The sequence below is a fragment of the Tursiops truncatus genome, chromosome 3 (assembly GCF_011762595.2).
Source record: "Tursiops truncatus isolate mTurTru1 chromosome 3, mTurTru1.mat.Y, whole genome shotgun sequence".
In the NCBI taxonomy this organism is placed as follows: Eukaryota; Metazoa; Chordata; class Mammalia; order Artiodactyla; family Delphinidae; genus Tursiops; species Tursiops truncatus.
The window spans coordinates 161602766-162716530 of NC_047036.1; the positions used below are offsets into that span (position 1 = coordinate 161602766).

The 1113765-nt window shown below is 51.2% G+C and overlaps 45 protein-coding genes, 5 long non-coding RNA genes, 3 other non-coding genes and 2 pseudogenes across 154 annotated transcripts; 27 read left to right on the forward strand and 28 right to left on the reverse strand.

Annotated features, from left to right (window-relative positions):
- Nucleotides 1–10966: 10966 nt before the first annotated feature.
- Nucleotides 10967–26283, reverse strand: MAN2B1 (mannosidase alpha class 2B member 1). Its single transcript, XM_033854081.2, has 24 exons — nt 26078–26283; nt 25275–25377; nt 24928–25101; nt 24372–24565; nt 23621–23753; nt 23255–23400; nt 22694–22810; nt 19731–19816; nt 19526–19646; nt 19368–19446; nt 19045–19154; nt 18678–18785; nt 18278–18394; nt 16966–17139; nt 15757–15854; nt 15557–15674; nt 13864–13982; nt 13672–13773; nt 13408–13495; nt 13149–13229; nt 12495–12722; nt 11899–12054; nt 11701–11803; nt 10967–11210 (listed from the first exon to the last, which is right to left on the reverse strand). Exons 1-24 carry the CDS (start codon nt 26237–26239, stop codon nt 11101–11103), a joined length of 3027 nt encoding a protein of 1008 aa, XP_033709972.1. The 5' UTR covers nt 26240–26283; the 3' UTR covers nt 10967–11100.
- LOC117311718 (uncharacterized) lies at nt 12203–14848 on the forward strand. Its single transcript, XR_012331063.1, has 4 exons — nt 12203–12291; nt 12452–12747; nt 13871–14033; nt 14530–14848. It is a non-coding gene; the product is annotated as an uncharacterized lncRNA (long non-coding RNA).
- Nucleotides 26284–27143: 860 nt separating the features above from the next.
- WDR83OS (WD repeat domain 83 opposite strand) lies at nt 27144–41063 on the reverse strand. The gene is made up of 4 exons (XM_004318846.4): nt 40867–41063; nt 28243–28348; nt 27642–27739; nt 27144–27547 (listed from the first exon to the last, which is right to left on the reverse strand). The coding sequence occupies exons 1-4, from the start codon at nt 40914–40916 to the stop codon at nt 27481–27483; spliced, it is 321 nt and encodes a 106-aa protein (XP_004318894.1). The 5' UTR covers nt 40917–41063; the 3' UTR covers nt 27144–27480.
- A 54-nt stretch (nt 41064–41117) lies between these two features.
- Nucleotides 41118–45174, forward strand: WDR83 (WD repeat domain 83). 2 transcript variants are annotated; one of them, XM_033854116.2, is made up of 9 exons: nt 41118–41410; nt 41494–41614; nt 41697–41802; nt 42069–42117; nt 42201–42327; nt 43305–43372; nt 43469–43577; nt 43656–43770; nt 44848–45174. In XM_033854116.2, exons 1-9 carry the CDS (start codon nt 41308–41310, stop codon nt 44995–44997), a joined length of 948 nt encoding a protein of 315 aa, XP_033710007.1. In that variant the 5' UTR covers nt 41118–41307; the 3' UTR covers nt 44998–45174. The 2 variants fall into 2 exon arrangements, with proteins under 2 accessions (XP_033710007.1, XP_033710008.1); XM_033854117.2 differs by lacking the exon at nt 41697–41802 and having other exon boundaries at nt 41494–41597.
- Nucleotides 45037–48839, reverse strand: DHPS (deoxyhypusine synthase). 3 transcript variants are annotated; one of them, XM_033854107.2, is made up of 9 exons: nt 48485–48839; nt 47748–47912; nt 47408–47529; nt 47229–47325; nt 47052–47138; nt 46512–46617; nt 46331–46434; nt 45343–45468; nt 45037–45258 (listed from the first exon to the last, which is right to left on the reverse strand). In XM_033854107.2, the coding sequence occupies exons 1-9, from the start codon at nt 48689–48691 to the stop codon at nt 45163–45165; spliced, it is 1110 nt and encodes a 369-aa protein (XP_033709998.1). In that variant the 5' UTR covers nt 48692–48839; the 3' UTR covers nt 45037–45162. The 3 variants fall into 3 exon arrangements, with proteins under 3 accessions (XP_033709998.1, XP_033710000.1, XP_033709999.1); XM_033854109.2 differs by lacking the exon at nt 48485–48839 and adding an exon at nt 48272–48372; XM_033854108.2 differs by lacking the exon at nt 48485–48839 and adding an exon at nt 48041–48162.
- A 244-nt stretch (nt 48840–49083) lies between these two features.
- Nucleotides 49084–52195, forward strand: GNG14 (G protein subunit gamma 14). Its single transcript, XM_033854121.2, is given in 3 exon segments — nt 49084–49215; nt 51839–52025; nt 52028–52195. Coding segments are annotated over 3 exon segments (387 nt in total). The 5' UTR covers nt 49084–49131; the 3' UTR covers nt 52144–52195.
- Nucleotides 52196–52829: 634 nt separating this feature from the next.
- FBXW9 (F-box and WD repeat domain containing 9) lies at nt 52830–58410 on the reverse strand. 3 transcript variants are annotated; one of them, XM_033854106.2, is made up of 10 exons: nt 57875–58410; nt 56575–56714; nt 56368–56496; nt 55088–55200; nt 54911–55002; nt 53859–54007; nt 53657–53770; nt 53437–53526; nt 53284–53349; nt 52830–53210 (listed from the first exon to the last, which is right to left on the reverse strand). In XM_033854106.2, the coding sequence occupies exons 1-10, from the start codon at nt 58281–58283 to the stop codon at nt 53136–53138; spliced, it is 1377 nt and encodes a 458-aa protein (XP_033709997.1). In that variant the 5' UTR covers nt 58284–58410; the 3' UTR covers nt 52830–53135. The 3 variants fall into 3 exon arrangements, with proteins under 3 accessions (XP_033709997.1, XP_033709996.1, XP_073659258.1); XM_033854105.2 differs by having other exon boundaries at nt 52830–53349; XM_073803157.1 differs by lacking the exon at nt 53657–53770 and having other exon boundaries at nt 52830–53349.
- Nucleotides 58411–58448: 38 nt separating this feature from the next.
- On the forward strand, nt 58449–67006 carry LOC117311725 (uncharacterized). Of its 2 annotated transcripts, none has more exons than XR_012331064.1 (3): nt 58449–58606; nt 59825–62545; nt 62789–67006. It is a non-coding gene; the product is annotated as an uncharacterized lncRNA (long non-coding RNA). The 2 variants fall into 2 exon arrangements; XR_004526015.2 differs by having other exon boundaries at nt 62804–67006.
- TNPO2 (transportin 2) lies at nt 59892–77834 on the reverse strand. Of its 5 annotated transcripts, XM_033854086.2 has the most exons (25): nt 73366–77834; nt 71970–72081; nt 71235–71310; nt 71003–71152; nt 70174–70280; nt 69952–70085; nt 69778–69859; nt 69579–69701; nt 69354–69472; nt 68361–68421; nt 68095–68260; nt 67742–67894; nt 66215–66440; nt 65840–66011; nt 65272–65358; nt 65086–65193; nt 64830–64988; nt 64221–64308; nt 63937–64035; nt 63266–63361; nt 62827–62932; nt 62435–62534; nt 62281–62355; nt 62037–62164; nt 59892–61953 (listed from the first exon to the last, which is right to left on the reverse strand). In XM_033854086.2, the coding sequence occupies exons 2-24, from the start codon at nt 72066–72068 to the stop codon at nt 62057–62059; spliced, it is 2694 nt and encodes an 897-aa protein (XP_033709977.1). In that variant the 5' UTR covers nt 72069–72081; nt 73366–77834; the 3' UTR covers nt 59892–61953; nt 62037–62056. The 5 variants fall into 5 exon arrangements, with proteins under 5 accessions (XP_033709977.1, XP_033709975.1, XP_033709974.1 ...); XM_033854084.2 differs by lacking the exon at nt 73366–77834 and having other exon boundaries at nt 62827–62902; nt 71970–72974; XM_033854083.2 differs by lacking the exon at nt 73366–77834 and having other exon boundaries at nt 71970–72974.
- On the reverse strand, nt 64105–64179 carry LOC141278419 (small nucleolar RNA ZL2). Its single transcript, XR_012331187.1, has one exon. It is a non-coding gene; the product is annotated as a small nucleolar RNA ZL2 (small nucleolar RNA).
- LOC117312028 (small nucleolar RNA SNORD41) lies at nt 66086–66155 on the reverse strand. The gene has a single exon (XR_004526206.1). It is a non-coding gene; the product is annotated as a small nucleolar RNA SNORD41 (small nucleolar RNA).
- A 139-nt stretch (nt 77835–77973) lies between the features above and the next one.
- TRIR (telomerase RNA component interacting RNase) lies at nt 77974–81139 on the reverse strand. Of its 2 annotated transcripts, XM_033854119.2 has the most exons (3): nt 80700–81114; nt 78716–78793; nt 77974–78411 (listed from the first exon to the last, which is right to left on the reverse strand). In XM_033854119.2, the coding sequence occupies exons 1-3, from the start codon at nt 81048–81050 to the stop codon at nt 78304–78306; spliced, it is 537 nt and encodes a 178-aa protein (XP_033710010.1). In that variant the 5' UTR covers nt 81051–81114; the 3' UTR covers nt 77974–78303. The 2 variants fall into 2 exon arrangements, with proteins under 2 accessions (XP_033710010.1, XP_033710011.1); XM_033854120.2 differs by lacking the exon at nt 77974–78411 and having other exon boundaries at nt 78717–78793; nt 80723–81139.
- A 257-nt stretch (nt 81140–81396) lies between these two features.
- On the forward strand, nt 81397–88718 carry GET3 (guided entry of tail-anchored proteins factor 3, ATPase). Of its 2 annotated transcripts, none has more exons than XM_033854111.2 (7): nt 81397–82730; nt 83542–83689; nt 86433–86581; nt 86674–86824; nt 87565–87672; nt 87764–87961; nt 88081–88718. In XM_033854111.2, exons 1-7 carry the CDS (start codon nt 82570–82572, stop codon nt 88138–88140), a joined length of 975 nt encoding a protein of 324 aa, XP_033710002.1. In that variant the 5' UTR covers nt 81397–82569; the 3' UTR covers nt 88141–88718. The 2 variants fall into 2 exon arrangements, with proteins under 2 accessions (XP_033710002.1, XP_033710001.1); XM_033854110.2 differs by having other exon boundaries at nt 81405–82730; nt 88376–88718.
- HOOK2 (hook microtubule tethering protein 2) lies at nt 83728–120853 on the reverse strand. 10 transcript variants are annotated; one of them, XM_073803149.1, is made up of 23 exons: nt 118219–120853; nt 109420–109505; nt 109278–109350; nt 108265–108315; nt 108043–108175; nt 107880–107970; nt 107315–107377; nt 106911–106991; nt 106654–106844; nt 106429–106569; nt 104984–105185; nt 104582–104692; nt 103818–103905; nt 103365–103434; nt 102523–102660; nt 102342–102429; nt 102109–102143; nt 100063–100145; nt 99880–99983; nt 99603–99713; nt 99463–99537; nt 96632–96848; nt 83728–85457 (listed from the first exon to the last, which is right to left on the reverse strand). In XM_073803149.1, exons 1-23 carry the CDS (start codon nt 118409–118411, stop codon nt 85234–85236), a joined length of 2649 nt encoding a protein of 882 aa, XP_073659250.1. In that variant the 5' UTR covers nt 118412–120853; the 3' UTR covers nt 83728–85233. The 10 variants fall into 10 exon arrangements, 9 of the variants coding, with proteins under 9 accessions (XP_073659250.1, XP_073659254.1, XP_073659253.1 ...); XM_073803153.1 differs by lacking the exons at nt 83728–85457; nt 96632–96848 and adding an exon at nt 98934–99374 and having other exon boundaries at nt 99463–99534; XM_073803152.1 differs by lacking the exons at nt 83728–85457; nt 96632–96848 and adding an exon at nt 98934–99374.
- BEST2 (bestrophin 2) lies at nt 89301–96934 on the forward strand. Of its 6 annotated transcripts, none has more exons than XM_073803156.1 (9): nt 89301–89953; nt 91524–91623; nt 92550–92798; nt 92947–93041; nt 93886–94119; nt 94215–94369; nt 94711–94788; nt 94960–95630; nt 96098–96934. In XM_073803156.1, the coding sequence occupies exons 3-9, from the start codon at nt 92647–92649 to the stop codon at nt 96519–96521; spliced, it is 1809 nt and encodes a 602-aa protein (XP_073659257.1). In that variant the 5' UTR covers nt 89301–89953; nt 91524–91623; nt 92550–92646; the 3' UTR covers nt 96522–96934. The 6 variants fall into 6 exon arrangements, with proteins under 6 accessions (XP_073659257.1, XP_033709991.1, XP_033709993.1 ...); XM_033854100.2 differs by having other exon boundaries at nt 91524–91598; XM_033854103.2 differs by lacking the exon at nt 89301–89953 and having other exon boundaries at nt 90179–92798; nt 94960–95112; nt 95200–95280; nt 95476–95630.
- Nucleotides 120854–121067: 214 nt separating the features above from the next.
- JUNB (JunB proto-oncogene, AP-1 transcription factor subunit) lies at nt 121068–122839 on the forward strand. Its single transcript, XM_033854112.2, has one exon. The coding sequence runs from the start codon at nt 121303–121305 to the stop codon at nt 122344–122346; it is 1044 nt and encodes a 347-aa protein (XP_033710003.1). The 5' UTR covers nt 121068–121302; the 3' UTR covers nt 122347–122839.
- Nucleotides 122840–124998: 2159 nt separating this feature from the next.
- Nucleotides 124999–128213, reverse strand: PRDX2 (peroxiredoxin 2). The gene is made up of 6 exons (XM_004318837.4): nt 128074–128213; nt 127500–127604; nt 127250–127403; nt 126514–126636; nt 126219–126349; nt 124999–125321 (listed from the first exon to the last, which is right to left on the reverse strand). The coding sequence occupies exons 2-6, from the start codon at nt 127600–127602 to the stop codon at nt 125236–125238; spliced, it is 597 nt and encodes a 198-aa protein (XP_004318885.1). The 5' UTR covers nt 127603–127604; nt 128074–128213; the 3' UTR covers nt 124999–125235.
- A 125-nt stretch (nt 128214–128338) lies between these two features.
- Nucleotides 128339–131104, forward strand: THSD8 (thrombospondin type 1 domain containing 8). Its single transcript, XM_073803158.1, has 3 exons — nt 128339–128537; nt 129890–130095; nt 130966–131104. The coding sequence occupies exons 1-2, from the start codon at nt 128339–128341 to the stop codon at nt 130087–130089; spliced, it is 399 nt and encodes a 132-aa protein (XP_073659259.1). The 3' UTR covers nt 130090–130095; nt 130966–131104.
- Nucleotides 131105–131257: 153 nt separating this feature from the next.
- Nucleotides 131258–135173, forward strand: RNASEH2A (ribonuclease H2 subunit A). Of its 3 annotated transcripts, XM_033854113.2 has the most exons (9): nt 131258–131390; nt 131608–131679; nt 131805–131931; nt 132025–132112; nt 132738–132797; nt 133422–133559; nt 133665–133752; nt 134735–134858; nt 134967–135173. In XM_033854113.2, the coding sequence occupies exons 1-9, from the start codon at nt 131264–131266 to the stop codon at nt 135094–135096; spliced, it is 954 nt and encodes a 317-aa protein (XP_033710004.1). In that variant the 5' UTR covers nt 131258–131263; the 3' UTR covers nt 135097–135173. The 3 variants fall into 3 exon arrangements, with proteins under 3 accessions (XP_033710004.1, XP_033710005.1, XP_033710006.1); XM_033854114.2 differs by lacking the exon at nt 132738–132797; XM_033854115.2 differs by lacking the exons at nt 132738–132797; nt 133422–133559.
- Nucleotides 135174–142608: 7435 nt separating this feature from the next.
- RTBDN (retbindin) lies at nt 142609–149609 on the reverse strand. 2 transcript variants are annotated; one of them, XM_073803160.1, is made up of 6 exons: nt 149536–149609; nt 145815–145877; nt 145004–145251; nt 144177–144468; nt 143543–143639; nt 142609–143058 (listed from the first exon to the last, which is right to left on the reverse strand). In XM_073803160.1, exons 3-6 carry the CDS (start codon nt 145170–145172, stop codon nt 142831–142833), a joined length of 786 nt encoding a protein of 261 aa, XP_073659261.1. In that variant the 5' UTR covers nt 145173–145251; nt 145815–145877; nt 149536–149609; the 3' UTR covers nt 142609–142830. The 2 variants fall into 2 exon arrangements, with proteins under 2 accessions (XP_073659261.1, XP_073659262.1); XM_073803161.1 differs by lacking the exon at nt 149536–149609 and having other exon boundaries at nt 145815–147225.
- On the forward strand, nt 148974–175098 carry MAST1 (microtubule associated serine/threonine kinase 1). Its single transcript, XM_033855100.2, has 27 exons — nt 148974–149051; nt 152742–152773; nt 154769–154857; nt 155333–155408; nt 157382–157460; nt 159352–159512; nt 159632–159707; nt 159880–160089; nt 161785–161886; nt 161990–162122; nt 162202–162269; nt 164940–165019; nt 165109–165317; nt 167771–167909; nt 168025–168157; nt 168294–168459; nt 168564–168665; nt 168823–168945; nt 169470–169579; nt 170306–170484; nt 170577–170824; nt 171159–171365; nt 171560–171789; nt 172107–172229; nt 172355–172491; nt 173351–173538; nt 173639–175098. The coding sequence occupies exons 1-27, from the start codon at nt 149013–149015 to the stop codon at nt 174874–174876; spliced, it is 4677 nt and encodes a 1558-aa protein (XP_033710991.1). The 5' UTR covers nt 148974–149012; the 3' UTR covers nt 174877–175098.
- Nucleotides 175099–175205: 107 nt separating this feature from the next.
- DNASE2 (deoxyribonuclease 2, lysosomal) lies at nt 175206–177718 on the reverse strand. Of its 2 annotated transcripts, XM_033854122.2 has the most exons (6): nt 177418–177714; nt 177120–177300; nt 176950–177028; nt 176470–176634; nt 176181–176378; nt 175206–175764 (listed from the first exon to the last, which is right to left on the reverse strand). In XM_033854122.2, exons 1-6 carry the CDS (start codon nt 177510–177512, stop codon nt 175424–175426), a joined length of 1059 nt encoding a protein of 352 aa, XP_033710013.1. In that variant the 5' UTR covers nt 177513–177714; the 3' UTR covers nt 175206–175423. The 2 variants fall into 2 exon arrangements, with proteins under 2 accessions (XP_033710013.1, XP_073659260.1); XM_073803159.1 differs by lacking the exon at nt 176470–176634 and having other exon boundaries at nt 177418–177718.
- A 1575-nt stretch (nt 177719–179293) lies between these two features.
- On the reverse strand, nt 179294–182314 carry KLF1 (KLF transcription factor 1). Its single transcript, XM_033854123.2, has 3 exons — nt 182151–182314; nt 180657–181497; nt 179294–179469 (listed from the first exon to the last, which is right to left on the reverse strand). Exons 1-3 carry the CDS (start codon nt 182235–182237, stop codon nt 179294–179296), a joined length of 1104 nt encoding a protein of 367 aa, XP_033710014.1. The 5' UTR covers nt 182238–182314.
- A 4817-nt stretch (nt 182315–187131) lies between these two features.
- GCDH (glutaryl-CoA dehydrogenase) lies at nt 187132–194104 on the forward strand. 5 transcript variants are annotated; one of them, XR_002175477.3, is made up of 13 exons: nt 187132–187252; nt 187330–187459; nt 187549–187584; nt 187867–188010; nt 188179–188241; nt 188521–188691; nt 189407–189536; nt 189618–189834; nt 190376–190479; nt 190746–190871; nt 191161–191321; nt 191561–191673; nt 192905–193454. XR_002175477.3 is itself a non-coding variant. In XM_004311396.4 (12 exons), the coding sequence occupies exons 2-12, from the start codon at nt 187369–187371 to the stop codon at nt 192976–192978; spliced, it is 1317 nt and encodes a 438-aa protein (XP_004311444.2). In that variant the 5' UTR covers nt 187133–187252; nt 187330–187368; the 3' UTR covers nt 192979–193454. The 5 variants fall into 5 exon arrangements, 3 of the variants coding, with proteins under 3 accessions (XP_019786323.1, XP_033710015.1, XP_004311444.2); XR_012331065.1 differs by lacking the exon at nt 191561–191673 and adding an exon at nt 193878–194104 and having other exon boundaries at nt 187133–187252; nt 192905–193381; XM_004311396.4 differs by lacking the exon at nt 191561–191673 and having other exon boundaries at nt 187133–187252.
- SYCE2 (synaptonemal complex central element protein 2) lies at nt 192517–206350 on the reverse strand. 4 transcript variants are annotated; one of them, XM_033854127.2, is made up of 5 exons: nt 206246–206350; nt 205510–205625; nt 195445–195655; nt 193936–194124; nt 192517–192820 (listed from the first exon to the last, which is right to left on the reverse strand). In XM_033854127.2, exons 1-5 carry the CDS (start codon nt 206258–206260, stop codon nt 192773–192775), a joined length of 579 nt encoding a protein of 192 aa, XP_033710018.1. In that variant the 5' UTR covers nt 206261–206350; the 3' UTR covers nt 192517–192772. The 4 variants fall into 4 exon arrangements, with proteins under 4 accessions (XP_033710018.1, XP_033710017.1, XP_033710016.1 ...); XM_033854126.2 differs by having other exon boundaries at nt 195445–195652; nt 205510–205643; nt 206246–206320; XM_033854125.2 differs by having other exon boundaries at nt 205510–205643; nt 206246–206316.
- Nucleotides 206351–209934: 3584 nt separating this feature from the next.
- FARSA (phenylalanyl-tRNA synthetase subunit alpha) lies at nt 209935–218834 on the reverse strand. 3 transcript variants are annotated; one of them, XM_073803162.1, is made up of 13 exons: nt 218653–218834; nt 216684–216821; nt 216499–216597; nt 216292–216410; nt 215143–215235; nt 214929–215057; nt 214737–214852; nt 211958–212042; nt 211747–211846; nt 211486–211654; nt 211278–211355; nt 210779–210819; nt 209935–210328 (listed from the first exon to the last, which is right to left on the reverse strand). In XM_073803162.1, exons 1-13 carry the CDS (start codon nt 218797–218799, stop codon nt 210125–210127), a joined length of 1518 nt encoding a protein of 505 aa, XP_073659263.1. In that variant the 5' UTR covers nt 218800–218834; the 3' UTR covers nt 209935–210124. The 3 variants fall into 3 exon arrangements, with proteins under 3 accessions (XP_073659263.1, XP_019786317.2, XP_019786318.2); XM_019930758.3 differs by lacking the exon at nt 210779–210819 and adding an exon at nt 211001–211115 and having other exon boundaries at nt 218653–218832; XM_019930759.3 differs by lacking the exon at nt 209935–210328 and adding an exon at nt 211001–211115 and having other exon boundaries at nt 210784–210885.
- A 3416-nt stretch (nt 218835–222250) lies between these two features.
- CALR (calreticulin) lies at nt 222251–226392 on the forward strand. Its single transcript, XM_004311395.3, has 9 exons — nt 222251–222412; nt 222779–222880; nt 223066–223269; nt 223717–223811; nt 223901–224110; nt 224193–224306; nt 224390–224533; nt 225406–225498; nt 225584–226392. Exons 1-9 carry the CDS (start codon nt 222322–222324, stop codon nt 225782–225784), a joined length of 1254 nt encoding a protein of 417 aa, XP_004311443.2. The 5' UTR covers nt 222251–222321; the 3' UTR covers nt 225785–226392.
- Nucleotides 226393–228032: 1640 nt separating this feature from the next.
- On the forward strand, nt 228033–233872 carry RAD23A (RAD23 homolog A, nucleotide excision repair protein). Of its 2 annotated transcripts, none has more exons than XM_033854129.2 (9): nt 228033–228277; nt 229614–229775; nt 229944–230125; nt 230265–230320; nt 230454–230581; nt 230846–230924; nt 231045–231178; nt 232849–233013; nt 233096–233872. In XM_033854129.2, the coding sequence occupies exons 1-9, from the start codon at nt 228206–228208 to the stop codon at nt 233207–233209; spliced, it is 1092 nt and encodes a 363-aa protein (XP_033710020.1). In that variant the 5' UTR covers nt 228033–228205; the 3' UTR covers nt 233210–233872. The 2 variants fall into 2 exon arrangements, with proteins under 2 accessions (XP_033710020.1, XP_033710021.1); XM_033854130.2 differs by having other exon boundaries at nt 228035–228277; nt 231048–231178.
- On the reverse strand, nt 233287–236492 carry GADD45GIP1 (GADD45G interacting protein 1). Its single transcript, XM_033854131.2, has 3 exons — nt 236120–236492; nt 234439–234757; nt 233287–233760 (listed from the first exon to the last, which is right to left on the reverse strand). The coding sequence occupies exons 1-2, from the start codon at nt 236467–236469 to the stop codon at nt 234439–234441; spliced, it is 669 nt and encodes a 222-aa protein (XP_033710022.1). The 5' UTR covers nt 236470–236492; the 3' UTR covers nt 233287–233760.
- An 11360-nt stretch (nt 236493–247852) lies between these two features.
- Nucleotides 247853–252608, forward strand: DAND5 (DAN domain BMP antagonist family member 5). Its single transcript, XM_033855171.1, is given in 5 exon segments — nt 247853–248106; nt 248108–248177; nt 252379–252455; nt 252457–252559; nt 252561–252608. Coding segments are annotated over 5 exon segments (552 nt in total).
- An 11497-nt stretch (nt 252609–264105) lies between these two features.
- On the forward strand, nt 264106–362528 carry NFIX (nuclear factor I X). 7 transcript variants are annotated; one of them, XM_033854136.2, is made up of 11 exons: nt 264116–264472; nt 292249–292780; nt 338103–338165; nt 338518–338592; nt 338967–339087; nt 340251–340387; nt 343366–343488; nt 345450–345625; nt 351280–351427; nt 353557–353648; nt 358304–362528. In XM_033854136.2, the coding sequence occupies exons 1-11, from the start codon at nt 264446–264448 to the stop codon at nt 358316–358318; spliced, it is 1509 nt and encodes a 502-aa protein (XP_033710027.1). In that variant the 5' UTR covers nt 264116–264445; the 3' UTR covers nt 358319–362528. The 7 variants fall into 7 exon arrangements, 6 of the variants coding, with proteins under 6 accessions (XP_033710027.1, XP_033710029.1, XP_033710030.1 ...); XM_033854137.2 differs by lacking the exon at nt 264116–264472 and adding an exon at nt 290855–291240; XM_033854138.2 differs by lacking the exon at nt 351280–351427 and having other exon boundaries at nt 264117–264472; nt 353482–353648.
- Nucleotides 361080–366429, reverse strand: LYL1 (LYL1 basic helix-loop-helix family member). Its single transcript, XM_033854144.2, has 4 exons — nt 365768–366429; nt 364501–364853; nt 364326–364417; nt 361080–363478 (listed from the first exon to the last, which is right to left on the reverse strand). Exons 2-4 carry the CDS (start codon nt 364830–364832, stop codon nt 363063–363065), a joined length of 840 nt encoding a protein of 279 aa, XP_033710035.1. The 5' UTR covers nt 364833–364853; nt 365768–366429; the 3' UTR covers nt 361080–363062.
- A 1528-nt stretch (nt 366430–367957) lies between these two features.
- TRMT1 (tRNA methyltransferase 1) lies at nt 367958–376832 on the reverse strand. Of its 5 annotated transcripts, none has more exons than XM_033854132.2 (17): nt 376731–376829; nt 376224–376508; nt 376083–376138; nt 375689–375831; nt 375334–375521; nt 373236–373351; nt 373014–373126; nt 370883–371031; nt 370625–370711; nt 370471–370540; nt 370240–370374; nt 370062–370147; nt 369617–369725; nt 369454–369530; nt 368550–368669; nt 368330–368459; nt 367958–368130 (listed from the first exon to the last, which is right to left on the reverse strand). In XM_033854132.2, exons 2-17 carry the CDS (start codon nt 376481–376483, stop codon nt 367981–367983), a joined length of 1989 nt encoding a protein of 662 aa, XP_033710023.1. In that variant the 5' UTR covers nt 376484–376508; nt 376731–376829; the 3' UTR covers nt 367958–367980. The 5 variants fall into 5 exon arrangements, 4 of the variants coding, with proteins under 4 accessions (XP_033710023.1, XP_073659264.1, XP_073659267.1 ...); XM_073803163.1 differs by having other exon boundaries at nt 376224–376427; nt 376731–376813; XR_004526017.2 differs by lacking the exon at nt 367958–368130 and having other exon boundaries at nt 368442–368459; nt 369364–369530; nt 376731–376832.
- Nucleotides 376833–376873: 41 nt separating this feature from the next.
- Nucleotides 376874–396867, forward strand: NACC1 (nucleus accumbens associated 1). Of its 2 annotated transcripts, none has more exons than XM_033854134.2 (6): nt 376874–376985; nt 391083–392039; nt 392126–392299; nt 392894–392999; nt 393107–393204; nt 393812–396867. In XM_033854134.2, exons 2-6 carry the CDS (start codon nt 391094–391096, stop codon nt 394072–394074), a joined length of 1587 nt encoding a protein of 528 aa, XP_033710025.1. In that variant the 5' UTR covers nt 376874–376985; nt 391083–391093; the 3' UTR covers nt 394075–396867. The 2 variants fall into 2 exon arrangements, with proteins under 2 accessions (XP_033710025.1, XP_033710024.1); XM_033854133.2 differs by lacking the exon at nt 376874–376985 and adding an exon at nt 378046–378236.
- On the reverse strand, nt 395454–401884 carry STX10 (syntaxin 10). 3 transcript variants are annotated; one of them, XM_033854147.2, is made up of 8 exons: nt 401618–401884; nt 401208–401377; nt 400938–401032; nt 400799–400861; nt 399757–399864; nt 399560–399662; nt 399364–399458; nt 395454–399259 (listed from the first exon to the last, which is right to left on the reverse strand). In XM_033854147.2, exons 1-7 carry the CDS (start codon nt 401650–401652, stop codon nt 399370–399372), a joined length of 663 nt encoding a protein of 220 aa, XP_033710038.1. In that variant the 5' UTR covers nt 401653–401884; the 3' UTR covers nt 395454–399259; nt 399364–399369. The 3 variants fall into 3 exon arrangements, with proteins under 3 accessions (XP_033710038.1, XP_033710036.1, XP_033710037.1); XM_033854145.2 differs by having other exon boundaries at nt 399556–399662; nt 401618–401882; XM_033854146.2 differs by lacking the exon at nt 400799–400861 and having other exon boundaries at nt 399556–399662; nt 401618–401883.
- A 1055-nt stretch (nt 401885–402939) lies between these two features.
- Nucleotides 402940–406426, forward strand: IER2 (immediate early response 2). The gene has a single exon (XM_004331390.4). The coding sequence runs from the start codon at nt 404785–404787 to the stop codon at nt 405454–405456; it is 672 nt and encodes a 223-aa protein (XP_004331438.2). The 5' UTR covers nt 402940–404784; the 3' UTR covers nt 405457–406426.
- A 5136-nt stretch (nt 406427–411562) lies between these two features.
- On the forward strand, nt 411563–436867 carry LOC117311730 (uncharacterized). 3 transcript variants are annotated; one of them, XR_012331067.1, is made up of 4 exons: nt 411563–411622; nt 422820–424573; nt 428693–428807; nt 430474–436667. It is a non-coding gene; the product is annotated as an uncharacterized lncRNA (long non-coding RNA). The 3 variants fall into 3 exon arrangements; XR_012331066.1 differs by lacking the exon at nt 411563–411622 and adding an exon at nt 436679–436867 and having other exon boundaries at nt 418553–424573; nt 430474–430796; XR_004526019.2 differs by lacking the exon at nt 411563–411622 and having other exon boundaries at nt 418527–424573.
- A 2706-nt stretch (nt 436868–439573) lies between these two features.
- On the reverse strand, nt 439574–761593 carry CACNA1A (calcium voltage-gated channel subunit alpha1 A). 7 transcript variants are annotated; one of them, XM_073803167.1, is made up of 48 exons: nt 761009–761593; nt 677223–677516; nt 634155–634260; nt 631652–631791; nt 566116–566207; nt 563109–563261; nt 559133–559326; nt 544234–544337; nt 543019–543134; nt 541855–541911; nt 540259–540348; nt 531824–532033; nt 528463–528575; nt 527103–527215; nt 526817–526948; nt 526451–526523; nt 524524–524641; nt 524320–524387; nt 520586–520692; nt 518100–518903; nt 508561–509024; nt 506757–506895; nt 505074–505203; nt 500559–500618; nt 499682–499788; nt 491051–491150; nt 488507–488667; nt 485891–486028; nt 483941–484142; nt 482301–482465; nt 479917–480027; nt 475356–475439; nt 467657–467773; nt 467248–467313; nt 466957–467072; nt 465445–465595; nt 461772–461899; nt 460664–460832; nt 456921–457026; nt 447105–447212; nt 446869–446969; nt 445656–445765; nt 445415–445553; nt 445139–445252; nt 443770–443805; nt 442538–442724; nt 441962–442212; nt 439574–441187 (listed from the first exon to the last, which is right to left on the reverse strand). In XM_073803167.1, the coding sequence occupies exons 1-48, from the start codon at nt 761278–761280 to the stop codon at nt 440465–440467; spliced, it is 7839 nt and encodes a 2612-aa protein (XP_073659268.1). In that variant the 5' UTR covers nt 761281–761593; the 3' UTR covers nt 439574–440464. The 7 variants fall into 7 exon arrangements, with proteins under 7 accessions (XP_073659268.1, XP_073659271.1, XP_073659270.1 ...); XM_073803170.1 differs by lacking the exon at nt 460664–460832 and adding an exon at nt 459446–459542 and having other exon boundaries at nt 761009–761592; XM_073803169.1 differs by lacking the exon at nt 460664–460832 and adding an exon at nt 460399–460495 and having other exon boundaries at nt 761009–761592.
- An 840-nt stretch (nt 761594–762433) lies between these two features.
- LOC101316159 (mitochondrial transcription rescue factor 1 pseudogene) lies at nt 762434–763360 on the reverse strand (annotated as a pseudogene).
- A 26981-nt stretch (nt 763361–790341) lies between these two features.
- Nucleotides 790342–790429, forward strand: LOC117312018 (small nucleolar RNA SNORA20). The gene has a single exon (XR_004526196.1). It is a non-coding gene; the product is annotated as a small nucleolar RNA SNORA20 (small nucleolar RNA).
- A 32380-nt stretch (nt 790430–822809) lies between these two features.
- On the reverse strand, nt 822810–877423 carry LOC117311732 (uncharacterized). Its single transcript, XR_004526021.2, has 3 exons — nt 877260–877423; nt 869190–869244; nt 822810–823103 (listed from the first exon to the last, which is right to left on the reverse strand). It is a non-coding gene; the product is annotated as an uncharacterized lncRNA (long non-coding RNA).
- LOC117312008 (small nucleolar RNA SNORA62/SNORA6 family) lies at nt 859102–859262 on the reverse strand (annotated as a pseudogene).
- Nucleotides 877424–888538: 11115 nt separating the features above from the next.
- Nucleotides 888539–901673, forward strand: YJU2B (YJU2 splicing factor homolog B). Of its 4 annotated transcripts, XM_033854151.2 has the most exons (12): nt 888539–888603; nt 889333–889373; nt 891165–891251; nt 891342–891566; nt 892610–892663; nt 894107–894189; nt 895900–895955; nt 897633–897693; nt 898171–898313; nt 898409–898581; nt 900726–900864; nt 900975–901673. In XM_033854151.2, the coding sequence occupies exons 4-12, from the start codon at nt 891564–891566 to the stop codon at nt 901454–901456; spliced, it is 1194 nt and encodes a 397-aa protein (XP_033710042.1). In that variant the 5' UTR covers nt 888539–888603; nt 889333–889373; nt 891165–891251; nt 891342–891563; the 3' UTR covers nt 901457–901673. The 4 variants fall into 4 exon arrangements, with proteins under 4 accessions (XP_033710042.1, XP_073659275.1, XP_033710044.1 ...); XM_073803174.1 differs by lacking the exon at nt 895900–895955; XM_033854153.2 differs by lacking the exon at nt 889333–889373 and having other exon boundaries at nt 888552–888603.
- Nucleotides 901674–901811: 138 nt separating this feature from the next.
- On the forward strand, nt 901812–907919 carry MRI1 (methylthioribose-1-phosphate isomerase 1). The gene is made up of 6 exons (XM_033854150.2): nt 901812–902904; nt 902979–903217; nt 904053–904228; nt 905503–905679; nt 905760–905984; nt 907701–907919. Exons 1-6 carry the CDS (start codon nt 902635–902637, stop codon nt 907844–907846), a joined length of 1233 nt encoding a protein of 410 aa, XP_033710041.1. The 5' UTR covers nt 901812–902634; the 3' UTR covers nt 907847–907919.
- A 154-nt stretch (nt 907920–908073) lies between these two features.
- C3H19orf53 (chromosome 3 C19orf53 homolog) lies at nt 908074–912184 on the forward strand. Its single transcript, XM_004327502.4, has 3 exons — nt 908074–909291; nt 909369–909424; nt 911740–912184. Exons 1-3 carry the CDS (start codon nt 909195–909197, stop codon nt 911881–911883), a joined length of 297 nt encoding a protein of 98 aa, XP_004327550.2. The 5' UTR covers nt 908074–909194; the 3' UTR covers nt 911884–912184.
- A 6180-nt stretch (nt 912185–918364) lies between these two features.
- ZSWIM4 (zinc finger SWIM-type containing 4) lies at nt 918365–937782 on the forward strand. Of its 8 annotated transcripts, none has more exons than XM_033854155.2 (14): nt 918365–918743; nt 920782–920983; nt 922580–922936; nt 924465–924544; nt 924699–924849; nt 925723–925890; nt 926577–926936; nt 928258–928395; nt 928738–928992; nt 929621–929756; nt 931999–932153; nt 933613–933776; nt 935244–935325; nt 935738–937782. In XM_033854155.2, exons 1-14 carry the CDS (start codon nt 918591–918593, stop codon nt 936595–936597), a joined length of 3261 nt encoding a protein of 1086 aa, XP_033710046.1. In that variant the 5' UTR covers nt 918365–918590; the 3' UTR covers nt 936598–937782. The 8 variants fall into 8 exon arrangements, with proteins under 8 accessions (XP_033710046.1, XP_033710048.1, XP_033710045.1 ...); XM_033854154.2 differs by having other exon boundaries at nt 918366–918743; nt 924465–924613; XM_033854162.2 differs by having other exon boundaries at nt 918366–918520; nt 922656–922936; nt 924465–924613.
- A 1803-nt stretch (nt 937783–939585) lies between these two features.
- Nucleotides 939586–946658, reverse strand: LOC117311733 (uncharacterized). The gene is made up of 2 exons (XR_004526022.2): nt 945802–946658; nt 939586–940832 (listed from the first exon to the last, which is right to left on the reverse strand). It is a non-coding gene; the product is annotated as an uncharacterized lncRNA (long non-coding RNA).
- An 18343-nt stretch (nt 946659–965001) lies between these two features.
- Nucleotides 965002–969858, forward strand: NANOS3 (nanos C2HC-type zinc finger 3). Of its 2 annotated transcripts, none has more exons than XM_073803176.1 (2): nt 965002–968248; nt 969524–969858. In XM_073803176.1, exons 1-2 carry the CDS (start codon nt 967801–967803, stop codon nt 969589–969591), a joined length of 516 nt encoding a protein of 171 aa, XP_073659277.1. In that variant the 5' UTR covers nt 965002–967800; the 3' UTR covers nt 969592–969858. The 2 variants fall into 2 exon arrangements, with proteins under 2 accessions (XP_073659277.1, XP_033710055.1); XM_033854164.2 differs by having other exon boundaries at nt 965004–968260.
- Nucleotides 969859–971745: 1887 nt separating this feature from the next.
- On the reverse strand, nt 971746–991099 carry BRME1 (break repair meiotic recombinase recruitment factor 1). 4 transcript variants are annotated; one of them, XM_033854173.2, is made up of 9 exons: nt 990749–991099; nt 989871–989922; nt 986000–986177; nt 983304–983385; nt 982955–983059; nt 979005–980291; nt 975239–975327; nt 972835–972927; nt 971746–972444 (listed from the first exon to the last, which is right to left on the reverse strand). In XM_033854173.2, the coding sequence occupies exons 1-9, from the start codon at nt 991097–991099 to the stop codon at nt 972291–972293; spliced, it is 2391 nt and encodes a 796-aa protein (XP_033710064.1). In that variant the 3' UTR covers nt 971746–972290. The 4 variants fall into 4 exon arrangements, with proteins under 4 accessions (XP_033710064.1, XP_073659280.1, XP_073659279.1 ...); XM_073803179.1 differs by having other exon boundaries at nt 990691–990832; XM_073803178.1 differs by lacking the exon at nt 975239–975327.
- CC2D1A (coiled-coil and C2 domain containing 1A) lies at nt 991076–1009106 on the forward strand. Of its 8 annotated transcripts, none has more exons than XM_033854166.2 (29): nt 991076–991215; nt 992584–992719; nt 994326–994441; nt 994535–994600; nt 994861–994995; nt 995079–995313; nt 1001006–1001139; nt 1001452–1001524; nt 1001703–1001774; nt 1001867–1001997; nt 1002077–1002149; nt 1002852–1002985; nt 1003357–1003471; nt 1003553–1003725; nt 1004417–1004539; nt 1004619–1004677; nt 1004769–1004885; nt 1006010–1006083; nt 1006159–1006217; nt 1006332–1006383; nt 1006474–1006573; nt 1006661–1006814; nt 1007055–1007192; nt 1007284–1007348; nt 1007920–1007983; nt 1008083–1008209; nt 1008284–1008360; nt 1008446–1008493; nt 1008577–1009106. In XM_033854166.2, exons 1-29 carry the CDS (start codon nt 991156–991158, stop codon nt 1008595–1008597), a joined length of 2931 nt encoding a protein of 976 aa, XP_033710057.1. In that variant the 5' UTR covers nt 991076–991155; the 3' UTR covers nt 1008598–1009106. The 8 variants fall into 8 exon arrangements, with proteins under 8 accessions (XP_033710057.1, XP_033710059.1, XP_033710061.1 ...); XM_033854168.2 differs by having other exon boundaries at nt 1007287–1007348; XM_033854170.2 differs by having other exon boundaries at nt 1006661–1006751.
- A 138-nt stretch (nt 1009107–1009244) lies between these two features.
- Nucleotides 1009245–1014772, reverse strand: PODNL1 (podocan like 1). Of its 5 annotated transcripts, XM_073803182.1 has the most exons (10): nt 1014562–1014772; nt 1014206–1014430; nt 1013617–1013710; nt 1013273–1013337; nt 1012995–1013104; nt 1012597–1012753; nt 1012219–1012334; nt 1011112–1011769; nt 1010272–1010420; nt 1009245–1010149 (listed from the first exon to the last, which is right to left on the reverse strand). In XM_073803182.1, exons 1-10 carry the CDS (start codon nt 1014562–1014564, stop codon nt 1009999–1010001), a joined length of 1728 nt encoding a protein of 575 aa, XP_073659283.1. In that variant the 5' UTR covers nt 1014565–1014772; the 3' UTR covers nt 1009245–1009998. The 5 variants fall into 5 exon arrangements, with proteins under 5 accessions (XP_073659283.1, XP_073659285.1, XP_073659282.1 ...); XM_073803184.1 differs by lacking the exon at nt 1014206–1014430 and having other exon boundaries at nt 1014562–1014771; XM_073803181.1 differs by lacking the exon at nt 1014562–1014772 and having other exon boundaries at nt 1012995–1013086; nt 1014206–1014543.
- Nucleotides 1014773–1029776: 15004 nt separating this feature from the next.
- On the forward strand, nt 1029777–1037724 carry DCAF15 (DDB1 and CUL4 associated factor 15). 3 transcript variants are annotated; one of them, XM_073803193.1, is made up of 13 exons: nt 1029777–1029928; nt 1031514–1031611; nt 1031701–1031836; nt 1032475–1032581; nt 1032661–1032800; nt 1032886–1033056; nt 1035237–1035671; nt 1035735–1035868; nt 1035971–1036099; nt 1036192–1036277; nt 1036512–1036616; nt 1036694–1036809; nt 1037197–1037724. In XM_073803193.1, exons 1-13 carry the CDS (start codon nt 1029797–1029799, stop codon nt 1037250–1037252), a joined length of 1845 nt encoding a protein of 614 aa, XP_073659294.1. In that variant the 5' UTR covers nt 1029777–1029796; the 3' UTR covers nt 1037253–1037724. The 3 variants fall into 3 exon arrangements, with proteins under 3 accessions (XP_073659294.1, XP_033710069.1, XP_073659295.1); XM_033854178.2 differs by having other exon boundaries at nt 1035777–1035868; XM_073803194.1 differs by lacking the exon at nt 1032886–1033056.
- A 97-nt stretch (nt 1037725–1037821) lies between these two features.
- On the reverse strand, nt 1037822–1069961 carry RFX1 (regulatory factor X1). 9 transcript variants are annotated; one of them, XM_073803187.1, is made up of 22 exons: nt 1069322–1069961; nt 1062172–1062560; nt 1055078–1055187; nt 1054751–1054834; nt 1053739–1053846; nt 1052694–1052810; nt 1051489–1051584; nt 1050708–1051079; nt 1049925–1050019; nt 1046334–1046700; nt 1044334–1044515; nt 1043191–1043310; nt 1042985–1043100; nt 1042640–1042758; nt 1042448–1042557; nt 1041847–1041998; nt 1041675–1041772; nt 1040419–1040568; nt 1040116–1040324; nt 1039529–1039682; nt 1039400–1039445; nt 1037822–1039250 (listed from the first exon to the last, which is right to left on the reverse strand). In XM_073803187.1, the coding sequence occupies exons 2-22, from the start codon at nt 1062491–1062493 to the stop codon at nt 1039081–1039083; spliced, it is 3297 nt and encodes a 1098-aa protein (XP_073659288.1). In that variant the 5' UTR covers nt 1062494–1062560; nt 1069322–1069961; the 3' UTR covers nt 1037822–1039080. The 9 variants fall into 9 exon arrangements, with proteins under 9 accessions (XP_073659288.1, XP_073659287.1, XP_073659292.1 ...); XM_073803186.1 differs by having other exon boundaries at nt 1062172–1062564; XM_073803191.1 differs by lacking the exon at nt 1062172–1062560.
- A 16275-nt stretch (nt 1069962–1086236) lies between these two features.
- IL27RA (interleukin 27 receptor subunit alpha) lies at nt 1086237–1103688 on the forward strand. 6 transcript variants are annotated; one of them, XM_073803195.1, is made up of 15 exons: nt 1086265–1086595; nt 1087008–1087125; nt 1088624–1088815; nt 1090375–1090532; nt 1090615–1090772; nt 1092243–1092402; nt 1092708–1092781; nt 1096527–1096710; nt 1096806–1096994; nt 1098892–1098993; nt 1099068–1099226; nt 1101990–1102115; nt 1102486–1102579; nt 1102765–1102858; nt 1102978–1103688. In XM_073803195.1, the coding sequence occupies exons 1-15, from the start codon at nt 1086496–1086498 to the stop codon at nt 1103230–1103232; spliced, it is 2163 nt and encodes a 720-aa protein (XP_073659296.1). In that variant the 5' UTR covers nt 1086265–1086495; the 3' UTR covers nt 1103233–1103688. The 6 variants fall into 6 exon arrangements, with proteins under 6 accessions (XP_073659299.1, XP_073659298.1, XP_073659297.1 ...); XM_073803196.1 differs by lacking the exon at nt 1102486–1102579 and having other exon boundaries at nt 1086251–1086595; nt 1102978–1103115; XM_033854180.2 differs by lacking the exon at nt 1088624–1088815 and having other exon boundaries at nt 1086278–1086595.
- A 152-nt stretch (nt 1103689–1103840) lies between these two features.
- Nucleotides 1103841–1108903, reverse strand: PALM3 (paralemmin 3). The gene is made up of 5 exons (XM_033854181.2): nt 1108681–1108903; nt 1108019–1108161; nt 1107796–1107880; nt 1106084–1106129; nt 1103841–1105987 (listed from the first exon to the last, which is right to left on the reverse strand). The coding sequence occupies exons 2-5, from the start codon at nt 1108132–1108134 to the stop codon at nt 1104075–1104077; spliced, it is 2160 nt and encodes a 719-aa protein (XP_033710072.1). The 5' UTR covers nt 1108135–1108161; nt 1108681–1108903; the 3' UTR covers nt 1103841–1104074.
- Between the last annotated feature and the right edge of the window lie 4862 nt (nt 1108904–1113765).

Here is a 1113765-nt window from a genome sequence, read left to right on the forward strand (position 1 = left end):
CTTTTCTAATGTATTTAAAACTATAAATTTGACCCTAAAACTTCTTTGTGTGTATTCCATAAACTTTGATGTTCTATGTTTGTATTTATTTACTTTGAGATATTTTTACAATTTTTCTTCTGATTACTTCGATTTTTTCAAACTTCTTTTTTGTGATTTGAATTATGTGATTCCTTCTAGGATCCAAGGCAATTTTTTACGGTTAAATTCTTGAATTCCTATATAGTTACCATCTTTTCCCATTAAAATGACTTAGTATCCACTCCTATTAGTAAAAACTTATATCTTGCTTTCATTGATACCCTGCAGCCAAAGATCACTAGGCACACAGTTGTAGCGGAACAGAGTTGAGTTACTGATTCATTGTAATGATGGAAACCACACGCCATGAGGAACCATGATGCATCTCAGTATAGGGTGACTTATTGTACGATTTGAAGCTTGCACTGGATGTTTGGGGGGGAAGTTCAGGAATCAGAGTTTTGGATTAATAGTATCAGGAAATAAATATAATTCTATGATTGGAATCATTTCTGGAATCATTCTTATCCAGAAAGCAGAAAGAATGGAATGGGGCTAAAAAGAGATCAAGAAGCAACCGTCAGTCATCTGTGACAGAATACTGAGAGATGTGGTCATTTTTGTGGTTTGGATAATTTTCTTATATAATCCAGGTACAGACATATAGTGGCCTCGTATTAGTCTTGTTCCATCACAGTCAGCGAGTAAACCTGTGTGATGCTGATTGTCTGTAAAATAGTTTATGTTCAGGAATTCCCTGGTGATCCAGTGGTTAGGACTCCATGCTTTCACTGCCAACGGCGCGGGTTCAATCCCTGGACAGGGAACTAAGATCCTGCAAGCCGTGTGGCATGGCCAAAATAATAATAATAATAATTTATGTTCAACAGTAGAGCAACATAGCCTTGCTGTGAGTGCCAGGCCAGCAGCTAGACACACCAAGGCCTATCTGGATTATCTGTTCAGCTACCACTTTGCAGAGCGTGATTACTGTCTATGAGATACCATTTCCAATGTTTTATGGAAGTGAACTCAGTACACATAGATTAGTTCAGTAAACCCTCAGCAAATTCTATAAAGTAGATTTTTTTTCCATATCTTTATAAAAAAGAAGTGAGGCAATAAATTTCAGGAAACTTCCAGAGGTCACAAAAGCTAGTAAATGACAAAAGATTGAATTCAAACCCATACCATTTGATCATTTGGCTCAGAGATCGTGCTATTTTTTTTGGCCATGCAGCTTGCGGAATCCTGGTTCCCTGACTGGGGATCAAACCCGTGCCCCCTGCAGTGGAAGCCCAGAGTCTTAACCACTGGACGGCCAGGCAAGTCCCTCAGAGATCATGCTCTTAATGCAGCTCTAATTTAGGAGCATCTCCTCTGTGCCAGGTGTTCTAAGTCAGAAGTTGGCAAAATTTTTCTGCAAAAGAGCCAGAGAGTAGATTTTCTCATCTTGGCAGTCTATATGGTCTCTGGCACAACTACTCAATTTTGCCTTTGTTCCCCTAATAGGCAACTATAAATATAATGTAAACACACCTGTAAACAAATATATGTGTTCCAATTAAATGTGACATACAAATGCTGGTGGAGGGCTAGATTTGGCATGTGGGTCACATGGGATGCTGACCCTTGCTACAGTCTATAAACTAATTGTACTCAAAAGTAACCAAAGCACCCTAGGGTTTTGGTGTAGAGGCATGAAAGAGGAGGTCTAAGTGTCTTCTTCCTCCTGCTTGAGATCAATGTGTTGTCTGTCTCCATGAATAAGACACAGGACAAAGAAAGTAACAAAATATTATGCACAGAATGATGTCAGCAAAAAGGTGGGCTAGAAAGCTCCAAGTTCTTGTTCCCCCACAGAAATATTGGCAGGGGGAGCAGAAACTGTCTGAGCCAACTTTGCAAAGCTCTGGAAAACAATCAAAGGTTTAGAGCAACCAAGTGAATGCCCAATCAAGAAAAAAACATCTTCACAAATGAACCTATCTACAAAACAGAAACAGACTCACAGACATAGAGAACAGACTTGTGGTTTGCTGAGGGGGAGAGGGGTGGGGAAAGGATAGAGTGGGAGTTTGGGGTGAGTAGATGCAAACTATTACATATAGAATGGATAAACAACAAGGTCCTACTGTATAGCACAGCAAACTATATCCAATCTCCTGGGATAAACCATAATGGAAAAGAATATTTTTAAAAAAAAGAATGTATATATGTGTTAAAAAAATAAATAAAAAAGAAAAGAAAGAAAGAAAGAAGAGGCCATCTTCAAATAGTAGGAACATTTTATGCCTCTTTTATTCATCTTTTCCTGACCCTCTCCCTGGCATGGTGGTGCCCGTAGTATGGAAGCAATGGCAGCCTGGTTCCCAGTTCCCTCCCTGGAACCCAAAGGAGCAGAGCAGACCTTAACTGCAAATTATTATGCATCTCTGTTCTAACCTGTCTGGAGGACCCCTGAAGGACTGACACAGGCACTTGTCTCTGTTTCACCTAACTAGGAACCCCAGTGGGAAAAGCAGCCTGAATGGCTTATAAAGGTGACCACAGACCTGCAGATGACTGGGGCAAGAGAATGTGGGTAGAGACATACGACATACCATCTGAGGCCTGAGAAGATGGAGTGAAACTCTTCAGGAAATTAGGACATCTAAAAGCAGCTGTGGGGCTTCCCTCGTGGCACAGTGGTTAAGAATCCACCTGCTAAGGTGGGGAACACAGGTTCAAGCCCTGGTCCAGGAAGATCCCACATCCTGCGGAGCAACTAAGCCCCTTGCACCACAACTACTGAGCCTGCGCTCTAGAGCCCGCGAGCCACAACTACTGAAGCCCGCGCACCTAGAGCCCGTGCTCTGCAACAAGAGAAGCCACCGCAATGAGAAGCCCACTCAACGCAACGAAGACCCAACACAGCCAAAAAATAAAAACAAATAAATAAATAAATTTATAAAAAAGTAAATGAAAGCAGCTGTGGGTGGGGTGGTACGGATAAATTGGGAGACTGGGACTGACATCTACACACTACTACGTATAAAATAGATAACTAATAAGAACCTCCTGTATAGCACAGGGAACTCTACTCAATACTCTGTAACGACCTATAAGGGAAAAGAATCTAAAACAGAGTGGATATTGGGCTTCCCTGGTGGCACAGTGGTTGAGAATCTGCCTGCTAATGCAAGGGACACCGGTTCGAGCCCTGGTCTGGGAGGATCCCACATGCCGTGGAGCAACTAGGCCCGTGAGCCACAACTACTGAGCCTGCGCATCTGGAGCCTGTGCTCGGCAACAAGAGAGGTCGCGATAGTGAGAGGCCCACGCACCACGATGAAGAGTGGCCCCCGCTTGCCACAACTAGAGAAAGCCCTCGCACAGAAACGAAGACCCAACACAGCAAAAGTAAATAAATAAATAAACTCCTACCCCCAACATCTAATAAATAAATAAATAAGAGTGGATATATGTATATGTATAACTGATTCACTTTGTTATACAGCAGAAACTGACATATTATAAATCAACTATGCTCCGGGACTTCCCTGGCAGTCCAGTGGTTGAGACTCCACACTTCTACTGCAGGGGTCATGGTGGGTTCGATCCCTGGTCGGGGAACTAAGATCCCACCTGCTGCGCGGTGTGGCAAAAAATAATAAATAAATAAAGTAAATCAACCATATGCCAATAAAAAATTAATTTAAAAAAAAGCAGCGATGTACAGGGGAATTTAGAAGGCCATGTGCACACCCAGACAAGATGCACACTCTGAAAAAAGCTAAGACCTCAAAGTTCTCACCCCAGGTTCAGAGCAAGTCCAGCTAAGTGTTGAACGAGTGGCCCAGAGCAGATCCAAACTGCAAAGACCAGGAGTGCTCCTGACAGTCATGAAATACTGTCAAATGATCATACTAAGGGAGGTAAGTCAGACAGAGAAAGACAAATACCATATGCTATCACTTACATGTGGAATCTAAAAAAAACAAAAAAAAAGTACAAATGAACTTATTTGCAAAACAGAAATAGACTCACTGATATAGAAAACAAACTTATGGGTACCAAAGGGGAAAGCAGGAGAAGGGATAAACTAGGAGTTTGGGATTGACATATACACACTACTATATACAAAATAGATAAACAACAAGGACCTACTGTATAGCACAGGGAACTATATTCAATATCTTGTAATGACCTGTAACCAAAAAGAATCTGAAAAAGAATATATATATATGTATATCTGAATCCCTTTTCTGTACACTTGAAACTAACACAACATTGTAAATCAACTATACTTCAATTTTAAAAAATAAAAATTTAAAATAAATTTTTAAATTTTTTTTTAATTTTAAAAAAGAAACACTATCAAAACATTAAACACAAGCTAAAGAAACACAGACTTCAGTAATCACAGACAAGGAATGGTGTTTGCAACAATAGTTTAGAAAAGTCTCAAAACAGGCTACTGCAGATTTCTACAATTAAAAAAAAAAACAAACTACAAACCCTAGGTAAGGGAAAGAATTTAACTTCCAGAGTTATCACATTAAAACAGTCATATCGGCACTTCCCTGGTGGCTCAGTGGTTAACAATCCGCCTGTCAATGCAGGGGACACGGGTTCGAGCTCTGGTCCAGGAAGATCCCACATGCCGCAGAGCAACTAAGTCCACCAGTCACAACTACTGAGCCCCCATGCCACAACTACTGAAACCTGAGCACCTAGAGCCTGTGCTCTGCAACAAGAGAAGCCACCACAATGAGAAGCCCGCGCACTGCAACAAAGAGTAGCCCCCGCTCGCCACAACTAGAGAAAGCCCGCGTGCAGCAACAAAGACCCAATGCAGCCAAAAATAAATAAATAAATAAATTTTCAAAAATAAAAAAATAAAATAGTTAAATCCCCAATTTTTAACAACAACAACCAAAAGAGGACATGCAAAGAAACCGAAAAACATGGCCCACTCAAGGAAACAAAACAAAACTGACAGAAACTGTTCCTGAAGAAGTCAAGACATCAGACTTACTAGACAAAGAGGTGTTTTTTTTAACAGAGAACAGAAAAACGATGGAGAAAATCAATGACACCAAGTTTGGGTCTTTGAAAAGATCAACAAAACTGACAAACATTTAGCTAGATTGAGAGAAGATGCAGACTACTAAAATTAAAAAATGGAAGAGTGTATGTTACTACTGATCTTACATTAAAAGGATTACAAGAGAATATAATGAATAATTTTACACAAGTAAATTGGGTAATTTAGATGAAATGGACAAATTCCTAGAAGTACACTATACACCAAAACTGAATCATGAAGAAACAGAAAAACTGAATAGACTTACAACTAGTAAGGAGAACAAATCATTAATCAAAAATCTCCCAACATAGAAAAGACCAGGACCAGATAGTTTGACTGGTAAATTCTAGCAAACATTTAAAGAAGAATTAACACCAATACTTCTCAAATTCTTCAAAAAAAATTTAAAAGGAGAGAATACTTCCTAACTTATTCACTGAGGCCAGCATTGCCCAGATTCCAAAGTCAGATAAAGACACCACAAGAAAAGAAAACTACAGACCAATATCTCTGATGAATATTGATTCAAAAATCCTCAAAAAAATTAGCAAACCAGGGACTGGTGGCACAGTGGTTAAGAATCCGCCTGCCAATGCAGGGGACATGGGTTCCATCCCTGGTCTGGGAAGATCCCACATGCTGTGGAACAACTAAGCCCGTGAGCCACAACTACTGAGCCTTCATGCCACAACTACTGAAGCCCATGCACCTAGAGCCTGTGGTCTGCAACAAGAGAAGCCACCACAATGAGAAGCCTGCACACCTGAAACTAACACATTTTAAATCAACTATACTCCAATAAAAATTAATAAAGTAAAATAAAAATTTGGTAAGGCGTGTTTGTCAAGGCCCCATATGTGACTACAGCCAGGCCCAGGCATGCTCTTCAGGTGTCCCTCACCAGCCCACACTGGTGACCCCTTCTTGAGGGGAACTTGGAAACATTTTCAAGGGATGAATATGACAACTGGGGCTATGTGAGCCCACGACCAAGACAGGGATGCTCTCTCCAGACTCCAGGTCCAGCCAGGGCTGGTCACAGCCTGGGTGGGGGAACTTAGAAATGTTTTGGGGGACACCTCCAAGTACCAGGCCTGATCTGGGCTGTGGACAGGATCCGGGCATCCTCCCACAGCAGCTGGAGGGCCTCTCTGGCTGGCTCACTGGTGACTACAGAGAGACTTAGAAAATGTTTCAGGTGGTGGATTCAGCGAACAGGACCCACATGTGACTGTAGTTCTCCTGGTATAGGGACCTGACCTGGGGCCTTCCTCCCCTCAGGAAACATTTTCAGGAGGTACAGGTGGTGAGTGGGTCCCGCTGAGGACAGCTGACCCCAAGAGCAACCTCCTCAGGCCTCCCTTGCAGCCCCCTAAGGATTCAGCCATCTGAGGAAGACAGAAACTTTTTGGAGATTGGGATTGACATATATACACTAATATGCATAAAATAGGTAACTAATGAGAACCTGCCGTGTAGCACAGGGGACTCTACTTAATGCTCTGTGGTGACCTAAATGGGAAGGAAGTCCAAAAAAGAGGGGATATATGTATACATATAGCTGATTCACTTCGTTGTACAGCAGAAACTAACACAACACTGTAAAGCAACTATACCCCCAATAAAAAAGAAAAAAAAAAAAGAAACTTTTTTGGAAGGCCCACATGGGAATGAAGCCCCGACGGCATCTAACTGGAACCTTCTTCACCTGCCAGGGCCAGTACCACACCCTCACCCCAGGCAGAATTGGAACCGATTCCAGCAACTTCAGATGACCAAGCATCTCCTGGGGACCCTGTCCATGGTACCTACCCCTGCACCCCACTGGTTGGCCTGGGATGGTCCCTGCCACTGGAGGGAGGCTTGCAAAGGTTCGGGGACGGGGGGAGTGTCCAAGAACAGGCCCCCAGTGTAACTGCAGTTGGACATTGGGTGCCCTCTCTCGGCCTCCCTGTCCCCTCTTCAGAAGGGAAAATTTTCTGGATGCACATCATGCAACAGTGCACCGCGCGATCCTGGCCCCAAGAGGGGGACCTAGAAAAATTCTCAGGAGGCACTCCAGACAAGCGGGCACGAGGTGGGAATGCAGCCGAGTCCGGGGCTCCCTACCCCGGTCACCTGCAACACCTCGTCAGTCCTCGCTGGTGGAGGGGACTTCCATGCGCCAGCCATGCAGTTCCCAGATGCCCCTCTCCTTTAATACAGCAGAGACAACCTCAGAGGAGTCCGTGTTCGGAGGCAGAGAGTATCGCATCCCAGAAGACGGCGCTGCCGGCCTTATGGAACTCGCCCTTGGGCTCGGCAGTCGGATCCCACTTCAGTGGAGCTCCGGGGACTATATTTTTTTTTAAAAAAAAGGCCACCAGGTGGCGCCCGACAACCAGCGCGACCTGGACGGACCTGGACCCCTAGACACCACCTCTCCTGGGTCTCACTCAAACAGTGTACCTCAGCTCAGCATCCGGGGTTGGCCTGGTGGGCCCGGGACACCGTCCACGGAACTCCCTGGACGACCGGGGCTGATCTCAGCCTCCAAAGGGGCACTTAGCCATTTTTTAGGAGGCACCCCCAATGACCCGGCCCCACTTGGGACTGTGGCGGGACTGGGGACTGTGACGGGGCTGGGGGCTGTGACTCAGCCTTCTCCACGCGCCTCCAGGGCCATCTCAGTTCAGTCTCCCCGTCCCAAGAGGGCTTAAAAATATTTGGGGGGGCTCCCCTGGTGGCGCAGTGGTTGACAGTCCGCCTGCCGATGCAGGGGACACGGGTTCGTGCCCTGGTCCGGGAAGATCCCACATGCCGCGGAGCAGCTGGGCCCGTGAGCCATGGCCGTTGAGCCTGCGCATCTGAAGCCTGTGCTCCGCAACAGGAGGGGCCACAACAGTGAGAGGCCCGCCTACCGCAAAAAAAAAAAAAAAAAAAAAAAAAAAAAAAAAAATATATATATATATATATATATATATATATATATATATTTGGGGGCAGCACATCTGGTGACCCATTCCCACGTGGGACTTCCCCCAAGCCCTGGACAACCTCGGAAGTGGTCCTTTACCCTCCTGGTCACTGCCTCTCTGCAGAGGAGTTGGAAACATTTTCCAGAAGTATATGTGATGAATAGGGCCCACCTGTGACTATGGCTAGGCCCAGAACATCCTCCCTGGGGCCTCCCTGGATGGCTAGGACCAGTTGTCTCCTCCAGAGAGAGATTTCGAAAAATGAAGCAGGGGAGAAGCGCATCCACCAACTGGACCACACAGGTGTCTGCAGGTAGAAGTGGGGAGCCCTCTAAGCCCAGACCAGTGGCCCTCATCCAGAGGGGGACTTGGAAACTCTTGAGAGGCACGATGCCAACACATGACCACAGTCATGTCTGGGTACCTGCCCCCCTGGCTGACTTCCTGGCTCCAACTAGTTCCCACCAACAAAGGGGGAACCTCTGAAAATGGGACCCTTAAGCAGGACCATATAGCAGGCCTCTAGCCGCCCCCCTCAGCCTCCAAGGCTGGCACAGCTGGTCCAGTATTCTAAAGGGAACTTACGTTTTTAGGGATTGTCTCCAGTGACCAGGCCCTAAGTGGGTCATTGGGTGCACCTGGGACACCCTCCCTGGTTGGCCCAGGCACATCTTCAATCCAGGCCCCAGACAGGCCATGGGCATTCCCACCCAGCCTGGGTTGGCCCTAGCCTAGTGAGGAGGACGCAGAGATCTTTTCAGAAGGTGATCTTAAAAGTTGGCACCCAAGCAGGACCACTATGGGCCAGTGTGCCCTGACCCAGCCTCTCTGCCAGCCTGGACCTGTGCCCCTGCTCAGGACAGAAGAACGCAATGATCAGGGCACAAGAGGATGACAGCCAGGCCACGGTCACACTCCCCAGGACACACTGGTCCATCCAGCCCTGTCTATACCACCAGAGGGGACTAGACATGTTTTCAGTCATGCCACACAAGACCACTGGCATGCTAAGGTCTCCACACAGAACTCCCTGACTATCCCGGAGCCTGTCCACACTGGATCAGGACTTAGAAATGTATTAGGCGCATGTTTCTGCCAACAGGGACCCACATGGATAGTAAGTGGGTTGCCATGCCCTCGGGCCTCCATGTCTGGCCCAGACCAGTCCTCCCCTCCGCAAAAGGTCACATAAACTTTTCAGGAGGGGCTCTCAATGACCATGACCAAAGAGTGATAGCACCTGAGCCCGTGGCACACGCAATGGGCCAGTAGGTCCAGCCCAGGTCATTGCCTCTTTGAACGGGGATGTGGGTGTGTTTTCAGGAGGCACCACCAGGTGCCATGGGTCCGATACCAGGACCTGTGCAGAACCACAGGCTGGCTCAGGCACCCACCCTGAGTCTTTCTGGCTAGGCTGTGCCTGTGCCCACTACCAAGGACACCTTAGAGAGGTTTACAGGATGCATCGGTGATTGGGCTCCATGCACAACTGAGGGAGGACCCAGGGCAACCTCCATGGGTCTCCTGGGATAATGCCCTGGATTTGGATACATTTTCAGAAGGCACGTGGATGACCGGACACGAGATGCCACTCCTGGGGCACACTGCCTGGCTCAGCCTGATCCCTGCCACCAGAGGAATATTTACAAGCAGTTTTGGTGGGCACTTCCTACGACAGGACCCGATGCAGGACAGCAGGCAGCCCTGGGGCACATGCCCCAGACTGTCCTAGTCAGCTCTGCTGCCTTCCCCTTCTGGAATAAAATTTTTAGAAGTCTGGGGATGGGAGTTCCCTGGTGGTGCAGTGGTTAGGACTTGGCACTTTCACTGCCATAGCCCCGGGGTTCAGTCCCTGGTCAGCAGAACTAAGATCCTGTAACCCACACAGCATGGGTGATTGGACCCCATGCAGGATGGCAAATAGACTGGGGTGCCCTCCTTGGGCCTCTCTGGTCTATCTCTCTAGGGGGAGACTTAGAAAACTTTTCAGGAGGCACATCTGCCACCTAGACCCCATGTGTGTTCTGCCCGGGGGTTCCAAGCCAGCCCAGGCTCGTGCCTGTTCCCCCACCAAGGGGGATATAGAAATATTTTCTGAAGGCACATCTGAGAATCAGGGGCCAGAGCATCCGAACACTGTTCTCTACATGGCCTACAGGTGGGCTCGACATGCCCTCCCAGCCTCCAGACGCCTTCAAGGGAACCACACAAGACTGTATCAACTGGAGGGCAAGTTACTTCCTTTCAACTCTAAACCTCAGGTTTCATCCCAAGGTCTCCTTTCTCTGTAACAGACTCCAGAACACACCAGAAGCAGGGTATACCAGGCTCTCTACCTGTCTCCTGGGAGGCCCAAAGCTCCAGCCCACCTGTCCAAGGCCCCACTTTGGGACCTGCCTCTAAGTCTTCCTCCACCCCAAGACGTCCCAGATTCCCCACCTTCAGGGCCCCAAAGTAGAGTATGGGAGGCCCTGGGGTATGTCTGGCTTCCAGGACCCAGGACAAGCCAGCACAAGCCTGCCCTTAGTGGCTTCTCAAAACAGCTGTGTCAGGGACTTCCCTGGCGGTCCAGTGCTTAGGACCCGGCGCTTTCACTACCGTGGCCTCGGGTTCAATCCCTGGTCTGGGAACTAAGATCTCACAAGCCGCAGGGCACGGCAAAAAACAAAACAAAACAAAAATACAGCTGTGTCAAAGCCCTAGTGGACGGAGGAGTAAAGCAGGAGTGGAGGACAGAGTGGTAGGTGAGGTGGGGTGTGAATCGTGTAGACTCTGGTGAGAGGATTCAAACCAGCAAGTGGTCTTCCTGCAAGGCCTTGGGTCAAGGGTCAGCTAAGGTTTGCGGACCTTTCTGGGTCATAAATTCCACTGCCTTCCAAAAAAAAAAAAAAAAACCCACGCTCAGTTACACCTTGACCTGAGTCTTTTCTTGGTAGTGGCATTTTAATGGCTTTCCTTGGTGGTAGCAGCAGCAGCAAGAGAAGGGGGAGAGTTTGCCCCACCCCTGGAGGACCCGGCTCAGGCTCTGGGGGAATCTTGCCTCCACCAGGTCTAGCTGTCCTCTTCCCATTGGACTGAGGCCAAGAAGGTGCGGATTTCCATGGGCTGTAGCGTGATGGTGGTGGAGAGCAGCCGGGAAGGAGAAGGATGGGGTGTGGGGCCTGGGGAGGTGGAGGGGAGAAGGAGTGAGGGACGTAGACTTCCTTTGCCTTAACACCCATATGCCACCCCACACCACCCCTGTGCTCCCTATCCTGAACACAGACATACCACCTTAAATCCGTCCCCAGGGCCTCACTCGCAGACCCTTCAACTGCTTCCCAGGGCCTAGATACCACCCCCAGATCCCCAAATCCCTCCCCAGTGCCTGGTCACCATCCTCACACCCACAAGCCCCACCCCAAGGACCGTCAAGCCAACGCCTGCCTCTGGAACTAGACACCGACGGAGATTCTCAAATCTTGTTCTTGGGACTGCACTCCATTCTCAAACCCTCAAGAACTACCACTAATTTGCCGGACCCACCTCAGTCCCTTAAACCCCTAACCTAGATCTGAACACCGACCGACTCAGGCCCTCGAGCTCTATACCTGGACCTGGTCAACATTCCCACACCTCCCACCCGGCCCCCAGCTCCGGGCAGGCCCCCACCCGTGTTTGGTGTCCACTGGAGCCTGGAGGCATGGGCCCGGAGCTGGTTGGCCGCCAGCGTGGTCTCCCGCAGGTCGGTGATGGTGAAGGCGGAGAACAGGTCCTGCGGGCAGTGGATGGACCGGGCTGTGTTGGGACAAAGCTGGGGTTTCCCCTCCCGCCTCTCTCCTGTCTCCTTCCCACCTCTGCCCTCCTCACCGTCAAGTCCAAGGTCACCGGCGAGCTCAGGTTGCGGCCCGAGTCCTCCCCTACGGCGAACTGGTGCTCTAAGCGCAGCAGCAGCGTCTCCGGTCCCCAGCGGGCTAATGTTAGTAGATGCACGGAGGGCGGCAGCTCTCGGCGCAGCCCCGAAAACTGCGGGAGAGTGGCGCGGGCGTGAGCCACGAGGGGCGGGACTGAACGGCGGTCAGGAGGCGGAGACCCGGCGTGGAGGGACCGCGGTGAGGGGGCGGGGCTTACCGGGGAGTGGCGGGGCTCACCCAGGACAGAGCCAATGAGGGAACGGGGCGGTGTCAAGTTGGGGGCACAAAGGATTCGGTCTGAGACTGAGTTAGGACGGGGAGGAAGAGTGGAGAGACCCGGCTGGAGGAGGTGAGTAAACGAGAGGGCCGGGCCGAGGCTGCCGGGGTGACGGGGCTGAGCTAAGGGGACTGGACTAGCATACGTCCTCCCCAGGACGGGTAGGGGCAGGCGAGGTGGGTCCCAGTTAAGCCTAGGTAAATCCGCCCTCAACCCCGCCCCTCCCCCGCAGGCTTCCTTCGGGTCCTCTTTCTGCCGGCCCCACCGCCCCTCACCTGCGTGCGAGGGGCGACCTCGAGGCGGTAGGGAGCGCCGCCACCTCGGGCCAGCACCACCTGCGGGGCCAAGACCTCCTTCTCCGCCTGTAACCGGTGCCCGGCGGCCGCGGTCCGGGCCTTGTCCAGCAGCACGAGGTGGCGCCCTCGCACCCAAAGACCCGACCCCTCCTCCAGCAACGGCTCCCCTACGCCGCGTGCATCGTCTCTCAGCAGCCTTCTGTGCACCTGCGGGGAGAGTGGCCAGGAGAGGGTGAGGGTCCTTCTAGCCAATTTCTGGGCCAGAAATTGGGCAAAAGCAAGTGGGAATTTCAAGAAAAATTGAAGACTGGGGTGGAACGGATGAGGACGAATGTCTGGTAGGGGGTCCCCAGTAAAAGTGGGGATCCGACCTAACAAGGTACTAGGACAGCGGGAGGTAAAGATCTAATGGGGGCGTGGATAGGGCAAATCAGGGCCTGGAGGGGAGGCTTGGGTAAGGGTTGGATAAAAGCACGGAGTAAATGTCTCACATAGGAATGGAGGGCTCTGCTTAGCGGGGACCACAAACAGAGGGGTGCACCTAGCAACAGAAACTGGCTTCAAGGTCCTGCAGGGGGCCAGGGAGGGAACTGGTAGGAGGTCCCTGACTTAGATGGGGCTCGGACCACTCACCATGAGCTCTAAGGAGCCGTCACTCAGGCTACTGCCCCCCTGGGAGCGGTCAGTCAACACAGTCAGCTGCACGTTCCCATCCTGGGGGGCAAGGGGTGAGTGAGGGGCTGCACTGCCGGCCAGCCCTGGCCCCCAGGCAGGCCCCACAAGGATGGTGGAGACTGCTAAGAACAGTTGGGAGATGTTAAGAATGAGAGATAACCCCTGCTCTGTAAAGGGGTGTCAGGAAGATGTGGGGAGCAGGATGGGGGATGGGTACCGTGATGTAAATGCGACTGTTAACTGGATAGTAGTTTCCCGCCACTGGCTCAGTCTGGTTCAGCTTCCAGGTGAGTCGATAATCCCGCCTGGGGTGGGGTGGGATTTGATCAGGCCCGGGGTCTGGCTCCCCTTCCCCGCTCACCCACTCCTCACTCCCCCTTCACCCTCTCCCTCCCACACTCATTAGGATCAGCAGGTGCCCCCACTGGCCCTGGGCCCCAAAAGACCACAGACCACCCCTCAGTGCCCCCAATCACCCCACCTCCTCTCCAGGATCTCCCGGCCATTGCTGTCAGTGTAGAAGAGTCCGTCTGTCTCCAGCACAGTGTCAAAGCGACTGATGACCTCCTTCCCCCAGCCATCACTATACCCAATGGGATGGCAAGGTGGTGAGCCTCACTTTAACTCCACTCTGCCCGTCACTCAGCCCCCACTCCCAGCCTCCACCACTCACCCCACAGGTATTGGCCCCACCGTCCACTCCAGCTCCAGGTGCCGCTGTCCCGGGTACAGACGAACCACCTGGGAACACCAGGCTGAGAAGTTCTGGTGCACTTCCTGCACCAAGGCTGTCTGCAAGCACATGGGGGTGAAGGGCAGGTGTAAGCGTGCAGCTGAGCAGAGGTAAGCCCTGCAAATGTCCACCCCTGCTGTGAAGCTCATAAAGGCCTACATCAGGGTCAACCCCACTGATAGCTTGGGAGCCCCACCCACCTCCCCCACCTGCCTAGGTGTGATGCCCACACTTTGTACCGAAGTCATAGCCATGTAAATTTTGAGTTTGGCATACATGCTTGCTGCCCATCATTACCCTATCTCCCCTCCTTAGAACAGGATTCTAGCTTAGCACGTGGCTACTGGGAATAGATTGTACTGTTTCGTCTTCCCTGAGGTTCTGAGTAGCTGCGTGACCATGTTTGGCTCAGTTAAAGTGGTGTGAACAATGTTCCTTGCCCCTTTCCCTCTTCCACTGGCTCAAATGCAAATGTGATGGCTGGAGCTTGAGCAGCCATCTTGGGCCATGAGGTGGAAGCTGAATGCTAAGGAGGGTAGAGCAATAAGAAAGAAGACTAGGGCTTCCCTGGTGGCACAGTGGTTAAGAATCTGCCTGCCAATTCAGGGGACATGGGTTCGAGCCCTGGTCCGGGAAGATCCCACATGCCACAGAGCAGCTAAGCCCGTGTGCCACAACTACTGAGCCTGTGTTCTAGAGCCCGCAAGCCACAACTACTGAGCCCGAGTGCCACAACTACTGAAGCCCACGCGCCTAGAGTCCATGCTCCACAACAAGAGAAGCCGCCACAATGAGAAGCCTGCACACCGTAATGAAGAGTAGCCCCCGCTCTCCGCAACTAGAGAAAAAGCCCGCACGCAGCAATGAAGACCCAAAGCAGCCAAAAATTTTTAAAAATTAAAAAATAAAAAATGATAGAAGACTAGATGACTACTGAACCATCCCACCTGCCCGGACTTTCCGTTAGATGGAAAGAAACTTCCATCTTGTTTTAGGCATGGTTAATTTGGGTAACCCTGTTACAGGAAGCAAAACTACATCCTCATACAGTGACCCAGGTATGCAGGTGTTCACCTCAAGGAGAATCATGTCAAATGTGAGGCTTTCCGTTACCTGCCCCATTCCCACCCTAAGAGGAAACGTCAACGAGAGGCCCCAGGAAACCCCACAAGCCTAAGCCCCTGTTCCCAGCCAGATGCACCCTCAAATATCCACCCTAAGTTAGAATCACCCAAGCCCTATCCAAGTGTGAACCTTTAAATGTCCACCCCAGATAAAATCCCCTCCTACCACAGATCCTTGGTGAAATCTGCAAGCAGTTACCCCTGGCTCTCCCTATCTGTTGGCCAAATGGGAGCATCCCACCCCCAATTTCAAAAGCTAAGTATAATCTTGACATTCACAATAGACGTGAATGCCTTTCTATGTGCTTCCATGGCGTGACTGTCACACAACCAGCCATGAATATCAACCCTGTGGGAGGATCCTCAAGTATTCCCCTCGGGTCTTAGCCTTCTTATTTGTTGGAGATGTAAATCCTCCCCTCACTGCACGCATGGCACACCACCCTCCACACACACACCCCTCACATGCCCCATCCCCAAGTGCCCACTCATCAGTCTTAACCCCTTACCTTCACAAGGTGGGTTTGAGCCCAGTGGCTCACAAGCAGTGGTTGCTGTCGGTTGGGTCTGAAGATGTAGGCACCTGAGACCTGGGAGCTTAGACCGTTGCCTGTACTGGCGTTGTACCTGGGGCCAGGGCAGGTGAGAGTCAGGCAAGGGACCCCAGCTCTGCTCACACCTGTTCCTTGACCTGGTGGTCCTCCCTCACCAGTAGAAGGCTTGGCGAACAGGCAGCCGGAGGTTCTGGTCCAGGTTCTCCAACTCCATCAAGAGCCCTGAGTCAGGGTCAAACCTAGCCCGGATGTACTGGGGAGAAATGGGTGGACAGACATTAATGACCACCGCTTCAGCCAACGGCAGCTTCATCCTTCCTGGGGCTCAGGAGAAAACCCTGGAGTCACCCACCCTTCCCTCCTCTCTCTCTCTTACTCCTCACCTCTGACTCTTTTAGCAAATCTGAACAGCTCCACTTTCTACCTTACCCTCAATCTGACCACTTCTCACTACCTCAATGGCATTCCTGGACTGCAGCCAACCCCTTCCTGATCTCCCACCTTCCATGCTCGCTCCCCAGTCTTTTCCCCCCATAACTGCCAAAAGGTGCCTGTAACACCAGAAGTGAGATCACAGCCCATCTGCTCGGGACCCAGGCTGCTTATGCAACTGACAGAGGAACCACAGTGCCAGGACCCACAGGATTTTTAGGGCCCATGGAAAGGTATAAATCTCAATTTCTTTTAGGTTCAGAAGAAAACCTGAATGAAATAATAATGAATATATTATATTGAATTCTGCATGGTTAATATTCATGTTAATATCCATACTATCATGAAATATAATTAACATATTTTTATGGAAGGAGGGACCCACAAAGGCCAAAGTGCTAGGACCCACAAGAGTCTTAATGCAACCCTGTTCCTCCCGTGGTTCCTTCACAGTAAAAGCCAGAGTCCTCCCCTCAGCCTTCCCTTAAGGCTCACATGATCTGACCTATCACCTCCACCCCAACACCCTGTTTCAGCCACACTGAGTGTTCCTTGAACACCCATCGCCCGCCTACTTGAGGGCTTTTGTGTCTGCTGCTCCCTACCTGACTGGATCCCTCTTCCCCGAAAATGGCCACACGGCTCCCTCCCCCAAGTCTCTGACATGCCTCACTTAATTTGCAAAACCCTACCTCCATCAGCTCTGACATTTCTGTTAAGTGTCACCCATGATTACATTGGGTCCTCATAACAGCCCCAGGAGAGGACACTGAGGCTCAAAGGAAGACGGTCACTCACTTGAGGACACACAATGGGGGGCTGATGATGCTAGACTATGAACCTAAGACCCACTGACCCAGGGTCCATGTGGCTTACTGCCACATCTCAAATTTGTCACCCAGGAATGGAAGGGGATATGAATAGGGTCTCACCTCATTCTGGATGACCAAGACACGAGACCAGGGCTTCTGGGATCTGGGATGGTGGATGTAGGCCTGGGGGCTTTGGCCAGGCACCTGGGTTACTGAGTAGATGCTGAAGCCCAAGGCAGGCACTGAGGCTGAGAAAAGCAGCTCTTGACTGTCTGAGCTGGGAATCATCACCACCTTGGGTAAGGGAGGAAGGAAACCAAGTCAAGAAGCTGTTGAGTACACATATAAAGCCACACCACACATACAGGGAGGGGTCAAACTTGAGGAGGGGAAAGAGTTCCAGGATGGGGAGAGGAAATTTAGGAGTTGGGCAGAAGGGATGCGAGTGTCAGAAATGCTGAGTTAAAGATTGCAAAGAGGGAATTCCCTGGCAGTCTAGTGGTTAGGACTCTGTGCTTCCACTGCAGAGGGCACATGGGTTCGATCTGTGATTGGGGAACGAAGATCTTGCGAGCTGCATGGCCAAAAAAAAAAATGATTGCAAAGATTCATAAGGTGGGAAAAATCCACTAGGAGGGTGGAGCTACTGTGGGAAGTGGGAGAAGTGAGGGAGTAAATTCAGGAAGAGATCCTTGACACAGGGGAGGGAGGGAAAGACAGATTCTTGGGGGAGGAAGAGGTTAGTGGGAAGAGGCCTTCCAGGATGAGGGGAATATTCATAAACAGGAAACTTTTTCACGGGGAGATATTTAAAAGGGGAAGAGGGCTTCCCTGGTGGCGCAGTGGTTAAGAATCTGCCTGCCAATGCAGGGGACACGGGTTCAAGCCCTGGTCCGGGAAGATCCCACATGCTGCGGAGCAACTAAGCCTGTGCGCCACAACTACTGAGCCCGCGTGCCACAACTACTTTAGCCCACGCGCCTAGAGCCTGTGTTCCGCAACGAGAAACCACCGCAATGAGAAGCCCCCACACCACAACAAAGAATAGCCCCCGCTCTCAGCAACTAGAGAAAGCCCACGTGCAGCAACAAAGACCCAACGCAGCCAAAAATAAATAAATAAAATACATTTTTAAAAACGGGGGGGGAAGATACTCATGAGAGGGGGTAATGTTCCCAAGGGGGTGTGATATTAAGGGGTAGAGGGGGAAGATATTCAGAAGAAGAGACAGTAATGAGCAGAAGGTATCCATGGAGGGGGAGGTATCCAAGAGAGGGAGGTGTCCATGGAAGGAGAGATCCATGGAGGGAAATAAACCTGGGGGAAGTGTCCATGGGGCGAAGGGAGAAATGCTCATGGCGGGAGGTTTCCAAGGGGTTAGGTATTCATGGGTTGTGGTATTCAGGGAAAAATATTTGTCGAGTGGCCTTACATCGCTGGGCACAACTGTGCCACTGGGGTCCCTCACGAGAAAAACGTGTTTGCTGACAGGCAGCCGCACCATCCAATCCACCTTCCGCCCCAAGGGGTTATAAATGGTCACCTGGAACTGGGGTGGGAGGATCAGAGCAGGCATGGGTCACAATACGCCTTCTGCAAACCCACTCACCATGTGCAGCAACGTCCCTGGGTGATTCAAACCCCCAAGTGGTACACTGGTCTCCGTCCTGCCGCCACTTCACTGAGCCCCCAGTGATCTCGCCCCAGGGTGATTAGCAACCCGCTGAGGCCTCGAGAGCCCATCAGCCCCGCCTCCTTTCCGCGCTGCCGTCCCACCCACCACCCACGGGATGGTCCCCCGGCCCCGCCCCTCCCCGTCCAAGCCGCCTCACGCTCTCTGAGGTCTGGGTGAGCGGACAAACGCTGATGTTGAGCTTGCGACAGAACATGAAGTCCTCCTTGGAGCCACTGAGCCGCGCCAGCGCATTGCTCAAGAGAACCTGGGGAGGCGCGTAAAGAGGAAGGTATGTTCCGGCCACCAAGCGCGCGTCTCCTCCTCGCCGCCCCGCCCCCAGCCTCGCCCCTGCCTTCTCCGCCCCTCCCATCCCAGGACCCGCCCCTCCTTCCACAAGCCCCGCCCCACGAGCCCTTCCAGACACCACTCCGCTGTTTTCGACCACGCCCCGTGCTGGCCCCGCCCCTTCTGCTCCAGGGCCTGCCCCTTCCTGTCTCCGCCTCTCCCAGGCTCCGCCCTCGCACCTCGCAGGGCCCCCAGCCTTCTGCAAGTTGGCGAGCGTAGTCATTGGCCACGTGCTGGCGGGAGGTGCCGCTGACCGCATCGTGGTGCTGGAGGACGGCCATCGCCTCATCTGCAGGCAGACGGTGAGCCGGGTGGGGTCTCCGCAGGACTCTTGGCCCCCGACCCCAAGGAGACGTGAAAAGTCATGTGCTGGCAGGCTGGGTTCTTAGGGGCTTTAAGAAGGGACTCGAAAAAAAAAAAAAAGAAGGGACTCGAGGGGGCAGTGGAGGTCTGGAGTCCAGCTTCAGCCTCGCCCCCGTCCCCTCACCCGCTGGACACCTACTGAGGGGTGCACTGTCTCCGGAACCATAGGGTCCCACGTTGGCTGCCGGACCCGCCAGCGCCTCCAGCTGGTTGCACACCTGTAGAGCAGGGGGTATGTTGGGGCACCAGGTCTGTCAGGACCCCTGAGCCACCCCCTTGAGCCTGGCGCCCACCTACCTGCAGGAAGTTGTAGCTGAGGCGCTCATAGCGTTTGAGGGCAGGCCGGCTGGAAAAGTAACCGGTCCAGAACATGTGGGGGCCGTCGGCGTAAGGGAAGAAGTCATCCTCTTTCAGCGACCTGCAACGGCAGCAGCATTGAGGGCAGGGTCATGACCCACAGGGCATGCCACCCATCCCCAGGCTCCCCAGTCCCCCCAAATACCAGGTGAGGTTGGCCTTGTTCAGCTGCCAGAGATAACAGGCTGGAGTGGAGTAGAGAACATTGACGCGGCTCCCGTTGGCCTGTTGCTGCGGGGAGGTGTCTGTGTGAGCTCAGGAGCCCGGGGAGGGGGGGACCCACAAGTGTGCACAAACTTACACACACACGTGCACACATTCATGCATCCAGTCGGTTCAGATTCTCTTTCTTAATACACAGTTTGAGTGCAAACCAATGGCCAAGTGTGAAAATGAATGTTGGCCGAAGCTAAATATTACCAGCCTGGAAAGAATTTCAGGGATGCAAGAATAAACCTAAGATTTTACTAAACTTTAAATAATTCCAATTTTATTATTTAAAACTTTCATGGAAAAACTAAATATGACATTATAGGACAGGAATAATAACTCCTCAGCACTGTAAGGTTATTGCCAGATGACACAACTGTTATAATGAATGGAGGCTCACTTTCAACTGAGGGAGGTGGAGGAACAAGAAGGTGACCTCCGTGAGTTAAAGGATGTTTGTTCTGCTCGAGTTGTGTCCCCAGTGCCTCGTACACAGTAGGTGCTCAATAAACACTTGAATGACCTAGAGAATATTATACTTAGTGAAGTCAGAGAAAGACAGATACTATATGATATCACTTATATGTGGAATCTGAAAAATAATACAAATGAATCTATATACAAAACAGAAACAGACTCACGGACATAGAGAACAAACTTATGGTTACCTAAGGGGAAAGGGAGGGGAGGAGAGATAAATTAGGAGTATAGGATTGACAGATATAATCTACTATACATAAAGTACATAAGCAATAAGGATTTACTGTATAACACAGGGAATTATATCCGACATCTTATAATAACCTATAATAGAAAATAACCTGAAAAATTATATATAACTGAATCACTTTGCTGTACACCTGAAACTAATACAATATTTGTAATGCAATACAATATTGTAAATCAACTATAATTTAAAAAATAAACAAAACAAACACTTGAGTGAATGAAGAGAAGTGCATAGGACTACATGCCTTTATGTGCAAACACACATTTACACCCCTGAACACACACTCATGTACAGATTTACATACACACACACTGTGTTCACTGAGCAAACAATCACTTGATTCTGCAGCATGCTCAGGACTGTGGACACAATTTACAACCAAAGGCCAACCCTACTCTCACGGTATTCACAGCCAAGTGCAGAGGAGAGAAACTGAACAGATAGTCAGTTGGTTACAGTCAGCCTAGATGTATCATCACAGGTATTTGTGGGGACTCCTGTGAGCACAGAGAAAGAGCAAGAGCTCGGCTGGGGCCTGGTGAAGGCTTCCTAGAGAAGCAACACCAGTTGCAACTGGTGTCTTAAGCAGCAGCAGATTTTCAGCCCCAAATAATAATAATAAACAACCGTAATACTTATTATTTACCTGGCACTGGTCTACTGGTCTATGCAAATGAACTCATTAAACTTTCATCAATAGCCCTGTCAGCTGGGAACCACTATTATGCCCATTTCCTAGATAAGAAAATTGAGGCACTGACTGCTTAAGAACATTCCTCAAGGTCACAGAGCCAGTAAGTGGCAGAACCAGGATTTGAACCAAGGAACTCCATTTCCAGTAAAATGGAGTGTGTGAAGGAGCAGGCAGGAGAAAAACCAAAAGAGTGTGATCTTCTGGCAGCCCAGGAACATGGTATTTGCAGGAGGAAGTAGTCAAAGTGTTGAAGCCTCCTCAGGGACCAGGGGCTTGGGGAGGATTGGGAAATGTCTTCTGGAAGGCCCTTGATTACATTACTGAGAGCTGTTTTTGGTGAAACAGCAATGCAGGGAGCGCGTGGAAGGTGAGGACAGTGCCAGGGCTTCCCTGGTGGCACAGTGGTTAAGAATCTGCCTGCCAACGCAGGGGACACAGGTTCGATCCCTGGTCCGGGAAGATCCCACATGCCGCGGAGTAGCTAAGCCCGTGCGCCACAACTACTGAGCCTGAGCTCTAGAGCCTGCAAGCCACAACTACTGAGCCCATGTGCCACAACTACTGAAGCCTGCGTGCCTAGAGCCCATGCTCCGCAGCAAGAGAAGCCACGACAATGAGAAGCCCGTGCACCGCAACGAGGAGTAGCCCCCACTCGCCGCAACTAGAGAAAGTCCGCGCACGGCAACGAAGACGCAACATAGCCAAAAATAAATTAATAAATAAATAAATTTTTTTAAAGAATAAAAATAAAAAAGACTGTGCCAGTAGACAACTCTGGGGATGAAATGCTGGGGGAGGGGAGACGAGGTTCTGTGCTGATGGGAGAGTGAATGCCTGCCCACATGGCCACAGACCATTTACAGAGGCCACATCAATACATCCACGGTAGACAGAATAATGGCCACCAAAAGATGTCCATGTCCTAATCCCCAGAACCTGTGACTATGTTAGGTTACGTGGCAAAAGGGAATTAAGCCTGCAGAATTAAGGCTGTTAATCAGCTGACCTTAAACTAGAGAGATTATCCTGGATTATCTAGTGTGTCCAATGTAATCACAAGGGTCTCTAAAAGTTGAAGAGGGAGGAGAAAGAAGTGAGAGTGAGAAAAAGAGATGTAACACCAGAGGCAGGGTCAGAGAGCTGCTGTGTTGCTGGCTTTGAAGATGGAGAAGGGGGCCATGAGCCAAGGAAAGCGGGCAGCCTCTAGAAGCTGGACAAGGCAAGGAGACTTTTCCCTAGAGCTTTCAGAAGGAACGCAGCCCTGCTGACATCTTGATTTTAGCCCAGTGAGACCCATGTCAGACTTGTGACCTACAGAACTGTAAGATAACATGATTTCTGTTGTTTTAAGCCACTAAGTTTGTGGTAATTTGTTAAAGCAGCCATAGAAAACTAAGATAGCACCCATAGATAATGTACGTGACCCAAGGCCCAGGGATACAAGCACAGGTGCCCACGGGGTAGGCACACTCACCTGGGCGTTGACCAGCTGGATGAGCTTGTCAAGGTTCTTGAACCACATGTTGGCATTCTCATACTGGAAGTCTGAGCCCATGGTCATCACAGTGTGGTTGGTGCGGTAGTGCTGGCCCTGTAGGTGGGATGGGGGGGTGTCCTCAGGCCAGGGTCTCCTGGGCCACCCCTGTGGACAGCTGTGTCTCGATATATACGTGGTCAAGAATGTGGGTGCACAGAGGCATGGGGGGGCAGGGGTGGAAGTGTGTCACGTGAGAGCAGAGGGACATAACAGAAAAATAGCCACAAGCTGTTGGGTAATTCTCTTGGGCTCACCACCCAGACATGGGTACTGAGGCACCGTGCCATGCTGTCTCATGATCATGGTGGAGGTGTGCAGTGGTGAAGGGGTCCACATTTCTAGTCAGGAACACACACAAATCCAGGAGGAGGGCATAGTGATGGTGAAAGGAACACTACCTTCCTCCGAGGATGGTGAGGAGGTGCTAGGGATTGCCTGGGCCGGTGGAAGGGCCCCGTGCATGTACACCAGAGGCACAGGTTCTGGGTACCAGGTTACCTGGGCAGTGGCCAACTGCAGGAAGTAATGGACCAGGTCCTTGGCGTTGTACTCAGGGCTGAGTGGGTCCTCCACAAAGGGCCTGTCGGCACACAGCGTGTCCCAGCACAGACCATCCGGTGGGTTGTAAATGTTGGGGAGCACACCTGTGGGCCGCACCAGGCTCAGGGGTGGCCCCACCCCCTAGACCTGCCAGGCCCCACAGGGGACGGACTTCAGAATTTGCAGGGCCCAGTGCAAAGTGCAAATGCCGGGCCCTTGTTCCTAAATTATTAAGAATTTCAAGACAATGACAGCTGGCTATAAAACCAAGCCCAGGGCCCTTCTGAGCGTGGGGGCAGCCCTCTCCCCACTCCACCCCCTTACTGGTGAAGAGGTCCGCGGCGGGGGGCTTCAGGCTGGCGCTGGCCCGCCACACCTGCTCCATTTCCATCTTCTCCTTCCGCGCGCTCTTGTCTTGATAATCCAGGCGTCCGAAGAAGAAGCCGTCAAAACCCATCTGGAGGTGGGGCAGGATGAAGAGTGGGATGGGAGAGCAGGACAGGGCAGGATAAATAAGGGCCTAGCCCTCTCCTCACCAACCGCCACCCCTTCAGAGCACGGATAGAAAAACCAGGTCTAAAACCAGGGAGGCCCTCCAGTTCATTTTGAACTTGGGGAGGGTCGGAAGTCCTGCGGGGAGCGCCGGGAGGGAGCTGGTCCAACGCTAGAACCCACCTCCACCTTCCGCAGCCTAAGCACGGGAAGGAGGCGGGGTCATGGCACAGGTAATGAAGCCGGCTGCAAAACAGCAGGCCATCGCCTGCCACCCCACTTGGGGAGGAGCCAGGATCAGAGCAGACGGGGTGGGGTCGGGGAGGGGGGGGAGGAGCCAGCTGGACGTGAGCGTGCGGTGGCGGGGGGGGGGCGGTCAGCCTAGGCTGGGGCAGAGAAGGGTCAAGGCCAGAGCAGAAAAGGAATGGGATTCACAGGTCACCCAAGAGGCAGGGTCTCAAGGGGCCAGAGGGCCAGGGGCAGGGCCTGGTCTGAGTGAACTTTCAGGGAAGGGAGGGGCTTGAGTGACCGGGGGAGGAGTCAGAGGGAATGAAGGGGCTGGCCCAAGAGGCCAGGAAAAGACCTGCGCGAACAGCGAGGCCTGCTCCCTAGAGTGGCCGAAGGGGTCGATGTGCCAGGCCACACGGGGGCGCCCGTCGCTGCCAAACGTGTCCTCCAGGAAGCGCAGCCCGAGTGTCATCTGGTCGATGATGGCTCCATAGTGGGTGGCCGCCTCATCGTTCATCACCCAGCCACCATTGGCAAACTCTAGGCGTCCTGTGCCGGGAGGGGCAAAGTCCAAGTCAGCTGTCAGGGCCAGGAGTGGGGCCGGGGTTGGTGATGCCGGGGACGAGAAGACCTGCCTGCATGCCCAGGCCTGAGAGGCGAAGAGGGGTCACTCCCAGGCCAGTGTAGAGAGATACTGAACAGAAGCCCTCCTGGCATGGCAGGCTTTCCAGAGGATTCACTGGAGGTGGGGCCTTAGAGGACGCACAGGAGTTCTCCAAATACAGAGAAATTCCAGGCAGGTGCAGCCACATACAGGCAGCACTTGGTATGATAAAAATCTCAGAAGCCAGAGTAGTGGAAACAGAAGCTGGGCTGGGTTTCCTCTTTTCACTTCCTTAGGGCAGCCTCACCCTGTCGCACCAGGTCCCGCACGATTTCCTGCGTTGCATTTGTCTGCTGTCGCCACCAACGGGAGAAGAAAGCGATTTCCACATAGATGAAGCGGCGGGTGGGCTCCGCCAGCAGGGAAGAGATGACCGAGTCTAGGATGTACTGCACGCCCGCGTGCTGGACATCATTCTTGACTATGGGAATAGGGGTCAGGCAGTCAGGGACCAGCAAGCCAAGGGGCATAATCCTAGACACAGAAGCCCAAGCTGGGTATTGCCCCCACCCTAATGTCCAGGGCTGAAAAAGAATTCGAGGGGCTCCGAGGGGCCATGGGAGTCCTAGGGGTCAGTCCCCACCCTCTACTCACTGCCGTAGAAGTACTGGTCCACCGTCTTGAGCCAGCCCACGTCATCATGTGTGTGGGCCACCAGGTGCACATTCAGCATGTCCGGCTCCACCTTGGGGCATGTCTGCACAGGGACCCCAAACACAAACACACATACCCTGTCAGTAACCCCAAGGTTACGAGGCAGGCTGCAGTGGGGCGTTGGGGAGGGCATAAGGTGAGCCTTGATTTAGAGGCAAGTGGCTCAGGTGGGGCCAGCCCCTCCCAGGGAGGACACACATAGTTGTGTCACAGATGCAACTCCCACCTGACACAACTTCTCAGAGCACCTCTCATTCACACCCTGTAGAAATAATAGTAGTAGCTAATGTTTATTAAGCATTTGCAAATACCAAGCAGTCAGCCTGCGGGGTGGGGGCGACATTATCTCCAGTTTTCAGATGAGGACACTGAGGATCAGAGAGGTGAAGTGACTTGGCCAAGATCACGCAGCCAGGAAGTGGAGGAGCCAAGCTAGAACTTCAGGCAGCTGACTCCCAGCTCTCCACCAGTCCTCGCCACACATACAGCTGCTGGCCCGCTCACATCCAGCCACACAGGTAAATGCGTGCAAAGTCCAGAAGCAAGGGAAGCAGCCACAGACAGCCCCATTCTCAGACACGCACAGCCAGACTTCTCAATGACACAAAGCATGCACTCAGACCACACTGTCATATTAGCAACCATTCACTAGGCGCCCACAAAACAGACCCACCCACACCTCCGGACCCTACTGGAGGCTTCACTCTGGCTCTTGTACATTTCCGCTCGCTGGCCCCGCTCACCTGGTATCCCGCGGCCCAAGCGCTGGGCGTCGCCAGCAACAACAAAAAGAGAAAGGAGAGAGGCGGGAGCGGTGGCCACAGCGACCAGGAGCTCGTCCGGGACGCCGCCGCGCCCCGGCCGCCGCCAGCGCGGACCCCTGAAGACCGCGCGTCAGCGGCCATGGCTCTAACACCGCCGCCGCCTCCGCCTCCGCCTCCGCCTCCCGGGGGTTCCCGGGCCTGCCTGGGGCCGGGTAAACGCCCCGCCTCCAGAACCCGGCTTGGCCAATGGGCACCGGAGGGGCGGGGCTAGGGAGTGGCCGGCGCGTCACGAGACCAAGGCGGTAGTTCTGGGTACCGCTGGGGACAATGCGGGCGCTAGGAGCGCAAGGAGGCGCTGAGCGCGTCCCACTCTCGGGTGCTGGTTCGGCCAGACGAGCCTTTAGCCTCTCGTGGCCTCTGTGTGGCCTCCATGTGGACTTCGAGTGCCCTTTTGTTCCCCCTGGGCGCAGAGGTCTCAGATTTTCCTACGGATACTGTGTTTGCCTTGGAGGTAGAGTATATGCCTAGGATCCTAGGGTATTCCGTTGACTTTCTGGGCTAGGGTCCGCGAGGGACCTAGCTTGGCTAGGAACAGAGGTTAATGGGAGCTCTGTTCTGTCCTATGCATGGAGATGTAAAGTAACCGCCGTTACGGTGCTGGGGAGGGGAGGCATCCAGCCTTGTTCGAGAGATACCGGTGTCCTCTGATGAGGAGTGAGAACATGGCAGGTGGGGGAGAACTCAGTCTTTCATGCCTTCCCCCAGTCCCTACCAGTCCATCCGATTTGCTGACAGTACCCCCATTCCTCTGATAAGAAAACCAAAGCACAGATTCCTTAGATCAGCAGGGCTGTCTGCTGAGTTGCCAGAGGGCAGGGACCACTGTTCAGTCTCTGGCAGCTGACTTAAGGCTCGAGTCTTGTGAAATAAGCAAGTGAACTAACCAAAAGGCTCCAGACTGGGGACCCCACCCCCAGCCTGACTTAAGTGGAGGAACTAGAGCCCTTCCCCCTGTTATGACAATGCATAGAAGGAGAGAGAGGTCTCAGAGAACAACCAGAATGCAAAAATTTATTATTAACTGGTTTCAACAAGAAAATAAGTGGATACACCTAGAAACACGGATAGTATCTCCCCCAACAGCAGGCAGGGTGGGGAAGGAAGGCAGGAGGGGTAGACCCAGGAGATTCCCCTCTCTGCTCCAGCGAAGTGGGATCCCAAGGACAGGGCCAGGTTCCCTCCATCCAGCTGCAGGCCCCAAGACTACCTCACCCAGGGAAGCCCAGGACTGCAGCTGAGGGCAGGAGGCTGAGCAGCCATGGGCCAGGCCTAGGGCGTAAGGTAGATAGAGGGGTCCAGGATGTGACCCCTCTAGGCTGACATCACCAGGGGGGCGTCATGGGCTGAGGGTTCTGCAGATATGACATCACCACGGCAGAGATGGACAGCCTGAGATGGGAGAGAGGTGTCAGTCCAGGATGGATAGGCTTGGGGTCCCCTTCCCCTCACCCAGGAGTCCCTCCCTCTCCAGATCCAGCCTCACATGAAGCTACTCATCATCTGCTTAGTGTCCTCAGAGCTCCGGGAGTTGGCAAAGCTGATGAAGGAGCAGTAGACAGCGACCCAAGCACACCACTTCAGCTGGAAGAGGTAGGTGGGTGGGTGGGTTAGGTCGGTGAGAGGCACCCCAGTGAGCCCCCACAAGGGCCATTCCCAGGCACCAGTTCCAACCCCAGTTCCACCTGATACAGCTCAAACCCTGAGCCCCAGGAGTCTCTCAGTTCCAGACCCCCATAGTTAACTCCAGGTACCCAAGTTCTGGTCCTACTCCCTGTCCTGCATCTCTGACCCCACCATGTCCCCTCAGGCTTAAGGAGCCTGGCCTTTGACATCCCCCATCGTGCTACGGACCCCACATTTTCTCCACCAGTCCCCACCAAGTTGCATTAAAGCCTGGCCCCACCCTCAGACTGACGTCCTATGTGCCACCCTGACCCGGACACCTGGCTTCCCCGACAGCTCTAGCCTTCTTCACCCAGCATCACCACAGCCCTGCCCCCTCAGCACTGGTCCTGCTTCATTCTGAATCCATGCCTTCCCCACTGTCAGGCAGAGCTACGGGAAGGAAACTCAGCCCTGCCCACCTTGAGCATGAGGCCACACATGCTGAAGATCATGCCGAGCAGGTTCATGTAGTCTGGTGTTGGGTCATCCAAGGCTGGGTTACACTCGCTCGGTGGGGGCTTGTACCTGCAGCAGGGTTGGGGTGCTCAAGCTCTGCCCCCAGGATGGGCAGGTGCTCCCCTGGGCCTCCAACCCACAACGCGAGGCCCATTCCCATTGTTAAAAATAAAACCACAGGCCCAAAATGGAGTCACTTATGCTAGGCCTTCCACTAAACTGGGGCTTAGTACCTCACCTAATTGGAGCTTCAGCCTCCCCCAGAAATGTAGTCTTAACCAGTCAGTCAGGAATTTTCTGGTCAGTACCAATGAGGTAGTGTCACATGGGCCCCTCTCCCCTCTCCATCCGCCAAAGGAAGAGGTAACCCACCTAATAAGACCCTTTTTTCCCAAAAAGGAGGTGACTTAATCTGAAATAATCCTTTTTTCTGTTTATGACTTCCTTGTCCTGTCTTTAAAAACCTTTCCCTTTCTGTAGCCTTTAGAGCTCCCCTCTACTTGCTAGATGAGATGTTGCCTGATCCATGAAGCCTTCAATAAGGTCAATTAGATCTTTAAAATTTACTCAGTTGAATTTTGTTTTTTCAACAGATCTGGTGGCAGCGACAGGATCCAAAGTGAACCTCTGACAGCATTCGGGGACGAGGAACATAAGCATGGTACCCATGAACCCCTTTTTGAGTCCACTGTCTTTCTTGCCATTTCTGGGGGCCATGGGTAAGTTCCTCTCAGTTCTGACCTCTGCTCTCTTTGTGTCACTCCCAGTCTAATTGGCTTTCCAGCCAGTTCCCCATTTGTCTGGTATCACTAGTTCCACGTTGGGAGCTGCTGGTAGTTCGGACCACAGTTCTTCATTTGGTTGGAAACCCCCAGCCTTGGTTCTGTTCCCAGATTCCATGTTAGGAACTGCTGGCGGTATGGTCTGCTGTTCCCCATTTATTTGGGATCCTTTCCCAGATTCCACGGTGGGCACTGCTGGTGGCAGCTGCAGTTCCCCATTCGTTTGGAATCAGCCCACAATCCCCATTTGGGGTCTGCTGGTTCAATCCTTTCCCCCAGCCCCAGGTTCTGTGTAGGCAGTTGGTGGTGGTGCGCCCAGGGCCTTTTTCTTGGCCAGGCCGCAGTAACTGGTTACAGGTGGAATGTTAAGGTATTCATGTTTGTTTGTCTTGCTTTGTGTAGATAAAGCCAGCTAAGAGAGGCTAAGAGAGATGGGAGCTTTCACCTTTAATGAATCAAGCATGCCACCCATCAGCACACCTGCCTTTTTTATGTCTAAGAACTATAATCCCAAAAGCTGTAAATATCTACAAAAATGGCAAAATATTACTAAAAACAACCTAGAATTACAGTGGCCACTGTGGGGAATGTGTCAGTGAGACAAGATTGTTTATTTCAGAAGTGCTCTTGAGGGACTTCCCTGGTGGCACAATGGTTAAGAATCCGCCTGCCAATGCAGGGGACACGGGTTTGAGCCCTGGTCCGGGAAGATCCCACATGCCACAGAGCAACTAAGCCCGTGCACCACAACTAGTGAGCCTGAGCTCTAGAGCCCGCGAGCCACAACTACTGAGTCCACGCACTGCAACTACTGAAGCCCGGGGGCCTAGAGCCCATGCTCCACAACAGGAGAAGCCACCGCAATGAGAAGCCCACACACTGCAATGAAGAGCAGCCCCCTGTCCACAGTTAGAGAAAGCACGCACGCAGCAACGAAGATCCGACACAGCCAAAAAACAAATAAATAAATTTATTTTTTAAAAAAAGTGGGCTTCCCTGGTGGTGCAATGGTTGAGAGTCCGCCTGCCGATGCAGGGGACACAGGTTCGTGCCCCGGTCCGGGAAGATCCCGCATGCAGCGGAGCGGCTGGGCCCGTGAGCCATGGCTGCTGAGGCCACAGCAGTGAGAGGCCCACGTACCGCAAAAAAAAAGAAAAAAAAAAAAAACCAGTGCCCTTGAAAGTGAGGGTTTCCAAATTAAGCAAACAGAATGGGATACCTATTTTCATTGGTATATGGAAGCTTCCAAAAGCCTTCAAGTTTCCAAAATAGTTTCATTAAAAGATGGGTTACAAAAAGGCTAATGAAAAATTAAAAACACAAGAAGTACCTAAAACAAAAAAGGAAGGGCTGACATGACTCCTACTGCTCTCCTTTCTCCTTTTTTTTTTTTTTTTGGCTGCGTTGGGTTTTCGTGGCTGCACGCGGGCTTTCTCTAGTTGCAGAGAGCAGGGGCTACTCTTCATTGCGGTGGCTTCTCTTGTTTTGGAGCACGGACTCTAGGCGTGTGGGCTTCAGTAGTTGTGGCATGCAGGCTCAGTAGTTGTGGCGCACGGGCTTAGTTGCTCCGCGGCATGTGGGATCTTCCTGGACCAGAGCTCGAACCCGTGTCCCCCGCATTGGCAGGCGGATTCTTAACCACTGCGCCACCAGGGAAGCCCTGGCAGGCAGATTCTTAACCACTGCGCCACCATGGAAGCCCCTCTCTCCTTCTTTACCTGAGTACTCATGTTTGGGTTTTTTTTTGTTTTTGTTTTTGTTTTGTTTTTGCGGTACGCGGGCCTCTCACTGTTGTGGCCTCTCCCGTTGCAGAGCACAGGCTCCGGACGCACAGGCTCGGCGGCCATGGCTCACGGGCCCAGCCGCTCTGCGGCATGTGGGATCTTCCCGGACCGGGGCACGAACCCGTGTTCCCTGCATCGGCAGGCGGACTCTCAACCACTGCGCCACCAGGGAAGCCCCTGAGTACTCATGTTTTACTGATTTTCTTTCTGAACTGCTTTTCCACTCTGAAGGGACTATTCAACAGTTACCATGTAAGAGAGAACTACCCAAGGTTGCAGACGAACCTCCTCGGGTATCTTTCACTCTTTGGTCAAAGATGGAACTAAGGGCCATAGTTAAGGCATTTCCTAAACCTAGGGAGGAACCCCAAAAGTTCTTTGAAGAATCTGGAGTCATTATCAGGGCCTCGATCCCAGGCTGCAAAATCTTTATCAGCTCGTGCACATGCAGGTAGGACCTGATGAAGCACCAAATGGACACAGGAAGCAAAATGGCAAAACCCGGAGGATGATCTTCAAGATCCTCAACCAGAGAAAGCTGGCAAAACAGCACCTGACCTTTTATAAGCCATTCCTAGGATCTTCCCTACCCCAACTGATCGGTCTGTTATTCAAACATGCAAACCAAAGAAAGATGAATTGGGCCAACTTTAAGGCACGCTTGGAAGCACTCCTCCTATGGCGTTCCGGTCCCATATAAAAGAGTCACTCAACCTGCTCTTAGCTGCCCTATTTGCAAGTAGATTATCTCCTGAGATTAGTGCATTGATAAAAAGACAGGAAATAGGATGGGAGACCACCAGTCTGATGGAGCCAGTGACCAGAGCTGAGCACTTTGAAATGACCTTAGAGCAAGACCACAAGCAAAAATTTTCCAAGTCGTTGGCCTTACAGCTACAAAAGCTCCAAGGCCAGAGACCTAACATAACACCTTCCTAGGGGTCCACCATCAAAACGCTGGCCCGAGACCCAATGTCTCACACGTAATCAACTGGGACACTGGAAAAAGAGATTGTCCTCAAAGGTCTTATGCAAATTCTTCAACTTGAGTGCCCCACATCTACCCCCTCAGTATTCCGAGGGATTCTCCAGTAAGCTGTTATCAGTAATTCCCTTAAACAGCCAAGGGGAAACTAAAATTAAAATTAATGGGAAACCGTGCCAAATTCCAGTCGATAATGGAGCTACACTTTCTACTTTTATTTATTTATTTATTTTTTAGTTGCAGCAGGCGGGCTTCTTAGTTGCAGCATGCAGACTCTTAGTTGCGGCACGCATGCGGGATCTAGTTCCCCGACCGGGGATCAAACGCAGGCTCCCTGCATTGGGAGCGTGGAGTTACCCACTGGACCACCAGGGAAGTCCCTACACTTTCTACTTTAAACCCCACTCCCATAGGACGACAAATCCCTCAGAGTGAAAAAGAGGTTTCCTTAGTAGAAGTATCTAATAAACGTTCAGAGAGAATTTCTACCTCAACCAATACAAATGACTCTGGGACTTTTGACTGAAAAGCATTCTTTTTTGCTATGTGACATAGCCCCGGTCAATCTGTTAGGTAGAGATCTGCTTTCTAAGTTAAAAGGGCTAATACATTTTGTTTCCAATGGGGACCTCACCGTAAAATTTCCTGACCAAACTGAACCTGATGTTCTCTTACGTTCTTACAATCTGTCCTTGACGTAGAAGAGGAAGGATTCCAACAGAAGTCCCCTAATTTAATTGAGGTGCCCAAAAACCTGTGGGCTATTTCTAATACTGACACTGGGACAATAAAAAGTACAGAGCCTATAAAGATTCAGAGACACATAACTAAACCTCTTCCTCAATTACCTCAATATCCACTAAAGCCTCACACCCGCAACAAAAGATCTCATCTCCCAGCGGGTAATCGTGCCCTGTATTAGCCCCCATGACACACAGATCCTGCCAGCCTGGAAACCTAATGGGTGAGGATGGAGATTTGTCCAGAACTTGAGGTTTTTCCTTTTTCCCCCCAGGGAAAGGTTTTGTTTGTTTTAGTTTTTATTGGAGTAGAGTTGATTTACAATGTTGTGTTAGTTTCTGCTGTACAGCAAAGTAAATCAGTTATATATATTCATATATCCATTCTTTTTTAGATTCTTTTCCCATTTAAGTCTTTACAGAGTATTGAGTAGAGTTCCCTGTGCTATACAGGAGGTTCTTATTATTAGTTATCTATTTTATATATAGTAGTGTGTATTTGTCAATTCCAGTCTCCCAATTTATCCCTTCCCTCAGGACTTAAGAGCTATTAACGAGACAGTTATTCCCCATTTCCCAGTTGTTGCAAACCCAGAACACCCTTTTGTCATGAGTGACACCAGACTCAAAATGGTTCACTGTTGCAGACCTTGGTTCAGCCTTTTTCAGCACCCCTGTAGACCCCAACGGCTGATATCTGTTTGCCTTAACTTGGAACAATCAGCAATACACCTGGACAGTCATGCCTCAAAGGCTCACTGAGGCCCCTTCTTATTTCTCCCAAGTGCTCCACCAAAATGTAAGGACCCGCCAGTCCCGGGGATATCAACTCTTTTACAATAGGCAGACGACTTCTTGCTGTGCTCAGTAACCAAAGAGGCATCCATAAAAGACTCCATGTATCTGCTGCAACAGTTAGCTGAGAAGTGATGGAAGAAATTTTCACATATTGAGGTATGGGGAAGTCATCCTAGCTCATACATGACTGGGCTTGAACTTTTTTTTATTATTATTTATTTATTTTGGCTGCACCGCGTCTTAGTTGCAGGATACATGTGGGATCTAGTTCCCCAACCAGGGATCAAACCTGGGCCCCCTGTATTGGGAGCTTGGAGTCTTACCCACTAGACCACCAGGGAAGTCCCCTGGGCTTGAACTTTTTGCTAATTAGAGCAGACCGTCTTGTGGCCTGTCAAACAGACATTGTACATCTGCTTTAACCATTAAAACAAACAGACAAAAAATGGAATACAGTTATCAGACTGTTCAGAATGTCCACTTTGAAGATAGGGATAGATGTCCATTCACGCCATCCCTAAGATGCCAATGCATCAACTCCTTTGAAGATGAGGTTCCCTTCCCCAAAACTAAGGTCATGCTGACTCACTGTGTATGTGCTAATCTGTCTCTTGAAACCTCGAAGGAATGTATTATGTTTGATGTTTGTTCTTTGTTCTGACAAGACAGAACTGTGCTTCAGGCATCGAAATGGAGCCGGGTGGTCATTGTGGATGTGGATATATTCCTGCATCACCGAGAACTTGAATTTTCTGAACTGTATCAAACTTAACTACACCACTATTCTCAAGACAATATCTGCTAGCAGCTGCCAGCTGCAACCTTATGGTCTCAAGATCTCCCACTGTAACTATACAACCACTTCAGACCCCAACCAATCCTTGCTTGACAGGCACCCTTACTTCTTGCCAGTTCCAGTTATAATTCCTTTTTTTTTTTTTTGCTGCACCTCGTGGCATGCGGTACTTCCCTGACCAGGGATCAAACCGGTGCCCCTTGCAGTGGAAGCGTGGCGTCTTAACCACTGGACCACCAGGGAAGCCCCAATTATAATTCTTGACAAACAAGTTATGTAACTGCAGTTTTTGCCTATATAAGCCTCTGCCATTTTGTAGTCTGGCAAAACACAATTCAAGGGCTTCTTGAATCTGTGTTTCCTGGGCTACAGTCCTCAGGTCGGCTTGAATAAAATCCTTTTTTAAAAAAAATAAATTTATTTATTTGGGGTTTTTTTGGCTGTGTTGGGTCTTCGTTGCTGTGCGCGGGCTTTCTCTAGTTGCGGCGAGCAGGAGCTACTCTTTGTTGCGGTATGTGGGCTTCTCATCGTCGTGGCTTCTCTTGTTGTGGAGCACGGGCTCTAGGCGCGTGGGATTCAGTAGTTGTGGCACGTGGGCTCAGTAGTTGTGGCACATGGGCTTAGTTGCTCTGCGGCATGTGGGATCTTCCCAGGCCAGGGATCAAACCCATGTCCCCTGCATTGGCAGGCAGATTCTTAACCACTGCGCCACCAGGGAAGCCCTAAAATTCTTATTATAGGTTGGTTGTTGATTATTTCCACTGACAAAAGGGACATAAACTCTCCAAGGAAAAATTACAATTATCTCTATATACTGTTCATTACCTAGTGCTGAAGGAACCCAGCTATCTCCAAAAAGGATTAGGCTAAACCAAGAATGTCCTATGCCTATAACTAAGCGACAGCTTTGTGGATTTCTAGACTTGATTGGCTACTGTAGACTATGGGTTCCTAATTTTTCTCTATTGGCTTTCCTACTCTATGAACTTACTAAACTTTTAGTCCCTGAGCCCCTTCCTAGGGAAGATAAACATAAGCAGGCTTTTCTAAGACTAAAACCAGTGCTGTAAGAACCGCCAGCCCTAGGCCTACCTAATTACTCAAAACCTTTCACCTTATGCGTGCATGAAAGAGATAAGCAAGCCCTGGCAATGCACACACAAGAGCATAGCAATAAACATAGCCTGTTTCCTATCACAGCATATAACTGGATTCAGTTGCCAGTCCCTATACCAAGTGTCTTAAGGCTATAGCTGCAGCTGCAAAGTTAGTAGGAGCCTCAGCAGATCTAACCCTAGGTAATGGCATTTATTTACAAACTCCTCAGGCTGTCCAAAGTCTTCTTAACTCTGAAATGACTCAACATTTCTCTGCAAGCAGATTAACCTCCTATGAGATCCTTCTGCTTTCTACCTACTCAACATCTTAAATGTTGCAACGTCCTTAACCCTGCTACATCACCACCCCTGCCTGACAAAGGTGAGCCCCATGACTGCCAGGTAAGAACATACTGATCTAATCTTGCTGATGGGTCCTACTCTAAAAATGAAAAAGGGATACTTTGTTTCCAAGCTGGTTATGATATTACTAACCAATATGAATAACTTGAAAGGGAAACTTCCCACAAACTAAAGCAGCAAGTTATCAAATGACAGACTGTTAATATTTATACCAATAGCTGGTATGCCTTTGGGGTCATCCATGATTTGGGGATATTATGGAAACAAAGGGGTTTTCTTATGTCCTCTGGGCTCCCAATCAAAAATGCAGGGCTTCCCTGGTGGTGCAGTGGTTAAGAATCCACCTGCCAATGCAGGGAACACAGGTTCAAGCCCTGGTCTGGGCGAACATGCCTTGGAGCAACTAAGCCCATGCACCACAACTACTGAGCCTGCGCTCTAGAGCCCACGCCCCTAAAGCCTGTGCTCTGCAACAAGAGAAGCCACTACAGTGAGAAGCCCGCGCACCGCAACGAAGACCAGACCCCACTCGCCACAACTAGAGAAAGCCCGCGCACAGCAACGAAGACCCAATACAGCCAAAAATAAATCAATAAATAATTGTGTTTTTTGTTTTTGTTTTTTTCGGTACGCAGGCCTCTCACTGTTGTGGCCTCTCCCGTTGCAGAGCACAGGCTCCGGACGCGCAGGCTCAGCAGCCATAGCTCACGGGCCCAGCCGCTCCGCAGCATGTGAGATCCTCCCGGACCAGGGCACGAACCCGTGTCCCCTGCATTGGCAGGCAGACTCTCAACCACTGCGCCACCAGGGAAGCCCAATAATTGTTTTTAAAAACGCTGAAAAAAATCCATTTATTTAAAAAGAAAAAGGGCAACAAATAAACTACCTTCTTATTGCTATTCTCTTACCTTCTGAAATTGCTATCATTAAAATTGAGGTTCAGGGCTTCCCCGGTGGCGCAGTGATTGGGAGTCCGCCTGCCAATGCAGGGGACACGGGTTCGTGCCCTGGTCCGGGAATATCCCACATGCCACGGAGCGGCTGGGCCCGTGAGCCATGGCCGCTGGGCCTGCGCGTCCGGAGCCTGTGCTCCACAACGGGAGAGGCCACAACAGTGAGAGGCCTGCGTACCGCAAAGAAAAAAAAAAAAAAATTGAGGTTCAGACCAAAAGAACTGAACCTGAGTTCCAGGAATGCCCTAGCTGACTTTCATGCAGACAGCAGCAACAGAGTATAAATATTATGGCACTGGGAATTCCCTGGTGGTCCAATGGTTAAGACTGGGTGCTTTCACTGTGGTGGCCCAGGTTCAGTCCCTGGTAGGGGAACTAAGATCTCGCAAGCCGCACGGGGCAGCCAGTAAATAAATAAATAAGGCACATATGGATGAAGACCATTCTGCTTCAGCAAAAAATGACCCCTCATTGCCTGACTGGCCATCCTGATGTCCTTGTAACATGGCACCAGCCTGCTCCTGAACAGAGACATTTTTTTTTTAATTTTTTTTTTTCTTTTTTGGCAACACCATGGGCGGCTTGTGAGATCTCAGTTCCCCCGCCAGGGATTGAATCCTGGCCCTCGGCAATGAAAGCACAGAGTCCCAACCACTGGTCTGCCAGGGAATTCCCTGAACAGAGGAATTAAGGTGCACAAACAATGGTTGTAAATTAAATGAACAATTGGGGCTATGGGAAACCCAGGATGGCCACTTCCAGCTCCACGGCAAACCCCATTTTTCAGTTTTTGCATCCCTTCACCCATCACAGTGCAGTTTGTTTTTGTTTTTGTTTTTGTTTTTTGCGGTACGCAGGCCTCTCACTGTTGTGGCCTCTCCCGTTGTGGAGCACAGGCTCTGGACACGCAGGCTCAGCGGCCATGGCTCACGGGCCTAGCGGCTCTGCGGCATGTGGGATCTTCCCGGACCAGGGCACGAACCCGTGTCCCCTGCATCGGCAGGCGGACTCTCCACCACTGAGCCACCAGGGAAGCCCCACAGTGCATTTAAGATGACTCAAATGATGAATAGACATTGGTGGGGAGACACAAAATTACAAAAACAGTTTACCACCAATGTTTGACCTGTCAGGTCCATAACCCTGGAAAAACTATTTTTGTTCCCAGAGGCCTCAGACCTCCTCCCTCTGGACCCTCTGAGCACCTACAGCTGGATTTCATTCAACTGCCACCTAGTATCGGTTATCAGTAAGTTCTTGTTATTGTATGTATATTTTCAGGATGGGTTGAAGCCTTCCCTTGCCACAAGGCTGATGCCCTCACAATGGCAAAGAAGCTGTTAGAAAATGTGTTTACCAGGCGAGGTATACCTTCCACAATCTCCAGTGATTGAGGCACCGACTTCACTGGGCAAACCAGACAAGGCTTAATGAAAACCGTGCAAACTTCTTGGAATTATCACTTTCCCTATCACCCTCAATCATCAGGCAAGGTAGAGAGAACAAATGGGATCCTCAAAAATCTCTAAACTTGCTAAAACTAGTGGACTCCCTTGGCCTAAGGTATTGCCTCTGGCCATGCCAACTGTTCCCAGTACCCCCTGTGGAAAACATAGACTCACTGCACATGGAACAGTCACCAGGAGACCAGTGTCAATTGGTATACACCTTTCTGCTGATCCCTTATTACCTCATGTTAGTATGACCACCTACTATAAGTCTTTCATGTCTTAGGCCTATCATCGACAGGTTAAAGAAGCCTTCCAAGATCCCAGTTCAAAGGATTGTGTTGGTCACAGTCTGGAGCCTGGTGACTGGGTATTATGGAAACGTCATCAGAGGAAGACAGCCCTCAAGCCCATTGGAAGAGACCACACCAAGTGCTCCTAACCACTGACACTGCTGCAAAACTAGAAGGCATTGAGCCTTGGGTACACATCTCACAGCTAAGGAAGGCTCCACCAGACATCTAGTCCTGTACAGACGCTGGAGACCTCTGAATGTAACTGATAAGGAAGAGAAGCAGCTGACATCAAGGTGGACTGCTTCTGTCCCAGACGCCAGCTATAGACCATACTTGAACTAAACGTGAAACCCTTCCTCCTTTTTCTTTTCTTTACTCTGGTATTGACCTGGAAAGATGTTTTCACCCTTCTCTCCCAGACCATTGCTAAAGGAGGTAAGCTTTCAGACTGCTGGATTTGTCAACAAAGATTCCAATCTATCCATGATGCCAGAGACCCCCTGGTCCTTCCTGTGACCAATTTCTCTTCTATTCTCAAAGTCACAGAAAACTACAATCGAACCCCCTAAAAATTTCTTATGCGGTTCAACTTGTACAGCCAGAACAACCTATGCCTTGTTGTTGCCTTTCTCCCATCATAACTTACTCAGTTAGACACAATTACCTAGTAAATTTTAGTGCATTTGCACCCCCATGTTCCCATGATAATCTAGATCAGATTTGCCCCCAATCACTAAGAGATCTCACCAGCAGCAACCATGTTTGCAAGGCATTTAGAACAACACTTTATTTCAGGATGGGAGATTCTCTTCCCATACGTGCTGAAAACCTAACTGACACCTGGTTGGAATGGGTAAACGCAGTAATTCCTGTGACTGACTCCATTAACAGTACCTCTTAACGGGAATGGTTTGTGTCCCCATAGGGTCTTTGTCCATGGTGGTTATCATTCTCTTTGGGCCTCTGAATGCTTAGATAGCCAGTGCACAGGGGGCAATACCTCTTAGGTTATGTAACTGGGCCCCTGACATTCCACAAGGGAACTAAGACACCTCATTAGTCAAATCCCCTGGATTTACATCATCAAGTTAAAAAATAACGATGAGCGGGACTTCCCTGGTGGTCCAGTCGCTAAGACCCCACGCTGCCAAGGCAGGGGGCCCGGGTTTGATCCCTGGTCAGGGAACTGGGAACTAGATCCCACATGCTACATGCTACAAGGAAGATCCCACATGCCGCAACTAAGACCCACCGCAGCCAAATAAGTAAATAAATATTTTTTTAAAAATAACGATGAGGATTTCATGACTCAGGATTCATTTCCTTCGGCAGGGCCATCAGCCCAAGAAAGATCCTTAGATTCTCTGGCCAAAGTTGTTCTTTATAATAGAATAGCCCTTGATTATCTTTTAGCTGAGCAAGGAGTGTCTATGCTGTGGTCAATACCACCAGCTGCACCTGGATTAACCCTTCTGGATTAGCTGAAACTCTATTATATAAAATCACTGAACAAGCCAGTTGGCTTAAGAAGGTGACTCCTTCAACGGGAACTTTCTTTTTTTAGGAGGGATCGAACCCGTGCCCACTGCATTGAAAGCGTGGAGTCCTAACCACTGGACCCCCAGAGAATTCCCAATGGGAACTTTCTTTGACGTATTTGATTTTGCCTGGTTTGGATCCTGGGGACCATGGCTCTGAAGTGCACTCCAAACATTGTGAATTATCCTGTTTATTATAATAATCTCCCTGGTGCACTTAATCTCTCAAAAGCTTTAAATGCATACTCACTGCCACTAACCACCAAGCAAAAGATCTCCTTAAGACTCGAACATCAGAAGAGTAACAAAAAAGTGACCAACTTAAAAACTGTGAACCTGAAGCCAGCCAGGACCTGTGACTATCACAGGGGTTAAGCAAAAATATCATAACCTCTGGTTAGCACACAAAGGAACAAGAAAAACTACGAGAACCTCAGAGCAGTAGCTGAGAGTGGCCCTCATGCCTTAAGTTTTGCTCACATCTCTCAGTTAAGCTGAGAGTCTGATTAAGGTGGGGAGGGTGGGAGGAGGGGGCATTGTTAAAGAGAAAACCACAGGCCAAAAATGGAGTCCCTTATGCTAGGCCAAGCAACCAAAGCAGGGCTCAATACCTAACCTAACCGAAGCTTCAACCTCCTCCAAAAATGTAGTCTTAACCGTCAGTCAGGAATTTTCTGGTCAGCACCAATGAGGTAGTCGGTCACATGGGTCCTCTCCCCTCTCCATCCTCCAAAAGGAAGACGAGGTAACCCCACCTAATAAGACGCTTTTTCCCCCGAAAGGTAAATGACCTAATCTGAAATCACCCGTTTTTCTGATTATGACTTCCTCGCCTTGCCTTTAAAAAACCTTTCCCTTTCTGTAGCCCTTTAGCGCTCCCCTCTACTTGCTAGATGGGATGCTGCCCAATTCATGAATCATTTGATAAATCCAATTATATCTTTAAATTTTAAAGATGAATTTTGTTTTTTTTTGCTTTTTAACACCATGACAACTAGGATCCTCACCTCAGCACTTTGTTGGGCCTCCGTGGGTCCGACATATTGTTCGCGGACATAGCGAGTCGCGCCTCTTCCGCTGCGGGAGGCTCAGCTTCCGGCGGCTTCCAGCAGGGAAACGGAGGATGGCTTTTAGAGTAACACCCTCAGCCCTCGCGCTTCCGTTCCTGCCGGCGGGAGCTGGAACTCCCCCCATCCAGGGGACAGAGAATTCGAAGAAGCCAAAAATGTTCCAAGAAAACAGGACGTGGGGAAAGAAACCGAGACGCTGGAAACAAGCTTCAGTGTTTCCAGCGCTTTCTCCAAAAAGCCTAAACGTTGAACCAGGAAGTGAGAAATAGGCAGTAGACTATGGAGGACAATAATAAGGTTACACCAAAGCGTGGGTTCCCAGGGCAGAAAGCCCCGGTGCAGGCTACTGTACGGTGGTGAGGAAGGGAGGGCGGAGCAATGGCTTTCCCGGAGCCAAAACCGCGGGCCCCGGAGCTGCCTCGGAAGCTGTTGAAGACGTTGGACTGCGGGCAGAGGGCGGTGCGAGCCGTGCGATTTAATGGTGAGCACCCTTATCGTCATTCCGGGTCCTACCTCCGCCTTCTGAAGTCGGCGGCCCAGTAACCCCCTCGTGGTGTTCCCCAGTGGATGGCAATTACTGTCTGACTTGCGGCAGCGACAAGACCCTGAAGCTGTGGAGCCCGCTGCGAGGGACGCTACTGCGGACGTACAGCGGCCACGGCTACGAGGTGCTGGACGCGGCAGGGTGAGCCGGGGGCCAGAGCGGGATCGAGGCGCTGAGGCCGGGGTCAGAGGTAGACGCTGATCTTCCCTGCTCTGCTCTCTAGCTCCTTTGACAACAGCAGTCTCTGCTCCGGCGGCGGGGACAAGGCAGTGGTGCTGTGGGATGTGGCATCGGGGCAGGTCGTGCGCAAATTCCGGGGCCACGCGGGGGTGAGTGCAAGCAAGAAGGGGCCTGGTTAGAAAGGACCGGAATTGCGTGTAGGTGGTGACAGGCACCCACCCCTCCCCACGCAATTACAGCGCAAGGATCCTTCCCCACGGCCCCGCCTTCACCAAGCCCTGTCCTTGCAGTTCCTCCAAAAACTTTCACCTCCCCTACCCCTAGCCTTTTCCCTTGCTTTAACTTGCACTGGGAACCCTGCTTTTATCCCCATCCAAAGTCCAGCCTTCTCTAAGCTGCTGTTCCTGTTTTGCAGAAGGTGAACACAGTGCAGTTTAATGAAGAGGCCACAGTTATCCTGTCTGGTGAGTCCGGGGCCTAGGCAGGTGGGCGCAGGGGGCTGCCCCGGCCCCCCCAAACCTGATCCACTTTCATGCTGACCTCACAGGCTCTATCGATTCCACCATCCGCTGCTGGGACTGCCGCTCACGGAGACCTGAGCCCATACAGACGCTGGACGAAGCCAAGGATGGCATATCCAGCGTGAAGGTGTCAGACCATGAGGTCCTCGCAGGGTGAGTGGGACCAGGACCTTGCCCCTCCCCAGGTGCCACTGGGGATCATAGCTGTCTCTGTACTTAGATTAAAATCTACTCTCAAAAAAAAAAAAAAAAATCTACTCTCCTCACTGCACTCACAAGGCCTTGCATGGTCTGGTCTCTGTTGTGCTCTCAGTTTTTATTCATTCCCAGGCTCATTTCTGTTAAATATGCCACACATGCTCCCACCCCAGGACCGACTTTTGCAATTGCTCTTCCTCTGCCTGGGCTACCCTTCTACTACTTATTCCGAGTGTGTTTGAGCACCACCTGCAGGTCACGTTTTCAGTCAATGAGCATACAGGAGTGAAAAGATAGGAAAACAAGGAAAAACCCCACTTACATAGAGTTGATGTTCTACCTGCAGGAGACAATTAAAAAAAAAATATTCCCATGCAGGGCTGCCCAAATGTTGCCACAACCTGAGGGAGTGCCGATACCACCACTGGGGGCATTTGGGCTGCATGGCGTGGTGGCCTACCCAGTTCCCACACATCCCCCCTTGGACTGCATATGGCTGGCTCCTTCTCATCTTTAAGTACCAATTCAAACGTCACCTCCTCGGGGACCTGATTACCCTCAGTCAGCAAGGCTCCACGTTGGCAGCAAGTGCTCCTGGCTTGGTAGCAGCTGTGTCCCAAGCTCCCACACAGGGTGTAGCCCAGAGAAGGAGCTCAGTATAAATCAGAAACAGATGCAGTGGGACCTGATTGGCCCCTGGGGCTGAGTCTCAAAGCCAGTGCCTCAGAATTCCACTCATGAATTCACTTCAATGCATGTTTTCTGTGGCCAGTCCTGAACATGACATGACAGTGAAGGGTGCCCAGGAAGGGCAGGCACCCAGCCTTGCTCTCAGGGCCCTGGCCAGGTGAGAGGGTACAGGAACACCAAAGCTGGAGCCTTGGACCTGCTGGCCCCTGTGATGCTTCAGCTGGATCCATCCTCTCTTGCAGCTCCGTAGATGGCCGGGTAAGGCGCTATGACCTGAGGATGGGGCAACTCTTCTCAGACTACGTGGGCAGTGAGTGTGGCTGGGGCTGTGAGGCAGGCAGGGAAGGTGGGGGCAGCACGGGAGACCCCAGCCTGACCTGCTTGCCCACCCCTCCCCTTCCCCCAGGCCCCATCACCTGCACCTGCTTCAGCCGGGACGGGCAGTGCACCCTGGTGTCCAGCCTGGACTCCACGTTGCGGCTTCTAGACAAGGACACAGGGGAGCTGCTGGGCGAGTGAGTTCTCAGGGCTGTGGGGCCCCTCCCCCACTCCCAGTAAGGCCCCAAACCCCCACTGATGCCACTCACACCCAGGTACACGGGCCATAAGAACCAGGAGTACAAGCTGGACTGCTGCCTGAGCGAGCGCGACACGCACGTGGTCAGCTGCTCCGAGGACGGGAAGGTGTTCTTCTGGGACCTGGTGGAGGTGAGCCTGTGCACCGGGGGGCCTGCCCGGTCCTTACCTGAGTCACTCCCAGGCCTTTATAAGGGAGTGCTGTTAGAACTGGGGGCTGGAAGGAGGAGTGAGTGAGGGGATGAGGTGAGAACATTCCTGGCAAAGGGCACAGCATGTGATAAGCCTCGGGGTTGTGGCACACACACACTGGTCAGGAGATAGAAGCACTTTGGATGGCACTGGCGGTAGCAGAATCCAGGTCAGGCAGGGCCACTGGGACTGACCCTGGGGTAGGAGGAGCGGATAGTGGCATCTGACCTCAGGGGAGACAGGGCTATAGTTTTCAGGAAATCTGAGCTACCCCTGAGCATCCCTGTGGTATCCAGCCCCCAAGCCCTGTGGGCCCTGTCCTGATGTGTCTCAGCCTGTTGGGGGTGTCAGGATGTGAACTGACCAGCCAGGCGTAGTGGGGTCAGAGCTGGGGCTTGGCCAGAGAAGTAAGCCTCCTAAGAGGATGGAGGGAACCAGGGGGCCCTGGAGAGTCCAGGGGCCAGCTCTCCCTCTGGGAACTAAGAAGGTGCCAACGTTCTGCCTACTTCTCGAGGTTCCTGTAGACCGGAAGTCACCCTGAAGGGGAGGGCACATGAAGGGACACTTTCCAGGTGGGAAGAGGAATGGTGGCCTCCTTGAAGAACTGTGTTTGTTGAGCTGTGTCTGCAGGGTGATGAAGGGAGCGGGCATTGAGGCTATCAAGTGGGCGGGTGAAGCCCAGATGGCGGCAGAGGGGGAGGGAAGCTGGGACCCACATGTGACCGGCCATGGAGGAGGGTAGTGGCTGTGAAGGTGGAGAGAATCAGCAATCTCTGGGCATGGTCTAAAGGTAGAACCAAGAGGATTTACCGACAAAGGGATGTGAGATGTAAGAGAAAGATTCAAGATGTTTGACCTGAGCACCTAGAAGGACGGAGTGACTGAGGGGCTCAGTTTGTGGCTGGTTCAATTTACAGTGTCTCGGAAGCACTTAGACGCATGTGGCTGAGAGCGGGGGAAAAGCAGCTGAGGGGAGGGAGACACACTGGTGACACTCCCAACCCCCTCACTCCACAGGGTGCCCTGGCGCTGGCCCTGCCTGTAGGTCCCAGTGTGGTACAGTCGCTGGCCTACCACCCCACGGAGCCCTGCCTGCTGACCGCCATGGGGGGCAGCATCCAATGCTGGCGGGAAGAGACCTACAAGGCTGAGGATGGCACAGGCTGAAGCCGGGGGACCCACGACCAAGGACAGAGAGAGACAGCCTGAGGAGGACCACTGAGACCATGTATTCTAGACATGCTGCTGACCAAGGAGTTGGGAGGAGCTGGGTCTGCAAACTAATAAATAGAGCAGGTGGTGAGGCCTCCCTGGGGCTGCACCGTCCAGTGTTCAGTCCTCGTTCTTCTCGGGCGTGAAGGCATCTACCTTCTGGGCAAAGGTTTCAGCCACGAGCAGCGGAAAGACCAGGGAGGCATCAGCATAGACCTGTGGAGGGGACTCAGGTGAGCCATGGGACCCAAGGCCGTACCCCAGAAGACCCTGTGCCCCAGCTGGCTGGCCGGCCCTCACCTTGACAGGCTGTGCGTCCACCCGGATCTTGCCCCAAGAGACAGCTTCATCTGGCCGGGCGCCTGAGTCAGAGCCATCAAATTCCTGGGCTGTGTTGATGTAGACAGCGTAGTCAGCCCCATTCCGCTGTAGGGAGGGGCAGAGTGGGCTGTCAGCCACACAGACTCCAAGGCAGGGCACTGTAGCTAGAGGCTGAGGGACGTGTTCCAGATGAAGGAAGCCCTTGGCTGCCCCTCATTCCAAGGGAAGGGCCCCACGTCAACATCTGGGCAGAGTGAGGGGTCACGGGATGCTGGGCAGACAGTGGGCAGCGTTGCTCCAGATTCGCCTGCTAGGTAGCAAGAGCCCTCCCACATCTGCCACCAGCTCTGTAGAAGACCTCCAAATCCAACTTACCTCTCCCCTCTCTATGGCCCCCACCCTGGGCCCCTCATTTGTTCCCCCCAGAGCAGCCAGAGAGCGCCTGAGAGCACCTGAGTGGCTCTCAAGGCCCTGCACTTTCTGCCTGTCACCTCCTGCCTCACCTCCTCCTCCCACTCTCGCCTTCGCCAGCCTCCTAGCTGTTCCCTGACCTACATCAGGCACCTCAGAACCTTTGCACTGACTGGTTCCACTGCTGGGAATTCTATCTCGCCCCCACCCCCCAAGACAACCACATGGCTCATGGGACCACCCCCTGAAAAACCTCTGCTGGCAGGTCACATTTCCCAGGAAGCTTTCCCTTTTATGAACAGCACCCCTTTCACTTGCCATCTTGTCATCCTCCCTTATTTTTCTCCATAGCAATTACTACCACCTGATACTCATGTCACCTGTTTGCTATCTCCCCCCACTAGAACATCAGTGCCAGGAGGGCAGGGATCTTGGCCTGTCTAGTCCACAGCTGTCTACCCAGCACATGGCATAGGCCTACTACACAGGCCTGTCTGCATGACGGGCCTGAGTGCCACCCCCTACTAGGGAGCACACACACTCCATCCCTGCTCACCATGAGGTTGGCGTTGGCAATGTGGTGCTTGACCATGCCACCGCCCAGGATGATCATCCCAGTGCGCCTGGCGAAGATGGCCTGTGTGTTGATGAGCCTGAGGTCTGGAAAAGAGGGCTGTGTCAGGCCGCGGGCCCAGGCAGCCCTCCTCCCCCGCTCCTCTGGAGCCCCAGCACCTTACCTTCAACGATGTCCAGGACCAGGCCTGGGTTCTTATAGGAATGGAAGAAGATCATGTCACCCAGCGAGCCATCTGTGAGTGCCGGGCTCAACACAGGGATGTGGTTCTGGGAAACAGCAAGGCAGGAGAGCGGTTAGAGCTCAGAGCCCTGCAGGGGCAGTCTGGGAGCACTCCCTCCTCTTTGCCTGATTCTGGGCAGGGAGCTTAACTTCACTTGTGCCTGGCACATAAAGAATGGTAGCTCTTGTTTTTCTGATTGCTGGGCCCCATAGCCTCTGAGGAGCATGGGACCCTACACCAGGCCCCATGGCGGCTGCTAAGCACTGCCCCCAACTGCTTCCCAGTAGTCTAGGAGTAGAACCAGAATACAAGGACCACACTCAACAGCTGTGGGACCTCAGGCAAATTGCCTAACCTCTCTGTTTCTGAGGTTCCTCTCCTAGGAGTGGGAATAAGAATAGTACCAACTCCCCAGGTGGCTGTAAAGATGAAACAACACATGCCAAAGCCTGGCAACTTTGCCCCCACCCAGCCCCTCACCTTCTGGGCCCAGTAATACACTGACTCTGGGTTGTTTATCTCCTTGCCAAGCCGGGCGATCATCTTGGAAGGTGTCCACTTCACACCCTAGGAGGAGACATCAGCTTCAGCCAGCGGCACCTCCCCTGACACCCACCGTGCCACCCGCCCCCCCCCCCCAGGTTCCTCCAGCCTCACCTCCGTGTTCTGCTCCAGCACCATCTGGTCCAAAATGGGCATCAGCCAGTCCTCAAACTTGCAGTAATTGTCATTGGGCACCAGCAGGTTTCCGATCCTGGGGACAGGAGGCATGTGGGCATCAGGGTCCAGGACCCTCAGCCTGGCTCCCGTACCCAGCACCACTCAGGGCCCCCCACCTGTTGATTCCGTTCTCACGTAGCTCCTTCCCCCTGAGGCTGAACTCGCCCAGGTATGTGGGCGCCAGACACTTGATGAAATCCTCCTCCACACCCCCAGCCGTGGTCACCAAGACGTCCACCTGCAGTCACAAGGCAGTGAGGTTGGCCAAGGAAGGGAGGCCCTGCTTTCGTACCAGGCAGGACTCCTAACTCCCAACTCTCATCCAGTGACCCTTGTGGGGAGCTCTGCTGCAAAACAAAACTGACCCATAGTTCCCTATCTCACTTCAATGACCAGTAATCTTATTGCCCATTAAGACCCAGAGAGGCCAAGGCCACAACCCCACCAGGTCCCCACCATGTTGTGCTGCACGAGGTAACGGATGGTCTCACGGATGCCCGAACTGATGAGGTTGGATGTGTAGCCCAGAAAAATGGTGCAGCCGGTGAGTGGGCGGCAGCTCTGGGTCAGGTCTGCATGTTGGTCTTCATCCTGAGCCAGCGGCTCTAGTTTCTTCTCTATCTAGGTGTGTAAGGGCAGGGTCGAGTTAACCTCTGGCCCCAAACTCCAGCCCAAGGACCCCAGGTGGGTTTCAGAGACAGACTCCGCGCCCAGGCCCTGCCCACTGAGGGATATGGGACCACTTCTACCTGGAACCAGGGAGTGAACGCCCCTGTGCAGGCTCCGCCCTTTCCACAGCCCAAGTCTCAGGTCACACACTCAGGCTTTGCCTCTTTTCAGGAATCACTTTTGCAGTCCCGAACCCTCTCCCCACTGGGAAAACCAAATCCAACCTCAGGTCCCGCCCTGCCTTAGGCTCCTCCTTCAATCCCTCCCTCAACTGCGCGGTCTGGCCCCAGACTCCGCGCATTCCAGAATACCTGCACATGTTGCCTATAACGCGCCTCCTACCTAGAATCAGTCCCAACCCACTCCCCAGAACAAAACCTCGCGCCCAGGAGGGGGTCCCCGTCTCTCTCCAACTATCGGACGAAAAACACACCTCCTCCCAAGGAAGTCCCGCCCCCAAGTACCCCACAGTGCTACTGGAGGCCACGCCCCCCTCAACCCAGGAAGTCCCACCCAGGCCTCACCATGGCGTTGACTTGCTGCACCGCGCGCCCGAAGTTGGTGGCCTGGAAACCAGTGGTGCCGAAGGCCTCCAGCAGCGCGCGGTAGTTCACGCCACGGTCGAAGTCGTAGCCCCGGACCTGGGCGCTCTCGGACGGCAGTGCCGAGCTGTGCTTCAACACGGCGGCCAGCGCCGCCGCGGGCGCCTCCCTCTCCAGGGGACCCTCCATGCTCCTGCGGCCGCACTGTCAAATCAGAGCCGCCCCAGGCCAGGCCTCCGGCGGCCTCGAACACCTCTAAGCCCCAGCACGCACAACCTGCGGAGGGCCGGAAGTTGTGCATGTCACATGAACCGCCGACGCCCGGAATCCAGGATGCCGGCTTCTTTGCTTGTGTATTCCGTAGTACGGAAGCCTCAAGGAGCCATTATTTCCTGTTTCTCGTGTTCTCAGTCTCAGATGAATGAGGACCCCGCTGGAGACCCACCGCGTTGCGTGGCGCTTGCCCATTCGTTTCTGTCCTCTCAGAGAGAGAGGATGGCTTCTTAGTCGTCGCCCTTGGACAGAATTCGAATCACCAGGAAGTATCAGATAGTTTCTGCCGCTGAGCGTCTCTCGTCAAATGGGATGGTGATCCCTGTTCGTGTCTTGCAAGTCTCCAGAGCCTCCACATGCTGCGTAACCTTCTGGTCTTCCTTCCCCTGGCAGCTGCAGCTGTCACCTCCTCTGGGAAGCCTTCCCTGACCTTTTTCTGGGTAAGAGACCTCCTCTGAGATCCAGGGCTGACATCTATTTCCCTCCAGCAAGACTGAGCTCCTGGAGGGTGGTGTCTGTATCTCATGGGTCCTCCAAACCATGCATAGGGTCTGGTCCAGACCTCTTTAATCACTCTCACTCTGCAGTTTATGGAGTCTACACTATACACTGGGCTTTGTGCTGGGTGCTGCATATTTATCAGTGAACAAAATGCAGACCCTGCCCTTCTGGAGCCCACAGTTTGGGGAGCTAGAAGGGTAACAACAGTGGTAAGTGCTATTTAGAATTAAACGGGCTGATGTGAGAGTCCATGGGGTTGGGGGTGGGTGGAAGAGTTGGTGGTTTTATTTGGAGGGAGAGGTGGTTGGGGAAGGATGCCAAGGAGGTGATATTTCAGCCAAGGTCAGAAGAGGTCCCATATGTGAAGATCTGGGAGGGGGCATTCCCACTGGGAGAGAGAACAGCCAGTGCAAAGGCCCTGAGGTTAAAAAGGAGCCTATTTAATTAGAGGAACAGAACATCCTCCTTGACAGCCCCCACTTGGATCTCAAACTCCTGGCCTCAGTTCCCTCACCACCTAACCCTGATCTTCCTGCAGTCTGCCACATCTCTGCAAACAGCCCTACCTTCCACTCATCTAGTAGGCTGAAAACTGGGGAGTTGAGCCTGATGTTTCCCCTTTTTCACACCCCACATCCATCCCTCCACACGTCTGCCAAATTCTACCTACAAAATAGGTGCTTTTCTTTGTTATTTATTTATTTATTTATTTTTGGCTGCATTGGGTCTTCGTTGCTGCACATAGGCTTTCTCTAGTTGCGGCGAGCGGGGGCTACTCTTGGCTGCAGTGCGTGGGCTTCTCACTGCGGTGGCTTCTCTTGTTGTGGAGCATGGGCTCTAGGCCTGTGGCCTTAAGTAGCTGTGGCTCGCGGGCTCTAGAGCGCAGGCTCGGTAGTTGGGGCGCATGGGCTTAGTCGCTCCGCAGCACATGGATCCAGATCCCTGGACCAGGGATCAAACCTGTGTCCCCTGCATTGGCAGGTGGATTCTTAACCACTGCGCCACCAGGGAAGCCCTATTTTTCTCCAATTTTTAAAATTGTGGTAAAATACACATAAAATTCACCATTGTAACCATTTTTAAGTGCATTGTTCAGAAGCATTAAGTACATTCACATTGTTGTTCAACCGTCACCACCATTCATCTTCAGAACTTACCCATCAAACACTAACTCCCCATTCCCTCTCTCTCCTCAGCCCCCAGCAACCCCCATTCTGCTTTCTGTTGCTATGGATTTGGCTACTCTAGGGACCTCACATAAGTGGAATCATACATTATCTGTCATTTTGTGACTGGCTTATTTCACTTAGCATAATGTCCTCAAGGTACATTCGTGTTGTAGTGTGATTTATTTAACAGATCCCACTGGCTGACTTGAGGAGAACGGGGTCGGGGCTGTGCAGGGCAGGGGAGACCAGGCAACTGCGCTGGTCCAGGCACACTGAGCTGGGGGCACCAGGACCCGGATGCTACCAACAGGGTGGAGAGAAGTGACCAGTTTGACAACTTGGAAGTTGATCTGTGCATAGCACAGGGAACCCTATTCAGTACTCTGTAATGACCTATATGGGAATAGAATCTTAAAAAGAGTGGATATATGTGTATGTATAACTGACTCACTTTGCTGTACAGCAGAAACTAACACAACATTGTAAATCAACTACAGCCGATTAAAAACAATTAATTAAAACAAAAGAAAGTTGATCTGATGGCTCTTGAGGAAGGATCAAATGTGGGAATACTGGAAGAAAGGAATGAAGGAGTTAAAGATTTGAGCCAGAGAAGTTGGATGGATGGTGGTGAATTTGGGGGCTGGAGGTTTCGGGGGAAGATGATCCAGAGTCCAGCTTTGGCCAAGTTAGGTGGGGGACAACAGAGAGATGGGTGTGATGGACCGAGGAGGGAGGAGGGTCCTCAGGTGGGTCTGAGGTCAGGGAAGGGGCTGGGATGAGGCAGGGGAAGCCATCAGCATGAGTGAGTGGATTGAGTCATCTGTGGATCCCTGGGCCATGAGTGCAGTTGGAGAGAGGAGAGACGGGGCTGCACCTGAACCAGGTTACACTTTGCACCTCCGCCCATCGGAGTAGGGCCGGAGCCTGGCAAAGAAGGTCTGTAGGGGCCAGTTAGCAGGGGATCAAACAGGTCAGTGAGAGCCCAGGGCCCCTACACTCCCCCAGCCAAGGTGACACATGACACCAGGGCAGCCACTGGGCCTCTTGGAGCAGGGACCCCCCCCCCCCTCAGCCTCAGCAGCTACTGCTGCCGCTGGTGACATTACACTCCATGAGTGTCCTGGCTTCAAAGTCTCTGCAGGGGTTGGGGAGGGAGAGGAGGGGGTTGGAGAGGCCAGGGTGGTGGGGGCGGGAGCCAGAGCGGGGCTGCAGGAGGAGGACTGAGCAGCCAGGAGTCAGCCGGAGTCCTCAGCTGAGGTATGTGGTCCTGACAGGGGTTGGGGAGCAGCCAATCCCATCCCTCAGTCCCCAGGGGACACAGGAGGATGTGTGGGAGCTCAGGGTTTGGGGTTCAGCCTGCTGTCTGTGGCTCTGCTCACGACTCCCCCAGATGCCCGGCAAGGTGACCACTGGCAGCGACATCGGGCAGGCCTGCTGGGCCGTAGAGCAGCTGCAGATGGAGGTGGGCATCAACCGTGTAAAGGTGAGGCCAGGGCAAGGCGGGTGCATCTGAGCAAGGGGGCAGGTGGACAGCCCAGCCCAGGTCTGGCTAACCGGGCTGGCCTGCAGGTATCCAAGGCGGCCGCTGACCTGCTGCAGATCTGCACGGAGCAGGCCGAGAGTGACCCTTTCCTCGTGGGCATCCCAGCTGCCACCAACCCCTTCAAGGAGAAGAAGCCCTGCACCATCCTATGACCCTGTAGCCTGGACCACCCAGAGGGCCTCAATAAACATGAAGTGAATGCTCCTTAGGGCATGGCTTGGCCAGGTTGCGATGGGGGGCGAAGGGGGACTTCGGGCTTGCAGGGACCAGTGTGGTGTGCAACTGGCCCAGCCTCCCTCCCCGCCCACTCCAGGGTCATGGCCACAGGGGCCCACACACACCCTGGACCCTGGACAGAGAAGCACGCCCCTCCCTCACCCCTACCTGCTACCCACCCTCCAGCCTATGGGGTAGCATTAGCAGATCCCCTGTCCCACTGCACAAACACACCCGGGATTAGAGTCCCAATCTACATGCCAGCGCGTGCCACACACATACACGCCCACATGGCGCACACACACACACACACACACACACACACACACAGGTGCCATCGTACAGGTGCCACGTTCTCAAGGGCCTCCCTCTTCCACACAGACATACACAGACAGGAATACTATAACAACACACACAGCCAGACCGGCCTCCCCAGGGACACTCAGACGCACGTGATCCCTGAAATGCACCCCCCCCCCCCCCCACACACACACACAGCAGTGGCTGTCGCTGAGGCTTTCATACACCAACTCACAGACACACACACATCCCTGGCATCCCAGCGCCAAGCAGCCTCGGGCGGATCCCTCAGGTGACACCAAGCTCACAGTCCAGGCCGGAGCACCAGTACATCAGGTTTATTTCTCCTTTGCTCTCCAGGGAGAGCAGGCATCCAAATCATAACAAAAACAAGGGCCCGAGGGTGGGGAGCAGCCCCCTGGGTTGGCCGAAACACAAACCTCACCTCCCCTGGCATGGGGCCCAGCCCAGGGACCCCACCCACCCACCCACCATGGCCAGGACTCCTTGTGCCCTAGTCCTGTGGGGGCGGGGCAAAGGCAGCACCAGCGTGGGGGAAGGTCCCCCCTGAGAACGGAGGCCCCAGCCCAGCCTGCCAGCTGGCAGATCCACATCCACATCTGCCTGCTCAGGCCTGCAGCCTCCAGACCTCCAGCGACAGGCCCCCAGAGGCGGCCACCACCAGGTTGCCCTCAGCGCAGATCTGCCAGGGCGGGGACATGAGGAGTCAGGGGTGCTCTGAGCAGCCAGGCAGGGCGCATGGGACAGGGCCTTACCCCATTCAGCACGTTGTGGTGGCTTCGAGTGCAGATGGTCCTTGGTGGGTCTGTGGGCACGTGCACCTGGTGAGGGGCAATGGGCAAAGGTCACGAGGTGTGCTCCTGGCAAGTGAGGGTGGGTAGAGAGGGGGGACTGTCGCAGGGCCTCACCCGGATGGTCTTGTCGGTGGACGTGGTGTACAAGGCCCCCAGGGAGTGTTTGATCCCTGTGATCTGAGACCTGTGGCCCACATCAAAGGACTGTGGAAGGGAGGGACAGGTGACACTCAGGTGTGGCTCTCCCAAGGCCAGTCCCCCACCGCCACCCAGGGATTAAGAGGTAGGGAGGCAGCCCAGGGCGTATCGTGCGCGGGCAAGAGCCTTGGCAGACCCTGACGAGCTGGAAGCAGCCATCCCGGTTGGCGAAGACATGCAGCAGACCCTGGTTATCGCCGGCCCAGAGCTGAGGCTCCTGGTAGGACATGCAGAGCAGGTAGGAGTCCAGCTGTGGGAGGGACATGGGACGGAGCAGCTCAGGCCAGTCCGGGCCCCGCCGCAGCCCTGGTCCCTCCAGCCCCCTGGGGAGCACCCACCTGCAGCCGCTGTAGGACGCTGTTGGCTCGGCGGTCAAACACCACCAGCGTGTGGTCCTCGCTGCCTGAAATGATGTGCCGGTCGTCCGCCAGCAGCGCCAGCACCGCGCTTGAGTGCAGCCGCCGGCTCTTCAGCAGGGCCGGGCCGACTGCATGGGCGATGGGCCAGGGAGGAGGGGGACATCAGAGCCCCTTGGAGGCCCCCTGGCCCGCCCCAGGACCCTGGGTCTCCATCCTTCCTGGCAAAATACTACTCTGTCTGCTCCCCCAACCCCCATCCCACAGGTAACCCTGTTGGTCCTCTGCCACCCCAGCTGGATCCAGGCCTCACAGGACCACCAGACCACCCCCCAACCCATCTCCATTCCCGCTCCTTCCTCCAGTCCCATCTGCTCTCAGTACGGAATGGACCTCAGCCAAGTCCCAGCATAAAATGCTTCACTCCTCCTGCAGGTCAGCCTGAGACTTGCCCCCACCCCATCCCGGCTCTGGCTCTGGCTGGAAAAGTTACACTGGGCCCTTCAATTAAAATAAGAATGAATAAATAAATAAACAATGGAAAAGGCTTATGGGCTGGGCCAAGTTCATTCTAGGCATTTTAATGTAAACATTTAATCTACCACAGTTCTTATTGTCATCTCCTCCCATTAGCCCTAGGCGGCTGGAGTTATTATTATCTGGATTTGACAAATGGGGAAACTGAGGTTCAAACCTGACTGGGGTCACTCAGCTAGGAGGTGGGGGAGCCAGAATTCTCAAGGACTGTCCTGCCTCCTACGGGACTCAGGCTCAGAGGCCCCTCCTCTGGGAGCCCTCCAGTACTTGACCCCACCCCACGTGGAGGCGGGGCTTCCTCTGCCCCCAATACCCACCCCCACCTGTCACCTTTGTGGCCCCCAGCACAACACAGGCCACTCTGAGTGGTCAGCCTCTCGTTATGTGACTGTCACCCCAGTTAGACTGTGAGGCCCAAGTGTCTCCTTCCCCAGGATGACCCTGGAGACACCAGGCAGCCCTGCTCTCCCACTTAGGCTTCAGGGTCCCCAGCCCACCTCTGGGGTCGTAGACGGTCACCTTCTTGTCATAGGTGCCAGTCACCAGGATATCAGGCCGGTAGGACAGGCACAGCACAGCTGCCTTGGCCCTGGGGACACACAGACCGCAGGGCTGGGGCTGTGGCCAGACAGACCCCTGCCCACCCAGGCCCCCCTGCCCAGGACCCCTCACACTTTATCTCGCCAAACTGCTGCCCATCAGCCGCCATGTCCCAGAGCTTCACGGTGCTGTCCCAGGAACCAGAGCACACTCGGTGGTCCAGCGCCGCCAGTGACCACACCCAGCCCTGTGGGACCAGACCAGTATGATCTTCCCCATTTCACGGAACCCAGAGTGAGTCAGCACTGAGTAGAGATTAGAGCCTAGGTCTGTGGGTCTGACCTCAGAGCCCAGGACATGCGCACCCCAACCTAATAATATTCCTAAATCAAGTTCTGCAGAGCCTCAGCTGCAGCAGTGGTTTGAGGCCACATGACAGTGTGACTAAGAATGGGGCCTCCATGGGAATTTCCTGGCAGTCCAGTGGTTAGGACTCCGAGCTCTCACTGCCAAAGGCCCAGGTTCTATCCCTGGTCAGGGAACCAAGATCCCACAAGCCACGTGGCACACACAGAAATGGGACCTCCAGGGAGTTCCCTGGTGGCCTAGTGTTTAGGATTCTGGGCTTTCGTTGTTGTGGCCTGGGTTCAATCCCTGGTCAGGGAACTAATATCCCGCAAGCTGCTTGGTATGGGGGAAAAAAAAAAGAATGGGGCCTCTACTCCATGACCTGGGTGAATGAAGTACCATCCCTCAGTTTCTTCATCGGGAAAATGAGCATAAAAAAAAGTCCCTGTGTCAGGAGCTAAAATGCACAGAACGCAGCTAGCTCCCCACTGACTCATTCGTCACCAAACCCTCTGAGGATAGTACTATGATGTGTCCCGTTCCACAGATTATGAAACTGGTGCACAGAGAGGTTGAGTCCCTCACCCAAGGTCACACAGCCAGGAAGTAGCAGAGTGGGGATTTGAACCCAGCAGCCTGGCTCCGAGACCAAGCTCTTGGCCACCAGCCTAGACCACCTCAATGGCTGGTGGAGGTGCCCCTCCATGACCACCTCTCATGAGATGACAGTCAGGCTCAGAGCTGTCTGATCCCCAGGGGTGGCCTCATAACTGCCCTACCTGGGGCCACTCAAGGTATACCTGACACCTCCTAAGCACCTACTGTATATGAGCCTGAGCAACGCTCTTAATGCATATTCATTTCATTCGTCCTCATCCTAATTGACCTCTGGACAGAAGCAGAAACTAAGGCCCAGATAAGTCATACATCTCACTTAAAGTCACACTGACAATAGCAGAGCAAGATTTAAATCTGTGAGGTCTGGTGCCAAAACCTGTGCCCTTAGCCACGGTACCCTACCCAGGCCGCACGCCTCCTACCTCTGCCTGGCCTCCTACCCCCTCACCTTGTGAGTGCTGTTCTTCTGGGTGCCCAGGGCCTTGACCAGAACCCGGCTGGGCTCCACCCCCAGCTGTTGCAGGTCCCACAGGTTGACATTGCGATCTCGGGAGCCTGACAGGCAGAGTGTCCCACCCTGGGAGAGGAGTGAGGTGATGTTGTTGGGGTCACCCTGGCCCACCACTGCCTGGCCTTCCACCGACCCCCGTCTCACCTGGAGCAGCAGCACTGAGTCAATGGAAGCAAAGTGCCCATCGGCCAGGCAGAAGTACTCAGTCCTGCGCCCATCCTCTGCCCAGCGCGACAGGTGCTGCTCCAGCTCAATGCAGGCTGCTGGCCAGTCAAAGTCCTCCTCTGTGGGACGCAAAAGCAGGGTCCCCAGTGGGCAGGAACCCTGCCACCACCCACACCAGCTGTCCAAGCTCACTGCGCTGGCTTCCGGGGAGCACAACCTGAACCAGACTTGGAGAGAACCCACCTGGATCCCTTACCCCACCCAAGGAGGCCGAGGTTCTAGCTTTGGGACCACCAGCCCACGCACCTGCCAAGCAGGTCTAGGATTGCTCCTTACCCAGTTTCCAGAAATTGGGTAACTGGAGCCTCAGGATCACCTTCCCGGGCCTCATCCCCCAACCCAAGTTTGGGGGATAGCAGCCTCAGGACGTTAAGGCCCTGCCTCACCCCTGGCTAAGGTCCAACCTCAGCCCTCCCAACCCTCAGGCTGGGCACAAGAGCTAGGACTTCATAACTAACACTTCCTGCCTCGGCCATCTGAACCGGACCCATGGAAGTGTTTCCCAAACCAGCATCCCAAACCTGGGATCTTTGTCAAGATGCAGAATCCAAGCCCTTGACCCAACCAAACATCTATGTTTTATCAAGCTGTTCAGTAAAGTCCCATCAATTCAAGATCACCAAGCTGCCTTATCCTCTAGGGACCAAAGACCTTGGAGGCAGGAGAAATTACCACCAGCCCCTGCCTAAGATCCCAGGTTAGAACCTGGACTCGAGGGTCTGTGATTGCTAATATCAGGGATCCCAACCTCTAAACCCTAGCTTAATAAGTTCAAGGGTTGCAGGCTCTGGACCTGAGTCCTGCCGCACCCTCACCTAGGCCAAGACTCTAGAGGTAAGGGGATTTGGCATCACCAGTTACTGCCTTAGCACCTAGACCCAGAACCTGGGGATTCTTGGGCTTACTCTGAGCCCCAAGGAGATTCTGACAGCCTAAGACTTCAAGTCCCTGTGTCAACCCCAAGCCTGAGGATCGCTGGATTCCGAGTTCAGGGACCCCAGCTACCCAAGTAGATTTCCACAGCCTCAGGACCCCAAGTATCTGTCTCATAGTCCACCCAGAGGTCAGGGGCTTTGGTACCACCAGTAAGTACCTCAGCCACCGCTGAGCCAGGACAGCCAGGTAGTCTGCTCCAGTGACTGTACTTACAGCACCCTGGACCCTCCCCCCGCCTCAAGCTTGACCTGGGCGGGCCACCCTGGCCCCCGGGCGCGCGCACCTTCCACCACTGGGTAGGGCGCGCGTACGCGGCGCTGCGCGCGTAGCCTCCAGGTGACATGGTCACGCACGAGGTCGCGCAGCGCGTGGCACACGCGCGGCAGGACGTGGAGCACGAGGCGCGCGTCCAGGTAGGCGCATATCTCGAGCAGTAGCTCCGGAGGAAGGCTCAGCAGGCCCGGAACCGCCACCGCCGGGCCCTTGGACGCGGCCCGCGGCTCCAGAGCGCCAAGGGACACAGCGGGCGCAGGCAGCGGAGGGGCGCGCGGGGGCGCCAGCCCGAATTTCGGAGGACTGAGCACGCGGGCCACGTAAGCCTCGGCCTGTGCGTCGGGGTCAGGCTCCGGCTCCGGCTCCGAGTCATCGTCCCAGGCGCAGGGATCATCGCGCGGCCCTGGAGGCAGCTCCATGGCGACCGGGTGGGCGCGGCCGGCCCGGCCCTGTCAGCAGCCGAGCCCGCGTCCTGTCTCCTAGGCAGCGCAAGGGTACTTCCGGCGCTGCCTGATGACGTTAGGGCGCCAACCGGAAGCGAGCGGGTCGTGGGGAAACTGGCCACAGACTGAAAGCCAGCTCACTGGAAGGGTCTCGTTCTTCAGCCGCGTCGGCCCCGAGCTGGAAAATGCAGATTCCTGGTTCCTGCGTTTTTTAAACTAGCATCTCTGATGGTGCTGATGCAGAGGGCCAGCGGACTCTGGTTTGAAAAACACGGCCCTGTCGAAGGCACTTCTCACAGGTGACACTGACCTTACAGATAGAAAACCCCTTTTTCCTGGTTCGCAGTCTGGGCATGCTAGTGACTCGAACTCCTGTTCTTTTCTTCCGGAGCCAGAAACAAGCAGTTACACTGCAGAGACCTCGGTGAAAGTTAACTCTGAGTTACCCAAAATCCTACTGATAGAAACAGCATCTCATTTACCGACAGCCTCTTTTGAGCCAGGCAGTGTTAACACACAAATTCTAAGCAGCACTAGCTGTTCCCTCCCCTTTTTTTCTTTTTTAATTTAATTTTATTTATTTTTGGCTGTGTTGGGTTTTCATTGCTGCGCACAGGCTTTCTCTAGTTGCAGCAAGCGGGGGTTACTCTTCGTTGCAGTGCGCGGGCTTCTCCTTGCAGTGGTTTCTCTTGTTGCAGAGCACAGGCTCTAGGCGCGCGGGTTTTAGTAGTTGCGGCTCACAGGCTCTACAGCCCAGGCCCAGTAGTTGTGGCACACGGGCTTAGTTGCTCCGCGGCATGTGGGATCTTCCCGGACCAGGGCTCGAATGTGTGTCCCCGTCATTGGCAGGCAGATTCTTATCCACTGCGCCACCAGGGAAGTCCCAGAGTACCCTACTGTCAAGACTGTGACCATTTTCCATAACGTTCTTTCTCCTCTCCCCGCTGTATTTTTCTCTATGGGACATATCGCTGTTTCACTGATTAGCTTTCCTCTCACTAAAATGCACACACTTGTTAAACGAAAGTTGGTTGTGTGTCAGCATTTCAAAAGATTTTCCCAGTTTGATGCAGGTGATGCTTGGGCTGTACTGAGGTTGCAACAAGATTTTATCCTGAGGCCTGTGCGTCCCCAGATGAGCAGTTTCTCATTTGCCTTTAACTGTTGCACATATTTACCTATGTCCCACAGGCTTGGCGCTGAGCTGAGCATTCTACAAAAATGTCTAACCTGCCCAGCAATCCAGAGTTGTGAAGTCAAAGATTATAAGAATGCTGCAAGGTCTTGCTCCTTGCCACTCAGTTTAGTCTTTAGTAGATGGGGATCTTGAATCTGGGCTGTAACACTAATGGGTCCCCTTTAGTGAGCTCAGGCTCTAGTGAGCTGTAATTATGTCTCAAAGACTGCACTGCATGTGTTACGTTACCACATTTAATCTTTAACCTTACTTACTTCCCCACTCCCACAATTATTTCCTGACCTGATTCCTGTGCATCCCTATTTCTAAAACTTCCCAGGCCCCCCTCCACATCTCTTCTCTACTGCCAAAGCCCAGGACACAAGAGGCCAGATGGAGACCAAGGGTTTCACAAGAAACTGATCTTTACTCAACAAAGTTCTACACAAGTGGAATCTCACGCCACCTTGGCACCAGTCCCCAGCACAGCACGGTAACAAATGGACAGACCCTGGGAGCCCGCAGGAAGAAGAGGATGAGGGGGAAGGAGGGATGTGGGAACGAGAGGGACTGCAGATCGAGGCCAGTCAGGGTCCGCAGCCCTGCGCAGGGGAAAAGGTTGAGAAGCTGAAACTTCGTTGTGCAAAAATCAACAAAAAAATAAATTAAAAAATTAAATAGTTTCCTTAATTAAAAAAAAGAAAAGAAGAAAAAGATAACTAGAACCAGGCTCCCCTTCCCTGAAGGTGGTTGGAGGCCCCCCATCCTGGATGGAGAAGGGGTTACCAATCCCATCAGACAGCCAATCCACACACCCCAAGACCCAGCAGAGGATGCTCCAAAGAACTGGAATTACCAGAAAATTAAATGGTATTTAATTTTTTTTTCTTTTCTTTTTTTTACAAATGGCTTCCAGAGACCTGCTGGAGTTTCACAGCGGGGGAACCAGCTGAGTTTATGGAATGTGCACCAAGTGCCCCTTGGAAGAGAGGTGGGGCCTGACCCTGTCTGATAGGAGACACAGGGCTGTGATGAGGGTGTGATCCAGTGCTCGAGAGGGATGCATGGAGCAGGACCCAGAATGCAGGAATCCAGTCAAACCCCCAAAACCGCAAAAAGAGGCCCCCAGAGAAGTAGAAAGGGAAGAGGAAAACAACATTAAGGGGGCTTCAAGGCTTGGTTTCAGTTTTGAGGCCAACTGGGAAGCAACCACACCTCCTCTCTCTAGGGGAGCCTCTCCCACTGTGCCTGCATCCCCAACCAATCCCAGAAGTTTCCCTAGGATCGCTACCCCAATCTGGTGGGGTCTTGGGGCCTACTGGGAGCTGTGATGATCAGGAAGTCCCAGGGCCAGAGTCGGGTAAGGGAATACAGCACCCTTCCCTTCCTCCAAGCCTTTGGTTTCCCTCTTGCTGGCAAAGCATAAGCCTTGGTTTTCTATCACCATCAATTAAATGCCTCAGCCTCGGCCCTTGTGTTAAAACCCAGGCCTGGAAGAGGGCTCTCGGAAGCAGAGAAACGGACTGCCTTTGAAACAGACTTGCTTATGGAGAGACACAGGGGTAGATGTCAGCAGCTCTGGCTGCCCCCAACTCTCCTCAGGGGGAAAAAGTTCCAGCCCAGCATCTTCGAAAGTCACTGGAGCACAGGGGAGGGAGAAAAAGGCGACCTCTGGCCAGCCCCGGCCACTTCGGTGGTCCCCACTCTTCTGGCTGGGACGGGACAAGGAGGGAGACACACTGGCTGAGGCTGCCACAGAGCTGGCAAGAAGTGTGCGGAGCAGGTCCAAAGCGTGTGCGTGCTGACTGGGCGGCCCCAAGGTGGCCGTCCTCTTCCCCCCCACCCGCCCCAGGGTCCCAGCGGAGGTCCCCAACCCACCCAGCCCTCCCTAATCACCGCCAATTCCGGCAAAACAGCAGAAGCTTCTTAAACTCTAGATGCAGGTTACACGGAAGGCCTTACGAGTTAACTCAGGGGTTCACTAATTCTACTGTCTCCATGCAGTCGGGGAAATGGTGGGGCGGCTGGCCCAGCCTGGCTGGCTGCAGCGCCCGCACATGCGTGTAGCCACGTGTGTACGTGTGAGTGTACGTGTCTCTACAAGGACCCCCCTCCCCACCTGCTTTTCCCTTGCCTCATCCTAAGCCGGATTTGGTCGGCCGTGTTGATTCTTCCCTCCCACACGTGGCTGGCCCAAGTAGGCTGCCTGAGGTGACCCCAATTAGAGCAAGGGGCCCTTGCTGCCAAGAAGTCCCACCCCCCTCCCATTTATAGGATGAACGTGGAGGCCCCACCCACCTGCCCACCCGCTGACCGGCCTATGGCCGGGTATGGCAGGTAGCTGGACGGGGAGGGCGTCTGGATTTGGGTCCCACTCACTCCTCCCTAACCCCCCTCGACCAGGGCACGGCGACTTCTGGACGCAGCGCGCTCCCCAGCAACCCCTCTGACGACGACGCAGACAGAAACCTGTGAGGAGAGGAGAGGGTCAGGGTCTGCGCCCCTTTGGCTCCCACAACAGCGCCAGCCCTCTCTGCACACGGCCTCCTCACCTGGCAGTCGCAGTACTCATCTAGACCCCGTAGAAGGCAGCTAGCCTCTCCTTAAGCAGCGGCGGGAACTGCTCTGAGAACTGCTGCCAGTTTTCTTCCCCAACTTGGTCTTTGAAGCCATGGAGAATCTGCAGCGAGGGAGGGGGTGAGGGGCGCCCCGGAGCGGAGCAAGATGAAGATGAACTCGGTCTCTCCCCACCCTGCCGCCTTCCGAGACTAGATCAGGGCCAAGCGGGAGCCCTACCTTATAAAACATGTCCCGAAGGTCATCCTTCGGGCTCACCCAGGAGGCTACAGCGTCGCAGAAGAAAATAAAGTCCTGAAACGTGACGGATCCCACGTGAGGGGCCGTCCAAGCCCAGCCCCAGCAACTTCCCTCAGAGCCCAGCTGCCCCAACCTGCACAACACCCCCGGGGTTGACGCCTATCATCATGCAGATGCCTCGGAAGGCCGAGTCCTTCTCCTCATTGTCCCTGATGTTCCTGAGGGATGTGCACCTGTGGGGAAGGTAAGCAGTGGGGAATCAGCCAGTGGGCCTGGGGCAGGATGGACATCTGTGGGGGACAGCAGGGAGCGGTGGGCCAGTGGGTGGTGGGGCTGGGATGGGACATGTATCTGTGAGGCGTGGGGGAAGCAGGAGATCAGGGCTCGGTGGGGCTGGGTCGGGCATCCACGGGTGGGCAGGGTAGGGCTGGGTGGGCACAGGCGAGGGACTGGGTCGGGCCTGTCCCACCCTCCCCCCACCGCCCAGCCCACCGTACGGCAGGCCCCACACAGGTGGGCACACACCAAGGCCGGATGAACTGCTGCAGCATGGGTGCCACCTCCTGTGGGCACACGTAGCCCAGGCGGCCGATGGTGATGGCTGGAATGGCAGAGGGACTCGTCAGGCGACCTGCAACCCCGAGCGGCCCCGGTACGTGGCAGGGCCTCTAGCACGAGGCACCAGCCCCGCCCCACGGGCCCCAAGAGAATAGCTCCTGCCAGCTCCCTGGGCCCCCAAGCTTGGCCCGGTCAGGGTCTCCTCCCCCCCCCACTTGGGTCTCTCCCAGGTCTCCCCCGAGGCCAACATCTTTCTTAGGCCTCCTCCCATAGCCCCATTCCAGGTCCTTCCAGTCACCCTCCCTGGTTCTTTCCCAAGGCCTCTTGTCAGCTACCCTCCCAGCCAGGATACCCCACCTCCAGGAGGCGGGCAAGGGGGCGGCAAGGGCCCAGGCCTGGGGCCCACCTGTGTTTTCCAGCAACGTCTTGGGCGTGTTGGGCCGGTTAATGATCTCCACCAGGTTGTTGAGGACCATCTGCACGTAGGGCTGCATCTCTGCCCCTGGGGGACAGGCCAGTCAGAGCCCCACACAGCCCACGCCACCCACACTGACCCGAGTTGTATCCAGACACTGGCCAACCAGTGAGGAAGCAAGCAACCTTCTCTGGCTATCTGCTGCCCAGGCGCCATGGCCAACCAGAGACAGACCTACACCCTCCCAACACCAGAAGCTTCCCTGGCGTCACTGCTGGACACCAGGGTGAGACCACACCACCCAGCCTCCCTGTGGGGTTAGGCAGAGAGCAGAGAAGCAGTGACAGTCTCCCAGCCAATCCCAGGGGGCCTTTCAGCCAATTGCTTGGAGGGGAGGGAGGTGACAAGTAGTCCAATAAGTACAGGCCTCCTGTCCTGTGCCTCTTTGGAAAAGCCAATTACAGATGGCCTTTCAGCCATGTGTCCCCATCTCGGATGAAAATGCTCAGAGGTGTCCCCTTGTCCCTGGCCAATCGGAGCCTTCCTCAAGGAGCACCAGGGCCCTCTAGAGGGAACCTGTCAGTTAGAGCCAGACTCCTGGCCCCAGGCTGGGAACAAGCCAATGGGGAGGGACAGGGCCTGCCCAGCTGTGGGGCACTTACCCATCTGCATGCAGATCTCGCCAATGGCCCAGGTGGCATTGTTGCAGACAGAGATGAACTCGGGGTTCAGGTTGGTGCCCAGGATGGGCATGAACTCAGCTGGCAGGGAGAAAGAAGGGTGCTGAGCAGGAGGGCCAGCCAGGGTAAGCTTCTGACACTTGCGAAGCAGGCCCCGTCAGACAGTACGAATACATCCCAGTGCGGTCACAGTCCTCCCAGGTCATCTCTCCATCACTTGAGGCCAGGGCTGGGGTCATGGGGTAAGGACGAAATGGGGGTCGTACCGATACAGGGCTTGACATGGATGAAGCAGGCTTTGGTGAGGTCTCCCAGGAGGGCGAAGGAGCTCTGCCGGACCTCAGGCATCGAGTCCTGGGGGTTGGAGCAGGGTCAGCGTGGCCGGGCTCCCCTTCCCCCAACCAGCCGGGATCCCAACTAACCCCTCAGAGCAGGGCAGCTAAGGGAACAGTTCCTGGAGCATGACCTGACCCTGCCACTTCCCAGTGCCAAGGCTACAGGCCCCATCTGTACATCTGGGACTCGGGGCATGTGAACGAGAATGCCCAGCTCGGTACCACTACAGAAGAGAGCACTTGGAACTGCTGCCATCCTCAGTACGCTGGGGGGTGGGGGCGTCATATTGGAGGGGCTTGTGCTTTCACATTTCCTATTTTCTACTTTTTAATTTTCTACATTGTTAGGTTTTTCAATGAGATTTTACATGTTTTATTTGAATCACTTTTAAAAATAATTACAAGCTTTTTTTTTTAATGGGTCCTTTCTCCCTGATGTCCTCAGGGCATAACCAAGGCCCTGAGTCCACCCAAGGCAGCCCACAAAGGCTGCTGGGTGTCACCATTGTCCACTTAGAGGCCCGCGAGGGGCCCACCCACCTGCATGCACTGAAAGAGCAGTGTCATGATGTTGCTGCGGGCTACCAGCTGCTCCACGTGCCCGCCCAGGCCCTCAGCCAGGCCGCTGAGCAGGTCCAGCGCCACGATCATGAAGTCCTTGTCAGGGGCCTCGTACTGCTCAGGGTGCTGGGTGTACATCTGGGCACAGAAGGGGGCAGGCAGGTGAGGGGAGTGGGCCCAGGCTGGGGCAGCAGCAGAGGAGCGGGTGATGGGGTGGTGCTGGAGGGATGCTCACCATGGCCTGGGCCAGCGTCTTCTGCACCAGGGTAACACAGCGCTGGTAGACGGGCTCACAGTAGGGCAGGAAGCCACTCTGCAGGGCAGTGGCCACTGATGACAGGCACTGGCAAGGAGGAGGGCAGGAGAGGTGAGCTCAGGTGGGTGGGACGGGGCCTCGGGAGAGGGCCTGGAGCTCACCCACCTCCAGCAGAGGGAAGAGGTCCTTGTCTTCATCCTTGAGCTCGTTCCACTTCTGGATCAGCGGAGGCATCAGCTTCTGGATGTATTCCTGGAAGGGGAGCAGGAAGTTGGGGCTCCCTGGGTGTGGGTGGTGGCCTGGGAACCAGCAGGGTTCCCTGTGACTCAGAGGTGCCCGTCATCTGAGCAATGAGGTCTAGGCTCCTCGCTTTGGTTCATGGGGCCCTGCGAGGCCTCGCCATCCAGCCAGACTTCCAGGCCCTTCTAATTTACTCCCTTCTCACCCATCCCGAGCCCCACCCCCACCCCCCCTCCTGCCCCTTGGAGCCTGAGTCAGCGCTTCCTGCTTCCTGCAGGCCCCTGAGCTCCCCCGGCACAGCACTTACCACGCTGTCTCATAACTGTCTGTCTCCCCCACTAGACTGGGAACAGGGCGAGGGCTGGGGCCGGGTCTGTCTGTCTGCCTGTCGAGGTCATGGCCACGTCCCTGGCGTGCGACACGGGTCGCCGCCAGGTCACCGGATGCCAAGGGGCACAGGGATCGGGAGGAGGGAGCCGCTGTGGGGTCTCACCGGCTGGTTGAGGTGGTGGCCCACAGAGTCGGCCAGGGTGCCGATGGCATCGTAGAGGATGAGCAGGTTCTTGTGCTGGTACTTGCCAAAGGCAAAAACGAGGGTGTCCAGGATATAGCTGAGGTAAGGGACCAGCTCCGTGCAGGCCTCCTCCTCCAGGGTGGCGAAGGCACTGGAAGGGGGAAGGGGTTTAGCAGGCAGCCACAGGCAGGGCTAGGCTCTGAGTCGGGTCAGGGAGGGTGCACTCGGGATCAGCCAGTACGAATACGTGAGAAATCAGTACAATGTCAGGGGTCATGAGTATCATCACTTCCCAGAGAGCAGCCAGTGGGGCCAGGTGAGGTGAGGGCTGTGGGGCCAGGGGTCGAGGTTCACCTGCAGGCTGCCTCCTGTACCCTCTTGTTGCCATCCAGGATGCGCTTGAGCAGCTCTGTCATCAGAGGCTTGAGGTGCATGTCAGGGGGCTGGCTGACCACCCAGTGGGCATAGCGGCTCAGGGTCCAGCAGGCGATGGAGCGGACCAGGGCCTTCTTGTCTGATAAGCACTGGATGAGGTGCGGGATCAGCTCTGGCAGGTAGGGCACCATGCCCTGCATGCAGCCTGCAAGGAGCCGGCACAGAGGCAAGGCTGAGCCCAACTGGGCCGGGTCACATCCACCCTCCTGGGGAGAGGATCAGCCGCACCTGACAGATGGGGAAACTGAGGCTTGGAAGTTAAATAACTGGCTCAGAGTCACAGAGCCAGTGAAAGGCAGGATGGGGATGGGAAACGGCATCAGAGCAAGACTTTCCTCTCCATCAGCTCCACCCCATTCCAGGGCTTGTGATGTTTTTATCTGGTCACTAGTTCATTCATAGATGGCCAAGCTGCACACTGACTTGGGCTTTATGGGCAGTAACAACGCAGGTGGACAGAAAGGACCTTTCCTTTGAAACCTTTCTTGGATGTTTGTGATTTTTCTTTTTCTACTTTACATCTTCTCTTTTTAAAAACCCTTAACTGTGTCTCTCTTTTCATTACAGAACACGGGTAATAAATAGCACACCCTCTGATAATCCCAAGCCATGAGATCTATTTTTACCAGTTTAGGGTCAGTTCCTTGAGATCTTTTCCCATTATATATGCAGAACACTTCACATAGTCTATTAAAATACATATGTGCATTGTGGAACGTGTTATTTGTCCTGTTAACATAAGACCCATTACTTATTATATGAGGAAACATTTCCTTAGACAACTTTGAAAAGCTCTCCAGGGTGAGGGCTCCTGCTGCCCTCTCTGCTTGTTCTAGCAGGCCTGGATGCTGAGGGGGTCGTGTGTGCTGCCTGTAACAGTTCTGCAAAGCCCTCTGGTAGTTCACGCTGTACACCCCATCCATCGGGACAAGGGGAACCTGGAAACCGTGTCAGTACAGCACAAGCACACCGTGTGAAGTTTAAGGAAACACCACTGCACACTTCTGATTCTGGCAGGCCAGCCTCGCAGCCAGAGCAGGTTTGAGGCCCAGCTTCACTCTGGGTGACGAGGGAAGTGCCGTTGATTCTCTCTGCACCTTAGTTCCCCCATCTAAGAAACCCACCTCCTCAGGTGGTAGTGAGCCCGCAGGACAGGGCTGCCTGCTGTGGGGCAAGCACTGCAGAAGTGCCTGTTATTATTGTTGCTGTTATTATGCTTATGGCCTGTCCATGAGAATTAAGGAAAGAGCTTGCTTTCGGGGGTCCCTTTCAGGCCCACGGGCTGAAGGGAAGATTCAAATCCCAGAGCTGTTTGGAGTGGGGTGAGCAGGCCTCTGGAGAGAACCTGGGGATGGCGTCGCCCCCCACAAGCCTGCCTGGGCCAGCCCGTCTCGCACCAGCGTGGGGATCAGAGGTCAGGCGCAGCCAGGCTGGCAGGTCACTTACCCTCAGCAATGGCGCCCAGCACCAGGATGCCCGACTCCTTGACCACCCACTCGGGGTGGAAGAGGAGGCCCTTGAGCAGGGGGAGTAGGTGGGGCAGCAGTTCCTCCCGGAAGACGTTAGCCAGGACGTCCAGTGCAGCCGCCGAGCACTTCCCTGGGGTGGGAGGGGTGGCGGGCTCAGGGAGGCACATCAGGCAGGCCACCAGCCCTCCTCTCTGTGCCCCCCAGGATCAGAGATCATGATTAGAATCTTCATGATCTGCTCCATATAGGCTTCTGATTCCCTCCTAAGAGGGGAGCCCAGGGCTTGCTGCCCCTTACTTCCCCCTTCTCACCCCAGGCCCGGCCACTTACTCAGATTCCAGTCGGACAAAGCATCATCGTCATCATCATCCTCTGCATCCTCAGAGCCATCAGGCCGCTCAGCCTCATGGGGCAGCGTCACCGTGCGTGACTTGTGGAAGCGTGGCTTGATATCCTGCTCGCTGTCAGGGACGGCCTCATCCTCCTCCACATCCCCCTGTGGAGCCAGGCAGATGGCTAAGCACCACAGAGGCCCCCATCCCCAGTGCCCCAGCCTTCATCCTCCTGCCTGTGCCTGGTGGTCAGCCCTAACTAACCTTGAGCAGGATGATGTCGATTTCTGAGTACTTCATCCCGTTTACCAGGATAGGGATCAACCTGTTGGAAGAGAGGCTGTTAATCAGGATGCAGGGGCCCCAGAGGGGGCTTACAGCCTGGGGGAGAGGGAAGAAGCGGGGAGGGGAGGAGGTCAGGGAGCCAAGGGGCCGACTGCACATGCTGATCCTGGTTATGCTACATCCACTCATTTCCCTTAGTGGGTACTATCTCAGCCGAGTCTCAGCCACTGTGACTGGGTCAGAGCTGACACTACTCCTAGCTCCACAGGAAGGTTCTGGACCCAGACCCCTGGCCACTCAGTGAATTCCCGACCCCTGAATACACTGAGAAGCTTGGAATAGTGCCTGACCCCTAGCACACCATAAAGCAGGGACATGTGGCCCTGTCACCAGGCACTTCCCTAGGATGGGGCCTGGTTAGGGGACCAAACAGGCAGGGCAGCCTGCCCCCTCAGCTGGAGCCCATGCACGTCGGGATCGGAGATTTTGGTTAGAGCCCTCACTGACTCGGGGATAGAAAAGTAATCCAAGTTGGTCCAGGAGGATCAGCCCTAGGACTTTTGCGGAGATACTGGTTGAGAGAGAATTTCTTTACTCTGAGGCTCCTGAGCTGGAAGGCTGCAGAAGGCCACAGTACTACGACGAGGGAAGGCTGTGCCTGAGAACAAAGCCAGCATAGAGGAAGTAGATCTGAGACCAGACAGGCGCCTTTCACATCCTTTGAGCACCTGGATCCAGCTATGCCTAAAGCCTCTGTTGAGTCTTCACTTTTTTCCACCTATAACTTAACCTAATTTTTAAGTCATTAAAGCTACATACTTACCGTTTGCAAAATAAACGTGCACAGGAATAAAAGTAAACCAAGATACAAGATGTGGACTGAGGCTAGCGCAGGAGCTGACCAGAAGGAAAGGCATAGGCATGGCAAGAGGTGGAGGCTGGGGTGGGACAGAGGGCAGAAGCAGCACTCACTGGACCAGGTGGGAGGCCAGGACTTCCTTGCAGATGGGCTGCTCGGCCAGTGTCAGCCAGAACTCGCAGGCCTCAAGGGCCACGTTCTCATCATGGTCCTGGGTCCTCTGCAGCATGTACTGGGGTGGGATGGGAGAAAGGCTAAGGCTTGGCCCGGCTAGGGGTGGCTCCCCACCTGCCTCCCACCCCTCAGCGCACACGCGGGCTGGCCCTGGCCAGGCATACCTGGATGATGCTGTGCATGTGGGGGATGAGCCTGTCGATCCGCACTTCCAGCAGCATCACCAGTGCACGGCACACGTTCTTCCGCACCTCAGGGTCATCATCCACGGCCAGGGCGAACAGATGCTGCAGGGAAGCCGGGGTCAGCTGTGGCTGGGCCCTCGGCCCTCCCCCTGCTCCCCTCCCCAGCCCAGTGGCCCACCTCGATGAAGGTGTCGATGTTGTCCATCAGTGCCTGGGCCCGGTCCATGATAAACTGATTCACACAGGCGATGGCATGGGACCTGGCAGGGGGCAGGCGCACATGGGTCACTCCTGACCCCACCCATCCCACCTGCTCCAGTCCCCCTGCAGACCCCTGGGGAGCCGCACCCACCGGATCTTGGGGCTGCAGTGCTTGAAGAACTGTAGGAACTTGGGAATCATGATGTTGAGGGGCCTGTTGAGGGCATCGCTGTCCAGAAGTTCGGATGAGTCTTCGCAGATCTTCTGCAGGGCTCCGAAGGCTCCCTGAGTGGAGGGGAGCAGGCACATGGGTGTGGGTCCCGGTCTGGCCCCAGCTCCCGCTTAGGCAGGCAGGCCATGGCTCATCCCCTACCTCACAAGTGTTGTAATCCTCCGAGTTGAGTAGGTTGCACAGCTGGGGCAGCAGCTCGGGCCACATCTGCAGCTCGCCCTTGGAAGCGATGGTGGTGATGAGAATGCCTGGGGCGGCCAGGAAAGGACGCTGCCTCAGGCTGGGTGCGGGCCTGCCTGGCGCCCCAGCCCTCCTTGCTGCGCACTCACTCCAGCACACTTTCTGTGCGCTACCCCCTGTAACCCTACACACTCTTTGAGATCCTCTGAGTCTTACCGTGAGCCAGCCCTGTTTCAGGCCCTGGGATGCAGCACATAACTAAACACAAAATCCCTGCCCTTAGGACCTGACTATCTAGTGAGGGAGGCTGTGAGGTAAAGATAAATCAGCAAAAGACCTCGGTGGCTAGATGCCAAGATATAAGGGAGGAAGTAAAGCAGAGAAGATGGCTAGCAAGTGCTGAGGATGAGGGTAGCAATTTTTAATTGGGTGGCTAGAGAAGGCCTTACTAGGTGACACCTTGACATCTGAGCAAAGACCTGAGGAGGTGAGGGAGAAGCCATCTAGGTTCTGTTCTCAGAAATGAGAACAGCTGTTTCAGGAGGGAGTGGTTCAGAGCATGGACCTGACCTAGTCACTTCTGAGCTCTGCTACTTGCCAGGCAAATCCCTTAACATCTATGTGTCTCAGTTTTCTCATCTGTAAAATGGCAGTAATAACAGTACTACACTACCATCCACGGTGCTGGAACATTCTGTGAATCAATATCCTTAACACACTGAGAAGTTTCTTGGCCAAGAGTGACAGCTCAGGGCATCATCACAGGCTGACTCCCGCTGCACCCTCTTACCTATGGTGGCCCGGATGAGCGAGGAGGCATCGCCGATGTTGTTGAGACATTCCTGTTTGATGAAGTCGGCCACAGGTGGTGGAAAGCTCTGGTAGTGTGCCTTCACGTTGTTCTTGAGGATGAGGCCACTGAGAGAGCGAGTTGGCTCATCTGGGGGAAGAGGGCTGAGGCTTAGGGAACCACAAGGGAGAAAGTGGGGTCAGGCTTGTGTGGAGGGACACCAAGGGCATACCTTCCGACTTGAGTCTGGTCAGGACGAATATCAGGTAGTTGTTGAAGTCGGGAAACTGGTTCAGTTGTTTGAGTTTCTGCTAGGTTGTTAAGGGTCTTGGGAGACAGAGGTCTTCCCCAGGCAGAGCCCCCTTACTGCCATATAGCTGATACTACTTCTGACTATGGGGACGAGGCAACCAGCTCCTGGAACCCCACCTGTCAACCCCCATGCCCAGAATAACACAGCATTTCAGGCACATGAGATTCATACAGCGGGTGGGGGAGCATGTCTGAGCTTCCCACCACTCCTGAAGATCTGGCCAGAGCAGGAGAGGGTTAGCAAACTCAGCTCTCTCTGATGTTGGCAGCTCCACTCACTAGCAATCCAATGTGGCATGTTTTTTTTTTTTAAAAAAAAGAAGGGAACTCACACTTTCAAGTGAAACTTGCTAATGGTTTAAATAATTTAAAAGTTTAACTTATAGCATTTTAAATGACCAATTGAAAAAAGGAAATTTTACCCATGAAACTCAACTAAAGCCAAGCACCAGCTAAAAGTGCCCCCTTCTCCTGCCGGGCCACATTTCCTCTGGGAATGGGACCCAGTAATCCTAATCCTTAATTCTCTGCCAAGGCCTGCTCCTGCCACAGCAGAAAGAGTCTAAGAATTAGGGAGTAGACCCCTTCCTCTCTGGCCTTCAGGAGCTGCAGATGTCTGCCCCGTCCCCCCAGACCCGGAAGGAAGGAAGGATACATCCTGCACAATGCGCTGCGTGGCTGTGTTGGGCGACTGCGAGTCTTTGAGCAGCTGCAGGACCTGCTGCAGGCCCTGCTCGTCTGGCTGCCAGTCCATGGTGCAAGGTGAACTGCGGGGGTAGGGGCCAGGATCAGCGCTGGATCCCAGGGGCTCCGTGTGAGTCCCGGGCTGAGCCCCCACAGAGGTGGTTGCGGCGGTAGCAGGGCGGGAGCGTCCTCGGCGGACAGACGGAGGCCGCCGATCCACGCCCGCCCAAGTGCGGGGTCCCCGCCAGCTGCGCCATCCACGGCCGCGCAGTCGCGGGCTCGGGAGCGCGGGCGCGGGTATGTGGAAGCGGGCCATGCGAGGTGGCGACGGGACCCGGCGGATCCTCATCCCACCCAACACTGGGCCTTCAGCCCACCGCGGCCCATACCGCCGCCCTCGGCTCCGGGCCCTAAGACTTCCACTTCCCTCGAAGCTGCTAGGCGAGGGCCCAGCCACCTCCCCATCCAGGGACCCTGCCCCAGAACACGATAGTGCCCCAGCCCCCGTGGTCTCTCCCGTGCCGGCACGCAGTCCAGCGATTCCCCTTAATCAGACCCAAAGCAGTCTCCAGACAGGTCCCTGATGCCTCTCCGCAGGAGAGTCAACCAAGCCCACCTATCCGGCGACAGAAGGCCCCTGGACGGGTCCCTGTCGCTTCCTCAGTCAGGTCTGGCAAAGCCACAGCGCTCCAACCCCCCGCCCCAGTCAGCATTAACTCCTGCTAACGGGTCACTGCTGCTTCCCCCAATCAAGTTCGACCAAGCCCCCCACCACCTCGAACCGAAAACCCTCTTCGTCCGATCCCTGCGGCTACCCCCAATTAGACCTGGCCGAACACTCCCCAGGGCATTTCCTCCAACTGATCCCAGCGACGCCTCGCACTCAGACCCAGAAAAGCCCTCCAGGCCGAAGTCTGAAGCCCTTTCCCTATCAGGGTCCAACAAGCACCCCCCCAACTTTTCAATGCGGCCTCCCCCAACCAGACCCAACCATGCCCCACCGAAACAGCCCCCTACACACACCCGATCCTCGCGACGTCCCCCAATCAGTCCCTAAGCAGTCCCCATACGATTCCCCCAATCAGAGCCCCTCCAGCCCGACCCCAGACGTCCCACTGGCCCGATTCTCGCGGCACCGGGACCTGGCCCGGTTCCGAGGCCCCACCCCCTAAGCCCGGCTCGGTTCCCCCCTCCCCCGCCCCGGCCCATTCTCGCTGCCTCCTCAATCGGGCCCAACCGGGTTCTCGGCCTTTCTCGGTCAGGCGCGGCCCCGACGCCCGGGCCGCGCGCCGCGCAGGCCTGAAGCCCTGCGGGGGTCGACGCAAGCCGGGGCCCAGCCGGTTAGGGTCCGGGTGAGGCTCACTTACCCGGCCTCGGGCAGCAGCAGCGGGGCCTTAAGCCGCGGCTTCTCCTGAGACTCGCGAGGAAGGAGGGAGCCAAAGACAGGGAGCAAAAAAAAAAAAAAAAGAAAAAAAAAAACGCGGCCGTATATGAACTGCGGAGGCTTCCGTACGCCGTTCAAACTGGCCTAGAAGAACCAATCAGGAGAAACAGCCGTCGCACGTGGCCTGGCACCGGGAGACCTAGGCCCAGCAGAGGCTGGGTCACGTGACCGAAGAGATGAAGGCTCTCTAGGCCTCTCTGGCCGGCCGGTCCTCCCACCATCTCGTTTTCTCAGCCTGCCTCAACGCCGGCCTGACCGGAGCTCTTTTCTGGAACTAGGAGTTTGGTGGCGCGTGGGACTTTTTGGTGTATGGTGGACCTGTAAACCCTTCAGTCAGAGCCACCTGCGCCTTTGTCACCCCCCTCCTCTAAGAATTTAACTGTGCCTTCCTCCCTCCATCCAGACGGTACTTGGGAGGAGTACATGTGCGTGCAGAGAAAGAGTGGAGGGGACTGAGCCTGGGGTGGACTTTATACCCGAGACAAAGGAGGGAAAGTCAGACAAAGGGAGTGCCTGAGACGGGCTGGGTTCCTGAAGAAGCCTCTGCCATATTTTGCGTTATTTATTTTCCAGTACTGTTTGACAACTTTTAAAAGGATATAAAAAAATAAACCCACGAGGATATAAAATTTTAAATAAAATGAACTAATAAAATAAACGGTAGAGCAAAAGGCTTATCTCCTTTCGTTCCCTGAGGCTGAATGAGGTGAAACAGTTAAGGAAATTTAGGTAAGGGAAGGAAGATGAAAAAAGACATTCCGTGATTCTTGTGCCGTCTGAGGACAAAGTAGGGCACCCCTTTTCTTTCTCTTAAGAGTAAAGCGGAGTAGGGAGGAGCATGAGCGTCCCCGTTCCCCCCTCCCCACGTCTCCGCCCTCCTGACAAAAAGTTGGGCGACCTTATGCCCCTCGGAGCTTTAGTGTCCCCATTTGTGGAATGGGTGTAAGAATAGTTTGCTGGGTTTGAGATAATCCAAGTTAAGCATTACAAGATATGCAGTAAATTGTTCTTCAAAAACGTGGCTTTTACTCCGAGGCTCAAGGCCGTCCTTTTACCGTATTTGGCTCCTCCCTAAACCAATATTTACTGAATTCACTGAATCAACTAGGGCTCTAATCCCAAAGAACAACCCAGCCGCCCTGCCCTGAGGGACGTTTTGGCCTCGGGAGACGCACAGGTCAATTCTTGCCCCAGCCTGGAGGAGGGGGACAATTTTCTCAGCCCACTTGCCATTGGCAAAGTCAGTCCTGGCTCCGTTCATTCATGAAAAACAGGTACCTAAGCCCTCTCTTGCCGAATACTGGGGCCGCCAGGGTTTTGGGAAGGGTCAGCTGGCGCCAAACTCCACTTCAGGAGTTGGGATCCCTAAAGTAGCGGACTGGATTCCCACCTCAGCCGGCTCCGCTAGACAGGAAACCGGTTTGAGGGACACGTGCGGAAAGCCGCCGCCTTCGCATGCGCAATGGTCTTCCCTCGCGCATCGTGAGGACCTAGAACTACAAATCCCATCTTGCCGTGCGCCCGCGTCGCCGCGCTTACGGTCTCTGGCTGAGACTCGAATCTGAGGGGTTGGAGAGCTCCCCAGAGTTGGGCGTTGAGCAGAAGGAGGAATAAGGCTGAGGGGCTGGGACGGGATCTGGGGGTTTCGGGAGAGGATGCGAACCGTAGTTTTCTGCTCACGGTTGGGGGTTGCCTCAGACAAGGGTCAGGTGGGGAGCGAGTTGGAGATGCAGGAGAAAATTTGTTAATGCTCACCCCCTACTTTTAATATGTCTAGTGTCCAACGGCCCCGAGCAGGCCTCGGGGGAGCGAGGAGTTAGGGCAGAATAATGTGACCCCTGCTGCCTGTATAGTCCACAGTATTGGCCCTCGTGTGATCACAGATCTTTCTTCCTCTCCCCTGATGGTGAATTTCAGTACTGAATAGAAAATCAAAAAAAAATTTTTTTCCCCGTATTTATTATGCACCTACTGCCTTTCAGTGTACAAATGGTATTCTCACAACAGCGCTGTGCACGGCAAACTTACTTCAACTAGAAGCGCTCAGTGCAAAAAGGAAACTCAAAGAACTGATGCCCAACCGTGAATCTGAGATGGGAGACAAACACCTCTCAGTTTACAACAGCCTCCCTGCCTGAGCATCTCATCACACTGCACCTTCCTATCAAGGTATTTCTCAAACACGGTCCCCAAACACAAGCCAATTGCTTCACCTAGAGAAGCAATAACAGCCACTTTGTCAGAGTTAACGATGGCTGTATGAACAGTGCCCTTACTTTAGAACTTCACTCTACAAGGAGCTTCAGTATTTCCTCTCTACTTTATAGATGAAGAACCTGAACCACAGAAAGGCTAAATGACTTGCCCAAGATCACACAGCAAACAGACACCAGAATAGTTTGAAGCTGGGACTGTGTGACTCACCAAAACCTGAATTTGATTCTCCTCCCTCTTCAGACTTTCCCCAGGTCAGGGTAGGTGAGCTCAGTGAAAGGAGGTGCTGGGACGCCATCAGCTCCCTCTGCCTCCTGATACTCCAGAATAGAGGCTGAGCTGCTGCAGGGGCGACCTACTTCTCCCACTTATGTTTCTTTTTAAAGATCCAGAGGCTGTGGGTGGCTTTGAGGGAGGAGGAGGTAGAGTTGGCTCCATTGGCTTCCTATGTCCTCTCCCCCACACTACATCCCCAAGGTTAAAGTCACACTTGGGCCAGCTCAGCATCCTGAAAGTAGGAGGGAGACCATTGAGGTGATGTGGAAAATAAACCAGACAAGCCTTACAGTGTGTTAGCAGGAAGTGAGGGGGGACATGTTGCCTGTTCCAAAGGCTGTTTGCTCACTCTTCAAGCCGGGCGTGGTTTCAGCTCAGGGTCTTTGCACCTGCTGTTCCTTTAGCCTGAACACTCTTCCAAGAACCATCTTCACTGCCTGCCCCACCTCCTTCGGGACTTGGAACAAATGGTGTGGCCATTCCCGACCAATTTAAAGTTATCATCTCTCCCACTCTCATCACAGTCCCCCTTTCATGCTTTTTTCCCCCGCCACAGAATGTATAAACATGTGGTGTTCTGTATTTTGTTTCTTGTCTGTTTCCCCCAACCAGAATGTTCGCTCCACTAGGACAGAGAGTTTGGTGTTTTCGTGCTCAGTATTTGGGATGCCCCACGCTCCACAGGCTGAATCTGGCAGTGTGAGGCTGGGTAGGTGCTACCTCAGCCCTCCTCCCCCTGCCTCTATGGGTGGTGGAGGGCCAAGCACATGGTTACCACCTGATCCTCAGAGTCATGATGCTCCCCTGTTGTAAGAGGGTTGGGAGCCTGGCCCTAGGATGGGCAGGAGTGCCGAGCTGCTCAGCATTCGTGCCTGGGAAGGCCTGGGAGATGGGCCCACAGCTGGGGGGCCTAGATGTTGCTCCAGGTCTAATAGGTTTGAAAAGGGGTCAGGAGGCAAGGGCATCTTAAAATATTTGTGGGCTCCAGGGAAAGCAGGCAGCCAGGCAGCCTTCAGCTCCAGCAGGATGAGCAATGAGGCCAGGAAGACACAGAAGTACAAGGAGTACTAGAGGGGCACTAGGGGCATCAGGTTTCCTTTAGGATACCTTGTCCCCTGATATATCAACTGTCATGTTCTGCAAGGTGGGAAAAACAAGCCCCTTCCCTGGAAGGGCTACAGGTAGCTGGCAGGACAGAGCAGCCCCACGGGAATCCAGATCCTAGCCCTCTTTACTTCCTCCACTGCCAACACCCCATCACCTCCCCTTGCCTGATCATGGCCTGGCCTCCTCCATCTCCCAGGTTCTGCCCAGACCCCTTCAGCCAGAGGGATCCTGTTAAGACATACTGAATAAAACACATCATGTTGCTCCTTACCTCACAACACCCCCAAAGGTTTCTCACCCTAGCACACAAGGCTCTGCATATAATCCACTCATGCTCCTCACTCAGCCAGCTCCAGTCATAGGGGCCTCCTCAAAGCTGCCCATAAGGGCCAGGCACTCTCCCTGTCTTTATGCTGGCTGTTCATTACCCCTGGGACAGGCTTTCTCACCTCCCTCAGGACTCTGGTCAGATGTGTCAACTAAAATAGACCCCTCCCTGCAGCCTCTATCCTGTCCTTCGCAGTCACCTCCCAGAACGGCTTCCCCCTTTCATCTGTGTCTGTTTTCTTCCACAATGGCAGGGAGCATGCATGGTCTGTTCTGTTCACTGCAGCAGCCGCAGGGCCCAGAAAAACCCAGGCACACCAGAGGTGCTCAGTGTCTTCTGATTTGAACAAACTGACAGCTTTGGCCCAGCCCAAATGGGACTGTGAAGGGACACTGAACAAGAACACCCAACAGTGGGGGGGAAAGTCAGGGGTGAGACCTGAGGAGAGTTCAGGCCTACAGGAGGTGATGCACCCTCGTTCTCCCCCCACACCCTCCCAAATCCCTCCCTCACTGGGCCAGATCCAGGCTTTGGTGGGTGCAGTGCCAGCCATGAGGGGAGGGCTTAGGTTGGAGAACAGCAAAGAAGGCAAACCAAGCACACAGCTCCAGCACTAGGTCAAGTTCTTTACTTCCCAGAAGTGATGGCTAAAGGGAGGGAGGAGAGGATGAGAAGAGGAAGACAGAAAGAGCCAGAGAGAGGGAGGAGCTGGGAAGACAGGGGACAGTAAACCACTGTTCTATGAAGTCTCAGGAGACAAGTGCTCAAGGTAAAAAAGAGTCCTGGAGAATCGTCCGCAGCTGCGGCAGCTGCAGGAAGCATCTCGGTTTCCTTCTGTATATAAGTCCTTGGGGGAAAAAGGCTGCCGCGCTGCCGCTGCATTAAATAGTTATGTACATCGCAGAGTCCCAGGCCGTGGGCAGGTAGGGAGGGGGGTCATTTCACCAGGGGCCGAGTTTTATCATCATCGCCGCACTGGTGGGCTTTGTACTTTTTCACCTCTGCCATGTACTTGGCCCATGCATCACCTTTACTTGTTAATACCTGTTGGGGGGAGGGGAGGGACACACGGGGGTTGGGAAGGAGATGCCAAGGAGGCCAGGAACCAGGGTCAGGACTGTCCTGAGACAGCTGACCCACCCACAGAGTCACCGCAAAGGTCTTGGGTGTGAGATAAAGATATGGAGAATCAAGTTATCTGGGAACTTTGTTGAAAGCCCTCCTCCCCCACCCAGTACACCCATCCAAGGGCTAGATACTGAGGAGGGAGGGACAGGGCACCTGGGCCAGGAACTGAGGCTGGAAGGAAAAGGCAACGTGGGCAGCCCCCCACACCCAGCCTGCTCACCTCATCCTCCGTCTTCTGCTTCTTGGCTACTATTCCCGTCTTGAGGGCTAGTTTGTTCCCGCCTCTGCGCTTGCCCACCTGGGTGAAGGGACAGAAGACTGCAACGGTTACAGGAGCCGGGGCCCGCCCTTGGCGGCGCTGAGGCCCACTACACCTTCCTAGCCCGGCCCGGTGGCCCGTCCCGACGCCGCGCCCAGCTCCACCAGCCGGCCGACCTGCGCAGCAATCAGAGAGGAGCACACGCGACTCAGCGCCTGCCCTGGGCCCATGATGCCCAGGCAGTCCTGGGCCCCCAGGCTGCCCTCCCAGGGAGAGAAAAGAATTCCCACATCGGTGGGGACGAGCACTGTCCTCACCCTCCCCTAGTAGAAACCACACAGACAGCAACAGTTCCCTTTATTGAGCACTTACTGTATGCTAAGCCCTGTGCCAAGTGCTTTGGATATACTATCTCCTTCCACTTTCACAGTCACCTTACGATGAAGGTTACCATCCCCATTGTAAAGATGAGGAAACATCTCTGAAAAGGAGAAGCCTGTACCATGGATCATGCCAACAGCAAACAGTGGAGCTGGATTCTGGGTCAGGTGTGTCTAGGCCAGAGCAGCATTCTTAACCACCAAGCGACACTGTTCCCCTACACGTAACCGGGCCTGGCCTCTTTGCAGGTGCTCCTGCAAACGGCCCCTTGATGAACAAATGAAACAGGCAGCGACAACTACTGCTATTCTCACTCACGGAGGGGCACTCGGCCTCCACCCAGTTCTCACACCAGCCCAGGTCCTGCCACTTCCCCTTCCTCAAACATAAGTCTTACTCTGAACTTTCATCCTGGTCTTCTGTTTTCTCCCACACACTTGAGGGTTTCTTGTGCCCCAGGGGCTGCAACAGGCTTTACAGACATCCCATCCCTATCCCTCAGCCAGGCATTAAGTGACCTGCGCTGTTGGGACTATTCTCACACTCATTTTTTTTTTTTTTTGACGGATGAAGAAACTTGACCCCCAGTTCGTTACTCTCACACCACACTTTTTTCTCCATACCACAGGAACTTGCTCTCAACACCAGAGACAAAGCAAGCTCAGAGTTGACAATCAAGGTAGGTACCATTTCTGTGGCCTAGAGTTTCTCAATCGCATATACTAGTGACATTTTGAACTGGATCATTTTTGTTCGGGAGGGGGAGACAGTTGTTCTGCGCATTGTAGGATGTTGAGCACCATTCCTGCCCTCTACTCATAAATGTCAATAGCACTCCCTCCCCCAGTTCTGACAACCAAAATATCTCCAGACTTTGGCAAATGTGGGGATGAGGTGAGGGGAATCGTCCCCAGTTGAGAACCACTGGTTTAGCCCTTCCTATAAGAAAGGCCCAGTGCTAATCACATCAGAAGATGCGATGATGCCCATTTTTACAAGCAGGGAAAATGAGGTTAGACCAGATCAGATGCCCCAGGAAAGCAGAGATGCCTGTCATAATCAACACAGCATACCCATCACCTAGCACACTGCCCAGCACAAGGTAAGGTGCTCAATAAATGGACACTGGACGAATGAGACTCAGGGAACTCAAGCAAATCTGCTAGGGTCACACAGTAAGCAGTCTGAGTCTCTCATCCACACAGCTCAGAGTCCAGACTTGACTATGCCCCCCATCCCCATAGTGGGAGATGGTCCCAGTATCCAAAGTTCGGGATTCCACTCAAACAGGAATCCTGGTATCCTGGTTTCCCCATCCTCGGAGCGCTGTTTCCAATGGAATTCCCCCCAACTCCCAGTTCTTGCGGGCATACTGCGGGGGTCCCCACCTCCGCCCCCAGACCTCTCTCGTCGAGAATCCAGTTTCCGAATCCTCAGCGGGTGACCCGGACGGCTCCCTCATCGGGGTCGGAGGGTGGACCTGGATCCCGCTCCCCTTTCTCGAGCCCGATTCCCCCTGCCAAGGAAGGCCCTGGTGCCCGCCCCCACCCCCGCGGCTCCTTACGAAGCTGAGCGTGGGGCCCGGGCCGCCCTTCCTCTTCGGATCCCCGGGACCCGCGGCGGCGGCGGTGGCCGGCTGGTCGGGTCGCTGCGGGCCCGGGGGCGGCTCTTCCTGCCGCTGCCGCTGCTCCTCCTCCATCTTCCGCTTGAACAGCTCCAGGAAGCTGCCGTCGTTGGCGAACAAGTTCACGCCGCCCGACACCGGGCTCGAACCCGCGCCCGACACTTCATCATCCCCGCTCTCGGGCGACGTCCCGGGCCCGGACTCAGCCCATCGGCTCCCGCCGCCGCCGCCGCCCGCGGGGCCCGGCGCCTCCCGGCCCGGAGGTTCCGCCCGTCTCCCTCGGGCAGCCATTTTGTCGCCAGGTACCTCGCAAAGGATTCCGGGAAGGCCGCTCCGGGCCCGCGCTTGGCGCCAGACTTGCCTCGTCCCGGGCAATGCATGCCGGGAAGACCGGTCTGGCCCTCAGGCATCCGCAGTGGAGGCGGGGCATGAGGGGCGGGGTGAATGAGGAGTAAGGTTTGACGCTACGCGCCGGCGGGCAGACGCCCCGCCCCGCCCCGCCCCCGCCTCCGCCCCGCGGATGGTTATAGCCCTGCTAGACTCCCGCAGGCGTTACGCAGAGATGGTCTCTTCCGGAATGAGACTATTGTCTGCGCCTGGGGCTGTAGCGGGCTCTCGGAGTGAGGTTCCCGCTTGGGACTTAGGGGCGTATTAGCTTTTCGGGGCTAGAATCCACTTCTGGCACCAGGGATAATCTCAGTGAGGGGTGGGACCTCGCCTGAGGCTGTGTGCTCAGCTGACATCTCGGAAGCTGGGTCCCTAACTAGGACTAACTAGAGGGCATATCTAGCCTGGGCCCCCAGAATAGAAATAGGGGTGTCTCTGGATTGGGTACCTGTCTCTGGGGTGGAGCTTTTATTTGGGAATAGAGACACAGCTGACTCCAAGGAGCGGGGATCCCCATTTGAACGTCAGGGTATTATTTTATGTGCTAGAGTACTCATGAAACCGCGGATATTTCTAGGCTGGAGTCTCCACCTAAGAGTATCCGCTAAGGGCCTGGGACCCAGCCTGTATTCCTGCCCAGGGCAGAGTTTCAGAGAATTGGCTGAACTGGAGTTTCCCCTCGGACAGAGAGCAAACTGGAAGGAGGTTTTCGGGAACAGGGTCCCTTCTACGACAAGGAGCGCAGTTGCAAGTGTTGTCCCTGCCCTGTCCTGTCCTGCATGGGGGCTCAGGGCTCACTGGACAAGGATCTGCGGACCTCGCCCACAGCAGCCCCGGGACCGTCTCCAGCCAACTAATCGGTTCGTTTATGATTGGTTTGCGTCAGGAGCCCGGTGGTTCCCAGCCAATTGAATAACAGAAGAGACGAGCCTGAGGCGGTGTTGGAGCCCAGGTTGGAGAATAGGGGGGGAATGATCGACATGAAGTTGAGCCTATGGGGTCAGGTCAGGGTGGACCTCGGATCTAACTTCTTCAAAAAGGTATGCAGTGGGTGTTTGGCCGGTTGCTAAGGAGAGGTTGGCGGCTACCGGGACCTGAGAGTGATTGGTAAAAGTAAGAAAAGATGTAGCCAATGAAAGGAGTGCTGCAAGACTTAGGGGCCAATCAGTAAAGGGGAGTGACCTGGGATGTACCAATATGTTAATTAGGAAGGGGGAGTCTTTGAAGAAAATATAGACAAGAGGCTGACAAGCTGAACCTTGGAAGGGGAAGACGTTGGAAATATAGCTTCTATTAGCTCCTAAGAGTTAGGCCATGAGAAAATTGGTTCAATCTTCTAGCCTTGATGGGGTTGTGATAGGAAATTTCCCCTGTAGGTGCTTTGCATGGTGCGCTCCGCTTGATCACGTGAGCCGTTTCCAAGATGGCGGCAGGGGTGGCTGGGTGGGGGGTTGAGGCAGAGGAGTTCGAAGATGCCCCTGATGTGGAGCCGCTGGAGCCCACGCTTAGCAACATTATCGAGCAGCGCAGCCTTAAGTGGATCTTCGTCGGGGGCAAGGGTGGTGTTGGAAAGACCACCTGCAGGTAAGGAGGCTGCGGTGGTGGCCGGGAAAACGGGTGGGATGTACCACAGGGCGAAGGGGAGGCCAAGGACCGGGTCTTCCACCACCAGCCGGGCAGGAGGGCTGGGCTGGGGCCTTCTGGGTTGTACTCTTCGGAAGTTATCGGGAGCAAATGGAAGCTACCTCCTGAACGCAGGCCTGTTCAAGGGCTGAACCACATTGGATCCAGCGCACGGGAGCCTGGAGAGCGTTTAAATGTCCCAATCAGCTAGACTGTACCAGAGTGAGCCCAGAGTAGGGGGAAGGGCACCGGGGCGAACTATCCTAGTCTGGTGAACCTTGCCATTCTATGCCCACGTGGGGGTGGGGGTGGAAGGCGGGAGAGAGGGCACATGATCAGACTACCCATTCAGCTGGGAAGAGGGGGAGGGGTCCCCGGGGCAAATTACCCTGGACAAGTGGACTGAACTATCGAATTTAGCAGGAGGTGCAAAGGACCCCTTAGTTTAGAGTTGAGGGAGGGGACACAGGGTCGAGTTGGCTGGATAGCTGGACCATGTTACTTTGTGCCAGCAAGGAAGCAGGCATCAGGCGGGACGGACACATTCAGCTGAACCTTACCACTATATAGCCAGCTGGAGGGCTCAGTAGGTGAGGTCTGATAGGGTCCCTCTGCAGGGATTGAGGCTTGATCCCACAGTCATCCGTACTCTTCTCTCAAGGCCCTTGCTGATCCAGGTCCCCTGCTCCTGGGACCCTTCTTCTCCCCATGCAGACCTAAGGAGCAGAGCCTAACCCTTCACTTCCCACCTTTTGGCCTTTCCCTTGCCCAGCTGCAGCTTAGCAGTCCAGCTATCCAAGGGGCGGGAGAGTGTTCTGATCATCTCCACTGACCCAGCCCACAATATCTCCGATGCATTTGACCAGAAGTTCTCCAAGGTGCCTACCAAGGTCAAAGGCTATGACAACCTCTTCGCCATGGTGAGTGCAGCAGGGCTTAGCCCCACCCCCCCACCCCAACTCTGGCAAAGTCACCTTCAGGCCTTTCCTGTGAACACCCACCATCAGTTACCATGTCCTGCCCATTCTCCATCCTCTGTCTCTCCACTTTCACTCCTTCTTCAGCATACCCACAGGGGAACGAGTGAGGAACGTTTGTGGAGCAGAAAGGAAGCCAGAGTGACTGGCGCTTAGTGAGCAAGGGAAGGGAGGGAGACATCAATCAGGACCACATGGTGTAGGACCTTGCAGCCCACTGAGATCCGTTTAGCTTTGTTTCCAAGTTAATGGGAAGCTGTTTGTTTTAAGCAGAGTAATGTCATGGCCAAATTTGTTTTCCAGAAAGTTCCCTGTAGCTCTCATGCAGAAATTGGATTGTAAGTCAAGGATGGAAACAAGGAGACTGGGACAGTGACCAGGCTAGGAATGATGGCAGCCCAAAATTGGGAGGAGGGGTGAGAAGTGGTCAAATTTGGGATGTATTTTGGAATTAAAGCAATTTAACTGCTTGTTTGTAATGGGTGAGAGAAAAAAATGAATTAAGCATAAGTACATGTCTTGGTTATCTCCCTGGGCAGCTGAGGTGGGGAAGACTGGGAGAGGAGCAGGTTTAGAAGACCAAACGTCAGGAATTTTATTTGGCCACAGTGAGACCAAGGTGCCCACTGGTCATCCAAGTGGAGACATCAGGACAGCAGCTTAGTTATGTGAACCTAGAGCTCAGAGGAGGTTGGCATTGATTTGAGAGTCATTGTCCCAAGGGTGGTATTTAAAGCTGTGTGAGTGGAGGAGCACGTGAAAGAATAGAGAGGCCCAGAAACAACCCCGGGGGCACATCAGCATTTAGGGTCCAGCAGAGGAGGAGGAAGAACCGTTGAAAGAGGCCGAGAAGGAGCCACAGGTGAGGTGGGAGGAAAGCCAGAGAGTGTGGGCTCCTAAGCTCCAGGAGGACAAAGGGACTAGGGCAGAAAGGTTGTCGGCTCTAGCAGGCACATGAGTTTTAAGCAGATCACCCTGGGAATGGGGGCAGAAGCCTGCCTGGAATGGGTGAGCTGAGGTGGACACAATGATCACCATGATGGGAGCAGAGAAATGAGCATGGCCATCCCTGGAGGGAGAAGGGAATGAGGGTTAAGGAAGGCTTTTCTGAGGAAGGAGATGCTAGAGCATGTTTGTTTGCTGCTGCACATGCTTCAGGGAATTCCTCGGTGGTCCAGTGGTTAGGACCCTGGGCTGTCACTGCCAAGGGCCCAGGTTCAACCCCTGGTCAGGGAACTTAAGATCCCACAAGCTGCGTGGTGCAGCCGAGGGGGTGGGGGGAAGCTTCAACTGGGAGGGACAAGTGATATTGCAGGAAGGAGTGAGGATGCCGGCTGAGGACGGGCCTCAGGCAGGTGTGAGCTCACTCCAGCGCACAGACCCAGGACTTGGGCTCTGCCAGGACCAGGGGCTTAGAAGGAATGTGGGGGGACTGGGGCGTTTCCTGGGAGGAAATGAGGGTGTAGGCAGCCAGTGGCTTCGCTTTCTCATTGAGACACAGGCGAGGCACAGGCCTCAGCAGAGGGTGAGGGACACACGGGCCAGAAGGGGTTTGAGCAGGGAGAAGATATGGCATTAACATTCCCATGGGTGGATTTTCTGGCTCGTCGAGTGCCTGTTGGAGACTTGTGATCAGGAATGGGGAGCAAGGTTGAGTTCTTCGTCTGGGATGTTCCCCTGATGTTCACCTTGGTGTAGCCATGCCAGCGAGCTGTGAATAAACAGGATGGGGCTTTTGCCAACCACAGAGGGAGAAGGGAGTGTTTGCAGAGGCATCTTGTGGAGACTGGGCTGGATAAGAGTGCCGCCCAAGAGGGACACTGACGGTGAACAAGCGGGCAGAGGTGCGGGGATGAGGTGGCCCAGGAAGGTCTAGAATAACAGGAAGTGAGAAGGCTGGGGTCAGAGAGTGGCCTGGTGACTAGGAACAACCCATCAAGGGTGTGACTGTGGGGGGGTGATGTGTGGACAAGCTCCCTGCAGGGAAATGACCTCTGAGGCCAGGGAGTGGAGGGCTTCGCCACAGGAAACATGAATTCAAGTAGAAGAGGTGACAGGCGGGAGATAGAGAGGCAATGAGTGCAGGACGGGCCAGGGACCCCAGGCTTGGTCATCCCCTCCATGGAATCTGCATCCATGTTGAGGACCTACTCTGTGCCAGACACTTCCAGGCACTGGGGACACAGCAGTAAACAAGACAGAAAAACCCCTGCCCTTGTGGGGCCAGCATTCTGGTTGGGGAGACAGGCGAAAAACATGCTAAGTAAACCATGTGAGGAGAGGCCAGATGTTAAGAAGAAAGGAAGGCAGGGCAGAGGGGGCTAGGGCTGCACTGTTAGATTGGGCGGTCAGGGATGACTCATGTTAGAGGAATGATCTGGAAGAGGCCACAGGCCCGGGTGGGGGAACAGCCCGTGAGAAGGCACTGCAACGCACTCTGGCTTCCCTCTGGGACACTGAGCACAGTTGGCGATTTTCCATCTGCTTGTGAAAGACTTTAACAATCTGTGCCACCACCCGAGACCTTAAGCGCCTAAGGGAAGGGCCAGGGCACCTCAGAGGTCTCCCCAGCTGTGACCTGGTGAAGGGCTGTGCTCAGGGCACCCCACAGGCTCCCTCGGGCTCCGTGCCCAGGTGGGAAGGCTCCAGCAGCAGCAGCCTGAGTCTTGACCCTCTCGGCCCCCAGGAGATTGACCCCAGCCTGGGTGTGGCGGAGCTGCCGGACGAGTTCTTTGAGGAGGACAACATGCTGAGCATGGGCAAGAAGATGATGCAGGAAGCCATGAGCGCCTTCCCAGGCATCGATGAGGCCATGAGCTATGCAGAGGTCATGAGGTCAGGCCCGGCGGGGACTCTGGGTGCCCGGTGCTGCCTGGGGCTAGGGTGGAAGAGGGGGCAGAGCGGGCCTGATCCTCATCTCCCCACAGGCTGGTGAAGGGCATGAACTTCTCGGTGGTGGTGTTCGACACAGCGCCCACAGGCCACACGCTAAGACTGCTCAACTTCCCCACCATCGTCGAGCGGGGACTAGGCCGCCTCATGCAGATCAAGAACCAGATCAGCCCCTTCATCTCACAGGCAGGCAGAGCCCCAGGGCATCCAGGAGTCCCCTGAATCAGAGTGGGCCCCCGGACCCCAAGATGTGCAGAAACAAAGGCATTTCCCACATATGCTCTCAGTCAGCGCTTCCCAATGGATGGGATGGATCTTCACTGCGGGGGAACTGTCCCCCCTACTCCACAGCACCCAGTGTCCCTGCCTCCACCCGCTGAGTGCCCCAGACAGAGCTTGAAAGCACATATCCCAGAGCCAGATGGCCCGGGTTCAAACGCTTTGCACTCTGGTGTGACACAGCTGTGTGACCTCCAGTCACTTCCCCTCTCTGGGCCTTATCTGTCAAATGGAGAGCATGCGAATCCCCCCATGGGTTACTATTAGCACAACATGACAACCCTGATGCCGTCACACTTTTGCACGCCACTGACACCTCCTTGGTTGTGTGTGGTCCCCCGGCGGGGACCTGTGCCTCAGTCACATTTGTGGGGCCCTTACTGTGTGCCAGACACCGTTCCAAGCACGTGACATGTCATACAGCACAACAGCTCTACACATGAGGAAACTGAGGCTCTGGGAGGTCAAGCTAACCTGGCCACAGTCCCGCAGAAATGGCAGAGCTAGGGTTGGACCCCTGCGATCTGCTCAAGGGCCCACACCTTTAACCACTGGGAGGTGTCAGGAGTCGTCCCCCGGGTGAGCCCAACCCAGGGAGTATAATGTGCCCCAGGTAAACCATGAGCCCTCTCACATCGTCCCCACAGATGTGCAACATGCTGGGCCTCGGGGACATGAACGCAGACCAGCTGGCCTCCAAGCTGGAGGAGACGCTGCCTGTCATCCGCTCCGTCAGTGAGCAGTTCAAGGACCCTGTGAGTTGCGGTCCAGGCGGGCGGCGAGAAGCTCAGGGGAGAGAGACAGGGCTGAAATCTGCCCCTCCCTGTCCTGTCTTGGATCCTGCAGGAGCAAACCACCTTCATCTGTGTGTGCATTGCTGAGTTCCTGTCCCTGTATGAAACGGAGCGGCTGATCCAGGAGCTGGCCAAGTGCAAGATCGACACGCACAACATCATTGTCAACCAACTCGTCTTCCCTGATCCCGAGAAGCCCTGCAAGATGTGTGAGGCCCGCCACAAGATCCAGGCCAAGTACCTGGACCAGGTGCGCACACCCACCCTCCCGCCCAGCCCTCGTAGCTCTGACCCTGGAAGCTGGGGTCCGTCCCAGCCCAGCCAAGGCACTGCTGACCTTTTACTGTATTCTCTGACCTTTTGCTCCAGCCCACCTTCTGTTCCTCGCCCCAACCCCCTGCCCTTCACCCACTGCTTCAGACCTTCTGATTCTGGCCTTCATAGACTGGCTGGCCTGGCCTAGATACCTCTCACCCTGGGGAGTGGGAGGTCCAGCCCAGTGGTCTCTGACCTCACTGGCGCCACTCCCACCTATGTCCCTGTGAAGCCCTTGCTCATATTCTCTCCCTGACTCTGGGAGACCCCTAGCCTGACCCTTTACGTTGATCACATTCTGTCCCTGCCCTGTGGCCCTGCTGCCTTCTGCCCTCTACCCCTGCCGCAGATGGAGGACCTATATGAAGACTTCCACATTGTGAAGCTGCCACTGCTGCCCCATGAGGTTCGGGGGGCGGACAAGGTCAACACCTTCTCTGCTCTTCTCCTGGAGCCCTACAAGCCCCCCAGTGCCCAGTAGCACCACCACCAGCCCCAGCTGCTGCCATTTCACACTCAGCCGCCACCCACCGGGGCAGAGTTTGCACAAAGTTCCCCCATAATACAGGGGAACCACTTGGGGGAAGGGAGGCGGGGAGGGGGTCTTTTCCCCCTGGTGGGGCTGGGGGAGCTGTAGTTGCCCCCGCACCTCTCCCCGCCTCTCCTCCCTCAATAAAATGATCTTAAACTACTGTGGATGTTGACATGGGGGGGTTGGGGCCTAGTACCTCCATGTACAGTTGCAAAGGTTGTACACTGCACAAAGATGTCACATCCAGAGAGGCATAGATGTATGTTTAGGTCCCTCACAACAGAGACCTAATAGAGATGTGTGTTTATTGTGGTAATTTTGGAAGGAGGGTTCTTCTGTAAACGGGTGCCTTTTTCTAGCTCTATATGGGTAAGGGTGTCCTCTGGGGCTGTAAAGCCTGGAGTAGAAGAAAGGGGCATCTGCCCACTTCCTTCAAGGCTCAGAGCGTGGGAACGGGGAGGCCCCTTGGCCAGCTCCAGGCTGGTGGGGAGCGGATTAGGTTGGCAGCGGGCCCAGCACTGCCTGCTGTTTGGTTTGGGAATTAGTGGGCACCCTGGGCAGAGGCTGGGCCTGCCAGACTGCGGATTAACAGTTTCCACCCCCACCTCCCAATTCCTGTTACGTGGAATGGCCTCAGCCCCTCCCAGCACAGGGCTGCAACAGGGGGGCTGATTAAGGGGCAGGATGACAAAGGACTCAGGCTGGACGGGCCCTGAAGTCCTGTCCTGCCCCCAGAGCAGCCTCACTGAGTGGCCTGCCGCCTGTTTCCTGCAGTTTGAGCTTCAGTCCCCGTATTCCTAAAATGGAGACAGAAGTGTGGCCATTCATAGGGCCGTGGCACAAATTCACCTGACCCTGGAAGGGTTAGCAAACCAGCCGGAAAGGCATAAAGCAGCACCCCTTCTCTCCTTCACTCCTCCCTCTGCCACTGCCTGGACAGTCATGGTCATCCCCAAGACCCAGGACTGGCATGACCTTGGGCGTTTGCAAGTTCCAAGCTGGAGCTGGATGGGGATGGCGGGAGAAAGGGGGTGACTAAGGATATGCATGAGTCAGGAAGTGGTGTTCAGACAGTGCACACCCAGGGTCTAGGTGTGCCAGGGTGTGTGTGTGAGGGGAATGCAACCACGAGCCTAGACGTGTCCCCCCAGTTCAGTCAGGTGTACACAAACCCATGGGGGCACGCCCACATTGAGGAGGTGCTTGTAGACGAACATGGCAGCGCAGCCCATGGCAGGACCCCCGGCTCCGAACCAAACTGCCTGGCTTCAGATCCTAGCTGTGCCATGAACAGACTGTGCGTCCTCTGAGCCTCAGCTTCCCTACCTTGATAGCGGGAATAAGGAGCACAAACTTCACATTTCCTGCTTTTGAGGACACAATGAAATGAAATAGGTAACGCCTTTACAGTGGCCCCAGGCATGTACCTGCCAAGGTCTATTTGTTACTATTCACTGTAACAATTAGTAAGCATGTGAACTAGCCTGGGCAACCCGCCTCTGCCCCAGCCCGGGTTAGGCAGTCAGAAGTATGTGGGGACAGTGAGCTGGAGGAGGGGAGATGCGCACGGGGGTCGATGGGGGCTGTGGAGGGGAGGGCTGGCTGCAGTATGTGAGGATACATCCAAGGGAATAGGGGCCTCTGGTCAGGTATGGAGCCCATCAACCTGAAGCCTGTCCCCTCCCCAGTTCCCGTAGCTAGCAGCATCACCCCTCATCCTCTTTGATGTGCTGTCCAGCAGCTGGACGGCAGAGGCACAGGTCCGAGTACAGCCAGTCCGAGCTGGTTCCTAACTACCCCGGGCTGGGCAGACACCTGCCAGGTTAGGAACGCTGCGTCCTGGCTGGCCAGACCTTCGGGTGCAGGGTCGAGCGGAGCCATGTGCACTCCTGGTGCTGGGGTGGACTTGAGAGGCTCAGGGGCGCCCCAGGGCACCCCTCTTGGAGCTGAAACCCTGAGCATCTACCCCTCCCACACTGGGCTGTGCATTCAATGGTGAAGATGGAGGGTTGTTTGTGCCAGGCTAGAGTGCCCCCTTTGTAGGTGTGTCTGTAAAGGGAGAACATCTGTCCTGTATCCATGCCAAATGTGGAGACAAGGTTTTGTGTCCCTAAGCTTGTGTGTTCATGACAACGCCCAAAGTGTTTGAGACCCAGGGTGTGTGTGTGCCTGCCCGTCGCCGCCCGCAGTGAAGGGGTGTTGGGGAGCGTGTGTCGTACGTATTGATGTACAAATGAATGCAGGTGAGTTTCATGAGGGGTTATGGCCTGACTCCATCTGGATGTGACCCTCTGGGTCTGTGGGACTGTTGGGAGGGGTCGTTGTTGTATGAGTGTGTCTTTGCTACATTGGCATATCAAAGGGACTCCCTAGGACCCGGCTCTGACCCCAGGACTGTGTGCTGCTGTGCTCCTGCATCTGGTGTGTGGCCATGGTGTGTTTTTGTGCAGGGGAGATCAGGAATAAATGTCTGCTACCTCCCTCTGTGTGATGGCTCACGTGTGAAGGCATTCTGGGGTCGGGCTGGGGTCTGCACTTGGCTGGTTGTGTGACCTTGCGTGTGTCTTTATTACATAGTATGATCATGAAGGAATTCAGGGTGCCTGGGTCCCTGCCCCTGTGTTCCTGGGTGGCTGTTTGGAGCACTATGTGGGTGCCTGAGAGCTGAGAGCCTGGTGGGTTAGGGTCCATCTGCTTTATATCTGCGTATGGGGGCGGGGGGGCTAAGTGTTGTCTCTTTGGTGACTCTGGAAGTCTTTGTGACAGTGCGTACTGCTTTCTGGGTCACCGTGGTTGTGGGAGGCTATGTTGAGGAAAGCTGAATTTGTGTCTGGGTCTATGGTGTGTGTTTCTAGGTGCGTCTTTGTGTGTGATTACAGGTGAGTGTGGAGCGACCCAGACTCACTGAGCAGTGTGTGTATATGTCTGGGTCTGGTAAAGACAGCGTTCCTGCCCCCTCCCCCAGGTCTAGGTCCAAGATTTCTTGGATCTGCCAGTGACTGACTGGGAGACTGGACAGGAAGGAGCTAAGGAGGACAAGGTGAATTCCCCACCCCCTGCCCCAGGTAACAAACTGATGAGACTTCAAAGTTCTGAGGCTGCAACTGAGGGGGGAGGGCCAGGGAGGGGCCACCCACGCCCACTCCCCAGCCCCCTCCCTCACAGAATCTGGCTTCAGCCCCACCCAACCCTGAAGCCCGTCCTTTCCCTGTCCCTGAGTGTCCCTGAACCAGCCACCAGGTGAGAAGGACCCAGGCCTGGGGGAATAGGGAACCTTGAGGACGAGTCAGTCTGCGGGCAAGAATCTGAGTCCTCAGGGTAGGGTTGGAGGGCTCAGAAGGCTAGAGGGGAATGGACAGAGGAAAGGTCTAGGTGGATCCAGAAGAGGGAGGGAGCAGAGCCAGTTCGATTAAGTGGGAGGGGGATAGGCTGGGGCAGCTGTGCAGGAGACGGAGCCAGCCCGAGGCTGAGGGGCTGTGGGGGAGGACCTGGGGCCTGGAAGCTTGGGGATCTGGCTTTGGAGGGCTTCAAAAGGAAGTGCAGGGGAGAGAATGGGCCGAGACTGGGTTAGGGGAGTAGGGGGAGGGAAAGCAGAAGTGGGACTTGAGGGAAGGAAGTCAGCTGGAGCCCCGGGAACATAGAAACTGAGGCGCTAGGGACTCGGGGAGCTGGGGGGAGGCTGTAGATGGCGTCCAGGTAAGGGGTATGGGATCAGAGAGGGCAGCTCGGGTTAACTCGGTGGACCAAGGGCCTTGGTGGGGGGGGGATGAACGGAGAGGGCCTGGGGAGGTCGGCGCCGGACGCTGGGACCTGGAGTCCAAGGAAGGGAGTGGCCTGCCAGAGGGCCTTGGGGAGGAGGGCTGGGGGCTAGGGCAGGACTGAGCAGGTGGGAGGGGACGGGAAGCTGAGCCAGAGCCGGTACCGAGGAGGTGGCCGGGCGTGGAAAGTGACGCGGAGCTGAGTCGTCCCCGCACCTTTCCACCCTCGCCAGCAGCCTTCCAGCCCGGCCCGGCCCCGCATTCCTCGGCCCCCAATCCCGGGTCCGGTCCAGCCCCCTCTCCTTGGGCTTGACCGGCCCGGGCGCCGCGATGACTGTCACGTACACAGCTGGCGTGGCGAACGCGCGCTTCGGCGGCTTCTCGAAGCTGCTGCTGCTGTGGCGCGGGAGCATCTACAAACTTCTGTGGCGCGAGCTGCTGTGTTTCCTTGGGCTCTACATGGCGCTGAGTGCCGCCTATCGGTGAGGCGGCCCCGGGAGAGGGGGGAGGGCCGGCCGGAGTGGGGGCGTTTGGGGAGGGCTCCGGGCCGGCCCCGGAGGAGGTGCTGGAAGGGAGACCTTCAACTGGGGACCGGGGCTCCCCCGTGATCCCGCGCCCCCTCCCTCGCAGCTTCGTGCTGACCGAAGAGCAGAAGCGCTACTTTGAGAAGCTCGTTCTTTACTGCGACCAGTACGCCAGTCTCATCCCGGTCTCTTTTGTGCTCGGTGCGTTCGCGCTCCTGAGTTCCCCATTCCCTTCATCCTGAGAAACCCATTGCCATTCATGCCTTTTGGAGACTCCCATTCCTGCCTTTCTGAGACGCCCCCCCCCATCAAAGCCACCCCCCCCACAAATCCCCATTTCTGCGTCCTTTAGGCCAAGTATGGCCCCAGTTCCTGAGACCTTGTATGTCATCTGGTCAGAGGGTCCCCTGAGGTGCCCCCAATGAGAACTCCGTGTCATGCATAGGCTTATCCCTGGTCAACTCAGGGACTCCCATCTGTGTCTGCATGGGATTACTAGTGCCTCCCCTCACATGTACTGAGCCCCAGGGACCCCCATCCAAGAGCCCCTCATGACTCCATCCTTTCAAGTCCAGCCTGAGGGGCATCTCTGACAAGTCCCAGCTCCCTGTCCTCAGTGACTTCACTTGACCTCAGCCTTCCTCCCACCATTCTGGGCCCACAAGGATGGGGTGACCAGCCTGCCCCAGGTTCCCTGACTTAGACACCATGCCCAACCCCTTCACACATCCCTGGCTCCGGGGCTCCCTGTGGCTTTGGTGACAACCTGCCTGTGGGCCCTCTGTCTCCACCTCTATACGGAGATCCTAATCTCCCATCCCAGGTGACATCCAAGTAGCCAGGGTGATCCAGCCTGCACCAACCTCTCTGACCTCAGGGCTGAATCTCCAGGTTCCCAGCTCAGGTGGCCCCACATGGTCTGGGTATCCAGCCTACCGAATGTTCCTGATGAAGACCCTATGTCACTCCTCTTCCCATGACCTGGGACCCCAAACCCCTGGCCCTAGTGTCCCAACTGAGTCTCCCATTCCCGGCTCTCCCGCAGGCTTCTACGTAACGCTGGTGGTGCACCGCTGGTGGAACCAGTACCTATGCATGCCCCTGCCCGACGCGCTCATGTGCGTGGTGGTCGGCACAGTGCACGGGCGCGACGAGCGCGGCCGCCTCTACCGACGCACGCTCATGCGCTATGCAGGACTCTCTGCTGTGCTTATCCTGCGCTCTGTCAGCACCGCTGTCTTCAAGCGCTTCCCCACCATAGACCATGTGGTGGAAGCAGGTGAGGCTCCGGCCAAAAGGAACGCGGGTGGTGGGGGGGCGGGGGGGCGCAAAGACTGAGGGTGGGGCAAATAACCCCCGACCTCGCCCCTCCAGGGTTTATGACCCGCGAGGAGCGCAAGAAGTTCGAGAACCTGAACTCATCCTACAACAAGTACTGGGTGCCTTGCGTCTGGTTCTCCAACCTGGCGGCGCAGGCTCAGCGCGAGGGCCGCATCCGCAACAACGGCGCCCTTAAGCTGCTGCTGGAGGTGGGCTCTCCGGGTGGTCACTCATATCAAATGCCAGGGAAATTGTACCCCACGCACCCTGAGGTTGTGTGTCTGCCATGCGCCTCCCACAAGGCGGATCCCAACCACCCTTATCTAGCAGCCCCCAGGTGTACGCTTAATCTCTATGGGGCGGCTCCTAGGTGCATAGTGCTCCTAGGCGTACACTCACCACTAAATATTCTCCCTGAAGTCCCTAGAAGCACACGCCCGCCTCCCACCGGGTGACCACTCACCTCCATCCCAGGTACACCCCCCCCCCACTTAATCCCCATGTGTGAGCTCACTATTCAGGCCCCCTCATGACGTGTATCTGCCTCCAGGAGCTGACTGTGTTTCGGGCCAAGTGTGGGATGCTCTTTCACTACGACTGGATTAGCGTACCCCTTGTCTACACCCAGGTAACCCCGCCGTTATCCCGTGTCAGAGGCCCTGGAGCGTTGGTCTCAAGGAGAAACTGAGGGCCAGCTAAGACCCCATCACAGTGACTCGCGATCCTAGCTCTGGTCTCTCCATGACCCCCCAAGGCCCAGAGAACCCTGAATTGGCACTCCGTCCTGCCCCTCCCCCAGGTGGTGACCATCGCTGTGTACAGCTACTTCCTGGCCTGCCTCATCGGTCGCCAGTTCCTGGACCCGGCGCAGGGCTACAAAGACCACGACCTGGACCTGTGCGTACCCATCTTCACCCTGCTGCAGTTCTTCTTCTACGCGGGCTGGCTCAAGGTGGGTGGGGCCCCAAGGCCAGGACTCCAGGGGTGGAGCGGGCAGGGGTTTTCAGTTCTCCACCTACCTCTCCTCTTACCCACTCAGGTAGCTGAGCAGCTCATCAACCCCTTCGGAGAGGACGACGATGACTTTGAGACCAACTTTCTGATCGACCGCAACTTCCAAGTGAGACTCTCTCGGTTAAGACCATCCCTGGGCTCCCAAAGCGGCCCTGGCCCCACCCCTGCTAAGACTCGCTCAGACATCGCCCCTGATCCATCCTTCTCTTTGGTCACCACACTCCTACCCGTCCAGAGGGGTCCACCCTTCGGTGCCGGCGCTGTTCCATGCCCACTCTTCCCCGCGTATCCTCGCCCGCAGGTGTCAATGCTGGCCGTGGACGAGATGTACGACGACCTGGCCATGCTGGAGAAGGACCTATACTGGGACGCAGCTGAGGCTCGCGCTCCCTACACCGCTGCCACCGCCTTCCTGTTGCAGCAGCCCTCCTTCCAGGGCTCCACCTTCGACATCACGTGAGCCAGTGGGGATGGGCGGGGCCTCTTGGGGGCGGGGCTCATGACTGCGGGGTGTATCTGATTGAAGGGGCTGTGGGTGACCAGGTCGGGGCTAAAGGCTACACCCTGGAGATTCGGGGCTAAGAGCTAAAGTCATGAGGACTAGGACGGGTCAGGGGTCAGGGATCCGGGTCAAGGTCTGGGACCCGGCCACTAACTGGGGGCAGAGCTAAGGGCTACAGTCTATGAGGACTGGACGGGCCAGAAGCGATACCAAAGGACAGGCGGCAGGGCCCCAACTTAGCCTTTTGAGGCCTAAGTTTGAGCATAGCCAGAGCCAGAGGATAAGGCCAGGCTCTCGGGTGAGGAGCCAAGGTCTTTTGGGATAAGTGGGACAATGGGGTGGAAAAGCAGTGTTCCTCGGTCCCAACTCTGTTGATGAAGAAGAGAGAGGCCGCAACGCTGACCCATTGTCTCTTCCGCAGGCTGGCCAAGGAGGACATGCAGTTCCAGCGGCAGGACGGCGTGGATGCGCCGCTGAGCGACGCACACGGCGACTTCCTGCAGCGCCTCCTGCCGGTGGGCGCGGGCATGGCCGCTGGAGGCCTGCTGGGCCGGCGCCTGTCTTTACTGCGCCGCAAGAACAGCTGCGTGTCGGAGGAATCCACAGCCGCCAGCTGCGCATGCGCGGGCGCCCCTGATGGCGCGGCCCCAGAGTGCAGTGGCAGTGACGCGCTGCTACCCTTAGGCCTGCTGGAGCCGGAGTCTGAGCCCCACGCTGGCCGCGAGCCGCCAGCCCCCAGGCCACCCGCCGAGCCCTTCACCGTTGTGCCAATGCCCGGGCCCCGGGGGCCGGCTCCACCCTGGGTGCCCAGCCCTATTGGCGAGGAGGAGGAGAGTCTAACCTGAGACCCTTGGACCCTGGATCCCCAAGGATAGAGAAAATGCCCCAACACCGCCCGCAAGCAGTGGTTTGGGCTTTATAAGCTGCCTGTGGACTCCGCCTGCCCGCTTCTTACCTGCCTGCGTCCCGCCTTTACGTTTGGCACAGAGGCTTGGAGCGCCTCCTGTGGGCCAGGCACTGCACTGAGGGCAGGGTATTCTTCCAGCATCTTTGAACTGTCGGTCCTTACCACCAGCTCTACTTCCTACCCGCCACTGCGTGAGAGTTTTTATCAGTGTGCCTTGCCTTTCTTCTTTCCTCAAATTGGACATATGAGTGCCCACCTCAATGCGCTGTGAGGATGAAATGAAATGTGGCTTTAAAGTGTTTGGTACATAATAGGTGCTCAATAAACTTTTAGTGTTTTTTTTTTACTCAACTCCTGCCAGGCATTTATGCTAAGTAAGCTTTAAGGAATCCTTCAGATTATTTGATGATGCCCTGCCCACTTCTTCCTAAATTCTCTCTGAAATGGCCCCATTAGTGCCCAGGGCTTTACTCATTCATCAATGTAGGACCCACGGTCCAAGGACCATAGCTTTCTCCTGCCAGCGTTTTTCTTTTTCTTTTCTTTTCTTTTTTTTTTTTTTTTTTTTGCCACGCGGCTTGCGGGATCCTAGCTCCCCAACCAGGGATCGAACCCGGGCCCAAGGCAGTGAAAGCACGGAGTCCTAACCACAAGACCTCCAGGGAATTCCCCTGCCAGCCTCGATTTATGCTTCTGCAAGTGACCCCTCTGCCTCAAGCCCCTGCACTCTCAGATACCCCTTCAGTGCTCTAGGTTTTACATCAGTCGTATGTAGGTGACTCCTGAATTTAGAAGTCCAGCCAGGATCCCTCCCCTGACTCGAGACCCAGAGAGCCAACTTCCTGCTTGACATCTGCATATGGGGATCTCACGGGCACTTCGAACATAACATGCCCCCAAACCAGCTCCCTATCAGCTCCCCACCTGTCCCAACCTCTGTCAGCTTTGTCATTCCAGATGATGAGGACAAAACCTGGGAGTCACCTTCAACTCCTTTCTTTCATCCCCTCTCATCAACCCAGTAGCAAACCCCATCAGCTTAGTCTTCAAACTGTATCCAGAATCCAACCATTTCCCATTCCTCCAGGGTCCACACCCTGGCCAGAGCCCTATCACCCAACCACCCACCTGGACGAGTGACCTGGTCTCTCAGCTCTGGCCCTGACACCCCCGCAGTCTGTTCCTCCCATAGGAGCCAAAGGGAGCCTGTGACAACTTGAATCAGGTCATGTTGCTCCTTTGCTTAGAACACTCTGTGGCTCCCACTTCACTTAGAATGAAAGCTAAAGTAATCCACACACCCTACAAGGCCCTGGACAGTCTGCCTGGTCTTGACTCTCTCCACTCTTCCCCTCACTCACTCCACTCCAGCCACACTGGCCTCCTCACTGTTCCTCTAACCCACCGAGCAAGGTCTCGTCCCAGGGCCTTTACACGTGCTATTCCCTCTGCCTGGATCACTCTTCCCCAGATACCTACATGGTCCCTGCCTCACCTCCTGCAGGTCTCTGCTTAAATTACGTCACTTCAGGGCTTCCCTGGTGGCACAGTGGTTGAGAGTCCGCCTGCCGATGCAGGGGACGCGGGTTCGTGCCCCGGCCCGGGAGGATCCCACGTGCCGCAGAGCGGCTGGGCCCATGAGCCATGGCCGCTGAGCCTGCGCGTGAGGAGCCTGTGCTCCGCAACGGGAGAGGCCGCAGCGTTGAGAGGCCCGCGTACCGCAAAAAATAAAAAAATAAAAAATTCTGTCACTTCCTTGGTGAGGCCTCATTTCCTGGCCTTTTATTAAAAATCACCACCTGGGCTTCCCTGGTGGCGCAGTGGTTGAGAGTCCGCCTGCCAATGCAGGGGACACGGGTTCGTGCCCCGGTCCAGGAAGATCCCACGTGCCGCGGAGCGCCTGGGCCCGTGAGCCATGGCCGCTGAGCCTGCGCGTCCGGAGCCTGTGCTCCGCAACGGGAGAGGCCACAACGGTGAGAGGCCCACGTACCGCAAAGAAAAAAAAAAAAATCACCACCTCCCAAATCCACCTCCTGCAACCCCATGACTTTGTCTGCTTTATTTTTCTCTGTAGCACTTCTCACATCAAATATTTTATCTATTTTGTTTATTATCTGTCTCCATTGGAATTGACAGCTTCCTGAGGTAGGGATTTTTGTCTGAAGCTTCTTCAAAACCCACCACACACACATACAGTTACACAGATACAAACATGATTCAAACTTCCTACGGGGTGCTATCGGTCACTCACACTTTAGTAAGAACACAAGCTAGGATTTTCTTAAAAGCAGTGACCTGAGCCCCTGGCCTACCTTCTCTCCCTCCCCTCAGAGCCCAGAGTCCAGCCAGGTCAGATTGAAAGTCTTTATTATCTTTCTTCTCAAATATAAAATCACTCTCTCCCCTGGCAGCTCACTAAAATCAGGAATAAGAATCACATTGCTAAAAAGAATAGGCCCATTCCTGCCTCCCGCCTCATCCTGCACTCTCGTCCCACCTGGGAGAGAAAAGGGCAGAGATTATGACTTCAAGGCTCTCAAGCAACTGGCTGAGGCATAATGCTGGGCCCCATGTGAGTCAGGGGAATCCAGGGTGGATTAAGCCCTGATTGGCTGGACAGGTGGCAGGATCCTGAGATCCATCAATGCTTGTCAGTGGGGCGCATGTTCAGGGGTGCTAGGCGTCCCAGGGGTCCGCGGCGAGCATTGGTGGCCAGCCGCTGCTGTGCCAGGAATGACTGGGCATGGGCAGGTGCCCGCTCTTCCCCGGCTCGCTGCTGCAGAGCCATGCCCTGGAGGGAGGGGCATAGTTGGGGTCAGGTGAGCCCACAGGACCGCCATGCCCACCCAATACTTCAGCCATGGCAACGGTGCACTCACCATATTATACCAGGCACTGATGAGCAGCTTTTCTTCCTGCTCTCGCTGACTTCGACTCTTCTCAAAGTCCATCTGCTAAGGAGGCAATAGTCAAGGACCTGGATATGCTGAGGACAGTGAGAAGGGACAAGGACACCCACCTCCAGGTGCCGGATGCGGACATCCCGCTCTCGAAGCTGTGTCCTCAGGGTGTGGAGTTCCGGAGGAGCCCCCCCAGGTGGCCGCTGCTTGGGTTCCAGGGTCTGTATGACCTAGGGGTTGGGGAAGACACAGCCAGGGTGACCTTGGCCTCACAGGCCGTGGTGTAAAAGTCTGTGACATGATTAGATATGACAGGTGTGGGGGCAGGAGGCATGAACCAATGGGAGGCAGCAGCCTCGGCAGAAGGCGTGTAGGGCACCCAGCGCCCGTCCTCACTGTGCGCGCCTTGTCCACGTAGCGGCGGTACCGCTCCTCCATGGCCCGCAAGTCCGCGTCCTTCTTCTGCAGGTTGTGCTGCAGCTCCTCGATACGCCGGGCTGCTGGGGGAACAGGTGGCCCCTCAGCTCTGTGCCAAGCTTGGGGCTCCCTGCACCCAGCCGGCCACCCAGTCCCACTCACTGCTGCTATCGGCAGGGGGCTCTAGCTCCTCGATGTACTCGCGCTTCCGCTGCAGCTCCAGATCTGCCTCATGCAGCTTCTGCCTGCGGGCAGGGGACCGGCAGCAGTAGGCTGAGCTCTGGGCCCATTTCTTTTCTCCTAGTGGTGGCCACAGCCTTCCCAGCCAGCCAGAAGTGTCCCTGCAGACCTTTCTGCCTGACCCCAAGCCTGGGGGTTATGTGCGCTGGCCCCACCATCTCCTCAGCCATCAGAGTCCCAACCCTCTACACCCCTCATCAGGTGGGCCCTGGACCAGCCCTCCCATTTGTCCACTTCTCCCCATTCCACAGCCCACTCGCTGGTCCAGGCACCATCATCCCTTGCCAGCCCCCTCTACTCTCAACCCCTCAGTTCCATTCTCTACCCAGCAGCCAGGTATCTTTCTGGAATGCAAATCTCTTATAAAACAAAAGGAAATATGGGACTTCCCTGGTGGCACAGTGGTTAAGAGTCTGCCTGCCAATGAAGGGGACACGGGTTCGAGTCCTGGTCCGGGAAGATCCCACATGCTGTGGAGTAACTAAGCCCGTGCGCCACAACCACTGAGCCTGTGCTCTAGAGCCCACGAGCCACAACTACTGAGCCCGTGCTCCATGACAAGAGAAGCCACCACAATGAGAAGCCCACGCACTGCAACAAAGAGTAGCCCCCACTTGCTGCAACTAGAGGAAGCCCGCGTGCAGCAACAAAGACCCAACGCAGCCAAAAATAAATTAAAACTTTTAAACATTTTTAAAACAGGAAAGGAAATGCAAGCTAATAATTGACAGTTCTGCCACCTGTGGCAAAACCCCAAAGATTCCTGTAGGTGAGACTATTATCATGTGTCGGACATGGAACATGGTGTAGCATCTAATAGTGAACCTCTGGCTATGTCTACTAAAATTACAAAGGCATGTACCCTGGGAGCCACCCATTGCATTTTTGTGTATATTTGCACACAAGCAAAATGATGCCTATACAAGGTTTACTTTGTTACATTGCTTGAAATTGCAAATACCTAGAAAGAATGAGTTAAACACATTACAATATTACAAAAAATGCTATAGGCCAGACCTTCTGGACCAGAATTCTACAGGAGAATTAAGCCCTAATGCCTCCAGGTATCCATCCTCTGTAAGGAAATAACTTTCTGTGTTCCAGGTCGGCCTTAGCTTCATTGCATCCTTGGCAGAACTGAGAAAATAGTCACGAAAATAATTTTCTGTAAGGCCTAGTTCCCCTATGGAACCCCAGTTGACAAAGGCTGCTATATGTGAAAAAAAAAATAAGAAGGACTCCTTTATTTATTCTTAAGGAGAAATTTCTCCAGTTAACTTGTTAAGTAGGGAAAGCAAAGTGCACATATTACACTACTTTTTGCGTAAATAAGGAATGATAGTAAAAATCTATATTCATATTCATTTGGATCTGCTTTAAAAATTCTGGAAGGATTTCCATAATAAACTAATAGAAATGAGGGTGGAATGGGGTGGAAACTGAGTCAATGAGGGAGCACTCAGAGGTATACCCTTTATTTCTGTATAGCTCGGTATACATTTTGGTTTTTAAACTATAAATGTGATAGCCATTTAAAATAGTTTCTTTCTTTCTTTTTTTTTTTAATAGTTCCTTTTTTGGGAATTCCCTGGCAGTCCAGGGGTTAGGACTCGGAGCTTTCACTGATGTGGGCCCGGGTTCAATCCCCGGTTGGGGAACTAAGATTCCACAAGCCATACAGTGTGGCCAAAAATGAAAAACACAAAAAAACAACTTTCCTTTTTAACAATGCAAAAGTAAAAGGTGACTATTACTTTGTCACACAACCTTGTTGCAATTTCCTCTGTGGCACCCCATTGTTCCCCCAAAACATTCCATATGCCTTCCCTTAGTCTATAAGGCCCCACTTGAGCTGACCCGTCAGACTCCCTTTCCTCATCAAGAACTCCCCATCGACACCGGATCCACCTCCCACACCTTTGCCCCAGCCTTTCCCCCCACGAAGAGTACCCCCACTCTGGGACTCACAGATGCTCCTCCAGCTTCCTCTTCAGCAGGGTTGACTGGAGGAGAGAAGAGGCACTGGGTGAGTGAGGGCTCCAGAGGTCCCAACCTCTTTCCAGACTGAGGGTAGGGGGTGCCACCCTGGGCTCAAGATACTTACAATGGACTTCACGGGGCATCGGGCAGCAGGGGGAAGAGAGAGAAGGGTTATTGGGGGACACAAAGGAGGGCCAGGCAGGGAGGAGGTGGGCACTCACATCTTCAGTCTTGCCCCCCTGCTCCTGCAGGGCCTTCTGCAGGTCCTCCACCTGGGCCCGCAGCTCCGACAGCTGCTGCTGGTTCAGCCTGCAGGGTTGGGGGGCCCACTTAGTGCCTGCGCCCGCCCTCAGCCCCCCTCCAAGCGTGTGAGAGGCCCCCCTCCGCCAGGTGGGTCCTCACCGGTGCTGCATCTCCAGGCCGTGGCGCGCGCGGTTGGCCTCCTCCAGGTGGCGCTGCAGCTCCTCCTGCCGTTCCCGGTCGGCCGCCTCCTGCTGGCACAGGCGCTTGTTCTCCAGCTGAAGCTGTAGGAGCGTCTCCCTGCGGACCGGGAAGGAGTGAGCAGTGCGGGAGATGGGTCACCACTCAGGCCTACCAAGGCTCCAGCAGGGAAACTGGGCAGACGCGGCCAGGAGAGGGATAGAGCCCTGGGGGAAGAGCCCAGCCAGACCCTGGGGTAGGGTTAGAGTACAGGGGACAGCGCCTAGGCATGGGTGGGCGGAGCGCCGGTGGGGCTGGGGGGCAAAGTGGGCGGAGCCATGAGCTGGGTCTAGGGGTGGCGCCAGGGAAGGGTGGGGCTACAGGAGAGGGTTAGAACACTGAGATGCGGCTGCCGGTAAAGTAAGACACTGAAAAGTGAAAAGCTGGGGTGGGAGTTCTTACGGGCAGCGCACAGGGCAGTGAACCTAACAGGGAATATACTGAGGACAGGGCTGTATCCTGGGGGCAGAACCCAATGTGGGCAGGGCTGGAGCAAAGGATTTTTGCCTGGGGAGTGGAGACAGATGGGTTGGATCTAATTTGTGCACTCAGGACGGATCCTGAAGAGGTGAGGCACCAATAGGGGTAGAGCCCTGGCCAGGTAAGAGCAGAATTAGGAGTGAGTGGGCCTAGAAGCCCGGCTAGGACTTGGGAACCAAGTTGAGCAGGCCTGGCTAGTGGTAAATACCTGTACTGGGGACGGGGCTGAGGGTGGGCACTGGCAGGCCCCAGTGGGGCCAGAGCTCTGAGTGACCCCAGGATACCTGAGCTCCGCAGGTAGGATCTCGGCTGCTAAGTTTTCCACAGCCGGTGAGGTGGGATCCAGTGAAGGGTCTGGAGAATGTGTGAAAAGTCTTCAGGTGGCTGCACAGTTTCTGTCCCCATCCCTGGGATCCTCTTTCCGAGAAGCATCTTTGGGGGTTCAACTTCGGCCAAAAGCCTGACTTGACCCAAACCCCACCCCTGGCATGACAAGGAGCCATGATCCTTGGCCTGGGTTTGCCTTTGCCCCACCCAGAGCCCCGATACACAGTCCCTGCTTTCTGTCAGCCCATGTCACCTCTTTCCACTCTAGCCTCCCTCCAATGTGGCCTAGCTCTGCCCCCAACCTAGACAAGCCCTGGGACACTGCCTTTTCTGCCTGCCCTAACAGCACACCAGACCAGGTAAGGCCAGGCCAGCCATCTCCCAGGCCCTGGGATGGGCCTCCAACTCACCGGCTTGGGCCAGCCCGCGAGGCTGCAACTGGGCGCAGCGCAGCTCCTCATTGGCCTCCCGCAGGGAGTCCCGTTCTGCCAGCAGCCGCTGGAGGGACGGGATGCAACAGGCCACTTGAGGCTGGATCGGTCTCCTAGGATAGGGGTCCCCAACCCCTGGGCCACAGACCGGTACCGGTCCGCGGCCTGTTAGGAACCGGGCCACACAGCAGGAGGTGAGCGATGGGCAAGAAAGTGAAGTTTCGTCTGCCACTCCCTATAGCTCCCCATTGCTCGCATTACTGCCCCCAACCCCCAGTCCGTGGAAAAAATGTCTTCCACGAAACCGGTCCCTGGTGCCAAAAAGGTTGGGCACTTCTGGGCTTCCCTGATGGCGCAGTGGTTAAGAATCCAGGGTACACAGGTTGGAGCCCTGGTCCGGGAAGATCCCACATGCTGCGGAGCAACCAAGCACGTGAGATACAACTACTGAGCCCACGTGCCACAACTACTGAAGTCCGTGCGCCTAGAGCCTGTGCTCTGCAACAGGAAAAGCCACCTCAGTGAGAAGCCCACGCACCGCAATGAAGAGTAGCCCCCCTCACCGCAACTAGAGAAAGCCCGCGTGCAGCAACGAAGACCCAACGCAGCCAAAACATAAATAAATGAAAATAATAAAGTTCCCTTAAAAAAAAATCTTATAAAGGTTGGGGACTGCTGTCCTAGGGAATGGGCTCTGCCACGATGGTCAGGGTGGGGCTTGGGTGGAGGGACCTCAGCCTCACCTCCTTCTCCTTTGACACCAACTCATACTTTTCTTCCAGATTGCGGCACTCGAATAGCCATTTCTCGGCCTTCATGGCCTCCTCCTGCCGCTGGCCCTGCAATTCCTGAACCTAAACAGAGGAGAGGGGAGAGGACAGCAGGGTGGGAAGGAGGGGCAGGGACTGAGTACAAGGTGAAAGGGCGGAGCCAGAGGGACCAGCTGAGGGAACTTGGAGGAGGCTTAAGGGGTGGGGCTTACAAGCCTAGGGAGGAGCTGGCTGGCCTAAAGGGTGTGGCCTCTATATAAAAATGGGAGCAGACGCTGGGTGGAAGGACTTAGCACCACGCTGAGGGTGAGCTAAAGTCAGCGGCCGGCCAAGAGAAGCCCCCACCCCAGTCCAGGTCCAGGCCCCCGCCCGTACCTGCCGCCGCTGCGCCTCTAGCTGGGCGCGCAGGGAGCCGGCCCGGCGCAGCTCTTCCTCCAGCTGCCGCGTGCGCTCTGCGTGGCCGGCGTTGCGCTCCTCCAGCTGCCGCACCTGCCGCCGCAGCTCCCGCAGCTCGCCCAGGCGGCGCCGGCAGCTGCTCAGCGTGGCCTCCAGCTGCCCTGCGCGCTCTGACGACTGCCTGCGGGCGGGGGCAATGGGAAGAGGAGGCGGGTCTGAGGTCAAGGGTTCAGCCTGGATGCGAGGCCCTCAGGGCAGGGGAAGGTGTCAGGTCAGCCTTGGGGCATTTGGGTTCAAGGTGATGGGTCATGAGGGTCAGGGGTCAGCGGGGCCTGGTGGCGTTGGGGGAATCATTAGGGAGCATAAAGGGAGCCCTAAACATCAATGGTTAGCCCAGGGTCAAAATCAGAATCTGGGGGACACAAAAATGACTGTGGGGTTACAGGGGGAATGATGGGGCCCAGAGGTTCTGAGGAGCCCCCATGGACACTTTGGGGTCATGATGTATCTATGGGCCTAACAAGGGTATTGTGGGTGCAAGGGCCGTGGTGGGGTCATGGGGGATCTTTGAGGCAGAGCACTGTGGGGCTCTTGAAGGTATGGTAGGGGCTCATTAGGCACTTTAACATTACAGGAATGCCATGGGGGTCACAGGGGAGCCCTTTGAGGCAACAGAAGGCACAGTGAGGTTGAGGGGTGGGTGCTATGGGGGCCTACCAAGCACTTTGTGCTTGCAGGGATGCTGTGGAGTCATAAGAAGGTACAGTCATGTGATGGGGGGACAGAGGGGTCACCAGGGGCAAAGTTATTGCATTGTGGGGTCCTGAAGGGTACCATGGGATGCTGGGGCATGATGGGTCCCAGAATGGTGCAGTGGGGTCTGGGGAGCATTATGACCCCCTAGGCTTGCTGGGGTCACAGGGATCCTATAAGGCAGCGGTCCCCAAACTTTCTGGCACCAGGGACCGGTTTCATGGAAGACAATATTTCCACGGACCGGCGGGGGGTAGGGGGATAGTTCAGGCAGTAATGCGAGTGATGGAGAGTGATGGAGAGTGGTGGGGAGCGATGGGGAGCGGCAGATGAAGCTTCACTCTCTCGCCCTCTGCTCACCTCCTGCTGTGTAGCCCAGTTCCTAACAGGCTGCGGACCGGAACCAGTCCGCGGCCCAGGGGTTTGTGACCCCTGCTCTAAGGTATGTGGGATACAATGTGGGATAACAGGGGGACACTGTGGGGTCCTGGGGGGCACCATGGATCCAGGGAGTTTGGTGTTGTCCAGAGGACAAGGTGGATTCCAGGATAGTGTGGTGGAGTCAACAGGGCATTGTGGGTGCCCACTAGGAATTTGGGGGTTACAGAGGTCCTATAGCATCAGAGGGGCACTCTGGCAATGGGGGTGTGTGGTGGGGACCTGCCACTCACCGAAGTTCATCCATTTCATCCTTCAGGGCCTGTGCCTCCTGGGCCAGGCTGGTCAGCTCCTGGTTCCGCTGCTGCAGCTCGGCGACCTCCCGTTCCAGCTCAGCACAGCGCACGCGCTCGTCCTCCCTGCCGCTCTCCAGCCTGGGGGTGGGGGAAGCACCACATGAAGGGACTGTGCCTGCCCCAGTCCCCTGGCCTGCTGGCCCTGTCCCCAACTGACCATACCTGAAGTTCTCTTCCTGCAGCTGCTCCAGCTGGGACTGCAGCAGTAGCAGCTTCTTGGAGGTGAGGCCGGTGGCACCCTCACCCTCGGACCGGCCCACCCGCTCCCTCAGCACCTCATTTTCCTGAACCAGGCTCTGCTTCTCCTCTGACAGGAGTACCAGCTGTGGGCAGGGCATACAGACGAGCCGGAGCTGGGAGAGGGGCTATGCGGGCGGCCCTGCCCTGGGAGAACCTGTGGACCCCCACCTCGGCCCCACCTGCCGCTCCAGGTCCAGACAGCGCTGCCGCAGCTCGTCACCCTCATCAGCCTCCTCACTCAGGAAGTAGTACCTGCGGGACTGATGAGAGGAGTTGAGGGGGGAGGGTGGGGAGAAACAAGAAACTCAGGGATCCAGGGGAGGAAAATGGGGAAACGGAGGATGGGATCTTCAGGGACAGAGAGGAGGGAGCCAAGAAACCCTCAAGATCTAAGAAGAGAGGGCTGGGACCTGAGGGGACTGGAGAAAAGGCAATTCAGGAACCCTGGGGACCTGGCAAGGGAAGAGGATAGGACTCTGGAGGATGGGAGTGGTTTACAGGCTTAAGGTCAAGCCCTTGCTCCTTAGGTAGCCCTGAAAATCAGTAATGGGGTCGGACCTTTAACAAGGTCCCCACCCCTTACCTGGCTATCAAAGTTCCCATATGTTTCCGGTGACAGGGAGTCAGAGGTGTCTTTGGTCATGAGCTGGAGGGGGGGGTGCAGTGGGAGGACATTGAGATGAACTGGGCCCTCTGAGGGCAGCCTCCAAGGCTTCTACAATCCAGACTAAGAACTACTCCATCCTCCTGTCCCCAAAGCCAGTCCTCCCCAATAACCCCAGCCCAGAGGCTGCCTCATGTGTCCAGCACGCAGGGAGTCCTGGTCCTTCCCCACTCCCCGGCCACCTGGCCACACTGCGCGCCTTGTGGGATCCTAGTTCTTCAAACAGGGATTGAACCCGGGCCATAGCAGTGAAAGCGCTGAGTCCTAACCACTGGACCACCAGGGAATTCCGAGGCCTGGCCCTTTTAGTGTGCTAGGTTGTGACTTAGAGCTGGGGGGCGCTGGCAGACACATGGGACAGGGAAATGTGGCCAGCTGAGTTCCAGACAGAGCCCAGACCTTACCAGGGCAGAGCCTGTGCCCAGCTGCCTTGGAGATGTCCCCTCCCCTGAAGCTCCTCGCTACAGTGGGCATACCCACCTACCTCCTGGATGGCTTCCATCACCACATGCTGAACTGATTCCTCTAGCGTCATGATTCTCTGGATGTGCTCTGGGGGGTCAAGGTGGGGGAGACTGAGATGGAGGGTGGAAGGGCAAGAAGCGTTTCCTCAGGTCTTCCCCTAGGGACCCCCTAACCTCCCATACCCTGCTTCTTCTCGCAACTGATAGCACAGCCCAGCACCAGCTGAAGTAGCTTGCCAAGCTCTTCTGGGTCGGAGAACTCGCCAATAAGGCTCACATCTGGAAGGTGCTGCTCCAAAATGGGATGCCCCAGGACCTGAGGATGGGAGGAGGAAGGGGTATCAGGGGCTGACGGATCCCCCCTCCTCCCAACCCAACCCCCTAAATCCCTTTACAGTTACTCACATCCTGGGAGTACTCCACCAGGCTCTGTAAGATTGTCTTCAGATTGTTGACCTGGGGAGGGGCAAGGAGTTGTGTCCAGGGTCCCAAATCCCCCCAGAAGGGGCCAAGCAGCCCCCACCCTGAATCTGTCTAGCCCATTCTTTTTTTCTCTGTCTCGCCTCCCAATCCCTTGTCATCTCATCTTGTTTAGCCCCATTCTCTGTCTGTATGTCCCCTCTCCTAGGAGTGACCTGTCTGGCTGCCTGCCCTTCTTACCCACCTGCCCATCTTGTTCACGTGTCCCCAGAATCCAGTCACTTCTCACCACCTGCCCCACTACACTTTGACCCTAGCCATCATCATCTCTCACCTGAATTATTGCACCAGCTTCCACTCTTGCTGCCCACCCCTCCATTTCTCTTCAAGCATCCAGAGGGAGCTTTTTAAAGCCCAAGCCAGGTTTGTGTCTTTCCTCTACTAAAATCCTTCCTTGACTTTACACAGCACTTAAAATAGAATCTATCTTCCCTGCTCCAGCCTGCCAGGCCCTTGATGATCTCATCTACCATTCCTGCCCCCTTGCTTTCTGTTCTGACCCCCCTGCCCTTCCTCGATCACACCAAGCTTATTTCCAACTCAGGGCCTTTGCATTTGCTGCTCCCTGTGTCTGGAATGCTATTCCTCCAAATCTTACATGGAGATCATGTAAGATCAGCCCATCTGGAGTAACCACCCACCCACTCTCAGTTGCTCTCTCTCGTGGCCCAGCTTTTATTGTCTTCATAGAGCTAATTGCCATTGGAAGTCAATGTTAATGTTTGTGTATGCAGGGTTTTGTCTGAGTTATTCCTTGATGCACACCCAGGCCTGCTTAATAGAAGAATGAAGGAATAAATACATAGTTGGCTGGTCACCATACATCTGTCCCTCTTCCTGTCCAGATCTGTTTGTCCATCACCCAGGACATGTCTCACTGACCCTTCCCTGATCAACTCTTCACCAGTCTGTCCCCCATTCATGAGTCCACCTGTCACCTTCAACCTCCGGTTGGGACCTGGGTCGTCTGAGATGCCCTGGAGCCATGCCTCGTTGAACCAGGAAGGGTCTCTGGGGGTGAGAAGGTGGGATGAGCTGCTGGGGGACCCTTTTGGGACCCTCCCCCTCAGCCCCACTCACATCTGGTTCAGCACATAGGCTACTGCGAGGCCACTGCTCAGTTCCTGGGGGCTGGTACAGGGGGGCGGGACATGGAACGTCTGCAACTGGTGGGGGAGAGGAAAGTGCAACAGGCATTATCAGGGCCTGGGACCACGGAACAAAACCCCTTTTACAGACTTTTCCGGTCAGCAGGACCCTCACGTGCTGGGTGGGGGCTGGCCTGTTGCTTCAGCAAGCCAACTCCGTGGGGGAGTGGCTTCTGCTCACCTGGACGGACCGGAGGGGGCGTGGCCTCATTATACCTCTGCCCAACAAACCCCGCGCGACCAGGCGAGGTCAGACCGCGAGTCACTTGGTCCCCATAGGCACCACGTGACCAGGCCAGCTCACCTGTGCCCTCGCCCCACATGACCCAGCCACCAAGGGGCGTGGCTTCACCTGCTCTTTACACGGAAACCTGCCACTTGACGGGTCAGGTGCTCAGGCCAGAGTGCAACGGCCTGGCAGGCCGACGACCCCTTCCTCCTCCCTGCCCCAGGACGGAAGGGTGCACAGAGCCAAGGTCGGGGCTCCCGGGCGAAAAGAGAGGGCGTACACCTGTCCCTGGCCCCGCCCCCGACCTACCCAGGTGAGCAGAGACCCGCATAGCTCGGCCTTGTCCACGCTCATGGCTCCCGATTGGATTCAACCCCGGCCGCGGAGCCCTGCCACCGCAGCGGCGTCCAGATCAGCCACCAGCGAGCGCCCGCAGCCCCGACCTCCCGCTCGGCCTAGAGCGCCGCCCCGCCCCCTAAGCGCAGGCCCCGCCCTGGACACGTGATCTCCTCCCGGCACCAGCTTAGGGCTTCAGACCCTCCATCTTAGATCCGGGAAGCTTTTGGGCGCCAGCCTGCCGCTAGGGGTCAGTCTGGGCCAGCCTTGCGCATCCCAAGGGTGGCTTCGCCTCCCCTCCTCCCCGAGCTCTTTTTGGGGTAACGGAGACTTCACCGTCGTTCCTTTTCATCGGAGGCGGAGCTGCCCCACCCTGTTGTACAGGCGCATTCTCGTCCCTTCCCTTCGGCTGAAAGAAATTCTGCTGTCTAGCCACATTATGATCAGAGCCTTTGTGCAGGAGAGGGGCAGGTCTTAATATATTCTATGGACTTGGAGGGGGAACAACACTAAAGGGTTCTTCCCAGTGTAGGTGACTTGATAGTCTTGCCTAGGGGTAGACAAGGGGATTTGGGTTCTAAGTCGACGGCAGGATGGGTCAGACACATGTCCTAGGTAACGGACAGACTTATTTGCCTAGCCTGGATCCGTCCTCCACTGAGCTTTCCCTGCCCTTTCCCCTCCCTGAGCCCCGCGCCTGGGCCCTCCTCCCTCAGAACCCAGGACAGGGCCGCCCTGATCGCCACGGCCCACCCGGGGCGCCCAGACAGCAGGAACGCGGCCTACGGGGAAAAGGATGGGCCCACTCTGAGACCCCGTCTGGGCAGTGAAGGGGGCTTAAAGAAAAAGTGCTAACAATACTAGTTAACAATAAAATCGCAGCCACCATTTATGGGGTGCCTACAAAATGCAGTCTCTCCGCTAAGCGATTTAAATATATAGATGGTTGAAATCTCCACGACTCTAGGTAGCAAGTGCTCTTTAAATTCCCGGTTCGCAGGCGAGGAAACAGAGGTTCTGGGTGGATCCGGCTTTAAGGGAGGGGTTAAAGCACCGGACCTCTGACGCCTGAGTTCCCCGGCAGTCCCTCCCCTGCGGAGCGGGCGAGGTAATGAGCAGTAATTAGAGGTTATTAGCTGTACCCAGAGAGAGGGGCGGACTCTGCTTTGGGGGTGGGTCTAGGTCTGAGGGGCGGGGAGCTGCTCCCTCCAACCCAGAGTCTGGCTTCGGCGACCCTGCCCCCGAATGGGTTGAGCAGGATGACTACAGCTCCCCTCTCCCCCCCGCACTCCTCCGCTCCCCGCACCATCGCAGGAACACAATCACTCTAGCACCAGACTCCAGGTTACAGCCCACTCAGACGCACAACTGCACGCACGCAGGGGCCTTGGAGGCTCGTCTACACACCCACGTCCCCTTCCGAGTTGTTTTCAGCCTCCATCCCCTGGGAGTAGAGTGGAGTGGGGGGGAGTAGGGAGGAAGGGGACAAGGGCCAACAGTGCCGGCTTCCGGACAAGGCTGCCTTACGGCGGCGGGCGTGAGAACAGCCGCCGCTGATTCCCTTATCCCGCACCCACTAAGGAGAGGGTGCTGCCAGTAAGGGGAAGCGGGGCCCCCCTGCCACCAGGCAGAAGTGGAAGGTGAGCCGGAGCTATGGCTGTTACAAGGAGAGGAGGCTGGGATTATTTGTGAGAGGACCTGGTTGCCCAATGTTGGGAGACATGCTAGGACTGCCAAATATTTGGGAGTGGGGTCCCCAATACTTGCAAAACCCGCAGGGATCTTGATGTTTAGGAGGAATCTAAATATTCGGAGCATGGACTTGAATTGTTTTAACGTTGCCATGATATTATAGGCGTTATAGATGTTCAGGGAGCCAAAAGTCCCCAGATTTAAAGGAAGGTCTGGGTGCCCTCACGTTGGGGGAGGAGTCACAACCCTCCATTTGGGGCGGCAAGGAATCTCATGTTTGGGGGGAAAGGGAGCTCCCTACGTTGGCAGGGAAGAGCAGCAATCCCTATTATGTGACGCAGGGAACCCCACTGTTGGGGGCATCAGTGTGCCTTCAATCCAAAGAGAGGGGTCACAAACCCTCATTTTGAAGCAGGGATCCTTTATTTGGGGGAAGGATTCAAACCCCCCACTTTCGGTGGAGAGAGCCCCCAAGTTTGGGGAATGATCTGGAGGCCTCCATTAAGGACGGGGTGCAGGTCTGGACCAGCAGCCCCCAGCTGGTTTGGGGACCCCACCCCCTCCTCTCTGTTTCCAGGAACAGCTGGGCCCAGCCTGGGCTGTACTGCTGGGAAGCGGGTGACTCAACCCCTCCCTGCGGCCACAGCTGGACCCCCGCCCGCCCCCTCCGGCCTTCACATCTGGGCAGAGACCCAGTCATGAGAGCTGGGATGGAGACCCTAGGTTCACACATTTGGAGATGGTGCCCCTCCCCCACCCCCGGGGCTGACCACAAGCTCAGGGTGGACACCATGCTCCATACCATGAGGTACTCTGGCAGGCTTTCTGCTCTCCAGACACTGACATTCCACCAGGACTCCCATCCTGACCCCCTCCCCGGGTCTGTACATGTCTCTGAGTCCATGTGAAGTGTGTTCACATCTATGTAGGTGTGAGATGGTGGGTCTGTGATTGTGTGTGCACAGGCCTATGTGTTTGCATCTATCTGTGTCTTGGGGCCCTGGGAATTTACCCAACAGGCTATGTGTGTGTGATTTGGTGGTTTTGGGGGGTGCTGTCAGGGACTAGGGCACATGCTTCTCTTTATGGGACCTTGCTGTGTGTCTATATCCCTAGGTCATTCTTTGTGTGAGAAGTGAATGTATGGCAATCAGTACTTCAGTATGGGTTTAGGTTGTGTTTCTGTGACCGTGTCCTACTTCTCTCCATCATGTGTTTTTCTGTGATAGCATGAGCCTGTCATGTTCGTCCTTGGTTTATCCATGTCCCCGAGACAATCTGGTGTCCCTGTGTGTGGCCTTGTGGGTTTGTGTCTGTGACCCTACTTTACTTCATGTGCCCTACTTGTGATGTCTGCGTGACAGCATGACCGTCGTGTGTCCGTCCCCAGCATGTGTCTCTGTGCTTCTACAATCTCCATGTGAGAGGAGTGGCTGTGTGACAACTGGAGTCCTGAGGTCCAAGCCTTTTATCTGTGTCTTACTTTGTCTCGATGGTGTGGCTTTATCGGAGTGTCTGTATATGCCACCTATCTGTGTATGAAAATGGCCCTACCACAAACGATGTGTGACAGTGTGACCCTGCCCACATTCGCCGCGGAGCTGGCTGGACTAGTTAATGTTTGTGCCAACGTGTGGCAGGTGTATCCTGTGTCCGTGTGACACTGTGGATCTGAGAGTTTGTGACCTTGCGTGGGGGGGTGTCAAAGTCACACAAGACAGCGTGAGGAGGCGGTGATGTGCTGGGGGGGTGCGTCAAGCGCCCGGAGTCCTGCCGCTCTCGGCCCCTCCCGGCGCTGCGGGGGCGCGTGCGTCGTGCGTGACGTGAGGCACGACGGGGGTCGCTGCGTGCGTGGAGCCAGACGCGATCGTGCGTGCGAGCGCGGGGGGATGGGCTAGCTGCGTGCGTGCGTGCGTGCGTGGGCGGCCGCGGGGGTTAGGCGCGCGGGGGAGCGCGGGGCACAGCCCCACCCTGGCGGGGACTTTGGGTGCGGGTGAAACCCGGGAGGGGGCTGCCGTTAACCCCTTCCTGCCCGACCTGAAACTTGTGGCCCCTCGATAGAGCGCGCGGGGGCTTCCCCGGCGCGCGGGGACCGTCCCTGACGAGGGAGGAACCCCGCCATCGAGCTGAGAGACCCCTCGGTTACCATGGGAACCGGAGCTTCCCGCGCGGCCGGGCTCGTGCTTCCTCCCCCCTCCCGCTCTTCCTCCAGCTCCGTATTCCACCGACAATGCGCTGCCCGCTCCTGGCCTCCTGGTCTCCGGGGAAGGGGCTGGGGTCAGCGAGGCCCTGGCGTGCGTGACTCAGGCCAGCTTGAGGGTCCCCTGGCCGCAGCCGACCTCGCTCCCCTTCTCCACCCCGTGACTCACCCCTCGCGGCTTTCCCCTTGTGTGACTCAAGCCCTTGGGGAGGGGGCTGCGGACTCTGAGACCCCCCCTCCAGGCAGTGGGGGCTGAGAACCGAGTACTGGGGGCCTAGAGCTTAAGGAGTGGGGCTCTACCTCCGGCGAGGGTCGGTGTCTGGTGTCTTGCCTTAGACATCCCTTGCCAAGGTCACTAGAGCCGTTTCCCCCACCCCTGAATTGGCAGTACCTACCCCCCAACCCTCTGGGAACCCAGCCCCCAGCCCCTCCCCCATAGCCCACAGGAAGTTTTTGCAGAGCCCATCGGCGATGAAACGGTTAAAGCCGTTTTCTTATTCATTTCATCCAGGGGCTCCTTTTGACTCAGAGCAAGCCAGGCGCCCCCTTGAGCCGGGCCTCGTGGGGGCCTGGGTTCATACTCCACCCCACATGTACCATTTTTAGAGAGGGGAGGGAAGGCTATTGGTGAGCTGGCTGGGGGTCTTGGGTAGCATACAGGGTTGGGTTCAAATCCTGCCTCTGCCCTCATTACTCTCTGGGTCTCGGTTTCCCCATCTGAAAATGGGGAATAACTATGACCCACTTATTGTGGCCTTGTGGGATTAAGTGAATAATAGATGGGACGCTTTGTTCCCAGAGCTGGGCAGAGGAGCAGGGAGGGGGCTTGGCCGGTAGAAGGACCCAGGCTCCTCCTGTCTCTCAGGCCTGGGTGTCAGGGTGACCAGCAGAAGCGAGTCCTTGTGGGGCGCGCCATGCCCCACCCAGGCGCTCTGAGGCCATGGGGTTCATCCCGTCCACCCCCTGCCCGGGGCAGGCACCCAGGAAGTGAGAGGCGGGGCAGGAATGAGGCGGAACCTGTTGGGCCCGTTGCCTCCCCACCCCTCACCCTCATTCCGGGGCCCTGGCATGCCCCCCGCCACGTTGCGGCCCCACCCCCACCGCCCTGGACGCCTGGGTCCTGACCCGACGGTGGCCCAAGGGAGGGGATGTCGGCGGAGACAGCGTCTCGGGAACATCCTGTGGACTGCTGGCTGTGGACTGCTGGCTGGACAGACCGGAGGGTCAGCCCCTCCCCGGGCAGGGCAGAAATCGGCTGGGGGCAGAGTAAACATGGCCCAGGGTGGCCAGACTTGGGGGGGGCGGCAAGGAGTGTACACATACACAGTCACACACACAACACCCGTGTCACCCTGGCCACAGAGAGACTGCCAACCGGGGACACACTGACAGGGTCAGACACAAATCTGGGCAAGACGGCTGTCAAACACAGACACAGTGACAGGGCAGACTCAAGAGGAAGATTGAAATGCTGCCAAACACACAAAGACACCGACAGGCCAGAAGCATAAAGGCAGGGAGTGAGTGACACAGATAAATCAACTCAGCACACAGGCAAGATGGACACACGGACAGACACAAATACAGAAGGACATTGACATTCTGGTGAGAAGCACACAGCCTGGCAGACAGTGGCATGCTCACAGGCACTCTGAGACAAATGTGACAGGCCAGAAACACACAGGCAGGACGGACACACAGAACTGTGTGTCAGACACAGACGGGCAATACATGCATGTGGATAGACTCAGAGAGAAGGGACAGTCACTTTCAGTGCAGGCTCCCCAAGAGCTGCACTAGAGATGTTCATACACAGTGTCAGATCCTGACACACAAGAAAGCAACACAGGCGTGTGCGCGCGCGCACACACACACACACATACATGAACACACACTAGCAAGATCACCAACTCAAAAAGATACTCAGAGGCAAGAGAGACATACATAAACCTATGGGAGATGGACATATATAAACCTATGGGGAAGGACACATACAGACCATAACAGAATCCCCCCACCTCCCGCCACAGTTGCACACACACTCAGAGATGCTCTGAGAACATCAGAAGTCAGCCTTACAGATACACACTACCTCACCGATGACACACACATCAGACCCTCCGACAGATTGGGCAGATGTAAGCAGACAGACTGACAGTCACACACATGGTCTAGCCAGACAGTCACACCCAACGCAGAGAAGCATTGACAGGCCACAGTCGGACATTCACTAACACATTGGCACAGAGACACCGTGACAGAACCTGTTGGCTAACACACACACACACACACACACACACCAGCCACAGAGCCCACATAGACACACACACATAGCTGAGCCACAGACACACACCAGCCACAGACCTCACACAGGCAAGCCATGGACCTCACACACACACACAGACACACAGACACACTAGACACGAATAGGTTAGCCATATGAACTCCAAAACAACCTACATTCATGTACATAGGCCAGCCACATGCAACCTATTTCATAGACCATACACATACTCACACACACACTCTCCCCCCAACCCCCCCACCCCGCGCCAAAGCAGGCAGGTCCTACACACCCCTGCAGTGTTGGGCCAACACACAGACGCATGCCCTGAGAAGACAGGCCTCACACACACTCTCACATGTCCTGACAGGCCAGCCACACACTAACCCACAGCCAACCAGACACACACGTGCCCCTGGACCATGCTGCGGGGCTCTGGGCTTCCCAGCCAGTCTCTACCCCCACCCAGAGATCCTGGTGCTTCCTCTCTCCAACCATCGCCCCCCCCCTTCCCGGCCTGCTGTTTGTCACTTCCCCTAGGAGGCCCAGCTCAGCAGCCTCAGTCCCTGGTGGGATGTGGGCCTGTTTTCTCAGCACATCCTCCGTAAATGGGGCACCTGGGATCTCAGCCATGCTCAGGCCCCCCAAGACCTCGCCAGCAGTGGGGGGCACAGAAACAGCTTTGTGGGAAACTCCCCTCATGCCCAGCTGAGTCAGCCTGAGGAGACAGACTCTCCTTCCTGCTTCCAAGAAAACCGAGCAGCTTCCTCTCCAGGAGAGGGGTGAGGGACCCCCCAAACCACAGAGGTGGAGGAGGGAAGTAACTGGAAAGCCAGGGGTTCCTGGGGGAGGGCCTCCGTGATCCTCAGCCTCTTCCTGCCAGCTGCCTGTCCACACCCAGGGGCAGGGACGAGGGAGCCTGGGTGCTATGACTTGCGGGTTCTCGTCCTGGCCTGCCCACTGGCTGACTCACAGGCAGCCCCCAGCCCAGTTTCCTGGTGAGGGCCCTGCCAGCCAGTAGGCCAGGGGGGAGGGGGGTCGCCAGGCTATTTATAAGAAGGAGAAGTCCCTCCTGCCAAGGCCAAAAGCCCCAGAGAGATCCGTAGGTGGAGGGGGGGGGCGAACTTCCTCCTTATCCAGTCCCCCAGGCCCCGGGCCCCTGGGCATGAGGGAAGCCTGGGCACAGACTCCTCAGCCAGATGCTAGTCTGGAGCCCAGGGCCTGGGCAGTACCCAGATGCTAGTCTGGGCACCCAGGGCAGACGGAGGAGGGGGCTATCCTCACACCTTCCTCACAGGGACGGCCAGCCTTGGCGCCAGTGGGGCGGCATGAGGTGGTGGCACCCAGGCTAGAAGGGTGAAACTGGCAGGGGCTTGGAACCGGCTGTACCAGCTTAGCTGGGCCCCCGCCCTCCCTCACTGGCCCAATCCCCACCCCCTGGTCAAACACCCTGCAGAGAGCATGCTGACCTGCCCCCAAACACACCAGCAGCCCTCTGCCCTGTGCCCAAGCCTGGATAAATGAGACCCTTCATGAAAGGGCCTGCAGAGCTTGGCATACAGTTGGCACTGCATAAATGCCTCTCTGATTGTCATTATCCACATAAAAAGTGGCTAATGCTCTGGAGCCAGACAGCTCAGGTTCTAGGTCAACTCCAGTGCTTATAGCTGTGGGATTTCAGGCAAGTTCCTTACCTTCCTGTGCCTAAGTTTTCTAGTCTGTTAAACGGGGCTACAAATAGCATGCATTTCGCTGGGCTGTTGGAAGCAGGCAATGAATTATTCTATGTAAACCACTTAGAAGAGTGCCTGGCCCATGGTAAGAGCCATATAAGTGTTAGCTACAAAAATAATAATTATTATTTCTCAGTCTGCTGTCTGCATGACTCTAACCCTGCATCCCTCCCTGCCCTGACCCCCACCCCCCATACATCCACTTTTCCTTGCTGGGTCCTTGGCCTCCATCTCTACCCTTACTAGGCCAGTCTCACCTCTCTCCAGGACTCCCCTGGCATGGGCAGCCTCAGCACTGGTCAGGGCTGACTCACTGTGGCCTCCTGGCCTGTGGGACCTGCAGGTTGGCTTCCTGATATGCTGCCCTCCAGCCAGGCCTGCCCAGCCCCCCGACGTTGCCCGCTGCGCCCCCGCAGGGCCCAGCCAGATGTCAGCTGCAGTTATTAGCATGGGCAGGAGACACAGGCCTGGCAGCTTGCCTGCCAGACTCAGCGGCCACTGGAATCTCCCTTGAGCCTGAGGCGGGGGAGGGGAGCAGTTCAAGCAAGGGAGGAGGAGAGGGGGTACCCAGGGATCACAAGGACCCTCCAAAGATGGGGACACCCCCAGCTTCTCATGGGACCTTCCTCCCCAAAGCCACTGCTCTGCCGGACTTCCCCCAGCCCCCACAGAGCTCAGTTTCTCTTTTGCCTCTTTCGTTTTCCTTCTCTCCTCCACACTTGGTGAGCTCTGCGCTTGCCCTACAAAGTCTGGCTAGCCCCCCACCCTCAGCCTCTCTCTACCCTAAAGAAACTTCCATGCTCCCAAAAGACAGAGGCCTCACACTCTCTCTGAGTGAGAGAGAGAGAGAGAGAGAGAAACTGAGCTCACCTCTGGTTCTAGTGGCTCACAGCCTATCTGCTTGGAAGTCCCACCTTAAGTCTAACTGGAAGCCTCACCATCTAAACCTTCACCCATTTCTGGGGAAGGGGCTCTGGAGGGGTTCCCTCAGATGAGGGAGACAACTCAGATAAGGGAAAGGATCCCCCTTTTAGGTATTCTGGATGGTGAGGCGACCCGCACACTGAAACAGGAGTAGGGCCCGTCACCCACATGAGTGAAGGTGGGGACACCCCAGCCCCTAGGGATGTATGGGGGGAGGGGCCCCAGACCTCCTGGCAGAAAGTAAGGGCACCCAGCTCGAGGTAGGAGGCAGCCGTGCCAGCCCGCCCAGGCACCGGGGTCGCCTCGAGGCACTGACCCGCCCCCTCCACGCCCGTCGGGCCGGGGGCGAAGTCCGACCCAGGCCCGCGGGCAGGCGGGGACCTGCCAGGCTGGGTCGAGTCGGGCAGGGCCTGGCAGGACGCGGCCCCAGAGCGGCTGGGTGGGGCCGGGCCAGGCGGCCGGGGCTGGTCGGGACTAGCCGTCCTGGGGCCCTGGCGCGCCCTGGGACCTGGCAGATCGGGGCAGCCGGCTCCTGGCCGGGGCTCCGGGACAGCGTTAACCCCACCCCTTCCTGTGCCCTTATATGGGCGGCGGGGAGAGACTCCGGGGGCCGCCCCGCCCCCAATCATGCCCGCGGACTCCGGCCTGTTGCCACGGCGACCAGGCCCCGGTGAGTCCCCCTCCGTCAGGCCGATGGAATCGTCCCGGACTGCCAGCCTCGGCGATCGCCTGCGGGCGCCAAGGGCTGAACCATTGCTTGGGTGGGGATCGACGACTGGAGGCCTCTGCGGCGGGGCCTGTCCCACGCCCCTGGCTTCCTCTGGGGTCGCAAGCCCAGGTTCCTCTTACGAGGCGCAGAACCCGGCTGGACCCAGGGCGGGGCGCATGGTCCCGTAGGATTCGAGTGACGGAGGCAGGGCCCTGTTCCTTCCCCCTGGGCTGTTGCCACACTTCCTGCCGCGGCGCTCTTTCCCCAGCCTGTTTCTAAGGAAGGAGTGGGGTTGGGCGACCGCGCCCCGGCCGTCGGGCTGGGTCTAGGCACCAGGAGCCGACACTATGTCGGTCAAGTCCAGGGTCACTGGGGGAGGTCTTTGGGGTGGGGACAGAGTATACAGGCACCTAGAGGTCACCCACAAGAGGGGACGCCGATCGTGGAAGATGCAGCAGTCTAGGTCCCCAGGATCCTCAAAAGACCCCTCCTTCTCTCATGTCTCAACCGGAGACCCTCTGTCAGTACTATCTCAGTACTGAAGGGGTGCCCCGACCCTTCTAATTCTCCTCCGTCGGGCCTTCGCAGATGACCCCCAGTGACCTTCAACCTCTGACAGTGTCTTAATCTTCTACCCCACATATTTTCCTTGACTCAGTGTACCCCAGGACCCTCACTCACTTTTTCCATATATAGGACCCCCAATTCCTTCCCCTTCCAACTTGTGGGGGACTCTCAGTCTCTCCCATGGACTCCAGGACCCCTACTCATTTTCTGCATAATGGGTGTCCAGCAGCTCCCGTGTACACTTTTGATCGCTCCCCTTCCTCACTTTTCCTGGGTTCAGTTCCTCTCGTGAAAATTCCAGTCCCTCAACTCTTCTGTACCCTGGACCCCCCACTCAATTTCTGAGTCAGGCGTCTCCTTACCACTCCCCCCCCCTACCCTGCTTAACCCTCCCGTCTCTCCTTTGGGGGGTCTCTCAGTGTATTCTCAGCCCCCCAGCCCCTCTGGAAGACTCCAGATCCCTCAGGCCTTTCCGTGTGCAGCTCGGGACCACCCCCGTCCCCCCAACACACGCACACTTGCTCTGTACCAGTTCCTCGTATCCCTCATCGAGTACTCCAGGGGAGTCATCGCCCTCCCTGAAGCCTCTCCCCGTGTACCTCTGACCGCCCCAGCGCCCCCTTCCTCGCGCACCAGGGTCCTCTGAGCCCCTCCCCCTGCAGTCGCTCCGAGCCACCCAGCCCGTGGCCGCTGTTTACAAGGACACGCGCTTCCTGACAATGACGCGAGCCGCCTCCTCCCCTTCCCCACGCTCCAGGAGGGGGGCGCGGGGGCCCGGCTCGGGCGACCGCCAATCGGAGCGCACTTCCGCAGCTGACAATCGCCGTATAAAGGCGTGTGGCTCCGGCTGAGCGGCCGGGACCTTGAGCGCGTCCAGGCCAGCATCGGAGCCAACGGGGAGCGGGGAGCAAGGGGGACGCAACACGAAGAAAGCGAGTGCGCCAGAGGGGGGCAGAGGGGCTAGAGAAGCCGCACAGAGCTTCCGTGCACAGCCGCCTGTTGGCCTCTCTCGGCCCGTACAGGCCCCCGGGAACGCGCGTCCAGACACCTGGTCCAGCCACCTCCGCGGACTGCGCGCGTCTCGCTGCAGCGAGGCCCGGGGCGGCCCCGCAGGGACCCTCAGACCGACCGGGCCGCCCGGATGTGCACTAAAATGGAACAGCCCTTCTACCACGACGACTCATACGCAGCGGCCGGATACGGCCGGACCCCGGGCGGCCTCTCTCTACACGACTACAAACTCCTGAAACCCAGCCTGGCGCTCAACCTGGCCGACCCCTACCGAAATCTTAAAGCACCCGGAGCGCGGGGCCCCGGCCCAGAGGGCAGCGGTGGCGGCAGCTACTTTTCCAGCCAGGGCTCGGACACCGGCGCGTCGCTCAAGCTCGCCTCATCGGAGCTGGAGCGCCTGATCGTCCCCAACAGCAACGGCGTGATCACGACGACGCCCACGCCCCCGGGACAGTACTTTTACCCCCGCGGGGGTGGCAGTGGTGGAGGTGCGGGGGGCGCAGGGGGCGGCGTCACCGAGGAGCAGGAAGGCTTCGCCGACGGCTTTGTAAAAGCTCTGGACGACCTGCACAAGATGAACCACGTGACGCCCCCCAACGTGTCCCTGGGCGCCAGCGGGGGGCCCCCGGCCGGGCCCGGGGGCGTATATGCCGGCCCGGAGCCGCCTCCCGTCTACACCAACCTCAGCAGCTATTCTCCAGCCTCTGCGACCTCCGGAGGAGCCGGGGCCACCGTCGGGACTGGGAGCTCGTACCCGACGGCCACCATCAGCTACCTCCCACACGCGCCGCCCTTCGCCGGCGGTCACCCGGCGCAGCTGGGCCTGGGCCGCGGCGCCTCCACCTTCAAGGAGGAACCGCAGACCGTGCCTGAGGCGCGCAGCCGCGACGCCACGCCGCCGGTGTCCCCCATCAACATGGAAGACCAGGAGCGCATCAAAGTAGAGCGCAAGCGGCTGCGGAACCGGCTGGCGGCCACCAAGTGCCGGAAGCGGAAGCTGGAGCGCATCGCGCGCCTGGAGGACAAGGTGAAGACACTCAAGGCCGAGAACGCCGGGCTGTCCAGCACTGCCGGCCTCCTCCGCGAGCAGGTGGCCCAGCTCAAACAGAAGGTCATGACCCACGTCAGCAACGGCTGCCAGCTACTGCTTGGGGTCAAGGGACACGCCTTCTGAGCGCCCCCCTATCCCCCGTACGGACATTTTCCCAACCTGGACGGCTGGGCGCACGCCTCCCATGGGGCGAGGGGGCAGGCGGTGGGCACCGGCCCCGGGGCCTGGGGACGCCACAAACCACACTGGACTCCTGCCCGCCCGCTCTGCGGCCAGTCCTTCCACCTCGACGTTTACAAGCCCCCCTTCCACGTTTGTTTTGTATTTTTTTTTCTGCTGGACTCAATTCATATTGAATATAATATATTTGTGTATTTAACAGGGAGGGGAGGAGGGGGCGATTGCGGCGGAGCTGGCCCCGCCGACCGGTACTCAAGCCCTCGGAGATACTGGGGAGGGGACCCCCGCCCCCGCCCTCCCCCCCTCTGCACCGTACTGTGCGGAAGAAACGCGCAGTCGGTATCTAAAGAATTTATTTTAAGATGTGTTTGTGTGTGTGTTGTTCTTACTTTTTATTGAATCTATTTAAGTAAAAAAAAAAAAGGTTCTTTATTAATTTCTGTTGTCTTTTTTTCCAAGCCGGGCGGGCGGAGGGAGGAGAGTAGTGGGATGCCCCCACCCCACTGCGGTTTGTGGCTTGCTCCTGTAACTGTGTCAATCTCGCCAGCTTTGTTCAGACATCTTGCGTCCCCAGCCTGGGTGTCCAACCCTTCTTGCGTCCCCCGATCTCCCGGGTTGGAAGGTGCAGGGCGGGGACCAGGTCCCGCAACTCCCCAGCACCGGGGGACAGGATGCCTGGGGCGAAACGCGCAGTGCGCAGGCGCGGCCCCGCCCAGCCGCGCGCGCCGGGGCTTTCCCCGCTGACGCTACGGAAGCGCTGTCCAAACATGGGCTGATTCTGCCCAGTGACGCGACGGCGGTCTCTGGGCAGATTCCGGGAATCCCCTCCCCCGCTCTGCCGGGCAGGGCCGCGGCGCCGGGAAAGGGGCCGGGATTTTCCCAGGCTGGCGGCTACCAAGGCCCGGAAAGCCCCAGGCCTGGGTCCAGAGCGTCCGCGGTGGGCGGGCCGCACTCCAGAACCCCGGGAGCCACCCCAGAGTCTCCCCCATCGGGCTGGTGCCTGGGTCCTGCCGAGCCCACGCCAGCTCCGTCTGACCTGACCCGGGAGGGGGGATGCAGTTGCCTGCGCGTCGTTGCCGCCGCGATCCCCTCCCCACCCCCGCCAGGAAGGGCGGTGCCCGCCTGCCAGTTTCCCCTCCCGGGTGCCAGGCCGGGAGCGGGGCGACTGCCAGGTCTGGTCCTGCCGGGGCGGCTGCTCGGGCCGCCGGGCGCCGCCGCCGCCCTCTCATGGGGCTGCCTCCCCCGCAGCTGTGACGGGTGCGAGTGCGGCTGGTGAGCCCCGATGGGGATCTGGCTGGCTTCGGAGCTGGAAGCCCCCAGAGCAGCAGAGAAAAACACAGATCGAGAAACCAAGCCACAGGGGCGAGGTGGGGTAGAACAGACGCTTCATTAATTCATTTATAAAGTACTGAACAACCTGGCCCAGGAGTCACAGACGGGACCAGGGCCGACAGACAATAAACAAGCAAGCGTGATTCGGAGATGGTGGTAAGTGCTAGGAAGAAAAAAAAAATGGTCAAAGTGGTAGTGATGGGGCCGGGGAGGTTAGCTGCTTTGGAGAATGGATTGGGAACATGGAACTTTAATGAGGCGATTTTTCAGCAGCTTTGAAGCTGAGCCCTGAGAAAATCCTGAGTAGCAGCGTTCTGGCAGAGGGAACAGCACATGCAAAGCTCCTGTGGCCAGAACAAGATCAGCCTGTTAAAGAACTGCAAGAAGGCTGTGTGCTGCAATGGAGTGAACCAGGAGTTGGGAGATGAGGTCAGGGAAGACCACACAGGGCCTTGGGGAGGACTGTAGATAAAATCCCAAGGCTGAGATGGGTGACCTTGGAGGGCATTAGGCTGGATAGCAGTAATAATGGGTCTGTGGATTAAATGAGCTTGTCAGTCCTGTTCTGTGGAAGGAAATGGGGGCTCAGAGTGGCAAAGCCACTTGCCTGAACATGCACAGCATCAAACTGAGCTCCTTCAAACACTGTCTTGCTCCTAACACCTGCCTCCCAGCCTAACCCTCATCCTTCCACTTCAGGGGCAGAGGCACAGCCCTTCCAACCTGGGGTGGTGTAGAACTTGCAGCAGGGACTGTGCCTCTACCTCAAGCTCCCTCTCTTGGTTCTATGCTCAGGATTGGGTCCCCACCTTCTTCCAGCCCCAGGAACTTGGTCCTAATAACCATTAACAGAGCCCTGAGCTTCACGTACTTCATCTCTTTTAACGTGAAATGGTGAAATGTAGGTTTGTCTTTATTCCCATTTTGCTGTTGAAGAGACCCAGAGAAGATCACAGCTTAAGCGGCATTTGAACCCAGGCTGGCTGCTGTTTAGGTGTGGGCGCTGCTCTGCATGGCCAGGTTTCAGGTTGTAAGGCAGCCTGGGACTTGCTCCCTGCAAGGGGCCAACAGCACCATCGCCCCCGGCCCCTCCACCCGTCTTCAGGCCAAGGAGAAAGAGGGAGGAGAGTAAGCAGTGAGCATGATGCAAGACTGCCACCTTGTGGTGGAGATCGGTAACTACAATGTCAGTTTCCCAGGCCACAGTCTGGAGAAGGGGGTGGGGAGTGGTACCACGCCAGGACAAATCACACCAACACAGACTTACATCTGTCCCTAATACTTTATTAGTCGCCTCTAGGCCTGTTCTCAGCTATGTGGGCTCCAAGGAGGGGGTCACCGTTCACCAGCTCTCAGCTGGTAGCTTGAGAAAGCCTTGGCCTAGCCCTCTGGGGTCATGGACTGTAGAGTCTGAAGGGGCCTTTCCTGGGTCAGTATGGGGCACCCAGGTGGGGGCACAGATGGGGGCCAAGAGCCCAAGCTTGCCACCCTTCTGCCAGCCTAGTTGTGTTTGGAGAAATATTCCTTGCTGTCGTCCACGTTGGGCTTGATTGTGTCACTGCCTGGCATCCAGCCAGCGGGACAGACTGTGGAAAAACAGGGGTGCACATATGAGGCCAGAGTGCCATATTGAAGGTAGAGCAGTAGTGAGGGGACAAAAAGAGGCAAAGCAAGAGCATGAGTTGCAGAAGAAAAAGCCTGGAGCCAAGTGGTCCAGGCCTAAGACCATGCCACATGGTAAGAGGAGCCCTCCAAGCCCAGCTGCAGGATTTTCTGACTGACATTTTATTTTATTTATTTATTTATTTTTGGCCACACCATGTGGCACGTGGGATCTTAGTTCCCCGACCAGGGATTGAGCCCGTGTCCCCTGCAGTAGAAGCGCAGAGTCCTAACCAACGGACCACCAGGGAAGTACCTATTTTATTATGTAGTTTTTTGGCCGCACCGTGTGGCTTGTGGGATCTTAGTTTCCCTGACCAGGGGAAACTCGAGCCCTCAGCAGTAAAAGGCAAGAGTCCTAACCACTGGACCGCCAGGGAATTCCCTGGCTGACATTTTAATTTCTTTCTGGCTCCTTTAATCGCATCTTTCTCTCTTAGGCGGCTGGTGGACTTTGAGGGCCTGTGGTCAGGCTGGACTTAGCCAGCCCCAGTGGACTTTGAGGGCCTGTGGTCAGGCTGTGGCCTTCACATGAGAAGATACTCTGATCCAACTAACATTCAAGCCTGCCTTGGCACAGGCCTTCTCAAATACCTTCTACAGATTTCTATTACCTCCCCAGCTCCCCACCCTTATATTGGGGTATCTCTCCCACCAGACTAGAAACTTCCTGCAGACAAGGCCCTGAGTTAAATCTTCTTTGGGGCCCTCACAACCACCCCACACAAGCGACAGGGCGGGCAGTGAATGTATGTGTGCATGACAGAGGGGCTGCATATGTACCCATGTGTGAACACATGTGAATGTGGGTTTCGGCTCACCTTCCCCGTGCTCATCTGTGTACTGGAAGGCCTGGACCAGCCGCAGAGCCTCATCCACAGAGCGCCCCACAGGCAAATCATTGATGGTGATCTGGCGAAGGACACCCTTGCCATCGATGATAAAGAGGCCCCTGAGATAGCAGAGTTCACAGTGAGGAGCCAGAGTTCCCACTGTCAGGACCCAGGGAGGGAGCACCGTCTTCCTGCTAGCCACAGGGCTGGGGGCAGGGAGGGCATCACCCAAGAGCGATCCCCTCACTCTGAGGATGGGGGCTTCCTGAGGGTCCCACAGTACCTGTAGGCGATGCCCTCATCTTCCTTCAGCACGCCATAATCACGGGACAAGCTTCTGGTTACATCAGCCAGCAGGGGGATGTTCAGGGGGCCCAAGCCTCCCTCCTTCCGGGGGGTGTTGATCCTGTGGGTGGGGGAGACAGGGCTGGGACCTCAGGATGCCTGGCACAGCAGGGTCCTCACCCTTTGGGCCTGCATGTGATAAGGGCTGGAGAGGGGGTGCTGGAGGTGAGAGATAAGGGGCTTTTGAGCAAACCCCAGGGAGCGCCACCCACCCCACCCTGAAGTGGCTGCTGGGGCTGCTTCTCACAGCTGGGAAGACTAAGCTAATACTCTAGCAAAGTGGCTTCACATGTACTGGTGGTTTCCAGCACCTTGAGGCAGAGAACCTGCCTTAGAGTCCCCATCCTCCTCTCTCTAGCTCTGTGTCACTGGGCCCAGCCCTTCACTCTCTTGAACTGGAGTTTCCACCTTGCTGAAATAGTTCACGGGAGGGAGGCTGTGTTGCCCTAAGTGAAAAAAAGCATCTGCTAACTCTCTACGCCACGAAACTAGTTTCCAAAAGCTAATTACTGTCATCATCATTGAGGACTTGGGAATCACTATTTCCATTATTTTCTTGATGGGAAAGGGAGACGCAGAGGTTGAGCACCGGCCAGGAGAACACACAGCTCAGACCCTATAGAGGTGTAGGTTTAGCTGCACCCTTCCTCCTTACTGGTCCCCACTGGTCATACCAAGCCAGGTGGGTGAACTGAGAGTCCACAGAGACGCCCAGCACATCGCAGTCCAGCTTGTGGAACTCCTCGGCACGCTCACTGAAAGCGATGATCTCCGTGGGGCACACAAAGGTAAAGTCCAGCGGGTAGAAAAAGAGGACCAAGTATTTTCCTGGGGAAGGGGGTGGGAATAGACAAGGAGTTAGGGCTCAGTCCCTCTAATGCCTGTGCCCCGCCCCCACCAGGGCCCCCTCCAGGCCGCCCTCACCTTTGTAGTCTGAAAGCTTCACCTCCTTGAAGGCGCCATCCACCACGGCGGTGGCCTGGAATTCCGGGGCGGGCTTTCCGATGTGCGCGTAGCCGGAGGTCATGACTGAAAGCCGAGACCCCCGCCCGGTCAGTGCGCCCTGGACGACCCTTTGTCCTCGCTTCCCAAGGTCACGCTGCGTACCGGGCCCAGTTACTGAGTCAGAGCGGCGGAGGCAGCAGTACTGCCTCGCACCTTCTCCGGGACCAGGTTGGCACGGCCTTGAGACTTTGGGAGACCCGCCCCCCTGGACAGCTAGAGGGGCCGGGCAGCTGCCGGCCGGCCCCCAGTTAGCGTGTCGGCCTGAGCGCGGTCGCGCAAGCCCACCGCCCCAGGAGGAGATGCCGCGAGCTGGGGGCGGGGAGCCTGGGGATGCGGCCTGTACTCCAAGGCTCTGGCCTCGTTTTTCCCCGCAAGGACAAAGGCGGCCACTACGGCGGGCGGAAAACAAAGGCGGCCAGCGCTGAGGTCCGGATAGGGCCCAAGCTGCTCCAAGGGGACTCCCCGCAGCTCGATGCACTCCAGGTGTCCATACCTGCGTGGGAAAGGGCGGGACGCACAGACTCGCAGACGCACAGACTCGCTTTCGTAGGGCGAAGTGTGCCCTGGGCCTTGGAGCCTTTTATATTAGGCCCGAACCATGACGCCTAGCGCGGAGGGGTGGGCGGACGAGCGGAACGGTCGGGTCCACTGCAAGCGCAGGGGAGGGAAAGAGGAGCCGGTCGCGACCACTTGCCCGCGGGCGGCAGGGGGAGACGCGCAGCCGCCGGCCCCGACCACTGCGTCGGCCCGCGGGGGTGATGCGCGGGGCTCCTCTTTGGAGCGAGCTGGGGTCGGTTGAGTCCGGCATGGCCCGGAGCGGTTTGACACTACTGTTGCTGCCTCTGATACTCCTGCTGCTGGCAACTCCTGCCCAGGTTTCCCCCGACTACCAATACTTCGGCGAGCAGGGAGAAGGGGACACCTGGGAGCAGCTGCGGCTGCAGCATCTGGAGAAAGGTAACTGCAGGCTGCGGCTGTGATAGTGCAGAAAGGTGCTTCATTGCCCCACGTCACCATCTGGCTGCAAATAGACCCTCCTTCAGGGACCTCAAATCTCTGCCCAGGGGCTTCCCTGGTGGCGCAGTGGTTGAGAGTCCGCCTGCCGATGCAGGGGACACGGGTTCGTGCCCCGGTCCGGGAAGATGCCACATGCCACGGAGTGACTAGGCCCGTGAGCCATGGCCGCTGAGCCTGCGCGTCCGGAGCCTGTGCTCCGCAACGGGAGAGGTCACAACAGTGAGAGGCCCGCGTACCGCAAAAAAAAAAAAAAAAAAAAAAAAAAAAAAAATCTCTGCCAGCTATGCACTGGCGGCGCCCCTCGGGCTGATTACTTTTCTCTGAGGCTCAGTTTTCTCATCTGTAAATTGAGATAGAGACTGTCTATAAGCAGCCTACACCGGGAGAGGGGACGTGAGCAGGCAATAAATACCGACGCAGACATATCCATAAACTCATGGATAAGTGCTGGGAAAGGCGGAGATAGAAAAGGCAGGGTGCAGGTAAACTTCTGAAGTCAGAGAAGGCCCGGCTGAAGATAGGTAACCAATGCAGCCGGAATGACAAGCAAAAGCCTAAAATGCGAAGATTTAGGGGGAAGAGTGCAACAGGGAGTTGGAACCGCAAGTGCCAAGGCCAAACGGCCTGACAGAGGACTGGAAAGAGGCCAGTGTTGTCTGGCAGAGGCTTGGTGAGGGCATGAGGTGTCAGGACTCTGTGAGCCACAGATTTGGGCTAAGACCTGTCAACTAGGGCTGTAGGGAAGAGTCAGTAAAAGAAGGGTTGTGAAGGGCGTCTAATAAACGTTGTAGCCGCTTTGAAAGTGATCATAATAATTGTTTTTGTGTTATGTACTAGCACATCGCCAGGGGCTTTAAGTACCTTCGTTATGACAATTATGTCATTTAATTTACCACCTGGCAACCCTGCTGGTCAGGTGACACTGTGCCAGTTGGACAGGCTCAAGATCATGCCCCTGGAGAGAGGAGTCATCTTCAGATGGTGGACACACCAAGGGTGTGGTACCACATTCCCAACTGGACAGGCAGGCACAGGTGGGAAGTGTCATTTTGCAGTCCCTCTGGGCCATTCACCAGTTGTGTGAGCTTGGAAGGGTGGCTTGTTCTCTCTAAGTTTCAGTTTCCCCACCTGGGACTAACGGTAAGATTAGAGATAATCTATGGCTGGGTACCTGGCACAGAAGCACAACTGAGCAAATACGAACTGTTGTGATGTGTTAGTGTCTTTCTCCTCCTCCCTCCCTGGGGGTGCGGGGGGGAAAGGTTCCCTCCTACCTGGCCCTCCATCCCTAGACTTGGAAGACTCTGCCCTTGGCCCGTGGGGAAAGTGGCGCTGTTTCTGCGACCTGGGCAAGCAGGAGCGCAGCCGCGAGGCTGTGGGCACAGCGCCGGGCCCGGTGTTCATGGACCGCGAGAATCTGGTTCAGGTGCGGCCCTGCCGGCAACGAGATTGTTCATCCTGCGAGCCGAACGACTGCGACTGGAGGCCCTGAGCCCGGGTGAGCCTCGGGCGCGGAGGAGGCGGGGCCGGGGCTGATGGGCAAATCCGGGGCCGCGGGTTCCCAGGGTGGGCAGGGGAGAGAGGAAGGGCTGTGGGGGCCGGGTACGAGGCGGGCCTCGAAGAGGGAACAATGGGGCACTAAATCTGGGGCTTGAGTGCAGCGTGGGAAGGGAGGGCTGAGTCAGGAGATGGGAGCCCCGCTGATATCCGAGGAGAAAGGAAGAAAGGTGGTGGGGGTGGGGAGGGGAAAACGCAGATGGAGGAACTGGGACCCTGATGAGGAACAGAAACCCACAGTCTGAGGGCGTGAGCTCTGTTGAGAGCAGGGAATAGAAAGAGACATGTCGTTGGAGTGGTGGACAAATCTGGGAGGCGTGCTCCTCGCTAAGACGTGGGAGAAAGAGGGAGAAGGGTGGGAGACGGGGCGGGAGCATGAACCCTGAATTGGGGATGGAGGGGAAAGGAGCCTGCGTGGTGGGCGGAGACTCTGAGCCGGAGTCTGTAGAGGTCTGGGATCTCGGTTCGGGGGTAGGAGAGGCTTAGCCCGGATGAGAGAGAGGGTAGAAAGCAGGCGAGAGGCGGGGGGGTGGCTCTCCCGGTGAGCTACGGAGAGAGAGAGCTGGGGGACTCTAAGTCCGAAGGTTTGAGCCCAGCGTGAGCCAGGATACCTAGTCCAGGGGGCTTAGACTGTGTGGAGTAGCAGGGACCTCGAGTACAAAGAGCCTGAAACCAGATGGGGGACAGGAACTCAGTGATGCGGACACCGTATTCTGGGAGTCTAGTGGTATCTGACCTTCTAGGCTCTGACCGGCTCGAATCCTTCAAGGCCCCCCTCAATTTCCCCTTTATTTCCCTCTCCTCCCTCCAGCCCCGGCGGGCGGAGCTCCAGTGACACCCGGGCGGAGCTTGGAAAGCGACCCCGCCTATCCAGTTCCCCAACCATAGAGCTCGGCTGTCAGACTCGGGAACTACAATTCCCAGGAAGCTGCACGGCAGCGACGTCGGCGTGTGCTGCGCAAACGACAACGGCGGCGGGAACGTTTGGGGCGTGTCTTGCGCGGCGATTGGTCGAGAGCTAGCACTGCCTCTGGGCCCGCGGAAAAAGCGCGCAGAGACCTTTCCTTGCAGACTTTGTTCCTGCCGCTGGTGGCGGCGGCTGCGGCGGCATGGATCTCAGCGAGCTGGAGAGAGACAATACGGGCCGCTGTCGCCTGAACTCGCCTGTACCTTCTGTGTGCCGCAAGGAGCCCTGCGTCCTGGGCGTCGATGAAGCGGGCCGGGGCCCGGTGCTGGGTGCGCCCCCAGGGCCGGGTGGGGGAGGGGCGTGATAAGGTGGATGCAAGTTGCACTGGAACAGGAGCTGGGATTGCACCGCACTCGGGGGGGTGGTGGTGGTGGTGATAGTGGTGATGGCGATGGCATTGGTGATGGCACCGAAAAAAAAAGCGGTGATGATGGAATAGAGATGGCGGCTTTCACGGGCTCACTGTTTGGACCCCCTCTTCCCCAGGCCCCATGGTCTACGCCATCTGCTATTGCCCCCTGTCCCGCCTGGCAGATCTGGAGGCCCTGAAAGTGGCAGGTGAGCCCTGGGGTAGATCTAGGGAGGCGGTTCCTGGGCATGTTCAGGGGCGGGTGCAAGCTGGAGGGGGAGAGCAGGAACTGGGGGAACCAGCCGCTCCCCTTCTCTCCCAATCCTCCACCCAGACTCAAAGACCTTGTCGGAGAGCGAGCGGCACAGGCTCTTTGCGAAAATGGAGGAGGACGGAGACTTTGTGGGCTGGGCACTGGACGTGCTGTCTCCAAACCTCATCTCTACCAGCATGCTTGGGCGGTGAGGGGTCCCGGGGGCGGGGGGGTAGCCATCATGGGCTGGAAGGGATGGGTGGCTGGAACGATGTTGACTGGGCTCTGTCCACCACCACAGGGTCAAATACAACCTGAACTCCCTGTCTCATGATACAGCTACTGGGCTGATGCAGTATGCGTTGGACCAAGGTGTGAAAGTGGCCCAGGTGAGCTAACTGTTGGTTGGATTGCCCCCGTTTAATCACCTCAGGATAAAATAGGAGTATAGAAGTGCGATGGATGATTCAGGAATGTGTTTTACTGCTGTTGATGTCCTACTGTTTTTCCTACCTTAAATGTGTGCCCCACTGAGGACCATGGTGGGGCCCCCAGCCTCACCCCCATCTAATCTATTTCCATATTCTAAAGGCTCAGTGTGTAGAACGAATCCCACATCTGTTCTCCCCGACCGCAGTCTGTATCCTAGCCCAGGGCACCCTCCCCTCCTGGATACCTGCCCCATCCTCCTCCAGCCCCCTCCCCTACAATGTGCTCCCCACACAGCAGACAGTCATTTACGTTTTTGAAATGTAAATCTCGACGTTTAATTTTCTGAACACACTGGGAATTAAATCAGGAAAGTTTACAGGCAAGTGAAGAATGAGATTAAATCCCCAGAGAGAATTATAAGTTGGTATTGCATCGAGTTTGCAAGGCAAAGAACAGACCGTTTTGAGAGAATCACAAGGGTAAATATACTTGAGATAGAGAATGTAACAAGGGAGGCCTTGCTGAGAAGGTGGCTGAGGTCCAGGGCTGGAATGTGGAGCTGACCATGCAGTACTGAAGCAGACAGACAAGGAGCCTGCCCTCGGATTCATGACCAAATCAGAGGAGATGGATGGGCAGCTGGTAAGCAAATAGTAAAGGTGATTTTTGAGAATAATAAATGCTCTGGAGATTACTTTTCTTGCTACTTTTCTGACCTCATTTCTGTTCTAGACATGTGGTCCCCGTACTGCTGTCCAGCGTACTTGACATGGTCCCACCTCAGGGCCTTTGCACTAGAACACTCTTTCCCAGATCTCCCTGTGGCTCATTTCCTTCAGGCCTTTATTCAGATGTCACCACCTCAGAGTGACCTTCCCTGAACACCCCCTAATTGTTTAAAATTATAATCTCTTCTGGATCTCCCTTATTCTTTATTATTTGTCCTGTTTCTTGTCTGTGGCCCTCACCAGGGTGTCTACTCTGTCATGTTTACTGCTATGTCCTCAACACGTAGAGCAGCCCATGGCATGCAGTAGGTAGGTGCTTAATAAATGTAGAATGGATATAGTGTGATCAGGAAAAGCCTCTTTAGAGGGTGATATTTGAGCTGAGACCCCCGAGAGGAAGACGCAGCCTGGGCATGAGCTGAGAGACGAGTATTCCAGGCAGCGGGAACATCAAGTGCAAAGGCTGTGAAGTTGGATCATCTACACAGTTGTTTTTCTGGATGTTTGTTGAATGAATACATTTCTGTCACCACGGCAGGTGTTTGTGGACACTGTGGGGCCCCCAGAGACATACCAGGAGCGGCTGCAGCAGCGCTTTCCTGGTGTTGAGGTGACAGTCAAGGCCAAGGCAGATGCCCTCTATCCCGTGGTCAGTGCCGCCAGTATCTGTGCCAAGGTTAGGCCCCTGCTGGCCATGGCCAGCTCCCAGCATCCCCCTGGCAGGAGGCAAGCATGGCTGCTTCATGGGGAGGGAGATCCCAAGTGCCTATCTTGCCCACAGGTGGCCCGAGACCAGGCTGTGAAGAACTGGAAGTTTGTGGAAAAACTGCAGGACCTGGACACTGATTATGGCTCAGGCTACCCCAATGGTGAGTGACAATAAACTAAAAAGGCAGGCTTGGCATGCTTCTGAGGTTTTCTAAGTTGTTCTGACCACCCCACTCTGCAGCAGAAGAGGCTGAGGCCCAGACAGGGCGGCCACTTGCTTATGGCCAAAATGTGGCAAAGTTGGATTCCAGCTGGCAGACTCCCTCTTCCCTTCTCCCTCCCTCCCTCTCTGCTCTCTCTCTGGAGCCCCAGTGAAGGACTGAGACTCACGATGGGCATCTGTCCATTTGTTAAGGCGCAAAGGGCAGAGTGAGGGGTACTGGCTCCTGTGCAGTGCTGTCCGGTGGCCCCAGCTTGAATCCATTGTTTTCTCTTCATTAGGAGACTCAGTCTCCCTGTTTGTAAAGTGGAAATGATCGTGCCCCTCCCCTCCACCTCTCCCAAAGACACACAAGGGCAGAGGCAAAGATTCAATGGCTGGGTTCAAGGAACCCTTTGGCAGTTGGGTGGGGTAACACAGCAAGTCTAGGATTGGAACTTAGGTGAGGCCAAAGGGAGGAAACCAGGTCCAGGCCAAAGACACTTTGGGCAGTGTTCATTGCTTACTGAACACCTGGTATGTGACCTGCAGGGCCAAGCCCTGAAGATTTAGCCATGAGCAAGACAAACAAGGACCTCCTTGTGCCCACTGAGTTCGTGGTTACATGGGAGAGATGGGCATTAACTCAATGGTCCACAAATGCTGGTTCAATGCCTCATGTCCTTGGGGGAGGTAAGGGAGATGTCTCAAGGGCAGTCTCCTTAAACTGCACCATAAGCAACTGTTGACCAGGCAAAGAGTTGGGGGGAACTGCTTGTGCAAAGGTCCTGAGACAGGAAGATGTCTCAGACAGTGGGCGGTGCTTCAGGTACTCCAGAGGAGGACTGAGATGAGGTGGTAGGGCCTCAGATGCCAAGCTGAGAAGCTGGGACATTACGGCAGGGCTCAGGGCTAGCACATTGTCCACCCTACCCTTCCCCCAGATCCCAAGACAAAAGCGTGGTTGAGGGAGCACGTGGACCCTGTGTTCGGCTTCCCCCAGTTTGTCCGGTTCAGTTGGCGCACAGCCCAGAGCATCCTGGAGAAGGAGGCAGAAGACGTTACATGGTAGGTGTCCTGGAGGTGCTATGAGGAAGGAGGGTGAGAAGCCAGGGCTCAGCGCTGCCTGAGAGGGCCGATCCCCCAGAAGTCAGTGTCGCCATCTCTCTCCCACAGGGAGGACTCGCAGACGGGGGATCAGGAGGGACTTAGGAGGATCAAGTCGTACTTCAGCGAAGGCCCCCGCCCCCGCCTCCCCCATCGGTACTTCCAGGAGCGGGGCCTGGAGTCAGCCACCATTCTTTAGCAGCCAGCCTGTACTCCCTTTACCTCCTCCCACACCCACCCCACCCCCAGTTTGTGATTAAAATTCTTCAAGGAAAACTAAGTGTGGAGGTTCTGTTTTGGGGTGGCGGTAGGGTGGAGGTGTGCTCTGTCTGCATCTGGACCAAGTTGTTGACTTCTAGAACTGAAACAGGATGGACATTGATTGATTGATGTGATTTGATTTTTTTTTAATATTTATTTATTTATTTGGCTGCGCTGGGATCTTAGTTGCGGCATGCGGGATCTAATTCCCTGACCAGAGATTGAACCCAGGTCCCCTGCATTGGGAGTGCGGAGTCTTAACCACTGGACCACCAGGGAAGCCCCTGATTTGATTTTTTAAATACATGGTATATTTGAAGCAAAATTAAGAAGGAGTATGCTGAGAAGCTTCCCTCCCATCCTACCCGCAGCACCCTGGTGGGCTTACTGGGGTGTCTCAGTCCTTTGTGGGCTGCTGTAATGAAATACCACAGGCTGGGCAGCTTGTAAACAATGTATATTTATTTTTCACAGTTCTGGAGGCTGGAAGTCCAAGATCAGGGTACCAGCACAGTCAGCTTTGGGGGAGGGCCCTCTTCCAGGTCACAGACTGCCATCTCGCCGTGTCCTCACATGGTGGAAGGGGTGAGGAATCTCTGGGGTCCCTTTTATAAGGGCACTAATCCCACTCATGAGAGAGCTCCACCCGCATGACCTAATCACCTCCCAAAGGTCCCACCTCCTAACACCATCTTCTTTGGGGGGTTAGGATTTCAACATATGAATTTGGGGGGGACACAAATATTCAGACCATAGCAGGTGCCTTCTAGGTCCTCTGGAGATATCCTGGCGTGTTACAAACATACATACAGATACATCTTTTTTTTGCAGTACGCGGGCCTCTCACTGTTGTGGCCTCTCCGGTTGCAGAGCACAGGCTCCGGACGCACAGGCTCAGCGGCCATGGCTCACGGGCCTAGCCACTCCGCGACATGTGGGATCTTCCCGGACCGGGGCATGAACCCGTGTCCTCTGCATTGGCAGGTGGACTCTCAACCACTGTGCCACCAGGGAAGCCCCAAGACACTTTTTTTAATCCATCTTCTGTTTTGCCAATTTTGGTGGGTTTTTTTTTTACCTCTTATCGTACCAAGATGGCTGCAACAGCTCCAGACATCACATCCCAACCTCCAAAGGCCTCATCTTCAAGCAGCCACCCTGTCCCTTCCTAGCTGAAAGTAGAACATGTCTATGCCTGAAGTAATCTGTGGCAAGGGGAATGGAATATCTGGGGTAAAGAGTCAAAAATTGGTTCCTGGGGGTTGGGAGAGACTCCATATCCTCCCATCCTCCCCACTGTTGACCCTCCCCCCACAACCTTGACTTGAACAGTAAACAGTAGGATTTTATTTCACTTTTTTTGGTTTTTTATATTTTGGCCACAAGTCTTACAGGATCTCAGTTCCCTGAATCTGGGCCACAGCAGTGAAAGCACTGAATCCTAACCACTAGACCACCAGGGCACTCCTGAACAGTAAGATTGATTTTTTTAATTAATTAATTGTTTTGGCCATGCCATGTGGCATGTGGGATCTTAGTTCCCCAACGAGGGATCGAAACCCGTGCCCCCTGCAGTGGAAGCACAGAGTCCTAACCACTGGACCACCAGGGAAGTCACCAGAATAGTGAGATTTTAATGGAAAAGAAGAGAGAATGGCTCTTCACTTTGTAATAAATGCTCTGATAACAGAAACCCAGGGCATGGTGGGAGTATTACGGAGTGTGTACAGCCAAGGCTGCCATAAGAAATATCATAGACTGGGGCACTTAACCAACAGAAATTCATTTTCTCACAGTTCTGGAGGCTGAGAGTCCAAGATAAACGTATCAGCAGAGTTGGTTTCTTCTGAGGCCTCTCTCCTTGGCTTGTAGATGGCTATCTTTTTCCCATGTCATCACATCCCTGTGTGTGTGTCTGTGTCCTAATCGCTACTTATAAGGACTCCACTCATTGGATTAGGACCCACTCATGGGACCTCATTTTACCTTAGTTGCCTCTTTAAAGATTTATCTTTAAATATAGTTACATTCTGAGGTAGTGGGGGTTAGAGCTTCAACATATGAATTGGGGGGGGGGGGCAGTGGGTGCAATTCAGTTCATGAGAGAGCACCTCTGCACTCTGCGTGTCCTGTGCTGGACATGGGGAAGCCCGTGCTGACCAGCCAGAAAGGGTCCCAAACCTCCCATTGAGGACAGAGGGACCCTGGAGTGTGTATGGGGAGGCCAGCTCCAGGGGGGCTCATAGAGACTGAGGACCTGACTGGCTGAGATCTGAAGGGTGAGAGAGGTGGAACAGATAACAGGAGGGTAAAGGGGTTCTAAGGTGTGGGAACAGCAAGTGCAGAGACCCTGAGATGAGAGTACCTGGCTACAAGAAGGCCCTAGAGCAGAGGTGATGAGGGCAGACCTTGGGGAGGAGCCATGTCCACCCCATTTTCCCACCTAAAGCCATCTTCTATTCACGCCTCTGCCTGTGATTGTCACTATAGTTGCAAAACATTACAGAACCTGATTCCATTTGTAATTCTGCCGTTTTCTATGCCATATATGCAGAGTATCTCAGACTTGCCTCTTTCCCTCTCAGAATTATTAAAATTACAGTTCATCTTGAAATTATAGGCCCTCTGACTGCTGATGGAATTTGCCTTGGTAAGATAAGGAGAGGGACTTCCCTGGTGGTCCAGTGATTAAGAATCAGTCTTTCAGGGACTTCCCTGGTGGTGCAATGGTTAAGAATCCACCTGCCAATGCAGGGGACACGATTCGATCCCTGGTCCGGGGAGATCCCCCATGCCGCGGAGCAGCTAAGCCCGTGTGCCGCAACTGCTGAGCCTGCGCTCTGGAGCCCGTGAGCCACAGCTACTGAAGCCCTCGTGCTTAGAGCCCGTGCTCCACAACACGAGAAGCCACCGCAGTGAGAAGCCTGCGCACCACAACAGAGTAGCCCGCATTTGCCGCAACTAGAGAAAGCCTGTGCGCAGCCATGAAGACCAAATGCAACCAAAAATAAATAAATAAATAAATTTATTTAAAAGAAAAAAGAATCAGTCTTGCAACGCAGGGGACACTGGTTCAACCCCTGGTTGGGGAACTAAGATCCAACATGCCGGGGGGCAACTCAGTCCACATGCAGCAACTACTGAGCCCGCGCACTGCAACGAAAAGCCCGGGCACCGCAATGAAGAGCCCATGCGCCGCAACGAGAGATCCCGCGTGCCGCAACGAAATATCCAGCGTGCTGCAACTAAGACCCAATGCAGCCAAAAATAAATAAATAAATATTTTTTTAAAAAAGATAAGGAGAAACTGCTCACCTCTTTCTTCCCATCTGGTGACAAGCAGAAACGAGTGGGTACCCTAAAGCTGTAACTCGCAAATATTTCTACTAACAAAAGTCTAGGGATCCTTGGCTATTCAAAGTGGGGTTCCCAGACCAGCAGCATCAAGCTCACCAGGGAGTACAAAATGTGGAGTCCAGCTATTTGGAACTGAGACAACCTTCCAAAGACCGTGATAGAGAACCAAGAGAATCACAAGATGGAGTTGGGTGGAAAATAAAGAATGAATATGTGAGTCAAAAAAAAAAAAATAGAGGGGCTTCCCTGGTGGCGCAGTGGTTAAGAATCCGCCTGCCAATGCAGGGGACATGGGTTCGTGCCCCAGTCCGGGAAGATCCCACATGCCGCAGAGCAGCTGGGCCTGTGAGCCACAACTACTGAGCCTGCGCGTCTGGAGCCTGTGCTCCGCAACGGGAGAAGCCACGACAGTGAGAGGCCCGCGCACCGCGATGAAGAGTGGCCCCCACTCGCTGCAGCTGGAGAAAGCCCTCACACAGAAACGAAGATCCAACACAGCCAAAAATAAATATAAAATAAATAGATTAATTAAAAAAAACCACAAAGCAGGTATAAGCCAGTCACAAATAAATACAGTTGTATTTAATAATGAAATATGGCTAGAAAAAAAAATAGAAATGTGAAGTTCAGAGTCCCACACCTAACCTGCCAAAGATCCCCAGGGTTTTATTTCAAATGAGGTTGAAAACAACCCCTGCTTCTTGAAAGTTTCAAATGATCACTCCCACTCTCCTCAGGACAGCCTTGTGGGTTATTCCTCTGACTCTCTCTCATTAATCCCCTTCTGCCCATCTTTCAGTTCTCGTCCCAAGGTCCTTACTGGTGCCCCTCACCTCCAGTCTCACCCTCCCCCAGACCTGCTTGTAAGCAAGAGTGTCAGTCTGATGAACCTTCCCCTGCTTAAACCTTCCATGGCTCTCATACCCCTTATCAACAGGTCCAAGTGCTTTGCAAGGCATTCACGTCCTTCTGTGATCTGACCCCAGCTCCCATGCTCTGTTCCAGGCGTTTTGAGCAGCTGGGAGTTCCCCAGAACCTGAAATCTTCAGGCCTGCTTGAAACGCCCTTCCCTGTGTTCTGGTCATCTACCTGGAGCTCCTTCAAAGGCTTACCTCACTCCTCTTCCTTGAATACCTGCTTATCCTCCTTGTCACAATAACAGTACATATAAAACATCATCAACAACAACAGTGATCGTGGATGATGTCTGCGTTTATTGAGTGTTAATTAGTTACGTGCCAGTCACTTTCTAAGCATTGTATTTGACATCCTTCCCATTAGGAGGTGGAGTCTAGGGCACCTCCCTTTTGTCTTTAGTGACTTACGTTAGTGAATAGAAAGCAGAGGTGACACCGTGTGACCTTTTTTTTTTTGTTTTGGCCTCACCACCTGGCTTGCAGGATCTTAGTTTACTGAGCAGGGGTTGAACCTGGGCCCCAGCAGTGAAAAGTGCCGAGTCCTAACCACTGGACAGCCAGGGAATTCCAGCACAGTTTGACTTCTAAGGCTAGGTCGTCAAAGGTGAGACAACTTCCACCTGGCTCTCTTTCTTGGGACACGTACCTTTAGAACCCAAATGCCATGTTATGAGGAAGCCCAAGCCACTATGATTGGCCACGTGTAGTTAACTCTGGCTGACAGCCCTAGCTGAGGTTCAAGGCAAGAGCCGGTACCAACCACCAGATACGTGAGTGTGACTCTGCCCCAGCCACTCTCTGCAACTGCATGAGAGACCTTGAACAATAGCCATCCAGCTGAGCCCAGGGAAACTCCAGAACCATGAAAGATAATGATTGTTGTTTTACAGCACTAAGTTTGGAGTTGTTTGTTCCACAGTGATGCATAACCATAACAACTTGCATAAACTCATTCGATTCTCCCAATAACCCTACGGGAGGATCAATTATTATTCCCATTTTACACATGAAGAAACTGAGGCTCATCAGTGCTGGGCAACATGCCCAAGGTTACAGAGTGAGTAAACGGTAGAACTGGGATGTGAACCCAGGTAGATACACTACAGAGTCAAGGTCATAACCACCAGTCTCTGTGGTCAATATATCATGACTCCCTGACCAGCACTCCTTCCCCTTCTCCTGGTTTCATCACCTGACTTTCTTTAGGGGGGGACACCCCTCCCCCATCATCAGTCCATGTGGTTCAGATGGAGCTCACCCCACCATGGACGTTTAGGTACAAGCATAACCCAAATCAGGCCAGTGAGAGTACAGCACGCCCCTTGACACAATTATTGGCTTGGTAATGGGCTTATGAGGAGGCTGGATCAATGAGAGCCAGCCCTGGGAACTTTGCTGGTTTTACAGAGAAATAGGCCCATTTTAATCAATAAAATCATGGAGTTGCTGGTCCATCTTTGCTACTGTGAGGAGATCCTGTCCCAGAGTACAGCCAAAAAATATATATATACAGATAGATTCGTAACATCATTTAAGAACCTAGAGACAGCCATTCCTGAAGCTTATCACTGTCTTGGCTAAAGGCACTTTGAACTGAATTTGTCTCTGGCATCTGAAAGATGCCTGTCTACTACTCTCCCAGTGGGACACTTTGCTTCTTATGCTATTTCACCGTCACTGAGGTCAGGGAATGGGCCTGATCTATCTATCTTAGCACAGTGCCTGGACACACAAGGCATCCACCAATCTTGCTCTATTGAATAGAACTAAAAGGGATATTGCCCCTGTTTTCAGGTGAGGAAACTGGTTCTCCTAGAGCCTGTGGATAAGGAGGAGGATTAAGGGTAGTGCTTACATGGGACTTTCCTTGCGGTCCAGTGGTTACAGTGTGTTTACAACCCAAATCCTGAATCTGAGTTAAGTCCTTTGCTTTAGGTCCAGGAATGACATTTGGGAGAAGCGGAGGAAGGAAAGAAGAAGACACCCTTGGGACTTACCTGGTGGCACAGTGGTTAAGAATCCGCCTGCCAATGCAGGGGACACGGGTTCGATCCCTGGTCTGGGAAGATTCCCACATGCTGTGGAGCAACTAAGCCCGTGCGCCACAACTACTGAGTCTGCGCTCTAGAGCCCGTGAGCCACAACTACTGAGCCCACGCGCCTAGAGCCGGTGCTCCACAAGAGAAGCCACTGCAATTAGAAGCCTGCGCACCCCAACGAAGAGTAACCCCCGCTCACTGCAACTAGAGAGAAAGCCTGTGCACAGCAACAAAGACCCAACGCAGCCAAAAATAAATAAATTTTAAAAAATGGGGAGGGGTCCAGAAGAGGGACTGACAAGGAGAGGAGGTGTGCTCTCCCACTGTGTGCCACCAGTCCCACCAAGAAGCTTCCTGACTTGTACAGACCTCCAGAAACCCTTTATGGCCTTCACCTCTGATTAAACAGGCCCAGCGGTGTCTTTTTGTTTTTGTTTTTTTAAATTAATTTTTGGCTGTGTTGGGTCTTCGTTGCTGCGTGTGAGCTTTCTCTCTAGTTGTGGAGAGCAGGGGCTACTCTTCGTTGTGGTGCGCGGACTTCTCATTGGTGTGGCTTCTCTTATTGTGGAGCATGGGCTCTAGGCGCGCAGGCTCAGTAGTTGTGGTGCACGGGCTTAGTTGCTCCACTGCATGTGGGATCTTCCTGGACCAGGGATAGAACCTGGGTCCCCTGCATTGACAGGTGGATTCTTTTTTTTTTTTTTTTTTTTTTTTGTGGTACGCGGGCCTCTCACTGTTGTGGCCTCTCCCGTTGTGGAGCACAGGCTCCGGACGCGCAGGCTCAGCGGCCATGGCTCACGGGCCCAGCCGCTCCGCGGCATGTGGGATCTTCCCAGACCGGGGCACGAACCCGTGTCCCCTGCATCGGCAGGAGGACTCTCAACCACTGCGCCACCAGGGAGGCCCGACAGGTGGATTCTTAACCACTGGCCACCAGGAAGTCCTCCTCCCCATTTCTGACACCTGGATATTCCAAGTTGTGACAGATGCTCCAGGGTGTAGACAAGCCCTCATTTACACGCTCCTGTGAATCAGTGGCTAACTTTAGGACCTGAAGATTTGAGAGACAACTATCACTTTCTGTCAACTCTCCTTTCCACTTACTTCCCCCAAGAAGCAGCCACATCACGTGCTCTAACTGGCGACTTTATTCAGGGGGGTGAGGAAAACAATGAACTACAATTGGGTTATTTCTCAAATAATCTGAAGAGGCGCGAGTCTCTGGGGCCCCAGAGAGGAAGGATGGGACTCTGGAAACTAGAATGCAGAGAGGGACAGGGGTGGGACTCTGGGTGTCTTGAGCGGCGGGGTCGGAGGTGGGGAGAGGGGGTGCATCTTCCATTCAAGGCCAGGCGCCCCCTAGGGGCCGCTGCCACTTCCACTGCCACTTCCGCTGCTTGCAGCGTCCAGGATCCAGGTGCGAGGGCGTCGGGAGCGCCGGAAAGTGGTTTCCCGGGCCCTCCGTGCGTGTCTGGGACGCGGCAGCACCGAGGTGGAAATGTTGAGGCAGTGACCAGAGCCAGGATCCGCCACTGGTACCGCGTAGCCCAGAAACGAGCGGCAAAGTTCCGCTCCGTCAGCAAAAGTCTGGCGGGAAGGGGTGAAGTTTGGGTCCGAGTTGGTGGAGTCCAGCTACCCTGGGGGCAGCGGCGCGATCTTAGGGCAGGAAATTCTCACCTCTAGGTCATCCCGGGAGTCTGGGGGCAGGGCCATAGTGGGGGTGGGGCCTTGGGGAGTGCGAGGTTTTACTGGGTCCCGGGGGCTCGGGTGGCAGAGAACCAGATGAAGGCTGGGGCCTTGGAGAAGGAGACTCGGGTTTCTGGGCCTTCCAGGGGGACTGTGGACGGGCCTAGAGCAGAGACCGTCCTTTGGGGAGGGCAAATCCAGACTCAGTGGGCCTTAGGGAGGCTACAGGCATATCCTACTATGGAGATTGGGCTGTGGAAGCGGGAAGGATGGGAGTGGGGGCCTTGGGAGTGCCAGTCCGGACTCTGGGACCTAGACGGGCTAACCCAGGACATAGTGAGGGGAAGTATCAGTCTCTTCCTGGCTTCCTCTGTCCCATGCTCACCTGCCCATAGGTGGTGCAGCCAGGCTCGCAGCCCCTCTTTTCTAGGAGTGGGAGCCAAGTCGGGCTGCAGATGATATCACTTTCGCAGGTGGCAAACCTGGGGATGGTGTGTGGAGAAAAGAAGGCGGGTGAAGACTCCGCAGCCACGTCCTAGTGGGATTCCTGCTCTCCAAGGCTTTGCCCCGGGTATGTCCCTTCCCCAGATCCAGGCACCGCCTCTTAGAACCACGCTCCTACAAAAGCCATCCCCCAGATTTCAGCCTGCCCCATATTCTCTAAACTTACCAGGGCTCTGTCACTTCAGGCCTCACACCTGCCGACCTCAGACCATCTATTCCAGGCCAGCCCCACCCTTTTAGCTTCTCTTTTCAATCAAGAGGCCCTCCCCTTAAAAAAAAAAAAAAAGCCAGCTCCATGGAAGGCCAGTCCTCCGTAGTGCCAGTCTTAGCAGCGGGTCCTCCACAGGCCCCGTCCCTTTCTACCTAGCCTCTAAACACCAGGCCTCGTCCTGTACACCTTGGTGGCTTTGGACGCAGGCCACGCCCCTTCAGGCACCCGGAGGATCAAGCTGCAGATCCCCCGTTCGGCCCCGCCCAAGCCATAGACCACACCCCTCACGCCCCGCCACTCCTACCAGGCATCGCAGAGCTCCGAGCAGAGAGGCTGTGTCTGGCGTACCCCCAATAGCAGCAGGTGGAAACGACTGCGGAGGGCAACCTGGAGGTTTCCCAGGAAGGATTCACACCTGGATATCGGGAGAGACAGGCCCAGATAGGTCAAGGTGCGCAAGGGCTCTGTCCCCTGGTCGGGACAGCTGGAGCAAAGAACACAAGGAAACACTGGAGGTTGCTGTACTTGCCCGGGGCTCAGCTCCCCACAGCTCCCTGAGACGATCCCAGGGTCCGATGCCTCTGGTGTGTTCATCTCTGAGGGACAAGAGTGTCATGGAGAAGGGGACTCCAGTGAGTTGCCATCTTGGATCCTCAGGTAGGGTTGGGGAACCAAGGCTTGGGGTTCCTCTGAACGGGGAGACCCCAATTATATATGTTCTCTCAAACATAAAAGTTAAAGACACTTCGCTTGTGATGCAAATGGAGCTTCAAGAAATAATCACTAATCATAATCAGCTTATCATTTATGACAACCTGGTGGTGATATAAATTCTCATATACTTACATATACACTTTTACAACATCCTTATGAGGTAGGTCTATTATTTCTCCTCCTTTCTTAATGGCCCACCTGAGGCTCAGAGAGGTTAAGTGATTTGCCCAGGGTCACACAGCTATGAAGTGGCAGAGTTGGGATTTAAACCTAGGCAGTTTGTGCTGTTTAACCACCACTAGACCCAGGTGCCTCCTCCGGTCACCCTAAACCCCTCTCCAAAGGAAATTCTGGCATTGTTATGGTTGAGTTGGGGTTTCTGGTTGTTAGAGTTTAGGCAAAGTCTGGAATGCTTACCTGCCAGGTGCAGCTGGCTTGTGCCCAAATTGGTCACCAGCCTATGGTGTCTCTGGGATCTAGCTGGGAGTGGGTGGCTCCCTCCACAAGCCCCCAGCAGGATCCATGCCAGGGTCAGTTGCAGGGCCCAGGCCAGGCCCCTGGGTCGAGTGCAACCCCTGCAGACCATGTCCACCTGAGATAAGAGTCAGCTGGGATACGGGGTGAGGTTCAGCTGTCCCTTTCTGGTAGCTCAGGGTGGCACTGTCCTGATACGCAGCCAGGAGACAGTGCCAGGCAGAGCAGAGAAAGGGCAGCTGATGAGGAAGCAATAGCCAAGGACCCTCAAATCCCCGGGGGCCACCAAGGTCTGTCTCTGACCAAGGAGCCCCCCCCCCGTCAGACTCATGTCCCCTCCATCCCTTCAGGTGCAAGTGTCCCCACCCCTGTTTGACATTGGTTCCCTTCCCCCCCACCCCGACCCAAAGTGGGATCTCCCACCCTATGGGCCCTCAGGCAACCTCCTCCGTCCTCTAAAGGGACCTCCCCAGATCTTCCAATCCCCCCTCTTGTCCAGTAATTCTTCCTTCTCTTCTGCCCAGTCTCCTCCCTCCCTCTTGATCCCTGCTGGCCCCTTTCATGGTCACCTTCTCTCGGCCCACAATCAGCTTAGGGGCTGACACCCAGGGCTGGACCTCTGGACCCAAGCTTGGCTGTGGCAGGACTCGGATTCTGCCAGTGGGATCCAAAGGCCCCAGGGCAGGGGGAACTAGGGATCTGTGAAGACACGGCAATTCCCTCCCCCTCTCTGCCCCCTCCGGCCACCCCTCACCTGTTAGCCGGACTGGAGTCTAGGGCACTGCTGAGACACCTCAGGGTCAAATCCAGGAAACAGCTGAAAGGGGCGTGGTTTGATGCAGGGGAGGGATTTCCCACCGCCCCGCCCTCTGCTCCAGCTGACCAAAGACCAGAGGATCTGAGGCTGGTGTGTATATATCCTTGTGTTTGTCTTTATGTTGAGCTTGTGACTTAAACTCTGTATATGTGTGAGGAGATGGATGAGGGTGTGTGTGTGTGGGATGAGGGTGTGTTTTGTGTTTGTGTATGTATTGAGTGGGTATGTGTGTTTGTTGTGTGACGATATGTTTATGTGCGTCTCTTTAGTGTGTGGTGTGTGTGTGTGCTCAAAATCTGGGTAAGGAGGTCTGTAAGTGTTCCAAGAGCCAAGTGTGTCCAGTTGAGTAAGAGTCAGATAATAAGTGAAGGGGAGGGGGATGAAGGATGAGGATAGATGTTGTGCAAATTATTGTGAATAGGTCACTGGACAAAGGTTATTGACCATGAATGTTGACAATGAGTGAACAAGAAGGTGTTGTCATGTGTGGAGAGGGTGTAGGACTCCATCTGACATGTGTGTGTGTGTGTGTATGTGTGTGTGCCCCTTTGCAGTTTCTGTGAATTTGTGTCCCTGCAAACATTCCCTCAATTCATTCAACAAACATTTATTGAGCACCTAGTGTGTGCCAGATTCTGGGGATGCAGTGTAGTGACTAAGACATGAAAATCTCAACCCTCATAGAGCTGATAGTTTAGTGGGGGAGTCCAGTAAGAAAAAACAGCCCTCTAAAATAAAATAAAATAGAAAAGAAAAGAAAAACAGCCCTCCAGTGGGTATGTGAGTGTGTGTATATGTGTCCATGTTTTGCATTGGGAGGATAATGAGTCTGTATTTTGGACAAGAGTTTGTGTGCAGCTGAGCTTCCTTTGGTTTGGGGACGATGAGTGTGTGCTTGTGTTGTTGAGTGTTTTTATGTGTTGTTTGTGTATGCCTGCGTTGCCGAGTGTGTGTATGTCTAAGTATGTGTTTGCACGTGTGTTTCCAGAATGTGAGTTTATGTGAATATGTGTTTCTGTGTTTGCTGAGTGTGTGTTTGTATTCTGTGTTTATGTGTTTGCATAAGACTCTCTGTGTCTATGTGCTAACTCCATGTTTGCAAATGATTACATGTGTTTGTGAGTTTGTGTTTGCTGAGTATGTGTTTGTATGTGTGTGTATTTGCAGAATATGTGTTTTTGTGGAGTATGTGTTTGCAGGGTGTGTGAATGGGTATATGCGAGTCTGTTTGTTGAGCATGTGTTGGTACTTTCGTGTTTGTGTGTGTATTTGCACAGTGTGTGTGCGTGCCTGTGCTTGTAGAGTTTGCATATGTGTTTTTGTGAGCAATGAGTACTACCACAAATCTCTCTCCCTCTTTTCTCGGATAGTGCAGAGTTTTTGTCTGTCTCTTTTACTGATGTACTCCCAGAATCCAAAACACTGCTTTGCACACAGTAGGTGCTCAATACCTGTTGAGTAAATTAATCAGGAGGCACTGTCTCCTGGCCCCTCTAAGGACACCCACTGATGTCCTGGAAGCTTCAGCAACCAGTACTCAGTGGACCTAGCCTTCCTCCGGTTCATCCTGGGGTAGTTCAGGGTGCTCGTGGGTCTTATCTGTCCAGCCTCTAGGCTGTGCCTCCCGACAACCCTTCCCCTTCCCTAACCTCCGCCCCCAACCTGAGCTCATATTTCAGCACTACGGACTGGAGCGCTAGAAATCAGCACCACGGAGAGCTCCCGCGGCAGCCGGCGGGAGAAGGCGCGTCAAGAGCAGTTTCCCGGCCTTGGACAGAGAAGTGCGAGGAACAGACTCAGCGAGATGGCAACACGAACATGCTGACAGAGACAGAGAGAAACAGACCGAGACAACTCAGGCAAAGGCGCAGAGATGAGCAGACAAGCGCCTGGGGAACACCGGGACCTAGACCTCGCTGTAGCCCCCTTTGACAGGCAGGGGTCGCTCCCGCCCAGTGACCGCGCCCTCCAGGGTCTTCGGGACAGTTATGGACTGAGACCCTTGGGAAGCCCCCACCCCACCATGCCCTCCAATGCCAAGACTAGCGTGGGGAGGTCTCCGACGCTTTTCACTACAACTAGGGGAAGCATGGTTGGCTTGGCCTCAGCTGCAGGAACACTGCGGGGGAGTGGTGAAAATCGCTTCGGCTGCCCTCCTCCCCAACCACCAGCTAATCGTTCCTATAAATACGGCCCAGCCTGGCCTGGCTTCTTAATCCTGACGATGAGGGAGGGGATCGCTAGGGAAGCGGGTTGGTATAAGCATGTAAATGATTTTCGGAGGGGGCTTCTCCCGTAAGGACGGGTCTCCTCAGTGCAAATACACACTCTGTAAGAGTGTATCTCCTTGGGATGTGAGGTCTCGTGGGTGGGGACAATTTCCCATAGAGAATATGGCTTTCGTGGGGTCTTTCACTGAGGGTAACCTCACCAAGCTCCCCAAGTGAAATATCACCCGCGGGGATCTTTCTCTACGAAAATGTCTCCTCTTTGGAGGGTGGGCTTTTGAGAGGAAGCGTCACCCCTCAGAGACCATCTGTTTTAGAAATGATTTTCAGGGTGAGAGGAGTTTCTGATTGGAGAGGGCCTCCCTATGGAGACTACCTCCCCGTGGGAATGTGTCTCTCTGAGGGGGTCACCGCGGGGAGGAGGTTGTCTGCATAAGGAATATATCTTAGTGAGACTGTCTCCTTTGGGGTGTTTCTTGGGTTGGGAGTCTACCCATGGGCATGTCTCTCCCCTGGCGTGTCTCTACAGGGGTCTCTCGGTAGCTTGACTTCCCTGGGGACATCTGGAGGCTCCTTCCCCCTCTTGTCCGCCGCCCCCGCCCCCCCCCGGCCCCCCCCCCCCCCCCCCCCCCGCCCCCAGCGCGGGCAGCCCTGGCCGAGGCCGGGCTCGGGCGCCCAGACGCAGTGACGACGCCGGGTCCGCCCCACTTTGCTCCGCCCCCGCCACCTCCCTGCCCCCTCCCCCCCCCCCCCCAGCCGCCGCCGCCGCCGCCGCCGCGGTCCCCGCGGCTTCTCACTCCCTCCCGCCTTCCGCCTCCCGCCTCCCGCCTCCCTCCTCCCGCCGCCGCCCCTGCCGCCGCCTCCCACCTCCCTCCCCGGGGCCGAAGCCTCTGCCGCCGCCGCCGCCATGGATGATTCGGGCCTGATTCGTCGCCGGAGGCTGCAGGTACTCGGCAGCCCTGGCCCCGGGTGGAGGGGAAGGGGTCGGCGCCCTGGGGCGGGGCCCGGCAGGAGGCGGGAGAACTTACGCCAGGGTTGGCCCAGGCGCCCTCTCCCATGGCCTCGGGACTCTACCTAAGGGGAACGCGGTGGCCGCGCGTCCCGCCGCGCTGGGGACCCCGCCCCTCAGGGGCCGCCCGGGGATCCAGGGATCTGACAGAGGGGGATGCAGCCTTGCGCTCCCCTCGAGGATAACCCGAGGGGCTCCCGGCCCGTCAGAGGGGGAAGGGGCTGGGATCGAGGTCTTTGCCCTGGTGCCCAGCCAGGCTGGGGGTGAGGGGGCGCAGAACAAAGTTATTGCCCCAGGGCCCGCGCCCCTCGGGGCTGCCGGCGCCGCAGCAGTGGTAAACATATTTGTGCTGCAGCCTCGCCCCTCACCACCCCAGGAGTCCCTTCCTGAGGCATGCCGACCCCCTGCGACCTCCACGCACCTGCTCGGCCACCAGGATTCTTCCTACTGCCCTAATTGGACAGGCATCTAGACAGCCTCCCTCCTCACTCTTCATTCCACCCCGCTCCACTACAACACTACCCCCCCACCCCCACTCCGCGATCCTCAAGTCCAGCCCAGCTTGTGGGTGGGCGGGAGCGATTTTTAGCTCCTTGCAGCCTTAGACGATGTTGGTCTCTAGGCTGCGCAGGCGCAGGAGACGTGGGTCCACTGCGCGGAGTGGGACACTGAGGTTTGCTGTGGAGTGTGGGGAAGGCGGGGACAAATCCAGGTGTCAGGAACTCCCACATCCTAGATAGGTGGGGATTCTGAAGCTGAGAAGGGTTCTCTTCGGTCTGCAGCATGCACTTCTAAGGGTTAATACGGGGGTTCGGTGTTGGCCCCAAACTAACCCCAGAGAGGAAATCGGTCAAAGCTTCACCCTAAGGTTTGCCTGGCATCTGGTCTTTCTGAGCCTCCTTGAAGCAGCCCCGAGCTAGGTAGTCCGGAGAAGTTTATATAAAGCCTAGAATGGGCCCAGTCTCAGGCTACATCCCTAGCCTGGAGCTTGGAAAGAGAAGGAGAGGATTCAAACCATCACCCAGGGGCCTCGTCCATCTTTGGATGGGGCCATTTCAGAGGGCAGGAAGGACTTCCCTGGCGTCTGGATGATGCTGGAGCCAGACCTGAGTTTTAACCAGAGCCCAGATGGGCTCTTCAGGTCTTCCTCGGATTTCCTTCCTTTCCCTGGGCTGGGTTAGGAGAACGGGTTCTGATAAAAGCGAGGGAGCTGCTGCAAAACCAGAGCAAGTGCTGAAGCAGTTAGACTGGGTCCGCGCCGTCGGGTCCCCAGAAAAGGGCTGAAACGGGCGGAGCCTGCATGGGGTGTGTCCCCGCCCCCTGGGCCGGCGCCGACTCCTATTGGCTCAGTGCCACGCGGGACTTAGCTCTCCAGCGCAAGACCACGCCCCCAACCCGGGATCCTCCCACTCATCCACCCATCCTTCCCCAGGCTTCTAGGCCGAGGGAGCTACTCCACCGAAGTCCTGCCCGAACCTCTTCCCTTCTGGCAGGGTTAACCACTTCGCAGCCTGAATACACTCTCACACACTGGTGCAACCCCTTAGGAGCTGTCCCACAACCACGGAGCTCCCAAGGTCCCCTGTGTGCAGTTGGGATCGTACAGCAACCTAAGTTCGAATGCCCCGGCCACAGGGCCGTCCGTTAATCACGAAGAGATGCAGAATCCGCTGGGCAGAGCAGCTCTGCAGCTGGGGATGGAAGTGGCGTCTGTTTACACGGACGCCAAGGATCCAGATCCTCTACCTCTCCACCTTGCCCCTTTCTTCGACCCTAAAATGTTTAGGGATGCTAGCAGATGGGGCTAGAGTCGAGGACTTTTCTAGGTAGCACTTAAAGGTCCCCCTGGGGCTCACCCTCCTAGGCCCATTGTACCCGAGTCTGGAGTACCGGGCTCCGTGGCGGGGAAAATCCAGGTCTTGATTTTGATTGTGCCATTGCAGCCGCCTGGCCCTGGCAGGCCGGCTGGTCCAAGGGGCTTGTCCAAGGGGCCGCTTATTCAAGCTGATCCTGCAAAGACAGAGGGAAAACCTGGTATAGATTTCCGGTCACCCCTGGCTCAGGATGGCAGGGCTGCCAATGTGGACAGTGTTCCTTTTGACGCCGACCATCCATCTGTCCTCTGTACATGGGAGTGTGAGGTCCCTCTGGCCCATCTTCTGCCATGCAGCATGTCCATCCACAATAACTCCTGTTCCTATGACCTAACATTTATTGAGCACTTACTATATGCTAGACACCATACTAAGGTGCTAGGCACCTGCATCATCTGACAGAATCCTCTAGAAGGAATGGACTATCGGAAGGTCATTTGCCAAGGTTATAAGTGGCAAAACTGGGATTTGAACCCGGGGCTTTCTGCTATCAGAGATTCTAGAAAAATCCTAGAACACTCCTCATTTCTCCCTTGTTGGAGTCCCCACCAAAGGGCTTTTGGAACCCTAACCTGAATCTTTCTGCCTGCAGCCCTACCCAATCCCTTTTATTCACCTTAGCCTGTGGACACAGAACTGGGTGGAAGGTGATGACCCTTCTCCCCAGTGCTCTCAGAAAAGCGTCCAGACCTCTGTAATTTCTGGTCCCTGTAGTGGTTTCCTGTGTGCTTGACAAACAGAATGCAACCTTCTTGTGATGTGGACAGAGTTAATACCTAACTTTTTTTTTTGTTGCCACACCGCGTGGCATGTGGCTTCCATGACCAGGGATTGAACTTCGCCCCCTCCATTGGAAGCACGGAGTCTTAACCACTGGACCACCAGGGAAGTCCCAATACCTACCAATTATTATCACTGCCATTACTGAAAAAGACCACCCAGCCATCACCTGATTCCCATGTCAAATCTCAGTTTGAGCCACCCTAACTCTCCCCACCCCAACTCTGTGAATCTGATTGAGAGTGGGGTAGAACCATTGAGGTGTGGAGGAATCATTCATTCATCCATCCAGTCATTCACCCTTTCATGCTTGAGCATGCCAAGTTTATTCCTACCTCCAGGCCTTTGCAATTCCCTCTACCCGGAATGCTCTCGCCACAGAGCCTCCCAGGGCTGACTTTTATTTTTCAGCAACAAACTTAAAAATCATCTCCACAGAGCAGACCTCTGTAACTATCATGTCCCCCTCCTAGCCATTTTCCATCACATCACCTTGCTTAATTTTATTCATAACATTTATTTCTGTCTAAAATTATTTCATTCACTTCTATGTTAATCTTGGTTGTCTGCTTCCTTCCTTTCAATGCTAGTCCCCAAAGGGCAGGATTTTTGTCTCATTCACGGCTGTGTCCCCAGTGCCTAGCACGGGGCCTGTCATACAGTAGGTGCTCAAGAAATATTTTTCAAATAACGACTCCTGGATGTTTTCATTTGCACAAACACATACTGAGACGCCAGCTCGGGAGTCCTATAGGGGGCCCTCTGCTGGCCTCTGGGGGTCGGGAGAGGAATCACCCTGGTACCCTTTTCCCCTAGGAGCCCAGCCCTCACCTCATGGCCAAGGGCGCAGGTGACCATGCTGATGAAGAACCTGTCCCATCCCACCTCTACCCCTCCAGGGGGCTGACAGGGCTTTTGGGCAGTGGCTGCTGGTCCCCGCTGACCTCTATCCTTTTGCTCCTTTGCCTTCCAGAAAGATTTGCCCCTGCCCCGGAAAAGCAGCAGGTGAGCCCTGGGGAGAAACGCGCGGGGCTGGCCGCCCCTTCTCCGGCCCGGGTGGGGGCGCCAGGCGGGCGCGCGGGCGGGGCCAGACGCGCTGGTGCACTGCAGCGCCCCCTTCTGGCTAGCGGCAGCCGCAGGCCTTCCCCTCCCCCGCCCTACCCTGCCCGCTGCGGCTCCAGCCTCCGCCCCGCGCGTTTGCTCCCCGCGCCGCCGCCGCTGCCGCACCTGCCACCATGTCGCCGCCGCCGGGTCATGTCTGACTCTCTCTGGACCGCGCTTTCCAATTTCTCGATGCCCTCCTTCCCTGGCGGCAGTATGTTCCGTCGCACCAAGAGGTAGACCCCCGATCCCTCAGACCCTGACCTGGCCCTTCCCCCAAAACCGCCCTCCGGCTGCTGCTGCAGGGCGGGGCCCGGGATGCTGCACCCGGTCCAGCTGCGCCAGAGGTGCTCGCTCGCGCCTTCCTGCCAGGGATGGGGCTGAATGGGGGGCAGTGTGGGCTGAGGCTGGGGGGACTGCACGCTAGAAAGGACCGCCGCGGGGGGAGGGGGCTGCGCCTGGTGGGGGATTGAGGCGCCTTTGTCTGATGGCGCTGCGGGCTCCGGCAGCCCGGTGAGGGTAGGGGAAGAAGGGGAGGGTGGGGGGCTTAGCACCCTCAGAACAATAGCCGCAGCCTGGCCTCCCCCCACCCCCATGCCGCGTGCTCTGGCCGCGCGAATATGCTCAGTCACTGAGCCGGGGAGGGGGGTGTGTGCGAAGAGAATGGAGGGGCTGGAGGGTCCCTCTTTGGAAGCTGGGATCCTGAGGGGCAGAATGAAAGGGGGGGCTTTTATCATAGCACAACCGCCCCCCAAAGAACACAGCCTCATACGAAAAATAGTGACACATAGCGTCACTCAGGACATGATGTCACACACACATACACACACAACAGCCCTAGTGTCCCAGATACACCCGGGAGCCGCCACGCGTACCCAGCCATATGGTGGCCATAGGTCAGAGGCACACACAGACACACAAGGACACTCGCAGCATCACACAGACAAGTAAGCCCACAGGCACAGTGTAGTGTACACTCAGTAAGATGTCACATGCCTGGTGATCCACACACACAATTGTGCCATCTGAAATGCACACAGACACATGTGTGGCAATGACATCCGTGCAATGTCACAATATACGATATCACCTAAGCATGTCATATGTTGTGCCACACGGATGATAGAATAACAGACACAGAATCTTGCAGAGTCGGAGACACACACAATATCACAGGTTTTCACTCATTTTCATCCATGTCACACACAGTGGTATGCTCAGACGTGCCCAGTGTCACAGGGTGTTAAACTCACACACAGTAGATGCCACACGGGAACACACATGGTGAATGTCACACTCAGACACAAGGACAGTATCTCATACAGACTCAGATTGCTACACGAAGACAGACACGTAGCAGAAATCATGCATCACGCACACTTTACAGCACACAGTGGCACATCTAGCCATGGACAAGTGGCGTTACACTGTGTCATATAGACACACAAAGCCACAGGTCATGTCACACAAGATAAACCCAAGGACTGTCACACATGATGTCACACTAGGATGCTCCCAGTGCTGAATTCACACACGGGTGCCACACCTGGATACACACAGCGAATGTCACGCAAGGACCCAAAGACACACAGACACTCAGTATCTCCATTAGTATCACGTGGACATGACTATCACCCCTGACTGATACACTGTGCCATGCATGGGCACACATGATCCACACCAGGAGTCTTGCACATACACAACACATACGCATCACCTCCCATACACAGTCCTACCGAAGCCTCCACTGCCTCCTCCTCTGAGCAGTCCTTTGGGAGCACATCCAAGCACACACAGTTGGGAGACAGGTGGGGATCTGAGATGGGAGGACCGCGGGTTGGGTGCACAAACTCACTGGGCTACGGCCGGGTCCGGTCCCTTGCCTCGCCTTCCCCGCAGCTGCCGCACCAGTAACCGGAAAAGTCTCATCCTGACCAGCACTTCGCCCACGCTGCCGCGACCCCACTCCCCACTGCCTGGACACCTGGGTGAGACAGGTGGTGGGTTTGTGGGCCAGACTAGAGGAGGCGTGGTCACAGGCGAGGGGTGTGTCCATGCCACAGGAGTGGTGGTCCAGAGTCTAGACGGAGAGGACCGGGATTGGACAAGGGGCGGAGCCATCTTGTGTTGGCTTGGCCGGTCCGCAGGGGGACGGGAATTTGTGGGCGGAGGCCCAGGAGGAGCTTGATTGGAAAGGGGATGGAGCAGAAAGGAGGAGCCATACCTAAGGGGCGGGGCCACCTCGAAAAAGACGGAATCGGCCTGGAGAGGGGCTGGACTGACTCGGTAGCCAAAACATTTTGAGAGGCAGGGCCACAGCTAAGGGGAGCGGTCCACCCATACGTGGGTGGGATTAGACTAAAGAGGGGACAAGCTGCTGTTTGGAACCCGCTTTGAGGATCAGGAGGTTTGATGGGATTGCCTTCTATCCCAAGCCTGAAGATCCCTCTCTTTCCGCCACAGGTAGCAGTCCCCTGGACAGTCCCCGTAACTTCTCCCCCAACACCCCCGCCCATTTCTCCTTCGCCTCCTCCCGAAGGTGAGTCCCTCTCCCCAGGGCCCCAGAACCCTGGCCATACCCTCCCTACCCACCGTCTGGGCCACCATCTGTTCCCCTTCTAATTGCACCCGAGTCAGGCCTGAGAGACCCGCAGAGTGCCCCAACGTCCTGGCGGGAACAGGCACCCAGTCTTAGGGACGGGACCTATAAGAAGGCGGGGCCAACCACCAGTTCAGAACCAGGGAAGGGGCGGAGCTTCCTTTGCCGCGGAGTGAAAGCGCTTGCGCTATGGGGCCTGGGTCTTAGTCTCCCAAGCCTCGCTCTCTAGGCCAGGCGTTTCCATAGCAACAGGACAGGGAAGCAGGGAGGAAGTGCGCAAGCGCAGACTGCTTGATGCCCATCGAAAGACTTGGTCCTTTACGTGGGGGAGGGCCCCTAGGGCTATTTCTCGAGGGCCCAAGAGGAGAAATCTCAGGTTTCCCTCCGGGGGTCTCTGTGGGTTTCTGGAGTGTCCCTAAGATGAATTTTCTGGGGGGCTTTGTCGAGATTGGGGGAGAAAGAGAGATTCTTTGAATTTTGAGGGGGAATCTTTGAGGAGTCACCAGGGTGTTTGGGTGGGTCTCTTTTTTTTTTGAACTTTATTCATTCTAAAAACGTCTGAACAACTGCTGTGTTCTGGGACCTGGGATATGGGGTGAACCACATCCCTTCTCTATCCTTGGAGTTGAGTTGGGGAGGCAACGCAGGTCACCGCAAAGGCTGGTGAAAGCTGTGGGGTGCGAGTCACAGGAGACTGTGGGGACAGAGGACGGCTCCCTTGGAAGAGTGGGGATTCCCTCCGACCGTGGAATTCAGCTGAGGGCAATAGGGAGCCAGAAAAGGGCTCCAAGATTGGGCCGGATGTGGTTACCTACATGGAGGGTGAGCTGGGAAGCAGGTGAGCTGAGCGAGGTCACTGCCTGGAGAGAGGATTCCAGTGCATGGGAGTGTGTGTACACGTGAGTGTGCAATCTGTGTGCTGATGGGGATGTGTGTGAGTTTGTGAGGCTGTGAATATGGGAGGCAGCCCATGCCTGTTTTTGTATCCATGGGTGTGTATCAGCGTGTGAGAGTGAACGTGTGTGACTGTGTACTTCTAGGGTTGTAAATGTGTGTGTGAATAGCTGAGGAAACATGTACCTCCATGTGTGTCTCCATGTGAATATGTAATTTGTGTGGGAGTGTGAATGAGTGTGTGGCTGAGAGTTTGAATGTGTGACTGACTGCGTGAGGGTGTCTTCAATGTGTGTCACGTGAATGTGAAAGTCTAGAGTGTGTGGGGGAGTGTGTGTGTATGTCAGAGTGTGTGAGTACCAGGTCTCTGTAAGTGTATATGTCTATATGTGAGTGTACGTGTCTTTTTTCATGTATGATTATGTGTTAGCCTGGAAACATGTGATATTTGGGTCCATGTATGGAACAGTGAATGCATGTGAGTGTCTGTGTTGAAGAGTCACGTGGTGTGAATGTGTGTGACTTTCAGTGTGTGAACTCAACCGTACTAGTAACAGTAATACTAATGGATGTAGCCATGAGAGTGATTGTGTCCATGGGAGCATGCGTGTGTGTGTGTCTATGAGGAAGGAATATTTCTTCTCTGAAAAGACCCAAGTGATCTTCCTCTGAGAATTTTCTCATGGGGGTCCTCTAGCGGTCATCTTTTGGGGTCCCTCTGGGATGACTTCCTTGAGTGGGCTTTTTTCACTTTGGGGGCTTGTTTGGCATGAGGTTGACAGGAGAGGAGTATAAATGGGAAGGAGCAGAGAAGACTGATCTTTGCTCCAGGTCCCGGGTACCTGGCTGGAAGACTTCCTCTTTACCTCCTTGACTCTGGGGGACTTCAGGAATCTCAGAGTGCAGATATATTCCCCCACCTCCTGCTCTGGCCACGGCCAGTGGTTTCTCTCACACCCTGAGGAATGGGGCTGTCTGGTGGGGCCTGACGGCCTCTGAGCATGTCGGCTGGGTTCCAGGGCGGACGGACGCCGTTGGTCTCTGGCTTCACTCCCTTCGTCTGGCTATGGCACCAACACGCCCAGCTCCACCGTCTCGGTGAGTGTGGCAGGCGGGGCCGGTGGGTGGGAGCCGCGGGGGGCCGGCTGGACTGGCCTAAATGAGAGCTTTGGGTTTCTCTTGTTCTCCAAGGGTGTCATCTGTCCATCCCTTAGTGAGTTCCAAGTCCCCTCCAAGGTCCTGTTCTCCATCTTCAACATATCTTCTTGGGGGTCCTACTTACCTCGGACTTATTTTAATTACTTTACTTATTTAACTTACTTATTTTACTTACCTCGGATAATGACATTAAGGCTCATGTGTTAAGACAACTGCCCAAGTGTCTGCAGCTGGCCAGGGCCAGGACACACCCCTTTCACCCAGAGCCCATTTGCTCCCCCACTGCAGTACCCAAAGTCTCTCTCTCCATCTGCCCTCTTTTCTACATGTCTCTCTGGTTCGCTCCTCCATATATTGGTGTGATGTTCAGCAGACTTTTATCACATGACTGTCATGTGTGTGGGGCTCTACAAGCTGGGCCTGGGCCCAAGGATTCACAAAGCCCTCATGGGAGGAGACAGATCAGTAAGAAGGCATTTATAACTTGGGGTGCTGGGGTGGTCGGAGCTGTGATGGGGGTAGCATAAGGCAAGGGGATGATAGCAGAGGGGAGGCACCTGACTGAGCTGGAAGGAGGGTCAAAGAAGGTTTCCTGGAAGAGGTGGCCTTGAAGCCAAGACAAAGGATCAGCAGGGGGTTGGCAGGTGGAAGAAGGGAGGGAAGGGTGTTTCAGCAAAGGGGAGCAGCATGTGCAAACTCCCAGAGGCAACAGAGAACTTTTCACATTTAGAAAGGTGAAAATAGCCTTGTGTGGCTGGAGCTTTGGGTTGGAAGTGGAGGGATGGAGGTGAGGCAGGCAGCAACCCTCCTCATGCTGGGACTTCTTGGCCAGGATCGTGAGGTGGATTTTATTCTAAATGCAGTGGGAAGCCGTAGAAAGGCTGTTTTGCTTTATATTAAATTAAATTAAAAATTCAGTCTGACCTACTGATTCTGTAGGTCATAGATTGTGTGCACTGAAAACATTAATAGATAATGATGGGTTGGGGAGTTTTAAGCAAGAAAGTGAGTGACATCATGTTGAAAAAGATCGTCCTGCCTGCAGAATCAGGTGGCTGTCCTTGTGTTTCTCCACTGATGTCTGTGGGTCTGTGTTTGCCCCAACTGCATGCCAGGCCCTGACTGGGGCCAAACAGAACCAAATCCCTGCCCTGGAGGAGCAGACAGCAGTAACAAATAAGTCATAAAGATGTACAGTAGTAAGTAATGAGATAAGAAGTCAGCAAGAAGAAACGAGTTGGGGCAAGGAGAGGGAATGATGCGTGTGGTCAGAGGAGGCCTCCCGAAGGGTGACTTTAAAGCAAAGACTTGAAGGAGAAGTGATCCATAGTAGATGTGTCACAGACAGAGAGAACAGTCAGTGCAAAGGCCCTGAGGCACTAGTGTGCCTGGTTTGTTCAAGGACCATCAAGGAGGCCTGTGCAGCTGAAGCAGGTGAGGGGGAGAGTGGGAGGAGGTGATGGAAAGGAGACAGGATCAGATCTTGCAAGACCTTGTGGGCTGTGGGGAGGACTTAGGCATTCACCATGAGTACCGTGGGAGCCATGGAGACTTCTGAACAGAGGAGGCATGAGACTTGACTCAGGTTTTCACAGGCTCCCTCGGGCCACATTCATGTCTGTGTCACTGTTCTCATCTGTGTCTGTCCTTGCCCCCCCCGCCCCCCTCTGTTGCCAGGAATCCCAAGCTGGGCCTTGGGATCCAAGGATCATAAGCCAGGTCCAGATTCTGGCCTTACTCAGTGGCCCGCCAGCCGCGGGGGTCCCAGACCAGGGTCCCGAGCTGTGGGGGAACGTGGTGGCTCTGACCCCGGCCCCGCCCCTCCCCCCAGTCTTCCTGCTCCTCCCAGGAGCGCCTGCACCAGCTGCCCTACCAGCCCACCGTGGACGAGCTCCACTTCCTCTCCAAACACTTCGGCAGCACCGAGAGCATCACGGATGAGGATGGTGGCCGCCGCTCCCCTGCGGTGCGGCCTCGCTCGCGGAGCCTCAGGTGGGCCTGAATCCCCCTCCCCGTCCAAGCTGGTGGGTCTGGGGGCTCATGCCCTGCGAGACGCCTGTCTGCAGTTTTGGAGGAAAGTGGCTGGACGCGATGGGCTTCTCTCTCCGCAGCCCCGGGCGCTCCCCCTCCTCCTACGACAACGAGATCGTGATGATGAACCATGTCTACAAGGAGAGGTTCCCGAAGGTGAGGCGGGGCAGGGGGCGGCTGCAGGGAAGCGGGGCGGCCGGAGCCCTCGCTCGCTTTAGCTCCGCGCGCCCCCTGGCGGCCGGCGCCGCGCCGTGCAGGCTTTGGCAACCACTGCCTCTGGGCTGAGCCCCGCGCCGGCATCCCGGCCCTGCCTCCGTCCCTCCCACAGGCCACCGCGCAGATGGAAGAGAAGCTGCGCGACTTCGCCCGCGCCTACGAACCTGACAGCGTGCTGCCGCTGGCCGACGGCGTGCTCAGCTTCATTCACCACCAGATCATCGAGCTGGCCCGGGACTGCCTGACCAAGTCCCGCGACGGCCTCATCACCACCGTATACTTCTACGAATTGCAGGAAAACCTGGAGAAGCTGCTGCAGGACGTGAGTGCACCAGGAGGCCGGCTACACCTCAGGCTCTGAACCCCCAAATCAGGCTCAATGGCCCCATACTTTCCTTCATCCCACATCCACTCAGGGGGCGCCTACCACGTGCCAAGGGGCTAGTGTGGATTGAAGGGTGGAGGAGAAAGACTAAAGCCCCGCTCTGGGTCTGATGGAGGAAGCAGGAATTTATATATACACGTATCTATTTCACAAAATGCACCTTTTGCCTTTATTTCATCAAAATCACTATATTGTTATAACCAAGATTTTCACATAATTTGGTGATATTGACAGTAATAATGTAAAAGTTTCTTTTATTTTTTTCACTGTTTTAATTAATTTTATTGGAGTATAGTTGATTTTCAACGTTGTGCTAGTTTCTGCTGTACAGCACAGCGGATCGGTTATACATATACGTATATCCACTCCGTTTTTAGATTCTATTCCCATATACGTCATTACAGAGTATTGAGTAGAGTTCCCTGTGCTATACAGTAGGTTCTTATTAGTTATCTATTTTATATATACAATAGTGTGTATATGTCAATCCCAATCTCCCAATTTATCCCTCCCAACCCCCCAAACAGGAAGCAGGAATTTAACATCCTTCACCTCCTTCAGATCTTTACTCAAATGCTACTTCCTCAAATGGCATCAGGACTGAGACTAGGATGAGGCAGGTGATTTTTTTCCCTCTTCAGAGCATTAATTATTGAAAAGAAAAAGTATGTTAAAACTTAACATTAAGTTTAAATATTTTATTTATAATTAAACCAAAATTTGTTATAATTTAACTTTCCTGGTTTTAATGGAAACGAACTAATCAGTAATACTGTTTTCATTAAAATCATTAATCATTTGAAAAACATAAAAACATGTAGAGACGGTCCCACACGTTTCCTTTTGATTCAAGCTCCAGTATGGTTTGGCCCAGCCCTCTGGGATCCTGTCCTTATTTAAATTTTTCTGGGAATTCCCTGGCGGTCCAGTGGTTAGGACTCGGTGCTTTCACTTCCAGGGCCCAGGTTCAATCCCTGGTCAATCCCTGGTCAGAGAACTAAGATCCCACAAGCCTTGCGGCCAAAAAATAAATAAGTTTTGCTTATCATTTTTTTCTGCATTAATTTTGATTTTTCAAATAGTGCATTAAAATATTAGTTATCTTGAAGACTGAGGGTTTTGGTGTCCAAGGTGACTGCCTCATTTGCCTCACCATAGTCCTGACTTTGATAGGCATGATAGATAAATTAATACGTGGCCTGTTTGATAGAAAACAGGAACAGGAGAGTAGAGTAACGGCGATTGAGAGTCCTACCAGGTAGTGGAGTGTGATTTTGGATTGGAGGGTTCAAGGCAGGCCTCCATGAGGAGTTGACAACTGGGCAAAGACCTAAAGGAGGAGAATTAGGAAGCCATGCAAGGATCTGAGAAGAGAGCATGCCAGGCAGAGGGATTTTTAACTCGGCCTGGATTATAGAGCTGTTTTGAAGATGAATTGAGTGAGTGAAGGTTTTAGGACCATGTTTGCTGTAACAATAATGATTATTTTTACCATGTGGCCTGGGCCTCAGTTTACTCATCTGTAAAATGGGACAACAGCAGCAGTATTGTCCGTTCCTGTGGGGATGGGAGAGAAGCCTGGCTCAGGAAAGGCACCTGTGAACCACACCCCCACTATGCCCTGCACCCCAGGCCTATGAACGTTCCGAGAGCTTGGAGGTGGCCTTTGTCACTCAGCTGGTGAAGAAGCTGCTCATTATCATTTCACGCCCAGCGAGGCTGCTGGAGTGCCTGGTAAGGGGGCTGGGCATGGGCGGGGGGCAGTTGGTGGGGGACTGGGGAGGGGTTGGCTGGGACACCTTGGAGTTCACCCTGAGCGCACCCTGCCTTGCCTCAGGAATTCAACCCCGAGGAGTTCTACCACTTGCTGGAGGCAGCCGAGGGCCATGCGAAGGAGGGCCACCTTGTCAAGACGGACATCCCCCGCTACATCATCCGCCAGCTGGGCCTCACCCGTGACCCCTTTCCAGGTGCTGGCTGCTGGCTGCAGGGGACTGTGGGTGAACCAGCTGGGACGCCAGTCTCCACTCACTCTCATTCCCTTCCTAGATGTGGTACACCTGGAGGAACAGGACAGTGGCGGCTCTAACACACCTGAGCAGGACGACCTCTCTGAGGTAAGGCCAGGTGGCCCAGCAGGCAACACTCTGGTCTGGCCCGACTGGTCGGGGCTCACCTCCTGGCTCTTTGTCCTCAGGCTGGGTGGACCTCTTGGTCCCCACTCTGAGCCTCAGTTTCCCCAACTCTAAAATGGGTTAATAATAGCTCTTCCTTCATAGGCTTTTTTCTTTTCCTGGTAAAATACACATAACATTGTTATTTACTACATTCACAATGTTGTGTGGCCATTACCTCTGTCTAGTTCCTGAACATTTTCATCATCCCAAAAAGAAACCTTGTGCCCATTATGCAGTTCCTCCCCATCCTCCCTCCCCCACAGCCCCTGGCAACCACTGATCTGCTTTCTAGATCTTTCTGTCTCTATGGATTTGCTGAATCTGGATATTTCATATAAATGGAATCATTCACTCTGTGGCCTTTGGTGTCTGGCATAATGTTTTCAAGGCTTATCCCTGCTGTAGCATAAATCAGTACTTCATTCCTTTTCATGGCTGAATAAAATAGGCCACATTTGGTTTATCCATCGTTCATCAATGGACATTTAGGTTGTTTCCATCTTTTAGCTATTGTGTGAACAGTGCTGCTGTGAACATTTGTGTACAAGTATTTGTTGGAACAAATGTTTCAGTTCTTTTAGGTACATACCTAGGAGTGGAATTGCTGGGTCACATGGTAATTCTATTTTTAATTTCCTGAGGAACACTGCATGGAGTTTTGAGTGGGTTGAGTGTCTCTGTGTGTTAACAGCTCAGCATAGTAAAAATTACTATAATTCCACCCCCCAGGCCAACCACACTTGGTAGATGTTCCACATATCTGGTGGAGATTGCCCACCATAATGGTCATGCATGTGTTTTCTCTGAGCTGCCTAGTGTTTTCAAAAATGTGAAACAAACTATAGAAATCAGAAGATTAAAATTAGAATCTGGGTTTGTGCCTTTTTGAAAAATTAGAAGTTCTGACAATACTGTGATGGAACCAGCTGACACTGAGTGGGGGCTGGCCTATGATATGGGGTATCCACACCCCAGCCACCCATGGCTCTCACCTGGTATGCCTGGCCCATGAAGGCATTTGGATTTGTGACTTTTGTTTCAAATTGTGTCTATGAATTCACACATACATACACACACATCTGTCATATATATATATATATATATATATATGTATATATATATATATTTTTTTGAATCTCATTATACATGCCATTTGTTTAATTTTTTGAATAGGTAATGGAATGACATCACTCAAAAGTCTAAAACTTGAAAAAGGTATTTATCTTTAATTGTTGTTTGTAGGATCCTATGTAATTCCATTCAATCGAACTTGTGAATTGAGTGATTCAAATCTTCCATCTTCCTATTCATCTTTTTTTTTTTGCTGGATTGATCTGATAGTTTCTGAGAGCCATGTGTTAAATTCTTGTTCTGAGTAATTTCTCTTTGTAATTCTGTCAATGTTTGTGTCAGACTCTTTTGGGCTACATTTTTAGGAGTGTAGAGTTCAATATTTTTATATCTCATAGATCTTTTTGTGAAATATTTATGTAATAAATCTCTTGTCCCTAAGAAAAATAAATATTATTTTTTAAAAAGACATACAGTGAAAAATCTTATACCCATTCTTGTCCCCCATATCCCTATTACCTCAAATATGATTATATTTTGTCCCCTTTTTTACACAAAAGCATACAGTAATATTGTTCCTTACCCCCCTCCCCATTTAACAAAATACTTTGGAGAACTTTCTAATAAGTGTACAGAGATATTCCTCATTTTTAAAATGTACAGGACTTCCCTGGCAGTCCAGTGGTTAAGACTCCATGCTTCTACTGCAGGGGGCATGGGTTCGATCCCTGGTCAGGGAACTAAGATCCTGCATGTGGCGCAATGCAGCCAAAAACAAAACAAAACAAAACAAAACAACGGTACAATATTCCTTTAGATTATATCCCCTCGTGTTTATTTAACCAATTTCCTGTGTATGGATTGTTTCCAGTTTTGCAATGAGCAGGATAGTACATAGGTCATTTTTCACATGTGCAAGCATATTTGTAGCATGAATTCAAAAGTGAAATTGCTGGATTAAAGGGAACATGCATTTGTAATTCTGATATACACCCAAGTACCTTTCATGGGGGCTGTACCAATTTATACTCCCAACAGCAAGGTATAAAAGTATCTGTTTCCCCACAGCTTTACCTACAGAGTGTCAGCTTTTTGGATTTTTTTTTTTTTTTTTTTTGGCCAATCTTCTGAGTGCAAAATGGTATCTTGAGGTAGTTTTAGTTTGCCTTTTTGTCGTTATATGTGAGGTTTAACATTTTTTCACATGGTTAAGAGCTCTAACTCTAATTCACATATCTTGCCTATTTTTTCTCTTCAATTGTTAGTTTATTTGTTGATGTCTGAGAGCTCTTTATATATTAGAGTGATTAGCCATTTTGTAGGTTTCTTTCCTAATGGAGAGAAGTTAGGTATCAGTATATGGCTTCAGGGTCAGCCAGTCTTGGGTTCACGTCTTGACTCTGTTACTCACTCACTGTGGCACTTGGATGAAGGACACACCCACCCCCTCTGTGCCTCAGTTTCCCCATGTGTTAGGTGGAATAACAAGAGTGCCAGTCTCATGATGATGATGGAGTGGTCTCCCTCTTTCCCCTGCAGGGCCGAAGCAGCAAGGCTAAGAAACCACCTGGAGAGAATGACTTCGAGACCATCAAGCTCATAAGCAATGGTGCCTACGGGTGAGCCACCCGGGGCTCTGGCGGGGGGAGGGTGGCGGAGGCCGGGTGTCTCGGAGGTGATGGCCGGTCCTCGCTCTCTCCCCCTGCAGCGCCGTCTACCTGGTGCGGCACCGGGAAACGAGGCAGCGCTTCGCGATGAAGAAGATCAACAAGCAGAACCTGATCCTGCGCAACCAGATCCAGCAGGCCTTCGTGGAGCGCGACATCCTCACCTTCGCTGAGAACCCCTTTGTGGTCGGCATGTTCTGCTCCTTTGAGACCCGGCGCCACCTCTGCATGGTCATGGAATATGTGGAAGGTGTGGCTGCCTGCAGGGCTGCAGGGAAGATGAGGGGATGCTCGCTAGTCAGGGCTGCTGGGGGTGGCCTGCCTGAGTCCCAGTCACCAAATTAACTACCCACCTGTATGTTTATCCAACCATTTATCCATCCAGTCACTGATCATCCATTCCATCTGTTTATTTATATCCAGCCATCTATTGATTTATCTTCATTTCTCTCAATATAGATACATCCATCCAATTATCCACCCTTCCTTCATTTCATCTATTCATTTGCTAATCCATCTGTTTTTCTATCCATATATCTATGTGCCATCTCTCCATCCATCCATCCATTTGATTATCCGTCTGTTTGTCCATCCATATTTCTGTTTATCCATTACATTGTTATTTATTTTATTCAAGTATAGTTGATTTACAATATTATATTACATCTTTTTTTTTTTTTTGTGGTACGTGGGCCTCTCACTGCTGTGGCCTCTTCCCTTGCGGAGCACAGGCCCCGGACGCGCAGGCCCAGCAGCCATGGCTCACGGGCCTAGCCGCTCCGCGGCATGTGGGATCCTCCCAGACCGGGGCACGAACCCGTGTCCCCTGCATTGGCAGGCGGACTCCCAACCACCGCGCCACCAGGGAAGCCCTACATCTATTTTTTAAAATTAATAGACTTCACTTTTTAGAGCAGTTTTAGGTTTATAGAAAAATTGATTGGAAAGTACTGAGAGTTCCCACATACTCGCTTCCCCCTCCCCCCAGTTTCCCGTGTTATTTACATCTTGTATTAGTATGATACATTGGTTACAACTGATGAACAAATATTGATACATAATTATTAACTAAAGTCCGTAATTTATATTAGGGTTCATTGCTTGTATTGTACATCTGTTTTCCATCAATCCATCTTTTTCTATATCTAGACATTCATTCATCTATCTATTTATTCACCTAACTACTTACCATCCATCTCTCCACCAATACCTATTTACCTATTTATTAATCCATCGGCTATCCATCCCTCTTTCCATCCATCCATTTACTGTTCTTAGTTTTATTCATTCATCCAAACCTCCATTCTAGCAGCTATCTCATTTTCTGTAGCAAGCTATTTAAATCCATCTATTCATCCACAATTCATCCATCAATTTATCTGTCCATTTACCATCCATCCAAATCATCCAACCACCAATGTATAGGTTTTTCATCTGTTTATCCATCCCCAATATTAATCCATCTATCATCCAAACAGACATGTATTATGGTTATTAGGACACACACATGATCTCACAGGGATACAACTGTGCCACTTCCGAGCCTTAATTGAGCATTCAGTCACTCAACAGGTGTCCCCTCATCATCTCCCTCATGCCACATGCTGTGCTGGGCGCTGGTGGTTACCCAGACAGACACACTTTTCCCTCATGTAGGTAACATTCAAGTCTGTATAAACATACAATAAACAAGAAAAATAAGCCAAAAGAGACAAGGTTGTTTCATGTAGTGAGGTTGGCAACAAGGGATATAAGGCTCAGGAAGACCATGGCAACATGGGCACTTTATTCTCTGCATAAGTGTGTGTCAGGATTATCTGGTGCCCAAATTCAGATTCCCTGGCAGTCCAGTGGTTAGGACTCCGTGCTTCCACTGCAGAGGGCACGGCTTCAAGTCTGATTCATCAGTTTCTGACATAGATAAACCTGGCTCAAGAGGAAAAAAAAGGAAAGAAAGAAATTTATTGACTTGTGATAGAAAAAATCCATGTCACCTTCAGGAATGGCTGTATCTAGGTGCTCAAATCATGTCATTAGTAATCGCTCCATATTTTGGCTCTGTGGACTTCCCTTTAAACAGGCCCTGATATAGTGGGGTTACTATCCAACAGATTCCGGTTTACATTCTATGCGCTTAGTAATCTTTGTGAAAAAATAGGGAAAAGTCATTGGCGCAACTTGGGTTACATGCTGACCCAGCTGTTAAACCAGGAAGGAAATCTGGCCCTTGTAAGAAAAAGGAGAAATGGACACTGAAGGAGACTAAAATATGAATGCTGTTTGCAGTAACTCTGGTGGGGGCAAGTAATTTATATATTAAGGCCCCAGACCCTCAAGTTTCAGACTCCAGATCAAGGGCCTAAACTCAGTAGATAAGCAGGCAGCCTTGGCCCAAACCAAACCTTACCTCCACCATCAACTCCCTGCATGACCCAACATCTCTCTGAGTCTCAGTCCCCTCCTGGGTAAAATCAGCTGATTATACTGACATTGGAGGATGGCTAAGAGGACAAGAGAAGCCTGGTAGAGGGCAGTCCCTGTGCAAGCTGGGGAGAGGGAGACCCCTATCGAAGCCTCAGTTTTCCTTAGCTATAAAATTGGGGCAATGTGAGAGGGGCACTCGGTACTACGGTGCATGTTGAGTGCTCAGCTCTGAGCCAGGGGTACCTCCCTCTTCACGTGGGCCTATTCCTTCACCCCCAGGGGGGGACTGCGCCACCCTGCTGAAGAACATTGGGGCGCTACCTGTGGAGATGGCCCGCATGTACTTCGCTGAGACAGTGCTGGCGCTCGAGTACTTGCACAACTATGGCATCGTGCACCGCGACCTTAAGCCTGACAAGTGAGCCTTGACCTTTCCCATCACTCCTTCCCTGCCCCTCGGGAGGCCCTGGCATGGAAGGGCCAGGAGTGAAGTGGATGGTCCTCGCCGCTGAGACCTCAGTTTGTTTCTGCAGCCTCCTTATCACCTCCATGGGGCACATCAAGCTTACGGATTTTGGCCTTTCCAAGATGGGGCTTATGAGCCTAACCACCAACCTATATGAGGGCCACATTGAGAAGGACGCCCGGGAGTTCCTGGACAAACAGGTGTGTGTGCGGGAGTGGGGGTCACTTCGGGTGGAGTGACCCGGCAGGACTGTGGGGCCCAGGGCCTGGCGGGGGGCACTGCTCCCCCGGGAGGCCCCTCCTGTGGCCAGGGCGTGGGCTGACGTCCTGCCCCCAGGTGTGTGGGACCCCAGAGTACATCGCACCCGAGGTCATCCTGCGCCAGGGCTATGGCAAACCGGTGGACTGGTGGGCCATGGGCATCATTCTCTACGAGTTCCTGGTGGGCTGCGTGCCCTTCTTTGGAGACACACCTGAAGAGCTCTTTGGACAGGTCATCAGTGGTGCGTGCCTCCGCGGTGGGCAGGCAGGGGGCATGGAAACATGGGCTGGCCCGGGGCCTCATGGACTCCAAAAGCGAACCCCAGCCCTACACCTTGCTCTGCAGATGACATCCTGTGGCCCGAGGGGGACGAGGCCCTGCCCACGGATGCCCAGCACCTGATATCCAGCCTCCTGCAGACCAACCCCTTGGGCCGGCTAGGGGCAGGTAAGGGGTCGCAGAGCTGGGGTGGTCTGTTGTCCGGGAGCAGGGCTCCAAGTGCCGTGTCCCTGGGCCAGAAAATGGGTGGGGAGCTGGGCTGCTTGGCTGGCCATAGCTGTCGCAAGAATTCCCTCCCCTACACCCTCCACCCCTTCCTCCCCAGGCGGTGCCTTTGAGGTGAAGCAGCACAGTTTCTTTCGAGACCTGGATTGGACAGGGCTCCTGAGGCAGAAGGCCGAGTTCATCCCCCACCTGGAGTCCGAGGATGACACCAGCTACTTTGACAGTGAGCGGGGACGGGGTGTGGGATCCTTTGAGGGGGCACTTGCATATGGCCTGGGCTGGGACGCAGCTGGGTAGGAGACTAGCCCCTTAGACGAGAGGAGAGGGCTGAAGTTGTGTCGGGAGCGGGGCTTGGAATAGGGGCGGGGCTCAGTCTGAGAAGAAGGTAAGAAAGGAAGCTGGGGTAGGGGTGGGGCCTGGACAGGAGTAAGTTCTAAAACTGGGACTGGACCTAGGTTACGAGGCCGTGCTAGGACGCGGCACGAGGCAAGAGCCTGGGCTGGCAGAGGCGGAGCCAGGGTGGAGAGCGCCTTCGTTGCAATCTGGGGATGTGGCCTCTGTGGAGGCGGGGCTAGACGAAGCCTCAGAGAGTGGGACGGGGACCCAGCGAGGGGGCAGGACCTAAATCTGATCCGAGAAAGGGGCAGGGGCGTGGCCGGGCCTGCAGGACCCGAACCTGGCTCCGGTGGGGGTGTGATTTGAGGAGTGGACCCATGCCCGCGGTCACGACCCACACCTCCACTCCAGCCCGCTCAGACAGGTATCACCATGTGAACTCGTATGACGAGGATGACACGACGGAGGAGGAGCCCGTGGAGATCCGCCAGTTCTCCTCCTGCTCCCCGCGCTTCAGCAAGGTGAGGCCAGCCGGAGACAGAGGTGGGGTGAGACCGTCGGGAGGGGGGACCTGTGTTTAAGTACGGGATGGAGGTGGGCCTGAAGTGGCCAGGGGCTGAGGAGGCTATGGGGAGCAGGGTCCAGGCCCAAGGTCTCAGACTAGAGAAGTTACTGAGGCGGTGAGAATCGGGGAGTGATGAGGCTTGGGCGGGGGCGGCGGGGGAACATCCTCGCCGGATGTCTTGGAACCGACCTTTGGCATCGAGTGGAATCTAACGGGAGCCTGGAGAGTTGTGGAAATGAGGACCCACAGTGGGACGGGGCTAGATCTGGAAGGGGCGGGGTCAGGGCCTGGGGATGGAGGGGGCTGGGCCAGGCCTTGGCGAGGCTGGGCAACGTCTCGCTTTTAGGAACAGCACGTAGCGGGGGTGCAGGACCTGCCTAGGGCGAAGGCACACATAACTGGGCGGGGCCTGGAGAGGCGGGGCAGGAAGGAGAGCAGATTCTTTAGGGCTTGGGCAGGGCAGGGTCTAGAATAGGTCGGAGCCTAATTTTGTGGGGTGGGGCCAGAACTGAAGAACTGTAGGTGGTCGGGATCGGCCCAGAATTGGGGGGCTGGGACCCCGGCTTTACTGGGGCGGAGCGTAGTTTGGCCGGGTCCAGTAGCGGGAATTCGATTGGTTCGGGAGGGAAGGCGGGACCTGGGGGCTGGACTTGCCTCCATCACCACTCATCCGTCCTTGAAGGTGTATAGCAGTATGGAGCAGCTGGCGCAGCACGAGCCCAAGACCCCCGTGGCAGCAGCGGGGACCAACAAGCGGGAGCCGAGCGCCAAGGGCCCAGAGGAGAAGGTGGCCGGCAAGCGGGAAGGCCTAGGTGGCCTGACCCTGCGCGAGAAGACCTGGAGAGGGGGCTCCCCGGAGATGTGAGCAGGGGCAGGATTTGGGGTTTGGGTCCTTTTGGGTCCTTTTGGACCTAAAGGGGAGTAACTCCTCTGACCACGCCCCCTTTGCGCAGCAAGCGCTTCTCGGCGTCCGAGGCCAGCTTCCTGGAGGGGGAGGCCAGTCCTCCGTTGGGCGCGCGCCGCCGTTTCTCGGCGCTGCTGGAGCCCAGCCGCTTCAGCGCCCCCCAAGAGGACGAGGATGACGCCCGGCTGCGCAGGTCTGCTCGGCCCAGCTCCGACCCCCCAGGCTCGCTGGATGCGCGGGCCCCCAAGGAGGCAGCTCAAGGGGATGGCACCCCCAGCGCCGGGGACCCGGAGGCCAGTGAGTGCCCCTTCCTGCCGCCTTCCCCAATTCCTCAGGGGTCATATATGAGCGTTCAATGAGCCTGTACTGTTTATGCAAGTTCTCGTGTACTCTTCACACTCCAATCTGGGATTCTCATCAATATGAGGAAGACCCGTTTTCCATGGTCAGTCAACAAACGTATCTGAGCACTCCTCTGAGTCAGGAGCTGTTCGTGACGCATGTTACCTGCTCCCATGAAATTCACAATCCAGCAAGGGAGAGAAGTGGGAAGCGCATTCCAGGCAGAGGGAACAGCGTGCGAGAAGTTTATAACCTTGGAGTGACCCCTAACCCACCTGCCCTGTTGCAGCCGACCGCCCACGCCCAGGCGACCTCTGCCCATCCTCGAAGGATGGGGACCCATCAGGCCTGAGAGCCACCAATGACCTGGTTCTGCGCCGGGCGCGGCACCAGCAGCTGTCAGGAGACCCGGTGGTAGAGAAGCGGCCTTCTCGAACCGGGGGCAAAGTCATCAAGTCAGCCTCGGCCACTGCCTTGTCTGTCATGATCCCTGCAGGTGACACTGGGCCCCGCCTGGCAGGGGAGGGGCTGCCCCCATTGGTGCCAGGTGCATTTTCCTTGTCCACAGTGACTGGCTCTGGGATGGGCCAGTGAGAGCTCTGGGACTTTGACTTGGGAGGAGGGAGGAGCGGACACAGGGAGACCGGTGTCTGTTGGCTTTGACCTCTGACCATGGGTCTGTGTCTGCAGTGGACCCCCATGGAAGCTCACCCTTGGCCAGCCCCATGTCCCCACGATCTCTCTCCTCCAACCCGTCCTCACGGGACTCCTCACCGAGTCGGGACTACTCGCCAGCTGTCAGTGGGCTTCGCTCCCCCATCACCATCCAACGCTCGGGCAAGAAGTATGGCTTCACACTGCGTGCTATCCGCGTCTACATGGGTGACTCAGATGTCTACAGTGTACACCACATTGTCTGGGTGAGCACTAATGGGCGGAGCCTGTGTTCCACCGTGGGAGTGGGGAGAGAGACACCGCCCCCTCCCCAGGGGTGAGGGACAGCTCAAACTCTGGAACCAGGCAACCTGCATGAGACTCCTCTGTGACCCTCCTCTGTAACTTTTCCTTTCTGACTCTCAGTTTCTTCATTTGTAAACTGGGGAGAATAACTGTTATTTCATAAACTGTTATGAAGATGACCGTGCCTGCAGAGCTAGGTGTCTGGCACATAAGCTTAGGGAGCTTTCCTTGTTACCAAGCCTGTTAATTCTGCTCCTGTGGGGTTCCCTATCCCCAGCACGTGGAGGAGGGGGGCCCAGCCCAGGAGGCAGGGCTCTGTGCCGGGGACCTCATCACCCACGTGAATGGGGAGCCTGTGCATGGCATGGTGCATCCTGAGGTCGTCGAGCTGATCCTTAAGGTGAGTCCATGGGAGAGCGCCAACTGTCTTGGGGTGAGGGTGGGGCGAAGGGTGGGGGAGATCCCGGGGAGTTGGAGTTGCCAGAGCAGCTTCCAGCAGAGAACTTTCCCCCTTTCTTCCCCCAGAGTGGCAACAAAGTAGCCGTGACCACCACGCCCTTCGAAAATACCTCCATCCGCATCGGCCCTGCGCGGCGCAGCAGCTACAAGGCCAAAATGGCTCGGAGGAACAAGCGGCCCTCTGCCAAGGAGGGCCAGGAGAGGTGGGTGGGGCCAAGTGCAGTGGGAGGGGCTATAAACAGCAGGCCCCTGGAACACTCCAGTTTATGAGCGATGGCCAGGGCTTACGTGGGAGGGGCATAGGTGAGGACAGGAGAAGGGACATTCACAGGAAAGGTGGCCGGGGCCACCAAGTGAAGAGCAAAACCAAGACAACAGAGAAGGAGGGGCTGGGAAAGCGGGAGGAGTCAGGAAAGGAGGATGTACCAAGCTCCTAGGCTGAAGGAAAGGCACTGTGGGAGCAGAGCTGAGCCAGCAGATGTGGACCAAGAGGGTGCCGTCCAGGAGATGATTCTGCCTTGCTGGATGTATTATATTTAGGCGACTGAGAGGGGCCGGGAGAAGAGATTTCTATCTGGGATGAGTATGCCAGGCCAGTAGAAATAATTTCTTCCCTTATATGTAGGAGGAACTAGGAGAGGTGGGTGGAGCCAGGAGAGTTTTCTGTTTTGATCAGTGGGTTTGACCTGGACAAGGAGTGAGTGGGGATTTGAGATAAGCCTGGCTGAGTCCAGTGAATTTTTTCCCAATCTGACAGGTGGGTTTAGTTGGAGAGGGAGGGGCTAGACAGGTGGACGCGGCCAAAAAAGGTTGGTTCTGTTTTGATGGGTGTTTCCAGCTTGGACTGTGAGTGGTCAGAAAGGAATGGGTAGACCTGAGGTGGGAGGAGCCAAGTGGGACGGAGCTAAAGGAAGTTCTTCGGTCTGGAACTGTGTGGTAGCTGAAGAGGGAGGGGTCAGAAAGGGTGGGTGGTTCCAGGAGGTACCTTGAAGTCCTGAAGTGGGAGGAGCCGGGAGCTCTGGAGTCTGGTCTAGGGAAGGTGGTCCCCTCCTTGTCCTCCAGCAAGAAGCGTAGCTCCCTCTTCCGCAAGATAACGAAGCAGTCGAACCTGCTGCACACTAGCCGCTCTCTGTCGTCGTTGAACCGTTCGCTGTCGTCCAGTGACAGCCTCCCGGGCTCGCCCACGCACGGACTGCCGGCGCGCTCGCCCACCCACAGCTACCGCTCCACGCCTGACTCCGCCTACCTAGGTAGGCCCTGAGCCTGCGCGGGGGCCGAGCTGCGCGCGGTGGCGGGTGGGTGCCCTGGCGGCGCCCGCGGCGCTCATCGTCCTCTCTCGCCCGTCCACAGGCGCCTCGTCCCAGAGCAGCTCGCCGGCCTCGAGCACGCCCAACTCGCCAGCGTCGTCGGCCTCGCACCACATCCGGCCCAGCACGCTGCACGGCCTGTCGCCGAAGCTGCACCGCCAGTACCGCTCTGCGCGCTGCAAGTCGGCCGGCAACATCCCGCTGTCGCCGCTAGCGCACACGCCGTCCCCGACACAGGCGTCGCCGCCGCCGCTGCCGGGCCACACGGTGGGCAGCTCTCACACGACGCAGAGCTTTCCGGCCAAGCTGCACTCGTCGCCGCCAGTGGTGCGCCCGCGCCCTAAGAGTGCCGAGCCCCCGCGCTCGCCACTCCTCAAACGCGTGCAATCAGCAGAGAAACTGGGAGCCTCGCTGGGCGCCGACAAGAAGGGCGCGCTGCGCAAACACAGCCTCGAGGTGGGCCACCCGGATTTCCGCAAGGACTTCCACGGCGAGCTAGCGCTGCATAGCCTCGCCGAGTCGGACGGCGAGACGCCCCCTGTCGAGGGTCCCGGCGCGACCCGGCAGGTCGCCGTCCGCCGCCTGGGCCGCCAGGAGTCGCCCCTGAGCCTGGGCGCGGACCCGCTGCTGCCGGCTTCGATTAAGGAGAAAGAGTCCCCGGGTGGCGCCGAGGCCTGCACTCCGCCCCGCGCGACGACCCCCGGGGGCCGGACCCTGGAGCGGGACGCCAGCGGCACGCGACACCAGAGCGTGCAGACAGAGGACGGCGCGGGCGGGGCGGCCAGGGCCGTGGCCAAGGCGGCGCTGAGCCCGGTGCAGGAACACGAGACGGGCCGGCGCAGCAGCTCCGGCGAAGCAGGCACGCCCCCGGTGCCCATTGTCGTAGAGCCTGTGCGGTCTGGGGCCAAGGCTGAGGTGCCACAACTCCCAAGTGTGGACTCCAAGGGGTTGCAGGAATCTGCACCCCTGGCACCTCCCGCACCTGAGGCCCCGCGGGGCCGGGAGCGCTGGGTGCTGGAGGTGGTGGAGGAGCGGACCACGCTGAGCGGGCCTCGTTCCAAACCTGCCTCTCCCAAGCTCTCCCCAGAGCCCCAGACCCCCTCCCAAGCCCTAACAAAGAATGTACCCAGCAGTGCAGGGCCCCCAGCCCCACCTGCTTCCCTCCTGGTCCCCACCACCAAGCCTGAGGTGGCGCTGACTTCCCGGTGCCCTGCTGAAGCTGTGCCCCCAGCAGCCCCGACCAAAAAAGGGGCGCCCTGCCCCATGCCTCCGGGCCCATAGCAAAGGGAGCTACTGGCCCCGCGCTGTACAGCCGCCTGTATACATATGTACACATATAAATAAAGTGCGTCCGTGCTGCGTGAGCTTCCTAGAGCTCGCCCCTCCTCCCCTAGCAAGGCAGGACATCATGTTTCCTCCCCCTTGCCTGTGTGCTTGTTGAGGGGTGGAACTCCAGTCCTGGTTACCGTAAAGAGGGGAGGTGAGTCTTGGTTGGCCCTTCCTTGTGGTCCCACTTTGTGTCTCACCTATGTGCCAGCTGCCCCCAGACCCTCAGCAAACTGCAGTGCTGTTCTGAGTCCCAGTGCCCACCTGAAGAAAAGACTAACAGCCTCATTTACCCATTTCTTTTTATTCCTCAACAATCCTGAGTGAGGTGTTATGATTCCCATTTTGCAGATGAGTAGACTGAGTCACAGAGAGGTTAAGGCACATGATTAAGGCCAAACAGATAGGAAGAGACTAAATAGATTCAAACTGAAGTCCAAACTGGCCCCTGAGCCTTAGCTCTTATATGCTCTGCTGGGCTTCCTAGAGAGAAGGCCCTGCTCTACTTTCCACAGGGCTCCCATGCCTTCACCAGAGGCTGGAAGGCCTTCCAGAGGGCGGGCAGCTGGGCACACAGTGTGCCCCCACCCCGGTGCTCCTCTCTTTTGTTCCGATTCATGTCACCCACACAGGCCCAGGGCCTTTCTGGGGCTACACACCACTTGGAATGGTCTTCTGTGGCATTGAAGGCTGGCCCAGCTAGCCCAGGGAAGGCTGTCTGGGTCACATCCAGTACGTGCTGGACCCCAGAGCAGTTGGAGGGCAGGATGCCAGAAGATCTTTGCCAGAACTGGACCTGTAGGTCACTGCCAAGGGCTTCCACCAACCAGCCAGAGTACAGGTCTGCAGAAGATGGAGAGAGGACATGGACAGGGTCAGGATCACTGCTAGGGATTCCCTAGGCCACTTCCCATCTCTGAGCTGTTTCCTCAGTTATCAATCCCTGGCAATCTGGGGGATTATAACATTAAGACTAACAGCCCTTACTAAATGCTTTATATGCATCATGCCACTCAACAGCCCTTTAAAGTTGATACCATTATTCCCATTTTTCAAAAAGGTAAGTTGAGGCCCTGGTTAAATCGTGTATCACACAGTCAGAAACCAACATTTGAACACAGGTATATTGGTTGTTTACCTCTCATGTGATTATGACTCCAAGGTGTTCTAGTCCCTAACCATGACCTGCCCTCAGCCATGGACACGCCAGACCCCCCCTCTGCAGAAAAAGTTCTCCAACTGTCAACCTCAAGGCTCACCATCTCCAAAGTTTCCAAATTTGGCAAAGCTCTGGAACACGTGTCCTTTGTTTGATGTGAGTGTTACACTGCTGTTCCATGGTCCCTGGCGAACATGATGGCCCTTGACTACCTCCTCCAGGTGGGGGAATTTCTGGGCAAAGTCCCCTTCCAGCCTATGGTCATACACGAGGGGATAGGTGTAGGTCAGCTGTCTGCCTGGAGGGCAAGGGGAGAAGAAAACGAGGGACTGTTCCAAGATTCTAGCCTGGGAATCAGGGACTCACCCTGCCTCCCCGTCTCCACTCACTGATATCCAGGAACTGGGTGAGAGGAAAAGATACACAGATCAGGGTCTGCCCATAGTTCCGGGCACTAGGAGGCCAGCTGTACGCAGCAGAGGAGGCAGGTGGAGGGAAGTTCGGAACGCTGTGGATCAACCAGAAGCCCCCTTCTTGGTCCAGGAGCAGCACACCTGAACCAGAAACTGGAGATCAGGGGGACTGCTTGAGGCATCCCAGCGAGCACATGTGCAACCCAGGAACACTCAGTCTGTAGGGGGCCTGGACCACAGGACCAGTGGGCAGTGTCAGAACCACCGCTGAGCTCAGTTTCCACAGCCATCGATTCTCATAGTCCAGAGGAAGGACAGTGTTGATTTAAAATAAGGAAACAGATGGCTAGGGCCTGACAGAACAGCCCACCCTCACCCCCCTGGCAACTCATGGGTTAGCTCAGGGAAATGCACAGGGAAACCAGAACTCTTCCCCAGTCCCCAGTCTGGCCTCACCCTTCGTGTGCCCACGGCTGGAAGAGTCCTGAGACCCGCTGGGTCGAGGCGGTTGGTCATTGTAGAGTAGAAAGGCGAGCTGGGGATGATGGACAGGGGCAACGTGAAGGTTCCCCCAAGTTGGGCCCACCCTAGAGTCCCACCCCTGGTTCCGCCGGGGGCGTCTTCACCTGGCTGGTGGTGTTTCGGTACAGCGGCAGCAGGCTGCGGCCCACGGCCCCCGTGGAGCTGCTGATGAGCCCCGCACCGTCGCGCCAGCCCCCTGAGTCTTCGTCTAAGTACTTGTACCGCAGCCCCCTCTGCGCCGCATCTCCGGGCCCTGTGTGCGCCGGCAGCTTGTAGACGACGAACCTGGAGGTTAGGAAATGGACAGAATAGCGGGAGAAGAGAAGGAACCCCAGTCTTCACCTAGGAACGCAGCAATCCCCAATGCGGCCCTGGAGGGATGGTCGGCTCCCGCGCACTCACCAGTCCACAGGCTGCCCCGAGTCCCCGTAGCAGGTCAGGGTCCCTACAGGGACCCAGAGCAGCGCGGCCGACAGCAGCAAACTCAGGGCGTCCATGAGCTCAGAGCTCTAGCTGGGGTCTAGAAATCTGTGTCGGGACCGCAAGGCGCAGGGTCACGAGCTGGGCCAGACCCGGCCTCTGGTGACTTTCACTTCCCCAAACCCGCCTGGGAACCCAGGCCCAGGCATCACAAGGATGGAGACTCCGCCCACGAGGTGAGAAGCAGAGGTTTGAACAGGTAGTCAAGGATCCTCCAGAGGGCTCGGCTTTCTTCCGAACAGTCACTCCCTGCAGGCTCCGCCCCCGACCCGGCCAGCCTGGGGCCTCCTCCTGCTTCCGGCAGACTAGTCCCTGATAGGCTCCACGCTCTGGCTCGGCCCAGACACGGCCTCTCATGGCCAGGTGGTTTCCAGTGTCCGGCCTCCGGCTCTACTCCTGGCCAATCACAGCCCACGCCCCTCCAGCAGGCCCCGCCTCCGTCTCTTTCAATTCTGGCTAATCCCAATCAACACTCTTCCGCTGAACCTCGCTCCTCCCCTGGCTTCTCCGTCAGAGGTAAATTTGGATTTTTTTTTCCTTTCCTGCCTTATAGCCTGAGGTCCAACTCTTGTGATTTTTGCTCCCTTAAAGGGCGCTTGCCCTCCTGGTCCTCCCCCTTTTCATTCTGCACGTTACCCCCAGCCCCCGCCACCGTCGCTGAGCTAGCCAAGGGGTCACTTCGGATGATGACAGGGTGAAGGATGACGGGGCTCTGGGACCCGGCTGAGGATTTTTTTTTTTTTTTTTTTTTTTTGGGTGCGTTGGGTTTTCGTTGCTGCGCGTGAGCTTTACTCTAGTTGCGGTGAGCGGGAGCTACTCTTCTTTGCCGAGCGCGGGCTTCTCATTGCGATGGCTTTTCGTTGCGGGGCACCTGCTCTAGGCGTGCGGGCTTCAATAGTTGCAGCACGCAGTCTCGGTAGTTGTGGCTCGCGGGCTCTAAAGCGCGGGCTCAGTAGTTGTGGCCCTTGGGCTTAGTTGCTCCGCGGCATGTGGGATCTTCCCCCACCAGGGCTCCAACCCGTGTCCCCTGCATTGGCAGGTGGATTCTTAATCACTGTACCACTAGGGAAGCCCCCGGGGCTGAGGATTCTTAAGTGGAGGAAGATGGTCCCTGTGAATGTGTCTGGGTTTCGAGGCAGGAGACAGGGACAATGTAGCCTGACCTTGGGGTGGGGGAAGGACCGGCTGCAAGTGCCTGAGGAGGGTTGCCCAGTTTTAGGAGAGGAGGGTGTAGTGTGTGTATGGCTCCCCAATATCACCTCTGGGGTTAAGCTTCTTCCCAACTTCCACACCCAAAACCCACAAATTCAGACCAACACTGAAGCTTTATCTGGGAGGAGCATTTTTACGAGACCCGTAACCATTCACAGCAATGCCAGCCGCTATCTGGAGCTTCAGCAGTCACAGCGTGAAGCCTTCTTCTAGAACCAGGGTCTCTGGGAAGCCTCACCGCACAACACCTCCGTTGTCTAGGGCCACCTGTGAGCTGGCCTGATGGTCCAGCTCTCTGAGGGTCTGTCTCTTTGTCAGAAGTATCTAAGTATCCACCTGAGTCCGTTTATTTGGCGGTCTATCTCGCTCGGTCTGCATGACCGTGTGTGACTGCGGCTCCCTTTGGTCAAGGACATGTGGGAACTTCTGCTGGAGGCTCCCCCAGGTCTGTCTATGGGCCAGTCCTTGGTGGATCTGTGGGCCCAAGAGTCCAGACGAGGGTTCATCCGAGGGAAAACCACCGTGCCTGGATCCGTTCTTGTTCTCACCCCAGTCCCCAGAAAAGGTCCAAGTGCCTGGGCGGGGCTCAGAGATGACGCTTCATGTGCAAGGCCAGATGATCCGAGCGCGAAAAAGCACGCGAACAGAGCTGGCAGCGGAAGGGACGCTGACCGGTGTGCTTTCGATAGTGACGGGTCAGCTCGTCGGAGCGCGCGAACCTCCAGCCACAGCCATCCCACGTGCAGGCGTATGGCTTCTCCCCTGGGGGGGACGAGGAAGCCTTGAGAGCCACTGTCCCCCACACCTGGTCCCAGAGTCCTCCCTCCTAGCCTTGGCCGAGACTAGGGTGAGGCAAGTGAGGCGCCTAGGTCGTGACGTTTAAGGAGGCACTCACTCTCGGGGAGGGTCTGAATCTGTACCCAGGACCGGCCTCTGCTACCCCGACCCTTCTTCTTCTGTGCCTGCTGGCGCCAGGCCCCTCTTCACTTCCTGGTCACAAGTCGCGCCCTCTACACTACTAGCCCTACTTCCTGTGCCCGGTACCCTGCCCCTGCGTCCTAATGCCGACACAATCTTCGTCCTTTGGCACTGCCCCTATGTCCCAGCCCCTCCTTTGCACCAGGGGACCCTCAAGCTGCTGCCCAATCCTGTCCCTGGCCTTGGCCCTTGAGCCCCGAAATCCACCTGGTGTTCCAGGCCCTGTCCCCAGTGATCATGCTCTCCCCCTGCTAGACGTGGCCCCTCCTCCCTGCGTTCCTGGACGGGTCTGTACACGTGGCCCCATCCTCTGAGCGGACCCCTATGCATAGGCCTCATTCCTCCTCCTCCCCGCCTCTGTTCCACGTCCCCTCCCCTGTCTTTGGCTCCTCGGGACCCGGCTTCTCCTATGCCTACCCTCCTGTATTTCCCAGCCATTTCCCTTTGCTCTCCAGGATCTGCCTCTGCGTCGGGCCCCTGAAACTAACTCTCCTGAGCTCCAGCACGCCCCCTACAGTCTAACCAAGCAACCCACTCTGTATACTCCTGGCTACCACCCCAGAACACCTAACTCCGTTCCCGCTTGCCCCAAAACTGAACCCTGGGTCTTTGGCCCCGCCCCTGGTACTTCGAGCTGTCCTCTCCCCGCAGTCCCTCCTCTAGCCCCGGCCCCTACACATCTCGCCTGGCTTTCTGCTCTTCGGCCCGTCCCTGGCCCAGGTCTTAGCCCTCGGTTCCTTGAAATGCTTCCCAGGTTCTCCATGTCCTCTCTCCGTCCCCACATGCCTTCCGCACTACTTCCCATCCGGCTCCTGATGTTCCAGACTCGTCCCCAGCTCCTTCTGCCCAGCCTTTTGCTCCGAGACTTTGCTTTAGCCCCGCCCCTTGCTCCCGGTTTCCAGCTCCTCTGCAGCTCTAGGCTCCCAAGGTCCCACCCAGCCCCGCCTCTGCACCGGGCCCTGCCCCCTCACCTGTGTGCGTGCGTAGATGCGCCTTCAGGTGAGAGCTCTTGGTGTAGCTCTTGCCGCAGCCCGGGTGCGTGCACGTGTGCGCAGCCTGCCTCTTGCGCGCCCACGATCGCCTGCTGCGCTTGGGTGGCGCGGCCTCCGCGGTCCCTCCTGGGTCTCCTGTGGTCCCCCCGAGTCCTGCACCCGTCGTCCCGGGCCCTAGACAACTCAGGAAGGAGTGGGGCGTGGCGGGACCGGGCGCCGGAGCCTGGAGCCCGCGGAAGAGCTGGAAGTGCCCTTGGTACTGCGGCATCGGGTACAGCGCAGGGTACCCGGACAGCAGCCCGTAGGGGGCTCCCGGCGCTGCAGGCACTGAAAGCCCCGTCCGGGGGAAATAGCTGCTGGAGGAACCCGCACCCGGTCCCGGGTACATCGGCTGCAGCGGCAGCGCCTTGGGCTCGGGGGCTGGAATCAGGGCTGGGCCCACGAAGGCATCGGGAGCCGGGGTTCGTGGGGTCGGGCGCGCCCAGCCCGGGTGCTCCTCGGGACCCAAGAGCCCAGCCACCAGCCCCGGGCCGCCCGCGTACGCGCCCAGAGTCTCGGGCGGCAGTGGGAATTGCACCCCGGAACCTTCGCCAGGCGCCAGAGCGCAAGTCTGGGGGACGCAGGTCTGGGGCGCGGTGCCCGGCTCTGGGCACGGAAAGTTGGTGAGGAGGAGATCCAGGTCCCAGGGGGTAGCCGCGTCCCTCTCATCGTCTTCGTCCTCCCCGGGCGTGTCCTCCAACTCAGGCCTCACGTGAAGGGGTGGCCCTGTGGGGTCGGGGGGGCCTGGGCCCAAGTCCTGTACCTCTTCAGAGCGCCACCACTGTGGGAGGGAGCCGGTAGCACGAAGTTTCAGTGGACACCAGGGTATCCTGCCCGGAGACGGTGGGGGCCGGATGCCCTGATGGGGGCAGACTGGCTAGAGGCTCAGTAAAGGGGTCTTGTTTGCTTGTCTGTCATGTCAGTCTGTCCCTCACATTGTCCTTCCCCCCTCCCCCCACCACCTCAGCTCCAGAGACAGAGGTCTGTCGGTCAGGCTGGAGACAGGAGATAAGGCTTACATTATCTGGAGCCACACTCAGGCAAGGGGGAAGGGGTGGCAGAGTCAAGAATGGAAGGCTGGGGGAGGCTCAGCCTTGCCTCAGTTTCCCCCAAGAATCTTCCTCTTCTTCCCTGTCCCCCAGCAAGATTAATTCCAAGATTAATTCCTGGATGTCCCCTAGACACATCTGCCATTTCCCTCTGATATCTGGGGGTGTCTCACTGAGCCTAGATCCCTGAGTTGTTCAGTTCCCAGCCTCAGTTTTCTATGACAGAAATCGGCCCTTAGACCGAGTTCAGACCCCTGGCCGGCACTGAGGACACCCAGTGCCGACCAGGTCTCTGAATTCCAAGGCAATATTCAGACCTGATCCCCCAGCTCTGCGGCCTGGGCCCGGAGCCCCTGGCAGCCCATCTAGACCCCACTGGCCCCACCTTGAGGAAGTCTTCCTGTGTGTCCAAGAAGGGGCCCAGGGTGGTCAGCGTGCTGATGGAGGGCAAGGCGGTCTCCGCTGCAGCCATGGCTGGCTGGTGCCCACCCTGGGGCTCAGGCCTCCTCTCCTTTGGCGGCCTCGTGGGCTCTGAGGCTCTGATGGCCCCTTGGAGGGCTCCTCTCTGCCCTCAGCTGATTGGCTGCAGCCCCTGATAAGGGGCAGGCAAAGGCGGGGGTCACCGTTTCTGGGGGAACAGACTTCGCCTAGGCCTGTTTGGGGCTGAGCCTTAAAGACTGATCCTGTATCCAAAGCCAATCAGATGTTCAGGGGCTGGGGGTTCAGGGGCTGGGGGTTCAGGGGCTGGGGGTTCAGGGGTTGGGCAAAGTGAGGCACTGGGTTCCCAAAGAAGGAGAAACTTGGAGTCTGTTCTCAGTTACCTTCCTGGAGAAGGGATGACAGGCAGAATGGGGATTCTGGGAAGGAGCTTCAAGACCCCCTTGCCCCTGACCAGGACCTTGCAGCTCTCCCCTTCCCCATAAACAGCAGCAGCTGTGCTGATGGCGGGACTTGGCATGAGCTCCCTGCCAGGCCAAGCATTATCAGACTCCCCAGATGTTGGAGGCTGCTATCAGGTGGGGACCCAGAAGAGCCAAGGCTCTGTCCCTGGTGAGTGCGAGGGCTGGGGGCTGGGAATTAACTCGGTTTTAAATTTCCTGGGTAGTGAGCTCCCAGGTCTGAGCCCAGTGGCAGGAGAGGCCCCTGCCAATCAGCCGTCACTGTCTACCGTGGACACCCCCCCAACCCAGGCGGCATTGCAGGGAGTGTAGCTGCATGGAGGCTGAGGCTGGCGCAACTAGAGCTGCTCCAGCGTGATGGGGGCTGGGAAGGAGGAGGTGACTCCCTCTCCTGTGTGGCATGGGAAGGTTGGATCGGGCCATAGGAAATACCTGACCTGCAGGAGACCTGGCTGCTTCTTGATTTCTACCCCACATGGGGGAGGGAATCTGAGGTTCCGCACCAGAGACCGTGGTACCAAGGGAGTCCAGGTGGGTGACACAGACACACATCACAGACACATAGTTCATAGTCACACACACACACACACACTCACTATGCAATTACATAATGACACAAATCCCCTGGTCCCTAAGTCACACACCCCATATAGTCCCTGCACAAATACTTGTGTGTCTGTGTGTCACATAGACCATGCACAGACGTACAATTCTCAGGCACAAAAACAACCATCCACTACGTTGGTTACATGATGTTACAGTCACACAATCCCTCAGACATAGAATTCATAATCAGGCGCTGACAGTCATACACAGTTACCCAAATCACACACAGTCACACACACGATTTAGTCACAACCAAACAGGCACATGGAGAGTCCTGGATATATCGTCACAGAACTATAGAAGATGCAGTCACACAATCCCATCAAACACAGACGAAGCCTGAGACACAAAAGTGTAAAACACATCCACACAACCATTCACAAACACACTTTTGATGTAGTCAGGCACACAGTTATACATCAGGCACAGACATGATCACACGCTACAACCTTACATAGTCACAGCCACCTGTCTCTGATACTGTGTATAATTATTTAGTCACACAACTGAACTACTAATGCACAACCACAGGGGGCGCACCCAAACACAACCACACTAACATGAAATCAGACACCCTGGTAGTGAAAGGCATACAACCTCACCCAGATGGAGGTACATCACCAGAGCTGGTGCAGCATAAATGCATCACACAAAAAGACAAAAAATTATCATGTGCAACAAGGGTGGGGGGAGCAAAAGACTCATGTAAAAATCAGCTCGACAGGGCTTCCCTGGTGGCACAGTGGTTGAGAGTCCGCCTGCCGTTGCAGGGGACATGGGTTCGTGCCCCGGTCCGGGAAGATCCCACATGCCGCGGAGCGGCTGGGCCCGTGAGCCATGGCCGCTGAGCCTGCCCGTCCGGAGCCTGTGCTCCGCAACGGGAGAGGCCACAGCAGTGAGAGGCCCGCGTACCGCAAAAAAAAAAAAAAAAAAAAATCAGAAAAATCAACTCGACAAACCTACTAGGATGGCTATTAACAACAACAAAAAAGGAAAATAACAAGTGTTGGTGAGGATGCCGAGAAATTGGAACCATCGTACACTGCTGGTGGGGATGCAAAGTGGTGCAGCTACTGTGGAAAACAGTTTGATGATTCTTCAATTAGTTAAACACAGAGTTACCATATGACCCAGCAATTTCACTCCTAGGTATATACCTAAGGGAACTGAAAACATGTACTGGATCAAGTATGTGTATACTAATGTTCACGGTAGCATTAGTTTCAGTTGCCAAAAGGTGGAAACAACCCAAATGTCCATTAACGGATGGAAACAAAATGTGGTCCATCTATAGAAAGGAATATTATTCAGCTATAAAAAGTAATGAAGTTCTAATACATGTTACAACATGGATGAACCTCAAAAACATGCTACATAAAAGAATCCAGTTACAAAATGTCACATATTATATGATTCCACTTATATGAAATATCCAGGATAGGCAAATCCACAGAGACAGAAAGATTAGTGGTTGCCAGGGGCTGGGGGGGAAGGTGGAAATGGGGAGTGACTGCTAAATGGGTATAAGGTCTCCTTTCAGGGGTGATGGAAGTGTTCTGGAACTAGATAGAGGTGGTGGTTGCACAACATTGTGAATATACTAAAAGCCACTGAACTGTACACTTTAAATGGTTCATTTTAGGGAATTTCCTGGCGGTCCAGTGGTTAGGACTCAGCACTTTCACTGCTGTGGCTGGGGTTCAGTCCCTGGTCGGGGAACCAAGATCCTGCAAGCCACACGGCACAGCCAAAAAATAAAAGTTCATTTTATGTTATGTGAATTTCACTTCAATCAAACAAAATGTTTGAAATTAGAGTGGTTTCCTGGAGAAGAAAGCAGAGTGTCTCTTGGGGAGACATCTCCTTGATTTAGGATAAAGCACTAACAGGCATGTTTGGCTCTGAAAGGTGAGGCAAGAGGTTGAGGGTCGGGGGGGAGGGGTGGGCATCTGGCTGGGAGATAAGGCCTCTGGGAGCAGGTAGCCAGTACGGATGACAGACTTCCCTGGGTGGCAAGGCCTGAGCCTTAATTTGGGTTTCCTAATGTGTATGCTGTCAGCACCCTCTACACCCCCCTACAGAGAACTCCAATATCCACAACAACTCCAGGGCAGGGAGCTTTGGTGAAAGGAAGGGATGGAAGGAGGGAGGCCATTGGTTCCTGGCGGAGGGAGGTGTCCAGAAGAATAAGAGTTATGTAGAATCCCAGACAATTCAGGGTGGTGATGGACTCCCTACTGAGTGAAGAGAGTTCAAATCATTTTATTTGGATATTAAGGGCAAGAAGGGCCCAGAAAGTGGAAGAGTCTGGACACACCCAGGCCCCAGGCACTTGGGGACATGCAGGCTAGTGATCACCTTCAGACACAATCTCACAGTTACTCCCATCATACTTAGCCACAATGTGTGAGACAGAGCATTCTACACACACAACTACCCAGACTGTCTATGTGGGAAGAGGTGTTCCTGGGTGAGCAGGGAGGGGTCTGTCCTGGGAAGCAGGAGGCCTGGTCCATTGTGACCTTGAGCAAGACCAATCTGCTTTCTGAGCCTTCCTTTCCCCAACTGGGAAATGGACACGGTCATGGTAGATGAGTGACTTTCAGATACAGAGATAGTCAAGCATGATGCATCCAGATTCGAAAGCACACCACACAAGTGCTCGCAAAAGTGATCTAGGTGAGCATAGCCACTCACTCAGCTATATACTCAAGCTCACAACCACACACAACACATAGACCAAATCACACTGACACATATAGTTATATACAATCGCCCAGACATACACAAAAATATCTAGTCATATTCTCACAAAGATAACAGCCGCATCTACAGAGAAAGCCATCAAAACAGAGTCATAGGGCTTCTCTGGTGGCACAGTGGTTAAGAATCTGCCTGCCAATGCAGGGGACACGGCTTCGAGCCCTGGTCCGGGAAGATCCCACATGCGGAGCAACTAAGCCCGTGCGCCACAACTACGGAGCCTGCGTGCCACAACTACCGAAGCCCACGCGCCTAGAGCCTGCACTCTGCAACAAGAGAAGCCACCGCAGTGAGAGAACCGCGTACCACAACGAAGAGTATCCCCCGCTCGCTGCAACCAGAGAAAAGCCCTCACGCAGCAATGAAGACCCAACACAGCCAAAAATAAATAAATAAGTAAAATAAAATAAAACAAAAAATTTTAAAAAAATCAGTAGCCCTGAAAAAATTATTTAAAAAAAGAGTCATGCACACAGTACCACAAAAACACACGATCACATAGAATACCATTACACGAGCTTACAATTAGACAAGAAACCACAAAGACATTCAGCCACACAGTCACAGTTACACAGGCACACAACCACCCATAATCAACAGCCCCACAACGTCACAGAAACAGTCAGCTCCATTCACATATAGATACACAGTCACTCAATCAACCGCACAGAATCACAAAGCATAGGGAATCACACCAAGTCACAGTCACATGTGGCTAGCAAGCTTCCTGGGACAGACTGGCAGACAGCTTGGGCTGAGATCGCCCACCAGAGCCCACCTCCTCCTCCCACACAGAGTACCCCATTAAAGGAGACCTTGAGGTCTGGTCTCCTGGGTACTAGGACTCATTTTTCTCGTGCCTCAGTTGCCTACTTTAACTCCAGACTCTGCCCTCGCCCCCTACCACCAGGAGTGGGCCGAGCTCCCTCCCAGGGCCAATCAGAGCAGGAATACAGCTGGCCAATCGAGTTGGCGCACTCGCCTTCCGCCCCTTTCCTCTTCCGCCCCTTAAAGGGGTTAAGGTGCCTTGGCTTGGGCGCGCCTGCTTACGCCTGCAAGGCTGCCGTGGCCCCTTTAAAAGGCAGAGCCTTGAAAGAGCGGAGTCCTAGGACGAACCAATGACAAGCCCCATTTGGCCTCTTCCCAGCCCGCCCCCTCCGGAGGTCAAAAGCCTTGGTCAGTAGCCCTGTGGCCTGTGCGGTGAGCCCGGGGTCTCCAGGTAAGGACTGGCTATAGGGGCCAAGGGCGCAAAGGGCCAGGGGAGCCAGTCTCGCTCAGACGCCTCCATTCCTCCAGGTCGGCCTTGGTTGTTCCGCTCGCCAGCTCGCTGCCCACATGGCCCTGAGAGGCGTCTATGGGTGGCTACTGAGCCGCGAGTCCAGCCTGCGAGTCCTTCGTTCATGGAGCTCGGCGGCGACGCAGACCGGTCAGTGCCGGACCTGGGGTGGGATGGGGAGGGAGAAACTTGAGGCTTGGGGACTTTCCCGGGGTGATTTTCCCGTCCTGTGTTTGCAGAAAAAGGCGGGAAGACCCAGAGCCGATCAGCCAAGTGTAAGGACCCCTTGTCGCGCCGTGCGTCTGCGGCCCTTGTCCAACTGTCTGTCTGTCCCGGATGGGCTCTGTCCCGGAATCCGAGGGCTGCCCAGGCGGGGAGGCAGGGCCGCTGAGGCAGTGAGTTTCCCCGAGAAAGGCCACTTTGTCAGTCCTGTTTGCAGCCCACATTTGTTGGGAGCGAAATGGGGGTTGAGGGATGGGGCTGATGATTCTTGGGGAGGGGAGGGTGTGGTGATCGGGTGGGCAGGGATGAGCCCCACCTCCTCCAACTCTGCCCAGCCTCGCGGCCCGAGTTTGACTGGAGGGACCCACTATTGCTGGAGGAGCAGCTGACAGCAGATGAGGTCCTCATCAGGGACACCTTCCGCACCTACTGCCAGGAGCGCCTCATGCCCCGCATCCTGCTGGCCAATCGCAACGAAGGTGCCCAGGCAGGCGGGTGGGCACCCTGGAGCTCCCGCTGCCACCTGAACCACACTCTCCACCATTCACACCAGCTCTGCCTGCTCTAGCTGGGCCTTAGGGCACCTCTGGCCCTGGGTTGGGGCTCCAGTGGGCCAAGGCTGAAGTTGGGCATCTGTCCCTTTGCAGTTTTTCACCGGGAGATCATCTCAGAGATGGGGGAGCTGGGTGTGCTGGGCCCCACCATCAAAGGTAGGGACAAATTTCTCTCCACACTCTGCAGCCCCCACTGTGTCCTGAAAAGCCCCTTCCTTTCCTTGAGCCCAGTTTCCCAGTCTGTAAAGAGAGGCTGTTAATCCCTCTGTCTGAAGTGGCTGTGGGGATGAAACTCTCAAGTAAGGGCCAGCTTGGTACCCTCTCCTTCGGTGCCCCTATGTAGCTGTGTCTCTTGGGCCCCAGGAGTCACTGATCTCATCTGGGCAGGGCTTTGTCCCCCATTGCCCTATTTCTCCCCTCCCCCCCACCCACCAGGGTATGGCTGTGCTGGAGTCTCATCTGTGGCCTATGGGCTCCTGGCCCGAGAGCTGGAGCGAGTGGACAGCGGCTACAGGTCAGCGATGAGTGTCCAGTCCTCTCTTGTCATGCACCCCATCTACGCGTACGGCAGCGAGGAGCAGCAACAGAAGTACCTGCCCCGGCTGGGTGAGCAGCTGCCTGTGGAGCTTGGTGGAAGGAGGGCAGTCCCAATGGTCTGAAACTCAGGCGCAGGGCTATCCCCAGGCCTGCCTTCTGTCCTCACCCCAAGGATATTACCAGTGGCCACTCAGGCCCCCTGCCAGACCCTGGGCTTCACCCCCACATCTGATTCTCCTAAGTCTTTTTTTTTTTTTCCTAGGTCTCTCTTAACTCTGCCCCTTCCTCACCACCATCATAGCCCCCGTGATTTGCTTTCTGTACTCCCCATTCCAGTCCAAAGTTTAAAGTCTTAACTTCCTAACCGGGTCCACAAAACCCCACGTGAGCAGGCCTCTGCTGATCTTTCCACCTCATCTCTGGCCACTCCCTTGATTGCTCCTTCCCAGCCACACTCAACTACTTGGAATTCTCAGTTGTACCACTAGGCCTTTGCACATCCTGGTCCCTCTACCAGGACTGCTCTTCACACCTTTTCCTGCTTAACTCCTTTTCACTGCCCTTCAAGAAAGTTTAGCCCACCCTTTCCTGACTTTTATTGGGCCTCACCCCATCATGGCATTGTGACTATGGCCTGGGTGAGACCTGTCCCCCCACCACCTGGGAGTGCTGTGAGGGCAGGGCTGGACCTGCCTTGGCCTGGCTCAGCGGAGAGGCTGACAATTTTCAGTAGAGGAAATGAATGGGGGAGAGGCAGCCTCGTGACCCTGTCTCATGCCTGCAGCCAAGGGGGAGCTCCTGGGCTGCTTTGGGCTCACAGAGCCTAACCATGGGAGTGACCCCGGCAGCATGGAGACCAGAGCCCGCCAGAACCCGTCCGGCAGGAGCTACACCCTCAATGGGGCCAAGACCTGGTGAGGGGCCTGGGCGCCTCAGGCAGGTGGGCAAGGGCAGTGGGTGACGGCCAGACGCCTCACTGCCTGTCCTGCCTCCAGGATCACCAACTCACCTGTGGCCGACCTGTTTGTAGTGTGGGCTCGGTGCGAAGATAGTTGCATTCGGGGCTTCCTGTTGGAGAAGGGGATGCGGGGCCTCTCGGCCCCCAAGATTGAGGGAAAGTTTTCTCTGCGGGCCTCGGCCACGGGTATGATTATCATGGACGACGTGAAAGTGCCAGAGGAGAATGTGCTGCCCAAGGCGTCTGGTCTGGCGGTAAGCAGCAGCCACCTTGGGAACTGGCATCAGGTCACCTGCTGGTTCTCTTTTCTTGGGCAGGTACCACGCTAGAGACCCAGCTGGGGAACAGACACACATGGAGTTCACACAGTAGTGATTTGGAGGGGCTCTGCCTGGCTCACTGATGTGCAGAAGCTGCCCCGTTTTGGTGACCATCTCACTTATGCTGGCTCTGCCCAGTACTTATAGGCCTGAACGAGCTTAATCCTTTGATGCATGTGCATCTTCCTGTCTCCTTACATCAACCCCGGGTCTGAGTATCCAATCCAGACCCTGGGCTGGGTAGAACTGTATGCAAACCAAGAGTGAGCCGGCAGTGAGCAAGACCTTATGTGCATGAGCTTTGGTGTCAGGGCCACGTGTGACTTAAACAGTTGCCCTGAGTCCCCCTTGTTTACACTGACTGCATGTCTTGGGTATCTGGGGAGGGGGCCTCCCCCCCACTACTTAAAAGTTAGTTCTGCGCAGGCCTCTCATCTCCTCTTGGTGGGGCTGAGGCCCCCTCTGAACCCTGCAGGGTCCCTTCGGCTGCCTAAACAATGCCCGCTATGGCATCGCCTGGGGTGTGCTTGGAGCTGCTGAGTTCTGTTTGCACACGGCCCGGCAGTACACCCTGGACAGGTGTGTAGGGGCTGCCGTGAGAACTCCTGGGGGGGTGCGTGGGGGCTTGGGTTCCATCTCTTACCCCCCCCACCCCTGGCCCCCACCCACAAGACCTAAGTTCCTTGCTCTGTGAAATGGCCGAGGAAGTCCTTCTGAGCAGTGAGGGGCTCAGTCAACAATAGGGCCAGAGTGAGCTGCACGGGGGCTGAGGCAGCATGGGAAGGCCCTGGGACAGGACTGGGGAGTGGGCCCTCCTTGTACTTACCCTGACCCTGACCACATAGGATCCAGTTTGGTGTCCCACTGGCCAAGAACCAACTGATTCAGAAGAAGCTGGCGGACATGCTCACCGAGATCACGCTGGGCCTTCATGCCTGCCTGCAGCTCGGCCGCTTGAAGGATCAAGACAAGTAGGGGCTGTGTGTTTGGGGAGGAAGCGGGAGGCAGCTGTGGTGGGAGGACCCAGTGCCCCTTCTGGGCATGGTGGCAGCTGGCCCTGGAGAGAGAGGTCCTTCCTGCCTGGTGGCCCCTTGGGACCCATCCCTTCCTGCCTCTCCCTCATTAGGAACTGTGTCTGTTGCTGTGACGGTAACCCTCCTCCCCAGCTGGGTTTGTCCAGGGTGTAGGGATGCCTGGATGCCCAAAGCAGGGTCAGTTCTTTATAATCCAATGCTTGTTACACGTCTGTGCTGTTCCCAGGGCCACCCCGGAAATGATCTCCCTGCTGAAGAGGAATAACTGTGGGAAGGCCCTGGACATTGCCCGCCAAGCCCGAGACATGCTGGGAGGGAATGGGATTTCTGATGAGTATCACGTGATCCGGCATGCCATGAACCTGGAGGCCGTGAACACCTATGAAGGTGGGGGCCGGATCCCTGGGGTGGGGTTCACAGTGGCCTCACGTCTGGGGAAGAGGACAGCAGACCCAAGTCCTACTCCCAGCTGTCACCAGTCGGCAGCATGACCTGGGGCAAGTCCCACCCTGTGTCCCTCATCTGGAGTGGCCCATACTGGGACCGTGGAAGTAAACCCTCCCAGTCCTTTCCTCCATTATGCTCCAGGGGAGGGATGTTCCCAAGCCTGCTTATGGCTTCCACAGGCATTCCCAGAGTGGGGCATTAATGCCCAGGGAGCTGGTGGATGCAAGGGAGTGAGAATGCAGCTACACACAGGAATCACCACTCCATTTTATGTGAGAAAAAAAGAGAAAAGGTAAATCATTTGCAGGCTGTGGTGTTTGCACCTGACAACTAGTTATGACTCACATGGGGCCCAGAACCCCTTGCCTCATGGGAAGACAGACATAGAAAAAGATAATTAAAAAGAGATGTGGGGAATTCCCTGGCGGTCCAGTGGTTAGGACTTGGCCTTTTCACTGCGGTGGCCTGGGTTCAATCCCTGGTTGGGGAACTAAAACCCCACAAGCCGTGGTGCGGCCAAAAAAAAAGAAAAGAGGTGTACAATTCCAGTGTGAGTCACACAGAACTAGAGGGAGCTGTAACAGGCACTCAATCTCTTAGGGAGAAAGTGGGACCATGTTAAGCCTTGAGGGAGGTGTAGGAGCTCCGTGGGCAGAGATGGTGAAATAGTATCCATGTGGTATTCTGGATGGGACATTCCAGAAACAGCAAGAAGGAGGGCTGGGGGTGGGGGGTTTCTACAGGCATGACAATGACCCAGACGACACGCAGAGGGCACCTTCAGATAGTTTTACGCAGGGGAGGGACAGGATCAGATTTGCACTTTAGGAAGAAAATAGAATTATTTTGCTCCATAAAAGGGAGGCCATAATCTCTACCTTCCACCTCTGGAAGCTGAGGAAGAGCAAATGAGAACACTGCGGGCTGTAAAGTATTACTTAGACATGTGGATGTGGGATGGGATGTGGAATGTGGGGCGTGGGGTGGTGGCTCTAGGATGGGGGATCATCTGGGACAGGCAACTAACTGTCTGATGTTTGCTTTCCCATTCCTCCTGTGAGTGAGAAAGGGCCTGATCCATTTCTGCAGAGCTCATCAGCTCTTTCCACCTCTGTGGGAAGAAAGCATGGCTGGGTTGAAAATGAAATGTTTAATCAACTGTTTGGGGTTGGGGTCGGGTGAATCGGGGAGCACCAAAGCTTGGCCCATGGTGGGGGCTGGACTCGCTGCAGTTTTGGGCCTGGCACAAGGAGCTTTGGGTTGGTTGGTCAGTCGGTTTTTGCCAAGATGCATTACAGAACTCTGAAAAACAATTTTCTCGGCGTGGCCAGAATGGTGGCCTCTGAGCCTTCCCTTGGTGGCTGCCACTAAGGGGGCTCTCCTGGCAGCTGTCAGCATTCGCTGTCTTTGTGGGTCTGTTCTTCTTCCAAAGTAGTAGCCTGTGGGGAGACATGAAGATTGACTTTAAAGGGAAGTTGTAAGCTGTTAAGACTCCAAACCACCTCTGCATTTATCTCGCCCAGGCACTCATGACATCCATGCTCTGATCCTCGGAAGGGCAATCACAGGGATCCAGGCGTTCACAGCCAGCAAGTGAACCCACTTCACCTGCGAGCCCGGATGGTACCAAACCCCTTCCCAGGGACATACTGCGCTCTGAGCTTAGTCAGGGAGGTGGCAGATGGAGCCATTTCTTCTGGTGGGAAGTGAGAGACGCTGATTTTTAAATATCAAAATTTCCCTTTTGAAGTCATTCAAATGTGTTCCTTAAAAAAGAAGATGGGACTGTCTGTACTGAGTTTCTCAATCCAGTTTTAACTGTGGATGGGAACAGAATCCACTCACCTTGGAACAGAAGCTCCCTTTGACAGGGGAGCAGGGAGAGGGAAGGAGAGTGACATGGAAGCAACTTGTGAGACCCACCTGGTGTCTGACTACGCAAACTACCCCCTCCACACAGCAAGAGTTTACTCTGCGCCCTCTGACCCTCCCATCTTAGGGTAAGTGCCTTATGCTGGACGTTGGAGCAGAATGAGGGAGAAAGAGAGAATAATAAAGAGTCTGCGTGTCTGAGCCCACAGTGTTGGACCACAGTTACTTGTAACCACCGAGAAGTTATTTCAGTCACAGGAGAAAGGAACATGTGTCGGGGCTGTGAAGCGCGCTGGGACCTGGTGGGGATTTCCCCCGCCCCAGAGTGACCCATGCCTGAGTTTTGGGCTTGGCTGTAATAAATAAACCCGGTTAGGCACTGCCAGGGCTCAGGGCTGAGGGCAGAGGGGACTTTGTCCTTTCTGTCACCACAGAGCTGACGCACAGTGTGGGAAATAACGGTCCAGCTTCTCAGTTCGGACTCCCCACATTACAGGGGAGCACGGCGCCACAAGTGGAATGGCAAGAGCCCCAGGGCTTTTGCAGTAATAGTGGCCCCTGTGGGGTTTAGGGCCCGGTGGTGCTAATGTCCTTGTTCTCTGTTGACATTTACTTTCACCTTAGCTGCTACAACTCTCGTTCCTCTGGCGGCACCCATGTGCATGCGTGAGTTCAGTCCTACCTCAGGCTGGCCGCACAGGTCTTTGTACATGGTCTCCACGCTGTGGCACACTTCTTTGAGCTCTGTTTCCAGGTGACTGATTTTTGCCATTTTTTGGGTGAACTCTTGGAGCTTTTCCTGAATGATCTTGTTGTGGTGATTATAAATCTGATACATCCTCTCCTCTAGCTTCTCTGTCAGGTCTGAAACCTTTGAAAGAATAAGATGTTCTTGGAAAGTCAAACAAGAGGCATCACAAGACATTTGTTCTAGCTGGCTCTTTAAGATTTCTGCAATTTATCTTATAAAAGTGGTAAAAACAACTCCTGTGACTGGAGGTGAAATTGCCTATATGTTAAGTTTTTCTTTTTAAAAAGCAAGGTGCGAGAATTCCCCGGTGGTCCAGTGGTAAAGAATCCGCCTTCCAGTGCAGGGGACGCGGACCCAATCCCTGGTCGGGCGGGGAACTAAGATCCCACATGCCGTGCGGCAACTAAGCCCGCGTGCCACAACTATTGAGCTCCCACACCTCAACTAGAGAGCCTGTGTGCCGCAGAGCCCACACACCACAACTAGAGAGAGGAAAACCCTCACACCACAGCTAGAGAGAAGACTGCGCGCCGCAACTAGAGAGAAACCTGAGCAGACCGCGTGCCGTAAGGAAAAAGATCCCGCGTGCCTCAGCAAAGATCCCGTGTGCCGTGACTAAGACCCAAAGCAGCCAAAAAAAAAAAAGGAAAATAAATAAATAAAATAAAATAAATATTTAAAAAAAACAAGTTGCAAAAGTATGTATATAGTATAAGCTCAACCAGGTTAGGAGGAAAGTACATAGAACAGAGCCTGGAAGAAAACGTGCAACAAAGTGGCTTCTGGGTGGTGGTATCAGGGTGTTTTTATATTTTTTCTGCTATGTTATATTTTTCTCTACTCTCTAAATTTTCTATGTACAAGGTAGGTAGGGATGGTGGGGGGCAGGGAAAAAAGTCAGCCTGTCATTGAGAGATGACGTGGAATCCACAAGCTGTCCAGCTCACAGGACCCATTACGCGTCCTGAAGAAGCATCGGCGGGGACAACCATTAACACCAGACCTGAACATAACATCAGGCTTTGTTAGACATAAGCCCCAGCCATGTCCAGGGACCTCCACTCTCCTGTCACAAATCATTCAACTTCTGGAGGACAAATGGGTGTAACAATGCAGGTTATGCCTCAATGCCCTCCTGCCACAGCCATTAGTCCTGGCATGAAGTAAGGGCCTGGGCTGTGGGTGCAGATGAACCTTGGCTTCTTATCCTGGTTCTCTCACTTAGGCAAATTATTTCCAAACCTTACTTTTCCCATCTACAAAATGGGTCCAATCTCTTTGCAGGATTGTTGTAAGGGTGAAATGAGGTACTGCATGCAAATTGCCTAGCACCATGCTGGGAACATAACTGTGGTTCATTCCCTCCCCTTTCACTTTTTACATAAAGAACCCCCTCCCCTTTCACTGGGGTTTGGCAGTATGTAGGAGGAAATCCGTCACCTTGATCCTGAGGCTGTCTCTGAAGTTGGTCATGAGGGCATGGTCCTTCTGCCTGCTCTCGTTGATATTTTCGATCAACTCCTGGGCCCTCTTCTTCAGGATGTCGATGCTCGAGTCCAGAGAGGAGAAGTAGGGTCCTGACTTCCCTTCCAGCATCATCAGCTGGCGGTTGGCACTGGAGGTGGCACTAGAGGGGCTAGAAACCTGACTTCTGAAAGTATAGGAAACTGAGATCAGTGCCAAACTCTGTTGACAGTGGCTGATCTGAATTAGCTCTGTGGTGGGAGGAGAACCTGTGTTGTGTGTCTCTCGTGGGTGACACTTTTTATTTCATTCACACATACACCCCCACCCCACCCCTGAGAGGCAGGGATGGCATCCCATCTTATAACTGTGAAAACAGACCCAGGAGCACAAACAAAATCTGCCCAAGGTTCCCGAACAAGAAGATCTGCCTGACTGCAAAGCCCACAGTCGTTTTATTACACCAACTTGCTGCTTTGAAATGAGCATCAATAATATTAAAAATAGTTTAGATGCTTTCTTAGATGATCTTCCTGTCACCAGCCTGCTGAATCCCTTTCCATCCCTTTCTAAACCTACTTAGTGATGCTCATAGGAGCATGCAGACCACCTGGGGCTAGTGTACCTGCGTGTCTCTGCTCCCATCAGGTAAGGTGGCCTGTCAAGAGGTAGTTATGGGGGGCTTCCCTGGTGGCGCAGTGGTTAAGAATCCGCCTGCCAATGCAGGGGACACGGGTTCGAGCCCTGGTGGGGGAAGATCCCACATGCCGTGGAGCAACTAAGCCCATGTGCCACAATTACTGAGCCTGTGCGTGAGCCACAACTACTGAGCCTGCGTGCCACGACTACTGAAGCCCGCACGCCTAGAGCCCCTGCTCCGCAATGAGAAGCCACCTCAATGAGAAGCCCGTGCACTGCAACGAAGAGTAGCCCCCACTCACCGCAACTAGAGAAAGCCTGCGCGCAGTAGCGAAGACCCAACACAGCCAAAAATAAATAAATAAAATTTAAAAAAAAGAGGTAGTTATGTTAAAAAATAAAAATTTAAAAAATACCCCTCAAAAGAGTTAGTTATGTTTGTCCCACACTGTACAGGGCTATAATTATGCAATTCATTAAATATCGTGTTAGCTAGTGACATGTGAGAAAGGGACAGGTGTCTAATAAAGCTAAATGGAATGAATAAAGGTGACCCTAATAAAACATAACTATTAAATCAAGTGTGGGGGAGACAGCTATATATTGGGACCAAGAACGTAAAAATCTAGGATTCTGCATACAGATCGCTTTGTCAAGGCCTGTAAGTTTTTGCTCCGCTATAAAAACACAAAAGTGGAAATTGTGGGTAATGCATTATGAATGAGGTTTATGCAAAAAAAAGAAAAATGTTGCAATCTGATCAGCAGACCCATTGGTGTTTTAAGCTAAAATGTTTAAGGTAAGTTGCTTTTTTTTTTTTTTTTTTGGCCATTTCTTTGCTTTATCTGCCATGCACCATGCTAAACTACATGCCTCATCTTGCTGCATCCTCACAACCACGCTTTGGGGTCTATCCCCATCATCTTTACCTCATATCTGAGGACACAGGCTCAGCGTGGTTGTGTCACTTTCTCAGGATCACCAGCCAGTCCGTGCAGAGCTGGGTGTGGCGCCCAGTTGGCCTGACCCCCAGCCTGTGTCCTGCTTCCCCCAAAGTTCTGTTTCCTCCTCGCCCCCTGAGGTGCTTCCAGCTCTGAATGGCTGACTCGGAGGTGCCAACACAGCAGTTCCTCAACACACCAGTTCACACACAACCATAAAGTCAGCCATGACTGCAAGGCAGGCACAGCTACTTAGAAAAACACGTCTTGATTTCTGGATGCTTCCTCCATACAACTATTTTTTTGACTTCTCCCCGACTGCCTGAGCTCTTCATTTTGGCCCAGGATGCAAGCACAATGAAACCTGGGTGCATGAGAGCCAGGCTCTCACTCACACAAAAGTCCTCAGGCCTGAGACGCTGGCTGTGTCCTTGTCCTCGTGTATTCCTTACCAGAAGTTTCCTTGCCCCTGGGCCTTTGCATTTGCTCTCTGACTGCGAGACCTAGCCCAGACCACGGCATCTCAGAGCCGCCTATGACCTATGCTTGTCACTGTTCACACCCTTATCTCCCCATTTATCTCTGCATTCCCAGCATCCAGCACATAGTAAGTCCTCCACTGTTTGCTGAATGACTGAAGGATACTGATCTAGTCCTCCCTCCTCTGGCTTCACACAAAGCATGCAAGTTCATCTGCCTCCAAAGCCAGACACTTGTGTTCAGTGCATTTGTCAAGATGAGAAAGCGTGCCTCTGATTAAGGCAGACGTTTTATAGCAAAGCCTCATATCAGCTAGAAAACAACAGACCAACTAAAGTCTCCCTGGGCATTCTTGTTAAAAATGTTTTGCTGTCCCCGGTACCTACCTCTCATGGGAAGAATAATAAAAGTGCATCATATAAAAGAATGAATGACTAGCAAGGGTTTTCATTACCATCCATGCTTTCATGTCTCCCAAACTTCTTCTTTTTTTTTAAATAAATTTATTTATTTTATTTTTGGCTGTGTTGGGTCTTCTTTGCTGCACGTGGGCTTTCTCTAATTGCGGTGAGCGGGGGCTAATCTTCGTTGCATTGCTCAGGCTTCTCGCTGTGGTGGCTTCTCTTGTTGCGGAGCACAGGCTCTAGATGCATGGGCTTCAGTAGTTCTGGCATGCCGGCTTCAGTAGTTGTGGCTCGCGGGCTGTAGAGCGCAGGCTCAGTAGTTGTGGCACACAGGCTTAATTGCTCTGCGGCATGTGGGATCTTCCGGACCAGGGCTCGAACCCATGTCCCCTGCATTGGCAGGCGGATTCTTTTTTTTTTTTTTTTTTGTGGTACACGAGCCTCTCACTGCTGTGGCCTCTTCCATTAAGGAGCACAGGCTCCAGACGCTCAGGCCCAGCGGGCATGGCTCACGGGCCCAGCTGCTCCGCGGCACGTGGGATCTTCCTGGTCCAGGGCACAAACCCGTGTCCCCTGCATCGGCAGGCGGATTCTCAACCACTGCGCCACCAGGGAAGCCCCAGCAGGCGGATTCTTAACCACTGCGCCACCAGGGAAGCCTTCTCCCAAACTTCTGAGCTCCCAACAAGGTACCTGACTATCCCCAGGCCCATTCCACTTGGCTGTCCCAGAGGCATTTCAAACTCCTCTAAATTTGCACACCAGGGACTTCCCTGGCGGTCCAGTGGTTAAGACTTCATGCTTCCAGGACTTCCCTGGTGGTGCAGCGGTTAAGAATCCGCCTGCCAATGCAGGGGACACGGGTTCGAGCCCTGGTCTGGGAAGATCCCACATGCCATGGAGCAACTAAGATCATGCGCCACAACTACTGAAGCCCACGCACCTAGAGCCCGTGCTCCGCAACAAGAGAAGCCACCACAGTGAGAAGCCCACGCACCGCAACGAAGAGTAGCTCCTGCTCGCCACAACTAGAGAAAGCCCAATGCAGCCATAAATAAATAAATATATTAAAAAAAAAAAAAGACTCCACGCTTCCAATGCAGGGGATCCCTGGTCGAGGAACTAAGATCCCACATGCAGGGCAGTGCAGCCAAAAAAAACAACAGCAAAAAAAACTGCACACCAGCCCAATGTTGTCCTCCCTCCTCATTTCATTGAATGACACCAAAAGCCACCTGGTTCCCAAGCCAGAAACTTAGCAGTCAGCCTGGAGCCTGGCTTCTCTCTGTCCTTCCAAATCCTGTCACAGAATCCTTTCATTTCCACCTCCTTAATTTCTCCCAAATCTATCCTCTCCTCGCCACCCAACCATTCACAACCCCGCGCCTATCATTCTCACCTGGGCCCTAGTGACCTTATAACCGCAATCTGATGTCCCACTTCTGCTCCACAGCCTACAAGAGCCCCTATCAGCTGCAGAAGCAAGTAAATTCCCTAGCACAGCACACAAGGCTTTCCAGGGCCCTGGCCTCCACCTTCTCTTTTCAGACTCCACTCCCAGCAACTCGAAACTTTCCACAATTTCACCAAACTCATCAGCCTTTGCCCGAAATGACCTTTCCTTTCTGTCAACTTCACGAGGCAACGTTTGGAGCATCCTTACCTCACCTTTGCTTTCTAATCACAACACTGCCAGTTTGTACACTAGATTCCCCCCAGGCGCCATGCACACTCTGGGCAGGGGCTGCATTGCCTTCACTCCAAAGGCATCACAACTATTTGCCGAATACCTAAATGAATGAACTGCTGCTGGAGCCAGAGCCAGATGTAACATTCTTGCTCTTAAGCCACTTTGCACCCAAAGTTGCTTTGTTGTCCCAAAAGTATAGGATTCTGAAATTAAAATCAATGATAGAACCAGGTGCTTCTTTTTGTGTAATTGCTCACAACCTGCTTGAGCTGCTAACTGTTCAGAGTTGCTCCTTTTTCAAGTTCAAGGGATAAAGCTGGAACTGGTCTTCGTGGCAGCTACACAAATGGTGAAAAATCAGTGGAATTCAGCTCGCTCACATTTCGTTATGGGACAAAGGCCTGCATCAGATGTCTGCAGAGAGCTTCTTGATTTTCCCCAACCTCTCCTTTGGGGATTTATTCCTTTCCATTTCATTTTTCTAATACTCAGCAGCTGCATATAATCAGGATGCTAATGAATCATAGGCTTCCCTGGGCCTGCATTCACCAATTAACTTTAATAAACAAAATGCACCATGTCCTCTCCACCGGCTTCCCCCCATTCCCGGGCCTGCCTCTGTTGCCCAACCCTGGATGGAAGCCAGGGAATGGAAGTCAGCTCAACACAGTAGGCCGCGTGTGCACGGGGTAGGGCAGTAGGGGGTCGGGATGGGGGCTGTGAACACATCCCTCCGCTCATCTATGACGGTCTGTCCTTCTAAGGAGTACCTAATTCGGCTTTGAGGATTAGGACCTAGTTCCTGAGAAGAGCTCAGGCTGGCAGGGGGCCCGGGAACTGCGGAGGAAATGGGTTTAAGCGAAGAGACCATCTGTTCGCTCCAGGTAAAGCTGTGATTGGCAGGCGTGTGAGCCAGAGCCACCCGCTGGTGGGGCCCTCCCTCCATGGCTTCTAACAGATACACAAGTAAACAATCCGCCAGCCACTTATGACCACCGCAGGCGGCAGTCCCAGGAGGGGAGGAAAGCTCATCAAACATTCAAGGAGGAACACAACAGAATCTTTGGCGCTTGGGCAAAACGATGTTTTGCTGAAGTACAGCCAGGAAGGGGGAAGGTTTGAATCGAAGCTGCGGAGCCCATTCCTTTCACCCTCTGCTCCTCTCGCCTGAAATGTGCTCACATTTTAATCACGTCACTGAGAGTCTGCTGCTGGATCTATTAACTGGTCCTTGCACTGGTTCTAATCCATCTGCTTCTCAGCCCAAAGCTCTTTTGGAACTCCTCGAAGTCTCTCAATGATTCGCAATTGTCTGTGTCTCCTCACCACTTAGATCCCAGTCTAAACATACTATTTGCAGGAAGGTGTTATCAAACTACTTCAATTATTCTTTTTTTTTCTGGTCTCCAATTGACTGCACACACCTGGAAACCATTCCGCCCTGCGGTCTGGTTTACAACTGAGGAATCTGGGAGGCAAGAGGAAGCTGGCTTCGTGCGTGGTGCAGTCCTCAGGCGCCCTGTCCTGAGCCTCATTCTATCCCCAGGTGAGCTCCTTCACTGAAGCAGCACCATCTCCAGCCCCTGCCCCCCCCCCGCCCCAAATTCTGCATCAGAAAGTCCAACCCCTATCTTGGACGCATTCATGTGTATTTCTCTGGTCACCTCAGGCTCAACAAGGGCAAAATACAACTTGTGCTTCTGCCAGCTGGAAACTGCCCCAAGCCAGAAAGCGGGGAGCAGGAGTGGCAGGGGAAGCCTTGATTTGTAGTGTCTGCCAGTTTCCATGGTGCGGAGACTCCCACTATAGCCAATTTCAAGCTACTAACATGAAGTTGCTAAATGCCAGGTTGGGAAGTGATGTGTAGAACTGGCTCTTGCGGGCAGGAGCTGGCTCCAGCACACTGCAGCTGGGAGACATCCTCAGCTCATCACCTTCCTCATGCCTCACTAAATGACCCCCCTCATCTTCTCTCCATTTGCCCTGCTAGATGCCACCCCTGAAGAAGCCTCCCACCTATCTCCCAGCTCCACTCATGCCCCCTCCCACCTATTCTTCACAGAGCAGCTGGTGTCTTTTTTTAACAGGAACCTGAGCATGTTACTTCTATGACCCAGCCATTCCCCACCTAGGTATCTACCCAAGAGAAATGAAAACTTGTACACGGGTGTTCATAGCAGCATTACTCACAAGAGCCAAAGAGCAGAAACAACCCAAATTTCCATCAGCTGACGAATGGATAAATAAAACGTGGTACATCCATAATATAGAATATTATTCAGCCACACAGAGGAATGAAGTTCTGATACATGTTACAACAACATGGATGAACCCTGAACACATTATGCTCAGTGAAAGAAGCCAGTCACAAAGGACCACATAATTGTATGATTCTACTTATATGAAATATCCAGCAGAGGCAAATCTGTAGAGACAGAAAGTAGAGTTGTGGTTGCCAGGGGCTGGGAAGGACGCAGGGACTGGGAGGTGATGGCTAAGGGGTCAAAGGATTATTTCAGGGCAATGAAAATGTTAAAAAGTTGACTGTGGTAATGGTTGCAGAGCTCTGTGAATGTACTAAAAACAATTGAATTGTACATTTTAAGTAAGTGAAGTGTATGGTATATGAATTATATCTCAATAAAGCTGTTACCAAAAAAAAAAAAATCCTTAGGATCAAGTCCACAGCCGACAAAATGCCCTGCAACCTAGCCTGTGCTGAGTCCCCCTCTGGCACTCACTCCCCTGCCCACAAGGGAAACATTTTCCTAGCTACCTGAGCTCCTCCGTGTCAGTACTTGTTCAGTATATGCCTTTCCTGTCAGATGGAAGCACTGGGAGTGTATGAGCATGTCTGTCAGTGTACCCTGGGTGTCACTGCTGCCAATCACAATGACTGACATGCTGGCCTTCCCACTGTTTTGTGAACACACCAGGCCTGCTCCTGCCTCAGGGACTTGCTACTTGCAGCTCCCTCTGCCTGGAATGTTTGGAGTCCTGGGCACCTCCTGGCTGGCTCCTCCTCATGTGACCTCCTTAGCGATCTCCAGCTACTCTAAACTCCCTGTCACTCTAGTTGCTCCTTCTCTGTTTTGTTTCTTCACAGCACTTGCCACCAAGTGAAATCACATTTTTAAAAAAATTATCTACCTTTTAGAAAGGCAGCTTGGCAATAGACCCAGGATAGCCAACACAATATTAAAGAAGAATGAAGTTGGAAGACTGATGCTACTTGATTTCAAGACTTACTATAAAGCTGCAGCGATCCAGATAGTGTGGTACCGGTGAAAGAATAGAAAATAGGTCAATGGAACAGAATAGAGAGCCCAGAAATAGACCCACACATATATAGTCAACTTATCTTTGACAAAGGAACAAAGAAAATTCAGTGGAGAAAGGAGAGTCTTTTCAACAAATGGTGTTGGAACAACTGGACATCCACATACAAAAAAAGTAAAGTTGGACACAGACCTTGTACGTTTCACAAAATTTTTCTCAAAATAGATATCCCTAAATTAAAATACAAAACTATAAAACTCCTAGAAGATATCATAGGAGAAAATCTAGATGGCTTTGGGTTTGGTGGTGACTTCTTAGATACAATATCAAAAGAAAAAATTGGTTAGTTGGACTTTATTAAAATTTAAAACTTCTACTCTGCAAAAGACACCATTAAGAAAATGAAAAGACAGGTCTCAGATTGGGGGCAAATCTTTACAAAACACAAATCAGATAAAGGACTGACACCCAAAATATATAAAAAACTCTTGAAACTCAGCAATAAGAAAACAAAAAATCCAATTTAAAAATAAGCAAAAGGTCTGAACAGATACCTCACCAAAAAAGATATACAGATGTCAAACAAGCATATGAAAAGATGTTCAACTTCATACTTCGTAAAGAAGCTGCAAATCAACACAACGATACCACTACTGCCTGTTAGAATGGGGAAAATCCAAGACACTGACAACACAAAATGCTGGTGAGGATGTGGAGAAACAGGAGTTCTCATTCGTTGAAGACAGGGACGTAAAATGGTTCAGCCACTTCGGAAGACATTTTGGTAGTTTCTTACGAAACTAAAAATACTCTTACCATATGATCTAACAATTGTGCTCCTTGGTATTTACCCAAAGGAGCTGAAAATTTACATCCACACAAAACCTGCATATGAATGTTTATAGCAACTTTATTCATAATTCTAAAACTTGGAAGCAACCAAGATGTCCTTCAATAGGCGAGTAGATAAATAAACTGGGGTACATTGTGTAAATTACTAAGCGTGTATTACTAAGGGAAAGAAAGTCAGCTCCAAGAGAGCAGGAATTCTGATTTGTTCACTATTGTATCCCTAGCATCTAAAACAGTGTTTGGGTAAAGAAGACCCTTGATAAATACTTGGTGAATAAATGTGCAAGACAACGTCTTTTTAAAGTCATCCATGACATTACTCTTTCTCTCACTCCAACATCGAATCCCCTAGCAGTTTATGTTAGTTCTATCTTCTTAAATCTATCCAGAATCTGACCACTTCTCGTCACCTACATGGATCCACCCTGAGTCAAGTTAGGGTCATCTTGCACATAAATTATTCCAATTGCCTAATCACTGGCCTCCCTGCTTCCAATCCCGCCCTCAATAATCTATTCTCTACACAGCAGCTAGAGGGAGCCTTTTAGTCCAGAGGGCTACAAACTTCTATAAAGGGCCAGATAGGAAGTCTTCTGCTTTGCAGGCCATATGGTCTCAGGTGCAACAATTCACCTCTTCAAAAAAAGTTGAAATGCCTGAGGAGTGGGTTTGAACCCTTCAGTCCTCAGGGAGAAGCTCCAGGGTCTGAGTTCCCTCCTGCTTGTGGGACACCGCACTGGGGGTAGGGTATATGGTGAGATTGTTTCCTAGCCTTTCCTACCCACTTTGATGTGATTTTCTTCTCATTTGTCTAATGTGTAGTTATTACTCAGCCAGCCTTTAGGTTTTTTGTTTGTTTGTTTGTTTTTTTGCGGTACGCGGGCCTCTCACTGTTGTGGCCTCTCCCGTTGCGGAGCACAGGCTCCGGACGCGCAGGCTCAGCGGCCATGGCTCACGGGCCCAGCCGCTCCGCGGCATGTGGGATCTTCCCGGACCGGGGCACGAATCCGTGTCCCCTGTATCGGCAGGCGGACTCCCAACCACTGCGCCACCAGGGAAACCCAGCCTTTAGGTTTTTATAAGAGGAAATTTTTCCATATGTAGCTGTAGCCTCTTGGGAGGAGGGGAGTTCACAGGCATCATACTGGGTTGGCCCAAAAGTTCGTTCGGGTTTTTTCTGACCATTTTATGGAACACTCGAACAAACTTTTTGGCCACCCCAATACACAGCTCTCTTGAACAGGAACTGCTATATGATGTTCTTAAGCAATTTTTTCTTCATTTTCAAATTAACTCCAGGTATCTAAGGGCCTCTTCAAAGCAATACTTGGCTGGATTAATTTAGACTGGCTAATGCATATATATATAAAAGTTGTTTCCTAGTTGTTAAAAGCTTATTTTATAATTTAGACTTAGCTGATTTAGACTGGCTTTGCATCAGAATAAACAAAATGTATTTTATCAACTTAAAAATAAATAAATAAACGGGTCACCTGTCACTCCCTCCCTATTTTTTTCCTCAGAGCACTTAGCATCCCCTGACTACTGCATATTCCCAAGTTTATAGACATTCTCCTAGAACGTCACCTCACTGCTGTGTCCCCAGCACTTCCATCCCAGGCACACGGGAGATGCTGGACGAGTATGTGCAACAAATGCGACAAGAGCAGACACTGGAAGGGTCTTGTGGAAGAAAAGGGTGAATGAGAGGGACTCAGGGGTCTGTTTGGACTCGATGGGCCGGGTTCTTCCTCACCTAGCTGGCCCTCGACCAGCCTCCTCTTCGCGGCTCTCCTCGCCTTGCTGCTGCTCCTGGCTCTCTCCCAACAGCTGTGGCTCCTGGTCCTTGCACTCTGTCTGGGGCATGTCCACCTGTGAGCACGGCCAGCGCTTGAGAGGTCGAAGGAGGGCGAGAAGCAGTCAGATCCCCCTGCTCCCGCCCCGTCAACCCTGGGCACCTCTGTCTGCCGATGCGGCATGTTGGGGACCCGCAGAAGAGACGGGGGGTGCTGGGACGGGCACCACGAGGACCGCGGGGATCCTGTGCCTGGAGCACAGGAGGACTGAGGTGGGGAGACCTGAAGGGGCCGGGGTGAGGACAGGTGCTCCGGATGGGGTGCTGGGGGCCTGGGCTAACTGGTGTGCGAGTCGGCTCAAGGCCTTCAAGGAGGGAAAAGAGGTAGGAGAAAAGAAGAAGAAAAACGGGTGAGGCGCGTGGATGTCTGAGTCTCTCTCTACCCTACTCCTGCCACTCGCCATGCGTGGAAGTCGGTCCTGCCTGGGCTGTCAGTGCGTCAGTCACACAATCAGTCGGTTAGTCAGGGCCCGGTAGGTCAGTCAGGAAATCGGAGCCCAGTCGGGCGAGGAGGGGCCGCGATGGCAGGAGACAAACGGCAGGGCTCTGGTTCATCGGGGAAGCCCAAGATCGCTGCCATTCCCTGCCCGTCAGCCCGCCTCCCGCCGTCCGCGCGATGGAAACAAGCGCAGCGTACTCCCTGCCGCTCCATTCCGTCTTTTCCCGCCTTCTTGTTTGCGCCCTCTGCGCACGCGCCTCCCCCGCCCCCGGAATGGCCCGCTCCCAAGATGGGCAGCGGTGCGCACTCCTGGCCCCGCCTCTTTCTGGGAACTTGAGCGCGCAGCGGGGCGGGGACGGCCGTTAAGTGGCGGTTGGGCTGTCTAGGGGCTGCGCGCGCAGCCGGCACCGCCGGGAGGAGCCTGTGGTCTCTGAGCGCGCGTGTGCGCATGTGTGAGGTTCCAGGGCCCAAGGTCAGTAGGGGAATGGGGACAATCGTTCATCTGCTCTGCCCGGAGGTCTTTCCAATAAAAAATTCTGACCTTTGCTGTCCCTTGATTGCGACCTATTGCCCTCAGTGAAAAAGTTTATGCAGTTACCACCTTGAATCAGTTACCTGCACTCCAAAACCAGAAGCTCCTTGAAAGCATGGGGGCCTGGCCCTTAAGGGTTGGGCCCATACCCCTTAATAATAAGAGTAGTAATAACAGTAATGAATTAATAGTGACAACAATAATAGTAACTGGCACACAAGGAGCCACAGACTGGGAGAAAATATTTAACTTGTATCCAGTATCTACAAAGATCTCTTGCAACTCAGTGAGACAGAAAAACCCCAGTTAAAAAATGGGCAAAGGGGTCTTCCGTGGTGGCGCAGTGGTTGAGAGTCCACCTGCCGATGCAGGGGATATGGGTTCGTGTCCCGGTCCGGGAAGATCCCACATGCCGCGGAGCAGCTGGGTCCGTGAGCCATGGCCGCTGAGCCTGCGCATCCGGAGCCTGTGCTCCGCAACGGGAGAGGCCACCAACAGTGAGAGGCCAGCGTACCGCAAAAAAAAAAAAAAAAAAAGGCAAAGGATTTGAAATGGTTGGCCAAAGGCCCTGAGGTCTGAGCAAGCTCAGTGCCTTTGAGGAGTAGCCAGGCCTGGTGGCGCGAGCAGGGCTTGGGGGAAGCAGTGGGTGAAGGATGAAGGGTTGGGACTTTGTCCCAACTGACTGAGAAGGAGATGGAGCTCCGCTTCGGGACACCTGTCACATTGCTCACGAAAGGGAGGCAGTGGGAATCTGCTCACATCGCTCAGCCCTTCTGTGCAGGGCTCTGTCCCTGGCCACACACTAGAGCACACACCTTAACACCTACGTTCTGGAGAACTGGGTTTCAATCTGGGCTCTTCCCAATGGGGGTGATCATTAAACTGCCACTCACTCTCAAAACCCATCTTTGTCTAATAGCAAGGTGATAAAATCTAAAACATGAGACTATTATAAGAGTTTCAGGGATAAACATTTGGAACACATTAAGAGTTTAATAAACAGTGGCTAACAGTATCTTGTGGCAAAGCTACAAGTTATGCGAGATGCATCTTCCTGCAGCATCAGATTTGAAGAGTTGAGGATTATCTACTGGGAAAAATCTCACTTTTTTTTTTTTTTTGCGGTACGCGGGCCTCTCACTGCTGTGGCCTTTCGCGTCGCGGAGCACAGGCTCCGGACGCGCAGGCTCAGCGGCCACGGCTCACGGGCCCAGCCGCTCCGCAGCATGTGGGATCTTCCCGGACCGGGGCATGAACCCGTGTCCCCTGCATCGGCAGGCGGACTCTCAACCACTGAGCCACCAGGGAAGCCCCTCAGACTTACTTTTAAGCATGCATACACAAACACACTGGCACCAAACCAAAACAAAGGCAACACAGAAGATGCAGGATGACTTTTATGGTGCACAGTCTGTGTAACATTTGAAAACATGCAAATTGAAACCGTGTCCTGTTAAAGTGACACATATAAGTAGCAACAGTTTAAAAGCACATGAGAATAATAAATACCAAATTCAGGAGGCGGCAACCTTAGTGGGCTGGGGGCAAAAGAAACTAGGACAAGCTCATAGGGTCTTCAAACCATTAGTCGCACAGATCTAAAAAATGAAAGATCCAAAGCAAATATAATCTATGCTCAGATTCGAATGAACTAGGGGTGGATTCTTGGGTGTTTACTGTATTATGCTTCATATTATACATGCTTCACCCTCACCAGCCTTTACTTTTTACATGGCTTCTACCCCTCCCCCATTTCTTTATCTGTTCATCCTGTCTCTCATGCCTCCCCAGGTCCCTCCCCACCCCCACCCCACGTCAGCTCCTGAAGGCAGGGACCTGAGCCAGCTTTGCCCACTGCTGGGTCTTCAGCTCATGAACACTGCTGGCACTTAAGAGATGCACGTTTCAAACTATTACATTTAGAACAAATGGACAACAAGGTCCTAATGTATAGCACAGGAAGCTATATTGAATATCCTATGATAAACCATACTGGAAAAGAATATTAAAAAAGAGGGATTCCCTGGTGGCGCAGTGGTTGAGAGTCCGCCTGCCGATGCAGGGGACACAGGTTCGTGCCCCGGTCCGGGAAGATCCCACATGCCGCGAAGCGGCTGGGCCCGTGAGCCATGGCCACTGAGCCTGCGCATCCAGAGCCTGTGCTCCGCAACGGGAGGGGCCGCAACAGTGAGAGGCCCGCGTACCGCAAAAAAAAAAAAAAAAAAAAAAAAAGAAAGAAAAAAAAATACTAAAAAAGAATGTCTATATGTGTATAACTGGGTCACTTCACTGTACAGCAGAGATTGGCACAGCATTGCAAATCAACCATACCTCAATTAAAAAACTAAAAAAATAAAGGTGTACATTTATTGAATGAAGGAATATTTTTCTGTATTCCTGGATTATTTAATTATAAATAAACAAAAGATTTGAGTGAGGAGCCCTTGGAAGATTGGTGCCCCCAGGCCCTGGGACCAGCAAAACCCATGGTCTCAGCTGACTGCCAACTGCCCTGGGTATAAAAGTGGCCTCATGGTTACATAAAAAATTGTCTGTTTCCAAAAGCGTGCTGCCCCTGAAGATCTGCGCTGAGCGACGTGGTGACTTGGATTGGCTTTGAAATATTCCCATAGAAACAGGTGTGAGATGCTGCTCACTGTCCAGTGTGAGTGGTGGGTTCATGGAGCTTTATCCTACTCATTCATCTCTATTCTGGGCTCATTTGAAATCCTTGAGTTTTTTTTTTTTTTAAGAGTAGTAATTTTAGGGGGACGAGAAAGGGGTGAATGTGTGGAGCACAGAGGACTTTCAGAGCAGTGAAAATACTCTCTATGATACCATAATAGTGAATGAATACACGTCATCATACGTTTGTCCAAACCTACATACAACACAGGGAATCAACTGTAATGTACACTATGGACTTTGGGTCATTATGATGTGTCAAGGCAGGGGGTTTATAGGAAATCCCTTTACCTTCCACTCAATTTTGCTATGAACCTAAAACTGCTCTTAAAAAAACAAAAAGGGCAGCTTTAAAGGCTTAGCTTGCTATACGCCCCACCCCACCAATGCTGGCTCCCAGTTGGTGGGAATGCTGACTCCTGGGGCCCCGACGCCCGCCTTGGCCTCCCCTTCCCAAATGCCCCTTCCACAGGGGTAGGGGGTTCTGTTCCCTTCACCTAGAAGAACCTGGCACCAGGAGGTAAATCAGTAAATGCCTGATGGAGCTAGTCTTCCCTGGAGGGATCTGGCTCAGGCTGGCCAGGGGTTCCTGAAGATCCAAGACCTCCAACCCACCACGCCTCACACCCGGGGCTCCAGCACCCCTCCACCCCTAAGGAAAGGCACCAGATGAGGGCAAGTGCCCACTTTATTAGCCAGCAGCTGGTCTGCAGGGCTCCCCAAGGCCCACCCTCACAGGTGGACAACAGAATGAACCTGCTACCCGCTCCCCTGTCCCTGGGACCCTGGGGCCAGTGGGGAAGAGGAGATACCAGGGGCAGGGGGACTGGCCTCACAGAGGCCTCGTAAGTACAAGGGGGTCACTGGCAGGGATGCAAAGGGCAGCAGGGTCTTGGGGAAGGCGGCCTATCCAGGGCGGTTCGTGTCATGCGGCCTCCTGTGTCGACGGGGGCCCCCGTTCGGCATCTAGGCGGCACAGGGGACTGTCGTACACCATCTGCAGGTTCACCTTGTGGCCCACCAGCTCCCGGATATTGTTGATGCCGTATTTGATCATTGTCGGGCTTGGGAGGGGGGACATGACATGGTTTAACATGAGGTCAGGTCATGCTCTCTTCTGATCAGAACCTCTCTTATCACCTTCCTTGAGTAAAAGCCCAAGTCCTTCCTGGGGCTCAAAAGGCCCTGCTCAACCTGTCCTGTCACCTCCCCACCCTCATCTCCTCCCATTCTCCACCTTCACTCACTCATTCCCTCCAACCACACTGGCCTTCTTAGTGTTCTCCAAACACAGCAGGCCCACTCCAGCCTCAGGGCCTTTGCACTGGCTATTCCCTCTGCCTGGAACGCCATTCCCCAGATATCCTCACGGCTTACCAATTCACCCACGTTCAGTCTTTGCTCAGATGCCAGCTCCTCTGAGAGGCCTTCCCTGACATCTCCTTAGCCCTCCCTGCTGTGTTTTCTCTATAACACTGCTTTTGGACATACTTTAAGCTTTACTTGTTATTTACCTCGCTAATTATCATCCTCTGTGTTCCACTAGCACCCCTGGCTTCATGGAAGTAGAGATGTGTATGTCATAATCACAGCACAGGACTCAGTACACAGCAGGTGCTCACTAAGGGTTTCTCAAATGAATGAACGAATGAATGGGGCTGAAAGTCTGCAGGCCCCCACGCCTGGCAAGCCACCTGAGTAAGGCAGCCAATACCCTAAGTGGTTTGGGTACTCACCGCTCAAGGGAGAGGCCCCAGGCAATGACTGACACATTCTCAGGGAGCCCCATGGGCAGCAGCATCTCGGGGCGGAAGATCCCAGAGTTTCCAACCTCCACCCACTTCTTCAGGCCTGTGAAGGCAGGAGAACGATGGGGCGGCTTGTGTGGGTGGTACTGGGCCTGGCAGTTAGCTTGGGAGGTGGGGTGTGGGCTTGGCAGTGACGGGGACCTGGGCTGAGCCATGGGCAGCCTGAGACCTCCCTCCCTGTCCCAGTACTGGGTTCCAACCTGACCTTGGTGGTAGCTGAACACTTCCATGCTGGGCTCGGTGTAAGGGTTGTAGGTCGGCTTGAAACGCAGCTGGGTGATACCTGGGTGGGGAGGCAGCCAAACAGAGTGGGGGTGGGGGTGGGGCAAAGGGGGAGGAGAGGGGCAAAGGGGGAGGGTCAGGCTGACGACCAAGGCATCCTCCTGCTTGCCCACCCCAGCCCGCCTGCTCACCCAGCTTGCTGAAGAACTCCCGCAGGACGCCCATGAGGTGGCCTAGCGTGAGGCCGTGGTCAGCCACGACGCCCTCGATCTGGTGGAACTCGGCCAGGTGCGTGGCATCTAGGGTCTCATTCCGGAACACACGATCAATGGAGAAGTATTTGGCCGCTGTGAAGGGCTTCTGGAGATGAGAGGCAGGCCAAGCCCGGGCATGGGTGAGAAGGTCAGCATGTCAGCCCTGGCCCCTCCAACGCTGCCCAAGCCCTGCCACACCTTCTGGGCCAGGCGGTAGAGGGCGCGGGCGCTGGCCGACGTGGTGTGGGTGCGCAGTAGGTTTTTCCGAGCCTCGTCCAGTTTCCAGTTGTATTTGTACCTTCAGAGGGACATACAGGAAGTCCATGATGCAGCTCACGGCCCCCAACCTCTTTCCCCCGACACCCCTGGGTGTCCTGCCCAGGACCCAAAGTCCTGGGTCCTGCCTTACCCCTGTGAGCCGTAGCCGCCTTGAGAGTGGGTCCGCTTGACGCGATGGACGTAGTCCATTGGGAGCTGCTGGGCCTGGGCTGGATCTGGGCAGGACAGAGCAACATCTGGTCAGTCAAGGAGCATTTCTCAAATAGCCACCGCACTGAAAACAGATAGTGACACAGGCAGCTCCCTCCCCCGCCCTCCACAGCTGCCAGAGGGTACCTGGGAACACCTGAGTCAGTCACAACTCTCCTCTGCCCAGAACCTTCCGTGGTCCCATTTCCTCTTTTTTTTTTTGGCCATCCTGCACAGGACTTAGTTCCCCAACCAGGGATCGAACCTGTGCCCTAGGCAGTGAAGCGCAGAGTCCTAACCACTGGACTGCTGGGGAATTCTCTCCTCCCACTCCTAACTGATCAGTTCCTCCAGCCACAGGCCTTCCCTGCTGATCTGTGAGCATACCAGGCATGTGCCAGCCTCAGGGCCTTTGCACTGGCCATTCCCTTTGCCTGGAACTTTCCTTCCCCAGGCATAGCTCCCTCCCTGACCTCCTTCCATCTTTGCTTAAGCAGCCTTCATTTTATTTTTAAAAATATTTTATTGGGGCTTCCCTGGTGGCGCAGTGGTTGAGAGTCCGCCTGCCGATGCAGGGGACATGGGTTCGTGCCCCGGTCTGGGAAGATCCCACATGCCGCGGAGCGGCTGGGCCCATGAGCCATGGCCGCTGAGCCTGCGCGTCCGGAGCCTGTGCTCCACAACGGGAGAGGCCACGACAGTGAGAGGCCCGCGTACCGCAAAAAAAAAAAAAAAAATTTATTTATCTTATTTGGTTGCATCGGGTCTTGGTTGCAGCAGGCATGCTCCTTAGTTGTGGCAGGTGTGCCTCTTAGTTGTGGCTCACCAGCTCCTTAGTTGCAGCATGCGAACTCTTAGTTGCGGCATGCACGTGGGATCTAGTTCCCTCACCAGGGACCGAACCCGGGCCCGCTGCATTGGGAGCACGGAGACTTTTTTTTTTTAATTAATTTATTTTTGGCTGCGTTGCGTCTTCATTGCTGTGGCGGGCTTTCTCTAGCTGCGGCGAGCGGGGGCTACTCTTCGTTGCGGTGCACGGGCTTCTCATTGCGGTGGCTTCTCTTGTTGCAGAGCACGGGCTTCAGTAGTTGTGGCATGCAGGCTCAGTAGTTGTGGCTTGCAAGCTCTAGAGTGCAGGCTCAGTAGTTGTGGCGCACGGGCTTAGTTGCTCAGCGGCATGTGGGATCTTCCCAGACCAGGCATTGAACCTGTGTCCCCTGCGTTGGCAGGCGGAATCTTAACCACTGCGCCACCAGGGAAGTCCCAAGCAGCCTTCATTTAATTAATTTAAAATAAATTTATTTATTTTATTTATTTTTGGCTGCATTGGGTCTTATTGCTGTGCGCAGGCTTTCTCTAGTTGCGGCGAGCGGGGGCTACTCTTCGTTGTAGTGTGCGGGCTTCTCTTGTTGTGGAGCACGGGCTCTGGGCACGTGGGCTTCAGTAGGTGTGGCTCGTGGGCTCTAGAGCACAGGTTTAGTAGTCGTGGCACACGGGCTTAGTAGCTCCGAGGCATGTGGGATCTTCCCGCACCAGGGCTCGAACCCGTGTCCCCTGCATTGGCAGGCGGATTCTTAACCACTGCGCCACCAGGGAAGCCCGCGGCCTTTAACTTAAATTGACAGCGTGCTCCCCCACCAACATAACGTCAATTCCCCCATCACATTTACTGCCATCTTTCATTGCCGGGTTTACAGCTTACTTAGAATTAAATGCATATCTCACCCAACCAGGATATGCGGGCCTCATCAGGGCAAGGATTTCTGTCTCATTCCTGGCTGTGACCCAGGTGTTTCACAGAGACTTTGGCACACAGGAGCTCAGTCATAGGTGCAGACTCTATGCTGTACGAATGTGCAAGTTCTTATGAGTCCCTTCCAGAGACACAATTTTAGTGCACCTGAAAAGCCTGACATCAAATCCCAGCCCCACCGCCTATAAGCTGCGACCCTGGGCAAGTGATGTCCCCTCTCTGAGACCTAATTTCCTCATTTGCAAACCAGGGCTAACAGTCTACTTCCTATAGTTGGTGGAAAGATTAGGACAGTGACAGCTCAGTAAGTTTTATATATATATTTTTTTTCTTTTTTCTTTTTTTTGGCCACACTACATGGCATGTGGAACTTCCCTGACAAGGGATCAAACCTGCGCCCCCCTGCAGCGGAAGCGGAGAGCCCTAACCACTGGGCCACCAGGGAAGTCCCATGGCTCAGCAAGTTTTGGATGCTGAAATGATGACAATGGCGCTGCTGCTCCTGGCCAGGTAACAGGCACCCAACAGCCTCATCTGCCCTGCTGGTGGGGGAAACAACAACCATTTTGGAAAGTCATTCAATTTCAGAGAGCACTAAGGACTGTGGAAGAAAAAAAGAACTGGGAAGCAATGTTGAAGACTAGCAGTGAGGAGCTTTTAGAACTTGGGGGGACAAGGGCATGTCAGGGTGGCCTCTCTGAGGTGATATGTGAACAGAAGCTTCATGCCAGAGCCTGCCATGAAGACCTGGGAGAAGACAGTTCTCGGCAGAAGCCACAGCACGGGCAAAGGCCCTGAGGTGGGCAGGAGGGGAGGTGGAAGAAGATAACCGAAGTTGATGATAGCAGCTCACACAGGTTTGTCGGCCACACTGAGGAGGATGGAGTTTATCCTGTAAAACGGTATGCCACCCCAAAAGGTTCTGTCCAGTCCTGGCACCTCTGATGGCGCAGCGGGGCCCACCCACCTCGCAGGAAGAAGGTGTCATGCTGGTCCCGTGCTGGGTGCTGCTGGGGCTGGAAGAGTGCGTCAAAGTTCCAGAAGGAGCTCTCAATGTAATTGTCGGTCGGCATCTCGGTGAACCTGGTGGGAGACACAGCCTGACTGCCCTGCCTGTGCCAAGCAGGTGGGCTAGCCCCACCCCTGGCCCCATGCTTACCCCATCTCCAGGAAGATCTGCCGGAACTGGGTGCGGACCTTGAGCAGGGGGTGCAGGTGGCCGCTGTCAGGGAGGACGCCATGGGCCGAGAAATTGTAGGGCTTGAAGGGCCGATCCCGCCAGGAGCCACTATGGGGAGATGCAGGGTACATGGGTCTGGTGGGGGCTGCCTACCACACCCCCATCGGCCCCCAGCTCTGGGGCTACCCCCTACCTGGAGATCATCTCTGGGCTCAGCTCTGTTTCCTGCTTGGAGATGCTGGTGCTAAAGGCACTGCCTTTGCTCACCCAGTAGGTCTTCAGGTTCCTGAGGCCAGAGGACAACGCTGTTACCTCCTCCAAGTGGTTTCCCTTGACCTCCCATCTGATGCTGACCCCAAAGTCACCCACCAAGTCATTCTGCTGTATTTCCTTCCTGACACTTACCATCTCCAGAATCCTCTTAGCTGGCCCCGACCTACATCCCTATGTTCATGCAGTTACTCATTCAACAAACATTTACTGAGAACCTAATGTGTACCAGGGTCTATTCAAGGCACTAGGCATATAGCTGGGAGTGATAATAATAGGTCAAGTTTAGAGAGTTTACTCCACACTAGGCTCTGCTCCATAAAATCACCCCATAATCCTGTGTGAAAAGGAGCCATTTTACACATGCATAAACAGAAGCTTGGACAGATCAGGTGACTTGGTCAAGGTCACACAGCTAGCATATGACAGAGCTGGGACTTGAATCAGGCAGCCCTATTCCAGTCTTTTTTTTTTTCTTTTGGCCACACCATGCAGCACATGGGATATTAGTTCCCTAACCAGGGATCGAACCCAGGCCTCCTGCGGTGGAAGCTCAGAGTCCTAACCACTGGACCACCAGGGAATTCCCAGTTTGCGTTCTTATAACTGCTAGGCCACTGCTACGTCTGCTCAAAGAAGTCGTCAGCTCTGTGAGGGCAGAGCCCCCAGCCTGTCCAGGTCCCAGCAGTCATAAACTTTCAGACAGTGCTTAGGACTGTAAAGGAAGTCAATAGGGCACAAGGGATGGAGGCCAGGAGTGAGGAACTTTTATGGAATTTGAAGGGAGGAAAGGGTGTCAGGGTGGCCTCTCTAAGGTGACACATGAGCAGAGGTTTGATGTCAGAACTTGCTTTGAAGAAGAGCAGGAAGCTCTTTCTCAGCAGAAGGCACAACAGAGGCAAAGGCCCTGACACGGCATGAGCCTGGCGTGCGTGCTCGACAACCACAGTGTGAAGGGAGGCTGGGAGGAGACTGATAGCACCCTGGCCCAGTGTGGGCAGAACGGCTCCCCTTCTGCTCCAGGGCCATGCAGGTGACACAGGTGTGAGCCGGGGGGGCGGCACCCACTCACACTTCAGTCAGCAGCTTCCTCTTCCTGAGCTCGCTCCTCTCCTTCTCTCCCAGCTTCTCGGCCTGTCCACCCTGGACCAGCTGGAGCCGCCGCTGCACCTCATCCTCCACGCTATCCACCTGCCACAGTGATGGGCGTGAGGGGCTGTGAGGGCAGGGGGCCCAACTGTCCGACTACCTGTCCAACTACCGCCCGGCAGGGACTCACCACTCTGAACACCCGGGGCCCGTCGGCAGCACTCTTGTCCACTCGGATCCACTTGTTGGACATGGCCTTGCTGAAGCCCACCTTGCCACTGGGCAGTCGCTGTGGGAGCAAGGCTGCAGTGAGGGGGACACAAGGGTCGCCCTCATCCCAACACCTCCCTAGGCCCTGCCCACTCAGACTCCTACCATGAGCTCGCTCTGGGGCAGGCCCTCTGGGGGGACGCTGCGAAACACCCGGGCCTCATGGCTGCCTTCCCGGGCAATCTCCTCGCCCTCAGCGGTAAGCTCCCAGCGCTTGGTGGAACGCAGCTCAGCCTCGATTATCTGTAGGAAAACAGGGGGACACGGGCAGGGACAGGGTTCAGGTCCAGGCACCCCCTTGCCGCAGCACTGGGGACGCGGGTCAAAGAACAGCCTGTGATGCCAGCTTTGCCTCTCAGCTGTACCACTTCCCAGCGGAGTGATCTAGCCTCATTGAGCCTCAGTAGATCTTTTGTGACATGGGAAAAATGACAAAAATGATTCACACCTCCCAGAGTGAGGTAAAGTACTGAGGGTATTACCTGCCTGGCAAAGAACAAATCCTATCACTTTTGAACCTGGGAAAGATTTTTTTAAAGTCTCGGGTGAAATGATTTATTTCCACACTTACATGCATCTCAGTGTAGCCAGACGTCAGAGAAGAACCCAGGCTGCCCACATTACACACAGGAACCCTAGGCTCCCCTTTCGTTTTAATTCCTAGCTCTGCTCCTCTCTTGCTGTGTGACCTTGGGAAAGTTGCTTAACGTCCCTGAGCAAATTTTCTTATCCATGAGAGAAGGGTGTGGTGGGTTCTACCTCAGAGAGTTGTTTTGAGTAACTAAATTAATACACAGAAAGGATGCAGAGCGCTTAGTATGCAGCAAATGCTGCATAAATATAACTACTACTACATTAATATCATCGTCATCATCCTTACAATGAACCCCATTAAACTGCCAACACTTAACCCTCAGTAGCCTACACAAATGTCACTTTCACATCCATCAAGGTACTGTCATCCCATACACCATAGCTTCAATCCCTTTCTGCACTGACGACCTCAGGCTTCAAATCCAGGTTTGCCTGTTCCTTCTAGTGACACTGATCAAGATTCTGACCAGTGCTTAGAAGTTGTCACATCTGCAATATGGGGATAATAACAGTGCCATCAACTGAAGGTCACATCAAAGATTGGATGAGGAATAAATCTGAGGCCAGAGCAGGGCACATCATGTAAGTTTGATGTTTTCAGCTATGTTTTTTGAGTCCTAGCCTCATGGATCCAGCCTGCTGGGTGACCCACGGGTTGGTCAGCATCCTCCCCCTCTGGCTCCATCACCCTTCCCTTGTCCAAGTCAGAAGGCTGGGCTTCATCCGAGCTACCCCTACATTTCCATGAACCTTATTTCATTCTTTCACCTGAATCCCTTCTCCATTCCAGCTGCCTCCCTACAGCCAGGGACCATACCCTGTAGTTTGGGGATGTGCCAGCCTCTGCCACTGCCCCCTTGCCTCCAGTCCTGCCCGCACCGATCCTTTCCAAGAGTGATGTAGGCAGTACACACATCTCATTGGCTCTAGCTCCTGCCATGGCCCCCCAGTACCCCTGTGAGATAAAGACCTACAAGGCCTCGCAAAATCTGGCTCTGCTGGGTCTCTCTCACCACTTGTGCCACCTCCCTACCCCACTGTTCCTTAAAGTGCCATGGCTTTTCTACTCAATGCAGAAAGCCGACTCAGCTGTCATCTCCTTTGGGATACTCTCCCTGATCCTCAAGCCTGGGTCTGCTAACACCTCTGAGTGCCCCGTGCTTCCTCCATCACTCCGGTCACTTGAGTATATCCAGTATACCGCAGCCTGCGTGAAGGCGGCGACTGCGTCTTTCTGGTCCACCATTCTCCTCTCCACCCCCTCAACACTGATCATGCCTCAATGGACGTTTACTGCATGAGGAACATCCGTACCCCGGGGCCCTCACTCGGTCCTGACTCCCCCCCGCGCACCCTGGGCGGGACACATACAATTACTCCTAACCAGGCCTGAGATAATCTGGCCTGGAGGCAGAGCCCTCCTGGCAAGGGAACCGCAGGTGCAAAAGCGAGGAGGCCCGGCATCACCGGCCCAGCTCACCTCACCCAGCGCCTGCAGGCTCTTCACGGCGCCCACCACGGTCTGATGCTCTACGCCCAGCTCGGCCGCCAGTTCAGCGCTGTCCAAGCCGCCATCGGCCGCCTCCAGCCGCTGCAGCAGCACCTCCGCCACCGGACCGTCTGCCATGACTGCTCCCAGGGCGCTCGGCGTGCGCCTGCCGGCGGCCAGAACAACCGGAACCGGAACCGGAACCGGCGCCGGGGGGCGTACACCGTCATCTTGAGTGTGGCAGACTATGCTGCAGGGCTCGGGTGCCGCCATCTTGAGCGTGTCACTTGAACTTAAGAGGGGGTTAGGGACCCAGTACTGGCTGGACTGGTGGTTTCTTGTTGACCAGAGAGGTCAAATTAATACCATCAAAGACAGACTCACAGCACTGTTTTAAGCTTCACCCAGCCTCACCAGCAGGGGCTGTGTGACCTTGGACTTCCCCCTCTCTGGGCCTCAGACCAGTCCTCCCTTGGGGATTCTTTCTTACCCCCACAGGAGGGCTGTGGGTGGTGGACTCCAGATATAGTCATCCTGCTGATGTCAACTACTTTTATTTTTTCTATTATTATTTTAAAAATCTATTTATTTGGTTGCACTGGGTTTTAAGTTGCAGCTCTCCAGCTCCTTGGTTGCAGCACATGGGCTCCTTAGTTGTGGCTCCAGGGCTCCTTAGTTGCGGCATGCATGTGGGATCTAGTTCCCTGGCCAGGGATCGAACACAGGCCCCCTGCATTGGGAGCACGGAGTCCTAACCATTGCACCACCAGGGAAGTCCCTGATGTCAACTACTTTTAAATTTTAAAAGGGAGTCTGGGTAGGGACCAACCCTATTTATAGAGGGGAGAAGGACTCAATAATAGTATATTATTGAATAATATAGTCAAGGTTGCAGCTAACCTGTATGGACGTTCTCCCCTGTGCCCAGCCCAGTGCTAAGTGCTTCAGGTGTCTTACTTCATTTTCCCCAAAACTGTATGATGTAGATACTGATATAATATACATTTCACAGATGCGAAAACTGAGGCTTGGAGGGTGGTATGCCTTGCCCAAGGTTCTGCAAGGAGCTGGTGGACAGTGTCAGAAATTATAAACACTCCAGAACCTGCCCCCTCCTCCCCATACCCCTGCTCTGAGTAGACCAATGTCAGGAAAATAATTTGTAGTATAGATCAGTGCTGTCCTATAGAAATATAATTCAAGATACTGGGAATTCCCTGGTGGTCCAGTGGTTAGGACTCCACTATTCCACTGCAGGGGACACGGGTTTGATCCCTGGTCAGCATGCCGCAGCTTGGCCAAGACAAAACAAGAAATATATTTCGAGATAGAAATGTAATTTTACACATTTTAGTAGCAACGTTAAAAACAAAAGGGGTGAAATTTATCTGAAGAATTTATAGAACCTAAAATGTCCACATTATCATTTCAACACTTAATATAAAACTACTAGTGAGATATTTTACCTTATTTATTCACACTAAGTCTTCAAATTCTGATGTATATTTTCCACTTACAGCTTACTTCACAGCCGCTGCATTTCAAAAGGCAATAATCACATGTGGCCAGTGGAGACTACATTAGACAGCACAAGTAGGTTCTAATCCCAGATCTGCCATTTTTGTCCCTCAGCCAAATCACTTAATCTTTCTGTGCCTCAGTTTCCTCGCTTGGATGGAAATGATATGAGCCCAGGTTACTGTGAGAATTAAGTGAAATAGTACCCACACACACATGCAATACTTGCTGGTACTAAATTGAGTGTGGACTCTGTGTTAGGTGTTCTAAGCACCTACTCATTTAGCCATCACAACTGTTATTTGAGCGTGGTAAATGCGGTTACTAATATCCCCCAATGCTGGACCTACAGTGAGATCCTGATAAAAATTCAGAATGCATCCCTCAAAGTCTCTTCTTAGCTTCAAAGCACTTTCCCCATTTTTGCTTATTTAATTCCAGCAAGAGTCCTTCTTTCCTTGCTTCTGTCCCACGTCAAGTAGGTTTTAAGCCTGTTCTGTGCCTGGTGCTGCAGGAGACACGGTGGGGTGCGGGGGGGAATGGTGAGGTGAACAAGACAGGCATAGTGTCTACCCTCTGGCAGACAGCACCTAGCCCATGTGTCCCTGACACATGGTGGAAGGGCGGGAAGGCGGGGGGAAGGTCAGTGGAAGGCCTAGAGTGGTCATCCCAGACTTGGGGGGTCCTCGTTGGGGAGGACCAGGTTGGGCAATACTGGATACTGTCTTGGGGAAGGGGCAGAACCCCAACTTCTCCAAGACTCCTAATTCCTCTCTTTTCCGAGTCCCCACCACTAGAGGGGAAGCACCCCCTCCCCACCCTTTTGCCAAGATCCACCCCCTTCAGCAGTTTACTTCCACTTCCCAGGTCCAGAGCCAATTTGGTCAGAGTTTGGGAAAGCCCCACTTCTCCTGCCTCCTTCCTGCAGCCTAGGGGCAGGGAGCTGGTGTGTTACTTGCAGTCATGTGACTCTGCCTTCCTAAGAAGGCTCTAGTCTCAGGGGTCCTGGCCACCTCCCTTAGACCTTATCTTCCCCACCATCTGTCCCATTTTGTCCCTCCCCAACGGAACCCCCTGCCCTCTCATCTTTAGCCGTTTAATTGCAAAAGCAGGCCGTTTGTGGGAGACCACAAGACTGTGACCCCTTTCATTTACCGGCTGAGGAGGGGATGAGGGGTAAAGGACAGGCTGCAATAAGGTGAACAACCGTAGGAGACCCAGCCTATAGTCGCAACTTCGAGCCGTTCAGGGCTTCCTTCCCTCTGTCCCAGATATCCCTAAAAGCTTTGAAAGCATTTCTGCCGGCCAGCAGCTGGCCGGGGTCGCTCCTCTTGGCCTTTCACGAGCTCCTGTGCCTTCAAAGAGGCTAAATGCCTTGCCCCAGCTCACACAGCAGCAGTCTGACAGGCTGCCAGGGAACTAGGGGCCGTACGGAGGAGAGAGCCGGCACTCCCCCCGCAGGCCTGCACGGCTCAGGCGCTGGGGTGAAGTGAAGCCCTAGGGCTCGATGCCCTCTGCCCCATCCTGGCGGGGCGGGGGGCGGGGGTCAAGAGAGAGAGAGAGAGATGGAGAGAGAGAGGGTCGGAGTGGTGGGGTTCCCCAAATTCAGGGTAGACAAGGTTAGGAAAACCTTGCCTACCCATCCCTGTAGAGGGGATAAGTGGAGTCGATGCTGGAGCAGGGCCCTAGCTCTAAGCAGCTGCACCTGCTCGCGCGCGGATTCTTTAAACGCCTAGACCTCTAGCGCTGCTAGCGGGCGAGGGCGGGGTTGGGCCGAGGTCTGGTCACATGACCGGGCCTGAGGGGCTCGAGGCCCCCACTACACCGGTGGGCGTCCCCCACAACGCGTGGTCGACCTTCATTGGCCAGCGGTGCGGCCAATAGAAATCGGCCATCTGGGAACCCAGCGTTCCGAGGCACAGCCTAACTTGCTGAACCCACAAGGGTCCAATGGAAAGGCAGAGCTGTGGCCACAGACCAATGATAAAGTGGGAGAGGAGGGCCAAGAGGCCGGACCAGGTTGGTTTGAGAGGCGGCCGGTTATAAAATCGCACGGCCGGCTGCACCGTCCGTCCCTACTGCAGAGCTATTGCTGGTAGAGTGACTTAAAGGGCCCGCGCGCCGCCGCCCCCTCGGCCCGCCATGCTGCTACCCGTGCTGGTGCTGCTCGGCCTTCTTGGCCTGGGCGCCGCTGAACCCGCCGTTTACTTCAAGGAGCAGTTTCTGGACGGAGGTAACGGCTAGTCCCGCCTTGAGGCCGTCCTAACGACGCGGCTGGCCCCCCAGCCCATATCTGCGTGTCGCCTGTAATTACTGCTCAGAGGACCAACACAGTGGCCTTCAGGGGCTAGAGCCGCAGGCGATCTTTCCTTCTGCGTCCCTGGGGAGCGGGGAGGGCGCGGCGGTCTTCCGCGGCGGGAGTTAGGGTTCGCCCGAGGATCTTTTAAACCACCAGAGCTGTCAAGCTAGAGGTTGGGGTGGGGACAGTCGGGGGGAGGGGGAATCTCCTTCCTTGCCCCCAGCAGCTTGTAGCTCCTGGTAGATGTTTGGTGGGGGGTGCTCAGCACCGCTACTCTGACCTGCCCCTTTGGTCCCCTAGACGGATGGACCGAGCGCTGGATCGAATCCAAACACAAACCAGATTTTGGCAAATTCGTTCTCAGTTCCGGCAAGTTCTACGGTGACCAGGAGAAAGATAAAGGTAAGAGCCTAGGGGTGGATGCTCCGATCCAGGAGGACTTCCTGGAGGAAGCCCTAGTCACCACACAGTTTGGGTATCCCTAGAAGTAGAAGAGGTGGAGAAAGGGAGAGTCGTCTGTATTTCCCATCTTAAGGGTCTCCCGGGTGTTGTTGCTGAGCCGTGATCTGACTACCGTTCCTTGCTAGGGCTGCAGACAAGCCAGGATGCCCGGTTTTATGCTCTGTCGGCCAGATTCGAGCCCTTCTCCAATAAGGGTCAAACACTGGTGGTACAGTTCACCGTGAAACACGAACAGAATATCGACTGTGGGGGCGGCTACGTGAAGCTATTTCCAGATGGTCTGGACCAGACAGACATGCATGGAGACTCTGAATACAACATCATGTTTGGTGAGCGGGCCCCACCCTGATGCTGACCTCTGATTAGTTAGAGGGAGTTTGAAACCCCATGAGTTCTTTATAGCCCATGAAAAGTGGTCTTAGGATCATAGAAAACACTTAAATGGTTAAACATTTCTTTGGAGGAGAAGCTGAGAAAATAGTTACAGTTAGTAGCAACTTTCTATATTGTTATCGTTGATTTAAGACTGCTAATTTGCGCGGTTTTATAAGGTAGGCATTTACTAATTCTGCAAGTAAAGATACTGACTTCTAGAGCACTGATTTTTTTTTTTTTCTTTAAATCCCTAATCACGGTCCCTTAGAGATATCTGAATTTTGTCTTTTCACCTTGACAGACCTGAGTTTAAGAACCAAGTTTTCTTTTTATAAATGGGTGGGGAGGGGTTCATAATGGTAGACAATCTCTAGTTCTGACTGGATCTGCTTCTCATCAAGGCCCGGACATCTGTGGTCCTGGCACCAAGAAGGTTCATGTCATCTTCAACTACAAGGGCAAGAACGTGCTGATCAACAAGGATATCCGTTGCAAGGTGTGCTCTGGGGGTGGTGACAAATGGCTGTAAGGGAAGGCTCAGAGGCCAGCCTGGTGGGCGGGGCACTGATCTCCCACTCTCTTCAGGACGATGAATTCACACACCTGTACACACTGATTGTGCGGCCTGATAATACCTATGAGGTAAAGATTGACAACAGCCAGGTGGAGTCAGGCTCCCTGGAGGACGATTGGGATTTCTTGCCTCCCAAGAAGATAAAGGATCCTGATGCTGCAAAGCCTGAAGACTGGGACGAGCGAGCCAAGGTTGATGACCCTACGGACTCCAAGCCTGAGGTTCGTTCTTGGGCAGGGGCTCCCCACCATGGAGGGTGTGGAGGACAACTGGGCCAACTCTGACCTCCTAATGTACCTGCAGGACTGGGACAAGCCTGAGCACATTCCTGACCCGGATGCTAAGAAGCCCGAGGACTGGGATGAAGAGATGGACGGAGAGTGGGAACCACCAGTGATTCAGAACCCAGAGTACAAGGTGAGCCTGGGGCTCTGAGCAGGGCGGTACACAGTGGGGAACGCACTGATCTCCACTCACCCGCCAGTTCACTTCTTCTGCAGGGTGAGTGGAAGCCCCGACAGATTGACAACCCAGATTACAAGGGCATTTGGATCCACCCAGAGATCGACAACCCTGAGTATTCCCCTGATAGCAACATCTACGCCTATGAAAACTTTGCTGTACTGGGCTTGGATCTATGGCAGGTGAGACACGGAGGGAAGAGAAGGATCCCAGGACCTCAAGTGCACAGGGTCAACCCAGGAGGAAAGGGACAAAGGAGGTCTGACTCCAAAATGGTGCTTTTTCTTTTTTTAAAGAAATTCCTGGTTTGTCCTTACGGCATTCTTACAGCACCCACTCTGAAGTTGTACTTACTAACTTCTTGGTACTTTTTCAAGTACCTACGGGAACCAACTCATTTTATTGCCCCCAACAACCTAGAAGGTGGTTAGATAGTACCATTAGAAAATTAGGTTCACAGGGACTGAATTTTTGTCTGTTCTGTGCAGTGATGTACCTTCTGCACCTAGAATGGTGCCTGGCACGTAGTAGGTACTAGAGAAATATTTAAAGAAGGGAGTGAGACCCCTTTCTACAGATGAAGAAAATGAGGTGCAGAGAGCTGAAGTCACCAGCCTGAGGTCATGTAGGCAGGAAATGGCAGAGCTGGTGTTGGAACCCAGGCAGCCTGTGTTTTTTTGTGTTTTTTGTTTTTTGTTTTTTTTTTTTTGCGGTATGCGGGCCCCTCACCACTGTGGCCTCTTCCATCGCGGAGCACAGGCTCTGGACGCGCAGGCTCAGCGGCCATGGCTCACGGGCCCAGCCGCTCCGCGGCATGTGGGATCTTCCCGGACCGGGGCACGAACCCGCGTCCCCTGCATCGGCAAGCGGACTCTCAACCAATGCGCCACCAGGGAAGCCCAGGCAGCCTGTTTTTTAACTGCAACATTAAACTGTAGCATTGTGTAGTAGTTATGGGAATATGGGCGGGAGACCTTTTCGAGGCCAAGGCCAACAGGTATATCCCCTCTGACCACCCTTCCGACCACCCCTCTACTCCCTGGCCCCATTACAGGTCAAGTCTGGCACCATCTTTGACAACTTCCTCATCACCAACGACGAAGCATACGCTGAGGAGTTCGGCAACGAGACATGGGGTGTTACGAAGGTGGGACCAGGGTCCAGTCTTGGGCTTGGGGGTGGGCAGGGCTGCCAAGGGAGTCCGGGCCCTGAGGTGTGTGGTTTGCACACAGGCAGCAGAAAAACAAATGAAGGACAAGCAAGACGAAGAGCAGAGGCTAAAGGAGGAGGAGGAGGAGAAGAAGCGCAAGGAAGAGGAGGAGGCAGACAAGGAAGAGGAGGAGGACAAGGATGAGGATGAGGAGGATGAGGACGAGAAAGAGGAAGAGGACGAGGAAGACGCTGCCGCTGGCCAGGCCAAGGATGAGCTGTAGGGGCCACGCCGCCGCCGCCTCCAGGGCTGGACTGAGGCCTGAGTGCTCCTGCCGCAGAGCCGGCCGCGCCAAATAATGTCTCTGTGAGACTGGAGAACTTTCATTTTTTTCCAGGCGGGTTCCAATTTGGGGTGGATTTTGTTTTTGTTCTCCCCCTCCCTTTTTTTTTTTTTTTTTAAAGTTTTTTTTTTTAACTGGTGTTTCGTCTCTGATCCTCCTTCACCCCTCACCCCTGGCCTTCATCTTTCTTGATTTGACATCTTTGCTTTCTGCTGTCCCCTTATCTCCCCAGATCCCTTAGCTCCCCTCCAACTTGGGGACTCAGGGTGGGGTGTGGCGTGGAGGAGAAGCCCCAGGCCCAAGATTCCATCTGCTCTCCTTCCTGGATCCCACAGGGGGGTGGTAGGAGAAGAGGGTGGCATCACCAGCCCCCCAGCACTGAGGAAGAATGGGGCTCCTAAGCCCTGAGCTCTGACCTCCCTCTCTCCTTTCTCCCCTGTCCCCAGGACTGGGCCAGTTCCGAGTGGGGCAGCGGGTTCTAGCTCGGCTCATACTGAGAATGTAAGAACTACAAATGAAATTTCTATTAAATTAAGTTTTGTGTCTTCCTCCTGTGTTTCCTTTTGGGGTAGGTGACTCTTAAGTGAGGCTCATTTTGCAGCCACTACAAGTGTTGGTTGAACGTCCCATAAGGTTACAGGGGCCCTTGTTTATCCGGAGAACCCCAAACAGGTGGGAAAGAGTAACTATTCTAAGTGCCATTACAAATACTCCACTTATTAACTCATTGAGTCGTTGCATCAAACTGGTGAGTTTTGGTTCTAGTACCAGTTGTGTTTGATAAGGAGACTGAGATTTAGTAAGAGGTGGGGTTTGAACCCACACCTTAGCCACCAACCGTTTTACACTGCGCCGCATATGTACGTCTTACCTATTAAGGAGCAAGACTACACAGAGCTATTGGACAGTTTTAAACACATTTTCTTAATATTAGCCAGTGTCAAAAGCTATTAATTCTCTTCATAGTCAAGGAGAAATAGGTTCAGAAATGGTATCTAGCTTGTCCAGTGGTCTTCAGTGGCCAAGTCAGGATTTGAACCTCTTGAAGGGAAGGAGGTGGCACCAAGTGCTGGTGTAAAAGTGGCAGAGGAGAGTGTGGGCCCCTAAGGTTGGCCTAGGCCCACCTCTGTTGGGGTCCTGAAGGCTGCCACTTAATGTCCAGTGGGTGGTTGGGGACTGATGTCCCTTGTTGCCAGACGTTAAGAATCCCTCAGCCAAGTCTGGCCTATTCTTATGGAAGCTTCTTAGCTCAGGGCATGCAGTGAAGGGAGAAGCAGTAGGACCTGGTAACAGTTGGGTAATGAGTCAGGTGGCAGGCGACTGCCTGGTGTCCTACTTGGATGGGAATGTTGAGCAGTTTAGGAGGCAGGTAATGGTCAGTTCAGGATTGCGGGGGAGAGTCCACCCATTAACTGGAAGATGAGACCATCACCTCCATCCTGTCTGCCAAAGCACCCTCTTCAGCTTCGGCCAACCAGCTCTTCGATTCCTTGTTCCTTGGATAGGCCTCCTTTGAGCTTCCTGTGTCCTGTGGCCTAGCGCCACCCTTCTGGAAAGCCTCCAGGATTGGCATATCCAGGGAAAGTTTAAGGAGAGAATTTTGTATTCGGTGTAGGGAAGCCTTGAAAGTTACATCTTCCTTAAAAACTTTGGGGTCAGACTGGGGGTAGGTGGGTGAACAAAGTGATCAGGGAAGGAGCAGCAGAGACGTGGGGAGACCCAGGAGCTAGAACAGATTCATTCCAAAAATCCAGCTCTTCCCTCAGGAATGGATGGGACCACAAAATGGCCTCGTGTCCCCAGTTCCTTGGCCAAACGTGTTTACAGAGTTTTCGTTTAATTGTTGGTGACCTTTCAAGTATCCTTTAGTTCTTTCAGGGCTTGACAGGCATCCTGTCAGGGTAGCCAGACCAGAATAAAACTCATTTGGAACGAGCAAAAAAACACGAACATTTTATGGAAGAAATAAAAGTATAACAAGTACACGAAGAGTTCAACGTCAACAAATCAATGAAACTCGTAGGCTTGACACTGGGGACGTCGGAGCCATTTTGTGGCCGCATGACGTCACCGCTAACGGGCATGGCGTCACTCGCAGGAAGCCACGTGACAGTTGAGCGAGAAGCCCCCCCACCCCCGGAGCAGAGTTTAGTCTGCGCATGCCTGGCTCGAGGCCGCTCTCTTGTGCATGCTCACGAAGGCAAAGGGGGCGCGCTCAGGACACGTGCTGCGGTGGTCGGCGCGCGCACCGCCTGCCCCGGAAGCGGTCGGCTTACGGCGCGGCTGGGCGCTAAGATGGCGGCGGCGTGAGTTGCATGTTGTGTGAGGATCCCGGGGCCGCCGCGTCGCTCGGGCCCCACCATGGCCGTCACGATCACGCTCAAAACGCTGCAGCAGCAGACCTTCAAGATCCGCATGGAGCCTGATGAGACGGTGCGAGCCAGGCCGGAGCCCGGGAGCGGGAGCGACGGGTGCCGGGGATGGCGTGGGGGCGGGGAGGCCGGGATCCTGACAAGAGAGGCGGGGAAGACGGCGCGGCGCCGGGCAGTGCCCATTCTCCCAACGGGCCTGACTTTCCCAGATACCCTGATGGTCCCCGGCTCAGCCCCTGGTGGCTCGGGCGGAGCTCTTGGATCTCTCTCCAGGCGAGGCTCCACCCCCGGGGCGCCCGCCAGGCCCCGGGTCCAATGTCAGTGTCTTCGCTGGGCGCGGGAGCCGCGGGCTCGGATTCCCGGCCGGCCTGCTCTGGGATGAGTGCTCCGAGTTCCCAGCTTTGTAGGCTTCTCCTCGGGACATTGGTGGCCGAATCTGGGAGTAGTGACCAGGAGATGCCGAGTGATGACAGCAACGACGATAATAATAAACGGTCTTGAGTTTCAGTGGTCCGTGTTTGTTCTTCACCAGTCGCTGAGCGTTTTTATGTTATCTTACTAAATCTGCGAAGTAGGCTTGTCATTTGGGGACTCTGAGTCTCCCCATTTCACAGATGCGGGAACTTGGATTAAAGAACTTCGGTATAGTTGCATATGCACACAGCAAGTCATGGCAGATCGGTTTCAATTCGGAATTGCCTCAAGTGAGAGCCCACGGTCTAAACATGATGCTGTCCTTTTAGCTGAAAAGAGATTTAGGACCTAACAAAAATATGTACTTGGCACTTTTTGCACAATTTCCCCCACGAGGGAGACATTGAAGTTCACTTTTTGTAGAAAAGGAAACAGACTCAGATTTTTTGACCAGCCTAACTTTTTGATTTGGGGCAAGTTGGTTAATCTGTCTGTACTTCTGTTTTTCTCAAATATAAAATGAGGCTAATGGTAACTGTTTCACTCAGTTAATATGAGGCTTTAAACTTGTGACCCGTGTACGTTTACAATAGAGGTGTCAACTTAGGATTCTCTTAGTAAAGGTCACTCTCAGCAGCATGGAGTGAGGAATGGTCCTATCTCTCGTTTATTTTGATTTGCGTTTCATCATGTTTACATCATCTGAAATATGTGTTTTTTCTTCTCTCAAATAAATGTTATCTCTATGAGAACAGGGACTTGTATTGAGTTTTGTTCTCTGCTGTATCGTCAGTGTCTAAAATTGCACCTGGCACATATCAGGTGTTCAGCAAATATTCTGTTTAATGGTGGAATGGTCTAGTATGCTTGATTATGAAGCTTAGCTTCTCAGCCATCAGGGCATGCAGCCTCCCCCCTGCCCCCAAACTAGAAGGGAAGAGAGAATCTCGGGGTTTGCAGTGACTGTCTACCCCTTCCTCCAGGTGAAGGTGCTGAAGGAGAAGATAGAAGCTGAGAAGGGTCGTGATGCTTTCCCCGTGGCTGGACAGAAACTCATCTATGCTGGCAAGATCCTGAGCGATGATGTCCCCATCAAGGACTATCACATCGATGAGAAGAACTTCGTGGTCGTCATGGTGACCAAGGTGGGTGATGTATGCTGGTTGGGAGGATGGGTGGATTAGCTGGGGAGCTGGCAAAGAGCATGTGTGCCCAAGAGAGATTAGCCATGAACAGGGTGGGGCTGAGATGTGGAAGGATGTTGGGGCTAGATAGAGTTACTGATGCCTGCTCCCTTTTTCTGGGTGTCACAGGCCAAAACTAGCCCAGGCACCTCAGTACCCCCAGAGGCTTCACCCACTGCTGCCCCGGAGTCTTCCACATCTTTCCCATCGGCCCCTGCCTCAGGCATGTCCAATCCCCCACCTACCGCCAGAGAGGACAAGAGCCCATCGGAGGAATCAGCCCCCACGACCTCCCCGGAGTCTGTGTCCGGGTAAGGCAGGGAGCAGCAGCCCCAGATTGGGCCCTGTCTTTCCGGCACATTTCAGCGCCCACGTTTGTGGTTCCACACACCTTGGGGGAGGGAAAGCCACCAGAAGCCAGGGTCCGATTTCTCTCTCTTGAATTTGCAGCTCTGTTCCCTCTTCAGGTAGCAGCGGGCGAGAGGAAGACGCGGCCTCCACGCTAGGTGGGTGGGTGGTCCCCAGAGTGAAAATGACTGGGTGCCCCAGTCATCAGCTGGGCCTTGTGGGGGTGTGGGAGGGCCTGGGAGCTGTCCTTCCCTCTCCTTGGTGACCCACCTTTTGCCACTCCCTCCACAGTGACTGGCTCTGAGTACGAGACGATGCTGACGGAGATCATGTCCATGGGCTACGAGCGGGAGCGGGTCGTGGCTGCCCTGAGGGCCAGCTATAACAATCCCCACCGGGCCGTGGAGTATCTACTCACGGTGAGGTGGGGCTGCTGCTGCCTGGGGAGTCCTCAAGGGAGCATGCAGGCTTCGGTGCCCTGATGGCTGGTCAAAATCTGCCCCCAAAAGCCTTTGGGTTATGGTTCTAGCCAGGAAAGACCTCCTGCAGGAGCCTGGACATGAGCGATGGGGTGGACCTGTGGAGGGCAGAGCAGAGGCTTCACGTGTCTCCCGCCAGGGCTGAGTATGCAGGAAGGAGGCAGTGGGCAGTCTGTGCTTTGAACTAAATAGGACCCCTGACAGGGAATTCCTGGGAGCCCCGAGCCGGAACACGGTTCTGTCCAGGAGAGCCAAGTACCCGAGCAGCCAGCCACAGAAGCAGGTGAGTGGATTGGGAGGTGTGCATGTGGGGTGTCTGCTGTCAAGGCACCTGACTCATCCCAACCCCCCATACTTCAGGGAGCCCAGGGTGGTATCTGACCGCACCCTTTCCTCCTGCCAGCAGGAGAGAACCCCTTGGAATTCCTGCGGGATCAGCCCCAGTTCCAGAACATGCGGCAGGTGATTCAGCAGAATCCGGCGCTGCTGCCAGCCCTGCTTCAGCAGCTGGGCCAGGAGAACCCCCAGCTTTTACAGGTACAGGCCTGGGGACAGAGGGAGTCAGTGCAGGTACCATCTCCCTTCTCCTGTGGGTACCACAGCCCCAGAGAGTGAGCCTGGCCCAGCGTGGTATGTAGGCATCTCTATGCTTGGAAAGCAGGACTAACGACAGCCTTCTGCTGTTCCGTGCGACCTAATGACCTACGTGGTTTCACGTAATGCTCTCAACCACTCTGTAAGGTGTGGGTGCTGCTGTCATCTCCACGCCGTGGAGGAAGATGTCAGAGGCTTGGAGCAGCCTGGCAACTGGTGGAGCGTGTGTCTGCCTCCAGTCTCTGGATCCTGTGCTCTGGCTCCACTCCGCGTTTAGCTGTTGCTTTCTGAATGTCCATAGGGTTGTATGGCAGCACCCAGGACTGCTGTGCCCTAGTTGGTTTTGGGACCACCGTGCTCAGCAAGGCTCCATCCTGTCCTTGAAGGTTCCTGGGCGGAGGGGCAGTGGCCCCTGGGTGTGACAGGGTCTCCTGGGTCCTCTGTGAAAACCTGCCTCTCTTGGTTCAGGCGTCTGCTGCTTCTACCGCCGACTTTTCAGTCTCCTGTGCTGACTCCGCTCACCTCCAGATGTTGGAGGGCCAGGGCTGCGCATCTCCATTTATTTGCAATCAATCCTGGGGCTTTCAGTCTGTGGCGACCCTTAAATCCATATGACCAGTCTGGACCCTCTGGATGCCATGCTCTCCCGTGACTGACTTGATACCTCCATGAAAATGCTTTTTAGATAATCCAAGACCAGAACAGATCCTCCCAGCCCTCCGTAACCCCGCAAGGACCTGGGGTTGCTTGAGCCCCAGGCACTGGGGGCCTGCTGGGGTTGTCTCTCACCTGTCCTCTTTGCTCTACTTCCAGAACATCTCACTCAGCCCAGCCCTGCACTCCACCTCTGTGGCTGCCACCTCATCTTCTCCCAGGTCCCCTGGCAGCCACCACCCAGTTCTCTGCATCTGCACAGCCCCCACGGTCCATTCTCCACTAGGAGCCAGATTCCTGAAAAAGCACTTTTTCCTTTGATGTGTAAATTTTCAGATGTACATAAAAATAGAGAGGCGCATATTAGAACCCCCAGATACGCAACACCCAGATGAGTTAATCTTTTTAAAAGGTACACAGATGTCTTTCCCTGTTTAATCCTCACCACTGTGGTGTCCCATCACACTAGAAGAAAGCATATCTGGTCCCTGCCTCTCTGATCTGATCTTCTGCTTCCTCCTTCCCTTCCTTGTTTACTGTTTTGCCACATGGATCTTTTGCTTTTGGAATTTTCCAAATGGACCCCATCCCTGGGCCTTTGCACTTGATTTTTTGCTCTACGTGGAGGGAAACTTCCTTCCCCATCCAGTAGTTCACAGGGCCCTCGCTCCTGGCCTAAAGTGTCTTTCCCAGCCCAAGATCTACCCTAATGTATGTTACACCCAGTATTTACATTGTAAGTTGCTGTCAACTTGCTTGTTTACGGCCTGCCTCGCCACCCTGGAACATCAGCTCCTTCTAGGACAGGGCCCATGTCCACCGTGTGGCTGTATGGCCAGAATAGACACCCTCTAAATATTTGCTGAGTGAATGAAAGAAAAAGCAAGCACTGTGACAGGGACCTGGGGAAGCGGGGGACAAGGGCTGTGGGTCACCACCACTTTCTCCGTCTCCCACAGCAAATCAGCCGGCACCAGGAGCAATTCATCCAGATGTTGAACGAGCCCACTGGGGAGCTGGCAGACATCTCGGACGTGGAGGGTGAGGTGGGCGCGATAGGCGAGGAGGCCCCACAGATGAACTACATCCAGGTGACACCACAGGAAAAAGAGGCTATAGAGAGGGTAAGAGATCTGGCTGAGAGGGGTGACCTCATGGGTGGGCAGGGCCCCTACCTCTTGCTCATACCTGCCCATCTTCCCGCAGTTGAAGGCCCTGGGCTTCCCAGAGAGCCTGGTGATCCAGGCCTACTTCGCTTGTGAAAAAAACGAGAACTTGGCTGCCAACTTCCTCCTGAGTCAGAACTTTGATGACGAGTGATGCCGGGAGGCCAGGCCGCCCACCGCTCCCTCCTCCCCACCCCCAACTCCACAAAAGTTTTATAAAAGAAAAAAATATATATATATTCATGTTTATTTAAGAAGTGGAAAAAAAATCAAAAACTAATAAAAACCAAAATACTCCACCCCAACTTCCCACTCTCCTAAAGTGGCCCCGCGTTCCCATCTTGGCCTGAGAAGACCTGGGCCAGACAGCTGTCCTCCCATCCCCCACCCGAGCCCAGCCTTCTCCAAGGAGCTGGCAGGACTGGAGGTGACAGATGGGCCCCTCTTGGCCTCTGTCCCAGCTCCCTGCAGCCAGATGGAGAGGCGGCTGTTTGCTTCCCCATCCCCCAAAGAGCCCCTGAGAGCTCCCCCGCCCTCCTGCAGGGCGAGGGGTAGCTGGAGCTCCAAACTTTGATTCTCCATTGGAGTGGCCCAAATCTTTCCATCTGGGGTGAGCACTCAGAGGCCCAAGACCCCTCCATGGTCTGGCCTTGGCCTTCATCCTGCATCCTTTTGCTGGGGAGGAGGAGGTCTGGTTTGTCTTGCCTGGGGAAGGGGAAATATCAGAGTCATTCTGGAGGTCAAGGCCACCCCCCACCCCAGAACAGAACCGTGTCTCTGATAAAAGATTTTGAAGTGAATAAAGTTTTAAAAGCCAGTCCTGTGGTTTGTGCCTGCTGGGGCTTCCCACTCCAGCTTGTATGGGTCTGGGGCTAGTTGGACACAGGAGATGCGGGAATGCCATGAAAGGGCAGAGGGGTCTGTCAACCTCTGCAGACTGGGGCTCCCAGTGTCTTCACTCCCCCTCCCCCAAGCTGTCTCACTCCCAGGCAATGAGCCCCAGCCCTGGCTCAGCCTTGGAAGGGCTGCTTCTCCCTGCCCCCCACCATCATCACCACAGTCTGTTTTGGCTACACTTCCCCCCTGGTAATTGGCTAATTACTGGAGATTAATGTTGGTAAACAGAAGCCCTCTTCTCCTCTGCCATCTGCTCCTCCATTATTTCCCCATTGCATCCCCCTTTCACTCCCCCTGAAGCCCCAGAGTTAGTCGGCATGGCCTAGAGTCCCTAAGTGAGCAGAGTCAGGGAAGGGTGGGGATTCCCTGGCTCCAGGTGCTGGGGAAAGAACCAGGGTGCCCGGGGAGGGGTGTGATAAGAGAGGATGCAGAGCTCTTCAGGGGTGGGGCTATCAGGCAGCAGGTTTTATTGGGAAAGAACACAACTCAGGAGCTGGGTGTTGCAGAGTCTGCTGCGTCTTGGGCTGCAGCAGCGGCCATCGCAGCAGCTCGTGCCTCCTTCTTCTTTCTTTGTTTCTCCTCTTTGAGGCGCTTGCGATGCTGCTTCTCCAAGTCCTGCAGCAGCTCCTGGAAGCGGGCACTCCTCGGGTCCACGTGGTATCCCAGGCGCTCCTGGGCCTCAGCCTGCAGCCGAGCCCTCCGCTCCTTGTCTGCTTGCTCCTTCTCCCTGCGCTCCTGCTGCTGCCGCTGCCAGTTCTCAATCATCTGTGGCATCTTGGCCATGCGCTCTTCAATGAGCTGCTCCCTGCAGGGGAAAGAGAGTGGTCAGTGAGGGCAGCCAGAGCAGTACCCATCCACCCACCACCCACCCCCAAGCCTTTGCCCACATCCTGCCTCTCCCAACGCCCCCACATCTCCAGATGAAAGACCGGGAAGACTTATGGTGGCCATTAAAACTGTGAAGAAAAATTCTTGACAAGTGAAGAGAGGCGGGGAAGAGAAACCAACATGTGTAGCCTTGAGCATGAGAGAACCAAGCCCCAGTAATTCCTAGGAGCAGACCCCAAGTCAACGCAACGTTTCCCTGAGCTGTCTACTGAATGTCGCATGTTATGCTGCGTGTTACGCCAGCTATTCCCACAGCTCACTCCTCCGTCCTACAGACATCGCTGAGCAACCACTGTATGCCAGGCCTACTTCGAGGCGCAGAAGTGAAGGCAAGAAATGGATTGGACCTTTCCCTCCAATCCTGTGTGTTTGTAGGTGTGAGTCACTGTCCCATTTTAAGAATTAGAAACATGAAGCTGAAAGCCCCATGGCAGGGTCAACCAGCTGGGATAACTGGGGTTATCAGAGAGGTGTTCACATCCTAACTCCACCGTTCACTGCCTAAGTGACTGGACAAGTGACTTCACCTTCCTAGGCCTCAGTGTCCTATCTCTGAAATAAGGGTGGTTCCCTCTTCCTCTTAGAGCTGCTGTGAGGACAAGAACAATAAACACCAGGAACACACCTGCCTGCCTTTGGCTGCCCCCTCCCTTCGGTTAAGTGGCACAATCAATGTCCCTGGTCTTGCTTCCATTCTACTTCAAATCCTTCAGACCTGCCTCTAAGGCTGACCTCTGCCCTTGATTCCATGCCCCATCACCTCCCACTCTTCCCCAGCTACACTAATGTCCAGGCTGTTCCTTAAAGCACATTCCTACCTCAGGGCCTTTGCACCAGCTGTTCCCGCTACCGAGAACGCTCTGCCTACGATCTTCCCATGACTACCACTGATCATTCAGGTTTCTGCTTAAACATTTAAACGTCAAATTCTCAGGCCTGAGGCCTACCAAACCGAAGTCCCCCTCAGGCATGCATTCTCCACGCAATTTTATTTTCCTAATGGCTCTCTGTCGACACCTGAAATTATCTTTGTTTTGTTCCCTGCTGTGTCCTCAGTAGTGGGGGCAAGGCCTTGCGCACAGTAGGCGCTCAGTAAAGATCTGTTGATGAATGACTAAATGAACTGTTATTCAGAAGTCTGTTTTGTATCTAGGTGAGGATTCACGTAAATACAGCATACAAACCCCGCGATAAACTGCCCAATGGACTAAGTACTGCTGTTGGGACACAGTTCACCCACGGCCCGCAGCCCCGCGCCTGCCCGACCGCACGCACGCACCTGGCTTGTAGCTTCTGCTCCTCGGCCAGCTGCTGGACCCGCAGCGACTCCTGCATGGCCGCCAGGCTCGGGTACCATTCGCGCTCCTCAGCCTCCAGCTCGTGCAGCTGTTTCCGCGAAGGCCACAGAGAACCGGCGGCCACCCCGGAGGCGGCGCCATGCCGCCCGAACTGCTTAGCTGCGTAGCGCGGCCCCAGCTGCCAGGGCGGGGTCAGTGGGTCATCCGGGTCGGGCCACCAGGGCCCCCTTGAGCGGCGCGGGGGCGGAGGCGCTCGGTAGCCGCGGGAGCCCGGGCCTAGGGTCGTCACCAACCCGAGCAGGCTGCGTGCCTGCCGTACGGGCGCAGCCATATTGGCCGTACGGGGTCCTCGCGAGCTGGCCGGGCTGGCCAAGGCGCTGCCTGCGCGTGAGGTTTGCTGAAGTCCCGGAGGAGGCCAGTAGCTTCCCTACTGCCTCAGTTCTGGGCAGGGAGAAGAGGGGAGTAATATATTTTTTTGCACATCTTAAAGTGTAATTTTAAATATTATTGTAGCAGTTACTTTATTAAAATCGTATTTAAAATTTAATTATATATTTTAAAAATAGCACTTATGGGCTTCCCTGGTGGCGTAGTGGTGGAGAGTCCGCCTGCCGATGTAGGGAACACGGGTTCGTGACCCGGTCCGGGAAGATCCCAGCAAAAAAGAAAAAAAATTACTTTCTATGTTAAAATTTAAATGTTTAACATTTAAAATCATTTCAATATTTAAACATTCAAATGTCATTTCAATTTTAAGTTCAATCTACGTGGTACTTTATATTTTAATTTAAATATTTTAAATCTATTCGAAATATTTGAATTTTATAAACACTTATTTAAATATTGTTCATAACATTATTTATTTTATGCTTTTTAATTTGATCTTAGTATCTTTATTAAAATTTTAATTTTCAATAATTATTTAAAGCTTTACTTAACATTTATTTTAAATATTTACATTTCTGTTTAAAACATTTAAATTTGAATGTAGCTATTTAAGATATTTATGTAGAAATTTTATTTTAAATTCTATTGAAAATAGTTACTTTATGCCTTTTAATTAAATTTTTTAATATTTTAAAACGTTTAAAACTTTTGATCGTGGTGTAGAAATTAAATACTTTTTTTTTTTTTTTTGCGGTACGTGGGCCTCTCGCTGTTGTGGCCTCTCCCGTTGCGGAGCACAGGCTCCAGACGCGCAGGCTTAGCGGCCACGGCTCACGGGCCCAGCCGCTCCGCGGCATGTGGGATCTTGCCGGACCGGGCCACGAACCCGTGTTCCCTGCATTGGCAGGTGGACTCTCAACCACTGCGCCACCAGGGAAGCCCTAAATACTATTTTTAAAAAAGGATTTCCACCTTGAAAATTCAGGAAGGAAATTCTGACCCATGCTACAGCATGGATGAACTTGAAAGACATAATACGGAGAGAAATAAAGCAGTCAGAAAAGGACATAGATTGTATAATTCCACTTACATGAGGTGCATAGAGTAGTGGAATTCATAGAGACAGAAAGTAGAATGGTGGTTGGGAGGGGCAGGGAGATTGGGAATGGGAGTTATTGCTCAATAGGTATAGAGTTTCTGTTTAGGATGATGAAAAAGTTCTGGAGATGGACGGTGATGATGGTTGCACAACACTGTGAATGTGCTTAATGCCACTGAACAGTACACTTAAAAATGATTAAAAAAGGGACCTCCCTGGTGACGCAGTGGTTAAGAATCTGCCTGCTAATGCAGGGGACACGGGTTCAATACCTGGTCTAGTAAGATTCCACATGCCGCGGAGCAACTAAGCCTGTGCGCCACAACTACTGAGCCTGCGCTCTAGAGCCCGCAAGCCACAACTACTGAGCCCGCGTGCCACAACTACTGAAGCCTGCATGTGCAGAGCCTGTGCTCTGCAACAAGAGAAGCCACCGCAATGAGAAGCCCGCGCACCGCAAGGAAGAGTAGCTCCTGCTCACCGCAACTAGGTCTTCACAGCAACGAAGACCCTACGCAGCCAAAAAAAAAAAAAAAAAATTCAGTTTGCTCAGTGAGCAAAGAAGCCTGGACAAGAGTGTTCATGGTTCATAGCAGTAACATATATCTCATATATATCAGTCTCAAGCGGAAACAATCCACACCTGAGTCCATCTGCAGTAGACTGGATACCTAAATTGTGATGTTTTAGCCAACAGAATACTGCACCGGAATGCAGGAGCATTCACAGCTGCTCACAGCAATGTGGATGATTCTCACCGACATTTTATGCAACAAAGGAAGCAGGACCCAAATGATTCCTTTTCATAAAGGAATATTTTTCATTGTGGAAAGTTTACACAAATTGTCCTTTTTTTATAAAGTTGAACAATCCTAGTGTTATTGTGGATGCACACCTTAAGGGGTAAAAGATAAAGAAAAGCCAAGCAGTGATCATTCTGGAAGTCAGGATGGGTCGCCGGGCTGTGGAGGCAGCTGGGTGGTGGTCACGTGGCAGCAGGTGGGCGGGGTTTGCTTTGTAACAGGTCATTGAGCTGGGCATTCCAATTCTGTTTGCTTTTCTCTAAGTGGACTTTATTCAATGTTATTTCTTGATCTGGGCTTCAGTGATGCCTGAGTTATAATTATTCTTTCAGTTGTATATAACTGTATGTGTGGGCTGCACACTTTCTTGTAGCTTTATTACATTTCACAATTTAAAAAATGAAAATACAAGCAACATAAAGGGTTTCAGTGAGAAGTCTTATCCCCACCCATCTCCCATCCTCTGCCTCTGTGTCTGAGCCCCTCCACCCCCACTTGTGTTAGTTTCTTATGTATCCTAGAGTTGCTTATACATTCTTATTAACAGTGTTAATGGATTATTTCACAGGGACAGAAGGGTACAGTCATTGTGTCATCACCCAGGTTTAACAAATATTCGCTTTGGCTCGATTGCTTCAGATATTTTTTTAAAAATTCCAATGACAGTAAGGCCTCCGCCTACAGATGCTCCCCCCTCCACCCCCACCCCCCCTCCCATTTCTCAGGAGTAACAGTTACTTTGAAATTAGCATATTCTTCCAGGACCAGTCTTTATGCCTTTGCCACTTATCTGGAGTCTGTGGAAACAATATCAATATATATTTTAAACAGTTTACATAAATGGTATCCTGAATGTATTAGTTTGCAACTTTTCTCCCTCCGCTTGTTGGTTTCCAGATATCTCCAGGTGGATCCATGTAGATTTTTTTCTTTTAAATAAATTTATTTATTTACTTATTTTTGGCTGCGTTGGGTCTTCATTGCTGTGCGTGGGCCCTCTCTAGCTGCGGCGAGCAGGGGCCACTCTTCGTTGCAGTGCACGGGCTTCTCACTGTGGGGGCCTCTCCTGTTGCAGAGCACAGGCTCTAGGTGGGTGGGCTTCAGTAGTTGTGGCACGCGGGCTCAGTAGTTGTGGCTTGCAGGCTCTAGAGTGCAGGCTCAGTAGTTGTGGTGCACGGGCTTAGCTGCTCCAGCAGCATGTGCGATCCTCCCAGACCAGGGCTCAAACCCATGTCCCCTGCATCGGCAGGCGGACTCTTAAGCCCTGAACCACCAGGGAAGCCCTGGATCTATGTAGATTTATTGCACATACTGTGTAGCTGTGTTTTTCACAGTGTGGGTGACAGGGCCGTTATTGATTCAGGAAGTCAGTGAAGTGGGTTCCAACCAGCATTTATTTATTTATTTCCAGGTTTACAATTAAGGGAAGGATGATTCATAGAAATCATTTTTTTTAATTTAAAAATTATTTACTTTTAGGGCTTCCCTGGTGGCGCAGCAGTTAAGAATCCACCTGCCAATGCAGGGGACACAGGTTCGATCTCTGGTCCGGGAAGATCCCACATGCCGCAGAGCAGCTAAGTCTGTGCACCACAACTACTGAAGTCTGCTCGTAGAGCCTGTGCTCCACAACAAGAGAAGCCACCACAATGAGAAGCCCGCGCACTGCAACTAGAGAAAGCCCGTGCACAGCAACAAAGACCCAATGCAGCCAAAATAAAGAAATAAAGGTGTGTACTCTTAAAAACAAACAAACAGAAGGGGACATTTGTCCCCATTAAACCCTAACTCCCCATTCTCCCCTCCCCCAGCCCCTGGTAATCAATTCTAATTTCTGTCTCTGTGAATTTGACTACTCTTGGGACCTCGTACAAGTCGAATCACACAGTATTTGTCCTTTTGTGATTGGCTTATTTCACTTAGCATAATGTCCTCAAAGTTCATCCACATTGTAGCATGGGTCAGAATTTACTTCCTTTTTAAGGCTGAATAATATTCCATCATAAGTATTTACCACATTTTGTTTATCCATTCAACCACTGATGGACATTTGGGCTGCATCCACCTTTTGGCTACTGTGAATAATGCTCCTGTGAACATAGGTGTATAGCAGTTATTATTAATGAAAAAAATAGAATAAAATTAAAATGTCAGGTTGTATCACGTGTAGTAAGGGTAAGTATTGTTTGGTAAAGCTTTTATTTCTGTCACAGATACGTGTATGTATATACGGGTGGTACAATTGTGATTGACCTAACAAACCTTCCCCAAACAACCATTTTATTACGCTCATTGTGTAGATCAGGAATTTGGGCAGGGCACGGTGGGCGTGGCTTGTCTCTGCTCCATTGCTATCTGCAGCCCCAGTGGGAAGAATTGAAAGTTGAGTGAGTTTATACCCTGTGGCTAGAATCATCAGAAAGCATCTTTATTTATTCATGGTTTATGGTTCATTCTGGCTGGATACTCAGCTGGGCTATTGGCTGGAACAGCTACACAGTGGTCTCTCTGCGTGGGCCAGTTGGAGCTTTCTCACAACGTGGCAGCTGGATCCCAAGTGAACAAGACTGAAGTGCATGGCATTTTTATGACTAAGTCTCAGAAGTCACAGGACTCACTTCTGCTGTATTCGATTGGTCAAGCCAGTCACAAAGGTTGTCTAGGTTCAAGGGGAGGGGTCAGAGACCTTGTCACTAAATCAAAGGATTGTCAAAGTCACATTGTCACAGTCGCATACAAAGGATTGTACGTAGAGCATATAGGATAGGACATATTGTCGAGGCCTCTTTGGAAAGTACAATCCGCTACCTCTGGTTTACAGTGTAAAATGTATTTCTTACTGCATTTAGCGGTTAAAAAAAAAGTTGGAGAAAATATCTGCTCAGTATTATCTGTAGTATGAATAAACTATAATTATTCTGTCAGGCTGTTTTGATGGATGTTTGTTTCCAATTTTTCTTTCTTTAAAAAAATTGATTAATGTTTTGGCTCCGTTGGGTCTTCGTTGCTGTGCGCGGGCTTTCTCTAGTTGCGGCAAGCGGGGGCTACTCTTTGTTGCGGTGTGTGGGCTTTTTATCGCGGTGGCTTCTCTTTTTGTTGCGGAGCACAGGCTCTAGGCACCCGGGCTCAGTAGTTGTGGCGCACGGGTTTAGTTGCTCCGTGGCATGTGGGATCTTCCCGGACCAGGGATCGAACCTGTGTCCCCTGCATTGGCAGGCACATTCTTAACCACTGCACCACCAGGGAAGTCCCTCCAATTTTTCTTGTTTGCAGAAATGATGCTGCAGTAAGCCTCCCTGTCTGTGTCCCCATGTGCCCACGGGGAAATTTCCCTGAGGTGCTCAACAAGTCTGTCCCCAGGGTTTGCTGAGGGACAGATAGCCAGCGTGGTTGAGGTCCAGTGAATGAAGAGAATTGAAGGGGGAGGTAAAATGATAGTGTTAGGCAGGGGCCAACCATGCAAGAATTATAGGGCATGGTGAGGGGTTCTGGTTTTATTCCAAGGGCAATGGGGAGCCATGGGAGGTTTCTGAGCAGAGCAGTAATGGATATGACTTACAATTCTTTTCTGGGTGCTGAGCAGAAAAGATATTGAGTGGGGCAACATGTAGAAGCAGGAAGACCCATTAAGAGGCAGAAGGGGCCACATGGTCCCTGACCTGCACCAACCTCAGAGCCTTTTCATTACTTTTGCTGTTATCATGCCTAGAACTGTCTCCAGGATCTAGACACGGTGGGCTCTTTCTTATCATTCAGGTTTAACTCAGTGGACACCTCCCTGGCTCCTTGGACCTTTGAAGAGATAGGAAATGAAGTAGAGACAGTCCCTGACCTCAAACAGCTCACAGTCTTGTGGGTGAGAAAAACAAACCATTATAGTGGAGGCAAAGGAGTAGGCAGCCAGGTGTGGGACATCTGAGCTACAGTTTCCTACCAGACCAGGAAATGTGGGAACCACTCTGAGTTTTAAGCTGGGAACCAGAGCTTAGAGGTTAAAAGTAGGCACTCTGATGTCAAACCAGCTTGGGTTGAATTTAAGCTGCTGGCTGGAGTTCTCTGCACCCAGCAGGTACCAAATGGCCATGGGGAAGTGGCTTCTGAGGGCAGGCCTTAAACTGAGGTAACAGTCACATGACATGAAATTAATCGTTGTAAAGTGAACGATTCAGTGGCATTTCGTCTACTCACAATGTTACGCAACCACCATCTCTCTTTAACTTCTTGTACATTTCTATCACCTGTACCCATTAAGCAGTCACTCTCTAGTCCCCCTCCCCACCCAGCCCCTAGCAACCACTAGTTTACTTTCTGTCTCTGTGGATTTGCCCATTCTGGACATTTCATGTAAATGGAATCATACACGATGTGACCACTTGTGTATGGATTCTTTTCCTTAGTTGGTTTTATTTATTTATTTATGTATTTATTTATTTGGCTGTGCCAAATAAATCTAAGTGTGAATCTTAGTTCCCTGACCAGGGATCGAACCCATGCCCCCTGCACTGGGAGCGCAGAGTCTTAACAACTGGACCACCAGGGAAGTCTCTCTTAGCATGTTTTTGAGGTTCATCCAATACTGTAACATGTATCAGTACTTGTTATGGACTGAGTTGTGTCCCCCCCAGATTCATATGTTAAAGTGCTAACATTCAGTACATGACCATATGTAGAAAAAGTGTCAAGTTAAAATGAGGTCATTAGGATGGGCCCCAATCCAGTATGACTGGTATTTTTATAAAAGAGGAAATTTGGACACAGACACACACACAGGAAAGACCGTGTAAAGACACAGGGAGAAGATGGCCATCTACAAGCTAAGGAGAGAGGCCTCAGAAGAAACCAAGTGTGGTGACGACTTGATCTCAGACTTCTAGCCTCCAGAACTGTAAGAAAGTAAATTTCTGTTGGTTAAGACCCCCAGTCTGTGGTACTTTGTTATGGCAGCCCTAGCATATTAATATAATACTTCATTCCTTTTTATAGCTGAATGATATTCTGTTGTAGACCATTAAATTTTTTTAATTGAAATATAGTTGACTTACAATGGGCAATTTTTTTTGTAGTAATGAAAGATGAAAAATACCCAAATGTCTAAGAATACAGGACTTGTCAAAGAAATTACTGACTATCCATACAGTGAGATACTATGCAGATGTTAAAAAAGAATAAAGGCGTTCTCTGTGTCATGGTTCTCAAAGTGTGGTCCTCAGGCCAGTGGCAGCATCACCTGGGAACTTATTAGAAATGCAGGTTCTCAGGCTCCATCCCAGAATCAGATCTGTGCGAGAGCCTTCCAGGTGATGCTGATGCGGGGCTCAAGCTTGAGATCTACTGCTGTATAGAACGATGCAGCCCATGGGTTCACAGCAGCCCTGAGGTGCTTTTTTAAAACCACTGCCTGGGTCCCATCCCCAGAGATTCCAGTGTAATAATTGATTTGCAGCAGATTCTGGGCATCGATTCCTCATTTACAAGTGACTCTAATGTGCAGCCAGGAATGTGAACCACTGATAAGGAGCAAACTCTCGCAGATAGAGTAAGTGCATAAACCTAGGTGAAAAAAAGCTACGTTCCAGAATATTCTCTGCAGGATTGTTTGTGATGGTTAAAAAATTGGATAATGGGGCTTCCCTGGTGGAGCAGTGGTTGAGAGTCCGCCTGCCGATGCGGGGGACGCGGATTCGTGCCCCGGTCCGGGAGGATCCCGCATGCTGCGGAGCAGCTGGGCCCGTGAGCCGTGGCCACTGGGCCTGCGCGTTCGGAGCCTGTGCTCCGCGGCGGGAGAGGCCGCAGCAGTGAGAGGTCCGCATACCACAAAAAAAAAAAAAAAAAAAAATTGGATAATGGAGAAAAGAATTGGGGTGTATATATGTGCAGTGAAATACTGAAGGGCAGGACAGATGAAAGTTAAAAGGATATATACATTCAGATACCGTGTATATTGTTTTAAACAAAACAATTTTATGTATCTTTTCTGAATGGACATATATACGGTAAAACTATGAATACAGGCCTGAGGATTATAATTGGCAAATTCAGGGATTAGGGACAAGTATAGAGTCAGTTTCTCTCATATCTGTGATCTTTTATTTCTTAATTGTGGTAATGAGTACAGAGGTGTTTGTTATATTTTTATCTCTCTATATTATATATTACTTATATATATATTACTATATACTTATCTATACCTATTATATATTTTATCTATTTTTATCTATACTTACTTGAATGCCCCAAATCACTTAAAAAACAAGGGGCAGAACAACGGTATTGATTGCTTTCATTTGTGCTTTTTCCTTAAGGTTTTTTTTTTTTTGCATTGAATTTTTAAATTCTAAAGGGACACCGCCCCCTCCCCCCTCCGCCCCCCCTCAATCTCATCTGCCTATTTAAATGTCCCTCTCCAACAGGAGAATCCTGCTGCTCTTTTCAGTGTGCAAATACAATTAAATTTGTATTTAATTGTAGGGGCTTCCCTGGTGGCGCAGTGGTTAAGAACCCACCTGCCAACGCAGGAGACACGGGTTCGAGCTCTGGTCCGGGAAGATCCCACATGCTGCAGAGCAACTAAGCCCGTGCGCCACAGCTACTGAGCCTGCGCTCTAGAGCCCGTGAGCCACAACTACTGAAGCCCGCCCGCCTAGAGTCCGTGCTCCCAACAAAAGAATCCACCACAATGAGAAGCCCTCGCACTGCAACTAGAGAAAAAAGCACGTACGAAGACCCAATGCAACCAAAAATAAATTTTAAAAAATTGTACCTGTAAATTCTTATCCCTCTTCCCCAAAACGTCAGCACCTTCTTGTGCAATTTTTTTAACTTCATTTTTCTTATCTATATTTTCCATGTTGAAACTTCAAGAGTGTCGCAGCCCCGAACAACTGTGTGGGATTATGGGATTATGCCTGGGTGAGTCTACGGAAGAGAGAAGTCCGCGTGGCTGGAGGGAGTGAGAAAACGGGGGAGAGAGTGCGGAGAGACGAGGGTGGGGTGGTGATGGGAGCAAACAGGGTGGGGCCTGCTGGGCTTCAGGGAGAATTTTGGCTGTTAATCTCAGTAAGGTGGTTCCCGGCGTAGCCCTCTGGGTACTGTCGGAGGAATAGACTTTGAGGGAGGGAGGAGGCGGGAGCTGGGGTACCAGGGTGGAGGGACTGCACTGGTTCAGGTGGGAGATAATGAGGATTATGTGCAGGTTGGTGACCGAAGAGGGAGTGAGAAATGGGCGGATTCTGGGTAGATTCTGAAGTGGAAGGGACTTGCAGTCATATCAAATTGGGGGTGGGGGAGTCAGAGAAAGAGGGGGCTTAAAGATGCTGCCAAGTTTGGAGCCTCAGTACCTGGCAGGACAGCGCTGCCATTAGCTGGGTCTAGAGGACAGCGGAAGGGCAGGTTGGGGGACGCTCAGGGGCTCGGATGTAGTGGGGTCAGTGGGAGTTGCCCGCGCACCTCCAGGTGAGACGTCCGGGAGGCAGTTGTCCAGGGCACGGTCGCCGTGCAATCCCGAGAGTTGCCGCCAGAGGGCAAGCGCACCCCATCGCACTCGCAGCTCCGGGGGGCACGGGAAGGACCGGCTCTGCAGCATCTCAGGGCCCCGGGGCCTACAGCTGGGTGTGAGGTGGGGGCCGCGCAGGTGCCAGGGCCAGGACTGGAACCCCCAGGCGCCTCCAGGGCCCCAAATCCTGGGACGGGGCTGTTTATGTGCTTCCAGCACTCCAACCAGCACTCCCCACGGGGCTGTTCCCACAGCACCTAGGCTCTCTGCAAAAATGTCACTTCCACAGAAAGACCTTCCCCGACCACCCTGGGGTCAGAAACCCCCACCCCGATTCCTCTAAGGCACATCCCATTTTATTTTATTTATTTTTTGCGGTACGCAGGCCTCTCACTGCTGTGGCCTCTCCCGCTGCAGGGCACAGGCTCCGGACGCGGAGGCTCAGCGGCCACGGCTCACGGGCCCAGCCGCTCCGCGGCATGTGGGATCTTCCCAGACCGGGGCACGAACCCGTGTCCCCTGCATCGGCAGGCGGACTCTCAACCACTGCGCCACCAGGGAAGCCCAGGCACATCCCATTTTAGTATCTTCGTAACACTTAAGACTCTGAAATCATCTTATCTTGTGTTGTCTGTTTTCTACAATGTATAAAACATTGTGGCAGCGAGGACCCATTTTCTGTGTTGTCCTCCTGTATCCCCAGGGCTCAGAATTATTCCTGGCCTCTAATGCATGCCAAAGAAAAAAACAACAGCAATAGTGTTAATCATAGCTTATTCATGGTGCTACTGTGTACCAACCTCTATTTGAAGCTCCTTACATAAATCATCTCCAGTCTTCAGAACAACCCTACCAAGCAGAGACTGGCTTTTCTGTTTTATTTTTTGTTTTTCTTTTGGTGGTGCCTCTTGGCTTGCAGGATAGGTTCCCTAACCAGGGATAGAACCTAGCCCCTGGCAGTGAAAGCACCGAGTCCTAACCACTGGGCCACCAGGGAATTCCCCCAAGTAGGGACTGTTGTTATCCCCATATTACAGAAGAGGAAACTGAGGCCCAGAGAGGTTTAGGGACTTGAGGTTGCATAACCAGGGAGTTTCAGTGTTGAGTTTGAAGCCTGAGAAGCATAACTGCCAAGTCTGAGTTTGCTAAATGGAAGAATGGGGCCCCGATGGGAAAGGAGCCCCTTAGGGCATTCAGCATTGTGCCCCTAAGCCCCTGCCTCTCCACCTTTCCTTTCTGGTCTCCACAGCCGACACACTCGCAAGCCCAGCCCCCAGATCCCGTGCCAGGGTGGTGGTGGGGGAACCCAGCAGGTAAGGGTTTTACTCTCCTCCCCATTGTGGGTTTGCAGAGGTGCCTCCCAGGCTACCCAGGTTGGGGGCAAGCCATTAAAGGTGGATCTGGGGACTTCCCTGGTGGGCCAGTGGTTAAGATTCCACGCTCCCAACGCAGGGGCCAGGGTTTGATCCCCGGTCAGGGAACTAGATCCTCGCATGTCACAACTAAGATCTTGAATGCTGCAACTAAGACCCGGCACAGCCAAATACATAAATAAATAAACATTAAGAACAAAACAAAGCAAACAACAACAAACAAGGTGGATCTGGGGGGAGTTCCCTGGTGCCCTTAGTGGCTAGGACTCAGCGCCTTCACTGCCTAGGACCCGGTTCAATCTCTGGTCAGGGAACTAAGACCCTGCAAGCCAGGTAGGTCAGCCAAAAAAAAAAAGGGGGGGGGCGGATCTAGAGAGCACAGATTCCACCTGGGGGGGGCGAGGGGGCAGATCTAGAGAGCACAGATTCCACCTACCGGCGGGGGCGGGGGGGGGCAGATCTAGAGAGCACAGATTCCACCTACCAGACAGCAGGGTTGGCTGCCCAGGACCCTGAGCCTAGTCCCAGACTGACCAACACACAGAAAGACGGACAAACAGATGATCCTCAGCCAGCTGACCACTCTCTTGAGCCTGCTCAGTGGGGCCTGGCCACCCACAGGCTCAGGGAGGCCTGGACCCCGAGCCCTCCCAGCTCAGCCCCAGGCTGCTGCCAATGAGACCCAGTCTCTGGGTCAAGGGGCCCCAGCTTTCCCAGTGCCGTCCTCTGCCCTTGGCAGCTGGAAGGCCTTCCTGGGCCTGCAGAAAACTGGGCAGCTGGGGACCGGCAGGATGCAGCACGGGCAGGATGTGGCCATCACTGTCTCTGCCGCTGGACCCACAGGAAGTGGCCCAGGAGATGTGCAAAGCCGTGCCCTTCACTCAAGCAGGGGAAGGAGAGGGCTGGGTTTCAGCGTTGATAGAGCACCAGCTGTGGCACCAGACAGATTTGGGGTCAACCCTGCATCCTTCACCTAAATGTCTCTGATCTTCCATTTTCTCCGTCGTAAGATGGGGCATAAGCATCTCCCACCTGGGCCAATGCAAGTGCTGCCATCTTGGTCTCCCAGCTTCTGCTATGGCCACCCTGTCTCCTGAGTCTAGTTTTCCATCTAGTGGCCAGAGGGCATCTGGGAACACCTGAGTCTGATCACATCCCTCCTCTGTTCAGAACCCTCCATGGCTCCCACTTCACTCAGAGTGAACGTCCAAGTCCTTCCTGTGGCCCACAAGGCCCTGCACACAATGCCTGTCATCTCCTGCCCTTACCTCCTCCCACTCTCCCACTCTCCCTCCTCCCACTCTCACCCTCACCCACTTTCCTCCCGCCGCACCAGCCACCTTGCTTTTCTCCAGACACACCAATATTATGTGGACCTCAGGTCCTTTGCACTGGCTGTTCCCTTTGCCTCTAGCACTCCCCACCCCCAACATTCTATGGTTCCTTCTTTCACCTCCTCCAGGTTTTTACTCAGATCTTGTTTTAAAATGTTCCCCCTTTCTGTTTTATTTCTCGCTGTAGTTCACATCATCACCTAACAAACGAAATTGATTTTGTAGTTGCATTTACCATCTATCTCCCTCACTAGAATGTTTGCTCCACCAGGGCAGAGATTTTTTTTTTTTTTCTTTTTTTTGCGTTATGCGGGCCTCTCACTGTTGTGGCCTCTCCCATTGCGGAGCACAGGCTCCGGACGCGCAGGCTCAGCGGCCATGGCTCACGGGCCCAGCAGCTCCGCGGCATGTGGGATCTTCCCGGACCAGGGCAGGAACGCGTGTCCCCTGCATCGGCAGGCGGACTCTCAACCACTGTGCCACCAGGGAAGCCCGGGGAAGAGATTTTTATGTCTTGTTCACTTCTGTAGCCCCATCCCTGCTCTAGAGCAGAGCCAGACACAGTGGGCACTAAGTATTTGGTAAATGAATGAATGAATGAATGAATAATAGTAGTACTTGCCTCCTAAGGGCTATTGGGCAGCCTGAATGAGAGGGGTAAGGGAAGCACTCGTACAGCTGCATTCAGTTGGCGCTCCATAAAGGTTTTGATAATTCATACCATGTGTTGTTTATGGCCCAGGTTTTGGAGCGAGGCGTACCTAAGTTCAACTTCTGCCTCAGCTGCTGATTTCTGTGTGACACAGGGCAAGTGGCTTTCCTTCTTTATGCCTCAAGTCCCACCTTTGCAAAAGGGAGTTAATAATAGTTGAGAACTCATGCAAAGTGTTTGGCACCATGCTTACCAGGGTGTCAGTTCCCAGGACCCCTTGGTTTGCTATCCATTCAGCAAACCTTCATTGAATCCAGACCACTCGGTGGTATTGCACAGCCCTGGACCAGCTGCCTCAGTTGCCCCATACAGCCGTGCACACTGCACACAGCAGAGGGGACCCCTGACCTGGGATCCAGCTGTGTACCCTCTCCCAGAGCTGCAACTGTCCCGGGGGGGCACAAGGATGCTCTAAAGGCTAGCAGACCCCTCGGCCGCTGCGTAGTCTTAGGCAAGCAAGGGACTTCTTTGAGCCTCAGTCTCCTCATCTGTAAATGGGGATATTAATGGTTCCAGACTTGCAGCATTGTGGGGAGGAGGGAGTTCCTCAAAGGTGAGCAGCATGGGCCCGGCAGGGTGTTAGGATTCGGCAAGTGTTAGCTTTTGTTGTGATTCTTGGGGCTGTAGCCATAAACAAGACGGAAAGAGTCCCTGCCTTCAGGTAGTGAATATTCTGGGAGAGAGAGGAACATTGACAATCCCCCAAAGAGACATAACAATAAATTGCTATGAGACCCTGGAGAAAGAGATGAGGATGCTAGGAGAAAGACTACCAGGAGGGTAAAATTTGCCTTGGGGGTGCTTTTGAGGAAGGAAGGATGAGTTGGAATGAGCTCTGGGAAAGGTGGATGGAAGAGAAGTCCAGGTGGAGGGCGCAGCAGGGACAACGTCCTGGAGGCAGAGGCACAAGTTTGGTGCATTGAAAGAACAGCGAGGAATAGAACTACCGTATGATCCAGCAATCCCACATGTCCAGGGCATATACCTGGACAAAACTAGTATTCAAAAAGATACATGCGGGCTTCCCTGGTGGCGCAGTGGTTGAGAATCCGCCTGCCAATGCAGGGGACACGAGTTCGTGCCCCGGTCCGGGAAGATCCCACATGCCGCGGAGCAGCTGGGCCCATGAGCCACAACTACTGAGCCTGCGCGTCTGGAGCCTGTGCTCTGCAGCAAGAGAGGCCGCGACAGTGAGAGGCCCGCGCACCGCGATGAAGAGTGGTCCCCGCTTGCCACAACTAGAGAAAGCCCTCACACAGAAACCAAGACCCACCACAGCCATAAATAAATAAATAAATTTATTTAAAAAAAAAAAGATACATGCACCCCTATGTTCATAGCAGCACTATTCACAATAGCCAAGACATGGAAACAAAATAAATGTCCATCAACAGATGAATGGATAAAGAAGATGTGTACATATATACAATGGAATACTACTCAGCCATAAAAGAATGAAATAATACCATTTACAGCCACAAGGATGCAACTAGAGATTATCACGCTAAGTACAGTCAGAAAGAGAAAGACAAATACCATATGATATGACTTATATGTGGAATCTAAAATATGGCACAGATGAACCTATCTACAAAACAGAGACAGACTCACAGACATAGAGAACAGACTTGTGGCTGCTGAGGGGGACGGGGGTGGGGGAAGGATAGAGTGGGAATTTGGGGTTGGTAGATGCAAACTAGTACATTTAGAATGGGTAAACAACAAGGTCCTACTGTATAGCACAGAGAACTATACCCAATCTCCTGGGATAAACCGTAACGGAGAAGAATATAAAAAAAGAATATATATATATATATGTGTGTGTAACTGAGTCACTTTGCCGTACAGCAGAAATTAGTACAACATTGTAATCAATTATACTTCAATTAAAAAAAAAAGAAAGAATAGGGACTTCCCTGGCGGTCCAGTGCTTAAGACTCCGTGCTTCCAATGCAGGGGGCTCGGGTTTGATCCCTAGTTGGGGAATTAAGATCCCACATGCTGCATGGTGCGGCCAAATAATTAAAAAAGGGGGACTTCCCCGGCAGTCCTGTGGTTAAGACTTCTCTTTCCAATGCAGGGGGTGCGGGTATGATCCCTGGTCAAGGAGCTAAGATCCCACATGCCTCGGGGCCAAAAAACCAAAACATAAAACAGAAGTAATATTGTAACAAATTCAATAAAGACTTTAAAAATGGTCCACATCCAGGAATAAAGACACAGACGTAGAGAATGGACTTGAGGACACAGGGAGGGGACGAAGTGAGAGAGTGGCATGGACATATATACACTACCAAATGTAAAATAGATAGCTAGTGGGAAGCAGCCGCATAGCACAGGGAGATCAGCTCGGTGCTCTGTGACCACCTAGAGGGGTGGGATAGGGAGGGTGGGAGCGAGATGCAAGAGGGAGGAGATGTGGGGATATATGTATACGTATAGCTGATTCACTTTGTTGTAAAGCAGAAACTAACACACCATTGTAAAGCAATTATACTCCAATAAAGATGTTAAAAAAAAAAGTCCACATCAAAAAATAAATAAATAGAAAGAAAGAGAGAAATAACATCGAGGAGACCAGGGTGGCTGGGGCAGTGATGGGGGGAAGGGCAGGGAGATGTGGAGGCGGGAGGGCGGTGCAGGGTTTAAACAGAGAAGGGCCATGATCTGGGAGCAAGTTGATAGATCCACTTAGGTGGAGGGGATCATAGGAAGAACTAGCATTTACTGAGTACCAACTGTGTGCCAGGCAATGAGCTAAGGGTTTTCTTTTTAATCCCCCCCAGGGATCCTGGAATACCACCCTTCCTATTGTCCCTCACCCTAGAGTGGTTTTCTTTTTTTTCCTGGTTGAACTTTGATCATTTTACAGGTGAGAAAACTGACGCCCAGAGAGGTTGAGTAAGTTGCCCCAAGGCACACAGCCAGCAGATGGCAGAGTCAGAATTTGAACCCAGGCATCCATGCCTTTCTAGGTAGGATGAAGTCTCTGGCTCCAGATTCCACTGCCCTTGACTCATCTCCCTGCCTCTGGTCCCAGGTGCTCTCCCGGCTGGGCTGCATGGCTGTCTACTTCCTCAATCACCTCTGCTTTGGCCACTGCTCCTCTTTCTACATCCCCGTTCATCCTATGCAACAGCTGTGTGCCCGCTCGCACGCGCTGGGCACCTGTGGTGCTCTGGTGTTGGGCGGGCAGCCCAGCCTCCCGTCGCCAGGTGAAGGATGTCCACTGTGCGGGTTGAGGGGTGTCAGTGCAGACCAAAGGCATGAGCTGAGCATCACGAATGGACACACAGATGCATGCACCTTGGAGAGACGGGGGAAGACAGGCTGAGAAAGACGCCAACCTGGACCATGCACACTGGGTCCAGCAACCAGGGACGCAGGACAGACAGACAGGTCTCCAGAGTCCTCACCCTGCTCCTAGGGACACCAGGCACAGCCCCACCCATGGGGGTGGACCACTCATAGTCAAAGTGCATATTTATTGAGTACTCACTGTTTGCCACGCCCTGCTCTAAGTCTTTGATAAGTACTAACTCATGTCAGCCTCAGAGCAGCCCCATGACATAGGGGTTAGTAGCATCACATTTTATGGAAAAGGAAACCTAAGTCCCAAGAGGCAAAGTCACTCACTCAGAGTCACACAGCAGTGCATGGTAGAGGTGGCATTTGAACCCAAGGCATGGTGGTTTCTGTTTTTAACCACCAAGCTGGACCTCTTCTCCCAGAATGAGTCAAAGACTCTCCCAGCTGCAAGGAAGATAGATGGCCCCACCCAGACTAGGAGACACAGTGATGACATGGTCTTAGCGGATCGGGAGGCAGACGGAGCTGCTGGGGGAAACCTGGGCTCCCCGAGTCAGAGGCAGGACACACGTGCCCCCAGCTGCCCCTCCTGTCCCTCCACCTCCCCCGAGTCTCCACACAGCACCATGCCCAGTGTGGCATTTACAGGAACCATAAAGGTTGGCCAAGTCTAGTTGTGTGTGTGTGTGTGTATGTGTGTGTGTGTGTGTGTGTGTGTTTCTCCAATTGGGGTTTCCTGGGAGTGGGTGGCCCTGTGCTGGAGCGTGGGCATCAGGGGTGCTCCTTCCTCAGCTGGGCTCAGGGTCTTCAGTGGACGAGGGCAGCCTGGCTTTGGGCGGCTGGAACCAGGGCCCTAGCAGATGGGCCCGTCTGGCACAGACGCGGGGACATGTGGCGCTGTCAGGGTTGCCTCCAAATGCCCCCCGGAGCGCAGGGCGGGGGCTGGCCAGGCCCCCCTCAGCCTTCTTCCTGCCTCAGGAAGGAAGGCCCCAGGTGAGGGGAGCAGGAGGCGGGGACCCGAGGAAACAGATGGGCCAGCGGGGCGTGGGAGCCTGTGACCTCTGACCCCACAGGCCTGCACGGAGGGGTGGGAACAGGCCAGGCAGGCAGCTCCCAAGCCCCTGCTCCAAGGGCCCTGAAGTGGGGGGTGATCACCAGGGGCCCACAGAGTCGGGGGCATACTCTCCCTCCTCCCTCCAGGGTTCTGTGCCAACCCCGAGCAGTGTCCGAGTGGGCAGCTCAGCCCTGGCACCGCGAGCACCCCTCTCTCTGGCAGGCATGAGGCGCCTGCTTTCCCCCCCTTCAGCTGTGCCCACCTCCTGCCAGCCGGGGAGCCAGCTGGGAACCTTGGTGACAGGGGGGCCCCCAGAGTCCCTGCCCCCTCCCGGGCAATGCCAGCCGGCCCCCACCCCCGCCCCCCAGGCCCAGTAATGGGTGGGTAATGAGTGCTGGGGGAGCGGGGGAGGGGCGGGGAATGCAGGTGCCACAGGCGCTGGCACAGGGGCCGATAATCAGGTTTGCCAACGCCATCTGTCACCGCGCGAGCATCTGGGGCTCAAGGTGACCCTGTCACCCTCAGTTACAATTACGAGTTTGGCATCTGTATTAAAGCCCGCCAGCCGGCCAGGCGGGGTGGGGGGGCTGGGGTGGGCATGAGGGTGTGCGGTGAGCCCCGTCCCGGGGGTCCCGTTCCCAGGGGCTGCGTGGCTGCCAAGGCATGGGGCTTCTCTGTGCCTGGGAGAGTTCGTGTGTGTGTGTGTGTGTGTGTGTGTGTGTGTGTGTGCGCGCGCGCCAGCCTCCACAATTCTGTGAGTGAGCGTATCTGCGTGCAGGGCTGGGAGTCATGGGTTTTTGTGTGTCTCTGGGCGTGGTGGTTGTGTGTCTGAGCTTGGGGATGGCCAGGGCTGGGGGGCAGCTCTGAGATCATGTGGGTACACAGATGGGCATGTGTTCATGTGCTGGGAGAGGAGCGTATGGCAGTTCCAGGTGTCTTTGGGTGATGGTGTGTCTGGGTGAATGCATGATGGGGTGTGTGTGTGTCTGTGTGACTGTGCATGTGTATCTGAGGGTGTGTGGTGCTGTACACCTGATGGTCACAGGCTGTATGTTTGGGTGTGTGGGTCTGTGTATAAGATCCCGTCGAAGTGTGTGTGTGTGTGTGTGAATGCACAGGGGCAGCAGGTGGGAGAGGCTCTGTGTGGTCACTGCAGGGCTCCTCTCCTGCCCCTTTAGTTTGTTCCTGTCCTCAGCAACCCCTGCCGGCAGGGCTCTGATGTCGGGGACTTGGGGAAGGCAGGGAGCTGGCTCTGAGGAGGGCTCTGGGTTCTTGATTCTACTTCTTTTTTTTTTTTTTTTGGCCACGTCACGTGGCCTGTGGGATTTTTTTTTTTTAGTTCCCTGACCAGGGATCGAACCCGGGCCCTGGCAGTGCCAGCGCCGAGTCCTAACCACTGGACTGCCGAGGAATTCCCGCTGGGTCCTTGATTCTAGATTCTGGAGGATGGGATCTAGATGTTTGGATTGTGGATGGCGGACGCTTGGACCTGGATTTTAGATTCCGGGTTCGGATTCTAGATCTTGGTATCTGGGATCTAGATTCGGATTCTAGACCTTGGTATCTGGGATCTAGATTCCGATTCTGGATTCTGAGATCTGGTTTTGGATTCCGGGATTTGGATTCCAGGCTCTGAATTCTGGGTCTGGGTCCTTGCTGCGGGACCTTGGCTTCCCGTCTCTGGGTTCTGTGTGTTGACTTTGGCCTGTCCTCTCTGCCCTTCTATTCAGACAGGGCCACTGGGCTGCCCACCATCCCCTGCACACACACCCCACCCCCTAACCTGATGGGTGCAGATAACATGCATGGCCACCAGGGGACACCCTTGGTTCAGATTTGGGCCAAGCTGACCTAGACACGGAGGAGTTAGGGGACCACCCTAGCCCGGATTGACACGGCTCTTTGAGGGGGGACGGGGACAGGACTTCACTTCCCTCCCCACCCCTCCCAGTGTCGGCCGGTGACTGATGTCTGTCAAACATGGAGAACTGGACCCAGCATCCCCATAGATACCAATCTGGATCAAGGGACAGGGTGCCCAGTCAGTGGGGCAGATTGGGCAGAAGCACGTGTGTGTCTGTGAAGGTGTCAATGAATGTAGGGAAACATCTGTGCATGTGTGAGAGCGCACTGTGTGTCTGGAGTGGCCACATGTAACAGCGTTCCCATGGAGCGTGAGCCTGTGTGGTGGTGTGTGGCCATGTGTTACGGGGACTAGGTGTCTGGCAGGATCCTCATGTGACGGCACATCTAGGGGCCGTATCTATAACTGTGAGTGCCACTCTGGTGTGGGGCACTAATCCCTGTCATATGGGTGTGTCTGGCTATGACCATGACTGGGTCACTGGGTGGCTGTGGGTGTATTTGTGGGTGTCACTGTGCTCGTGAGGGTGTCTTGGAGTGTCTGGGGGAGGGTTCCCGAAGACTGGGACCCTGTGTCAATGATGTCTTGTCAGTTGGGGTGTGAAGATGTGTAGGAAAGAGGTGTGCCTTCTGAGAGTGTCGAACCAGGGAAGGCACTGGGGGTCGAGAAGGGACCGAGGTGGGTGGGACCAGAGGCGCTCAGAGCATTTCCTTCATTTCTTCCCTAGGTATGTCTGACCCTCGTTCTCACTGGGTTTCTCTACGGCAGCGTCTCTTCCCACCTCTCAGCATCTCTGACTTTGTCTGTGGGTCCTGGTCCTCTGCCTCATCCTGTTGCCAGGCACAGTGTGCTCTGTGGGTATTGGCTGGCTGGTCCTGTCTCCCACTCCAGCCCTTCATCTTCCATCTCGATCTCCGACTCTGCCTCCCTTTGGCCCTTTCCCTCTGTCCTTCCTTATTTGTGCGTTTCTCTTGCAGGTCTCTCCCATCTCTCTTTCTCCATCTCTGTCTCTCTCTCGGCTTCTAAGTGTCTTTGCCCATCTACAGCTCTGTCTCTCTCCATCTCTTGTCTCTCCCCGTCTCTATCTCTCCCAGTCTCTGCCGGCTCGAGTGGGTCCGGGCGGGTCCGGGACAGCCCGGCCCGGGCGCCGCTGCGAACAATGCCCCATTCACGCGGCCAGCCAGCGCCATGGCAACGCGCCCGCCCCGCCCGCCCCGCGTGCGGGCCGCTCGTGCCAAGAGGATGCCATGGTTACGTCAGGCGCGTGCCCGCCCCGCGCGCTCGTGAAGGGGCCGGGCCAGCAGGGGGCGCTCGGCGGTACCCGCTGCCTGGAGTCAGGGCTCCTTCAAGGGGCCTTCAGCCACTCATTGCCTCAGTGTCCCCTTCTGTAAAACATCGGGGATGGGTAGAGTGAGATTCTGTGTACTTCTGTGTGTGTGTGTGTTTTCATGCTTGTGTGTGTTGGTGAGTGTGTAGTTTGGGTGTGATGGTGTATCTGTGTGTTTGTGGTCTTTTGACGGTGTGCCCTTGTGTTTGTATGCCTGGGGTGTGTGTGTGTGTGTGTGTGTGTGTGTGTGTGTGTGTGTGTGTGTGTGTGTCGGTGGTTTGGGTGTGATTATGTGCTTGTGAATTCATGTGACAGTGTGTGTGTCCGTGTTTGCATGCCTGAGGGGTGGATGTGAGAGAGACAGAGAGAGATGGTGGGTGTCTGTGGTTTGGGTGTGATTCTGTGTTTGTGATTATGGGTTCGTGTGATAGTGTGTGTGCCTGTGTTTGCATGCCGTGTGTGTGTGTGTGTGTGTGTGTGTGTGTGTGTGTGTGATGGTGGCTGGCCCCGTCGTTGGGTGTGGTTGCGAGTTTGTGTGACGGTTGTTTGTGGGTCTGGGGGTCCGTGTTCACAAACTCATATGTGCCTATGCGTGTACTGGGTATAGGTTCCAAGGGCTGCCAGGGCTTGGCTAAGCGCCCCCTCACCTGAGGGCCTCCTGGCGCAGAAGGGGGTGCCCAGCTGCCTGGGACCTCCCACTCCCCACAGGTTCAGGAGAGCCCCAGCTGATGAATATTCATCAGGCAGAGGGGCTGGCACCCACCGCCTACAGCTGCGCGTCTATTAGCCCCCCTGCTCTCCAGGCACCAACTGCAGTGGGGAGAGGGGGTAGCAGCGTGGGCCTCTCCCCATCTCCATGACTTGGGGGGCTGGAGGGCTTCCTAGTGACTACTGTGGGGGTCATGTCAGTGTGCCTCGCTGCTTGTTGGGATGGCTACGGGACTGTCTCAACGTTGTGACAGGCATTGGGGAGAATGACTGTTGTGTGACAGGATGTCCTTGTCACCGTGGTGTGGCTGTCCCCCACTGTTTCTTTGTAGCTCTGTCCGGGGACTCTGGGCAGTGCGAGATGTGTACCTGTCACCTGCAACAGTGAGATGCTGAGTGCACGTCATCAGAATGTCTGTGAGCAGTTCTGCAGCGGCCTGTACCTGCTGGCTACCTGCTCTGTGACCATCAGGGTGTGTTGTCGCGTTATTGGAGCCACTGGCTGGGTTCAAACATTGCTCGAGGGGCAGCTGTGCACCACACCCTGGGAATGAAGTGCTCAAAGCTACTTCCCCTCCTTGTGACCTAGTGGGGCAGTGACTCCGTGTGGCCACGTGGCTAACACAGCTGAAGGGGCACCCGGACCGGGTATGTGAGTGTGCCCCTGCTGGTCAGACACTGGATACAGTGTGAGGGTCAGCGTGTCAGGGTCAGTGTGAGGATGTGTGAGACAGTGTGGTTGAAGGCATGTGTGACCAGAATCCTTGAGGCTGTGATGGTACTTCTGTGTGTCACAGAGTGGCTGGGGGTGTGACAGGCAGGGTTTCTGGTTGAAGGTGTGACAATGTGACTCTGTGTGTGGTTGAAGGTGTGACAGCATATGTGACAGTGTGGTGGTGTGTGACAGTGTGACTGAAGATGAGACAGTGTGGCTGTGTGTGGCTGTGTGATTGAAGGTGTGATGGTGACACTATGTGTGTGACAGTGAGTGTGTGATGACATGAGCCAAGGGGCTTTGACTGCCCCACCCCCACCCCAAGGCTGCACAGGGAGCCCGGCTACACCGCCACACACAGCTACACCGTCACATCATCAGCAATGCTGTCACATCCAGCCGTGGTGTCTTACCTTTGTGCTGGATCGAGGGGCCTTGTGACATGGGACTGGCAGCCGCTCAGCCTGCGGACACACGCGGGCCTGAGACGGGGGATACCTGGAGACCCAGTGCCAGCCGGGGCTCTGCCTTGCTGCTGTGTCTTCCCCCTGCAGGCTGGGCTGGGGAGTGGCCTCCAGATGCGGTGGGGATGGGGGCGAGGGGGGCTCCTCTGGTCTGGGGGACTCCAGCTTGGGCCCTGGTATGTGGCTGGGTGGCCCCTGGTGCTCAGCCAGGGACACAGTGCGGCCGGCCTCACCCCCCTTGATCCCCACGCCCTGGTCGGCTGGGTGGTGGCAGCACACAGAGGCCCCATTCAGGAGCCAGGGCCAGGTTTCCAGGACGGGTGGGGTGGGTCTCCAGCGGGCTGCAAATGAAATGTTTCCCCAGCTCCTTCCCTTGCCTCCAGATGAGCGTTAGCCACAGGAAGCCCTGCCGCCTGCCTGTCCTTGGCGCTAGCCACGCTGTGCTGCTGGGGCACGTGTGAGTGCGCGTCTGTGCCACCTTGTGCACAGCTGCGGGCTGGCCTGAGTATCCCCATTTGTGATCTGGGGATGCCTGTGTGTGTGTCTGGGTGTCAGTGTGTGATCAGTTGTGACCATGGACGATCCTGTGTGTCTGTGTATATGTGATCTGTGTATCTTTGTGGCATCCCGCGTGTGCCACGTCTACAGACGATTTTGAGAACATCTGTGTACGTGACTCAAAAGGTCTGTAACACTTTGTGTAATTGTGTGACTTTGTGTATACCTGTGTAACTGGACTCAGCGTATGAGTCTGGGAGTCTGTGTAACTGGGTTTGTCTTTGTGAGTCAGTGTCAATCTGGGTCTCTGTGGGGGAGGTCTATGTGATGGCGAAGGTCTTTGTGTGTGACTGGAGTGTTATTGGTGTTACTCTGTGGGGGAGATCTGTGTGGGATTCTCTCTGCAGCTGTGTGCTTGTGTGTCCGTGCACTAAGGGTGTGCGACAGCATTTCTGGGTGATCCTGTGTCTGTGTGTGATTATGGCATTTTACATGACCGCCCAGAGGAGGAGGAGGGTCTGTATCTTTGTGTGTCTGAGCATGCCTGTGTGTGTCTTTGTGATTCTGTGTGCACGTGACTGTAGGAGTCTGGGGTGTGTGTGTGTGTGTGTGTGGCATGGACGCAGGTGCCTTGACAGTGGGGCTGTAACTCTTCACTCCCCACTACAGGTTCCCAGCCCAGGGAGGGGGCAGCGAGCGCAAGGCTAGGACCCCAGCCTGGGCACAGACCATGTCCTCCAGGCTGGGCAGGAGAGGCATAAGGCCCTCTTGGGGAGTAGCGATCCCCAGTCCTGCCAGGAGGGCCTGGAGCACCCCTCCCCGACCCTGGCAGCACCCTCAGCCTGGCTCTTGACTTATCTCGTGTACCAGATGTTCGTCCTCCTCTGCGGAGAGGCCTGCCCACCTGCCCCGGAGCCCAGCACTGCCTGGCCCCACCTTTGGTGGCCCAGGACTTGGCTGCTGGAGCCCAGATGTTTTGGTACCGCCTCCCACTGCCCCCAGCATCCCGGCTGGGTAATGCCATGGGCCTGGTGCCCACTCCTCCCTCCTCCTCCCCTGGCACACCTGCATTGTAAGAACACACCTGCTGCCAGCCGCAGCCAGGTGGGCAGCCCCGGCAGGGAGGAATGTGGGAGATTCCAGCTGTGGCATCCCAGCTGTACACAGCCCCCCGGCAACACCCTCCTCCCCTGTGATTTCTTGAAGGCCAGGTGTGGTCCTAAGACCTGGGCTGGTGGGGGGAGGGGGGGCCCGGGTGTCCTCCACAGCAACCCCTCAGCCTCTCTGTAAAAATCCTCCCAGCTGGCAGCTGTGGAGGGGGGAGCAGAGTGGATGTGGATGTGTGTGCATGGCGTGGGGGGGTGTTTGTTGTGGGTATGGGGGTGGTCTGAGCAACGTGGAGAGAATTCTGAGTGCGGATATGCTCATGAATATGGGGGAAATGTTTTGTTTGTGGGAACATGGATGGATGTGCGAGTGTGTAAGGAAGAGAGAGGGGGTGTGTGTGCACACAGGGAGGGTGTTGTGGCGTGAGGGTGTGTGAATGGAAGGATGGGTGTTGTGTGTGTGTGGATGAATGGAATGCGTGTGTGAAGTGGGTATGGGATGCTGGTTCAAGCAGAACCCAGGCTTGGCGCCAGAGGCGGACCGGGAGGGTGAGGGGGGAGTGGGCAGACCCCAGCCCTAGGGCCTGGCACGGATGGTGGAACAGGGCTGGGAGGACAGGTCGGCAGGTGGGGAGAGGACTGGGCCAAAGCTGATGGGGCTTCTGAGGGGTGACCCCTTCATGGCTGTTTGCAGAGGGGCAAGGAGGGTCCACCTGTCTCTCGAGGTCTCCCCAATTCCCCAGTTACATGAAAGATCCCAGACACCCCAAACCCTTCAACCATTCCTCCCCCCTCCCCAAACCTTTCCTATTGCCTTCCCCTCCAGCCCCCCACAGGCCCACACTGCTCCAATGTCCCCTTCACCCAGGCCCCGTAACCCCCCAGATTTATCCTCTGCTCCTTCCCTCAGCCATCCAAGCCCCACCTTGGCACCCCAAACCTCTCCTGGGCTTACATATCCCCAGTTCCTTCTCCCAGACATTCCAGCCTCTCTTGGGCCTCCTCAAAGGCCCCCAGACCCATCCCTGTCCCGCCCCAACTTCCTGCTCCCCTCTCCTCCCTATCTCCCTCCCCCTTGACCTATCCCTCACATCCCTTTCCTGAGCCATCCAAGCCCCCAGCCCCTTGATCCCCAAATCCCCTTCCTGTCCCTCCCCTCAGTCCCACATATCCTCCAGTGCCCTCCTGCAGCCCCTCCTCCAACCCCCCCATGTAGCCCCGCCCCTTCTCCTCGGCACCCGCCCCCCCCCCCCTCCGGTGCCTCCTCCCGCACGCCCTCCGACTGCAGCGGTGGAGGCTGTGGCCGGGAGGCAGCAGCGGCGGCCCTGAAACTTTAAACGGTGTTAAAAGTTTCTGTTTACGAGAAGCCCTTGAATTTTTAAGGACGTATCGATTCCCTCTGCCACGGCCTTGCATCGGCAGCGGCTGCGATGCAGAGGGGGAAGGCTGGGTCGGATCGGCGGGATCCCAGGATAGAGCCCCCCAAGTACGGCAATGACAGACACACATGTACCCAGGCACATCCTCAGGCACACAGAGACCTCCCTCCCTGACACACATGCGCACACACACACCTAGTCACACACACCAACACAGCCTGATACACAGACCCACATCTCTGAAAAGACACAGAACCCCGCTCCCTGACACACACAGTCACCTGTGTACACATACTCTGGTACACACAGATCTTCATCACTGCCCCAGACTCACAGGGACCCAACAGAGAGAAACATTCCTAGTGACACCCATTAACACTTTCAGCCACACAGACCCTGATTACAGACAGACCCCCCGGGTCACACACACTCCGGGACGCGTAGAGAGACCCGCGTCCCTGCCACACACACACAAGCTTGTTATGTACACTGACACTTTCTGACAGAGAGAGCCTCACAGCTGATGCACACACTGTGGTCAGCTCAATACACACACGCATATTCACCTAGGCACCCACATCACCAGCACTTCCTGTCAAAGACCAGACACTGCCAAGGTGACCTCTACACCTAACTCCCACGAGAATGTCAGCGCCCCCCAGCACATGGTCTTTTGTCTCGTTCCCTACTATGTCCCCAGTGCTAGGCACAGAGCCTGGCAGACACTCACCCTCTGACTCACAGACACCCCAGGTACACAGCCAGACCCGCATCACTGCTACACCACACTGGCCCATTCAAAGAGACTCCTAGACGGACATACACTGACCTGCACCTCCTTTCCCCCAGAGGACACCCGGACCCACCCAGACTCCCAAGAACACAACTCTGGCCACCCTGCCTCAAAGACGCAATGTGACCAGGAACACATACCCTCAGGCATATTTTCACATGGACATACACACACACCTGGGCATCGACACCCCTCCAACAGACAATGCATAGCTGAGAACTGCCACGGCTTCTTGCCCCAGGAGGGTGAGAAAGTGCCGGCTGCACCTGGCAGCAGGAGGAAGCTTTGCCTCGGCAGGAGCTGCCTGGGGGCTGCAGACACCACCTCCCCGCCCACCCTGGGGGGTCACTTAAGGGCTCCTCTTGCCCCCATGCCAGGGTCCTCAGCACAAACCTTTCCCCCCATTCCTCTTTGCTCTGGAAATGGGGGACCAGGGGCCTGCATGAGAGGAATGGAGCCTCGCCGGGGGTGTGAATACATGTCCCTGAGGCCTCAATGTCCATTTCTGTCCCTGATGGTTGGGCTGTGTGGTCCTTGTTAGATTTGTGTGTGTGTCCATGATCAGGGCCAAGTACAAGTGTGTGTGTGTGTGCGTGTGTGTGTGTTGGGAGTGGGGCGTGGAAGGGGCCTGGGTGTATGCATGTGATACCTGTGTACATCTGGGCATCAGGTGTGTGATGTGTGTTCCTGTGTGCTGTTGTCTCTGCCAGTGTCACTTTGTGTCAGGGTCAGAGCTTTCCCTGTGTCTGGCATGTACGTCCCGGTGTCTGGTGGTTTGTGTTTGTGTGACAGTGCATTAGTGCATCTGTTTTGGTGCCGCTTTGTGCGTGTGTTGTGTGTGCATTCGGGTGTCTATGTATAGGAGTTGTGTGCCTGGAGTGTGTGAGGATGTGGTTGTGTGATCATGCCAGTGTCAGTGTGTCAGCATGAATCTGTAGATGTCAGCATGCACTGGTGTGTGCGTCTTGGTGTGTATCAGTGTGTGTCTGTGTGAGGCCCATATTGGAGTGTGTCCACCTGTATCTGGGAGTCTAAACATGGTTTGTTGTTGAAATGCATATGTGTGGGTATCCTGTGATGGTGGGCCCTGTGTGCATGTCAGTGTGTGGGTTGTGGGTTGCTTTCCTAGTCTTGGGGGGGTGTCGGTGCATGTGTGTGGGTTGTGTGCCTATGCTGTGTGCGCGTAGGTGACTGCGAGTGCTTTGTTGGAATGTGGAACGTGTGGCAATGCGTTCTGTACGTGACATGTATGGAGGGCTCCGAACCTCACTGCGTGTCAGCGTGTGTCTGCTTTGGAACGCGGGCCAGCACGTGTCGGGGTGGCCGTGTTGGCGTGCGCCCCCGCGCGCGCGTGTCTGAGTGTGTGTGTGTGTGTGTGTGTGTGTGCGCATGTGTGCGTGCATATGTGTGTGTGTGTGTGCGCGCCGGCCGTCGCTCCCCCGCCCTGCCCGCCCCTCCCCGCGCCCCTCCTCCCGCCCGCGCCGCCCGCCCGCTCCCTCTCCCCGGAGTGCGCCGCTTCCAAACTTTGTCTAAACTTTCACTTTCACAGCGCGGCGGCGGCGGCGGCGGCGGCGGCGGCGGCGGCGGCGGGCGAGGGTGACCGGCCGAGCGGCGGCGGCATGGAGTAGACGCGCGGCGGCGGCTGCGGCGGCGGACGCGAGAGGCAGCGGCGAGCGCGGCGGCGGCGGCGGCCCCGGAGCCGGCGGGGCCGAGCCTGCGAGCGGCGAGCGCGGAGCGGCGCCGGGCCGAGCGCGGGGCCGCGGGCCGGGCGGGCGCAGCGCGGCGGAGGCCGGAGGAACCGAGCCAGAGCCGGAGCCCGAGCGCGGCCGCCGCCTGCCGGGCCTCCCCTCGCCGCGGCCGGCCGCCGCGCTCCCGCCCGGGCGCCCAGCTATGTACTCCCCGTACTGCCTCACCCAGGTACCGGCCGCCGCCCCCGCGCGACCCGGGAGGGGAGCGGGCGCAGGAGGCCGGCCGGCGGCGCGGGCGGGAGGGCGGAGGGGGCGCGCGGCGGCTGGGGGGAGTGAGTCCACGGGCGGCCGAGGGGTGCAAGCCGTACGGTGGGGAGTCCGGCCACGCGTGTGGGCGCCCCCGTGCGCGTGCGACCCTGGCCAGGAGGCAGACTCCTGTTGGGGGTTCCGGGGGCTGCCGGCTGCGTGCGTGGCGCTGCCCCTGTAGCGCGGAGCGGGAGTGCGTGTTTGTGTGTGTGTGTGTGTGTGTGTGTGTGTGTGTGTGTGTGTATGTGTGTGTGTGCGCGCGCGCGCGCTCGACTGGGGTGCAGTGGGCAGCGGGACTCCCGCCGACCTGTGGGCGGCTGTGGCGTGCACCCGGACAGCGTGGCCGCTGGCAGTGTTTGCGGGATGACAGAGTGGCAGGGGGTGGTCCCGAGGGCGCAGTGCGGGGACTGTGTCTGGCGGCGCTCCCTGGGGCGGGCGCAGCGGTTCCCGAGGGTGGCAGCGGCCGGCGTGCGTGGTGGTGGCCCCTGCGTGCCGCCGGGGTGCCCCGGGCGGGCCGAGCAGCCCGGGCGTCTCCCCAAAGTCTTTGTTCAGGCCTCACATGGGAGCGGGGCTAAGAAAATGGCGGGGCTCCCAAATTTCTGTGGGGCAGGGGAGGGGAGGGAGGGGCGGGCGGGCTGCCAGCCCTGGCCGCGCCTCTTCGCCGACCCTGGACGCCGCAGCCGCGGCGACCCCCCCACAAAAAAAAAAAAAAAACTTTCCTCGGTTTAAACTTTCCGGCCCCAGCCACCCCGGCTGCCGCTCGGTGGACCAGGCGGGTCTGGGGAATCCCATCCCGCTGCCCGGAGGCGGGAGGGGCTGGCGGGAGCCGCGGACACTGCCGACGGTGCTGGGGCCACGCCGCCGGGTCAGCCGCGGGCGCTATGCCGACCTTGGCGCGCTGCGAAAGCGCGTCCCGCCTCCAGCGAAGTTCTCTGCACCGCGCTCGGCAGGCGGCAAAGGCCCGGGGGATGCCTGCCTTGCCACCCCACCCTCTCCGGTGGTGGCTCCTGGCTCTGAGAGGGCACAGAAGCTGCCCAGAGCCCCACAGCAGCCCTGGTAGCACTGTCTGCTGGGCCACGCTATAGCTGGCATCCCAGACTCCGCAGAGGCGACACCTGGGGGCTTCCTAACCCTGCCTGCCAGCAGGGCCTGCGTTTGTGGGGGGAGTCTCTAGGCAAGGCCTGGGTCCTAATTGTCCCCTCTGCCAGTCTGAGCCTTGCCAGCTGTGTGCCAAGTGTGCCCAGGCTGGGAGTGGGAGTCCCTGTGAATATGGCTGCTCTGTGGGTGTGGTATTGGCGAGGGGCTAGAGGGTATGTCAGGGGTGTGTGTCAGCCCCCCGCGTAACAAACAGAATGCCCACACCACACTCCCGTATCCACAGATGCAAGTGTGTGTGTGAGTCAATCTCGGGGGTCTGCTTGTGGCCCTGTGATCAGCCGTGGGCAGCCCTGTGTGTATGGACACGGGTATGGCCCAGGGTGAGGGTCTTCCTGTATAGGATGTGAGTATGTGTTGGTGAGGTACACATGCGCACGTATGTATCACGGTGTGCATGCAGGTGTGAGCAGGCACTCTGGCCACTATGGCAGTGTGGGGGACCCCCATATCTGTGCCTCTGACTGGCCGGCCACCCATCTTGGGCCCCCGCATGACGACCCTACCCACCTAGCTGGGTCTGAGCTGTGGCTGCCTTTGGTGCCGCATTTGGCTGGCCGATGTGGCTGATATTCGGGGCCTAGTGGGACCAAGACCTCATGCGTGAGCGGCCCCTGGCCCACCAGCCGCCACCTCGGCTCCCTGGCCTACCCTCCTCCTCAGCCTGGGTGAGAACTTGGTTCTTCAGATGTCACAGACCTTGGGAAAGAAAGTACCAGCTGATCCACTGGTGACAAGACTAGGGAGGGGCTGGGGCAGCCCCCAGACTCAGGGTGATGGCCAGTGCTTGGCTCTCTGACACCTTCGAAGGGAGCGAGGGCTCAGCTCTGTGTCACAGGCCTGAGTATGCCAGGGCGTTGGGGGAGAGAAGGGGGCACGGACTCGCTAGATTGAGCCCCTCAGCTCTGGGTAGGAGGCTGCTGTTGGCTGGTCAGCAGGGTCCAGCCTTCCCCTCCTGACGGCCACATTTCTGGGAGCTAGTCTGTTTTTATAAATCTTTCTGCTTCCATAGTTTGCTCTGCCAGTTTCTGTCTTTTCCTCTATCTCTGTCTGCCCCTTTTCCATCCGTCTCTCTGTCCTATATCTTTGACTGTCCCTGTCTTTCCCTGTCTCTCTCTGATTCTGGTTCTGGCCCCATCTCTGCTCCCCCCCTCCCCCTGAGTCTCGGACTCTGTCTCTTCTCTGGCCTGTGTGTGTGTGTATGTGTGTGTGTGTGTGTGTGTGTGTGGTGTGTGTCTCTCTCTCTCTCTCTCTTCTTTTTTTCAAACCAGAATTGGCTTCGATTTTAAAGTCAATAAATGATTGAGCAGGAACGAGCTTGGAGCAGCGGGGCCCTGGTGGGGAAAGGCACTGTGGGCGAGGGGGAAGGGCGGGTGTGGGGGGAAATCTCCTTCTGGAAAAAGCATCGAAATCCAGGGCGGCTGGGCGGGGTGCTTACTGGAGCTGCTTGAGCCCACTGCAGCCACGGGCCTGAGTCCTCGGTGGAGGGGAAAGGGGTGGATGGATGGCCCCGCACCCTTAACAGACAGCGGCACACAGGATGTGGACACACACATACACCACCGCTGCCGCCAAGATGAGGACATGAACGACATGTTTATGCTGATGTCCAGACACAGCAAGTTCGGCCATGGACAGACGAACTTACGGACACAGGAAACGGTGGACCTGTGTTCTCTCCCCACTGGCACACACACACAAACCCCTTGAGATGGGATGTGTATACCGACATAAACGCACGGAGACACGGCGATACCGTCCAGACACATTCAAATACAGGCTGACTCAAGTGTGTGTTCACCCCCACACTTACACAGACCCAAGGGCACATACCTTTACACAGGACACAAGGCTGTTGGCTCACCTGGGTGTGTATACGGACACGCATGTTCGCCGACATTACCTGCCACATGGCCCCACGGGAGCAGCGGAACGTTCACGTACCCTTGTTTCCACGCAGCCACATACACACTCCTTCAGGGGAGGGGAATGGACTGGGGCCTCCCTGATGCCCCCCCAGCTCTCTCCCTGGGTCTCTCTCCCCTCTGTCCCTGTGTAGCTGTTGCTCCCTGTCCCGGCACCAGCAGGGGCCTCCTTTTTATGGCGCATTTTCTCTCTGGCTCTGGCCCTGCATGCTTCACGTCCACTGCTGGGGTGGGAGGTGTGTGTGGCCATGAGCTGGGACAGGGTAGGCCATGCCTGGGGTTAGGTTGAGCTTGAACAGACTGAGCTCAGAGCCGAGGGCTCTGCTGAGTTAACACGGGGGCAAGAGGCTCCCCTCTCTCTGGGGGCTGGAGCCAGGGGTCCTGGCCCAGCCAAGAATGTCTTGTGTGGCCTCAAGGGCTCCCAGGTGGAGCTGTGGGAGCAGAGGTTGAGGGTTAGACTTTGCAAATAAGACAGCACAGGGTTTGAGCTCCAGCTCTGCATCTTAAATCCTGTGACCCGAAACACAGGACTTTCTTGGTCTGTAACATGGGCAATAAAAAAAATAAATAAAAATTAAAAAACAAAATGGTCAATAATAGTGCCTACCTCTCATGCTGTGATTAGGTTCAGTGTCAGGCCTGGCACACATGGCATGTGCTCAAGAAAAGGAATGACGTGTCGTTTTGGTTATCATCATTAGGCCAGCCCCAGGTCCTCCCAGCTGAGGGTAGGCTGCTTCAGAGGGATGGAAGCCAGGGTCAGGCACCTCCCAACCATAGAAATCCAGATGGACTGTCTGGAGGAGGAAGCAAGAGAAGAGTTCGGGAGGAAAGAGGCCAGCTCACGGCCCAGCGGTTTTCCTTTAGGTGGGGTCCTGTAGGCCAAGGAGGGGACGGCAGGGGTGCAAGGCAGGGAGAGGTGATGATGGGGGTAGGGGAGGGGGCAGGGAGAATGCCAAGGCCTGGGCTGCCCCGTGGGGACCAGATGCCATTCTTGGGGGCTCTGGCTGCCCTGGCCCCTTTTCTTGACCTCGACCAGGCCCGCTTTGGGGCTGGGCTCTGAGGCCTTGTGCCAGAATGTGCAGGAGTGTGTGTGCACATGAGTGCCCAAATGTGAGTGGGGCAAAGAGCCTAGAGACCTGGGTGGGTCCCAGTGGTGACCTTAGGGATGTCTGCATGGCTCCAGAATCATTTCTGCATCAGGGCATTGTCACCTGGGACCACCACGGGGACAGGATGAATGTGCGGGACCCTACGTGGGCACTTGGCAGGGTCAAGCGGGCGTTTCAGGTATGTGCAGGGGGTGGGCATGCAGCTGTGGCTGACAGTAAAATCCCCCCCGCACTGACCACCTGCTTCCACTTCCAACCCGCTGGGAGCCTGGCCTTTTTGGTCTGCTTGGTTCCTGTCCTCTGCTCTTGAAGTGCAAGTGTGGGGTCTCACACTTTCCTCCGGCTGAACCGACGGAGGATGAGGAGGCCCGGACAACCGTGCTTCCCTCCAACGCGGCGCTGAGGATGGGGCTCCTGTCCCTCCTAGCTGAGGTGGGAGAAAGGAGGGGGCGTCTGCACTTTCCTACCCCCAAAACCCTGGATGTGGAGGCGAAGGGGCCAGGGGAGACATCCCTGAGCAGCTCCCCGGCTTCTCCCCGATTCGCATGTGCGTCCGTCGGCGTGGTGAGCCTTAGAGCCACCATTTTCCCGAGGACGGCAGTGTGGCTGTGCGTGTGTGTGTGGGTCCCTTTCCAAATGTCCCTGTGTCTCCGGACGGTATGTCACTGGGTGCTGCCTGGTGTCTCTGAGGGCCATTCCAAGCTCCATCTCTGTGTATTCGGGTGACAGTGGGGTTGGTGGTGTGTGTCACCGTGTGTGTCGGGATACCTGATGTGGTCTTTGTGTCACGGTGCCGCTGTGGTATGTCACTAAACAAATCATCGAATCCTCTGGGTGTCTGATCGTCGTGACAAGCGTATCCGTGTGCCTTACCGTGCGTGGCGGCCTGTTGTGTTGACATACCTGTGTCAATGCGTGCGCCTATAGGTATCGCCCCCATGGCATTGTGCGTCCCGGGCTTGTCCCTGTGACCATCAATGTGTGTTTCACCGCATGGGCCCCTCTCCCTGGCCTCCCTTGGCCTCTTGGCACCTTGTGAAGTGCCCACCATGGCGGCCAAGCTAGTGTCTGGGAGCAGGCTGGCTTCTTCGAGGCTTCCCATGAGGTGGGGCGGCCATGGTGGCCCTGCTATGGGCCCCACCCGTGCCCCTGGCCCGGCATGGACAGAAGCCCGTTGTGTGGCGAGGTGCGGGTGTGTGTTTGGGCCGCCCACAGGCCTCCCTCTGTCTGCCCGGCGCACATTGATCTTGGCTTCTGCCTGTGTCCGTCCTGGCCTGGCCAGCTGGGGTGTCCGGCTGTCTCTGTGGGCCAGAGCCCACCGCCCCCTACCGTCCCCAGCGGCCAAGCCTGCCCCAGGTCCCACACCTCCGTGCCGCCCGCTGTCCCTCCGAGGCCCTGAGAGCGCGGATTTGGAAACTGAGGCCCCCTGCCTGCTCCCCCGCCCCCTCTCCTTCCTCCCTCTCTCTCCCCCCTCCCGCTCCCTCGCTCCCTCTCTCTCTCTCCTCCTGCCAAACGCATCTTGGCTCCGTCTGAATATCTCTCCTCCTCGATTTTTGGCTCCAGCTCTGGGCGCGTTCACTAAAAGAAGGGCTAGCTCCCCCCTTCCCCGCCCCCCTTCCTTGCTGCCTCCCCCCCCTCTGGAGGAGCCCCTCTGAGGGCGGGAGTGGCCGCGTGCAGGGGCCTGGGCCCCCAAGCGGGGTTGGCCAAGGGGGCACAGGCCTGGTGGGCGAGGGGGCTGGGTGGACTGGGCCTGGCAGCCCGAGAGAGTGGTGGCCGGGGTGACCATGCTGCCCGGCTGGGCGGGCGGCCGGGTGGGGAGGGGTCGGGGGCACGGAGCTGGGGTGTCTGGCTTCTGGTGGGGCTGGCAGGCCTCTGTGAGGCGCAGCTGTGCCCAGAACGCCAAGCTGCGTTTGCCATCACTACCGATGTGGCTGCGCCAGCGGGGAGGGGGAGGCGGGTGGCGGGCACTGCGGCGCTCCATAGCCAATCGGAAGCCGGGGTTGCACTGGGGAGCTTTCCCCCCACTGGGCCCCACCCTGAGGGAAGCTGGGGTTGGTGTCCAGCAGTGGGTAGGGGGCAATGCCACCACCGCCGCCGAGGACCCTGCCCCCTTGGTTGAAAGCTCGGGGCCAGCCTTCCTGGCACAGATCGGGCAAGGGCGGGGGGGGGGGGTCTGTGCCCACCTGAATCTTCAGGAGCCTAGCTGGAGTAAGGGGCAGCTCAGAGGCGCACCCCACCCCCTCGGCCCCAGGAAGCAGCTTTCAGTCCGGGGCAGCCAGGAGCTGGGGGTGGGGGCCGAATCATCCAGGAGGGTCTGTCCAAATATCGGCTTCAGTAGAATCATCTCGGGGGTTTATTCCGGGTCCATCTCACACAAAGTCGCACACTCTCATTGGCACACACAGGCACAAAGAATCACGCTGTCACACAGGCACGGCACACCCTGGCACAGCACACAGACACAGGCGTTCCCACACAGAGGCTCGCCTTCGCACCCAGACACCTAGGGATGCCCGCCACACTGAACAGAGGCTCGTGCTACACACGCAGGGACACACATGTGGGTGCAGACCCTGGGGCACACATGGTCACATGGTAACACACCGTGAGACACACAGCACAGACACAGGCACTGCCACCGCCCAACACACAGGAGCTCACGGCCCCACAGACACGTGGTGAGAAGCCCACGGCACACGCACACGGTGACATTGTCAGACACATGGTGATACACACACACCTGGCGATGTCTGGAAGCATTTGGTTGTCACACTTGGAGGGGGGTTTGCCACTGGCACCTAGTGGGTGGAAGCCAGGGAAACTGCCCAATACCGCACAGTGCACAGGACGGCCCCAACCGCACATAATGATCCAGCCCCCAATGTCAGCAGTTACGCACACGGGCCCAGCTAACCCCTGACACCCACTGCGCGCGCGCGCGCGCACACACACACGGACAAGAGTCCAGCTGACACAGTATCTCACAGTGTCTTGCTTACTACGACCCAGGTTTTGTCACAAATGCAGGGCCCCCCACCTCTCACACACACACACACACAAGCCCAGGTGCAGATGGTGTGGCATGTACACAATCCCATGTTGCTCCAGCACACAGGGACAAGGGTCACACCCACACACCCATTCACACCTGGGCCACACCTGGCCCTCCTTGGAAATGGCACCTGAGAGGCGAGACCTGCCCTCCTTGTACCTCCCCTCTACTTGCTGGCCCTGCTGGCTGTCTTTGAGCTGCAGATCCAACCACCCCAGCCTCTCCTGAGGGAACTGGGAGCTCTGAGTCCCTGTGCTGGTTTGTAGAGGCCTGGGAGATACTGCTGGGAGGCCACATGCCCACCCATGCCCAGGAGACCCTGGCCCTCTGGGCCTAGCGGCTAGGGGCCCCTGTCTCACAGTCTTGCTTCTGGCAGCCATGGAGACCGTCCAGGATGGAGGCGAGGCTGGCCTCTGAGACTCTTGTCCGCCGTGTGGTTGTCTCATTAATCCTCTGGCCGTTGACTCCTCGTTTCTGACTCTGGAGAAATACGACTGGGGGAATCATACAGGAAGAAAGCGTTTTGTGGGATAATGAGTGAATGAGCGTTTGTCCTAAAAATCACAGCAATGGCTAAAGTGTGCTGTGTGCTCGCTGTGTCTCGACCTGTGCTAAGTGCCTCCCTAGCTTGTCTCCCTGAATCCTTCCACGTGAGGCGGGTGTGGCAAGGGTTAGCTGTGCCCATGTGTGTGTCTGACAGTATATTAGGGCAGGGTTTCTCCACTTTGGCACTGTTGGCATTTGGGACATTTGGACATTATTAGGGGAATGGGGCCTCTGAGCCAACTTCCTGGGTTTGAATCCTGGCTCTGCTACTCACTAGCTGTGTGACCTGGGCAAGTCGCTCAACTTCTCTGGGCCTCCGTGTCCTCTCACAGGGTTGTGGTAAGGATCAGAAAGGAGTTGGCTTATCCAGAGTCCTTTAAAACAGTGCTTGATGTGAAGTAAGTGCTTGATTTTATGGATGAAAAACTAAGACTCAGAGAAGAAGCACCCTGGGACAAGGCCAAGGGCTAGAAAAGTGGTGGAGCCTGAGCCTCTTCTCTGATTGCCACCATCCTAAATCCTACTGATGGGACAAAAATGCAGCTTATTCTCTGGCCTTTACCAAATTTCGGAGTGGGCCTCTAGGCCTCCATACCCCCATTTGAAGTATGTCCCTGCTGTTGGCCCTTGAACCATCCTTACTGCTCTGACCTTCAGATCTTTTTCTGTCCAGGACTCAGAATGAGAGTGGATGGGTATCTCATCCCCTCTGCACACCCACTGGCCAGGCTTGCCCTCACCTTCCTGGCAGGGCCCAACACCCTCTCCCACACATTGCTGGGCACCTAGCCGAAGCCCTCGTGCTGGGGGTGCAGCCAGGGACCTGTGCATTCCTTCCACAAATATTTGTTAAGCACCTCCTGGGTGCCAGGCCCTGTTCTAGGCCCTGGGGGCTCGGCGAGGAGCAAAATCAGTGGGGGTGCCAGCCCCGGTGAGAGGGTAGACCGTGAACCCGATAAACAAGGGAGGGTCCAGCGCTTGAGACAGCGATAGGTGTTATGGGGAAAAGAGAACAACAGTAGGGTCCTCGGAAGTGCTGGGCAGCTGTGGTTTTAGCAGAGGTGGTCTGGGAGGCCTCGTGGCTCGGTGTTCGGTGTTGACTTTCAACTCTGTTGCTCTGCCACAGCTCAAGTGCGGCCTCCCAGGCCCTTTGCCCTCTGCAAGGGGGCGGTGCAGAGGTCAGGGGTACGTGACTTAGCATGGTTGCCCCCACCGTCTGCCCGGAACGCACAGCCTGCTGTCGCTGCTGTCTGAGGTCATCCATTATCCGTACTTGTGGATACACCGTAGGCTGCCCGCCTAAGACCTGGGGACAAGATGGCCGGCGCCTCTTCTCTACAGAAACTGGGCGTCAATGGGCACCGGGCACTCTCGACTGTGCCGCTCTGAGCTGGGGGGTGGGGCTGGGGCAGCTGGTGGCCCGGAGTGGCACTTCCACCTGGGCCCCTCAATTTAGCTCCCTTGGGGCGGGTCCAGTTTATTTTTACCCCAGCCTGTCACCCTGGCAGTGCCAGGCCGTGCCATCTTTGTAGGGTCTTGGGGACCTGCCCAGGGCTTGAGGGGACCTGGCTTTGTCTGCCGGACCCCCGATTCCCAACTAGGTCCCCATCTCCCTCCACCCCCAGAACTCCAGGTGTGAGGGCTCTGGGCTGGGGCTAGTGGGGTAGGCACTGCTGGCTGGCAACCATCATGCCCAGCCTGGTGGCATTTGGTTTGGCACCCTGCCTGCCCCCCACCCCCACCCCATGCCTGGGCAGAGCCGAGCGGCTGCTGCTGCCAGTCTCCATCTTGAAGCTTGGAGTGGGGGTGGGGGAACGCTGGGCACCTCCCGGCCCCCTGCCCGCCCCATGCCACCTGGGACTTGTCCCCCATGCCTACTCCTTGGAAGGGCCCGGGCTGCTTTTCCCGCTGCCCCTTTGCATCCTGGAGCTCGGCGAGGATGCCCGCCTGGCTTCCATCTTCCCTGCTCGCTTCCTCGCTCTCTCGCCTGCTTCCCTGTAATGGCTCACCATTTTTGGCATCTCCTCCCCCTCCCCCTCCCATAGGCGCCAACCTCACTTCCAAACCCGCCATTGCTGGCTCTCTGGCCTCTGCTGCCTGGGGCTGGGACCCTGGAAGAGAGAGTTTGGGGGGCCGAGCATATGGGCATGAGGGGGGCTTTCTGGGTGCTTGTGTGAGTGTGTGTCTGGAGGGGGAAACATGCTTCGAGCCAGCTCGTGCAACCAGCCTTGAGGTTGGCAGAGCTGGGCTGCAGGAAGGGGGTGGCGGAGAAGTGCAGACTCTCCCATTTCTGACCGGCCCCGGGGCTTCGTGTCAGCCTCTGGGCCACTGGGAGACCAGGTGGGCATTTCTGTACAAGCCGGGGGTCTGGACTGGGAAAAGCAAGGCTTCGTTTGTAGGGTGCTCCAACCCTTCCTCCCCCAAGTCACCCCCGTCCTCGGGACTTCAAGTTTTCTGTTCCCCCCGTCCAGAGCCAGGGGTGGGGGAATCAAGCCCCACGTTGGGCACTCGTGCCCCCAGAGGGACAAGGGACTTTGGAGGAACCGGTTTACTGCCCCCCCCAACCCCAGCTCGCTGCCCGCCTCTCTCGGCACTAAACAAAGTTTGCTAAGTAACTTCAAATGTTATTTGAGGACGGCCTGGCCTCAGCCCAAGGCGGCCCTGTGGAAACTTGTTTTTCGCTGCCGAGGCTGCAAGTATCAAAGACACACTTTCGGGGGGGTGGGGTGGGGGTGGGGGGGTGCTTCGACGCTTCTCCCCTCTCTCTGGCAGGGGCTGGCCCTGAACGGACACATAGACACACAGAGGCCCGCACCGGCAGAGGGACACACACATCATGCCGTAGCTTGCGACACCAGACACATGACAGGCAAGGACCATAGCGCTCACTGATAACACACGCAACACACACATACTGACACACCCAGGGGGGAGGGGAGGGTTTGGAGTGTGCTGCCCCCAGCCCACAGGCCCTGGGGTTTTTCCAGCTGGTGAGGTTTTTCCACACTGGGAGAGTGCATGGCCACGAAGCCTGGAGTCCTGCATTCTCAGGTCTCGTGGGCGTGAGTGGGTGCTCAGATGGGTCCCTTCCCCTTTCTCAGCCTCAGTTTCTCCAACTGTAGAAGGAGGCGCTGGGCCCAGAGGGTGTGAGAAGCAGAATCCCACACTGATGAGAAGAGTGCCTGGGTTGGAATCATTGAAGGGAGGAGTGAGTCCCTAATAGCAGGGTCTGAGCGTGAGGCGTGGGCTACGAGCAGTGCTCATAGGTGTCATCTGGCATTTCTGCAAACCTGATGGGTGTCCACCCTGACTGGAGACCCTGACCTCCAGCAACTCTAGGTTTGCCAGTTCCCAGGGAGGTCTCTGTTTTTCTCCCCGCTCCCTCCATTTCTCTCCTGGCTTTTCTTGATCTTTCCCTAAATCCCTCCTTCTCTGGGTCTCCACCAGCCCTGCCCAGGCCTGGAGCTCAGGGAAATCGTGGGAAACAGGCTTGGGGTGTGTTTTTCCTCACCGAAGCCAGACAGGCCTGGGGTCCTCCATGCCCTGAGGTCCCTGATGAGCCTCCTGGAGTTCCCCAAACTCAGGCAAGAAGCTGGGGGGTGGGCATCTGAGCTGACACAATGTGGGAGGGGGAAGATCCTTCACAGGGTCCCTCTGAACCATCCCCTCCTGAGGTTTGTAAGCAGATGGGATCCCGCTGGACAATAGAAAGCCCAAGGCTGGACAGGACACCGGACTGACCCGCCCCCAGGCCCTGAGAGCCTCCCCATCTCACTGTCAGCCAGACCCTCACTGAGATAGGTTTATGGGGGTCCCCTGGTCCCAGCCCCACACACCGCTTCATCTCCACTCACAGTCGGTACCCGCAACACCCCGCCACCCGCAGTCTGTCGCGCAGTGACAGCCTGTCACAGGCACCGCCGCACACCGGCACAATCTGTCGTCCACGCACAGTCTCACACACAACCTGTCACACACACGCACACACACACAGCGGCACAGTCACACACACAGCCAGCCTCACGCGATCACACCAAGCGTCACAGCTTGTCACAGCCATAGACTCCTCACAATAAAAATAACAGCTACCAACTCCCGAGCAATTATGCCTGGGCAGTGGGTGGGCGGGTGCACGTGACCTCCTGTAACCCTCTCAGCATAAGGCAGGTATGAGTAACCTGTTTTACAGATGAGGAAACAGGCCGGAAGGTCACGTGCCAAGGTCATGAGGCTAGAAGTGGGGTGGCAGGAATTACTCAGCCAGGCCCCCAGGGGCAAGCGACATTTAAACAGATCTCACTGCTTTTCAACCCACTCCTATCCATCTGAGACTCCCCCTTCTAACCCCCCACCATGGGAGTTCCCTTCCCATTCCCCAGATGGGAAAAACTGAGGTTCTAAGCAGCCCAGCCAGGAAACAGGGGAAGGGGCCTCCTGGCCCCTTGCGTAAGAGGGCTCACGCTGTCTGCCTTCACCTGAGGAAGTGTGAGCCATGCCCTCCAGCCCAAATGTTACTTTGCTCCTTTTGGACCACGGTGGCTGCAGCCTGCGGTTCTGCTGGATTCCATATGTAGGAGCCTTTGGCTGGGGCCAGGGTTCTGGAAGGCAGAGAAGTCCTGGGTCTTCAAAACCTCTGTCTCCATCCACAGTTGGGGGTGGGAGTGGCAAGCCGTAGGCTGCCAGGCAAGTCCCTCGGCCCAAGCCATGCCCGGGAGACTCGGGCTGCCCTGTACCCCTACTCCCCAGGGCCCTCCGCATTCCAGGGCGCTTCCTCCTCCTCTGCAGCTCGCTTTCCCCTTCTTTGTTCCACCACCCCCACCCCACCCCCGCCCCGCTCCCCGGGGCTTCCCCCATTAGCGCTGCCACGGCCAAAACCAACACCGCTCCAACGACATCCCGCTGAGACCCGCCGGGCGGCGGCGGGCCCTGCCCCCTGGCCCGCTCAGGGGCCAAATCCTGGCTCGGCGTGGCGGCGACGGCGGCCCCGGCGCACGTGGCTACCCTTAGGGCAAGCACATGCGCACACCCCGGCGCATCGGCCCCGACGGGGCACCCGGGCGGGCGCAATCCCAGGTCCAAAGCCCCAGCGGACACTCGGCCGCGCGCACGCACTGCACGTAAGCACGCTCCTGCACAGGGGCTCAGACCCCGGTCGCCAGTGTGCCCTAGCCAGGCGCCCCCGACCGGGATCCCAGGCACCGCCAGCTTATACGCATACACGGGCCTCACGCCCCAATGGGACTGCTGGGAGCACACCCCCCCCCATAAATAATGCCCTTTCCCAACCTCAGATGGGGTCGCGGCGCGCGGGCGCGCGCGCACACATACACACACACAACACACACACCCATGCGCTCTTGCTTGCATCCTCACCGAGGTTCTGAGCGCTGGTACTGCCCTGCGTCCCCACGGGGGTCCCGGGCTTAGGTGAGCCTGCAGGAACTGCCGGTGCCCACGCACGTGGCTCCAGGCCCACGCGGGCACACACCTCCCCAGTCTGCACACGCGTGTATTTCACGTGAGCTGCACACCTGCCAGGCCGCCCAGGGCACCTGGCTGCAAAACCGCATTCAGGTTTTGGGGGAGGGGACTGGGAATCGGAGGCCTAATTCCCACCGCCCCCATCTGTCTTAGAACACCCGCCTCCCCAAATGTCCCTGGGGCGCAGGTGAGACGCCCCAGAACTGTTGCCCAGTGGCGCCCCTGCATGTGCTATATTTATATTGGAAATGTGTACCTTTATATACATTTCTTATATGTAAGAACCTCCCCCCATTCCCGCTCCACGTTTATACTTGGGTTTTACCATCCCTATTCGGCTTCTTCCCAAACCTGCAAAAAACCCCATTTCTCCAAGCAGGGACGTGGGGCGAGGCAGGAGCAGCCTCCCCCCTTCCCACTGTGGACGCCCCTCGTTCTTAAAGGCTAGGGACCCCCTTCCCACGAAAGGCCGAGCTACATCACCGAATCCCCAAGCCCTCCCCGAAACACAATCGCGGGGGTGGGTGCTGGTGGCCAGACATTGCTTTTTGGTGTGTTTGCTGTTGCTGCTTAAATTAATCCTGAGTGACGGCCTGCAATTCCTCTCCACAAAGAGGCCATTTAATGCCCCCCCCCCACTTCTCGGGCGAAACTTCCATTTGTCCCCCTGAGTCCAGCTTGGCAGCTCAGGCCGCGCGCTACCAGCCCTCCTGGACTTTCCCTCAGGTGCGCCCGGGGCTTGGAGGCGGGTTGCCTGTGAGCACCGTGGACCTCAGGAGCGAGTGTGGGTGGGTTTTGGAGGGATGGGAGATGTCTTAAAATAGAAGCGCCTCGCTGAACGGAGGTGGGGGGAGGGCGTCCCACGACTCCCTAGACGGCCCCACTGCCCAACTAAAGCGCTCCGGATGCCCCCGCCCGCCGAAGAAAGATCAACTTCCGTGCCTTCTCCAGAGCGCCCCGAGGGGAGGATCCAGACCGTCCCCCACGTCGCCCTGAAGCCCCCCAGTCCGCGTGTGTTTGTGGAAATTCCGGCAGAGCCGTGCAGCGGGTGCCCGGTGCCCGTGTGCTAGCCCCAGCGTATGCCCCTCGCCAGGCTCCCGCCTCCTGCGACTCCTTTCATTGTCACCTCCGGGGTATTCTTTAAGTGCGTGACATTTCCCCGACCCGCTGCAATTGGCTCACGCTTGGCTTGGGGGGCAACATAGGTGGGTGAGGGTCGTGGCGAGGCCTCCCCTGGGCTCAGGCAAGGGGAGGGCTGGGTGTTTTCCACGCGCGGAACTTGGGTGCTGACTGTCGTTGTCACCTGCAACGCGCACCACAGGGTAGAAGGGGACAGCATAGCCCTCCAAGGTGCGGACGGCCGGGACCCGAGGGCGTTTGAGGGCCAGCGCTTAAAGTCGGGCGTGCGCGTGCGCCGAGGCGAAAAGGCGGGAAGTGGTGCGTTGAAGCCCCGGATGTGGAAAGCGCCTGTGGCACAAGGTTGTGTCGCTCGGCAGGCGGAACGGCTCCAGGCGTTGAATGAGGAGTGAGGACCACTGCCCCCGTGGGCAGGTGAGGGGAAACCGGGAATGGGTGTGAAGGAGCAGCGGCGACAGGCGAGGCCGTTTGCGTTCGCAGCCAGAAGCACCAGAATGATGCCAACTAGACCCCGAGGGGGTCTGTGGCGGCCTTTCGGACCCCGCACTGCGCAGGCGCGGCTCCCTCTAGCCCCGTTGCGGCCCAACCCCTCCCCGCGACCCCGCAGAAAGTAACCCGGTGCGGGCGTCGAGGGGCGGCCTGGTTCGCGTTCTGGGACATTCGCCATTTGCAGCACCAGAGGCCTGCGCCAGAAGGGGCTCAAATGGCGGCGTTTTGGCCTCGAGGCGGGTTCGGTCCCTTCACCAGGCGCGCGACGTGAGGTTCCGGGCCGCCGTTTCCTCATTGTCCCTCCTCCTGTGCCATCTTGATACCCGACAGGGGATAACGAGAGGGCTTTGGGGAGAATGCGATGTTAATGATTCCTGTTCTTTGGTTGCTTGAGGGACTTTTTGAGCTTAACTGCCCCAGAATCTTGAGGGCAACTTTGGGGCGTCCTTACGGAGAGAATCCCTCGTACGCGTCTCAGCCTCCAGACCCCTAGCCTCGGAAGAGCCTCCCCATTTCTCCCCAAGTCGCCTCTTTTTTTGTGTGTGAATAAGGGCGGGGAAATTTACCAGGGGAGCATTTTGTTTGTTTCAAGGGTTGGCTGGGTTTGGGGGCGTTTGGCCTCCAGCGAGCACAGGGAAGAAATGTGACTAAGTGTTAGAAAATGCGCTTTCCCTTTCCCTCTTTTCCGCCCTCAGGCCGCGGGAGTTGCGCAGCTTCTAAGAACCTTTATAAAAAATTTCCCCCTCAGATATCCTCTGATCGACACCGCCTTCCCTCGGCGCTGACTTCTTGAATTTGGGGCGCTAAGGCCTCTCCACCCATTGCTTCCAGCCATTTTGCAGCACTTCTGGGCAGGCCGGGGGAGAGGATGGAAAAGTGGAAAAAGAACGTGTGCGCCGAGTGGATCCGACTTAACCTGTTCGAGAGGGAAGCTAGTGTCCGGAAGGCGTCCCCCCCAGTCTACCCCCGGAGCTCGAGCAGCCCCCGGGCGTTCAGAGAAAGCACTCAGGGGCCTCCCGATCTGCCCCTCGGAAGCCAGTCATAAACCCGACTTCTCATCGCCCGAATTACTTAAGGGCGCTTTGATGGTGTTAGGTCCTTTTCCTTTTCCACGTGCGGATGACTCAGCCCGCTCCAGCTGCGACTGGGGAGGTGACCCGGGGCAGCGGTTGACACGGCGCTCGGCACCCTCGATGGGATGGGAGGCGCCCCATCCCAGTCGCATCCACTCCCCTCAGGCTCCCAGACCACACTTAGCTCCCCTTTTCCCCCCCCTTTTATTTTTCGGGTCATCTTTTCCCTCTTCTTTAAAAAAATTATTTTAAAAATTGTAAGGAGTTTTTGTACTTTTTTTTTTTTTCTTAACGTGAGACAGAGGCTGTTTAATGGAAACAGGCATTTAAAAAAAGAGAAAGGAAGAAATACATGTCGGCTGTCCGTGGAGCTCGAGCCTCGCCTGCTTGGCGACTGAGCTTTTGGTCGCCGGTTCCCTGGTAGAACCGGCATGGGGCACCTGGGATCTCTGCCCGTGAAAAGGCGCTATAGAAATACGAGGAATTATTATGATTTTAATAAAATTGTGTCTCATTTAGGAGCGCGCTTCTGCACTGCCTCTGTCGTCGGAGCCCGGGTTTGCCACCGCAAAGTCTGTAATCAGAGAAAAATACCAGCTTTGTTGAGGGTTAGAATATATCATTGGCTAATGTGTGCGGTTTTTTTTTTTAATAATGCTAAGCATTGGAATAATTAAAGAGTGAGAAATAATTCGTCTCTCCTCTCCCCTCTGTATTGTCTTATTTAAGGGTGGAAAGCGCACTTTTAGGCAAAGCTAGTTAGTTTTAATGCGGGCTTTATTTCTCAATCGCCTTCCCTCCGCTCCGGTTTGATTCGCAAATCCCCAAACTGGCACAAGCCGGGAAACTTGCCGCGGCGGCCGTTCTTCTCCCGGAGTTGGAGGCTCGCTTTCCTTTTTTCCCCCCTCTTTCAGAGACAACCCTCTCTTCTTCCCTCCCCTGCCTCTGGGCCCTGACCCACTGCCTGGTTTTCGCTAGAGCGATTTAAAAAAGAAAGAAAGGAAGAAAGGAGCCGGGCTCTGGTACCCCCGTGCCAGCCGAGGGCGCGTTTCCCTGGCGGCCGGCTGGTGGGAGAGTCAAACCCGGTGGCTGGCGGGTGTGGGGTCTCAGATGCACAGTCTCGCCGCCTACCCTGCACGCCCCCCCCCGCCAAAAAAAAGGATCAAGTAATCCAGTATTTCTAAAGATTGAAGCCTCAGAGAGCTCAGATCCCTTGTCATATTTTAAATTAAGCCGAACAGTTCTTTCTTCCCAGCCTCATATGCAATAGGAAGAGAAAATTCGGTCCTCGAGAGCCTGCCCTGGCAGCCCCGTGCCCTTGGTAGGGGAGAGAGCTGTCTACTTGGGCTGGGGCTGGCATCCAGCCCCAGGATGGTGCCACTACCCACAGGGCCTAGATTTGGGGCAGGAGAGCAGGGTCCAGGGCCAGTGGTGGGCACAGCCTAGGGAGATGTAGGAACAGAAGAAGAAACATTTCATCAGGGCTGCAGAGGTTTGCTTCAGGCTGGTGGGAGGCTGAGCCACTGTCCTGGTCATTCCCCCAGGTGTGGGGTGGACGGGCTTGAAGGAAAAAGAGGCTTTGGTGGTGCTTGGGGAAGACGCAGCTCCTGTGAGAAAAGAAAGGGGAAAGAGGGCAAGAAATTGGGGGTAGGGGCTTGTGCCCCAGGCACCAGTGGCTGAGCAGTGGCTTCGCATTGCAAAGGGAGTTATTTATTTGCTTCAGGTGTTTTTAATTAAAAGGGTTCCTGTTTTATTTACCTTGTTATTCGGTGCTTAGACTTTTCAGCGATCCCTTGCATTTTTTTTTTTTTTTTTACATAAGCAGAAACTTTTTTCTCCCCTTGGAAAGATATTGTGGGAGGTATTTTGCCTTCAGTGCTTTCTCTTTCCTGCTTTTTTTAAAATTTAATTTTAAAATTTTAAAGTAAATTTAGTGCGAGTGAAAGTGAGGGGGGAGCCAGCTGGGGCTGGAGCCAGGGAAAGAGGGAGGCAGATGCAGCAGAGTTGGGCCTCCCTTCCCGCGGCAGCTCCACCCCAGGACCCCCTCACTCTCTAGGCCCCCTTCTGCCACTGCTACTCCCTTCCTCTCCCTGCAAGGCTCTTTTGGACAGGGACGAGGGGAGCCTGTCCTGTTGCGTGCTCATTCACTCTTCAGGAACCCCTGCCTCTGCAGAGCCACTTTTCCCTCATGACCACCTAATATCAGGGCCCCCCAGTCCCTGCCTGCTTACTCCCGTCCGTCAGCTTTCAGCTCGGTGGGCCCAGTTTGTCTCCCACACTTGCCCTGCTTGTCCACTAACCCCGCTGCATAGTTGGTTGCCCTGTTGATGGGATCAGAGTTGGGCAAGCACAGAGAGAGACGGACAGACAGACAGAGGCGCAGAAACCCGTCGGCAGCAGTGAGGATTCAAGCGGCTTCTTTTCACTATGAATTTTTGTGGTCACATGAGTAGTGCACTTGGCTCTGTAACGTGCGTGTATACATAGGTGCTCAATTTTGAGGCTGCTGGTGCGGGCAGGAGCTATTTCTAAGGCATATGAATTATGAGGACTCTGTAGTTGAAACACTCAAGGCGCCTTGAGCAGTGCTGAAAATGTTCTATTTCTTAATCTGGGTGGAGGTACACAGGTGTGTTCACTTTGTGACAATGTATCGAGTGGAAGACTTAGAACTGTGTGCCTTCTTTCTGTGTGCCACACTTCAGTTAAAAAGTTTATTTTTTAAAAAGGAAGGCACAGCCTCAAAAGTAAAGGCCGAGGGTTACAAAATAATAATAATCATTATTATTATTTAAATAAGAAAGTTCTCCAGCCTGCTTTGCTCAGGCCTCTCCACTAAGGAATGGTGGGAGGGCTTGTAAAAATTAGTGGGCTGATAAAAAACCTCTCAGGCATGTGGCCCATGAGGCTTCCTTCCTCCACATGTGCGGAGTGCCTGGAAACCACCTGCAGACTTAGGTTTAGCTGTAGGATTTTAACATCTCAGGACCAAAGGATAGAAATTGGTAAGGAAGAAGTTACATGCCAATTACATTTTGCTCTCAACATCTGGAAAGCAAAATTGCAGCTGTTCTCCCCCTCCCCATTACCACCTCTTCTTTTTTTTCTGCACACTTAAATTTTTTGTACTTGTGCCATTCGTACTTCGGTTTTCTGCACTGTTAAAACATTTTCACGGCTCTGACGAAATCAAATTGTTGGGTTTGGGCTTTTAAAAAAATGTGTATGTATATGTATGTATCTTACAGTCTGACAGTATAATTTTTTGGAGCGATTTATTTGAACAGGCCGGCAATCAGTTGATAATCCCCTTCCTTTTCTTTCCCCTTCTTGGCCTTTCCAGCACCATTCAGGCCAGAAGCTTGAGGGAGAACGCTTGGCCGCTCTTGCCTCTGCTCCTTTGGGCAGGTACTGACAGCTTCGCCCTCCACGGCCCTTCTGCGGTGTTTTTGTTTTCCCTTCGCCCCCCAAAAATATTTGAACCAAAAAGCCTCTTTTTTTTTTTCCTCCACCCACAGCAAACTGAAAGGGCTAGTGAACCGTGATTCAACAGAGCGAGGGCGCCTCTTTTCTTCCTTAGCATTAATTAACTCAAGTTCGTTAGGACGTTGGGTCTGTCGCCCACAGTTTTCTCTTGTGTGTGCTGAATCGGGTCATAGAGGGAGACTTCCCATGCAAACAGTTTGTGTTGGAGCTGGAGGACACAGAGGGGGAGAGAGGGTAAGAAAGAAAGGGAGCCAGTGAGGGACGGATTGTGGCCGAGGGGTGGGCATGGTCCTAAGCTCTGGGCACCCTGGTGCCAGCCTCTGAAGGGGCTAGACACCGGGGGGATAAGGATTCTCGGGTTTCCTTGGCAATGATCCTGATAATAAAATAGTTGGGGAGAACAATACATTTTGAGGGATTGAAAAATGTCTTCCTTCCAACTCCTAAAACTGTACATTTGGGGGAAGCCGCTTGCTTGGACAGGGCCCATCCAGCTCCCCTGAGCCCTCGAGCAGTGAAAACCTCGGGCTCTTCCCATCCTGGCCACCGGCTCTCTGCCCCAGGCTCTGGGCACTGCCTGTTGCCACAGCAACTGCAAGAAAGAGGTTCTCTCTGGGTCTAGGGGAGTGCAGACCAGGCAGAGGGCACCCGGAGCTCAGAGAAACTCTCCTCTTGCCCTGGCCCTTCTCTCCTGTGGCAGGGGGAATAGACCTGGCAAAGCAAGGGGGTGTCAAAACATCCTGACGGAACTCTTGGAGCTCATGAAGAGGACTTGGGAAGGCCACAGGAATTGTCTCCAAAGTGCAGGGCGAGTGGTGGGGAGAGGGGAGAGGACCATCTTCCCTGGAGGATCCCCAAGCATTTTCTGGGGTCAGTAGTTGGCAGCCGGGCCTTGGGCGAGAGTTTTCAACATTTTGTTGTTTGCTCTGGCCTCCTCTCTTGCCCTCCAGATATTTTCTCAATGCGCTGGGCACAGACCTCATCTTCACCTGCTAGTCTCCCCTTACCATGCGTTTTGTCAGTTTTTCTTTAGAGAAAGTTGTGAAGTTGGCTTGTGGGGTTCTTCCTTCTTCCCGGACCCTTGACCACGATGGAGTGACACTTTCCAGACCGACCTGGTGGGTGAGGCTCAGGCTTCGCACTGCCCTTGCCCCTTGAAGCCCTTGACTGTCATCTGTCCTGTGCGTTGGTTCATTCTGACCTTCGGAGGGTCCCGTCCTCACAGAGCTCCCTGAATGGACGACCGGGCTCTGACTTTCCCGGCTTTTACTTTTATTTGGTGACACAAGAAAGTTTCAAGCAAAATAGTGAATTAAAGACTAGGGTTTTGTTTCCCATACTCTGTAGAGGATGAAAGTAAACAATTTCCAGTTGCACTAGAGAGAATAGATCGTCTTCCCCCAATACCTCTATTCCTGCCCGATTTTATTCAGTGCCAGGAGGGAGAGGGGAGATGTGCCTGGAGCAGGGTAGTGTTCGGAGCCAGAATGAGGCTGCCTGTTGGCCCGATCCCAGGCCACCGCTCCCGGTTTGTAGTCAGGAGGAGAAAAGGAAGGGAAGGGGGTGGGTGTTGGTTTATAGGAGTGTGCAGCCTGGTTCTGAGGCAGGCCTCATCCTAGACCCAGCAAGGGGTGCAGGGCAAATCCATTCAGCAAGCTGAGGATGCTAGAAAACCCCCGTCCGGTCCGCCATTCCTGGGCAGAGAAAAACAGGCCCAAGTCAGCCAAAAACCCGCTTTGTCCAAATTCTCCGAGCCTCCTCGCAATGTGCATATTCTGGTTTCCATGCTTGGCGGTTCCAGACTCTTGGATGATTTTACTGTGGCTGCAGAGCCCCTTCCTGCCTGCCTGCCCCCCCCACCACCCAGGGAGGGGAGGCCCCACCCACCTCTCAGATAAGCAGCCGGCCCCTTCCTTTTGCTGCCTACGGGTTCTCTTTCCATTTCTGTCCGGGAGTCGGGCCACTGCTTTCTTGTATCCCTTCTTCTTTGGGACAAGATGGAAGATCTCAGGGGTACGAAGTTGGCTTCTTTTCGGTTCAGGCCAACGCTGAATTATAAAATCCCGGGAATTGGACAGGCTAATCAGGGCTCTATTTGTGGCCTTTTAAAATTTCCTGCATCTTTTTTCACCCAGGCTGCAGATATGCAGTAGTAAAATGGATCCTGATATATCTGGTAATTCCTATGTAGGTTTTTGTCAGTTATTTGCACTGTGTACAGTTATCCAAATTAACACGGACATATATAAAACTAGCATGTGTCCAGGGTCTGAAAGAATAAATCTGAGCCTTAAAGCAAGCAGGATGTGGACAAATAGGATTTTTTTTTTTTAAAGATAAAGTGACCTCCAAATAGTGGCCCTGTTTTTAAAGATATAACTTCTTGTGCTTCTAGATGTTTTACTATTGGCAGGTATAGGCCAGTTGCAAAACCCGTCTCAGGCTGGGAAAATTATTTTGTTTCCTTGAATATTTTTGAATACTGTGTATATGAGTGAGATTCTGTACACATTTCCCTGTTTTCCCTTAAATAATCCAGAAGGCCTCATTTCTTTTGTGGATTTTTGGAAAACGACACATTTAACTTTCTCAAGCTAGAAGCAGTCACTTTAGCTAGTTTTTCTTTTCTTTTCTTCCCCTTCTGCTTCTCTTTCTCATTCTTCTTCTTCTTCCCCCTGTCCTAGAGTCCTTATCTTTTCTCCTTGCTCATTTTCCCTTTTCAGCTGCGTCTTCTTTCCCTCCATCTCTGTCCTTCTCTCTCTTTGCAGTTTTGGGCCCAGCTTGTCTTGCTCTCTCAGGATTGGGCTTCCTTCTCTCCTTCTTTCCCCCTCCCCCTGTTCCTCCTCTTCCTACGGCCTGCTCATTCTTTTTCTTTTGGAGGCACATTTTTCCTAGTGATGGCTGAAACCAGCATGGGTATTCCAGAAATGTTTCAGTGAAAACTGTTGTTGTTTTAAAAAAAAATCAAATTCTATATACGTGACAGTAATGAGAGAGGTCTTTCTCTCACAAAGGCAGAAAAATTCCTCTCCACAAACTACAAGCCCATGTGAATTTTAAAAGTCAAATCTCTGGCTTCTGGGATTTTTCTGTTAAATGAGGGAAAATACCTTTCCCCTCAAATTTCCCTGCTTTTCCTTAATTTTTCCTCTTTGTTGTCTTTTTCTTTTTTGCTCACTACTGTCACCAGCATCACTGGCTTCCTTACCCCTCCGTTTTTTCTCTCATTCCCTTTCTCCCCTCCCCTCTCCTTCTCCTCCAAGGCTTGCCTGTCCCCTTGCTCCCTCCATCCCCTGAGCCCTTACATTTTCAGGTGGCTCAGCCCTGGAGAAGCCTTGAATCCTCAGAGGTTTTTTTTTTTTTGCCTTGGCTCTGATCGGGGTGCAGGGTGCAGAGTATCTGAGTTCCTAGCCAAGACCGAGACTGGGACAGGTAATCTTCCAACAGGAGCCTCTACTCTCTTAACAAAAGGGGGACAGTCCCCTTTTGTCTGGGGTTTCTGAGGGGCGTGTCCAGGACCGAAAGCCGCCATCAGTGGCATTCAGGAGGAGGGGGCTGTAGGGGTCGGGTTCGCCAAGTGTTTCTATTGGAACCTGAGCGATTCTTCTCTGTGTGCCCCACAGGAGGGAGAGAGACCCAGTCATTAGAAATACCCTGGCTGCTCACCCAGGCAGGCCTCCCCCCCCCCCCAGAGCCAGATGCCTCTGCGGGAGCAGGGTGAGGGGAGAGCGCTGCCTGGGAATCCTCTCAGCCCACCTTCAAGGTTACAGGCCACTGGCAGGTGAAGGACAATTGATGATTGTTCTCCTTCCCTGTTCCTCCCCTGGGAAGTGCCTGTTGCTCTTCCTGTTAAGGGAGAATTGAGGGGGTGCAGTGGGTCCCTGCGGCTCCATGGAGACACTCCATTGGTCCTCCTGGGCCACTTTTATGTGCAGTCTCTCCACCACTCCATCGACCTTTGACCTCTCCCTTCATCCAGGAGTGAATCATGGATCTTGTCCTGTTTCCCTAACTTACAAGTGGATCCTTGCATCCACCATCTCCCTTGCCACCTACCCAGTTGCACCACCGGATTCAGAATCGACCCATGTTTAGCACCCGGCATGGTGGTCTGTGAGATGGAACATGGTAGACTTCTCTAGGAGGCTCACGCTGGCTGTTTTCTGTTTGGTGTCTAATATTTAGTATGAATCAAAATGCCAGAAAAACACACCCCCGTGCCAAATATAAACTCACTTGTAGTTTCTACCATCTCATCTTTATTACATTTTTTTGTTTGTTTCATCTCATCTTTAGAAAGTAACATTGCTTCTCTCAAGGTGGAGAGAGACAGCGTTTGGTACCTTATGTTACTCAGCTAATATCCTTGACTAATTGGACCCAAGCTGGTTATTAACGTGATGTTAATTATTGAACACCACCCTAAGAGGCCTGTCTTGCAGTGACACCTGCCTCTTGCTCTCTCGCCTCTAACTGTTTCTCTCGGCCAGTCAGGCCAGTCAGGGCCTGGACTGGGGTCCCAGGTGCTGAGCGGCACTGTTCCTGTTGTCTGGGTCCAGCGCCAGCCCAGGGCTGCATGTTTTGTTTGGTCACACCCGGGGCCCTCTTCCTCGAACCTTTCCGCTGAGCGTAAAGGCCACCGAGCACAGGGTTTCAGATGGGGAAGAAAGGGGCGAGAGTGAGCAGTGACCTTTCTGTTGCCAGCTGAGGGCTGAGCCCCACCTGGGGAGAGGGCAGCTGTAGGGACTGGGTTCTGAGTAGGACCAGTCTCTCCCTGTCTGTGTTCATGTCCTCCTCTGCTCTTCCATTTCTTTAATAACTGTCCCCTCCTTACTGCTTCTCAAAGGCCTAAAGCATGGCTGCTCAAGGGCCCCTACCGGAGAGGACCCAGTGGAGGCTTCCACACTCCTGGCTTCTCTCCCCCATGTTCACCTTTCCTGTCTGGGTGGAAGGTCCAGAGCAGGGGTTCCCCTGGGGAGCTCTTCCTGGTGACTCGGTTTCCCCAAGGTTGTCTCACGTTTCCTGATAGAGCTCTTTCCTGCTTTCTGTTTCCTTTATTAGCTCTCTTCCTTTCCTTTAGGGCTCTTATTTCACGCTCTTGCACCTTCCTCCATATGGTTTGGGCCCTTTAGTCTGAATTGAACGGGGCACAGGTAGGTGAGTGTTCCCTCTCCTCCAACCAAGAAACACTAAACACAGACCAAGTGGAGAGGGCAGAGCTGGAGAAAGCAAAGAATCAAGAGTTCAGGAGGTGGTGGTGGTGGTGGTGGTGGTCGTGCACAGGCAGGACCCTGTGTTTGGAAGTAGTGTCCATCTCCGTGCCTTTGTCACTTCCTCCCGGGGTTGGCTGTTGTGTTTGTGGCTGCGTGTAGTGCTTGTCAGTGGAGTGCTGTGACAGGAGGCTATTTTAATAAACTGTTGCAGTTTCTCGAGCAGAGCTGCATTGCGTTGGCATCCCTCTTCACTGCTAATGGAGCGTGCGTGGCTGGGTGTGGGCCGCCGCCGAGGGAGGCACTGAGCTCGCTGGGGGCTGGGGAGAGGGAGGCTGTGAGGTGCTGGGGGGGCCTGCCTCCCTCGTCTGGGAGTGCTCCTGTGAGCAGCAGCCAGACCGGGGGAAAGGGTGGCTACACCCTGGGCGCCAGGTCCCTGCCCTGGAAGTGCTGCTGGCATCGACACTTTCCGAGCTCTCTTTCTTCTTCTCTTTCTATTCATAGCACGGCAGGCAGGCTTGTGTGTATGGCCAGGGAGGAAAACTTCCACTCGCCCCTGTGCGTCCCATAAACAAAAAAAGAAATAGAACCAGAAAAAGAGTGTGCGGGCCTTAGAGAAAGAGACTGAAACCAAAACACAGAGAAGAAGGCGCAGCTGCTTTCCCCAAGGCCTTCTGGGGCTCCCTCCCGCCCGACAGCCTGCCCGGAGTCAGGCCTTTATTTATTTATTTTTCTGGCTTAAAAAAAAAAAAATTCTGTGTCTTCCTCAGCCCCAGTCCCCCTCACCCCCTTCAGATTTGCTGGGTGGCCGCTGCCAAATGGACCCGAGTGGGAGCCTGGAATGAAAAATTCATAACTGCTGGACTTTGCTTGTTCATTAGACGTGAACTTGTCGATTGGGCAAATTGTTTTTGGTCTCCAACTGCCGGGGGCTCTCCCCACCCTCTCGGCTTGCCCGGTTCCCTCCTCCCCTTGGACGCAGCCATTGGCTGCTCGAGGATGTCTCATTGCCAAATAGGTGGATCCTTCTCTCTCTCCCTCCCCCCTTCCTCCCCCCCCCTTTTTTTTTTACTGGCTTTGGCACAAGCAAATGGATGGGGATTGAGCATGAAAGGGGAGAGAGAGAGGGAGTTTGAGAGAGAGAAAAGAAGCAAAAAAAAAAAAAAATCCAAAACCCAACCAGCGCACATACATACACACACAAACACACACACAACACACACACACACAGCCCCATCCCATCCACGTCCTCTCTCTCTCTCTCCCTCTCTCTCTCTCTCTCCTTCCCTCCCTCCCTCCCTTGCTCCCTCCCTCTTTTGCACGCTTCTGCCAGCGACGATCTGCAGCCGGTCCGAACTCGTCCTCTTCCCCGGGAATCTGCGAGCTCCCCCTTTGCCTGCGATCAGGCTCAGAGGCGGAGGGAGGCAGCTCGAAGTTTATACCCCTGTGCCGCTGCCAAAGCCGAAAGCCTTTTTCTTCAGCTGCCGCTTTTCCCCCTCCTGGTTTTTGTTTTTGTTTTTGTTTTGCACAGGGGTGGGGTAGGGCGTGTTGTGTGTTGGGGGGGCGGGTGGGAGGTAGGTTTTGACTTTTAAATTTTGCATATTTTTATTTTATTTATTTATTTATTTATTTATTTTTAACTGGAAGGTGATGCACAGGGGGTGAAACTGAAAAAAATTTTTTTGTTGGCTTTTGTTTACCTGGCGTGTGTGGTAACCAACTCGCTCCCTCTCTCTGCTTGCTATCCCTGACCTTTCTTTCTTTTTGCTCCTTTAAAAAAAATATTAATTTCCCCCTTCTGTGCAGTGGAGCATGGGTGGGGGGGAGGAGGGGGAAGGGTTTGAGAATCCACCCAAGCCCGGCCCCTATTCCCCAGAACACCAATAATAACCCCCTTTAAAACATTTACCTTCCTCCCCTGCTCCTCCCCCTCCCCCTCCCCCCACCCGCCCCCAACTCACAACTCTGTTGAGTCCAGAAGCTCAGAATCGGGCGTTGGGCTTTGCCGGGTGCTTCAGATCAATGGTAATTATTTAATTTTTTCCAGTTTTATTTTTGTAAACAGAAATCAATTATTATTTAAACTTCAAACAAGCAAACAAGCAAAAAAAAAAAAAAAAGAAGAAGAAAGAAAAAAAACCAAAAACCGAGAGCCCGGCCCTCTGTCACCTGACTGAGTGGGAAGGAGGGTGAAGGGGTCAGTGGGGATGGGGCGCAGAATGCCCCGTGTAGCTTTTAACCCTAATGTGGTTGATTGATACCACCACCTTATTTGTGTTAACAAGGAGCGTTTTCTTCCTTATTACTGAGATTAACATTAGTATTGGTGTTGATAACAAAGCTGAAATCACATATTTAGGGTTTAGATCTGATTTTTAAAATGCTGGGGTGGATGTTCCAATCGGAGCAGGAGAAAAGAGAATGAAAACAGCCTGGGGAGGGGGAAGCCAAAGCCATTTCCTCGCTCGCTGGCTTGTGGATGTCATGTTCTCTCTTCTTGGGGGTGGCCAAAAACCTACCGGTGTCCGGGCGTGAGGTGGCCCCCGCATGCCCTGCGTGTGCGTCCACGGGCATTTGTGCAGACTGGACACTGTGCTGGGGCGAGCTGAGACGAGTTCGAGGCTGCGATAGAACATGGAGATGTCATGGGCGCGACAGAGCCTGGCGGGGATACCAGCAGCGTGTGTGTGTGGACGGCAACGTTGTCTGTGCGCGCGTGTGTGTGAGTGAGTGAGAGAGAGAGAGAGAGAGAGAGAGAGAGAGAATAGGTGTGTGCTCAGGCTCTGGGTGTCTCTGTCTGGCTGCTGAGGCTGAGATGGGAGCAAGCGGCTGGCTAGGCTGGTGGCAGCTCCAGACCACACTTTCCTAGAACAATCGCAAGAGAAAATTGTGCGGGGGGCGGAGGAGGAGAAGGCGATTTTTCTTGTGCCCCCCTTCTAACGCTTCTTTTCTCCTTTTCTCTTTCCCCCTCACCCCGTCTTCCCCTCCTCCTGTCTTCCCTCGCCCCGCATGCTCCCGGCTTGCCGCCTGCAGGATGAGTTCCACCCGTTCATCGAGGCGCTGCTGCCTCACGTCCGCGCCTTCTCCTACACCTGGTTCAACCTGCAGGCGCGGAAGCGCAAGTACTTCAAGAAGCACGAGAAGCGGATGTCGAAGGACGAGGAGCGGGCGGTGAAGGACGAGTTGCTGGGCGAGAAGCCCGAGATCAAGCAGAAGTGGGCATCCCGGCTGCTGGCCAAGCTGCGCAAAGACATCCGGCCCGAGTTCCGAGAGGACTTTGTGCTGACCATCACGGGCAAGAAGCCCCCCTGCTGTGTGCTCTCCAACCCCGACCAGAAGGGCAAGATCCGGCGGATTGACTGCCTTCGCCAGGCCGACAAGGTGTGGCGGCTGGACCTGGTCATGGTGATTTTGTTTAAGGGGATCCCCCTGGAAAGTACTGACGGGGAGCGGCTCTACAAGTCGCCCCAGTGCTCGAACCCCGGCCTGTGCGTGCAGCCACATCACATTGGAGTCACAATCAAAGAACTGGATCTTTATCTGGCTTACTTTGTCCACACTCCGGGTAGGTTGCTCTCAATCCCCCTTTTGCCCACCCCATTTTATTTTACTGGTTGGCATTTGTTCTGTTGATTCTTCTTTCCAAACGATACATGCATAGACGCGATGGGCCTAACTGGTGCGTCTGTCCTGCTGAGGCCTGAAGCACGTTTGATGTTCCCTTTTCCCTTCTGTTTCCCTCCACTCTCTCCATTCTTCCTCCTTTGCTCATTTGCCGTGTGTTACTGATTGTCGTGCCCCTCCGTCTTTGGAGGACTCATCTTACCCAAAAGATGCTGCAGGTCCTAGGACTGGGGCCAGGATGCCCCAGAATTATCCAGGATGGTGAGAGTTTGTGATGAACACCACTACCACCAAAAAAAAAAACAAAAAAAAAATCACTCCTTGCTCTGATTTAAAATGAGAAGAAGTATTGGGGGGCAGGTACTGGTTTTCCTGCAGCGTCCCCTCAAGTCCTGGGGAAACGCCAGATTTGGCACAAGCAGGGTGGGCAGCAGTTCGGTGGAGAGAGGGGCGTGTAAAACCCCCGGATATGAGACAGAATGAATAGAAAAGAGGAAAGAAGGCAGAGGCGGGCAGCTTCTGAGGCCCAGATGCCCAGGCGGGAGCTGTTTCGCCTGGGATTTGGCTGACGGAGAGGAGAAAAGTCATTCAATTTCACAGAGAGTGAAAATGAGCACGAGATTCCTCGAGCTCTTGCCCGTCACTGTCCCTTCCCCTTCGCTTTTCAGCTGAAGTGGCGAGACCCCCGGATGGATGCCCGCAGCCCCCATACCTCCGCTGGGGGGCAGAGAGGCTCTCCCCAGCATAGGCACGCCAGGGAGTGGGCATTGCTGTGGAAGGTCTTAAAGAAACAAACAAGCAATCAAAACTCTGTAAAATCTCCTTTTCCTTTTGTGTTCCAAGTAGTTCCAGCTCTCCTCTTTGCTTTTCCAATTTCACCCTGCATTTTGGGTTGTGTGGTTCAGTTCTCCTCCTCTGTTCCTTTTTTATTCCCCCCTACCCTTTCCCTTTTTATAATTTCTTTCCGCTTTTGTTTTCTTACAAATTGAAACAGAGATGGCTGGTTAATTTTTAGCCTCCACTCAGCTACGCCCAATTTACTGCCGCCTTTGAAACCTAAACGGGCGGCACTCTGTGATTAAGCAAGGCAGAAGTGTGTTTACATTATGCCCAACCAACTTGTAATGAGAGGGCTACCAAACCTTTCTCTCTCTCTGTGTTTTTTTTTTTTTCCTTTCCACCATTCCAGTATTTCCCCCCCTTTTTTCCCCCTTTCTTTCTCTCTTCATGCGAATGTAAGAGAATGTGGCTTAACTTCAACTCTAGTGAATGTTCTTTCCCGCAAATGTGTGTGTGTGTGTGTGTGTGTATCTTCCTTCCTGTTCATTCACAAAAAAGAAAAGCAACTCACTTTTCTGCTGTGGTTACCCCCTTGCCTGTTTGGGATGTTGGGAGGAGAGGTATGACTTAATCCAGAAAGGAAATTTTGGGCACTTTCAGCATTGCATCAGCAGTGGAACCTCGACTGGGATTAGCACTGAGAGTTTATGTGTTGGAGAACTCTGGGGAGGAAAAGGTGGTATTTGAGGCCTCTCTTGTAGCTCATTCTCTCATTCTGAGAGGTGGCTTTGGTAGTTGGTTGGAGGCAGTGGATACCCCCCCCCCAACTCCTGTTGTCCCTCCCTCCATGGATCTTTCTAGGCCTGTACCTGGCCCTGTGTGACTGTCATGGCCCACTCACGAAGAATGACCAACTGCCGGTCCTCTTCCTCGTTCATCCTTTTTCTTTCTGGAAAAGAGACCAAAGAAAAAATCAAAAGTTATTCCCTGATTCTCTGTCTACTCGGCAAATCAGAGTGGGGAGGGTGTGTGCCTGGTGGTATTGGAAGTGGCTTGGGGCAGACTTGGACCCTTGAGCTTGTGTATGTCAGCTCCTCCGAGAGGGGATTCCGCACCTTCCGATTTTGGAACTAGGGCCTCTAAGATGAAATTAATACTCATCTTCCTTTTGAGCCGGCTTCCTCCTACCTTGCTCTGTAGCTGGATCCCTGTAGCTGAGCTGTTTCCCTGGCTTCTCTTATTTTAGGCCAAAGTTTTGACTGCTGCCAGCATGGGGCTGAGGTAGGATGAAGTATGTGTGATGGAGACCATTTCCTGACCAGCCACCTGGGTCCTGGACTGACCAGGCAGGTGTCAGGAGAAGGGAGGTGCCCCCACTTGCCCCCTAGCCATAATGAGATGATTTGCCCAGGAATATGAGTAAATTCATGCCCCGTTGCATGCAGCCATGGCCACCTCTGTCCCAGCTGAGGCCAAGTTCCTTGACAAAAGCTGAGTGGAGAACTGAGGATGTTTTCTTATAATTTGTCTATAATTCAAGTCCCTGGACTCCAGATAGTTTCAGTGAAGGTAGGATTTTTGTTGCTGAAATTGCTTTAATTCAAGGGTGCCTTACTGAAGGAGTGGGGGTGAGTTGGTGAGGCATGAGCTACCAGTGGCCCTTGGGTAAGTGGCCTCGAGATGGCGTGGAGTGGGCATGGCTTTCTCTCTAAGCCACTCCAGTTTGCTAGAAAATGTCTTCTTCTGGCTGAGCCCCCAAACAGTGTCAGTCCAATAGCACGACGTTCCTTCTCCATGTCCACGCAAAGACATACTCAGTAGGGTGCCACTTGTTCCTTCCTTCCAGTATAAACTGGGGTTGGGGGCTGGGCTGGCAAGGGCTCAGACAAGAGGTAGGTTGAATTCTAAAAGAAATGCTTTCCTTCCTTTCAAACTGGGCTGAAGAACCTGATCTGGGCTGAGCTGGTGGTGCCAGGTTTGATGACAAGCAAACTTGACATGATGGTAAGCATGGGGGCATGGCTTCGCCTCCAGGCACCATTGTCATCTGTCATCCATGGCCATTGTAGGTGCTTTTTTTTTGTCCCACATGAAGCTTTAGGAGGTGGCATGGTTGAGAGGGACTAAAGGACGTGTGTGTGTGTGTGTGTGACGTCAGGAGCTCCACTCCCAGAATACGCGGTCCTAAAAGGCCACCCAGAGTGTTTTGCACCCTTCACGAGGGTGGCCTTCTTGCTGGGAAGGAATGTCGCTGTGTGTCTGTTCCATTTAGGAGGGGATGTTGAGGCAGAGCAGGGTCAGAGAGCACTGCCACGGGGAGGAGGTAGTACATTCCTGCCGATGTCCTTCCATCCAAAGGGGGTGTCCCAGGGCAGTGGCTGGAGACAGAGGGGAGCCTGGGCCAGGAGGAAGGATGCTTGTGTGAGGAAGGATGGCTGAACTGGTCTGGAAGCACAACTAGACTATCTCCAGTGCTTCTGCGGGAGTCTGAAGGTAAACTGGCATCTTCAGACCTTCCTTAACCTAGGCCTCGATCCTAGGAAAGAAAAACAATCTGAAAGTAATAAGATGCTCTACTGGATGGAAATGTCAGCTTCTCCCCATCAGATCCCTCTAACAGGCCCACCGTGGAGGTCCATGAAGTCCAGGTATTCTTTTCTTTATCTCCGCTTTTTCATTCCAGAGAAATTCACACATGGAAGGAACCCCCATCACCAGGGCCGACTTATGGCCAGTCTCAATTCATCCACAGCCCCCTGCTGCCCAGCTTTACACTGGGCTGTCTAGGAGAAAACCCAGGCATCATAGCTTTTCATTTGTAAATATTTCTGTACATGTCTCTAATGATAAGGACTCTTGAAAAACGTAACCGCAATATCACTGTCACACCTAAAACGATTTCTTTAGTATGGTCGGATAGCTGGTCAGTGTTCACATTTCCCTAATTATCTCCTAATTTTGTTTGTCTAGATCAGGATCCCACTCGGGTCCATGCATTGCAGTGGGTTGCTCCATCTTTGAAGTCTTATAATCTCTAGGTGGTCCTCCTCCTCCTCTTTCATCTTGGTTTCTTTCCTGGCAGTTTCTGGGTTGTTGTTGTGGAAGGAACCTGATGGTTTATCCGGTAGGGTTTCCCTGTTTGGACTCTGCAGGCTGTGTTCCCCTGCGTTCTTCAGTGTGCCGCTCTGAAAGGAGATTCCGCCTCCCTCCTCACCTCCAGGTCCGGGGATAGCTGGGCCTTCACCTGTCGCAGGAAATGGATTAGCACCTCAGGATCTGTCTAAGTGAACTTTTTCAAGTGCAAGGTTGCCCTTCTCAGTATAAGAGCTTCACGGTTTTCTCTGTCTGCTTCAGGACTTGGGGCTTTGCGGTGAGCACTGGTTTTCTGGTCCAAGGGAGGGCTCCACGTCTGCGTCCTTCCTCAGCAGTGGAAGGCATTGCTTCGCCACGTCAGTCCTGCCAGGATGTGGCTGATGCCAGTGAGGTCCCCCAAGCCTTTGCTGGATGCCTGGCCCATCTGGTGGCTCTGGGTGAGTGCACGGGGGTGGCCACAGGCATACCAGCCACCATCTCCGGAGGCCTAACTCCTCCTGAGGCCCCTGTACCACTTCACCCGTGCCTCTTTTTTCTAGGCCCAGAAATGCCACTGGTCTGCGTTTTTGAGGCAGCGCCATCTGGTGCCAGGGCTGTTGAAGACTGCAGGGCCTAGTTACCAGATTCCTAAAATTAGCAAGGTATACCAATGTAGGGTTAGATGCTTTTCAGAGCAACCCAGAAGAGGTGCCACTGTTGTTCGAGGGTGAGCTTTGGTCGTTGTAAGAGTCTTCTGTTCAACTAATTCAGAAGTTGGTTAAAGGGATTAAACCAGCTAATATGTGAAGATACTGGCACACAGCAGAAAAGCAGTGGACGGCAGCTGCTGCAATTCCAATTGTTATGATTCCGTGAGCCCAAGGATGTCTCCCTGTCACCTTTACCTGTTGGTACTATTTCTGCCTTAAGGGATGAACTAAGTGACAGTTAATTTTTCTGTAACATAGCAGCGTTTCAAGTGCTGAAGACAGGGCTCATGGTTCCTTTCCACCCCTCTTCCCAGGAAGCTGTCCGTTCTCCAGGCCAAACGCTGCCAGGCTCTCACGCCTCCCACATTTGATACAGCTCCTTGAGCACTTGCCATTTTGGTCATCACCCTCTGGAGGCCCTCTTAAACCGGAGCGTTCTGTATTGAACAAGGAAAGTCCAAGTTTGATCTGATCCCATAGTAGCTACACGATTTGCTGGGCCTTCCAGCTACATAATTTTCAGGGCCCAGTGCAAAACGAAAATGAGGGGTTCCTAGTTCAAAATGATGAGGAATTACAGCGAGACAACAGTTGGATCATTAAACCAAGCACAGGGTCTGTGTGACTGCCCAGGTCACATATCCGAGAGGTCTGTCCAGGCTACATTTGCTCTGTTAATGTGACGTGGGGTGCCTGGTTCTGGGTGGTGTAAAAGGGTGATGTGGCTCAGGCTGGCTCTGGAGGGGGCATGACCCAAAAGAGGAGCTCAGAAATACTCAGACCCACTCCTTGGGCTGGTCTCATTCTGGGACTCCCTTGACCATCTGCTCTCATCTCCTTTGTCTGTAGCTTGTCTGTCCAGCCAGTCAGGGGTCCGCACTGGCTGTGATGTGCAGGGCATCTTGGTGGAGTGCTCACTCTCATGGTTGAGTTGGAAGCTGTAGCTCAAGGAAAAAAAGAACTACCTTTGTCTGAGCTTTGAGCTGGCAGAGTTCTGCCCATGAATAAGCTGGAGGGGACCTAGGAGCCCAAGCATGGTGACCAGCTGTGCTCCACTGCCCACCCAGAGGAAACAGGGCCACTCTGTAGCAGGAGAGCTGGGGTCCAGATGTACAGAAGGACTTCCTGAGGATTCAGTTTACTTTTTGGCACTGCCAGAGGATGGTTGAATTTCCTTTATTCATGAAATACGTATGCATTTGGTGAACCTACTGGGAGCAAGGCCCTTCTAAGAATCAGAGACTCCTACATGTGGCCTGCAGGGTTTGGGTGAAGGCCTCCTGATAAATTCTAGAAGACACCGTCCTATAGATGTGAACGAACAGTGATCCATGCAGGAGGCGAGGGAAGACCCAGCAGAGCTTCATCAGGCGCAGCTCCAGGTGGGCTGTGAAGAAGGAGGCAGGGCCCATCTCAGCCACCTTCTAGAGCTGCAGGGGCCCAGGGTGCTGAGGAAGGGTAGGCCAGGGGGGTAGAAGGCTGTGCCATGGTCTCTCTCCGTTCTTGCGTCCTGCAGCAGCTGGGCAGAGAGGGTACAGCTAAACATCTCCCTTTCTGCCCTGGGAAGAAGGTGTCTCCCTCCCCACCCCTTTTTCTCTTTGCCCCGTCGGTCCCACCCCCACCCCACCCCCCTGTCTCAGGAGCTGCCACGCTTCAGTTATTTTATCCTTCAGTGTCCGATTCAGAAGTCCTTTCAAAGGCCCCAGCAGTGTCAGCGCAGTGCTCGCACAAAAGGCCTCTTTGATTTCTTGTTTGTTTTCATTTGCCAGCAGAGGGGGAGGGGGCAGGAGAGAAAGAGCTTCTGGGTTTTAAAATTTTTATTTGGGTTGCTTCATTCTCAGAGGAGTTGGCTCCCTGGAACTCTTTTCTGAGTTAGGGGCTCAGAGGCGGGAGGTAGCCTTCTGGGGAGAGAAGGCTGGGATGGGGTGTGGGCACTGCCTCCTGAAGCAAGAGGAGGAGGTTTGGGGGATTAGGATACAGTCATTGATTCACCTTCAGATGTTCTGTGCTAGGCCTGAGGGTAAGAAGGGTCAGGTTGGAGCCCTGCTGCTTGTGTAGAGAAAGGTCTGAAGTGCCTGACACCAAAGGACATTGTCCTGTTAGCCGCATCCCTAGCAACGGCCTGGTCACAGCTGTAGGATTTGAGCAGTCCTGAACCTTGACTTTGCCGTTTTCCCTTTATCATCCCAGATTCTGCCGTTTCCCTCTTGGTTGGAGGGGAAGAGGGTGGGGGTCCTTTTAACATGCACACTCCTTGGAAATTCTTAGCACCTTGAAATACAGGCTGTGGCTCCCCACTCTCAGTCAGGGAAGTGGAAGGGTGAGAGGTCTACCCCGCAGCCGGGCGTCCTGCCGGCAGTGGTACACAGGCCCGGGAGGAGACCCTGTCCTCCCAGGGCTTGCTCTCTCACCCCGCGCCTCTTGTCTCCCCGTGATGTCTGGCTTGTGAGAGGCTGCAGCATAGGTACCGCTCCCAGAGGACCCAGCCCATGGCTCACGGAGGACTTTGAGGGCAGGCCGGTCCTGCCTGAGGAGCAGGGAGCTGAGGCTGAAAGGAGATGGAGGACCACCGGTGCCTGTGGTTTGGGACTAGAGACACGGCGACCAACGCCTGTGTGGGTGCAAACTTTAAGCACATGTGGGCACGCCCTGATATACCAGTAAGAAGGGGTGCAGCCTGTTGGTCGTTGCGCCTGTGTGGAGGTCTGACTGCAGGGGCTGGGGAAGAGAGCGCCGGAAAGCGAGGCTTGGGCAGGTGGTCACGGGCGTCAGCAACAGGGAAGTGTGCCCACTGGGTGAGGGGGGCTCCGCAGGGCCTGGTTGGCAGACGGAAGGAGGAGGCTGGGGGGCTGAGAGATAGATAAATATAGCTGATGGCATTTCTCATGATAGGTTTTTCTTGGCACTGAGGGCACCGTGGCAAACAGTACGACAAACGCCTGGCCCTGCAGGCCGCCGTCGCCATTTTAAGCATGTTTGAGCAGAAGAGGTGTTGGCATTAGAAAAGGGTCCCAGCAGGTGGAGGGGCTGCAGCAGGGGGGTTTGGCTGGACTGGGCCTTACCGCCCTGGGTACCTGGGTTCCTTACTTTGTCTGTATGGATATCTAATATTTGATTTTCTGGCCCTTTGGGGATTTAAAAAAATATTTTGGGGTTGCCCTTTGTGGGCCTGTCTCCCAAGTGACTTGTCCCCCCACCAGCCACCGTGGCCTGTTGGTGGTGGGGGTGTTCCGGCTCTCCTCCTCACTTTTGATGTCTTAATGATGACACGGCATGCCACTGCCCCAGGGTCAGGGACATTATTTTTTATTTTTTTCATTTTTATTGGATTATAGTTGATTTACAATGTTGTGTTAGTTTCAGGTGTACAGCAAAGTGAATCAGCTATGCATAGACATATGTCCACTCTTTTTTAGATTTTTTTCCCATATAGTTCATTACAGAGTATCGAGTAGAGTTCCCTGTGCCTCACTTGTTTTAAATTTGGGGGACATCCAATAACTTAAGAGACACTCCTTTGTCCAGGTTCCAAACAATTTTCTGTTCCCGGTCGGTGGAGGAGAGGGCACACCCGTGGTCTCCATCCCTCGCTTTAATTCCATTTTTCCATTGAAGGCCCAATATGGCCGAGGCACCGTGTTAAGTCCTGTTCGTGTGTTAACCACCCAAATTCTCACATTGATTCTAGTTTTAAACCCACATTCCCGGCTGTGAGCCTGTGCACTTGGGTGACACACACAGGGGTGTTTGTGTGTAGTGAGGAATTGGTGAACCAGACTCAAGGACCTGGGAGGCTTCCTGGAAGATGACCTGCTTGAATTGCACTTTGAAAGACAGTGAGGAATTAGTTGGTTTTTGTCAGCTGGCTGAGCCTTTTCAGCTTGCCTTGAGCTGATTCCCTCCTCACAATGGTTGAGTGATATAGGCAGGGCAGGTATCATTATCCCCACCGTACAGAGAAGGGAACCCGGTACAGAGATGTCAGGGCGCTTGGGTCACACAATCAGTTTCCTGCAGAAGGACCCCAGGTTTCAGGTCACTGAGCACCTTGGCTTCCCTTCGTGGGCCTTGCCATTCCTTGAACTTCATGGGGATTGCTGGCCTTGGTGGAGTCTCAGAGGAGAAAGCCGAGCAGGTCCCCGTGGTCTCCCTTGCTCTCTAGGAGCTGAGACAGAGTGGCTGGAGCCTAGCCTGTGATTCAGCTCAAGGGCTCCCCCAGCTGCTGAGCATGTGGGGTGGAAACAGCAGGCGGGAGCCTGGCCTGTCCTTGACACTGGTCTCCCTTCCCGCCGGCCAGCCCCCTGCCTCTGACCTGAGAGGCAGCATGCTAGCGTAGACCGGGGAAGCTCGGCTGGATGCCCCCACCCTGCTGTGGCCAGCTCAGCTTCTTGGCACCCCATCCTGGAGCGTGGGGAGGGCAGGTAGAGTGTGCAGGAAGTCCAGGTGTGCGGTCAGGCGGGCTCGGCTGGATCTTGGGATCCCTGATCCTTGCTCTGTCACGCCTTTTTCCTGGGAGTCTGCTTGGAATTACAGTTTGAAATAAAAATGAATGTAATTATCCTAATTAACCAGATGATCGCTGGAAGTTTTGCAGTAATCTGCTCTTCATTGCCTTTTATGCTCCTGAATTCTCATAGACTCTCATTCTTACCCCTTTCTTAAAGTTTGAAAACTTTGGGGCTGTGTATATAAAAACTCTTCCAATATGCTGAGGGTGGCTGGGTTGTGAGAGAGGCTAGCTTACTATTGGAGATTTTCCTGTTTCCGTGGCTAAGAAGATAGGGACTTGACCTCTTAACCATTGGAATCAGGTCCCATAGAGCAGGGTTTCCCAACCATGGCGCTATTGACTTTTGGGCCAGATCCTTCTGTGTCATGGAGACTGCCCTGTGCATTATAGGGTGGTTAGCAACATCTCTGGCCTTGACCCACTAGTTGCAACCCCCCCCCCCCCCCCCCGCCCCATGTGTGACAACCAAAATATTTCCATACATTTCCAAGTGTCCCTGAGGACAGAGCTGCCCCAGCTGCGACCCTCTGGCCTGTAAGAAACAGAGCAATTCAGACAGAATGTACCCCAGATTCACCTCTTGCCTCTCTTTCAGTTTAGGAACTTATTTACGTTTTCTCACGTGGCAACAGAACCTCAGAGCCCTGGCTGTTCCCCCGCATGTCCTGTTCCATTTTCCCCTTTCTGGGCAGAAGGACCCTGGGCTGAAACCATCTGGGGGCTCCTCTCCCCTTGGGAATCGTGAGTCCCCCTCTGAGTCTCGCACTGAACATCCCTCTTGATGTCTTGCATGATGGTCTCTCTGTGTGCCAGGGATGCTGTTCTGGGGACTGGAACAGGGGATTTACTACTCAGCTGACCCAGGCCTATGTAGTGAGCATTGACCGCATCAGGCCCACCCCAGACCCCAAAGAACAGCAGACATTTGTTTCGGCAGCATGGGAAGCAGAGATCAGAAGTGTCTCCTGAGCCTCAGCACTAGTCTTTTTAAAGGAAGTTATTTGATTTTCCTTATTACGGTGGTAAAACGCACTCTTTATTAAAAATTCAAACAATAGAGAAATGTAAGAGACAGGCTCCCCAAATCACCCTCCTGCACCAGAGAGAAACTTACTTCCCAGATCCATATAGGTTCTTCTAGTTTTTTCATCAATTAACTTTGCATCAAACAACTTTTAAATACAGAGATATCTATTTTAAGAGCAGATGATATGTTTGGGCTAATTGAACTGGCTCCATTGAGTGCCATTGTGGTCTTAAGTTTTCCTGTCCCCTGCCCATTCCACCTGTGTCCCCCATCACCCCAGGTGCAGAGCCCATGTCCCTGTACTCTTTTCCCCTGAGGTGACAGTTTCTCTTTGTCCTTCCTGGGAGCAGGGTGACCAGCAGAGCATGTGCTGCTGTCTGAGCAGCCAGGATCCTGCTCTAGGGCATTCCTGCTGGCAGCGTAACCCCGATGGCAGAAGTCAGGGCTCCACCAAATCTCCAGATTGCTTCTTCCTGTCTTGTCCCTGCCCCTGGCCTAAAGAGAACACTTCTGTCTGCCATATCTTTAAGCCCGACACAAAGGGCCCTACCAAAGGCGCAGCTACCACAGGGTGATGAGGGAAGGAGGAGCCACTGAGAAGTGGCCTGCTTGACTGTGCTGGCTTGGCCCCAGTCCTTGCCTCCTTCCAGCTCTTTCCTGGAGGGCCACGGTGCTCCTCTGTGTGCGGCCAACCCTCTGCCAACTGGCCTGGCGTCCTGGAGGCTTTTCTAGACCCTGCAGGCTCCTTCCAGGGGTGACTGCTGCTGCTCTTTTCCTTTCTTGAAATGGAGAGTGTCCCTTAACCTTCCAGGATTTATCCCTTCACAATTCTTTGTGTCGGGCTTAAAGATAGGCAGAGGTGTTCTCTTCAGGCCAGGGTGAGGGACAAGACAGGAGGAAGGAATCTGGAGAGAGCTTTGCAGCTGGGTCTGATGGTCTAGGGGAGGCTGCAGATGACAGTGGGAGTAGGGTGACACCTGGTGACTCTTCTCGACTGGGTGGAGTGTGCAGAGACATCAGGAGACCCCTGGAGGCAGGCCTTGGGGAGTGTGTCCTTATTGTGCCTGCAGATTATATCCCTATTAGTGCATAATTATTATGTAATGGGCGTTATTGCATAATGGCAGTTATATAACACGCGGCCCAGAAGACGGAGGGGGGCATGTAATAAGTATATATCCTTTGGCTATAAATAGTTACCAGCCCTGCACTGAATCTGTGGTCACACCAGAGCCACCTTATAAATACCCAGCGCTGGGCTATAAATTTCTGAGCCGTGATGTAGGCAGGCGCGCGATACCTAGTTAGGGAGTGGTAGGAGGGACCCGCAGCCCCACCCAGCCACATGACGTCATTGTTTCTGTAGTAACGAGATGGCTCCCTGGGGGACCAAATGAAAGGAGGCCTTTAAAGGGAGGAGGCAAATGGATAGAAAGCTTTGGTGGGGGGGGGGGAGGTTTGCCAAACCTGGGGCTGACCGAGTGGGGTCCCCTGTGCAGAGGACTCCCAGGTGTTCAGCCAGTACCAGGGCAGAAAATGCCATTTCCTTTCATGTCGTCTTTAGAGGGTCTCAGGTCCTGTCCCTGTGTCCAGCAGGTCATGTGAGACTCAGCCGAGTGTCAGGGACAAAAGGGGAGTCAAATGGTGTCTCCCCATCCTTCCATCTCCCAGGTGATCTCTCCTTGGCTCTGGGGCCACTTGCTGAAGGGGAGTTGAATGTGTGCACACCGGAGCTCTGCACCCCAGTAATGTCCTCCCCAGGGTGGGGCCATTTCTCCTAGCAGACGTTTTAGGTCAATTTTGGCCTTAGTAATATAAGAAATATGTGAGCAATTCGGCTCATGGCTCAGAGAGCCTCGTGGAAGTCATGGCTGTGGGAGATGCTGCCCGGGAAGAAAGAGGAGACAAGGATAAGATTTTGGTCCCAGAAGAAGCTATAGGGTAGGATGTAATCTTTTTAGGTGTGTGAGCGGTAGTTTCATATAGGGCGGTGAAGAGCTACTGTTCACATCCCTAGGGTAGAGGAGGAAATGTTTTTTTGTTTTTTGGCCACGTGGCATGTGGGATCTTAGGTCCCCAACCAGGGATCGAACCTGCACCCCCTGCTTTGGAAGCACGGAGTCTTAACCACTGGACTGCCAGGGAAGTCCCGAGGAAATGTGTGGGTTTTTTTGTTTCTTTTAAAAAATAAATTTATTTATTTATTTTTTGGCTGCGTTGGCTCTTCGTTGCTGCGCACGGGCTTTCTCTCTAGCTGCGGCGCGCGGGGCTACTCTTCGTTGTGGTGCGCGGGCTTCTCATTGTGGTAGCTTCTCTTGTTGCAGAGCATGGGCTCTAGGTGCTCGGGCTTCAGTAGTTGTGGCACGCGGGCTCAGCAGTTGTGGCTCGCGGGCTCTAGAGCGCAGGCTCAGTAGTTGTGGCACACGGGCTTAGTTGCTCCATGGCACGTGGGATCTTCCCAGACCAGGGCTCGAACCCGTGTCCCCCGCATTGGCAGGCGGATTCTTAACCTCTGCGCCACCAGGGAAGTCCCGGAAATGTGTTTTGATGGTAGGTAGAGGGATTAAAGTTAGTTGGGAGGGAGGGTGGGTGACCTACTTGTCCCAGTTTGCCCAAGAGTCTCCTAGTTTCAGCACTGAAAGTCCCTCTTCCCAAAGAAAGCCCTTTGTCCCCTGAAAACCAGGATGGTTGGTCATCCTAGAACAGCAGTTTTTAACCAGGGGCAGTTTTGCCTCTCAGGGAACATTTGGCAATGTCCATAGACGCTTTTGGTTGTCACAACCAGGGGAGGGTGCTGTTGGCATCTAGTGAGTCAAGGCCAGTGCACAGGACATTCTCTCAAGAAGGAATCACCTGGCCCCTGATGTCACTATAGATCTTCCTCAACCTACAGTGGGGTTACATCCCGATAAACCCGTCATAAATTGAAAACACTGTTAAGTCAGAAATGCATTTAATATACTAACCCACGTCATAGCTCAGCCTAGCCTACCTTAAACGTCCTCAGAACACTTCCATTAGCCTACGGTTGGGCAAAACCATCTAACAAAGCCTATTTTATAATAAAGTGCTGAATAGCTCACGTAATTTACGGAATATTTTACTGAAAGTGAAAAACAGAGTGACTGTATGGGTGCAGAATGGTTATAAGTGCATCGGCTGTTTACCCTCCTGATTGCCTGTCTGACTGGGAGCTGTGGATCGCTGCTGCTGCCCAGAATCACAAGGGAGTATCAGAGTATCGTACTGCATATCGCTAGCCCAGGAAAAGATTATAATTTAAAATTTGAAGTATGGTTTCTAGTGAACGCATGTTGCTTTGCCCCACGTAAAGTCAAAAATTGTGAGTCAGACCATCAAAAGTCATGGATTGTCTGTAGTGGTGAGACTGAGAAGCCCTGCCTTGGAGGTGGGTGAGCAGAACCTGTGTGTCTCTCCTTACGACGGCCATCCTTTGCCTCTGCTAGCGGAGGCCCCCAACCCCTGCCGGGCCTCCCCTCTGAATTTGTTGCAGCTCTATTTTCCATGTTTTGATCGGTTGTGAGTAGGGTTCTGGGGCTGGGAGACCTTTTTTAGGGAATCCTGGGGCTTCTGAGAGGGTCTTTTGCCCTCTCAAAGCTCAGAGTCCCTTTGCAGTTAAGACGGTGCTGAGAGTGAGCCCCACCTGGCAGTGTGGCACTGAGTGGATCCTTTGCCTGTTACTAAAAAACTAATAGTAATGAAAGAATCATGAAAGAGCGATCCCTTATTGCCTACCAAAGAGTTTCCGAGAGGCAAGACGTGCTTGCTCCCCGCCCCCCACCCCCCCCCCCAGTCTTTCAGGCCAGCTCTTCCCACATAGACCTGAGCAGGCCACGGCAGCCTCTGGGTCATGGCGCCCCCTGAGTGTACCAGTCCCAGGATGAGAATTTGTTTCCACAAAAGCCCATTTCCCAGACTCAGCAACCAGGGCCAGTCTCTGCCACCCAATGAGACTTCACAAATGGAACAGATGAGGGAGCTGAATTCTATTCTGGCATGTGGAGTTTACAGAAATCTGGATTCTATCTACCTGATATCATTTATAGCAGATTACATTTTGCACGGCATACGTGAAATATAATCACAAGAGTATAGCAAACTCTTTCTTTCTCACCTTTGTTTAGTGCCTGTTTCGTTTACTACCTGGCTGCAGTTTACTTGGTCCCCTCTGGCCCCGACACCATGCATAGTGTGGCCAACTGGGTCATCGTTACTGCTGGCCTGGGACAGGGCCCACAGATGATGGCCAGGATGGTGGTGCAGTGGTCTGGTCTGCACCAGGGAGTTAGCCAGAGCAAGAGGATCAGCTGCCTCTTGTGTGTGTCGAGCCCAACTTTTGAGTTTGGACTTAGGATTGAGACAGCTAATGAGCACGGGTGGGAAAGCAGGGCCCATGGGTTTGCAGGCAAGTCCTGCCTGCTGTGCCAAGGGGAACTCTGTGGGGAACAGTGCTGGCTTCAAACACAAAGGCCATTGCTGCATGGAATAGTAATCCTCAGGGTATTGCCAACCCGAGAGATATGGCCAAATGAGAGGCCCCTGCCCCAAGGATAGGCCAGATTTCTCTCACTTATTCATGGTATTGTGGTTTATAAAGTGGGCCCAGAATACAGATCTCTGGGCATAGTTTCAAATACATGCATTTTTAAAAAAATTAAACAACACACACACACACACACACACACACACACACACACACACACACACACACACACACACACACACACACACACACACACACACACACACACACACACACACACACACACACACACACACACACACACACACACGGTTGGTTCTAGCCGTGCTGCTACCTAGGAGTGTTCCTGGGACATGGGACAGTAACGGAGGATGATGGTCCTGAAGCCACCGTCTAATATTAGATTTTGAAACTCAGAGATTCATTAATATAATTACTCAAATGCCAGCCTGGCTTGGCAAGGCCTCTTGAATTGTGTTCCTCTCCAACAAAGCACTCTGGCTGCAGGGACGCCCCTGGTGAGCCAGAGCCCTACTCCCTGGTTTATGGATGGTGGTTGAAGGCATGTGTTGGCTTCCTCAGTGCACCCTCCCTGGGAGAGGCGGGGAATTCCCACGGTGCCAGGTCCTGCCTTTATGCATCTTGTCATGAGACGGGCACCTCTGCAGAGTCTTCAGTAGAAGTGAGCAGTCAGCTGGGCAAGGCCCCCTTTGAATGCAAGCTGGACCCAGGCTTGGCTGAGGGCCGGGTAATTTTGCTCCCCTATGACACTTTGCACTTAATTTTGTAGGTTTCTTTTGCTAGGCTGGAATCTTGGAACTGGGACTATGTTTTATCTGCCTTGGCATCTGGCTCTCGCCCAGTGTATAGTTTTATACAACCCCATAAACCCATTTTGAATATTGAATTACCTTCAGATGGGAGGCAGCCGACGGCCCATCACATCCTTGAGATGATGCAAAGGCATGAAATGGCATAAAAATCAGAAATGGGGCTGCTAAACGAAAGGGGTGGAGCGGGGAAGAGTGGCTGGTGTGCCTTCTGAGTGGGCATCATGAGGAGAGAGTACGGACAGATGAGTGATGGAAGCTTCTGGAAGGCTGGAAGGAATGTGGCAGGCAAGTGGGAAGCCGTAGGTTAATTGATTGAAAGGGACTTGGTTTCTCAAATTTCTTTTTTCCCCTTTTTGAGAATGGGAATGAGGTGTCAGGAGAATGGGGAAAGAGCAGCCCTCTCCCTGGTCCCCTTGTTAGACGGGCCGCTGCTGGGCGGGTCATAGGCTCCAGCTTAGCCGGTCCCACCTTCGCCCAGGCCTTCCCTCTGTCTCCTTGGCTAGTCCTAATAGACAGAAGGGGCAAAACATACGTGACCCCCCAAACCCCCACCTCCGCCAGCCCCCAGCCCACCCGTGAAGGGAACTCCTCCCATGCCAGATCCTCCCCACCCTGCTAGCCTATCAGATGCCCTGTAGCACAGGTTGGCAGGGAGCAGCCCCGGGGCATGGAGATTGTTTGCCTTTTGCTCAGGGGTTCCCCCTCATCCCCTCCCCTTTCCCCAGAAGCCCTGGCCTGCAGGCTCCTCATGTGGCTGCGGATGCAGACACGTGGCTGGCTCTTCTTTCCCTCTCTCTCCTGGGGACCACTGTGGCCCAGGCCTCCTGGGCTGAAGATGGCTGCCGTTCCCTAGCTGGTGTATATGCTCCCAGCTCTGGTGGCTAGATTTGGTTCTTAGCAATGAATTATTAAAGGAACACGAACAGTGCGTTTCTCATATACTCGCACACGCACAGCCACTTCTCTGAGCCGATTCTATGGTCGATTCTACCGCTGCTGCCCTTTCACTTGCCTCAGACTTTAGAGTCGGTTCCATTAGTTTTGGAGTGAATTCCCAGCTCTCCTCCCTCCACCTTAAGAATCTCCAGTCAGGCACCTCCTCCCTGGTCCTGAACCTCTTTCCTCTGGCCCCCTGTGCCTGTCCTTGACTTTCTTGAAGATCTGCTTTCCCTTCCAAAGTTCTACTTGTCAGTGGAAGGGTGGCCTGGTGCCCCAGTAGTCTTAGGAGTGTGGTGTGCAGGAGTGTTGCAGTGTGACAGGGGTTTGGGGGTGTTGCCCTCTTTCCTGCTCTGTGTCCTTTGACCTGGAGTCCGCCTGAGCATGAAAGTTCCTGAGGCGGAGGCCTGCCTGGCTCAAGCGAACACGAATGTGGCTGGACCCGCAGGGCTGTGGTTTGCCATCACCTCATTATGCTCTGCTACGATTTGGGGAGAGAATCACGTACGTACGGTCTCTCATCCATCTACTGTTTTAAGAAAGGCATTTTTCTGGTTATAAGACTAGTGCCCATTCCATCATAAAAATACCAAATAAGCACAAAGTCTAGATAAATGAAAATGATCAAAATTCTACCACTTAACCACTAATAGCCTTTTGTTGTATTTTTTATACCTATTCATGCACATATTTTATTTTTTAAAAATTGGAGTTTATGATAGAAATACTTTAGGGTGCTACTTATAAAAAAATTTGTGCATTCTACCATGTCACAATTTTTCAAAAAATACTTTGTGGTGGTTTAGCGTCTTATTATTAGCTGCATTGTCCCTAATTCTCAACATTTCTAGTGACTTCTATCCTCTTTTCATTTGGGAAATAAGAAATTACCTTTTATTATAAATGTAATATATGATTATTTTTAAAAAATACAAACATGCTTTTTGAACAGCTCATGACACTTCAGTGTTCCAGAGTTGATATAATTCCTCATGTGTGCAGGCCTTTAAGTTGTAAATTCTGCTGGTATGGACATCCGGGTGCATTAAGCTTTGTAGCTCTGTTTATCAACTTCAGACAAGGCTTCCTAACAGTTGAATTATCAGGCATAGGGTATAGACTCTTACAAAGACTTGTCACATATGTTGTTAAATTGCTGTCTGGAAATTTCATGCCCACAGATGGCACGTGAGGGTCCATCTCACCACATCCCCAGCTGTACCCTGTTGGTGCTACCCAGCGCCTCAGAAAGACACTACCATCATTTGCACACATCACGCACGTATCATGTACATATCACATGAGGATGTGCTTTTTCTGAACCCACATCCCATCCCTGTCATAGGTGTGTGTCCACTGCATCAGCTCACATGTCCCCTGATGGACGCGTGCTATCGTCCAATGAAAGAGCTAATCTTGGACATCACCCCACACACTCACATCCTCCAACCTGCATTTTTTTGTGAGTCTGAGGTCCCCTCTCCCAGGCCTCTCTCTGTTAGCACTGCTAGAAGGGGAAGGTTTCTGAGGGCCTCAGGCATGGCAGTGTCGGTTCTCTTGGGCCAGGAGCTGGCAGGGTAGCCTGGGGACTGCCTGGCAGTGAGCAGGTGCTGGCCATGGCATCTTAATGGCAGCAGCCCCCCAGCGCCGCTGCCCATGGTGGCCACCAGCAAGTGCCCCAAGAGTTCCCGAGGAAGCAGCTGTTCCCCATCCCTGGGGCCAGCCCCACTGTCTGCCACCAGGACCCTGGGCCTGTCTGGTGAAGTGCGTGTCCTCCTATGAGTGGAGGGGAGGCTAAGGGAGGGCGAGCTCTTCCTTCCAAGCTGTAGATTCTGCCTTCACTCACACACACACACACACACCCACCCCCACACACACACACTTTCACACCCTGTGCCCCAAAGATGGCATCCCCCAGGGGTATCATCACATATCTGGGACACACAGCTCCTTGCGTCCTGCCCCAGGGCCAGGGTCAGGGCCAGGGCCATCTCCTTCCCTAAAGTCCCTAGGCATAGGTATGTGAGCGTGCTCTTGTCGGGCTCAGTTCCCACTGGCTCTAGTCACATGCCTTTGCGTCTGCATGTACACATGTGTATTCATTCACTTCGAACCCTTCTACATCAAGGCTGCAGTGTCTTGGGCCCCTTCTACTTGATGCTCCATCTTGCCCAGAACTTAACTATCCTCGGGCCCTGTGTAGTAGGAACTTCCATATGACCCCTGAGGCGCAGCGGGAAGCCTGTGAGGTGCAGCAGCGGAGGGGTCGTGCAGGACAGGGAGAGGCAGTAGAAGCCTTTCTCCCTCTTCTTGCGGTGGCAGTGCCAGGCGTCCAGTGCCTAGAGGGCCCGTGGTCACACCATCGTGGCAGGGACTCCTGTGTTTATGGAGCTTGGTTCGTTTTTTAACTCTGGGGGTGTTCAGCATGTGTTACCCTGTGAGTGTCTGTGCATGTGTAGCCGAGTGTCAGGAGGTGGGTATCTGTGTACTAGTGTGGGTTGGGTGGGGTGTGTGTGTAAATGTCAGTGCGAGTCACACCCCAGGGACGTACGAGTAAACTCTGAGGGTCATGAGGTTCAAACTCGCATTGCTCCCACGAGGACACAGAAGCCTAGGGAGAGTGCAGTTACCTGCCCCCAGTCACCCAGTGAGTACCCAGGTCACCCAGGGGCATGGCCAGCCCAGACTCCAGGCTCTGAGCCCCTTGCGCCTGGAGTGAGCATCTGAGTCAGTGGTGTGCTTACTTGCTGCGAAGTATCATGCCTTTCCAGCCCTCTCAGCAGCTAAGCATCTCCTATCTGGGGCTCTTTGTGAACCTGCCTCACTATTAATCTACCTGTTAGTAAAAGAGATTACAATTGCTGTAATTACAGGGCGCTGCGCCTGCACCAGCAGGAGCAGAGCTGAGTGAGAGGCGAAGGGTGGGGGGAGACCAGCCCCACAAGAAGCTGCTATTAAAAGCCCCATGTTTTGATATGGTGCAGGGATAACAGCCCTTCCTGAGGGGATGGGCAGGTGGGCTGGGGTCCCACTAAGGCTCTGGCATGACATAAGGAGGTCATCAGGGCTGAGGACAGGGAGGGCAGAGGAGGCCCTCAGGCACCTGCCCTCACGGGCCCCATGCTAAAGGGATGGGCCTTTGCAGGCACAGAATGCAGGAGACGTGGTGGCAGTTAGGGTGGGACGATAGCTCTCTTCTTAGGGGGCTCTACAGCCACCAGCTCCTGTTGATTGGTGCGGACACCTAAGTACCTGGTCTGTGCTGGCATGGGTCCAAAGCTGTATGTGACATGATCCTGGCAGGACAGAACGCGGACGATCGTAAAGCATGGGGCTTCTCAGTGGGGGCACTTCTGCGATGTCTGCAGACCTATTTGGTTGACACTGCATGGGGGTGGGGGGTGGTCACTACTGACATTTAGTGGGTTAGGGCCAGGAATGCTGCCAACTGTCTTACAATGAATGGGAAGGTCCCGCAGCAGAGAATGATCCTGCCCCAATGTCAGGGGTGTCACAGCCGGGAAACCCTGACCACCACAGCGGAAAGTGATGGCAACGGGCAAGTCAGGACAAAGGAGGGACCCAAGGACTGCCTGGTGCTGCATCTGGAGACCTCAGCCCAGGGTGCTTAGCAGGTCTGTCCCTGGGGAGGTAGGAGAGGGCGAATCCCAGGCTGACAACCCCAGTGTGTTTACCCGGTGGTGGGTGTCAGAGGACTGGAGGCCATGGGCCCTCGTGTCCATTCCTCTCCCTTTTCTGGCAGGCCTTTTCCTCTTCCAGCAGCAAGAGCTGGACTCAGATCGGGACACTTGCCCTTGCTCCCCCCTTTCATGTCCTCATTGCCCACCAAGGCACCTGGGAGTGAAGGGCTCAGACCCTCTCCCTCAGTTTGAGCCTCATAGGCCTCTCTGAGTGGGAGGAGGCGAGAGGAAGGTGTGCAAGGATGGGAAAGGCTTGAACCCTCTGGTTCCCATCCTGCAAGGACACTGGCCACATCCTGGCTTCTCCAGAAAGGACATCTGGCCCAGCTTCCCCTCTGAGGCATGGAGCAGAGCAGGACAGAGGCCCCTCATCAGTAAAGTGGAGTTTGTTCTTTTCTGGATAGGCTTCTCCACCATTTATTCCTGTCCACAGAAAGGGCAGTACTGCCCCTTTCCCACTTTTGTTTCCAACTTGGGCCCCTTCCAAGGTGCCCCTTGGGAGAGAGGACAGGATGCTCGAATAGGAGGCACAGTGGGGAGTGGCTTGCGGGTCCTGTATCTTAGGGTATGTGCACTGCTTGCGAGCAGGCTGTGCGGTGTGGCTCCTGTTGCCCTCCCAGCCCTTAGGCTGCTGTGTCTCTGTTTTCCGCAGACAAAGCACAGAGATTTTCGGCTGTTGTGAGTTCCGTGTTTCACACCGAGTCCCTAATGGTGGAGTCGCTTAGCCTCTTTCCCCCGTTTTTTGCCTTGACAGCTCCAACCTTGTAATTTTACCTTCTCCCGCCCTGTGTGTTCCTTTTTTTCCCTCTCGCCTTCCTGGGGTTTTTGCTGCTCATCGCTGGGAACCCCCTTTAGGAGGGATCGCTTCTGACAAGAGGGGAGGGGCTTCCTGTCAAACATTGGGGGTTGATGTTTTGTTTCGTAAAATGTCTGTAAATAGGCTGTGAGGCATGACTCTACACGGATCCCTGTGCACCAGAGTGCCTTTTTGTGTCTGTGCACATCTCCACGTGTGAGTGTCAGGAGCAGAGAGAAAGGGAAGAGAAGGAGAGGAAGAAGGGAGGAGAGAGGAGAGGGATGGCTTCCAGGGGCCCTGGGATGGCTCTCTTCCTTCTGGGATATGGTCTTGGTCCAAATCACAGGCCCTTATCAGGAGAGGGCCCTCAGAAAAAGCCACTGCCTGCCACAGTGGCCCTGGGCCAACTGTTCAGAGAGCTGGGATGGGATGGGGGCCCATCCTCCTTTCTAAGGCCATAGGTCTGGAACCTGACCTTGAAGTTCAGGTATCCAGGACTCTTAGGCCCTGAGAGGTGGGTCCTGGAGGGAACTATTCTCAGCATCAACTGATCACTTTAGATTCTTGGGAGCAATGTCATTCTGCCACCCATGAATGGGAGCCCGTTGTTCCCTGGACATGAGGCTGTCTCTTAGGTAGTACAGTCTGCAAGGCCACTCCTGTTCTACTTTTTTTTTTTTTAAAGTAAAAATTCTTGTTGCCTTATTAGATCAGTCCCTTTTTAAGCTTCAGGTGGCTTACCTATCCCAGGAGTTGACTTAGAGCAAACTCACTAAAAACCCTGGTTTACTTGACTTTATAAACTTGACCACATCCTTTTCCCCGCCATCAGCCTTCCAGACCACGGAATGCTCTGCATTTCAGCTGTTCCTCAGCCGACACCCTCCCTGAATCCATTTTGAGTTGTTCTTCCCCAGCCCCGCTAGAAAATGTCGGCTCCGACTGTACCATGCTCGTGAACAAAGGTGCAGAACGATTTTGGCTGCTTCGTCCAGGAAATAAATTCCTCCCTGGTGCCAGAAACCATTGAGTGGTGCCATGTGTTGAGCTCCAGGGCCCAGCACCGTGGGCAGGGCTGTCGCTCAGGGTGAGGAGGGTGGAAGCATGGGATCAGGAGGCTCTGGGGATGAGTGGCTTACTTCCCACACATCCCACATGACTTGTTCAAGGACCTGATAAGTTGCCACTTGGCCTCCTCTCCCAGGCCTGGCTTTCCATATGCAATTGCCTGTGGTCTGGTTGGTCCCTCAGCCCACAGAAGAGAGGCCCTTCTCTCTACCCTGAGGCATCCTGGCCCCTTTATTTCCATGCACCTCGCCTGGGTCCTCTTGCTCTGCCTGCCCTGGAAAGGTTGGTTTTCCTGGGTCTGCTCATTCTCCTCTTCTCCTCCTGCACTCTCACCTGTAATTGGTGATGCTACTTGTCAGCGTCACTGAGCCCCATCTCATTTAAGTCCACGACAGTCTGATACACTAGATGCTGTTATAATCCTTGAGTTATGCCTGGAAGCCCAATGCACAGAAGAATCTTTCTGTAGGCTTTGCACTAGGGAGTGGCAGCTTGGCGCCCGTTCCCTCTGTGCACACCTGCCCCTCACTGCTGATACCCCTGGCATATCTGAGATCTGATTTCTCCAAACTCTTCTTTCCAGCTCCTAGGCCGACATCCAGTTGATACCCCACGCTGTGTCCATAAGTGACCTCACCACACTCCCAGCTCCCCTTTTTTCTCTCTGTTCCCTGCCTAGTCTTGGTTGGGGGTGTCACCAGCTATCCAAGCTCATGAGCCCTCACAATTGTGGCCCTGTGGCAGCTCCAGAGTGTCTCTGCCTCTTTACCACTGTCATTTTCCGAATTCAGCTTCTTCTCCTCTCTTTTGGACTTGTTTTTTGTTGGGTTATAATTCACATAATAAAATTCACTATTTTAAAGTGTACCAGTCAGTGGCATTTGCCGCATTCATAATGGTGTGCAACTATCACCACTATCTAATTCCTGAACCGTTCCATCACGCTCTGCCCCAACAAAAGACTCCCATACCTATTAACAATTTGTCCCAATTCCTCCTTCCTACCAGCTTCTGGAAACTACTAGTTTGATTTCTGTCTCTATGAATTTGCCTGTTCTGGACATTTCGTATCAGTGGAATCATACACTATATGGCCTTTTGTGATTGACTTCTTTCACTGAGCATAAGGTTTTCAAGGTTCATCCACAATGTAACCTGTGTCAGAACTTCATTCCTTTTTATAGCTAAATAATATTCCATTGTATATGGCTATACCACAGTTTGCTTATCCATTCTCCTGTTGACGGACACGTAGATTAATTCCACTTTTTGGTGATTGTGAATAGTGGTGCTATGTGCATTTGTATACAAGTATTTATGTGGACATATGTTTCTGATTCTCTTGAGTATACACCTAGTAGGGGAATTGCTGTCTCCTGGAGTTTTGTAACCACCTTCAAATTGGTATCTGGTCACACTGTCTCCCAGGGGCGCCATCTTCTTGGGCGGGCACACAGGATCTCTGACAGGCCTTTACTGACCATTCCAGCATCGTCTCCCATCACTTCCCAGGCATTGTGGGTTGCAGCAAATGGAGCTGTCTGCAGGCCCTGCTGTTTTGCTGTGCTATTCCTCCTCCCTGGGCTTCTGCTCAAGTTTCTCTCAGTCTGCCTTTCTCTTTTCCCCTTTGTCCAAGTGCCTCTATCTTTCACACCCCAGCTCAGCTGTGTTCAGCCTTTTCCCACATCACTTCCCACCCCCAGAGCTTATCTCTTCTTCTGCAGGGTCAGGGTGGGGCTGTATTTTGTCCATTATGCACCCAGTTTCCAATTGCAGGGGGAGTTGCCCAGGGCAGCTTCTCTGGTTCTGTATTCGAGAGCATCTAGCAGGTAATAGGTGCGTAACAAACTTGTCAAATTAACCTTAAGGCACTGTATTGCTTTTCCTGCATGTCACAGCTCTGTGTGTGACCCACCCCAGTGCCCCTGCAGACATACAAATGAACATACACTTACATTTTGTCTCCAATCCCCTCTGGACCCTGGGGTGTCAGTGTCTTCCCATTCACTCCTCCACCTCCACGGCCCCATGTTGTCCACTCCTCCCATCCAGGCCAGCCTCTCTGGAGGTGGCCTCCGAGTGGCCTCCAGGGCCCAATGTTGTTGGCCATTAGCATAGGCTGGGCTCGAGCACCTGTGAACCTCTGGGACCTTCCTGAGGCCAGGGCAGCAGGTGAGCAGAGGAGCAGGGTAGTAGCTGCCCCAGATTTGGGCGGGTGCCTTGGATCTTGGATCCCAGATCCTGTCGCAGAAGGTGGGGCAGAAGTGGTCCCACCAGGTGTTTGGGACACAGCCTGGCCCACGCACCAGCCTCGCTCGGTCTCCAAATGAGTCACTATGCTCAGGCTCTGCCAGGTGGCCCAGGATGGGCGGGTAGCTCAGGTGGGAGCAGCGCCATCCCAGCCAACCCACCGCAGGCTCAGGGAGGAGCAGGGGCATGCTCACTCAGGGTACAGAAGATGGGGAAGGGGGGAAGAATGCTGTCTGCACCTGAGGGGGTCCGCAGCAGTCAGCGGTCAGGTGAGGCCACACTTCATCTCTTGTCTTTCCCTCTCACTGGATCCCTGTCCTTCCCTGGCTGGTGATCCAGCTCTGGTCAGCCAGCAATGCATCGCTCCTGTACCTGAATCAGTGAGCCTGATTTTCTCCAAGCCCCAAGTGCAGGTAGGCTCCAGGCAAGCTGGAAGCCCAGTGGCCCCCCTCCTGGAGACGCTGCCTTCCTAGGCACAGCCCAGCCCTCCTCCTCCTCCTCCCTCCTCAGCCCTCTCCTCTCCCTGGGCCTCTTCCCCACGTGGCTCATTACAACTCCAGTTGTTCAGGTCTTGACCTCAAGAGCCTTCCCTATTGACCCCTGACCAGCGATACTAATCTGTGTCAACAGGCCCCAGGGGTTAAAGAAACACAACCCGCTGCTGCCGCCTTAGCAGGTGCCTGGAGGGGGCGGGGTGGCTCCTGGGAGCTCTGGCTGCGGTGGGAAGGAGCTTCCGCAGCATTGCTCCCTGCCCACTGTGCCCGCCCTCCTGCTCCCCCTTTCCTGCTCTTCCTTAGCAGATCCCCTGCTGCCCACTGCCCCCCACCCCCTCTGCCACCACTCCCTTCTGTCTTGTCTTTGCTCTCCACTTTGCCTGTAGGACTTAGGACCAAATGCCCCCTTGCATCCAGGTGGCACTGCCTCTGTGCCCCATCCTCCCCCACTGCGCTCCTTCCCTCTCTTTCTCTCCTCCTCGCATTTGCAGTCCCGCTCAGGATCTTCCCCCTTGGCCAGTGATCCTCATGCCAGAGCCTGCATCAGATTCCCCCGGAGGGCTTGTTACAACACAGATTCCTGGGCCTGCCCCAGAAGGCATCTGCATTTCCAGCTAGTTCCCAGCTGCTACCCCTCCTCCAGGCTGCACCCCCCCAACACTCACCTGGAGGCTGAGGAGGCACACTGTTGGCCACCCGGGAAGGGCGTTCAAATGGGAGCTGTCCTGGTGGGGCAAGAACCCCCCTGAATGATCACTGCATTCTGAGAGCACGGGGTGGGTCACCTGAGGATGGCCTGGTGACAACACAGGGGCTGCCAGGAGGGACCCATGGTGTAACACTGGGGTCATGAAAGGGAGCTTCCTGCCTTCCCTGGTCATGATTCTGATGGCGACCATGTCAGGGTGAGGGGGCACCCTCCTGACATGATGATCTGGGTCCTCTTAGAGAAACAGTCATGTGTCACACACGTGTTCCCTTTCTTGGGATGAACCTAGAGTTCTGCTTATAACATGCCCTTAACCCTACCCTCTGAGTGAACCATAGGCCGTCTCAGCCCTACCTGGCTGCTGTGTGCTGCTGGGGGCAGCCCCTACCCCCGTTCACACACTTACCAGAGGAGGGAGAATGCTGGGCACAGGGACATTGATCCCCGTTCCTGTTCTGCCTAGCCCGTGGGGGTCTGTGAGTTCCCATGTTGCCCTCGTCCTGCTCACAGGGAGTTGAAAACCTAGATAGAAACCCCACAGACCTGGAGGCCACCTGCCTTCTCTTCAGTCCGCCTTCGGAGCTGCCCATCTTAAGACATCCTCTCCTTTCCTGGGGGTCACAGTCACAGGTTGCCCCTCCAACTGGGTGCACATGTGTCTGGCAGGGGGTGGCCCGAGGAAGATGCTGAGCAGTGCACTGGGTGGGACTCCAGCAGCGAGCGGCCATCACAGGCTTGGTGTGCTTGGGTGGGCTTGAGAGCGCTTTGCGGGGATCCATCTTTCTGGCTGTGGAGAGGCTGGTAGGCCAAGGGGTCAGGCTGGCCAGGGGTCAGCCTGGCTGGTGGGGCACCTCTGGGTCTCCCCGCCTTCCGTGCTTGCTCTGCTTCTCTTCTGAGTTTCTACTCGTCCCCTACTCCCCCTTCCCTTCTTCTTGGCTGTGCCTCCCCAAGGCTGGGGAGCAATAGACAAACTCTTCAAAAAAAATTTTTTAAGTTTCCCAAACTTTTCCAGATGCCAAGAAGGGGCTGGAGAAACCCTGCAACTGCAGAGGGGGAAGGAGGAGGGAACATGTTCCAAGGCCTTTCCCCACTCTCCCGTGGTGGAAAAGAGGGACAGCTAGGGGAGTGGGGTGACTCTGGTACTTCATACAGCCCACCTGGAGGTCAGGGAGCCCCTTCACCATCCCCAACCCCCTCATCCTCACTCAGAAACCCCGCAGCCAGCGTTTGTGAGGCAGAGTCAGAGGAGAACTGCAGCATCAAATTACAAGGGAAGTGACTTCTGGGGTTCAGAAGGGTGGATTTGGGATACAGCATAGAGCACTCCCCAAGCCAAGGGAAGTGGGAGCTGAGAATGGGGGAACCTGGCCCCAGGGGCTCCCTCCCCTGGAGTCTGGGGCCTGATATGAGATCCCACCACTGCTGGGGCCAGGAGTAGGGGAAGACAGGAGGGGGCGGTGTGTGGGGACAGTGCAGGCATGGCTGCCCTTCCCCAGTCAAACCCCCAAGGGGGTGCTGCCCCCACCTCTGCTGTTCTGTCCATCCACTCCCTGGACACCTCCTAAAACAAAGGCCTCTTTGTGGTCCTGGCCCACTGGCCTGATGCCAGCTGCATTCTTTGCGTGTTTCCTGAGCAAGATCCCGGCACCAGCTCCGTGGTCAGCTCCTCCCCCACCAGCCCAACTCCTCGGGGGCTCAGAGCAGTCTCCTGTCTTCTGCCCTGCCTGGGGTCCCCTCACAGCTCCCATGCCTCCCATCAACAGATCTGGGCCGAGAAGGAAGAGCCCTGGGAGCTCTGCCACCAGGCCTGTGGAGATTCCATCCATCCAGGCTCTGGCTGATCTCGGTTTGGTTCCACTGAACCTTGATACTCTCATCTTTAAAACTGGGGAAAAGAACAGCCACCCCATGGGGCTGTCAGGCAGATTAAATGTCTCCGAAACACCCAGGTCCTGCCTGCCACACAGCGGAGGCACTGTGTAACTTGAGCTCCCCACTTCTGCACTGCACCCTGGGGGGCTGGGGGGCTGTCAGTGACCTCAGTGGGTGGCTGAAGAGCTCCAAGGATCTCAAGAGCCTGAGGTGGGGGCATTTCTCTACAGTCCTATGGCAGACCCGGAGCCTAAAGCCTACTCCTGGGGGTGCTAACGCCAGCACCCCAGGCAGTTCTTCTAAAGGACGGAGCTGGGTCTTTAACAAGTGACTCACCAATCCCAGGCCTGGTTCCGCTCCCTGTGCCCCTTGCCCGTCCTGGCAACCACCTGTAACAGCAGCCCTCTTTGAGTTAGGCGTGGGGCAGGGGGATTTAGATCTCTGAAAATAAGGGGACCGAGGAGCGGGGTGGGGCTGGGAGCCCCAGGTAGTGTTGGCTGGGCTTTTGGAGTAGAACTCTTTGGAAACTGAGCAAATACACACCCGTCACCTTCAGTCACCAGTCACTCGTGGTCACACACACGGTCCTAATGAAGTCCTAGATTGCTGCTCTGAGTTTTCTCCCCCCCCCCAACCCCCGTCGTTAAAAAATGTTCATAATTTGGAAAGAAAAGAAGCTTTTTACAAGCTGGCAGCTCTAGGGAACTTTCCGTCGGTTCTTTCTGGCCTCGTGATGGGTGGGGCTCACTTTTCCCTTCCCTCTCTCTCCTGCTCCCCTAATAATCGCCCCTCCCCAGCCCTGCCAAACACATAGGAGACCTCCAGCCAGCTGTCACCCCAAGAAAGCTGAAGTAAGGCCGAGAACCTGTCTGTGCCCTCCTGGGCCCCAGGCAAGCCCTGGCACAACCCCTGCCTTCCCCCTGCCCCCGGAGGGTGCCCTCCAAGGCCTCGAGCCCTCAGATAGCAGCACTTCCTGGAATCTCTGCCCGGACCCAGGCCCGGCAGCCTGCCTGCTCTCCCGCACCGCCCCCACCCCCAGGGCTCGCCCCCACTCTCCTGCTGAGTGAGGGTCCCCTGAGTTCTCCTGGAGTCCGGGGGCCCTGCCGGGGAGGGAGTGGGAGGTGCTGAGCTCACCACCTCGGCATCTGCCCTCCCCTCCCCGCCTCTGGTGCGAGGGCCGGCCACACTCCCGCCAGCGCCTCGCTCCCTAATAGCTTTTTAAGTCCAACCACATGTGTCTGCGGAGCAAGAGCGTGGAGCCGCCCCTCACGGGGCCTCAGTTCCCCCCTCCTTCTCGTAAAGACCACCCTTTACTCTGCGCAGCCTTGGGGCTGGGGGAGGGGGTCTGCTTCCCAACAGCCCATCTGCTTGCCCCCAGCCAGATGAGCAAAGAAGGGGATGGGCTGGCAAGATGGCTGAGCAGTCGGGAGTGTTGTGTGAGGCCAGCCCTCAGGCTCGAGGACCCCCAGCCTCCTCTCTCTCGGTCCTAGGGTCTGGGATCCTCACTCCCTGAAGCAGGCGAGGAGGGGCCGGCTGTCTGTGTGTGGGAGCCTGAACCAGGCGGCAGGCAGCGGGTGGCTAGGAGCCTCGGGAGGAGCCCTGACCTCTCCGTGGGCCTCCCCTGCAGGGGCTTCGTGCCAGTACCTCTCTCCTGCACCCCTACTGCGCTGACCCCACTGTCGTCCCTCTGACTTGCACACGTGTGGTGGTTCTCTGTGCGTGTGAGTGGTCTGTGGGGAGGCCTGTGGGGTGTGGTTTCGCAGGAGGGGAGTGAGGGCTGAGAACCAACGTGCAGGCAGGCCTGGGGTCCTAATGAGAAAATTGCTTCCAGCCAGGGAGCCCAGCTCTGTGGCTGAAATTGCATCCAGCCCCAGCCAACTCCACCGCCGCAGTCCCACCCTTCGGAAGGAGGTGGGGGAGCAGTCTGGGGCAGGGGGAGGAGCAGGGCTTGCACACGACTCAGCCCCCCAGCCCCCAACACCTCGGAGAGAGTCTTCTGCCTCTCAGGGAGGAGGGGACGAGAGTGAGCTCCAAGGCCCGGCTTGGCTCAGGACCTGAATGCTTGATCCTTAGGAGGCAGGGGCGGGAGAGGGGACTAAGAGATTCCCATCCTCTGCTTCCTGCTCAGTTCTGCCATTGCATCTGCGGAGCGCCCTTGAAGAGGTGGGCCCATTTACAGTCTTCCTGAGAAAGGATGTGAGGAGCATTTTGTTTCCACATAAATGCTCTGTGCCTGTCTACCCAAGTGGAGTCATTTGAAATCCAGCCTCCGCCAGAGACGCAGGGTTCGGCCCCTCTGGCCTGCCTGTTCACTCAGGGGAGCCCAGTGCCTGCACCCCAGGCCAGGGGACCCAGTCAGTGAAAGGCCAAGGCTGGCTTAGCTTTCTTTTTCCTTCCCTTTCCTCACTCACTTAGGCCTTTCAGCAGAACCACCCATAGAATTTGTAAGGCCCAGTGCAGAATGAGAACAAATGCAAGGCCTCTTGTTCGAAAGTTAAGAACTTCACAACGGGAAGAGCAGAAACCAGGGCCGTGAAGCCATGGCCTTGCTTCGAGAAAAGCTGGTACCCACTGCCCGGCGGCCAGTGGGCTAAGTGAGATCTGGCCCCAGAGGTTGACCAACCTCGGGCCTGACCCTGCTCTGCCTGAGTAGACCAGAAGGTTCCACCTGGTGGTTACTCGTGAGGGAGACCTATCCAATTTCTGGGAAAGTCTCTTCCTCACCTCATTTTGGTCTCTGCTGCTGCTTCCATCAGAGACTCTGGATCACCCATTTTCTGGATTTTAGAGATGGTGGTTAGGGAGGAGGGCTGTGTGGGGAGGGAGCAGAGAGAGAATGGGCTACAGCTTACATGCTTAGAGAGTCTAAGGACAGGGCTCCTCTTGCCGCCCTCCAGAGAGCCTGACGGTGGAAACATGCCCCATGAGGTAGAACCTGCCGCCCACTGGGCCCAGCAGGCAGCGGGTCAGCCTGGACCTTCTTACACCCTACCCCCATCCCGTGGGGCCTCACCCGGCACTAGCAAGCTGCAGTGGTTGTGCTGTGCGGAGCAGGGCAGGACGAGCAGGAGTGCTTGGAGGGAGAGAAGAGGCATGAGGAAGGAAACAACCCCATTGTCATCCCCCAAATTACTGGCTGGGATGGCAGGGGTGGAGGTGGAAAGCTGACATTGTTTACTTAATTAAAAGTAAACAACAGTTTGCCACTGCCAGCCTCCCATTAGCTGTGTGCCGAGCCCTAGGAGCTGGGGACTTGGCTTTCGCTCCCACCAAGCCGGGCTCCTGTCACCACACCCCCAGCCAGGGATCCCCAGGGCCCTGCCCCTTTCCCTAGTTCTGCCCTTCCCAGGCTGAGCAGGGGGACAAGCTAAAACCAGTAGTGTCTCAGAGTCCTGTGCGTCAGGATAAGAGTGTCAAGAAACCATCATTTGGCAGGCCACTGTGGGGTGAGAGACCCCTGCGTGTGCACACTGTTAGGCCCTGTTGTGGCCCAGTGAGGCAGGGCAGGGGGCGCCACCTCACCAGTTAGCCGGTTAGCCCCATGTCATGATCCCTGGGGAAGGTGGCATCACTCCCTCCCCGCCGAGGCCCCAGTCCACACTACCTGGAAGCCTAGGCCTCTCTGCCCCGCCTCCCACTTTTTTCCTTTTCCCTTTTAGCAGCTTATAAACATCCTTCTTCCATCTTTTTGGCTCTGCTCCCAGAAGGGGGCTGTTCAGGGCTCCTGGAGGGCCAGGGAAAGAGGCAAGCTCCCTGGCCCTGAGGGGAGAAGGGCTGCTGGAACTGGGTCCCCCCACCCCCACCAGGACAGCTACAGGTGACCCCAGGAACAGGGGAGGGGGTTGGCCTGGGTTGGGGTTTAGCTGGGGACACCTAAACTCCTGTTTCTCTGGAGCCCCCAAGCAGGAGGGTAGTCTGATGGCTAGAGTTGTGCACTACTTTCACTGACCTCCAGGGGCTGAGCAGGGTACCTTTCCAGGGGTCTGTACTCAAGCAAGTCCTCATCTCTCCTGTGGGCTTTGCTCCCAGCGATGTAGAGCTCAGGCTTCTTTCTGGACCCAGGCATGACCTCAGGCTCGTGACTTTTAAATGCTCTGAGCTTTCACTTTCCCTGTCCAAGGGCCTCCTCCACCGCCACACTTCCTAGCACTCGGAGCTTTATAAAACCATCGCTGAGCCTGAGTAGCTCTAGACCTCCTCTGGCCAGATGGGTAAGGTAGGGAGAATGGCTCCGGAAAAGACAACCATACCCGAGACACTTGGGAAGCCAAGCACCCTGGGACTTAAGCCCAAAGGGAGAGAGGTGAGGCAAAGTGCCGGTAGTAAATACACAAACCATGGTTTTCATCTGGTGCCCAAGAGCAGCGGGTTCCACCAGGGCTGATTCTGCCCTGCGGGGGGAGGGGGTTGGCAATGGTGGAGGCATTTTGGGTTGTCCCAAATGAGGGGGCATGATGCTACTGGCATCTAGTGGGCAGAGGCCAGAGATGCTCGCATCCTACTGTTGGCACAGGATGGCTCCACCACAGAGAACGGTCCATCGGGTGGGGGTTGAGAACCCTGGTCTGGAGTTTGGCCCTCCAAAAAGATTTAGGTACTCACTCTTCCCCTGAGCCATTCTGCCCCACCCCTGTCCCGCCCCTCAACATTTGCATCCTCTCATCTTCCTCCCCCACCATCAGGATTCACACATCCACATGTGTGCGCACATGCACACAAGCTTATAGCTCCCAGGATTCAACACATTAGGTTTTTCACATGCTCTCGAACACACAGAAAAATCTGGGGAGTCTGTCCCCGTGCTTAATTGAATTAAAGGACTGGCGTTTGGCAGGACATTGTGTATCTGAGCTGCAGCTTCTTCCAGCAGTTTCAGTGCCGTAGAGGACGGTTCAGGCTCCCTGCGATTCCAGCTGCTGCTCCTCTCCCCTCTCTCCTTCGCCCACTTCCCCACCTGGGGAGGGCAAGGTCAGCAACACCTCACTCCTCCTCCCTTCTCTCACCACCTTGCCTTCCAATACTGCTGGTAGGAGGCCAGGGCCTCCTGTGGAGCAGGTACCCCTCAACCTGAAGCCAGGGGACTGGAGCAGAACGATCCTGCCAGTCCTTCATTCCAGGTTTTCTGCTGCTGTGGATGGGGTGGGAGCTGGAGAGTGCCGCTGGCTGGAAACGTCTTGGCCAAGTGTAAAGCCATCAAGCTCTGCTTGAAAGGTCCGAGGGCTCTGGGGAGCCTGCATCCCTGCTGGAGTGGCTAGGAGCCTTAATCGACAGGGTGGGGGTGCCGGTGGAGGGCACACAGTGTGTGGCACACAGTACTACCATCCCTCGGGTCCCCTGTGCAACGTGAGCCATTAGGGGGTTCGGGGGTTGGGATGTGCTGCAGAGCAAAAGGGATGCTTTTCAATACCTCTCCCTTCCCACCCCTGCCCACCCCCTCTGCAGTCTCTCCTTTGGCAGGCTCTGGGGGGTGGGCCTGTTCTCAGCCCCCCTTTATGACCCCACTCTGGCACCTCCTTAGGGAACAGATGGAGTGAACTCAGGCCCTGCCTCTCAGCTGAGGGCAATCCCAGCACCACAGCCCAGACCTCGCTCTGAGGAAGCCCTGCACGAGCCACCCCTTTTCCAGAGCCTGAGGGTGTTGGAAGGGGCCCATATCTGGAATGGTACAGGAGATGCCCTGGAGCCTCACTGTGGGCAAGAGGGGCATGGTCAGTCAGCCTGGGGCACCGTTTCCTAGGAAGTGTCACCATCTTTCCCCATGCCTTGGCAGGGGTCCTGCTGTGTGCAGAATCTGCCCCCCAAGCCCCACAGTTCAAGAGCAGCCTGGGCGAGCTGTTAGTGGCTGGCAGCAAGGGTATCCAGGGGGCCCACTGGAGGAGCCCAGCCCCACATGTGTGACTCCTGGTGCTTGGGCAAGGCAGAGGGTAGGGAGCAGCCCTTCCCCGGCTGCTGGGCTGTTCCACTGGCTGGCAGGAGGGCTGGGAGAAGGGTCGGGGGGCCGGAGAAGCAGCTGGGCCCAGTCCGGGGGCCCTGAGAAGCGATCTGCGCAGCCTAGGGTCAGGGGGGAGGGGGCGGGGCGGGCCTCACCTCGGCTAACCTCCCTGCGGAACAAAGGAGCCTTTCTCCACGCCTGCCCTGGGAGGGTGTGCCTGCCCGACTGCTGCCACCGCTGCAGAGAGCACTGGCCTGTGGGTTTTTTTTTTTTTTTTTTTCTTCTTGACTTTTCTCCCATTTCTATCCCTCTTTTTGGTTCCCGATCTCTGACTTTTAGTCTCCATTTTTCACTTTTTGAGAGGGGTGAAAAAAGAGAAAGAAAGGAATCTTCCTCTTCAGGCGTTTATCGGGCGCAGAGGCACGTCTGTGCTGCCGAAAGGTGGGGGCGTCGTGGGCGTGTTGGGGGTCACGCGGCCGCAGACCTGCCCACATGCAGGGCAGCCCCGCTCTGGGGGAGGCAGGCCGGGACTCAGCTGCGGTGGCGTGGCGGCTGCGCAGGGTGGGCCTGAGCTCATTGGATTACCTCTCCCAGCCATGCACCTGGCAGTCCTCCCCCCGCCCCCCACCGCTTCTCCTCACTCGCCCATTCCCCGGCCCCCTTGCATCCGGCCCCCGCACCGCAAGCTGTTCCTAATCAATGAGAACGGGAAGCTCGGCCCTCATATCACATCACGGGATGTGCTTGGCAGCGGCAGCAACCAGAGCTGCTGCCTCAGGCAGCACAACCCTGGGTCCGAGTGGCCGGAGCCTGGCCGCGTCCTCCTCGTTCCAGGTCGGACCTTGTGGCTGTGCAAGGGGAACCCAGGCCCCCGGAGCCCAGGGCGGACTGTGCGCAAGTTCGCCGCCTCCGCCCCCGCCGCAGCCTGCGGAGGGCAGCTAGTGTTAACTCGCTGTGCCACCTAGCTGCCGAGTCAGGGAGTGCAGCACACCGCTCTCGGGAGTGCGGGCCCCTGAGCCCCACCGCCCTGGGAAGACCCTTTCGGTACTTCAGAGCAGCGTGAGTGGGGAATTTGGCACCTGCCATTCTGTAGGACCGATGTCATTTTGTCCCTTTAGCGGCTTGAATTGTCCCAGCCCTGAGTCTGGGTAGCTGCCTCCTACGCCAGCCTCTGAACTCTGTGCAAATTTGGGCTTCTGGAAGATGCCCTTCTGCTGCTCCTCAAGACCCTGAAATACAGTCCCAGAAGCTGCCCCCTTTACCCTATCAATAGCTCCTTATGTATGCTTGGCACTTTATAGTGTATAAAATCTTCCCGTTTCATTCACTGTCAAAATTCCTGCTCGCGTGTCCCCGTGCCTTCTGAGGTAAGCCTGGGGTTGTGTTGCACAGAGAGGGAGAGGAGGCCCGGGAGACATGCTGGGTGCCGAATAGCAGCAGGTCTAGGATTTGGACCCCAGGCTCCTGATTCCAAGCCCAGGGCTCCTTCCAGCAGCCAGAGAGCCATCTCAGCCCCCAGGGAGGTCACCTGCCTGCCCACCCATTCGGCCCAGCCTGGGCTCTCAGGCCTCCGAGTTGGAGATTTGCAATCAAAGTCCCAAATTCCTCATGTTTCGTCTGGGCAGCTCTGGACAGTGGCTGCCTTAAGGCCTCCACGATGGGGAGTGCAGCAGGCCTGCAAGAGTGCTCCCCTGCCCTTACCTTCATGGGGAGACTCTTGTTCCTTCCTTTGGTCAGTCCAGTCATCGGGCATGAAGGCCAATGTGTCCAATCCTGGCATCCAGGCCCAACTGGGCTTTGCAGGAGTATTAGTGGTTCTGGGCTTTCCAAATCAATTCCTTGGGTATGAGTGTCGAGGTTTGGGTCTTCAGGAAAGATGTTCTCTCAGGAGTGGGAAGGAGCCAGCTAGCTGACATTTCTGTCTCCTGGGTGGTCTTTGTAGCCACGGTTGGAAGAAGGATCTAGAAGGCTTTCTTCAGAGTCTTTTTATCCACTCAAACTGCACTTGCAGGTGTGGAGGAGAGAGTAATGAACAAAACGCTGATAAGCCTTGACCCCAAGGGACTGATGGTCTGGTGGGGCACTCCTGGCCAGGAACCACCAGCCTAGGAGATCTGCTGGCCAGGTCCTTAGGTCCCTCAAGCTGTCCAGAGCCAGAGTCTCCTATCCCCAGCCCTGGCCAGCCAGAGGTTCCCAGTATGGGTGGGATTTGAAAGAAGGGCTGCTCAGCTTCTATCCTCCAAGCAGAAGCTCTCCACTTAGGCATTTGCTTATGGCATGCATTTGTGTTTGTTGCTCTTCCATGAGCCCAAGTCTGACTCCCTCCACAAGGCAAGTGCCTGGTAGAGGAGCCTCCTTTAGGGTTACCAGCCTGGGTACCAGGTGCTCTTAGGAGGCTGAGGAAGTTAGAGCACCTGAGGATGAGAGGCACATGGCCTCTGTCCGCTTCTGCTTCCCCAGAGGAGAATGGAGGTAGGTGGGTTCTTCTTCTCCAGGCCCCAGGGGTTCCTGGATGGATTCTCCCAAGGAAAGGGGACAGTGGGAGGCAGGTGGGGGCAGACCTCTGCTCACAGTCAGAAGGAGAGACGGAACATGGAGCGCAGGGAGGCCAGGGGGCCCTGATGCTTCCCCATTTCCACCGTCCTCTGTCCTGCCTGGCTCCCTTTGCAATAGGTGAGGAGGCTCCTGTGGGGGCCTTCCCCTTCCCGGGACTGAGAGTGAATTTCCTAATCCTGGGGATTCGATTTTCCCACCTTCGTTTCCTGGTCAGTTATTCCTTCCCTGCATCTCCTCCCTTACCAAGAACACTGTGAGAGTGGGTGGGTAGGGGTTCCTTGGCATGGAGTCTGCCCAGTCCCTCGCTTTGCCGAGCACCCTACAGAGGGATGCCGGCAGCTAGATGCAGACCAGAAAGTTGTGCTCATGAAGCCACTCGTGAGTATTTTTAGGAAAGTTTTCTCCCTTTCTGTTTTTGTTTTTTAATGCATCATTTCCTCCTTTGCTTTTTCTTTCTCTCTCTGCTTGCTCCCCTTTCCCTGTCTCTCCTATAATGTTCTACTTCACTTCTCTGATTCTTTCTTTTTCTTTTCTTTTTTTTTTGGCCGCACCTCACGGCACGCGGGATCTTAGTTCCCCAGTGGAAGTGCGGAGTCTTAACCGCTGGACCCCCGGGGAAGTCCCTCAGGTTCTTTATTCTTTCTTTGAACCACTTGGCTTTGACTCTGATTTTCTGTCTTGGCCCCTCCCTCTCTTTTCGTTATAATTTTGTGTTTTTGTCATTCTTTTGCTCGTGGGTTCACTGCCTTCTTCCCTCCTTCCCTTAAATTCCTGCTTGTCTCAGGAATGTCCCTCAAGTGGCCTCCAGAGCCTTTGCCTCCCCTTTCTCATCCCAAGTTGGCATTAGCACCCAGAGGACTCTGTCCCTTTACAAATAATTAGACCAAGGGCAAGTGTATTTAGGGGTTGGGGGGAAGGTGACGCCTGGCCCTGGGAGGTAGGGACACTATTAATAGTCCTAAGAGCAGCTGGGGTGGGGGCAGTTGTCTGGCCAGGCCTGGCCTGGACGGCTCTAAGGGCCAGAAAGGGCAGCACTGGAAATAGAGTGGACAGGGGTAGGGGAGCAGCTCTGCAGGCCCCTTATCTGGATATGCCCTCTCTGCCGGGTCCCTGTCTTGTCTTGGTTTGTGGAGTGTGGAGGGCATTCTCCACTATCAGTTTCTATCCATCAGCTTGGGAGGGAACAGAACCTTCAGGGCCTGGGGGCCACTTTTCTGGGCCCCACCATCACATGACTTGTGGCCCCAGGCCTTCTTGGAAATGTTGGCTCCAGCTGCCGGCTGAGTCGTGGCACTAGCCTGTGTTGCCAGGAGAGTCACCCAGCCTCTTGTGTGGCAGTACCTGTGCTCCTGGTGCTCTCAGCTCTCTGCGTGCCTGGCGCTGAGCTAGGATGGGCAGGGCCTTGTGCTCAGCACCCTCAGAATCCAGGGGCACGAGCCTCTCTCCCCTCTCCTGTTAGCTTGCCCATCTTCAGGCCTTTCCTTTCCCTGCCTCTCCCCTACTGTTTCCAACATCCTGACTGTCCTGAGACCATTTACTGTGGCTGCTGAATTTGGGGAGGGAGGGATGCACCTGTAGAAGGCGTTCTGTTTTGCCTTTTATTTCCAGAGAAACCTCTCTGCCCCTCTTTGCTGATGGTAATGGGCCAGGTCTTGAGGGAACCCCTCTGCTCGCTGGTGGTGGTCTCTGGGGTGAGACACCAAAAACTATCATCTAGGGTGTACTTGATGTATCATAAAGAATATGAACTCCTATGGGAGGGGAGCTGAGGGTTAGCCACAGCTTCCCCACTGAGGTGGCATTTGAGCTGAGCCCAGGAGGAGGGGTGGAGTTTTAGCTGAGGAGGGGTGAAGGGAATTGGTGATCCCAGTGGAAGGACAGCTGACGTTTATGGAAGCCCTACTATGAGCTGGGCCCTGGACTAAGCACCGTATCCCTGTTTTTTCATTTATTCCTCGCCCAGGAACCCTAGGGTGCAGGCGGTATCTCCATTTTGCAGACGAGGAAACAGTTCAGAGCTTGGCCAAAGTCACTGGGCCGGCAGGTTCTAGAGCATGGATGTGAACTCAGGGTAGCCCCTTTCCACTGTTGCTGGCTGCCCACCTCCTCCTTCCCCTTGCCCTTGGTGTGCCCCCTCTTTCCCCTCCGTGCCGGGGCCCTTAGTGGGCACAGGGTCCAAGCGAAGTGTACCTCCCTGGGTGGGCCAAGGGCAGGCTCAGGGTGGAGGCAGAGGCAGGCCTGGGGCCAAGGGCACCTGCCTCCCTTTGTCTCACCACAGGTCCCTCCCTTTGCATTAGCGACTGTCTCACCTTCATTCCCTCGCTGGTGTGAATTCGACCTCCTAGCCCCTGGGCATCTCTGGAACATCCAGGATGGTGTTACTGCCCGGCCCTGGGTCTGCCCATTCAGTCTGCAGACAGCCACGGAGCACTGATATCAGAGGTGCTGGGGACAGTGTTGGGTCCCCTGCAAAGGGCAGACCCAGGAGGAGCCTGCAGGCCCACCTGCAACTCCTAGTGCTGCTGTAGGTGGGGGTCTCGTTCGTTAACTACTGGGCTGGGCTTGGAGAGGCAGCTGACAGGCTGATGGGCCTGGGCTCTTTCCCTCCATCAACCTGCTGGGTGCTTTGCTCTGCACCGGGGTATGTCCTTCCTCTCTCCTTTGCTGGCCATTATCTGTCATGCCTTGGGGATGAGCACCTGGGCACCAAGTTCCCCCAGGCTTCAGTGCCCAGGCCCCATCTCTAGTTCTCCCTGGCCTGGGGGCAGTGCTAACAAAGGTTCTTCTGGCAGGTGCAGGGCAGAGAACACTGAGCAGCTCACACCAGGGAGCGGGCTGGGGGGCTTGGAGCTGTTTGCCCGAGCCCAGCCTTCAGATCCCGTTCTGCTCGTCCTCTGGGCACCAGATAAGCCCGTGGACTTGCCTTCTCTTCCCATCCCACAGCTTCACTGCCAGGCCATGAGCCCTGCTGTAGCCAGACTTGGCCCTTGCTTCCCAGGAGACCCCAAATAGCCACCATGGAGGCAAGGTGTGTTGAGGTGGAAAAGGCAGTACGGTCGGAGTCAGGGACCAAGAGTGGAATGTCCCATCTTGAGGCGGCTGCAGATCCCCGTGGCCTGATCTGCTGTCCCCATCCCCCACCCCACCCCCAATGGCCTTCCTTGAACCTAGGCCCCAGGGACAGCCAGAGCAGATCTAGACCACATGTGTGTTGAGGTTGTAACTTGGTCTCTTTCTCTTCCCTGTCACTCATCTCCTCTTCCCCCCAGCAGGTGACTCAAGTCAAGGGCTTGAGCCCCTTTGCATCCATGAGGGGAGGGGAAATGAGAGAAGAGAGGAGGGTGATGGGGGGGGAGTGACATGTCTCCCCACCTTGCCCCTGCCCACACCCCACCCACAGCTTCAGAGCTGTGCTTCCTGGTCAGGCTTCTGTCTCCAGCCATGTGGGGGTCTAGGGATGACAGAGGAGGGAAAAACCTCAGGATGGCCCCATGTCCTGTGCGCATACATGCTGGCTCATGGAGGTGGTGTAGAGAGTGGAGAGAAGGAGGGGAAGATCTAGAAGCCCCCTGGGCCTGGTCCAGGCCAAGCCCAGCCCCCTTCTGTCCTCTGGCTGCCCTGCATTCTCAAGAACTTCCTCGGTCTTGAGTCTCCTGTTTGCAGAGACAGGGAGAACCCCTCTGTGACCCGTTCCCCTAGCCCCCCATCCGTCTGCCGCTCCCCTCCTCAGGGTGTCTCAGATTCTCGGACTTGGGTTTCAAGAGGCACAATAGTTACATTCTCCAGCTCTGATTGCTGCAGGCCAGGCCTTTGGCTCCCCTTGAGATTGGGTTTCTCATGCCCTGGATGCTCCTGAATTGCAGAGAAGGTGTGTGGGGGGTGGGGGGGGCATACCACACTGAGTAGGGCCAGGGATCAGCTCCCGAATTGGCCGTTCAGAGTATGGGACCCCCAGAACAGAGCACACCCTCACCTGCTTCTCGAACTTCAGACTTGGGGAGGGCCAGGGGAGGGGAAAGGCAGGCACACCCCAAGGGCTGGTCTCCCCAGCCCTCAAAGGCCAATGGTCTGAACAGAGCCGAAGGGGGTTCCTCTTAGCGTTGAGCATGCTAACCACAGCTCTGGACACACCATCTCACTCCATCCCTGCTGGACAGCATGAAGTGGCTGGTGGCATCTCTAAGTGTGTGTATGTGCGTGTCTGGATGCATAGCAAGTGTTCGCCCTAGTGCACACACGTGCCTGGGTACGCACGTGTGGGTGTGGTTGAGCTGGGCCTGCGCGCCCCTCTCAGCCCCCGAAAAACGCACTCAATCTTTGATGTGCGTGGGGGCAGCCAGCCGGTGAATTACATGTGGCCCCTTTCTCAGAGAGAATTTCTTTTGGGTAGGAGACGAGGGAGAGCATTTGCTGCAGTGAGCAGGAATTCCTCCCTCACCTAGTAGGAGCCATAAATATCTCCCTGTCTATGGCTGGAAATATATATATATTAAAAACATGCTGTCAGTTGGGGTTTATGTGCGATTCTGGGCTCCTTCTGGCTGCTGGAGCTTCCCCTCTAGAGCTCTGATGAAGAGGCAGAGCCCTCTCGGAAACACACGCACGTGTGCACACACGTGCGCGTGCGCGCACGCGCGCACACACACACACACACACACACACTTGTGCAAACAGGCAGGATTGGGAGAGGAAAGGGGGCCCAAGAGAGGGAAAGTGAAGGAGAAGGAAGGACAGAGAGAGGGGCATGGAGCCAAGACAGAGCGAAATGAGACCAGAAATAGGATTCCAGAGGGAAAGGCGAAGAGCTGGATGAAGTAGGGGGGCTTCGAGAACTGAGAAGAGGTAGAGAATGAGTAGAGCCGGTGGAGGGGTGAGAAAAACAGTATTTCAGGGGCTTTTTGGCTGTTCCAGGAGAGATGGAGGAACCCCGAGGAAGAGAGGGCCCCACGCTGCCATCCTCTGGCTGAGCCTGGCCCAGGTCTGGGTGCTGCACAAGGCCTCCGGTCCACAAGCGTTGACCCGGGGTCGGGGGGTGACTGATGACGTGTGGGGATGAATGGAGAGCAGCCGTGGACCCGTGAGCCAAATCCCATTTCAGAGCCTTGCTCTGTGGAGCCTGCTTGGGCCCACACCTAGAACGAGTCCAGATTCGTCACCTGCCCCTGCACGGTCCTCCCTTCTGGAAGCCTCTGCAGTGGTCTGAGCCCTGAGGCACCACTGGCAGGCGAGGCCTCTGCCTCAGAGGTGTGGATTGCACGAGTAGCCCCAGTCCTGAGAGGAAAACGGCAGAGCGTGCTCTCATGTATGACACGAGCCAGCCTGAACACACCCCTTCCACCCTGGCAGCATCAAGGACGAGTTGTGGCTTCCAAAATTCTCTTCATCCCCAAACCTGGACCAGGCAAGGGCCTGATGCCTGCACGCCCAGGCATCCATCATCAGACAAAGTGGCTGGACTTGGTTTTGAGGAGGCTGCATTTGATGGGCTGAGTGGAAGGAAGCTTAGAGCACGGAAGGCACTCTCTGGTTCTGAGCCCCAGGATGCAGGAAGATGTTATCTCAGGACTGGAGGGAGGTAGCAGTGTCTTTGGTCCCTCTGTGCCATCTCCAGTCTCTCCAGAAGGGGAAGGCAGCCTTGGTCCCTGGAGAGGGGTGCAGGCATGGGGGTTGGGGTTTAGTCAGGGTGGCCCTGAACTGGGGGTGTGTGGTCAGGGTCCCTACTGCTCTGGTAACTAGGCTGGAGAGAAAGCCAAGGCTGGAAAAGTTGCCAGGGGACATGGCCCTAGAAGGCTGGGGAATCAGAGCGACAGCCTCAGAGGCGTGGGCTGGGCGGGAGAGGATAAAAATGGAGTCGGGCACCTGCCCGCCTTGTGCCAGCCAACACTTTCCCTGCCCCTCCACTGGCCCACAGGCCACCAGCTGGCCCATTGTCCCCAGTGAGAAATCAGACACTGGAGGGGGGCTCCCATGTGGCAGGAGCTCACTCATGCAAGGCCGCCTGGTAGGGACTGCCAGGGGAGAGCCACCCGTGCTGGGTCGGGCAAGGCGAGAAGGGGGGTGGCAGAGAGAGGATCCCTCACTGCACAGCAGTCAGGGCTCCTCCTGTGCCGTTGGCAGGGGGCAGTGCGTGGGGCCTGCGAACAGGAGATAAAGAGTTCAGGCAGAGGGTTTTCTCTCACTAACCATGGATTTGTGTGTTTGTTCAGCTGGTGGCTCTGATAAGCCCCATTCTGCTAGATAAAAGCCAAGCAGCCATGAGGCGGGGCCTGGGGAGGGGTGTCATAAAGGGGCCTGCCTGTTTCTGTCCCAAGGCCTGGGGTTATCCCCTCCCTTCCCTAGGGAGCCCAGACAGGCAAAGGAGTCAGGCGCTGGGGTGTCACGCTCCCTGATGTGCCGGCCTGGGGTGCAGCTCCGGATCCCCAGGGGCTGTCCAGAGCAGGCCCTGACCCGAGGGCACAGCTCCCCAAAGGGCACATCATTTAAGAAAGCTGGCCAGGCTGGCTCCCGCCTCTGGGTGGGGAGGGCATCTCCTTGCCCTCCCCAGGAGCCTGCCCACCACAGTCCTAGTGGCCTCTCTGGGCCCTGCAGCCACTGACTGGGCCCCTGCCAGCCCCCTTCTCCTGTCTGCCCAAGGTGTGCCCCCAAGCTAACTGGGTGGACAAGGGCCTGCCCCCATCATGCCCCCTGACTCCCTGAGCACCCCGTCACCTCGTCGGGGCAGGGGTTTACTTGGTAAACTGTTTGAGGGCCCTGGGCCTGGGGATGGCCCGTGGGGGCCTCCGCCACGTTGAGTGGGCCCTAGCCTCGGCCCTCCCTGCCCATTCCACTTGGCATTGGCCAGGAGGGTGAAGGGGGTGCCGCCTGAGCAGGATGGTGGGGCCCTGGCCACAGCTGCCCCTGCCGCAGGGCTGGCTCTTCTGCCTCTGAGCCCGGGTCCAGATTTCTAGTGTCTCTGCCTTTTGTCCTGGAGCTGAGCTGAGCGTGCCGGGGCCGGCGGTGGTGGCATTGCGGGGATGCTGGCTGGGGCCGCCAGCCGTAAGATGGCTGCCAAGGGCTAAAATGGCTGCCAGCAGCGCCCGGAGCAGCGCCTGGAGGCGCGTGGCAGCGGGCCTTGCCTGCGCTGGATCCTCACTCCTGCTTTCTCCCTTACGTGGAGATAATAGTAATAGCAGCAGTAATGTTTCAGGGCAGTGTCCTGGTTTAGAAGGATTTCCTGTCTGTCGCGCTCTCCTGGAGCCCCATTTGTCTCTGCCTCTGTCGCTGGCCCACCTCCATCTCTTTGTCGGGTTCTCTCGTCTTTCTGTCCCTGGGCTGGGTGTGCGCATGCGTGCGGCTTTCTGTCTCCACCTGGCCATTTTGGAAGAGCTGGGACCAGTCTCATTGAGTAGCCTCCTCCATTTCCTCCTACTCCACTGTCTCTGGCCTGGAGGGCTCCGTGGGGACTGAGTTGGTCCTGGGACAGGTGGGGTCGGTAGCAGGGACCCCCTCGGCAGCAAAGCCTTGACTGTGTGCCCCTCGCTGGGCACCACATGCAGGTGCTGCAGCTGTGCTCTTCCTGAGGTATGAATCTGGGAAAGGACGGCCCTGAGAGACATCAGGCTCAGGGCCCTGGTCCAAGGAGGCCCTAAGGTGGGCTGCCTACTGCCTCAGCCCCTTGCCTGCTCTCTCCTGGACCGGCTGGGGCTTGAATCAGACCCAGAGAGTCAGGAATGAGCTGAGGTGAGAGAACAACAAGAAAACTCACATCCACAGAGAGGTTGCCCTCCCAGGAGCGTGGAAGGAGGTCCTGTGGGCTCTCTCCAGAGCAGAGTGCCACTAGCAGAGAAGTGGCCTGGGGTGGGATTCGCCATCCCTAAACACACCACAGGGGTGAGTGCACAGGGAGGTGTGGAAGGACACACCCCAAACACAAGGGGGTAAGGGGCCCTGTTAGCACTTATAAAGCTCCGTTTTCTTGATTTGTGACTAGATTTATTACTTTTTTTTTTTTTTAGAATTAAAAAAAAAAAAAAAGTGGGCTTCCCTGGTGGCGCAGTGGTTGAGAGTCTGCCTGCCGATGCAGGGGACACAGGTTCGTGCCCCGGTCCGGGAAGATCCCACGTGCCGCGGAGCGGCTGGGCCCGTGAGCCATGGCCGCTGAGCCTGCGCGTCCGGAGCCTGTGCTTCGCAACGGGAGAGGCCACAACAGTGAGAGGCCCGCGTACCGCAAAAAAAAAAAAAAGTGTAACCATCCTGGGGGCAGCCTGTTTTTTTTCCACCTGCGCCAGTGAGGCAGGAAGCTAGGAACTTGGTCGAGCCGCAGTAGGTCCTGGGCTCTGAAAAGCCTACTATTTTGCCCACCAGCCCCAGCACCCAGGGCTCTTCCTTCCTTCCCAAGTGGCTGCAGGGTCCCCCCACTTCTATCTCTTGGGCCCATGTCACTCTTCGGGAACCTCCTTGCTGGTCACTCCCCAACGTGAGCAGCTCGACTGTGAGGCCAGTGTAGGATGGACACCCTGGTGAGCCGGCTGATTGTGAGGTGGTGGGCGAGGGTGGTGGAGGCAGGGTTACTCCAAAGAGTCGGGCAAAGCCCTGGCCAGTACCGGGGCCCGGTTTTCTGAGGCCACCCCATGCGATCCCCGTGTGAGAAGATGATTCTTTACCCAATGCCCGCCTTTCCCCTGCCCCACAACCTGCCCTGGCCCCCCTCTGCCACCCTCTCACCAGCTGTCGTGCCCAGGCAAGCATTCTGGAGGTCCCCGTTGTGCCCCTGGTACACAAAGCTTTGAGGACCTGGGGGGCAGGGGCGGGGGGCTTTCCCAAGCTCAGCAAAATATTCACACACACACTCCACCCTGCCCCCAGCCCTCTGTGAGCTCCCACCGCACAATGGGCCCTTGTCTCGGGGCTCCCTCCGAGCAGCTGTGGCACTGGGGCATGAGACAGCCCAGACAGGCTGGCACAGAGCAGGCGACAGCGTCAAGGCAAACCTCCCCCCCCCCCAGCCCCGTGTTGCCAGGCACTGCCCGTAAGCATAAAGGTGAGGTGGGGGTGGCGTGGGCAGACAGGAACGGCTCTAATTAATGAAGGGAGGGAAGGGGCTGCTCCTCTGGAGCTTGAGCTGGGTAGAGAATGGGGGGCCCTTGGGTCCATCCCAGCTGTGCAAAGAGACAGTCGCTGGCTTCTCTCCTGGGCGCCTCCTTGCCCTGACTCTCAGCCAGTGCGTTCACTCGTGGGCAGCTTGCCCCCAGGGCACATCAGGCAGTGCTTGGAGACCGGTTTTTTGGTTGTCACAACTGGGGTGCTACTGGCATCTAGTGGGGGGGTGGAGGCTAGAGATGCTGCCAAACACCCTGCAGAGCCCAGGATAGCCCCACCACGGCGGCAGCGGTTCCTTCTCTCCCTGGTCTCCTCGGGCTGCTCAGGGAGGGAGGGAGAGTGGAGGTGTTGAGAAGGCTCGAGGGGCAGCTGCTTGCCTGGTGTTTGTGGAGCGCTTTGGTTTTGACCCATCCCCACCCTTTGTGTCTCCTGCAGAATCCGGACAATCAGATAGTTCAAACCAGCAAGGAGATGCGGACATCAAACCACTGCCCAACGGTCAGTGCCCCCTGCCCTCCTGCCTGTACCCAGCCTCCCTGGCCTGCTGTGCCCACCACGTCCTCCCCACACCCTTCTCTGCTCTCCCCGGCCAGGGCAGGCCTGCCCCTGCCATTCCGCTTCACTCAGCTGTCCCTCGACTGAACTTGGGCTGCTATGCAGAGGGGGAGGGCGCTCATCGGTAGCACACCCTAACTCCCAGGGAGATCTGAGACCCCTGAGGGCCAGCCTGGGGCTGGGACATGGGGCATGGGATGGAGCAAGTGGAGGGTGGGGAGAGCTTTGGGGAAACAGGCAGACATCCCCTCCTGGCCTTGTCTCCACTCACTCACTTGCCCTTTTCCCTCCTCAGGGCACTTAAGTTTCCAGGACTGTTTTGTGACTTCCGGGGTCTGGAATGTGACGGAGCTGGTGAGAGTATCACAGAGTGAGTCCTTCCTTCTGGGCCAGGGCTGAGTCAGCAGGGATGGGGGTGAAGCGGTGGGACTTGGACCCCAAGTAGCCCCCCACTGATGGGGTCTTGGTTGGGGCGGGCGCAGACAGGTTTCCTGGGACACTCTCGGCCTCACTGGCATGGGGCTGGGTGGAATGGAGGCATCCAGAGAGCCCCACCTCTAACCTCCATTGCTTTGGAGGAAAAAAATCGTAACCAAGGACTCTTCCCAACAACCTCCAGCCAGGAGGAGGTTTCCTCAGCGGCCTTCACAGTGAACTCACCCCAGGGCTTCTGGGGAGCTGCTCATGGCAACAAAACAGGCACCCACAGTTTCCAAACCTCATCACACTCTCCCTTCTTCCCAGCTCCTGTTGCGACAGCATCAGGGCCCAACTTCTCGCTGGCAGACCTGGAGAGTCCCAGCTACTACAATATAAACCAGGTGACCCTGGGGCGGCGGTCCATCACCTCCCCTCCTTCCACCAGGTGAGCCCCGCACCCCGGCCTTCCCCCAGCCCCCAGGCATCTCAGGCGCTTTGGGCAGCTATACCACTGTGGCCTGGGTGCTTCAGAACGTCATCCTTTGTTGAGGGCACTGGCTCCAGAGCTGGGGCTCACTATGCTCCCCAACCCCTGAGATTCCTGCTTTGTGCTGACACAGGCACTCGGCCTTGGGGACACAAACTCAAACAAGGCATGGCTTTGCCTAGAAGGTGCTCCCTGTGGGCATTGGAGAAGGCCTCTCTCTTGGGGATGTGACATTTGAGCCCAGGGGTCTGGTACAGGCATGGGGTGGATGCTCGAGGTAGAGAGAAGCAGCCTTCAACCTGGCCAAGGCTGGGCGGGCTGGCGGGACTGTCCCACGGAGGACTTCAGAGGCCAGAGGAGGGTATTTAGGGCTTAAAATCCACTGACGGCTTTTAAGTAGAAGATGCTGGGGATATATGTTCTAGAAAGTACTTCTAGAAGAAGTTAGAGGCTATCCCAGCAGGTTGGAGGGGAGGAGGGCCTGAGTCAGATGGGGGATTGGGCTGAGAGGGAGGGATGGAGTTGAGAGATATTTGGGAGGTAGATATAGTAGGCCCTGGTCAGGCCCTGGTCACGCAGGGCAAGGTGGGATCCTGTCCTTTTTTAAAAAAACCTTGGACATTTTGGTTCATTGTGAGGTTTAGGCATTCATTTTGATATGTTAGAATATTGCATTAAAATGTTATGATGTTTTCATATTTAATCATACTTTAATATAAAATAACATAATATCACGATGACTGAGTTTTGTGTCACCCCCTGGCATTTTTGTCCCTGGCCAGTGCCTCACACGCCTCACCCTAGCCGTGGGAGCTGATGGGAAATAGAAGGTGGGGCTGAGGAAGCAGTTGAGGGTTTTGCCCACTTCTTTGACTTGGGCAGCTCCATAGATGATGGATGGTATTGTGACTGAGAAGGGGCTCAAGGAGGAGTGGGTGGGCTGGGCCCAAGGGGCTGTAGGTCTGGCCTTGGGGGGTGGGCACACAGTGAGTGCCCTGAAGTGCTGCTGACAGCGGGCACCCACTCCCCACATGGAAGACTGTCAGTGCAGGCTTCCTCGGCCTGCGTACCAGCACCTCAGCTCATCCTTGGCCCACCTGACCCCTTTCCTCCTTCCCCAGCACCACCAAGCGCCCCAAGTCCATCGATGACAGCGAGATGGAGAGCCCTGTCGATGACGTCTTCTATCCTGGCACAGGCCGCTCCCCCGCAGCTGGCAGCAGCCAGTCCAGCGGGTGGCCCAACGATGTGGATGCAGGTATGGGCGCCACAAGGCCCGACCTGGAGCAAGGGCAGCATGGAGCCTCCTCTTCCCCCTCAGTTTACCCGGCAAACCTCCCACCGTTCCTCCTCCTGTTGGTGGCACTGCCTGTCTTTTCACCCCCTGAGCTTCCAGAGGAGGGCAGACCAGGAGAGCAGAGGCGGGCAGCTGGGTTGTCCCTGAGTGGGCAGTAGAGCCCACAGATGTGGCAGAAGGAAAGCAGAGGCCCCGACCCTGAGCCTCCGGGGCCCTGCAGTGGGGGCCGTGGCCTCCCGCTCAGAGCCTCCTCATCCTCCTTCTCTTGGTATTTCTTTAGAGAGGCTGCCCCGGTTCTACGGTCTTCGTGGTTTAAAGCCATTTCTTAAACTGGGCACTCTTGACGTTTGGGGCCACGGTATTCTCTGGAGCGGGGCCATTTGGCCCTGTAGGGTGCTGAGCAGAGCCCTGACCTCCACCCACTAGATGCCAGGAGCAAACCTCCTCACCAGGTGTGATGACCGAAAAGGTCTCCGGACATTGCTGAATGTCCCCTGGGTGGGGACAGGACCTTCCTAAGTTGAGGACCACTGGTCTAAAGGGCCCACCCTCACAGAGAGGAGCAGAGCCTAGTAAAGAGCGAGCAGCATTGTTTTCAGGCCTCCCGATCCTCTCTAACCGCACCCTTGCTGGTGAATACACCCACCTTCACCTCCAGTCTTGACAGGAGGTACGGGCACACCTGGAGAGCCCAGGCGGGACAGAGGGGGGCTGTGTGTGTGTGTGTATTGCACAGGTGGTGTGCATAAGGAGGCTGCCTGCAGGGTGCTTCTGCCGGACACATTGTTGGTGCAGCCTGTGTGTGTCCTCAAAGTATGGGTGTCTTGGGACCAGGTAGTGCAGACCTCTGTGTACGGGATGCGCATGAGGTGTGTCTGCGTTGCTCAGGCCTGGGGACAGGGGCCTTGTTCTCTGACGCAGGAAGACGAGGGTCTACCTGATGGTGTTTTGCTTGGTATTTTGTAGATGTTCCCCTACCGGGAAGGGCCAAGTGGATGGGCAGGGGCCAGGGCTGGGGGGGAAGCAAGACTAAAGGGCAAGGGCGTGCTTCTGCTTTCCTGCTGCCCCAGATGCAACCTCTGGCTTCTGCTCTCAGCAACCTGGGAGGAAGAGAGGACTCACCTCCGGGCCTTGGGCTGAGGGAGAGGGTTAGACCAGCAGCAAGGCTCACCTCTGCCGGACAGCGCTCCGGCACGACTCTGGGTGCCCCTCCCAGGGTGTCGTGGCCAGCACAGCACAGATGCTTCCCTGGGGGAACCTCTGGAGGTGCAGAAAGAAGGGCTTGAGAAGGCCCTGGAGACTCCCCAGCTAGGGCCTCAGTGAAGTGTTTCCTCAAGGACTGGTGTGCCTTGAGGGCCATGTCTACTGCTGGCTCCTGAGGCATGGGCCCCCAGGTCCCTCTGCGCAGACCTGGTTCCCAAGGAACCCTCCCCTCCGCAGTTCCCTCTCTCTCCTTTTCTTGGCTGCCTGCTGTCGAGCTTGCCACTTCTGCTCCTTCCAGCAGTCCTGCCACGCACGGCCCCAGCATCCTCCTGCAGCACCCCCAGCTCCCTCGCCTTCCCCCATTTTCCTGTGTACTCATTCCCCTCCTCCCACCGACCCTGTGCTGTTTTCCTGTTCTGGGACAAATCACCAATTAAGCAGCCCAGCTGCAGGACTGGGAACAGCTGGGGAGGCACTGTGCGGCCATGGGGACAGCTGTGCACAGCTGGTGGAGGCGCTGCCCCCATCGTGCCAGCTATCAGGTGGCACACAGCTGCTGCCAGATAACACCTCTGCTGGCGGCTGCGAGTTCACCCTTTCCCCGCCTCTTCCCTCCGTGGTTAAGACAGCTCTTATTTCTGTGTTCTGAAGCCTCCCCCCGAACCCCCCGCCACCCAGCACACACACACCCCACCCAAACCGATTCAGTTTGTGTCCCAATGATGGCAGCTCTGGATATCTGCCCTGACTTCCCCTTATCCCTCCCAGCCTGGGCATAGCCTCAAGGCCCAGCTGAGGACAGGAGACAAGCTCCCCTGGGGGACCTGGCCTGGGGGCCCTGCTTTGTATAGCATCTTGGATGTCATGCCCACTGGGCACAGAGATGACCTTGATTGGCAACATCAGGCTCTTAGAGGGAGAGCTCAAATGGGGTATCCTCTGTGTCCCTGTCTCCTGCTGAATGTCACCCCATCTCTGGTACTGGGAGCCGAGCAAAGCCCTGGAATTACCCATGCTCTGACAGTCCTGCCTTTGGGTCCCCTGACTGAGGAAGTCCTTTCCTGTCTAGCCGTAACCCCAGCATCCGCCCAAGCCCTCCAGCCTCCTCCCTGCTCTCCAGTCAGATGCTGTTTCTCCACTGTGGTCCTTCCCAAGGGCCAATGGCTGTGCTTTCCCTTCCCGTAAGGAGCTCTGGTTTCTTCCCATCGGAACCTCCCAGAGCCCAGGGCCCGCGCTGCGTGGGAGCTTAGTTCCCTGACCAGCGACCAAAACCGCGCCCTCACCCCCACCCCACCCCGCATGGAAGCGCGGGAGTCCTAAACCCCTGGACCGCCAGGGAAGTCCCTGGGCCGGCTCGCTCTGAAGCTGCTCTCCCGGGCTCCTCCTGCACACCTTCCCTGCCCTCTGGCCCTGCATCCCCCCTTTTACTCTGTGCCCCTTGAGCTCCTTATCTGCTTGTCAGGGGGCAAGATGGGCCCCCTTGCTCACTCCCTGCCCAGTGCACCGAAGGGCCTTATTTTCCTCTCCTGTCGGCAGCACCCACGGCAGGATGGTCTGCACACGGCCTGAGAAACAGAGCCACAGTCAGGCAAAGGAGGCAGGAGGGAGCCTGGTGGGGGAAGGGGCAGCCGGGAGGGGGCCGAGGAGAGAAGGAGTGAGCTGCTGGCTTCCCACCTTCCCCTGCTCCCTCCCCAGCCCAGCTAAACCTGCCCTGTGTTGCTGATTCCTCCCCCCAGGCCCGGCTTCTCTAAAGAAGTCAGGAAAGCTGGACTTCTGCAGTGCCCTCTCCTCTCAGGGCAGCTCCCCGCGCATGGCTTTCACTCACCACCCGCTGCCTGTGCTTGCTGGAGTCAGACCAGGTGAGAAATGGAGGGCCCGGAGGGGGGCAGTGGGGGTGGCAGAGGAGCCCACATGGGCAACTGGCCAGGCAAAGGGGCCAGGGCCGACCCTGAGTGACAGCCCCAAGCTCTCTGAATGGGCTATGGTATGGCAGTGGGTGGGCATGGGAACGGGCCCTCCCTCCGCAGCAGCGCCTCCTCCAGACCCAGGCCAGCCCTTGGGCCTCCTCACCTTGTTCCTCAGCACTCTCCCACTTGCTTCTCACACCCCTTGTGCATGATGCATGCTTGTGCGCTGTGCGTGCACATGAGTGTGTGTGTTTGCTTGTGTGCGTGTGCAGGTGCTGTGTACGTGCATCGGATGCGTGTGTGCTCGTGTGTGTGGCACAGGCCTGTCCTGAGGCTTCCTCCCACTTACCCCTGACTGCAGAAGCCTCAGGCCCATTCCTACGCAGTTCTCCTGTCCTCCCTCCAGCTGTGGGTGGGATAGCACAGGCTTCTCCCTCTGCCCTCCTTTCAGCTCTTGTCTCTCAACTCCTCACAGAGCCCGGGGCCTGTTTTCCCAGCACCAGCCCAGGTTGGTGTGAGCACAGGTTGAGAACAGTACTCCTAGGAGCCCAGGCTCCCTTCTCGGGGCCTCCCTGCTGTTTTCCAGAAGTGAAGGGCTAGGCCAAGGGGGAAGGTGGTACCTGGGCTGCTCTTCAGGGAAAGGAGCTGGCCCTGCTGCCTTGGGAGCTCTCTTGCTTCAGTCTCACGGAGAGAGTGCTCGAGGGGAGGATGCCTCCATGTTCTGGAGGGGATGGAATCAGGCAGGAAGCTGTGGAAGCTGAGTCCTCAGCCACTTGCCTCTTCCCTCTCTTGGCACCTGTCTGGCAGAAAGAGGCCTGGATTTTTTTCTGAACACTGCCCTGTGTCCTGTGTCCACCCTCTGTCTCCTGGGCCTTCCACGGAGAACACTGAGGTTTACCCTCCTGGCTTCTTCCTCAGGGCCTCCTGGCTGGGAGCCCAGAGGCAGCCAGCAGCGGGGCAGGGCGTGGTGGCCGCAAGGTGGGGGCGGGGAGCCCAGGCCCTCTGCACAGGCAGCGGGAGGGCAGCAGGCCCTGCTCGACTCAGCTTTTATGAACTCCAGAGAGAAGCCAAGTTTCTTCAGGCCCCTAATGAAACTGAGAGCAAGAGGGAGCTGATTGGAAACAGACAGGAGGGGGAGGACTTGGCCAGGGAAGAGCTGGGGCCTGCTCCAGGGTGGGAGTTTTGCGTTCGGGGACGTGCGTACGAGCGATGGGGCTGAGCACAGAAGAATGTGGCCTGGGCGGCAGCAGCCAGGTGCACACCCACCGCACGCAGGAGATGTGTGTGTGCACTGCAGGGGCCCCTCTTGCACTGGCGCAGGGCTGTGTGTTTATCTGCAGCCCCACAGAACTGTCTGTCTCCTCATCGAGGCTCCCCACCCGGGCCCCGGACCGGGGTGAGGCGAGTGAGGCACTCACCTCGGCGCAAAATGTCAGGGAGCCCCTGAAATCTCAGTCATCAAGATACATTTTATTTTAATGCAATATTTCTAAAAATTAAACCGATTGCAGAGATACACGATGAGCAAATGTCAAGATTTTAAATAAAAGATCGGACCGACCTTGCGCTTGCATGACCCTCACTTCCCTCACCCTAACTCTGGCCCTGGTTCCAATCAAACTTTATTTACAAAGATAAGCAGCTGGTCTGTGGGTCCCGGTTTGCCAATCTGACTTTTTAAAATATTGCATTAAAATGTTATTTATCTTGATTTGCTGAGTTATTTGGCACCATCTTAACTTTCACACTAGCGGCCAGTGCCTCGCTCTCCTCACTCTGGTCCCTGCCCTGCTCCTGCCCGTTCTCTGGATCCAAAGTGCTCTGACCAGCAGTTCTCCTTGTCTTCAGTGCTCCCCACCCCACTGCCTCCTAGGCCCTGACGATGCCCTTTTCTTCCTGCCACGTGCATGCAGGGAGCCCACGGGCCACAGCATCAGCGCTGCACTTCCCCTCCACATCCATCATCCAGCAGTCGAGCCCATACTTCACGCACCCGACCATCCGCTACCACCACCACCACGGGCAGGACTCGCTGAAGGAGTTTGTGCAGTTTGTGTGCTCGGATGGCTCGGGCCAGGCCACCGGACAGGTGAGTCCAGAGGACCCCACGAGCCCCTCTACAGCTCATCTTTGCGTCTGTCTGTCTGTCTCAGGGCTCACAGGGAGAGGGCCCAAAAGCTGGAAGCCCACCTGGGGCTGCAGCAGCAGAGAGCCGGTAGTGCCGAACAGCTCGATCTTCTGGGTCTGGGAGTAGGGGTCCACGTATCAGGCCGGGGCCTGTCTGTCACGGTCCAGAGATGAGGGGGCAGTGGCTGGGCCCACCTTGCTTGGGCTTTTTGCCCTCCTTGTGGTCTTTTCCTCTAGCAGGAGTGTACCCATGATCTGTCCAACCTGGGCCCAGGCCCCTTAGCTCCTAACACCCCTCTTAAACCTCAGGGCTGCAGGGATTTGGTAGGTTCTAGACCAAGGTTTCCCACTATTGACACTTGGGGTTCTTCATTCTCTGTTGTGTGGGGATGTCCTGTGCACTGTGGGGTACTGAGCGGCATCCCTGGCCCTCACCCACTCTATGCCAGCAACACCGCCCCCTCCCCAGCTGTGTTGATCATGAATGTCTCCAGATTTCGGTGTGCCCTGGGGGCATCATCATCCCCCAGTGAGAAGCCCTTAGTAGAGGGCAGGCCTAGTTCCACAGGGTCTTTCATGAGACTCCTGTTGGCAGGACTCTTAACAAGGGGGTTCTCGGGTCAGTCATGGTTCTGGAGTGAAGTCTTCTGCTCCTCAGCCTGGGAGAGAGACTGGCTCCCCATGGAGCTCTGTGGCCCCACTGTCCTTCTCCGTCAGCAAGCCCCCGGGGCCTGGTCACTGATGAGCAGAAACACAGAGCCACTCAGCAAAGGAATTATCCCAGACGGCAGTGGGCCAAAGGTGACCCTTCCGTGGGACAGTGGTCCTTGTTTAGTCCCTGGGAGACCATTCCAGGTTGGGGCATGGTGGTCTCTAGACCTCTGGGAATGTTCTGGAACTCCAGCAGCATGCTGTGCTATGAGAAGGCCCAGCTCCTTTCCCCACAGTTGGTCCAGCCTGGAACCCCACTGTGAGAGATCAGATGGGGAGGACACTCAAAGTGCCTTGGTAGGGAAAGACATTGGGAAGCCCACGCCAGAGGCAGCCCAGCGAGAGCAGCGGCCCTCCGCTCAGCCTGGTGTGGCCTCGGGGCGCCCTGCACGGTGCTGGTGTATTGATCTGGGGCAGGGCCGTGGCTCAGCCTCCTTGCTCTCGCTGTCTAGGACAGAAGCCAGTCTCCTTCCCTACCTCCCGCTCTTCTTCCTCTTCCACTTTTCTCATCTTTCTCTCCCCTTTGCCCTGCAAGGGTTTCTTTTGCTGGCTCTGCAGCTCCTTAGCACACTCAGAGCTTCGCCCACCTCTCTGGACAAGCTCTGTCCACTCTTAGGGGCATGGAGGGAAAAGTGGACATGACTCCAACAGCTTCCGTGCTTCCTTCAGAGATACCGGCAGAGTCTACGGGAGCTGCCAGCATGTGTCCCAGCCCCCAAGGGGCCTGGGGTCTGGAATATGGATCAGAGAGACCAGGAACCCTTCCGTGCCTGCTTCTCACCTAAGGACGCAGCTGGGGTTTGGGATCAAAATGACAGCCACCTGGGGGACCGACTTAGCCCAGAGAGCCTAAGCTGGCCCACAGGACCCTCAAGAGTGGGGGTCAGTCCATCCCTGGGCATCCTGATGGCCAGGTCTTGCGCCTGTCCCTGATCAAGGGCTCAGGAATTCCCTGGAGGTCCAGTGGTTAGGACCCTGTGCTTCCACGGCCGAGGGCCCCGGTTCAGTGCCTGGTCGGGGAACTAAGATCCCACAAGCTGTGTGGCGTGGCCAAAAAATAAATTAAAAAAAGATCAAGGGCTCACTTGGCCTAGACGGTTCTCTTCTCAAGGCAGGTGCCTGCTTGGAGTATACCGCAGACAAAACACTACCGATAGGGGAGCAAACAGCCCCTCTGGTTAAACAGAGAGTCTAGTTCGGCTGGAGAGCAGTCTCTGCAGGTTTCCTCTTGTGGCCTGTTGTGCCCAAGAGTTGGGGGGGTGGGGCTTGAATTCTGCAGTGAGTCTGCTCCATTGGGCCCAGTTTCTGAGAGGAGGCTAGAGATGGCATCACGCTATGGAGGAGGGGCGAGCCAGAGAGAGGCCCTGGGCTCTGCAGCTGAGCTGGTGGCAGACGGTGGCGGTACAGGGCTGTGCTTGCTCCATGGCCACCTCCAGGGTAGTAGTTCTCAGTCTTCGCATGTATGAGAGTCACTTGGAGGCTTCACTAACACACAGGTAGCTGGGCCTCACCTAATTCTGATTCAGCAGTTCTGGTGTGGGGCCGAGAATCTGCATTCGCCCCCAAGTTCCCAGGTGATGCTGCTTCTGGTCCGCGGACCCACTTTTAGAACCACTGATCTAGAGACTAGAGGAGTAAATTCCTAATCTCCTTGAGAATCTGAAGTTATGGATCATCTTTGCAGAAAAATATACGCATACAAAATTTTACAGACAACTTGCAGAATGGTTCCCAGGCACCTCTTAGACCTCAGCATAAGGCCCTGACTGAGAAAACCACATTGGTAAAGGCCAAGGTCAAATGGAGACACCACTTAGAGGACATGCAAAGGGCAGAAAGAGGATACCTCGTTAGCTGTATTTCTGTCATAGAGAAGAGGCCACCAGGTGAGCACGATGGAGAAGTTGCAGGGCCTGATGGGAGAGTATGACTCTGGGAGGCAGAAAGCCTGGTTACTAGCTCAGCCTTGACCACCAGTGCCAGAATGGCCAGGCCCACATCTTCATCTGTCAGATGAATGTGAGGAGCTATCCCAGCCCCTAGGTTCCTTCTAAGATCTTAACTCACAAGGTCTTAAGGCACTGCAAAGTCACAAGACCTTGAGATTTTTAAAACCTCAACTTGTACCCCAACCAGAGCTGAGACATCCTAGCCTGGCTGGGACTTGCTTCCGGAAATTGAATGTTGTACATCAGCAGGTTTCGATGTCTGGCCATATTGGGCTAGGATTTGCTTTATTGGATGGGATTAGTGATTTAGATCCTCCTAGGCAGAGACAGGCTCTGAGGAGCCAGAGGCTGCCCTATGGGAGCAAGGGCTGCCTGGAAAGCTCCCGTGTCCCAGCCCCCCTGGAGCCCAAGCTCAGGACAGCCCGGAGAGAAGAAGTGAGGCTGTGAATCTGTTGGGATCATTCCATTTCCTGCCCTGATGGAAGAATGAGATAGGAACAAGATAGACTGTGAAAATGAGGGAAGGCAGTTTCCACGTGGATGTCAGAACCACCCTGGAGAGCCGGAAACCCTTGCTCTCTGGCCGGTGCTGTTGCTTGGAACTGAAAGGTCCATTTCCAAAATGACACCCAGCACAAAGGGTCTTCAGCCCAGGACACCAATAAGCACTAGAAGCAGCCACTGCTCGCTTTTGTCACGGGCCTCTAAGTGGGCAGGAAAGATCAAGTCGAGGGAACCGTTTGGAGGGACAGCGTCAGACCTAGGTGACTGGTCACTAGAGGTGAAGGATGGAGGGTGGGACAGCAGAAACGCAGAAGGGCATGGCCTGCGTGGCTCAGCCATGGGGCTCTGTGGTTTTAAAGTGCAGCAGGATGGACTAGTTGATTCAACTCAGTCAGTGGGACTTGGAGTGCCACATGCTTGGGCCACACAGAGGTGACATTCCACCTGCTTGTTGGGGAGCCTTGGAGGCAGTCTGCTTCAGAGGCTCCAGTGGAGGTCAACAGTGTCCTGGAAGAACAAGAGAGAGAGAGATGGATGGTGATTCAGGACACCTGGCTGGTCCCCATGCTGGGGATGGTGTTTTCTGAGCAGGCTTTGAAGGGTGTGAGAAAGGGCATTCTAGAACAGTGGGTTCTGCAGTTAGCAAGTGTGCAGCCCCGACTGCTTAGGCTGTGTTCTGGAAACCCCAGTAGGTTTACAATGGGAAGTACTCGGCGGGGAGGGAGTGTAGGGGCATGAGTGGTGGAAGACCCCATCTGGGCTCTATCACGGCGGCCTTGCGTGCCTGGCCGGGGAGATTATGTTTTATGTCAGATGTAGTCATAGCTGTGGAAGGTTTTAGGGCATCGGAGAAGTCTGAACTCCTTTGGGTTTGGGAAGAGGGTTAATGAGTCTGTTGGAAAGAATCTGTAGGATCCTAGGAGTTAAACAGATATGACTCTGAATCTCAGGCCTTTCCAATGACAGCCGGGTGACTTTGGCTAGACCACTTAATCATGAAGAGCCTCAGTATCCCCTGTTGTGAAAGGCCGAGAGTAGAGCTTCCCTCGCAGCAAGGTTTCTCAGCCACAGCACTGTTAATCTTTGGGCCAATGAGCCTCTGTCCTGGGGGCTGCCCTGTGCGTTGTAGGGTGTTGAACAGCATCCCCAGCCTCCATCCCCAAGCTGTGCTAAGCGGAATGTCTCCAGACACTGTCAATACCCAGAACTGCCCCGAAGCAAGAACCACTGCCTTACAGGGTGGTTGGAGGATCGGACACAACCTGAGTGAAGGGCCTAGTACAGAGCCAGGTGCCAAGGGTGCTGAGCTGCTGAGCACACTGTCGGCAGAGGGGAGGCCCCTTGGGAGTCTCACTGTCACAGTCCAGGTGAAACCAGTTAGGAGAGAAGGACGACCCAGCTGGACACGTCTAGGGGTGTGCCCCACAGGGTCTGCCCACCAACAGAAGGAGGAGCATAGGAACCTCCCAAGGTCCTAAACCTGGGTAGCTGGGAGGGCAGAGGTTTGACCCACAGGAGAGGGACCAGTTTAGGATGAAAAGCTGTGGCCTGGCCCCCTTGAGCCCAGGCTGCAGGTGGTCATCGAGGGCACTGCCCAGAGCAGCAGGAGGTGTGGAGCCCAGGGGAGCTGTGTCTGCCAGAGGCTGGGGACCTCTGCCCTTCCTTGTGGTTCCTACACCCCCTGAAGCCCAAAGGCTGATTGAACACAAGGCCACACATGGGGCCTGGAGGAGGAAACTCAAGTGTAGGGCACAAGAGGGAATAAAGGACAATTAGTGGATCTGGTGACCAGACATCCCCAGCTTCTGAGGGAAAGCCACTCAAAGAACCTTGTGGGAACCAGAGCTGCCAGCAATGGATTTTCCTCTTGGGCTGTTCTGTAGCAGATAAGCCAGCACCCCACTGTCCTCAGGCTACCAGAGCCCAGGGCATGCTCCCTGGCATCCCCCCGAGGCCATGACATGGGGCAGATGGGCCTGTGGTCCTTGGTGGGGTCTGCTGGTCCTACCCCAGGGGCCCACGGAGGGGAGGCATGTGTGTGTTTTAGGGGGGCACAGGAGGTAAGCTGGTACATCTTTCCTGCCATAGGAGAAGGTCTTCAAGAGCGTGAGAGTTCTGAGTGCAGCTGCTTGTACGGCTAGGTGGCATGTTTCGGTACCTAAAACCTGTTCCCTAAGAAATAACAAACCACCCGTCGGACATCCCCCTTCCTCCCTCCCACAACTTCAAAAGAGAACTTAAAAAAAAAAAAAAAAAAGAGAGAAACACCTGAGAGACCAAATAGAGGCCTTACGCCCTCACCAACCCTGTGCCCTGGAGGAGAGAATCCCGTCCTGCATCATCTTCCGCCGGGAGCGCCCGCTCTCAGGAGCGAGCTGGCGTGGCCGCGCAGGGGAGCGTGTGTCTGTGTGTGATGTGCCTTCATGCGTCACTCTATTTATGTTGTTCGCAGCCCAACGGTAGCGGCCAGGGCAAAGTCCCGGGGTCATTTTTGCTACCACCGCCGCCTCCAGTGGCCAGACCTGTGCCCCTTCCTATGCCTGATTCCAAATCCACCAGCACTGCCCCAGACGGCGCCGCCTTGACTCCTCCATCACCTTGTAAGTGGACGATGAAACCGAAACCACAACGCCCAGCGTCCCCAGCCCATCCAAACAGTCTCCACTGCAAAAAGAAAAGCCCCCTCCCTCACTGCCAAAGCCCCCCAACCCAGAGTGCCACGGAGCCTCCCACCCAGACAAGAGCAGAGCTGAGCCCCCCAACCACGGCCTCCTGGGCCTTAGTTGCACCAGCCAGCACCCCACTAGCCCCCCTGCCCGCCCGCTGCTCCCAGCTGGGGCCCCTGGCCCAGGCCCCTTCCGGGGGGCGGGAGAGGGAGCACAGTGGGGCACACAGGCCAGGGGTGCTGGCCAGGGGGGGAGGGGGGAGGGGAGGCACAGCCATGCCATCTTCATGCCTAATTGCTGTTTTTTCATTTTTTGTTTTTTCGTTTTTTGATTTTTTTGTTGTTTCGTTGTGCCCCCCCCCCCACACCAAGAAAATTAAATGTGACCACAAGGCGACGCCACCACCATCCCCTTTTTGCCTTTGCCCCCCTCACCTCCATTCTGGGTCCCTCAGGCCTCTAAAGGTGCAGCAGGCCAGCCCCCGACCCCCTCCCTTCAGCCTTCAGTCTCACATTTGGTTTCTCGTTGTTCCTCTTTTTTTTTCCCCCGCTTCCCATCCCTCTCCCTTCCCTCAATTTCTTCCCCAGGTTGGATGTTCCAAGGACAAGGAAGGGCTCTGGGCCTTGGCTTACTTCATCTCTTTCTCTCTCTCTCTTTCTTTTTTTTTTTTTTTTTTAAACCGATGACAAATTTTGTCAAAGGGAAGAGAAAAATCTGAGTTGAGAGGCCCAAGCTAGACCCGACGACGCTTGAAGGACAGGAGAGGCGGAGGGTGGGCGGCGTGCCGTCTGTGGGACTGTGGGTGGGGGGTGGGCAGCGCTTCGGGCGCTCTGGGGGCTGGCAGGCCGTGGGCCAGGACTTCGGGACAGCGGCGGAAGGGGTGGCCCATCTCACCACTTTTCTTCGTCTCGCGCTCTCTGTCTCACCTTCTTTTTTCTTGGTTTGAGTTCTTTTCCCCTGTCCATCCTCTTCATGCCATCTTCTCATCTGCATTCGCCACAAGACACGAAGTCATGGTCATGGTCATTGGAGGTGGGCAGGGTGGGAGAGGGGGAGCCAGGCTGTGGGGTGGCTGGGGGCCACTTATGGACAGAATCTGGTGAGCACGGGGTCCCTGGGGTGTATCTGGTGCAGGGGGTGGTGGGGTGGGGGCTCCCAGTTAGCTGTGACACTCCTCGTCCTCTCTGGGGGCATCCTTCCTCCTGGGGGTGCAGCGCCAGTCCCCTCCCATAGGGCTCCAGCCAGACAACCCAAGAAGAGCTCCTGGGTATTTGGCCCATTTGCCCCCCAGACCCTAGAACCGTTGCCCCGGTGCCCAAGCCCTGGGCCTTTGCCAGGCCCTCTGGCCTCCTCCTCGTCTTGTACCTCGGGTCCCAGGGAACAGCAGGACCATAGGACCTGGCTCATCCATCGAAGGAGGAGGATGTGTGCCGGGCCTGAGCCTTGCCACCCCTGTGCCTGAGCCAGCAGCCAGCACCCAGACCCCTCTCTGACCCTGACCCACCCAGCTCAGCCCTCTGTTGGGACCCTTCAGGTTTCCCAAACCACCGGCCCCGTCCTTGGGTCCAGAGTGTTAAGTGGTGTAGCACCCAACTAGGCACCCCAGTTGGAGGGGTGGCCTGGCTGAGATGGCCTTCTCCAAGCAGGATGGGGCCGGTCTGCCAGAACTCCCGCCCTCCCCGGCTCCCTCTTCTCCAGACCCAAGAGGGCCGGTAGGAAAGCGAGGGTATTTGCTTCGGGTGCTCTGGGATGAGGGGTATCCCTGGCCCTGCCTAGTGCCTGTTTAGGGGACAGAAGTGGGCCCATGGGGCCTCAGCTATAGCCTCCAGGGCCATGAAAGAGGATGCCTGGCTGCAACGGAGTGCCAGGGGTGGGGGACTGTGTGCTCCTGGTCCAGTGAGAGGAGGAGGGGGCCCCTCGGGCCTGTCCTTCCCACTGCCAGCTTAAGCCCAGGCAACGTGGTCTAACCTAGTCTCTCCCTCTCTCAGCAGTCCCAAAGGGCAGTGCCCGGGCAGGCTCCAAGTCCTCACGGGGTCTCTCCCTCTCTCCCCTGCTCCCCACAGCATTCGCAACGACAGGCGCCTCCTCTGCCAACCGGTTTGTCAGCATCGGACCCCGGGACGGCAACTTTCTGAACATCCCACAGCAGTCTCAGGTAGGAGGCCCTGCCCACCAGGTGGATGCAGGCAGGGGTGGGGGCATCTTGGTGTCCGGGAGGAGGCAGGGATCCTTGGGGCAGTCCGGGAGAAGAGGCTGGGGCAGGGCTGGAAGGCTCAGGCTTTTGCATGCCCAGCTGAGCCTGCCTCCCCAGGCAGCCCCCAGGCTCCCTGGCTAATCAGCTAATTGGATAATTAGCTCTGACAGCCCTGGCCCTGGGGAAGGCAGCCAAGGACCCAAGGCTAGAGGCGCTCTGGGCCAGGCCTGGTGGAAGCAAAGATGGAAGCAGGAGGCTCCATCCGGAGGAGGACAGGGTCTGCCTTGTTGCTCTCCTTTTGCTCCGGCTGGATGCCCTAGCCCCTGGCCCTCCCCTCTTCCTTGGTTTTGGGTGGGCTGGGTTGGGGGTGGAGGAGGGACAGAAGCGGCCTGGTGGGCCATGTGCCCAGAGACTCTGGCACTGAGGGTAAGGCAGGGCTCAAAGCCGCCCTGGAGGGGCGGCTCCCCCACGTCCTGTGAATCCTGTTAGAGGGGAGGCCAGGCTGCTGGAGCCCCCAGTCCTGCTGCCATCTGCCCCCAGTTCCCACAAGGAAATGCCACCCCTCCAGCCCTCCTGCTGGAGGCCCCTGGACCTGGTTTTGCACAGGCATCTTTGCACACACATGCACGCAGGCCCTCTCCTCCCTGTGCCTGTCCCCAAGAGGCTGGGAATAGCCTGTAGAGCCCAGGGCTCTCAGGGCACAGGGACCAGCCTCCGGAGCAGGGCAGAGGCAGCTTTTACAGTATGAGGCTTCTGGGGAATGGAGGGGAGGGGAGCATGCAAATATCTTTTTCTTTTGCACATTTTACAAAAACACACCCTGTGAGCCCAGGGCCTTGGAGGCTTCCTCAGCCCTGGGAACACCTCTTTCAGCTTCTGCTCCCTCTTTGCTCTGAGGCCCAAGTCCAAAGAAAGTTGGTGGATGGAAGTCTTGTGTGTGTGGTTTAAGGTTTTGTTTTTTTCCCTTTTCCTTTCCCTCCCTAAAAAAAAAAAAAAAAAAAAAAAAGCCAAAAAACTTTGTCAAACTTCAAACTTCAGAGCTCCCTAGTGGCAAGGAGGGGAGGGGAGGAGAACTTCAACCCCCTCCAGCTTCCCACCCCCTTTCCCCAGAGTCACGTCTGACCCGTCTGGTTTCCAGGAGCAACCAGACATGATGTAACACCCAGATGAACTTGAACTTGGGGGTGTTGAGAAGAAAAACAATGGCTCCGAGCAGGGGCTGGAGCCAGCCCCCTCCGCTCTGTGCCAGGGAGGCCAAGAGAGCCCTGCTGGTAGAGGGCAGGAGGGGGTGCCAGAGGAAGGGACAGCAGGAGGGCCTCCCCTCCTGGCTCTGGGCTGGCACCAGGCGGCAGGGCTCTGGTGCCCCTGCCTGCCCACCCTCCCTCCCGCTGTCCGCCCTGCAGCTCTGACTGTATATGCGCTTGCTCACTCTCGGGGACCACTGCCATGAGCCCTCCCCATTCACCCCATTTCCGCTTCCACATGCTTTCCCTTCTTCACTTTCTCTGCTCACTTTGCTTGGATGTTGGGGCCAACTCAGAATCTGAGGCAAGTTTGGGAAACAGTTTTTCTTCCCCTTGTTCCTACAAGGAGCCTTGGGCCGGGGCCCTGAGCAGGCAGGTGTGTCTGGGGATGGGGGTTGGGGGGCCGGAGTCGGACAAGCCGAGCGAGCGGGGAGCCCTCGGGCCTGGGGGCAGGCAGGCGGCTGCGGCGGGCGCAGGGGGTCCAGTGGGGGGCGGTTTCCACAGTAACCAGTGACTTTAGCTGATCTCTGGAGCACCAGATGGAGAGAGAACAATAGAACGAGGGAAGAAAAGAGAATTTTACCAATTTTGTCATTCCCTGGGCAGCGTTTTTTACTTAGTTTTAATCAATTTTGGACCTGGCTCAGGAAACAGGGAGGGGTGAGCAGAAAAAGCCGCTCTGTGCTTGCCAGCAGATCCCCCATCTCTGGGACCCGTGGGGAGGCACCGGGGAGTCCCGTCGGAGTTGTCTTTGTCCCTGACTCCAGGCCTGAAACCAGAGTCTTCCTCCTCTGAGGGGAGGGCCCCTCAATCTGAGCACGTCCCCCCGCCCCCCGCCACTGTGCAGCTCAGGAGACCCCAACGGGGCCAGTCTGGGGCCTTGGCTTGGCCTGCCAAGGGCATCGAGGCCAAGCAGGTCCTCCCTGCGCTGGTTGTCCCCGGCCTCTTTTCCCTCACAGGAAGGGGGAGGGGCAGGCTCGCAGCCAGGGTGATGGTTTAAGGGTTCTGGTGTAGTCTCCCCTCGGGAAGGTGTGTGTGTGTGGGGGTGTCCCAGAGAACACTAACACCCGAGCCTGCAGGGACAGGGGGCTCACCCGGGCAGCTTCCCTGTTCCTCCGGCCAGGACCGAAGCCTGGGAGCTGGCGGCTGAACCAGCCCTCCCCCAGCCACTCTGAGAATGCCTCAGGCCCGGGTTTCCCCCACACCTTGCTAGGCCCCCATGAGCCTCCATTTGGCCTAAAATCAGTCGATGGGGTTGAACTTCGGGCAGGTGCTCCAGGAGCTCCATCAAAGGAGGGCAGGTCTCCTCTCTGCATGTTGTCCAGTACATGGCAGGAAGTGTAGTATCTCTGCCCACCCAGTAAATGCTAGCAGTGCCCCCAGTCATTGTGGCAACCCCAAACCCCCGTGTTTCCAAATGCCCTCCATCTGCCCTCCTCCATATCCAGTGTGGTAGCCACTGGCCACATGTGGCTGTTTAAAGTAAATAACTAGAGAAAAATTTAGTCCCTTGGTCACACTAGCCATATTTCAAGAGCTTAGAAGCCATGCATTGTTAGTGGCTACTGCACTGGACAGCACAAATAGAGAATATTTCCATTGTCCCAGAAAGTTCTAGATGATCTCCGAGGCCCTGTCTTTCTTCTTTTTTCCAGTTTCATTGAGAGATAATTGACATATAGCATTGTATAAGTTTAAAGTGTACAACATCATGACTTGACTTACATACATCACGAAATGACTGCCACGATAGGTTTAGTAAGCATCTATGATCTCATATAACCAAGGCCCTTTCTAACTCTAAAACTGGATGTCTCCATCTCATGGTGGACCGTGGCCTGCGGTTCCAAACCAGAGCCTGAGGGCTGTAGGCATAATCTGTGTGACCAAGACAAGTGTTTCAAATATTGGAAAAATTTCACATGAAATTGTCTGGACTTTCAAGCTGCTGCTTCTTTTTTTTTTTTTTCAAATTAATAAATTAATTTATTTTTGGCCGTACCACATGGCATGTGGGATCTTAGTTCCCCGACCAGGGATCGAACCCGCACCCCCTGCATTGGAAGCTCAGAGTCTTAACCACTGGACGGCCAGGGAAGCCCCTCAAGCTTCTTTTGAAAATTTGGCTGATCTAGCCACCCTAGGCCCTCACCCTGATGTGGCAGCCTTGGCCACAGCCTTGGAAAGGTGCTGGTGTCCTGGTCACCACAGACCCTGCCTCCCTGTGAACACGCCACACATAGCAGTTAGGAGCATTGAGTTTGAGCTGCCCCCTGCATTTGAGTCCCAGCTTGGCCCTGTGGGCTGTGTGGCCTTGGGCAGTTCAGCCACCCTCTCTTCACCTGGCTTCTGTGCAGGGTTGGAGTGAGGATAGAATGAGTCCGCACCAGGTGCATGCTCTGTAGTTAGCTCTGCTTGGCCTCTGCAGATCTGAGTCTGTGACCCTGAGCCGGAGAGAGGCCCCAAGATGCATCTTCAGGGACCACCCACCACCATTTTGCCCCGAGGGTACAACCAGACATACCCAGGCACTGTAGACCATAGAGTAGAACCCCCCTGCCCCGCCCCTTGGCCATGAGGTGGGGCCAGAGCCTTTTGTGGAGGGTTCTGCCAGGCAGCCCAGTTCCCAGGGGTCCACCCTAGGTGTGTTTTGTACTGAGTGGCTGCCAGATCCTGTTTGTGGGAAGGCGGCGCCCCCTGCTGGCACCCTGAGGGAAGCGATGCCCACCCGAGGGAGCCTCAGGTCTTCCACAGGGCGTGGCGTCCAGGAGGGTAGAAGATCAAGCCCACTGGGCTACTGATCCCTTCCCCCAGGCCTGGTACTGCTAGGGACTGAAGCCATGTGGTACCCACCCCTCCCCAGACTTTCAGGCTGTGGGACCTTAGCTGAGCTATGCAGATGGGAATTTCTGCTTTTAATCCAAAGAGACAGAAAGAAAACTCAGCAAGAAGCTGGGCTACCCCCCACGCCACTCCCCAAACCCCTCTGGGGACAAAAGCTGTAGCCTGGCATCCTCCCCCACCCTCCAGGACCCACACAAAAACCTAAACAATTGGAAACATGGCCAGATCCCAGGTCTGTGCTTGTGCCAGTGCCAGCCACGGGGTTCACCCGCTGGGCACGGTACCCACGAGAAGGCCAGCTGGACTCCAGCACCGGAGGCAGGGTCTCCTGGGGGGTCAGGATCCCCATAGGAGGGACCGACAGAGTGGGGATGTACCTCTGCACGAGGTGTTGGTGTCCTTGGCTCTGCTGGAGCTGGACCCTCCAGGGGCCTCAGGAACCAGCCTGGAGTCACAGGACCAGGTGGGAGCAAGAAGGGACCTGCCCCTGCTATTCTCAATGTCGCCTCTTTTTTCGTCCCATTTCAGTCCTGGTTCCTCTGATAAGATCGACAAAAGAAATGGCAAAATGAAAAGAAGAGGTTCCTCAAAAGGGGGGAGAAGAAATTTTGAGACGTGGAAAAAAATCCCCCAGCCCAGCCCAGCCCCACCGAAAAGCAAAAATTAGACGTCGTCAGCCACTCAGCCCTTCTCTCCTCCAGCCCGGGGACCCCTGCAGGCCCCCAGAAGCAGCTCAGTTCTCGGAGAGCCTCAGAAGAGGTCTCGGTGGAGCTGTGCACCAGCAGCCAAGCAGAAAGAAACATGCAAAACGGACTCTGTCAAGTAGAGGACAGAAAGAAAGGATGCAGAACTGCCTTCCTCCCCCCACATCCCGTCCCGGCCTTCTGGGGAAGGAGCAAAATCCCCAAACAAAGCAACCAGCACAATTCTGAAGGGGCCTGTCCCCCACCCTCACCCTTCCTAGGGGAACCCCACCCTCGACTAGGGCCGGAGCTTCACTAGGGAGCTCAGAGGACCAGCTTGTAAAGATGATGGGGTGCAGATCCAGAGGGCTCTCCCCTCCAGACTCCACCCCCTCCCTCCCTCACTGCCTTTGCCTCTGGCTTCTTCCCCCAGCTGCTCTGGACCGGGTGAGGCAGGGTAGCCTCGCGATGTCCCTCTGCCCCACCCTCGGGCTAGAAGCCCCCCAACCCCGGCTGGGCAGGGGGCATCTCCCGGAGCTAGTTTTGTGCTCCCAGAATGGAGGGTGTTCTACCACCCGACCCTGAGCTGCAGGGGCAGTTCCCCGGGCCCCAAACCCCTCTGTACAGTCCATAGGAAAAGGTCGGAATGCTCTAGACAGCCCATCCCAGCCTGGGACAGGTCCCCTCTTCCCTCCCTCCCAAGGCAGGCCAGGAAGGTCACCGTCCTGACATGCTACACGTGAGGGGAGGTGGGCCCCAGGTTGCCCCCACACCCCAGCCCCGCATGCAGGTGCCCTCGCTCCGCCCCATCGGTCCCTGCCCCTGCCCCTACGCAGACAGCCCTGCTGTGGCCGGGCCGGAGAGTGGAGCAGAAAGGGGACCCCGGAGTCGAGCGAGGAGGACGAGGCAGCCGCCGCTGCCGTTGGCTAAACCGCCACCCGCGCTAGGTAGGCGTCCTGCTTGCCGACTTTCAGTTCCTTTGGAGGGTGTTGGGTGTCGTCCTTTTTCAAAAGTGTTTTGGAGCTTTCTCTGCCTCCCCTTTCCCCCACGCCACCCCCATGGCCACTTCTCTCTGGATTTCAGCTGTAATGTCTTTACTCTTTATTTAGGGGTGGGGCATTCATTGTTTCGGTCTTTTGCTGTTGCAATTGGGAACTCCTCCATTTGAGCAACTTGGGAACAATTTGGTAACACACCACAAGAAGTAGCTCTCCCCCACCACCACCACCATGGCCCCCTCCTCCCCCAAGGGATGGTTGGGGGCCTGTCCAGAGGGTCTTCAGAAGCCCCCCTGGGAGGGAGGGGAGCAAGAGCACGCCCAGCCCGCCTCCAGGGTGTGACTTGGCCCCTCTGGCTTGTCTTTCTGTGCCTTACTCCCTCCTCCCTGCATCTTGGCCCCCTTCTGGAGTCCTTGTGCCTCTCTCTCTCTCTTTCTCTCTCCTTCTTAACTGTATGAAAACACAAAGCACAGGTCAGGATCCTCTGAAAGTCAATCAACCCAACGTTGCACCACATAGGGGTAGGTTATGGGCTTTATTTATTGTGAATCTAGTTTGTGAGGCTGTGGCCCCAAGCAAAGGGAGGGAAGGAGGGGAGGGAGGTGGCTGGAGAGGAGAGCAGAGCTCTTACCTGGGGCAAAAGGGGCCAGCTTGAGTGGTGCCTCCTCCCCAGCTGGAAGCCACAAGGTGGCTGGCCCCAGGGGTGGCTTTTGTTGGAAGTTGAGCGAAGCCCCTCCCCCATCCGCGTGCAGCCCTCGAGGAGGACCGGGTCTGAGAAGCAGGGGATAGGGGAATCCGCGGGAGCCTGGGGGTCGTGGGGAGTAGGGCGGGGGGTGGGGGGCCGGGTGGGCCGGGCGTGACGCGCGGTCAAAGTGCAATGATTTTTCAGTTTGGTTGGCTAAACAGGGTCAGAGCTGAGAGGGGAGCAGAAGGGACCCCTGCCCCCCTGCCCGGCCGCACACGCCCCTTCCCTCGAAGACAATCGGGGCCGCGGGCGCGGTGGGTCCTCGGGGGCGGGGGTCTGCGGGGCGCCCGCCCAGGCGAGGTCGGAAGCTGCAGGCCAGCTGGGCCGGGGCGGGAGCGCGCCCTGCAGGGCTGCCGGGGTGGGCACGGGGGTTGGGGGCCGCTCCTTTCCTAAGTGTTGTTGTGAGGGGCAGGCGAGGGGCGACGAGGGCGACAGGAGATGTGGGGACGTGTTAGAAGAGAAAAAACCCACAAAAAATATATATGGGGGAAATGAACTTTTTTTTTTTTTTCATTGAACCAAGTGCAATGCATCAGAGAGTTTTCCTATCTTTGTATGTTAAGAGATTAAGAAAAAAAATTCTATTTTTGTTGTAATGTCCTCGCGGCTCTGGGGACGCTAAAAGAACCGGGCCTGCCCCGCCTTGTGCGGGGGTAACGAAAGCTGAGTGTTTTTTCCTTTTTTTTTTTTTTGTTCTTTTTTTTTTTTTTTAAGTCGTTTTCCTGCGTTGACGAGGATGATCTGGGGTTTTTATTTGTTTCGTCGTTCGTTCTCGGTTTCGGTGGGAGGGCTGAAGGAAACGTTCACATTTTAGAATTGAAAAATAAAAAAACAACACCTCGACATTAAAAAACCAACACAAGATCAAAAAGGAAAAGGACGAGAGAAAATTATTTTAAAGATAATTCAACATAAAAACCCTGGTGCTTCTTACATTATAAAGTACGTTTTAAAAAACCCACAAACTATTATACATAAGTTTATGAATCAATTAAATATCCTGCACTTGTTAGGAACACGCATATCCCTTCTTTGTTGAGTTTAACGGAACGGGACAGCGGCGTGCGCCCGGCGGCGGGCTGCTCTGGCCGCGGGTCTCCCCGGGCGCCCCCTCCCCGGGGCCCAGCGCCCCCTCCTCGCCCCATCCCCGTCCGGGCCCGGGGGCGCGGCGGCGGGTCCCCAGCCCCTCCCCCGCAGAGGTCAATGCCAACGAACAAACGTCCCCTCCCTCCCTCTCCAACCCGAGCGTCCTTCTTTGAGCCAGACGCCAACTTGACCCTCACCAGCATTATCAGGAGCGCGCTCAGCAAGTTGGTAGTTTCTCCCCTCCCCCGCCCCCCACCGCTTCCCCGGCGCCCGCGACTCAACATCACCCTCCCGCCCCCACCCCGGTCACCCTCCGGGGAGTACGGGGAAGGCTCGACGCTCCAGGACAGGACCAGCCAAGCTGACAGGTCGATTCGCCCAGGCCCGCGCACGCACGCACGCACGCACACGGCCCCGCACACAGCCCCATCCTTACCCTGCAACCAACCCCGTCGACTGCCTTACACACCCGCCCCCGCGCTGGCCGGCCGACCTAGTGCCTTGTTCTCACCCCCGTGCTGGCGGAGCGGACGCCGCGCTCTGGGTCCCAGAGGGGCCGGGTGGCTCAGACGACCCACCACTTCCCCACCCCGACCGTGCTGAACGGACACTCCCCCCCGACACACACACACACGAGAGAAAATAAAGGAGCAATAAAGTCACGAGAACTTTCGTCCCCCAATCGAGAGCCCGAGGGGCACCCCAGCCCCGCCTCTGCTCCCCCCCACCCACCCTTGGGGCGCCCCCCTCCCCCCGCAAGCCAGCCTGGGCCAGCCCCGCTTCGGCCCCGGGAGATCCGTGCGCCCGACCAGCACCAGCATCGCGGACCGCAAAGGCCGCCCGTCCCGTCAAACAAGTTTCTTCTTAGGCTAAGAAACGCAGTATATACGAGTATCTCTATATATAGTACTAATGGATTTGGTGTGCTTCCCCCTTAGCGTCCCCGTCCCTCCGCTCCTCTTCCTTCAGCCTGGTCTCCCCCTCTCTGCCCTCCACCCCCGTCTCTGCACTGAGATACATAAGAAACAAGGGTAGTTTACTGTCTGTTTTGTTTTCTGGGTTTTCAGTGTCCTAGCGGAATGCAAGTAGGCAGCCAGCCCGTACGTTCCCTCTCCGCCCCGCCCCACCCCAACCCTCCCCCGTCACTGCGCTTCTGTTATACCATCTTTGCCTGACTCTCTCCGGCTTCTCCATTGAATGGCTAATGTGTATGTGAAATAAAGAAATAAAGAAAAACAAAAGCAAGAGCGTCTGAGCCTTCGCTAACGCGATCGTGCGGGACAGTTTCGGGATCGGTGGGGGGGGGGGGGGGCCGCCGCACGGATTCTGCGCCTCTCTCCTCCCGCCAGGCCGGCGGCCGCTACCGTCGAGGAGCGCGTATCTTTTGGTCTCCGGGAGGGGGCGCCGGTGAGAAAGGAGTAGGCTCTCCGGTCCCTCCCCACCTCCCTCGGTGACCCCAGCACGTAAAAATGCGGCACCACTTGGGTCCGATGACCGCTCCGATGACGTGTTGGTTCCCGGGCCTCTCCCCCGGGAGGGGTACGCGGACAAGGCCACTTCCAGCGGGCGGTGGGCGATAAAAGGGTCTGCAGGGCCCCTGGGGGCGACGGTCGCCCTTCCAGACCCCCGGGCCCTTTCCCCTGTAGGGGACTCTTCACTGGTCCTTCTTCGGGGGAGTTATCTCCACAGCAGGCGCTGAGCGTCGTCCGCCCCTTCCTGGACGGCCCTGGGCTGAGTTCCCAGTGCCCTTCGGCTCAGAGGCGACACCGTGGAGGTCATCGCACCTCCGGACTCACAGCCGCTTTTTCTGTCTTGATGGGTCGGCCCGCCCCACCGGGGCTGCCATCGGGGCCGCCTGGGGGCGCGGGCTGCGGGCGCGCCACCACCTCGGCCTTGCGACAAGGCCCGCGGCGGGCGCCGTCGTCCAGGGCTCGGTGCGCCGGCCGTTTGCGGGGCCCTGGAGGGGCGGAGCCTGCGGCCAGAGCCGCTGCCTGGTCGCGCAGCAGCCGCACCAGGAAGCCAATGTATTTCATGGCCAGGCGGAGCACCTCGTTCTTGCTCAGCTTCCGGTCGGGCGGGTGCGTTGGCAGCAGTTTCCTGAGCTCGGCGAAGGCGCCGTTCACGTTCTGCTGCCGCCAGCGCTCCCGACTGTTGGTGAACACGCGCCGGGCCACCTTCTGGGGCTGGTGCCCTGAGGACAGGAGTGGCAGGGTTGGCGCCATGGCCCGGGGGAGGCAGGCACCCCTACCTGCCCTTACTCCAGACTCCCAGCACCCTCATGGGACTTCATCCCCGGCGGGGAGCTGGGCCTTTCTCCACCCAAGGGATACACACGTAGGATCCACGTGTAGCCCTGCTGCCAGTTAGCAGCCCCTGCAGCCCCACCTCTAAGCTGCCTAGACAAGGACTGTCACAGGCCCAAGCTGCAGACAACTGAAGCCTTCTGTACCTCTGTCTACACCTTGATGTTAAGGGCTGAAATTCTCTAGGGAGTGTGGCTGCCGGTCCGGGCAGCTGTCCCTATGGTCCTCATTCTCATTCTGAGAGTTTCTCTCCCAGTGATTGTGGTGCCGTTCATGTCTCAGGTGGCCCTGTGAACTCCTGGTATATCTAAATGGCTGTGGTGTGTGATCATTGCCGTGTGGTTGTGTGGCTAATTCCTGTGTGGCCATGGACCTCAGTGGCTGTGGTTGCGGTCCTGTGACTCTCTCTCTTGTGTGGCTGTCTCTTGGATGGTTGCTGTCCCGTGGCTGTTTCCTGTGTGCCTGCGCATGTGCGTGGCTGTCATTTTGAAGCCCCCATGCCATGCTGTGTCTTGCCGCGACCCTTTGTGGCTCGTTGGGTGGCTGTGCTTGTGTGGAACTGGCCATTTTTCTGGGGTTTTGCACGTGGGCGTAACCTGCCTGAGTACTGAGCCCCTGTGTGGGCTGTCCTGTGTATGTCTGTGTGCGATGTCACATAACCTTTCCCTGCGGAAGGCTATGTGACAGACGTGGGCCCCAGCAGAGGTGGCTGGGCGAACACAAACCCATACTCACCCTCAGCCAGCTCCAGCTCACAATGGCTTGGTCTCCGCTTCAGCCGGCTGCTAGGGAAGATGCTGAAAGGTCCTGCCGGCCCAATGTAGAGGCTGTAAGGGGTCGTGGGTCACTAATGCCTTGTGGGTAAGGACCCTGACCCCGGATTCCCCCCAGGCCCCAGTCCCCCACTGACCTGTTGAGGAAGGGGTGAGGGTGGTAATGCAGGGCCAGGGGCGCTGGGGCGGTTCCCAGGGTGGAGAGTTGCAGCAGCGGGGGACGGAGGGTGCTTAGTTCCGTGGTGGCCATGGCTGCCCCTGGGGGCCTGGTGTGGCCCAGGCTGATCACTGGCACGCCAGGGGGCAGCCTGGGTGGCGAGGAGCCTCTGTGGCCCACCTCCTCCGCCTTTGGGGGCCCAGGCGAGGCAGGCTTTGGGGGCGGGGCAGGCACTGGGCTGGGGGCACACACCATCTTGGCCTTCTCGGTCATGGTGGGGCCCACCTCTGCCTGGGCCTCGGGCGGGCACATGGACCCCGAGGGGGTGCTCACCTGTGGGAGGAAGGAAGCCAGCGGGGAGGGGGGAATCAGAAGCCACCCCCCACCCTTAGCCCAACAGAGCCCTCAAATGGGAGGAAGACTGGAGGGGGTGGCAGTTCAGTGGGCAAAGGCAGATGCAGGGTGGGCCCAGAAACTACCAGGACATGGGAGGGGGTCCAACACAAGGACAGGAGGTGCCCACTGAGGTGCTGGGCAGCACTGAGCTCAGCAATGCGGCTTCTGAGCTGTCTGTGACCCATGAGGCCTTAGTTGTAGAGCCCCTGAGCAAATTTCCCTTCTTCCAGAATCCCCTCTCGCCTGGAGCCTGGAGGGAAGGGCAAGGCAGGGAGCCCATGATGGACCCTTTGACCACAGGGTGCCCCTTAAACCCTCAGATCTGATCCCAAGACCCTTCATGGACACCATGGACCTTGGAATCCCTCCACGATTGACTGACCCTTCACTGATCACTGCCCCCTGGCTGACCATGTGGCCCTCAGCTATAACCCTGAGGCTCTTCCCATTGTCTCCATGTCAGACTCTAAAAGTCCTCCATAATCACTCCAGTGACCACGCCCCCACCCACTGAAAATGTCCCCTGTGACCCCACTGCTGACATTGACTCCAGATGCTAACCCTACTGCCCAGCACAGTCATGCCCCAATCCTCCCTCTGGCTCTTGTGTCCTCCCCACCCCCCATCAGTATCCACCCCTTTGCACCCTGCTTCCATATCCCTGTTCACTCTTGGCCTCATGGCCTGGTGTGTCCCAGCAATGTCTGGGTTTCCTGGCCCCTCTGCCCTGTCTTCCCTAGCTAGGCCTAGTCTCTCACTTAGTGGGCCCCCTAGATGAATGAAGGAAGGAACGAATGAATGAATGTAGGCGGGTCCGGGATCCCCCAATTTCAGGCCCATGCCACTCTTACCCCAGCACTGCTCCGGATGCCTGCTGATGGCCGTGACTCTGTCCTTCAGGTCCAGGATGTGGTTCCGACTTCAGGCAAGGCACCGCCGCGCGCTCGGGCCTCTGCGCTGCGTGCTGCTGGCGGCCGGAGGCCCTGTTTGGGCCGCAGCATCAGGCCGCCCCGCTTCCTTGGCTCCCAAGGGCCACCGCGGCGGCGGTGGCAACAGGGTAGGTCCCTCCAGGGAAAGTGAGCAGCTCCGGGCCGCCTGCCCTCTCCCCGCCCCTGGCGGCCGGGTTTCCTCCCTCTCACCCCTGGCGCAGCGGCCGGAGGATGCTGGGCCAGTGCAGATAAGTGCCTGGCTGCCTGGCCGCGCCTGATAAGGAGCCGGGCTGACCCCGGAGGAAACCAGCGGGCGGGGATCTCCTAGCGCGGGCCTCAAGTCCCCGCCCCCAGCCGGCACATGCAGGACTGACTGTCACCCCTCAAGGCCTCACCTTCCATCCCCCCAGGCACTGAAGGATCCCAGCCAGGGTGCACACCCCTAGGAGTGAGGTGCCCAGTTGCATGCAGAAGGGACACTGAGGCAGGGATGGATGCAGTGGTCCCTATGTCACTTGGGTCTGTCCTCCAGCTTTGAATACCCCTTGCTGTGTCCGTGCTGATGGGGGTGGAGGAGAGCTCTTTCCGGCCCTGCTGGGGCCTCGTGACCCAGGGGCCCCCTTCTCTCCTCACCCTGCCTGGTTCCTCTTTCTACAGAGTGCTTCCCCGCCTTTCTGCCAACCCCACCCTGGAGTGGGGCACTGACTGGAGGGCAGTTCTGACAGTTTGGCCTTGGGTGTCCAGCCTAGGCAGGTGTCTTGGGCGCCCCCCCCTCCCCGTGCACTATCCACACCACCTTTCCAGGCCCAGGAGGGTGAGGGGAAGTGCCGCAGCTGGGGGAGATTTCCTCCCATGCCAGAGCTGGCAGAACCTTCTAATAGGTGCCTCCCCAGCAGGTCCCCACAATCCTGGGCCTCCACGTCACAGGATCACATAGCCCCAACTCAGAGGTCCTTGGCCCTCATCCCACAGTGGGGTCCACTTCAGGGTGGACAGTGATAAAGAGGCATTGGGTAAATATCTTGGAATGGTGGTAAAGCTCAAGTTCCTGCTGGGCCTCACAAAGGGAGGGGTGCTGGGTACCACAACGTAAGCAGTGACACTGTCAGCATAACACTGTCCCTTATCCCCAGCAACCTCCCAGCAGGTCAGTCGTACTTTGCCCAGTGCATATCTGGGCTACTGCAGGAGCCCCAGGCAGGCCCTCAGCTGCCCCCCAGCACCGAACTATCGCCCCCCCACTCAGGAATCAGTTGAAGCCCAGGACCCCACAAGCAACCTTCCTACTGTCCCAGGGAAGCAAGAGTACAGTTCTAAACATACGAGTTAACTCTGGTATCCCTACAAGGTGGGTTCTGGAATTAGGTTCATTTTACAGATGGGGATGAAGCAAGGTAAAGGGTGCTTGCAGGGTCCCACAGCTACCACGTGGCAGGGTGGGGATTCTGCCCCAGGCCTCTTCGTTAACGCGGCCACCCGCCCCTGCCCTGGGGGGAGGGGTTGCAGCAGGCTGCCGGGTGCCTCAGTGTGCGAGCCCGAGGGGCCGCAGGGCAGGAAGCACCTGGTCTGGAGCGGATGCATGAGGCGCCTGGTTCCGGTCCGGCTTCCGCCACCGGGGCCCTGGCGGGAACTGGGCCAGAGAAACCAGGCGGCGAGGTGGCGGCGGCGGGGGCGCGAGTCCGTAAGCGGGCGCGGGGTCTAGAACACCAGCCTGCGCGCGTGCCTGCGTCCAGGGGGCGCGCCCACGCTGGGAGGGTGGGAGGAAGGGGAAGGGGGTAAAGGTCCCTGCGGGCGTGAGCGCACGGCTGCCGCCCCGTGGCCACCTCGGGAATGGCAGGCGCCAGCAAATGGGTGGCTAAGCACCTTGCAGGAATACGATCAGCTCCCCACCTCTCCAATACAGACAGAACACTCCCGTCAGAAACAATGACAACACTTCATTCGGGCAGGGACAAACACAGCCCAGATGCACAGAGCTCCCCAAGGGAGTCAAAACAGATGGACAGAGGAACAGACCCCAGACAAGCAGCTGAAGAGATGGACAGAGCCCCTCCAGCAGATGGACAGACACACCACAGGCAGCTTCCCCATTCAGACAAATGACAGTCAGGGGAAGGTGAAAAGTCTTTATTGGCTCAGTCTTCGCCTGGACCAGCAGCAGCCCCAGGCCCAAGGGGGTTCTGATCGGGGGCCTCTGGACAGTCAGTGGGGGTGGCTTCAGCAGTGGCCTTGGGTGTCAGGGGGCTATGCGAGTAGCAGCACTGCTCCCCACGCTGGCAGGTGCCCTGGTGGGAGTATGATGGGTGTGAATGAACCCTGGCCCGGAGCTCAGCAGCCTCTGCTGGGTTCCCTCCCTGGATGGGGAGCTCACTCCCACACACTTGCCTGGCCCCAGTTCTCCCAGCCCTGCCTGCCCATTGGCCCAGCCCTGTTGCCAGGAGGCGAACCCATGTGTGTTTCAGTGGGGGCTGGGGGGCCCCTCACCTCCTTGAACCTCTTGCAGGGAAATGTCTTGAGCTGGGCAGCCCGCTGGGCCAGGTCCTCCTCCGGCTCCTTTCGCTTATTCTGGAGCAGCTTGCGTCTCTCTTCCACAGCTTCGCCTGCCGCCTTGCCTCTGCGTAGGGAGACGAGTAGCGGAGGCTCCGTCTGGCCTCTGTGCCCACTCCCCCCAGCCCAGCCCCGCCCCCATACCACTCTCACTCACCGTGGCCGGGCGCGTGGCCGGGGACCCCAGTTGGCCTCGGGGTTGGCCTGGAAGCGCTTGAGTCCTCGCTGGCGGGAGCTGGGGTTGGCATCGTCCCGGATGGTGAAGTTGGCCTGCAGCCTAGGGAAATGAGGGTGGGGGCTGAAGGGCATCTACCAGGCAAGCGGGCACACACCGCCCAGGCCACCTGCCCACCTCAGTGCAGCTCAACGTACTTTGGGAAAACTGTGTCTGCAGACGTCAGGTTTCTATCAGTCATTTAATAAACATTTATCAAGTGCCTACGGTGTGCCTAAAGTCTGCTGCCAGTAAAGCTGACATTCTAATGCACAAGAGAGGCAAGCAATGGGGCAAATCAGAAATCAGCAAATTATAACGTGTGAGGGCATGAGATTAAGAGTTTTGGGGAAAAGAGCACGGTAGAGGGAATGGGGAGTCTGGGAGCCATGCAGAGGCCCTGAGGAGGGGCTGTGCCTGGTGAGTTTGGGTGAGGAGGCCAGTGTGGAGTTGGGGGGGTGGGTGGTGGACGAATGAGGGCAGGGAGGTGAGGGGGAGATGGTGCAGGGCCTGCAGATAGAATTGTTTCTAGTGAGTCAGGTGGGAGCCACGGAGGGTTCTGAGCAGAGGAGGGACGGGATCTGACTTGTGCTCACAGGTGCCCTCTGGCCACTGCGGGGGGGAACAGAATGTGGGGGGAGGAGAGCTGGGGGACCAGGGTGAAGGCCACTGCACTGGTCCAGCTGAGCAGTACTGGGGCCAGAATAGGGTGAGGGCAGAAGGGGAGGGAGAGAAGTGGATGGATTCTGGATCTCACTTGAAGAATGAGCGTGTGTCTGTGAGGAGAAGGGTCTGTGTCGTCTACTTCCCGTGCCTGCGGGCAGCCGTATCCGTGCCATGCCCCTACCTGGGCTCCACACTGAGAATGCGGAATGCCGGACTGGTCTCCGACAGGCGCTCCCGTTTCACCGGACACTCCTTCTCCTGGGAGGCAAAGGTCAGAGGTCAGAGGATGCTGGCACTGACCGTCCCCTGCCTTCCCAATTCCATCTGGTCAGGCCTGGCCTCACCCAGCAGCGCATGATGTCCCAGAGGACCGAGGAGGGGGCGTCCGTCTTCACGGCATTCTTACAGGCATGGGAGAGGGAGACCCGGAAGCCAGCATGGAGGAGGGCAGACCTGGGGACCGGGAGGGATTGTGAGGGGGAGGGGAAGGCTGGACCCCAAGGTCGGTGCTGACCTGTGAGTGTGACCCTTGTTTCACAGACTGGCATGGCTGCACGTCTCCTGGTGACTACATTGCCTGCATAATGCCAACCACCTTCACAGTAAGACTATCCCCGTGGCCAGGGCTCATGGCTTCCAAGAGCTGTTCTAAGCTCTTGTGCATGAGAAGCCCTAGACCGGGGTTATGTTTGACCTCCATTTTATAGGGGACTCCAGTCCAAGAGGGAGCCGACGTGCCCAAGGGCACCCAGGGGTCAGGCCGAGGCTCCACCCCGGGCCCAGCCTCACCTCAGCTGCAGGAGCCTGGGCGTGCTGCAGCGGATGGTGCTGCTCAGCTGGTCCAGCGTGTAGTAGAGAGGTACATCCAGGAGCTCCTGCCAGAGAGGACGGGATGGGTGTGGGGCAGACCGAGGAAGGATGGCTGGGCACCCGCGGGGCCTCCTCCCGGTCACGGCGCGGTCCCCACCTCGGCGACGACGCTCAGGACCCCGCGGATCCGCTCGGCGGTGTGGAAGCGGCCAGGGTTGGCGCTCACAGCCTCTAGGACACGGCCCACGAAGTCTAGGTCGTGGAGGGGCTCCGCCCACATGGGGCCACCAAGCTATGGACACACAGGGACCAGATAAGCAGGGATCAGGACAGCCAGGACCCCCGCCTCCCCCTGGCCTTTTCTCCCCGCACCCTCGCCCAGCCCCACCTGGTGTCGCTGCCCACAGTGCTCACACTCTGGGGCCACGGGGGGGCCGCAGGCTGCAGAGAACTTGACCCTGCACAGAGAGGGGTGAGGTCGGGGGTGGTGACCCTGGCTGGGATGCCCCCTTCGCCTTCCTCCCCAGCTCTCCCTTGCTCACCGGCCACCGGAGGCTCCCGATGCCTTCCCAAGGCGCTGGAGGTGGAACGCCCCGCAGCCCACACACTGGAACACCAGCGCCTGCTTGCTGTGGGAGACCAGGGTGGCCACCAGTTCCTGGAATTGCCACCGCACCCCAACTCTTCCCTCAGGCTGACTGGGTCCCCTTTGGGCTCCCCAGGGCAGCCTTCCCTCCCCCCGCCCCGGGAAAGGCCCCGTGACCTCCCTCATCCATCACCCTTCCCTGCCCCAGGCTAACCTGGCCGAGGCCTTGACCTTGGCCTGGCCGGTGAAGACGCGAACGAAAATGCGCACGTAGAAGTCAGCGCTGATGCTGAGCAGGGGCACCACGAAGCGCTGGTAGCAGTTGGCGTGGAGGTCCAGGCTGTGCAGGACAATCCTCAGGGCCTGGCGTGGGGGGCGGGTGCCAGCCATCAGTCCTGCCCCCGCCGCCACCTCCCCTACAGGGAGCCACACAAGGTGCTCGCAAGTACAAGGTCAGGGCCGGCTCCCCGGGTTCTCAGGCCAGCCCTGAGTGACCCTTGGCAAGTGAGAGCCTCAGTTCCCTCATCTATGAAATCACACCCATCTGTCTCTTTAAGGCCCTGGCACTAAATGATTAAGGAAGGGACTTCCCTGGCGGTCCAGTGGTTAAGACTCCGCGCTCCCAGTGCGGTGGGCATGGGTTCCATCCCTGGTCGGGGAACTAAGATCCCACGTGCCGTGCAGCACGCCGCCCCCCCCCCCCCAAAATGATTAAGGAAAGCACAGGCCCAGTAAACCAAACCTCTTCCAACTAGCATTCTCAGCATGCCCCATGCTGTGTGATGTGGCACAAGGACCTGCATTCCTCTGGGCAGGATACTGGGTGCTACGAACTACTGGGGCCTTCTCCTTGCCAGAGGCTGCAGTAAGACTCTGACACGGGAAAGGAGGCAGCATTTTCCAGACTGACCTGACAACAAGGTCCTTAAGGAACAAGGACAAGAGCCCTCCTTTCCCAGCCCCTCAACATAGCCAACCCGACCTTCTTGAATCCCCATAGCAACCTGGTGGGGTCTGGGTCATCATCATACCCATTTCACAGATGCAAAAACAGAGGCCCAGAAAAGGTGAAGTCACTTGCCCAAAGCCACCAGCAAAACTAGGACCTGAACCCAGAGCCAAATGCAAACCTGGAAAAACTGCCTTAAAAAATAATTTTGTGGGCTTCCCTGGTGGCGCAATGGTTGAGAGTCCGTCTGCCTGCCGACGCAGGGCACACGGGTTCGTGCCCCGGTCCGGGAAGATCCCACATGCCGCGGAGCAGCTGGGCCCGTGAGCCATGGCCGCTGAGCCTGCGCGTCCGGAGCCTGTGCTCCACAACGGGAGAGGCCACAACGGTGAGAGGCCCGCGTACCGCAAAAAAAAAAAAAAAAATTTTGTGGACAACCCTGATGGCACAGTGGCTAAGAATCTGCCTGCCAATGCAGGGGGCAAGGGTTTGATCCCTGGTCCAGGAGGATCCCACATGCTGCGGAGCAACAAACCCATGCACCACAACTACTGAGCCTGCACTCTAGAGACCGCGTGCCACAACTACTGAGCCCGTGTGCTGCAACTACTGAAGCCCACGCGCCTAGAGCCCGTGCTTCACAACAAGAGAAGCCACCACGATGAGAAGCCGCGCACCACAACAAAGAGTAGCCCCGGGTCGCCGCAACTAGGGAAAGCCCGCGCACAGCAATGAAGACCCAAAGCAGCCAATAAATAAATAAATAAGAAGTATAAAATTAGAGATAATAATAATAATAATAATTTTGTGGGAGTTCCCTGGTGGTCTAGTGGTTAGGATTCCAGGCTTTCACTGCTACGGCCTGGGTTTAATCCCAGGTCGGGCAACTGAGATCCTGTAGGTCATGCAGTGCGGCAAAAACAAAAAACAAAACAAAAAACAAAACAAAGAAAAGAAAATTGCAAAGTTGTTGAAGTAGAGAATACTAGAAAGAATAATGTAATCACCCACTCTTATCCTGGGCAAAACTACTGCCCCACCTCACCCCCAAAGGACCATATTTGGCAGCCATGCTCTCAGGAACTATGCGGGTTAAAGAACGTGCTTGTTGGGACCTCCCTGGCGGCACAGTGGCTGAGACTCCGTGCTCCCAATGCAGGAAGCCCGGGGTCGATCCCTGGTCAGGGAACCAGATCCCACATGCGTGCCGCAACTCAGAGTTCGCATGCCACAGCTAAGGAGCCCGCCTGCTGCAACTAAGACCCAGCACAACCAAAAAAATAAATAAATAGATAAATATTTTTAAAAAAACAAAGAACGTGCTTGTCATCGAAATCCTGGGATGGATCTGGCCAAGCAGGTCTGGGGGTGGGCGGAGAGTTGGGAGGCCCCTCACCATCTCGTGGCAGGCCCGGCTCTTGAGGGCCATGGCCCCGTACTTGCTGTAGCATGTCTCCCCACTGTTCCCCGCCAGCACTGCCATGTCTGTGCAGGTCACACACAGCAGCCCTGTGGGGAGGGACCCGGCAGTGAGGACCCTCCAACACCCCAAGCCCTGCTCAGTACATAACACCCCCCAACCCATCCCCACCCCGCCCTTGCATCAGGCTGGCCTCACCTCCTTCACTCACAGCCTGCACAGCTGCATCCAGGAAGGGGGCGGGGCTGCCATAGGGGTCCAGGTCAATGACATCAAACCGCTCCGACGCCTTCTGATGCTGGTACATCAGCATCCTAGGAGTGAGAGGGCCAGGTCCTCAATCCCCTGCACCAGGGACCCGTGCTGTCCCCTACACACGTTCACTCACACAATGTGATGGTTTTGGCCTGGACTTGGGGGCCAGCTGCGCGGCTTCAGATCCTGGCTTATCCATCTGCTAACTATATTAACTTTTCCTTCTTGGGTCTGTCTACCTATCCAACAGCGGCAATAATAATAGGGAATTCCCTGGCGGTCCAGTGGTTAGGACTCCGTGTTTTCACTGCCGAGGGCCTGTGTTCAATCCCTGGTCGGGGAACTAAGATCCCATAAGCCATGCAGCGCGGCCAAAAAAAAAAAAAAAAAAAAACCCAAAAACAAAAAAACAGAAAAACAAGATGGCAATGATAATAGCCAATACTGATGCAGCACATATTTACCTGACACTGTTTCAAGCGGTTTATAAATGTATTAACTCATCTAATCACACAGTTTTCCACAGATTTGAAACTATTGTTGTTCTTTGCAGGGGAGAAAATGCAAATGCTCCTGACCGTGTAATTTATAACTGCAACCCTTCCTTCGTCCATCCCTTGTACCCTGTTATTTCACCCCTGCCTCCAGCACTTCTCACCTCTAGTTTACTACACAGTTTGTTTATTTGTCATGATTATTGGTTATCATCTGTGTTTCCTATTAGATTTTTTTTTAAAAAAAAAGATTTATTTACTTATTTATTTTTGGCTGCGTCGGGTCTCTGTTGTGGCACGCGGGCTCTTCGTTGGCGCGCGGGCTTCTCTCTAGTTGTGGTGTGAGTGTTTTCTCTCCTCTACTTGTGGCACGCGGGTCGCAGAGTGTGTGGGCTCTGTAGTTTGTGGCACGCGGGCTCTAGTTGAGGCGCGAGAGCTCAGTAGTTGGGGTGCGTGGCCTTAGTTGCCCCGCGGCATGTGGGATCTTAGTTCCCTGACCAGGGATCGAACCCGCGTCCCCTGCGTTGTAAGGTGGATTCTTTGCCACTGGACCACCAGGGAAGTCCCCCTATTAGATTCTAATATGGTCAAGAAAGCAAACATTTTTAATTCATTTATTTTCTGTAAAGGGTCAGGTAGTAAGTATTTTAGGCTTTTTGCGAGACATGTGGTCCCTATCACATATTCTTCTTTTTCTAAACCTTTAAAAATGTGAAAAACATTCTTAGATGGCAGGCCATAAAAAAACAGGCATGGGCCTCGCAGGCTGCAGTTTGCTGACCCCTGCATTATGAACTCCACAAGGTCAGGGATTTTGTCTGTATTGTTTACCGATGCAGTCCTGACAGGCAGAATGGCTCCTGGGGACTTCCCTAAGTGGTGCGGTGGTTAAGAACCCACCTGCCAATGCAGGGGACATGGGTTCGAGCCCTGGTCCAGGAATATCCCACATGCTGCGGAGCCACCAAGCCCGTGCGCCACAACTACTAAGCCTGTGCTCTAGAGCCCTCGAGCCACAACTCCTGGGCCCACGTGACACAACTACTGAAGCCTGCGTGCCTAGAACTCGTGCTCCACAACAAAAGAAGCCACCGCAATGAGAAGCCTGTGCGCCATGACCAAGAGTAGCCCCCGCTCACCGCAACTAGAGAAAGTCCACGCGCAGCAACAAAGACCCAACGCAGCCAAAAATAAATAAATAAATTTATTTTTTAAAAAAAAGAATGGTGCCTGGCACTGGATATACACTGGTTCACTTGACTGAATAAAAGTACAAGAAGTTGAGTCTAAAATGGAGACCATAACGGTACTTATTTCCACCTCGGACCACAAGCCACACAGGTATAATCAGTAACCCCTATAACATATAGCAACCCCTATAAAACTACTGTCCTTGTTTTATAGACAAGGAAACTCGGGCTCTAAGAGGCTAAGGCCACTCCCCCAAGGTCACAGAGCAAGATTATGACACAGCCAGGATTTGACCCCAGGGACCTCTGTTCCAGAAAGCACCTTCCAGCAGCTAGCCTCTACTGCCCAGCACCTACCGGGCATCCGCCTGGCTGGGCTGTACAAGGTGGGCCACATCGTTGAGCTGCACATTACGGTGCATGAGATCCACGGCTCGGGCAGAGGCATCATTGGCAACCACGGATCGGAGCCCAGGCACCTCTAGCGCAAAGCGAATGGAACGGAGGCCGGAGGCTGCCAGGCCTTCCAGCACTCGCAGGCCTTCCTGTTGGAGTAAGCAGGGAGCCCCACTCACATCCATGCCTCCATCCTCTGCTGGGCGCCAAGGAGCCCCCCCCCTCCCAGCTCCTATCGCTCTCCCCCTCCAGGAGCCTTCCTTCTTTTACCACCCACCGGACTCCAGGGCTGCTACCTCCCACGTTCAGGCCCCACCTCGCAGATATCCCGCACGGCAGCTGTTCGAGGTTGGTCTCCCGGGGCCAGGTTTGCACCCTCTTTCACTTCAGCCTTGTCCTCCTCTTGCTCCGACAAGTCCACGACCACCTTTTGCAAATCCTTCTCACCTGGCACCTTGACTGCAGCCATCCAGACGCACGAGTTAGGGGATATCAAAGCGCCATCTGAGAAACCTCCCCCAACTCTTCAGAATACAGAAGATTCAGGGAAGAAAATCTTCCCCAAAGTCCCTGGAGGAAGGCAGAGGAGCAGAGCCCAGGGCCTGCTACACGGCTGGAGTCTTTCTGGAAGGTAAGGGAGAGAAGGGGCGGGGCAACGAGAGAGCTCTGCGTGACACCCCTGCCCACCAGGAGCCTGGACCTCTACTCACTCTGGATTCCTTTGGCCCCAAGCTGAATGCGAGCAAACTCGGTAATCACAGCACATCTGCGGGAAACGGAGAGTCAGCTCACACCCCTTCATCCTCATAGACCCACTGCCCTCTGCCAAGCTGACCCCGGACTCTGCTCACGTCAGGTCCCGGTTGAACTCCTGCACTGGGTTGTAGAAAACTTCGTTTGCGCTGGGGAAGACGATCTTGGCGGCCCCCTCAGTGACCGTCGTCTCCTGAACCTCAGGTGGGCGCTCTTCTCCGCAGGGCTCGGTGCCATTCTCCATTGCCGCTGGATTTGGCGGCCCTTGGGGCTGCCCCTCCATAAAGCGGGCTCTAGAGAAGCTGCGGGCGGAGCGGAGACTCAGGCTTAGCCACAGAACGATCCTCGCACGGGACATCCGCGGGCGCCTCTGCCCGCCAAGCCTAGTTCGGAGGGCGGGGGAGAGAATAGCCAAAGCATCAGAGAGCTGCTTTCCTGGCCGGATGGCCTACACAAGTGTAAAGTAGGGACTAAGGAAACCCTGTGACCTCAGTAAATTGACACCACCCCCCGTCTTTGGAGGACTGTCCCTGAGAAGCCGGAAGCCCTCGAGCGGGCCCACCCATGCTCCGGATCCCTCCCCGCGTCGCCCAGGCCCCCCTCACCTTCTCCTGCGGCACCGAAAACCAAATCGGTCTCGGTGCACGTTTCCCCAGATTAGGACCTGGGCGCCGCCATGTTGGCACAGTGGGAGGGCAGATCATGTGACAGAGTTTAGTCAATCATTGATGCTACCTATAGTGGGCAGCTGGGATCAAAATGCACGGCGGAAAGCGCTGAAAGTGTTGTGTGACGGCCTTAATCACTGCGGCTCCCCTGGGAGGGGATACCACACTAGCCCCATTTCACGGATGAGGAAGGTGAGACTCAGAAAAGGGGCGGTAAGCGGAGAAATCCAACACCTTTTGATCGCCTCCCGTGTGCTGGGTTTTGTAAACACAGTATGTCAGGGCACCCTGCGGGAATAACTCAGACTCTGAAATCAGATTTCCTGCGTTTGAATCCCAGTCCTACCACATGCTCTTGACAAGTTACTTAAACTCTCTGGGCTTCACTTTCCTTACCTGTTAAATAAGAGCCCTAGCTTCCAAGATAGAGCAGAGATTAAACGACAGAATGCCTGGAAAATGTGCAAAGTAGGCGCTCTCACATAGCAAACCCTCAGAAGGTTCTAACCGGTGTAGGAAAGGAGACCGTAGTGTCGGTACTGACTGGTTCCAGCCCCAGCTTGCCTTCCTACTTGTTCTTAATGCTCTCTGCTTATATTTCCCCATTTGCAAAATGGGCAGAAATTTTTAACGTTCGTTATTGAGTTGTGATGAGAATTAAACGAGTTAGTGCAGGTAGAATGCTTAGAATGGAATCTGGCGTCGCATAAGCATCGGACAAGTGTTAACTTTTATTGTTTCTTCTTGGGCCCGGTTTTGAATCCTGGCACCCGCCACCACTTCCTTGCTGTGTGACCTGGAGCAGGTTTCTTCATCTCTCTGTGCCTCCCTTTCTTATTTTCTATAAAGTGTGTGTGTGTGTGTGTTTATAAAATAATTCCTACCTAAAGATACTACTGTGAAGTTTAAACGAGATAATCCCGTAAAGAACCTAAAACAGTTCCTGGCATAATAAACAGCAGATATTATTGTTTGCGTTTTTACAGGAAACTAAAGTTCCGAAAGGCAGAGCGACTTGTTTAAGGTCGCGGGACTAGATGGTGGCGAGGTCGGGACTCGAACTCTGCCGCAGAGCCAAGGTCCAGACGGGGATTCCGAGGGGCCGAGGGAAGAGACTGAGAGAAGGGGCGCGTTCGGCGCTCGGCTGGCCTAGCCTCGGGGGCGGGCACCGGGGGCGGTGCGTGGGCGGGGCCACGGCCGCTCCTCCCCGGCCCGGCGGCGGCGGCGGCGGCGCGCCTTGCGCTCGCTCGGCGCTCGGCTGGGGCGGCCTGGCCCACAATGAATGGCCGCCGCGGCTGCCGCTGCTGCTGAAGCGGAGGCCGCGGAGGCCGCGGAGGCGGACGCCGAGGCCCCGGCGCAGGGGGGCGCGCCCCGGGCCCAGGCCCGGCCCCAGCCGCCGCTGCGGAGCTCGCCGGGAGCCCCCGGAGCGCGGCCACGGCGCAGGTGAGGCGGCCCGCCCCAGGCCCGGTTCCGGCCTCCTTTCGCCGGGACGGCCGGAGGGCATCCGAGGTCCGGCTAAGGGTTGAGGGGGGAGGACATGGGGGTCTCCTCCGACCGGGGAGGAACCTGGTTAGCAGCTTGCACTGTGCCCCGGCCCGAGTGCGGAGAGTCCCGGTCCCCGCGAGCGGCCTTGAGCGTCCAGCCCCGGGCCGGGCCGCGGAGCTTGGGGGCGTCGGGATCAGGCCCAGACCTCCTCCTGTCATCCCCCGCGAGAGGGGAGCGAGACCAGGCCCGGGCAGGTGCAGGGGTGGCTGGGGGCCGGGAAGTTGGAGGGAGGGCCGGTGGAGGAAAAGTGAGGAGGCGCCGGGGAGACCGGAGGGGGAGGGGGAGGAGGAGTCGGGCTTTGGGCCGGCCGAATGGGGGAGGAGGGGAGAGTGGCTTGGCCGGAGGGAAACGGCCCCGAGGGGGGGGCGGGGAGGGGCCGGGCTGGCAGGTACAGTCGGGGCGCTGGAGGAGGTGGGTCAGGTTACAGGCCTGGGGGCGGTTGAGGAGAAGCCCAGGAAGTGGGGCAGGGTGGGTGTGGGCGGAGTTAGTTCTAGTGGGGGCGGTTAGGAGATCCCTGAAATGTTTGCAGGGGTCACATGAGGTTTCAGTTCGGAGAGTGGGGAGGGGGTGGCGAGGACCTGATACGGAGGCGATCAGGTAGGTTGAGGAACTACTGTAGGAGCTTTGGGAGTCCGGGGGAGGCAGAGCCTTTGCGCTAAGTAGGCTAGTGGGGATGTGGGAGCAGGTCCGGAGAAACTAGTGTGATCAAAAGGCAAGTGCCAAGGTGCACCCCCTCCCCCCTTCCCCGTCCAGGCGTTAGCTTGGGGCCAAATCTGAGGGGTTTCTTCTTTCTCACACCTCATCCCTGCCTGTCTCAGGCTCTGGGTCCCGACATACCCTTTGGGCAAGCCTCTGCTGGCTGCTCCAAGGTGCTAGCCCGCCCACCTGGGCGTTTGTGTGGGCAGCTTGGGAAATCGTCTGGAACACCTAGCTCGGGCATCTTGTTTACCACCCTTTTGTCCACCCCCACCCCATATATCTGTAGGGAGGCAGCCCAGCCCCTGTTATCTGAGTATCTTAGGGTCCTAAGATTCTTTCTCCACTTTTTGTGACCAGAGCCTTGAGGCTCAAGCCTAGGGGTTGGGACCTCACTACCTTCCAGGCACCAGCTCTCCGCAGGTGAGTTACTGGGAGGTGAGCATATAAAGCTCTGTTCATTGTGTCTTGAAGGCTCCTGATGGGGGGAAGGCAGGTCACCAAGAAAGGGATCAAACCAGGCACCTACACCCTGGCCCAGGCCTTTGGTGCTCCGGGTCCCAGGGCTCTGCCTCTGCGGTGCTCTTCCTGGGGCAGGCCCTGTGCTGAGCTTGCTGGTTAGATGAGCTCATTGATTGCTCACCACCACCAGGTCAACTTAGGCCTTCTTCATGGTACTGGGGAGGAAGCCGCGACCCCATGACTTGTCCCAGGTCCCACAGCTAGACAGTGGCCGACTGGGATTGACTGATCCTCTGCCCCAGCCCGCAGTCCCCTGGAGCTGGCCTTTTAGGGGCGTGACTGGAAGAGCCCACTGTTCTGGATTCCCTGGTGGGAATTCTCTGTCCAGGACTTTTCTCTTGCCCATCCCTTGCGGACAGTTTTGCTGGTGTCCCAGGGAGCCAGATCAGTGGAAGCTTTTTTCCCAGAGGCAAGGTCATCCCTGTTATAATGGGAGCCAAGAGGTCAGGGGTCACAGAGCTGTGGGCTGGCAGAGGGAGGTGGTTATGAGGATGGAACCTGGCTCTGGAGCTGGATTTTTGCTTTTTTTCCTGGTTTATCTTTTTCTCTGTTTGGTCCCCAGTCAGACCACCCCTGCTTTTGTTCCTTCTCTCTGGGCTAACTGCAAAGCTGTTACCAATGTGTCTTGGGAACATTGACTTGGGAGCCTCAGTACCTGAAGCAGGAACCACAAACTGCTGGGTCGAGTGGTATCAGCTAGATCTGGGTTTAATGATGGCTTGTCACCTCATTCCCTCCCTTCCCCCAATCTCCTTGTAGTTCCTAGAACTGCCCCCACCTGGGCTCGGCCCTCCTCCCCTCTTTGGCTGGCCTCCTGGTTTTGGGAGGGGTAGAAACTGGGCCAGCAGCCCCATGTAAAGAAGCCTTCCCCCTGCCTGGTTGGGCTGAGGCTGGCTGCCGTGGCGCAGCCTGGGGCCTCGGCCGGGGCTCCGGGCTGGGTACTTAGGATTGGGCACAGCTGCCTCCAGTCATAGAGCTGGAACGGGGGCAGAGACTGGTAGGAGTTGGCCGCTGTGTGTGATGGCAGAGAAGGGGGCAGTGAGTCCGAGCCTGTGCCTGGAGCTGGAGAAAGCACTCTTAATAATTGCTTTTCTGTGAGGATTTAGGGTGCCCAGACCTGGGGCGCCAGAGGAGGCCAAAATAGCCTGGCAGGCAAGAGCAACAAGTTAAGGGACCCTTGGGACAGTTTGATTTCACATGGGTGCCAACTCCCTGCTGGGGCCCGGGGAGCAGCCCTGAAAAGCAGCTCCTAGAACTGCTCTCAGCAACTTCTAGTGAAGGTTAGACAAAGGTTTGTCTGAAGGTGACTGACCTCAGACAAACAAATGATCAAGCTCATTTCTGATATCCCCGCGTTCATGAATATAGTAAAACCAAGTGAAGTGATGGTGCTGGGGTGGGTGGAAAGCATTAGATTTGGGTGGTCAGGGAAGGCTTCCAGGCGAGCTGAGCTCTGAATAATAAGAGATCAGCCTGCTGGTGGGGGAGCTGCGGCAGGGAGGGGCGAATGTTCTAGGCAGACAGGACAACACATTGAAAGCCTTTATTTAGCATGTGCCAGGCTCCTGCTAAGTGCTCTAAACATTTTGTCTTCATGAGGGAAGGACTGAAGGGTGACCCTAGCGTGGAGATAAGAGACCCTTAGTGCCGTTCCCAGAAAAGAAGCGTCTGATCTCAGGGTGTCCTGGATCCCCCCATCACCCCCAGATGCAAGTCCAGACCCCTTGGCCTACATCCAAGGCCTTCTAAAATCTGTTGCCCCGGCCAAGCAGTGGGGAGCCCCAGCAGGTTCTTGCACAGGGCTGCAAGGAAATGAGTTTCGGTCAGTTTGGCAGGACCCGTCATGGAGGTCAGCCTGGAGGCATGGGGTTTGGAGAGGGTTGCGGGTTGGTCCAGGAAAGTCTGACCCGGCTCATCAGTGTCACTGCCAGAGACTGTGGTGGAGGAGGGCCTGCCAGGTTCAGGTGGGGCTTGCAGCATTTGAGGTAAAGGTGAGCCAGCCTTGAAGACACGGAGGTGGTGTTTGCACCAGCCTCTGCTCCTTCTCTTGGGTCCTCCCTGCCTCTCATCACTCCCATCCCTTTCCTGGGTGTCACGCTGCTCTGAGCACTTTCACCCATTTGTAAATCACTTAAGCCTATGCCTAGCATGAGCACGCAGGCCCGCCTCCCTGCCTCTGCTCCTGGGTCCCCTTGGGCAAGAGTGTCATCCCTCTGTCTCCTCCTGAAGAGCCTTCTGAGCCACAGAGGCTGTGAGGTGGGACTGAACAGGTGGCTGTCTCGTTGTGTCCAGTATCTGGTTGTGATCATTGCCCCTGTCTCCTCAGGATAGACAGGATGTGAAGGTCTCAGCATCCTTAGAGATCCGAGGGCCCTCTGTGAGGACCGTGACTGAATTAAGCAGAGGGTGGGTAAAGGTGAGCAAACATGGTGTAGTGGAGAGTCAGATTCCACTGTTAGTGCCACCTTGCTCAGCCAGGAGACCCTGGGCAAACGCTGTGGCCTTGGCGCCTCAGTTTAAGTATCTGATAAGTGGGGACAAGCAGGCATACCTGCACTGCAGTGGTTCTCAACCAGGGGTGATTCTGCCCCCCTCAAGGGATGCTTGGGAAATGTCTGGAGACATTTTTGGTTGTCACAGCTGTCACAGTAGAGGCCAGGAATGCCCCTCAGTATCATATAATGTACAGGGCAGCCTCCACGACAGCGGATGATCTGGCCCCAGTGGCAACAGGGCCTCAGTTGGGGCTCCCCGCTGCGTGGTTATTGGGAGGGTCATGTGAGACGTTGGTGTCTGGGGTGTGATCAGCTAGTGCTGGGAAGGCAGTGCAGGGAGCCCTCAGTAAGTATGGCCTGATAGCTCATGAAATGGCCTAAGGTTCTGGGAGATGGTGAGCGGTATAAGATGCCTCTGCTGCTGTCAGGGAGTTTGCAGTCCTGTGAGGGGCTAGGGGGACAGACAGAAGGGGGAACATAACTAATAATAGCAGCTGAGCACTGACTGCAAAGTCAGCACCAGCCTACCTACCTGTGTTACCTTAAGGTGGTTTAATCCTCAAAACAGCCTTGTGAGGCGGCTGCTTGTTTTATAGTTGGGAAAGACTGACGTGGGGGGTGGTAAGCACTAGTACAGATAAATGTTTTCTGGGAGCGTAGAGGAAGGAAAGCGTAATTCTAAGCGGGGAAGCTTTGTAAGGGATATTTGAGCCTAGTAAAACAGGATTCTGATTCTTTTGTCCTGCCAAGGCCCTGCAGGGTCTCCAAGCACATCTCCACGACCCATCCCCAGTAACGCCCAGCCTCCTTTGTGTTAGCCTCCCCAAGGTCACCTCAGGGCCTTTGCACTTCCCTCCACCCTTTGTGCAGCTGCTGCCCTGCCCCCTTGTCCTTGGGTCTGGAGGCACACCGGGAGTATGAGGTAACTCACAAAGGTGGGCTTGAGGTCAGAGTGGGAAGGGGGTGGGGCCTGGCTGGGTTCTCTTAGGAGCTGCTGCAGGCAGAAGCCAGATTGCTGAGGACTTCGAGGAGAGAGTGGGAGGGGGGAGGGAGGAGAGGCAGCAGGCTGGATTGCTCTTTCCCGGAGGTGGCAGTGAGGGGAGGAAGAGTAGAGAGTAGCTGGGGGAGGCTGGGGGAAAGAAGGCGGCTTCAGGGGGAGCGGGAATAGCAGCACCTAGAACCCTTGGGCTGGGGCCTCAGGTGGGCAGCAGACCCCAACTCGGGTCTCGGCTTCCCTTCTCAGCTCTGGTTTCTCAGTTTTCCCAGTCATGAAATGGGTCTAGCTGTGGTGGCCGCCTGCCACAGGGAGCAGCAGGGCCATGCGGAGGATGAGTGCAGCCTGGGCCAGCCATGGTCAGGGAGCCCCAACTGCCATTATCTCCTGATTCTTGGACAGGAGCCACGTGGCCTGGATGCCATCCTGGGCCTTGCTCTCCTCATCTGTAAAATGGCAGGAAGACTCATTTCTTCCTCAGAAACTGGTGAGAGGAATAGCTGAGCCCTCGTCGGGTGCTGGTGCACAGTAGGGGCAACTTCCATGCCACCAACGATTGCTAATCCTGTCACCCACTGTGGAGTTAACAGGAGCTTTTCAGGGAAAAAGAAAATGAATTAAATGTGCATGTACCTTAAAAAGATGTGTACAATCGGGTATCGCCTTGTTCTTCACTAGCTAATGTTTGCCTAAACTACCTTCCAGTTCGGCTCCTGCAGAGGGTCCGAATGGCTTTGGGCCAGGAATGCACTCCGAGCAGCCTGGGGGGTGTGCCACTTTCCTGCCCCCAGTTGTCACTCTGACCTCATGCTGAGCTGGGTGAAGGATTGTGGGACTTTCCAGGGGCCTCTGTCCTTCTTACGCTTGGAGTTAGTGGGTTCCCTTAACCAGCTTACATGTCAATGGGCAGCTCACCACTTCCCTGGAAAGTCAGCCAGAAAAGACAGTCCTTGGTGAGGCAGACATAGATCTGCCCCCCAGCCACTGCTGGCTGGGGTACTCGGAGCTCCTTCAAAGAGCTGGCAGTTTCCACCCCTAGGAATTGCACTGCAACACAAGCACCTCCGTTTCAAGCCTGCCGCACCCTAGCGGGATCCGGCAGTAGGACAGCAGTCAGTGGGAATCCCAAGCTCAGTTACATTGAGCCCCAAGTGGGACCCTGACTGCAGGCTACCCACCTGCTATGGCTGCCAGAGGAGGGTGTCTGTCTGAGCAGCACCCTCTGCGTTGGCCCCGGCGGCCCCCACTGCGGTGCGGGTGGCACCCCTGCCCAGCCTCAGAGACCTCTTCCAAGTCCCACTCTGTTCTAGTCACAGTGCGACTAAAAGGGGAGTGTAGTTGGAAGTAACAAATCATTCATTCATTCCGCTAACAACGATTGTGCGTCCACTGTGTGCCTGTCTAGTTGGGGGCAGGGGACATAGTAGTGTGAACCAGACAGGCAGTCGCCCTGCCCTGGTGGAGCTGACACAAAGCCAAGGACACATCTAGTTGGTAGATGGTGGGAAGTGCCAAGGAGGGAAAATGAAGCAGAAGTGGCCGGAGGAATTGGGGTTGGCAAAGGCTGTCTTTGGAAATCTGAGATAGGTGATCAGGGGTGTGACCTGATAGGTGATGAAGGGCTGTGACCATCTTGGGGCCTGCCTTGTAAGAGGTCTGAGAGCAGGCAGTCCTTACTGTGCAGGACCCCCATACACATCGTAGGGGCCCAGGTGGTGAGAACTGGTTTTGAAGAAATTGGAGGTGTGAATCTTAGGCTCTTCACCCAAGCAAGGAGGGCTAGATAGAGCCTGTGTGCACTGCAGCCAGAGCAGGCTTGAGGGGAGAAGGGCTCGGCTGAGGACGCATTGTGTGGGCATCTGGGGTATGTGCAAGTCTGCCGTCCAAGGGGAGGTCCAGGCCAGGGGCTCCATGAGGGAGTTGTGGGGTGAGTAGATGGTGTTTGTTTGGTTTTGGCCACGGCATGCAGGATCTTCCCTGACCAGGGATCAAACCTGTGCCCCCTGCATTGGGAGCATGAAGTCTTAACTTCCCTGGATCTCCAGGGAAGTCCAAGTAGATGGTGTTTTGAGCCTGTCTTAGTCCGCTTGGGTCGCCATAACAAAATACCATAGACTGGGCAGCTTAAACAACAGACATTTTCTCACAGTTCTGGGGGCTGGAAGTCTAAGATGCCAGCGCAGTCAGGTTCTGGTTGGATTCTAGTGTGCTCATGTGGCCCTTAGTGTCTGCGCTTGGAGAGAGAAAGAGAACTCTCTCTTCCTCTTCTTATAAGGACAAAGAGTTCTGTTGCATTAGGGCCCGACCTTTATGACCTCATTTAACCTTAATTACCTTCAAATAAGACCCTGTCTCCAAATACAGCCACACGGGGGATTAGGACTTCAACTTAGAAATTGGGGTGGGCGACACAATTTAGTCCACATCAGAGCCCTGAGACTGGGTGTGATCCCCCAAGGAGAGAAGCAGACTAAAGACTGAGCCCAGAGCCAGCTTTGCCTTCCTCCAGTTTCTGGAAGGGCCGTGCCTGCTTCTCCCTTGGGGCTCTGCACACCTTCCTTGTTCCTTGAGGGCCACGCTCCCAGCCCACCACTGCCCCATTAGATCACCCCCCACCTCCACCCCCTTGTGCCCCCCAGATCTCAGCTCCAGTGTCCCCTCCTCCGGGTGAGGTCAGAGGCGCAGACCTGCAGCTCGTTGATCCGTGTGACCCTGGATGAATGGTCATGTCTCTTCCTGGACCATGAGCTCCGGAGGCAGGGCCTTGTCTTAGTGGTGGCCTGCCTCAGGCTCTGGGCACTTCCTGCCCCAGGCAAGGCGCTTGGCAAATATTTGTTGAGTGACTGTTGAGAGGTCATGGAAACCCTGTGTCGTGCCCTTGCGTCTCGTCAGGAAACCCACTCTCTTCCGGGGCCAGGAGTAGCGATGGAAGGGTCCCCTTGGCCTTGTGTGGGTCTGGGGGCCGCCCCTTCCCTCCAGGGGGATCTGGGCACCCCAGAAGATGTGCCGGCTCATGTGCCAAGTTGTGAGGAGAGAGAATTCAAATACGGTTTTCTGCCCCTGGGGAGATTATAGTCAAGTGGGATTTAATGTTCTCAGAGGTAAGCATAAGGGCCCTGTGGCTTGGGGGTTGCGGGGAGTGCCAAAGAGGGCATCTTCTCCAGTCTGGTGAGTTCTCAGAGCACGGGGCAGCTGAGGGTGAATGAGGAAGATGCGGGTAGTGGGAGGAGAAGGGCGCTCCGGGCAGGGTGCACAGCTTGGGTAAAGGTCTGGCTGAGGGGAACCGTGCAGTACAGGCGAGGGGCTCGGGCTGGTGAGGACAGAACTGTTGGCTGGTTTAGAGAACCGCACCGCCCCCCACCCCCACCCCCACCCCCACCCCCACCCCGGCTCTCCATCCTACCACTTCCCAACCAGCAGGTGACCCAGGCCGAGCGCCAGCTGCTTTCAACCTGTTTCCTCTGGAAGCCTGATCTGGCTCCATGGCTCCTCCCTCACAGCTGGTGTAGGTGAGGGGCAGGACCACCGGCCATTGTTCTTCTGAGTCTGGCAGCCTGGATTGGTGCCACGATCCAGGGGTGGGTCTCTAGTGGTCTCCAGTGGCCTCTTCCACCTCCCCCCACCCCATACCCTGTCCTACTTACAGGGGCAGCGAGGCAGACCTAGCACCCCACTCGCTGTCACTGCAGAGGGTGCGTGCCTGTGCACGGATTGCATCAGCCTTTTGCACAAGTTGTGCCCCCGCCCCCCGCCGCCATTGCTAGTTGAAGGCTTCAAAGCCCTGGGTGCTGGGCTCTGAGGCCCCATGGGGTTCACGAGGCCTGGGGACCCCAGACTGAATGTCAGGTTGGCTCTCGCCCTCGGGAGCCCTCCTCCTTGCATCTCTTTTCCCTCCTGTTGAGGACCTTATCGCCCCCATGCTGAGCGCTCACCACAAAGCTATCCTGCACCAATTCCCGGTGAGGGGTCAGACCCTGAAGTCCAACTGCTTGGGACGGGGCAGGGCGGTGCTGTGATCACCACCCACAAAGTGGGGCCCTGCTAGCCTTCACTGTGGAGTGCTGTGAGCACTTTGGTAGCCTTCCGGAAATGCGTGCAACAGTGTCCGTCACACCGAGCACAGTTAGGAGGACACTTTGCAACGCCCTCCGTAGCCCCAGAAGCATCCACACCCGTATGTGTACTGCCTCAGCCCCCTCCCCCCGTTCCCCCATGCTTCCCCACCCCCACCCCGCAGCTGCCATTTCCCAGACAGGAGCAGTCTATTCCTGCCTTGGTACACTATCTGACACGTTTACAAATATTTATTGACCGCCTCTCTCTGTTCTGATGAGCTAATCATGAGCAAATCTGCCAGCATGCCTGCCCCTCGAGCTGACAGTCTCCTTGCGGAGTACCTATCTACACAACTTTTTTTTGACTGCGCTATGCAGCATGCAGGATCTTAGTTCTCCAACCAGGGATCGAACCCGTGCCCCCTGCAGTAGAAGCATGGAGTCTTAACCACTTGACTGCTAGGGAAGTCTCCTGTCTACAACTTTTAAAACAATACCGTCTCCCGTAGAGGCTCATTCCTGAGTCACTCACCCGCTTCTCTCTGTCCCCGCCACTGATGCTGGGAATTCTCCCAAAGCTGGTCTGGGCCCAGTCTCCCTTGCTCCGGGCTTCCCATTGCTCACTCTCAGACATTCATCCTCACCAGGCCAGGGCCCACCTGTCCCACACCCTGTGCCGCTTTCCAGCCACACTGGCTCCTTCCTACCCAGGACTGTTGGTTGCTCTCTCCATCTCCCCATCTTTACCTCGCTCACTCAGTGACACACTCACCCCAACTAAAATCACACCCTGTGGCTCCTCACTAGACAGTGAGCTACATGTGGGCACAACCAGTCCTCTTCAGGGCTATGTCCCCAGCACCTTGCAGTCCATCGGGTGGGTTGGATGTATACCTCCCCATTTTACACATAAACAAACTGAAGCACAGAGAGGTGAGCGGCTGGCCTGAGGTCATGCAGCTTCAGAGTGGGGCTAGCAGCAGAACCCAGGTCTGAGGGACTCTAGCTCCACCGCATGCATGTCTGCCTTGGTCCTCCCCCTTGGGGTGTAAGCCTTCCAAGCCAGGGGTCTAGAGCACCCCTCCAGGGACTAGAGGCCAGGCAGCCTCTTCCTTGGCTGCCTCGGCCCTGGTCACTTGGGCCCTAGTACCCGGGGGGTCTTCTGTTTGGCAGCCTGGGGAGGCGGGTCAGGGCTACCAGGGCCCTGGAGGAGGCTCTCTGGGCTCTATCCTTTGCCTCCTCTTGGTGCCTCAGTTTCCCCTACCGCCTCATTCAGAGGCCCAGCTCTGAATGAGGCGGTAGGGGAAACTGAAGCACCAGCTCCTAGCCTGTCCGGCCCTTAGTTTGACCTCCTGGGACGTGCATGCTGCCGTCTAATTAGGATTTCCCTGTCTCTGCCTCCCCCTCCTGATTGCCTTTTTGTTTTTCGCGGTGGCGACAATGATTTTGATGAGGAAGAGGAGGGTACAGCAGAGGGGAATCATGGATTTCAGTGCCCAGACAGATCTGGGGGAGCCAGGACTCACCCTTGCCCTGAAGTGCACCTCTGAGCCCATGGGCGCATGGCCCCTTGTGTTCCTCCAGGTAGCCCTTTCTGAATGAACCTGGGTAGGGCCCAAGTCTTCACTGCATCCCCAATCCTCAGCCCATCGAGGCAGCTTAGAATAGACTGGTTAAAGAAAAAAAACTGAAAGATGCATGAGAGCTAACATGGGAGTGAGAGATGAACAGCTGGGGGCTCTAGTTAGTTCCTGCCTCAGGGCCTTTGCACACACTCTTCACCTTTTTCCTCTTTCTTCTCACCAGCCTGACACTCTGCTCAGGCCTCTCTTCTCACCCATACCTGCCCATTCAGGATGACTGCCCTCCACAACTCCAGAATGGCAGGGGACTCAGTTTTACCAATGGGGGCACTTGTAAAGCCGTATCTTCCCTCAGAGCCCTTTTATGATTGCCCCCAGAGCATCAGACATGCTGTCCTCACCCGACCAGTTCTTCCTCCTGGGTTGGAACATGCACTGATGGAATAGGCTCTGATGCAGAAGGTCACACATTTGAGAGGTGCCAGGGCCCCCCAGGTGGTACTTCACAGGTCAGGATGGGGGTGGGCTCCCTGAGCAGGATCTCATGCAGTTCCTTAAATTCACATTTCTTTCTCCACCCACCCCTCAAGCACTTTGGGGTGAATTGTTTGTGGTGTGATTTCACACACTTTATTTTTTTATTTTATTTTATTTTTTAAAATTTATTTATTCTATTTTTGGCTGCGTTGGGTCTTTGTTGCTGTGCACAGGCTTTCTCTAGTTGAGGCGAGCGGTGGCTTCTCTTGTTGCAGAGCCTGGGCTCTAGGCGCGCAGGCCTCAGTAGTTGTGGCGCACGGGCTTAGTTGCTCCGTGGCATGTGGGATCTTCACGGACCAGGGCTTGAGCCCGTGTCTCCTGCACTGGCAGGCAGGTTCTTAATCACTGCGCTACCAGGGAAGTCCCACACACTTTATTTTAAATATTATTTACTTTTGTAAATAGGCAATACATTCACCATGTTTAAAATTTAAAAGACCCTAAGATGGAATTCCCTGGCAGTCCAGCGGTTAGGACTCTGAGCTTTCACTGCCAAGGGCCTGGGTTCAATCCCTGGTCAGGGAACTAAGATCCCACAAGCCGTGTAGTGTGGCCAAAAAAAAAAAGACCCTAAGAATGTACATGGTAAGTCTCATCCCCAGTTCTACACAGAGGACATTAGTCTTATGGTTTCTTTCTTCCTTTTACAGCTTTACTGAGATGCATATACCAAGCAGTTCACCCGTTTAAAGTGTACAGGTTCAGGAGTTTTTAGTATATTCAGAGTTGTGCATCCATCACCACGATTTCTGAACATTTTTCACGAGGGCAAGAAGAAACCCTGCACCTGTTGCTCACACTCCCCTAATCCTCCAAGCACCCCCAGCCCAGGCAACCACTCATCTGCTTTCTGTCTCTTATCGATTTGCCTGTTCTGGACGTTTCATATAAATGGGATTGTATAATATGTGGTCTTTTCGTCTGGCTTCTTGCATTTAGCATAATGTTTTCAGGGTTTATCCAAGTTGTAGCATGTAGCAGTAGTGCATTCCTCTTTATGACTGAGTAGTATTCCATTGTGGATTGACCATATTTTGTTTATCCATTCATCAGTTGATGGACATTTGGGTTGTTTCCACCTTTTGCCTATTGTGAACAGTGCTGCTGTAAACATTCACGTACAGGTGTATGTGTGGATATATGTTTTCATTTCTCAGGAATAATTCCTAGAAGTGGAATTGCTGGGTCATATGGCAACTTCATGTTTAACCATTTGAGGAACGGTTTTCCACAGCAGCTGCACCATTTCACATTCCCACCAGCAGTGTAGGAGGGTTCCGGTTCATTTCTCATCCTCACCAATACTTATCTTTCTTATTCTAGCCAGCCTAGTGGGTGTGGAATGGTGTCTCATTGTGGTTTGGATTTGCATTACCCTGATGACTAGTGATGTTCTCATGCAGTTTCAGGGTTTCTCGAGTGGTCATTCAGTCATTCAGCAAATGGTGATTGAGGGTCACGTGCTCAGCACTGCAAACGCAGTGTGAAAAATCGGATGACTCTGCCTTCTTGGTGTCTCTATGCCTGTTACCCTATGTGTGTAGTGCTAGTGGTGGTTAATGCTCACGGGGGGCTCACTGTGTTATCTCATTTAATATTCAAGCACAGACGTGTAAGTATGCTTTTGCCTTCCTTTCTGCAAAGGGACGGCATAGGCCACCCCGGCCTATAGCTGACTTAGCTGATTTGACAGTCTGTCACAGAGGAAAGGCCATGCTGGGACAGGAGTGGGCGGCACCTGTGATTCTTACAGTCGTGGCAAATTCCACCACGTGGATGTCCACGCTCCCGTGTGTCTCCCTGCAGCGGGCTGAGTCTGCCATCTGACCCTGTCCCTCCGTCTCTCCCTGTCCCCTGTGCAGCCGCCGCCGCCATGGCCCAGACCCTGCAGATGGAGATCCCGAACTTCGGCAACAGCATTCTGGAGTGCCTCAACGAGCAGCGGCTGCAGGGCCTGTACTGTGATGTCTCGGTGGTGGTCAAGGGCCATGCCTTCAAGGCCCACCGGGCCGTGCTGGCCGCCAGCAGCTCCTACTTCCGGGACCTGTTCAACAGCAGCCGGAGTGCGGTGGTGGAGCTGCCGGCGGCTGTGCAGCCCCAGTCCTTCCAGCAGATCCTCAGCTTCTGCTACACGGGCCGGCTGAGCATGAACATGGGCGACCAGTTCCTGCTCATGTACACAGCGGGCTTCCTGCAGATCCAGGAGATCATGGAGAAGGGCACAGAGTTCTTCCTCAAGGTGAGCTCCCCCAGCTGTGACTCCCAGGGCCTGCACGCCGAGGAGGCCCCCTCGTCCGAGCCCCAGAGCCCTGTGGCGCAGACGTCGAGCTGGCCGGCCTGCGGCACCCCACTGCCCCTCGTGTCTCGCGTCAAGACAGAGCAGCAGGAGTCGGACTCTGTGCAGTGCACGCCCGTGGCCAAGAGGCTGTGGGACAGCAGCCAGAAGGAGGCCGGCGGTGGCAGCAGTGGCAACGGCAGCCGCAAGATGGCCAAGTTCTCCACGCCGGACCTGGCCGCCAACCGGCCGCCCCAGCAGGCCCCGGTGGTGGCGGCAGCACAGCCCACCGGAGTGGCGGGGGGGCCCGGGGCCGGGCAGCCGGCGGGGGGCGTGGCAGCAGCGGCAGGCGGAGTGGTGAGTGGGCCCAGCACGTCGGAGCGGACCAGCCCGGGCACCTCAAGCGCTTACACCAGCGACAGCCCCGGCTCTTACCACGAGGAAGATGAGGAGGAGGACGCGGGCGAGGAGGGCACAGACGAGCAGTACCGGCAGATCTGCAATATGTACACCATGTACAGCATGATGAACGTCGGCCAGACCGGTGAGGTGCCCCACCACAACCCCAAGCCTGGCCCCTCGCCCCCGCCCCCGGCCCCGCCCCCAACACACCAATTTCGCCCCCGACAGCCGAGAAGGTGGAGGCCCTCCCTGAGCAGGTGGCCCCCGAGTCCCGGAACCGCATCCGAGTGCGGCAAGACCTGGCGTCTCTCCCTGCTGAGCTCATCAACCAGATCGGCAACCGCTGCCACCCCAAGCTCTACGATGAGGGTGACCCCTCTGAGAAGCTGGAGCTGGTAACAGGTGGGCTGGCCTCACTTGCTCCCTGAATTCCCCCCTCCCCCACCTTGGGCCTCGATGCCCTCTGGGCCAGCAGCCTGCAGCACAGTGCTTAGGAGCCAGGCTCAAGGTCCAACCCCAGCCCTGCCGCCCACTGGCTGTGTCCTGGGGCAGCTGACACCTCTTTGCATTGATACAAATCAAAGACTGGCTTGTAGCTTTCCACCCCGGAGGCTGGTGTAAGTGTGGGCCAGCATTGTTGGCCACATGGGAGTAGATCAGTGGCTTCATAGCGTGGTTTGAGGGTTGATCAACACGGTGGTTAAGAATTTGGCCCTCGGACTCAGGGTGTCAGGGTGCGAGCATCTGCTGCCTGTTCTTTCTGATGCTGGTGGTTTTGTGGGCAAGGGCCCCGGCACGTTGGGAGCCCCGTGGACGGTGGCGCCACAGTCTCGGTCCTTTCCTGAGTGTTGAGGAGGACGCTCTAAGTTGAGTGGTTGGGGCGGGGGGCGGGGGGGGGTTCTTGGTTGGGCCCAGGACGGGGCTTGGCCGAGTGGGGAACATGGCGGTTTGCCCCCCACACCCATCATCCTCTGGCTTCGCCCCCCCCCCGCCCAGGCACCAACGTGTATATCACCAGGGCGCAGCTCATGAACTGCCACGTCAGCGCAGGCACGCGGCACAAGGTCCTGCTGCGGCGCCTCCTGGCCTCCTTCTTTGACCGGTGAGGCCCATGCCAGAGCCCCGATGTGGGGGAGGACGGGGTGCCCCATGCCCCCACCACCACCACCACAGGGGGCCTGACTCCCCTCCCCCATATCCCTCGCCCAGGAACACGCTGGCCAATAGCTGTGGCACCGGCATCCGCTCTTCCAGTAACAACCCCAGCCGCAAACCGCTGGATAGCCGCGTCCTGCACGCTGTCAAGTGTAAGTGTCCACCTTTCTGGAGTCGGGATTGGGGGATGGAGGTCTGGGGCGGGCAGGTGGTCCTTTTCTCTGGTGTTGGCCCTGATGGATGGGTAGGTAGGGTTTGGTATTAAGAAGGATTCTGAGGTTCAGTCTGGGCTTGTTGGGAAGAGGGCTGTGATTGGTTAGAGAGTTCTTGGTTAGAGATTTCTTGAGGGGGTGGGTAGGACACTGAAGGAAAGCCATGAAGCCTATGGGAGGGGGGGGTCTCAAACTTATCCTGGTCATCAGAGTGATGAAGTGGCCAGGCCTCAGCCAGTTGTCAGGAGGGAAGTCTAGGTTTTCAAGTGGAATCTCCCAGTTTCTGAATTCTGGCGAATGACCCACATTTTTCAAGAGCACTGGGCCATCCCGCATCAAATCCACACATCCCATACGCATGGCCAAGCTCTGTCAGTCCTGGGCCCACTGATGTGGTGTAGCGTGCTGTCCGCAAGCTCCAAGGGGGGCGTTCAGGGGTGCCATGGTTCCGGGGGGGGTTCAGGAGCAGCGTGGGGGCTGAGTGCCTGTTGGGAGGGTGGGAGGCCCAGGCCACGCTCAGCATGAGCTACCCATTCTGCCCGCACAGACTACTGCCAGAACTTTGCTCCCAACTTCAAGGAGAGCGAGATGAACGCCATCGCAGCCGACATGTGCACCAATGCCCGCCGCGTTGTGAGGAAGAGCTGGATCCCCAAGGTCAAGCCGCTTATGGCCGAGGGTGACGCGTACACCACCTTCATCAGCTACACGGGCAAGATAGAGCCGGACATGATGGGTGTGGAGCACGGCTTCGAGACGGCCAGCCATGACGGCGAGGCTGGCCCCTCGGCCGAGGAGGCCCTCCAGTAACCCCCACCGGACCCTCCCGCGGGGCTGTCACACTCCCCCTCCTGTCACACCCGCCCACCGTCTTGGTCACGAGCTACTGTCTGTCCTTCCCCAGGACCCGCGGGGGGCACTGCATGCTCCTGGCCCCTCTGCCTCCACGTCCCACCCCCTGACCCCAATCCGATCAGGGATCCGGGCTGGGAGAGGACGGCAGGTGGTGCGAGGTCTGCGTTGCCTTCTCTAGCACACACTCGTGCACAGTCGGGGGGCTCTTGCTCCCCCTCTCCTAACCCCTAGCAACTGTCTCCCCACTCACCAGGCCAGGCACAGGGAGGGGCTGGCCTGGGGGGCTTGGGAAGACCCCCTTCCCAGGCGCTGGGCCACCTAGCCGGAGCATTCCTCAGCCTCCGCCCCCCACTGCAGCCCCTTGGGGACTCACAGGGGCCCCGGGTTCTCAGGACCCCTCCCGCCACCACCTCCCAGTGCTTCCACGTTTCCAAAAGCGCCTTCCTGTCTCCCTTGTCTGTCCCTGCGCCTGGGGGCTGGGGTAGGCGAGGCCGTGAGGACTGCCCGTTTTACAGCTGAGGAAACTGAGGCTCAGAGAAACTCCATGACCGACCTAAGGTGGCGGGCGGTGGCAGGCCCAGCGCCCTTCTCTTCCCCCACCTGTGCTCAGCCTCTCTTGCCGCCACCAGCCCCCTGGGGCCTGAGAGGGGCAAGTCCTGAGAGGGGGCCCTTGGGGGCAGACCGAGGGTCTCTGAGAATAGGAGAGGTTTCCGGGGCTCGCAGAAGCGTATGGGTGTGCGTGTGTGTGTGTGCGCGTGCGTGTGTAGAAGTTTTGCTTTTAAACAGATGAAGACGTGAGAGGCAGTAGGACCAGGGGTGGAACCCAGGGGAGCAGGCTGGGGGGTGCTGCTGCCTTTCCCTCCCTTCCCCCACCCCCACCCCCCACGGCAGGGCTCCCAGCCCCCACCCCCTGTACATACTTTTTAAAACATTTTTTTAGCTAATGAAATATTGAAGTATAAGATTCCTTTTATTTTTCAAACCAACGGGACCGTGTCTGATGTCCCCTTCGGTCCTCGGGGCTGTGGAAGGCAGGACGGAGTGGGGAGCCAGGGGCAGGCTGAATGTGCGCATGTGTGTGGAGTGGGGGCGCGCGTTGCCGAGGGGGGGGCCCCCCAGGCACCGCTCTGCCTGGGCTCCCGTGGGTCTGGCCGGCTCACACTTAACCCCAGGGCCTCCCCCCCAAGGGCTACATTGCAAGGGTGTCCCTGGTTTGTCCGGTTGGCTGAGTCCAGCTCCTGGCAGGGCCGGGTCCGCTTCATGGTTAAAGATTGTTTGCAGAATCTTCTTTTACCATTCCTCTCTTTCTATCCTTGGCCTAGCTCCACGAGTGGTTTTGTGTTTTTTTTTTTGAGTTCTACATGTAAACTCGGAGGGTTCTTTTTGTTTTTTTAACTCTCCCCCCACCCCGCACCCCTCCCCACACAGGCTGGGTGTCCGTTTCTTTGCAATTTCACATTTTTGTCTCTAGCCCTGGTTCTCACCGCCTTTGTCTCACCCGCAGTCTGACTAGCCCGTTGCTCCCAGCAGCCTCTCTCTTTCCAAAGGCAAGGGGATTACAGGAGGTGGGGTGGTGGCCAGCTGGACCACTGGGATCTGACCTGGAGGCCTGCCCGCCCCCCCAGGCACCCCTGCCAGCCTGCGGGGAGCGGGTCCTTCCTGACATCTGCTTGCTGCCAGGGGCCGGGGGGTGGGGGTGGGAGTGGGGATGGGGTCAGACCAGCGGGGCCCTGGCGCTCTGCTTTCCTGGCCCAGCCCCAGTACCTTAGCCCTCAGCCGGTCCGAGTGCGTGGGGGGGGAGTCGACAGCCCCAGCTAAAGCACAAGCACCTTAGTCGCACCTCCCCTGCCCCCTCATCCTGGCCTCGACACCCCACCCCAGCGTAGATCCCAAAGCACAACATCCTGGTCACTCGGCAAGCTGCCGGGCCGACCAAGGCCGAGGGTGGGCTGGGGCTCCAGCCAGACCCCAAAGGAAGCAGGAGTCCCCGGGCGCTCCCCTCCTTCCAGGCCTCAGCGGGGGCCAGCTCTCTGGGACTGGGGTCTTCTCCCTCCCCACCCCCTTGTCCTGGGCAGGCCCCTGTCCAGCCCCTCCTCGCCTTGTCCTCGGGTGGGGCTTGCCCCGTCCCTCCTCCGAGCCCCTGCAGCACTGGGTTGGGTGGCAGAGCCCTCTTGTTTCAGGGACTCCAGGAGGTGCCCCTGGCTCCCTGGACTGTGTGTATAGGTCTGGGGAGGGGGCGGGGGAGAGGGGCTGGGCAGGGGCGCAGGGGAGGAAACTCCTCACCAGGAGAGCCAAAGACAGGGTTGTGCCTTACCCCAGGAGCCACCCCTGCGCCCTCCCGCCCTGCCCTCCCCGTTCTTGGGCGGCCTGCTGCTTTTCCTGCTTTCCCTTCCCCTGGCCCTGCCCTGCCCTGAGCTGCATGGACCCCACAACTCCCCCACCCCCCGGGGCAGCCAGGAAGGAACATGAATGGAGGATCACCGACCAACGCAAAAAAGACTATGGGGGCCCCCCTCCACCTCCCCCGGCCGCCCATTCACCCACGTCTCTTTCACGCAGGACAGACCACCCGCCCTGTCCGCGTGGAGTGCCAACACCCTCCCTGCCCTGGGCCGAGCCCCTCCTCCCCGGGCCCATAAGTGAGATTGCACATTAACTACTGTAAGAAGAGGAGCCGCACTGGGAAATGTGAACCATGAGAATATCAGTGATACTGATGAGGAGAATAAACTAAACGCCTTTGTAACAGCCCTGCTGCAAGCTGCTCACTGGGGGCGCGGGGTGGTGGGCCCCCTCCTTCCGCAGAGCGACATCCCCATTCCCCAGGGCTTCACACTGACAAATGCAGTGGGGGCCCGGCTTGGGGTGTGCTCAGAACGGCCATGCCAAACGTCATGCCTCAGAATGTCGGCCTGAGGGGAGGGCCCTCTTTAGGTGGGAAAACAGCTTCCAGCAGCTTCCAGGTTGCCCCAATATGTACAAACAACACCCTCCCTAGGCTCTTCCTTCACACGTGTGGGCCCTAAATCCTGCATGGGCGTCCCACGGGAGCCCCTCCAAAGCTAGAAGGCCAGCTGCTCCATGGAATTATCTGTATTACAGATCCACTTGCTGCCCTTCCATGGTATTTGACACTCCCAGCCCCAGAAACGTGTCCTGAACGTAAGCCCGCACCCTTCGCCCCGTCCCGAGCCACTGCGTCTGGAAGGAGCACTAAAGTCAGAAGGAACACTAAAGTCGGGATGGCAAGCCTAAAATCAGCCGGTGGTTGTTTAAAATACCTGGAAGAGGGACTTCCCTGGTGGTCCAGTGGTTAAGACTCTGCACTTCCACTGCAGGTGGCACGGGTTGGTCAGGGAACTAAGATCCCACATGCTGTGCAGGGTGGCCAAAAAACAAAAAAAACTGGAAGAGCTGTAGGGCCCTGAGGATATGAGTGGGAAAATGTTCTAACAACCGAAACAGAAAAGATGCAACGTGCCCTAGGGTCCCATTGATTCAGAGGTATCTCAAGCAGTGTGGGAAGACTACTGACAGACCTTAGGGATTCCATCAAATCAAAAGATCTTTGCTGGGGAGGTGGACAAGGGGTTTCATCTCCGCCCAGTCCAGGTCTCACCACCCCATGATGATTGGAGGGAGCTCCAGACTTCCTTGGGGCAGATGATTGAGGGTGACTCAATTCACAGGGTGACTTGGGCATGCTTCAGTAAGACCAGCCCCCTCTGGAGTCCTGAAGCCCAGCTTCAACCAACAGAAAGCAGGGGTTTGGGGGAGCCAACAGCAGCATCAACAAAAATCCTCAGGTGACTCTGGTCCAGAGTCACTTCAAGTAACAGGAAGTCTGCCTGTCTTAACATATAGGCAAGCCCAGGTAGGTGGAAACACTGTCAGACTCCCAGAAGCACATCTTTTTAACCCCAGGAAGACTTAGAACCAAGTGTAGAATGGATCAAGACAACCTGAACCACAGCATTAGTGGTAGTGGTTTTGCATTTAAAAAATAAGTGTGTGTGTGGGGGGGGGGGGGGGGTTAGGGCTCTACGCTTCCACTGCAGGCGGCCTGGGTTCGATCCCTGATCGGGGAATTAAGATCCCAAAAGCCACATGGTGCGACCAAAAAAAAATAATCTGAACATATTTGGTTCTCTTTGACAAATCAGCCTAATGGAATGACAGACATCCTTGTCAGAGCACTTTACAATGTATAAATGAGTGACTGAGAAGGGTGGGCCTGATGCCTGATTACATAATGCTCAAGACGGAAACATGTAAGACAGTAAGTTAAGATTCACAGCACTTACAAGTTTACCTGGCTTATAGGAATCATTTCTCCTACTCAGGAAGGCTCTATGGCAAAGCCCTTAAATTTACAAATGCTTTCTTGTTAGAGTGACCAGGTGTATGAGGGAGCCTAGTGGTACTCAGAGGCCCCTCGGAAGTGACAGCTCAGTTCCACAGCTAAGGGACTCACCTACCTACCTTAGACAAAGAACAAGCAAAAGACGTTTAGGCTGAACTTCAAAAGCTCAAGAAGAATCAGTGTTTGGAATTTCGATGGTAATAAAATTATCCATCATGAAATCCAAGAAATAAACCAGAACAGTCTTTTCTGCACCAAATATCAACCATTGAAATCCTTAACACACACATGCACACTTCGCCCCAGCGTGTGCAAGCAGGGGGCTTAGAACAGGAGCTCCCATTCAGGGACAGCCACAAGTTCAGATCGACACATCATACGATACAAATGTATATAACAAAGGCTGGGATTTTATTTCCAAGTTGACACATGTAGAAGGCACACGGGCAAAGCGATGGCTTTGGGGCACGGGAAGGAGAGATGGGGAGGGGCGTGTCTGAGGTCCCCCTACCTCCACCACCCCCTAAGCGCACTTGAGACAGAACCAGTGGTGGGGGCTCCCACCCAGGGCCATGAGGGTCCTACTGGCTCTGGATGAAGCCTTGGGACAGCTCCCCAGGCATGATCCCCCTCCTCCCAGGGGGCAAGGCTCTGCTGAGCCCCCCAGCTGGAGGGACCAGCTTCCTGGGGAGGACCAGGATCAGAGAGAGAAGAACAGGATGAGGGCCAGGAGAAGCACCCCCAGCAGCACCACAATGGCACACCACTGTCGGCGGTCTGGGAGCAAGAGGGTCAGAGTTCACAGAGGGGAGGCAGCACCACCCACAACCCCCTCCCCCCACTGCCGAATTCCCCCCCCCCCCCACCTCCACGGGACTCACCACTGGTCATGTGGGATACTTTGGCCATCTTCCTGAGGACCCCATCCATCCGGGACTGGGTGTGGTCCATCTCATGAGCAAAGGTGTCCAGCATACTGCCGAGATCAGGAGGTAATCAGCCCCTGGAGGGTCTGTGCACACCAGTGCAGCCAGCCAAGGGTTCCTGGCCCACCCCTGGGGTCCTGGCCTCACATGCCCTGCTCATTTAGCTCCTCCCCGACGCGGCCGGACATGTGTTTCAGAACCTGGATACTCCCAGACACCATTTCCAGTTGTTGGTCCTGCTGGTCCATGATCAGCTGCAGGTTGGAGGGGTGGGAACTGCGGTCGGCAGGGAGCCCTGAGCTGCCTGAAGGCTCCTCCAGCCCGGGGCCTCCAGCCACCCACACACACCTGCTGTGTGGCCTGCTGCTCTTCAATGTAGCGAGAGGTGGTTGAGACCACACTGGCGTCCAGCAAGTCGCTGGTTGACTTCAGGGTGGCTGGCTTGCCTGTCAGCATCTGTGGAGGCCAAGACCACAGGCTCAGGGAGGGTCACCCACTCACGGCAGAGACAGACAAGGTTTGTGGCAAATTTAGATGGTGGTTTGTCAGGAAGGCAGTCTCTGGAGTGGGACGGCCTGGGTTCCTCAGAGCCACCACTTACTAGCAAGGTGACCCCGAGGCCATATCACTTGACTTCCCTGTGCCTCAGTTTCCTCATCTGTAAAATGGGGAGAGCTATAATTCCTGTTTCCTGAGGATGGAATAAGGATTTAATGAATTAATCCAGGGAGAACACTTATTATCCTATAAACACATGTATTTAAGAATTGAACTTTAATACCCAAAGCAGCACACATGGAAGGCATGTGGACCCTGCTATAGGACTCCAAGCTGCTGCAGACCTCAGCCCTCCACCCTCCCAGACCCCATGTGGGTTTAATGGGTGAGGCTGCTGTTTACAACATGCAAGAACGAACACACAACACAGAGGAAAAAGGTGTACAGACAGAGGCAGCAGAGAGACTGCGCACAAAAGGCATGAGTGGGTACACACGTGGGGCACGCACACCCACAGAGGAAAATGGTGTGCATGCACAAGGCAGGTGGGGATCCACTCAGAGGTCAAGTTCAGAGAGGTCAAGTGCATACACAGATTAAAAAGGTAAGCATCAAATCCTGAAAACAGTAACACAGAGAGCTAAAAAAAAAAAAAAAAGAAAGGAGATAGGCCACCCCCCCCCCCCGACAGGAAACCAGTATAGACCCACAGGAGAAGGCAGAAGAGATTATACACACAGGAGCTCACATCCAGAAAGAGCAGGCGGGTAGACAGCATGGAGACAACTGTGCACAGAGAAGATGAGCACTGACACAGAGGGTGGCTTGCACTCCAAGGGGAGGGTCACCCTGAGAGACAGGGGGTGAGGATACTGGGTCGGGATGCCTTTACCTCTCTATTATTCCTCTCCATGAAGGCTATGGCTGCGGGGCTGACCATATGGTCCTTCATTTCCTAGGGGTAAGGACAGCATCAGAGAGTAATGATACCCCAACCTCCCCACCCTCACCCCACTGGAAACTCTCTTCACCTGGACTGCTTCCCGCATCCTCTCCACAAACACCTTTCTCTCCTGCAGGTCTCCAGCTGGGAGCTTGAACTTGCCTGGGTTGGCTTCCACTATGCGTAAGCCGCGAGTCAAGAGTCAAGGCCAGAGCCCGACAGAACGCCCTCCTCTGCCTCAAAGCCCTCAAACACCTCCTAGGTGTCCAGCCTCTCCGAGGGCTGGCTCCCACGGCCCACTGCCACTTCAATGGGTTCTCCCATGCCGCCCTCCAACCCCCCCCCACCCCCAGGATATCGATGGTCTCCTCCAGGTCCTCGAGGTCCCACTCGATGCTGCGCAGGCCATTCCGCAGCTCATTGGTCGTCCAGTCCAGCTCCTCGCGTCCGACCGCCGCGCCCTCATGCAGAAGCTCGCACCACCGCTGGTAAAGCCCGCGGGCCGTGTTCACCGCCTTCTGCACCTCGCTGCGGGCAGGGGCACAGCGGGCGCGGCTGGGGGCAGGCGGTCCTCCCTCCCACCACTGCGCCCCCAAACGAGCTGGGGACTCAGGAGACCCTCATATCCCACTGCGTACCCCTCCCACACGGCCACGGGGCGATCCCGACGGCGGTGCCCAGAATGCCTGACATGCTCCGTATGGCACGCGGGCACTGGCTGGCAGGGGGACAGCACACCCTCTGTCCTCCCCCATCGCTGTCACTCACCCTCGGACTACAAAAAACGGATCTTCGAGCGACATGTCACGCCCCTCACCCGCCCGAAGGCAAGCCCCCTCCCCTCTGGGCCTGGGAAGCTGGTTCCCTCCAAGAGGTGCAAAACGAGCCGTCACCCCCGCCCCCGTCACGTGACCACTGCCATCATTGAGAGCTGGGCCGCCAGGAGAGAAAGAGAGGCCTTGGCAGCCCGAAGTGCGGAAACATCCGCTCTCTCTTTCGCCATCTTGGTTGTGGGCAGAGACGGCTTCCTGTCTGCACGTACAGCCCCTTCGCGTCCTGGTCCCCGGAGGTGTCCTAGTTCCGTCTGGCTGGGTTCGACTCAGAGCTCCAAATCCCTCGGTTCGAGACCCAACCTCTCGGATTGTTGCTGCGCAACCTGTTTCCCTTCCGGGCAATGTAAATAATAATAGTCTCCTTTAAATCAGGAGAGATTATGGCTGGGGAAGGGGCTCATTCAATTTGTAGATCATCTTCATGGGCTCCCTGAGCCTGCACCTAGATCCTGTCCTAGGAGATGGGAGATGAGAGATGGTCCCAGCCCAGGGTCGGGAGTGGCAGGTTTGGTAAGGAGTATTGGGAGAGGTGGTATCCCCACCTTCCCGCGGGGGCAGGGTGAAGTGTGGGGAGTTCTGCTGGACTCTCTCCTCCTCTTTTTTCCTGCGGAGGAGGGACGCCTCGAGATCGCCCTAGGGCGGGTTGGCCGCGAGTGGGGGCCCGGAGATGCTTCTGGGGGGTGAGGTCTTTCTGGGTGCGAGCCTGGGGGTGCGGGAGTGGGTGTGGTGGTGGCTCTGAGGATGGTCTGCAGGGAAATCCTCTGCTTGTGAGGAGGGGTCAGGAATGTCTGGAGAGGGACTCATAGGGTCGCCACCTGTGTGACAGAGCCCTTCTGTGTAGGGTCTCCGGGAAAGCACTTTTTTTATGGGGGCGGGAGGCAGCTGTCGGCTGAGTGGGGTCCTGATCTCTGGAGCGGGATGTCTGAAGAAGTCCTCGGAGGGTCGCCCCCGTTGTGTGTCAGAGATAGCGTCTGGGCTGGGGATGTCATTGTGGAGTTTCGTGGGGGGGGAGGATGGGGGTGTCCTCAGCAGGTTGCCGTAATATGTGGCAGGATCGTTGAATGGGGACAGTTTTGGGAGAAGTCTTTTAGAAGAGAGAATAATTGTTGTTTTCATGTGCCGGGGTTGGGAGTGGGGGACATGAGCATGCTCCAAATGTGAACGAGAAGAGCAATTTTTTGGCGGAGGGGCAGGAATACATGAGAGGGGGCCTGGCAGGGTGTCCATGGGGGGGGAGGGGCGGGGACAGGAATGTAGTGGTCCTCAGGGAGTAGCTGCTTGTGTTGGCAAGGTCTTTGTGTAGGTCTCTGGGAGATGGCGTCAGTGTGAGCCCTGAGGTGGCCCCTACCTGCCGGCAGGGGGCTTTCCGGAGGGGCGTCACACCTTCCTGGACTCCGGAGGGAAGGAAGCGAAAGTTTCTTCTCGCTCTCCGCGGGCCCCCCCCTGGACGCCGCTCCTGAAAGCGGGGGCTCCAACCAGCTCTAGCCGCTGGGAGAGGGAGAGCGGAGGGGGCCTGCCAGGAGGGTAAGGCACCACCCACGCCCGCCCGCTGGCCCGGAAAAAGCCGGCTGAAGTCTTGTATAGAGATCCTGGCCCCAGTCCTTATATGGGCAGCCGGAAGCGGCTAGCGCGCATGCCCTACGTCATTACTTCCAAATATAGTTGTGGAAGTCTGGCAGATCTAGTGGCGGGAAGGTTCGCGCACCAGTGCGGGGGGGTGTGTGTGTGTGTGGCGGGGGAAGCCTCCCCTTAAAGGGCCCGCACCACGAGTGAATGGAGCTGTTCGAACAATTCTGCATTTTCTGAGGAACTGGAATTAGGTTTTCTTGGAACTGTAGTGCGTAGCGGAAGGTGGGGCCGATGTTTTCTATCTATCTGCTCTATCAGTGCGTGGCTCAGTTTCTAGGTCCTATCCCAACTCCGCCTCCCGGGAAGCAGAGGCGGAGAACGTCTGCGTCGTTTGGGGGACCGCAGCCACATGTTCACTCGGGCTGGGTTGCGGCCGGGTCCTCCGCCTTACGAGCTCCACGCCCATCGTGGATTTCGTGCCAACGGAAACTGGGGTGGCGGAGGGGGGATGCTCAAAGAGGAGCGCAGAGATGGCAGCCTGGGCTGCGCTTGTGTCTGCAGACGTCCGCCGCCCGTGTAGTGGGCAACTTTGCCCTAGAGCCAGCCAGCGTGTCCCGCTTTCTTAACTGCTTCCAAACGAGGGGAGTGACGGGGGCTGGCGGACGCTGGAGAGACAGGAGAGCTTCAGGTTCCAGTGGTCCCCTTTCACCGCCGTGGCTCATTTATTCGTTTAGCAAATATTGGACGAGTCATTCTGCCTCGGTTTCCTCACCTGAAGAAATAAGATATAACTACCCTCCGCGGAGTGGAGGTGAGAGATCAATGAGATGTTTGTGAAAGGAAAGCCTTTAGCGCCTGGCACGTAGTAAGAGCTTAGTAAGTGTAAGCATCGTTATTGATTAAAAAAAACAAAAACAAGACATTAATTAGGCGCCTGGTAGATGCTAGGCACAGTTCCCACGGGGGATCAAACAAGACATTAATTAGGCGCCTGGTAGATGCTAGGCACAGTTCCCACGGGGGATGTATCAGTTAGAACCCAAGTCTTCCCGGGTGCGAAGGGAAACGTGCTGCCTACGACCCGCAGGGGTCTCCAGATGCAACCCGTGGGTGGACCCTGAGCCCCACCCACGGCGCCTGTCCCCTGGGCCCGCGCGCGGGTGCAGTGCGGGGCCCTGAAGAAGCAGACCACCCCGAGAGCTCAGCTTGGGCTGGGGAACGCTCCTCCTCACACGAGTTCGAGTCCCTTTTCTTTGCTTGGTAAATTCCACCCTGTCGCTTTAAGGAGTCTTTCGCCTCAGAGCTGTGGAAAGCCCGGATGCGACTTTCTGATTGGGCGGGGCGTCTCAGTGACTTCACTTGAGGTACAAAAGGGCCCGGGTGGCGGGCGCCGGGGTAGAGCGTCCTGGCAGCGTCTCGGCGTGGGTTGGCTTGTACAGAGAGGCGTGAACGAGCGCCTTGTCCAGTGTGCACCTGCCACCTGCCCTGCCCAGCCGCGTGTCCCCGCCGCCTTCGCCCCTCAGTCAAGCAGCTATGGAAGTGCAGAAGGAGGCGCAACGCATCATGACCCTGTCGGTGTGGAAGATGTACCATTCGCGCATGCAGCGCGGTGGCCTGCGGCTGCACCGGAGTCTGCAGCTGTCGCTGGTCATGCGCAGCGCCCGGGAGCTCTACCTCTCGGCCAAGGTGGAAGCCCAGGAGCCCGAGGTGCCCTTGCCGCCCGCCCGCTCCCCTGACCCTTGTCTGCACCCGCCGCGGGAAGCGGAAGCCGCAGCAGAGGTAGCGCCCTGCGACGGTGAGCAGCCCTCTCCGGAACCCATGGACACGCAGGAGACACCGAGAGCGGAGGAGACCCCTGCCCGCAGTGCCCAGCGCCCCGCCAAAGTCAGCCGCAAGCGGCGGAGCTGCAGCCTGAGCGACGGTGGGGACGCTGCACTGGTCCCGAGTAAGAAAGCCCGCCTAGAAGAAGAGGAGGAGGAGGAAAGGGCCTCTTCGGACGTCCTTGATCGCCTGCAGCCCCCTCCGGCGCAAGCGGAGGGCGCATTCCCCAACCTGGCGCGTGTCCTGCAGAGGCGCTTCTCCGGCCTCCTGACCTGCAGCCCCGCCGCGCCCCCGACGGCGCCGCCGGCGTGCGAGGCGAAGCCGGCTTGCCGCCCGGCGGACAATATGCTGAACGTGCTGGTGCGGGCCGTGGTGGCCTTCTGAGGGTCCGTGAGCGGCGCTACCAGAGCCCAGAGCGCGGGCCGAACCGTCGGCCAGAGTGAGCAGACCCAAGGCGAGGCCCACCCCCGGGGGAGCGCCCGTGGAAACCGTGGAGAGGGGCAGCCGCCCTGGCTGCCGAGATGCCCTGAGAGGGACTCTACCCACGGGGTGCCGTCGCCACCTGTGTGCAGCGGCGACACCAAGAAACCTGAGCCGGGGGCGCGGGCGTCTTCCCCCAGACCTGCCGCGCCCACAGGTGCTGTCTTAACGGACTGGGATATGGACCTTACGCTCTCCTTCTGGGACTTGGAGAAGGGAGCTTTGGTTCTTTAAACTCCTCAGGGTCGTACTTTATTTTTTACTGGGGGCTGTGCTGCCCTTTCAAGGTTTTTCAATAGTTGGTGTTTGCGTTTCCAACCTCGGAGAATTCCAGGCACTTCCCTTCCCCCTCCAGTGACATACTTGTGCAAGCGGTCATCGTTGCGTCATGGGCAGACGTGGGGAGCTTCCTGTTGTCTTGCGTGGGTGTGAGGCCTGGGAGGAGGATCTGGGGTGTGGACGCCCAGGGGAATGGGAGGAGGGCGGCCTGAGTCACTTCGCCTCCGCGTGGTGTGGGTTATTGCCCCGAGCCCCTACGCCTTCGGGGGCAGAGGGCAGATCAAATTTCAGGTTAAAATTTTTCTCATCTGGTGTGTGAGAGGTGGGAATATGTTGACAGTCTCAAGCTTGAGCCTCCCTCAGACCTAGAGACACAATCAACCCAGACGTTCCTGGTATGAATCACGGAAATGGGGGGAGGGGGTTGTTCAGAGCGCTGTAAAGCTGAGCTGGGATCAGTTGCTGGTGAGACTGGGCCAGTTTTGGGGGAGGGGGGTTCTGTTTACCTTTACTGTGGTGGATTCTGTTAACTCCATCTGTCTGGCCTTTTTGCTAGAAATGCCAGATAGGAAAATAAAGACCATTTGAAGAAAAAGTCTGTGGAGCCCGTCTGGTTTTCTTCCCCGGTGGGGGAGGGGCAGGGTTAAGGGGTCAGGAGCTGGCTGGCGGCTTGCTGGGGCCCCAGAAACCGGTCTGACCGGCTACCACGTGGGCAGAGTGGGCGGGAAGGGGCCGGGCGCCTTTTCTTTGCCAGAGCACTGAGTGCTGATTGCCTGGTGCTCTGACCTTTCCTTAACCCTCTCACGTTTGGGGGTTCCTTGGACATTCTCCTGTATTTCTGGCTGGGTCAGAGTGCTTTCCGAGTTCAGACGTTTGGGGGATACTTTGGGTACTGTGCCCGCAGCAGAGTCGGGGGACCACACCTCCTTTGGAGACTTGAAGGATGTCTCCCAACAGTCCTCCCTCCCCCCCCCCCCCCGCTTGATTAACTGAATCAGCAGGGATCCCACAACTGGGGTGGAACTGAGGTGAGCTTTGGAGCACACTTTATGCCCAGTTCCAGTCCCTGGCGGTATAACTGTGGTTCAGGCTAGGAGGTGTGCTCCCAGCCTCAGTTTCCTCATCTGCAAAGTGGGCCTCAACAGCTTCCCTGCGAGGCTGTGGGTTTAGAAATTCCCGTGGGAGCGCTTGTTTGCTTTGGCCCCACCCCATCCCCAGGTTAGCCCCCCAGAGAGGAGGAACCCCTCACAATTTCCCCAGTGCTGGTTTAGGAGAGCGTTTGTAGATGTTGCACTGGGACTGGGGGGTGGGGGGTGGGGGCTGTTGGGAGGACAAAGGAGCCGCAGGTGCGGGCGGTGAAGGCGGCGGGAGGCGCCGGGAAAGCTCCCGCCCCGCCTCCAGACGGCAGGCTCCGCCACGGCTGGCCTCCCGAGACCCGGGGGACCTGACCCCGGGGGTTGAGGGAGGAGGGCGCGGGGGAGGGGAGGCCCCGCCCCCGAATGCCCGCCCCTGGCTCCCCTCCTGCGTCGTTCACTCATCGCACTCCCTCCTCCCTGCCTCCCTCAGGGCCCCTCAGGGGAATCTCGCCTCCACCGCAGCCCGTTTCCCTCCCGGGAAATGTGAAAGACTTTAGTGCCGCCCACTCGGGGGACCGACCCACAGCTCCGCAGTGGGATGCTGGGGGACTGGAGCCCCACACCCCTCGCGGTAGCTCAATTCGTCCGCGTGGGGGCAACTCCCTCGAGAACCTGGCCCGGCCCCGGGAAGTCCCCGGCGGCTGGGGAGGGGCATCACTGCGCATCCTGTCGCAGGAACCGCCGGGCGCTTCCTTCCACGGGAAGCTGCTTGGCCGACCCCCGCCCCCGCCCGGGCCGCCTGGGGGTTTCCGGTACTCGGTCACTGGGGGCTGAGGGCTGGAGGTGATGCTGTGGGAGACAGGCCAAGTGCCCCTCACATACATCCGCTTAACGTATACCCTTCCCCAAGACCCCATTTCACCCATCAGAAGAGACAAAATTGAAAATTTGTCACAACAGTCGACACTGATGAGCCATGGACTTTCCACGCCATTACATGGCATTGGATTATTGGGACAAGCCCTCTGGGGAATAATCGATTGGACAATAGCTGTGAAAACTAAAACTGTCACAGATCTCATAGCCCGTGGATCCCCACGGAACCTCAGGCCTGGAAAAAGAGGTTCCAGAAGGGTATTCACTACAGCATTGTCCAAAATTGGCACAAATTGGGGACTTCCTTGGTGGCGCAGTGGTTAAGAATCCTCCTGCCAATGCAGGGGACATGAGTTCGAGCCCTGGTCCAGAAAGATCCCACATGCTGCGGAGCCACTAAGCCCATGTGCTACAACTACTGAGCCTGCACTCTAGAGCCTGTGAGCCACAACTACTGAGCCCGCGAGCCACAACTACTGAAGCCTGCGTGCCTAGAGCCCGTGCTCTGCCACAAGAGAAGGCACCACAATGAGAAGGCTGCTGACTGCAACTAGAGAAAGCCCGCTCGCAGCAATGAAGAACCAACACAGCCAAAAATAAATAAATAAATTTATAAAAAAGCACATACAGCAGATATTCACTACTATATATAAAATAAACAGCAAGGACCTACTGTATGGCACAGGAAACTATATTCATATCTTGTAATAACCTATAATGGAAAAGAATTTGAAAAAGAATATATATCTAGGGACTTCCCTGGAGGTCCAGTGGTTAAGACTTCGCCTTCCAATTCAGGGGATGTGGGTTCGATCCCTGGTTGGGGAGCTAAGATCCCACATGCCTCAGGGCCAAAAAAAAACCCCATAAAACAGAAGAAATATTGTAACAAATTCAATAAAGACTTAAAAAAAAAGGTCCATCTATGTCTATATATATCTCTGAATCACTTTGCTGTACACCTGAAACAAACACAACATGGTAAATCAACTATACTTCAATTTAAAAAAAAGTTGTTTGTTTTGAAAAAAATAATAAAAGCACATACAGCAATACAAGTACATGTATATGTATGGGAAAGTGTGTACAGACACTGTGCTAAGCCCAGAGAGCTGGAAGAATGGTTCCTCACCCAGTAGCTCAATGTGAACGAGAGCTCCCCTCCCAGCTTGAGTCTGGTCTAATGCTAATGATTTGACAGGGTTGATTCTTCCTGCTTTCAGGCCCCCACACTCACACTCCCACCTCACCTGTGATTCCTGCCTCAGGCCCTGGGTCCATCTCTGTCTATACTCACCCTTAGGTAGGCTTATTCAGTCTTAAGGCCCTAACTGCTACCTCTATGCTGACTCCCAAATTTTGCTCTCCATCCTGGACCTCCCCCTAACCTCCAGACTTGTCTGGCAAGTCCTCTCTCTCTGTCTCCCCTTGAGGCTCTAAGGTATTCCAAACCTAGCAGGACCTAAAGAGGATTCTTGCTGCTTCCTGCCAGCCTTTCACCGGAGGAGGAATCTTCCTTGACTTCCCTTTTCTCCTTCCTTCATACCCCGTCCAGTCGCAGGTGCTGTCAACTTGACTATCCATCCCACTCCAAGCTTTTCCCCATCCTCATGGCTCCCACCTTGCTGTGAGCTGCCTTCACCTCTCACCTGGGTGAGGGCAGTGGCTTCCTCCCTGCCCTTGACGCCCACAGTCTATTCTATGCAGCAGCTGCACTGATCTTATAAAAATGCAAACGGGATCATTTCACTATCCCAGCTTTCCTCTGCTTCATCTACACTGGCCTCCTTTTTGCTTGGAGAACAGGACAGGTGTGTTCCAACCCCAGGACCTTTGCGCCTGCTGTTCCTTCTGCCTGCAATGCTCTTCTCCCAGACATCCACAAGTCCATCCTCACTTTCTGCTGAAATGTCACCTCCCTGGGGAGGCCTTCTTTGGCTACCTGATCTAAAATAGCACCCCACTCTGCTACCTACTCCTTTACCCTGTTCAGCCTTCTTTAGAGCACTGCTCACCTCCTGAAAGGATGTATTTAAGTTCTATTTAGCATCCATGGCCCCATATAAATGTCAATTCCATGAATGCCCAGCCCAGTCCTGAGTAAGTGAATGAGGTTGGCTGGGGTAAGCAGGTGCTAAACGCTTAATATTTATTATCTCATTAATCAGTGGCTTCCCATGGCTCTTAGAATTGAATTTCCCAAACTTCAGGCAGTTGAGGGTCAGGATTTTTGTCATATCTGCTTAACAACAGTACTATTATTTAAGTAATAGATATTTTAAACTTAACCCACTTGTCAATCACTCACCATACTTAGAAGGTAACAGTGTATAAAAGTTACAATGAAAATGAAACACTGTCATAAGACCCTGCTGAAACAGTAGCCAATGTTAGGTTCCAGACAGCTTCCTTTGTTACAAAGGAAGATTAGAAAGGTTAAAGACACATTATTGCCAAAGACGATCCTTAGACTAGCTGAAAAGGGAGAGACTCTGAGGGATTCGTTACATTATTTAAATAACATTGAATCACTTTGCCCACTGTCCCAGAGTTAGGAAAATTCTGCTTCTGGAAGAGGGACAAAACCCCTACGACTGTCTGAAAGACTCTGCTTGATCTGTGCCCAGCCCATCTCTGGCTAATCTTGCATCATTCTCTGGCCACACTGATCTGCTTTTTGTTCCTTATATTTCCACAATCTTTCCAGCCACAGGGCCTTTGTATATGCTATTATCTGCTAAGAGTCTTTTCTCTTCCCTATTTACCTAGTTAAGTCAGCTTAGCTCAAGGGCAAATCATCAGGGAACTTACCTTTCTGCCCTCCGTTTTAGCCTAAGACCCCTATATTTATTGCTGTTCTGATCAGGAACTACTTTGTAGTAGTAGTAGTAGTAGTAGTAGTAATAGTAGTGGTAGTGGTAGTGGTGGTAGCAGTAGTATTTATCACAACTGCAATGTTACATTTCTTTCTGGGTCTGTCTCCTTTTCTAGCTTGTGGCCTCCATCAGGGCAGAGATGAATCTAGTAGATGCTTACTAAGTGTTTTTTGTGAGTGAATGATGTATTTGCTACTTTCCTTTGAGGTCGGTCCTTTTAATGTCCACTTTTCACAGACTGGGAAACCGAGGTCCAGAGAAGATTGTCCTGCAGGAGAGCAAATACGGGACAGGTCTAGTGGTGTCCCCCCCCACCGTCAAGATATTCGCTCACCACGCCCACCCCCACCCCCGCCTCCTCCACTGTGTGGGACCCAAGGAACAGATGCCCCAGTTCGGACTCCGCTGAGCTGGGAAAGGGCCGGTCCACAGGTCGAGACCAGCCCAGAAGCGGCTCCCAGACCGGCTTACCCGGTTTCAGGAACCTGAGAGACGTCCACCCGCCCGCGGTGGTAAAACGCAGGCCTCGTCCAGATTGCTAGTGGCGCGGGGCGGGGACTTGATCTAGGCTGGGAAATTTAAGTCCGAGGCTGGGCCCTCTGGGTGGGTAACGTAGCCAGGGCGCGGGGCGGGGTTATCTGGGTGTCAATCACAGACGGGGGCGGGGTATGCAAATTTACCCGCTTTGCACGCCTTTCTGGGCCCCGCCCCCGCGCGCTGCACCGAGCTAAGTACTTCCTAGAGCTCCAGGTGTTGGTCTGTGACCCCGGCTCCGCCCCCTCGCCCCCAAACTGGTCCCTTCCGGATTCCGCCCAGACCTTCGGCGCTTGCCTCCCCCTCCCGCCCCAGCGCGCCCTGCGGTTGTAGGGGCGGGGTTTAGGTACGGGGCGGGGTTTAGGCGCCGAGCAGGAAGGCAGAGGTCGAGCAGGGGGTTCCTGGGGCTGGGCGTCGGCTCGGAATCAGGTAAATGGCACAGAAAAGCTGAAGGGAAATGGGGGTTGCCAGAGTTTGAGGCTCGCGCTACCCGCCCTTGGCGTGGGGGCTACTGAAACCCTCCCCCATGTATGTTTAGGGGAGCCCAGAACCCCACACCGGTGTCTAGGGGAGCCCAGAACCTCCACAGCAGTGTGTAGTGGAGCTCAGATCCACACACCTGTGTTCAGGGGAGCCCAGACCTTCCCCACCTGTGTCCGGGACTGCTCTCACTAGGGTATTTCATATCTGTTTTCTGAGGCTCAGCCTAGAGGGGTGTTTTGCCCACCTGTGTCCGGGGAGCTAAGGTCACCCCAAATTTGTGTCCAGGAGAGCTGAGCCTAGGGCCTAAGGCCCTCCACCTTATGTCCAGGCCCGAACCCTCTCCAAGGCCAGCTCCCTGCCTGCCCCTTTCTTGCAGCCCCTCTCAGCAGAAATTCCCCTGGGTCCCTACCTCGCCGCCCCTCCCTGCCCTTTTAGTTCTCGCTGCCTTCCAGCCTCCTGGCCCAATCGGCTTCAGATCAGCGCCCCCTCCCCAGCACATTGTTGACTCTCACTTAAGAAGTTATCTCAGCGTTCAGTCTCGCCACCCTCCCTCCTGTACCTAGGTAGCTACCCGGGGGCCCCCTGGGGTCCTGCCTTCTCCGCCCACCCCCACTGGCACCAATTAATTTCCCCCTCAACCTGTCCACTCACATCTGGTTGCCAGCTGCTCACCCTCACCCTGCTTGCCCCCCAGGGTCTCCCAGGGAATTGCTCGCAGCTCTCTGCCTCCTTTGGCCCCCCAAATCCAGGCCACCCCGCCAAAGCACAGCGCCCACTCCCCAGCCCCCCGCAATCCGAGTCTACTAATCAGAAAAAGCCGGCGGTTAGTGCCTGCAAGAGAGATCTGAAATCAGAAGGAGGAGGGGTGCGGTGTGAAACTTCTATGTTTAGACTCTGCTTGATCTGTGCCCAGCCCATCTCTGGCTAATCTTGCATCATTCTCTGGCCACACTGATCTGCTTTTTGTTCCTTATATTTCCACAATCTTTCCAGCCACAGGGCCTTTGTATATGCTATTATCTGCTAAGAGTCTTTTCTCTTCCCTATTTACCTAGTTAAGTCAGCTTAGCTTTCTAACCCAGAGATGCTGGGGGTGGGAGGGGTGGGGGGCAAATGGGTGGAGGGAGGCAGAAGCTTAAGTTGTACTTAAAGAATTGAGATCAAAGCCTTCCGGCTTCCAGATGGGGACTGTGGGGGAGGGCTGCACCATCCCCCCGCCAGGGGCGGATGAGGCTGAGCCCCCCTTCCTCGGAAACCCCCCGAGACTCTGCGGTGACAGCTGTGCCCCAGCCCGCGCCCGGCGGGTTTCCTTTTCCTGTGCTGGCTCTCCTGACTGGCTGGCCTGCAGTATGGCGACACCGGCCCGGCCCTTTTGAAGGAGCTCCCTGGAGGGTCTTCCTGGACGAGGGGGAGGGGGCCAGCTGGAGAACAATGGGCTTCTGTGGCTGCAGGACGCCAGGCACTTCCTGTTAACTCTTCACTCGGGGCCCAGCTGCAGAGGGGGGAGCAAGGCGAGGGGAATGACAAAACCAGCAAATGCACAGCTTTTTCTCTTGTTCCACGACTTGTTTGTGAAAGTACCTGGAAATGGTGAGATGAATGCAGACCTTGTCCTCCTCAATGGAGTCACAGGGCCTGTTTCTTTTCCCGTCTGTTGCTGAGGGTTGTACCATCAGGGGACGGGGCATGGCTAGAAATCCCGGGATCTCTGGGGCTGGGCTGGGCTGGGCCGGGCAGGGGACTCAGGTGTCCCAGGTGAGTCCAAAGTACAGCTATGTTTGCCAAGCACGGTTGATCTAACTGTCCTGCCGGGCGAGCTGGAGGTTGCGCTCCCCCTGAGCCATTCCCTTGGTAGTCTGGGCCTCAGTTTCCCTCAGTTTGGGAAGTTCTCCCAAGGGATTGACCAGAGCACAGGGTGGTCCTAGGGGGCCAGGGTGAGCTGAGCGGGGAGTCTTGGAAATGCTCTGCTCTTCCTTGGAGCCCTGGAAAGACATGTTGGGGAATTAGCCGCTGTGTTAATTGAGGCTTCGTGCAAAGTCCTGTGTGTTTACAGAGCTAACCTGAGAAGCACCCTCAGAAGATTCTGTGAGACTCTGAAGGGCCCCTGAAGACTCAGCATTCAACCCCAGGGGCTGCCGGTTAGAGACCAGATCACATGCCCTGTTCTTAGAAGAGACAGTGTATTTATACTTACTGCCAGCCAGGTGCTTTGCTGGGCTCATTCCACATATTCACTTAGTTAACCCCGCCCCAAGCCTGGGTCAGAATTAAAGTAGGCGCTTTCACTAGCACCATTTTACGGATGAGGGAGTTGAGGCACAGAGAAGACGTGTCTACTAAAACAAAGTCCATTGTTTTTCTTTCTCTCCTGGATTTGGGGGCAGAGGATGGGGTGGGTGGGTAGCGATCTTTCTCCAGACTAGTGGACTTTTGCTTGTGTATACCCAGCACCTTATCATAGATAAGGAAAGAGAGCTCAGGGTGGTGAGATCCATGGTCCAGGTCCTCTGGCCACCACCGGGCGTCCTTTTCTCTCGTGCATCCTGGGCTAGCCACCCACTAGCTTCGCCCACCAGCTTCCTCCTTCAGCGTTTGCAGACCCACTTGCTGGGTGATTCTGTACTGTCTTTTCTCCTGTTTCCTCTGGTGAAAACATCCCCAGAGGCCAATCTGTGCGTGCTCAGCCCAGGGGCTTGATGAGGACAAAGTTGGGTTTGGGTTTTAGTTTTTGTTGCTTTTTGTTTTGGGTGATCATTATTAACTGAGCAAATCCAAACCGCCCACACTGCTAGACTAGAAAGGCTGCTGCTGGGCCCCCTTGCAGGTGTCTGGAACAAGAAATGGCTCACTGCTTCACCCTTTAGACCCGGGGGTGGGGCGAGGGAAGGCCGGGAGGGCCATCAGAGGCCACCTGCCATGTTAGGGGTGTGTTAGAGGCCGCAGGAGTCTGGGCCTCAGCCCATGGGCCCCAGGCCAGCCCACTGCCAACCAGCCTCCACCTGAGTACCGCCCCCCCCACCCCGCCTCCACCGCCACTCCGCTCCCCTGCTGTGGCCCGCCCTTCCGGAATGAAACTTGTCCTGGCTTGGAGCCACCAGGAAGGCCAAAGCAAGCCTGCAATTACTGCCGGGGCCCTGCCGGCTGTGGCTCGGAGGCTCAGCATGGGGCGGGGGTGGAGCTCCTCCCCGTCGGGCCTTGTGCCTGGAGTGGTGGTTCAAGTCTGCAGCTTCTACCCCCAGGTAGTCCCCTGCTGGCTTCTGGCTACCCAGGGATATTGTCTTGTAAACAGATACTCGGATTTTCAAAGTACTCTCCTGTTGTTTGGGACAAGGCATTACCTTCCGAGAGGGGTGGGTATGAAACCAGTTCCTTTTTTTTTTTTTCCATGCCCTGGGGCTTGCTGGATCCTAGTTCCCCGACCGGGGATCGAACCCGTGCCCCCTGCAGTGGAAGCACGGAGTCCTAACCACTGGCCTGCCAGGGAATTCCCTCTGAGGGAGAAACTGAGGCTGTGAGAAGGGGCTTACCCCAGGATCTCCAGAACCTTCCTTTTAGGAAGGGGGGCTTCCCCTCTCCTGGCTTTGCGTCTCTGGCTGCTGCTGCGGAGATGAGGCTACGGAGGAGGGAATGTGCAAGAGAGGGCCTCTGGGGACTGCAGTCAGCGGGCACTAATGTGTCTGTCTCTGCAGCCTGGGCGTCCTTCTGTCTCCCGTGACCCCCCTCCCTTATCCCCAGGCTTGTCCCTTTTTCTCACGACTTTCTGGACATCTGTGGGCGGTGCATACTTGTTGCCCAATCTCCCAGTGATTCCACTGTGACTAAAGCCAGCTCTGTCCCTGGAGGCTGGAACCAGGGTGCACCCCCAGGGCCACATGTCCCAAGCTTGGACCTGGGTTTCTGGTCAGACTGGGCGAGTGGGCAGGCAGGCTGGGTCTTCTCGGCTCTGGGAAATTCTCTGCCCACCCTCTGAATGGCCCAGGTTCCCTCTGATTGTCCTGGATTACCCTAGTGTACCTGTCCCTGCTCTTGGTGAATCTCCCTCCTTGCAGCTACCCTATATGTTCTAGAAAGCTAGGGAAGGATCCTCAGAACCATCGTCCTGCCAGCCACCCACCAGATGGGCCAGGTCTCAGGCATGCTCCCTGCTCTGTGCTCAAGGCCAGCATGCTTCCTCCCCCAAACCTTCTCCAATTCATACCGCAACAGAGCCCGTCCTGTCCCGTTGCCATGGCATCTGTGGTACCCAGAAGCCAGATGGTCTTATGTTCCCTAATGCCCCTTCCAGGCTCAGGCACTTCTGAGCTCTGTGAGAGTTTACTCTGTACCCCTAGATCCCCCCCACCACACCGAGGCTGTGTGCCCCAGTAGTCTCCCCCCATGACTCTGAGACAGGCCGTGATAGCACTTGTCTGAATTTCGGATTTGAACTGGGGTCTGTGGGAGCCTTGGAGCCTAAGGTCTTAAGAATGACAATCATCATAGCAGCTGTTGCTTCCTAGTGAGGCACTTTACCTATGGAGTCCTCACTGCAAAGATTTATTACCTTATCCTCATTTCACATTGTTGAAACTGAGGCCCAGGGAGGCTGGATAGCTTGGCTGCTCTATATAGTCTTTACAGCGAAAAAGTGCCAGTTTCTTCCCCCCCCCCCCCCCCCCCGGTACGCGGGCCTCTCACTGTTGTGGCCTCTCCCGCTGCGGGGGACAGGCTCCGGATGCGCAGGCTCAGCGGCCATGGCTCACGGGCCCAGCCGCTCTGCGGCATGTGGGATCTTCCCAGACCGGGGCACGAACCCGTGTCCCCTGCATCGGCATGCGGACTCTCAACCACTGCGCCACCAGGGAAGCCCAGTGCCAGTTTCTTGACTCTTGACATTTGGGGCTGGATTGTTCTCTGTTGGGGGTGGGAGCTCTGCCTTGTGCATCTCAGGATGTTGAGCTGCAGTCCTGGCCTCCATCCACTAGTGTTACCTGAAAACTGGGATCACCTCTAGGAGGGTGTCAAGGTAAAGATTGGGAGAAGGAAGGATTTATTATTTGCAGCAGGTAAGGAGAATACCAGACATCTTTCCTAAAGCAGTGTCTCTCTGAACAGCAAAACTGGGGAAGTTTTAAGTAAGGGTACGTGTATATTTAGGAAGGGGCTTGAGCAGAAGAGAATTCAACATAGAATTGGGGCAGAGGTAGATGGAGTCCAAGCTTTACTTGATTGAAGTCAGAAGGGTCAACAACATCATTCTATCCTCCACCTGGGTTGGGGCCTTAGTTTCTGCAGAACTCAAAGACCTGTATCAGATTGTTATGTATATCCCTTCAGGAGGAGCTAGGTCTCTATTTTATTGCTGAAATATTGTTTCTTGACTACTTTTCCTGTGTTCCCACATTCCCTCGCTTCCCTTAAGGTCACTGATTACTGAGACCCGTTCAAGGGCAAGCGTGGTGGCCAGGCTTAGATCACAAAGTGGCTTAGGCCAGAAATGGCTTCACTTATGTCAAGAAAGCCATGTCTGGTTCTCTTTCTTTGGGGACCCCCTACCCTATCTACTTACACTAGGTATCAGAGCGCCTCTTCCTACAGTCATGGCAACAAATAATGTCCCCAGATGTGGCTTTAATTTGGTGTGGGGTGTGGGGCAGCCTCACCACCTGCCTTTGACTGCCCTGACTCTCCACATAGGTGCCCGCCTGAAAAGTAAGTGTGTGTGTGTGTGTGTGTGTGTGTGTGTGTGTGTGTCTTTTCCCCAAAACAGGCATGGAGTTCTGGGGATGGAGGTGATTGGTAGGTTCTGGCATCTTAGGGAGGGGTCAGTTGGGCTGTCATTCTAGGCCATGTCCCCTTTTCCTGGTGGAAGGCGTGCAGGTTCCCCAGGCCCTGGCAGGTGGAGACAGGCAGCCCTTTTCTTCCTTCCTGGTTCCCAGGGGTGGGTGATAGTGGCAGAGGCAACCCAGGAGCCAGAGGGTATGGGGAGCCACGACCTGGCCTCCGGATTTACTGGGCGGGTGCCCGGGTGTGTGCTCTGAGACCCAAGGGCCCTTGTGGGTGTGGAGGAAAAACCAGAGGCTAAAGTAGGTCTCCCCCACCTGCCTGCCTGCCACCCTTACATCCCACCCAGCCCTGGCTCCAGGCCAGCGACTGCCAGGATAGTGACTCACAGAGTTGCAGAGCCCAGGAGAGAAACAATGCAGGGTGGGGTGTCCCCCTCATCCTCAACCTTCCCAGCATCCCCGTTAAGACCAGGACCCTTGAGGGCTCTGCATTTTACTCTCCCTGCATGACCCTGCCATCCCCCTTCCCCGCCCCGCACCAGTGGGATTTTTTTTTTTTTCTCGGCACCGCGCTACGGCAGGAAGACAGAAATGAGCGTGGGGCATGGAATGTCTGAGGTTGCAATGTATTTAGGCCAGGATGAGAGAGTGTGTGTGCTGGGGAGCGGTCCATAAAAACTAACCACCCTATAGTTTGGGCTGCTCTCACCTTTCGAAACAGACCCCATTCTGTCTATGGGTTGTGTATCTCTCTCAATAAATCTTACCTGTCACTTTGCCTCTTGCTGAACTCCTTCTGCGATGAGATGTAAAGAATAAGTCCTGAGACCAGGTGTGCTATTTCAATTAAAAGACAGTGGGGGGCTTTCCTGGTGGCGCAGTGGTTGAGAGTCCGCCTGCCGATGCAGGGGACACGGGTTTGCGCCCCGGTCCGGGAGGATCCCACATGCCGCGGAGCGGCTGGTCCCCTGAGCCATGGCCGCTGAGCCTGCACGTCCGGAGCCTGTGCTCCGCAACGGGAGAAGCCACAACAGTGAGAGGCCCGCGTACCGCAAAAAAAAAAAAAAAAAAAAAAAAAAGACAGTGGGGCGCTTCCCCGGTGGCACAGTGGTTGAGAGTCCGCCTGCCGATGCAGGGGACACGGGTTCGTGCCCCAGTCCGGGAAGATCCCACATGCCGCGGAGCGGCTGGGCCCGTGAGCCATGGCCGCTGAGCCTGCGCGTCCGGAGCCTGTGCTCCGCAAGGGGAGAGGCCACAGCAGTGAGAGGCCCGTGTACCGCAAAAAAAAAAAAAAAAAAAAAAAGACAGTGGGTTTGAGTGTCAGCCTGTGGGTTCAAGTCCCAGTCTGAGTTTTGGCTGAGTTCGAGTCTCATCTGAGGTGCGATTGGGTTCGAGTCCCAGTCTGAGTTGTGCGGTTTCACGATAAGGGATAGAGTGGAGTTGTGACAGAGACCCACCCCCCTCCCAACCCGGACATATTTCCTGACCTGCCTCTTGGTTGCTGGTATCTGGATTGTACAGGTGGGGGCCTTTCCATCAGGGTCGGGGAGACAGGCAATATTTGATACTCAAGTGCACTGGTAAGCTCAGAAAAAAGAAAATACAATGGGGTTACAAGAGAAGGAGAGAGTGCTGGGGGGAGAGCGGAGTGGTGGCCAATTTAGAAAGATGGTCAGTGGCACAGTTGAATGTTCTTCCCATCCCAGGCCTGGAAGGGAGGTCTATGTGTGTTGCTGCAAAGACCCCCTCATCTGATCTCTGCCAACCTGTTCCTCCTGGGCAGCCGGCGGCCCCGGGAGTGCTTAGGGGATTTCTGGCTTCTGACCGTGGCCATGATGAAGTGACCTGGTGTCCCAGGGGTCAGGGCAGTGTCTCAGGGCAGTTTAACTTGGGGATTTGGAAGGTGCTTGATGTGGAGGGGGGAAGAGAAGAGGGAAGCTGTCCCCAGCTGTCACCTGCCACCCTGCTTATAGCCACTCTGTGCTGACGGCCAGATGCAAGTCAGTGCCAGACTCCTATACATTTCCTTTTTTTTTTTTTTTTGGATAATAACTTGGACTTTATTAAAATTAATGCTGGGGGAAAGGCAGTGTTAAGAGAAAAAAGACCAGCTACAGATGAGGAGAAAATGTTTGCAAAACAAGCATTTGATAAGTGACTGATATCCAAAACATACAAAACCAGAACAAAACAACACAAAACCAAAACCAAAACAGAAAAACCCTCTTAAAACTCCACAATGTAAAACAACAGTAAGATACCACTACACATGTATTAGAATGGCCACAACTGGGAACGCTGACAGCATGGAATGCTGGTGAGGATGCAGAGCAAGAGGAATTCTCGTTCACTGAGTCCTGTACATTTCTCCCTGACCCTTTCCACATAAGCTTGTCAAAGGGCTCATCCTGCCCTGTCTGCTTCCTCTGCCCCTTTCTCCTGGGTTACTCCCACCCTGGCATTTGTAGTGTGGGCCAGGCAGGGAGTGGGCCTTGCAGGATGGTGGACACACATGACCTAGGGCACGTTGTGGCGGGATGCTGCCTCTACCCTACAGGCTGGCCTCACCTTCTGGGCAGCTGTCTCGGGGGAACCCCAGCACCCTGTTCCTTCTGTTCGTTAAAGCTGGACTTTGAAGGTTGAGACCTTTCCAGAAAACCACTTGGGTCCCTAGAGTTCAGGAAGGAGGAGCCTACATTCCTCTTCATTTTTCTGGGCTCACCTGACCACCATCCCATCCCAGCTGCTGCATTTAAGGCCGTCACCCTAGCCAGTCAACTTCTCTGTTAACAAAAACTGCAGTGCTCCCAGGAAAGTTTCATCTAAATCTTGATTCATTGCTTCATTCCACACACCTCTAATGAGCTCATCCTGCAAACCATCGAAGACTGGGTGCAGAATTGGCCCGCCACTGGGATGTCTTTGCTGTATCGTTAAGTAAAAAAGCAAGTCGTCATCCCCCAAATAATTGAAAACATATTCATACAAATCCTTTTACACACATGTTCATAGCAACACTGTCTACCATCGCCAAAAGGTGGAAACAATTGTCCATCAATGGATGAAGGGATTAACAAAAAGTGGTCCATCCATATGATGGAATATTGTATTCAGCCTTAAAAAGAATGAAGCACTGATACATGCTACAACCTGGACGAACCTCAGAAACATTAAGCTCAGTGAAAGAAAAGGTCGCGTATCATATGACTTTGTTTTATATGAAATTTATGGAATAGGCAAATCCAGAGACAGAAGTAGATGAGTGGTTGCCAGGAGCTGGGAAGAGGGGATAAGGAGTGACTGCATAATGTACATGAGGTCTCCTTGTGGGGTGATGAAAATATTATGGAACTGGATAAGATGGTTGCAAAACATTGTGAATGTACATGGACCCCAGTGTTGATAGCAGCACTATTCACGATAGCCAAGACATGGAAACAACCTAAATGTCCATCCACAGATGAATGGACAAAGAAGATGTGGTACATATATACAATGGAATATTACCCAGCCATAAAAAAGAATGAAATAATGCCATTTGCAGCAACATGGATGGACCTAGAGATTATCATACTAAGTGAAGTAAGTCAGACAGAGAAAGACAAATACCGTATAATATTACTTATATATGGAATCTAAAATATTACACAAATGAACGTATCTACAAAACAGAAACAGACAGACACAGAGAACAGACTTGTGGTTGCCAAGGGGGATGGGGGTGTGGAGGAGGGATGGATTGGGAGTTTGGGATTAGCAGATGCAAACTATTATATATAAAATGGATAAACAACAAGGTCCTACTATATAGCACAGGGAACTATATGCAATATCCTGTGGTAAACCGTAATGGAAAAGAATATGAAAAAGAATGTGTATATATATATATAACTGAATCACTTTGCTGTACAGCAGAAATTAACACAACATTGTAAATCAACTATACTTCAAAAAAATGTGAATGTACTAAATGCCACCAAATCGTAGAGTTTATTACTTTTAAAAAAAAATTTATTTATTTTTGGCTGCGTTGGGTCTTCATTGCTGCGTGTGGGCTTTCTCTAGTTGCAACGAGCTGGGGCTACTCTTCACTGCGGTGTGCGGTCTTCTCATTGTGGTGACTTATCTTGTTGCGGAGCACAGGCCCTAGAGCGCAGACTCAGTAGTTGTGGCGCCCGGGCTTAGTGGCTCCGTGGCATGGGGGATCTTTCTGGACCAGGGATCACACCTGTGTCCCCTGCATTGGCAGGCGGATTCTTAACCACTGCGCCACCAAGGAAGTCCCTGTACAGTTTAGAATGATGGTTGCTGGTTGGGAATTCTCTGGAAGTCAAAAAAAAAAAAAAAAAAGAAATAAAGAAGGAAAGAAAGAAAGGAAGTGGTTCCTAGTTAATTTTATGTTCTGTGAATTTTACCTCAACTTAAAAAAAAAAACAAGCAAGTCACCAAAGGTAAGTATTGCATGCTTCTGCTTTGTCTTTAAATAAAAGGACTTACAAGGGTGTGGGGTGGGAGGCAGTGCCGTCCAGGAGTGAAGGAAAGAGGCTGCCCAGTATCAATCCCCTTCTCCTACCAGTCCTCAAGGCTTTGCGCCTCCCAGCCAAGTCTGCACAAGTGGATGTGGCCTCCGGTCTGTGGGAAGGGTGGCTGCTTTGTGCCTGCCCATTGGAGGGGCTCAGGAACAGTGAACTCTCAGGATGGTGGTGAGAACAGAGTCCCAATATAGACCAGATGGCTAACAGTGGTCACCCAGGCAGGAAGGCACTGGGTGGCCACATTGTTCATGAGCCCATTGGGTCAACACAGGGGTGGCTGGGGAAGGAGGCCAGTTGTTATCCACAGACTCCTATCCATTTGATTATTAAAATCCTCTTCTGCTAAGGCCACCCTTCAGTGAATGTCTTAGTCTGTTCAGGCTTCTCTAACAGACATACCATAGACTGGGTGTCTTATAAACAGCTATTTATTTCTCACAGTTTTGAAGGCTGGAAGTCCAAGATCAAGGTGCTGGCAGATGTGGTGTCTGGTGAGAGCTAACTTCCTGGTTCATAGATGGCATCTTCTTGCTGTGTCCTCACATGGCAGAAGGGACCAGGGAGCTCTCCGGGGTCTCTTTATAAGGACACTGAATCTCATTCAGGAGGGACCCACCCTCATGATCTAATTCCCTTCCAAAGACCCCACCTTCTAATACCATCACCTTGGGGGGTAGGATTTTAACATATGAATTTGTTTGGGGGGGGACACAAACAATCAGAACATAGCAGTGAGCATTGACATGGGATACCTCACACTTATTGCCCATTCAGTGAAGCCTGTTTGCAGATCTCTTCCCCAGACTTCTTCATCATGAATTTTCCAATCATCTTCTTTTCAAGTCCCTGATCCTCCAGCCAAACCACTGGCTCCAGCCTCCGAATCAGCATAAGATCACACATCTGGCCATTTCTCCTTCCAGGTAAAATGAACAACAAAACCTGGTGCCCTGCTCACAGTTCTGCCCACTGGGATCCCCTTCACTACTGTCCTTCAGGGGTGTCCCAGAGAGGGGCTATAGTGCTGCAGCTGTTCAGTTTCAGGGGGTGTCTGCAGATCATGCAGAACCATCTGTAAACCAGGCCTGAATTTTCTTTCCCTTAACTGATGGTAGGGACCTCCCCAGGAAGCCATAGGTGCAGCATGAGAGAGAGCAGGTAGCAGGGCTCTGTACCATGTGACCTTTTGCTTAAACGGTGCAGTTTTATATTACCCCTATAATAATTTTTGAAAACCTGCATACTCACTACTGTGGTCTGACTGTTTGTGTCTCCCCCCACCCCCAATGTGTATGTTGAAATCCTACCCCCCAAGGTGATGGTATTAGGAGGTGGGGCCTTTGGAAGGGAATTAGGTCATGAGGGTGGGTCCCTCATGAATAGGATTAGTGCCCTTATAAAGATAACCAAGACTCCCTGATATACACTATTAGAAGCGACAGATGTGGGGCAAGAGATTGTGCTAGAACCATCCACAGCATGGTGGCTAAATGCAGTCTGCTGTCTGTTTCTGTACAGCCTGTGAGTTAAGAATGGCCTTTTCTTTTCCTTCCTTCCTCCCTCCCTCCCTCTTCCTTCCTTCCTTTTTCTTTCTTTCTTTCTTTCTTTCTTTCTTTCTTTCTTTCTTTCTTTTTCCTTTCTTTCTTTCTCTTTTCCTTCCTCCCTCCCTCCCTCCCTCCCTCCCTCCCTCCCTCCCTCCCTCCCTCCCTTCCTTCCTTCCTTCCTTCCTTCCTTCCTTCCTTCCTTCCTTCCTTCCTTCCTTCCTTCCTTCCTTCCTTCCTTCCTTCCTTCCTTCCTTCCTTCCTTCCTTCCTTCCTTCCTTCATTTTTGACCATGCCTCACAGCATGCAGTATCTTAGTTCCCTGACCAGGGATTGAGCCCATGCCCCCTGCAGTGGAAGCATGGAGTCTTAACCATTGGACCGCCAGGGAAGTCCCCAGGCCTTTTCATTTATAAATGGCTGGAAAAAATTTTCACGACTTGAAAATTATCTGCAATTCAAATTTTAATGTCCAAGGGATTGGGGGGATAGAACAGATGTTGTTGAAGGGCATAAACTTGCAATGAGTAGTAAATAAGTCCTAGAGTTCCACAGATGCACAGAAGAGTAAATATAGACAACAGTCTTGTATTATAATCATCAGACTTGCTAAGAGACTAGCAATTTAATTATTCCCACCACTAAAAAGAAATAATGATGTAACATCATAGAGGTGCTAATTATGGATACAATGGCAATCATATTATAATATCTAAATCAGTTACAATATATAAATGTGTCAAGTGTTGGACACCTTAAATTTACACAGTGTTATATGGCAAATATATTTCAATTAAAGTCAGAGTTCATAAATAAAGTTTTATTGACACACAGCTGTGCTCATTCATTTACCTATTATCTGGGGCTGCTTTTATACTACGAGGCAGAGTTGAGTCATTGCAACAGAGACTGCCTGGCCCTCAGAGCAGAAAATATTTCCTGTCTGGCCCTTTCCAGATGTTTGCAGACCCCTGCTCTAAGGAGCCTAAGACCTGAATGTTACCTGATGCTGACTCGGGGCTTCCTGGGATGTTTCCTGGTTGGCACAGCAAAGAGGTGGGTGGGAGTTGGAGTTGGAGGGGAGTGAGGACACGCAGAAGACTCTGATGATTAACACTGGGGAGGGGACGATGAGGATTCCCCCGGGGGGAGGGGACACTTGAGCCTTCAAGGTGGAGTGGGATTGAGCACTGAGATGGGCAGGCTGGTGGGGGCACAGCAGGAGCAGAGACAGGAAGGCCAGACCTGTCTCAAGTAATGGCCTCACCCTGGGCTGATGGATGGGATAGAACCATCCTATTAACCACCCGCCATCTAACCAGTCACAGGGTCCCATCTCCTGTCTCCGTGTTTCTCCCTTCCCTCTGTTTTTCCCTGCCCCACCCTGGTGCCATCATCTGTCATTGCCTTGGGTTCCGGGATGTGCCCCACCTCCCTTCTCTGGTCTCCCTGCCCCAATCATCTCTTTTCTCAGCATAGCCAGTGAACTTTCCTTTCCTTTCCTTTTTTTTTTTTTTTTAAATTGAGGCAAAATAAATAACATAAAATGCACTTTTTTTTTTCTTTTTGGCTTGCGCCACGTGGCTTGCAAGATCTTTTTTTTTTTTTTTAGCGGTACGCGGGCCTCACTGTTGTGACCCATCCCGTTGCGGAGCACAGGCTCCGGACGCGCAGGCTCAGAGGCCATGGCTCACGGGCTCCAGCCGCTCCGCGGCATGTGGGATCTTCCTGGACCGGGGCACGAACCCGTGTTCCCTGCATCGGCAGGCGGACTCTCAACCACTGCGCCACCAGGGAAGCCATTGCAAGATCTTCATTCCCTGACCAGATGTTGAACTCAGGCCCCCCAGCAGTGAAAGTGCCAAGTCCTAACCACTGGCCTGTCAGGGGATTCCAAACCATTTTATTATTTATTTATCTATTTATATTTTTATTTTTTGGCCATGCTGCGCAACTTGCAGGATCTTAGTTCCCTCGACTAGGGATATTATTTTTCCTCCACCAGGGATTGAACCCGAGCCCTCCACAGTGAAAGCGTGGAGTCCTAACCACCTGACCGCCAGGGAATTCCCCAAACCATTTTAAAGTGTACAATTCCCTGGCATTTAGGACGTTCACAATGTTGTGCAATTATCACCACCATCCATCTCCAGAACATTTCCATCACCTCAAGAAACACTGTACCCATTAGCCGCCATACCCATTCCACCTCCCCTAGCCCATGGCAACCACCAATCGTCGTTTTCTGTTTCTATGCATTTCCCTCTTCTGGACACTTCATATCAATGGAATCATACACTATGTAGTCTTTTGTGTCTAGCGTCTTCCAGTTAGTTTGTTTTTGAGATTCGTCCACGTTGTAGTATGTATCAAAACTTTGATCAGTTTCTGAATGAACACTCGATTGTATGGATATACCACAATTTGTTTATCCATTCATTTGCTGATGGACACGTGGGTTGTTTTCACCTTAACCCATGACATAAATACACCTAACATAAATTTTACCATTTTGATAATTTTTTAAACTTTTTAAAATTGTGGTAAAATATACATAAAATTTACCATTTTAACCGTTTTTAAGTGAAAGTTTAGTGGTTTTACATACATTTACATATTGTCACCCAACCATCACCACCATCCATCTCTGGAACTTTTTCATCATTCCAAACTGAAACTCTGTCCCTGGGAATTCCCTGGTGGTCCAGTGGTTAAGACTCCATGCTTCCACTGCAAGGGACACGGGTTCAATCCCTGGTTGGGGAACTAAGATCCTGCAAGCCGTGAAATGCTGCCAAACAAACAAAAAACCCCCACCAACCAACCAACAAACAACAACAAACAAACAAAAAAACCCAAACCAGGGCTTCCCTGGTGGCGCAGTGGTTGAGAGTCCGCCTGCCGATGCAGCGGACACGGGTTCGTGCCCCGGTCCGGGAGGATCCCACATGCCGCGGAGCGGCTGCGCCCGTGAGCCATGGCCGCTGAGCCTGCGTGTCCGGAGCCTGTGCTCCGCAACGGGAGAGGCCACAACAGTGAGAGGCCCGCAAACCACACACACACACACACAAAAACAAAAAAAACCCCAAACCAAACTCTGTCCCCATTAAACAATAACTCCTCACTCCCCTCACACCAGCACCTGGTAACCACTGTTCTTTCTGTCTCTAAGTCAGTGAGTTTTTACAAATGGAAGTCTGAGCACGCCAGCTCTCCTGAGCCTTCAGAGGCTCCCTTCTGCTCTCAGAATAAAGACCAAGTAGTCCCAAGGAGGATGTACATGGCACCTTGGTCTTCTCAATTTGCTCCTACTCAGAACTTCTTTCCCTGCATGGAATGTCCCCACCCCTCCCCCTTCTCCCACTAGACCCTTGTCCTTCAGGCCATGTGTATATTTCCCCTTCCCCTTCTGAGGAAGGTCAGCCTCTCTGCAGTGCTCTGGGCTGTTCCTTCACAGCACACATCCCAGTTGTCATTCATTATTTCCCTGCTTTTTCTTTTTGGTTTGTCGATGTAGTTTTGTCGATGTGCCCTTTGCCTCCTCCATCTGACTGGGAGTCCGTGAGGATGTGACAGTGCCCATCTTACTCTCCACCGTGCATCCTCAGCTCCTGACCTGCGCCTGGCACCTAACCTGTGCCCTATGTACAGTTGAAGGACTGGCAGAAAGTCCCCGCAAGGGAGGGGGGGATGGGCTGTGGCAGGAGGTGGACATCTCGAGCTCCGGATGGTGTGGGGAGCTTGGGCTGCAGGTGGGCTGCATGAGCAGAGAGCCCAGGGAAAGGGGGGCGCTGGCTGGGTGGGGGCTGCAGTTACCCTGATGGAGGAGGGAGGGTCTGCCCGAGTGGAGCAGTGGGTGTGGAGAGCTGGGCGACTGGGCACAAGTGCAAGCTGGAAGCGTGATCAGGTGGAGGTGAGGCTGAGGGACAGGTGAATGATGCTGTTGCATGGGTGGCTGTCCTGCATGCACATTCAGAGCCTGGGGAGGCCAGCCTGGGGCTGGAGCCCCGCTAAGGGCTGGCAGCCTGTGTCCCACAGTGTCCATGTGTCCCCCCACCCCCCCATCCCACCCAGGTACGCTCCTGGAGCGGGCTTGACCTGCCTCAGCTGGAGGCATCTGCACAATCTGCAATTTCCAGCACCCAGTTCCGGCCAAGGAGAGGGACCTTTATAAAGTCAGACTTGGCTTTCCCCCAACTGGCTGGCCTCCTTATCCCTGATTCTAAATGCCAGCTTGTCACAGTGTGTCTGCACGCAAGCAGGAGCCTTCATCTCTAGGGGCGGTGGTTGGGGGGATGTTTGCTGTGCTAGGGGCAGCATGAGGGTGGTATCTCTTAACAAGCTGGTGGCCATTTCCCACCCTTCCACCCGCCCCATGGTTCTTTTTATAGCTCACATTTACAGAAAGCCTAAACATCTGAGCCTGGGCCTCGTGACAGCAGGCTGTTTGAGGCTGCAAGGGAAGGGGCGAGAAGGCAGAGAGGCGGGGGTGTCTGAGCCCAGCGTGGAGGACGGCTGGCTGGGTCAGGGGCGGCTGCTGGCTTCCTTCCATCAGCCCCACAGTCTCAGATGGTGCTGAGCTATATTTAAAGGCTGCTTTCTCTGCCTCCACTGATGAATGAGTCAGAAGGAGGGCTGGTGTGGCCCCAAGGCTTGGCCGGGTCCACCCTGAGAAGCTGGGAGCAAACTCCTCAAGAAGTAATCCTGTAGCAGCCCCAGCAGGGTCCCTACTGACCTGGCATCTCCTTGCTCAGGCCACCCTCCCCATCCCTGCCCCAGCTGTGCACCAGGTGAGAAGCCCAATGAATGACCCCTGACTTAGGGGTACCCACAGGCAGCTGAGGACCAGTGATGGCTCCCTGGGCTTATGCAGTGGCCTCTGTAGCCAGGTAACTCCTGCAGGATTCCCAAGGCATCCACTTCCTCTGGAAGTGGACTGTTACGTTTTCTTGCTTTTATAGCATCACCATGTGCCACTGTGGTTGGCACTGCATGCACACACAGTGCCAGGTAGCCCCGAGGGGCCTGCACACACATGTCCTCCTTACCTTACTCCTATTTTATTGATTAGAAGGCTGAGTCCAGGGTTGGGATGTATCTTAGTCCATCTGGGTTGCTATAACAAAATGCCATAGACCAGAAGGCTTATAAACAACAGACATTTATTCTTTACAGTTCTGGAGGCTGGAACATCCAAGACCAAGGTGCCATCAGGTCTGGTGTCCAGTGAGGGCTTCGTGGTTCACAGATGGTGTCATTTTGCTGTGTCCTCACATGGCAGAAAGGGCAAGTGAGTGCTCTGGGTTTCCTTTGATAAGGGCACTAATACCACTCATGAGGGCTCCACCCTCATGAGCTGATCACCCCAAAGGCCCCACCTCTTAATACCATCACATTTTCTTTTTAAATTGGAGTATAGTTGCTTTACAATATTGTGTTAATTTATACTGTACAGCAAAGTGAAGCTATACGTATACATATATCCCCTCTTTTTTGGATTTCCTTCTCATTTAGGTCATCACAGAGCATTGAGTAGAGTTCTCTGTGCTATACAGTAGGTTCTCATTAGTTATCTATTTTATACATAGTATCAATAGTGTATATATGTCAATCCCAATCTCCCAGTTCATCCCACCCCCCCTTCCCCCTTGGTATCCATACATTTGTTCTCTATGTCTGTGTCTATATTTCTGCTTTGTAAATAAGATCATCTATACCAATTTTTTCAGATTCCACATATATGCCTTAGTATATGATGTTTGTTTTTCTCTTTCTGACTTAATTCACTCTGATGACAGTCTCTAGGTCCATCTATGTCTCTACAAACGACCCAATTTTGTTCCTTTTTATGTCTGAGTAATATTCCATTGTATATATATACCGCATCTTCTTTATCCATTCCTCTGTTGCTTCCATGTCCTGGCTATTGTAAATAGTGCTGCAATGAACATTGGGGTGCATGTGTCTTTTTGAATTATGCTTTTCTCTGGGTGTATGCCCAGTAGCGGGATTGCTGGGTCATATGGTAGTTCTATTTTTAGTTTTTTAAAAATACTGTTTTCCATAGTGGCTGTATCAATTTACATTCCTACCAGCAATGCATGAGGGTTCCCTTTTCTCTACACTCTCTCCAGCATTTATTGTTTGTAGATTTTTTGATGATGGCCATTCTGACTGTTGGGAGGGGATACCTCATTTTTGATTTGCATTTCTCTAATAATTAGTGATGTTGAGCATCTTTTCATGTGTTTGTTGGCCATCTGTATGTCTTCTTTGGAGAAATGTCTTTTAGGTCTTCTGCCCATTTTTTGATTGGGCTGTTTGTTATTTTGATATTAAGCTGCACGAGCTGTTTATATATTTTGGAGATTAATCCTTTGTCAGTTGCTTCATCCACCCTCATGACCTGATCACCCCAAAGGGCCCACCTCCTAATACCATCACGTTGATAGTTAGGGCTTCAACATATGAATTTTGTGGGAGCACAAACATTCAGACCATAGCAGGATGTGTGTGTATGTGTGTAGGTGGCAGAGCAGGGATTGGAGGATGGTCTGTCCAACCCTACTATGCAGATGTCACCTACTAACCCCAGTGCTGAGGCCCACAGATGGGTGAGATCCTGCACTTGGACACTAGTGGGCAGCGGTGGGGGTGACCCCCCCCCTTCTCCTGCCAGGCACAACAGAGCTGGAGAATGATGCCAGGAGTGTGAGATAGACCTGTGCTGTCCAGGATGGTCGCCATGAGCCACACGTGGCTATCGAGTGCTTGAAAGGTGCTGATCTGAATGGAGATGTGCTCTGAGTGAAAAACACATGCTGGGTTTCAAAAACTCAGCACGAAAAAACAATGTAAAAGATCACGATAATATTCATATTGGTTACATGTTGAAATGATTATATTTTGGCTATGTTGTATTATTAAATAAACATATCACTCAAAATAATTTCCAGGACTTCCCTGGTGGCACAGTGGTTAGGTATCGCCTGCCAATGAAGGGGGCACGGGTTCGAGCCCTGGTCCGGAAAGATCCCACATGCCGTGGAGCAACTTATCCCATGTACCACAACTACTGAGCCTGCGCTCTAGAGCCCGTGAGCCACAACTACCGAGCCCGCGTGCCACAACTACTGGAGGTCGCGTGCCTAGAGCCTGTGCTCTGCAACAAGAGAAGCCACCGCAATAAGAAGCCCACGAACCGCAATGAAGAGTAGCCCCCACTCGCCACAAGTAGAGAAAGCCCGTGCGCAGCAGCAAAGACCCAACGCAGCCAAAAGTAAATAAATTAAAAAAAAATAATAAATAAAAAAACAAGGAATGGAGTTGTGACACATGTTATGACATGGGTGAACCTTGAAAACATTATGCTGAGTGAAAGAAGCCAGATTGAAAGGTCACATATTGTGTAATCCCATTTATGTGAAATGTCCAGAAGGGGCAAATCCACAGAGATAGAAAGTAGATTAGTGGTGGCCAGGGGCTGAGGAAGGGAGATTGGAGAGTGACTGCTAATGGGGATGGACTTTATCTTGGGGTGATAAAAATATATTGAAATTAGCTAGAGGTGGTGGTTGCACAACATTGTGAAGGTACTAAATGCTGAAGAATTGTCCACTTTAAAGTGTTAATTTCATATTATGAGAATCTCGAATCTCTCCGCAATTTTAAAAAAACTAAAAAACTTCACTTGTTCCATTTTTACTTCCTTTAATGTGGTGACTAGAAAACCCAAGTGTGACTCATTTTAAATTGCCGTTGGACATGGCTGGTCTAGATCACCGTGCCTTCAGGGGAATCAAATCACACCTGTACTCTCTGCTCAGGGGGTGAAAACCCCCAGGACCACTGCTGACCTGGAGCAGGGCAGGGAAGAGCTATAGTCCTGGGGGCTGAGGAGAGGGTGAAGGGAGCTGTGACTGTCCATCCCTGTCCACCAGGGGACTTTTTTTTTTTTTTTTTTTTTTTTTTTTTGCGGTACGCGGGCCTCTCACTGCTATGGTCTCTCCCGTCGCGGAGCACAGGCTCCGGACGCGCAGGCCCAGAGGCCATGGCTCACGGGCCCAGCCGCTCCGCGGCACGCGGGATCCTCCCAGACCAGGGCATGAACCCGCGTCCCCTGCATCGGCAGGCGGACTCGCAACCACTGCGCCACCAGGGAAGCCCCACCAGGGGACTTTTGATGTATTTTTCAGATAGTGAGGCACATGACCTTGCTCTCCCTGGCTGGCCAGAGGAATGGAGGACTGAGGTTGGTGCAATACTCTGAACCACCTTGAACTTTTGACACCTGAAGTTCAAAGACCTGGAGACTGTTCCTGTTGCTTGGTGGTTTGGTGGTTTATGCCCCCAGCAGTCCTGGTGGGCAGGGAGGTGTCACCTGGGAGTGGGTTTAGGATGACATGACAGCAGAACCAGAAAAGAGGGCACAGCATGGAGGAGACAAGAGGTAACTAGGTTCCAACGGGCAGGGGCATGTCATGTCCAGGGCTGACTGGAGGGAAACCAAGGGGATGAGGGTTCAAGGTCTACCCTTTTCCACCCATGTGACCTTGGGCAAAGGATCGAACATTTCTAGACTCTCAACTTTTTATCTGAAAGTGCCTCCCTCATTTCCTCCTATCCACTCCCTCCTCTCACAGCGCTCCCAGGAGCATCTCTTCTGGCTTCCCTCTCCAGTGGGCTCTTCCTGCGAAAAGTGGAGCCAGAAACTTAGCGGCTCACAGGGTCTTCAGCTTCAGCCAGCTTTAGCTGGCTTGGATACTGGGTCCCTCTGAACCATCTGCTCCGTTCTGAGTAGTCGTTAGAAAGTTCTTTCAATAGAGCGCCCTGCCGTTTACTTGCGTGATGTCCCGCAGGTCCTCTTTCTGACCTTGGAGCAGGGAGTACGGGCGCTCTCACGCTCTCTTCTGGCTCCACTTCCGCGTTCGCGGACCGCCCCCCCCACCCCCGCTCCTAGTTACAGCGATCACGCGCTCGGCCATTCCCCATCTGGTCTCTAGGTGGCGCTGCCTGCCTGCTTGGTGCACCTTGACTGGTCCAGCCTGTGCAACCTCAGCTCAACCAACGCCTCCTGGGCGCTCCCACGGACCAGGAGCTGAGGACATGTCCTTGAACAAGACCCAGGCCTTGGTTTTGGGGGGAACACAGTCTCATTTGGTTGTCCAGTGGATTGATTATTATTAAGTAGTCTTTGATTGACCTGGGAGATCTGGAGATCAGAGAAAGCACTTTTTGCAGGAGAAGGCGTCTGGATGCCTTTAAAAACTGTTTCCTGATTACAAAAGCGATCGTGTGTATTTGTAGAATTAATTAAGAACAGTACCAAAGTCTGCACTCCCTCCATTGAGGGCCTTCCCCACCCTCTTCAGAGATAAACAAAACGGTCCACAGCTGGCTGTGTACGTCTCTGGATCATTTTCTACTGAGCAAATGGGGTCTTGGAGGATACTTCCTCGATGGTGAATTCTTTCTCCTGTTTAAGAGCTGGAGCAGGGTGGATGAGGGGGAGGGTGTGGGGAGGAGCTGGGCCTGTGGGGAATTGTCTGGGAGGTGGGGAGGAAGGTGGGAGCTCTGGGCAGCTTGCAGGGCCCGAGGTGGTGGGCCTGATGGGGAGATTGCAGGAGGGCCCGGGCCTCCATTCTCAACAGGGACAGGAGACCCCATGGAAAATGGGTGGCATTTTTGGCAGATGGGGCTATCATGGCAGATCGAGGGTGGGGGTGGGATGATCGAGGGTTCTGTGTCCATCCCCTCTACAGACTCTCCTCCAGCCAGCAGCCCACCTCCCCCCCCCCCTTTTTTTTTTTTTTTTGCGGTACGCGGGCCTCTCACTGTTGTGGTCCCTCCCGTTGCGGAGCACAGGCTCCGGACGCGCAGGCTCAGCGGCCATGGCTCACGGGCCCAGCCGCTCCGCGGCATGTGGGATCTTCCTGGACCGGGGCACGAACACATGTCCCCTGCATCGGCAGGCGGACTCTCAATGACTGCGCCACCAGGGAAGCCCCATAAGTTTGTTTTCTACATCTGTGACTCAATTTCTGTTTTGTAAATAGGTTCATTTGTACCAATTAAAAATTTTTATTTATTTATTTTTTTGGCTGCATTGGGTCTTCATTGCTGCACGTGGGCTTTCTCTACTTGCGACGAGCAGGGGCTACTCTTCGTTGCAGTGCACGGGCTTCTCACTGCGGTAGCTTCTCTTGCTGTGGAGCACGGGCCTCTAGGCACTCAGGCTTCATTAGTTGCAGCGTGCAGGCTTCAGTAGTTGCAGCACGCAGACTCAGTAGTTGTGCCTTGTGGGCTCTGGAGCGCGTGTTCAGTAGTTGTGGCATATGGGCTCAGTTGCTCTGTGGCATGTGGGATCTTCCTGGACCAGAGCTCGAACCGGTGTCCCCTGCATTGGCAGGCAGATTCTTAACCACTGCGCCACCAGGGAAGTCCCTGTACCATTGTTTTAGATTCCTCATACAAGTGATATCATATGATATTTGTCTTTCTCTGTCTGACTTACTTCACTCAGTCTGACAATCTCTAAGTCCATCCATGTCGCTGCAAATGGCATTATTTCATTCTTTTTTATGGCTGAGCAATATTCCATTGTATATACCTACCACACCTTCGTTGTCCACTCTTCTGTTGATGGACATTTAGGTTGCTTCCGTGTGCTGGCTATTGTAAATAGTGCTGCAATGAACATTGGGGCAGCAGCCCTCTTCTGCTCATCCTCTGCAGCATCCCCACCAGGCCTTCAGCAGGTGTTTGGCTTAGTCTGTTCAGGTGCTAAGAATATCATGGACTCGTGGCTTATAAACAACATTCATTTACTTCTTGCAGTTCCAGAGGCTAGGAGTCCGAGATCAATTGGATCCAGTGAGAACCCACTTCTTGGTTCATAGATGGCTCTCTTCTCTTTGTGTCTTCGCATGGGGGTCTCTCTGAGGTCTCTTTTATAAGGGCACTAATCCCATTCATGAGGGCTCCACCCTCATGACCTAACCACCTCCCAAAGCCCCACCTTTTAATGCCATCACATTGGAGATTAGGTTTTAACAGATAACTTTGGGGGGACACAAATGTTCAATCTATAGCATCAGCCAGCATTGGCAAGGGAGTGGGTGACTCCTGATCACAGTAACTGTGTACAGGAGACACAGGCTCAGGGTGAAGTCAGCTCCTGTAGGACACACAATGGGTGACAGAGCCAGGGGCCAAACGCTTCCTTGTCTGGCTGTGTCCCACACTTTGTTCATTCACGAGCACCATCTCAGGTTTTCCAAATCTACTTTACTGCTTGTATTACTGTCACTGGTTGAATAGTATCCTTCTGGAATCCATGTCCACCTAGAACCTCAGAATGGGACTGGGATGTTTCCTGACATCGAACGTGTGGGTTTTTTTCCCCATGCTAAACCAATTCTCTGACACTAACTGGATGTCCAACAAATCATTTAGTGCTGACACTATTTTCCTGGAGCTAACATCACAAGTTAAAGGGCTCAGTCCCACAGAGCACCCTCACTTCAGACACAAGTCCCAAGTCTCGGGCCACCTGTACTTCTGACCCACTGGCTCTAAATCAGGGGTTCCCAAGACCCCCTTCTCAGGTTCGTTAATTTGCTAGCATGGCTCACAGAACTCAGGAAGGCATTTTTGATGTTTACTGGTTTATCATAAAGAAATGAACAGCCAGATGAAGAGGTTTACAGGGCAAGACCTGGGAGGGTCCTGAGAGCAGAAGCTTCTGTGCCCATGGAGCTGGGCTGTGCCACTCGCTGGGCATGGGGATGCTTTTGCCAACTCAGAAGCTCTCCATACGTCTCCAGCCCCGACTCCCCAAACCCTTTTTCCTTTGTTAAAATGTTAGATAAGTCCCTGAGTCTAATTGCTCTCTGAGTTTCACTACTTTTCTGTGAACTTCCATGCATGTAAATATTAATAAAAATTGTGTACCTTTTCTTCCATGAATCTGTCATTTGTTGGTTTAATTCACAGACCCTAGTCACTGAATCTAAGGAGGTAGAGGAAAAGTTTTGCCTCCTTGACACAGTAGTGGGCCCCCATTTTACAGACAGGACTTGAGGCTCAGGTAGCAATTGGAGGCTGTGGATTGTAGGGAAGGGGCAGTGATTCCTTGAAGCCCCAAGGACACATCTGAAATGGAGCCTGGATTTTTTGGATCTCTATGAAGGGAGCTGCCCAGGGCATTTGTACGGCATGCCTTGCTCTCAGAGTTTCTGTTTCCTTGCCCCTTCTTCAGCCTTCCATAGGATGCAGCTCAGATCAGGGACCAAAGGGATGTGAGACCACAGCCTAAGCCCCACTCTGCCTCTTCATCCTCTAATCCTCCCACTTTGTGTCTCCTGGGCAACTTACACTCGCTCCAGCCTAAATGTGTGGGCTGTGGACGCCTGAGGTTCAGCCTCCCAGCATTCATCCAGAGCCTTGCCCTTTGGGTCCAGAGGTGTGGGGGGCTTGGGCAGTGGGTCTCATTCCCTGGTGGACAGGTGGTTGCAGCTTCCCTGGCTTCTGAGGAAATTGCATGCCTCTACCTGTTCCCGAATTGCCCCAGCACCCCAGGAGGGGGACCTTTGCCAGAGACCAGCCTTGCCTTGGGCAGGCAGCTGGTCTAGAAGTCTGCGGGGGTTGTGACTGGGCAAGCTGCCTGGTTAGGAAGCTAAAACCCTCTTTAGTTTCTTATTCCACTGGTCTCTTCTTAGGTGCCATTATTATAGGGGGAGCTCTGCCTGTCCTGCCGTTTGGAGTCCCTCAGCCTCCTCTAGCCGAGTTCAGCTCAAGGCTTGGGGTCTGGAGCAAGTCCTTTTGGAACTTTCTTCTTTGATGTTATGGTAATAATGGCCATAGCAAAAAATCGCTCACTATGGGCCAGATATCATTTGTTCTGAGAACAGCAGTTCTCAAAGGGGTCCAGAAACTTGGGGGTTACTGAGACCCTTCCAGGGGGGCCCATCAGGCTGAATTATTTTTTTTTTGGCTGTGCTCCACGGCATGCGGGATCTTAGTTCCCCGACCAGGGATCAAACCCATGCCCCCTGCAGTGGAAGTGTGGAGTCCTAACCAGTGGACTGCCAGGGAATTCCCATGAACTATTTTTATAATATTAAGATGTCCTTTGCCTCTCTCACTTTCATTCTCTCACAGGTGTATGGTGGAGTTTCCAGGGGAGATTGGCTATTGCAACAGGTGGGATGCAGAATCAGATATGAGAATCCAGCTGCTTTCTGTTCAGTCAACATTAATGGGAGGCAAACATGTAAAACAATGCCTCTCTTTTTATGGCATGTTTTTGTTTTGAATGTGATTATTTTTCATTAAAAATGTTATTCATTATCATTAGTAGGTTTATTGTTGATTGTAATTGAAAAGCTAATAAATAAGATGAATGGATAAAGAAGATGTGGCACATATATACAATGGAATATTACTCAGCCATAAAAAGGAACGAAATTGGGTTATTGTAATGAGGTGGATGGACCTAGAGTCTGTCATACAGAGTGAAGTAAGTCAGAAAGAGAAAAACAAATATCATATGTTAACGCATACATACGGAATCTAAAAAAAACGGTACTGATGAACCTAGTGGCAGGGCAGGAATAAAGACACAGACGTAGAGAACGGACTTGAGGACACTGGGGGGAAGGGGAAGCTGGAACGAAGTGAGAGAGTGACATGGACATATATACACTACCAAATGTAAAATGGATTGCTAGTGGGAAGCAGCAGCATAGCACAGCTCAATGCTTTGTGACGACCTAAGGGGGTGAGATAGGGAGGGTGGGAGGGAAGCTCAGGAGGGAGGGGATATATGTATACATATAGCTGATTCACTTTGTTGTACAGCAGAAACTAACACAACATTGTAAAGCAATTATACTTCAATAAAGATGTAAAAAAAAGAAAGCTAATAAATAGTTTAAAAAAGTCTCAGTTTTAATTTCTAAATGGCAAATATCGGTAGCTATAACCCATATAAACAGATACGCTTTGGGATCCTCAATATATTTTTTTAAGAATGGAAAGGGGTGCTGGACTTCCCTGGTGGCGCAGTGCTTAAGGATCTGCCTGCCAATGCAGGGGACATGGGTTTGATCCCTGGTCTGGGAAGATCCCACATACCGCGGAGCAACTAAGCCCGTTCACCGAAACTACTGAAACCCACGTGCTCTAGGGCCCCGTGCTCCACAACAAGAGAAGCCACCGCAATGAGAAGCCCGTGCACCCCAAAAAAGAGTAGCCCCTGCTTGCAGCAACTAGAGAAAGCCCACATGCAGCAACGAAGAACGCAGCCAAAAAAAGAAAAAGAAAAAAAAGAAAAAAAAGAAAAGAAAAGAAAGGGGTGCTGAGACAAACATTTGAGAACTGCTGATATAGAAGAGTGGTCCAATCCAGCCCTATGCCTGTTTTTATAAATAAAGTTTTATTGGAACACAGCCACACCCACTCGTTAACATAAAGCTGCTTTTCTGGTGCAATGTCAGAGTGGAAGAGTTGAGATAGAGGCCATTTGGGCAACAAAGTTGAAAATATTTACTCTCTGTTCCTTCAAAATAAGAAGTTTGCTGATGACTGACGTAGAATAATGCATTTAATCATCACAAACAGTTCTATTACTAGTTCCCGCTTACAGATGGGAAAAACAGAGGCACAGACATGTTAAGTCATTTTCTTAAGGTCACACAGCCAGGGGCTTGGTACCCCTTCTTCTGGTACCCCAGTGTTCCTTGAGAACAATCCCTCTCTCCTTATCTGCGGGTTTTCTGCAATTCTCTGAAGCCCCTTCTTGGGAGAAGCGGGAGCTGCCTTTTCAGGCCAAAGAAAGGCCTTTCACCTCAACTTGAACACGGGGTATAACTGGCCTTTTGCTCACCTGAATCAACACAGCTCTCTGACCTCCTAATTTTACTAACTACAGTTCTGTGGCTATCGACTATATTCACAGAACCATTCACAGAATAGGTAGGGAGGTGAGGCCCTGGGGGTGGGGGCAGCGGGGTTGGGGGGTCCTCTACCACCTTCATCTTTGGGGCCAGCTTCTGGAAGCCTGGAGTGGGACTGTCTCAGCAGGCGCATTGTGGCCTGATGGAAAGACATGTTGGGTGGGGCTGAAGGTGGAGGGAGGGCAGACTGTCAATCCCCTCATAAGAAGCCCATCCCCACCTCTACCTCTGATATGCTGCCTTCACCTTGAACCGGCCATGACCATCTTTTGCCACCTATCGGCTGCTCTGAACTCTGATCTCTAGGATTCCCCAATGACTGCTGGTAACTTAGGGGCATCTCAAGAAAGTCTGTGAAATGGGATACAGCTTGGGGTGGAGCCCATCAGAAGCAGCTTCTTGGGTGCAGGTAGGTGGGGTGAGAGTGCCAGAGGCCTCAGGAAGGGCTCACCTCCCACGGGGGGAAAACTCCCTGGGCACAGGGTGTCTGAGCTGGGTTTCCAGGTACCTCCTCCAGGGTGCTTCCAATAGGAGTTTTGCTAATATGTGGGGCCTCAAATGTACTCACTGGGGTCTCACTTGCCAGATCATGTAGGATGGTCATCCAGGAAGGCTTATCATCCAGGATGGTTGCTTTAGGTACAACCTGGCCTGCGGAAGCAGCAGCAGGCAGACTGTGGAACCCCCGGAGGGCTGCGGGTAGAGGCATGGGCTGGTCAGTGTCTTTTTTTTTTTTTTTTTTTTTTGTGGTACACGGGCTTCTCATTGTTGTGGCCTCTCCCGTTGGGGAGCACAGGCTCCGGACGCGCAGGCTCAGCAGCCATGGCTCACGGGCCCAGCCGCTCCGCGGCATGTGGGATCTTTCCGGACCGGGGCACGAACCCATGTCCCCTGCATCGGCAGGCGGACTCTCAACCACTGCGCCACCAGGGAAGCCCTGGTCAGTGTCTTTGGCTTTAACTTTCTTGCAAAGAGTGCTGGCTGGGGAGCTACAGCTTTCTCATCCTTAGCCACTTTCAAAGCGCCTCCTTCCATGGTTTCCCCAAAGAGACCCGGGGAGTACTTTGCAGAGAATATAAAGACCATTCCAATCCAGAAGCCCTTTGATTCAACTTTTTTTTATTATTTTTTTTTTCTTTTTGAATGTCATGCAATAATTCACAGTCCCAAGCCCACAGTTTTCAAACAAGGTAGGAAAAAGGAAAAAAGAAGCAAAGGAAATCGGTGGTGTTTTTTTTTTTTCTTTTTTCTTTTGTTATTTCAAGCAGGACCAAATGTCAGAAAAAAATGCTTCTTTTCTCAATCATTAATTTTTTTGTCCTTTTAAAATTGTTTATTTTTTTTAAATTGATTTCTGCAGGCAGTTATAGTAGGGTTTGGTATAACCAGCAAGCACTCCTGTGTGTGTCTGAGAACGTGTGTGGGGTATGAGTGTGTCTGGTGGAGGTCTGTGTGGGACGCTGGGTTTCCTCTTCGCTTCCGGCTTCTCGCCACACACGGGCCACCAGCTCGCGTTCACCAGGGAAAGGAAAGATTCAGTTGAGATGATAAAACTCATCAATAGAAGCAATTTTTTTCTCCCCGTTTTTCTTTTAAAAATGTTTTTTTTTTTTTTTAATTTCCATTTTCCCCAAGGTTCTCCAAAAATGGCTGAGTTAATTAGAATCCCTTGGCTGTGTGGTTTGTCTGCCCCCGAGGGACCCCGTCGTGGGGGGTCGGGGCTGGGTGGGGGGCGCAGTAGCAGCCCAGGAGCGGCTTGTCCGGCTGAGGGTCTTTGCGGGACACCCTGGTGTGTCCTGGCCCTAGGGACTCCCTCCAGAGGCCGGGGCCGTCCAGCTGGTCCTCTCCTGGGCCCTCCCGGGCCTCCCACCGTGTGCTGGGCAGGTGGCAGCGAGGTGGCCCCGCGGCCGGTGCGGCTCCTCCCCGGGGGGGCGTGTGCGTGGGGTGCGTGGGGGGGGCCGGGCGGGCGCGGGTGCCACCTCGCCCGGGCTTAGCACCAGTCGTCGTCGTCGGTCTCGCTGTAGGTTTCGTGCAGGCCTTTCCGGGAGCCCGGCCCACGGGGCCTGGCCAGTCCGTGGGCCGGGTAGTAGCCGTTGGGGAGTCGCCGGCCGTGCCTGGAAGGCGAGGCGCAGGCCGGGCCAGCGGCCCGGGGAGTCCTGGGCGAGCACGCGTGGCGCGCGGGGGGCGGCGCGTCGTAGGCGGCGACCCGGGGCTCCTCCCCGCCGCCGCCGCCGCCGCCGCTGCCCAGGCCGTCGGGCTCGTCGTAGTCGGAGCCCCGGTAGTAACCGTGGTGCCGGGGGACCGGGGGCCCCTCAGCCGCGTGCGCGCCGGACGCCGGCCACCGCGCCCCGCCGTGGCGACACGCTCTGGGGGACTCGCTCCTGGCCATGCCCGGGACCCGCCGCTCCATCGTTGGCGAGCGGCTGCTGCCGTGGCCCCCCGTGGGCGGCCGCTCCCCGGCCAGGGGCTCAGCCGCGGGGCCCGGGTACCTCCGCGGGCCGCTGGGGGCCGCCCGGCTTGGCCGCACCGCCGGCTGCTGCTGCTGCTGCTGTTGCTGCGGGGGACCCGAGCCGCCGGCCTTACGGATCACGGGGGAATAGGACACGTGTGGCCGGGGGGTGGAGGGGGTCTGGGGGAGCTGGCGGCGTCCCCGCCGCGGAGTGCTGGTACCAGATGTTGAGGGGGCTGGGCTTCCACTTACGGAACTACTGCCCTACACGAAAATTGAAACAAAGGAAATCAAAAAAAAAGATACACCAAAATCAACCAGGAGACGGGAGGAGACACAGAGGACGGAAGGGTGAGGACCGAAGGAAAACCAAAGGACAGGAGAGGCACCGGGAGGAGAGGGGGACACAGGACATTCGAATGGAAAAAAAAAGGAGAAAAGCAACAGCCACAGGGAGGATGAGGGCAGGAAGAGGCGGAGGAGGACGAGGGTGGGGGGGGGAGTGGGAGAGACAAGGAGGGAGGGGGAAGTCGAAAACCAACACAACAAAGTGAAAAGAGAAATGAGAAATGGAGTTTTGTAAGTTTGGGGGTTAAAATAGCAGAAGTTTAAAAAATTACTCACAGGCGTCCAGAGGACAGAAATCATAATCGAAACAACAACAGAAAAAAAACGGAAGCCGGGTTAAAGGAAAGCAAAAGGCAGCGGGGCAGCCAGCATGGTCATGAGTTGTAAAGACTACGCTGGCCAGAAACTCAAAACGTGATCCACAACCAAAGAGGAAGCAGCTGCGGGCAGGGAGAGGGTGGCAGGCGGGCAGGGAGGCTGGGGGTGCAGAGTGGGGAGCCAGAGTGGCAGGGGGCAGTGTTCACCCCTGCCCGAGCCCAACCCCCTGGCTTGGGGAGCCCACTCCATGGTGGACAGGGTCAGAGGTCACAGCAGCAGTGGGGACCCTGCCCAGAGTGGCTGTGGGGTGTAGGCCCCCTCCTCTCCCGGGTCCCAGGGGCTCGGCTCAGGGGTACCTCCTGCCACACCCACCTGCCGGTGTGCCATGTGCTCTCGGCCCTCACTGGGTGAGCGGGACCAGCGCTGGTCCCGGGCCCGGGTCCGGCCGTGGTCAGGCCGCTCCTGGGCGTAGCGCTCCTTGTCTGGGGGCGGGGGGTGGTGGTGGTGGTGGTGGTGATGGTGCTGCCGATGCTTCCGGTCCTTGGGCCGGCCCCGCTCCTGGTCTCGCTCCTTTGATGGCAGGTCCCCAGACTGGGTGGTCATGCTCAGGTCTGTCCCCAAGCCTGGGCCAGACGGGGTCAGACAGATAGACAGATGGCTTTGAGGGAGGGGTGGCATGGTCTGTGCACATGGGAGACTACCAAGGGGCTCTAGAGAGGGGCACCTTCCCCTGGACCACCCTGGACCAAGGACGGCCTGGTGGGTGCTGGGAGGGGGGTCGGTCCCCAGGTTCTGAGCAGCAGCTGTTACCGCTTGGTCCCTTTGGTCTCGTCCAAGCCTTTCTGTCTTTTCTCCTTCAGTGTCTACCCCACTCTGCCCTCTGTCCTATCTCCCCTCCTCTGTCCCCTTATACAGCCTCCGGTCCCTGGGCCCTGCAGGGCGACCCACCTGTGTCCACGTCCGTGTAGCGGCCCAAGGAGCGCTCGGAGGCGCGGTGGCTGCGGTCTCTGCGCCGCTGGTGGTGCCGCTGGTTCTCTTCGGGTGGCACCCTCTCCAGGGAGTAGTCGTCCAGGCGCCGGGCCTTGGGGCCCAGCACGGAGGCCGAGCGCTTCATGGGGCTGGTGTCTGAGATGGTCTGGGGGGGACAGGCCGGCAGACGGGGTCAGCGGCTGGCACCAGGGAGTCCCGGTCTGTCCTGCCCCATCGGCCACCAGTGACTGCGGTGTGACCGTCCAGGGCGGGGGTCGGGGTGGGGGCGGCCGTGGGCCTCAGGTCCTGATCAACCAGAGCTCCAGGACTCCTCTGTCACCCCCCAGGCTCATCCTGGGTTCTGGCCAGGAGGCCCCATTCTATACACCTCCTGCTGGGACAGGCAGGCCGACCGAAGGGCAGAGCTTCCCCCATTCCAAGTGCAAAGCTGGGAGCCCCGGGCCGGCGCTCGCCCTGCCTGCTCTCCAGGGCGAGTGAGGAGCCTCTGCCTCTCCTCGCTGTCAGGCCTACGCGCCCAGGGCCAGGCACCCATGTCACCGTCCTCCTTGGCCAACTGGGCCTGGACTTCTCTGACCACCTGAGTCTGGCCTCCGTAAGGAGCCCTTGAGGGGCTGCCCTGGCATTTGAGGCCCCGAGGGACCTGCTCTCCTCATCCTTGGCCTGCAGCCTGGGGGCCTGCATGTGCTGCACCCACTGGGTCCAGCTGGGTTCTCTGTGGCTCGGAGAGGAGAGGAGGAAGACGGGGCAGACATTGCCCAGGGCCTGGCCCAGCTAAGGGGGCAGCGGTACTGCCCGAGGAAAGAGTTTTAAGGAACACAGGGCTGCGGGACCAGAGGTTCAGGGGTGGTGTTAGGGGAAAGAGCCCCTGAGAAAGTGGGCCAGGCAGGGCTGCAGGTCAGACTCCTTGGAACGTTGGATCCCCTGGCTTGGGGGCTCTGAAGAGAAGGGGGTGGTGGAGGGGGAGGGAGGAGGGGGGCGGGGCAGGGTCACTCCTTCAGGGCACACGTGGGGCACACAGAGAACACAACACATGAGGATGGGGCTCCACAGGGGGGAAGGGGGAGGGGTGCAGTCTGCAAAGAAAGGGTGGGGTCCGAGGACAGGGAGAGATGACAGGACTCCCACGAGGGGGGGTGGGCGGGAAGAGGGGGCCGGAGCCCAGCTGGGCGGCGGGCGGGCGCGGTACATACACTGAGGTTATTCCCACGTGGCCGGCCCCTTCTCCTCTGTCACAGCCCCACGGGATGGTGCACACAGAAAAAACAGAAAGAAGGAAATAAATATAAAAGCTGAGAGGGAGAGTGGAGAGGTGGTAGATGGAAGAGATGCCAGGGCCGGGGAGAGGAACCTGAGGGGGAGGAGAAGGGGGAGGGAGTGAGAGGTTAAAGTCCCCGGTGGTGTGTGGGCGACCCCAGGCCCAGCCGGCAGTCCTCCCATGAGCACAGAGGAGACAGACAGGAGACACCACAGACAGATGGCAAAGGCACGAGACGGACAGATGGGACGGCGTGGCTGCAGGCCCCTGGCCCTGAGCTTTGCCTCATGCAATGTGCCCCAGCCTTGGCTCTGCTGACACTCAAAGCTTTGGGGAGGGGTGGCCGTCGGCTGGCTCGTCCCACCCGTCTCCTGGGGCCCAGCAGCTCAGTCCTGCTGGGTGGGTGGGTGGGGTGGGGGCCCGTCAGGACGGGGCTGGGTAGCCACATGCAGGGTGAGTGCCCCCCGCCCAAGTTCCCAGCAGTCAGAGGCCAGGCCCCTGGGTGACCCTGGCCCAGCCAGGCACAGCACAGCCTCCCACCCCGTGCAGATGTCACGGCACAGCACACGGGCAGCCCGCCACCGTCAGACATGCCGCCCCGCCTCTCAGGCTGGGTGGGCAGCCAGCCATGCTTCTGGCTCTGGCCCCTTTGGCCCCGTGGGCCTGGGGCAGTGGGACACCCCCCCCGAACCCCCCGCCCACCCGAGCCCTGCAGCTGGGTAAAGCAGCCACACGCAGGCACACATCGGGCGCACACACACCTGCTCCTCCCCAGCGGCCCCCACAGAGACCAGACAGAGAGACGAACCCCAGCTGCCCCCGGGCCCACCCCAGACTCCGCCACCAGGTCCTAGGACCCGCCAAGTTCCCCAGAGCGTGCGTGTACACGAGCACACACATCCGGGTATGTGCGAGCGCGTGTGCGCGTGCGTGTGTGTGTGCATGAGTGTATGTTCTTGATTGCTCTCACCTGGGCCAGACACACCACCTCCCACACCCCCTCTGCAACCTCCACGTCCTGCTGCCTCAAGTACCCCCAAACGGGGCAGAGACAGACCACCTGGCGGCGGCCACGGTACCCTGCCCCAGGGGAACCCCGCCCCCTCTCAGCCCTCCGTCAAGGAGGACCTAAGAGGACCAGGGCCTCCAGGGGCTCCAGGTGTGGCCTGTAGGGGCAGTGGGGCCTGCACACTGCTGCCGAGGGTGCAGGACGCCCGCCCAGCCCTGGGTCCCTGGGCTCCGTGGGGAAGCAGAGACTGCAGAGGCCAAGTGCAGCCCCCAGCGTGCTGGGTGAAAGCCCTCACCTGGTTCTCGGCGGGGAGGCGGGGCATGGAGGTGGCCCGGGCCTGGCCCTCCATGGGGAGGTAGTGCTCACTGTCGGAGTAGCCGTCTCTGCCCATCTCTCGCATCTCCACAGACTGCGGGGCAGATGGCGAGGCCGGGTGAGCCCCAGGGCCTGACACGTGGACCCCGGGGGTGGCCCGGGGTGTGCGGAGCTGCAGGTGGGGGGGGCCCAGACCCCTCCTTCTTGTCCTGCCCGGGCCTGGGAGCCATGGGGGCGTGGGGGGGTATGGAGGCACCTGAGAGTTGGGCTGGCTATTGGGCATGTCCGTGGGGGGTCCTCGCTCCGGGCTCCACGTGCCCGTCTTCTGGAACATCTCCTGGGCCCGCTGGGTCACCCAGGATGGGCTTTCCTTCATGCCGCTTTCGTGAGCCATCCTGTGTGGGGCACAGAGACCAGGGTGGTGGTGGGCACTCCGGGGGCTTTCACATCCGACCAGCACCCCCGTTCCCCTGCCTCCTGGCCAGAGGGACACTCACAGGCCTCCTCCTGGGTCCAGCTGGGTGGAGGGGAGGGCATTCTGGCCGGGCGCCCCCTCCTGCGTTGGAGATGGGGGTTCCATGCGCTGGAACATGAGAGGTGTCCGGTTCTGGGGAAGCAGAGAGCAGTGTGTGTGCACAGGGGACAGGTGGAGGAGGGCGCCCCAGGCTCAGGGTCTGGTCAGGGCTGCAGCGGCGAGGCTATGCTTAGCCCACCCCTGGGGTGAAATCCCAGGAGTCATTCTTGACATGCCCCCCCACCCCAAAACGCACACACACTCAAGTCTGATCCATCAGCTAGTCCTCAAGACTCTTCCTTCCAAATCCATCCATAACTGGATCACTTCTTACCACTCCACAGCCCACATCCTGGTCCGGCCTCATCAGTTCCGGCCTGGACCAGTGCAGTTGCCTCCTCTCAGGTCTCCCAGCTCCAGCCCTTACCCCCCACGGCCACTAGAGGGTACCTGTGAACACCTGCATGAAGTCACTTCCCTCCTCTACTGAGGAGCCCCCATGGCTCCCACATCACTCTGAGCAAAAGTCAAAGGCCCACTAGGCCCTGCATAATCTGTCCTGTCACCTCCCCACCCTTGTCTCCTCCCACTGCCTCTTGCACACTCTGTTCCACCATATTGACTTCCTTACTGTTCCCTGAACTCAAACTCATGGTCCTGCCTCAGGGCCTTTGCACTGGCTGTGCCCTCTGCCTGAAACACTCTCCCCCTAGGTATCTGCTTGGCTCCCTTTCCTCTTCCTTCAAGTCTTTCCTCAGATGTCACTTCCTCAGCGAGGCCTCCCCTGACTACCCCTTTCAAATCACATTCCCTCCCCTGCCCCCGATTTTTCCCATGGTACTTAGCATTTTCTGCAATGCTATGTAATTTAATCATCTGTCATTGTTGGCATTCCCCCAACTGGAAAGTCTGCTCCACAGGGATTCTGGTCTGCTTTGCTCACAGATGCACCCCCGGAGCTGAGAACCATGCCCGGCACACAGTAGGTGCCCAATAAGTGTTGATGGAGCAGATGAGTTAATCCAGGCTACGTCTCCTTGGCACTGTGCTACTTCTCAGTGACCTGCCTTGGAGCCTGGCCTCATCCCACTGTTCTGGTTGGTCCTCATGGTGACAAGGAAGCCACTGTCTCCCAGCCTGGATGTCCCCAGAGCGATGGACATAGCAGGGCAGGGCCATCAGGGCTGGGGCCGTACCTGCTCCTCGCGCATGGCCTGCAGCTTCTTGGCCTTGCTTTGCCGGTAGTACTCCATGATCATCATGGCTGCATAGATCTTCCCCACCGTCAGGTCCGTGGCTGGGGGCACAGGGTGAGCTCACTGTGGGTGGGGGCCCCTGTGTGCACCAGCCCTGCCGTCCCTGGACCTCCTCTTTCCCTCCCCCTCCATCCTGGTGGGACAGAGCCTGAGGCCAGGCCGGGCCTGGCTCTTACACTTGTGAGGGGTGACCAGCAGGTCCAGCGTCTTCTGGGACAGGTTGGGCCAGATGGCCATCATCTCCTTCCGCAGCTCAGCGTCCATCTGTTGTTTGTCGGCTCCGCCTGTGGGTGGGCACAGAGAGGCATCAGCCGGCCTCTGGGGCAGCCGCAAAGCCAGTGGTTCCTGTTGACCCAAGCTCTGGGGTCCTGGTTCCCAGCGGGCCTGACCCAGAGCAGTCTAGTCCTCAGCAGGGCCAGGGCCTTCGAAAGACCATGCGGGGGACAGTCCAGCTTCCTGAGGGGCCAACCTGGTTCCCACTTACCAGCTGCGTGACCTGGGTGTTAGTCTTCTGTGCCGTGCCTCAGTTTCCCCATCTTCAAAATGGGGGTGACGGCAATACTACCCGCCTCACTGCGTTGTTTGAAGATCAAAATAGTTAATGTACAGCATTAGGATGCTGTCTGCTGTAGGGAGCCTGGGGTAAGCCTCAGGGAGCAGTCCTGATAGAGGACGTTCTCCCTCAACCGAGTATCCCCTCCCGTGAATGTTGACCTTGGACAGAGCCAAGCCCTGGCCCCTCACTCCAGCCATGGTGGTCATTAAGGTTCTTTAGCAGCCATTTCTGGTCCCTCCTGCCCGAGTGCACGGGAGTGTGGCCCTTCCTGGCCCCTGGGGTTGACCAGGGCCATGGGATGAGTTCTTGCCCGTAAGGTGTGAGCAGGGTGAGGCCCCACTTTGGGCATTAAATGGGCAGTGCAGGCCCCTCCTGAGTTCTCATTCCCTCTGTCGCAGCGGCTGGTAATGTTGGGGACAGTGGTTGCCCCCTCACGCCTGGTCCCTGAGTGACTGACGCACAGAAGCCCCTGCTGACCCCGGAAGTTCCCACATAATGGAAGTGGGAAGCGAATCTTTGTTGGTTCAGGACCTTGGGGCTGTTTGTTACAGAGCACATCCTCATCCATTCTAACTGATACACCAGCTTGGCCCTTGCTTCTACTCCTGTTTCACAGCCCCAAACAGGGGCTATTCTAAATATTTACCAGCTGGTAGGAGAGGGACACTGATGACAGAGCTAGAGCAAGGGCCTGAAGGATCCCTGCTGGACCAAATATTAACCCTGTGGTTGCTGGATTATGGGAGGAGATCTAGGGGAAGGGCAGGAGCCGGCTGCCAGCCAGTAGATAACTACTGCAGTGTTTAACAACCATCCATGGGGGCCTGTGGCTGAGTAGCTGGACCGCCCAGACAGCCTCAACATCCCCCTTTGCCTCCATTCCCCGTCCACCTCTTGTCGCCCAGCATCTGCCGTCTTTGTCCCTCCTTCTCCCACTCCTCCATTTCCCGGGCCCAGCCCGGAGCTCCCTCTGGAACCCCTGCCCAGCTTCTCCTTCTCAGCAGATGTGGGTCAAAGCACAGACATCTGCCAGGCACTCCGTGGAGCTCTCGCTCATCTTCCCCCGTGTGACTCTGGAGACGGATGCCTTTATTTTGAGAAAAATCCTTCAGAAGGGCGTTTTTGCAAGTCAAGCTCAGATCCTGTTCCAGAGTGATGATATGGAGGCGGTGGGGAGCTGAACTGCCTGGACCGGTGTAATCGCTTCTGCCAGGTCGCCTTGCTCCTCCCACAGCCACCAGAGGGCGCCCAGGGACACCTGCATCAGTCACCTGCCTCGTCTGCTCAGAGCCCTTCAAGGCTCTCACCTCACCCAGGGTGATCCCTCGAGTCCACAAGGCCCTGCATGATCCGCCCTCATCTCCTCTACTTTCCCCCTTGCTCACTCTGTTCCAACCACACCAACCTCCTCGTTGCTCAGCAAACACGCCAAGCACCGTCCTGCCTCAGGGTCTTTGCATGGGTTGTTTCCTCTGCCAGGATGGTTCTTTCTACAAATATCTATGTGGTTCCCTCCCTCACCTCCTTCAGGTCCCTGCCCAAACCCTTTATCAAAGAGGTCTTCTAGCTGCCTCCCAACCTAAAACAGCTGCCCCTCCTTCGATGCCCTTTTCCTGCTTTATTTCTCTGGTCTTTATCATCTCATGCTATTGTTCAACACATCACCACTAGGGGGCACGGTCCACGGTCTGGTCTCTCTTTTCGCTGCTGGTGGTTGCAGGGTCTAATGATACAAGGGACTGTGGTCACTGGAGCCGACCTGCATGGGTGTAGGGGTGATTGGCGGGCCTGGACACAGGTTGGGAAGTTGTGGAAGATCCTTGGGAAAATCATCTGTGTAGCTGGGTTCTCAACATACTTGACACCAACCTATGACAGTTTTATTTTTTTCCTCTAGGGAAGCAGTTGGAATTAATAGCTAAGTCTCGTGTCCACTGTAGCTAAGTGAGGTGCCTGGGGTCTCTGTGGGTCCTTCTCAGAGACACGGGAAGGGAAACAAGAGAACATGACATTCTTGTGAAAAGTCACTTTCTCCTGACAGCTTACATGTTTCCTGTTTCTAGTGAAGAAAAGGAAGATACCTATTGTTATGAACTGAATTGTGTCCCCCCCCCCAATTCATGTTGAAGTCCTAACCCCCAGTGTAACGGCATTTGGAGATGGGGTCTTTAAGGAAGTAACTAAAGTTACATGAGGTCATGAGGGTGGCCCCTAATTCAATAGGACTGGTGTCCTTATAAGAAGAGAGAGATAGACACCAGGGATGCACATGCACAAAGGGAAGGCCATGTGAGGACACAGCAAGAAGGCGGCCACCTGCAAGCTGAGGAGAGAGGCCTCAGGAGAAACCAAACCCTCTGGCGCCTGAATCTTGGACATCCAGTCTCCAGAACTGTGAGGAAATAAATTTCTGTTGTTTATGCACTCAGCCTCTGATATTTTGTTATGGTGGCCAGGGCTGATTAAGATAGCTGCTCTTGGCATCTGAATTAGGTAAGGCCAAGGTTTCTCACCCTGTCAGCGCTGTCGACACTTGAGGCTCCATCATTCTTGGTTGTGGGGTCGTCCTGTGCATTGCAGGGTGTTGAGCAGCGCTCACTTACCCCAGTCCTGACAACAAAGCCTGTCCCCAGACGTTCCCAGGTGTCCCCTGGTGGATAAAACTGCCTCCAGTTGAGAACCACCTTAGACTCTTTCTGCTTTAATTCACTGGGAGATCTTGCATTCAGGACTGTCGTTCACATTTAAAGAAAGGGCAAGTCCTTAGGGGATTCCAAAGTGGCCCTCCCCTGGGGTCATGAGATCTGCTCAAGGCCACATCTCAGGTTTACTCCTCCTCCAGGTACAGAATTGTTAACACCGGGGTTCCCAGGGACAGAGGGCTCCCTGGTATGCAGGCATCAGTCCCCCACAAACCAGCTGTGTCCCGGAGTTTATCGCCCGAAGGGTCCTCCCCTCTCCCACATCACTCTGCACACCTCTGGTGAACGCTCTCTGTTGCAGGGTCTGTTCCGTGCACCCTGAGACATTCCCTGGCCCCTACACACCAGATACCGTGAGCACCAGCCCTCTCCCAGTTGCGACAACCCAAACTGTCTCCAGACATTGCCAATGTCCTCTGGGGGCAGAATTACGCCTGGCTGAGAACCCCTGACTTAGGGTTTAACCCCTGACCTGGATCTACAACCTCTGACCCTGCTCTTTCTTTTCCATAACATGTCTCGCTTTTGAACACGTTACATATCTACTTATTTATCGTTGCCTGTTTATTTGTTGCCTCTTTCCCCACAGCCCCACAAGGGCCAGAGGTTCATCTGTCTTTCACTGCCACATCCCACGTGCCAAGGACAGAGCCAGGCACACAGCGGGTGCCCAGTGGATGTTCTCATTCAGTGAGCTGATAATGCAGGCAGGTGAAAGCCCTTCAGCTCCCACCAGGCCACCCCAGAACCTTCCAGGCCATTGCAGAACCCACCTCCAGACAGAGCCTGGTCTTTGAGGGTATTAAAGGACGAGACAGTGGCCTTTTGGCTGGTCAGCCACGTGGAGTCCTGAAGGAGAGTCCGGGCCGGCCCGGACTCAGGGAATGCTGGACAGCTGTGGAGATTCTGCTACTGGCTGGCTGAGGCCTGTCTCTTCTCCACACAACCCTCCACTGCTGTCCACAGCTGTTAGCACGCAGGTGGCACAGTGTTTATAAAGCTCTCCCTGCAGGCTCTCAGCAGAAGCCAGAACGTTAGCTTGAGGCTGGGGAGTTTTAAAAAAACTTTTATTTTATATTGTAGTTTTTTTTTTTTTTTTTTTTTGTCCACGCCGAGTGGCTTGTGGGATCCCCAACCAGGGATCAAACCCCAGGGCCCTGGCAGTGAGAGCGCCAAGTCTTAACCACTGGAGCAACAGAGAATTCCCTGGAGTAGTTGATTAACAATGTTGTGTTAGTTTCAGATATACAGCAAAGTGATTCAGTTATACATATACATGTATCTATTCTTTTTCAAGTTCTTTTCCCATTTAGGTTATTACAGAATATTGAGCAGAGTTCCCTGTGCTCTATTGTTGGTTATCAATTTTTAATATAGCAGTGTGTATATGTCAACGAGGCTGGGGATGTTGGATTTTGATGTGTTAACTGGGTTTACGTTCGTTCAGGTAGGTGGCTGGCTCTGTCCTCATCACCTTCTGGTTGGGGTGGGGAACAGGAAGGCAGTGGGGGATGAAGGGACACAGCCCAAGCCCCTTGGGGGAGGTTTCAAGGATCCAGACACAACGTCTAGAAGAAAAAGAAACATGACGACAGAGGATTTTTTTCCCCAGGCAAGAATGAGATTCTTCTGAAAGGAGAGAACAGAGGGGTGAGTGGGAAGGAGACAGAGAAGAGGAAGGACAGACACAGAAGGGACACAGATAAAACAGATAAGGAGACACAGAAGGAGACACAGAAGGAGACAGATAAGCAGAGGGACCTGCTCTCTTTCTCTCCCAGCTAAGATGGGCCTCACAATTTTTGAAGAATCTGAAGGATCACTGAGGTTAACCCACTCCTCCATGTTACCCCCTGCCTGCTGGAAAGGAACTCAGTGTGTTTAGAAGCAAATTCAGTGTTGAAAAAAAGTGTGTTGTACTCTCAGCTGGCCCGAGACGTGATTCTGTTGAAATGGCTGTGACTGTCAGCACTGTTAGAACTGTTGTCCCCAAGCTCTCGGCTGAACTTCCTTGACTCCAGAGCTGTGCCCCATGGAACTGTGGGAGGTGACAGGACGGGGGTCCCTGGCTCACAGATGCTGGGGGCGTGACCCTCTGGGAGCTGAGTAGGGTCTCGGGTATGAGTGACAATGACAGCCAAGTGGCAGGCACATCCCCAGAGTCCTTGAAATCCTCACGTGGGGAATCTGGTGAGTGTCCTAAAGGCTGGACTTGCTAAAGTCCCACAGAAGGGGTTCTTTTTTTAAATATATATATTTATTTTATTTTTGGCTGTGTTGGGTCTTTGTTGCTGCGCGCAGGCTTTCTCTAGTTGTGGTGAGTGGGGGCTACTCTTCGTTGTGGTGCATGGGCTTCTTGTTGTGGTGGCTTCTCCTATTGCGGAGCACGGGCTCTAGAGCACAGGCTCAGTAGTTGTGGCACACGGGCTTAGTTGCTCCGCGGCATGTGGGATCTTCCCAGACCAGGACTTGAACCCGTGTCCCCTGCATTGGCAGGCAGATTCTTAACCACTGCACCACCAGGGAAGTCCCACAGAAGGGGTTCTGTGCCATAAGAGACAACTCAGCAGGTCTGGGTTGTCCAAACCTTGCACATTCCAAAGGAATGACTGGTTCTTTTTTTTTTTTTTTTTTTTTTGTGGTACGCAGGCCTCTCACTGTTGTGGCCTCTCCCGCTGCAGAGCACAGGCTCCGGACGCGCAGGCTCAGCGGTCATGGCTCATGGGTCCAGCCGCTCCGCGGCATGTGGGATCCTCCCGGACTGGGACACGAACCCGTGTCCCCTGCATCGGCAGGCGGACTCTCAACCACTGTATCACCAGGGAAGCCCCAGGAATGACTGGTTCTTGACCAGCTCCTGGAAGATAACGTCTAAGTCCTAGAGTGTCCTGCCTGATAAGAGTGTTTTTGTTTACCTGGGGGCCTGGGGCCAGGCCAGATGGTTTATCCTAGCAATGTGATTTATGGTGGGGGCCTTGAGTCACGTGGTATCAGCGTGACCTATAGAGGGGCTGGAGGCTGAGCAACTAAGGTCAGCCAGGCTTACAACGACCAACTCCCAATAAACACACTAGACACCAAAGTTCAGGTGGGCTTGGATGGTTGGCAACACTGCATACATATTGTTACACATCATTGCTGGGAGAAGTAAGCAGTGTGCATGTGACTCCACTGGAAGGGAGTGGAAGCTCCCTCTTGGTCTCTCCTGGACCCTGCTTCATGTGCCTGTTTCCTTTGCAGACTTTATCTTTTTTTTTTTTTTTTTGCTCTGTGTGGGCCTCTCACTGTGTGGTCTCTCCCGTTGCAGAGCACAGGCTCCGGACGCACAGCCTCAGCGGCCATGGCTCACGGGCCCAGCCGCTCCGCGGCATGTGGGATCTTCCCGGACCGGGGCGCGAACCCGTGTCCCCTGCATCGGCAGGCGGACTCTCAACCACTGCGCCACCAGGGAAGCCCCTTTGCAGACTTTAATCTGTATCGTTTTGCTGTAATAAGCCATAACGGTTAGCAAAACAGTTCTGAGTCCTTCTAGCGAATCACTGAGCCCAGGTCTTGGGTTATCTTCAGACCCCTGAACACAGGTCCCCAGAGGGAAACAGCAGCTGGGATTCAAAGGCATTATGTACCAAGAGTAGGTGCACTGTTAGACCCATTTTACAGAACTGTGGCAGGCAGAAATCTAAAGTTGCTCCTTCTTTCCCAGCAAAATTCTGGTTATTCAATCAAATGCTTGGGACTTCCCTGGTGGTGCAGTGGTTAAGAATCCGCCTGCCAATGCAGGGGACACTGGTTCAATCCCTGGTCTGGGAAGATCCCACATGCCACGGAGCAACTAAGCCACAACTACTGAGCCTGCGTGCTACGACTACTGAAGCTTGCATGCTCTAGAACCTGCGTGCCAAAACTACTGAGCCCCCATGCTGCAACTACTGAAGCCTGTGTGCTGCAACTACTGAGCCCACGTGCTGTAACTACTGAAGCCCGTTTGCCTAGAGCCCATGCTCCGCCACAGGAGAAGCCGCCACAATGAGTAGCCCACGCACTGCAATGAAGAGTAGCCCCCACTCGCCGCAACTAGAGAAAGCCCACAGGCAGCAACGAAGACCCAACGCAGCCAAAAAAAAAAAAAATTAAATCAAATGCTAGTCTAGGGACTGCTATGAAAGGACTCTGCAAATGTAATTAAAGTCCCAAGTCAGCTGACTGTAAGCTGATCTGGGTGGGTCTGACCTAATCAGGTGATCCCTCTAAAAGCAGACCATTTTCTTTTCTTTCTTTTTTTTTTTTTTTGCGGTACGCGGGCCTCTCACTGTTGTGGCCTCTCCTGTCGCAGAGCACAGGCTCCGGACGCGCAGGCTCAGTGGCCATGGCTCACAGGCCCAGCCGCTCCACGGCATGTGGGATCTTCCCGGATAGGGGCACGAACCCGTGTCCCCTGCATTGGCAGGCAGACTCTTAACCACTGCGCCACCAGGGAAGCCCCAGACCATTTTCTTGGCAGCAGAAGAAGTTAGAGTGATTTGGAGCACATAAAGAATTAGATACATCCCTGGGAGCTAAGTGTAACCTCTGGCTAAAAGCCAGAAATGAAACAGGGACCTCAGTCCTACAGCCACAAGGAACTGAATTCTGCTAACATCTAAAGGAGCTTTGGAGTAAATTTTTCCTCGGAACTTCCAGAGAAGTTCTAGAGAAGGTGGCCTCGCCACCTTGATTTTGGCCTTGTGAGACCCTGAACGGAGAGCCCAGTTGAGTCCACCTGGACTTCTGACCTACCTAACTGTGAGCTAATAAGTAGGTGTGTTTTAAGCTGTTAAATTTATGGTCATTTGTTATATGGCATAGCTAGCTAATACATGCGCTGAGGCTCAGAGAGGGTGAAGTCTTCTGCCAAGGTTTACAGTTGAGGACAGGGAAGGTAGGTGGGCAAGGTGAGTCCACTTTCCCACGTGATTACAAGGAAGCTGCCGCCCACACTTCTGCTTCCTCACCTCCCTGGGTTGGAACCTCCACCAGCTTCAACCATGCTGATGAGCAAACAGTCTGGGGCAGGCAGTGCCACAAAGCGGACAGAACTTGGGCCCCCGCTGGCCATGTGCACCGAGATGCTTGGCGAGCCTGGACCACTTGCCTCTGACTTGTTGCATGAGAAAGAAACTTACGCTGTGTGGAGACAAGTGGCACTTATGCTGTCCCCTGAGTCTCGGCCTCACTCCTGATTCTTTCTCACTCCATTTGGGGGCACCTCTGCTCTCTCTACCTTCATCTGCATGTTTCCTGGCTCTCATAATGTCTGTCCTCAACGTGCCCCGCCCCTTCACTGGGCACTGTCCCACTGGAAGCTGCTGGTCTCCTTCCCTGAATGTCCCCACTCCGAGCAACTTCCAGTCTTGTCTCCTTCTCCCCCTCTTCTCCCCAGGGCCCTGGAAAGAACATGTGTCCCTAAAGTGCAGTCTTCCTTCCTTATAGCCTCCCAGGGGCTTCAGCTGGGTGGAGTCCTGGCCTCTCTCTTCAGCCCCTGATTCCCAACCCTCTTCTGGACGATGGACACAGCCCTCCACCAGCTACTCTCCCAACTTCCTTCTCTCTGGTGGCACATGTGCTGCTCTCTCTGCCCTGCTGTCCCGTCAGCTGTCAAGTCACATCCACTCTACCGCCAGGCCTCAGAAACCCACTCCAGGCAGGAGGGCCATGACCCCTCCACCAGAGCTGCCCTGGTCAAAGTGACCAGTGGTGACCTGGCACAGGATCCGCTAGTCACTCTTGGTCCTCATCTTCCTCAGCTGCTGGGCAGCACCTGACACACTGGCGACGCCTTGTAGGAGCCTGAGTTGCCTTGGTCTCCACCCACCTGCCTGGCCACCTTTAATGCTGGGGTGGCCCCAAGCTCAGTCTTCGGGGGTCTGTCCATCCACTCATCCCCTTGGAGAGCTCGTCCAGTCTCCTGGCTTAAAAGCTGCCAGCATCTGATGCCTCCTGACGCTACATCTTCAACACAGCCAGGAAGACTCATCCCCTCACTTCCTTCAGAACCTTCTCGGGGGGCCTCCACCAGAAGTGTAAGTTGGAGAGCCTCCTGCCTAGCCACCATCTTCATGTGTCACCTCCAACACCAACCTCCTGCCCTCCCTTTGCCCCAAACCTGCCCCTGCCATCTCTTCTGTCTCAGGGCACGGCAGCTCCACCCTTCACGCACCGGGGCCCCAGCCCCTGGGGGTGGCCTCGTTGCCTCTTTCCCTCACACCCCACATTCCATGCATCAGCATCTGGTCCTCCTGACTCCCAGGAAATATCCAGAATCTGAATATTCCATATCCCCTCCTTCCGAGCCGCCACCCTGTGTTCACATGAGTTATATCAGGCCTCCTCCTAGCTTCTCTCCACTGTGGTTAGAGGGAGTAGGTGCCTCCTCTGCTCTCGAGGCTGCTTGGTACCCCCATGAACAGAGTGCAAGTCAGTTCAACATAGCCCCAGGTGGGGGGAGGGGCTCTGCACCCGCTGGTCCCTCTGTCTGGAGCGCTTCCCCCCCAGGTATCCACGTGACTCCTTCACAACCTCGCTGGGGAGGCCTCCCCCCCACTGGAAGTGTAACCCGCATCCTCCAGGCTTAGAGCGGCGTCTGGCACACAGGAGGGAAGCTCTCAGTATCTGCTGAGCAGGTGAACGGCTCAGCCCTCCGAGGCCCTGGCTCCACCCACCCTGCCCCACCTCTCTGCTCCCGTTCCTGCCCTTACCCTTGGCGATCTTGATATCCAGGGCTGTGCGGATCAGAGCCATGAGGGTAGAATTGAAGTGGACGGTGTTGTCATCGGCAACAGGCAGATCCATCCGCAGGAGCCTCTACAGAAAACCAAAGGCAAGGGCAGTCATTCCCAGGCACCCCTCCCGGATCCCGTGAGCCAGACCCACCCTACCCAGGGAGCCCCAGGAAGAACTCTGAAGGCAGCGGCTAGGGTGCCCCCCACCCTCAGGTTACCTGTCCCGGTGTTCCATTTCCTGATTGCCCTCGCTGGCTCCCTCAGGGAGGGCACTGGGGGCTCTCCTATGCTGCGGAGCCCCTGCCCGTTCCTCGCCCGCCTGCTGGACCCTAGGGCTGGCATTTCCAGGGTTGGCCCACATCCTTGCCCTGCCCCAGAGTTCTTCTGGACAGCTCCGTTCCATTCTGACCCCAAAGAAGAAGAGTACAAGCCAGATCGCAGCAGACATGCAGCAGCCAGGCAGAGGGGTCCATTGCCGCAGCCGCCGGGGGGGCCGCTGGCTCTCCACCCCCAACCCCTGGCTCGGCCCAGACCAGACCAGATGGCCACAGACCGCATCATTCCTCCGAGAAGCGGCAGGCAGGCGACTCCCCCTGCTGATGGGGCGGGCCCCTCGCGCAGCACATGCAGCGAGGCCATGACACACAGAACAGCGGACAGGGGCGCATGCAGACGGAATCTCGAGACTCATTCATAGCTCCGTGGAAAGTGTATCTCAGGGGCATTTCCGGATCTTGGCTCTCTGTGCAATGGCAGGGGGAAGGGGTGAGGGAGGTGTTCCCATGGCCCAGGGAAGAAAAGATTCCCTGTATCCCAGGCAGGGGCTCTGTCCCCCATGCTTGGTGGCGTGGGAGAGGATGCTGGGCTAGCGTGCACCAGCCCAGGCTGAGGGGGCACGGAGATGGAGACTGATGTTCACCAGAGGATTCAGACACGGGTCAGCAGGAAACACAGGGTTGGAGATGGCAAAGGGGATGGCAGACTCAGAGCCGAACACAAGAGATGGGTGGAGGCAGGGTGGGGAGGGAGATGGTAGACAGAGAAACACATACACACTGGGCCACTGTGCACAGCTGTGCAGGCTGTGCACTGCACAAAGGGCTCCCCATCTTAGAAATCATGGACTTGTGTATTTAAATGACAACTTCCCAGCTGATAGTGGAAAAGTGTCTTGCTCTCCTCACACTGGTGGATTCCAATTGTTTTCCCACAAAGTGTTCTGTGCAAAGGATGTTCATTTCAAATGTACACAAAGGTGCCTTACGGACCCGTGGCAGCCCTGCACAGAGACCAGGAAGGGAAGGGCACTCTCTCCCTCTCTCTTGCACACGCTCACACACACACCCACACTCGGCCAAGGAGAGACCAAGAGAAGGACAAAAGAAAATTAGAGAAGCGACAGGTACATGGTAGTAAGGCTGGTGGGGCCATCTCCTGGTCTCGCCTGGGAAGAAGGAGTTCATGGAGGGAAGAGGACGAGGAATGAGGTTGTGGGGAGGTGGTTACACGAGGCAGGAAGAAATGGGATGGACAGAGGGGAGGGAGGACTCTTGTAGACAGAGGAGGCCAAGGTGGATGGGTGAATGGAATGATGGGACCATTTTTTTTGGGGGGGGAGGGGCTGACTGTAAAGGTCATCTCTGAACTTCTAGTGGATGAGTTAGGGGGAACAGAGCATCTGTCCTTGGGTGCCAAGGGAGATTCCGGGACGGGGTCTAGAGGGGTGGCCCGGCCCAGCCGCCTGGCGGCTCCTTCAGACAGCATGCACCACCCCCCCGGTCGGCCATGGTGCCTGCCCGCCCCAGGCCCCCGCCAAGGCAGCGTGCATGGCCTGCGTCAGGGTGCCACGGTCCAGGGGTCCAGCTGCGGCCCGCCTGCCCACTCTGGAACAATGGAGAGGCATGTTGGGGTGTCTTGGAGGGAGATGGGTGGCTTAAGGACAGGAAGACTGGGGAAGCAACTCCAGGGGGGAGGCGGGGGAGGAGAGGCTCTGGGTGCTCCCCGGGAAATCTTGGATCCCCCAAGGCCCTAGGTCAGAGATCAGCTTCAGGTGTGTGTGTGTGACCGTGAGACCTGGGGGCTCAAGATACAAAAGATGGGGTCCAAGCCCCTCCCTGCAAGGCACCTGCCCAGGTCTGGGCATGGGGGCCGCTCTGGGCTCACTGGCGACCCCCACCTCCCAAAGGGTGTCCAATTTGGTTCCTGGGGGACCAGGTGCGAGGGGACCTGGGGCTCCCCTCACCCTCCCCCCGGCGTGTCGGCCATAATAGAGTCTCAAAACACCAAGACACACTGATCAGAAAGGACGGACACAGTATACTGCTTAGAATCAAGGGATGGTCATGATTCATTTACTCAAGGAGGAAAGGGGAAAAAAAGGAAAAAAGAAAAAGAAAAAAAAGAACAGTAATGCTGGAAAAAGAGACTCGGCTGGTTGTTCCTGGTCAGCACTGAAAAATCCCCAGTGCCCGGACATTGGTGGTCGGCAAGGGTTAGACTACCTTGTAAGCTACTCTGGCCGGACACTTCTTCCCCAGACCCAGGGGCGGAGACATGTGTCTCAGCATCTGATACATGTCCGGGTAAGGCATGCGGCCCCTGGCAGCACCGAAAACAAAAACGGGGGTGGGAACGGAGAACCAAAAGAAGGGTGGGTGGAGGGAGGGGAAGAAAAGGAAGGAAAAAGAAAAAACACACAAAAAAAAAAAAAAACCCAAAAAAGCAAAACAAAAAAATCACACGAGCCGAAAAAATAGAGAGAGAAAGATGCAGAGAACGATAAAATAGGTATTTCAAATAAATGGAAAAGAGGAGGGAAAAAATGGAAGAGGTCATTAAAAAAAAGATTATTTCACTGCTTACGAGCAGGGAGAGAGAGAGAGAGAGAAGAGAAAAGTCAGATTCACTTTTGACTCTGGGCTATGGTTCTGGTGGAATGTGGACGGAAGTGGGGGCTTCTCACTTGGAAGCAACGCTTTGGTTCAGTGTCATTTAAAAAACTGGGTCAAGTTCTCTGGTTTGGCTGAGGCTGGTCTCTGAGGGGGCCTAGATGGGGAAGAGGGGCCAGGGCAGTGGAAGGAGGGCTGGGGGCTTTGGGAGGCGAAGGGTGGAGGAGGGGAGAGTGGAGGAGATGGTGGTGGGGGGGGTCAATGCAAAGTTACAGTCCCCCCGGATGTGTCTGATTTGGGGTGCCGTTGAGACCCCGGGATGGGCAGCTTCAGCTAAGAGCAAGCAGAAATGGCTGAAGGGAACGGAGAGATATATGTTCCATGCTTCATCAAGTCTATGTGACTGCATTCTGTTGGCTAAGTTTTCTAGTTTAGTGCAAAAGAGAGAGATGGCTCTGTTTTTTAGATTATATATAAATATATATATATATATGAAATATATATATTGAAGAACCCCAAGCCACACTCATTCCATGGATGCTAGCAGGTTTTAGTGGAAATCAAACCTTGCAAGCAACCCTATGAGGACATTTCTTGCCTAAGCCGAGAGGGGGAGATATTACGCGCAATAAACTGTACATATCCTTATAATGAATCCGACCGCTGAAAGGAGAAGAGAGGGGATTAGTGGAGGCACGGGGTTAAGCTGCGTTCACACTGGCTCCCCGTGCACACAGTGAGGTCATGATGCCAGGGGCTGGGGACCCCCTGGCTTAGAGTAGGGGAGATGTGGGATGAGTGAAGGTCCCTGAGATGTTCCCAGACACTCACAGACCCTGGGGCAGAGGGTTTCATTTGGAGTGGGTTGGGAGCTCTGGGCTGGGGGAACCTCCCCCAGGGCTCTCTGTGTCTCCCTCTTCCACAATCTGGATGGGCTACACTGGGGGCTGGGGGGGCTCGTGGAATAGAGGACAGGGGGACAGCATCCAACTGCTGTGACCTAAAATCAAAAGAGGAAGAGTTAGGAACCAGCTGAAAGTCAAGCCCCAGCCCCGCAGCTCACCCCAGCCTCTTGGTCTCATGGAGGGTTGTCCGGGGCTGAAAGAATGGCAAGGATCGACTCCACCCCACCTTCTTCGTGAGGCTCCCCTCTAGTGTTCAGGCTGCCGAGGGCCCCCATTTAATGCTTTCTCAGGCCCCAAGCTCAGCCTGAACTAGAATCCTCAGTTTGTGGTTGGTGGGCTCTGAGCATCAGGATGGCACCTCTGAGCATCCTGCAAGGGCTTGGTGTTGAGCGGGCACTCAATACACTTGAGCAGGGTGGAGACCACCCTTGGAAACCATCACCTGTCAACCAGGAGGGGGCACTCTTGTGCCTACGGAGATGGGAGAGCTCACTCCCTTCGTGACCATGAAGATGCAAGGACCAGCAAGGTTCTGTGTCCTCTCCCCTGGCCTTGTGTGACCACCTGCTCCAGGGTCCTGGGATCGCAATGGGAGCTGGGTTCCACCACTCTGATCTTGCAGCCAATTCTGTCTGCCAAGGTTACTAAACCAGCCCTTCTCCCCATACTGCCAGGAGAAATGAGGCTGAGAGGCCTCTGGCTTCCTTCCTGGGGCCTGGATAACGTGTCCTCACCATCTGGAAGCCTCACAGTGGCGGGGGCAGGAGAGACTCATAGGAGGTGAACTCATGGTGGATCCCCTCCCTCGTCTCCCAGAAAACCTGGGGTTTGGGCAGCAGTGGTACCCAAATCATTTAATCCAGGATGTGTGAGGGTGCTGATTCTCATCTTTTTTTTTCTAGACTGATCCTCCTGAAATCCCTGCTGGCTCTCCAGGGAGCCAACACCCCAAGGTCTGGATCCTGACCTAGACTGTGCTCCAGTGCCAGAGAAAGGTGGGTGATGTGGCTGGAGGATTTGGGGTGACTGCTTACCACGCTGCGGGGTCGTACTCGGCCCAGACACGCACGTACTCATCCAGGTGGTGGGGACCCAGGATGGAGGAATCTCGGGTGAGGTACTCAAAGTTGTCCATGATGACAGCAACAAAAAGGTTCAGCATCTGTGGGGACCCCAGGGGCCAAGATGGGGTGGGGGAGAGGGAGACACATCCAAACACATATACACAGAGGCCCAGAGGGAGAGAGGGAGGGAGATAACAATGGGAAAAGGTAGTCAGAGAAAGAGATGGGGGAGATAGAGGAAAGACACATGCCCACAGAAGGAGCCCAGAGACAGAGAGATGGAGAAATGGAGATGGGGGAGAGAGACAGAGACAGAGATAAAGATGGAGACAGACAAAGATACAAAGAGATAAAGACCAACAGTGATGGACAGAGACAATCAGAGAGAGAGGTAGAGAGGCTGTGTTAAATAGAGGCCAACACCAAGGGGACCACCATGACCCCAAATCCTCCCACACTTGACCCCCAATGGGCCAGAACCCTGTCATGTTTCCATCCTCAGCATAAAGTAAGCACTCAGCAAATATTTCTTCGATGGATGGATGGATGAATTTTCCTGCATTTGTCTACATCTTGTAGCACCTTGTCATGTGCTCTTCTAGCCTTTAGCACATGGGGTGCTTGCATCAGTCTTGCCTTCAGGCCTTAGTGAATGTTGCTCCCTCAGTGGACATCATTTTTCTCCCTTTGGATAATAGCATCTGGGGAAACCCCTGCCCTTATACTTAGATGCTGTTGTTGGGTGTGGCTGGCTGCACAGGTGGTGGTCACATGACCTTGTGATTGGTTAGGGAGGGGCACATTACCCAAGGTGGCCAATGAGAGCCTTCCTTGGGATTTTTGCTGGCACTCTGGCAGCCATCTTCCCTTTATAGGGAGAAAGTTTGAGAATAAAGCCAGTGTGAAGGAGAACAGCAAAGAGGACAGGGTCTGCTATTGCCTGGATCCAGCCTCATCTGGACTTTTCAGTTATATCAGTTAGTGAACTGCATATTTCACTTGTCAGTTTCGGTTGAATTTCTGTTACTTGCAACCAATTTGATCAATACATGGTCTAAGCCCTGCCCACAGTCCCTGAGGGCCACTCTTTGAAATCTTCCTTCCTTCAGTCTGAGTCTCCCCTACCAAAGCACATATCAGATTGTATTGCTACTGTCTCCTGACTTGTCTGCCCAACACCCCTGCAAACTGAGAGAAATATGTTCTCTCCTTATATCCCCAGGGCCTAGTATAAGGCCCGGCACACAGTAGGTATCAAGCAAATGTGTAGAAGTAAACATAGTAGGTGTTAATAAATGACCTGTAATTCTAGGTGTCCCTAACTTCCGTGACTCTATTTCTTTTATATACATCGTTATTGGAGTATAATTGCTTCACAGTGCTGTGCTAGGTTCTGTTGTACGACAAAGTGAATCAGCCACATGCATACATATATCCCCATATCCCCTCCCTCTTGAGCTTCCCTCCCACCCTCCCTATCTCACCCTCCTAGGTGGTCACAAAGCACCAAGCTGATCTCCCTGGCTATGCAGCTGCTTCCCACTAGCTATCTATTTTACATTTGGTAGTGTATATACGTCCATGCCACTCTCACTTCGCCCCAGCTTCCCCTCCCTGCCGTGTCCTCAAGCCCATTCTCTATGTCTGCTAGTGACTCTATTTTTAATTCATCATTTTGTGATATTGATTGAGCACCTGCTGTGGGCCAGTCACTGTCCTAGGTGTTGGGGATGCAGCAGTGAACTAAACAAAAATTCCTGCCTAGGAAGGGCTGATGATCAAGGGTTGTAGATGTCTTCTAGGGTGCCTGCCCTTCCCAGATGGGATGTAGTATAAGACTGTGTCTCCACATGCACCCAAAGCTACTAGAACAAGTGTGATCATTTGACCAGGAGCTAGGATGGCCCATTCAGACTCTCTTCTGGGAATTTGGAACTGGGCAAGGGACCGTCTAGGTCAATGGCTGTTGCCATTAGACTTGGAGGGTGTGTTGCTGTGAGACTTAGGCTGCAAGTCTCTCAGTGTGAGACCGACTGCTGGTCTGAAGAGGGTGGATGTGTTGGGCTTTGGCTGACGGACGCTGGTCCTTGGGTTGAGTTCTGAAAATAACATCTTCCACACTCCCTGGGCAGCTTACATCCTGCCAGTAGGAGCCATGGTTAGGGGGCCAGCCTGGGGAGGAGAGAGATGGAGGAGAGGAGCTTCCTTCTGCTTCCCACGTGGGTCTGTGCTGTGGGTTGAACTGTGTGCCCCCAAAAGATATGTTCAAATCCTGGCCCCCTGTGCCTGTGAATGTGACCTTATTTGAAAAAAGGGTCATCAAGTTAAGATGAGATCATACTGGATTAAGGTCGGCTAAATTCAATATGACTGCTGTCCTCATAAGAGGGAAATCTGGACACAGACACACACGGAGAAGACCATGTGATGACAGAGGCAGTGATTGGAGTGCTGCTGCCACAGACTAAGGAACACCACCTGTGGCCACCAGAAGCTGGAAGAGGCCAGGAAGGATCCTATCCTAGAGGCTCTGGAGGGATCATGACCCTGCCAACACTGTGGTCAGACTCCTAGCCTCCAGAACTGTGAGAGGATACATTTTGGCTGTTTTAAGCCACCACGTTTGTGGTTCTTTGTGACAGTAGCCACAGGAAACTGTCTTCCGTTGTCCAGGGACAGAAGACAGCTAGGGTGCCAGCACTCCCTCAGGGGTTCCAGGGGCAGCTGGGTTGGTTAGTAACACCTTCTTTTCCTTTTAATACCCCAGCCCTGGCCTTCCTGCAGTTGTTAATCCCTGGTGACTTCAGTGTTCTCTGTTTGCTCTTTCAAGCCTGTGTAGCCAGTCCCTATATTAAATCCCCGCTGCTTGAAATACTTAGATAGTTCTTCTGACTGTGCTCAAACTGCTCCAGGAAGAGTGGAGAACAAAAAACATTTGCCGAGATGAGGCCCCAGAGAGAGTGAGAGAGAAAGAGAGAGCAGGATGGAGGTTCCTGATAGATATACTCATTCCTCCTTGTTTCAATCTTGCAGTGCTATATAGTCTCTGGTCCTAGGAGGGTCCTCCTCTTGACAAACTTATCTTTTACTAGTGAAAACCCATTCAATTTTTTTGCAAAGCCCCACAGCTCCCAGAGAATGTTTATGTGGCTGACTTTTTCCTGCCTCCTGATCGTACAGAGGAAGGCACCCACCTTTCAGAGGGCAGATGGGAGTCTCCCACAGCTCAGCTAGATGGGTCCTGGGGCCAGCTCTGAGCTCCATTAGTTTTTCCCTCAGCATACCCAGTGGGTCTCAGATGGGGGAGATTCTGCTCCCTCCCCCAGGGGACACTTGATAATGGCTGGAGACATTTTTGGTTGTCACAACTGGGAGGGTAGTGGGGCATGTGCTACTGGCATCTAGTGGATCAAGGCCAGGGATACTGTCAAACATCCTAGCATGCACAGAACAACCTCCATCAGAGAATGACGCAGATCCCGATGTCAACAGTGTCGAGGGTGAGGAACAGTGGTTAACCTAATCCTGGGCTGGCCCAGGCTTGGAGGGAGAAAGTGTGCAACACAGCCACATTCTATAGCATCCACACCCCTGAGAGGGAGCCAGGTCTAGGGAGCCCACCCACACATGTCCACAGACTCACCAGAAATGAGCAGAGGAAGATGAAGGAAACGAAGTAAAAATAGGCAAATTCATTGCCGCACTCATGAGTCAGGATGCCAGAGTTCTTATCACAGGGTTTACCGCTGAGGCAGGAAAGCATGATGTTGTGCCAAGCCTCTCCAGTGGCACTCCTGAGGACAGAGAGGGGGCATCAGGGACCTGGGCACCCATCTCTGGGCACCAGCACCACCACCCCCTGCCCCCCAAGGGAGGCAGAGCATTGAGGTTAAACACTTAAGCTCTGGAGCTGGATTGGTGTCGGTTCAAGTCCCAGGTAAATCACTTTTTTCCTCTTGGAGCTCAGAGAGGGGGATTCTCATCCTTGGCTGCTGTGTATTAAAGCCCAAGGAGAATGTTTTTTAAAAATGCTGATGCCAATGGCCCACTCCCACAGACTTGGATTTAACTGGTTTGGGATGTGGCCTGGAGACATAGGTATGTTTCAAAAGCTTCCCTCTCTCTAGGTGATTGTCATTTCTTATTTCTTTCTCAGGTTACTCTGCTCCAGGCACACTGGTCTCCTTGCTGTCCTCCAACATGAGAGCTATGCTCCTGCCTCAGGGCCTTTGCACTTGCTGTACCCTCTACCCTTCCCCAGATATCCACATGGCTCCCTCTCTCAACTATTTCTCTCAAATATCACCCTCCTCAAGGGAGGTGTGACCTATCAGCCTTCCTTTTTTTTTTTTTTTCAGTTGTTACTTGAGAAAAAAATTTCGTTTGACAAAAATATACAAAAATTTAATAATTTTAAGCCTTTAACTGTATAATTCAATGGCAATAAGCACATTTACAGTGCCATGCAACCGTCACCGCTATCCACCTCCAGAACCTTTTGATCATCCCAAACTGAAAAATTGTACCCCATTAAACAATAACTCCCTCCTATTCCCCTCTCCCAGCCCCTGACAATATGGATTCTAGTTTTTTCCCCTAAGAATTTGCCCATTTTGGGTACCTCATGTGAGTGGAATCACACATTATTTGTTCTTTTGTGCCTCCATGTCCCTCTTAATCTTGAATTTTATCTCCTTCTAGTATCTGCTATAATCTGATTATTGATTGTCTGCCTCCCCCATGGGAATAGAAGCACCCAGAGGGCAGAGAATGTTGTCTCTGTTTTGTTCCCAGTACTTACAGCAGTGCCTGGCACACAATAGGTGCTCAATAAACCTCTGATGAATGAATGAAGGAACCCTAAGTGCAGCCAGAATTAAGAATCAAGCCTCAGCGTCTATTCAGAGTCTATAAGCCTTTTTCCTCACCTGTCAGGTGTGGTTGCCAAGAATCTCTAGACGGGATGCTCAGGAGGATTCAGTGAGATAATGCCTGAAAATGCCTTCATGTTTACGTCCCAGGGCCTTCAGCTCCTGCCCTGCCAGGGTCCCTTGGTCCCCCATGCCCACTCCAAACCTCAGTGGAACAGAAGGTTGAGGGCATGCCCCCCCCACCACCACCAGAAGAGAAGGATGAAAGTGTGCCCCCCTCTCACCGGAAGAGAAGCATGAGGGCCTGGAAGAAGGTCCGGAAGTTATTGTGCTCAGTGATTTGGAATTCATCCTCGTCACTGTCCTCATCCTCTACGTCGATGCCGATGTTGCCAAACACCTGGGGAATTAGATGGTGATGACTAGGGGTGGCCACGCCCCCTAGTGGCTCCGGGAAAACTCCACTCAACCTTCAGGGCTGCCTCTCTGAACTGGGCTCCCTTAACCCACCCCCACCTAAGGGCAGTGGCCCTCCTTGGGAGTGCTCTGGGAACATTAGGGGGGCTGGCACGCACCTGCATCCCAATGATGGCGTAGATGAAGAAAAGCATGGCAATCAGCAGACAGACATAGGGCAGGGCCTGGTGGGAAGGAAGGCAATTAAGAATAGTGCTGGGGGCCCCTTATCCACACTGTTTCCTTCATTTGTCCCAGTTCTCCACCCCCATGGGGTGGCTGCATGCTGTGCCCCAGTGGTGTCAGGGTTGGTGGGCCTCTTTGGTGGCTCTGGGAGATTCCCCTTGGAGCTCTCACGACACACCAGGGCAGGAAGTTAGACAAGACCCCTGCCTATAACACATTCTCAGCGAGGTGTATCATAGAGGCATTTCCCCCTGGTCTATAGATTCAGCCAGAGCAGGTCAGGGTGGGGGGATCCTGATTTTTCTTCTCAGCCCTGGGCTGGAGGCAGGGCCAGGGGCTCACCTTGAAGGACTGCACAAAGGTCCAGAGAAGAATCCGGATGGTGTAACCCTGACGGAGGAGTTTGATGAGCCGGGCCGCTCGGAAGAGGCGCAGGAAGCTCAGGTTGATGAAGTTATTCTGGGGAGACGGAGAAAGAGGGGTGACCATCCACCCACCCCCAGGGGCTCAGAGCTGTCACCACTCACAGAGGCCCCTACATGAAGCCAACCAACAGGAAAAAGCAAGCCAGACCCCAAATAAGGAGCGAGAGGAGAGAAAGCACTATTAATGCAATGGTGCGGAGGAAAAAACTCGAAAAAAACGAAGTGGGGTGTGGGGAAGAGAAAGGGTGAGAAGGGAGGAAAAGGCATCAACTCAAAGGCATAAACCCTCCCTGCCAGCCCCACCCTCAACGGGGAAAGGAAAGAAAAAGGAAGGAAGAGAAAGGAATGTGGGTGGGTCGGGTTGGGGAAGAAATAACAAAAGAACAAGGAAAAGAAAATATATCCGAGTCATCCAATCAGGAAAAAAATCCGAGATGGTTTTTGTTTCTCCCAACAACCAAATGCACTGAGACAATAGGACACAAGCGGGTCAAGTCGCCGAATCCATCACACGTGTACGATGCACAAACACCAGGGCGGGGTGGGGGCAGTCAGCACGCTCAGGCCTGGTGGACATGTGTGGGTTCCGAGGGCACGTTACGCTCCGGGCCAGAAATGCATCTGTCGTGGGACTCGCCGGGCACCCTGCCCTGCCCTGCTGAGCTGCCCACCCTCTCCTGCCCGCCCTGACCTCACCCCACGGCCAAGAGGAGCAGTGGCTCAAGCCAATTGGAGAAGCGGAAGAGCATCTTTTCTTACCCCCTTGGCGAGCGGGAATGGGGAGGACGGGAGGGAGCTGGGGCTGTTCGGCTGCAGGGCGAGTCCTCGCTGCCCGCTGAGTCGGAGAAGATGCATTTGGGGCCCTTTCCCCCCTTTCAGGGATGGCTTCTCAGCTTCTGGAGCTGGGTGGAGTAGCACGGGACCAGGCCTGCAGGAAGCAGGAAGTACGCAGCGCCCGTGGGTGGGTGAGCGCGCCGTCAGCCCGGGCCCACCGAGGGGCCGGTGCTGGGGGCCGGGAGGTGGGGCTGTCCCTGCCCCCAGGACCTCCCTGGGTGGACCCTGCCTCTGCTCAAAGGCCCCCTGCCTAGTCACTGCCTCTACCTCCTCCCTCCCGAGCCAGAAGAACCCCAGGTAGGGGTAGGGGTGGGGAGACAGCTATGGAGATGGTGGGTCTTACGTGACTGTCCAGGGGCTTGTCTGCTGGGGCCTCTGGTGGGGTACTGGAGGCTAGAAGTCACGAATGGGCCAAATCTGGCCAACGAAACTATTTTGTGGGGCCTGAGCAGTTTTCCTTTAGAAATTAAAAATAGCTCCTAGTGTTTAAAAGTCAGATTTTGCCCCCACATCTGGCTTTCAGGCAACCCTGAGGCTGCCTCCACGGGTAGCAGTTACTTGAGGCACAGATGTGGCTGCCCGCCGTGAAGTGGGCCACGTCTCCTGCAGTTTGCCAAGGTTCCCACATACTAGAAATGGAACCGGTTTCTTGGCTTACGGCACCTGCTTGGTCCCCAGAGGCATCTGAGTTTGAGACTCCTGCTTCAGGTAGGCATGGAAACCACCACTGATTGGTGGGTTGGAGGCAAAGGGGCCTTAAGGGGACTTGGAGGAGTGCTAGATACAGGCCACGTAGCAACGTTGAAACTGGCCTAGCTCTCACCCAGCAAAGGGCACAGGGGTGATCGTACAGGTTGCCCCAACAGTCACAGCACCACTGTCGGTCTCAAGCGTTTGGACAGTGAATTATATGGGCATCCTGTTTGGTGGTTTCTGAGGGCTTCCCAGCCACTGGATCTAGCTAGCTCTGACCTGGGAGCTGAGAGACACAGAGAGGGGTGTCAAGGAATTTCTGAGGTTGGCAGGAGGCCTCTGGGTTTTCTGGAAAAGTCTAGGGTGCTCTCTGGGACACATCAGTTGACTCTCAGGCCTCTAGGATGGGGGAGGGGTGTGGGGCTCCTACCCTGACCACATTCGGGTCTAACCACTGTGAGAATCTCTCAAGGGCCTCGAATCAACCCCCAGACTCAGCTTGGGTGACAGTCACCCTCCGTGCCCTGTTGACCTGACTCCCAGCCCTGCTTGGCCACCCAGCTCCATCTGGGGACAGGGCCGATGGCCCAGGTGTCCCCAGTCCCCTCCCGTCCATCCCCAGAGTACAAGCCATCCCTTCATGGGGCGGGGCATAACATGTGGACTCATGCAAAGTCAGGCGGGCCCTGGAAGCAGCCTCTGGGGGCTCGGGGCAGAGCGGGGCGGTAGGGACTGCTACCATGCAGGAGAAAGAAGGGGGGTTTGCAGGGAGATGCGTGCAGAGAGCATGCTGCCCTTCTTGGGGCCAGGGAGACAGGAGACACACGGGGGAAGTAGGGGTGGAAATGAAAGAGGTGACGGGCAGGGAAAGATTCTAGTCTGCCCTCATCCCTCCCCCATCTCTTCCTGGGTTTGCATAGAGTCCTTCAAGTGCTCCTAGGACTTCTGACTTTCTTCCTAGCTTCCATCTTTTTGTCCACAGCCAGGAAGGAATAGCTGTCCTCTCCTCCAACCCTGCCCAGTGCTTCCTGGTTCTAGGCTGAAGGGGAGTGATGTGGGCCCTGGAAGGCTTGCTGTGTTCAGGGGTGCGAGTACTCAGAAGGACATGGAGACCACCCTCCTGAGGGCTCCAGAGAAGTCCTGCACTCGCAGACCCCACCTCCAGCCCAGATGTTGCCTCTGCACTCCAGACCCATTAACCCACTGCCCACCTGACTTCTTCTGGGGTGCCCTTCAGGGCACTTCAAGCCCACTGTGCCCACACTTGTGCTATTCCCCTAACCTGGCCCTCTCCTGGCATTCCCTAACTTCCATCTCCCAGTTCAAGCCAGACTCAAGTCCTCCAGGCACCTCTCTCCCCCCCGAACCCAGACCCAACCCTTCTCCAGGTCCTGGAGAGATCCCTGCTCAGATGGCCAGTCCTCACGTTGCTCCTGCTTCCTCTGCTGTCATCTCTCCTTGGGATTCCTGGTGCTCACTTCCAGCCCAGCCTGCCGCCTACCCACTCCCTGCTCTGCAGCTGCAGGGTCCGGTCTAACCGCACCTCCGATCACACCTCCCCTGCTTCAAATCCTCCCAGGCTCCCACAACAAGGCCCCAAGGTCCTGTCCCCTTCTGCCGTCTTCACTTTCCCTGGGTCAGCCTTCCTCTGCTCTTTGCTCCAGCCACACCCTCTCACTGGCAGACCCTGACCCCTGTGTGCTCCGACCTGCCACAGGACTTTTGCACATGCTATCCCGGGCCTCAAATGCCCTTTTCTCCCCCTCTCCACCTTGTTCACGCTGCTCATCCTTCAGCTTGCAACACAGTTACAATTTCAAGTGGGTTTCAGGGGTTATTTGACCAATGCCTGCCTCCCCCCGCCTGACTGTAGGTGACACAGGGGGTGGGGGCAGTGATGGTGTCCCCTTCTGCCCAACCCTCCATCTGTGGCACCGAATTGGGGCTCATTAAATGTTTGGTGGATGAATGTCTTGTGTATGGCTAGCAGGGGAGGGATCCCGGTGCAAAGATGCCATTGCGGGTCCTTCAAAGGGGCTCAGAGGATGGTGGGGGAGGGGCAGAGGCAGGTGGGAGTAAGGAGTAAGAGAGTAAGGAGTGTGCAAGTGTGCAGAGAGCCGAATAAGTGAGGCGAGGGAGGGATGGACACGGTGCATCCAGGGTGTGGGTGTGGGTTTGCAGGGTGGATGGATATAACAGAAGGGAGGGATAGTGTGTGCATGTGTGTGTGTGTGTGTGTGTGTGTGTCAGGGGGTGGGGGAGGATCAAGAGAGGGAGATTGCAAGAGCAAAAAAAGAGAAAGGGAGACAGAGAGACAGAGACAGAGAGAAAGAGGGAATGAGAGTCAGAGACTGAACAGGAAAGAGGAGAGAGCACATGTGTTTAGTGACCGTGTCTGGGTGGGGGGCGGGGAACAGGAGTGCACGCAGATCAGGGCTCCAGGAGAGGGTGCCAGCCGGCCGGTCCATCTGGAAGCAGCCAGACCTGAGTCCCGGCCGTTCAGCCAGAACCGGTTCTGGCCATTCTGAGTCCCCCTCATTTGAGCGTCTTTGCCTGCACATTGCAAGGCCCTCAGACCTCCTCCATCGGACTTGGAGATTTACATCGCTGCTGGTCAAGCCCGAAGAGCTCGTGGGCTTCGAACGGGGTGAGGACTGTTGGAGCTTTCCTGGGGCCCCGGGATCCATGGAGTTAACCAGGGACAGGAGTGGTGTGAGAGAGTGCCTGATGGCTCTGAGTACAGGGCTGTGTGTAAGGAATGGGGTGGGAGACTCAGCCAGCCAACCTGTCCTGTTGGAGGTGTTGCATGGGGCAAACCCATCCTTTTCTCTGCAGAAGACACAAGCCAACCCAAACAGAAAACCCTAATTCAGAACCCAATACCAACCAGAGGAAGAGAGGTTGCAGGAACAAGGAGGGGGGGCAGGTCGGGAGGGTTTGGAGAGATGGACAGACATACGGGGGTGGGGATAGGGGAGTGCATCAGGCAGTCCAAGTTTAGAAAGCCCAGGGCGTGACATGCAGTGCTGATGCGAGAAGATGCGTTCACAGTTAATGTAAGGCATTTAGACTTCAGAAAGAAGTAAGACCAACCGGATTCTAGATGCAGATGTTGAAGATGGAAGGGGAGCAGGCGGGCAGGGGCAGTTGGGGAGGCGTGTTCAGCGTTTTTTAGGTTGATTTGTAACCAGTGCCAAAAAAACCAATGGGTTTCGGTTCCCGGGCGGGGAGTGGGGGTGGTGGTGGTGGGTTGGGAGATAGTCATTGGTGTATGAACACACAGACCACGTCATGGATGAACAAATGAATTTCATAGTGCATTTTGATTGGATGAGTTTTTCAGACGGCGTTGTGCCAATATACAGTTTAAAGAGCAGGCATGAAAAGAGACAAGACAAGAAACACAGTCATTATCCATCGCACGCAGGGCAAACCCACGTCACCCCAGCCACTTGTGGGTGGCAGCTGAGGCCCGGTGGGCCTCACACCCTCTCCCCCTCCCCCGAAACCCTGGGGCCTTGCCCTCCCTATGGTCTGGTTCCCCTCGCCTCAGCCTGGCTGAGCTCTGTCTGGCCTCAGACTCAGTGGGCTTACCTGGGAGGCAGAAAGGGGCTGCTGAAGGCTCCTTGCCTAGCAGGGCAAACCTTCCCCACCTCCAGGTCGGGTGTTTATCCTCCTAAAAGGGTCCAAATGCCCACCCTCTAGCTTTCCCGCCAAATGATTATAATTCAGGGCTGAGGGGCTGCCTAACAAACTGCAATCCAAGTACGTGCACAGTCATAACAGCAACAGCAATAATAATCACCACTATTCGTGAACTAATTCCTGGCAGGTTCTGTGCCAAGCACTTTACGTCAATCGCTCTGATTTGCTCAAAGTTGCCATCTCTTGCCCTGGAATGTCAGCCTCCTGGGGGCAGGCGTTCTTGTCTGTTTTGCTCTGTTCCCGGCACCTCTAACAATGCCTGGCATACAGCAGGTGCTTAATGCATGCTTCTATGACTGCATGAATGAATGTGAGGCTTGCAAGGGTCTGATGAGGTTGGTTATGAAGGTCAGTCCCAAACACAGGACGAGAAGAGGTAATACAAGTTACCCAGGGTCAAACAGCTCATAGGGGAGGGCTGTTTGACTACTGCAACAGTCCTGATATCCCTGAAGTGGATTCCGTGCCCCATTCTCCTGCCCTCCCATATCTTGCAGCCAGGAGAACAAGCCGTTGGGGTCCAGTCCTACAGATCTCTTACTGGCAACTAGAGCTTCGATCAACTTCCTCTACCTGCTCGACTGGGGTGGTGGGTCACCCTCTCACCTCTTGACCCAGAGGGATATTGGTTCAAAGCTGTCTTGTCTTCAGCTGTATGGCAAGATACTTTGACTGCCAGCAGAAGCTCCAGATCTCTTAGAAACTTAGGACAGAAGATGAGGTCTAAGCTCTGGCCCTCTGCCAGGGGACAGTGGCCGGGTGGGGGCAACCCCAATGGGGATAGCCCACAGCTGGGCATGACCTCTCTAGAGGAAGGTGTCAGGGGTGAGACGGGGGAAGGGGGAACTTCTGGTTCACTGAAGATGAAGGCAAAGAATTGTGGCCAAGATACCACTCGGGTGGGGGTATGGGGGATGCGTCAGAGAATGGCCCCTCTTCTGCGTAGCTTCCCAATCCTATCAGGCTTCCAGGATAGAAGAGTGGGCCAGTTGATCCCTTTGCTGCTGGGGGCTCAGTTAGGGACACCCCAGGGAACACCAGTGTGCCCTCAGGAGTCACCAGGTCTGGCTGCACGACTTTAAGTAGGTCCCTCATTCTCCTCAGCATTGAGCGTCAGTTTCCTCATCTGTGAAATGGGGCAACACCCTCTTCTTCGGGCCCCACCCCACCCAGATCTATCCTCTGCTCTCCTCTGCCTGTTCTGAGCATCATCCTGGCTCTCTGGCCTTCTGGCTCCTTTCTGGCCGGTCTTGGCCAATGGAAGTGGCTGGCAGGAGATAGAGGGTGGGAGGAGAGGAAGGTAGGGGTGTTTCTCCCCCGATCCTCCACGCCAGCTTTGGCGCTGTCTCCGGCAGGAGCTCTGTCCCTCCATGTTCACAGCTCCCATCAGGCGGCCCCTCTCTGAGTTCGGCACCTGGGCAGGTAACAGCTCCCCACGGTGGGTGGGCGCTGGGCCCCTTCCCCTCCACTCTCTGACTAGTCTCTGCTTTGGGATCCCTTCAGTGGAACCCTCTAAAGGAATTCTTTTTTATCCTGAGCCCCCGACCTGTACTACGAGCCAATCCACGTAAAGCGCTTGGCACAGTGCCTGGCCGTCCCTGTCAGCTTTTATTATTGTCGTTATGACAAGGTTGTTACCACCCCCGGCCCTTGGCTCTGACCCTCTGCCCTTTTGCTTCGCCTGTGAGGACCTCCTATCCTCCCCACAGCCTCCTGAGGGCCCTCAAGCCTAGGCTCGCTGGCAAATGGCCAGGGAGGGGGTGTGAGGCAGGAGCTCTGGGACCTGTGTCTTCCAGACGATGTGGCCCTGTGAGGGGCCACCACAGTGAGGTCCAGAGACCCGCCCCCCTCCACGTTGGGAACCTCCCAGGCCTGGGGATAGAGGAAGACACATGTCCCAGGGACCCTCCTAAGGTCCCGGGAATCGTGTCCCCCCGTTAACCCAAGGGCCGTGGCTCCCTCCTCCCCGTGAGCCAGAACGTGGTTAGTTCAAGCAGAATGGACTTGAAGCTGGTTCCCTCTGGGCCCCCAACACTGTGTGGTGTTGGGGGGTGGGGCTCAGCCTTGGGATCCTTTAAGTGTCTCAGTTTTCTCAATGAGCTCATCCACATTATTGAATCATAAGTCGGTAGCCAAGAGGCCGGGAAGTTCACGTTGCAGCGCTAGCCCCACGGCGGTGGTTTCGGACATCCCCGTCTCCCCATGTCACCCTCTTGAGGGGCTGCCTTTGCTCCCAGGGGCCCCAATCCTCCCTCTTTGGTCATGGTCAAGCGCTGGCTTGAGCCAGCTGTGGCTGTCGGGACCCACTACTTCTTGATGACCTCTTCCTCGCCCCTCCCAGCCCAGCCAGGAACTGCCCAGAGAGAAGCCGGCGGGAAACTTACCCCAAACTCGGTCACCAGGATGTCGGTGATGCTGCCCAGAACAGTCACAAAGTCGAAGATGTTCCAGGCATCGCGGAAATAATTCTAGAACAGGGACCCACAAAATAGAGATGCCAACATAGGGCTCCATGGCTGACCCCCAAGTCCAGCCCGGGGGGCCCGTTAGGGGCACAGCTGCAGACCAGTCAAGTGCCCGGGACAGTTACAGTCATTCAAACAGCAAAATGTTGCTGGATGGGCTTCTCAGTATCATCTGTTCTGAGTCCCCCCTCCCTGGGACCCCCAAGCCTTCCCACGGCTTGCTTGGCCCCAGAGGGGGTCTCCGGGCGCCGCTTCAGCTCTATTGCGGGGGAGGGCTGCCTTTCTGGGCTGTGCCCTGTTTCTCCAACAGTTCCAAGGGCTCTCTGAGACCTCAGATGCTTCCTAAATGACGTCACTGTGGTCCTCATGAAGACTCTCGGAAGGAAGGTTTATCACCCATTTTATACAAGGCGACTGGGGCTCAGAGAGCAAAGATGCTCACCTCAGGCAGCACAGAGGTGAAGCGTCAGGATTTGAACCCAGGTCTGGGCAAGCCCAGAGTCTATGGACAGGACCCTGCTGAATCAAGACCGTGCTCATAGCACCCTTGCTAAGACAGCAGCCTCTGGGGTCACGTGCCAGCTCTGCTACCATGCAGCTGTGTGGCTGTGGGTCAGTGACTTAACCTCTCTGTGCCTCCATTTCCTAATCTGGAGAAGGGGGATAGGAACAAGGGTGCAGAGGCCTTCTGGGCATACACGAGGCTACACTTCCTGGCCCCCTTGTGGTTAGATAAGGTTGTGTATCTAGTTACAGCCGATGGGTGTGAACAGAGGCAGCATGAGTCACTTTCTGGCCAGCGCGGGACCCGCCAGAACTCTCTTAACCCTGGACCTGGTGACCGGTAATATTCCAGATGACGGCTGCTCAGTGAGCCCGGGTCTCTGAGTAAACCCTTTGTTGACTGGAGCAACAAAGCTGTGTTTGTTACCACAGCTTAACTTGAGCTATCCTGACTGGTATAACCCTGGGCTGGGTTCTGGCTCAAGTGGGACACACAGATATAGTATGCTGTAGTTAAAATACTGAAATATTGGGACTTCCTGGTGACGCGGTGGTTAAGACTCCACGCTCCCAATGCAGGGGGCCTGGGTTCAATTCCTGGTCAGGGAATTAGATCCAATATGCATGCCGCAACTAAGAGTTTGCATGCCACAACTAAGGAGCCTGCCTGCCACAACTAAGACCCAGTGCAACCAAATAAATAAATAAATATTAAAAAAAATACTGAAATATTTCACAGTTTGAGCCCACAACGAGTAGCACCCCTGCCTGGATCTAAGGGTCTGGTTCAAATAGACGGCCCTTCCCTCAAGGCTTGGTGGGACCCATGCTAAACACAGGCCTTCCCAGCAACCTCACAAAAGCAGAGGCCAGCTCGGGGCTTGGGCCCCATTATGAGCAGTCATCTTCTCCCCTGAGTATCTGACCCGGCGGCAGCCCCTCTGCCTCACAGAGAAGGACACAGGCTTTGCATCTGTGCTTCCCAGGATCAAATTCTTTCAGCACGTACGAATCAAATGTCCTCGGAGTTGGACTGCTTGGGCCTCAGGGCCCTCTTCCGGAAGATAAAGGTATAACAACAATCTGATAATGAATGTGAGTCACTGACTGTGGGGTTCGGTATATAGTAGGTGCTCAATAAATGGATGTTGTTTTATGGTTGTCTAAAAGGAGTTCAGGTTCCACTGGCACTTTTGGTATTTTAACAGGTGCGGCTGGGGCCCTACCCATATCCTCTCATATTTTGACTGTGTACCTTTGTTACTCTGCCCAGGGGCTTTCTCTAGCTGCATAAGGGAATTAACAGCTCCTCTGGGAGCAGCCCTCGACTATGACTGATGGGCACTGGAGGATAAATACTCCAGCTCCCCACCATGGGTGACATGACCTGAGTAAGTGCTCTCTGCTGCACCCCAGAGGTCCTCCGTGGAACTGCATCCCAGTTATACCCATAGGGAAGCTGCTCACCAACACACCCTGTGCGGGCTGCCTTCCCTTCTCTGTCTCACACCCTCTTTCCCCTACGGGGCTTCCTGGAGTCACCTCCCAGATAAATTCCTTGCATTCAAGTTTGTCTCAGGCTCTACCTCTAGGGGAGCACAAACGAGGACAACTTTATAGGTGTTGTGTTTGGCTACAGGCCTCAAGCCCCTGGATAGCCCCCCTATCATTTAAACTCCACATGGGGAACTTGGGGCTTCATGTAAAACTGAAGGGGGAGGCATAGTGCAGAACCCTGCAGGATTGTCTGGGGTGGAGGAGATGGAGTCCCAGCCCCTGGCAGAATGCATCACTTCACCACCAGAACATTGACTGGGAATGAAAAAAAATTACAAGACAGCTGCATTGGGCAGGGCTTGTGCCTGGGCTCATGCTCACACCCCCCTCAGCCCTGGGAGGCTGGATGTGTCGTTCTCCCATCTTGTAGATGTATACGTAGGAGCAAATAGGCCAAGTGCCTTGCTTGCGGTCACGTAGCTAGAAAGGGTCTGAGGCAGGATTCACACCCAGGCATGGGTACTCGAGAGCCTGAGTTCTTCCCGGTACATGTTCTGTGACCTGCTCTGGGTCACACAGCCCACAGGTGGCATCCCCAGGACTGGAACTCTGAGTTGGTGCAATTGCCCTGATGGCAGGGTGCCTCCCCATGCCTGGCTGGTCCTCAGTGCAGGGCCCAATGGCCCAGCCTGTATGTTGGGTTCCCCTGGGTGTCCTCATGAAAAATACAGATTCAGGGGCTTCCCTGGTGGCGCAGTGGTTGAAAGTCTGCCTGCCAGTGCAGGGGACGTGGGTTCGAGCCCTGGTCTGGGAGGATCCCACATGCCGTGGAGCAACTGGGCCCGTGAGCCACAACTACAGAGCCTGCGCGTCTGGAGCCTGTGCTCCGCAATGAGAGGCCACGACAGTGAGAGGCCCGCGCACTGCGATGAAGAGTGGCCCTCGCTCGCCACAACTGGAGAAAGCCCTCGCACAGAAACGAAGACCCAACACAGCCAAAAATAATAAATAAATTAATTAAGAAAAAAAGCTGATGCGGCCACCGATAAAATAAAAATAAATAAAAAAATACAGATTCAGGGGCTCCCACCCCACCAAATGAATAAGGATCTCCTGAGGTGGGTCTGGGGCATCATTCAACTTTAAATGCTTCTGGTGGGTTGCAGGCTTGGTAGCCACTGCTTTGGAGGAGGAAGGTCAGGTGATGAACTTTATTGGAACCCTTTCTGGTATTTATTGAGTGCTTGCAACATGTCAGGCTCGGACCTTCAGTCTCCAGACACACATTATTTGCATTTGGGGTTTGCAAGAGCTCTTTCGAGGGAGAGGCAGAGGATGGGCCTTTCTTGCAAAGGAGGAGAGAGAGGTGAGGTGACATAGCCTGGATATGATTGGACTCGAGGTCTCTCTGGTGCCAAAGCCGACAGCTTTCACCACCTTGGGAAGCTGAGGTATGACCCCAGTCTCGGTCTGACACCACGGGCTGTAGGTCATTCTCTTCAGAGAGGTGGGCTAAGCATATCCTCACGTCCTTTACAGTCAGGCCTCTGTATCCGCGGGTCCCACATCTGTGGATTCAACCAATTGCCAATCGCATTGGTTGACTCCGTGGATGCAGAACCTGTGGATATGGAGGCCTGACTTTACCTGCAACCTCTGGGATGCGATATGAGAACATCTGATTTGTATCAGTGACACAGATCATATTGGTAATCCTGCGGGGGTTTGCTGTCTACTTTCAGGAATGGAAGGAAAAGCAAAAGTCCAGTGAGCAGCTGGTGAAAAATAAAAATGGAATTTTTTTCACCTCTTATATCCTGGGCTCCCTCACCCCACCCTATATCCATAGAGCCCTTAGGGGGTTAAGACCACTTGCATTAGTGGGAGACGAAATCAAGTTAGTAGGTCATGAACTGCATTAAAAAAGGAGGGGCGTGACTTCCCTGGTGGTCCAGTGGTTAAGACTCTGCGTTTCCACTGCAGGGGGCGGGGGTTTGATCCCTGGTCGGGGAACTAAGATCCCCACATGCCGTGCGGCTGGGGAGGAAAAAAAAAGTGGCAGGGGGGACATGGAATCAAGGAGATAGACAACTTCAGAGTATAGGGCATGTGCTAAGGGGAGATACAGATCCTGTGAATATTTCATTTTGGTTGTCTGTTTGTACGTCTGAGTACTGGGCTCCACTGCAAAATGTATTTCTTACTGCGATTGTGGCTAGAACAGTTTGAATGCTGTGGACTTGCCTGTCTGAATCTCAGTTTCCTTATCTGCAAAATGAATCATTACCTGTCTCATCGCATCATTTAATCATTGATATGTGCCTGACACAGAGTTTGGAATCTGTGCACATTGGAGGGATGCTCAAGTCACCATGGGGGTCGGGGGCAGAGGGACCAGGTGGGGAGACCACCACCCAGCACCCAGTGCCCCTCTGGGTTTTCCCTTAACCCACAGCTCTAGCTCCAAGGCTGGACTTACCAGAATCCCAAAAGCCATGACTTTGAGAACACATTCCAGAGAGAAGAGGGAAGTGAAGACAATGTTGAATACCCTCAGGGCATTTTCATAAGCAACAGAGGCCCCGTAGAACTAGAGAAGAAAGGAAGCAGAGCAGTGGGGTCAGTGGGCACAGTGTCGAGGACCAGGGCTGGGGTGGCTTCGTGGCTGCCCTTTCCCCGGGGCAGGCAGGACTCGGACACTTGGTTTCCCTATTGATGTACTGTGGAACCAGCCCGGGCCCCAGGCAAGCTCTTCACTGGCTGGGCTACTCTTTTCAGGTCAAAACAAAAATTCCTTTCTTGAGTCCTATCTTAGCAGCCGAGATCGCGGGAGAGCCTGGCCCTATCGATGGGCCTCCTGATGGGATGCAGGATGTCTACAGCATCCTCTTTGCAGTCATTTCTTTTTTTCTTTCCAGACGTCTTTTTAAATTATTACCTGCACACTCCTATGAGACTACTTCCCAGACCAAGACGTAGAACATTTCCAGCACCCTTCCCAAAAGTTTTCTTGCACCCCTTCCCAGTTGATAACCCCCGCCCCCCGCCAGAGGTAACCGCTCTTCTGACTCCTTATGACTCTTGCCCACACTAATCAGATTTGAACCGATAACCTTTACATCTAACTACCAGGTTACAGGAAATCCAGCAGATGGAGGAAACCAATGCACCCAGAGGTGGGACAGTTTTCATTCAGCTCATCTGGTTTCCTCAAAAAGTTAACAGCGCGGGGTGGTGGGGGGGCGGGGGTGGGGCAGAGGACAGAGATTTAAAAACGAAAAACTGGAGACCGTGTGTAGCCATTTAGATCTTGGCTCAAAAAACAACTCACTGTAAAAGACGTTTTGGGGACAATTCAATATGGATCTTACGGTGTTAACACTAAGCTTGTCAGGCATAAGCACAGGTAGGAAAATGTTCTGATTACTTTGGAAAGCACACTGAAGAATTTAAGTGTGAAATAGTGTGGTGTCTATCATTTAAAACACTTTAAAAAATAGATGAAGTGTCCAGAATAGGTACATCCGTAGAACACAGATTAGTGGTTGCCAAGGGCTGGGGGAAGGGGGATAGGGAGTCACTGGTAATGGGGATGGGTTTCCTTTTGGGGTGATGGAAATGTTCCGGAAACAGGGGTGGTGGTTGCACAGCATCGTCAATGTACCAAATGCCACTGAATTGTACACTTTAAAGGGTTAACGGTAGGTTATGTGAATTTCATCTCAATTTTTAAAACATGAGAAAAAAAAATAGATGAAGCAAACATAGCAGAATGTTCCAGATGGGTAACTCTGGGTGATGGAGACTGGGTATTCACAAGCGCCTGGATACTCAGGATGTGGTCCAGGGACCTGCAGCATCCGCATCACCGGGATGCTGGTTGGAACTGTGAAGCCCCAGACCCACCCAGACCTGCTGAACCAGAATCTGCATTTTCAGAAGATGCCCAGCTGATCTGTGAGCAGTTTGAGAAGGGCTGTGCTGTTCTATCTTTCTGTCTTCTGTTTCTTTGAAACTGTTATGCTCCTAACAACGAAAAGACAAAGCACTTGCTTATGGAGATGAATTTTCAGGTGAATACAGGCACCGCTTTTTTACCAATTCAAAAAATCAACAGCTAAATTTGTTGAGTGTTTTTAAGAATTGAGAAATGTGCTGTCGTCTTTGCAGAAGCTTTCTTATTCAATCCTAATCCCCACAGGGGGCAAGGAACGTGCTATTATTATCCTTCCCATTTTATTGACAGGGAAACTGAGGCCCTGAGATGCCACTGGTCACTACTGCAAGGTTAAATGGTGAATTAAATGGCAGAGCTGGGCTCACATTCAGGCTTTTGGTCTCCAAAGCACAGGGTGAGAGGTTTTGACTTTTCACCCTGAAGAGGCTCCACGGCCCCGAGGCTCGCAGGGTCTTTACCTGCTCTTCCCTCCTCATTTCTTTCATCAAACATTTATCAAGGGGCTCTTGTTCCCTCTGAGTTAGGCCCTCTCTGAGCCCCTGATATTCAGGGGTGATCAGTACTTGTCTGGCCCCTCGGAGCTCACAGGCAGGTGGTGGACTATCAGGCAACCCAACACTGATATCGTGGCACGTGAGATAACAGACAGGATGCTTGCAAACACCTCATGCGGTCCTGGGAGGTCAGGGAAGGCTTCCTAGAGGAAGGGCTCTGCAGGGGCAGCTGGAAGGGGCTGGCCAGACAAAGTGGTGGGAACCGTGTGTCAGGCAGAGGGCACAGCAGGAACAGGGGCTCGGCGGTGACACAGAGCGCGGTCTGCCTGGGAAACTCGTAGCCGGTTCTGTTTTGCGTGGGGCAGGGGCGCGGTGGGGATTAAGCGGTGCCTGGGGGGAGGGGGGACTCACCTTCATCATGAGCACGATGGTGTTGAGGGCGATCATGGCCATGATGGTGTACTCGAAAGGCGGGGACACCACGAACTGCCACATACGGTACTGGAAACTCTGCTTGTTCTGGGGCATATGTCGGGTCAGGGGTTTAGCGCTGATGGCGAAGTCAATGCAGGCCCTCTGCGGGACAGAGCACAGCGGTGTGAGGGCCTGAGGCAGGAGAGAGGCGGCTGGACACCCAGCACCCCCCATCTCATTCGATGCAGCTCTTCTGCACGTCTGCCTGGATGTCTGCCTCTCTTGCCCACCCCACACCCCCCATAAGCTCCTCGCCGTGAATGTTTTCTTGTGCTGACACTCCCCCATGATCTCATTGAATCCCCTTAGCAAACATGACCAATGGGTACTATCAGTAGCCCCCACTTTGCAGGTGAGGAAAATAAAGGCTCAGAGAGGTTAAGCCTGACGTGGCACAGCTGCCTAGTGGGCGAACCTTGAATTTCAACCAGAGTCTGACATTGAAGCCTAACCATTCTTTTTAAAAATTTTATTGACGTATAGTTGATTTAAAATGCTGTGTTAATTTCTGCTATCCAGCAAAGCAATTCAGTTGCTTTTTTCATATTTTTTTCTATTATGGTTTATCACAGGATATTCAGTATAGTTCTCTGTGCTATACAGTAGGACCTTGTTGTTTATCCATCCTATATATAATAGGATTCCTCTGCTAATCCCAAACTCCCAATCCTTCCCTCCGCACCCCACCCCCGGCCCTTGGCAGCCACAAGTCTGTTCTCTATGTCAATGAGTCTGTTTCTGTTTCATAGATACATTCATTTGTGTCATCTTTTAGATTCCACATAAAGTGATACCATATGGTATTTGTCTTTCTCTTTCTGACTTGCTTCGCTTAGTATGATAATCTCTAGGTCCATCCACGTTGTGAAGCTTAACCATTCTTTCTTACCGACTATTTTGCTTCTCCTTCTCTTTGAGGGAAGGAGACAGGGAGGAATAATAATTATTTAGTCTTAGAGGCCAACAAAGCAGAGGAAGAATGCATTCTAGGTCCTCCACCTAGCTTGGATGATTCTAGAGAAGCAAAGGGTCACGCGTATACTCCCTGGTGGACTGGATTTTCATTCGTAAATATTCACCACCCCTCCCTGGGGGAGATTATACTTCCCTGCCCCACTGACATCAGACATGTGACTAGCTCTGGCTAATGAAATGTGAGAAGTGACACATGTCACTTCTGGGCACAAGCCACAAAACTTGGACCATGGTTTGCCATTCTCTCTTTTTTATCTGAAGCATCTTAAAGGGGAACCAGAATAAAGATGACATGGAGCAGAGCCACCTGGACATGCAGTCCAATTCCTTTGTGGATATCTGGCATTGAGATGTGAGGGCTGCTTGTTACCGTATCATAACCTAGTCCAAACTGACTGATACATACACAACTTCTCTCTGATGTGTTTTCCTCTGGAAACCCCACGAAGGGCTGCCCTTCATGCAGGCTGGATTCTGCTTGGAGAATGCTGCTGTTCTCTCCCCAGATGCCTGCAGAAGCTGGTTCCTCTGTATGTGTGTGTGTGTGCATGTGTGATGGGGGGTGTCAGTTTTTAAGTGGGGATGTAAGTGGGAAGTGGTACCTCATTTTTCTCCAGGCTGTATTCCTCCATCATTTTGTCCCCCTGCTCCTGGAAGGTGATGATGATCAAGGCCACAAAGATATTGACAAAGAAGAAGGGGAACACCACAAAGTAGACAACGTAGAAGATGGACATCTCCATGCGGTACCCAGGGCTGGGACCCTGGTTCTCAAAGGTGGCATCCACGGAGTGCTTGAGGACCCTGTGAGGACCGGGGTGGGGAGAGGGGGGAAAGTGAGACAGGGGAACAGAAATGGAGGAAAATATTAAGAGGAAACAGAAAAGAAATGAAGAGTCGTCACTGATTTCTGACTGCAGTCACCATGGTTACTTTATGAAGCTGTAATCTTCCCACCTCTTTTGCCCGTGGGGAGTGTTGACAGCAATGTCAGTTACTTCTACTGCCCTGTATGGAGGGCCTGTTATGTGCCAGAAATGATGTTCAACATTTTATTCATTTTCTCAGCAACCCTCTCAGGGAGGTTATTACCGGCTCCGTTTTGCACACAAGGAAACTGAGGTTCGGCTGTAGATCACCCACTGAGATGTGGCCAAGGTGGGATTTGAAACTAGGTTTGTGGTGATGAATGGGAGTGAGTAGGGGGTCACGGAGGTGGGTGCGCGCGTGTGTGTGTGTGTGTGTGTGTGTGTGTGTATTTAAGCACAGGTGGTCGTGGGAGCCGAGGAGGGGTAATGAGGATGCACCTGGAAGTGAGTGTGTGCACGGCGGCTCTGTATCTTTGCACACATCACTCACTGCTCCAGCGCTCTGCCTCTAAGGGGCACCATTCATCCTGCAGACCTGATAGATTTGTGTATTAATGGTGACAGCTTTTTGGCAGGTGGCCTAAAGTGCCTTTTTGGAGCAAGATCATTAAGTACATTGCAACGCTTTTCTGACAGATGGAAGTCAAGTCTGTTGAGGAATGGGTGTCTTTAAAAAATTCGCTCAACGGTGCCTGAAGGGCTAGCGCCGGCCCCGCGCGTGTGGACACTGAGCGTGTGCATGGGTGATCAGACAGGCGTGTGTCGGTTGGGGTGTTTGCTGAGCGAGGGAGGGAGGTGAGGACGCTGAAGGTACCCACTGGAATCTACCAAACCTTCAACTGCATCCAGCCGAGACCTCTGGAGACACTTGCCATGGGCACAAATTCAGCGGGTGTCAAACCCCTCAGTAATCGAGATAAATAATATTTCACTGTAATATTTAGTATTGCCTGCAACATGTTAAAAAGTCACAAGAAATGCCCCAAAGCCCCTGATGAACAAAATCTCAAAAATTGAAATTTTGAGGCCTTCCTTCGCAATCCAGGGGTTGAGACTCATGCTTCCAATTCGGGGGTCACAGGTTTGATCTCTGGTTGGGGAACTAAGATCCCACATGCCACGCACCGTGGCCAACCCCCCCCACCACCGCAAAAAAAAACACCCCCCAAACAAAAAAAAACTTAAAAAAGAATTAAAGTCTGGACTTGCACAAGTCAGTCTCACCCGTATCACCCCAGCCTTAGCCCTGTCTGGGACAGATTGGTCCTGTGGTCAAACCGACTTGGAAAATGCCAGGTTCCCACGCCCCTGGCTTGGAGGTTTTTGTTCACCAGCACCGGCAGGGTTAAGAGGATGCGACCGCATGTGTACGTACATGCGGCCTTTCCGTAAATTAGAAACGGTGCCTGTTCTGGGAGCACACAGCCCCGTACACTCAAGGGGTTGGCAAGCCAAGCGACCGCTGGATTTCTGCCCCGAGAAGCCCAACCACACCACATACGGCCGATACTGTTCTGCTGACGTCTTGCATCTTGCATTGTCCCCACTTCTGGAAGCCAGGAGCAAACCCCTCCCTCCCTCAGACCTTTCTCAGCACTGGACCCTTTCTTGGACCCTTTCCTCTCCTGCTCACTGGAGGGCCCCCGAGATCCTCCTGGGGGGCTTTCTGACTGGACCACTTACTGTGGCCAGCCTTCTCCTGTGGACACGGTGAAGAGGGTCAGCAGAGCCCATAGCACGTTGTCATAATGGAACTCATACTTCTTCCACTCTCGGTCCCGCGCCTTCACCTCGTTCTTCTCATAGAGGAGGTACTTGCCACTGTCACAGAAAGTGGTGACCATTAGTAAATGGAGGGACGCCCGTATTTGGCCACCAGACAGACGGGAGAGGGGGAGGAAGAGGGGCTCACCAGCCCATGCTGCTTCCCACAGCCCAGGAAGCCCGTTTCTCCCTGGAGCTCGTGTGCATTCATTTGGAGGTAAATCCACAGATGATGCCACAGCCCTGTGTCCAGTGGGAGAGCCAACTCAGAACCTTGTATCCTTTTCCAACTGGAACACTTCTAGACCCAAGGGTGGGAGCCTCAGGCTTGGGGGGGGAAGTTGAGAGCAGGGAGGGAGACAGGCACATTTCTGGGTTCATCAGGCCAAGGGGGGCAGCCGCTCGCTCTTCCTTCTCAGGGTAGGAAACAAAGGTTAGCCCCAGACTCCTAGCCCAATGCCCGGGATCCTTCCAAATCCAGGAACCAGCCACCAGAATAACCACCGGCTGCCCTTTGGTGCATAGTAATTGTTGATACCAGTGACAAAAGCAATACTGACTGAGCGCTTGGTCAGTGAGAGGCGCAGCACTTTCCTGGACTGAGTCCAGAACTTTCCATCATGAGGATGACCCAAAGATGGGGGGGATTTCAGATCCACAGTCCCTTAGCCACAATTCCAAACTCCAGAGAGCTCTGAAAACCAAACATTTTTTCCTAATCCGGCGGTTGGCAAGTTCCAGCCTGCAGACCAGATCTGGATCTGGCCCACAAGCTAAGCAATGGTTGTTTACAGTTTTAAATGGTTGAAACTAAAAGAATTCATTCATGACAGATAAAAATGATAAGCAATTCAAGCTTTAGTTTCCAGAAAGAAAGTTTGATTGGAACACAACCATGCCTATTGTCCGCGGTTGCTTTAGAGTTGCATTAGGTGCAACGGAAAGTGTATGCAAAGTCAAAGACAGTTACTCTCTGGCCCTTGACAGACAAAGTCTGCCCATCTCTGATCTAACGCGTTTGGCAACAAAACCTGACCCAATTGCATGTGAGCCTCTTTGGACTTGTTATTTATCCCATTTGGTGCAAATAGTTGTATGTTCCCAGGCAGAAATATTGCATTTGATCACAGGGCTGCCTTAATTTAACTGTGTTGTGTGGGACATGCACCCCAGAGTATTTCTAAAAATCTCAAAGTATTCTGAATTTTGAAACACATCTGCCTATAAAGGTTTCATACAAGGGAACCGAGATGTGTATTAATATCCCCTACTTGACAAAGGTGGCAACTCAAAAGTTAAGCAACCAGCTTATGGCTCATCTTGAAGCCATGGGTCAGAGGCTCCTATTCCAAAACTGTCTTTCTTTCTACTTACAGATTCAAGCTGGTTGTAATCGGGTCACCCCCAACGCCCAACACCTCAGTTTCCAAGCCCAGGATGAAATGGAGAGGACCCTATGGTCCTTCCCCCTCCACGTCCTTAGCCTGCCTTTTGTCTATGCAAAAACTTTAGCCAAAGAATGAGTTTAATTAGAAAAGTGAGAAAATGCAGAAGCAAAGGAAAACAGTCAAAGGAGACCAAATAATAATAGTTTAGTCACTAAGCATATTCAAGGACCTTTAGTTCCTTCTCAAGGGCTATAGATAATATTCTGAGCCATATCCTGTGAGCTGTCTCATAGATACTGAAACCCCACCAGGTAGAAGAAGTCAACTACATGATGACCAGACTGTAGCCATGACAAAAGCTGCCACAATTCTGAGAATTGGCCTCAAGGAAATGGGAAAAATCTGACCCTAGAACTGAAGGTTGACTGTACTTAAAACAATCAAGGTGACGCTGATCAGACCACCACATGACCAATTTTAAGATGACTGTCAGGGCTTCCCTGGTGGCGCAGTGGTTAAGGATCCGCCTGCCAATACAGGGGACACGGGTTCGAGCCCTGGTCCGGGAAGATCCCACGTGCCGTGGAGCAACTAAGCCCGTGAGCCACAACTACTGAGCCTGCGCTCTAGAGCCCACGTGCCAAAACCACTGAAGCCCACGCGCCTAGAGCCCGTGCTCCGCAACAAGAGAAGCCACGGCAATGAGAAGCCCGCGCACCGCAACGAAGAGTAGCCCCCGCTCGCCGCAACTAGGGAAAGCCACGCACAGCAACGAAGACCCAACGCAGCCAAAGATAAATGAATAAAATAAATAAATTAAAAAAAAAAAAACAGTTGACTGTCACAGCTGACCGTGCTGTTTCTACATGTAGCTCCCTCTCTCCATCTATAAAAACTTTTGTCCACTGGTTGTCAGCGCGGGGGGAAGTTGGCCTCTGGACGAGAGTCTGCCCTCCCTGCACCAACCCCCCCCGCCCGCAGTTGCTGGCAAAATAAAGCAAACGTTCCTTTCTACCAACTTTGCCTCTTTATTGGCTTTTGAGCGGTGAGCAGCCGGACCCCACTTTCGGTTACAAAGAGACTGGTGCATCTGGCCGCCCCCTACCTGCCAGCCCCGATGGGGATGCCTAGGAGAGCCAAGACTCACCGGCAATCTTTCTCAAACTCCTTGGACTCATCGGTGCAGTGGAAGAACTTGCCCTTGAACAGCTGCACGGCCACCACGGCAAAGATGAACATGAAGAGCATGTAGACGATAAGGATGTTGAAGACGTTCTTGAGTGAGTTCACAACGCAGTCAAACACGGCCTGGCGGGTGGGGTGGAAGGGACAGCGTGAGGGGCTGGGAACAAGCACGGCCTCCACCTCCAGCCGCTCATCACACCCAAGTATTGTCATTAGTCCTATTTTACGGGCAAGGACGTGATCCAAGTTCCTCAGTTAAGGCCACGCAGTTCTGAGAAATGTTGGGGCTCGGCCCGATTCTGAGTTTTTATGCATCGAAAACCCCCCAATTTTAAGCCCTGGGAAATGGGGCCGCTTCTCCGAGCTTCTCCAAGGTAAGCTCATGGCAAGAGGAAAGGTCCTCGATGGAGATGTCATTTCCTGTTCATTCTGTGTCCCTGCTTCACGTCACTCCCCTCCCCATAATCTGGAGTTGTGGTCCCCTCCCTTTTGCCCACTGATCACTTGGGGGCGCTCTGGATTTGCGAGCTGACTTCACGTGCCCTGCGTAAGATGGAATCCTTCCGTCCTCCTCTAGAGAAGGCAGGGGTCCCAGTCTGCCGGCTTCCCCTGGGGGAGAGAGTGCATAGCTTTCACGGGGCTTTCAAAGGGGGCTGTGACCCAGAAAATGGCAAAGAGCCCCTGAACCGACTACTTCTGGGTTCCACATATCTCAATGCAAGCAAGCTTTCCCGTCCAGAGGGCGGCCACATTTCCTCTTTGAATATTTATCAACAAAAAGGGGGCATTCGAATCATTATTTCCCAAATCATGGGGGAGGGGCACACCACCGGTGATAGCAGACGTACTTTTAGGTCCTATAGGAGCCCAAGACCAAGTAACACTGAATCACGTGGTAGCAAAGTTATTTTCTCTTTAATTCTTTCAATCCTCTTGAGTGAAGGAGAAAGTCTTCCTTAGTTGTTACTGTGTTAACACCTAACATTTATACTTTTCCTTTTCTTTTGGCCGCGCCATGCGTCATGCAGGATCTTAGGTCCCTGGCCAGGGATCGACCCCGTGCCCCCTGCATTGGGAACACAGAGTCTTAACCACTGGACCGCCAGGGAAGTCCCTGTACTTTTCCTTTTTAACCAAGAAAGAGCAAGTATCCATGCTCAAAGCCTTTGTCAGGCAATTATCTTGGGCTAGATTTTAATAACAGTTATCTTATATTTTGAACAGATATTTAGTTTTACCTTCTATTAACAGTGGGTTTTGGTTTTCCAACTTAAGAAACTTGACAAGCATTTCCTTTTAAAATAAATCCACTCAGGTAAAAAATAAAGTGACTTAAAGCAACGTATTAAGCAAGAAATAATACAGGTCATCCTCAGGTGCATCATAAATTGAAAAGGGGTGTTTGAATGACTACATTTCATTTCCTTCCTTCCTTTTTTTTTTTTTTGAAACAACAAGCTTTTGGGAAATTCTGGTTCATGCTATTTTTTTCAAGTTTCATTTATTTATTTATTTATTTATTTATTTATTTGCGGTACGCGGGCCTCTCACTGTTGTGGCCTCTCCCATTGCGGAGCACAGGCTCCGGACGCGCAGGCTCAGTGGCCATGGCTCACGGGCCCAGCCGCTCTGCGGCATGTGGGATCCTCCCGGGCCGGGGCACGAACCCGTGTCCCCTGCATCGGCAGGCGGACTCTCAACCACTGCGCCACCAGGGAAGCCCCTATTTATTTTTTAAAATTGAAGTATAGTTGCTTTACACTGTTGTGTTAGTTTCTGCTGTACAGCAAAGTGAATCAGCCATACGTATACATATATCCCGTCTTTTTTGGATTTCCTTCCCATTTAGGTCATCACAGAGCACCGAGTAGAGTTCCCTGTGCTAAACAGTAGGTTCTTATTAGTTATCTATTTTATACGTAGTAGTGTATATATGTCAATCCCAATCTCCCAGTCCATCCCACCCCGCCTCCCCCTTTCCCCCTTGGTATCCATACGCTTGTTCTCTATATGTCTGTCTCTATTTCTGCTTTGCAAATAGTTCATCTACACTATTTTGTCTAGATACCACATATATGCATTAATATACAATATTTGTTTTTCTCTTTCTGACTTACTTCATGCTATTTTGGAACAGGAGATATTGGACCCTAGAATAGGCAGGTGAAAAGTTAAAGGTTATGTGGGACCAGAAACCTAGTTTCCTGCTTCCCAGAATAGGGTTATGCCCTGTTTTATCCACATGATGCCTTCATGGGAATTAAGAAAAGGGATCTCAACTTTGCAAGAGACATTTCATCTATTGGAAAATTACCATGATATACAGATTTTGTTCCATTAACTCACTTTACTGCCATCTACTGGAGAGTTGTAGTAATAAGTATATCCATATATAATGGCTGTGCTGTTAGCAGCATCCCTTTCAACGTAGTGTCCTTGAGCAGTGTGAAACCTGCTCAACTGTACGTGGCAACCCTGATAGATCTTCCACATACCCCAATCTCACCTTGAGCTTTGGCAACCGCTTGATGGTTTTAAGAGGTCGTAGCACCCGAAGGACTCGGAGGGATTTAATCGTGTTGATGTCCTTTCCTTTGCTATTGCCACTGTGGAGGGATGTTAGAATGGGGAGAAGGGAAAAGAGGGAGCCAAGGTCAGGCTGGGTGGTGGGTGGTCCACAGCCCCAAGTGGCCCCACCCTCCCAGGCTTAGGAGTCTGGGGTGGGCCTGGCATAGCCATGTCCTTCCCGGAGAAGAGTAGTCAGCTCCCCTGCTACATCTGGGCTCAAGAGCTAGTGAGTAGATGGCCCTTTGTGGTTTTGGTCTCAGGGTTTGTTGCGGGCCCTGGCTGAGCCTGTACAGCTGCATGGGGTGGCTCTTGGATCCAGCATGAGGAAGTTGGCTGCCCCCTGTGTGCTCTCTTTGGAGGTGGTCTTAGTGAGCTTTTAGAAAATGGGATTCCTCCCTCTTCCAACAGGATGTAGGAAATGCTTAAAGTGGCCTTTAAACCAGAGCTCCCTTCCCCCACCCCCTGCCCCAATATTCCCTGAGCCCACAGGAGCGGAAGGAACCAGAACATCAGATGTCGAATCTCTGCCTCATTCTTTCAGGGTATCTGAGCTCAGACTGCTGCATAGGGGTTCAGTCCAGGGTCTACTGGGCCTGAGTCTTAGCACTGCAGATGTCATGACACCCTTAGCCAACCATGATTCAAGCGCCCCCAAAAGGAAGGCATTGGGTGTGGCCATCAAAGGCTTGTGATTAATGGAACTCACCACCTACCCAGCTGCCCAAGCCAGAAACCCAACACTCGTGTTCAGCTTCCTGCCCTCCATCCTCATCCCCAATGGGTGACCCTCCTACACATGGCACCATCATAGGTCAGACCCCATCATCCACCTCCCCACTCCCCCCCCCCCCTCCCTGTCTCTCTCTTCTTCCATCTTTTCTGCACACAGTGGCCAAAACCAATGACCATGTCACTCTCCTACTCCGACTCCTTCTGGAGCAGCTGAATTCCTAGAAGTGCAAACCCCTAGCTCGGCATTCAAAGCTCTTAGGAATCGAGTCCAACTTACCTTTCTGTTTGCATTCCCATTGATTACTACACAACCCAAGCCCCAGCCACATTCTTTCACTTCTGTTCCCTCTGCTAGAAATGCCCTTCCTCCACTTCTTCATTCACAGAACGATGCAGCCCTCAAAGGCCAAGGTAAATGTCCCTTCATCTGACAGCCTCCACTGACTGCCTCTGGGCTCTGCCAGGCCCCAGTGCTGTTTCAGAATCACCTTTGTTCCTGTCATTGGCTTCTGGCTTTAGACAGAAAACTCTTCAAAGGTGAAACTGTGATTTCTTCTCCTATGTGTTCATTTTTCCTTTAACCTTGGTTCTTGTCTCTGCCCCCAGCATGTGCCTGGTGTGTAGTTTCAGGACACATGTGACTGGATCCGGATCAGAGGTCTTTGGGGGCCAGTTAGCAAACATCTCCCTACAGTTCCCTTGGGTCATGAGTAGAGCTGCCCCAGAGACACCCACCGTGGTGTGCCCAGGTACAAAAATATTCTTCGTGACATTTGCTTTTTTTAGGGTTCCTTTTTCTCATCTTTCAGAGAAAAGAGAATTGGACTTTAACCTGCCAGCCACAACCGTGCTCCAGGATTCAGCAGTCTGAACATGGGATTTTCTTTTCTAAACCAAAGTCATCAATCATTAGTATCTCAAGGCTGTGCACCCGAAGTATGAGACACACATCAGGAGAGTCACTGAGATATTTTCAGGCAGATCACGAACACAATTAAGGAACGGGACCACACAGGGAAACAGCTATGTTTTCTTCATGTTATCTTTCAGGCCTCCCGTTGTGGTCAGAGAGGAAGTTTCTGCTATGTGTTCATAGGTCTTTAATGCCTCCCTAACACGAATTTCCCTTTTAACAAAGAACCCAGCTTGAATGTAACAACTTGTCACGCAACTGTTTCATTCTTGTTGGATTCACTTTTGCGGTTGCCTGTTCTAACTGAGGTTAACAATACTGGTTGTAAGGGGATGGCATAAAGTGTTCTAGCAAAACTAAAATGAAGTTTAGACTATGTGTTGGTGGAAAAAACGTCAAGGAAGTGGACATCTAGGTTGTATGTGGAACGGGCTAAAATCTTCATGGGCCAAACTGCTAACATTTGGGAACACACCTCCTGGGGCACATCTACTCATCTAAAAATGACTCCACGGGCATTCTGGGGGTCTCTCTCCTAGGAGGCATTTCTCCCTGGGGAGAGGCTGAGAACAATCCTGTTTGTTGAGACACCGAGGAGAGTGTTCCTGGCAGTTTGGCCCCTGAGCACGCAGGAATGGCTTGACCAAGGTGCTTTTACAGAATACAACCCGATTTTCAAATCACTTTGCTGAGAGTGTAGATCTCCTGTTGGGGGTGGGGGGTTACTTACTCCTCTTCAAGCCCAAGCCCTGGTTGTTTGGACTGTCCACGCTTCTCCCATCTGGGAAGCTGGACATTCACTCCCCTGAAAACTACCCATCCGGCTCGTCTGCCCTATTGAAATAAGACCATGGGGAGACCCCCTTCCACGCCCTTTATGTTCTCTTCCAAGAACTGGGCTAAATGGTGGGTCCTGATGAGAGGCAGTGGCCAAGACCCCTCCAGGCTCCTGCCCCTTGGGGAGCAGGCTGAGGGGACTCTGGTCACTGCAGGCGACAGGACGGTGGCAATGACACAAGGCTACAGAAACAGGCCCAGAACCAGTGTGGCTGCATCAGAGCACAGAGAACGAGACAGAACGAGAGAGAGAGAGAGAGAGAGAGAGAGAGAGAGAGAGGCACTTTACCGTGTACTGCTCCTGGTGACGTGGCGTCGGAGGGAGAGACAGATCGTAAGCGGCCTCAGAAGAAAGAACACAGAACACACACATACGTGCACACACACCTGGGCACTCCCCTGCCCTGCCCGGGCACCAGGAGGGGCCGCCTTAGGCTCGTGGCCCTGGATGGTATCCATCCTTCCATCTGGAAGATGCTTGTTCCGTCCCCTGCCTTTGGCTGGCCCCCGGCACTGCCCAACAGCACCAAGAAAGTCGAATTTCCAAGTAGCAGGACAGCCCCAAATTATCAACTACCAAAGGCAAATTCGCCACTGAAGGTCCCTGCCAAGAGCTGGAGAAAAACCCCTTTTCTCCAGAGGTTCTGGGACTGGAAATTTTTAGAATGTCTTTTTTTTGGCCACGCCTCGCAGTATGCGGGATCTTAGCTCCCTGACCGCAGCCCCTGCATCAGAAGTATGGAGTCTTAACCACTGGACTGCCAGGGAAGTCGTTTAGAATGTCTTGAAGGGGGTGAGCTTTGGAGTTAGGGGGACCTGGGTTTGACTCCCAGCACTGCCCTTAATCATTGTTCTCATCTGTAAAACAGACCTTTGGGGGCGCTGATGCTTGATACACAGTAACGATGGCTTTGGCTTTACCCCCTAAGTTATGAAGGAGAAGGGGGGCAGCTAAGAGTTCCAATTTGGGATGAAATTAAGGGGCAACTCTCAAGAGCCTTCTGGAAAAATGTGGGCCTGGGGGAAGCTCTCTGCATCTGGCAGTGGCCCCTTGTACAACTCATCTTTGGAATCAAGGGTCAGTCTCATTTTGACCCTCCAACCATGACTGGAGATCAAGGTGCAAGAAACTTGATTGCCATGAGAACAGTGGAAGCCCTACTGCCAAGCAGGTTCTCTACAGAATATCCCACCTGCCACTCCCTTTTGAAGTTAGTGACATTTCTAAAAACATAACGGGTCTTACAAATATTCCCACTGGACTTTTTTTCCCCCTGCTACCTTTCGCGTTACCTCAGTGGCTTTCAAAGCTTAACATATGTAGGAATTATTGCATAGATAGAATTGTATAGATTCTCCTTTTTGGATTATTGAGGAATTTTTCAGTGACAGTGATTTCTGCCCAGCCTGATGGATGATGTTAGGTGTAATATGTGAGTCTTCTGAATGTCACTGCATCTGTCTGTGGCAAGGTGGTGCCATTATACCCATTTTCCAGATGAGGAAGCTGAGGCTCAGAGAGGGAAAGTGACTTGTCCAAGGTCACACAGCCGGTGGGGGGGGAAAGTGGCAGACTGAGATTCAAACCCAGGTTTGCGTGTCTTGCACGCTAATCTTCTTTCCATTTCATTACACACACACAAAAGAATGCCTTCGCGGGTAGGGGCTGTTTTGAGGATGGGGATTAAAAAAAAAAAAGGCAGCCCGGGGGCTCCTTCTTTGGCTTCCTGGCAGTTGGGTTCCTGAGCACGCAGAAGTGGCTTGATCAAGGTGCTCTGCCAGCCGTGCTGGCCCGCTTTGAGGGAGGAGTGGCAGCCCCAGATGGACTCTTGGCAGTGAGGGCAGGGTCATGATTTGCCAGCTGCTGAGAAAGGTCAGTTGGCTACCCCGTTGCATGGGCACAGAGCGTGATGTCAAGTGTGGTGACTCATGAAATGGTGTGTTAATGGTGGTCGCATGGACACAGCACACAGTCAGTAGATGGAGCAGGACACACGCACACAGATATTTGGGGGAGGTGCAGGAGGGGTGGAAACTGTCGGGAGAGCTTCGACACATCCCTTGGAGGACCACGGGGATCACTTCCCCATGTCCGAGACGGGGCCACAGTCACAGCACTGCAGAATCCTTGCCTCCTCATTCTGCTGACTTGTGAAAGTCTCCATGTTCAGTGCTGGGAGATGGGCAGCAACCCTCAATCTGACAGCTGACTGCCCTCCACAATCTCTCTGGTCGTCAGTTTCCTCATGTACAAAAGGGGAATAATAAGAGAACTTCCTGCGTGGGGTTGTAAAGATTAAGTAAATGGAAGCTGTTACTATCATTATTACCCAGTCAGGTCTGTCAAAGTTATGGGGAAACTGAGGCACAGAGAGGTTCAGGGACTTGCACATCTAGAGAGAAACCGGACGGCCTTGCTGGAACCTTTTCCTAAAACCATCAGGTTCCTTTAACACTTGTTGGGGTTCTCAGCCTTGTCTATGAGGAGACAGGCACATAGGACAGATAATGTGAGTTAAAAGAACAGAAAGAAAAGAAGCAAAGGACTCTGGGATTGGACACTCAAGTGGAGACTCTCAGAGCAACACCTACTCCTGCCAATGTGACCTCCGTCTGGTAACAAGGAAAGACAATAAGGAAAGTCCTTGTAGGGTGAGAGACCTTCTCAGGTAAGAGAGGCCAGAAAGCTGAAGGCAGACGGAGGATTCTGAAACTTTTCTGGGGAAAAATGTAGCAGCCTGGGTGGGGGGGTCCCTTCTCTGGCTTTCTGGCAGATTGGCCTAAGGCATGCAGGTGCATGCCAGTTGTGCCTGGCCTGTGGCCCTGCCCTGGAAGAGGAGTGGCAGTGACAGATAGGTTCTTGGCAGTGAGGTGGGGAGGGTGTGGCAGGGGTGGGGTCTCAGGGTCTACCTCTTCCATCCCTGTGACCATCACATAAAGGTGCTCCCCGGGTGGTCAGCTCTTCTAAAACCCCAAGAGAGCCCCCAACACTTGTCAGGACCCCACTGGCAAAATCGCACACACCCCAGTTCCTGCAAGGTCCACGAGCTCACTGGGACTCCTGGGGATGACCTTAACTCCCTGTCCAGACCCTTTCCTCACATAGGAATTGAAAAAAACAATTGCAAACAGGGATTTTCAATGGCATTAACTGGCTGGCCTCATGCCTGTAGCAACTTCATAAAACCAGCTTCACAGGTTGACTCTACAAATACGCTGCTAAATTTCTCTGAGCTGGAGGTTCATTTTGAATATGCCCTTGTATAACTTTATATTTAAAACAAAAACTCAAAGATTAAAAAACAAAATCAGCTCCCTGTGGCAGATTCTTTGGCAGACGCAAAGAACCATTTTGCTCGATTCTGGGTGGAAAAACAGTTTTGCTTTCGCAGATTCGGTTTGCTTAAAGTTGAGCCTAATTGCAGCTCCAGGGGAACTGTGGCCCGTCATCGCAAAAGCTCTACGGTTTGAAAGGCTTGTTCCCAGGTCTTTCGAAGGCCACACTTTTCCCAAATTGGGAGGCCAAATGAGGGATGGAGATGGGACAGGGCAACAGTGGGGGCCCCCTCTTCAGCACTGAAGCTTGTTGGCTCCCACAGAGGTCTGGAAGGAAAGTGTCAAGGGTGAACTGATGGGCAGCAGACACTACCTCTATTGTACGACACCCAGTAGTGGCCACGGAGGGCAAAACCCACCACCCAGGGCACAGCTGGCAAAGGGGGGTGTTGTGTGTGGAGAGATGGATGTGGTCTCTTTCTGAGCTCTGGGGGACCTGGGGGCTGCTGGGCAGACGTCATCCTGGAGGGCTGGAGGAAGTGTGGGAGGGATGCTTGCCTGCACTTGCCTTCCCTGGATATGAAGACCACCCCAGGTCAGAACATGGTGGGGACTGGGTTTTTGATGCCAGAGCAAATGGCAGAGTGTCTGCCTTCTCCAGGCCATGGGGCCCAGGTTAGGCAGAAAGTCAAGGTGAAGGACAGGATGGAAGGGAGAGAGAGAGAAAAGAGTCTGGAGGAGAGGGAGAGGGAGAAGGAGAGGGGAAGAGGGAGGGGAGACGGGAGGAGGGAGGGGAAGGGGAGGTGGAGAGAGAGAGAGAGAGACAGAGAGGGAGTCAGAGAGAGGGAAGGAGAGAGAAAAGGGGAAGGATAAAGAAGGAGAAAGACAGAAACAGGAGCAAGGGAGGGAAGGGGATTTGAGATGGATTCACTCCAGGATGAGGGCAGTCAAATGTTTTGGCTTTTCAGAATCGAAACTTTCTCAGGACCTAGCATGGTACCTGACTGACACCTTGTAGAAGTTGCTCACATAACTGAGGGACAGAGGGAGGAGCATATTTCATTACATTTTCATATACACAGTGTATTACCTTTTAGAATCTTTTTTGGGGAAAGAAATTTGTGCTAACTTGATAAGAAATAAATTGTATCTTGTTTGTATTTTATACATCTCCTAATTCCAATGAGGTAGGTTTGTTTTTTCATTTTTTATTAGTCAGCATTCTGTGAAATTTCTGTGTTAAATCCTGTGCTCACTTACCTATTAAGATTCAGTGTTTCTTATTGATTTGTAATTGCTTTTTATATCTGAAGGCCATGGATACCTTGTCTTATTTGTGGTAATCTTTCTCCTCTAATTTCCTGTGCACTTTGATTATTATTAGTATTAAACCTACAGGATATCTTAATGAAAATGTAGCCAAACTTCTTGAAGTTTTGAGATGATCTCTTCCATCGTTCTAATGATCAAATACTCAATTACTTAAAAAAGTGGGAGAGAGAGGAGGAAGAGTGGAAGAGGGACAGAGGAAGAAAGAGAGAAAAGGAGAGGGGGTGGAAAAGAGCAGACACAGAAAGAGGAGGAGAAAGTAGAAGACAAAGAGAAAGGGGGTGGGAAGTCTGGCCAGAGTCAGAAATACATTCAGCTTCCTGACCTTCATGGTACATCTCCACCAGCTCAGAGGCATCCAGAAACTCTGGAGATTTCTTGCTCTTCTGACACAACTTGATCTCATTGTGTTCCCAGGGGAGGATCTGAGAATGGCCCAGTTTAGCCCTTAAATTGGAAACGGGCCACCACACTGGCCTCCTGAAAAACCAAGTCCTCATTGTTTGGTCAGGTGGGCCATTCAAGGACTCTTCCAGGTCTGCTGAGAAGGGGCCCAGGAGGCAGAGGCAAAGGGGAAGCCCCTGATTTCTCATTATGTAGGTGAGGTGGGTCTGAATCCCTTTGCGACTTTTCTTTCTGGGGATGGTCCACTGTGATGGGCACAGACAGGGTCCCTAAGAAGATTTGTTTCTGGATTAGGGGCTGATTAGGGTTTTTCCATCCTGCCCCAAGCGTCTACAAGTTGAGGAATGTACTGCTAAGTGTGCTACCAGGGCCCTAAGAGCTAATGGCTACTCAGCCCTCGGACGCCATCTTGGAATCGCATCTTGCAACGGCTACTAAGCCTTTGGGCGCCATCTTGGAATGACTGCTGAGCCCTCAGGTGCCATCTTAAAAGGGCTGCCCAGAATTCGGGTGCCATGTTGGAATGGCTGCTCAGAACCCAGCTGCCATTTTGACATGGCTGCCCAGAATTTGGGCACCATCTTGGAGCTGCATGATGAGGCATGACCTTTCAGAGTGTCCTAGGAATGCCAGGAGAAGTTCAAGACACACAAGGGGAGTCATCAGGTCTATAACTACAGGGCCTTCGGGCACAGGGTGGGGATCCAAATTCTCATGCACATTCGTTTCCTGATTGTCTTTTGAGGGGCTCCCCAAAGAGACAGTGGCTTGGGCAGAGCCTGTAGAGCAGAAGGAAGATGAGATGTCCCGGTGGGGCTAGTCTACGGAAAGCAGCAGAGCAAGGGGTCGGTGGCATGGCTGTGTGAGGAGGTAGAAGGTGGGAGGCCTTCTCCTTCTTCCTCCGTGGTGGCCATCATGCAAAAGCCAATCGAAGCTCTTCCCGGTGGCATGCGGATGCCTCCCACCACCCTGGAGCCCACTCTCCCCTTCTCTACACCCCGAGAACACGTCCCCTGATTCAATGGGCTGGGGACGGAGGGACGAAGAGGCAGGAGGAGTCCTCGAGAGGACACTTACGTGAAGGCAAAGGCCACCAGGGCCCCACTGACCACTATGAAGTCGAGAATGTTCCAGAGGTCACGGAAGTAGGCACCCTGGTGCAGGACGAGCCCCAGGTCGATCATCTATGGGAGGAGAAGAGACAGCGCTCTGATCCCTCATCCCCACCCTGGGGACCAAGATCCACCCTTTAGCCTCAGGAGGAGGGGCAACAGGAGGGGGCATGGTAGTCAGTGGGACCACCTCATCCTGAAGGGCTGGGACAGCGGCCAGAGGACCTGGGGGAGGAGTGAGAGCCCCTGCCCAAGGCACCTTCCCACCTTGTGAAAGGTAGTTCTGACTTGCTGGTTCTTAGGTCAAAACCTTGGGATCCCCCTGGGTTCCTCACCCCACATCAGATACATTAGCAAACCCTGTTGGTTCTGCCTTCCAAACCTTCCAAGAATCTGCCGACTTTTCACCACCTTCTCTGCCACCACCCTGGGCTGGTCCCCATTATCTCCTGCCTGGACCAGTGCAATCGCCTGCTCCCAGTTCTCTTGGGTCCCACCCACCCTGCTCCCCCTCTCAAGCCTGCCCTCCCAGAGAGGCTAGAGGGTGTCTGTGAACACCTGAGTCCAATCATGTCCCTCTGCTCAGAACCTTCCATGGCTCCCACCTCACTTGGGATAAAAGCCTGAGTCCTCCCTGTGGCCCCCAAGTTCCTGCATGATTCGTCCCTCCCTGCGCATCTCCCTGACCTGGTTTCCCCACCCTCCTCTCTCACTCCTTCTGGATGCACCAGCTTCCTTGATGTTCCTCAAACACACCAAGCATTTCTAATCTCTGGGGTGAGCCTCCTGCACCAGGGTGGCATTCTTGAGGGTGCAGAATCCTGTGGAGCCCTGGCACTCACCTTGATCACCATCTCAAAGGTAAAGACGCCTGTAAAAACGTAGTCAAAATATCGCAGTACCTGCAGGGGATAAAAGCAAGGGAGCAGCCGATCACTGGCTTGCTCCAGCAGAGCCCCCCGTGCACCTATCCTTGGTCCACTGGGGTGTGTGGCCTCCAACAAAGTCCCCAGGGAGCAGAATCTCCATCCACATGAGGAAATGCTGCATCCATGTACAGTTGGGCAGGTCGTGCACAACCCAAGGGCCTCCTCCCACTGTCTCAGGGCAGATTTGTATGTTGTGACTGAAACTGTCCAGCAGATGGCAGCAAAGTCCTAGCAAAAAAATCACTCTACCAGGCTGGTCTGCTTACCAAAGGAAAGGGCGCCTTTTTTATCTGCCCAAAGCACTATATGGACTAGAGGTGGCCCCAGGGAAGTTCAGGGAGGACTGCATCTCTGTGGGTGACAGGTCTGATCCCCCAGTGCCTCTGACCTGCTGGGTCTCCTGGGTGAGTAACTGTTCCCACACAGGATTTCCTAAACATGATTAGCCGTCCAGGACAGACACTGGGGACAAACCTCACTGTGGTGCCCAACTCCCTCCCCACTCCGGGGCCACACACTCAGCAGGGTGGGTTGATTCTCCCTCACCCCACCACTTTACACAAGACCAGGCATTAGTGGTTTCTGTCTGGATGGGCAACATCCTGCACTCTGGCCCCTTTCCTGGCCATGCCATAGCACATCCATGGTGTGACCCTGGCATGAGGATGTTGAGTGTGCTGGCACAGTGCCCAGCACGTGGTAAGCGCAGGGGACTGACTTCATCAGATTTGCCTTGGAGAAGTAAGGGCTGGTAATTACTAAGGATGGCCGCCAGAGGGCGCCCGCGAGCACTCAAGTCAGGTCACCCACCACCCTCTTCTCTGCTCTAGAACCCCTCTGTGGCTCACACCGCACTCGGGTAAAAGCCAAAGTCCTCCTCGTGGCCTCCAAGGCCCTGCACAATCTGCCTGGCCACCTCTTTGCCCTCATCTTGTCCTACTCTCCCCCTTGCTCACTCTGATTCTGCCACCCTGGATGTTTTCACCTCAGGGCCTTTGCACAGGCTGTCCCCTCTGCCTGGAATGCTCTTCCCCATGTTCCAACTGATTCCCTCTCTCTCCTCCTTTATGACTTGGCTCAAATATCACTTTCTCAGTGAGGCCTTCCCTGACTGCCTGTTTAAAATTCCACCAAGTCTACCCCTTCCCCCATATCCCTCATCCCTAGCACTTATCACATCCTGACACACTATTTGTTATAGTTATTAATAATCTCACTGTCTACCTCCCCAACCTGAAAGTCAACCTCACAAGGGCAGGGATGTTTATCTGTCCCTGTGGCATCTCCAGCTTATAGTACAGGGCCAGGCATACTCAAGAAATGTTTGCTGAATGAATGCATGAATAGCTGTGGCTGCACTGGGTCCTGCAGGAGCTGGGATCTGTGATCTGTGTGGTCACCACTCACATTCTCATTATGTGTGGTGCTTGAAGGGCCATTGGAGACCAGAGCGGCCAGGATGGCTAACTTCCTGGGATGTGCAGCAAGGGGCTGGAAGGTTCTGGGAAGGCTGAAGGGATGGTGGTGGGAGAGCATTTCAGGTGCACCGGGCAGAGGGCACAGCATGGATAAAGGCCTGGTGCTCTGTGAGCTCTGAGATGGCAGGGACTGTCTCATACCCTGTCAATCCTTGATGTTTAGCTCAGCACGTGGCACACAATAGTTGCTCATTAAATAATTACTAAATAAAGCAATAAATGGAAGGAAAGGAGGAAAGAAGGAAGGAAAGGAGGTGGGGGGAAAGGCAGGCCAGGTGGTCAGCTGAATCCAATTCTGGAGAGCTTAATAAGTGGAGCAAGAGGAAATCAAAAGACCAAGAAATTAGGTTCAACCGTATCTAACATGTAGATCTTTTGGACCTCTACAAAAGGCAATTTTCTGTGGCTCACTGGAATCCAAAAAGGTTCTCAGTCTCATTTATCACAGGGAAATGCAAATCAAAGTCCCAATAAGATTCCACACCCACCAGGTTGGCTAAATGAGAGAGCTGACAGCACCAAGTGTGGGCAAGACCGTGGAGCAGTGGGAGCCTTGTACGTTGCTGGTGCGAGTAAACATTCTGGCTGCATCTTCGGGGCCAACCTCATGTAAATTCTATGTATGATCCAGAAGCTCCGTTTCTGGTTTTAGACCCTGGAGAAAGTCAAGCCCAGGGGCCCCATGGTGGGGGTAGGGGATGCCGTGACAGCATTCTAAACTGCAGACAATCCAAACGTGTGTCAAATGGAAGATGCGTAAACAGATGATGGCATGGAGTGGAATATTCAACAGCAACGGAAAAGAATGACTGTCACTACCAGCATCAGTACATGCTCATCTCATGGTGGACACGATTTTGGGTGACAGAGAGATGCATAGAATGTATCCCATCTGTTCAGTGTTAGAAACAGGCAAAAAAATTCTAGTGTTTAAGGAGGCACGTACAGGTGGGACAATCAGAGCAGCTAAGAAACGCTCCTTCCAGAAGTGGGGATTTTGATACCTCTAAGGGAGGGTTTTTCAGGTACTGTTGACAATAGGGGTCAGGTCATTCTCTGTGGTGAGGCTGCCCTGTGCGCTGCAGGGTGATGAACAGTGTCCCTGGTCCCCACCCTCTCGATGCCAGTAGCACCCCTCCACCTGTCCCAACTCACAACACCCAAACGTGTCTGAAGACCTTGTTCCCACTTGTGGACCGAGTTCCAGAGGGAAGGGATGGGGGCAATCGAAGAGGCGCCTGTGGTCACGCTCAGTTTTGTTCTACTTCTTGGCTTGGGTGGTGCTCACGTGGGGGAGTGCACTTGATAAATGAATGGATCATACGTGTTCTGTGCACTTTTCTGAGGCCTGTTCTAGATCAACCAATAAAAAGAACTCGGGAGGGGGCCCGGGGTATCAGCTGCTTTACCATGCTCTTGAAGAGAGAGGGCTTTTAGAAAGAAAATTATTCTTATGTTTTCAGCCGCGCGGCATGTGGGATCTCAGTTCCCCAACCAGGGATCAAACCCGTGCCCCCTGCCCTGGAAGTGTAGAGTCTTAACCACTGGACAGCCAGGGAAGCCCAGAAGAGGGAGGGCTTTGAGGAGAGATGTTTCAACTGTGAGATGGAGCCATGGGGATGGGGCAGGGGAACCAGAGCTCTGCAAACACTCTATGGGGGCTGGTCTGAGCCCTGCCAGGGTTCTCTACAATCCCAGGAGCTGCAGTGGTCCCCCTGGACACCCCATGCCCATCTCCTCCTTGCCAGAGACAAAACCTGCTCCAGTCTCCTAGAGCCAGCAGGGGGTTTGCGGATCCCTCCTGGGACGCCCCTTCCCCAAGCCTGGCTCCCTGGGTCCCTAGTTGAAACCAGGCAGCAGGAGATAACAGAGTGCAGCCTCAGCCCTGCCCTGGTACCAGTTTCCTTCAGGAGGCTTGTTCTAATTATTTCCTTCCATCTCCCCCATCGGGTCCCCAGGGGGCCTGGCAGGCCTGTGAAGGAAGGGAAAGTGCAAAGTAAGCTGAGGACGGGCTTGATTCATGGGACATGCCAGCCTCGCCAAGGCTCCTAACCTACTTAGCGAGGGCAGCAGGGCCTGACTCCCAGAGGAAGATGGCTCGCGTGGGGGCTGATGGGGGTAGAGGAAGGAGCTGGGGAAGGAGGCGCTGACACCAGTCCGGCCTCTGTTATGCCCTGGCCTGCTGGTGCCTTGGTTTCCCCTCTCAACCACGGCACACGTTCATTCCTGCATGGCAGGACTTAAGGGAGAACATGAGCACAGAAGATGTTTGATAAATGGTGACAGTTGAGGGAAGCAGCGGGAGATCTAGTGGGGGCAGAATTGGAATTCTGCCGTGTGACCCTGGACAGGTCACTAAGCCTCCCTGAGCCTCAGTCTCCTCATCTGTCCAATGGGGATACCCCAAGCACCTGGGGTCGTGCCTGGGACACGGCAAGTGCTCAACTGACAGGGGCTGTTAGCAGACCTTGGGCCCCCAAACGGAGAGCTTTTTAGCTCTCCCCAAAGCTCAAAGTTTAGGAGGTGCCTCTGAGTCAAAATAATCCTTTCTTTCAAAGCTTCGCATCAAAACAAAAAGGTCCATGTGGTGAGACCTGACTGCAGAGGAGATGCCTCTGGGGCACCCTCTGTCTCAGTACCCCCCACATTCCATGCAGAGCTTGTACACCTCCACATCCTGCCAGACTCACTCCCCCCACCAGGGATTCCAGCACTTTTCAGCCCCTCTCGGCCACCTCTTCCCCACCAGGCACACAGAACCACAGTCGCAAGGAACATCCTTCCTCAGGAAGAGAATCAGAGCTTCCCCTCCCAACCAGTGGCCACAAGGGCTGTGCCCAGGGGTATGCCCAACGTTTATTCCACCCTAGCTATCAGCTTTTGTGATGCAGGAGAAAGTGGCCCGTGACAGAGTAGCTGGGCTGGAAGGAACCTGCTGGGCGGGACTCACATTGTTTCGCGGTGCGTTGGGCTGCACGGGGTCCTCGGCCGCCAGGGCGATGCTGCTCATGGCAATGACCATGAGGATGCACATCTCAAAGTAGCGCAGGTTCAGGATGTAATGGCACAGGCGGCGAAGGCTGTTGGGGACAGGGAGGCGTGCAGAGGTCCACTCAGACCACAGGCTATTGAGCCCCTTCCTCTGTCATCTCCTTATGTCACCTACCGCTATCTGAGATCTCTAACTCCCAAGGTCCCACACCCAACAGAGTAACAAGCTCCTTCATCTGGGGACCCTCCTGGGGCAGGGGAGCCCTCAGCGAGGGAAGATATCCCCATCTCTGTTGATAAGTTCCCATCACTTCCAAACCACCCTCTTGGAACATCTTAACTCACAGGCTGGGTTGAACAAATATTGTCCTTGATTCTGTAGGAGATGAAAAGCTTTTTATGCATAAAATGTCACATGGTCAAACAAAATTGGGAAATTCTGGGTTAAGTAGATTTCCTTTTTTTTTTTTTCATTAGTTGAGTGACCTTAGGCAAGTTATTGTACCTCAGTGCCCTCGTCGGTGAAATGACCATAACAACAGCGCCCAACTCACAAGAATGTGAGGATCAAAAGAGTTAACATAGGCCTGGTATATGGTAGGGGCTCCAAAAAGTTAGTTACCTAAATTATGAATTGCAGGCCTTATCAGAGTCTTTAATATGCTAATGAGATAATAATGAAATAATTAACCTCAAGTGGAGCTAATAATGATAAATATGTCATGAGATTGTATGAATGGCTGCAGGGCTGAGTGGCTAAGAACAAGGATGCTGGAGTCAGTCTGTCTGGGCTCTCCCCCTTGCTTGCTGTGTGACTTCGGGCAGGTGACTTCATCTCTCTGGACCTCAGTTTCTTCATCTGTCCAATGGGGATAAGCAAAGTACCAACCCCTATAGGGTTATTATGAGAAATTTTTTTTTTTGTAAAGTATTCAGAAGAGGGCCTGGCGCTAAGTGCCACATAAGAATTTCTTTATTAAAATAGATAATGTCCACCACATAAAAAAGTAAATGCACAGGGTGAGCTCCAAGGGGCAGGTTAGAGAAAGCAGTTTCCCCTGCAGCTTATTTGACATGATTCTCCTTTGCCAAGAAGCATTTTGAGGGACCAGGGTTTCAAAAAATACCCTTTGGAAAAATGCAATTCTAAAACAACCTCTGAGCCACCAAGACAAACATGCGATAAATTTCTCCCCTAAATAATCCAGCCTCCTCAAGGATGCCCAAGACAGAGGGCCGCGAACTCAGAGATCATCTACCCAAAATCCAAATCCTCGTGGAGCAGAGCTCAGGGACCAGGGCTGCCATGTACAATTGTACAGGTTGTGCACTGCACAAGGAAGCCATTTCTAAGGGACACCTCTCACATCACAGACAGTGTAGATATTTATGACAGTGGTTTTTAGTTGGTGGCAGGAGGGGGTCTTTTCCAACAAAATCAGTACTTTACGATAAGTTTCTATCTTATATGACTTAAGAAAGGGACATCATTTTTTTAATTTGCTCAAAGGTCTCCTATGGACTAATGGTCTTAGAGGCAACTCTCCCCCACTACCCTTTGTCTGGGTCTGCCCTCTGTCCTGACTTCCACTGCCCCAGTGGGAGCCCTGGGCCCCCTGCCCTGGCCGTGGGTCATACTCACGGGTTGGTCGTAGAGAGGATAAACATGGAGCTGTAGGGGGGCATGGGCTTGGGGCCGTCTTCCCCGGGGTCGTCTTCCTCCTCCTCTTTCTTCTCTTCCTCCTTTTTTGGCAGTGGGTCTGGGTTGGCGTTTTTGTTCACTGTTGGGACAAGAACCAACACAGGGCTCCCTCCACGATTTCCCACAAACCTCTGGTCTCCTGCCTGCTCTCCAGAGCAGGCAATAAGCAGCTGACACAAAGCGCCTACTATGTGCCAGGCACCCTGTTATGCCATCTAATCCTCACCTGACCCTATGAGGTTGGCACTTTATGATCCCCACTTTACAGATGAGGAAACTGAGGCACAGAGAGGTGAAGTGGCTTGCCTGAGGTCACATGGCTGGGATGTGGCAAAGCTGGGATTTGAACCCGGGTAGCCTGGCCCCAGAGTGCTTTTGCTCTCAACCACTCTACAGCCTTGAGTCTGCTGGGACCCTCACGGGAAACTAACATAGACCTACCCCCCAGCCTATGAGGACCTTTCTATTGTCACTTGGAGGCAGGCGGGGTGAGTACCAAGAGCCCCACTTTACAGATGGGAATACTGAGCCCCTCCCATAGTCAAACTGCAGGGTTTCCCCCCATTAACACCCCTCTCCTGAGTGGGGTGAGGCACCATCCTCCTGAGCGTTGATCCTGCAGCCTAGCCACTCTATGGGTCCGTGGACAGGCTGAGCCTTGCTGAGCCTCAGTTTTTTCATCTGTGAAATGGGCACAAGGACAAGATCCGCCTTGTAGGACTGTGGCAAGCATTTATAGAGCAAACTCATGGACAGCTTTTGCATAGAACTGGGCTACCATTATCATCTTAAAAATAATAAGCTCAGGGTAATTTCTGAATTCCTGGTGCTTCTCAGATCTTACAAGGGGGAGTTTGGGGGTGGGAGGCAAAAACAGCCAATCCCTCAAGGTCCTAGACCTGCGCTGTCCAGCATCTGAAACGTGGCTAGTCCAAACTGCGGCATGCAGTGTAAAAACACGCCAGATTTCCAAGACTGAGTACGAGAAAAAGAATGTAAGGTAGCTCGTTAATAATGTAGAAGGTATTGATGACACATTGACATGTTAACACTCTGGATACAAATCAATAGTATTTTGGGTTAAATACGATTTAACTATTAAAGTTCAATTCACCTATTTCTTCTTTATTTTTAAAATCACTCCTTCCTTCCTTCCTTCTTCCCTCTTCCCTCCCTCCTTTTCTCCTTTCGTCCCTTCTTTCTTTCTTTTAACATGGCTACTACAAAGTTTAATAAATAAATAAATTAATTATTTTGGCCGCACCACTCGGCTTGCGGGATCTTAGTTCCCCAACCAGGGATCGAATCCGTGCCCCCTGCAGTGGAAGCATGGAGTCCTAACCGCTGGACCGCCAGGGAACTCCCCTAGAAAGTTTAACATTACATAGGCGGCCTGTGTCACATTTCTTTTGGACAGCGCCGGCCTAAAGAATCATCTGACTCCCCCAGATTTCCATCAGAGGAATCCGTTGACTCCTCAAATATGGGGGCCCCCTGGCTCCTCTGTGGGAATTTGGGATGCAGGAAATGTTGCTAACCTATCGTGTACTTGCCAGGCATCGTATGCATATTATCTCATTTAATTCTCCCAGCAGCCCTGTGGGGGCAGGAACTATGTCTCTACCCATTTTCCAGATGAAGCAACTGAGGCCAGAGAGGTGGAGTCACTGTCCAGAGTCACCCAACGGAGCCTCTGGGGATTGAGCCCAGGAGGCCGGCTCACGTGTGAGATTGGAGCTCATACCTTGGACGACGGTGTGATTGAGGGGGCGTGGGCAGGCCGGGGGGATGTCCACCGTGGTGTGGTCGGGTTTCCTGGCAGTCTTAGCTGAGGTGGTCTGGGTGCTGCTGGGGTTGGTGACGATAAGGCTGTTCTCGGGGGTCTTGGGGGGGCCGGGGTTGGACGGGTTCCCCGGGTTGTTGGGTGTCCGGCGGCTGGAAGCGTTCTGGGGGTTGGCGGCCGTGGCAGGTGGGGCAGGCGCGGGGCTGGGGTCGGTGCTGTTCGCCATCTTGGCCGGGCTCTGGGGCAGGCCGGCGTGGCCGAGGCTGTCGTGGGGACTGGCTGACTCCGCGGTGGCTAGCTTGTTGTTCTTCATGTTGTCAATATCCTCGGCCAGGGGTGGGTCTTGGCGGCCCAGGTCCTGCTGGATCGGTCGGGTGGTGGACAGGTTGGGGCCCGACACGGGGACCCCGGAGCCCTGGTTCTCTCTGTGGCAGGCAGGCCAATGAAAAAGAACCCATAAGTGAGTTAGAACATAGAGGGGATGTCTCCAGATCCTGCCTAAGATTCCACCATTCGAGGTACAAGTTGGCGGTCGAGGGGCCGTGTCCTGAAAACTCTCCGGTGCCTGGTCTGTTCTTGTTACGGATCAAGACCCCGTGGCAGTGTAAGTGCCCACCCTCCCAGGTTTCAGTGTGGTGCTTCTCCTGCCAGGAGGGCTGCTTCCTAAGAGATGAGGCTACTCCTTCATGGAGAAATCAGAAAGGAAAAGAACTTTCTGCCAGAGCCCGCATGTCTCCAACCCAAACCTCCCTGACCCTGCCTATGTGTCTCCCATTAGCTCTGAGGCAGGACAGGGACACACAGTGTTTCCAGGAGTGGCTAACGCAGACACGGGGACACCATCTCTTTAGGGGTGGAATTGCCTCATGGATTTATCTTTTTGTTTTGTTTTTTGGCCACGCCACGTGGCTTGTGGGATCTTAGTTCCCTGACCAGGGATTGAACCCCAGCCCTCGGCAGTGAAAGCGTGGAGTCCTAACCACTGGACCGCCAGGGAACTCCCTGCCTCATGGTTTTAAATGCTTGTAGTAAGTATGCCCCTTCCCAATATTCCAGTTAGGGAAAGCAGGTCATATACGTACATTAACATAAAAATAACAATAGAAATAATAACAGCAGACATTTCAGTAACACACTTGCCTTGTAATAACCCCTTCGTCCTTAGCCCTAAGAGGGATAATTACTAGCACCGTTTTACAGATGAGAAAACTGAAGCTCAGAGAGGTTAAGTCTCTTGCCAAGGCTACGCAGCCAGTAAATGAACAAGGTAATTTCTCACAGGGATACAAGTGTGGTGGGCAAAGCATTCCAGGCAGGGGGAACAGCCAGTGCAAAGGCCATGAGGTGGGGATGAGCTTGTTGAGTTTCAGGTGGCTGGTATGGCTGAAGGTGGAGAGTGGGAAAGATGAGGTGGGTAGGGGTTTGGTGCCTCAGTGACTCAAATAATTACCACCATGCAGATGGACATGAGGAGAAAAGAGTCTGAGTGCTCAATGCATTTGGAGGAGAGGAAAAAGTTAAAGGTCCTTGCTTAGCTTTTCCGACCTCAATGCCCACTGAAACATCAGCTCCGCAAGGCAAGGGGTTTATTTTTGTCTGTCTTGTTCACAGCTGTGATTTCAGTGCCCAGAACAGGGCCTGGCACATGGTAAATGCCTGGTCACTTCTTTTTTTTTTTTTTTTTTTTTTTTGCGGTATGCGGGCCTCTCACTGCTGTGGCCTCTCCCTTTGTGGAGCACAGACTCCGGACATGCAGGCTCAGCGGCCATGGCTCACGGGCCCAGCCGCTCCGCGGCACGTGGGATCCTCCCGGACCGGGGTACGAACCCGCGTCCCCTGCATCGGCAGGCGGACTCTCAACCACTGCGCCACCAGGGAAGCCCACCTGGTCACTTCTTGTCAAATGATAAATGAGTGTCCCCATTTTTCAGATAAGGACACTGAGGCCCAGGAGAAGTCCCACAGGCCTAGACTTGCCATCAACCCCTGCCTTCTCCCATCCGCACACTCACCGCCAGCTTGTCAGAGACCCCCAGGAGCCCTGGCTCTGGTGAGGGTGGCTACAGGCCCTGCTCACTCTGTCTTCGGCTGGTCCCAGCTCTGCCTGCCTGGGCATGGATCTGTGTGGCCCTGACGCCCAGTTTATTCTGTTTGCCTTCAGACACCCCTTCTGGACCCTCGATCTTCAGATAAGAGGCTCCATTCTTCCCCCGTCCCTGGGCACTGGCCCTGGTAAAGTCTGTTTCCCGGAAACACCAGGACATCTGTAGTTTATAATCTCAATGACTCCTCTCTCCAGAGGGTTCTGCAGTCCAAGACTTACCCCTCTGGTTCTTCTTAAAGGCACCCCCCAATTCTGTACCCCATACCCTCCACACCTCCTCATAAGAGCTCACACATACCGAGTACTTGCTGTGTGCCAGCCTTGACACGTCAGCTCATCTAATCCTTAGAATAACCACAGGGGGTGGGTAGTACTGTTATTCCATTTTTATAGATGAGCAAAACCAAGGCCCAGAAACATGAAGGGCCTTGCCCAAGGCCACACAGTCAGTTGATGGCAGAGGCAGCTTGGACCCAGACCACATGGCTCCAGCACCCATACTACCCCCCACCTGACGCTGCAGCTCTCTTACTAAGCAGTTGGAGATCTCCCAGGAGGCTCAGCCCCCAGCTGCTGGGTGCAGGGAACCCTTGGCACTCACTGTAACCTCCAATAGTGTGAGCCAGCCTCTCTTCTATTTTAACTCATTAACTTCTGGGACAATCTTATGAGGCCTGAATTGTTACTGCTCCCATTACACAGAGGAGGAAACTGAGGCCCGGAGAGGGTGAGTTAGGCATACTAGAAAATGGTTTAGTGGGACTTTCCTGGGGGTGCAGTGGATAAGACCCCACACTCCCAATGCAGGGGGCCTGGGTTCAATTCCTGGTCAGGGAACTAGATCCCACACGCATGCCGCAACTAAGAGTTTGCATGCCATAAATAAGGAACCCGTGAGCCACAACTAAGGAGCCCACCTGCCGCAACTAAGGAGCCCATGTGCCACAACTAAGGAGCCTCCCTGCTGCAACCAAATAAATAAATAAAAATTAAAAAAAGAAAATGGCTTTTTCAGGCTGTTGCCATCACACACTCACTCAAGAGACCAGAAGTGAGCAAAAGACAGCCCTCAGCTTGTATCCATTCATCGAACACCCAGGAGATTAGGTACAATTGCAGGAACCAAAGCCTCCGGACAGCATAGACTTGCTTCCTGAGGCCCAATCTGTAACCCTAAATCTACCTAACACTTAAAAATTTAAAATAAGCTGGCCTCTGTAAATCAACTATATTTCAAATAAAAAATAATAATAATTAAAAAAAAAGAGAAAAAGCTGGCCTCCCCTGGAGGCCCTTCCACTGGCTAAGTCACCAGTACCCTCTTTCTTGTTTTATTTTTGCATTTTAACTTGCAAAAGTCCATGGTGTTTTTAGCAAGCAGAAGAGAGATGAGGTAATTTATTTTCAGGCTTGCGTCCCTGAGGCCGCAGAGGGAGAAGGGCAGGTTCAGGCAAATGCCTCACTTCTCAGTCATGTGAGCAGGTCCTAGATTGACAGACTGACCTGGGTTTGAGTCTCACCAATGCCACTTACTAGCTGTGGGATCCTCTGTAGCTTGATTAACCTCCCCAAGCCTCAGTTTCCTCATCTTTATTTATTTATTTTTTAAATCTTAGTAGAGTTTGTTCAATTTAAAAAAAAAATATTTATTTGTTTGGTTGCACCAGGTCTTAGTTGCAGCAGGCAGGCTCACTTAGTTGCAGCTCGCAGTCTCCTTAGCTGTGGCATGTGAACTCTTAGTTGTAGCATGCATGTGGGCATCTAGCTCCCTGACCAGGGATTGAACCCAGGCCCCCTGCATTGGGAATGTGGAGTCTTATCCACTGCGCCACCAGGGAAGTCCCAGTTTCCTCATCTTTGAATTGGGGATAATAGTAGTAGAACCTTCTCTATAACATAGAGACTAAAGTGAAGATCCTGGAACTTATTTGCTATGTGACCACCGGTGATTTACTCAGCCTGTTTCTCAGCCATAACATGGGGATGATAACCTCGCTGAGTTCCTGTGAAGAATAAATGTGTGAATGAGCTGAGAGCTAGAGCATTGCTCGCAGGCCTGGAAACCTAATGGAATTTGCTCTGTTGGATTTAGAACTTGCTGGGGACGTTTTATTCCTTCCAATTTCCCCCTTTTGGAATAGGAATGTCTATTTTTGTGCTTGTCCCACCTTTGTGTTTTGGAAGCAGATAATTTGTTTTCTAGTTTTCAGGTCCACAGATGGAAGAAAATTTTGCCCCCACATGGATCATACCTAGAGTCTTACCGGTACTGGAGTGAGATGATGAGATTTGGAATTTTTGAGCTGATGATGGGGTAAGACTTCTGGGGATGCTGAGATGGGGTGAATATATTTTGCTCATGTACCTCAGATGAAAACCTGGCTGGGAATATTTTCTCATCATTTTGTCTATTCTTTTAAGTAGAGCTCTACCAAAAAGCAGGCTCAGCGAAGTTATCATTTCAAAGAGAATCTGAATCTTTGGGTCACCATCTAGAGAGACTGTACTAAATAACACAGCAGTTGAGATCACGGCGTACGTTTTGTTAGAGGGACAGTCTCACACGTGGACCGAGAGCCCCTTGTTCGGATGGAAAGGGGATCTGAGGGTCTCTGCTTTGTCTTGCTTTTGTTTCTTCTGCTGGCTCTGTTTGCAGCGGAGTTTTAACAAGCTCAGCCTGCAGAGGCCTAGCGTCCATCTCCAGGAAGTTTTATTTCCAAGTGTCTCCAAGGAGAACTCAAAAGCGGCAGAAAACTTTGAAGTCAGGCCCCCTTCCCCCTTCCCTCTTGGGGATCTGCCATCATCTGCCCGGAATAGGCAGTTGATTGCGTAATGCCTGTCCTGCACTGCATCCCTCTGCCAGCTAATCACTTCAGCATCCCTCTGCCAAGGGCTACGGCCATCTTGCCTGGGGCATGCTCAGGTCCCTCAATTCAGAGGATGCTGCTTGTGTCCCCACTATCCTTAGGACCTGCACATATTAACTCATGTAATCCCCACAACAATCACCATCTGAGGTGCTATTAGGATCAGGCCCATTTTACAGATGAGGAAGGTGATGGCCAGGGAGGCAAAGGCACTTGCCCGTTGTTATCCAGCTGGGAAAGGGCTGCGTTGGACTCTGGCCCTAGAGATCTTAAGCTACAGCACCACTCAGTGAAGAAAATGGGGCAATGGATGAGTTGGTGTGCATGGAATGGAGGTGCTGAGACTGGCTAAGGCAAATTGGGGGTGCTGTAAGAATCAGGGTATTAAAGGATGAAGCCTCTCCTCTCCACCCCTTGCTGGATAAACTGTGAGGCTCAGAAGTCCAGTATCTCTCTGATTGATCCTTTTGGGGAGTAGGTTGTCTTGGTGATGGGAGCAGGTGGAACTAGTATGCAAATAGCTGAGATATTAATTCTAGGGTGGTGCAGGCCCTGCAGATCTCCTCAGTCAAACCTAGCAGGAGGCACTGCCCAGCTATCAGGGAGTGGTGGATGCCCTGCAATCCCTAGGTTTTTACTGGGAGTCAGAGAAAGCTCCATCCTCACTTTGGTGCCCCTGGGGTGACACTGGGCTCAGCCACCTGGTGTGGGAGATCAGGGGTTAGCGACTGTTTAACGATACAAAACAGAGTGTGCTCCACCCCCTTTTTCCTGGGGTGAGCCAGTGAAAGCTTCGGGGGTGGGGGACACGTAAACCTAGGAAAACTGAAGCGGAAGAGATTAAGGCAGAAATGGTGGGGGAAGACAGGGGAAATAGAAAGAAAACAATTATATTTAGTATCAATGGTCTGGAGAATCAAAACACAGAGTGTGTCTAGGGAGAGGCCTAAGGAAGGACAAGAGGAGAAATGTGCGAGGCAGGCCTGTTAAGGGCCACTGCCTTTGTCATAATACAGAACTGAAATGTCTTTTTAGTATGTTATGTTCTTTTTTTTTTTTTTTTTTTTGCGTTACGCGGGCCTCTCACTGTTGTGGCCTCTCCCGTTGCGGAGCACAGGCTCCGGACGTGCAGGCTCAGCGGCCATGGCTCACGGGCCCAGCCGCTCCACGGCACGTGGGATCCTCCCGGACCGGGGCACGAACCCGTGTCCCCTGCATCGGCAGGTGGACTCTCAACCACCGAGCCACCAGGGAAGCCCTGACACATCTATTAATAAAGGAGTGATCAGTACCCTCCTCGTGCAGATTTGGGGGTGGAAGTGGGGGAGGTCCTTTGTTCCTCTGGAGAGGAGGGGGAGCAGGGGCCACCTGTGGAATTCAGGAAAGCTGGGTTCTTATCACACTACTGCTATCAGCTGGCTGGCTGCCCTTGGGGAAATCCCTTTCCCTCTCTGGGCCTCAGTTTCCCCATCTGTAAAAAGAAGGAGTCTGAATGGATAATCCAAAGGCTATGGATCTAAAGTTTTGTTTTCTAGTCTATGATGAAAGTGTCTTAATAGTAATAGTGAAAATAATAATAGTAATAACTAAAACTTATCGAATGCCTGTTACTACTGCTACTGTGAAAAATAGTTAACATTTACTGAGTACTGAATGATAATAATATTCATACTAATAATAGCTAATACTGCATACTTATTATAAGTCAGGCACCCTTTAAAGCATTTTGCATGTATTAACTCATTTGAACCTTATACCTACCCTAGGAGGCAGGTAACATTCTTATTCCCACTTTACAGTTGGAGAAACGGAGGCCCAGAGAGAGGAAGTGACAGGCTGCAAGTCACACAGCTGGGAAGTGATGGGGCAGCAGTGTGACCTCTGGCTCCAGAATCCTTGCCCTTCACTACCAGGCTGAGCTGCCTTTCTGTCCCTGTCATCCTTCCTCCTTCAATGATAGGAGTAGATATAATACAAGGATGATAACAACAGTAACATTAGTAGTATTAAAATAATAGCACCAGGAGACTTGCCTGGTGGTCCAGTGGTTAGGATTCCTCACTTCCACTGAGAGGGGTTGGATCCCTGGTCGGGGAACTAAGATCCAGCATGCCACGTGGCATGGCCCCCCCCCAAAAAATAGCACCAGTGATCCACTGGTTCTTAATTATGGGAGTCCTGTGCTAAACACTTCATTCCACATAAAATCCCTTCAGTGGCCTCCCATTTCCCTGGGAGGGCTCCAGGCTCTGCTGACCTATTACACTCCCTTCAATTTCTTTGTCTGCCCCTCTCTCCTCACCCTCCAAATGGCAAACTGGCCGCCTTCTGTTCTGGCCTTTACACATGACTGTTCTTTGCCTAGAACACTATTCCCTTCTCAGAAACAATGATTTTCAGGGGGCTGTTGTGGAGCTATGTGGAGACCTAACGCCATAATAATTGGGGGCATTGTGGGCACTTAGGAAATGGGAGGCAGGTATATAAGTATCTTACCATGTGCAGGGCAGTCCCACCGAGGAAGAATTATCCTTTCTCCTTCATGACTCTCTAATGTCCCTCACACAGGTGAAAACTCTGCTTGTAATGATCTGAGTCTTTTGTTTCGACCTAACTCTGCTTCATGTATCAGCATAAAGTATTTTTTGCATGTTTTAAATATACATCACATCTTCCCAGAATGCAAGTACTGGACAAATTAAAGGAAGAGCAGACTCTATTCCGTACGGAACTTCACCATTTTGGAACATCTCACCACTGATGGTAACTCCCTCGTGTTATTCGAGTAGCTTGCATCCTGAGTCAGCTGGCATCTGTACCTGTCTCATTCATTGTGATTTTGTGTATAGGTGTCTGCATCAGAATTGCTTCACTCTGTCTTCTAGGGTCTCCTTACTCAAAGTGTGGTCCCTGGACCATCACTGGCTCCTTAGAAATGCAGAACCTCAGGCTGCACCTGAGACCTACTGAATTAGAATCTGTATTTTCACAAGATCCCTGGGGATTCGTGCACCCATTCAATTTTGAGAAGTGCTAGCTTAGTGCATATGGCATGTAACAGAAGCATTTAAACACATCATTAAAAATTAATATGGGGCTTCCCTGGTGGTGCAGTGGTTAAGAATCCGCCTGCCAATGCAGGGGACACGAGTTCGAGCCCTGGTCCAGGAAGATCCCACATGCCACGGAGCAACTAAGCCCGTGCGCCACAACTACTGAGCCTGTGCTCTCGTGCCCGCGAGCCACAACTACTGAGCCCGTGTGCCACAACTACTGAAGCCTGCGTGCCTACAGCCCATGCTCTGCAACAAGAGAAGCCACCACAATGAGAAGCCCAAGGATGGCAATGAAGAGCAGCCCCCGCTCGCTGCAACTAGAGAAAGCCCGCACACAGCAACGAAGACCCAATGCAGCCAAAAAAAAAAAAAAAAAAAAAAAACTTAAAAAAAAGTTTAAAAAAAAAATAAAATAAAATAACTTAAAAAAAAGACCCAATGCAGCCAAAAATTAAAAAAAAATTAATATGGTGCTGAAGTATGTAAATGTAATCATTATGTTGTACACCTTACACGTATACCGTGCTGCCCGTCGATTATACCTCAATAAAAGTGGAAGAAAAAAAAGAATACCTAATGCCAAAAAAAGAAAACACAAAAAACTTACAAGAGGGTTTTTTTAAAAAAAGAAAAAAAAAATCAAAAGGATGCCCTAGTGGCGGGTGATATATAATAAAAGAAGAATAAGAGATCAACTATACTCCAATAAAAATTTAAAAAAAAGAAGAAGACTAAGAGGACGTTAATTAATGAAAGAACGCACGTAAGTTGTTTGGGCTCCTAAATGTACAATCACCGTAGGATTTTCTAAGGAGTGTTACAAAATATTGTTATGAAGAACAGGGTGTCATTTCTGACTGGGTGAGGTGCTGGCCTGGAAGATGCGGCCCAAAGCCTTGAACGCTGCTCTTCATTCAGTTCTGAGGGCCCAGAGTGGCTTTTCAAAACCCCCAGGAATAGCATCAGGTGAAAAATGATTGACTCGATGAGAGCTAAAAAGGGTCTAAATTTCCCAAGCACTTACTATGTGTCAGCTGCTCTTTCAGGCCCTTTGCATATATTACATCATTTAATTCGAGCAATGACCAAATTAGACCCCACTATCTCCATTTTACAGATTGTGAAAACTGAGGCCCAGAGACATGAGGTCCCTGCCGAAGGCCACACAGCAAGCACATGGAAGAGCTGTATAATTCTGGGGGAAAGTTCTTGTAGAGTTTCCCTGAGACGTACAAGGGCTTGATAGTTTGCAGCTTCTGGCGCCAGATGACCTGGGTTCAAGGCCACTTATTAGATGTGTTACCTTGGGCAAGTCAGCTCCAACTCTTAGCTTCCCCATCTGTGAAACGGGGCCATGACAATGAGGGGGCTGTCAAGAAGCTGAAATAAGTGGCTCAGGAGGGTACCAGGTATCCAGCAGGTGCCACTTTGCCTCATCTTATCATTTCTACTATTGTCATCGCTTCCACTTACTTCCTCCTCCGGTGCCTGCGTTCCTTGTCCTCCCTGCGTGCGTCCCCGTCGTAGGCGGGCGGAGGGCCAAGCCGGTGCCGCCTCCTCCGCTCGCCGCCGTCTGGGCCCTCGCCTTCGCCGCCCCGGGCCGGCCGGCTGCCCTCACGGTGCCGGGACCTCCGATCGGCCTTGTCCTCTGGGCCCTCGTCGCCCGGCCTGCGGTGCGCCCGGTGCCTGCGGGGCTCCCCGTCGGCCCCAGTGCGCGGGGACCCGCTGCGGCTTTCCCGGCTGCACCCCTGCCGGTGGGCGTGCCTCCGGTGCGGGTCGCAGACTTTGCCCCGCTCCGCCTCGCCCTCCCAGAACCCCGGCTGCTCCAGGCCGCCCTCCCGGGCGTGGTGGTCCGACTCGCGGCCGTAAGGCCCCTCCCGGCTCAGCTCGGCCTCCTGGCTGCCCGCCCAGGGCCTCCGGGTGTCCAGGCCCACGGAGCCGCAGGGGTCCCGGGCCCGGTCGTGGTAGCGGGCCTGTTTTCTCAGGAAGTCCTCTGCTCGCTGCTGCCCGAGGCGCTGGTCCACCGTGGGCTCGGCCGCCCGGCTCTTATTGGTGTTGTTGTTGCGGTTCTCCTGGGGATCGACCACCAGCGGCCGGTCCAGGTGGGTCTTCATGTCGGGCCGTAGGTGCCGGGCGTAGGAGGCTTTCCAGCGCTCGTCCGGGTCCATCTCGTTGTACAGCGCCTCCCGGCTGGCCAGCAGGTTCTGCTTCCGCATCTCGCTTGTCCGCTGCTCCCACACGGACTTGGCGGGCTTCTGGTTCTTCTGTTGTTCCTTCCTGCAACGGAAGGGCGCAGGGGTTAGGGCACTACTGGGCATTGTGGCCTGCATGGACCTCTCGGGCTAACAGGCATCTCAGCCCAGCCGGCCATCTCGGTCCAGTGGGTATCTCCACCCTGGTGGGTGTCTTGCCCCAGGTGGGCATTTCTGCCCAGGTGCGTACCTTGGCCCAGATGGGCATCTTGACCAAAGTGGGCATCTCTGTCAAGGTGGGTATCATGGCCTGGCTGGGTATCCCTGCCTAACTAGGTGTTTCAACCTGTGTGGAAAACTCAACCTGGCCGGATGTCTCGTCCTTACAGGCGTCTTGGCCCAGATGGGCGTCTTGTTCCAGTAAGGTATCCTGGCCTGGCTGGGCATTTCGGTCTAATGGGGGTCTCAGCCCAGGTGTATGTCCCCACTGACCTCTCTATTCCTCTTCAAATTTTAGCACATGGCCTCTGGGGGCTGTCCTGATGTTCAAAATATTTTAACTTCTGAGACAGCCAATCATAGTGGACACTGATCTGGAGCAGGTTCTGGAAGCCCCGACATGGGCGCTTGGGAGCTTGGGACAGTGCCTGTCTATCCACTGGTGCAAAACACCAGTGGGGTCATGGCTGGGAGTGCTGGCTGGGCTGAAGCCCTGCCTGGAGCACACAGATGTTTCCAGGGGTTCTATGTGTATTGATAGTTTTATACAGACCATCAACTTCTATAGGCTTGCCTGTCTGAGCATGTACCTTCCTGGGCTCCCCTTCCACAGCCATCTCCTTGCACTTTGAGAAAGAAAGCCCCCTCCCCATTGTCCCATTATGCACCCCCCCGCAGTATGCAAAATCCCAGGACTACCCAGCAAAGGTGCAATTCAGAATATCTGTGTTAACGAATCTTTAATCAAGACACCTTAACTCTTACCACCTTAACACCTCTGATCCACCAGCAAATTCTGTCCACTCTGCCTTCATGATCTGTCTAGAATTCAGCTACATCCATGACTTGTTCAGTCACCACCCTGATCCAGCCCCCACTATCTCTTTTGCAGGGAACAATGCAGTCTTCTCCCCTGATAGCATCCAAAGGGTACCTGTGACCACCTGAGTCCCTATCCCTCCTCTGTTCAAGAACCCTCCATGTCTCCCACCTGGCTCAGAGCAAAATTCTAAGTCCTGCCTACAGCCCACAAGGCCCTGCATGATCTGCTCATCACCTCTCTGCCCTCACCTCCCCCCACTCGCCCCCCTCACTCACTCTACTTCAGCCACACTGGCCTCCTTCACGTTCCCTAAACACACCAGGCATCTTCCTGCCTTAGGGCCTTTGTACATGCTGATCCCATTGCCAGCGATGCTCTTCACTCAGACCCTCACAGAGCTCCTCCCTCACCTTCCTCGGGCTTTGTCACCTTCTCAGTGAGACCTTCCCTGACAACTTTACTTAAAATCGTAACTCTCACCACCCCTAGCCCTTCCTATAAACCTCAACCTCTTGTTAACGCTGTATTCCCATCAGCTAGAACAGTGCCTGGCACATAGTACCTGCTTAATTAATTATTTCTTGAGTGAAAGTGGGTGGGAGGGCAGAAGCACCTCTTCCTAAAGCTCAGCCCAGTCAGGGACTGCTCCCTGCCCCCAAATTCTTGACTGGGAGGGTGCAGAGGTTGAGGACCCCAGAGAGCATACCGGTGTTAGGGGCACTTACACAGCTATGGACATGTTGGCTGCAGACAGAGGACTCACTTCTGCCACCTCCTTGGCTTTCTGGAGGGCGAGTTTCTGGTTGGCTGCCTCTTCTTCTTCTTGTTCATCCTACAAGTCACATGTGATCCCTGTTCACAAAACAGGAACTGGGCCTTGGGGCCTCACCTCTGACCCTATTGTTAACTAGGGGCAACATTTCAGATATTTACAAACAGGTGTGGCCTGGGTGTCAACCAAACAGAGCCGAGGCCCAGTGATTGGAAAGGATGCCTGTCAGTTAAGTATACTGCTATCCCCTTTATGTACAGGCTCAATATCTAGCTCATTATTAACCCTATTTTAACACACAGTCAGAAGAAAAGGAGAAAGACTCCTTTCCCTTCCCACAATGGAAATTTTTCTGTACCCTGTCTCAATGAGCTGGAAATTAATGCAAAGATTTTCCTCTCACTCTACTTCCTGGGCCATTTAAGCTCTCTGAACCAAGACTTTTAAAGAACACTGACAAGCCCCCACGTGCAGAAAAATCTGGCATCCCACAGCCCATCCCATGCACTGCCAACAGCCTCCAGAAGGGGAATCAGGAGAGGAACTTATATTATCAGCCAGTTAGGTTCGGAGAGGAGGAGGATGGGGGAAGATGTTTTAAAAATACACACAGAAAAAGACGTTTTGGGGCTTTAAATCCTTCTTCAGCCTTCATGCAGGGCCTCATTCGTAAAACAGAAAAGCCAACAAAGAAAAAGCAAAGAAAAAGCAACAAGAAAGAAATGGCCAGAGATGAACCCGCCAGTAAAAAAGGTCATGCGGTGGCAGGGCACCTCTCCCACCGTGCTGAGATGTCTGGGGCAAGAAGCAACCTTACCACCTCAGTAATGGTCAGATCAGGACACTGTCTGTCAGTGACAACACAGGGGTGGGACCCTGCTGGCCACCCTGCTCTCCCAAGGCCTCCCCTCCTCCTGGCATCACACCCAGCATTTCTCAGAGATGAGTCCCTGGACCACCTGCCTAAGAAACACTACAAATGCAGATTCCCAGGTCTCCTGAAGAACCTGGGCTGGGCCCTGGAATCTGCATTTTCAATAAGCTCCCAGTTGAGTCTGAAACACGCTCAAGTTTAACCAACGTTGCATGTGGTTAGAAGCACAAGTTCTGGACCCATCTGGATTCAAATCTCAGCTCTTTCACTTTCTGCTTACCTTGGACGAGTCTCTTAACTTCTCTGTGCCTCACAGTCTTCATCTAAAATTTCAACTCTCCTCGACTTTCCCCATTTCGTTTTTCTCTTTAGTACTTATCACCATCTGACAAGTTTCTTTCTCATCTATCTCTCCCCCTAGAATATCAACGAGGGCAGGGATTTGTCTATTTTGTTCCCTGCCATGTCCCTGCCTCCTAGACCCCGTTCACAGTAGATTCTCAGTAAAGGCTTTTCCTTTTTAATTTCAATTTTAATTGATTCGTTTATTTTTGGCCACACCGTGGCTTGTGGGATCTTAGTTCCATGACCAGGGACCGAACCCAGGGCCCTGGCAGTGGGAGTGCCGAGTCCTAACCACTGGACCACCAGGGAATTCCCAAATGCTTTTCAATGAATGACAAAATCTGTAAAAGGGGGATCAGAGAATTTGCCTGCTAGGTTTTCTGTGAGGGTTAAATATATATATATATAAAATAGATAAACAATAAGGTCCTACTGTATAGCACAGGGAACTATAGTCAATATCTTGTAATAAATTATAATGGAAAAAATATGAAAAAGAATTATATATATGTATAACTGAATCACTTTGCTGTACACCAGAAACTAATACAAGATTATAAATCAACTATACGTCAATAAAAAAATTAAAAAAAACCCCAACCACGTCAGGGGCTTAGTGGGGTCCCTGCCACATATTAAATGCCTGAGAAATGCTTGTGGAATAAATGAAGGAAAGAATGAGGGTCTGGAAGACACGTCACAGGAGATGAGCTTTCTCCTTCCCCTTCTCCCACCCTCCTGAGGTATCTCCTCCCCCATGATGGCCCTTGAGGATGGGGTCTTGGAACCTGGATGAGATCATGGCTGGAACAGCCCCTGAAGCACTGACGCCAGCCAGCTCCGTGGTGGTCAGGACTGTGGCTGTGTGCTTGGGGTGGCAGAGACTTCCGTTTCCCCCAGTCGGAACTGGGCCCAGGAAAGTCTCTCTCCCTCCTGCCAAGGCTGGCAGATGGAGGGTTGGCAAAGTCTGCTAGGTTCAGTTCAGTTCCCTGAACATGGCCTGAACACCTCGTGGCACTGGGGATGGGGCTGTGAAGCTGAGGCAGGTCCCAGGCCTGGACCTCCTAGACTGAATGATTCTGCACACATTCTTTTAATGTGATGAGGCTGCTGGCGAAAGGCTTAGGTCAGACGACCGCTAGCTCCTAAGATGCCTTTGTTAAGTTGCAAAAAGGTGCCCAGCTTCCTTCGTGCAGTGCACAACCTGTACAACCGTTCCCAGCTGCTCTGCGTGTGGGCTATCCCAGGGGTGTGAGCTGTGTTACTGAAAGCAATATTGCCCCCTCTGTGACTGGCTGAGGTGGACCTGAGTCCCAGGGAGTTGAAGGCTGCCCTACGGGGCATCTGGCATCAGGTTTTGTCCAGATAATCCAATATCACTGACCATGGATGAAAACTGGACTTCTCCTCCCATGGATGGTTCTCACCACCCATCCCCCCAATTCCCTTCTGATCTCATTTCCCGTACTCTTCTCTCTTTCTGTTCTTTGAGGGGTCACACCTCTGCTCTTTCAGTTCCTAGATATGTGGTAAGGTCACAACCCTCCGGGCCCCAGTTTTCCCATCTGTGAAAGGAGCATAGCAGTGACTCCCTATCTCTTATGCTTTCTGGTGTCTGGCATACAAGAGGGGCAATCACATTTTCCTTGGTTGTTGTTATTTTTATTTTTATCATTACCTGCTCAGCGGGGGCTCAAATGAAAGCCGGCAGGGCGTGTGGGTAGACAACTTAGGTTCTGGAACTTGCCAAGTCTGCGTTCGAATCCTAGCCTTCCCTTTACCAGCTCTGCAAAATGCGGGCTCTAGGTCCAGGTGCCTGCTCATGCCAAGTGACTTACAAAGGCTCCCTCTATCGAGCACTTCCTGTGTGTCAAGAACTGTACTGAGCCCCTGGCATGCATAGCATGATGCTCTAAACGGTAGCAGATATTATCCTCCCATCAGAGGCCAGGGATTTTGCCTTTCTGAGCCTCAGTTCCCCCTTCCGCAAAACGGAGATAACAGCAATGCCTGGAACCATGAGCACATATAATTCTTTACTGCTACCACTCAGCAATGAAGTCCAGCCAACTCCCAAGCTCACAGGGACACACACTGAACCTCAGGACCTTGTCTGGGTTATTCTCCATCTGTCCCCTCCTTTCGGGTTTAGTGCCTGCTATCCTAGAGGCTGCCGCATTCCTTGGAAGTCCCTTGACACTGCCCACTCCTTACAAATGGGCACTCTGGTGGAGTTTGCCTTCTGTTTCCTGTAGAAACCCTGCTGCCTGAGCCCCCCTCCTTTGCTGTAGAATCCACTTTATTATGGACCGTCTATTTTGGGGGTGGGGGAGGAGGCACTTTCTCCCTGGTACAGTGCATCCAGGGCGTAAGCTCTGACCCTAGCCCCTACCCCCACCTGGCACGGTCCTGATCTGCCATGAGCAGGTGGTAACTTTGCCACAGCAACATTCTCCCACCAACTCCACCTTGGTGAGCTCCTGGGCGTTGGCCAAATTATCCACTGCGATGGCCAAGAACACGTTCAGGAGGGTGTCTGCAAACGTCGGAGTCAGGGAAAGCATCGCCACTTGGACCTTGATATCTGGGACTCCTGAATTCCTCCCCTTGTGCCCCCCAATCTGCTCTCCCTGAGGCCCGGGCACGTCCCCATTTCCCCACACAGAGGATACAGTTCCCAAAGAGCGTCAGCACGATGAAGTAGATGGAGAACACCATGCCGCCCTGCACACCCCCCTGAGACTTGATGCCGTCGTACATGACCTCATTCCAGTCTTCGCCCGTCAGGATCTGAAAGGGGAGGGAGAAACACACAGCCAACCCCCTCTCAACCTTGGGCCCCTCGGAGATGCAGCTGTGGAGCCGGAACCTGCCGTGTGGGCCCCTCCTTGGCCCTTGTCTCTGGGTGGGGAGGGTCTCATCTGTTTGCAAGAGGAAAGGGCTGTCCCTGCATTGAGGGGCTCTCAGCCTGTTCTAGGAAAAAGTGACCCTGCAGGAGTCACAATCTTTCTGTAACTCCATCTTCCCTGATGTGATAAGGGGATTTTGCTATAGGCTGAGTTGTACTCCCTAAATTCATATGTTGAAGCTCTAAACCCTTGTGTGATGGTATTTGGAGATGGGAGGGAATTAGAATTAGACGAAGACATGACAGTGGGGCCTCATGAGGGGATTAGTGCCTTTATAAGAAAAGACACCAGAGAACTTGGTCTCTCTCTCTCTCTCCCTGCCATGTGAGAGAGAAGTGAGAAGGTGGCCGTCTGCAAGCCAGGAAGAGAGTCCTCACCAGGAACCAACCCTGCATGCACCCCGATTGTGGACCTCCAGCCTCCAGAACTGTGAGAAATAAATTTCTCTTGCCATATATTCACTGGTACTTCTGGACTGCTGTGTCTGGGGGTGGTGATGGTGGTGGTACTGGTGACCAGAGGAAGCCTCAGGTAAAGGGACACAGGTGTTGGCAAACAGAAGTTGTGCAGATGCATATGGGAAGGGCTATGTATGTAGCATCCACACAATTGTTAAAAAATATCCAACTTCCCTCCTTTGTATTATTTCCATGAGGATAAAGTAAATGTGAAAGAACTCCCAAAACATTAATCTGTTAATGCAGGGTTTTTTAGCCTTGGTACTACTGACATTTGGGACTTCCTCCCGTCCTGTGCACTGTAGGGTGTTGACCGGCATCCTTGGCCTCTACCCATTAGATGCCAGTAACATGCCCCCACACCCCCAGCTGTGACAACCCAAAATGTTTTCAGGTACTACTAGGTGACCTTGGGGGACAGACTCCCTCTTGGGCAAGAACCCTTGTGCTGAAGATATATAGATGGTGATTACTATTAATAATCATTTATGTGAGGGCTCAGAACTTTATGGATGGCTTCCCTTTCCAAGCCCCTGTCTAGGGGTCTCATTTAGAAATTACCTCTCCCCCAGGAGAAGAGAGGAGTGAAGTCACATTTTCCATAAACTCTCTGTCCCCTAAAGAGACAGAACCCACATGGAAAGACTCTGGAAGTCCCAGCTAGGCCAGTTCCAAACCTCAGGGTATGTGCCTACATGGGTACAGAAATTGGTTTGGGGAGACCACCCAGGGTCAATCTGTTTGCCTTGGAATATGGGATCGGGGTGTCTTCCAATCTGGGGGAGGATGGTGTATTATCCATGTCTATTACTTTCTATGTTCTGATGCTTTGACATATGTGGGAGGCCTTGTTGACCCTGGAGGGAGTCAGGACGAGCTAATTCTTAGAGATAGTAACCACCTTGCCTGTGAATGTGCTTTTCAAACCACCTTGCCAATTCAGAGCCCACACTCCCAACCACCTCCACTACTGGGCTCTTACAATCAGGGCCAACCTTCTCCTGTCAGAATCAGCCCAGGGTCAGGTACCAGACAACTCAGGACAGCTCCAGGGCCTGATGAAATGATTTAAACTAGCCAATCCTAAGCCTGCTTAACGTGCCTTGCCCATTTCTTCCTGTGGAAACCACAATAAAGGCTCCTGCCCACGTTCCCCGCTCCCTCTGCCTCCTGACGAACTCTGGTGCTTCCCTGTATGTCCCTGCATTCATGGGGCTGGCTGAAGGTTGTACCTGAAATACCGTCATTATTGCTGCTGGAAAGGTGTCGAAGTTGGTAGGAGGAGTCCCTTCATCAAAATTAAACCTGCAGAGAGGACACAGACATTTCATGTTGGTCCCACCTCAGGTGTCCTGAGGGCTTGGCTCAGTACCTTGTATCCAGGGCAGTATCTCTGTCCCCTAAAAGGACACCCTGCGTGGTACCCCGGGCCCCGCCCATCTGGGTGAGTGCACTGGGCATCCAGGCCACGAGGAGGGAAGACTGTGTGATGCAGGTGGGCCTGGGTCTCTGGAGGCACTGAGCAAGGTGCCTGGGGCTGGGAGGCCCTGGGCTGGACCCCAGGGAAGCAGACGTCGGAGAATCCGCTGAGCACTCACTGTCCACCAAAGAGTTGCATTCCCAGAAGGGCAAAGACGACGATGAACAGGAAAAGGAGGAACAACAGGCTGATGATGGATTTCATGGAGTTGAGAAGAGAGACGACCAGGTTCCTGAGAGATGCCCAGTACCTGCCAACAGAGGCCAGGGTTTGGGGGGGGGGTGGGGGTCAGGTTGGGCCAGGGCGGCAGCAGCTAAGCCCACCTTCCCAACATGGTGGAGGTGGCCCCACCCTGGCCCCCACCCCCATTCCCATCGGGATGCCAGGGAACCCCAAAGACTTACTTTGTGACTTTGAAAATACGCAATAACCTGAGGGCTCGTAACACACTGATTCCAAAGGATGTGCCGGGTTTTATGACGGCCCAGATGACCTCAAAGATGCTTCCGATGATGACCTAGAACAGAGGACCCCGTCTTATGTCCAGGCTCCTTGCAAACGTGCCCTGGGTCTGAACCTTGCAGGAACCTGATCCAACTCCCACCCTCAAACAGAATCAGGGTGAGGGTCTCAGACCCCTCTCATCCCTTCTCTTTTTTAACTTATTAAGAGCCGATGAGCACAAAGAATTCATGACACACATAATTACAAAGCGAATGCCCACGAAACCACCACCTATGTCGAGAAATAAGACATGTCAGCAGCCTGAAAGCCTCCAGGGACCCCTAGACATTAGCCACCTCCTTGAATTTTATGCTAACCGTTTCCTTTAACCATTTGCATTTAAAAAATTGAGGCGGAATTCACATAACATAAAATTAACCAGAAAGGTTAACTCCAAATAGGGCACAATGCAGTGGCCTTTGGTACATTCACCATGTTGTATAACCATCACCCCCCCTCTAGTTCCGAAACATTTCCATCACCCCCCAAGAAGACCCCGGACCCATTAGCAGCCACTTCCCATCCCCCTCTTCCCAGCCCCTGGCAACCACTAATCTACTTCCTGTCACTGGAGATTTGCCTGTTCTGGACATTTCCTATAAATGGAATTATGTAATATGTGACCTTTTATTTTATGTCTGGCTTCTTTCGCTTATCATCGTGTTTTCGAGGTCTCTGCCTTTTGAAAGCACTCAAGGATCCTCCGTAATCCGTATAGCTTAGTTTCACCCATCTGAACTTTCACGAGCAGAATCATGCCGTATGGACTGGTTTTGTCAGTGCCTTGCTTCCTTCCGTGCAGTATTATGTAGCTGATGGGTGTGGCTGTTTTTGCTTGCCTCTCATTGGTGCAGAGAATTTCATGATGTGGCTAGGCCACAACTGTATCCACTCTATTGCAAAGGAATATTTGGGTCGTTTGGTCTGGGACTAGCGAGGCTGCTCAGGACATTCTTGTATGTGTCTCCTGGGCATCTGTGTGAGTTTCTCTAGGGTGAATCCCTAGTCGTGGAATCGCCAGGTCAATCCTACTTTCCAAAAAGGGTCCACAAATTTCCCCTCCCACTAGCAGTGGTCGAGGAGGGCTCTAGGGGCTCTGTATCCTTGCTGAAGCTGGGATTGTCCTTTCATTCCTTTTGCATTCAGCAGAGTCTCTCATATCCAGGGGTGATCCTACTTCTCTCTTTTGGATGTCCCCAGGGGTCAGCCATTCTAAGCTAGAGCTGGAGAACTGAAATCCTTAGAAACCAGACCACTTACCCCACAATCAAAACAGTTGAAGGAAGAGTGGAAGTAAGGCCGTGTCCCAAGCCCGTACATTTTTATAAACATTTCGGACATAAAGAGTCCTAAGAAAATGAATTCTGCATAGTCTAGAAGGGAGAGGGGGGAAAACAGAGGAGGTTAGATCTGTGGAGGGGAGGTTCCAGATGGCTCTGACATTCCTGTTAATTGCAACCCTGGCTGGTGGGTTCCTGGGTGCTTACTATATATTTTTTTAAAAAGTTAATTAATTAATTAAAAAAAATTTAAATTGAAGTATAGTTGATTTATAATGTTTCAGGTATACAGCAAAGTGATTTAGTTATATATACATATATATATATTCTTTTTCATATTCTTTTCCATTATGGGTTATTACAAGATATTGAATATAGTTCCCTGTGTTATACAGTAGGTCTTTGTTGTTTATTTTATGCATCTTACTATGTTTTTAAAATGAATAAATGAATGAATTAACTAACTGACTAACAGCTAACTGACTAATTGGATAACTAACAAAGTGGTTCCATGATGCCAGCATGTTGTAATCTAAGAATTATGACTAAACCACTTTTATATGTCTGACTTCCAAAGGAATAAGAGAAACAGAAATCATGACAGTGTCCTATTTGTCATCCTTGTGTTGGCGACTTAGTTGGAGGCCACAGGCAACTAACCTAAGGCATGGCTTTTCTCTGAACCTTGAAAACTCATTTACGTCCCTTGGAAATCCTGTCTTGCTGATGTCTGAAAGTCGTGAGGCAAGACAAAGCCTTTTGGTTTTTTGGTGAGAAAGCATAATGGTGCAAATACCCTGGGGAGAGGTAACTCATGGTTATTGGTTTGCTCCAGCAAAGAAATGTTTAATAGCAGTCCCTTTTCTGAGACGGCTTTCTTGGTGGGGTAGGAAGTTGAAGGGTCAGGAAGGGCATGAAATAGTCACCTACTGGAGGGGAAGGAGAGGTAAGGAGGAATTCTGAGGGGAGGAAAGCATACAGAAAGGGAAGACAGAGGACCCAAACCTCCAAGAATTCCACTTTGGTCACATAGCTAACTCTGTTTGAAGGTCAAGGGTATTTGTTATATCATTCTTTTTTTTTAGTGGTGTAAGATTTTTTTCTAGTTCTTCGTGATTTTACTTTCTTTTTCTTTTTTTTTGGCTGTACCGTGCAGCTTGTGGGATCTTAGCTCCCCAATCAGGCGTTGAACCCGGGCCCTCGGCAGTGAAACCGCAGAGTCCTAACCACTGGACCACCAGGGAATTCCCTGTTATATCATTCTTTTAAGAGGTGGTTTGAACTGACTGTTAAGGTCTTTCCCACTCATTCCTGATGGAAACTTTCCCTTAGTTTTAGGACTCCAGGGAGCTCCTAGTGTCTGAGGAAAACTCTAGGGTCTCCAGGGCCCCTGAGACCAAAATGTCAGCAAGGGAAATCTGTCCATAACATCTGGTGTATTCCAAAAACCACCAGAAGAAACTCTGGGACAACTTAAGAGTTTCCAAGATACTTGTTCCCCAGTTACCATGGAAATATGATAGCTGGTGATGCACAAGACCTGAGAGAATTACTTATCTGTAGCACTAGGGGATCTGGAAGAACTTACAGGGTCATCAAATCCAATTTCCACCAAGTACAGAAGAGGAATTTGAGACCCAGAGAAACAACTACACTTCATTGATTCCAAGACACATATTTTTGTTCACATTTTGACATCTCCGAAACTGGGGTGTATCTTAAAATTGGCATGTCCTAGTTTAGACGGCAGCATTGTTTTATTTCTTAGTGGCACATAAAATAAAAATAAAAGAGTGCCTTATAATTGAAGATGTGTTTAATTGATGGACAATGGTAAGAGCTTGTCCAAGGTCACATGGAGAGTTAGGGGCAGGGCAGGCATCAAGAACCCAGGTTACCTGGTAATCAGGGCAGGGATGTACCATCAGATACAGCTTGGACTCTGGGTTCAAATCCTGGCTACATCACTAACTAGCTGTGTGACTCTGGGCAAGTTGCTTAACCTCTCTGTGTTGCAGTTTTCTCAACTGGAAATTGATAATTAAAGGACGTTTACAGACACAGAGGCCCCAGGCAGGAAGTCCCAACCCCCTGTTCCTGAACCAGGACAGACAGAGCAAGGTGATTAGTGGGGAGAATATGGGAGATTAAAAATAGGCTATCAGAGGAGGTTAAGACAAAAAGTAAATAGTCCTCATTTATAAGTGACTCCAGGGGGACTAAATGCAATTACTAAGGTTGGAACTAGGTCAGGGCTCTCGGAAGGAGAACTGGCCCCTGGGGAATGTCCTGGGGTGGGGGGCGTTCAGCCAACGTGACTGGGAACAATGAGGGTTACAAGGAGACAATGACATGGACCAGGCTCCCAGGCCTCTCTAGGCTGAAGACTCAACTTCTCCAACAGTTGTCTGGGTTAATCTGAACCAGGTCAGAAGGGTAGAGAATCTACAGACCTAAGTCAGACAAGCCAGTAGATGTAGGAGGAGGGCAGCCAGCAGGAAAACAGGTTTTGGGGAGTCCTCATTCGGGACCCATAAGCCAGAGCCAAGGTATCCACTTGCCTTCCTTACTGTCCAGCCATTACTCTTGTTGATTCCTAAGACCTCTTTACTTTTTAAATCCCGCTCAGAGGTCTCCCCACCTTTCACTGCTTCTTTTCCCCCAACCTGGTCATCAGTTTTGATACTATCTCATATTAATTCCTGAAATCTGGGAATAGGCCCAGAAGGGCAAAGCCTTGGAAATCCTGGTACTCACTGAGGGAGCAAGATGTTTTCACATTTGTTAGAGAGTATCTTCTAGGAATGAATCCCAGACATAAGGAAGTCAAAAAGGACAGGAGATGAAAGGGGAAAGAAGCAGAAGGTTTGAAAGAAAAGGGAAGAAGCAGAGAGTCAGAAATGAGAATAGAAAATGGGTACAACACACAGGTCACTTTTTTTATCTCTAATGTGCCCCCATCTCTCAACCATAAATTATTTGATTCCCAGAGATGCACCTAGAAATCACATGTATGTTTCTGTCTCTATCTGGCTGTCTTGCAGTCTCCGACTCTCTCTGTCTCTCTTCCAATGCACCCCTATGTGCCTTTCTTAGAAAGTGATCATGGAAGTCTCTGGTGGCCTAAAGTCCAGCGTCCAGCTCAGGCCCAAAGAAACAGGGTTCTGTCATGGTTGCAGCGGCAACATCAGCCCCAAGTTGAGTGGTAGACATGGCCAAATGAAAGGACAAAGTCAATGAGGACCAAAGAAGGAACACATACCATCAGAGAAAGAGAACTGGAAAAAGGGTGTGAGGAAGGGATCAGGGAGCCAGTGGGGGTGGGGCCAGGAGGTACTCACAGAGGAAGTCGGAGAGCCACTCGGGCTGGTTGTAATGAACGATAGCGACACACAGCGTGTTGAGGGCTACCAGACTGAGCACAGTCCAGTAGAAGGCCTGAGTTTTGACCATGCGGCGGATGTAGAAACGCATCCTCCTCTCCTTTTTGTGAAAAAAGGTTGAGTTCTCCAGCTTGGCACTTTTAATGCTGGCTCGGGCGAAGGGAGACCCTGCCAGGGAAAGGATGGAGAATGTCAAGGTGTTCCTGCAGAGGAAATTAGCCGATGCATGGCCCAGGCACGGATTGTGGCCAGGGAATCCATTCGCCTCCCAAGCAAGGAAGCCCCTGAGAACCATCATGGCCTATGGGCTTAGCTTTCCAGAGATGGAGCTTATGAGAAGGGGATGCCCCTGAAAATAACAGTATTGGAAATAACCAATGATTGCTCAGGATGTCAACGGGGAGGCTGATGGCTCTTCATCGCTGGAGCCAACTTTCTGTATCTTCCTCTCCTGGCCATGTCTGATGACTCTGGGGGGTCATGCCACAGGGTGGGATAAGGTAGGCGCCTCTGCTCAGGACTCCCAGTGCAGAGGCAGGTAGCAGAACTGCATGGACCATACTTGGAAAGCCTTCAGGAGGAGGTGTGGATAGGATCCTAGTTTTCCATGGATATGTCACTTTAGAAATAATCACCAAAGAATGAGCCAGCTGTGCCCACTGCCTACGTATATTTTTGCTCCTAAGCATTTACAAGGTACCTACTGTGCCAGGCTCTGTCCCAGGTGTTCCAGATACACGTTAACAGAGTCCTGCACTCTTGGGACTGATACTCCAGTGGGGGAGACGGAGAGCAAGCATACTATAATCAATAGTAAATTAATAGTGTGATGGGGGACTTCCCTGGTGGTCCAGTGGCTAAGGCTCCACACTCCCAATGCAGGGGGCCCGGCTATGTTCCCTGATCAGGGAACCAGATCCCACATGCTGCAACTAGGAGTTCATATGCCACAACTAAAGATCCTGCGTGCTGCAAATAAGACCTGGCACAGCCAAATAAATAAATAAATATTAAAAAAAATAGTGTGATGGAAGGTGAAAAGTGCTTTGGAAAAAAGAGAAAGTAGAGCAAAATAAGGGGACTGGGACCCCCAGGAGGGACCACTGGGCAGGTGGCAGTACTAAATCAAGTGGTTAAGGTGAAGGGGTTGGCCTGAGTTACCTTAGCATCTTAGGTACCTTACGCAGAGGAAATAGGAAGTGCAAAGGCCCTGAGGCAGGAATGTGCCTGCCTGACATACTGTGGGAGCAGCATAAAGAGAACAGTGTGGCTGGCGTGGAGTGGTTCAGGTGGGAAAAGGGAAGAGGTGAGGGCAGGGAGGAGACTGGGCAGGTTGTGAAGGGCCTTGGGGGCTGTGGGGAGAACTTGGGCTTTTGTTTTGAGTGAGGTGGGAGCCATGGAGGGTTTGAGCAGAGGAGGGATGTGAGCTGACTGGGGTTCACAGGTGCCCCCTGGCTGCTGTGGGGGGCAAAGACTGTGGAAGGCAAGGGCAGGAGCAGGGAGGAGGTGACGGCTCTAGTCCAGGCAAATGATAATGGGGCTACCACTCCATAGTGGCTGAGAAGGAAGAAGAGTGGGCAGATTTGGGATGTATTGTTTAAGGTAGATTTTGACATTTGCTGATGGACCAAGTGTGGGTGGAAGAGAGAGGGAGAAGCCAAGGTTTTTGGCCTGAGCCCCGGGAGGGATAGGAGGGAGGTTCAGAGCTCAGTTTTGGATAGATTGATTTTACCTTCTAAAATACCTCCTCTTGTGGGACTTCCCTGGTGGCGCAGTGGAAAAGAATCCGCCTGCCAATGCAGGGGACACAGGTTCGAGCCCTGGTCTGGGAAGATCCCACATGCCGCGGAGCAACTAGGCCCGTGCGCCACAATTACTGAAGCCCGTGTGCCTAGAGCCCGTGCTCCGCAACAAGAGAAGCCACCGCGATGAGAAGCCCGCACACCACAATGAAGAGCAGCCCCTGCTCGCTGCAACTAGAGAAAGCCCGCGCGCAGCAACGAAGACCCAACACAGCCAAAAATAAATTAAAAAAAAAATCAAAACTTCCTCTTGAAAATCTTCCATTGCATTCATTTGTTCATTGTTCTTCATTGGTTCATTCATTCTTTCATTTATTCATTAGTGTGCTCATTCGTTCATTTATTTGTGCATTCATTCATTTGTTCACTCATTGGTATGTCATTCATTCATTTATTCTTTCTTTCATCATTTGTCCATTCATTAGTGCATCCATGAATTCACCAATTTGTTGCTTCATTCATCATTTATTCACACATTCATTCATCCATCCACCCATCCATTCATTCATTTGTTCATTTATACGTTCATCCATCAAGCACTTCATCAACCTCATCACACCAGCCAGGCATGGGACACGTAAAACATCTCTCAGGATGCCACTTCCTATTAGCAAAATTCTAAACAGAGGCTGGGAGTTGGCACCCCAGGGGCCATACTGGTTCATCCTGGGTTTGTGAAATTTAAAATTACTGGTCTACATTTAAAAACTGGGAGATTTTCCATAAAAATATGGATTTCAGCTTCTCATGAATGAAAATAACAGCTGACATGTTTTGAACATTTAGAAGGCACTGCGGGGGATGCATTTTACACAGTAAATTCCTCATCACAACCTTAGGAAGTAGGGACCGTCATTAACACCCTTTTACACCCTGAGCAAACAGAGACTGAGGGGAGTCCAGTAACTGGCTAAGAAGTGTCGAGTTAGTTCAGAGCCTGTGCTCTCGGCCACCATGCTGCACTCACTCCTGGAACATGTGGCCGTGAGGAAGGGACCACATTCCTGCCCAGCAGCAGTTGGCTGGGTCCAGTGGCTGGATCCTCCCCTCATGTCCATCACCTGCCTGACCCCATGGGCACTGGGAACCCTAGGGTGGCTCTTCACACCCCTTCCCAGTTGGGACATTTCTGGTCCTTATGGCTCCCAAAGATGTGCCCAGACCCACAGGCATCCACAAGCCTTGGCAATCACACCAGGCAGGAGGCCCCTTACCCCAGCTCCTGCTGGAGCCACATGGAAACCCGGCTCCATCACCAACAGGCGAGTGACCTTGGGCAGATGACCTCGGACAAGTCACCTTGCATCCTGGGACTCCAGTGCCTTCCACCTCACAGGGCCGTTGGGAGAAATCAATGAGTTAATATCCCCTAGCATGACGCTGACACATCATGCTTATTGGTAAGATTAAAATCTCTTACTACAACCCTAAGAGCTGAAATCAAGACCCGTTCACATACCAATGCCTGGAGGAAGTCTTTCCTGATCACAGGGCCTGGAGACACATCCCACAATAGGCATCCCACTCAACAGGAATGGAGAGGAAAGTGAATATTAACTAAACACCTATTGCATGCCAGGCCGTGTGCCAGCTCTGTACTGTCTCCTCTATTTATTGCATTTCGTACTTGCTCTGACCCATGCTCCCTTTTTCTATACACTCTTGTCTATACTTTTCCTCTGTGGTCTGGAACTGTAATTGCAGGCAATCCTTAGATTTAAAAAATAATTTTAATAAGCTATTTTATGAAACCCCATATATCTAAGATATCAATTTCAATGTGGAATTGATATAGAAATATATTAAAGAGATATTTTACACTCTTTTTTTTTTTTGTACTATGTATTCCAAATCTAATGCGTTAGTATGAAGCACATTTCAGTTCAGATCAGCTACATTCAAGGAGTCAAGAGCCAGAGGCGACCAGTCCTAGTCAGGAATGTTCCACGGTGAGGACAGCAGTATGGCACTACCAAGGCTGAATCTTGGGATTTGGGGCAATTTATAGGCTCTTCAATTTCTCTGTTTAAATTGAAATAGGTGCTTCCCAAATTGTGGGTTGAACTGTCCTTCAAAGAGATGTGTGGAAGTCCCTAACCCCTGGTACCCGTGAATATGACTTTAGTTGGAAATAGGGTCTTTGGAGATGACATCAAGTTAAGATGAGGTCAGACTCGATTAGAGTGAGCCCTAGATCCAATGACTGGTATCCTTATAAGAGGAGAAGAGACACGGAGACACACAGGAAAAGACCATGTGACGACAGAGGCAGAAATTGGAGTGAGGCAAGTAAAAGCCAAAGAGAGCCCTGGATTGCCGACAACACCAGAAGCGAAGAGAAAAGCGTGGGGGCAGATTCTCCCCTAAAGTCTTCAGAGGCAGCACAGCCCTGCCAACATCTTGATCTCCATTTGGACTTCTGGCCTCCAGAGCTGTGAGAGAATACACTTCTGTTGTTTTAAGCCACCCAGTTCGTGGTACTCTGTGACAGCAGCCCTAGCAAACGAATACAGCCCACACTGAGCTTATACCCTTAAAACCATCTAAATGGAATCTGATTTTCCTAAAGAACCTGTGTTGTGATGGCAGATTCCATCCATGGCTCAGTTCTTCCTAACAATGACTCAAGGTCCATATTTCAACAGTCAGTTGATCAACTCTACACGAGACCGTTGTGTAATGTGTTTATCAAATGAGCTGACAGCACAGTAGAATCATCAGTTACATAAAGCTGCATTTACTAGGGTACAACATGAGGGCAAATGTTACACAGTTCCTGCCTGACTTTGAAACACATTATTATTATTATTTTACGTAAATAAATAAAGGTAAAGGCATTTCCTTGTCAGAACCCTGGAATTTCAGAGGTCTCTTTCAGGATTGTTTAGGAAGCCCCTGCTAGCACAGGGGCCCCTTCCTGTGGGTTTTTGATCTATCAGGCAAGGGAGCTGGCTTTAGCTGGGTTTGCCTGGAGCAAACCTGTCCTGGGAGAACAAGCCACTGGCCTGTGTCTTGGATCCATCTACAAAGTTGAAAGTCACCTTCTTTCTTAACAGAGGTGCTATGGGACAGCGTTGGCACTTATTCAGTGTGACAGCTTTCAACTTTGGTTTATCATCTTCCTTTTATCACACATTTATCAAATGTCAGCCTTGAATCTGGGTTCTCCAAGTAGCAAGTTTTCTTATGTCAGCCGCAAATTCGAGCCCCAGGGTCTCCCACAGACAAACCCTCTGTGAATCTATCATGGCTTCCTGGATCATCCCCACTCCCCCCGGCATTAGGAGCTGAACCGTGTCCCACAAATTCATATGTTGAAGTTCTAACCAACCCCCACCCTGCCCCCAGGATCTCAGAATGTGACTGTATTTGGAGAGAGGGCCTTTCAAGAGGTAATTAAACTAAAACGAGATCATTAAGGTGGGCCTTAATCCTCTATGACTGGCGTCCTTATAAGAAGAGGAGATTAGGACACAGACACACATGGAGGAAAGACCACACACATGGAGGAAAGACCACGTGAAGATACAGAGGAAAACAACCATCTGTGAACCAAGGAGAAAGGCCACACCAGAAACCAACCCTGCCAACACCTTGATCTTGGACTTCCAGCCTCCAGGACTATGAGAAAGTAAGTTTCTGTTTTGAAAAAAGAAGTCACCCAGTCTGTGCTATTTTATTATGGTGACCCCAGTGAACTAGTAACACTCTCCCCATTGCACGTGAAGCCCAGTTAAAAAACGCCTCCTTCATGAAGCTTTCTTTGCTTTTCCACCAGACAAATTCCTTCCTGCCTTGTATAGCTATTAGACTCCTTATAATTAGTCTCTGTTGCTTTTAAGTAACTTTAAACTTACCTAATTACTTTTCTGATTTCAAAAGTAATGCCTGTCACTAATCCATCCATTCCAGGAACAATGTCATGGAGAAAGTGAAAATCCTTTGCAATCCCTCCAGTTTCTACATCTTTAAGTACCTCTCACACTTCTTAATTTTGTTTTAAAAATGGGACCACACATTTTACATTTTGTTGTACAACTTGCTTTTTTTCACCAAAAAATATATTTCAGACATCTTTCCATGCCATAGCAACTCCATTCTTTTTCCTGGCAGCAGAGTATTCAATTGTATATAAATACTATAATTTCTTTAACCATTTCCCTATTTGGGGGCACACGGGTTGTTTCTGGTTTTTACTTTTTTGAGTACCAGAAAACAGTGCTGCTGAGAAGAGGTTGGTACATAGATCTTTTGCATATGTGAAGAAATGTTTTGAAGCAGAAATTCTAGGTCAAAGAATATAAACATCAATAATTAAATAATGCCAAACCATACATCACAAACACTGCAACCTACATTCCTGACAATGGCATATGGCTATGCCCACTTCTCCTCATCGTTGCCAACACTGGGTGGTATCACTTTTTCATCTTTTTTAGAAGGACTGATGAAAAATAATATCTCCCTGTTAATTAAGAACAGGTACCCAATCTTATCCATAGAGGAGACCTTGGGTACCCTATTTTTTTCAGTGCCTGACATTTAATAAATGTGGTATAGACAAAAAATATTTGCCTATCAAAATATAACAAAACAGATTAGAAGAATGGAAGCAACCTAAAGGGGAAAAGATGTTGGACAGATGTAATGGATCAAATTCACAGAGCATTGATGGGGCATGCCAATGCCTGAATTTGCTGGAAGGAGAGAAACAGATGTATCCACAAGTGGAAACAGGACTTGTTCATCATTACGAGGAAAAGAGTGTGTGGGCTAGAAATTAAAAATGCAAATGAAAACAAGCTTTAAGGTATCATTACAAACCGACTTATCTGGGAAAGGAAATTAAACGGGTAATAGGCAATGGCCGGTGTGGGAGAATCCGTGAGTGTCTGAATACTTGGCAGGTTTATAAATGGGTTCAGTGTTTTTGAAACTCAGAATGGCTCTGTGAATAATGAGTTGAAAACCTGTTAACATCTTTGATCCTATAATTATCCCCAAGGAAATCCACCCAAAGGGTGGGGGGAGTCATTGTACGTAAATGTTCCCAGCAGTGCTCCTCGTAAGGGCAAAAATTGGAAACAACTCAAACACCATATAATAAAGCCACGCTGAGCAAACCATAGTATAGCCACCCTCTGGAGTGTGGGACAGTGACGGAAATCATTTTGAAACTCAGCAGTAAGCTTATAAGCTAGAAGTGAATGAGAAAAGCAGAGTATGAAGTAGTTGGTTCCTGGGGATTAGAAACACGCGTATATTTTTATTTTTATTTTTTGGCCGTGCCTCAAGGCTTGTGGGATCTTAGCTCCCCGACCGGAGATCGAACCCGTGCACCCTGCAGTGGAAGCACCGAGTCCTAACCACTGCACCGCCAGGGAAGTCCCAGAAACAGGTGTATATTTTGAATTCCCTCCTCCCTCCCTCCTTCTCTCATCCTTGCCTCTATGCTCCATATACCCCATCAGCCTTAATGCCTTCTCCCCTCAGAGTCTTGTCTTATTTCCTCTGCCTGGAAGCTCCCCCACCCACTCTTCATAACTGGAATTTTTATTTTATTTTATTTTTGCTGTACTCATGCAGCTCTCGGGATCTTCGTTCCTGCACCAAGGATTGAACCCATACCCTGGGCAGTGAAAGCGCAGAGTCCTAACCACTGGACTGCCAGGGAATTCCCTTCATAATCGGAATTTTAAAAAACCCATTTCAAAAGATAGTAGAGTCTCCTTGGGAAAGATCGAAAGCAACACAGTCTCAAACAAGAGGGGTGACAAGGAAAGAAGTCAATGTCCTCTCCCACCTCAAACGCTGCCCTTGGAGATAACCAACAGCAACAGCCTGAGCACAGCCTTCTCTCTGCTGTCACTGCCATGGTGAACTCCTACCCACCCTTCAGTTCTCATTGTCAGTGTCACCTCCTCTGAGAAGCCCTCCCTGACCACACTCCACTCTTCCAGAGCAGGCTGAGCGCGGGGCATCTCCTCTGAAGCGCTGTTATCATTACAGGTTTATTTGTGTAATGACCTGTTTAATATCTATTTTCTGCCCTGGACGGCAAGATCCACATGGGTGGGGATTTGGTCTCTATCTTGTTCACAGTTGGGCACCTAATAAATGTAGCCCCTCAATGAGAACTAATGAACAATAATAATATTATTCATAAATAATTAATGAATAATAATATTAGCCAATATCATGGGGACCTTATTCTCTGCCACATGTTGTTCTAAATGCTGCATGTGGATGATTATTATTATTCATTTGGCCGCGCCACGCGGCATGTGGGATCTTAGTTCCCCGACCGGGGATGGAACCTGTGCTCCCTGCAGTGGAAGCGCGGAGTCTTAACCACGGGACTGTCAGGGGGAGTCCCTATATGTAGATTACTTAGTTTTATTTCTCCTCCCAATAATATGCAAAGACACGCTCTGTTGTTATTCTCATAATCATGTCATCTGCCCCCGGACACAGGTGGGAAGAAGCAGAATCAAGACCCAGATCTAGGCAGCCCGGTGCCCCAAGCTCTCACACTCCATCTCGAGGGCGATCAGTAATAAACGACTGCCAGGCGGCAGCAGGAGGACTTACCCACGGAGGCAATATCGGCCAGCGGGTCCTCAGCTTCCTCGGGGTTGAGCAGGTCTGTCTTGCTTTTCTTTATGGTGGCTCTCCGCAGAGCTCCAACAATGGAAACATGGCAAGAGAAAAAGACGTTACCCTTTTTGCCACAAAAATGACATCGACTGAGTGTGTCCTTGGGTGCTGGGCTCTACCAGGGACTTTCTATGTGTGGTTGGACCTTACCCGCGTGGTGGTCTGGTTTGGTGGAAAGTAAGAGCATGCGCATTTCACAGATGTGGAGACAGAGGCTTAGGGAGGTTACGTGACTTTGCCCAAGGGGTAAAGATGAGAACCACGTCCCGTTCAGTCTGACTCGAAGTCTGGGCTCTCAGCTATCATTTTCCCTCTAGGAGCCCTGGGATTGGGTATGTAGTGACTCCTATGAAAACAGCCCACCCCTTACCCTTTAGCACACTTGCTAGGTGGGCTGGGACTGTGGAAGCCCTTCCTCATTATTTAGGTTCTCCACCCCCAAGAGCTCGCCAGGGGACAGTGAGTACAGGCATATACTTCCAATAAAGTGATTCAGACACCCCCAAGGGTAATCTCTTTCCCTCCCCACAAAATCCATTTTCTAACCTACTGGGATAGGGCCCCAGCTCCTTTCCTTCCTTTTCACTCCTGGTCTCTTCAATCCAAAGTCATTGCTCTGTCTAGACAGCTTTCTAACATGTGAGACAACTGTCCTTAATAGTAAGCTGGATTCTTGGTGAAATTATTATTATTATTTTTTTGCAGTACGCGGGCCTATCACTGTTGTGGCCTCTCCCGTTGCGGAGCACAGGCTCCGGATGCGCAGGCTCAGCGGCCATGGCTCACGGGCCCAGCCGCTCCGCGGCATGTGGGATCTTCCCGGACCGGGGCACGAACCCATGTCCCCTGCATCGGCAGGCGGACTCTCAACCACTGCGCCACCAGGGAAGCCCTGAAATTATTATTATTATCTTTTTAATTTAATTCATTTTATTTTTGGCTGTGCTGTGTGGCTTGCGGGATCCTAGTTCCCCAACCACGGATTGAACCCGGGCCACTGCAGTGAAAGCGCCAAGTCCTAACCACTGGACTGCCAGGGAATTCCCATTGGTGAAATTATTATTATTTATTTTACTTAGTGAACACAAGTGGGGCTGACCCCGAGCCAGACGCTGTCCTATGCATTCTATTTGCAATAATTAATATAATTCTCATGAACAATCAACTAAGGTAGGTATGATTATTATCATGCCCATTTGACAGATGGGGAAAATGGAGGCACAAAGCAGAAGTAGCTGGGCACATGGTCAAAGCAGAAGTAGCTGGGCACATGGTCAAAGCAGAAAGGGCAGGCAAGAAAGGGAAACCCCATGTTAAGGTCCTGAAATTCCTCGAGGAAGCGGATTCCCACCATTCCCGTTATCTTCCTGAGCCTGACCTGGTCTTGTGCTTGTTCTTGGCATACCTGGGCCCTGAACATCCATTCCCTGGAAGCCCCTCAGAATGGAGTAGCCTGTCCCCCCAGCCTCGGCTCCTCCTGTGTCCCCTGGGACTCACCCCCACCCCTGGAGCCAGGTTCAGAGCAGTTACCATCAAAGGGATGCCTCTGCTCCCCGTCGGTCTCATCCTCGGCGAGGATCACCTCTTCTGAAGAGGAAGAGCACATAGTTAAGCTCCAGCGTCTGGAGGACTCTCCTGGGGATGGGTTCCCTTGGACCAGGAAGGAGAAGGGTCCTCGTGGCCACTCTACTCTCCCCTTGCTGAGTGACAACTCAATCAGCCAGAAATGTGCTGCTCACTTGCTTCTGACTCCCAGCCCCACTTCAACGATGGTCCTAAAGCCAACATCATCCCTACCTCCTTCAAAATAAAAACCAACCTCCTTACCATAGCCTATAAGATCTTGCCTGTTTTGGCCCCCATCATCTCTCTGTCCTCCTTTTCTCCCACTCTCCACCTCACGCTGCTCCAGCCACACACAGCTTCCCTGCTATGACTCAACTCTACTCCTACCCCTGGGCCTTTGCACTTGCTGTTCCCTCTGCCTGGAAAGCTCTTCCCCTAGACATCCACATGGCTTCCTTTTTCACTTCCTTCAGGTCTCGGCTCAGAGGTCACCTCCTCAGAGAGACCCCCTCTGATCACCCTTCCTTCTCTGACTGTTTTCTGCCTCCTACTCCGTTTTATTTTTCCTCTCAGCATTTGGCAACATCCAACATTATATGTATTTGGTTATTTTCTCCTCTCTCACTAGACTATCAGAGTCCTGCAGGCAGAGACCAGATCTCAGGGCCTAGAGCAGTGCCTGGCACACAGCAGGTGTCCCATAAGTGTCTAACTAGCTGAACAAATAAACATGGACCTACTGTATGGGAGGCACTGCTCTTCTTAGGTGACTTAGCTGGGATTACCTTAGAGACTCCTCAAACAGCCTTATGAGGTAGGTACTATCATTACCTCTGTTTAACAGGCAGGGAAACTGAGGCACAGGGAGGTGAGCTGCATTGCTAGGAGGTGGCAGAGTTGGGATCTAACCCAATGTCTGATTTTAAAGCTCTTAAGTGTTATGTATGTCATATCCTGGCTTCATCCCGCTGGATTCCTGTTGCTAAAAACTGGAACCAGCAGTCCAGGTCCTCTTTCTCCTCCCATCATGACCCTTCCCTCATCCATCTCCAAACTGCACGCATGACTCTCTGTGTGCTCCGTGGCCTGGGATTTCAATTCCTGAGCCCCAGGATGAAAGGGCCTCACCTGCTTTCGAGATCCACTCCATGTACCCATTGAGTTCTCGTTCAATCTGCTGCTGTCGCCTCAGCTTCAAAAAAGCCCGCCGGTTCTCTACCCGCTCCCTTTCCTTGGCAAACTCCCTGAAGAAGCACAGAAGAGTCAGGTCTGGCCGTTTTAGAAATTTTAGGGAGTCTCTGTGTGTGTATGTTTGGGGATTCAGAATCCCTGGAGGGCAGTGCCTTTCAACAAGAGGAATCAGGTCTTCTGACAGAAGATCAGAATATTACAGGAGTGGGTATTTCTGCCAGCTTCCCACATGTCCCAACAACGGCACCCAGTTAGAGAAAAACAAAACAAAACCGTAAACCATGCCATGCCAACCACTGCTGGCTGCATACCCCATTCCCATTCTCTGTACTCCTGGCTAAAGAATAGTTGCATCCCTCTCTTAAATTACGTTAATGACACATGAGCTGAAGATTTCTGCAGCAGCCTCACTTCTGTGATATAGGACTCTTCCAGTTTCCCTTCTTCCTCTTCCTGTCTGGAATGTGAGATGCCTATCTTGTGAGCATGAAGCAGCTATCCTGAGACCATGAAGCATCCACGAGACTGGAAGCCTCCAAAAGCATGTCAGAGTGGAAAGCTAGAAGACGCTGGGGTCCATCATGGCACCATGGAGCCACCAAACCAGTCCCCAGACTTCTTGTAGTGAGAAAAATGAAACTCACTTACGGTTAAGCCAGAAAAACAATCTTGGGGGTAGGGGACAATGTGTGTCATGAAAATGCATGGTTGATTGTATGCTACGATTTTATATTTGGAAAATAGGGGAGGGGGGAACCCAACCTATTGTTTCTTTAACAAAATGTAGATTATAGAAATTAAAGCTCTATAGACTTTTCTTGTGTTTTGGGTTGTGGGCCTGAAAATTTTGAGAAAACCTTCCAAGTGAGAGGTCTAAATTACAAAGAGGCTTCCCGCCCCCTGGGCGGAGGTAGCTCAGTGCCAGCAGCACAGCTTGGTGAGTGAAGGCTGGGCTGGATTTCACCTCCCATGAGTCCCTTCACTGGGTGCCTTCAGCAGTGCACAACTTATGCACCTGTACATGGCTTGCTGATAACTGTCTAATAACCCAAAGCAATAGAAGAGGCCTATTCTCTGCCTGGAGAATGATGGCCTCTTCCTGGGAAAAAGATGGTGAGGGGGAGTGGGATGGGGGGAGTAGCAGAGACTTACCCAGACAGCACACCCAGCACGAGGTTCAGCATAAAAAAGGAGCCGATGATGATGAGGGGGATGAAGTACAACCAGTTCCAAGTGTTCCCTGAGGCATCGTTGCTCTATGGGGGGGGGGGAGGTGAGGAAGGAAAGCAGGTGAGCACTGAGTGGGACTCAGGTATGACCTGACAGGTGAAGGAAGGGGGAACTCTTGTTCTCCTGGGACTCTGTCCTCAAATGTCCTTGGCCTGTGGAGTCCTAGAGCTCTGGTAGCCCAGAGAGGGAGAGAGAGCACAGGATCAACCAGTGGGGGAGACTCCAGAGGTACCACTAGAAGGACAAAGCCCCCTCCTAATCATGTAGTCCTCACAGGACCAGAAACCAGCATGAAACTCAGGAGGACTCCACAGATCAAACTCCAGGAGGAGAAGGTAAAAAAGCTCATTGAAATGTAGAAATGAACCCCCAGTTCCCTCCCTTCTCCCCCAAACAGTCATGATGGCAGGGTCTGATAATCAGGTTAAATCACCAAGCCAGACGGCAGGGCCGTGAACCTTTTCCTTAAGTGTCTCCCTCCTCTATTGCCTGCAGCCTCAATGTCAACCACAGAAAAATTCCCAGAAATGCCCAGATCAATTTTCAAGGGGAAGAAGTCCACAAATAGAACATTCTTCTCTGGGAGAACAGAACACTGTGCCAATAAGTGAGAGGAGGGGAAGAAAATCAAGAATAGAGAAAGAAAGAAAGAAAAAAACCCCCCAGCACTTAAAGAGTACTTATTTGTGCTGGACACTCCTCTAAGCATATTACCTACATTGGCTTATTTACTTGTTTAATTCCCATGATGTCCCTATGTTATTGTCATGCACTGAGGAAACAGGCCCAGAAAGACAAAATTGCCAGCATGAGGTCACAGAGCTAGACAGTGGTGGACATGGGATTTGAACCAGGGGGCCAGGACCCAGAGCCTGTGGACTTAATCTCTGTGCTGGGGAAGGCTTCTGGTGGTCCATCAGCTCTATGGCATCTGCAGAATGTGTGTGTGTGTGTGTGTGTGGGCGGGGGCAGATGTGGCTTTAAAAGCTCACCTTTAAAAGCACTTTCAGTGCTACTGCTGCCCTGCAGAAAGGCTAAAATGAGAACGACTGACACTGGTGCTGTGAATCTGTGGAGGAACTGGAACTGTCTCATGCTGCCAATGGGAGGGTAACATGGTGTATGTGTTTCTTGTGGCTGCTGTAATAAAGAACCACCAAGTGGGTGACTTAAAACAACAGAAATTTATTGGTTCACAGTTCTGGAGGCTAGAAATCCAAGATCAGGGTAGCAGCAGTGTTGGTTCCTTCCGGAGGCTCTGAGGGAGCATATGCCTCTCCCCTGGTATCTGGGGGTTTGCTGACAATCTTTGGTGGTTCTTTGGCTTGTAGATGCATCACCCTGATTTCTGCCTTCATCAACACATGACTTTCTTCCTGAGTGCATGTCTTTCTCTGTGTCCAAATTTCCCCTTTCTATAGGGACACCAGTCATATTGGATTAGGGCCCATCCTAATGACCTTATCTTAACTAATTACTCCTGCAATGATCCCATTTCCAAGTAAAGTCACATTCTGAGGTACTAGGAGTTAGGGCTTCAACACGTGCATTTTGGAAGGGACACAATTCAATCCATAATAGATGGTACAACCACTTTGAAAAATGGGTTGGGAATTTCTACGAAAATTAAATCAGGCACCTTCACTATGTCATGAACATTACATTCCGGGGATGTTATCCAACAGAAATGTGAACCTGTGTATGCCAAAGACACATGCAAGAATGTTCATAGTGGTGATCTTCATAACAGTTCCAAACTGGAAACAAACTGAACCCTTCTCAACAGGAGGGAAGATAAATGGAATATTGTGCAATGAACGACTGCCATCCACCACATGAAACTTTACAGACTTAGCATCAAGCAAAAGAAGCCAGACAGAAAAGAGCATATACGTAAGATTCCATTCATGCAAAATACAAAAAACAGGCAAATGAGTTGATGATGTTTCAGGTCCAGATGGAGTATCCTTTGGGGAGGGTAGTGACTCTGGAGGGAACACGAGGGGGACCTTCTGGGGCTGAGAAGGTTCTGTTTCCTGATCGACCTGGGTGCTGGTTACACATGTGTGTTCAGTTTGTAAAAATTCATCAGATGTGATCTGTGAAGTGTCCTATATGTGTATTTTACTTGAACCAAGAAAAAGTTTTTTGTTTTTTTTTTAAAGAAAGTCAACTTTACCTTAAAAAGCAAGGAAATTCTGACACATGCTACAACATGGATGAACCTTGAGGACATTATGCTAAATGAAATAAGCCAGACACAAAAGGACGAAAACTGTATGATTCCACTTATATGAGGTTCCCAGAGTTGTCAAGTTCACAGAGACAGAAAGCAGAATGGTGGGCAGGGGCTGGGGGAGGGGGACGGAGGGTTAGTGTTTAACGGGGACAGAGTTACAGTTTTGCAAGATGAAAAAGTTCTGGAGATGGATGGTGGTGACGGCTGCACAACAAAGTGAATGCACTTAATGCCAACGAACTGGACAGCTAAAAATGGTTTAGATGGTAAATGTTAGGTTATGTTTATTTTACCACAATAATTAAAAAAAAAGAAAACAAACCAACCCAAAAAGCCAACTTCCATGATGGACACAGACAGGTTCAGGGGACAATGAATATGCCAGTCCCCTGCTCACACCCTTGTTCTAACAGAGTTCCAATGCTTTGCTTCTTGGAGGTTCTGGAAGAAAGAAAAGGGTCAGCAGAACAGGGGTGGACAGAAGGCAGGACTGGCTTTGTGCTTTCCCCTCTGATGATGCTGCTGTGGCTGAGGTCTTTCCGCTACCATTTCTTAGGGCTAACTATAGCCCAGGGAGAGAAAGCCTGCACCGGCCAACAGAAGAAAAAAGTCTGGCTATCTCAGGAAGGAGGTTTGGGATGGAGACGGAGCAGTGGGTGGGTGGGGGAAGAGGGGCAGGACTGAACGGGGAGAAATGGCTGAGGCCCTTGGTACCAAGGCAGCCCCTCCACCCCAGGATCTGCCCACACCCCAGCTCCCTGATATGTTTAGAACCACCTGGCCCCATGATGCTGCCCGGCATAAAAGACACTCACAGTGCCAGGTCCTCAGCCTACTTGAGCTCATTTAATCCTCTCACAAAAGGTGGTATGTAATCCTCCCCATCTTCCCGGGTGAGGAAACCTAGGCACATAGAGGTAAAGTCCCATGCCCAAGGTCCCTGTCGTGGGCTGCATTGTATCCCTCCTAAAAGATATGTTGAGGGACTTCGCTGGAGGTCCAGTGGTTAAGACTCCATGCTCTCAATGCAGGGGGCACAGATTCAATCCCTGGTCAGGGAACTATGATCCCACATGCTGCCTGGCACGCCCCACCCCCCAAAAAAAGATATGTTGAAATCCTAACCTCCAGTACCTTTCAATGTGACCCTATTTGGAAACAGGGTCTTTGCAGCTGCCATTAAGTTAAGAAGAAGTCACGATCGTGGGCCCTAGTCCACTATGACTGGTGTCCTTTTAAGAAGAAGAAGTAACAGGTGAAGACAGGGACACACAGGGGAGAGGACAGCCATGTGACAATGGAGGCAGAGATTGGAGGGACACAGCTGCAAGTCAAGGAGTGCTGAGGGCGGACAGTCACCACCAGAAGTCAGGAAGAGGCAAGAAAGAATTCTACCCAGAGTCTCAGAGGGAGTATAACCCTGCTGACACCTTGATTTTGGACTCTGACCTCTAGAACTGTGAGAGAATACATTTTTGTCGTTTTAAGCCATCCAGTTGTGGTACTTGGTGATGTCAGCCACAGACAAAGAACACAGTAACTGAGCTACTAAATGGCAGAGGTGCCACCTCCCGACCCCATCACTTCCAGGCCCTGCTCTCCTGTCATTCTCCCCCTGGATCACTCCAGCCACATGGCCTTCCTATAGCTCCTCAAACGCACCAAGCACAGTCCCACCTCAGGGCCTTTGCACCTATTGCTTCCTCTGCCTGGAATGCTCTTCCCCCAATTTCCTACATGGCTCCCTCACCTCCTTCAGATCTCTGCTCAAAGGCCACTTTCTCGGGCAGGGTTTCCCTGATGGCCTTTTACAGTTGCACCTTCATTTCTAATCTCATTTCCTGCTCTATTTTTCCCTTAGCGCATCTCCTCCTCTATACTTATTTCTCCTGCTCATTGTCTGTCTCCCCACTGTCAATTCCATATGGAGCAGGGACATTGTGCTTTTTTCCCACTGCCATATTCCCTATCACAATGCCAGGCATGCACGCAGTGTCCAATAAATGTTTGTTGAATGACTGAATGAGAGGTGGCTCCCCACACAGCCCACATCCTCCACCCCAAGCTGTGCTCCCTTCTCCCTCCTCTCTCCTTCTTCCTCCCTTGTCTTGATTTTCCCTCCCTGGGGACTGGGGTTCTGTTGCCTGATTTTAGAGATGCTTGTTCTCTTTCCAATCCAGCCCAAATGACTCAGTTCCATGCTGTGGATCCAACAACTCACAGAGAAGAAGCTGGCAGAGGGTTGGGTGCAGTTTTTGATCAGTAGGTGGGCTTCCTGGGGTTTGCTCAGGAGAAAAATGAGAAATATATTTCCCAAGCCGAAAGACTGGAGCTTCCTTGGCCATTCTGTGATAGCACAGAATGTGGGGGACATCAACCTCCCATCCCGGGTCTTACATCCTTTGGCAGTTCAGGTTAAGCGTGGGTGTGCTCATGAGTCTGGATGTGGGGAGGAGGGAAATTGCTTGCTTGTCAAAGTCATTAACACCAGAAAGATACACTTGCAAGATCGTCTTGTCTCTCTTCCCAAGGCTCAAAGAGTTCCACTGCCTGCAACGCTATTCTTCATTAGTGCTGTCACTAAATATTTCCTGAGATACGGCAAGATGGCCCGTCCCTGTCTCCCTGTGGTTGGCTGAGGGTCATATGATGAGTGCTGGCCAATGAGGAGCGAGTGGAAATACCTAAGTCACTTTTGGACCAGAGCACTGAACTGCCAGTGTGGGACCCTCCAGGGCTTTCTTTCCTTTTGGAATACCAACTGGTAATGTTCTAGGTGCTGGTTGCTCCATTAGCTAGGTCCCAAGTGACTCTGCTGAGTATAGCTCCCTTCTTCCTCACTGCCAACCTGCACTGGACATGTAGCACGAACCAGAAAAGACATTTGTTGTTAAAATCACAGTGACATTGGAGAATGTTTGTTACCGCAGCATAACCTAGATTTCCTGATTGATACACCCAGATATTTCCTTGGTTCACTCCTTTATCTCCTTTAGATTTCTCTCAAATATCACTTTCTCACTGACTTTTATATGGCTCTCAGGAGGCAGATGGGGGAAAAGAATGTTTCCTGTATATCTGACAGAGAAATTAAGGTTCAAGATTACAATGAGCTGGTTGTCCTCTGAGCCTCTGTTTGGAGACAGTTTCTCCTACATCTTGACTTGGTTGATTCCATCTCATCACTCAGCCTTTCATTCTACTGTGCCCCCTCTCGGAGAAGCCTTCCAGCCAAAAAGGGCTTGCCCCTCCTCACAGCACAGACAGAACTCTCATTCACTTCCAAGCAGGTTTTGCTTTCTGAATCATTTTGTCAATATATTCATTTGCATTTCAAGTCCCTGTGGGCGGATTGTTTAAATAATAACAATGACAGGGAAATGTATTTATCCCAAGTCCCAACGATGAGGCTGTTTCCCTGGGAAACGAAGAGGCAGGTGGGACAACAACGGTCACTTTAGTAGAGCCCGTTTGAGCTGACAACCAACACCCCTTGATTCCCAGAATCTCCAGTGGATGGGGAAACTGAGGCTGAGGGAGATGATCTGCCTGGCTCACACAGGGTGCGGATGGCACAGCTGGGGCTAGACCCAGCATTCTGGCTTGTATCCCTCAGATTTTTTTTTTCTACCTCACTCCTTCACTGCACTTACACAGTACTTTCTGTTTATAACAATTGGCCCATGAGAGCCTTAAAGGAGAGGGAAAATACTGATTCACCTCCACACTGTTGGTACCTAGCATGATGCCTGGCGCTTAGCAAGCATTCGATACTCATCAAACAAATGGCTGAGTCTCAGTAAAACCCTGAAGTGCCTTCTGTTTTGTGGCTTATTTTCCTCTAATTTTTTTGAGCATGGTTCAGTCAGAAAAAGTATAGAAGATGTAAAAAAACAACAAACCTCGGCTCAAGAGAACACCCAATTCCCCAGCATAAGGGATAAAAAAAAATGTGAAACAGCCAAAGCCCCACAGTGGCCATGAGGGAGGTCGTATGTCTGTCCCAGTTTGTCCCTGTTATTAAATCATGCGACGCCTGTTCATTATTTTTTGAGTTCTCCTTTCCCCATTCACTCTCAAAATTATCCTGGTTTGGGCAGCGAATTATATGGTCTTTCTGCCTCTGAGGTCTCCTGTCACCTCCCCTGGCCTCTTCAGCTCCCTTGTTCACCCTCACTCCCTCACATCCAGCCACATGGGCTCCTCACAAATGTCAGAACCACTCCTGCCTTAGGGCCTTTGCACTGGCTGTCCGATCCACCTGGGTCTCTCTTGCCTGACATACCTACATGGCTGTCCCTCACCTCTTTCAGGTCTTATTAGAAGAACGTCAACCTCTCACCTTGAGGATCCACAGCCCCTCTATTGTTTTTTCACCTGAGCTTTCATCACCCTCTTCCACAGGAGTGGACAAACCACCACCCATGCATGCCACCTGTTTTTGTAAATTAAGGTTTGTCGGCACACAGCCATGCCCATTCATTATGTATCTTCCCTGTGGATGCTTTTGAGCTACGAAAGCAGATTGAGTAGTTGTGACAGAGACGGCATGGCCCACAAAGCCTAAAATATTTAAGATTCTGCCATATATATAAAATTTTCTTAATTATCTTGTTGGCTGCCTGCTTCTCCCACCAAAACGTCAACTCCCCCCAAACAGGGATTTTTTGTCTCTTCCATTTGCTGCATATCCCTGGTGCCTAGAACGTTGCCTTCATGCAGTACACATTCAATGAATGTTAGTTGAATGAATGTGTGATCTAAAGTCCCCCAGATCTGATGCTTTGATGTTGGCCAAAATAAACATCTATGAATTATACAAGGGCTTAGGTCAAAGATCAGTTTCAACCATTAGTGACCATTTGTCAAGGGACTTGCATTTATAATCATCAACTAAGCACAGTTTTACCATTTTCTTAATTGCCATTAAGTGAGGAATAGAAAGAGAGAGTAAGAGAAACACACAGAGAAAAGCACAGAGAGGTGGGGGAGAGAGAGGAATAAAGAGGCGAAGAAAGGAAAGGAGGAGAGAGAAAGAGAGAGAGACAGGAAGAAACAGAGAGAGACAGAGAGACCAAGAATTAAGAGACACAAAGACAGAGACGGGAAAAAAACAGAGAAGGTGAGAATCATAGAGGGAGGGAGGGAGTGTAACGGTTAGTGCCCAGTGCTGGGTTCAAATCCTGACTTCACTACCCTTGACTAGGGGATCTTGGCAGGTCACTGCATCCCTGTGAGCCTCAGTTTCCTCATCTGGAAGATGGACCTAAAAATATTTCCCCTCATGAGGTTGTTTTATGGATCAGTTGATGATACAAGGAGGATGTAGGGATGCAGCAGGCTCTCAGCGAATGGTGTACAGGTCCTGCCAGGGCCCCAGACTCTTCCTCTCCCCACCCTGGTAGCAACTAAGAGAGGGCAAGTCCCATCGCCCACACTGCACCCCCAGGCCGTTTTGGCTCATTCAGTGAGAAGCATGTTGGGTATGTCCTCTGTGTGGGGTGGAGGTGATTTCTGATTTTTTTTTTTTGTTTTTGAGTCACGCATGCACATATGGTGAGGGGGTCCTTGTGAAATAAGGCTGCCTGTTGCTCAAGCAATACACAGAGCCACCAACTTTTGTCTCCAGCAAGTGGCTCCAGTGCAGCCCTCCTGGGCTTCCCCATGCCGCCCCCTTGAGCTCAGAGAGCCAGTCCTCCATCCTGTTTGCCATGGGAGGTAGCAAATAGCAGATGCTGAGGGAACTGGTGTTGAGTCAGAGCTGGATTCCAACCTTAACTCCCTGTGTGTGGCCTTGGCCCTCAGTTTCCTCATCTGTAAAATGGGACTATTTAAGGTTCTACCTTAGAAGGTTACCATCAAGGAGTCACAGGCTGGTGCACAGAGAAACACCCAGAATAGTGCGGTACAGAGGAAATAGCTGATAGCCCATTAGGATTCCAGAAGGCTGCCCACATCCAATGTGGGCCCCAGGCCCAGGAATGGGCACAGGAGCCCTCTGGGTCCTTCAGAGGTCCAGGACAAGGGTAGAGCTCAGCTCTGTTGACTGAGGCTCATTTTATGGCAGTTAGACATGACTCGGACCACACTTCTGGCAGAGAATTTCAATATACTTGCCTTTGTGGTCTTTGGGCTTGGATAAGCACTCACCCCACTACAAAATCATAATGTGGGCAGGTCCACCATGCCCAGGGATGCCTCAATGCCCCATCTTCAAGGATCCCTGGTCTTCTAGAGCAGAGTTTCTCCACAGTGGCACTCTTGACATTTTGGATTGGGTAACTTGTGGTGGGGGCTGAGCCAGACACGGACAGCGAGAATTTCAGTTACTTGCTAACCTCCTCGGAGGGTTTTCCTAGCCAAGCAACCACAGAAATCACTGTGAGATTCCCTCAGGCTCAACTGGGATGGGAATCCTTGGGGAGTCTGTGAATTTGCATGAAAAAAGTTAATCCTTCACTTCCCCTAATTTCCACCAGAAAGTGGGGCATTTTCTTCCATTACCAGGGGAGGCAGCAAACTGCAACAGTGTGGGCAGAACCGGTGATGCCCCTCACCCACAGAAATCACATGTAGTTCCCAGATATCCCACAAAATCTTTTAGCTTCAACACTCCCATGAAATTATGGGGGTCATCTGACTCATTGCCAGGTCCTGTTGGCAATGTGTTATAAACACTAAAATGACGTCACCCATCTGTTTTTAACAATATTTTTATAACAATTTCAGTACATTTGTCTTCCTTCACCATCTCCAGTCTTTTCATTTATTAGACTTTAAAAATCATTACACTGACAAAGGGGTCTGTGCCTCAACAAGGTTTAAAATTCTTTCAGGTGGATTCTCTTTGCTTCCAATCTTCCATCTTTCTGCCCCAGACTTAGTGAGAGTTTTAAGAAGTTCCTCCTTTGAAAATTAACTGCCCTCCTTCCCGCCCGCCCTTCCTCTCTCCCTCCCTCTCTTTCCCTCTCTCAACCCCCCACCTCTCTCCCCCTCTCCACCAATATCTATTTCTCTGGGTTCAGCTCAGAGCACAGGGAAGAGGAATGCAGAGCTCGCAGGCTGGTACTGCCATTTTCTGTCTGGCCACCTCCGGCAACTTTCTCGACCAGAGTCTTATTTGTAACATGGGTGACAGTAATCTCTCCTTCACCAGTTATTTATAGACTTTATTTGGGTTTGCCCCCGTTTCAGGATCCCATGCAGGATCCACCGTTTCATTTAGTCCTCACACCTCCTTAGGCTCCTCTGGTCTGGGTCAGTTTCTCAGTCTTTCCTTGTTTGTCACGACCTTGACTGTCTTGAAGAGAACTGCTCAGGTATCCTGCAAGAACGCCCTCCAATCTGGGTTTGTCTGATGTTTTGCCTACGATTATGGGGTTATGAGTCTTTGAGAAGAAAACCCCGGAGGTGAGGTTCCCTCCTCATCATAGGAAATCAAAGATCCTATGATCACACATCCACTGGGATGTCAAAAGTTGTCACTTGGTTAAGGTGGTGTCTTCTAGGTTTCTCCACTGTGAAATGATATATGTCCTTTCCTTATGTTTTTCTTTAGAAGTGAGTCACTAAGTCCAGCCCATCCTCAAACTGGGGGTGGGGGAAAGATTAAACTCCATTCTTGGAGGGGGACTGTCTATATATACTAAATGGAATTCTTTTGTAGGGAAGATTTGTCTCTTCTTCACTTATTTTGTTTATTTAATAATAAAGCAATAAAATGACCATTTATTATTGTTATGTCAATCAATAAGTAATTTATATATTTTGACGTGGACTCTCTCTGGACAGGTAATATAAGATAAAAACACCCAGCATACAATGGGCACCCAGAAAATGCTCTTTTTCCTGTCCTTCCTCCCCATCTCCTGGTCTACGAGTAACCAAAAATCTTTTTCCTCCTAAACTCTTAGCAAGACAAGTTTAAATGCACTCCCTGATTATAAAAGTAAATTATGAAACTACTATACATAAAATAGATAAGCAACAAGGATTTACTGTATAGCACAGGGAATTGTACTCAATATTTTGTAATAACCTAAAATGGAATATAATCTGCAAAAAAATAACTGAATTACTATGCTATACCTCTGAAACTAATGCAATATTGTAAATCAACTATCCTTCAATTTAAAAAAAAGAGGATAAAAGTAAATTGTGCTCATTTTAGAAAATTTTGACAATATAGAGAAGTATCAAGAAGATAAAGATTCCCAAATCCCACTACCTAAAGGCCATCTTGGTACAGCGGACTCCAGCCTTTTTTCCTTATATTTTCAAAATTACACACTTGAGATTATAAGGTTCTACGGACTGAATGGTGTCCCTTCTCCAACCCGATTCATGTGTTGAAGCCCTAATCCCCGATGTAATGGCATTTGGAGATGGGGCCTTTGGGAGGTGATTAGGGTTACAGGAGGTCATGAGAGTGGGGCCCGCATGATGAGATTAGTGTCCTTGTAAAAGTCACTAATCCCAGAGAGCTTGCTCTCTCTCTCTCTCTCTCTGCCCTCACCATGTGAGGACACAGTGAGAAGGCAGCCGTCTGCAAGCCGGGAAGAGAGCCCTCACCAGAACCGGACCACGCTGACACCCTGATCTCAGACTTCCAGCCTCCAGAACTGTGAGAAAGTACATTTCTGCTGTCTAAGCTGCCCAGTCTATGGTGTTTTGTAATGTCAGCCGGAGGTGACTAAGACATAGCCTTATCTCACCTTGATTCTTTTTTTAAAATCAGCCCCCCCCCACTTGTCATTATATGGTGAGCATTTCCCCACATCCTTAAATATTCTCCCAACAGATGATTTTTAATGACATGATACTCCATCATATGGAGGGACCATACGGTATTTAACCAGTTGCTTCCAGTTTTGTTCTATTTTTACAAATAACGCTGGGGTGCACATCCCGATATAAATCTTCGACAGTGGTGCTGATTAGTTAAGGTTAGGCTTTTTCTAAAAGGCACTTTAACCAGGAAGCCAAGTGGGAAAGAAAAGAGACAAATTGAAAAGGGAAAAACCTGGACGGGGCCCCAGCACACCGTGTAGGCGAGCTGCTGTTCCCTTTGCCAAGAACGCTCTTTCCCCAAACATCTGCCTGGCTCTCTCCATCTCTGTGGAAATGTCACCTCCTCTGAGGAGCCTTCCCTCATTGCCTGACCTAAACTAGCCCCCACACCCCAACACCTGACCTTTTATCCTGCTGTTGTCCTCATAGGATGACACAGGTCATGTCACCACGTCCCACATTATGTATTTGCTTAACGTCTATCTTCCACTTTCTGAGTAGTTTATTATTTATAATGTTTATTGGTCACATCTGTCTCCCCTACAAGGATGGGGATTTTTGTCTGTCTTCTTCATTGTGTTGTCCCTGATCACCTGATCATTTCCCGGCACACAGTAGGCACTCAATAAGTAATTATGGAATAAACAAATGGGTTTCAATGATACTGAGAAAAGAAATGAGATGTTGGGATCATAAAGCACTGCCCACCCAGCTGGATGACATCCATCTGGCATCTGTGCCTGTGGATTCTAAGATGCTTGGAGCAGGTGCTTCTGGACCCTTCCCATGGATCTCACCTGATAGTGGATGGTGAGGTCATGCTCATGGGCTTGGCTCTAGCACAAGCATAAAAGGACAGATAGTCCAGACACTGTGCCTGCCTGTGGCTGGATGGAGCTAAGGGAGTCCTAGGGCAGGCCTTGCAAATGGCAGAGCACAAGGGCAGGACCCAAATGAGTCTGGAAAAGCAATAGCTCTGTCCTTGTCAGCAGAAACTCAAAAATGCCACTTAGCCCCTGCCCTTAGCAATGAGTTGTCCTAGTGGTCGTGTTTCAGGGTGGGGGGGAGGTTGTCTTAATTTAGGAAGCCCCAGACAAGGGTTCAGGTGCAAGCACTTCATCTGGGAGATGTTATGAATTGAATTACGTCCCCACCACCCCTGCCCCACCAAGATCTGTTGAAGTCCTAACTTCCAGGACCTCAGAATGTGACCTTATTTAGAAATGGGGTTGCTGCAGATGTAATTAGTTAAGATGACGTTGTACTGGAGTAGGGTGGGCCCTAAGCCAACACGACCAGGGTCCTTATAAGAATATGGCCATGTGAAGATGGGGTATTCGAGTGGACAACAGATAATCTATAAGCCAAAGAATGCCAAGGATCGCTGGCAGCCCCCAGAAGCTGGAAGAGACAAGGAAGTATTCTCCCCGAGAACCTTTGGAGGGAGCCTGGCCCTGCTGACACCTTCTGGCCTCCATACTGTGAGGTAATAAATGTCTGTTGTTTTAAGCCACCCGGTTTGTGGTAATTTATCACTGCTCTAGGCTCGCATCAGGCTCAAATCCTTGCTCCCTGGGTTTCCACCCAAAGCGTGACTGTGGGATGTAAGTGCATGGAAAGTTCTAGAAGGCTACTCTGAGTTAGTGGCGGTTACCAGTGGGGTGAGAGTGGCACATCAAGTGGGACCCAATGGCTCACTCCACTTCTTCAGGCGCTGCTGGAGTTTTCACACTGAAAAATTCATTTACATTTTTTAAAAGCAGTGCCCTTTGGGGTGGAAAATTTGGCCTACAAATTTGGACCATGCACTGTTCTAAATCTTCACATATATTCACCTCACTCAGTCCTTGTGCCCTGTGAGGTAGGACTGTACTTCTCCTCATTTTGCACACATGGAAATGGAGGCACAGAGAGCCCAAGTGACTTGTCCAAGGTTGCACAGCAAGGAAGTGGTGGAGTCGGGAGGGGAACCCAAGCAGCCTGATGCCTGACTCTGTTCTCTCAACTGTTTCCCCCGAGTTTGCTTCCCCCAAGGTGATTCAGCTCTAAGCTTCCAGGGCAAATATCCCCTAAGATGATGGTGCTTACAACTATAGAACCCTCTGGAAATTCGTGTCCCTGCTCACACTTCCTCATCCACCACTGAGCTCATCTCCATTGTCTTCCTATGAACCTTGGACCCTTTTTCTGGATGTCCAATCCCATGATATAACCTGTTTCCATGTTCACACTTTACTTAGCTCCTGTTCTCCACCCCCACTCTCTGCCTAAGTTTCCTTACCTTCCTGTCTCCCAGTTCTGTTTCACTCCCAGGAGGGTTCATATCCCTCTGAAGCCTCCTCTTGCAATAGCCTTGTAAAGAAAAAAAACCTAGGGACTTCCCTGGTGGTGCAGTGGTTAAGAATCTGCCTGCCAGTGCAGGGGACACGGGTTTGAGCCCTGGTCCGGGAAGATCCCACATGCTGCGGAACAACTAAGCCTGTGCGCCACAACTACTGAGCCTGCGCTCTAGAGCCCGCGAGCCACAACTACTGAAGCCCGCATGCCTAGAGCCCATGCTCCGCAACAAGGGAAGCCACCGAGATGAGAAGCCCACGCACCACAACGAAGAGTAGCTCCAGCTCGCCACAACTAGAGAAAGCCTGCACGCAGCAACGAAGACCCGATGCAGCCAAAAATAAATAAATAAATAGAATAAAAAAAAAAAGAAAAGAAAAAAACCTAGAGCCCAAGCAAGCTTTGGCCAACTGGGTGTAGCCTTTAGCCCAAGCTCTTTGCAGGTCAGGGCCAAGAAAGAGCCTGAGCATCTCAAATCTGCTGTCTGTTCCTAGAGATGCTATGCAGGATGGAAGGGGGGGGGCAGGTAGGAGTGTACATCTTTTCTGACCTGAACTTAACATTTTCAAGACCTAGGACAAGAGTACCAACCGAGGCCCATATATATGTGTAAATATTTAAAAGCTCCTAAATAAAATGTGCTGTATGTGTCTCCTTTACAAACACACCTTCATAAGCACTTGGAAGGTCAGTCTGGAATTTAGAATCTGGATGTCTGCACTGGATAATGGCGTGGGGACAGGCTTCCCTGCCCCTTGACCATGGCCTGCCACCTGGAGGCAGGGGAGGGGGTGCTCCACACACACATGCATGGACACACCACCTTGCATGTCCAAACTGCAGCCACATCTGTGCCAACAGCCACCCCAAGGACACCCTTGGCCCTCAGGGGATACAAATGGGTGGTGTAGTCAGAGAACAGACCCATGGAAGAATCTCATGCAAGTCCATGGAATCTGGGCTTGGGGAGGGAATTCTAGGATCTAAGATGACTCAAAATGTGATCTAGAAAGTGGAGTGGTGGTGGCACTAGCTCCTGGTAGACATTTCCTGTCAGCCCCATAGGGAGGGGCATGGCTGGAGGAGGGCCAGTGAGGGCTCCAGTGCAGAGCCCCTTTGCATAGGTGCTCAAGGACACTTCCCTATCTCTCATCTATGTTGGTTTTTAACTTACACAACCTTTGCATATTCAAAAATCTAAAATTATATTTAAAAACTTGTGCAATTAAAAATTATTCAGCATCTGTGTGCCCTCTAGATCTCCATCTCCCGAGGGCCCTTCTCTACTTAGAGTTCTGAGGACAACACTCCCATATCCTCAAAGGACTGAGCCTCAGGCCGGCTCTCCTGGGGCCGTGTTGAGTTGTCCTTCGGCTGCCTCCCCGGCTCAGGTTCCCTCCACTGCAGCCTCAGGAGTTGGCTGGTCCTGGCTCTCCATGACCCCTTGTCACTTACGTTGTAGAGGAGGTCAGTCCACCCTTCCATGGTGATGCACTGGAAAACAGTCAGCACTGCAAAGAGGATGTTGTCGAACTGAGTGATCCCATTGTTGGGCCCTTCCCAGTAGGGCTGACATTTGGTCCCATTGGGGCAGGTGCGGGCAGGTTCCTCTGTCCCACACGGAGCTGGAGACTCACCCTGAATGTCATCTATGAAAGGGAAGGGGAGAAAAATCAGGGGAAAGGGCCGGCAAAACCAGCTCTGAGAAACAGGAGCCAGCGAAGATTCAATGCTGTTGAAGAAAAATGGCCATTGAGATGAATTTATCAGTCTTTTTCCAAAAAGCAAAGTGTTTGGCTTTGTTGACCTATTCATTGTTTTCCATTTCATTAATTTCTTCTCTAAGCGTTGTTCCTTTTTTGTTCTTTTCCTCGACTTTTGGGATGAGTTAATGTTCCTTAAGGCTATAAACTACTCTTTAAATACAGCTTTAACTGCATCTCACAAATTCTGTCATGCATTAGTATCATTATTGTTCAAGTAAAATAGTTAGCAATTTCCATTATTATTTCTTCTTTGACTCCTGGATAACCAGGAAGCACTAAAAATTTGTCATATATCTATAAAAATAGAATAATATAATGAATTCCCCTGTACCTATCATCAATTTCAACATTTATCAACTCAGGGCTAATCTTGTTTCATCCACATCCCCTCCCCATACTAAAATATTTTACCTTGCCACTAAAATATTCTTAAAGCAAATCTCAGACATCCTACCATTGCATCCACAACTAAGAAGCATGTCTTCTAATTTCCAAAAACTTTGATTTCCAGCTTAATTGCGCTGTGGTCAGAGGATATGTTTTGTATTATTCTGCCCTTTGAAATCTGTCGACATGCACTTTAAGGTCCCCAATACAGTCAGTTTTGGTAACTGTGCTGTGTGCATTTTGAGGTGGTTGGGGGCAGTGTTCTCCAGACTTCCATTAGGACAAATTTGTCAATTGTGTTGTGTTATTCTTCTGTAGCCTGACTCATTTTTTTTTCTTGAGATGTATTGGGCTCAGGGAGCTGTTCTGGGGGAGTTAGGGGAGCACAGAATATCCCAGGCTTTCCCCCATTGGACCAGAGCCGCGGATATGAGGGAATTCTATCCAGTGAACGATACTTTTGAAGGTTTTCAGACAGTGACACTGTCCGACAAAAAATCAAACAGCTGAGTGTGTAAACTCAAGCTCCCACAAAACAAAAATATATCTCAATGTGATATATTTATATATAGGCTATATATAGCCTACATACAGGCTTTGCAGTCCATCCTTAACCTCCACTTAGTAAGCAACAGAGTGAAATAAACCAACATAGAATGCATGAATCTTATTGGCCTTTGAAACTCCGGTTAAATAGAAACTCTAGGTCCTGCAAAATGACATTTACCACCTCAGAAGGGACACCTACTACTCAAGAAGCGATGACACATCGGCCACTATTTTAAGTTGTGGGAAACCCCTTCCCCACTCAGGCCAGATTTGGTACAGGGGCTATTATTTAATGAATACAGATTGGAAGGCAAAATCTTTTAAACATAAGGCTCAGGGCAAGGGGGAAAATTCCATGGGTTCCTGTAATGAATGAGAACCATTGTTTGTTGGGAAGGTCACCTCTGTCCAAAACCTTCTCCATTTCCACCTTGTGTCCAAGTCTGGCTCAATACCTATCCACCAATGTGCACTACCCCCCGCCACCCGCCCCCGGGTTAGCCCAGTGAACACTGGTCCCTTTCTTTCCTCAGGGCTACAATGGCTCCCAAATGTTCACATTTGGTGAGGAGACAAAAGCAGCACAAACGTGCATTGCTATGGACTCGTTGCAGACAAGGGGTCTTGTTTCCTCAAACTATTTTGGAAGCTCTTAGAAAGGAGGACGCTTCCACTTCTCCTTGGCATTTCTCTGGGTGTTTAGCGCAGTGCTGGGCACACAAGAACCGGGTTCCTGATGATAAGGAGAACCTGTCTGCAAGGGAAAACCTGTCTGTCTTTAGCAGCTTTGCCTAGTGGTGTTCTTCATTGCGACCCGCTCCCCCCAACCCCCCACCTGCCCCCTCATCACGAAACACTCTGAGGGCTGCTTCTAGAAAAGCAACCATCCAGAGAGTCTGAGGAATTTGATTATAAATATATTTTAAAATTAACCTGCTGCCTGGGTGTCTGTTTATATCTGTCTCTTACTCACATGCCTTATATTTTTAATTGCGAGCTTTTCAGTCATCCTCCCTAAATCAAGGCCTCCTACCCTCCGGTTGCCCCGCCCACATCTGTCCCCTTAAAACCTCAATTCAGACTCAAGCCAGTCCTCTGTCCCCTTTGCTGGAGAGAGAGAGAGAAAAAGAGAAAACAACAACAACAACAAGAAACCTAGGATCCAGGAATCCTGGTTCCTTTATCTTCGGCTGATTTTTCCGAGGGGCCCTGCCCTGTATCTCTCCCTCTAGCATTTCTGCCTGGGTGACGAGGCCAGGAGCAGAAATAGCTCTGCCTCAATTAACACCTTCTTCATCGGGGAAAGAAATAATTAGGACATCCCATATTGAGCAAACTTCACAAGCCCAGGAGAGAAGGAGACGGGAGGAGCAAGAAAAAGGAGGCAATGAAAGCATCTCAAATAAACCTTCCTTACTGGGTTTTGCTACCCTCTGGGAGGTCTGGGGAGAGGGCTCTGCTACCCAGGGGTCATCGGGAAGAGAAGGTGGATGGGAAACCACTCCTGGTCAGAATCTTCTTCCTAATAAGACAGGCCTGAAATCTCTTTCCCTTCCCAACGGGCTCCCCTCTGGGCTTTAACTGTCTCAGTTCACAGTTTCTTTGACGCACGACTAGCGCTGTCATTCAGCCGGTCCACACTGAGGCGGCCCGTGGTCCAAATATTGAAATACAGGCTTCCCTCCTATTTGATTTCATTTGGTTCTTGGTCAGAGAGCAAGTAGCTAGGTTTGGATAGCAGGGGATTTAATCAAAGATGTATCTGGAAGCTATCGGGTCCTTGAATGTGTGGAGAGCATTGGACAACCACGTTGCCCCACTGCTGAGTCAGAGATGAGCACCGGGGCTGTGCCTCCCGGCCCTCCTGGATTTTCTCCTGCGCCCACCCTGCTTTCCTGATCCAGCAGCTAAGGGGTTGACGCTGGCATAGTGCCGGGAGCGGATGAGCCAAGATCCTGCTTGCGCTCTGGTTCTGACTGGCTGGTGCCAAGACTCCCAGCGGGATGTCTTCATGGCACATTCGGGGGAGACCAGAAGCCATCCTCGACTCTCTCCTCCAGGGAAAGGAGGCTTTAGAACTCAGCATGCGTTAGGGCCTGGGGTCGCTGCAAGGTAACTAGGCAGAGGCTGTGGGCACTGCGCCTACATGCTGCCGTCATTTGCCCCTACGTGCGCCCACCAAAAACACCTCTGATACGTGCTCCAGCCCAGTGTCAGGGCAGCCAGCAGTGCCAGGGCCTTAATGCCCTCCCAGGGGGCAGTCCTTGCCAATGTCGGACAGAAGTTGGTGGATAAGTAGCCAGCTCCCTCGCCCCACGTGTGGGATGGCTCTGAGCGTGACGTACGTTGTTTCCCCGAGGTGCCCAATGGAACGGAGGTCTGGTTGCCCAAGATGGTAACCTACTTGATAACACCCCCTTTACTAGATGTTTTCCCTTCCCTGTCTCACTTCTCCACTCCTCTGATGGTGCTTCCTGGGACCACTTCCCAAATAAACCACTCACCCCGAGATAGCTTCTCGGGGACCCCAATGCAATGCCCCAGCGACAACCGAGATCTCGGGGACTGTTTCACCCCCTGCCTTGCCTGCAGTGCTTTCGGGAGGAGGTTCTCCCAGCTTCCAGGAGAAAGAAGCAAACCCCTGTAGATCCCTTGCAGGAGCTTATCCCTAAGGGAGAAAAGAAAGGGGAGGAAGGTTGGGAAAAAAATATGCTGCTGCTCGGACCTACCTGTGCCCTCTTCAAAGCAGGTGGTATGAAATTTTCCCATATAAAATTCTAACCCTATGATTGCAAAAATAAGGATTGCAAAAAATAGGAGGAGGCCGATCTGCAGCAGGGGGATCATTGCCTTCATGATCGACTTCAGGACGACTTGTAAACCTGGGGAAACACACAGAGAGAGGCCCCACAGGCCCGTGAGAAGGCACCCCCAAATCCCACCCCCAAGATGCCTCCTGAGGGAACCCAGAGCATGCAGGAGGCTGGGGACTGGGCGAGAGTGAGGGAAGATAGATGGAAGACACAGAGGCTGCTCGTTATAATAATAGGAACAATTCCTCCTAATATTTTAGAGCACTTTCTTTTTTGGTTTTTTTTTGGCCGCGCCGTGCAGCTTGTGGGATCTTAGTTCCCCAAGCAGGGACTGAACCCGGGACTACGGCAGTGAAAGCTCGGAGTCCTAACCACTGGACCGCCAGGGAATTCCCCACTTTTTATCTTTAAAATATTTTTAAAAGTATTGGACGTAGGCTGTCCCATTTGATGACCTTTTGGGCAAGAAGGAGGTGGAAATTCATGGCTTTCTGAGCCCCGTTCTTGGGTGTCGGGTGGCTTTCACCCAGAGCGGGGTGACTTTTTCTAACTTCTTTCCACCAAGAGAGGGCGTCTTTTCCTAATTCATACAGAGGCGCCATATACGCTAGTTGCAGCTCTGCCTGGGAAAGCAGTCAATGTCCTAGTTTCAACTCTGAGAAACCAGACATTATTTCATTGGCTTTTAGCAACAACCCCATGAGGCAGGCACACGTGTAAAATTATCCCCATTTTACAGAGGTGGGAAGCAAAGCTCAGCGGATGTCATGATTCACCTTAGGGCATGATAAATAACAGGGCCAGGATTTGAAATCCAGGTCAGAATGATGTCAAATCCTCTGTTTGTAACCACCGTTCTGTATGTTTAGGAAAGTCTATGGTTAAAATGAGGATTCAAACATATAGCTTGGGTCTTGCTTCTTGATGAGAAGAACTTCCCATGGCCCACGATTAGCACCTCCTGATGGGTGGAGACCACAGGGGGACTACGCTACTCCAAGGGGTCCAAAATGTAAGGGTGATTGATGCACGTGGCAGAGTGGCTAAGGCTCTGGACACTGTCTGAAGTTGATGTCCAGGCCAGATCTCCTTTGCTGTTGGTGGACCCTCCCTCCAGGTGCTGTGGGCATTTGCTGCTAACGGCTCCCAGATGCTCCTCTTTTCATAGTATTGCCCTTGGTTATCCAAAGCTCCTCACCTGGGAGGCTATCGCTTCCCCACCTCCCACCCCCAATAACTGACCACAGGAGTACAAAAGACCAGCCTGTTGCCTCAAGTGGGAAACAGCTCTGACGCTATTCACACTCCAGAGCTCCCTGCAGGATCCGGCTGAGACGGCATCCTTGTTCAGATTCTTCTGCTACCCCGTCCTGCTGCCCTCATTCTCTCTCTCCTGACAGCACTCCCTCCATAAAGCAAGTGCATCTGAACACCTATCTAAATCTGCTTCCAGGGAAGTTCCCATTCTGAACCTTGGTTTCTTCGTCTGTAAATGGGGATTAGAATAGCACCTCCCTCTCAGGGTTAAATGAGAGGCTTCATGCCTAGCAAAGTCCCTGGCACATCATAGGTGGTCATTAGACAAAAATTCTTATTAGTATTAGCTTTGGGATGGCCCTTGATTTAATACGACGTAGGCACCCACTGGAATCTTGCAGACACCTGAGTAGAAATGCCTTCTCTCTAACAAAAAGACCCTGCTGGTGGTTATGTAGAAAATCTTACTCTTTGAATCTGGATGGCAAGGAACCTGAAGAACGAAGCTAATGAAACGTAAAATGGTGGTAATAACAGAACCTACTTCACAGGCTTGTTGTGAGGATTAATGAGTTAAAAACATGTCACATACTTAGAACAGTGCCTGGTACACAGTAAGTGCTTATAAATAAAAATTAATAGTACAGGGAGATCATAGTAAGTGCTTATAAATAAAAAATAATAGCACAGGGAGATCAGCTCGGTGCTTTGTGACCACCTAGAGGGGGAGGATAGGGAGGGTGGGAGGGGGAGGCAGGAGGGAGGGGATATAGGGATATATGTATGCATATAGCTGATTCACTTTGTTATACAGCAGAAACTAACACAACAGTGTAAAGCAATTATACTCCAATAACGATGTTAAAAAAATAGGAATTATTATTATTATTACTACTACTACTACTGAAGCAGTAGGACAGAAAATGTCTAGCCCTGTTTTTTTTTTTCCCCAGCTGAACCTAATCCTGACCCTGTATCGTGCAGCCACCCCCAAAGGATCTGGAGTAGAAGCATCCCTGGAGGATGAGGGTATAGACTTTGGAGCTCATTGCCGTCAAGCTTTAAGAACTCAGGTGAGTCATTTGACCTTTCTGAGCCTCCACCTTTCCATCTGTGAAATGGGTTCACTGGGTGATTGTGAGGATGAACTAAGATAATACACAAAAAGCTCTTTCTGCTGTGCCCGGTACACAGTAGGCGCTCAATGAATGGTAACGGTCATTGCCACCAGTATTCCCAGGCTTGGGGTCAGACTGGCTAACTCCTAATTCTGCCATTCTCAGCCACGTGACTTTGCTCAAATTATTCAGCCGCCCTGAGCTTCAGTTTCCCCATCTGTAAAATGGAGATATCAGCATTATCGACTTCACAGGGTTGTGAGTAGGAGGACCTGGGTGGCGCTTCCCATGGCTCCTGATAGAGAAATGCTCAATAAATGGGTGCTGTGGTGATGGGTGAGGCTCCTGGCTGGCTTTCAGGAGCCCATCCAGACCTGCAGCCAGATGCCTGGTGGGGAGTCCCCTGAGGGACTTCCCCGAAGTGGAGGCTGCCCTGACCCAGGCTGGGGAAGCACCCAAGGGTTCCTGGGACACGCTATGCAGAGCGGAAACCAAGGGCTCGCGGGACCCCTGAGCAGACCCCTGGTCACGGTTGGAAACTCACGCACTTGGGATTCCAGACACCAGCTTGAGCGGCCGCAGCACTCGAACTGCCCTCAGCGTTCTTAGGTCAAACTCCGTCCCAACTGTTGCCAAGATGCTGGAAGAAAGAAGCCAGAACAGAAAGCAGAAGGTGGGTTTCAGGGTCAGACAGGTGGGCGGGGGTTCGATGTGGTGGTGTATTGGCTGGGTGACCACAGGCAGGTGACTTGACATGGCTGGGCTTCGGTTTTGTCACCTGTAAAACAGTGTTAATAGTACCTGTTTCACAGGATAAAAGATGATTTACGAAGACCCCAGATAGGTGTATGGTCGATGATACTCAGTAAACATTCGGCTGAGAAGAACAGAAGCTTCCTGTGGCACCTGGTTGGGGGGGACTTTCAGTGTATTTTGCAACTCACAATCAGGATGGATCCTGGGGAGGCTGGGAGGCCCTGGGGGAAGGACCGGGGGAGTGGCAGATCCTTTGGGGCTCAGGTCTCTTTATCAACTGGCAAGAAAGCAGTTTAGTGTTAAGATCCCAGCCAGCATGGGTTCAAATCTCAGCTCTGCCACTTCCCAGCTGGGTGACCTTGAGCAAGTTACTTCCCCTCTCCATGCCTCAGTTCCCCCTTTTGTAAAACAGGGATCACAACAGTACCTACACATCAAAGGGGTGTGAGGATTAAATGAATTGATACATGTGAGGTGTTTGGCATTGTGCCCAGAACAAAGGAAGTGTACTAAGCTACTCAAACAACCCAAACAATGGGTGTAGCCCTGCTGGGGTGGACCAGCTGACATCAGCTCCAGAAGGCGGCTACAGACCCCGAACCTCAGGGCAAAAAGTCACTCCTGCAAATACAGGTGAGTAATAATCACGGTGATAGGTGAGAGGACCCTCCCTTAGAAAGCCCCCCCGTAAAGACCCCATCCTAAGACCTCATTTGTAAAAAGTATTGCTGGTGAGAAAAGGGGTCTCAGAGATCCTCCTCAACCCAAGGAACCCCCAGACGCGTTTCCTGAATAAGAAATGTAGTAGGAACCACCATGGGACTATGCCACAGAAGACCCTGTTGTTGGAGCCTCACATGATGGGCAAGAAATGCTGAAAAACAGAGGGCTCTGTGGTTAAGAGGAGGGAGACCATGCAAATAATTTGGGGGTGTCTTCAGTTTTGTCCAGGGATCTGGATCTTATGACTTTTACTTTGAACAACCATATCTGCATCTGTGAATACCCAGTATCTACGTCTCTTTGTCTTTTTAAAAAATAAATTTATTTATTTATTTATTTTTGGCTGCATTGAGTCTTCGTTGCTGTGCGTGGGGTTTCTCTAGTTGCGGTGAGCAGGGGCTACTCCTTGTTGCGGTGCGCGGGTTTCTCCTTGCGGTGGCTTCTCTTGTTGTGGAGCGTGGGCTCTAGGCGTGCGGGCTTCAGTAGTTGCGGCACATGGGCTCAGTAGTTGTGGCATGCGGGCTCAGTAGTTGTGGCTCGCGGGCTCTAGAGTGCAGGCTCAGTAGTTGTGGCACATGGGCTTAGCTGCTCTGCGGAATGTGGGATCTTCCCGGACCAGGGCTCGAACCTGTGTCCCCTGCACTGGCAGGCAGATTCTTAACCACTGCGCCACCAGGGAAGTCCCATCTTTGTCTTTTTTTTAATTTAATTTTTATTTTATATTGGAGTATAGTTGACTTGCAATGTTGTGTTAGCTTCAGGTGTACAGCAAAGTGATTCAGTTATACATATACATACATCCACTCTTTTTCAGATTCTTTTCCCATAGAGATTATTATAGAATATTGAGTAGAGTTCCCTGTGCTATACAGTAGGTCCTTGGTGATTATCTATTTTATATATAGTACATCTCTTTGTCTTTGAGACAACCAGTATCTGCGTCTGTAAATAACCAATATTGGCACGCCTTTGTCTCAGGACTTTCTTTGAAGCTGAGACAGGCCCAGGGAGTGAATTCCCCTGTGAGAGCAGCCCTCCACCAAAGATTGCTGGGAGTAGGTGGATGAATTCCCCAGCTCCCTTGCCCCTCCTCCCAGATCCTCTGAGGTGTGAGCTCTACACAGGCTCCCAGAGAGGCTGAGCCCAGCTGCCCGCAGCAGGTTACCTGCTTGACCCTTCCTTCTTCCTTGTCTCCCCACCCTTGCCCCCCACCCACACTTCCGGAGTCGCTTCCCAGATGAGCTACTTGCACTTGAATCCTTGTTTCACGGTCAATATGGAGGCACGGCACACCAAACTAAGACAGGGGTGTTCCCAGCTATCCCTAGAGCAGAGACGGGTCTATTAGGTTGGGCTGACCTCCTTTTCCACCATCAACAAATGCATATCTGAACACGTCCTGTGTGCTGGGCAAAGCAATACCTGAGGTCCTCCTTGCCCCATGGAGCTGATGTGGGAGAAAAATGTTTAACCAGAAAAGGCACACAGAGAATGAATCCGTCACAGGTGTCATGCGTTCTTAGAGAGAGCAGGGGAAAACCACTGCTCTGAGGGCACACAGCAGGTAGTGTTAACTCGTCTGGGACCCAGGGTGGACCCCGTCTCAAGCTGAGGGCTCATGGGAGAGGAGGAGGAATCTGGTCCGTGGGGGAAGAACTTTCCAGGCTGACGGAATGGCAGAGACGAAGAGCCTGGGGTGGGAAGGAGCTTGGCAAATTCAAAGAATGAGATGGCGCCTGGTGGGGATGTGGATGGTGCCACGAAGCTGAAGTATAGGTGGGGGCCATGCCATGCAACCCCAAAGAACTTTTCATTCATTGAATTCTATTTTTCTTCTCCTCTCCCAACTTTCCGATATTCACTGGCATTCCTAAAACTCCATCCTAGAGATCACCAGTCTATTTCACTTTCTTCCTTCTTGGCAGATAAAAGCCATTGGTGAGGGCATGCACAGTAGAATGACAAGCATTTGTAGAGTTTTCATTCACTCACTTCACAAACATTAACTGGGCACCTACAATGTGCCAGGCCCTGTCTAGGTCCTGGGGACACGAGTCATAGGAATCCCTGTTTGCATGGGGGAGGCTGAGAATAAACGCAGTACATATGCCAGATGTCAGGGTGATGAGTACAAGGGAGAAAAGCAGTGCAGAGAAGGGGCTGCACTGGTAGCATGGGGCAGGGTGAGGGGAGTGATGACACACGTATCAGTTGGTAAAGGCCAACTGCTCTTTCCTGCCTGGCAGGGAAGTAGTTCAGAGCTAAGGATGTTCAGACCAGCATTGCCCAGTAGAACTTTAAGAAGAGCCATGTGTTGGACATAGAGAACAGACTGGTGGTTGCCAAGGGGGAGGGGGTGGGGGAGGGATGGAGTGGGAGGCTGGGGTTAGCAGATGTAAGCTTTTATATATAGAATGGATGAACAACAAGGTCCTACTGTACAGCACGGAGAACTATATTCAATATCCTATGACAAACCATAATGGAAAAGAATATAAAAAAAGAGAATGTATATATATGTATAAGTGAATCACTTTGCTGTATAGCAGAAATTAACACAACATTGCACATCAACTATACTTCCATTAAAAACAGAAAAGAAAAAAGGAAAACAAAAAAAGGAAAAAACAAGAAGAGCCGTGGGTGAAATTAAAAATTTTCCAGTAGCCACATTAAGAGTCAAAAGAAACAGGTAAAATTAACTTTAATAAATATAGTTTCTTTCACCTGGTGTATCAGAAGCATCATTTCGACAGGCAATCAATATGAAAGACTATTCTCAAGACATTCTATCCATTCTTCCCTTCGGAGCACGTCTTTGAAATCTTGGTGCACATTCTACACTTATGGTACATCTCAGCTCAGGTGCTCAATGGCCACACGTGGCCAGTGGTGAATGGACCACACAGCTCAGTTATGGAGAGAGAGTCAGTGGGATAACGATGTGACGTGAGCCACAGGAATATGTCAGAGGAAAACTCTAGGCAGAGGGACAGTCAGTGCAAAGGTACATGTGAGGAACAGCAAGGAGGCTAGTGTGGCTGGAACTGAGTGAGCCAGGGTGACAGTGGGAGGAGATGAGGCCTGGGGGGTGATGGGGCAGATGGCGCGGGGCCTTGTGGGCCACGGTGAGGACTTTGGCTTTTGCTCCGAGTGAAGTAGGAGTCATGGAGGGTTCTGAGCACTGAAGAGACATGATCTGACTTGTATTAAAATAAGACCCCGGGGCTTCCCTGGTGGCGCAGTGGTTGAGAGTCCGCCTGCCGATGCAGGGGACGTGGGTTCGTGCCCCGGTCCGGGAAGATCCCACATGCCGCGGAGCGGCTGGGTCCGTGAGCCATGGCCGCTGAGCCTGTGCGTCCGGAGCCTGTGCTCCGCAACGGGAGAGGCCACAACAGTGAGAGGCCCGCGTACTGCAAAAAAAAAAAAAAAAAAGACCCCTCTGGGGGTCAAGGCCAGAAGCTGGGAGACTAGTGGGGAGGTGATGGCCCTGGTCCAGGTGAGAGATGATGGGTTTAGAGCCGGTCGTACTGGACACAAGGATAAAGCTGAGATGAACTCAGCTCTGCCCTTAGATGACTATCCAGTAAGTGGGTGAGAGATTCAAGTCCTTTTGGCTTCAGGGCTGTAGGAGGCAGGAACGAGGAGGAAATGAATACAGACAGGAGGGCTGGGGACAGCATGATTTTGGAGCCCAAGTCTGAAGAGGCAGCACAGCACAAAATGTTACAAAATCTTAGACCTGGAGTTAAACCCTGACCCTGAATTTGCCCTAACTTCTCTGAGCCTCTGAAATGCAGACAATCCAACCTCCCGCCCGCCCAGTGCAATCTTAGCTGGCACCCAAGGTGTACTATCTCCCGACCCCCTCCCTGGATGGATGACAAGGATTTAGGAGGAGAACAGGAGGAGGGGGAAGGCTTCTCAGGCCGAGAATGTCCTACAGAGGCAGAAGGCTTCCCTTAGGATACGTGGTGGGGGGAAACCGGAGGCAGAGAAGGTGGGTCTTGTCGTGTGGACAGTAGGGTCATGTAAGGTTTTAGAGCAGGGGAGGGATGTGATTAGGGTTGGCGTGAGGAAGACAAGCCTGACAGCTGAAAGGACAGATTGGTGGTGATGGAGGGAGGAATTAGGAGGCAGCCACAAGAGTCGACCAGCGTAATGAGGGCTAGAACTAGGACAAAGGCAGTGGGAGTACAAAGGAGGCCCCGATTTATATATAGCTGCCATTGACTGCTGTGCACCAGGAAACATGCCTGGGCTCATCAAGTCCTCCCTGCATCCCAGCAGGATGAGTCCCATTTTACAGAGGAGGAAACTGAAGCCCAGATAAGTTACTAATGCATGGAGGTCCACACCACCAAGTAAGAATGTGAACCCAGGACCCCAGGACTCCTGAACCCCAGTTTTCTACCTCACATGGCTTGTGGGATGGGGTGGGGGCAATGGTGGGAAAGAAAGGGAAGGGAAGAATGGCTTTCTGATTATGACTGGAACACCAAGTGGTCCATTTATACAACCAGGGTTTATTGAGTACCTGCTATGCACCAGCCACTCAGGTAGGACCTGAGGATGCCACCATGAACAAAGTGACAATGAGTCAAAAAGGATCCTGCTGTGATTTATGTCATAGAGTGTTCTGCCTATGTTTTCCCCTAAGAGTTTGATACTTTCTGGCCTTACATTTAGGTCTTTAATCCATTTTGAGCTTATTTTTGTGTATGGTGTTAGGGAGTGATCTAATCTCATACCTTTACATGTACCTGTCTAGTTTTCCCAGCACCACTTATTGAAGAGGCTGTCCTTTCTCCACTGTACATTCCTGCCTCCTTTATCAAAGATAAAGTGACCGTATGTGCGTGGGTTTATCTCTGGGCTTTCTATCCTGGGAACATATGTATATGTATAACTGATTCACTTTGTTATAAAGCAGAAACTAACACACCATTGTCAAGCAATTATACTCCAATAAAGATGTAAAAAAAAATAAAAATTAAAATTAAAAAAAAAGTGACAGTGGGAAAATATACGGTATGTCAGATAGTGTGAAGCACTATGGAGAACAATACGGCAGCCACCAGGGCTTCCAATGGAAGGATGGAGCATGTGGTGGGAGAGAGGGATTAAGACTGGGCTACCTGAAGGATGGAGTTGTCAACTGAGATGGGGATGATGGAGGAAGGGGGTGGTTTGGAGGAAGGTCAAGAGCTGGATGGTGGACACATTAAGTTTGGGAGGCCAGTTTTCTGTAATTCCCTCATTAAAACCTTCCAGTGGCTTCTATCAGGCTTAGAATAAAATCCAAACTGTAGTGTGACCATAAGACCTTGTGTGACTTTACTCCCACTGACTGCTCTGTGCTATACTCCAAGCACTTTGGCTTTCTGTTCTTCCAATGGGAAAACCTCTTCTCCACCATGGGAATGATATGTTGGCCATCTCTTCTACTTCAAACACTTGCTCCATCCCGTCAACTCTCTCCCTCTTTTCTTAGCTGGCCCTCTTCAAATCCTTCAGATTGCAGCTCAAATTTTTCTTCTCAGAGAGGATTTCCATGTCCCCTCCAGATAAAGAGAACCTTCACTCTCTGGAATTATATTGTTTATTAAGTTGTATATATTATTCACCTCCTCTTCTAGAATATCAGCTCCAGGAGGTCAGAGACATTTTTTTATTGGGGTATAGTTGTTTTACAATGTTGTGTTAGTTTCTACTGTAGAGCAAAGTGGAGTTCCCTGTGCTATACAGCAGGTTCTCATTAGTTATCTATTTTATACATATTAGTGTATATATGTCAATCCCAATCTCCCAATTCATCCCACTCCCTTGGTGTCCATACGTTTGTTCTCTACGACTGTGCAGAGACTTTTTTTTGGTAGTACCTGCAGCACCTTTCATGACGCAGCAGGTACTCAATGCATGTTTGGTGAATGTGTCAGGAGTGGTCGAGGGTCAAGTAAGAATGTGATATCTGGTAGACCAGATATCCCAGGGTAGATAGATAAAATGAAAAAAGCCAAGAATCCCCAATGGAATGTTGGGGAGGGGCAAAAAAAAAAAAAAGAGACAAGTAGAGGAAAGATATTGGTGAAAAAGAGGGAGAAGTCACAGAGGCAGGAGGAGACCTGGCAGAAGAGTGTCATCTCTGAGGGTCAAGTTCAAAAGCGTTTCGAGAAAGGAGAGGTCATTGGTCTCCAGGGCAGCACATAAATGAATGAGATGCAAGGGATGAAAAGCATCCGTTACACACTGGGGAGTCTCGCCATGGTTGATGGCTGGAGAGAACAAGAGGAGAGGAACTGGAAACAAGAGCCTGGGTATGAGAAGAGAGTCTTTTTAGGGTGGAAGAGAACTGAGTATGTTTATGTGTCAAGAGAGAAAAGTCGATGATGTATCCCTTGGCCTTTAGAGCCATGCTGCCTGATACAGTAACCATTAGCTACATATAGTTATTTAAATATACATTTATAACTAAATTAGACATTCAGTTCCTCAGTCACACTAGTCACACTTACACATAACTATTTAAATTAGTCACACTTACACATAACTATTTAAATATATTATTAATTTAATTTAAATTAAATGAGAACTTCAGTTCCTCAGTTGACTTTTAAGCGCTTCACAGCCACATGTGGACAGTCGCATACAGAGAACATTTCCATCATTGTAGAAAGTTCCATTGGATGGTGTTGTTCTAGCATGTATCCCCACTAGGGCAGGAATTTTCATCTGTTTTGCTCACAGCTGTATCCCCAGGACCTAAAACTGTGCCTGGCATAGAGTAGGTGCTCAATAAATGTTTGTTGAATGAATGAATGAATAAATAATGAAGTGAAATGTAGGAAAGCATAGTGATAACTAATAGACTATATTCCAGAAGAGATGGAAGGCTGTGTAGATGACAGGACTTGTCTTAAACTAGGAAAAAATCAGGGAAGACACAGATGGTTGTCTACTCGATAGACAATCCCACCCCCTCCCTTGCTAATGGAGCCCACCTTCCATCAAAGAGGCAGAAAATACCCAATAGTCTCTTTCTCCCAGGATTCCTTGCAATGGGAGCATGGGTCACATGAGCCAGTCTTGTACTTAACAGGATCTGAGTGAAAGTCTGCTGGGTGCTTCTGGAAAAGCGTTTCCCTTCTTTGAGAAGAGTCACGGGGCAGGAGACAGCCCTTCCTCTTCTTTGGCCAGATGCTTTTGTGCCTACACAAGATGGTTGGGTAGACATCTTGGAACTGTGAGTAGTAAAGGTTACCAAGAAAAGTCCTTTCACTGAAGATGGCAGAGTGGAAAGATGGAAAGGATTCCTTGGAGACACTGCTGAGCTGCAGAACCAACACTGCAACCAAGCTCCCAGCCTGCAGACTTCTTGTAATGTGGATAACAAACACTCTTCCTAGCAGTTAAGAGCCAGAGAGCCCTGGTTCAAATCCCAGTTCTGCCAATCACTAGCTGTGTGGCCTTGGGCAAGATACTCAACTTCTCTGTGCCTCAGTTTCCTGAGCTGTAGAATGGGGATGATCATAGTACTTCCCTTTATAGGTGTGGGAATTTAGGTGATATGCTTAGCACTGTGCTTGGAATTTAGCCAGTTCTATATAAATGTTTGCTATCATCATCATCATCATTTAAATTTTTATTTTGTTACTTGCCCCTAAGTTATACCAGAACTGACTGATCAAGGAACCAACATTCATTGAGTTTATTCTCTTTGCCAGGTATATGCTAATGGCCTTACATACTGAGGTCCCATTTTTTTTTTTTTTTTTTTTTGTGGTACTCGGGCCTCTCACTGTTGTGGCCTCTCCCATTGCGGAGCACAGGCTCCGGACGCGCAGGCTCAGCAGCCATAGCTCACGGGCGCAGCTGCTCCGCGGCATGTGGGATCTTCCCGGACCGGGGCACGAACCCGTGTCCCCTGCATCGGCAGGCGGACTCTCAACCACTGCGCCACCAGGGAAGCCCACTGAGGTCCCATTTTATGCCTCAGCATCTTTACCAGGTGAATGCTCTACACTCAGTTCATTGACAGGGGAACCGAGACACTGAGGGGTTAACTACTTGCCTACAGTCACACAGCTAACATGCGATGCCTGTGTCCTGAGTCTGGCTTTGCTACACCTAGGGAGCCTAGGGCCCAGCGAGAGCCCCAGACTGCTGCCCCTGGTTAACTCCACCACACCCACCTACCCTCTCCTGGGACCTCAGCCCATTTTATACCTCCACTAACTTAAGTGTAAGAAGGAGCTAGATTTTTCTCTAGCTGGCTGGAAATCAGAATGTCAATAAATATTTGCAGAGGAGCAACTACTATGTGCCAGGTGGGTGAGGAGGGGAACATGTGCAAAGGCCCTGGGGCTGGAGAGACCTTATGGTGAAGAGTGAAGTTACCAGATGAGAGGGAGGGGCAGGGGACAGGAGAATGAGAAGGAGATGTTAGCGTGGTTGGAAAGCAGGGGAGAGGAGGGGGGATGTCGTCAAACCCCTGACCTCTGGTTAGAAGAAGCACCTGCCCACACTATTTACAATAGCCAAGACATGGAAGCAACCTAAATGTCCATCGACAGATGCATGGATTAAGAAGATGTGGAATATATACACAATGGAATATTACTCAGCCATAAAAAAGGAATGAAATAATGCCATTTGCAGCAACATGGATGGACCCAGGGATTATCACACTAACTGAAGTAAGCCAGACAGAGAAAGACAAATATCATATGACAATATGATATCACTTATATGTGGAATCTAAAAAATGATACAAATAAACTTATGTACAAATCATAAATAGATCCACAGACACAGAAAACAAACTTACGGTTACCAAAGGGGAAAGGAAGGAGAAGGATATATTAGGAGTTTGGGATTAACATATACACACTATATATATAAAATAGATAAACAACAAGGACCTACAGTATAGCACAGGGAACTATACTCAATGTTTTGTAATAACCTATAAGGGAAAAGAATCTGAAAAAGAATCCATATATGTGTGTGTGTGTGTGTGTGTGTATATATATATATATATATATATATATATATATATATATGTAAGAATGTATACACATACATATATGTGTATAACTGATTCACTTTACTGTACCCCTGAAACTAACACAACACTGTAAATCAACTATACTTCTATAAAAAAATTTTTTTTTAATTAAAAAGAGAAGCACCTGCCCTCATAGATCTGGGTCCAATCTTCCTGAGATGAGTATTTAGGAGCATAACTACTGCCCGTACAGTCTATATTCTTGCCATTCATAGATTTTTCAAATCTTCTTCAAGTTCATTCCTGTATCACCTAGATTTTAGCTTCTCTTGGGAAAACTATTTCTAAAATTCCTTTTTTAAACCCTGAATTGCAGAGAGTTGAGATAATCACTTTTCCAGTTCATGGCACAGCTTCGCGTTTGGTCTGTGCAATACCCCTCTCTTGTTTGTTCGTTCGTTCATTCATCATTCATTCCTTTTTATCTCCATATTCTACTTTCATTCTTTTTCCCTGAGACAACTGATATGTCTAATTTTGTCTTATTGGAGTGCATTCTTGTAAAACGTGTTTTATTTTGAGTGCATATATTTTAAATTTACACGAACGGCATGAAGTTAGGAATATTCTGTTGTTCTCTGTTTTCAGCCAATGAAAACAGAACAGCAGACGTGCATTCTGGGGCTCTCATTGGTCCCCAGGCTCCCTAGGTGCAGCCGCCACATCCCACCTCCCCATCCCCCAGGGACAGACACCAGGCGGCCTCCAGATCCTCTTCCACAGATGGCGATGGAGTGAATATGCCCATACTCAATCCTTACAGACCCGGTGAAAGTCTCCCTGAGATGGGTGGCTGGGAGCATAACTGTTGGTGGGTCTGGACTTAACTGGACTAGGCACTGCCGATGACCCTCCAGAGTGGCCACGCCCCCATGAGTGGGGAGGATCTTCCTCTGTCCCTTGACTTAACCACCTTTCTAATTTTTTCCACTCTAAGAGGCATGCAGAGATACTCACTGTTCTCATTTTCATCTTTCTGATTACAAGTGATTTTGAGTACCATGTCATCTACTGATAGCTTTTCAGACTTCTCTTCCCTAACCTGTCTGATCCCATTTTTTGCCTGCTTTCCTCTTGGGGTTGCTGTGTTATTTTTGGTTTTGGTTATTATTATTAGTTTTATTGAAGTATAGTTGATTTACAATGTTGTGTTAATTTCTGCTGTACAGCAAAGTGATTCAGTATATATATATATTCTTTTTCATATTTTTTTCCATTATGGTTTATTAAAGGATATTGAATATAGTTCCCTGTGCTATGCAGTAGTACCTTGTTGTTTACTCAGTCTACGTATAATAGTTTGCATCTTCTAGTCCCAAACTCCCAGTCCAACCCTCCCCCGATCCCCCCACTTGGCAGGGGTTGCTGTGTTATTGTTGTTGACTATTCCCCCCTATAATCTTGATCAGTGCTGCCCAATATGGTAGCCATCTGCTGCATGTGGATACTGAGCTCCCAAAATATGGCCAGTGTGAGTGAGAAGCTGAGTTTTAAATTGTATTTACTTTTAATTCATTTCCATTGGAAGTAGTCACATGTCATAGAGAACACATTTGTGGCTGCCAAAGGAGAGAGGGGGTAGGAGAGGGATGGATTAGGAGTTTGGGATTAGCAGGTGCAAATTATTATATATAGAATGGATAAACAACAAGGTCCTACTGTATAGCACAGGGAACTATATTCAATATCCTCTAATAAACCATAATGGAAAAGAAAAAAATAGTCACATGTGCCTAGGGGTCCCATAATGAACGGCGGTGAGCTATTAATCCCTGGTCACTTTTTTTCTACCATCCATCCTGTGCACTATTTACAAACACTACTTTAGTTCTTACCACAAGTCAGGTGTTATTTTAAATGATTATAAATATTAACTCATTTCAAACTCCTAACAGCCCGTAGGTAGATGCTATTCTCTCCATTTTATCGATGAGAAAACTGAGGCACAGAGAGGTGGAGTAACTTGCTCAAGGATTTGTAGGACATTGTACAGCTAGGATCTGGATGTGGGAACTAAAGTGTCCCCATTATGTCCTTATTTGAACAGAACATCTTAGTTTTCATATAATCAAGTTTTTTGTTTGTTTGTTTTGCTTTAGAGTTTGTGCTTTTAAATTTGAGAAGTCCTTCCCCCTCCCTGGGTGGCACAGATATTCTCCTGCCTTTTCTCTCTTAATGTGAAGTTCTTACCACTCACACAATGTCCTCTCAAGTGCCTTAACATTTGCATGGAACAGTTCTTCCTCTTATTTGTCTTTATTTGAAGTAGAGGATGGCACAAAAGGGCACGTTTCTATTTTGGGTGATTCCTGAAGCTGTGTTAAAGTGCAGTGTTTTCTTAAATAAAAAGGAGCAGAAGCAGATGCAAGAGTCCCAGAAGGTGCAAGGTAAGTGATTCTAGAAAAGACGAGGGCCACAGAGGGGTGGGTTTGCTGGGGACAAAAAGGGGATAGATGTTGCGTGAAGGTCTGTGGATTTGGAGATGAGCAGGTCGTGGTGGGCCTCCTGAAGGGCCTTATTGCATTGCATTGCTGATTGCAAGGCTGAAGGAGGTGGGGGAAGAGAAACCTCTCCTTGAGAGACTGAGATGAGAAGAGGGGGGGAAGAGAATGTGGCAACTTGAGGGAGGTGGGGGCAGAGTGTCTTCCAAATAGAGGTGATCTGTCCAAGTTTGCAAGCAAAGAGCATTGTGTCCCCGGAGAAGGAGCGCCTGAAGATCCAAATGAGATATCTGATGGAGTAAAGTTCTCAAGGAAATGGATAACTACGTTTTCAATTTAATTCCCAGACATTTAGTGGGCACCTCCTACAGGAGAGGCACTTGTGGAGCAAAATAAAAACAAAAGCTAAACTCTCGCCCGCAGCTGGTGGGCATTGCAATTGGTTCCACCACTTGGGAAAATTGTTAGGCAGTTTCTGCCAAAGCTAAACAGATTCCACCCCATGACCCAGAAATTCCACCCAGGAATACCTCCCATAGAAATGGGAGCTGTGGTCACTGAATGACAAGTAGGAGTGTCAACAGTACTTTTTTCTGTAATAGCCCCAGAGTGGAAAGTATCCAAATGCCTATCATCAGCATAGTAGATAAACAGCCATGAGAATGAATGACCTACAGCTACAGCTACAACATGGATGGATCCCACACATACAGTGTCAAGGGAAAGAAGCCAATGAGAGCACACCTTATGATCCCATGTGTTTACAATTCAAGAATAAGCCAGATCACCCGCCAGGGCGGGTGGGGGCTGGGAGCTGAGGCTCGGGCTTCGGAGGTCGGAGTCCAGGGAGAGGACTGGGGTTGGCGGCATGAACACAGCCTGAAGGGGGCTAGTGTGCCACAGTTAGCCAGGAGGGAGTCTGGGAAAAAGTCTGGAACTGCCTAAGAGGCAAGAGACCATTGTTTTGGGGTGCGTGAGGAGAGGGGATTCAGAGCACCACCTAAACGAGTGCCACAGAGAGGCGCCAGCTGCGGCTAGCAGCACGAACCCCAGAGACGGGCATGAAACGCTAAGGCTGCTGCTGCTGCCACCAAGAAGCCTGTGTGCGAGCACAGGTCACTCTCCACACCTCCCCTCCCGGGAGCCTGTGCAGCCCGCCACGGCCAGGGTCCTGTGATCCAGGGACAACTTCCCCAGGAGAACACACGTCATGCCTCAGGCTGTTGCAACGTCATGCAGGACTCTGCCACCAAAGGCTCGCCCTGCATCCGTACCCCTCCCTCCCCCCGGCCTGAGTGAGCCAGAGGCCCCGAATCAGCTGCTCCTTTAACTCCGTCCTGTCTGGGCAGGAACAGACGCCCTCAGGTGACCTACATGCAGAGGCAGGGCCAAATCCAAAGCTGAACCCCAGGAGCTGTGCGAACAAAGAAGAGAAAGGGAAATCTCCCAGCAGCCTCAGGAGTAGCGGATTAAATCTCCACAATCAACTTGATGTACCCTGCATCTGTGGAATACCTGAAGAGACAATGAATAAACGCCCAAAATTGAGGCAGTGGACTTTGGGAGCAACTGTAGACTTGGAGTTTGCTTTCTGCATCTGATTTGTTTCTAGTTTTATGTTTATCTTAGTTTAGAATTTAGAGCTTATTATCACTGGTAGATTCGTTTATTGATTTGGTTGCTCTCTTCCTTTTTTAAAAAAATATATACGTATTTTTTCCTTTTTCTCTTTTTGTGAGTGTGTATGTGTACACTTCTTTGTGTGATTTTGTCTGTATAGCTTTGCTTTTACCATTTGTCCTAGGGTTCTGTCTGTCCTTTTATTTTATTTTATTTTTTTTATAGTTTTTAGCACTTGTTATCATTGGTGGATATGTTTTTTGCTTTGGTTGTTCTTTTCTATCTTCCTTATTTATAAATTACTTAAAAAATTTTTAATAATATTTTAATTTTTTAAACTTTAATAACTTATTTTATTTTATTTATTATTTTTCTTTCTTTTTTCCCTCCCTTTTCTTCTGGGCCGCATGGCTGACAGGGTCTTGGTGCTCCGGTAGGTGTCAGGCCTGAGCCTCTGAGGTGGGAGAGCCAGGTCCAGGACATTGGTGCACCAGAGACCTCCCAGCCCCATGTAATATCAAATGGTGAAAGCTCTACCAGAGATCTCCATCTCAATGCTAAGACCCAGCTTCACCTGACAACCAGCAAGCTACATTGCTGGACACCCTATGCCAAACAACTAGCAAGACAGGAACACAACCCCACCCATTAGCAGAGAGGCTGCCTGAAATCATAAGTTCACAGACACCCGAAAACACACCACTGGATGCAGTCCTGTCCACCAGAAAGACAAGATCCAGCCTCATCCACCAGAACATAGGCACCAGTCCTCTCTACCAGGAAGCCTACACAACACACTGAACCAACCTTACCCACTGGGGGCAGACACCAAAAACAATGGGAACTATGAACCTGCAACCTGAGAAAAGGAGACCCCAAACACAGTGAGTTAAGCAAAATGAGAAGACAGAGAAACACACAGCAGATGAAGGAGCAAGGCAAAAACCCAGCAGACCAAACAAATGAAGAGGAAATAGGCAGTCTACCTGAAAAAGAATTCAGAGTAATGATAGTAAAGATGATCTAAAATCTTGGAAACAGAATGGAGAAAATACAAGAAATGTTTAACAAGGACCTAGAAGAATGAAAGAGCAAACAAACAATGATGAGCAACACAATAAATGAAATTAAAAATTCTCTAGAAGGAATCAATAGCAGAATGACTGAGGCAGAAGAATGGATAAGTGACCTGGAAGATAAAATAGTGGAAATAACTACTGCAGAGCAGAATAAATAAAAAGAATGAAAAGAATTGAGGACAGTCTCAGAGACCTCTGGGACAACATTAAACACAGCAGCATTAGAATTATAGGGGTCCCAGAAGAAGAAGAGAAAAAAAAAAAACGCACTGAGAAAATATTTGAAGAGATTATAGTTGAAAACTTCCCTAATATGGGAAAGGAAATAGTCAACCAAGTCCAGGAAGCGCAGAGAGTCCCATACAGGATAAATCCAAGGAGAAACAGGCCAAGACACATATTAATCAAACTATCAAAACTTAAATACAAAGAAAAAATATTAAAAGCAGCAAGGGAAAAGCAACAAATAATATACAAGGGAATCCCCATAAGGTTAACAGCTGATCTTTCAACAGAAACTCTGCGAGCCAGAAGGAAGTGGCAGGACATATTTAAAGTGATGAAAAGGAAAAATTTACAACCAAGATTACTCTACCCAGCAAGGATCTCATTCAGGTTCGATGGAGAACTTAAAACCTTTACAGACAAGCAAAAGCTAAGAGAATTCAGCACCACCAAACCAGCTTTACAACAAATGCTAAAGGAACTTCTCTAGGCATGAGAAGGAAAAGATCTACAAAAACGAACACAAAACAACTAAGGGAATAGTAATAGGAACTTACGTATCGATAATTACCTTAAATGTATATGGATTAAATGCTCCAACCAAAAGACATAGACTGGCTGAATGGATACAAAAACAAGACCCATATATATGCTGTCTACAAGAGACCCACTTCAGACCTAGGGACACATACAGACTGAAAGTGAGGGGATGGAAAAAGATATTCCATGAAAATGGAAATCAAAAGAAAGCTGGAGTAGCAATTCTCATATCAGACAAAGTAGACTTTAAAATAAAGATTATTACAAGAGACAAAGAAGGACACTACATAATGATCAAGGGATCAATCTAAGAAGAAGATATAACAATTTTAAACATTTATGCACCCAACATAGGAGCACCTCCATACATAAGGCAAATGCCAACAGCCATAAAAGGGGAAATCGACAGTAACACAATCAGAGTAGGGGACTTTTTAACACACCACTTTTACCAATGGACAGATCATCCAAAATGAAAATAAATAAGGAAACTTATTAAAAGCAACTATATGCCAATAAAGTGGACAACCTGGAAGATATGGACAAATTCTTAGAAAAGCACAACCTTCTGAGACTGAACCAGGAAGAAATAGAAAATATAAACAGACCAATCACAAGCACTGAAGTTGAGACTGTGATTACAAATCTTCCAACAAACAAAAGCCCAGGACCAGATGGCTTCACAGGCAAATTCTATCAAACATTTAGAGAAGAGCTAACATCTATCCTTCTTATACTCTTCCAAAATATAACAGAGGGAGGAAGGCTCTCAAACTCATTCTACGAGACCACCATCACCCTGATACCAAAACCAGACAAAGATATCACAAAGAAATAAAACTACAGGCCAATATCACTGATGAAGATAGATGCAAAAGTCCTCAACAAAACACTAGCAAACAGAATCCAACAGCACATTAAAAGGATTATACAACCATGATCAAGTGGGGTTTATCCCAGTAATGCAAGGATTCTTCAATATACACAAATCAATCAATGTGATACACCATATTAACAAATTGAAGGATAAAACCATATGATAATCTCAACAGATGCAGAAAAAGCTTTCAACAAAATTCAACACACATTAATGATAAAAGCTCTCCAGAAAGTAGGCATAGAGGGAACCTACCTCAACATAATAAAGGCCATATATGACAAACCCACAGCCAACATTGTTCTCAATGGTGAAAAACTGAAACCATTTCCACTAAGATAGGAACAAGACAAGGTTTCCCACTCTCACCACTATTATTCAACATAGATTTGGATTTTTTAGCCAGAGCAATTAGAGATGAAAAAGAAATAAAAGGAATCCAAATCGGAAAAGAAGAAGTATAGCTGTCACTGTTTGCAGATGACATGATACTAAATATAGAGAATCCTAAAGATGCTACCAGAAAACTACTAGAGCTAATCAATGAATTTGGTAGAGTAGCAGGATACAAAATTAATGTACAGAAATCTCTTGCATTCCTATACACTAATGATGAAAAATCTGAAAGAGAAATTAAGGAAATACTCCCATTTACCATTGCAACAAAAAGAATAAAATACCTAGGAATAAGCCTAACTAAGGAGACAAAAGACCTGTATGCAGAAAACTATAAGCCACTGATGAAAGAAATTAAAGATGGTACAAACAGATGGAGAGATATACCATGTTCTTGGATTGGAAGAATCAACATTGTGAAAATGACTATACTACCCAAAGCAATCTACAAGTTCAATGCAATCTCTATCAAACTACCAATGGCATTTTTCACAGAACTCGAACAAAAAATTCCACAATTTGTATGGAAACACAAAAGACCCCGAATAGCCAAAGCAACCTTGAGAGAGAAAAACAGAGCTGGAGGAATCAGGCTCCCAGCCTTCAGACTACACTAAAAGGCTACAGTAATCAAGACAGTATGGTACTAGCACAAAAACAGAAATATAGATCACTAGAACAGGATAGAAAGCCCAGAGATAAACCCACACACAGATGGTCACCTTGTTTTTGATAAAGAAGTCAAGAATACACAATGGAGAAAAGACAGCCCCTTCAATAAGTGGTGCTGGGAAACCCGGACAGCTACACATAAAAGAACACTCCCTAACACCATACACAAAAATAAATTCAAAGTGGATTAAAGACCTAAATGTAAGGCCAGACACTATAAAACTCTTAGAGGAAAACATAGGCAGAACACTCTATGACATAAATCACAGGAAGATCCTTTTTGACCCACCTCCTAGAGAAATGGAAATAAAAACAAAAATAAACAATGAGACCTAATGAAACTTAAAAGCTTTTGCACAGCAAAGGGAAGCATAAGCAAGACGAAAAGACAACCCTCGGAATGGGAGAAAATATTTGCCAACGAAGCAACTGACAAAGGATTAATCTCCAAAATTTAGAAGCAGCTCATTCAGCTCAATATCAAAAGAACAAACAACCCATCCCAAAAATGGGCAGAAGACCTAAATAGACATTTCTCCAAAGAAGACATACAGATTGCCAACAAACACATGAAAGAATGCTCAACATCATTAATCATTAGAGAAATGCAAATCAAAAGTACAATGAGGTATCAGCTCACATCAGTCAGAATGACCATCATTAAAATCTACAAACAATAAATGCTGGAGAGGGTGTGGAGAAAAGGGAAACCTCTTGCACTGTTGGTGGGAATGTAAATTGATACAGCCACTATGGAGAACCGTATGGAGGTTCCTTAAAAAACTAAAACTAGAACTACCATATGACCCAGCAATCCCACTACTGGGCATATACACTGAGAAAACCATAATTCAAAAAGAGTCATGTACCACAATGTTCACTGCAGCTCTACTTACAGGAGCCAGGACATGGAAACAACCTAAGTGTCCATCGACAGATGAATGGATAAAGAAGATGTGGCACATCTATACAATGGAATATTACTCAGCCATAAAAAGAAATGAAATTGAGTTATTTGTAGTGAGGTGGATGGACCTAGAGACTGTCATACAGAGCGAAGTAAGTCAGAAAGAGAAAAACAAATACCGTATGCTAACACATATATATGGAATCTAAAAAAAAAAAAAAAAAGGTCATGAAGAACCTAGGGGCAGGACGGGAATAAAGACACAGACCTACTAGAGAATGGACTTGAGGAAACGGGGAGGGGGAAGGGTAAACTGGGACAAAGTGAGAGAGTGGCATGGACATATATACACTACCAAATGTAAAATAGATAGCTAGGGCTTCCCTGGTGGCGCAGTGGTTGAGAGTCCACCTGCCGATGCAGGGACACGGGTTCGTGCCCCGGTCCGGGAAGATCTCACATGCCGTGGAGCGGCTAGGGCCGTGAGCCATGGCCGCTGAGCCTGCGCGTCCGGAGCCTGTACTCTGCAACGGGAGAGGCCACAACAGTGATAGGCCCGAGTACAGCAAAAAAAAAAAAAAAAAAAAAGCTAGTGGGAAGCAGCTGCATAGCACAGGGAGATCAGCTTGGTGCTTTGTGTCCACCTAGAGGGGTGGGATAGGGTGGGTGGGAGGGAGACCCAAGAGGGACGAGATATGGGGATATATGTATAGCTGATTCGCTTTGTTATACAGCAGCAACTAACACAAAATTGTAAAGCAATTATACTGCAGTAAAGGTGTTAAAAAAAAAAAAGAAGAAGCAAGAATAATCTATGCTGTACCATAGCAGGATGGGGTTACTGGCAACTGGAGGTGAACGAGAGGGTTTCTGGGGCTTAAGGGTGTTCTGTTTCTTGAATTGTGTGCTGGTTACATGAGTACGTTCGGTTGTTGAAAATTATTCAAACTGTATTCATATACATGTGATTTTCTCTTTGTACGTTCTACTTCTAAATATAAAGCTAAAACCCACAGATTGAGAAAGAAGCTAACATTTGTTCAGTGCTCGCTGTGGGTCAGGTGGTGTGCATTATTTTATCCAATCCTCACGACGACCCTATGAGGTAGGGTGGAAAGTATCTGGTATACGTTCCAGATCAGAGAGGTTAAATCAGTGCTCCAAGCTCACACAGCTAGTACATGGCTGAGCTGGGTTTTGATCCCCTGTTCCATTCATTCTAACTACTCTGCCATACGTCCCAGGCTTGGGAAAGTGATGGGACATGGACATCTCTGAGACAGAGGAGAAAAAGGAAACAAAAAAGAGACGATGATGCCAGGAAAATGGAAAGGAAGGGAGTTCATAAAAGTGACTACCGGGCTTCCCTGGTGGCGCAGTGGTTGAGAGTCCGCCTGCCGATGCAGGGGACACGGGTTCGTGCCCCGGTCTGGGAAGATCCCACATGCCGCGGAGCGGCTGGGCCGGTGAGCCATGGCCGCTGAGCCTGCGCGTCCGGAGCCTGTGCTCCGCAACGGGAGAGGCCACAACAGTGAGAGGCCCGCATACCACAAAAAAAAAAAAAAAAAAAAAAGTGACTACCAACACCTCAAGGAAAAGTTGGCAAGATCCCAAGGAATCATGGAAAGGTGGGAAGCAGATGTGGGGTGAATTTAATAAGGCGTTGACTAATGATGAAGAAGCATTGAGGGATACTGAAGGTCCAGCGAAAGGGACACCGTGCAGGAAAGGTTTTCTTGTGCCGTTCTGGCCTCAGTGATCACTTCCCAACATGGCAACAATGAACACTTTATACAGTCTTACTTTTCCAGAGCCCCGTTCATGGGCATCATCATCATGGAAGATGAGCTGACACCCACTTCGATGATGGGCAAACTGAGGTTGCAAGAAGCCAAGTGTCTTCTCTGAGATCACACACTGGTTAAGTTTCAGAGCTGACCCTGAACTGAAGCTTTCTGACTCTACTCTGCCCCAAGGGGTAAAGCCTCTATCCCAGCAAAGCTGCTCATTCAACCTCCCTGCTTCTCCCTCCGCTCCTTTATCTAGAGAATCTCCTCCCCACCGATCTACACTCTGCCCCGCTTCAAAACCGCCTCTTTCATTGTCCAGTCTCACCCCTGACTCCCTTCTATTCCATCTCATAACCTGCAGGGCCTCAGGTTACATCAGAGCCATGCCAGCCCATGAAACGTTCTGTGAACATTTCAGGAACATTCTATTCTGAGCTATCCAATATGGCAGCCAACAGCCATGAATTAAAATGTGACTAAGCAACTAAATTTTTCGTTTGATTTAATTTTCATTGATTTACATTTATATTTAAGTAGCCATGTGTAGCTAGTGGCTACTCTGCTGTATCGTGCAGTTCGATAGTCGCATTATAGAGTGCATTACATCATCGGGGGCACGTTAGTTGGTCACACACTAGTGTGTGCTGATTATTCCCCGTTTGCCCCCCAGATCCATTCTCTAGCTTGCTCTTGCCCTGCCAAGGTCAGCCCTGGGGACTATATCTCCCAGAATACTTGGTTCTGGTTCCTGTTGGGTTGGCCAGTGGGAGGCACCAGTAGAAGATGAGGGAGAGAGGTTGGAATATTTCCTCCGTACCCTTTCCCTGGTTCTGAGCCTAGTCCTCCCTGTGTGGCTCTGCCTTTATGGGGTTCCAGGAGTGTAGGGACAGCAATGACTTCCTTCACGGGATCTCAACATCCATGACCTGTTTCCTCGACCTGCCCTCACCTCTTAGGGAGTTTCTTCATGACACGCTTTTCATCTGAAACCACTTGGTGGGTGGATTCTGTTTTCTGTGGGGACCTTGACTGATGAAAGGGGGAATGGCTGACCATGAAGCCTGCCCATCTATCTGATGGTTCCTAAAGCCCCCAGTTTCTGAGACAAAGGTCTCTGGAGAGGCAGGATTCAATTCTAGGTTTCCTCACCTCAGGAGGCAGGAATACTCTGCTGCCTTTTCCAAATCAGATTTCAAATTAGGGGCAAGACATTCTGCCAGGTTCCTGCTTCACCCCATTTTAAGGCAAGAACAAGTCCTCAGGGCAGGAAGTCCAAGAAACAGGGGAGGTGGGTGGAAGAAGATAGGGGCGTCTCTTAAAGCTGCCCTAAGGTAGGACTTGTAAGGAGGTGACACGGATCAAAGTGTGGAGCTTGGCTGTCGTGAAGACCTGCAGCAGAGACTGCTTTTTGTTTCTTCTTCCCGGGCACTTAGCTAGATTCCATTTCCCAGCCTTGCAGGTAGGTGCCTCAGTTTCCTCACTGGGAGAATGGAGAATTCTATAAAAGCTTTTTCTTCTTACGGACAGCGGCAGGATTAAATGTGACCATTCATGAAAAGTGCTGAGCGTACCGCCTGATGCCTAGTAAGCCCTCAGGAAGTAGCGGTCACGGTGATCTGAACTTCTCTCCTTCCCCCGGCAAACCAAAAGCTTTGAAACCACCCCTGCTATCGACTCTGACAAATTTCAGGCCCCAAGGTATCGGGAGCCGGGGAGGGGAGAATCAGAGCTTGAGGCTGGGATTAGAGCCAAAGACCAACTCAGGAAAGGCTATCACATTCCCATGATCCTTTGCTGTCCCAGGAGGGCTCGACACCCCGTTTCTCATTCTGACCTCAGACTAACTCTGCAGGAATTAGCCCTGCTGCTTTGGGGCTCAGATCAGCTGCTTCTGGATCCGGGAGTTCCACTGGGGACCCGGAATTTGGAGGGCCTGGTGGAGTCCTCAGGAGTAACAGAGGGAACAAACTGTAGTTTAATTAAGGGCATCCCACATTTTGTGGGGGTTATTCTTATGAATATAACCAGCCTGGAGGTATGGGTGATTGGACACATGCCTTAGAACCGATTGGGTTTTTCTCCTTCATTAATTAAAATGTGAATCACAGCTGACTCACTGAAGAAGGAAAACGGTCAATGAACAATTCCGACTTCCTCTCTCCTTCCTTGCTTGGAGAGATGAGTCAGCAGATGTCCGGATCCAAAAATGAGAAGGAAAAAAAAAAAAAAGAAAGCAGAAGAGACGCAGGGCTTGGAGAGCAAGCAGCAAAATGAACCTGAGTCAGTTTATTCTTTGTCTTAGAAGAATGTCCCCAAATTCCCGTCCCAAGGCCAAGCAGCCAAACCCTCTAGTGAGCCTGCCTCTGTTTCTCATTTTTACACAGACCTACAGGCACCCTGAGTTCTAAACAAGCCCTGACAATCTCCTTTCTTGCTTTCTTCAGGCAAAGGCGGGTCCCTCACCATGCCAAGACCACCTCACATCTCCATGCTCCAGATCAATAGGAAAGGGCCATGGGGAGCAAGATTAGAAGATTCCAGAAGTGGGGGGACCTTTCAGGATCAGGGCAGCCATGGAGCCTAACGGCTAAAAACATGGCACCTGGAGCCCGGCAGGGTCTAAATCCTGGCTCTGCATAGCCCTGGGAGAGTTAGTCCATCTTTCTGAGCCTCAGTTTCCTCATCTATGAAATGGGGATAGTAAAGAAACCTACTCACAGTAGAATATTAAGTAAGCACCCATTAGAAGTGAGCAATGATACTACTCATTAGAAAAAAAATAATCCATTGATTCCTGCTTTACCCGGAAGGTCAGTAGGATGCACAGTGCTTGGCCCACATACTCAAGCAGGTGTGCGTGTGTGTGCATGCAATTTCCCCGGTAAAAATGCCTGATCACACATAACATCCCACACTTCACTTTTGATTTCTGCACCATGAATTTTCAAGAGGATTATTTTCATTTTCAATTCCCAGGGGTTTCACCAATTACCCCTGTCTTGATACTTTGATATTCAAACCACTCTCTTAATTTTCAAGAGCTTATGGTGTCTTCGTCCTTGTCAATTTTTAACTAGATGAACAATGTTCGGGTCCCATCTGTTAAATGTCTCCCATCCAAGTACTAACCAGGCCCAACCCTGTTTAGCTTCCGAGATCTGGTGCGTTCAGGGTGGTGTGGTCGTAGATTGTCTGTTAATGACTTAGGGTGTGATTTCAGGGGTTTGCTACCGTCCTGCTCGTGGACTTTATGAAATCCTGCATTTAAAAAATAAGGTTGGCAATTTGAAAGTCACTCTGCCTTGGACTTGCACTATATTGTAGGATAATATTTAACAATCTAGAACAGTGGTTCTCAATCAGGGGCAATTTCAGCTCCCTGGGGACGTTTGGAAATATCTGGAGACATTTTGATGATACAACTGGGGGGTGCTACTACTGGGGTCTAGTGGGTGGTGGTCAGGGATGCTGTTACACATCCTACAATGAACAAGACAGAAAGAATGATATGGTCCTAAATGTCAACTGTGTTGCTGCTGAGAAAACTCTGATCTAGAACCTTATTAATAAGAATGAGGACCCAAAGGACCACAGTTGCTCTGGGGTGAGATATTTGAATCGGGACTCATTTTTTACAAGTGGTCAGTTCCTTCCTGACCAAAAAGTGGATTATGCCAATTTTTGGACTTCTCTGCCTCCAACTAGCATAATGAATTTGTGCTAAGCTTGGGGCTTTGCAGCCAGACTGACTGGATTCCAATTCCAGCTCTGCCACTTCCTAGCTGTGTGACCTTGGGTAAGTTACTTAACTACTCTGGGCTTCAGTTTTACTGTCTATAAAGGGTGGCTAATAATAGTGATCACTGAACAGTAATGTGACATGAGATGAGTTGATACTTAGTACAGTGCGTGGTATACAGTGAGTTGGAGGATGGGTGGGAAGTGAACTAAATCCCTGGTACAAACGTGGTGCCAATCTGCCCAATTAAGATTTACATTCCCGGGCTTCCCTGGTGGCGCAGTGGTTGAGAATCTGCCTGCTAATGCGGGGGACACGGGTTCGAGCCCTGGTCTGGGAGGATCACACATGCCGTGGAGCAACTAGGCCCATGAGCCACAACTACTGAGCTTGCACGTCTGGAGCCTGTGCTCCGCCATGGGAGAGGCCACAACAGTGAGTGGCCCGTGCACTGCGATGAAGAGTGGCCCCCACTTGCCACAACTAGAGAAAGCCCTCACACAGAAATGAAGACCCAACACAGAAACAATAAATAAATAAATTAATAAACTCCTACCCCCAACATCTTCTTTAAAAAAAAAAAAAAAAAAAAAGACTTATATTCCCCTTCCATAGGGTGGCTGGGAAATGGCTGCCTAGCCAGAAACTACATTTCCCAGCCTTCTTTGAATCTAGGTGGGGCCATGTGACTAAATTCTGGCCAATGGAATGTGAGCAGAAGTGAGGTTCACCACTTCCTGGCCTAGCCTGTAAATACCTCCCACTGCACTCTCCCTTTCGCCCACTTGCTGGCTGGATGTGGACTCTTAGGGTAACCTTAGAAGCCACATGTTGAAGAAGGCAGAGACTCCATCAGCCTTGATGGAGTCTGCATAGAGCAGAAACATACTTGCACCTCCTACCCTTCCACCCCATCCTATCCTTCCACCCCATCCTATCCCTCACAAGTTGTACTTTAGTAGTTTATTTCTCACTCACGTATACTCTTAAGCCAAAGATACTTGGTTTTATTTGTTATAGCAGCTGGTGTTAACTAACACAGCCTCTTCCCTCATCACTGCCTTTTCTCTACCTACCAGCAAATATCATCATCTCCCCACCATCTGACCAGCTTCAAGATGACTCTGGAATCCTTTCCTTCATACCTTCCCTATGACCAGGCAGGTAAGCTGGAGAGAAAGCCCCTACTCCCAGTGGAGGTGGAGAAGGGGGATGGGTTCCCCAGGCTAGGATCTTAGTAAATATATTATATGAGATACAGGAACAACAAGGAACCCAAGGGTCCTGCTTCCTCAACCAAGTTTTGGATCTCAGGCCAATTCATGGGAGCAAGTGAAACTTCCCCCAAATGAAATTCAAACTCATATTAGTACCACTGAATGGCAGTAATAGATGCCAACACCCTGGTAGTCTGCTCAAATGACCTTCCCTATGAAGCCTACCCTGACCATCCCATTGAATACTGCGTCCCGTACCCCTACTCAACATTCTTAACTTTCTTTACCCAATTTTACTGTTTTTCCCATGGCAACCCCTCCTTTTAGCACACCACTGTTATAGTATATGCCCCCCGCGAGGATCATAAGAGTGATGAGGTCTCCGCATCACCTAAAACAGTGCCTGGCACATAATAGGTGTTCAATAAATCAATTGATAGATGATAGATAGATAGATAGATAGATAATATATAGATAGATGTTGGTGTAAGTGCTTGCCCTGTGCCTGGAACATTCTAGGAGCTTCACACATACGAACTCATTTTAAGGCTCACAACAGTTTGACAAAGTGTAGATTATAATCACCCCCATTTTACAGATGAAAAAACAGGTTCAGAGAAGGCTCTCAGCCAGGAAGTGAGAGAGCCAGAATCTGAACCCAGATCATTTCGGTCTAGGTCTTCTGTGATTTGCTTTGTTTGAGCCCATGTCATAGAGTCAACTAATCCTGGATGAGCATGAGGGGAACCTAAAGCAGAGCTGTTTATTTATTTTAGTTTGAAAAATATATGATGTGTGAACATGGCTAGGCTCACAAGATTGTAATTGGGGACCATTACAAGGGTGGAGAAGTACGTGTGATCAATCTTGGCCCCTCCACTCACCAGCTGTGTGACCTTAGGGCAGTAACTTAACCTCTCTGTGCCTCAGTCTTATCATCTATGAAATGGGTTGTTGGGAGGACAAAAATACATTAATATTTGTAGAGTGCACAGAACAGGTTCATAGTCACACGCACACATGGACACACAAATGTGCACATATTCACACACAAACATAAAAAGGTTAATAGTAAGTTTCAAGTAAGCTATACAAGTGTCCATTAAAGAAAGAATTATCACAGTTCCCACCTGAGGCTCGGAGAAGTGGGGCAGGCCACCTGAGAGCAGAGCCGATCTCTGCCCTGTGTTCAGCTGCATGCCACCTGGGGAAATGTATGGAGTCAAAAGAACTAAGTAATGGTGGCCCTCTGATGGGATGACTCCTGCTAATTTTAAGGACAAGCTTCTCGGTGCTGACTCTTGAGCTAATTGTTGCCTTTTAAATAACAGCACCAGGTATGTGCTTACAGGCCTTCCACTGGGAAGATGTCCTCTCTCGAGAAAGCTGAAAGTGGCAAGCAGTCCAGGCTGCCCCAAACAGGACAGGAAATGGCCCAGAGCAGAGCAGAGGTGGGCAGGGAGAGAACACATGAGGGACCTATCTTTTGTGTCCTTCAGTTCCTTCAGGCCAAAGGAACTGGTGTTGGCTTAGATAGCATCCAAGCCCAGCGATGTTTCCAGCCTGCAAAGCACATGCAGCTCCAAAGTGCTTTCAAGAAAGGAGCTAATGAATCCCCAGGGATGTGTCATTGACCCTGAACATGGTCACCTTGATGGGAAATGTGTGGAGTTCCATTCCAAGAAAATTGGCAAAATGGTGAGGCAGGGAATGAGAGGCCCTTAGTAATAGTGTTGATGATAAAGATGAAGATGATAAAGAAGATAATGAGGAGGATGATATAATCATTATTAATGGTCTCTAATATTTATTGAGCATTTACAGGGAGCCAGGAGCTGTTCTAAGAGCTATACATGGATTATTTCAATTAATTATCTACATAATTCTAGGAAGTAGGAGTATTATTATCCCCATTGAATAGATGAAAACAAATTAGGCTCAGAGAGGTTCAGGAACCTGTTCCAAGTCACACAGCTTGCAAGAGGGGGAACTGGTTGGAACCTAGGTGATGGTCTGGTAACATAGCATCCTCATGATCCTTACCGTGATAATGATGTTCTGTATATTTTACAACCCCCTGAGGTTGGCTATTATGGACCTCGTTTTACAGATGAGGAAATTGAGGCACAGAGAGGCTGGCTGACTTGCTCACGGTCACACAGCCAGGAGGTGACAGAGTCAGGATTCATCCACGCTGCCTTTCTGTTTCAATGCCCACATTAACACCACTGGATGGATGTTCTTTCCTCAAGCCAGCTTTATGAAGCAGAGAACCTGACCCCCCACATTAGTGGGACAGCTTCAATTCAGGATTTGAGCAGGACAAGAAGCTGATACACTTGATACCCACTGCCTGACTTCAGAGTGGGGCTGCTCAGCTTCACCAGAGGCTTCCACATCCATTCTGCTCTTTGATACTGTGCTGGGTGGAGAGGGTGGGCAGGCATCCTCATACCAAGGCAGGGGGAGTCCTTCACATACACTCGTATCCTGGCCACACACTTCAGCCAGAGTGATCCGAAATAAAAATCTGATCACATCCACCCCTTGTCTAAATCCTTACGTGGTTCCCTTGTACTTTCACGATAAATGCTCAAACCCTCAAAACATGGCTTGACCTTCTGTAGATTCTTCTCTGGCCACTTTCCTCTCCCAGAACACAAGCATGAGTACGCACACCCACATACATGCTCACACACATGCACATACAATCACATGCAAACACCCACTGTGAGCTTGTATGTGCACACATGCATGCATACACACACACACACGTGCACATGCACAGAGCTTCTGTTACACTTTTCTTTTTCTGCATAAATCCTGCATCCAGACTGTCTGGTTTTGAATCCCAGCTCTGCCACTTGGGCAAGTCACTTAAATTCTCTGTGCCTCACTTTCCTCAACAGTAAAATATTTTGCTCAACCATGTTTTTCTAAAATCTAGGAGCATCTGGCACACAGTACAACTTAATAACTGCCATGGACTGAATGTGTCCCTCCAAGATTTGTATGTTAAATCCTAATGCCCAATGTGATGGTATTTGGAGGTGGGGGCCCTTGGGAGCTGATGAGGTCATGAAGGTGGGGCCCTCATGAATGGGATTAGTGCCCTTATAAGACACCTCAGAGAGCTCACTTGCCCTGTGTGAAGATACAGTGAAAAGACAGTCATTTATGAGCCAGGAAATGGGTGCTCAACAGACACTAAATCTGCTGTCACCTTGATCTTGGACTTCCCAGCCTCCCAAACTATGAGAAATAAATGTCTGTGGTTTATAAGCCACCCTGTCTATGGTATTCTGTTATAGCCTGAACAGACAAGGGCAATGACTATTTTCTGTTTGGTTTTGTGGAAGATTATAAACATATGTGGTCTGTGATTCAGAAAAGCATAGAGCATTTACTGTGGAAAGTAAGTTTTCTCTGGACACCCACTTCCAAGTCACTCAGCGTCCCTCTACAGAGGCAAACACAATTATTAGTTTCTTATGGAATCTTTCAGAAATAGTTCATGCATTTACAAGCAAATTGTAACTGCTATATGTACCAGGAGGAAACTTGCTCTTTTCACTCGACAATATAACTTGGATACAGAGATTCCTATTTCCCCATCTGTAAAATAGGAATATGACAAGATCTACCTTACAAGCTTATTATAGAATTAAGGAGTTGATAGGCATTTTAGAACAGTATTTAGAATGGTGCCTTTTATACAGTAGGTGCTCTGTAAGTGCTAAGCTCTCAATGGTACCCAGAGATCTGTTTCTTCCTTTTTTAATGCCTTCATGGAATCCCGTGGGATGGAGGTACCATAATTTAATAATTCCCTACTGAGTTATTGGATACTTGAGTTATTTCTAGCCCTTTGCTATAACAATAAATATGGTTGAACAAGGAAAAGAACCAATGAATGAAGAAATAAATGAAGAAATGCACTTCGAGTAGGATAAAAAGATCTTGAGTGAGCTTCAGCGACTCAAAGCTCTTCAAAGGTATCTTCATAGGCACTGAATCCTGGGCTTTTACAAATTGCTTCCAAGTGGTACTAAGGGTGTACGTTCAGCATCACCAGTGTGTTCAGATGATGCCACTGTACATGTGGTATTAATGTCAGTTCCTTGATGGAGAACTGGTCTACCCACTGAGAGAACCCTTGTACATGTAAGGTAAGCTGGTCCAGTTTATCAACTGTTCTTGCCCCAAAGAATGTAGTTAGTGCCTCTTCCATCAACTCATGGCTTTTGAGGCAATTGTTGTTTCCTAAAGAGAAGATAGTAGTTGGTCAAAGGAGGACCAGTTTGGCCCAGGGAGGGAGTCATGTGGTGAGGGAACAGCCCCAACCTGGGGTGTCCTTGAGGGATTTGAAGGAGACCTGGTGAGCTTGGGTTGAGTTGCAGGATGAAGGGTGAAGAAGAAGTGGGAGGGAGAGGGGAGGAATGAGGCGGATCGTGAGCTTTATTAAAATGTATTTTTGTAACTCCAAGATGAAAATAGGCACACCGACTTCATGCTGACTGATCCATCTTGATGACATACCTACTAGTAGGGGCCTTTCCATTCAGCACATCTCCGTGGCAACAGACCACTTCTTCACGCTATCACCCAGGGTTACCTTGCTTGGCTCATTCATGATTGTTGCCATGGAGACGAACCCATTGATACAATCTTGATTCTTTGGAACTTTGCTCTCTTGAAAGAGAGTGTTGGCTTTGGGAGTATGGATGGGACCATGATAGGAAGTGGGGTGAAGAGGGTTCTAAGATGTGTTGTGGGGAGGGCAAAAGGCAAAATCCAGCAAGAGGAAGATGAGGTGGTGGGAGACGGGGGAGAGGAATAGATAAGCATCCTTCCTGATTTTGACTTGCTGGTCCTAACAATCTCACGTGTGTATGTCCGATGTCTTCTACTGGACAGGAAATAGAAATACCGCAGGTGCTTAGCTGTGCCTTTGTTGGCAGCTATACCCCAATCCCCAGCACAGTGCCTGATACAGAGTAAACATCCTACAAATAATTACTGAACATACTTGAATTTGTTGCTCACGAACCTGTCCTTGATAAATCGTAAGAAAATAGAGCATTAGAATAGAACTTCTGCAAGCACCCACCACTACATTTACTCCCCACCTTCCAGCCCATATAGTGCCTTCCCTTATATTTCTATAGATGACTTGTATATGCTTCCATCTAAAACAAAACATTCCACTTGTACACCAAATGCCATCCCCTCCCAGCGGCTGAGAGATGTCCCTCCTGCCAACCCTCTCCTTTTTCTCCAGCATCATCATGTTTTTCCTCCCTACTGGGTTATTCCCATCAGCATAAAATCTGCTGTTAGCGCTCCAATCTTAAAAAAGAAATCTTTCAATTCCACTTTCCCCACCAGCTAACACCCTTTTTCCCCACTCCACCCTTCACAGCAAAAACTCTTTTTAAAAGAACTGATAACAACAAGGTCCTATTGTAGAGCACAGGGAACTATATTCAATATCCTGTAATAAACTATAGTGGAAAAGAATATGAAAAAGAATATATATATATATATATATATATATATATATATATATATATATATATAACTGAATCACTTTGCTGTATACCAGAAACTAACACAACATTGTAAATCAACTATATGTCAAAAAAAAAAAAACCTGTTAGTAATCCCTCCTATAGCCTTTTGCCTCAACCTCTCCTTCAAGCAACAGTGGCTAGGACCACCAAAGACCTCCATGCTGCTAAATCTAACAGCTGATTCTCATTCTTCTTTTGAGTAAACCCACTGGCATCAGTGACACTATCAATCATTCACTCCTGGACTTCCCTGGCAGTCCAGTGGTTAGGACTAGGTGCTTCCACTGCAGGGGGCACGGGTTCAATCCCTGGTCGGGGAACTAAGATCCCACATGCCTCGTGGCTTGGCCAAAAACAAAAAAAAATCATTCCCTCCTACTGTACTAAATGCCTTCGCACACAGCGTCCAGGTCGCATACTCCTTTCATTTGCTCCATCTCAGTCTCCTTTGCTAGATCCTCCTCATCTTCCCCCATCTTTAATGATGGAGAGCCAACCCCAGGCTCAGTCCTTGGTGCCCTTTTACATCCACTCCCTTATCCACTTTCGTGGCTATAAATAACCTCCGAAGGCTGATGACTCCCACATTTGTACTTCCAGCCCTGTCTTTTCTTCTTAACTTCAGACTCCGAATACTCAATGGCCAACACAACATCTCTACTCAGACATGTAAAACAGCATGTTCAGAGCTGAGCTCCTAACCTACCCCTGACCCCGTCCCCTTCCCATCTTAGTCGATGGTAGATCCATCCTTCCAGTCACCTCCCAAATAATGTCTCTGCTTCCATACACCCTTCAGTCTATCCTTTTTTTAAATCGAAGTATAGCTGATTTATAATGTTGTGTTAATTTCAGGTTTACAGCAAAGTGATTCAGTTATACATACATATATATCTATTCTTTTTCAGATTCTTTGTCCTTATAGGCTATTACAAAATACTGAGTATTGTTCTCCCTTCAGTCTATTCTTTTCTCACGGGCCCAGTCACTCCGCGGCATGTGGGATCTTCCCGGACCAGGGCACGAACCCGTGTCCCCTGCATTGGCAGGCGGACTCTCAACCACTGTGCCACCAGGGAAGCCTCCCTTCAGTCTATTCTTGACACTGAAGCAGTCAGTATAATCCTTTTGCTTCCTCAGTCAGGACTTCCATGACCATCCTGTTTATTTTTTTCTTTTTTGGCTGTGCCACGCAGCTTGTGGGATCTTAGTTCCCCAACCAGAGACTGAACCCGGGCCCTCAGCAGTGAGAGCGCAGAGTTCTAACCACTGGACTACCAGGGAACTCCCATGACCATCTTGTTTAAAATTGCACCCCCGCCCCAGCATTCCCTCTGCTCCTTCCTGGCTTTAGTTTTCTCTATAGCACTCACCACGATTTACTTACTATATATTTTATTTATTAAGTTTATTGTCTGTGGTCTGTCTCCCCTCTTTTAGACTATCAGCTTCATGAGTTCTGGAAATTTGTATTGTGTTCCTGGTACCTAGAAAATTGCCTTGCACATAGCAGATGCTCAATAAATGTTTGCTGACTGACTGAATAAAGGAGGAGGATAATGAGAAGGAAGTCTAGTGAGCTGGGCCAGGGCCACACAAGGTGGCCACAACAAAGAGTTTGTCTTTTGTCCTAAGGTTAGTGAGTTCAAACTGGTTTCCACAGAGGCGCCTTAGGGGTTAACTCATGGCAAGGGGGAGTGGGGTGTGGGGCAGCAGGTGGAACTTTCTGGAAAGTCATTTTCTGCTTCAAAGCTTCATTTTTATTGCTTTACATATTGGGATTCAAATAACATTACAGAAGTTTAGTTAATAGTAATGTACTTATGTCAATTTCTTAGTTTTGACAAGAGTACTGTGGTCATATAAGCTTGGTAACATTAGGGGAAATTGGGTGAGGGGTATACGGGAACTTTATTATCTTTGCAAGCTTTCTATAAGTCTAAAATTGTTCTAAAATTAAGAAGTTTATTTCAAGGTAAGATTTATTTGGTAGAAAGGGTTCCATTGCTTTAAAATGGTTTGAAGACAACTGTTTAGATGTCTAAAGTGGGAAGTGACATGATTTGACTTAAATATTAGATGAGGATGGTTTAGTTAGAACTTCGGAAAGTGGGTTAGAAGGAGTGGATGTTGGAGGTGAAAGCCCAACGGGATGTTGACCACAGGTTCAGGTGGTCCAGGTGAAGGATGATAAACCCTGAACTAAGGAAGGGCAGGGGATGGAGAAAAATAGATACATGCCTCTGAGAGACATTCAGGAGGTGGGCTCAACAGATATGGTGATTATGTGGATAAGAGGAGGGAGGGATAGAAAGAAGGCAATGATGGCTTCTAAGGTCCTGTTTGGGTGAGTGAGGCAGACATGGTGTCATTGAGTAGGAGGGGGCTGGAGAACAGGCTTGAATTTTCACTGATTTGGTGTTGCTTAGATATTTAGCCATGGAGCTCCTAGAGAAAATTGAGTACAGGCTTGGTGGTGAGAGGCTCAGCATAGACTGGATGTTCTCCAATTTCCATGTTCTTGTCTATCCAGGCACACTGCTAGATTATATTTCCCAGCACCCCTTGCATCAAAACAGGGTCATAAGACTAAATCTTGCCAATGGGATGGGAGAGGAAGTGATGTAAGGCACACCCAGGCCAGGTTCCTGAAACTAGCTGCAAGATCCTCCATGTTCTCTCTCTTCTCCCGTCCAGTGTCCAATTGTAGATGATCTAGTGGAGGACTCGAGGATGGCAGAACCACAAGAAGGATGGAGCCTGGGTCCCTGCATGACTGTGTGAAGCAGAGCCCAACCTCCCCCTTTTAATCAAACTGTGACGTGTGCAAGGACTAATCCTTCAAGCCACTGAGATTCGGGAGTGGTTTGTTACAGCAATTAGCCTATCCTAATACAGCATCTTAAGCACACAGGTGATAGCTCAGTTTAGTTCAGTTAATTGAGCACCTACTATGTGTCAGCCATTTTTCTCAGTATCAGGGATACAGATATAAATAGAAATGTGACATGCTCTCTTTCCTTTCAAAATACTGTATTAAAGGTTATACTAATAATAGCTAACACTATTCCATTAATTGTTTCATTTAATCTTTCAAAGGACTTTTTGAGGAAGCTACCGTTATTTATTTCCACTCTACAGAAGAGGAAACTGAGGCACAAAGAGGCTTGTAACGTGCCCAGAGACACACAGGTAGTAAACGGCAGAGCTGGGATTTGAACCCAGGCAGCCTAGTTTCAGAATATGGGCTCTTAACTTCTGCTGTATGTATGTATGTACCACTTGCTTTGGGAGCATGATGAAGGGAACAGAGCTCAGCTTGGGGGAGTGGAGATGACTCCTAGATGAACAAGTGGGAAGGGTGATTTAGGAGGCTGACTCAACATGAGCAAAGGCTTGGAAGTATGAGAAGGCTGCATGTATAGTGGTTCCACTGGAACTGGGATAATGCAAGAAGTGAGCAGTGGGATTTCTCAGGGTATATACCCCAAGAAAACCATAATTCACAAAGAGTCATGTACCACAATGTTCATTGCAGCTCTATTTACAATACCCAGGACATGGAAGCAAACTAAGTGTCCATCGACAAATGAATGGATAAAGAAGATGTGGCACATATATACAATGGAATATTACTCAGCCATAAAAAGAAACGAAATTGAGTTATTTGTAGTGAGGTGGATGGACCTAGAGTCTGTCATATAGCGTGAAGTAAGTCAGAAAGAGAAAAACAAATACCGTATGCTAACACATATATATGGAATCTAAAAAAAAAAAAAAAAAAAAAAAAGAATGGTTCTGAAGAACGTAGGGGCAGGACAGGAATAAAGACACAGACATAGAGAATGGACTTGAGGACACGGGGAGGGGGAAGGGGAAGCTGGGACGAAGTGAGAAATGGCATGGACATATATACACTACCAAATGTAAAACAGATAGCTAGTGGGAAGCAGCTGCATAGCACAGGGAGATCAGCTCGGTGCTTTGTGACAGCCTAGAGGGGTGGGTTAGGGAGGGTGGGAGGGAGACACAAGAGGGAGGAGATATGGGGATATATGTATACATATAGCTAATTCACTTTGTTATACAGCAGAAACTAACACACCATTGTAAAGCAATTATACTCCAATCAAGATGTTAAAAAAAGAGACATATACTGTATGGTTCCACTGATATGCAGTCCATAGGGTAGTCAGATGAATAGAGACATAAAGTAGAATGGTAAGTGCCAAGGGCTGGAGGAGGCGACATGGGCGTATTTGTTTATTAGGGACAGAATTTCAATTTGGGAAGATGAAAAAGTTTTAGAGACGGTTGGTGGTGATGGCTGCAAAGTAATATGAATGTATTTAATGCCACTGAACTGTACACTTAAAAATGGTTAAAATGTTAAATTTTATGTCTTGGATATTTTACTGCAATTTGAAAAAAGCAAAAGAAAAATTTAATTCACATACGGCTAGCAGAGACCGAGACCGAACTGGACAAGTGCAACTCTACGAATGTTTCCAAGGATGGCTTTGATGACCACCTCAAAGCTCACAGTCTTTCGAAAGAGACAACCATCCCTTCCTAGAGGAGGCAGCCTGATGTTCCAGGAGGTGGCAGCCAGGTGTCCAGGTGAGAAAGCAACTGACAAGAACTTGCTGGACTTTGGCAGTCGGCCAGTTGCCAATCTGTCAGCTTGTATCCGGAGGGCTGGAGGAGAAGTGTTGCATTTACTGTGCAGCTCTCTGCTGCCACACACGCTTGGTGTCCAGGTGCCAGAGGGTTTCCACTCCACTGGACAGAAACAGGGAGGAAAAGCTGTCACGCCTGAGTTTCTGCATGCCCAGCAGCTGTGGTGACAGCAGGAGAGAGTGGCCAAGGGCTGAGAGTGGGAGTGCCTGGCTCCCCAAATGGAACAGTCCACCCGAGTCCACTGTAGAGGCAGCAAGGCAGGTTTCAATCAACCAGCAGCAGAGTCTCTGCCTCCTGTTTAGCTCTGCATGCAAGTGCCTGGCTTTCTAGGGGCGAACTGGTGAGGGTTTCTCTGATAAAACCAGCACAAGAAGTTAAATGAGATCCAGGCCATCTTAGATCAAGATGCAGATCCCCATCCCCAGCTCTGTCATGGGCTCTCCTGGCCGCATGTTCTTTTTCTTCCTGGCTCTTAGCATAGCAGAAGCTCAAAAAGTATTTGGGACAACACTTATAAGGTGGTTTGAGCACACATCTATAGTCAGATCATACAGGTTTGAATCTTGGCTCTGCCACTTACTGTGTGTCCTTGGGGGAGTTACTTAACCCCTCTGTGCCTTGATTTCTCTGTGGTTTTATACCCAGAGACAGTGAAATCAGTTGATGCAGGTAAAGTCTGTAGAAGAGATTGGCATGTCACAAGTGGAATGAACCCCCCAGGCTGGGGGCGGGATGCTCCAGGTATTAAATACAAGATGGGTCCTCAGAGGTCTGAAGTCGAATTCTAAAGTGCACTGTGGGTGTGCTGGGCTGAATAGTGAACCCCCCTCCCAAAAAGTAGGTCCACGTCCTAATCCCTGGAATCTGCGAATGTAACCTTATTTGGAAAAAGGGTCTCTTCAGATGTGATTAAATTAAGGATTTGAGAGGAGGAGCTTATTTCTGGGTTATATGGGTGGGTCCTAAATGCAGTCACATGCATCTTAAAAAAAAATTTTATTTATTTATTCATTTGGCTGCATCGGGTCTTAGTTGTGGGATCTTCGTTGAGGCACGTGGGATCTTTCTTTGTGGCGCATGGGCTCTTCATTGCGGCGTGCGGGCTACTCTCGGTTGTGGCGTACAGGTTTTTCATTTTCCTCTTCTCTAGTTGTGGTACGCAGCTTCCAGGGCACGTGGGCTCTGTAGTTGTGGTGTGCGAGTTCCAGAGCGTGTGGGCACTGTTGTTTGTGGCACGCGGGCTCTCCAGTTGAGGCGCATGAGCTCAGTAGTTGTGGCACCTGGGTTTAGTTGCCCCACAGCACGTGGGATCTTTGTTCCCTGACCAGGGATCAAACCCGCATCCCCTGCATTGGCAGGCGGGTTCTTTACCACTGGACCACCAGGAAAGTCCCACATGCATCCTTATAAGAGGGAGGAAAAGGGAGTTTTGAGAGAGAAGAGGAGGAGGACATGTGACCACAAAGATTGGACTATGTGGTCACAAGCCAAGCAACACTTAGAGCTACCAGAAGCTGGATGAGACAAGGAAGGGACTCTCCCCTAGAGCCTTCAGAGGAAGCACAGCCCTGCCAAAACCTTGGTTTCAGACTTCTAGCCTCCAGAACTGTGAGAAAATAAATTTTGGGGTTTCAAGCCACCAAGTTTGGGGTGCTTTGTAACACAGCCCTAGGAAACCAATACAAGCAGAGAAAGATGAGGTGACATGCCCCCAACTCTGTCAGTTTATTTTGAAGCAGCTTCGTATCAGATAGATCCTGTTTGACAATTTGATTCAATAAATACGGTGTTAGCCATTGGATGCCCACCAAAATCCATCCTCCCCCTTGCTATCTTCTACAGCTACGGAATTTCAGCCAGGTCCTTGGCTTCCCAGCAAAACCACATTTCCCAGCATCCCTGGCAGCTAGGTGTGATCACACGACTAAGTTTCCACCAATAGTATGTGAGCAGAAGTACAGCGCCACTTCCTGGTCTGAGACTTAAGAGACTGGGATATCCCCTCCATCCCCTCTTCTGCCTTCATAAGGCCAGTCAGTTTTGATTGTGCGAATGATGCTAACCGCCTTGGCAGCAAGAAGAGGGTAGGAACCTGGATGCCTGAATGACTTTGTGGAACAGAGCTCCCCTGTCAACCTGCATGGCTCATCTTGGAGCTATTACGGGAGGGAGAAATAAAATTCTTTATTGTTTTAAGTCACTGATTTTTTGAGGTCTCTTATTATAGCAACATAGCTTTACCACATAATATAACAAATATTGATTATATACCTAAGATGTTCCAGGCACTGGAGATGTGACAATGGACTGAACAGGGAGGGTTCTGCTCTCATGGAGCTCACAGTCTAGTGGGAGGAAAGCAGACTGTGAAAATCTCAGTGATAATATAACAGAACAAGGGCACTCTCAGAGCATAAGGAAGTTTCTTAATACAGATTTGGAGGGTCAGTGAAAGATTTTTGGAGGAAATGGTGCCTATTCTGAGACCTGAAGGCAAAAAGAGAAAGAACATTTCAAGAAAAAAGGATGAATACTGCTGAGGCTGCCCAGTGGGAGAAAGCACAGAACGCTAAAGGATCTTAAAGAAGGGAGATGCAGCTAGAGATGAGAGATGACCCTGGTGAGGTGGGCAAAGACCAGATGATACAGGATTTCAAACGCCCTGCTAAGAGCAATGGATCACCTTGGGAGGACTTCACGAGAAGAATGACTTGGTTAGATTTCTATTTTATGCAGTAAAGGGTTAACTCAGCAGGGCTGGGGGTGTCTGAACCATGCAGATTCCAAAGAAAGGACTCTGCCTCCTGACTGAATCCTAGGAAATAACCTCTGGAATATCCTGCCTGGTAAGAGTGTCTTTGTATACCTGGGGTCTTGGGGCCTGCCAGGTAGTTTTCACTAATAATGTGATTTATGGTGAATGCCTATCTGTGTTCACCTGGGCCCTGGGCCATGCTGTATGTGTTGGATCTCTGGAAGTGCTGGCGACTAAGCAGTTAAAGTCAGTCACATGGGTGTTCCGTGCCTATGTGATCGAACCCCAGTAGCATCTCTGGATGCCAAGGGGAGCACCAGATACTGCCCTTGGTTGACAATACATCATGCCTGTTGTTACATGGTGTCGCTGGGAGAACTGAGCACTGTCTTCACAACTCCACTGGGAGGGGACAACTGGAAGCTTGTGCCTGGTCTCTCCTAGATTCTGCCCTAAGCACCTTTTGCTTTGCACAATTTCATCTGTATCCTTTCCCTGTAATAAACTGTAACCGTGAGTATCACAGCTTTCTTGCGAGTCCTTCTAACAAATCATCAAACCTGAAGGTGGTCTTGGGGACCCATCACACATGGTCTTACAATCTTAAAGACGCTTCAGACCAATGAGATTACTGTTCTAGTTGCATCTCAAGAGGAGGCAATGCCAGTTGACACATTTTAGAAGTCCTGTCTGTTCGCCTGGCACAGAGCTTTAGTGAATTCAGAAATAGACAAAACTGGTCCCTGTCTGCAAGTAGCTCAGAAGATAGAGGGCAAGACAGAAAGGATGTTGAGTTCTTTCATGGCAGAATATGTGATGGAGGGCTAGTGGGTTTATTTCTTCTTTAACTTCTAGCCAGGAACGGGAAAAGTAGCAGCTCCCAGCTCATGGATTAAGTTGATGGAGCTGTGTGTGTGTGTGTGTGTGTGTGTGTGTGTGCGCGCGTGTGTGCGCTGTGTATCTCAGGGTGAGGAGGAGCAGCCAATGCTGCCTGAGCCAGGAGCGAGCCCCAGAGAGAATTTTCTTTCAGAAACTCCACCAGGAGCAATGCAGCATTCTGGGTACTCAGAGCTACTCCAAGAAACAAATGAGGCTCCTGTCCAATGTTGGCTAAAATCTGAAATACCACCCAAGGGAATCTGCATCACACCCTCTGACTCTACCCCACGGCACCCTTGCCCTGCTATCCAGGGAATGCCCCTAACCAAGACGTGTTCTCCATTCCCTTTCGCACCATCCTCAGAAACAATTAAACTGGCCAACACACGTCAAGCACTAGATGCCCTCCTATTTTATATAATCCACATGACACACCTCCATTTCTGGTAATACGACAACCTGGGCAATCAGACTGACCCTCTTACCGAAAACAGTCATAAATCCTGCATAAAATCCTAAGACTCTTCTAGTCAAAGAACTCAAGTCTGGACAATTTAGTAGGTAATTATCAGTCCTACGTTTAAGTGAAATCAGGGACCTCCAGGAGGTAGGCAGATCATCAAAGCCACACTTGCTCTGAGGGCATCTGCTTAACTCAGAGAACTGCTACTTGAATTTTCACGGCTTCCTGGGGAGCAGGGATATAAGGTAAAGCCCAGGGCCCACCTAAGATAGAGAGCCTCAAAAGGAGCACCCCCCGAATTAGGACAGCACCCCAAAAGGCTACTGTTTCAGGGTAAGAAACCTGGAGTAAATTTACTCCATCCTGCCATTTCAAAAGAATTTGAGGAAAGTTACTTTGGCACTTAGCTGAGAAGGAGAAAAATAAAAGCCTTTAGAAATTATCACAAGCTGGCCCTTGCAAACACTGGCACCCTAAATTCTCAACACATAGGTGGTCCCAAAGTGTAAGGTGACCCTGGGACATGAGTGCCCCAGGCACCTGGATAAAGTAAATGCAAATCTTCCAGGGAAGATACACCTTCATTTCAGGCCTCAAAGAATTCCCTCCAACAATGTCCCAAAGAAAATGAGCATTTCACAATCAAGAATAATAAAACACTCAAGGAAGCAAGAGACAGCAGGAAAAAAGCCAAAAAGAATTTAAATACTTAAGTTATTAGACACTGATTATAAGATAATTCTTTGCATATTATGTTTAAGGAAATATAAGATGTGCTTGAAAATACCTATACAGTAATTCTCAAGTGGCAATGAGTCTGCCCCCTGACAGGACATTTAGCAATATCTGAAGACATTTTTGGTTGTCACTACAGGGGAGGGGGTGCTACTGGCATGTACCGGGTGGAGGCGAGGGATGTTGCTCAACACCCTACAGTGCACAGGATGGCCCCCTAGAGTAAAGTATTATCTAGCCCAAAACGTCAATAGTGCCAAAGTTGAGAAACCCTGCCATAGGGAAACAATAAATGCTGGAGAGGATGTGGAGAAAAGGGAACCCTCTTGCACTGTTGGTGGGAATGTAAATGGATACAGCCACTATGGAGAACAGTATGGAGGTTCCTTAGAAAACTAAAAATAGAACTACCACACGACCCAGAAATCCCACTACTGGGCATATACCCTGAGAAAACCATAATTCAAAAAGAGTCATGTACCACAATGTTCATTGCAGCTCTATTTACAATAGCCAGGACATGGAAGCAACCTAAGTATCCACTGACAGATGAATGGATAAAGAAGATGTGGCACATATATACAATGGAATATTACTCAGTCATAAAAAGAAACGAAATTGAGTTATTTGTAGTAAGGTGGATGGACCTAGAGTCTGTCATACAGAGTGAAGTAAGTCAGAAAGAGAAAAACAAATACTGTATGCTAACACATATATATGGAATCTAAAAAAAAAAAGGTCATGAAGAATCTAGGGGCAAGACGGGAATAAAGATGCAGACCTACTAGAGAACGGACTTGAGGAAACGGGGAGGGGGAAGGGTAAACTGGGACAAAGTGAGAGAGTGGCATGGACATATATACACTACCAAATGTAAAATAGATAGCTAGTGGGAAGCAGCTGCATAGCACAGGGAGATCAGCTCAATGCTTTGTGACCACCTAGAGGGGTGGGATAGGGAGGGTGGGAGGGAGGCAGACGCAAGAGGGAAGAGATATGGGCATATATGTATACGTATAACTGATTCACTTTGTTATAAAGCAGAAACTAAAACACCATTGTAAAGCAATTATACTCCAATAAAGATGTTTAAAAAAAGAAAAAAGGGAAACAAATTTACTACAAAATATGAGGCAAGTTGAAAGGGACCAGAAGGAACTCATAGAAATGAAAATTTTAATACTCGGAATTAAAAAACTTAATGGGCATGGTTAACAGCAGATTAGACACAGCTAAAGAGGGAATCGGTAAACCGGTGAGAGGCAGGTCCAGTTATCCTCCTCACTGGACAAATGGGTAGATTGAGGCACACAGAGAACCAGCATCTTGCTTGCTGGGAGGAAGTAAGCTGAAAATTGGCATCTGCTTAACTCGAGATCCATGCTCTTAGCTACTCAGCTGTTCTATTTAAACCCAGGAGAATGGTTTCCTCTCCCTGCCTGTGTCTCTGAATTTCTTTCCCATTTGCTATTTTCTCTGGCAAAATATTTTGAGGAAAATAGAATTTGTCTAAAATGCCTGACAGAAGAAAGACACATTGTGTTGCATTAGTATGCAGGCAACAATGCCTAAGGAAAAAAGCACAGCAATTTCCATCTCTAAAGCATTTACCTTCCGTTAAATAATTATGTCCCACAGTTTACAGCAAAGGGACTTGGAGTGTTTATCTTTACGCAGAAGCAGAGAAAATGGAATAAATGCACCTATAAAAGCTTCCCCGCTACGAGCCACTGGAGCCTCAGTTGCAGGGTCCAAGGCCACCCCAAATTTGCGACTCCAGAGTCCTCAGCTGCAAGATCTTGAGCAAACTATTTAACTTCTCTGGGCTTCAGTTTCTCTCTCCATAAAATGGGGATCATTGAGAACAAGCCACATCGGATTGTTGCCAGGGTCCAATGAGATGTGTGTGAAGGGCACAGCACATAGCAATAGCCCAATGTGACTAAAGATTATTTTTATCAGAGGGGCAGGAAAGCACAGTGGTAAAGAACACAGACTCTGCGACCACTCTCCCGGGTTTGGGTCACTAGCTGTGTGACCTTGGGCAAGTTACTTAATCTCTCTGTGCCTCACATTCCTCACATATAAAATATGGATGATAACAACTCTTACCTTATAGGACCTTCGTGAAGATTAAATGAGCTAATATTCGAAAAGGGCTCAGAACAGCGCCTGGCTCATAGTAAGTGCTAGTTGTTATTCTTACCACAATTTAAGAGAATTATAATAATTTAAGAGAATTATTAGGCTGATGTAGCAGTGTAGCTAGGCTGAAGTTCACTAGGGCAGGAAAGATATCTCTCTTAATGACCACTGTATTCTCAGGGCCTGGCACATAGTAGGAACTCAGTAAGCAATTTTTGAATTAATAGAAAATTTCCCCCTTTACCTGCCAATATATCCCCAAACATAACAAAACCACCACTACCATTTGCTGAGAATTTCCCTTGGAGCTTCTTACGGAGGAAGTTATTTAGTTCAGTGCCTCAGTTTCCCTGCTCATAAATGGAAGATCGTAAGGGCGTCTTTCTCAGAGAATTACCATCAAGATAACGTGGGTGAAATGCCTCACACAGCCAAGTCTCCATAAATGCAGTCATCTCTATTCCACTTGTCGACTAACACCGACCGTCGCCATGATCCTGAGGTTCACACCTTGGGACTTACTTACCACGCCCCTGTGTTGGGTCTTGGTCCCCTTCCCGTTAGCTTTACTTTCCCTAGGCTAACTTATTCAGCAGCTCCTCCCCCACGAGGCCTCCGACACTGTGTGTGTGTGTGTGTGTGTGTGTGTGTGTGTGTGTGTGCGCGCGCGCGCGCGCGCATGCCACGCCTGCGCATGCGCGCGAGCACGCGCGCACCCCTCCGCCCCCCTTCTCTCAGCCTCTTCAGCCCCTAAAATTAGCTCCATCTCCAGCCCGTGTCCCCAGCGCGTCTGTCCTGGTTTCTCTCTGGGCTCGCAGCCACTTGTGATATTGTGTCTCAGATGCCACACGCTGCCTTCCTGATACCACAGCCATTTCCTGAAGCAGGGGGGTATTTTGAGATACAGGAGCGGGTGGGGTGGGGAGGGAGGGATTTCACACATCTTCCTCCTGGTTTGTTTAAAAAAAGCTGACACAAGAGCTGTCGCCCCCCCCCCCCCGCCCGCAACTGTACCCCTCACCCCTATTTCTAGTTTCAAAATGTCCCAGGAAAGCTTTAGCTAATGAGACCTCCAGGGCCCCGGTGATTAAAAATCTTGATTTTTTTTAAAAAATGGAAGAACAATGATCCAGCAATTTTACTTCTGGGTATATACCCAAAAGAATTGAAAGCAGGGACTTAAATAGATCCTTGCACAACCAATGTCCATTGCAGCATTATTTGTAATAACCAAAAGGTGGAAGCAACCCAAGTGTCCATTAATGGATGACTGAATAAACAAAATGTGGTCCATCCAGACAATGGAATATTATTCCGCCTTAAAAAGGAAAGACATTCTGACACATGGTACAACATGGATGAATTGAGGACATTACCCTCAGTGAAATAAGCCAGTCAAAAAAGGACAAATACTGTATGATTCCACTCATAGGAGGTCCCTAGAGGAGTCAAATTCATAGAAACAGAAAGTAGAATGGGGGTTGCCAGGGGCTGGGGGAGGGGGAATGGGGAGTTAGTGTTTCATGGGGACAGAGTTTCAGTTTGGGAAGATGACAAAGTTCTGGGGATGGATGGTGGTGACGGTCGCATGACAATGTGAACGTCCTTAATGCCACTGAACAGTACACTTAAAAATGGTTAAAATGGGATTATCATGCTAACTGAAGTAAGCCTGACAGAGAAAGACAAATATCATATGATATCACATATATGAAGAATCTAAAAAAATGACACAAATGAACTTATTGACAAAACAGAAAGAGGCTCACAGACTTAGAAAACAAACTTTTGGTTACCAAAGGGGAAAGGGGGGTGGGGGAGGGATAAAGCAGGAGTTTGGAATTAACATACACACACTACTAGATATAAAATAGATAAGCAACAAGGACCTACTGTATAGCACAGGGAACTCTACTCAATATTTTATAATAACCTATAATGGAAAATAATTTGAAAAAGAATGTATATATGTATAATCGAATCACTGCTGTACACCTGAAAGTAACACAATATTGTAAATCAACTATACTTCAATAAGAAAAACTTTTAAATGGTTAACATGGTAAATTTTGTTATATGTATTTTACCACAATGAAAATTTTTAAAGAAAGGAAGAACAGTGAGGCAAGCTGGTCAGGAGGAGACAGGACAGGCTGTGTAGGCGGAGGAGGGCAAGTGCCTTGGACGGTCGGGCAGGGCTGGGCACCTGCCACCTAATCAGGGCAGGGGCTCAATGACCCCTGGAGCGTTTCACTGGGACGATTCATTGCACAAATTATTTATTGAGCACCTATTATGTTGCAGGCCCTGTTCTAGGCTCTGGAACATAGTAGTGAAACAAACAGACAGAAGTCCCCATTTTCGTGGGTCTGATATTCTTGTGGTAGAGATGAATGATAACCAAGATAAAAAATAAATGTGGTCTGGCAGTTGCCCATCAGAGGTGTGGAGGGAAATAAAATGGAGAAAGGGGAGTGTGAGTATCAGGAGAGGGGTGGGACAATAACACTGTTGAAGGACATTTAAGCAAAGACCCAAAGCAAATGAGGAGTCATATGGAGACCTGATGGAGGGAACAGCTCATGCAAAGGCCCTGAGGCTGGATGGTGACTGGTGTGTTTAAGGAACAATGAGGAGGCCCACACGGCTGGAGCTGAGTGAGCAAGTGAGGAGAGTGGGGAAAGGTGAAGGGTGGGAGAGGATGGGACAGAGGATGCAGGGCCTTGTGGGCCATGGGGAGGACTTGGGTTTTTTCTCTGAGGGAGGAGACAGCCACAGAGGGTTCTGAGCAGAGGAGGGACATGGCCTGACTCAGGCGCTCAGAGGCACCCTCAGGCTTCTATGCGGCGGGTGGGGGGATAGTCTATGGAGGAAAGGGCGAGGGGGAACATTAAGAGACCAGGATATGGGGTCACGGCCAGAGCAGGACTGTGAAGGTGGTGAGAAGCGGGTGGATTTCTGGGTAGATGCTGAAGGAGAAGCCAACAAGATTTGCTAATAGACTGGATGTATGGGTTGAGATAAAGGGAAATAGAGAAAGACCCTGAGGTTTGGGGGCCCAGCACCTGGAATGATGAAGCTGCCTTAATTAAGATGGAGAAGATGGCAGGTTTGGGCAACAATGATCAGAGTTCTTTTGTCAGAGTCATACCAAGTTCAGTACCTCCTATGTCAGGTGAAGAAGATGGACCCCTAGAGATGTGGAAACTGGCTTGTACACAGCCTTGGATCGGGGCCTGAGTTGGGCTAAGGCTGACCTCTATCTGGTTGAGGGGGGCAGGTCATTGATCTCATTCCCGGGGTCTCATGCACAAGCAGGGGTGCTAACGGCCCCAATTTCAGAGTCACTGTGAGGCACCCATGAGTGGATCTATGCAAAGGGTTTAGGTAAGCCCGTGGCGCACAACAAGCACACTGTAAATGAGAGAAATTATTATTATTAACAAGAGAACGGTTGCCAGTTGCCGTGTATCCAGCTAAACTCTCTCAGACAGCACTGCCTCCACCAGCTACCGCCCCTTTGGAGCCAAGTTAAGCAGTGGGTGTCTGGAAGCAGGGTCTTTACCTCCCTGATTCCTGCATCAGATAATCACCGAATCAAACACCTTCTCTCCATGTATCGAGTGTGGCTATTAAGAGCTTCGATCCCAGGGCCAAGCTTCCTCATGTAAATCCCAATTCCGCAACTTCCTAGCTGTGTGGCTTGGGTCAAGCCCTCTAGCTTTTCTGAGCCTCAGTCTTCTCAACTATAAAATGGGAATGATGACAGTTCACACCCCATGGGGTGACAGGGGCTGAATGCGCTGATCCTTGTTAAGTCCTTAAAGCAGAGAGCCTGGCCACAGCATGCATCGTATCCGGGGTCACCATCACTACGAATATCTTTATTCACGCTGCAAAAAGGTCTAAGTCCCATTCCTCAGATGAGGAAACTGAGGCTCAGAGAGACAAGAAGGTACCCTAGAGGTCAGCAGAGGAGTGGAGGCGAGTGGGCAGCACCCAAATGCCTGGGTCCCTGCCCTGGCCCTTCCCTTCACTCTTCTCAGGGGGCCCCTCAGCTATTCTGTCCTTGTTTTCCCAGCTGTGAAACGAGGACAATAACAGCACCTACCAAGAGGGATATTCTTGGAGGGTTAAATGAGATAATTTACACCGGCCACAACGGTAAATTCTCAATGAATGTCGGTGTTGATTGTAACTGCCGCAGGTCCCACAGCTGGATGCTGGGGAAGCCCACGTCCGTCTAACTCCGGGATCTGCCTCTTGATCAGTGGGCTTTGCTGTTGAACCTACCGTTTAAAAACATGCTAACCGGGGCTTCCCTGGTGGCGCGGTGGTTGAGAGTCCGCCTGCCGATGCAGGGGACACGCGTTCGTGCCCCGGTCCGGGAAGATCCCACATGCCGCAGAGCAGCTGGGCCCGTGATCCATGGCCGCTGAGCCTGCGCGTCTGGAGCCTGTGCTCCGCAACGGGAGAGGCCACAACAGTGAGAGGCCCGCATACCGCAAAAAAAATAAAATAAAATAAATAAAAACATGCTAACCTTTGCCCACTCCTTTAGAAAGGACTAGAGAATGGGAAATTAGGGGCTTTCCCCCAGCCCCCTATGCTCTCCAGGTCCCCACTGCTCTTGGTGCCCAAGGCTTCCCAGGATTCCCCCCCTGGGTGGCACAGCCCCCGGCACAAGGCCAGGTTGAGAGGGGAACCTTGGCAGCTCCTGTGTCTCTGTTACTTCACTCCCACTTCAGAGCACAAGACTAAAATCAAGGATATCCCGTTTTTCCCACTGTCTACCCTTCAGCGACGTCTATGCAAACCTACCAAAAGACATGGTTCTCTCTACCACCAGCTATTCATTCATTCATTCATTCATTCACTTATTCTTTCAATAGATGTTTACTGAACCCCATTCTCAGGTTCTGTACTAGGTTCTGGGTTCAGTCTTTGCCTTCCAGAGGAAGAAGATAGACGATTCACCCAGTAAACAATGGTGAAAGGTTTCACACAGATGCCACCAGATGCCCATAAAGAAGACATTTAAGCTGGCCTCATGGTGCGCATCAGGTGGGGAGGCCAGGAAGGCATTCTGGAGGGAGAGACTATTTACATCAGTAAATAGGTACTTCCTTGAGCCCCATGAGTGCCCCTCGGCACCTCAGCCCCCTCCCAAGTCTCCTGGACCTCCCCATGAAGGGTCCACACTTGGCACAAAAAAAGGGAGCCTCCTTTGTAATTGGTCAGGGCCCATGCCACCCTGGATATTAAACACTTTAAGTATCATGTCTGAGTAAGAAGTAACCAGACACAGAGAACAGAGCATATTGCAGACACGAGCAGTAGCAAGTGCAAAGGTCCTGAGGTGAGTGAGCAGGTACTGCTGACATAGGAGGCAGGCGTCCCTTTTCTTATTTTCTCCCTCTAACATGCGATAGTGGACAGAAGGAAGGCTGGGTCTGCCGTGGGGTGGATCTGCATCCAAAATCCTGGCTCCAGGACCTCCTATTTGTGTGACTTTGGCCATGCGGCTTTGCCTCTCTGAGTCTAGTTTTCCTCATCTGTGATAATATTCATGGAGCTGAGGGGAGGTTTGAAGGTGATAAGGTATGTAAGGGGCCTGGCACATAGGAAGTGCTCAATAATGCCAATTTCCTTTCTTTGAGGTTGACCTCCCCCACTGGTCTGGGTTCTCATAAAGCTAGAATTCCAGGAGGGAAGAGAGGTGGGAGTAGCTACAAAGAAGAAGGCAGAAACCAAAAGAAAGAGTTGGGGTGTGAAGGGGAAGGGATGAACAAAAAGGTCTCCACACGGATGCCCACCAGCCTGGCCTCTGTCCCTCCGAGCCGACAGAATCAGAATGAGGTTTCCATCCAGCTATAATCAGGAGTGAGTGATGTTTAAAAGGAAAAATGAAATCAAAAGCTCCCGTTGACATAGGGAGCTGGGATGCATGGCTGTGAACTATGCCAGTTCAACATGGCAGGCAAGGGACTTCCCTGGTGGTCCAGTGGTAAAGAATCTGTCTTCCAATGCAGGGGATGTGGGATAGATCCCTGGCCGGGGAACCAAGATCCCACAAGCCGCGGGGCAACTAAGCCCACACGCCACAACTACTGAGCTCGCGCACCTCGAGGAGAGAGCTCGTGCACTTCAGTGAGAGAGCCCGTGTGCTGCAAACTACAGAGCCCAAGTGCTCTGGAGCCGGCCCACCACAACTACAGAGCCCACATGCCCTGGCACCTGCACGCCGCAACTAGAGAGAGAAACCTGCACGCCGCACCTAAACAGAAGCTCACGCACTGTAACTAGAGAGAAGCCCGCGTGCCGCCACGAAGAGACGCCGCCAAAAACAAACAAACGTGGCAGCCAAGAAATCTTTTCTCTTGCTTCAACCACCCATGAGGGCTCAGAACTCAGATATCAAGTCGAGATTTGATAAAAGCAGAAGGAATCTGAGGAGGCTGTGTAAGCTTCCTCACCTTTATTCCCAGGTGGCTGCATGACCAGCCCTGGGCTCTCAGCAGAGCCTTTGCTGGCATTTTCTCTCCTTTTCACTGTGTGAGTGACATGGTAATAATAACGCATCATCCCTATTTCTTGCTAAGAGTCAGGAATGGAAAGGAATGGGGCAGATGGCCTCAGAGGATAGGAATTGGGGCCACAATGGTCCCAATGAATAACTTCTTGGATATACACCCTTTGCAATGTGATGTATTGTTCTCCCATCAAGAGTTGGGGGGTCTATTGTGCCACCCCTTGAATATGGACTAGGCTCACTGCTTGCTTTGGCCAACAGTGGCCAAATTGAGGGTGTCCATTCCTAGGACTAGCCCTCCAGAGACCTGTGTGCTTCCTCTTTCTCCTAGAACCCTGCTTCTTCCTTGTGAACAAGCTCAAGCTATCCTGTTGGAGGACAAGATTATGTGGAGCAGAGCACAGTGGTCCCAGCCAAGGCCACCCTAGACCAGCCTACAGCCAGCCAACACCAAACAGGAGAGCCACCCAACTGCCCCACAGCTGACCACAGATGCTTGAATGAGCTCAACTGAGACCAGGTAAAGCACACAGCTGAGTCTCACCAAAACTGCCAACCTGCTTCTTCCCTGCCTTGAATGTGGACGTGATGCTAGGAGCTCTAGCAGCCATTCTGCAACCATGAGGTAAAGGCCGGGAATATTGTAGAGATGTCAGCCAGTGCCAATCAGTACCTACTCCAGACAGTTTGTAACATGAGAATGAATAAGCCCCTATTTGTTTAAGCCACCATGAGTTGGATTTTCTGTTACATGCCACTGAATGCATCCTAATACATCCTTCAAATGTTTCCCTGTTTCTGGGCTACATAAGACCCCATAATAGGCATAGAGGACCCACACTTATTCCTTTTTCAGGAGTGAACACATGGGCTGCTATACCATCCCCAGTGGAGAGGCTACCCTGCTGATGCAATTCTCACCTCCCAGTGAGAGAGGCCCAGTTTGCTCATTTCTCCCTTCCTGGAACAAATTCTACTCAGTTGTTGCCAGCCAAAGACAATAAAAAATGTTGCTAACTCATCCCTAATCCTGGGTCCTGGATCCCACCTGGACCCTGTTGGGCTCTTCTGCTTCGAATTTCCATGCCTTTAATGCACGCTGACCTCTGCTCTTCTCTGCACAGAAATCCTGTGACCCACTAGGCCAGGAAGGAGAGGGAGTGCCTTGTCTCAGGAATATCGATGGAGCCAAAACTCCCCAAAGGACAAGGGTCAGGCTTTCAACTGCCCTTCATGTATCCCTTCCCTATGGAGCAACTGTTCTCACTTCCTACTTGGGGCCAACAGGGTGAGCCTTAGAGATGAACTGATTCTCCAAATGCTTCACTAGGAAACCTAAGCAGTTGAATGAAAATTCACGGCAGAACTAGGTAAGTGTGGCCAGCAAGGCAGATACTGTGGGTGCCGTGCCTGTGTCCCACACTTCACTGTGACCGTCTATGACTTCCTGGCCACAGAAGCGTGTTCAACCCGAATGTAGGGCAAGCCAGGAGACCCAGAGAGCTCAGAGCCCAGAAGGATTCCTGCATCCCAGCTCCCTTACTTCTTTGGTGGGCTAACTCTGAGGGGCATGTTCTACTTGGCCTCCCAAAGTTCTCCAGAGAGATTAAGCAAGTGCTAGTTGCCCACAGCACAAACTTGTTTGCTAATCCAACATTTTTTCCCATTTATTTTTCTTTTCTTTTTTTAAAAAAATTTTTATTGGAGTATAGTTGACTTACAGTGTTGTGTTAGTTTCAGGTATACAGCAAAGTGCATCAGTTATATATATGTATATACATATATATATATACATATATATATATATATATATATATATATATATATACACACACACAGAGTAAGTCCCCTACATACGAACGAGTTCCATTCCGAGAGTGCATTCGTTAAGTCCAATTTGTTCATAAGTCCAACAAAGTTAGCCTAGGTACCCAACTTTTACAGATAACGCCAGGCACGTGAACTCACCTATGTGACTGGACATGTGAACACACGTTCGCATCTTTGAAAGTTAGCAACTTGAAGGTTTGTATGCAGGGGGCTGAATGTGTGTGTATGTGTGTGTTTATATATGTATATATGTGCATATATATATATCCATTCTTTCTCAGATTCTTTTCCCATATAGGTTATTACAGAGTATTGAGTAGAGTTCCCTGTGCTCTACAGTAGGTCCTTATTAGTTACCTATTTTATATATAGTAGTGTGGATATGTTAATCCCAATCTCCTGCCCCCACGTTTCCCCTTTGGTAACCATACGTTTGATTTTGAGATGTGAGTCTGTTTTACTGGCTGCCTCCTCTTCACTATCGGAGCCCTCTATTCCCCTATCTATGTTTCCCGGGATCTCCAAACAAACCACTGGCCCAGGGCTGGTTTAGGTTCTGGGTTGCAAAACCCAGAAACTGACCGGCTGGCTTCGGCATAAAAGGGATTTTTAGGAAGCTCAGATAAACAACAAGAGGCCCGACGAGGGGGCTTGGAAAATGGGCAGGGACAAGGCAGCGAGACCAACCCCATGGCAGCAGGCTGCCATGAAGGAATCCGGAGCCATACTTCATGGTTGAGTCACTTCCTCCGTTTTCAAATTCTTGGGTGAGGAAGCACAGGACTGGTTGAGTTTAACTCACATGCCCTGGCTACCAAGGGGTGGAGAGAGGAAGAATCCCCCGCTTCAACTTTCAACTTGTGAGTATGGGGTCTCATAGTCCAGCAGTATGATACACAAAGGGGGGTTCTCCCCAAATTGGAAGAAGAGGTTGGAATTTGGGTCCCCCACTAATAAGAGCAAATGTTCTCTACAGTTAACTTGCCGGTCTATGGAACTGGGCCTGGAGAAGTAGTAATAATTATTATTATAATTATAGTTATTAGTCTTAAAATAGCTAATATCATTGAGTATCTACTCTCTGCCAGTTTCTAAGTGTTTTACATATATTATCTCATTGAATCCTACCTTATGAGGTAGGTACAATTATTATTCCCATTTCACAGATGAGGAAGCTGAGGTCCAAAGAAGTGCCATATCCCTTCCTCTTTCTTCAGACCATCCATTGGTAAATACCATTCATAAACCCAGTGTACCATGTGTCAGATACTAACTGATTAAACAACTCTACATGAGAGGGAGTATCATTATCCTGTTTTCCAGGTGAAGAAGCTAACATTCAGAGAGGCACAACCACTTGCCCAAGGTCACACAGCTTGTAAACAGTGGAGCTGGGTTTTAAATCTGTTCCAACTCCAAAGCCCATTGTCTTAACCATGGTGTGTGTATACAGGCTGTCCTCTCATTTAGAGTTGCCTGAAGAAGAAATAGCTGTGTTGCAGAGCAGCGTTGCAAGTTGAAGACTCTACTACCCGATTACCTTTCAATGTAGGGCTCAGATTTGAAACCATAAGACATATCACTCCCAAGAAGAGGCCAACCAGAGTTGTACCTCAATTTCTGCTGCCCTAGTGGATCTCAAGCGAATTTCCTGTACATCATTGAGTAAAACCGTCCCAAATGTACCCTCCACATTTCATGAAAATCTGTCCAGATGTTTTGGTATGATATAACCAGAACTTTATTTATGAAGAGATACATGATACTATGTGATGCCCATTTTCTTCATCTTTCTAAACATGCCCATAATCTTACACTTCTGATGTAAAATTTTGTTAAGGAGAGGAAAAAGGCCCAGGAAACTGAGCTATTCCCCAGTGAGACCACCTAACCCATCACATCATTGGCATAGATGGTAGGAAAGACCAAATGTTTCTCTCCTTCCTTTCTTTGCCAAACTTCCTGAATGGGTTTGACTTATTGTTTACTTCTCTTTTCAATCAGAATTCCACCGCCAAGATTGCATGCATCCCCAACTTCCCTACAAACAACCCTCTTTTTCTCCCATTTTCAGGCGTACCTCATTTTATTGTTCTGCTTTGGAGATACTGCATTTTTTACAAATTGAAGGTTTGTAGGAACGCTGCATTCAGCAAGTCTATTGGTGTCATTTTTCCAGTAGCATTTGCTCACTTCATGAGCAAGTTCACATTTTGGTAATCCTCACAATATTTCAAGCTTTTTCATTATTAATAATAACATATATATATATATATATATATATATATTTTTTTTTTTTTTTTTTTTTTTTTTTTTTTTTTTTTTTTGCGGTACGCGGGCCTCTCACTGTTGTGGCCTCTCCCGTTGCAGAGCACAGGCTCCGGACGCGCAGGCTCAGCGGCCATGGCTCACGGGCCCAGCCGCTCCGCGGCATGTGGGATCTTTCCGGGCCGGGGCACGAACCTGTGTCCCCTGCAACGGCAGGCGGAGTCTCAACCACTGCGCCACCAGGGAAACCCCATATATATTATTATTAATATACTTGGTATAGGGATCTGTGATCAGTGATCTTTGTTGTTAGTACTACAACTCGCTAAAGGCTCAGATGATGGTTAGCATGTTTTAGCAATATAATATTATTAAATTAAGGCATGTACATTTTTTAGATATAATGTATTGCATATTTAATAAACTATAAGATAGTGTAAACATAACTTTTACATGCACTGGGAAACCAAAAAATTCGTGTGACTCGCTTTATTGCGCTACTCACTTTATTGTGGTGACCTGGAACCGAACCCACAATATCTCTGAGGCATGCCTGTACAAAGCCCCAAAGCCCCAGAGGTTTTCTTTTCTCTTCTGTTGCAATCAACATAGCTGACTAAGGCATGTCTCTCTTCCTAACTACCCGTCTACCACATCTTCTGTTTTCTTCTGGGCGCTTCTTTCATCACTGAGGTCCCTAAGTGTGGGTGCCTCTCTGACCCCGTGTTCCTGTCTGTTACATCCTCATGCCTACAGGGCTCAGTCACTCTCAGATTTAACCAACTTTTTGTGGATGACTCAAATCTGGATAGGCCAGTCAAGCTTTAACTTTACCTACATCTGTCTGCAAAGCAATATTTCTGCTTTAATGTCTTGCAGGGACCTCAACATGACTGAAATAAGCTCTTCCCACTAGACGCGCCCTGTGATCCTGCAACGGCACCACCATTACACCAGCCAATAGTCAGTTGATTGTCATATTCCGGAATGTTCTCTCTCTTGGTGAAATAGACCTTACATCCATCTTTTCCTTCCTATTTCCATTATCCTAAGTGAGTCCCGAATCATCCCAGACTTAGAATCATCTCAGTTCTAGGACTTACTCCATCACAATCAGGAATCTTCCTCCTCTTCCTCCTCTTCCTCCTTTTCCCCCTTTTTTTCCTCCTCCCCCTCCCCCATCCTCTTGACTATATTTTATTGAGCCCCTACTATGTACTAATTATCCCATCTAATCTTCACCTCAGCCCAATGAGGTATTAATATGAGCCTCATTGAACAAAGGAGTAAAAGAAGGACTAGGTCGAATAAATCGTTTCCCAAAGTCACACATCTCAGTGGCAGAGCCAGGATTTGAACTCACCTCTCCAAATTGATGTTTTATCTTACATGGGAGAGTTAAGTTATGGTTCTGAAGTCAGTGCACAAGGGAAAAATTGTATATACTCAAAAATGCCCTTGAAAAACCCTTAAATCACCCATAAGGGACAGTACACATGGTTTTGTGTGTTTAAGCCGGGGCAGTAATAGGTGTGTATAATATGTGATATAAAAGAATGACAGTAGTATGACACATGTGACAGACACTGCTAACTATCACAGCCATTTCCTTCTCCTATCTTTCCTACAGGTAGAGCTAGTCTCCCATAAAATAGCAAAAATGGTGGGTATTCAAGTTTCTGGTCTTTCCTGAAGCTAGAAATGGTCATGTGACCCAGGTATGGCCAATAAGATGTAGAGGGAAGCCTGCTGGGAACTTATAGGAAAGATTTTTCTTCCTAGATTAAAAAGAGAAAAACTTCCAATGAAAGTTTTCTCTTTCTGCCATTATTTTCCTGATTTTGGATGAGGCTGTGAGAGGAGGAGACATGACAGCCATTTCGCAACCTTGAGGCAAGAAAGCATGAAGTAAAAATTCAACACACTGAGGAAGGTGGAGTGGAAGATAGAAGGACACCACTGAGCTAATCCTGGTCCACTGATTTGTGGATTTCTAAGTCAGGTGACAAAAGCCTTTAATGTGAAAGCCCCCTTTAGTTGTCTCTTCTGTTACTTGCAGAAAAAAGCATTCCTAACTGATGTACTGGGATCTATGAAGAACATGTATCATGCTGGTCCCTTGGAAAAAGTTCACTAAATGGAATGACAGGTAGAAATGACCTCACTATTCAAGTATTATATTCTTCCTTTTTCTTCTTATATGTGTGCCAATTACATATCAATGATTTTGTGTAAGTTAAATTTGCATAGGATGCGATTCTGCTACACACTTCCCAGTTTCTGCTTTGAAAACATCCAGGGCTATTTTCTACCAGTATAAACTCCTCAGTCTAGTTTATGAAGACCTCCCAGTCTTATCCCTTCTGTCCATTCAATCTTGTTAATATCCTGTAATCCCTGGAATACCAACATGAAGCAAAAGAAACAGGCACCAGCCACATTTTAGTGCCCAGAGCAGGACTTAAGGGTCTTAGGTTTCCTTCCTGCCTCTGTCCCTGAGGCCAGAGTTTCATATCTTGAAATTCTGTGGGTGGCCCCCAAATGCGCCTGTGAGCAGTGAAAACAAAACAACCCATGGCCTGTGTCTCTACAGTACCACCTAAAAAACTTGACTCCTGAAATCAAAGCTTCTTAGGGCTAAAGGGACTCTTGGGAGTAAAGTATTCAATACTCTTTAGCCCACAACGTTCTCCTAAAGAGGTTTACACGTAGGTGAGTTACACACTTAGAAAATGTACTCCAGCTGCCTGGTTCTGTGCGCAACCACACACAGCAGGCCTGAGAACACACCCCTGCTCAGGCCCTTCCCCTTCTGCACAAACTTGTTCATCTTTGTGCCACTTTATTAATGCAAAGTAGCTAGCAAAGCTGATTTTGAAGGAGTTTTAGTCCATTCAGAGCTATGACACAAAAGATACACCACAACTCCTGGAGTAGGACCAAAACCACGTGTAGGCATATTCCAGCCCCAGTACATGCAATAGTTAGGGCCACACTCCCAAACGCCCTCCAAAACTGCACCATCTCATCTAGACCAGCTGTCATGCATGAGCGCTCAGGCAGAGACTTCTCTGCCTTCAGATCAGTTTCTTTCTCAGTGAAACTTCCCGCAACATTGGTAGGTCATAAGTACCACTGATTCGTTCATTCAGTCACAAACATTTATTGAGCACTTACTTACCGTGTGCCAGGCGCTATTCTAGGCACTGAGGAATACAACCTTGGGCAGAAGAAATGAAATCCCTGCCCTCATGGTACTTGACCTAGTGGAGAAGATGGGCAAAAAATATCCAGTGTGTCCGAAAGTGCTAAGCGTGTGGAAAAAATCTAAATAGAAGAAAGAGGACAGGAAGCGTTGGGAGAGTGTTGAAATTGTAGACGAGGGGTCAGGGGAGGCTGGAGTAGAAAGTCTTGAAGATAAGGGAACGGATGGAGCAGATATTTGGGGAAAGAGCGTAACAGGCAGAAGAACCCGAAGTGCAAAGGCCCTGAGTTTTCAAACTTGTCTGAAGTGTTCAAAAAATAGACAGCAGGAGCCTGGTAGAGCTGAAGCCCAGTGAGCGAGGAGGAGGGTAGGGGGTGATGAGGTTGGGAGGTGATGTGGGTAGATTGTGCAGGTAGGTCCTTGTGGGCCATGCTGAGGACTTTGGATTCTTCACTGAGCAAGACAGAAACCACAGGAGGGATGTGAGCAGAAAAGTGATTTGATCTAATTTAGGTGCTAAAAGGATCCTTCTGGCTGCTTGTGTTGATAACAGGCTGTGGGAAAGGAGGGCAGAAGCAGAGAGCCCTGGGCAGAGGCTGCTCTAACAAGCCAGCCGAGAGATGACGATGGCTCAGCCCAGGGTGGTGGCAGTGGAGGTGGGATAAGTAGTGAATGCATATTAAAGACGGAACCTATAGAATTTGCAGAAGGATTGGCCATGGGGTGTGTGAGAGATGGACGAGGCATCAAGATTTTTGACCAGAGCTCCTGGAAGGACAGAGCGGCTATGCACTGACAGGCAAAGACAGGGAGGGGCAATACTGGATGATCAGGAGTTTCGTTTTGGACATCTTGAGTGTGAGATGCCGGTGAACTCCTCCCTCAAAGTGGGTACTTTGAGAGAGGTCCAGGCTGGAGATGTAAGTTTGGGAAACATCCACATAGAAGGAGGACTTAAACCCCTGAGGTTGGATGAGATCACCAAAGGGCTGAATATAACCAGAGAAGTCATGAAAATGGGTGTTTTCTTTTTCCTAAACGACCCCCCCACCAGTTCCCCCTCCCCCTAGTTCTCAGCTTCACCCTTCTACTACACAACCCCACTAAAGGTGAGGGACTTTTGTCTCTGGGTCAGGCCCAGGTTCTCAGAGAGAGGAGAGATTGTCCAGCTTCTGCAACCTCTGTCACAACACAGCATCTGCAGGTCCTATAGTTCCTCCCTATATAAATCAAAGCACAGCGGCTTTTCAGTTGGCAGCCTCCGCCTTGGCCCCCAGGCACCCACTTGCTTCCCGTTCCATTGAGATTTCCTCTGCCCGCCAGGCAGCTACCTCCCTGCCTTGGTGAGAAGAGAGAAGTCATTAGCCCTGAAAACTGTAGAAGCCGTGGCCAGATGCCTCTCTAGAGGCAGGCTGGCATTTGTCACAGCAAATTCAAGAGGACAAGACCGTGATCAGTCCCCAAACCTGTGGAGAGATAGATGGCAAAGTCTTCTCCAGTCACACAGGGAAAATGGCCAAGAAGCTCAGTACAGAACAATATTACCTGGCCATCTGGCCCTCACTCAGTCTTTCCCCACCCCAGTCGGGGGTGGAGGGAGAAAGGAGGACACCCTTTTTTTTTTTTTTGCCATACGCGGGCCTCTCACTGTTGTGGCCTCTCCCTTTGCGGAGCACAGGCTCCGGACGCACAGGTTCAGCGGCCATGGCTCACTGAGAAAAGTGGCTCAGGTCTTAGCCATCAATCTATGCCAATCTACCATTTCTGGAAATCTGCCCAATTTTTTTCCTGCCACAATGGAGCCCAAGATGGGGGAGAAAAGGAAAGATCCCTCTGACTTCCCTGAAAAACTTGACTTTAGGGAAATAGGACTCAAGAAAATGGATTCTGGATCCAGATCTAACTGAGTTCAAATGCTGGATCTACTATTTATGAGGTGGGTGACTCTGGGCCAGTTTTTAAAGTTCTTTGAGCCTCAGTTTCTTCATCTGTGAAATGGGGATAATAATGGGACTTAACTCAGAGGGTTGTAAGAATTGGCTGAGCATATAAACATGTACAGTATATCATGTTATAACTGCCTCGTAAGTTCTAGTTTGTCCATGTTGCCACTGCTGTTAATAACAGGTATTATGTTCATAAGGATACTGGGGTGGATATAGCTCTTTGCCTGAATTTAAGTTAGGCCCAGGGTTTTCCTAGATTTAGGGATGTGTCCTAGCACAGCAGTTGAGATCCTGATCTGCCCTTTACTAACTGCGGGACCCTCAGCTCTAAAAAAAAGGCTTATGCAACTGAAATGTGATAATGCACGTGACATTGTTCATATAGTGCTGGCACACAGTAAGTGCTCAATAAACGATAAGAATAACAATCATGGCAGCCAGCATCATTATTATCACTGTTGCTGTTGTTACAAGATGGAGAAAGAAGCTCCTGCTGCTAGGAAGTGAGGTGGTTCCTGATGGAACGTGGTTCAGCAAATATCATGACAACCAAATGCTCTGAACAATAAAAAGATCGATGCTCTCTCAACGATAAAACTCTCTGAATGATAAAAAGCATTTGTGCCACAGTGGGGGATCCTTTTGGTACCAAGAGTGACTGATCCTCTGCTTGGGGAGGGGAGGGATTAATGCAAAGAGACATTAACATAAAATGCAGTTGGCATTTACGGGAGCCGTTCATTGGTCTCAGGAGTTAGAATGCTACTTGTGTTTTATTGTTGTTGTTTGGAATGCTGTTTTTATTTGCAGGCAACTGAGAACAGCTGTGTAGGAGGTAAAGGAAAGAGGGGAAGCTGAGGAATGACTACAAGTGCTGTTCAATTAATCAAAAAGGGAAGAGAGTGCGAACGGTGGGTGACTTTGGCCGAGTCATTTTGACCCTTCTGGTCCTCAGTTTCTTCAACCATCTAAGAAAAAAGGGGGAATTGGAATTACTCTCTGAGGCACCCTATTTCTCTATAAAGGGACCACAGGCTGGGTACTTGGGGGGACAAGAGAAAGAAAGAGAAGGCAAAGTTCTGATGGCAGAACCCAAGGGGTGGCAGTACTTATCTATACCACCCCTACTGCCCCCCAAACTGGGACTCCAAGGCTCCCTGATATGAACATACCTTCTGATTCTGGAAGATTCATGATTATCCACCATCTCGATGTGACCTTGGGCAAATTACTTAGCCTTTCTGTGTCTTAATTCCCTGTGAGTAAAATAAAGGAGTTGGACCTGCCAGAGTCCACTGAGCCCTTACATTCAATGATGCTACAAAAACAAAGCCAACATCTGTTCCCTGATGGTCTCCAAGTACTTGGGTCTTTTCCTCATTTCTGTCCTCAACACAAAACTGCCCCAAACCTGGGATGGTACATAGGACCTTCCAAAAAGGAACCTTTGTTTTTTACAGTCACAAAATGTCAGGGTAGGCAAAGACCCAGAGCTTGCCCTTGCCTGCTTTATCTGATGTCAGGGTATCTGTCATAGGCTCCTGGACCGTTTGGCTATTTCTATCAATGCAATGGTCCCCATCTCCTTAAACAGCTGAGAAAATTCCCCAGAACACTCTGATTATCAGAAGTGTTACCACCTTCCAGTTTAGCAAGCATTTATTTTACTGAGCACCTACTATATGCCAGGTATGGTGCTAAGCCCATGAATAAAAAAAAAAAAAAACAATCATCTTCATTCCTACCCTGGTAGTGTTTGCAGTCACTTTTCTTAACATGTACAAGTGTATTATCTGACCTCTTTGATGTTTACATATATTTGAACATTACAGTAAAAGATCTGTCAGCTCAGAAATATAGCCAAGCTTCTGAAATCTTCCTCTTACACATTTTTAGTTTAATGAACAGAACTTCAAATACAAGGGGAGGATGCTTTAAAAGGGGTTGATCAATTACAAAGTTAGAATTTCTCTGGGGCCCTGAGCTACACAGAGCACACAGAAATCCATGGGTAAGATCTTTTCTACCAAATGTCACACGAAAGAAGGCCAAAACCTTGGTAATCCACGAAAAATGAATGGTGTTTTAATGCTGCGGTTTGCTTCAAAATGTGAGAACCCGAGTTAATCAGAAAGTGCACATTCAAGTCATCTTTGTCTCAATGTCAAATTAATACACTTGAGTCCCCTCCCCCAAGAACACGAAATTAAGAGTTTACTGCATTTCCCCACCGCTGACATTGAGCAGAAGGCTAGGTTTGCTGGGCTTTTATTCTTCTCTCCCTGTTTCTAGCTTATAACCCAACAGGAGACTAAACCGCCCCTTGCAGTTTGAAGTAATAACATTTGAGCTATGTGCCTGATTTGAAGGAGATAGAACCACCAGACAGTAAGGAAGAAGGGTTGATTACTGGAGAAGTAAGAGTAAAGCAAGAGAAGGAAATGTGGGGAAAAACAAAGAAGGAAAGGAGAAGAGGTTAAGAAATGAACAGAATCTACAGTAGTGGCTCCTTGTGGCTTTTGACCCCCTGAGACTCTAATGAAAACTACAGACCAGAAAAATACACAAACACACAATTTTGGCATGCAATTTCAGAGGGTTCGTGGATCCCATTACTTCCAACTCTGAAGCTATCTGTCTCAAATGAAGAATTTCTCCTCTAGAGGCCCAGCAGATATCAGGAAACTAGAAAAGAAAAGACCACCTTGTTGTAATCAAGGAGCAGATACAAACATCCAAGTAGCAGACTGACTGACCTATTAAATGGTCGCCTTTCAACTTACTGATCACTTATTGAGACTTACTACATGCTCAACAGTATGTGAGCTTCCCTAGGTGTTTCAAGAACTATGTTATAAAAAGCCAGGTTTTCTTTAAAATTTAATTTAATTGTTTTTTATTGGGGTATAGTTGTTTTACAATGTTGTGTTAGTTTCTACTGTACAGTGAAGTGGAGTTCCCTGTGCTATATAGCAGGTTCTCATTAGTTATCTATTTTATACATAGTACTGTACATATGTCAGTCCCAATCTCCCAATTCATCCCACCCCTTCCTTCCTCCCTCGGTGTCCATATGTTTGTTCTCTACATCTGTGTCTCTATTTCTGCCTTGCAGACTGGTTCATCTGTACCATTTTTTCTAGATTCCACATATATGTATTAATATACCTTATTTGTTTTTCTCTTTCTGACTTACTTCACTCTGTATGACAGTCTCTATGTCCATCCACATCTCTACAAATGACCTAATTTAATTCCTTTTTATGGCTGAGTAATATTCCATTACATATATGTACCACATCTTCTTTATCCATTCGTCTGTCGATGGACATTTAGGTTGCTTCCATGACCTGGCTATTGTAAATAGTGCTGCAATGAACACTGGGGTGCATGTGTCTTTAAAAAACCAGGGGTTTTGGGACTTCCCTGGTGGCGCAGTGGTTAAGAATCCACCTGCCAATGCAAGGGACACAGGTTCGAGCCCTGGTCTGGGAGGATCCCATATGCTGCAGAGCAACTAAGCCCGTGAGCCACAACTACTGAGCCTGTGCTCTAGAACCCACGAGCCACAACTACTGAGCCCGCGTGCCACAACTACTGAAGCCCACACGCCTAGAACCCTGTGCTCTGCAACAAGAGAAGCCCCCGCAATGAGAAGCCTGTGCACTGCAATGAAAAGTCCCTGCTCACCACAACTAGAGAAAGCCCGTGCGCAGCAATGAAGACCCAACACAGCCAAAAATTAATTAATTAAAAATACCAAAACCCCCAAAAAACAGGGGTTTTTAAGGCTCCTTCCCACCAGCAAGGTCAAGCCAGCTCCTGTCAACAAAAGTCAGCCCCAGGAAGCATAAATTGGTACAACCACTTTGCAGAGCAATTTGGCAATATCTAGTGAAGCTGGGGATACATACAGTACACAACTCAGCAATTCCACTCCTGGGTATATGCCCTAGAGAACTCCACATGCAAGATTGAGGAGACAGCTTGGTTCAAAATAGCACGAAACTGGAAACAACTCAAATGGACAAATACATGGTAGGCTATTCATACCACAGAATACCATGCAGCAGTAAAAATGGATGAATGGGAATTATTCTTGTCAATCAGATTGACCTCATGTTGAATGCTAAAGGCAGTTTGTAGAAGAAAACATTTATAGAGAAACTTAAGGCATGCAAAGCAACACATATATACTTCTTATATACTTATGTAGTCAAAATGTAAAATAGGTACCATAAATGTCTTATATTCTTACATAAAAGTGTAAATACCCAAATGGAAATGATAAACACAAAATTCAGGAAAGTGTTTCTGGATGGAGAGAGAAAGGAATGGGGCCAGGGAAGGGAATGCAGGGACTTACACTGTATTACAAAGGTTTCATTTTTAAAAAAATTGTTATTGGAGTATAGTTGATTTACAATGTTGTGTTAGTTCCAGGTGTACAGCAAAGTGAATCAGCTATACATATACATATATCCACTCTTTTTTAGATTCTTTTCCCATATAGGTCATTACAGAGTATTGAGTAGAGTTCCCTGTGCTATATATAAAGGTTTCTTTTTTTTCTTTTTTGCGGTACACGGGCCTCTCACTGCTGTGGCCTCTCCCGTCGCGGAGCACAGGCCCCGGACACGCAGGCTCAGCGGCCATGGCTCACAGGCCCAGCCGCTCCGCGGCATGTGGGATCTTCCCGGACCGGGGCACGAGCCCGCGTCCCCTGAATCGGCAGGCGGACTCTCAACCACTGCGCCACCAGGGAAGCCCAAGACAGATTCTCAACTACTGTAAAGGTTTCATTTTGATGGCAGTTTGCCACCTCACCTCCCTGTTCTCACCTCCTCCACTCTTTCCCTCACCCACTCTGCTCCAGGCACGCTGGCCTCCTCACTGTTTATCAAACACACCAGACACAGTTCAGCCTCAGGGCCTTTGCACTTGCTGTTCTCTCTGCCTGGCACTCTCCTCCTTCAGTCATCCTCATGGCTTTTTCACTCACCTCCTCTAGGTTCTCATTCAAATATCACCTTCCCAATGCAAGTCTTCCCTGGCTTCTAGCCCTCCTGCCCATAATACATCCCATCCCTACTCTGTTTTATTTTTTTCTCTGTAGCCCTCATCAACATCTAACACATTAGATATTTCATTCATTCATGCAGTTTTTCTTTCTTCACCCCTAGAATGTCAGTTCCACAAGAGGAGGGGCTTTTGTCTGTTTTGTTCACTGCTATGTCCCAGAGCCTGGCACATAGTAGTTGCCCAGTAAATACTCATTGAATGAATATTTGCATACACAGGCATTTGTTATATTATTCTCTACTTATTTTCGAATGTCTGATTATTTTTATTATACATTTTTTAAACAACAACAACAAAGTCAACCACTGGGCTCTTGCACTGATGAGTTTCCTAGAGAGTGACAAGTGCCCAATGCCATAATATGTCCCAGGAACCTTCCAAGGTCGCAAGCCAAAGAAGTGTGGGCACAGCAAACAGAACTCCCTCAGTGAACACCCAAGCCTGCTAGAGCTGGCCCACAGTGCTCGCAACAGACCACTCAGATCTGAATGACTCTAATGAAACAGCCCAATATGACACAGCCCAATAGGATGCTTCGGTGAGAAGCAACATTGTTTTGAAACAACAGGTATGTTCAAAACTTTAATTGTGAGAGCCCAGCCAACACAGCATAGGTACTAAGACCCATGACATCTACCAAGAGAGACAGGACCTGGAGCAGCAACAAACCCTAGAGGAGAAATAGGATCCCACAGAACAGAACTATGACCGCATACAGGAGAACTACGAGGAAGGTCTCCCAATGAACAGGGGTCTTGGAAGAGAAGAAACAGACTTAGCTTGGGAGAGAGGAGTGGGTAAGCAAAGGAGCCAGAAATCATCATAAAATGGTAATGTCTATATTGGGACCTGATAAAGAGTTTGGGGTCTGTGACAAAGATTGGCTGGCTATCCACCAAATCCATTTCTGTTTCCTTCTAAGTACGGTCTGATGCTTCCCAGCTTCCCTGCAGCGATGTGTGGGCATGTGACTGAATTTTGGCCAAAGGCATATGAGTGAAAGAGGTTACATGCAGGGTCTCAGCCAGGCCCATACAACCTCCCAAATATCACCATCCATGCTCGTTTCTCTTCCATGGTTTGATGCAGACAAGCAGACCTGATCTGTGGGTCAAACAATAAGGAACCACAATGTAGCAAGGACCCGGGGGTCCCTCAAACACTGTGTGGAGGAAAGAAGCCGGCCAACGAGGAACAGCTGTTTTGGTCCTTCAATGAGTAAGAAATAGACTACTGTTGTATTTAAATCATTACCTAGTTTTGGAATTTTTGTTGTTGTTGTTATAGCAGGTAGTGTTACCTTATACAGGGTCCTTGGTGGAAAGTGCATACACATTCCCCTTTCAACTATGGTTCACTGTACCAGATCTGAAAACTCCTCAATACTGCAGTAACTGCACCTTACTTAGACTGGTTTTGTCCATAATCCCATCACAATCTCTTGCACCCAGAAGTCCTCAAAAAACATTTACCAACTTAAAATGAAGGCAAGATATCCCCAAGCAAAGCAAAAGAACCACGCGTGCACAACAGTTAAAAACTTGAGTTCTGGAATCACATCATCTCAGGTTCAAATCCCAGCTTCATCGCTTACTAGCTGGGTGATCTAAGGTCCCTCTGTGCTTCAGATTCCTCAACGGTCACATGGGAATATTAATATTTCCTAATTCATTGGGTGGTTGTAAGGATTAAATGAGAGAACGTACATAAAGCACTTTGGAAGCAGTCAATTCTAATAAGCTATTATTCTAATCGTAACAGAAAGCATCCGCTCTGAGATGCAGCTGAGATGAGGACGTTGCGGGGAAGGAGGCACATGCACATTGAAGAAGACCGTGGGGCCTCAGCCTTCCCGAACCCAGCCTGGACCACATCAACCCTTAGGTTTCCGCAGTCCTCGTAATTCAAGATCATTCTAAGAAACACAGCACAGGCCACTTACCCTGTTAGCACCACCACGAAGTCCATCACATTCCAACCATTCCTCAAGTAAGAGCCTTTATGGAAGGCAAACCCAAGGGCAATGATTTTAATTCCAGCCTCAAAACAAAAAATTCCAATGAAGTATGGTTCTGTGTCATCCTGGAAGGGAGAAAAGGTAAGGTCAGTGTCTTTAGCTTGGCAGAGGATGGCATGAACAGGGAACCAGCCCACTCGGATAAGTGTACGCACTTCCCCTCACCTCTCCTGACCTTCCAGCACTCACTGCCCTCCACTGCATCCTGCCTGGAGCTACCCTGTCCAAAGGCTTTTGCAAGAAAAACAGAAACATGGAGAAGACACCTCCTTCTTTCCTTGTGGCCAACTTTACACACTGGTTGGACACACAGAATTGTTTGTTCGGATGTGAGCTGTTTAGTAGGGCAGCCACATGTGGCTACTTAAATTTAAATGAATTTAAATGAAATAAAATGAAATATTCAGTGCTGCAGTCACACTAGCCACATTTCCAGTGGCTACCATATTGGACAGTGCAGACGTAGGACATTTCTATCACTGCAGAAAGTTCTAGAAGAAAGCACTTGTTTAGAATGTTTTCTTGTCACCTATATCATTCAGGCCCTTGTGCTTGGTCCCTGTGCACTGACCTCACCCCCAAATCTGACATTTGCGAGGGTTCTAAGCTGGTATGCACCAGCTTCAGGTTGCTAAAATATTGGAATCAATGCTCCTGCACTGGCTGGTAAATGGCCAATGTCCCAACACCCAGCCCCTTGCCAGACCTCCTGCCAGATCTGGCTTCCAGCTGATAGTCAATAGTACTTGGAATTAAGCTATAAGCTCTGCTCCATCAGAGCCCCTACATGGATGTTCCCCAATGTGTTATGGCAATGTTTCTCAGGCTTCAATCATTTGAATTCTGCTTTCATGAGTCTTTCCATGCCAGCTTGCCACCAGTACTACTAATTGTTTACCATTCTTTCAACAGACTCTTTTTACTTAGCTTGATTGTAAGCAAAAGCAAACAAAAAAGGTCCTGAAATCATAGTTTTTCTGGGCTAGTTATCTATTATTAGGATATACATTATAATATGTAACTATTAAAATTTAAAAGCCTTGAGATCATTAATACTTTGTGGATTAGGAATGAGTGGATTCTAACATCTCTCTCTCCCTACACTTGAGTTATGACAGCTGGCTTTGAAATGGTGATGGAAAGGAGAGAGGTCTCCTTCTTGGCAGTGTCAGAATGCCAGGAGGGGAAGCAGGGGGCTGGGGGATGGCTAGGGGCATCGAGAAAGATCTTAGTGCTAGTTTACAGCTCTGCAGAGTTTCACCAAACCATCAACTGGATTTTGAATGTCCCTCCAGAGCTGATATTCATATATAGGAAACGCTGGGGATAGAAGAACGAGCTAAATGACATCCCAAGCAAGCTACCAGGCAGAAGTCAGAATGTGGGACATTCCCTAGAGCACCTGGACTGGTTTCTGCAGGGTCAATGGCAGGAGGGAAAATAAGTGCTTTAGATAAAAAGTCTTAAGCAACCTAAAATCTAGACCATGTTTGGGTCTTGGTTCAAATGACCTGGAAAATGCCATTTCTGAAACAATCACGGATATTTGACTAGCGACTGGGTCTTCGACGAGTCCCAGGAACCACTGTTGTGTTGGGTGTAAACATCTCACTGGGGTGATGTAGGAAAGAGCCCATATTTATTCTTTGGCCGTGCCGCACGGCTTGCAGGATCTTAGTTCCCCAACCAGGAATTGAACACAGGTCACAGCAGTGAAAGCGTCAAGTCCTAACCACTGGACTGCCAGGGAATTCCCAGAAAGTGCCCGTATTTTTAGCAATGCAGACTTAAGTAGATGGCAGTGAACAGACATTTTGTCTGGGATTTGCCTTAAAATACTTTGGCCAAGAAAGACAAACCAAGGAAATAAAAAGGGACAGAAAATAGGAAATGAGGCAAAATCTTGACAGTTGTTGAATCTGAATGATGGGCTCATGAGGGGTTCACAGTGCTGTCCTCTGTGTATGGTCAACATTTTCCACAAGAATTTTGTTTTGTTTTTATTTATTTATATTTTTATTTTAATTTTTTTGGATGTGCCTTGGGGTGTTCAAGATCTTAGTTTCCCGACCAGGGATTGAACCCGAGCCCTGGCAGTGAAAGCGCTGAGTCCTAACCACTGGACGGCTAGGGAATGCCTAAGAATTTTGTTTTGAATGTGACTTTTCATGGACGAGGTGACCACTCTCACCCACCCCCCTCCAGATTGACATGAGGTCTGCTGGGGAGGTGAGAGTGGAGGATGGGCAGTGAGGACATCTCTCTCCCCAGATTATTGTGTTCATGAAGTTTAGGCTCCCCAGGTAGGGGGCCCACGATCCGGTTCTCGGTGCCAAGACGGAGAGCCCACTCTGCCCTCGGCTCCCATGGCCACACCAGTTTGCCACCAAAGCAGAGAAGAGACCTCCCCTAGAGAGACTTCACTCACCAGTCGTTCAGACATCGGGGTCTTGTCATCATCAGGTAGGTGTTGCTCCAGGGCGAGGACAATGCAGTTTGCTATGATGGTGGCTAAAATCATATATTCAAAGGGAGTATCACAGAATTAAGGAAAATCTTTCCAGCTTTGCTTAGGTTCAAAGCACAGTTGAGTGGAAGGTACAGAGACGTCCCCTGTGCCCCTGTCCCCCACATAGGCACAGCCTCCCCTGTTATCAGCATACCCCACCAGAGTGGCACATCTGTTACAGTCGATGAACATACATTGACACGTCACGATCACCCAAAGTCCATAGCTTACATGACGGTTCGTTCTTGGTGTTGTACACTCCATGAGCCTGAGCAAACATTTGATGACATGGATCCACCATTATAGCCTGATCCAGAGTAGTTTCACTGCCCTGGAAACCTGGCAGATGACTTTGTAAGGAAAATGTGGACATTCTTCCTCCGTTTCACCTCCAACCTTCACTGGACAAATATTAATTCAGCACCTACTGTGTGTCAGGTCCTGTTCTGGGCACTAGGGACACAGCTGCCCTTGTGGAGGAGAAGTGAGTGAGTGAGATAAGCACATTATACAATACATTAAAAGATGGTGAATGTTATAGAGAGAAAAAGCAGGAAAGGAGACTGGTGGTTGCAATTTAAAATACAGTAATCATACCCAAAGTAAAATAGATAGCTAGTGGGAAGCAGCCACATAGCACAGGGAGATCAGCTCGGTGCTTTGTGACCACCTAGAGGGGTGGGATAGGGAGGGTGGGAGGGAGGGAGATGCAAGAGGGAGGAGATATGGGGATATATACGTATAGCTGATGCACTTTGTTATAAAGCAGAAACTAACACACCATTGTAAAGCAATTATACTGCAATAAAGATGTTAAAAAATTATATTCTAAAGCTAAAAAAAATACAGTAATCAGATCTGATACAAAAGCAAGAGCAACAAAAGAAAAAATAGATAAATTGGACTCGGCCAAAATTTAAAATTCTGTGAGCCAAAGGGCATTGTCAGTAAAGTGAAAAAACAAAAGCAAAAAACCAACCAACAGAATGAGAGAAAGTACTTGCAAATCAGATATCTGGTAAGGGTCTGGTAACAGAATATACAAAGAACACTTACAACTCAACAACAAAACAATAACCTAATTAAATAACAGGCAAAGGGCTTGAAGAGACATTTCTCCAAAGAGGATTAGGAAAACGCAAATCAAAACCACAATGAGAGGGCTTCCCTGGTGGCGCAGTTGTTGAGAGTCCGCCTGCCGATGCAGGGGACGCGGGTTCGTGCCCCGGTCCGGGAGGATCCCACATGCTGCGGAGCAGCTGGGCCCGTGAGCCATGGCCGCTGAGCCTGTGCATCCGGAGCCTGTGCTCCGCAATGGGAGAGGCCACAACAGTGAGAGGCCCACATACTGCAAAAAAAAACAAAAACAAAAACAAACCCACAACGAGATGCCACTTCACATCCACTAGGATGACTAGAATGAAAAAAACAGAAAACAATAAGTGTTGGTGAGAATGTGAGAAATTGGAACCACTATACATTGTTGGTGGGAATGTAAAAACAGTGCTGCCACTGAGGAAAATAGTTTGATGGCTCCTCAAAAAGTTAAAACACAGAATTCCCATATGATCCAGCAATTCCACTCCTAGCTATATACCCAAAGAACTGGAAAACCGGTACTCAGATACGTGTTCACAGCATCAATATTCACAATAGCCAAAAGGTGGAAAGAGCCCAAATGTCCATCAATGAATGAATAGTTAAACAAAATGTGGTATATCCATAGAATGGAATATTATTCAGCCATAAAAGTGAAGTACTAACACATGCTACGATGTAGATGAACCTTGAAAACATTATGCTAAGTCAAAGAAGCCGTACACAAAAGACCACATATTGTATGAATTCCATCGATACGAAATGTCCATAATGGGAAAATGCACAATCAGAAAGCAGATTGGTGGTTGTCCAGGGCTGGGGGAGGGGAAAACGGTAAGTAGCTGCTTAACGCTTTGGAACCAGATAAAGGTGATAGCTGAACAACCTTCTGAATGTACTGAATGCTACTGAATTAGTCACTTAACAACGATTAGTACTGTTCTGTGAATTTCACCTCAATAAAAAAGAATATGGTGGTCAGGGCAAGTCTCCGAGAAGCAGACCTTTCAAGGTCTGAGGGAGGGAAGGGATGGTCGGTCCATATGGCTATTTCCAGTTGTACATTCCCTCTCTCTCTAGGCACAAACTCCTCCCTGCATCCTGGGAACTCTCCTCCGGGTTGACGAGGCTACCAGATAGTCCCACTGGAGGATCTGCCCTTGGGGAGGGTCTGTCCTGCTCACTTCCTATTAGGGACTGATCTGCTGATCAGTGGGTAAACCAGAATATCCCTGCCCCCCTGCCAGATCTGCAGAAGCACCCTCAGGCCTACAGCCTTAGTAAGCAAAGCTGCAAATCCAAAACAATGAACAAAATGGCAGTAAGAACATACATATCAATGATTACCTTAAATGGAAAGGAAACTAGCATAACAAAGCTGGTAACTTCTGAGAAGGAGGTTTAGGTGTGGAGAAATGGATGCTAGAGGGAGAAAGCCATAGGGTGTTGGTGACTCTGGAGCAGGAGTTCCCAACTTCTGCGGTACTGACATTTGCGGGTGATCATTCTCTGTGTGTGGGGGGGGCGGGGGGGGGAGGGCTGTCCTGTATATAGTAGGGTGTTGAGCAACATCCCTGGCCTCCACCCACTAGATGCCAGTAGCATCCTCCTCTCCAGTTATGACAATCAAAACTTATGACAACCAAAAGTCATCTCCAGATATTGCCAAGTTATCCCCTGGGAACACTGAAATCCACTGTTTTGCAGAAAGATGAAATAGCATGTCTTGAACTTGGCCATGTTAAACTACTACCCTCCTCCCAGCTTTCTCTCTTACGAACTTAACTAGCCTCAGTCTCCTGTTTGGCCCTAGAGTTACATTTGGCATCTTGGAAGCTCTGTAAAAACCAAGAGATCTGGGGCTTCCCTGGTGGCACAGTGGTTGAGAGTCCGCCTGCCCGTGCATGGGACACGGGTTCGTGTCCCGGTCCGGGAGGATCCCACATGCCGCGGGGCGGCTGAGCCGGTGAGCCATGGCCGCTGAGCCTGCGCATCCGGAGCCTGTGCTCCGCCACGGAAGAGGCCACAACAGTGAGAGGCCCGCGTACCGCAAAAAAACAAACAAACAAACAAAAAACCAAGGGATCTTACAGGCTGGAGGAGGAGTTGGAGTGTATACCCACTTTCCAGGTGTGAAAACAAAGTCTAAAATAGACAACCTGGGAGTAAGAGTCTAAGTAAGCCGGGGAAAACCAGGTCTTCTTTGTCACCAGCTTCAGCCTTTGCCTCCAGCTGAAAGCAGCTGAGCCACGCTCCACGCACACTTTGAAAAGCAAATCCAAGACTCAGGGCAATTTGGGGAGTCAACAAAAACCATCCTGCTGACGATCATCTCTGATTGGCTTCCTGCCTCCGAGCTGACAGTCATTAGAAGCACAGAGAACAAAGCTGGGCTGTGTTGCACAAATACTCCATTCTGTCTCACCCTGCAGCCCAGAAAATAAGAGACAATATTTGTACACAAAGAAGCAATGCCAAGCCCTTCCCTGGCCTCCCCTCGCGGAGCCTTCTGAAGCCATGATTTGAATCCGATGATTTCACTTCCCTTCCCTGCCAGCTACCTCCCTGTTAGCTTCCGCATGAAGCTGCCGCCTCACTCTTCAGGGCCCCCTGGCCTCCTGCCCCTAAACAGCTGGGATGTGACTTTCTCTGCATCAGATTCGAGCTGAGGTTCCAGGAAGAGTCCCAGAAGGCCAGGAGCAAGCTGCACTTTCAATGGGCTGCATTAGGAGGCGTTCAGTTGGCCGCTGTCACCTGGATTTCAGACCCAGAGCTCTTGGGTACGACAAGGAAGCCTTAGTCAGCATGGGGGCCGACAGAAAGTGGCTGCCCACTCCCACCTTATTTCTTTTTCTTAGTTTTTGTCAGACATGGGCACACTGGCTATCAAATGTCATCCCCCTCTCTGCACACACCCATGCACCCCGCCAGTGTCCACAGACACACGCCAAATGGGTGCAACACTGACCTTATACCCTTGCTACTCAGTGTGTGGTCCACAAACCAACAGCATAGGCAACACCCATTAGAAAAGCAGCATGTCAGGACCCACGGTGACCTGCTGAGTCAGAGATCTTGAGCAAGGTCTCCAGGGGCCCTGTGTGCACACTGAAGTTTGGGAAGTGCTGCCTTAGATCTATCTCAGGGGGAGGAGGAACCCAGGTAATTGTGGCTTTGAGTCATCCAGAAAGACGTGGGGGCTCGCCTTTTTCCTCCAAGCCTTCTCCTCCATGTTCTGACCCCAGGAGGAGAATTCAGGAGGCCTGGACCAGTCTTCTGCCTCCACTGAAGGGGGCTGAGAAGAAACCCAAGCTCTTGATGGAACAAGAGAATGTTGGAATGAGACAAATACGCAGCAAAGAAGATTCTGGAAATATTCACAGCCCTCCCATGGCTACCATCTCACTCAGAAGAAAAGTCAAAGTCCTCCCAGCAGCCAGCAAGGTCCTGCCCGACCGACCGGCCCCCATCACCTCCCTGCCCTCATCTCCTCCATTCTCCCCCTCGTTCACTCAGCTGCAGCCCCACTGGCCTCCTCCATCTTTCTCAAACACATGAGGCACATTCTACCGCCAGGGCCTTTGCACCTGCAATTCTCTCCCCTAGAATGCTCTTCCCCCCACACCCCCAGAGACCCACAAGTTTCCCTCCCTCACTTCCTTTAGGTCTTTTCTCAAAGGTCATATCCTCAGTGAGCCTTTTACCCCCTTTCCCTACTTATTTTTTTTCCTTGGCCCTTGTCCCCAAACGTCTGCTATGTTTTTCTCCTTTATCTGGTTCACTGTTTCTCTCACCTATTAGACTATAAGCTCTGTGCAAGCAGGGATTTTTGTCTGCTTTGTTCTCAGCACCTAAGAGGAGATCTGTTACAGAGTAGGTGCTCAGTAAACACCTGTGGAAGGAAGGAAGGAAGGGTGAGTGGGTCTTGCTTTCCACATCTCTCCCCTCACCTCATCATGTGCCAAGTCTCCGTGGGCACACTAAGGATACAACCGGCTCCTTAAAATAGGCAGTGATGTGGCTGGTGCACAGACGCAAAGGTAGGGTACCGAGTTCTTGGCACAGGAGGTTCTCTCCCCAAGCAGAAGTCAAAGGTGGTCCAGGCAGGGGGAGGTGAGGCTTTCTCAGCCCAACCCTGAATCGTGCCTGATCCTCCCAATTTAGAAAGCTTGGGTTCTAACTCACAGCTGCGGTGAGCAATGCCTCTGCGAGCTGAGCTGAGCCTTCCCGCTCCCTGATTGGTTCAGGGAGAAAGCACCTGTGTCAGTGGTATCCAGAATAATCAGCCAGCCAAAGAGGCCAAGGAAGGGGGGAGGTGGATGAAAGGAAAGAAGCATCCCTGGTGGGAGGAAAAGCTGTCTCCTGAAATGGCTCATGGAAGTCAGGCTAGCAAACAGCCCTGCAGGCAAGTGCGGATACACAAAGCTTCCCCCACAATGAGATTGATCAGGACCCACAGAGGCCCCAGAGAGGGGCTGTGTGTGACACTGGAAACCACCAAGTGATTTCTTTACAGGGAAGAAAGGCTGCACCTGTGAACAGGAGCTGCTCTTGGGATCCAGAACATCAAGGAAAATCAATTTGTAAAGTTGGCATGGCTGATGGTTCCAGCCCCTTAGCAAGACCTTGCAGAATGTCCAAATAATTCATCCTTCTCTTTGTGGTACCCCCCCCCCATTCCCATCTCATTTCCAGCCTCCTGTGGTTGGTGTGACACATCAGATCAGGTTTGTTAACTCATCAAGGTCTTGACACTACCATGGGGGCTGCCTGACGGGTATGTTCTGAGGAAACACATACTTCAATGAGTCAACCCAGCAGTTCAGCTTATGGGGAGAAGGCAAGTAGGTCTTATTTTCATGTTAGTTCCATGCTCGTCACAATTACCAGGAAAAGAGTAGGGGGTACCAGGGCCCTGAATGTATAGGTGTAGGACATATTCCTTGCTCTGCTAAACATGCCACAATTTAACTCAGCAATAAGATCAACTATTATGGGGCCATAACAGGCACAACAACGTAATTACAGCTGCCATTTACTGAGTGCTTCGTCGGGCAGACACCAAGCTAAGCACTCGTTGTTTCAGTTAATTCTTTGCAACAATTCTACAAGGTAGGTTCTATTGCAAGCCCCATTTTCCAGATAAAGAAATTAAGGGTCAGAGAGGATAGATACATTTCTCAAGGTCATACACGCAGTAGGGCTCGCTCCAAGATCCGTGCTGGTTGTCCCCACCACAGACCACTCAACAGCTTACCCTTACTTGTTAGAAGGTAGATGTTTTTGCCTTTATTTAAAAATTGGAGGTGGGGTACGCCTGGGGTGTTAACCATGGATGAGGCCAACTGGATCAGCCCTCGCCTGAGTTCCAACCACTGCCACAATTTAATGCAGTAGTTATCAACCACTGCCTGCTGGTTCACACCTTCATAAGCCCATCCTGAATGGGTCATATTAACGAACAGTTCAACTTCGAACAATACAACTAGTCTCCCTCAAGACATTGGCTTCGAACTCTCCAACACACAGTACTAACCAAAATCAAGTTAGAAAAGAGCTCTCCTCCAGCGGATCAGCTTGAGACTGAAGGGTGATGATGAGCTAACAAGGGCAACGCTGGAGCGGCCCGGGATGGTTTCAGCACCACGGCCAGCGGCAAGAGGCGCAAGTTTAATCACACATCCTCCCAGACGTGGCAAGCTGGGGCAGGACAAGTAAACCCAGTGTCAAGTATTAACACGCTCCGAGACCATTGCAAAGGCCTACATTTCACATACACAGTAGAGGCATACACATGCAAAAAGATTCATTACGTCAGCAGGAAAATCAAATAGAGAAAATTAAAATCCCAACACTAGATAGATTTGATGTGCTGTTTGTTTTTTTAATATTATCCAAGGATTTTCAACACTTTGGTTCTGAAAAGAGAAGTCTATCCAGGGCAGCTAAATCATGCTTCTGCTCAGAAAATTGGAAGTATCTGCATGAGAAATTATACAGCAAAGTAGTTGAAAGGGTTTGGCGGTCAGACATGGTTTTGGACTTGGGCAAAGGAGTTTCCTTCCCCAAGCCTCAGCTTCCTCATATATATAATGTGAGAAGTAGCACCTACCTCATAGGGCTGCGTGAGAATGGAATGAGTGGATACACACAGTAATACACGCAGAACAGAGCATGGCATATACTATGTACTCAGTAAATGTGAGTGTTTTGTTATGGTTTACTCTGGTTCCTGTGAGATTGGGAAGCTTTATATGCTTACGAAAGCATAATACAGGGTTCATCTCATCGTAGTCATGCAATCAGTGTTCATTATTTTTATCTCAATTGCTGCTACCAGTATTATTAACTTTTCCTATTTCTTTTTTACCCATGTAAGTCTCATTCCCCTCCCGTCATTGGAGAGCCTAAACGCCTACTCTCATCGTGGCTGATGAGGTTGTCTCTCCAATCTGAAGTGTTTCCAGGAACAAAAACACGGTGAATGTGTGTGGTCCACTCTCTGAATATCAGGCTTAAAATAAATGTTGCAAAAAGATCCATCAGATATTTCATACACATGGGATCCTACAATACGTGACCTTTGGTGTCTGGCTTCTTTCACTCAGCATAATGTTCTTGCGGTTCATCCACACTGTGGCATGTATCCATACTTCACTCATTCTTAAGGCTGAATAATATTCCATTGTACGGATGTACCACCATTTGTTTAACCATTCACCCACTTTTGGGCTGTTTTGACATTTTGTTTATCTAGAACAGATGACTCCATAGAGACAGAAGGCTGATTTGGGTTTGCCCAGGAGTCTGGAGGAGGCAGGAAATGCATAATGGGTACAGGGTTTCCTTTTGGGGTGACGAAGATATTTTAGAACTAGATAGAGGTGGTGGGTGCACAGCACTGTGAGTGTACTAAATGTTACTGAACTGCTCACTTTATTTTTTATTGAAGTATAGTTGATTTGCTGAACTGTTCACTTTAAAATGGGTCATTATGATATGCGAATCTCACCTCAAGTTTTAAAAAAATCCCTGTTGTTTATCCTTCTCCTTTCCCCCCCTTGATTCTCAGAGTTCGCCTCCTATGCTTTTATTCACTGACTTTGGCAGGTAACTTTTTCCTCAGACAGCCCTCAAGATCCCTTTTCAAAAAATAAATGGTTTTAATTATAATAGGAATATGTGCTTATTGTATTTTTTTTAGTTTTTAAAATTTATATCATTTAAAAAGCGACAAGTCCTTACACCACCCCACTTCCCAGAGATAATCAATGCTAGTAGTTTGGTGTTTCTCTCTCAGATTCTCCCCTACACACATTCTTTGCACTGGCTGCTCTCTCCTCTACCTTCCCCCTAGTTAGGAGCAGGGCTTACTCTCTCACCTCCTTCAGGTTGTAATAAAACACCTCCTACACTGTTGGTGGGAATGTAAATTGGTGCAGCCACTATGGAAAACAGTATGGAGGTTCCTTAAGAAACTAAAAATAGAGCTACCATATGATCCAGCAATCCCAACTCCCGGGTATATACCCAGAAAAGCTGAAAACTCTACTTCGAAAAGATACATCACCCCAATGTTCATGGCAGCACTATTTACAATAGCCAAGGCATGGAAGCAACCTAAGTGTCCACCAACAGATGAATAAAGATGTGGTATATACATACAATGGAATACTACACAGCTATAAAAAATAATGAAATATTGCCATTTGCAGCTACATGGATGGACCTAGAGATTATCATACTAAGTGAAATAAGTTAGACAGACAAATATTAATATGTTATCACTTATATGTGGAATCTAAAAAACAATACAAATGAACTTATTTACAAAACAGAAACAGACTCACGTAGAAAACGAACTTATGGTTACCAAAGGGGAATGGGGGGTGGGGGAAGGGATAAATTAGGACTATGGGATTAACAAATACACGCTACTATATATAAAATAGATAAACAACAGAATTTACTGTACAGCACAGGGAACTATATTCAATGTCTTGTAATAACTATAGTGGAAAAGAATCTGAAAAAGGATATGCATATATATATCTGAATCACTTTACTGTACACCTGAAACTAACACAATATTGTAAATCAACTATAGTTCAATTAAAAAAAAACATCGTCTGGGCTTCCCTGGTGGCGCAGTGGTTGAGAGTCCGCCTGCCGATGCAGGGGACACGGGTTCGTGCCCCGGTCCGGGAAGATCCCACATGCTGCGGGGCGGCTGGGCCCGTGAGCCATGGCCGCTGGGCCTGCGCGTCCCGAGCCTGTGCTCCTCAACGGGAGAGGCCACAACAGTGAGAGGCCCGCGTACCGCAAAAAAGAAACAAAACAAAACAAAACAAAAAACATTGTCTTCCCACTGAGGCCTTCCCTGGCTACCAGATCTAAAATTGCAACCCTGTCAACATCTCCACCTCTCTGCCCTGTTTGTTTTTTGCTCGTTTGTTTTTAGCAACTTTTCACATTAAACAAATTAGGTCATTTATTTATCTTATTTATTATGTTGGTCTCCCTCACTGGAATGTCCACCCTAATTGGAGGGAGGTGGGGGGCTAAGGATTTGTCTGACTTGTTCTTGATTGTATGCCCAGCAACTAGGACAGTACTAACACGTAATAGGTGCTCAATAAATACTATCAAATGCATGAACACAAGCATTCCAAATCGTGTTTTCCCTTTACAAAATTGGGATCGTGATACATAATGTTCTGTGATTTGCTGTGCCCCTCACCACAATGGACACATTTTCCATATCAGTATATTGGACTTCCCTCTTTTAAAAGGCTGGGCAGTATTATCGTGAATGGACACATCATCATTTATTTACTGTTCTCCTAAATGCTTCCAGTTTGTCTCTATTACAAGCAAAGCTGTGATGAATAATCTGACCATACATCCTTGTGTATCTGTGAGGACTTTTTCTGTGGGATAAATTCCAAGACATGGAATTGCTGGGTTAGAGGGGGTGCAGGGTGCATGCTTGACATTCTCATAGATACTGCCAAATCAACCCAGAGATTCACAGAGCTATATTTTACAGTGTTTTAGAAAGTGAAGTGAGTATGTGTGTTCATTCTGAAATTAAATCCCTGATTTAAATGTAAAAATTGCTCTGTAACAAAATGTTTAAATGTGGAAGAATTAACATGACTCATGGAAAACACACACACATACACACACATGCATGCACACACACACACAGCAAAATGAAGTTCCCTTAACGAAAAAGAGAAAGGAAAGAAGTACCAAAACAAGTTTTGAGCAGGAGGTATTGGTTCATTTTAAACTCTTGGGTCTGAGGCTCCCAATAAGGACTGAATACTTCTCTTCGTTTCTCTCTCTCTCTTTTTTCAGGACAGTAAAGTTCCCTGGACACATCTGAGTGATGTGAGATCTCTGTCTCCTGGTCCAATTTACAACCATGTTCCCTGGCATATTCACTCTACTAAGGGGAAGTCATTCTCCTGTCTCGTTGTACTGTCACCCCTGTGCAGTGGTCAGCAAAATTCTCCATTTCCTCAGCATCTTCTCAATATATTTCATCTACCCCTTGGCTTAAATTCAAACTTGAAAATTCCCTGAAGACCACCAACGCCTAGGCCAAGGGGGCCACTGGCAGCTTCAGATTAGTTTCCCCAAACAGTAGGAAAATCCAGCCCAGGGAGACATCTGCCATGATAGCCCTAAGTAAACAGTGAAGCCAAGGAGAAGAGCCCCAAGAAAGCAAGAGAGACAAAGAAGGACCCTCCCAATCCAGGTGAGGTGAAAAAGGTATGTAAGAACCCAGATGAGGTGAGCAAGGCCCCCTCAAACCCAGGTGCAGCTAAGGAGAAGGTCCCCAAGAAAGGCAGGAAGGCCACTGGGCTCAGCAGGAAGTCCAAGGTCCAAGCCTCAGCAGCCAAGATGCTGAGGTCCACAGGAAAACAAAAGCTGGGAGTAAGACTTTGGTAGAGCCTGTAACTATGATCTTCAACTTCCATGTGGCGAGACCACTGTCCATGCTGGCCCCTCCCTTACCTGATCATTGGAGGACATCCTTACCTCCTCATCCAATGACCAATGTCAACTCCAAGCCACACACACCCAGAAGTGACACCAGCTACCTCCAGAATGCCCCTTCCCATCATCTTTCTCTTTAAGTACCACTCTTCTCCTCCCAGCTAACTTTTTAAATGCAAACCAACGTCCATCCTATGAAGCCCCGCAACCTGCTGACCCCACCATTTCTCAGCACTCTCTCCTGCCTTCATCTCCTTCCTTGTCAACCTTATGTAGGTTGGTTATATATCACTCTCTTGCCTCTCTTTCCATCCTGGAAAAAGCCTATCCTTGGATGAACCGAACCAGTTACTTTCCCAGGGTCTGTACAGAGTAACATTCCTGAACGAGATCAACGATCTGGGAGGATGACATTGAATTCATGATCCTAAACCTCGAATGGTCATTCAAGAATTAGAGTATCCGGGCTTCCTTGGTGGCGCAGTGGTTGAGAGTCCGCCTGCCGATGCAGGGGACACGGGTTCGTGCCCTGGTCCGGGAGGATCCCACATGCCGCGGAGCGCCTGGGCCCGTGAGCCATGGCCGCTGAGCCTATGCGTCCGGAGCCTGTGCTCCATAACGGGAGAGGCCACAACAGTGAGAGGCCCGCGTACCGCAAAAAAAAAAAAAAAAAAAAGAATTAGAGCATCCTAGGTGGAAAAGATACCAGCACCTATTGGTACACCGCTGGGAATAACCCAATTTAGAGAAATAAATATCCTCCCATAATTAGAAGCCCCACCCTTGACTTCAAATTTCCCTCCAGCCACCAAACCATTTCATTACTCCCCTTCGTAAAGAAGGAGTTGACTACACATGTTGCCTCCACTTCGTCACCTCAAATTCTTCTTCTCCTCTCTCCAGGCTGGCTTCTAGCCCCATCACGTAATCAAAACTCTTACAGTGAGGATTGCCAAAGACCTCCAGGCTGCCAAATCCCAGGACCACTTTTCTGCGCTCAGATTAATTGGTCATACCCTCCTTTTTTGTTTTCCTACTATCCTTCTTGTCACTATTTCTCTGTTTCCCCTTCTCACTCCCCCTTTTCTACTCAATCTCTAAATGTTTGTCTTCCTTGGGGCTCAATCCCAGGCAGTCTTCCATTCTCTGCCTCTACTTTCTAGGGAGTCTCATGCATTTTGATGTGTTTTGTCATCTCTTGCTGCTCTTGCCTCCCAAATGTCTACTCACTGCTCTGCCCTGTGTCTTGGGAAAAGCAGGACTGACTCTGGTAAATGGCATTACCCAGCCTTCCTCATCTCCTGCCTTCTGGGCGGGTTTGGCCAATGAGAAGCACCAGCAAGATGACTGAAGGGAAAGAAGGGGAGTTGGGATATTTCTTCATCCCATTTCCTCCCTGCTCCAGAGTGAGGTTCTGGCTATGGATGTGTCCTTTTGCACCTTCTCAGAGACATCTCAAACTTCATAGGCACATCTGTAGTCATTTCCTATAGCTGCTGTAATGAATTACCACAAACTGGGTGGCTTAAAGCCCACCCATAAAAACCCATAAAATAAATTTATTCCCTAACAGTTATACAGGCCAGGAACCCACAATTAAGGTATCGGCAAGACCAAGCTCCCTCCAAAGGGTTCTAGGGGAGGAGCCTTTCTTGCTTCTTCCAGCTTCTGGTGGCTCTAGGTGTTTCTTGGCTTGTGGCAACATCACCTCAATCTCTACCCCCATATTCACATGACCTTCTCCTGGGTCTTCTATCCTCCTCATCTCTTCTACAAACACTTGTCATAGAATTTGCTCACCATTACATCCTCAGCACCCGTCTCAGTGCTGAGCTCACAGCAGGATCTCAATATATGTTTGTCAAGTGAGCGAATGAATCCCTACCTATTTCATTTCTCTCTATATCTCAACAGCAGTCCTTTCTAAATCTTCCTACTCTCCCAGCTGTTGCATTGGCAACCCGAGTTAAACAGATTTTCTGGAAAGCCCCAAGTCCCGGATGAAACCTCCTTCATTTGCTCCCCCACACACTTCTTCAAATATTTGGGTCTGCCCAGCCTTTTCCTCTGCTGGCCCTGCCATCCGTGAAGATTCTCCTTGAGGCTTTATCATTAAAAAATAAACCAATATATTCTCTGCCTCCAAAAGAAGCTTTTACTTTTGCAAACTCTATTGATTTAATCCTAGAGGCTGCTGGCAGCAGTCCCAGGAGCTTCATCAATGTGACAACACCCGGCACAGCCGGAACAGCAAGGAGGCTCAGCCAAGATCTTCTGCTCGGGTCTTCACTGATCCCGACTGAATCTCTCACAATGATGAAGAAGGATTTACAGTAGGGGACAGGATATTTGCAATTGCTCCAGGATCCTGCTTAGGTGAGCAAAAGGAAATGTCTGCAAGCTTGAGGCACTTCAGAGTTCTTTGTTAATTTGCTACTATAGCTGATTCCCAGGGGGTGCTAAGCGAGCAAGAAACCCAAGATAATGGAGGAACACTGCAGGTTCTAGAACTTGAGTATCAACTCCCTGGTGGGGTGAGCAGGAGTAGCACAGACAAAGGGGAGGTGGGGAAAAGGAAGCTGAAGATGGCAAGAGTTCAAACGGGGGTTCATTCATCCCTCAGCAGATACTAAGTGATCAGGGAAGGAGAGAAAAAAAAGTCATGGGAAGAAGGGGGTTGAGGGTGTCTGAATCAATGCCCAGGGATTAAGAAACCATTCATCTCCCCAAAGGAAAACAATTCTTTCTCTATTTTTATTCAAGATTGAAAAACAGGGAAAGGAAATACAGTCTCCATAGGAAGAAAGCAAAAGGGAAATAATCTTTGTTAGCTGGAAATTTAAATGAGTATACATACCCCTCATCAGAAAATTGTGCTTAGATATTAGCCCCAGTGCACAGATGATGAATATACGTTCTGAATATTCTACATCCTGCTGCAGTAACAAAAAACCTCCAAACCTTAGTGACTGAAAACATCACAGGTCTATTTTCTTGCTCATGCTGTATGTCCAATGCAGATGAGATGAGGACTCTGTTCTATGCCATCCTCTCTTCAGCATCTAGTCTGAGGGAGGCTCGCTCTCTGTGCATGTGTGATGGTGGAGGCAAGAAAAAGGGAACATGGTGAATCATACACTGACTCTTAAAGCTTCTACCCAGAAGTGACACCTGTCACTTCCCCTCACATTCCACTGGCTAAAGCAAGTTACATGACCATGCCTATCTTCCAGGGGGTGGAGAAGAGACACTTTACTCTGTAACCAGAGAAGAACCAGAAACATTAGTTGAGCAAGGTGAAGGATTTCCACTTAGGAGGATTAAATGACTTGCCCAAAGTCAAAACAGCTTCAAAGGTGGCAGAAGTGGGATCAGAATTCAGAACCATATGGGCCATGTTCTTTAAGCTCTACCACCCTGCACATGACAAGACTTGAGAATAAAGTCTAGATAACTGTGAGGATAAATATCAATACAGGCAGGGGGGAGAAGGGACAAGGGAAAATAATGCATTGAGTGAGGGAGAGATGGAAGGAGACAGAAAGATAACACCAGAGCATAAGTAAAGAGGTCTCACCTTTAGAAACCAAAACACATCACAAACATCAAGAAAGGGATGAAGAGTCTCACACTTAGAGAGAGAGGTCAACAGCAACAGAGAATGGAGTAGGGATTTGTATGAAGCCACATAAGGAAGTGGGGGCACAACCATGAAGAGAACGAGTATGCTTCTTGCTCTTGCCCTGAAAGCCACCATCTTGGTTGAAGCTCTAAACACTAGTTTATGTAACAGCCTCAGGAAGCCAAGGCCAGGGCTTGCCAGAACTCCCATCAGCTGCATTGTCCTTCCCTGGACATTTTCCTGCACAGTTCTGGGAAATCTGGACCGGAGTTGGATGGTGTTCCAGAACGGATGGTGCTGGCTTGGCCCTTCTGAGTACTCCTCCCCCACCCATACCCAAGCCAGTCAGGAAGTGTCAAAGATCTGGCTCTACTGTACACCCAGCCAGCAAGTGGCAATTCTAAATAGATGGGTAGGCCAGTTTAGCATTAGAGCAAGGCTTCTGGAAAGCACTCACCATCACTGCCAACACATCATAGCCATTTCAGCTGTGAGCACCTAGTATGTGCCACCTATGTGCTTTCTGCACATTAATTCATTGAGCCCTCACCGCCTATCTATCCAAAAATCTTACAGATCAACCTTCAAGTTACATCCAGAACTGGTGGTTGCCAGGAACTGGGGGGTAGCAGGGGAGAGAGAATGGGAAGTGACTAGTAAAGGATAGAAGATTTCTTTTTGGGGTGATCAAGTGTTGTGAAACTAAAAGAGGTGGTGGTTGCACAACATTGTGAATGTACTAATGGCGACTGAATTGTACACCTCAAAATAGTAAATGTTATGTTATATATATTTTACCACAAAAGAAATTTTTTTAAATTGTTGCCAGAATCCAACCACTCATTATCTCCAGAGCTAACAGCCTAGTCCCGCCCCCACTTCCTAAACCAGCACTGTCACTTCCTCCCTAATCCCAAGTTTCTGCCCTTCCCCCCACCAGGGTCTGCTCCCCGCACAGTGGCCAGAGGAGCCTGTGAACATCTGAGTCAGGTCGTGTCCCTCCTTTGCTCAGAACTCTCTATGGCTCCTACCTTACTCACAGCAGAAGCCAAAGTCCTCCCTATAGTCCACAAGGCCCTGCACCACCTGCCCTATCATCTCCCTGCCCTTACCTCCTCCCACTCTCCCCTTTGCTCACTCCCTTCAGCCACACCAGCCTCCTTGCTATTCCTCCAACATGTCAAGCATGACCTTACCTCAGGGCCTTTGCACCTGCTGTTCCCTCTTCCCCCAGACATCCTTGTGGCTTCCTCCTCACTTCTTTTGAGTCTTTGATCAAATGTTACCTCCTCAGTGAGGCCTTATCTAATATAGAAATTGGTCTCCCCACCCCTTTTCCTTGTTCTCCTCCATTGCCCTTATAATCTTCTAGAGTACAAGGCAATTTACTTATTATTTTGTTTGTTGCTTATCCTATGTCCCTCCCACCGAGGATGTAAGCCCATGTGGGCAAGCACTTTTGCCTGCTTCTTGTGTCTAGAACAATGCCTTGCCCACTGTATATATTTGATCAGTATTCACAAAATGAATATACAGCCCTATGAGGTGGAGACTATTTTCCACCCAATTTACAAAGCAGTAAAACTGAGGCTCATTACCAAACTCAGTCTGAGTTCACAGCTCAGGTTCTCAACCACAATGATTGACTTTTATTATTAAACATGCAGCAAGGATCAATTGAGCACCTACTATATGCCAGGTGGTGTCCTAAGTGCTGGGGATACGACAGAGGACAAAACAGACAAAGCTCACCTCTCATGGAGGTGACATAGAACCTAGCTTAGTGCTTTCCTGCCCTAACTCTCACCTGCCTTCACGTTTGGCTCCAACAGCGGCCCCTGGACCACATGGTTAGAGATGCCCTAAGAAATAGACTGTCCGTGTGATCTACCAGCTCTCCACAGTGCTTCTGTGTCGGCTTTTATGACAATTTGTCATTGTATGACATCACATGATATTTTATGACACTGTATGACAGTGATTCGTCAACTCCGCCATCTTTACAATCAACTGCAAACTCCCTAAGCTCAGAGACCTCATGACAACTTTCTTTTCATCCCATGTTTGCTGATTTATGGATGAATGGAGCACGGAGAGCTGCCTCCTTCAAGAAGCAGCCCTTGATTTTTCCTCTTCATCTCTCTGTCCTTGGAAACCTAACTAACCACGTCCCTGGAGCTGTTTTACAACTATTTGTGTTCTTGTGGGGGTTTTCCTTCCATTTTCCTGGGAGTAGAGAGTTCTGACCAGAATGCCACCTGCACCCCTACAAAATAACATACATTGTGATAAGTGCTCTGAGGAATGATGAGGGGGAGACCTCATTTAGACTTGGGGGTGGTGGCGACTGGGTCAGGAAAGGCTCTCTGAGGATGTACCATTTAATGGGAGACCTAAAGGATTTCTAAGGATTCTCCAAGTGAAGAGTGGGGGGAAGGTACAAGAATTTCACAGTGGCTTTATTCATAATGGACAAAACAATAATAAACCCAAATGTCCATCAACAGATCAATGGATAAGCAAACTGAGATATTTCTATATGATGAAATAGTACTCAGCAATAAAAATGAATGAAGCTGTAGTGCTCACTCATCCAGCACACATTTATTGGCCACCTATGATGTGCCACGTGCTGTTCTAGAAGGTTCTAGTCCACACTGGGGGACAAAACCAATAAAACTGCCTGCCGTTGTGGAGGTCGTGGTAAAGTGGCGAGACAGACAGCTAGAGCATGCCAAAGGGAGAAATAAAGCAGGGGAGTGGGTGGGAAGTGCTGGGTGGGCAATTCAAAATCGTGTGGATGCTGAGAAGGTGGCCTTTGGGTAAAGACCTGGAGGGGGTGAGGGAGAAGCCATGAGGTTGTCTGGGGGAAGGAGGATCCAGGCAGAGGGAAGAGGCCAGTGTGGCAGGAGCTGGTGAGTGTGGCGGTGGGGGGGAGGGGGGGGGCGGGTATTGCTGTGGGGAAAGGAGCTTGGAGATCCTCATGGGTTTCCCTGAGGCAGAGAAACTCAGCAATGGGCAAGGAGCAATGTGAGGTAGGGGTCTGCTACCCTCACTCTGCATGTCTTATCGGACAAACAAGCCTGGTGTTAGGAGAGAGTATACATTCCTTGGCCTGACACACTTTCCTAAAAGACCAGAACAAAGAAGAAAAAGAAAGTCTGGCCTTGTGAGAAAGGAAGGGAAAAGAAGGATCTAAACAGAGGAACACAGAAAAGAAATTGCTGACATATATTAATACTTACTGTATCAGGTCTTGGCAAACTACGGCCCATGGTGTGTTTTTATAAATAAAGTTTTATTGGAAAACAGCCACAGCTGTTTGTTTACATATTGTCCATGGGTGCCTCTGCTCCACCAGCAGAGCTGCATGGCTCCGACAGAGACTTACAGCCCACAAAGCTTCAGATCTTTACTATCTGGCCTGTTGCAGAAACAATTTGCTGGCCCCTGTACTATAACAATAACACAGAACTACATATTAATACATTAAGTATTTACAGCATGTGTTTATATCTTACTATATAACTCTATAATATAAAATGATGTAATTATAATTAACATCTATATTAAGTGATTATGTGCTGGGCACTGGACGAAGCTCTTTTGCCTACATTATTGCATTAAATCTGTTCAACAACACATTGAATTAGGACATCATCATTACTGCTGTTATTGATTAAGAAGAGCACAGGCTCTGGAGCCAAGACAGCCTGGATTCAAACCCCACCTGAGCTGCTCGTGGGGTAGGAAGCCTCAGACAAGCTACTGAACCTCTCTGTCCTGGTTTTCTCTTTTGCTACATGGGATGATGACAATGGTACCCACCCCTTAAGGCATTGAGAGGATGAATTTAATTGATACAAGTGAGGTGCTTACCCTATTGTCCAGGACTCTTGTTACTATGACTGTCTTTATTGACAGATGAGGAAACTGGAGCACAGGGAGGGGAAGTCACTTGCCCAAGCCAGCCAGTGGTCCAGCTGAGATTTGAATCTGTGCTGCCATTACTGTCAGAAGCAGGGATGCGACAAAGTTGGGAAGAAGGTGATGAAAACCAGGAAGCATGGAGCTCATGAGAGGTGGACCCCACACACCGCCCTGGAGGACTTGGATCTGACCACCTCTCTTCTCATTGTTGTCCTGGATCTTGGAGTGATTGGAGGAAGGAGGGGACCTGGCCGGTTGGCTGCCAGAGGCGATGAGGGGCTGCTCTTCTGCTCTCCATGGAGGGGAGGAGAGGCCAGTTAAGCTTGAATGGAGGAAGTCAAGACAGTGCTGGCCTCATCATCACAAAGTCTTGGGGGATTCAAAGAAGTAGGTGAGGCTGGGAGGGGACAGGCCATTGTTACAGTCGCTGGGCTGACCTTGCAGGAGGCTAGAGATGGGGATCCACTTCTAACACAGCCGGACCAGATTGGGGTGGGGTGGGCGCGAGCCATTGAGCCATTGTTAGCACATCCGGGCTGCAATTTCTCTTGTGCACCTACTTCTGGCTGCCAAAGAGAGGAGGGAGCAGATGTGGGGTTGGAGAGTTGCTTCCTGCCGGTAGGACCAGAGTCCACCTTCCTGGGCTCAGCCTGAAGGGCCTCTCCTAGGTTTCACCTCCAGCAAGACACTCACTTTCTCTGGGCAGGAAGCTGCCCTCTCTGATCCCATCCACTCACCTTCCCCCCCACAGCCTTGGTTTAAGCCAAGGGCCTTGCCAGGGGCACTGATTGTCTGCTGACACCCAAACTATCCGGTGTCTGAGCAGAGGACCCCACACTCAAGCCTGGCATAAAACTGAACACCTTTCAAGGACACCAAAAAATTTCCTCAGAAAGGAAAAGAACTCTCAGGGTGAGGAAAGAGTAAAGGAGGTATTAGCATGCAGAGAGAACCAATAATCACACCACAACCAGCAACAATAATAATAGCAGAAGAGTAGATTTTTTTTTTTTTTTGCCATCCGGGAACCTGATTTCTCCTTGTGTAAAAGACAACGTAATGTGTCCACCAAACCTCCTCCTCCTGGATGCACACACGGACTCAATGTCCAGGTACGCTCTGCAGTTAGGTGAGCCATGGTACGGGCTGTCTTCTGTTACCCAGAATCCATTCTTCCTCCTTCTCCACTCTGCTATGCCCAAGGAGGCTGACCTGTGCAGACAGCCTCATTGAGCTCCTTATCCTCTGGCTTCCAGGTGGGTTTGGACAATGGGGATCCCTGGTGGGATATGGGGGAAGGGCATGAAGTTGGGGCATTTATTCTGTTGGCTTCCTCAGGTTACAGCTCCTGTGGGGCAGCTGTTCCTCCCTCCCTCTCTGCTTCGGTAACTGCCCGCCCACGTCTCTTAATTCAATTCTTGATGTGTCTTCTGTTTCCTAATGAAGCCCTCTCTGGTACACACCATGGGACAAAATTTTGGGCGATTAGCATGCTGGCAGAAATGAGGTTCACTACTTCTAGATGTGACTCACCGAAACCTCCTGTGTGAGCCTTCCTAATCTCCCTACAGGCTAGAAGCAAAACTTACAAGCGCTTACGGGATAGCAGAGCCACGAGATGGAAAGAGCCTGGGCCCTGGAATCACAATGTGGAAGGCCACCTGCTGATTATCCGACTGGGCTATAGGTAAGTGAGAAGTACATTCTTGCTGTACTAAGCCACTGAAGATGTGAGGGTTGTTTTTTTACGCCAGCTAGTGCACCCTAATACACCTTTAAAAGGACCATTCCTCTTCCCCATTCCCGTGGAGTTGGCTCCACCCCCAATGCCAGAGACCCGATGATGTGACTGAAGCCTAAGTCAATCAGAGCACCCCTTCCCCCACAGTGATTGGTTCAGGCATGAGCACATAACCCCAGCACAGCCAATCAAAATCAATAGATCATTTGATGAGAATGCTGGGAGGATGGCTGGGAAAAAGAATCACTTTGGAGAGGACCAAAGGTCTGGAACTGCAGGCATGTCCCGTCCACATGGAGAATGGAGCCAATTTCAAAAAGCAGAGCCCAGAAACCAAAGCCTAATGATGTCATCTGATTTGTGGATCCGGACAAGCCAGAAGTGGGTCACTTTCTATACTCTTCCGTCTCATAGGCTAGTCAACTCCTCTATTCTTTTTTTTTTTTTTTTTTTTTTTTTTTTTTTGCGGTACGCGGGCCTCTCACTGCTGTGGCCTCTCCCGTTGCGGAGCACAGGCTCCGGACACACAGGCTTAGCGGCCACGGCTCACAGGCCCAGCCACTCCGCGGCATGTGGGATCTTCCTGGACTGGGGTACGAACCCGCGTCCCCTGCATCGGCAGGCAGACTCAACCACTGCGCCACCAGGGAAGCCCCAACTCCTCTATTCTTGCTTAAGTCCCTTTGAGTTTTCTGCTCCTTACAGCTGAAGGGCACTAATGAATTCATGTAGGTAAACGTAATGAGTCCTCACTATGTGTCAGGCACAAAGCTTAGAGATAGGTATTTTATTTTAATTCCCATTTTACAGTCAAGGGACCTGAAGCCCTGTATATTACCGAGGAGCACTCTAGTAGGAAATGGTTTGCAAAAGAGTATTTTGTGATCTTATAAAAACAGAACTGGGCCAGAAGCCAAGGTACTGAATTCCAATCCCCAAACCAACATTTTTTGGTGAGATCTCAAGTATGCCCTAATGCAAAGTAAAACTGATATAAAAACCCTCGTCTCTCTCTCTCACTCATCTCACTAGGGTTAGTTGGGGTGACACATGACGCAATAGCTAATCGGCGTTTTGAAGGAAAAACTATCAACTCATTGTTCATAAATAACATATTGTTATTAACAAGTGGTCACTGTTGAATTAAATCCAGAAAACCCTGGGGGCCAGGGGCTGTCCAGTGACTCTCTCGGCTAGATTTCCCAGGACCATCTGTGGCAAATATATCCTTCAGAGCAAATATCCTTGGCAGGAACACAAACTGCTTTCCTCACCCAGAAAACTCAACCAGAAAAGGAACAGAGATAAAGAGAGGGGAGAGGGAGGGGGGAAATTATGCCAGCTCAAAATATCTTTCAATCTGACCAGTGAGTTCTATTTCCACAGCCACCATCTCAATCTAAGGCACACGGTCTCTTCCTTGAAGGACTACAATGATATCCTCACAGGTCTCATGGCTTTCTTTCTTGCTCCCATAGAATTCATCCTCCACACAGCAGTCAGGGGGGCTGTTCACAGATATAATCTCATTGCATTGCTGCTCCAGTGACCAGACAGTGCCTTTGAAATGAATACCAAATTTTTAATCGTCCGCCACAGGACCTTGGCACATGCTGTTCCCTCCGGGAAGAACATCTTTCCCACCACTCCTGCCCTCTCTATATCAGAGTTCCACTAAAGACTCGCCACTGGTGAGTCTCTTCACTACTTATCACCACAGTGGGGGGTTATCACCACTTCCTTGGGGGAGGTTTTCTTTTTCAATATTTATTTATTTGGCTGTGCCAGGTCTTAGTTGCAGTATGCAGGATCTTTAGTTGCGGCATGCAGGATCTTTTAGTTGCAGCATGCAGGATCTAGTTCCCGGACGAGGGATCGAACCTGGGCCCCCTGCATTGGGAGCGCAGAGTCTTAACCACTGGACCACCAAGGAAGTCCCGGGGGAGGTTGTTTTATGTGTTCCTCTCAGAGCAAGCTGGATTTGTCCTTCCTAAAACCTTATAGCATTTATAATTGTAACTTAAGTGGCCATAGCGATTTACCTGTCATCCTTGCCACACTGTAAGCTCCACGAAAGCACTGACTGCATCTGCCATGTTCATCATTGTAACCCAGTACCTTGTATATAGTTGGCAATCAATAAATATGTGTGGTTTGACTGGCTGAGCATGAAAACAGACAAGACCAAGAGAAGTAAAAGTTAAACAGTCAGAGAGGTTGTCTTGCAGATCATTGAGGCAAGGATGGACTTTTTAACAAATGGTGCTGGGACAACTCTTATGGAATAAAAAGGAAATCAGACCCCGACCTCACACTATACACAAAAATCAATTTCATGCTGATCAAAGACATACAATGAGCAAAACTGTAGAAGTTTTAGAAACAATATGACCTCAGGGTAGAAACAATTTTATTAAGTAAGATGCAAACCCCACAAACTGTAAAGGAAAAGATTTCTAAATTCAACCACAATAAAATTAAGAACTGCTATTGATCAAAAGATGTCATAAAAAAGACCAAAAGACAAGCTAAGAGAAGATACTGTACAGCATATAATGATGAAGGACCAGTTTCCAGAATGCATAAGGATCACCTACAGATCACTAGGAAGAAAAAAAAAATCAAACAACCCAATAAAAAAAAAGTGAACAGGGCATGAAGAGGCATTTCATAAAAGAAGAAACTTGAACAGCCAATAAACGTATTAAAATATGTTTACCCATTTTTGTAATCGGGTAACACAAACTCAGATCACCATGAGACATCGTCACACATCCACCAGAAAGGTTGCAGTTAAAAAGCCACCAAGTGTTGAGCCACTTGAATGCTCAGCTACTGTTGGCAGGAGTGTAGATTAGCACTTTGCAAGAACAGTGTGGCAGTATTGAGTCAAATGGAAGACGCACTAATCTTAATATCCAGCACGTTTGCATCGAGGCATGTACCTTGAAGAGACTCCTGCACACGTGCAGCAAAACCCATAACAACTAGCAACGTTGCTTATTGTCAGCAGCCAAAAGAGAACAGACTCACATGTTCATCATCAGTGAACAAATATGACCGCGAAGGAGCCGCGGCCACCACAATAAGAATGGATCTTACCAATGTAATTGTGAGCCAATGAGGCAAAATACAAAATAATTCATATCACGTAATTTTAAATTTATAAAGTTCAAAACCATGAAACATTTAACTATATTGCATACCTAGGTGGTAAAACCACAAAGAAAAGCAAGCTAAGGATTCCCATAAAATCCTCAATAGTGGTTCATCTGGGAGGGGTTGTGATGGGGGATGGGCATATGGGAGAATCTGAGGACATGGCCGTGTTCTGGCCCTAGACCTGGATGAAAGGCATTTTTTTTTAATTGAAGTATAGTTGATTTACAATGTTTTGTTAGTTTCAGGTATACAGCAAATTGATTCTGTTATACATATAAATATATATCTATTCTTTCTCAGATTCTTTTCCACTATAGGTTATATGAAATATAGTTCCCTGTGCTATACAGGGAACCTTGTTGTTTATCCCTTTATATACAGTAGTGTGTATCTGTTAACCCCAAATGCCTAATTTATCCCCTCCTTCCCCTTTGGTAACCATAAATTTGCTCTCTATGTCTGTGAGTTTACTTCTGTTTTGTAAATAAGTTCATTTGTATCATAACATGGTTTTTTAAATGTTCATCTATGTTCCTACACTCTTTTCTAGGTTTGTTTTCTCCCTCACTCCCCCCAATACATACATACACACACACACACACACACACACACACACACACACACACACACACACACACACAGTCTTCGGCTAAAGACTGACTAGGAAAGAATAAGGCACATACGCCAAACGTTGGTTTATGAAGAGAAAGAGAAAGGGGACAAACATTGAGACAGAAAATTAAAAGATAACAGAGACACAGGAAATGAAAAGGGATGAGGGGCTGGCAAGAAGGCGTGAGTAAGGAAATGAGAAGTGGAGAGACAGAGGGAAAAGCGGGGGAAAAGATTGTCAAGGATGATGAGCAGGGGAAAAGATACTGGAAATGATATTCTCTTTCTTCTCCTCTCTCCCTCCATATCTCTCTCTTCATCTTTCTCTGTGTCTCTCTCTCCCTCCCCCATCACTGTCTTCCTTGCCTCCCTCCAGATCCTTCCAGATCTTTTTCTTTCCCCTTCCATCTCTCCCTCCCTCTCTCTCCATTTTCTTTCCCCCTCATCTCTCTCTCCTGCCTTTTTCTCCTCCATCTCCTCTACACACACACACACACACACACACAATCTCGCTTTTAACATATATGCATCATGTGGTTACTCTGTGCCAGACACAGTGCTAGAGAGGGAGGCCACACCCAGGGGACACAGGATGGCATGGCCCAGCGTGGTGATCCAGATGTCTGCCCAGGTCTGCGCCACCAGGGTGCCCATGGCTCAGGCATGGATGGACCTGTGGGCTGCCTGGGACTCTCTCCCCCTCATTAATTTCAGTATCAAACACTCTCAGCATCACAAGTTGTAGGTCTTATTTATTAAATATTTAACTAGGAGAAACCCAGCTGAGATGAAACCTCTCATTTGTGGCAGCCTCAGGAGAGCAGAACACGGGGCCTGCTGCTGGGATTAACTGTGGCTGACGGGTGAAGCCCAGGGTGCCGGAGGGGGACACCGGTGGGGGCAGCCGTCATCCCAGAGGTGGAAAGACCCAGCGATAAAAAGAGCTGGGCCTTGTCCTAGTCTCTCTTGGGATGCCGAGAGGGGACGGCGCCAGGGGCAGGACACTTACAAAAGTCTAAAACCAGAATAGGTAAATCCACAAAGACAGAATGCTGACTAGCAACCAGGGGAAGGAAGGGGATGATGGGGAGTGACTGCTTAATGGTATGGGGTTTCCTTTTGGGGTGATGAAAATGTCTTAGAACTAGAGAGAGGTGACAGATGTACAACACTGTGAATGTACTAAATGTCACTGAACTGTACACTTTGAAATGGTTGATGTAGGGCTTCCCTGGTGGTGCAGTGGTTGGGAGTCCGCCTGCCGATGCAGGGGACACGGGTTCATGCCCCGGTCCGGGAAGATCCCACATGCTGCGGAGCGGCTGGGCCCGTGAGCCATGGCCGCTGAGCCTGCGCATCCGGAGCCTGTGCTCCGCAACGGGAGAGGCCACAACGGTGAGAGACCAGCGTACCGCAAAAAAAAAAAAAAGAGAAAATGGTTGATGTAGACCATTTGAAAAAGAATAGATACATGTATACGTATAACTGAATTACTTTGCTGTACACCTGAAACTAACACAACATTGTTAATCAACTATACTCCAACATAAAATAAAAATTTTTAAGATAAAATGGTTGATGGTTAACTTTATGTTAAATGAATATTACCTCAATCTTTTTAAAAAAGAAAAAAATCCATTAAAAAATAGAGTTTTGAAAAAAAATAGAGTTTTGTTTCCTCTACTCCAGCTGTTAGCTCTAAGGCTGCTGATTTCATTTCTTAAAAGTAACATTTATGTAGGAAGTACTTACTATCCACATCCCAGGTCCCCTGCTTAGCACTCTGAACCGTCACATCATTTACACCCACAGTCCTGGGAGGGAGGTGCCGTCAGGTTCCTGGTTTTACAGAGAGGGAATTTGCGGCTCAGAGAGGGTAAGTGGCTTGTCCTAGATCACACAGCTCCAACTCCAGTTCACCTGCTTTCCGAGTGTTCTTGACTACTCGGTGCTTTCTGCCAATTCTAGCTGACTCTTAGGATTGAAGTTTGAAAACTGGGGAGTTTTCAGAAGTCCCCGTACCCAGGGACAGCCTTGGACCAATCTCACCAGCATCTGTGGGGTGAGGCTTGGGGCATCAGCATTTTGTTTTGCTTTTTGGCCACACTACGTAGCTTGTGGGATCTCAGTTCCCTGACCTAGGATTGAACCCTGGCCATGGCAGTGAAAGCCTGGAATCTTAACCGCTAGGCCACCAGGGAACTCTCGGGGCATCAGCATTTTTAAAACTTTCAGGTAGATTCCAACCTTACCTGGGGGGCGGGGGTGTTGTTGAAATACAGATTGGTACTGAGCAGGTCTGGGATGAGGGATGGAGACTGTGCATTTCCAACAAGCTCCCTCCAGGAGATGCTGTTGCTGCTGGAAGGTTCTGCAGCAGCAAGTCTCAGAACCTGCCATGATGGAATGTACTAATCTGTATGGTCCAGTACAATGGTTACTAGCCACATGTGGCAACAGAGCATCTGAAATGTGGCTGCGGCAACTAAGGGAGTGACTTTTTCAGTTTATTTAATTTTAGCGAATTCTTAAGTGGAAATAGCCATGTGTGGCTAGTGGCTACCTTACTGGGCATAGCAGGTCTAGACAACCTCCCAGAGAAGAAAGGCACAAGACATTCAACAGGTTAGAACAAATGATATCCTCGAACTTTAATAAATAACCTAGAGTCTTGAAAATAACCCTGAGCTCGGTCCCTTTGCTTATGTCTTTAAGTGACCCAAAGGGATAAAGGATGAGAAGACATCTTGAGGAGCAAGGAAGTTGGTTCTACTCCATTCTTCCTTTTTTTTTTTTTTCTCTTTTAGCATCGCTAACCTGCTTGGAAACTTCACCGGTCCCCTTCAGCAGCCCTACCTTGGGTCTCCCCAAACTACCCCTTGCACTCTCTAGACAGAGTCCTCTATGAAAGTACCTCCAGCCTCACTACAGCTGCTCTTCACTTCTGTGCTTCCCCAGAGTGACCCAACTCAAGCCCACACCTGTCCCCAGGTCTCCTCCTAGCTCAGCTTCTCAGCGCCAATACCCTCTGTCTTCACCACCCTGTTGTATCTCCTATCCCTGCTTTATTTTTGCACCACAGCACTTAACCACACCAACTGTATCCTTTAACTGGTCCTTGGTCTGTCTCCCCAGCTAGAATGTTAGCCACACCAGGGCAGGGGTCTGTGTCTGTCTGTTTGTGTTTGTGTCCCAGTGCCTGTACTAAGGAGCAAACAGAGAGTTTCAGCTACCTGTCGAGCATTTACTCTGTGCCGAGCATGATTTTTGTCATTCACCACTGATTTCATCCTCACAGCATCTCTGGGTGGAAAATATTATTCTGCCCATTGTCAAGATGAAGAAATTGAGGATCACTGAAGTTAAGTAACTTCCCAAAGGCAACATCACTGTCAGAGAGGAACCTAGTACTGGCTGACCTCAATGTCCCTTCACTCTGTCCCTTAACTATTCCTTTGTACCATCTCTTCCCATAGGCATGCCAACCTCTCTGGAGCACAGATGTTTTCCCAGGCAGGACCTGAGCATCTGCCTCTCTGGGCCTTTGTTCCTGCCATGCCATTACCTGTCCCATGAAGTTTCCCCATATGATAGATGTGTGACCTTGGCAAGTGACTTTACTCTCTGAGCCTCAGTGTGAACATCTGTCAAGTGGGGGCAAAAATAAACACACTGAGCCCTTGGGACTGATATTAAGATTAAATCAAAGAGCCTGAGGGCTCATAAGCTCTCCATAAAGAGGGGCTACTAACTCGATTTGAAAAGGCAGTCAGTTTCCATTTTCTCTTGGGATGTGACACTTCGTCTTTACTGGAGATCTAGTGAAATCCCAGACATGAACAAGCACAGGGGCCAAGGAAAGGAAACCCATCGTGAATGTGAAACATGGTCCAGTTGCTTTTTTTGCGGGGGAAGCGCGGGAGATCCTGTTTGGTCAGTTAAAAGAGCCACGGTGGCACTGATTCTTGGAGAGCTAACTCTTAATCACGTGGTGGCTATCGCACCCTGAAATAAAAGGTGCACCAACAAAGGCACACAGAAACACACACACTATTGTATGGAGGAGAGAGGAAACTAATGCCTAGCCCATAACAATAATGAGGGCAAATTCTTATTTATGACCCACTGTGTGCCAGGCACTGTTCTAAGTGCTGCTTGCGCCTTCTGACAACCCCACGAGGCAGGAACTCATTTTATGCCCACTTTACAGATGAGGAAACTGAGGACCGGGAGGTGAAGTGACTTGCCCAAGATGATGCGGCTGGAAAGAAACAGAGCTGGGATTTGAACCCAGGTAGTCTGGTTCTACAGCCCTCCCTCGTAACCACTATACTGCTTCGAACACAACACAGAGCAACAGAACCCCTCAGTGTCTATAGAACCTGGTGCAGCCTCCCCGAAAGATATCTATGAAGAATGTCCCTAGAGAAAACAGAGCCAAGGGTGTGACCAGGGACACCATGAAGGAAACACAGATAGCCCGTATGGATTTGAAAAATGCTCTGCATCTTTGGGAACTGAAGAAATGCACATGGCACCACAAATAGATTCCACTTTTCACTTACCTGATTGGTGAAGATATAAAATCAAGGGCAATCTAGTTGGGCCATATAATCAGGAAAATGGGACCTCGGAGTTTGAAAAGGCACAGACTAACTGTTCCTTGCAGCCTGGCCCCAAAGCCTGACATATGACCCAGATGTGCCACCTCCAGGAATCTGTCCTAAGGAAACAGTCACAGACGTGTGTAAAGACATCAACACAGCAGAGTTCACTGCAGTGTAGCTAGTACTGGAGGAAAAACAGCAGCCCTCAAAACATTGTGTAGACACAAAGGGCGCTGTTTTCTTATGGAAAACAAAGTATAGGTGTGTGGAAAATGGGAATGATGATGCCATTTCCTTTGGCGTAAAAATCTTCACTGTGGCCCACACAATCTACCCTTGTCACCTTCCTTCCCTCCTCTCCCCTCACTCACCTGGCACATAGTAGGTGCTCAGTTAACATTTATGAAGGAATGAATTTATCAGAATGCACTCCTTTCCCCCTTCACATCTCTAAGCTAATCTGTCTCAGTGGTGTCCTGGACATGCCCAAGGCCAACCTTGGGTGTGGGGACTAAAGGAACAGAGAACCACTGTCTCCACCAGCAGTACTCACCATGCCAGGAGCCCAAAGAAAGTGAGACACGATTTAAAAACTGGGCAACAGAAGGAGAAGGAGGGAGAAAGGGAGGTTGCAGCAGCTTTCATTCCAACATTTTCCAGCTGAGATTTCCTTCTATATACTCATCTATATTTACATCAACGAATCTGTCAGTAGCAAGCCTGTTGCTGATAGTGTGGGATCTAAAGTTCAGAGAAAGCTGGCTTAGACACCCAGATAGGAAGAGAAACTGTAAGTAAAATTTAAGTAACCCCCAAACTCTAAATCCACCCACTCTCCTCCAAGGAATCCGTGATGTCTTTTACATCAGGATTTCTCATTTCAGCAATATTGACATCTTGGGTTGGATAATTGTTTATTGGGGGTGGGATGAGGGTGCTGTCCTGTGCATTTTAGGATGCTCAGCACATCCGTGGCTTCTATCTGCTAAGTACCAGTAGCACCCCACCCTCCACATTCGTGACAACCCAAAGTATCTCCAGACATTACCAAAAGTCCCCTGGAAGGCAAAAATCACCCCCTGTTCAAAAACACTGTTTTACATGCAGCCTAGGAAAAATTCCAAACCAATCAACTGTTCTTTCCATACTCCTCCTCAGCTTCCTAAATTTCAAGTCACTTGGTCTCAAAATCTCTTTTACATATTCAGGGAAAGTGGTGGCAACAGTTTTAAGACTTGAGTGACATCTCTAGACCAGAATTTTATGTTGAAAATAATCAGCACCTTGGACAGAGATTTATGCACAAAGATGTTTGTAGCGCTGTTGTTTACAAGCAAAACAAACGACTGGGGATGATTACAAGAAGTATGATATATCCATAAAGTGGAATGTCATCAGATATTAACAACAGTCTTTTCTGGGGTTGCTGCCAACCCATACAGCACCACTGTGTGAATTTAAATGACTCCCCTTTTTCAAGTTGTTAGGTCCATCTGTCAAAAAATTGTCATAATATCTTCATTTTGCTAGAACAAGATACCGAAGCTTTCATCATCTGAGAAATTGAAATAATAAATGTACAGCTCTATGATGCCTATGAAATGAGATACAATACCCTTGTGCAGTGCGTACTCTGTACAACTGTACATGGTAGCCCGGATGTTGCTGTCCAAGGATATCTAGTGGCATGGAAATGTGTTCAGAAAAGCTTATATCCATAAAAATGTATGGAATGTAACCATAAAATGTCACCAGGGACTTCCCTGGTGGCTCAGTGGTTAAGAATCTGCCTGCCAATGAAGGGGACACGGGTTCAATCCCTGGTCTGGGAAGATTCCACATGCCATGGAGCAACTAAGCCTGTGTGCCACAACTACTGAGCCCGCGAGCCACAACTGTTGAAGCCCACACACCTAGAGCCCATGCTCCGCAACAAGAGAAGCCACCGCAATGAGAAGCCTGTGCACCACAGAGAAGAGTAGCCCCACTTGCTGCAACTAGAGAAAGCCATGTGCAGCAACGAAGACCCAATGCAGCCAAAAATAAACAAAATTAAAAAAAAAATGTCACCAGAGATTCTCTCTGGATAGGAGAGTATACATATATTTTATGTTCTTCTTTGTATTTCAGGTGTTCAACAAATGAAGAGGATAGGCCTCTTGGAGGATGTGACTTTTGGGCTGAGACCTAAATGAAGAGAAGGAATCAGCCATGGGGAGACCTGGAGAAACAGTGATGCAAGTAGAGGGAAGAGCCAGCACAGATGCCTACAGATGCAAATAAGCTAGCTGTGGGCAGAAAGGGCCAGTGGAGCTGAGATAGAGTGGAAGGGGTAGAGAATGGAAGAGATGAGATCAAAGACAAAACAGGGACTAGATCATGAGGGGCCTTGTAGAACCTGGTACATCCATCATCTGCACTCTGGCAGTGAGTAAGCATCTGGGACATTTACCCAACCTACTTGTAAGAGAGATATTCCACTAGCCCACCACTCTTCACCAATGAAGCAAAATCCAAGGAATTCCACTTTTAGTCCCAGTGCTGAAATAAACAAAACCAGAGTGTTTCCAGAATTTTAATAGTCTTTGTGAAGAACACTGTTTACTTTCCTCATCACTACTCAATTAACAAACACTCATGCATGATATAGTGTGGGAACTGGTGGGGGATGTGAGGAAGGTAAATCACTGTTCCCTACCCTCAAGGAGCTTTCTAAGTAGAGAGTAAGACATAAGCATACATCTTATTGCTTTTCACAAAGCATGCAAGATTCATCTGACATTGAGGGCGGTAAGTGGAGGGACTTGGTCATTCCCAAGCCCATAAGAACACCAAATATCAGAGAGACTGAGAAATGGACACCCACCCTTCCATACACCCTTATATCTAACATCCATCCATCCACTCATCCACCCATCCATCTTTTTACCTGTCAATCCAGTCCAGTCAGTCATCTGCCATCTACTCATCCACTCTGTGTTCACCCATCCATCTTTTCTTTCTTTCATCATCCATCCGTCCACCACTCATCTAGGCACCCACCAATCAACACTTATCCACCCACCTATAACCCAATCACCCATCCATCCAATATGTCCATCTTTTCTTTCTCTCATCTATCCATCCTGCCTTCCTTCATCCCACCTAACCTATTCACCTATTTGTCCAACTGTGCAACCATCCGCAGATCTTTCCATCCACCCATGCATTCAACACTAACCGCAGGAGACGCTTCTCTTCTCTAAACCACAAATATCCATTGATGATCCTTAACTTAAAAGACTCCACTGTGATTAGGAACAGGCCCAACTTAAAATTTTACATTCTAACAACTCTTCCCAAAAGAATTCAAATCCACAAACATTTCTGACTCTTCCCATTTATGCAAGACCCAAATGCTCCAAGTCCTTGCTAGAACTGCACAGAAGCCAGCCTATCCTCACTGGTTTGAAGTCTTTGATGTCTTCAAAGATGGTGCTCTTAAAGCAAGGCTAGAAAGTAGGGTATGGTTAGAGGAAGGGGGAGCTGTGGGCAGACTGGAAAGAGTCTGGCACTGGAGAGAACCTGGCAGTGGGATGTAGAGGATGGGAGAGGAAGTTGATTAGAAAGTTAGACAAGGATTTCTGAGATGAGGAAAATTTTGCCTGGGCCTTGGAATCATGGAATTCTAGTATCTACAGTCAACGTGACCCCGTGATTGTTTTCCCCTTGGATTATACATTGGAGCGATGGTGGTTTAGTTTATCATCCAGGAGAACGGGTTAACAAGATAGATGCCAGAGAATAACAGAGGTCAAGGGAGTTGAGAGCCTTGACAAGAAAAGGCAGAAGAAGAATAACTAATACTATGTAGAACCTACTATGTGTCACGCACTATTCCAAGCACTGGGTCAGAGAGGTCACCCGAATAAGCCCCCCCTTTCTTCTTTCCACCCATTGATCCATCCATGTATCCGTTGATACGTCAATCCATTTACATATAGACACATAGTGCTAAGTTCCAGGCACTATTTTCTAAGCATAACATGTATTAACTAATTTAATCTTCCAAGATAGGTGCTATTAGAATCCCCAGCGGACAAACTGGGAAACTGAGGCACAGAACGCTTAAATGACTTGAGCAAGGTCACATGGCTAGTGACTAGCAGAGTTGGGATTTGAACCCCAGCCCACTGGCTCCAGAGTCCATGCTCTCAACTCAGCCCTGCTGCTTCTCTACTACTGTAGCAACTGCCAATGCCTAAAACACAGGCTGACTTTCAGAAGACAAGGAAGAACAGGGGCTTCCTGGCTGACCCAGCCCTTAGAATAATGGGTATAGACTGTGAAATGGCTTAGCCAGTGCCTGTCAGATGGCTGGTGTTCCAGAAATGCTGATGAATCTCAGCTGATTCTAGCTGAAGCGACATTCCCAAGTACACAGACTAAAATTAACACCTTGAATTCATTCATTCAAAAATTATTTATTCAGTCCTGCAGCACCGTTCATAATAGCAAAAAAAAAACAAGAAACCTGGAAACATCCCAAATGTCCATCACCCAGGAAAGCGGATAAATTGTTGTATCATCACAGAATACAATATTATACAGAGAAAAGTAAACAGCCTACAGCTATACTCAAATAAGAGAGATGAATCTTAGAAATATACAGTTGAGTGAAAAAAAGCCAGTGCAAGTTCCAGAAGGCTAAAAAGCTCAGAAACCACGAAGGTGAAACTTACAGAGTTAAGGCATATTTAAATATGTGGTAAAGCTTTTTTAAAAAGAAAGAAAGAAAGAGAATAAGACACACACAATCCAAGGGTGAGCGGTTGCCTTTGGGGGAGTGAAGTGGGGGAGGGGCAGGAAGTAAAGGCAGGGTGGGAGGATACAGGTAGAGGTAAGTTATTGATCATGTTCTAGTTCAGGGTTCTCCCCAAACCAGCAGCATCAGCGGCATCTGGGAACTTGTTAGAAATGCAAATTCTTAGGTTCCACCCCAAACCCCCTGAATCAGAAACTCTGGGGGGCGAAGCCCAGCTACCAGTGTTTCAACAGTCCTCCAGGGGACACTGGTGCACGCCAAGTGCAAGCATCTCTGCCCTAGAGCAGGTGATGCTGACCCTGCCGGGCTGGGGACCACACTTTGAGGACCACTGTTCTAGCTCTTGACTTCGGTGGCGGGTCTACCAGTGTTTCCATATAGTAGTAAAATAAATAAGGAAAAATAAGGAAAAGGAGAGATGATATTGAGAGTGTGCTGTAAACTCAGAACAGGATGAAAGCAGTTGGCTGTTACCCTGAGGTGAAAGAAAACACCCCACAATGATCTATTCAGCCACTGTAGGTGCCAAGCACAGGGCCAGAGTGGTGACCACAACCGACCCAGCCCTTGCCGCATGGGAGTATACAGTCTGTCCATTCTGATACTATTTTTTCCCCCATTCTTATACTTTTTACAGAGTGATCATATACACCCCATGCTTTCAGTATCTTTTCATCCTCCAGTTCCCTGGATGGAGGACTACTATGCCCATTTTACAGATGAAGAGACTGAGCACAGCTACTGGGAGCTAGAGCTGAGATTTGCAACCAGGGTCCCCTGCCCCCCAAGCCTTTTGCTTCATCTCCACCCTGTATTACTTCCCCTCCTCACCTCTTCTCCTCCTTTTTAGCCTCCACCCCTGGTGCTATTGCTCAGACAAGCACATCCCTCCATGGACGCCACAAACATTTCATAGCAGAAAGTGAAGGTCAGCAGAGGTGCCCATGCCCATTATTCTTAATAAAGGAAGTAATAAAGGTCAATGAGATAAAAGAATATGGCAGGTCAGAAACTGTGTAACCCCACACAGAGCAAGTTCTAGGTCTATACCAATGTCTCATTTAAGACGAATATGTTCATTGATTCTTAAGATCAGACTTAGCCCTCCTGCAAACGCCGCTTTATAAAAATACTTTTAAAATTGGTTTAAAATTATATAATATTTTACGCACAGGCCTAAAATGAGAACAGAACTTAACAGTGTGATTATTATTTACTGGCAGGTGGGTGACGAAACTGAGTTTCCCTCATTGCTCCGGGGAGGTGGGGGGCAGGCCTCCTAAATAGTGTTATGGGGGGAGGGCTGCTAATCCCAAGTTCCAGGTGCAACCTGAGCAGGGAACACCTTAAAGGAAGACCCAAAAATGCTCCCAGGCTGAAAAGAAGATAAAGCCGCTTCTGACCCAAGAGAGACGACAAAACCTGATCCGTATTTAACTCTGGAATTTCGCACTTCAGAGCCGGGATCTCTCTCGCATTAGCTGCCTTAAATAAGCAGCTTCCAAAAGCACAATTCATTCCAAGATAAACTCGCAGCTTTTCAGAGGCAAAAAGCTACCTATCTTCTCCTTTCCTGGGCATTGGCACCATCTCTGGCTCCCTTCATCTCTGGAGTGTTAAGAACTCACCAGTAGGGTCACCAACTTCCTTGTTTGCCCAGAACTGCTGGATTTTTCAAGATGCTAAAACCAGGACAGGCCCAGGCAAACTGGGACATCTGGTCACCCTACCCAGACAAGGACTAAAGCCCAGTGGGTTTTGAAACATAAGTTGCTGAGCCCACCCACCTGGATCCCTCTCCTGGAATGTTCCTTGCCTTCTCTATTCTCCCAGGAAGTGAGGGAGAGGGGAGAAAGAAGACAGAAACTGGGGGAAGAGGGGGATGCATTCTAACCCCAAAGCTGAGCAGGGTTCTATTGTTAAACTCTCAGGAGTCACCTGGGGCGGCCACAGCAGCTGTCCTAAGCCTGCAGCCTCCATCCTGGGCTGGACCCTTTGGCTCAGAAGAAGGAGATGGGGGTGGGGGGCGGTGGGCAGGGAAGCTAATTATACATTTTAAAACTCCCTTACCTTGTCACCCACAGAGGAAGGGATCAAGGGAGAGGAAGACAATTTTATCTCAGACCGAAGAGAACAGAAAAATAGGTCAAGTGGGCATACATTTTTCCTCCCTTAAAGCTTCCAGAGAGAAAAGAGAATGCAAATGGGTTACCAAAGGGGAAAGGGGGGGAGGGATAAATCAGGAGGTTGGGATTAACATAAACACACTACTATATACAAAATAGATAAACAACAAGGACCTACTGTATAGCACAGGGAACTCTACTCAATATTTTATAATAACTTATAAGGAAAAAGACTCTGAAAAAAAGTATATGTGTATATGTATAACTGAATTACTTTGCTGTACACCTGAAACTAAGACAACGTTGTAAATCAAATATTTCAATTAAAAAAACAAGAGTGGGGCTCCTCTGGTGGCGCAGTGGTTAAGAATCCGCCTGCCAATGCAGGGGACGCGGGTTCGTGCCCCGGTCCGGGAAGATCCCACATGCCGCGGAGCGGCTGGGCCCGTGAGCCATGGTCGCTGAGCCTGCGCGTCCGGAGCCTGTGCTCCGCAACGGGAGAGGCCGCGACAGTGAGAGGCCCGCGCACCGCGATGAAGAGTGGCCCCCGCTCGCCGCAACTAGAGAAAGTCCTCGCACAGAAACGAAGACCCAACACAGCCAAAAATAAATTTAAAAAGTAAATAAATTAATTTAAAAAAATATTCTGTGAATGTTTAAAAAAAAAAAAAAAAACAAGAGTGCCACACTCAGATTAATAAATCCAAACTGGCCAGTCAACTGAGGGACCCTTTGCTCCCACTCCTACCCAGAGAGCCCAGTTTCTAGTCAAAGTTTCCAAAAAGGAACATAACGAGCGAAAAGTGCTCTCCAATATTATGGTTCACGCGTTTTGGAGCTTTCTCCATGCCGGACACTGTGCTGGGCATTTCTCATGTATGACCCCACGTGACCTCCTCCAGAGTCCTCCGAGGAACATGCTATATCAGAAGCAACATCCTCACCATGTGCATGAGGAAACTGAGGCTCTGATGCCCAAGGCAGCCTGGCTAGGGTGGGCCATTCGAACCTGGGCCTGGCTGACCCAAAGTTCAGGGTGCTTTCCCTCACCTCCCTGTTGTATTTCACAGCACCACCTGGATCCCTCCTGAGGAGCTGAGTTAGCATCCCCAGAAACGGACTAACTGAGGGGCTTCAGGGTCCTGACCATCTCTGGATTGAATCCACCTTCCTGGTGGCGTCTTCCATTGTTGGAGGAGTGCATGTTGTATGCTTGTTACTGGGGAGGCGATGGGGGGGGTGTGAACCTAATTCCCAAGTACCCAACAGATGTGCCCCCAAAATCCCCTGAAGGAAGACTCCACTCTCAAGGAACCACTGCTCCCCAATTTCTCAAGCACTAACATTTCAGAGACCTCCTTTGGTCTGATACCCTCATGCACACACACCCCTCCTGTCACTCCAAGATCCACACCTAAAACCCACTGAAAAGCTAAAACGTGGGTACGTAGGTGAATCAGATCTCGAAGATTTGGCAACTGGGTGAAGAAAAGCACTTTTGTCGCTCACTGGGCAAACATTAGTGGAGTGCCTACTGTGCGCCAGGCGTGATGGGGTGGCAGTGGTGGGTAGCATGATGGATATAGGTCTTATGGCCTCAGGGAGCTTGCTTTTCACTGCCGAGTGGCAGGACCAAAGCACCCCCCAACCAGAGACCCCCTTCTCCCACACTGGAGACCCCCCTCCCTTGCTAGACCTCAAACCAGGGCAGGAACAGAGCTACAAATGACATCCTCACCCTTTCTCATTTCTCTGACTGGCACTTAAGGCTACCACTTCCTCTACTTTCTACACATCCACAATCCTTTATGCTAAACCCTCGAGGCCAGACGTGCTCTGGAGCTTAGAACTTGGTGGGTTTTTTTTTTTTTTTTTTTTGCGGTACGCAGGCCTCTCACTGTCGTGGCCTCTCCCTTTGCAGAGCACAGGCTCCAGACGCGCAGGCTCAGCGGCCATGGCTCACAGACCCAGCCGCTCCGCGGCATGTGGGATCCTCCCGGACCGGGGCACGAACCCGTGTCCCCTGCAACGACAGGCGGAGTCTCAACCACTGCGCCACCAGGGAAGCCCAGAACTTGGTGTCTTTAAAGGGATCACAGGGATGGGAATGTAAAATGGCACAAGCATTTTGGAAAACAGTTTGGCGGTCTCTTATAAACACATACTTACCACATAACCCAGCAATCCTACTCCTGGGTATTTATTTCCCCAAGAGAAATAAAATGTACGTTCCCAAAGTTCCCACTAAAATCCATCCACCAATGTTTACCTCAGCTCTATTCATAATCGCCCAACCTGGAAACACCCCAAATCTCCTGGGAAGTGGATGAACAGTCTCCAGTCCAGGCGTCCCATAGAATATTACTCAGCACTCAAAAGAATGAGCTACCGATACACACACAGCCACATGAATGGATCTCAAAGGCTGCGTGAAAGAAGCCAGAATCCGAAGACTACATACGATATGATTCTATGTATACGACCTCCTAGAAAAGGCGAAACTATAAGGATGGAGAACAGATCAGTGCTTGCAAGGCACTTGGGTAGGGGGGTGCTGACTCAAATGGTCACTAGGGGATATTGTGGGGTAATGGAACGGTTCCACATTTTGATTTGGGTGGTGGCTACATGCCTGCATGCATTTGTCAAACTCTGAGAACTTTACGCTTAAAAGGGTGAATTTTGCTGTAAGTAATTTATACCGCAATAAACCCGGTCTTTGAGAAAAAGGAAAAAAAAGATAACAGGATGCATCTATGATGTGACCTGGATACTCCAAGTGTAACTCGTGTACTAGCAGCATGGGCAACCCTTAGAGACTTGTTGGAAAAGCAGCATCCCAGACCCCACCCCAAACCTGCTGGACCAGAGTCATCATTTTAACAAGGCAATCCTCACACTCGGGAAAGTTTGCAAAGTGCTACCACGTATACGTAACACTCCCACTGGGTCTGCCGGAGCAGCATCCCATGCTCAAGCGTATCTACTGTTTCCTCAGTGAAATACACCAAAATGCACACCACGTGGGATAAATTTAAGACTGTAACTTAAGCATATAAATTTGCGTCAGTTCAAGGTAGTTTTTTAACCCCTACATGAGCTGATCTTTCGGTTTTCAGAGCTTTTTAGATTTGGGGATTGCGGAGGAGGAATCGCACCTTTGCAGCGACGGGCGGTGGGGTGGGGGGGACCCAAGGGAAAAAAACCATGCTAATTCCTACTTCCCAGAGTTTTGCCCTTCTGGAAGTACCTGCCACGCTGATCTAGTAGAAGAATTATACAGTCATTCTTTCCTGCCCTTCTAGCACAAGCTAATTTTCAGGGTGGGCCAAGACTCTGATGAGGTGAGTGAGGGGTTGAGTGCCAATCAGCCAGTGTCCGTGGGTTACCTGATGTGATGGGACTCTGGGTTTCTTGTGAAGAGTCCTGAAAACAAGGGTATGAAAGCCCGGAATCCTGCAAGCACTTCAGGAGAAGGAGCGTGACAACACAGACCTGAGTCCGCGGCCCAAATTCCTACACCACGCTCAGCGCAAGATCTGCTGGCATCAGCAGGACTGGGGGAAGATGACATTCACATTGGCGCTTGGTAGCGCGTCAGAAGGAGCAAGCGGCATTAAGTGGGGGCTCTAGGAAGGTTGACAGATGCGCCTTATTGAGCTGACAGATTTGAGCTCTTCAGAAGCCATCGTCAGAGGCCGTCACGGCCATATTTAAATCAGACTTCCAGTCGAGGAGAACACGGAACCAAGGTGTGTGATCCAGACAGCTTTGCTGCCTGGAATCCTTCAAGAGTGCAAAGCACCGATGGAAATCTGAACATCAAAGATTTCCATTTGGGTCTCCTGACTTAGAGAAAAATGAAATTCATGAGAACCCCTGAATTCTCACTGATGGCTTCAAGCTTGAGCTCCCGAGGAAAGTGGGGTGCAGAAGGGGAAGGAATCACAGTGGCAAAGTGCCTGTGACCATGGGGAATGCAAGGTTGCACCCTCCCTCCACCAGCGTACCATGCTGGAATCTGCATTTGGAAGTAACACTCTTAGGCCCTCAGAGCACGCAGCCAAGTTCACGGAACGGCCACTGACTGACTCCTCCCCGTGACGGTGAAGAACCTGCTTTGCCCACTCACCTGCAACCCTCAGTAAATGCCATTTCCAAATACATGTTCCGCGACATGCACATCAAAGAACGGCAGTGGCAATTCCACTCCTAGGTATAAACTCAAGAGAAACGCCTCCCCAGAAAGTTCAACCAAAGACATGCGCAATCTGGAGATCACTCAAATGGCCCTCAACTGTGGAACGGAGAAGTATGTTGTGGGAGAGTCAAACAATAAAATATCACACAGCGATGAGAAGGAACAACCCACAACGACCCACAGTGACACGGAGGCATCTCACAGACAGATTGTTGAGGAAAAAAAAAAAAAAAAAAGCCCGGCACAGAAGAACACGGCCTCTGACTCCATTTACAGGAGGCTCAAAAGGAGGCCAAATGAACCCATGGGGTCAGAAGTCGGGGTAGCGGTAACCCTTATCGGGGGGAGTAACTGGGAGGGGGCAGGAGGGGACTTTCTGGGGAGCTGGTTACGTTCTTTTCCTTGACCTGGGTGCCAGTGGCATGAATGTTCACTTAACTAATCTGGACTTGAGTTGTATACTTTCCCATGTGCGTATATATATACATTAGACTTTATTTTAAAAGTTCTAGGGCTTCCCTGGTGGCGCCGTGGTTGAGAGTCCGCCTGCCGATGCAGGGGACACGGGTTCATGCCCCGGTCCGGGAGGATCCCACATGCCGCAGAGCGGCTGGGCCCGTGAGCCATGGCCGCTGAGCCTGCGCGTCCAGAGCCTGTGCTCCGCAACGGGAGAGGCCACAACAGTGAGAGGCCCTGAAAAAGTTCTAAATAAGTACTTCAACACTTTTCTTTAATGGCAGAAATATTTAGATACTCAAGTCCATGTTCTCCCCTGGTACCCTGACTCCTTGGTGTTTCCACACTCCATTTCTTTGCATTGGCCCAAATTGCCCTTATCTAGCCCCCCATCTCTCTGTCCCCTCCCCTCTCATCACCTCCCCCCCCCCCCAGAGAAAGCTCAGTCCTGGATGACTCTGGTTGGTGACAGATCGGGGGATGGAAAGCTTTCCCTTTGAGAGTGGGGCTATAGAATGTGTTTGCTGCCTCAGGCCAAAGAGAGAAAAAAAACTGGCTGCAAAAAGCAAAATGCACAAACTCATCACAAAGCTCCCAAGAGCAAGAAAGCCAAAGAAAACCTCTAAAGGACTGAGTGCTACCAGTTCACCTGCATCCCTCTCTTAAGATCCCTCCTTCCGAGGGACTGTTGCCATCCCTTCCCTCCCCAACAGCCCTCTGATCAGGATTCAGGCTGGACCGGGGTGAGCTAAGGACACATTAGGATTCCCACCTTCTTCCTTTCCTCCTAGTAGACTCCAAATCCAGGCTCCAGAAGGCGATCTAAAGCCATTTTCAACACGGAAACCTGTCAGCCCAGTGAATCCCTCCTGGACACCCCTGAGTTATCTGATCTTGCGCACGTTGACACATTGCCATTCTCCATGCCTCCCCCCACTCCTCCAGGGATTGGGGGGAGACAGGCAGAGTGATTACGAGACCCCTGAGCATTTCAACAGATAATCACAAGGTTGAAACTTAGGAGGCAAAGACTTGGCTCCTGCCTTGGGCACCAATCAAAATGACATCGTGGTTAGGGGTACACCCCTCCAAAAAGACAGCAGCTGAACCTCTTAATTTTCACCACCCTAGAAGCAGACTGCCCACACACACTCCAAAACCTCAGAGGCCTCTGTTACAGTTTCCGGACCCAGCAGCCAAAATCCTGCTCAATTCTGGTCCCCCCTAAAAGTGAATCCACCAGCCAACGTGTTCCTCAAATAAGCAAGCCCAGGACCACCTGGGGCTCAGCCCTGTTGAGTATATACCTGTCAAAACCATACACAAAAAGGATGGGGGCTCATCAGTGAAGCCCACGGGCCCAACCAGCCCCATTCGTTTTTTTACTCCGAGGGCAGCCAGTTGGAACCGAGCCGAGGAGCGGCACATTTGGGCACGGCACGGTGGCCAGTCAGCCTGGGAAGCAGGGTTCGTCCCCCTACTTGGAATCTGGGTCATGCTTAGATAACTGCTAGAAAGCCCGACTAATTACCCATCCTTGCCTCCCTACATCTCAACAGATGTTAAGCCCTCCTCAAGGTTTATTTCAAGCAGGCACGAATTTAAAGAAACACAAGGGGATCCGGATTTTGGTAGCATCTCAGCAGAGGAAAATGTGTACTCCACTTTCTTCCTCTGGGTCTTCAATTTAAAAAAAAAAAAAGTCATTTACCTGCCCAAGATGTCCACATGGATGCTGACTCTCCTGGTGTCCCCTCCCGGGTCTCTAGGGTGGAAGAAGCAGATTCCAACCCAAGGCCTAACACGGCAGCCTAGGAAGGACCCAGCACCTCATTTTCTCTTGTCCTATCTTTCTTATTGAAGTAGCCCATCCTGGGTCTTCCAGGTCAGGGCCCCAGATGGGGCAAATGGGATGTTTTCTACACCTCAAAAGATGATGAGGTCCCTAATCAGTGGGTGGAAGGAAATGGAACCTGCAGACGTGGGGAATAATAAAATGCCCCCCATCCCTTCCTGGCCAGCGGTCCATCCCGAGATATTAATTCTGGTCAGTGCTGGCCCCTCAGTGTGAAGACCACATGCTCTCCCACTGGCTCTTGGCCCTGGGAACCCCTAGGCACCCTCCTTGAGGGCAGCCCCCAACCTCGGGCAAGCAGGGGTGGAGAGGCCTGAGAGCTGGGACTGGGCTCCAGCTCTGGAGGCAACCGTGGATTCCGGCGAGGGGCGGCTAAGGAAACCCAGCCAAGGACCCCATGCTTCCTCTGCCCTGGGCAGAGTGCTCAGGCCCCGGCCTGGTCTACGCTCATTCGGGGAGAACTCTGACCCATCCGGAACTGGCTCTAAAGGCCCCTGTACGACCCCAGGGCCCAGCACTCATTCTGAAATCGGTCCTTGGGCGGAATCCACTCCCCCGGCGCCCACAACCCCAAGCCTCCACGGTACCTCAACCCAGCTCGGGGTGGAGAGATGCTCCACACTCCTCCCCGGTGCCCCCTCTCCCAGCCCCTGGAAGACCACCCCCCCCCCGCCTCCCATCAACCCCCGGGTCTCTCCCAGCCTGGAAGAGGGGAAGCGAGGGAGGAGGGGGAGGCGCAGTTGCCGGGGTTTGGGCAAAGGATATGGCCATTCGGTGATCTTTTTGGCGTATTTTCTCACCACGTTGTCCTCGCTGAAGAGGAATAGAGACCGGTTGACCGTGAGGCAGTTCTGTCGGACGGGGATGGGGTTGTACAGGGCCATGGTCCGCGCTCTCTGCGCCATTGATTGCTTGTACATCCTTTGCGCCCCGGGCTGCCCGCCCTGCCGGCTGCCCCCGGCTCCTCGCCCGCCTCCGGCGCCCACGACCACCCCGGCGGCTGCCCCGGAGCCTCCTCCCCCGTAGCGGGCCGGCATCTCGTCTCCGAAGCGGGCCATTCTGCAAAGAGCAAAGGGCTCCGGGTTACGCTGCGGCGAACGATGCGGAAGACGCCGCAGCCGCCGCCGCCGCCGCCGATGCTGATGCTGATGCTGCCGGGGCTGTGAAGACGGCGGCTGGAGCTGCGACTGCGGAGACGCTCCACGGCCCAGCCCATCGGGCGGCGGCGGCTCGGCGCCTCGGGTCGGGGGCTCACAAGGCGGCTGCCCGGCCCCAGCCGGGGATAGCAGCTCGGGACATCTTCCTGGCTGACCCCAGAGAAGGAGGGGCTGGAGGAGGGGGCGGGGGCGGGGCGCGGGGGCCGGGGAGGGGGGGAGGGGAGAGGGAAGCAAGGCAAAAAATAACCGAGGAAGGAATCCAGGCAATCCCCAGTCCACCCACTCCGGAAGGAAAAAAAAAAAAAAAAAACACAGTTAAAAAAAAAAAACGCACACCCCCTTTAAGACTCGAACGGTTTGCAAAGGACGCCCCCCGGGACGCAGTGGAAGCTTCAAATTCCTCCGAGGTCCGGGTCAGGCTGGCATCTTGCAAAAGGAGTGCGCTCGGCTCTTTAAAAACATTTTTTGTTAAAAAAATAAAAATAAAACCCAAGTCTTTGCTGGGGGGTGGGGGGAAGGCAGCCCCCCAAATTTAAAAATCCCCCTTTCTGTTTTGCTTGAGTTCCTAGACCTTAAAAATGCTGGAAGATCTGTAGCCAAATAAATGAAATTAAATTAAAATTAAGAGTATTAAGGAAAGAAGGGGAGGGGGGAGGGAAACGCTCCGAAGGGCTCTTAAGGAGTCTTGAAGCCGCAGGGTCCGGGTGTTGTTTTTTTTTTTTTTCTTCCTGAATCACCAGCGGCTGCCTCTTCTGCTCACGAAGGAGTGTGAGTGTGCGTGTGCGCGCAGCGTTTCGCTCAACCGTGCCTCATCTTGGGGTTAAATTGCAGCAATGAAATCCTGAAAATTCCCAACAGGAGGAAAAAAAAAACCAAGAGAAAGAGGGAGAGAGGTATGCGCCGTTCGTTTAGCCACTCAATAGCTGCTCCCGGATGCTGCAATGCCTAGCGTCCATCGCCCCCCCCCCCCCCCCCCCCAATGCCTCCTCTTCCTTCTCTAGGTTTTGCTAAAATAAGACTGATGTGGAGGGGTGGGGGGAAGAGGAAGTAAGCGTGGGGGGGGGGGCGTGGGGGGGGAAATGGGCGCAAAGGTCTGAACCACTGGCCAGCGAGGCTCCAAAGAGGAGCGATTGATGAGTTTAACGGGAGAAAGACCCACCCAAAGTGTCGGCACATGATGGCCCGCGACCAATCGCGGAGGCGCGAAGGGACCTGTCTCAGCGGAGTTTTGTGGGGGAGAGAGGGGAGAGCCGGATGGTCGGGAGGCAAGGGGGAAGTTGGGACGACAGATTCCTCCTCCCTTGGGAGGAAACCTTGCTTTTCAGCGGGTTCCATTTCGGTTGCAGACAGCCGGACGCTCCCAGCACTTTGCAAGGAGAAGGAGGGAGGAAGAAAGGAAGAAACTTAAAGGTAGAAAAGGAAGGAGATTCGAGTCTAGAGGTGCAGTGAGTCCTCTACACAAATTTGCTCTATTTAGCAAAAGACAAATTTTAAAAACTGGGAGAATGGTTTGGTGGTACTTCTGTGAAAGTTTCAAATCGGCCCTGCAAGCTGGAATGAAAGATTGACCCCCATCGTCGGAAAAACCCCAGAGGTGGCAAATCTTAACTGCCAGGGGCGGATAACTAACCAGGTCCTACTTGGCTGGATAAAGCTTCTGGCGTATATATGTTGCATGGTGTTCGCTTCTCTCCAGAGCCACTACAGTTTTATTTCCCATTCCCCTTTTTGTATTGTGAAAGTGAAAACACACAGGAAAATACTCAAAGCATAAATGTACAGTGTAAGAATTTGCTGTGAAACTAGCACTCATGGAACTAACACCCAGGTCCAGAGCTGGCTCCCCGGAAACACACATGTGCCCAATTCCCTCAGCAATAATCACATCCTGACTTTATGGTATTAATAGCCTTGCTATTCTTTATACTTCTACTACTTTATTGTGCATTCCTAAACAATACAGTTCCACTTTGCATCTTTTTGGATTTTATATGAATATAAGCATCCGTATATATTCTATGATGTTTGCTTTCTTTGGTTCAACATTATGTCTTTAACAGAGAACAGACTTGTGGCTGCCAAGGTGGCAGGGGAGGGGTGGGAGAGGGATGGATTGGGAGTTTGGGATTAGCAGATGCAAACAATTACATAGAGAATGGATAAACAACAAGGTATCCCTGTTGTTTATCCAAGGAATATAGCACAGGGAGCTATATTCAATATCTTGTGATAAACCATCATGGAAAATAATATAAAAAAGAATGTATATATGTGTATAACTGAATCATTTTGCTGTACAGCAGAAATTAACACAACACTGTAAACCAACTGTACTTCAATAAAATAAAATTGAAAAAAACATTATGTCTCTAAGATTCATCCGCTGTTGTCACATGTCGCTGCGATTGATTCGCTTTCACTGCTGTATGGTATTTCAATAAAAGAGTAAGCCACTATCTGTTTATCCATTATCTTGTTGATGGACATCGAAGTTGTTTCCAGTTGAGGCTCTTAGACATTCCTGCCTTGAATGATCCTGGCACCTATAAATATGCATTTCTGTAGGAATAGCCTTAAGTGTGAAATTTCTGGGTCACAAGGTAGCATATCAAAGGTTTGTAAGATGTCACCAAACTGTCGTCCAAAGTGGATGTACCAAGAAACTGTCGAATTTTTGCAAAAGCAATATATTGACTAGAAGGTAGGGGTGATAGAGAGGAAGGGGAAGAGGATGAAGAAGACAAATATTTTTTCAAGGCTTAGCTGGTTGACTCCTATTTAATGTCCTCCCCCATCAGTATATGAGTTCATTTGAAACATACTAGAAAAGATGATATGTCTTTACATATATTCCCCATTCTGTGCCTACGGGTAAGCCTTTACAGGTCACCTGTAGCACTTTTAAGATTTCCTAACTTGTCAAGGTATGGACAAAATGATTAAACCAAGAGTGATCAGAGTTGCAAGGAAATGGGATGTGTAGGATTCTCAATAAATATTAATGATTTTTGTACTTGATGTTTCAGATTTCAAAGGCAAATGACAGTTAATATGAATCAAGAAGTAATCCCACGTTCATGGATACGAACAGCCAGTCATATAAGAAGGCTGCCTTGTGCAAAGTGAACTTACACATAACTTGTTACGATGGACTTTCCCAAGAAGACAGTTGAGTTTCATATAGCATAAGCATCACCTACAGAGATTTCTAAAGACCCAGAGCTTTTCAGAAAAGAGTAACCTCTCACTGAGAAAGTCCTCACCGAGATAAAGCATCTACAAGTCTTCATAGAAGCCCCACTTTACAAGTGAAAACATTGAGGCTGAGAGAGATTTTAAAACATGCCCAGGTCACTGACATGGATCTGAAACTCCTTCTGACTCTGTTGGGTGGAAGTAATTGGATACAAACACTTTGGGAAACTGATCATTTCTTCCAATGCTGGACCCTGTGAATACCCTGTGACCCGGCATCAGCGCTCCTAGGTACAAACCCAGGAGGAATGAGGACATAGGTCCACTAAAAGACACTCCCTGGAACGTGAACAGCATCATATTCATACTAGTTAAAAATTGGAAACTTCCCAAATATCTATCGATAGCAGAACAGATCAATACTCTGTGGAGCACTTGCACAGAGAGCCTTCCGCAGCAACGAGAATGGACGATCAGAAGCTACACACAAGTGCACGGATGAAACTCACAAACACGATTTTGTATCAAAGAAGCCAGGCATACGATAGAACGTGGTGTGTAATTTTTGTTATATAAACTTCAAAATGGGCAAAATGAATCTATGCTTTAGAAGTTGAAGTAGCCATCACCCTTGAGGGTAGAGGAGTAATTGGCACAAGGGGGGGGAAGCTTCTAGAATCTTCTCGATTGAAGTGGTAATTATACAGGTGAGTTCACTTTGTAAAAGTTGTGCCTTTTGAAAGTTTTCATTGAGCTGTGCACCTATAAGTTGTGCAGTTTTCTGGGTGTTCTCTACTTCAACAGAAAATGTTTGTAATGCTTCTGAATGTAGATCCCAGGTAGCACCACTTGTCACAGTGATCTGTGATAATTCTCCTTGTGGACTTTAACCATGAAGTCTCTACAACAAACTCTGGCCGCCTTTTTACCAGACGACAAAGAAAATCTTCCAAGACACCCTAACCCAAGCCTAGACAGCAGACAAGCTGGCTGTATGTCAGAAATGCCTGCAAAGTGTTGTCAAAATTCTGATTCCTGGGCCCTCCCTTTCCCCTGATTTTCATTCAGCAAGTCAGTGGGGGTACATCCAGGTTTGCTAATCACTGCTCTGGAAGGGACAAACTTATTATCCCTATCTTGGCATTCTCTAAAGTTATCAATCGTGATGGTGTTGGCATTTTTGGTGGAACAGTTTTTGCTGTTTGAGTCTGTCTGGTGCATTGTGGGTTGTTGAGCACCCCTGGCGTATGCCCACTGGGGGTCAGTAGCACTCTCAGTCTTGTGAAAAGCAAAGATACCCACACATATTTCCAAATGCCCCCTGTCAAGGTGGCAGAAGAATCTATGCTTTCTTCTCACCAAATGGCATTCCCAAAGCTTGCTTAACCTTGAAGTTTGACATGTTGGAGTTCCTCTCTCTTTCCTCAGAATCTTCCAAAGTCTTCCAACCCTCTCAATTGCTCTACTTCCCTTTTCTGGAAAGAAATCAACTCGCGCACCCTAAAGTGTGACAGGGACCCAGGTGCGTTATCCTAATGGATTCACTTTACAGAGAATGAAACATTTATATAGCCAAAGGAATGAATCCCTAATATTGGAATCTTACATATCACCTAGCAGATGGAAATGGATGGGCAAGAAATCTTCATAGGCTCCTCAAATGACTGCAGTAGGTAGTTCCTTGCCTCTTTCCACCATTAATCCAAATTAGTAATGTTGATCAGGTAGAAAGATTTAGAATCTCATTAACATTGCAGACAGAAGCAGTTTAACAAGAGGCCTCCAGAAATCAGTCTCAGCCATTGGTTCTAATCTTTAACACATCTGCCAGCTGGAGACTTAATTTATCAATCAGCAGTAGCACTACCATACTGGCTCTGAGAATTATATTCAATTGAACAGGGCTAGCAACTCTGAAATAAATGCCCCAAATAAATAGCTGCAAATCACATTCATTTGGCTGCTAAAACAATGAACAAATAATCCAGTCATTTTGAGTTGCAAGAATGGATCAGCCAAAAGACATTTGGTCTCTGCCTTCTAGTCTGGATACCCATTGAGAATGAGTACCAAGATCTTTGGGAGATGGAGGGTATAAACAACAAAAACCAAATCTGATAATCCAGATATTTGCAGATCATGATGTAGGCACTCAAGCGTGAATCCGGAGATGGACTGTGGCTGTCACTCCAGGCATAATATTGCACAGCAGTATGTGCCCTGCAAATTTCCAAAACCAAATGAGACAGAGTCACATTCTGGATGCAGACCTGGGTAAAAATCCTAGCTCTAATACTTCCTAGCTGTGTGCTCTCGGAAAAGTGCTTAGCCTCTCTGAGCCTCAGTTTTTTTATGTAAAATAGAGACGTGACTCCTTACCCCACAGATTGCTGTAAGGATTAATTAAGATCAAGCAGGTAAGCATGCACAATGACTAGTATATAATAAGCAAACAAGAATGATGGTAGGGGGACTTCCCTGGTGGCGCAGTGGTTAGGAATCCGCCTGCCAATGCAGGGGACATGGGTTCGAGCCCTGGTCTGGGAAGATTCCACATACCATGGAGCAGCTAGGCCCGTGCACCACAGCTACTGAAGCCCGCATGCCTAGAGCCCGTGCTCTGCAACAAGAGAAGCCACTGCAATGAGAAGCCTGCGCACCACAAAGAAGAGTAGCCCCTGCTCGACGCAACTAGAGAAAGCCCGAGCACAGCAACAGAGACCCGGTGCAACAACAACAACAAAAAATTTTTAATATGATGGTAAATAGATTTTTTAAAAATCACCAGAGTCTGGAGAGATATTTCATGTTCATGGATAGGAAGACTCAATATTGATAAAGGACTGTTATCCAAAATATAAAAAGAACTCTTAAAACTCAATAATAAGAACAAACCTGATAATTAAATGAGCCAAAGACCTTAACAGACACCTTGCCAAAGAAAATATACAGATGGCAAATAAGCATATGAAAAAGATTCTCCACGTGATATGTCATTAAGAAAATGCAAACTAAAACAACAATGAGATACCACTACACACCTATTAGAATGGCCAAAATACAAAACACTGACACCACCAAATGCTGGTGAGGTTGTGGAGCAACAAGAACTCTCATTCATTGCTGGTGGGAATGCAAAATGGTACAGCCACTTTGCAAGACTGTTTATTGGTTTCTTGCAAAACTAAACTTACTCTTATCATAAGATCCAGCAATAGCGCTACTTGGTATTTACCCAAAGGAGTTGAAAACTATGTCCACACAAAAACCTGCACACAGTTGTTTATAGCAGCGTCATTCGTAACTGCCAAAACTTGGAAGTAACAAACATGTCCTTCAGTAAATGAATGGATAAACTCTGGTACATTCAGACAAAGAATATTATTCAGTGCTAAAAGACATGAGTTATCCAAGCCATGAAACTTAAATGCAAATTACTAAGAGAAAGAAGCCAATGTGAAGAGGCTATATACTGTATGATTCCAACTATATGACACTCTGGAAAAGGCAAAACTATGGAGATGGTAAAAAGATCAGTGGTTGTCAGGGGTTAGGGTAGAGGGAGGGATGAGTAGGCAGAGCATAGGGGGTTTTTAGGGCAGTAAAATTACTCTGTATGAGACTATAATGGTGGATACATGTCATTAGACATTTGTCCAAATCATAGAATGTACAACACCAAGAGTGAACCCTAATGTAAACTATGGACTTTGGTTGTAATGTGTCCATGTAGGTTCATCAGTTGTAACCAATTCACCACTCTGAAAGGGATGTTGATAATGGAGAGGCTATGCATGTGTTGGGACAGGTACACTTGTTAAAACTGAGAAACCAACATTGGTACAACGCTATTAACTAAACTGCACACTTTTTTCAGATTTCACTGGTTTTCCCACTAATATCCTTTTGTTTCAGGATCCCATCCAGGATACTACATTCTTTTGAGTCACCTTTTCTCCGTAGTCCCTCTGGTCCACGACAGTTTCTTTTCTTGTTTCTCACAATTTTGATTATTTTTAGGAATACTGGTCAGGTATTTTTTAGAATGTTTCTCAATTTGGGTTTGCCTGCTGTTTTCTCATGATTAAAATTTGATGATGGATTTGGGGGAAGAAGACCACAGAGGTGAAATGCCATCCTCATTGCATCATATCAGCAAGCCATGACATCCATATGACTTAGCACTATGATGTTGACCTTGATCACTTGGTTAAAACAATGCCTACCAGCTTTCTCCACTGTTGAGTTACTATTTTTCCCTTTGTCTACTCTACTCTTTGGAAATGAGTCACTAAGCCCACCCCACACTAGTTAGGAGAGGGGAGAAGATTAAGCTCCATCTCCTGGAGGGAAGAGGATCTACATATATTCTTTTTGTTGTTGAAGTATAGTTGATTTACAGTATCGTGTTAGTTTCAGGTGTACAGCACAGTGATTCAGTTATATATATATATAACTGAATATATATATATATGTTTCTTATATAAAAGAAGCATATATATATTCTTCTTCAGATTCTTTTCCCTTACAGGTTATTACAAAATATTGAGTGTAGTTCCCTGTGCTACGCAATAGGTCCTTGTTGATTATCTATCTTATATATAGTAATGTGTATATGTTAATCCCAACCTCCTAATGTATCCCTCCCTCCTACCTTCCTTTCCCCTTTGGTAACCATAATTTTGTTTTCTATGTCTGTGAGTCTGTTTCTGTTTTGGAAATAAATTCATTTGTACTTTTTCTTTAGATTCCACATATAAGTGATATCAAATGATATTTGTCTTTCTCTGTCTGACTTACTTCACTTAGTATGATAACCTCTAGGTTCATCCATGTTGCTGCAAATGGCACTATGTCATTATTTTATATGACTGAGTAATATCCCATTGTATACACGCACCACATCTTCTTTATCCATTCAGCTGTCGATGGGCATTTAGGTTGCTTCCATGTCTTGGCTATTGTAAATAGTGCTGCAATGAAAATTGGGGTGCATGTATCTTTTCGAATTATGGTCTTCTCTGGGTATATGACCAGGAGTGGGATTGCAGGATCATGTGGTAGCTCTCTATTCTTTAGAATACTTTGTAAGGGAAATTTGTCTCTTCTCCCTTATTCATTTACTTAATCTTTTATTTATAACAGTACAGATTCATATATTTATTTTATTCTTTGGATTACCCACGCAAACTATATTATTTATTTTGTTGCTTGAAATGTTCCCTTTGGCCCTTGGGAGCTCCTTCAGACTGATTCTTGTGTTCCTTTGATGTGCTCTCATTTTTTTTAGCTTCCTTACTTTCTGGCACCGTAAGAGGCTCCAGGATCATCCTTCACTGCCCTGCCCTAGAATTAGCCATTTCTCTAAGGATTCCTGGTTGCTTTCATTGGAGTATGGTATTTAATGATCTCAGGGCTGGGTGCAATATTGCATTTTTAGTTTTTATTTTGGTAGAAGTTGTATATGCAGGCAATTTGGCAATCACCATAAAACTTACAAGGACTCTTATGGATAAAAGTGCAAGGAGTAACAGATTTATATAGTTACTCCCCACGCACAATTGTTCATTTCGATGGTAAATATAGTAACTGTAGAGTGGAGTGCCCTGGTAGATAAGCAAGTGATCAAAAATAGCACACCAGGGCTTCCCTGGTGGCGCAGTGATTGAGAGTCCGCCTGCCGATGCAGGGGACACGGGTTTGTGCCCCGGTCCGGGAAGATCCCACATGCCACGGAGCAGCTGGGCCCGTGAGCCATGGCCGCTGAGCCTGCGCGTCCAGAGCCTGTGCTCCGCAATGGAAGAGGCCACAACAGTGAGAGGCCCGCGTAGCCCCCCACCAAAAAAAAATTAGCACACCAGTAATGGGGCAAATTGACATCACATGCCTCTTGGTGTGATGTACCAAGAAGGATACAACATGACTTCTGGGGACTTCGTGCCACGATTGTTATCATTTGAATAAATTGAATTCCATAATGTTCAAAATAAGGGGCATTCTACAAAACAACTTGCCTGTATTCTTTGAAAGTGTTAATGTCAGGAAGTTCAAATAAAGACCGAGAAACTTCTCCAGGTTAAGGGAGACATGGCGACCGAATCCAACAAGAGAGCCAGAATCTTCTTTTGCTATAAAGGATGTTATTGGGACAGTTGGTGACATCTGAATAAGGTCTGTAGATTAGATAATAATAGCGTACCAATGCTAATTTCCTGATTTTGATCGTTGTGCTGTGTTATATAAGAAAATGCCCTTCAGAAAACATTGAAGTATATAAGGTTAAAGGGCCATCATATCTATAAATTATTCTCAATGGCTCAAGGGTGGTGGGTAGACAGAGAATAAAGTGGAAGGAGTAAATGTTAACATTTGGAGAACCTGGATGAACAATATACAGGAACTCTTAGTTCTGTTCTTACAACACTTTGGTAAGTCTGAAATTTTGTCAAAATAAAAAGTTAAAATAAATAAACAAGTGGCTACAAAAACGTTACATATATACAAGTTTCACTCATTCCTTCATTTTGTTGAGCACCTGCTATATGCCAAGTGATTTTTCCGAGCACAGAACAAGACAGACAAAAATCCCCACAGTTGTGGAGCTGGATGGAAACAGGAAAAAAATGGAATAAAGACAGAAATGCATAGTTTGTCAGATGGTGTTAAGTGCTAAGGAGAAGAACAAAGCAGGAGAGGGGAATAGAGAGTGCAGCCACTAGGAATTAAGAGTCAAATAGATCTTTGGGGTGTGTTATACAAAGCAGTGCAGACAGTACATACTATTAGCTCTCAATAAAAACATGTCAATTAAATATCACTTAAATTCTGATCTCTAAATGTAGAAGGCAGCTTCTTACAAGGCTTCCAATGATTCTTGCCTTTTGGTGTTCACACCCTTATGTAACAACCTCCCCTTGAAAGTGGGTGGGACCTTTTTAAAATCTTTGCCTTTTTAAAAATTAAAAAAAATTTTAATACAATTTTTAAATGTTACTTTCCATTTACAGTTATTACAAAATAGTGGCTATTTCCCCCCGTGTTGTACAATACATCCTTGAGCCTATCTTACACCCAATAGTTTGTACCTCTCACTCCCCACCCCTATATTGCCCCTCCCTCCTCCCAACTGGTAACCACTAGTTTGTTCCACTGTATCTGTGAACCTAGTGACTCACTTTTAAAAAAAATTTTATTGAGGTATAGTTGATTTATTTGGCTGCGTTGGGTCTTCGTTGCTGCACGCGGGCTTTCTCTAGTTGCTGCGAGTGGGGGGCTACTCTTTGTTGTGGTGCATGGGCTTCCCACTGCAGTAGCTTCTCTTGCTGTGAAGCACGGGCTCTAGGCACACAGGCTTCAGTAGTTGTGGCATGTGGGCCCAGTAGTTGTGGCTCTCAGTCTCTAGAGTGCAGGCTCAGTAGTTGTGGCGCATGGGCTTAGTTGCTCTGCAGCATGTGGGATCTTCCCGGACCAGGGCTTGAACCCGTGTCCCCTGCATTGGCAGGTGGATTCTTAACCACTGTGCCACCAGGGAAGTCCATGACTCATTTTAATGAATAAAAGATGAAAGAGTGATTGGATGGCACTTTTGAGATCAAGTTACAAAAAGACTGGTTTGCACATTGCATGCCCTCTCTATCTCTCTCTTTATTGCTTACTCTGAGGAAAGCCAGGTTCAATGTTGTGAGCTGCCTTACGGAGAGTCCCACGTGGCAAAGAGCCAAGAGCAGCCTCCAAGAAACATCTAGTGAGGAACAGAGACCCTCAGCCCTACAGCCCATGAGAAACTGAATTCTTCCAACAGTCACATGTTTAAACTTGGGAGGGAACTCTTCCCCAGTTAAGCCTTCAGATGAGAATGAAGTCCCCATTGACACCTTGCTGGCAGCCTCATGAGAGACCCTGAAACAGAGGACCCAAATAAGCTGCACAGAAACTATAGGTTCCTGACCCACAGAAACTATAGGTAATAAACGATTGTTTTTAAAGCTGCTAAGATTTAGGTAATTGGTTACACAGCAAGAGGTAACTATTACATTACGTCTCCATATTTCTCCTCCTAAAATAAAATAGCTGTTTTTCTCCTTCTGGATCCCCCCAAAAGACTTATTCTCTGAGAGAGGCATTATAGATGTTCACCAAATATTTCCCTTTCTCTGTATTCAGGCACATGGTAAGATGGCATTCCCCGGTCCCCTGGTGTTTGCTGAGGCCATGTGACTAGTTCTGGCCAATTAGCTCTCAGTGGGAATGAAGTGGGTGCTTCCAAGTCGGAGCATTTAGTTGTCAGTGCAAATCTCTCGAGAGCTGCAGTGACTAGCCGCATGTGACTCTTATAATTAAACAAAATTGAAAACCTGGTCCATAGTTGTACAAGCCACATTTCTAGAACTCAAAAGCCACATGTGGGGGCTTCCCTGGTGGCGCAGTGGTTGAGAGTCCGCCTGCCGATGCAGGGGACGCGCGTTCGTGCCCCGGTCCGGGAAGATCCCACATGCCGCGGAGCGGCTGGGACCGTGAACCATGGCCGCTGAGCCTGCGCGTCCGGAGCCTGTGCTCCGCAACGGGAGAGGCCACAACAGTGAGAGGCCCGCGTACCGCAAAAAAAAAAAAAAAAAAGCCACATGTGTCTAGCGGCCCCATTATGCAGACAGCACAAATCAAGAACGTTTCCATCACCCTCCTACACTGTTGGTGGGAATGTAAATTGGTACAACCACTATGGAGAACACTATGGAGGTTCCTTAAAAAACTAAAAATAGAGCTACCGTATGATCCAGCAACCCCACTCCTGGACATATATGCAGAAAAGAGGAAAACTCTAATTTGAAAAGATACGTGCACCCCAATGTTCACGGCAGCACTATCTACAATAGCCAAGACATGGAAACAACCAAAGTGTCCATCAACAAACAACTGGTTTCAGAAGATCTGGTGTATATACATACCATGGAATATTACTCAGCCATAAAAAGAATGAAATATTGCCATTTCCAGCAACGTGGATGGACCTAGAGATTATCATACTAAGTGAAGTAAGTCAGGCAGAGGAAGACAAATACTGTATGATATCACCTGTATGTGGACTCTAAAAAATAATACAAATGAATCTATATCCAAAACAGAAACAGACTCACAGACATAGAAAACAAACGTATGGTTACCAAAGGGGAAAGGGAGGCGGGGAGGGATAATTAGGAGTTTGGGATTGACAGGTACAAACTACTCCACATAAAATAGAGAAGCAACAAGGATTTACTGTACGAACAGAGGGAACTATATTCAATAACTTGTAATAACTTAGAATGGAAAATAATCTGAAAAATATATATATATAAAACTGAATCATTTTGCTGTACACCTGAAACTAACACAATATTGTAAATTAACTGCACTTCAATTAAAAAAGGAAGGAACGTTTGCTGGAAAGTTCTACTGGGCAGCTTTGCTCTGGAGCGTTCTTTCGCACAGGAGCAAGCAGAGCTTCGGATGGTGACTACTCTTTAAGGTTGGGCCCCAGAGTGAGTAGAACGTGGAGCACAGCCCCAGTTTGAACCGTGAGGTTGTGCCGGGTGAGTAAGAAAGCAACATCTGTCGTTTTAAAGCCACGGGACTTGGGGGTTGTAAACTGTAGCATGCCATTCACAGACTTCAGCAAATCTCTTTACCGGCATCTGCCTTAAAATGACTGTAGCTATAATTCTGATGCCCACTTCGTAACCCAATTACCCTTTCGAGGACTTCTGACCTCTAAAATGAAAAGAGAATAATTTTCTGTTGTTGTAAGCTACCTAGTTTTTAGTAATTTAAAAAAAATTTTTTTATTGGAGTATAGTTGATTTACAATGTTGTGTTAGTTTTGTGCTGTACAGCAAAGTGAATCAGTTACACATATACATACATCCACTCTTTTTTAGATTCTTTTCCCATATAGGTCATTACAGAGTATTGAGTAGAGTTCCCTGTGCTCTACAGTAGGTCCTTATTAGTTATCTATGTTACATATAGTAGTGCGTATATGTCAATCCCAATCTCCCAATTCATTCGTCCCCCTCTTTTCTCCCCTGGTAACCATAAGTTTGTTTTCTACATCTGTGACTCTGTTTCAATAAGTTCATTTGTACCATTTTTTTAGATTCCACATATAAGTGATATCATATGACATTTGTCCTTCTCTGTCTGACTTACTTCACTCAGTATGACAACCTCTAGGTCCATGCATATTGCTGCAAATGGCATTATTTCATTCTTTTTTATTGTAGTAATTTTTAACAGCAGCCACAGGGGCTATCAGAAGACATACAGTAATGAACGCCTTGGGTGTGGATGAAATAATCCTGGATGAGGGACCCAGAGAGGGTTGAGGTATTTGGAAGGACCCCTCAGAAGTGTCGACACTCAAAGGCAGAGCACACGGTGCTTTGTGACCACCTAGAGGGGTGGGATAGGGAGGGTGGGAGGGAGACGCAAGAGGGAGGAGATATCAGGATATATGTATATGTATAGCTGATTCACTTTGTTATAAAGCAGAAACTAACACAGCATTGTAAAGCAATTACACTCCAATAAAGATGTTAAAAAAAAAAAAAGGCAGAGCACAGAAAGAGAAGCCCCTAATGGAGACTGGAAGGCATCAGGAAGGAGGTGGGAGGAAAACCTGGTGGGTGATGCCACAGAAGTCCCGGAGATGGGGGAGTCTAGTGTCAAAGGCTGCCAAACACAAAGCAAGGTAAGGACTGAAAAATACCACCTCGTTCTGCCATAGATGGCATTATGGTCGTGGTTTTAAAGCAAGGCAGCCTTTTTTTTTTTTTGTAATAAAATACACATAACATGGAATTCACCATCTTAACCAATTTTAACTGTCCAGTTCAGTGGCATCAAGTACATTCCCATTGTTGTGCAACCATCACCACCAGCCATCTCCAGAACTTTGTCTTCCTCCCAAACTGAAATCCTGTGCCCATTAAACACTAACTCCCCATTCCTCACCCCCAGCCCAGCCCCTGGTAGCCACCATTCTACTTTGTCTCTATGAATTCAACCACTGTAGACACCTGATATGGGTGGAATCATACAATATTTGTCCTTTTGTAACTGACCTGTTTCACCTAGCACAATGTCTCCAAGGTTCACCCATGTCATAGCAGCTGTCAGTATTTCCTTCCTTTCTAAGGCTGAATAATATTCCATTGGCTGGATGGATCACATTTTGTTTATCCAGTCATCCATTAAGGGACATTTGAGGTGTTTACACCTTTTGGCTATTGTGAGCAATGCTGCTACGAACATTGGGTGTATAAATATCTCTTTGAGTCCCTGCTTTCAATTCTTTGGGGTATATACCCAGAATTGCAATTGGTGGATCATATGGTAATTTTGTTTCATTTCTTGAGGAATCGCTGTACCGTTTTCCACAGCAGCTGCAGAGTCCTTAGCTTGTAGAAGTACACATTAAAATATTTACAGATGAAATCACATGATGTCTGAGGTTTGCTTTAACGTAACCTAGGGTTACGTTAAAGCAAATGAAAGGTTTGTTTTAATTTGCAAAGTAAAGTTATGTTAAAGTTTGGGATACAGTAACACAAGATATGTCCTAAGTTGATAAGTATTGAAAATGGAAGGTAGGAACATGGAAGGCTATTATTCTATTGTCTCTTCTGTATATATTTGAGCTTTACCAAAAGGAAAAAAAAAAGTTCTTTTCATATAAAGTACTTGAAATAATCTTGATTCGCATTGCAACAAGAACCTCACACTTAATTATGGAAACAAAAGTACTCAAGCTTACTATATTCTCAGGCAATTACAAATCATATTCAGCATCTAACCCTTCTGTTAAGTCAGGAACTTGAATAAATGCTTACTTATATATTCATGTGTATCCTGAGAAGTTAGCAAAGGAAATTTAATCAAATGAACTACATCTGCTTATAGGAACTCCCGTCTCGGTTTTTCTTGAGAACTGAACTAGGTCCCCTCCACTCGCAAAATAACAAGTGTTACCACACCCAGAAATAAAGTCACAGATGACAGAATCGAGCATGTCATTTCACCTGTAACACTTGAGAAAAATGATCAGCTTCATTTGTTCTGTTACTTATTTGTTTGACAAATGTGTTTTTTTAAATATCTATTCATTTTTAAAATTTTTATTGAAGTATAGTTGATTTACAATGTTGTGTTAGTTTCAGGTTTACAGAAAAGTGATTCAGATATATATGTGTGTGTATGTATATATGTATATATATACATACATATATATTCTTTTTCAGATTTTTTCCATTATAGGTTATTATAAGATATTGAGTAGAGTAACCTGTGCTCTACTCAACAAGTAGGTCCTTGTTGTTTATCTATTTTATATATAGTAGTGTGTATATGTTAATCCCAAACTCTTAATTTATCCCTCTCCCCCTTTCCCTTTAGGCAACCATAAGTTCTACGTCTGTGAACATTTGACAAGTGTTTATTGAGCATCTATGCTGAATATGAGGCCTTACCCCAGGCACTGGGGATGGATACAGCCACGAATAGAACAAATAAGAAACTCATGTTTTAGGGCAGAGAAACCAGAAAAAAAGAGTGAGCTTGGATAGATCTAGCATATGTCAGGTAGAGATAGTTTTTATAAGAAAAATGGAGCAGGCATTGGGCCAGCTAGAAGAGGAGGGGGAGTTATTTTGGAAGGACCTCTCTGAGACGGTGACATTGATGGAGAGACTCGAGGAAAGAAAGGAACAGAGATGCAGATATGAGAGTGAGGAGTGTTGCAGACTGAGGAAACATCAACAGCAAAGGCTTGTGAAGACAGTGACTGGTGTGTTCAAAGACCAGCAAAGAGACTCATGTGGCAGGAGTGAAGGGAGTGAGAGGGGATGAGATAAGGGAGGTTTCGGGGAAGACAGGGCTGTCATCCCCTGTAGGGGCTTTATTGTTTTAAAATGTAGGTTTTATTATTTTTCAGGTGTGGTGAGGCCAACAGATCGAGAGACAACTGCCATTGAAAAGATAGCTTGTCAGGCTTCCCTGGTGGCACAGTGGTTGAGTGTCCGCCTGCCGATGCAGGGGACGCAGGTTCGTGCCCCGGTCCGGGAAGATCCCACATGCCGCGGAGCGGCTAGGCCCGTGAGCCATGGCCGCTGAGCCTGCGCGTCCGGAGCCTGTGCTCCGCAACGGGAGAGGCCACGACAGTGAGAGGCCCGCGTACCGCAAAAAAAAAAAAAAAAAAAAAAAAGACCCCAGGAGGAGGAGCACACCCTGCCATGCAGGGCCACCCAGGGAAGCACCAGGGTCAGTTGGTCAGGAAGCAGTGGGAGCAGGATTAGAAAGTGGGCAAGATCCTTTATTGTGGTTTCCTCAGAAAGGAAAAGGTAAAGCAGGGTAAGTAGGCTTAGGATTGGCTGGCTTTAATAATTTTAGCAGGCTGTGAGGTGTAAGGGCTCTCCCTAGTTGGTACCTGGCCCTGGGGTGATCAGGGCAGTGGCAGAGCATATTTGCAATTAGATCCTGGTAGAGGAGGTTGTGGAGACGCAGGCTCTGGATTGGTTGGTTTGTATTTGAAATGCCTGCTCAAGGCTGAATCCTTTACTATCTCAAAGGATTGGCTAACCCTGGGAGGGGCAGTCCTTCAGGGTCACCCAGATGCCAAAGCAACCAACACACATGGTTAATACATTTATCTTACGACACTTGCCAGAAAGACTTTTCCTCTTGTAAAGTCACATCATGGCCCTTAAGATGTTTTGAGTTCTGGGACCTCAAGGTCCTGCCTATCCTGTTCATTGCTCCAGCCTCAGCAACTGAGAAATGTCAAAATAGAAACCCACTGTCTTGATAAGTGAAAAGGGCAAGTTACAGAGAAGTACAGAACATGAATGATCTTTATGAAAGAGACAGAATGCATGAAAATATAAAAGTGTTCGATCATGCCTTTAAGAAGAAGCAAAGGGTAAACCAGAGACCAATACAAATGACTTCCCAATAGGGAAAAAGAGGGAATGGAGCTGGAGGAAGAGCTGAAGGGAAATCTGATCCTAACACCTGGTTAGAATCAGAGCAGAATTATTTCCCTGGAAAATGTGGACTTACTCCTTTTATTTTCTTCTGTTTTCCCCAATGACTAAAAAAGAGCAGGAAACACACAGACACACACACACACAACAGAGAATGTGGTAAGAGTTAAGCTGAGTGACAACACAAATGGAAACACACACACGTGTTCGCGAGGTTACACGTAAATATATGCATACATCTGTGATGTCCTTCCATAGCTGTTCTGCTTTTCTGTCACTGAGATGACAACAGCTAAATAATCTCATGTCCCATATGGCACCCCGACTGTCACAAAGTTAACGCACTTAAAGTTAAGGAGGGTTTGTGGAAAAAAAAAAAAAACCTTTTGAATGATGAGAAGGTAGGTGTGTCATGGGTGTGCCCGGCACTGCCCAGCCTTGATCTGACCACCTTAGTGCATACAGGACTGGCTTCCTACTGCCAGCCCTCAGGGGGCTTTCTGTAGCCACCAGAGTGTCGACTTGACAGGCTGGGATGCTAGGAAATGAGTGCTCCTGGGAGCACTTCAACTTGTGATTGATGGAAGTTGGTGGATAAATACCCCAGCTCCCTTGGTCCTAGGGTGTGGTAACTCTGAACAGTGTGCTCTCTGCTGCCCCCCAGAGGTCTCCACCGGTACTGAGTCCCAGTTGTTCACTATGGTAACTTGCCTGAGGGCACATCCATTACTGGTTGGTTCTTCCCTTCCCTGCTCCTCTGCCAGTGTGTCCTGGGATCTCCCCCGCAAAACAATTGAATCCTTGCTTCCATATCTGCTTCTGGGGGGAACCCAAACTAAGACAATGGATTTGGACCGATTCTGTTAGCTATTTCAAAATCTTTAGGCAGAAAGATCCTCCCTCCCTCCCTCCCTTCCTTCCTTCCTTCCTTCTTTCCTCCCTTTTTCCTTCTCCTCCTCCTCCTTTCCTTCTCCTTCTCCTTCATCATCATCTTCTTCTTCCTTTCTCCTCCTCCCTTCTCTTCTCTTCTCTTCTCTCTCTCTTCTCTTCCTTCTTCAAAACAGAGTCTAAAGGGGCTTGTACAATAAAAATTGAATATAAATCAGGTACCCCAAATATATATGCTATCTCAGCCTCATTGTGTAATAGAAAAAAAACGCAGAACTACTTGTCAAAAGATTTGGACTCACACTCTTCAAAGGTAGCCACAAGCCTCATGTGACCACTGAGTGCTTGCAATGTGACTGGTCCAAATTGAGATGTAAGTATTAAAATACACACCATATTTTTAAGACTTAGTACAAGAAAAATATGTGAAATATCCAATAATTTTATATTCATTATAGGTAGAAATGATAGCATTTCCAGTATGTTACTTTAAATAAAATACATTATTAAAACTAACTTTACCTGTTTCTTTTTACCTCTTCTAATGTGGCTGTTGGAATGTTTAAAATTACATATGGGACCATGTTGCATTTCTACTGGACAGGGCTGGTCTGGATGAATACCCAGCTCTGTACTTCCAAGCTCCATGAATTAGGGCAAGACATTTAATCCCATGGAGATGGTTTCCTCACTTAGGAACAGCACAGCAACAGTGACAAAGAGTAATAATACCACCCCTCCACGCTAATGTCCAAACAATGTTCTACTGTGAGCTTGACCCATCACTGAATCTCTCCAAGACTCAGTCTCCTCATCTGCAAAATGGGGATGAGGGCAGTATGCACCCTATGGGATCATAAAGGGATGATACACTGTATGTGATGGGCCAGACACAGGATAGTAGAGAATGAGTGTTGGCTGCATTGATGATAATATTTTCTGTGTGTAGATGAAATTGCATCTTGTGTCCAAAGGAAGTATTCCCTGGAAGCATCTGATGCCCCAGAAACAAGGCAGGCAGCAGGGGAGGACCCACCAGATACACAGACAAATAAAGGTAATGGAAAAGAGATCCCAACAACATTCATTGGAAGGGAATAAAAGTTCCATCTAAGAATTACATGCAGAGAGAAACATGACTGTATTTGTGTTCAGGCTGCTGGAATGCATGTTGTCTCACAGAGAGACCCTAATGGATTGACTTGACAGAACATTAAGCCTCTTTTCTAGGTCTTTTTTATTCTCTTCTCCAGCATCATCCATGTCTTTTGTTGTGGAAAATGCTTTCATCCCATGCCGACAGAAATTACTTCACTCTCATACCTGAGACGCTTGCTTAAGAACATGTCTCAAAGTGTCTCGAGTTCTCAAATCAAGAAAAAACCCAAATCACCCTGTGGGGACCAGAAGCAAGAAAAAGAAGTTTAATTTGGCTCACAGGTGTGTTTCAAGGCAGCATGACTCGGGGGAGCTGTGTCGCCTTGGGCAAGTTGCTCAACCTCTCTGGCTTCAGTGTGTTCATTTGTAAAACAGGGAAATTAGAGTGTTCACTTAATTGGTGGTTGTGAGGATTAAATGAGATAATCCACAGATCGTGTTAGACAGACTCAGAGCCTGGGTGTTGGTGTTGCTACCTTTCCTTGCCTCCAACCTGGAGTCATTTTTTTGTTACTGAAGAGATTCCCATCCTCACAAATAAGTCTGAGGCTTTCTTTAAAGGCTTTCTTTAAAGCTTTTGATGATTTGTTTTTAAATATTTTTCAAAAGTAAAGTAATTTTCATATTAAAAAGTCCTCTATCCCAGGACTACCCCAAACAAAAACATTATGAGAATTTTATAGTATTTCTGTCTAGTTTCTCTCCCACCCTCGTGTTTTTATTTTACATATAGAGGTAATTATAGTGCAAACATATTTTATATATAATAGTCCCTCAACATCCGAGTATTCACTATATGTATTATTACCCAGATATCCACACAGTTATGAGTTTAGAGAAGCAAAAGTTGTCCTAACATAAATATATTCACAAATGAACTTCAACTTCACAATTATCCATTCTGGAGTAACACAAACATCACTTTGGAGCCCATCAGATCAATATATTTGCCAATGTTTATCTCTCAATGTTGACGGGTGTTTGAAATTTAACAATACAATTCACAATGATGCGACTCGATTGCAACATGAAAACTGGACATCTTTGCAGAGGAGAGCAGGATTTCATGAAGTCAGTGAAAGTGATGTGGGAGAACCATTTGCATCACAGAGGACTCCACTGACAAGTGAGGAACCTGAAGAGTTAGGCTGGTTAACGATGGAAAAACAGGAAACAAGCAGTTAACAGTGATGCTCAAAAGAGCAAAAACTGACGAGCAAAGGATTTTAAAAGCCCTGTGGGGAAATTGATGAAGATTGCATACGTCTGCAAAAATTGACCCCCTGTAGGACTACATCACAAAGCCAAAGATGAAATGAAAGATGTTCCATTCGTATCATTTTTCAGTAGGAAATTATATACATGCAAAATATCAACGTTTGACTCATTCTTTGTTAATTTGAAGAATTAGAGCATATTTGCAATTAGTACTTAAATATTGTTAAGTGGGATCTATAAACAAACTTAGGTTTACGAAGTTGGGATTCCTTTTACAGGACAAAGTCCCAATTGGATTCCTACTTCCATTGGATTCACTCTAAGAAGATTTTTCCAGTAGTAAGTATTCTGGAATGGAGATTTCCTCTATCACTTTCTCACTTAATATCATATTACAACCATCATTTATGTATTTACTTATTCCCCTTTTGCTAACTTTTTTTAAAAATGAATATGTTGAAGTCCTAACTCTTAATTAATTAATTTATTTTTGCTGTATTGCGTCTTCATTTCTGTGCGAGGGCTTTCTCTAGTTGTGGCAAGCGGGGGCTACTCTTCATCGCGGTGCGCGGGCCTCTCGCTATTGCGGCCTCTCTTGTTGTGGAGCACAGGCTCCAGAAGTGCAGGCTCAGTAGTTGTGGCTCACGGGCCTAGTTGCTCCGCGGCATGTGGGATCCTCCCAGACGAGGGCTCGAACCCGTGTCCCCTGCATTGGCAGGCAGATTCTCAACTACTGCGCCACCAGGGAAGCCCTGCTAACTTTTAATGTTTCCAACTAGATGCTTTTAAAAGTAATAGAGCAGGTTCTTCTCCAGGGCCTTGGTGGCTTCCATGTCGTCCAGGGTTTCACCCCACTCATGATGGGACAGCGTCTGCTTGTCCTGGAAGAGGGCACGTCTGACACACTGGTTTTACATCTTCAAGAGATGCCCGGCATCCTGGCGCTTCTATTTTGTCAACTCGAAGAAGATGGGGCTCAGGCCCTCTATAGTCACATCTTTGCAGTGAAAATAGAACAGAAAGAGTCGTGTGGCTGACAGGCTCTTGGTGCTCCAGCCAGGTGTCAGGCCTGAGCCTCTGAGGTGGGAGAGCTGAGTTCAGGACATTGGTCCACCAGAGACCTCCCAGCTCCACATAATATCAAATGGCAAAAGCTCTCCCAGAGATCCCCATCGCAACACTAAGACCCAGCTCCACTCAACGACCAGCAAGATACGGTGCTGGACACCCTATGCCAAACAACTAGCAAGACAGGAACACAACCCCACCCATTTAGCAGAGAGGCTGCCGAAGGTCATAAATAAGGTCACAGACACCCGAAAACACACCACTGGATGTGGTCCTACCCACCAGAAAGACAAGAGGCAGTCTCATCCACCGGAACACAGGCACCAGTCCCCTCCACCAGGAAGCCTACACAACCCACTGAACCAACCTTACCCACTGGGGGCAGACACCAAAAACAACAGGAACTACGAACCTGCAGCCTGTGAAAAGGAGACCCCAAACACAGTAAGTTATGCAAAATAAGAAGATAGAAAAACACACAGCAGATGAAGGAGCAAGGTAAAAACACACCAGACCAAACAAATGACGAAATAGGCAGTCTACCTGAAAAAGAATTCAGAGTAATGATAATAAAGATGATCCAAAATCTTGGGAATAGAATGGAGGAAATGCAAGAAGTGCTTAACAAGGATGTAGAAGAACTAAAGAGCAAACAAACAGCGATGAACAACACAATAAATGAAATTAAAAATTCTCTAGAAGGAATCAATAGCAGAATAACTGAGGCAGAAGAACGGATAAGTGAGCTGGAAGATAAAATAGTGGAAATGACTACTGCAGAGCAGAATAAAGAAAACGAATGAATGAATTGAGGACAGTCTCAGAGACCTCTGAGAAAACATTAAATGCACCAACATTCGAATTATAGGGGTCTGAGAAGAAGAGAAAAAAAAAGGGACTGAGAAAATATTTGAAGAGATTATAGTTGAAAACTTCCCTAATATGGGAAAGGGAATAGTCAACCAAGTCCAGGAAACACAGAGAGTCACATACAGGATAAAGGATACAGGATAAATCCAAGGAGAAACATGCCAAGACACATATTAGTCAAAATATCAAAAGTTAAATACAAAGAAAAAATATTAAAAGCAGCAAGGGAAAAACAATGAATAACATACAACGGAATCCCCATAAGGTTAACAGCTGATCTTTCAGCAGAAACTCTGCAAGCCAGAAGGGATTGGCAGGACATATTTAAAGTGATGAAAGGGAAAAACCTACAACCAAGATTACTCTACCCAGCAATGATCCCATTCAGATTTGACAGAGAAATTAAAACCTTTGGAGACAAGCAAAAGCTAAAAGAATTCAGCACCACCAAACCAGCTTTACAACAAATGCTAAAGGAACTTCTCTAGGCAGGAAACACAAAAGAAGGAAAAAACCTACAATAACAAACACAAAACAATTAAGAAAATGGTGATAGGAACATACATATTGATAACTACCTTAAATGTAAATGGATTAAATGCTCCAACCAAAAGATATAGACTGGTTGAATGGATACAAAAACAAGACCTGTATATATGTGGTCTACAAGAGACCCACTTCAGACCCAGAGACACATACAGACTGAAAGTGAAGGGATGGAAAAAATATATTCCATGAAAATGGAAATCAAAAGAAAGCTGGAGTAGCACTTCTCATATCAGACAAAATAGACTTTAAAATAAAGACTATTACAAGAGACAAAGAAGGACACTACATGATGATCAAGGGATCAATCCAAGAAGAAGATATAACAATTGTAAATATTTATGCACCCAACATAGGAGCACCTCAAGGCATAAGGAAAATCCTAACAGCCATAAAAGGGGAAATCGACAGTAACACAATCATAGTAGGGGACTTTAGCACCCCGCTTTCACCAGTGGAGAGATCATCCAAAATGAAAATAAATAAAGAAACACAAGCTTTAAATGATACATTAAACAAGATGGACTTAATTGATATTTATAGGACATTCCATCCCCAAACTACAGAATAGACTTTCTTCTCAAGTGCTCATGGAACATTCTCCAGACCAAACAAATGATCTCCAGGATAGATCATATCTTGGGTCACATATCAAGCCTTGGTAAATTTCAGAAAATTGAAACCATATCAAGTATCTTTTCAGACCACAACACTAGGAGGCTAGATATCAATTACAGGGAAAAAATCTGTAAAAAATACAAACACAGGGATGCTAAACAATACGCTACTAAATAACCAAGAGATCATGAAGAAATCAAAGAGGAAAACATAAAATACCTACAAACAAATGACAATGAAAACACGATGACCCAAAACCTATGGGATGCAGCAAAAGCAGTTCTAAGAGGGAAGTTTTTAGCAATACAATCCTACCTCAAGAAACAAGAAACATCTCAAATAAACAACCTAACCTTACACCTAAAGCAATTAGAGAGGGAAGAACAAAAAAATCCCACAAAGTTAGCAGAAGGAAAGAAATCATAAAGATCAGATGAGAAATAAATGAAAAAGAAATGGAAGAAACAATAGCAAAGATCAATAAAACTAAAAGCTGGTTCTTTGAGAAGATAAACAAATTGATAGACCATTAGCCAGACTCATCAAGAAAAAAGGGAGAAGACTCAAATCAATAGAATTAGAAATGAAAAAGGAGAAGTAACAACTGACACTGCAGAAATACAAAGGATCATGAGAGATTACTACAAGCAACCATATGCCAATAAAGTGGACAACCTGGAAGAAATGGACAAATTCTTAGAAAAGCACAACCTTCTGAGACTGAACCAGGAAGAAATAGAAAATATAAACAGACCAATCACAAGCACTGAAATTGAGACTGTGATTAAAAATCTTCCAACAAACAAAAGCCCAGGACCAGATGGCTTCACAGGCGAATTCTATCAAATATTTAAAGAAGAGCTAACACCTATCCTTCTCAAACTCTTCCAAAATATAGCAGAGGGAGGAACACTCCCAAACTCATTCTACGAGGACACCATCACCCTGATACCAAAACCAGACAAAGATGTCACAAAGAAAGAAAACGACAGGCCAATATCACAGATGAACATAGCTGCAAAAATCCTCAACAAAACACTAGCAAACAGAATCCAACAGCACATTAAAAGGATCATACATCATGATCAAGTGGGGTTTATCCCAGGAAATCAAGGATTCTTCAGTATACGCAAATCAATCAACGTGATAAACCATATTAACAAATTGAAGGATAAAACCATATGATCATCTCAACAGATGCAGAAAACGCTATTGAGAAAATTCAACACCCATTTATGATAAAAACCCTCCAGAAAGTAGGCACAGAGGGAACTTACCTCAACATAATAAAGGCCATATATGACAAACCCACAGCAAACATCGTTCTCAACGGTGAAAAACTGAAACCATTTCCACTAAGATCAGGAACAAGACAAGGTTGTCCACTCTCACCACTATTATTCACCATAGTTTTGGAAGTTTTAGCCACAGTAATCAGAGAAGAAAAAGAAATAAAAGGAATCCAAATCAGAGAAGAAGAAGTAAAACTGTCACTGTTTGCAGATAACATGATACTAGACATAGAGAATCCTAAAGATGCTACCAGAAAACTACTAGAGCTAATCAATGAATTTGGTAGAGTAGCAGGATACCAAATTAATGCAAAGAAATCTCTTGCATTCCTATACACTAATGATGAAAAATCTGAAAGAGAAATTAAGGAAACACTCCCATTTTTTGTTCTAGTTTCACAGAACTAGAACAAAAAATTTCACAATTTGTATGAAAACACAAAAGACCCCGAATAGCCGAAGCAAACTTGAGAAAGAAAAATGGAGCTGGAGCAATCAGGCTCCTGTCTTCAGACTATACTACAAAGCTACAGTAATCAAGACAGTATGGTACTGGCACATAAACAGAAATATAGATCAATGGAACAGGGTAGGAACCCAGAGATAAACCCATGCACATATGGTCACCTTGTTTTTGATAAAGGAGACAAGAATATACAATGGAGAAAAGACAGCACCTTCAATAAGTGGTGCTGGGAAACCCGGACAGCTACACGTAAAAGAATGAAATTAGAACACTCCCTAACACCATACAGAAAAATAAACTCAAAATGGATTAAAGACCTAAATATAAGGCCAGACACTATCAAACTCTTAGAGGAAAACATAGGCAGAACACTCTATGACATAAATCACAGCAAGATCCTTTTTGACCCACCTCCTAGGGAAATGGAAATAAAAACAAAAATAAATAAATGGGACCTAATGAAACTCAAAAGCTTTTGCACAGCAAAGGAAACCATGAACAAGATGAAAAGGCAACCCTCAGAATGGGAGAAAATATTTGCAAATGAAGCAACTGACAAAGGATTAATCTCCAAAATATACAAACAGCTCATGCAGCTCAATATCAAAAGAACAAACAACCCAATCCAGAAATGGGCAGAAGACCTAAATAGACATTTCTCCAAAGAAGATACACAGATTGCCAACAAACACATGAAAGAATGCTCAACATCATTAATCATTAGAGAAATGCAAATCAAAACTACAATGAGATATCATCTCACACCCATCAGAATGGCCATCATCAAAAAATCTACAAAAAATAAATGCTGGAGAGGGTAAGGAGAAAAGGGAACCCTCCTGCACTGTTGGTGGGAATGTAAATTGATACAGCCACTATGAAGAACAGTATGGAGGTTCCTTAAAAAGCTAAAAATAGAACTACCATATGACCCAGCAATCCCACTACTGGGCATATACCCTGAGAAAACCATAATTCAAAAAGAGTCATGTACCACAATGTTCATTGCAGCTCTATTTACAATAGCCAGGACATGGAAGCAACCTAAGTGTCCATCAACAGATGAATGGATAAAGAAGATGTGACACATATATACAATGGACTATTACTCAGCCATAAAACGAAATGAAATTGAGTTATTTGCACTGAGGTGGATGGACCTAGAGTCTGTCATACAGAGTGAAGTAAGTCAGAAAGAAAAAAACCTATACCGTATGCTAACACATATATATGGAATCTAAAAAAAAAAAAATGTCATGGAGAAGCTAGAGGCAAGATGGGAATAAAGACACAGACCTACTAGAGAATGTACTTGAGGACAGGGGGTAGGCAAAGGGTGAGCTGGGACAACGTGAGAGAGTGGTAGTGTATATATGAACATTTATACACTACCAAATGTAAAATAGATAGTGGGTAGCAGTCGCATAGCACAGGGAGATCAGCTTGGTGATTTGTGACCAGCTAGAAGGGTGGGATAGGGAGGGTGGGAGAGAGGGAGACACGAGAGGGAAGAGATATGGGGATATATGTATATGTATAACTGATTTACTTTGTTATAAAGCAAAAACTAGCCCACCATTGTAAAGCAATTATACTCCAGTAAAAATGCTAAAAAAAAATGTGGCACATATATTCAATGGAATATTACTCAGCCTTAAAAAGAAACGAAATTAAGTTATTTGTAGTGAGATGGATGGACCTAGAGTCTGTTCTACAGAGTGAAGTAAGCCAGAAAGAGAAGAACAAATACTGTATGCTAACACATATATATGGAATCTAAAGAGAAAAAAATGATTCTGAAGAACCTAGGGGTGGGACAGGAATAAAGACACATGTGTAAAGAATGGACTTGAGGACACAGGGAGTGGGAAGGGTAAGCTGGGACAAAGTGAGAGAGTGGCATGGACATATATTTTGGTGTTTTGAACACAAAGATCTGTCCCTGGTGTTACGTGTAGAACACCAGGGACAGAACACTGGGTCAGATATGAAATTGCTGCTTTTGTAAAATCCTTGATACGTATCTCCAAATTTCTCTCCAAACTGGCTGTACAAATGTACTTGGCCATCAGAAACATTTGAGATGTTTCTGCTCCTCATCTATTAGCCATATTTTTGAGCCCCTACTGTGTGCCACGAGCTGTTCTAGGCTCCTGGGACACAGTCCGGAACAACACAGCCTCAAGTCTCTGCCCTCATAGAGCTGATATTCTAACTGGGAAAAATAGACGATAAACAAATAATTATTTAATATGGCAGATGTGGTATAGAATCATGAAGGAGGGCATAGTGGTAAAGGTCGGGTAGGGTACAGAGAGAATAATCAGGGATCTTCCTTGGTAAGGTAACATTCAAGAAGAAGCTTGAAGGAAGTGAGGAAGGGAGCCATCAAAAATCTCGGGGAAGGGGCTTCCCTGGTGGTCCAATGGGTAAGACTTGGAGATCCCAATGCAGTGGGCCCGGGTTCAATCACTGGTCGGGGTACTAGATGGCATGCAACTAAGAAGCCCACATGCCATAACTAAAAAAAAAAGAAAAAAAGTTCCCGCATGCAACAACTAAGACCCAGAGCTGAATGAATGAATGAATAAATGAATGAATGAATGAAAAATAAATAAATAAATATTTTTAAAAATAAATAAAGAAGCAGGCGTGACCTTCCTCCAACCTTCCAACCGTAATCTGGGATTACTCTTACCTAAGCCTGGGGATAGAGCTAAGGCCGGCTAAGAATGTGGAGGTTTAAGAGCAGCACCATGGTCCCCCAGACCTACTTACCCAGAGCTCAGTCCCCATTATATCCCATCACACCACACAGAGTGGGAAGGGGGCTGCTCACAAGTGCTGGAGCTTGGTTCCAAAGCCCATATGTGGGACTCAGCACAGATGCTTAGTAAAAAAAAAAAAAAAAAAAAAATCTATGGGAAGGCTAAGGCAGCAGCAAGTGCAAAGGTCCTGAGGCAGGCACATGCTTCATGTATTCAGATAAGTAGGTGAGGGTAGATTGTTCAGCGTCTTGTGGATTGCAGTGAAGACTTTGGCTTTTATGCTGGTGGAGGTGGGAGCTATGGAGGGTTCTGAGCAGAGGAGGAACATGCCCTGAATCAGGCATTCACCTCTCACTCTGGCCAGGAAAGCAGAAACTAGAGACTAGGGAAGGGCAACTGCACTGCAGTTGGGAAATGATGGGAGCTGTGACCAGCTGTGTGCCCTGGAGAGTCACTTCTGCATTTATAGTGAAGGCAAAGCAGACAGGTGTTGCTTATGGATTAGACGTAGGGGTTGAGCAAAGGAGAGAAGTCAAGGACGCCTCAGGGATTTTAACATGAGCAGCCTAAGGACAGAGCTACCATCAACTAAGATGGAGAAGACTGAGGGAGGGGTAGTGTTGGGAGGGATGAAACGATTCACACTGACTTGCCACGTCCCCCTTGAATTACAGAATTACCCCCACAGCAGCATTCATAAAGAATGAAAATGCAAACATCTATTAATAATTATTTGCAAATGTTGCATATTCGGTAGTTTAGTTAAACCCTGCTCTCTGGGAATTTTGCCAGAAAAATCCCAAACTAAGCTTCTACAGTTATCAAAACCAATAAAGTGCCGTCAGAGAGAATATGGAGAAAGGCAAAATCTCTGCCTCGTGTGAGAAGCTTTTTAATCTAACATTATCAGGACTTCCCCGACGGTCCAGTGGTTAAGACTCCACGCTTCCACTGCAGGGGGCACAGGTTCCATCCTTGGTCAGGGAACTAAGATCCCTCATGACACACAGTGTGGCCAAAAAAAAAAAAAAAAAAAAAAAAGAAATCTAACATGATCATTCCTTCATCTACTCTTCTATAAAACCACAGATCATCTGAATATAAAGATAAACATAACGGAGCTGAAGAAGGATTGGAGGCAAGAAAATAAAGTAATTGTGGGGAATGGATATTTGGCAATTTAAGGACAGACTGGATTAGGACACCTCAACCTAGAGGGAGAAAAACAAAACTACCTCCTCCAACTGGCCGCCCTACTCCTTCCCTCTTATCCTCTGCCAACACTGGATTAGAGTCCCCAGGTCTATTTTCGTTATTGTTTGTGTAACCTTTATATAGTAATGGTCTTGCCTTATTCTAGCTTGTTTATTTATTCAAGTGTCCACTATGTTCCAGGCACTGTAATAGACACCTGAGATAAGAGTGTTTCAGACACAGCCAGTTGCCCACCCATTATCCACTCCTCTCTAGCTTTCAGAACCCAGCAATAAAACAGAACTACATTTCCTAGACTCCCTTGCAGGGAGGTATGGCCGTGTGAACAATGCTATTCAATGAAACATATGGGCATTGGTCTCAAGTGTCCTTTGTCCTTTGACCTTTCTCCTGCCTGCAATGCAAATGTGATGTCTGGGGCTGCAGCAGCCATTCTGAGGCTGATCATGAGAGAAAGCAAAGAGGACCTCAGCCATGACATCCTTGGGCCACTTTTTAGGTAAAGCCAAATAAAATTCTTGACTGATACATACAGACGGTCTGAACAAGCTGTATTGTTACCCGTTTCTCTGCATAAGTCTCCTTGAGTGCAGTTTTACATAGCTTTGTGAGCTCTCAAGAAATGTTAAATGAAGGGACTTCCCTGATGGTCCAGTGGTTAAGACTCTGCATTTTCACTGCAGGGACACGGGTTCGATTCCTGGTCGGGGAGCTCCCGCATGCCACGCAGAGTGCGGCCAAAAAAAAAAAAAGTGTTGAATGAATTAGCAAGTGAGCAAGGCAGCTCTACTTTTACAATTGAAAGACAACGGGCCAGAGTCTGAATGACAAAATGTCCATGGGGGCCATCGGAGAACCTCCCCTACCCCATGTTTCCACCAAGAACTCCTGAAGCCTTGGAAAACCTCATCTGTGAAATGGGCATAATAACAGTATCTATTGGTGGGCTTTCTGTGAGGGTCAAATTCGTCATGACAGCCAAAAGATCGAGAATGGTAACCGGTCTATTGTAAGTGCTACTTAAATGTTGCCATTGCTATTATTTCTTGAAAGCTCTAGCAAAACTAGATCTGACCTCCCATACCCCTGCCCCACCATTGCTCTACATAGCAACACCTTGTTGGTTTCCCTCAAGTCCTCTGCACAACTGTGTTTTGATTTATTTATTTCATAAGCATCTCCACCTGAGAAGGGCATTCTTCATTTGCCCACCCTACCCATGCCAGACCCATTCTCTGCTCTTTTCTACTCTGAGCATCACCTAGTTTCCAGGCCCTCTGGGTTCCTATTGCTTTCAGCCAACAGGAGGCACCAGCAGGAACTCAGAGCGGGAGAGGAGAAACAGGATGGGGTATTTCTTCCCCATTCCCTCTCTGCTTTGGTGCCACAACTCTGGTCAGTGGCTGGGTCCCTCCACGATGATGGCTCCTACCAGGAAGCTCCTCCTCTGTGATTCCAATTCTTAATGGCTCTAGCATTTGCCATTTCTTCAACTCAAGGGTGATAATGGCTCTCTGCTATTGATAGCAACTGGGTGCCTCCCATCCCTTGTGGGTTCCCTTAACTCTGTCCACACCTCTTCAAGGAAGTTCCTCCTTAAAGCTTCTTCACTTGAACTATGGATGGTGGGGAGGTGGGGAAGTTAATTCTGCTTCCTCACTGGACCCTGAGAGAGACCCCCAATTCCATGAAATTTCATGGAATTTCATGGTAAATTCCATGAAAGCATGGAACACACATCTGCTTTACTCACCAATCCTCCAGACACAGCACACGGCCAGGCATGGAGAAGTTGTTTAATAAACATTTGTGGAATAACTAACCTCACTTTGCATCAAACAAATCAAAAAATAATGAGGCGATATCATTTTTGTCTATTAAATAAAAAAAATATTTTAAGATGTTAATCCAGTTGACCCTTGAACAACAGGGGGTGGGGTGGTTAGGGGCACTGACCTCCAGAACTCAAAAAATCCCTGTATGACTTTACAGTCTGCACTGGGTATTCGCAGTTCCAAGTTCACAGATTCAACTAACCCTGGGTCCTGTAGTACATAGTTATTGAAAAAATCCTCATATAAGTGGACCCCTGCAGTTCAAACCTGTGCTGTTCAGGGGTCCACTGGTCCCCTGAGTGCTGGTCAGTGTGCACTCACATTGGTAGACTCAGGCATCGTTGGTAGACGTGTAAATTTAGAGAATTTACAGTGGCTTTTAGAGAAGACTTTTCGCCATATATATCAAAAATCATTAAAATGGGTCCTATTTTTCTGACCAAGTAAAACTGCTCCTAGAAATCTACACAAAGGAAATAATCCAAAAGAAGGGAAAGGTATATAAAGGTTTTATTGTAGCATTTTTTATAATGTCAAAGCATGCCCCTAAATAGCAGAATTGTTAAGTATAAGGAAAAGAACCTTATGTAGCCATTAAAATGATAGTATGAAAATTTAGTATTGTCCCAATTATGGGTGATTTTTCCCTTCTGTTTTCTGGACTTTTAACAAAACAAAAATTAATTTCCAATAAATAATAAAAATGATGTTATCAGGAAAAAAATTAAATCATTTATGTCAAAAACCCTTTTATTACTCCCAGATTCGTTTTTTTCTCATCCTCAGATTTTCTTTGCACCTCACATGCTGGTAGCCTGTGGCAGAGAGAAGATTTCCTCTCCAATCACAGACTGATCTACTTGACTAAAAGTTTCTTCACTGGTTTGATCATTCAACAAGGACCAAATACTACACGCTGGGTACAAGGCAGTGGACAAGACTAACAAGAACCTATCCTCAGGGAGGTGACATTCTGAAGAGAAGAAAAGCATGAACAAGATAAATAAGTAAAATTTATAGTATGTTAGATGGTGACAATTTCTTAGGGTAAAGATAAAACAGACAACCCATTTATTTGAGGTTCAAAACAGGCACAATTAATCTATGGTAATGAAATAAGTGGTGGAGTATCCATGCAGCGGAATATTACACAGCAATGAAAAAGGACAGACTGCTGCTCCATACCACACCAGGCAAACCCAATCCACGGTGACAAGAATCAGAGCAGCAGTTGCCTCAGGGGTGGGGGTACTGGCCTGGGGAGGAATGAGAGGGAACTTCTGGGGGGGATGGAAAAGTTCTTTATCTTGAATTAAATGATGGTCACACAAGTGTCCACACATACAAAAATGTATGGAGTCATACACTAAAGATTTGTGAATTTTATATGTATACAATGGAATATTGCTCAGCTGTAAAAAAGAATGAAATAATGCTACCTGTAGCAGCATGGATGGACCTAGAGATTATCATACTAAGCAAGTCAGACAGAGAAAGACAAATATCATATGATATCACTTATACGTGGAATCTAAAAAAATGATACAAATGAACTTATTTACAAAACAGAAATATACCCACAGACATAGAAAACAAGAAAACAAACATGGTTACCAAAGGAGAAGGCGGGGAGGGATAAATTAGGAGTTTGTGATTAACTGATACACACTGTAGTATATAAAATAGATAAACAAAAAGGACCTATTCTACAGCATGAGGAACACTACTCAATATTTTGTAATAACCTGTAAGGGAAAAGAATCTGAAAAACAACATTATATATATATATATATATATATCTGAATCACTTTGCTGTACCTGAAACTAACACAACAGTGTTAATCAACTATACTTCAATAAAAAAAAATATTTGTGGACCTTGGTGTGTGGTAGCCCAGGTTTTAAAAAATTAAAAAAGGAAAAGAGGAAAACAAGAAATAATAGAGGAACAGAGCAGAGACTGGGAAAAGTTCGTGGTGTAAATAGTTGCAACTTTACAAAGGTGGGTGGGGTCGGAGAAGGTGACTTTGAATTGAGATCTGAAGGAGGTGAGGGCACGAGCCAAGCAGATGGCAGGAATAAATCACAAGAATAAGAAAATTGTAAGAAAGGAATGTTAATAATTAGGAATTAACAGCTGTGCATCGATTCATGAATAAACTTTTTTTGAGCACCTGCTCTGTGCTAGGGATGCATTAGGAGCCAAACTGGACATAGCCCTTATCTTCATATTCATCAAATAATCACATCAATAAGGGATAAGCGACGATGTTGACAAGGGTAATGAAAGAAAGGCACACGATGCAAGCAAGGTACATCACAGGAGGTATAGGAGAGAGATGAAGATGCAGAAAGAGAGAGATAGAGAAACAGAGAGAAATATACAGAGAGAGAGGCAGAGAGAGAGACAAAGAAAAAGAGGGAGGATGGAAGAGAGAATGGGGGGAGAGACAGAAACAGAGACACAGAGACACAGAGAGGTGTCAGTAAGGTGAATTATATTTGGGGCTTTCTGAATGCTCTTTTCCACAGTTGAATAATAACAGTAATAGCCTAGTAATTAGTATACAACTGCTCAGTCTCTCTCTTGCCTGGGGCTGGCAAAGAAAATAACCAATTGTACTGGAGAAAGGACCAAGGACTTAAGGAGACATTTGAAAGGAAAATCAACCTAGAAGCTATGCATTGGGGAAAAAAAAATAGTCCGAAGTTTCTGTCAAAATAGAGACCCCGGGGTCAGGAAGGAAGGTGGGTATAAAAAAAGGGAGGGGGGGGAAGGGGGTATTTCTAAAGTAGGTTCTGATGTTCAATGAGATCTTGGTAGGATGAAATAGGAAGACTTTTGACTCTTAAGTGCTATCCAACACCAACAAGGACCTACTGTATAGCACAGGGAACTATACTCAATATCTTGTAATAGGCTATAATGGAAAAGAATCTGAAAAAGAATAGATATACTTACCTATGTATAACTGAGTCACTTTGCTGTACACCTGAAACTAATGCAACAATGGTAAATCAACTATATTTCAATTTTTTTAAAAAGTGCTATCCACCTTCACAGATGATGTTCCCAACCCTATACCACCAAAGGTATACCCTGGGTGTGTACGCATTTTCCTCCAAATTTGGTAAATCATGGAGATGGATTTTTACTTATCCAACCACCCTCTCTTGCTAGTCCCATTTGTGGCAGAGAAAATGCTACTATCTGCTGAATCCTATTTCCTTTTCCTCCTGGGCATACAACAAGGATACGTGTGCCAGCTTTCCCTGCAGTTTGTTAGGGCTCTGGAAGTGCGTTCTGGCCAATGATATTTAAGCAGAAATGATGGGAACCACTTCTAAGCCTGGTCCCTAAAAAACGTCTAGCACAATCCCCCAGGTTCTCTCTCTTTCCTCATCTGCCAGCCATATTCAGAAGCACCACCTGAGAATTCAAAAGCCCTACCTAGACACGGGGAGGGGGAAGGGTAAGCTGGGACAAAGTGAGAGAGTGGCATGGACATATACACACTACAAAATGTAAAACCGATAGCTAGTGAGAAGCAGCCGCATAGCACAGGGAGATCAGCTCGGTGCTTTGTGACCACGTAGAAGGGTGGGATAGGCAGGGTGGGAGGGAGGGAGATGCAAGGGGGAAGAGATATGGGGATACATGTATATGTATAGCTGATTCACTTTGTTATAAAGCAGAAACTAACACACCATTGTAAAGCAATTATACTCCAATAAAGATGTAAAAAAATAAAGTAAAATAACATCTGGCTTGTAGAGAGAAAAAAAGAAACCCTACCTAGGGGGAAACAAAGGCACAAGATGGAAGGACCCTGGATCCCTAGGTCATCACTTGGATAAAAGCTTCCCAAGAGAACCATCCATCTTGGACAACTGAGTGGGCAAGGACATTTTCACTGTGTTCGGTCACTGAGAGTTCAGGGCTTATTTGTTACAGCAGCTAGCATTACTTATCATGACTGATACACCCTTTCAATAATGGTGTGTGTAGCCAACAAGTTTTGAGGAGAATTGACATTCTCTTCAATTCTGCCTCTAAACCTTTATTTTCCTCCCCTTGAGGGATAATCCATCCTCTTTCAAGACTCAGACCATCCGTGCAGCATCTCCACCATCTCTTAGGCACCCTCACCTCTGTCACTATCCTGTCCAACCTGTTTCTCACCTCTGTGTCTTTGCCCTTGCACTAGTCTCCACCTGAAATGCTAAAGAGTTATGGCAGACAATGTATGTGCTTCAGTCTAAATGGACAGAGATGCTGTCTGCTGCTGTGGGACAGATTGAAAGCCAGTTGGAAGCATCATACCCATGACTTTGGCCTTCGTGGTACTGGTCTCTAGCCACTAGGCAAACCAAGCATGTAAGCTTTTAAGACAAACTAGTTACTGAAATAGAGAGCTGGGGGTTAATTTTTTTTTTTTTTTACTCTTCCCTCTTCCTTATCCCACTGTTCAGTCGCCAAGAGGTATTGATCCTACATCCAGATATCTCTCAAATCCATCCGTTTCTCTCCATCACCATTGTTTCTATCAAATTCTAGGCCACCATCATCTCTTAGGAAGAATTCCAATTGCATTCATGTGACCCTGTGTGATCTGGTCCCTGCCCCAGTCCCAGCCTCCTCTCTGTCATGCTCTACATTCTATCAATAGCTGTCCTGGACTTCTTTCAATTCTTTAAATGCACCATCCTTTTTCCTCACCTCTGGGCCTTCATAATACTATCCCCATAGTCAGAAACGCTCTCCCCTCCTCTCCCCCTTCCCCAATCAACTTCTGCTCACTCCAGGTTTCAGCTCAAATGCTCCTTTTCCCAAGAAGCCTTCTTTGAACTCACTAAACTACATTTGACCCTGAAATTATAAACCTTGTCCTTCATTCAGCGAACTCGTTACCTGCTTGACTAGAATGCTGACCGGCAGGGACTACATCTGTATTGTTCATTATTGTGTCTGCAGGGTCTAGCATGGAGCATGGCACGTAGGTTTCTTGATAAGATATTGTTGAATAAATAAATGGATGGATGGATGAATGGATGGATGGATGGATGGATGGATGGATGAATTTCTCCCTCAAGATGCTGAGTCTGAATCTGTGAGTCCAAAGGAAACCAGGGATAGTTGTCATTTTGACAACCCTAAAACCATGAGACCACATTCTCGCTCATCTTTGTTTTTATGGAGTTTGCATTCTCTTTGAGGGTGAGCAGATGATGGCAAGGGAGCAATCAAAGACAATAGAAAACACACAAATAAACCGCCTAGCACCAGAAGATGACACACATCACGCGCTCTGAGGAGGTGACGTTTGATCTGAGACCTCAGGCACTTGAAATTAAACAGATGAGAATGCCAATTCCATGCCCCAAATCAAGCCAAATGATAGTCAGTGCTGCTACTGTGGACTGGCAGCAGTGGCTGGGATTTAAAAATAAACCAGTCAACTTATTATGCATGTCCTGCCTTTTGCTTTAGTAATCACTTTCCCCAGGTGCCCAAGGAAATACAAATGGCCCCAAAATAGATGACAAGGGGCCCATTTTCACTCATAATGAGAGAAAAGCAATTAAAATTGCACTGAGATGCCATTTTCCACCTAGCACGTGGACAGAGATCCTAACGCATGATAAGGTGCCCTGCTGGCTGGGCTGAGGGGCACCAGGGGGCAGTCTTACCCATGGCAGGTGGGAATGGAAATTGGCACGGGCTTCATGGAGGGTCATTTGGCCATGTCAATAAAAATTACCCAGGCTTGGGGCTTCCCTGGTGGCGCAGTGGTTGAGAGTCCGCCTGCCGACGCAGGGGACACGGGTTCGTGCCCCAGTCTGGGAAGATCCCACATGCCGCGGAGTGGCTGGGCCCGTGAGCCATGGCCGCTGAGCCTGTGCGTCCGGAGCCTGTGGTGTCCGGAGCCTGTGCTCTGCAACGGGAGAGGCCACAACAGTGAGAGGCCCGTGTACCGCAAAAAAAAAAAGAAAAAAATATTTAGGCTTTTTAGAATGACATAGGTATGATGTTACTCACTGCAGCATTGTATATAATGGTACAATATTGGAAACAACCCCTGTATCCATCAGTAGGGACTGGTTTAATAAATTGTGGACCACCACAAAAAAAAAAAAATCATAGCTTAGGTACATGTCACTTACTTCATACCAGGCACTATTTTAAATGCACTATATGGTCAGAATGGCCATCATCAAAAAGTCTACAAACAATAAATGCTGGCGAGGGTGTGGATAACAAGGAACCCTCCTACACTGTTGGTAAGAATGTAAAAATGTGCAGTCACTATGGAGAACAGTATGGAGGTTCCTCAAAAAACTAAAATTAGAGTTACCTTGTGATCCAGCAATCCCACTCTTGAGTATGTATCTGGACATAAGTATAACTTGAAAAGATACGTGCACCCCTAGGTTCATAACAGCACTATTTACAATAGCTAAGACATGGAAGCAACCCAAGTGTTCATAGACAGATGAATGGATAAAGAAGATGTGGTATATAAATATATACAATGGAATATTACTCAGCCATAGAAAAGAATGTTATGATGCCACTTGCAGCAACATGGATGGCCCTAGAGATTATCATACTACGTGAAGTAAGTCAGACAGAGAAAGACAAATATCATTTGATATCACTTATATGTGGCATCTAAAAAAATGTTACAAATGAACTTATTTACAAAACAGAAATAGACTCACAGACATAGAAAACAAACTTAGGGTTACCAAGGGGAAAGGAGAAGGAGGAATAAATTAGGAGTTTGGGATTAAAATATACATACTACTATACATAAAACAGACAATCAACAAGGACCTACTGTATAGCACAGGGAACTATACTCAATATCTTGTAATAACCTACAATATAATGGAAAAGAATCTTAAAAAGAATAGATATATGCATATCTATAACTAAATCACTTTGCTGCACACCCGAAACTAACACAACATTGTAAACCAACTATATTTCAATAAAAAAATGTTTTAATTAAATGCGTTATATGTATTAGCTCATAACAGCCATATCACGTATACACTAACAGCCATCCCATCTTATCGGTGAAGAAACTGAGGTCCAGAGAGTATCAGTATCTTGCCCAAATTACACAGTTCGGTAGCAGTAAGTCAGGTCAGGGAGGAGGGGTGGTGGCTTGAGGACCTGGGAACAGGCACAGTTATGTGTCTGTAAAAAAGAAGAGGTCCAAGAGAGTTGTTTGAAGTACAGGAAAGACAAGTGACAGTGGGCAGGGGAACAAAATGCTGTGAGACTGCCCTCTTATCACACCCAGGTCCCGGGGAAGGGATTCATATGTGGGATGGAAGAGGGAACCTCAGCTTCTTCCTCTTCCTCAGCTATCCTCAATCAAGCAGCTGTAACACTGCCTTTCTGCGCTTGATCTAGGCACCAGTTCACAGAGCATTTGGAGGACAGAGGAACATGCTAAACCAACACCACAGAGGATGCAGTCAGCAAAATTCAAGGTGTGGAATGGGCTCCAGGACAAATGATCCAGTTCCTTCCATAAATAAATGGCAGAAAGACAAAAAGGAGGCAGAACAGTTACAGATTCCAAGAGACTTACAAGACATATCAGCCAACTCGGGTAGTGATGATAATGACTGGATATTTGATGATATTAAAGAATTATAGTCATTTTTGGTAGATGTGAAAATGGCATTGTGCTAAAATGCAATGATATTTGGGGTAAGATCCTGGAACAGCAAAAAGGACGCCAATGGAGAAACTGGTAAAATCTGAATGAAATCTGTGGTTTAGTTAATAAGAATGTACCGTAGTGACGGATCGCACTAATGTAAGATGGTAACATTAGGGGAAACTGGGTGAGGGGCACACAGGAACTCCTGATTATCTTTCCAACTTTTTGTAAATCTAAAATTATTTAAAAATTAAAAGTTTAGGGAATTCCCTGGTGGTCCAGTGGTTAGGCTCCATGCTTCCACTGCAGGGGACATGGGTTTGATCCCTGGTTGGGGGACTAAGATCCTGCATGCCACATGACACAGCCAAAAAAAAAAATTAAATTATTAAAAGTTTATTTATTTATTTATTTATTTATTTATTTTTGTGGTACGTGGGCCTCTCACTGTTGTGGCCTCTCCCGTTGCGGAGGACAGGCCCCGGACGCGCAGGCTCAGCGGCCGTGGCTCACGGGCCCAGCTGCTCCGTGGCACGTGGGATCTTCCTGGACCGGGGCACGAACCTGTGTCCCCTGCATCGGCAGGCGGACTCTCAACCACCGCGCCACCAGGGAAGCCCTAAAAGTTTATTTTAAAACAATGGCATTGTGATTGTAGTTTTTAATGGACTCTTTTTTTTTTACCATGTGTTTTTATTTTTATTTATTTATTTTCTTGATGTACAGTTGATTTACAATGTTTCAGGTGTGCAGCAAAGTGATTCAGTCATATACATAAAAAGAATATATATGTATAAATATATATGTATCTTTTTCAGAATATATATATTCTTCAGATTCATATATATATATATAAATATATTCTTTAAGATTCTTTTCCATTATGGGTTATTATAAGATATTGAATATAGTTCCCTGTGCTATACAGTAGGTCCTTGTTGTTTATCTATTTTACATATAGTAGTGTGTATCTGTTCATCTCAAATTCCCAATTTATCCCTCCCCGCCTTTTCCCCTTTGGTAACCATAAGTTTATTTTTTATGTTTTAATGGACTCTTTATCTCTTAGAGATATATGCTGTAAGATTAACAGGTACAATGATATGATGCCTAGACTTTGCTTTAGAATAATCCAGCAAAGTACAGACAGTAGGTGGGGTCATAGAGAAACCAGATTTACCTAATGTTGATAGTTATTAAAGTTAGGAAGTAAGTACGTGAAGGTTGTTTTATGATTCTTTCCAATTTTGGTAAGTTCGAACATTTTCATGATAAAAAGTTTTGTTTGTTTTTTTTAATAAATTTATTTATTTGTTTTTTATTTTTGGCTGCATTTGGTCTTCGTTGCCGTGCGCGGGCTTTCTCTAGTTGCGGCGAATGGGGCTACTCTTCATCGCGTTGTGCGGGTTTCTCATTGCGGTGACTTCTCTTGTTGTGGAGCATGGGCTCTAGGCACGCAGGTTTCAGTAGTTGTGGCACGTGGACTCAGTAGTTGTGGCTTGCGGGCTCTAGAGCGCAGACTCAGTAGTTGTGGCGCACGGGCTTAGTTGCTCCACGGCATGTGGGATCTTCCCAGACCAGGGCTCGAACCTGTGTCCCCTGCATTGGCAGGTGGATTCTTATCAACTGCACCACCAGGGAAGTCCCCAAAAAGTTTTCTGAAAATTAAAACAGTTGAACCTACGTGCTCCTAAACATGCTCCCCAGAGTAGACTGTATCTGCCTGGAGGAAAGAGAGCCTTCATCTCACCTGAAGTGCTACTCTCCACCAGCTAGGCCATGTATCCTGAATTGCAGGCTCCCCACTGCAGTCCAACAGGGTGCCTGGGCCTTGGCACACCTCTCCATGGAATGATGGGATGATGTAGGTGTCTGACCCCTGGGGCTGCTAAGTTCCCCCAACCCAACCTAGCTCCTAACCAACTCCATGTGACATCGTAGAATTTGCCTCAAGCCCTGTTGAATGATCAGCCGTGACCACAACTTGCCCCACACGTGTTAATTTGGACAATAAAGCCCACAGGAAAATGTCCTGGGGACATCTGCAAGGAATCCTTGTCTCTTAAAAGACCTGTAGGAAACTACCCTCTTTCTTCCATTGGGCATAAACAGGGAAGCGGGTAGCCCCAATTGCAATGGCACCCACCCTAAGATCTTGGAACCCTGAGAGACAAAAATAGTGCTGGATCGATCCCATCTTGAAGCCCACATCACTTTTGTATTTCCAGTCGTGAACGCCAGTACCTTCCCTTGCTGTTCAATCAGCCTGTGTTGGCTGTGACCTGCAGCCCATCACCCTAACCTGGTCCAGCCACATAAAACTTTCCTCACGCAGGCCCCACGTGTACCAGTTTAAGCAAATCTGTACGGATTTGCCAGAAAGGTAGGCCAAGAGTGCAATAGTTCATTTGAAACTGTCAAACTCAGAATCCCAGTTTAGGCCCTGCTGGGAATCCTAGTCCAGATGATACAAGTTTTTACAAACATTAATAATAGAACTAAACAGATTCAAAGCCTTCTTTACCACCACTATTCAATCAATCCACCAGCCACTTGTCAAATACTCCTCTAGCCCATTACCACTCAGTTCAGGCCTGCAACAACAATTGCCTGGACTATTGCAGTATCCTCCCTATTAATTCCCTTCAGTCATCTCTCACATTGCCCCTAGAGGGCCCTTTCTAACTCATACGTCTGCTCAAGGAACTCTCTGGTTCACAAATTCTTCAGTGACTCTCCTTTTTGTTAAATTGCGGTAAAATACACATAACCTAAACTTTAACATTTTAACTTTTTTTAAGTGTACAGCTCAGTGGCATTAAGGACACTCATACTTTCTGTCTATGAATTTGACTAATCTAGAGACCTCATATCAGTAGAATCCTACAGTATTTGTCCTTTTATGACTGGCTTATTTCACTCAGCATAACGTCCTCAAGGTTCATCCACGTTGTGGCATATGTCAGAATTTCCTTCCTTTCTAAGGCTGAATAATACTCCATTATATGCATATATCACTTTTTCTAATCCTTTCACCCATTGATAAACACGTAGGTTGCTTCCACCTTTTGGCTATTGTGGAGAATGCTGCTCTGAACACGGTGTACAAATATCTTTTTTAAGACGCTGCTTTCAATTCTTATGGGTATATACTCAGAAGTGGAATTCCTGGGTCATATGGTAATTCTTTCAATGACTCTCTTTTGCTTCTACATTAAACTCCTTTGCTCTAGGCCTCCGTGCCTCCCACCCAGTATCTACACTGTTGCCAGAGGCTGCCCTTTGCCCACTGGATAAAGTCAAAAGCCTTGATTTTACTTCTGTCTACCAGATCCCTATCTTGCTGCATCCTTCTTGAACCATAAATTCTAACCCAGAGATGCTGGTTGCCCGTTAGAATCCCCAGGGGGCTTTTAAAAATACCTACCCTCAGAGCATTTAAGTTCCCCAGAACATCAGGTGAGCAGGCTTTTTGGAGAAGCACAGGTATCTATGCTCAATCCTCTTTCCATTCCTCTAGTACCTAAGATATGTTGTACCTCAAGGCCTTTGTGTACCAGGCTCTCTCTACCCTGGAAACCCTTTCACCCTCTGAGTGTTTGACACACACCAACCCACATCAAGAATCACACACTTTGTAAATTCTTTTCTAACATTTCTCAATAGAATCAACCAGTCCCCCCTAGAGTCCCTGTGTATCCCTATCTTACCAGGGTTGCCTAACCCACCTAGAACATAAGCCCTTTGAGAGGAGGGATTCCATCTTATCTTTGCCCCCCTTCCATCTAGAACAGTTGCTGGCAGACAGGAGCCCCTCAGCCAGAAGTCACCTCGTTAGTATACTAAAGATACTCATCACTTCAAAGATTCCAAGGGTTTTAGGAGCTGAGTGCTGGGACCTAGGAACAAAGTCCAAATATTTTTTTTATTATACCACAGGCTGATGACCTCGTTTTAGCCCCCAAATGCAGCCATTCCTAAAACCTAACTTTACTTCAGTCCCTGGATGCAACCATTCCTGAAACTTTTTTTTTAATTATTTGAGTCAATAAATTCACCACCACCACCCTTTTTTTAAACCTGAGTCACTTTGTGTGGTGTTTCCACCTCTTACACTAAAAGAATGTTGACTGATACCCCATCCATAGGAAATGCCCTCCTCAAGACCAACACATTTATCAGCCTGACAAACTTCAGTTCATCACTCACACCTTTGTTCAATGCTTCCTCCACTGAGTAGGCTTCCATGATTCCCCAGAGCAAACCTAGGGCTTCCCAGTGCACTCTGCATGTTCCCCTCCTGCAGCATTTGTCTAACCCCGTGATGACTGTTGATCTGTGTTTCGGCTGCACTAGACCGTTTGTTCCTGGCGAGGAAGCACTAGGGCCTTTTTATGTTTGTGACCCCAGCGGCACCCAGTAAATAGCTGTTGTGCTGAATGAACGAGTAAGTGAATGATTAAATAGTAAAGTGTCACCTTCCTCTGACAATGGATTTATTTTTAAACAGGGAAAGAAAAGCAAAGGCTGTCCCATTGATGGTGGCTTCAGGGCTCATGCGTGCATTCTCTCCTCCAATTAAATAGCAGGCAAGGTGTGTGGGAAGGGAACGGAGGGACCTCGGAGACAGGCAGATAAAGGAGTGGGTGGTTCTTGCCAGCAGCCTGCCTTTCTTTCTTCTTCTGCTGTGTGTGTCCAGCCACGGCCCCCAGTGCCCACCTGCCATGACCAACTCCTCTGGATCCCCGGAAACAATGAGAAATAATTTGTCTGAGGAGGGGGTGGGGGAGATTGGATGGGAAAAGGGAGGAAGATGTGTCCGTTTCATTCCAGCCAGCTCCAGCTCTCCACCACTGCTCCCTGAGCTAGCCAAATGCATCTTCTAATTTAGTTCATTCTTCTTTTCCCAGCCCCTGGTAATGGACCCACACAAAACACTGTCGGAATTCAACCACACTTCCTCCCTATGAAAAGGAAAAGGGAGAAGGCATGCAAAAGAGAAATGGATGGAGGAAGAAAAGAAGGAAAAGATAAAGGAGAAACAATCATAGCAATAGCTAATAAGTATAGCTCTGACTCTATGCCAGGCACTTGGCTAACAATTTGATATAGAGTAACTCAATTCATCCTTCTCAAAACTGTGTGAGGAAGGTCCTAGCATCATCCCCATTATACAGATGAGAAAGGGGAGCAAAAATAAAGCAGAAACAGGTCAGGGATTTTTAAAAAAATATTTTCAAAGGAAGGCACTGATGGATTCCAAGCCCTGGAACACATATTAGCATATAGTAGGTGCTCATTCAAAAATGTGGAGGGAAGTTTTGGAACAAATCCTAGCCCACAGCAAAAAGACAACATCATCATCCCTTATTAAGTGGAAAAGAACACATTCCGAAACAATAGGTATGTATCATGATAATTTCGCTTTAGCACACAAACAGGAAAAGTTCTAAAGGATCATTGCCACCATTAATGGGGATTATCTTGAGGTGGGGGTGGGGTTTAAAGGATAAATTCAGTCATTTCAAAAACACTGATTTTTTTTTTTAAAAATGAGACTTCTTCGATTTCATAGAAAAGCATATATTGGAGGGGGAAAAAAGATAGCATGTGCAGTACTTCCTGCCCCGCTAGGCACAAGACCATCACAGCCAGATTTTTAGCAATTTTGGATCGAACCACTGGCGTTAAGGGTGGGATTGGACTTTTGTATTAAACTAGGCCTTGAAGCTTAAGCAGCTCTGGAATTTTTACACTGAAAAGGCTTAGGAGCTTCGACTGGATTTGCATTTGGGACTGTGGTTGTGTCTTGAAGTCATATTTGCATAACAACCTCATGCCTTTATTTGGCTCATTTAGTTATTAAATGTTACATAACAAATTACCCCCAAACTTAGTGTAAAACGGTGAACATTTATGATTTCATAGTTTCTGGCACAGCTGAGAGGGCGTTCTCTGCCTCAAGCTCTCTCATGAAACTGTCATCAAGATGGCATCATCTAGGGCTGAGGTCTCATCTGAAAGCTCAACTGAGGAAGGCTCCACTTCCAAGCTTACTCATGTGGTTGTTGATAGGATTCAACTCCTCCCAGGCTGCTGGCCAGAGATCACTCTCAGTTCCTTGCCTCATGGGCCTCTCCACAGGGCAGCTCACAACAGCTTGCTTACTCAGAGCCAGCAAACCAGAGTGAACAAAAGTAAAGCAAGACAGAAGCCACCAGCGCTTTGTAACCTGATGGGAAGTCATATCCCATCACTTTGCTGTATTCTAGTTGTTAGAAGTGAATCGTTAGGTCAGTATACACTCAAGGGATGGGGGTTACACAAGGGCATGAAGACCAAGAGGTGGGATACTTGGGACCCTCTCAAGGGCCACCACACCTAACTCGAGGGGCTGTAAGGCTTAATGGTTAATCCCAGAGCCAGACTGCCTGGGTTTGAACACCAGCTCTGCCAAATTCAGCTGTGTGACCTTGAGCAAGTCACTTAACCTATCTGTACTTCAGTTTCCTCATTGGGAAAGTGGGCATGATCTTAGTACCTACCTTGCAGGGTTGTGTGGAGATTAAAAGAGTTGATATATGCAAGACACACAGACCTGTGTCTGGCACATAGGAAGCACTATGTAAAAGCTGGCTACTGTTGTCATAAGTCAATAAAAAGAGCAAAGTTTCCTAAAGATGTTTTTAGTCACAGTTACAACTGGGAAAATGGCAACTGTCTATGGCAAAGTATAAGAACATAGTGGGGGGACTTCCCTGGCGGTCCAGTGGTTAAGACTCTGTGCTTCCCATGTAGGGGGAACAGGTTCCATCCCTGGTTGGGGAACTAAGATCCCACATACATGGTGCAAAAGAACACAGTGGGGGTTTCCATTTATCGGGAGTTCAAGAACAGGTAAACCTAATCAATAGTAATAGAATAATCGGGGGCACTGGGAAGGGACACTGAGGAACCTTGTCAGGGGTGGGGCTGTTCTACAACTGGATGTGAGTGATGCTGACATTGTTGTATACCTTGGTAAAAATTCAACCAGCCTCAACGCAGTGGTTGAGAATCTGCCTGGTAATGCAGGCAACCTTAAAGTATATGTGCTTTGCACTTCTTGCCCAATGCATCTTACATTTCATTTTTTAAAGACTTTTTAATGCAATAAATAAATAATAAAAGAGCATGATGTGTTAGCTGGTAGAGGGCTGCTATTGGGAATTAGGAGGGGCTAAAGCCCTAGGTTGAACCACGGTCCCAGGTTGCTAGTCCCCCTGAGGAGGAATGAGTTAGTCCATCTTTGCCAGCTCCCTTGGCTGTGACAACAGGAGGGCAGAGCACTTAGAGACACTGGCCTCAGCACTTTTTAATCTGAGACCTTTGGAAAAAAGCTCTGAGTCGGGGCAGGAAAAGAAGAGCATGGAAGAACTGGCTGGCAAGATGCTGCAGTGGTGGGGAAAAAATGCTTCCAAGGCAAAAAGGATGAAGAACCAGCTTTTCTGGGCACTGGATGCATTGCCTGGCAGGCTGGAGACATTCCCACCCATACCTGCTTCCTCTAGAGAAAAGAGGAGGTGCAGTGTTTTAGCTTCACCAGCAACCTCCCCTCCCCCCACAAAAAATGAAAATAGACCTCACTTTAAAAATATTTTTAAGCCTTTTAGAGAATATTGAGTCAGAAAGTGCTTCCAAGAAAATTGGGTACAAATACTAGGTCAACCTAACTTAAAAAACGCATACATATTTTGGGGCTCTGTGACTGTCTGGTTGGCAGGCGTGGGTGGGAGCAGGTGATTTAGAGTCCAGACATTTAATCCATAGATGTATCATCTAATCAGAAAAAAAAAAGGCAGATTTCTCTGTGTTTCTCTGTTCAGGTGCTATAATACTAAGATTTCAGGGCTGGGAACTGGTTTTGCTCCTGGAAATGAGCCAAAAAAGGAACTTTTAGGTTAACCCAGGGAGGAAGACATGATTATGAACATGACGTTATCCACAAGTGAATCCCGCCCTTTATGCATAAAGGTTGTCAAGTTTTCATCCTCGATCAATCACCTTTGCAGAAGAGATTAGTCATGTTCACCAATATCCTAGCATAAGGATGGACTACATTTCCCAGCTGCCCTTGTGATTCACTATGGTCATGTGAACAGTGAAATGCAAGCAGAACTTTTATGTGCCTATTCTGGACCTTAAGGAAAGGGACATCTCTTCTCATTTGGCTGTCATCCTTGGTGAGCCAGAAAATGACAATACCTAGAGGATGGTATCTTGGCTTGTGTTCCCCAAAAGGAGACCCTGAGACAAGGATTCCAGTGTAAATATTTATTTGTGAAGTGATCCCAGAAAAAAAAATATATAGCAGGGGAGTGGGGAAGTAAGACAGAGTAGGGAAAGCAGCCAGTTACCACCATGGGCGCCTGAAATACAATCCTGCTGGAGAGTTCTGGAAGGCAGCATAAAACACACGACTTAGAGCCACCCCATCCGAGGGGGAGGGAGTTGCATTTATCCACCAAGCCTCAGCAGTCATTGGTTGGAGCTGTTACCCGGAGAGGGTAAGCTCCCTAGCACTTCAGGCTTGTCTTGCTTGGACACACAGTGAGCTCCAGCTGCCAGGAAATGCTCTCAGGCAAAGAAATACAGGTGCTATCTGTTGAGAATGCGGCTGGCAGGTTCAGAAATGGTTAAGTTCCAGGGGGGTATGGGTGAGCATCAATAGCATCTGCTGCAATGGTAAAGCCACAGAACAGAAGGAACCTGGGCCCCTGAATGACTGCCTGGAGCAGAGCCACACCATCAACCTGGTCTATAACAAATGAGAGGAATAAGCTCCTAACCTCTTCATGGCATTGAATTAGTATTGACCTCTTTGTTACAGCAGCCTTGCCTTACCCTAATGAATAGATCAGCCTTCTTTCCATTGAGCTTGGGAGCTACAGCTTCAGAGATAATAGCACCCAACACTGAGGACCTGTGGTTTTCATGCATTATTTCAATGAATTTTCATAAGAACCCTATGCCAGCTGCTATTGGTGTCCCACCCATGATATCCCCCCAGTGAGTTTTGAGGGAGGGAGGACAGCCAGACGTGCTGGGTGGTTAACATCCTCAGAAGCAATTAATGTCCTCAACCAGCAACAGATGAGAACTGGTGGATAAATACCCCAGCTCCCTCTCCACTCAAGTGGGGTGACCCTGAAGAGTGTGCGCTCTGCTGCCCCCCAGAGGCCACTGGTGGAACAGAGCCCCCGTTGTCCACAGCGGTAACGACTGATAACATACAATTCACCAGCTGCCTTCTCTCCCTCACCTCCCTCCCTTTTTCCCTCCTGGTGTTTCCTGGCATCACCTTCCAAATAATTATTTGCACTTGAATTCTTACCCCAGGATCTGCCTCCAGAGACCCCAAAACTAAGACTGAGGAGGAACCATTATCACCTTCAACTTACAGACCAGCTAACATAAAAAGGTCAAGCCCATTCCAGGTGACACAGCAAGGAGGTAACATGGCCGAGTGCAGGTTTCCACCTCTTAACCACATCACTGTCCAATGAGCTGCACCCCTACAAAAGGGAGTACTCTCCTTGCAAGCTCATTATGGGGAAAACCAGCCTCACCATCTTTTTTTCCCCAAACCTTGTTACTCACCAGGCTTTAAATGTCAGTTTGACGAACATGTATTGAGCACCCATGGTATGGCCACGCACGCACTGGGGCCACATAGATAACTGATTCTGCTCTTAAATAGCTCAAGGTCTAATTGGGAAGCTAGTGTTTAAAAGAAGAAAACTCCAACTGAGAGGTTATAATCGCAGTTGCTGTTCACTCTCTGGACTGTTACAATTGTGAAATATTTCTATTCCAGTTGGTATATAGCCACTATTCCTAGTCTCCCTGAGGGCCCAGGGAGCACACTGGGTGCTTCCTCCAAGCCATCCTGGACCTCCTCTTGAACCAGCATTTAAAGGGGTGGTTTGGGCACCTAGAGGAGCCCCAGGGTCCTACTCCGGGGTTATGGTCCCTGAACTCTGATTGGCTGTTGCCTGTGCCCAATCTGATTATCATGGAGGTGAGTCCTCCATGGGGAGACCAAAGCAGGTGTCATCAGCTTTACCTGAGCTGGTCAGGAAAGGTCTGGGCCAAGTCATTTTGTTTTGTTTTATTTTGTTTTGAACCCAGAAAACTATAGCCCAGAATGGGTATGGGATTCTTTGGGGGATGATGAAAATGTTCTGAAATTTGATGTTGGTGATCATTGGACAACCTTATGAATATTCTAAAAGACGGTGAATTATTCACTTTAAAGGGGTGGATTTCATGGATGCAAATTCTGTCTAAAGAAAGCTGTTATTTAAAGTGAGACTGAGACAGAATGGCTATCATCAAAAAATCCACAAACAATAAATGCTGGAGAGGGTGTGGAGAGAAGGGAACCCTCCTACACCGTTGGTGGGAATGTAAATTGGTGCAGCCACTATGGAGAACAGTATGGAGGTTCCTCAAAAAGCTAAAAATAGAGCTACCATATGATCCAGCAATCCCACTCCTGGGCATATATCTGGAGAAAACCATAATTCGAAAAGATGCATGTACCCCAATGTTCATTGCAGCACTATTTACAATAGCCAGGACATGGAGGCAACCTAAATGTCCATCAACAGATGAATAGATAAAGAAGATGTGGTACACATATACAATGGAATATTAATCAGCCATAAAAAAGAATGAACTAATGCCATTTGCAGCAACATGGATGGACCTAGAGATTATCACACTAAGTGAAGTAAGTCAGAAAGAGCAAGACAAATACCATATGATATCACTTACATGTGGAATCTAAAAAAATGAGACAAATGAACTTATTTACAAAGCAGAAATAGACTCACATAGAAAACAAACTTATGGTTACCAAAGGGAGAAGTGGAGGACTGGGATTAACAGATACACACTAGTATATATAAAATAGATAAACAACAAGGACCTACCGTGTAGCACATGGAACTATATTTGATATCTTAAAATAACCTATAACGGAAAAGAATCTGAAAAAGAATATATATATAAATATATATGTATAATGAATCACTTTGCTGTACACTTTGCTGTACACCTGTTTAAAATAACCTATAACGGAAAAGAATCTGAAAAAGAATATATATATAAATATATATGTATAATGAATCACTTTGCTGTACACTTTGCTGTACACCTGTTTAAAATAACCTATAACGGAAAAGAATCTGAAAAAGAATATATATATAAATATATATGTATAATGAATCACTTTGCTGTACACCTGAAATATTGTAAACAACAAAGTGTAATTAAACAATGTTCAGTTAAAAAATTAAAATTAAAAAAAAATTTTAAAGAGTAAGGTACTCACTGGGCACAAAAATTTAACAGTTACATTGCCTGGCTATGTTAGTTAGCTAGGGCTGCTAACAAACTGAGTGGCTTGAACAACAGAATTTATTGTCTTGCAGTTCTGAAAGCTGGAAGTCTGAGATCAAGGTGTCAGCAGAGCCAGGCTCCCTCTGAAACCCCTAAGGAAGACTCTATTCCAGGCTTCCCTCCTGCCTTCTGGTGGTTCTTTGGCCTGTGGCAGCCTTACAAGGTTTATATAGCATTCTCCCCACGTGCACATGTCTCTGTGTTCAAATTTCCTCCTTTCCTAAGGACGTATTGGATGAGGGCCCACCGTACTCCACTCTGCCTCATCTTAACTAATTACATCTGCAACAACCCTGTTTCCAAATAATGTCACATTCTGAGGTCCTGGAGTTAGGACTTCAACGTAGGAATTTGGGTGGGGGGACACAAGTCAACCTATAACACATGCCAAGCCATATTGGTGCCTGAGGCCAAAGGAAAAATCAGAAATCCTGATGTAGCCTTTATTTAAAATGGTGATATTTTGTTCATGAAGTTTTTTTTGTTTTTTTGTGTTTTTATTTTTTTGGCTGTGTTTGGTCTTTGTTGCTGTGTGCGGGCTTTCTCTAGTTGCGGCCAGCGAGGGCTACTCTTCTTTGTGGTGCTTGGGCTTCTCATTGTGGTGGCTTCTCTTCTTGTGGAGCACGGGCTCTAGGCGCACGGGCTTCAGTAGTTGTGGCGCCCGGGTTTAGCTGCTGTGCGGCATTTCGGATCTTCCCGGACCAGGGATCAAACCTGTGTCCCTTGCACTGGCAGGTGGATTCTTAACCACTGTGCCACCAGGGACGTCCTGTTCATGAAGGATTTTTGCATTGAGTTTTATATTTTCAAATATTGCATTAAAATATATATCTCAAAGTTTGAGTTTTTTTGGTGCCCCTTAAATTTTGCACCCAAAGCAAACACCTCACTCGCCTCATCTTGATCCAGGCAATCCTTCTCTGGCATTTTCCATGATTTAAAGTTTGTGGCCAGTAGTTTTCCCAACCACCTCTGCATAGTCTCTCTCTGCCTTCCAAAGGGATGTGTTCAGGCTGAGGACGTTTAAAGAAGCTGGGCTCTTTCTTATCTGCCCCTGCTGCCATCCTGGGCTTCACTTCTCCCTTCATCAAGGCTGTTCTTTCTGCCCCCCTGCCCCGAAGACGTTTCTTTCGAGAGAGAAGATGAAAGCAAAGCAAAATTGTTAGAGAAATGCAAATCGAAACTGGAATGAGGTACCACCTCATGGCGGTCAGAATGGCCATCACTAAAAAGTCTGCAAATAACAAATCCTGGAGAGGGTGTGGAGAAAAGGGGACCCTCCTACACTGTTGTTGGGAATGTAAATTGATGCAGCCACTATGGAAAACAGTATGGAGGTTCCTCAAAAACCTAAAAATAGAATTACCATATGATCCTGCAATCCCACTCCTGGGCATATATCCAGACAGAACTATACTTCGAAAAGATACATGCACCCCTATGTTCATTCCAGCACTATTCACGATAGCCAAAACATGGAAGCAACCCAAATGTCCATTAACAGATGAGTGGATAAAGAAGATGTGGTACATATATACAATGGAATATTACTCAGCCATAAAAAAAGAATGAAATAATGCCATTTGAAGCAACATGGATGGACCTAGCGATTACCATACTAAGCAAAGTAAGTCAGAAAGAGAAAGACAAATACCATATGATATCATATACGTGGAATCTAAAATATGACACAAATGAACTTACCTACGAAACAGACTCACAGACATAGAGAACAGACTTGGTTGCCAAGGAGGCGGGGGGCCAGGAAGGGATGGATTGGGAGTTTGGGGTTAGCAGATGCAAACTATTGTATATAGAATGGATAAACAACAGGGTCCTATTGTATAGCACAGGAACTATATTCAATATCCTCTGATAAATCATTAAAAAAAAAAGAAAGCAGTGTAAGTGGCAAACTTGGTGCTCTCTCTGTCATTTCTCAAGTTGACACTCTCAGTAAATCCAGCTCTGCCTTTTTCATCTACTTCTTACGTTTCCTTCTGGTGTGTGGAAAAACCATTCTGAGGAAAGCCTTTATCCCTGGTCAATAATACGTGGGAACAATGGCATTGGGTGTCTTGAGATGCAGTGCTTTGGTGACATTTACTTTGACCATTTCAAAACACACCAAAGTCCTCCTGGCATATCAGTTGTGTGAATGCAAACCTACTGAAGGCTACACAGGCTGAATCTCTCTCCCTCACCTTCCTCTGACCGTCAGCATCTTCCTAAGAACTGGGGGAGCGGGAGGGAGCATTGGAGAGGAGGAGAGAGGAGGGAAAACATTCAGGGTTGTAGGCACCATCCACTGAGGTTATTCTGGAAACAGCTGTTTTAATATATTACCCGCTTTTCTGCACAAAGAAGATATCTCAAATTACGGGGAAGGTTCAAACTTGACAGATCTCATAGTAGTGACAAGACTAGGAATAAGAATAAATAGGAAATACTTTCCTAGCATCATCTACATGCCAGGTACTTTACATGTATTAACTCACCTTACGAGGCAGATATGATCACTATCCCACCTTACAGATGAGGAAACCAAGGCCCAGACCAGAGAGGTGAAGTGACTTGCCCAAAGTTGCACAGCTAGTGAGTGGCGGAAGTAGGACTCGAACACAACCATTTGGGCCAACTGTCCATTCTCTGAACTGCTATGCTACAGCTGCCCCTATTACTATTGTTGCTATAACAGTCTTAATGATTATTCTAATGATAATAATATTAATCATCATGGACATTCGTTACTAATAATTATTAGCTGATTGTAATAGCAACCCAACACTGCATCATTTGGAGAGAGTTTATTTACTGCGCACGAGACACTGGACCAAGAGCCTTTCCTAGGGTTCTTCTAACAAGTCTGGGAGGGAGACTCTCTTGTCCCCATTTTCCAGACACGGAAATAGGTTTACAAAGACCAGAGACCTTGCCCAAGGCACACAGCCAATCGTCCCCCCTGTAGCTGGGCTTAGAGCCACGAAGCCCTTGGGCCACATTGCGCTTGCCCATGAAACAGGAAAGATCATGCTCTATTTTTAACTCTCTGCTCCTCCAGGGCACACGGCAGCCTCCCTCCCAGGACAGCTGACATTTCCTCTCCAATGCGGCATCTCTCATTAGAATCTTAGTCTTGATAAGACACTGAATGCGCCAAGCTGGCTCCTTTGGTCGTATTTTTAGGTTTTCTCCCACTTGAAAATTCAGAATTTCTGATCCCTTCTGGGCAGAATCCAATGCACATTAATGAACTATTTGGGTCACTCCATCAAAGCACCAGTCAGAGAGGCAACAATCGAGCACCTGCTGTATGTGAGATGCTGTTCTAGGCCTGGGGATCTAGCTGTGAACAAAACAAAGATTCCTGCCCTCAAGGAGCTGATATTCTAATGAGTTGAGAAGGGACGACCAATAAGGCCTCAAAGGTACAAAGATAACTTCAGATAAATTTATAAAAATATGGGAACGAGTGATAGAGAATAACAAGGACTAGGGAAGGTCTTTTTGAGCAGGTGATTTCAGAGTTGATACTTAAAAGTGGTCACATTGTGAACCTTGAGAGAAGGGAACTCAAGGCAGAATGAATGTCATGTGCAAAGGCCCTGGGGAAAATAAGCCTGTGGATATTAGGGGCAAGAGGGAGGCTAGAGGGGCCAAGAGTGGAAAACAAGGAGGGTTGTGGGGAAGATGGGATCAGAGATGCAGGAAAGGGCAGGAGTCCATGGGGAGCTTTGCTCAGTGACAGAAGAAGAGCTGAGTGATGCGGATTCTGAAGGGCTCAATAAAGACTTGCTGCCGTTCTTTTCAGATCTTTTCCACTAGAAAATCGTAGGAAACCTTTAAGGAGAATTTCCTTGAGCCAGACGCCGCCCGCCCACATCGTCTCCAGCAGTAAGTCCTGGCACTGCCGGCACCCCAGTACAACCCAAATCCATCTTTCCATCTCTACTGCTGTATCCCTCAGCCAGGTCAGCATTATTGCTCACCCAGACTATGACAATGGCCTCCTTCCTGCCCTCCCAGCTCTGCCCTTGACTCGCAACAATCTTTTCTTCTCACAGAAACCAGTGGTATCGTTTAAAAATGCAAAATCCACTCCTAGGGATATACCCAAAAGGACTGAAAATAGGTATTGAACCAAGTTCACGTACACGAAAGTTCATAGCAGCACCAATAGCCAACAGGGGAAACAGCCCAGGCATCCATTAACGGATGACTGTATAGATAAAATCGGGTCTAGCCATACAATGGAATATTATTCAGCCATGAAAAGGAATGAGACTCTGATACATGCTAGCACATGAATAGACCTTGAAAACTGTATCCTAAGTGAAATAAACCAGACATACATTATATGAGTCCATTTGTCTGAAATATCCAGAAGAGATAAATCCATAGAGACAAGAAACAGATTGGTGGTTGCCAAGGGCTGAGGGTGATGGGAAAATGGGGAATAACGGCTTTATGAGTATGGGGTGATCTTTGGGGGTAATGAAAATGCTTCAGAACTTGATAAGGGTGGTGGTTGCACGACGTTCTAAATGTACTAAACGCCACTGAATTGTTCACTTTATTTTTTATTTAAAGATTTTTTTTTGATGTGGACCATTTCTTTTAAAGTCTTTATTGAATTTGTTACAATACTGCTTCTGTTTTATGTTTTGGTGTTTTGGCCGCGTGGCATGTGGGATCTTAGCTCCCTGACCAAGAATCGAACCCGCACCCCCTGCATTGGAAGGGAAAATCTTAACCACTGTACCACCAGGGAAGTCCCGAATTGTTCACTTTAAAGTGACTAATTTTATTTATTTGAACTTATTCTAAATCAAATCATGTTCCCCTCCTGCTTCAATCTTCAATGGCTCCCCATTGTACTGAGGAAAACTAGCCCAGCCTCTCCTGCTAGTCTGCGAGGATCTGCAAGATCTGATTCTTGCCAACCTGGTCTCCCACAGCTCACTGCACCCCCGCTCACCCTGCTCCATCCTCACCTGCCTCCCTTCTGCTCCCCAAACACACTAAGCTCATCGCTGCCTCAGGGCCTTTGCACTTGCTGTTCTCTCATCCTGGCACACTGATCCCCGGATCTTTAGTGGCTGCCTGCTTCTTTCCCTTCAGATCTCAGTGCCACCAGCTCTGAGAGGCCTTCCTTGCCTGTGGTTGGGCATTGTCACTCCTCTCCCTGGTCCCACCTATAATTGCACCCGAAAGCACCTCTTTGTAGCGTTGATCCGAAATGACTTGCTGATGCTGGGCTCCACTGTTATTTACTTGTCTTTCCTATGAGAATGTAAGTTTCGTAAAGGGCTGGCCATGTTATGGGAACTCAATAAATGAATCAACCTCACCCCACTGGCACCTGCTGTCTTCTTTCTGCTCAGTAGGCAATGTCTTCCAGGATGAAAGGCATGAGATTCCAAAACAGAAATGGAAACCCTGGAATCTCAGCGGTCCTGTATTATCAAACTTATTTTTATATCCTGAGAGGAGGCTGCTGGTACCTTTTTACCAGGCTTGGGACACCCAGCCCCAGGCTCCTGTGAGTTGGGCTGCTACTGGCTCCCAGCCCAGTACCCTAGCCCTGGGTGGGGTCAGTTCTATGGTGGTCTTCCCGCTCCAGAGCTCCCCCCACCCCAGCAGGCATAGGCTGACCTTGGACTGAACGCACATCCTTAATCTGCTTCTTTTTCTGCACTATCCTGCTTCCCTCATTTTCCATAGACCACTGGTTCTCAAACTGGAAATACCCCCAGATGTTCTGACTTAATTGGTAAGGAGTAAAGCCCAGCCATCGGGATTTTTTAAAGTCTCCCCAGGGAATCAAAATGTGCAGCCAACTTTGAGAAGCACTGCCTTACAGGTCTCTCCAGAGAATACCCCCTCAGTAAAGCTCTAGCTCAAGAATCCCCATCTTAGGCTCTGCTTTCAGGGAACCTGACCCAAGATATGTGCTTTCCGTGGAACGTGCCCCTCCAGTGGCTAAGACCTGTCACTGGGGTCAGGTCACGCAGATGGAACAGCAAAAACAGGGGTGGGTGAAGGGGGCATGAGAGTGAGAGAAAGTCTGTGCATGTGCGAGAGAGGGGGGGGAGGGAGGGAGAGAGAGACTGAGAGAGAGAGACTCAGAGAGCTTGCCAAAGGGTCCCCATAAGATCATGAGAGAGAGAGAAAAGGGAGAAAGCTCTTCTAATCGGTTCTAGCTCCTCTGTAGGCAATAGATGAAGGTCAGAGTATCTCTGACACCCTCCCCACTTGGGACACCCAGAGATCTGACTCGGCTGGGGAGATGAGAGGGGTGTCCAGGAAGGCTCCCGGCTATCTTCTCCTTCTTCTTCCTTTTTTTAAAAAATCTGATTTCTAGCTTCTCTTTTTTTTTTTAACATCTTTATTGGAGTATAACTGCTTTACTATGGTGTGTTAATTTCTGCTTTATAACAAAGTGAATGTCATACATACACATATGTCCCCATATCTCTTCCCTCTTGCGTCTCCCTCCCTCCCACCCTCCCTATCCCACCCCTCTAGGTGGTCACAAAGGTGACATTTGAGGGAAGCCTGGAAGGTGAGAGAGGAGCCATGAGGATATCTGTGGGGAAAGTATTTCAAAAAGAGGGAACAGAAAGTGCAAAGGTCCAGCATTTGAGAAGCTCTTGCTCTGCATAGTAAATGTCTTCGTTTGTTAGAGCCACCATAACAGAGTACCACAGACTGGAAGGCTTAAACAACAGAAATGTATTTCCTCACAGTCCCAGAGGCTAGCAGCCTGAGATCACTGTGTCTGAGGCCTCTCTCCTTGGCTTGTTCCCAGCCTCTTCTCCCTGTGTCTTCACATCATCCTTCCTCTGTGTTTGTCTGTGTCCCAATCCCCTCTTCTTACAAGGACTCCAGTCATGTTGGGTTAGGGCCCATCCTAAGGACTTCATTTTACCTTAATTGCCTCTTTAAAGGCCCTATCTCCAAATTCAGCCACACTCTGAAATACTAAGGGTTAGAACTTCAACATAAGAATCTGGGCGGGGGGGGGGACATGATTCATCCCATAATAGTGAAACAAGACTAACCTATGAAACAATGGCAAAATACCCACCACAGCAAACAATTAGGTATTAAAGAGTGATAGAGGGACTGTAAATGTCATGAACGTTTGAAGGAGGCTTCACTCAACCTAAATGTCCATCAACAGATGAATGGATAAAGAATATGTGGTATATTAATATATACAATGGAATATTACTCAGCCATAAAAACGAACGAAATAATGCCGTTTGCTGCAACATGGATGGATCCAGAGATTATCATACTAAGTGAAGTAAGTCAGAAAGAGAAAGACAAACACCATCTATCTCTTATACGTGGAATCTAAAATATGATACAAATGAACTTATTTATGAAACAGAAACAGACTCAGAGACATAGAGAACAAACTTATGGTTGCCAAAGGGGAAGGAGGGGAGGGATAAATTAAGAGTTTGAGATTAGCAGATACACACTACTGTATATAAAATAGATAAACAACAAGGTCCTGCTGTATAGCACAGGGAAGTATATTCAATATCTTATAACAAACCATAATGGAAAAGAATATGAAGAAGAATGTATATTTATGTATAACTGAATCACTTTGTTGTACACCAGAAACTAACACAACATTGCAAACCAACTATACTTCAATAAAAAAAAAAAAAGAAGCTTTCATGGAAGCTGTTTTTTAAACACTGATGGGGTTTGGAAAGGAATTAGAAGTAAAGGGAAGAATGTGGTCATAACAGTAAAGGGGAAGCCAGCATGCAGTATCTGGGTAAGTGATAAATGCTATGATCATAGCACAGGGAGATCAGCTAGGTGGTTCGTGACCACCTAGAGGGGTGGGATAGGGAGGGTGGGAGGGAGGGAGATGCAAGAGGGAAGAAATATGGGAACATATGTATATGTATAACTGATTCACTTTGTTATAAAGCAGAAACTAACACACCACTGTAAAGCAATTATACTCCAATAAAGATGTTAAAAAAATGCTATGATCATAGTCAGGATGGCTTGATTTTGCCACTATAACAACTCCAAGTCCCGGGGGCTTAACAGAACAAATGCTTATTTCTTGCCCCTGCTGCATGTCCAACACAGGAGGTAGGAGACGGTGATTTGGACCCAGGATGACCAAAGTCTTATCTTGTCACAACAGGAAGAAGGGAATGTGGCATGTCACACGTTGGCTTTTAAAACTCCCACCTAGAAATGACTCAAGTCACTTTCACTCACATCTTACTGACCAAAGCAAGTCATGTGGTCATTCCTATTCTCTAGATAGAGGAAGCAGAGGACCAGAAATAGCACCTGTGATGAATATCACTGGTGACTATGTTGATCATTGCCTTCCTGATTGCTGTTCCCATCAGACTGTAAACTCCTCATGAGTAAGAACCTCATCCAAGTTGACTTTGCACAGTGGTGCTTGATAAATGGTAACAATTGCTATCCAATTCCCATTCCAATGTCCAGAACAACATAGGAGCAGAGTAAATGTCTGATGATAAATCAAATGGGAAGGTTTGGCAGCATGAAAGTGCAGCATATTGAAAAGTGGAATTAATAAGTGGATGGAGGAGACAGAAGTCTAAGAAAATAGTGAAGAGGTTGGTCCAGTCATTGGCACATAGGCTGGCGAAGACTGGAACTTGGTGTCAGAAGTGGGGTTCTTAGATGCGCACCAATGGTGGATGAGCAAGACATTTCAAAGCAAGAACAGAAAGTGCTTGATGACACACTGATTACCAGAACTGAAAGAAAGAGATGAGTCAAAACATGACTCCCATATCCTGATGCTCAGTGATTAGGAAAAAGGATGTACAGCTCACCCACCTACCCCTCGGTTCACATGAGACAATCATCTGGTTTTGAGCCATTGCTCATCTGGAAATCCCCCGCTTGGCCAATACCTGATTTCTTCCCAGTCTCTGCTACTTGTCTCTCTGTTGGATCTGATGCTAGGTACCCCATTCTCCTTGAAACACTACCTTCTCTTGCTTTTCGTGATCTGATTGCAATCTCCTTAGCTGGTTGATCATGCCTCTTCATTTTTGTTCTGTTCTTGTGTTGATTTCCTAATTTAGGTCTTGGCTCTTGAGTCCTTTGGAAAGCTGTGACTAATTCCTCGATTATACCTCTCTTAAAGCATTTACTTCACTGGAACAGTCTATGGCTATGTCTTTGATCTCACTGAGGGCACTAACTAGGATGTATCCATCCTTGTATCCCTGACATATAATACAGGAGCTGCTCCCCCTCCATCTTCATTTCCCACCACTTTCTCTCTCTCACTCACCTTGCTCCAGTCACACTGACTGCCTTGCTGGTCCTCAAACACACCAGACATACTCCTGCCTCAGGGCCTTTGCACTTGCTATTCTCACTGCCTGGAAATTCCCTCTCCAAGATCTTTGCATGAATCCTTCCATACAAGATTCAGCTCAAATGTCAGCTTACCAGATTGGCCATCCTTGAACATCTTTTCTAAGATGGTCCAGTCCCAGTCACATTTCACCTCATCACCATGGTTTATTGTCACTTATCACTACCTAAAATTATCCCATTATCTATCTATTTGTGTATCATCTGTCTCCCATTAGAGAATTTAAACCCCATCAGAATAGGGTCTTTGTCTGATTTGTTCTCTGCCTCCAAGTATTCAATGAATATGTGTTGAATGAATGATTAATGAATAAACATCCACTTCCATCCCTTCTGTAATAATGGCTGTGTCTATAAAATACTTACTATGTACGAAGTACTGTTCCAAATGCTTTGCATATATTAATTAACTCATTTTATCCTTTAGGAGGTAGGCGATGCAATTATCACCCCATTTTACTGTTGGGTAAACTGAGGCACAAGAGGTTGGCCCAAAATTTTACATACAAGCCAATGGAGTCCAGATTTGGTACCCAAAGGTTGGGTGCTGTTGAACACCACTAAGATTATAAAGCTGAAAAGAAGTTGGGTCAGGATTTGAACCCAGGCACTCTGGCTCCCAAGCCCATGGGCTTAACCACTATGCTCTCTCCTGTAATTTCTCACAGATTCCTGGGTAACTCCACCTTGACCTTCCCCAGAGTTCCCTTTGAACCCACCTCTTCCTTCACTTCCTAGATGAAGTGGCACTTAACTTGTTTTTAATTCAGGAAGTCTGTGACTTAGGTTGGGAAAAAAAAATCACATCTTAATTTTCACTACCTCTAGCTGAAATTATGAATAGAGGTAACAAATTACAGTCGTATTAACAGTGTTAGCAACACCTGTGACTTTGTCATCTACAGAAAGCGTATTTTTATGTCGCAATTATTGTAGATACCTTAAAATATCATTGCTTCTCATCACTACTCTGAAATTGTTAGGGCTGTCACCAGATCTCGTTTCTTACCAGTTATTAAAGAAGCACATTTGTTAACGGTATGCAAATCCACCGCTTAAGATATTTTGATAATGAATTTCCAATATAATTGGTCTTTGTGTTTGATTTTATGCATTTAAAAACACAGCTCTGGGAAAGCGTCCCTGGGCTTCACTGGACGGCAAAGGGCTCCATGACTCAGCAAATATTAAGGATCTCTGCCGTAGCCAATGAGCTAACGAGCCCTATTGAATCTCCAGCTGACATGTTTCTGGGTCTCCCCATCTTCACTCTCCACATTCCTGTCCCAGTTCAGATCCACCCTGTCTGTTCCCTGATTCACAGCATTTCCTTCTTCCAGGCCTCCCTCTGGCTCACCTTGCCTTTCAGTTTTAAGAGCCCACAAGAAATTAATAACTAATATCTACACTGAGTACTATGGTTTACAGCAGATGCTACAGAGAGCTCACAAAAACTTCCTTGGTCTATCCACATCTTGAGATATAAATATGTTAAGAACAAGTCAGGAGATTACACATAAAGATGGAATTTTTACCTTTTTTTTTTTTTGCCTGCATTGTGTCTTTGTTGCCGCGCGCGGGCTTTCTCTAGTTGCGACGAGTGGGGGCTACTCTTTGTTGTGGTGTGCGGGTTTCTCTTGTTGCAGAGCACGGGCTCCAGTAGTTTTGGTACATGGGCTCAGTAGTTGTGGCACGCGGGCTTAGTTGCTCTGCGGCAGGTGGGATCTTCCCGGTCCAGGGCTCAAACCCCTGTCTCCTGCATTGGCAGGCGTATTCTTAACCACTGCGCCACCAGGGAAGTCCTGAATTTTTGCCTTTTCTCATAAAATCATGGCATCAATCAGCTTCTATTGAATGACGGCCATATTCTTCAGAGGGGGCTGGAGCTTTCCAGTTTGCCACAGGCCACACCACTCCCTATTGTCTGGGATGGAAGCTGAGCATTCACTGAAATGTATCACCTTAAAGCAAGCCTGCCCCAATCATCTGTCACCTGACAAGTGAGTTTGGCTGGTTTACAAAGTACTTTACAAATATTTCCTTATTCGATCCTTCTAAAAGCCCCATAGGGTATGTAAGGTGGGGATTCTTACCATCCTATTTCACAGATGATACAGCTGAGGGCTCAGGGAAGTTAAATAACACACATATGGTCACACAGAATAGAAAGAGCACCGGGGTTTCCGTTCCCAGATTCTCCGTTCTTCTCACTGAACGGTGCTCTCTTCTGTAATTACTTTCTAAAACGCCAATATGATGTTTCTCCCTTCTACTCGAAGACCTCCAATAGCCTGCCCAACAGGATAAATTCCAAGCTCCCCAACCTGGTATCTGAGCTCCTTCAAACCTGGAAGCCTCCCTTTAGAGACGTGCAGCTTCTGCCTTCACATTTGGCATTCTCTCTTTTGAAATCCAGCCTCTCCAAAATCCAGGGCCACCATGCTGTGAGGAAGACCAAGCTAACCCCATGGAGAGAAAGAGGCCACCAGAGACATGTGAGTGATGCCTCTTAGACTAGCTAGCCCAGTCCAGCCATCAACACAGCACAGCCACGTGAGAGACCCCAGCAGAAGCAGCCAGCTGAGTTCTTTCAAACCCCTGACCTAAAGAATCCCAAAAACTAATCGTCGAGTATTATTGCTTTAAATGGCTTTTACAATCTGGCCAGCTTCATCTCTCACCATTCCCTCAAGCCCTCTCAACTTTCTCTCATTCGATGACTCTGGAAGGTACTTTCCCACCTTTGTGGGTGTGTCCTCGCTGTTCCTCCTCCTTGGCATGCCTCACCAGCCCTGCTTCCCATCTCCTGCCCCAGGAAACTCTCCTCACTATCTCCAAGACCCACCCCAGACTCCCCAGACTCTCTCCCCAACCTTCACAGCCCCATAACTTTGCTCAATCCTTTTCTTCAAACACAACACTCTCTATTACAGAAAGTTGTGGTCTCCTGCCTCAAAGAGACAAAAAGTCTTTGAAGTCAACACCTTCCTTGACTCTTGGGAAATCCTGAACTCACTTAGGAAATTATACCAGCTGTGCCCAAGCGTCCCTAGGTTCCTTGAAGGGTCAACAAGTGGGAGAACTGGGAAGTTGGGGAATCCCCCACGTACAGACTGTTCTCCAAAAGGGAAGGATGCATGGGGCATCTGGGGTCGCTGGACCCTCAGGAAAGGTTCTAGGCCACCCCGAGGATTCTAGGTCCCAAACTTGTCTCAGAAGCAGTAGAGTCTCCAACTTGAGGGAACCCTGCAGTCTGAGACATGGGAGGGTCTCAAACCAGTGAGGACTAATGACTCAAGGGGCTTCTGGAAGCTTTGATATTTCATAAAACGTATGTCCCAAGAGGGAAAAATGATGACTGAGGTTACACTACCTACATCCAGAAGTGAAAAAAATAATAATACTGCAGAAGGCAGCTTCTAAGACAGCCACCAATGGTTTCCACTTCCTGATGCTCACATCTTTGCATTATTCTCCTTCCTGAGGAACTTGCTTCTAACCAATGGAATATCTCAACATTGAGAAGATGTCACTTTTTCTTTTTACTGAAGTATAGTTGATTTACAAAGTTGTGCCAATCTCTGCTGTACAGCAAAGTGACTCCGTTTTACACATATATACATTCTTCTTTTAGTATTCTTTTCCATTATGGTTTATTCCAGGAGATTGGATACAATTCCCTGTGCTATACGGTAAGACCTTGTTGTTTATCATTCTAAATGTAATAGTTTGCACCTACCAACCCCGAATTCCCAGCCCATCTCTCTCCCTCCCCTTCTCCCCCTTGGCAACCACAAGTCTGATCTCCATGTCTGTGAGTTGTTTCTATTATATAGATAGGTTCATTTGTGTCATATTTTAGATTCCACATATAAGTGCTATCATATGGTATTTGCCTTTCTCTTTCTGACTTCACTTAGTATGATAATCTCTAGTTGCATCCATGTTGCTGCAAATTAGCATTATTTTGTTCTTTTTTATGGCTGAATAGTATTCCATTGTATATATGTACTGAGAAGGCGTCACTTTTGTAATTAGATTGCAAAAGATTCCAGCTTTTATCTTGCTGGCAGAGTCTCTCTCTATACTGACTTCGACAAAGCAAGCCACCGTATTGTGGAGGAACTGAGGGTGGGCCTCTGGCCAACAGCCAATTAAGAACCGAGGCCCTTAGTTCAATAGTTTGCAAGGACTGAACCCTGCCAAAAACCAGGTGTGGCTTGGAAGCAGATCCTTCCCCAGACGAGCCTTTGGATGAGACCCCACTCTGGCCAACACCTTGATTATAGCCTTGTGAGTGACCTAGAAGCAGAGGACCCAATGAGGTGACATGGAGATCCCTGACCCATAAGAACTGTGAGATAATAAACATGTGTTATTTAAAGCCACTAAGGTTGTGGGAACTTGTTACATGGTTTATGGCCATTTGTTACACGGCACTAGGTGACTAGTACAAACACTAGCACTTATTTGATAATAACTACACACCAGACTGCATTCTAAGGCCTGTCCATGCATTAATTCACGTAAGTCTCACCCCAACCGTATGCGGAACTGAAGCGGAGAGGTTAGAGGACTTCCCAGCTGTTCAATGTCACAATCGGGATTGGAATCAGCACCACTCCCCTCTCCAAACATAAAGACACTTTCCCACACTCCTGAGTTTGTAAACCAACCTCCTACCTATTCAAGATACCCCTCTGCTCAGACAAGGAAACTAAAGATACGGATATTGGTAAGTAGTTCAAATGTACTGGGGAGAAATTTGAAATACTTAACAACAAGCAAGAGACGCCACCCTTGCAGTGTGCATTGCTAGGAGGTGTAGGAGGACCCAGGAAAGGACTTGGCTGGAGGGGGAACTCAGGGGGCTCCGGGAAATGGCTATTTACCAACTGGTATGGAAATATGTTAATATTTGAACAATCAGCTGGAGCAATGTGTCCCAGCTGAATATCTGCACTGAATACACAGAGAGGAGATAATTGAAGCCAAAAGAATAAGAATCCAAACAGTGAATCAAACAAGAATAATTCCACGTTGGCTTAGGAATGAATTAGACACCACGATTTTTTTTTTTTATCCCCCAACAGATTTTAAATTTCCTAGTTGTGTGTAAGCCTGGGAGCCTCCTCTGAGCGTATCATGAGCAAAGTGAAGAGTGATGACCCGAACCTTGGTTCTCAAGCATAACTACATGTTAGAATCACCTGGAAACTTCCAAAGTTCCCATGCCTGGACTCCACTTTCAGAGCGAGATTTAATGGGGGTATGGCCTGGTTTTGGGAATTTTAAAACTTCCCAGGTGACCTTAATGTGCATCCCAAGTTGGGAACCACAGACCTAAAGCCATGCTTCTCAAAGTGTGGTCCTTGGACCAGCAGTAGCATCACCCGGGGACTTGTGAGAAATGTAGATTTTCAGGCCCTGCCCTGACCTGCTGAATCAAAAACTCCAAGCAGGCCCTGCAATACTTGTGTTTTGTTTGCTTGTTTGTTTGTTTGTTGTTTTCTGGTTTCGGGTTGTTTTTTTCCTTTTTTTGGCTGCGTCGGGTCTTAGTTGTGGCATGTGGGATCTTTCATTGTGGCGAGGGCTCTTCGCTGCAGTGCATGGGCTTCTCTCTAGTTGTGGTGTGTGGGTTTTCTCTCTTTAATTGTGGCATGCAGGCTCTAGAGTGCTCTGTAGTTGTGGCGTGGGCTCCAGAGCACATGGGCTCTGTAGTTTGCAGCACACAAGGTCTCTAGTTGAGGCGCAGGGGCTCAGTCGTTGTGGCGCGTGGGCTTAGTTGCCCCACGGCGTGTGGGATCTTAGTTCCCCAACCAGGGATCCAACCGCGTCCCTTGCACTGGAAGGCGGATTCTTTACCACTGGACCACCAGGGAAGTCCCAATACCTGTGTTTTTTTAACAGGCCCTCCAAGGGGTCAAGGGGTGATGATGTGTCCTCAAGTCCACGAGAGCTGCCAGAATTAAAAATCTGCTACTGATTACCCTCAGGTCAGCCAAAGCCACACGGATGCACTGTCACCAAAAACTCTTTTCCGCTGCAAAGAAATCCAAGACTCCGTGCTGCTAACCTGCTGAGGTCAGCCAGAGTCCAGCACACAGACCTAACTCAGGTCTGGAGATCTTAGACACAGATCTAAAGAGAATTGGCAGCGCTTAGAGGAACTAATCCGTGGCTAAGAAACACAATCAGCTCTCCAGCCTGGCCCTGTTCGATGAAGCCTCTTTTAAATGGGGCATTCTTACTCTGAGGCAAGCACTGAAAAGTCCTAGAATGTTCCAGTAGGCCTACCAATAGGCCCAATGCACAAGCTCCCTACCAATTTGTAAAGACATTCAATCACACGTGTCTGCTGAAAAACCCAACACTTTCACATTAGTCTTCAAATGCTTCCATGTGTGCAAGGTTGCTTCTAGGAACTGTGTGTGCAGCTGTGAACTTTTATTTATTCATTTTTTAAAATTTATTTATTTATTTTTGGCTGCGTTGGGTCTTCATTGCTGCACACGGGTTTTCTCTAGTTGCGACGAGTGGGGGCTACACTTCGTTGCAGTGTGCGGGCTTCTCGTTGTGGTGGCTTCTCTTGTTGAGGAGCAAGGGCTCTAGGCGTGTGGGCTTTAGTAGTTGTGGTGCACAGGCTTAGCTGCTCCGTGACATGTGGGATCTTCCCGGACCAGGGCTTGAACCCGTGTCCCCTGCATTGGCAGCCAGATTCTTAACCACTGCACCAGTAGGGAAGCCCCCAGCTGTGAACTTTTTTTTTTAAATAAATTTATTTATTTGTTTTTATTTTTGGCTGCATTGGGTCTTCATTGCTGCGCGCGGGCTTTCTCTAGTTGTGGCGAGAGGGGGCCATTCTTCGTTGCGGTGCACGGGCTTCTCATTGTGGAGGCTTCTCTTGTTGCAGAGCACAGGTTCTAGGCACATGGGCTTCAGTAGTTGTGGCACACAGGCTCAGTAGTTGTGGTGCACGGGCTTAGTTGCTCTGTGGCATGTGGGATCTTCCCGGACCAGGGATCGAACCCATGTCCCCTGCATTGGCAGGCAGATTCTCAATCACTGAGCCACCAGGGAAGCCCCAGCTGTGACCTTTTAAAGGACAGCTTTGAAAGAATATTCCAGTCCTTCTCTGGCCTGCGAGGAAAATGACAGAACCATGGAAACAGACCCAGCTGGGCTGAAACATTTCTGAGCTGTGTGACCTTGGAAAAGTTTCTTAACCACTCTGGTCTCTAGTTTCCTGACTTAAAAAAGAGGGACAGATAATTAAAGATATCCACCAAGATTGTCCTAAAGATTAAAAGAAAGTATGAGAGAGCCTATTACAATGATCAGCATGTGAATAGCATAATATGTGCTTAATAAATGTTAATATATAACAAAAATAAATAGGCCCTTCAAGTTGGGGCTTAGGGGAGACCACTGGTGGCTTTTGACATCACCCATCTCCAGAAAGCACCATCCGAAATATCTTCTCTTTGTTCCCACCAACTCTCACTATGATTTATAGCAGGGGTCAGCAAGCTACATCCTTCAGACCGATATGGCCCATCACCTGTTTTTGTAAATAAAGCTTTATTGGTACGTAGCCATGCTCCTTCATTTACAAATTTTCCGTGGCCACTTTCACACTACAAGGGCAGAGTTAAATTGTTGCAACAGAGACCATAGGACCACATGACCCCCAAAGCTGAAAATATTCACCATCTGACCCTTTACAGAAGTTTGCCAACACTAGATTAAGAGGTTAGGTTTTTAATCTCTTAGCCACAAACTCATTCCAATCTCACATCCCGCTTCCATTCAACCTTTACTGACCACCTACTATGTGCTTAAGCCCTAGTGATACACAATCAATAAGATAAGGTCTGAGCCCTTTTGGAGGTCACAGCTGGGGTTGTGGGTAGATATTTGTTCATTTTATTTAATGTAACATATCTATAACATTTATAATGTTCCAGGCATCATTCGTTCTAAGCACTTTGCAAATGTTTAATCCTTGTAATAACCCTACGTTACTGTATTCTGAATTTTCTACATGAGACAACTGAGGCTCAGAGAGGTGGGGTCACTTGTCCAAGGTCACACAGCAAATAGAACCAGAGTGTAAATCCAGCCAGGCTGGCTCCAGAGCCACTAAGCTGTGTGGGCTTCTTATTCAGAATCCCTTGACCTAAGATGCAGATTGGAGAAGCTACAGGTACATATTGCCCAGGTGGTCCCCAGACCACAAGAGGGGAAAGACAAGGGTGACTTTTCTTCCAAGACCCTGTTTTCTGAGCCCTGCCTCGTCAATGCACTCCCCAAGACCAGGTACTTTTGTAACCTCCCCAAGCACTCAGAGAGGCTGTGGCATTTGCCCAGGACCAGCCAGCTCTAATAGGATGGGCTAAAATTTGAAGGCAGCTCCTTTTGCCCTCAAATCTGTCCTTTGTACCACATTTGAGGCCCTCCAGAAGACCTTAAAACAATCAAGAACAGCCTCCTTGGATGCCCAAAGAACACATTTGCTTTGCAAAGTGGAATTTCAGGGAGATGGTGGGACTGTTTCTTAACTGTTGCTGATCTGATTTGTGGCTTTGGGCTCACCCAGGAGGTTATAAGGCCTAACCCCTGCCCAAAGGGGCTTTGAAAATTGGAACAATTATAAGGTAAGAAATTATGTCATTTTATCCCAATTTGGCCTCTGTTAGGCTGGTTCTAGTGGCCAGGATTTAGAGACTGGGTTATATATGCCACTCTCGCCTTGAGAATTTTATAGATTTCATTCTGAACCCATCTCAAGACTTGACACAACCAATTCAACAGATATTGAGTACCTTCTACCCACAGAGCTCTGTGCTGAACAATTCCAAAGATTCAAGTATCAATAAGAGAAGGACCTTGCCTTCGTGGAGTTTAGTACCTAAAGTGCAGGGATAAGCTTAATGATTACAGTTCATTCATTCATTCTACTATGTGCCAGGTGTTTCCAAGTTCATGATCTTGTAAGCAGAGGAATTAAGAGCCTGGGATCTGGATTTGAACAGACCTGGGTTTCAATGCTGGTTCTGCCCTATTGGCTTCATTATTTTTCTTTCTGTGCCTCAGTTCCCTCCTCTGTGAAATGGGTGCTAGGGTAAGGACCGATTGAGCCCATGCCTTAAGCCCCTTGGCCCAAGGCTGGGCTCATGGTAGTTGTGGGATAAATGGGGACTGGTCTCTGTGTAGGCCCTGGATGCTGTGTACAGCTGCTTGTCTGTATGTCTGCCTCCTAGTCCAGGCAGACCCCCTTGAGTAAGAATGCAAGACTTGGAAAGAGGATATCCTGAACAGAGAACTAAAGAGAAAATGGGGTTCACTTGTTCTAAGGGGTTTTCAGGTCTCTAAGCCAGAGACATAGAGAGGTCATCAATATAGAGGTTCACAGCTTTATAACAAATGCTAAAGGAACTTCTCTAAGCAGGAAACACAAGAGAAGGAAAAGACCTACAATAACAAACCCAAAACAATTAAGAAAATGGTAACAGGAACATACATGTCAATAACTACCTTAAATGTAAATGGGTTAAATGCTCCAACCAAAAGACATAGACTGGCTGAATGGATACAAAAACTAAACCTGTATATATGCTGTCTGCAAGAGACCCACGTCAGACTTAGGGACACATGCAGACTGAAAGTGAGGGGATGGAAGAAGATATTCCATGCAAATGGAAATCAAAAGAAAGCTAGAGTAGCACGTCTCATATCAGACAAAATAGACTTTAAAATAAAGACTATTACAAGAGACAAAGAAAGACACTACATAACGATCAAGGGATCAATCCAAGAAGATATAAAAATTGTAAATATTTATGCACCCAACATAGGAGTACCTCAATACACAAGGCAAATGTTAACAGCCATAAAAGGGGAAAACGACAGTAACACAATCATAGTAGGGGACTTTAACACCCCGCTTTCACCAGTGGACAGATCATCCAAAATGAAAATAAATAAGGAAACACAAGCTTTAAATGATACATTAAACAGATGGACTTAATTGACATTTATAAGACATTCCATCCAAAAACAACCGAATACACTTTCTTCTCAAGTGTTCATGGAACATTCTCCAGGATAGAGCATATCTTGGGTCACAAAGGAGGCCTTGGTAAATTTAAGAAAATTGAAACCGTATCATGTATCTTTTCCGACCACAACATTATGAGACTAGATATCAATTATAGAAAAAAATCTGTAAAAAATACAAACACGTGGAGGTTAAACATTACACTACTAAATAACCAAGAGATCACTGAAGAAATCAAAGAGGATATCAAAAAATACCTAGAAACAAATGACAATGAAAACACGATGACCCAAAACCTATGGGATGCAGCAAAAGCAGTTCTAAGAGGGAAGTTTATAGCAATACAATCCTACCTCAAGAAACAAGAAACATCTCAAATAAACAACCTAACCTTACACCTAAAGCAATTAGAGAAAGAAGAACCAAAAAAAAACCCAAAGTTAGCAGAAGGAAAGAAATCATAAAGATCAGATCAGAAATAAATGAAAAAGAAATGAAAGAAACAATAGCAAAGATCAATAAAACTAAAAGCTGGTTCTTTGAGAAGATAAACAAATTGATAAACCATTAGCCAGACTCATCAAGAAAAAAAGGCAGAAGGCTCAAATCAGTAGAATTAGAAATGAAAAAGGAGAAGTAACAACTGACACTGCAGAATACAAAGGATCATGAGAGATTACTACAAGCAACCATATGCCAATAAAATGGACAACCTGGAAGAAATGGACAAATTCTTAGAAAAGCACAACCTTCTGAGACTGAACCAGGAAGAAATAGAAAATATAAACAGACCAATCACAAACACTGAAATGAGACTGTGATTAAAAATCTTCCAACAAACAAAAGTCCAGGACCAGATGGCTTCATAGGTGAATTCTAGCAAACATTTAGAGAAGAGCTAAAACCTATTCTTCTCAAACTCTTCCAAAATATAGCAGAGGGAGGAACACTCCCAAACTCATTCTACAAGGTCACCATCACCCTGATACCAAAACCAGACAAAGATGTCACGAAGAAAGAAAATTACAGGCCAATATCAGTGATGAACATAGATGCAAAAATTCTCAATAAAATACTAGCAAACAGAATCCAACAGCACATTAAAAGGATCATACACCATGATCAAGTAGGGTTTTTCCCAGGAATGCAAGGATTCATCAATATATGCAAATCATCAATGTGATATTAACAAATTGAAGGGGAAAAAGCTTATGATCATCTCAATAGGTGCAGAAAAAGCATTCCACAAAATTCAACACCCATTTATGATAAAAACCCTCCAGAAAGTAGGCATAGAGGGAACTTACCTCAACATAATAAAGGCCATATATGACAAGCCCACAGCAAACATCATCCTCAATGGTGAAAAACTGAAAGCATTTCCACTAAGATCAGGAACAAGACAAGGTTGCCCACTCTCAACACTATTACTCACCATAGTTTTGGAAGTTTTAGCCACAGTAATCAGAGAAGAAAAAGAAATAAAAGGAATCCAAATCGGAAAAGAAGAAGTAAAGCTGTCACTGTTTGCAGATGACATGGTACTAAACATAGAGAATCCTAAAGATGCTACCAGAAAACTACTAGAGCTAATCAAAGAATTTGGTAGAGTAGCAGGATTCAAAATTAGTGCACAGAAATCTCTTGCATTCCTATACATTAATGATGAAAAATCTGAAAGAGAAATTAAGGAAACACTCCCATTTACCATTGCAACAAAAAGAATAAAATACCTAGGAATAAACCTACCTAAGGAGACAAAAGCCCTGTATGCAGAAAACTATAAGACACTGATGAAAGAAATTAAAGATGATACCAACAGATGGAGAGATATACCATGCTCTTGGATTGGAGGAATCAACACTGTGAAAATGACTCTACTACCCAAAGCAATCTACAGATTGAATGCAATCCCTATCAAACTACCAATGGCGTTTTTCACAGAACTAGAACAAAAAAATTTACAATTTGTAGGGAAACACAAAAGGCCCCAAATAGCCAAAGCAATCTTGAGAAAGAAAAACGGATCTGGAGGAATCAGGCTCCCAGACTTCAGACTATACTACAAAGCTACAGTAATCAATACAGTATGGTACTGGCACAAAAACAGAAATATAGATCAATTGAACAGGATAGAAAACCCAGAGATAAACCCACACACATATGGTCACCTTATCTTTGATAAAGGAGACAAGAATATACAATGGAGAAAAGACAACCTCTTCAATAAGTGGTGCTGGGAAAACTGGACAGCTACATGGAAAAGAATGAAATTAGATCACTCCCTAACACCATACCCAAAAATAAACTCAAAACGGATTAGAGACCTAAATGTAAGGTCAGACACTATCAAACTCTTAGAGGAAAACATAGGCAGAACATTCTATGACATAAATCCCAAGATCCTTTTTGACCCTCCTAGAGAAATGGAAATAAAAACAAAAATAAACAAATGGGACCTAATGAAACTTAAAAGCTTTTGCACAGCAAAGGAAACCATAAACAAGATGAAAAGACAACCCTCAGAGTGGGAGAAAATATTTGCAAATGAAGCAACTGACAAAGGATTAATCTCCAAGATATACAAGCAGCTCATGCAGCTCAATATCAAAAGAACAAACAACCCAATCCAGAAATGGGCAGAAGACCTAAATAGACATTTCTCCAAAGAAGATACACAGATTGTCAACAAACACATGAAAGGATGCTCAACATCACTAATCAGTAGAGAAATGTAAATCAAAACTGCAATGAGGTATCACCTCACACCGGTTAGAATGGCCATCATCAAAAACTCTACAAACAATAAATGCTGAAGAGGGTGTGGAGAAAAGGGAACCCTCTTGCACTGTTGGTGGGAATGTAAATTGATACAGCCACTATGGAGAACAGTATGGAGGTTCCTTAAAAAACTAAAAATAGAACTATCATACAACCCAGCAAACCCACTACTGGCCATATACCCTGAGAAAACCATAATTCAAAAAGAGTCATGTACCACAATGTTCATTGCAGCTCTATGTACAATAGCCAGGACATGGAAGCATGTCTATGGAAGTGTCCATAGACAGATGAATGGATAAAGAAGATGTGGCACATATATGCAATAGAATATTACTCAGCCATAAAAAGAAATGAAATTGAGTTATTTGTAGTGAAGTGGTTGGACCTAGAGTCCTAGAGATTGGACTTGAGGACACGGGCAGTGGGAAGGGTAAGCTGGGACAGAGTGAGAATGAGAGAGTGGCATGGACATATATACACAACCAAATGTAAATAGATAGCTAGTGGGAAGCAGTCGCATAGCACAGGGAGATCAGCTCAATGCTTTGTGACGACCTAAGGGGGTGAGATAGGGAGGGTGGGAGGGAGATGCAAGAGGGAGGAGATATCAGGATATATGTATATGTATAGCTGATTCACTCTTATAAAACAGAAACTAACACACCATTGTAAAGCAATTATACTCCAATAAAGATGTAAAAAAAAAATACTGTGAACACATGTAAAACACAGTATCCTGAAAAAATCTTATAATAAATTTCTTTTGTAAGAGAGAAAAAAATAGAGAGGTTCATGTTCCCAAGGATCAATCAGCTCTTCAGGCAAAAAACACTGGCACCTTCTATGCACTGGGCACTTTTCTAAGCACTGGGGACACAGTAATGGACAAGAAAGACCAAAAAACCTGCCCTCAAGTGGCTGGCAGTCTAATTTAGGAGAAAATACATAACTGTCAATAATGAACAGAGTGATATGATCCACCGGGCAGGGTAGGGGGTGGAGGGAATGGCTCTACATGAGAAGGTGACATCTGTGCTGAGATTGGAATGCAAGAAGGAGCCAACCATGGCCAAAGCACTCCAGGTGGGTGAGGGAATAGCAGGTGCAAAGGTCCTAAGGTGAACAAGGGCTTGAAAAAGCAGGGAACAGAAACGTGGCTAGTGAGCCTCGGCCAAACGTGAGAGTAATCATGGTGAAAGTGTAGTTAGAGAGGAAGGTGACAGACCCTACCTGGGTGGAAGCAGTTGAGAGAGCCTGGAGAAAGAGTGCACAGATACTGTCAAAAGAACCTTGCGGTGTTGAAAGGACAGACTTTTGGAGTGATGATGGCAGAATAAAAGATGGGAGGCAGAGCTTCCCTGGTGGCGCAGTGGTTGAGAGGCCGCCTGCCGATGCAGGGGACACGGGTTCGTGCCCCGGTCCGGGAAGATCCCACATGCCGCGGAGCGGCTGGGCCCGTGAGCCATGGCCGCTGAGCCTGTGCGTCCGGAGCCTGTGCTCCGCAACGGGAGAGGCCACAACAGTGAGAGGCCCGCGTACCACAAAAAAAAAAAAAAAAAAAAAGATGGGAGGCAGCAGTGGGCAAGATGGTGACTCCGGGGGGACGTTTGTTCACAAGCTGCTTGGGTTCCAAAGACTCACATGGAAAATCTGTTAGATCATAAGGAACACCATCTCTTGGGGGGAGGTGGGGGCGGTGGCCTCCCCAGGCCCTCCGTGGCTGGCTGCAGCCGAAGCTGCTAATTTGAAAGACAAAAGGCGGGTCTTTCTGCACTAAAAACCAGCCAGCTGCACTGAGAAAGAAGCTCCCTGGGACCAGACCTATTTTTTTTTTTAATATCAACTAGGCTAGCATTGTCCAACTGCCTCCCTTGAAAAAGAAGAAAAAAACAGTGCTCTGATTCCCAAGCAGGTCTTCTTTAAAGGCCAAGTTTCAATTTAATTGTGATGTCTTAACAACCTGCTATCCTTTTATTTTTTTAACTTAGTGTAAACTAAGGCCTCTTGATGCCTAAAGGTTTACCCTCCTCAGGAAAATACCAAACTGTTATCAAGCCTTACTATGGGCCTGCTCTGTTCTAAATGCCTGCTATATAATAATGCATTGAATTTCACCTTTGTCAGAATCCCAGAGACGGGTGTTAATGTCATCCCCATTTTACAGAGCCGCAATTTGAACTCCTGTCATCTGGCTCCCAGCCCAGGAGTTCAACCACACCCCAGACCAAAGACAGCCGGGCCCCACACTTGACCCCAAGATCCACCTGAAACCCTTCAGCCCTCCTGGGAGCCATTCAAGCCCTGGGACCCGTCGTCTTTCCCAAGCGCTTTGTGCATGAAAAAAGAAATCGTCATATATGTAATGACTGAGTATTATATGATGACAATTGGATTCTAGATTTGGGGCTGCCTTCCGTTTCTCAGTCCACCGCGAGCAGGAAGGGAGAGGCCAGGAAGTGGGAATGGGGAAGGGTTTGCTGACCGCTTCCCCGACCTCCGCTGTTCTGCGCTCACCGGACTCGGGAGCCACAGTGCCACCTGGTGGCTAGTTTTGGCAGTTGCAGGTAAGAAGAGGTGAGCTCAGGGGAGTGTGGGGTCCCCCTGGCCTCCGTCTCCCCACGCAATGACCAAAGTTGGCTTCTTATGGAACACTTAATCTGTGCCAGGAGCTGTTCTAGCCCAGGGGTGCTCAGAATTCTTCTGCAAAGGGCCTCAGAGTAAATTTTTTTGGCATTGCAGGCCAGTCTCTGTTACAAAGAGTCAACTCTGTAGCTGTAGCCCAAGTGGCAACAGTCTTCACGCAAACCCACCCGGCTGCGTCCCAATAAAACTTCATGGTTACTGAATTTTGAATTTCATAGAATTCTCACATATCAAGAAATATTCTTCTTTTTATTGTTTTCAACCACTTAAATATGTAAAAACGTTTCTTAGCCCGTGGGCCATACAAAAACAGGGGTCCAGCTGGATTTGGCACCCTGACTTAACCTTGCTGGTGCCTGTTCTAGAAGCTGGGAACCTGGTAAAGAGCAAACCAGAGAAAAATTCCTGCCCTCGTGGAGCCAGTGGAGAGAATACAGATAATCAACAAAATAAAAGCCAGATATATTATACCTATGAGTTGGTCATTGGTGCTAATGAGAACAGTAAAGTAAGGCAGGGGGAATTGACATGTATAGGGCCTGAATTTTAAATAGGTTGGTGAGGAAAGGCTCACCGAGGAGGTGACCTCTAAATAAAGGCTAGAAGGAGGCGAGGAAGGAGCCATGTGGGTATCTGGGGGAAGAGCACTTCCGGTAAAGGGAACAGCCAGTGCAAAGGTCCTAAGGCAGGACAACCCTGATGTGTTTGATGAACACTGAGGAGACCCATGTGGCTGGAGCAAGGAAGCAAGGTAGAGGGTGAAAAGAAGTGAGAGCAGGGAGGTGACAGGCAAGGTGACAGGGACTTGAGGACGTTGGGGAGGACTTTAGTTTTTACCTGAGTGAAGTGGAAGCCATAGCAAACCTAGGGCAATCTCAACAACCACTGAGGTCACCTTCAGGTTAAACGTCTCTCTTTGGGGTCCAGTGGCATTAATCATTTTACCCACAGTCTCATATAATCCTAAAGAATCCTAATTTTCCCACTGAAAACCATGGAACTGTTCTGTTGGGTGTTGAAGATGGAGGCACTGGAGGGGAGGAGCAGAGAATAAGTGGGGAAATTGATTCACTAGAAGAATCAGTGTCTCCTTCCTCACCTTGCCTATCCCCTCCTCTCAGCTCAGGCTCTGGGGACCAGACAATTCAGGCCACCACCCTCAGCCCCAGCTGGTGACCTGCAGGATGGTTAGACCTGAGTCCCCACATCCTAGAAATGGTCAGTTCTGACCTAGGAGTCGAGATCATGCCTTCCCTGTCCTGTCTGAGCCTCCAGATGCCTTGGTAACCCCTGGAAACTGTTTGCCCATCTGCATAAGGAGCAAAATAATAGTAATAATAATAATAACAGCAACAGTACCTACCCAAGCTGCTTCATGATTCTATTGTGTGCATGCAGTAAGACAAGAAACGTAAAAATATTTTGGAAAACAAAGACATGCTGCACCATCTTATTTATAACAATGGAGATGAGGATTAAATGAGTTAATATATATAAAGGGCTTGGCGCTGTGCCCCACACATAGTAAGTGCTCCATAAATATTGGATATTATCGTTATCACCTCAGCGTATTATTCATGATACTCATTGCAGTTTGCTTAGCTCTCCTCTCTCCACCCTCCATTCTCCCGCCCACGTCCTCTATTTGATGATGATGATGATGGCGGCTCAGAATTGGCTGCTCAGACCGTGGTCCACCGACAGCAGCATTGGCTCCAGCTGGGAGCTTGTTAGAAAGAAATGCAGAGTCCCAAGCCCTAGCCCAGACCTGCTGAGTCAGAATCTCCATTTAACAAGACCCCCTCCCTCAGGTGTTCAAAAATGCAGTAAGGTGTGTGAAGAACTAGCCTGGAAATTTCTTCCTCAGGGAGGCCTTCCCGGCTCCCCCCAGACTCTTGCTCGGCCCTTTCTGGGCATTATTCCTGCTTGTCACCATTTGTTTCATGTTGGTTTTTCCTGCTGAGTGGAGAGTGTCATTCTGGAAAGAGCGGACTATTGACTGATGTGTTCCCAAGGCTCCACATGGAGCTGAGAACAGAGGTAATGTCCTAAATATTGGTGTAAGGAAGAACGGGGCAGAGGAAGGGAGGGGTGAAGGGGTGAAGAAAGGTGGTAGGGTAGGCGGAGAGGAAAAGGGAGGGAGGAGGGAAGGGGATGAAGGGGAGAAGGGGAGGAAGGAGGGGGATAGAGAAAGGAGGGAGACAAAGGAGAGGAGGGAGATAGATGGACAGAGGAAGTGGGAGAAGAAAGGAGAAAGGGAGGGAGGAGGGAGAGGGATGGAGAGTAGGAGGGAGGGAGGGGGAGGGAGAGGAGAAAGGAGAAAGGGAGAGGGATGAAGTGGAAAGGGGGAGGAGGGAGAGGAATGAGAGGAGGGAGGTAGATGGAGGGAGAATGGAGGAAGGGGAAGGAGATAGGGATGCAGGAATGAGGAAGGGAGACAGAGTGCGTGGAGAGGAGAAGGGAGGGAGGAGGGAAGGGGAAGGAAGGAGGGAGAAGTGAAGGGGAGGAGGAGGGAGGCAGCATCTCCTCACTCAACTCTTCGTGCAAGAACCTCCAAAGTGGGTTAGGTGCACCCCCAGTGAGTACATCTGTGAAAGTATGGAACCAAATTCTCGAACTTCCATGTCTGCTACTGTTTCATCTACAATGAAGCACTGGACTTTATTAACCCTTCATGTATGGTTGACTAAATCCACTTAGCTGCTTGGCAGCAACCCTCCCTCATTCATTCTCATCTGGTGCCTTCATTCGACAGATATTTACTGAGTGCCTATGGGTGCCAGCCTCGGTCTCAGGGGCTGGGGACACAGTCGAGCATCCTTGCCAGGGACGTTCTAGTGGACAAGACAGAAAAGAAACAGGATAAAGAACCATGTCGTGGTGATGCACTGTGGTCTCCTGAGACCTGTGTAAATGGGTTGATGGACTGGGATATTGGCTGGTGAAGTGGAAGATCCCTGCCTGGAAAGAAAGGGTTGAAGGAAATAGTAACAAGAGCAGAAAGGAACAGTGAGAAATGGCAAAGCTGGGACTCTCCCCTCCTGGTACCAGGACTCCATCAGTCACAGGAAGAAATAGAAACCATAGTGATCTCATTGAGTCTCTATCAGAAGATGGCCAAAAAACGTCCCAAATTCTCACGAAGACATTTTGAAATGTGGAGTCATGTTCGCTATGGTTCGCTTCATCTTGGTGGGCACTGTGCCTGGGTGGGATTCCTAAGGATGGGCAAAGCCGCTATAGTTAACAGGATTTGAAAAAATAAAGTTTCAAACAGACGATTCAGAATGGGGCATATTCTATAGGACAATTGACGTGGTTTATTCTATGATAAATCACAACGGGATAGGAGAATGTGAGGGGTGGGAGAGAGAGAATCCTTGTAGACTAAATAAGACTGTAGAATTACCATATGAGCCAGGAATTCAAGTTCTATGTATAGACCCAGAAGAGTTGAAAACAGGGTCTCGAATATATATATATATATATATATATATATATATATATATATATACACCCATGTTCACAGCAGCATTAGTCACAATCTCCAAAAGGTAGAAACAACCCAAGTGTCCATCAGTGGATGAATGGATAAACAAAATGTGATCCATCCATAAAATGGAATAGTATACAGTCTTAAAAAGGAAGGAAATTTTGACACATGTGACTCCACGGATGAACCTCAAGGGTATTATGCTAAAAGGACAAACACTGTATGATTCCACTTAAATGAGGTCCCTAGAGCAGCCAAATTCATAGACACAGAAGGTAGAATAGTGGTTGCCAGAGGATGTGGGGAGGGAGGATTGGCTGTTAGTGTTTAATGGGGACAGACTTTCAGTTTCCCAAAATGAAAGGAGTTCTGAAAATGGATGGTGGTGGTGGTTGAACAAAATGTGAATGTACTTAATACCACGAGCTGCACACTGAAAAATGGTTAGAAGGGTAAATGCTATGTTATATCTATTTTCACCACAACTTAAAAAAAAGAGATATGGCCACCAAATGCAAGACACAGACTTTCCTGACTCAAAGAAATCAACTGTAAAAAACACAAGCAGGGAAATTTGAATGTGGGCTGGAAATTAGGTGATGTAAAAATCACTGTTGGGCTTCCCTGGTGGCGCAGTGGTTGAGAGTCCGCCTGCCGATGCAGGGGACACGGGTTCGTGCCCCGGTCCGGGAAGATCCCACATGCCGCGGAGCGGCTGGGCCCGTGAGCCATGGCCGCTGAGCCTGCGCGTCCGGAGCCTGTGCTCCGCAACGGGAGAGACCACAACAGTGAGAGGCCCGCGTACCGCAAAAATAAAATAAAATAAAATATATTTTTAAAAAAATCATTGTTAATTTTGTCAGTGTGATATTAGTAAGAAAATGTCTGTGTGCTTTAGACATGTAGTCTGAAGTTTGTAAAATCATATAAGGTCTGGGATTTGCTTTAAAATAGCTCAGAAAATAGGAAAGGAAAATGGATTTATGATGTAAGGCTGACAAAATCTTGATAATTAGTGTATTTGGGTGATGGGTTTGTCGGGTTCACTGTGCTCTTCTCTCTGCTCTTAGTGTATTTGAACATTTTCAGAATAAAGAACTCTGACAAAACACAGTGTTTGAAAAGTGAAGACAAACTTCTAAAACACGATAGCAGGGGGAGGGGGAAGGGATAAATTAGGAGTTTGGGATTAACATATACACACTACTATATATAAAATAGACAACCAACAAGGACCCACTGTATAGCACAGGGAACTCTACTCAATATTATGTAATAACCTATAAGGGAAAAGAATCTGAAAAACTATATATATAGTTACCTATATAATCACTTTACCGTACACCTGAAACTAATAAAACATTGTAAATCAATGATACAATTAAAAAGTAAAATAAAATAAAATTTTAAATAAAAATGAACTTAAAAATTAAATTTTAAAATAATAAATAAATAAAAATTAAAATGTGTAACACACACACACAAAACACGTTAGCAACAGTATTTTGTACCACTAAATTTAAAAAATTAAAACCATTTAAACATACTTATCTCACTGATGTCTCATCCTTTGGGCATTTCTATTTTTATGTATATTTTATAGTGCATATAATAAATTCAGCAGAATACTTATATAATCGATACGCAAAAATATATACATTATGTGCGTGTTGAAAATGTGTTTGTTTTACTGGTAGGGGTAGGAGATTAGAAGTTTGGAGATTGTAGCTATAAAGACCCTTCAAGTCTTTTTATGGTCCTAGAAAGTGACTGGAATGGGAAACTGGGGCGTAAGTTAGCCATTCAAGGAGGTTGTGATGGAAATGGCACTGTAAGCAACGTCTCCTGATTCTGAATACCCTACAATGCTTCCCTCTTTCTCCCTGATGTGGCTGACTATTTTCTGCGTTATTTAAGAGAAAATCCCTGCCACTTGCTGTTGTAGAAACTCTTCAGCCAAATGATTAAGAGTTTGAGTTTGGGGCTTCCCTGGTGGCGCACTGGTTGAGAGTCTGCCTGCTGATGCAGGGGACACGGGTTCGTGCCCGGGTCTGGGAAGATCCCACCTGCCGGAGCGGCTGCGCCAGTGAGCCATGGCCGCTGAGCCTGCGCGTCCAGAGCCTGTGCTCCACAACGGGAGAGGCCACAACAGTGAGAGGCCCGCATACCACCAAAAAAAAAAAAAAAAAAAAAGAGTTTGAGTTTGGGACTCCGACAGGTTGGGATTCGAATCTCAGTTCTGCCAGTGTCTAGCAAGTTACTTCGCCTCTCTCAGCCTCCCTTTATTCACCTGTAAATTGGGGATAATGTAGAATCTGCAGCGTGGCAGAGTTATGACAAAACAACAAGATCAAAAGTGTCTGGCATACAGTAGGTGCCCAATAAACATTAGCTGTCATTATTATTAGAAATTACAGTTATCATTTTCCTTGGGCAACAGGGTTTTTAAATTCTTTAAGTCACTGTGACACTTTTCTTTATCCTAAAAATCTATTTTCAGTGGGTATGCAGAAATAACTCACTCTAACTCCTTAAAGAAGCCTCATTTTCTGCAAGAACTAATCAAATTTCTTTTTCAAAAGAAAATAAAAGGGGCTTCCCTGGTGGCGCAGTGGTTAAGAATCCGCCTGCCAATTCAGGGAACACGGGTTCGAGCCCTGGTCCGGGAAGATCCCACATGCCGCAGAGCAACTAAGCCCGGGCACCAGGACTATTGGGCCTGTGCTTTACAGCCTGCAAGCCACAACCACTGAGCCTGCGTGCCACAACCACTGAGCCTGCGTTCTACAACTACTGAAGCCCGAGCACCTAGAGCCCGTGCTCCTCAACAAGAGAAGCCACCGCAGTGAGGAGCCCGTACACTACAACGAAGAGTAGCGCCCGCTCACCACCACTAGAGAAAGCCCACACGCAGCAATGAAGACCCAATGTAGCCAAAGAATAATTAATTAATTTTAAAAAGAAAGAAAATAAAAGGAAACAGGAGGAGAATGGAAATAAATGGGAAGGGAGGGGAGAGAGAAGGCGAGTCCTGGAGAGGGGATAAGAGAGGAGTGGTATTTAGCATTGCAGCTGCAGATATTAGGTGCACCCTGGTTATTCATGAAATGATGGGTGGGTGGATGGATGGATGGATAGAAATATGGACAGGTGAATGGATGTAAGGATGGATGGGAGGATAGATAGGGAGAAGGATGAATGGATAGAAAGATGGGTGAGTAAGTGTGTGCATGGAAGGATGGATGGATGGATGGATGGAAATGTGTGCAGGTGAAGGGATGGATGGATGGGGAGATGGATGAATGGATAGATGGATAGAAAGATTGGTGAGTGGATGGTTGGATGGATGGATGATTGGTGAGTGGATGTGTGGGTGAGTGGATGGATGGACAGGTGGGTGGGTGGCTAGATGTGTGGATGGAGAGGAGAGATTGTCAAAAGGAAGACAGCATGGGGGAAAAAAAATAAAGCTTGGTCACCACGTTGCCTTTCTATATGATGCCTGAATGTGCCACCAGATGTCAGCCTAACCTCAGGAAACCACCTCAGAGGCCACATTGGCTCCACCTTTCTCACCTAACCTGAAGCCCTCCAATTCAAAATGAGCACTGGCTCCTTTCGATAATACAGTTTTCATTGCACTCTGTACTTACACACTCCTCGTCAGCACACTCCAAACCCAACTGGCATTTATAACCCAGTTCCCCCTTCCAGCAGACAGAAGGAAGCCTGGTGAAGACACTGTTAGCTTCCTAGAGGTCAGACTGGCTGGCGTGAAGTGGGTGGGAGAAGCGATTTCCGGGTCCCCAGGAGTGATAGTGTCCTCGTCAGCCTCAGCTCCAAGAGCCCTAAACTCATATTCACATCCCACTTCCCTGCTGTCTGCCCAGGAATCCACTCAGCTCTGAGCCTTGGCCAGAGAAGCTCTTGAGAAAAAGAAAAAGAAAAAAGTACCAGCTCTCCCTCCATATGGGGGGACTGAGCCTTCACACAAACCGCCTTCAACCCTCCAACAGCCTAGAAAGAGAGACTTCAGGGGTGGTGATCGAGCCCAGAGAGGTCACTTGCCCGAGACCACACAGCAGAGCTGTCTCAAAGCCCACCCTTCCACCCTATGGTGGCTCCCAGGAGAAGACCCACTTTGGGCGTCACTGGCAAAGAGAAAGGGGTCCCAGGACCCCAGAGTCACCGGACTCACCACATCCTCCCAACCCGGCACCCACCCCCTGCCCACCCCACTTCTCAGGTTTAAGCTCAGGGCTTGAGGTGGAAGTGTGATTCCCGCTTCCCCCCCTCGCCCCCCCCCCCACCAGAAAGTGGCATTTCTCATCCTGGTTCGGAAATGTCCATCCCATTGGAAAGATTTGCCAACCCCTCTGAGTGGACACTCACAGAACCCCGGAGCAGAGTCCTGCGAGCACGCCCCGCCACGCCCATAATTAACCACTTTGTTGCTGCCCCGTGGGTGCCCCAGGGGTTCACAGAAGGGACTCCAGGCAGCGGGTATGGATCAACAGGCTGGGAAGGAATTTGAGATTTGAGATTTCAGCAACCAGCCCAGCCGTCTGAATCCGCCCCCGCACGCCAACCCCCACCTCCGCCACCCCGCCGCAGAAGCTTGTCAGAAACAAGCGTTACCTGACCCCAAGAGGCCCCGTTTACTGCTCCCCAACCCGGGTCCCTGTCCCGGGCTGGGGCTGGCTGTCCACCCCGTGCATACTCACTCCCATTCTTTCCTCCTGGCCTGGGGGGTGCTGTGGATTTTGTGTGCCTGGTGGGCCAAGATGACATCCCGGTGGTCCACCACGCCGCCCCGCCGCTTCAGGGGAGGGCCCTTGCAGCCGCCGCTCATCAGGTGGGTCCGCGAGTCCTGAGGGATGCTGATTGTGCCCGCGGGGGCGCCGTCCGTACCTGCAGGCCCCAAGCCGCGGTCGTGCAGGGCATCATAACTGCGGGGCGAGAACATGGGGTCCAGGACCCGGGAGGACTTCGACATCCATGGGCCTCACGCAGAAATCCCAGGGTCTTCTGCCTCCAGCCCGGGATGAAACTAGAGGAGGAGAGAGAAGAGAGCGAGAAAGAGCGAAGGTAAGGGGGATGCAGAGAGCAAACACAGGGAGGAAGAGAAGGGAGGTCGGAGGACCGCACAGGGGGCTGGCCTCCTTTACAGGAAGTCAAAATACACCCCAGGCCCGGCCCAACGGGATTTAGTATTTCCTTGGCAACTCGGGGCTGGGAAGCCAGTTCTTAGGAGCTGCCCAGCAACAGAGGCAGCACCATGGAGCAAAAGACTACGAGGCTGTGTCGCAGAGCACTCGGTCCACCTCCCAGCTGCCCGCCACGGAGGGTGGGACCCCGTATTTCTCAGCATCTCAGTGTTGTCCTCGGCAAAATGGGTCATCAAGAGCCTGCTTGTTCACTCTCGGCTGGTCCCTGGGTCCTGTGAGCTCCAGAGTGTCATTTAGAAAACTAAAAGGGCGAGTTCAAAGGTCGTTTTAAAAATCCACACAGGGTATGGCCATCTGTGAGTGAGCCCGCTCTTTGCCACCTTGGCTGGTTCTTTAAAAAGAGAAAAGGGACAGAGTTCTTGCCTCTCATGAATATATCAGGTGGATATTCAGCCCCAGAGGGACTGAGAGCCCGGAAAAGATCTTTGTCTCCATTTCATTCACTTATTCACTCAACAAACGCTGAGCGAGCAGCCACTGTGTGCAGGCCTTGCACTGGGTGCTGGGGACACAGTGTAAATGAGACATGCGAATGTTTCCCTCTTCGTGGCATGGAGGTTCTAGAGGGTGAGGTAGACTCTGAACAAAATAAGTACATCGTGTGGGGATTAGGAGTTGAAAAGCGCAGTGGAGGGCAATTAAGCAAGAAAGGTATATTCATTTGCTGGAGTTGCCATAACAAAGTACCACATGCAGGGTGGCTTAAACAACAGAAATTTATTTCCTCACAATTCTGAAGGCTGCAAATCTGAGATCAAGGTGTTAGCAGGGTTGGTTTCTTCTGAGGCCTCTCCTTGGCTTATAGATGGCTGGCCTCTCCCTGTGTCTTCACATGGTCTCCCCTCTGGGTGTGTCTGTGTCCTAATTTCCTCTTCATTTTACCTTAATTACCTCTTTTTTTTTTCTTTTTTTCCCCAAATGGTAGGAGAACTTTATTTTTTTTTTAAAAAAGTCCTCTCTTTAACCTGGCCCCTTCCCCCACCACTAAAAAGCAGGTTTATTGCTGAAAAGGAATCCATTTATTTGAGCATACTCTTTTTAGGCAATTTCAATTTCTTCCACTGTCGGAACATTACTCTGTATTTCTCACTGCCAGTCTTCTCTTTAAACACTTTTTTTTTTCAGGAGAATCTGCATCACCGTCTCTGTTTCTGCTTCTTTATCCTCTCCCGTTAGAAGATCCAACCTATCTCCCACTTTCACCATGCTGCTTTTCTTCCATAATTTTCCCCCATTTAGCCTGAGTTCACCTTTGTGGGGTTTACTTTATTTCTTCTGATATCTAGGCCTAGCTTCTGAATAACATCATACCAAAAAGACTGAGCTACTTTTGTTCAGGTCTTTATAATCTTTGACCCCAGTGGGGTCGTCCTCAGGCTTCTCTTCCTGCTCACTCATTATGGTCACTCTCTTCATCAGAGTCTCCTCCATCTTCTACTTTTTGAAGAGTCTTTTTAGTGGATTTCCTAGAGCTTATATGACTTTTGAGTCTTATGGAAAATTGGAAAATATATTCTGGAGATATTAAAAGCCTTGGGAGTCTCAGTGAGACAATGTTACACAAAAGTGTTTTATGGGAATTCCCTGGCAGTCCAGTGATCAGGACTCTGTGCTTCCACTGCAACCAGTTCAATCCCTGTTCGGGGAACTAAGATCCTGCAAGCTGTGCAGTGCGGCCAAAAAAACAAAAATGTTTTATAATGTGACGCATTTAACTTGGTACTAGAAAAACAAAAGTATTGATTCCAGGAAACACAGTGTTCGTGTGAAGGTGTCTCTGCAGAGTCCAATCCAGGCATCTGACTTTCTTTAAACACTGCTGGGCAATCTGACACTAGCCATAGCCATGGTGCAAATGACCTTCCCGGGTCCTCAAGGTCAAGGGAAACTGGACACCAGCATCCTTGAGCTCCCGATCTGCGCCTGCTGCCAGCAGGAGCAGCCAGGCCCAGGGGCAGACAGCCTCATCCCACTGGGCTCCCACAGACCCTACAGCCCCCGGGGTCCACAGGGCATCCCAAGCTGGCCAGATCCAGGCAGGATGCGATAGACTCACAGGGAGACCTGGCAGGAGTGTAGGCAGGGAAGAGGAGCCTTAATTATGTCTTTAAAAGACCCTCTCTCCAAATACAGTCACATGCTACTGTGGGTTAGAACTTCAACATATGAATTTGGGGGCAGGAGATGCAATTCCGCTCACCGCAGAGGATGACAGGAAGTGATGGGTGGGCTGGTTATTGTATTAAATAGGGGGGTCAGAGATGGCCTCACTGAGGAGGTGACATCTGAGCAGAGGCCTGAAGGGGGTGACGCAGTAGTTCTGCTGGGTATCTGCGAGAAGAGTGTTCCAGGCAGAGAGAACAGAACATGCAAAGGTCCTGAGGCTTGGCTGTGTGTGACTTGCTCAAGGAACAACGAAGGGGCCTGGGTATCTGTGAGTGAGGAGGAGAGTAGAGGAGATGAGGGTGGGGAGGTGACGGGGCAAATCACTCAGGACCTTGGTTCTTCTAGGAGTGAGATGGCCCATGGCTTTCAGATCCACAGCTCACCCAACAGCATATTTTTAACCTCAGACTGATTTTCTCCACCTATCAGCCCCCACCACTAGCCTCCCAGTGTCTGTCCAAGAAAAGTAAACCCACTGGAAGGCCGGCATGAATGAAGTAGAATTAGAAGCCTAAATCTCATGCACAAATATTGCAAGAGTCACCTCAACACCCAGAGGTGTAAGGAGATGGGTGCAAAGAACCAGGTGTGGGAATAGAGGCTAATCTCCCTCCTGACTATTTCCTCTTGCTCTGCTTAAAGGCTTCAAAGAAATGAGAGCTCTCCCAGCCTCTCCTAAGAAGACCAACTCATCATCTCTGATGGTTCAGCTTCCTCTCATCATTCAGGCTATGGTCAGATGCAGGCACTCCCCATCACAGCTTCCAATGAGGTCTTCCTCGTGGGGCTTTATCTCAGGATGTTTGTGCCGTACGTACAAGGATCTTGACCTGTATTGTTTGCCATTGGGTCCCTGACACCTTAAATATTTCTTACCTGAATGAATGGTCTTAGCGCTGCGTCTACCCAAGAAAACATCATCAAGCACCTAGAAAACTGCTGCCGGGGATCCAGGACTTCTCCTAAGTAAGGAAGGGATGAAGCGTGGTGGGAAAGAAGGCTTATTCCAGAGCCTGGTCCAACCCCAGCACGCAACCAACTAGCTGTGTGGTCCCCAGCATTACTTAATCCTCTGAGTCTCTGTCTTCTCCTGCACGAGGTGGGGATAATCATAAGTAGTACAGAGAGCCATTGTGAGGGGTCAGTGGGTTAACCCATGGGAAGGCAGCGCCCTGAGCACAGCACCAGGCCATGGAAAGCGCTTGGTCCACATTGGCTCTCAGGTGGCTATTGTGGCAGGTGGGTGGAGCCTGGAAGCTGGGGGAGGGCGGGGAACAGCTGCTCAAGCAAACACCATCGAGTGTGCTCTGCAGAGCCCTCACAGGTGCTTTTAACAGAGCCCCACCTGTCCTGTGTGTACACACAAGAAACAAACACATCCCCGGCCAACGGGCGCTTCCAGCCAGGTGTCCTTCCCTGGCACCTGCGGGGGCCCGTGACGAGGTGTGCTGTTCCCTCTCTCTGTTTGTCCAACCACAGTGCAGAGAAAATGGCAAAGCGTGTGGGGTTTGCTTCCCCTAGAAGCAGCCAGGTTCCACGAATAGACGGTGCAAAGAGATGACAATGAGGGAAGAGCAAATAGAAGGAAAGAAGCGGCATTAAGCCTGAGGCCAGAAAAAAACCTTACTGTTAATGTAATCAGAATAGAACTTCCCTGAAGTACCAGGTATCACGTGTGTCTACTTCCCCGAATCCAAACTGAAACCACACTTGAGAGGGGGGGTTGACCCCCATTGCCAAGCCTGGACCAGCCTGAGTTGCCATAGCAACCAGATGGTACCTGGAGATGCTCCTGATTAATACAGGCTGGTCCAGGAGCTACCGGGGGAAAAGCAGGGAGGGAGGGACAGCAGGGAAGTCTGGGGGCCTTCTGTGTACCACCCCCATATGGACAGGGACATTTACACAGCTGGGCTGGGCACCAGGCTTCACTACCCACAGGTGAAACTACTAAAAATTAGTAAAAGATATGGTACCTAAAAGTAGAGGACTTATGGTTACCAAAGAGGAAAGATAGGGCGGAGGGATAGGAGGGATAGGATTCCTAATTAGGATTTTGGGAGTAACAGACACACACTGCTAAATATAAGAAAGATAAACAACAAGGACCTACTGTATAGCACAGGGGACTATTCTCAATATTCTGTAATAACCTATATTGGAAAAGAATCTGGAAAGGAATATATATATGCATATATATGGCACTTTTCTGTATACCTGAAACTAATATAACATTGTAAATCAACTATACTTCAATTAAAAAATCAATTAAGGGAATTCCCTGGCAGTCCAGTGGTCAGGACTCCCCCCTCTCACTGCTGAGGGCCCGGGTTCGATCCCTGGTTGGGGAGCTATCAATAAGGTCCCACAAGCCACACAGTGCAGGCAAACAAATAAATAAAAATAAAGTGTGATTTTAAAAATTTTAATACAAAAATTAAGTTAAAATAAAAGTAGAGGAAAAGCGTTCTCTAAAACTTCACAGGCTCCTTAAACACATTAGAGAGGATGGGAACTCAAAAATGCCCCACGAGTTCCTTCATCCAAGAAACAAAAATAAGACCAGGCAGGGCCTGGAATGTAACCCTACAAGGCTTCAATTTATTCACTGGTGTGGGAGGATGTCTTTTTTCTCCATTTGGGAGGAAAATTTTAAAACTAAAAATAGCCAGTAATTTCACTCCTAACTGCATCTAGCCACTGAAAGTCATGTTCATAAAGCTCTATTCATAGTAGCTTAAGACTGGAAACAACCCAAAGGTCCAACAACAAGAAAATAGTAAAATAGGGTGTGATGCATCCATCAAACAGAATACTACACAGCAATGAAAAAGAATATGCCACAGGCAGTGTGGATGAATCTCGCAGACGGACACAGAGCAGGACCCACTGTGTGATTCCACTGATATGACGTTCAGAAACAGGTAAAACTAATCTATGGTGATGAGAGTCAGAATACTGTTGACCTTTGGGGTGGAAGGGGTGTTGGGCTAAAACAACAAGGGAGTCTACTGGTAGGACTGCCAGATAAAACACAGGATGTCTAGCTATATGAGATATACTTATGATAAAAATCTATTCATTGTTTATCTGAAATTCAAATTTAACTAGTGGTCTCCTATATTTTTTTAATTTGCTTAACCTGACAACCCACTGAGGGGATGGAAATTCCTTAAACCTTTACCTGGGTGATGGTGGGAAAACAGTATACAGACGTGTGTAAAAATTCATTTGTGCAGTTTTCTGCATATTTGTTACATCATTACAAATATTTTTAAAGCTAAAATAATCATTAAATTCATTAAGAGAAATTAGATATGCCCTTCCTCCTTACAATCAAGCTTTGAATTGGGCAGAAAAAGGGATATAAGCCAGATATCCCCACCCAAACACAAGTCCCAGAGGAAGTGGGAAATCTACTCCCTTGTGTAACAGATAACACTGAGGTTCAGAAAGGTGCGATGGCTCACTCAAGGTCAATCAGCCTGGAGCAGACAGGTCAGGGATGTAGATGCAGGTTTCCTGGGACTCCCAAGGCCTCTCTCTGAGGTCCAACCCAAAGTCTGACACTGAGCTTTTTCCTTGCCAGGCCCACTTCTCCCAAAACATAAACAATCTGGGGTAGGAAGGATTTTGTCCCCCATGATCTTGGCACATGAGTATGTTACATAACATGGCAAAAGAAAGTGGAACTAGGTTACGTGCTTTAAAATAGGGAGAGTATCCTGGGTTATCCCTATGGGCCCAAGGTCATCACGTAGGCCTTTAAAAGTAGAAGAGGGAGGCAGAAGAATAGGTCAGAGATGCTATGGAAGGTGAGGCAGGAGAGATAAGAAGCATGAGAGGGACTTGACACATGGTCATCAGTTCTGAGATGAAGGGGCCACAAACCAAGGAATGCTGGTGGCCTCTAGAAGCTGAGAACAACCTCCAGCTTCCAGCCAACAAAGAAACAGGACCCCAGTCCTGCAACAGCTTAATACCAACTTCTGCCAATAGGCTGAATGAAAAAGCAAACGGATTCTTCCCAGAGTGTCCAGAAAGGCACACAGCCCACCAACACCTAGATTGCAACCCAGCCAAGCCTATCAGACTTCCAACCCATGGAATCTGTGGGATCATAAACGCATGCTGTTGGTAAGCTAGTCATTTTGTGGTCATTGGATAGGGCAGCACAAAAAAACTAATACACAATCCCAATCATGTAGAATAATTTTTACAAGAATTTGTAAAAACTGTGAGATTATTTATATGTATCCATATATATAGGTATCTATATAGATGCATATATGTACATAAACATATATACATAAAAGTCTGTGACTTTTTTTGCACTTAATAATATATCTTAAGTGACAGTCCACACCAGTTCCTATAGGGTTTTCGAATGACTCCATAGAATTTATCTAGTGTGGACATCAGGCTCTTTTTCATTTTTTGCTGTTCCTCAAAATGTTGTAGCCATCATTTTGTACATAAGTCCCCATGAAGCTGCTACAAGTTTTTCTGTAGGATGAATTCTAGAAGTGGCCTTGCTATCAATATTTTAAAGATTATGTGCGTTTTAAAATTTGACAGATACTGCCACCAAAATGAAGGCAACACCCTGGGGAATAGATAGTGATCGGGGACTAAACTCCCAGCTCCTCTTGAATTGGTATGGCCATGTGACTCATTTTTACCCATGGAATGTGAGCAGAAGTGTAGAGTATCACCCTGGGCCAAAGATTTAAGAAGCAGGTGTGCCCTCAATAAGTTCCCTTTCTCCTCTCCTGGCTAGATATGGAAGACACTAAGGGCCCCCTGTGTGGTAGAGCCATGAAAGCATGGTGGCCTAGGTCCCTGAGTCACTGTGTGGAGGAGGAGAGCCATCCACTGACTAGGAACACCCTCCCAGGGCAATCAGGTGAGTTAGAAACAAACTTCTGCTGTGTTTAACTTTTTATCCAACTGGGAACCTACCTGTTACAGCAGCATTCCTGACTTAGTCAGCTCGGGCTGCCATAACAAAATGTCATAGACTGAGTGGCTTAAATAGCAAACATTTACTTTCTCACAGTTCAAAAAGCTGGAAGTCCAAGACCAGGTCAGTTCCTGGGGAGGGCTCTCCTCCTGGTTTGTAGATGACCACCTTCTCTCTGTGTCCTCACATGGAGGAGAAAGAGAGAACGAGTTCTCTAGTATCTCTTTGTATAAGGACACTAATCCAATCATGAGGGCCCCAACCTCATGACCTTGTTTAAACCTAATTACCTCCCATCTCAAAATACCATCCCATTGGGGGTTAGGTCTTCAACATATGAATTTAGGGGGACATCAGTAAGTCCATAGCCTTTCCCTAACTAATATACTACTTGATGGAAGTAACACTGGCTTCATTCAATGAATGTTTTTCTTGTGCTCTGAAATCTTTGCATTCAAGGGGAATCTACACAGGTGTGGCATCCTGTTGAGAACACCAAAGCATTTATTAAAAAGAGAGCTAATCATGCAGCTCAATATCAAAAACACAAACAACCCAATCCAAAAATGGGTGGAAGACCTAAATAGACAATCCTCCAAAGAAGACATACAGATTGCCAACAAACACATGAAAAGATGCTCAACATCACTAATCATTAGAGACATGCAAATCAAAACCACAATGAGATACCACTTCACATTGGTCAGAATGGCCATCATCAAAAAATCTACAAACAGTAAATGCTGGAGAGGGTGTGGAGAAAACGGAACCCTCTTGCACTGTTGGTGGGAATGTAAATTGATACAGCCACTATGGAGAACAGTATGGAGGTTCCTTAAAAAACTAAAAATAGAGCTACCATATGACCCAGCAAACAATCCCACTACTGGGCATATAACCTGAGAAAACCATAATTCAAAAAGAGACACGTACCACAGTGTTCATTGCAGCACTATTTACAATAGCCAGGACATGGAAGTAACCTAAGTGTCCATTAACAGATAAATGGATAAGGAAGATGTGGTACATATGTATAATGGAATATTACTCAGCCATTAAAAGAAGCGAAAACTGAGTTTTTTGTAGTGAGGTGGATGGACCTAGAGTCTGTCATACAGAGTGAAGTAAGTCAGAAAGAAAAAAACAAATACCGTATGCTAACACATATACATGGAATCTAAAAAAAAATGGTTCTGATGATCCTAGGGGCAGGACAGGAATAAAGACGCAGATGTAGAGAATGGACTTGAGGACACAGGGAGGGGGAAGGGTAAGCTGGGACTAAGCGAGAGAGTAGCATGGACATATATACACTACTAACTGTAAAATAGATAGCTAGTGGGAAGCAGCTGCATAGCACAGGCAGATCAGCTTGGTGCTTTGTGACCACCTAGAGGGGTGGGATAGGGAGAGTGGGAGGGAGGCACAAGAGGGAGGGGATATGGGGATATATGTACACGTATAGCTGATTCACTTTGTTATACAGCAGAAACTAACACACCATTGTAAAGCAATTATATTCCAATAAAGTTTTTTTTAAAAAAAGAGAGCTAATTATAGCATCTCTGCAAGAAATCATTTCCTCTCACCTCTTTCCTCTTGTTCTCTCTCTCAGCCTTCATTCTCTTTCTTCTACTTGTTGTTTGAGCTTCTGTTAGGCAGTCTCATTCCTTCCAATCTTGCTCTGTGTGCTAAGATCTGTCAATAAGCCATCTTAATCTAGCCCCAGACAAAACAAGGGTTGCTAAGACCCACGGAAAGAAATGGTATCCCCTCCTGAGTTCTAGGCTGAAGAGTGTGAACTTCAACAGACCGTGGATTCTAACAACCAAGGCGAAGCTAATCCAAATGTCATTTTGAACTGACCTTCAAATGCATTCGTCACTTTCCAGATGTTTTATTTGGCTGATAGTAAAAGTGATTTCCGGACCCTGAACAGACAACCTTCAGAGCAGGTAGCCAGGTAAGGAACAAGTGTTAAGACTCTACCTAGAAGTGAAAACTTTTAACAGGGAGCAATAAAAACAAAAATCAACAAGTGGGACTGCATCAGACTAAAAAGCTTCTGTACAGCAAGAGGAACCATCAGCAACACAAAAAGGCAATCTACAGAATGGGGAAGGATATTTGCAAACTATATATGGGATAAGGGGTTGGTATCCAAAATCTATAAAGAACTCATACAACTCAGTAGCAAAACAAACCAAAAAATGGATTAAAAAATCGGCAGAGGAACTAAATAGACATTTTTTTCCAGAGAAGACATCCAAATGGCCAACAGTCACATGAAAATGTGCTCAACGTCACTAATCATCAGGGAGATGCAAATCAAAATCACAATGAGGTATCACTTCACACCCTTTAGAATGACCGTCATCAAAAAGACAAGAGATGACATATGCTCACAAGGATATGGAGAAAAAGGAACCCTCATGCACTGTCGGTGGGAGTGTTGACTGGTAACAACAGAAAACAATCCAAGTGCACATCGATGGATGAATGGATAAACAAAATATCCAATGGGATATTATTTGGCCTTGAAAAGGAAGGAAATCCAGACACATGTTACCACATGGACGCACCTTGAGGACATTATGCTCAGTGAAGGAGGCCAGTCACAAAAGGACAAGTACTGTTTGATTCCACTTATATGAGGTCAAATTATAGAGGCAGAAAGTAAAATGCTGGGTGCCAGGGGCTGGGAGAAGGGGAAATGGGAGTTAGTGTTTAACGGGGACAGAGTTTCAGTTTGGGAAGATGAGAAGAGTTCTGGAGATGGATGGTGGTGATGCAGAACATTATGAATGTACACAATACCACTGAAGAATTGTTAAAATGGTAAATGTTATGTTATGTCTGTTTTACCAAAAAAAAAAGTGTAGAAAAACTCTTAACAGGGGCTTCCCTGGTGGCACAGTGGTTAAGAATCTGCCTGCCAATGCAGGGGACACGGGTCCGAGCCCTGGTCCTGGAAGATCCCACATGCCATGGAGCAACTAAGCCCATGCACCACAACTACTGAGCCCGTGTGCCACAACTACTGAAGCCCACGTGCCTAGAGTCCGTACTCCACAACAAAAGAAGCCACTGGAATGAGAAGCCTGCACACCACGACAAAGAGTAGCCCCCGCTCACCGCAACCAGAGAAAGCCCACGCACAGCAACGAAGACCCAACTCAGCCAAAAATAAAATAAATTAAAACAAAACAAAAACAAAAAAACTCTTAACAGGTGATCCAGAAACATCCACCCACCTTCTCTTTTTTTTGGCTGTGCCACGTGGCTTGTGGGGGTTTAGTTCCCCAGCCAGGGGTTGAACCCAACAGTGAGAGCGCAGATTCCTAACCGCTGGACTGCCAGGGAATTCCTGATCTTTTTTTTTTTTTTTTTTAATTTATTTTGGCCACGCTGCGCAGCATGCAGGATCTTAGCTCCCTGACCAGGGATCGAACCCGTGCTCCCTGCAGTGGAAGCTCGAAGTCCTAACCACTGGACCGCCAGAGAATTCCACCCCCCATCTTCTTGAAGGTACTTAAATATTCACAGTTACCCTAGAATTTCAGCTTTCTTGCCTCCCAGCATCAAATACCCACTTATTGAGGGCACCGATAAGTAGATCTAGACACAGACCGGAGCTCTCACGCTGACTCAGACCACCCAAAGCCACCCCATCTCAGGCAGTGTGAATTCGCCCCATACCCCACCTTTGCAACGAGAAGCTAAGAGCAAGGTGAAATGAAAAAGCCAGAGCCAACAAGAGCTCTCATCGCTTGGGGCCAAACTCCAGAATTGCCCCACATACAGGAGAACAGAGCTAAATAAAATGCCAGGCCAGATGGCAAAGGCTGAAGGCTAGGCCGAGACCAGCACGCCAGCATAGCCGTGAATACGGCTGCAAAGGTCCATCCCCTGGTGAGAAAAAACCATGTCACAGCTGGTCTCATTTTTCACCCGCTCGTTCAATTGCCCATCACGGCACAGGGATACACACACTCCCTCCCCCCAGGATGAACAGATCCCCTGGCACCGCCGGATGGTTTTCACGGCTTCAGGACACTGACTGGGATTTAGGAAGGAGAAAGGATGGGAGACCTCCAGGGCTTAAGCTGGTGGGCAGGATCCATGCGAGCCACTGAATCTCAAGCTGAATCCTCCTCCCAACTTCAGTTTCATGGCTCTGTTACCCTCCCCATCACTCACTCACTCATTCATTCATTCAGCAATATTCACTAAGCACCTACTGTGTGTCCGGCAGTGTTGTAGACACTGGGGACCCAGCAGTGAACAAAACAGACGTGGTCCCTGCCCTCATGGAACTCACATTCTAGAGGGGGAAACAAACAAGAAACAAGATAAACAAGTAAAATATGCCGATGGAGGAAAGAAAACAGGAGAGGAGGAAAAGGAAGGGGAAGGAGAATGTCATTTAGAGAAGGTGGTCAGAAAAGACCCTAGTGGGAAAGAAGCATTTGAGTAAAGATCTGAAGGAGGTGAGGGAGGAACCATGAGGGTGGCTGGGGGAAGAGCGGTCTAGACAGAGGCAACAGCCTGTGCAAAGGCCCCGTGGCTGGAACGTGTCTGGTGTGTTCAAAGAAGAGCTAGGAGGCCTGTGTGGCTGGAGTGGAGCGAGTGAGGGGATGAATGGGGGGAGGTGATAGAGGAAGGTGACAGGGACAGATGGTATGGAGCCTTGTGGACCACAGGGAGGACTTTGGCTTTTGCTCTGAGTAAGGTAGGAGGCATGGAAGAGTCTAAGCAGAGGAGGGACTTGACCTGACTCAGGTGTTCTCAGGCATCCTCTAGAGGTCAGATTTGTAGGAAACCCAAAAAGCAGTAGAATTGATCACACCAACCATTGTGGGACTCCCTCTCTCCCTCCTTCACCCCACATTCTACTCATCATCAGGGCTGCTGATTCTACCTCATACTTCCTCTCCCACTTTCCATGGTTCAGGCCCTCATTTGCCCCATGCAGATGGACCGTAATACTTTCCTCTGTGTTCTGAGTCTCTCCTCCCTCCAATTCATCATAGACTATCAGGGCATCTGCTGGCCAATCCCAAAAGGACTCCTCACTTCCAATCCTGAACACATTCCCAACTTCTGCAACTCTTTGCCTCCATCCTGAATGCCCTTCTATCTCCCTACCCCCAAAGTCCAGCTCAAAAGATGCTTCTGCTCTGAAGCCTCCAAGATAATTCGTCAGTGCCCAAACCCCTCACCTGCCCACAAATGCCCATGGCTCTCTACCTCCAGCACCTGCCACTCCCTGCATGGGGCTAGTTCTGGCTGCAGGAGCGAGAGACACGCCAGAGGTGCTGGGGAGTTATTACCCTTGGAAGATTCCTCAACAAATGACTGATGGGAGTTGATAGAGAAATGGCCCCAGCTTTGCAACCAACCTGCTTGGATCCTGGATCTGCCCCCTCCTGCTGTGTGACCTTGGACAAGTCACTTCACCTCTCTGGGCTACAGTTTCCCCATCTGTAAAATGAGGATGATGAGAGCACATATTTCATCGAGTTCTTGTGGGGATTAAATCGTTTCATTTCTACATAATGTGCCTGGAACAGCATCCCACACATGGTAATTCCCTAAAGACGTGTTTGATATTATTATGACTGTGGCTACCATTATGATTCCACCCTCTGCTGAATCCTCAAAGCCTAGTACAGTGCCTGGCCAGCAGGAAGGACACAATGAACACTTATTGAAAGGTAGATCAGGGAATTCCCTGGTGGTCCAGTGCTTAGCACTCGGTGCTTTCACTGCGGTGGCCCGGGTTCGATCTCTGGTCGGGCAACTGAGATCCCACAAGCCGCAGGGCCAAAAAAAAAAAAGGTAGATCAATTATTCCTCTTGTCCAGGGCAATATCACAATTGGACCCATGTTCTATACGCCGGACACCATTTATCATTCTTAAACTTGCTTGACTCTATTGGTGCTGGAAGGTTAAAAGGAAAAAGAAGAGACTGCCAGGAAAAAAATAATAAAACTTCTCCCAGGGGAGAGTGTTCCTCTAATGTTGCTCCCTTAAACTAAACTGTTAAGCATTTGCTCTCTTCTGTGTTCTCAGGAGTGGGTGGGTAGTTTTACCTACCAGCTGCATCTTTGGAATACTTTTCCTTCGATACATGTTTGTGACTTCTTGGTATTTTGCGTTAGTGGGGATTTCACAATCTCCCTCATTCATTCTGCAACTTCGGCCAGCCAGTGGCTGTGGATGGTTATAAACATATTAATACGTGACGACATTAACTCATTACGATGCTAATTATTAGTCCTGATGTGCTTCGTTTGTTCAGCAAATATTTACTGAGTACCGACTGTGTGCCACTGTGACTCAATTATTGCACATCTTGGGATCTTAAAACTCTCAAGAAATCGTCTAAAAGCTGCATCCCCTTAAGGCTGAAAGAAATTGTAGGGCTTCCCTGGTGGCGCAGTGGTTGAGAGTCCGCCTGCCGCTGCAGGGGACACGGGTTCGTGCCCCGGTCCGGGAAGATCCCATATGCCACGGAGCGGCTGGGCCAGTGAGCCATGGCCACTGAGTCTGCGCGTCCGGAGCCTGTGCTCTGCAACGGGAGAGGCCACAACAGTGAGAGGCCCGCGTACCGCAAAAAAAAAAGAAAAACAAAATTGTAGTGATGGTTTTTGCTGGGGGGAAATAGCTGGATACCAAAATTGGAACCATTTTTAGAAAAGGAAAAAAAAAAAAAAAAGTGAATAGCCCAGTTTCCAGTCCTGAAAAAAATATTTGAAGATGAGCCTCCCTACACTCTGTTCTTGGTCACTAAGAATTAACATGTGGATTAGTTGGGTCCAGAATATGTTTCCAATACTCATCTGACTTGCATGTCTTAGGGGAGGGATGGGTGGGACGCGCAGAAGAAAGGGAAAGCTGAAGCATGAACTACAGAAGAAATCAGAAGTGAAAAGAAGCCAGACACAAAGACCACCTATTGTCTGACTGCATTTCTATGAAACGTGGAGAAGAGGGAAATCCGTAAAGACAGAAAGCAGATTGGTGGTTGCCAGTCACTGGGGGACTGAGGAATGAGAATAACTGCTTCATCGGTAGAGAGCTTCGCTTTGGTGTGAAGAGAAAGTTCTGGAACTAGATAGAGGTGATGGTTGCACAACATTATTGAATATACTAAGTGCCGTTTAATTGTTCCCTTTAAAATGGTGAGAACAGTAGACTTTATGTTGGGTGTATTTTATAATTAAAAAAGTAAAGAAATTGGATACACACCTTTGCTCTGGAGAGAAATTTAAAAGTAGTCAAGTATAGCACAGGGAACTATACAAACTATCTTGTAATAACCTATAATGGAAAAGAATCTGAAAAGAATCTGAATATATATATATTCTTTATATATATATATATATATCACTTTGCTGTATACCTAACACAACATTGTAAATTAACTATACTTCAATTTTTTTCCTTTTTTAAACATCTTTATTGGAGTATAATTGCTTTACAATGGTGTGTTATTTTCTGCTTTATAACAAAGTGAATCAGCTATACATATACATATATCCCCATATCTCCTCCCTCTTGCATCTCCCTCCATCCCACCCTCCCTATCCTACCCCTCTAGGTGGTCATAAAGCACCAAGCTGATCTCCCTGTGCTATGCGACTGCTTCCCACTAGCTATCGGTTTTACATTTGGTAGTGTATATATGTCACTTTGTCCCAGTTTACCCTTCCCCCTCCCAGTGTCCTCAAGTCCATTCTCTAGTAGGTCTGAATGGTTAATAAAATAAAAACTAAAGAAAAAAATTTTAAAAACCAAATTACATTGATGAACTCTTGCAAGAACAGCAACAGCAAAAAAAAGTGGCCAAGATTTAGTGAGCACCTACTATGTGCCCAGCACTGAGCATCACCTGGCCTGGCCTCCCAGGACCCCTACCACTGGGATGCCATGGTTAGCCTGATCATCAGCTAGGAACACTGAAGCACAGAGGGGCTGAGTGATGCCCCTAGGGCTTCTAAGACTCTGACCAGCACTTAGCTGCTCTGGAATCCCGTTCAAATGCAGATTCTAACTCAGGGCTGAGTGGGTCCCAAGACTCTGCATTCCCAGAGGGTGCTGGTCCAAGGTCTGCACTGTGAGAAGAAGGTCTGGAGATTCTGACCAGCGGCCCCTTCCACTCGGTTAAGTCAGGCTCACTGTCCGCCATCAGACAGGCTTGGCCTTGCCGGAAGGGGTAGGAGAGCTTGCCAAGAGCCCTTGCCTGTCTGTCACTATGAAGACAGTGAGATTGAAAGATCCTGGAATAGAATCTTCCCTCACTTGCCCTTGGCCATCAAGGGCCCTCTGGTCCTGTAAGCTAACATTTCGAAAAGAATAATAAAATAAATAAGTCAAACCTTCTGCCGGAGCATGTGATGTCCAAGAGCTGCACTTGGCATTACTTTGCAGGTCATTTACCCAGTCATTTGTTCAAAGTCAAATGTGCCCTTTGCCTCCAGAACCCCGGTCCTGATCTTTCCCCTTACTTTGGGGGACGGGGAGGGGCAGCATTGACTTAAACCAGTCTTATCTAGAGGGAGGATGGCATTTGCCCTGAGTGACATCTTTATGTAACTCTGCAAATCCCTGTGTCTTGGAGGAAAGCAATATCAACGGAATAGTCAGCTACTAAGATGGCTGGAGTTGGGAGACTTCCTGCAGCCTGGGCTTGGTATTGGAGGGACTAGAAGCCGAGTAGGAGATGAGGGGCCAGCGTCAGCCACAGACACCCTAGACTCCTCCTCCCCACCTTACCCCCATCCTCTCCCCACCTAGGACTGTCCTTGAAAGAGCCCGCATGGGAAATGGCAAGTCTGCCCTGAAGTTGTCAACTCAGAACAGGAAACTCAGGATGGAGCCCGGATACCTAGCGGAGACCCCCCACCCTCAATGCACCTTCACTTGGAGCTGAGGAGAGATGGGGCACACGGATGAGCTCTCCCTTCCTGTCCGTTTACCCTCAACAGAGATTACTACCTCTGGGAAGGTATTCTGTCCTCCTGTTTACATTCTATTCTGGTTCCTTCTCCCAGCTCAGTCTCTCAGGAGCCCCGAAAGCAGGAGCCCCTGGAAAAGGCAGAGGAGCCCAGCCTGCGGGGCGCTTCCCCCTCTGCCCCCACCAGCCGCGGCAGCCACGTGTTCTCTGAAGCTGTCAGCGGAGAGAGAGCGAGAGAGGAGAGGGATTCTGTCTCTCTCACTTCTTGAGAAATGAAAGCCACCCGGAAAGTCAACTCTGTCCAAACATTTTTAAAAAGGGAGGGGTTGGTCTAGAGGGGTGTCAGTGCTGTCTCTGCTTTTCATTTGGAGCAAGGGAGGGGAGAATGTTAAATATTAAACAGAACAACTGGTTTCCTAAGACGGTGTCATTATCCTCAACAGCCATCTGCCATCTCCCTTTTTCCAACACATTCACGCTGCATTGAGCACAGCAAACAAGGACCCCGGCTACACGGGCGTCGCGAACTTTTGTTTCGGGGACCGCCTCCCGCAACAAAGCTGTAGGCGATAGGGGAGGGGGAGGCACGCAAGATTCCAAGTTCTGTCACTTGTCCAGACTGCCTGGGTCTTAAAGCAGAAAGAGACTAATGTAGACTTGAGTGATGGGGTGGGGAGGACATAAAAAAGTAGAATTAGACTTAGCTTGGAAACTATAGTCATTGGGGAAATGTCACATGTCCAGGGCAGGTGGCAGAGACATCAAGTACTACAAGGGGGCTAAGGGCAGTTGAAAGAAAATGGATTTTTCATCGAGAAACAAGTATAAGCTGGAAATCAGGGGTCTGCCCCCACCAAAGGACACTGCCCACCCCCAAAGGAAAGCTATTCACAGGAAGGGGGGGTCATTGGGTTTCTACCTTTGCATATGCAGGTAATGTTGCAGCAAGGAAATAAAGATTAGACTGCCTGCAGGACTCTGCCCCCAGGATCTTGTATCGCTCACTCACCTGTATCGCATCGGCTCCGGGGCTCAGGCTGTGTGGTTACTGGGCAGCGCAAAGAGTCCTCCAGCTGCCCTGAAGGTCCCACCTTGTCAGCACCCAGGGCTCCAAGCCAGCTGAAGTCCACGTATCCATTGCCTGCCCAATGGAAAGGAAAAGGGGGCCCCCGAGAGGAGAGAAAGGGGGTGCCAAGAGCAGCTGTTCTTCAAGCTGAGGGCTCCCCACAAAGGCAGGCACCAAGTGGGGCTGCTGTGCCAGCTGCCAGGGGGGAAAAAGAGAAGGAGGAGGAGGTTTCCTTGATGCTGGGAGGAGACAGGGGAGAACTAGCATCACATCAGCTCCTGATCATCTCCAGCAAAGTACTGCACAGGAACCCAGCACAGGGAGACAGATCCAGCCCCCTGGTCCTCACACTGCGTCTCAGAGGAAAATAAAGGGAATTCTTACTCTCATCTCTCCACCCCTTAACACTGCACCTCAACCTCCCAGCACAGGGCAGGACCCTAGTCTCTGGAATGATTCTGTTTATCACCCACTCTACCTCCTTTCAGACCGGCTTCTCTTAAGGAGCAGAGGAAAGGTGGTAACAGGAGAGCTCTTTCTCTTCCACTTAGGGGGTTTGCGGAGGGGGGGTTTGAGGAGGTGGCGTGTGTGACAGGCGTGAAGCAGTGGGAATATGGAATCACACTTATAATTTAACCATCTCCCCTCCGCCAGCTTGCAACCTACATTATTGACGCCCTTACAAAAACAATGCTAACCGCCCCCCCCTCAAGTCTTTTCTGTTCACTCTCGAAACAGCTTCTCCTTACCACCCCACTATCTCCTCCCTTAAGGCGGAGGGGGTTGTATTATCTGAACACAAAGACAGAGAGAAGAAAATTGGAGTCTTTAGATGCAAAAAAGCAATTGATTTCAAGTCTTATAGGTTTGTTTGCTGCATGCATAGAATTAGGTTTCCAAAAGTGGGGTGACCCTCGTTCTCTTTTTAAAGGGGCTCCTTTTAAAGGTGAGCAGTATGTTTTTCTTATAAGAGGCATCTAGGGCAGAGAGAAGCCCCATGTTTTTCCCAAGGTGGGGTCAAAGTGGGAGGATGTACCTCACGGGGGAAAGTGGCATTGTTTAGACAGTTAGGAGCAATCAAAACTGGGCTGGGTGTTAGGGGATCTTAAAGAATTAGGGTTCACTTTATAAAGCCTGTTAGTAATATTTTGATTATTTTTTTTTTTTTAGTCTCTATGTGTTACAGAAGCATATTGAAGTATTTACGGGTGAGGTGATGGGTCGTTTCCAGGAAACCATCAAAACATCCATTGACTGATGAATAAATAAACAAAACGTGGTCCCTCTGTAATAGGGAAGTCACAAATGTGACTCCATATCGGGTCTGTTTCCTTTACTTTAACCTTTGTATTCTATTGCTTTTGCTACAAGTTAAGAAGGTTGCCTGTAGACTGAAATATACTGGATAGCCCATTCTCAAGGCTCTGACCTTTAAAGGTATAACACTTTTCCATTCATATAGAGATAAAAAGTCGCAGAACAGAAAATATCATTTGTCTTGGAGGTTTACAGAAACATCGTGACCTGACCTACGTGGACAGATGCAAGAACAAAGGATTCTGGTACCAAGAAGTTTGTAGCAACCACCCCCTCTCCTTTCAGTATAAAAGAAGCCTGAATTCTAACTCGGGGAAGATGGTTCTTTGGGATACTATTCCTCCATCTTCTCGGTCTGCTGGCTTTCCAAATAAAGTCGCTATTCCTTGCCCCAACAACTTGTCTCTTGATTTATTGGCCTGTCGTGTGGTGAGCAGTACGAACTTAGACTCGGTAACACCTTTGTGCAATGGAATATTACTCAGCCATTAAAAAGAAAGAAGCATTGATACATGCTACAACATGGATGAACCTTGAAAACATTATGCTGAGTGAAAGAAGCCAGGGTACGCATAGGGGACGTAAAAGGTCACACAGGGTACGATTACATTTATACGAAATGTCCAGAAGAGGCAAATCCAAAAACACAGACAGTAGACTGGTAGTTTCCAGGAACAGGGAGTTGGGGGGATAGGGGATGCCTACCTTTTGGGGCGATGGAAATGTTCTGGAACTAGGTAGAAGATAAGTGGCATGATACTGTGAATGTATTAAATGCTCTTAATTGTTCACTTTAAAAGGGTTAATTTCATGTGATAGGAATTTCCTGCCAATTTTTTTTAATGCAACGAAAAAGGGAGACGAAAATAAACATGACAGCACAGCATTGCTAATTGAAGAAGCTGGGTGATGGGAACAAGGGGGTCCATCATATTTTTCACCATATTTTTCTCTCTGCTTTCTGTATGTTTGAAATTTTTTTTAAAATATGGGGGTGGGGGCTTCCCTGGTGGCACAGTGGTTGAGAGTCCGCCTGCCGATGCAGGGGACTCGGGTTCGTGCCCCGGTCCGGGAAGATCCCACATGCCGCGGAGCGGCTGGACCCGTGAGCCATGGCCGCTGAGCCTGCACGTCCGGAGCCTGCGCTTCGCGGCGGGAGAGGCCACAACAGTGAGAGACCCACGTACAGCAAAAATAATAATAATAATAAGTATGGGGGTGGAAATGGCATAGGAAGAACTCAGCCCATGGTGGTGGATTTGGACCAACAGAAGTGGGGTAGAGGGGGCTTCTCTCTAGGTGAGTGCACCCTCAGCTCAGCAACTAGGTAAACCCTAGGCTGCGAAGCCAAAGTGTGGAGGATGGAGCTGAACCCTGGGGTCCCAACCCCTGGGAGAACAAACAGACCCCACTCCACGTTATCAGCCTGCAATCTCAGACAAGCCTCAGTCTCCTCATCAATAAAATGGGGCTAATCCTTCTTACCTTGTGGGGATTTTGTGAGAATCACATGAGATTGCATTGAAAAAGAATATCTGGGGATTTCCCTGGTTGTCCAGTGGTTAAGACTCCACACTCCCAATGCAGGGGGGCCAGGTTCAATCCCTGGTCAGGGAACTAGATCCTGCATGCCACAACTAAAATTTCCCACATGCTGCAACTAAAAGATCCTGCACACCACAATGAAGATCCCGTGTACCACAACTAAGACCTGGCACAAAAAACTAAATAAATAAATAAATATTTTTAAAAAAAGAATATTTGCTTCTATGTGCACTAAAACCTTCTCTGGAAAGATGCTAGAGAACTAATCGCAGGGGCTCTCTCTGGGGGTGGGGATCCCACCTGAAGGGACAGGGATGGAGGGGTTTTTCCTGCTTACTTTTTTATATTTAGCAGATTTTGCACCATGTGGGTATAATACAGATTAAAACACTAAATGAAAAAGTGTGATTGTGTATGTCAAGCGCTGGCTCACTTTTTCTGTCAAGGGCCGGGTAATAAACATCATAGGCTTTGCAAGTCATATGGTCTGTATAACAACCAATCAATTCTGCCCCCACAGAAGCGCCATAGACAAAGTGTAAATGAATGGGTGTGGCTGTGTGCCAATAAAACTTTATTTATAAAAAATCATTACAGAAGATGGCGGAAGAGTAAGACGCGGAGATCACCTTCCTCCCCACAAATACATCAGAAATACATCTACATGTGGAACAACTCCTACAGAACACCTACTGAACGCTGGCAGAAGACCTCAGACCTCCCAAAAGGCAAGAAACTCCCCACGTACCTGGGTAGGGCAAAAGAAAAAATCAAAAACAGAGACAAAAGAATAGGGACGGGACCTGCACCAGTGGGAGGGAGCTGTGAAGGAGGAAAGATTTCCACACACTAGGAAGCCCCTTCGCGGGCAGAGACTTCGGGTGGCGGAGGGGGGAAGCTTCGGAGCCACGGAGTAGAACGCAGCAACAGGGTGCGGAGGGCAAAGCAGAGAGATTCCCGCACAGAGGATCGGTGCGGACCGGCACTCACCAGCCCGAGAGGCTTGTCTGCTCACCCACCAGGGCGGGCGGGGGCTGGGAGCTGAGGCTCGGGCTTCGGAGGTCAGATCCCAGGGAGAGGACTGGGGTTGGCTGCGTGAACACAGCCTGAAGGGGGCTAGTGCACCACAGCTAGCCGGGAGGGAGTCCGGGAAAAAGTCTGGACCTGCCGAAGAGACAAGAGATTGTTTCTTCCCTCTTTGTTTCCTGGTGCGCGAGGAGAGGGGATTAAGAGCGCCGCTTAAAGGAGCTCCAGAGACGGGCGCCAGCCGCGGCTAAAAGCGCGGACCCCAGAGACGGGCATGAGACGCTAAGGCTGCTGCTGCTGCCACCAAGAAGCCTGTGTGCAAGCACAGGTCACTATCCACACCCCACTTCTGGGGAGCCTGTGCAGCCCGCCACTGCCAGGGTCCCAGGATCCAGGGACAACTTCCCCGGGAGAACGCACGGCGCGCCTCAGGCTGGTGCAACGTCACGCCGGCCTCTGCCGCCGCAGGCTCGCCCCGCAATTCGTACCACTCCCTCCCCCCGGCCTGAGTGAGCCAGAACCCCTGAATCAGCTGTCTCTCAAACCCCATCCTGTCTGAGCGAAGAACAGACGCCCTCAGGCGAACTACATGCAGAGGTGGAGCCAAATCCAAAGCTGAACCCCAGGACCTGTGTGAACAAAGGTGGAGCCAAATCCAAAGCTGAACCCCAGGACCTGTGCGAACAAAGAAGAGAAAGGGAAATTTCTCCCAGCAGCCTCAGAAGCAGCGGATTAAATCTCCACAATCAACTTGATGTACCCTGCATCTGTGGAATACCTGAATAGACAACGAAATCATCCCAAATTGAGGAAGTGGACTTTGGGAGCAATGATATATTTTTTTTTCCCTTTTTCTCTTTTAATGAGTGTGTATGTGTGTGCTTCTGTGTGTGATTTTGTCTGTATAGCTTTGCTTTTACCACTTGTCCTAATGTTCTGTCTGTCGTTGTTTTTCTTAGTACAGTTTTTAGCACTTCTTATCACTGGTGGATTTATTTTTTGGTTTGGTTGCTCTCTTCTTTCTTTCTTTCTTACTTTTTTATTACTTTTTAATTTTTTTAATAATTATTTTTTATTTTAATAACTTTATTTTATCTTATTTTATTTCATTTTATTTTATTTTATTTTACTTTATCACCTTCTTTCTTTCTTTTTTTCTCCCTTTTATTCTGAGCCGTGTGGATGACAGGCTCTTGGTGCTCCAGCCAGGTGTCAGGGCTGTGCCTCTGAGGTGGGAGAGCCAAGTTCAGGACATTGGTCCACCAGAGACCCCCCAGCTCCATGTAATATCAAATGGCAAAAATCTCCCAGAGATCTCCATCTCAACACCAAGACCCAGACCCATTCAACCACCAGCAAGCTACAGTGCTGGACAGCCTATGCCAAACAACTAGCAAGACAGGAACACAGACCCACCCATTAACAGAGAGGCTGCCTAAAATCATAATAAGGTCACAGACACCCCAAAACACACCATCAGATGTGGACCTGCCCACCAGAAAGACAAGATCCAGCTTCATCCACCAGAATACAGGCACTAGTCCCCTCCACCAGGAAGCCTACACAACTCACTGAGCCAACCTTAGCCACTGGGGGCAGACACCAAAAACAACAGGAACTCCGAACATGCAGCCTGTGAAAGGGAGACCCCAAACACAGTAAATTAAGCAAAATGAGAAGACAGAGAAACACACAGTAGGTGAAGGAGCAAGGTAAAAACCCACCAGACCTAAAAATGAAGAGGAAATAGACAGCCTACCTGAAAAAGAATTCAAAGTAATGACAGTAAAGATAATCCAAATCTTGGAAATAGAGTGGAGAAAATACAAGAAAAGTTTAACAAGGACCTAGAAAAACTAAAGAGCAAACAAACAGTGATGAACAACAGAATAAATGAAATTTAAAAATTTCTAGAAGGAATCAATAACAGAATAACAGGGGCAGAAGAACGGATAAGTGACCTGGAAGATAAAATAGTGGAAATAACTACTGCAGAGCAGAATAAAGAAAAAAAGAATGAAAAGATTTGAGGACAGTCTCAGAGACCTCTGGGACAACACTAAATGCAGCAACATTCAAATTATAGGAGTCCCAGAAGAAGAAGAGAAAAAGAAAGGGACTGAGAAAATATTTGAAGAGATTATAGTTGAAAACGTCCCTAATATGGAAAAGGAAATAGTTAATCAAGTCCAGGAAGCACAGAGAGTCCCATACAGGATAAATCCAAGGAGAAACACGCCAAGACACATATTAATCAAACTATCAAAATTAAATACAAAGAAAAAATATTAAAAGCAGCAAGGTAAAAACAACAAATAACATACAAGGGAATCCCCATAAGGTTAACAGCTGATCTTTCAGCAGAAACTCTGCAAGCTAGAAGCAAGTGGCAGGATATATTTAAAGTGATGAAAGGGAAAAACCTACAACCAACATTATTCTACCCAACCAGGATCTCATTCAGATTTGACGGAGAAATTAAAACCTTTACAGACAAGCAAAAGCTAAGAGAATTCAGCACCACCAAACAAGCTTTACAACAAATGCTAAAAGAACTTCTCTAGGCAGGATATACAAGAGAAGGAAAAGACCTATGATAACAAAACCAAAACAATTAAGAAAATGGTAATAGGAATATAAATATCGATAACTACCATAAATGTAAATGGATTAAACGTTCCAACCAAAAGACATAAACTGGCTGAATGGATACAAAAACAAGACCCATATATATGCTGTTTACAAGAGACCCACTTCAGACCTAGGGACACATACAGACTGAAAGTGAGGGGATGGAGAAAGATATTCCATGCAAATGGAAATCAAAAGAAAGCTGGAGTAGCAATTCTCATATCAGACAAAACAGACTTTAAAACAAAGACTATTACAAGAGACAAAGAAGGACACTACATAATGATCAAGGGATCGATCCAAGAAGAACATATAACAATTGTAAATATTTATGCACCCAACATAGGAGCACCTCAATACATAAGGCAAATACTAACAGCCATAAAAGGGGAAATTGACAGTAACACAATCATAGTAGGGGACTTTAACACCCCACTTTCACCAATGACAGATCATCCAAAATGAAAATAAATAAGGAAACACAAGCTTTAAATGATACATTAAACAAGATGGACTTAATTGATATTTATAGGACATTCCATCCAAAAACAACAAAATACACTTTCTTCTCAAGTGTTCATGGAATATTCTCCAGGATAGATCATATCTTGGGTCACAAATCAAGCCTTGGTAAATTTCAGAAAATTGAAATCTTATCAGGTATCTTTTCTGACCACAGTGCTATGAGACTAGATATCAATTACAGGGTAAAAATCTGTAAAAAAATGCAAACACATGGAGGCTAAACAATACACTACTTAATAACCAAGAGATCACTGAAGAAATCAAAGAGGACATCAAAAAATACCTAGAAACAAATGACAATGAAAACACGATGACCCAAAACCTATGGGATGCAGCAAAAGCAGTTCTAAGAGGGAAGTTTATAGCAATACAATCCCACCTTAAGAAACAAGAAACATCTCAAATAAACAACCTAACCTTACACCTAAAGCAACTAAAGAAAGAAGAACAAAAAACCCCCAAAGTTAGCAGAAGGAAAGAAATCATAATGATCAGATCAGAAATAAATGAAAAAGAAATGAAGGAAACGATAGCAAAGCTCAATAAAACTAAAAGCTGGTTCTTTGAGAAAATAAACAAAATTGATAAACCATTAGCCAGACTCATCAAGAAAAAAAGGGAGGAGGCTCAAATCAATAGAATTAGAAATGAAAAAGGAGAAGTAACAACTGACACTGTAGAAATACAAAGGATCATGAGAGATTACTACAAACAACTATATGCCAATAAAATGGACAACCTGGAAGATATGGACAAATTCTTAGAAATGCACAACCTTCCGAGGCTGAAGCAGAAAGAAACAGAAAATATGAACAGACCAATCCCAAGCACTGAAATTGAGACTGTGATTAAAAATCTTCCAACAAACAAAAGCCCAGGACCAGATGGCTTCACAGGCAAATTCTATCAAACATTTAGAGGAGAGCTAACACCTATCCTTCTCAAACTCTTCCAAAATATAGCAGAGGGAGGAATACTCCCAAACTCATTCTACGAGGCCACCATCACCCTGATACCAAAACCAGACAAAGATGTCACAAAGAAAGAAAACTACAGTCCAATATCACTGATGAACATAGATGCAAAAATCCTCAACAAAATACTAGCAAACAGAATCCAACAGCACATTAAACGGATCATACACCATGATCAAGTGGGGTTTATCCCAGGAATGCAAGGATTCTTCAATATATGCAAATCAATCAGTGTGACACACCATATTAACAAACTGAAGGAGAAAAAGGATATTATCATCTCAATAGGTGCAGAGAAAGCTTTCAACAAAATTCAACACCTATTTATGATAAAAACCCTCCAGAAAGTAGGCATAGAGGGAACTTACCTCAACATAATAAAGGCCATATATGACAAACCCACAGCCAACCTCGTCCTCAATGGTGAAAAACTGAAACCATTTCCACTAAGATCAGGAACAAGACAAGGTTGCCCACTCTCACCACTATTATTCAACATAGTCTTGGAAGTTTTAGCCACAGCAATCAGGGAATAAAAAAAATTAAAGGAATCTAAATCAGAAAAGAAGAAGTAAAGCTGTCACTGTTTGCAGATGACATGATAGTAAACATAGAGAATCCTAAAGATGCTACCAGAAAACTACTAGACCAAATCAATGAATTTGGTAAAGTAGCAGATTCAAAAATAATGCACAGAAATCTCTTGCATTCCTATACACTAATGATGAAAAATCTGATAATGAAATTAAGAAAACACTCCCATTTACCATTGCAACAAAATAATAAAATACCTAGGAATAAACGTACCTAAGGAAACAAAAGACCTGTATGCAGAAAATTATAAGACACTGATGAAAGAAAGCAAAGATGATACAAATAGATGGAGAGATATACCATGTTCTTGGATTGGAAGAATCAACACTGTGAAAATGACTATACTACCCAAAGCAATCTACAGATTCAATGCAATCCCTATCAAACTACCAATGGCATTTTTCACAGAACTAGAACAAAAAATTTCACAATTTGTATGGAAACACAAAAGACCCTGAATAGCCAAAGCAATCTTGAGAAAGAAAAATGGAGCTGGAAGAATCAGGCTCCCTGACTTCAGACTATACTACAAAGCTAGGGAAATCAATACAGTATGGTACTGGCACAAAAACAGAAATATAGATCAAAGGAACAGGATAGAAAACCTAGAGATAAACCCATGCACATATGGTCACCTTATCTTTGATAAAGGAGACAAGAACATACAATGGAGAAAAGACAACTTCTTCAATAAGTGGTGCTGGGAAAACTGGACAGCTACATGGAAAAGAATGAAATTAGAACACTCCCTAACACCATACACAAAAATAAACTCAAAATGGATTAAAGACCTAAATGTAAGGCCAGACACTATCAAACTCTTAGAGGAAAACATAGGCAGAGCATTCTATGACATAAATCACAGCAAGATCTTTTTTGACCCACCTCCTAGAGAAATGGAAATAAAAACAAAAATAAACAAATGGAACCTAATGAAACTTAAAAGCTTTTGTACCACAAAGGAAACCATAAACAAGATGAAAAGTCAACCCTCAGAATGGGAGAAAATATTTGCAAAGGAAACAACTGATAAAGGATTAATCTCCAAAATTTACAAGCAGCTCATGCAGCTCAATATCAAAAAAAACAAACAACCCAATCCAAAAATGAGCAGAAGACATAAATAAACATTTCTCCAAAGAAGATATACAGATTGCCAACAAACACATGAAAGTATACTCAACATCATTAATCATTAGAGAAATGCAAATCAAAACTACAATGAGATATCATCTCACACAGGTCAGAATGGCCATCATCAGAAAATCTACACACAGTAAATGCTGGAGACGGTGTGGAGAAAAGGGAACCCTCTTGGACTGTTGGTGGGTATGTAAATTGATACAGCTACTATGGAGAACAGTATGGAGGTTCCTTAAAAAACTAAAAATAGCACTACCATACGACCCAACAATCCCAGTGCTGGCCATATACCCTGAGAAAACCATAATTCAAGAAGAGTCATGTACCACAATGTTCATTGCAGCCCTATTTACAATAGCCAGGACATGGAAGCAACCTAAGTGTCCATTGGCAGATGAATGGATAAAGAAGTTGTGGCACATATATACAATGGAATATTACTCAGCCATAAAAAGAAACGAAATTGAGTTATTTGTAGTGAGGTGGATGGACCTAAATTCCGTCATACAGAGTGAAGTAAGTCAGAAAGAGAAAAACAAATACCGTATGCTAATACCTATATATGGAATCTAAAACAAACAAAAAAAATGGTTGAAGAACCTAAGAGCAAGACGGAATAAAGATGCGAACCTACTAGAGAATGGACTTGAGGACATGGGGAAGGGGAAGGGTAAGCTGGGATGAAGTGCGAGAGTGGCATGGACATATATACACTACCAAACGTAAAATAGATAGCTAGTGGGAAGCAGCTGCATAGCACAGGGAGATCAGCTCGGTACTTTGTGACCACCTAGAGGCGTGGCATAGGGAGGGTGGGAGGGAGGGTGACTCCAGAGGGAAGAGATATGGGGATATATGCATATGTATAACTGATTCACTTTGTTATATAGCAGAAACTAACACACCATTGTAAAGCAGTTATACTCCAATAAAGATGTTAAAAAACAATAAAAATGGGCAAAGGAAAAAATCATTACAGGCTTATTTGGCCCCTGGGCTATAGTTTGCTGACCTCTGGTGTACGTAAATCCCTTAGCATCTGCTACATATCAAGTGATTTTATTAATTCTAGTCTCTCCCACTGGCAAGCTGTGTGACCTTGGGCAAGTCACTTAAGCCTCCATCACACCATGTTCAAAATTAGGATAATAATACTTGAGGAGGGCTGTTTTGAGTATAAAACGAGGCATCAGATATTAAAATGCATTGTGCACTCTAAAAGGCAATGCAGTGTAAGATGTTATTATTGTTAGTCTATGCAATTAGCATTGAATTTTCCTATTTTTAAATCACATGACTTGTATGAGTCACTTCATGATGAATATAAATAGCCATCCTGGTTTCCTTAAAAGTCCTTTGAAAATGTCCAAAATTTCTGCTTTTTCCTTTATGTGGATGAGACCATTCTGAGTCAACCTAAACTCTTGTGTCTTTTGCAAGAGTTGGTGACCATAGATAGATTGGCCCCAACTATTCACTCCTTCCTGTATCCCTATGTTTGGCACATCCTCATTGTGGATGACATGTATTTCCTCAACGCTTGCCTTTGGACTTGCTTTGATCAACAGCACATGGGCAGAAATGGCAATAAGCCGGTTCCGAGCCTGGGCCTTAAGAGACTTCCCATGTTTCCACCTGCCCTCTTGCACCTCTGCTATCACCATGAGCACAGCTATCCCAGGACAAGGATGAAAGACGCATGGAGCCGAGTCAACCAGCTGAGCCCCTGCCCAGTTTTGCCAACCTGGAAGACTCACAGGTGCATGGGGATATAGGACTATTGCTTTAAGCCACTGAGCATTGGGGTAGTTTGTAATGTAGCATAATTGTAACACTCCACTGGCCCAGAGAAGAAGCCCAAAACCTGTGAAATTCAAATACGGCCAGACTGAACTAAAAGAAGAAAAGAAAGTTGCTTCCCATGTATTTGCTTCTATAGTCTTTCAATGACATGAGCAGTTATATGCATGGGATAAAATAATGTTGGGCCATACTATACAAAAGAGAGATAACTAATAACGACCTACTGTCTAGCACAGGGAGCTCTACTCAATACTCTGTAAAGGTCTGTATGGGAAAAGAACCTAAAAAAAAAAAGAGTGGATATATGTATATGTATAACTGATTCACTTTGCTGTACACCTGAAACTAACACAACATAGTAAACTGACTCTACTCCAATACAAATTAAAAAAATAATAATAATGTTGGGCCATTGTACATTGAGATGGAGTAACCACTTTATCTCTTCTGCATGGTCAAGACATTGCTTCTGTGTCTAAATGTCCTATGTATGCAGCATTTAATCAAGGCACTTAGAGTGAATTTCTATGTGGACTTATTAAAATATTGATTTAAGAATTTCAAAAAAGAAAAGGAAGATGAAATTGGCCCGATGGCCAAAGTCTGGGCACCTTCTGAACAATCCCAATTGGTTTTCCAATTCTGCCCGCAAAAATGATGCCCGAAGAGAGACATTTTAGAAGGCAATGTGATGTGCTGAGCTAATCAGGAGACTGGGAGGACAACGGTCAGCCAGTCCAGAAGGAGTATCCAGCATGGTATTTCATTTAATTCCCACTTGGATTCGTTGCACCCACTGCAAGGAAGGCTGGAGAATGTATTCTAGCTGCATCCCTGAGACGAAAAGGGGATGGATTTTGGTAAACACTCAGCAGTCTGTGCCTCAATGATTTAATGTGTGGTGATATCACCTAATAAAGTCTCTGGGAAATGGTAGGTGTTCAATAAATATGTTTCCCCCTTTTCTCTCTGCACTGAACTTTCAGTCACAAAATTAGGCCTTGGGGCCTTCACACCTGCTCTTCCCTCTGCCTGAAATTCCCTTGCCTCAGAGAGCCCCCAGCCTCACTCCATCACTTTGTTCAGGTCTCTGATGAAATACTGAAAGGGAGCAGGACCCTATGGTCCTTCCCCCCATGTCCTCTGCCTGCCTTTTGTCTGTGGAAAAAAACTTTAGCCAAAGAATAAGTTTAATCAGAGAAGTGAGAAAATACAGAAGCAAAGGAAAACAGTGAAACAGGACACAACATTAATAGTTTAGTCAGTAAGCAAAGTCAAGGACTTTTAGTTCCTTCCCAAGGGCTATAGATACTATTCCAAGCCATATCCTGTGAGCTATCTTGTAGATACGGAAACCCCTACCAGGTAGGAGGAGTTAACTACATGATGAACAGCTGTAGCCATGATATAAGCTGCCACAATTCCGAGAACTGGTCTCAAGGAAATGGGAACAAACCAACCCCTGGAACTGAAGATTGTGCTTAAAACCATCAAGATAGGGGGAAATCCATCCACTTGCGGTCCAGTGGTTAGGACTCCACTCTCTCACTGCCGAGGGCCTCGGTTCAATCCCTGGTCAGGAAACTAAGATCCCGCAAGCTGTTCGGCATGGCCCCCCAACACACACAAAAAAAACAATCAAGATGACGCTGGTCAGATCACCAGATCACCACATGACCAATTTCAAGATGACTGTCAGAGCTGACTGTGCTGTTTCTGCAAGTAGCCCCCTCCCTCCATCTATAAAAGCTCTTGCCCACTGATTGTCAGTGGGGGGGTGAGGTGGCCTTTGGACAGGAGTCCGCCCTCCTCCACCCCCCTCAGTTGCTGGCATCCAAAATAAAGCAGACTTTCCTTTCCACCAACCTTGCCCCTTTATTGCCTTTTGAGCACTGAGCAGCCGGAACCCCACTTTCAGTAACAATATCACTCATTCAGAGAGATCATTTCTGTACCCTACCTGAAAAACAGCCCTCGTCACTTTCTAACCCCTTACCCTGATTTTCTTTGTGGATCTTTTCATAGTTGTGTTTATCACTACTTGATATTATATTATATATCTGTTTATTGTTAGTATCCCCCCACTGGAACATGAAATTCAGAAGGCAGGGGCTTTGTTTCATTCATAGCTGCAGTTCCAGCACCTGCAACTGTTTGTAGCACAAGATGTTCAATAAATATATTTTGAATGAATGAATAAATAAGTGAATGAATGAATGAATAAAATAAGCTCCTTTAAAATATTTGTTGAATGGATGAATGAATGAATATTCCCCTTTGTTCTATGTCTCTTTAAATAACAAAAAGTTTCCACTCCTTCCTCTTTGAAGCAAGGAAAGAGGGTTTTGCTAAGTGAGGATAAACTTTGTGTCTGAGGCAGGATATGGATGAAGAACTTGCGATTTCTAAGAGGAAAGAGAACATGATGTAGAAGTCTCCCCAGCACAAAGATCCATGCAAACTGTAGCTCATGTGGGCCAGGGAAGGACATCTCAGATCTCTGGACTGAGATGTATTAATCAGTATAGGCTAGGTTATGCTGCAATAACAAATATCTCCAAATCTCGGTGATACTGGTAAATGGTAAAAGTGCATTTTCACTCATGTTAAAAGTCCTTCACAAAAAAAAAAAAAAAAAAAAAAAAGTCCTTCACAGATGAAAAGTTCTCCACAAACACTGTCATCCAAGGACCCAGACTGTTGAAGTCTCCACCAGCTCAAACAACGGCAGTTACCATGGCAGTGAAAAGGAAGATGGAGAATGGTGCCCCAGTTCTTAAATACTCCATAGAAGTGACTCACATCACTTCTGCTCATATGTCATTGGCCAGAGCAAGTCACATGACTACACTAAACTTCAAGAGGGTAGAGAAAATTTATCCTCCTCTGTGTCTACGTATTAGTTAGCACTTTCTGTATAACAAACCACCCCCAAAATTAGTGGTTTAGAACAATAAAACACGAGTTACTTGTCGTAATTGTTTAGGTTAATTCAGTGGTTCATCTGATTTTGGCCAGGTCAGCTGATCTCTGCAGTCTTCTGGTGTTGTGGCTGGGTCTAGATGATTAGCATGACCTCATTCATATAGCTCATATAGCTGAGCAGTCTGAGGGTTATTTGCTAGAAGAGCTCACCTCCACCTGCTGTGGTAACACATCCTCCAGTGGACTAGCCAGATCTGCTGCATACAGCTAGGGCATCTCCTAGATTTGTGCAGTGCACAACCTGTACAACCAATGCATGATGTCCAGTCAGTAGCTCCTCCCCCCATTCTTTTACTCACCTCCAGAGAAGTGTTAGTGCAGAGCTCTGAGCTTGACCTGTCAAAATTCCTGTGTCAAGAGCTTTCACAGATCCTGGACCAAAAACACTATATCAGCTGCTTGGGCTGGCTATCACCTCTACCTGGCTCTCTTTTCTCTTTCTCTTCAATTATATCTATTTCTGACCCATCCCACCAATTCAACATCCAGCATTGGCTCTTCCTGGGTCTGTTGAGCCTGCCAGCCTTATGACTGGAACTAAACCATGGGCTCCCTTAGAGCTATAGTTTCCCGGCCCACCTTGAAAATTCTGGACTTGTCAGCCTTCATAATTGCATGAGCTAACTCTTTATAATAAATCTATTTCTTTATATATACATCCTATTGGTTCTGTTACTCAGGAGAACCCTGACTAGTACAGCAGGAGACAATAAGACCCAGTGATGTCACCTTTATAGGTCAGCCTCTGAGGGCACAGTATAAGGTGGAAAACATGTGTAGCAGAATGACAAATGGAGTTTAACCAATTTTTTTTAACCAGGTTTTTGTTGCCGGAGCATCATAAGTTATTTTCTGAGTCCCTGTGATTCGGGTCACTTTTCTCAGCAGTCTGCTTGACCTGATTTTTTGTCTCCTCTGGCTACAAAAGGAAACAGATACAAAAGGGAAAATACATTCTTCAAGGAATTCCCAATAAATCTTAAGGAATATTCCACATGCACATTTATATCTATAGTGATGTCTGTTTTTGAGCCAGCTCTCCCAAAGGAAGAGGGTCATTATTTATGGTCTCCCGATCATGTTTCTCTCGGCCAAAGAGCAGACAGCTGACAAAACTTATAATGCCCTCCAGAGTGGTGTAGGTCTCTTTCAGAGCCCCACAGCTAAAACTGCACACACAGAGCTGCTGAGGAAATATGACACCTTCCACCACCCGCACAGTGAACGCCTTTGCCATCCTCCCAGGCTAGGGAATTGCTGCTTATATATCCTGGGCAAAGTCCAATCACTTAGTTAGGAAGGGCAATCAGGAGAGAGGAAAGCAAGAGATGAAAATGTCACATGAAATGCCCTTATCCCTCACCTGTGTGAGCCAATCATTTAAACCAAGAAAGGACACACAGTGAGAGCAATCAATTGAATTTGTGAAATTGATTGAATTTGAATCTGTGGTCAGACTGCAAGATTTGGCACCTCCTACCTTCATGATTTCTTTTTTTTTTAATATTCAATAATTAATTTTTATTGGAGGGACTTCCCTGGTGGCCCAGTTGGCTAAGAATCCGTGCTCCCAATGCAGGGAGCCCAGGTTCGATCCTTGATCAGTGAACTAGATACCACATGCTGCAACTAAGAGTTCTCATGCCACAACTAAAGATCCCACATGCTGCAACTAAATATCCCACATGCCACATCTAAGACCCCTTACAGCCAAATTAATTAATTTTAAAAATTTTATTGGAGTATAGTTGATTTACAACATTGTGTTAGTTTCTGCTGTACAGCAAAGTGAATCCTAGGTTGCTGTTTTAGTTTGCTAGCTCAGTCAGAACAAACTACAGTCGGCCCTCGGAATATGTGGGTTCTACGTCTGGGGATTCAACCAACCCTCGGATTCAGGGACTCATGGATTAAGTCCAACTCTAAGAGCTTTGAGCATCCACGAATTTTGGTACCCACAGAGGACCTGAAATGAATGCCTCACAGATACTGTGGGAGGACTGTGCCACAAACTGGGCATTTAAACAAACAAACAAAGAATATTATTTGCTCATGGTGCTGGAGGCTAAAAGCCCAAAATCAAGCTGGCAACAGGACTGGTTCTTACTGAGAGCTGTGAGGGAAAGGTCTGCTCCAGCCTTTCTCCTTGGCTTCTAGATGGCTGTCTTCATGCTCACACGGCATTCTCCCTGTAGGTGTGGCTGTGACTGAATGTCCCATTTTTTATAAGGACATCAGTCACCTTGCATTACAGCCCACCCTAATGACCTCATTTTAACTAGTATGTCTGCAGTGACCTTATTTCCAAATAAGGTCACAGTCTGTGGTACTGGGAGGTAGGACTTCAAGGTCAGAATTTCAGGGATGCTATAGACTGAATATATCCCCCGAAAGTCATATATTGAAATCCTAACCCCAATGTGATGGTATTAGGAGGTGAGGCCTCTGGGGTGGTGATTAGGCTATGAGGGTGGAGCCTTCCAGAATGGGATTCATGCCCTTATAAGAAGAGACCCCAGAGAGCTCTCTCATCCCTTCTGCCATGTGAGGACACAAGGAGAATATGGCCATTTGGAAGCAGGCCCTCACCAGATACTGAATCTGCTGGTGCCTTGATCTTCCCAACCTCCACAACTGTGAGGAATACATATCTGTTGTTTATAAGCCATCCAGACTGTGACGTTCTGTTCTAGCAGCCTGAATGGACTAAGATTATGAAGAGACACGGTTCAATCCATAACAATTACTCTGAGTCTCAGTTTCCTCCTTATAAAATAGGTCAAGAATTGTGAATGGGCTAATCTTGATGAAGTGATTATGAAATAAATGAGCACTTTATCTTTTTAAGTAAACACTTTAAATAGTGTCCCAGGGCTTCCCTGGTGGCGCAGTGGTTGAGAGTCCGCCTGCCAATGCAGGGGACGCGGGTTCGTGCCCCGGTCCAGAAGGATCCCACATGCCGCGGAGCGGCTGCGCCTGTGAGCCATGGCCGCTGAGCCTGCGCGTCCGGAGCTTGTGCTCTGCGACGGGAGAGGCCACAGCGGTGAGAGGCCCGCGTACCGCAAAAAAAAAAAAAAAAAAATAGTGTCCCACACAAAGTGGGTCCTCAAAAAATGTTGGGCTAGCGAAAGACATGCCAAAGATTTCCAGGAGGGGTCCAACGGTGGGACAGGACGTGGAGAAAAGCCCGTCACTATATCAAGTCCCTACTGGATAACACGGAACACACTGTAACCAACTTTACTGAGATATAAATTATCTACAATACAAGGCATACATCTGAAAAGTACAGTTTGATGACTAATGTATATACCACATAACCACCACCATCATCAAGATTCAGAACATATCCATCACCCCAGAATTCCCTTGTGCCCCTTTGCTGTCAACACTCCCATCCCTATCACCAACACCCCATCACTGTCCCCAGACCTTCACCGATCTGTTTTCTGTCACTATAGATTAAACTCATCTATTCTATAATTTTACATAAATGGACTCATACAGTATTTCCTCTTTCGTGTCCAGCTCCTTTCATACAACATAATGCTTTGAGATTCATCCACGTTGGTCTGTTTATCAGTATCTGTTCCTTTTTATTATATTAAATTGTATGGCTGGACCACAGTTTGTCCACTCACATGTTGATAGACATTTGGCTTGGTGCCAGTGTTTGACTATTACAAAGAGAGCTGCTGTGAACAATCACATACAAGCCTTTGTGTGGACATGTTTCCATTTATCCTGGGTAAATACCCAGGAGTGGAATTGTCAGGTCATAAGGTGAGCATACATTTAACTCCATAAGAAGCTACCACACTTTTCTACCAGCAGTGGGCACGTCACTCCCCAGCCTCGCCAGCAATTGGTATCATCTATCTTTTGGATGATAGCCATTCTAGTGAGTGTATAGTCCTATCTCACTGGGGTGCTCATTTGCATTTCCCTAATGGTTAATGATGTTGTACAAATATACATGCATGAGTGAGCTCTAAAGAAATAAAGCGTTGCCCAGGAGTCAGAGAAGAGACAGCTGAGAGTCAGGAGGTAGGCATGTGACATGGTCCTGAAAAAGCTTGTAGAGCATAATGGTGAGGGAGTATTAGGGGCTTTACTGACTCTGCAAGGCAAGAGATGAGGCCTAATGTCCTTAGTGAATAGATGAATAGGAATTGACATTTTCTATATAGAGCTGGGACTCAGGTAGGACCACACCCTAGGGAATAGGTACCAGGAAAACTTTGTCTACCAGCCCAGGGAGAATAAAAAGAAGCTTGTCTCTTCCTTGAACATAAAAAAAAAAAATTTGATAATATCCAGTGTGGGCTAGGATGTGGAAAGACACATTAATTCATGCTGTTCTGGGGGTGAATATTTTATAACAGTGTTGGGAGGGCAAAGTTATACTAATATTATTAATATTTATATTGTTAAAATGTTATTTAAAACCTAAACATGCATGCTTATATTTATTTATTATTTTTGAAGTGTGTAGTATAAACTAACTAAAGGTAGCCTAACCAAAATGATGATGATGATGATGATAAATGGGAAGGGACATGCCACACCTCATATAATGCAAGGTCAAGCATTCCTCTCACAGGAACTAGGACCAGTCATCAAAAAACCATCAGAGAAACTAACACTACATTGTAAAGCAACTATACTACAATAAAAATTGATTTTTTTAAAAAGCCATCAGAACCTGGTAGTTCTTCAATACCTACACATCAGCTTCAATCTTCTCACTCTGCATCCATCCATATATTCATGCTCAATATTCTTTGAGCTCCTGCCATATGACGGCAGAATATATAGCACTGTGGTTAGCTATGTGAGAGGCAAATCTGTCTCTGCTTCTTTCTGACTGTGTGCCCTTGGGCAAGGGATTTAATCTCTCTGAGTCTCAGTTTTCTCATCTGAAAAATAGGAATAATCTTGGGACTTGAATTATAGGGCTGGTGTGAGAAAATGAGATAATAAATGCAGAGTGCCTGGAACACAGTAAGCACTCAAGATAGTTGGTGATTATTATTTTCTTTTTCTTTCTTTCTTTCTTTCTTTTTTTTTTTTTTTTTTTTGTGGTACGCGGGCTTCTCACTGTTGTGGCCTCTCCCGTTGCGGAGCACAGGCTCAGCGGCCATGGCTCACGGGCCCAGCCGCTCCGCGGCATGTGGGATCTTCCCGGACCGGGGCACAAACCCGCGTCCCCTGCATCGGCAGGCGGATTCTCAACCACTGCGCCACCAGGGAATCCCATGATTATTTTTTTCTTGCATGCAGTATGTTGGGAAAGAAATAAAAATGATCCCCTTCCCATTGTGCTTTCCAATCAAGGGACCAATGGCTTAAACCAAAGAATCGTTTGGCCCCAATTCCAAAGGACAGTAAAGGCTCTGAAGTAGCCAGTTTGAGTGAGATACACTTCCCAAGCTAATCAATGGTGGCTGGGGAAGTTAGGAGGGAGGAGCAATCACATTGCACCAACATGGCTTCCTGGCCCATTCCTTTGGATGGGAGAATGATTCCCAAAGAGAGGGGTGGAGGTCATTGGGTTGTAGACAAGTAGATACTCCAAAAGATATCCACTACAATCACCATTTTCTCAACATTTCATTTCTAGTGTTTACCCTAACCTAGAGAGACAATTGCACAAATGCTCAGAACAGGCTTGTATCAGTTACCTATTGTCATGATAATACTGCATAACAAATAAGCACAAAATATCAATGGCACACAACAGTAAGTTTGTTGCTCATATGTCTGGGGTCAGTTGAAGATCAAATGGTTTTGCTGATCTTAGCTAGACTTTTTCACAAGATCGATGGTTGGCTGGTTGACCTTGGGGTGACAAGGGCAACCTGGCTATGCTCCACATGTCTCTCATTGTCCAGCAGGTTACCCTGGGTGTGTTCTCATGGTGATGGCATTGGTGCAAGAGTAAGTAAGCCCAGTCAAATACGCACCTTTCATGCATCTTCTTACCAACACTCCATTGACCCAAAGCAAGTCATATAGCCAACCCCACAGTCAAAGTGATAGGATGCCACAAAATTAATGGCAAAAGGTGTGGATACAGAGAAGCAGGAAGAATTGGTACCATTTTGGCAATCTAACACAAGCAGTGCTTGTAACGGCAAAAAAAAAAAACTTGAAGTAACCTAAATGGCCACCAACAAAAAATATGTTAAATAAATTATACCACAACATGGAATGGCATCTATATTAGTTTCTTATTACTGCTCTAACAAATTACCACAAACTTAGTTGCTTAAAATAGTATAAATGTATTGTCTGAAATGGGTTCCACCAATCTGAAACCTAATTGTAGGCAGGGCTGTCCTTCTCTCCGGGAGCTCTAGAAGAGAATCTATTTCCTCACATTTTCCAGGTTCTAGAGATGCATTCTTTGCATTGCTTGCCTCATAGCCCCTTCCTCCATCTTCAAAAGCAGCAATGTATCACCTTCAGATACCTCTCTCCCCCTGCTTCCATCGTCGCATTGCCTTCTGTCTCTAATCTCCCGCCTCCTTCTTATAAAGACCCCTGTGATTACATTGGACCCACCTGGATAATCTGGAATATCTCCTCATCTCAAAATCCTTAACTTAATCACATCTGCAAAATCCCTTTTGCCATATAAGGTAATATTCACAGATTCAGGGATTAACTCAGTGAAGGAGCATTATTTAGGATACCGCAGCATCCTCTGCAGTTGTGAAATAAATGCATTAAAATCACAAGACATCCAATATATCTTATGAAGTAAATAAAGCAGGTAACAGAACAGTATGTACAATATGTTCTAACTTTGAAAACTAATAGTAGTGTATACTTCTTTTTTTTTTGACTACGTTGGGTCTTTGTTGCTGCACGCAGGTTTTCTCTAGCTTCAGCGAACAGGGGCTACTGTTCATTGTGGTGCGCGGGCTTCTCATTGCTGTGGCTTCTCTTGCTGCAGAGCACGGGCTCTAGGCATGCAGTCTTCAGTAGTTGTGACACACAGGCTCAGTAGTTGTGGCTCACGGGCTTAGCTGCTCTGTGGCATGTGGGATCCTCCAGGACGAGGGCTCGAACCTGTGTCCCCCGCATTGGCAGGTGGATTCTCAACCACTGCGCCACCAGGGAAGCCCAGTAGTGTATATTTCTAAATAAATGTTTGAGAGGATTAATTGCAAATGACTAATATTAGTGAGCTCTTGGTGAAAGATTAATGGAGATCGTTACCTTCCAGTTTTTGCATTTCTAAAGTGTAGTCTTTCTTTCAATGTGTATAACTTTTAACAGTTATTAAAAAATTCAAAGGAAGATGAAATAGGGCTCTTTTAATCAGCTTTATTCAGGATAGTGTTGTATTTAGCCAGTTGAGGTTAAGATCATAAACCTTTGCTATTCTCAAAAAGACAGGAGATAACAAACGTTGGTAAAGATGTAGAGAAAAGGGAACACTTGTGCACTCTGGTGGGAATATAAATTGGTACAGCCATTATGGAAAACATAAAAAAATTAAAAATAGAGCTACCGTATGATCCATCAATCCTACTTCTGGTATATATCCAAAGGAAAGGAAATCTGGATCTTGTTAAGATATCTGTACTCCCATGTTCATTGCAGTATTATTCCCAACAGCCAAGATATGAAAGCAACCTAAATGTCCATCAATAGATAAATGGATAAAGAAAATGTGAAGTTAAGTAAGTGGCCTGAAACTTAGTGACAGCAGCACTGAGCTGTAAGTTTTGTTTTAGAAAACGCTTCCCTGATTTAATGTCACTAATGGAGGCTGCAAAATCAACTGATGAGTATTATACTGGAAATCCAGGTGAGTAGGAAGTAAGGGGATAAGAGGTAAAACAGATTTGGCAGTCATGAGTATCTAAGTGATATTTGGTGCCAAAAGGCTGGATGAGCTCCCCTAGGGAGGTGAGGAGAAATATGTGTAGAGGAAAAGTAGGCAAATGGGGAGGGATGGGATAAAGAAGCAACTGAGGACAGCCAAAGGCAGAGCGGGAAAGAGCAGCATCTTGAAAGCCATGGGCTGGAGGAGATCCAAGGCGTGAGCATCAGGAATGCCAAGTGGTAAAAAATAAAAAAAAATAAAAGTCAAGGAAGTTAGGGCTGAAAATTAGCCAAGGGCTTGAGCAAATATGAGGTCACTAGCGACCGTGGCAAGAACAATTTGAGAGGAATGGTGGATCGGAAGGCAAGCAGCAGTGGGTTTAGGAGGAAGCAGCATTGCAGAATGCAGATACGGCTCAAAACAGTTGGCTGAAAAAATGAATAATCCTGCCTGATTGCTGCTGGGTTGTCATGACAACCAGCTAAGACAATGACGATGAATGCTTTTTCTTCAAATGACCATTTTCATTGAGGTATAATTTATATACAGTCAAATTCACCCTTTATTAGTGTACAGTTCTATGAGGTTTGAAAAATGCACAAAGTCATGGAACCATCCCCAAAATCAAGATATAGAAGAGTTCCATCACCCCAAACAGTTCCCTCATGACCCTTTGTAATTAACTCTTTCCCACACCTTCAGTCCATAGCAATCATTGATCGACCTGTCCCTATAGTTTTGTCAGCCCCAGGAGATCATATAAATGGAAGTATACTGTATGTAGTCACTTGATTCCGGGTTCTTTCACTCAGCATAATACATATGAGATTCCTCCATGTTGTTGTGTCCATCACTATTTTTTTTTTTTTTTTTTTTTTGCGGTTCGCTGGCCTCTCACTGTTGTGGCCTCTCCCGTTGCAGAGCACAGGCTCCGGACGCGCAGGCTCAGTGGACATAGCTCACGGGCCCAGCCGCTCCGTGGCATGTGGGATCTTCCCGGACCTGGGCACGAACCCGTGTCCCCTGCATCGGCAGGCGGACTCTCAACCACTGCGCCACCAGGGAAGCCCCATCACTATTTTATTCTTTTTTATTGCTAAATAATATCCCCTTGTATGTGGATTTACCTTGAAAAGTGTGAAACACTATAGAGAATCGTAAGGACCTCTTACTCTTGGCAAAATATATGCATGCAGGTGGGGAAATGTGTCTTCCTTTGGGCTCTCAGAGGCAGACTCTTAGACACTATTCACTGAAAGTCGTTGATTTTAGAGGTGGTTCCAGGGGACCCAGGAGGGGAATGGAAATTGAGACAGGGAAGGAAGGCAGCCAGTACAGAGCATGTTATCAAGCAAGTTACCACAGTGGGAAACTGGAACTCAGTCTCTCTGGGAGCCTCTGGGAAGCAGCATAGAATACAGATCTCAGTATTTTCCAACTGAGGAGCGAGAGAGCTGGGGTATTTATCCACCACTTCCTACCAGTCACTGGTTGACTGCACTTACGGAAGCTGTTTTTCCCTGGCATTTCTGGCCTGACTGTGTAGATCACAGTGTGTGCCTCAAAGGCCAGAGAAAGTCTCAGACAAGTGAATGCAGATGCTGGCCTTTGGAAGTTGGGCCAGGGTGTGATGACTGAGGATGAGAAGAGAAAAACTTGGCATTGACAGCACCTACGATAGAGCAGATCCACAGTCAGATCATGAACTATCTTCTCTTAGTTTTCATCTCTTTCTTGAGCTGTAAATATCAAATACTTTTATAGCGACTCAAGATGTTTTGCATGAAGACCTTCTAAATCATCTGCACGTCCTCTAATTGGGCTTGTCACTCACAGCTAATATTGCTATATTTATAATTACTCGCGCCATATAGGGTCTAAAGGTTTATTTTTGGATCTGTGAGTCAGGCATGCATACCACAATTATGCACATTCATATCACTATTTATCTGTCTCTTTGGAAAAACAGGATGTCATTTCCCCCTTCTTCATTCTCCTTGCTGTGCCTACATCTGACCCTTGTCTGGCAGCCTTCTTGTTAATATTAATTTTCATGAGTATCTTCCATGAAGTTCATATTATTCCAAACATTCATAAATACATTGTTTCACTTAATCCACATGGTAACATGAGGACAACAGGGACCTCCTGACTTTTAAGCATTTTACAGATGAGAAAACTGAAGCTCAGACATGAAAAATCACTTAAGTTCCCACTGGCTTGTTTAGGATGCTTCTGGTTGTGAATAAGTAAAATCTCAAACTGCATTGGACATAAAGAGAAGTACTGGTTGCTATGGATTGAACTGTGTCCTCCTAAAATTCATATGCTAAAGCCTTATCCCCCAATGTGATTGTATCTGGAGATAGGGCTTTTAGGAGGTAATTAAGATTAAATAAGATCATAAAGGTGGGGCCCTAATTCAATAAGAAGTCCTAATAAGAAGAGGAAAAGAGAGAAATCACACTGTCTCCATGTTCTTAAACAAAGGAAATGCCATGTGTGGATACAGCAGGAAGGGGGCCATCTGAAAGCCAGGAATAAGAGCCCTCACTAGAAACTTAATTGACTGGAACATTGATCTTGGTCTTTTAGCCTCCAGAGCTGTAGTAAATACATGTCTGTTGTTTAAGTCACCCAGTGGATGATAAACCCAAGCAGACATCATAAATATAATAAATGAAAAGTAGAATGGGTTTTCAAGAGAGGCTTGGTATACTGGCTCAATGATGTCACCAATGGCCTAGTTTCTTCCCATCTCTCTGCCCTGCCATTCATGGTGTAGGCCATCCCTATGGTCACAAGTTGGCTGCCAGCTTCCCTGGAACTCCATGCTTCCTGTTCACAAATGGAGAGAGAGATAGAATGTCTCTGTCCTGAGACGCACTCTGATTGGCCCAGCCTATATCACATGACCACCTCTGAGCCAATGATGATAGACAAGTAAGTGGGTACCCTGAGGACAGCACTTGTGTGAATGTTTGATAGTTGAATTTGCCAGTTTTTTTCATGAACAATGATTTATTTAAAGAACAAATAACATGCTAACTCTGGTGATTCAGACTTGGGTGTTTGGCAGAAATTTTCCCAAAAATGAATGAAGTGGGCCTGCTTCTTCCAGGAAAACAACTGACAGTGATTGTTGCCAGTAATAAAATTTGAGCTTTCAGGAGAAAATTAGAATTTTGGAAGTCATGTATTTGTCACTGTGTTTGACAGTTTTCTAATATTGACTTTTCTGATGAGATTGGTGGTGATATTAAGAAATGGATTTTTTTATCATGTAGTGAAATGTGTAGATGTTTGGAAAATCTACATAACTTAGTGAACTAATATTTTCCAAAAGACCAATACATGATGTCATAAAAAGTGCAAGGTAGACCAATGGATTTTAATAAAGCAGAACCCATTGAAATGGTGATTGCTCACTACAGCTAACCTTTATGAAACTACTACTCTTTGACTTTTAGTATAGTATAAAAAAGAATTCCTGAGTTCCTGAAAAGGCTATTGAAATGTTTTTTCCTTCCTTTTCCAACTTCATCTTTGTAGATTTTCTTCATAGACTTGGACTAAAACAAAATATCACAACAGAGTGATAAGATAGTTTCACAAATGAGAATACTGATGTCTTCTATTAAGCCTGACATTAAGGAGATTTGCAAATATGCAAAGTAATGCCACTTTTCTCACTAAATTTTTTTTTTGGCTGCATCTTGTCTTAGTTGCGTCATGCAGGCTCTTTGTTGCGGTGCACAGGCTTCTCTCAAGGTATAGGCAAGACTGGTTCCTCCTGAAGCCTCTTTTTTTAGTTTGCAGACAGCTTCTTCCCCGCTGTGTCCTCACATGGTCATCTCTCTGTGCATCCACATCCCTGGTGTCTCTCTGTGTGTCCAAATTTTTTCTTATAAGGGCACCAATCAGATTGAATTAGGGCCCACTAAAATGGTCTCATTTTAAATTAATTACCTCTTAAAAGGCCCTATCTCCCAATACAATCACACCCTGAGGTACTGGGGGTTAGTGCTTCAACATATTAATTTGAGGGGGATACACAGTTTAGCCCATAACACAATGGTTTCATTCATCAAATGAAGTTTGAAATAATATTTGCTGGCGAAACGAAAAATAATTGATCTAAGACCATCTAGATAATCCCACTGGCATTTTCATGTGTGTGTGTGTGTGTGTGTAGTTATATAATTCAAAGAGTACAAAAAGTCCCCAAAGAAAGGGAAAAACTTCTATATGCACCTCACCTCTAATTCTTTCATTAAAGATAATGTATTTATTAGGATACTAAGATAAGGTGCTGTAACATAGAGTTTCCACAATGGAAAGGCTTAGTGAAAATAGTGTCATTTCCCTTGCAAAACAGTCCAGACAGGGAAGTCCTGGTTCATGGGTGGCTCTGCTCCATGTGTCACTCAGGGACACAGATTCTGTCCATCTTATTGCCCTTCATTCTCTAAGGTGTTGTCCTCAATTGAAAGTTTGAAGCTGTCTTCTGGATCATGGGAAGGGGACATAGGGGACATTTCATGTGGCAGATTTCCAAAGATGGCCTCAGTAATATCCATCTCCCATCCCACGTGCTCTTCTAACAATGTCACCTTGGCACTCTTATGTGAGGTAGGATCCATGTCACCCTTCCTTGATCCTAGGTGGGCCTTTGTGACTGCCTCAACCAGTAAGTACAACAGAAATGACCCTGTGTGACTTCCAACACAATAAAGTCCAGGACAATAAAAATACCACACACTTATGTCTTGTTCTCTTGGGGCACTTGGTCTTGGAATTCAACCACCATGCTGTAAGGAAGCCTAAGCAGCCACATAGAGAGGTCACTTGTACTGACCAACAGCCCCAACTGAGGTCCCCCCACAACCCCAACACTCAGCATCAACCACCAGACATGGAAGTGAGACATCAAACTTCCAGATGAGTTCAGCCTCCAGCTGTTGAGTCACCTCAACCTTTCAGCTTTCCCAGCTGAGGCCCAGACACCATGCAGCAAAATCAAGCCATCTTTGTCATGCCCGTCCTGAATCCTTGACTCACAGACTTTGATAGCACACAGAATGGTTGTTATTTTATGCCATTATAACTTGAGGGTGGTTCGATAAACGATAGATAACCCAAACTTCCAGGAGTAGAAATTTTCTTATATCTTTTCTTCTCCCTGTGTTCCTACCTTTTTTTTTATATACCTTTGCAATAATCTCATCACGGGCAGAACATATGTCCTCACCTCTTGACGTTCAGTTTAATCACATGACTTGCTTTGGCCGAGACAAAAAGACAAAACAGATGGTACGCCCTTCCTGAGCCTAGGCATCAAGAAGCCTTGAGTGTCTCCCCTTGCTTTCTTGTGCCTCTGCCATTGTCATGGGAAGGACATGCCCATGCTCGCTAATCCATTGGTCCCTGAAAAAGAATGAGAAACATGGGGAGTAGAATTCAGTTGCCCCAGTCAAGGTCAGTCAACCTGTAGAAATAAATGAAAATAGGTTATTGTCATTTTAAGCCCCTGCATTTTGGGGTGTTTGGCTACACAGCATTTTTGGCAATAGCTAACTGATACTGCAGACATTGCATGTATCACTTCTACTTATATCTTGTTGGTGATAACTTAATCATAGAGCCACACCTGGCTCCAAGAGAGGCTGGGAAATGTATTTTGGCAGCCAGGTGTCCAGTTTAACTAAATTATGTGGAAAATGGAGATGGAATTTTGGTAGACAACAGTTGCTGCCCTGGGTAGCTGCTCTTAACAATGTGTTATTACTTCAAATATAAAACATCTTAGGCATCATGTCAATTAATTGTTTTGTCGCAAATACCAGACTCTGGCTTGAAAACGTGATATTTATTGGAAGGATATTGGGGTCCGCAGAATTGACAAGGGCTGAAGAACCATCCTGGTGACACAGGCAGGAGTGAAAAGTACCACCTAATGCCAATAAGTAGAAGACAGAGCAACCATCTTTTTATATGGTCCCCAGACTAGAAGCATCAGCATCACCTGGGAAATTCTTAGAAATACAGAACCTTGGATCCCCCCCCCCAAAGATACTAAATTATAATCTGAATTTTAATGAGATCCCTTGGGAATTCATGTGCACATTAATTCTAAGAAGCTGTGTTTTAGCAGACATCATCTGTCTGGGACCCCACTGCTGTCACCACTGTGTGAACAAATTCCCAAATGTCACTTAGCGTCACTCATTCAAAAGTCAAAGCCCCTTGGCACTTTCCTGGTAGTCCAGTGGTTAAGACTCTGTGCTCCCAATGCAGAGGACCCGGGTTCAATCCCTGCTCAGGGAAGTAGATCCCACATGCTGCAAGTAAAGAACCCGCGTGTCCAAAACAGAAACATAGATCAATAGAACAAGACAGAAAGCCCAGAGATAAAGCCCCACACATATGGTCACCTTATCTTTGATAAAGGAGGCAAGAATATACAATGGAGAACAGACAGCCTCTTCAATAGGTGGTGCTGGGAAAACTGGACAGCTACATGTAAAAGAATGAAATTAGAACACTTCCTAACACTATACACAAAAATAAGCTCAAAATGGATTAAAGACCTAAATGTAAGGCCAGACACTATGAAACGCTTAGAGGAAAGCATAGGCAGAACACTCTGTGACATAAATCACAGCAAGATACTTTTTGACCCACCTCCTAAAGAAATGAAAATAAAAACAAAAATAAACAAATGGGACCTAATGAAACTTAAGAGCTTTTGCACAGCAAAGGAAACCATAAAAAAGACGAAAAGGCAACCCTCAGAATGGGAGAAAATATTTGCAAATGAAGCTACTGACAGAGGATTAATCTCCAAAATATACAAGCAGCTCATGCAGCTCAATATCAAAAAAACAAACAACCCAAACCAACAATGGGCGGAAGACCTAAATAGACATTTCCCCAAAGAAAACATACAGATTGCCAAGAAACATGAAAAGATGTTCAACATCACTAATCATTAGAGAAATGCAAATCAAAACCACAATGAGGTATCACCTCACACCAATCAGAATGGTCATCATCAAAAAAAATAGAAACAATAAACGCTGGAGAGGGTGTTGAGAAAAGGAAACCCTCCTGCACTGTTGGTGGGAATGTAAATTGATACAGCCACTATGGAGAACAGTATGGAGGTTCCTTAAAAAACTAAAACTAGAACTACCATATGACCCAGCAATCCCACTACTAGGCATATAACCTGAGAAAACCATAATTCAAAAAGAGACATGGGGCTTCCCTGATGGTGCAGTGGTTGAGAGTCTGCCTGCCGATGCAGGGGATGCAGGTTAATACCCTGGTCTGGGAAGATCCCACATGCCACGGAGTGGCTGGGCCCGTGAGCCATGGTCGCTGAGCCTGCGCGTCCGGAGCCTGTGCTCCGCAACGGGAGAGGCCACAACAGTGAGAGGCCCGCGTACTGCAAAAAAAAAAAAAAAGAGACATGTACCACAATGTCCATTGCAGCACTATTTACAATAGCCAGGACATGAAAGAAACCTAAATGTCCATCAACAGCTAAGTGGATAAAGAAGATGTGGCACAAATATACAGTGGAATATTACTCAGCCATAAAAAGGAATGAAATTGAGTTATTTGTAATGAGGCGAATGGACCTAGAGTTTTTCATACAGAGTGAAGTAAGTCAGAAAGAGAAAAACGAATACCGTATGCTAAGGCATATGTATGGAATCTAAAAAAACGGTTCTGATGAACCTAGGGGCAGAGCAGGAATAAAGATGCAGACGTAGAGACGGACTTAAGGACACAGTGGGGGAAGGGGAAGCTGGGACGAAGTGAGAGAGTAGCATTGACATATATACGCTACCAAATATAAAATGGATGGCTAGTGGGAAGCTGCTGCATAGCACAGGGAGATCAGCTCAGTGCTTTATGACCACCTAGAGGAGTGGGATAGGGAGCGGGGGAGGGAGACGCAAGAGGGATGGGATATGGGAATATATGTATACATATAGCTGATTCACTTTGTCGTACAGCAGAAACTAACACAACATTGTAAAGCAATTATACTCCAATAGAGATGTAAAAAAAAAAAAAAACCCACGTGCTATAACTAAGACTCCGTGCAGCCAAATAAATATACAAATAAATTTAAAAAACGATTTTTTTAAAAAAAAATCAAAGCCCCTCGGTGAGAGCAAAGAATCAGCTGAGTCCAAGTCATGTGATTTTCCCAGCCTCCAAGGGGGCAGGAAGAGGCAAGCTACTGGCACCACCTCCCATCACGACAATCCAATTTTGGGGAATTCTTCCAAAACAAGAAGGAGAGTTGAATAAACGTTTATTATAGGCTCCTACTCATACGAATCTTCCTATATATTCCTTTCAATTTATTCAGAAGGAACCATATTGAGCCAATTGATCTGCAACTTGCATATGTTCACATAATAATCACCTTGTGGAACTTTCCAGAATAATGCACACTATGTAGATCTATGTCTTTCTTAAGAACTGCATTGGTATTCTATTGTGTGGAGGTGCCTTAATTTGTTCAAACAGTGTTTAAGATGTCAAATGATGGACCCTCTCCAGTTTTAATCTACTTCGAACAAGGCTGCAATGAACATTCTTATCCCTGTATCTCAGCAAACTGTTGCAGAAGAGGAAATACCTAGCAATGAGATTGCCAGGTCAATGTATATAATAGCTATCATCTTTTTTTCTCCAGGAAAGTTGCAAACCAATTTATGCTTTATTAATAATGTAGAAGTCTACCCATTTCCCCACATCCTCACCAGCACTTGGTATTAGCGAACTTCTTAGTTTTTGCTAATTTGATGAGTAAAGTATTTAAAGAATTCCCCCTGGAATACTGGTAATATTCTACATCCTATCTTAGATGGTGATCACACAAGGGCATACACACGTAAAAACTCACCAAGCTGTCGCTGAAGATTTGCTTAAGTTTACTCAAGAAGAGAAACGTAATCACCATTAAAGCTTCTGCAGAAAGACAAGAAAATCACAGGATGGTTAGAAACCAGGAATAAAAGTCAAGCATAACTACATTTTGCTAAGTTAAATAAGTCAGTCACAAAAAAGACAAATAGTGTATGATTTCACTTATATGAGGTAGAATAATCAAATTCATAGTGACAAAGAATTGAATGGTGGCTTCCAGGGTTTGGGGGCAGGGAGAATAGGGAGGTGTTGTTTGATGGGGATAGAGTTTCAATTTGAGAAGATGAGAAAGTTCTGAAGATGGATAACGGTGATGGTTGCACAAAAGTGTGAATATATTTAATGCCGTTGAACTTAAAAATGGTTAAGATCGGGCTTCCCTGGTGGCGCAGTGGTTGAGAGTCTGCCTGCCGATGCAGGGGACACGGGTTCGTGCCTCGGTCCGGGAAGATTCCACATGCCACGGAGCGGCTGGGCCCGTGAGCCATGGCCGCTGAGCCTGCGCGTCCGGAGCCTGTGCTCCGCAACGGGAGAGGCCACAACAGTGAGAGGCCTGCGTACCGCAAAAAAAAAAAAAAAAGGTTAAGATGGTAAATTTTATGCTACATTTATTTTACCACAATAAAAAAAATTCAAGCATCTCTAACCACTACCTCTTTGCCCTGAATACATTGTGTTCTTAATGCTTCTTGGGTAAATTTAGTATTCAGCTAGCCATTCTTTTTTTAATTGAAGTATGGTTGATTTACAATGTTGTGTTAATTTCTGCTGTGCAGCAAACTGATTCAGATATATATATATTCTCTTTCATATTCTTTTCCATTATGCTTTATTACAGGATATTGAATGTATTTCCCTGTGCTATACAGTAGGACCTTGTTGTTTATCCATTCTATATATAATAGTTTGCGTTTGCTAATCCCAAACTCCAAATCCATTCCTTCCCCGCAAACCCCACCCCCTTGGCAACCACAAATCTGTTCTCTGTATCTGTGAGTCTGTTTCTGTTTCACAGATAAGTTCATTTGTGTCATATTCTAGATTCCACAAATAAGTGATATCATATGGCATTTGTCTTACTTCCCTTCAGCTAGCAATTCTGAATGTTAAATTTCTTCTGGATGCCCTTTACTCTCTCCTAACTCTATGAGGACAGTCTTTTCCTAACCCTAGGGACTGGTTGTCTCTTCCGCCTGGAGTGCTCCCACGACAACCACAGAGTATCTCTCAGAAACACAGGGCTGAGTGTCTTTCCAGTGGCAGAACATCATGGAATTTCAGCATCACATGTATTAAGAAATTGAGGAGCAGAAGTTCCTGGCCTTAGAAATCAGTGATCAGCTTAGGGACACATGGCACCTCTAAAAGTCCCCCAATCCAAACATCTGGTCTCAATTTAGGAATCCAATTGGTCGTAGCTGAGAACTTTTCCTCCCTTCTGGATCATGAGGCTTTCCAAGTGACACATCGCCCATGAGGACATAGACATGAAGGATACATAAGCAGGGCAACAGAAGACTCTGGGAGGGGGGTTCTTTTTAAATAATATTGCTTCCATTATAGAAGCTGTCTGAGTCCATTTGGGCTGCTATAACAGAATATCATACATTGGCTGACTTTTTAAAAAAATTTTATTGAAGTATAGTTGATTTACTATGTTGTGTTAATTTCTGCTGTACAGCAAAGTGATTCAGTTATACAGATATACTTCCGTTATCGTTGATAACAGGATATTGAATATAGTTCCCTGTGCTATACAGTAGGACCTTGTTGTTGATTGACTGACTTATAAACAACAGACAATTATTTGTCCCAGTTCTGGAGACTGGAAGTCCAAGATCAAGGCACCAGCAGGTTCAGTGTCTGGTGAGGACCCACTTCTTATTCATAGATAGCATCTTCTCGCTGTGTCCTCACATGTTGAAGGGATGAGAGATCTCTCTAGGGTCCCTTTTATAAGGGCACTAATGCCATTCATGAGGACTCCGCCCTCCCAAAGGCCCCACTTCCAAATACCAATACATTGGGGATGAAGTTTCAACATATGAATTCGGAGGGACACAAACATTCATCCTATAACAGAAGAAATACTTACTAACCAGCTAAACTCTAAAAGATATAGAGAAATAAAAGCACCATTTGGGTAGAGAGATACTATTTTTAACTGTGCAACACCCATTACCCCCTTACTTTTTGATAGCTACAGCCTGATTTTCCTTTGGAGAACCCCTCACCCCCATACTTTTCTCATTCCGTGTGGCCAGAATAAATCAGGTTGCATCTCTAGCTCCTGGAGTAAGCTCACCCCTCAGGAGGAACCCATTCTCTGGCCTCTGAGATTGGTTCAAGGGTGGGAGGTGACCCAAACGGAACCAATCTGGTAATGCCAGGATTTTGACTGGAGCCAGCAGGAAAGAGATGAACTTTATTAATTGGTATGGATAAATTTAAATTTTAAAAGGGAATGTGAAATGATCAGGGTCCAGGATGCCATCATGAGGGGTTAGTCTGCCTGAGAATGAAACCTGAGTGGAAAGATGGAAAGAGATCATGTTTTGACAACATCCTTCAAGTATCTGGGTCCAGCTGTGCCTGTGCTATATCTATCCATGAACGTGTAGTAATGTGAGCTCATTAATTCCATTGTTTTGTTGTTGTCAAAGCAATACAATTTCTGGGTACCCCCTGGGGGTCCAGTGATTTGGAATCTGTGCTTTCACTGCCAAAGGCCAGGGTTCAATCCCTAGTGGGGGAACTAAGATCCTGCAAGCTGCCAGTGTGCCCCCCCCCCAAAAAAAGCAATACGTATTCTATTTCTGACCTGGGCAACCAACACACCCATCTTCCAAAGCCAACTACTGTTAACTTCTTGGCATTTTTCTCTTAAGGCTTTTTTTTCTTTGCACTATTATTTGGGCTTTGTGACCACACTGTATCCATATCTGTGTAGAGCTATAGTTTGTATTCGTTGGTTTTCGAAGCAATCATGCCATGTAACACACAATCCCAAAATTTGTTTTCCTTGTTTACAGGTATGAGAGTCAGCAGGTTGTGTGACAGATTCGAATTTCCTCTAAGGATGACCATGCCCCATGTTCAAAGTCAATGGAAAAAGTACAATAATCCAGTTCAAGCAAGACTGCTAATGTGTTAATGGCCCAGACCTCAGGAATGAAAGTTTGGGTCACCCCACCAGGTAAAGAACCACGACCAACTGAGATGCTTGCTGAGGGCAAAGAGACTATGGAATGGGTAATAAAGGGTAATTATAAATACCAGCTATGACTATATGACCAGATACAGAAATGAGGACTATAACTGTTATATTTCTTTCTTATTTCATTACAAATATGTTTTGTGCATATACTTATTAAGCAAACATCTTTGTTTTCTTTCTTTTCTTCCTTCTCGTATCCTTTTATAAGATGTATTAACTTCACATCATAATACATAAATATTGTTAACTTTACATCACAATATTTAAGTTGCAGAATATCAAGAAGAGTGAGCATCACCCAAGGAGTTTGCATTCTTTTCTGGGGAAGAGCTTAGTGCATTTTCAGTTGTTTGCAGGATAATTACAGCATATTAGGCAGAAATACAAAGTTATTATTGTCTTTATTTGGATATTTAGTATGGTTTAAGAGATGTATATGGGCGCCAAGTTGTCAAAGAATAGACTGTGATGGTTAATTTTAATGTGTCAATTTGTCTAGTTTATGGTACCCAGTTGTTTGGTCAAACACTAGTCTAGATGTTGCTGTGAAGGTAGTTTGTAGATGTGACAATTCACAATCAGTTGACTTTAAGTAAATGATTATTGATAATGTGGGTGGGCCTCATACAATCAGTTGAAGATCATAAGAGCAAAGACTGAAGTTTCCTAGAGAAGAAAGAATTCTGCCTCAAGACCCAACATAAAAATATTTCCTGAAGGCTTCCCTGGTGGCGCAGTGGTTAAGAATCTGCCTGCCAATGCAGGGGACACGGGTTCAAGCCCTGGTCTGGGAAGATCCCACATGCCGCGAAGCAACTAAGCCCATGCACCACAACTACTGAGCCTGTGCTCTGGAGCCCACGAGCCACAACTACTGAGCCCACATGCCACAACTACTAAAGCCCGCACACCTAGAACCCGTGCTCTTCAACAAGAGAAGCCACAACAATGAGAAGCCTGGGCACCACAACAAAGAGTAACCCCCACTCTCCGCAGCTAGAGAAAGCCCGCACACAGCAACAAAGACCCAACGCAGCCAAAAATAAATAAATAAATAAATTTATTTTTAAAATAAAAAAAAATAAATCCTTCCTGAGTTTCCCACTTCCTGGCCTTTTCTACAGATTTCAAACTAAAGACCCTGACTTAAACTCTTGCCTGAATCACTCACTCTTCTTGAAACCACTTTATTCTCACAGCAAATGGCAGAGTTGCAAGAGGGGTATGAAGAAAAGTAATTCTGCCCATTCTAGAGGGAGGTTCTGCAAAGTTACAAGAAAAACAATGCACAAGTAGAAACATGAGGGTGTTCATTAGGGTCTGGCTAGGAAAATAGCACTATAGAGCTTTCAAACAAAGGGAGATAAATACAGGGAATTGGTCATGCCTGGGTGACCAATGCCTGGGTGATTGGGGTGAAGGGGGGAGAAGCCAAATGGAGAACAGAGAGGCAACTCAGAAGTTAGCATCAGCAGGAATTGGCTACCACTCTTAGGGCTAGAGGGACAAAGTTTACCAGAGTCCAGAAGCAGGGCTGTTCTGTGGGAGCTAATATCACATGGATTGCCCAGAAGGAGCTGGGACAAAGCAAAGGGTGTGCAAGTGGAGCTGGAAGCATGGAGGAGACACCACCACTGCTGTGGAGAAACCACAAGACCAGAGGGAGAAAGAGGAGATAAACCCCATCTCCTCCCTTGCCCCGCCCTCCAATCTTCTACCACTGCCTCCAATTAGCCAACCTTCTTGGGCAAGGGAACCTGGGAAATGTAGATCCCTGTGACACTGGGCAAAGGGAGGAAGGAATGGATCTCAAAGAAAACAGGTGTTTAACCTTAGGACAAAAATATTAACAAAGGAAAGTAAGAAATGTGTTTCCTTAGAGATAAAAAATTATGCACATCTTGACATGACCAAACACATCTGTATGGATAGGAAACAGAACGCCAGCTTGAGAACTTTGGCATAACTGAAATAATATTGCCCAGCTCAGTTGTATTAGCTGGAATTGGACTCATTTCTCTTTTCTTTAATTTTCTTTTTTTTTAATTATTATGTACGTTTTAGGTGTACAGCATTATAATTTGACATCTATATGCACTACAAAATGATCACCACGACAAGTCTAATTCTCATCCATCACTGTACAGTTAACCCCCCTTTCACCCATTTTGCCCACCCCTCCCACACTCCTTCCCCTCTTGTAACCGTTAATCTGTCCTCTGTATCTATGAATTTTTTTTTCCATTTTGTTTGTTCATTTGTTTTTTTTTTTCAGATTTCACACTGGTGAAATCGTACGGTATTTGTCTTTCTCCATTTGACTTATTTCAGTTAGCATGAAAACTTCAAGGTCCATCCATGTTGTCACAAATAGCAGAATTTCACTCTTTTTTATGGCTGAGTAGTATTCCATTGTATATATAAACCACAACTTCTTTATCCATTCATTCATTGATGAACACTTAAGTTGTTTCCATACCTTGCCTATAGTAAATAATGTTGCAATGAACACAGGGGTACATATATCTTTTCAAATTAATGTTTTCAAGTTCTTTGGATCAATACCCAGAAGTGAAATAACTGGGTCATATGGTAGCTCTATTCTTAATATTTTGAGGAATCTTCATACTGCTTACCATAGTGACTGCACCAGTTTACAGTACCACAACAGTGTAAAGAATTCCCTTTTCTCCATATTTTCTCCAATGTTTGTTATTTCTCGTTTTTCTTATAAAAGCCATTCTAACAGGTGTGAGGCAATAGCTCACTGAGGTATTCACTTTAATTTTCTTTCCTGATAGAATTTACATTGTTGACTGGGGATGGCTGGGTTCCAACAAAATCCACCCTCCCTTTCCCTAATAACATGGCTCCCCCGTCAAGGACTACATTTCCCAGACTTCCTTGCAGCTAAACTGCTCATGTGACTGATGCTCAACAGTGGAGCAGAAGTGACTGCCACTCCCAAGTTGAGGCTTTTAAGAAGGTGTGTCCTCTCTATGCCCTTTCTCTACTTTTATGGGACTGGAATAGCACCAAGGAGAGCCACTCAAGAAGTCATAGGTGGAAGATGTCAAAGCCACCAGTGGCCTGGGCCCCTGAATGATTACATGGAGTACAGCTGCCCGCCCTCCTGGAAGAAGAAATAAACTTCTATCTTGTTTTAGCCATTGCTACTTGGGTTCTCTTTGTTAAAGCAATTTATCATTTACCTTAACACCCTGGAGTAGAACGTGGAAGACATAGAATTTTGTTTCACAATTTACATAGCAGACTTCTTATCCTTTTCATAGTTCTACAGGATTTCTGTTAATTTTTTCCCCTCTCTGGGGAGTTGGGAGAAGCCAAATATCCTTCCACCTCCACCTTCACAGCCATGACTTGATGCTAAGTTATAGTTTCCCACATGGGTCTACCAAGAGGCAGTGTGGAGTAGTGGTTACAGCCTCTGGAATCAGGCTGCCTGCATTCAAACTCCAGTCCACTAGTACTTATTAGCTGTGTCACATTGGATAAGTTATTCAAACCTGCTGTGCCTCTGTTTCCTCATCTATCAAAAGGATATACTAACAATACATACAGTCAATCCTCATTATTTTCAGACCCCATATTGTATACTGGCCTACCCACTAAAACTTATTTGTAGCTCCAAAAACAATACTGTGGCACTTTGGTGTTCATTCCTGAACATGCACAGAGCAGTGAAAATTTTGAGTTGCCCAATGAGCACGGTCCCAGCTGAGGTCAAACAAGGTGATGTTCTGCCCTTTTGTTTCAGCCCTCATACAGAAATGCCCAAAGGATGGAGACAGGAGGGGGCAGTGCAGCATTGTGCAAGAAGCTCTGGCTGTGGGCCCAGTTAGATGGAGTTTGAATCCCAACTCTGGCACTAGTTAGTGGGATGGCCTCAGGCAAGTCCCTTAACACTTTTGAGCCTCACATTCACTTTTGTAAAATAATGAAAATAGGCTTTACCAGGATCCGTTGTTTTTAGGATTTAAGATTAGAATCTGTGTGATAGGAGATGTTTCCCTGAGAGCAATGGTTCAGAAGTCACTAATTCCGTGTTTGAGTGAATTCACAGAACATAACTCCTGCAAATAAGAATCAGCTGTACTTCATAGTATTGTGAAGACTGAGCTAATAGGTATAAAGCACTTAGAAGTAAATGCAACGTGTGTTATTGTAAGTATTAAATGAGGGAAACAGAGGTAAAAGCACTTGAAATCTGACAAAATTAAATGCATTAAGTTAAAAATTAAAATCAATGCATTTTAGTACCCTTCTTTCCCCCTTGTTCATATGTTTGATTTTTTTTTTTTTTTGCGGTATGCGGGCCTCTCACTGCTGTGGCCTCTCCCGTTGCAGAGCACAGGCTCTGGACGCGCAGGGGCAGCGGCCATGGCTTACGGGCCCAGCCGCTCCGTGGCATGTGGGATCCTCCCAGACTGGGGCATGAACCCGTGTCCCCTGCATCGGCAGGCGGACTCTAAACCACTGTGCCACCAGGGAAGCCCCCCCTTGTTCATATGTTTGACTTCCCCTCTGCTCATCAAAATAGGCACCACAGTGCCAAGCGTGGTGCCTTGTCTTAAGTTGAATCCCTTGGAAGCAGAGCCTGAGACAAGGATTCAAGGGCAAGTAGTTTATCTGAGAGGTAGACACAGGATGCGTTAGTAGGAATATGAAACGGTGAAAGGAAGGCAGCTCATATAGATGTGTCAATGAGCAGGTTACTACTGAAGGCTGATCCACTGAGAAACTTTGGAAGACAGCACCACTTTGGAACGTGTACCTAAGAGTTATTGCACCAGGGCTTCCCTGGTGGCGCAGTGGTTGAGAGTCCGCCTGCCGATGCAGGGGACACGGGTTCGTGCCCCGGTCTGGGAAAATCCCACATGCAGCGGAGTGGCTAGGCCCGTGAGCCAGGGCCGCTGAGCCTGCGTGTCCGGAGCCTGTGCTCCGCAACGGGAGAGGCCACAGCAGTGAGAGGCCCGCGTACCGCAAAAAAAAAAAAAAAAAAAAAAACAGTTATTGCACCAGAGGGATGAGAAAGCTGGGGTATTTATCCTCCACCTTCCATGTATCACTGGAGGGCTGCTCATGGGGGTGTTTACTCCCCCCCACATCTAGCCAATCTTATATATGGTTAGTGTGGGTTCCTGTAGCCAGAGAAAGCCCTCAGGTAGAGTCAAAGTTGCAGATAGTAAGAAGCCATTGATATATGTAGGAAAGTTGAAGGCCAAGGGGAAATGTACAGTCCACCCACAGCATCAGTACTCAATAGATACTGGTTGACTGAGGGGTTAATTGCGTAGGATTTTTTTTGTCCCTTGTAAAAGTGAGGAGACACAATGATGGTAGAGGCCATATGACCTCAGATTGACTTTTTTCCAATCAAAATCGATAAATGCATAATCATTTTTACATTGGGCGGTTGAGAAGTTAGAGGCTTTGCATCTTGGAGTGGGAGCACCTGGCCTGAAGTATCACCTGGGAGTATTGTGTGTGTGTGTGTGTGTATGTGTGGTTTGCATGATTCTATTCTATGTATAAATTTGTAGAACCAGCATCACAATAAAGCTACTGAACTGTTTCTTCTCCACAAAATAACTTCCTTGTGCTGACCCTTTATAATCATACACCCCCCTTCCTGAACCCCTGGCAACCATTGATCTGTTCTCCATCTCTATAATTCTGTCATTTCAAGACTTTTATATAAATGGAATCATACCACACGTAGCCTTTTCAGATTGACGTTTTCCACTCAGTGTAACGTCTTGAGATCCATCCCCGTTGTTCTGAATATCCATGGTTTGTTCTTTTTTTTTTTTAATTGAGAAACATGTTTTTATTTGTTCTGCAGTAGTGTAAACCTCACACATTTTTCAAGTGGGTTTTCAAATAAGTTAAACTCTGAAACTTTTTTCTCAGGAAAAAAAAAATACCCAGAAATATAAAAACTAGAACCACGCACAAACAGGACTGCCTTAGCACACCCAAATCTGTCCCTATCTTGTGTCAGGCCCCCAGAGTCTTCCTCAGACTTTTTCTAGGGACATGGTGTACATTCTGCTGAGATTAAAAATAAAATCAGAACAAACTTTAGCTCTAGAATACTGCTTCATATTTTATTGCCACATAGGACTCCACCTGTGGGGCTTTTTAATCCTTCAACCACACCCACGAAGACTACCCACCCTGCACGGGGCTGCTAAGTCCCTGCTAAAGATTATTAGCCTACAGCTATGGTGTTTCTAAGAGGGGTGTGTCATATCCCTTAGGTATGCAGGGTGGTGGGAAGGCAGGGAGGAGGGAGGGACAAAAAACACTGCTTGTTTTAATTACCTCCCCTTCACCCCATTGGTGAGGGAGGGATTCCTGCCCTAGGTTCTGGGCATGGCCAAAAACACAACACCCAACACTCGACAGATGAGATCAACAGCAGTTTATTAGTCACATATACTCACAGCCGGGGGGAAAAGAGGACACTGCATGCCACGCAGGGCCACATGGACATTGTACTCAGGAACAAAGTGAACAGCCAGCAGCTGTGGGAGGCAGACTTAGCAGTAACAAGAGGGTGAGGTGGCCCTTGGCTCCCATGGGAGAATGTGATTGGCTTGTTTGAATAATTCCAGGGGCTGACAGGGAAGTGAAACCCACTACTCAGGGGTAAGCAGGCACTGCCCCTGATCTGTTTGATAAGAAAGGTCTTTTGACCAGAGAGCAGATTGCGGAGAGGAACTTATGATTAGGTCATCTGATGCCCCCCCTGGTTTTGTTGCAGGAAAATGGGGCTCGAGGGGATGGTCATGTCCCAGGTCTCAGGTGAGTCCCTAGGACGGGCTTCCAAGTGAGAGTCCTTGGCTTCGTGCAGGAAAGAATTCAAGAGCGAGCCATAGGAAAATGAAAGCAAGTTGATTTAGAGAGATACACATTCCATAGACAGAATGTGGGCCTTCTCAGAAGGTGAGAGCAGCCCCGAAATATGGGGTGGATAGTTTTTACGGGCTGGGTAATTTCATAAGCTAACGAGTGGGAGGATTAGTCCAACTATTTTGGAGAAGGGGTGGAGACTTCCAGGAATTGGGCCACCACCCGCTTTTTGGCCTTTTTTTTTTTTTTTTTTTTCCGGTACGCGGGCCTCTCACTGTTGTGGCCTCTCCCATTGCGGAGCACAGGCTCCGGACGCCCAGGCTCAGCGGCCATAGCTCACGGGCTTAGCCGCTCCGCGGCATGTGGGATCCTCCCGGACCGGGGCACGAACCCGTGTCCCCTGCATCGGCAGGCGGACTCTCAACCACTGCGCCGCCAGGGAAGCCCTTGGCCTTTTTTGATCGGCCTCGGAACTGTCGTGGCGCCTGTGGGTGTGTCATTTAGCATGTACTAATGTATTACAGTGAGCACCAAGGCCCACTGGAAGTCGAATCTTATGCCATCTTGGGCCTAACAGGTTCTAATCAGTTTTTCTCATATCCTCACCAGTTCTGTCATTCTTTTAAAGGTTGTGCCCTGCCCCCTTCCCTCCTTGCCTCCTTCCCTCCTTGCCTCCTTGCCTCCTTGCCAGATGTCAAGGCAGATTTTAGGCATCACACCACCTTGCTTCAGAGCAATCGTTTTGAGAATTTATTATGAAGCAACAGTAAAGAAAGGTAGAAATATTTCTCTTAGGGGCTTTATTCAAAATTGCTGCAAGTTGTACACAAATCAGTATAAGGTACCTGGGGTTTTTTTGTTGTTTTTTCTTGTCTTGGAAAACTAAACTCCCAAGGAAGTGACATGAAATCAGAGAGAACTTTAACCTTGCTGCCTGGAGACCATGTTTCTCACTCATGGGGGAAAGGAGAGTTTCCGTGAGGGTTTCCTAAGGCGATTAGGCACCTGGCCGTCGACAATTCCTGATACTTAATGGACAGGCAGGAAAGCATGGGAATTTCCTGGGATTGACAAACTGAGAAAGGGAAGCTTCAGATCTGTGATATTGTGATTTATAGTAAGAAATATACATTATTTTATCTTCATCCTTGTTTCTAGCATAGAGCTCTTAAAACCTTGGAATTTCTGTGACGAGAGTGATCGAGGTGTCTTTTGTTATGTTAGGGAACGCACCCAAGGATGTGGGCTGGTTGCCAGTAGAGCCAGCCTTGTGATTAGAGGGTTTGAAATTTCACTCCCATCTCCCAATCTCCGGGGTGATTGAATTCAATCACCAATGACCCATGACTTAATCAATCACGTCTATGTAATGAACCCTCCAAAAAAAGTCAAAGATTGGGGTTCAGAAAACTTCCAGGTTGGTGAACCAGAACACTTCCAGACTCCACGAGGACAGAAGTTCCTTTTTCAGGACCTTGCCCTATGTATCTCTCTTCACCTGGCTGTTGAGTCATATCCTTTATTAGCCCTCGTAATAAACCTGTAATCTAGTGAGTAAACCAGTTTCCTGAGTTCTGTGAGCCGCTCTAGCAAATTAATCAAATCCAAGGAGGGGGTCTTGGGAACCTCTGATTTATACCCAGTTGGTCAGAAGTACAGGTAACAACCTGGAATTGTGATTGGTATCTGCAGTGGAGGTAGCCTTAGGAGACAGAGCCTTTAACTTGTGGTGCCTGACGCTACCTCCAGGTAGATAATGTAGGAATTGAGTTGAATTCTGGGACATCCAGCGTGTTGGAGAATTGTTTGGCGGTGTGGGAAAAAAAGTCACACGTTAGAATTGGTATCAGAATCATTAGATCAAAATGTGTCTTTGGAGAGAGGCTTACTCTACCTCCTCATTCTAAACCAGGTCCCCCAATTCTATTCCCTCGTCGTACCCTGAGCTTCACCATCAGAGAAACTATCACCATTTGTAATTACACACCATCCTCCTTAAAAGTGAGTGTCAGGAGATGGAAGGCACCTGGAGTTTTTTCATTGCCGTGTCATCAACAGAAGACCCCAAGAACTAATATATATTTATAGAACAAATGAATGCATAAATTTAACACACACACACACACTCAACGAGAACACCATATGAAGATGAGGGCAGAGATTGGGGTAATGCTTCTACGTGTCAAGGAACGTCAAAGTTTGCTAGCAAATCACCAAAAGTTAGGAGAGAGACATGGGACAGATTCTTGTTCACAGCCCTCAGAAAGAACCAACCCTACCAACACCTCGGTCCCAGACTTCTAGCCTCCAGAACTGTGAGACAATAAATTCCTGGTGTTTAAGCCCCTGAGTTTATGGTACTTTGTCATGGCAGCTATAGCAAACAAACACAAGCACTCAGGAAATTAGAAGCATATGTTTGCCAAGCCTTGTCTAACATCTGTATAGATCAGTTTGGAACAATTGGAAAAACCACCGTCAAGTTACCTCTCAAAACACAGACACTCCTCTCTCATCCTCTCTCTCTCTCCTTCTCTCTCTTTTTCTCTGGGTGATTTATTTTGATCATTTATTATCATATTCTAAAGCCTAAAGTTTTGAGCTCATATCATATCTGAAAAGTATTTTCCCTCAGAAAGACTCCAGAAAGGGGAAATACTCTTGAATTTCATTCAGCAACCAATAACACACACAACAAAAATCCCATCTGGGGTTTATTTTTCCAGCATAAAACTTCACTTATAAAATGTGACTTTATTGGCATGTTTAGGTTAAAATTTTTTCAGAGTATGGTTTTGAGGGGCCTGCAACAGTGCAAATCCCTTCCTTGGTTCTTAAGGGAGATTGTCACACATTGGCTTCAGGCTTGGCTGGATCCAGGTGCTCAAACTGTGTCAGGAATCTGTCTCTTTCCATCCTTAGCCTTGCTTCCCTTTGTGCTGTCTTCATTGGCTGTCAGGCTCTCCCTGCTGTAGGCAGTTCCATTCTCCAAGCTTAGCCACTATGACAGAAATCGGGGATTAAGTCTCATCGGCTTGAGATATGTGCTCATGGCTGAGCTATGAGCAAAGAGATAAAATACACTGAATGACCGGTCTTGGTCCTATACCCAGTTCTAAAGTTGGGTCTTCTCAAACCACATGGGTAAGAATGGGACAATGCGGGACTTCCCTGGTGGCACAGTGGATAGGATTCTGCACTCCCAATGCAGGGGGCCCGGGATCGATCCCTGGTCAGGGAACTAGATCCTACATGCGTGCCGCAACTAAGAGTTTGCATACCACAACTAAGGAGCCGGTGAGCTGCAATTAAGGAGCCCACTTGCCACAACTAAGACCCACCGCCACCAAATAAATAAATATGTTTTTTAAAAAAGAATGTGACAATGATTCCTCAAATGAAAATCAGAAGAAAGATATTGACAGAAGAAATAGAAATGCATGTTGGACAGGCAAACCCAAACCCAACAAATACCAACTATGCCTACGCTAAGTGAGTCATTAAGGCTTTACTAAAACATAGTGTTCATAAACTTAAAATAGAAATTTACTACTGTTTACAGAGTTTTCTAATTTGGTGCTCCACCTAGAAGTCTGGCTGCCAAATAACACCCCACAGCATCACACACACATGTACACCCATAGTAGGAATTTCCATAATTTCCTGAAGGAACATTTTGTCTTTGTGTTATCTTGAGTAGGCCATGGTTTTCAAATGCTGTTGTTTTTGCTTAGCTAATGATAAATTACTATGGGCTTAGCTTGTTATTATCAATTTAATTTGTCATGGGTTATTTGGCAAATCCTACAGGGTTTAATAACACTCATTTGCAGCAGCTGTACTTTTGGTCTATAATTTTTCAATAAGTAGACTTTAAGTCATGTATGCCTTGAGTGAAAATAGAAATCTACTCGTATCGCTAAAGCAGATGTATGCAGAATTCCCCAACTTTTAGGATGTGTTTAGGATGACGTGTCATTCTTACCACCCAATTGTTTTCCATTGGAAAGTGGGAACAGGTGGGGTCTTGATTCTCTCCTGGTCGTGATGGGGGACAAAAAAATTTTTTTAGAGCTGGTGGCTTAGAGGACTTTGTAGATACCAGTTTTTATTTTTATTTTTTTTATTGAAGTATAGTTTATTTACAATGTGTTAAATTCTGCTGTACAGCAAAGTGATTCAGTTATATATATATACATATATACATTCTTTTTTAATATTCCTTTCCATTATGGTTATCACAGGATATTGAATATAGTTCCCTGTGTTATACAGGAGGACCTTGTTGTTTATCTATCTATATATAATAGCTTACATCTGCTAAACCCAAACTCCCACTCCATCCCCCCCAGCCCCCTCCCCATTAGAAACCACAAGTCTGTTTTCTATGTCTGTGGGTCTATTTCTGTTTTGTAAATAAGGTCACTTGTATCATTTTTTTAGAGTCCACATATAAGCAATATCATATGATATTTATCTTTCTCTATCTGGCTTACTTCACTTAGTCTGATAATCTCTAGGTCCATCCATGTTGCTGCAAATGGCATTATTTCACTCTTTTCTATGGCTGAGTAATATTCCATTACACACACACACACACACACACACACACACACACACCCCACATCTTCTTTATCCATTCATCTGTTGATGGACATTTAGGTTGTTTCCATGTCTTGACTATTGTGAATAGTGTTGCTATGAACATAGAGGGTGCAGGTATTGTAGAAACCAGTTTCAATACATTGGAGAGTTTTTGTGGTAGAATAGTTGAGTATATGCTTGAAAAACTGGTCTTAAATTGTGGAGGATCTGAAAGCTTGATCTAGACCAGGGTTGGAAAACTCCTGTAAAGGACCAGATAATAAATATTTTTGGCTTTGCGGGTTGTACAGTCTCTGTTGTAGTGACTCAAATCTAACTTTGTAGCATTCAAAACAGGCATAGACAGTAGGTATATGAATGGGTGTGGCTGAATGCCAATAAAACTTTAAACAAAAATAGGTAGCCAGCAAATTTGGCTGGTGAGCCATAGTTTACCAACCCCTGGTCTAGGAGTTTGCACTTCCTTCTGTCGAACCCTTGAGGATGTTGCTTGTGTAAATTTCAGTGCCCAGTTTGGATACCTGAGAGCTGTAACTATTTTTTGGTAACAATTTCATGACTAGTTCAAGCCCCCATTCTGCAGGGCTGGTGGAAACTTCATCTCAGGCAATTTGAGGTGCTCTTCTGCTTGGTGGGTTGCCTTTTCTTGGCGCCGTAGTGCTGCATCTTAGTTTTCTGGGGCTTAGATGATGCCTAGGATGGGGATGAGGCAGGGAGAAAGGTAAACTAAGTTGCCAAGGCACTGTCTCTCCATGATGGTCCCACTGAGGGGTTCTTCATCATTTTGGTTCTTGGTTCCTGGCTGCTATGGGCTGAATTGTGCCCTCCCCCCCAAAAAAATATGTTTAAGCCCTAACCTCCAGTCCCTCCAAATATGACCTTGTTAGGGTCATTGCAGATGTAATTAGTTAAGATGAGGCCATACTGGAGTAGGGTGGGCCATTAATCCAATATGACTGGTGTCCTTTTAAGAAGGGGAGGAGATATACAGAGACACAGGGCGGACACCATGTGACAGCAAGGCAAAGATTGAAGTGCTACAGTTGCAAGTCAAGGAATGCCAAGATGGATTGCAGGCATACCACCAGAAGCTGGGAAAAGGTAAAGAAGAATTCTCCCCCAAAGGTTTTAGAGGGACTGTGGCACCACCAACATCTTGATTTCAGACTTCTAGCCACCAGAACTATGAGGAAATAAATTTTATTGTTTTAAGCCACCTAGTTTGTGGTACTTTGTATGGCAACACTTGGAAATTAACATATTGGCCAGTGCCAGTCACTGCTAGAGCCACCTCTACAGACCCACTGGCTCTCTGGACCCCATCCTTTGTCCCATATCCATTTCCCTCTTCTTCCAAAGTAATAGAATCATAGCCAGGAACCTAGTTGGTTGGCTAGACATTTCCCAGCCTCCCTTGCAGCTAGGTGGGATCATGTGACTGAGTTCCCACCAATGGGGCTGAGAGGAAGTGACATGTTCTAGTTCCTGGCTTGAGTCTTATGACAACACATACATTTCCTGTGTACTCTCTTTCTCCTTCCTGCTGGCTGGAATTGAGATGTAATGGTGTTGACCAGAGGAACAAAGCAATGCTACAGGACAGTGGGTCATAAACATGGCTATACATTAAGTCTCCTGGGGAGCTTTAAAAGAAAACACCCATGCCCAGGTCCCACTGCAGAACAATTAATTCAGAATCTTTAGGGGACTTCCCTGGTGGTCCAGTGGCTAAGACTCCACCCTCCCAATGCAGGGATCCTGGGTTCAATCCCTGGTCAGGGAACTTGATCCCACATGCCGCAACTAAAGGAGCCTGCATGTTGCAACTGAAGATCCTGCATTGTGCAACAAAGATCCCGTGTGATGTAACTGAGACTCAGTGCAGCCAAATATATAAATAAGTAAATAAATACATATTTAGTAGTGAAGAAGAGTGGCCCCCGCTTGCCACAACTAGAGAAAGCCCACGCACAGAAACGAAGACCCAATACAGCAAAAATAAATAAATCAATTAATAAACTCCTACCCCAACATCTAAAAAATAAAAATAAAAAATAGGGCTTCCCTGGTGGTGCAGTGGTTGAGAGTCTGCCTGCCGATGCAGGGGACACGGGTTCATGCCCCGGTCCTGGAAGATCCCACATGCCACGGAGTGGCTAGGCCCATGAGCCATGGCTGCTGAGCCTGCGTGTCTGGAGCCTGTGCTCCACAACGGGAGAGGCCACAACAGTGAGAGGCCCGCGTACTACAAAAATAATAACTAAAAATAAATTAAAATTTAAAAATAAAATGCAACCACAAAGATGATCAAACAACAAGAAATTTGTAGAAACAAATAAAAAGGGGCTTTAATTTGTAAAAATAAAAATTTAATTGTTGAAATAAAAATTCAACTGATAAAAAGCAGATTAAACACAGCCCAAGAGAAAATGAGTGAACTGGAAGACATAGCTGAAAAAATAACCTTGAATGTAACACAAAGAGAGAAGAGATATAAAATGAGTCAGTAAGAGAAATGAAGAATAAGATGATTAAATCCAAGGTACATCTAATCAAAGACCTAGGAGGATCAAAAGAGAAAATGGAGGAAAGGCAACACTTAAAAAGGTTAAGAACTGCAAATTTTCTAAAACTTATGAAAAACGTAAGTCCTCTGATTCAAGAAGCATAACATATAACAAGCAGGATAAATAAAAAGAAATACATGCCTAGGTACATATTGGTGAAACTTTAAACACCAAAGACAGAGAGATCTTTAAAGCAAACAGAGAGAAATCACCTACAAAGGAATGTCAAGTTCAACATAGCAGACTTTCCAACAGTAAAAATGGAAGGCAGGCAGCAATGGAACAATATCATTACAGAGTTAGAGAAAAAAGTCTTTCTCCCCAAAGACCCTTAGCAGTTTTGGTGTCATGTGACCTGAGAAGTCCATTATTGAGGATCACGGATGGGTAGGACACCCATGGAAAGCACTAGAGAAGGTAGAAAGGTGTCTGCCATTGGGACTTCAACAGCAGCAAATCTACCATGAGTAAACTATTTCTTTCACACAAGTTTTAAAAACCCTCAGAATTCTTCAATATAATGTGGGAAACTTGTAGAGAGGAGACAGTAAGGTCCTTCCTACATGTGAGAAATAATGAGTTATTAAAATTAAAGCATTAATGTTAAAGCAGCCTCATTAGTATTCACAGGCTAGTTGGACCTGGGCTTATTTGCCTCTAGAGTCTACTAATTGGCCAATAAACTCTAAATTTTCAAAATAAATTTTGACTCAGATTAAGAGCCAAATGCATTTCCCTGAGATATACTCTAATGCCCAGATGGTAAGTGGTTACATTATTGAGTATATAAACAAGATTCTGAAACAAAGAAACCCAAGAAAACAATAGCACAAATAAGAAACAAGTTTAATTCTCTCTCACTTCAGAATCTAGAATTAGGCAGGTGCTTTGACACGGGCTCCACTTCACAAGATCATGTAGGGGCCCAGTTCATTCTATCTCATTGCTGTACCATCTCTAGAGTATGTCTTCATCCACATGCCCATCCTGGCTTACCACCGTGGCCTTATTCCAGCCATCATGAGGAGGAAAAGAGAAAAAGTGAAGGGCAAACATTTATTTTTAAGGAAGCAACACAGAAGTAGCATGGATTGTTTCCACCCAATTCTATTGCTAGCACCTTGGCCACATGGCCTTATATAGCTGCAAGAGAAGCTGGGTAACCACGCACCCTACCAAAACTCAAGGAAGTTCTATTACCAAAAGTGCAAAGGGGAGGATTCCTAGGACAGAGGACAATGCCTGCCATGAAGGGAGGGGGATAAGAGCATGCTGGGGTTTACTTACAATTGTTTTTACTACTAATAATAATACCAGCTAACATTTATATATGATATGCCAGGCACTACTCTAAGTACATTATTTGTATAAACTCATTTAATCCTCAACTTTATAAGGTAGTTAAATACTATTGTAAATCTCATTTTATAAATGAAAAAAATTAAGATCTAGAAAGACTAAACGATGTGACCAGTGACACACAGCTAGTAAGTAGTACAGCTGGAGTTTTAAAACTCTAGCTGAAAGTCTTAAGAAAATCCATTTCCAAAGGTTACTTTGCATTTACATGCAATGTAATTATTTGGGGGAATGATAAGGACATTCCTAGGACTGTGAACAAGAAAGCTAGCAAAGCAAGTGATTTAGTACCAATGTTGCTGAAACTCGGCCTCTGTTCACCAGTGCCAAATGGAAACACAGAGACAGAGTTTTGGGTGAAGTAGAAAAGAGTAGCTTTTATTGCTTTGCGAGGCAAAGGAGGTCACAGAGGGCCAATGGTTTCAAGACTCCGTGACCCACCCAGGAAGGGATAGTGAGGAGTTTTATAGTGTTCAAGGAACAGGGAGTGATTAGCTTGTGGACAAATCTTGGCCTGGTTGGCATCAAAGTGAAGTTTCAAGCATCATCAATCTTCTGGTTTCAACCAGTCTAGGGTCTATGTTCTTTCAGTCAGCAGTTTTCCTCTGGTGGGGGTCTGTTTCCTGTAAAAACAACTTAGGAATGTGTGTCGGGCCTTTATTTATATCTTTCAGGGAACTGGGAGTTTGGTGATTCTGCTATGTGGCAGAATTACAGCCTAAATTGTTACCTGTTCCCCAGCCCAACAGCTATTCTTTGTTTCTACATCTTCACATTTCCCAATGATTAACTCCTGAGTCAGCCTTTTACTTCAAAAGACAAGGACACAGGGGCTTGTACACGGTTTCACCAAGAAGGCAAACTCTTATTGAATATACCAAAAAAAAAAAAAAAAAAAACCTTTCCTTGATTCATCTCTAAAGGCAAATGCTTTGAGAGAACATAATCCATTCGCCCCTGGGATAAAGTCACAGCAATATCTATCTCAGGGTTTAATCTTTCCGCCAAATATGGGCTCTGTTACAAACCCCCTTGGCTAGAAATCTTCAGGATCCAGAGATGATTCCTTCCTGGTCCCTAACGTACAGATGCTGAGAGCAAACATTTGTCCCCTGGGAACCTTGTCAGGGACAAATCTGAGGATGGCTTTTCTGCCACCGAGCTACTTTGGGAATGAAGATCATTAAATGCTAATAGTAGCCATTAGGTACTTTGCAAAGGTAGCTAATCAGCCACCCACACGTGGGGAAGTATTCTAAATACACCACTGCTGCTGAATCCCGTGGTGACTGGGGTATTATTCATCTCCCTCTTGACCAGGTAATTAGAAAGAACTGGATAATTGCCTTTGGCCAAATAGCAGAAGCAGTGATATATCACAACCTGTGATGTATCACAAGCTGTGTGGCAGGATCAAAGGTTGAAAGTGCTTCTGAGCTGAGAAACATCACAGTAAAGAATAATGCAATAACAAAGGCTGAAATTCATCAAGCCGGACTCTGGGGAAAGACTCTGACGCATGTGAAGTGGAGATGTCTAGAGTGGACACAGAGATGTGCAGTTGGAGAGTACATTTCCCTGTCTCCCTTGGGGCTAGATGCGGCCAGATGAGTAAGGACTTGCCAATTAAATGTGAGCCAAAGTGATGAGTGGCTTGTCCAAGAATTGGAATGTAGATGCGTCTGTAACCCAATCTGAATCTATCAGATGAGGACAATGCCCTAAGGAATGGCAGAACAACAAGAAGGGAACAAGCAGGATGCTGGAATGAAGATGTGTGGAACAGCTCTGCCCTGCCAACCTAGATGGCTCATGAAAGACCATGATGGGAAATAGAAACATTTGTCCGTGCTCTATGAGCCACTGTATTGGGGGATCCTTTTTGTTACAGCATCTTAACCTTTACCCTAACTAATATAATAGGATGGTTCATTTAATCCTCACAACAATCCAGTGAGTTGATTACTTTTATCAGTCTCATTTTGCAAATAAGGAAAGTGAGACTCAAGGAAAGTTAAATAATTTGCCCAAGATCCTAAAACCAGCAAGTGGTGCAAACAGAATTGGAAGCCAGGATTATCATGTTCCAAAGCCCATGCAGAAGGTTCTGATTCAGTAGGTCCAGGGCAGAGGCGGAGATTCTGAGCTTCTAGAAAGTTCCCAGGTGGTACTGATGCTGTTAAGCCGTGAATCACAGTTTGTGGAGCAAGGATTTCAACCACTCCACTCCCTTGCCTCTCCTAAGATTTGGGAGCTAAACTTCCAGATTCCCAAATTCTAGTCTCAGATCTCGAAATGACAATGAAGGGCATCCTAAAATAAATGTTTCCGTTTCTGTGCCGTTCCCTCTCCTGGAAATTAGTTGGATTCATAAATTCAGGGTTTTTTAATAGGCAAATTCTATTTCAAGCATGAGATTTCTCTTAGGAAGGTGTCACGCTTCCAAAGAGCAGTCACTATGAAATTGTGAAGCATGATGCCACTTTCTGGAGGTCTTGTGACAGCTGTCTCACCTTCTGTCTTTTCTAACTCTAGTTCTCTAACCCAAAATAACATTCACTGAGGCTGTTTAGAAAAGGTGACATAAGTCATTCTGTGCTCATTTCAACAGGAAACATCGACTACATGAAGGTAGAAGCACCCTCAGTCTGGAAGGATGTTATAATCAACTGCAAAAAACATTTCAGCGGCCAAAACACTTGGGAAATGTATCCCTACTGCAAACCCAACTCCAGCTTGAAAAATCAGCGCATTGCAAAAGTAAGCCAACTTCAGTTCACAAAAGAGAAATATAAATGGCTAGTAAGTGCGTGAAGACGTTCCATATTACTGGTAAATAAATGAAGTTTAAACAAGGTACCATTCTTCACTGGAAAACTAGCAAAAACTGAAAAGAAACATTAACACCCAGTGCTGTTGTTGGTAAGAAGAAATGAGCACTGTAATTTACTGTGAAAGAGAGTACGTATGGGGAAATCACATGGTTGCAGGTGACAAGATCCTGATTCAAAATTGCTTACTCAGAAAGGGAAGTGACAGGGAGATTTATCTATTGGTGACTCTGGGAAGTCCAAGGATGAATCAGGCTCCAAGCATGACTAGGTCCAGGGTTGTCATCAGAACTCACTCTGTGTCTCAGATCTGCTGCCCATTGGGTAAGGACCTCCTTTCCTCCCTCCCATAACCTAACTGTGACAGCTATGGGCAGATGGGATTGCATTTCTAGAAATGCAATACATCTAGACCCTTTGCATGTGAAGGTGGAATGTCCTCCCTCATGAGTGGAGTGTATTTCCACACTGCATCGACACTGAGCTTGACCATATGGCTTGCTTTGGCCAACAGGATGTTAGCAGATGTGAACAAAGGATTTAAATGTGCCTCCATGACCAACCAATCCACAACCTGAAGCGGGATCACCCAGCCAAGCCTTGAACAGATCAATTCTGAACCAATCTTTACCTGCAGACCCACAAGCATAAGAATAAAAGCTGATTTGCATAAAAAAAGAATGAACTAATGCCATTTGCAGCAATACGGATGGACCTAGAGATCATCAGACTAAGTAAGTCAGAAGGAGAAAGACAAATACCATATGATATCACTTATATGTGGAATCTAAATATGACACAGGACTTCCCTGGTGGTGCAGTGGTTAAGAATCCGCCTGCCAGTGCAGGGGACACAGGTTCGAGCTCTGGTCCAAGAAGATCCCACATGCCATGGAGCAACTAAGCCCGTGAGCCACAACTACTGAGCCCGTGAACCACAACTACTGAGGCCGTGTGCCACAACTACTGAAGCCCAAACACCTAGAGCCCGTTCTCCGCAACAAGAGAAGCCACCGCATGAGAAGCCGGCGCACCGCAACGAAGAGTAGCCCCCACTCGCCGCATCTAGAGAAAGCCTGCACGCACCAATGAAGACCCAACGCAGCCAAAAATAAAATAAAATGATTAATCAATTTTTAAAAAGTACGACACAAATGAACTTATCTACGAAACAGAAACAGACTCAGACATAGAGAACAGACTTGTGGTTGCCAAGGGGAGGGGAGTGGGGAGGGACGGATTGGGAGTTTGGGAGTAGCAGCTGCAAACTATTATATATAGAATGGATAAACAACAAGGTCATATTGTATAGCACAGGGGACTATATTCAGTATCCTGTGATAAACCATAGTGGCAAAGAATATGAAAAAGAATGTAAAACTGAACCACTGTGCTATACAGCAGAAATTAGCACAACATTGTAAATCAACTATACGTCAATAAAATAAAATTTTTTTAAAAAGAATAAAATCTTATTTGGAGTAAGCTGCTAAATTTTGGGTGGTTTGTTACATAGCATTATAGTACTAATAGCTGATCAATATAAAAAACATGGCTTCAGGGCTTCCCTGGTGGCGCAGTGGTTGAGGGTCCGCCTGCCGATGCAGGGGACACGGGTTCGTGCCCCGGTCTGGGAAGATCCCACATGCCGCGGAGCGGCTGGGCCCGTGAGCCATGGCAACGGGAGAGGTCACAGCGGTGAGAGGCCTGCATACTGAAAACAAACAAACAAACAAACAAAAACATGGCTTCAGCATCCAGGAGCCACATGGCAGCTGAGTCATTATTCACACACCACCCAACGTTCAATTGCAAGAGTATCATTCATCATTTCCATCCAGAGCTGATACCAACAAAAGAAATCAAATCTCATTTTTAAATAGACCAAAAGAGAAACTAAAATATATATGGCTACTCTCATCAACAGTAGCCCTGCGTTCACTTTGCAAATTTATTTAGGTACTAGTCGTTGTTGCAGGCTACTTCCTACGATTCAGTGGTTTATAACTTTTTTGGAGTCACAGTCTCTTTGGAAATCTGAGAGCTATGGCTCCTTCCTTCCAAAAGGCACATCTTCTCACATATACGCCGTTTATTTTAATGCACTGGAAATTAATTTCCTTCATGGTATAGAAAAACAATGAGTGTAAAGCTATAAGCCTTTCTCATCTATTTTAAAGGCAAGTATTTTTTTGATTGAAGTCTAGTTGATTTACAATGTTGTGTTAGTTTCAGGTGTACAGCAAAGTGATTCAGTTATACATACACATATATATGTTATTTTTCAGATTCTTTTCCATTATAATCTATTGAATTGAATATAGTTCCCTGTGCTATACAGTAGGACCTTGTTGTTTATCTATTTTATATAAAGCAGTATGTATCTGTTCATCTCAAACTTCTAATTTATCCCCCCCACCCTTTCCCCTTTGATAACCATAAGTTTATTTTCTATGTCTGTGTTTACAGGCAAGTATTAATGAATGCTTTCTAAGATATTTTGAAATTAATTCCAAATTGAGCAGTACAGTGACTGTATAACCACTAAAGAATTACTTTTTCCCCCAGAACCTCACTTTCTTCATCCAAAAAAATGGAGATTATTAATAGCACCTACATTGCAGAGTTGTCATGGGTGATAAATGAATTAATAATGAGTAAAGTGTTTACCACAGTACCTGGCATACAGTGAGTGTAGGACACGTTTATTATTGCATCTCTTTTGAGTCAAAGGTTTAACTACTCATTGCTCTCAAAGTAAAAGTTGGAATGGAACAGATTGCAAAATTCTTATGTGTACAGTTTGATTAATTTTATATATGTACATCCTTCTGTATGTATTTATCTACTTATGTATGTACACCCACGTACAATCCCCTAGATCAAGTGATAGAAATTTCTAGCACCCAATAAGTTCCCTTCATGTTACCTTCCAGTCAATACCCCAAATTAGAGACAACTCGCTATTCCACCTTTTACCACCATAGAATAGTTTTGCCTGTTCTTGAAATCCATATAACCAGAATCTTACAATATGTACAAGTTTGTGTCAAGTTTCTTTCATTTTTTTATATTTTATTGAAGTACAGTTGATTTACAACATTGTGTTAATTTCTGCTGTACTGCTAGGTGATTCAGTTATACATATACACACATTTTTTTCATATTCTTTTCTATTATGGTTTACCACAGGATATTGAATATAGTTCCCTGTGCTATACAGTAGGGCCTTGTTGTTTTTCCATCCTACATATACCAGTTTGCATCTGCTAATCCCAAACTCCCAATCCTTTCCTCCCCCACCCCCCTTCCCCCTTGGCAACCACAAGTCTCTTCTCTATGTCTGTGAGTCTGTTTCTATTTCACAGATATGTTCATTTGTCTTGTATTTTAGATTCCACATATAAGTGATATCGTACGGTATTTGTCTTTCTCTTTCTGACTTACTTGGCTTAGAATGGTAGCCTCTAGTTCCATCCATGTTGCTGAAAATGGCATTATTTCATTCTTTTTCATGGCTGAGTAATATTCCATTGTATATATGTACCACATCTTCTTTATCCATTCAACTGTCTATGGACATTTAGGTTGTTTCCAAGTCTTGGCTATTGTAAATAGTGCTGCTATGAACATAGGGTTGCATGTCTCTTCTTGAATTATAGTTTTGTCTGGGTATATGCCCAGGAGTGGGGTTGCTGGTTCATATGGTAACTCTATTTTTAATTTTTTGAGGGACCTCCACAGAGGCTGTACCAATTTACTGACAGAGGCAGTTAAGAACCGATGTTTCCCCTCTGCCCGACAACCTTGGAAACCATGTGCTCCATTTGGTACAGCTATAAGATGGAAGAGGGCTGCCCAACCTACTCCAACTGCACACAAGTAAGAGATAAACCTTTATTGTGTTCAGCCACTGAGATTTCAGGACTTGCCTGTTGTAGCAGCTGCATCGCTTACTCTAACTAATGCCCAAGGAGAATCAGAACTCCGATTAATAGAAACTACTGAAGCTCTGCAAGTTTTTCCCAGCAGTTTCTGTGTCCTCAACTCAGAACTGAGCTGCCCTATGGCAAGGTCCTGCATCACTGATTTCTTAGGTCAGATTTTCCCAGAAGCAGAACCTGAAACAAAGATTCAGGTGCAAGTAACTTATTACGAAGCACTCCCAACAGAACCATGAAGGGAGTGGGAGAAGCAGGACAGGGAAGAGGAAGAATCCACACACAAGGGTCCAATGTCAGGTGAAGTCCCAAACTCAGACTGATCCAGCAGGTATATAAATTATACCCAGGCAAAAGAGCCTGGTTTTTTTTTTAACACTTTGGTACCACAGACTGAGTGACTTAAACAACAGAAATTTATTTCTCACAATTATGGAGGCTGGAAGTCCAAGATCAAGGTGCCAGCAGGGTGGATGTCTAATAAAGACTGTCCCCCCGGGCTTACCTGGTGGTGCAGTGGTTGAGAGTCCGCCTGCCGATGCAGGGGACACGGGTTTGTGCCCCGGTCCGGGAAGATCCCACATGCCGTGGAGCGGCTGGGCCCGTGAGCCATGGCCGCTGAGCCTGCGAGTCCGGAGCCTGTGCTCCACAACGGGAGAGGCCACAACAGTGAGAGGCCCACGTACCGAAAAAAACAACAACAACAACAGAAAAAACAAGACTCTCCCCTGGGGTTGCAGACAGCCACCTTCTCACTGTGTGCTCACGTGACCTTTCCTCGGTGCATGTGGGAAGAGAGAGCTATCTGGTGTCTCCTCCTATTCTTTTTTTTTTTTTTTCAGTCCACAACAGACTCCTAAGTCCATTTTTTTCAGTCCACAACAGACTCCTAAGTCCATCAGCAATTGGCCACCCAGGATGGGGAAGTGAGACAAACTCCCAGGTACTTCTGGTATTCTGTATGAGGAGCGTGGCTCCAGTACTAATGAGCGACCCTCTGAAGGTCACAGGTGTGAGCAAGTAGCAGGTAAGCTTGAAGAAGCTGGGGGATGCACACACAAAGAGCTGGGGTCTATGTCTAGGTGGCAACAACATTTTATGCTACTCCTGTGCAAAATCAGTAAGAGATGGCTTATAAACCTGTTTTAATGGGGGAAGTAAATTATAATTGTATATCTGCACATTTCTGTCCCTGCACACCAGGCTGCAGAAGTCTCCTGCTAGAGTTTGAAATTTCCACAGAGTTAGCCTCCGATCTCCTCTTACAACCTGGCAACTTGATCAAAAGAATTCCTAGGTTTTTCACAAAATCCAAAACTGTCACCACAGGACCTTGATTTCCCCCTCATTCAGATGGTTCCAAAGTACTGCTGAGCCCTGGTTGATCTCCCCGTCAGATTGCTCTGACAGTGAGAAAAAAACCAAGAAACTTCCTCCTAAAGGCCAATCAAGCATTTGTCTTAAAATCATTTGCCTTGAAATCCAGCCAACTTCTGTGCAATAAGAAAAAAGAAACCATTTTCTGCTTCTATTTCTTGACCAACCCCTAGGAAGAGGCAATTATTCAAGTCCTGAACTCCGTGGATGTCAGTGGTTGGCACAGGAGCAATGATATACCTATCAGTGGGCTGGCAGTCCCTACAGAGGCTGTAACTCAGGATGTCACGAGCCACTCCATCATCCCCCGGAGCAGCCAAGCCAGGTGTGGTGCCAAGCATCACAGGTGCTCCTGAGCTGGAAGACCAAGAGATTCCTTCCAGTTGAAGTTAGATTGGCAAGGAAATTCCTCAGTCTTTTACAGATATCGACAGCCTTGTCATTTCCAAAGTGGGGTCAGAAGATGGAAATTCTCCTTGGATGGTGTCCACGGGCACATAGTAGTTGTGCATTTGTTCTTTGCACTCAGAAACGTCTGTGGTTCCATCCAGTTGCACGTGGAACAGAGATGGGGAGCTGCCAACTCCTCCATAACCCGCTTCCAAAACACTAAAAAGAGCCGTTAGCAATCCTGGGTTGATGGCAAACACAATTCTTTGGTTTTCTTCATCTGCTTCAAATCACAAAGCAATTCAACCATTTCTAGGACACATAACTCTACTGGAGTCCTATTCCACGTGCTATAGGAGGGGTCAAGACAATGTCTTGTGTTGGGGCAATGCCAACTCCTTGTAAAGTTTTGCCTTTCTAAATTGTGCTTTCTATACACACACACACACACACACACACACACACACACACACACAAGTTCAAGACGGATAGACTTAACATATTCAATCTACTTTGAGAGCATCTTAATTTGAATTCCCCCAGAAGCTGAGACAAGGATTGAGATAAATTGACTATTTAGAAAGTAACCCCTGGAAGCGTCAGTAGAGAGTACAGATGTAAGACAGGGAAGAGAAGGCAGACAGGAAATGATGCATTGGCAAGAGAGTTACTGCCATGGGTAACTAGAGCTTAATCCCTCTGGGAAAGTCTGGCAGCCAGTGTAGAACACGTCCCTGAGAGTTATCCCACCTGAGGGGTGAGAGAGTTGGGGTACTGATTCACCGACTCCAGTCAGTCATTTGTAGAAGGCTGCTCTCAGGGGGACTTTAATTGCCAAGTACTTCTGGCTGCCACAACGAAGGCAAAACAGACTCTGGTTGCAAGAGAAAACCTCTGATCAAAAAAAGGCAGGACTTGGGCTTCCCTGGTGGTGCAGTGGTTAAGAATCCGCCTGCCAATGCAGGGGACATGGGTTCGAGCCCTGGTCCAGGAAGATCCCACACGCTGTGGAGCAATTAACCCCGTGCACCACAGCTACTGAGCCTGCGCTCTAGAACCCGCAAGCCACAACTACTGAGCCCACGCACCACAACTACTGAAGCCCGCGCACCTGGAACCCATGCTCCGCAACAACAGAAGCCACTGCAATGAGAAGCCCGTGCACCATAACGAAGAGTAGCCCCCGCTCGCCGCAACTAGAGAAAGACTGCGCGCAGCAACGAAGACCCAACTCAGCCAAAAAATAAATAACTTTTTTTTTTAAAGGCAGGACTTGGCAGCTGGAAATGGGGCCAGTGTTCACTAGAGTGTTGAGGAAGAGGGAAAATCCTCAAGCTTCAGGGGATGAGAATCTTGCCACATAAGCAGCGCCAAGCTTTTGTGATCCATCAATTGAATGATAAATAGAAAACTGAAAGGTTCAATGGACCAGGCAGGGTTAATTTAAGGTGGGAAAAAGCCCTTCTTTTTTCAATTGTGGTACATCTACATGACATAAGATTTACCATCTTGACCACAATTAGGTGTGCAGTTCAGTGGCATTAAGTACTTCCATATTTTGTGTAACCATCACCACCATCTATCTCCAGAACTCATCTTGTAAAACTGAAACTCTATACCCATTAAACACTAACTCCTCCTTCCCCCTCCCCAGCCCCTGGCACCCAACATTCTATTTTATGTCTCTATGAATTTGACTCCTCTAAGGATCTCAAGCAAATGGAATGATATGGTGTTTGTCCTTTTTGTGACTGGCTCACTTAGCTTATGATAATGTCCTGAAGGTTCATCCATGTCGTAGCGTGTTTCGTTTCTTTTAAGGCTGAATAATATTCTATTGTATGGATATATTACATTTTGTTTATCCATTCCTCCACTGATGGACACTTGGGTTGCTTCCACCTCTTGGCAATTCTGAATAATCCTGCTATGAATATCTAGTACACATTTTGCAGGGTTGGTGTGGGAAGGACCCCAGCTGGAATCTGAAATCCAGCGTTGCACAGGTGCTGAGGCCATGCTTCCCATGGGCTGCCCCCACAAGTGACAGAGCAGGGGAAGGACACTGGGGCAGTCCAGGTCCTGGGAAACCAGAACTCCTCTGGAACAAGCAAATGAGCTCAGTGACCTGGCCAAATCTCTCAGAGCTACCCTGCAGTCTAAACTGTCTCCATCACACCTTCCTTCCTTCCCTCTCTCTTTTCCTCCCTTCCCTCTCTCTGTACATCACCAAGGGCTCTTCCAGCCTCCCTGGCTCCAACCATCTCATTTCACCACATCAGCATGGCTTCCAACAAATCTCTTACATCGCTGAACTCATCTTGACCTCTGTATCTTGGAGATTCCAGGCTCAAAAGGGAAACCATTTGACAAATACCGCCATTGATTTCCCATGAGCAAAATTCATGCTTCTATCGTCTTAAAACACACTGGGTTACAGGATTTATCTGTAACAGCAGCTGTTGTTACCTTACTTAATACAGGAGGGAGTCGGGGTGCCACTTCCCAAAATGTTAAGTTCAAAACCACAACTCCAGGTCTGTGATTCATAGATCGGGAAGCTGCCACTGCAGCTGCTACAATTTCTTTTGAAACTCATAAAGCTAAGGGCTGGACACAGGAATTCTGCTAAGAAATAAAAATGAAAAACCAAGGTCTCACCAGCCAGTCACCAATTATGTTGCCGAAACTCAGCCTCTGTTCACCAGTGCCAAATAGAAACACGGAAACAAAGTTTTGGGTGAAGTAGAAGAGAGTAGTTTTTATAACTTTGCCAGGCAAAAGGCCCACAGCAGGCTAATGCCCTCAAGACTGTGTGTCCCACCCTGGAGTGGGTACTGAGGAGTCTTATTGTGTTCAGGGAGCAGGGTGTGGTCAGCTCGTGGACATTCTTCTGATTGGTTGGTGGTGAGGTAATGGGGAGTCAGCATCATCAACCTTCTGGTTCCAAATGATTTGGGGTCTATGTGCTTGTGGGCAGCATACAGTTAACATCTTCCACCTGGTGGGGGTTTCAGTATCTGCAAAACACCTCAAAGGACATGGCTCAGAAGATTATCTATAGTCCTTGAGGAAGAACTAAAGGTCCTTGACTTTGTTTAATGGCTAAAGTATTATTGTTTTGTTTTGCTTGACTGTTTTTCTTTCTTTCTGCATTTTCTCAATTCTCTGATTACATTTATTCTTTTTTGTGTGTGTGTGATACGCGGGCCTCTCACTCTTGTGGCCTCTCCCGTCGAGGAGCACAGGCTCCGGAAGTGCAGGCTCAGCAGCCATGGCTCACGGGCCCAGTCGCTCCGCAGCATGTGGGATCTTCCCGGACCAGGGCACGAACCCGTGTCCCCTGCATCGGCAAGCGGACTCTCAACCACTGCACCACCAGGGAAGCCCTAAATTTGTTCTTTGACTAAAGTTTTTCTACAGACAAAAGGCAGTCAGAGAGGCGGAGTCAATACGGTGTACTAGGAGGACCGGGAATTCGCATCTCCTCACAGCTAGGACACCTACCAGGCACTGGTGGGGGACCATGGACACCCAAGGGGATGGGAGGAACCCCCAGAGACTGGTGAGCTCTCCTTTTGGCTTCTTTCCTCCCCCCACCACCTTTTCTCTTTCTTCTGTTGTGACCTTATTTTACCTTGATGCAGTTGTTTCAATTATAGTTTTATTTTTCCTAATATATTTTTTATCTTTCTAGTTTTATTTTGTGCCTCTCGGAGGTCCTCATCTCAGCACCAAGATCCAGCTCTATCCAACGGCCTGCAAACTCCAGTGCTGGATGTCTCAGGCCAAACAAGCAGTAAGACAGGAATACAGCACCACCTGTCCAAAAAAAAAAAAAGAAACAACAAAAATAATTGTTACAGGGCTTCCCTGGTGGTGCAGTGGTTGAGAGTCCGCTTGCCGATGCAGGGGACATGGGTTCGTGCCCCAGTCCGGGAAGATTCCACATGCCACAGAGCGGCTGGGCCCGTGAGCCATGGCCACTAAGCCTGCGCGTCCGGAGCCTGTGCTCCGCAACGGGAGAGGCCACAAAAGTGAGAGGCCCGCATACTGCCAAAAAAAAAAAAAATTGTTACAGAAAAAGGAGCAAGGTAAAAACCTACAAGACCAAATAAATGAAGATGAAATAGGCAACCTACCTGAAAAAGAATTCAGAGTAATGATAGTAAAGACGATCCAAAATCTCAGAAACAGAATGGAGAAAACACAAGAAACATTTAACAAGGATCTAGAAGAACTAAAGAGCCAACAAACAGTGATGGACAACACAGTTACTGAAATTAAAATACTCTAGAAGGAATCAATAACAGAATAACTGAGGCAGGAGAACGGATAAGTGAGCTGGAAGGTAAAATGGTGGAAATAACTGCCAGGGAGCAGAATAAGGAAAACAGAATGAAAAGAATTGAGGACAGTCTCAGAGACCTCTGGGACAACACTAAACGCACCAACATTCACATTACAGGGGTCCCAGAGGAAGAAGAGAAAAAGAAAGGGTCTGAGAAAATATTTAAACTGATTATAGTCGAAAACTTCCCTAACATGGAAAAGGAAATAGTCAATCAAGTCCAGGAAGCACAGAGAGTCCCATACAGGATAAACCCAAAGAGAAACACGCCAAGACACATATTAACCAAACTATCAAAAACTAAATACAAAGAAAAAATATGGAAAGCAGCAAGGGAAGAGCAACAAATAACACACAAGGGAATCCCCATAAGGTTAGCAGCTGATTTTTCAGCAGAAATTCTGCAAGCCAGAAGGGAGTGGCAGGACATATTTAAAGTGATGAAAGGGAAAAACCTACAACCAAGATTACTTTACCCAGGAAGGATCTCATTTAGATTCCACAGAGAAATTAAAACCTTTACAGGTAAGCAAAACTTAAGAGAATTCAGCACCACCAAACCAGCTTTACAACAAATGCTAAAAGAACTTCTCTAGGCAGGAAACACAAGGGAAGGAAAAGACCTACAATAACAAACCCAAAACAATTAAGAAAATGGTAATAGGAATATATATATTGATAATTACCTTAAATATAAATGGATTAAATGCTCCAACCAAAAGACATAGACTGGCTGAATGGATATTAAAACAAGACCTGTACATATGCTGTCTACAAGAGACCCACTTCACACCTAGGGACACATACAGACTGAAAGTGAGGGGATGGAAAAAGATATTCCATGCAAATGGAAATCAAAACAAAGCTGGAGTAGCAATTCTCATATCAGACAAAATAGACTTTAAAATAAAGACTATTACAAGAGACAAAGAAGGACACTACATAATGATCAAGGGATCAATCCAAGAAGAAGATATAACAGTTGTAAATATTTATGCACCCAGCATAAGAGCACCTCAATACATAAGGCAAAAGCTAACAGCCATAAAAGGGGAAATCGACAGTAACACATTCATAGTAGGGGACTTTAACATCCCACTTTCACCAATGGACAGATCATCCAAAATGAAAATAAATAAGGAAACACAAGCTTTAAATGATACATTAAACAAGATGGACTTAATTGATATTTATAGGACCTTCCATCCCAAAACAACAGAATACACTTTCTTCTCAAGTACTCATGGAACATTCTCCAGGATACACCATATCCTGGGTCACAAATCAAGCCTTGGTAAATTTAAGAAAATTAAAATTGTATCAAGTATCTTTTCCAACCACAATGCTATGAAACTAGAAATCAATTACAGGGAAAAAACTGTAAAAAATACACACACATGGAGGCCAAACAAATCACTACTAAATAACTGAGAGATCACTGAAGAAATCAAAGAGGAAATTAAAAAATACTTAGAAACAAATGACAATGAAAACATGATGACCCAAAACCTATGGGATGCAGCAAAAGCAGTTCTAAGAGGGAAGTTTATAGCTATACAGGCCTACCTCAAAAAACAAGAAAAATCTCAAATAAATAATCTAACCTTACACCTAAAGGAACTAGAGAAAGAAGAACAAACAAAACCCAAAGTTAGAAGAAGGAAAGAAATAATAAAGATCAGAGCAGAAATAACTGAAATAGAAACAAAGAAAACAATAGCAAAGATCAATAAAACTAAAAGCTTGTTCTTTGAGAAGATAAACAAATTGATAAACCATTAGCCAGACTAATCAAGAAAAAAAGGGAGATGACTCAAATCAATAGAATTAGAAATGAAAAAGGAGAAGTAACAACTGACACTGCAGAAATACAAAGGATCATGAGAGATTACTACAAGCAACCATATGCCAAAAAAATGGACAACCTGGAAGAAATGGACAAATTCTTAGAAAAGCACAACCTTCTGAGACTGAACCAGGAAGAAATAGAAAATATAAATAGACCAAGCACAAGCACTGAAATTGAGAATGTGATTAAAAATCTTCCAACAAACAAAAGCCCAGGACCAGATGGCTTCCCAGGCAAATTCGATTAAACATTTAGAGAAGAGCTAACACCTATCCTTCTCAAACTCTTCCAAAATATAGCAGAGGGAGGAACACTCTCAAAATCATTCTACAAGACCACCATCACCCTGATACCAAAACCAGACAAAGATGTTACAAAGAAAGAAAACTACAGGCCAATATCACTGATGAACATAGATGCAAAAATCCTCAACAAAATACTAGCAAACAGAATCCAACAGCACATTAAACGGATAATACACCATGATTAAGGATTCTTCAATATACACAAATCAATCAATGTGATATACCATATTAACAAATTGAAGGGTAAAACCATATGATAATATCAATAGATGCAGAAAAAACTTTGAACAAAATTCAACACCCATTTATGATAAAAACTCTCCAGAAGGTAGGCATACAGGGAACCTACCTCAACATAATAAAGGCAATATATGACAAACCCACAGCCAACATCATTCTCAATGGTGAAAAACAGAAACCATTTCCTCTAAGATCAGGAAAAGACAAGGTTGCCCACTCTCACCACCATTATTCAACATAGTTTTGGAAGTTTTAGCCACAGCAATCAGGGAAGAAAAAGGAAAAAAAAGGAATCCAAGTTGGAAAAGAAGTAAAACTGTCACTGTTTGCAGATAACATGGTACTATACATAGAGAATCCTAAAGATGCTACCAGAAAACTACTAGAGCTAATCAATGAATTTGGTAGAGTAGCAGGATACAAATTACCGCACAGAAATCTCTTGCATTCCTATACACTAATGATGAAAAATTTGAAAAAGAAATTAAGGAAACACTCCCATTTACAACTGCAACAAAAAGAATAAAATACCTAGGAATAAACCTACCTAAGAAGAAAAAAAACCTGTATGCAGAAAACTATAAGACACTGGTAAAAGAAATTAAAGATGATGAAAACAGATGGAGAGGTATACTATGTTCTTGGATTGGAAGAATCAACATTGTGAAAATGACTATACTACCCAAAGCAATCTACAGGTTCAGTGCAATCCCTATCAAACTACCAATGGCATTTTTCACAGAACTACAAAAAAAAAAATTTCACAATTTGTAAGGAAACACAAACGACCCTGAATAGCAAAAACAATCTTGAGAAAGAAAAATGGAGCTGGAGGAATCAGGCTCCTGGCCTTCAGACTATACTACAAAGCTACAGTAATCAAGACTGTATGGTACTGGCACAAAAAGAGAAATATAGATCAATGGAACAGGATAGAAAGCCCAGAGATAAACCCACGCACATATGGTCACCTTATCTTTGATAAAGGAGGCAAGAACATACAATGGAAAAAAGACAACCTCTTCAATAAGTGGTGCTGGGAAAACTGAACAGCTACATGTAAAAGAATGAAATTAGAGCACTTCCTGACACCCTACACAAAAATAAACTCAAAATGGATCAGAGACCTAAACATAAGACAGGACACTATAAAACTCTTAGAGAAAAACACAGGAAGAGCACTCTTTAACATAAATCACAGCAAGATCCTTTTTGACCCACCTCCTAGAGAAATGGAAATAAAAACAAAAATAAACAAATGGGACCTAATGAAACTTAAAAGCTTTTGCACAGCAAAGGAAACCATAAACAAGACAAAAATACAACCCTCAGAATGGAAGAAAATATTTGCAAATGAAGCAACAAAGGATTAATCTCCAAAATTTACAAACAGCTCATGCAGCTCAATATCAAAAACACAAACAACCCAATCCAAAAATGGGCAGAAGACCTAAATAGACATTTCTCCAAAGAAGTTATACAGATTGCCAACAAACACATGAAAAGATGCTCAACATCACTAATCATTAGAGACATGCAAATCAAAACTACAATGAGGTATCACTTCACACCGGTCAGAATGGCCATCATCAAAAAATCTACAAACAATAAATGCTGGAGTGGGTGTGGAGTAAAAGGAACCCTCTTGCACTGTTGGTGGGAATGTAAATTGATACAGCCATTATGGAGAACAGTATGGAGGTTCCTTAAAAAGCTAAAAATAGAACTACCATACGACTGAGCAATCCCACTACTGGGCATATACCCTGAGAAAACCATGATTCAAAAAGAGTCATGTAAAAAAAAAAAAAAGTCATGTACCACAATGTTCATTGCAGCTCTATGTACAATAGCCAGGACATGGACGCAACCTAAGTGTCCATCAACAGATGAATGGATAAAGAAGATGTGACACATATACACAATGGAATATTATTCAGCCATAAAAAGAAATGAAATTGAGTTATTTGTAGTGAGGTGGATGGACCTAGAGTCTGTCATATAGAGTTAAGTAAGTCAGAAAGAGAAAAACAAATACCATATGCTAACACATGTATATGGAATCTAAGAAAAAAAAGGTCATGAAGAACCTAGGGGCAGGATGGGAATAAAGACCCAGACGTAGAGAATGGACTTGAGGACACAGGGAGGGGAAGGGTAAGCTGGGACGAAGTAAGAGAATAGCATTGACATATATACACTACCAAATGTAAAATAGATAGCTAGTGGGAAGCAGCCACATAGCACAGGGAGATCAGCTCGGTGCTTTGTGACCACCTAGAGGGGTGTAATAAGGAGGGTGGGAGGGAGACGCAAGAGGGAAGGGGTATGGGAGAATAAGTATGCATACAGCTGATTCACTTTGTTATACAGAAGAAACCAACACAACACGGTAAAGCAATTATACTCCAATAAAGATGTTAAAAAAAAAAAAGAAAAGGCAGGCAGAGGACATGGGTGGGGGGTCTATTCTGGGAAGGCCTTATAGGGTCCTTCTCAGTTACAATTAGTCACCAGTACTAACAGTTGAAACAGCAAAGAGTTGGCCTCCAACCCACACCCCCCTTCCAAACCTAGAGTGCTTCCAGTTGGCCGGACCCAGTTCATCTCCAACATTCTAGCTGCAAGGGATTCTTTGAAAGGTCATGTTTTGCTGGCCAGTCTCTGCATTAGATATTAGAAGGGTGTTGGGATGGAGACTAAGTGTAAGTCCACCCATATCGACCTCCAGGCAGAAACTTTAAGACGCTTTCTGTTTTTGACATTTTCCAACTTGCACTGATTCCCATATAAACAAAAGCAGATGGCCCATAATCCTAACAACCGGTGTATTACTCTGAGTTCCCCCAAGAGCACACTTGAAGACAATTATTTCAATGTGAGCAATTATTGGGGAGGTGATCCCAGGAAGCAGAGTGAAGAAATGTGGAATCAAGACGTAGAAGAGAAGTCAATGAAATGTGTGATACCAAACACTGTATTAATCAGTTATTGCTAAGTCCCAAAACTTAGCAACTTAACACACTTTTTAACCTAAGAGTTTCTAAGCGTCCCAAATCCGGGTTAGGAGGCAGGGATCGTTGGGGATAATCTTCGAGTCTGTCTTCCACAAGCACATCCCTACCCTTAGCAATGAGAGCTCAATCCTTCCAGGGCACTCTGAGAGACCATATAGCAGAGCCCTCAGAACTGACCCCCTGAGGAGTAAGGAAGTGGAATATCTATCCACCAATGCCTGTCCCACATTGTTTGAGGACCACTCCAAAGGCAATAATTTTATAGTATGTATTAGTCCTTTGGGGCATTACAACAAATTACCACAGACTGGGTGACTGATATAGAAATTTATTTCTCACAGTTCTAGAGGCTGGAAGTCCAAGGTCAGGGTGCCAGTATGCTCAGGCTCTGGTGAGACCCCTTTTCTGGGTTGTAGATACTGACTTCTCATTGTATGATCACTGGGCAGAAAGACAGCAAGAGAGCTCTCTGACCCCTTCTTACAAGGGGACTAATCTTATAGACAAGGACTCCACCCTCATACATAGCTATGTCCCAAGTCTCCACCTCCTAATATCATCACATTGGGAATTAGGATTTCAACATATGAATTTGGAATTAGGGAGGACATACATTCAGTCCACAACATCCACACAGGCTGAGGAGAATGGCCTTAGTGTAGTGAATTGAATGATGGTCTCCCAAAAGATATGCCCTAACCCCTAGAACCCGTGAATGTGACTTTATTTGGAAAAAGGGTCTTTTCGGATAATTAAGGATCTTGAGATGAGATCATCCTGGATTTAGGGTGGGCCCTACATCCAACGATTGGTGTCCTCCTAAGAAGAGGAGGTAACACATAGAGACACACATAGAGAAGAAGCCCACATGACAGTGGAAATAGAGATTGGAATGATGTAGCTAGCTATAGGCCAAGAAATGCCAAGGACTGCTGGAAAACACCAGAAGCTACGAGAGCATGGCTTGTCCCTCAGAGCCTCCAGAAGAAACCAACACCACTGATACCTTGATTTTGGACACCTGGCTCCCAGAACTTACAGATTTCTGTTTTTAAAACCACTGTGGTCATTTGTTATGGCAACCCTAGGAAACTAATGCAGTTAGAGAGCTGAAGGCACTTGTGGTGTAAAAGGGAACTGTTTGCAAGTGACCTCCAAGGCAGTCCAAGACAGTAGCGGCACCAATAGTATCTGCTATAATAGAATATTTTTATTTTTATTTTTTTGTCTCTGGAAAATTGTTGCAAATGCAACCAAGAAATTATGAAGGTGACAACACCTCTTTCCCTTGGGAAGCTGACATTGGCTATATTTCTGGCTACCTGTCATTTAACCTTCCATCTTCCTATGATCACCTTGATCTCCCTTTTATTTTTTTTAATTTATTTATTTTATTTATTATTTTTGGCTGCGTAGGGTCTTCATTTCTGCACACGGGCTTTTTAGTTGCGGTGAGCGGGGCCTACTCTTCCTTGCGGTGTGTGGGCTTCTCATTGTGGTGGCTTCTCTTGTTGCAGAGCATGGGCTCTAGGCTCACGGGCTTCAGAGTTGTGGCTCGTGGGCTTCAGTAGCTGTGGCTCGCGGGCTCTAGAGCACAGACTCAGTAGTTGTGGCGCACGGGCTTAATTGCTCCGTGGCATGTGGGATCTTCCCGGACCAGGGCTCGAACCCACGTCCCCTGCGTTGGCAGGCGGATTCTTAACCACTGCACCACCGGGGAAGCCCTGATCTCCCTTTTATGGGGAAAATTCCCCACTGAGAATAGTCTTAGCATAATGGTTGTTCCAACACCAGCCTCCCCTCCTGGAGCAGGAACGGGACCCATGCTCAGCCAACATAAAGCTCATTGTTTTGACTCTTGGATGAGTGGCCCAGGGTCATTTGAAAGTGTTTGAAGGACAGTGGCAGGGTAGCATGTGGCCAGAGCTGTCTGCCAGCTCTATGACCTTGGCTCTAAATCCTCTTGCTGGCCCCCAAGGAGGAAGGCTCATCTAACACAGATGAGCTGAGGATGTAATTCCTATGAACTTTCTGTCCATCAAGAAAGTTCACCGACGTCCTGTGATAATACACAAGTGACCAGGAGAAGGGATACACTGAGCCCTGCTGGGAACTTCCTCCCTCCCCACAACATGAAGTATTAGCTGGGTAGAAAGAAGAGGAAATCTGAACAGAACTGTGTTCCCAGACCTGGGCAAACTTGCTGTGCCCAACTCCTGTCTCTGGGGCCACTGTCTCTAGACGACTGGGAGATGTTAAGGAAAATTCTATATGCCAATATTGGCATCATTTCTCAGCCCTTCACTCTCAATGTGGGTTCTAATCCAGTAATGTGGAGGCTTCTGCCATGGCATGCAATTGTCTTTGCTTGGGTTCCCCCAGAAGTAGATACTGACCCAAGGACTCGTGGGCAAATCATTTATTCTGGAGGCGAACCCAGGAGACACCAGTAGGTGTTCAGGGATATGCGAAAGAAAGGGGAGGGCACCCGATACTGGTGCACAGATGAGCAGGTTTCCCCTGTAGGCAACTCCGGCCCAGCCCTGCTAGGAAACTCTGGGGGACTGCATTGGACATGCCCCTCAGAGTCATCCCACCTGAGGGCAGAGGGAACTGGGGTATTGATCCACCAGTTCCCATCATTTGTTAGCTGATGGTTGCTGATGGTGACAGGGGTGGAGATGTAGCTGTTAGCTGTTCATTCCCAGGCACTTCTAACCTGCTGGGCAGGCTTTGGCAACTTTAGAGAAGCCTGTTGGGCAAAAGATGCAGACACTAGCAGCTGGGAGTATCTACCAAAGGTTACGACCATTCATCTTTAGCATCAGCAATTCATAACCCTCACGGTGTCCACTAGACCTCCAGAGAGCCCTCAGTTTCACCCCTTTCTCCAAGTCTATTTCTACAGCTGTTAGTCAATTTTGTGAGCCTCTGATATTATTTCCATAAAACTCATCCTTTAAAGCTAGTATGCACAGGATCCATTTCTGTTGCATGCAGACAAAAACTCTGACTGCTGTTCCCTACCATCCTACATTTGGAGTGAAATAATCTGTAAATAACATAACTGGGCATGTAAAAACTTTTTTCCCAAAGATAATTTTCAAAGTAACACTAAGGAAATTAAAGAAAAAATATTTGTCCAGATTTCAGGGGCACCCCACATACTCAGGTTAATAGTCTCTGTTGAATTGCTACCACCCTGGTCCAGCCTCCACCATCTCCTACCTGGTCTAGTACAGTTGCCTCCTCTCTGGTCTCTGGGTTTCCACCCTCACTCCTCCCATCCCTGTCTCCTCCCCACAAGCAGCCAGAGGGCACTTGTAAGAACTTAAGTTAGATCATGTCCCTCCTCTGCTCAGAACCCTTCATGGCTCCCACCTCACTCAGAGCAAAATCCAAAGTCCGTCTTGTAGCCCACAAGGCCCTGCCTCATCATCTCCCTGCCTTCACCTCCTCCACTGCTCCCCTCGTTCACTCTGATCCAGGTTCCTCGCTATTCCCAAACGTGCCATGCCTGGTCCAGCCTCAGGGCCTTTGCACTTTCTGTTCCTTCTTCCTGGAATGCTCTTTCCCAGGTAACCGTGGGGATTGCTTTTCACTTCCTTTAATTCCTTCAAAGTCATTGAGACCATCCCAAACCATCTGATCTAAAATTGCAAACAACCCTGTTTTAAAATGTAGATTTTATTATCATTCAGGTATGGTGAGGCTAACAGATCAAGAGAGGACTGCCATGGAAAAGACACAGTTCCCAGCAGGAGGGGAGGCACACTGTGCCTTGAAGAGCCACCCAGAGAAGCACCAGGATTGGTCAGGAGGCAGGGGGAGCAAGGGGAAACATGGTGGTTTCATTGTGGTTTCTGCAGAAAGGAATGGGTGAGGCACAGTGACCTGGCTTAGACGTGACGAGTCTGGATAATTTCAGTGGGTTCTGGGCATAGGAACTGTCCTTAGTTGTCTGGTATCTGGCTCTGGAATGATTAGGATAGGTAGATAGTGGCCCAGAGTGTTGGAACTGATAAAAAGAGGTGATTGGGGTGTGGAATCTGGATTGAAGTCCTTTACTAGCTCTAAGCATTGGCTAACCCTGGGAGGGACAGTCTTTTGAGACTCAACCAGGCCCCAGATGTCAAAGCATCAGAAACATGGTTAACGCAGAACCCCATGCCAGCACTCCGTTCCCTTTTACTGCATGGTTTTTCTCCACAACAATGAACAATCCGTGACATACTGTGCAGTTTACTTCTTTACTTTGTTGACTGACTCCCAGACTGGGTGTCAGCCCCAGGAAGCACAAACATTTGTCTGTTTTAGTAGTCCCTGTTCTAACGCCAGCACCTAGGACAGCACCTGTCACAGTGAATTGTATGAATGAACTGATCAATACACTCCAGGAGTTATGGAATGATTACTCTTCAGCAGTTGGTAGTGAAAGTCCAGAGCCTGTACAGAATCTTAGTGGTTTCCCTGATTTGACCCTCAAACACTGGGTTTCTTTGCATCCCCAGCAGAGCAGGAAATCTGCCTAGTATTCACAATCCAGTAATGGGGGAAACTGTATCCTGTGAACATCCACTTCTCAAACTTGATCCGTTCACAGGAGTGGGCATCTCTAGCTGGGTGATGCCCCTAGTTCTGAGCCAGAGGAAGGGGATGCTCCTCCCTGGAGGTGACTCTCGGTCACATTTTTCCTTCACCCCCTCCTCTGTCCTAAAAATAACCAGGATGCTGGAAGCTGTTGAGACTGCATTGAGCTATTTTTAACCTTAGGATCTAGGCTGTGACCAGGCTGGACTTAGCTGCAGCAAAAACATGTCAGTGGAGAGGATTTTGAGCATCCTTATAATGTGCAAGTTACAATATCTGATTTAGTAGATGGTGTGAATTGAGAGTTATTGGGGAAGCAGCAGAAGGAAGAGTGAAATGAAAGAATTTATTCATTCATTCAGTGCCAGGCCTTTTTCTGGGTACTGGGAATACAGTAAGGAAAAAGCAGACAAAAATCTGTGCCCTGGAAATAAACGGGATGAGCTTAGAATATCTACTTGTGTCTGAAAGCAAGGAAAGGGCTTTTAAAGACCAAGGGTTCTGTCAAAAGAACACACAAACTAGCCTGAAGGGGCTCCCCCTGGTCAAAATTGGGATAAGATCCTACCCTGTTAGCCAAAATCCCATGTCATAAAAACCTTGCTTACAGATGTTAAATTCAATTTCTTACAGCTCCAATCAGAGCAATTAAATAAACAGACTGGGGGCTTCCCAGGTGGCGCAGTGGTTGAGAGTCCGCCTGCTGATACAGGGGACCCGGGTTCGTGCCCCGGTCCGGGAAGATCCCACATGCCGCGGAGCGGCTGGGCCCGTGAGCCATGGCCGGTGAGCCTGCGCGTCCGGAGTCTGTGCTCCGCAATGGGAGAGGCCACAGCAGTGAGAGGCCCGCGTACAGCAAATAAATAAACAAATAAATAAATAAGTAAATAAACAAACTGTCCGGAAGTTTCACACAACACGAATAAATAGCCAAATGCCAAGGATTTTTGAAAAGCAATATGACGCATTATTTCCTCTGGGATAGTCATACTGAACCATGGATTAACCAAACATGGAGCTGGCGCCCTAGAAAGTATTCTGCTATCAGGATGTGTCATTTCTTTTTTTTTTTTTTTGCGATACACGGGCCTCTCACTGTCGTGGCCTCTCCCGTTGCAGAACACAGGGTCCGGACGCGCAGGCTCAGCGGCCATGGCTCACGGGCCCAGCCGCTCTGCGGCATGTGGGATCTTCCCGGACCGGGGCACGAACCCGTGTCCCCTGCATCGGCAGGCGGACTCTCAACCACTGCGCCACCAGGGAAGCCCAGGATGTGTCATTTCTGATTGACTTATTCTACTCTGGAATAGTAGGAGCTGCCAATTTCTGGGTCCTTTCTGGGTCACTCTTCTACGTGCTTCAGGTACATTATCCCACTTGATCCTAACCACAAATGAACAAGTTAGGTTCTGATTACCAGTGTTTCCTAGAAGAGGCAACTGAGCATCCAGACCCTCTGAAGCACAATTTAGCAAAAGAGGAGGAGAAAGAGAAGGATGAAGTATTTTAGTAGTCGTCTTTTTCTCTTTCAGTAGGTGAATAAGTCTATCAATCAGAATTCAGTTCTGCTGCACAGATCAGGAAACTCAAATAACAGTGGCTTACACAAGAAAGAGGTATTTTTTTTTCTCCCTTGTAGGTGTACAGTGGTAGGCAATTCACAGCTGGTAGGGCATCCCCACAGTTATCAGGGATCTAAGGGACTTCTAACTTTTCGCTCTCTTATTTTTGGCTTCCATCCTCATGGCCACAGAATGGGTGCTACACCTCCGGCCATCATACACATGCTCCATGCAATCTTAAGAGGTAAAGGGCTAGGGCATACCTGCCAACTGAGTCATCAACATTTGAGAGTTTACTAGAAGTTCCACTCAATAACTTTCATTCATATTTCATGAGGCCACTGCTATCTGCATTAAAGGTTAGGAAATGTGCTTTTAGCTGAGCACATTGTCACTCCCCGTAAATATGGGGAGTTCTGTTAGAGCAAAGAATAGGGGACATATACTGAGGATGCAACAAGCAAGCAATCTCTGACACAACAAGCATGCTGCATTTCCCTTCTTGCACAGGAATTCTGACCCATGGCCCCTTGCCCTTACCCTTCAGCGCATACCAGCCTGTCTTCCAAATACCAGAATGGAAGCTTTTGTTGCTGCTGAATCATGCTTTGCCACACACAAGCCACAGAATTAATAGCCTGGGGAGCAGCCCTCAACCAGTAACTGACAGGAATTGGTGGGGAAATACCTCAGCTCTCTCGCCCTTCAGTGGGACAGCTCTGAAGTGTACATGCCTTATGCTGTCTCCCATAGGTCCCCAAATAGACTTAAGCTCCGGTTGCTCCAGCAGGAAAACACACGAAACACGCCCTTCACTGTCTTCCTCCCCTTCCTCTCTCCTCCACTGGTGTTTCTGGGGGTCACCTCCCAAATAAATTACTTGATTTCAAATCCTTGTCTCAGGATCTGCTTTGAGAGGAGCTCAAACAAGAAAGAAAGAAAGAAAGAAAGAAAGAAAGAAAGAAAGAACCAATTCGAAAAGATACATGCACCCCAATGTTCATAGTAGCATTATTTACAAATGCCAAGATATGGAAGCAACCTAAGTGTCCATCAACAAACGAATGGATAAAAAAGATGTGATATAAAATGGAATACTACTCAGCCACAAAAAATAATGAAATGTTGCCATTCACAACAATGTGCATGGACTTGGAGGGCATGCTAAGTGAAATAAGTCAGACAAAGACAAATACTGTATGATATCACTTATATGTGGAATCTAAAAAATAAAACTAGCTAGTGACTATAACAAAAAAGAAACACTCACAGATATAGAGAAAAAACTAATGGTTACCAGTGGGGAGAGGGAAGTGGAGAGAGGGAAGACAGGGGTAGGGAATTAAGAGATACAAACTACTATGTATAAAATAAATAAGTTACAAAGATATAAAATACAACACAGAGAATCTAGCCAATACTTTATAATTATAAATGGAATACAACCTTTAAAAGTTGTGAATCACTGTGTTGTACACCTGAACCTTATATAATATTGTACATCAACTATACTGCAATTTTAAAAATTAAATTAAATTAAAAGATCAGGGCTTCCCTGGTGGTGCAGTGGTTAAGAATCCACCTGCCAATGCAGGGGACATGGGTTCAAGCCCTGGTCCAGGAGGATCCCACATGCCGCGGAGCAACTAAGCCCATGCACCACAACTACTGAGTCTGCTCTCTAGAGCCCATGAGCCACAACTACTGAGCCCACATGCCACAACTACTGAAGCCCATGTGCCTAGAGCCCGTGCTCCACAACAAGAGAAGCCACCACAATGAGAAGCCTGTGCACTGCAACGAACGGTAGCCCCCGCTCGCCGCAGGTAGAGAAAGCCTGCATGCAGCAGTGAAGACCCAACGCAGCCAAAAGTAAATAAATTAAATAAATAAATGAAGATCAGTGGCATGTCTACATGTCTGCTACAAAAGAGGAAAAGGTTTTGACCCCTTTTATTACCCTGGTAGTATCCAAACACTTCTCTTGCCATATCTAAGGTACTGAAAGTCACGTCTCTCTCTTTTCTCTAATAGAAAGAATAAACAGTGTTTGGTGTTCACCCATATGTTCTCCTCCATTTCCCAGACCCTCTTGCAGTTAGAACAGACCCATGTGACTCATTCTAGCCAACGGATTATCACTACCAGATGGAGGCAGTTAACAGCTGGTGTGCCCCCTCTATCCTTCTCTTCCCCTCCCAAGGTAGCTTTGGAAGCCTGTGAGAGATGGTGCTGGTGCAAAATGGAGGAAGGTTGGATCCCTGAGTCACTGCTTGGATGCAAGCCCTGCTAACCAGCTTCACAGGAACGAGAAACAGACTTGTGCTGGGCACAGCCACTAAAGTTTCCAGTTTGTTTGTTATCACCACTGAACGCAGCCTTATACTGACTAGCGAGCCTACTTAGTGGACAAAGGGAGAACTCTCAGGGAAATTTTGCAGACGTTACATGTCATTTTCCCCAGCTACAATTTGCATAATTCATTTTCCGAGAAGAATTCACAGAACTTAGTGAAGAACTAAGACCTATAGGCAGCAGTTTGCTGATCCCCTTTTCATGAGAGAGGAGAAATCATTTATTACATAGTGGATGCCATGGGGTCTCTTTAAAGGGGATAGAGCCAAGAGCCTGTCCTAGGAGTGAGGCACATAAATCAGTTCACCCATCTGGGCCTCAGTTTCCCCATTTGGAAGGCTGTATGGGAAAGTCTCTGCAATCCATTCTCTCATTTTAAAAACTTTCCTTGATTTTAATTTCAGTCTGAAAAAAATCTGGGCAAGGGGAGAAGAGAGGAAATTTGGAAATAATTACCCTCTGTATCGCAACCCCTGAAGATCACAAAAAGGTTATAGTGAGCATGGGAGCAAGAATTCTAAAGCTTCTCCACTCCTGGGGAACCTGCTATCCTAAATTTAAACTTGGCAGAGATGTTGGCAACATCCTCAGGCCTCTTTCTGCCAAGAAACTCACTGAAATTAACAAATGGCTTATTTGCTTATGTTTGGTCTGTCCTCAGTACAGGAACAGTTTTCCAGGCACATAACTGATGATATCCAAATTTACTTGCAGTTTTCTCCTCTCTGCAGTTGTGTCATGTCCTCAGTTTGAAAGGTCACATTCGTCAGATCGGAATATGAGAGGTTGGCATGCAGACATCTCATGTAAATGCCTGAAGCAGGATAAGGAGGAAACAAACTTCTGCAGAAGAAACATCATAACAGCTCAGGCACAGTCTTAGAGTTGTACATATATTAAATTTAGTAATATCCAACTTTTTTAACCACCTGAGCTCCTTTGCCGTATGTAATTTCTTTTGCCCAGACCATTCCAATAAATTTGTAACCCGTAATAATGAATTTATCATACAAAAATGCAAAAGGTGAAAATGGATGATCTAAAATAACACAAATTGTTAACACCCTGGTCTAAGCCTCCATCATTTCCCACATGGACCAGTGCTGTTGTTTCTGCCCAGGTCTCCTGGCTCCTGCCCTCACCCCTGATGGTCTGTTCCCCCTGCAGCAGCCAGAGGACGCCAGTGAGCACCTGAGTCCAGTCACTGGCCTCCCCTGCTCAGAACTTTGCACAGCTCCCACTTCATTGGGATAAAAGCCGAAGTCCTTCCCACATCCCCCAAAGCCCTGCACAGTCTGCCGCCAACAACTCCCTGCCCTCGCCTCCTCCCACTCTCCCCCTCACCTACTCCCTCCAACCACACTGACTTCTTTGCTGTTGCTCAAACATACTAGGCATGGTCCTACCTCAGGGCCTTTGAACTTGCTGTTCCCACTGCCTAGAAAGCTCCTTCCTCCCAGCTTCCTCATTCACCTGCAACAAGTTTACTCAGTTCTCACATTTCTAACCTACTTCTAACCCCCTGAAACTGCAACTCACTCCCCAGCACCCCCCGATCCACTTACCCTGTTCTATATTCTTTCTTCCATAGTATTTAGCAACTTTTTCTTTTAGGAAATAACTTTTTATTTTATATTGGAATATAGTTGATTAACAATGTTGTGTTTCAGGTGTACAGCAAAATGATTCAGTCATACATATACATGTATCTATTCTTTTTCAAATTCTTTTCCCATTTAGGTTGTTATATAATATTGAGCAGAGTTCCCTGTACTATACAGTAGGTCCTTGTTGGTTATCCATTTTATTTATTTTTTATTTTTTTACTTTATTTTTGGCTGCATTGGGTCTTCATTGTGGTGCACAGTCTTCTCACTGCGGTGGCTTCTCTTGTTGCAGAGCATGGGCTCTAGGCGTGGGCTTCAGTAGTTGTGGCACATGGGCTCAGTAGTTGTGGCTCGCAGACTCAGTAGCTGTGGTGCATGGGCTTAGTTACTCCGCAGCATGTGGGATCTCCCCAGACCAGGAATCAAACCCGTGTCCCCTGCATTGGCAGGCAGATTCTTAACCACTGAGCCACCAGGGAAGTCCCTGGTTATCCATTTTAAAAATAGCAGTGTGTACATGTCAATCCCATACTCCCTAACTATCCCTCCCCTCACCCCCCTCCCCTCCCCCGCCGCCATAACCATAAGTTCATTCTCTAAGTCTGTGAGTCTGTTTCTGTTTTGTAAATAAGTTCATTTGTATCATTTTTTTTTAGATTCCGTATATAAGCACTATCATACGATATTTCACTTTCTCTGTCTGACTAATTTCACTTAGTATGATAATCTCTAGTTCCATCCATGTTGCTGCAAATGGCATTATTTCATTCTTTTTAATAGCTGAGTAATATTCCATTGTATATAGGTACCACATCTTCTTTATCCATTCCTCTGTCGATGGACATTTAGGTTGCTTCCATGTCTTGGCTATTATAAACAGTGCTGCAATGAATATTGGGGTGCATGTATCCTTTTGGACCACGTTTTACCACCTTTTAACATACTTTATGTCTCGGGAGGTTTTAATATTTATTTATTTACTTTGGCTATACCGGGTCTTAGTTGTGACATGTGGGATCTAGTTCCCCGACCAATCTAGTTCCCCTGCACTGGGGGCATGGAGTCTTAACCACTGGACCACCAGGGAAGTCTCTATGTCTCGTGTTTATTATCCACCACCCTCCACTCGAATTGAAACCCCTTGAGGATGGGAGCTTTGTTTATTCACTCCTGTAGCTCAGACATCTAGAAAGTACCTGGCCCATAGTAGGTACACAGTACATATTACTGAAGGAACAGTTAAATGAACAAATGAATGACTTGCTTTACAATATCCGACTTATGGAAATTTTGGAATATCTCAGTGTTGACTTTTTAATAGGTTTTGATTTTCTTCTTCCTCCCTATTGTTTCCTGTTTGAGTTCAAATCCCATCCTCGGTCCTCTAGAATTCTCTCCACCCGCAGGCATACAGCCCCATGCTCCAACCTTCTGTATTTTTTGTTTTTTTTTTTTAGAAACTGTTTATTTTCCGTCAACCTACTTCCACTTTAAGAGTTTGTGGAAGAGCAGCTTGTTCCCACCCATTCAGTGGCCTGAGCAGTGGGAGCTGCAGACCAGCCTTCAGTGGCAGGCTGAGCACTCCAGTCAGTGGGGAACTGCTGAACAGGCACAGAGGGCACCTGCACACCTTCGGACCAGTCCACCACCTCAGGCTGAGGAGCAGTGAACTCAGGAGCTGGAGCAGTCCATTCACCCTGAAAGTCCTCCTTGGTCACAGCTTTCTCAGCTGCCGCCTGCTCTTCCTTTTCAGTCTCTTCAGGATCTCTGTAGAAGTAGAGATCACGCATGACCTCCCATGGATGTTCACGGGAGATGGTGCCACGCATGCGCAGAACTTCCTGGGCAAGCATCCACCACATCAGACCCACTGAGTGAGCTCCCTTTTTAGGATCGTACAGCAGGATACACCAAGTTAGTCTGAAAACAGAAAGGCCAAATAATTCCTGAGAGGTCCAAGATTAAGAAATCATGGAGAAAAGCAGAAGAAAACACAGGTCATCTTTAAAATGTTTTCATCTCTCCTTAAAGCTTTCGTACATTAAGATCATACATTTGCAGCAAGTATTACTATCAAACGCCACTCATTGGGCCAGAGACCCTTGTGGTGTTAGCGAAAAACTTGCCCCTTGTGTAGAACACTACCTACACTTGTGAGTTCATCGGCCAGTGGCTGTATTTTTACTAAACCTGAATCTCATGGAATAGTACCAACACCTGGGCCTTTCTGGGGGCATGACAGCTCTGTAGGTTTCATATAAACAGAGACCAGGGTTTCTCAACCTCTGCACAGTTGGGTCCAGATCCTTCTTTGCAGTGGGCGCCGTCCTGCGCATTATAGGAAGTTCACAAGCATCCCTGGCCTCCACCCACTAGATGGCAGTAGCCCCCTCTGACCCCATTCACGACAATTAAAAATGTCTCCAGCTTTATCAAACTCTCCAAGGAGAAAAGGCACCCCAGGTCAAGAATCACTGGGTTAAATGTTCCTCGCAGATTACCAAACCCACAATCCAATAAACTTCCCAGATAGTGCTCTTCGGGTTCATTGTTAAGCTAGCACCATTTTCTTTTTATCCATGTGAGACAAAATCCAAGTGCACACTAGAGCCAAAAAGTCCCCAGCCATACCCAGAGGTGAGCACACCACCGCTTCCACAACTTTCGCACCAAAATGGCATTAATCAGGAGGAAACATCAGATAAAGCCAAACTGAGGGGCATTCTACAAAGTACTCAACCTGTGCTGTTGAAAAGAATCAGGGTCATGTACAGTGTGGTGACAAAAGTTAACAATACTGTATTATATATTTGAAAATAAGATCTAAGGAAGTAGAGTGGATATATGTATACATATGACTGATCACTTTACTGTACAGCAAGAAACTAGCACGACATTGTAAAGCAACCATACTCCAATAAAAATTAATTTTAAAAAAAAGAGCTTATGGGGCTTGCCTGGTGGCGCAGTGGTTGAGAGTCCGCCTGCCGATGCAGGGGACACGGGTTCGTGCCCCGGTCCGGGAAGATCCCACATGCCGCGGAGAAGCTGGGCCCGTGAGCCATGGCCGCTGAGCCTGCGCATCCGGAGCCTGTGCTCCGCAACGGGAGAGGCCACAACAGTGAGAGGCCCGCGTACCGAAAAAAAAAAAAAAAAAGAGCTTATGTCCCTGGTAATGGTCTGTCCTATTGATAACCTGGGACCACTATCAGTGTTAACATAGATTAAAATATTCTATTGAAATTCTTGATTTTATTTGTCATTTAACAATTGAGGGATTTACTACTTGCAAGGCACTGTGATAGGGTATGGGGAATGATTATAATATTTGCTGAGCACACACTGTATGCCAGACACTAGACAAAGCCTTTTCTGTGGGTTATTTTGTTCAATCCTTACAATAATCTTGTGAGGTAGCAGCTGTCCCACCTCTCCTCACTACATATTACAAATAGAGAAAATGAGATGCGAAGAAGTTAAAGCTAATTTTATTTTAATTTTAAGTAAAAAAAAAAAAATCTTAGGGAGCAGATCTGAAAAGTTGTCTTCACAATAAAAAGATTTTTGAACTATGTGCAATGATAAATGTTAACTAAACTTACTATGGTGATCATTTCACGATGCATACATATGTCAATAAACAAGGACCTACTGTCTAACACAGGGAACTATACTCAATATTTTGTAACAACCCATAAGGGAAAAGAATCTGAAAAATACACATATATGTGTGTATACATAAATATGTATATATGTATAACTGAATCACTATGCTGTATACCTGAAACTAACACGACATTGTAAATCAACTATACTTCAAAAGAATAAAAAATATATATATATATACATATATCAAATCATCATGTTGTACACCTGAAACTTATACAATGTTATATGTCAATGAAACTGTGAAAAATAATACATGTGTAAGTGTATATACATATACATATAAAGACAGACAGAGACATAGGGAGGTGAAAATAACATGGAAAATGTTAATAATTGGAGAGTCTAGGTGACGTGTTTGTGGATGTTCATTGTACTGTTCTTGTCATTTTTCTATAGGTTTGAACATTTTCAAAATAAAATGTGAGAAGAACAAGTTACCTAGTCTATTGCCAAAATTTTAATTAATTCAAGTATGGAATCTGGGTATCAAAATGCCCCCCAAGTTAGAGTTTAATAAAGGATATAGAGGAAGAATATTGGAGATTTTCAGAAAATACTTGGTTATCAATACACATTCGCCATCGATGATCTACATTTTCCAATCTCTACCCACAAGCAAATTGTGCTGTCCAGATTAAAGAGCCATTTTTCTCCTCTGAAAGTAGGAATGCTTTCAAGATTTGCATAAACCATTTCAGGGCCAGGGAACCTTAGGATAGATGCGAATCTTGGAATGTGGGTTGTTAGAATATTTTGAAGCTGGTGAGAAAAAAAAGACAGAATATCTGCAAGACAAAATAGGCATCTGCAACTCCCGGTCAACACAAAGATAAGTAGAAACGTCTCTGCCCTTGTGGGAACAGATTGAGTGGAAGGAGTTGATGGGTGTGAAGGCGATGCTGTCAAAATCCCGAAATAAAGATGTTCAAAACGCCCTTTCACAGCATGTCAGACAAATGCCGCGTGGGGACCTCGACATCCCACAGTGATGGAATGTCAAGCAGAGATTTTGAGAAAATGAGAGAGTGCGGAAGCGATGCATGAAAACATACCCTTTTCCTCTCTTTCCAAATCTGGGTCAAAGTGCCCAGCTGCGGAACCAGGACGGTTTCTCTGCTGTCTGGGAAGCAACACCACCTTATCCAAGTCTATCAGGGTGCCAGAATAGTTGGGCTTCCTATTATTAATTGATTTGTTTGATATACATTCATGGAGTGCTTACGTTCTAGGTGCTATGCTAAGCTTCGGAAAACACAGAGGATTCTGCCAGTTCCTGCCCTTGGAAGCTTGTAGTACAGTGAGGAGTACAAGAGAAGTAGTAACAAGAGTAAATAGTAACAAAGAGAAGTAGTAACGAGTGTGGTAGATTGAATTACTGGTCCCATTTCTTTACCCCTCCCCAAACCATACCCTGCACCATGGGACTTTACTGTCGTTCTCACGAGAGGTAGAATCCCTGCCCCTTGTGTTTTAAAATAGTGCATTTTAGGGGGAATTCCCTGGCCGTTCAGTGGTTAGGACCCTGTGCGTGGTCCGAGGTTTGATCTCTGGTTGGGGAACTAAGATCCCGCAAGCTGCCCAGCGAGGCAAAATAAATAAAATAAAACAATAAAATAAAAATGTATTTTAGAAAGCTTGACTTAGAGTAAGACCAATAGATCAGGAGATGATTTCCATTGAAAAGATAGTTTATTACTCCAAGTTCCCATAAGGAGGGGTTCATGACAAGCCATGTGAGGCCACACACGGATGCACCAGGGTCAGCCAGAGGAAGAGGGAAGGGGGAAGTGTGGGTAGGAGACTTTATTGTGTTTCCCTTAGGAGGAAACAGGTAAGGCTGGGTACACAGACTTGGGATTGGCTAGTTTGAGTACTTTCAGCAGTCTCTGGGCATAGATGCTGCCCCTAGTTGTCCAATACCTGGACTTGAGTTGATTAGGTCAGGTGGATAGTGGCCCTGAGTGCAAGAGCCCAGTAAAAGAGGTGGTTGGAGTGTGAACTCAGGATTGCCCGATTTGCACATGAAAGGTACATTCATAGGCAAGTTGGTTATTATCTCTAGGAAATGACTAACCCTAGGAGGGGCAGTATCTGCAGGGTCAGCGAGACCCCAGATGTCAAAGCATCAGAATACAGAAAAAATAAAAAAGAAGACATAGTTAATACACGTTGATACTGGGTCATATGCCCCGCTTTGGTCAATGGAATATAGTGGAAGAATCACTATGTCCTTTACAAGCCTAGACCTCAAAAGACCTCATGTGTTTCCACTTGCCCTCTTGTCTCTGTCATTACCAGGCAGAGAGCTTCCCCCGGGGAACAGCTACTTCTTTGGCTGAGGCCCCAGAATAAACACATACAGAGTAGAAGTGGACCTGGATGCAATCTGCAGAGAAGCTCGTGCATGAATCCAGGCGGGCCGGCTGATCCTCACATGTCTCAGCCAAGTCCCAGTCAACCCTCAGACGTGGAGGCAAGATTAAAAGATAGTTACTTTTGGAACATTCACCAAAGTAGCCCATATGCTAGGCTGGAAAGCAAGTCTCAATACATTTTGAAAGACTGAAATCATACAGAGTATGACCACAGTGGAATTAAACTGGAAATCAACAACAGAAAGATAACTAGAAAAGTCCCAAGTGTTTGGACATGTAACCACATAGCTCTAAATAACCTATAGATCAAAGGAAAAACTCACAGTGGAAATTAGAAAATATTTTTAACTGGATGATAATGAAAATGTATCATGTAAAAAGTTGTGGGATGCTGCTAAAGAAGTGATTAGAGAGAAATTAGCTTTGAATGCCTATATTTCAAAAGAAGAACGTTTAAAACATTGTCATTTCAAGATACTGAGTATTGGGGGGTTCTTTTCTTATGCAGCAATAGGTGACTACTACAATAACTAGCATCCACAGTGTATACTAAATATCTTATAGGGACTTCCCTGGTGGTCCAGTGGCTAAGACTCTTTGCTCTCAATGCAGGGGGCCTGGGTTTGATCCCTGGTCAGAGAAATAGATCCCACATGTTGCAACTAAGAGTTCACATGCCGCAACTAAAGATCCCACCTGTTGCAACTAAAAGATCCCACATGCTGCAACTAAAAGATCCTGCATGCTACAACTAAAGATCCTACATGCCACAACTAAAAGATCCTGCATGCTGCAACTAAAGATCCCACATGCTGCAATGAAGATCCCATATGCCGCAACCAAGACCCAGCCCAGCCAAACAAATTAATTAAATAAATAAATATTTTTAAATAAATACCTTATAAATAATATATTCATATATTTATATTATATCTAAACATATTTATATATTTATATAAATTTATTAAAACCTTATAAGTGTAATAGGAGGAAGATACTATTATTTTCTCCTTTTTTAGATGTATGTAAGCAGAGTCACAGAGTTTATGTAAATAGCTAATAAGAAACAAAAGCAGGATTCCAATTCAGGCAGACTGACTCTGGAGTCTAGGTTCTTAGCCACTTTGTTATACTGCCCTTAGAGGAGAAAGCTAATTATTACCACATTGTGATAAGTACTATTAATTCACAGAGGTGGGAGGGGCCTAACTCAAAGGATAAGAAAAAAACTTCTGGAAAGAAGTGATGCTTGAACTGAGCATTGAGTACAAAAGGAATTACATAGATGGCTAAGAGACAGTCAAGACTGATGAAAAAGTTGTGTAAAGGCCCCCAGCCATGAAGAACACAGCACAGATTTCGCTGTGGCTTGCCCTTAGGGTAGGCATGAGTGGCAGCAGGAAGTGACGTTGAAGAGCTAATCCAGACCCAATCAAGAAAGGGCTTGCAGGGCTTCCCTGGTGGCGCAGTGGTTGGGGGTCCGCCTGCCAATGCAGGAGACGCGGGTTCGTGCCCCGGTCCGGGAAGATCCCACATGCCGCGGAGCGGCTGGGCCCGTGAGCCATGGTCGCTGAGCCTGCGCATCCGGAGCCTGTGCTCCGCAGCGGGAGAGGCCACAACAGTGAGAGGCCCGCGTACCACAAAAAAAAAAAAAAAAGAAAAAGAAAGGCCTTGCTAAGAGATGAATGGATACAGAAAATGTGATATATATATATCACATATATGTATATACATACACACACAATAGAATATTACTCAGCCATAAAAAGGAAGGAAATAATGCCATTTGCAGCAACGTAGATGGAACTAGAGATTATCATACTAAGTGAAATAAGTCAGAAAGAGAAAGACAAATATCATATGATATCACTTATATATGGAATCTTAAAGAAATGATACAAATGAACTTATTTACAAAACAGAAGTGCAGCATGGTCAAAAGAAAACAACAACAACAACAAGACAGTATTCGGGACTTCCCTCGTGGCACAGTGGTTAAGAATCTGACTGCCAGGCTTCCCTGGTGGCGCAGTGGTTGGGAGTCCGCCTGCCGATGCAGGGGACACGGGTTCGTGCCCCGGTCCGGGAAGATCCCACATGCCGCGGAGCGGCTGGGCCCATGAGCCAGCCAATGCAGGGGACACGTGTTTGATCCCTGGTCTGGGAAGATCCCACATGCCGCAGAGCAACTAAGCCTGTGTGCCACAACTACTGAAGCCCACGTGCCCTAGAGCCCACACACCACAACTACTGAGCCCGCATGCTGCAACGACTGAAGCCCGCATGCTTAGAGCCCATGCTCTGCAACAAGAGAAGCCACCACAATGAGAAGCCCACGCACGGCAACGAAGAGTAGCCCCTGATTGCTGCAACTAGAGAGAAAGCCTGCGCCCAGCAATGAAGACCCAACACAGCCAAAAAAACAAAAAGCAAAAAACAAAAACAAACAAACAAAAACAGAAGTAAACACAGACATAGAAAACAAACTAATGGTTACCAAAGTGGAAAGGTCAGGGGAGGGGATAAATTGGGAATTTGGGATTAACAGATACACACTACTATATATAAAATAGAGGGACTTCCGTGGTGGCACATTGGTTAAGAATCCATCTGCCAGTCCAGGGGACACAGGTTTGAGCCCTGGTCCGGGAAGATCCCACAAGCCACAGAGCAACTAAGCCCATGAGCCACGACTACTGAGTCCACGTGCCACAACTACTGAAGCCCGTGTGCCTAGAGCCTGTGCTCCACAACAAGAGAAGCCACAACAATGAGAAGCCCACAGACCACAACGAAGAGTAACCCCCACTCGCCACAACTAGAGAAAGCCCACGCGCAGCAACAAAGACCCAACGCAGCCATAAATAAATTTATTTTATTTTTTAAAAATTTATAAGGTTTAATCTTATTTCTGGATGTACCTGTGGGAGGGGGGAGGGGGAGGAGGGAAGAGGAGGGGAGGAGAGGGTTGGGGGGAGGGGAGGGAGGGAGGGGGAGGGGAGGAAAGCTCTTCAAATATATATAGATATAGATGTATGTAGCTATATAGAGAAAGAAATGGAGATGGAGGTAGATAGAGAAATAGATATATAGATAGCTACATAGTTAGATAACTAGATACACAGATAGATACATAGATAAATAATTGGGTTGGCCAAAAATTTCCTTTGGTTTTTAAGTAAAAATAAGTCACCAAGAACTTTATTGAACAATGTATTCACCATTTTGTTCCACTACCTTCTGCCAATTTTCAGACAACTTCAAAATTCCATCTTCCCAAAACTTTTTATCTTTTTGAGCAAAGAACTGTTCCAGGTGCCTTTTATAGTCTTCCAGGGAATTGAAATTTTTTCCATTAAGAGAATTTTATAAAGACTGAAATAAATGGAAACAGATACACGGATAGACACACAGATACATAGATAGATGACAGACAGAAGTTCTATTGGTTCTGTTTCACTGGAGAACCCTAATACGAAGCCTATCCTAATACAGGATGACCTCAACTTAACTAATTACATTGCAAAGACTTTATTTCCAAATAAAGTCACATTCTGAGGTTCCAGGTGGACATGACTTTTGAGGGGACACTACTCAACCCTGCACAGATAGTAAATTGAAAACCCAAGGCAGACACTTTTTTGCCCCATGTCCCATGCCCTTAGCCCACCTCTGATTTCAACACAGAAGCGGCATAAGTTCTGTGCATCCACAATGCCTCCCACCTCAAGTACACTCCATGATAACTCCTTTTGCTGCCTCAGAGATTTTCTTAAGCTACAGAAGTCTCCTCTGAGTGCAGGTGCAGCCCAGGAGTACAGGGGAGATCAAGCCCACAGGAGGAAACTCTGAGCCCATGGAGAAATGGAGTCAGTGGATGAATGTCCCAAACTCCCTCCTACACAGGGCCCATATTGAGGTGTATTCTTCACCATGTGCCCGCAGTGATAACCAGCTCAACAATGCAACCTTTATTGGGGTTCCCTTCTTACTTGTCTCCCTCTCCCAGCTTCTCTGCTACTACTTCCTGAAGCCACTTTCCAAATAAACTATCAGAAAAACAAAACTAAGACACAATGGCAGAGAACACGTTTAAAAACAAAGAGTGGTCATGATGTCAAATGCTACAGACAGACCACAAATTATAGTCACAGTGAGACGAAAAAAAGAAGAATTGGGATTTGGGGGAAAGAAAGCCATTTCAAATCACTAACTCATCCCAGGGCAAAAGGAGAAGTGTTTGGTTCTATTCTGAAAATAGTTAATTAAAAGTTATAGAGAAAGTAAATAAATATGTTTCCCTCTATCTCTACCTGTCTTATTTCTCTTCTTCCAACTTGTGGGTAAAGGTATTGGAGATATTCAGAAGAGCAGAGTTGCTAAGAAGACATGAAAAAACTTGGAAAACCCTCCTGATATGAGTTCATACCTAGGGACCAACCCATAACACCTGTGCTCCTTCTAAGAGCGGGAAGAAAAATACAATTTCTCATCTTAAAACTCCAGGTACATTATGCTAAGCAAAATAAGACAGACACAAAAGAACAAATGTTGCCTGATTCCACGTATGTGAGGTCCCTAGAATAGTCAAGTTCATAGAGACAGAAAATAAAGTGGTGGCCGCCAGGGGCTGAGGGGAGGGGAAATAGGAAGTTACTGTTTCATGAGTACAGGGCTTCAGTTTGGGAGGATGAAAGTGTTCTGGAGATAGATAGCGGTGACAGTTGCACGTGATGGTGGTGATGGGGATGGAGTGTACTTAATGTCACTGAACTGTATACTAAAAACGGCTTAAATGATATAGTTTATGTTATGCCTATTTTGCCACAATTTTTTTAATCCAGGGAGGCGATAATAATTGTTTCAGGCAAGAACCATCATTAGATACTAAAATTAGTGGTCAAAAGTTTGCTGAGAAATAGGATATTTGCAGAATCTCAAAGCATTCCCCCCACAAGACAGTGTTTCATTCCTTTTTATGGCTGAATAATTTTCTATTGTGTGGATACACAACGTTCATCTATTTACCCATTGATAGATATTTGGGTAATTCCCTCCTTTCGGCAGTTATGAATAATGCTGCTATGAACATTTGTGTACAAGTTATTGCTTCCAAAGCACCTCTTTCCAGTTCCTTGGGGTGTATACCTAGGAATGGAATTTCTTCTGCTATTTTGGCAACTTATTTTGTAAGGCTGACATTCTTTCCAAATGTTAGAAAAAAATAAATAATCAAAATCCAGGTAGGATTTGTGAATAAAATCACATTCGTGGAGCAAATTAGACGGAAAGGGTAAATAAAAGAACTCTTTCGGAGACAACGTCTAATATCTGGGTACGGCGACAGATTTCCTGTACCCTCCCGTGGGTGTCATGCGCCAGAATGGGTAATGCAGTTCGAAGACCAACTGGTGAGAACCACAGGGACTCCAAGCCTTTCAGACACATGCGATCCGAAGCATCCGCCAGCGGAGTTCCAGGCAGCAGTGAGGCGAGCAAGTTGGAAGGACATAGCAGGAGAGAGTGCAAACGAAAAGCTGGATGAAGCGACTTACGACACAGTGTCCTTTACACCAATGATTTTGAGAGCCTCCGAGAAGCTGGAAATGTCCTACCTCTGGAAGCTAGTAGTGGTGACTTGGGTGTATACAAATGTAAAAATTCATCGAGCTGTATGCTTAAGATTTATCCATTTATGGATCTAAGTTTTAGCACCAGCAAGCCTTTCCTACCACTGCAACTGTTCCCACCCCCAGCTAGCTGCTCTTCTTCAGTTTCCAAGACTCTCTGTCCACACTTTAAATTTGCCATAATTATATATACCAAGGGTTGATGAGCCTTTTTTCTTAAAGGACCAGGAAGTAAATATTTTCAGCTTTTCTGGTCAAACGGTCTCTTTCGAAATGACTCAGCTCTGCCCTTGTAGCATGAAAGTAACCATAGACAATAGGTAAACAAATGGGCATGTCTGTGTTCCAATAAAACTTTACTTACAAACACAGGTGGAGGGCCAGATTTGGCCCTGGGGCCATAGTTTGCCAGCCTCTGATACTTACCATGCCTGAATTGCTTCACCTCCTCTATCAAGTGTACCTACCTTGAGGCAAGGGCAAGTTTTTCCATCCCTGTCGCTTCACCATCTGGTCCAGCACCTGACACAAAATAAATGATTGTCCACAAACACATCAGTGAGTGATTTAATTGATTGTTTACTCAGCTTGCACCTAAATGAGAAGTGGGGGAAAAAGCAAAGTTGAGTAATATAAGGGCATGACAGAGGGTGCAGCCCCACACAAGGCATAAAAAAACCTTCCAAGTAACCCCAATATTATGGGGGTTCTGGCTATTACATTCAATTCATGATTACTGAGTACAGAATTTCCTTTAGAGTGATGAAAATATTCTGGAATTAGATAGAGGTGATGGTTGTGTTACCCGAAACCTGAGTTTGCCTCTTGGTAGGATATTGAGTCAAAAGGCACAACAAAGCCAAAGATGGGAAGAAGGAAGGATTTATTACCTGGCAGCAAGTAAGGGGAACACTGGGGATATTTCCCAAAGCAGTGTCTCCCCAAACAGCGATATTGGGGAGGTTTTAAGCTAAGGGTACGAGCATATTCATGAAGGGGATTGAGCAGAGGAGAGCTCAGCATAGAATTGGAGCAAAGGTCGACAGAGTCCAAGCTTTAGTTGCCTGAGTCGCGAGGGTCAACATCATCATGCCATCCTCCACCTGGGTGGGAGCCTTAGTTCCTGCAGAACTCAAAGACACGTATCAGGTTTTTGTGGGGTTTTTGCGGTACGCGGGCCTCTCACTGTTGTGGCCTCTCCCGTTGCGGAGCACAGGCTCCGGACGCGCAGGCTCAGCGGCCATGGCTCACGGGCCCAGCCGCTCCGCGGCATGTGGGATCTTCCCGGACCGGGGCACGAACCCGTGTCCCCTGCATCGGCAGGCGGACTCTCAACCACCGCGCCACTAGGGAAGCTCTCAGGTTTTTATGTATACCCTCGAGGAGGAACTAGGACTCTGTTCTATCACCGAACTACTGTTTCTTGACTGCTTTTCCTGTGTTCCTGCATTCCCTCACTTCCCTGAAGATCACTGATTACTGAGACGTGTTCAAGGGCAAGCACTGCATCCAGGTTTAGATCACAAAATGGCTTAGGCCAGAAATGGCTTCACTTATGTCAAGAAAGCCAGTCCTGGGCACTTCCCTGGTGGTCCAGTGGTTAAGACTCTGCACTCCCAATGCAGGGGGCCCGGGTTTGATCCCTGGCAAGGAACTGGATCCCACATGCCACAACTAAAGATCCCACAAGCCGCAATTAAGAACTGGCGCAGCCAAATAAATAAATATTTAAAAAAAAAAAAAGCCATGCCTGGGACTTTCCAGGAGGTCCAGTAGTTAAGTCTCCGCATTTCCAACGCAGTGGGTGCAGGTTCGATCCCTGGTTGGGGAACTAAGATCCCACATACCGAGAGGCGTAACCAAGAAAGAAAAGAAAAGAAAGCCATGTCTGGTTCTCTTTCTCTGGGGACCCCTACCTTATCTGCCTACAGTTGCACAACCCTGTGAATGTACTAAACGCCACTGAATTCTTCATATTGAAATGGTTAACTTTAGGTTTTGTGAACTTCGCTTCAATTTTTTAAAGCAAAAAAATAAGGGATATACAAATGTGAAAACTTTGCAAAAAGGAAAAACAAAGGCTCCCTCTGGCTGCTGTATGGAGAATAGACTCACTACAAGGCAGGAGCAGAAGCTGAAGTTACCCAAGTCCTCCAGCTTCAGTCATGTTACTTTTGTTGGTTTCTGAAATATTTCTGGAGAGACACAGAATGTTTGGTCTCAGTGCTACTGGGACTGCTTAGCTTCTTGGTCTTAGGAAATGCCAAGAAATGAAGGTGCTGCCACTGGGTAAGCTGGTGGGGTCCACAGTTGGACAGTCTCGGACAGATACTGCCCCAGAGTTGGCATCTTGTAGTAGTAGCTAACACCCTTGTTTGTTTTTTGTTTTTTTTGTTTTTGTTTTTTTTTGGCTGTACGGGCCTCTCACCCGTCGCGGCCTCTCCCGCCGCGGAGCACAGGCTCCGGACGCGCAGGCTCAGCGGCCACGGCTCACGGGCCCAGCCGCTCCGCGGCACGAACCCGCGTCCCCGGCATCGGCAGGCGGGCTCCCAACCACTGCGCCACCAGGGAAGCCCAGCTAACACCCTTGTTGAGCTTGCTACGTACCAAGTACCATATTAATCTATTTACTCTTGAGCATACTCTTGGGAGCTGATGGGCTGTTTTGTCATCCTTTCTGCAGTAGACCCTCTAGTGCTACATGTCCCTTTCTTTCAGCCCCTTCTGCTTTCAGCCTCAAGGGACAGTTCCTGCCAGCTTCACGTGACCTCTTGCTGACTGTGTCCCATCTCAAGACTATGCCACACATCTTTTCACTTGATCCAGACTTCAACCCTGCAGGCTGGAGGAAAGTGTGGGGTTGAAGACCCCTGGGGTGCAGCTTGTCACGGTTAACATCAACATACCACATCACATGTTCCCTAACAGGATATAATCAAAAGGACCGCCATAAACTTAAAGTCTGTGTCCTTCCAAATTTCATATGTTAAGAGTCTAAGTGCCCATGTAATGGTATTAAGAGGTGGAGCTTTGGGCTTCCCTGGTGGCTCAGTGGTTAAGAATCCGCCTGCCGATTCAGGGCACACGGGTTCGAGCCCTGGTCTGGGAAGATCCCACGTGCTGCAAAGCAACTAAGCCCATGCGCCACAACTACTGAGACTGTGCTCTAGAGCCCACGAGCCACAACTACTCAGCCGGCGTGACACTACTGAAGCCCATGCGCCTAGAGTCTGTGCTCCACAATGAGAAGCCTGTGCACCGCAACGAAGAGTAGCCCCCGCTGGCTGCACCTAGAGAAAGCCCACACGCAGCAACGAAGACCCAACGCAGCCAAAAATAAATAAATAAATAAATGTGGTTTTTTTTTAAAAAAAGAGGTGGGGCCTTCGGGAGGTGATTAGGTCATGAGGATGGAGCCTTCATGAATGGAATTAGTGCCCTTATAAAACAGACCCCAGATCATTCCCTCAACCCTTGTGCTATGTGGAGACATAGCAAGAAGATGCTGTCTCTGAACCAGGAAGCCCTCACCAGATGGCAAATCTGCCCATCCCTTGTTCTTGGTCTTCCCAGCCTCCAGAACTGTAAGAAATAACTGTTTGTTGCTTAAGCCACCCCATCTATGGTGTTTTGTTACTGCAGTCCAAACAGACTTAAAACAAAGACAATACAACATCACTTCTATGAATTCCTGCCAGCAATGCGTAACCTCATACCTAGAACAGTCAAATCCATAGAGACAAAAAGTAGATGATGGTTGCCAGAGGTTGTAGAAGAGGGGAATGGGCAGTTAGTATTTACCGGGGACAGAGTTTCAGTTTGATGATGAAAAGAGCTCTGGAGATGGATGGTGAGGACGCCTGCACAACAATGTGAGTGCGGTTTTTTGTTGTTGTTTTCAGAGGGGTTTCTGTTTGTTTGTTTGTTTGTTGTTTTTCAGCCCTGCTGAAGTCTTGCAGGATCTCAGTTCCCCGATCAGGGATTGAACGCAGGCCACAGCAGTGAAAGCAGCAAATCCGAACCACTAGATGGCCAGGGAACTCCCAATATGCGTGTATTTAATGCCACTAAACTGAGCACTTAAAATGGTTAAAATGGTAAATTTTATGCTATACCTATTTTACCACAGTGTTTTTTTTAATTGAAGTATAGTTGATTTACAATGTTGTATTACTTTCAGGTGTACAGCAAAGCTATTCAGATATAAATATATATAGGTATATATATTTATATATTCTTTTTCAGATTCTTTTCCATTATAGGTTATTACAAGATATTGAATATAGTTCCCTGCGCTATACAGTAGGTCCTTGTTGTTTATCTCTTTTACATGTAGTAGCGTGTATATGTTAATCCAAAACTCTTAATTTATCCCTCCCTCCCCCAGCCTTCCCCTTTGGTAACTTAAGTTTGTTTTCTTTGCCTGTGAGTCTATTTCTGTTTTATAATTAAGTTCATTTGTATCATTTTTTTAGATTTCACATATAAGTGATATTATATGACATTTGTCTTTCTCTGTCTGACTTACTTCACTTAGTATGATAATCTCTAGCTCCACCCATGTTGCTGCAAATGGCATTATTTCCTTCTTTTTTTGACTGAGTAGTATTCCATTATGTATATATACCACATATTCTTTATCCATTCTTCTGTTGATGGACATTTGGGTTGCTTCCATGTCTTGGCTATTGTAAATAATGCTACTATGAACATTGGGGTGCATGTATCTTTTCAAATTAGAGTTTTCATCTTTTCTGGGTATATGCCCAAGAGTGGGATTGCTGGATCATATGGTAACTCTAGGTTTAGGGGCGGGGGTTGTTTCTTTGGTTTTTGGCTGCCCACAGGATCTTAGTTCCCCAACCAGGGATCGCACTCGTGCCTCCTGCAGTGGAAGTGTGGAGTCTTAACCACTGGCCCACCACGGAAGCCCCTAGTTTTCGTTCTTTAAGGAACGTCCATACTCTTCTCCATAGTGGCTGCACCAATTTACATCCTCACCAACAGTGCAAGAGGGCTCCCTTTTCTCCACATCCTCTCCAGCATTTATTATTTGTAGATATTTTTGGTGATGGCCATTCTCTACCATAACGTTTTTAACTGATTTTCTGGGTGTAGAACTATAATCCTATTTCTACAAGCACTTGTAAAATAAAATAAAATAAATGCATAACCTCATTCTGAGGAAACATCAGGAGGGATATTCTACAAAATACGTGGCCAGAATGCTTCAAAAATGTTAAGATCATGAAAGATAAGGAAAGACTGAGGAACTGTCACAGACCGAAAGAGACAAAGGAGATGTGACACTAAATGAAATGTGCTGTCCTGGATGGGTTCCTGGTCCAGATAAAGCTTTCACTAGTGGAAAACCTGGTGAATTCCTAAGAAAGGCTGTAGCTGATTTAACAGTATTCTACTAATGTTGATTTCTTACTTTTGATAAATCTCTGGTTATATAAGATGTTAACCTTCAGGGAAGCAGAGTTAAGTATATAAGAACTCTCTGTACTCTCCTGGTAACTTTCCTGTAAATCAAAACTCATTTCAGGGCTTCCCTGGTGGCGTAGTGGTTAAGAATCCACCTGCCAATGCAGGGGACACGGGTTTCAGCCCTGGTCCAGGAAGATCCCACATGCCGCGCAGCAACTAGGCCCTTGCGCCACAACTACTGAGCCCACGTGCCATAACTACTTGAAGCCCGCGCGCCTAGAGCCCGTGCTCCGCAACAAGACAAGCCACTGCAATGAGAAGCCTGCACACCGCAACGAAGAGTAGTCCCCATCCGCCCCAACTAGAGAAAGCCCTCACACAGCAACAAAGACCCAACGCAGCCAAAAATAAAAATAAATAAATTTTTAAAAATTAAAAAAAATAAAATCATTTCAAAATAAAAAGTTTAAAAAGACAGGCTTCAGGTTTTGACCTTTAACCGATGGAGAACCTGATCCAGTGGATAAGTGTTCCTGCCTTCAGCTTTCAAACAGACATTGTTAGGAGGAATCTTTACCCTGTGGCCCACAGCAGTGACCACAATAACACACCTTATCTTGGCTTTTCCCCCTTGTTGGTCATATTCTCCTCACTCATGCTCCCTGGGGTCACTTCTGACAAGGACCCCTCTCTTTGGCCAAACCTTAGTTGGGCTCCTCTGAGCTCTCTCTGGCCAGCCCTTGTTCTTGTCCTTCTGAGCCCAGTTGAGCAAGAATCTCCCCACACTTGACACATAACCAAGTTCCTCTTAGTAACTGTCCATCCACTGATTCCCCCACCCTACCCATTGGTTATAACCGCCCAGCTGCCCCTGCTGTATTAGGAGTTGAGGTCATTCTCTCTCCCCTATTTCCATAGTCTTGAATGAAATCTTCCTTGCTTGTTTAACACTGTCCAGTGCAATTTTTCTTTGATGCCTTCCAAATATACAACCTGATCCCAAGTCCTTGTCTCAAGGGGACCCAAACTAGGACAATCCCCATTTAACAGATGAGGAAAATGAGGCACAGAAATTAAGGTGTTCTCCCAAGGTCTAACAGTCAGGAAATGGTTGAGATAAGGCTGCAACCAGACAGCCCAGCACCAGAGTCTGCCCTCTTGATGACTACACTATACTGTCTCTAAGAATTAACGTATTTTCCCCTTTAAATTTCACTAATTTAAACCCAGGTTTGTATCCCCATGATTCCCTAACACAAACTCAAACACCATTCTCCTGCCAACTTATTCAAATAATGTGTGTAGGGCAGAGAAAAGTGACAGCTTGAAACTACTCTAATTTTACTTACAAATAATTTGGTTGATTCATGCTGTTTTCTCCAAAACCTTCCAAAAAAAAAAAAAACTGGTAATCTGGTTGGTGTTACAGAATGCCAAGTTTGTCACATACATCTCTCACAACTTCTACAATTCTCCCTCGAAAGCAACACTCAAAAGCAGTCAGTCACAAAACTAGAGTAGTAAACAAGGGATATTCCAAGAGAGGAAAAAGTTAGCTTTCTAAAACAGATGGAATGAGAAAAAAAGGAAGGAGGAGGAAAGTGAAAGAGCAGCTTCTGGAAGAAAGAAACTTCAGTGTTCCGTGTTGTCAAGATCATTAACAGGGTAAAAAAGAACTAAGTTGCTATAACAGACACCCAAAAACATACCGGTATAAAGAATGCAGAAGTATGAACCTTATTCAGGTAACTGTCCTCAGGTAAGTGGTCCTGTTGTGCATAGCAGCTGCTCTCTGTTTGATCACTTGGGACCCAGCTACTTTCATTCCCTTGCTCTGCTATTGTATTAGTTTCCTAGGGCTGCTCTAAGAAACTGCCACAAACTGGGTCGCTTAAGACACCATTTATTCTCTCATAGTTCTGGTGGCCAAGAGTCCAAAATCAAGGTGTTGGCATGGCCATGCTTCCTTGGCCTGTGATAACAACATTTCAATCTCTGCCTCTGTCTTCATGTGGCCTTCTTCTGTTTCTCTCTGCAGTGCTCTCTTCTTATAAGGACACCAGTCATATTGGAATAGAGACCCCTTAATGACCTCTTCTTAACGTGATTGTATCTACAGAGACCGTATTTCCAAATAAGGTAACTGCTGAGACGTTTTTACCTACACTTTTGACACCAAGTGTATTTTTTCCACACCAATAACCTATTTTCCAACTCTCTGGACACCAGCTGGGTGTCCAACAATTCAATTCAGTTCTGACACTAACTACTCAGGGTTCATGCCAGATGCCAAAAGTTAAGGGCTCAGTTCCACCTCATATGCCAATCACAAATCCTGGGCTTCCTGTACTTATGACCAACCATCTATACATCAGGGGCTCGCAGGATCCCCTCCCTGGGTTCAATAATTTGCTAGATCAGCTCACATAACTCAAGGAAAACAGTTTAGTTACTATTACTGGTTTATTATAAAGGATATTATAAAGGATACTTTATACACTTAGAATAACTGAGGCTAGGAAATGATAAAATTTGGTCAAGGTCATACAGTCAGTAAGAGGCACAGGGAGGATTGGAATCCCTGCTTCTCTACTATGCAATGCTGCTTACCAAATATAACAGGACCCTTCTTCATCAACCAAAAACAAAACATTTACCATGTGTCTGCTTATTTATTCAAAAAATTTGATGAGCCAGTCCTTACCGTCAAGAGGTTCACAACTTAAAAAAAAAAAAAAAATCCCTAGCATCCAATCTCTCTTTATTCCGTTAAGTAATACAACCTCCTGAATTGTAGGGGTATAGATGGCCCCCAGCTAGAAACTACATTTCCCAGGAACCCTTGCTGCCAGGTGTGGCCGTGTGACTACGTTGAATCCCAATGGGATTCAAGCAAACATCAGAGCAATTTGGAGGTCATCTCCTTAAACACAAAACTACTCGCCTTAGACTTCCTCCTCCCCCTTCTGCTGGGAACTTGGATATAGAGGCAAGCCAGCTCCTACTGTGTATCTGAGGACAGACCCTAGGAGCTGGAGAAGCAATAAGATGGAAGGAATCTGGGTTTCTGGATGACATGATGGAGCACAGAAAAGAATTAATACCTGTAAGGCCAACTGGCCCGAGGCAGGGGAACGCAATCAGATTCACAGGTTGCATCAGACCGAAACTCTCCGGACCACCCAGCTCCAGAAACTGACCTGGAGACTTTCCGGACCACCCAGTTCCAGGAACTGACCTGGAGACTTTCCACCCGGCCCAGCCTTCCCGCCGTTCGAGGGGCGGGACTAACGGTCCCAAGACTGATGCAACCGGCACCAGATATTGCCACGATACCCGAAAAGACCACCAAATAAGGAATACCCTGCGCCCTCCCAGATTCACCACACCCCTTTCCCTTCTTCCCCTATAAAATCTTGCCCAACCCTCGCCCTGGTGCGACTTCTCTGGCCCCTTTCTCTCGGACCAGTGAACCAGTGAACCTCACCCGGGAGCACTCCCTAATAAAGCTCACTTGAAGCTTTCCTCTGTTTCACGGTGCCGTTTGTTAAGATCCGACCTTACAATACCCAATCCTACATGACCTTATTTGCCCTGTTTAATTTTAATCAAAGACTCGAGTCCACACAAAGTCTGTGGCATGAATGAAATGGAATGACATACTATAAAAGCTTGTTATAAACATTCTATAAAGCTAAAAGCCATGCAACTAATTACGGTAAAATTATTATGTGCAGGAAGGTAGCTGGCGCGGATGCAAACTTCATGCAAAGTTTCCATGAAAAAGGCATCCATTCTAACAGAATTAGAATAAGATGCACTGTCCTTCAACTTGAGGAACACAGCCTAGGCTGGATTTCAGCCCCTTTCCAGCCTCTTAGCCAGGCACAACATGAACAGCCATACACAGCAGTTTATATCTATATGCAGAAAAAGGGGGGTGGGATCTTGTATTTAAATGAATTTTATATAAAGTGAATCGTTTTGAGTGCACTGAGGAAGTTTTCTATTTAAAGAAATCCTGCTGCGAATTCCTTTGCAGAGAATGCTTTCCTAATGGAATTAGTCACCAATGAGTCATCTCCACAAAATTCAGATTCGTGATTTGGCCTTCGCAGGATCTGGCCGGAGAAGTCAGATGAATTATAGATATCGGTAATAAATTATAGAGTACACGAAAGCAAAAGAGTTAAGAAAAAAATGGCACGTGGGTGTGAACCGGATGGACACAGGGAGAGCTTCAAAGTGGTCCCCACCAGCACCGATCTGGGCCGGGATCCGCCCGCCCGTGGTTGTCATTTAATGGTCATGGGGATAGAAAATCAGCTTCTGTCGAATCGGAAAGTAAATGAACGAAGGGACAACAAAGAACAACTCGGAGAAGCGTCACCAAGTTGAGGTAAAAGGCTGTGAACGAACAAAGGAAGCCTAGGCCTTCAAGTTCTCGGCCCGCCACGCCCCGGTTGCCCTGACAACCGAGCGGGCGTCAGAGCAGAGCCTGGGACACTTGGCCAGCCTCCCAAAGGCCCCGGCGCACTGGCGCTCGCGCATGCGCCTGAGGACTGGTGTTGCGCTGCGGAGGCCGCACCTACCTTGGGCTCCTCAGACCCTGGCTTGGGTCCTGCTCATCTGTGAGAGCCTCGCCTGGCGAGGAAGCGGGGTCCCAGGGAGAAGACACCCGCCTTCCAGACCGGCACCTTCCTTCACAGCTGTGAGACCGCACTCCACGTCCCTGGCTAGACTCAGTTTCCCCATCTTTAGAGTGGGGATTCACAGTTTCTACCTCAGAGACCGAAGAAGATTCATAAAACTGGAAACAGGGCGGGCTCCGTGGTGAGCGCTCAGGGGCCTTCGTGGTGGGAGTAGTAGCGTGAAGGGATGCCCTTCAACAAACCGAGGAGGTGGGCATATTCTCTTTTTACAGGGAAGGAAACTGAAGCCAGAAAAATGAAGTGAGACCCAATCAAGGGGCTCAGCTAGTGCCTGGCAGAACGAGGAGGGGAGGCTGCCCACCCTGGGGTAACCCCCGTTGGAGGATCTAGGGGTGCAATGAGCCTTGTGCCATGGCAGGAGTGAGCAGGTTGTGTTTAAATGTTGGGGGTGGGAAGTAGGAGCGAGGGCAAGAGATAGCAGCCCCAAATGCCCCGAATACCATCCGGATTATAAACGGGATGGGGAAAGTGATGGATTTAAGAGCCCAAAGATGCTTACCTTTGGAAACAATACCTTTGCTGGCAAATTCTTCAGCCCGCTTAGCATCTCCACCAGGGTCCAGATTCCAATCTGAGCTCCCGTTTTGGTTCCTGTGCCTGTAGCGCAGGGTTTCTCTACATCAGCACGACTGACATTTGGGGCCGGATCATGGGACTGTCCTGTGCACTGTAAGATGTTTCTGTCTAGCAGTATAGCCAGCCTCTACCCGCAAGATCCCGTGAACATGACCCCCCCCCCAAGTTGTCACAACCAAATGTCCCCTGAGGGACAACTCTCCCCAGCTGAGAACCACTGACCAGGGCCAAAAATTAAAAGACAGATAAATTTATTCCTTTTTCACTAAGTAAATTTTGAATTCATGAACCATGTTCTATGCCCCGAAGTATATATTAATTCTCGCTCTCTCTGGAGACCCTAAAAATAGCCCAATATTCTGGAAACTGGTTATCCCAATTGCATTACATGAAGTACAATGGATGATTGTAATGGACAGGTCAACTATGGAATAAGCGTTGGGCAAAAATCAGGAGACCTGGGTTCTGTACCAAGTTCTGCCATTACAAACTCTGGCCTTTTCACTTAAGCTCTCTGGACTGATTTTCCCGTCTGTCAAATGAAGACAGTGAGATGATTTCTAAGGACATGGAAACGCTCAGATTCTGACAAGATACCTCCCCCAACCTTGAAGTCATTTAAGCCACCCAGCCTCCCTCCAAGTGCCCCCTTCACTCCCAAATGTCTTTTGTTACTTCTCTCAGCCTCCTGGCCTGGTCCCTTAAACACATGTTAAAGAGTCAGTTTGGGGGCTTCCCTGGTGGCGTAGTGGTTGGGAGTCCACCTGCCGATGCTAGGGGATACGGGTTCGTGCCCCGGTCCGGGAGGATCCCACATGCCACGGAGCGGCTAGGCCCGTGAGCCATGGCCGCTGAGCCTGCACATCCGGAGCCTGTGCTCCGCAATGGGAGAGGCCACAACAGTAAGAGGCCCGCTTACCGCAAAAAAAAAAAAAAAGAGATTAGAAAAGAGTCAGTTCGTCCAGGCTTTTGTTACCACTCAAACAAACTCATTATTATTCCTGATTCTAACAAGTAAATTATGGTGGTGTTTAACACAGCAGTGACAGGGGCTTGTTTGTGGGAAATTACGGTGTCTAAGCACAAGACATCCTGATGTTTGCGTGAGGAAAAATTAAATTAAATTAAAACTGGCCTTTTAAAATGGCCCATGAGGGCTTCCCTGGTGGCGTAGTGGTTGGGGGTCCGCCTGCCGATGCAGGGGACGCGGGTTCGTGCCCCGGTCCGGGAGGATCCCGCATGCCGTGGGGCGGCTGGGCCCGTGGGCCATGGTCGCTGGGCCTGCGCGTCTGGAGCCTGTGCTCCGCGGTGGGAGAGGCCACAGCAGTGAGAGGCCCGCGTACCGCAAAACAAACAAACAAACAAAAAAAACACAATAAAATGCCCCATGATGTGATGCTTAAATTATAGGAATGTCCCAAGAATCTACGTAAGTTATTCTGACCTGGCTGGTCTTCGTACAAAAAGCCATAGATCATCCCTTTAGTTAATTCTCTTCAGCATCCACCTGGCTTTCCATGTACTCTGCAGTTGCCAGATGGGAGTAATGGGTCAGAAGATTCTATGACCTAACTTCAAAGAGCAGAAACTTGAAGGAATCAGGATCCTGCTCACAGAAAATGGTCTGCCCGGGATGACGCAACCTGAGCCCACCAGAATGTAAGCTCACGAGGGCAAAGATCGCTGCTGAGGGCCCGGGTTCAGTCCCTGGTAGGGGAACTAAGATCCTGCAAGCCGCGCGGTGGAGCCAAAAAAAAAAAGAGGGCCAAGGTTGCCCGTCTTGTTTATCACTGCATAGACCAGAGCTAGACACCTAGTAACACCTAGTAACCTCTGGTGCTTAGACCAGAGCTAGACACCTAGTAACACTGAATAAATGTGTCAAATGAATGACTGAACAAGGCATATTTGGGTAAGTCATCAGTAAAGTCAATCTAAATATTTTGCTTGAGGTTTAAGATTATGTTTCAGCCTTCTAGGAAGTTTTAGTGTACTAGACAACATTTCCCTTTTTTTCCCTCCTCCCTGTTTTCTGTTACCCTCACCAGTTCTCTCATCTGACAAAGCATCTCCTCCCTCATCTGGGTCGGCTCTGTGTCATCAGCACCCTTTCGGAGGGCGGCATTCACCTGGGTTCCTGGTCGCAAGAGGTGAAGGAATTGATTACCTGGGGCTCATGGTGTGGGGGATGGGGGGCAGTTCTGTGGTCCCTAAGCCTGATTCCTGTGCCCTGCCCCTGCTGTGTTGCATCCTGGTCTTATCCCAAAAGCTTGTTCCATATGCTTCTGGTTCGCTGTTTGAAAACATCACCTTAATGCAGGTGAGTCAGACGGTGGATGCCTGACTCACCTTTTTTTTTTTTAAGATTTTTGTTTTTTTTTATTTATTTATTTTGGCTGCGCCAGGTGTTAGTTGCAACACACAGGATCTTCTTTGCGGTAGGCGGGATCTTTTTGTTGTTGTTGCGGCATGCGGGCTTCTTAGTTGCAGCATACAGATTTCTTAGTTGCTGCATGCATGCGGGATCTAGTTCCCTGACCAGGGATCGAACCCAGGCCCCCTGCATTGGGAGCACGGAGTCTTACCCACTGGACCACCAGGGAAGTCCCAAGGCTCCGAGTTCTGAATTTCTCTTAGCGTCTCCATGCTTTTATTAGATCCATCTCAGAAGCAACAAAAGGAGAGACTGCCTCTTAAAATTGTCAATAGTACTCATTTCTTTTGGACAACACACTCCTTAAGAAGGAGAACCATCTGTAGTAAAAGTCTCTATTGGGAATTCCCTGGTGGTCCAGTGGTTAGGACTCTGCTCTTCCACTGCACGGGGCACGGGTTCGATCCCTGGCTGAGGAACTAAGATCTCGCAGCCACATGGCACAGCCATAAATAAATAAATAAATAAAAAATAAATAAATGTCTCCATTTGGCCAAGGGGGTGGTATGGGTAAGGGGGTCCATTCCATTTCTTCCATATTTCAATTGTCTGTATAGAGCAGTTACATCAAGCCTAACTCCCAAACATTCTTTTTTAAGATTCTAATTTATTTTAAGGGTGATATTCTGGACACACTTCTTTTCTTTAGGGCCATTTCTCCTATGGACAGTGTTTATCATCACGAATTGATGGAGTGACTCAACATAGATGTCCTAGATGCAAAAGACCAAAAGTTACAAGTACTGGTTGTCTCATGTCCATTTTGATACACATCAATTCATTTATTCAGTGGAAAGGGGAAAACCTATTTTCTAAGCCAAAGACTACAGAGTCAACATTGGTGGAATCTAGAGTAAAGTACCAGGCATCATGCTAAGTGCCTTCCCAATGTTCTCCCATGAAACCTCTTCCACAACTCTGAATTTTAAGGATCATTCTCCCCATCTTGGGGTGATGAAATTGAGCCATACGGTAGTTAACAACTGTGCCCAGGTCACAGAATTAGGAAGTGATGGGGCCCGAATTCAAATCCCTAGATTTGAAGTTAAAATCTTTGTAACAACCAGTAAGCAAATGATCATGGTCCAAACACAGGACCTCCCTGCATCCTATCCACAGCAGCTTTGCAGCTGCTTTTATCAAAAAGACTTGTAGATCTGACTTGTAGGTGTACTGAAGATAAAGATTTCACCTTTTTGATCCCTTGGACCATGGGTAAGCAAACCATCTGCCCTCTGCCTGATTTTATTTTTTATTCTTTTTTATTTTTGACTGCGTTGGGTCTTCGTTGCTGCACGGGCTTTCTCTAGTTTTAGCGAGAGGTGGCTACTCTTCATTGTGGTGTGCAGGCTTCTCATTGCGGTGGCTTCTCTTGTGGAGCATGGGCTCTAGCGCACAGGCTTCCATAGTTGCAGCATGCGGGCTCAGTAGTTGTGGCTCGCAGGCTTAGTTGCTCCTCAGCATGTGAGATCTTCCCGGACCAGGGATCGAACCCGTGTCCCCTGCAGTGGCAGGCGGATTCTTAACCACTGCGCCACCAGGAAGTCCCCCTCTGCCTGGTTTTAGAAATACAGTTGTATTGGCACACAGGCACACCTGTTCTTTTACGTACTGTCTGTGGCTGCTTTCATTCAACAACTCCAGAGCTGAGCGGTTGCTACGGAGCTGTCTGGCCCACCAGTGTAAAATATATACTATCTGGCTCTTTACAGAAAGTTTGCCGACGCTGCCTTAGACTCTAAGGCTTCAAGCCAGGACCAAAGCATGCGTTAGCCCAAATTCTGGCCCACCTACCTGCGACTGATCACGGCACCCTTGTGCTTATTGCCCCCGTGTCCTTCAGATTTGGTTGTCAGAAGGACATTATGAAGTAAACTGCATTTGTGGGCAATTAATGGTAAATAAGGCACCACTGCAACAGGGCCACGAAGAGAGCAGCAAATGCCTTCCTCATGCACTCTGTTGGTACCTCCCCCCAGCCGCAAGCAAAAATGCATTGAGTTATTCCTTAAAAGACTTAAAAAACCAGAAATGCTATGAGTGTCTCTGCATCTCTGCTTCCTTGCTCTCTCCTTAAATTTCAAGAACAGTAGACTCCAAGAGATTGTCAAACCCTTCCTATGGCACACCAGGTCCACTAAAATACCAAGCAGCAGAGCCAAGAATAGAACCCGCTGCTCCCGAGAACCCAGTTTTCCTAAACCCATAAAGGCGCAGGCCTCCTTTAAAAGTCCTTTGAACCTGATACAGTAAAAGCAGTGCCTGAGTTAAGCATGTCATTCTTCTTGTTTGGAGGTAGTTTGCAGATGCCATTGAACTCTTCAAGGTCCAGACCTGCTCCATGTTCTCTCTTGCTGATTACAGAGCCACAAAGCATGATGGGGCCTCGTGGCTTCAAGGTGCCCTTCCACCACTGGGAAGGGAGGCTCCCTCTCTCATTTAATCCCATCCTGTCTTCTTCTTCTTTAGAGACAGCAGCCCAGTTAAGTAGCTCTCACTACCCCGCGTGGGCTCAAAGCCCTCTGCATCGCCACACTCCTCTTTTCACACACGGAACGTATTTCTAATCAGATGTTCCTTTTCTTTTTATCTTATTGAAGTAAAGTTGATTTACAGTGTTGTGTTCATTTCTGCTGTACAGCAAAGTGATTCGGTTATACACATACATACATTCTTTTTTAGATTCTTTTCCATTATGGTTTATCTCACAATATTGAATATATATAGTTCCCTGTGCTATACAGGAAGACCTTGTTTACCTGTCAGTTGTTCCTTTTCCATATTTTTGTTTCCCCCAAAGAATTTAACTGCAGAATAAGCCGGGTGCCGTAGCTAACAATTGGAGGTGTGGCACTGAACTTGCTCGTTTTGCAGGTCCTCTCCTGCCCCTTCCTCTGGAGTTACAGGATCATGGCAAGGACACCAAGGTTCCCTGGGTGCCCTGTGTGCTCAGAGCCTGGCCACTGGAGGAGTGGCCCACGTAGGAGCTGGCTCTGTCCTCTCTGTCTTCCAGCTTGCACCAGGAAGAGGATTTGTCCGAGAAACCCAAGTGTTGTCCTGATCTCATCAGGATCTGACAGAGGCAGATATATAGGCCTGTCATTGAGTTTTCTGTTTTGTCTGCAGTTGATTTGAAAATGTGTCAAGCTTCCTTTTGTCGAGTTCTTGATTCTGCCTTTCATTTTCTCTCTGGACTCAGACCCCCTCAACCACCAAATCTGGAACTCTGCTACTCCTGGGAAATTGTTAAGTAACCTGCAAGCACAGCTTCATGTTAAGAGACCCAGAGCAGTAGGATTGCACAAAGGTCCATCGTCCTGGTTTTGTAGACCCCTGAATTTCAGATCCTGTTACCTTGTTTTCCATAATCAGAGAGCTTGCGTTATTGACCAGCCTCAGTGCTCACTTGTAAAAGATGATTCATTTGGTTTGGACTTCATTTTTATCATTCTATAGCTATTTCATACTTTGCAGTTCTATCTATAGAATGAATTGTTTGAGGCCCCCTAGTCTTGGTGTCAGTTTTCACAAAAAATGAGGTGAACGATCTGGAGTTTGTAAATTCCACATACCAACACTGCATCTTAGACACAGACATTGTTAAAGTTCTTTTGCTTGCAAGAAAGAGAAACTTGTTCAGATTAGCTTAGTCAAAGAGGAGAGTTTATTTTAGGGATACAGGGATATATCAAGCCACTTAAGAACTGAAAGGTCTCCAGGGATAAGGAAAGTTTTTCTATTTCTTTCTCTGCCTCTCTATTCCTTTCTCTTTCTCTCTCTTTCCCTCTTTATCTCTATTTCTTTATCTCTCTCTTTCTCACCACGTGGTTTTCATCTCTGCTTTTCTCTGCACGTGGCTAAAGATGGCTTCCCACTAAGTCCCAAAGTTCTATGTCCTCAGATTAAGCCACAAGCAGATTCCTGTGCATGTCTGGATCTCAGTGGTAAATTGCCAGGAGAAAATCCCATTGGCCCAGCTTGGGTTAAATCTATACCCCTGATCCAATCAGCTGTGGCCAAAGATGGGCCATAAATAGACATGCTGCAGCACCCTCTGGAGGTTGGATGTTCTCACACAAAGGTAGGGGTGTGGGCTGGACAGGCACCCCAAATAGTTTTGGTCACAGTCACAGATTAAATATAAAATGTCTAACCTATTGGGCCTGCTTTCTGAGCTGGTTGGTGATTGGGGCATGAAGACAGAGGGAGGCTTGAACCACAGACTCTTAGAGGTGGGAGGGAGCTGGAGGGCTGGCACGTGGAAGAGGGGTCGGTCCTCTGTGGCCCCCGAAGTTAGGAATAGGGCCACATAGTGGGTGCCAATAGCAGGGAAGTGGGTTTCAGTTTTATGTAAAGAACTTCCTGGTGCTTAGAGGTCTCCTCCTCCTTGGTCATTCTGCTCTTGTCCCCCAAAGACACACCATGATCTTGGAAGGTCCTTCCCGGCCCACTGGCTTCTCTCTTCCTCTTCAAACTGTTTTACAAATGCATTGGTAGGCATTTACTGCATTTGTTCCCATGGGCAGGGCTGAGATATCCCACTTTACAGGTAAGCAGACAGAGGTGATGTGACTTGGTCAGGGTTCCCAAGAGCTAGAATCCAGGTCCCTTCCTGTCACCCTGCCCGGCCTGTCTAATTGTCTTCCTCTCCCTGAGCCAGTTCCCTTGGTCCCACGGGAACTGCCTCGCGCTTGGCATCTTTATAGACAGTCTCTTTGTATCCCAGGCTGACGTTTGTTTCCATCACCTGAGCTGTGTTTGAGTAATAAGAGTGAGGCTCGGGACTTCCCTAGTGGTGCAGTGGTTAAGAATCCACCTGCCAATGTAGGGGACACGAGTTCAAGCCCTGGTCTGGGAAGATCCCATATTCTGTGGAGCAACTAAGTTCACGAGCCATGACTACTGAGCCCATGCACCACAACTACTGAAGCCCGTGCGCCTAGAGCCTGTGCTCCGCGACAACAGAAGCCACTGCCCTGAGGAGCCCGTGCACCTCAACGAAGAGTAGCCTCCACTCGCTGCAATTAGAGAAAGCCCGTGCACAGCCACAAAGACCCAACACAGCCGAAAATAAATTAAAAATAAATAAAGGATTTTTTTAAAAAAAGAGTGAAGCTCTACACGTCCCTTGAAAGCCCAGGGCTCTCACACTTCTCACCAAAATATTACTCACAAGGGAGTATTCTGTGGCTTTTCAGTCACTAGCTCTTCTTTCAGGTGCAAGACAAGGACTCAACCAAAATTCAGAGGTAGCAAGCAAGATTACTGGGGTTTGAGTGCAGCTCCATCTTGTTCCTCAGGATCTGTGAGCATTCCTCTGCCCGGGCCCCCCCTCTTCCTCTGCCTGGCTTCTCTTTATCCAGCTCCGGTGTCACCCATCACAGGGGTCTTGCTCACCCTCACTTGTGCCCTCTCCCAAACACCCGACCCTTGTTAAAGATTCCTCCTGGTTCCCACAGCCCTTATGTTTAATGCATACAACCCAAAGCAGTATAGCTCAGAGGTTAAGGGAACAAGGTTTAGTGTCAGCAGATGTAAGACAAATCCTCCACCTTTCACTAGCTGTGTGACCTTGGGCCAATTGCTTAACCTCTCTGGGCCTGTCTCTTCATTTGTAAAATGAAAATGATAGAGTATCCATCTCCTGGAATCAGCATTCCCTGAGGTGATTCATGTGAATAGTGAGCACTGGTGAATGATGTCTGGGGAGTAGTGAGCACTCCATAGGCAGCATCATAGGCAGCACTATGATTACACGAGATCTGACTTATGAGAGCTTTCGAACAAGGCCTGGCACCAAATAGTATAGTAATAGTAGCAATCGTAGCAGTACCAGTGTCACCATTTTTCACACTGTCTTCGATAAATTTCCAGTTGACATGCCAGCCTCATCAGTGAGAAAAGGGTGTGTCCTTTGCTCCATAATCCCCACGGCCTGACATATAGCAGGCACCTAGTAAACAGCTGTTGAGCGAACAAATGAACAAACAGATTTTGCTAAACTCTACAAGGCACAAAAGTACATTCAAAAGCCATTGCCCTGTGCAGAAGGCAAAATCAAGCTGATCTGAAGGTTCTAAGACAAGGGCTCACCCACTTCTGTAAACGGCCAGACAGTACATTTTCAGGTTCCATGAGCCATAGGCGCTCTGTGACAACCATTCAATTCTGCCACTGTAGTGGGAAAGCAGCTACAGACAGGTAAATGAGTGGGCGCAGATGGATTCCAATAAAATTTTATACACGGACACTAAAATTTGAACTTCATTTGATTTTCACAAGTCATAAAATGTTATTCTTTTGATTCCCCCCCCCCAACCATTTAAAAATTTAAAAACATTTGTTAACTCGCTAGCCATTCAAACACAAGGGGCTGGTTTGATTTGGCCCAGGAGCTGGAGTTCGCTCCACCGCTTCAGCTGGCGAAATCCCGCTCTCTGGAGAGCATCATCAGAAAGGCGGTCCTCGGATTGGGTCAGGCAAAGTGGGCGGGGCCGAGGGTGGGGCATTGTGTAGTGCGCGCAGTTGGGAAGGGCAGGCCCGGATTGGTCCACTCCGGCGGCTGTGAGCGAGCGGCGTGTTCGACATTCAGCCAGTCAGCGCTGCGCTGCCGCCTCGCCCCGCCTCGCGCAGGCGTCCCTGTCACGCGGGGAGTGCGCCACGCCCCCTTACGCGCCCAGCAGGGACTTCCGGGACGGGCGCGGAGTGACGTCAGGAGGAGGGCAGGTAAGTGCAGGCGGGCAGAGGGGCGGCTAGGCCCGGTACGGCTGGGGGTCCGTCCACTGCTTCACCCGGCCTCGGAGCCGCCCTATGGGGTCGAACGCGCCGGGGGCCGCGGGGCTCCGGGAACGTGGGCCCGATGCTCGGAGCTGCCTGCCCCCCAGCCGCGACCCCCGACACAAAACCCCGGGCCCTAGCTGCGACCCCAGACCTGACCCTAGCCCATATTATACCTCTTTAGGTTTTCCTCATCTGGAAAATGGGACAGTAAGCCCGTATTTCTTTGGGTCTTGGTGAAGATTTTTTTAAATGATGCTTGTAAAACGGTTTGGCATGAGAAATAATCAGAACTACAAACGTTTAACTCAGCATCAGGCGCTCTTCCAGATACTTTAACTCACTGAGTCTTGACAGCAACCTCATCAGGTTGATACTTGTAGAAACCCCATATTACAAATAAGATAACAGGCTCAGAGAGAGAAGCAGTTTGCCCAAAGTCAAGCCGCTAGCAAGCAAAGCAGAGTCGGGATCCAAGCCCAAGCATTATGCCCTGAGCCAGTGGGGTTTATCATTATTCTTGACACCAAGGACTAGAGATTTCTATACATCCACCCTGTAGCCCCACCTGTACCACTCACTGGGGTGATAAAACCACGGTAAGACCCCCAACTCCTGTAAGTGGAGTACTTACTCTGTGCAAGCATTACCCATGTTTGTATGTTATTTCATTTACAGCAACTCCAGAAAGTCCTCTTGCCATCATCCACTCTTTACAGGTGAGGAAATATAAGCTCAGGGAGGCTCAGACATTGGCCAAGGTTACCCAGCTAGTGAGGAATGGAGCAGGGATTCCAGCCCAGGGAACTGTGCCCCCAAAGCTTGGGTGGGCACTTAGCTATTTTGTTGGCAAAAGCATTTTTACTTTGGAAGTGACTTTAAGAAAATCTGGTCCAGGGGCACACTTTACAGGTGGAGGATCCGAGGTGGAGAGGAGTTTGGGGGGATGGTGGAACACTTTATATCTGGGGCTTTGCACCCTGGCTCTGCCTTCCTATCAGCTTCTGACCCCTGGCAAGTTACTTAAGCTCCCACGTCCTCATTCGTCAACTGGAGATAATACTAACATAGTATAGAGTAAATGGGGCAATGATGTTGGACTCTGTGCAGCAGGTAGCACACAGTAACTATTAGCGCGCAGCTACGTTTGCAGAAACAGAGACATCCTGACTCGAGCACAAGGAGCCAGCAAACTACACTCACAGGCCAAAACCAGACCACTGCGTGATTTTGTACAGCCCACCAGCAAAGAATGGATTTAACTTCTTAAATTGTTGGGAAAAAATCAAAAGGAGAATAAGATTTTGTGACATGTGGCAATCATGTGAAATTGAAATTTCAGGGTCCACAAATAAAGTTTTGTTGGAATGCAGCCACACCCATTCATTTACATATTGTCTATGGCTGCTTTCTAGCAGTGACAGCAGAGTTGAGCCAAGTTGAGCTGTTGGGACAGAAATTCTGGCCCTCAATCGAGAAAATCTGCCAGTCCCCATTCTGGACTACGCTTTAGTCCCTCATAGTGTCTCTCTTTTTTTAAATTTTTTTTTAATTGAAATACAGTTGATTTAAAATGTTGTGTTAGGGCTTCCCTGGTGGCGCAGTGGTTGAGAGTCCGCCTGCCGATGCAGGGGACACGGGTTCGTGCCCCGGTCCGCGAAGATCCCACATGCTGTGGAGCGGCTGGGCCCGTGTGCCATGGCCGCTGAGCCTGCGCATCCAGAGCCTGTGCTCCGCAACGGGAGAGGCCACAGCAGTGAGAGGCCCGCGTACCACACACACACACAAAAAAAAACATAAAATGTTGTGTTAATTACTGCTGTTCAGCAAAGTGATTCAGTTAAACATATATATATGTTCTTTTTTTAATATTCTTTTCCATTATGGTTTATCTTAGACTATTGAATATAGTTCTCTGTGCTATACAGTAGGACCTTGTTGTTTATCCATTCTATATGTAATAGTTTGCATCTGCTAACCCCAAATTCCCAGTGTCTCTGTGTCACCCACACTGAGTCTTATGGAACCTCAGTCAGTTATCAGAGGTTGATGAAGTCAGCATGTATCAGGAGCTGTCCTGGGTGCCGGAGACGTAGCACAGTGGCACCTGGCAGAGGAGACAGGCTGTAAACAAGTAAACAGACACAGGGTGATGTGGTGGAAGCTCCAGGGAAGAAGTGACTTTAGATCAGGTGATCAGATGAGGCCTCTGACAGAGGTGATGTTTGAGCTGAGACCTGTGACAACACTTGTGGGTGTTATCCTGTGTATTGTAGGTGTTTAGCAGCATTCAAGGCAGTTGGCCTGCACCTGCTTAGCTTTCGAAGGCAGCCAGGAAGCCAGTGTGACTGAAACAGTGAGGGAGAGGGAGAGGGGTAAAAGGTGGGCTCGGAGAGGCAGGCAGGGGCCCCATAGGCCATGGGGAGGGGTTTGACTTGATTCTCAAAGCGATGGGAATCACTGGAGGGGTTTAAGCAGGAAAGTGATAGTTCAGATTTATATTTTCACAGATCCTTCTAGCCCTTACGAGGAGAACAGACCGTGAGAGTCAAGGGCAGAGCCAGGAGCCTAGGGAGGAGGTGACTGTACTCGTCCAGGTGAGCGATGATGGGGGCCATGGAGGGATGAGAAGTGTCAGCTGGGAAATATATGTTGGATGGAGAGTGGACAGGACACTCCCTTTCCAGACAGACAAACGCCGCTCCTTGGATGCCTCCTACACCTGCGGAGAGGATCATCTGAGCCGCCGCCACCACCACGCACAGCCCACCGCATCTTCACAGAGAAGCCGCGACTGTCTGCCAGGCTGTCCAGGAGGGTGGCACTGGGCAGTGAGTCGGCAAAGCAGTGTCTCATCGTCTTTTCAGATTGGCTGAGTGGCAGCTGAGGACCAGTAGGCAGCTTCCAAGATGGTGAGTAGACAGGCTGTGCTCATTGGGTTTCTCTTCTGATCTTTAGGTGAAGGGAAAGGGTCCCCTGAATAGCCCTTTCCCTCCCCTAAAAGTCTCCTTCCCCACCCCTGACCCCAAGCTCTCAGGTATTTTCAAACTCTGGATCATGGTCTTCGGGTGCAGTGGTTTTCAAACTTTGCTGTGTACTGAAATCACCCGGGGGGCTTTTTTCTTTTTTTTCCTGTTTTTTTTTTTTCTTAATGAGGTGGAATTCACATAACATAAAACTAACATTTTAAAACGTATGATTCAGTGGCGTTTAGTACATTCACAATATTTTGCAATGACCACCTCTGTCTAGTTCCAAAACATTTCCGTCACCCCAAAAGGAAACCCTATACCCAACAGCAGTCACTCCCGTTCCCCCACATGCCCTAGAGCAGGTCCTCTGTCAGGAGAACCTCTGGGCGTGGGTCCCAGGCATCAGTATTTTAGAAACTCCTCGGGTAGTTGTAACATGCAGCCAAGTTTGAGACCCACTGCTTCAGTGGATCGTTAAGTCAATAAGTCAATTCAGCAGTTGGCTGTCAGCATTTAAAAGAGAGATTCACAGCTGGGTGAGCATTCTTTCCTGAAACCTGTGCTTGTGTATTTGGGGTTAAATATGTCTTACCTTAAGTCACGGTCCCAAAATAACTGTGAAAGCCATTGCTCTAGGAGAGTCTAACCCTTGCGGAATTTTCCACAGCGACGACAGTGGGTTTTGTTTTGTTTGTTTGTTTTTCTCTGGCTGAGCCGCTCAGCTTGCTGGATCTTACTTCCCTGACCGGGGACTGAACCCAGGCCACGGCAGTAAAAGCGCTGAGTCCTAACCAGTGGACCGCCGGGGAATTCCCAACAGTGGGGCTTTTTCCCCCAAGTCACCAGTCCTCGATGGGACACGGAGCCCTGGGCCATCCTCCAGGATATCCCTGTCTTCCTTGTCCAGGTCTCATCCCTCAAGGCTGCACAAGTAGGTCTCCTGTAGGACCCTCTCTGACTCACGTCTCTCTTCTGCTTTCCAGGGTGAAAGGAAAGGCGTAAACAAGTACTACCCTCCGGATTTCAACCCTACAAAGGTAAGGGGCAGGCTTCCTTCTCCGTGTCCACGATAGCATAGCGACCCCGCCGGGTAGGGGCCCCACGCTCTTCATCCCCTCCTGGAGTCAGAACCACAGCTGCAGAAGCCCGGGCGGCCCCCGAGGTCTCCCTGCCTTGCGCTTGTCACCTGAGTCTTGGGGCAGCCTTCCCTCCCAGGTGGTCAGTGTGACCCTGGTCAATGACCCATGTAAACACCAGCATGCCCAGTGTCAGGTGTGGTGTGTTTCCAGTGGAGTCCAGGATGAGGTCCCACACACGGCCTCTGGGTCAGATCCCCTCACCCTCCCAGCTCCAGCTCGTCTGGCCTCCTCATTGTTCCCTCTGCCTGGAACCTCTCCCTCCCTCTGACCCCAAGACTCCTTTCCTTCCTTTAGGTCTCTCCTCACAGAGGGCCTCCCTGACCACCCTCTCGTTCTCTATCGCATGACCTAGAGCTTTATTTCTCTCCGTAGCCTTCTTAACTCCTCAATGCGTCACCCATTTATTTGCCTATTATCCATCTCCCCCTCTATTTATTTATTTTACTTCTTTATTTTTGGCTGCATTGGGTCTCCGTTGCTGCACACGGGCTTTCTCTAGTTGCAGCGAGCGGGAGGTACTCTTTGTTGCAGCGTGTGGGCCTCTCTTTGCGGTGGCTTCTCTTGTTGCGGAGCATGGACTCTAGGCATGTGGGCCTCAGTAGTTGTGGCTCGCAGGCTCAGTAGTTGTGGCGCACGGGCATAGTTGCTCTGCGGCATGTGGGATCTTCCCAGACCAGGGCCTGAACCCGTGTCCCCCGCATTGGCAGGTGGATTCCTAACCACTGCGCCACCAGGGAAGCCCCCCATCTCCCCCTCTAGAACGTCCGCACCTCAAGGGCAGGGATGTTCATCTGTCTCTTTGCATCTGTGTCCCCACACTATGGGCGCTCAGTAAGGGGCCAGTAAATGAATCATCATGTCCCAGCTATGTGGTCCCCTGCACATGACTCGGTCTTTCTACACCAGAGTCTCCCCATAGGTCCAAAGGGGAAACAAAACAACGTGACCTCCCAGAAACGTTGAGGGATTAAAGTGAGATGACACACTTAAAGTACCCAGCAGAGGTTTGCTGGTCTTGTCATCTCACCTGATCCCACAACACCTGGAGGTAATTATTATGATCCTCGTCCCCAGTTGACTCATAGGGCTGTGGAAGGCAAAAGGTGAGGTCACTGCCCAGGGTCACACAGCTCTTTTAGCTCCTAAATGGGAGAGGTAAGATGCAGACTCCTGTTTTCCTGATTCCAAGCCCACTTGCTTCACCAATGCCTAAGTGCCTCCCATTTTGCTGTTAACACTCCCAGCAGGACATAAGAATGAGGCCTCTCTCGGCCTGTGAGAGAGGGCCTGAGCTCCCCCAGCTCAGCAGTGCTAATCTGCTCCCTCTTCCTTTCCACACAGCATGGCTCACTCAACAGATACCATAACAGCCACCCTCTTCGGGAGCGGGCTCGGAAGCTGTCCCAGGGCATCCTCATCATCAGGTAAGGCCCTGGCATCACCTGAGGACCCCTGCCCTTTGTGCCACCTGGTGTCAACCTCAAGGAGCATTCAGCACCCCCTGATTTTGCCCAGTGCTGCAGGGTCTTAATTCCATAAAGCAGAAAGTTGCTGTATCAGTCAGCCATTGCTGCGTAACAAAACAATAAGCACATGTTAAGCACTCGTGTTGTTCACGAGTCTGCAGCTCAGCTGGATGCCTCTGCTGCCCCTGGCTGGTCTTGGCTGACCTGGGCTGGGCTGTCTCACATGTTTGGGGGTTGCCTGGCTGGGGACTGGCTGGTCCAGCATGGCTTTGGTTGGTATGACTGGGCTGTGTTCCAAGTCTCATCCTCCAGCCGGCTAATCTGGGCTTGTTCACACAGCAGCAGCCGGGTTCCAAAAGAGAGCCAGCAGAGGCATGCAAGGCTTCTTGAGGCAGAGACCCTGAGCTGGTACCCTGTCACTTCTGTCTCATTGATTCCCCAAAGCAAGTCATGATGCAGGGAGGGGGTGGGCAACACACTCCACCTCTTGACAGGAATGGCTGCAGAGTCATCTTGCAAAGGGCACGGACATGGGGAGGATAAAGAATCACTGCCATTGCTGCAGTCAAGCCAGGACGATGGCTGTTCCGGGGTTCTCCTCTGGCTATTCCGGGGTTCTCCTCGTATTTCTGGCCAGCACCCTGTGGGTCAGCCGTGGCGGGAAGCAGAAGCCCCTCTCTGCCTCCTTCTCTGCCTCATGAACTCTGCGCTCAGCCTCTGGGGTCCGCCCTGGGCCTGAGCAGAGCATCCAGTGACAAAACCGTCAGAGGCAGGAACATCTATGGAAAAGTAGTCAAGATGCAAATCTCAGCAGTGGCCCCAAGAGTCACAGAGCTGAAGGTCACCTCCAACTCCCGCCATGCCTCCACACTCCAGAGCCAGCCACCCGCCCTGCCTTCTGTTTGCCAAGCCCTCATCTCACCTGTACAGTGTCTTAAATTCAGCTCATTATTCATTACTTAATGGTTCTGTTTTAAAAGAGAAGCTCCATTACTGCTGTTAATGGAAATTTACCAGAATTGCACGTTGCAAATAGAACTGGATGAAAGAAACCCAGGGACTTCCCTGGTGGGGCAGTGGTTAAGAATCCACCTGCCAATGCAGGGGACCCGGGTTCAAGCCCTGGCCCGGGAAGATCCCACATGCCGCAGAGCAGCTAAGCCCGTGAGCCACAACTACTGAGCCTGTGCTTGGCAACAAGAGGAGCCACCGCGGTGAGAAGCCCGCGCACCACAATGAAGAGTGGCCCCCACTCACCGCAACTAGAGAAAGCCCATCCGCAGCAACGAAGACCCAACGCAGCTAAAAGTAAATAAATAAATGTATTAAAAACAAAAAAAACCCGGTGTCACTGCAACAACTTAGCTAAACTGGAATCAAACACCAGTGCTCCCTGAAGCCTGCTTCCTCCTCTGCTTGGAAACCTGTGTAGCTGACGTGGTGGGATATGGAAGACAGGGCAGCACCCAGCAGAGACGCTCGCCCAGACGGGGTCAGCTGGCCAGAGAGCCACGTGATGGGCCTGGCCTGGTTGCAGGAATGACCACCGTTCTTTACCCTCCCACTTGCACGCCCTTTGCAATGTGACTGCAGCCAGAGTCGCTGACCTGGAGATCCTGGGAGAGCCCACGTGGACGGGGACAAATGAGCTGTTCTCTGTTTGTGTAGATTTGAGATGCCCTATAACATCTGGTGTGACGGCTGCAAGAATCACATCGGCATGGGTGAGCTTCCGCCCGCTCCCCTGCTCCCCACCCTGACCCCCACCATTCAGCCGCACGGCCAGCGAGCCCCTTAACTGCTGGGCACCGTGAGAGACCGTCCCCGCGGGGGTCCTGGTCAGGAGTCGAGTAGGGGACAGTGGGCTCAAGTGCCTGGTGGGCTGTGGATGCCTCATGGCAGAGCGGTTAGGAGGCTCTGGGTTCAAATCCCATCTCTGCCACTTCCTAGCTGGTGACCCTTGGCAGGCGACTGAGCCACCATGCGCCTCAAGTTACCCATCTGTGAAATTCAGGTGGTATGAGTGCCCGCCTGTGTGGCATATAAAGTGCTTAGTGCAAGGAATTCCCTGGCGGTCCAGTGGTTAGGACTCTGCGCTTTCCACTGCAGGGGGCGTGGGTTCGATCCCTGGTTGGGGAACTAAGATCCCAGAAGCCGCACAGCGCCGCCAAAAATAAATAAAAAATAAAGTGCTTAGTGCACAGCATGTGGCATGTGCGAGGGCTCGTAAACTCAACCTGCTGTTGCCACTACCCTTACTGTTACCGTGAGCATTCAGACCCCTGATCGTGCCCACAGGTGTGCAGATGGATGGACAGACATGGGTCCGCGGCCCTGCTCAGCAGCCCTGAGGCCTGCGGCAGGTGACTCGACCCTCCTGGCTTCCGTTTCCTCCACTATAGTACAGGGATCCTCCGCCCTTCCCACGGCGCCTGGCCCAGGGCAGCAGCTTGCTCTGTAAACAGGAGCCGGCAGCTCTCGGCAGGAGGGTCCAGTGCAAGAAAGAGGAGCCAGGCCACCCCACTGCTGAAGTGGAATGACTCCCCCCAACACATCCCCCTGATCAGACCCAGCAAGGGGCATCTGCCCCAAAGGCCTCCAGGCGCTCAGGCGACAAAGAGCAGGGCGCAGCCTGACGCCACACATGGGTCAACCTCAGGGCCGTGAACAGAAGCAGCCCCCCAGAAAAGGAACAGCCGGCCAGGCCACACCACCAACCCCCCCAAGCTCTGTTTTTCTAGTTTAAGCTTTTTTCACTCAGTAAGCAAGATAAGAGTCAAGAATATACCATCTAATTAGTGAAAAAGGAACAAAAAACCTGGATTCTCTAGAAAAATAATAAAAGCCAACCTTTTTTTTTTTTTTTTGGCCACACCCCACAGTTTGTGGGATTTTAGTTCCCCGACCAGGGATTGAACCTGGGCCCCGGCAGTGAAAGCACGGAGTCCTAACCACTGGACCGACAGGGAGGGAATTCCCAAAAGCCAACCCTTCTTGCATGCTTGCTGAGCACCTGGCCCAGTGTTGAGCGATCCGTGGGTATTAATAGCCTCTGCAGTTCTCACACCAGCCCTGTGCGGTAGGCGTCATAGGCATCCCTATCCAATCGATGGGGAACCTGAGGCCAGACGGCCAGGGCAGCTGGCCTAAGGTCGCACAGCCGGTGGGGTGGCGCCAGGGTTTGAACCCAGGCCCTCTGGCTCCATCCAGCCCACCCTCCTCTGTGGCCTGAGCACCCATCCCGCAGCCTAGACATGGCTCTTTTGTGCTTGAATTTCAGTGTCCTCCAGAGGTGTCTCCCCTGCAGGGGAGTAAAATACCACCCCCATCTGCTCCCCACACCAGGAAAAGACGCTGAGGGTGGCCTGAGCCCTAGCCTCATTCTCTCCCTCTCCTCCTAGGTGTTCGTTACAATGCAGAAAAGAAGAAGGTTGGCAATTACTACACGACCCCGATCTACAGGTAGAGGCAGCCTGGTGGGCGGCAGGGTGAGGGGGCTACAAAGGAGTCTGAGTCAGAGGGAAGTTTCTACCCTCTGCCTGATGATTATTCCCTGGGAGGTCTCCTGGAAACCATCATGGTCTGTCAGGGCACATCCTGCCTAGAACCCTTCATGGTTCCCACCTTCTTCAGAGTAAAAGCCTGAGTCCTCCCCGTGGCCCACAAGGCCCCGCAGGCTCTGCTCCGTCCCCTCAGGAGGGTTTGTTGAATGAATGAACGAACGAACAAATGAATGGATGGATGAACAAGTGAACAAACTCCAGACAGAAGGTCAGTGCCGGGGTGAAGGAACCATATCTGTCTCACCCACGGCTGTCCCCCGGACATGGAGCCCAGCATGTAGCAGGTGCTCCGTGAACACTAGTTGATGACACGCACGGATGGAAGGAAGCGGGCCACAGTGTCCTGACTCTAACCCATCACCCTCCGCCCTGCCAGGTTCCGAATGAAATGCCACCTCTGCGTCAACTACATCGAGATGCAGACAGACCCCGCCAACTGCGACTACGTGATCGTGAGCGGCGCCCAGCGCAAGGAGGAGCGCTGGGACATGGCAGACAACGAGCAGGTGCTGACGACAGGTGAGCGCCCAGCGTGGGCTCCGAGCCCACTGCCAGCCCTGAGCCCAGCCCCGAGCCAGGGCCCTGAAGGCCCAGCCCCGCTCTCACTCTCGCAGAGCACGAGAAGAAGCAGAAGCTGGAGACAGATGCCATGTTCCGACTGGAGCACGGTGAGGCCGACCGGAGCACGCTCAAGAAGGCCCTCCCCACCCTGAGCCACATCCAGGAGGCCCAGAGCGCCTGGAAGGACGACTTCGCCCTCAACAGCATGCTGCGGAAAAGGTTCCGGGTGAGCAGGGCTCCGGCCCGGAGTCAGGACCCCGGGCAGGCGGGGGTGGCCTGGCATCACCAGCAGTGCAGCGAGGAGATCAAAAAGCAGGCTGAGACCCAGGTCCAGCCCACTCCCTACCACATCCTAGCTATAGGCAGGTCATTTCACCCGCGGTTTCCCCATTCGCCACCACATCCCCACATCACAGCGCCCACGGAGGCATCTAGCCCAGCAGCTACTATTAAGCATGTGGCCCCTTCCCCTGGGGACTCTGGCCCTCACAGCAGACTCTCAAAGGGAAGAAATCCTCAAGCTGGGGCACAAGTGAGTCCCGACACCCCCCCGTGGCCGGGGCAGGCAGAGGCCCAGGAGGGCACCGATCAGCTCCTAACATATTTCATGGGCCCGCTCAGCTGTCCTGAAACAAAATCCATAGTTTGACAACCCACCCCCACGTAGTTTCCACAATCATCCCTAGAGTCAAATCCCTAGAGATAAAAAAGGAAATTACCTATAAAATGTATAATGCCTGTCTTAACATGTAAATGCTTGGGCCAGACACCTGTACCTGCTTGTAGAGCCACTGAGGGCGCAGGTGCAAACGCAGACTCCCGACCCCAGGGGCACAGGGTCGTAGCTGGAGGACACCCTAGGGCGTTGCTGTCAGTGACACAATGGCTACTACAACTGTGCCAAAAATACTCAGTGGAGCTAAGTCACAGGGAGTGGGGGTCTGGGGTCAGAGGAGTATAATAGACATGGGTTTTTTACCCTCGCGGGCATCCGACAGGGCAGTGGAACGTCCTTTGGGAACATGAGAACTTCTGCCTCTTGCCTCGCTTTGCGGGGCAGCTTACACCCCTGGAGCCTGCAAACAGAGCCCGGGCAGGAGCATCCCGGGCGACCCCACAAGGCACAAGCTCCGTATTCATCATCTTGCCACTCCCATTTTTTCACATCACCTTCTCTGATCATCCTGTGGTTGTTATTATTAGGAGTAAAATTGTGGGTTTTCTTACTAATTATTTGTTACTGAAAGTGTATCTCTCTGGCCAGGCCTCTGCCCAGAGCTGGTGTCCCCTGCCTTGTGGGCATCCCCGAATGGGGTCTAAGGACCCTCAAACGTAACATCCCAAGAAGCCCCATCAGTCCCTAACCTGCCCTGCCTGCATCCTCCCCTTCTCAGTAATGGAAGCATCTCTGTCCTTCCGGACACTCAGCCCATAAAGCCCAGAGTCAGCCTTGGTTCCTCTTGTTATAACCACCACTCCCCTCTCCCCATCTGTCAGCAAATTCTGGCAGGCTCTGACCACTTCCCAGCCTCCATCATCTCCTGCCTGGACCAGCACAGTCCCTCCACCCTGGTCTCCAGGGGCTCATGCCCTGTGTCCCACAGGCTGTTCCCCTCACAGCCACCAGGGGGCGCCAGTGAGCGCCTGAGTGGGATTACATCCCTGCTATGCTCAAAACCCTCCGTGGCTCCCAATGGCCAGAGTCCTCCCCTTGGCCCACCAGGCCCAAATGATCCTCCCCTTCCCCTCCTTACCCCCATCTCCACCTTTCCCTTGCTCATTCTGCTCTAGCCACATTGGCCGCCTCACTGGCAAGCACACTTCTGCCTCAGGGCCTTTGCACAGGCTGTTCCCTCCACCAGATACCCACATGGCTCCCTCACTCAGACACCTTTTCTCAAACATGATTTTCTCAGGATGCTGTCCCTAACTCTCCCCTCTACCATGCACACCACATTTAAAGTTGAACCCGCTGCCTATTTCCTACCCTCTTCCCAGCATTCTTTCTCTCCTCACCACTTTGTCTTGCTCACCCACTAGAATGTCAGCTCTACCAGGGCAAAAGATTTTGTCTGCTCACTGCTGTGTCCCTAGTGTCTAGAACAAGGCCTGGCACCAGAAAGACATTCTGTAAATATCTGTGGAAAGAATGAATGAGTGAAGAACCCAGTGGTACACATACTAATGATTGTGTCTCCTGCTGTTGAACAAATTCTATGTCCCGAGCGCTGTGTGAGGCCTTTTCCTCGCATAAGCTTGAAGAGAAGGAAACTGAGACCCTGAACACTGGAGGACCCCTCCAGCTCAGAGGGCAAAGAGGCACGGCTTTGACACCCACCATCCCTCCCCAACCCCTTCTCCCCAACACAGGAAAAGAAAAAGGCCATGCAGGAGGAGGAAGAGAGGGACCAGGCCCTGCAGGCCAAGGCAAGCCTGGACATCCCGCTGGTGCCGGAGACAGAGGATGACCGCAGGCTGGCCGCCCTGCTCAAGTTCCACACCCTAGACTGTGCGTGGGGGCCAGGGGGCGAGGGGGGCGGGGTGGGGGGAGATGGGGGGCTGCTCGGGCAGAGGGCGGCTCTGGACCTCCTCCTCCCCCCTCCCTCTCCCCATCCCCAGCATATGAGGACAAGCAGAAACTCAAGCGGACAGAGATCATCAGTCGCTCCTGGTTCCCCTCCAGCCCAGGACCTGGCGCCAGCAGCAGCAAAGCCAGCAGTGTCCTGAAGAAGCTGTCCCAGAACCGCAGATCTGCTCCCACTGGCTCCCCCATCACCGTGGGGCACCTGGGCATTGTGCGGCGGCGGTCCCGGGAGGTCCCAGAGAGCCCTCAGCACACAGCTGAGACCCCCAAGTCTGGGGAGCCACGGGTGCCGGAGGGGACCGCCCAGGACAGGCCCACATCCCCCAGAGACTGTTCTCAGGAGACAGCCAAGACGTGCAAGAACAGTAGGCCACCGGGGCTGGAGGAGAGCTGTCAGGACAGGCCCCAGCCCCTGCCAGGCTCCTCCCAGGAGGCAGCCAACCCCCAGGACACACCCCAGCCCTGCAGCCTCAGCTCCTCCCTCGTGGCTGATTACTCCGGTTCGGAGAGTGAGTGATTCTGGGGGCCAGATTCACTCAGGAGGCCAAGACCCACCGAGGAGGCCCCTCACAGGCTGCAGCCCCTTAACCCGCCAGCCCTTGGAGAGCTCAGTGACCACCCTCCCCAGACCTCACCTCCTCACAGTAATGGAGTTGTTATTTATTTGGTCCTGGAGAGAGTGTCTGTGCCTTGTGGGACCCCCGACCTCCCAGCATTAAAACCCTGCTTCTTTGCCTCTGCCTCAGGTTACTAGATGGGCCCAGGAGCTATGCCTGCACCCCTCCCCCCGCAACCCAACTAAGCTTGCCCAGCATCTCATCAGCCAATGCTGATGCTGTGACCACAGCCTGGGTCCCCACCCAGCTTGATGAGAGTTGAAAGGTAGTAGCCCAGGCTGGCCTGTAATCGGTGCCAACTTCCTGGAGGAGGTGGCACAGGCTGGGTATGAAGGATGAAAATGGGACTGGACAGCAGGGGTGCTCGGGATCCAGGCCGGATGCAGAAAGGGATGGAGCACACAGGTGTGGGCTGTTCATTATCCCCCACCCATGGGGACACCCTGGAAGGGTCATGAAAGAGTCCCCAGCGTGTTGCTTCCTTTGAAGGAAACTAGTAAACTGAGCAAAAAAACAGCTGAGCATCCACCAGGTGACTCATGGCCCAGCACCTCCCCCTAAATCCTGGAGAAGGATCCTTTCACAAATATTAACGGAGCACTTGCAGTGCACCAGACGCTATCCTAGCCGCTGGAGACGCAGTGGTGAACGAACCAGACATACGGACCTCTCGGGGCTGAGGTTACGGCTGAATTCTGCTGAACTTGTAATGTGCCCTGTCCGGAGGTAGTGGTGGCCCCCAGCCCGCAGGCCTTTACTCCCCGCGGGGATGGGAAGGTCTCAAGGCAGCAGTAAGAGTCTGTTGGATCTCAGAACCCCCTTCTGGTGCCTTGCTCTACGTGAGGCCACAGGCAGCACTGGCTCTGGCTGGAGAAGTCAGGCACCTGAGGGTACCCACCTGGCACTTAGGAGTCTTGCTATAGCCAGACGCCAAACACAGGGCTTGGCATGCAATAGTTGCCCTATAAATAGTGGCACCATTTTGGTTCCGAGGGTGCGGCTAACTACCCAGGTTTGGCGGAGAAGGTGAAGTAGGACCCGGCGCCTGGTCGGCGGGTCCCAGGAGCCCGCGAAGTTGATGTGCGCACGCTCCTCCTTCCGGGAGAGGTCCCACCCCTGGGGCCCTGGCCTCGCCTCCTGCGCCCTTTCCGGCCCCGCCTCTGGTGCGCGCGGCCAGCTGAGCCCCGGGAAAGGCGGTGATCGCGGCTGCAACAGCATGACTTTGGAGGCGATCCGCTACTCGCGGGGCTCACTACAGATCCTCGACCAGCTGCTGCTGCCCCAGCAGAGCCGCTATGAGGCGGTGGGCTCGGTGCGCCAGGCCTGGGAGGCCATCCGCGCTATGAAGGTGGGGTCGCTCGGTGGGACCGGGGTGGGGGGCTTCCCATGCCTGCAGTCCCTGACGCCCCCATTTCCCACCAGGTGCGCGGCGCCCCAGCCATTGCGCTCGTGGGCTGCCTCAGCCTCGCCGTGGAGCTGCAGGCGGGCGCCGGGGGACCGGGACTTGCCGCGCTCGTGGCCTTCGTGCGCGACGCTCTGAGCTTCCTTGTCACCGCCCGGCCCACCGCCGTCAACATGGCCCGCGCCGCCCGAGACCTGGCCGACCTCGCAGCCCAGGAAGCGGAGCGGGAGGGCGCCACGGAGGAGGCGGTCCGAGAGAGGTAGAGGGGCCTTGTGCCAAGCGCTGCTTTAACCGGCGGCTATTCATTCTTTTTTTTTTTGCACAACGACCCATGTTACAGATGGGGAAACTGAGGCAAAGTGCTCTTAGTCCAGTGCCACACAGGCAGGGCTGGGACTCACCACCGGACAGCCTGGCCCCGAGATCCTTGAACTCAATGCCCTCACTTTGACCCCCCTGAACGTCCCCAGCCCTATCTGCCCTTGGAGGCCCTTTTAAGTGCCACCTCATTTACCTAGTTTTTGCTTTTGAAGAATTTTGTTTCTAGCCCTCGTCCTCTCCCTGCTCTCTTCCCACTCTCTCCCTCCCCATCTGCTGCACAGATACTCTCCATGTTCCTTAACCCCCACCAGGGTCCCTTCTGCCTCAGGGCCTTTGCACACACCATTTCTGCAAGCCAGGTATCCATCTACTTAATCTCCTCTCCTTCGAATTTCAGGTTTGTGCCTTCCCCCCCCCCATATAATACAGCTCATTCCTGTCCTCTGTCTCCTGACTCCGCTGCCTTTTCCTTCACTTTATTGTCTGTTCATCACCTGCTTCCCCCACCTCAGTGTCAGCTCCAGAGGAGCAGAGATTTTTGTCTTGTTCACTGCTGTGTCCCCCAGCCCCTGACGCACAGGAGGTGCTTAGTAAGTGTGTCTCAAGAGCAAATGGAGTTACAGTCAGGTGGCTGTGGCAGAAGGGTCCAGACCCACAGCTGTGAGAGGCTTTCAGCAGGAGGGCTCCAGGAGAGCGGTGTTGGGCAGGGAGGAGGGGCTGGTGTGGGCCCTGAAGGCTTGTGACTTGTGCTCAGAGTCCCTTATCGGCCCCAGAGTGATCCGCTGGACCGAGGACATGCTGGCAAAAGACCTCCGGGACAATCGGAGCATCGGGGACCTGGGAGCCCGCCACCTCCTAGAGCGGGCAGCCCCCGAGGGCGGCAAGGTGACAGTGCTGACCCACTGCAACACCGGTGCGCTGGCCACTGCTGGCTATGGTACAGCCCTCGGTGAGTGGGCATCCGCAGGGATAGGGGAGGGCCCTTTTTGGATGCAAGAGAAAGAAACCCAAACAACTTTATACACCCCCCCAAAATGTGAATTGATTAGTTTTTGTACAGAAACACTCAGGGGGTTGGCTTCAGGCATGACTGGATCCAGAGGCCCAAATCATAGCATCAGGGACCATCTGTCCGTATCCCTAAGATCTGCCCTCCTCCATGGTGGCATCACCCTCATGCTCCACTCGTCGGCCAGGGTTCAGATCACAAGGAAAAGAGCCTAGGGTCTCTATTCCGACAGTGTTAGAAAAGTCTCCTTGTATCTCGGGGGCTCTGATGGAGTCATCTGTCCATCTAGGATCAGTCAGTCGATAGGCCTGGCCTGTGCCATGTGCCTAGAAAATGGGTGGGGGGAGTTCCCTGGCAGTCCAGTGGTTAGGTCTCAACACTTTCACTGCTGTCGCCCAGGTTCAGTCTCCGGATGGGGAAGTGAGATCCCACAAGCCGTGCAGTGCAGCCAAAAAAAAACATTAAATACTTTTTAAATAAAAATAAAGTTAAATTAAAATTTAAAAAAAAGAAAGTGGGTGGGATGTGGACTCCAAGAGGACTGAGGGGTAGGGCGTAGCCCCCTAAAGAAAGATTAGGGTAGCTGTGACCAGGACCAGGGGGACTGGGTCCTGGAGTTCAAGGCAGCGGATTCCACCTGATCCTAAATTCTCCAGGAGGTTTCCCTACCTGCCTAGGTGCCACCCTTGGGCCTGGGGACTGAGGCTCTGATGGCAAGACATTCATTCATTCACTCAACAAATATCTATGCTTAATAAATGCTTATCTCCTGTGTACCCCATCATTCATACATGCATCCATTCCTTCAGTCACTCAACATTTATTAAGCACCTACTGTGTGCCAAGCACAGTTCTAGGAGTTAGGGACCCAGCAGTGGAGAAAGTAGATCAAATCTCTGCCATCAGGAGCAGGAAAATAGGAGGAACAGACACAGGAACAGAACAAATACGTATGATGCATTTGAAGGTGGTAAGTGCTAAAGAGAAAGAGTAGGGGTTGGCAGTGTGAGGGTTGCTCTGTGAGATGGAGGAATCCCGGAAGACCTCACGGAGAAGGCATTCTCTAAACACATTTGTACCAGGCAGAGAGAACAGCCACTGCAAGGGCCCGGGAGTGGGACTGCATGGTTTGGAGAACCATGCTGCTAACCAGTGGGCTGCCCTGCCCATCTGTCCCTTTGCATCTCATCCTCCCGGTGGGCTGGGCCCCACAGGTGTGATCCGCTCGCTGCACAGCCTGGGCCGTCTGGAGTGTGCCTTCTGCACGGAGACCCGGCCCTACAACCAGGGAGCCCGGCTGACGGCCTTTGAGTTCGTCTACGAGCAGATCCCCGCCACCCTCATCGCCGACAGCATGGCGGCAGCCGCCATGGCCCACTATGGAGTGTCAGGTCAGCAGGTGGGGGGTGCCAGTGGGCAGGGCTCCAGGCATCCAGGGCCCGGTGGTGACTCCCGGCATCTCATTCCCCAGCTGTCGTCGTGGGAGCCGACCGCGTGGTTGCCAATGGCGACACGGCCAACAAGGTGGGCACCTACCAGCTAGCCATCGCCGCCAAGCACCACGGCATCCCCTTCTATGTGGCTGCCCCCAGCTCGTCGTGTGACCTCCACCTGAAGACGGGCCGGGAGATCATCATTGAGGAGCGTCCTGGCCAGGAGCTGACCCATGTCAGTGGGGTCAGGATTGCGGCACCCGGTAAGCCATCCGCTCAGAGGGGGGCACCATAGGCCTGGGCACCTCTGTTGAGGCACCCTGACCCCTTCACAGGCAGCAGGTGGTATTTGGGGTGTCATCAGCCTTCTGGGGCATAAGGTGCTCCTTCAAGCCATATTTTAGAGCAGACACGTCTTGGAAGTCAGATTCAAGGTCAGAAGATACAGCTAACGAGTTGGGAAGCCTTGAGCGCATTGCCTTGCTCTTCTCCACCTCTGTTTTCTCACCTGAATAAGAAATAAGAGTACCACCTGGCCGACTGCTCATGAAGAGACAGATATTTCTCAGCCTCCCCACACTTCCTGGCTGTGTAGCCTGGTTGCCTAAAATTCATCCGTAAGAGCCCCATGAGCTGTTTTCATGACCTGCCTCATATACCCGAGGCGGTTCAGTGTAATTAACCCACGTGAAGTGGAGAACAGTGCCTGGCCCTTAGTGCTCGTTAAATAGTAACAAGTATGATCAAAAACCTTTTATAAAAAGGACCAGTTAGGGATAGGGAATTTGGGACTGACGTGTACACACTGCTATATTTAAAATGGATAACCAGCAAGGAGCTACTGTCTAGCATGGGGAACTGTATTCAATATCCTGTGATAAACCATAATGGAAAAGAATATAGATAGATAGATAATAAAAATAGATACATTCATTCTGAAAAAAAAAAATATTTTCTCGTGATTTTTTTGGTGCCCCTACTTTCCTGGAGGCTTAATTATTTAGCACTGATCAAAACCCATAAGACCATGGAAAGCAGAGTTGACAACCCACCGTGTCCCTGCCCCCAAGAAAGCTGGGTAACACGGGCCAGGTGCAGTCTGGGGACCCCGATACTCTGTTCTGGCCACGGATCACAGGAATGCAGACCCCAGGAGAACAGGTCTTTCTTCTGATTTTTCCAAGAGAAGCCTTACGTTTGTTATATGTTTGAAAGCTCCCACACTTGGAAAGCTGGCAGCTAATTCAGTGGTCTTAAAAAACTGTGAACCAGAGAAAACAGTTTGCAGCCTCTTGTGTAAGAGATTGTTATTCATTCAGCAAATATTTTTGAGCACCTGGCCAGTGCCAGGTGACATGATAGGGCCGGGGCAACAGGAGTGAAAAAAAACATAAAAGTCCCTGCCCTCATAGAGCTGACATTCCAGTGGGGAGACAGCCAACAAACAAGATAAATAACAAAATTCCAGTGTATGTTAGAAGGGGGTAAAGGCTGAGGAGAAATAAATGAGGCACAGAAGGATATGGGAAGTGTCTGTGCAGGGGGTGGATTAGACAGGGTTATCAGAGAAGTTCTCACTGAGAAGGTGATATTTGAGAAAAAACCTGAAGGCAGTGAAACATCAAGTCATGTGCGTATCTGAGGGAAAGCATCCAGGCAGAGGGCACAGCCCATGCAAAGGCCCTGGGGTGGATTCTTGGAGTTTCCTAAAGAAATGCCTGGAGCAGGCACAAGTGGGTGGATGTATATAAGACTTTGAAGGCTTCTTCTTAGACAGTGACAATCCAGGAATGTAGGGGGTCTAAATTCATTACTGGTATCAAAACCCATGCCTTCATGCACTTTTGGGGTGAGGATCTCTAGATTCTCAAGGATTCCCCAATCCCAAAAACCACTGTGAGTGAGACAGGTGACAATAGCTTGAGAACTTTCAATGAGCCTAATACCTGCCTTTCTTGCCTCCACCCTCTCCCCTGAAGGAATTGGGGTTTGGAATCCTGCCTTTGATGTCACCCCCCACGACCTCATCACTGGCGGCATCATCACAGAGCTGGGTGTCTTTGCCCCTGAGGAGCTCCGGGAAGCCCTAGGTGCCACGGTCACCCTAGATGGACCCCAGAAGTAACCAACCTAGCTGTCCATATCCTGCCCCCATTATTTTTATAATAAACTTATTGAATGGCCTGCCCAAAAGCTGACCTTGTTCCCCCAACCACAATTCTTCCCAGAACAGAGAAAGCAGACAGGGCCTTTGCATGGCTCTTAAGATCCCAGCAGCTGAAGTCAAGCTGCCTGAGTTCATATCGCAGTTCTACCGCCTTTTCTTTTTCTTTTTCTTTTTTTAATTAATTTATTTATTTTTGGCTGTGTTGGGTCTTCGTTGCTGCGTATGGGCTTTCTCTAGTTGTGGCGAGCAGGGGCTACTCTTCGTTGCAGTGTGCGGGCTTCTCGCTGCAGTGGCTTCTCTTGGTGCAGAGCACGGGCTCTAGGCGCTCGGGCTTCAGTAGTTGTGGCACACGGGCTCAGTAGTTGTGGCTCGTGGGCTCTAGTGCGCTGGCTCAGTAGTTGTGGCGCACGGGCTTAGTTGCTCTGAGGCATGTGGGATCTTCCCAGACCAGGGCTCAAACCCGTGTCCCCTGCACTGGCAGGCAGATTCTTAACCACTGCGCCGCCACGGAAGTCCTCCACCGCTTTTTCTGTTGTGTGATCTTGGCCAAATCACTTCACCTCTCCATGCTTTGTTTTCCTCATTTACAAAATGGAGACAATACTGGTACCTCCCTTTTTGGTTGCTCTCAGGGCTGGAATTAGGGTGACACCTCAGGTGCAAAATTTTAGAGGAGGCCCTGAGAAGCTCAGTAGTCAAGATAAAGAATAGCTTCATGCATTACTTTTGAAAAATCAAAATTAATGCAAAAACAATCCATGGTGAACAAAATATAAAGATATTAAATAGAACGAAACCCTGACCTTGCATATCCTGACCCTACTCCCTTCACTCCTGATACCAGCCCTCGTTCCAACAAAACTTTATTTACAACATCAAGTAGCCAGTCCACAGGCTGTATTTGGACGATTTTTCTTTGTATTAAAATATTATTTTTGAATGTTGAATATATCTTTATCTTGATAACTGAAGTTCGGGGCACCCCTTAAATTTTGCACCAGAGTGCCTCACTTGCCTGACCGTAAGTCCTAGACTTGAAGTTTATGTATAAAAAGCACAAAACAGCATAAGTTTTATAAAGCAGATAAGCACCCAGTAAGTGTTAGCTTATCATTATAACCTTTACTTCGAAATGTTTGCGCAATGCTGGCTATCATCGACCGTCGTGGGTAGTGGTCACTTTAACTCTTTGCCACGTTGTATCCCGTGAGCCATTCCGCCCTCCGGCCCCACTGTATCCCATCGTGCCCTGCGTTTTTCGTCTGCGACCTCCCACAGCCCCGCCTCTTCCGGTGCATGACTGATCATGGCGCAGGGGCAGCGCAAGTTCCAGGCGAGGAAACCAGCGAAGCGCAAGACAGCGGCGACAGCCTCGGAGCGGAACCGGGGCCCGAGGAAGGGCGGTGAGGAGCGGGCCGGGGACTGGGGGGCGAGGTGGGCCCGAGGTTCTCCGGCCTCACGAAATCGCATCTCTCCCCAGGTCTCGTTATCGCACCCAAGAAGGCACGCATCGTGCAACAGCAAAAGCTTAAGAAGGTGAGTTCGAGCGTGTGAGAGGCCCGGGATGGAGAACTCCCAGTGCTGTAAGCTTCAGTTTCCTCCCTTGTGCAGTGGGTACGGAAACATTACCTCCCAATCAGTGAGATTCCTAAACCCACGAGTGGCGCGCAAAATGTGTTCGGCACACACTGGCAGCTTTCGCTGAAATTGTCCTCGTTAATAGACCCCGAGAGGGAAGGCAGCCTGGGAAAGGGGTGGAAAACCCCAGCTTTGCAAGAAGACAGTGCTGGGAGCAAAGCGCAGTTCCATCGACAGCTAGTGTATCTTCACCCTGAGCTTCTTAAAGAAGAAACGGTTGTAGTGATAGCACTTTTCTTCTAGAGTTGTAAGGATTCAATGCCATAGGACACCTGTAAATCCCTGAGAACAGCACAGGGCTGAAATAAACGTTTTTGTGGTTGTTTTTAAGTGTAGCTTTTTCGTGTGCGGGTGAATAGGGTTGATCTTATAAAGAAGTTGCAAAGAGATTTTTGTTAAGGTTGCAAAGAGACGTTACAAAGATCTGGTGGAGGCAGACCTGAATTCTAATTGTACAACACACACTAACTCACCCTATAATCTTGAGCAAATTGTTTAGAGCCTCAGTTTTTTGTTTTTTTGTTTTGGCTGCGCTACACAGCTTTCGGTAGTTCCCCGACCAGGGATTGAACCCCGTGCCCCCTGCAGTGGAAGATGGTATCTTAACCACTGGATCGCCAGAGCCTCAGTTTTCTTAGACCTGGGAACCCAGCAACCTGCTTACCTCCATGTCTCAGCCGGAGGGGGAAAGTGTCTCGTGAGCATCTCAAGCTCAGTATGTCCAGAACCAGGGTCCTGATCCTACCCCCACTGTGCTCCCCGACTCCACCATGATCCTGCCACAGTCCCTCCTTCCAGATACTCGGGATTCTCCCTTTCTCTCACATACAGGTTGGATCTCGTCCTTTTTGCCTTCAGGATTAATCTAGATTCCACCCACTTCCCACCTCTCTGACCCCCCAACCTGGTCCCATCCCATCATCTCCCACCTGGACCAGGGCAGTCACATCCTCCCAGATCTCCTGGCCCCGCCATTCCCCATAGCAGCCAGAGGGCACCTGTGAGCACCTGAATCAGGGCACTTCCCTTCTCTGCTCAGAACCCTCGGTGGCTCCCACCTCACTCAGGAAGAGCCCAGGTTCTCCCCACAGCCCACAGGACCCGGCACACTCTACTCCTGTCTTTTCCCTGCCCTCACCTCCTCCCTCTCTCCCTCCAGCCTCACTGGCCCCATAACTGCTCCTTGCCCCACCTCAGAACTTTTGCACTAGCTGTTTCCTCCGCCTGGATTCTTCTCCCGGAAATCTACACGGCTTCCTTCCTCCCAGTCAAGTCTGGCTGCAAGCGTTGCTTCTGAGCAGCTATCCCTGATGGCAACCCCACCCCATCCCTCACTCATCATCCCTTGTATTCTTTTCTCCATAGCAGCACTTGTCATCTGTTATCCTTCAACAGTTGACCAGAGGGACTTCACTGGCGGTCCAGTGGTTAAGACTCTGCGCTTCCACTGCAGGGGGCGCCAGTTCCAGTTCCGATCCCTGGTTGGGGAACAAAGATCCCGCATGCCACTGGGCGTGGCCAAAGGAAAAAAAAAAAACGGTTTACCAGAATTTGTCACTGACAGCTGTGTTGTCCACACACACTGAATGTCAGCTTCATGAGGGCAGAGGTTTTGCTGTGTCTTTGCTGTTGTTTCCCTTGCACCCAGGCGTGTGGTGACAGTCATGGTTGTCATGGTCATTGGAACTCACAGGTAGGGCAAGGGAGCAGTTTAGGTAATATGATTAAGCTACCAGTTTTGGACCCAAACACTTGGGTTCTGATTCCTGTGCCTTTACTTGCCTGCACCTCTTATTTCTCAGAGCCCCAGTTCACCATTAGCAAAGCAGAGACAAGGGGAGGCTGCCCGCCTGGAGGCTGAGGCTGGGGACTCTGGGCGTGCTGGGTTCCAATCTCCCATCACTCACATGATTTGGGAATCCTGGGCAAGTGCCTCCTCGCTACATGTGCGTCAGTTTCCCCAGCTGTAAAGTGGAAATGGGCAGAGGTTTAGAAGCTGAGATCCAGAGATGAGAAGGGGTTTTTCGGTGTGCAATGTTCCCAGGGTATGGGGCAGAAGCAGGACTTAACCCCCAGCCACCAGACTCTCAGGTGTTGTTTCGGGGGGAGTTGCTGATCCAGCCCCTTGTGAGCTCACAGGAGAAAGGGCAGCAGACCAGGCCCTCCCTCCCGCCTCAGGTCCCAGTCTGATTGTGCCATGGTTGCTCCCTCAGAACCTGGAGGTCGGGATCCGGAAGAAGATCGAACATGATGTGCTGATGAAAGCCAGCACCAGCCTGCCCAAGAAGCTGGCGCTGTTGAAGGCCCCCACCAAAAAGAAGGCGGCAGCCCCCGCCTCCACCAAGACGCCTTCCTAAGGATGCACCCCAGCAGAGGCCATCGCCGCGGCCCTGTCTGTGCTCAGACCTGTGCAGGGAGGAGAGGCCGTGCTCCCCAGAGCCTTGGGTTGCGCCTCAAACTTTACTGGGGCCCTGGCCCGTGAGCACGTGATCAGCAGGTCAGAAGTGCACTGGCTGGCTTCCCAGCGTGCCAAGGCCAGGCCAAGCTCAGGCCAAGGCCAGGAGGATGCCTTCACCAACTTCCTGTGTCCCCCTACCCCTCCCCACATCCTGTCTCCACTGGTTTAACCCGGAGCAATAAACCTGACTTTGTCATTCCTCCCACGGTCACATGCTCCTGTGAGCGGGACGTGCTGGGGCCTGCGGCCAGGTGCCCCGACCAGGTCATCCCCAGCAGTTTCCACAGGAGACTAGCCACGTGCCGGGGAAGGACGAATGGGCTTCTGCACCTCCAGCCTGGGAGCCAGGGGAGAGTGTTCTTTCCTCCTGCCTTGGGTGACTCACCTACATACCCTCCATGGACATGCCTGTGTCACCCCCTCTGCCGGGGACCGGCCAGGTAGCCTAGTGAGTCACTTTCCCATCTGCAGGACAGGTACTGACACCACCTTGTAGAGTTAAAATGCCGATTAAACCAGAATGTGCTTATAAACTTCTCAGTGCCACCTCGATCTTTAAAGAAAGTCATAAGTCATAACAGCAAGTAGGAAGCACTGCCTGTGGCCCAGGCACTGCTCTGGTGCTTTCTACACATCCCTTCAGTCCTCATGATGCCCAGGTCAGGTCACATTAACATTCCAGAGCAGGGACTTGAACCCGGCACTGGCAGAGCCCCAGTACGTGTTCTCGGCTGCCCATCTGCTGCCTCTCTTAACAGACCAAGTTTCTGTTCTGTTCCATCCTGGGCTCCCCTCCCCTAAAACGTCTGTGCCTGTGGGATCGGCTGAGCCACTGTCTCTGGAGGGAGGTGGGAGTGCGGTGGCTGTTCCCCTGAGGTGGGTGACTGAACTCCCAACATTTTTCTTAAAAGCAAGGGACAGACACTGGAAAACAGTTTGGTGGCTCCTCGGTAAGTTCAGGCTGCAGTTACCACGTGACCCAGCCGTTGCCCACCAGGCACACACCCCAAGGGATCGAACACAGACTCAGTATCTCGCACACGTACGTTCACAGCAGCACCGATCATGGTCACCCAAAGGTGGTAGCAACCCAGATGCTGCCAACAGATGACTGGATAAGCAAAGTGTAGTTTATCCACAGGATGGAATATTATTCAGCCATAAAACAGAGTGATACAGTTCACCATGGGTGAACTTGGAAAACATTCTGAAAGAAGCCAGACACAAAAGGCCACATAATGTGTGATTCCATTCATGTGAAATGTCCGGAAGAGGCAAAGCCAAAGCGACGGTGGTTCCCTATGGGGCGCCAGGAACTGGGGGAAGGGCAGTGGGGAGTGACAGCAAATGGGTATGGGGTCATCTCTGGGAGGTGATAAGGTTTTGAAACTAGATAAAGTTGGTGGTTGCAAATGTTGTGAAGGTGCTAACTGCCACTGAATTATACCCTTCTAAATGGTGAATTTTCCATGTGAGTTTTAACCCCCGGAAAAGGCAGGAACGGTAATTTCACATGCAAAAAAAAAAAAAAAAAATCCTGATTTACATCTCAAAAAACACAGGAATTGTGGCAGCAGAGCCCTAATTTGATGGCGAGACTTCACAGTTTGGAGTTGTCTGGGGCCCAGGGCTCAGGGTTTCTGTTAGGGGGAGGAGAGGGGCGGAGGATGGGGCCCAGGCCCGGGACTGGAGGGCAGGGCTGCCGCTTGGCTCTGTGATGCCCGGAGTCTACCGTTCCTTGAGCCCCACCTACAGGACCTGGACCCTCCTGCCATCTGCCCACCTCACAGCAGTCTCTCCCCTAAGCAGACAGCGAGTGACTTCTGCCCTTTGATATGGAGTCGCTTTGCACGTTGGGCATCTATTGTTCGCCTACTGCATGCCAACCTCTGGGCTAGGTAGAGCTGAGAACTGACATTCTAGTGGGGAGAACAGAAAGGAAGGAAGCCCCAGGCCACCCCTTCCAGACCCCCGCCTCCACCCAGTCCTGCCCCCTGGCTTTTTTCACCTCCTGTTCCTTCCCCCTCCCAGGTGTCCCCTGCTCCTGGAAGGGGTCACTCTGTGCCACTCTCGTCCGTTTTCTACTCTGCATCTTTGTTGTGTCTCCAGCACCTGGAACAGCGCACAATAGTTGCTCCAGGAACAGGTGTTTGTTGAATGAAGGAAGGAAGGAATTGTTTCTTTCTGCAAGGAACATTTTGCGTCTCTGTAAATCAGTTCTGACCATTCAAAGCGTCATCGCTATACAGCACGTCCTTCCCTTCCGGGTTAGCTGGTTCATAACAGCGTCTTTGAACTATTTCACAGCTCCATCCATGAATTGTAAGCAACTGATAGCAATACAGAACCACTCTTATCTGCTCATTCTGGCCCACGCAGCTGAGGTTCCATTGACAGCCCTCCTCCCCTGCGGAAAAACCAATTTGCCTCCATTCGCACATTTATTTACTCAAATAGTCTGATCTGTTGTGAAAGTGCCCGTTTTCCGGACTCTCTTTTGAACCTCCTGTAACATCTGCCTGGTTCCCACAGGAGTTCAATACAAAAACTCTTAACACGTGTTCGTCTCTATTTGTCGGTGAGAGCCTTGACTGCACCCGCTTTTGAAAATTATCTTTTAACCTTTCTATCTGGAATCTCGAAAGGGTGAGGGGTGGGACCGGCTGGGCTCTGGGCGCCATGTGGCGCTTCCCTCAGCCACCAGGAGGCGCCTCCAACCCGGGCCAAGCCCACTGCCGCTGGCGGCGCCCGGGCTGGCCAAGGACTCCTGTAAACTGGCTCCCTTTGTCCCTCTGACGCCAGCCCCTTTGAGGGGGACCCCAGGGGTGAGGAAAGGCATTCAGGTGTGACAGGTTTCGGATCTGGAATGTCAACCCACCTGTTCCCTCTTCACCCCACTCCCTCGGCCTCCCCAAACAGCCTCACTTTCCCACCACCTCCACCCTCCACCCCATCACTGACCTGGGTGACTTTTCCCTCCCATGCTAGGTCCTTCCTAGCATGTGGGTCCTGCCCACAAATCCCCCATTAGTGTCGCAGCCAAGAGCCCCAGACTTTGGGAAATCCCTACACCTCTTGTTCTCTTCAGCAAGTCCCTTTCTGAGCCTCAGTTTCTTCATCTGTTAAATGGAGACCCTAACACCCCTCCCTGAGTGTGGAAATGTGGGAAGCCTGAAGACTGTGACAGCTGCCTTTGTTTTCCTGGACGGGGAGGGAAGCCCAGTTCCAGCCACTCAGCCTGTCTACTCCCTGCCTTTTCCCCTGCCCCTCCCCACTCCCCAGGGCCAGGGCAGTCATTAAATGTTGCTTTTCAGACAATTATTCCTGCTCAAGCCTTTTCCTCTCCTGCCTCCACCTTCCCCCTCTGCCTGGAATGCCCATTTTTCCTGGCAGGGCCCTGACTCTCTGCCCATGAACTTGTGTTCCAAAAGGGAAGAGAAGAAATGTAAGAAGCAAATCTTGCCAGCTGGGCAGCCCAGAGGGGCTGCATCGGGACCAGGAAGTAAAACTGCCCTGGCTGGTTTCCTGCCTGAGTTAACAGGGGCATTGGGGTGCTTCAGGGGGGTTGGCAGAGGGAGGGACCCTCAGAATGTTAGGATGGGGTGGCACAGAACTGGGGGGTGGGGGGACCGTGGGCCCCCTCATCCCAGCCTTCAGAGTCACCCTGTTTCTCATGGGTCTTGATGTCAGTACACATGTGGGTTTGGGGTCAGGAGCTGTGGATGCCTAGACAGTGAGCTCACAGCGGCAGGCGGGATAAATGTGGTTCCATTTTCCTGAGGCCCAAACTCACTGGCTACACTGAGAAGGGAGCACTTGCGGGTAGCTAGAACACCCCTTGCAACGTCACCCTTCCTAAAAGTGTTGCTAGGAAGAGGGTAGGCGTGAAACAGTCTTGGAGACTTCATCCTGGAGGCAACCCCCATTTTCCCAAGGGCCTTTCTGACTTCTCACATTCTCCAGGGATTGCTGTGTGGCCTTGGGCAACTTTCTGACCCTCTCTGGGCCTCATTGCCCTCATCTGTAAAATCGGAGGAACGGAATAGAATGTTGGTGTTTCCCAAACTGTGCATTTGATCCCCAGCCAATGTGACAAGACCAGCCCACCCACCAGGGCTTGAATGCTGGCCCTACCCTTTCCTGCTGTGGACCTAGGTTAAGTCACCTGACCTTTCCGTGCCTCAGTTTTCTCATCCATGAGATGGGGATGATGAAAATATTAGTATCTCTTGTGAGAGAATAAAATAAAACATCCTCACCCTGTGATGTCCCATTCTCTATTCCTCCCATACATCCTGTTCCACTGGCCTGGAGTGCCTTTTCTGATCCAGCATCTCAGGACATCCACTGAAGCATCCTCAGGGACAAGGGCCCGCCACATACTAAATGCTGAAGGGGGCTGCTTGGAAAACCTGGACCCTGGGTCCTGTTTGCTAGGGGAGCACCTGAAAGACTTGTTTCACTGGTGTTCTCCCTGCTTTTCTCCCCACCCATTTCTCCTTCCCCATAAGTCTATCTTTGCCTCAAATCCTTGCAGGAAAGACGTGCTCTAATAAGTCTAAGGCTTCCCAGTCAGGCAAGAACTCCGCCTCTCTAAGCCTCAGTTTCCTCATATGAGAAATGGAGATGACATCCCCATTTCGCAGCGCTGTTGGAAGGCTTACATTTGATAATGTGTCTGAACAGCTAGAGCACCACATAAGCAATCAGTACATTACTATTATTGTTGTTTCATTGTTGTTATTGTGGTCAGCTGTGGTTTCTCAAGACCACTGCTGTCCCATAGAAATTACAATCCAAATTGCATATGTAACTTTAAACGCCCTGATACCGCATAGAATAAAATAAAATAAATACACAATGAGACAGGTGGAATTAAGTTTAATAATGTATTTTACTTAACACAAACATCTAAAATAGTATTATTTCAACATGTAATCGATATAAAAAATTCTTAATGACATATTTTGCCGCCTTTTTTTTCTATTAAGTCTCCAAAATCCAATGTGTTTTACATTGACAGCACAGCCCAGTTCAGCTTGGTCCCATTTCAAGGACTCAAAGGCCACTTGTGGCCAGTGGTGACCATACTGGACAGTGCAGGTCGGAGGGAGTTTACTGAAGGGTGGGTTGGGGACTGGCCAGAAAATGCAGCTGTGAAACTGGAAATTCCTGGAAGGAAAAAGGCAGAGTTTCCATGTGGGGAGAGGCAGGGGGCAGCAATCAGGCCACTTAGGGGCCAGCTTCGGTTTTCCTGCTCTGTAGATCATTTCAGTGGAATGGGAGCAAAGCATGAGCTGGTTCATTCAACAAGTTATATATAGATTGAGTGACTGCTGTATGTCCCGAGGTGTTCAGGTGCTGGCAGTGAAGCAGTGCATCAGTTAGACAATTAGACTGCCCCTTGGAGCTCACCGTGGAGCGGGAAGAGACAGAAATTAAACAACTGCTGAAATAGATAAAGAAACGTAATGATAACGGAGAGAAGTGTGGCGAGGGGGAAATGCAGGGTTCTCTAGCAACATGGAGATGGCAGGGGTGGTGGCGCCGGGGACCGGCGATGAGGACCACTGCCTGCTTCAAGGTCACATCAAGAGATGTGACCTAGACAAGCTGAATCAGAAAAAATAATCAGAGGTGGTCGGATTTGACATCTATTACGTTGAACCTTATGAAATTGCCATTTAGTGTATCAAAAATTGTTGAAAATCAGTAATTTCATAGGACTTAACGTAATATATAGGGCATAGAATGGATTGGAGATTCTTAGCTTGGGGCTCAAGGATGGGCTTGGATTGGGCTCTATTTCTAGCGAGGGTGTCCGCAGCCCCCATAAACTCTGCCAAGGGACCTGTGATCCCTCCATCCAGCAAAGCATCAAAACTTGACCCGCCGCCCAAAGAGGCTGAATTTCTCGTCACACAGCCCAGAGGGAGGCGGGGCTGAGGGGCTGCCCGGGGATCCCGCCGCTCTGTCTCGCTCCCGGGCCGAGCAGTGTTGATTGTCCCCTCGCGGCGCCCGGAAGCGACCCTCAGTAAACAAAGCCTTGTGTGGGCGCAGCCCCAGCTGCCCGGGGAGCGCTGTCCAGCCCTACTGGGGCGGGGGAGGAATGTTGTGAATGAACCCAGGACCCGCCCCGAAACTCCGCTTAAGGCCGGCGCCGGTGGCCTCCTCCCACTGCGATTGGTCTCCGGCGTCCCGTGATTGACAGCGCTGCTCGCTGAGCGCCCTGATTGAGTAGTCCCGAAAAGACAGGCAGTGCATACAACGAATGAAAAGCAGCAACTTGGAGACGGATCTGGCGGTGCAGCCAATGGCGGAAGAGGGCCTCGGAGGCCGAAGGGGGGCCAATGGGGACGGGCGGTGGGGGCGGGACGACGGCCGAGGATAAAGCGGAGGCCAAGGCAGCTTCATTGTTGTGAAGGGTCTTAAAGGGGCCGCATCACCCCGCCGGCCCGCGGGTGGGTGCGGAGCGAGTACCGGGGCGGCCGAGCGCGGACGAAGGACAGGAAGGCGGGCAGGGGTCCCGAGAGACGGTGAGGCGGAGTAGGCGTCGGACCGAACCCCCCCTACACACAGGCCCCGCCCCGGCCCCGGCCAGGCCGGATGGACCCCCCCGCGGCCAAGCGGAGCCGGGACGGCCCCGCGGGACCGGAGGAGCTCGACGCCGGGGCCGGGGCAGTGCGCGGCCGGGGCCGACCCGAAGCGCTGCTGGACCTCAGCGCCAAGCGAGTAGCCGAGAGCTGGGCCTTCGAGCAGGTGACCGAGGAGTGCGGTGGGGAGGGACCCACTCCCAGCCCCGTCCCCGACATACCTTCTCCCCCTGTCCAGATTCCAGCCTCCGGACCTGCCTCCATCGGAGACACCCCCAGAGATCTCCTCCAAGATCCTTAACTCTGCCCGAGACATCCCCTCATCCTCCCATTTCACTCCTTCAAACCCTATGACCCACCCCCATCCCTTCCCCAGCAGCTCTGCCCTTCAGCCCACAAGACCCAGGGGTTCCCTCAGTGCCCCAGATCCCAACTCGGGACACTTTTTCTCCTCCTGCCCCATGGTCCTCTCACAACCCTGGGTACCTCTCTTTTCCCACCTTATCCTCATCTCCCAATTAGGGCACCCCATTCAATCCTCACTCCTCTCTCCAACTCCTACAACCTGCCCCCACTTGGGAACAGAGCAGATCTCAGCACCTAGAGACTCCAGATCTCTGTCCTACACCCCCAGTAGAGGACTCCCCCACTTATATAGATCCCGGCCCCAAGACACCCCTTTCTGTCTCCAATCCCTGCCTCCAGCCTCCAGAACCTACCTGTCCCATGGGGACCCCCTTCTTCTCCTGCAGATCCTTCCCTCAGGCACTAACACTCACACACCCCTCAGTAATTCTGGAACTACCTCCCACCTGGGGCTGCCCAGCCCCTCCTGGATGGCTGCAGAGATTACTCCATCGTCAGAGTCCCCCCTCCCCATTACCCCATGCTCACTCTCCCCTTGCCCCGCAGCCATCTCAGTCCTTCCAGAGTTTGGCAGCAGGTGTGGGGCCTGGGTTTCGGTACCTGGACAGGTGCACCTGGAATCTTGCCCCTATAACTTCTGGGGGGCCCTGCCAGGATGCCCCAGGGCCGGGCAAAGTCCCCTTTCCCAGCCTCAGTGTGGGTCCCCAAGGAGCTGGGTTGTGGCCAGGACCTGAGCAAGCCTTCCTTGGCTCCCACAGGCTCTGTCCTCTGTTTGGCTTTGGGGGGCTTTCTTTGCTCCCTGGCCTCTCCAGAGTGAGTCTGCTGCGACTGATGGGTCTGGGCCAAGTGTGGATAGGGCGGGCTCTGATTCATGGCCTGGAAAATCCCTCTTTAGTCATCTGCCAACTGTCCCCGAGGCCTGGGCCAGTCACTGGTCCTCCCACTTCCCTTTCAAACCTAGGACAGGGGGCTCTGAAAGGTCCCTGCCCCTTCATTGTGTGTGAGACCCCCCCAGAGTAATCCTAAAACCTTCTCCAGGGCTCCCATGTACCTGCCCTGGGCAGGTCTGGCCCTAGGAAAGCTCTTGCCCTGCAGAAACTCACGGAGTCCTCTGCAGCCTTTTGGGAGTTGTTCTCCTTCTTTGAGGAAACTGGGGCACAGAGAGGTTGAGAAACTTGCCCAAGGACACTCAGCCAGTGAGTAGCAAGCCTGGATTGGAACGCAGGCTCAACCAGATCAGTTCATTGCCCAAAGCCCCCAGGGGTGAGCAGGACACCCCTCCCTTCCTGAGAACCCTTAGCAGCTGGAGCAGAGAGCCTGTCTTGGGAGCTGGAGCTCACCAGCTGTGGGACCCTGAACAAGTGAATTCACTCCGCCTCTGAGCCTCAGATTCCCCAGGCTGCAAAAATACTGGGTTGTTGCTATGAGAATTAAGGGAAATCGCACACATAAAGCATTTAACATAATGTAAGCTAAGAACATGTAGGCCTGATCACTGGTCTTCTTATCACATTTGTCTTCCTTCCTCGTCCCCCCTCAAAGCCTGAGAGGTGAGACTACCTTACATTAGGACCCTGAGACCTGACATCCAGGAGGGAAGCCGCAGAAAGTTCCAGAACACTAACAATAGGCCAGGTGTTATTGTAGGCGCTGTACATATATTAGTGCATATGTAATATTCATGACACCCAGAAGGCGGGTGCTCTTAACATCTTCTTACACTTGAGAAAAAACGAAGCTCAGAGAGGCAAAGTGACTTGCCCAAGGTCATACTACTTGTAAGCAGCAAAGCCAGGATTCAAGCGCCAGGGTTTCTAACACACCGGGCCTTCCCACAGGTTGAGGAGCGGTTCTCCCGGGTGCCAGAGCCGGTCCAGAAACGCATCGTGTTCTGGTCGTTTCCACGCAGCGAGCGGGAGATATGCATGTACTCATCACTGGGCTACCAGCCCCCGGAGGGCGAGCACGATGCCCGGGTGCCCTTCACCCGTGGACTGCACCTGCTACAGAGCGGGGCCGTAGATCGTGTGCTGCAAGTGGGTAAGTGCCTGCCCCCTACCCCTGCCAGGGAGTCCATGGAGGGCTGGGGGAGGTTCCAAATGTCAGGCTTTGATGCCCAGGGAGGGTTGTACAAGATATTATGAGCTCAAGATCAGGGATCTGCCTTGACCTCAGTCAGCTTAGTTGAGGCATAGGGGTAGAGGTGGTAGGATAGCGGGGAGAGCAGGGAAGAAGGCAGGGCCGAGGCAGTGGGTTTTTTTTGTTTTTGTTTTTGTTTTGCGGTACGCGGGCCTCTCACTGTTGTGGCCTCTCCTGTCGCGGAGCACAGGCTCCAGACGCGCAGACTCAGTGGCATGGCTCACGGGCCCAGCCGCTCCACGGCATGTGGGATCTTCCCGGACCGGGGCACGAACCCGCGTCCCCTTCATCGGCAGGCGGACTCCCAACCACTGCGCCACCAGGGAAGCCCGAAGCAGTGGTTTTGAGGAGCGATTGTAAACCAGAAGTGAGAGGAGGTTCCAGACCTCAGACAGAGGGATCCAGGGATGTCTGGGTCCAAGGTTTAGAGCCAGAGGTAAGGATGATCCTAGACCTCAGGCTGCGGCGTCCTCGGTGAGAGTGGCCACGTTTTAGAGCCAGTGATGAGCGACAGTCTTGGACGTCAGGCAGAAAGACTCAGGTGGAGGTTGGGTTCAGAGGTTTAGGAATGGTCTCAGACCTAAGGCAACGAGGCTTCCTTGGGGTCTAGGGTGGAAGCTGGGGATCATCTGTGAGGAGTGGTCTTAAACCCCAGGCAGCAGGGTCCAGGTGAGGGGAAGGGGTGGAGGTTTAGAGCTAGCGACGAAAGATGATTCTAGACCTCAGGCAGCAGGGCTGAGAAGGGAACCAGTAGAGGCTGAGCCAGAAGGCAGGTGAGCCCTGGAATGCCATACCTCCCATGGGGGCAGGTCATGTCTCCCAGCTGGAGGCAGGGGCTCAGCCAAGATGACCCTCTCTGAACCCTGTCAGCCTGGGGGCCCCCTTGCCTGGACATGACCCAGCTGGCCATAGGCTCGGCCACCTCCAGCCGGTATGAGGAAGCCGCCGTCTCCCTGCATGACGCAGCCAGGGCCAGCTGGGGCCTGAGCTGCCCAACCAGTCGGATGAGCCTGGCATCTGGGCTCCCCAGGGGCCAGGGAGGGGTGGGGGGTGATGGGGTGACCTGGCCCCTGGCCGGCCACTTCAATCCCTCGCCCCCCAAGTATCTTTGGTATCTTCCCAGGAAGTGACAGGGCACCTGGAGCCTGGGCTGTATCCATGATTACCCAAGGGCTAAGAAAATCATCTTCAACAGCATTGCTGTAATAATATTATTCAGAATTAGAAGAAGAACAAACCTTTATTTAGCACTTACTATCTGCCAGCAGTGTTCTAAGCACTTGCCAATATTAACCCATTTCATCCTCATTACAAACACATGAGGAGGATGTTACTATTTGTTCCCATTTCACAGATGTGGACACTGAGGCACAGCAAGGTTAAGTGACTTGTGCTAGGTTACTCAGCTGGGATTTGCACCTGGTCTTGCTGTGCACCATGGAAAAGATTACCCATCTCTGGGGTGACACAGCAGTGACAATTTGGTTTCGGTCTTAGGGTTCCACCTGAGCGGAAATATCCGGGAGCCAGGGGGCCCTGGAGAGCCCGAGCGCCTTTACCATGTCTCCATCAGCTTTGACCGCTGCAAGATCACATCCGTGAGCTGCGGCTGCGACAACCGAGACCTCTTCTACTGTGCTCATGTGGTGGCCCTGTCGCTGTATCGCATTCGGCATGCCCGCCAGGTGGAACTGCGGCTACCCATCTCCGAGACACTCTCCCAGATGAACCGGGATCAGCTGCAGAAGTTCGTGCAGTACCTCATCAGTGCCCACCACACTGAGGTGCTGCCCACTGCTCAGCGCTTGGCAGACGAGATCCTCCTCCTGGGCTCCGAGATCAACCTGGTGCATGGTAAGGGCGCCCCAAGGTCTGATGGGGCAGTGAGGTGCCAGCTCACAGCCATCTCGCTTGCTGTGCCACAGGCATTTGTCACAGCATCCAGAGGTACCCCTGACTGTGGAATTCCCTTGTGGTCCAGTGGTTAGCACTCAGTGCTTTCACAGCTGCAGCCCAGGTTCAATCCCTGGTTGGGGAACTAAGATCCCCTAAGCCACGTGGTGTGGCCCAAAAAAAACCAGAGGTACCCTTGATCCGTGAGCAGGGGTGGGGGAGCACCACTGCCTGAGGTCAAGATCACACACCTCAGCAATTATACTCCAATAAAGATGTTATTAAAAAAAAAAAAAAAAGGATCACACACCTCAGTAAGTGGCAGATCCTGGATTTGATCTGGCCCTGGGCAGATGAATGGTCAAGAAATCAGCCAGTGGGAAGATCCAGCCCCAGGGTGGGGGTGTCTCAAGATCACAGGAGCAGGCCTGAGTATGGGTGTGTGGAGGTCATAAGGAGTATGTGTGGACATTAGTGGGTGTCAGAAGTGGGATAGGGTAGGAGATAGACCAGGAGGTGTTACGAGTTCTGGGGTGGTTTGGAGCTACAAGTGTTGCTTAACTATAATGATGGAAGGATGGAGTAGGATGGTGGGTGAGTAGACGGATGCATAGTGGGTGGAGGCATGAATGGATATTTGAGGGTGGCTATGGGTGGATATAGAAGGTGTTCATGATGGGGTGTTGGGGTGAACTGTTGGTGTGGAAAAATGGATGGAATGAGTGGATGGGTGATCTACTAGGATGATAGGTGAATAGGGAGTTGGTGGTAATTGGTGGAAGGGTAGGATGGGATGGGCTTTGATTGGGGAGTTTGAGGTAGTGGACAGATGGGGTTGGTGGAAGACTGGAAGGACCAAGGGGTGCATGGATTGAGGGTGGGTTGATGCGTGCATGAATGTTCTTATGTGAGGACTAACATGGTGGATGGATCAAGTAGGTGGGTGTTTTATGTAGGATGTATGGATGGACCAATGGGCTGGTGGGTGTTTGGGGAGATACATATGAAGGGTGGTTGGTGGGGAAAGAATAGATGGAAAGTTTGGGTTCATTGAATGGATGGATAGCAGAGTTGTGTAGGTCAGTGGATGAATAGGTCAGTGGGTATTTTGAGTGGTTAGTACAGATGAGTTGGAAAGACAAATAGGGGTGGGTAGGTGGATGGATGGACTGGTGGGATGGGTATATAGATGTGAGTAGGTGGGAGTTATGGGCAGGGTGGATGATGGTCTAATGGGGTAGGTAGCTGTGCTAAGGGTTATGACGTGTGGATGGAAAGATGCATGGCATGGCATGGGGGTGTGGACAGATGGTTGAGTGGTTTAAATGGATGGGTAGGTGATGTTTGGGGTAAGATGATGGGTGGATGGATGGATGGGTTTTCAGGTGGGATGGATGGAATTCTGGGATGGTTTGGGTGATTTGAAGGACTGGATGACAGACACCCCCTCCCCCCAGCCCCAGCCTCAGCCGTCCCTCCCTCCCCACAGGTGCCCCAGACCCCACGGCGGGCGCGGGCATCGAGGACGCCAACTGCTGGCACCTGGACGAGGAGCAGATCCAGGAGCAGGTGAAGCAGCTGCTTTCCAACGGCGGCTATTATGGCGCCAGCCAGCAGCTGCGCTCCATGTTCTGCAAGGTGCTGGCTGGGCGGGTACAGGGGGGCGGCACTAGACTGCTGGGTGCCGGAGCCCCGCCCCTCCTCACCGTTTGGTCCGGCGCAGGTGCGGGAGATGCTGCGAATGCGGGACTCCAATGGCGCACGCATGCTGATCCTCATGACTGAGCAATTCCTGCAGGATCCGCGCCTGGCCCTGTGGCGGCAACAGGGCGCGGGCATGACGGACAAGTGCCGCCAGCTGTGGGATGAGCTGGGTAAGTCCCAGACCCCGGAGTGCGGCAGGCATCCAGGCTTGCCCACCTGAGAGAGATTAGGGTCTTGCCCACCTGAGATTAGGGTCTTGCCCGTGAATCCTTCCTCATTCATTAGCACCGCCAATGTACAAGGCACTGTACTGAGCGCTGGGACTACAGCAAGAAATAAGAGAGATTAAATACCTGTCCTCAGAGAGCTGACACCTGGTAGGGCAGACTGACAAGAAAATCCCACAAGCCCATTAGACCAGGGGTCAACACGTTTTCCATAGGGCCAGATAGTTTTGGCTTTTCAGGCCATTTGGTTTTTGTCGCTGTTACTCGATTTTATCTGTTGTAGCAGAAAAGCAGCCGCAGACACACATAACAAAGTGGGTGTGGTAGCATTCCAATAAAACTGTATTTACAGACACTATTTATTTGAATTTCAAATCATTTTCACAAGTCACAAAATGTTCTTTTTATTTATTCCCCACCCCCTCCACCATCTAAAAATGTAAAAATAAATCTTAGCTTACGGGCCATTCAAAAACACGTAGCGGGTTCGATTTTCTCCACGGGTGGTAGTTTGCTGACCCCTGTGATAGATGGTGATAAGTGCTATAGAAAAAAAATTTTTTTGCAAAAGGAGTCCAGTAGTCTGGGTTTGAGTCCTAACTTCTGGCTTCCCAGCTGTGTGACTTTGAGCAAGTGACTTTACCTCTCTGGACTGTAAAGTGAAGAGATGATGAATTGCACCCTCAGAGGCCAGAGGTGAGGGTTGAGCAGAGACCAGTGCCCGGCACACAGCGGGCACTCCGTACGTGCGTGCTGCTCCTGCTGCATGAACGTTGAGCCTCCCCCGCGCCCACATTTGCTGCCCTCTCTCCCCAGGGGCCCTGTGGGTGTGCATCGTCCTGAGCCCCCACTGCAAACCAGAGGAGCGGACGAGCTGGCTCCAGATGCTTACCAAGTGGGACAAGCTGGACGTGTGCCCACTGGAAGAAGGCAACTACTCTTTTGATGGGCCCAGCCTGCAGCCCACCATAGCCCTCAGCCCAGGTAGGAGAGGGGTCCCCGCCACTCCCCCCAACAAACCATCACTACTTCCTGTGGCCCAGCCACCCCATCATGGCGCTCTGGGGGAAAATGGAGGCAGGGCAGGGGGGACCAGCCCTTGCCCGCCTCCCAGCCAGGAGGGAGTGCCCAGGGCAGGGGCAGCAGGCAGCCCGAGGGACAGCGATGTGAAATACTTAAGATGCCTATAGTTCTGGGCTGGTCTCCTGACTCAGTCTCCTTCTGGCCATGGAGGCAGGAATCGGGCAGGGGGTAGGGGAAACAGATAGAAAAGGAAACGGGTATTGAGAAGAGAGAGACAAGTAAAGAGAGGCAGAGATGGAGGGAGAGAGGGAGAGGGAAAGATAGAGAAGGAGAGGAAAAACTGGAGTGTGGAGGGAGAAAGATGGACAGAGAGTCACAGTTGTTCAAGATCAGTTGTCCATTCATATGAAGGAATATCTCCACTGACACACACACACACACACACACACACACACACACACACACACACACACACACACACACACACACGCCTTTAAAAGGCTGCTGGAAGGATTTGGGGAGATAACACACACTCATCGCTGCACCTGGAGCCTAGCACCAAGCTGGCACTCAGTGGGGCAGAGCTGACCAGCGCCTGACTGCTAGGGCCCCCCTCATGGGGCTGCATTTGGGCGCCTCTCCCACAGGCCCAGAGGAGGAGGAGGAGGAGGAGGAGGTGGAGGCTGCAGGTTCCCGCCACACCGTGTTTGGCCGCGCCCTGCAGGCTGGGTCGCTGCACTGGAGTGACGCCCACCTGCAGAGGATCCTGGCCAGCGACTCCTACGGCCCCAGCCTCACAAGCAACGGGGGTGGTGACAAGCCAACCTTTGACCCCCAGGGCCGCCCACTCTGGCTGGGCGAGCCCTTCCCCACTGCCTGTGCACGTGTGGACACCCTGAGGGCCCACGGATACCCCCGCCAGGCCCTGCGACTGGCAGGCGCCATAGTCAACACACTCCGGCTGCAGCGGCGACATCAGCTTGAGACCTACAAGCAGCAGAAAAAAGGTGGGCACCAATATTATCATCGCGTCCTGGGGCCACAGACACAAATGCCAACGGCTGGGGGCGGTGGCAACCTGGAGAGTCTGTGGGTACAGCAGGAAAACAGACCACTCCAGGTGTCTTGAGCAGAAAAAATTTAATGCAGGGGATTGAGGATTCTCAAAACCACTGGAAGGGCTGCAGGATTGAAAGCCAGGGAAGCCCCTGCTTGGCTTCACGCACTTGAACTTCAGAAGCACACGAGGTTCAGCAGGCTGTAGCCCTCACAGGGGGGCAGGGCAGTTCCCAAGAGGACAACCCAGAACCTGCTGGCAAACCTCATGTCTGTGCCCTGCAGACAGCCACACACCTGCTCCCAGCTACTGCAGGAGAGTAATGGCCTCATTCTCTCCCACCTTCCACACCTCACACAAAGAAGTCTGGGAAATGTAGTTTCTATAGATCTAGCCACGTGCCTTTCAGGAACATGGACCCCGTGTGGCCAGATCTTCTGATTTTTCAAGAGAAGCCAGAAGTCCAGATTATCTAATGTGGAATTTACTGATTTTTTTCAATATGGGCAACAATTTGAAAATTGTATTAGGAAAAACAAAAGCTCACACTGTGTTGGCCCAAAAATGGACACGTTTGTGGACTAGATATGGGGGGACAGGAGAGAGGCTACCAGTTGTGTTCTCTGGGTGATGGAGTTGAGTTGATGGGTCAGTTACCAGGAAATTGAATACAGGGTGTAATGGGGGAGAAATGGGGGCATTGGGATCTGAGCAGACCCCTGACCTAGCCTCAAGGCGTAGGGTTAGCCCCCCCAGAGGAGGTGAGAGCTAAGCTGAGATCTTAAGGATGTTTAGGAGTTTCCCAGGAGAAGAGGAGGGAGCCACAATGTTCCAGTTAGAAGGAACAGCACGGGCAGGAGCCCAGAGGCAAGGGAGAGCACGGCTTGTGGCAGGAGATTGGAGGATGGGCTTCCAGGTGGGGTGGGTGACCACCCCAGGGAAACTTTCATATCAGTCCTTGGGAGCGCTGAAAGCTGGCTGGGCCTGAGAGAGGTGGGAAGGATCAAGGGTTATAAGGAGGGGAATGACACTGGTTGGATGTTCTAGAAAGCACCCAGTTTAGCCAGGCCTGGGTCTGGGTGTGGGACAGGAGGCCAGGGCCGTGGAGGTGAGAGCTGCTGCAGAGCTCAAGGGGCAGAGAAAAGGGTGCTGGGTGGGCAGATGGTGAGTGGGCACTGGGAGGTTGGGCTTGGGGTTCAGGGAGAGGAAGCCCCCCCCTGGGGGCTTGGTGGAGGGGGGCTGGGCATTGAGCCTTCTCTTCCTACCTGCAGAGCTACTGCAGAAAGGCTCCACCTGCATCACCAACATGGAAGGATGGGTGGGCCACCCCCTGGACCCCATTGGCTGCCTCTGCAGGGCACTCTTGGAGGCCTGTCACCTAGAGGAGGAGACCCTTGCCATTTACCCAGGTACCCACACTGGGGGCCCCTTGAGGAGGTGGGAAAATCACCACCTCTTGGCCATGCCCTCTTGCCCAGTACCCCTAGAAAGTGAGGCCACGCCCTTACACTTGGCCACACCCCTCGGCCAGTGCCAGGTGCCAAGAGGCTTAGCTTCTGGAAGTGAGGCCACCGTAGGCCTATCTGCTGTTGGAAGGTGGGCCCCACCCCCTGGTGTGTGCGGAAGCAGCTGGGCTCTCCCTAAACCTCCCCCCCCACCCCACACACGGTGTCCGTGTTTAAGGTCAAGGACCACTGGAGTCCCAGGAAAAGGGGTTCCCCTCTAGCTGCCCTGGTGTCCTTCTCCCACAGAATCAGGCCCTGAGAAGCGGAAGGTGGCCTACCAGCACGTCCCGGTGCCCGGGAGCCCTGGGGAGTCCTACTTGGCAATGGCGCTAGAGGTGGCACTGCTGGGCCTGGGACAGCAGCGGGCCCTGCCCGAGGGGCTGTATGCCCAGGACAAGGTGGTACGCAACGAGGAGCAGCTGCTGGCCCTGCTGGAGGAGGTGGAGCTGGACGAGCGGCTGGTGCAGGTGCTGCGCAAGCAGGCGGGACAGCTGCTGGAAGGTGAGGCCCCACTGCTAGCCTGGCCGTTCCTGAAACATAGGGTCCTGCCTCTGTACTGTAGTGGCCTGGTTGTTGCTGGATCGGGAGACCCCGCCCCTAGCTCCACCTCCTTGTCCTTACTGCCTTTCCATACCTTGGCAGTTCCTAAAAGGTGAGCTCCAGACCTTGGCTCCGCCCCCAGCAGGGCTGGCAGCCAATAACGGCTTCGAGTGATGAGGCCCCCCCCCCACCCCTGCCCACTTTGGAGCCAATGAGCCTAGTCGCTGGTGCCCAGCTAGACTTTGATTGGCTCTGCCCACGGTCCTGCCTTGTGAGGCCCCTCCCCTACTGCAAAAGGAAGCTGGCTTGGCCACACCCCTGGAGCAGCTGCAGCCCCACCTCCACCCTCTGGCCCCACCCTGCATCTGAGTCCTGCCCCCTACCCAGGGGTGCCCAGGGTCTCTTTTCTGTGGATTTTTCAGTGCTTGTCTCAATCTTAGTCCTGTGCTCCTACCCCCGGGACCTCTCTAGCCCCAGCCACTCTATCCTGAGTCTGCCCATCCCACACTCAGAGCCTGGGGTGTGGGGAGACCTGGGGAGGGGCCGTGCAAGCCCACACCCTGAGGCTGAGCTCAGGCTGCCCCTGCAGGGGGTCCTTTCAGCGGCTTTGGAGAAGTGCTGTTCCGCGAGAGCGTGCCCATGCACACCTGTGCCCGCTACCTGTTTACTGCACTGCTGCCCTACGACCCCGACCTGGCCTACCGCCTCGCGCTGCGAGCCATGAGGTGAGGAGAGGCAGCTGGGGACTCCCACTGGGCCGGGCAGGATTGGGGAATGGGAGGCTACTGGGAGCCACATCCTTCTGCCTGAACTCACAGCTTGGTTCATTCAACCTCCCTCATCCGGGCATTCCAGACTGCCCTGTGCTCTTGATTACACACTAGAAATGTCATATTATTTTGAATTTGAGAAATATCCACAAGACACAGAATTCAGAGTCCTTTTCTAGGCAGGTTTGTCCCAACTTACCCAAAGCTCTCTGGAGGCAAGCAGTGGTACCATTTTCTTATCTATACTGCAAGAGTCCATATTTCTGCAAACCCGTAATCTGAAAATGAAAAGTTGGTTCTCCTTTACTCCATGACACATACCGCACCTATTCTTTGCACCTTGTTTTCACTGAACATCTGCATCTTAAAAGCTATATCCTGTCACATAGCATGTGAACCACTGTAGGGATACACCAGGAAAAAACCAATCTGGAGCTGATAGACATTTACACTGTTTCCAAAAAGATGTTGCAATGAATAACCGGGTTATTTCCCATGTGCAACAGCAAATCATAGAAGCAGAATTTTAAAAGGCCTTGTCTCTAGTGAACCATGTCCAACAAATAAAGTGAAATCTGTCCCCCATCCTCTGATCCTATTCTCCAGAGGCACCTATTAACAATTCGGAGTGCATTTTTCCAGAATATTTGGAAAGAATCATCTGTTAAGAGCCATGATTTAGAGAACACTCTTTCATGTGCTCGACTTTTCTCTAAGCCAGTGCCAGCAGATTACAGCCCACGGGCCAAATTTGGCCCGCTGCCTGTTTTTGTGCAGCCCATGAGATAAGAATGGTTTTTGTATTTTGAGATAGTTGGAAAAAAATCAAAACAATATTCTGTGACACATGAAAAGTATGTGAAACTCCAATTTCAGTATCCAGAAATAAAGTTTTATCGGCACAGAGCACCATTCACTCATTTCCTTATTGTCTTAGGCTGCTTTTATACCACAGTGACAATTGTGACAGAGACCAAATGGCCCACAAAGCTGAAAATATTGTCTGTGAAGCCCTGTGCAGAAAAAGGTGCTGACCCCCCCGATCTAAATCTGTGACTCACATAGTGAAATAAGTATGTTTACCCCCATTTTACACATAAACAGGCTTAAGGTGTGTCCCGAATTATGTAGCAAAGTCATTTAGATATTTGGAACCAGGACAGTCTTGACTCCTATTCCATGCTATTGATTACATTTAACAGCTTTGAAAAACTTCCTTAGCACAGAATGCATGTAAACAGTGAGCTGCTGAACAAAATATCTTAGGGGGGACGTTGAGTCATTCAACAAACATTTGTTGTTTACCTGCTGTGTGTCAGGCATTGTTCTGGTGCTGGAGAGGCAGTGTCGGTGAACCAAATAGTCAAAAATTCCTGCCCTCATGGAGCTGACCTTGTAGTTAGGAAGAGACAGTAAATAAATTTTATAGGTAAGCTATGCTGTATGTCAGACAGTGACATGCAAGAAAGGGGTGGAAGGAGTTGGGACTAGGAAGTTGCACTCTTCCATGTGTTGGGCATGTCAGGGAAGAGCTTCTTGAAAAACATTTGAGCAAAGACCTGAAAGAGGTGAGGAGGAGTCACAAGAATGTCTAGGGGAGAGTGTTCCAGGCAGAGGGAATAGTTCGTGCAAAAGCCCTGAGGTAGGGCTGTGCCTGGTGGTATGTGAGGGATGTCAAGGGGAACAGTGACTGTAGCAGAGTGAGCGAGGGGTGGGGCCACATCAGGACACAAATAATCCCCTTACCTCTTTATCAGCCCTTGGTGTGTGAATAGAGCATCATTTATTTAATCAACCCCACAGTGATGGGTATAAACAACACTGCAATGAACATCTTTTTTAAAAATTTTTATTGGAATATAGTTGATTTACAATGTTGTGTTAGTTTCAGATGTACAGCAAAGTGAATCAGTTGTACATATATCAATACATATATCCACTCTTTTTCGGATTCTTTTCCCATATAGGTCATTACAGAGTACTGAGTAGAGTTCCCTGTGCTATATGGCAGGTCCTTATTTATCTATTTTATATTGCCGTGAATATCTTGAACATACATCCTCCATCTTTTTGGATGCCCAGAGATTTGCTGGCCTAGGAGGGTAGGCTCTGGCTGAGGCAGGAGGCCTTTCTCTCCTAGAGAGGATGGAGACACCAGCCTTGTCTCAGGGCAGGGCTGCTTCTCTCCTCACCACAGGCTGCCCATACTGGAGACAGCGTTTCCAGCTGGAGAACCTCGCGGCAACCCACTGGATTCCATTGTGAACAACCGCTTCCCCCGCTGGTTCATCCTCGGCCACCTGGAGACCCGCCAGTGTGAACTGGCCTCCGCCATGCTGACCGCCGCCAAGGGTGAGGACAGCGGCTGCCCCCCCCCTTCCCCCTGTCCTCCTTTACCTTAGTCCCCTCCCTCCTTTCCCTCATTCCTTCCTGCCTGCTTTTTATCCTTTTGCCGTATCCCACCCACAGTTTTCCTTAAGCGCATTCTTTTTTTGGCCACCCCACACAACATGTGGGATCTTAGTTCCCCAACCAGGGATCAAACCCACGCCCCCTGCAGTGGAAGCGTGGAGTCTTAACCACGGACTGCCAGGGAAGTCCCTCCTTGAGCGCTTTCTATATGTACCAGGCACTGTCCCAGGTGCTGAGCTTGGCAGCAGCGAACAACACTGTCCCAAATCCTGTGCTCTGTAGTGTTCATTCTAGGGAGGGCAGACAGACAATACATAAGGTAAAGAAGACAGTTACGCAGTGAGAGGTAATAAGTGATAAGGAGGGGAATAAAGCAGGTTGACACTTAAGCCAAGACATGACAGTGAAGGTGGAGTCACGCCAGCATCTGGTGTCTTAGCTCAGCTGCCGTAACAAAATACCGTAGACTTGGTCGTTTAAACAACAGGAATTTATTTTCTCACAGTTCTAGAGACTGGAAGTTCAAGGTCAGGGTGCCAGCATGGTCAGTTCCTGGTGAGGGCTCTCTTCCGGGCTTACAGACAGCTGCCTTCTCACTGCCTCCTCACATGGCAGAGAAAGGGAGAGCTCTGGTCTTCTCCTCTCCTTATAAGGACACTAATCCCATCCTGGGGATCCTAGCCACATGGCCTCCTCTAAACAAAATTACCTCTCAAAGGTACTATCACGCTGGAGGGTTAGAGCCTCAATATGTGAATTTTGGGGAGGACACAGTTCAGTCCATAGCATCTGGGAAGAGCATTCCAGGCAGAGGGAACAGCCAGTGCAAAGACCCTGATGCTGGACTGTGCCCGGTTATGTTTGAGGAACAGAGAGGAGGCTGATGTGGCTGGAGCAGAGTAACAGAATTGTAGGATCTGGGCCAATGATAATAATAGTAATAAAAGCTCGCATTTGTGTAACTCTTGCCATGTTAAGGCCTTTACAAGTGTAAGCTCACTGCAGCCCCGTGAGACACATACCATTGCATTAGTATTACCCTTTGTACAGATGGGGCAGCCAAGGTACAGAGAGGTGAAGCGACTTGCTCAAGGTCACACAGCTTGTGAGTGGCAGGGATTTGGACCCAGGTATCTGGGTCCAGAATCGGTGCCCTTGACAGTTAGGGGTCCAGTGGGTCCCTGGGTGGCTTCCTCCCACTGGAAAGGAAGGGGCAGAGGAGAGAAAAAGGGGAGTGCCAAGAGTGGTCTAGGTCTTCATAGAACCATTGCCAGGTGCCTCACCGTCCACATTCACACATTTGCACATTTGTAGAGGAACCAGTGTGAGCAGGTCAGGCAGCAGCAGGGGCTGGTGCTGGGTATGCCCACGATATCCTCTGTCCCTCCCCCAACCCCAGGAGACCCCAAGTGGCTGCACGCAGTGCTGGGCTCCATCCAGCAGAACATCCACTCTCCAGCCTTGCTCTTCAAGCTGGCGCAGGACGCCTGCAAGACTGCCACGCCGGCCAGTGCACCACCAGACACCACACTGCTGGGCATTGCGCTGGAGCTTGGCCTGCAGGTAACTGGCCGCAGGGAGGATGGGGGCAGGGGGCTGCTGCCTGAGGGCCGGCCAGGTGAGGGCCACTTGGGGGTGGGACCTGAGTGTGAGGTCTGCCTCTAGGGGCGGGGCCTGAGGGTAAGCATCGCCTCTGGGGGCAGGGCCTGGATGTGAGGGGCACCTCTTGGGCAGGTCTACAGAGGAGCAGGGTGAGTGAGTAAGTCCTGAGAGTGAGGGAATGGAGTCACCAGTGAGGGTGGGGCCTATGAATGAGTGACTCAGTAGCAGAGCCTGAAAGTGAGAATCTACTTCTGGGGGTGCGGCTGAGGACAAGGAAAGGGGTCACGGAGCATGCAGGTGAGTGGACTGGCCACAAGAGAGAGCAGAACCTAAGGGTGCTGGCCTTGGGAGTGGGGCCTGGGGCTGGTGTGCCGTAAGAACCATGGGTGGGCGGACCTGAAACTGAAGGGGCAGAACCTGCCCGCAAGGAGCTTTCTTGGGGAAAGGGCCTGTAGGGGACTGCAGCCTAGAAGGAGGGGTCACCGCTGAGGGGCGGGGCTTGGGGATAGTCCTGTGAGTGAAGAGCCGCCTCTGGAGGGCGGGGTCTGTGGTTGAAAGTCATGGAGGCGGGGCCTGCAGGTGAGTGTCCAGGCCATCCTCAGGGGCCGGACGAGGGACAGTGCTGCAAGGGCAAGGCAGAGGCATGGTTGCAGCCTGAGGGGATAGACAGGTATGGGGCTCATGGGGGCGGGGCCTCAGACGGTGGCCAAAGTAAAGTAACAGAATAAGGTACAGATTCGGGTGATACCTTCCCAGGTAGAACTGGCCAGCAAAGGGCTGGCAGGAGGCAGAATTGGCCTCTGAACAACCCCCTGAGGGGGGCGGAGCCATTGTGGGGCACATGTGGGAGTTGAGATAAGGGTGGTGCTTTAGGCAGGTGACCCACTATTTAGAAGCTTCCGGACAGGACCTGGGGATGGGGCCTCAGAAGAGAGGCCAGCAAGGAAGGTGCTTATTGCGGGTGGGACCTGAAGAAGGCGGGACCTGTAGGGCAGGTGCTTTGTTTGGGGCTGCAGGGGGAAATCTGCTGACAGGAAGCATGGAACTTTCCAGAGAGAAGGGACAGGTTGGTTTGTGGTCCCAGGTAGGATCCACGGGGCCTCAGAATAACACCAACACTAGCAGTAATGGCTGGCATCAGCTGAGCACCTTGAAGAAGTAGGCACCGTGCAAAGAGCTTTACCTACATACTTTCACTTAATTCTCACAACTCGATGAGGTGGATACTGTTTTTATCTCCATTTTACAGATGGGGAAGCTGAGGTCCAGAGAGGTGAAGCCCCTTGCCCAGATTGTGTGGCTCATTGATTCAGCCCTTAACTTCCAAGTTTCCCGGGGCCCTTAAGGATCCCCCGCCCGCACCCCTTCCACATGCCAGCCCTGGCTTGGGTGACCCCCTTCTCTACCCCTCCCCATCCCATGCTGCAGGTGATGCAGATGACCCTGAACACCATGACCTGGCGTCGGAGGGAGATGGTGCGCTGGCTGGTCAGCTGTGCCACGGAAGTCGGTGAGAGTCCCCAAGGGGACCCGCCACCCACCTCCCTGTGGAACTGGGCAGGCATGAGGGAGAAGCAGAGCCATTTCCCCGACTCCAGCCTGTGCTCAGGCCTAGGCCAGGAGGGAAGGTTGGGAGGGGAGACCGAGCTGGACAAAGACCTGGAGTCTGGCTAGGCTGAAGTGGCTTGGAGAAGGAACAATCCCTCCAATGTCTAGCCCCCACCCCCCAGATCCCACCCAGCCCAGCTGCCCTCTCCTCCCTTGGAAAAGTAAAGTGAAGTTTCTGTCAAGCCTAGAGTGGCCGGTAGAGGGGGTACAGCTCTAGCCTTGGCTGGTGGGGATAGTAGGTCGGGGTAAACCCATGCACACAGGGTAACCCCCTGTCCCATTCCTGACCAGTGTCACCCTGTCACCTCCCACAGGCCTGCAAGCCCTGATGAACATCATGCAGAACTGGTACTCCTTATTCACACCGGTGGAGGCAGCCACCATCGTGGCAGTGACGGGCACCACCCATGCCACGCTGTTGCGGCTGCAGCTGGATGCGCCCCGGCGGGAGGAGCTCTGGGCATGCGCCCGCACCCTGGCCTTACAGTGCGCCATGAAGGACCCGCAGAACTGCGCCCTGCCCGCCCTCACCCTGTGCGAGAAGAACCACGCGGCCTTCGAGGCGGCCTACCAGATCGTGCTGGACGCCGCAGCCGGAGGCCTGGGCCACGCCCACCTCTTCACCGTGGCCCGCTACATGGAGCACCGCGGCCTGCCGCTGCGGGCCTACAAGCTGGCGACGCTGGCCCTGGCGCAGCTCAGCATCGCCTTCAACCAGGACAGCCACCCGGCCGTCAATGACGTGCTCTGGGCCTGCTCGCTCAGCCACTCGCTGGGCCGGCACGAGCTCTCCGCCATCGTTCCCCTCATCATCCGCAGCATCCACTGCGCCCCCATGCTCTCCGATATACTGCGCCGCTGGACCCTCTCGGCGCCCGGCTTGGGGCCCCTCGGGGCTCGCCGGGCTGCCAAGCCGCTGGGCGCCGACCGGGCACCGCTGTGCCAGCTGCTGGACGCGGCGGTGGCCGCCTACATCACCACCAGCCACTCCCGCTTGACGCACATCAGCCCGCGGCACTACGGCGACTTCATCGAGTTCCTGGGCAAGGCCCGCGAGACCTTCCTGCTGGCGCCCGATGGGCACCTGCAGTTCGCCCAGTTCCTGGAGAACCTCAAACAGACCTACAAGGGCAAGAAGAAGCTCATGCTCCTGGTGCGGGAGCGTTTCGGCTGAGGGGCAGCTGGCAGGCGGTGGGGACATCCGCCTTCGCCCCTGCTTCTGTGGCACCCGCCCTCCATCACGGGCCTCAACACTGGAGGCCTATGTGGCATTTCAGTATTAAGTCAGGGAAGGAGCCCGGCTGCAGCTGGGTGGTCTGGCCTGCCATCCCCTCCAAGCCCAGAAGGAGGTGGGAAGCAGGGGGTCGCATCCTGCCACATGCGTGCCTAGGGCACACGCGTGCCTAGCGAGTGTGCAAGACGCAAGGATCAGAAGCCATACCACCACCCAGAGGCCTGGCAGGGGGTGTGTGCTTGTGCAGCCGGTATGACCCCACCTTGAGCACCCCAAAAGCAATAGGCAAGCTCTCCCTCCCCAAACCCACAGGTCTCCCTTGGGCTGGGGGGGATGAGCTGGGAGGCAGGACTTTCCAGAAACTGGCTCTCAGAGTCAACGTAGCAGACCCTCCCCGCAACCAACTCTGGGTGCCCGGAGGGCTTGCGTTAGGGCATCTAAACTCCTTTTGTACCCTCCCCTCACTGCCTCAGGGGTCCCACCCGCAGGCCTGCGCCCCCTCCAGGCTGCAGAGCTGGGACCAATGGCTCACCCCCACTGAAGGATCTGAAGAGGCTTCAGGCCTCGGCCACATACCTCACCACCCATCCCGCCAGGACTCCCATTCCCTTGGGTGCCAGGGTCCCAGGGTGGGCTGGGCGCTCATTACTGTCCCTCCCCCTACCTGCTAGTCACTGGACATACAACTCAGGAACCGAGCCAGGCTCACACTGTCCTCCAAACCTGGTGTGTGTGGGGGATACAAGCGCAGGCAAGCCAGGGACCCCCGCCCCTTCCCCCTGATCTAGAAAGGAAAGAGGCCAACATCTTAGCATTTTTTGGCCCTCTGTCTCTCCCTTTCTGGTCCTCTGCCTCCCTGCTCTGCCCTTCATCTTACTCCCCCTCCCCATATTTCTCTCCATCTAGCCTGTCTTTCTATTTGCATCCCCAAGTCCCAGCTGCTGTCTCTCTTTGGCCTCCCTTTCCCCCACCTTGGCCCAGGGAGGAGAGTGTCCCACCCCACGATCACCCTCCTCTATCTTTTCTCCTCTTGTAATTAAGTACAAAGATTACCACATTTTGTAACTTTTTTTCTATTTATTGAACCATATATTGTATTTCCTTTTTTTTAAAGGTTGAACACAGCTTGTTCTTTTTAATTTTATTTTGAGACTAAGGCGTGTTCTGCCCCCCCCCCCCCACCGCCGCCATTGTGGCCCCCTGCCAGGGCTTCCCTTTCCCCCCCACAGAAAATCTCCAGCCTCTTCTCTGGGTACAGCTTCAAGTGAGAGGTGCAATCGGAGCCACTGCTGGTTTCCTCCAGTGGTGACAGTATGGATGATAGCAGACAGGGAGAGCGAGCTCACTATGAGCAAGCCGGGGGCTGACACCTGCGCTTTACACCTGTCATCTGTTACAGCACCTGTCATAACAGCGCTACGAGTCGGTAGGATTAGCATTCCTATTTTACAGAGGAGAAAACTGAGGCTCCAAAGTTTAAGAAAGGGCACTCAGTTTTAGAAAGCTAGATTTAGTACCTTGCTGGGGTAGGGCCACTGATTGCTCGCCCCGGGCTGCATGGGCCATGCAGCGGTGGGAATGGCCACTAGGGGGTGCCCTGGGTCCAGCACTAGCCATTGGAGTTAATTGCAAGTTTCTGAGCACGGGACGGTGGTGCGTGTCAGCTGCTGGGTGTAGCTGGGTGGGGAAGACACGCCCCCCAAAGGTGGAAACTCGGCTTAGACAAGGCCTTGGTGGGTGAGGTCAGTGGGGGGGGCGTGTCTGTGCTCCTACACCGCGGATGAGGCTCCCAGTCCCCAAATAGAGTGAGGGATCTGGAGGATGGCAACAAGGCCCTTGGTTGCCTTCCTTTACTGGCTTCCTGCCTTTAGAGAGTGACGAACAGAGGGACAGACTGTCTGGGTCACTATCAGGGCCGGGGCAGGCGAGGACAGAGGCTTCCCGGAGGGGCGGGGCTCAGAGCGAGGCTGGGCGGAGCCGGCCGCTAGAGGGCGCCGAGGGTCCGCGCGCAGCAGTAGGCGGGCCTTTGGTGGCGCTGGGCCTGGCGATTGGTTCGTGGCTCCTCCCTGCGCTGGAGGGAACCAGTTGGAGGCGGTCCCACCTCCTGCCCTGCCTCACGTATTCCCGCAGGTATGTGCAGGGAGACCCCCCCGCTGACCCGCACGCTCCTTAGTGCCGCCTGGAGGCCTGGGAGGGTAGGAGTGGCAGTTCTGAGCACTCTACATCAGCTTTGGCCCTTGTGGTCCCAGCTCCCTCCAAACATCCTCAGACCTGGGGTGCCCCTTACCATGCCCCTCACCTCTCAAAGTCATCTACAGATGTTCCCCACAGACCTAGGGCGCGACTCAGGTCCCAGTCACAGCCAGATGTCCCCCTTGGGCCCACATACACACCTCAAGCCCAAGTTCCCCACCAGCCGTCTCAGATACCACACACCCCAAATCTTACCCCCAGCCCCAGTGGTCCCTTATGTCTAAATCATCCCCAAATGTCACTAGATCAAAACCTTCAGGTCCCAGTTATCCCCAAATGTCCAGTGTTTCCCTTAGGGTCACCCCCAGCCACCAGCTTAGATTGGGTCCCGTTCTCTCCCACGCCCAGCCCTGGATGTGGGGCATGCCTCATCACGATCCCATCTAAGTCCCTCCAAGAACAGTCCTCCCTGTCACCACACCACCCCTGAAAGTCAGTCCCTCCAGCCCAACACCCATCCCTAGGACACTCCTCAAGGTCACCTTTCCATGACAAGGGCACCCTTTCCGCCCATGTGACTAAATTATCACCTTCCTCAGAGCAGGCGGATGGGGATCCTGTGAAGTCAGGAGCCCAGGATGCCAGGACAGTAAATTCAGACCAATCAACCCTCCCCAGTCAAAAAGCCAGAAGCTCCAGGGTTGGAGGCCAGAATAAATCACGAACCACCAGACCTTCAGGAATGAGGCAGGGGGCAGCTTTTATTTAATTGGACAACAGGCTCGACACACAGCATAGACTTTCCCAAGCTGCTGTCTGCCCCAGTGGGACAGGGGTACACTGAGACAACTCGGGGGGGGCTTCACACTGCCTCCCCAGTCTTACCCCCAAAAGAGCCCCATTCCATCTGATGATGGACAAAGTCTCAATGCATCCATGCCCTGGGACCACCCAAGGACTGAGCGGGCCTGTTTGTGTCCTTTGGGCCCACAGGGACCTCATTCCCTGCCCCACGTGCCAGGAGGGTGTCATGGCTCCTCCCCCCCAAGTTAGGAAGCCGCAGGCCCAGGGAGAAGGGGCCAGGCAGGTTCAGGTCAGGCCAGCCTGGTTCCGGAAGCCTGGAGTTGGCATTTAACGGTCTGGGGGCCCAAGGCAGCTTCCTCTTGGGTAACTGACTGCTGGGAAGATGCGAGCCAGCCATCCCCCAACCAAGCTTGGGAGAGGAGGGGCCGAGGGTCGGCCAGGCGGGGACACAGCTGGCTTCCTTTTTTCATGGAAAGGCTGGCCACCCGCCTGCCTACCCATCCTCCCTGGGAACACAGCCCAGCCTGAGATGGGACTGTGTGAGGGTCCCCAAGTGCAGAACTGGAGGAGGGGGCCTGCAGCAGACAGCGGGGTTGACCCATCCCATCCCAGGCTCCACTCGTCCCCAGGTTCCTCCTCCAGACACAGGTCCAGGGCAGGGTCCTCATCTCTTCTCACAGGAGGCGAATGGCCCACCCAAGGCAGGCGGGGGCCGAAGACTCCAAGGGGGCTTGACTCCTGTTCCTGCTGAACTGAGCCAGTCTGCACAAATCAACTGTGTTTCAGCTCAGTAGGCACGGGAGGCAGAGCCCAGGGAGGCCCGGAGGTCGGACAGGCAGGCGGAGGGGAGAGGTGGCAGGGCCAGAGGAGGCGGGGCCCCGGGGGGCGGAACTTAGCCACTGTGAACACGACTTGCTGTGGACCTGCTCACAAGCAGCTAAGCCCTGCTCCCCAGGCCAGACGCAGGCGGCGGAGGCCTCTCTGCCACCCCATCCCCATCCCTGGGTCAGTGTCCTCAGTGGAAGCAGTGACAGCGGTGGCCCCAGAGGCAGGGCTCAGGGTCGGTTGGAAATCCCTGGCAATGTGATTTGTGACAGGCAGCAAATCCCATCCCCAGGAACCCCAGCCGGCCATGGCACAGGGGTGGGGGGGCACCGGGCAGGGCCAGCAGCTGGCACCTAGGAGAGACAAAAGGAGGTAATGAGATTTGAGGACATCTGCCCTCCAGGTCCCCACTTGCTGCCATCCTTTGAGGTCTAGCAGGGAAGCCCTTTTTCCCCACGTGCAGCAGCCACTAAAGAGAGCTAGACCACCAGGCTGGATACCCCCAGCCCCAGCCATGCCTCCCGGGCCCAGAGAGGTATAGACACCCAGAGGGTCACTTTCAGCCAAGGAGCCTGCAGGAGCTCCCAGAGCCAGGTCCCCCCTCCCTTTCCTCACCACTGAGCCCTGGGCAGGCTAACTGGGGCCACGGGGAGAGGAAGCTGAGGGGGTGGCAGGCAGGAGGGTGAGGAAGTGATCTCACCCCAGCTGGCGCCACTTCCTAGAAGCCTGAAGGGCAGGAGGAAACCACCAGGGCCACCCCGCGTGGCCCTGTCTCCTTGGTGGTCAGGCCTCAGCCCGCACCCCACCAGAGTGAGCGGATGCTGGCGGCGGGCGCCCAGGTCTCCCCCGAGGCATGCGCGCCCCCAGAGCACCGGACCCAGGCTCGAGGTGCGAATTCCAGCTCGGCAGTTTCCCAAATGCCCTCCAAGCCTCAGTCTCCCCATCTGTAAAATGGAGCCAAGAGTCTCTATCACATAGCATGGTGAGGTTTCACCAAGAGTGCTGCCTAGCAAGTACCTAGCACCGAGACCACCTATAGCATTTGTGGGACTCAGGGCAAAATGAAGACTTGGGGCTCCCTGTTCACAAATTAAGAATTCCAAGACGACAGCAGAGCATGAACCCAAGCTCCAGGTCCTTCTCAGTGGCGGGTGACCCTGTGAATGGCACAGGTCACATGCCCATGAAGCCAGCCCTGTGTTCAGTAAACAGAGACCTCCCGTGTGATGAGAGCCCTGCGGCTAGGAGATCCAACTCTGGAGCCAGTCCAGCTGCCTATGAACCCTGGCTCCGCAGCTTCCCAGCTGGGTGACTCTCAAGTCACTCAGTCTCTCTGGGCCTCCGTCTCCCCATCAGCAAAGCAGGGATAATGTCATGGTAAGGATCCCGCGAGTGCTGTGTGTAATTAGGATGGGGCTACTCTGTCACCATTCACCAGGCATAAACAGGAAGGATGATGGCACGGAAAGCGCTGCACACGGGTAGGACCCCAGCGTCCAGATCTGGTAGGTGGTGGCCGCCACTGGGAGACAGGTGGAGTGAGGTGTCCTGCTCTGTGCCTCCCCCATACACACACATACACACCGGCCACCCGCTTTACGGTCGGGCCCTAGCCCAGCCCTGTTCCCTCAAGGTTTAGGGGCACCAACCGGGAGCAGACAAGGCCCCGCAGGGCGGCCGGCCTCCCTGGGCCGCCTCCGGAAGTGAGACAGCACATTCGTGTCCCAGGGACGAGAACGGGAAGGGCGGCCATTTGGCCAGGCCCGTTTCCTGTGGGGTTTCCCCTGCACAGAGCCCCGGGCCGGGGCCAAGGCCACTCCCCATCCCCGCAGGCGCAAAAGGCCTGGTTCTCGAGTGGAGGGGGCACCGTCATGCAGGTGCCCAGAAGCAGGGCCCCCGTTACCATAGGCGTGTCTCTCAGGCTCTGGGGAGATGGTGTCCAAGGAGGGCCAAGCTCCTGGCAGCCGGAGGCATTGTGGGGAGGAAGGGCCCTGGGCCCAGGGAGCACAGCAGGCCCCAGGCCACACCGATGGATGGATGGATGTATGGATGTATGTCTGAGTACGCTCTGCAGACAGGGCGTGGACTCGTGAGACATACTCTGTAATGCCTGCCCCCCCCCCGCCAACCCCATGCTCCAAGAATGAATCAGGGGCAGCTTCCGCCGGGGGCGCCACCACCACCGCCCCCAAGCCTGGTCCCCAAATACTTTCCACCCTCTCAGAGCAGCTGGGATCGGAAAATACCAAGGGCTGCAGGCCCCGCCCTGCCCGCTGCTGCTGCCCGCCCTCCCAGCCTGTCACTAACGCTTTGCCTAATGGGCCCAGACTCTCCGCAGAGGCTCCCGAGGCCAGGCCCCGAGCCAGCCGCTAACCTGGGCTGCCCAGCCAAGTGCCGCCTGACCACCCGCCCCCCACCCCTCACCCCCGGCCCAACGTGGCCACCATAACAACCGGCCCGATGGGCAGCCCTCAGAGGTTGGCGCCCGGCTGGAGGGAGGCAGGGCACTGGTAAGTGGGTGGGCCCCGCTGCCCACCCAGGGCTCGGGGGAGGGGGGCAGGCTCAGGAAGGGGTGAGTAAGTGAGGACTGAATCACTTGTTATAAATAGGGGAACCGTGCAAGTCACATCCCAGCTCCCATGGTGCCCAGCCACGCCACGCTCCAACCCCTGCCTTCAACTTTACTCCCCCTCGGACCAGTCACAGAATTCCCAGGGGACCCCTGATAGCCACACTTTGGGCCCTTTACTGAGGGGTACACCCTACTGCCAGGTCCGTCTCGGCCTTACCCTCGTCCTGACCTCCTGGTCTGCCTTTTGGGGGCCAATGGCCTTGAAGGCAGTTGTTGGCTTCCAGGCCCTGTCCCCCTCCTATAGCACCCCGACAATTCCCAGGCCCAAAGGTCAGGATTCCTTGGCTCCCCAAGGTATTCTCAGGGTGTGGGTGACCATGGTCCTGGACGATGACGCCTGACCAAGGCCAGAGGGAGGCCAAGGGGCTTTAGCATCTCAGAAGTCAGTTCCCTGGCCCCTCACCATCCAGGACCCCATCCCAGACCACCCAGGCCTGCTCTGCCCAGGGCCACAGCTCAGTGACCACACCCAGGGCGACGCCAGCTCCAGCACCCTGGGGCAAGGCGCCGCTGCAGCATGACTCAGCTGTGCCCAGCATGGCGGTGTCCTTCTCTGCCCAAGGATTCTCACACACCCACACCCACTGGCTTCCGAGTACGTCCTTCCCGGGGGACCGGCCTTTCCCCAGGCGCACCTCCGTGTTCACACAGGACACCCAATGGCAGGAGGAAAGGTGGCCAGAGTGCCCTCCAAGTGATCTGAAAGTGAGGGCTCAGGACAGGGAAGGGAAGCACACACTTCCATCCGCTCGTTTTTCCCAATGCTTCCCATATACAGATGGAGAAACTGAGGCCCAGAGGATTCAGAACCAGGCCCAAGGTCATGCGGGAAGTCTAAGGAAAAGCCAGGCCTGATCCTGGCATAAAGTGTATCCAAAGTGGGAAAGGGCCAGCCAGCCAGCCCAGAGAGGGGCCGGAAGGAGTTTTCTTCAGACCGCCCAGGGTTCCTTGCAGTGTCCTTCACTTCGAACAGACTCCCCCACCCAGCCTCCCAAAGTGAAGGGCAAACTGAAAAATGCCTTACGGTATATCAAAGCATCACCTGGGCCCCCAGAGAACAGGTCATCCCACTACACCCATGGGGCCAGTGACCCTGTGACTGCAAATGGGTCAGGGGTTTGCCCCGCAGCTGCGGCCTGCACAGAACATCTGGCCTCCACTTACAACAGGCAGGGGTTGGTAGGGGGGTCCCGGGGAGGACCCCTGGAGCATCCGCCTCTGCTGTTTCTTTCCAGTGAGCAAGGGTCTGCGAGACTCAGAGGCTGGGCCAGCACAGACAGGCCCGACCCCCCTGGACACGCCCTGTCACGCATGTGCTCCGCGTGCCAGCCCCGAGCCAGGCTAGCAGCTATTTTAGGGCCCCCTCCAGGCCCACAGACAAGACTTGCCCGTTGGGGTCTTGAGGGAGCTCCCAGAGGACATCCTGCAAGGACAGAGGGCAATGGGTGCCCCCTGGGCGCTGGGACAGAGCTGGCACCAGGCCCTAGGGCCCATGCCTTCCCAGGACGGTGGCATGTGAACACATGCGCACCGGCTGGCCCGGGCAGGGTGCGTGGGCGAGCGGACAGGGTGTGTCCTACATCACCTCGCCTCTAAGCCCGGGCACCTGTTGGGTACTGCCCTCCAGCTCGGGCTGGCATGGGCAGGGCTGCCAGAGGACACCCCTCCTGCCAAGGGTCCCACACATCCCAGCCTCACCCTCATATACCACCAGCCATGGACAGGCAGATGGTTGGGGCTGGGGCAGAGGGGACAGGTGACAGGGAGCCAACTGCACCTCCAAGGCATTCAAGAGGCCACTCACTGGGTCTGGGCCTGGCTGGGTTGCATAGGACAGTCAGCGTACGGCTGGGGGCTTTGGTAGCAGTCAAGTCCGGTGCTGGGGTCAGAGGTCAGTCTGGGGCTAGGATGAAGGGGTCAGAGTTCAGTCTGGGTGCTTTCACCCTCTTCCTGCCTCCCGAGGGCACGGGGACCCCAAGCTACGCAGGGCTGGGGAGTCAGCCCTCCAGGAATCTCCCAAACCTGGCCCCCTTCCTATGAATGAGCCCTTCTCCACTGGGCCAGAAGGAGTGGGAAGGGAGGAGAGGGTCCCCCAAGTCCTCCTAAGCCCAGGCTGTACTGCTGGGCCCCAGCCCTCTCCTCTGTGGAAGGCCTTCCCCTCACTCACTGGCTGACATGTCAAAAACTTGAACCACTGTCTCCCACCCGCATCCACAGAACTCTGGGAGACCCCGACCTACAAAGCCCAGACATGCACCCCCAGAGGCCATTCCCTCCACCCCAAGCGAGGCACATACCCTCCCACCCTGCGGCCAACTCCTGCCCACATCGACCTGCGCCGGTCGCGTTGGGACCCGTCCTCCCCACCACACTCGCAGGAGTCTCCTGGTGGGGGAGTGGTTGGGGGGGGGGGGCCGCGGCGGGTCCCAGGGGACGGGGTAGAGGTGGGCCGCCCTTCCCCCGCTCTGTAGGGGGCGCCCCGGGACTCCGTCGCCGCCACCACCAGATACACGGGCCCCGCGGTCCTCCCCCAGCCACCGGCGGCGGGGCGCGGGGCGGCGCCCTCCCCCTCGCCAAGGGCCGGCGGACCCGCCGGGCGCACCCCCACTCAGCCCCAGAGTCCGGCGCGGAAAAGTTGCCGCCGCCACCACGGCGCCGCCGCCTCCCTCCCGGTTCCCTCCCCGACTCACCCACGGGGGAGGGGAGCCGGCACTCGGGGCTCCGGCCGCCGCCCCGGCCCGGCCGGCGGAGACACAGGCGGGCGGGCGGCGGGGCCGAAACGAGCCGGGGGCGGTCGCCGACCGCGCTCCATCCCACTCACTGGCCGGCCCGCCGCGGGGTCGAATCGCTTTTAAAACCTCCCCGTCTCCTCCCCCGCGGCCGGGCAGGGGGCGGGCGCGGGGCGGGGCGGGCGCCGCCGTCATGTGCCCCCGGAGCCGGTCCGCCCCCACTTTCTTTCTCCGGTCCCCCAACTCTGTCCCGTCCCCAACTCAGCCCCAACTTTCTCCTCCCTTGTCCCAACTCTTCCTGGGCCCCATACTCAGCCCAACTCCTCCCTCTGGGTCCTGGACTCGGGGTCTAGCCCCAGTTTTTCAGCGAACGCTCTTCCTGCCGGGATAGGGCGGGAGCAGGGTTCCTAATTCACATCGCACCTCCGAAACTCCTCTTGGCCTAGGTCCTGCCCTAGGCAGGGAGAGAAACCCAGGAGGCCGCAGACAAGGGGAGGGGAGATGGAGCGGGCATGGGTGTCACACTGCCACCGCGGACCCCTCCCTTCCCTGGGAGGGCATGGGCCTGGGTATTCTGGGGTTCTGCCAAACACGAATCCCCACTCTTTCCAGTTCCACAGTGCGTTCTTTAGCCTCAGGAAGTCCCTCCTTTTATCCCACCCAACCTCTCCTGCTGCCATTGAAGACTTTCTGACCCCAGTCCAGGTGGTCCCTGGTCTAGGTCCCCTCCCCCCTCAGGCTTCCCGGCACACACCCAGGGCCTCTGGGAAACTCCCCAGCTCCTGGAGTATCCCTGGGAGAGAGGCCCTCCCTGGATCCCTCCCTCCTTCCCTGCATGCGTGTCTGTCCCACCTCATCCTCCACCGACCTCCCCTCCACTGGGAGGAGGAACACGGAGGCATTGTTCCCCAGGACGGGGCCCTGCCTTGGGGCCTGGCCCTGTGCCCAGGTGGGGGGCCGGGAACAAAACTCAGCAAAGGGGGGGCGGGGTGCCCTCTGATGCCAAGCCAGCCTCCTTGGGCATGCCTGGATGCCACTTTGCCCTCTCCAAGATGGGACTGGGGCCAATGGCCTCCAGACCACCACCACCACCACCACCACGATGCCACAGCAAGGTTCTGCAGCCAGAGGACCCTTCCCAGACCTGTGTGAGCATTGCTATGGGAGACGTTTTTTCTCCCACCCTACCCCGCTCCAACATTTCCAAAGTCATATAATTAGGGCTGGGGGTCAGATCCTTCACCACCCCACTTCCCAGGCAATAAGACTAAAGCTGGGGTGGGGAGGGGGCGACCCAGCAGCAGACCCAGGCAGAAGACTGGAGGAGCTGGTTGGGTGCCTCTGGGTCACTTTGCAGCCCAGAATTCCTCCAGAGTCCCTCATTTCCTCAGTACAGCTCAACAGGCTCCTACTTTGGATCTTGGTGGGATTGCGGAGAGAGGGGCAGAAGCCACACCTAGCTACTATCCCATGGGGCCCAGCCCTGGGGGCTCCTGGGTCTTTCTTCTCTCTGGGGCCCAAGGGGCAGGCTGGCCCAGGCTGCAGGATCTGGCAGGTTGGGGCAGGAGGGGGCAGAGCCGCCTGTGGGGCCCCAGGGGGAGATTTGGGGTGGCACAGAATTCCCCGACTCAGGGTGGGGCCCAGAGGGGGTGGGGCACTCGCCACATGGCTTCCTGAGCAGCTACAAACAGGGGAATGGAGTTCCCAGGGTCCAGAGTCTTCCTGTGGACACACACACACACACACACACACACACACATCATTCCAGAAGCATACAGCAACTAAATTACAGTGGGGCACCGCCTCCACGCCACCCCTCCAGAACACTACCTTTACACCGCAGGACAAGGCCTCCCATCCAGAACCATCCTCCTCTCCTTATTAGTCCAATCGGGCACACATTTAGGGGAAATGCCTCCTCCACGATGGCCTCCAGGGATACCCGTGCCAAAGGCCCTGAGCCCATGTAAGCCATTCTGCCGTTTCCCTGCAAGTGGCTTGGACCCCCACAGCTCAGCCTCCCTCAGCCCAAGTTTGGAGGGTCCTCCCGGTGCCCTCAGCCCTCCATCTGGATTCCTGACATTTGCCCCCTACACACACACACACACCCTGGTCCTGAGCCGGCCAATTTACCCAGGGACAGCAGCCAACAGGGATCGGAGCTCTCCAATGTGGCCAACTGATCCTTTGTAATGACGGGGAGGGGTGAGAGGACAGGGCCAGGGTGAGACCAGGCCAAGCGGTCAAGTGGCACAGGGCATACACACACGCCCATTTGTTCATTCTTCAAACATTCTTGAGTGCCTGCTGTGTGCCAGGTGCTGTTCTGGGCACTGGGAACACAGCAGAGAACAAGCCAGAAAAAAAACCCTGCCCTCATGGAGTCCACATCTATGGGGAAATACACAATAAATAGACAGGTATAAAGACACATGGTGTGTTGGGTGGTATGGTACGTGTTAGGGAGAGAATAGAAGGGGGCAAAGGAGATGAGGAGGGAGGTGGTGGGGGCCAGGTCAGGAAAGGCTACCCTGAGGAGGAGGTGACATTTGAACAAAGATTTATAGGAGGCAAGGGAGAAGCCATGCAGACATCTGGAGGAAGAGAGTTTCAGGTAGAGAGGGAACAGCCAGTGCAAAGGCCCTGAGGCAGGAAGTTCCTGGAGTATTTGAGAAACAGTGAGGAGACCAGTGTGATGGTGGGTGGCGGGAAGCAGAGTGGAAAAACTAAGTTTCCAATTTTTGCTCCCCAGCTTCTAGCTGGATGTCTTTGGCCAAGTAATCACACCTCTCTGAGCCTCAGTTTATCTGTAAAATGGGCCTGAAAATGTGCCTTTTGCAGTTGTTATGAGATTCAGAGATGAGCTGCACCATGTCCTTCCTGGTCCAGGGCCTGAGGCGGGGTCAAAGCTGGATGAGCATGTTCACATAGGTACGCCAGGGTTACGCAGTCATGCACACCTGGGTTGGGGGAGCTGGGTCAAAGGACCCTGACAGACTCAGTCACCCTGTAGGCCACCCCGGCTCATACGCAGGGCCGCCTGCCTGGCCCCATGGCAACGCTGCACACAGAGACATCAAACAGGCCCTGCCGAGGAAGTCCCACGTCACTGTGGTTAGGGTGGCTCCTCCCAGCCCAGCCCCAGGCTGGTGCTCTGCTCCTCCTTGCCAGTCAGGGCCCCTGCCTCCCGTCACCCTGGTGACAGGCTGTGTTATGGACTGAGCTGGGATCCCACCACCTGCCCCCTCACTAGGACACCAGCCACTCCCCACATCCGGGGAAGGACATTGTGTGGTGGCCCCAGTTCACTGACACTAACCCTTTCATTCGATCCCACCAAACTGGTGTTGAGAGAACCAGAAAAGCCCTTGCCTACCCACCTACAGTTCAGAGCGGCAGAGAGACCCCAGGGATCTATGGGGACCCCCAGCCAGGTGCCTGAAATCCCCAGGGCAAGGTCCATCAGGGTGCTGGGGGAGGGGTGAGTCAGATAGGAAGAGCCCCCCAGGCCTGGCCCAGTCCCCACCCGAGGACTGACTCACCACCCACCCAGCACTGGATGACATCAGGGCCTGGCCGGCCACCCTAACTTGGCACCGGGCCAGAATGGGGGCGCCCAAGAGGTGTCGCATCTGGCTGCCATCTCCCCTCTGACTGGGGCCCGGCAGCCGCAGGGTTAATGAGGGTCCCTCCTGGGGGGTCTCCCCCCCTAAACCCATCCCCCCTTTCCCGGGGATTTCGGGCCCCAGCCCCTCTGACGTCACTGGGGGTTGCTATGGCAACTGGCCGAAGTTCCCAAATAAAATTACCGCGGGCGGGTTAAGTTTCCTAGGAGGCAGCCGACGGGTAAACAATGGCGGTGGCAGGCAGGGCCGGCGAGGGGCTGTCTCCCCCTTCCACTCCTCACTCTGCTGGGACCAGGGGGTCCCCGGGGCTAGAAGCAGGGTCCCCTCTCCGCCCGATTCCCGAGAGCCCATGAGCACCGGGGACACTAGCGCAAAGATGGGGGACAGCGAGGTCACCCCTGAGATGAGCAAGCGGGGATGGGAGTGAGGGGGTACCTCAGAGGGGAGGCTGGGGCGGCCGGGAACAAAGGGGGGACCTGAGCCTGGGATCCGCCCTCTGCACACCCTGCCTCCCCCCGCCCCCAGCCGGCCGCCAGTCCAGCTGTGGCTGCTCCCAGCTGTCTGGCTCCCCACATCTGGCGGGCTGCGCGCTCGCTTCCTGTCGCCCCGGCTGCCTGGAGGGAGGTAAAAATAACCCTCCCCCTCCCCCTGCCGGCGGGCGCAGACGGCGGATCCTCCCGGCTTGGAGGAGGCCGAGGCCGAGCCTCAGCCGGGGAGAGGAGCCCCCCTGAGGCCGACTCCCGTCCCTCCCACTGCCTCAGTATCCTGAGAGGAGAGGCGCAAAGGAGGTGTCACAGATCCCAGGCTGCAAGAGGGGGCTGAGGAGTCTATTGCATTAAGAAGGCCCTTACCTGGGTCACCAGAAACCGAGGAAACCCTGGCGCCTAAGTTCCATTCCCCATCCCACTCCCGGGGAGGCGGGGGGGATGCCAGCTCTAATCGGCTGGTGAACTGTAATCAACATGCCTAGGTTCCAATCGGGGGTCGCCAACTTACTAACTGTAGAGACATGTTACAAAAAAAAAAAAACTCTCTGGGCCTCAGTTTACTTATCTGCATAATGGGGATGATAGTAGTACACACTTCAAAGTGCATTTGCTCCATCGTTGTTATATTATCGTTTCCCCATCCCCAGGGTTCCCTGAGACCCTCAAGTACTCTTGCCAGATAAAATGCAGGACACCCAGTTAAAACTGATTTTCAGATAAACAATGGATCATTTAGTATCAGTATGTCCCACGCAATAGTTGGGATATATTTTACCAAAAAAAAATGTTTTTACTTGCTCTATATCTAAATATCAAATTTAACTAGGTCTCCTGTATTTTTATTTGCTAAATCTGGCAACTGTATTTCTGAGCCACCATCATCTCTGGCCTGAAAACACTCCAACAGTCAGGTCTCCCTGGTCTCCTTGCTTCCAGCCTTACTCCTTCCATCCATTCTCCAGAGAGAGCCAATTAAATCCAGTCACATCTCCCTTCTACCATCCGCTGCGAAAAGTTCCACCATGGTCCCCCTTGCCACCTACAAGACCCTGCTTATCAGGTCCCCACCTTCTCTCCAACCTGCCTTTCATACCCACCTGCCAACTCGTGAGCATCCTTCAGGTCCTAGGCCATCACCTCCTCCAGGAAGCCTTTCTCACCTCCCACCATGACCCTCTGAGTTTACACTCTCCAGAGACTCTGTACACTTCTGTCTCCTCACTCAAACATATGGGTAATTTAATCAATCATTTAAGTAAAATGAACGTCTCTTAAATGACGCAAAAGTACCCAGGGGTGGGGTTGGGGCATGTCCCTGCCCACCCTGCTCCAGCATTGGTGCCTACTCTTTTCCCTACCCCACAGGGTCTGGGGCCCTGCGAAACCCCTCATGAAGCCCCCTTAGGGGTCCCGTGGGCAGCTCCGTGGTGTATGGGTCCTGGGGAGCCGAGAGTGAAGTGATGCTGGCCCTTGGGGAACTCTCTCCCTGCCCTCAAATAGCCTGGCAGCCTGGGAGGGGGCCTGGCACAGCCTCTGGAGGACACAGCCTTGTGTCAACAGTCCCCAAGGAGCCCACCCAGCCCCTACTACAGCCTTACATGTCCCACCCAAGCTCCGAGTGGACTTGTCACTCATAACCACGCTGGAGACCCCCACAGATAGGACGGCCCCCAAGAGGGGGCATGCACCCACTGAGAGGAGCAAAGGAGCCCAAGTCACCTTGCCTGGTTTCAAGCTTGATGCTCTTCTAGCAAAGGATTTTGCTTCTCTGTGACTCGGTTTCCCCATGTGTCAAATGGGAATAATACCAGTGGAATGTCAGAGAGCTGTTGTGAACATTAATGTCCATAGGTACACACGTGTGTAGAACAGAGCTTGGAACATAGAACGTGCTCGTTGTGTTAGCTCCTTTGAGGGTGGGGGGATGGTCAAAAGCCAAAAGCTCCCACCACAGCCCTCCTGATCCCCACTCCCAGGTCGGCTCCCCAGATCCCTCTAGGACAATGGCTTCTTGACCACAGCTCTAGCCCAGCTCCTCAGGGCACGTCTCACCCCACAGCGAGTCTCCCGTGCCATTCCCTGACCCTGGCACCGGCCTCCTGAGAACCAGGGTCAGGTCTGGCCTAGGGACCCTCTGTTCTCCACCCCCCTCAACTCCAACCCCGCGCCACCCCCACCTCCCCTGCCGTTGAACCACTGCTGTGTCTTTTGTCCTCAGCTCCGTGCTAACCAGGACTGCAGGCCTGATCTAAGTTCCTAATCTGAATAAAGCCACCGGCTCGCGGAGCCGCTCACAGCTTCCACCTGGCTGGAGGCTCGAACCCCCGTCCTCGAGCGCGGCCCGGGCGGGGAACCTGCGGCGGTTGCCAGGCAACGCGCTGTTTGTTGGCGCGGGGGGCGGGGCCGGCGCGCTCGGTGACTCACAGCGGCGTGATGCAGGCGGGCGCGGCGCCCGGCAGCCTGGCGGGCGGCCGGGTCCCGGCTGGCCCCGGCGGCTGGAGGGGCCCGGCGGCTGGGGCGCCCCAGCCCCCAAGTGGGTGCTCAAGGCCGGTTGCGAAGCGTCGGAACACGCCCCGGCTGCAGATACCGGTTCGAATCCCGTCCCAGCCTCTCACTCTCGTGTGTGGCTTAGGCGCTCATTGCCTCAGTTTGCTCATCAGTAAAATGGACGCAACATTACAGGCTGCAGTAACCCATTACTGGTGCACAAGGCAGCTGGGATCATTACCTACATACACTCGGGCATCACTTTGATATGCCCCAGCTCTGGGTTTGATCTGCTTCTTGGGTCTTTGGGCAAACTTCATAATCTCACCAAGCCTCAGTTTCCTCATCTGTTAAAGGAGGTAGCAAGAACGCCCTACCACTCCGGTGGTTTGGGGATTCCACGAATCATTCGTGAGATAATAGCTGGCACATCTCCGTACCAGGGCTGTGCCCCCCGCCCCATCCCACCAAGAACAAGAGGGATTGTGGGAAGTTTTCTCCGTGGTCTGAGCCCTGCAGGGCGAGGAGGGCAGGGCAGGGCGGGCACCCCTGGAAATGAGTGCAGATCACAGGCCCGGTGTAAGGTGGCATGAACATGGCTTCGGGGGGCCCCCATCCCGAAACTGGCGCTGGCAGCACCTGCTGCAAGCGGGCAGGAGGGGGGGGCCTAGGCGTGAGTCACTGCCCAGCAATGAAGAGTGAGTCACGCAGGGCGTGGTCCCCCGGCAGCCCCCCCCCAAGCGTCCCAGCCGCTCCCACAAAGGCCCTTTGAGAAAAGCTCCCCACCTCCCTCCCCCAGACCCAGGCCCTCTGGGGGAGACGGGCTGTGGGGACAAGGCCCTGGTGGGCTGCCCACAGGACCCCGGCCTGGATCCGGGAGGCGCCAGCCCACTTTCACAATGTCTGTGAAAACTCATCGTGGGCAGCCAAGCATCCCCAGGGAGGGGGCTTCCAAGCAGCCTGAGTCACTAGGGGGACAGCGGAAGGTCACACGCATACAGCGGGCAAACTGAGTCAGGCTGTCTGGTTGCGCCGGTAGGCCGGGGCCCTTGGAATCGGGCTCTGGAGGCATCATTCTTCCCACCTCGGAGAGCCTGCAACTCAGGGAAGCCCATGACTTCCGGTAGGAAACAAGGGCGCTGGGGGTACATCTCTGCCCTGGCCTCCCCTCCTCTGACCTGCCCTGGGGCCTTTTCTCCACCTTATCTGTCCCTCTTAAGCGTGGTGTTTGGGAAGAATAGCAGGGCCTGGACTAGGTTGAGAAGAGAGAGGCACTCCATTGGGAGGCAAAATTTAAGGGAGCACAGAAACACTCAGTAATTAAGGTTAAATATTTTTTATAACAGCTTTATTGAGATAAATTTCCCATACCGTACAATCGACCTATTTAAATAATTCAATGTTTTTAGTATATTCACAGAGTTGTGTAACCATTGCCACAATCGATTTTAGAACATTGTCACTGTCCCCCAAAAGAAACCCAGCACCCACAGGTGGTCACTCCCCAAGTCCCTCCCCTCCCCCAGCCCCTGGTGCCCCTAAACTACTTTCTGTCTCTCTATATTAATGGACTCATATAATGTGACTCGTGACTGGCTTCATTCACTTTTCAAGATGAATTCATGTTGTGGCATGTATCACAACTTCATTCCTTTTGATTGCCAAATCATATGTGGTATGGATACGCCACATTTTTTTAAATCCATTCATCAGTTAATGGACACTTGGGTATTTTTCACTTTTTGGCTAACATGAATAATGCTGCTATGAACATTTGTGTACACGTGTTTGTGGGGGAAATCAACTAATAAAGACAGGATCCGATAGGGTGGGGATTAAGGAGATGTGAATGAGGTGAGTCATACAAGGGCAAAACTGGGTCCTGTCTAGATCTGTGCTTTACCAGTGACATTGCCACTTGTCACTTGTCTACTGGGCACCTGAAATGTGGCTATTCCAAATTGAGATATGTTGTCAATATAAAGTTTTGGGGTTTTTTAAATATTTGTTTATTGATTTATTTATTTGGTTGCACCGAGTCTTAGTTGCAGCAGGCAGGCTCCTTAGTTGTGGCTCGAGGGCTCCTTAGTTGTGGCTCGAGGGCTCCTTAGTTGTGGCTCGAGGGCTCCTTAGTTGTGGCTCGAGGGCTCCTTAGTTGTGGCACACAAACTATTGGTTGCAGCATGCATGTGGGATCTAGTTCCCTGACCAGGGATGGAACCTGGGTCCCCTGCACTGGGAGCACGGAGTCTTAACCACTGCTCCACCAGGGAAGTCCCTCAAGCTTTTATAAAGAATGTGAAATATCTGATTGAGAGGGTTTTTAAAATCTTGATTACATGTTGAAACGATGCTATTTTGGGTATATCAGGTTAAACCGAATATATTATCAATATTCATTTCACCTGTTTCTTTTTACTTTTTTGCAAAGGGGCTACTAAAAGTTTTTTTAATTACACATATGTAATTGCGTTTGCGGCTTACAGTATACAATACTTGTGTTGGAGACTGCCGCGCTGGGCTCACCGCCTCTGTTTCCTTCCCTTCCTTCCTTCTCAAGGGGCTGCCTGATCACACCACTGACACCAAGTTTCTGAGTCAGGCCAATTTTCCCAGTCATCACTGTCCTCGACCTCTATATAGACTCTGTCATCTTTTGAGAACTCCCTGGCCGTCCACTGGTTAGGACTCCATGCTTCCACCGCAGGGGGCATGGGTTTGATCCCTGGTGGGGGAACTAAGATCCTGCATGCCACACCACATGACCAAAAAAAAAAATAAGAATCTGTCACCTTTGCCCACTTCCCCCTTGGCCACAGGACACTACATTCTCCTGGTGGCCCTTCTCCTCCCTCCTTCCCGTCCTCCTCCTCCTCAGTCTTTGTGAAATGCCTCTCAAATGCTCTCCGACCTAGGCATAGCTTTGGTTACCACCACGTATTGATGACCTCCCTCTCTGAATATCTCCTCCCGGGGGGCCCACAGGTGCCTCTGACTCAACCTGCCCACCCTTCCTCCTCAACCTCCACACTTGGTCCACCTCTGAGACCTGTCCGCCCCATTTCCTGAAGCTTCCCATTCCCACCTGTCCCCCAGGCCTCTGTCCTAACCCAGGCCAATGGATAGCCAGCCACACTGGTCTCCCCTCTGGCCCTCTGCTTCTACCCGTGTCCCCATTGCTGTGTGCACGGCCTGGTGCTCGTGACCTCATACTCCTATTATATCTGCTATATTGTGATTCAGGCAGTGGTTACACAGCTCTATGCATTCGTCAAAGCTCATAGAATAGTATAAGGGCTGAATTTTACTCTATGTAAATGATACCTCAATAAACCTAACTAAAAATTAAAACCCTCCAAACCTTCCAGCCCTATACTTATATCCAAACTCTTCACTGGCTGTCAAGGCCCTGCCTCAACTCACCTCCTCCAGAAGCCTTCCCTGATTGCACCTCATCCTCCAGGCTGGCCCCATGCCTCCCCTATACTCCGTTGTGCTTCTGGCTTTCAGCACTGAAAACTCTTCATTGCAATCAGTTAGCTATGTGACTATCTGCCCCACCCGACAGTGGCAGGAGGGTGCTATGTCCTTTTTGTTCCCCAACATGCCAGGAACATGGTAATTATCAATACGTCCACACAACAGTCTGAGACTCTGCTCTCAGTGCTCCAACAGTGATCGAGTCAAAGCTTCCTGCCCTGAGGGAGCTGACATGTGACAAAAGGAGTCAGACAAGAAACAAGAATATGCAGTAAAGCATATAGTGTGTTCAAAGGTGATAGGCCAATGGAAAAGAAAAAATAGAGCAGGATAAAGCAAGGGGGTGTGATTTTAAATGGGGGGGGGGTCAGGGAAGGTCTCACTGAGGAGATGATATTTAAGCAGAGACCTGAAGGAGGTGAGGGAGGCAGCCACGTGGGTGGGTATCTGGGGGAAGAGAGTTCTTGGCAGAGGGAACAGCCTGTGCAAAGGTCCTGAGGCCGGACAATACCTGGTGTGTTTGAGGAACAGTGAGGAGGCCCATGTGGTTGGAGTAGAGGGAATAAGGGACAGAGTAGAGGAGGTGAGGGAGGGAGGGGACAGGATAGAGTGTGCGGGGCCGCAGAGTGGACTTGGGCTTTTGGTATGAATGAAATGGGAGCCATGGAGGGTTCTGAGCAGAAGAGGGACTAAGGTGTTCACAGGTGCCCTTGGGCTGCGGTGGAACAGACTGTGGGAGGTTGGGACAGGGAGAGCAAGGAGGTGGCAACTGCATAGGTCCAGGGGAGAGATGATGGGGGCTGGACCTGCACGGGGGTTCTGGAGTGGGTAAGATTCTAGGTGCCTTTAGAAGGGACAGTAACGGAATTTGTTAATGGATTGCATTTGTTAAGAAATGTTTTGGCCCGAGTAGCTAGAAGAATGGAGCTGCCATTTCCGGATAGGGGGAAAATTGTTGGAGGAGCTGGTAAACGAGCTCCCAGCCCAGGCCTCATAGGGACCTGGAGCACCCTCCGCCCAGACTCCAGTGGAGTGCAGAGGAAGGCATGCTCACAGCCTGGGCCTTGCCTGGGGCACACATCTGGGCACACATGGGCCCTGCCCTAGACCCCCACAGCCAGGCCTATCCACCCAGAGCCACAACCTTGGGGGTCCTTGGGGACTGGGGCTCAGGGACTGATGGAGCTGAGAAGGGCCTTTTGGTTTACACACCCACCAAGCCTACATCTGGGTCCCTGAGGAGACCCTCAAGGGGACAGGAGGGACATAGGGTGAGAAATCTCTCAGGGAGAGGTTCAGGAAGGGCCGCTGCTGAGTCACAGCCGTGGGTCCCCTATGAGTCAGCACTGGCAGGGGCCCCAGGAACTGGGGGCTGGGGTGGGGTGGGGAGGGCAGTTCCCACGCCAGAAGGAACCAGGCGGCTTGGGCACTGGGGCTTCCCCCACTGACCCTCCCATCCTGTGCTGGGCTCCAGGGGCTATTCAGAGGACTTTGGGGTAGGGGTGGGACTAAACACTGGGCCGGGATCCAGGAATCCTCTCTCCTGGTCTGACCCAGTTCAGGAATGCAGAGGCTGCCTGCCAGCCTGTGTTGCAGCAAGAAGGAGTAGAGCTTAGAGTGACACGGACATATATACACTACTAAACGTAAAATAGCTAGCTAGTGGGAAGCAGCCGCATAGCACAGGGAGATCGGTTCTGTGCTTTGTGTCCACCTAGAGGGGTGGGATAGGGAGGGTGGGAGGGAGACACAAGAGGGAGGAGATATGGGGATGTATGTGTACGTAGAGCTGATGCACTTTGTTATACAGCAGAAACTAACACACCATTGTAAAGCAATTTTACTCCAATAAAGATGTTTAAAAAAAAAAAAGAGAGGGACCACGTGCGAGTGAGGCCTTGGTCGGGATGTCAGTTCTAGGGGCTTTATTTAAGAAAAGCTCCTTTCTTCTGGAGCCCCTGCATCTTGACAGTTGGAGATTCCAGCCTGCGGGGTCCGGGCAGAGTCTTCAGCTGCTGGGATGTGGGGAGGGCTGGGAGGAAGAGGGAATTGAGAGCCAGCCTGCCCCCACAGCAGGAGGGCTCTGGAGTCTGCTTCCCCCTGCTGGCAGCTGAGGGAAGCTCGGCAGGCCAGAAAGCTGGCGGGAGAGCTTCTTCAAGCCCATCCTGAAAGCAGATGAGGAAAGGCCTTGGGGAAATTCCCAGCTCTGCAACCTACAGGCTGTGCCTCCCTAGGCAAGAGGCAGTCCCTTTCTGGGCCTCAGTTGCCCATATGTAAAAATTACAATATTCACTTCATTGGTTTGCCAGGAAGAATCTGAGATGATTGGGACTGAATGAATAAATGTTGCATATTCCAAAACAACCCCCTCCTTTTCAGTTAGAAGGGGGAGGCTACATAAGAGACATCAACAAAGCTGTCCCCACCCGCGGAGGCCCAGTTACTACTCTAATCCTCTTCCTTGCGTGGCCCTCTCTTCCAGGGAATTATCCCCCATTTGCGGGGAAGTCAGGTATAGAGTAGGGCTGAACCCCAATAGCCTCTGGTGGGTCCTGGGGACAACCACCCTCCTGGACCAGCTGGAGCTTGGCTTTCTGGGTTGAAACCTGAAGAAAGGGGGGAGGGTATGGGAAAGGGAGACTTGTCAAGGAGAAGCGAGACAGGACTGTGGTGAGGGGGCCCAAAGGGGAGGGGCATGGCCAGGTGGAGCAGGGCCCCGGCCCACAAAGGTTAAGGCCTGGGCTTGGGGGTGGGGGGCTCGAAGCTTTCCTTTACCCCTTTTCAGACTGGAGTGGGGGAGAAATAAATCAACTGAATGAGAAATCTGTCAGCTGAGTCCCAGCCAATGGAAGGTCCGGCTGGTACCACAGTCTGCCCTGAGGTGACCTCTTTCCACCAGTCGAGGTGGCCACAACAGGCAGGGATTGAGTGTATTGTTAGGGAGTATTTGCGGGGGGGACCTGGAGGAATACTCAGCCAGTGTACTTTTCCTACTGTGTGTGCCCATGTACGTGGTGTGTGTGTGTGTGTCTGTGTGTGAAGATGGGGGCTCCGTGTGAGCAATTCCAGGAAGCCAGAAGAGCCCCACCCCATGTTCAACTTTTGAGTCCGCTTCCTGTATGTGACCTGTATACCTAGCCTGTGTGTGTGCCTACACCAGATGGTCCCAGACACACATATGCCCAAGTGTCCCTGTATTTTGTGTGTCCTTGCTGACCCCTGTGGCCCTGGGGACCTGCCCGGGGGTTTTGTGGGTGTGCGTGTTGGTTCTATGGATTCCAGTGTGCCTCTACCCTTTGTACGTGAGTGATTGTGCATATAGTTGTGTGCCTGTGACCTTTGTGTGTCTGCGTGTGCCCCTGAGACTGTGTATGGTCTCTGTGGGTTTCTGTTCTGTGTATATATCCGTGTGTTGTGTCTGTGTATATATCCATGCTGTGTGTAAGGGTGTTCCCATGGCTGTGCACCCGATGAATGGGGAGCTGTGTTGGTTTTATGTTTACACCTGTATGTCTGTGTACCTTGTGTATGCCCCTGGGCCTGTGTGCATGCACGTGTGTGTTCTGGGGCCATTCCTGTGAGTCTGTGTATTTGTGTACCAGTATTTTCCGTGTGCGCCCCGGGATCCTCTATGTACCCTATTTCAGTTCTGAGGACATTCCTCCTGTCCCTTGGAGGTGGTGTGTGTCTGTATCTTGCATGTGTCTGTGTGACCCTGGGTGTCCCTATGCGTGTAGCTGGGTTTCATGGACATCCTTGTGTGGCGGGTGCTCCTGCATGTCCTACAGTTTCTTCCGGTGGGGTTGTGTCTGGAAGCCCCTTGCACACCCTTCCCTGTGTTTGTGGTCCGTGTGCCTTTGTGCGCGTTTGCTCCCCGTGCGCCTTTCAGGTCTGCGTGCATCTGGGTTCCTGCGTGTGCCCGTTCGCGCCCCCGTGTCCCCTGCGCGGAGCCCGGGAGCTGCGTCCTGGAGCCCATGGGCATCCCCTCTTGTGTCCCGGTGCGCCTGGCGGGAGGCCTCGGGGCGCACACGGCCGCGGCTGGACCCACCGCCCGGCACGGCGCGGGGAGGAGGGAGGGGGCGGCGGCGGCGGGGAGCGCGGGCACGTCACCGAGACAGACAGGCGGGTGGGCGGGAGGCGGCGGCCGCGGGTTCGAGCCGGCGCCGGAGCACCGCGGCCCCCTCCCCCTGCCCGTGGCCTGGGGAGCCCCCGCCCAGCCCCGGAGCCGCCAAAATGCAATTTCCCGTGCAGGCGCCTCGGCTCGGGGGGCTTTTCCGGGAGGGTTTTGGACAGGAGAGGGGAAACGCGGAGGCGGCCCCAAGCAAGGTGAGCGCGGGCGCCGAGCGGGCTGGGGGCGCGAGCTGCGCGGGGGCCGCCCACGGGGAGGGGGCGCGGCCGGGCGGGGCGGCGGCGGGACCCGGCCGCAGCCCCCTCGCGCACCTGCTCGCGGACGGGGGGCTGGCGACCCGGCCTCTGCAGCCCGGCCCTCCATTGTTGCGGCGGCTGGGGAAGGGGGGCGGGGAGGCCCCGGCGGCATCTCTGTGTCTCGCCTTCCCGGAGAAGGGGCCCCGGGAGGACCAGACCCCTCCACAGGGGACAGACACACAAGTCCCGAGTGAGCGGGGGCCGCCGCGGGGAGGGCAGGCCGAGATGCCCCTGCGGGGCGGGGAGGCATGACGAGGGTCGTAGGGGCAGTGGTGCCCAGGCCGCCTGACACCTGACCGCGGGAGCCCTGGGACAGGGCGGCGGCAAGCTTTGTTCTTGGGGGCGCCGAGCGGGTGGGGGCCTCGGATATCCGGGACCGGGAGAGGCTCCCGGCTGGCGCGCGCATTCGGGAAGGCGCTCCCGGCCAAGTTCACGGCCGCGCAGGCCTGTGCGGGCCCTGCCGAGACCGATCCCGGCGGGGGCCTCGCTCGGGCCTCGCTGCGGCCGCGGGCCCGGGGCTGCAGCGGCGCCGCCTGCCGGAGCCCCGGAGCCCTCAGTGGGCTCCCCGCCGGCTTGTCATTACCGGCGGAGGCTGCAGGGTATTTACTGGGGCGAAGGTTTGCTAACAGGATCACGCCCTCCAAAAGTGGCCACAAAAAGGAAAAATGGCCCGGAATCCCACTGCTGGGGAGCCCTTTTAAAGCGACAGGGCGCCTTTCACAGGGCCCTCGCCCTGGAGGGCATGAGGTGGGGGGGAAGGGAGGAGGGGACGGAGAAGACCCCTCATTGGCTGATGGGACCTGAGAAGTGCCCCCCCACCCCACTACATTTAAGTTCCCCCCATTTCCTTTCCCACCGATTCTCCACCTCCCTGGACGGCTCACAGATACATTTACAGAGTCACAGATATTCCCAAATCGCTGGTGAAGACCCCCAAATCCACACCCTGTACTCCGACGTACCTCATCCCCATTATTACTCCCATCACCTGCAAGAACGCTGATGCACACATGCACACACACAGTCACCCATCATAACACTGCCACGTGGGCACACACATCACCCACAATGACGCGGACATCCAGGACTGACACCCGTGAAAACAGTGCCACACAGAGAAATGAAGCTGCCACCGACCGTGGTAGACAGATCCTTGCATATAACGCTGACACACACATAGTTTTCCACTGCACCCACAGATACTCCTAGGCTCACCGTCCCATGGGCACCCATGGGCTGTCATCCAGAGTAATTGTGACAACCACAGATAGGTAAATGCCCCAACAGAGGTACATATAGACACCATTATTCACAAGAACTTGGACATGCACTCGTAGATGTCCCTGTGCCCGCCGGGGCAAGGACACACCCACAGTCACCCAGGCAACCTGAGACACATACACACAGATGGTACAAGGCCTACACAGATGCTTGACATCCTGACATCGGGTCATAGTATTCTTGACCTACATACATACAGTTAAACTGACCCTCCTAGACACCCATTACAACTCTGTCACCCACAAACAGATATAACACTCCAACAGTACCTACACCCATAGTCACCCACCCTGACACTTGATTATACCCTTGGACACCTACAATATCACTGACCCACAGACAGACAGAATAAAACATGTGCAGTGAAAATGACATACAGGAAAAGGACATAGGAACATGCAGAAATCCACAGTCACCTGGAAGCCCACAAATCCAGCACTTGCTTACTGAGCCTCTGTTATGTACCAGGCACTGTTCTAGCACTGGGGGTGGAAGAGATGAAGATCCTTACCCTCCTGGAGCTGAAGTTTTAGTGAGGAGGGTCAGGGGGCACCATAATCGGATGACACAAACCACAGTCACCCCCAGTGACACCGACAGACGCCAGACACCCACGTACACTGGCTCACACATCGACTTGCAATTACCCACGGTTAGCCTGACACACAACCGGAGTCACACTGACATCCATCCATACACAAACAGCAGCCCACAGGAGTGCCGACATGCACACGCACAACTGGCACAGAGACAGCTGCTCACTGTGGCACACACCCGCCTGGACTTACAGACACCCACAGACCCCCTAAAATAGCCCACCAGAGTAGCTCAGACCCCCAAGCCCATCACAGCCCCCCAGGAACAGGCCCATAGGCAGCTGCTGCCTGCGTTTTTGCAGACGGAGCCCACAAGCCTCAGTAGAAGTGTCTGAATTTCTCATCAACCTGCCCCAGGTCCCTCCACAGCCCCCAACTCCAACCCAGGGGAGCATTCTCGCCTCCCCCAGCCCTGGCTCTACGTCTGGTGGTCTTCAGAAGGAAACTCAGATTCCTGGCCGACTGGCCGCCCCCAGGTCTGGGCAGGACAGACAAGCCCCTTGTCTGAGGACACGGAGTCAAAAGCCTGAGCAGCTGGCAGCGGAGAGGAAGCTGGGCAGACGGCCCGGGGAGGGCGGGGTGGGAACCTGAGAGGCCATGCAGGTATCATGGAAATGAGGGGCCCCTGCCCGCCAGTCTAGACAGCCCGGGCCATCAACAGGACCCCACAGGAGGACCCCTACATACACTGCTACTGCATGTTCCATAATGGGCTCTTTGTCTGCCAGGCCCTGAGCACCTCCTCCCCATGTGCCCCCCCAGGTCCTATGCACACACACAAGGGCGCAGACACAAGGACAGATGCACACTGGGACACACGCAGGGACACACAAGCCACTAGACACCCCCTGGAAGCCCTGCATCTCTGACCTCATGCTGCCCCCCACCCCCCCGGCCCTGCCACCTTGTTCTTCAACTTGACAGCAGAGCTGCCTCCATCCATTGCCTGCCCATCTGGCTCCACTGAGACCTCTCACCTCCGACCCTGACCCCCAGACCCTGTGCCAGCTGCCCTGCCTTCCCGGAGCTCAGGATGGGGGTCGGGGTGGGGATAGGCTCAGGGTCAGCATGGCTTCTGCCAGGCTGCCCGCCACCCCAGTCATTCTCAGCCCCCTGCCCAGACAGACCCTCCCAGCTGGGGTGTAGGGTCCCAGGAATAAGGATGAGGAAGAAGCAGGCCTTGAAGGGCACCCCTGCTTTGCTCCAGGGCCTGGGGTTGGGGGTGGGAGGAGACAGCTCCCTGCCTCCTACCCTGCTGGGCTTCAAAGTCAGACTGGAGGCCCAGTCAGCCCCCAAGAAGACCTCTGGACACTTGGTGGGAGGAGGAACAGTCAGCGCCCTGCTTAAGGGCCCCAGGTGCAGACAGTGAGATGCAGACAGACCAGAGGCCACCTTTCACCAAAGGGCAGCCCCCGACATGTCTGTCCTACAGGTGGACAGACAAAGAGGGGAGATCAGGTGTAAAGGACCAGACACACACAGGCGACCCCAGACAGCCAGAGACAGCGCACACAGCAGGGCTGGGGACCCAGACAAATCCCCGCCTGTGAGGGACACGGTCAGACCCAGACAGGAGGACCCAGACAGACACCGAGGGCGGGAAGCCAACACTTACCATGACGAAGGGAGACAGACCCCAGGTTGTGCCCAGACAGCCCCTCCCCCATAGGATGAGTCTGGGCACTGCCCGCCTCCCGCCCCTCCCCTTGGCCCGAAGCCCCACCCTCTTGCCCTAGCCCCACCTTCACTGGAACTTACCTCCTAGGAAGGTCAAGGTCACAGCCCTCCGGGAAACCTGTGAGGAGGCATAGAAGGAGCAGCGGTGTCATGGGGAGCCCCCCACCCCGCGCAGTGTGGCCAGAGTGCCTCGTGCCTGATGACCCCGCATTCTAGCCTCGTGGTCGTTAAGAACAAAGGCTTTTTAGGAACTGCCGAGAGAGTTCTGTTCCAAACTCTCAGAGCCTCATTTCCTCATCGATAAAATGGGTATTCTAATAATAGGGTGATGCATATAAAGCATTATTATTATTACCCCTCCTCTCTCCATATTCTGCTTGTTAGGACCACCATCTGCAAAGCAAGACACCCCCCACATGCTCCCTGAGAAGGTCCTGGATACCCTGTGCCTGAATGGGGCCCTGCAGGCCGGGTGGATGGGCCATGGGAGAGGGCGCCCCACCCGGAGCTCCAGACAGGGGTGGGAACGTGACTGGACCCCGGCCCAGAGTGGGCGAGAGGACGGGCTCTGGGGAAGGGACTCCATGAGGTGGGGAATTTCAAGGGGCGCGGGTCCTGCGGGGGGCGGGCTCCGAGGGGGTCCGGTTTGGGGGAAGGTCGTGCAAGGGCGGACCTTAGCGGGCTTGAGCTCCAGGGAACGGCCTTGGGGACTCCGTAGGGACGCGGTCCCTGGGGGTCTAGGCAGGCGGACTTTAGAGATCCTAGACGGCGGGGTTCTGGAGCCTTGGGCGCTCCCAGAGCCAAAACTAGATGGGAAGTCTGCAGTGGGGGGGCCCTGAGGGCGGGGCCCCGGAGCGGGTCTTAAGGGAGCTGGGCTCTTTGAGAACCGGCTTAGGGGGCGGGGTTTATGGAGGTTGAGTTTTGGGGCGGGCTACACGGTAGTCTATCTGGGCGGGCTTTAGAGGGAGGGGCCTAGGGACGTGCAATTTATGGGTGGGCTTTGAGGGGGCGGGTCTTGGGGGAGGGGCCTGAGTCTGTGGCTTCTGAGGGGCGGGTCTCTGGAGGCTGTCTCTAGGTGGGGATCTCGGGGGTGGGGCTTCAAGGGCTGAGCTGCCTCAGGCCGCCTCCAAGGAGGGTCGTTTTGGGGTTCACTCAAGCTCAGCACCCCTGGGGGCCCTAATCCACGTTAGGGTTACGCCAGGGGATTCATCCTTTGGGGCTCGATATTGCCCTCAGTGAAATGGGAGGGGACAGGAAATTTGAAGTCCCCTCCCAGACTGTCCTTGGAGGGCCCCAGACCCAGGTGGGGGGCGGTCTCCCCTGAGACTGCGCCTAGGGGCACCCGAGGGGGCGGGCACCCAACTCTGCGCAGCCCCTGGAGGGAAGGACTGGGGGCCCTGTTTGCGGGTGAAGAAATGCGGAGCGGGCAGCATCTTGACGCAATCAGAGCCGAAGCAGGGATTTGACCGCAACCCATTTCGAGGCCCGAGGGTGGGCGAACCCGCACCCCGCGTTAACGGGGCAGCCCTCGCGTGTCTGCGCGCTTGGGCGCTGACCGCCACAAGGGCCTGAGTTCAGATGCCCGAGACCCTGCAGGCAGGCTGGCAACCTGTGTCCTCTGTGGTCCTTTTGCTTCGCCCCTGTCCAAAGTCCCGCAAGCGGACCTGCGGGCGGGGCCTGCCTGGTAGCGGCCCCACTGCTGGCCCGAATTTGCAAGGTGGAGACTGACAACCCCTGGGGGTTCTTGTGATTCAGAAACAATTGTGCCCGGAACACGATGTAGCTCACCGAAGGAATTACATTGTATTAAAATGTTTTATCTCTCTGTTGCATCGATGCCTCCGGGACAAGAACCATTTGGCAGCCAGACTTCTTGGGGCCACTAGGAATCCCTCCTCTGCCTCTCACTAGCGGTGCCCTACGGGCCTCAGTCTCCCAAACTGACAAACGGAAGTAATATGCACCTCTGAAGGCCGTTTTGAGGGTGCTTTGGGTAAATGCATGAAAAGCTGAGCCCAGTGCCCAGTACTGCTATATTTACATAGCAAAGGTGACATCAATATCTACTGTTGTTATTATTTATCTCCTGCTTTTTCCGGTTCCCGGAGCAGAGAGTTGGCACCTAATAACTATTTGCTGACTTAATGATTCTATAAGTTCCTTATTCCCTCCCCTCTCCCCTCATCCTATCCAGTTCCCTCACCCCCACCCAGCCTCCACTCCCCAAGAAGTTGCCAAGGGTTTGGGGGAACATTCAACCTGTCGGTGAGTTTGGGCAGCTCAGGCAAACCATCGACCGTTGAGTGGACCCCGAGGCCTGGAACTGCCGTCCACCCATCACGACCCCCACCTTCCAGATCTGGGGGGGCCAGGGGATCCTGAACACATCCCCTCCCTTAGGCCACAGCAAAGGTCACAATCAACATTCATTGTTGTCGGTGGGTTGTGAGGACGGAGGCCAGACCCACCGAGGGATGAATGTCACTGTGTCTGGGCCGGACACAGCCTAAGGGGAATGGGATGGGGAAAAAAACCCCACCCTGGACTCCCCCCCAAAATTGCTCAGCCAGTACCTGACCCTGACCCCAGCCTCTCACCCCTTGGTGAGGGCTGGTGTCTGGGATCCTTACAGACACAGGCTGGATTTGGAGAATAAATCCTGGAGGGTTGGGGGCATGAATCACAGGCTCAGGGCTGGGCAGCTGGGAAACCTTTGTGAAACCGATTAGTGAGGCCCTGCTTCCAAAAGGCTCAATAGAGTTTTCTTGAATGATTGAATGAGTGAGGTGGGTAGGCAGCATAGCACCTCTTCTCTGCCTTCAAGTCCCGGGCCCAGGTTTCTCACCCTCCTTGCCTGGTACCGGCAGACCCCTGCTTTACCTTCAGTTGCCCACCTAGCACCTTGACGCCAGTTGATCCTTCCACCTGCCCATCTGTGTGCCCCACGTGGGTGACTCCTGGGCAAACCTTATCCTCCAGAGACTGAGCTGAGCTCTCATTTGAGGGGGAGATCAAGGCACTGGCGAATGCTACGGGTCCCCCCATTAGCCCAACTTGTGCCTGTGCTCTGCTCCACCCCCTTTCCACCCCAGGACCAGGACGAGCTGGTCCTAAGGCTCTCCAATACCTAAAGTTCCGTTGGTAACTAACAGCGTGGGGAGGCAGGCTTTTGTGCTTGTCTTTGTGAATAACCCCAGGGGCAGGTGGTTTCATACCCCAGTCTGTTCATCCATTAAATGCGGGATCCACTGAAAAGTGGTGTGAAAGCTCCCTGAGGGTGACCAGAGCTGGGAGCCTTGGTCCTTAACCCCCCACCCCATAAGCCAGGCCCATTCTCCTTCCGAAGACAGTTGGAACATCAGTAGCTCCCCAACCCTTCCCAAAGAGCACAGGGGTACCCGCCCCTCCCCCAGCCCAGGAGAAGGAAGAAAGAAGTTACTAAGTTACTGGCTACATCAATGCTAGTCTGTCGGGTGGGGCTTCCAACCCTCCCACCCCCATCACCCTGTGGGGCAGGAGAGGCAGGCAGGCTCTAAGGAGGGGTCGCCCTCCCAATGCCCTCTGGGTGGGGTGTGTGGCTCCATATTACTGGTGCCCCCTGCAGCCTGTGTCTTGTCACCCCCCCCTCGCCTCCAGCCCCCCCAGAGACCATGCATCCCCTTGGCAGGTGCATTTTTGGGGGAGCGGCAGCAAGCCCCCCTGTGACAGTAAGGAACCTCCTACAGCCTGCTCCTCCCTCTTCACACCCCCTTGGAGGTATAAGGAGGGAACTGACAGCCCAGACTGCTCGGCTCCAGAGAGGGGAAGGGAGGGTTAAGAAGGGAGGTGTAGAAAGACAAGCTTTGGGGCGGCTGGGTTTCTTCTCTCTCTGCCCCTCTGCCTGGCACACGGTGTCCAGCCATGGGGAGCTTCAATCTATGGACAGATTACCTGGGTTTGGCACGCCTGGTGGAGGCTCTGCGTGGGGAAGAGGAGCCTGAGATCAGGCTGGACCCCCAGCCAGAACCAGTGCCAGGACCAGAGGAGGGTCAGACACACAGCCCGGAATCCTCACCAGCTCCTGAACGCCTGTGCTCTTTCTGCAAGCACAACGGCGAGTCCCGGGCCATCTACCAGTCCCACGTGCTCAAGGACGAAGCTGGCCGGGTGCTGTGCCCCATCCTCCGAGACTACGTGTGCCCCCAGTGTGGTGCCACTCGCGACCATGCCCACACCCGCCGCTTCTGTCCGCTCACCGGCCAGGGCTACACCTCCGTCTATAGCTACACCACCCGCAACTCGGCCGGCAGGAAGCTGGTCCGCTCGGACAAGGCGAAGACGCAGGACTCCGGACACTGCCGAGGAGGAGGTGCCTGTGCAGGTGGCTGGGGGAACTCGAGGAGGGGGGTCTGCCCTGGGCTGAGCCCCCAGGGGCCTTTGTGAAGTGGGTTAACCCCTGGGGTCACAACCCACTTCAGAGGGTTGGGGGGTGATAATCTGTGTAGACAGCTTAGAGCAGTATTCTAGAACTGTTGCCCTACGCTGGTAAGCTGGGGATGGGGTCCCCTGTGTGGCCTTGGGCAAGGCACTCTCCCTCCCTGGGCCCGTAAGGGAAACACCGTCCTTTTCCAGGCGTGGTGTGATCTAGCAGGGAGGCTGTGGGGACTACTGGTGGGATCTGGGGATAGGTACAGCAGGGGCTCCAATCCGGCTTGGCTCGTGGCAACTGTGTGACCAGAGGGAAATGGCTCAGTTAGAGAAACTGAGCCTCCCTTGTTCACTCATTCACCAGATAGTTTTTGAGGCTTGCCGGGTGCCAAGCGCTGGGCTGGGCTTGGCCCACCGTGGTAGATGGGAGAGTGAGAGTTAAAACACAGGCATGGGGGAGTCTAGAGGAAGCACCTGATCCAGGTGAAGGGGTCCAGGAGGTCTTCCTGGAGAAAGTGATTTCTGGAAGCCTAATTCAGTTTGGTGGAGTGCTGAAGTGGAGCCCAGGCAATAGGGCTCGTTTAGGAACTTCGTGAAGTTGGGTGTGTCTGGGATAGAGTATGTGTGCATGTATGTCGGAGGGGAAGGTGTCAGAGATTTCAGGGATGGCACAAGGCCTATCAGACTGTGAGCCCCTGGGGAAGTCACCGGGTGGGAGTACCCCTCCCTATCCCGGCAGCTGTGCAGTGAACATCTGTTAGAAGAGACTGCTTCCAGGAGAGGATAGTATTCCCTATGAGGTCTGACGAGGTCCAACTGGGAGAGGTGGGAAGCTGAAGGGACGCAAAGATGATGATCTCAGAGTCTTCCTTTTTTCCCCTCAAGTCCGAGAGAACAGGAAAACTGGCCTCCGCGGGCGTGCGGGGTGGGGGAAGCCCTCACCAGGATATTGGCAAAGGAAGGCTGCCTGAGGCCGTCCTCCCAGGAGGAGGCAGCACGGCAGGACTGAGTTGGAGTTTCTGCGCTTTGTGTCTCGCTCTGGGTCCCATCTGGGGCTGCCCGGGGCCGGGAATGTCACAGGGGGGTGCTATTCAAGAAATAGCCTGCAGGTGGCGCCAGAGCCATGGCAGCCCTGCAGGTTGAGTCGGTACTTCCGGAGCATCGAATCATCCGTTATTAAATGTTTTTCTCCTCCTCTTCTGCTTTTAAAATCCAGGTTCCAAAGGTGTCGGGAAGCCTAATGGAACTACCCCCTCTTCCTGCTTACCCTCCACTTCTGCCTAAGGAGGCTGGAGCGGGCAGGACGGGGATGCTGCCTTCACCTGGGGTTGGGGACCCAGGCTCACTGGAGGCTGGATTTCAGGGAAGACGCACCCTCCGAGGATCCACCCCTAGGCCCTGCCCCCGGCCTGAGGGCCTGGCAAAGGAGCCCCGTCTGGAAGCACAGCCCAAATGGCGCCCCGACCCCCTCTCGGAAGGAGGTGGTTCTCAGGCACCCCAGCCCTCCTTCCCCAGCGCGGGGCACCCAGTCAGCTCTCAATAAATGTTATGAATGGATCCGCGTCATAGCAGGCCCGGTCTTGGGACAAGGTAGCGTGAACTGTGCCGATGGGGCTGGGGGCCCTCCTCTCCTGGCTCATCCCTTGCCCCCACGTTACTCTGACCTCCACATGCCCCAACTGCTGTTTGGATTGCCGTTTACTCTGGGGCCTTGGGGTGAGCTGCTTTGTGCTGAAAAATGGGAGTGGGCACCACAGGTTAGCTATGGGGTTCTGAGGGGTCGCCCCAGCCTGGCACTTGGCTGCTGGGTTGGCGTCATGAGGCTGTTTCTGTGACCCTTCGTGTTTGCAGACTCTTCCAGCCACCCCTTGCATACTGACAATATCAGGTGGAATCCCCTACCCTGGAGGTGGGGGCCTGACTTGAGGAAGGGCAATGGAGAGACAGAGGTTCCCCCCCATCACTGTCCTCACCTAGGAGGCTCTTACTGAACGTTTAGGTCACCATCGATGCCCCAGCAACTGGGGGCCATGGAGTCACACGCAGGCTCTTCAGAGCAAGGGAAGGACTTCTGGGCTGGGGCAGGGGCGGGGTGGGGAGCTGCAAGGAATGGGAGTATGTCCGGAGGGGGCTGGGCCAGGCGAGGCCATGGGTAGGGGGCACCAAGGAGGTGATTTGGCTGTGCTTAGGCAGGAGTGGGTGTGGGGTGGACATCCATCCCCACCCAGGAAGTATGATCTGGTCCTCCTGGGGAGCTGTGCTTGGGGGGATCCCCATCCCATCTGCCTCCTGCACCCCTACATCTTGTTCACCCAGCCCCCTGGGGGTAGCAGATGCCAAGTGCCTGTCCACATCCCTCCCCCAGTCTGAGGGCTGGCCTGAGGGCCCGGTCTCCACCCTCAGCCGACAAGGTCTCCCAGGGTTGAGTGGGGGCGGGATTTGGACTTCCACTTGAACTGGGACCTGAGGCCACCCAGGAGGAGGGCTGGGGTTAGCCGGGGATGGGAGACGGCCCTTGAAGACAGCCTGCTGCCCAGGCTTGAAGAGGAGAGGGAAGGAGGAGAAAGACACAGAGGAGGCCTCTTTAGCAGCCCCAAGAGTTTCAGATTGAGTCAGGGGACACGATCCCCCAGCCACCCCCAGGTGCCTGCAAATGCTAATTGTATAAGCCAGAGCCGCTGGGGTTTGAGACACAGGGAACTGGGCGATTGGGCACGTCCTGGAGCGTTCAAGGAAGTAGCTGCACATCCAGCAGGCAGAAGGGTTGGGGGACCCTGACCCACCTTGCTCCCTCGCAAATGGGGTATCCCAGGGTATAAAAAGGCGGTGGGAGGGGGCCCTGCCTTGGCTGTAGGAGTTGGGGTGCAGGAGCCACAGGCAGAGAAACAAATTAAAGTATTGGGTGCGGTCCACGTCGTGGTGGCCTATTTAATAGAAGCACGTCTTCTGCAAAATGGGTTTGACAGCAGCACCCTGGACTGCTTATGACAGTGTGACATCACTGGGGCTGTGGTATGGTTTGGTGGGGTGGCGTGTGCAATGCCTGCCCTCACCACCCTCCAGGCAGTAGCTGTGTCTGCATCAGTAACGTTCCCCCAGGGTTGCCTCCTTCCGGGCCAAGGCCTCCAAGCAGCTTGTCCCACGGAGGACAGGCGAAGCCATCTCAGCACTGAATACAGACTCGCAAACTCCAGCTGGACAATCAGTCAAGATACTCTGTGTACTTGGATTCGTGCACACAGCCACCTGCTCCTGAGTCCGACACACTCAGTACTGCATGGGGGACCCCTGGATCCAACAGTAGCCGAACTTGTCTTCCCAGGGAAGAGGAAAAGTAGAAGTCAGAGGAGAAAGAGATGGTTAAAGGAGGTTTGTGGGCAAGATATCAAGGAACTGAAAATGCCTCAAACACCAAACAACAGGTCAGGAGGTCTGAGGTCTGGCTAGGGAATCATTTATTAATGGGCTTCCCAAAAGAAATAAAATGGAAATTTGGAGAAAAACAAGGGTACAACCAACAAAGCTAGCCCTTTTCCCCTCCAGGAAAGAAACAAAATTCTGAACCTTCCATAACCTCCGCTAAGGAGCTGAAATTTGCAAACCCAGATAAACATCTGGGCGGCTCTGCAGGGCCCCCCCCCCCCCACAGCGTCCTGGGGCCCCAGCCCCCCTCTCTGCCTCCAGCTTCCAGGCCTCTGCCACCGGGAGGAGCAGGTTCCCTCCCCCACACGACCCCCTGAGGGAGGCTGCTGAGGCAGGCAGGGCCTTTTCTGTTTCCCATAGGAAGTTGACTTCCAGGTCAGCTGAGGGGAGGTTTCTGGGGCCCACCAGGACTTGCTGGAGTATCTCAGATGGTAACAAAATAACAGGGGGCACACAGGGGCCAGCAGGCTTTCCGGAGTCTGCTGAGGGATTGTTTCCAGCTGTCTGGCAGGAACATCAGGCACTTCTGGGGGCCGGTGAGCTTGTACGAGCACACACACCTACGAGTCCCTCCAGGACTGCTCCCCTCGAGGGAGATTCCCAGCCCCCTTTGGTGTGTAGGCTGCAGGGGCCTTCCCTGCCGGCTTTGCTTTCTGGTAGTAGTTGAGGCGCTTGAAGGCCTCCAGGTCCCGGTGGGCGCTCATGATCAGCCGGCTGTGTGGGAAAGGGTCTGAGCTGTGCTCCACCTCGCGGCAGAGTGGGACCATGCCTCACACTCGGGCACATGCCTCACACCTGCTCACACAGGCTCACACCCTCATGTGTACTCAAAGGTCACACACACACAGGCGTGCACACGTGCATAATCAGAATCTACCTGCTGCAGGGCAGGTTGTGACCCTTCTAGCCTCTCTTCAGCACCTAACAACTCTGCGAGGGACGGGGGCCCAGGAACGGTAGAGCTTCCCAGAGGCCCCTCGCTGGGGATCCCGGGCCCACACTGACACCCCAGGATCGCTGCTGTACTGGGCCCTCCACCATCCTCCCGCGGCCCCATCCCCTCCACCCATCCCGGGGACTTGTGGATCCGAGCCCAGCCCTTACTTCAGGTTGGAGAGCTCGATGACGAGGCCTCGCACGGTGTCTGTTGCATCCTCCATCCTGGCGGCTTCGCAGGTCTTGATCCCCATTCGGGTCCTGGTGGGAAGGGAGAGAGGGCAAGAGGCCTTACCTCACTGGACAGCTCCACCAGACTCTGCCCTGGAGGGCTTTGCTGGGCCTCAAGCTGTCTTCTCCAGAGATGAATGCCTTTGACAGTCAAGAGGCCACCCTGGGCACAGCCCTGATGGCCGACCCAGCCGGCTCTACTGCTGAAATCACACCGAATCCAGCCACTTCCCCCACCGCCGTGGCCCTTGTCCGACAGCTGCCACAGCCTCCCCGACCCCCAGCTCCTGCCCCTACAGCCTGTCCCCGCTGTGGCCTGGGGGGCAGGGGAGGGCGTGGCAATGGAAAGCCAGCCTAAAGCCCCTCCCCAAAGCCCAGCATCATCTGCGTACCTCCAGACCCCAGCCCCTCCCTCCCGTCTCCGCTCCTCCCTGCTCCAGCCACACTGAATTCCTGGCCATTCCCTGAGCATTTCTTAGGGCTCTGGAATGTTCTTTCCTAAATGTCTCCTCCTTGCGGGGGTGGGAGGGGGTGGAGAAGGTGGGGGGAGGGAGCCCTCTCCATGACCACAGGTTAAAATTTTAACCCCTGCCCTGCTGTCTTTTTCTCTCCAACACTCTGCCATCTGACCACCTAATTTGTCTGTCTCTCGCTCACCCCTGCTCTGACCCCCAATAGGTGGAAGCTTCATGTTTTGTCCCACGCAGCCTCCCCAGTGCCCAGAGCAGTTCCTGGAAGAGCCGGCATTGGCGGGCGTCAGTGTCTATGGAAGGGGTGGATGTGCCTCTGTACCAACGTATCTAACGGGTGCAGCCTGTGGTGGGCAGGGGGTTGCCCAGCTTGGCAGCATCTCCTGGGTTGTCACTATGGGAACCCTGGTTCTGCTCCACCTGCCTCGGTCACCTTGAGACGACTGGCCAGTCCGGGCCTCAGTTTCTTGCCTTTTCTCCCTCAGCCATGGGCCACAGAACCAGACCCTGGGACCCACCTGGGGGCTTCCAGCCATCCATGGAGGCCGCCGGAGATTCACCCAGGAATCTCCCTCCTCTTTGCTCAAACAATAGTGGGGCCACTTTGACTAAACTGCCTCTGGTCCCTGTGCAGGGCGTGCGTGTGTGTGTGCGTGTGTGTGTGTGTGGAGGGGTGTGCAGGGGGTGGGGCAACAAGAGGTACAACTGGTACTATTTACAGATGTGTGTAAGGGCAGAAGGTGGGAGCACGGCCTCCCTCTCCCCTGAGGGGGAGGAGAAAGAGGAAAGAGACAGACTCCCTAACCCTCCTCCACACTTGCCAGACAGAAACAGAAGCTTGGCCATAAATAATCAATAAGCCGCCACTCTGCAGAGAGGCCAGTTCAGGTTCAAGGTAACGGGAGAGGACTGTCGCTCAGTGCTAGCCACCAGCAAGGCTGGGAGACAGGAAAGGTGATGGACTGTGAGAGGCTCCGGGGTGGGGGGAGAGGACCCCCCCAACACACACTCAAACACACACACACACACACACACACTCAAACACACACACACACACTCCATAAGCTGGAGGAAAAGCACACCTGGTGCCTGCAGGAGGGAAAGAAGGTGGGCTGCCTTGGGGAATAAAATCAAACAGGAAGGGCTTCCCTGGTGGTGCAGTGGTTGAGAGTCCGCCTGCCGATGCAGGGGACATGGGTTCGTGCCCCGGTCCGGGAAGATCCCACATGCCGCGGAGCGGCTGGGCCCGTGAGCCATGGCTGCTGAGCCTGTGCGTCTGGAGCCTGTGCTCCGCAACGGGAGAGGTCACAACAGTGAGAGGCCCGCGTACCAGCCAAAAAAAAAAAAAAAAATCAAGCAGGAAATAAGATGGGGCAGGTCGGAGACTCTGGAGGGCCCGAGGGTGCCAGAGAGGGGATGGCCCCTGTGGGCCAATGGTTCTTGGCCCTGTCTGGGTCCACTCCCCCTCCATGGAGATTCAGGGAAAGCTCTGGACCTTCTCTCCAGAAAAACGCACAATGTTCATTAAAACAACCACAGAGCTGGAGGCATCATCCCAGGGGTCCTTGAGAGAGATGCTAGCTTGGGTGCAGGTTGCTGACGAGTTCTCTACTCGCGGGGAGCAGGGGACATGGGTGGTTTGAAAGTCGGGGCTTAGCAACCTTACTGGACCGAGGAAAGTGAGGCCCCTCGAGGCAGAGCCAGGGCGACCTCCTACACTCTCATCCACAAAATGGGAGCTCAAAGGGCTGGGGTGAGGGAGAGCATGGGGGCTCTAGTGCCAGGAAAGCAGCCACTCTCTCCCCTCCCAGGGACAAGAGGAGGACTCCTGTCAAGGAAAGCGTTCTGGGGTGGCCTCCCACCCTGCCTACCTTGGCTGGGCCTCAGCAAGGGAGCCTCCATCGGCACGTGGGCTGGTGCCAGGCCAGCAAGGGTCCAGCCCGCTCCCTGCAGGAGACAACTGGAAAGACAGAGCATGCACACCTGTGAACGGCCCAGCTGGGTGAGCCCTGCATAGGGAAGGAAAAGTCAGGCAGGGGAGGTCTGGCTTCTCCTCTGCCACGCCAGGAACACCGAGGCTGGACTCCTGCAGAGGAAAAGTGGTGTGGGGGACAGATGCCACGACGGCCAGACCTACGGGCCACCAGCCCGGGCTGCTCTCACCCTCCCTCTTTGGAAAGAAGGCAGAAGGGCGATACTGGGCCTGACCCTGGGGTCCCGTCCCGGGCCTGCGCCTTTCGACAGGCTGATTTGTACTGGTGGGCGGCTCCATCCACACGTTCTCTGTCCCTGACAACTGAGGAGTGGTGCTGTCTCCAGCTTGTCCTGCAGTATCTAGAAGGGTACAGAGAAGACCCTGAGTGGTGGCGACTGTGGCGAGGTGGGCATCTGGCATGGAGGGAAAGAGGTCGGCTAGATAGGCCACAAGTTTCATGTCAGGAAGAGATTTTGCAAATGTATTTTGAAGGGAAAATTCATAATTAATAGGGGAGAGAGCCAGATAACCCTGAGAAGCTTAAATTTCTAAATGTCAACGGTGGTTTAATTTTCATGGAAAATGTCAGGCTCAGTCGTGGAGGTGACATACGTCCTTCTGAAAAGAGGCAAAGAGGCTGAAGCGGAGCGGCCGGCCCAGGGCTGTTGGGCCTTTTCTGAGGACACTAAAGTCCTGGGGTGGTGGATGGGGTGAAGGGCTTGCGCTCAACCTGCAAAGGGTCCCTGAATCCAAAGGAACAGACGTGAGGAACTGGCTGCAGCCCGGCGGCTCTCGCGTGGGGATGACTCCGCCTCCAAGACACTTAAGTGTCCGAAACCACTTTTGGTTGTCATGCCCGGGGGAGAGGGTGCTCCTGGCACCTGGGGGTGGAGGCGAGGGACACTGCTCAAGCCCCTGCTGCGCACAGAATGGTGATCCAGCCCCCAACACCTGTAGTGCCGAGGTTGGGAAGCCTGCTCTAGGCGATAGTTTCTCCCGTGCACCTGGCTGACTTTCACGGAGGCAACTCTGTGACTTAAAATACAATTTGAGGGCTTCCCTGGTGGCGCAGTGGTTAAGAATCCGCCTGCCAATGCAGGGACACAGGTTCGAGCCCTGGTCTGGGAAGATCCCACATGCCGTGGAGCAACTAAGCCCGTGCACCATAACTACTGAGCCTGTGCTCTAGAGCAAGCGTGCCACAACTACTGAGCCCACGTGCCACAACTACTGAAGCCTGCGTGCCTAGAGCCTGTGCTCCGCAACAAGAGAAGCCACTGCAATGAGAAGCCTGTGCGCCGCAACAAAGAGTAGCCCACCCTCGCCGCAACTAGAGAAAGCCCGCGCACTGCAACGAAGACCCAAAGCAGCCAAAAATAAATTAAAAAAAAAAAAACAATTTGATGCCACGGATTCACCCAACTCACGGCACCATTCTTGGTCATGAGGGATAGTCTCTTTCCCAACAGGTACCACGGCTCCCACCAGGGTTGTGTCAATGTCATGACAAAGGCGGTGCTTGTATTGAATGTGTGGGGACCACCCCTGTGGGCTGTGAGAGGGGCCTGGGAGTCAGTGTTTTAAATGACACTGCTTGTGGGCAGAGGAGGGTTCCACCGGCCCTGGGGTGAGCACCATGTCCCCAGGGAGCCGCAATGAGAAGAAAACACCAAGTGTTCCTGTGATGGCAGCTGGGTTTGAAGCCAGTCTGTCACTGCTGTGAGACCCCAGGGCCCCTCCTCTGAAGCGGTGCTCACAGCTGTGCCACAGTGAGGTCGAGGGCTGCTCTCTCGGTCTACCAGCGTGCCGTTCCCATGTGTCCCTGCCCACAGGGCTTGCCCGCACCTTCCATGGGAACCTGTGCCTGGGTTGCCCCGACTTGTTCAGGAACGCCCAGTGTCAAAACAAAACGTGCCTGGGCGCCCACAGCCTTGTCAGGGCAGTGCCTCCTCTCCCAGCAGGGCTGTCCACCCCAGCTGCTGCTAGGTCCCCCGCACTGGTGCTGCCAGCTCCTCGGTGATTTCAGAGTGCACTCACTGGTGGCAGGTCTGGGAGGGCTTGCTCCTTTGCCCTCTGGGCGCCACCCAAGGTCCCAACTGCTTCCCCAGCCTTATCCCTCAGCCACAGCCCAAGAAGCCAGAGACTGGGGATGACTTAGCTCTTCTTTCCAAGAGAGGGGTTTGCATTTTTCAAGGGATGCAGCTTTAGTTATAAAGTTTCAGCTCTGCCCAGCACCTGAGTGCCCACCTCTCCCGGCGATCGTGTTTAAACACTATGACCGAACCGCGGTGTGACTCGATTTCTGTGCTCTTGCTCATCTGGTGACCACAGCAATGTGCAACGGGTGGTACAAGGAATTGGGGCCGGGGCAGGGAGGGCCGGGTCTGCAAAGTCACCGGGTAGGCCTGTGTCACAAATGACCTCTGGCCATCCCTTGGGAAGGCAGCGCCTGAGACCCACATTAGCTCAACCCAGTCACATCCCCCTCTGCAGTGGGAACAGCTGGCTTTCTTCGGCTGGGCACCAGATGACGTCCTTTGCTTGTTTGGGGGCTGTGTCGTATGATAAGACTCTTTTAAGTGCCGAAATGACAGGGTACAAAATGCTCACTCCGGGAGAGGCAGGTGGGAACGGTGCTACTGAAAACCTCATGGGGGCAGGGACCATGCCTGATCTGTTCACTCCTGGCATAGAGCAGACTCTCACATCTTAAAAACATTTTCAAACAACCAATAAAATGAAGTTTTAAAACAGGGACAGCCAAAGAAACGGAGGCCATGTTTGTGAAGCGACATGGGCTCTGCGTTCGTTCCAGGACGGAACAGTTGAGGCACAGCTGCAGAATCAGGCCAACCTGGGCACAGACCCAGGCTCCTCCCCTCCTGGCTGCCTCATCTGGGGCAGGTGCCCAACCTTCTTCAGCCTCTCAGCCACACCCAGTGTGTGAAAAGAGAACCACCTACCTATCAGGGCGAGGCTGCAAAGCACTTAGCTCAGGCTCAAGTGCGCCAGCAGCCAGAGATGTGGCGCTACCTGAGGGGGCGGGGCCAAAGCAGGGACTGCCACCTGCCCTGACAGGTGACCGCCAACGGCCAGCACAGGCTCAGCAGGCAGATCCCTGAAGGACGCAAAGCCCCTAAAATTCCAGCAGACAAATGAAATTCCATGTATGTGTCTGAAAAAGAATTGTATCTGGGCCCCCAAATGACCCTAAAGATGGGCAAAGGTTCTTTCCAGTGGGGGAATGAAGTCCCCGCCCGCAGGCCCAGGTTTGAGGTCACTGGCTTCTTTAGGTCACCCCATCTGGTCTGTCACCCTCCATACATCCCTCGGGAACCTCCGGCCAGAGCAGGGCACTGAAGGGTGGAGGGGGCAGGTGCACCAGAGGCCCTCCCTGGGCTGACAAAGTACATGTGTGTCACATCCCGGGGCTCTTCAGCTCTCACACAGATGGGCCCCTCATAGAAAGGTAGGTCTATCCTCTCCAGAATATCACAGACTCCACAGCTGCTGAAGCTGTGACTCAGACCCCTGGACTCATCTGCTGTACAAACAGGTGGCCACGTGCCCACCTTTCCCCCACTACCGGGTGGTTTGGGAGGGCTTGTGGCCATTTGGCACCTATACTACGACATCTCGCTGTAACTCAAGGAAGCTCTTACCTGTTCAGGTGGGGCTTCAAAACCAGGGGCTTCCAGGGCATCCTGTGTCTGGCTGTCCGGCAGGAAGTAGAGTTCCATGGCTGAGGACCCCTCCCAGACAGCCTGCTCTGAAGAGTCAGCAGGGTGCTCAGGCTGGCCTGCCGGGCTTGTGTGGGCCTCTGGGCTGCCCTGACGTGCCCCAGCATCCTGGGGAGGGCCGTCCACTGCTTCTCTGTACGCTGGTGGAGCACAGGCTCCGAGGGACAAACTGCGCCCCTTGAGGTCTTGTTCGTGGCTCTGGCTCCCTAACTCAGCTGTCTTTTTAGCCACAGGTTGTGATAGCAAAGGCAGCAAGCACATACCCCCCAGCCCTTCTTGATCCGGGCCTGGTACCTGTGTCTGACCCACACCTGGACCCATTTGCAAGGCTAAAGGGCTGGAATCCCCAGCACCTATTGTGGGCTCTTGGCTCTCGTGAGCCGGAGCCAGGGAGGCTGCAAGGCCCCCCGGGACATCATCAGGGGGCTTGTCTGCCCGCCTTGCCTCCTCTCTGCCTCCTGTGGTCTCCCCATTGAGAGGCATGCAGCCGAGCAGGGCCCTGCTGTGGCCTCCATCAGGAGCCTTCCCACTGGGAGAGGCAGTCACCCTGGCGTTGACCGTCCCGCCTGGCCCAGCCACCCCCAGAGCCCTCTGTTCTGGCTCCGTGGCGTCTGTGCTCACACCTGCGATGACAACAGCCCCAAGGCGGGAGCACCTTGGGCTGCTATAGCTCCCCTCTGCTCCCCCGCCAGTCCAGCTGGGCGTCTGCAGAGGCCCAGATGGGCCCTGGGCTGCAGATCTGGGCTCTGGGCCCAGGATGCCATCTTCTTCCTCCTGGCACTCCTCAGGCAGCTCAGCTCCTGCTTCCCCTCGGGCACCTCCCTCCTGAGGGGCTCCTTGGTCTGGCTCCTCTTCAGCATCACTGCCTGGCAGGTGCCCTTTCTGGCCATGATCACCTGGAAGCCAACCCTCCTCTGTGCTTCCACCATCTGGCACGTTGGTCCCATGCTTTGACAGGTGGTCCTGGCTGGCCCTCTCTGAGGCCGAGGGCACTGTCCCCCACTCCAAAGAGGCAGTGCTGGAGGCCAAGGGCTGAGGATCCCCATCGCCAGGCACAGGCGTCACAGGGTTTTGGCCGCTGGGCTCGGGGCAGGCGCTGTCTGCCTGGGTCTGGTCTCCTGGGTCCCTGGTCTCCTGGAGGGCAAGCCCTGGGGACTCCTCTCGAGGCTGGCTTCTGGCCTGCTGGGCACTGGGTTCTGGCAGCGTTTCCTGAGGAGAGAAAAAGACTCAGCCTTGGGCCTTCAGTAATCAACAGCTCTGAGGATTTTTCTATTCATTACTGCCCCTGTACAAAGTCTCAGAAGCTGCACGGATGACGGTGCGCCCAAATAGGGATCAGTCCCCATGCTGGGCAGAGCTTCGTGCCAGGGGCTAGAGGGGGAACCGGAAGCAAGGAACCCCTCTTTTTTGTGGCCACACCACACGTCACGTGGAACTTCCCCAACCAGGGATTGAACCCCCACCCCCTGCAGTGGCAGTGCGAAATCTTAACCACTGGACCACCAGGGAAGCCCCAGGAACCCCCCTTTCTACCAGCTCCTTCTCCCCACCAGCACCAGGCATGTGGAGGCCCTCGGGAAGATCAAGGATATAAAAATCAAGGAGGTCCTGTGGATCGCACCAGCGTCAATGTCAGTTGCCTGGTGCTGCCAATGGACTACAGTTATGTAACATGCTACCACCGGGGGGTGCTCGGGGAGGGCACACGGGGGCCTCTCTGTACTGTTTTGTTTTTAATTTTGGTAAAATACACATAACCTAAAATTCACTATTTTAATCATTTATTTTTTGAAGGAAATGATCTTTTTTAAAAAAATGTTTATTTATTTGTCTGCATTGGGTCTTAGTTGCGGCACGTGGGATCTTTCAGTGTGGCACGGGCTCTGTAGTTGCAGCATGCGGGCTTAGTTGCCCCATGGCATGTGGGATCTTAGTTCCCTGACCAGGGATTGAACCCGTGTCCCCTGCATTGGAAGGCGGATTCTTAATCACTGGACCACCAGGGAAGTTCCCACCACTTTAATCATTTTAAAGTGTATATAGTTCAGTGGCATTAAGTACATTCACAAGGTCGGGCAAACATCACCACCATCCATCTCCAGAACTCTTTCATCTTCCCAAGCTGAAACTCTGTCCCCATGAAACACTAACTCCCCACTTCCCCGGCTCCTGGCAACCCCCATTCTACCTCCTGCGGAATCAGTAGAATTTGCCTACTCTAGGGACCTTGTATAAGTGGGATCATACAGTATTTGTTGCTTTGTGTCTGGCTTATTACACTTAGCGTAATGTCCTTCAGGTTCATCCATGTGGTAGCATGTGTCAGAATCCCTTCCTTGGGACTTCCTTGGTGGTCCAGTTATTAAGACTCCATGCTCCCAATGCAGGGGGCACGGGTTTGATCTATGGTTGGGGAACTAAGATCCCACATGCTGCATGGTGCGGCTAAAAAAACTAAAAAAAGAATTTCTTTTTAAAGCTGAATGACATTCCGTTGTGTGAATATACAATATTTTATTTGTTCATTCATCTGCTGATGGCTACTTCGGGTGCTCCCACGTGTTGGCTACTGTGAATGATGCTGCAGTGACCATGGATGCACAAATATCTGCTCTGTCATATGGATATACCACATTTTGTTTATCCATTCATGCATCGATGGACACTTGGAGCCATATTGTTTCCTTTTTTTTTTGTATTTTATTTTTTTTTATACAGCAGGTTATTAGTTATCCATTTTATATATATTAGTATATACATGTCAATCCCAATCTCCCAATTCATCACACCACCACCCCCCGCTGCTTTCCCCCCTTGGTGTCCATACGTTTGTTCTCTACGTCTGTGTCTCAGTTTCTGCCCTGCAAACCGGTTCATCTGTACCATTTTTCTAGGTTCCACATATATGCGTTAATATACGGTATTTGTTTTTCTCTTTCTGACTTACTTCACTCTGTATGACAGTCTCTAGATTCATCCACATCTCTACAAATGACCCAATTTCGTTCCTTTTTATGGCTGAGCATACTGTTTCTGCAACCTCCTCTGAGTCCACATAATGCCCTGGAGATCCATCTAGGTGGTTATGTGTATCACACCTGTTTGTTCCTTTTTTATTGCTGGGTTGTGTTCCATGGTGTGGATGGACCATGATTTGTTCAACCATTCACCAGCTGAAGGACATCTGGGGTGTTCCCGGTTGGGGGCGATTACAAACAAAGCTGCTGGGAATGCCCACCACTCACTTTTTTTTTTTTTTTTTTTTGCGGTACGCAGGCCTCTCACTGTTGTGGCCTCTCCCGTTGTGGAGTACAGGCTCCGGACACGCAGGCTCAGCGGCCATGGCTCACGGGCCCAGCCGCTCCGCGGCATGTGGGATCTTCCCGGACCGGGACACGAACCTGTGTCCCCTGCATCGGCAGGCAGACTCTCAACCACTGCGCCACCAGGGAAGCCCCCACTCACTTTTTTAGGTGTGTGTGTTCCAGAGACATCATGACCCCTGGAGCTCATGGTGGCAAGGACAGGAGAGCCTGCTGTAAGACCCACCCACCCCGACTCACACAAAAGCTTCTGAGAAGCATAGGGGTTCAGGGATGGAATGTGGGCTGCCTTTCTGAGTTTCACTACTTTCATGCAACTTGGGGAAGAGAGCTCTGGCCTCGACAGCTTCAGTGCAGGCACGGCTGTCCTGAGTACCTCTCACAGGCCTGCGAGTTGCTGGCATGGCACCTGCCATCCACAGACATCTGTAATGCTAAAAACGGGGCGTGTGTGTGGAGAGATGCAGGGCTAGCCATTGCCAAAGGAAATCAAGGCTGAACTTGGCTGCCAAGGTTGGGCCAAGAGGAAGGTCGATGGTAGGACCTTACCAAGCTGAAGGCCCCACTCCTGGGGTCCTCTTCCCTCTTCTCTGCTCGTCCTGTCACTGTCTTCCTGGGTTTTGTAAACTGGGGGACAAACCTCCCGGCTGAGTTCTGTGAACCAGATACAACAAGAAAAAAACAGCGGTAAAGATGAGGGAGGAATGACGTCTCAGAAATCAAGCAAGCAGACACCAGAACAAGTTTCTCTCTTGCAATCTCAAACTCTCAAGGCCCTTGCCTTCCATCCCCAGCACACCCTCCCACCAGCAGTTATTGATGAGGAATAGAGACAAGATCTCCAGCTGAAGGGAGGCGGCATCTTTTGTACATATGTCAGGCTGCAAAACAGGCTCACCTGGGAAGGAGGAAGGCGAACTGGCTCCTTTTCTGGCTGCCCGAGGAGCCTGGAAGGAGCTCCTACTTCCTCATAAGGAGAGCTGGGAGGAGAAAGACAAAACAGAGGAGGTTCTCAAGTCCTCCTACGCTGTTAACTTGCATAGTAAGACAAACAGCGGCAAATGAAATCCAAATGCAAAGTAGCGCCCAGGGTCTCCCAAGAGGGAGGCCCTGGAGCACCTGCTGAGAGAGGGTGGGATGGAGAAGGGGACATGTGACTGCCAAGAAGGGTGTGGAGTCCCACATCCAGAATCCAAGCTGCCTGCGCTGGCAGCACTTAAACTCTTATAATCCCAGGAACTGGCTCCTGAAGTAAGAACAGGAATTCTCATTTGGACTGACTGACACTCCAGCCCCCAGCTCTGCAAACAGTAAAGAAGTTGTAGATACAAAGAACACAGTGTCTAAAAAAACGGGTGTATTCTTATCTGCCAAAATGCGGAAGCAACTGAGATGGCCTTCAGTGGGTGAGTGGATAAATAAACTGTGGTAATCCAGACAATGGGACGGTATTCAGCGCTAAAAAGAAAAGAGCTCTCCTCTAATCAATACTCTGTAATGGCCTATGTGAGAAAAGAATCTAAAAAAGAGTGGATATATGTATATGTATAACTGACTCACTTTGCTGTACACCTGAAACTAACACAACATCGTAAATCAACTATACTCCAATAAAAATTTTAAAACATAAAATCATGCCATCTGCTTTATAAAAAAAAAAAAGATTGAGCTCTCAAGCCATGAAGACACACGGAGATACCTTAAATGCATATTACCAAATGAAAGAAGCCAATCTGAAAAGGCTATGTACTGTGTGACTCCAACTACATGATATTCTGGAAAGAGCACACTATGGAGACAGTGAAAAGATCAGTGGTTACCTGGGGTTGAGGGGAGAGATGAATAGGTTAGGATTTTTACGGCCATAAGAAGACTCTGTAGGATACTGTAATGAGGGATATATGTTGTTATACTGTTGTGCCAACCCACAGAATGTACAACACACGGAATGAACTCTAAAGTAAACCGTGCACTGTGTCAATGTAGGTTCATCCTTGGTTAAAAAATGTACCGTTCTGGTGAGTCATGGTGATAATGGGGGAGGCTGTGCATGTGTGGGGACAGGAGGTGTATCGGAAACCACTGTACCTTCCTCTCAATTTTACTGTAAACCTAAAACTGCTCTAAAGAAATAAACCCTTTTTAAAAAAACTGGTGAGACTTATGGTTATGTCTAAATAAATGTGGATATGTACGTTGTAAAAAAAAAAAGATCAAAATCTGGAACTGAAACTTCATGGTTTCAACTTTGGAAGTGGAGCAGGAAAACGCATGAAGCTACACTAATGGGCTTGAATCGTGCCAAGGGAGGTTATGGAGACAGAGTAACTCTAGATACTGATAGCAACCGCCTGTTTCAAAATTTTTAATTGGGATGGGTTGTTTGGGCGGCTTCTGGGGTACTGGCAAAGTTTCATTTCTCAACATAAATGTGTTAAACTGATTGCTTTATGTTGCCTTCTTCTGTTATATTTCTGCACGTGTGGTATTTCTTAATAAAACATTTAAAAAACAGAAACAAAAGAGTGGGAACCCACTTCTGTGGGTTCTGATTATTCTTATGGTCTCAGACAGTAGGGTGGGCGGCAGCCATGACCCCGTCAGCCCTGATATGGCCTCTCGAGGGGTGAGGGGCGTAGTGTGACATCACTGTGTCTGTCTGGGGAAACAGCTTAGGTGTGATACATGGCCCCTCTCTTCCTATCACACACACAGCCTTTAGCCCTAAGATTGCAAAGACCTGAGATCAGACAGACACACACCCCAGAAAATGGTTCTGTCAGCCAGACTGCATGCCTCAATTTTTCACTCAGAAAACGTGCTAGTCCAATCCATGATGTTTTCTCTGAAGACTTCAGGTAGCAGGAACCTTCCTTCTCCTAACTCCTGCTAACCCTTTCTACTCTGCTGTAGTTACATGTGGTTTAACCCCGTGGAGACTGAATGGTTCTCCAGATCTTTCTTCCTTTCCCCTACCGTGCTTAATTACATATTTTCTGAAACAATAAGGGAACTGGGAAACCACTGTGGTAAAGAGCAAAGGAACCAGACGCAGCCAGAACCCCAGCCTGCCTTGCACCAGCTCAGCGGCCTTGGGAAAGTCATTATGATCTCCCGAAGCCTCAGAGTCCTCATATGCCAAATGGGGACATAAACCCATGGCACAGTGCCGTGAGGATTAAATGAGCTGATGTGTGTAAAGTATTTATTATTAGAATGCTGCCTGGAACATAAAGATCTTTATTCTCTCTTATGGGTTATTGTTTCACAGACCCACCACTCCTTCAGTCCCCTCTTGATTAAGAGGGAATGTGGGATAAATATGGATTTGACCAACAGGCAGGGCAAGTTGCATTCTGCAACTAAGTGACCTTGAAAAATTCAAGGTCTTCCTTGCCTGTGGTTAAAATATCGACCTTTCTTGCTGAAGAGGAGAGTCCCCAGAGCAAAACTTCGAGAAGCTCAATCCAAGGGCCCCAAGCCCCTGTGGGGGATGCATGGCACTGGATGGGTCGTGTTGACTGGCCCCCTCCCCTTTGCATCCTGTGCCCACTGTCAGCAGAGAGGCTTGCTGGAATGTTCTGAGCCACCTACCTGGAAGCTGCCTGCCCTGGTGCCTCCGGGCTCTGCTCTGCAGAGGGAGCGGGTCCTGATCTGCTTTCTGTCTCTTCAGGGTGATGCCAATGGCCCAACTTGGAACTCTGGGGGTCCCCGTCAGAGTCTCCTAACCTTGGGTTCTTTGGAAGTTTTGGAGGACGGATTCCTTCCCCTCCTGGTTTAGAGACAAAAGAAGATGAAGGGGAGGGGGATGGCGGGAGCGTGCACTGCCGTGGCCGACCACCAAACACATCTGGGCCACTGATGCAACATGAGCAGGCTTGTGCAAAGGGCAGGAAATCCCTGCTCTGACGCTTGCCTGGAGAGTGAGAGATGAGATGGAATTTCATCCAGGTGGGACCCAGGAGCTTACATGGCCATGGGATCCAAAGGCTTTTAATCTATGGACTGGTCATGACTGACGTTCAATCCTGAGGTGACTGGGCCTGGCTCGGAACCACACGAGACAACCTGGCCCAGCTGACTGTCTCTCTGCGGAAGTGCTGAGAGGTGTGTGCTGGCTCCTTCGGGTCTCAGCTCAAATGTCCCTGCAGTGGCATCCTTGCCTTTTCTACAGAGCAACTCCTCTCGGGCCCATGCTCTGTTTTACTCACTTCACAACTTCTGCAAGTATCCGAGGCACTGGGTCATTTTCTGTCTCCTCCACTACAACCTGTTCCATGCAAGGAGGGGCCTCATCTATCTCACTCTCTGCTGGGTCTCAAGTACCTAGAAGAGCATCTAATAAACTGTTGGTGCTCAATAAATACTTGGCAGATGACCGAATAAACGCACAAGAAAACCCAGATCACCTCCCAGGAAATGCAGACAACACTACATTATGTACCACTCTGGTTTTCCACGATGCTTGCAGAATATCCATCCTGGGAAAACTGGGACCCAGAGTCATCGAGTGCTAAGGAGGTGACTTCTCTGCTGCCTCTTGGTCCCTGTTGTATCCCTACGATACCTTTCCCAGCATTGAAAGCAATTTAGAGCCTAAAGGTGCATATTAACATCTATTTGTTGAATGAAGGAAATTCCCTTATACAGAAACTGCCCATAGTGGCTGGCTTGCAAAACCTCTCCAAACTCTGGCCCCAACTGACCCATTTATTCAATGAACAAATAATAAGGGTTGACTCTACTGAGTTCCATGCCAGACACTGTCCTGAGAACTCAGCTGCGCTATGACAAAACTTCAGGCAGGGCCCTGATGTTAGGCCCATCTTATGGACGAGAAAGCTGAGGTACAGGGAGGCTGGGGAATCTGGAACAGCATCCAGGCAGTCCAGTTCCAGAGCCTCCACACCTAAGTACACTTGAGCACTTATTGAGCACCTACTGTGTACTGCATCTCTGACTAGGCAGTGAGAACAAAAAGACAAACCAGACCCGGCTCTGATTTTCTTGGAGGTCAGTCACGTAGACCCTTTCCAAACTCAGCTCCTTACATACCTTGAAGTAAAACCATTGAATAAGGCCCCTCTCTCCAACATTGAATGCTAGGGTCCTCCTCAGCATCCGTTCAGCTTTGGGGGCTTCACTAGACCACAGTGGCTTTCCTGTAATTTCTCCCAAGTCTGTCAGTTACGGTTCGTGTGTGCCCATTTAGAACTTCACCCCACTGTTACCTGATTAGCTCTCTCAGGGAGAAACATCTTTTTTTTTCCCCTGACTAGATCTTGAAGCTGTCAAGGGCAGGAACTGAGTCTCATCTTGATATCATCTTCACCCTGCCTCCCACCCCCCACCTCAGGCGCCTACGCCAGCACTGCACCCAGAGCAAAGCTGCGATGAATGTTTCTCACAAACACATTCCCACCTTGTGGTCTGCCATAAAATGCAAAAATATAGCAGTTTCATTTACTTAGTTTCTTTAAGATGTCCAAACACTAGCTTGCTTTGCTCATCCAATGGACATTTATTTGTACCAAATAAAAAGCAAAAATATCAGAAGTGAAGAGGCTCCCATTTCCTTCCTGTGATCTGTTCCCACAGGATTAATTTAAGAACTAAGGCAGAACCTTGTGTTCAACACCAGAGGCCAAAGACATCACCAGGGAAAGGGCTCCTTTCACCACCTGCCAGAATCTTCTTCCTTTCTCTCCACGCCATCCAGGACACACACAAAGAGCTGTCCTGGGCCAGCCCAGGGTCCACTGAGCAGGGGAGTCCACTGCAAAGCGAGGCCCCATATGACCTGCTGTGGGTGGGCCTGGCTGGCCCCAGCTTCCCCCTCGAAGGTCAGAGAAATTCCTGTGCCTCCAAACAGCTTGTTACTCATCTCCGCACAAAACACCTTCAATCTGTTGATAGTATCTTTCCTGTCCCACATCTTGGGAAAAAAGGAGTGCTACTCTCGAAGTTCATTAACCACTAAGTGAAGGGGTCATTTCTAAACTTTTAAGAAATTTAAACTACCTTAGCCAATGACAGGAAAATGAAGCTATACTATGTAACACTGGGTGTTTTCCTTTTCGAATGAAGGAATTCTATACATATATTGAGAAGTAAAGACAGTCTCGAAATACCATGAAGTTGAAAAACAGAGGTTGCAGATCAGTATGTGTGATGATTCTAGTTTCCAATAAAAACACTGTATTTGTGTATACAAAGAAGAAGTTTGGAAGAAGTAGTGTACTGAGGTTCATTTCCTGTTTTTTATGCTACACTATATGGTTGATCGTCATCCTATGGTTGAGGGGGATGTTAACATTAGGGGAAGCTGGGGGAGGGTAGACAGAACTCTGAACTTTTTTTTTTTCCTTTTTTTTTCTTTAGCTTTTTAATGACAAATAATATAGAACAGAAAAGTTAGCATAGGTGTACAACTCACTGCAAATTCATAAAATGAACAGTGTACTTTACATCTAGATCAAGAAACAACACATTGCCAGGAACACACAAGTTCCTCTCATGTTTCTTCTCCAGGCACAACGCCCTCAAAGGTAGCCACTGTCCCTGATTTCTTTTCTTCTTTTTTTTTTTTTTATTCAAACAGAAATGAACTATGTTTACAACTTTTCTGTAAGCTTAAAGTTGTTTCAGAATGAAAAATTTCTTCTTAATCTGAAAGGGCAATGATAACAGCAGCATGTATTTGTGTCCTACCATGCATCTACTCTCCGTGCTCTACAAACACTAATCCACATGTGAGCTCTAGGGCACAGTTCTGTACTTTGGCACTATTGACATTTGGGGCCAGGTCATTCTGTGTTGTGGGGACTGTCCACCACATTCTACGATTTTGAGCAGCAACCCTGGCCTAGATCCACTAAATGCCAGGACCAACACTGCCCCCCCCCCGCCCCCACCACCGCCCACACACCAGTTGTGAAAACTAAAAATGTGTCTAGACATTGGCAAATGTCCTCTGGAGGTCAAACTGCCCCCCCCAACGGGTTGAGAATCACTGTTCGAAAGTAAAGCGTAGGTGCTCTTATCCCCTACAAATAGGAGGAAAGTGAGACACACAGTAGGTCATCTGCCGTCATACAGAGAGATGAACCCAGGTTTTTGGCTCGAGAGCGAAGCAGTTCGCCACACACCAGGACATCAAGCTCTATTCACGGGTCATCTCTGAGAGTGGGCCTGCATAGAGGCTGGACCCCTGCCCTGAAGCCTGGGGGCCTCCCCTAGGCTGTGGGATCCCGCTAGAGGCTGGGGGAAGCTCCACAAAGCTTTCCCTTTTTACTGTAAGCACTTCTCCATGAGTTACATTTGTATGAAGTCATTGCATGTACGAAGTCACTGTTGTTATTTTAAGGAGCTTGGTGTGATCATCTTAGCATTTCTGCAATAAGCCCACTTTCCTCCTGTAAGCAGAAGCAGCAATAAAGAGGTGTCAACTTGAATGGCCAAATACCTGAGGTCCGAAGCTTCTTCCTCTTACTCATTTTATCCCTCCCTAGAGAAATCTGAAAGCAAGAGCAAATCTCGTCATTACAAGCAGTTCCTGCCTCTGGGTACAGACCCAGTGGCCTTGGCTGAGGCCACCCCACCCCCACCTGGGCCCATCTGGCTGCCCCAGGGGTCGCTTGGGCCCCAAGGGGACACAGGGTGGGAGTCATGGCTACCTTGGGCTACGGCCGAGTTAAGAAGTTAAACTCCTCCATATGGCAGAGAGCAGAAGGGGAACTGCCTATCTTCTGTCCAGGGCCTGAGAGCACCTGGGCCGCCCCCCTCTAGTCTCTAAGATGGGGCAGCCCGTGTGAAGCCCCCTCCCTCCAAGCTGGGACCCTTCTAGGGACAATGCAGGATTTTCGAGGTGACACGTGGGGCCCTTCAGGGTCATCGGAGGACTTTAGAGCGGCCACCGGGGAACCCTTCAAGGGGTGGGGCGCCCTTCGGGGGATGCCTGGGGTCTTGGGGAGGCAGGAGTCGCCGCCACAGGTCAATTCCTTCCAGCCTAGGGGGCCAGACAGGCCAAACCCAATCTGGGCCAGAGAAGTTGTCGAGGTCCCTCTGTCCTTAACAGGAACTGGGAAGATCTACCTGGATCTGTTGGGGGATAATTCGGTTAAATAATTTGCATAAGATTTTTCTGAGATAAGAAAAGGTAAAGTTGGCCCTCACGGAGGCCGGGCAGCTGGGGGTCCGAGGCCTGACCACTGTGGACCCGGCTTCTGGTTACCAGGCCCACCCTAACCCTACCCCGGCCACCGAAAAGCGAGGAAGGCCCAGACCAGCGTCGCCAGGAGAGGCCGGATCTCGCAGGTGGCCAACCGTCGGCCTCCGCCTCACCTCACACCCGCAAACACTCCACCTCTTTCCCTCACACTTCGAGGCCCCGTCGCGCGCACGCGCGATGCCAACACCGCCCCTCGCACTTGCGCACGCTCCGCCTCTTTCCCGCGCAGCCCGCGGCACCGCCCATCGCTCCGCAGCGCGCCTGCACGCTCGCGCACTGCCTGCCGGGAGTTGTAGTTTCAGTGCGGCGGGCCCTGCAAGTCCGGTGGCTGCGCTCGGGTTCCGCGGAGCCCAAGGGCCGAGGCGGAAGTGGGGCGGCCACCCGGGAGGCCGAGGGTGCGAGGTCGGCGGTTGCGGGGCGCCAGCGAGGGGCGTGGGATTCAGGAAGGGCTCGTGCGCGGCCATAGGCCCCGGGGGAGGCCAGGCCAGGGGTCCGGTGGTCCGAGTATCCAGCCTGGAAGATGCACAAGAGGAAGGGACCCTCGGGAACCCCGGGCCGAGGAGCCGCCACCGCCCGCCAGGTGAGTCTGTACCCCACGGCCCGGCCCAGGGGGCCCTTCCCACCCTTGTCACAAATTCAAGGGAAGGCCCCACCCCCAGGGGAGCCCGATCTTCACCCCAGGTGAGCCCCGGTCCCCGCCCCCCTGGTTAGGTTCGACTCCCAAAGTGCGGCCTATTGGCCCCGGCTCCCCAGCTTCTGGCGCCCCTCCCAGGTCTCAGGGCCACCTGTTGCCGCAGCAGCTCCAGTTCGGGAGGGGAAGGCCTCGGACCTGGGGTAAGAAAGGCAGTTACGGGTCTCCTGGCCTGAGCACTCGTGGAACCCTCGCATCAGCCTGGCCAGGTCAGACTCTTTTATCCCCATTGTACAGTTGAGGACACTGAGACCCAGAGAAGTGAAGACACCTGCCCAAGGTCATAGGGATTAACTGCTTGGCCAGAGCTAAGCACAAATCCAGAGCTGCTGCCATGAGCCCACAGAACTGTGGTTGGGCTCCTTCTCCCTCCCTCATTGCCTTTACCCCAGGCACTGGGAGAGTTTGATTTTTCTCAGCTTTGATGGAAGGAGCTCAGGCCATAACTTAGTGCCCAGGTATTACAGTCTGAGTGACGTGAAGTTCCCTCCTGGATTCTACACGTTGGACACTTGGCTCCACCACTCTAAGCCTCAGTTTCCTCATCTGTAAAATGGAGCCTCTAAGAGTCCTTATGTCACGGGATAGTTGCGAAAATTCATTGAGATAGCTTATGGAAAGTGCTAGAACATAGCACTCAATAAGTGTTGTCATCATCATTATTACTATTAGATGGAGACATATATGATTGCCAATATTTGGCCATTTTTGATCCAAAGAAAAGGGGTTAATTTTGTGTACTTCAACCTGATATTATCACATCATGGTTGGTCATTAACCAGGATAGGATAGGAAGACAGGTATGTTACACAGCAAAGCCCCCAATTCCAACTTCTACGTCGTCTAGGCTTCTATTTGCTCTTGACGCCTCCAACCTTCCTTCATGGCTCGCTCTGCCAAAGATGCTGGAAAGGAAAAACCAAGGTGTGCAGAGTGGCTTTGCCGTGGGGCAGGGTGTGGGGCCTTCCTTCCCCACTGACCTTGGCTAGCAGCACATCATGGGTGTGGGCTTAGAGCAGGCAGTTGGGTCTCTCTAGCTGCCCTTTGCCCCATGTTGATCTGTGCCAGAGGACCTGCCCACCTTGGGACATCTGTTGTATTCTGGGGCCTGTTCTGGCCTCCTGGCACTCCCCAGGGAAATGGCTTTCCCCAGCTCTGGGTTCCCTTCCTTCCAAGGGGACTCCAGGTCCATCATGGGTGCCTCGAGCTAGCTGGGGTGCATCCCAAGGTCTGACTGAACCCCCATTGTTCCCACAGCTGGGCCTACTAGTTGACCTCTCCCCAGACAGCCTGATGATCCCTGAGGACGGAGTTAACGATCAGGAACTGGAGGCTGAGTTCTTGGCTTTGGTGGGGGGCCAGCCCCAAGCCCTGGAGAAGCTTAAAGGCAAAGGTAAGACTCTGAACACACCCTGAACATTTTGTGAGCTCCCTCTGTGGGCGGGGCTTGGAGCTGGGCTCTGGGGCGATGGTGAAATGGAGACAGAGAAGGTGCCTGCCCTTCTGGCATCCACAGTCTGGGTAAGAGTTAAGCAATCAACTCTGGAGCCAGAATGAGGTTTCGAATCCCACCTTTGCAACTTACTGGCTGTGTGACTTGATGAATTCCAGCACCTGTGTGGGCCTCCGTTTCCCTGTTTGTAAAATGGGAATATGACCACACTTACATCACAGGAGTTAATCTTCTAGTGTTCATCAGGCACTTCACATAGGACGTGGCGTGCCCTCCAACCCACTGTTCCGTGACCGGGGCTGGGATGGGGAAGGCACAGAGCAATGGGGGAGACCTGTGAGCTGGACAGGGCTTCCTGGAGGAGGCACCTGCAGTAGGGAGGGCCAGGTGAAGAGTGGGGGACTGCTTCTGGGGGGTGGGTCACAGCACATGGAGAGGCCCTGGAGGAGATGGCAGGGGCCAGGGGACTCTGCAGTGGTCAGGTGGGGCTGGAGCTCGGGGCAGAAGGAGCCTTTACACTTTGTAGCTAATGCAGTTGATACTCGTTATTCATGGATTCTGAATTTGCGATTTCACCTACTAGCTTAAATTTATTTGTAACCCCCAAATCAGTGCTTGTAGTACTTTTGCAGTCTTTCACAGACGTGCACAGAGCTGCAGAAAACTTGTCTCCCGATGTGCACGTTCCCAGCTGAGGCGACACTCCGCCTTCTTGTCTCAGCGCATAAATAAGTATCCTTTCTTTGGTGTGTTCAGTGCCACATTTTTCTCTTTTTTGTGCTTTTTGTTGGTGATTCTGTGAATCCACGTGGCCCCCAAGCGTAGTGCTGAAGTGCTGTCTCCTGTTCCTAAGCGTGAGCAGGCTGGGATGTACCTTCTATATAAGCTTCATTCAGGCGTGACTTATAGTGCTGTTGGCCTCGAGTTCAATGTTAGTGAATCAACAGTATATATTAAATAAGGTGTCTTTAAATAGAAGCACACATAAGACAAGGTTGTGTATTGGCTGGGGGACAAAAGTGTGCCCAGAGGCTCACGGGAACCTCATGCTGTATTTCCTCCAGGGACAATGGTTCAGTATTTGCTCATTCCATGTCTGCGGCAACTGTATAGCACATGGATACTGCGGATAACCAGAATAACATGAACAACAAAATGCTGACAGTATGCTGTTCTAAGAGCTTCACTTACCTTTAGTCCCCACAAGCTACCTATGAGGGAGAGACTATTGTTGTCCCCATCCAACAGATGTGAAGACTAAGGCCCAGAGAGGTGAAGTGACTTGCCCAAGGTCCCGCAGTGAGAAAGTTGCAGATCTGGGGTTCCAACTCAGGCGGGATAAGGAAGAGATGAGACCAGAGAGATGGGCGGGGAGGGGGATCATGCCTAGCTGGCCCGAGGGCAATGGGGTGCCGTGAAGGGCCAGGAGGGGGACATGCTGCCCCACCGCCTACTACCCTATTTTTCGGGGCCGTGGGTGACCAGGACGGGAGGCTGGGGGCTCTTGAAGGATCCCGGTCCGGCTGGGGCCTCCCCCTGCCTCTAGGTCCCCTGCCCATGGAGGCCATTGAGAGGATGGCCAGCTTGTGCATGAGAGACCCGGACAAGGACGAGGAGGAGGGGACGGACGAGGAGGATGTGGAGGCTGATGATGACCTGCTGGTGAGCACCCGGAATGGGGCAGGGGACCTCCCTTCCGTTGCTGCCCCATCTGGCAGGCCCTCACGACTGGCCCCTGGCTGTGTGTCCCTGCAGGCGGAACTGAATGAGGTCCTTGGGGAGGAGCAGAAGGCTTTGGAGTCCCACCCTCCTGTGGCCCAGGTATACCTCCGAAGACACTGGTCCCTGAAGCCCAGGGTTCAAGGCCTTCCTCTTCCCCTCTCAGCCATGGGACCTCACTCAGGTGGCGGGACACCACTGAGCCCCAGTTCTCTGCCCTGGGAAATGGGATGATGATTTCTGCCCCTTTGGGGTTAGGGTAGCAACATGCCTGGTATCCAGTAGGTACTCAACCAAGGAAGACGTCAGGGCGGGCCCGAGTGGGGTCACCGCCCAGACTGTGTGCTTGGCCCCTCCCGCAGCCAAAGGCCACAACGCCCAGCCCAGGATTGGAGGCCACCTTGCAGGAGAGGCTGGCCCTCTACCAGACAGCGATCGAAAGCGCCAGGCAAGCCGGAGATGGTGCCAAGATGCGGCGCTACGACCGGGGGCTTAAGGTGAGCGGGCAGACGGGAGGGTACTGGGACCTCATCACCCAGCTCCAGGCCCCTCCCAAACCCACATTCACATCTTCTCCCAGACGCTTGAAAACCTGCTGGCCTCCGTCCAGAAGGGGAAAGCCATTGATGAAGGGGACATCCCGCCGCCTGTGGCTGTGGGGAAGGGCCCAGTGGCTACGCCCAGCCACATCCCAGCACCCACCCAGCCGGTCCCTACGAACCCACCGGCCCCAGATCCCCGGGTCATCGTGGAGGGTCCTCCTTCAACTGCCCCAGCCTCATCCCTGGTCTCCGCTAAGCCCCAGCTGCCCTCAGGTAGGACAAGGACAGGGCTGGGCTGACGTGGGATGGGCCGGGTATTTATTCAGTGGTGGGGCCCTCTGCGGGGTTGCAGGCCCGACACCAATTGTTAGATATTTTTAATACCCTTCCCTCGCCGGAGCCTACCTTCCAGGGGGGACATGAGCTCACAGAGAAGTTTTGTGTGTGTGGTGGCAGTAAAATATATTTAACAACACATTTGCTATTTAACCATGTTTCAATGTGCAATTGAGAGGCATTTGGCTTATTCACAATGTTGCTCAGTCATCACCTCTGTTTCCAAAACTTTTTCCTCACCCCAAACGGAAACTCTGTCTCCATTAAATGCTAACTCCCCATTCTCTCTCTCCCAGCCCCTAGTAACCTCCCTTCTACTTTCTGTCCCTGTGGGTTTGTCTCTGTAGACATTTCACGTAAGTGGGATCGTCCGTCCACTCTTTGCCCTCCTGTGTCTGGCTTCCTTCACTTAGCATAATGTTGCAGTGTATGTGTCAGAACTCCATTCCTTTCTATGACAGGGTAACATTCCCACACATAGGGTTTTGGGGGTTTTTTTTGTTTGTTTTTTACAGAAACACAACATTATTTTATTAGTCACTGTAATTTTAATCATGACCTCTTTATTTTTTTTCACATTGACAATGTTCAAAATCTCAAGACCTTTTAGGGTTTTTTTAAAATTTTTGTATTGGAGCATTGTTGATTTACAATGTTGTGTTAGTTTCAGCTGTACAGCAAAGTGAGTCAGTTTTGCATGTTAATATATCCACTCTCTTTTAGATTCTTTTCCCATATAGGCCATTACAGAGTATTGAGTAGAGTTCCCTGTGCTTTACAGGAGGTTCTTATTGGTTATCTATTTTATATATAGTAGTGTGTATATGTCAATCCCAATCTCCCAGTTTATCCCTCCCCCCCTCCCCCGCCTTACCCCTGGTAACCGTAAGTTTGTTTCCTACAACTGTGACTCAATTTCTGTTTTATAAATAGGTTCATTTGTACTCTTTTTTTAGATTCCACATATAACTGATATCATATGATATTTGTCCTCTGTCTGACTTACATCACTCAGTATGACAATCTCTAGGTCCATCCATGTCGCTGCAAATGGTGGTATTCTGTCCTTTTTTATGGCTGAGTAATATTCCATTGTATATATATACCACATCTTCTTTTTTCTTTTTTTAAATTAATTAATTAATTAATTAATTTATTTTTGGCTGCGTTGGGTCTTTGTTGCTGCGTGCGTGCTTTCTCTAATTGTGGACGGGGGCTGCTCTTCATTGCAGTGTGTGGGCTTCTCATCGCGGTGGCTTCTCCTATTGTGGAGCATGGGCTCTAGGCCTCCAGGCTTCAGTAGTTGTGGCACGTGGGCTCAGTAGTTGTGGCTCGTGGGCTCTAGAGCACAGGCTCAGTAGTTGTGGTGCACAGGCTTAGTTGCTCCACAGCATGTGGGATCCTCCCAGATCAGGGCTTGAACCCATGTCCCTTGCATTGGCAGGCGGATTCTTAAGCACTGCGCCACCAGGGAAGTCCCTGTACCACATCTTCTTGATCCATTCCTCTGTTGATGGACATTTAGGTTGCTTCCATGTCCTGGCTGTGGTAAATAGTGCTGCAATGAATGTTGGGGGTGCATGTATCCTTTTTTTTTTAATATCTTTATTGGAGTATAATTGCTTTACAATGTTTTGTTAGTTTCTGCTGTATAATAAAGTGAATCAGGGCTTCCCTGGTGGCGCAGTGGTTGAGAGTCCGCCTGCCGATGCAGGGGACACGGGTTCGTGCCCTGGTCTGGAAAGATCCCACATGCCGCGGAGCGGCTGGGCCCGTGAGCCATGGCCGCTGAGCCTGTGCATCCGGAGCCTGTGCTCCACAATGGGAGAGGCCACAACAGTGAGAGGCCCACGTACCGCAAAAAAATAAAATAAAATAAAAAATAAAATAAAATAAAGTGAATCAGCTATATGTATACATACATCCCCATATCCCCTCCCTTTTGCGTCTCCCTCCCACCCTCCCTATCCCACCCCTCTAGGCGGTCACAAAGCACCGAGCTGATCTCCCTGTGCCATGCGGCTGCTTCCCACTAGCTATCTGTTTTACATTTGGTAGTGTATATATGTCCATGCTACTCTCTCACTTCATCCCAGCTTCCCCTTCCCCTCCCCATGTCCTCAAGTCCATTCTCTACATCTGTGTCTTTATTCTTGTCCTGCCCCTACGTTCTTCAGAACCATTTTTTTAGATTCTGTATATATGTGTTAGCACACGGTATTTGTTTTTCTCTTCCTGACTTACTTCACCCTGTAGCATGTATCCTTCAAATTATGGTTTTCTCCGGATGTACGCCCAGGAGTAGGATTGCTGGGTCATATGGCAGCTCTATTTTTAGTTTTTTAAGGAACCTCCATACTGTTCTCCATAGTGGCTGTACCAGTTTACATTTCCACCAGCAGTGTAGGAGGGTTCCCTTTTCTCCACACCCTCTCCAGCATTTACTGTTTGTAGATTTTTTGATTCCCTCGCATAGGGTTTTGAGTGAATAATTCCCAAGCCCTCAGCTTGTCTGTCTTTCCTATAAAACTCACCTGCTGGAGGACGCACCTCCCAAGAAGTTTCTTTCCCCCAACCTCCCTTCTCCCCCTTTAGGGAAGGAACATGGGGATCTGCCCCAGGGGCAAACGCTGCCCTGGTGGGAACCAAAGAGATACTTGAAACACTGGCCTGGGGTTCAGAAAGTGAACCCCTGGTCTCTAAATCCTTCTGCAGCCAGGCTGGTTTCTAAGCTTTTGTTTTTGGCAAAGTTCAAGGATGACTATCAGAAATCATCACCTGAGATTCTCAACTGAAATCATCAACAATTTTTCATAATGGAGTTTTTGGTATGTAGCTGGGCAGGGGCTCTGAGAATCACGTGACGTCACAATAATAAGACTATCTCTTCTATTTGTCGATGTGAAGCAGGTTTCTCTACATATTAAAAACAAAAAAGGAAAGTAGGAAAAGAATAAACAAGGAAACAGAGATAAATGTTAGGAGGTGGACCCAGCCACCGCCATGTCAGCAAGAGCTGCCTTGCCAATAAAATTTTACTCTTAGTATATAAAAATCATTTGTCAAAAAAGCTCAATATATTTAGGCTTTGCTCAATTTCGTGCTGATAATAATTGTAACAGTAATTCTATCCTGGAAGAGAAATTCTTTAACACAGAGACTTGCGATGGCAGGAAACAAAGCCAATCACATGTCAAGGTGTTGGGGAGAGGGGCAGATAAATTAGGAGTTCGGGATTAACAGATACACACTACTATATAGAAAATAGAAAATAGGAAAACAACAAAAACCTACTGTATAACGCAGGGAACTGTACTCGGTATCTTGTAATAACCTATAATGGAAAAGAATCTGAAAAAGAATAAATAAATAAATATATATAACTAACTGAATCAGTTTGCTGTGCACCTAAAACTAACACAACGTAGTAAATTCATTATACCTCAATTTTAAAAAAACGTTAAGGTGTTTTAGACACCTCTTCAGACAAGTCCTCCAAAACTAAAGCAGTGGGTCCAGTTGTCAGTCTGAAAAAGTACAATGCATGCTGTTTTTCAGGTGTTTCTAGGATTTCTGGACACTGGGTAGTGTATCTATTGTATTTTTTTTTATATACTGACAATTGTACCTATTGCTTTCAATTTAGGGATACTTCCCCTAAAAACTGAGCATATTGTTTGAAACTGTAACTAACATACTGTTTAATAAGCCATTTAATCCTGTTTCCCAACTTTGCTGATACAGTGCCTAGATGTACATTTAAATGTACGATGGGGTTGTCAAAAAAAGCCTTTCAAGTACCCACATATATCATGTTAGGATGCAGTTCTGCGGGAGACGTGGATGTAAATAAGGGAAGATCTGAAATTCCCGAGTGCTAAATGTGAACCCTGGCATATATTTAAATAGTAAATGTTGGTATATAGTCAAAAGAATATCTGAAATTCCTGATTGCTAAATGTGAACCCTGACATATATTTAAATAGTAAATGTTGGTTTGTGTTGTTTCAACCCACTGACTTTGCAGTAATTTGTTACAGCAGCAACGGGAAACTAATGAAATAGCAAAAAATAATTTTTACCTTTTTCTGTATATTTTTCCCCAGTCAGTTTTAACTTTGCTATTTTTTATATAAGAAATTAAAAATTTTTACGGAGCAAAAATATATATATATATATATATATATAGTAAATGTTGGTATATAGTCAAAAGAATTGAAAGCAGGGACGTGGAAAGCTATTTGTACACTTGTGTTCTTAGCAGTATTATCCACAATAGCCAAAAGGTAGAAGAAACTTGGTGTTTATTGACGGATACAGGCACACCTCGTTTTTTCTAGTTTTTGCTTTATTGTGATTCAGATATTGTGGTGTTTTACAAACTGAAGGGTGGTGGCAACCGCGCTTTGAGCTAGTCTATTGGCGCCATTTTTCCAACAGCATTTACTCACTTTGTGTCTCTCTGTCACATTTTGGCAATTCTCACAGTATTTCAGACTTTTTCATTATTATTATATTTGTTATGGGGGTCTGTGATCAGTGATCTCTGATGTGACTGCTACAATTTGCTAAAGGCTCTGTTGGTAGTTAGCATTTTTTAACAATAAAATATTTTTATACTAAAGTATGTACGTTGGTTTTTTAGACATAATTCTATTGTACACTTAATAGACTACGGTATAGTGTAGTAACTTTTACATGCACTGGGACACCAAAAAACTGAGTGACTCACTTTATTACGGTATTTGCTTTATTGCGGTGGTCCGGAACCAAACCCGAAATATCTCAGAGGTATGCTTGTAAATAGATAAACAGATGTGGTCCATTCATGCAATGGAATAATATTCACCCTTAAAAAGGAAGGAAATTCTGACACATGCTACAACATGGATGAACCTTGAGGACATTATGCTGAGTGAAAGAAGCCAGTCACAGAAGGACAAATACTGTGTGATTCCACTTACAGGAGGTCCCTAAAGGAGTCAAATTTGTAGAGACAGAAAGTAGAATGGTGGGTGCCAGGGGCTCGGGGAGAGGGGACAGGGAGTTAGTGTTTATGGGGACAGAGTTTCAGTTGGGGAAGATGAAAGAGTTCTGGAGATGGACGGTGGTGAATGTTGCCCAACAATGTGAACGTGCTTAATACCACTGAACTGTACACTCAAAAAGGGTTAAGATGGTAAATTTTATGTTGTGTGTATTTTACCACAGTTTGAAAAAATAAAAAGGGAATATTGGTGAGTTTCAAATCACCATAGTAGTTAGGATACATTTGATTTAAAAGAGTGGTGTGATGGTTTTCTTTACCAAATGTCAATATTTGGAGACACTGGAAATGACAACCCTTCCTACTTTTTCAACTTAAAATGAAAAGTTTTCGATGTCAACTTAAAAATGTGTAAGGATACATAAAGTTTTCCAGAATTCTCTTGGGGGCAAAACAGCAATGGCTCCAGAGACTGACAGTCGTGCGGTTGCGTCCCCACCATGTCATCTTCAGGCTGTGTGACCTTGGGGAGGCAGTATCCCCTCTCTGAGCCTTAATTCTCAAATCTATAAGGTGGGCCTAAGAACAGTCTTTGTTGTGAGAATTAAGTAGAAATGGTTTGCGTGCTGTTCCCCCTCCCAGGTCCCTGCAGCCCAGGACCTCCCAGGTCCCTGGCCCAGTTGCAGAGCCGCCAGCGCGAGTACAGGCTGGCCGCCCTCCGCGCCAAGCAGCAGGGAGATACCGCCACTGCCGCAAGACACTTCCGCGTGGCCAAGGTGTGCCCAGACTGACGGACAGGGTCGGAGGGAGAGGACAGGATGCTCCTGACATTGCATGATGGCAAAGAACAGGGGCTCTGGAGTCAGAGTTAAATCCTGGTCACTCCGTAGCTGTAGTTTGCTGCACCTCTTGAAGGCTCAGTTTACCCTCTCTGTGAAATGGGCATAAGTGTCTGGAAGAGGCTTGAGCAAGTTGCTGCAAAGGAAGGGACAGAGCGGGGAGTCCTCTGTTGTGGGCAGGGCATAGAGACTCCCCTCAGGGTCATGGCCTCCAGCTGCAGCCTCTTCTCCTGATCTTCCTTTTCCCAGAGCTTTGACGCTGTCTTGGAGGCCCTGAGCCGCGGGGAGCCTGTGGACCTGTCACGCCTGCCCCCTCCACCTGGTGAGGACCCCACCCTGCCCACCCTCCAGGACTGCTGGAGGCCTCCACAAAGTTCTTTCTAATACTGCCGCCCCTGTTGGTCAGGCCCAGGGACCCCACCTTCAGGCCAGGCCAGCCTGGTGGGGGAAAGGGCGGCCACAAGCAAGCCCCCCATTGGACTGGACCTCTCTGCCCCCAGACCAGCTGCCCCCAGACCCACCATCACTGCCACCACAGCCTCCAACTCCTGCCGTCGTGCCCTCCATGCCAGGTAGGCTTCTGGGACCCTGTGGGGTGGGCCAGCCAGAGCAAGACAGTCTCCCCGACCCTAGACTCTTAACTCTATCCCCTGGTCTGGCCCAGAGGTTCCTGCACCCCCAAGGACTCTCCTGGAGGCGCTGGAGCAGCGGATGGAGCGGTACTGTGTGGCCGCGGCTCAGGCGAAGACCAAGGGGGACCAGCGGAAGGCTCGCATGCACGAGCGCATTGTTAAGGTGTGTGGAGACCAGGTGGGCGAGTTGGCAGCCCCTCGAAACCTTGCCCAGGAAGCCCTAACACCTACGTTCCCTGCAGCAATACCAAGATGCCATCCGAGCCCACAAGGCTGGCCGAGCCGTGGATGTGGCCGAGCTGCCTGTGCCCCCAGGTAGGCCCCACCCCCGGCCCCTACCCCTCTAACCTCTGAGCCTTTGCAGATGCTATTCCTTCTGACTCTGCAGTCTCAGGGAGCCGATGGCTTGCACATTCAGAAATTCTGCAAGCTTGTTAGACGATTGGTAGCTTAAAATCGGTCACAATGGGGGAGTTTATACCACGGAAATTGGGAAACAATAAAAATCAGGAGGTTTTATTTGGAGAGCCTGTTCACCAGCCCACCACTGCCTGCTCCCTCCCTTTCTTCTTTGCTTTTGACTCAACTCCTTCCTAGTCATCAGCTCTCAGTTTTACAGATACCTGCTCAGCCTCCCATCAGCCCCCCAGTGGGTAGGAGGCATCCTCTGGGATCTCAGAGCTGCCTGTGTGTCCCCCATGAGAGCAATTATGTGTCTGCACCTTGGTCCCGTGGGAGAACCTCCAGGCCCAAGACTACCTCTTATGCCCAGCACACTACCTCACACAGTGCTTGCTTTTTGGAGTCTGGTCGAGGCCCAGCCGGGGTCAGGCAAGAGGAAGGGCAGGCAAGAGGGAGGTTGGAATGGTCTGGCAATCTCCACCCAACCAGCAGCATCTCCTTTCTTACATGCAAAGTAGATTCAATGGCCTGAGGCTCCTTATGGGGGAGGAACCTGAGTCTCCACCATCATGGTGTTGGCCCCCCCTCCTGATTGGGTCCCAACTGGCCGCCCAGGCTTTCCCCCGATCCAGGGCCTGGAGGCCACCGAGCCCACCCAACAGAGCCTGGTGGGCGTCCTCGAGACTGCCGTGAAGCTGGCCAACCAGGATGAAGGCCCAGAGGACGAAGACGATGAGGAGCCTAAGAAGGTGTGAGGGGCCGGGGCCTTGGGGCGAGGCCAGGGAGTGGCAGCAAAGCCAAGCCCCAGCAGTCCTGGCCTTGAGCCAGAAAGACCCGGCAACACAGCCGGCCCTGCTGCCTTCTGGCTGTGTACAGGCCATTGGGCAAGTCGTTTTGCTCTCCGACCCTCGGGCTCCTCCTCTGTAAACTGAGCACAGTAATAGTCCCTACCTCCCAGGGCTGTTGCAAAGATTCAGTGTGAACAAGATCATATGTTGTGTTCAGTGCTGAGGAAACAGAAACTAAGACGGTCAGTGTTGTCAGTGTCGGGCCCTGACCCTTTGGGGAGTGGACTCATCACAGGTGCTGGGAAAGCTCTGACTTCCTCTCTATCCCTCAGCAGCTCAACAGCCCTGCAGCCCCCACAGCCCAGCCCAAAGCCCCACCTTCAAAGGCACCCCAGTCAGGATCTGCCCCAGCAGCTAAAGCGGCCCCCAAAGGCACATCCACCAGAGGTAGGTACACCTGCCCCACCTGGGCTGCCTGTTGCCTGGCCGTGGGTTGGGCAGCACCCGCAGACGCCCCTGTGCCCACAGCCCAGCAGCAGCTGGCCTTCCTGGAGGGCCGCAGGAAGCAGCTCCTGCAGGCGGCGCTGCGAGCCAAGCAGAAGAATGACGTGGAGGGCGCCAAGATGCACCTGCGCCAGGCCAAGGGGCTGGAGCCCATGCTGGAGGCCTCACGCAACGGGCTGCCCGTGGACATCACCAAGGTGAGCCCTCTAGGCCTGCTGGACCTTCCCAAGCACTCACCCTTCAAGCTCATGCTGCTTAGCAGCCATGTGACTTGGAGTGTATTAGTCAGCAACCAGGTTAAGCCACTGAAACAAATAGGCCTCCCCAAGACAGTGGCTGAAACAAGACAGACATTTATGTTTCTTGCATGTAGCATTCAGGGCATTCTGGTCTCTAAAAGACAAAGCCCTTCAGGGCCCAGGTTCTTTTATCTTGTTGCTCTGCCACACCCTAGGTCTTGTCCACATGGTCAAAGTGGTTTGACGCCTTGTCTGCATCCCAGCTATGAGAAGTTACATGGAGTTGCCATCACTTCTGCTTGCCTCCCATTGGCCAGAGCTCAGTCACATGGCCACCCCTAGCTGCAGCAGAGACTGGGACATGTAGTCTCTTGCTGTGCGCCCAGGCAGGACTCCATTACTAGGGAAGAGGGGGTGGGGATCAGACTTGGAGGAAAATGGATAACAGATTCTGCCATTTGGGGCAGGACCATCCACTTCCCTTTGAGCATTACTTTTCTCCTTGGGAAAGAAGGAAGAACAGGGGCAGGGGATGAAGCCATAGTCAGGGAAGGCCTCTTTAAGGAGGGGTGACGTTTCGGCAGAGACCCGGGTGGGCCTGCTCCTTGCTGACCAGCGGACCCTACCTCATGAGCCTCGTCCTCCCCAGGTGCCACCCACCCCTGTCAACAAGGACGACTTCGCCCTGGTCCAGCGGCCCGGCCCAGGTCTGTCTCAGGAGTCTGTCCGGCGCTACGGTGAACTCACCAAGCTCATAAGGCAGCAGCACGAGGTGAAGGGGGATTCCCCACCCAAGTCACTACAAGGGCATGGGCCCCCAGCCCTCCCCTCACTTTCTTCTGCTCCCCCAGATGTGCCTGAACCACTCTAACCAGTTCACCCACCTGGGCAACATCGCCGAAACCAGCAAGTAAGAGGCCCCGCCCCCATCCCCACCAGACATCTGCACCCCCAGCCTGCCCCTGGGACCCGGGACCTGAGCAGGGCCCTCTTGCCGGCAGATTTGAGAAGCTGGCGGAGGACTGTAAGCGGAGCATGGAGACTCTGAAGCAGGCCTTTGCCCGGGGTCTCCCCACACCCACTGCTCGCTTTGAGCAGAGAACCTTCAGCGTCATCAAGTAAGGCCCCTGAGACCCCCCCCCAGCCCTTTGGAGAGGGGTTTGTGCGCCCCGGAAGCCAGGATTTGCCTCTGGAGTAGAGTTTGGGGAGCTGGTGGGAGCACAGTGTGTGCAAGGGTCCTGAGGCAGACGTGACGCGCGAGTGAAGGACGGCGATAGGGTGTTGACAGTGACACATTTGGAAATGGGGATGATCTAGTGACTGTAGACATGTGCCTGGTCCCAAAGGCCTGGGCAAGCCCGTGGGATGGTGATCTTGGTTCTGCTCCTGTTAAGTCTTCTTACACCCCAGGGAGTTGGGATTGTTTTTTCCCACTTGTAGATGACATTAGGTGCAGCCACTGGGATAACCTAAGATCCCCATCTAGGATAACCCACACCCCTTACCCCGGCTGCCCTACATCTGCACAGCCTGGCTCCCTATCACTTCAACTCCTCCCACTGTCCCCACTTCACTCACTTTCTGCCACATAGACCTCTTTTTGGTCAATCAGACACACCAGCCGTGTTTCCACTCAGGGCCTTTGCACCAGCTATATTTCCTCTGCTCAGACTCTCTCATGCAGGTTACCATGTAGCGGCCTCTTCTTGACACTCAGAGTCACCTGTGATGTTACCTCCCCTGAGAGGCCCTCCCTGATCACTCTGTCTAAAGCAGCCCCTTCTGAGCACACTCCACTCTCTCTCCCCTGTTTTAATTCTCTGCAGAGTTGTTGTTGTTTTATTTGCTTATTTATGTATTCATGGGTCATCTGTCCACTCAGCTAGCCCCGGTTCCATGAGCAAAGGCATGGGGTCTGCCTCGTTTACTTCTGTGTCCCCAGCAGTGAAGACACTGGCTGGCATATAGTAGATGCTCAAGAAATACTGTCAAAGAAAGAGAAGGTCCCACAGCAGCTAGGGCCACTGGCTGGTGCAGAGTAAGTCCCAAATAAATATATGCAGAGTGGAGAAAGGACTCAAAAGGTAGCCAGTGGTGGACCTGGATAGAGAATTCTAGTCTGTCTGGTCCTAAAACTCAAGCCTAGGCGCTGAGACACCCCTAAGAGACTGGGGGGAGGGCAGAGAAGGCGGGCAGGCAGTGGCACTGAGGTGCCTCTGTCTCTTGCCCGCCCTCCTGGAAGGATCTTCCCTGACCTCAGCAGCAACGACATGCTCCTGTTCATTGTGAAGGGCATCAACTTGCCCACACCCCCAGGTGAGGGGGCGTCAGGCAGGGGTGGGGCCGTGGGGTCCACCCCTCTGCCCAGCTCTGACCCTCATCTGCCCACAGGGCTGTCCCCCGGTGACCTGGATGTCTTTGTTCGGTTCGACTTCCCCTATCCCAATGTGGTATGTGGGGAGCTGAGGAGGGACGGGCTCAAGCCCCATCAGGCCCGGGAGTGAGTCTGGCCGGGGTTCAAGGGCAGGCGCCCCTGAGCTTTTTCGCTTCCTGTCTGGTCACAGGAAGAAGCTCAGAAGGACAAGACCAGTGTGATCAAGAACACAGACTCGCCTGGTGAGCCTTGGGCGGGAGGCAGCCCTCCTCAGAAAGCCCATGAGACCACAGCCTGACCCCTCCCTCCTCCCTCCCTCCTTCCCTGGGCAGAGTTCAAGGAGCAGTTCAAACTCTGCATCAACCGCAGCCACCGTGGCTTCCGAAGGGCCATCCAGACCAAAGGCATCAAGTTCGAAGTGGTCCACAAGGGGTAAGCTGGGGCCACAGGCGCTGCATGGGCTCTAGAAGAGGGGGAGCTCCCCTGGGCCGACCGTCCTGTCCCCTCTCACACACACAGGGGGCTGTTCAAGACCGACCGGGTCCTGGGCACAGCCCAGCTGAAACTGGACGCCTTGGAGACAGCATGCGAGGTCCGGGAGATCCTCGAGGTGAGAGGTGGACATTCGTCTGACCGCTCCGGTGTGGCCGTGCCGCTCATGAACACCACCCAGGTGCTGCCTGCCCTGAGCCCCCAAGGGTCCCCTCTGCTGGCCCAGCCCGGCCCCGGGAGTCCCAGACCTCCCTGCTACCCGGCCTTAAATACCCTCAGCACCCTGCTCCTTTATGAGCAGCTGATGTGTCAGCCGTACCCACGGACTCGTGTTTTGGAAACTGCTTTGGTCTCCCTGAGCCCAGCCCTGAGCCTCCAGCCGCTGCCTGCTTCCTAACAGGCTCCCCTCACTCCCACCCAGGTCCTGGATGGTCGCAGGCCCACAGGGGGGCGGCTGGAGGTGATGGTTCGGATCCGGGAGCCACTGACGGCCCAGCAGTTGGAGACGACAACTGAGAGGTGGCTGGTCATCGACCCCGTGCCAGCAGCTGTGCCCACAGTGAGACCCCTGCCCATCGGCAGCCCCAGGGAAGGAGGGAGGCTTGGTTCAAGGGGACCGAGACTCACAAGACTGGTTCTGTCCTCTGAAGCAGGTTGCTGGGCCCAAAGCGAAAGCCCCTCCCGTGCCTGCTCCTATGAGGGAGCCGGGGAACAGGTAGGTGGCTGGGCCCGGCTGTGCTGGAGAGAACCCCCTTCTGCTTATCTCAGCCTATCCTGGACCACTTCCCATCAGGCACAGATTGGAGCATGTCTCTCCCCTGCTCCAAGACCTTTCCTGGCTTCTCTTCTCCTGGAGCGTCTAGTTTAAACTCCTCAGCTTGATCTTTAAGACCTTTTGTGATCTCCGTCAATATGTCCAGCCTTCTCTCTCCCCACTTCCTCCTGTTGGTTCATGGATACACTTAGTTTTCACTGACCTCTGGGCTTCTCTGTGTTACAATGTCCTGAGCACCCCTATCCCCACACTATCTCCTTGTTTCTCTGCCCAACTCTGGCTCCTTTGAGTCCCAGCCTGGCTCTCACCTCCTCCAGGAAGCCCTCCCTGACACCTGGCGTCACAGTTGCCTGGGTGTACAACCATTGTCCCTATTAGGTTGTGGACTCGGCAACACAGGGGTGGGCCTGGCTTGTCTCCCGCTGTTCCCCAGTGCCCAGTGTGTCTGTTGAATTAATGGGGTCGGGGGTGGGAGATCCCTGCAGCGCCTCACCCTTCCTCAACCCCATAGATCAGCCCGGCCCCTGCATAGTCTCAGTGTGCTGGCCTTCGACCTAGAGCGTCTGGAGCGGAAGGTGGGTACCCATCCTGCAGGGCTCAGTGGGGCAGGATTGGGGGTCTGCAGGCCCGGGCACGGCCCTCACAACTCCCTCTGCACCCACCCCCCGCCCCAGATCCTGGCCTTCAGGCAGGCACGGCGGCCAGTGCCCCCCGAGATGGCCCAGCAGTACCAGGACATCATACAGCGCAGCCAGTGGCAGAGGGCACAGCTGGAGCAGGGGGGCCCCGGCATCCGGCGGGGTAGGATCTCAGGGATGAGTATGTGGGGGAGGGGCGGGGCAGGGGGCCCCATCGTGACCGCCTCCCTCCCTCAGAGTACATGGCCCAGCTGGAGCGGCAACTGCAGTTCTACACAGAGGCCGCCCGGCGCCTGGGCAACGATGGCAGCAGGGTGAGCTGTGGGCGGGCCGGGTGGGCGGGCATCGGGGGGCCGGGGCTGCCAGGGGCTGCCCACTGACCTCCTGTTGACCCCTCAGGAGGCTGCCAAGGAGGCACTGTATAGACGGAACCTGGTCGAGAGTGAGGTGAGAGGCTTGGGTATTGGGGACGGGGTGGGCAGCTGTGGCCATGTCCCCTCCACCCTGACCTCGGCGGCCTCTCCCCTCAGCTGCAGCAGCTCCGCAGGTGAGGGGCCGAAGGGGCGGGCGGCCCCTGGAGAGCCGGGAGCGGGCCCAAGGCCCCGGCGCTGGGAGGAGCTAACGCGGCCACAGCCTCAGACCAGACAATCAGACAATCAGAGGACAATCGGCTCTGGATGGACACGTTCCCCCGGCTGGGCCCACCTGGCCCGACTGGAGCCTCCCTGGCAGGGGACGTTGCGGGCGCCAGCCTGTGTGTGCCCCTCACCTAGGCCTGGCCGGGTGGGCCCCAGAGAGTCCGTTTGCACAGCCCAGGGGTGTGCGGCCCCTTGCCTGCCTCCGAGGTGGGAGGGCGGCTAGGACCAAACCTCAAGGGCCCCTGCAAGCACTTTAGTTCCAGCCCGTCCCCAGCCTTAACCCTGATGCCCACCCACACCCCAAAGAAGCCACTGAGGCCAGCCAGAGCCCAGCTGGCTCCCCAGAGGGTTGCCCTGGCCCAGCTGGGCCCCCAGGGCTGACACACGGAATAAACAGCCAGGGCCCTACCTGGCTCACTCTGTCCTGCCTTTGTTTCTTGCTCCTGCCCTCAGTGCCTGGGCTGGGTCTCCTTCACGGCTCCCCTGGGGGCTGATGGAGAGGTACCTGCGAGAGGAGCAGGCTGGCAGGGGGTGTGCCCGTGAAGGATGTGTGCTCCGCGCACACTTGCTGCGAGGACGTGTGTGAAGGCCTGTGCACGTGTCCTGAGCGTCTGTGGCCCACCTGGGGGCATCCGCGAGTGTCTCTTCAGCTGGTGGCCTTGGGCGTATCTGGGTTTACACGTGTGGTCAGGTCATACGTGGTGGTGCCTGGTGACCCGTGTGTGTCTCAGGGCCTTGACAGCCAGCCCTGCCGCTCACTGGCCGCAGGACCTGGGCCAAATTGCCTGACCCACTTAGCATCCCAGAGCTTCAGCTGCTTCTGCTGGACGCAGGGAAGACGAGAGCCCCTCCCACAAGCTGAAGGGCACCTGGCCGGTGGTGAACACTTGAAAGGGCTAGGCTTTGTTGTTGGCTGCACTGTGTGGCGTGTGGGATCTTAGTTCCCCATCCAGGGATCGAACCTGCGCCCCCTGCAGTGGAAGCACGGAGTCTTAACCACTGGACGGCGAGGGAGGTCCCGGGCTAGGCTTTATTGTTGCTGTGGCCATCTGCACGGGCAGTGGGGGGGTGTCCAGCAGGGTCGGAGTTGCCTGCACACCCAGTGTGCGAGCTGCACGCTTCAGTCTCTCCCTGGGCTGCCCGTGTGTCGAGGTGACACCCCTGTCCCAGCATCCTGGCCAGCGTGGGTTAGGCGGGCCCAGCTCTCCAGGCCTGAGAGAGCCAGCTCGAGGCCCCAGGTTGGGCGCTGTCTCCTTAGTCCACAGCCCAGCAGAGCCCCAGGTGTCTGGGCTGCTCTACTGCGCCCCTCCAGGCTCAGGGGCCCTCTGCCCGTGGCCGACGTGGGGCTGTGGGTGGCAGCTGGACCAGGACTGGCTCAGGGTTACCCGTTGTGTCCACCACGCGAAGGTGCGGGAGGCCCAGGAAGGCCTCGGGCGCTATGCTGGTCACGTGAAGCCTGTTGGCCCTGGACCGAGAGGTGGGCGCGAGGGCGTTTTTGAGGGGAGGTGCCCCCCCAGGCCTGCTCACGTCCCCCACAGCCCTCCCTTGTCCACCCGGAGCCCCCTGGCCCTGCCACCCTCAGGGCACCTGAGGAAGAGGGCACGTAGGCGGGGCGTGCTGAGGAAGGCTTCGGGGCCCACGTGGCTGATGCGGTTGCCCTGCAGGTGCAGCTCCTCGAGGGCCTCAGGCAGGTCGGGGGGCACGAAGGACAGCTCGTTGTGGCTGAGGTCCAGCACCTGGGCAGGCGGGCAGAGATGGCGCCGTGGCGGCCCCAGGCCCTGGGCCACCCGTTTAGCCAAGCCCCAAACTGCTCTCCTCCCAGCCCGGTCCTTCTGCCCCCTCCCTCAGCTACTTTGTGACTGCCAAATCCTGCCCTCAACAGAGGTAAACTGAGTCCCCTCTGGGGCAGGCCCTGTTCTAGGCGGTGGGGGCCCAGACAGGCAGGGTCCCTGCCTGCTGTGGGAACCGTTGGTTCAGTTAATCCCTCGCAAAGATGGTCCTTCCTTTACCTCCTCGTGCCCTTCTAACTGTTCGCTTATGCTTGTTGCTGACTGCTCTCCCTAACTAGGATGTCTGTGCCCAGGGCCAGGAGCTGTGTCCTTCTGTGCCCAGTGGCATCTCCAGGACCCAGAGTAGCGCCCGGCACCCACACATGGCCTGAATTCTGGGGCATCGACAGCACTCAGAAGGAGCTAGAGGCTGGGGAGGTGGAGGGGTGGTCGTGGAGGACCAGGTGGCAGGGGCAGCACAGACAAAGGCCTGGGGGCCGGATCTGTCTTATGCACCCCAGGGCTGGCCTGCAGTGGGAGCTCTCTTTGTGGCATCTCAGAGCCTTGCAGGGGAGTTGCTGGGCAGGCCGGCCGGGGAGTGGAGGGGCTGTGGGGACACCTGCGGGCATTCAGTGTGGCCAAGCAGCCCACCCCTGACCTGGAGGGCCTGCAGCTCATGCCAGGTGCCAGGCCCGATGTCACCCACACGCAGCCGGTTATGCGCCAGGCAGAGCTCCTGAAGCTGGTCCAGGCCGGCCAGCGGCTCAGGCTCGAGGGCCCGCAGCTGGTTTCGCTGCAGCCGCAGGGTGCGCAGGCTGGCAGGCAGGCCAGAGGGCAGCAGGGTCAGCTGGTTGCCGGCCAGATCGAGGCTGCGCAGGGCCCGCAGCCGGCGGAAGGCCCGGCGGTGCACGCAGGCGCTGGCCAGGCGGTTATAGGCCAGGTTGAGCTCAGCCAGGCCGGGCGTGGCGGCCAGATCGCGGGCACCCAGCGTGGTCACGCGGTTGTGGGGCAGCACCAGGGCCCGCAGGCGGCGGGGCAGCGCCTGGGGCACACGGTCCAACCCGTTGCCGTAGAGATGCAGCGTGTGCAGGCCCCGCAGCGGCCGCAGTGCCCCGGCCGGCAGCCCCGCCGCCCCCAGCTGGTTGTGCTGCAGCAGCAGGTAGCGCAGCCCTCGCAGGCCACGCAGCCGGGCAGCCTCCACCCAGCGGATGCGGTTGCGGCCCAGGTGCAGCACGGCCAGGGTGTGCGGCAGGCCGGCGGGCACCGCGGCCAGCTGGTTGTGGGACAGGTCCAGGTACTCGAGGCCGTGCAGCTTGCTGGCAGGAGAGAGAGGGTCGGCGTCGGGCTGGGTGCCCAGAGTGGGGGGTGTTGAGGTCTGGTCCCGAGAGACGTAAGCTGGCGATTCCAACTTGGGAGTGATGATTTGAGAGATCTGGGTAGGAGGTAAACCTGGGGGTGATCAGGGCAGATTCCAGCCTGAGGGTTAAATGTAGGGGTGACCAGGACAGAGTTCTGGGTCTGAGATGTTCATGTGGCAGCCGTGTCGTTGGGTAGTAGGACTGAGGCCCAGGGTGTGGTTGGAGACAAGGATGCTGCCAGGTGCCTGGCTGAGCCTGGCCCATTGTAGGCGCTCACCAAGTGAGGCCTTGAGTTAAGAGTCATACAGAGGTGGGGGATGGAGGCCTGGGGCCCCCAGATGCTGAGTCCTCAGCCCCTACTGCCGGCACGAGGCCGCACCCCCGAACCCCCTGTCCCCAGGCCCCACCTGAACGTGGTGGCGTGCAGGCCGCTGTCCGTCAGCTGGTTGTGCTGAAGGTAGAGCTCCCGGAGGTGGGTCTGGCGACTCAGGGCTCCTCGGGGCACCTTGGAGATGAGGTTGTTCTGGGAAGGGAGCAGAGCATGAGACAGAGGGTCCGGGACAGAGGGCAGTGGGGAGCCACAGAGGGCTCTTGAGTAAGGGACCAGGAGCTCGCTTGAGCAAGGCTGCCCACAGAGAGCTTGTGAGCGACCAGTGCCAGTGGAAGGGACTCAGAGACATTTCTGACTACTGGGATAACAAGGAGGTGTCGGGGTGTCGCAGGAGAGAGGTGCAGGGAGCCCAGGGAGGTGGGGACCCGGGGATGGTGAGGGGAAGGAGGGGCACCTGCAGGTGGAGCCGCTCCAGCGAGGACGGCAGGCTGGGCGGCACATAGCTGAGCCGGTTGCTGGAGAGACTGAGGGTGACGACTGCCTGGGAGCCGTGGAAGGCGTCGGGCGGCAGGCCTGCATTGCTCAGCTGGTTGTTGTGGAGGTACACGGACCTGAGGGGAGCCAGGCTCCGGCCACCAGCCCCGCCCTGGCCTCCCCACCGCCCCGCACCCCAGCCACCTTCAGTGTGAGAGTGTGTGTGTGTGTGAGCGTACGTGGTCTCTGCTTCAGTCTTGAGTTCTCCAAACAGAGCATCCAGGGCCCTGTCTCCCCACCAGACCCCCCCCCCCCAAGGTGGGGAGTGACCCCAGGCATATCTGAGACCCCTGGGGCCTGGGCTGGGCCAGGGGCTACCTGAGCGCAGGCTTCTCCCCAAAGGTGAGCGGGAAGATCTCCGTCACTTCGTTAGCAGCCAGATCAGCGACACGGAGGGAGCGGGGCAGAAACTGGGGGGCCACAGAGAGCTGCGGGAGTAGAGTTGCACTGGTCCTGTGGCCCCGCTCCTGCACCCCACCGCCCGCTGTCCCATCTACCCTCTGCGCTATGTGACCCCAGCCCGGCTGCACCCCGTGTGTGTGTGTGTGTGTGTGTGTGTGTGTGTGTGTGTGTGTGTGTGTGTGAGGGGGGCTCACCTTGTTGTGGGCCACGTAGATGTGCTGCAGCTGCGTGAGGGACTCAAAGGCCTCGTCAGGCAGGCCTGTGAATGAGGTGGGCAGTGAGGGGACCGCTGGTGTGGGGTGGGGGCAGGGCGGAGTCTGTGCTCCCACCCAGCCAGGGACTGGCAGAGGCTCCTCCAGGCCCCGCCCCCCACATCCTCAAAAGCCACAGCCCCTGCCCCCCATCCCCTGAGTTTCCATCCTGCTCAGCAAAGGGCAGTGCTGGGAACAGCCGCAGACCTGCCCACAGACCGAGCTGGGGAGGGAGAGGGCGGCGGGGACCGTGGTGGGGAGGGGCCGCCTCCCATCGTCCCCCTCACCCTCGGAGGAGATGAGGTTGTTGTGGAGATTGAGGGTCCGCAAGCCGCTAAGGCGTGACAGCTCGTTGTAGGGGAGCTCCTGGAGCTGGTTGTTCTGTGGGGCAGGGAGCGGGGCACTCACACCCTGACCCCCGTGACCCTGGGCCCTGCTTCTCAGCTTCCCGTCAGCCTCAGCAGTGAGCTCTGACACCCCATCACCCTCTACTCGATCCCAAATGCCTTATTACCTCGGAACAACCCTGTAACCAAAAAGAGAGTGGCCCCCAGCGCCCCATGCACCCCTACAGTTGATCTCAAATGCCCCGCCACGCTGACCCCAAGCAACCCCGTAATCACCAGACATTGACTTCCCCGACACCCCTAAACCCTCAGCCCCTCCCACTTCCAATATCTGTGCCCCCACCTCCTCTCACCGGACACACAGGGCCCTGCACCCTCTTCAAGGCCGACTCGCATCAGTGCCAAGACCCTCACGCCCAATGCCTCACCCCTGCACGTGGACCCCACACCCCATCACTCTCAACCCAACCACTCCCCAGGCTCCCCGCTTCCCCTGGGAGCTACCCTGCACCCCCACCCCAGGCCCCACCTGCAGGGAGAGGTGTTGAGCTGCCCTGGTGATGTTGTCCGGGAACACCCGAAGGTCCAGGCCGGCACAGTCCACTGTGTCAGCCCGGGGGCAGGAGCAGCGTCGGGGGCAGGCCCGGGGCGGGGGCTGCGAGCTCTCCCCCAGGTGGGGGAACGAGGCGTCCTCCATGCCGAGGGCGGGCGGGGGCCCAGGCAGCAGCAGGGGCAACAGCAGTAGGCTCAGCCACTGGGAGTTGAGGGACGGCTCAGGGTGTCCCCAGGCTGGGCACCGGGTCACCATGGCGACAGGAGCATCCCCGCATGGAGGGGGGCGGGCAGGCAGGCCCCACCCTCAGACCCTCCCCTGCCCCAACTTACCATAGCCAGCCCCAGGTCTGCCGTCTTGCCGGAACTGCTGACCAGGGTTCCCTAATGGAAAGCAGGCGGTCACCTCCTGGAGGTTCTGCTGTGGCCGCCACCGCCCCCCATCTCTTGGCGCTGGCCACTCTCCCCCCCGCCAGCCTGTTCTCCCAGAGGCTCAGGGGAGCTGGCCCACCCTTTCCCCGCCCTGCGGAGGGCAGGCAGGCACCGGATGGGGTGATGAGGACAGGCCAGCCTGTCCCCTCTGTCCCACCCACCTCCCCCCAATGCTCCGCGCCACCACCCCCCTCCCCCCCCCCCCGCCCCCGCCGCCTCCCCAGCTCTGCTTGCGTAACCTCGGCCAGCCTGGGCCGGGCCACAGGAGCGAGGAATGTTTGGGGGAAAGCTGAGATTTGCCCTGTCTGGTATTTGGGCCAACCGCAGGAGTAGAGGTGGGGGCAGAGGAGTGGAGGATGCTTCAGGGCACAGGAGGGTCCCCAAGGAACCGGCGCTGGCAATGATGGGTCAGGGCAGGCCTGGGCTCAGCCTGCCAGTCCAGACACCGGTCTGTGGGCTCCCAGCCAGGTCTGCCATCTGGGCCCCTCCTCCCCCCCCCCACCCCCGCCAGCTGGCCTCACTGGCAGCCAGGCTCCCCCATCCCCAAATAGCCACAGCCGCCGCCCAAAAGGAAATTACACGTATTGAGGCACCAGCCTGGTGGTTAAGGATGTGCGCTCAGTGGCAGCCTGCCTGGGCTTGAACCTGGGCTCCGCCACCTCTCCAGGCCTTGGTTTCCCGCTCTGCAAAGTGGGGGAATAGTTGCCTCGCCTCCCGGGAGTGGTGTAAGGATTAAATGAAATCATGCATAAGAAGGGGGTGAGGGCTTCCCTGGTGGCGCAGTGGTTGAGAGTCCGCCTGCCGATGCAGGGGACACGGGTTCGTGCCCCGGTCCGGGAAGGTCCCACATGCCGCAGAGCGGCTGGGCCCGTGAGCCACGGCTGCTGAGCCTGTGCGTCCGGAGCCTGTGCTCCGCGACGGGAGGGGCCACAGCAGTGAGAGGCCCGCGTACTGCAAAAAAAAAAAGAAGGGGGTGAGACGGTGCCCAGCACATGCCAGGCCCTCAACCGCAGAGCGGAAGTGTGTGCTGAGGGGTGAGGAAGCCCGTCTCTGCCCCAGGTCCGATCCCCCGAAACACACCACTTACCCGTGAGACTTCAGAGAAGTCATTTTCCTGTCAAACCTCAGCTTTCCAATGCATAAAATGCAACTGACAGAAGACCCCCTCCTCAAAAGGCGGTCACAAGGCAAAGGCAGGTAGTGGGCCGAAAGTTCCCAGCACAGCATCTGCCCCACAAGTGCTCAGCTTGGGTTGGAGTGGCTGATGGGCTGCTCAGAGGACATGAAGGAGATTGGGGTGTCTCAGAAACAGATTGAGATGAGGACTGAGTGTATTTGTCTGGGAGACAGCAGCTGTAGGGGAGCAGGGATGTGGCAGAGAGAAGGAAGGGAACAGTCATGAATCGATGCGTTATCACTGGGGTAATCAACTTGCCTGGAACTTGCCAACTTTAGCTCTCAAAATCCTGCATCTGGGGAACCCTCAGTCCTGGTCACATTGGGATAGTTTGGTCACTCTTGTAATTAAGCAAATTCTCACTATAGGCATCTGGGGCTCAGTCTCGCTGGGGAACCCTGGGGGATCAGAGTCATCTCACCCGAGGGGTGAGAGAGCTGGGGTATTGATGCTCCAACTCCCTCCATCAGTCACTGGTTGAGAGCTGCCCCAAAGGGATCTGAATTCCCTGGCAGTTTGGGTAGAGTAGACTCCATCCCTAAAGAGATATTACATGCCTGCTGGTGAGGCCAGAGGGGGGCATGGTAGGCCCCAGACAGCACCAACTACAGGGGGCTTGGGGGGGGGGGGGTCAAGCCATGGGGTGATGGAAGTGAAGTATATCAGGTGGGAAGGAAGAAGGGACTAAGATGTGGAAGAATGATGGAGACAGAGGGTGTCTGTATTATTAATCCCTCTTCCACAGAGGAGGAAACTTGGACCCAAAAATGTACTCATTTGACCACGTTTCCCAGGACTGTGTGGCCTCAGGAGAGGGGTCCCTCAGGGCTAGGACAGAAGACGTGTCTTAGCTTTGACCAGAAGAGAACAATGGGCCCACTCCCGGCTCTCCCTGTGGGACTGACCACCACTAGCTTGGACATTGTGTAGAAGACCCCTTAATCTCCCTAGCCGCGTAATGCGGCCAGCCCCACAGAGTTACTGAACTACTGCACTGATCCTAACCCCAGGGAAGTGGCAATGAGAAACAAGCTGTGTGAGTTTCTGGCAGGCCTCTTAAAGTTGCGAAGGATAGAGAATCGAAGCCAAACTAACTAATACAAACAAGGGTACTTATTAACTCATGAATGGAAATGTTGAGGGGCTGTCCTTCAGGCATAGCTGGATCCAGGGACTCAAATGACACCTTAAGGATGGAGTCTCTCTCTACCTCTCAGCTCTACTGGCAGGATTCTCTGTGCAGTGCCAAGATAGCTCCAGCTTTAGTCCTGCTGAAAGCCCCAAGGTTATATGTCATTGGCCTAGCTTTGGTCACATGTCCATCTGGAATCAGTCCCTGTGGCCACAGAGAGATGGAATGTGCTGATTGGCTAGGAACATAATCACCACTCTTGTAAATGACCCACTGGCCTTATCTTCCTGCAACAAACTCCCTTCTCTACACTCTGCAGTGCCCAGCCCAGTCCAGCCCATCCCAGCTCTGCCCAGCCCAGCTCAGTCCTCCACTGCCCTGCCCTGCCCAGGAGGGAGTTCTGCAGGGACAGCAAAGGAGTATGGTCCACCAATGTAGAGCCTGGCAGAATCAGCATTTAGTACACCTTTATGAAATACATGCAGAATTGTGTCTGTATGTGTGGGGGAGTTTGCATGGGGAAGGGCTGTTGGTGTCTCTTGGTTTCCCTGAGGCTCTGATCTCAGAGTAGGGATGACCGTGGAGTCAGCGGGTTGCAGTAACACCGTGAGCAGCTAGTGCAGCAATCTGGTCTTATTTTGGTTGGTGGGAAGAAGAGGCAGGGTTGATGTAGGAGGGAGCAAGAAGCTGATGGAAAATGTAGTTTTTTCCCAATTAGAAGAGGAAAGGAGGGGTCTTAACTCAGTAGCAGTTAATGATCCCAAGGCACACCTTGGGCCTGCCCCTCCTCATCCTATGATGGCATCCAGCCTTGAGACACAGGCTAAGGCCAAATTCCTCAGTCAGCCTTCATCTGGCTGATAAGTCCCTCAGGATCTGGACCCAGTCCATAAAATTACTGATATTTAGACAGGCATATGGCTGTCTAGAATAAAGAACTACATTTCCTAGGCTCCCTTGCAGGTGGATGTGGCCATATGTAAGCAGAAGTGGTGTGTACAACTTTGAGGAAAGGGGGGTGCTTTTCTGTTTCCTACTGATGGAATGTAGATGTGATGGCTGGAACTCCATCAGCCATTTTGGGCCATGACATTGCCTTGGGACTAGAGGCCTTGAATGGTGGAGCAACAAGATAGCAGGAACCTGGGTCTCACATACCATGGAAGGCTGTGCTACCCATGGACTGACCAGTGTTTTGATCACCTCCTATTGACCCCGTTGGTGAAAGAGGAATCACATGCCCTAAATAGTACAAGATGGCCAAACACATGACACCTAATATGGATAGACGACATCATCTGATGATTAGTTAGTCACATTCACAGGCCAGAATTGGAGGAGGGCACTGAGCCCCATGGTTGGGGGTACACTCAGCAGCTGAACCAAGAAGCAGGGGCTGTGGGAGATGGGCTTGGTAGTGACAAAAGGGAGGGGTGCCCTCTGGTTCCCATCAGAGGATGTGATTGTCTTGTTTGAATAATTTCTCAGTCTGGCAGAGAGGTGAAACCCATTAGGTCGAGGACCACATGGGGTGTGGCTGGTCTGGCTGATAGAGAAACAAGTCAGGTGGTTGGGGGTGGGGATGCATATCTGACAAAAGCAGGGAAACACAGTTAGACCTTTGAGGCCCTACGAGACTCAGAGATATCAAAGCAGCCCCTGGAATTTCAGGCTTTTCCAAACAACCAGCGCCAGTCATTTTGACCAGGCATGAAAAAGAGGTATCTCTCTTGTTTAAGCCACCATTTCTCTCTCTTTTATTTCTTCTCTCCCCCACCACCCTTTTCTTTTCTTTTCTTTTTTCTCTTTTTTTTTTTTTTTGGCTGTGCCTGACTAGGGATTGAACCCACACTACCTGCAGTGGAAGCGCAGAGTCCTAACCACTGGCCCACCAGGGAATTCCCTCCCCTCCTCTCACCTCACTGTAGAGACACGGCATGGATTATATCCACCAAGGAGAAAGTCTAGAAGGAGAACAGAAGGGAGTCCAAGGGAGACCCCCGAGGGATGCTTACGCTTGAGGGGTGGGCAGAAGAGAAGCCAGCGATGGCCATGGAGAAGGAGGGTCAGAAAGGAACCTGAAAGTATCTGGTAAAACTACAGATGTACCTGCCACATACTCGTTGGTGATGGTTAAATGTGTCAAATATAAAATCATATGAAAACATTTCATTGGGTCATGGGACCCCCCAGATTAAACATTCTTTCTGGGCACATCTGTGAGGATGTTTCCAGAGGAGCTTAGCATGGGTTATCAGTGGACTCAGTAAACTCAGTGACCCTCCCCAATGTGCCTGGGCATCACCCAATCTACAGCAGCTCTGAACAGAATGAAAGACGGAGGAAGGAGGAACTCACCCCTTTTCTCTCGTCCTGCCTGCCTGCTTGAGCTGGGACATCGGTCTTCTCTTGCCCCAGGACTGGGATGTACGCCATCGGCTCCCCTGGTTCTCAGGCCTCAGACTGGAATTATGCCATCGGCCTTCCCGGGTCCCCAGCTTCCAGACAGCAGCTTGTGGGGCTTCTCATCCTCCATAATCACTTAAGTCAATTCCTCATGATAAATCTCCTTTCATTTATATAGATTTTATATAAATACATGAAAGGATACACATACATATATATGTAAAAGGATATATATAGCAACTGTATTATATATGTCCATATATACTATATATACACGTATTTTATATATATACGCACGCACATTTTATATGTGTGTGTGTGTGTGTGTATATATATATATATATATATTTCCTTGAACTGCATGCGTCCACTTATACACGGATTTTTTTTCACTAAATTTGTGCTACAGTACCACACCATGGTGGGCTGAATCTGTAGATCTGGAAACTTGGATCTATAAGGTTGAAGGGCCAACTGTAAACTTATACGCGGATTCTTGACTATGCAGAGGGTCAGCGTCCAAACCCTCACACTGTTCAACGGTCAAATGTATATACGTGTGTATTGGGCAGGCAAGATCATTCCACACAGCAAACAACCCCAACAGTTAGTGACTAACATCAGAGTCGGTCATCCCCACACCGCGATCTCAATAGATCAGCAGCAGGGGCCTCGGAGCCACAGTCACTCTGCGATCCAGTCCAACAGAGACCGCACTGGCTTGAACAGCAGCCGCTGCGTGGCTGGCGCAGTTGAAGAGACTCCCCAACACTTTCTCAGGGCTTCCACTCTGAAGGGCCCCTCTACCCTCCTGCTCGCGTCTCATTGGCAAGGATTAGTCACGTGGTCCTGCGTGACTGCAAGGAAGGGAGAAATCGACGGGGGGCTGGGCGGGGCACCGGGCTGGCGAAGAGAAGCAAGTGGAATATTAGGAATATTACCCTCTCTGCGACACCCAAGGACCAGCCATCTCTTCTTACACAGCCCCAACACGTAGACACAGGGACGTTCCCTGCAGGCGCGTTAACTGGAATAAGAATTCTCTCTTGCTCTCCATCTCACAAGGCTGGCAACTTCATTTCCGCAGAGAACCCCCCCCCCCTCACCAAATCCCCTGATCAGAAGCAATTTTTTTGACTCTGTTTCCTCTTCCCTGCCTTATTTTTCTTCCTGGCATTTCTCACATCCTAATTTATATTTCTGCCCACTGGCCGTCTCCCCCACCTGAATATTAGCTGCATGGAGGTGGGCACCAATGTCTCACCAAACCTAGAACAGTGCGTCTTGAGTGCCAGGTGATCCATGAACATGTGTTGTGTGAGCGAGTGAAAAAAATCCCGTAAGAGGGGAATAGATAAACAGACAAAAAAAAAAAAAGTGTCCTATTAAAATAATAGACAGCAAGATCTAGGACGCACAAGGGACTCTACACATATTGTATTCATTTCCTGTGGCCATTGTAACCCATGACCACAAACCAGATGGCTTTAAACAACATCAACAGATTCGTTTCAGAAGTCCAAATTATTTATTTGGACTTGTGGAGGCTAGAAGTCCAAAGTCGAGGTGTTGGCAGGGTTGGTTCCATTCGGAGACTACTTTGTCTCTCTTCCAGTTTCTAGTGGTTGCTGGCAATCCTTGCTGTTCCTGAGTTTGTAGCTGCATCACGCAAATCTCTGCCTCAGTTTCCACGTGGCCTTTTCTTCTCTCTGTGTGTGTGTCTGTGTTTCTCCTCTTCTGTCTCTTTTAAGGATGCCGGTCATTGGATTTAGGGCACACCCGGTTAATCCAGGATAATCTCACAATCCTTCATTTAAGTATATCTTTTTTTCCCAATAAGGTCATACTCACATGTTCTGGGGGTTAGGACGTCAGCACATCTTTTTGTGGATCACCATTCAAACCACTATATGGATTAGTGTGAGTCGAGCTAATCTCGTGAAGAAAAAAAAAAGTTGCAGAGCCAGGCTAACAATAGCGATCATTTTCATAAACTGAACATTTTCATAAGTTGGCTGTCTCTGAGGGGAGAACTGGGTGGCAGTGCTGAGAGGAGAGGGGGCTTGCCACCAAATATCCTTGTATATCTGTTGAATAAAAAATTTGAGATATAGATGACATACAATAAAAATGAAAATATTTAAAGCATACATGAGTCAAAACTCATTTCTGCCACTGGAGACTATCATACTAAGTGAAGTAAGTCAGAAAGAGAAAGACAAATACCATATGATATCACTTATGTGTGGAATCTAAAATACGACACAAATGAACCTATCTATGAAACACAAACAGACTCACAGACATAGAGAACAGACTGGTGGTTGCCAAGGGGGAGGGGGTTGGAGGAGGGATGGAATGGAGGCTGGGGTTAGCAGATGGAAGCTTTTATATAGGATGGATAAGCAACAAGGTCCTCCTGTAGAGCACAGAGAACTATATTCAATATCCTGTGATAAACTATAATAAAAAAGAATATTTAAAAAAAGAATGTATATATATGTATAACTAAATCACTTTGCTGTACAGCAGTAATTAACACAACATTGTAAATCAAATATACTTCAATTCAAAAAAAAACTCATCATTTCGAAACTCAACATGGATGCACCTGTGATGAAACCATCACCATGGTTTAGTGAATGTTTCCATCACCCCCAAAAGTATCTTGATGCCTCTTTGTCAGCTTTCTCTCCCTCCCTCCCTTTATTCCCCACCCCAGGCAACCACTGGTCTGCTGTCACCATAGATTAGGTTGCATTTTCTAGAAATTAATGTAAATGGAATCATAGAGTGTGTACTTTTTGTTGTCTGACTTCTTCCATTTGGTAGCAAGGTTTATCCATGTTGTCAAATGTAACCATAGTGGTTTTTAAAAATTATCTTTATTTTTTAAATTAAGATATAATTGACATAAAACATAGTTTTACGTGTACCATCGTTCGTTCTTTTATATTACGTGATAGTATCCAGTGAATGGATAGACCAACTTTTTTTAATCACATGTTGATGGACTTTTGGCTTGTTTCCCATTTTTGGATGATACAAATAAGGCTGCTGTGGACAGTCATATATGAATCTTTGAATAAACATATGTCTTTAAAAATATTTATTTATTTGGCTGTGCCAGGTCTTAGTTGCAGCACGCGGGATCTTCGTTGCAGCATGCAGGATCTTTAGTTGCAGCATGTGGGATCTAGTTCCCTGACCAGGGATGGAACCTGGGCCCCTGCATTGGGAGCGCAGAGTCTTAGCCACTGGACTACCAGGGAAGTCCCAAACATATGTCTTTTAGAAACTTTGGTAAATATGTAGGAGTGAAGTGGCTGGATTGTATGGTAAGCGTACATTTAACTTTTTAAGAAACTGCCAAACTGTCTTCCAAAATGGTTGTGTCATTTTCCACTCCCACCAGCAGTCTAAGAGAATCCTAGTTCCTCCACATCCTTGCCAACACTTAGTGTAGTCAGTCTGTTTCATTTTAGCCATTTTAGTGAATGTGTAGTGGTACATCATTGTGACTTTATTTGCTTTCCCTTAATGACTAATAATGTTGAGTAACTTTTTATGTGCTTACGGCCCATTCTATGTCTTCCTCCTGCTGAATTTTCAATCGTGTGAATATAATACTTATTAAAAATCAAATGATTGCACCCATTAAGTTGGCTTGGATCAAACAAACCAGAAGATAGCAAGTGTTGATGAGGTTGTAGAGAAATTGCAACACTTGAGCACTGGGAGGAATGTAAAATGGTACAGCTGCTGTGGAAAACAGTATGGCAGTTCCTCAAAAAATTAAACATAAAATTATGTTCCAGCAATTCCACTTTTGGGTATACACCCAAAAAAACCAAAACAGAGAATCGAACAGATATTTGCACACCATGTTCATAACACCACTATTCACAATAGTCCAGTGTCCATCGGTGGCTGAATGGATAAACAAAATGTGATATATTCACACAATGAAATATTATTCAGTCCTAAAAAGGAAGGAAATTCTGACACATGCTACAACATGGATGAACTAGAGGACATTATGTTAAGTGAAATAAGCCAGTCACAAAAGAACAAATACTTTATGATTCCACTCATTTGAGGTCCTTAGAGTTTCAAATTCATAGAGACAGAAAGTAGAACAGTGGTGGCCAGGGGCTGGGGAAGGGGAAATGGGAAGAGATGTTTAGTAAGGACAGAGGTACTGTTTGGAGTGATGAAAAAGTTCTCGAGATGGCGGTAGTGATGGTTGCACAATGATATGAATTTACTTAATGCCACTGAATTGTACACCTAAAAATGGCTAAGATGGTAATTTTTTTTTTTTTTTTTTGCGGTACGCGGGCCTCTCACTGTTGTGGCCTCTCCCGTTGCGGAGCAACAGGCTCCAGACGCGCAGGCTCAGCGGCCATGGCTCACGGGCCCAGCCGCTCCGCGGTATGTGGGATCTTCCCGGACCGGGGCACGAACCCGTGTCCCCTGCATCGGCAGGCGGACTCTCAACCACTGCGCCACCAGGGAAGCCGTAAGATGGTAAATTTTATGTTATATACATTTTACCACAATTTTTAAATGTGATAAAAAATTTTTTTTACTACAAATAGGCAAGCTTAAGTGGTGGTTTCTTTAATAAATTGTACTTGTTACAAATATGTGTGTAATATATATGTATACACATACACATACAATTTAAGTACAGACCTGCCTGACAGTCCGGTGGTTAAGACTCTGCACTTCCAGTGCAGGGGGTACGGGTTTGATCCCTGGTTGGGGAACTAAGATCCCACATACTGCGTGGTGTGGCCAAAAAGTTAAAAAAAAAACAAACTTAAATACAATGAAACGAATGTATTTATATATATATATATAAAAACTTAAGTACACTGGAATACAAAATGTATATGAAATGTGTATATACTATATACAATATGTATACAAATTGCGTATATTTATTAAAAAGAAATGTTTTGTACATATTGTATTAGTTTGCATACAGGTTTGGCCACAGTAATTAATAGTGGCTTCATGAGGGCATCTTGTATCCTTCTTCTGATCCCATGCTTGCCACCGCCCCAGCAGGTGGACCCCTCCTCAGAAGCTACCATGTTTTTCTGTAGGTTCTACACATACAGAATCTACATATCTTAAATGTGTGTCAACCACAAGTCCATGGAAGCAGTAACAATGCCATGATGGGAGAAGGAAACACAGAGAGGGCACCAAGCTTGGGGGAGGAGGCTTCCTAAGGGAGGTCACACCTTTTTATAACTAGAATACGGATACCTTTCTTGATTGGGATACTCCCAGCAGGGATGAATGACACATCAGTGCTGTGTTTCTGACCTGGTAAAGGACACGTCTGAAGAAGTCTGACTATGTCAAGTGTTGCTGCAGATGTAGAGCAACCGGAATGCTCATACACTGTTGCTACAGGTGTAGATTGGCACAACCACTTTGGAGAAACAATTTGACACATACCAGCAACTCCACTCCAATGTATGCGCCTCAGATAAAGTCTTGCACAGGTTCCCTGGGAACCCTGTGTACAAAAAGGCTCATAGAAGCACTGATCATGATAGCCCTCAAACTGGAAGTAGCTGCACTTTCCACCAGCAGGACTATGAATAAATCAATCATGGGGCATTCACTATATGGTAGTGAAAATAAATGCATCCCCAACTACTCACAATACGGATGAATCATAAGAGCATATTGTCGAGTGAAAAGAGCAAGTCATAGGAGACCCCCACCATTATGAATCCATTTATATAAAAGTACAAAACAGGCAAAACAAATAATATATTATTTAGGGATATAAACATATGAGAGTGATAGAACAAAATTCCAGAATATTGTTACCTTGAGGAGGAATAAAGATAATGGAATCTTCAAGGATATTGGTAAAATTTTTATTCTTATACAAGGCATATACATGTATTTAAAATTATTATTTTGTATATTCAATATCTGATAATTCACATTTATCAACATTTGATAAGATGACTATGGCAGATTGTAATTTCCAAAGGTGGCCATAACAATAACTCAAATGCCATGTGCTTTTAAAAAATATATTAATACTTTAGGGCTTCCCTGGTGGTGCAGTGGTTGAGAGTCAGTCTGCCGATGCAGGGGACGCGGGTTCGTGTCCCGGTCCGGGAAGATCCCACATGCCGCAGAGCGGCTGGGCCCGTGAGCCATGGCCGCTGAGCCTGCGCATCCGGAGCCTGTGCTCTGCAACGGGAGAGGCCACAACAGTGAGAGGCCCGTGTACCGCAAAAAAAAAAACACACACAAAAAAAACCTTTACTGCATAGTTATTTAAATTTTGGGACCGCATGATTTTCTTACAATATGTCCTTCCATTCCCCCATTAAGAGGTGGATTCTATGTCCCATCCCCTTGAATCTGGGTGAAACTTTGACTAATGCAATCAATAGAGTTTGGTAGATGTTATACAATGCCACTTCTGAGCCTAGATCATGAAAGGCGATACAGATTGCTTCTAGTTCTCTCTCATAGGACTTGCCCTTGGGACCCCTCCACCATGCTGTGAGGAAGCCCAAGACACTTGGACAGATCACTCTGCTCTGTTCTGGCTGACAGACAGCATTTGCTGACAGACAGCATGAGGCATGAGAAAGCCTTCAAGGTGACTCCGGCCCCAGGTACCATCTGACTGCATGAGCGACCTCAAGCGAGAACTGCGCAGCTGAGCCCAACCAACACTTAGGACTGAGAGATAATAATACTAAATGATTATTGTAATTTTATACCACTGTTTTTGGTGTCGTTTATTATACAACAATGGATAACGGATACAAGGTCTCTTCCATTGGGGCAGGTGGGACTCTGGAAAGGGGATGAGGGGGACTCCCTGTCTGGTTTCCTTCATCTTGCTTAAGGAAGTCACTGACTTAACTCCCTTCTCGCCTCCACCCCAATATCCAATCCATGAGCATTGCCCCTCATCTCTGCATATGACCACTTTTCTCTTTCTGCTACTACCATCTGAATTCAAGACACCATCACAGCCATAATGACCTTTCCCCCTTTAAAAACTTTTAAACTCTTTAAAAACATTTTATTTTGAAGAATTTTTTGATTTACAGGTCTGTGCTATGGACTGTGCTTGTGTCCCCCTGAAATTCAAATGTTGAAGCCCTAACCCCCCCACAGTTTGATGGTATTAGGAGTTGGGGCCTTTGCGAGATAATTAGGTTAGGCAGGTGGAGCCTTTATGAATGGAATCAGTGCCCTTATAAGGGAGATTTCGAGCTCTCTGTCTGCCTCTCTCTCTCTCTCTCTCTCTCTGTCTCTCTCTCTGCCATATGAGGGTACAGCAAGGAGGCACTGTCTACAATCCAGGAAGTGGACTCTCACCAGATACCAGATTTGCCAGTGCCTTGATCTTGGACTTCTCAGCCTCCAGAACTGTGAGAAATAAATGTTTGTTGTAAATCTACCCAGTCTATAGTATTTTTGTTATAGCAGCTCGAACAGACTAAGATAATTGCAGATAATTTGTACAAAGAATTCTTGTCTACCCTTCACCCAAGTGCCCCAAATGTTAACATCTTGCCTAGCCATGGCACATTGTCACAACTAAGAGATTAACCATTGTTGGTATAATACTATTCACTAAACTGCAGGCTTAATATGAATTTCCCCAAAAAAGGACACTCTGATGTCCTTTTTTTTTTTTTCCTGCGGTACGCGGGCCACTCACTGTTGTGGCCTCTCCTGTTGCGGAGCACAGGCTCCAGACACGCAGGCTTAGTGCCCATGGCTCACGGGCCCAGCCGCTCCACGGCATGTGGGATCCTCCCGGACCGGGGCACGAACCCGTGTCCCCTGCGTCGGCAGGCGGACTCTCAACCACTGCACCACCAGGGAAGCCGTGATGGCCTTTTTTCATTCAGGATCCCATCTAGGACATCAAATTTCATTTGGTTATCATGTCTTCTTAGACTCCTCTAAACTGTGCCCGTTTCTTGGTCACGCTTTCTCATGACCTTAACACTTTTGAAGTATGCTGGTCAGGACTTTTGTAGAATGTCCTGTCCCTCCATTTGGGACAATCACTTGATGTTTCCTCATTAGATGGAGGTTAGGGGTTTTGGAGACGATGCCAGAGAGGTGCGAGTGTCATCACATCACATCAAGAGCCCGTGACATGCACATGACTTATCACTATTGATGGTAAACTTGATCACTTGATTGAGGTGGTATCTGCCAGGTTTCTTCAGTGCCAGTTTACTTGTCCCCTTTCCATTCTTTCTTCCTCATAAGTGAGTCACTAAATCCAGCCTACACCCAACGAGGGGAATTAAGCTCCACCTCCTGGAGGGAGGCACATCAAATAATTTGTGGACATATATTTAAAAACTGCCAGTACTGAATAAATATTTTAGGAGAGATACCTTTAGGGTAGGCAAAAGTCCTATTTCTCCTTCAAGTTTCATCCATGAATTTTAGCATCCGTTGGTAGATCTTGCTTGCTGCAATGATTACTGTGGTAATTGTGTGATGATGATTTTCTATTTCCCTCCCTCATTCCTCCTACCTTTATTATTTTTATTTATTTGTTTGTTTATTTATTTCTCTGCATGAGGTCTTAGTTGCGGGGTCTTCGTTGCAGCACGTAGGATCTTTCATTGTGGAACGCAGGCTCTTCGTTGTGGTGCGCAGGCTTCTCTCTAGTTGTGGTGCACAGGCTCTAGAGCATGTAGGTTCAATAGTTGCAGAGCGCGAGGGCTCAGTAGTTGCAGAGTGCCAGGGATCTCTAGTTGTGGCGCATGGGCTCTAGAGCGGGCAGTCTTAGTTGCCCCATGGCATGTGGGATCTTAGTTCCCCCAAGAGGGGTCGAACCTGTGTCCACTGCATTGGAAGGCAGATTCTTAACCACTGGACCACCAGGGATGTCCCCTACTTTTATTATTATTCCCTCATCTTCTATAAGGAAGATTGGTGCCTTCCCCCCGCCAATTATTTATTCAATCATTTATTTATACCAGTATGGACTCATGGGTATTTAATTCTTTGGATCACAATGATCTTTTAAAGTTCATCTCAGATTCCATCATCTTCTATTAAAAACCTTCCAGAGACTTCCTTTTATGCCTTCCCTCTTCCTTAAGAGTGAAATCCAGGTGTCTTTCTTACCTACAAGCCTCATACACTCCCTACCTGCTTCCTCCTTGTCTGTTTTCCTTTCTTACTTTCTTCCTTGCTCATTCCTGCTCTGGCCCAGCTGGTCTTTTTATGGTCTCTCAATCTTGCCACCCTGAAACCTTTGTTTTTGCTGGAATATTCCTCCTTCTCACCTTCACAGGGCCCCTCACTAACTGCCCTGTTTAAGCAGCCTTCTTCCTTCCTCTCTAATCCTAGGAATTAGATAACATAAATTAATTTCCTTGTTTATTATCTGCCTTTTTTACTGCTGTATCCCCAGTGCTTAGAACATAGTAGGTGCTCAATAAGTATTTGTTGAATAAATGAATGTGAGAGGCTTGGAAGAATATGAGAGCCAGATCCATTTGATTCTTCTCTAATTATAGTAGCAGTTTGCATCTGGGGTATATATGTACCATTCAGGAACGCTACACTGTAAGGCTCAGTTTCATCAAGTGTAAAATGAAGATAATAAAAGGACCCATCTCCAAAACGGTTTTGAAAGTTAAATGAGCTAAAAGCACAGGAAGATGATACTCATAACAGACATTAAACGATTGTTATTACTATAATCTATAAAAGGGGCATAACAGCGACCTACTACATAGAACCGTAAGCTCAGAACTGTTTCTGGTAAGTGTAAAGTGATATACAAGTGATTAATGTTGTCATTATTACCATCATCATCATCCAGTCAGGGAGCCCCCCAGACCATCTGAAAGATGTTTTAATCGAATTTCTTCCTTTTATTTTGCAAATCCCTTCCTTCGGCCCGGCCCGGTGGCCCCGGGATGCTCGCCAGGCCTCCGCGCACCCGGACGGGGCGCGGAGATCCCTGGGCTGGGAATTCTGGTCCTTCTGGACCACAGGCTCCCATCGCCCCGCCCACAGGCCTGGACCACCTGGGTCTCCATGGAAACCCACCAGCCACAAGGGGGCGTGACGCCGTGGGGACTGATGGGCGCCTCTGCCTATTGAGTCAAAGTCATCTCGGCGAGGGCCGCAAATGGGGCCTCTGACGGGGGCGTCCTTGCGGGAAGGCGGGAATACGGCGACAGGCCGCGGGGACTGTACCGTCTCTACCAATCAAGGGCCGAGATGGCTGTGATGGACAGGCGTAGCGGGCAAAGGCCCTGAGTGAGGGCTTTCACCCAACCCGCGGGCGGCAGTGCCGAGAAAGGGCCAATGAAGAGGCGGAGGGGGTGGGGCTAAGAGGCCGGTTGCTCCGGAAGTGGAGGGAGGGGGTGAAAATGGCGCCCAGCTCGAAATCGGAGCGGAACAGCGGGGCCGGGAGCGGCGGCGGCGGCCCCGGGGGCGCCGGGGGGAAGCGGGCAACGGGGCGGCGGCGGGAGCACGTCCTCAAGCAGCTGGAGCGGGTCAAGGTGAGGCCTGGAGTCTGGGAGGAGCGCGTCGAAGGGTGGGGAGGAGGGACGAGGGAGGCGGAGGGAGGGAGGGCGTTCGCGGGGTGAGGGGTTGGGGGCGGAGCCCCGGGGGAGGGGGGCTCGGAGGAAAGGGGTTGGGCGGGGCCCCGGGGAGACGGCTTGGATTGGGGGGGCTGCTGCGGGAGCTTGGATGAAGGGGGTTGGGGGCGGGGTCCCGGGGATGGGGCTTGGATGGAGGGGCTGGGGGCGGGGCCCCGTGAAGGGGACTTGGATGGAGGGGGCCTTAGAGGCCGCTGGGGGAGTAAGGAGGAAGGGGGCGATCCAGGGTCAGACTCATTTTTCAAAACCCTGCTCCCACGGGCCTTCCGTTATGGAGCCTTACCGCCCCCTTGGCAGAGCCCTTGCTACCGGCTTTGGGATTCCTCCGCCTGGGGTTCCTCTCTCTGTCCAGCTCTGACCACAGGGGAGCTGGGAGTTCCTGTAGCTGCGTCTGCCTCCCGCATTGAATGGGAGGGAGCTCCCTGGAGAAGGCCTGATCTTCAGCTACCTGAGCAGGGCTCTGTCTCCCTATGATACTGTAAACTCTCAGTGTGCTGGGATCTTTCCCCCATCAGTTTGGGAGCTCCGGGAGGGCGGACAGTCTGCTGTCAGGTCAGCAGCAACTGGGGCAGGTCTGTGTCTCCATGGATTGGGAGTAGTGTGCCTTGTCCATTAGGCTGGGAACTCTGTGAGCGCAGGGCTGTGGCTTCTCCTTTTGACTGGAGTTCCTTGGGCAGGGACAGTCTCCACCCTCAGCTTGACTGCTCCTGGGTTGGGCTGTGGCTCCGCCCTTAGCTTGGAAGCTCCCTGGACAGGGATTGTGTCTCCCCAGCAGCCTGGGCCTCGCTGACAGGGCTGTTCCACCCTGGGATCTCCTTGAGGGCTGGGTTGTATCTCCCCCATTAGACTGGATAGCAGGGTCCAAGGTGCTCTGATCCCCCAGTGCCCAACTTGTGCCTGCCTGGCCCCCCAAATCCGTCCTTGGTGAAGTTTTTGGGATGAGGGAGTCTGTTGGAAGGGGGAATTGGGCAGGAGTTGGAAGGTCACTGGTCAGGTTTACCCTTCTGTCTGCCTCAGCTGGCCCCCGAGGGGCCTGTGCGCCCCGTGTATGGGCTAGTGGGTCGGGAACAGGTGAGTGTAGTTGGTCAAGCCCCCATGCCAGGCTCCTTAGCGGTTCTCGAGGCCCACAGCTCACTGTGCAGTGAGGCAGCCTTCAGGAAGGCAGCTCCGTGGCCCAGTGTGGGCCAGGGGTGACTGGGGGCGGTGATGCCAGTCCTAGTCCTCAAAGGTTGGGGGCTTAGGCAAGAGGAACCCTGAGGCTATGGAGGTGGGAGGATGGCTCGGGTCCCTGGTGGAGAGTCAGGCTCACGCCGTTTGCACCTTCCAGAGCTTGGACCTCCCTGGAACGTTACAGTTGTCAGGGAGTAGGCCTGCCTGGCTGGGCTGGACCCCGAAGGTGCTGCTCGGCCTTGGGTGAGGGGACTGGGGGGCTGCAGGCTGTTTCCGCCACGTGGCGCCTCAAGAGCCCTGGCTGCCCCTTCCTCAGATCAGTGGGCAGCTCTCTCCTCGCCTCTTCCGGAAGCTGCCACCCAGGGTCTGCGTCTCTCTCAAGAACATTGTGGACGAAGACTTTCTCTATGCAGGGTGAGGCTGGGGCCAGGCAGGGGGGTGGCTGGGTGGGGCGTCAGGCTGGCCCTGACCTGGTTACTCTGCCCCTCTCCCCATCCACACAGACACATCTTCCTGGGCTTTTCCAAGTGCGGCCGTTATGTTCTCTCCTACACCAGCAGCAGCGGGGACGACGACTTCTCTTTCTACATCTACCACCTGTACTGGTGGGAGTTCAACGTCCACAGCAAGCTCAGGCTGGTAGGGCCAGGCCTGGTGCTGGGCGTCCCTTCCAACAGCACGGCTCCCACCGGTCACGGCACCCCTCTGAGCCTCGGGTTTCATGTCCGCAAATGAGAACAGCGTACTCATGGGGCCATTGCTGAGACTCCAGGTGTTAGGTCGAAGTGTAGGAAATTGCCATTTTTAGAGTTGAAAATGGGTAAACGGCAGCCATTTCATATGGTTTGAGGGCTCAAGCCAGGAGGGACCCATTAGCTTTGTTAGGACCCAGCAGGCTGCCACACCCAATTTAGGCCCTGACCTCGACTCCTCAAATGCCCCAGCCCAGGAGGTGAGTGCCGTTAACCCCAGTTTACACACGAGCTCAGAGAGGAGAACAGGTTTCAGGGTGGGTTGGGCTTGGAACCGATGTGTCTGGCTGAGCCCCCTCTGCTGGTGAGCCCCCTCTCCTTGGCCGTGTCCTTTCCTGGGCCCGGCCTCCCTGTGTCCCCCACTTGTGAGGGGAAATGCTTGTGAGTCTCCTCAGCCTGTCCTCAGGAAGGCAGAGGGGTGCTGGTGGGGGCTGTTTGGGGCTCCCTGGCCCGGTACTGCTGGCTGGTGCGGCCTCGGGTGGGCCTTGGGCCCGCTCGGACCTCCGACCCAAACATGCCTCTCAGGTCCGGCAGGTACGGCTCTTCCAGGATGAGGAGATCTACAGTGACCTGTACCTGACCGTGTGCGAGTGGCCCAGTGACGCCTCGAAGGTCATTGTCTTCGGCTTCAAGTGAGACTTAGGGATAGGGTGGTCAGGGGTGGGTGGGACGGGCGCCTGGGCCAGGCTCTGAGGCTGTGCTGGCCCCCAGCACTCGCTCAGCCAACGGCATGCTCATGAACATGATGATGATGAGCGACGAGAACCACCGGGACATCTACATCAGCACCGTGGCCGTGCCGCCGCCAGGACGCTGTGCTGCCTGCCGGGACGCCAGCCGCGCCCACCCAGGTGAGGGGCCGGGGCCTGGGGCGCAGGCTGCCTGCTTCCCCGCCCTGGGGCCACAGCTGAGCCTGCGTGGCCTGTGTCGCTGCAGGTGACCCGAGCGCGCAGTGCCTGCGGCATGGCTTCATGCTGCACACCAAGTACCAGGTGGTCTACCCCTTCCCCACTTTCCAGCCCGCCTTCCAGCTCAAGAAGGACCAGGTGGTGCTGCTCAACACCAGCTACTCCCTGGTGGCCTGCGCCGTCTCGGTCCACTCGGCAGGTAGGCCCCCAGGTCTGAGGACAGGCCCTTTGCGCGTGTGCTGTCAGCCTTGGGGCCCTGTGACCTAATGACTTGGCCAAGCGGCGCTGCGAGCTCGGTGCTGTCACTACCCCGCATCACAGATGAGGAGACCAGGGCCCTGGGGAGGTGAAGTCCCTCATCCAAGGTCACACAGCCAGGAAGTGGGAATGTGGCATCCAAACCCAGCCACTCCCCACCCCAGCGCTGTCCAGTAGAACTTTCCACAGGGCTGGGATGTTCCAGATCTGCTGTATCTGCTATAGCTGCCACCAGTAGCCACTTGACCGTGGCTCATGTGACCAAGGAACTGAGTTGTTCAATTTAGTTTTAGTCATGTTAAGTTCAAGTAGTCACGTGCGGTCAGTGGCTACCATGCTGGACAGTACAGTGCGTTCTTCTCCGCAAAAAGAGAAATGTTGATTAAAAATTTCAGGGAGTGGTTAGTGGACAGATGGCCTTCTTACATCTTTGATGATCGCAGAAATGCCAGTGAAAATCAGGTGATGTCCCCCAGCAGAGTGGCAGATGTTAAAAGGCTGGATAATGCCACTGGCTGGTGGCAGCGTGGGGCCCTGGGGGCTCTCCCGCTCTCCCAGGGCCTTATGGCAACAGACGTGCCTGTGGCCCAGCAGCGCTGCACCCAGACCTGTCTGAGTGTTTGGTGGCAGGAGCCAGGGGCTGCCTGGTGTCCATTGCTGGGGTTTGGGGAGGTAGGACAGGGTGGGCGCTTCCCTTGGGTCAGCAGGGAGAGCCCCAACGTGCACATCTGTGGAGAGTGTACCTTAAAGACATGTTCAAGTGCAGAAGAAACACCAGAAGATCTGTCACCTGATACTGATACCACTTATATTTAAATTTAAGACGTGTTCCAATTTTGCCAGAATGCAGTCAAATAAAGATGCCCACTGCGAATTCCCTGGTAGTCCAGTGGTTAGGACTCTGTGCTTTCACTTAGGGCCTGGGTTCAGTCCCTGGTCGGGGAACTGAGATCCTGCAAGCTGCGCGGTGCAGCCCAAAAAAAAGAAAAAGAAAAGATACCCACTAACTACATTTAAAATGGTTGTCCCTAGGGGTGTGGGAGGGTAATGGACATGAAAAGAGGATTCTATGTATATAACTAAGCCCACGGACCAGCAAGGGGCAGGGTGCTTGTCCTCAGGCCTGTCCAGGGGGCTCCCACCCCTGCCCTGGCCACCTGTGCCGGCATGGGCGAGACCCTGCTTCTCGCCAAGCCGTGAGCCCCCAACAAGCCAGGCCTGGATGGGGCTGCCACCCCCTGCCCCGTTAGGAAGGACCACATGGGACCGGGTTCAGCCCGTGTGCACACAGCCCAGGTGAGGGGCATTGTCATCAGTGGTTAACACTCACCTCACCCTAGGAGGGTATTCACACAGAGGGGGAGTTTTGACTTGAACATTTTCCACTCACTCCCCCTCCCCTCCGGAAGAAGCGCCGCCACTCTGGCAGACAGGAGTTCGTTGGCAGACTTGTATTATCTCTCAGTGCGACCTTGGACAAGTTTCTCTGAGCCTCAGTCCCGAGTCTGAACTGGGAGGACAGTTCCCCTCTCCAAGGGTTGCTTGAGGGGGGCCCAAATGAAGCAGGGCAGGCAGAGCCCAGGGCCTGGCCATGCTGCTGCTCGTGAATGCGCTGGGTTCTCCACACTGACGTTCCCCAGAGGGGGATCTTCCTCCCAGTCAGAGGGGGTCATAGAGGCCTGGGATTCGGGCAGTCTGTGCCTGTGCTGGTCTGGCTCGCGTTGGGAAGGACAGAGGGCTGTGTAGTAAACTGTCAAACTTAAGTGGCTTTTATCTGGTATGATGATGACATGTCAGCTTACCAAGCGCAGGGATTTTTGTGTCTTGTTCACTCCTCAGTCCTCAGTGTGTGGCATACAGCAGATGCTCAAGAGGAAGGTTTGAATGAACATGATGGGGTGTGTGTGTGTGTGTATGTGTGTGTGTGTGTGTGTAAAAGTCCTTTTTCCCTTTTGGGTGTTTCAGACTGATCTCAGAATATGTACATCTTCTAGAGGGGTCTCCTCATGGTGGATTTCTAAGAACCCCCCAGCATAATGAGGGAGATCGGAAGAGCATTCTGGACTTGAACTCATCTATTGACCCCTTTCCCACATCCATCACTTTATTTTTATGTTCCAGGTGATAGCAGCTTCTGCCAAATCCTGTACGACCACACCACCTACCCCCCGGCCCCTCCCAGCCCCCCTGGGCCCCAGAGCCCAGAGATGCCCCCTGTCCTCCCCACCCTCTGCCCCGAAGCGGCCCCAGCCCGGCCCTCTGGGGCCCCCGAGCACTCGCCTGCCATCGCCAAAGCCAAGGAGTTTGTGGCTGACATCTTCCGCAGGGCCAAAGAGGCCAAGGGTGGGGCCTCGGAGGAAGTCCGGCCACCCCCCTGCCCGGGGCCCTCTAGCAGCCGCTGCCGCCTGCCCTCTGAGCCCCTGGCCCCAGGTGGGGAGGCGGTGCCCCGGGACAGCCCCCTTGCAGCAGAGGTGCCCGCCTCCGAGCCTGGATACGTCAACTACACCAAGCTGTATTATGTGTTGGGGTCCGGTGAGGGGACGGAGCCAGAGGATGGTGAGCGGGGAGCCCACCTGGTGGGGTCCCAGGCGTGGGAGGCTGGCCTGGAGGGGCCTCTAGGCCTCCTACCGCCATCCCTACCCCCACGTCCTGCCCCCTCAGAGTTGGAGGATGACAAGATCTCCCTGCCCTTCGTGGTGACTGATCTCCGCGGCCGCAACCTACGGCCCATGCGGGAGCAGGCTGCCGTCCAGGTTGGTGCTGGCAGCGGGCAGGCCCAGGGGCAGCTCCCGGGGGACCTGCTGGGATGGCAGTTGGCGCAATCCTCCCCCTCCCCCTCTGCCCACTGTCCACAGGGTCAGTACCTGACAGTGGAGCAGCTCACACTGGACTTCGAGTATGTCATCAACGAGGTCATCCGCCATGATGCCACTTGGGGTCACCAGTTCTGTTCCTTCAGCGACTACGATATTGTCATCCTGGAGGTGGGCCCAGGTGTCGGGCAGGGCAGGCCCAGGGCCTCCCAGCTCTGGGCAGCACTCTCAGTGTGTGTCACCATCCACACCCCGCCCCCCAGGTCTGCCCAGAAACCAACCAGGTCCTCATTAACATTGGCCTGCTGCTCCTGGCGTTCCCGTCCCCCACCGAGGAGGGCCAGCTCCGGTGAGTGGGCAGGGACCCCACCCTCACCCTTGCCCAGCGGGGTCCTGCACTCAAGACCTCTCAGTGGGGGGAAGGGGGGATGTGAGAAGACTTCCCCCTGCCCACCAAAACTTGGACTGGCCGCTCCATTACTGCTTCAAAGATAAAGGCCCCTCTGGGTAGCCTGGGTTCAAGCTCAGGGACCCTGTGGTCCCACTCCCTTTCTCCTCTGCTCACCATCCCTCCCCGCTGTAGACCAAAGACCTATCACACCAGCCTCAAGGTGGCGTGGGACCTCAACACGGGCATCTTTGTGACAGTCAGCGTGGGCGACCTCACTGAGGTCAAAGGGCAGACCAGGTGAGGCAGGGCCGGGGGCCAGGGCTGGGGGTGGGTTGGGCCAGGGTGAGGAGAACTGCTCACCCCCTCTCCCTCAGCGGCAGCGTCTGGAGCTCATACCGCAAGAGCTGCGTGGACATGGTCATGAAGTGGCTGGTGCCCGAGAGCAGCGGCCGTTATGTCAACAGGATGACCAACGAGGCGCTGCACAAAGGTGGGCCCCGTGACCTGACGACAGTCCAGGACTGAGGTCCTTATCCCGGGGCCAGGCCAGGCCCAGAGCACGCACTAATCCCTAAGTGTTGCTGAATGGGGGAGCACATTGGCTGAGCTAGTGGACACCGTGGCATTGGGTGAGGGGAGGGCAGCCCAGGCCAAGGCCAGGCGGCCAGCTCAGGTGTGGCACCTGGGGGCCCCCGGCCAGTCATTCAGTCATTCAACAGACATTTTATTGAAAGGCTGCAGGCAGGAGGCAGACATAACCTTGCAGGGTGCCTGCTTTCCAGAACCTTTTGGGCCCATATCAAGTCAGGGAAAGAGGCCTCTCCTACAGCCTGGGCAGGCCAAGGTTCCAAGGCTTTGTCCCCACCCTTCCCTGCAGGGTGCTCACTGAAGGTTCTGGCAGACAGTGAGCGATACACGTGGATTGTGCTGTGAGGGCCCGGCCGCCCTGGACACTGACTCCAACTACCTCCGCGGCCTGGGAGCTGGCCGCCTTCCCGGCAGCCTCTGCCGACCGACCGATGACCGGCACTAGTGTTAGGCTGCGGGAAGGGGGCTGGGCGGGGCAGCCCCTGGTGGCCTGAGAGTCTGGACGCTTCTTATTTATGCCTATTTAAGTTGGAAAGGGGCAGAGGGAGGGAGCCCCCTGCCCCACCAGCCTTGAGCGCCCGCCTTCACCCTAAGCTGGGCGTGGGCCTCGTTCCTCACGAGTTTGCCCCTTTTCTCGGCTACAGGTGTGGACGTTGCCCCCCTACCCACACCCCAGGGAGGCCAGATGGATCCCATACCCCTGCCCTGTCCACCCCCAGCCTCTCCCCCGCGCTGAGGTGGTGAACCTCGTGGCCATCACACCTCCCCTTCCCGGCCCTGTTGTTCCTCTTCACATAATAAATGTTTTATTTCTGAACCTCACTGAGTTCCCTTTACTGCCTGCCACTCAGGTGCTCGGGGCCCAGCTGGAGCCCCCAGCCCCAAGGTTCCCACCAAGGCCGGCAAGTCAGCAGTAGGCAAATATCACAGCGGAATTTATTGTGTTTTAAGAAAGACTACAAAAAGGTAGAAAACAGCTCGGCACACTAGACTACCACACGCGTGGACACTTCCACCACCAGGAGAAGGGAGGCCCCGAGGGGTAAGGAGGGGGAGTCGGCAAGCCACCCCAAAAGCTGGAGCACACGGAGCACACAAAATAGTGATTTTTATACAATAGATCAGGTTTGTTTTTTCTTTTTTCTTTTTTTCGCTTTTTGCCATAAACATCTATCTCACAGGTTGAAAACACTGAGAAAACCGGAACAGATAAGGCCATGATGGTTGGAAAAAAACCCAACAAGTTACCGACTCCGCTCAGGCGGCGCTCACAAATCGCACAATAGTCATGTGGAGGGCGGGGATCGCACGCATGGAGGAGAAGCACGGTCTCCAGGGAGAGTAGGAGCGTAGAGATTCCATTACAGACCAGCGGCGAGGAGGGCCCAGGACTCGGGGTCCAGGATCTGAGCGAGTGGAGCACCCAGCCCTGGCTGGGGCAGGCGTGGGCACTTCCGGGCCCGCTGCCTGCAGCAGGTCCCTCTGGGCTTGGCGCCCTGTCCAGCCTGCTGCTCTTTGGAAGCTGGAGGTGGTGCCCCTTCTGCCCTCCCCCTATCCAGGCCGGGCAGTGCCCCCCTCTAGGGCTGCGGGGCAAGGGAGGGCCCAGCTCTGGAGAAGATGCGACACCCACAGCTTTAATTGCACTTATACCAAGGAGTGGGAAGCGGTGGGGCTGCTGGGGGAGGGATCCCGGGGCTGCTGCTGACAGTGGCGGGTCCCCAGGTGATGCCCACCTGCGCCCACCCGGGGCTCAGGGCTGGGCCTAGGACAGGCTGTGCAAAGCCAGCGAGCTGAATAAGTTAACAGTTCTGCAAGGGAGGGGGCCTGCCTGCCTGCCCCCTGGGGGGGGGGTGGGGGAGGGAGATGCTGCGGCCTTTGGGGCCAAGGGCCAAGCTGGCTGCCCCAGGGGGCACCTGGGCACGTCGGCGGGTTCCTTAAGGCACGTCTTTTGTGTCAGAGTTTGCAGCTGCGGCTCCGCCCGGCCCTGTGATTGTGCCCGCTCCATCCGGGGCAGGGACCCCCTTACCTTCCCTGTCTCGGAGGCCCCCTCCCGGCCCCGGCCGAGGCTGGAGCGGTGACAGCGAAGCCACAGAAGCTGTGAGGGACCCTGGCGAGGAGGGGCAGCAGGGTAGGGCGGGCGGGGCGGCGGGGTGCGGCGGGGGAGGCCACAGGCTTAGCTGGAGGGCAGCGCCTGCACGAAGAGGCCACGTGCGTCTGTCCGCGCCAGCTTGGCCGGTGGCTCCAGAGCCTCGGGGCCCAGCGCGGGTGACTCGCCACCGGCCGCGAGCGAGATGTCCTGCGGCAGCTCGTCCTCGCTTTCCTCCTCCTCTTCCTCCTCCTCGTCTGGGGTACACGGACCAGGCCTGGCTCAGCGCGGGGCGGCGGCGCCACCAGGCCGCCACATGGCTCCCCAACCGCCGCCTCCTCCACCCCAGCCTCGCTGTACGCCACCCCCTGGACTCTGGCCCTCGGTAGGGGCACGCTTTACCTACCTTTGTCCGGGTCCAGGGGGTTCAGCGTGGTGGCCAGGTTGGCGAACTGGAAGGAGGGGAGAGGAGAAGGAATGAGGGTCCTGCCTAGGGGCACCCCTCCCGTGCCCTCAGCGGACCCGTCGTGCGCACCTCGCCCATGACGGCAATGGGGGTCTCGCCCTTGGCCTGGGCCACGCGATGCTCGATCAGGTAGTACATGTACTCATCGTAGAGCAGCCGTATGAGATGGAAGGAGCCGAAGCTGGCGGCGCTGCGCAGAGTCAAGTCCCGGATCACCATGGAGCTGTGGGAGGCGACAGAGAGGAAATCCTCAGGCCGGGACCCGCCCCGCGCCCCTCTTCCCTGCCGTAAGGACCCCAGGCCCGAGCAAGCCCAGCTACCACCGCCCGGCCCCGCACAGGCTTCCCGGTCAGAGAGGGAAGGCGTCCCTCAGAGAGGGAGGAGGGCCCGAGCCCCGCCCACCACCAGCAGGACCCTCGACTTTCTAAAAGGCACCCGAGTCCCCCCAGGCGGTGGGGCTTTCTCTGGTCCAGCCAGAGAGGGTGGGGCTGGGGCGCTCATCCAGCCCCACCCTCCTCGAAGAGGCGGAGCCTTCACTGGTCCCATTTTCGCCTGATCCCAAAGCAAAGGAGCCTTCTCTGGGTCCGGCCCTGGTGGGAGGATCGTCCTCCCACCCAGCCCCTTCCCCGCCCGCATCCCGCCCAGCCAGCGCGCACCTGTAGAAGGACCACTTGAGGAGGAAGAGCTTAGCAGCCTTGGGAAAGCCGGCGCTGCCCTGGTAGGGCTTAAGCACTTGGCTCACGACGCCGTCCAGCCAGGCCGCCCACTGCTCCAGTGAGTTCTGCTGCTGCAGAGTCACTTTGAAGTCCTGCTCCAGCCGCTGCACCACGCGGTCCTCGCAGCGGCATACCCACGAGGCCTGCTCCTGGGACACAGCGGGCGGGTGCCCGGGGCTCAACCGCCGCCCCGGGCCCGAACCGCCGGGCCGCCCCGCGCTCGCCTGCCCCGTCCACGCTCACCTGCACGTTGGCGAAGTCCACGCGATTGAGATCGCTCAGCATCTGGTTGATCTGCGCGGTGTTCTGCAGCACAGCACGCGCCGCCTGCGCCAGGTGGTTGAGCGACGTGTAGCGCCGCAGGGTCTGCGCGAAGGCGCCGGCCGCTGCCACCTGTGGGGCCCAGGGCTTGTGGCTTCCGCGGAACCCACCCCGCACAGCCCCCTGCCCCACCCAATGCGACCTCTCTGAGCCTGTTTCTTTCTCCTAAAAGGGAGGAATGTACCTTGTTGCTTTCGTTGGGAGATCAAAGGGTCGGGGTTTTCAAACTTTGGGAGACCACCCACCCAAAGAATGCCTCCAAAAAAAATCAATGTATTGTATCTGAACAGCATTATTATTTTTCATCAAAGGACACAAGTAAATCTCAGAGGGCATTGCCCAGAAAGGGCACTACTTCCATAACCTTCGGTTTCATTTTGTTTGTATTATTATTCCCTTGAATGTCAGCTCCGGGAGGGCCAGAGTTTTGTGCATCTTGGTCATTGCTGTGCTCCCTGCACTCAGAGCCATGCCGAGCACACAGCAGGTGCTCAATAAATGCATGTGGAATAAATGAATGAATACATAAGTCTTACCCGTTCTGAAGGGCTCCCCGGGATCCAGCTTCTACTCTCTCCACAGGCCCCCAACCCCAGCCCTGTGTCCAGCGTACCCAGGGGTCATTCCTCAGACATCCCTTTCTGTTTAGCTGTCTTGTTGGCATTTTCGGGACTTTGAAAACAAACTTCTTTTTTTTTCTCTCTCTTTTCTTTTTTTTTCTTTTTGCTCAAGAGCAAGCACACCCCATCTAATTCCTCACATCTTGGTAGTCAGTGAATGTGCAGCATTGACAAAGAGGGCTATTGTTTCCTTATAGATGTTTTTGGTTTTGGTTTTTTGGGTTTTTTTAAGATTTTATCTCTTTCTGAACACCTAAAGCACTTTCTGTTGAAGCTCTCTGAAGAGAACTACTTCAAGTGTGCATTTGGTTTTAATTTTTTTAAGATGCCGTGTTGCATACAAAACACCACACACAGGTTGTGTTTCAGAAGTGGGCTCCTGAGGAAGCTGGTTTGTAAAGACAACGCCCAAAGCTCACTCTGATGGGACAGACACGGGGACAAATCTTACCGCCTCTGTCAGGCAGAGGAGACCGAGGCCCCCAGCCCCCCCGCAGCCGGGAGGGAGGCCCCGGGCTGTGGGCCAAGCGGGCCCCTCAGCCCCCGTCACGCCCTCACCTTCACCCGCAGCATCTCCTCAGGTATGTTCACCATGGCGTGGGTGAGCCAGCTCTCCAGGCTCTTGGCAAAGTTCCGGATCGCTTGGGTCAAGGCACCTGTGGGCGGTAGGGGGGCTGGTCAGGACTTAGGGGTGGAGTGGGGTGCGGGGACCGGGGGGCCGTGCACTTACTGGGGATGGGCCGCAGCACATCGGGGATGAGGATCTCCACCAGGCCCTGGTACAGCACGTTGTCACAGTGCTTGGTCCACTGGAGCACGGGCTCGAACTTGGAGAGGAGCACCAGGCTGGCCTTGGGCAGCCGCTTCTCGGCCTCATCGTGCCTGTGGGCACCCACCCCACCCGGGGGTCACAAGGACATTCCATGGTCCTGTACCCAGGGTCAGAAGGGCACAGCACCCTCACCCCACCCTGGGGTCAGGCGGGTACTCTGTCTCTGGAAGACTCCTGGGGTCAGGCTGACACAGACCCCACTGCCCCCAGGGTCAGACAGGGATCTTAACACCCTGCACACTGGGGCACAGGCATCTACCCACCGCAGGGAGGAAATGGCTTGGTGGGGCACGCCATCCCAAACACCGAGCATCAGACCGGTACCAATGCACACTCTGGAGGCGGGCTCAGAAGGCCATGTGCACCCCACAAACTGCAGGGGTAGAGAGGAGCCCCCCCTCCTGCATGAAGTCTGAGGTCTGGCCACCCCAGCCTTGGGGGCTGACTCACATGGTACCCAGCCTCCTCCCTTCCTCCCCCCTCCCCCAAAGGCACTCACACAGCCAGCGGCGGTGCCTCGCTGGGCTGGCTCAGGTTGTACCTCCAGAAGGTTTTCCACAGCGTCTCCACCAGGGTGAACTGCAGGTTCACCATGACATCGACGATGGCCTGTTGGGGAAGCTGGATGCTCAAGGGGGCTGAGCAGCAGCGTGGCCCTCCCTCGCCCCTGCCCACTGCCCAGATGCCCTACCTCACAGTGTTCCCGGTACAGGGCCTGGAAGGCCTTGATGTCCCCAGGCCCGATGCCTTCGGGCAGCACTTTGCCCTGGAGGTCGAGCTCTGAGAAGGCAGGAAGGCTCCTCGAGGCATCTGGGGGCAGAGGAGACGCCGTGAGCCCCTTCATCCCCCAGCTGCCTGCCCCCTTGAGCCCCATCCTGGGACCCTGCTAAGTTGGCACCACTTTGCTACCAAGCAGAAGTTCCCCCGTGTGCACTGGGGGTGAAGAGGTTCCGGGAGGACAAGTGAACCATCTGCACACTCTCCGGGGGCCACAGACCCTGCCCTGGGCCCACCCCAGAGTCCAGGGAGCCCTCACCCAGAAACTGCTGGTACTGCTGGACCTGGGCGCTGATGTCCGACAGCCCAGTGGCCTGCTGTGGCCCCACGGCCACACCGTTGGTCATGCCCTCCATCTTCTGGATGGGTTTGAGCCTGGAGAAGGGATAGGCAGAGGACTGGAGTGGAGATGGGCTGCCATGCCTTTCCCTGCCCGCCAGCACCGGGCCAGCCCTGCCCTCCTACCTCTGTTTTTGCGAGAAGGGTTGGCCCCGCATGGCCATGTGCTGCTGGTCCTCCATCAGCCGCAGCAGGGGTGAGCTGGCCTTGATGCGCAGGCCATAGTAGTGGTACTTGGAGTTGCCCCTGGGAGGGAGGCAGAGGATGAGGGCTGGGCTGGGGGTGGTCACCGATCGTCCACCGGGAGCTTCACATCACACCTGCCTCTCCTCTCTGCTAGGGGGCCGAACAGAGCCCAGGGGGCTAGACCCATATTTCCACAGAGCCGGGGGTGCTGGGCTGGGGAAGCCACAGGGACTATGGGTGCCAAGGAGAGGCCCCCAACTGCAGACTGAGCTCTGTGAAGACAGGGCCAGAGTCAGGGGCAGGCACTTAGCAGGTATTTGCTGCCTTCTAGTCATAACAATCTGCCAGGCACTGTTCTGAGCACTTAGCATATTCGAATCCACGTGCTCCTCATCCCTACCCTATGAAGGGTACTCCTAGCATCCTAGATTGACAGCTGAGGAGACTGAGGCACAGAGACATGCAGTACTTTGCCCAAGGTTCCGCATGTACACACGCATGAATGCATGAATGAGGTGATGTCTAAGGCCTAAGCTGGGAGCTGGAACCAAGAGAAGAGCGGGGCTCAGACTGGAGAGGTGTGGGGGATTGCAAAGGAGAGGCAGGCAAGAGCGGGTTCATGGGAGGGCTCCTTGCTCCTTCCTACGTGAATTCACTGACTCATAGGCCCTGATTAAGCACTGACTGTGTGTAGCCCCTGCACTCTCAAGGGACGTGCATTTCAGCACTGGAAGACAGATCAGAAAGGAGAAGTAACGTAAGAGGCATGCTGGATGGTGCTCAGTGCTAAGGAGAATAAAGTAAGGGGGGTGGATGCCAAGGAGGTGAGGGAAGGCTGGAGTTTTAGTTAAAGGGGTCAGGGGACGTTTGAGTCAGGAGGTGGGGAAAGGGTACGTGAGGCAGAAGGCACAGGCAGTGCAAAGGCCCTGAGGTAGGAGCATGCAAGTGTCAGAGGAGCTGTGAAGAGGTCAGTGGGGCTGGAGTGGAGTGAGCGAGGGGACAAGGGGAGCTGAGGACCTCGGTAACTTAGGGTGAGGTTGGGCCTTGTGGCTGCTAGGGACTGTCAGGGGCAGGTGGCCCCACCTGGTGCCGAGACGTCGGGTGCGCAGGCCCATGAAGACAGAGCGGATGAGCTTGCCGAAGGAGGCGGCGTTGACGGGCTCCAGCTTCTGCTCCTGGCAGTGCAGCAGGTAGTGGCAGTAGAGGGTGCTCCGAGGCAGGCTCACACCCTCGGCTGTCTCATAGTTGTCCAGGAGCCACTGGACCTGGGGCCCGAGGAGGGATGGAAGAATGCTAAGAATTGCTTCCATTTCTCAAGTGCTCGTTGCTAAGTGCTCTCTATATTTATTTCTGATTGTGATCTTGACAACCGCACTGGAGAGGGTGTCATATCACAGTCACCCATGGGAACTAAATCCAGTGGAACTCTCTAGAACTGCACTGTCCAAATCAGTCACCACCAGCCACACAGAGCTGTTAAATTAATTTACACCGAATGGAAAAAGCCAATGTCAAAAGGTCACGTAAAGTATGAGTCCATTCATAGAACATCCTCGAAATGACAGCATTAGAGAAATGGGGAACAGATTCATGAGTGCCGGGGGTTAGGGATGCTGGGAGGGAGGAAGGCAAGGGTGACTACAAAGGGTTAGCAGGAGGGGTGTGTGGTGACGGAACAGTTCTGCATTTTGACTGTGATAGTGGTTTCCCAAACCTACCCATGTGATAAAAAGACACAGAAGTAGACACCCTCACGTTGTACCAATGTCAGTTTCCTAGCTAGATACTGTACTACGGTTACGTAAAATGTAATCAGTGGGGTAACCTGGGTGAAGGGTCCACAGGGATCTCTGTACTATTGTGCAGCTTCTATGACTATAATTCTTTCAAAATAGTTTTTTAAAAAAACAACTCAGTTCCTGGGACCTTGAAACTCACATTTCAGATGCTCAATATCCTCATATGGCCAGAGGCCCCTGCACTAGGCAGCACAGAGAGAAAATATTTATCACTGGAGGATGTTCTATTGGACGGCACTGGTCTAGCGAAGCATGTTTTCAGGACCCATTAGGGAGTCATGAAATCAGTTATGTGGGTTATGACCAGCATTAAAATATTAGACTTAGAAGCCAGCCTGCATGGGTGCATAAGGGAGGTCCTGTCTTCTGAGAAACCTTCTGTCTTGGTTATGGGGTCCACAATGGGTCGCCATGGGAGAGGGCGATAGTTAAAAATGAGGGGAAGGGACTTCCCTGGTGGTGCAGTGGTTAAGAATCTGCCTGCCAGCGGAGGCGACACGGGTTCTATCCCTGGTCCGGGAAGATCCCACATGCCATGGAGCAGCTAAGCCCATGCGCCACAACTACTGAGCCTGCGCTCTAGAGCCCGTGAGCCACAACTACTGAAGCCCGCACGCCTAGAGCCCGTGCTCCGCAATGAGAGAAGCCACCGCAATGCGAAGCCCACACCGCAACAAAGAGTAGCCCCCGCTCACTGCACCTAGAGAAAGCCCACGCACAGCAATGAAGACCCAACACAGCCAAAAATAAATGAATGAATAAAAAAAAAAATGAGGGGAAGCCATCGCACCAGACGTCAAGCTCCAAGAGGACGGGGACCACCCCAGGACAACCCACCACAGTCACAGAGCTGGTGAGGGGCCCAGTCAGGATTAGGATCTAGGGCTGCTCCACAGAGCCACGCTAGGCAGAGGAAGGTTATCTCGCTGCCTTCGGGATGGACACAGAACCTTGCTCGGGGCAGCTTCCTGCATGGTAGTGCCTGCATCTCCCTCCCCTTGCTATCTACCCGCCATCACCAGTTACTATCAGAGTAGATGACACTTCTTGGACAACAGCTCCAAGAGCGTCATGCATATTAGCTGAGGCCCAGAGAGGCTGAGTAACTTGTCTGAGGCCACACAGCGAGGATTCAATCCAAGGCCATCTTCACCTGAGCATCCTGACACCAGGCTAACCAGGCTCCTGCTGACGGTGGCCAGCAACCACCATCCACCACCCACCACTCCCACCCAGGGTCCCCCTCCCACCCCCACCTCCCCTGGGGCCTGGGTTGGCACTTACAGTGGCTGGTGAGGCACGGGTGGTGTGGGAGTAGGACTGGCTGGCACTGCCCAGCATGTAGCCGCCTTGGATCACGTAGGTGCCTGCTCCGCTGCCACTGCTGCTGCCACTGCCACCGCCCCCGCCACCGCCTCCCCCGCCGCCGCTGCCGCCGCTGCTGCTGTTGCTGGCCCCACTCCCACTGCTGGTGGAGCTGGCGACGACCTGGCTGCCGGACACGTACATGGGCACAGAGCCACTGCTGGCCACCGCCTGGGAGGTGGCAGGTGTGCTGACCTGGGCAGCCGTGCCCGCGGCCTCGTAGTAGCTGGTGCCTGCCGTCTGCGTGTACAGCGGCGTCTCGGGGTAGGGGTAGGTGCTGGAGCGGCTGCAAAAGAAGTAGAGGGAGGGAGTCAGGGGACAAGAGCTGGGTGGCACAGGGGCATGACTGAGGGGGGAGAAGGAGAGCAGGAAGCAACAGCCCCGTGCATCACCCCAGGTGCATGATGGGCAAATTTTCACTTAATCCTCAAAGTGGCCCCCTGACTTGGGAGTCCCTACTTCAGATGGGAGGAAGTGGAACTGGAAGAGCTAAGTAACTTGCAATAGGCTACACACTTCAGTAAATCATAAAAAGAACTACTGAGGGAATTCCCTGGTGGTCCAGCGGTTAGGACTCACGCTCTCACTGCCAGGGGCCCGGGCTCAATCCCTGGTCAGGGAACTAAGATCCCACAAACCATGCACTGCAGCCGAAAAAAAAAAAAAAAAAGAACTATTGAGTGCCTGCTGTATGCTGGGCACTGTTCTAGGTACGCTGGACCCAACAGTGGATGAGAGAGACAAGGTCCCCCACAGGGGAGTTAATGCCTTAGCGAGGGAGCCAGAGGAGAGGCCAAGTGCAAAGGTAAACTGAGGGCACTTCAGAAGGTGGTACACACCAAGGCACATGAGGCAGGAAGACGGTGCTGGAGAAGCGGGGGCTCTACTTCTAAATCCAGCAGCCGTCACCCTGAGGGGCTGGTCAACAATGACTATCGGGGTACAGATGTGTTTCCCTTTGACCCAGAAACCCACCCCACCCCGGAGAGTTCTCCAGCTATCCCAGGATCTGCATCAGGTCACATGAGCTCAAGGCTGCAAATCATAGCAAGAGAGTAAAAATGACTGGCGGGGGGGGGGGGGGGGGGTGGTCCATCTTTAGTGGGATGTCAAGTTAAAAGGTGATGGAATCTTACACAGGAGTGAGGGAGGAGGAAGAAGGTCTTGGGGTCCTGCCAAAGAACAAGCTCCAGAACATTCGGTTAGGTGAACAAAAGAGGCAGGGAAGGGTGCAGAGAGTGGGAAGAAGGGGGAGATTACATGGCATTTCGTATCTGTATCTGCCGTCTGTGAGGGTGGAGGGCCCGCGGACTGGGGGCAGGCGCTTCACCACACGTGGCTGGACACAGTTTTGAATTTTGAGCCCTCTCAATGTATTAGTGATTTAGAAACATAAGTTAAATTTTTAGAATCCAGAAAGGGAGGGAGGCCCGTCAGGAGCGGCCTGGCTCAGAAGGTGCTGAAGGATGCAGCGGAGGGCGTCTCGGGGGCCTCTGCGGGCAGCAAGGAGAGGGACTGGGCTGGGGGATGTGATCACTTGAGGTGCGCAGCATTGCCCATCAGACACCAGGATGCAGCTCTTGATCACTGTGCCCTGGTTCGCATCAGTTCACATCTACTGCACGAGTGACACCCAGAGTGCGTGACCTGAGCAGGGACTGGTAAGTGCCCATGCCCACCTCGGCAGGAGCCAAAACCAGCCCAGCACCCTACACGCGACACGTGCTCCCAGAAAACACTGCTTTGGTAACTGTTTGCTGAATGACTGAATAAATGAATGTGTATATCTCTGGACAGAAGCTGGACAGGGCCACGGACAGAGGCCCAAGGGCTGTGGCTTTGGTCAGCGTGGGGATCTGGACCAGCAAAGGGCTGGGAACATGGTAATGACCCACTATGAGGGAGAGATAAGATACAGTGTCCTCAAAAACTTCACATAGCAGAAGAATCTGATGGCAACAATGGACTCCGTGTGATCAAACACATAAACACAGAAGGAAGAACTGAACCGGAAGCAAAAGACAGACCAGGACTTCCCTGGTGGTGCAGTGGTTAAGAATCCGCCTGCCAATGAAGGGGACATGGGTTCGAGCCCTGGTCCGGGAAGATCCCACATGCCACGGAGCAACTAAGCCCTTGCACCACAGCTACTGAGCCTGCGCTTTAGAGCCCGTGAGCCACAACTACTGAGCCTGTGTGCCACAACTACTGAAGCCCGTGTGCCTAGAGTCCATGCTCTGCAACAAGAGAAGCCACCACAATAAGCCCGTGCACCACAACGAGGAATAGGCCTCGCTCACCGCAACTAGAGAAAGCCCGTGCGCAGCAACGAAGACCCAATGCAGCCAAAAATAAATAAATAAATAATTTTATTAAAAAAGAAAAAGAAGCAAAAGACAGACCAGGAGAGGCAGAGGAGCCCCTGGGGGCCCTCGGGAGCCCAGCTCCTCTTTGGAATGTCCTCTGTGGTCCCTGCCAGCTCTGGTCAACTGCACAGATAAGAGAGACTGGCAGCACTGGAAATAAATCAACAGAACTATGAGGTAGCTGCATGCTGTAGACCACGACTCAGGTGCCAGGGTCACACCCTTTGGGGTCAGCCACAGCATCAGGGCCGAGAGATCAAGTCATTCCATGAGCTAATCCACCCCCAGTGTCATGCCCACAAGAACAGGTGGCAGGGACATAAGAAGAAAATCAGGCAAATGCAAAGAAAGCCAAATGAAGCTTCCAAAAACTGAAACAACAACTAGAGACTATAAGCCCTGGAATTATTCCCATGGAGAAGGGGAGATCCTTCTCCATGGGAATATATATGGAGCATCCCCAGCAAGGAGCCAGAGCCGGGGTTAAGGCAGGCCTGGGGCTGACATCTGCCTGATGTGGCACATGCTGACGCTGAGCTGTGCGCAGCACCAGTGAGTGGAAGTCACCTACGTGTTGGCTGGGTGGGGACTGGCTATGTCATTCATGCTGTGGCTGTGTGGTGGAGTATCACACAGCAGTTAAAGAGGGTGACTGGGACCCACATGGTCGAAGAGCTTCGAGCTACAAGGCAGGAGAAGAGATAGGGGACAGAACACGCTGCCTCTATTTCTGAACAAAGAAAGGGGGTAATTTCTATTCTCAGAGTATCTCTGGGAGGAAACAAAGAAATGGGCCACAGCCTCCCCTCTGGGGCAGGTTTGGGGGTCAGGAGTGAAGGAAACTTTTTTTTCACAGTTTAACATTCCCTATTCCTTAGAAATTTTTATCTTATAAAATTAAAAAAAAATTTTTCCCATTTTTGTTTTCTGTTTTTTTGCATAGAACCAGACCAACCTGATTCCAAAGCTCTTATGCCTTGCTGGGATGCCCTTCCCAACTTGCCAGGGTCCCCTCTGCTTTACCGCCACTTGAGGCCTTGAAGGCTGGCTGGTCCGCTGGGGGCTGGGGCCTCAAGTCCCAGGGGGTCCTGGGCAGACCCATGCCCCTCCTCCTGTCCCTTCCCCCAGTCTCCTCCCCACTCACATGGCGCTGGCCGTGTAGCTGGCATCACTGCCCTCCACATACTGCACTTGGCTGGAGTACACATGTGGGACTGGCACCTGCTGGAGCTGCTGCACCTGGCACAGGAGGAAGGGTACACAGAGGGTCAGGGGTGAGCCAGCTCCTCGCCTCTGCTTCGAAAAGTCTGGCAGCTCCCCAGCTGGAAGGCTGCACTTCTGGGCTCTCTGAATACCCTGGACGGGGCCAGGGCTGGGAATCAGCTGTGTCAGGAGAAGCCAGGACTCTCTGCTTGGGCTGGGGACAGTAAAGGTAGGGCCTGAGGTGCACAGAGGGGACCCCAGACAGGGTCCTACCGTGGGCGTGAAAGTTGAAACCCAGCGGCAGAGCCAAGTCCTGGTACAAGGCTGTCACTAAAGCCGGAGCCTGGAACTACAGACATGGCTTCAGGGTTGGAGCCTGCATCAGGGACGGACCCCTGTCTACAGGGACGGGGCCTAGAAACCTTGAACCGGATGCTAGGGGCGGAGCCGGGGCCAGGGGTGGGGCCCCGTTTGTGGGCCAAAATCTGAAACTACTGACAAAGTCTTAAGGGCGGGGCCTGAGTTCCCCACCCCATCCCCCACCCCAGTCTGTAGTGGCAGAGCCTGGGACCTGGAGCCCGATTTAGGGGGAATCAGAGGTGGGTCCCCAGACTGGCTGGGTGGAGGTGGGGTCTACAGGGCCTGCGGGGCCGGGCGCGGGCCGGGGCCGGCGGATCCCGCCCCCGCCCGCTCTTTGCACCCCGCCCATGCGTCCGCCACCTACTTTGAGGGCCGTGGCGGCCGTGCCGAACACTAGCACTTGGGGGACTCTCTGGATCCTGACCCTCTGGTCGGGGCTGGCTCGGGCCAGGAGCCCGGGCCGTGGCTCGAGGACCACTCTCTGCTGCGGCAGGAGCAGGTGCGGGGGCAGCACGCCCACCAGCTCCACCCACTGCTCGGCGCCCGGCTCGTAATGGGGCGTCGGCGGCTCGGGGCTGCCTAGCTGCGGGGCCTCCCCGCTGCACGCTGGCGGTTCCGGGACCAGCACGCCCGGCCCGGGCCCAGGCGTGGGCGGCCGGGGCGGCGGCTCCGGTGGCGGCGTGGGCCGGGGCTCTTGCTGCTCTGCCTTCCTAGCGGGAAACTGACTGCCTGAGCTCTGGAGGACAAACAGAGACACTGGGGGGTCACCGGGGGCAGCCGCGGGTGGGGCTCCAGGCCTCCACCGCCCACGAGGCTGCTGAGCTCACTCAGCAACCCGACCAGAAGATCCCCACCCCGTGTGAGGGAAGGGAGAACCAAGATCTCTCTCAGCAAAACCTGGGCCTTAAACTGCCAGGTGCCCGGAAAGAGTAAGGCTCCAGGATCGCGTCCGCAGCCCAGGGCCAGAGGTGGAGCCCAGGATGGGGCTGGGGTTCTGAAGGCTCCAGCTGCCTCCCCACCTACCCACCCACATCCCCCCAGGGGAGCTCCACTCCCTCCCTGCGGCCTGAGGGGCCTGCACCCCTCCCCAGCTCAACCCAGGCCTAGCCCCAGTTTGCCCAGAGGTAGGTGGGGGAGACACACACCTCTTGAGCCACGTGGACCGGCTGGAGCCCTTGCACTGTGAGCTGCTGCACGGGGCCAGCTTTGGGCACTTGTGGAGTGGCCTGGACCACGGACCTCTGGGGAAGGAAAGGCAAGTCAGACTATGGTAACAATGGCGATGATGGCTGCCCACCTGCCCCTAAGCACCACCCCCCGCCCACGTGAACTCATGTAAGCCTCACAGCAGCCCCATAAGGAAAGACGCCACCTTCCTCCAGCTTTTCACTGCTGGCCCTGCACCTAGTGCCTTCCAGGTTCATTATCAGGTTGCCTCTGGGCGCCATGTTACAGGTGTGGAACCCAGGCTCAACAAGGCGAGGCTGATGGGAAGTAGCACCGAGTTGAACTTGGGGCTGACTGAGGGGTTCCCTGCTCTCTACCCCACTCCCTCCATGGGTTACCCGCATGCCCATGAACCTGGCTGTCCTCACTGCCATGCCATGGAGGGCATGCGGCATTATCCTCAGGGCACAGTGAGGGACAGAGGCTGGGAGGCGGGAAGCTGCTGAGGGATGGGGCCAGGACTTGAACCCAGGCCTAGAGGTTCAGAGGGGCTCTGGTGCCAGGCAGGAGAGTATCTATGAATCCTTCAGGGTGGGGTTTCTGCTTTCCTCCAGGGAAAGGGTCTATGGTTTCACCTGGTTCTCCAGGGGATTGGGAACCTCCTAACCTGAGTGGTAACGACCAGACGGCAGACAGCCCTTGCCTCTTAACCTGCTCTGGCTGCCGTGGCGGGCAGCTCAGAGTGAGGCCTCCTCCAGAAGACTGGGCATGGTTTTGGAGGCTGAGGCCTCTCGCTGAGCCCCCTAGGGGCGAGCCAGGACTTGGCCTTGGGGTTTCCTCCAGGCAAATGGGCCCAGAGAGGCCAAGGCTGTTTCTCGAAGCTGTTTCCAGTGCCTGCTCGGTGTTAGGTGCTTTCCACGAGGACGCACTTCATCCTCACGGCGGCCCCAACCGCCCTGCTCCCAGGCCCTCGGGGAGGAGCCGTTATTTAGGTGAGAACGCGGAGTCTGGAGAGAAGCAGAGGTGCTTGCCAAAGGCCTAGGTGGCAGGCTGGGGCTGGACCCCCATCTGCTGGTCTCTCACAGGCCTTCGCCACTGCAACTCCCACTGACAACTGAAGGAGGATGCAGAGGCCGCCTGGCCAGCACCCTCGCCCCTGCCACTGCCCGCCTTTGCCTGGCACCTCTTGGGTGACGGGGACACTCTGCTGGACGCCGTGGACTTGCAGCTGCTGAGGCACCGTGCCCGTGGGGGCCCCAGCCGTCTTGCTGGAGGAGCTATTGGCCTGCACTGGCGACCGCTGCAATGGAAGGAGACACGGTGTGTGTGTGGAGCAGCCGGGGCCTGACAAAACCCTGCTCGGAAGGGCTGTCCAGAGAGCTTTTAGGGGAGGGCAGCAGCCAGAGGGGACGTAGCCAACCACCTAAGCTGGTAACCATCCTTTGCATCCAAATGCCTGGTCCGCACCACAGCCCCAGTCATCCCAGATGCAAGGCTCAGAGTTCAGACCCATCTTCCCCAGCGAAGAGGGCTGGGACTCGAGCCTCAGCTCATGGGCCACCTGCTGCCTCCATCATCAGATGGGCTGCAGCCCTGAAGTGAGGAAGGATAGGTGAGGGCACCCCTGCTTTCCAGATGATTTGCTGACGCACAGATGGGAAGGGCCACAGAGTTGTGAGTGGTGGCACCAGGTGCTGACCCCAGGTGGGCTGGCTGCAGAGCCCGCCAGCTGTGGGCCGTGCTGTGTCACAGTGGGTATCATTAACTGTTTCACACATTTCTAACTCGGGGCTCAGTAGGCTCTGAGGGCCTGCCCAGAGTCCCCAGGACTGAATGGCTGAGCCAGGGATCTGCCCTGGAGCTGTGATTGCTGACACCCATGCTCCCGGCCACCCACGGCTTGCCTGCCTCCACACCCTCACTGGTGTTCAGGGGTCCCTGGATTCCATCCTGTGGTCGGAGGAGGAACCTCTACCCACCCTGTCAAGGGAAGAGGGGCCCACTTTGCCTCCTGGGATGCAGTGCCCTGAGCTGGAGCTTCAAGGCCCATCTCGACCCAGGGGAGAAGCTGCCTCCTCCTCCTGGAGCCGGGCTCAGCTCAGAGCCAGCAGGGGTAGGATCTGGCGGCCGAGCCACCCCAGCCAGGGTCAACAAGGACTTGGGAGGAGTGAGTCCTGACTCCTCTGGGGAGAGGGGTGGGGAGGGTGGCCAAAGGGGCCGCCACCTACCTCAGGAGGTGAGTGCACCTGCTGCGTGCCATGCACCGTCAGGGAGACCTGGCCACTCTTGCCGCCCGGGACTGTGCTCTGCACCACCAGACGCTGTGTGGGGAGAGCCTGGAGCCAGAAGGACCACAGTTCACTGACAACGGCCTGTGTTTTTTTTTGTTTTTTCTGTTGTTTTTTTTTTTTTTGCTGTACGCGGGCCTCTCACTGCTGTGGCCTCTCCCGTTGCGGAGCACAGGCTCCGGACGCGCAGGCTCAGCGGCCATGGCTCACGGGCCCAGCCGCTCCGCGGCATGTGGGATCTTCCCGGACCCGGGCACGAACCCCTGTCCCCTGCATCGGCAAGCGGACTCTCAACCACTGCCACCAGGGAAGGCCCGGCCTGTGTGTTTTTAATGAGCACCTGTGCCGTGCCAGGCGCCGTTCTAGTGCTGCATGCCTGCTAGCTCACAGAATCGCCCTGACAGTCCTGATGCTGTAGTCACTCCCCCACTTCACAGAGGTTTAGGAGAGTGAAAGTACCTGCCCGAGATCCTGGAGCCCATGTGCAGCAGAGCTGGAGTTTGTGTCCAGGGAGCCTGGCTCCACAGGGCACATGAAATGTGCTCTCACCCTTGAAAGCTGACAGGGCTTTGTCCCGGTCCACGCTGGACGCCAGCACCCGGTGTGCAGCCTTCTAGGCGACAGACCACCATGCACTCACGCCCGTGCTGGCTATGGGTTCCTGGTTCCTAACCGGCTTTGGCTTCTCTGCTTTGGGACACTGGGGCTGGACCCACCAGCCACGTTCCTTACTGTCAGTCCTCAGGTCTCTGTTAAGATGACTCCTGCAGCTCTTCCTTCCCCAATGGGCCCTGACTGACACGGCCTCACCGGCTGGAGGCAGCAGGTAGGGCAGCCCCTGGATAGGCCCCATAGCCTTGATGCTGGTAAGGGTAGATAAGAGCAGGCCACAGGGGTGGGTTCTGCACCCTGGGGAGGCTCTGAGGGTGGGGGCTGGATGCAGGGCGCTTACCTGTTGGGGCACCGGGATGTTGGTGAGCTGGAGGGGTGACACGTGGCCCGGCTTGGTCTGCACACTCGTCTGGACCAGCAGTCGCTGCGGGGGAAGGAGGAGGGACCTGAGCAGCGCTGGCTTCCCCAGGGAGGCCCGGCCCGGGGCAGGGGCGGGGGGGGGGGGGGATTTGCTGGGGCGGCAGCAGTGAACATCTTGATAAGAACAGGTGAGCAGATGGTTCGGGCAGCAGGACCAGGGGGGAAGCAAGGTACCCACGGCCACAGCCTCGCTGCCCCCCTCAGGTGCCCTCTCTACACACCCCTGGGGGAGGGGTGTGTGTCCTACCTGCTGGGTGCCCTGCACCTGCTGCACCACCTGAGTGGGGACTCCAGTCTGGCTGGCCGTGGAGCCCGGGCTGGCCTCTGACACAGTCTCGCTGGCCCGCATGGCACCTTCTGTAGGGAAAGGTCACCAGGTCAGTTCTGCCTGCTGCCACTGCCCCCACCCTGAGCCTGAGCCCGCTGGGATGCGACAATGCAGCCTGAAGCTAGCTCTGGATGGGGCTAGGCTCTCCAAGAATCCTGCCTGGCCCCTGGTCAGCCCCAACACTGCCCATTGGGGTGGGCTGGGGGCCCCAAGGGCCTATAATCCTTAACACCCAGAAGCAGCCTCCCTCCTCGCCCCCACCCTCACTGTCCCGAAGTCAGACCTGAAGCGGTGACTGAGAAGCCATGATGCAGCGGAGGCTTGGAGGGACGGATGCCTCTGCCCAACAGGCAGGACTGTGGACCGTGACTGACCCCGCCCCCCGCCCCCCCGCAGGTCCCGCAGCCTTGCAAGGCGTCGGGGCCACCTTCCTTGAAATGACCCCTGGCTTCCCAGGGATGGAAGCTGGTCAGAGGAGTTGCCCCAGAAGGTCTCACAGGCCTGCGGCCAAACACCCCCTCCCTCTCCACCGTCCCTGCTTCCCGGTCCTCACTGGGGTGTAGGGGGGCAGAGGGCTTGGAGCTGGGCGGGCGGGTACTCACGCTGACAGGCAGCCAAGAAGAGGCAATCATAGGACATGGTGCCCACCTGCCCCACCGCCCCGGGGGAGCCTGCCCAGCACTCCTCGCCCACCTCTTCGGGAACAGCAGGCTGTGCGGGCGGCTTTATACCTGCAACCTTGGGAAGCTAATCCCCCCAGTGGATGCAGAGTTCCTGGCTGTCCTCTTAGGATAAACACACTTCCCTCCCAGCGGGCAGAGCCTGAGTGGGGCCTTTGTGGGGCTGGGGCCACTCTGTGGGGTCAGGAGGGAGGCTGGTACCCAGAGATGCTATCAGGAAGGCACGGGTCGAGTTTCACGCACATCTCGCTAAGTGATTAACAGGGGAGCTGGGGGGGGAGGGAGGGGCGTGGAGCACGAGTGTCCCTGAGAGGCACTGGTTGGGAGACCCTCACCCCAGCTGGGACACAATCCACCCCACCCCCTCTGTGTCGCCTGGTTGCTCCCAGCAGTTTCAGTTGTGGGGTAGGGCTGGGGGCACACATGCACCTGCCCTTCCTCCAATGTGCTGCCGGAAGGAGCCAAGGTCCCAGTCCCATCCCCTGGGAGCCCTCTGGTGGGATTGGAGGGCAGTGGGCAAGGAATAATAAAAGTAACTATAGCACTTCCGGTGCCCCAGGCACTGCAGTAGCATCTTCCTGGGCAGCTGGAAATGGAAAGAACTTTTATTACCTCTGTTTTTAGAGAGGGCAACAGAGACCAGAAGAGGGCAAGTAACTTGTCCGAGGTCGTCCAGCCGGGAACTGGCAGACCAGAACACAGGCTCGTGTCTGTGCCCACATGAATGTTACACCATGTGTGGAACCCAGAGTCAAGGGTCAGGCCCAGGCTGAGGGCCCAAAGGCAGTGGTGTGCAGACTCAGGCCTGTGCGTACCGGAGGACAGTGAGCCAGGGGCCTACGGGGACATCACGAGGTCCAGAGCATCCCTTTGGGGCTCAGCCTCCAAAGCGGGGAGCTGGGCCTCAGCTGCTGTGGGGAGACATGGAGAAGGGCCTGACCGGGACAGAAAGGTCACCCTAGGTAGAAGCAAAGACCTCAGGGGCCAAGTCTGGGGCAGAGCACATGAATGTATGTAAGTTGGGTATGGGGGAGTGGTAGCCAGATGTGGGGCGGACAGTAACCGCAGGCCTGCTTGGCCAGCTGCCTCTGCAACCAGTTCCAGGGGGCACCGATTCCTATGTTTTGCTGGAATTGTCCCTCGCATCTATTGTACTTAGGCTTCCCTGAATGGTAAAAGAGGAGGTCCTCCCTGAGCTGGCCTGCTGGGAGGAACCCGAGAAAGCCCCAAGTCATGTGAGGGGCCCGGCACACCTGGGTGTCCGTGAGGCACCGGAAGCCAGGCACAGCCCAAGGGATAGTGCCTGACAGAGGAGGCCCGTGGCAGGTTTGGCCTGGCTCAGGGTGGGCAGCGAATGGGGGGCTGGCCCCAGCCACCTCCTAGGCCCCGGTGCCCTGATGAAAATGCCAAGGCTGATCCTTAAGCGGGCCCCTGAGCAGCTGGAGGCCTGGGGACTTGCTGAGATCAAGCATCTGCCTGGGACAGGGAAGCCCCGGGAACCAGTGCTGTTGCCCATCTCCTGCCTCTGGGGTAGCCCTCAAGGCCGGAATCCCCATCTTTGCCAGGCAGGAGGGCATGCCGGGCAGGTGAGGCACCAGAGTCTACTCTTTGGACGAGGGGCTTCCGATGCGTGAGCCCCCGTCTGCCTGTAGCCAGGGCAGGCTCCCTACCATTGTGTCTAGCCCTGGCTCTGAGTGTGTGTGTGTGTGTGTGTGTGTGTGTGTGTGTGTGCGCGCGCGCGCGCGTGTGTGTGTGTGTGTGTGTGTGTGTGTGCGTGCGTGCGCGCGTAGGGGGTCACTGAGTCTGCGAGCATCTGCATCTGTCTGCAAACTCCATTCTGGGCATGTGCACCAGACCAGAGACGGCCCTGCTGTCTCAAGTCTCCAGTCAGGAAGCGGCAGCTGATTTCCTGTCCCTCAGTCTGATGAGTGTCTCTTCCTCCCTGGGCCTTGCACTTCCTCACTGAGACCTACTCAGGTCTCAAATGTCACGAGCTACTTAGGGGAAGACAGAGGGAAACCTGAGGCTCGACTCCAAGCTGGGACCCAGTTCACCACGGACAACAGATGGGGCAGTCATGGCCCTCTCCCTCCTGATCCTTTGCTCCCATCCTGCAGATGATTTCAGTCAAAGGTTCTTTGCGGGGCCTGTGGACTCCTGCTGCCCCCAGCGTCCTGAGTCCCTTGTCTGCCCTGACCTCTGTTTCCCCATCTATGCTTGGGGACACTGACAAACACCCTCCATGTCCCTCTCCTGGACACAAGTCTTGTTGGACTCCCAAGGACTCCAGGTCAGAAGCAGGGAAGAGAGGCTGGACATGGTCCCTCCTTCAGCCCAGCCCTATGCCCCTTCCACAGGCTCACTTTCGCTTTCCTAGGGACAGCTGGCGGGACCCTTCCACCCGGGTTTTGGGTGAGAGTCCGGTTACCTCTGAGGACAGGGCTTTATGGATCTAGAGGACTGCTCCTAAGCCGGGAAATTTGAGCTTCCTTCCCATCACCTCCAAAGTCACCTTAGGGCAGAGCCTGCAAGGATCGGGTTAGTTGAGCTGCTTCTGGTGCTGCTCCTGGCTGGCTCCCAGCCTAGGCTCCAGGTCTGGCTCCAGGGCCCCTCCCTGCCTCCTCCCTGCCACTCCCTGGGTCTCTGCTCAGCTCAGATTGCTTCTGGCTCTGGAGGAACCCCAGGCACCTTGCTGCAGCCTTTGCTGGTGTCAGTTACACCCCCACCTCCACCCCTAGGGCTGGCTCACATGGCCCAAGGGCCACCCTTAGATAAAAGGGACACTAAAACTGGGAGAGGGTTATGGAGGAACCCTAGGAAATCACGGCAAGGGGATGGGGGAGGGGTGAACGGAGCAGCACAAGTTCAGTGACAGGGCGCAACCCAACCTCCTCTGAGAACAAATCAAGGAAGCATTGCCCAGTAAGCCTTCCGGGGACAGGCTTGCTCCCAGCAGAACTGCGAGCAGAAGGGAAATAAAATTCCCCAGGACCGCTGTGGAAGACAATTAAGCCACTGCTTGACCAAAGAAGGGAGGTTAAGATTCACGCCAACAGCCATTCACGCCAACACTGCAACCCGTCCACACTGAGTGCCCCACAGCAAGATGGGGGGACAGGGGAGGAGGGAAAGAAAGGCTTTGACCTGTAAGCACCAGGGACTCCCTGGGGGAGAAGACAAGGGGAAGAGAGGAGGTAGGCTGGGCCATGGGGTGTTCTGGGGTCTGGAGATGTGCATCCATTCCAGACCCTTGTTCTGGGGACCCTGGACACCTGAAGCAGCAAAAGCCAGCACTCAGGAGGTTCAGGGCCAATAAGATGCCCTGTAGGCTACGAAAAGTCCTCCAGCAGTGACAGACAAGCCCTCCTACCTGCTCTTGGCTGCCCAGGGGCTGATGGGGTATGAGGACCGAGCTGGGTCAGGCCAGCATTCACGAGGGATGAACCACCAGAAGGTCTGGGATGGGAGTGCTCCTGGCAGAGGGCAACGTGAGTGCAAAGGCCCAGAGACGAACTAAGCCTGGAAGGTTTGAGGAGCCACAGGAAGACCAGTGGGGCTGAAGCAGGTAAGCCAGGGGGCAGGTTAGTACCAGGTAGGGCTGGGTGGCCAGCAGGCCTTGAAGGCCAGAGTCAGGAGGTTGGACACTTGTCAGCAGGGGCACAGGGAGTGTGGAGTTTTTTAAGCCCCTTCCTGCGAGCCACAGGGGGCCAGATCTCCTAGGGCCAAGACAGGCCAGGCCAAGGTTTCTCAGAGAGTGCTCCCAGGGCCACCTGCCTTGGAATAATCTGGGTTGAGCTGGGACATGATGGAACCTAATCAAGAGCTGGCAAGAGGCTCCCTCTGGTTGCTGTGGGGGGAGGACTGTGAAGGGTATGAGCAGAGGCTGGACCAGGGTAGGGGGCCGTGGAGGTGGGAGAGGGGGTGGGTTCTGGCTGCATTCAGGAGGTGGAGCCAAGAGATCTTGCTTGCTCAAGCGGGGGTGAGACAGGGAACTTCCTTGGCGGTCCAGTGGTGAAGACCCTGCGCTCCCACTTCAGGGGCAAGGTTTCGATCCCCGGTCAGGGAACTAAGATCCCACGTGCCGCACGGTACAGCCAGAAAAAAAAAATAAAAAAGGATGGGTAAGACAGGAATGAAGGCTGACCCAGACCTGGGGGTGATATTTACTAGGACAAGGAAGTCTCAATGGAGGCCAGATTTGAAGAAGGAAACAAATCCAGACTTCTATTTGGCCACGCTGGTTTGAGAGGCCCCTTTGATGGCTCCCAGGTAGCTAGGGCTCAGGGCTGAAGCCCAGGATGCAGACCTCAACGTGGCACTGTCAGCGTAAGAGGTGGCAACGCAAGCTGAGACACTGGACAAGACCACCGTGAAGGGAGAATCACTGGAGCAGAGAGGAGACCTCAGACCTGATGAGGTCATTGCTGACAAAGTCAGGGAGATGAGGAGGAAGGAGGGAGGTGGGCAGAGACCAGGGCAGGAGGGCAGCTCTGGGAGGAGGGGGACCAGTGTGTCAGGCGCTGCCCAGAGGCTAAGGAAGAGAAGAACAGAGGGTGGCCAGTGGATCGACAAGACAGGGGCCATGGGTGACCCTGACGAGGACTGTGGCGAGGGAAGGTGCAAGTGGCTGAGGTGAGGGAGAAGAGACTAAGGAAGGGAGCGTGAACCCTTTGAGGAATTCTAACTTAAAGGGAAGAGAATTGGGCAGCAGCTGAAGGGGGTGCAGGGCCTGGGAGGCCCGGTTAAAATGGGAGCTGTTACATCTTTTCAAGCAGGTGGAGAAGATCAGCAAGAGAGGGACCCAGTGAGGAGGCCAGGATGGCGGAAGCAAGTCTTGGAGGGGGCAGCCTGGAACAGGCAGGGGGCCGATTCACCCTTCCAGAAGCCAGAAAGCAGAGCTGGTGGGTGCAGATGGACCCCGGGTGCGGGAGGCTGGCTGGGTGGGAGAAGGGGTCCTTCTTGTCATGTGATGATGCCTTGTCCCCAGAGAGGTCAGCAGCAGGGTCGGGGTCAAAAGCACAGAGTGAGAGGGAGGTGACAGAGGTGAGAGATGCGGGAGTGGGTTTCTCGGACAGTGAGGGCTATGCTGGCTAGGAAGTGTAGCAGGATCCCTGTGCAGCACCGAGAGCCCCCTGGAGATCTGTGGCCCGGTGACCTGGCCACGTCCTTGGCCTGGCCTCACTCTGCACTCAGCTGACTCTTGCGTACCATCCCTCCACACCAGTCTGTGTGTTAAAGAGTCACTGTCCTGAGCCCCTGTGTGCCCCACCCCCTGGACCTCCCTGGGGACCCCGACACAGCCAGGAGCCTCCAGGATGCTGCTGGGGCCCAGCTGCTTCTGTCCTGGTCCTATGGGGCCATGTCAACTGCCACAAATTTTGACCCTTTATTGTCCTATGGTCCTAAACGCAGTCTTGACCTGCTCCTTCCGCAGCCTCCCAGGATGCCCTTAGGATCCCCACCGCTTCCTTTTCCACTCTGGGAGGACCAGGGCCAGCCTCAACATGAGGTTTCGCTGCATCCTCCCCTCTACACAGAGCACATCAGAAACCACTAATGACGCCGAGCCCTGTTCGGAGCTCCACATTCTCCCTTGGGGAGAGACTGCCTGTCGGGACCCTGTGCTCCCACTTCCCTCTGCTCAGCCCATCCCCATTCTAGAATAAGCGGGCATGGGGAAGATGCTCTAGGCAGGAACCATGGGTGCCATGACCCAAGCTTCCTGGTCATTTGCTCCACAGCCTCAAGGGGCGGCCACAGTGACCAACAGGAGCCCTTGGCCACATCACATGCTCACGAACTCGCCCAGCCAAGAGCCCCGCTTGGCCTGAGTCTTGCCAAAAATGAAATGGGAGGGGAGGGGAAGTGGTCCCTCAGGCCTCCCAGCGGACCTCCCTGAACTGCCACAGGGAGCACCTCACACGCAGCCCCTGAGCGCTCGAAGCTGTTATGATCCCTTTACGGATGGTGGCTGTGTGTTCACCCTCCATCTCCAGCAGGCGTTTGCAAATTAACTCCACTGCCCAATCCTTTCTTCAAGTGACACCTTACTTGAGGATAGAGACAGAAACAGCTCTAAGAGCTGTCCCGGTGGGGAGGAGTTTGGGGGCACAGAGGCCTCCCTGCTTGGTCTGACTACTCCTTCCCCAGAGGTGCCCCCCAGATCCCACCTGGGAACCCCAGAGAGTTTAAAAGCTGCCCTCCTGGTAACAGGCATAATAAGTGACAATGGGAGGGCGCCAGGGTGCCTCCACATCCAGGATGCTAGGCTCCCCAAAACTCCCTTTGGGGCTGTTCACTGAGTGCCCTCGCTCTGAGCACGTGTCCACTTACCGGAGACGGTGACCACGATGTACTGCTGGGATGCCGGGGACGGGGCGGGTGTGCCGGCCGGCTGCGAGGGCGTGGGGGTGGCCGGGAGCTCTGTCACGTACTGCTTCTGGCCGCCCGGTGGCTGTGCCTGAGGCTGCGGACTCTGCAGCTCGGTGACATACTGGGGCTGGGGGGTGGCGGTGGTGGCGGGGGGCTGGGGAGGCTGGGGTGCTGCTGAGGCTGGTGGTGGCGGTGGCTGGGGCTGGGCTTGTGGAGGGGCCTGTGGCGGCTGGGATGGTTGCGGGCCTGCCTGTAGCTCAGTAACGTACGCCTGTGTTGCCATGCCAACAGTGGGGAAAATGATAATAAATAAGGCTTTTCTTTTTTTTTTTTTCTTTTTTTTTTTTTTGCTTGCTTGGGAAGAAAGGTGGGGCGGGGGAGAAGAGGAGGAAAAAACAAGAAGGAAAAACAAGAATTAATCTACAGGCAGAGGAAACCAGGGACAGCTCCTGGCTCCCTAGAGACACATTTGAGTTCATCAGTAACTTAATTAAATCCTGAGGCTGGTGGCAAGATATAACGAATCCATCGTTACTGCAGGGCAACTAAGTATGGACTGGAGCTGGTCTGCACCTCTTCCACTCATCCCTGCCCAGGATTCCTGCCTTCTTCCTTCCTAGGCCCCAGCGCCTGGGGGACCCCTGTGCTGGGAGAGCTCCGGCTCTCACCCAAAAACAAATAATACAGTTCTCCTGAGGGCTCCTGCAGGCTGGGCACTGTGCTGAGTGCTTTCTTTACATTACTCAATTTTAATTTTTGTTTTTTGGCCGCGCCACGTGGCACGTGGGATCTTAGTACCCTGACCAGGGGTTGAACCCGTGCCCCCTGTAGTGGAAGCGTGGAGTCTTAACCACTGGACCGCCACGCCAGGGAAGTCCCTACATGACTTTTTTTGTTTTTTAAGCTTGTGGTTTTCTTTTTTTTTAATTAATTAATTTATTTATTTTTGGCTGCATTGGGTCTTCGTTGCTGCGCACGGGCTTTCTCTAGTTGCGGCGAGCGGTGCCCGGGCTTCTCATTGTGGTGGAGCATGGGCTCTAGGCACGCTGGCTTCATTAGTTGCGGCACGCGGGCTCAGTACTTGTGGCGCACGGGCTTAGTTGCTCCGCGGCATATGGGATCTTCCTGGACCAGGGCTCGAACCTGTGTCCCCTGCACTGGCAGGCAGATTCTTAACCACTGCGTCACCAGGGAAGTCCCCCTACATTACTTAATTTAAGACTTTGCAACGATCACATCTGAATTTGGGTTCCTTCTGCCAGAGGAGGAGTTGAGGCTCAGAGAGGTTGAGATTGCCCCAGGCCACACAGCAGGGAAGTGGCAGGACCGAGTCTGAACCCTGGGCATTCTAAGCACTTGACTAGTCGGCTAATTGCCAGAAAGGAAAGTCATGGGGAAGCTACCTCCCAGCCAGCCCGTGCCAGCTCCCTAATCGCCTGCCATCTGGGCTTGGATTCTTGGCTGAGTACCATTCCCAGTGGGGTGCCAGACACACAGAAGCTGTTTGAGTCCAAAAAGCCTCCCGAGCTGCTTGCTGCCACAGAAGTGAGGGCAGTTACGGGTGGTGACACCAGATGTGAGCTCCTCAAGGAAAGTGGCCTTCTAGGACCAGGGGCAGCTGGGCTGGGAACAGGTCCTGGCCACAGGGCAGGCCCAGCAGCCCCTGCTGACCTCAGAATGGGGCCCACCTGACCAGGCAGAGGCAGCTTTTGTGGCTGCTAAAAGGTTGTGGTCCCTCTCCCAGGAGCTGGGTGAGGCACATGGTCTCTCTTGCCAAGGGGGAATGGGCCCTGGTTCAGGTCCAGGGGCGCTGTTCTGGGCTTTCCCACTGGGCAAGACGGAAGGGTGGCCTGCCAGGGACTCAGGCAGCAGGGGGAGCTTGCCCACCGGGAGAGGGAAGAGGCTACTGCCTGCCATGCACACAGAGAAGACATCTTCCCCCAGCCCCTGCCCTTCCCCAACTCTTCTGCCAGCATTAGAGAGGCCCACCTCCTCAGGTCTCATACTACTGGGTCCAAACTCTGGACCAGATCAGGTGCTCAAGTCACTGCAGCTAATCAGCACCTGTCTGCCCAGTGTCAGACCCACCTCCACATGAACCCTGGCCTGTCTCTTAATTCATAAACGTGTAACTGACTTTCCTCTGGGCCTCAGTTTTCCCATCTGTCACCTGGGGATGATGAGAACACCTGATTCATAAGGCTGTTGTAAAGATCCAATGTGATCAGCCCAGCACCCAATAAGCACTGAGAAATGGAAGTTGCTATTATTATTATTCATTCAACAAACATCCATGCCAGTTGGGGCTGGAAGGGAGAGAGAGACACAGTCCTCAAGCTCTTGGAAAGAGGTGCCAAGGGGGACTCTGACTCTGGTGTTCATCAGCCTCACCTGGGGAGTTAGTTAAATGCAGGTTCCTAGGCCCCACTGCCAGAGTCTGGGATGACCCTGGAGTCTGCTGTTTGAGCTAGTCCCCTGGATGATTCAGAGGCAGGTGGTTCTGGGGGCACTGAGAAACCCTGGCTTGGACTTTCCCAGCCCTAAGAGAGCTGGCCCCTAGGGGCCCCTCCCACCACAAAAGGGCTTTAAAAGCTCCACACTTGCTGGTGCTTTCTCCTCCTCGAGGTGCCAACCCTGCAGGCCTCCTCCCTTCCCCTCAGGGGCAGAGGAAGGTGGCGATGAGACAACTGAAAGGCTGAGCTCAAAAAGGGGAAGGGGGCTTCCCTGGTGGCACAGTGGTTGAGAGTCCGCCTGACGATGCAGGGGACACGGGTTCATGCCCCGGTCCGGGAAGATCCCACATGCCGCGGAGCGGCTGCGCCCGTGAGCCATGGCCGCTGAGCCTGTGCGTCCAGAGCCTGTGCTCCGCAACAGGAGAGGCCACAGCAGTAAGAGGCCTGCGTAACACACACACACACACAAAAAAAAAAAAAAAAGGGGGAAGAGGAGATGGATAAAACAGTTAAACCAACTTCTCTGTTGGGAGACCTTCTCAGCACTGTCATTGTTAGTCTCTAGGAAGAATGATACAGAATGACATATTTCCCATAACTATTTCACCAGGGAACCCCCATTTTTTTGCCATTTGTGGAAGACTAGGTTAAGCAGAGTTCTGTAGGGTGTTCCCTAGAGAGGAATAAGTCACAAATATTTATACAGGATGAGGCATTCCCGGTCTATCTGAGCATGACTCAGCAAATCTGTTCCTTAGCAACGAAACTGCCAAAAAAAAGCACCAATGGCTGCACCTATCTTCAAAGCCAACACCTGTTTTTGGAGAAAGTTTGAATCAATTCTTTAGGTCAGGGGCTGGCAAATTTCTGTGCAGTCAACATTTTTGGCTTTGAAGACAGACAGCCTATTGCAATGACTCAACTTTGCCCCTGGAGTATTAAAGTAGCCATGGACAATATGTAAACAAGCAAGTGTGGCTGTGTGCCAATAAAAGTTTATTTCTAGATACTTAGATTTGAATTTTCATAATTTTCACATATCATGATATATTAATCATGTCACAAAATATCAGTCTTAAAAATGTAAAAATCAGTCTTAGCTCACAGGCCATATAAAACAGGTGAAGGCTGTAGTTTGCCAACTGTTTTAGATGCCAGATACTTAACTGAATGGTTTACATCTTGGACAAGGCCCTCCCAAGGAAATGGAAAGAAAACCTCACTTCCCTCACCTGTAGACTGGCTTCAAAAATGAACTTTTGGGGGAATGGGGAAATTAGATATAATAATGTGTGTTTCCTTCATCCTCTATATCCAGTTTTCTTGTTTTTTGTTTTGGCTACACCATGTAGCTTGTAGGATCTTAGTTCCCCAACCAGGGGTTAAACCCGGGCCCCAGCGTGAAAGCATGGAGTCCTCACCACTAGACTGCCAGGGAATTCCCTAGCCACTTAGTTTTTAAGACTTGTCAATAATTCCTCCAAAATAGATCCTAGGGCTGAGCATTTCCCTCCATCTTTATCAATACCATGCTAGTCTGGGCTACCATCGTCTCTTGCCTGGACCCTCTCATCACTGGCTCCTGGCTTTACTCCTGCCTGTATAGTCTATAAGATCCTTTGAAAACACAAACCCTATCGTGTCACTTCTCTATTGAGAAGGCTCTAAGGCTCCCATCACAGAGAATAAAATCCAGAGCCCTCCCCATGACCCATAGGGCCGTGTGCGATCTGGCCCTTTCCCCTTTCTCATTCTGAATGTTCTAGCCACAATGTGGCTTCCCAAATGCTCCAGGCCTCCTCCTGCCTCAGGACCTTTGCACCAGCTCTTCCATCTACTGGCATGCTCTCCTCGCCTCCAGCTGCTGGCTGCTTATCACTCATGTCCTAGTTCATATGCCACCTTCTCAGGTCTCAAGTAACCCCCTTCCAAGCCCTCTGGAGTACATACTCCTGTTTTATTTTTTTCCTGGCCCTGTATCCTGTTTATTTTCCTCTTCCCTCCACGACCAGGAAGGTAAGCTTTCCCCAGGGGTGGAGATGTGACCTGCCTTGCCCATGACTCTATCCCCAGCTACTAAAACACTGACAAGCACAAAGCTGGGGCTCAACTTTTACTGTCAAATGAGTGTCCACAATGCTGGGAACACACTGCTAGTGACTGTCAAAAGCCGGTTCAAATCTGCCGACTGGTAAGACCTTGTGAAAAAGTTACTGCCTCCTGCCAGCAGCAAGCTTGTGCTACAGGGGCAGGTGATGTCTCCTGGTCCAGAACAGGCCCCTTAGGCCAGGAAGACTATGTGCTGTGTGGTTGCTATCTGGAGGCCGTGTCCCTAGTAGGTGGTGATGGGGAGTGGGGTGGATTCTGCCTAGCCTATCCCGTCTTCAGCCCCAAAATGCTGGGGCATGTGGCAGGAAGGGGAGGGAGAGACCCTTAGCTCCAGAGACACCCTTCCCAGGTCCCCACCTTTCCCATGACACCCACAGCCCCAGCTCATCCAGCTGCCTCCCGGAAGGTTGAGTCTGAGCCTGGGCCCAGGGAAAAATTTTCTTTCTGGCTACCCTCCTAAAGCTGGAGAAGGGCCTTAGGAGAGTGACACTTTCCCACTAGAAACTAGAGTCCTAGCACTCAGCTTCCCGGGATCCCAGTCATCGGCCCACACAGCAAGTGAGTCAAGCCTTAAAGCCACTAGGCTGTCACCCGATTCAAAATGATAAAAATAAATGCGAATGGTATAATTCCAAAGGCTGAGCAGGAAGCAACAACCATCATAATAACAGTAGCAGCCAACATAGTTTGAGCGATTACTATGTATTTAATGCTCAACATGTATTCTTTTATGGGATCCACAGCATAGTAATATGAGATTAAAATCATTACCAATGATCACTGTCCCTAGTTTAGATGGGAGGAAACTAAGGTCCAGAGAAGTTAAGTTACTTGCCCAGGAGCATACAGCTAGAAAGCAGTTGATTGTTTCAAGGACAAGTGACCAAAGCCAGTGTTCCCTTCAGGAACCCCTCTGGGCTTGGGCCTTTCAAATGCATAAGATATAAGAAGGGGGAGGGGCAGTTAACAAGACTAGATCACTTTCTGCTCAGAGCTCGCCTTTCTAACAGGTACCGATGACCTGGCAACTTGGTTATTTCTAGATTTTGGAAATATTTCCCAGATCAGGTTATTTCCTGACCTGGGAAAAATCCCTGGAGAAGTGACACTCCCAAGCCTTATGTCAAATTCTTGAGGGAAAGTTTTGGGAGAACCTGAAACGTTCCTTCTCCCTGAAGTTTACTGATTGATTTTAAAAGAAAACGGCTGCAGAATGCACTCGGCTCTGCTGATGCCAAGCTCCAAAGCAAGACGGAGAATAAGCACAGTGGACTTGGCCCAGCTGCTGTTTAAAAAAAAAAAAAAAAAAAATTCTTCCCCAAGCTGGCAGATCTTGTCCCGGCAAAGCAGTCACTCAGATTCTCCTCTAACAAATGTGGAACACTTCCCCTTCCCTCTGATCTCGGTGTCCCAGCTCCCTGCCCACGTGGCTCTGTAAGCTGGTACCTCCTCAGCGACATGTGACCCAGTTGACACCAACTTGACTGACACAAAAACATGTGTCTAGCCAAGAGAAGCAGCGTCAGAAACTTCCTCAGGCGCCCTTTACTCCATCATTTACTTCCTTCCCCAAAGGAAGACCAGGATGGGCAGAACAGCTAGGAATGGTCCCATCTCCAGGAACAAGCCCCCTGCCCAGGGACAAGACGAGATCTTAGATCTTAGAGCTGCCCACATAGAAGCAATCAAGTTTCTGTTCTTCTAACTCAGTCACCCAAGATCATTCCTCTCTGCCATGGGCTTCGCTTTCTGCGAACCAAATCGTCCGGACTAAAGCCATACCCCTATCCCACAGCTTCATGAAATTGTCTACCTTCATCTCTTTTCAGAGAGAAGGCAGATTTAGGAGCGAACAGCAATGTTGAAATCAAGACTAACAGTTAATCTATAAAAAACATTCAGAAAAAGTAGATAGGAGTAAAAAGTTCAAGAATGAGCCCTAGAGAAATTCCTGAAAGGAATTAGGAGTCCCTGAAATGCAAAAAAGAGGCGATGGCAGTGATTCTCCCCACTTTACAGGATAGAAAACTGAGGCCTCACATGTGGTACACACTTGAGTCCTGGCAGGTTCTAAAGTGACAAGGCACAGGTGGCTTCCGTCGCTTACGCGAGCAGGAATGCCTAGGGGAGAGCTGCCCCACCCGGTTCCCGGGGCACCGGCCGGTCCCGCCCACACCTTATGACCTGGCCCCGCCCACTCACTTCGGTCCCGCCTCGCCCCTCCCTCGTTCCCATTGGCCCAGCCCTCCCAGTCCCGCCCCCTTGTGCCTCCCGACATATAAAAGCCCCCCGCCCCGGCTGGCCGGCCTACCTCCACTCGCCGTCTGCCTGCGAGCGCCCGCCCCTCGCGGGGGCCGGGCTGCGGGGCCCGGGGGCGGGTGGTGTAGCCCCAGCCGGGCCCCAGCCCCCTCCCCCACGGCCCCGACAGTCGCCGCCGCCATTTTGACCGCCCGCCCCTTCCCCCAAGATTATGATTACAGAGACACCCGCCGCCCGGGCCTCGCTGTCCTCCCCGGCCCGGACCGCCACCCTGGGGCCGCACGGGTTACCTCGGCTTCTCCCTACTTCTGTCCGCGGAAGGGCTTTCCACAGGTCTCGGAGGCGATGTTGGGAGGGGGACAGAACGTGCCGGGGTCCCCGGGCCAGGCCGGGGGGGTGGGGGTGGGGGTCGGCCGGTCGGTTGTTGTTGTTGACTCGCGTTGCCGGGTTGCTTGGTCGCCACGACTACCGTGGCTATGGCGCCTCCGTTTCCCTCACCGGGGCAACTGTTGCTACCCACCCTACTTACGTCACGCGCCGGGGGCGGGGTCCAGGGTGATTGGCGGCACTGGGAAAAGTGATTGGATGGCGCCAGGCCCTGCCGCTAAGCTATTGGCTCCAAGGCACGTCTTTCAACATCCTCTCGACTTCCCGACGCTCTGATTCATCGGTGTGAATGTCCATCGAGGGAAACTAAGCCTTCAAAGGCAGAGGAGCCCGTCACTCCCTCAAGGAAGCTGCGGGCTAAGAATAAAGGGGTGGGGCCTGTAAGGTCGGGAACTGGTTTGCGGCCGTAAAACTTGCCTTTTGGTTCGACTAAAGGGACGTCAATCTAGCCCAAAGGTTTGCCGCGCTCTCTCGCTGGACGCTGTGCGCATGCGCAGCACGCAAGGCCAGATGGGAGTGGTAGTCCGTTACTGCGTATTTTAAACGCCTTACCAAATACGAAGTGCGAGAAAGTAAAGATCTTCCTTCAGACTTCTCCCTTCCCGTATGGGCCAGTTCTTGGCCTTGCGCGCTGACGTCACGGGAGGAATGCGGTGACGCTGCGCTGCTTGTCTGTGACGTTGGCGGCGGAGGCCGGGCTCGGGGTTCGATGACGTCACCGGGCGCGCTTTCCCTCCCCCTATTACCCTACGGTGGTAGGATGAACGTGGGGAGTCGAGGCGGGCGGGGTTCGATCCCAGGGCCGCGATACCCACCGCCACCATTTCCGCCTAAATCCATCCCGCTCTCTCCCGCCTCCCCGCCCCATTGGACCTGTAAAGGTCACCGCTGCCGGGGCTACCGCGGCTGTCTCGGCCCTGCAGGAGGCGCGGGCCGACCTGGGAAAGGTCTCCCGCAGGCGAGGGAGACTTAATTAGCTGCTTATTCCGCGGGCGATAAGCAAAGGTCACCGTCCAGCCCCTCCCGGGGCAGCTCGGGTTGCTCAACCGACTCCACACAGCTCCCCCATCCTTCCCCCACTCCCACCCCGAGTCCTCCGTGCCTCAGTTTCTCTAGGGGAGGAGAAGAGACAGAAGCGGGACTTGTACTAGGGTGAGCGTCTTGGGTGGAAAAACTCAATCATCAAGATGAATAACATTCTAATGAAGTATTGCAATAGTTTTTAAATATCAAAATTAATGGGAAAAAATAAATCCATGGTGAACAGAATAGCAAAATTTTAAATAAAGACGGGATCTGCCAGGACTGGGATTAGGGCGGGGTGAGTCATGCGAGTGCAAGGTCGAATCTTATCTTTTGCTTTTTGTTGACATTAATTTTTTTTTTTTCCTGGCAGCGACACACAGCTTGCTGCTTTATACTTTTTGTTTTTTTCCTGGCAGCGGCACAGCTGGCCAGGATCTTAGTTCCCAGACCAGGGATTGAACCCCGGCCCTCCGCTGTGAAAGCGCAGAGTCCTAACCACTGGACCGCCAGGGAATTCCCAATTTTGACTTTTAAAAATATCTCGATGACTAATTTTTTTGACAACCCTTAAGTTTTGTGTCCTAATCCCCACCAAAGAGGGAGGGAAAAGAAAGCAAAGGCTCAGAGCCTGAAGTTCTAATGCAGATTTTGCTGTGTGACAAATGAGAAAGTGGCTCCACCTCTCTGGGTTTATGTTTCCTAGTTCAACGAACATTACACTTTCCTCAGGCAAGGCCCTGCCTGTAAAAGTGAAAAAAGCAGACAAGTCCCTAGACTCTGCATTCTACTACAGGAGGAGACACAATAAGCAGTGAAATTAATACTCAAGATAGGTTCGTAAGAGCTGTGAGGCGCTACTATGTAGAAAATAATCAGAAAGGACTGATAATATAGCACAGGGAACTATACTCAATATTTTGTAATAACCTATAAGGGAAAAGGATCTGAGAAAGTGTGTATATATATATATATGAATAACTTTGCTGTACACCTGAAACTAACACAATATTGTAAATCAACTATACTTCAATTTAGAAAACAACAACAACAAAGACTCTTAAAAAAAAAAAAAGCAACATTAGAGTGTGCGTGATAAGAGAGACCGCTGTAGCCCACGTAACCTGAGGAGGGGCTCCTTCGAACTGCGCCTGAGTTATAGAAAGCAGGCAAGCCCCACAAAACGGAGGTGGAGGGAACTGCAGAAGCAAAGGCCTGGGGACTGGAACAGACATCTGGCAGGGGTGGAATTAGCAAAGAGGAACGTGCCAACAGGTGAGGTCAGAAATGTAAAGGTAGTCTGATGATTCTGCCGAAATCCTCCCAAGAACCCAGCAAAGCGGAATATTCCCCCCACTTGACAGGTAAGCAAACAAAGGCTCAGAAGGGAAAGTACCTCCTCTAGGATCATGTAACTGAAGGCAGCAGAACCCAGACAGCCTGTCTCCTTCTCTGGGACTTTTCAGTGTGCTTTTCTGCCCCTGGGTGTGACCCTCGATGGAAGACTAGAAGGGGCAGTCCCCGTCTGCTTGGAAATACTAGCTGAGCCCCAAGAATTAATGAGACTTCCAGGCAGGAGGTGCCCGAGATAAACCCTGACTGGCAAAACAAGTCGCTCGACCCTTGCAGCTACTTCTGTGAGACAGGTTTGGGTGCCAGAGCCAGCCATGTTGGGTGGGGGAGTGCCAAGAAGCCCTATTTTTACTTCTCACCCATTTCCCCACCTTCCTGAAGTCCTTGAACCCCCAAGATGGGTACAATCAAGCCTGGAAATCATTTCTTCAATTAAAATTACTCATTATAAAACTTAATGGCAGGGAAGGCCGTGTGGGATTAGAAATGCTCTATATTTTTATCTGGTGGTGGTTGCACAGGTATATAGCTGTAAAAATTCCCTGAGCTCTCCCTTTAAGATCTGTGCACTTTATGTATGTTATACCTCGATTTGAAAGTTAAAACACACACATACTTATTAACCCATTGGAAGTAGCTCTCAACCAACTCCTTTCCGAAAATGTTGGTAATTAAAAGTAAGGAATTAAGTACGATCTTGCCTTCCCAGTAGTAACTTTTCATGGTCACCAAACAGTCTAAGAATGCCAGCTAAAAAATGTGGAAGGAGAGAATTCCCTGGCGATCCAGCGGTTAGGACTTCGCGCTTCCACTGCAGGGGGCCTGGGTTTGATCCCTGGCCCCATCCCTGCTTGGGAAACTAAGATCCCGCAAGCTGTGTGGCATGGCCAAAAAAACTGGAAGGAATGAGAGAATTAGAACAATCACCATTTTGCAGAAGCCAATGAAATAATTGATTTGGGCAGTATTCATCGATGGGTGTTCTCAAACATCGGGTGAGAAGATGTTGGGGAGCAAGATACGCCCAGGGTTCACTAGGTGTAGGGATGCAGACTTCATCACAGAGGCCAGACTGTCACCAGTGTTAGCTGCAGTGAAGCTGAGCATCACAGTAGAGGGACCCTTGGGCCTCCGGGGCCTCCTGATGTGATACCAATGGAAGTTCACAGCTTCCCCTGGGACACATCTTGCCAAAATGTTAAACTTGACTCTGATCAGGTCTCTTGACCTAACATCCAGTTTGCAGGAAATGGGAAGCGTAGAGGAACAAGTTAAATGACATCAGGAAGCAACTGACAAACCCCAAGGGTGGAGTGTGCTACAGGACAACTGTCCCGGTGTCTTCAACGCGTCAGTTATGACAAAAAGGAGTGGGGGACTTCCCTGGTGATCCAGTGGTTAAGACTCCACGCTCCCACTGCAGAGGGCACAGGTTCCATCCCTGGTCGGGGAACTAAGGTCCTGCATGCCTCGCAGTGCGGCCAAAAAAGAAAAAAATAAAAGAGTGGGGACTATTGTAGGGCAGGCGACATCATTGACATTTGAGGCCAAATTGTTCTTTGTCGCAGGGGGCTATTCTGTGCACTGTAGAGTAGTGAGCAGCATACCTGGCCACCACTCACTACATGCCAGGAGCACACAACCTCCCCAACCCCTCCCTTTGCCAGGTGTGACAACGAGGATGTCTCCAGACACAGCCAAATGTCCTTGGAGATACTGCCCTGGAGGATGGTGGAGCAACCGACAGAAGGACCAGGGTCCCCAGGCTGTCTGCCAGCAGAGACAAACATTCTCTCTTGTTTAAGCCAGTTATTGGATCCCTGTTAAATTGAGAGAGAACTACAACTTTGGTAATTCTCTTCCAAGTTTTTATATTCACTGAGTTTTGCACCAGATAAGAATGCTCATTGAAGCAGGAAGTTGGAAGCAATGTAGGTGTCCATCCCTCAGGGACTAGAAAGATGAAATAAGAACGCTGAGTGATAGAGTACTAACCTAACAGTGAAAGCAACAAAGTAGCTCTTAAAAAATGTGATGCTGTTGCGGTGAAACTCAGACACTATAGCATTTTAAAATAAGGCAACCTTGCTCCTGACCCAGGAGTGAGAGGTCTTCATGGAGTTTTGCTAAAAGAGAGAAAAAAAGAAATTAAGAGCCATCCATTAATGTGCCAGTGAGTAATGAAATAAGAATCTGACACTTGGTGCATTGAAATGCAAACAAGATGTCCTTCTGTTATGCTGGAAATTCATCTTAAAAGCCTGTGCATTTCTGCTTATTAAACATGAGGTGTAGTGAATGATTAGCAGGCTGGTTCTTCTTCTTTTTTTTAAATTTTTAAAATTTATTTATTTTTGGCTGTGTTGGGTCTTTGTTGCTATGTGCGGGCTTTCTCTAGTTGTGGTGAGCGGGGGCTACTCTTCATTGCGGTGAGCGGGCTTCTCATTGCGGTGGCTTCTCTTGTTGCAGAGCGTGGGCTCTAGGCGCGCGGGCTTCAGTAGTTGTGGCACGTGGGCTCAGTAGTTGTGGCTCGCGGGCTCTAGAGCGCAGGCTTAGTAGTTGTGGCCCACGGGCTTAGTTGCTCCGAGGCATGTGGGATCTTCCCGGATGTGCCCTGCATTGGCAGGCGGATTCTTAACCACTGCGCCACCAGGGAATCCCAGGGTGGTTCTTCTAACTTTTCAAACTATGTACACAGTAGGGTAAAAGAAATATATATATATATATATTTATTTATTTATGTTTGATATATAAACACTGTGCAGATATATCCATGAATCTGATGCATGAAGACAATCTTCACGCATGGAAGATTTCTGGAGGCACTGAAAAGAAGATTTGTAAAAGAAAGGAATGGACTGAGATTTAAAAATAACAAAGATCTGAGAGACAATGCCCTAAATAATTGGGCTTTTAGAGAAAATACTTGGGGTGTATGCATATCTACATGAACCTGTGTCAACCTATTCCCCGTCCCCCCAACTCTGGGAAGACAACTTTTTGTTGGGAGGAGGCTGAAGGAAAGAAGTTAATAAATGCTTTCAATCTGGTTAAAAAAAAGAAAAAAAAAGTAAAAACAAAATAAACAAAAAATCCCACAATGTATCCCTGAAAAGGATACAGATGGAGATCTAGTACACAATGTCATTTTGCAAATTACAGCATACTTGTATAAGCATATAAAGTAAAAGTATGAACACACAAAATGATACATCCTATTATTGACTATCTACCAGCTTAAGAACACGTAGCAGATGCCTTAGGGATGCTGGCAAAGGTTTGGGAAGGGCAAGGAATTGGGGATCTGGGATGGAGGGGACAGAAATTAAACTGGTGAGGGCTTTGCATGAACCAATGAAGGTATGATAGAATCTGGGGAGAAGCGGGGCTGGGGTGAGACCTGGGTTCATGGCAATTTGCCGGGGGGCAGATGTCACACTGCAAAAGGCTGAGGGCCAAGTGGGAGGGGAATAATGGAGAAAGTGAGTACAGGTGAGATGTATTTGGGTGAGGAAGTCATATTCTACATCTGCACTGTCTTATATGGTAATTGCTAGTCCTGTGTGGCTATTTTTACGGGAGGGGATGCCTTTTATTTCTTTTTCTTGCCTAACTGCTCTGGCTAGGACTTCCAGTGCTATGTTGAATAGAAGTAGTGAGTGGGCACCCTTGTCTTGTTCCTAATTTTAGAGGAAAAACTTTCAGTGTTGAGTATGATGTTAGTTGTGGGCTCGTCATATATGGCCTTTGTTACATTAAGTACATTTCCTCTGAATAGCAGTTTGCTGAGAGTTTTTATCAGGAAAGGATATTGAATTTTGTCAGATATTTTTTCTGCATCTATTGAGATGATCACATGATTTTTATCCTTCATTTTGTTAATGTGGTTTATCACACTGATTAATTTACAGGTGTTGAACCTCTTTGCATCCCTAGAATAAATCCCACTTGATCATGGTATATGAGCCCTTTAATGTATTGTTGAATTTGATTTGCTAATTTTTTTTTTTTTTTTTTTGGCCGAGCCACAGGGCATGCAGGATCTTGGTTCTCTGACCAGGGGTCGGACCCTAGTCCCTGCAGTGGAAGCTCAGAGTCTTAACCACTGGACTGCCAGGAAGTCCCTGATTTGCTAATATTTTGTTGAGAGTTTTTGCATCTAGCTTCATCAGGGATATCGGCCTGTAATTTTCCATGTGGCTATTAAAACTTAAAGAAAGTAAAATAAAATACAGTGAAGAATTCAGTTCCTCAGTCTCACAGGAAACATTTTAAGGGCTCAACAGCCACATGTAGCTAGTGACTACTATATGGGAAAACACATTCTCATCATCAGAGACAGTGCTATTGGCCAGCACTGCTCTAAACCAACTCTGAACAGATATTTCAGAGACTCGGGGAAATGTTACCATTCGCTTTGGTGTAAGATGATACTGAAGAATGACTGTATGTTTTGTTAGGTGTGAAAATGGCATTATATTATGTAGGAAAATGTGTGTTGGAGTATTTAGAGATGAAAAATGGTGTCAATAAGGTTGAACAGAGATGGTGTGTTTAAAGAACCAAAGCCAGACATGTAGCAAATCCTCAATAAACGTTAGTGGTCAGTAATCGTAAGAGTTTAGAGAAATGACAAATCGGGAAAAAATATTTACTACACATTTCATAACCATATGGTAAGCTTCCTTAACATATAAGAACTGCTAGGGGAGTTCTGGTGGCCTAGTGGTTAGGATTCCGGGCTTTCACTGCCGTGGACCGGGTTCAACCCCTGGTCAGGGAACTGAGATCCTGCAAGCTGCATGGAGTGGCCAACAAAACAAAACAAAACAAAACAAGGGACTTCCCTGGTGGCGCAGTGGTTAAGAATCCGCCTGCCAATGCAGGGGACACGGGTTTCAGCCCTGGTCCAGGAAGATCCCACATGCCAGGGAGCAACTAAGCCCATGCACCACAACTACTGAGCCCACATGCCACAACTACTGAAGCCTGTGCGCCTAGAGACCGTGCTCTGCAACAAAGAGAAGACACCTCAGTGAGAAGCCCACGTACTGCAACAAAGAGTATACCCTGCCCGTGGCAACTAGAGAAAGCCGGCTCGTAGCAACCAAGACCCAACGCAGCCAAAAATAATTAATTAATTTTTTTAAAAAAGAAAAAAAATTAAAAAAAAAAAAACTCCTAGAAATCAGGAAGGAAAAGATCAACAACTTGAAAGAATAATGGACAAGGAAGGTGACCAGAGAGGAAAAAGAAAACTATAAAAAGCTCTTAAACATATGGAAATATGGAAACATGTTCTGTCTTGCTTGTGGTGAGGCAAATGCAAATTTTCTCTACTCTGAGATACCACTTTTCACTTGTTCTTTTGGCAAAAATCCAAAGTTTGATAATATTCTGTTGGTGAAGCTGAAGGGAAACAGGACTCTTATCCATTGCTGGAGGGAGTGTGAATTAATCTAACCCTCAAGGAAGGAAATCTGGTAATATCTGTAAAAATTACAAATGCACATAATCTTCGAGCCAGAAATCTCACATTGCAGAATTTATATACAGATACACTTGCATACATGTGAAATGACATTGGTGCAAGGTTCTTCACTGCAGTGTTAACCTAAGAACAAACGAATGAAAAAATGTGTGTCTCTGGCAGTGAAATTAACTATGGGGGATCTACATGGCAAAATACCATCCGGCTGTAGAAAATGACAAGGGTGCATAAAGAGAGCTTTGGAAAGGGGAATACTCCAGCATTTGTTGTTAAGTTGGGGGGGGGGTGTGGAGGAGGAAGGTGCAGAAGAATATGTAAAACATGTTACCTTGAACTGAAATTCTGACACATTCTACCACATGGATGGATGAACCTTGAATGATTATGCTGAATGCAAGAATCTAGACACAAAAGGGAAAGTCCTGTATCGTTCCAATTTGCAATGTACCTTGAAAAAGCAAATTCATAGAGACAAAATGTGGAATGGTGGTTACCAGGAGCTGGGAGAGGGAGGAATGGGGAGTGCCTGTTTAACTGGGTACAGAGTTTCAGTTTGGGAAGATGAAAAATTTCTGGAGATGGGTGATGGTGATAATTGCATGACAATGTGAATGTACTTAATGCCACTGAATTTTATACTTAAAAATGGCTAAAATGGTATATTTTATGTTATATATATTTTACCACCATAAAAAACCCAACATTTTAATGCTACCTTTAATGTAAAAGCAGGTGTGTGTGTGTGTTGGAGGAGGTGGAGGGATAAGGACTTGTATTCATATTTCTTTTCATATGTGCACAGAAATTCCAGAAAGATACTCAGGAAATCAAGAGCAGTGGGTTACCTGTGGGTGAAGAGAGGGGAACTAAGACTTGGGAGGGAGATACTGCAGCATAAACCTTATACTTTTCGTTTTCTGAAGCCCATGAATGTATTAACTGTTCAAAAATAAAATTAACTGGACTTCCCTGGTAGTCCAGTGGGTAAGACTCCACACTCCCAAAGCAGCGGGCCCGGGTTTGATCCCTGGTCGGGGAACTAGATCCCACATGCATGCCGCAGCTAAGAGTTCACATACCACAACTAAGAAGTCCGCATGTTGCAACTATGAGCCCGCATGCCGCAACTAAAAGATCCCGCGTGCTGCAACTAAGACCTGGTACAGCCAAAAATTAAATAAATAAAAAAATAAAAAAATTAGTTAACAAATTAGAAGAATGGCTTTATTTAGGATTGATTGGTAAGATTTGAGTGCTTTTTTTTAAAAGATCTGGGTTGTGGGTGTTTTTTTAATATAAATTTATTTATTTATTTATTTATTTTTGGCTGTGTTGGGTCTTAGTTGCTGCACACGGGCTTTCTCTAGTTGCGGCGAGCGGGGGCTACTCTTCATTGTGGTGCGCGGGCTTCTCATTGCGGTGGCTTCTCTTGTTGTGGAGCACAGGCTCTAGGCGCACGGGCTTCAGTAGTTGCGGCACGTGGGCTCACTAGTTGTGGATCACGCTCTGGACTGCAGGCTCAGTAGTTGTGGCACAAGAGCTTCGTTGCTCTGTGGCATGTGGGATCTTCCCGGACCAGGACTGAAACCCGCGTCCCCTGCACTGGCAGGCAGATTCCTTTTTTTTTTTTTTTTGCGGTACACGGGCCTCTCACTGTTGTGGCCTCTCCCGTTGAGGATGGAGCACAGGCTCCGGACGCGCAGGCTCAGCAGCCACGGCTCACGGGCCTAGCCGCTCCGCGGCATGTGGGATCTTCCCGGACCGGGGCACGAATCCGTGTCCCCTGCATCGGCAGGCGGACTCTCAACCACTGCGCCACCAGGAAAGCCCTGGCAGGCAGGTTCTTAACCACTGTGCCACGAGGGAAGTCCCTTAAGTGCATTTTTATGCTGCCCATGATAATGGTGGTGATGATGATGACAGTAACAATAATGATATTGGTAGCAGATAACATTTCCCAATTCTTATATATGCGTTTCCTATGGCTGCTGTAACAGTTCGCCACAATTGGGTGGCTTACAGCAGTGGAAATTTATTCGCTCACAGTTTTGCAGGCCAGAAGTCTGAAATCAAAGTGTCAGCGGAGCTGTGGCTTGCTCCCAAGGCTCTAGGGGAGGATCTTTCATTCTCTTGCAGCTTTTGGTGGCTTCTGGCATGACTTGGCCTCTTTGGCTACATCACTCCAATCTCTGCTTCTATCTTCACTTGGCCTTTTCTCTTCTGTCTCTGTCTATTAACACTTGTCATCGGATTTAAGGCCCACCCAGATAATCCAGGATGATCTCATTTCAGAGTCCTTAATTATATCCACAAAGATCCTTTTTTCCAAATAAGATCACTTTCACAGGTCCTGCGATATATCACCAGGAGGTGATCACCATTCAACCCTCTGCACTTGGGTGTCATGCCCAGTGCTAAGCACTTTGCATAATTTCACCCAAGTCCTCAAACAACCCCATAAAGTAGATACGCTTATTATCTACATCTTCCCAATGAACTCATAGAGGTGCAGCGCCTTGCTCGCAGGAAGTGGGATTTGCAGTCAGCTGTGATGGGCTCAAAATTCTGATTCTGTGTGAGGCACAAAAGAAGCTTCTGGTTCTGGGACAGTCAGTTAAATAAATATTTCCTGACGTGTTTGTTCATCAGCAACCCCTGGGCCAGGATTGGGGATATGGAGAAAAGGGCAGAAGGGTACATCCATAGAGAGTGGCCAGGAGAAGAGGCAGAGGAGGGGAACATATTACTCATCAGCCCTTTTGAAGCAGTACAGTCAGATATGACCCCTGTCTTCTGGAGCGTTGGCCTTGGCCTTGGGGGCAACCAAGGCCAGGAGTCTGTCATGAAGAAAAGGACAAAGGAATAAAGTTCAAATCCAAAAGGGATGTGTCAAGTAGACATAACATTTAAGGGGCTTCCCTGGTGGCACAGTGGATAAGAATCCGCCTGCCAATGCAGGGGACACAGATTCGAGCCCTGGTCTGGGAAGATTCCACATGCTGAGGAGCAACTAAGCCCATGCACCACAGCTACTGAGCCTGAGCTCTAGAGCCCGTGTGCCACAACTACTGAGCCCATGTGCCGCAACTACTGAAGCCCGCGCGCCTAGAGACCACACTTCACAACAAGAGAAGCCACCCCAATGAGAAGCCCGCACACCACAATGAAGAGTAGCCCCCGATCGCCACAACTAGAGAAAGCCCTCGTGCATGAACAAAGACCCAACACAGCCAAAATAAAAATAAAAATTTAAAAATTTAAAAAAAAGAAATAACATTTAATTAAACAGCACTTACTGCATGCCACAGACTGTTTTAAGAATTTGACACACTCATTGAATCCTCCTTGTTTTACAGGTGAGGAAACCAAGGCACAGAGAGCTTAAGTGACTTGCCAAAGGTCACACAGCAGGAACTAGGCAGACATGGGATTCGAACCCCGCTCTGCCCATCACCAGAGCCCTTATTGTTGTTTTTCGTAAATTGAGTGAAATTTAAAAATATATAATATAAATAATTAAATAGGACTGCACTTCCACTGCAGGGGGTACAGTTCCGATCCCTCACCGGGGAAGCTCCACAACCTGCACGGTGTGGCAAAAAACAAAAAACAAAACAAATAAATAAATAAATTGAGGTGAAATTGACATATAAAATTAACCGTGGTAAAGTGAACAATTCAGTGGTATTTAGTATATTCATAATGCTGTGCAACCACCACCTCTGTCTAGATCCAAAATGTTTTCGTCACGCCAGAGACATACCGGTAGGAATTACTCCTGATTCCTCCCTCCTCCCAACCCTTGGCAACCACTAGTCTGCTTTCTGTCTCTATGGGTGTGGCTATTCCAGACATCTCCTATAAATGGAATTATCCACTATGTGACCTTTGGTGTCTGGCTTCTTTCACTCAGCATAATGCTTTCAAGGTTCATCCACATTGTATCACGTGTCATTGCTTCGTTCCTTTCTAGGCTGAGTGATATTCCATTGTATGGATGGACCATATTTTGTTTATCCAGTCATCTGTTGATGGGCATCAGGGTCGTTTCCACTTTTTGGCTATTGTGACTAGTGCTACTATGAACATGCATGTACATGTAACATTAAAATGGTCAATTTTGGGCTTCCCTGGTGATGCAGTGGTTGAGAGTGCGCCTGCCGATGCAGGGGACACAGGTTCGTGTCCCGGTCCGGGAAGATCCCACATGCCGCGGAGCGGCTGGGCCCGTGAGCCATGGCCGCTGAGCCTGCGCGTCCGGAGCCTGTGCTCCGCAACGGAAGAGGCCACAACAGTGAGAGGCCCGCATACCACAAAAAAAAAAAAAAAAAAAAAAAAAAAAAAAGGTCAATTTTATTTCATATGAATTTTACCTCAATGTTTTTTTTTTTTAAGTGATGCTATCAGCTGAGAAGGCCCAGAAGCAACAACATCAACTCCCACCCTCAGTAGCAATGAGCAGACTCAGCATCCAGGTCTTGGCTTCTCAATGCCACTCTCCAGTAAAGGGAACACAGGCTCTTTGGGAAAATGGCTGATACTAGGACTGGGGCAGGGGAAATGCAACATGAGCCTGGAACATCTTGTGGTGCCAGACAGTAAGGAAGTACTTAAAAAAAAAAAAATATATATATATATATATATAGAGAGAGAGAGAGAGAGAGAGAGAGAGAGACAGACAGACAGACAGACAGAGAGACAGAGAGACAGAGACAGAGAGAGATAGTCATGTCAAAAGAGCAGTGCCTGAAAGAAAATGCTTAGAGCAGAGACCAATTGAAAGAGCTCCCAATGGCCAAAGCTGAAACAATTTGGGTGGTGAAATAAATAATAATAGTATTGAATTTTAACCCAAAGAATAAAAATAACTATTCATGAGTCCATATTGGTATAAACAAATAATTGCACAAGTAAATAAATGGAGATGAAACAACTCTTCCTTACAGAAGAATTCCAAATAATAAATAATAGCAAATGCACATGCTCCACCAATGAATGCTAATATCAGTGGGTGGAACAGGAAACAGGATCTTTGCATAGCCTCAAAGCATCTCATTCAAAGCATTTATTAGTTAGTATAGTTTTAACATATATCCACAAATTCTTCCATACTCCTCCTCCCAGACGGTGGAATTTAATTTCCCTGCTCTGGATGGAGGCTGGGAGTGTTCTGTTTCTGGACCTGAGGGTTGGATGCAGAAGTGTGTTCAGTTTGTGAAAATTCTTCCAGGTGTCCACTGATGATCTGGGCACTTTTCTGTATGTGCCCAGATCTGTATGAACTTTGATAAAAAGTTCAATTTGTTAGAATGAAAAAAAAAAGGAAAAAAAAAAAGAAATAGACTCAGTTATGTTTCAGAGATTCAGTTATCTGTTTCAGAGATGCCCAGGTTGGTGTTAAAACTAATTCAAAGCAGGGAATTCTCTGGCGGTCCAGTGGTTAGGACTCCGAGCCTTCACTGCAGAGGGTCTGGGTTCAATCCCTGCTTGGGGAACTAAGATCGCATAAACCATGTGGCACGGTGAAAAACAAACAAACAAACAAAACGAATAAAAAGCAAAGAAGTGGTGATGGCTGAAGTCAGGATGGTGGCTACCTCTGTAGGGAAGAAATTGTGACTGGGGATGCGGGGTGGGGGGGGTTGACATCTGTGGTGCTGGCACTGTCCTTCTTCTTGATCTGGGTAATGATGACATGGGTGTTTAAAAAAATCATTATTTTCTAAATTGAGCAAATTGCAATGTTTTTCACATTTTGGTGGTGTCCTGGAGCCGGCTTATACTGACTTGTGAAAACTGATTGTTACCTTTTCAGGAATTTGGCAACATCACACTGATATCACGCTGGTAGCTTGAAATTGGCCAGAAACCTATAACTGGTATAAATCAGGGCCTTTTTTTTTTTTTTTTCCCGGAGAGCCCATTGGGGTTTACTTGTTTTGTTTTGTTATTGTTTAATATTTTTAAAAATTGAAGTATAGGGGGCTTCCCTGGTGGCGCAGTGGTTAAGAATCTGCCTGCCAATGCAGGGGACATCCCTGGTCTGGGAAGATCCCATATGCCGCGGAGCAACTAATCCTGTGTGCCACAGCTACTGAGCCCGTGCTCTAGAGCCCACGAGCCGCAACTACTGAAGCCTGCACACCTAGAGCCCCTGTGCTCTGCAGCAAGAGAAGTCACCGCAATGAAAGGCCCGCGCACCGCAACGAAGAGTAGCCCCCGCTCGCAGCAACTAGAGAAAACCCGCATGCAGTAATGAAGACCCAACGCAACCAAAAGTAAATAAAATAAAATAATTTATTTTTTTAAAAATTGAAGTATAGGGACTTCCCTGGTGGTCCGGTGGCTAAGGTTCTGTGCTCCCAATGCAAGGGGCGCGGGTTCGATCCTGGTCAGAGAACTAGATCCCGCATGCCACAACTAAAGATCCCGCGTGCTGCAACTAAGGCCTGGTGCAGTCAAATAAATAAAGAAAGAAATATTTTTTAAAAATTATTTAAAAAATTGAAGCATAATTAATTTACAATGTTGTGTTAGTTTCAGGTGTATAGAACAGTGATTCAGTTATACACACATTTATATATATGTGTATATATATATATTCTTTTTCAGATTTTTTCCCTTATAGGTTATTACAAAATATTGAGTATAGTTCCCTGTGCTATACAGTAGGTCCTTGTTGGTTATCTATTTTATATATAGTAGTGTGTATATGTTAATCCCAACCTCCTAATTTATCCCTCCCCCACCCCTTTCCCCTTTGGTAATGATAAGTTTGTCTTCTGTCTGTGGGTCTATTTCTGTTTTGTAAATAAGTTCATTTGTATCCGGAAAGCCCACTATTAAACATTGCCCAGCACACGACAGTTCCTCTCTGTATATGATATTAGTTAAACATTTAAAAATTATATTTAAAATTATGGTAACATACACATAACAGGAAATGTACCATCTTAACCATTTTAAGTGTCCAGTTCAACGACATAAAGTACATTCACATGGTCGTGCAACCATCACTACCATCCATCTCCACAACCCTTTTCATCTGCGAAACTGAAACTCTGTTCCCATAACAATTTTTTTAAAAATAAATTTACTTTATTTTTGGCTGCATTGGGTCTGTTGCTGCACGCGGGCTTTCTCTAGTTGCGGCGAGCGGGGGCTACTCTTCGTTGCGGTTCGCGGGCTTATTGCAGTGGCTTCTCTTGTTGGGGAGCATGGGCTCTAGGCGCGCGGGTTTCAGTAGTTGTGGTGCATGAGCTTAGTTGCTCTGTGGCATGTGGAATCTTCCCGGACCAGGGCTCGAACCCGTGTCCTCTGCATTGGCAGGCAGATTCCTAACCACTGCACCACCAGGGAAGTCCCAAGAGTATTTTTTAATCCTTAAAAATTTTCCCTGGGGGGAGGGATACATTTGGAGATTGGGACTGACATACACACACTACTATAAATAAAATAGATAACTAATAAGAACCTACTGTATAGAACAGGGAACTCTACTCAATACTCTGTAATGGCCTATATGGGAAAATAATCTAAAAAAACAGTGGATATATGTGTATGTATAACTGATTCACTTTGCTGTGCACCTGAAACTAACACAACATTGTAAATCAACTATACTCCAATAAAAGTTAAAAAAAATTTTTTTTCCCTTGGAGAGCATGAGCTCTGGAACCAGAGGCTCTGTTTGAACCCCAACTCCCACCTCCACTGACTAGCTGATCTTGGGCACCTTAGGTCACTCTTCTGTTTCCTCACCTGTAACCTGGAGACAGTCTTTGTCCTAGTCTCATAGTCCAGTGGCTCTTAAAGGTGTGGTTTCTGAACAAGGACCAACTGTATAGCACAGGGAACTCTGCTCAATGTTATGTGGCAGCCTGGATGGGAGGGGAGTTTGGGGGAGAATGGATACATGTGTACGTATAGCTGAGGCCCTTTGCTGTGCACCTGAAACTATCACAACATTATGAATTGGCTATACTCCAATATAAAATAAAAAGTTAAGGGCTTCCCTGGTGGCGCAGTGGTTGAGAGTCCGCCTGCCGATGCAGGGGACAAGGGTTCGTGCCCCGGTCCGGGAAGATCCCACATGCCGCAGAGCGGCTAGGCCCGTGAGCCATGGCCGCTGAGCCTGCGCGTCCGGAGCCTGTGCTCCGCAACGGGAGAGGCCACAACAGTGAGAGGCCCGCACACCATAAAAAAAAAAAAAAAAGTTAAAAAAAAAAAAAGTGTGGTTTCTGGACCGGCAGCATTAGCATGGCCTGGAAATTTGTCGTCAATGCAGATTTTCAGACACTCTGCACATAGGGCCCAGTGATGTGTGTTTTAACAAGCCCTCCAGGAGATTCTGAGACTTGCTCAAATGAGAACTATTATCATAGGCTGTTGGGAGGATTAAATCAATTAAACAAATATACATATTTAGAGCAGTGCCTGGCCCCACAGTGCATACTGTGTAAGCACTCATTATTCTTGTTATTATGGAGAAGGCCTGGGACCCTAGCAGTATGGTGGTGATGGGGGGCTGGCTGTGCCCTCTCTCCCGGTCTGGTGGGGGTCTGGGTTCCTGGTCTCTGCTAAGTGGAGGCCTTCTCACCTCTCTCTGTTGAAGATGACAGTGAGCTGGACCACGTCACCCCATCCCTGGTGAAAGGTTATTGCTTGGTCCGGGAAACGGGAAAGGTCAGTGCTGGAGGGGTGGAGGGGGCCGCGTGCCTGCCTCCTCTCTGCTAGTGGAGATAAAGGAGATCACTTCGCTCCCCCATGACAGGCATGACAAGAGGGGGGAGCTAAGATGTATAAATGGGGGGCCAGGAGGCGGTGGCGGCACCAACCACAGGAAGCTGCCTTGCTGTGCCGCCTCTCACATCTCAGGCAGCCCTGTCCAGCATGGCCAAACGTCCTCTGCTGCTGCTGCTGGCCATGGGGGTGCTGGCTGGGGAGCTGTGGACAGAGGCCCAGGTAGCACCCTACGGAGCTCGGCCACGCCTCAGCGCCGCCCACCCCCTACTACCCCTCCTCAGCCCCCGCGAGGGACTTTCCGGTGCAGCGGAGGGGCGGGGAGCCGAAGCGCAAGGTGCGGAGGCGGCTGGGAGGGGCGGCTCCGCTTCCCTTTGCTGTTCGGGTGCTGGACCCCGAGAGACAAGCGGGCCGCGCTGCAGCGCTGGGCCGGGCAGGGCCGGGCCGGACTGGGGGCGTGGGGACGCCATGCGGGGAACCCGGGCCGCTCCCTTCCCGCCGCGGCGGCGGCCGAAGCTGGTTTTGCTGCTTCTGTTGATGCTGCTGTTCTGCAGGACTCGGCCCCAGGGTGAGTTACGGAGCGAACTCGTGTCGGCGCTCTGCCGCCGCGCTCCGCGGAAACGCACATCCTCCAGGGTGAACCGCAATTTTTTGGAATGAATGACAAAGGTCCGGATGCCACTCTGCTCTCCCCCGGGACAGGGACCGGGCGATGAGAGGAGTTGGGGAATGGGCGGCAGCGAGGTGGGAGCCAGGGTCCGGGGTTGGGGGGTGGTAGGGGAAAGGGCTCTTCGGGTTGTAACAGGATGTAGCTGGTAGAGGGAGGGGAGGAGTTATGCCCGAAGCCTGGGGAGCGGTGCCCAACGCCCCCTTCCTGCTGATCACTTCCGTAAGGGGTGGGGGGAGTTCAAGTTCTGGGGTGTGAGGGCGGCTGGGGGAATTGACCCCCTTCCCTCGGACCCTCCCTCCTCCCCCTCCAGGCAGCCCTGGGCCATTGCAGTGCTATGGATTTGGACCCTTGGGCGACTTGAACTGCTCATGGGAGCCTCTTGGGGACCTGGGAGCCCCTTCCACGCTGTACCTCCAGAGCCAGAAGTAGTGAGTACAATGGAGTGATTTGGGGAAACAGAGGCTTTGGAAGAGTGACCACTCAGGTTCTAGACTTCTCAGGTTGAGAGGACCCATTAGTCCTGCCCACCCGCACCCCCCAGCCCTGCCCCACTCTCAAGCCCTTCACTTCCAGGTTCCCTCATTTCCTTGCTGTGTTACCCTAGACCAGTCACTTTCCCTCTCTGAGCCTCTGTTTCTTCCTCTATCAAGTAGTGATAATAATGGAACCTGCCTCTCAAGGCTGGTTCTGAGAATTCAATGAGTTAGGCACTTGGAAAAGAAAATGCTTAATGATTAGAAGCTGTTTTTATTGCTGTGTGACCTTAGGCAAATAGCTTAACCTCTCTGAGCATATGAAAAGATCATTTGGTCTGGTGCCAGGGATGCAGCAGTGAAAGAGACACAGAAAGCCTTGTGGAGCCCACATTCTGAGGGGGTGACTGATGTTGCTTCACAATGAATCACACCTGGAAACACAAATTCATTTCAAATTTGGCTAAGTGAGAGGAGAGGGAAAGGAACATTTGAAGATGGGAACTGGGATGGGAGGCTGGTCTTTTTTTTTTTTTAACGATGGTAAAATACACATAAAATTTACCACCTTTTTTTCTCATTCTTTTTTAAGTGTACAGTTCAGTGGAATGAAGTATAGTCACATTGTTGTGCAACCATCACCACCACCCATGTCCAGAAGCGGGGCGGGGGCTAGGGTTTTAAATTGGTAGAGGATGAGGGAGTAAGAGAAGGTCTTCCCCTTTTTTTTTAACGAGGTGAAATTCACATAACATGAAATTAACCATTTGCCAGTGAACGGTTCAGTGGCATTGAGTACATTCACAATGTTGTGCAACCAGTGCCTCTATCTAGTTCCGAAACATGTCCATCACCCCAAAACGAAGTTCCATCCCCAACAGCGGTCACTTCCCATTCCCTGGCAACTACTAATCTACTTTCTGTCTCTGAGTTTGCCTGTTCTGGACATTTCACATAAATGGGATCATATGTGGTCTTTTGTATCTGGCTTCTTTCACTTAGCATGTTTCTCAGGTTCATTTATGTCGTAGCGAATCAGAACTTCGTTCCTTTTTGTGGCTGAACAATATTCCACTGTATGGATATACTACGTTCATCCACTCATCTGTTGATGGACATTTGGGTTGTTTCCACCGTTGGGCAATTGCAATTGGGCAATCGTGACTAGCACTGCCTTGAACATAATGTGTACAAGTTTTTGAGTCCTGTTTTCAATTCTTTGGGGTATATGCCTAGGAGTAAGATGGCTGGGTCATATGGCAGTTCTGTGTTTAACTTTTTGAGGAACCACCTAACTGTTTTCTGCAACAGCTACGCCGTTTTATGTTCCTACCAGCAACATAACATAACACATGTGTTTTTGTTGTTTTTTTCTGAAGGCCTTGATTTGAACCTTTGAAATCCAACCCTTTGGGATGTCCTCAACTCCTCTCTCTCTCTCTGTCACCCACAGCAGGCCTTGCCGGCTCTACCTTCTACATTATGCAGAATCTGGCACTCCTCACTTCCTCAGCACCCACCGTAGTCCAGTTCCCATCATCGCTGGCCTGGACCGTGCGGTCACCTCCTCCCTGGACTCGGTTTCCACCCTTAGCCCCACAGTCTGTTCTCCACCACAGCATCCAGAGGACACCTGTGAACTTCGGTTTTGTTTATTTTTTAATATTTCTTTCTTTCTTTATTTGGCTGTTCTGGGTTTTAGTTGCAGCATGTGGGATCTTCGTTGCGGCATGCGGGATCTAGTTCCCTGACCAGGGATCGAACCCGGGCCCCCTGAATTGGGAGCACGGAGTCTCTTTTTTTTTTTTATTTTATTTTTGGCTGCGTTGGGTCTTCATTGCTGTGCGCGGGCTTTCTCTAGTTGTGGCGATTGGGGGCTACTCTTCTTTGCGGTGCGTGGGCTTCTCATCGCAGTGGCTTCTCTTGTTGCGGAGCACAGGCTCTAGGCGCGCAGTATTCAGTAGTTGTGGTACACAGGCTCAGTATTTGTGGCTCGCGGGCTTAGTTGCTCTGCGGGGCATGTGGGATCTTAACGGACCAGGCCTGGAACCCCTGTCCCCTGCATCGGCAGGCGGATTCTTAACCACTGGACCACCAGGGAAGTCCCGCACCTGTGAACTTCTGAATCAGGGCATGTCCCTCCCCAGCTCACAGCCCTCCAGGGCTCCCACCTCACTCAGGGTAAAAGCCGAAATCCTTCCTGCAGCCCATCAGGCCCTGTATAATTTGCCTGTCACCTCCCTGCCCTCACCTCCTCCCACTTTCTCGCTCACTCACTCTACTCCAGAGGACAAGCCTGCTCCTCACTGTTCTTCGTAAAACACCAGGCACAGTTTGGCCACAGGACCTTTGCACCAGCTGCTCCCTCTTCCTAAAATGCTCTTCCCGAGGTATTGCGTTGTTCCGCACCACATCCTTCAGGCCTTTATTCAAATGTCTCATCAGAGAGCTTTCCTGACCACCTTTCCTAAAATAGCACTGTCACTCTTCATCCTATCATCACACTGAATCCCTCTCACCCTGCTTTATTGTTCTCTGTATCGCTTATACCACCATCAGTTATATATTTATGAGTTTCTCATTTGCTTCCCCCACTGGAACACCAGCTCCGGATAGTGGATCCTTGCCTGCTTTGGTCATAGTCCTATTCCCAGCTTCTACAACAGAAGTGTATATTTGCTGAGTGAACAGTTGCGTAGAAGTAAATGTGCGTATATGTAATAGGTGCTCACTAAACAAAATAACCAATGCTCATGTAACATGTATTGTGCCCCTGACACTTGCTGTTCTAAATGCGGTCCATTTCTCATCTCATTGTTCCCCTCCCCATTCAGCCCTTTCAGCAAGCACTTTTTAAAAAACACATTTATTTATTTATTTATTTGGCTGTGCCAGGTCTTAGTTGCGGCACACTCGTTGGGACACGCGGGATCTAGTTCCCTAACCAGGGATCGAACCGTGGTCATTGGGAGCACCGAGTCTGAACCACTGGACCACCAGGGAAGTCCCTCAGGAGGCAATTTTATCACCCTCGTTTTGTAGATGAGGAAACTGAGGCACAGAGAAGTTAAGTTGCTTGCTCAAGGTCACACAGCTCTGAAGAAGGAGAACTGGGATTTGAACCCAGGCAGAAAATATGTTATCATTACGGCTCTGGGCCCAGCCCACCGTATGCTGCCCCGATTCTCGCATCTCTCCTCACAGCCATTCCAACAAAACCTGGACAGTGGCAGTGCCCACTGGGCAGAGCCGGGTGACCATTCCACGGGAACAGCTCACCACGTCTGATGAACTCCTCGTCTGGGTGGCCAGGGCAGGCCAACCTCTCTGGCCCCCAGTCTTCGTGAACCTCGAAACCCGAAGTAACAGGCGGGAGTGGGGGTTTGCTATGTGTGGGGTGGGTGGTCTTGGAGGCCCTGGCTCAATGCACCTCCCCTTCCTCAGTGAAGCCGGATGCCCCCCAACTGTACCCTGATGTGGACTTCTCAGAGGATGACCCCCTAGAGGCCACTGTCCAATGGGCCCCTCCTATGTGGCCACCCCATAAGGTCTTGGTCTGCCAGTTCTACTACCGAAGATGCCAGGAGATGGCCTGGATGCTGGTGAGTGTCAGGGACCCTTTTCCCCCACCCTACTCTGGGCGGGGCCCGGGACATCATTCCCAAATCAGACACCTAGCTCAGAGCTCATTCCTCAGCTGGCCCTGGAGTCTGTCCACATTCCTCACAGAAGGCCTGTACATGCATCTTGTTCAGCTAAAAAATGTTCCCCCAAGATAATCTATAAATTCCATGCAGTCCCAATCCAAATTCCACTTGGAATTTTTTTTTTTTTTGGCCTCGCCACGAGGTTGTGCTTGCGGGATCTTAGTTCCTCGACCAGGGATTGAACCCGGGCCCTCGGTAGTGAAAGCAAGGAGTCCTAACCACTGGACCTCCAGGGAATTCCTTCCACTTGGAATTTTTGAGAAACTCTGTAAACTTCCTCTAACATTTTTGTGAATGAATAAAAATCCTCAAATAGCTTACCTTAACCTTAAAATAAGAGGTTAACAGCAGACACTTAGCATCTACTGTGTGCTGTCTATTGAATCCTTACAAGAACTCTTTGAGGTAGATGTGTTTTATGCCTACCCATTTTACAGATGATGAACAGAGCCTGGTTTTCAGTAAACGCTCAAAAGTAATAAAAGCAGCTCACATTTCTGAGCACCTGCCACGCGTCAGGGCCCAAGCTAAGCAATCTGCATGGATTATCTTGAGGAGTACCAACCTCCCTATATAGTAGATGCTTTTAAGATCTCTATTTTATAGTTGGGGAAGCTGAACCTCAGAGAGGTTAAACAACTTTCCCAAGTTCACAAAGCAAAAAAAATGGAAGACAACTCCAGTGCAATGGGACCCCAGGAGTTGAGGAGCCTGCCCATGCACTTTAAGAGCACAGCACCAAAGTTGCAAGTATTTTTCATCTCATATCTCATTGGCCAGAACTTAGTCACATGGTCTCACCTGATTGCAAGGGAGACTGGGAAATGTAGTCTTTATTCTTGACACACGTTCCTGACAGATACTCAAGGGTTCTATTTCCAAAGGAAGAAGGGGAGAATGGATATTGGGGATAACCCACTATCTCAGTTACAGCTTTTCATGCAAAACACTACGATATAGAGTAGAGTTGTTGTCACTATGAATATTCATGCAATTCAGAGCAATGCTCAGATGCAGACTTTGCAATCTAACTGCCTGGGTATGAATCTCAGCTCCAGAACTCGCCAGCCATGTGACCTTGGGTATATCACTTCCCCGCTCTTGGCCTCAGTTTTCCTCATCTGTAAAATGAGAATAATATTAATAATAGAATTTACCACCTACTGCTATACCTGGCACAGAGGATAATCCACTTGTCTCTTTTTTCCAGGGATTGTCCCAATTTTAAAACCAAAAGCCCTGTGTCCTAGGAACCCACTTGATCCCAGGCAAAGCAGGACAGTGTTGGTCATCCTATTGACATATAAGGCCAGGTACTTTCAATTCAATCTTCAGCCTCATCATTCTCCCCTGTCTCTCCCCCAGCTGGAACCTGAAGTGAAATCCATACCCCTGACCCCTGTTGATATCCAGGACCTGGAGCTAGCCACTGGCTATGAGGTATCTGGCCGCTGTCACGTGGAGGAAGAAGAGGATCTGTGGAGCGAGTGGAGCCCCATTCTGTCCTTCCAGACACCACCCTCTGGTGAGGATCTCTGGGCTTACCCCTTCACCCTCAGCCCCTCTCCTGGAAGTCTGGCCAATCATGCCATTCTTATTTGTCATATTTTATGGTTGGGAAAGCTGAACCTCAGAGAGGTTAAGCAACTTTCCTAAGCTCACACAGCAAAAAAAAAATTGAAGACAACTCCAGCGCAGTGGGACCCCAGGAGTCGGGGAGCCTGCCCTTGCACTTTAAGAGCACAACCCCAGAGTTGCACGTATCTTTCATCTCATATCTCATTGGCTAGAACTTAGTCACATGGTCTCTCCTTTTTTCATCCTTTCCAGCTCCAAAAGATGTGTGGATATCAGGGAACATCTGTGGGGCACCAGGCGGACAGGAACCCCTGCTTCTGTGGAAGGTGAGTTGTGAGGACCATGTCTCTGCACGTGTCAGGAAACCCCAAATAACAGTGACGTAGAGGACTTCCCTGGTGGTCCAGTGGCTAAGGCTCCGTACTCCCAATGCAGGGGGCCCGGGTTTGATCCCTGGTCGGGGAACTAGATCCCACATGCTGCAGCTAAAGATCCCACATGCTGCAACTAAAAGATTCCTCATGCCACAACGAAGATCCTGCATGCTGCAACTAAGACCCAACACAGCCAAATAAATAAAATAAATAAATATTAAAAAACCAAAAAACAATGTTGTAGGGAGTTCCCTGGTGGTCCTGTGGTTAGGACTCTGGGCTTTCTCTGCTGAGAGCCTGGGTTCGGTGCCTGGTTGGGAATGAAAATCCTGCTGAGCAGTGGGGCAAAAAAAAAACAAACCAACCAAGAAAACAAAAGAACAAGCCAAACCAAAAAACCCCCCCAAAACAATGATGTAAACAAGACGAAGGTTACTATGCTGCCCTCTTGAGGTTGCTTCAGGGCTTCAAGGAGGGGATGCTCAGAGAGGTCCTGGCATAGTGCTGGGTGCAGAGAAAGACTCCACCAATGTTGGCTGAATCTAGGAGATCTGAGCTGAGACATGAAGATGGGTACAAGTGTTCCAGTCGGGGGGACACCAGGTGCAAAGATTTAGAAGCAAGACTAGGCTCTGCTCCACAAAATACAGCAGAATATGCTAAGGACTTTGATGCTAGTATTAAAGGGCATTGTGAGATGACAGACAAGAGTGAAACAGTCCTCACTGATGCAAATCTGCCGCGCACCTACCGTGTTCCAGACATTGCAAGGCCCTGGCTCACAGTAAATATGGCAAGAGACAAAACAACAGGGCTCATACTTTCTTGGGCCACACAATCTAATATCACTAACTTTAACCATGCATAATACTTACAGAGCTCTTATTATGTGCCAGGTCCTCGCCTCCAACACTTATTTACATTCACTAACTTTACAGATGAGAAAATGAGACATAGAGAGGCTACCCCAAACCAAACAACAGCTATGTGGCAGAGCTGAGGTTCTCTGGCTTTCAAACCTTAATTCACAGTTTCAGTGCCTCTGTTTTATTATTTTTTTTAATTCATTTTTTTTCTTACTTTTTTGGCCATGCTGCACGACATGTGGGATCTTAGTTCCCCAACCGGGGATCAAACCTGTGCCCCCTGCATTGGAAGTGCAGAGTCTTAACCACTGGACTGCCAGGGACGTCCCTCATGCCTCTATTTTATAACACATACTTTGTAATGCCCCCTTACTATACTGAAATGAAATACATAGCTAATATAACCCATATATACATATATTTTAAAATGTGTATAATACAGTGTATTGTATTATAGCATACCGTGTAGAGTGTATTGTAATATTCAGTAGAAAATAAAGGGGAAATAAGGCTACTACGTAATGGCAAAATATTCAGTTCACCAGTATGATATGAATAGTAAATCTGTATGTACCTCATAACGTGGCTTTAAAATACATAAAGTAAAAATCGAGGGGCTTCCCTCGTGGCGCAGTGGTTGGGAGTCCGCCTGCCGATGCAGGGGACGCGGGTTCGCGCCCCGGTCCGGGAGGATCCCATATGCCGCAGAGCGGCTGGGCCCGTGAGCCATGGCCGCTGAGCCTGCGCGTCCGGAGCCTGTGTTCCGCAACGGGAGAGGCCCGCATACCGCAAAAAAAAAAAAAAAAAAAAATCGATAGAACTACAAGGAGAACTCCATAGAGTCCACAACCGTCGTGGGAGATTTTAACATACCCCTCTAAGTAATTTCATAACAAGCAGATGGAAAAACAAGTCAAGATCCAGAGAATCTGAACATATGCATAACAAACAACCTAATGGACTCACATAGGAAACATCAGAACATGCATTCTCTCCATATGCCAACAGGACATTTACCAAAATCATCCACATGCTAGGCTATTGAGCTGGTTTCCAAGGACTTCAAAGGGATGAGGTGATGCTGGGCACATTGAAAAATTCTCTGATCAGAACACAGATTGTGCTGGAAATAGATAATAAAAAGTGCTTAGAAAGTCCCCGTATGTTCAGGATATTTCAAAATTCAGTGAATGTTAAAACCAGGTCCCAAAAGGTTTTGTATTTATACATCAAAATGTGTTTGGTTCTAGGATCAGTTAAAATTATTAGACAGGTTTTTCATCTACAGAAGTTTCCAGTTGGGATGACCTTCAAAAGTCACAAGGGACGTGGGACAATTTTTTTATTTCTAGGAGAGGGTAGTGTCCCTGGCTCTTGCCCATCAAATACCAATCATTGAGGCAACCAAATATTCTCACACGTTTCCCCAAAGCACTCTGGAGGGTACTATCCTCTTTGCTATGCGTAATTACTCCTCTATACAACAGTGGGAATTTTGCAGTCCCTAAGAACTGCACAAGACAGACTAAGGTAAGGTGAGGGAAGACAGGGTCATATAAGTGCATGGTCAGATCCTGCCTGTCTTTAGTTAAAATCTTTTTTATTTATTTATTTATTTTATTTATATTTTTGGCTGCATTGGGTCTTCGTTGCTGCGCGCGGGCTTTCTCTAGTTGCGGCGAGCAGGGACTACTCTTCGTTGCGGTGCGCGGGCTTCTCATTGCAGTGGCTCCTCTTGTTGCAGAGCATGGGCTCTAGGCGCGCGGGCTTCAGTAGTTGTGGCACGCAGGCTCAGTAGTTGTGGCTCACGGGCTTAGTTGCTCCGTGGCATGTGGGATCTTCCCGGACCAGGGCTTGAACCCATGTCCCCTGCATTGGCAGGTGGATTCTTAACCACTGTGCCACCAGGGAAGTCCTAGTTAAAATCTTGATAATTTGTTTGTCATGGTTTTTCTTTTTTGCATTAATTTTTTTTAATTAAAAAAAATTTTTTTTGACCACGCCGAGCCTCACGTGGGATCTTAGTTCCCCGACCAGGGATCAAACCCATGCCCCCTGCATTGGAAGCGCAGAGACTCAACCACTGGACCACCAGGGAAATCCCTGCATTAATTTTTTTTTTTTTTTTTTTTGTGGTACTTGGGCCTCTCACTGTTGTGGCCTCTCCCATTGCGGAGCACAGGCTCCGGACGCGCAGGCTCAGCGGCCATGGCTCACGGGCCCAGCCGCTTCGCGGCATGTGGGATCTTCCCAGACCGGGGCACAAACCCGTGTCCCCTGCATCGGCAGGCGGACTCTCAACCACTGCGCCACCAGGGAAGCCCCCTGCATTAATTTTGATTGATTAAAATATTGCGTACAACAGGGTCCTACTGTATAGCACAGGGAACTATATTCAATACCCTGGATAAACCATAATGGAAAAGAATATGAAAAAGAATGTACACATATGTATAACTGAGTCACTTTGCTGTACAGCAGTAATTAACACAACATTGTAATTCAACTATACTTCAACTACAACTATACTGAAAAATAAAAAAAAAATTTTTTAAATATTGCATTAAAATATAATTCATCTTGATTGGATTTTTGGTATCCTCTTGTTTTGCCGCCAAGGTGAGTGCCTCACTCACCTCACCCTAATTCTGGCCCAGGAGCTGTATTCTAATTCCACCTCTGCCACTGAGCCACTCTTGAGACTCGGTTTCTTCATCTTAGAGTGAAACAAAAACATTTCACAGACTGGTTTGTCAGGTGACCTCACTGAGAAGCACAGTATGTGCCTGATAAATGGGAGATATTAACCACTTCTTCCCCTCATCCCTCAGGCCTCGGGGCACTGCGTGCAGGTGAGCTACAGAGTCTGGTTCCAGATTAAAGATCAGGAGGTGATCCAGGAGGAGACCTCATGTTGCAACATCTCCATCCCCACTCAAGCGGAGTGGGCTGGGGTGTCCGCCATCAACGCCACAAGCTGGGAGCCTCCTACCAACCTCTCTTTGGCCTGCTTGGGTAAGAGGCTGTGAGCTTCCTCTGAGCAATGCCCTGGAGGTGCAAGAGGGGACTTCCCGAGTGGACAGCTGAGATTTCTCCTCCTTATCCTCTAGGTCCAGGCTTTGCCCCTCGTGGTGTGGTGGTCAGCATCATCCCTGTAAGCTCGGATCTGCTGGTGACTTGGCAACAGGGGTCCGGGGGGCTGCAGGAGCATGTGGTGGACTGGGCTCGAGATGGTGACCCCCTGGAGGATCTCAACTGGGTCTGGCTTCCTCCTGGAAACCTCAGTGCTGTGTTGCCAGGTGAGGCCCCAGGACACCTGGGTTCCCATTTCAGCTGTTGGAGAGTGGACTGATGGCTGGATTTGCAGAAGAGAGTGTTCAAGTATCATTAATTCGTGCAAGAAATATTCATTGACTACCTACTGTGTGCCAGGCCATGTTCTAGACACTGGTACACAGTGATGGTCACTGATGCGTATTGGCATTTACCATAAGCATTAAATCATTCAAACTTCCTTATAAAGTAGGTTTCTGCTATTATCATACAGAGAAAGAAAAAGGCCCAGAGAGGTTAAGCAACTCACCTGAGGCCAGACAGCAAGTATGTGGTAGAACCAGGATTTGAACGACATAGTCGGGCTCCTGAAGCTAAACCCTGAACCATCACCCTACTGTCCTCTCAGCAGCATCCCCACCCTCATCCCCACCAACATCTCCATCCTCATCTTGTAGGGCAGGCACCCAATGAAACAAAAAACAAGTACATCTGTAATGTAATTGGGGCAAAGTAAATCAGGGTAAGGGAGAGGAGGGAGGATAGCTATGTCAGAAAAAAAAGGTAGGAAAGGTCTCTCTGGGAAGGTGCTATTTGAACTAAGACCTGAAGGAGGCGAGACAGAGAGCCATGAGGATGTCTAAGGGAAAAGCAATAGGGAACAAACAGTGCAAAGGCCCTGGGGCAGGATTGTGCCTGATGTGTTAGAGCAGCAGTGAGGAGGCCAGCGTGGCTGGAGTGGAATGAGCAAGGGGGAAAGTGGGAGGAGGTGAGGGCAGGGAGGTGATGGGGCAGAGTGTGCAAAGCCTTGTGGGTCGTGGGGAGAACTTTGGCTTTTGTTCTGAGTCAGGTGGGAGCCACAGAGGGTTCTGTGCAGAGGAAGGATGTGTCCTGACTCAGGTGCTTACAGGCGCCCCCTGGCTGCTGTGGGAGGAACAGACTGGGAGGGCAAGGGTTGGAGGTAAGAGACCCAGGAGAAGGGACTGTGTATGTCCAGGTGGGACATGGTGGGAACTGGACCAGGTGGGGACCAAGGAAGGGAGAGAAGCAGGCAGATTCTTGTTGTGGAGTCTTAGAGCAGAATTTTGGGGACCCGTTTGGATATGTTGCACCTCATGTGCTCATCCAAGTGGAATTGTCCATGGGACTATCAGATACTCAAGTCTCAGGTCTAGCAATAAGTTCTAGGCGGAGATTTAACACTGGGGAGTCTGTCCTTGGTGTAAAGAACTTGGGAGAGCATGAGAAGGTGTTGAGCGAGAGATTTAACACAGAGTCCCAAGACCCATGAGTATATATGGACAAAAGAAGAGGAGCCCCAATTCTGGAAAATTCCCAGTTGGGGAAGCCCATATGGCAGCATTAGGTTTTGAGAAGGGATTTCAGGAGCCTTACTTACTGTGATGAGCGGTGTCAGGGCCCCACTCATAGTCCAGCATTTGACTATCTCCCAGCCTCTGGCACCTGCATTCCTGGCCTGAGGGCTTTTTCTGATCTGAAGCATTTTGCCTGCCTGGACAGCTGGAAGTGCCGGGGAATCAAAGCCCCTCAGAGGCAGCCCTCTACCAATGACTGATGTTGGTTGATGGATAAATACCCCAGCTCCCACCCTCCTCGGGTGGGACGGTGCTCAGGATCGTGCTCTCTGCTGCCACACAGAGTTCGCCAGCAGGACTGAGCCTTGGTTGGCCATGTTGGGAACTTGTTCTCTAACACATATTTACTGGGTGACTCTCCTTCCCTGCTTCACTTCCCCACTGCCCTATTGGTGTTTTCTGGGGTTGCCTCCCAGATCAGTTACATTTATTCAAATTCTTATATCAAGGTGTCCTTCTGGGGACACAAATGAAGATTCCTACAAAATAAGAAATGAGTCGGGGAGGGGAGCCAACTCTAACTGGTCTTTGCTCCTCCCCCACTCAGGGGATTTCGAAGGAGGGGTGCCCTACCAAATCACGGTGACAGCAGTCTCTCCTTGGGGCTTGGCCCCTGCCCCCTCCGTCTGGAAGTTCAGAGAGGAACTAGGTAAGTGGTGGGGCTGGAGGATGGAGGGTCCTGGAACCCTGGCAGAACTTGACCCGCTGACTTTCTCTCACCAGTACCCCTGGCAGGGCCAGTGCTTTGGCGACTCCAGGATAGCCCCCCAGGGACCCCTGCTGTAGCGTGGGGAGAGGTCCCAAGGCACCAACTTCGGGGCCATCTCACCCACTACACCCTGTGTGCGCAGAGTGGGACCAGGCCTTCTGTCTGCATGAATGGTGAGCTCCACTGCCGCCTGCCCCTGTTCCCAGCCCCCACAAGACCCACCCATCAGCCTACCCCTCCCCTTACCCCCAGATGGGCCCCTTTGGCTCCCTCTCAGCCCCTGGGAGAACACACACTATCATGGGTTCCCTAGTGGATAATAACCCCGGTGGCTATCAACGTAATAGACTGTCATTTGGCTATTAAAAAAGGAGACTCCGATCTATATTTATTGACATTGAAAGATGCCTGTCATATCTTATTAAGTGAAAAAGATAAAAGGATTGTAAAACTTTGTGGGGTTCCGTTTTTGTAAAATAAACCCAGCACTGAGTGAAGCAGAGGCACAAATATGAAAAGAAATTCCCCCACAATGTCAATAGGGACTGTAGGATTACATATGATTTTTTTTTTTTTTTTTTTTTTTTGCGGTATGCGGGCCTCTCACTGTTGTGGCCTCTCCCGTTGCGGAGCACAGACTCCGGACGCACAGGCTCAGCAGCCATGGCTCATGGGCCCAGCCGCTCCGCGGCATGTGGGATCCTCCTGGACCAGGGCACGAACCTGTGTCCCCTGCATCGGCAGGCGGACTCTCAACCACTGCGCCACCAGGGAAGCCCACAAATTCCTTTTTAAAATACCTTTTTTACCCTTTCCACTCCAGTTTTATTGAGATGTAATTGACAGCATCACCGTGTAAGTTTAAGGTATACAGTGTAACGGTTTGGCTTACGAATATTGTGAAATGATTCCCATAAGTTTAGTTAACATCCATCATCTCATATAGATACAATAAAAAGAAAGAGCAGAACAATAATAAAAATTAAAAATATCCTTTTTTTCTAATTACCAAAGTTATCTGTTCTTTTTTTAAAAACTGACACATTGAAGTATACTCAAGTATATCGTCATTCTCATCATTTCACTGATACGGACAATGCAGCTTCCATATTTTGCCATGTGTACGTTAACATAGAGATAGGAGTTGTGCTTTTTGAAAATTTTAAACTTCTTTATTATAGAAAATCTCAAGCACAAACAAAAGTTGGAAAAAGGGCTTCCCTGGTGGCGCAGTGGTTGCGAGTCCGCCTGTCGATGCAGGGGACACGGGTTCGGGCCCCGGTCCGGGAAGATCCCACATGCTGCGGAGCGGCTGGGCCCGTGAGCCATGGCCGCTGAGCCTGCGCGTCCAGAGCCTGTGCTCCGCAACGGGAGAGGCCACAACAGTGTGAGGCCCGCATATCACCAAAAAAAAAAAAAAAAGTTGGAAAAATAGTATAACAAATCCTTGTGTACCCACCATCCAGTTTCAATGGTTTTCTGCATTTTATCAATCTTGTTTCAATTTATCCCCCCCCTTTTTTTTTCTAGAGCCTTTGGCATCATTTCACCCCTAAATAATTTGGTACTTCAGCATTTGTCTCTAACCGATAAAGCCTTTTTTTTTAACATAGATACTTTGCCATGATTGCACCTTGCACAAGTATATAGATATCCTTAGGTTAAAAATCATATATATTTATGTGTACATGTACCTATAATTAAAAGAGGACTATGTTATAGGCCCCTGAAGCTTATGAACGTGATGGTTTGCAACTTTCTTTTTCTCACCCGATTTCACTTGGACACCTTTCTGTGGCAGTATATCTTGATCTGTATTCATGTCTCCTGTAATCCTATAACAAACCAAAAAGCTGCTTCCTCTCTTGGCTTAAAAACCAAAAAGGGCAATTCAGTTAAAAAGTAAACAAAAACAGTTCCGGGAGATGCAAATGTATTCCCCTCGTCTGGGGTGAATTTCCCTTCACTGGATTCTGTGCAGGTGAGGGATATGATACTCATGCATCCTTTTATTTATGCAAATATACAGTCGACCCTTGAACAGCAGGTTCGAACTGCGCAGGTCCAGTTATACATGACTTTTTTCAATAGTAAATAGTACAGTACTATCTGCGTTTGGTTGAATCTGCAAATGTGGAACTGGGCATCCAGAGGAACCACAGATAAGGAGGGTGGACTATAAATTATACTGTACTTAGATTTTTTAAAGAGTGGAGGGTCGGCACCCCTAACCTCTGCATTGTTCAAAGGTCAACTGTGTATCTTTTTTTTTTTGGTTTCGTTGGGTCTTTGTTGCTGCACGCGGGCTTTCTCTAGTTGCGGCGAGCGGGAGCTGCTCTTTGTTGCGGTGCACGGGCTTCTCATTGTGGTGGCTTCTCTTGTTGCGGAGCGTGGGCTCTAGGCGTGCAGGCTCAGTAGTTGTGGCGCACAGGCTTAGTTGCTCCACGGCATGTGGGATCTTCCCGGACCAGGGCTTGAACCGGGGCTTGAACCCGTGTCCCCTGCCTTGGCAGGCGGATTCTAAACCACTGTGCCACCAGGTTAAGTCCCCTGTATATCATTTTTGAGTGCTTTTAATGTGCAGGCGCTGATCCAGGTGCTGGGAATATGGCCCTCGTGGAGCTAACTTTCTAATGGGGGACATGAAGGTATAGACAAAGTAAATAAGGTCTAAGCAGTGTGTCAGATGGTGATAAGTGGTGGATAGAGAATAAAGCAAGGAAGATGAGTGGTGAAGCAGGCGCTATTTTACTCGCGGGGCGGGGGCGGTCAGGGAAGGCCTCACTGAGAAGGTGACCTTGCAGCAAAGAGCTGAAGGAGATGAGGAAGGAGCCATGTGGATATCTGGGGGAGAGTGTTGCAGACAGCATGGCACGTGCAAAGGTCCTGAGATGGGACTTGACTGCCTCCCCAACCGCTCTGGGTGTGTCCTTCAGTGAGTGGCAGCACCCGGACCATCACCCTGCCCGACCTTCACTGGGGTACCTGTGAGCTGTGGGTGACCGCGTCCACCATCGCAGGACAGGGCCCACCGGGTCCAAGCCTCCGCTTTCACCTACCAGGTATGGGCCTGGGGCAGGACTGCCATGGGAGGGGTCCCGGAGAGAGGGGCATTGGAGGGCGTTATGTAATCATTACTGAACTTCAGGGGGTGGACATGTAGACTTCGGGATGTTGACGATGCTAAATACTGCTGTGGATTATCAAGCAATGTGTGTCTCTGACCCTTTCACCCCATCCCTGACCTTGACCTTTTCACAAGCCCCACTCCCACCCCAAGATTTCCCCCACCCTTAGCCCCTACCCATTCATAGGCCCTGCCCTTTTATCCACCTCCCTGACCTATTCCCAGCTCCACCCATGAGCCTTACCTGACCCCTCCCCACCTCCCTGGTGTCCAGATGTTCTTCTGCCCCTCCCCCCTCCCTCCAGATAACACCCTGAAATGGAAAGTTCTGCCAGTTGTCCTTCTCGTATGGGGTTTGCTCCTGACGGGCTGTGGCGTGAGCTTAGCTACCTCTGGAAGGTGAGGCTGTCAGACACATGGGTCTCTGCCCAGGTTGGGAGGACAGCTGGACATTAGCTGAGCTTGGGGAGAGATGTGGTAAGGGGATGATGCTTCAGGGCTCTGTGACGTTCCTGGACCCTACGATCTGGGCATGGGTGTCTAGCCGCCTGGATTCCCTGCCCTGACTCTTACCTGCTTGCCAGGTGCGTCCACCTGCGGCACAAGGTACTACCCCACTGGGTCTGGGAGAAGGTTCCTGATCCTGCCAACAGTAATTTCAGCCTGCCTCACATGAAGGTGAGCAGAAAGCTGGGCTCATCAGGGCCCTCTGGGGGATTGGGGAAACCTCGGACAGTGGGGAGTAGGTGAGAATTGGCGGGTATGAGGGGAGGAATCTCAGCCTCTTCTCTTCCCAGGAGGTGCCCCAGGCCCAGCCCCCTGGGGACTTGCCCATCCTGGAAGTGGAGGAGATAGAGCAGGTACCGATTATGGAGGCCCCCCAGGCCTCAGCCCCACTGGACTCTGGATATGAGAAACACTTCCTGCCCACACCCGAGGAGCTGGGCTTTCTGGGCCACACCCCAGGTTCCAGGTTACGGACTGAACCAACCCCAGGAGGGGAGAGGGGTGCTCATTTGACAGATGAAGACACTGAGGCTCAAGGAAGCTGAGTCACTTGCTTGAGGACACCCAGCCAAGGAAGAGCTGAGATTGAAGGACCCCTACAGAAAAGGGCCTGGTCCTACAGGGAATATACGGATGGACGAGGGAGCAAAGAAAAATACATAAAATCCAGAGTGGCGGGTGCCTTCCCAAATCTGTCCTGCTGCTATAACAGAACTGTAGTTGGGTACACTGCCAGCCTCCCTTGCAGCTGGGTGCAGCCACGGACTGAGTTCTTATGAGTGGAACATAAGCAGAAGTGACATGTGCCTCCAGTGGGTCTGCGTGGGGGCTCTTCCACATTCCCTTCCCTTTCCCATGAGCTGGAGCATTGATGTGCCCTGTGATCCAGCTTTGGCCATACCCAAGGTGAAGGCGGAGCAAGAAATGGAAAGGAACCAGAGTTCCTGAGTGATTGCCTGGATCAGAAGTGCCCAGAGAAATAAATTCTTTCTGTTTTGATAGCTACTGTAGCTTGAGGTCTTTTTGTTACGGCAGCCATATCTACACTCTCACTGATTCATAGTCTTTGATTCTAGCAGAGTGAAGCCCTCCACTTCCCACCAGGAGACGGTGAGGTGGCTCTGTGCCAACAACAGACACACTCACACTGTCCAAATGCTCAACATTTTATTTTCAAGTATAAAGGCTTTGTCACAGAAAGGGGCCAGGGTCACAGGCAGTGTGCAAGGGGTCCAGGAGCCCAGGTGGAGATGGACATGTGGACCAGCTGGCTCCCAGGTGCCATCACCAGTCCCGTGGTGCCCTGTCTGCGCCTGGGACCATCTGCTGATGCCAAGAGGCCGAGGTAGCTGTGAGAGGAGCTGGGAGTGGGGTAGAGGGCGTGGGCTCACATAACCGCACAACACTGGCACGTCTTCTGCTTAGGGCCACTCGCCTCTTCGCCCTCGGGAGGGGCAGATGGCTCCGGCTGCTGGGCAGGCGCGTAGGTGGGCACCGCCTGGGCACTGGGGTTGGCCCTGGGCTCCTCCACCTGAAGCAGTGGCTGGCACTCAGCAGGCTGCTCCTGAGCTGGGGTCTCTGCCAGGAGGGGGGTGGCATCCCCAGAGGGGTCCTGGCCCTCATCAGAGGTTTGGGGCTTCACTGCTTCTGCTTCTGGGGAGCCTTCCTGCTTCTCCTGGGGCTGCTGTCCTTCTTCCTCCGGCCTTGGCTCCTCCTTGGCCCCCAGGGGAGCCACTTCCTCACTCACTTCCTCTGCCTGACACTCCTTTCCTCCTCCTGACTCTCTCTGCTCTTCCGGACTCAGATCTCCCTCGGCCCCTTGAGTCTTCTCTGTCTGCAATGGCTCTTCACCTGCCATTCTCTCTGCCTTCTGTGATTCCTCATCTCCTTTTGTCTCTGCCTCCGACGGCTGCTCACCGCCCGTTTTCTGTACCTTCAGTGGTTCCTCATCTCCTTTTGTCTCTGCCTCCGACGGCTGCTCACCGCCCGTTCTCTGTACCTTCAGTGGTTCCTCATCTCCTTTTGTCTCTGCCTCCGACGGCTGCTCACCGCCCGTTCTCTGTACCTTCAGTGATTCATCTCCTTTTTTCTCTGCCTCCGACAGCTGCTCACCGCCCGTTCTCTGTACCTTCAGTGACTCCTCGTCTCTTTTTTCCTTTCCCTCCAACGCTTCCTCACCTCCTATTCTCTCTCCCATCAGTGATTCCTCACCTTCTTTCCTTTCTGTCACCAATGGTTCTTCAATTGCCTCTAACTTTTCCTCACCTCCTTTCTGCTGTACTCCCAACGGCTCCTCCCCTCTTTCCCTCTCTACCCTCAGAGGTCCTTCAACTTCTTTTCTTTCTGCCGACAGTGGTTCGTCACCTCCTCCCATCTCTGTCTCCACCTTTTCCTCAACTCCTCTCCTCTCCGGCTCCAAGGATTTCTCACTTCCTTTCCTCTCCACTGCCAGTGACATCTCTGCTCCTTCTGGCTCTGCGCCTGTCATTCCCTCACTTCCTCTCTTCCCCGCTAATTCCTCTGCCCACCTCCTCTCCGCCTCCCACGTTTCCTCCCCGCCTCTGCCGCCTGCCCCCAGTGGACTCTCATCCTTTCCCTCCCTTCCCAGTGCCTTTGGCCCTTCCAAGCCCTCCAGCCCCAGCTCTTCCCACTGCTCATTGAGGGTCACTCTCTCCACCCAAATGAAGGACCCCTCCTCTCCTCCAAAGCCCCCCTGCCCATCACCATCAGCGCTGCCCCTGGGGGCACCTTCCCCTTCTCCAGAAGCTGCTCCCCCCGGTCCCTCCTGCAGCCTCAGTGAGCTGGTCTGTGCAGCCTCCAGGCCTCTGCCCGCCTCCCCCATGGCCTCTGAGTCGCTGCCCTCTGTGCCTCCCACCCCTTCCCAGACTACCTCCACGATATCCCTGTCCTCCCTGACCCATGAAGGGAGCTCTAGGCGTCCGGCTTCCTGTCTGTCCCCGATGGCCTCCATGACCATCTCCTCCACCTTAGCCTCCAGCTCTGGGCCTGTGGGCCCCGTGGTACAGTCCTCCGTGGCCCTCAGCCCCTCCCAGACCACCTTCACCGTGCCTTCCCCTTTGGCCTCATTCACTCCCCCGTCAGACGCCGCCACTCCCTGACTCGGCGCCTGCTCCGGAGGGGGGCTGGATCCAGGGCAGGGGCCATTGGCTTCTGAGGAGGCCACTGCTGCCCCAGGGATCCTCCTTGGGGCTGGCGGAACCCCGACAGACTCGTCTCTGGACTTAGAGGGGTCCACTGGTCCGGCTGGTATGGAGGCGCTCTTGTTTAGATCAGTCTGGTCTGGGGGCGTGAGGGGAGAAGGGGAAAGGAGAGATGGGGCAACAGAGTGAGATTCAGGTCCTTCCTCTTGTGACCCCCAGACCTCAATACACTCACCTGCAGGACCTGCCTCCACGGTGGGCTGGGATAGAGGACGGTGACCCTGCAGGGATGGAAGAAACAAGGTCAGGCCGGCCCACATCTCCACTTCCAGCCTCCTGCATGCCAGTACCCCTCCCCTGCTCAAACACCATCGATGGCTCCCCATTACCTTCAGGACCAAACCCTCTGTTGTACCTCAGCCTTCCTGACCTGTCTCATCTCCCTCTGCTCCATTGCGTTGCACACAGTAGGTGCCCAATCAATACTGTGGCCATGCAGCCAATCCCTCTGTATTGGGGACCTACTCTGCCAGCTACTGAGGTTACTTAAGGGACACTTAAGCCTTTTGCTATTGGAACTTACATTCCAGTGGGAGGAAGCAGGTAATAAACATAAAACAAATCTGTAATTCAGGGAGTGACAAGGGCTATGATAGGAAAAAAAGAAAAGAAAAGAAAAGCAGGATAAGGGGCTGGGGAATGCCTGGGAGGTGATGGGGTGCCTCCTTTAGGTATAAGATGCAGAAGGGCCTCTTGGAGGAGGTGACATTGAACAAAGGCCTGAAAGGTGAGAAGAGCCAGCCTTGAGTCAAAAGGTAGGAAAGGGCATTCCAGGCGGAGGGCACAGCAAATGCAAAGGCCCTGGGGCTACAGTGATTTAGGCAAGTTCAAGGAATAGAACAGAGGGTCAGGGTGGCTAGAGTGGAGTGAAGGAAGGGATCAAGGGAAAGATGAGCCCAAGGGAGGGGAGCTAAGGACACCCCTGCAGGCCACCTATGCCAAACCCCACAGATCTCCTAACCTACCCTCCTCTTTCCAGCCTCTAGGCCTTTGTCCAGGCTGTTTCCTCTGCCTGTATTCCTGATTCCCTTCCAGATTCAGCATAGATGTCACTGCCTCCAGGAAGCCGTCCCTGAGCCCCCAACCTCACTCAGGTACTTCTTATGAGCTTCCCCTATATCCTGGGCTCCCCCCTCACAGACTCGTTGCACCCCATCTCCTCATCTGGACCGTGAGCTCTCTTGGGCCAGGAATCATGCCTTGCGCATCTCTAGCAGGGAATTCCCGGCTTAGACTAAAAACCCAACAAGTGCTTCCTATCCCAATTAAAGGTCTCCTCTCCTCTTTCGTCCTGAAACAGGCACCTGGGAGCCAAGGTAAAGCATCAGGGAGAGGTGGGGACTGTGGAAAACCCACACATCACCGTGGCCAGGTGCAAATATTACTGGATCTTTGGACTTCAAGGAAAACACGGAGAGTCAGATTTTAATGTGAAGTTGTCTTGGTTTTCAAAAACCTGTATGTTATATGGCCTGCATTGTATCTTAATAGAGACATTACCAAAACAAACCCCAAAACTCCAAAAGCCACGTAGATGCCCCAAATCATGCGAGCATCTCACGATGACCCTTTCCCACCTTTGAGACTGAATTCCATGAACACTTCCCCACATTTGCTGACTGCTTTCCTCATTCAGGTCGTATTGGCAACCATATATCAAAACGGTCCCCTGTGCCCGTTCCGGGTACTAAGCTATGATCTCACCAACCCTCTCTCACACCTCTTCCAGGTGTGTGCTGTTGTTATGCTCATTTTAGAGCTGGGGAAACTGAGGCTTGGGCAAGGAAAGCAGAGGACCCAGAATCTAAACTGTGCTTGGAGAGGTCCTGCTTTGGGTTCTGCTTGCCACACCCCCTCCTCCCACCGCCTGCTCCCCTAGCTCCTCACCTGTCGGCGCCAGGTGGGCTTGCCTGTGGGCTTGTGCTGGGCACCTGTGGATGCACTTTGTAACAGCTGCAGCTGGGACTGGAGCCTGGGGAAGAGAAGGGGCTGCTGGGAGCCTGGACCTCGGGCTTATGGACCAGCCCCACCCGAAGTGTCAATTGGAGTGGGCTGAGGGGCCTGGCCTAGTCAGGCTGGGGCAAAGCTGTCAGGCAGGGGCCCTACTCACGTGAACAAGCTGCCTTCCAGGTTCCGGATGCGGGCCTGAGCCTGGTCCTCGGGTGACTGGGGGTCCTGTGAGGCGGGGTCCTGGGGCCGCTCCGGCTCTTCAGCTGCCCCGTCCATTAGCCAGCGTTCCCGGAGAGACTTCCTCTGGGCATGGGAAGGGGCACATGGACTACCCCATCTCATGTAGCGCCCCCCTCTGGATGTCCCACCCTGGGCAGATTTCTTATTGCCCTACGACCACCCAGATGGGACAGACATTTCTCCCTCAGGCTGGGATACGTGCCCCAACGATGCCAGGTGGGGCAGACACCCCGTTACCAACCCATAGCTTTCCCACGCTGGAAAAAAAACACCCATCGATCTCCCCAACCTTTCCAGAATGGGACAAACACCCCCAAAGGTGAACTCAATGTCCTTATGAGCCCCTCCCTACCCCAAAGAGGAACAAACACCTCCATTGTCCCCACACTCTTCCCAAAGATGGAACAAATGTCCCTATCACAACCACCCACTCTCCCAAGCTGGGGAGGACGCCCACCCCCAAAGCTGGAACCAATGCCCCCCCATGTTTAGACAGAGCCTCCTTTGGTTCCCAGAACTGACTCTCACAGACACTCCCACTTCATTGCCCGGGCTAAGCAGGCGCCCCTGCCCGCCCCCAACCTTGAGTCGCTCCACACGGAGTTTCTCCTCCTCCAGCTCCCGGCGCGCGGCGCTGATCTCCTCCTGCAGCCGCCGCTTCTCCTGCGCACAGAGGACCAGGAGCTGCCCGCGGGCCGGGTGAGGCCGGGTGGGGCCGCCTTCCCCCCTTCCTCCCTCCCTCCTCCGCCGGGCTCCCGGGGCCTCCCGGGACTCCCGGGACTCCCGGGACTGCAAGCCGCGCCGTGGGCGGAACACAAGTCTGGGCCCCGGGCCGGGAGGGGGCTGCGGAGGCCCTGACTCAGCAGCGGGTGGGGGCGGGGCCGGCGGGGGCGGGGCCGGCCGCGCCCGGGATGCTGCAGAGGCCTCGCCCGCGCGGAGCTGGGGTCTGTGGGTGGGAGGGCCTTGGAATGGGAATCCGGGGGTAGGGGGTGTCTGAGATATGGAGTTAAGAGGGACGGGATTCAGAGAGATGGGGGTCCAGATATGAAGATCAAAGGGAGGCGGCTAGTGAGATGGGGGGGTCGGAAATGGAGGTGCAGTCATGGAGATCCAGCGAGACTAGGATGTAGAGAAGGGGTCCAGAGAAATGGGGGTTAGTGAGATGGGGGTTCAGAGAGATGTGGTCCACAGAGATGGAGATTTAAATATGGGAGTTTAGAGAGATGAGGTTCAGATATGGGGGTCTGAGAGATGGGGTTCAGACATGGGGTATCTTGGAGACTGGGGTTCAAGAATGGAGCATCGGCTGCTATAGATTTCAAGAGTGCGGAGTTCGCAGCTCTCCATTCTAGGGGTGTCAGTGATCAGAGGAACTGGGGAGCGGAGGGGCCTGAGGATTTAGGTGGGGCGCCCCGAGAAAGGCTGGAGCTGAGGGTGCTTCCCGCACCTTCAGAGCCCTAGGCCTGCTCCCTGTGATAGGAGGGAGGAGAGGAAAGGGCTTGGGGCAAGGCTAGGGTTGCCCAGGGCTCCAGGCTGACCGCACTGGTAGGGCTTCACTTACCGCGATGACCTCTAGCCGCTGCCGGTAGAGGGAGCTCTCTGCCATGGGCCTGCAGGGAGAGGGAGGCGGCTGCCAAAGGGGTCTCCCAGGGGCCCACACCTCAGCAGGCTCACCTCTCGAATACCCCTCTCTGAGCCAAGATCCCTGAGCTGCTGGGAAGCCAACCAAAACCCAGCACTTTCCTCTATTTCCCCTTTGCACCTGGGAGGGGTCGGGGCAGAGGGCAGGGGTTCTGTGAGGGAGAGAGAGCAGAGACCATGACAGACTGAGCTAAATCCCTTCCTAGGCTTGACAACACCTCTCTGAGCCTCAGTTTCCCCATCTGTAAAATGGACCAGGATAGCTTGACCTTCACCTTGCAGAGGTGAGATGATGGCCTTGCAAGGAAGTATCCATGCAGGAAAAAACTTAGGACATAGTGCTCCAAAAACAGTAGCATAGTTTATTATTAATAATAATTTTAGGGAATTCCCTGGCGGTCCGGTGGTTAGGATTCCGTGCTCTCACTGCCGAGGGCCCAGGTTCAATCCCTGGACGGGGAACTAAGATCCCACAAGCCGTGTACCTCAGCCAAAAAGAAAAAAATAAAAAAATTTAAATAATTCCCACGACTAATAATGTTTTTGATTCATTATAATAACCATTCCCAGAAACTCTCGAATCCCACCAAACCCGAACAAGGTCCTTTCTGGACCTTGGCTCCTACACAGCATCCCTTAAGTGCTGGGGGGTGAGGGAGTCTGGGGAGAAAAGGGTCCATCCCACCATGGACACATGCCATTGCCATGGTAACTCCGGAGTTGCCTCCTCCACCTGCAAGCCACCATCCCTGGGGGCAAGGGTCACCAGGTCACACTGCCTAGTGCCGGACTCTGAACTGGGAGGAGGGGGAGGGGGACTCGCCGTTTAAGGTTTAACCTGAGATTACCCCCATTGTTGTCCTCCTCAGAGCACCCCAGGATCCCCAATTCCCAGCCTCCAGGGCCACCCCTAGTCCATTTGGGCTCCCCCTGGAAGCTGGAGGCTGACTGGTACTGCAGGGCACTTCAGGGACAGTCATCATTACATCGGCCTCTCATCAGAGACATGCATTGAGCACTGACTACGTGCAGGTGTTTCACAGGCCAATAACTAGAAGGATATATCTGTCTGCCTGTTGGCCCTGACGCTTAGCCCAGGGTGGGCACAGAGCAAGCCCTCAAACATTTATTAAGTTGAGCACTAACTAACCTCATTGCCCAAACTCTGGTGGGGCCTCCCAGATCTTCTCTGGCCTCACCATGAAGGTATAATAGTGAGTTCACACTTAGCACTTACTATCTATAGCACTCTAAGTGCTCTATGGGGCTTTCGCTAGGCTCCCACAGCCACCTCCCCCTCCCCCTCCCTGCCCTGATCTTGAGACACTGTAGTCAACTTTTTGCTGAGTTGACATTCCAACTGAGAAGAAAATCAGCCAACCATTAGCCAGTGCACACCAGGTGCCAGGCACTGTTAAATGCTTTACTCACGGTAACTTATTTAACCCTCTCTACCATCTTAGAAGGTAAGTATCAATAGTAGTACTGTCCCCATTTGACGGATGAGAATACTGAGGCCCCAAGAAGTGGCAAAAAGACTTGTCTAATGTCCCTGAGTCAGGATTGGAACTCAAGGCTCTCAGATCCCCAATACTGGGAACACTGTGGGGAAGAGGGAAGTCTAGGCATCCTCCTCTTGACGGCCAGGAGACAAGAGATCTGTCTGGGGTGTCCCCAATTCCAGTTGGGGCAGGATGCTGAAGTCATGCTTTCCAAGGTATCCCAAAGGAAGCTCAGACCCCCTGTTAATAAGTTTGCCCCTGGGGGGAAGGCTAAAGTCCCCCCTCTGCTCTCCCACCCCCAAGATGTAATCTCCCTGCCTCTTCCTTGCTGGGGGGAGGATCAGATTCCCATTGCTAGGCAACCAGGTTTGTAGTTGGTGAATAATGCAACGGGGAACCCAAAAGAGTGAAGAACCAAATTGGGGTCCCTGGGGGGAGCCCCTTTTCCAGAACTCTTTACAAACCTCTGGAGCCCCTCCACCCTCTTACTTTAAAAAGCCCTCACACCTCGAATATTAAAATAATCTGCACATTTCGTTAGATGTTGCTTATCTCTAACTCTGCAAGAAGAACATTCACGGTGGTGGCATTTTGCCCCACCAAGAACAGTCGGTGGTCATTTCATTAAGCAGGTGATCATTTCCATTTTCCCATTCTCTTTCCCAGTTTGGGAGCTGTTAACTTTTTCCTGTTGGATCTCAAGCATTTCCTCCCACCCTGGACACTGAGGGATGATTCTAGAGGCAAAACATAGGAGTCAGAGACCTTGACATTCCCTGCCCCTCACCCAAGTAATAGCCCCACCCCCCAGGCTGGACTTTGGGCTTGGGCCTGCCAGCGGAAAGTCCCCAAAAAAGAAGGGGGTGAGGGTTCACACCTCCCACCCGACTTTCTGGGGAGGGGGTGGCATTGAAGAGCCTGGGGGGCTGGCTGCCGGCCGCCCTTCACTCTCCCTGGCCCCCTTAGGAGAGGCTAGCTGGAGGTCTCACCTCCCCTGCTCCGTGGAAAGGCCAGTGTCTTCCATGAGCCCCTCCCAGGCCCTGCCCACTGGCCCCCCTGACCCCAGACACTTACATGGGTGTGGCCGGAGACCACACCTGGCTTTGCAGGGCCATCTCTGCCCAGAAGCCCACGTTCTGGTCCCTGAGTCCAGGACCCACCACCCGCTTGCCGAAAGGTGCCCTGGAGGCTGTGACTTGGCTGTCGGGAGTGGGGGGGGGCTGCAGGCGGGCACTGGGAGAGCTGGTCCAGCTGGTTTGGGCCAGGAGGCGGGAGACGCATGGGCCGGGGCGAGGGGGGCCGGGGGCTGGCGGGGCAGTTCTGGGGAGGTACTATCAGCTGTCCTGATCAATTATTTACCAGCCAGTGGCCTCGTTGCTGCACTCAGCTGCCTCCTGGCAAACACACTCTCACATGTGTGGTCTAGCGGGTGGACGGGCGTTTGGAGTCCCTGACCCCCTCAGACAATGGTACCTCCACTTGCCACCCTAGACATTTCTAGTCCAGTCGCCCACCAAGGGTCACCCACCTTTGAGTACTGTTGAACACCACACAAGGGATACTTTTACAGGCTAGCTGCCCTCCCTTCTTGGACCCTGGTTCTGGGGCGAGGAGGAAGGGCTGATCCAGCTAGAGGATTCTGGAGACCAGAGCCTGTGCCCCATGGGAACCAGAACGTCTGGGCTCTGGACAACTCTGGGCAACTTCCCCTAGGTTTCTAGGCTTCGGTTTCCCCTTTGGGAGAATAAGAGAATTAGATCAAACAGCCTCCAGGACCCTGGACACCCCTTAGATGTGATAACAATTGGGGGAGTGTGGTGATGGGAAAGGTCTAGAGAGCTTCCTACCTAAATCTTGAGGGTCCCTGTTCTATCCCACATCCCATTCTTAAAGGGCCAGCACCCCTTTTCTCAGCTGATTATATGTTTCATCCAACCACTCTCTTGGGGAAATCATTTTTACTCTCCAGGCTGGTATCCTACAGCCCCCAGTGCTTCCCTTATCACAGCCCTGGTCACACTGTGCAATTCTGACATAAACCTCAATGAGAAGAGCCCTTGTCCTGGGCTCTTTGCTTTACTTATTTATTTTTTTAAATTTTAAATTCATTTATTTTTATTTTTTATTTTTTGTGGCCACGCCGCACTGCATGCAGGATCTTAGTTCCCCGACCAGGGATCAAACCCCCTGCACGGAAGCGCGGAGTCTTAACCACTTGGCCGCCAGGGAAGTCCCCTGGGCCCCTTGCTTTAGAGGGCCTGCTCCCCATGGGGCAAAGGGAATGTACCCAGCTGAATCGTCCCTCCCTGCTCTAGATCCTACGCAGGGTGTCCAAGAAGTGGCCAAGGGCAGCTGTGGGCAGAGGGGTGAGGAAAGAGCATGGGCATGTGGGATGGGCTCCCTAGGTGCGCGCACAAGGCTCCTCGCTGTGTAGGACACTTTGGGGTGGGAAGCAAAAGGGGCCAGACTGAGGGCTGGGGTTTTCCTGTGTCCCACATTCAAGTACACAACTCCTAGGGATTCA

Excerpts from the sequence above, each read along its gene's own strand:
- MAN2B1 (XM_033854081.2), bottom strand. The coding sequence starts at position 26,239 with ATGGCCGCTGACGCGCGGTCTTCAGGGGTCCGCGCTGGCGGCGGCCGG. Across the intron at positions 19,647-19,730 it reads AACAAGGCCAACCTCACCTG|GTCGCTGAAAGAGGATGACT; the intron begins GTATTTGGGGGG and ends CTGCCGTTGCAG. Across the intron at positions 13,774-13,863 it reads GTGGGGCCAATACCTGTGGG|TGATGGCTGGGGGAAGGAGG; the intron begins GTGAGTGGTGGA and ends CATTGGGTATAG.
- WDR83OS (XM_004318846.4), bottom strand. The coding sequence starts at position 40,916 with ATGTCCGCGAACAATATGTCGGACCCACGGAGGCCCAACAAAGTGCTG. Across the intron at positions 28,349-40,866 it reads AGGCCCAACAAAGTGCTGAG|GTACAAGCCCCCACCGAGCG; the intron begins GTGAGGATCCTA and ends ACCCTGCTGCAG. Across the intron at positions 27,548-27,641 it reads CAGATGATGAGTAGCTTCAT|GCTGTCCATCTCTGCCGTGG; the intron begins GTGAGGCTGGAT and ends CTCCCATCTCAG.
- WDR83 (XM_033854116.2), top strand. The coding sequence starts at position 41,308 with ATGGCTTTCCCGGAGCCAAAACCGCGGGCCCCGGAGCTGCCTCGGAAG. Across the intron at positions 42,118-42,200 it reads GGCCACAGTTATCCTGTCTG|GCTCTATCGATTCCACCATC; the intron begins GTGAGTCCGGGG and ends CTGACCTCACAG. Across the intron at positions 43,373-43,468 it reads CTTCTCAGACTACGTGGGCA|GCCCCATCACCTGCACCTGC; the intron begins GTGAGTGTGGCT and ends CCCTTCCCCCAG.
- DHPS (XM_033854107.2), bottom strand. The coding sequence starts at position 48,691 with ATGGAGGGTCCCCTGGAGAGGGAGGCGCCCGCGGCGGCGCTGGCCGCC. Across the intron at positions 47,326-47,407 it reads CGTGAGAACGGAATCAACAG|GATCGGAAACCTGCTGGTGC; the intron begins GTGGGGGGCCCT and ends TCCTGTCCCCAG. Across the intron at positions 47,139-47,228 it reads TGCTGGAGCAGAACACGGAG|GGTGTGAAGTGGACACCTTC; the intron begins GTGAGGCTGGAG and ends GTCTCCTCCTAG.
- FBXW9 (XM_033854105.2), bottom strand. The coding sequence starts at position 58,283 with ATGGAGCTGCCTCCAGGGCCGCGCGATGATCCCTGCGCCTGGGACGAT. Across the intron at positions 54,008-54,910 it reads GACCGTCTACGACCCCAGAG|TCGGCCCGGCCCTGCTGAAG; the intron begins GTGGGCTGGGGA and ends TCGCCCATGCAG. Across the intron at positions 53,527-53,656 it reads GCTGCTTCCAGCTCGTCAGG|TCCTTTGATGTGGGCCACAG; the intron begins GTCTGCCAAGGC and ends TCCCTTCCACAG.
- TNPO2 (XM_033854083.2), bottom strand. The coding sequence starts at position 72,347 with ATGAGGATCCGCCGGGTCCCGTCGCCACCTCGCATGGCCCGCTTCCAC. Across the intron at positions 71,311-71,969 it reads CGCAGCGCATTGTGCAGGAT|AAACTCAAACAACTGAACCA; the intron begins GTATCCTTCCTT and ends ACAACCTAGCAG. Across the intron at positions 63,362-63,936 it reads CGAGATCTGCATGCAGATGG|GGGCAGAGATGCAGCCCTAC; the intron begins GTAAGTGCCCCA and ends CCTGTCCCCCAG.
- TRIR (XM_033854119.2), bottom strand. The coding sequence starts at position 81,050 with ATGGCTGCCCGAGGGAGACGGGCGGAACCTCCGGGCCGGGAGGCGCCG. Across the intron at positions 78,794-80,699 it reads CGGGCCCCACGCTCAGCTTC|GTGGGCAAGCGCAGAGGCGG; the intron begins GTAAGGAGCCGC and ends CCCTTCACCCAG. Across the intron at positions 78,412-78,715 it reads AGCAGAAGACGGAGGATGAG|GTATTAACAAGTAAAGGTGA; the intron begins GTGAGCAGGCTG and ends TCCCCCCAACAG.
- GET3 (XM_033854110.2), top strand. The coding sequence starts at position 82,570 with ATGGCGGCAGGGGTGGCTGGGTGGGGGGTTGAGGCAGAGGAGTTCGAA. Across the intron at positions 83,690-86,432 it reads ATGACAACCTCTTCGCCATG|GAGATTGACCCCAGCCTGGG; the intron begins GTGAGTGCAGCA and ends CTCGGCCCCCAG. Across the intron at positions 86,582-86,673 it reads AGCTATGCAGAGGTCATGAG|GCTGGTGAAGGGCATGAACT; the intron begins GTCAGGCCCGGC and ends ATCTCCCCACAG.
- BEST2 (XM_073803156.1), top strand. The coding sequence starts at position 92,647 with ATGACTGTCACGTACACAGCTGGCGTGGCGAACGCGCGCTTCGGCGGC. Across the intron at positions 92,799-92,946 it reads GCGCTGAGTGCCGCCTATCG|CTTCGTGCTGACCGAAGAGC; the intron begins GTGAGGCGGCCC and ends CCTCCCTCGCAG. Across the intron at positions 94,370-94,710 it reads CCCTTAAGCTGCTGCTGGAG|GAGCTGACTGTGTTTCGGGC; the intron begins GTGGGCTCTCCG and ends ATCTGCCTCCAG.
- HOOK2 (XM_073803149.1), bottom strand. The coding sequence starts at position 118,411 with ATGCTAATAACTGCAGCTGACATCTGGCTGGGCCCTGCGGGGGCGCAG. Across the intron at positions 109,506-118,218 it reads CAGGGGAGTCCTGGAGAGAG|TTGCAGACGTTCCATGTCCC; the intron begins GTGAGACTGGCC and ends CTCCCCCACCAG. Across the intron at positions 107,971-108,042 it reads CAGTTGCGAGAAGAAGCAGG|TCTCCCCCACCTTGACCCCC; the intron begins GTATGGGAGGTT and ends CCTCCATCTCAG.
- JUNB (XM_033854112.2), top strand. The coding sequence starts at position 121,303 with ATGTGCACTAAAATGGAACAGCCCTTCTACCACGACGACTCATACGCA.
- PRDX2 (XM_004318837.4), bottom strand. The coding sequence starts at position 127,602 with ATGACCTCCGGCTACGCGCACATCGGAAAGCCCGCCCCGGAATTCCAG. Across the intron at positions 127,404-127,499 it reads GAAGCTTTCAGACTACAAAG|GAAAATACTTGGTCCTCTTT; the intron begins GTGAGGGCGGCC and ends CCCCTTCCCCAG. Across the intron at positions 125,322-126,218 it reads CACAGATGAGCACGGGGAAG|TCTGTCCCGCTGGCTGGATG; the intron begins GTGAGCCGAAAC and ends GTTTTTCCACAG.
- THSD8 (XM_073803158.1), top strand. The coding sequence starts at position 128,339 with ATGCGCGGGGCTCCTCTTTGGAGCGAGCTGGGGTCGGTTGAGTCCGGC. Across the intron at positions 128,538-129,889 it reads GCTGCAGCATCTGGAGAAAG|ACTTGGAAGACTCTGCCCTT; the intron begins GTAACTGCAGGC and ends CTCCATCCCTAG.
- RNASEH2A (XM_033854113.2), top strand. The coding sequence starts at position 131,264 with ATGGATCTCAGCGAGCTGGAGAGAGACAATACGGGCCGCTGTCGCCTG. Across the intron at positions 132,798-133,421 it reads AGGAGATGGATGGGCAGCTG|GTGTTTGTGGACACTGTGGG; the intron begins GTAAGCAAATAG and ends TCACCACGGCAG. Across the intron at positions 133,560-133,664 it reads CCGCCAGTATCTGTGCCAAG|GTGGCCCGAGACCAGGCTGT; the intron begins GTTAGGCCCCTG and ends TCTTGCCCACAG.
- RTBDN (XM_073803160.1), bottom strand. The coding sequence starts at position 145,172 with ATGGTCTGCAGGGGTTGCACTCGACCCAGGGGCCTGGCCTGGGCCCTG. Across the intron at positions 144,469-145,003 it reads AAGCCAGCTGCACCTGGCAG|AGATGAACACACCAGAGGCA; the intron begins GTAAGCATTCCA and ends CTTGTCCCTCAG. Across the intron at positions 143,059-143,542 it reads GCTGCACCACCTATGGGCAG|ACTTTTGCTGACGGAGCGGA; the intron begins GTGAGCATGGGA and ends CCTTCCCGCCAG.
- MAST1 (XM_033855100.2), top strand. The coding sequence starts at position 149,013 with ATGGATGATTCGGGCCTGATTCGTCGCCGGAGGCTGCAG. Across the intron at positions 149,052-152,741 it reads TTCGTCGCCGGAGGCTGCAG|AAAGATTTGCCCCTGCCCCG; the intron begins GTACTCGGCAGC and ends TTTGCCTTCCAG. Across the intron at positions 169,580-170,305 it reads GCTCCCCGCGCTTCAGCAAG|GTGTATAGCAGTATGGAGCA; the intron begins GTGAGGCCAGCC and ends CCGTCCTTGAAG.
- DNASE2 (XM_033854122.2), bottom strand. The coding sequence starts at position 177,512 with ATGGACGCCCTGAGTTTGCTGCTGTCGGCCGCGCTGCTCTGGGTCCCT. Across the intron at positions 176,635-176,949 it reads CAGCCGTGGGCACACGAAGG|GTGTGCTGCTCCTGGACCAA; the intron begins GTGAGGCCAGAC and ends TTTCTGGTTCAG. Across the intron at positions 176,379-176,469 it reads CACCCAGTTCCTGGATATCA|GCAGACAGCTGACCTACACC; the intron begins GTGAGTGGAGAC and ends CTTGCCCTCCAG.
- KLF1 (XM_033854123.2), bottom strand. The coding sequence starts at position 182,237 with ATGGCTGCAGCGGAGACCGCCTTGCCCTCCATCAGCACGCTGACCACC. Across the intron at positions 181,498-182,150 it reads CACAGGAAGACTTCCTCAAG|TGGTGGCGCTCTGAAGAGGT; the intron begins GTGGGGCCAGTG and ends TCCCTCCCACAG. Across the intron at positions 179,470-180,656 it reads GCATCTACGCACGCACACAG|GGGAGAAGCCATACGCCTGC; the intron begins GTGAGGGGGCAG and ends CGTCCCCCCCAG.
- GCDH (XM_004311396.4), top strand. The coding sequence starts at position 187,369 with ATGGCCCTGAGAGGCGTCTATGGGTGGCTACTGAGCCGCGAGTCCAGC. Across the intron at positions 188,011-188,178 it reads GCTGGCCAATCGCAACGAAG|TTTTTCACCGGGAGATCATC; the intron begins GTGCCCAGGCAG and ends GTCCCTTTGCAG. Across the intron at positions 191,322-192,904 it reads GGCCGTGAACACCTATGAAG|GCACTCATGACATCCATGCT; the intron begins GTGGGGGCCGGA and ends TATCTCGCCCAG.
- SYCE2 (XM_033854125.2), bottom strand. Across the intron at positions 195,656-205,509 it reads GCTGGTCGAGGGCCAGCTAG|AAGTCAGGTTTCTAGCCCCT; the intron begins GTGAGGAAGAAC and ends CTATACTTTCAG. Across the intron at positions 192,821-193,935 it reads ACCTGTGCGGCCAGCCTGAG|GCTACTACTTTGGAAGAAGA; the intron begins GTAGGACTGAAC and ends GTCTCCCCACAG.
- FARSA (XM_019930758.3), bottom strand. The coding sequence starts at position 218,799 with ATGGCAGACGGTCCGGTGGCGGAGGTGCTGCTGCAGCGGCTGGAGGCG. Across the intron at positions 216,822-218,652 it reads GCCTGCAGGCGCTGGGTGAG|ATAATCGAGGCTGAGCTGCG; the intron begins GTGAGCTGGGCC and ends GTTTTCCTACAG. Across the intron at positions 211,356-211,485 it reads GGAGTTCTTCAGCAAGCTGG|GTATCACCCAGCTGCGTTTC; the intron begins GTGAGCAGGCGG and ends CTCCCCACCCAG.
- CALR (XM_004311395.3), top strand. The coding sequence starts at position 222,322 with ATGCTGCTACCCGTGCTGGTGCTGCTCGGCCTTCTTGGCCTGGGCGCC. Across the intron at positions 223,812-223,900 it reads ACAAGGATATCCGTTGCAAG|GACGATGAATTCACACACCT; the intron begins GTGTGCTCTGGG and ends CACTCTCTTCAG. Across the intron at positions 225,499-225,583 it reads AGACATGGGGTGTTACGAAG|GCAGCAGAAAAACAAATGAA; the intron begins GTGGGACCAGGG and ends GTTTGCACACAG.
- RAD23A (XM_033854129.2), top strand. The coding sequence starts at position 228,206 with ATGGCCGTCACGATCACGCTCAAAACGCTGCAGCAGCAGACCTTCAAG. Across the intron at positions 230,582-230,845 it reads CCGTGGAGTATCTACTCACG|GGAATTCCTGGGAGCCCCGA; the intron begins GTGAGGTGGGGC and ends GACCCCTGACAG. Across the intron at positions 231,179-232,848 it reads AGAACCCCCAGCTTTTACAG|CAAATCAGCCGGCACCAGGA; the intron begins GTACAGGCCTGG and ends CGTCTCCCACAG.
- GADD45GIP1 (XM_033854131.2), bottom strand. The coding sequence starts at position 236,469 with ATGGCTGCGCCCGTACGGCAGGCACGCAGCCTGCTCGGGTTGGTGACG. Across the intron at positions 234,758-236,119 it reads GAGCAGAAGCTACAAGCCAG|GGAGCAGCTCATTGAAGAGC; the intron begins GTGCGTGCGTGC and ends TTTCCCCTGCAG.
- NFIX (XM_033854136.2), top strand. The coding sequence starts at position 264,446 with ATGTACTCCCCGTACTGCCTCACCCAG. Across the intron at positions 292,781-338,102 it reads TTACTTTGTCCACACTCCGG|AATCCGGACAATCAGATAGT; the intron begins GTAGGTTGCTCT and ends TGTCTCCTGCAG. Across the intron at positions 345,626-351,279 it reads CGGGCCAGGCCACCGGACAG|CCCAACGGTAGCGGCCAGGG; the intron begins GTGAGTCCAGAG and ends TGTTGTTCGCAG.
- LYL1 (XM_033854144.2), bottom strand. The coding sequence starts at position 364,832 with ATGTGCCCGCCCGAGGCCCAGGCAGAGGTGGGCCCCACCATGACCGAG. Across the intron at positions 364,418-364,500 it reads CCTCACCCCTTCCTCAACAG|CCTCTACATTGGGCCGGCAG; the intron begins GTCAGTGGGGGA and ends GACCCCTTACAG. Across the intron at positions 363,479-364,325 it reads TGAGCTGGAGCTGGCTGAGG|GGCACCAGCCCCAGAAGGTG; the intron begins GTGAGTATGGGT and ends TCCTGTCCTCAG.
- TRMT1 (XM_033854132.2), bottom strand. The coding sequence starts at position 376,483 with ATGTCCCGTGCGAGGATCGTTCTGTGGCTAAGCCTGAGTCTCCGCTCC. Across the intron at positions 373,352-375,333 it reads CCCAGCCAGGCGGATGCCCG|GATGCTGATGTACCAGCATC; the intron begins GTAGGTGCTGGG and ends TCTCACTCCTAG. Across the intron at positions 368,131-368,329 it reads CCTGCAAGAGGTTCAAGGAG|GGCACCTGCCAGCGTGGGGA; the intron begins GTGAGGGGCCCC and ends TACTCCCACCAG.
- NACC1 (XM_033854134.2), top strand. The coding sequence starts at position 391,094 with ATGGCCCAGACCCTGCAGATGGAGATCCCGAACTTCGGCAACAGCATT. Across the intron at positions 392,300-392,893 it reads GAAGCTGGAGCTGGTAACAG|GCACCAACGTGTATATCACC; the intron begins GTGGGCTGGCCT and ends CCCCCCGCCCAG. Across the intron at positions 393,000-393,106 it reads CTGGCCTCCTTCTTTGACCG|GAACACGCTGGCCAATAGCT; the intron begins GTGAGGCCCATG and ends TCCCTCGCCCAG.
- STX10 (XM_033854145.2), bottom strand. The coding sequence starts at position 401,652 with ATGTCGCTCGAAGATCCGTTTTTTGTAGTCCGAGG. Across the intron at positions 399,865-400,798 it reads TGGAGAGGAATAATAGAGAG|ATGCTGACAGGCAAGCCAGC; the intron begins GTAAAGGCATCC and ends TGGCCTCCACAG. Across the intron at positions 399,459-399,555 it reads GAGCTAAATGAGCAGGGCAT|TATGCTGGACACCTTTGCTC; the intron begins GTGAGGCCAGGA and ends TGATCTCGGCAG.
- IER2 (XM_004331390.4), top strand. The coding sequence starts at position 404,785 with ATGGAAGTGCAGAAGGAGGCGCAACGCATCATGACCCTGTCGGTGTGG.
- CACNA1A (XM_073803167.1), bottom strand. The coding sequence starts at position 761,280 with ATGTCGAAGTCCTCCCGGGTCCTGGACCCCATGTTCTCGCCCCGCAGT. Across the intron at positions 465,596-466,956 it reads GCCCTCATGCTTCTCTTCCG|GAGTGCCACTGGAGAGGCTT; the intron begins GTGAGAGGGGGG and ends CTCTGTCCTCAG. Across the intron at positions 461,900-465,444 it reads TCTTCCTCTGCTCATTTCTG|ATGCTGAACCTTTTTGTTGC; the intron begins GTGAGTCTGTGG and ends GGGTCCCCACAG.
- YJU2B (XM_033854151.2), top strand. Across the intron at positions 894,190-895,899 it reads CAGGGCATCCTCATCATCAG|ATTTGAGATGCCCTATAACA; the intron begins GTAAGGCCCTGG and ends CTGTTTGTGTAG. Across the intron at positions 895,956-897,632 it reads CAAGAATCACATCGGCATGG|GTGTTCGTTACAATGCAGAA; the intron begins GTGAGCTTCCGC and ends CTCTCCTCCTAG.
- MRI1 (XM_033854150.2), top strand. The coding sequence starts at position 902,635 with ATGTGCGCACGCTCCTCCTTCCGGGAGAGGTCCCACCCCTGGGGCCCT. Across the intron at positions 904,229-905,502 it reads TGGCTATGGTACAGCCCTCG|GTGTGATCCGCTCGCTGCAC; the intron begins GTGAGTGGGCAT and ends TGGGCCCCACAG. Across the intron at positions 905,985-907,700 it reads GGTCAGGATTGCGGCACCCG|GAATTGGGGTTTGGAATCCT; the intron begins GTAAGCCATCCG and ends TCTCCCCTGAAG.
- C3H19orf53 (XM_004327502.4), top strand. The coding sequence starts at position 909,195 with ATGGCGCAGGGGCAGCGCAAGTTCCAGGCGAGGAAACCAGCGAAGCGC. Across the intron at positions 909,292-909,368 it reads CCGGGGCCCGAGGAAGGGCG|GTCTCGTTATCGCACCCAAG; the intron begins GTGAGGAGCGGG and ends ATCTCTCCCCAG. Across the intron at positions 909,425-911,739 it reads AACAGCAAAAGCTTAAGAAG|AACCTGGAGGTCGGGATCCG; the intron begins GTGAGTTCGAGC and ends TTGCTCCCTCAG.
- ZSWIM4 (XM_033854154.2), top strand. The coding sequence starts at position 918,591 with ATGGACCCCCCCGCGGCCAAGCGGAGCCGGGACGGCCCCGCGGGACCG. Across the intron at positions 925,891-926,576 it reads CACCATAGCCCTCAGCCCAG|GCCCAGAGGAGGAGGAGGAG; the intron begins GTAGGAGAGGGG and ends CCTCTCCCACAG. Across the intron at positions 929,757-931,998 it reads CTCGCGCTGCGAGCCATGAG|GCTGCCCATACTGGAGACAG; the intron begins GTGAGGAGAGGC and ends TCCTCACCACAG.
- NANOS3 (XM_033854164.2), top strand. The coding sequence starts at position 967,801 with ATGGGGAGCTTCAATCTATGGACAGATTACCTGGGTTTGGCACGCCTG. Across the intron at positions 968,261-969,523 it reads AGGAGGAGGTGCCTGTGCAG|GTTCCAAAGGTGTCGGGAAG; the intron begins GTGGCTGGGGGA and ends TTTAAAATCCAG.
- BRME1 (XM_033854173.2), bottom strand. The coding sequence starts at position 991,099 with ATGGCCGCGCACGAGCCCTTCCTGAATCCCACGCCCCTCGCTGGCGCC. Across the intron at positions 983,060-983,303 it reads TTCGCCTTCCTCCTTCCCAG|AACTCAGCCGGGAGGTTTGT; the intron begins GTGAGCCTGTTT and ends TCTGGTTCACAG. Across the intron at positions 972,928-975,238 it reads CTTGCTGAGGCCCAGCCAAG|GACCCGAATGGGGATCAAGA; the intron begins GTAGGCAGGGTG and ends CCTTCCCACCAG.
- CC2D1A (XM_033854166.2), top strand. The coding sequence starts at position 991,156 with ATGCACAAGAGGAAGGGACCCTCGGGAACCCCGGGCCGAGGAGCCGCC. Across the intron at positions 1,006,084-1,006,158 it reads CAACTTGCCCACACCCCCAG|GGCTGTCCCCCGGTGACCTG; the intron begins GTGAGGGGGCGT and ends ATCTGCCCACAG. Across the intron at positions 1,008,210-1,008,283 it reads GGGCCCCGGCATCCGGCGGG|AGTACATGGCCCAGCTGGAG; the intron begins GTAGGATCTCAG and ends TCCCTCCCTCAG.
- PODNL1 (XM_033854175.2), bottom strand. The coding sequence starts at position 1,014,484 with ATGGTGACCCGGTGCCCAGCCTGGGGACACCCTGAGCCGTCCCTCAAC. Across the intron at positions 1,011,770-1,012,218 it reads CTGCACGCCACCACGTTCAG|CAAGCTGCACGGCCTCGAGT; the intron begins GTGGGGCCTGGG and ends CTCTCCTGCCAG. Across the intron at positions 1,010,421-1,011,111 it reads ATGAGCTGCAGGCCCTCCAG|GTGCTGGACCTCAGCCACAA; the intron begins GTCAGGGGTGGG and ends CCGCCTGCCCAG.
- DCAF15 (XM_073803193.1), top strand. The coding sequence starts at position 1,029,797 with ATGGCGCCCAGCTCGAAATCGGAGCGGAACAGCGGGGCCGGGAGCGGC. Across the intron at positions 1,032,582-1,032,660 it reads GTCATTGTCTTCGGCTTCAA|CACTCGCTCAGCCAACGGCA; the intron begins GTGAGACTTAGG and ends GCTGGCCCCCAG. Across the intron at positions 1,033,057-1,035,236 it reads CGTCTCGGTCCACTCGGCAG|GTGATAGCAGCTTCTGCCAA; the intron begins GTAGGCCCCCAG and ends TTTATGTTCCAG.
- RFX1 (XM_073803187.1), bottom strand. The coding sequence starts at position 1,062,493 with ATGGCAACACAGGCGTACGTTACTGAGCTACAGGCAGGCCCGCAACCA. Across the intron at positions 1,052,811-1,053,738 it reads AGGTGCACTCACCTCCTGAG|CGGTCGCCAGTGCAGGCCAA; the intron begins GTAGGTGGCGGC and ends CTTCCATTGCAG. Across the intron at positions 1,043,311-1,044,333 it reads ACCCGACGTCTCGGCACCAG|GGGCAACTCCAAGTACCACT; the intron begins GTGGGGCCACCT and ends CCTCCCTCCCAG.
- IL27RA (XM_073803195.1), top strand. The coding sequence starts at position 1,086,496 with ATGCGGGGAACCCGGGCCGCTCCCTTCCCGCCGCGGCGGCGGCCGAAG. Across the intron at positions 1,090,773-1,092,242 it reads AGGAGATGGCCTGGATGCTG|CTGGAACCTGAAGTGAAATC; the intron begins GTGAGTGTCAGG and ends TCTCTCCCCCAG. Across the intron at positions 1,092,403-1,092,707 it reads CTTCCAGACACCACCCTCTG|CTCCAAAAGATGTGTGGATA; the intron begins GTGAGGATCTCT and ends CATCCTTTCCAG.
- PALM3 (XM_033854181.2), bottom strand. The coding sequence starts at position 1,108,134 with ATGGACGGGGCAGCTGAAGAGCCGGAGCGGCCCCAGGACCCCGCCTCA. Across the intron at positions 1,107,881-1,108,018 it reads CTGGAAGGCAGCTTGTTCAC|GCTCCAGTCCCAGCTGCAGC; the intron begins GTGAGTAGGGCC and ends TCTCTTCCCCAG. Across the intron at positions 1,106,130-1,107,795 it reads AGCCCACCTGGCGCCGACAG|GGTCACCGTCCTCTATCCCA; the intron begins GTGAGGAGCTAG and ends CCATCCCTGCAG.